Source organism: Lissotriton vulgaris, chromosome 10 (genome assembly GCF_964263255.1).
Source record: "Lissotriton vulgaris chromosome 10, aLisVul1.2, whole genome shotgun sequence".
NCBI lineage: Eukaryota > Metazoa > Chordata > Amphibia > Caudata > Salamandridae > Lissotriton > Lissotriton vulgaris.
The window spans coordinates 1705384-2807061 of NC_141698.1; the positions used below are offsets into that span (position 1 = coordinate 1705384).

At 49.3% G+C, this 1101678-nt stretch overlaps 1 protein-coding gene across 5 annotated transcripts; it reads left to right on the plus strand.

Annotated features, from left to right (window-relative positions):
* The first annotated feature begins 6256 nt into the window (after window positions 1-6256).
* On the plus strand, window positions 6257-949026 carry IQSEC2 (IQ motif and Sec7 domain ArfGEF 2). 5 transcript variants are annotated; one of them, XM_086940140.1, is made up of 16 exons: window positions 6258-7106; window positions 219758-219787; window positions 702136-702415; window positions 743054-743440; window positions 744481-745328; window positions 787760-787921; window positions 820466-820588; window positions 824697-824863; window positions 834501-834640; window positions 840161-840196; window positions 866692-866817; window positions 875293-875392; window positions 889599-889760; window positions 890125-890298; window positions 924854-924903; window positions 947792-949026. In XM_086940140.1, the coding sequence occupies exons 1-16, from the start codon at window positions 6394-6396 to the stop codon at window positions 948881-948883; spliced, it is 4590 nt and encodes a 1529-aa protein (XP_086796266.1). In that variant the 5' UTR covers window positions 6258-6393; the 3' UTR covers window positions 948884-949026. The 5 variants fall into 5 exon arrangements, with proteins under 5 accessions (XP_086796267.1, XP_086796266.1, XP_086796269.1 ...); XM_086940141.1 differs by lacking the exon at window positions 840161-840196 and having other exon boundaries at window positions 6257-7106; XM_086940143.1 differs by lacking the exons at window positions 6258-7106; window positions 219758-219787 and adding an exon at window positions 554183-554250.
* Window positions 949027-1101678: the final 152652 nt, after the last annotated feature.

The window sequence follows — 1101678 nt, forward strand, 5'->3', positions numbered from 1 at the left end:
AACCTCAAATGAGTAAGACTACGTCACACAGAAGCCTTAGCAACTGAATGAGGCATTCTGAGGAGTACAGAAAACAGAGGCTTTATATATGCTTAGAGTTACATAGTAAGCATAAATGCAAGGGGCAGCCCTGGCTCATGTAAGCATGCAAAATGACTTTGTTGGGCATACAAGATCTACTTGCTCAACAAAGTGGGAGGAGAGTTAATTCTCCATACAGCAGTAAAAATAGCCCAACGGTTATACTAGAGAAGCAGGTGCATTCTACTAACTAGGCCCTCTTGGGCATGTCCGAAAGTGGAAGATGCTAAGTATAGTTTTTCTATAGGCAGATTACAAGAGCAGTTAACAGAAAGGTAGGACAGTGCACATGGCGAGCACATGGCAAACAAAATGGCTGCCAGAAATACAAAATGGCTTTCACAAAGCGGATAAGATAACTTCTAAATACAGGATGGCTTCAGCTAAATGCTAACCCATTGCTGTCAATTTACGACATGATGACACAAAACAAAATAAAGACATTATGGAAAAACAAGAAAAAGAACTACATGGGGAATAGAACTCTATAACCAATGGAAAAAGTAGGAAGTATTTTGCCTTATTCAGTAAAGGTAGTTGGGAAAACAATCCTAAGGAACAGAGAAATGACACACAAATGCAAAATGGTATACACAGTGTAACAACCACTAGTGGAGGAAATTCTAACAAGTTAGAGATTGATGGGATAGATAGGGGTTGTCTGGAAATCATGGAGTAAGGGAGAAGGCTATACCTGATAAAAAAACAGTACTACTGGAAAAGTCGGAAACATTTAAAATCATTCCTACAACTGTCAAAGTTAAGGGGGTGTGGAATGAGAAAGTAGAAAGACATTCCCTACCAACAATACAAAGAACAATATAGGTACAGGTGGAAAAAAGGAAAAACTAGAGATCCCTACCACAAATGTAAAGGTTAAGGAGGCATGGAATAATGAGGAAGAAAGACATACTTCACCAATAATACAAAGAACAATACAGGTTAAACAGAATGTAAACCAAGGTGTATTGGAAAAGATGGAAATATCAAAGACCCTACCTATAACAGTAAAAGCTAAGGAACCATGGAATGGGGATGTGGAAGGGCAACTCACCTCAATAATGCAAAGACCAATTCAGGCATACCAAAACGCAAATCAATGTGTGCAACAAAGTCCCCAATACCTTAAAAGACAAACAAATATGAACCAAAAAGACATAATGGGACATATCAAGGAGCTTCAGCAGCCTGTAAATTATGACCACGTACCCACTATATGGGTGGGAAGTGAAAAAATACAATGTCTGATAAACCACAACTGATCTTTACACCTAAATATTGCTCTAGAGGCAGCCATAATATATTAAATAGAGGAAATATCCTCCATCTCTTTAAATCTATTCAATCATTAGAAAAAGTTTCTATTGAAAACATTGAATCTATTGAATTTCTTTCAAACTCAGACAGCAGCCAAGAAATGCCATTGGTAACCTTGGATTCCACTCTTGTAACTGAACTAGTAATAAATGCAAAGGAAATCTTTCTCAGCTGGGGAACAAAAATTAGTAGGCAACAGCCAATAGTCTATCCAAATATCTGTATCTCCGAATCACCAACAACAAAATAAAAGAAGCCATCTGGGTTTTTCAGTATTAAGAAATCCTATTGGAAAAACAGATACATCACTTGATATGACAATTACTCCAATTAAAATAGAAAAGCAAACTAGAATACATGAAAAATTGATTAGTTTGGCCCTTCATGGCACAAATAGGCAATGAGAGAATAGGAAAGCCAACAGGCAAAACAAATAAAGATAGTGAAAAATTAAAACTATGTTCGTGGAATATAAATGGGCTAGGTAAAAACATAAACAATGCCCACTTAAACTAAATGACAAACTACTATCAGGTTATTCTCTTACAGGAAACTTGGTCCATTAACCCCGCAATGCTTGAGGGATACAAAGCATATTTTGAGTCTGCAATTAAACAGAACAAATGCTGGCGCCCCAGTGGGGGCCTAGCCACATTTACTGCCATTGAATTGAGAGTGGACCATGAACAAGTTTTTATGAACAATCCAAACTTACTAACAGTAAAGTTACAGTATAGGGAAAGTAATCAATTAAAAATCGTATTAATAGTAAATGTATACATACATCCGACAGCAAGCTCAAGAAGTAACATGTGCACTACCCTCATTACCTTTCTATTAAAGCAAATGATGGAGGATCCATTCGCAGAATATATTATCTCTGGGGATTTGCTTGTGCCCTATTTAAGAGATGACACCATCCAACAACAGGATTATCTTTGGGCAATCCCACATCAAAAACTATCTATTGCAATGAATTCCATCCAAAGCCAATTTGGTATGAGCTTTGTTAAAGACATAGAACCAATGGGATTAAGACTTTTAAATGGGACACTACCCCAAGACTCATCATTAGTGTGGACATTTCAATCACAAAATCATAAATCAAGAATTGATTACACAATTGTATCTTTGAATATCTTTAGCAATGTGACTTCTTTCTCCATTGGAAAAGTGACTGAGAATGACCATACAAAAAAACATTGGGGGAGGGAGGTAGATATAGAAGTAGGATTCTTACTCCACGGGCACAGTTATATAAACAAAAGGAATCCTACATGCAGTGAAAAGGAAAAGTGTCAACCACAGGGGTGTGGGGACACTCAGTGTTTTGTAAAATACCCCTCACACACCAACAGGCCCCTTGGTGTCATGCTTCATCATAGGGGTCTTCGCACCCCTCTAACGGGATGCGGCGTGCTGCGACCTACGACTACGCGGGAGCACTGATAGTATGGACTATGTGTGGTGCATGTGGTGTACGTGGTTGGGGTATTAATGTGAGTGGTCGGATATAGTGAAGGTTTAAAAAGTACCTGGCTCGTGGGAGTACAGGAAAAAACTTTATTCACAACCCCGGGCTGGCACTGTTAAAAGAAGTGCAGTGCCAGGTAGTTTTCTGTCGTGACTATGGACAGTACCTCAGGTGTGCGTCGACATGTTTCTGAGCATATGCTCCTTCTTCAGGATGGGGGCACAACTTCCCCACCTTACTGACGTATCTCTATTACTTTGTGTAATTAACCAAAAGTGCAGGACTAATTACAGTGTTTTAATAAAGGAATATAGGCTATAATGTGCCTACAGCGGTTTTTGGCTCAGGACACACATATTTGCATGACTCATTGTTAAAAGTTGTCTTGCTTCATGAGCATTCAAGAACGTCTGGGGTTGATTGCTATTTTTGCAATAGACTCGGGACGAGTTTTCCTCCGTGCTACCCCACACGTGCTTCGACCACTCTGTTGATTGAGAATATTTTTGTTGGTAACCCAACATGGTATATTATACCCAATCAAAACTCACCTAAGTTGTTGGCAATTTTCCACCTCTCTCCATTTTACTGGTTACAAACACATTCCGGGTGAACGTTAATTAGCGTTTCTCACTTGGAATCTAGGATTGTATGATAATCCCTTGGAGAACAGCCATTACTATATGTTCTTTTCTCTCATTTTCCCATAGGGCGGATTGCAACACAGGAACTCTTCCTGTTCCAGTCTCTGACCCCTCAGGTTGTATTTGCTATACTCCTCAGCCCATCCAGGGCTCTTTTCTAAGTTTATGAGCACTATTTAGGTCCTGACGAATTGCCGTGATGGCATGAAACATGTTGACCTGATCACTGATGAGGGTTGAACGGGTCTCCCACACATAGTCTGGTTGAGTCGCCATACCCCTCTTATTTTAACAAGGTAGTTAGCTACATGAATAAAGTGACCAGAGTAGACTACACTAACCTTTTTTAATGCACCGCACCTCAGGCTCACTACTTTATCACTTGGGCCCCTCACACTCACTCAATCAACGGCCAGGAACAAAAGATCTCCATAAAAGTGTAGCACAAAGTGCTACCCGTCAGGCATTGCAGCGCCGGCTTGACGTAGGAGCAGGAAGCCGATGATGACACGAGACAATTGGTTGGTGATATGACAGCAGCCGTTAAACCAGCCTGTTGTGTGAGGCATCCCTAGTTCCGACAAGGGACACTTGCCCCTGACTTCCACATACAACCACACTTGGAGAGAGGAAGGAACACCACTCCTCTGTATTAATATTACTCCCTTGGGGAACTTTGTGCATCTGTTTTGAATAGTGTTTGATGGGACGTGCACACTGGACCCCCCTAAATATTGTCCCTCCCCTGTCCCTCCTTGTTGCTTACTAGGGGAACTGTAGTGCACATGCTTGGGAAAGTTGGATCCCAACTTGCACTTGCGCACTACGGTCTGTCTGCTGCAGCCTGAGTGTACTGTCACTCAAGCTGCAGCAGGCACCACCCCCTGTGCATTCAGAAATCGCAGGGTGTGTCCCGGCAGCTGACTCGCAATCCTATTATCCTTACAATAAATTACTCTGTACAACACTTGTACAGAGTAATTTATTGTAAGGATTGCAGCCGCGATGCGGGTCCATGTGGCTGGTGAGGCTACGCCCCTACGCCCCAATGGACGCACCGCGGCTGCCTGCCCAGAACACCGGCACATTTTTATCATAGTGCAAGGGTGCCTGCATTGGCACTAGGTAGCTAAACTGCGCCAGTGCAAGGGGAGAGGAAAGGAATGTGCCGTATTGGATCAATACATTGCATTCCTGCCCTTTCTCTGCGACGCAGCGCAGCAATGTGACTTGTAGCACTGCCCCGCACCAGAAGGGTCATACATAAGGCCCTTGGTGGTCTTGGATTTTTTTATCATTCGAAATTTAAGATAGTTGACAAGATTTGTAGGGCGGTGGGCGTGTAATATTATTTTTAGCCGGGGCAATACGACTGCAACCTGGAACCATTTTGGATAAATGTTAGAGGAGGAAGTGAGACAGAGAAGTGCATTTGCAGACAAGCCTAGGGGTTGAAGATTTGTGGGGTAACGTGTATCAGATCACCACTTCTCACTTGTATTTCATTCTTTGTACTACATTTTTATTTTCTGCGTTACCATTTCAGTCTTCCCTTTTTCTTCCTCCTTGCCTCCTTAGAGCTGATGTTGTCATTTTTTTAATGTTATGTACCATCACATTTATTTTTTGTTCTGCACTTTTCTATAAAATGGCAATATACATTTATAAATAAAAAAGAAGGGCTGTTGGCATGGTGTGCAGCTCAGCAGGGATGGTTTGAGAAAACGACCTCATTGTGCACTTATGAGCACTGCTGCTGTCTGCAAAGCTTTCTGCTTCCGAGGTGGGGGTGGACCATTTACAAAATAACAAACACTTTATGAAATAAACTCGAAGGGGGCGGTGTGCGGAATGGGCCGGGTGCATGAGGAGTATCATGTCAAACGTCAAATTATATTATTACAAATTACATATCAATAGAAAGTGCACGTGCCCCACCTTGCGGTTTTGTATTTAATTTATAATCCATTAAAGCAACCTTGGCCTGGTACCTGCCTGTCTCTCCCTGGGTTTCATGCACCCTTCCTTCCTTTTTAAAAGAACAGTGTTTTTTTTTGGTTTTTTAAGTCTTTGAACCGATGATGAAGTGAGGGAAGGCCGGTGTCTGCGAGGGGGACTCTTTTACCCCCAATGATGCCGCATTGGATCCCCTCAGGCCTGGCCCCCAGACCCCTCCTCTCATTGCCTCCCGGAGCCCCACCCGAACGGGCTCCGAGCACGTGGGAGCGGCTCCCCCCACCCCATGCCCGCTCCCCCCGGGCCTCCGTCACCGAGAGGTCTTGGCCCCCGTGAGGTCCTCCTCTCCCCGAGCGCAGACACACCTGTGAGGCGCGCGGGGTCGGCGCACCCCCCTGTCCGGCAGCCATGCTGGCGCGAGCCACTTTTCCCGCCCTTTCCCCTCAGTTTGACAGTTGGCAGCTCCGCCCACTCCTGACAGGCGCTCCCGCGCCCCGCCCCCTCCGGCAGGTGCGCAGCGCGCGCCCCGGCGGCGAGCTGTCAACGGGTGGCGCGCGCCGCTGCCGCCGCCTCCTCGGTGACGGTTTGACGGCTGCAGGCGCGCGATCTCCCCCCCCCCCAGGCTCACGCGCTGCGTGCGTGCGTGCGACCGGCGCTCCTCCCCCTCCCCTCCGCCCCCGGCCGGCAGGCGGCCGCGCGCTCAGCTGTCAGTGGGTGCGCAGCGGCCGCGCGCGCTCCGATCTTCTGCCGCAGCAGCAGCCGCCTGCCGGATCGGCGCGAGGACAGCCGCTGCCCCAGCCTCAGCACCGCAGCATCCATCCTCCGCGCGGCCCTGTCACCCCCGCTCTGTGCCCCTCCGCGCAGCCCACACCATGAGCAGCGGCGGCTGAGGGGCCCTGGCCCAGCAAAGAGTGCGCGCCCATGGAGGGGGCGGGGGGCGCCGGCGGGCCCGGCCCGGCCTCCGAGAACCCCAGCCGGGCCGTGGAGTACCTGCTGGAGCTCAACAACATCATCGAGAGCCAGCAGCAGCTGCTGGACACCCAGCGCCGGCGCATCGAGGAGCTGGAGGGCCAGCTGGAGAGGCTGGGGAGGGAGAACCGGGAGCTGAGGGAGGAGAGGGATCGCAGGGAGTACCGGGAGCAGCGCAGAGAGTACCGGGACCACGAGGGGCAGCACCGGGAGCACTGGGAGCATGAGGGGCAGCACCGGGAGCACCGGGGCCACGAGCCGTACCGGGAGCACGAGGGGCACCGGGAACACCGGGGCCACGAGCCGCACCGGGAACACCGGGAGCACGAGCCGCACCGGGAACACGAGCTGCACCGGGAACACGAGGCGCACCGGGAGCACCGGGATCACGAGCCGCACCGGGAGCATGAGCGGCGACAGCACTTCCGGGACTCCCACGGCCCACCACAGAGACCCTTGCCACCTCGAGATGGGCGCGAGCCCCCCACACCACCACCTACCTCCGCCCCTCAGTGCCAGCACCGGCCGCCTCGCGACCCTGGACCGTACCAAAGCCGAGGGTGTGAGGATCCGCGAAGCCGGGCCGCGTCCAGGAGCTCCAGCCCCGGGGCAGGCACCGGCCAGAGCAGTGCCAGCACCAGCCCCGCGACCACACTGCAGGGCAAGTGAGTATGGGAGGCTGTGGGTGGGGAAACCGGAGTGCAGCCTGGGATCGGACACTACCCATCACACCGTCACCCATTGCCCAACATCTCGCCTTCCATTGCCAACCACGGCTTGTGCCGACCACCTCGAATGGCCATGCACTGCTGCCGCCCACTCCAGCCATGATTCCCAACTGTGGCCAATCACCCATCATAAGACGCCAACTGTGTATCTCCATTTCCCATTGCAGCGTCCATCATAGACGACCATTCCCTGATATCCACAGCAATTGTCCAAGGAAATCCCAGCAGTGATGACCATGACCCCCAAGCATGGCCAATCAATGCTTACAGCACTGCCAAACTCTGTCCCCAACATTTACATCCTTTCATAACCTCCGCCTCCTAGAACCATGAACATAGAACATGAACACTGACATCACAAGCCATGGCCAACTTCTTTCCTAACACCATCTAACGGGCCAACCACTGCTCTTGAACGAGAGAACATCAGCTAAGCACTGGCCAGTATTCTGACACCAAGTGCACCCTCTGCTCTATCTTCTCAAGCTATATCCAATAAACTCTAATGCTTCCTTCAGCCATGTCCCATCTGGCCCGCTGAGAGCCAAGTATTTGACATCAAAGGTCATGGCCAACCTCTGTTCTTACACCACCAACAATGGTGCCAGGAATGATCTCCAAGTCCACTGTATGAAGCCACTAACCTTGGTCACACCATCTCACAACAGTCATAACATGACCATGAATAACAGCTTGTTATTGACCATGGTGCCCCCAATCATGAGTTACTGCTTACCATGGTGCTACCCCCCATGACCAGCCTTTGCTATGGTGGGCAGTCCAACACTGCTAATAGTTCTTTCAAACCATGTCCAACCTAGGCACACCTCACCAACCTCAACCCTCAATACTGTATGCAACATTTCTGAGCTCAGTATGACTAACCATGACAGTCCACAGTAGTGGGCACTGGCAACCTTGCGCAAGCACAGCTGTGACCAGTGACTTATAACTGAACTCAATGCTGTCACTTGAGGCCTGTAACTAGGCTTTCCTGTTTTCAGTTTCTATTTTTGGTAAATTCTGGTGTTTTTTGTTTTGTGTTTTCCAATTATTTCAATACCTTAAAAAACAGTGGTTATCAGTGGTTTCACATTTTCACGCCATTAAAAACAACAGAGACAGTGTTTTTCTGGTGTTTATGGAACGTTTTGCTTTTATTATTGCTTGCTTTCTGCACTGATAGTGCATGGTATAAAGACAGTGTAAGTATAGTATATATGAGGTTCAAATAGATTTTTGCAAATTAAACTTATTGTAGTACAGCATACAATACTTCTTCAGTGAGTCTTTGGTTCATGTGTGCTCACTCTTTCCTTTCCATGCAAACTTCTGTGAAAAGGCTCTCTCAACATTGGTACTTTTTCATATGCATAGTTGAATCACTGCAAATACAAAAAATATCACCCCAATCTTTGTTGAACTTGGAAAGAACCTTTTTTGCAGAGCATTCCAAGTGACACTGCGTTCCATGTTTTCCAAAAGTCTGGTGTAAATTTTCAACACTATCTCAGATGCTTGGTGATAGTGCTCTTTTCACACATACTTGTCACTATACCTTGTATTGAATTTTTAAAGCCTGAGGTTTTGGCAATTCACCTACTATCAATACTGACTCACTAGAAACTGAGGGCTGATGTATTAAGGGTTTTTGCCCATTCTCTGTGGGTAAATGTGATGACACCTATTAGGAAAGATTCTTATGAAACCAGCCATTTTACCTATCCCTGAAAGAATCAAACACAGCCAAAATATCAAATATGATTTTGATATTTCCTTATTATCTACAATTAAAATATAGAACAAGACCTAAAACGCTTCTAAAGCCTGCATCTTTACACCAAAGACCACAAACCTGAAAAAAAACAACAAAACTTAAGCAGAATAATGTTAGCCCAGACTTTTTTTACTGCCAGCTTGTATAACAAAGTTATATTGTATTGACCCCTTCAGGACAAAATAAAATGACTTTCACTCTCTTTTTCCTTTCTTTGAATGGCATTTAGTTTGTGGGTTTTCCTGCACAAATGTGGTTTGTGCAGGTGTTTTTTCAGTGTTTATATGTTTTCACCGGTGAAGGCTATTTCTCTTTCAGTGAGGGTTTATCGGTTATTATAGGTTTAAACCTAAAACCGGTTAACCTACCTGTAACTCACACCCACAGCTTCTAATATTGCATCTGTGGCCATAACAGCCCTTGACAGCTACCAAGCATTGAGATCTATTGCCCTACAGCATTCAGCCACTGCAATTTACATGGCCAGCTCTGCCCCAAACACTGCCAACATCGACCCCTTAACAACCGTGGCCAAACCTCATTTCTTACAACTCTTACCAAGGCCATCTGTACTTCTTTGCCAATTTATGCCTGCATCACTTCCAGTTTGGTCAGACTGCCTCCGATAATGCTTGCGGAGTTCCATGTCTTGGCGGCGTGGTGGGAGAAGAACCTGCCTCCGGAGGTGGTTCTGTGGATGCGTGGGACGGTGGCTAGAGAGAGATCGGCCGAGCGGAGTCTCCTGTTGGGTGCGTAGAAAGACAGTTGGTTGTTGAGGTATGCTGGGCCTGTGTTGTGAAGTGCCTTGTGAGCGTGGGTCAGGAGCTTGAAGGTGATTTTTCTGTCTACGGGGAGCCAGTGCAGGTTTCCCAGGTGGGGGGTGATGTGGTCTCGGTGGGGGACGTCGAGGATCAGGCGTGCCGAGGCATTCTGGATTCTTTGAAGTCTGCTGAGGAGTCTGGTTGGGGCTCCGGCACAGAGGGCGTTGCTGTAGTCTAGCCTGCTGCTGATGAGGATGTGGGTGACGGTTTTTCGTGTGTCGGTGGGGATCCATCTGTAGATCTTGCGAAGCATGTGGAGGGTGTAGAAGCAGGTTGAGGAGACTGCGTTGATCTAGTTGTTCATGGTCAGTTTCGAGTCGAGGATGAGTCCCAGGTTGCGTGCGTGGTTGGTTGGTGTAGGGGGGTGCCCAGGGAGGTGGGCCACCAGGAGTTGTCCCAGGCTGAGGGGTTGGGTCCGAGGATGAGGATCTCTGCCTTGTCCGTGTTGAGTTTGAGCCGGCTTTCTTCCATCCAGTCGGCGACCTCCTTCATACCGCGGCGGAGGTTGGCTTTGGCGGTGAGGGGTTTGTTGGTGAGGGAGAGGATCAGCTTGGTGTCGTCAGCGTAGGAGCTGATGTTGAGGTCATGGAGTCTGGCGATGCGTGCGAGTGGAGCCATGTAGATGTTGAAGAGGGTCGGGCTGAGGGATGATCCTTGTGGGACACCGCAGATCGTCTTGGTGACCCGGAGTGGAACGGAGGGAGGCGGACTCTTTGGGTTCTGTCGGAGAGGAAGGAGGTGATCCAGTCCAGGGCCTTGTCGCGGACATAACAAACATAACAGACATTACAAACCCTTGCACCAACTTATTGAGAGTTGTTTCCTTTAATATTGGCAACTGCGCTACCACTGCCCACAGTGCTCCCAGTCACACCGTTCAGCACTGCCAAACATGTGCAACCAGTGGCTTTGCCACTGCTCACTTCGGCCAGCCACTTCCTCAAACACTGCAGTTGATTGCCATCCTCTGGCCACAGAACTACTGACCAATACCCCAAGACCCAACTAGGTTTGGTCAGAATCTGCTCCTACAAGGCTAACTGTGGTCACCTTCAACCCCAACATTGACATCAGTGGCCAACTTTTACCCCCTAAATCTCCAACCTTGTCCATTTGTGCCTAAAACATCACTCTCCACAAACCAGTTAATCACCTTTCATTTCCTCTTTACCTACAAGCCATTACTTCCACCAACCAGTCTAATTTCTTCCACAAATGGTCCAAACTGTGTCAATGGTCGGTCCCAAAATAGTCTTTTTTTTCTCTTTATACCTTCAGCCTCAAACTCCTCAACAATGTACTTGTTTTATCGTTATTTTTTGTACTGTGCACCATCGAACTGTAAGGCAATGTAAAAGAACAGCTGTCCACCGACAAGTTCTTGATAATATATGTTCAATGCTACCTGTGAACTAGTGTCTAGTGCTGCAGATGGAGATGTACAGGTGTCAACAGACGGTGGCAACATTAAGAATTAGTTACACTTGCATATTAAGAAGAGGTTCATTTACAGCAGTGATGATGTATTCTGGATAATTAACATTCAGTTATTGATACAGTTACATAGTCCCACCTTCACTAATTTATATTGTTAAGTCTTCAGTTACAGATTCACTCACACATTCATTTATGGATACAGTACAGGTTCAGATACTTATTCACTCAAACATCCAGTTATGGATACATTACAGGTTTGGTTACATATTCAATCACACATCCAGTCACGGATACAGTTACAGGTGCGATACAGTTACAGGTTCAGTTACATATTCCCACACGTATTCAGTTATGGATACAGTTATAGGTTCAGTAAGATATTCAGTCACACATTCAGTTATGGTTATAGTTTCAGGTTTCAGTTACATATTTACAATTATAGACACTGTCACAGGTTCAGATACAAATTCAAGCCCAAATTCGGATTGTAATTACGGATACAGTTACAGGGTCAGTTAGATATTTACTCATATATATTCAGACATGAATACAGTTACAGGTTCAGTTAGTTGTTCACTTTCAGTTATGGATACAGTTACAAGTTCAGTTGCATATTCACTTCAACAGTCAGATAAGGATACAGCTACAGGTTCAGTTACATATACAGGCAGGTATGGATACAGTTACAGGTTCAGGTACACATTCACTTCCACATTCAGTAATTTATGCAGTTACAGGTTCAGTTAGCTGTTCACTCACACATTCCTGTATGGATATAGTTACAGGTGCAATTAGATAGTCACTCATACTTTCAGATATGGATACAGTTATAGGTTCAGTTACATACTCACTCACATGTTCATATAAGAATATATTCTCAGTACGATATTCAGTCAAACATTTAGTTAAGGCTATAGTTACAGGCTGTTACATATACACTCACGTTCGGATATGGATATAGTTACAGGTCCAGTTACATATTCACTCCCACATTCAGTTATGGATACAGTTACAGGTTCAGTTACACATTCACTCACACATTCAATAGTGTATACAGTGACCGGTTTGGTTACATATTCACTCACGTGTTCCAATATGGATACAGTTACAGGTTCAGTTACATATTCACTCACACATTCAGTTATGGATACAGTTACAGGTCCAGTTACATATTCACTCCCACATTCAGTTATGATACAGTTACAGATTCACTCACACATTCAATAATGTATACAGTGACAGGTTCGGTTACATATTCACTCACACATTCTGATATGAATACGGTTATTTGTTAAGTTACATATTCACTCACATATTCTGATATGGATACGGTTACAGATTCACTCACACATTCAATAATGTATACAGTGACAGGTTCAGTTACATATTCACTCACACATTCTGATATGGATACGGTTATGGGTTCAGTTACATATTCACGCACATATTCATTTATGGATACATTTACAGGTTCAGTAACATATTCACTCACACATTCAATAATGTAAACAGTGACTGGGTCAGCTACATATTCACTCACACATCCCGATATGGATACGGTCCAGTTACATATTCACTCACACATTCAGTTATGGATACAGTTACAAGTTCAGTTACATATTCACTCACACATTCCGATATGGATTCAGTTACAGGTCCAGTTACATATTCAGTCACATATTCATTTATGGATACATTTACAGGTTCAGTTACATATTCACTCACACATTCCAATATGGATACAGTTACAGGTCCAGTTACATATTCAGTCACACATTCAGCTATGGATACAGATACAGGTTCAGTGACATATTCACTCACACATTCGGTTATGGATACAGTTACACATTCACTCACACATTCAATAATGTATACAGTGACCGGTTCAGTTACATATTCACTCACACATTCCGATATGGATACAGTTACAGGTTCAGTTACATATTCAGTCACACATTCAGCTATGTATACAGATACAGGTTCAGTGACATATTCATTCAGATATGGATACAGTTCCAGTTACATATTCAGTCACACATTCAGTTACAGATACAGTTACAGGTTCAGTTACATATTCACTTACACAGTCAGTTATGGATACAGGTACAGGTTCAGTTACATATTCACTCAAACTTTCAGATATGGGTACAGTTTGAGGTTCAAGTACATTTTCACTCACATATTCAGATATGGATACAGTTACAGGTTTAGTTACATATTTGCTCACAAATTCAGATATTGTTGCTGTTACAGCTTCACTTACATTTTCCCTCACACATTCAGTTACACGTTCAGTCTTGTATTTACTCACACATTCAGATTTGAATATTGTTACAGGTTGAGTTATGTATTCACTCACACATTCAGTTGTGGATATAGTTATAGGTTCAGTGACATATTCAGTCACACATACCGATATGGATCCAGTTACAGGTTACGTTACATATTCACTCAGACATTCAGTTATGGATACAGTTAAAGTTTCAGTTACATAATCACTCACACATTCAGATATGGACATGGTTATAGGTTCAGTTCACATAGCTATATAGTTGCAGTTTCGGTTACTAATTCACTCACATTGTTATGGATATAGCTACAGGTTCAGTTACATATTCCCTCAAGCATTCAGATACAGTTACAGGTTCAGTTTTGTATGCCCTCACACATTCAGATATGGATACAGTTACAGGTTCAGTTACACATTCACTCACATGTTCATATAAGTATACAGTTACAGGTTCAGATACGTATTCAGTCAAACATTTAGTTAAGGCTACAGTGACAGGCTGTTACATATTCACTCACATTCAATTATGGATATAGTTACAGGTCCTGTTACATATTCACGCACACATTCAGTTACAGATACAGTTACAGGTTAATTTACATATACACTCTCACATTCAGTTATCGATACAGTTACAGGTTCAGTTACATATTCACTCACACATTCAGTTATGGATACAGTTACAGGTTCATTTACACATTCACTCACATTGGGTAATGTATTCAGTTACAGGTTCAGTTACATATTCACTTGTGCATTCTTGTATGGATACATTTATAGGTTCACTTACATCAAGCTCAGCCTTGGGTTAATTCAACATCCTGGCAACCGGGGGAAAACGATACGCACCTGAAACTTGCTGGAGGTCAGGATTCTGTTTCCCACATTGCAGTGAACCATTTACTTTTGGGCGATCCTTTGGCGGGCCTGATGGCCAGTGATTCTTTGGTTCCGGGAACGTCCTTAACTTGCAGACTGAAGGGGACTAGTACCTCTAGTCCAAGGGATCTCTGGGGTTGCCTTTGGCTTCCAGACTGGTTCCTCTTTCCTTTATAACTGGTCTTTGGTCCGGGACGAGTCACAGTTGTGGAGTTGCAGGGGGGTTGCCACAGGCAAGGTTATTGCGCCTTTGCTTTGTGCAGGTCCTGAAGTCGCAGACTCGGGTCTCTTCTTTTTCCTTGGCTGCAAGTTGTTCAGATCTGAGGTTCCGGTGCTAGGCGAACCCCTTAAATACTAGATTTAGGGGTGTTAAGGGGTGTGGGTGCTGGTAGCCAATGAGATACCAGCATCAGCGGCTAATCCGCACCTGACGTGACCGCTTCCTGTTTAAGGTGACACCTTTTCTACGCAGAAGCATCTATTCTTCCAATTTTAAAAATGGCAGAACCCTACTTCAACTAAAGAGACCAGGTAGCCCACCTTAGGGTTGTGACAAGCCTTCTGGGGGTGTACACCTCCAGCTACCTAATTTTCCTGCCTGCCCGTATTGCAGGAGGGTGGTTTCCGTACTGTAGTTTTTTCTGAAGCCGGATTAGGAGGAGTTTAGGATGTTGTGCTCTTCAATGAATATGGCGAGTTGGCTGTTGATGGCTTTCTCTGTGACTTTCCCTGAGAACGGGAGCAGGGAGATGGGTCTATAGTTTTTGAGGTCGATGGGGTCTGCTGAGGGTTTCTTTAGGAGGGGGTTGACCTCCTCATGTTTCCAGTCATATAGGAACAAGGCGGTCACCAGGGAGCGGTTGATGGTGTGGCGGAGCATGGGTGCGATGGTGTTGACGGCTCTGTTAAAGATGTGGTGGGGGCAGGGGTTGGTGGGGGCCCATGAGTGGATTGACTTCATTGTCTTCAGTGTGTCTCTGGTGGTGAGGGCTGTCCAGTTGTCAATCGCTGGTTTCCGGGTGTCGGGGGTGGTTGGTGAGGGTTCAGTGTGTTGGTTGTCTTCGTCAAAGTTGTCGTAGATGCTCCTGATTTTGTGGTGGAAAAAGGGTCTATGTTTGTCGCAGAGGTCTTGTGAGGGAGGGATGTCAGTAGACTCGCTGGTGGGTTGGGTGAACTCCTTGATGATGCTGAAGAGTTCCTTGCTGTTGTACGCATGGGTGGAGATTCTATCTTCAATCACTTTTTTCCTCGTTTCTCTGATGAGTTGGTGCCGCTCTGAAGTTGTTGTGGGCTTCTGTGGATTTGGTGTTCCTCCAGCCCTTTTCAAGGCAGCGGCAAGTGTGTCTGGACTCTCGATGTTCTGTGGTAAACCATCTGGCTTTCTTGGCGCGGGTATTGTTGTTTTTCTGGAGGGGGGCTATGGTGTTGGTGCTGTCCGATATCCATCTATGCAGGGTTCTGGCTGCGGTGTTGGGGTCTTTGTTTTCCGTGATGTTTGGGGTGGAATTGTTGAGTGAGGAGGTGAGCTGGTCATCGGTGATTTTGGTCCAGTTTCTTCGTGAGAGCAGGTGCTGGTGTCTGTGGATGGTGGGTGTTCTGAAGGTGAAGTGGATGCAATGATGCTCGGTCCATGGAAGTTCGTTGGTGTGGCTGAAGGTGATGGAATTTCCTGTAGTGAAGAGGGGGTCGAGGGTGTGTCCTGCTGAGTGTGCGGGCTCGAACACGATCTGGCAGAGTCCAATGTTGTGGAGGTTGTCCAGGAGGGATGTGGTGTTTGGGTCCAGTTGGTTGTCGAGGTGGAAGTTGAGGCCTCCCAGCAGGGTGTAGTTGGTGGATGCGATGGCCTGCGGGGTGATGATGTCCATGATGGAGTTGGCGAAGGGTCCGCGGGCTCCCCGGGGTTGGTAGATGACGGTTCCTCGGAGGGTGGCAGTGGGGCTGGCCAGTATCTTGAAGTGAAGGTGTTCCATCAGGTCTGTGGGCTCTTTAGGGTGTGTGCTCAGGCGGAGGGTGGATTTGTGGACAACAATGCTTCCTCCTCCCGGGAGGGTGGAGCGGTCCTTCCTGGTGATCTTGTATCCTTGGGGGATGGCGATGTCCGGTCCCGAGGTGGTGTTGGTCCAGGTTTCAGTGAAGAATGCTATGTCCGGGGTGGTGCTGTCGAGGAGGTCCAAGATTTCGGTAGCGTGTTTGTGGAGGGATCAGACGTTAAAGATGCATTGTAGGGTCTTCGGTTCGGTTGTGTTCTTGCGGGCGGGATGTGCTGGATCCGTGTTCTTGGCGGTGCTGCAGGTGTGACGGCAGCGGTGACAGCTGAAGGGTCCGTTGGTGTCGGCTGGTGATGCTAGCTTGCAGTCGTTGTTGCGGCCTGGGTTGAGTACGTGGGGTGTTGCTGGATCATAGCGTTGGCGGGGCGGACGTCCAGGGTTCCTGGCACTGTTCGCAGTCGGGTCGCGGACAGGCGTAGACGGGCTTGCCTTTGGCGCTGCAGTGGCGTGGCCGCGCTGCCATTTAGTAGGGGTCGGGGAGGGCTGGACAGCTGGGAGGAGGGAGCGGGGAGGGGAGGAGAGCTGGATTGGTCACGCTGGTTGTGCGAGGGGTCACGGGGCAGCAGTGGCAGGGGGCAAACAGGCTGGAAAGGAGGAGAAGTAGGAATAAAGGGAAAAAAGAGATCACAAGCAGGAAATTGCAGAAAAAGAAATTTAGGAAAGAGTGTGAAAACGAGTGAAAACGGAGCGGAAGCGGGAGACAGAGGTCCACTGGACCACCAGGGATGAGGCGCAGGTGAACCTGCGGGTGGAGGAAGGCCTCGAACACTCACACTAGTGAGTCCAGGGGCTGGGGGAGGCCTCACTCAATGATGGAGCTGCGAGGGTGGCAGAGCAATTTCACTGACAAAGAGTCAAGTTCAGGTACACATTAACTCACACATTCAATTATCGGTGCAGCGACCGGTTCAGGTACATATTCACTCCCATTCGCCTATGGACACAGTTACAGGTTCAGTTACATGGTCACCCACACATTCTGATAGAGATACAGTTACATATTCACTCACACATTCAGTTATGGATACAGTTACAGGTTCAGTTACATATTCACTCACACATTCAGCTATCGATACAGTGTCCGGTTCAGTTAGATATTCACTCACATTCAGATATGGAAACAGTTACAGGTTCAGTTAGATGTTCACTCACACATTCCGTTATGGATACAGTTTCCGGTTCAGTTAGATGTTCACTCACACATTCAGTTATGGATACAGTTACAGGTTCAGTTAGATATTCTCTCAAACATTTAGTTATGGATACAGTTTCCGGTTCAGTTAGATAATCTCTCACAGGTTCAGTTAGATGTTTATTCACACATCAAGTTATGGATACCGTTGGCGATCACTATTGGAAACGATAAGTGTGTAGAACCACCTCTGCGGGGTATGGCAAATGTCAAGCTATGTGCTGATGACGTGGCATTGTTTTTAAAACCTGATGGGGTCATCCAACAGAGGGTTTTGGCCATTTTTCGGGAATTTCAGTCTGTGGTTATAAAATAAATAAGTTAACAATGGAGATTCTTTTATGTAACTGTTTGACTGATTCTCCACACCCAGAGGTGCAACCCATTGGTGAATCCAAAACCCATGAGATATCTGGGCATTTATAGTCATGAAGTTGCTGATGATTTATATTTCATTATCTACCCTTAGTAAGAAAATTAAGGCTCACTTCTTTAGGTGGACAGGTTTGCTGATATCTTTCTTGGTTTGGGTCTCGCTAATTTGCATGTCTATACTGCCTCTGTTTAACTTTTTTATGCACCACATTGACCTGTGCTTTGTAGATAAAGTTTTTTAAGGAAATCGAGGGATTGTTTTCTGCTTTTATTTAGGGTGAATATAATACCACATTTGCGCTGCGCACTTATACAGGCCATCAACAGAAAGCGATCTGGTATTGTCGAATATTAAAGTATACTATTTTGCCAACTTTGCAGATTTTTCATTTAGATTTTCTCTTTCATTTGGTCCTGGTAAACCTGGTGACAAATGTCATTTTAGTTTTAATCATGCAGAATTATTAAATTGAGGATTGTTTACGCCTGACAAAATAACTGAAAAAAAGTTTGTTATAAACATATGCAATGGCTTTTAAAACAGAAAGAACAACTAGTTAAATATTTTGTTATACCAGTGTGGGAGAGCGGGCTTGATAAACAGGCGTGGAGGCTGAAGTATAGGTTTGAAAGATGGTTTATTGACAAAAGAGGGAACTGTAGATTGTTGAGATAGAGTCTCTAGACGGTCTTCGTCTCCTTCAGAAGAATGTCTTCCCACCTTCGTGTCTCTAGATCCAACAGTTTTTTTAGGGTGGCTTTGATGGTGGCATTGTATCGTTCCACCAATCCATCCGTTTGTGGATGATAAGCGGCTGTTCTAATTTGTTTTACACCTAACTGTTAACAAATGTCTTTCATCATTTTGGAGACAAAAGGAGTTCCCTGATCAGTTAAGATCTCTTTGGGAAATCCCACCCGGGAAAAAACTCCAATCATGGCTTTGGCTATATTGGCGGTGTCAGGTCGGCGTAGTGGTATAGCCTCAGGGAACCTAGTAGCATAATCAACCATAACCAATACGTATCTATACCCACTTCTAGAAGGTAGCAGAGGTCCAATAATGTCCATGCCTAAAAGGATCATTGATAATTGGGAGTGGTTGTAACGGGGCCCTAGGTGGATGGTAACGGCTGTGCTGTTGACAAATAGGACATTCCCTGCAGTATTTCTTTACTTGCTGATAAATCCCTGGCCAGTAAAACTTCTCTACGATAGTTTTCTCAGCACCAAAATGACCCCCTAGAAGGTGACTATGTGCAAGATATAATACCTCCTCTCGAAAAGGTTCTGGTACTAACAACTGGGCTTTTTGGTCAGGACTGCCTTTTCAATACAATAAGCAGTTCTTAGTAAAAAAAATAGGGACCTACGTGTTGTGGGTCTTCTTCCTCAAGTGCTTTTTTCCATGCCTCCTGAAGTACAGGGTCCTCTCGCTGGGCAGCATGAAAGTTACGGTCTGTTTCCCATGGGTTTTCTATTGGAACGATGGGCATTACCAGGGGATTTTTCCCTTTTTCGGCCCTTCTCTGTCTTCGGCTTTTCCGTGGTTTAGTATTCGGCCACTCTTTTTCCGTGTCTTTAGAAAAAGGAGCTGTGGCTAACCAGTCGTCCTCTTCAGCCGAAGCTGACTCCTGTAGCAACTGGGGAAGCTTAGCGTAATCATTACCTGGAATAGCTTGTTCCGGTAATCGGGGTATCGGGCCTACAGTCAGGGATGTACCTTGATCCTGGGGATGTTGAATGAGCACCCTAGCAGTGGGGTATGGTTTGGTGTCCCCATGTACACATTTAATGGCTACCATACCTTCTATGGGACCTATACTAGTGCCTAAGTCTTGTGGCCTGACTACACTATGTAAACAGCCTGTGTTGCCAAGATTGGTTGTCCGTTCATTGAGACCTTACACTTGTAAGGGGGAGGTTTCTTGTCGGGGGGTGAACAATAGTAATTGCGAGCCATCCCTATTTCCATAGGCTCTTCTCTTTGTGGACAAAATCGAGCTATATGTCCCATCCCTCCACATTGAAAACACTGGGGTCCCGTCACAGGGGGACGAATGAATGGAATAGTCTGTAGAGGGCCACTAGGAACGAGAGCAAGAGGTTCAGGTTTCTTTGCTATGGGAGGTCTTGACGGCCGGTGGAGTGGGTGTCCCACGGTTTTTCCTGCGTTTTCTTCTCTTCCTTTTTGAAAGTCCTGTGACCTACTATAAGCACTAGCTATTTCTACTGCTGTTTCTAGTGTAAGGTTAGCCTGCTGTCGGACCCAACGTTGAATGGGTGGATGAAGGGATGTCAAGTATTGTTCAAAGTAGATTTTGGCCATAATCCCATCCTTATCTGTAGTGGCAGGTTTTAACCAACGGTCCACCATGTCTTTTACTCTAAAGTACAAGGCGCGCGGTGTTTCCTGCGGTCCCTCTTTCAGTTGCCTTAATTTTATTCTATAAGTTTTGTCATCTATTCCCAGTCTTTCTAGAATGCATTTTTTTATTTCTGCATAGGGAACTGTTCCTTGGAGGGTAGCAGCTTGGTAGGCTGCTTGCAAGTCTCCTGATAACAGAGGTCCTAAATACTGTCCCCATTTGTCTGCAGGCCATGAGGCTGCACTTGCCATGCGTTCGAAATTACTGAAAAAAAAATCAGGATCTTCTCCAGCTACGTATCGTTGTAGGATGACCGATGGTAGAGTTGTGGGACCCCGTTGTTGTCCTAACACTGCAGAAGTTTATCCATAGCAGCCCCTTGGGTTTTTCCTTGTCCAGCGAGTACTTGTTGCATCTTTTCTCTATCTTCCTCGACCACGTTCAAATAACCTTCCATTACCTTCTCTAAATGTTCTTGGTTTTCGGCCATTTTTGCTAGGGCAGCCTCCATTTCGCCTTTAGATCCCACTTCTGACACCACTTGTGGGAGAGCGGGCTTGATAAACAGGCGTGGAGGCTGAAGTATAGGTTTGAAAGATGGTTTATTGACAAAAGAGGAAACTGTAGATTGTTGAGATAGAGTCTCTAGACGGTCTTCTTCTCCTTCAGATGATTCCTTTGAGCTGGAAGGGTTTGATGATAAAGGTGTTGCTCCGCTTCCTGGTTCCCCTTCTCCGTGGTGGTCACCCCGGAGGCTCATAGGAGAGTAAAGAGAGGAAAAGGAGCCGTCAGAATGTTGTACTGTTTAAGAGGTAGGGTATAGTCCCATCACCACACCTTGGTGCTCAATGGTCTTTGGGTGTGCTTAGTCTAAGGTCTTGAGTCCAAGAAGCCAAGGAAAAGAATGATAGATGAGGAATAAAAAAAAATGGGGAAAAGAAAACGGTAAACTCCCTATCACGAGTTATAATGATGTGCCTAGGATGATGTAGGAAGAATAGTGCACAATATGCTACTACGGACAGTTCTCGGGCTGTTTAGGCGTATATGTCACAAAAGGATTATAACTGTCAGGATGCAACTTCTCACCGACTACCCTCCTGTTTACGCTCTTTCCCTGTATTCCCCACCCGTTTCTCCTCCCCTCTCCCTGTTACCCTGAACCACCAACACTCACCAGGCTCCGCCATAACTCTCTCCTGAGTCACGGCCGCTCCCCAGCCACCTCCGACACCACCAGTCCTCGCACCAGCTTTCTTCCCCGTCCTCGAGGTTTCCAGGTGTCCAGGTATTCAGCGTGTCGGGTCTCGCGTCTTCTCTCAAGTCGGGTCCCGCGTCTTCTTCCCGAAAACCGGGTCCCGCGTCTTCTTCCCGAAAACCGGGTCCCGCGTCTTCTTCCTGCAAACCGGGTCCCGCGTCTTCTCCTTCAAAAAGTTTTCTCCAACCTCCTTCCTCACTTTCTTCAGGCCGTTTCTGCCCTCCTGTTATTGGTCCCAGGCGTCGTTTTCCGGGTAGCGAGGGCGGTACCTCCGGGGCATGTCTCTGACCGTGTCCCTGTGGAGACAGAGCAGAAGCATCTGGATGTCGTGGTTCTTCCAGGTCGGTAGGGGTTTCCCTCCACAAGGCACATTCCTCACAACCAGTTATTAATGGGGCTTCTCGACTCACTGATACAGTTAATGGATCAAACGCCATTCTGGACAGGAATATTGCCCACTAATGGGAGATAAATGGCTATCAGATTTAGGAATTATTTTGAGAATACATCATTTCACATCATCAACACATCATTTCGCTATTAGACTTCAGTCTATAATCAATAAAGCCAAAGCTACATGAATTCATATGTACATCCTGTCATCTCTTCACCAGACAAAGGTTTTCCTGGCGAGTAGCGTTTGGCGCACCGCTAGAGTTTTGGGAGGCTTGATTTTTGCTATTTGCTCATTTATTGACTGGATATACACTACGTGATTAACAGAAGATTCTATTGAATTGATTTCCATGTTTAAGCTGCAACTAAAGAGTGATTGAGAATACTAAAGGTGTATTTGAGTTACACTAAGAAGGGACAAGCTGTTTGTCTCAAATGTTTGAGGGCGGATGTCGCTCTCTACGCCTTAGGAGCCACCTGGCCCTGCTTCCATATGGTGTCCTAGTAGAAGGACTGCTGGGGCCCACCATCACAACCACCCTGTCCTGATGAAGATCCCATTGTAAGGTGTCTACAAACCTACGTTGTCTCCACGGGGTCGAAACGTTGACATTCTTTTCCGACAGCTAGCCCTTGTAGCAACAGTGATTTTCTACTGTGTTGCACAAATAAGGCATAGTGCTGTATAAATGTGCATATGAATTCATGTAGCTTTGGCTTTCTTGATTGTACACTGAAGTCTAATTGCGAAATGATGTATTGACTTTCACTTCTTTTTTTATTTTTTCCTATGTGACCACGATCCTCACATCAAATCCACCCCCACCCCCTCTTTTCTCTGTCCTTTGGGCACCACTTATTTAACCTATGAAAGAAGGTTTTATGAATTTGTCAAATATGTTTTTTGATGTGGTAATGTGATTAAACAGCATTCCCCTGTGCTAGACTCTTTGTAGATACACTTATATGTTTCCTCATTTTTAACCCTAGAATGTCCTTAGTTACTGGGGCCACTCTATAACGTAACAATTTTCACCCAGGTCCCAGTACCATTGGGTTTACCCCTCTTTATGTAAAACTGGCTGTTTGGAAGGGCATGCTTCACTCCCTCATGGTAAAGGTTTTTTGACACTCTTTCAGTTTGAATTCTTCTGCTTACATTTTGTCCTGTGGATTAAGTTGACTTCAAATGTAGTTTAAACACCTCCCATGGCAAGGCTGAAAGAGCACCCAAACCTTGACCAGGACCAGCAGTTCGTTGAGATGTAGGTCTTTCTTTTTATTGCAAAAAGTAAACATTGCATTATGACATTCATGTTCACAAAACTATACACCAAAATACCATTCGACAATAGGGAGATAGTGTCAACTGTCAAACTTTACAAAACATATTCTTTTCCTCCTCACCCCCATATTTCCGTTTCACTTGTCAGGCCTCTTCAGACAAGGGTCTTTGCCCACTCCGGTCCACTGGCATTCCTATCATTCCCCTATACTCGTTCCACCCCCCAGATTTTGGCCCATTTGTGAGGGCAGCCTCTAGTCTCATAAACTGCCCTTTCTGCAAGCATGCACCAGTCCATATCTACCCTCCACTCGCTCAGCGTAGGGGCCGATGCAGCTCTCCACAATTTAGCTATATGGCGCTTGGCGACCATGTCCCCCATTGTCACCCAGAGGGATTATTTGCTGGTTATCTCCAAGTCATCCCATGTGTTCAGGACACCACTTTGGTGATTTAGTCTTCTCTATACTATACGCTGCTCTCATAAAGGTCAGCACCGCCTCCCAGTAGGCCTGAAGTACCAGGCGTCCCCATATAATGTGGAAGAAGATGGCCTCCTGTTCTCGCCCCCTAGGGCATATTGGCAAGTCAGATCTCCCCATCTTTACAGTGTGGTACAGGCAAGGTAGGCTTTGTGCAGAATCTTTATTTGTACCAGCCTAAAGCGCAAGTGTATGGGCACCTCATTGGGGAGACCATAGCCTCCTGCCATTCTTCATCCTCCAGGTGTTCCACATCCCCCTCCCAATGGACCTGAAGACCTTCTAAGAGCTCTGCGGAGTTGCTCATAATTTTACGATATATTAGGGAGATTTCTTTCTTATCCATATAATCATCTAGTAACCTGTCTTCTAACGGTGACGACTCAGGAAGTTCTGATCCTTTCGTCAGCACTGCCTTCAGTGCGTGGTTGAGCTGGAGGTAGCGAAAGGCCTCCGACTGTGCCAGCCAATAATCCATTTGCAGGACAGCGAATGACTGTACTTCACCCCCCACCCACATATCACTGACCCTCGAAAGACTAATCAAATCCCACTTATCAAAACCCCTTTGCCGTGCCAGTAACCCCAACTTTGTGTAGTCCCATAACAGGGTCAACCTGTGATTTTATCTTTGCTGTTCAAAGCTGTTAGATCCTCTTGCCAGACCTGTAGAGTGGTCGAAGTTGGTCCATGGAATGAGCCAACCTTCTTTCCCCCATAGATTGCTCCGAGGTAGCCTCCTGGTTGCATGTTGTGGTGGTCCATTCTATATGCCGGGTCATCATGGGGTCTATGAACCCAAAGATTGATCACTGTGAGCTTGGCCACCCAGTAATTATTCCGGAGTGCCGGAAGCACAACCTCCATCATTCCAGCTCCTGGTCAGCTTTGGGAGAGAGACAGTAGAAGAGCCACCATCTCACAGGAGTAAATGGACTGTTGCGTCCACTGACTGAAAGTACTTTAGAGGCACCACATGTGGAGTATTGTGGAGCATGTAGATAAATCGGGGCAGGGCCATCATTTTAAAGAGTGATGCTCTTCCCAAGAGGTTTAGCAGCAGAGACCTCTAGTGTTGGACGTCTTTTTGCCTACGCTGCAGTGGGGGTTCTAAGTTTCGGTCATAAAACATCTTAGGATCCTTGGTAATATAAAGTCCCAGGTATCGGACCCCTCCATTTCTATCCGTATTGCATGGTCTCTGGGGAGGCAGGGCGGGTCTCCTGCGAGCCCATTAAATCACTGACTTCTCCCAATTTATGGTATACCCCGAATACCTGTGGTACAAGTTGAAAATATGCAGTATTCTATGGAGAGTTGTGCTAGGGCTCGCCATATACAACAGGATGTCGTCAGCATAGAGGGAGATACTATCCTCCCATTCCATGGACCAGCGCAGCCCCCAGATCAGAGGGTCACCTCATATCCATACTGCCAAGGGCTCCAGCACCAGCGCGAAAAGAAGCAGAAAAGGGGCCACCCTGCCTTATGCATGCTGTAGCGGAAAAACTTTCAATAAGCCCCCATTTACTGCCACTTAGTCTAGTGGATCAGAATGTAGGAGTCTAATCCATGCCAAAAACCACTGCCCATAGCCCTGTTTTTCCAACACTGCATACAAGAACAGCCATTCGACTGTTTTGTATGCCATCAGTGCATCTAGGGACACCACTGCTGCATCTTCATGGATGTCGGCTACTCGGCCCTGGGCACCATGTAGGTGCGTCAGATTGAACGCTGTGTTCCTCCCCAGCATAAAGCAGGACTGGTCCGGGTGGATCAATGACTGTATAACTTGGGTCAGTCAGGTCGCGAGCAGTTTTGCCAGCATTTATATTTCAGAGTTTAGTAGGGAAATCGTCCTATATGAGGCACATTCATCTGGCGGTGTGCCCTCCTTCTGGATTATCACTATATTGCCAAACGTTTGGTCTCTTGGGAGTGTTCCTACCTCACAGCTCTCCTGAAACATTTTCCAGGAGAAGGGGCGCTATTATTGTTGCTGTGAGCTTGTATAGCTCAATCGGTTGACCATTAGGGCCTCCGGCCTTCCCAGATCATAATGCCTGGATCGCCTGAACCATCTCCACTTCTGTCAGATCCTGTTCGAGGAGCTCTCTGTCCTCGATATTGAGGCTGGGTACCTGGAGAGTCACCAGCAGTTCCCATGCCTCCTCAATTCAGGCTGTGAAAGCCGGAATGTGGAGTCACCTGCAATAGTCAGAGAATGCATCTGCTGTTCTTTGCCTCCCTCGAACTCTGGAGCCATCCCTCCCTCTAATCTCAGACGCTCATCTCAATGCTGCTTCACATTTATTAAACCATGCAAGAAGTTTGCCTGCTCTATCTCCTACCTCACGTAGGTTAATCTGTGATGCATGATATCTGGCCTTTGCCGCCTCTTCGGCCATACCCCTAAACTCATTGCGCTTGAGTGTCATGTGGTGTCTTACCGACTCGCTATCCTCAGAGACCAGGAGAGTCTCCAGATCTTGGAGTTCTCACTCTATTGCATCTGTGACCTTTTTTCCTTTGTATGTCCTCCACTAAGGAAATCCCCTGTCCCCTAATTACTGTCTTAAATGCATCCCAGAGTATACTAGCCGAGTTCACCGTCCCTTCATTTTCTAGAATATAGTTGTCCGTCACCTCTTGGAGTTTTATTTTAATGTGTGGGTCACCTTGAGATACCAGGGGCTAATCCCTCTCATGCGCACCTGGACCGGCGGAGGAGATACACACACGCACGCACATACACACACACACACACCCCCAGAGTGAAAATGTAGCATTGATACGTAATAGACTGCCGTGTGCCCCTGAGTGGAAGGTGTATTGACGAGTCGTAGGGTTGAGCGCCCTCCAAGTGTCTCGTAAACCCACTGCTGTTAAGAAGTCTCCCCGTGTCATACCCAATTGTTCCGGTTGGCGTGAGGGCATGTAATAGTCTGCTTGTGTGAGATCTAGGATGGTTTCTTTAGCAATGGTCTAACAGTTGCATGTTTCCAGGGACCTGGAATGCTGCCGCTCTCAAGTGGGCGATTATAAATATCTGTCAGCAATGGGAAGATTTGGTTTTCACCTTTCTTCAGTATGTCAAGAGGTGCCGAATCAAGTGGGGATCCAGATTGTACTGTTTTTATAAGCTCTTCAATATCTTGCTTCATCACCGGTGGTAAGGCTGATAGTTTCTCCTTCGCAAATTCATCCAGAGGGCAGGGGCGGCTGGCATCTACAGGGGGCACACACATAAAAAAGAAAAAAGAAAACGTCCAGACAACATAAAGTCCTCCTTTCTCTGGACCTCTTCTGCTGAGACTATAGTGTGGTCCTCAGCAAACTCCCTTAACCAATCCTGGCGCTGCTCACATGCTGTTAACCAGCATGAGAGCAGCACCCTGATTGGAGGGAGTGGCCTCTCTGGGCGCTCCCCAGCGCACTGGAGGCCTGCACTTGGATTCAAACCAGCTCTCTTAAGACAGCAGGGTTGAAAGGTATGAAGTGCCCGTCCGGCTGGACGTCGCAAGACGGCCAGGCAAAGAGACTTGCACTTTAAACAGTGCACAGGCAGTCTTCTGGACACCATTCCTCCCTGCTGCCACTCAGCAGGCCCGTCCCGTCCTGACACTCGGTTCAGGACGGGATGAGCAAAAAGAAAATGGTAATACATTACTGTTTGATTTTTCATCTCTGGGGCTTTGGGGGACATTTAAGTGGGGGGACTCTCCTCCGCTCCAATGGAGTAGCTGCCCCTGCCAGAGTGGCATCATTGGCAATGTCATTGAACTCTGTTTCCCCTGCCTAAGTAGCGCGAATGCTGTTGACTTTTCCAAGAAAGTAGTTGGCTAGCATATTGCAGCACGACTCAGAAGGTGGGAGACCGGAAAACATGCTGACAGGTTTCTTAACAGAGTTGACTATTTGATATAGTTCCTAAGAGGAGTTAAGTGCACTCTAGATCCTAGTGCTAAGGTGGGCAACCCGTGTTTCTATTATGGCAAGCTGATATTTCTTTTATACTTTTTTATAATTTTAATTTCTGCTAGCATCATAGTTTTTCCTCCACTTCCTTTCCATTCTTTTACGTTCTTTTTTATAACTTTGACTAGTTGCGCAGAGATCCAAGGGACTCGACCCTGTGGACAGCTGATTTTATGCAGATTAATAGGGATTAGTTTCTCCAGTGAATCCTTTATCCAGTCGTTACATTTGCTAATTATTTCAGATATTTCTTCGTGCATATCCGGGATCGAGTTAAGTAGAATGGATTCCCAGCGAGCTGCAGTCAGTTTTGACCAGAAGCGAGTAAGCTTTGGCTTTGCAATATGAGACAGACACTCAGAGCCTTCAGTAGGTTCAATGATATATTGAGCAGGCAGCATCAAGGGCTGTTTTAACTCAGGTCTCACTGATAACCGGACTCGTCTCACCTTGTCAACCACCATTACCACACACAACTTCATCTGAATGCTGTGCTTGACACCTTTTAGTTGTCCCACTCCATCAGTGAACACATCTAGAAACGTCTGCTTCCATTCAGTCTCCCCCAGAAACATACCCTCAGGCACTCTATCATCAAAAGAGCTTGCTCAGCATTATTGGGGTCCAGAATGTCCTTGTTCTAACCAATCCAATAAGCATGAACCATCCTTGGCCCGTGCACTGTGGCAGTTTTAATGTTCCCTTTGGAAGATAGAAAGGTGTCAAAGTTGCCTAGAGTATCTCTGAGTCTTGCATCAAATGCCACTGGTTTGAGACCGGATTCCCTTGGGGTAATGGTTGACTCGCTCACACCAGCTAATGTAAAAGGAGATGCTGAATCAGCCATTGTGTTCACGCCCTGACCATCCACACGTCATCTTAATGGACAGAATGCCCCTTGTGTTTTACTCTCCCCTACTATTGCCATGGAACTCCAAAGAGCTCCAGACAAAGATCCGCAAGAAGAGCTGCAACGCACCAGATCACACAGGTCTTAATGGACAGAATGCCCCTTGTGTTTTACTCTCCCCTACTATTGCCATGGAACTCCAAAGAGCTCCAGACAAAGATCCGCAAGAAGAGCTGCAACGCACCAGATCACACAGGTCTTAATGGACAGAATGCCCCTTGTGTTTTATTCTCACCTACTATTGCCATGGAACTCCAAAGAGCTCCAAAGATCCGCAAGAAGAGCTGCAATGCCCAGATCACACAGGTCTTAATGGACAGAATGCCCCTTGTGTTTTACTCTCACCATGGAACTCCAAAGAGCTCCAGACAAAGATCCGCAAGAAGAGCTGCAACGCACCAGATCACACAGGTCTCAATGGACAGAATGCCCCTTGTGTTTTATTCTCACCTACTATTGCCATGGAACTCCAAAGAGCTCCAAAGATCCGCAAGAAGAGCTGCAACGCACCAGATCACACAGGTCTTAATGGACAGAATGCCCCTTGTGTTTTATTCTCACCTACTATTGCCATGGAACTCCAAAGAGCTCCAAAGATCTGCAAGAAGAGCTGCAACGCACCAGATCACACAGGTCTTAATGGACAGAATGCCCCTTGTGTTTTATTCTCACCTACTATTGCCATGGAACTCCACAGAGCTCCAAAGATCCGCAAGAAGAGCTGCCACGCACCAGATCACACAGGTCTTAATGGACAGAATGCCCCTTGTGTTTTATTCTCACCTACTATTGCCATGGAACTCCAAAGAGCTCCAAAGATCCGCAAGAAGAGCTGCAATGCCCAGATCACACAGGTCTTAATGGACAGAATGCCCCTTGTGTTTTATTCTCACCTACTATTGCCATGGAACTCCACAGAGCTCCAAAGATCCGCAAGAAGAGCTGCAATGCCCAAATCACACAGGTCTTAATGGACAGAATGCCCCTTGTGTTTTATTCTCACCTACTATTGCCATGGAACTCCAAAGAGCTCCAAAGATCCGCAAGAAGAGCTGCAACGCACCAGATCACACAGGTCTTAATGGACAGAATGCCCCTTGTGTTTTATTCTCACCTACTATTGCCATGGAACTCCAAAGAGCTCCAAAGATCCGCAAGAAGAGCTGCAACGCACCAGATCACACAGGTCTTAATGGACAGAATGCCCCTTGTGTTTTATTCTCACCTACTATTGCCATGGAACTCCACAGAGCTCCAAAGATCCGCAAGAAGAGCTGCAATGCCCAGATCACACAGGTCTTAATGGACAGAATGCCCCTTGTGTTTTATTCTCACCTACTATTGCCATGGAACTCCACAGAGCTCCAGACAAAGATCCGCAAGAAGAGCTGCAACGCACCAGATCACACAGGTCTTAATAACAGGGTGAAATACATTCGAGGACCGAACAACGACAGGTCTCATTATAGAGCACAAAATTCATAGCAGCATCAGGCAAAACTGAAAATAATTCCACATATAATAAAAGTACGTATTGTATAAAGTGAGTATATATAAAAAATAATTGAACAAATCAATTATAATACAGTGCTAAGTCAGTACACATGGCATTATACCGTTTAAATACTCTACAACTTCAACTGCACAATTCAAAGTGCCCTAAAATTCTTCCTATAATGTGTAAAGTATGTTGCCCTAAGGGGACCAAGTTCAACATACCAGAGCTAAACACAACGTAATAGTCCTCTCTAAAATATATCTAAAAATTGTTTAAAACAATTTTTTTTAAAACATACTGGTTCAGAGGAAAGGGCCGAAAGGCATTTCCAGGGCTCCTCTGCCGTAGTGATATTGTGTAAAAACAGTGGTATTAATAAACAACGTCATAATGGCTGTAGTGGGGGGCAGACAAATAACACATGATTTAAATCCTGCTCCCAGTTTCTACACAGGTGACAAGGTCTGTCCTTCCTGACTAATCCCTCCCACATCCCTGTTAAAGGGGGGGCAATTTCGACCTTAGCAACAGGACAGTTCTACGAACTCCATGGGGAAGGTTCCGTTCGACATACGGTAGGGGTTGTTTATACATACTACTCCCCACTATTGTGTCATTACTGGAATGCCTTTAACACAGTACAGTACCTCTTTTGTGGATGACTTCATAAATAATGTTTTTGATTAGAGTTTTCAAGACTTGTTTTGGAAGAGAGCTTACGCCACTATGCCCAATTTCGAATAAGTCTAAGGCTTTCTTATAATTCCTGAAGACAACGGTTATTCCCTTCAGGCAGGTAAATATTTCCGGTCTTAGTGCAGCCCGTATAGAGCTCTCATTACTATTCAGTAAGGCATTACCCCACCTTAGACATGCTGCCATGGCAAACACATAAGTCGAGAGGAGCCCGAAATCGAGTAGGATGACTGCTATGGAGGCTGTGCGATTGAAGTTACAAATTTGGCGCCAAATACGCCCTTCCACCTTCTCAAAAAAGTCCCACTGCTGTTCATCCACTGATTCGCAAGCGTTACTCAGTACATGCGGATTTCAATTTTGTAAACTGATAACACATGTGCAAAATGTCTTTGCACGCAGCATTTACATAGCCTACTAATTGTGGAGGCCTGAGATATTGCCTTACTTCTGCACTGGCCAATGTGATCACTGCTAGAGCACTTGCTTGAAACAATTCTTTCTAAGTACGAGTACAACTTCACAACATCAAGTTTATATTTCCCCAGAAACCAAAAGCATATTTTTCCTAACCCTGCATCCCTGAGACCTAAAAACCACGATTTTACTTTTTGTGATATTTATTTGTAAGAAATGATCGTCGTAGTAATGGCCTAATTCGCTAAGGTGCCTTTTTTACCTTATTGGAGTTAAGTCCTACAGTATGGCGTCATCCGCGTAAAGTTGAGCGATCAGTTTCATTGTTCCTAATTTCGGTGCCGCCCCTTTACAAGACCCCGCCCTACTCTGCATTTTTAGCACTAGTGAATCTCTGCTCTCAGGAGAACTCCCAAGGGGCCAGAGGAATGGCTTTGTGCCAATGGATTTGCACAGTCCTTGTTAATTTTGGGGAAAGCAGTACAAATAACATGAAAGTACGTCAGTGTATGTAGGACAAGAGTGCCCTCTGGGTTTACTGTCTGGTCAAGTGTGAAATGTTTTGTTTGGGCATAGTGGTATCACATGGGCACCATTTGAGGCTGTATTTATTTGGACCCGAAGGATGAACTTCCAGTCTAATATAAATGTGTCTCTGTTGCCTTCGTTCACATGAGCTTTTTGTTGGTTTGGTCCTCAGGACCATGAAAAAGGTACGTGTGTAATAGGTACGTATCAATGAGGCAAAAAAAGCTCACACCCATCAATCTACTGGATGGGCACTACCCATTCTGAGCTCTTTAGTGGTTGCATATAGCTCACCTTAAACAGCAAGCGCAGAAGGTTGTTGTTCTTGTATATTTGGAATTTGAGTGCAATGGATGGATATGTAGGCTATCCTGATTTAGGTTTAAATCTATAAAACTGATAAAACCCCACTGAAATGAAAACAGCTGTGATCATTGCAAACATTTAAACAATTAACAACACATGCACAACCCCAAACTAAAATGCCATTAAATAGAAAGAAAAGTCCTCTCCTGGGCCTTGCAGCGCTTTACACTAGCTGAGAGGGCCTCTCAGTGCTGGGACATGGAGCCTCATGGAAGAGGAGCAGGTAGCATAGCAATGGTGCCATGGGGCCAGGAGCAAAACATTTAAGTGACTCCACCCCCCCGCCCACTGGTTGCACAGTATAACACAGCCTTAATGTGTACATTGGGCACCTATTACCCCTAGGGCCTGATGCCACTGCTCCTGCAACACTGTTGATGACTGTGCCCCTGACATGGGCCCATGCACATAGCCATGGTACAGCAGGTGCAGTGGTGCCAGGCCCTAGGGGGCATTAGGTGCCCAAAGCACCCAGATCCTGTCTGTATTTTACTGTGCAGCCAGTGAATGAGGATGCAAGGCGTTTTACTTTATAACCATGTCCACTGGTTATAAAGCCAGAATATGGGTGCATTGGCACCTAGTTCCCCTGGAAACCGCTGCCACTGCACCTGCTGTGCTGATGATGGTTATGCCCCAGACATGGGCCCAGGTACTTAGAAATTGCATAGAACTGTCAGGCCCTTGGGAGAAGCACCCACACTCATGGTCTAGCCACGTGAAGCCCAGTTGAGAGGCAGCTTTCCCCTCAGCCTCACAGCCAGAGTCTACCGTTGCAAGGCCCAGGGTAGGGGGCCCACACCCTTGTGTTTCACAGCCAGAGTCTACCGTTGCAAGGCCCAGGGAAGGGGGCCCACTCCCTTGTGTCTCACAGCCAGAGTCTACCGTTGCAAGGGGAGGGGACTGGGCCTTACACCTTTGACTAATGCTCTGAGGACCAGCGCCAACTCTGCCAGGCCCAGGAGAGGGGAACCCCTCCTATGGGCCTCACGGCTTGGACTAATGCTCTGAGGACCAGAGCCAACTCTGCCAGGCCCAGCAGAGGGGAACCCCTCCCTGGGCCTCACACCTTTGACTAATGCTCTGAGGACCAGTGCCAACTCTGCCAGGCCCAGGAGAGGGGAACCCCTCCCCTGGGCCTCACGGCTCGGACTAATGCTCTGAGGACCAGTGCCAACTCTGCCAGGCCCAGGGGAACCCCTCCCCTGGCCTCACACCTTTGACTAATGCTCTGAGGACCAGCGCCAACTCTGCCAGGCCCAGGGGAGTAGGGCATCTTCCCCTGGGCCTTGCAGCCAGGTGCTAGTGTTATGAAGCCCAGAGTGCTAGTGTCTCTTTCCCTGGGTCCTGCGGCCATAACCCAGTGCTCCAAGGGCCTGTGGAGGTAAGCGGCCCCTTCCCTGGGGCCCTCAGTATGAATCCCGTGCTGTGGAGCCCAGGGGGGTCCCCACAAGCCATAGTTTAGTGCTTCGAGGCCCTGGGTATGAGAGGCCCCTTCCCTGAACCCAGTGCTGTCAGGCCCAGGGGGGGCATGAGCCATAGTTTAGTGCGGTGAGGCCTTCGGGCGAGATCCCATCCTCTGGGTCTTGCATACATGATCTAGCGCTGTGAAGCTCAGAGTAGTGGCCCTTGTAAATGTCAAATGTAAATGTCAAGGTATTTGTAGAGTGCACTGCCATCAAGCGGTTTTCTGGCGCTATTACTCATACCGCTGTGGAACCCTTCCTAGCTTTCCCTGTGAAGTGTCCACTCCTGGGCACCCCCAGGGTGAAGCAAGGCATCCTAGCGCTGTTGGGGCCGGTGTGGAGATTAAGCAAGCTATTGCCCAGAGTTGCAGCGTGGGGCCCATGATTAGAATAGGCACCGAGGCGGGAATTGTCAGGTCAGAGGAAATTGAGACCAAGACCCGCTGAGGCAGGAATTCAACCCTGGTCCCGGGCCAGACATCTGCATCAGGGTCTGCCGCTCTAACTATTGAGCCACACTCCTCCTTGTAGCGGACAGTGAGAGTAAAAGTGAGATCATGTATCGCACATTGTTGCGGGCCCCGTGGTATTGCGCTAGTCGCAGGCCCGGGGAGCTGCCCACAATGCTCCTGCTCAATGCCAACCCTAGCTACATCCCCCTGCTTGGCTTTTGCTACTAACCAAGTCATCAGTGCCTGGAGGTGTCAAGTTTAGTATTGAGTATCGTTTTAAACCGATTTCTAAAGCACTACATTTCTAAGCGATTTCTAAGCGCCTGGATATCCTCTTGGGTGATTAAAGCACTATACAAATCAACAGAACATAACATAAATGGCTGCTTCATTTTCAAGGGCCAGGCTCTCCCTTCCAGGCATTGTGCTGGTTTTATTTCTAAGGAACCATCAGTAGTTCTGTAGCGTTCTTTGTGTTGAGGATTGCACTGAGTGGGCAGGGGGTGAGAAGGGGGCCCCTCTAGCACCCCACCCTCGCCCTGAGCCAGGGAGCCCACGGCAGGCACCAGGCTCCCCTTGCCTCTCGAGTCTGATGCCTGCCACTGGTCTAAGAGCACCCCTACCCTCATCCTGAGCCAGGGAGCCCACAGCAGACAGAAGAGCACCCCACCCTCACCCTGAGCCAGGGAGCCCACGCAAGGCACCAGGCTCCCCTTGCCTCTCGAGTCTGACGCCCGAGGCAGCCTTCATGATCATCCATGTAACCCAAGCTGAGATGTGAACCTGATCACAGCTTCTCGTTCTAGGATACATGAGATTCACACCCGAAGGGAAGCTCTGATGTGCAGGGGCCATCCAGAGCTTCTGGAGAGACACAGGTCAGGCAGCACAGGCACCCTCACCCCACCCCCGAAGGATAGCTCTGACGTGTAGGGGCCATCCAAGGCTTCTGGAGAGACACAGGCCAGGCAGCCCAAGCACCCTCACCCCCACCCCCACCCTCGAAGGATAGCTCTGACCTGTAGGGGCCTTCCAAGGCTTCTGGAGGGTCACAGGGCAGGCAGCCCAGGCACCCTCACCCCCACCCCCGAAGGAAAGCTCTGATGTGCAGCTGCCATCCAAGGCTTCTGGAGGGTCACAGGGCAGGCAGCCCAGGCACCCTCACCCCCACCCCCACCCCCGCAGGAAAGCTCTGATGTGCAGGGGCCATCCAAGGCTTCTGGAGAGACACAGGGCAGGCATCCCAGGCACCCTCACCCCACCCCCGAAGGAAAGCTCTGACGTGTAGGGGCCATCCAAGGCTTCTGGAGAGACACAGGGCAGGCATCCCAGGCACCCTCACCCCACCCCCGAAGGATAGCTCTGATGTGTAGGGGCCATCCAAGGCTTCTGGAGAGACACAGGGCAGGCATCCCAGGCACCCTCACCCCACCCCCGAAGGAAAGCTCTGACGTGTAGGGGCCATCCAAGGCTTCTGGAGAGACACAGGGCAGGCATCCCAGGCACCCTCACCCCACCCCCGAAGGATAGCTCTGACGTGTAGGGGCCATCCAAGGCTTCTGGAGAGACACAGGGCAGGCATCCCAGGCACCCTCACCCCACCCCCGAAGGATAGCTCTGACGTGTAGGGGCCATCCAAGGCTTCTGGAGAGACACAGGTCAGGGAGCCCAGGCACCCTCACCCCCACCCCCGAAGGATAGCTCTGACCTGTAGGGGCCTTCCAAGGCTTCTGGAGAGACACAGGTCAGGGAGCCCAGGCACCCTCACCCCCGAAGGATAGCTCTGACCTGTAGGGGCCTTCCAAGGCTTCTGGAGGGCCACAGGGCAGGCAGCCCAGGCACCCTCACCCCCACCCCCGAAGGAAAGCTCTGATGTGCTGCTGCCATCCAAGGCTTCTGGAGAGACACAGGGCAGGCAGCCCAGGCACCCTCACCCCCACCTCGGTAGGAAAGCTCTGACGTGCAGGGGCCATTCAAGGCTTCAGGATAGACACAGGTCAGGCGGCCCAGGCACCCTCACCCCCACCCCCGAAGGTAAGCACTGAGGTGCAGGGGCCATCCAAGGCTTCTGAAGAGACACAGGGCAGGCAGCCCAGGCACCCTCACCCCCAAAGGAAAGCTCTGACGTGCAGGGGCCATCCAAGGCTTCTGGAGAGACACGGCAGGCACCCCGACCCCCGAAGGAAAGCTCTGACATGCAGCCGCCATCCAAGGCTTCTGGAGAGACCCAGGACAGGCAGCCCAAGCACCCTCACCCCCACCCCTGAAGGAAAACTCTGACTTGCAGCAGCCATCCAAGGCTTCTGGAGAGGCACAGGTCAGGCTAGCCCAGGCACCCTCACCCCCACCCCCGAAGGAAAGCTCTGAGGTGCAGCTGCCATCCAAGGCTTCTGGAGAGACACAGGTCAGGCATCCCAGGCACCCTCACCCCCACCCCTGAAGGAAAGCTCTGACTTGCAGCAGCCATCCAAGGCTTCTGGAGAGACACAGGTCAGGCAGCCTAGGCACCCTCACCCCCAAAGGAAAGCTCTGACGTGCAGGGGCCATCCAAGGCTTCTGGAGAGACACGGCAGGCACCCCCACCCCTGAAGGAAAGCTCTGACTTGCAGCAGCCATCCAAGGCTTCTGGAGAGGCACAGGTCAGGCAGCCCATGCACCCTCACCCCCACCCCGAAGGAAAGCTCTGACGTGCAGCTGCCATCCAAGGCTTCTGGAGAGACACAGGTCAGGCATCCCAGTTACCCTCACCCCCACCCCCGCAGGAAAGCTCTGACGTGCGGGGGCCATCCAAGGCTTCTGGAGAGACACGGCAGGCAGCCCATGCACCCTCACCCCCACCCCGAAGGAAAGCTCTGACGAGCAGGGCATCCAAGGCTTCTAGAGAGATACAGGTCAGGCTTCCCAGTTACCCTCACCCCACCCCCGAAGGATAGCTCTGACGTGCAGGGACCATCCAAGGCTTCTGGGGAGACACAGGTCAGACAGCCCAGTCACACTCTCCCCCACCCCCACCCCCGAAGGAAAGCTCTGACGTGCAGGGGCCATCTAAGGCTTCTGGAGAGACACAGGTCAGGCAGCCCAGACACCCTCACCCCCACTCCCGAAGGAAAGCCCTGACGTGCCGTTGCCATTCAAGGCTTCTGGAAAGACCCAGGGCAGGCAGCCCAGGCACTCTCACCCCCACCCCCGAAGGAAAGCTCTGACATGCAGCCATCCAAGTCGTCTGGAGAGACACAGGGCAGGCTGCCCAGGCACCCTCACCCCCACCCCTGAAGGAAAGCTCTAACTTGCAGCAGCCATCAAAGGCTTCTGGAGGGCCACAGGGCAGGCAGCCCAGGCACCCTCACCCCAACCCCCGAAGGGCACCCTCACCCCCACCCCCGAAGGAAAGCTCTGACATGCGGGGGCCATCCACGGCTTCTGGAGAGACACAGGTCAGGCAGCCCAGGCACCCTCATCCCCACCCCCGAAGGAAAGCTCTGATGTGCAGGGGCTATCCAAGGCTCCTGGAGAGACACAGGGCAGGCAGCCCAGGCACCCTCACCCCCACCTCCAAAGGGAAGCTCTGATGTGCAGCTGCCATCCAAGGCTTCTGGAGAGACACAGGGCAGGCAGCCCAGGCACCACTCACCCCCTTCCCCAAGTAAAGCTCTGACGGGCAGCTGCCATCCAAGTCTTCTGGAGAGACACAGGTCAGGCAGTTCAGGCACCCTCATCCTCACCCCGAAGGAAAGCTCTGATGTGCAGGGGGCATCCAAGGCTTCTGGAGAGACACAGATCAGGCAGCCTAGGCACCATCACCCCCACCCCCAAAGGAAAGCTCTGACGTGCAGGGGCTATCCAAGGCTTCTGGAGAGACACAGGGCAGGCAACCCAGGCACCCTCACCCCCGAAGGAAAGATCTGACGTGCAGGGGCCATCCAGGGTTCTGGAGAGACACCGGTCAGGCAGCCCAGGCACCCTCCTCCCCACCCCCTGGTGTGGCTTCATTGGCACTGGCAAAGCTTCCAACCGCCTCCGGTGCCTCTGAGCAAGTGATCAATGATGACATGTGGGACCCAAACATTCCTTACGTGAAGGGACAGTGAACTCAGGAAATATTTGTAATCCCATTTTAGAAAGAAGCTCCTATCTGACTGTTGAGCAAAGGGACGCAGTCAGTGGTGTAGCAAGGGGGCGTGCAGAATTTAGCCCCCCCGCTTTTCCGGTACTGCCACGGGCGGCAGAGTGCAACATAAGCTTTAAGTCACAAATACGGACAGGTCTTTGAATATTGAGCCTAGGGAGTTCATGCACCAAATGTCAGTATGTGTAGGGGGGAATCTCAGGTTTGATTCCTAATGCAGCTTTCATTCCTCCTGAGCTTGGATAAATGCGTGCCAGTCACTTGGCAATATTACCATCTGTTAATCACTCTGCCAAGAATCTGCGCTTTTCTAAATCAAAATAAAGTAGTTGTTGTTAGCACCCCACATTGAGCAGTTCTCATATGAGATGACGGAGCTACATCCGTGCAGGAAGCCACCAGGCCTAAGAACTAGCCAAACAGTTCGGCCCTAGAAATAACGTTGCAAAGAAAGGTGTTCTAGCATGTAGAGGGTAGCAGTTTTCCTTCAAGATTCAGAACACGTAGAATGTGTGGCTGATGAGTAATGTCCTTTAAATAGGTCACTCCAGCACTAACAGAAATAGTGCCTCTTAGTGTTGTGTATCTCATACTAATCCATAGGATCTGCGCATTGTTTGGACAACATAACCGGGGGGCTTGGTGCCAAGACTGATGCCGGACAACTCTGCAGGATATGTTGGCATATAGACCAGCTAACTCACAGTGCCAACGTAAGCCCCCCTAACCTATCAGGGAGCGAATGGTTTCTGGCAACCACTGAATATGACAACCCTGACCCCTCAGAGGATTGTGGAAACAGTACAGAACCTTTCGCTCAGTCACTCGTGCTCACTTATTCTCAGAGACATGTACAGAGAATACACAGTGGGACGTTTTCAATAATATTTATTGAACCAACGTTATTCTTGCATAAAATACATGTGCTGCAATGATTAGTAGACAGAAGCAAAACTGGTGCAAAAACAATGCATATATGCAGACCTATAAAACAAGGCAGTAATCAAGCGTACTCCTACAATGGTATCCCTACTTTAAGTGTACCTAGAGTGTGTGTAGGTGTAGAGCCAAGAATCCTCCAAGGGACGATCCAACCCCATTTCCTGATGGGATAGAGTGAAGGACCCTGTCTAAGTCACAAAACGGACACCCCTCACAAGATGTCAGACCGCTGCGTGGTGAATTCTCAGCATGCAGGGACCCTCGGTGTCAGCTGAAGTGCCTCCTCTGCTAATCTATCAGGATGCTCATATTTTATAATAGAAAGCAGCCTTGCGATGTGCGGATAGATTAGCGATGTTATGGATATGTAGATATAGCCCTGCCGCCCCGTGGATGAAGATAGTGATGACATTTGTACGTAGTGCAAAACGAGACCTTGTACATGATGTTCAGGGTGTTGTGATAATGTGCGAAGCTAGATGTGCAAACAAGTTTAGTTTTAGAGAAACAAATCCAACATTGTCGTGCATGCACATATGTGCAAAAGGTCACAGCTGGAAATGTTATTTGCGAGGACAATGTAAGAAATAAGCTGCTTCGCTACATGGGCCTAATTTGGGAATATAAAATTAGCAGCATATGTTATAATAACAACGATCATGCTTTCAATTCTGTTCTGAAGACCTGGGCACATAAAGTATTAAATCCACTAAAATATCAACGTTGTTTTAAAATACTGCTCTGTGGTTGTATTACAAAAATCTAATTTTTTTACAAGTTTTTCAACAATTCCTTTAAAAGGAATGACCATATTCTCTTTGATGGTTGTTCCCTAACATCTATACTAATTATACAAATTAGTCTTGCCTGGTTAGGGAAAGGGGCACCCTTGAATTGGGTTCAAGAGAGACACTAAGTAGACAATGTGGTTATCAGCTTGTCATTGTGACACTGGAAACAGCAGTGCACAAACTGAGATACTTAGTATACATAATGTCAGAGTTGAGCTGCTTTTAACAGTCCCAGGCTCAGTTTAACAGCAGATTAATGTTTTAGAAGCATTGAAAGGGCCGGACGTAGCGTTACCAAGTCTATACAAGGGGAGAGCTGGTGTGCTGCCTTTGCACAGACACTATCCTGAGAAAAAACCCACAAGTCCTATCTTAAAACAAATTCTACATCTTTCTTACAATACACTATGAGGAGCTGACCATCGGGGCCAGACTGGCCATTGCAGGCACCAGGTGTTTCCCTGGTAGGCTGCCAGGGTGGGGGACAGTTTTGGACACTTGTGGGGCTGTTTTTGTTACCGGGTGCCGGTTTTGCAGAACAGCTGCAACATTGCCCCGTAACAAAAGCAACTGCAGTGTTTTCCACGCCAACCCTCTCCATGCCGCCTTCCCCATAGCCCCCTTACCTCCCCTCCCCCCGCCTCCGCGGCCAGTCTGACTCAATTGCTAGGGCCGGTTTGCATTCCCAGCCCGGCCCTGCTGACCACACCATAGAGGGGTTTGCTTTCAGGTAGCAGCGGTAGGCCTCTGGTTAGACATAAATGACATATTCAGGCTTAATACCCATAGGCCAGGTGCCAGATATCAGAGTCCTCAGGTGACAGTGCAGCATCACCAAAGGGCAACAGCCACAACCCCTCATTTCTGCTTCATTTCTTCTTAAAAGTCCCATCAGCCCTGCCTTTAGTGTTTGAGGTCACCCACTGCATGTATTGGAAACCTGTACATTCACGATAGAAGTGGAGTTTAGTTATTATTTCTAAAGCACATGATCATTCTAAGGCATCTTGGTACTGACTAACAACATCAGAAAATAAATTAAGATAATAAAATGGATTACTTTTAAGAGACATTCTAAACATAGAATGATTTCCTATTTTGTAAAGGCCAAGTCCGAGTGCAATGCACATAGAGGAACAGCAAAAAGGAAAGTGCATCTTCCCCCGTGCCCCCCCCCCCCCAAGCCTTCCCAAATGAGGGAGCCAATAGCAGGAGAGAAGAGTCCAAAGAGACCTGGAAGCAAACACAAAAGCTGCATGGGCCTGTGTCCTAATATGCTTCTGGGCAAAATTAAGCCATCAAATGGACCCTTCAAGAAATTGGCAATGACTGTATCTTACAGCAACCTTTGAGAAGCTATCACAATTCCAGAAGTGATAACTAGTCACGCTGCCATATTCTGAACACCTTGAAACTTGTAAATAGCTGAATCAGGAAGGACAATGCAGCAAGCTTTGGCATAGTTCAATCTAGAACTGAGGATATCATTTAGAAAACAAGCTTTCAAGTGGCATGGAAGAAAAAGACATCTTTTCTTTAAGATCCTCATTTGGGTGTGATGTTAAGATCCTCATTTTGGTGACCCTCTGTGACAGCAGGATGAGGCAGGTGGAAATGTCATCATTATAATCTTGCCTGACGATATTCTACATTGTCGCCCAGGCAGCGTCAGTACCAGAATAAGGTACTTAACTCATGTGGCTAGCATCTAGTAACTGGTGCTGTTCAAGATGTTTTTTTTACTGAGTTTTATATAGCTCAAACTTTACCCGTATCGGGTATCAGAGCGCTTTACATAGCACCAGTTACGTTACATGAGGACACACATTCATTTTTGTTAGGCACGGGGAGATTAAGTGATTTGCCCAGACTCACAGGATGTTCAGCGTCATTGCCGAGACTCGAACCTGGTTTCCTAGATTCAAGGTCGACCACCCTAGCCGTTGGGCCAACTCCTCTCCCCAGATGTTTCATGTGGCTAGCATCTAGTAACTGGTGCTGTTCAAGCAGATGTTTAGGAGGCCAGTGCACCACACCTTCGCACCAATTGTAGTGACTGCTGGCAAAAGAGAGATGAGCCTAATATCGACTTCTGTGCTGGGGTCTAAGTTTGCCTTCTTTTTAAAAAGGATTTGACAACGTTTTTCTTGCATCCATTAGAGACAGTGGCAGATGAAAACAGGTTTTAAGGATGAAGGTAAAAGCAGGTGTAACAACTGCAGAGAAAGGTTTTAGAGTCCGGCTTGGACACACATTATCTGGTGAGCTGAACTTTAGGAAGGTAAGCAAGGAAACACCTCTTCCTCTTCCTTAATCACTGAAGGAGCTATGAGAGGTGTGATTAAAAAGAAAAAAGTACAAAAACTTTAAATCATTCTGTATGGGATAGGATGAAACGAGAAGCTTGGCAATACAATCATGAATTACCTGGAGATTTTATGGCGGTAAATGCCACATTTTCACAAATAACTTTTTGGCGTGATGGTGAGAACAGTCGTTTACAACATTTGCAACGACAAGGGGCTCCAATGCCAATCGCACAGCAATAAGCAATTCTCACAAACTCTTCTTACTCAACAGATCTTTGTTTTATTCCATGATATTCTTCTTTCGCCAAACTTTACTATTCACGGTAAGACTGGCGGTTGTCCCAATTTTTTCAAATGAAGCAGTTATGCTATCCAGGCCTTTTACTGCGTCACGTGGGAGAAACACAATTCATTTTAAGCTTCAAATTTTTTAATAATGTCCCAATGCATTTCGGCCTTTGATTAGCCCTTCATCAGGGGTAGCTGTTGAATTGAAACAAAATCTCTATTAGTCTGACATTTCAAAGAACTGTCATGTTGTACACAACTACACACATTCATGACATTTACATGTGGTAGTTAATGTCCATATGATGAAACCTTTTCCAACCCATTTTTAATGTGTGAATTAACACTCCAATTCAGCAATTCCAATGTCTAATTCCTAAACATAAATTATAAACACCCGTGTCTGGTATTCCCTGAACGCAGCAACCTCCCCCACATCCATCCTCGATCTAAAACCTGCCGTACGAAACTGCGTGGTCCGGTGAATCCTCAACTGCATCATATGCTCTCTTCCCACTGTGTCCCTGCATAAATCAATACGACTTGCTTCTGACCCTGTCACTCAAGTAGTTTTCTTGTACCCCCAGACACTTTCACACTCTCAGCTGGATTCTGTAACCTCTACCAAGCTCATTCCAAAATGCATACCTGCTCTTGCTCCAACGTGGATTCTAACAGTATCCACCATTTCTTTCTTCAGTCATTTGACGGAGGCCAGATTGGTGAGATTTTGTTGCACACATTCATGTGGTGCTTTCAAAGTCTGATGTGTGCGGTGTACATACAAAATTGTGTTTAGCTAAATGCAAAATTGTACACTTTCTAATTTCAAACGGTGGAGGGGTTAGGGCACTGTTTCTCTTTCTGTAACCTCAACTTGATATGCCTAAAATATCTTCAGTTCACAAAAGATCTGCGACACCCGAAGAGTCCCCCATGGTTTCACACTGTGCTCTGCCCACGGATAACACGGATGGGAAGAATGCTTGCAATCACACAGGGTAGCATTCCAACCCATCGTTCTTTTGCCCACCATGCCAACTCAGTTTGGGCCCAGCTATTAGCAAATCAGTCTTGACTCTGCTGCATCAGGAGTAGTCCAGCCTAAACTGCCAGGCCAGGATCTCTGAGCAAAAATACAAGCAACCCAAGACTGGTTTCAGCCTTATTGAGTCTCATCAGTCGAGTATAGCTTGATTCTAGGGACACAGTGAGCACAGGACCCACATCTGAGTACACCCTTGGCCACAAGGAGGTTATATCAAACCGATAAAAGGTGATTGAGGAATGCTTGTAATACGTCTAACCACTGGCAATCACTCAAGGTAGCATTCCAATCCATTATTTTTTGCACACCATGCCACCTCTGTTTGGAACCAGCCATGTGCATATCGGTCTTGTCCCTACTGCAATCGGAACGGTCCTGCCCGACCTGCAAGGACAGGTCAAAACCGGTCTGGGGTAGCTTGTATTCCCATCTAAAGGGGACATGGTCTGGCAATATGGGCTGGATTGTTTTTATTGGGGCAGGACCAAGTTTGATTTGTATAATGCCGGCCTTTGTCTAGAATGGTGTAGTGGGTGTGAAGTGATGGTCTGGAATGTGGCCCAGAGCGAGTGCCAGTGACTGAGCTTAATTCAAGCATTTCTTCCATCACCTTGTTGTTTTTGAACTACCCACAGATAACAGCATCAAGATGCACCAATATGCACACGATACTCAAATCTACCTGAAAGTCTCCACTGTCCCCGATCTTCAATATCCCAAACACTGCCTGCACCTCAACCAAACCAAGACAGAACTCATGGTAATTGCAAGTAGAACAGACACAAATACAAACATTTGCTGAATGACATTAACCTTGACGAATTAGATCCCCAGCTTTCACCCAATGCCAAGCCAATTAAATTTACCATAAACACTAAACTCACTCTCAAGGAACCCATTACTAAAAAAACATACACAGCCTGATACCAGCTCTCTCTTTAAAAGAAAGTGAAACTATTTCTTTTAGAAAATGACTTCAGAACAGCTGTTAAAGGCCTCATACTCACATCAGAATGGTGATAACGTCCTGCTTCATGGCCTGCTAAACTCTACAATGTCACCCTTTAAGGGCATCCCAGACTCCACAGCTTATCTTATCCATGGCCTGAAGAAATATGATCACATCAGCCTTACCCTGATGGTAGTCCATTGACACCCCTTGCTGGCCCGCACCATCAGCAAAGTCAGTTGCACAATTTACAAAGCCATCACGACCAGCACCCCTGCTTATCTCACAGACAAGCTCACCATCTCTGGTGGTTCTCGGCACCCCCGCTTATCTCTCAGACAAGCTCACCGTCTCTGGTGGTTCTTGGCACCCCACTTATCTTGCAGACAAGCTCACCATCTCTGGTGGTACTCGACACAACCACAACCTTGACACCATCAGACTGCAGACCAAGAAGTGTAAAAAGAAAAAAAAAGAAAAAACAAAGTAGCAGACTATTTCCAACTCTGCTCTTATAGGTGTAAGTGCTTGTTTCTTGTTTCTTCTATCAGTGACCCTTTAAGTAGCCCTCTGCCCTGCTTGGAAATGTGCCGATTTAATGAGATTACCTTTGTTTTCTTAAGATTAGTCTGTAAATGTTTTTTATCTGTGTATCCTACACGGCAGTCGATCAATCTTTGTAACACGACTCCGGTGTTGCTTAGAAAGAGCAGATAATCTGGGTAAAGGATGTTGGACAAAAACAGACGACCAAGGCATAGAGCATGAGAGACCGGCTCATCCAGGGCAGGCAGAAGAGGAGTGCAACTACACACCCCTGTTTTCGGCCGATTGAAGTCCCCTCTGTCCTGGACAGATGACTCAGATCCCCAACTTTGATCCTGACCCAGGTCCTCGTATGTAATAGCCTCATTGCCTTCAATACATTTTGTTGGATCCCCAGCAGTGTTCCTTTTCCCACAGTTTATCGCTAGGTATGCGATCAAATACTACTTTGACGTCTACGAAGCATATGAACAATGGTGTGCGGGTGTGCCACGCTCTTTTCATAATCAGGCCCACAACATTCAGGTTGGATAGGGTTCTTTGGTTGTTTATGAACGCCGTCTGATTCAGCGGCAGTCTTACAGCATCTAATGCCCTTTCAGACAAGTCTTGTAACAACTGGGTTGAGAAGTATATGAGGTCCACATCTAACTGCGCTATCAGATGATAGTTGCTTGGGGAGGAAACTGTCCCACCTTTAAAATGGGGTGGGGGTGCCCAGGAGTGGACGCCTCACAGGGAAAGCCAGGATGGGTTCTACAGCGGTATTCTTACAAGCGCCTTGAGACCCTTGCGGGTGAGTAGTGTGCTATACAAGTATCAATTTACAATTTACAATAATTAAGCCTCATCAACTGTTTGGTATGTTCCCGGAGGCAAGTTTGGCATTGAACATTGCAGCCAGGTTGCTATATTTTGTTTAGGAGTGCCAGGGGCACAGTTGAAGCGTGAGTTCTCAATGATCTTAATTACCTGATGATGCAGTATATTACCATATGGAAGTCCTCTGGGAATGGCGCAGGAGAGCTGACACCGTCCAAGATCCCTGTGAAGTGTGACTACAAATACTCCACCCAGTCACCCTCACTGATGTTTGCATTATTTGCTTCGATTGGGCCTTTTTTTATCCTATTGATTAATTTCCGGGACTTCTTCAGGTTTTCTTGGTTTGATGACTATAGGGTTTCGTTCCTGCTTTTCTTGAAAGCCCAAACCTCTCTTTTGAGCTGTAAGATACTGCCTCTTTATTCAGAGGAAGGTAGAGGCAACAAGTAGATAATACTAACTCAATTTTCGTGGTAGTGTGAGTGAGCATTTAAGCTTATCATGTTAAGCATTTTATTGTACTCACAGAGGCAATAAATGAGACACACACTAAAGAAGGAATCCAAGATCAATTTTGTATCAAAATAACAAGATTTTTTATAAATGTTTTAAGAAGCAAGATTTCAAATTGGAAATATACTTTGTTCAGTCTCGGTACTTAAATAAATACTTTGTATACTTGTGGTTATCCAAATATTTGCAGTGCAGTTCAAAGTATGCAGTACTTTCAGTATCTAGACACTCGGTGTTCGATACAGTCAAATAGTTACTATCCATAGATGGGGAAGCAATGCAAGTGTATAGCTGTAATGGAGTTCAGTAGACTGCCAACACCGTCACCGTCTGCAGGTCACTGGAATTGAATGGGTTTGGAAAACCGCTAACCCGGTGGTCGCTGGAGGATGGTGTAGATTCGGATAGCAAAGGGCCGCTGACTCAGTTACCATCGCTGGTAGGAGGTTTCTGCCAAGGAGTTCTGAAGGTGTCGAAGGTCAGACGTCTTCTTCATCAGTAGGATGAAGGTCTTTGGGGACCCAGGACTCGGGTACAGCAGGCAGTCAGGTTGCACCTGGAGCAGTAGTACCGGAAGTTGTGGGCGCTGGTTTCGGAAGTCCCCAGCAGCGGCCGGGCACAGGTGGGATGCAGGGCAGACAGTCACAGAGGAGGTGGTTGTGCCAACGTTGCTACTTTACGCCATTGATGCCACTGGCAGGAGGGTACAGTCTCTCAGGAACGGGGCTGTTTCCAGCGTCGGTTGATGTGCTGAGAGGATCCCTCGAGTTGATGGAGGTGTGCAGAGGTTAGTTCCACTGGCCTAGTGAACCAACAGGCCTGGGACACTGCAACGTTTCTCTCAGTGGTGAGTAGCATCAACAAGGAGTGTGCTGGTCCTCAACCACTGTGGTTTCTTTACCGGCAGACGCTGGGGACAAGAGCCTATAGCCCAACGGTAGGTACTTGGCAATTTAGAGAAGGCTGGAGGGCTCTGTGTTTCTTGGAGGCCTCGCAAGTTTCAGAAGAGGCAGCAGGTTGTAATGGTTGAGTCCTTAGCAGTGGGGGGATTTGTGGCAGTTTTTTCTGCATCAGGTCTCAGTTCTTGAACCTCAGCGGTCTTCTTCCTTTGTCTTCTTTTGTCAGTTGAATCTGATTTCAGGTTCTTAGGGAGCCACCTAAATAACAAATTTAGGAGCGGCTCAATAGTAGCCAATGGGCTGCCTACGTGTAGGGTGTCTACACCCTCTATATGCTCCCTCCACGTGTGGGGTGGGCATACTCCCAATAGGCTATTATACCCATCCTCAAGATGGCGGACAGTGAAAAGTAGGGACTATCTTGCCTGCCCCACCTGAAATACAGGGGGAAGGTAGACCCACCTCCCACTTTGCCTAATTTTCCTGCCAGTCCTCCTTCTAAAAGTGGAGCAGGACGGGGGGGGGGGGGGTTTGCCATCTGCTTCTGGCTCTCTTTGCTCAGCGGTCCAGACACATGCCTGGCGATGGCAGGCTGGCTAAAACTAGACGGGGACAACGCCTGTGTTTGGTACTGTTCAGAGCACCCTCTAGAAGGGTCTCCTGTTTAAATGTATTAATAAATCCAACACTGAGCTCGTCATGAGCATCGAAGGGGTTAAGACAAGATATTTGGTACCAAACATCTTAGACATCAGTGAAGCCATCATGGAGCTAGGAAACACGTGTTGACAAGGATCCAGCCCATGTGCTCTTAATGACTACCCTGTTCACCCAGAATGGGCTGGACATTGTAGGGGCATATCTGCTCATGCTGATATGCTCTCACATACGATAGAGTGCATCCTGCCTTCAGACTGAAGGCCTGCCGTAGGAGTGACCTACCTATATCGTATGCAGTGTAAAGGTGGCATGGCACACAGGGCCTTTGTGCCATGCTGACTCTTCGGTTTGTCCTGCAGCTGGACACACAGCTGTGGGAGCAACACCGCCTGGTCTGGGTGAGGTGTCCCTAGGGGACCTTCTTCCATCACCATGCCCTGGGTACCAGAGGTACCATTTACTGAGGCTTACAGGGGAAACAGACGCTGTTCCAATCGTGGGATAGTTTTAGGGAAAGGAGAGCTGACACTAGGAACCTGGTTTGCAGGAACCCAGTGAACTTACAGTGTGAAACTACATCAGACAACAGGCAAAAAGTGGGGGTCTTACCATGTCAGAAGAGGCACTTTCTTTCATCACCCTTCTCCGATCATCGCATAGGGTTTTTAACAGGGCTGAGTTCTGAGGGAACTCTGCAGTTGTCTGAGAGATCTGCTGATTTTCAATCTACTGAATCGGATCACCATCAGCACACAGGGTTCTTTTTAATGGTGTTGCTTGCACCTATATATGATCAGTTGGCCAGATGTGTGCCACCAGGCATTCAGAGAACCTTTCCCAAGACTCATTGGTTATGGCGGTTTTGAGGATTTCTGCTGCAGTGACCACCAGGTCATGGATGGTATCTGCATTCCACTTTAGGCGCTTCAGATTTTAAGTGTGAACGTCTTCTTGCAGGATTCTAGCTGGTCCAAGTCTGTTCATACTATCTCTGATGCAGATGGTTTGAGGGTGATGATCACTATCAGTACGGTGGTCAAAATTAAGGTCTATGACTCGACTATAAAGAATGTGATTTACCATGTAATAGTCAAAGTAAGAAATCATTTTATCCGACGACCTGGTCAATAATGGTGAAATGTCTCCCAGGAGGCGGGCATTCAGGACTATTAATCCAGTCAATTCACAGGCTCTGAGTTGTGTTTTCCAAATCTTCTCTTGACGTCTGTTGTGTGGATACCTTTGATCCAGTAGGGTCCCAAGTGCATCATCTTCTGGGGGCTAGAATAGGTTTGAATTAAGATCTCCAGTGATTAGCAGGTTAACTGCCAAACAGTCCCTTTTCAGCGCATGTAAATGATTGATCAGCTTATCCACTATCCTAGATTTTTCTTTAGGGTTAATTTTGACATTGGCAAGGAACAAAGATTCTGCTAACTGCTCCGCCCAGCCATTCAAATAAAGAGCAAATAACTGTAACCTCTATGGATAGATTACAACTCACGTAAACAGCAAATCCACCTTTTGCTCTTCCAAAGGCACCGCTTTTGTGAGCAAATCATGGGTATGTTGGCTAGTGCCCACATCTCTTTGACCGCGATTTATATCAAAGGTTTTCAGGTAATTCAACAGGGGGCTTCCTTGGTTTTTGCTAGCGGTCCTCCTAGGTTCCAAGAACATATGCTTATTACCCTGTTCCATTGTGCTTGTGCTTGGTTACTTTGCTGTTCAATATTTGGGGTTAACCACTGTCAGGGCTGACGGAAGCCAGCTACAGTTCTCTGTGTCATTTTGTATTATTACAGTTCTTCTCTGTGCGGTGGTTATTTGATCCAGTTTTGCTAGAATCATCTGTCCTATTGGTCGAGAAGTTGATAGTCCTCCCACTGCATTTTTCAGTTTTGAATTTGTGGTTCCTTTACCCTTGGTTAGAAGGTCTTGCTGTAGAAGGTGGGGGGAGGGTAGCGATCCTCCAGGAGTATTTCTATTTTTATACCCTAGCTTTTTAACAGGTCTTTGTTCGCTAATATTTTTGTTCAATCAATCAATCACAAGGTTTGTAAAGGGCACTACTTACCCGCGAGGGTCTCAAGGCGCTGAGGAAGGGGGGGATTGCCGCTACTGGTCGAATAGCCAGGTCTTGAGTCGTCTCCTGAAGGTCAGCAGGTCTTGGGTCTGTCGTAGGTTGAGGGGAAGGGTGGTCCAGATGTTGACGGCGCTGTGGGAGAATGATCTGCCTCCGGTGGTGGTTCTCCGGATGCGCGGGACGGTGGCCAGGGAGAGGTCAGCGGAGCAGAGGTGATGGTTGGGAACGTAGAAGGAGAGTCGACTGTTGAGTTAGGCTGGGCCAGTCTTGTGGAGTCCCTTGTGTGCGTGGATCAGGAGTTTGAAGGAGATTCTCTTATCGACAGGGAGCCAGTGCAGGTTTTTTCGGTGGGGGGTGAAGTGGCTGTGGCGTGGAATGTCAAATATCAGGCGTGCAGAGGTGTTTTGGATTCTTTGCAGTCGTTTGATGAGCTTGGTTGGGGCTCCTACGTAGAGGGCGTTTCTGTAGTCGAGTCTGCTGCTGACGAGGGCCTGGGTGACTATTCTATTCTTCTCGTGTCTGTCGGGATCCACCTGTAGATCTTGCGGAGCATGCAGAGGGTGTTGAAGCAGGAGGAGGAGACTGCATTGACTTGCTTGGTCATGGTGAGCGTTGAGTCGAAGATGACTCCCAGGTTGCGTGCCTGGACGGTTGGTGTCTTTGGGGGGGCCCCTAGTGACGAGGGCCACAAGGAGTCGTCCCAGGCTGATGGGTTGGAGCCGAGGATGAGGATCTCCGTCTTGTCTGTGTTCAGCTTAAGTCAGCTGCACTTCATCCAGTTGGCGACGGCTTTCATTCCTTCGTGGAGGTTGGTTTTGGCGGTGAGGGGGTCCTTGGTAAGGGAGAGGATCAGTTAAGTGTCGTCGGCATAGGAGATTATGTTGAGGTCATGCTGTCGGGCGATGTGTGCGAGTGGAGCCATGTAGATGTTGAACAGTGTTGGGCTGAGGGAAGATCCCTGGGGTACGCCGCAGATGATCTCGGAGGCTATGGATCGGAATAGGGGGAGGCGGACGCTCTGGGTTCTGTTGGAGATGAAGGAGGTGGTCCAATCCAGGGCCTTGTCTCGGATCCCTGCGTCATGGAGGCGTGTGCGTAGTGTGCGGTGGCAGACAGTGTCGAAGGCGGCGGAGAGGTCCAGGAGGATGAGGGCCGCCGTCTCGCCGTTGTCCAGCAGGATCCTGATGCCGTCTGTGGCGGCGATGAGGGCAGTCTCTGTGGTTGCTGCGGAATCCTGACTGGGAGGGGTCCAGGATGCTGTTATCTTCGAGGTAGCAGGTGAGCTGTCTGTTGACGATCTTCTCTATGACCTTAGCTGGGAATGGAAGCAGGGAAATGGGCCGGAAGTTCTTGAGGTCGCTTGGGTCCACCTTGGGTTTATTGAGTAGGGCGTTGATCTCGGCGTGTTTCCAGCTCTCTGGGAAGTTCGCGGTCTCGAAGGAGAGGTTGATGACGTTGCGCAGGTAGAGTGCGATGAAGCTGCCGGCTTTGTTGAAGATGTGGTGTGGGAAAGGGTCTGATGGGGAGCCGGAGTGGATTGTGCCCATGGTCTTGAATGTGTCCTTGGTGTTCACGTTGACCCAGGCTGTCAGGGGGTCGTGGTCGATGGGGTGCAGCGGGTCTGATGTGTCGGGACCTGTTGGGTTCAGCCGGGAGTCGAAGCTGTCGTGGATGTCGGCGATCTTGAGGTGGAAGAAGGTGGTGAGGGAATCACACAGGGCTTGCGTAGGCGGGATGTCGTTGGCGTTGGAGCTGGGGTTGGAGAGTTCCTTCTCAATGCTGAAGAGCTTCTTGCTGTTGTGTGCGTTGTTGTCGAGGCGGTCTTTGAAGGAGGTCCTCTTGGCGGACCTGATGAGGTGATGTTGGTTGCGGATGGCGTCTTTGTGGGCTGTGCAGCTGTCAGGCATCTTCTCGCTGTGCCATTTGTTCTCCAGTTTCTGGCAGGTGCGCCTGGATGCTAGGAGTTCCGGGGTGAACCAGCTGGCTCTATTGTTGGTGTTTTTGTAGGTTGTTTTTTTCAGCGGGGCTTAGGTGTTGGCGCAGTCGTCCATCCATCGCTAACCCCGCCCCTTTTGCCTTCTGTACCCTCCCCGCTCCCGCCTCCCAGCTGCTCCGCCCCCCGCGCACTTGGCCATATATGGCGACCGTGCGAACGCGCAACGGTCACGCGCAGCGGGCGCGCCGATTGTGCGCCGAAGGCGCGCCAAAGGTAAGCCCGTCTGCGCCCGTCCGCGACCGGACCGCGCCCAGTGCCAGGACCCTTGGCCCTCGAAGACCCCGGCCGACCCGCCTGACGTACACCGCTGCCAACCTCAGCGCACTCAACGCCGGTCGACTCCCAGGATGCTACCAAGCCACACCACGACGCACCCATGGACCCTTCAGCTGCCACGCCTGCAAGTTCACCTGCATCCGGACCTGCCTCGCACCAGCACCCGCCAAGTCGAACACCAGCAGCACCCACCTCAAGTACATCCTGCTCAACACCCGCTCCGTCCACAGACACGCCATCGAACTCTGGAACCTCCTCGACACCACAGCCCCTGAAGTTGCCTTCCTCACGGAAACCTGGATGAACGCCTCTTCAGCACCCGACATCGCCATCGCCATCCCAGAGGGCTACAAGATCACCCGGAGGGATCGCACCGCCAACCAGATGGGAGGAGGCATCGCCATCATCCACAGGAACACCATCCGTATCACGACCAGCACCGACAACACCCTTACCACCGCCGAACACCTGCATTTCCAGATCCACACCGACCCGAAGACCACCCTCAGAGGCACCCTGATCTACCGACCTCCGGGACCACGCACCCAATTCAGCGAGGACATCGCCGACTTCGTCAGCCCGCATGCCCTCCCCTCCGCTGACTACATCCTCCTGGGGGACCTCAACTTCCACCTGGAGAACAACAACGACCGCAACACCAGCACCCTGCTCGACAACCTCGCCAATCTTGGACTCCAGCAGCTGGTGTCCACCCCCACCCACCTCGCCGGACACACACTCGATGCAGTCTTCTCATCCAGCACAGACATCGCCTTCAGCCACGCCACAGAGCTTCAATGGACGGACCACAGCTGCGTCCACTTCACCTTCAAAAGAACGACGACCCACCACCACCAGCAACAGGTTGCCCGCAGAAGCTGGAACAAGATCACAGCCGCCCAGCTTGCCACCTCCTTGAGGCAGCACCCTCCTGCCAGCTCAGCGAACCCCAGCCAGGCCGCCGACAACCTCACGAAGTGGATTAGCAACTTCGCGGATGAGCTCGCCCCGCTGAGGACCCCGCCCAGCAGACCCGGCAGCAAGAAAGCCCCATGGTTCACCGACGAACTCAAGAGCTCCAAGAAGAACTGCCGAGCCCTCGAAAAAGTCTGGAGAATGGAACCAACACCGGACAACATGACCACCTTCAAGCTTGCCACCCGGAAGCACCACCAGCTGATCCGCGCCGCCAAGAAAACTGCATTCAAGGACCGGCTGGACAACAACGCACACAACTGCAAGGAACTCTTCAACATCGTGAAAGAGCTATCCAACCCCAGCGCAGGAAACAACGACATCACCCCATCGCAAGACCTCTGCAACTCCCTCGCCTCATACTTCCACAACAAGATCGCGGACATACACAACAGCTTCAACAACCAACCAACGCACACCACGACCGAACCACCACCCCCCACCACCACCCTCCGCGCCTGGACTCCGATCAGCACCGAAGACACCGTCCGCACGATGAACTCCGTCCACTCCGGATCTCCGACCGACCCCTGCCCTCACCACGTCTTCAACAAGGCCGACGCTGTCATCGCACCCCACCTGCGAGACATCATCAACACATCCTTCGACACCGCCACCTTCCCTGAGAGCTGGAAGCACGCCGAACTCAGCGCTCTACTCAAGAAACCCACAGCGGACCCCACCGAACTCAGGAACTACCGCCCCATCTCGCTCCTCCCGTTTCCAGCCAAAGTCATCGAGAAGACCGTCAACAAGCAGCTGGCCGCCTTCCTTGTGACGAATGGATCCCTCGACCCCTCACAGTCTGGCTTCCGAGCCAACCACAGCACCGAGACCGCCCTCATCGCCGCCACCGATGACATCCGAGCGCTGATGGACAACGGAGAAACAGCGGCCCTCATCCTCCTAGACCTCTCCGCGGCATTCGACACTGTCTGCCACCGCACCCTAGTACAGCGCCTCAGCAACGTCGGAATCCAGGAGAAGGCTCTGGAATGGATCATCTCCTTCCTCGACGGAAGAACACAGAGAGTCCGCCTACCACCGTACAAGTCAGAGGCCACCGAAGTCATCTGCGGCGTCCCTCAAGGATCCTCGCTGAGCCCCACCCTCTTCAACGTCTACATGAGCCCCCTCACGGCCATCGCACGCCAACACAACCTCAACATAATCTCCTACGCCGACGACACCCAGCTGATCCTCTCCCTGACCAACGACCCCGCCGCCGCCAGAGCCAATCTGCACGAAGGGATGAAAGAGGTAGCCGAGTGGATGACGACCAGCCGCCTGAAACTGAACTCAGACAAGACGGAGGTCCTCATCCTGGGCTCTTCGCCCTCCGCCTGGGACGACTCCTGGTGGCCTCCCGCCCTGGGCACCGCACCCAAACCGACAGACCACGCACGCAACCTGGGCTTCATCCTGGACTCCTCCCTCTCCATGACCAGGCAAGTCAACAACGTCTCCTCGGCGTGCTTCAACATCCTACGCATGCTACGGAAGATCTTCTGGTGGATCCCCACCGAGACCAGGAAGACCGTCACCCAGGCCCTCGTCACCAGTCGACTGGACTACGGCAACGCCCTCTACGCCGGTACCACCGCCAAGCTCCAGAAGAGACTCCAGCGGATCCAGAACGCCTCAGCCAGACTCATCCTCGACATCCCACGAACCAGCCACATCTCCGGACATCTGAGAGACCTGCATTGGCTCCCCGTCAACAAAAGATTCACCTTCCGCCTCCTCACCCACGCACACAAAGCCCTACACGACCAAGGCCCGAGCTACCTCAACAACCGAATCAACTTCTACGCTCCCAAACGCCACCTCCGATCAGCCAACCACGCCCTTGCCGCCGTCCCCCGCATCCGAAGAGCGACAACAGGAGGAAGGTCCTTCTCCTACCTGGCCGCCAAGACCTGGAACTCCCTCCCGACCGACCTGCGCCTGACCCAAGACCACCTCTCCTTCAGGAAGAAGCTGAAGACCTGGCTGTTCGAGCAGTAACGGCACCCCCCTCCCCCCAGCGCCTTGAGACCCTACGGGTAAGTAGTGCGCTCTATAAATGTCTTTGATTGATTGATTGATTGAGATTGTGGGCAGCGGCGTCTGGGTGGGAGGGGTTGGTGGGTGGGCTGAGTGCGAGGTTTGTTTGGAGTTGGTCTACGGTCGACTTTGCTCCAGCATCTACGGGGGATCTGTAGGGTGCGGCGGGTCTCCGGAAGGTGAAGTGGATGCAGTGGTGGTCGGTCCAGGTGAGTTTGGAGGTGTGGCTGAAGGAGACGTGGGAGCTTGAGGAGAAGATGGCGTCGAGCGTGTGTCCGGCGATGTGGGTCGGCATGGTGACGAGCTGTTTCAGTCCGAGGTTGTCGATCAGGGTGGAGGAGTTGCTGTCATTGTTGTTCTCTAAGTGAAACTTCGGGTCTCCGAGGAGGATGTAGTCGGTGGAGGTCAGGGCGTGCGTGCTGATGAAGTCAGCGATGCAGTCGCTGAACTGGGGTCAGGGTCCGGGGGGTCTGTAGATGAGGGTGCCTCTTACGGTGGTGTTGGGATCCGTGTGGATCTGGAAGTGCATGTGTTCGGCGGTGCTGAGAGTGTCGTCGGTTCCTGGTTGAGACCCTGATGGTGTCTTTGTGGACGATGGCGATTCCTCCTCCGATTCCGTTGGTGCGGTCTCTGCGGGTGATCTTGTAGCCGTCGGGATGGCTATGGCGATGGGTGCGGAGAATTCGTTCATCCTGGTCTCTGTCAGGAAGGCGACGTCCGGTGATGAGGTGTCGAGTGGGTCCCAAAGCTCGACGGCGTGTTTGCGAGCGGAGCGGGTGTTTATTAGTATGCACCGGAGATGGTTGAGGTCCTTCTTGGCGGGAGTCTCGGGGTCTCCGAGGCAGGTAAAGCTGCAGTTCCGGTAGGTGAAGGGACCATGGGTGCGTTTCGGGGTGGCTTTGAAGCAGGTGGAGGTCCGCCCTGGTTGAGAGCGATGAGGGTGCTGGCGTCGTATCGGAGGCGGTCTTCGTGGCGGATGCGGGGCCAGGGGTTCTGGTGCTGGGCGCAGTCCGGGTGCGGACGGGCTTGCCTTAGGCGCGCCTTCGGTGCGTCTTCGGCGCACCCAAGGGAGGTGGGAGGGAGGAGCAGCCTGGAGGCGGGAGGCAGGGACAGCGTATGGTTAGCGAGGGGGGCGGGCCGCAGGGGACACAGCGGCGGGAAACGGGAGGGCGAAGGGGTAAAGAAATCAGAAGGGACACAGGGGGACTCAGAACGAAAAACAGCGCACAGCAGTGTGGGCACAGAATGGAAGGGCAAAAACAGTGGGAAAACAGTGGGGCACAGAACGAAAACAGTGCAGAGCAGTGGGGGCACAGAACGGAAGGGCAAAAACAGTAGAAAACAGTGGGGGCACAGAACGAAAACAGTAAGCATCAGTGGGGGCACAGAATGGAAGGGCAAAAACAGTGGAAAACAGTGGGGGCACAGAACGAGAACAGTAAGCAGCAGTGAGGGCACAGAACATAAGGACGAAAACAGTAAAAAGCAGTGGGGGCACAGAACGGAAGGGCAAAAACAGTGGAGAACAGTGGGGGCACAAATACAGAGGGACAAGACAGTCACATTGATGCTCACAACGACAAGAACCTACCCACCAGGGATGAGGCACAGGTCGTAGCCTGCGGGTGGAGGAGGGCCTCAGATTCAGCAGCAGGCGGGCGCTGGACGCACCGGTGGCGCTGCGCAGATGGGGGTCGACCTACCCAGAGGTCAGGGGTCGTTGGAGTAAAATGCAACCACAGTGGGTTCCGATTCCTGCTTACCTTGAGAGTGAAGAAATTTAATAGAGAAGATTTCCTCTGACACCACCTGCTCCAATCCCTTAAGGGGTACAAAAAGGGGGTGGTGATGGACGGAGCATCTGAATCAATCAAACACTCGTACCCAGTCAAAAGATCTTGGTTTAATCCATCACCGTTCTTTAGCCCACTCTGCTACCCCAGCGCAGACATGGCTATATGCAAATCAGTCTGACCCTGTGCCTCATGGGAACAGTCCAGCCCGAACTGCCAAGCCATGTCTTCCCTGGACCAGAAACAAGCTTCCGAGGACCGGTTTCTGGCATTCCAGCCGTCTTCAGCCCGGCTTGCTTGAATCCAGTGGCAAAGTGAGCAAGGGACTCACGTGTATTCCTAGACACCCTAGGATAATCATTTCGCTGTATAAATGTCATTTTCATTTTATTTCATACTTTGGTAATTTGTATCTGCTGCAGGGAAAACCATGCCTTGCAAAGTGTTTAATTATGAAATATTTGTTCCAGGGTTCATGCAGTCATGATATGCTTTTTTACACATGCAACCATAACTTTGTTATTGGATTGTGAGAAAAGACGAGACTCATGCTGCTATCTAATTGATGTAGAAAGTTTCTGGACTATATATGAGCAATGTTGTAGTCACTTTTTGTGCTCTGAAGAAGTCCCTCTGCTTATAGGACGAAACGTGTTAGCTGTGTCAATGTCCTTTTTGTGTATGACAAGATGAAAATAAATAACAAGTCTTAAACTTAAGATTCATTTATGTGCTTTGCTATGGTTATAAAATCCTTGGATTGATATGTATGGAGTGCTTCTCCTAAATATTTTGTTACATTTGTTTACAATGAGGTTTTGTTGGGATGGTTAGCCCTGGGAGTGTAGCACCTGTTCTTTGGGAACGACTGAGCTTGCGTTGACTCATGCCACATCTGTTCCTAGGCTTTGAGTTTCATATGTAATGCTTTGGTAATTTGAATCTGCTGCAGGACTTACTCTGCCCTGTAATGCGTATGATTATGTAATTTGTTCCAGGGCTCATGCAGTCATGTTATGCTTTGGTAATTTGATTCTGCTCCAGGGGTGGCAAACTTAGTGACCGCCCTTGGTGGCACTACGTCTCGCTACCCCACTGTAAGCTCATGTTAAGCTTTGCTAATTTGTAACTGCTGTAGGGCACACCATGCCTTGTAATGTGTTTGATTATTTATTATTTGTTGCAGGCTTATGGTAGCCATCTTAAAGTTGTTTGCCCCACCCATGCAACCAAAGGCTCTACGGCAATCCTTAGACTTACCTTCCCTGTGGTGTGGAAGCACCTCGCAATAAAAGGCTAATCGTGGGTACCCTGTTACTATACTGCAGGCATGCATGGTACCTCCACAGCATCTATAGGACTCCCCTTCTCACCACACAGGAAGTTGATCCTGGAGATTCCAATAGGGCATGCACAGTAGTGAGGGGAGGACCCCAACCACACCATTTTTGTCCCTTATTGGCAGCCGTGGAGGGGAAAGGTGGTGGAAACACCCCACTCCCCATATCAGAGCATTCCGCCATGTTATCTATTGATTTGTGCCTGCACCTCTGTTGGTTCTTGGATGGCCTATATTGTAGCTCATTTTCTTATTTATTTCAACTATAGATTAGATGTATGTGCATTATTAGTTAATGGGTATTGTATGGTTCTAAGTATTACATTATTATTTTGAAAACTTCCTGAATTCCCTCTGTTAACAGCTTCCATCGATCCCAATCCCTCTCACCTCCATTCCCCGAGTTAAGGTTTTCTACCTTAACATGATATTCAAGTGTTTCATTCCTACCGGTTGAATCCTGTTTCCTTGCGTGACGTCCAGCATGGTGTCTTGTGAGTGATGCTCAGTGGCGTCCCTTCTGGAGGTGTGAGTATGACCCATACTAACCCTCAGCACATATCAGTGCATATACACGTGCACGTTCTTGCGGGCTCCATGTATGTTGTGGCAATTACCAGCCATATCCTGCATGGCGTGAGATCACAGGAAGAACTTGGATTTGTTTACTCATCCTATCAGGTGCATCGCATATTCGAGCCTGTGGGACTGTGATCCTCTGATGGACACACCAGATCAGATCACCTGAGCTCCAGATCCCCTTTTCATTCCTCTTCTATTGTATTAGGAGCAGCACTTGGGAAGGCCGCGTTTCTCCTAACGCTACCGCCATGTTTACCCCTTTGGGAGTCACCCAGGGTTTGTGCGTTTCACCCACTTCCAGACCCTGAAGAAAAGGTTTGGTTTCTCTGCCTTCAGTAGAGACAGTTCAAGTCCTGCTTTCTTGAAACATTAGTCACAAGGTTTCAGCTCCAGTTTCTGTTGTCACACCTGGGCCAGAATCTGGATTTGATGATCAGGTGAACAGTGTCTTGATTCAGGTCTTGGCCTTTTCATGCTTCTGAGCTTCTGTGGAGCACCTAACAACCAAGGCTGGCTTGACAACGCAACACATTCCTTATACACCATCATGCCTAAAAGATTATCACACATACATTATGGTAGGTATCACAGAGACGCAAAATCAAGAAACAAAGAACATTATATCAGGAACAAGGTTTAGCGGATAGGGCTGCCGGAGTCATAACAAAGGGTTGCTTAGAGAGCCAACAAATGACAAGTAACGGACAGTGGAGTTACAAACATATCCTGCTCCTGGCAGAGTCCAAGAAGAAAATGACCCTCTCATAAAACTAGGGGAATGAAACAGTTTAGGGAGCAAGATTTCAGGTCAGCTGATCGCCAAGATTTCTTTCAGCAGTCAGTCAATAAATGTTTCATTTCACCCTTTCCCTTTGGCACACTTGGGTATACGGAATAATCTAATATTTCCATGCCCGGCTGTCCCCGAAGAGTTTGTTCAATTTCTGAGTTGACAAGTATGATGCTGACTGTTGCCTTTTCATGGGGTTATGTTGTGTTATGTGTATTTGTAAAGCGCAGAATCACCCGTGAGAGTTTCCTGGCGCTGAGCAGGTGTGTGTGCCCAGCCCTGCCGATTGCAGGTTCGTTAATTGAAAAGCTGGGTCTTCAATTTCAGCTGAATCCAGAAGAGAGGAGGTGGCTCTAGTGTGGAGTGGCAGCTGTTCCATGCTTTAGGAAGGATTTAGGAGAAGGCCTGCCCTCCTGATCTGGTTCTGTGTATGTGTGGGATGTTGGCGAGTAGGAGTCCTGCAGAGCGGAGATGTCTGGGTGTTTGGTGGGAGAAGATGCAGCTGGTCAGGTAGATGGGGCCAGAGTAGTGTAGTGCCTTGAATGTGTGTATGAGGAGTTGGAATTGAGATTTTTTGTGTATCGGGAGCTAGTGTACAGTATGAGTTCTGTGGGGAGGTTGAAGATGAATCTTCCTGCCAAGTTCTGGATGGTTTTTAGTCTCCTGGTGAGTTGCTTGGTGATGCCGGTGTAGATGGTATTGACATAGTCTAACTTGCTGGTGACTAGGGCAGGAGTGACCGTTTTTGTAGTGTTGCTTGGTCGTTACTCCATCAACCCTTCTGCCGAACCATGGGCATTTTTGGCTTTGGACTGGACAGGGGAAATACCTATTTTTGACACCCTGAACTCATGTCACTGGACACAATCATCCTCTACTACCAAGGTTTTGTTGCAGCGTTGTTCCTGGGCCTGGTGTTTAGTCTACAATATTTTATCTTCGTCTCGGGATCTGCTCACACCCAAAGAGGCATTGGTCCTCCTATGAATCTTGCTCATTGCATTGAGGGTTGAGGAACTAGTGTGTCTCTCATTGGCTACCCAATGAGGACCAATTGAATTAGTGGCCACCTCAAAGATTAGAAATCAAATTCAAATGTATAATTCTAAAGATCCTGCTATAAATGTAAAGGATAACCACGGGAAGCCCGAACCTCCTAAAAAGGTTCAGTCGGGCCAAAATCACTCGAACCAGTAATTCTGCTGTAGCAGTGCAAAACAATAATAGAAGAATCTAAAGACCTGAGAATAATCTATGGCTATCTCTATTATGCATTAGAACCTGAATTATAGTATGCACGATCTCAATGGAAAGAAAGTATGCATGGTCTCTATGGAAAGAAAGTATGCCAGATCTCAATGGAAAGAAAGTATGCACGGTCTCTAGTATGCACGATCTCTATGGAAAGAAAGTATGCATGGTTTCTATGGAAAGAAAGTATGCACGGTCTCAATGGAAAGAAAGTATGCACGATCTCTATGGAAAGAAAGTATGCATGATCTCTATGAAAAGAAAGTTTGCACGATCTCTATGGAAAGAAAGTTTGCACAATCTCTATGGAAAGAAAGTATGCACGATCTCAATGGAAAGAAAGTATGCACGATCTCAACGGAAAGAAAGTATGCTCGATCTCAATGGAAAGAAAGTATGCACGATCTCTATGGAAAGAAAGTATGCGCGATCTCAATGGAAAGAAAGTGTGGGCGGTCTCAATGGAAAGAAAGTATGCACGATCTCAATGGAAAGAAAGTATGCACGATCTCTATGGAAAGAAAGTATGCACGAACTCTATGGACAGAAAGTATGTACGATCTCTATGGAAAGAAAGTATGCACGATCTCTATGGAAAGAAAGTATGCACGATCTCAATGGAAAAAAAGTATGCACGATCTCTACGGAAAGAAAGTATGCACGATCTCTATGGAAAGAAAGTATGCACGATCTCTATGGAAAAAAAGTATGCACGATCTCTACTGAAAGAAAGTATGCACGATCTCAATGGAAAAAAAGTATGCACGATCTCTACGGAAAGAAAGTATGCACTATCTCTATGGAAAGAAAGTATGCACGATCTCTATGGAAAGAAAGTATGCACAATCTCAATGGAAAGAAAGTATGCACGATCTCAATGGAAAGAAAGTATGCACGATCTCAATGGAAAGAAAGTATGCACGATCTCTATGGAAAGAAAGTATGCACGATCTCAATGGAAAGAAAGTATGCACGGAAAGAAAGTATGCACGATCTCAATGGAAAGAAAGTATGCACGATCTCAATGGAAAGAAAGTATGCACGATCTCTATGGAAAGAAAGTATGCACGAGCTCAATGGAAAGAAAGTATGCACGATCTCTATGGAAAGAAAGTATGCACGATCTCAATGGAAAGAAAGTATGCACGCGCTCAATGGAAAGAAAGTATGCACGATCTCAATGGAAAGAAAGTATGCACGAGCTCAATGGAAAGAAAGTATGCCCAATCTCAATGGAAAGACTAGGACAATGAGGAGTAAGTTTAGTCATCTGTATTAAACAATTTTTAATTCAAAGCAATACTCCGCATTTAGGCAATAAGTCATGAGTGTTGATAAGCAACTACAAAATGAAATTTAAAAACACACACTGGTAGAGGTAAATCAAAAGGCAATCTTGCAAGGAAATCTGGAATCTTAGTATTTTAGTCAGAGTCCGTAAAGTTCGCTAAACAGGAGGAATTCCAACCACCAATAAAGACAGGACGACAGTTCGGGTAGGTTCTCTTCGGATAAGTGTAAAGTTTGGTCAGAGTTAGGAGGTAAAGGAGGCGAAGGCTGACAAACCATCAGCAAGCTTCACGGACAAGAGTTCCAAAGGTAGCAAGAGTGAGGAGAGTCCGCTTCAGCTGCCACAGCATCAAGAAAACGAGGACTGCCAAAGAAAGGATGTTTCAGTCCGAGAGTCTGAGAGCCAGCATTAGCAAGTGACCGTATGCCCACTCAGCATGCGAGGAAGAAGGTGTCCGAGAGACGCCATCTCCTGAGAGTCTCTTCAATAATATATCACTTCCTGCATCTCAAGGTGACGTCAGGCACCCATGTGACCATCTTCCTCTCACAAGGTACAATAGTAGACACTTTCGAGAAACTTCCCAAGCAATCAATGGGAATTGATAGTCTGTTCTGGGCACACAGTTTAGTCCATAAAGAATAATTCAGAAATGTTGCTTTCCATGTACCGGTGTCAGAGTGTACGTTCCCACATGTTGGTCCATGTCGAAGTGTTGAAAAAGTATCCTTTAGGCATCAGAAATGTCGTGTGAAAGAACAGAAAACGTTTCATGGATAGGGAAGCAGAATCCTTTCACATCAGTCCATGAAGTAAAATGTATGGAAGATCATTTAATGCATATAAAGCAATGCAATTCTTATTAATAAACAAATGTGCAATTAGATCCATGTATAATAAATTCAATCAAGTTTTCATGTCAAATAATCAAGTATTATAAGTTGTTATAAATGACTGTATAGAGATGTTCAGTCCTAACTATGGCTCATTACTACAAGCCACAAAGTACCTACATATAACATAATTCTATAAAACATATAGTCACTTTCATTTCAGTAAATCTAGTTTCTTATCAATGTAAAACAAGTACACAGAAAGTTTCATTCATGTCATTGTTTTATGATGCTTTTGCACCAGTTTTTTATCTCCATGGTGCATTGCAATAAAATCATTAAAAGATGGCTTTTATATTTATTATAAACGTTACACAATTAAATCGAGACTCGTGTATGCATGCATATATGACTTATCATTTTAGTTGACATTAGTTCGCATATTGTCAGTGTATATTTTTACGCATTTCCATTTCAGCCTTGTTAAGCCATCAGAAAAGATGATTATTAAACATGTTAAACACACACTATATGAATTCTTTCTATTACTACAGCTCAAAGCACACGTTGACGGTGCTTGTATTCTCGTTTTAATTCAGTATCATTATTATTCATTTAACGTATGCAAGGTGCACGTTTGTTTTTACATGTGGGTTTGTGGTCACATACAGTGTTTAGTGTCATAAATCGATTTAGCAGCGTCCACGCTGCATCTTGAGCCATTTGAAGATCTTCAGGGTGTGGACGCAGGATGCAGTGATGGCGTTGACTTGTGCGGTCATGTTCTAATTCTCAGCATCTTCAGGGTGTGGACGCAGGATGCAGTGATGGCGTTGACTTGTGCGGTCATGTTCTAATTCTCAGCATCTTCAGGGTGTGGACGCAGGATGCAGTGATGGCGTTGACTTGTGCGGTCATGTTCTAATTCTCAGCATCTTCGGAGTGTGGACGCAGGATGCAGTGATAGCGTTGACTTGTGCGGTCATGTTCTAATTCTCAGCATCTTCAGGGTGTGGACGCAGGATGCAGTGATGGCGTTGACTTGTGCGGACATGTTCTAATTCTCAGCATCTTCAGGGTGTGGACGCAGGATGCAGTGATGGCGTTGACTTGTGCAGTCATGTTCTAATTGCCAGCATCTTCAGGGTGTGGACGCAGGATTCAGTGATGGCGTTGACTTGTGCGGTCATGTTCTAAACCTCAGCATCTCCAGGGTGTGGACACAGAATGCAGTCATTGCGTTGACCTGTGCGGTCATGTTACGATGTAGTGACGTCCTGTTGAAGCCCTTTGAATCAGACGTGTCTTGAACCAAATGAATATGAACTTTTGTACTATTGGCATCATTTCCTTTCATTCTGCTCATCTTAGAAGCTCACGTGCGTCCAACCAACGCCGTCCACTGTTGCATTAATTGAGGCTGGTGTGTAGCTCTTTAGGGTCTTCGGGGAGGACTCAGGGCTTCAAGAGATCAGGACAGGAAGATGGGTGGGTACCTTGCACATCACACTAATCTCCATGCATGGACACCACTGCAACCCACAAATGACCTCTCTGCCGCAGAAGCACAGCACCTTCAGTGGGCTCTTCAAATTGGCTGTGGGAGACAGTCTCAGAGGAGAAAGGAGGAGGGAAGGAGAAAAAACTGGCTCAGGATCTCGTACAGATTATTGGATTTACACAACAGTACTTTTAAATTTGAAGTAAGGGGATTTCAGCATGTTTAGAACTTACATGACGTTTAAATGATAAATACTTTAAATGTGGTAATTAAATGTATAACAAAGGAGGGAGGAAGAGAGAAAGTGGATTCGATCTCCCCTGACAGATTACATAAACAAAATGGAATCCACTCTGGCAGTGGTAGTGGTCCCTACAATGGTGGGGAGCACACAGTGTTATTTTGAATACCCCTCACACACCAACAGGGCCCTTGGTGTCATGCTTCATCATTGGGTTCTTCGCACCACTCTACGGGATGCGGCGTGCTGCGACTCACGACTGCGTAGGAGCACTTGAAGTGTACTATGTGTTGGTGTGTGGAGGGTGATTGAATGTGAGTGGTGAGGTGGTGAAATGTGATAGTTAAAAGATACCTGGCTCGTAGTATGAAAAATAAAATTTATTAAGCCCTCTGCTGGTATCGTTAAAAGGGGTGTAGAGTGAGGTTGCTACTGTGTTTTAAGGTACATCAACCTCAGAAAGTGTGTCAACATGTTTCGGAGTGTAAAAACTCCTTCTTCAGGACGTAGATGGAGTTTGAAACGTGCTATATTTTATGCGGAGTGTCTCAAAAACGTACTTGAGATAATTATTTACTCAGGTCGCTATACGTGTTGCGATTGGTAGCGTGGTACTAATAGATGGAGTACTGTACTCACGCTTGCATAGAGATTTAGAGGCCCTCGCAATCTGAGACATTGTTCTGTTAGATATATTAGATATATTAACTTGAGGTGCTTATTGAATTTCACTTTACACAAAAAAATTGTCCCTTTGTTTTCTCTTTATAGCGGGCTTATCATAGCTCCCTTTAAGCTTTACTAATCTATGGTCCTATTTCGGGTACGGTTACCGGTAACGTTGTAAAGTAAGTCTGTTCAAGCTTCTGGTGAGATTCTGATGATAAAGATAAAGATTATATCTCATTGAAATGTAGTGTCAAAAATGACTTATTAACTCATTCAATTAGACTAACACATGCTTTTTCTTTCTTGCATATAGGAACCACTCATAGTATTAATCAATTTATATGCAAAATATTTGAGAATTCCCATAAGGATTTTTTAACTTGTGTAATACTCACACTTTCCATGGACAAAATATTTTTACAATTACAAAAGAAGTTTTTTCGGTATTGTTATGCTTAATACAGTACTAATATTGAACATCTTGGCTGTTCTCCCCTGCCTGTTCCTTTATAGTTTAACTTATGGAAGATATTTTGAAAAGCATCTGTAATGTAATGTAATTTACAGTTTATATAGCGCATAAATCACCCAAAGGTCTCAGAGCACTAGCAGGTCCACTGACAGAGGCAACGGGCAGAGGTTAGTAAAGCCAGGTTTTTCGTTTTTTACGTTATCTCATGTGATTGAGTTCAGTCCTAAGACAGAGAGGAAGGGCATTCCAGGGCTCTGGGGCAGTTTTACTAAAAGCCCTGTCACCATTTCTGACGGTTCAGACTTTAGGAACCGTAAGAAGTTGTTGGTTGGACGATCTGAGTGTTCGGGCCCTGTTGTAGAATTTGAGTTTGTTACCTAAATAAGATGGTCCTTGTCCATTGATGTTTTTATGAACCAGGCAACATAGTTTGAATTGTATGCGTTTTTTGACGGGAAGCCAATGCAAGGTTTTAAGGCAAGGCAGAGAAGGTGAACGGGAAGGAAGGTCAAGCCCCAATCTGGCCGCCGTATTCTGCACTACCTGGAGTTTTGCCAGAAGATTTTCATTGATGGAGGCTAACAGGGCATTCCTGTAGTCGATACGACTAACGATGAGGCCTTGAACTAGAGGCATGCGAGACGATAGGGGGATCCATTTGAGGATTTTCTTTAGGCTGTGCATTATTCCAAAGCAGGTGCCAGTTACTCTGTTGACATGTTCAGCCATGGACAACTTATTGTCCACAATAACCCCTAAGTTCCTGACCGATGTCTTAGGAGCAGGACACGTACCCAGAGTGGTTGGCCAACATTCTTCTGACCAGATCCTATCCGCCTTTCCAAAGAGTACAATCTGTGTTTTACTAGCGTTTAACATCAAAAAATTGCTGGACATCCAGTCGTGTATTGCAATCATGCATTTTAGAAATCTTATTTTGGTCTCATTAGGATCTGGATCGACGGTAACCAAAAGCTGGGTGTCGTCAGCATAAGATACAGTTCCAAAACCGAAGGCTTGGATCACTTTGGCCAGAGGGGACACATATAGGTTAAAAAGCGAAGGGCTCAATATTGATCCTTGGGGTACGCCTTTATCATTTCCTTGATAGTCCGAGAAATGTTTTCCCACTTGAACCCTAGAGCGCTTGTTAGACAGATAGCTCTTAAGCCAAAGCAGTGCGGGGCCCTCGACACCAATCTCTGTCAAACGTTCTATCAAGATGTGATGCGAGATGGTGTCGAAGGCCGCAGACAAATTAAGCAGGACCAGTATGGCGGACTGCCCAACATCCAAAGTCATCCTGGCTTTGTCCACTATTTCGAGCAAGGCAGTCTCAGTGCTGTGAAACGCCCTGAAGCCAGACTCAGTAGGATCTAGAAGCTTGTTTGTCTCCAAGTAGGAGCCTAATTGCTTGTTTACCAAGGATTCTATTATTTTACCAAATAGTGGCAGAAGAGAGATGGGGCGGTAGTTTGAAAGTTGTTTAGCATCGGCTGGGGGCTTTTTCAGAATTAGTCTAATTATCGCCTCCTTCCAGCGCAGAGGAACCAAGGCGTGGAAAAGGGAAAGATTCAGAATTTTTGTTAACACAGGGGTGAAAGCAGGAGCAATTTTTTGAATGATCTGGGAAGATGCTGGATCACTTGAGGAAGCTGACTTTATCTTGTGTAGGGCAATGTCTACTTCAATTTCTGAGAAGGGTTGGAATTCTTTAAGACCCGTATCTGGGAGATCAGATTCAATGTAAATTTCAGCTGATGGAATATTGTCTGGGCAAGAAGAGCTGATTGAGGAAAGGATTTATGAATATCTTAAATTTTATCATGAAAATAGCAGGATACAGAATTAACCCACTCCTGTGAGGCCATTGGGGAGGGCTGACAGGCAGGAGGATTAGTGAATTCTTTTATTATTTTAAACAATTCTTTCTGAGAGTTTGCTTCCTGATGGACCCTATGCCCCCAGTAATCCTTTTTCGCTTTGGCTATTTCTATCATATAAAGTCTATGTGAGTCTTTGTATTGTTCTTTATCAGAATGAGCTTTAGTTTTACGTCATTTCCTTTCTGCTGACCTTACAGAAAGTTTGATTTCTTCCAAGTTCGGAGTGAAACATGGGGAAATTTTGGAAAGTAGCTTGAATTCTTTCAAAGGTGCAATTAGATCTAAGGCCGAGGAGATGGCACATTCGAGATTTAAAGCTGCTTTGTTTGGATCGGTATGCATAGTGATAGAAGGGGGAATAAAATGAGCCATAAAGGAATCCAGTTCTGTTCTGGGAACAAGCCGTCTGCCTAGAAAGGGCTATCATACCCTTGTAAGTGATGCTTTATATCATGTTTGACTTGCGCCCAACACAGTTGGGATACCCTGTGTGTATGCTGCAACATTGGAACTTTTTTATAACAAAATATGTTGCTTTTCTCTAGTTACTGAACCATCTTAACTTTCCAGCATTTCAATCTGCCTGATGCAGTCTTTCCCATTGTGGGTGAGTTACTCGGTTAGAATTATTACTCTTGGACTTTTCAATGGCAGTCATAGAAATAAAGTAACAACATATATGAGCGCCCTACATAAACAAACAATTTTCTTTTTTAGATATTGGACTAAAGAATTGTTTTCCATTCTTTTTATTTTTTTTTATCTTTTTTTATTTTCAGGTTGCAAACACACAGAAATTAACACAGTTACATATTATATATATCAGCACAGCATAGCCATACAACAGAAATTTTACTTAAATGAAAATTTTTAAGTCGTCTCCTCTTGGATCCACTGTTGTACCGGAGCCCAAATTTTCATCCCTAATTGTCTTTTCCATTCAACTGTATTCTGTACTGAATCTTACCATGGAGGATTTGTACTTAGCAACATAATAGGTATTTTAAATATTGGCCTAAATGTAGGCCCTTTTTTTAAAGAGGGGGACATATAGTATTCCATCTTTTCTACAATATGATAAAGTCATGATAAAGTCTTTCTGCTTATTATTTTTTTTCTTTGCTAGGACGAGGTCACTTATATAGGGGACCCAAGAGTCTGCGATACATGAACATATTAATTGGACTTCTCCTAAAAGGTATATTGTCTCAGGCTAACTCCTTTTGTCTTTTTAGATGGAAGAGCACAACTTTCTTGGTTCTTAGGAATATGTATAAACTACAATAAACTAAAAAAGAGACACATGTACCAGTTACCTAATTTTCTGTTTCTTTTCCGGCAACGAATTTCTAATCACGGTATGGATTTGGGTCTGTGTTCTATAAATTCTTTCACTAACTCTTTCACTACAGCACAAATAAGTAATATGGAGAGCACATCATGATTCACTTTGCACCCCACTTTCTCTATTTCCTTCTTCCTTTTTTCTCAATTTTTGTCAATAAACCCCATATATCTTTTTTGTTTGGCATTACTTACAGCCTTGAAAAAGTTACCAAGTAACGAAATACGTGTCGGCTGCTGATCCATCGCTCCACAGGAACAATATTTCTGTACATCTTCCATCGATGCAACACTGTTTTCATGCAACTCATGTGCTCTATGTGAAATTACATAACATCTATTACTTCATAACAAACTTGTTGTATCATATTTTGCCATCTTTATTATATTGTAACATTGGAATGTATGTGCTTTGAACAAAATGTTTGAGGAACAATGTTGATTCAATACATCTCATAATATTAAACAATGCCAAAGAATACCTATTGGTGTATGTATACATTGGATATCTATAGTCTTAAAATTTGGTATGAATAAATTAACAAACTAGTTAGAGTGCCGGTGTTATATCTATATATTGTCTAAATACTGGGCTTGTGAAAACTACAGTTAGCAGACACCTGAGGTAGTGAGGTGTCTATGTCCAACCCTTAGGGCCACCAATATTATAAAATAGCCAAATAAGCTAAACTAGAAATGATGTGCTACCATAGAAACCACCACTGCCATTTGTATATTGCTGTATTTTTTGTCTGTTCAGTTCAGAAATAAATATTCAGAATATTTTTTATAGTAAAATCAATTTAAATTCATTGAATATATGTGCATTTTAAATGTAGAACAAACTAAAAAGAACTGCCACTGCACTAATATTCAAAGTTGAAATAAATCTTTCATTAATGGAAGTTATTTTTCTGCAGTTTAAATAACAAAAAACCTAAAGAATAACATATTTTTATTATACATTAATTATTGAACATTAATTATTGAAAGAGATGTATTGAGTGTATTAAATGAGTTCAGTTATAATGTAATAACATTAGTTTCATTTTTTTTTCTTTCAAAATACATTTTTATTAAGTTAGCAGAGAAAATAGCCACATTTCCGACAGGAGAAATACAATAGAAACTGATCGGTATCATAACATCCATTTTTATTTCATATTTTGATATGAAAATATTTTATAATTAAATAAAAACAATGTACTATTTATATATACTTTATATTAAATTATATATATTTTCATCTATTTTATTTAAACCTTCATTTTTGCATTTTATATATTTCAATGCAACATAAAGTGCATGGTAACTGGTGTCATTGTTATAATCAAAGAACACAGTTACACAACCATCCCTCCAGTATATCGGAATAATCTTTCTGTCTGTCAATACATAATGTAATGTATAACAATATAGATCCAAACAGAGGCACACAACAACTTCAGTTCACGCATATTCAACAAATAATGAACCCCTTCCCCAAACGCCTTGAGACCCTCTGGGTGAGCAGTGCGCTATACAAATGCCCGAACTTGAACTTGAACTATATATGGTGAGGTTCAATGTCGCATTTAGTTCTGGTCCTCCCCATCCGAGTCCGTATCCGCCGTATCATATTCATTAAAGGCGTTTAACATTACACCCCATGCCTCCAAATCCTCTGCGACTTTGTCATCTGTGCTTCATATGATGTTCCTTAGCAATACCCAATTCCAACACATCTTTTACCCATAAAATCCCACTTAGGAGTCTTGGACCTATCCATCCTATCGTTATCCTCCATTTTGCAAGGAGCAGTGCCAATTGAAGGAGTTTATATGACGTCTTGCGCCCCTTGGGTCTCTTGATTTCCCCCCTAACAGGCACTATGGGTCAAAGGGACAACAATGCCCACTATTTCAGAGACCCAGGGCACCACCATTTCCCAGAATCTATAGACCGTTATCCAAAGCCAAGCGAGATGTAAGAAAGTGTCCTCGTCCTTCCCACAGCATGGACAACATTCCCCTTTCCTCGGGTCATGTATGTACGGTGTAGAGAGTTAAAATGAATTAGTTTGAACCAATTATTGGAAGACACCTTTTTTACTGGATTACATGCCTAATTCTGTCTCCCAGTTTGTTTGGTCCTCGCGGAGTGCCCTGTAGAAGAGGGAAATGAGATGTCAGCCATCTCCCCATCAGAGTACTCCCGGGTGTGTGTGAAGGTGGTGGTACTGCTGGGTATGTACTCCAGAGCTCCTTCACCATATTGTCCAATTTATCAAATTGTAGGAATTGTCCCTGCCCCACTTCATATGTATCCTGTGCCTCCTGGAGTGTAATGAATGTTTCCCCTGGGTATAGATCTCCCTCCAAAGTGCAGTCGCCCACCCTCCATCTGTCCACGGATATATCCCGGTCAATAGAGTTGAAGGGCTCTAACTCCTATATGGGTAACTCCCTGTCAGAGGGGGCTCTATATAGTGTATTTTACTGCGGTTTCCCACAGACCTGCTGTGTGTCAGATTAAGTAGGGTACGGGTCCTTCTGCTCGGCCTCTATCAAAAGGTGTGGCAACACCTTCCCTCCACCATTCCCTGGAGGAGTCGCTTCTCCCAATTGTTCCCATCCGTGAGCCAGCGAGCAGCGTGCTGGAGATGTGCCGCATGGTCATATAGGCGAATGTCTGGGATAGCCAAGCCACCATTTTCCATATCCCTTTTCAGGACCGAAAGAGCAACCCTACTACGTTTCCATGCCCATACCAATGAGGTAAGACTATTTAAAGTCTGGATAAAGGGCTCTTGCAGAGGAAAGAGCGCATTTTGTACAAAATATAAGCATTGTGGAAGGAAGACCATCTTTGCCAGTGTCACCCTCCCCATAACCGACAGGGAGTGCGTATTCCAGAACTCCATTGATAAAGGGAGTCCCCTCACTACACAATCCACATTAAGGGGCTGGTGTCCATCACTGTCTTTGTAACCAAAATTCCCAGGTATCGAAATCCCTCCATTTCCCATCAGAGGCCCAAGTCCGGCAATTTGTCCAGTGGTAATGGGGCAATTCGACCCTGGGGGAAACAACTGTGATTTATTAAGATTTATTCTCATGCCTAATACCAGTCCGAAATGCTGCAGGCACTGCATCAATACCGGTACTGCCTGTGTCACGGATTGAACGTATACCAGTGCATCATTGGCATATAAAGAGAGAACATAGGTCATTCCACCAACACGTATACCCCATTCCTCTAGCTCCTAGCAGAGCCAGGTGGACATGGCCTCTATGGCTAATGCAAATAAAAGTGGTGATAGGGGGCATCCCTTTCGGGTGTTCTGCTCAGTCAAGCACACCTCATAAATCTCGCCCCCCACTTTACTGGGGGCCACAGGTTGCATATATAATAGATGTATCCAACTCCTGAAGACCGGGCCAAGGCCCATTCCCTGCAGCACCCTCATGAGATTGCGCCTCCTAGCAGTATCAAACGCCTTCTCGACGATTAAATAATCACAGGAGGGCAAGGTCCTTGTCTGATTCCATGGTCTCATGTAATACATGGGTCAAGCACCTTAAGTTAAATGTTGTGCTTCGTGAAGGCATAAAGTTGCACTGACCCTCATGGACCAAGGTACTGATGACTCCTTGTAATCGTTGTGCCAATAACTTACAAATATTCTTAACATCTGTGTTGATCATAGTGATGGGTCTATATGGGGAGGGGTCTGCAGGATCCCTGCCCGGTTTCAACATTAGGCTAAGTATTCCTTCCCTCCTTGTTTGGGACAAAGTACCAAGATTCCCTGCCTCCAGAAAGACAGTTAACAGTTTTCCCCTACCGTACCAGCGTATGCTTGATAAAATTCCGCAGGAGCCCGCCTCCCCCGGTCTTTAGCTCCATTCAGATCCTGGAGTGCGGCGCTCAGTTCCATCATCAAAGGTCACAGGCGTTGTCTGGCATCAGTGACTCTTGCAGAAAGAATCGTTCCTACCTGTCAGGGGAGCGGTCCCAAGGTTCCCTGTACTCATTACAGAAGTGTGTTACTAGGGCTGCCAGTATCTTGCTGTGCTGCGTTCACACCCGACCCGCCCGGGTCCCGAATCTGTGGGATGGTTGGAATCTCATGCTTGTGTCTCAGTATCCAGGCGAACAGAAGCCTAGATGTACCCCCCTTGCGATGGAGGCGCTGTTGGAATGCGGTGAGGGTATGTCTGTCAAGGGACTCCCACATTCCTTGTAGGTCCTGGTGGACCTGTAACACTTCCTGTCTAAGGGCTGGAGAGCCAGTATAAGGCCCTCTCGCGAAGCCTTATCGCATTTAAGTAATTACATTTATTTTAACATTATTTGCTATGGGGTTTTATTTTAATTCCCTACCTGCATTTTTAACTTTCAGAATGTGTTGCAGTACCAGTGTCTGGCCATGTGTGCCGCAGGACTTAGTAGCCAAAAGTAGTAAACCTACTCAAAAGTGTAGGTTACTGTATAAAACAGGCCTGATTCACAACACTCCTCCTTCTTCTAACTTGATGCAACACTCTAAAAAAATGACTCCCTAATTTATACAACTAAAATAAACACCTACAATTAATTCATGCTTGTACTTACCAGTGCGTGAAAGGTCCTACTTAAAGTAGCGTTTAATCACTTACATTGATAAAATACAGAAACATATTGAAATCTCTGATTTTGACTCATTATTATGATCCAGCTCTGGTGAATAATTAGTCATCTGTAAAACAACCATAAGTGATTACAATAGCAAAAGTGTGTATGAAATCTAAATATTGAAGCCACTCCCCTTCTTCTTGGTGCAGGTCATTTGAAGCAGTTGCATCTGACTTGAGCTGGGACTGCAGCTCCATTGACTTGTGAGGGACACCTAGTAACGACTAGAGGAACTGTGGCTTCATGTACGAATTGCAATGCTTTAAATACGAAGGACTAAACTTTGGTGCCATTTGCGAATCTTCATGAGACTTTACCCAAAAAAGTTTGTCTGCCTCAGCTCCTTCCTGGAATGTTTGGGCCGAGAAAAGAGGGAAGTTCCAAAGCCAAATTTACCCATTAATTTTCCATAGACATTTTGGAATGCAGTGCTGCAAAAAAAAAGGCTGAACAGCATGACACCAAATTTTGCAGGAAGCTAGATCTTGGTCCAGAAAGTGTGCTTTGTGTGATTCGGTGTAATTTTGTGCAGTAGTTTTTAAGAATTAAGGATCAAGTCCCAGATCTGCTCCCCCAGCACTACAGGTCTCCTAGACTCTGTCAAGCTCTCTGCTGCCAGTGCTCAGCCGGGGCTTCGTGCTGCTCGTATCTGCTTCCATACAGTGAGTCAGTTGAGTAGTTTTGATAAACTCGGTTATCCTTTCCTGTACCGCTCCTTCCCCATTTAGTCAGCCTTGCTCTTTCAATTCATTTTATACTGTTGCCATTGTTTAACCTTTGCTTCCTTTACTGTATCTGTGCTGTTTTTCAGCTGCGCTGCCTGCTCCTTTCCCGCCACCCAGTGCCCCGCCCTCTCCCAGGACCTCTAGAGCCGCACCTGTCTGCGCCTGGACCATGTCCAGTGCAAGAAATCCCTGTTCTTCCGCCCCTCGCAGCTAAACACCCACAGACCTCCGAGTCCTGGATCTTGGCCACATGACAACAACTGCTGCTGCACATCTCCACGCACTGTCATAGGTACGTTCGCTTGCCTGCACTGCCACTTCTCCTGCAACACCGAAACAACCAACCACGCCGTAGACGCCACAAATACAACTGCCTCCACCATGCTGACCGAGACCTCCACAGCATAACTCCAGTGAATCTACTCAATGTAAGATCACTTGGCAAGCAGGCCACAGAGATCTGGAACACAATCTCAACCCTCATCCCGGTTGCCATCTTCCTCACAGAGACCTGGCTGAACCCAGCCTCTGCGCCAGACAGCACCATCACCCTCAAAGGCTACAAGATAACATATGGGGATGGAACTAACAAAGATAGAGGTGGAGTTGCCATCATCTACAAGGACACCATCTTCTGCACGATCTCCTCGAACAATTTGACCCCGATAATGGAGCATCTCAACTTCACACAGGCGTGAAAAGCACCATCAGAGAAACCCCACTTTCTGACCACCAGGACCCCGCCCTGCTTCTGCAACACCATTCCTGATTACATCACCCGACCTCGATCGACTCTTAACTTCCACCTCGATGACCCCCGTGACACCAACACAACCAACCTCCTGGAAGGCATGAGCAACATCGGCCTCAGGCAATTTGTCACCGACCCTACCCACATTTTAGGGCATACGTTCTACCCCATCTTCACTTCCAACAACAGATTCAAGTACAACCACGTTTTACAGCTCACTTGGACGGACCACTACAGCGTCCACTTCACCATCTCACGACTCCCCAACACTGGAAACGTGCCCCCCAGCTCCATGTGCAGAAACTGGAAAAAGATACCCGAAGACCAGTGGAACAGCACACTCAGCTCCCCGCTCCCAGACACAACATCCAAGCCAGTGGATCACAGAGTGATAACACAATCTCCCATAACCAAACCAGCCAAAAACAAAAGGACCTGTCAGAAGAGTCAGCTAGTTCACAGCAGAGCTGAAATCAACTAAACACAACTGCCGGCAACTAGGAAGGAAATGGTTCACCAGCAAAATCACAGGAGACCATACCTCCTTGAAGACAGCTCTCAACCAGTAACACAGGCTCCTGAAAGAAGCCAAGAAGAACTTCCTAGCAGACTGGATAAAAGACAGTACAACCCGCAGCAAGGAGGCCTTCACCATTGTGAAGAAGTTCCCTAGCCCTGCAGCCGCCGAGAACAATATCACCCCTGCCAAGAACTGTGTGACACCCTGGTAGATTTCTTCCACAACAAGATCTCAGTCATCTACTTTAAAACCCAGCCCCCAGCCGCCATCATTGTCTGCCCACACCCACGAGCACAAACCCCGAACACCTGCGCACCCATTGGGTCCCTTTCACTACTCAAGACACTACCTCATTCATGAACTCCGTGCACTCTGGAGCACCCACGGACTCCTGTCCTCACCACATCTTCAATCTTGGAAGCAAGAAGATTGGTAATGAGCTAAAAAAAGTCCTCAACACCTCCATCATCTCTTCCTCCTTTCCCGAGGGAAGGGAGGGGGTCCCAGGTGAACCCCTCACCCCCTGCTTGCGAAGTTATTATTTTTTTTAAAGCAGCAATCCTGTGGGACTCCTGCGGAATCACGGCAAACGCCGTTGAGGGCCTGGGTGGTCTTTATTTTATAACATTTGGGGAGGAGGCATACGGGGGGTGCCTCTCCCCGAGCCACTCGTAGCCCCAGGGTCCCGATCCCCACGGCTGAATTCACATTAAAGGAGAGGGGAGCATGCAGACCCCCTCCCATGCCTCGATTGGCCCTGAAAACTCACCCACCTGGGCTGCTTACTTAATAATGGGAACAGAGGCATTCAATTCCCCTCCATTGAGCCACCCAGGGACCCCATCCTCCGGGGCCCATGTCTTTAGAAAGGGAGAGGGGTTTGTGGCTCCAAACCCACACCCAGGGATAGCTCACCCCACAGTCGACATAGGAAATCTAATGGTAAGTAATGTATGTTACGTGAATGCAAATGCAGCTCCTCGTTTCCCAAATCTTTCTGCTGCATGCGATGGTTAAGTACAGCCACTCATTTTCTGCAACATGTTTGGATCACACACGAACCTTATGCACAACTCCAAACTATTCCCAACACAGAGCACAGTATGAAACATGCTCTCTACCAGCCATGCATCAAAGGCTGAGGAGATTCTTGCTCGGCCACATCGAAAGCGCTCGGAGTCGTCAACTGGGGAAGTGAAGTGGGCAACAAATTCTACTTTATAATGTAGTACTCCCCAAAGGCATCACCAAACCAAAGTCTGTAGGTGTGGTTATTATCCAGTGAACATGATGTGGCATTGTACAAAGAAACTGGCAGGAACTGCATCGCGTGGAGTGTCTGGCAATAGGAAATGAACCTCCACAGATGGACTCTTAGCGGACACTCAACCAAAACACATTCAAACCAAGGCAGTGTTTTGAACTCTGTTATTGTATGAGGGCTGCAAAGAGTTTAGAGCAATGAATGTACATTCACAGACACAGGACTATATTTATATGGGATACACACAACACTTACAAGAGTCAAATAAATGTGTCCAGACTGAACTGACCGTAAGAGATGCCAAAGTCACTCAAAACAGGATGCACCTGGGGCCAGATTTACAAAAGGATTGTGTTGCTCTTGCATCACACAAGGTGACACAAGGACAATGCGAGCCTTAAGTGAGATTTACAATGCGGCACAGAGCTACTTTGCGTGACGCTGCGTCACATAGTAAGTCTGGAGTAAAGCAATGCACACAAGCCCTGCCCTGGGGTACTTTGCTTTGGAAAGGCTTTCCATAGGTGGAGTGTGGGTGTTCCACAGGTGCAGCGGGGGTGTTCCATGGGTGGAGTGGGAGTGTTTCATGTGTGGAGCGCAAGTGTTCCACGGGTGGAGCGTGGGTGTTCCATGGGTGGAGCGTGGGTGTTCCACGGGTGCAGCTTGGGTGTTCCACGGGTGGAGCGTGAGTGTTCCACGGGTGGAGCGTGGGTGTTCCACGGGTGCATTGTGGGTGTTCCACGGGTGGAGCGTGGGTGTTCCATGGGTGGAGCGTGGGTGTTCCACGGGTGCAGCTTGGGTGTTCCACGGGTGGAGCGTGAGTGTTCCACGGGTGCATTGTGGGTGTTCCACGGGTGCAGCGTGGGTGTTCCACGGGTGCAGCGTGGGTGTTCCATGGGTAGAGCGTGAGTGTTCCACGGGTGGAGCGTGGGTGTTCCACGGGAGCAGCGTGGGTGTTCCATGGGTAGAGTGTGGGTGTTCCACGGGTGGAGCGTGGGTGTTCCATGGGTAGAGAGTGAGTGCTCCATGGGTGCAGCGTGGGTGTTCCACGGGTGCAGCGTGGGTGTTCCATGGGTGGAGCGTGGGTGTTCCATGGGTAGACCGTGAGTGTTCCACGGGTGGAGTGTGGGTGTTCCATGGGTGAAGCGTGAGTGTTCCTCGCATCCACCCATACATTTTGGCCATTGCCAGATTTGCTACGAGTAGTAAACCTGGGAATGCGTCAATTGTCGACCACAGCCTGGTCGAGTGCTGCTTCATTGACTGCCATCTTTTTGACCACCGCTTCCTCTACCCTCATCTTGGTGACCACTGTATTATTGAGCTGTGCCTCATCGTCAATCACTATGTGAATGACAGCCACATCAGTTGCCATCTCCTGGCTCCTTGTTGGTGCCAACATGAAATATGCAGAGAGGTCAACCTGGCAGGACAGAGTCTACTACTTCACCCAGTGATTGAAAGGGAAATACAAAAGTGCAGCAACTTCATACCCCCGAGAACCTATTGATGACCGAGAAGTGCCAGTGCGCCCCTATTAATAGTGTTACACCCCTGGAGATAAGTGTTGGTACCCTCCCTTTCAAATTAAAGTGCAGGTACTCAGTACCTGTAAGTACCTGCCCATTTACAGCATTGATTAAGCTGTTGACAACTCTTGGATGTAAATTTTACCACCAGTGGCATTACCTATTAAGATAACACTATAGCCACTCCACATTTTCTTGTTATGGAAGGAAGAGAGTGAGGTTCACGATGATGAACCCAGTGAAAAAAACTCCTAAACTGCTTATGTCCCAGACAGTTTATGGTGTTAGTGTGCACTGAAGACTATGCGACGGGAAAGAGGGGCAGAGGAGGAAGATGACACTGAAATGGAGCATTCTGACCCATGTCAAATTGTAATGAAATATACCAATCCAGAATTGAGTATCAGTAATGTTTTGGGCCTTGCTATGATATGTCAAAAAGAGGATTATGAATGACATTAATTGATCAAAAGCAAGTTGACTAATACATTCATTTGTTGACTCCAATACCTAGAAAGTTGGTTCATCTTTACCCAAAAGGTAGTCTTTACACAGATGCATACATTTAATTCACCATCTTTGGGGTTATGAGTAGGCTCCAACCTTTAGTAGAGAGCACTTTTACATGGAGCATCAAAACCCCTACTGCAGACCTTTCTCCCACAAAAGATCTTGTGCACAGAGACTGCAACAACGGATCCCTTGCACTTGTTAACCCTCCTTGTGAAGGAGCAGCCAAACTAGGACGCAAGATCTGTCCACCTCTGCTGGCTGCCAACTCCACTGCCACTTCCACTTCCACCTCCACTTCTGCCTCCACCTCTGCTGGCTGCTACCTCCACTGCTGCATCCACCTCCACTGCCGCTTCCACCTCTGCTGGCTGCTACCTCCACTGCTGCATCCACCTCCACTGCTGCATCCACCTTCACTGCCGCTTCCACCTCTGCTGCCGCTTCCACCTCTGTTGGCTGTCCACCTCTTCTGGCATCCACCTCTGCTGGCTGTCCACCTCTGCTGGCTGTCCACCTCTGCTGGCTGCCACCTCCACTGCCACTTCCACTGCCGCTTCCACCTCCTCTGCCTGTGCACCTCCGCTGGCTATCCACCTCTGCTGCCGCTTCCACCTCCACTGCCGCTTCCACCTTCGCTGGCTGCCACGTCCACTGCCACTTCCACCTACTCTGCAGCTTCCACCTCTGCTGGCTGCCACCTCCACTGCCACTTCAACCTGCACAGCCGCTTTCACCTCCACTTCCCTTCCACCTCTGATGGCTGCCACCTCCACTTCCACCTCCACTGCCTGTGCACCTCTGCTGGCTGCCACCTCCACTGAAGCTCCCACCTCCTCTGCCTGTGAACCTATGCTGGCTGCCACCTCCACTGCCGCTTCCACCTGCACTGGCACTTCCACCTCTGCTGGCTGCCACCTCTACTGCCGCTTCTACCTCTACTGCTGCTTCCACCTCCACTGCCACTTCCACCGCCACTGCCACTTCCACCTCCACTGCCTGTGCACCTCTGCTGGCTGCCACCTCCATTGCTGATTCCACCTCCACTGCTTGTGCACCTCTGCTGGCTGCCACCTCTACTGCCGCCTCCACCTCTACTGCTGCTTCCACTACCACTGCTGCCTCCACTGCCGCTTCCACCCCCTACTGCCGCTTCCACCCCCTACTGCCGCTTCCAACTCCTCTGCCTGTGTACCTCTGCTGGCTGCCACCTCCACTGCCACTTCCACCTCCACTGCCTGTGAACCTCTGCTGGCTGCCACCTCCACTGCCGCTTCCACCTCCTCTGCCTGTGCACCTGTGCTGGCTGCCTCCTCCACTGCCACTTCCACTGCCTGTGCACCTCAGCTGGCTGCCACCTCCACTTCCACCTCCACTGCCACCTCCACCTCCACTGCCGCCACCACCTCCACTGCTGCTTCCACCTCCACTGCCACTTCCACCTCCACTGCCTGCGCACCTCTGCTGGCTGCCACCTCCACTGCCACTTCTACCTCCACTGCTGCCTCCACTGCCGCTTCCGCCTCTGCGGTCTGTCTACCTCTGCTGGCTGCCACCTCCACTGCTGCTTCCAGCTACCACTGCCGCTTCCACCTCTGCTGTCTGCCACCTCCACTGCCACTTCCACCTCCACTGCCGCTTCCACCTCCACTGCCGCTTCCACCTCTGCTGGCTGCCACCTCCACTGCCGCTTCCACCTCCACTGCTGCTTCCACCTCCACTGCCGCTTCCCCCTCTGCTGGCTGCCACCTCCACCGCCACTGCCACTTCCACTGCCGCTTGCACCTCCACTGCCACTTCCACCTCCACTGTCTGTGGACATCTGCTGACTGCCATGGCAACTGCCACCTCCACGTCCACTGCTGCTTCCACCTTCACTGCCACTTCCACCTCTCCTACAGCCACACACTGGAGTTCATCAAAGGACTGCCCAGTGCCACCATCCACAGAGAAAATAATGCAATGAGGTGAATAGGCTACTAAAGAAACACTTTTACAATGCCCTAGGGTCTCCAGTGCTCTTTACTGCTATTTGTGATATTACCAGGGGCTCAGCCTGACAGCAGATGAATCAAGCATGTATACCTATTAAAAATGACAAAACCTGACCGTCCTACTTGCAGAGAAGCACATTTTCTTTCAGGAATTTGAGTACTTCCGAGCGTGCACAGCGTATAAGCAACTCTGTGGCTCTTCAGTGGGCGCGAGTCATGAGTCCAAAGTGGGAGGACTTCTCTGCGTGCTCAAGGGTTGGGCCAGTATCAAGCAGCATGAAATAATATATGGCTTCTGAGTCGCAAGGCATGAGCAATGTATTTCTTCCAAGTCAGTGTCCCATGAGTCTGACACGTGAACCAACATATGGCTCTTGGTGTGGCAGACGATCCGCCATACAACGCCTCATGAGTGTGAGGCATGAACCAGGGTGCCACTGGACTGGGAGCTCCTATTCTGGCCTTAAAGCCACACCCAGTAATGGGCATCACAAGTTATTCCACTTGGCATTTGTATTAACAGGCAACCCTGTAAATACCAAGTTCTCTCCAGCATATCGTCCCCCTTTCCTGGCGGGGATTGTATCTTTTTCCGCATTCACCAGCCCCTTTGAAGAGTTGATGAATTGCAGTGGGGGAAGCATGTTCCTCCTCCCTCCTTCCTCCATTAACCCTGGAGGGGGTCGGGAAGGGACATGGCTTGGCCTCTGCCCACCCCTGGTGAACCCAGGTCTAGTGTTTTCAGACCAAGCATTAATGGACCTTGCATTTGCAAGTCTGGTAATCCTGAGTGGGAGAACAGCAGGCCACTTGGAACTGGCTGCAGGAGGAGGTATTTGTAGAGCTCATGACTGCTTTGTCTCTCCACTCTTGCATGAACCTCCATTATACCTCAGATGTATCTACACATTCAGTCAGGGGCCCAGCAGGCTAGGAAGAGGATTTAGTCTTGGCCTTAAAATGAAAGGAAGAGCCAGACTTGTTATTTTTTGGCATTTGATAAAGCAAGAAATACGGAAAGAAGCCTCAATATCTCAAAGGAACCCAGACTCTTGGCAGGGTATGAGGTCTATAATCATTTCCCTCTCTTCTGCGCTCTTCCATAAATCTTCACTATACCCTGTGGTATGTGTGTGACACTATTGCTTCTCTAGGTGCCCCGCTTCAAGGAATCTTCATTATACCCCGAGGTATGTACATGACACTATTGCTTCTCTAGGTACCCCGCTTCAAGGAATCTTCATTATACCCCGAGGTATGTACATCACACTATTGCTTCTCTAGGTACCCAACTTCAAGGAATCTTCATTATACCCCTGAGGTACGTACTGGCACTATTGCTTCTCTAGGTACCCCGCTTCAAGGAATCTTGATTATACCCCGAGGTATGTACATGACACTGTTGCTTCTCTAGGTACCCCTCTTCTAGGAATCTTCATTATACCCCGAAGTATGTATGTGACACTATTGCTGCACTTAGGTACCCCACTTCAAGGACTCTTCGTTATACCCCTGAGGTATGTACGTGAGACTATTGCTTTTCTAGGTACCCTGCTTCAGGGAATCTTCATTATACCATGAGCTATGTAAGTCACACTATTGCTTCTCTAGGTACCCCGCTTCAAAGAATCTTCATTATACCCCAGAGGTATGTACGTGAGACTATTGCTTTTCTAGGTACCCTGCTTCTGGGAATCGTCATTATACCACGAGGTATGTACATGACACTATTGCTTCTCTAGGTACCCTGCTTCAAGGAATCTCATTATACACCGAGGTATGTATGTGACACTATTGCTTCTCTAGATACCCCACTTAAAGGAATCTTCATTATACCCCGAGGTATGTCCGTGACACTATTGCTTCTCAAGGTACCCTGCTTCTGGGAATCTTCATATTACCCCAGAGCTATGTATGTGACACTATTGCTTCTCTAGGTACCCTAAAACAAGGAATCTCATTATACCCCGAGGTATGTATGTGACACTATTGCTTCTCTAGATACCCCACTTCAAGGAATCTTCAATATACCCCGAGGTATGTACTTGACACTATTGCTTCACTTAGGTTCCCCACTTCAAGGAATCTTCATTATAACCAGAGGTATGTACATGACACTATTGCTTCTCTAGGTACCCCGCTTCTAGGAATCTTCATTATACCTCGAGGTATGTATGTGACACTCTTGCTTCTCTAGGTACCCAACTTCAAGGAATATTCATTATACCCCTGAGGTATGTACGTGAGACTATTGCTTTTCTAGGTACCCTGCTTCAGGGAATCTTCATTATACCATGAGGTATGTAAGTCACACTATTTCTTCTCTAGGTACCCCGCTTCAAGGAATCTTCATTATACCCCGAGGTATGTACGTGACACTATTGCTTCTCTAGGTACCCCGCTTCTAGGAATCTTCATTATACCCTAAGTATGTATGTGACACTATTGCAACTCTCGGTACCCCACTTTAAGGAATCTTCATTATAACCCAGAGCTATGTATGTGACACAATTGCAACTCTAGGTACCCCGCTTCAAGAAATCTTCATTATACCCCTGAGGTATGTACGTGAGACTATTGCTTTTCTAGGTACCCTGCTTCAGGGAATCTTCATTATACCATGAGGTATGTAAGTCACACTATTGCTTCTGTAGGCACCCCGCTTCAAGGAATCTTCATTGTACCCCAGAGGTATGTATGTGAGACTATTGCTTTTCTAGGTACCCTGCTTCTGGGAATCTTCATTATACCCCAGAGCTATGTATGTGACACAATTGCAACTCTAGTTACCCTGCTTCTGGGAATCGGCATTATACCCCGAGGTATGTACGTGACACTATTGCTTCTCTAGGTACCCCGCTTCAAGGAATCTTCATTTTACCCCAGAGCTATGTATGTGACACTATTGCTTCTCTAGGTACCCCACTTTAAGGAATCTTCATTTTACCCTGAGCTATGTACGTGACACTATTGCTTCTCTAGGTACCCCGCTTCAAGGAATCTTCATTATACCTCAGAGATATGTTTGTGACACTATTGCTTCTCTAGGTACCCCACTTCAAGGAATCTTCATTATACCCCAGAGCTATGTATGTGACACTATTTCAATTCTCAGTACCCTGCTTCAAGAAATCTTCATTATACCCCTCAGGTATGTACGTGAGACTATTGCTTTTCTAGGTACCCCACTTCAATGAATCTTCATTATGCCCCAGAGCTATGCATGTGACACTACTGCAACTCTAGGTACCCTGCTTCAGGGAATCTTCATTATACCACGAGGTATGTACGTGACACTATTGCTTCTCTAGGTACCCCAATTCAATGAATCTTCATTATGCCCCCGAGCTATGCATGTGACACTATTGCAACTCTAGGAACCCCGCTTCAAGCAATCTTCATTATACCCTGAGGTATGTATGTGACACTATTGCCTCTCTAGGTACCTCAATTCAAGGAATCTTCCTTATACCCCAGAGCTATTTATGTGACACTATTGCTTCACTAGGTACCCCACTTCAAGGAATCTTCATTATACCCTAGAGGTATGTCCGTGACACTATTGCTTCACTAGTTACCCCACTTAAAGTAATCTTCATTATACCCTGAAGGTATGTACATGACACTATTGCCTCTCTGCTTCAAGGAATCTTCATTATACCCCGAGGTATGTACGTGACATTATTACTTCTCTTCTGTACCTCACGTCAAGGAGCTATATATGTGGCAACATTTCAACTCTCGGTACCCCACTTCAAGGAATCTTCATTTTGCCCCAGAGCTATGTATGTGACACTATTGCAACTCTAGGTACCCCACTTCAAGGAATCTTCATTATACCCTGAGTTATGTGCGTTACGCTATTGCTTCACTAGGTACCCCACTTCAAGGAATCTTCATTATACCCCAAGGTATGTATTTGAGACTATTGCTTCACTAGGCACCCCACTTCAAGGAATGTTCATTATACCCTGAGGTATGTGCGTTACGCTATTGCTTCACTAGGTACCCCACTTCAAGGAATCTTCATTTTACCCTGGAGGTATGTACATGAGACTATTGCTTCTCTAGGTACCCCACTTCAAGGAATCTTCATTATGCCTTGAGGTATGTATCTGCATTGGTGTGTTCTGTCCCAGGAATGGTGTTCCACCGTGAAATCCACTCCCTGTAGGGAGATGGACCACCTCAGCAGTTTGGGATTCTCCCCCTTCATCCGCATTAACCACCTGAGGGGCCTGTGTGAACGGTCTAAACCCGGAAGTGAGTCCCAAACAGGTAGGGTCTCAGCTTCTTCAGTGCCCAGGCCACAGCGAAAGCTTCTCTTTCTATGGCACTTCACCTTTGCTCCCTGGGGAGTAGTCTCCAACTAAGGAAGACTACAGGCTGGTCTATGCCCTCTTTGTTCAGTTGAGAGTACTGCTCCCACTACATGCTCTGATGCATCGGTCTGCACAACAAATTCTTTGGAGAATTCGGGGGCCTTGAGCACGGGAGCCGTGCACATGGCGGCCTTCAGGGAATAAAATGCCCTCTGGCAGGACTCGGTCCAGATCACCTTTTTTCGGATGCTTCTTGGAAGTCACCTCAGTTAAGGGGGCCACAATGGTGCTGTATCCCTTAACAAACCTTCGGTAGTATCCGGTGAGTCCTAAGAAGGCCCTCACCTCAGTCTGGGTCTTGGGGGGGCTCCCAAGCCAGAATGGTGTCAATCTTGGGTTGTAGGGATGTCACCTGGCCGTTCCCTACCTGGTGTCCCAAGTACACCACTGACCTCTGCCCGATCTGGCACTTACTGGCCTTAATCTTGAGGCCTGCCATCTGCAGCGCCCTCAACACTTGCATGAGGTGTTGCTGATATTTGTCCCACCTGGAACTGAACACCGCGATGTCGTCCAGGTATGCGGCGCTGAATTCCTCCAGCCCGGTCAACACCTGGTTGACAAACCTCTGAAATGTGGCAGGGGCATTCTTCAAGCCGAAGGGCATCACACAGAACTGGTAATGTTCATCTGGGGTCGAGAATGCAGATCTGTTTTTGCCCCCCATAGTTATGGCGATCTGCCAGTACCCTGACGTTAAATCGAATTTACTCAGGAATCTGGCCGCTCCCAACCGGTCGATGAGCTCATCTGCTCGAGGGATGGGGTGTGCGTCAGTACGCGTGATGGCATTTGAGCCCCTGATAGTCCACGCAGGACCGCAGTTCTGGGGCGGCACCGGGCGCCGTTGCCTTCAGGACCAAGACCACGGGCCTGGCCCGGGGGCTGCTGGACGGCTCAACCACCCCTAACGCCAACATCTTCGAGACCTCCTCTTTGATGCTGGCCTTGACCCGGTCAGCCAACCAGTAAATCTTATGTTTCACCGGCGGGACTGTCACCGGTATCCACGTCGTGGGCCACCCGTGAGTAACAGCTGGGGTCAAGGAGAACAGTGGGGCAAACTGCTCCAAGAACTGGCGACACTCGCTCAGTTGCTCCGCGGTCAGGGATGGGGAGAGGTTCACACCATCCACCTATCCATCCCCCTATTGGGCGGACAGGAGGTCCGGTAGAGGCTCACTCTCCGCTTCCTCCCTATCGTCTGTCGCCAAGAGCTTGTTCATTTCGGACCCCATGAAGTGGGTTTTGAGGCGGTTCACTTGGAGGACACGCAAAGGTTCCGAGGAGTCCGCAAATCCACCAGGTAGGTGACCTCACTTTTGCACTCCACCACCTCAAAGGGCCCCGTCCACTTGTCCTTCAAGGCACAAGGTTCCACAGGGGCCATAACCCACACTTTCTGTCCAGGTTGAAACTCTACCAGAGTGGCATTCTGGTCATACCACTTCCTCATTTCTTTCTGGCTGGCCTCGAGGTTTGCCTGAGCGAGTTTCCTGAAGCGGGCAGTTTGGTTGCGGAAGGCCAGCATATAGCTCAACACATCCTGGGGTGTCTTCTTGGGAGCGGCCTCCCAGCCCTCCTTCACCAAGCTGAGAGGTCCTCACACGGGGTGACCGTACAACAGCTCGAAGGGGCTGAACCCGAGAGACTTCTGGGGCAGCTCCCTGTACTCAAAGAGCAGGTATGGTAAGAGGACGTCCCACTTAAGCCTCATGGGTTCAGTGAGACCCTTGATCATGTTCTTTAAGGTCTGGTTGAACCTTTCCACCAGTCCGTTACCTTTGGGGTGGTAAGGAGCGGTGAACTTGTACATTATACCTCACTCCTTCCACAGGGATGTCATATGCTTCATTATGAAATTGGTCCCCCTGTCGGAAACCACCTTTCTGGGGAACCCCACTCGGTAAAAGATCCCCATTAATGTCCGGCTCACAACTGGCGCCGTTGTTGTCCTGAGAGCGATTGCCTCCGGATACCGGGTGGCATGGTCCACCAAGGCCAGGATGTACCTGTTGCCCATGGCTGTCTTGGTATCCAGTGGCCCCACGATGTCCATCCCTACCCTTTCAAAGGGTGTCCCCACCACGGTGAATGGTTGGAAAGGCGCTTGTCCTTCCTCCCACTCTTGCCACTTGCCTGGCTAGTTTGGCAAGACCGACAATCCACATCTGACTGCCTTTGTATTTGAGACCAGAAAAAGTGGGTGGCAAGCCGGTCAAGGGTCCTGCCCCAAATGTCCTGCCCCAAATGTCCTGCCAAAGGCATGTCATGAGCCAGACCCAGTAGGAAGGTCCGAAAGCGCTGGGGTACCACCAGCACCCTGGCTGATCCAGGTTCCTTGACCTTAGGCTTGCTGTACAGGAGATCATTCTCCCAATAGATCCAATGTGATAAGGACTGATCACCAGTCACCTGGGCTGCGGCCTGCCGCCGCAGACCCTCCAGAGAAGGGCACTCTTTCTGCTCCTGGAAGAACTCCTCCCTGTCGGCACCCCCTTCTTGCTGCCAATGGGTCAGCTCAGAGATGTCCCCCAGTTTGGCTACCTGCTCCCCTGTAGGCACCGGGGAGTACCCCTCAAGGGCCGCCTCCTCCCGGGCCGTGGGAACTTCAGGGGCCGGTTTCCCACGCCCCTTGCCCTTTCTTTTGGTAGTTACCTGGGCCACTGTCTCTGGCTCCGGGTCCCTCAGATCACCCTTTCGGGCCGCCATCGACCGAGTGGACATGCATGCCCACTCTGGCAACCCCAACATCTCCAAGTGGGACCTGAGCTCAACATCCTTCCATAAGGACTGCTCCAGGTCGTTACAGAGCAGACAATCAACAGGCATGGAAGGGCTCACAACTACCCTCAATGAACCTGAGACCCCCCCCCCCCCCCCCACTCGAAGGGAACCTGTGCCACTAGACAATGGTACTCTGAATTGTCGACTTTGATCACCTGGTGAAATGCCACTACCTGCATCTCAGGGACCAGGTGACACCGAACGGAGGTCACACTGGCTGAAGTATCCCTGAGAGCCTCTACCCTTTTCCCGTTGATGGTCCCCCAGGTGTTGTATTTCTTTGTGTTACGGGGCACCTGCGCTCCTGGGCTCCTGGGACCATCTCACTGTCCCCCTAGTGAGATGAGAGTAATGTCTAAGGGGTCCCCACCCTCCTGTTGTTACCCCTCCTCCTCCCCAAGTGCTACGCTGGCCAACACCTTAGACTGCCCACCGGTGGGTGGCTGTGTTTCCTTTGGGCACCTGGGGTCTCGCTTCATGTGCCCCACCTGGTCACTGGTCACATGCAAAACACTTTCAGGGGCCGGTCTCGGCAGGCATTCCTGTCGAGGCCCCTTGCTTCTTATCTCCGGGGGATGGGAACCTTTACACTGGTTGGTATTATGGGGCCCTTTCGAGAACTCCTGTGTTTTACCCTTGTCCCCCCCCCATTTTTCAGCTGGGGACCCTGCCCACCTTTGGCTGAGTCTCCCCCAAACGCTTTCTTGTGGACCCTGGTACTCCCCCAGAGGTCCACCTCCATAGCAAGCTTCCTGGGGATCAGTCAGCTTACTATCTACTAGGTGCTGGCGCAGATCTGCAAAACTTAGATGGGACAGGTGCTCCCATGCAATCAAATTGTAGAGCCCCTTAAAATCTGTCACATTTCTGCCCTTCACCCAGCCATCCAATGATCGACAAAACCCATCCACACATTCCAGCCACGTGTTGGCATCAGATTTCTTCCAAGACCTAAACTGATCCCTGTACTTTTCAGGGGTGAGACCATACCTAGTGAGAAGGGCTTCCTTCATGTCAGCATAGGTGAGGTTAGGCCCCTTGCCCAAAGCTGTCAAAGTATCCCTGGCTTCCTCTGGAAACAGAGACCACAATCTTGCTCCCACATTCTCCTCAGGGACCCCATACATGTGTATTGCTGCCTCTTAACCCTGAAACCACCTCTGTATTTCATCCCCCTTCTTGAACTCTCGGCCCACGTTCTCCGTGATGTGTACGATTCGGTCTGTCTGCCTTGACGAGTTGCTGCCACCATCTGAGCTGGTTCCTTTCTCTCGATCCAGCTCCTTCATCGTAACTTCATGTTCCAATACCATTCTCTTCTCCCCCATGGCCAATCTAATCTTTTCTAGCTCTTGGCGGCTCTCCTTGCTTCCCGCCTGTCCTCCAGCTCCTCTGGGGACAGGCCACTGCTGCCTGGTAGGAAGGGTTCCCACTCCCAAAAGCCCATCCATCCTAGAACTAGGCTCCCCCGCCTCTCCACTAAGGTCACCAGATTGCCCACTTGCATCTCTGGCTGCTACCCAGGCCCTCAGCGCCTTTTGTAGCTTGTCCTTCCTAGTGAGGCCGCTGACTTGGGCTTTTAGGTTTTTGCACACGGACTTCAATTCTCTCACAGTGTAGAGCTCCAACTTATCCTCCTCAAAGGCAATGTCCATGGATGCCACGGAGGATGCTATTGATTCTGGCATGATGAAGCAGAAAGTTCACCTGGCAAGATCACAAAAATCAGCCTAAAAGAAAATGGGTTAGTATGTGGCATGTAATGGTCTGCGATATGGCAGTAGTGCACACCAATCACTGTTAGTCAAGTGCTAACGCAAGTCTGATCCTCACTGCTGACAACCAATGTTAGAAATGGGATTTTTGGTAGGCTAGGACGCGGGCCAAAGGCAGGCAAAAAACACTACTCTAGTCAGGATAAGGGAGTTACACGTCTAAAATAACCCCTGCTCTCCCCCTTGGTAGCTTGGCACGAGCAGCCAGGCTTATCTTATAGGCAGTGTGTAAAGCATTTGCACATAACTAACAGTAAAACAGTGTACGCACCACAAAAGGACACCACACAAGTTTAGAAAAATATCCAATATTTTTATATAGTTAAAACAAGACCAAGAACGATGAAAATCCACAATACTATACTTAAAAGTTCACAGGACAAAAATACGTTGATTAAAAAGAGTTCCTTATGTGGATAGCTCCGTCCGGGCTTGAACGGCGCCGTCAGCACACAAACCCAAAAACAGTTCTGGCTGACCGTGGGGTCAAAGATCAACTACGGTGTTGGGGATACCCGCAAACAGGACCTTTCAGAGATGCAGGGCGATGGGGCCCTTGAAGTCACTCGCGTTGCAGATCGAGCTCCTCTCTGATGGGGTTTGAAGGGCTGGCACCAACACACGTCCAGTGCTGCGGTGTGAAGTGCGGCGTGCGGTGACCCCAGGTCGCTGTGCGAGCAGCGGCTCAGTGGCAGCATCAGATGACGGCGTCGGTGAGAACAGGGTCGCACTGCGAGATGGAGGCGGTGCTCATCATGGTGCTACCAGGTCACGGTGCAAGCAGCGGCGTTGTCTATGCTGAAGCGATGTCGTCGGATGACGAACTAGAGTCGATGACACTGGCGTCAGTGGGCTAAGGCTGCAGTGTGGGATGAGGGTGGTGCATCGTGTAACGTACAAGCGGTCCCCCCGAACCACGGGGCCATCAGCGACGTCGATTATGGTGGGAAGTGGCTGCATCAGGAAGGCCACAGTGTCGTTCTGTAGCGAGGCAGTGCAGAGTGTGGGCCCACAGGTCGCGGTCCGAGCAGCGGCTCGGTGATGGCGTCAGCAGGCATTCGTTGTGAGACCTGGGTCGCGGTGCAGCGTGGCGGCAGTGTCCTCAGCAGTGCCAAAGCTTCGGCGGGAAGCAAGGCGGTGCGGAGTGCGGTGCCCACAGGTCGCGGTGCGAGCAGCGGCTCTGTGATGGCATCATCAGGCGTCATCGGTGAGACCAGGGTCGCGGTGCGGCGTTGGGGCAGTGCCCTCTGCGGTGCTTTCAGGACACGGGTTTGGCATGGTTGTCGTAGACGTCGAGTGGCGTTCTTCGGGTTGCAGCACAAAACAAACAGTCCCTAGTGCTGTGGGTCAAAGAACCTGAAGTCTTTGCTGTTCCTGAGACTTCGTGAACAGGGGGAAAGCTCTACCTCAAGCCCTTGGAGAGTCTTACCAATTCAGTTGCAGAAAGTCCAGTCCAGGCCTTTCACTGCCGAAGACAGAAGCAGCCACTGCAGGTCAGTCCAGCAAAGCACGCATCAAAGCGGTTGTTCCTTTTAGCAGCTTCTCTGGCTCTTCTTCTGTGCAGTCTTCTTGATCCAGATGAGTTCTAAAGATCAGGGGTCTGGGACCCTGTATTTGTACACAAAAATCGTTTGATCTTCCAGGCAGAGGGTGTCTGTGTCCGGCCAGAACCCGTTGGGCCTTCTCTTGCGTGAATTCCTGGCAGGAGGCGGAGACGTCTTTGTCAGAGGCAGATTAGGACGTTTGAGGTGCAAGGAAATCTCCTCCCTCTTCCCCCATCATAACCCAGGTCTATTTAGCCCTTTCTTGACCTACCTAGACTATCGGGAGCCACCCTGCTCCCCAGCCATCTGTCGTCCAAAAACCAGACAGGCAATCCACATTCCAGCAGAGGCGCACAGGATAACCGAGCAAAATAATACCCTCTTTCTAAAAGAGGCCTCTATGACTCAGAATGAAAAGGGCACCCTCGCTAAAGGCTGCGTCTTTAGACGCTGAGTTCAGGCATACCAAACTTCATTCACTTATACCTTTTTCGGGCTACGTACGTGGGTGGCAAAATCCGTGCTGCAGGTCCACGAGTAGCGGTTGACTCACAAGCCCCGGCACCTGCAGTGCCCTTTACTGGGGACTGACAAGTAAGTCACACATCCAATCATAACACAATTTACCACAGGAGCACCAGCGTTTTACCACTGATCAGCAGTGTGAAAAGCACGCAGAAAGGTTATACCAGCAAAAACAGAGTCAAAACCGGGAGGGCAAAAAGCAAAAACTCAGGGGAAACATGCCAAAAGATGCCAAGTCTAACAGACATGAAGTGAGAGTTCTGCTAATGACACATTGTACGTATGAACCCTTCTGGCCTACAGCGCCTAAAGCATTAACAGAGCAGCCTTCTCCTTTTGGGCTGTCGTAAAAGGTGGAGCATTGTTTTTTATGAAGTCTGGAGAAACTCAAGCTGTTCTGATTAACCATATGAATTATGGGGCAAATTAGAGCAGCCCTGTTTCCAATGTCTCAGCTGGCCACAATTAACACATGATGAACCACCAGGTAGAACCCAACCCTCCCTTCCCCTCACTTTGTTTCCCTCAGGTGTTCCTCCCTTTGCCCACCATAGCCATTTGGTCTTCTAATTCGTTCCCAGCCCCTCCCTCTGATCATTTGTGGAAAGATTCAATTTTTTCAAAGACATGAGCTTAGAGTCAGTAGATACTTTCCTTCTTTCCTGCACAGCATCACAGTGATGAGTCACAGAAACCAGTTCAGAAAGACCTCTGAGGTCCAACCCATGCAGATGGTTCTCGGGTGTTGCTTCCCTTTGGATAACAGTCCCGGTGCAGACGCGGCACCAACAGTACCAGGACACTGGCCACATACATCTTTTATGCTATCAAGCTAATGAACCAGAGCTTTGCCTTTGCTTTGTTTGCATTTGTAAATCTTGGTCCTATCCGCCCAAGTGCATCCCTTAATGACAGCATTCAGCAGTGCAGCTCTAGCAGCAATAAGAGCGGCTTCATCATTCGGCTCTATTCCAACAGCCGATCTCGTACTTGGCCTAACAGTTGGTTAACATCATCCCAATTTGGCGTGTAATTCTTCACAAGACGTTTGAGAGGCCATCATGTGTACTACAGAACTTCTGTTTTATATTCACTAGGTCAGCTGGACAGTGAGTACACCTTGTATTCCAGGCCCATGCACTCTCACAGCTCAAGAAGGACATGGGCTTCTTATTGGGGAAAAGTCACTTCAGCGATGTCATCAATTTGTCATAAAGCTCTGGATGTTTCACCCCACCTATGTCTTCTTAACATCTGGGAGGCCACCGACCTGTCTAGAACTGAGGGAATTTGGGTCTCCCTGGGTTGCATGGTTGCGAAGCGGAACATAGCCAGGACATGGAAGGGGGTAGCTAGGCCACGGTTCAGGGATTGGGAGTCTAATATGGACTAGTGCATGCAAGCGGAGAGGCTCATATACGAAGGCAGAGGCTGTCCACAAACATGGACCTGAATCTCGGGCCAATGGAATGTGAGCAGAGGGATGATATGTACGCCTTTCAGTGTCGCTACCCCTCTTTCAGCAGACCAGGGAGCCAAGTAAGGTGTTGCTTACGATGTAATGTACATAACACGTGACTGCATTGTTGATCCCATGGGTCGTTGTGATAATCGCTGTATTTCTGCACTGCGATTGATGGAAAAGCTGGACACTGCATTGCACCGTATTTTACTATTCTTTGTATTGTTTTTATTTTTTGTTTCTGCATTAAAAAGATTTATTAAAAAAAGAAGGACATGGGCTGGACTTGGGCAGTGTCATTGGTAGTCTACCTCGCTGTTTGAGGTTGGGCATTATTCCATTTGAGGTGCCCCCTGACCCGTGGTCTGTCTTAAGCTTTTTATTTTTTTAACATTTTTTTATTGGTATTTACAGATTACATATAATGACAGACATAAAGACTCTTATTGCTTTGGTTAGTTGTAGCTTTGGGTTTTTTGTGGTGAGTTCAGCGGTAAGGCATTGTACGCCCAGACTGACTGGCTTACAAGTAACATTTAACACTTAATTCTCGCCTTTGGCGGGTTTCTAGTTAGACCATGAAACATAAAAAGTAAAACATAAAGTGGTGGTGGTTGTTTGTGACAGAAAAGTACTTCTGGAATAGAGGTTGGGATGTGCTTTGTCTATCGTGGTTTGAAGGAGTCTATGAATTTGTCTAGTTTAAGTGAAAAGTCCAACTGTGAGCCCAAGCTCTCCGATGCGTCCGTTTGGGATATTGGAGCACTTAGAGAGGCCACCTGGAGGCGGCAAGTGGGATGCAGCCGTGACCACTTCTTGCCTCGTACTCGCGCCAGTCCAGTAATCGCATGCTATAGTTTTTTTTATAGTGTTTACTGATTTTCACTTTAGCTTACACAGCCCGAGGGGTTGTATGTCAATACAAGGCGGTGTTTACACCGCACTACCATTACAATGCTGGTTTTACAACGCAAGTCGTTACCACGACTTGCGCTGTAGGGTGCCGGACTTAGGAATAGTAAGATTTACTATTCCAACACCAGCCTACGTACAGTAGGTAAGGTGTTGGAATAGTAAATCTACTATTCCTTAGCCTAGAGCGCCCTCCAGACTTGCGTTGTAAAACCAGCGTTGTAATGGTAGTGCTGTGTAAACAGCGAGTCGTAATGGATGTTCCCCAGCCCGAGGGCAATGGGAGTTATACATATTATTTTACGTCATCGTATTACAATTGAGAACTGCTGCATTTGACGCAGGTATAAGGCTAATAGCGATGCTGCTCCAGACTACTGTGATTCCATATAACACTATTTAACATAACATTTAGCACTTTAGCACCTGTCATGCTCCAGATGCAGCGTCTTGATGGACCGATGTAGGTGATTGCGGTGATGTATACACGTTAGTGTCATTTAACAGTTGGTAGATGGTGGGTTCTGGACTAAATGTGTCTGCGTGCGGGGGGAATTTAATGTGGGCCTGACCTTGTAAATGTATGGATATAACTGGGATGCGCGTTCATCCTGGTAGGGGAGAGGGTGGTAAGGGGAGGGGAGAGGGGGAGATTGGGCTGACACCGGCATGGGCGAAGTTAACAGGAGGGGGAACAATTACCATTGGAAGTTGAATTGGTCCTATGGAGACCCTGTGTCAGATGGAGCACGGTTCAGTTTTGATTCTATAAATGTTCGATACTTTTGCCAGTCTAGGGGGTTGGTAACAATGGGGTGGTTTAAAGAGCCATGAGCCAGCACATGTTCGGCTGTTAGTGTCCCACGGAGGTCTACCATCCACGCATGTGTGTGTAGTGCTGAGTTCGAGGTCCAGGACAAAGCCAGCCTGTGTTTGGCTGGGCCTAGTGCTAGGTCTAGAAATGTGTTGATGGTTTTACGTCATGTGTTGTGCTTGGTTATGCCCAGTAGAAAGTGAGGACCCTGTGCTGTAACCCCCGTGCTGTAACGCCCGTCAGCGTCCCGGAGGGGCGGGAGAGCCTGGCTTCACTGGGCTCCCTCTCTTCAGAGAGTTCGGTCTGCTATTCATCGAGGGAACTCCGCGCCATGCAAAAAGTTTCTTGCGCGTGCCAATCCGTTTTTCCGGGTCGTTTTAGGGGAAAACGGTTCTGTCCTGGGTGTGGTTGGTCACCTGTCTATGCACCCGCCGCCTCACTGCAGAGAGGTGAGGATCGTGTGAAACATCTTTGCTTATTGCTCAACACGAGATCAGTAGGTAGGCATGCCCTGGAGATCTTTGATCTCCTTGTTAGGGAAAAACCATTATGTCTTCTGCTGACTGAAACCTGGCTGGGGGAGATGTCCAACCCGGACATTTTGGCGGCTATTCCATCGGACTACAATATCTTTCGTCAAGATAGAGCCAAGGGAAGGGGAGGTGGGGTGGCGGTGGTAGTGAAGAAGATAGCTTCATGCTCGATTCTTCCCTTGGATACAATCGCAGAATCTGATTCCCTCGCCTTTACCATTAGGCTGACCCCGCAACAAGTCTTGAAAGGGCTACTGGTATACAGATCTCCAGGACCAGTGGGTTCTTTATTTGAGGACCTCCAAGTTGCCATCTCTGGACTGGCTTTGAGTGTGCGGCATTGTTTGCTGGCGGGAGACTTCAACTTTCATATGGATGTGGATGAGGACTCGGACTCGAACAAATTGTTTGATATTACGGCTCCTCTTGGCCTTGTCCCTTTTCTTGTGGGCCCCACACACGACAAGGGACATACCTTGGATCAGGTTTTTTCCTCGGTCCCTTTAGTGGATATTGAGCTTCTCCCGGTACTCTGGACCGACCACAGGTTGGCCAGGTTCTCCGTACTGGGGAGTGAGCAATTACCCAGCAGTGCCCCTAGACAGCATGGTTCTGTTTCGAGGGCACTGCACAGAGTGACTCCCGAGCTGCTAGCTCAGGCTTTTGTGGACCATCCATGCCCCTTCTCAGGTGACTTGGAGCAGGACGTAGAGGCCATGCAGGTGTGGCTGCTGGAGAGGCTGAATGATCTAGCCCCCGCAATGGCCCCTCGGGCCACGGCGAAGCGGGTTTCTGCCCCGTGGTTCACTGAGGCACTGCGTGCCACTCGTAGCCAGTGTAAGGTGGCTGAGAGGGCGTGGCGCCTTCAGTATGATGTGGAGGCCAAACTTGCTTACAGGACAGCGGTCAAAGCCTACCATCGCGACATTATCCGTGAGAAAAAGGACTATCTTGCCAGGAGGATAGAGGCTGCCTCTAACTCATGTAAAGAGATCTTCACTGTGGTGAGGGAGTTTACGGCCCTTAGATCCAACTTGCCTCAAATAGCGTCACCCGAGTCGTGGGTCTGTGATCTTGCCAAGTTCTTCACGGACAAGATTAAATTGATCCAGGACTCCTTTATAGAGAGGTCTGCTGAAGTGTTTTCCAGCATGGTGGCCGGATTAGTTCCATCAACCACTCGGGATGCTGTTCTGGCGGAGTTTCCCTCTGTCTCCACCGATGCTTCCCTTGCACTTCTGACCAATCTTAAATCGGGGTCGCCATTAGACCCTTGCGCGGCCAAATTTCTGGCCAGGATGGCGGCTGTGGTCAACCCATTGGTCAACCCTCTCTTGAACCTGTCTCTGAGTGAGGGGAGGGTCCCGCGGTCCTGGAAAAGGGCAATGGTGATTCCCCTCCTCAAGAAGCCTGGGTTAGACGCAGAGGTTGTGGCCAACTACAGGCCGATCTCCCTTCTCCCGGCGCTGGCTAAAATCACGGAGAAGCATGTGCATGGCGTTCTTTCTAGTTTTCTAGAATCGAATGACCTTCTGCACCCTTCGCAATCCGGTTTCCGTCCTAATTTAAGTACGGAGACGGCACTCCTGGAGGTGTCTGAGGTTATTAGGGAGACACTGGATTCTGGAGGCAAGGCCATGCTTGTCATGCTTGATCTGTCGGCGGCCTTTGACACCGTTCCCCATGAGGCGCTTCTCGCCAGACTCTATGACATCGGTCTGAGGGGGACGGTGTTCAACTGGTTTACATCTTTTCTTGAGGGCCGCCGACAAACGGTCTGGGCCTCCCCGAGCTCCGCTGAGATGCCGCCTTTGGGAGTCGGAGTTCCGCAGGGTTCTGTGTTGAGCCCGACTCTTTTTAACATCTTTATGACCCCTCTGGCGGCACTGGTGGAGTCCTTTGGGTCCCAGATCGTGTCCCACGCTGATGACACTCAATTGCTCTTCACGTGTAGGAAAGATCAGGCTTTTGATGGAGACAGCATTCGGGGCTGCTTGGGGATGGTCTTCAACTGGTTTCAGCGGAACAGCCTCAAAGCTAATTCCAACAAATCGGAGGTACTGTTCTTTGGCTGTGCCTCGGACCCTGACTGGCGGGCCTGGTGGCCAATGGATATGTGTCCCCCTGCTCAGGCATCCCAGGTGGCAAAAAATCTGGGAGTAAAGATTGATAATAATCTGACGCTGAAATCACATATTCTTGGTTTGACGGGCACGTGCTTTGGCATTCTGAAGATGCTCCGGAAGTTCCTACCTTTGCTCACAGAGAAGCATAGAAAGATTACTGTGCAAGCCTTAATTGGCTCCAGACTGGACTATGCCAACGTCCTTTATTTAGGTCTTCCAGACTATCTTGTTCAGCGGCTGCAGGTTGTGCAGAACTCTGCGGCTCGCGCAGTTTTCGGCCTCCATAAGCGAGCGAGAGCATCCGGGTTGGTGCAGTCGCTTCACTGGCTGCCCATCCGGAAGCGGATTATGTTTAAAGCGTTGACCCTGGCTCACAGAGCGCTTTTTGGCTCGGGAGCAAGGTACTTACAGCGCAGGCTTGTCTTTCATCGCCCGGTGCGATCTCTGCGGTCGGAATCTTTGTTTTTGGCCGTGGTCCCCCGAGTGAGGAAAGCCCGTACCGGGGGTCGCACCTTTGGTTTAAGGGCCCCTCAGTTGTGGAACACCTTGCCTCTGGCCTTGCGGCGCACACCTAATCTGCTCCTGTTTAGGAAGAGCCTAAAGAGCTGGATTTTTAACCTTTAGGATGTCTTTCTTTTCTTTGTCTGTGTCTGTTTTATGGTGTTATGTTTTTTACACTGAGCTGCCTAATAAAGCGCCGGGACACTCTTTCTGAGTAGCCGTGCGCTATAGAAATAAAATATAACATAACATAACATAACCGTCGTGTCGGTGGCCTCGGAGAGTGTGGCGGCCACCTCGATGCAATATGTTGTCAGCTGAGGGCATTCCCACACCATATATATAAACGTGGTTTCGGGTTGTGGCAGCGGGGGCATATAGCAGGGGAGTTCACATACATTCACACCAGCCTATGTGGAGTAAGGTATGTGTGGTGGAGGTAATTAAATTGAGTATATTTAATTCTGGTGTTTGTGGATATTACCTTCGGGAGCCCTGTGCACTGTACCCTCTGTTTGCCAGTTAGTGTGGCTCATAGTGCCGCATCCCAGTATTCTCTGAGTGGTGCTAAGATGGATACAGTATCTGCTCTCAAGAAGTTGTACAGCGTGGTGATTGCCCTCTTACCCAGACCATGCATTAGTAATGTTTAGAGTAAACTGGATGTTTTAGGTTCGTCACGTGGGTTGTCCCATGTCCTGAATAATGAATGTGTGAGCGACGCATACAATAAGAATGAGCCTGGGGGATATTTATTTATTTTATTTATTTTTGATATTTTTTATTGCGCAACAAATACCCGAAGGTGTCTCGGCGCATGTGTGAGCTAGCAGGACTACCGTAATAAGATTCACTGGTCAAACAACCATGTCTTTACAAGCCTGCGGAAACTCATCAAGTTGGGTGTATTTTTGATATTTAGTGGAAGAAGGTTCCAAAGTTTTGGTACAGCCACTAAAAAGCGACGGTCTCCCCAGGTAGCCGTTCTGGTACGAGGTACAGGTAGAAGGCAGGTGTTGGCGGATCTCAACAGTCTTTTGGGGGTGTAGACCTGAAGTGCCTCAGTCAAGAATTTGGGTCCTATGCCATGCATTGCCTTATAGGCAATGCAGAGGGCCTTGAACTTAATGCGGCTCTCTACTCTAAGCCAATGGAGCTGGCGGATAGCAAGGGTGGTAGGTTGGCGACAAGGGATGTTTAGAAGAATTCTGGCAGCCGCGTTCTGTACTGACTGTAGCTTCAACAACACCTGTTTCTGGGTGTTAATATCATATTCATACACAAGAGTTTGGAACTCGCAAGGAGTGGAGCAGATAAAAAAAAAATCGGCCCAGGTCTTTAGACCAGCCGTGGTCCAGTCTGCCATTTCTGGGCAAATGGCTCTTGTTTTTGGGCCGGGGAGTACCCCAAGTGGTAAGTCGGCTTGTAGGGTGGGGGTGAGTGCCGTGTTCGTAGGTAACAGATCCAACAGATGTGAGCCGTGGACATTAATATATTTTCTGGCTTCTTCGGGATCACTGTCTCAGATGCATTCAGCCACTGCAGCATTGTGGAGTGGTGTAGATCAATCAATCAATCAATCAATCAATCAATCGGAGTACTTGTAGAGCGCCCTACTTACCCACGAGGGTCTCAAGGCGCGGAGGGAGGGGGTGCTGCTACTGCTCGAAGAGCCAGGTCTTGAGGAGTCTTCTGAAGGCGAGTAGGTCGTGGGTCTGCCGTATCTGGGTAGGGAGGGTGTTCCAGGTCTTGACGGCGAGGTAGGAGAAGGATCTGCCGCCGGAGGTCGTTCGTTGGATGCGGGAGACAGCTACGAGGGCGAGGCTGGCAGAGCGGAGCTGGTGGGTGGGGGTGTGGAAGCTGAATCTGCTGTTCAGGTAGGCTGGTCCGGCGTTGTGGAGTGCTTTCTGTGTGTGGGTGAGGAGCTTGAAGGGGATCCTCTCGTTGACGTGGAGCCAGTGTAGGTCTCTCAGGTGGGGGGAGATGTGGCTGCAGCTGGGTGTCGTCGGCGTAGGAGATGATGTTGAGGTCGTGGTGGCATCCCAGTTTTGTAGTGTTGCGGCCTGCCGCCACCGCATTGCCATTGAAGCTGTGTGGCTCGGTAATAATGTTCATAATTAGGAGCTCCCAGGCCATCCCCCATGACTCAGACGTAGAGTTTTGTAAGAACAACTCTGATTCTGGTCGTACCCCAGATTAAAGACATTAGAAGTGATTTCAGGTCTCGAACCAATTTACCTGGCTACAGGAATGGGAGAGCTGCAAAGAAATACAGCCTGGGAAGCAGCAACATTTTAGATATGGATATACGCCCCATGGGGGAAGAGTGGCAGTTCCGTCAGAACGTCAAGAAGGACCGAGGATTGGCAATCGCCCTTACCAGGTTGCCATCTATTAAGTCCGCTTGAGAATGACATATTTGTACTCCCATGTACTTGAAGGAGTCATAAGACCAGGTAGGCGGGGCCTGTGGTAGGCACGTCCTTTGTTTAGGAGTCTGGGGTGTCATTGGGAACAAGAGTCACTTTGAGCCCAGAGATGCGTCTGTTACAATCCAGCAGTTCCATTAGGCCATACAACACTGTCTGAAGGCCCCGGATGTATATCAGTGCATCATCAGCATAGAGTGAGACAATGTGCATTGGTTGTGCGTTTTAATGCCCCAGTCAATTACCCGGCTACGTAAAGCACAGGCCATAGGCTCCATCGCCAAGGAAAAATAATTGGCGATTGAAGGCACACCTGTCTGATGTCCCACTCGATATTGAAGGCATCCAAGATTGTGCGGCCTGTCTTGACACGCGCCTGCGGTCCGTTATTTAAAATTTTCATTTATTGAAGGAACCGGGGGCCTATTCCATAACCTGCTAATGGTACTCACATCCCAGGGTATCGAATGCCTTCTCTATATCTAGAGAAGCGATCCATGGCATTTCCCCTTTCATACGTGTACATCCTAGTAACAGAAAGAGACGACGTAGGTTGAGGCTGATGTTCCTGCCAGGAATGAATCCATTTTGGTTGGAGTGCACCAGCAACTGTGTCTCTTTCAGTAATCTGTTGGCCAGTAACCTACCCAGTATATTATCATCTGCGTTCAGGAGGGACAGGGGGAGGTACAATCCCATCTGTAGCAGGTACCTACCCAGCTTTAGAAGCACCACTAGTACGGCCTCATGAAGTGAGGACGGTAGTTTGCCCCAATCATAAGCTGAAGTGTGCACCCGGTATAGACGAGGGGTCAGTTGAGGGCTAAATGAAGCCCAAAATTCCAGGGGTCAACCATTAGTCCCCGGGTCTTTCCTCTCGCCAATTGCTGGATGGCTTCGGTTATCTCGGTTGCAGAGATGGGGGATTCTAGGGATGTATAATGGGTGTGCATGGGGAGCTGCGAACGCTGACAGCAAGGGAATCATCACTCACCGCAGGGGTTGCTGCTGTGTGGTGGGGTGATCCGCTGATGCTCTGTTTCCTGTTGGGGCTGCCTGCTCGTTGCCTGTCATCTCCCCCGCCGCCGCTGCCTCCAAAAAACCATAGGTGCTGCCGCTGTGCGGGGAGACAACACTACATTGCCCAGAAGTCCCTGCCTAACGCTGTGGGACACGCCCCCTTCGCGCCCGGTGGCGCTCAAATACCAGACTGACCTTCCGCATCGCGGGACGCGCGCGAGCGGGGCAAGGAGAAGCCCGGCAAAAGGCGGGCCGTCTGTGGCCGTCCAGGGCCAGAGGAGGCCGGGCCGGGCCCCCCCTCTAACATCGGACCATGGGTAAGCGTAAGAACACCACTAATACTGAGGAGGGGGAAAAGAAGGCCAAAGTACCAAGAGACTCAGAGACAATTATTTCCTACCTTACATCTGCTGTGGGGGCTTTGTCAAAGGAAATGGCAACAGCCCAACAAGAGTTGGGCTTGATACCACCTCCTCATATCAACCAGTCTACCACCTCAGACACTGCCCCAGCTCCGTGTATTCCACTAAAGCCAGAAGTGGTTGTGCTGAATTCCAACCCCAGCGCTGCTATTACTGTCTGCCCAGCCTCAGCCCGCTCCCCTGCTCCGAGTTTGTCAAACCAGTCCCAGGGGCTCGGGCAAGAGAAAAAAGCTGCCACAAAAAGGAGGAAAAAGCCTGAGAGTGCTAACACCATCGAACACTTGGCTAAGGAGAATATCGGCGACCACCTAGAAGCGCTATTCATTGCTCGTATTGAACCCTTGTTAGTGGGCATAGCGAAATACAATGTCGACACTTTGAATACTTGCCTCTCTGGCCTTCTAAAGAAATGTGCCCTAATTGACAATTTGGCTAAGAATCTGGGCTCTGTCCAGGAACCACTAAGGGTGGATAGGAATTGCTCAGATATTAGTTCACATAATGCAGTAAGTTTAATGGACCCAATATTGTCATGTGAAGGGGGGACTGTAGACAACTCTAGGTCCCGGGTTCCTTGTAAAACATCAAGTAGTCCAGCTATCACTCAGCCCACCCCGGGTCATACTGACAGCCATTTTGAGATTCATCGCCAAGCCACCAGCACAAGGGCTAAGGGGTGCCAATTACATTTAGACCTGCCCCCGGATGCCGCACCCTTAGTTGCCGCATTCATAGGGGTTCCCCCGCTAACAAATGGGGAGTTAGAACCCACAGCGGCACTAATACAAAAGACCAGACAATGGTGTGCTGACACTAGTAGTGGTGGGACAAACATTTCTAACAGGATCATAATGGCTAGAAGGGTGGGCTGGATTGGATATCGTTCCAAACACGTGAAGGGTGACTGTGTCATAGTCAACTTTGACAGCCCTAACCTGGCGGATAGTCTGTTTTGGGATGGTTCAGTGATCCTAGATACAGGGAATATGAGACCGGTTCCCTGGAGCTTCTTTTATCCGCCGCCCGTCACACAACACTCACCCCCAGATTTATATCCCAGGTCATTTCACTCGGCCTTCGTAGAGAACGGTTGGAGAGCAGTAACAGAAGGGACTAGACGGGGTAGGCATATACGCGCATATCGCACATATAGGGGTCCTAGCATCCAGAGGGCTGCTACTCCTCAGACAACCCATATCTCGTGTGTGGGTTCCCGGCCCAGTTCTGTTCAATAGATTCTCCTCACTCGTTGATCTAGAGGAAATTGACTGACAACTAGCCCCAATGTCGTCCCCCTTGATTGGCACCCCGATCGTAGAGGGCACAGCAGTGTGCAAACTCATCAGCTGGAACGTAGAGGGCATCAGAGCTAAAAGGGCAGATACAGCTTGGATTGACTTTGTTATTAGTCATGACGTGATAGCCATACAGGAATCATGGGACACCTCTGCTAGCTTTTGGCTGGATGGCTTTACCAGCTTCGCCGTCCCTGCAACCCCTAGTACTGCAGGCAGAGCTAAGGGGGGCCTTCTTTTCCTCTTTTCATTAAAGCTCACTGGATCATTTAAGCAGCTGGAGTCAGGTTCATCGAACCTTTTAATTGTGGAATGGGCAGTTTCACCTGCCCGTACACTTATTTTAATAAATTTTTACAATTCCCGGGAAAGGGTAGCGGATTATGACCATATTGCCTCCCTGGTAAAATTCTTAGGTAATTTCAGTCTAAATAATTATACTAATTTCGAGCTCATCTTAATGGGCGATTTTAACATTCTCTTCCAGGGGATCCTCATCAATAGTCATAAGCATTAGTCATAAGCATTAGAATATTCCCGCCTACGTGCGGGACCCCGGAAACACTATATTATATGTGCCCCACATATAAATACACATATATATATAAACCATATATATATAAAAACAAGCAATAGCAGCCAAATCACATTAGAGCTGAAATATGCTGTGAAGAATTTCCACCATACATGAATAATAAGCATTAGAAACAGGAGAAAACAACACTAAGTTTGTTTAGGAATTGTTTTAATGCTCAGAAAGCAGTAGAAATTCACAGAACTCACTGGAAGCATAGGAAGCTCCCAGGCTGCATTGCAAACACACAGTCTAACCAGACTGAAAAGCTAACCTGTAGCTAAATAACAAAAAACTGACACTGTGCCTTTAAGGCACTCATGACCCCCTGAATCCCATCATGCCTCAGGAGTGGCAGTTAGGCAGTTGTTCTTTCCGGCTCCTTCAGTGAAGGACCCTGGTTTACACAGCTCCACTGATTTTCTACAGAAAAATTGCTTCTTTTTTCAAGCTTTTTGCTCTTACTTCGACGTCTACCACCTTGTCAAGTAAGATACTGCCTTTTTTGAGCAGTTTTGGAGGGCATTTTACTTCGAAAATGCCATCTCTTTTTGACAAATGTCCCTCTTGCAACAGCAAGAAGGCCAAGACAGACAGCCACGAGGTCTGTATTGTTTGCCTGCCTGATGACCATGATCCTGAAACCTGTCCACATTGTGAGAACCTGAAACCTGTCCACATTGTGAGAACCTATCAGGCAGGACTCTCAAGGACAGGGAGAGAATTCGGATTTATGGCCTGGCCCACAGAGCTTCAAGAGGGAGATCTCCAGTGAAGAAGGGCTCCAAGAAGGCCCATTCGTCTTCAAAGAAGAAGTCTTCACGTCCTTCTACCTCAGCGTCGGGCTCGGCGTTGAGAACAGATCCACAGGAAGGATTTTCCTCTGGGAAGCTGCCGTCGACGGCGGGCTCGCCGTCGAGAGGGAGGCCAGGTACGTCATCGAGGGCGGCATCTTCGAAATCGCCTCCGCCGTCGTCAACCGGGCGGCGATCGGCGTCGAGGAAGGCTACTCCGCCACCGTCAACCGGGCGACGGTCGGCGTCGAGATCCATTACCCCTCCGCCGTCGTCAACCAGGCGACGATCGGCGTCGAGGGACGTCACCTCGCCGTCGTCAACCAGGCGACGATCGGCGTCGAGGAAGGTGACTCCTCCGCCGTTGACGGGTGCTCGTCGATCGGCGTCGAGGACGCGGTCCCCGTCGGTGCGGCAGCGGCGTTCGGCGTCGAGGGTGCCCAATACCCCTCCGCCGTCGTCGCACAAGCATCCGACGTCGAGGCATGGCTCTACGTCGGCGACTGACCATCGCCGTTCGGCGTCGAGGCAGATAGCTCCGTCGACGACAGGCCATTCGGCTTCAAGAGAGAAGCCTCCGTCGGCGACAGGTCAGCGACGTTCGGCGTCGAGGCTGAGGTCCCCGTCGACGACCAGACACCATCGCTCGTCGTCGAGGCAGAAGACGCCGTCGGCGGTTGCTCGTCGCCGCTCGACGTCGAGAGACTATGAACATTCGCAGGGCCATTCGGGGTCGAGGTTGTTTGATCCCCCGACCCCTCGGAAGCGGTCGGCTGCGAGAAGTGAGCGTTCGACGTCGAGGCGCTCGGACACGATCATGGTGACAGAATCTGCTTCTCACCATTCTTCTCATCGGTCCTCGGGCTCCTCTACTGCACATTCCAGATCTAGAAGCCCGGTGCACAGGACTCCTGAACGTCGGCCGTACCCTTCTGCGGGACGCGTCAGGCTGTCGCCAAGATGGTACCGGTCCCTGGACTATTGGAGAGACGATGGGGCTACCAGGCGTATGCAGGAATATGCCAGCCCGCGCCACAGGTCAGCTCTCCAGGACCTGGTGGAGGAGATGGACAAACGTAGCCCTCCCAGGCGCTCAACGCCTGTGGATCTGCCCTCCAGAGCGCCAAGGAGGTCCCGCTCGCCTACAAGGGAAGCCAGACGGGACGGTCGGGGAAGATCTAGATCGCCTGCAAAAGACCCTAGACTGGACGGCCGGAAGGCCCCTGTCCCTCGGGGCAGATCTCCTGTGCGGTCTCCGTCCAGATCGCCCAGGGCGTCCCGATCGCCTAGAAGAGACCATCGTCCGAGGGATCGGGTCAGGTCGCGCTCTCCTAGACGGGAGGAGCGTCCCAGGAAGTCGAGGGAGCGGGGACGCAGTTCTCACCATCGGCATAGACGTACCCCGTCTACCTCTTCCACTTCATCTACCAGGTCGTCGAAGAGGGACTACTCTCCGACTTTACCAGACAGTCCAACGTCCAGGTCCTCCCCGGTGGATGATATTGGCACGTACCTGGACGTTCTGCAGAGAGGTGTGCTTAAACTAAACATTGAAATGTCTGTTCCTCAAGCACGACGACAGTCATTTTCGAAACATTACACAAAAAGGCCATCTCCAGACCTCTACTGCCACTGGTCCCAGGGATTTTGGATCCGGTCAAGGACGTTTTCGATCAGAGCAGTGCCAGCACGCATTACGAAGAAGTACAAACCTGCGGCTTCTGACCCGGTGTTTGTGAGGTCTGACCCTCCGGCGGACTCGGTCATCGTGGCTGCGGCAAGGAAGACACATGCGGTTGCTGGTTCGTCTTCAGTCCCGCCAGATAAGGACAGCAAGACCCAAGACTCCTGGGGTAGGAAGGTCTGCAACTCTGCTGCTTCCACTCTTAAAGTCTCCAGTGCAGCTGCGCTCCTGGGTCGGTATGACAGGGCCTTATGGGACTCAATGGAGAGATTCAAAGCGAAGCTGCCGAAAGAGGATCAGCAGGACTTTGATGAAACTGTTACGGAGGGGTGTCTGGTGGCTAACCAGATGATCAGCATGGCAGCGGATGGGGCGGTGCTGTCGGCTCATTCCTATGCCCATGGAGTTTGTGCCAGAAGGTCGGCCTGGTTGCGCCTTACAGGGCTGAAGCCGGATGCCCAGCATCGGATTCTGAATCTCCCTTTTTCGGGTTCTGCCCTCTTCGGGGAACACGCAGACGAGGAAATGACCCGAATGAAGACTGAGCTGGACACGGTGAAGGCGGTGGGCTTGGAGAAGAAGAAGGAGTTCAAGCGCCGCTTCAAGTCCAACAGGGGGAGAGGGGCCCAGCAGAGGGTTCAAACCCCTCAGTGGTCGCAGAACAAAGCTCAGGGAAAACCCCAGTTTCACGGTAAACCCAGCAGGGGCAGAGGAGGCCGCCTGCAGTCCTCCAACGCCCCGAGAGGAGGAAAGGCCTGAACAGTGGCTTCCTCTGACACCGTTGCCCACTCCGGTGGGAGGAAGTGCATCTCAACACCTGGAGGAGTGGGTCAGCATCACAAGAGATCAGTGGGTGCTGAATATACTGCGAAATGGTTACAGGATACGTTTCCGTGCTCTTCCAAAGAGCATTCCTCCGAAGAGCTCTTGTCCTCACCAACTGAGCTTGCTCCGTCGAGAGGTGACGATCCTACTGCAAAAAAGAGCGATAGAAGAAGTTCCTCGCGCTCTAAAAGGCAAAGGAGTTTACTCCAGATATTTCTTTGTCCCCAAAAAAGATCGGGAGGACAAATTCAGACCCATACTCGACCTACGACTCCTAAACAAGGTCATCGTCAAGGAAAAGTTCCGCATGTTGGCGCTTCACCAAATATGTCCTCATCTACAAGCCGGAGATTGGATGTGTTCGGTGGATCTTCAAGATGCTTACTTTCACATCCCGATTGCGCAGCAACATCGAAAGTACCTGAGGTTTGTCGTGGGGCACAAACACTACCAGTACAAGGTGTTACCCTTCGGTCTCAAGTCCGCACCACGAGTCTTCACCAAATGCATGGCGGTGGTGGCGGCTTTTCTTCACAAGAAGGGTCTCTTCGTTTACCCATATCTGGACGACTGGCTCCTGAAGGGTCCATCTCCGGGACGGGTAACACAAGATCTGCGTCTGTGCCTGCAACAGCTTCACAGACTCGGCCTCCATGTGAACCTGGAGAAGTCAGTCCTGCTGCCTACGCAATCCATCCACTACCTAGGCTCCGTTCTGGACACAAGCGTGGGAAGAGCGTTTCCTTCGGAGGAGAGACTTTCTTCCATGACCCTGAAGTGCGGGATTCTACTGGAGTCTCGTCCTCCAACAGCACGACAGGTGGCGTCTCTGCTGGGTTCCATGGCGTCCTGCATTTTTCTCATCCCACACGCCAGGCTGAGAATGCGTCCTCTGCAACAGGCCCTGGAGGATCAGTGGGACCAGGCCACGGGTCGTTGGGAGGACCATATCCATCTTTCCCAGGCGACAAAAGAGTCCGTCAGATGGTGGACTCGGAGACACAATGTGATGGTGGGAGTGCCGTTTCATCAACCCATCCCATCCCTGTCTATCGTGACAGATGCCTCCCTGCACGGCTGGGGAGCACACATGGGCCCGCTTCAGATTCAGGGCCGGTGGTCTGCGCAGGAGCAGACATACCACATCAACATGCTGGAACTCAGAGCGGTATTCCTGGCTCTCAAAGCTTTCCTGCCAGCGATCACATCCAACTCAGTCCTGGTTCAGACAGACAATACGACAACCATGTTCTATCTGAACAAACAAGGAGGCACAAAATCTCGCCCACTGTCTCGAGAGGCTCAAACAATATGGCATTGGCTCCTCGCTCGAGGTCTCACAGTGGTGGCGGTGCATCTTCCGGGCGAGTTGAACGTACAGAGCCAGGGATTGTAACAGTATTATAGATTATATTTTTATCTCATCAGTTATGTTGCAGAATGTTATTTTTTACAATGCTACACATACCATACATAGTGATCACAACCCGGTTGTGATGAATATGGAGGATAATATTTTATCATTGTTTAATAAAAACCCAGAAGTAGATATCGCTGTTGATATCACGGTAAAGAATCAAGGGAGACGGGTGAAATGGGGTCAAGTTATTCCTGAGGAGTTCCTTCACTCTCTTAACGAGAAAGTGGGCAGCGATATTAATGTTTGTAGAGAGCCCCTGAGTTTTAAAGGGAACATCATTGGGTCTTTTGAAGCCATCTGTCGCCAGGTGGCAGATGCCCTAAAATGCAAAACCACAAAGAGAGAGAGAAAGGCTGAGGGGTGGTTCAATAACGCATGCTCCAAATCACATCGAGTACTCCAGAATGCACTGAAAAAGGTTCCCCGTGATAGAATGGAGGTGGCAAGGCTCAGGAAACAATATAACCAGAATATCCTAGCTAGGAAAAAGGAAATCAAGAAACAGGCGTGGGATAATTTGTATGAAAAGGCTACCCTGAGGGACAGCGCAAAGTTCTGGACCATTGTTAATACACCGTTGTTCAATGGGAAAGAAAATGCGCCAATGGAACTAAATATCTCTGAGAAGGAATGGCTGGACCATTTCCAAAAAATTTATGGCAGCAACATTGACCTAGGACCTGCTATTTTAACACCAATCGACATTCAAGCCCCCCTTTCGAGTTTTACCATTAATGAGGTACAGAGTGCTATCGAAGGCATGTCATCACAGAAGGCCCCCGGGCCAGATGGCGTACCCGCTGACATGTACAAAACAAATTCAGCAATGTGGTCAGTTATTCTTACTAATGTTTTTAACGTAGTGGCTATAGACCAGATAAGACCTCCAACTACTTGGTCTCAGGCTGTCATCATCCCCATATTCAAGAAGGGCCAAAGGGGGGACCCTAGATGCTACAGACCCATATCCCTGTTAGATTCCTCATTTAAAATCTTGGGTAAAATAATACTAGAGAGAATCTCAGCCTGGTCAACTGACAAAAACATTTTGTGTGATGCACAGTATGGGTTTAGATCCGCTAGAGGTACTGAAGACCAATGCCTCAATTTGCACCTCATACTTAGCAAATACACTGTAGCATCAAGGGGGATGATGTACTTGGCTTTCATGGACTTGTCCACAGCTTTTGATCTAGTTAATAGGTCAAAGCTGTGGACAATACTCCTAGAAATGGGACTGGATCGGGCTCTTGTGGATTTTTTGGCGCGACTCCACAGTGATCTAAAGGCAACTATCCGCATGACCCAAGAAGGGAACTGTACCTCCTTTTTTAAATCGGGAAGGGGAGTGCGCCAAGGGTGCATCTTGGCACCTATGCTCTTCTCCCTTTATATTAACTCCCTTGGTGACTCGTTGAAAACTGCCTCTGCAGATGTGCCCTGCATGGGTGGTTCCGTGACGCCGGTACTCTTATATGCCGACGACACGGTGTTGATGTCAAGGACCCCGAGGGGCCTTCAACATCTCCTTAACACCTTTGGGGCTTTTATGCAAGACCTGGATTTAGTGATCAATGCAGGAAAATCGCATGTCATGGCTGTGGGTAATTCAAAAAGTAACACCAGGACCCTGACTTGTAATGGTGCCGTACTTACTAAGGTAAAAATTTTTACATACCTAGGTGTGGTGTTCGACGAGAAAGGGACATGGGCACCACAAATTCAGAACAAGACTGCAGCAGTAAAAAGATCTTCTGCTGCTATACTGGGGTTCGCCAAACGTTTAGGCGGCAAACCAACAGAGGCCATATTATCCATATACAAAGCCAAAACCCTGGCAATAGCAAGATATGGAGCCTCCATCTGGGGACACAAGAATACAACCCAAATCCAAAGGGCAGAGAATATTTTTCTGCGAAATGTTCTGGGCTTACCTAATTCCACACCTGCTCACTCAGTACATCTGGAACTAGGGGTGGGTTACATTGAAGACATGTTGTCTCTTGCACCGCTGAGGGCATGGATTAAAAACTGGCTTAATCCTAATTTAACCTTGAACCACACGATTATAAAAGACTGTATGGGGCGGGATCGTGTTGTTGAGATCGAGTGGCTTTCTTATATCAAGAAAATAGCACAATATCTGGGCCGCCCTGAGCTGTATACCAACCCTGAATGCCTACAAAAAGATGATATTAGTTGGGCAAAAAAGGAATATATAAAGAAAAGAGAAGCCGATAGAGAAACTCGCGAGATTATGAAGCCAACCGTGAGGTCCCATTTTTTGACAAAAACATCTTTAGCTATCGAACCATATCTGGCGGTAGTAAATAAACCTTTCCACCGGTGGCTTCTTACTAAATTTCGCTTTGATCAGTCTCACTTCTTGCTGGGTGAATACAATAAATGGTGTAAACCACATGAGAACGCCCCCTGTAAGTGCGACAATTTCTCAGACCAGGATTCTCTTCACTTCTTCTTTTTTTGTCCTTTTTTCAGAATTGCAAGAGAGAAATACATTAAGCCCATATTAAATGATCACAAGTTTACCCAAGCGAAACCGGCCTTTCTGTTTCTACAGTTAATGGAAACACCCCTAATCATGTACGGGGTGGCAAACTTTCTCACTATGTCCATCAGGTCGTGTCGAAACAGAGCGAAGGCATCGATCAACTGTCCTAGCCTTTGTTAAAAACTGTACGCCCAGTAGGGGTAGCACTGTTAATATGATTGTATTATAGGTTTGTAATATATTATTGTAAATATATTAGTGAACAATCCCTATTCCACAAAATGTTTAAATGAAATTGCGTAGTAAACCACAGACAGTGCAGTACGAGGATAAAACATTTTAATTTTTCTATAACTTTTGTAAAAATGAAATTTGTAAATAGGAAATTTTGTATTTGTATATAATGTGTCTTGTTTTTAAGTTATTTTTTTAAAAAAAAATTTTTTTCTCTATATACTCCAATAATCAACTATGAATGTATAGCATACTTTTGTGATTTTAATTTAATCGAATAAAGTGTTTTTGACTCTGACTCTGACTCTGAGTTGAACGTCAAGGCAGACGCACTCAGCAGGCACTTCGAAGATCAGCCAGACTGGGTGCTAAACGAAGAGGTCGTGGAAGAACTTTTTCGTTGCTGGGGGCGTCCGTCCATAGACTTGTTCGCAGACGACGAAAACACCAAGTGCCACGCCTTCGCGTCCAGGTTCCACAGACCAGGGACGCTGGGGAATGCTCTCCTGTTGGATTGGACAGGGATGTTCGCGTACGCGTTTCCTCCCCTGGCTCTGATCCCGAGAGTGGTGTCCAAGCTCCTCAGGACGAACATGGAGATGATCCTAATTGCTCCAGACTGGCCTCGGCAGTGGTGGTATCCGGACCTTCTACATCTGTCTGTGTGTCCACACAAACGACTCCCTTGCAGGCCAGACCTGTTGAGCAAAATGAACGGGAGGATAATGCATCCCAACCTCCCATCATTGAACCTAACAGCATGGCTCCTGAGGTCCTGCAATACAGACATTTGAACCTGCCTCCTGAATGTATGAGCATTTTAAAGGAGGCTAAGAGACCGTCCACGAGAGCATCCTATGCCTTCAAGTGGAAACGGTTTTACTTGTGGTGTAGGGATCAGCATTTGGATCCGATTAAGGGGCAGGAGGACGTCATATTACCATACCTCCTTTCACTCGCAACAGCTGGTTTACAGTACGCTTCCATTAGGGTGCATTTGTCAGCTATTGTGGCTTACAGGAAGTCGCCTGACCAGGTGTCTTTCTTTCAGGTTCCAGTGGTCAAGGATTTCCTCCAGGGATTGAAGAAGGTGTATCCACCTGTACGAAATCCTTCTCCTCCGTGGGAATTAAACCTAGTTCTATCAAGGTTGATGTCTCCACCTTTCGAGCCAATCCACAAAGCTTCCTTACAACATCTATCTTGGAAGGCAGCTTTTTTGGTGGCAATTACCTCTGCACGCAGGGTCAGTGAGATACAGGCGCTCTGTGCAAAGGAACCTTATACGGTATTCCACCATAACAGAGTGGTTCTGAGGGCTCATCCTTCCTTCTTGCCTAAAGTAATATCTGATTTTCATATCAATCAGGCTATCTCCCTCCCTTCCTTTTTTCCAAATCCGGCGACCCCGGCTGAGAGGTCACTTCACTCATTAGATCTTAAAAGAGTGCTGAAGTTTTATTTGGAAATGACTAAAGGGATTAGGAAAACAGACCAACTGTTTGTGAACTATGGTGCTATGAGAACTGGTTTTCCAGCGGCAAAGAGGTCCATCTCCAGGTGGATTGTTTCTTGCATTAAGCTGGCCTATCAACTGGCAGGAAAACCTTTGTTGATGTCTCCTAAAGCGCATTCCACTAGAGGGAAGGCGGCTACGGTGGCTTTCTTGCATGACGTTCCCATGTCAGAAATATGCAAGGCTGCGACCTGGAAATCAGTGCATACTTTTACGAGGCATTACTGCCTTGACTCTGATTCCAGGACTGACACTCAAGTTGGGCAAGCCTCCTTGAGGAATCTGTTTGGGTAGTCTATTCTGTCTACTCGAGCTTATTGATGAGATTTCTGTCTTCTCTTTCCTTTGCCCGCAGAGATGAGGAGAGGCTCGCTATTCTATTCTAATGCTTATGACTATTGATGAGGATCCCCTGGAAGAGAAGGATTAGTTACTTACCTGTAATCCTAGTTCTCTTCCAGGGGTATCCTCATCAAAGTCATAAGCAACCCTCCCGCCTCCCCGGGCAAAGGATACTCGTTCGTAAGGAGATATTGTTGACCTAAGTGTTATTGGGTTTGGTTTTCAGTCTCCGAAAAGAACAACTGCCTAACTGCCACTCCTGAGGCATGATGGGATTCAGGGGGTCATGAGTGCCTTAAAGGCACAGTGTCAGTTTTTTGTTATTTAGCTACAGGTTAGCTTTTCAGTCTGGTTAGACTGTGTGTTTGCAATGCAGCCTGGGAGCTTCCTATGCTTCCAGTGAGTTCTGTGAATTTCTACTGCTTTCTGAGCATTAAAACAATTCCTAAAGAAACTTAGTGTAGTTTTCTCCTGTTTCTAATGCTTATTATTCATGTATGGTGGAAATTCTTCACAGCATATTTCAGCTCTAATGTGATTTGGCTGCTATTGCTTGTTTTTATATATATATGGTTTATATATATATGTGTATTTATATGTGGGGCACATATAATATAGTGTTTCCGGGGTCCCGCACGTAGGCGGGAATATTCTAATGCTTATGACTAATGCTTATGACTTTGATGAGGATACCCCTGGAAGAGAACTAGGATTACAGGTAAGTAACTAATCCTTCACTTCTGTAGTAATTCCTGCTACACAGGAGAGTATGAGGGTCCCCCAGGTGCGACGGCCACTCACTTTGAGCACACAAGGTCAGGAGAAGCCCTTGAGGAGTTACTGGCCAACTTTAACATATTCGAACCAACCTATACAGGGGGAGGCGAGAGATTATGCACATACAAGGGCATGGACCACGGTTCCGTTATAGACTATATCTTTTTGTCCCCAGGGATCTTAGCCAAGGTCAAGAAGTACAAAGTAATTGTCTTGACTCATAATGACCATAACCCTTTGTTGCTGGAGTTGCTTTGGGGCGAATCCCTGTGTAAACAGGCTGGTCCCTCCCAGCCAGGGTCTACTATGGTACCTATAGACCAGGGCAGAAGGCTCAAGTGGGGAAAGGTGATTCCGGAAAGTGTCACCGCTAATTTACTCCCCAAAATCGAGGGTTATATAGCGACTTGTCTGGAGCAAAAAGCTCCCAACCTAGAAATCATAGAGGCCTTTGAGCTGGTATGCGCACAAATCTCGAAGGACCTGACGTCAAACCAGGGACAGAGAAGGGAAAAGCTCCATAAATGGTTTGACGCCAATTGCTCGAGAATCCACAGGCTCCTTAAGCAAGCCCTGACATCCAGCCAGAGAGACAAGGCCCTTATTACCAACTTGAGGAGGGAATACAAAAGAACCACGAATGGGAGGAAAAACGCCATTAAAAGGGATGCTTGGGATAAGTTACTCTCACTAGACGTATTGCGAGATAGCAGACCATTCTGGGCCACAATAAATCAGCCCTTTTTCGCAGATTCAGATAATGCAGTCACAGACTGCGTTATCCCTGATGAGAGGTGGCTTTTTCACTTTAAAGAGGTATATAGTGACCCTGACTGTGTTGCTCTCTGCGGCCAATGGTAGCCCTTGATCCCGACTCCTTAGTTTTTGGTAAGGACGAAGTGGAGAAAGCCATCCTAGAGACCGCGAAAAACAAGGCGCCGGGGCCAGATGGCGTACCGGCAGACCTATATAGACATTCCCCGAAACTATGGGCACAGGTGCTAAGGAATGTCTTTCGTGCTGCCAATGATAATGCATTTCCTATCACCTGGGCAACTTCGATCATCTTGCCAATTTTTAAAAAGGGGCAGCGTGACGATCCAGCGTGCTACAGAACCATTTCCCTCCTCGACTCTGCCATTAAGATTCTAGGCAGAGTCCTCTTGTTCAAGCTAAGGGCCAACTTAGAGGTCTGCGGGGGGCTCTCGAACATACAATATGGGTTTAGAGAGAAAAAGGGCACCCTGGACCAATGTTCTAACTTGCACATTCTAATCTCTAAATACACGGTAGCCAAGGAGGGGTTCCTTTTTCTGTCCTTTATGGACCTATCCTCGGCTTTCGATTTAGTAAATAGGTCCAAGTTGTGGTGCATTTTACTGGAGATGGGAATTGACCCCTCATTGGTCAAATTTATGGCTTCCCTTCATCAGGAGTTATTTGCCACAGTTAAGGGTCACCAAGGAAGGCAAGTGCACGTCTAGATTTAAATCAGAGAAAGGGGTGCGCCAGGGTTGCATCCAGGCTCCCCTTCTCTTTACTATTTATATTAACGGGCTGGGAAAAAATCTAGAGGCAGTGGGGGCGGACGTTCCGCGTGTAGGAGGAGCCACTGTACCAGCTCTCCTATAAGCGGACGACGCAGTCTTAATAGCGCGCACTGGTAATGGTCTCCAGATACTGTTGGATCTTTTTGGGTCCTTTATGGAGAAACTTGACCTAAGAGTCAACGCGAAAAAATCCCACTCGATGGTGGTTGGCCAACAGAGAAGTAAGCCTAAAACTAAAACCTTCGTTTGCAAGGGTGAGGTGGTTTCAAGGGTTACCGTCTTCCCTTATCTGGGGGTCCTGTTCGACGAGAGGGGGTCGTGGGCTCCCCAGATAAAGGCTAAGAGCTTATCCCTGGCCCTTTCCACGTCTGCCCTGATGGGCTTTTCAAAAAGGCTAGGGGCCAGGCCGATGGAGGCCCTCTTGAAAGTCTACAATAGCAAATGCATCCCTATTGCCACATATGGGTCAGCCATGTGGGGCTACGTTGCCCAAGATAAAATCCAAAGGGTAGAAAATGGGCTCTTAAGACAATTTCTGTCTGTCGCTAAGTCCTCCCCCACCTTCTCAATCCACTCTGAGGTGGGCATGGTTTACATAACGGATAGATTGAAAATGGACCCCCTAGTATTCTGGGCAAAAACATTGCTCAACTCAGAATTAACCTTGAACCATGCAATTCTGTCGGATGTTTTGTCTCTGGATCACGCCATGAAAATACCCTGGTTGAACTATCTAAGAAATACTTTTACACACCTAGAGAGACCTGAACTCTTTTTGTCACCGTCTAATATTAGGAGAGTGGATGTTAAATGGATCAAGAGTCACTTCTTGGAGAGGGCATGTCTGGCCAGAGAGGAGAGGGAACTAGTGAAACCCTCAGTAAGATCACATCTCATGTTAACCACCACCCCTTCTCTCGAGCCTTACCTTAAAATTGTTCCCAAACCCCTACACAGATTTTTATTGACAAAGTTTAGATTTAATTTGATCCACCTTTCTTTGGGTTGCTATCAATCATGGGCTAAACCAGAAGAGGCTCCTCCCTGTAATTGGAATAAGTTTTCCTATCAAGATACCATGCATTTTATGATGTTTTGAGGGTTTTACGCGGGTGTAAGGAAAAAATATTTGTTACCCATCTTGAGGGAGGCCAGCTTTATTCAAGTCAGGCCTGCATTAGTTTACCTCCAGATGTTGAGCAATACTCACATTATCTATTGTGTGGCAAGTTTCTTAGTGGCGGCATTCAGAATTAAGAATAAACATGTGCCACCAAATGCATTATACTAATCATGGTATTGCCCACATTGATTTTATCTTCGTGTAATTTTTAGTGTAAATGTTTACTTGGGCTTAGCACTGACTTTGTACATCCATGAATTGCCTATTTTAACTTTGTATGTAATTTTTATGCCTTTTATGATTTTTAACAAATTGAATCAAGTGTATTTTGACTGACTGACTGGGTGTGCAGGATCCGGAGGAGTGTTATTTGTTCTAAGAAGAGCTATAGCTCTGCGTGTCATAGGATGGAGGGGAACTATATAGGCAGGTGTAGTATTGACAGAAGGCCAAGTTAATCTCGGCCAGCATATTAACAAGGCGACCCTCCGAATTATAAATGGCGTTAATGGGTGTTTGAGATGTGACGGTTTTCAGCTACCATGCTAACGTCCTGCCTGCCTTATCCTCTCCGCATGTCTCCTGGCTAGGTATTTTTTGTAATCTATGGTACACAACCAATCTAGCGCCGTTTTATAAGACAGCTAGCTTGGGCAAGTGTAGTCGTGATCCGTGGGTCAGCGGCTGATAGGCTTTCGCACCGCTGTACCTCCCTCTCAAGTGCTTCCGTTTCCCTGTTGAGGGTAATACACTGCTTTCATCATGTGTCTGCACAAGACCGTTTTAAATGTATCCCATTCCACTCCAGCATTGAATGTGGTACCCTCATTGTCTTGAAAGTATGATGTAATGGGGCATCAATGAGTGCCTCTAGGGGTTAGCGCCAAGTCGGCATTCTGGATTTTGTTTACCCCCATGTGAGCTGTAGTTGTAGAGGGCTGTGATAAGGTAATGTACGACCAAGGTATTCTGCACGGGACATCCTAGGGAGGGCCTCGTGGGACTAGTATATTAGGTCTATTCTTGTGTATAAGTCGTGCAGTCCTGAATAATAGGAATGCTCCCTTTGAGTAGGATATATACCGCACCATGTGTCCTGCAAGTTAAGAGTGGTGACCCATGTCTGTAAGTGTTCTGAAATGGTGATGGATTGAGCACCTGGAAGCGGAGGACATGAGCGGTCCATTTCTAGGTCTGGAGTGCAGTTAAAGTCCCCTCTCCAATAAACTGGTGCTAAAGGGTCATGAAGTAGCACTAGGTTCAGCAATTGCAGTAATGGGGATTGGGTGTAGTTGGGAGCATAGAGTGAGATCAACGATATTGGTTGGCCATCTAGTACCCACCTCCCCTCCAATATCGCATAGCACTCATCCGGGTCAATGCATGATGTGGAGCACCTCCAACGGGGTGCCGGGCGCCACCTATATCAAGGCCCCTCTTGCGTATCTGGAGAACGCGATCGCCACTATCGTGCCCCTGCAGTGCTTGCGCATTGAGGCAAGTGTCTGAGTGGTCAGATGGGTTTTTTGAAGAAGTGCAACACTAATCCTGCACTCCGTAAGTACTTGTAGACCCGGTGTTGTTTAGCTTTCCCGCTAGGCCGCGGACATTCCATGTCAATAGCAATATTGGAGCGTCTCGTGTGCCCATTTGCATAGACTTGATATGAGCATTAGGTCCCAGTCCTGGTGTGCAGTGGCATGTTCCCTTCTCGCACGTGAGTGTATGTGTACTCCCCGAATTGCACAGGCAGTAGTGTTCGCCCTGAATGGTGGACACTATTTTGTGGCACAGACAGCGCAGTATAACAAATAACATTTCCCAACTCCCACTCCCAGCCGGCCATTAGCACTTAAGTGCAATATAATTGTAATTATGATTAAAGAGAGAAAGAAAGGAGAGAAAAAGATAAAATTATAAGACAGTGATTCTGTATCAGACACAGAATGTGAGTGGGGAGAGAGGGCTGCCTGGCGAGCTGGGAGTGCCCGCTTGTATAGATTATTTTTCGAAGCCCTGGTCATATGCAATAATGTTCAGTCAAAGACGACGTAACAGTCCTCAATGGTACCAATTCAGATATGGGATTATGCAGCAAACCTATAAGGGGTACGTCACATTAGTTAGTCGGATGTTTGTGGGGTGATAGTAGATCTTCCGCCCATCACCACTGCATGCTGTGAGTTAGTCAGCAATGGGTATTCTCCACCAGGTTCTCAGCCTCTTTACCTGGTGATAGAAGGGGGGGGCGGGACGCTGCTTACCTTATGGCATTCTTCACTACCTGAGCTCTTTCCCTCACTGCTTGATCTTTGGTGGGCCCCTGCTGTCGCTGTCTGATCCGTAATCCGCAATGTCTCTGTGTTTGCCACCGCTGTCGAGGTTTAGCCGTGGCTCCCTTAGTGGGGGCTACACCATTGTGTTCCATCCAGGCCCGCTCATCTTTCGAGGTGGCGCAGAAATTAGTTTTGCCTTTATGTTGTATCCTTAGGGTGGCCGGGAATTGAAGGGCATACTTCCTGTTGTGCTCCCTCCGGCTTTTCTTCACTTCGAGGAAGGAGGTACTGAGACGTACCACCAGTGTGTAGTCCAGGTATATGTGCACCATAGCATTTTCAATCGGCCATGGGCCGCATGCTCTTGTGACTTGTAGTATATGATCACTTTCACGGTCATTGAAGAGGCGTGCTACCACAGGCGGGGTTCCCGGGCGGCGGGGTGGACCTGGCACTCTGTGGGTCCTCTCCACAGAGAAGTATTTGGAGTGTTTGCCTTGGAGGACTGTCTCAACAAACCAGGTTTGAGGTAGAGTGCCATACTTTTACCCTTGACGCCCTCAGGCAGGGCCACTATACAGACATTGTTCCTGCAGAATCTTCCCTCTTGGTCCTCCACCCAGTCCCGGAGGTATTCCACTTCCTTTTGTAGAGTCTTAAGCTGTTTGTCTGCTGTCTTTACCATGGGCCTCAGGAGCTGCCGGCGTTGACTCAGAGTTCTCGACCCTGTCTTTTAGTCGTTTGTGATCTTCGTGCATGAGACCCATCTCAATGCATAGTAAGCATCTCTTGGGTCCTAGAGTGGATTTGATGTCCTGAACCGCTGTCATGAGTTTATCAAAGCGGTGTGAATGATCAAGTAGGGTTTCCGGGGTTTGTCTTCCGGTTTTAGCATTATCCGGTGGTCGATCAGCGGGTTCGGGCGGGCCCCCCGTTAGTGCCTGAGGCGTATCCATGTTACTTTTTATCCATCCTGAGGGGGCAGTGTGGGTTACAATCTTGACGTTGACCGGGGTTGTGTGGAATATCAGGACAGGGGCACAGTCTGTCGCAGGGAGCTCCTCCTTGCCTCACCGCCCATAGTGCCTAGCCATGCCTGTGATCTGATGTTTGTGCCCCAGGAAGGAGGGTTGATTCTTGCCACCTCCCTTGCACGTGGGGGGATAGTCTCTTAGAGTATACATCGCCACAAGTACCCCCCATCCCCGTAACCGCTGGCCCGCCACGTGACGCAGTGTTGTATTTGGGGCCTGGTACCCAGGGCTTATTTGAGGCGAGGGTTGGTACCTCTTTATCCACACCGTGGGGGACCTCGCAGGGGGAAAGAATAGTAGGAGGGGAGGATTAAAGTGGATTTCCCCCCTCCGATTCCCCCTCAGCTTTGTATTTGCTGAGATGGAGTTCCTCGTAGTGCTACCGCAGCGAGCGTAGGTCCACATGCTCCTGCGCAGTCTAGGGCCTCAAAGTTGCACAGTGCTGCTTTCTTGTTACACCGCTTTGTCCATGGGACAGGAGTGTTCCAAAGTACTTCCCTGCAGCCAGCCTTGCACAGTTATAGAGGGATCTTCCCCTCGGTAGGTTAGACCCTTGCGCTGTACCTTGTTGTTCCTGACGTGGAGTCCAGCCAATGGGGTGGGCATCCTGTGGGGTCCCCTCCACCCATCCCCGGAGCTCCTGATAGCGGGAGGTGTGGCCATCCATCCATGTCCCCACTCACCCCACCAAGGAGGTTCGGAGAAGGAGGGAGGGGGTCAGGGGTGATGGTGCCAGGCACCAGTGGGTGGCACAATTGTCCTTGGGTCAGGAGCACCTGGTGCCTCTTGGCCCACGCCCAGGCCTACCGTGACCCAGAGGCATCCAGAACTCGTCCATGCCACTGCCGACCCTGAGGGTCCACACCGTCCGTCCATCTGTTCCAGCTCCTCCTGCTGGGGTCTCCCCGCCGGGCACCGTGCCCTGCTTGGTTGGCATCCGGGGCCACAGTGCAGGTCCAAGTTTCCCCCGCCAATAATGCAGGGCAGTCGTCGTGCCTCAGGGCCCCCCAGGAATGGCGTTTATTACAAGATGTTGAGCAGGCCATAGCGGAGCTGCTCAGTGTGCATCCGCTCGCTATCTTGGCCCCGCCATTGCATGCTTTAGTTTTGCTCTGAGTTTGCCTGTACCCTGCAAGCCGGCCAAATGGCTCACACCGCTCTATGATGAGGCACACCTTACAGTGCACCGTCAGAATTTCCTGCTCCCATGGGGAAATTTAAAACATGCAACAAAATCCCCCCTTTTTCTTCTACATCTCCTGAGTTCTCACTTGCAATTTGAGGAAAAACATAAAGAGGTTTGGTGCAAAAGGGGCCCAAGTCATACCCTGTCCCTCAAGTGACTAATTTGGTCTCATATATATATTTATGTATTACCTACAGGTGGTCGCCAGTAGGTAGTTATAGTTAGGACCTTGTTTCTTTCTATTCAAAAAGCGTTTTCCTTTTGCCAATATCTTTGTCGCTGTTTGACGAATCTTTACGAAATTTTAAAAACGAATGGTTCTCTCAGGCCAGCTCCTGTCCTAAAACGTTCGGGGTGATTCGTCAGGGGGGGGAAATTTTGAAACAGGCTACAGCCCGAACTGCTGAACGGAATTACACCAAATCTGGCAAAATTGTAGGTCTTGGTCTAGAAAGCGTGCTTTTTATTAAAATGGTGTAAATCCTTTCAGTAGTTTTTGAGAAATTAAAAAAATAAAATGTTATATATCTGAGCACCAAGGAGGAGTCGCGACTCCTCCTGAGCACTAGCTTCATTCTAATTGGCTGCCAACACTCCAAAGCAGAATGTGTTGGCAGCCATCTTGTGACTCAGTAACCAAGTCACAAGAACCTCCACCTCCTCGGGGCTTCATTAAAATTGGGTGGGGTGCCTCGCGGGCCCCCCAAGCCCCGGAGATGGCTACCTTCCTAGGACTGTAACAAATAATTGAGCCCCCACACTGCCGCGGGGACCACCACCTCCCCGGGACATCAAATATGTAAATACAGGGGTCTGTTGTGGACCCCAGGGACCACAACCTTCCTGAGGCTATTTACATGTTGGTGGCGGCCCCCCTCGTGAAGCCCTTTATGGCCCTGGGGACTGCCACTTCCCGGGGCCGGCTCCTGCAATGGGTGCCCACCCCTGGGACATTGCTGTTTGCTATGTCAGGGCGGGAGCACAGCTCCCTCCCTGCCATAGCAAACTCTGCTTTGCTTCGTGGCGCTCTCCTGGATTGGACGATGAGGTCCTCTTGTGTGCTGAGAACCTCAGGACACAAGTGGACTTCATCCCCTGAGCAGCAGTGCGCCAGGAGCTGCGTTTGTAGAGTGATGTAAAAAGAGGGCGTGGCCTCCGACCACTCTCAGCAATCCAGCTGTGTGGGCATACTGAAGGTACCTGGTGGGCTAGTTCACCCCCAGGGACCCTCATGAGGAAAGGGGACTTCATCCCCCAACCTAGAGCGCGCCGGGAGGCGCGTTTGCAGAGTGGTGGAGAAAGGGGGCGTGGCCTTTGTCCACCTCTCAGCAATCCCACTGTGTGGGGCTTACTGGAGGTAAGAGGTAGACTAGTTGGCCCTTAAGGACCCCCAGTAGTGAAGGGGACTTCAATCCCCATCGATGAGCGCACCAGGGAGCGCGTTTGCAGAGTGGGTGGCAAAGGGGGCGATGTCCTTGGAGGCTAAGTACCCCTCTTGTTACCTTCAGTAAGTCCCACACAGTAGGATTGCTAAGACATCTTCGGAGGCCATGCTCCCTTTCTCCACCACTCTGCAAATGCACCTCTGGCAGACTAATGGGTGGGTGATGAAGTTCACTTTACTCCTGAGGGACTTTGGGGGCCAGGAAGCCTTCCTGGTACCTCCTGTAAGTCCTACGCAGCGTAATTCCTGAGCCCTGGTCGGTGGCTGGGCACCCGTTCTCTACCACTCTGCAAAAGCGACTACTAGTTAAAGAAGCATGTTTCTGCACCTCTGACTTAGAGGTAGTTTTAATGCCCTGCCCTATTATGTACTAGGGCCTTACAGGGGAGGGCATGCCAATCACAGGGGTATCCCACCCCATAGAGTACTCTAGTGTATGTAGGTGTTTTCACTGTATTCTAAGTGTCTTTTAGCATAGCACTGGCTCTAGGCCTGGTTAGGCAGAGTCAGTTACCACCAGTACCCGTCAGCAAAAAGTTGGTGGCACAGGATGACTGTGCAGCAAGTCCTCTTTCTGCACCTTTGTTGGTTCTTTCTGTATTTCTCTTGCTTCTTTCTGTGCATTTCTTCCTCTTTCTGCACATGTCCTACCTCTGTAGGCATAGTTAGAAATTAGCATTTAAAAAACCTTTGAAATTCACAGAAAACCATAGGTTTCATGGACATTATAGTTCGAAATTAGCATTAAAAAAACCTTAGAAATTCACTGAAAAAAACACAGGTTTCAGGGACGTTATAGTTAGTTGGACTTTCACTCGTAAAAAAATGAGAAATTCGCCAGTTATAGTTAGTTGAGCTAACTATAACTCCCGCAATGCACTGCTGATGATGGCACATATTACATCATTCATGACATGGTCAGTGACGTCACCGATGACAACACTGATGACATCGCAAATGACATCACTGATGACATCATCCACGTTGTAATCTGATGCACCTCCTCACACCCTAATATAACCTTTGATACACCCTCTCTAAAATACAGACTACCATTTTCGAAACTATAGACACACCATAACAAGTTACTACATACCCACTCACTGATTCCTGGGTCTACACACACATCCACTCATTCATCCATACAGTCACTTATCAATACAGCACTATCATATGCACTCATAAACCTATACAGACACTCACACACCGCCACTCATCCATTGCGTTACTTACACTTCTAGTCAGCCTTGCAAAGAACCAAGCACACTCCCATTTACTCACCTATACAGTTATACACACACCACCTCACTTATTTATACAGATACTAACACATACTTACTCTCTTATATAATCACCGATACAAGCACACACTCCTCTGTACAGCCACTCTCACAATCACTCGCTCTCACATATAGTCATTTATATACTCCAACACTCACGTATACTGCCTTTCACATATGGAGTTACTCTGTAACACTGAAACATCAATTACCTCACCAACAAACTCATACACACACTCACCCACCCATACAGCCCAACACAGATGCACTCTTGAACCCATACACCCAGTGAATCACCCAGTCACACATCTATGCACAGTCACACCCCCCCACCCACCCACACAGACACTCAGGCACCCATACAGATACTCAGACAACCAATCAATAACCCATATAGACACTCATTTCGCTACTCACCAACCCATGCAACCGCTTACACACCAACTGACAGACTGGTAGACATTAACACAGTTAAGTCACTAACCCATGCATTCAGTAGGACACGTTTAAACACTCACTTATACAGTCAGTCACACACCTACTAAATCATCCATTTAAACACTTATACACCCACTCATTCTTCAATATACCTTGGCATATACATATATAAAACATCTATATATATATATATATATATATATATATATATATATATATATGTACAAAAAAAAGGTTACAGGGACGTTATAGTTAGGATGACATTTCACTCGTACAAAACAAGAGAAATTCAGCAGATATAGTTACCTGACAGTTGAGTGAATAGACACTCCTCTTTTGAATTACCCAGATGCTTTGCTTCCTCTGCTCAACAGAAGCTACATTATTGTGTCTCCCTCAATTTTATCCTGCAAGTGTCAAAAGGACTGTGCCCTTAACCAGTTGCATACTGAAAATGTCTAAGATTGCAAACTGTCCGGTTTTATACCAGCATTTTAATGTCTCAACCAGTTTGAAAATCAATCAGTTGGGGTTTTATATTGCACACTACTCACCCGTAAAGGTCTCAAGGCACTGGGGGGGCAGCTCCAGATCAGTTGAAGAGCCAGGTCTTGAGGTCCTTCCTGAATGTGTGCAGGGTTGGGGAGCATCTGATGTTCACAGGGAGCTCGTTCCAGGTCTTGGCTGCGATGGTTCTGTTTCTGCGGATGCGGGGGACCTCTGCCAGGGCGAGGTCGGCAGATCGGAGGTTCCTCTTGGGTGCGTGGAAGGATAATCTCTCGATGAGGTATTTGGGTCTGATGTTGTTGAGTGATTTGTGGGTGTGGGAGAGGAGTTCGAAGGTGACCCTCTTCTCGACAGGGAGCCAGTGAAGGTCTCGTAGGTGTTGGGTTATGTGTTTGTGACGTGGTGTCCTGAGGATGAGTCTGGCTGTGGCGTTCTGGATGGTTTGGAGTTTGTTTAGCAGGGTTCTATTAATACCAGCGTAAAGGGCTTTGCCATAGTCCAGTCTGCTGGTTATGAGTGCGTTTGTGATGGTTCTCCTGCAGTCGGGGGGATCCATTTGAAAATCTTGCGTAGGATGCGTAGGCAGTTGAAACTGGTGGAGGCGACAACGTTGATCTGGCGGTTCATGGAGTGGTAGAATTCGAGAATGATGCCGAGGTATTGTGCGTGGTCTGTGGGGTTGTGCTGGCTACCAAGGTCGGCGGGCCACCAGGTGTTGTCCCAGACGGAGGTGCAGGGTCCGAGGATGAGGACGTTGGTCTTTTCAGTGTTGAACTCCAAACAACTGTCTTTCATCCAGGCTGCCACATTCTTCATTCGTTCCTGGAAGCAGAGTCTGGTGTCTTCGGGCTTCTTCGTGAGTGAGAGGATGAGCTGGGTGTCGTCGGCGTAGGATACAATGCTGAGCCCATGCTGTCTGATGATGGCGGCGAGGGGGGGGGCATGTAGATGTTGAAGAGCGTGGGGCTGAGCAATGAACTTTGAGGGACTCCGCAAGGATCGTGGCTTGGTGGGAGCTTTAACAGCTCTCACCAAGCCAAAGCAAACACTACTCTTCCAACAAGCGAGAGCAATGAAAATGCTTGTCTCCTTTCTGGTGAAGAATTGGCTTGGTAGTTTAGTCTGCCCTGTTCCCATGATGCACTGGGCCAGGGACAGACTGATTTGCATATAGCCAGGTTCTGAGCTGGGATGGTGCAGTGAGATAAATAACGGTGATGGATCAAGCCCTGATCTTTGGACTGGGTAAGAGTGGTCTGCTTAATTCAGACACTCTGTTCATCACCACCCCCTTTTCTGAATCGTCACTGGGAGCAGAGCATTCGTCTGTTTCCCTGCCCGCTGTCCACCACTCTGCAAACATGCCTGTTCGTGCACTACTGTTTGGAGAATGAAGTCCCCTTGGATGCTGAGGCTCCCTGGGGGCCAAGAACCCCTCCTGCTCCCTCCTGTAAGTCACACACCTGTTGATTGCTGAGAGCTAGTCAGAGGCCCCATTCTCTTTCTCCTAGTATGTAAAAAACATAGAAATTCACTTTAAAAAAACCCCAAAGGTTACAGGGACGTTATAGTTAGGAAATAGAATTTTAAAAACCTTGGAAATTCACTTAAGAACAAAGGTTACAGGGTCGTTATCGTTTTGAAATGGAATTTTAAAAAACCTTAGAAATTAATTGAAAGAAACAAAGGTTACAGAGACGTTATAGTTGCGCTCAGATTTCACTTGTACAAAACCATAGAAATTCAGCACTTATAGTTACCTGAGCTAACTGTTAATTACGCCCCCGCAAGGCACTGCTTATGACCTCACATATTACATCACTCATGACATCGTCAGTGACATCACTCATGACATCATCCAGCGAGTGTATGTGTTATCTAAGAGTTTCTGAGTGTTGAAATTATATACCAATTTACTACAAAAATTAGATTAGTCGTCTAGGTGCACTACCAATGAGTGATACTACTTCTAACATATATTATGTGTGTGGCTGTGTTACTCTGTGTATGTGTGTATGAGTGGGTGTCTGAGTGGCTGTTTGGGTATGTTGTGACTATGGGTGTATAAGTGGGTGTGTGAGTAGCTTTGTGGGTGAGTGAGTGGCTGTATGGGGGAGTGAGTGGGTATATAAATGAATCTATGGGTGAGTGAGTGGCTGTGCGAGTGGCTGTATGGGTGGGTGTGTGGATGTGTGAGTGACAGTATGGGTGCGGGAGAGGGTGTCTGAATGGATGAATGAGTGAGTGAATAGGTTTGTAAGTAGTTGTATGAGTAGCAAATTGAGTGGGTGTTTAGTTAAGTGAGTTGTGTGGCTGTATTGGAGAGTAAGGGGCTCATTAGTATGGCGGGCGAATTTTGTCCGCCCGCCATACCCCCGGGAAATTGGACCGCTCGCAATGCTTGCGGCGGTCCCGCACATCCCATTAGGATGCGCCCGCCACACTGGCAGGCGCAACCCGCATTTCTGACATTGCGGCGGGTAGTGCTGAAAGCTCCGCCCGCCACAATGCCAGAAATGCAAGTTGTGCATTTGACAGTACAACGTGACAGGCACCACATGATGCCTGCCACGTTCTACTGTCAAATGCAGGGGGGTACCATAAGTACCCCCATGTGCACCCCCCAGAATCCCTGGGGGCTCGCTATGGGCCCCCAATGCTGAGAACCGCATGCCTTTCTGTGGCCCCGCATTTATGCTAATATGGATGGAGGTGACTCCCAGACACCGCCACCATGTTAACAGCTTTTCCGCCTGGTTGACTCTTCGACCGGGCGGAAAACCGGCAGACGGTCTTTCCGTCCGCCGGTGTCCCCCCCGCCATGGTAATGTGGTGGGGGAAATTCACATGCGGGAGGTGGATTTTGGCGGGCGAATCGCCACCGCCATTCGGGCGGTGGTGATCCGCCCGTTATCTTAATGACCCCCTTAGTGTCTGTGTGAATGGCTGTATGGGAGAATGAGCAGATAAAAGAGTGCTTGAATGGATGTGTGAATAGGTGTGTAAATGGTTGTGTGAGCTTGTGAGTGTGTTGTGTGTGAGTGGCTGAATAGACTATAACGTCCCTGTAGCCTTTGTTTTTTTTTTTTGGTTGAATATATGTATATACACACATATACACACACACACACACATACATTTATAAGGCTACACAAAACCTTGTCACTCTATGCATTTGGCAATGACAAATTTACTATTTCCTCAGCCTTGTGAATTCCGGATTTGCAGGCTTTGGTTCAGGTCCCTTGCTACTTGTATGTATGTAGTCCAAGGGAGACTGACTAGAGGAGTTGGCTCAGGGGTTGCACATTGCTGGGTTCACTGACTGTTTAATCTGCATGCTTGGGTTCGAGCATGAAGAGGCAGGGTCCAATTATCTTTCCACCAGTGCCTTGGGAGACCTCAATGCACCCCTAGCCATTGAGGTGGCACCTGCTTCAACTAACCTCAGGCCTGCGTAGCTCGTGCCTTATGTGTATGATTATTCATGACTGAGAAATGGTATCACGAGACGGCTGCGGCTGTTGTTTCTGCAGGAGTGGGAGTAATATTCCCGCTCGCCCACTCCTTTCTCTCTGGCAGAGTGTGTGTGATGAGAGCCTGCTCCAGAGATGCTGCTGCAGTGCGAGCTGTTTGCATCTCTTCCTGCTGGAGACTTCATGCAGCAGCCACTGAGAGTTTGTATGTGAGTGTGTGTGTGGAGTGTGTGTGTGTGTGTATGTATGGAGTGTGTGAATGTGTGTGTGTGTGTGTGTGTGCATGTATGGAGTGTGTGCATGTGTGTGTGTGTGTGTGTGTGCGCGCGCATGTGTGTGTGCATGTGTGTGTGCGTGTGTGTGCGTGTTCGTGCATGTGTGTGTGTGTGTGGAGTGTGTTCGATGAGAGCCTGCTCTAGAGATACTGCTGCAGCAGACAAACTGTGTGTGTGTGTGGTTGTGTGTGTGTGCGTGTGTGTGTGTGTGTGGTTGTGTGCGTGTGTGGTTGTGTGCGTATGTGTGGAGTGAGTGTATGTGTGTGGGCTGTGAGAGCCTGCTCCAGAGATGCTGCTGCAGCAGACAAACTATGTGTGTGTGTGAACTGTGTGTGTGTGTGTGGTTGTATGCGTGTGTGCGTGCATGTGCGTGTGTGGTTGTGTGCGTGTGTGTACGTGTGTATGTGTGTGTGGTTGTGTGCGTGTGTGTGTGTGGAGTGTGTGTGTGTGTGTGCTGTGAGAGCCTGCTCTAGAGATACTGCTGCAGCAGACAAACTGTGTGTGTGTGTGTGTGTGGTTGTGTATGCGTGTGTGTGTGTGGGTGTGCATGTCTGTGTGTGTGTGTGGTTGTGTGCGTGTGTGTGCGTGTGTGTGGAGTGTGTGCGTGTGTGGTGTGTGTGCTCTGAGAGCCTGCTCCAGTGATGCATGCTACAGCAGACAAACTGTGTGTGTGTGCGTGTGTGGAGTGTGTTCGATGAGAACCTGCTCTAGAGATACTGCTGCAGCAGACAAACTGTGTGTGTGTGTGTGTGGTGTGTGGTTGTGTGCGTGTGTGTCTGTGTGGTTGTGTGGGTGTGTGTGCGTGTGTGTGTGGTTGTGTGCGTGTCTGTGTGTGTGTGGTTGTGTGCGTGTCTGTGTGTGGTTGTGTGCATGTGTGTGTGGAGTGTGTGTGTGTGTGTGTGGAGTGTGTGCTGTGAGAGCCTGCTCCAGAGATGCTGCTGCAGTGCGATTTGTTTGCATCTCTTCCTGCTGGAGACTTCATGCAGCAGCCACTGAGAGTTTGTATGTGAGTGTGTGTGTGGAGTGTGTTTGATGAGAGCCTGCTCTAGAGATACTTCTGCAGCAGACAAACTGTATGAGTGTGTGTGTGGGTGTGTGGGTGTGTGTGTGTGTTTGTATATGCATGCTGAGCTCCTGCCTTAGAGGTGCTGTTGCAGTGTACGTTATGTGTACCCCTACTGCTAAAGGCTTCAGATGTGTGGGCGTGTGTGTGGAGTATGTGCAATGAGAGCCTGTTCTTGCTCCAGAGAGTCTGCTGCAGTTCATGCTGTCTGCACCCCCTCCTGCTGGAGACTTCATACAGCAGGCGCTCAGTGTATGCATGGAGTGTGCATGGAGTGTTTGCGTGTGTGTGCACCAACGATGGATTCCTGCTGCAGTGTGTGCTGTTTTCAACCCCTCCTGCTGGAGTCTTCATGCAGAATAGAGTGTGTATGTGTGTGTGTGGATGATGAGCTCCTTCTGCAGGGTGTGCTGTTCTCAACCCCTCCTGCTGGAGTCTTCATGCAGCAGGGCTTGTGTGTGTGTGTGGAATGTGCATGTTTGTGCGAGCATGCTGAGCTTCTGCTTCAGAGATGGCACTGCAGTGCATGCTATGTGCACATGCCTCTTGCTGGTGTCTTCATGCCGCAGGCACTGAGAGAGTGAGTGTGGAGGTGTGGGTGTGTGTGTGCCTGTTGAGCTGCTGCTGCAATGCGTGTTGTTACACACCTGCCTCCTTCTGGAGTCTTCATGCAGCAAGCACTGAGTGTGTGTAGCGAGGGTTTATTCATGAAATAATTAACAATAAATAAATAATTCATAATTACTACTCAACTTCCCATCCTAAGTCCCTAGAAACCCAACAGTCCACACCTAAAATATATCTAATGAATAGAGTTAACACATTAAGATAATTAAAAAACTATATTTTTTTACAACTATATAATTGAAAGTGATATTAACACCAAGGATAATCTTAACAATGATATTACTTACCTGAAAAAATCAATCTTCTTGACAATGATATTTCTGCATCACAATATTTCTTTATCCCGATATTTACAGTTTGATATTTGTCCGTATACTATTTCGTTTACAGGACCTGGATACAGGTAGTACCATTTCCTAGGGACTTACAAGTAAATTAAATTTAGAAATTAGTTGTAAGTCAATTATACTGTCTTTAATGGCGAGATTACCAGCACTTTAGCAATGGCTTGCAATGGTAAAGTGCACAGAGTTCTTAAAGTCAAACAAAAGCTAATTCAGGAAACAGGAGTGCTGAAGGCTAAATATTTGAAGGAATACCACACCAAGGCTGTCAGGTATAACAGCATCGATTAAAGTTTAACAGTAGTCCATTCCATTACCTTGGACTCATCAGACTGAGTGATCTACCACCCGTTTATTCCAGCCGAACCCTAAGAACGTTCAACAGGAGTAGGCTTTCACCGTGGAGAACACAAATTAATCCGGTTCATTGGAGGATGGACCAAACAGAGGCATTTAAACTGCCATCTCATTCTCACGGTTATGAAGAGACATCTTTCTCCACCTGAGAGACATAGGGTTTCTTTAGATTTTGGCGGGCAGGCCGTCGCCAGCCAGGGTGGCGGGGGTTGTTACGTTCGCCGTCCTGGCAGACTACAACCTGCCATATTAAGAGATTTTCACCAACCTGGCTTAGAACGCTCAGTCTTCAAAGGAGGCCGCCACAAGGACATCTATGAAGTCACCTAAAGTACGCTGACTGCCCGCCATGTTCATACGGCTTGTCAGCAAACTTTTTTTAACAATAATAAGCTTCCAGAGCGGGAATGACCCACACATTCTGTGAGTTTTCACATTTTTATTTTTTCTGTTTGAGCCCACTACCTTTCCTGAACAGGGAAACAAATTCATCAGACCATCCCCTCTAATAGTGCATATGGTGGTATGCTACCCCGAAAATTCTCAGCATGTGGGGCTGGGAAAAAGATCTGGGCACACCGATCTTGGATTGGTTGAGTGCGTTGGGCCTTGTGCGTACAGTATCTTGTAACAACAGATTTAAGCTGCTGTATTTTAATTTTTTACACAATACTTATGTCACTCCATCATATCATCTGAATAAAATAGATCCCACTAAAGGAGCTAAGTGTGAACCATGTGATTCAATATCGGCCACTTTCATTCATCTAGCAGGAGAATGCGAAAAAGTTCTGGATTTTTGGGGACAAGTGGTGCCGCGCATAGAGGTGGCCACTGGGTTTAGTATACCATTGACACTACTGGCTTGATTGTTGGGGGTGGTGGAGCACCTTAAAAGTCATAAAATTCCTTACAGACTTGTCAGCTGAACCACTTATTGGCAAAGAGACGGGTGGCTATTGGGTGGATGGGTCCAAAGGTTCCCCTACTGGAGCATTGGTTGCGAGATCTTTCGGAGTGGGGAGTGGCAGAGGAACACCACATGAGAATGTCTCGGACTGATGAAGGACAACGAATACCACTTTGTGGTTGGCTCAGTTGCTGGCTATGTTCCAGGAGGATAGTGATTTGAGCGCCGAGAGTGGGTCTGATGCAGCGGGCTGATTGTGTGTAGGACTAATACGTTACATTTCTGATGATTGGGTCTGTAGAGGTGTTCCCTTACATAATGTCTGTTATGTCGCCTTAGTTTTATACGAGATGGACCTCGATTTGGGCTGGGCTTGTAGATGTGTTTGCTTGATGTTGATGTGTACGGCCTGTTGCTGCTGCCTCTAATATATTATTGAAGTAAGAATATGTATGACACCATCAACTCACACTGTTGGTTTTTTGTATTATTTTTATTTTGCATAAACTCAATAAAATACAGTTTAAAATAAATGTAAAACAAATAGTGCATACGGTCTGATATACTTTCATGGGCACCACCAAGCCCATCTGACTGCCGGTGTAAGGTGTGCGCCGGCAAGAACATTCATAGGTAGACCATCTGTTTGGTAGATGGGGTACTCCACTAGGTTTTTGGCAGATTACCCTGTCCTCCAAGCACTAAATCCGCGTTTCTCAAGACGTGAGCTGAATTTTGGTGGGTCTGTCTGTCGTGCTCTCAACTTATGTAGCCTCTGGAATGCCACAGAAGTGAAGACAGGTCCACAATTTCCCCAGGACACCACCAAATGCCAGAGTATGAACTGGTAAACAAGTAATGGTAACCAGAGGGAAGAAGGAAAAACAAAACAAGGAAAGTAGGGAAGAGAAAGTCTTCTTCGGGTAAGTCGTCAGGAAGTATGTAGAGGATAGGTAATCAGGAAGCTGGTATACTTCCAGCATGCGTCAGCTATCTTAAAGAGAAAACAACATAACATTCAATATCAAATCCTACATACACTACACTTAACTAAGTGATTTATATTACTTGTTAGTATACCTCTTCTTCTGGTTCTTTACGTAAAGGAGACAAGACAGCAGAAAAGAACTTCCTGGAATTATCTGTTTGAAGGACAATCTAAATGTCAATGGTTAGGGGTGAATAGGGATACATGAACTAAGCTTCTATTTGCTTGTACTCTCACCTTATATGTGGCCTGTGCACATAAAATAACCCAAAAGGAAAGTGCACAACAACACTGCGCTGCAATATACAGGAACTCTCTCTAACTTGAAGAGAGCCAAAACAAATCTCGATGCACGTCGAGAAACACTAGTATATTTTCACCAATAGCCACACATTAAACAAAAAAGGTCAAAAAGCAATTGAAAATAATATATTCTTAGGTTCAGGAAATAATCAGGCAGACTTCCGGACCCGGAACGTCAGGAACCAAGAGTGCAGAACGCCAGAACCCCGACATTGCAAACAGGACGTAGAGACACTTACTAGATCAAAGGAGTGAGCTCTGAATGCGATGCGGTATACGGGACGCCACAGGAACTCCCGAACGCGGAGAACACTAATTTCCCCGACGCTGCCCGAAAACGCCACCACCGTGACCCGGAAACAACAGGAAGGCCCCGGAAATGAAACCCAAACGCGAAGCATTGTTGTGGAGGAGAGGAGGGCTTAAGAGCTACCTCCCCTATTCATGCCCAGGCGTTATTGACTGCGCATGCGGTTAGGGGGACAGCGTTCATCTTGCCAACCAGCCTGTCGTCTCGGTTTTGCCAACCGCGACGGCAGGCACGACACTGTCAAGGACAAGCAATAAGTGCCTTTAAATTCTTTATTTTCCTTTTCACGTTTGTGGTTCTTCAAAGACTCCGGGGACAGTGGCAGGTGGGGACTTTGACTGGGGCGCGGTACACCTGTCAAGTGATAACGCAGGTGTCCTAAGGCGAGCTCAGGGAGGACAGAAACCTCCCACGGAGCAGAAGGGCAAAAGCTCGCCTGATCTCGATTTTCAGTATGAATACAGACTGTGAAAGCGGGGCCTCACGATCCTTCTGACTTTTTGGGTTTCAAGCAGGGGGTGTCAAGAGGGACGTGGAGGGAGTAACTCGGGCCTGCAGGAGCCCGCCTCCACCATGTGCCTTCCGGCATCGGGGCCTCCCCCTCCCGTCCCTGCCCCACCGGGGTGCGGGGATGGGGGCCACCATCCCTTGCGGGTCGGCAGGGTGACCAGATGGCCTGGGCCGGCCGGGCCTCCTCTTCCTGCTACTCCAGGGGGAGGCGAGCAGAGAGGCAAGCAGCGGCAGCCCCAGGGAAGGAGCCTCCCAAGCGGCTACCTCAGAGGGCCTGGCCACCCTCGCTGGACTGCAAGGGCGACTGGGTACGGCACCCTCCCAGGCCATCCAGGTGCTGGGTGGTCCCGGGTCGCCTGGCTGCGCGACCAGATAGCCCTGCAGACTGGGTGACCAGATGGCCCTGCGGGCTGGGTGACCAGATGGTCCTGCGGGCTGGGTGACCAGACGGCCCTGCGGGTTGGCGGCCAGGCTAACTCCAACTTTTGTCCTTCACCGAAGTTCTGTAACCCCCACTACGTGGGGGCTTAATAGTCGAGAAAAATGGGCTCCCCCGGCAGGCTGTCGGGGCGAGGACGTGACTTGGGCTTAACCCTCCTCAGTTCAAGTCGAGGGTCCGGGTGCTGGGGACCGGGGGTGGGTCTGCCGGTGGGCCCCAGGGTGCGGGAACCCCCTGTCCTGGAAGCCAGCCGAGGGTCCAGGTGCTGGTGACAGGGGGCTCTCCCCAACCTGGCTAGGGTTCGGAAGCTGGGACCGGGCCTGGGGCTCGTGCTTCGTCCCAGGATCCCAGGCTGCGGGAGCCCCCCGTCCTGGAAGCCAGCCGAGGGTCCGGGCGCTGGTGACGGGGGTCCGCCGTGGCCCGGGGAGGCTCTGCCCGGCCATGGCTAGGGTTCGGAAGCTGGGACCGGGCCAGGGGCTCGTGCTGCGTCCCAGATTCCCAGGCTGCGGGAGCCCCCCGTCCTGGAAGCCACCGGAAGGTCCGGGCGCTGGGGACGGGGGTCCGCTGGGGCCTGGGAAAGCTCTTCCTGGCCTGGCTAGGGTTCGGAAGCTGGGACCGGGCCCGGGGCTCGTGCTGCGTCCGGTGGACCTTAGGGTGCGGTAGCCCCCCGTCCTGCAAGCCAGCCGAGGGTCCGGGTGCTAGGGACGGGGTCCACTGGGGCCCGGGTAGGTTCTCCCCGGCCTGGCAGCTTTCGGAAGCAGGGACTGAGCCGGGGAGCTGGGGTGGCTGGCTTTATCCACTATGCTGGCAGAGCGTAGTTTTCTGCCCACCCCTAGTCCTAACCTTGTACTGCATCCAGTGGTCCTGATCTTGTACTACATCCACTACATCCACTGGTCCTAACCTTGTACTGCATCCAGTGGTCCTGACCTTGTACTGCATCCAGTGGTCCTGATCTTGTACTACATCCACTGGTCCTGACCTTGTACTACATCCACTGTTCTGACCTTGTACTGCATCCACTGGTCCTGAGCTTGTACTGTATCCACTGGTCCTGAGCTTGTACTGTATCCACTGGTCCTGAGCTTGTGCTGCATCCACTGGTCTTGGTCCTCCTTATTAGCTCCTCTTGTGCTGGGCCTAGTAATAGTCGTCCTCGTCTGATCTCATTGGTCCTCTTGGCTCTGGTTGTCTTGGTCCACGATCCTCAGCATTTTGGGCCTGCTGCCCAAGTTCCTGGCCCCCCTTATCCACTAGCCATTCATGTTCCTCCTGCTTATCCTAACCCTTATAGTCCACCTATTCCTCGTACATCTGGTCCATGGTTCTATTGGCTCTAGTCCACCTGCTCCTGATCTGACTTGTTTTCTGCTCCTCCTCCATCTTGTCACAGTGCTCTTTTCCCTACTGCTCCTTGTCCTGTAATAACTCGTCCACTTAGTTCTGATCCTCATTGTTCAGGGCATCCTGTTCTTACCCATCCAGCTTGGTCATCCTGGCTCCTTCTATCCTTCCCCCTCTTTCTCTCCTCATCCTGTTCTTCCTTATGCTTCCAAGAATGCTAGGTCTGATCCTCTCTGTCCCATGTGATTCGATCTTCATGGTCCCCTTGGTTGTTGTCCCACTGTTCCTCCTTGTCATAGTCTCCTTAGCTTTGGTTCTGTTAACTCTGGTTGCCTTGGTGTCTGCTACTGATTTTCCAGGTCCTGTTCTCTTACTCTTCCTTACTTTTGGTCTGGTTTGCCTAGCACTGGTTCTCCTACTCCTTGTCCTCACAGTGCGTGTTCTCATCCTGGTTTTGGGCCTACTAGACTTGATCCTCTTGTTTCTCGCTCTCCTTATTTTGGTCCTTGTGTGCTTTGTCCTCCTGGACACCCTGAATCTTCCAAGCCCACGTCTTCTAACTCTCCCTGTTGCTTCTTGGTCCTCTTGACCCTCCTCCCCTTGACCTAATCCTGATCTTGCTCACCCTGTTCATACGATTCCTGGTCTACCACCTCCTGGTCCTGCAGGCCCTCTCCTTCCACCTTGCCTTTCATGACCTGGTCGTCTTAGGCCTCTCCCTTTTTAGCCCTTGTCCTCCTGGTCTTGATTGTTCTAGTCCTTCTGGTCCGGTGCCTTGTCCTCATGGTCCTTCTGGCATTGGACCAACTGGTCTAGAACATCTTAGTCCTGGTTTTCTTTGGGTCCCTTTGAGCCTGGTCGTTTCTGTCCTGTCCTCTCGGCCATCCAGGTCCAGTCCCCTTGGTCTTCCTGGCCTTGCCCGTTTTGGCCCTTGTGTTCTTTCTCACTCTGGTCCTGGTCTTTCTGCTCCACTTGGTACTCTGTTAGAAATATATAGGACCAACACCTTCTGCCCACTAACGGAACGGAGTATATGTATGTCATCAGAACAAACATTCTGTGGGTATTATTTGAAACTTTATTTTCTGGCTGAGTTAACTCCAATTTAAGTAGCTATAATCTACCGGAACACAGAATGAACACACCCTTTTAGTTTTAAGCACACTAAATTCTCCATCAGTCTCGCATACAACAGTGAAAACCATACTGAAGAAAGAAACAAACTTCTCCTGAAATTTGCTGATGTGGAAATAACAAGAAGATTCCACTCTCACAAGCCCTGGAACCTCACATGACAATGAACACCAAGTCGGCCTAAAGCCACAGCCATATCTTAGTTGTTCAAATCGGAAAGCCAGTGTCACTCAAATCTTGGCTGCGAGGATGATGGCGCTACAAATCAAAGACTTCAACCCAAACTGGTCGCTTCTCTCCAATATTGTGAAGTGCAGGCTATGTGGCTATAAACTTGAACCTTTCTCACACTTACTCTGCTGCTGCCCGTTGCGACTTCATTTTAGGCGGACACTACTAAAGCCACTCTTTTTAGCCCATGGCATAAGGACTTGCAGCAACGCTACGACTTTGATTTTTACCACCATGGTCCCTTCGGGACTGGCAAGAATTGGCAAATACTTCAAGGTGGTGCAGGACCTGCAAAAAAAAAAAACTATGCCCAGAGATGGCTGCCGATTAGGAAAATGCACCCTGCAGCCTGGCTTATTTGAAACAGATTAAAAAAAATTACACGATCTTTTATGTAACGACTACTGATTTTAAAATATGTATTTTATTCTCTGATACCATAAGCTTCTGAAGGTTACATATCTTCATAAAGATCTATCTATCCCAATGCACTGTGTCTTTGACTTATTTGCAATTGACTTCAAACAACCACACTATCATCAAGACAACTATTATTGATTTTAAATAACTTGTCCTATTTTTTACTCCTGTATGTCATACTACACTACAATGAACTAACTCATTTTTAAATGTTCTTTTAAAATGTTCTATATTGTCAAGGTTTTAATTAATTATACAGTAAATTTACTACTACAACACACCCTTTCTGTTGTATCTAAATGCAAACATTTATATACTGTTCAACTGTATTGTGCTGCACAATACTGTGGACGGCAAAGTGCTCAATGATGTGAATTGAGAACAGCGACATTATGATACAGTTCAATAAACTTTATTTGGTTCACATATTTAGGAAACCATAAAAAGTTCAATTTCATCAATATAAAAACAGAGCTAAAAAATACAATACTAGTTATAAAATACAATTGTTCCAGTTTACGTTCAATAATTGTAGGGTCAGAGGGCATCACATCACATAGTACGGTTTTATATTCTCAATCAAGCAGCCATGGTATATCAATCATGTGGTCCCGGCTCAGAGCTTCTTTTAGTAATTTGTGGGTGAGGTTTAAATCTTTGTTTAGCCAACTTTTAAGCCAAAAAAGCAACGGGCGCATTCCCAGAGTATCACAGATGTAAGAGATGCCAGTTTCTTCATGAACAATAAAATTAAAAGTCCCTTTAGGAACCCCCAGCAACTGTTTTAAAAAAATATTTTCCGTCACCTGGATGCCCTCCACGCCAGTATGTATGTATGTATTGGCATACTTATATAGCGCTATGTCTGTCACCCAACGGGCATCCTGGCGCTTAGACTATGATCATCCATACAAGATGTTATCCGCTACTGTCCCACTTACTCTGCTCTGGGAAAGAGGTGAGTTTTTAAGGCTTTCTTGAAGGAAGTGATATCTCCTGTGGTTCTCAACCCCAGCGGCAAGGAGTTCCACAGTCTTGCTGCAGTATACCTAAAGGATCGGCCTCCCATCCGGGATCTCAGAATCTTGGGAACTGATACCAAGCAGGCCGAGGCCGAGCGGAGAGATCTGGAAGGGGTATACCAGGAGAACAAGTCTTGCAATGGTGCCGGTCCCTGGCCATGAAGGGCCCTAAACACCAGGCAGAGGGCTTTAAAGTCAATCCGCTGGGAGATCGGCAGCCAATGAAGATCCTTTAGTGCCTTTACAGATGAACCAGAGCGACGACGCAAAAGAGACAATTTAGCAGTAAAATTCTGCACGCGTTGCAATTTCCCCACCAGAGTCGTCGGTGCCCCCTGAAGTAGTGCGTTGCAGTAATCGAGTCTACTCAAGACTATGCTCCGCACTACCTCTGGCCTGGACTGAGCGGGGAGCAAAGGTAAGATTTTCCGCAGCGTGCGGAGCAGGGCCATACAGGTGCCCACCATTTTGTTCACGGCCACGTCCAGCTGAAGGTTGGGACCAAACATCACCCCCAGGTTCCGAACAGCATCAGCCGGCGCACTAGTGCCCTGAAAGGCAGGGGGCCAAAAGTCCTGTGGAAGAGGCCTTGGAATACGATCCATTGAACAGTGCAATACCTCGGTTTTAGAGCTGTTGAATTGCAACAAATTCTGACACAGCCATTCCGCCGTAGATATCATGCAGAGGTGGAAGGTTTCTTGTGACACGGCCTCCTTGCCCTCAAACGAGAAGACAAGCTGGGTATCGTCAGCGTAATTGGTGACTGCTATGCCAAAAGATTCTATTAACTTGACCAGGGGGCGGAGGTAGAGATTGAAAAGAATTGGGCTGATGGCCGACCCCTGGGGTACACCCTGACCAACCCCCCTGATGTTAGATTTGAAGGGTGGCAGGGCCACCACCTGGTGTCTGTGACTAAGGTACGACACCAGCCACTCAAGGGCTAGGCCAGACACCCCCGCCTCCTCCAGCCTCCTGATCAAGATCGCATGGCTGACCGTGTCGAACGCGGCCGACATGTCGAGCAGCACTAAAAAGGCTGCTCGACCTTGATCGGCACGAGTATATCCCCACAATTCGCTCCCGTAGGTAGCTGTAGAGACACTCTTAGCTTGATAGATTTTCAACATTGCAGCCACTGGGCAATTGCCCATTTTGGCTGCAAAGCCGAAAATCGCTGCGTTAGACCTGGTCTCCTCACCCCTCTTCCTTTTAATTAAGGCGCCCCAATCCAAGTGATCATCTAATAGGACGCCAAGATAGGAAAAAGTCAGGGAAATCGGTATTCTCTCTCTGTTCGCCCTAATGGTGTACTGGCCTTTTCGGTGGAGACTTACCTGCATTGCATACAATTTCGAGTTATTTATGGCCAGATCTTGCTCGGCCATAAACCCTCGAAAGGTGTCAAGCAGGATCTGCAAGCTTTTGGGGGTACGTGCCAGGAGGACTGCATCGTCTGCATATAGCAAGACGGGCAGTCCCCTGCGACCCACATATGGAAAGTCAGCCCCGGTCTCCAACGGGGTCTTATCCAAATCGTTGATATAAAGATTAAAAAGGAAAGGGGCCAGGATACACCCCTGTCGGACACCCCTTTCTGTGTTAAAATCCCTGGAGACCCTCAGATCCTGAGCACATCTAATGTTCGCCCTAGTATCCCTATGTAAATCCCTCAGAAAGTCCACTAGGTTTGCCTCCACCCCCATGGCTCTCATGGACTTTCCTCGATTCACACAGTCGAAAGCAGAGGAAAGATCCATGAAGGCCATGTAGATTGTCCCGGCGGGCAATGGTGTACTTTCAGAGGATTAGATAAAGATTGAGACATTGTGCCACAGTTGAGTGACCTGGGCGGAACCCGTACTGGATGTCGGATATAATCTTATTTTCCTCCGCCCATGCAGTCAGTCTATTTAGAACGACTCCGCCAACAACCTTAACCACGGAGTCGATGAGGGAGATTCAGATTGGTCTATAATTCATGGTGCAATTACGGTCTCCTTTTTAAAAACTGGGACAATTGTGGTAACTCCCCATGATTCTGGGCACCCTTCCTTAGCGGCAGATTCAGCACAGCCACCAGGATTGACGACCAGAGAGAGGGGTTAGATTTAAAAAGGTCCGGTGGGACGCCATCTGGACCTGGAGCTTTCTCGCTTGTAAGACTGGTAATACTATCCTCCACTTCTCGTGCCGTGAATACGGCTACCTCACCCGTTCTGGGTTCTTGTCTGCAACTGAGGTAAAGTTGAAGCACTTTTGAAAATGGCGCTAAAATGGGACAAGAAAATAAATTGGGGAGGGTCCAAGGGCTAGATTAACGACCCATCGCAGACACGTGCCCTAGTACTGCAAATACACAACAAAGTATGTCTGAGGGTCAGGAAAAAGAGTGTGGTTCTACTGTGTAACCAAGCTAATGACGCAACCAAAACAAACTAAGCAGGTGACAAGTGCAAAATTAAACAGAAAACACTGAGATCCTAAATTAGGAAAAAAGTGCCCATCAGTTCCCGTCCGGTACCGCCCTGTTCATCATCTGGGCTCTCCTAACCCAGGAGAAAAAGTGGTCAGTCACAAGATATTTTTATGTGACAGACAGAAATTATATACGACAGGTTGAACCGAAAAAATTAATGTACCAGGGTAACTGAATTGCAGTGCATGAATGTGAAGTGAAAAAAGAATAAAGTGTTATAAAATTGGGTAGAGTAGAGTAGAAAAAACTATTTTAATAGAGTCTCTCCATTCTCCCAATATTAAAAGAATACCAATAACTGGCAGATTTGACATAATATCTGCCTGCAGGTAGGGTCGACATGTTTCGGCAAATGTGGCTAAAATTACACCACTGCCTTCTTCAGGACCAGATAATAAACAGCTACTGCAATGATAATAAAAATTGTCACCTGTTGATATGCAGGTCTTGCTCAATCCTCTCCACAACTGAAGAGCAGAATTGCGCCAGGCAGGGAACACACACGTAGGACCACAAACACAAAGGGAGAGACATTAGTATGCTAATCAACCATAAAGTGCCACTAGTACATCAAGTTTAAAAATGAATATGGAAAATAGTTCCATTATCCAAAGTTACCCCCACTTACCTATTTGGTAGGATGGAACTAGTCTCACCCCACCTAGCTGCAGCTCAGGTGTGTGGAGCACCGCTCTGGTAGAAAACAGAACAAACAAGACAGACTCACATTTAAACATTTACAGGCATATTATTGAGGAGTCGTGGTTGATGTCGAAAACAATCCCTCACGTTCACATCATCTACACACGCCCCTCCTGTATCGCAATTTAATAGAAAATTGAAATATCCATTGATATTTATTGAGCATCGTGTCCGATATCGCCAGACAACATTTAAAAAAACTGACAAAATGCACCACAAATATAATAAGCATGTAGTTAAGGCTTCAGTTGTCCCCCCCCGCTGTCCATGTACACAGCAGGCCAAACAATTATGCCGCTGCTGCTCAATAAATGTCAGGGAGTTCTCCAATCCTCATGTGAACCCCAATACGTCGCGTATTAGAGTGAAAAGAGCGCCATCTTTAGCGGGCAATAAGATTCAAAGAGGGCAGCGTACTGCTAAAGTTACCCATGATTAGTCGCTGGTGCCCCTAAAAAGTGGAACTTTACACCACAAAGATTGCTTGAACCCGCTATACTGGGCATATCAATCCTAGAAACACTCGTACAAACGACCCATAGTCGCGCCCAGGTCACAGACCTCTCGTAACGATCCTAAGGATTAGCACTATCTCTAAGTAAGTTTAGAAGGGCACCCACCTCTCTGTCGGTACACCGGGTGTCCCTCTGAGCAATCTGGGGGGTTGCCGGTGTACTTCTGTGAATCGTATTAAGCTTTTTTTGGGGCGGTCATGTGACCGAACACGTGACCGGGACTCCTCGGGTCTTTTCGGAGGCTCATGGGAATTGTAGTTAGAATGTTTTCCCGCCTGAGGATTTAATATGTTATTTTATGACAGCGCTGGGAAAAACCGTTTCTCCATATTTTTCCCAGTGCACAGTAGTGGTTACAGGTCCGCTCAAGTGCAATTATTGTCAAATCAGAAGACCGTATTAAACTAGGGGTTGTAATTTCCTAGTAGTACTACAGGACCCCCTGACATGATGGGAATTGTAGTTTAGTACGCACGAGAACGGTATGGAGTTCGAGACTCCTCTCATCACGAAATAATGAAGAATAATTTATAAATGAGCCAGATGTAAACCCATTTTATATATTTAATTCACTAACCGTGCATATACGATGTACAATCAGTTTTTACTCATCATCATTTCCGCGATTTACTCGGCACTGTTTCATATGGATACTGCCCCAATAGGATACTATATTGCAATGCGAAAAGCTATTTGGATGAGGATATAACCCAATAAACAAATAGTTATCGGGTATATAGTACCGGTCGCCCATAAAGAATGAAAAAAATACCACTGTTGCCTGAGTAGTAATTGCAACTGTACTACTAAGAATGTATTAAAGAGGCACATCCTGTCACGATGAGAGCACCAAACAGGTAATGACAGACACAATTAATGTTGATAAAAATGACCATATGGACCAATGAAAAACACTTTCTATTAGATGGTCAAACCTGCTACGGTGAGAAACACCTATTTAAATCCACCACGCAGAAATGGTATATATACAGGAGCAGTTATCAACGCTGGGCCAGTCACATGAATAGTGTGCCCGATCTCTCCTTGTCCTTACATTTGTTTCTTTGTCTCACTGGTAGCCATAGTATAGTTTTTGATATTGGCTTAAATTTGGGTGTTCCAGTAATGAGTCTGGCAGCAGCATTTTGTATTAGCTGGAGTTTATTTAAAACCTTTTCTTGAGCATTGATCAAAAGGGCATTACAATAATCAACTCGAGACATTACCAAGGTACTAACCAAGGTTTTTATTGTATTTGTATGAAGATATGGCATAAGTTTCTTGATCATTCTTATGGTGAAGAATGATGCAGAGACTATTGTATTTGAGTGCTGTTGAAATGATAGTTTATTGTCAAAGATTAACCCTAAATTTCTGACTTTGTTAGTTGGAATGGGTGGAGGTCCAAGATCTTGTGGCCACCAAATAGGTGACCATGTAGGGGTAAGATTGCCAAAAACCATGACCTCGGTTTTGTCCGAGTTCAGCTTTAAGCTATTTTGTTCATCCATTTGCTGATGGCAAGCATTCCCTGTTGAAAGTTTGAGACCACTTCCAGTCCATTGTTGCTAATCGCCAAGACGAGCTGCGTGTTGTCAGCATAAGATGTTACTGCTAGGCGGTGTGTTTTGATGATCCTCGCCAAGTCTGCTACATAGATGTTAAAAAGCGTTGGACTTAGCGAGGACCCTTGTGGGACACCACAGGGAAGAGCAAATGGAGGAGACGAATAACTGCCCAAGGCCACAGATTGATCCCGGTTGGCAAGAAAGAAAGAGAGAAGGGAGATGGCATTTTTTGATATTCCTGTTTCCCTGACACGGTCGATCAAGATAGCGTGATCGACCGCGTCAAAGGCTGCGGAGAGATCGGGTAATATAAGCACCGCGGCACCTCCTCCGTCCATGATCATTCTAATTTTGTCGGATGCCTTAATCAAGGCGGTCTCTGTGCCATGACCCTTTCTGAATCCGAACTGTGAATTATCAAGACAGTTGTTAAGATCTATGAAATCAGAAATGTGGGTATTCATAATCTCTTCCACTATTTTTGCTGGAAAAGGGAGCCATGCTATAGGTCTATAGCTAGTAACATTGGAAGGATCAAGGGTAGCTTTTTTTAGGAGAGGTTTAATTACCGTCTTTTTCCATATCGATGGAAAGACACCTGATTTGAACATGGCGTTAAAAATGTCTGTGAGTGTGTGACTGATGATGTCGGGGGCTAATTTGAAAATTGAAGGGGGACAAGGATCGTCCGTGGATCCAGAATTAATGGTCAACATAAGTTTGCTAACTAGTTCCGGCGTTACCTGGTCAAATGATTGGAAGAATGATCTATTTTTGTTGTCACTAGTAGGGCTGATGTGATCTGGGACTATTTTAGAACTGGTGGCGGAAGTGGAATATTTATTAAATTTAGAATAAATATTACACACTTTATCCTGAAAATAAATTGCTAGATCGTCACACATAGATTGAGAAGCTTCTCTTGTGGTGGATTTATCTTGCCCCGTTAGATGTGTGACAACCTGATATAGTTGTTTGATTGAATCCTGTGCTGTCTCAATTTGGTTATTGTAATAAATAAATAAATACCCCCTGACCTATACATATTTCTGGCAGCTCTACTATAGATGTTACTGATGATATTTTAGGTAAAGGCTCAATACCCGGCTGGACAACAGTGGGCTCCGATATCTGGGCTAACTAGTCTATTTGGGCTGTTCTTTCACTCAGTCAATCACAATCGTTCAACCCCGAAAGGGCTGCAAATCTATTCTGTCCCTGGGTAAAGGGAAAAGGATGGGTTATCCCTTTCCGCCCAATGATTGTGATTACTATTCCTATTGCAATCCAAATGCATATAAGGCCGTGAGTAATGTTCAGTGTTCAGGTTGTTCTGCCTGGGGTTCGTCGCCCTGTAAAAGAAGCCCAAAGGCAGCACCTGTATACCTTGTTCACTACAAGACAAACCAACAGAAGGCCTCCCTGAAGATTCTCTCAACAAGTGGGGGGTTGCTAAAGTTTACCACAACACAGTCCCCCCTTCTTATTTTCCTGGAGCTTCCTGGCGATGCATCACGCCGGACCATAATAATATCATGCACAATATTTGGTCCAGCGGCTGTATTGCGGGACAGCCGATGAGTAACTTTGTTTTTTAGCTGGCCATAATCCTCCTTTGCTCCATCTATTAGGGGAGGGACGTTACCCAAGATTACTACCAACGGGGTAGATTGAGGGGGTAGATCAATGATTGGCAAATTCTGTGGGACAGCATTAACTCGATCCTGCCACTTTTCCACTGCATTAATAGCTACACTAGAATTCTCTACTACATGAATTCCGCTTGAAGGCAAACAACCCAAGGTTTTATCAATCCGCCCCCCCCACGCTACTAGTAATCTGGTCCGTGGGCCTTGAGTCGTGGTTATATTGAAGACAGGGGGCATCAGGCAACCCCTCTACGGACGCCTTCACAGGTTCTGTCGATGTAACAAAGGGGGCAGCTACTGCTGTACTTCTATGGTGTTGCAAAGATTGTAAGATATTGTTCTGATTAGCTATACTTTGCTCTATATTATACAATTTGGTCATAATTGGGCATAGTTTGTCCTCTAATATGCTGAGCAGGGTAGATTTAAATACTTCTATTAGTGGGGGATCAGACGCAGGTGAGACCTCCCCACCTGTTGGTAATGGGACAGGTGTTTTAGATTTTTTCGCCAAACTACCCATTTTTTTTCCTTTTTGTTTGGTGCTACCAATGGAGCAAAGTGCCCCCCCCCCCCAGTTGTATCAGAGAGTTAGTCTTACTAGAAGCCTTGGTTTTACTACGTGTATTGATGGTCAGGCTTTTTCCCTCGCCTGTACTACACAAAGCTGTTTGAATAAGTTTGGCACCCCCCTGCTTGCTGGTTATAGTGACAACAGGGAATAAGGGAGCAGAAATAACGTCCGACTGAGACTCCGAGACTGGAGAGGGCACTCCCATATTAAGGATACCATTCTCCAATCCCTGCGTGAGGGTGGAGTTCACAATATCATCAGTGCGGTTATTTAGTTGAACTATATCCCCCTCCAAGGGCGCCATTGAACCAGAAATTGGAGATCTTGAGAGACGTCTATATACCATCTCTATCTCCCTATCTATCACCGCAGCACTGGTCAGAAATGCGTCCATAGTGGTCACGGTTACTTTAGCATTACCCAAGACATCATCCTGGTTTGCCTGGGTCTTGCGTCTCCCCATGATTCAAGCGTAGGTAACTAACTGGGACCACCAGTTATCAAGGTCAAACTAAACCCCCGCAGTGTACAACAGTTACAATTTTAACAATTATCTTCCCTTGTAACACAAGTCACAATTTGAATCTGCAGGTGGGAATGTTCAAAAGGCTAGCAGTCCTAACTCATGTTCTCCAAATAAAATGTCCAGTAACACTAACCAGTTTATTAGAGGATCCGCTGCAGCAATGAAAGGGGGGTGGCCCAGCCCAGACTCTGCCAGCCACTGACGGGCACAGACGGGCCCACGCTTGGTCCGGGCTTGGCCCGGGCACGCCCGCGCGCGTCCCGCACTGCGGGAGTCTGCCGGCCTATTTGAGCGCCTCCTGGCGCTTGGACTGTGACGCGCTTCTCGCGCGCCACCAGGAACTCTGGGAGTTGTGGTCTCCCCCGGTGTAGGCAGCGGTGGCGGCGCGGCAAATGCCGCGAGATGGCCGGAGCCGCTTGTGGGCACCAGCAGTCCCCCTCCAGAAGCCCAAGGTAAGTGGGAGGGTTTCAAGGGTCGAAGTAGGGCAGTATATGCAGCAAGAAGCCGAGCGGCCCGCGCTGCGGGAGTCCTCCGGCCTATTTGAGCGCGTCCTGGCGCTTGGACTGTGACGCGCTTCTCGCGCGTCACCAGGAACTCTGGGAGTTGTGGTCTCCCCAGGTGAAGGCAGCGGTGGCTGTCGGCAAATGCGGCCAGATGGCCGGAGCCGCTTGTGGGCAACAGCAGTCCCCCTCCAGAAGCCCAAGGTAAGTGGGAGGGTATTCAAGGGTCCAAGTAGGGCAGTATATGCAGCAAGAAGCCGACATTATGATACACGTATATATATATATATATATATATATATATATATATATATATATATATATATATATATTCACTGAAAAAACCATAGGTTTTAGCCTCATTATAGTTAGGAATTAGCATTTAAAAAACCTTAGAAATTCACTGAAAAAACCATAGGTTTCACACATGTTATAGTTAGCTGGATATTTCATTCATACAAAACCATTGAAATTCCCCCGTTATAGTTAGTTCAGCTAACTATAACTTGCGCGCCCGCAATGCACTGCTGATGACGTCACATATTACATCACTCATGACATGGTCAGTGACATCACCCATGACATCACACAAAGTGGTTCACGAACAAAACACCAAACCAAAGCAGAACCAAACTCTTATAAACTACCTGGAACCACACTGTGTCAACTACTCACTGTATATATATTCATGCACCAGTCACCATGCGCCGTCCACGCTGATCACTTTGTCACCTGCGTTGCTACCGTGGTTTTCACTCACACACCTTGAGCACCAAATGCAATTTGGGTTGTTTTCATTTGTTTTATTTGTATATTGCAGTGCTGTCACAACTGCTAATTGCTTCCTTTTGCCTTTTTCCCAAATGATCTCTATTAATGATGCCATGAGCACATGTTATAACCAAATAGAGTCTCCTTGCTTCCTTTTGGATAATAGTGTATGCATATCCTTACTAATTGCCTTCGAATAATACCAGTTGGGATACCACATGTTCTTATCGCATTCTCTACCCCAATCCCAACACGGTTGACAGGTTTTTGCTCCTGTTATTGATACAAGATTAAGTTCTAGTAGGCAGCCTGAAAGTTGGTTATTTCCCTCTCAAAGGCAAAACTGAGCAAAGGCTGATCTTTGAGTGACTTTCCTGAGGAAACACCATTGGTGACTGATCTGAAGGTAGGTGGGACTGCTGGGACGTGGTCCTATTTCTTTTAGGTTAGTTGTATGTTGAAGAAGTTTAAGTGACTAGTGAGTTTGCCAGATTACAGGGAGTAGTTTGTGATGACTCTGGTTTCGAGTGGTCTTAGTGTGGAGAGTAGACGTCCTTCAAAACTTATGGGGGCAACGTCATGATGGCAAGCCCGATGATGGACTGGCTTTGATGAATTGTCGGAGATCATTGGTGGGAGTTGATGGAGGAAAGAGCATTGGGTGTAGCCCAGATAAAGAGTCTTGAAGGCTTTATTAATCATTAGTCAAGGAACTTGGATTGGAGTGTGTTGTCTGAGACTTTGACTTTAATATGTTGCAGAGGTCTTATGAGTGAATGAGAGCTAAAGTGGTGCCATTGAATAGCAGAAACTAAGCAATGATTTTAGGGGTGACTGTGTTATTCTGTCTGGCAGTGGCTGTGTTTTTCTCAATGAATCAAGGGTTTGTAAAGCGCAACTACTCACCCGAAAGGGTTCCAAGGAGCTGTGGGGGAGGTGCGCGGCTCCTGGATGTTATGGTGCTTCATTGAAGAGCCAGGTCCTGAGTCCCTTCATGAACTTGGCTAGTGAAGGTGTCTATCGGAGATGGAGAGGGAGCCAAATCGAGATGCTCGCCTAAACCAGCACTCAAAAGCCTACACTGGCTCCCAGTCAAAGAAAGGATTACCTTTAAGACCTTATGCATTTCGCACAAAATAATGCAAGGCAGAGGCCCCCCGATTCTGAGATCCTTCGTTAAACCCCATCAATCTAACAAACAACTCAGATCAGACTCCTTCTCCCTCGCCAGCGTTCCCAGAATAAAAAAGTCCCGATCCGGGGGGCGTTTGTTCTCCTACAACGCCCCAAGACTGTGGAACGCCCTCCCACTTGCCATGCGAAGAGAACACAATCTTCTGGCCTTTCGGAGGCAATTAAAAACTTGGCTCTTCCCATAAAACCTGTCTATTCTTCTACTCCCCCCTCTGGAACTTTAGGTCATGCCAGCGCTGGGACGCCCTAGGGTAGCTACGCGCTTTACAAATCCCAACTCAAACTCAGAGGGAGGGTGTTCCATGCCTTGGCTGTGAAGAAGGAGAAGGAGCGTCCTTCTATTACCTTCTATTATGGTCCTCTTGATGCGGGGTTCCGTTGCACGAGAGAGCTGGGCTGAGCCGAGGGATCTTTGGGGTGTGTGGAATGAGAGGCGGTGGTTCATGTAGGCTGGTCCGGTGTTGTGTAGGGCTTTGTGGGCGTGGGAGAGGAGCTTGATGGTGATTCTCTTCTCGACGGAGAGCCAGTGTAGTGTCCGTAGATGTTGTCTGATGTGGCAGTGGCACTGTAGGTTGAGGACTAGTCTGGCGGTGGCGTTCTGGACGTTCTGGAGTATGAAGGTATGGTTCTTGTTGATCCCGGCATAGAGTATGTTGCCGTAGTCTAGTCTGCCGCTGATGAGGGCTCGGGTGACTGTTTTCCTGTGTTTGAGGGGATTCCATTTGAAGGTCTTTCAGAGGAGGTCGAGGGAGTGGAAGCAGGAAGACGTGACAGCGTTGATCTGGCGGTCCATTTTGAGTTTGGAGTCCAGGATGATTCCGAGGTTGCGTGTGTGGTCCGTGGGGGAGTGTGGGTTGCTGAGGGCGGGGGGTCACCAGGTGTTGTTCCAGGCATCAGGGTGTGCACCCATGATGAGTGCATCCGTTTTGTGTGTGTTTAGTTGTAGGCTGCTGTTTTTCATCCACTTGGCAACTGCTTCCATTCCTTCTTGAAAGTTGTGTTTGGAGATGTTGGGTTCGTTGGATCGTTTCTCTCTGGTGGTGTCTGTTTTATCCACTATGGTGGTGGCTGTGTTTTCTTCTCTGGCAGTCCGTTCTGATGGTGGCCATGATCTCGTTTGTGGTAGGTGTTTCCCTGGTGATTATTATCCCCAGCGGGAGTTGTATCATCACTTATAATGATAATTGCTTTATTATATATGATGTATACCACACTGATCCTATTAAAGATACATTTGGCAGCCCATATATGAGTTGGCAAGTTTCTGCCTCTACTCATTCCAGTAGGTGCTGAGCTGTGGGGCCCTAAGCTGGAGCACAGTCAGTAAGCAGTGGTCAGTCTTTATCTTCATACAACTTCTGGACATACATGCTCATGTTTTCTTGTCAATGCCAACTATCCACGTCATTGCTCCTACTTGTTGAGTTTTAAAATATTTTTTCTGAGAACACACAAAAATATCAACTCTCCAATGGGCTCCTGTTTTGATCTGCAGAACAATTTGATACTTTGTCATATCCCTTTAATAAAGCTTATTTTGACATCCAAACTGCCCCTAAGAGCACTGGAGGCCTGCGCTTTCTCTAACCCAAAGAACTTTAAAATGCGCATGTCTGGCTGGCCATCCCAAGACGGCTGACCAAAGAGACATGCGCATTTTAAAGAGATTAGCTCCCTGCTGCTGTCACTCGGCAGCGCGCCCTGCCCCGTCCTGACACTTAGTTCAGGACAGGTTGCTAAAAAATAAAATTTAATAAAAAACATTATAACCATTTTATTTTTCAGCTCTGGAACAACGCTTCTCCGCTCAAATGGAGGAGCTGCCCCTGAGGGGAAGATCATCACTGTTCTGAGGAGAGGAATAAACCTTAGCCATATACTTTTGAAGATCGGGCATCTACATTTCAAATAGGAGTGGAATCCACTTTTCACCAATACATCTTAAACTGGAAGTGTACACAAACAGTGCAGGGGAGCAAACTTTAACTCAGATATTTATTAACCTGGCAGTCATCATCACCCCCAATGTAATGGGCAATCTGACAACTTGATTTAAAAAAATCAACTTTAGCCTGAAATTTTGGAATATCTGATATCCACATTTTAAATATAAGGGACATATAGACAGCTAGAATGCAATTGGCTTCACTTCTATATTTCTGAAACCTGAGGTGCACATGAACAGGGGAAGAGAATCAACTTTCCCTCACCATCTCTGGTGGTTCTCGGCAACCAGCACCATCAGACAGCAGATTAACAGCCCCGTTTAGAGATTGGCAGAGATGATACTCCCATGTAATGGCGATGGAGTACCCTCTCCACCATATTGAATGTCCGCCATCTCATAAACCTCCAATGGTCCGATGGAGTGAAGACTATCAGACGTTTGACCATATATCCCGCCACCCGATTAAGAGTGGGCGAATACATGGGCAGTTTTCACTGTCCGTCGCCGCCAGGTAAAAACTGTCATTAAGTGGCGGAGAAAACTGCAAATGCCCCTGTCACTGGAGAATACTTAACTGCCGAAGGTTGGGGGCGGGGGGGGCATTTTTGTTTTATTTTCCAAACAAAATCCCAATTTGGCTTTTTTTTCGGGGGGGGGACAAAAATAAACATTTTAGGTTTGCTGTGCAGCTCCCTCATTTTGACAGCAGTCCCTGTCAATGCTAGAGATGCCCGCTGGGCCGGAGGATGTCTTAAAATTTGGCAGTCAGGAACTCCATCAGGGCGTTGGAGTACATCACTTTGTCACCCTGACAGAGCAAATCCCTGTCTGCTAAACTCTAAATCAGCCTGTAAGAAGTGTTAATAAGAAAAAACAAGGCAACAGGCCTTCTCCATTATTGCACCCAGGATCTGGAACACTATCCCTTTATCCATCAAGACCGCCCAAAAGCTACTCCAATTTAGAAAAGAGTTGAAGACTTGTCTCTTTAAAGACCACAACATCATAGTGCATCAACAGCCACAGCCCAGCTACCTCTGGGCCTTAACCCTGTAGAGCGCTCCTCTGCCTTTTGGCTGGGTTTGCACTATAAAAATACTGCACACATAAATACAATTTTACCTAAAATACCTATAGACAGAAAGGGCCAATGAACAAAGGAGAGGGATCCAGTGACCTCAATATGTTGAAAGATTCAACAGCACATTTTCAACAGAGCGGGCGCACAGACAGAGGGAGGCGAATCCACTCCACTCAGACGCAGCAGGAGATCCAAGCTCAGTATTTTAAACAGAGGGCCCTGCAGATAGAGGAAGATAAATCCACTGTACCCCCAGACTAGTACCTTCTGTTAATAAATATTTTTATTGGTGCTTGTACGCTTGTAGATGTAGACAGCTGCCGCACCCTAATTAAACTTATATTATACACTCTGGTGGATAAGAGAAGTACTTTCAACGCATGACTAACACAGGTCGAGTTCTCAGAACTATTTATGGTTGATCCCAAGGGAATGGCATCCGGCGATCCCAGGTTCTAGTGTGTTTCTGGGAGCTGGCTCTCGCTTGGTATGTTTCTTTCTCCCTAATGGCTCATCTGCCCATTCTTTGGGCCCCTTCCCGCATCAGCATGGCTGTGGGACATGCCCAGTATTTTGTGATGTTTTACAAGCCCAGTAAGATCCCCAGCACAACTAGAGTCCTGGTTCTTCTTGGAAAACCCTCCTCTTCGATTATTCCCAATAATGCCAAATTGGGGGCTGTTCGATGGATAGCGGGAGCATTTCAGCCTTGATCTGGGACATGGAGACCCAGTGCTTCGGGATCCCTCGCCGTGTCCAGGTTAATCCCTTGTCAGTGTGGTCAGTACAGCATTGTGGGGTGAAGATTCTCCCCTTCCTCCAGGGACACTCTGATGTCAAATATACTCTATGAATACATTTCAACTAGCTGAGTCTGAACTTTGCTGAAATCGCAAGGTCTCGGGTGGCCATGGCAGCTTCCCGACAGAGATATTGGGGCCAATGTGTCTCCCAAGCCAACTTAACCTTAACTGTCCTGTCTGGGGCCTTGTTTACAAGGCTGCTATATATATGTGAAATGCTTTACTCCTCTATAGGGTTCATTGCTAATTTTGCTTCGTGTGGTGCGGTCAGCACATTTCCTTAGCTGTTTACTGTTTGTCTCCATTTAAGATATTTAGAAAGTTGGGATTTATGCACAGCAAGCTCATTGGATAACTTTAGGAAGGACCTGATATGGTCATATTCCAGATGTTGCCCACTGTCACCATTCCTAGGGTGTCCCATCGGGAGACTCTGCTTAGACGGTTGACATGCTCCGGCCATGCCCCCTAACAAAGCAGTGTCCCCGAGACCCCTCTCTAGTCTTAACCCCTTCACGAGAGAGCACAAAGCATGACCGGTTCTGTCATTTCCATCCATCTGCTCTGCCCATGCGGCTGGGTCATTTCTCTGTCTGAATAACCAGTCATTGTGCACAGACAGTGGCGCTGTCCAATAGTCCACCTTATTAATGGCCATCACCTTTTGTCAATGGTACCACACGTGAAAACAATGTTCGAATGTTTCTCTCGGCATCTTATAGGTCACAAAAAGGCTCTGCCATATTTTTATATTTTCTGAAAAAAGCTTTGCACAATTTTTTTTTAATTGTTTTTTTATTTTGTAACAACACAGCAATTAGGACAGATATGAATAGGAGTATTACATCAGATATATAAACATAATGGCGGGCCTTTCGCAATTACATTCAATTTGATATACTGAGGAAACAAGAGGGGTCGCTGTACTGTTCCTATGGGGAGTGTAGGAGGTATTTATCTGGCATGACCGCAGATGTTAGAGTAACATCCTGGGGCATCCATTTTGTTGGATGGAATGGCCTCACACACCCCGAAGGATGTCATGCTTCATCATCGGCAGTTGCTCCTCGTCGGGGAGGCGGTGCAATCCCCGACGGGCTCACCTCAAAGAGGGGCTCTTTAGCGGAGATCTTTTTCCAACTGCCTTATGGTGAGGTGGGGGTGTGTGGACCGGACTGGAAGTGGTGGTGTGTGGGGTGTTAAAATGTAGCAAGGGGTACCTGAATTCTATTTATTCTGGGGGTCCCCTGGTTACAGTTAAAAAGAGGGTTAGGCTCACTAGGATGTCAACAGGTTAGGTCAAGTGACCCTAGTTGAGGCTAAAGGTGATGAGGGTCGACATGTTTCACGCAATGGGTCTATTCACCCGCGATTCATCAGGACCGTGTAAAAGTGCAGTGGCACACATGCAAGTGTCACGTGTGTCTTGTGTTACCTCTGTGGGTACTCCTATGCCTGGACATTGAGGGAGAAAAAGGAGAAAAAACATTAATTGCCGTTTTATGCATGTTGGTAGTTGCAGTCAAATGCCAGAGTGTTTATATAATATAAAGCATGCCTCTAAGGTGCGAGAAAGCATGCCTTGCAACAAAGTCTGTGTGTAAAGTGCGCAGTGACAAGCACACACAGCAACTGCTGAGTCTGTGAGGAGGTAGGTGATGAAATGTGGGCTAAAAACAATAATTCAAATTAAAACCAATTTCTCAGAATGAACTTTAAGAAATATTGCAGATTTCAAATTTATTGTTCTTATTGCAGCATTTTCTGAGGGTTTGGCTGCTCTAATATTGGGGGAGCGAGCAAGTATGTTGACTGTCACACCCTTTTTAAAGACGTGCATATAGAAACAAACCAAAGCACACACTGTGTCCCAAGACGGTAAAGTAATGAGTAATGGACTAGCACAGATGGCCCACTCACCTAAAGGTTGAGGATTACATGCCACATGAGGGGTCGGCGGGACTAGACATCGGGGGAGAGCCCAAGGAGTATGCTAGGTATAACAAAAGACAAGGTGCCAGGGATTGGAAATCGGTTGAAGTTGATACATAGTATATGCAAGCAGCATGGAGCTGCCCTGATGTAACCCCTGGTCAAATCCTAGTCTAGTAGGGCTTACCTCTATCCTTCCGTGTCCGTGTAGTGCGACCTACCCTTCTCCGCCGAGCTCGAGTAGATGTGAGAGCTCGGCGGCGGGGGAATTTAAAGCGCGTTACTGGGTCAGCGAGAGCTGGCGCGTCTCCGCCCTCTCGGTAAAATCACGTGATCGAGGCGCATATTGTGGCGGCCATCTTTGAGTGGCGTAAACTAACGCATGACACTATGCAGACATCGTGATTAAAATTTGATTTTACCTGTAGGCTTGCTACAGTGTGGATAGAGTAAATAGGTTAGCGCCAGGTTTGTTTTAACATAGCGTGACCCGTTTGGTGGGCGTGTGTAGTGACCGACCCTACAGAGCGGTCACGTGGTTGAGGAGCACAGTTCGGCGGCCATCTTGAGTAGGTCTACTCATGTGTTTGGTGGGCGTGTGTAGTGACCGACCCTACAGAGCGGTCACGTGGTTGAGGAGCACAGTTCGGCGGCCATCTTGAGTAGGTCTACTCATGTGTATGGTGCTAGATGTGCATGGGGGCCACAGTGTGCTACATTTAGGTCGCATGGGGACAGCGATGGCAGATTGCTCAGTCAAACATGTGGGACACGTCGCTTGGTGTGTGACATCGCGATGTATCAAGTATAACAGTGGCTATAGGGACTATTGTTCGAGTGACACAGCTGGGCAATTGTCACGTGTATGGCCCGTGTGTAGGGCAGGTGGTTCATGTGTGGGAACAGAAAAGGGGGGGCCCAGGTATCCTACAGCGAGTGCCATGGGATATCCTCGTTGAGGCCTCGTTTGTAGGGCAGGTGGTTCATGTGTGGGAACAGAAAAGGGGGGCCCAGGTATCCTACAGCGAGTGCCATGGGATATCCTCGTTGAGGCCTCGTTTGTCTGTGGACAATCGATGGATCCATCTTTGTTCCTTACGGAACAGGGCATGACTTGGGCAGTTGGGGCTGGCTTCAAGTACCACCCACTTCATGGAATCTTCATCATGGTTTTGTTCCACAAAGTGTTTGCACATCTTCGTATGCGTTTTTTTGCAACGAAAGTTGCTCCTATGTTCAATGATTCTTGTTTTCACTGGCCGAGAAGTCATCCCAATGTAAAGGAGATCGCAAGGACACTTGAGAAGATAGATGCAATGGGCTGTATTGCAATTGGTATGGTGTCTAATCTCCCACTTGAAGTTCTCCGAAAGTTGGATCGTCTTCAGTGTCATGGTGTATTTACAGACACCACACATACCGCAAGGAAAATGGCCCGTAACTGGGGGTAGGTGCCAGAGTGTCCGTTGGGTGTCTTTCTTAGTGTTCTTGGGTCTAGTACTGATGAGGATGTCCTTCAAGTTTTTTGACCTCTTGAAGGCAAACCTAGGTTCTTCTAGTGTCAACTCCCCAGTGTTAAGGATTCCCCAGTGGTGTCTGATGGTACCCCTAATCTCAGAGGACAGAGGGGTGTATGTAGTTACACAAGTGATGGGTTGATTCTCAGCCAAGGGTCTCTCACGTCTTTCTAGAAGTGCCTCCCTGTTATTGTTTCTCGCACGTTTTTTGGCTTTTAGTACATCGCCTCTGGGGTAACCCCTGTCAAGCAGATTCCTTGATAGGATTTCCGACTCTTTTTTGTAGTCAGATATCTTACTGCAGTTGCGTCTAATTCTTAGGAATTGCCCGAAGGGCAGATTAGTACGCAAGGCCCTTGGGTGGTGGCTCGTAAAATGTAGAAGACTGTTGCGGTCAGTGGGCTTGCGGTACATGGTAGTGCTGATGTTACCATCTTCTAGTCTAATAGTTAGATCTAGGAAGGCGATCTCCTTAGGAGAGCTGGTCATAGTAAAGTGTAGATGGGGATTTAGAGCATTGACCCAGATCAGGAAAGCTTCATGTGACATAGGTGGACCAGTCCACAGGATCAGAATATCATCAATGAAGCGTTTCCACAGTTTGATGTTATCTTTGAAAGGGTTGGTCTCATGGTGTATATGTTGCCACTCGAATTTCGCCATGTACAGACAGGCCACCGAAGGGGCAAAGGTGCTGCCCATAGAGGTCCCCTGGGTCTGGTGGTAATATTTGCCTCTGTATTCAAAGTAATTCTCAGTGAGAGCTAAGGTGGCACACTCCATTATAAAGGCCTGTGGCGTGTTAGAGTTCCAAGCTTCCTGGCCAAGTCTTTCCTCGATCACCTCTAGGGTGGCCCTCTGTGGAATGTTGGTGTAGAGGGCCTCCACATCTAGGGTGATCAGGAGATCTATCTCCTCCATGTTCTCAGTGTTCGCCAGTATGCGGAGTACGTCTGTGGTGTCTTGGACGTAGGAGGGAATCTTTTTGACTAGTGGTTGGAGAAAATGATCGCAAAATTGCGACAGGGGCTCTAATACCGAGTCAATCCCTGACACGATGGGTCTTCCTGGTGTTGGTCTCGTGGCTTTATGTATCTTTGGTAAAATATAGAAATATGGTACCCTTGGATCTTTTTTGACCAAGAATTCCGCCTCTTGCTTGGTGATCCATTCTTCACACTCTGCGCTAGTAACCATGCTTGTTATCCTCGTCAGTAAGCGTGTGGTAGGGTCACTGGCAATAGGGGTGTAGTATCTATTGTCACTCAGTTGCCTGGTGCATTCCAGCTCATAATCTTGGGTGTTCATCAACACTGTTGCACCCCCCTTGTCTGCCTGTTTGATGGTTATCAGCGGGTCCTCCGCCAGCGATTTCAGTGTTGCCATCTCATTCCTGGATATGTTGCAGTACCCATTTTTCGAATTCAGTTTTGAGATATCCTTGAGAACAGCCTGTTCAAAAGTAAGTACCTCATTTGGCACCATCCCATTGTGTGGTGTAAAGGTAGAGGGGTTCCGTAACCCAGAGTCGGTGTTGGGTTCACACGGCCTTCCTTCAAAGAAGGTTTTCAGTCTGACTTTTCTGAAAAAGGCTTTCAGTTCTCTGGTTTGTTCGAACGAGTCAATCTTAGGTGTGGGAACAAATCCCAGACCTTTTTGTAGGGCGTCTTCCTCACTAGGTGTGAGGAGACGGTCGGAAAGATTAACCACAAGGCTTACTGCGGTCCTGACCGGTTCGTACTCCTTGTGTCCATCCCGTGTGGGCGTGTGTCCTCCCATTGCACTCTTTTTTCCGGTGCGTTCCCTCTCTTTCGCCCGCGCCCTCTGCCCCAACCTCTGCCTAAAAAAGGTGGGTGTGTAGGGTTTGTTGGGGGGTAGAATGGAGGGTATTGTGGACCATACGGAGGTTGGAAGGAGGGAAATTGGGGGTACTGCCAAAATGGGGCACCAACCACTTGTCCCTGGTTGGGGTAACTGTTGAAAGTGTTCTGTCCACGTCCTCTTCCTCTTTTAGCCCTCGGGGGCACCTGAGCGGGAGTATTATCCCCACTGCTGTCGGAGCCACTGTTAGAACCCCTTCTGGAGGAAGTCGTGCTTGAATCAGAGTTGTAGTTGGTGCTTGTAGGGGCATAGTCTTCCCTAAGGTATGGATACACTTTCTCTTTAGAGAATTTTGTAATATCCTTTTGCAGCTTGGCTATTTTCTGGTTCAGGAGATATTCTTTGTGCTCAGCCATCTCTTTGTTGATTTCGGCCAGTTTGGTTTTAAAGCCTGGGTTTTGTACCGCGCTTTTCAGGGCGGCCTCGGCTGCCTGGATCTTAACCAGAAGAGCATCTGCTAGTCTTTTTGCTGTATTCACAATAAGAATCAAAAGATCATGGGTACATTTCCATGAGATTTGAGACCACTCCACTTTGAATTGGCCATCCTCCCAGAAGATCCTGGGGAAGTTCTTGACGATCAACCCGTTCGGTGCTATTTTAGCCTTAAAGTATTGGGCCATCATGGTCCCATGGATCGTTATCCTTATCCATTCCCTTTTTAAGTCCGAGAGCGACTGCCACTCAGTGGTGTTGCTCCCTGTTGCAGGTTCATTTTCAATGCCAAAGAGAGATGGTATCCTCATTATTGCTGCCGCCTCCTCCTCGCCAAAACTCAGTCCTTGGCCCTCCATACTGGAGGGGTCAAGGGGGGCCGGTCTTGGTGGGTTGGAGTAAACCACTCAAGGTGGCTAGTACTAAGAAGAAAGTGAGAAGTTGGAAAATTCCAAAGGGTGGGGGGGAAACAGAAAGATTCAGCTCCAAGGTCAAAAATTGGTTGAAACCCTGTGTGACTCACATCTATAGTGTGAAGTCCGAAGGTGGGGGATAACAACAAGTTTACCCGCCAAGAACGTGCTCCCACGGTCGAAACCGTGCTTGGATCTCTATCAAAAAGGAGGGAGTTAGAGAGGTGATCAATAGATCAACGGACACTGTTTACCTCCCAGGGGGGGTGTGGGAGGAAGGTCCAGTAGCAGCTGTGTCCGTGTGATGCACTGAGGAAACAAGAGGGGTCGCTGTACTGTTCCTATGGGGAGTGTAGGAGGTATTTATCTGGCATGACCGCAGATGTTAGAGTAACATCCTGGGGCATCCATTTTGTTGGATGGAATGGCCTCACACACCCCGAAGGATGTCATGCTTCATCATCGGCAGTTGCTCCTCGTCGGGGAGGCGGTGCAATCCCCGACGGGCTCACCTCAAAGAGGGGCTCTTTAGCGGAGATCTTTTTCCAACTGCCTTATGGTGAGGTGGGGGTGTGTGGACCGGACTGGAAGTGGTGGTGTGTGGGGTGTTAAAATGTAGCAAGGGGTACCTGAATTCTATTTATTCTGGGGGTCCCCTGGTTACAGTTAAAAAGAGGGTTAGGCTCACTAGGATGTCAACAGGTTAGGTCAAGTGACCCTAGTTGAGGCTAAAGGTGATGAGGGTCGACATGTTTCACGCAATGGGTCTATTCACCCGCGATTCATCAGGACCGTGTAAAAGTGCAGTGGCACACATGCAAGTGTCACGTGTGTCTTGTGTTACCTCTGTGGGTACTCCTATGCCTGGACATTGAGGGAGAAAAAGGAGAAAAAACATTAATTGCCGTTTTATGCATGTTGGTAGTTGCAGTCAAATGCCAGAGTGTTTATATAATATAAAGCATGCCTCTAAGGTGCGAGAAAGCATGCCTTGCAACAAAGTCTGTGTGTAAAGTGCGCAGTGACAAGCACACACAGCAACTGCTGAGTCTGTGAGGAGGTAGGTGATGAAATGTGGGCTAAAAACAATAATTCAAATTAAAACCAATTTCTCAGAATGAACTTTAAGAAATATTGCAGATTTCAAATTTATTGTTCTTATTGCAGCATTTTCTGAGGGTTTGGCTGCTCTAATATTGGGGGAGCGAGCAAGTATGTTGACTGTCACACCCTTTTTAAAGACGTGCATATAGAAACAAACCAAAGCACACACTGTGTCCCAAGACGGTAAAGTAATGAGTAATGGACTAGCACAGATGGCCCACTCACCTAAAGGTTGAGGATTACATGCCACATGAGGGGTCGGCGGGACTAGACATCGGGGGAGAGCCCAAGGAGTATGCTAGGTATAACAAAAGACAAGGTGCCAGGGATTGGAAATCGGTTGAAGTTGATACATAGTATATGCAAGCAGCATGGAGCTGCCCTGATGTAACCCCTGGTCAAATCCTAGTCTAGTAGGGCTTACCTCTATCCTTCCGTGTCCGTGTAGTGCGACCTACCCTTCTCCGCCGAGCTCGAGTAGATGTGAGAGCTCGGCGGCGGGGGAATTTAAAGCGCGTTACTGGGTCAGCGAGAGCTGGCGCGTCTCCGCCCTCTCGGTAAAATCACGTGATCGAGGCGCATATTGTGGCGGCCATCTTTGAGTGGCGTAAACTAACGCATGACACTATGCAGACATCGTGATTAAAATTTGATTTTACCTGTAGGCTTGCTACAGTGTGGATAGAGTAAATAGGTTAGCGCCAGGTTTGTTTTAACATAGCGTGACCCGTTTGGTGGGCGTGTGTAGTGACCGACCCTACAGAGCGGTCACGTGGTTGAGGAGCACAGTTCGGCGGCCATCTTGAGTAGGTCTACTCATGTGTTTGGTGGGCGTGTGTAGTGACCGACCCTACAGAGCGGTCACGTGGTTGAGGAGCACAGTTCGGCGGCCATCTTGAGTAGGTCTACTCATGTGTATGGTGCTAGATGTGCATGGGGGCCACAGTGTGCTACATTTAGGTCGCATGGGGACAGCGATGGCAGATTGCTCAGTCAAACATGTGGGACACGTCGCTTGGTGTGTGACATCGCGATGTATCAAGTATAACAGTGGCTATAGGGACTATTGTTCGAGTGACACAGCTGGGCAATTGTCACGTGTATGGCCCGTGTGTAGGGCAGGTGGTTCATGTGTGGGAACAGAAAAGGGGGGGCCCAGGTATCCTACAGCGAGTGCCATGGGATATCCTCGTTGAGGCCTAGTTTGTAGGGCAGGTGGTTCATGTGTGGGAACAGAAAAGGGGGGCCCAGGTATCCTACAGCGAGTGCCATGGGATATCCTCGTTGAGGCCTCGTTTGTCTGTGGACAATCGATGGATCCATCTTTGTTCCTTACGGAACAGGGCATGACTTGGGCAGTTGGGGCTGGCTTCAAGTACCACCCACTTCATGGAATCTTCATCATGGTTTTGTTCCACAAAGTGTTTGCACATCTTCGTATGCGTTTTTTTGCAACGAAAGTTGCTCCTATATTCAATTTGATATCACAGGTATTAAACATGACATTGTGAACACACCACTTCATCAACTATACATCCAAGTAAATACCATTAGTCTAGTTCCTCATCGTCCAGCTTTGCACAATTTTCAAGGATTAGTTATGCAGGAAATATAACAGTTTGGGTAGCAACATAATTTTAAATATAGCTCCCCTCCCAGTAATTGAGATGGGGCAAAGGTTCCAGCAGAGAAGATCTACTCACGTGGTCCTCATGAGAGGTGTTTGGTTTAAGTCCCATGCTGGCTGCGGGTGTTTAATTACGGGCATCCCCAGATGTTTGAAGTAGTGTCGTTCAATGGTCAGCTGGATTTGTGACTTTTCGCGAGATCGCCTCCCTCAAGTGGGTAGATGACTGACCTGTCGCAGTTGACCAATAGTCTTGAGATCTTTCTGAACTTCTTAGGGGGTTTGATAAGCCTCTCTGGACAGTCCATCTGCGGTGTCTAGTGTATAGGACCAGGTCATCTGCACACATTGGCACAGTCATCCCCCCGCCCATTCTAATCCATGGCGTCCGGGTTTGATCGTAAAGCAAGTAATGGGGAAGGGGACAACCCCGATGTGTGCTTCTCTCTGTGTAAATGAGTGTGGGTGGGGGGCAGGATGCCATTAATCCACACTCTGCAAATGGATCCATGCACAAGCATCAGACGTGTATTGGAAAAATGGGGCCCAAATTGGTAGATTCTAGTACTTGAAAAATATTGTACAAATTAAAGGTTCAATGGCCTGATCACAGAGGGTCCCGATAAGGCAGCAGCATGTCCAATGCCAACTGAACACGTCTTAGGATGTGTCTTGTCCATCTCATGGGTATAAAGCCATTTTGGTGATGGTGTTTAGGGAGGGAGTCACTCTGTTTATGTGGGTGGCTACGGCTTTAGCTATTATTTTACTTTCTGTGTTGATCTGGCAGATTGGGCCATAGGAACCACATCTGTCTGAGGGATGGCACCGTTCCGGTGCAGCAATGATGGAGGTCTTGGTCTTTGGGAGGGTCCCCACGCGTACTACATCCTCTGCCTCCATGCTTCGACGTTGCATTATCACTGGGGAGAGTCTGGAATCGTTTAGCTGGAGCCTGGACCTGGCATCTTGCCTCTGTTCATGGCTGTAGGGCTTCAGACAGCTTCTCAAGTCTTAGTGGCTGCTGCAGTTCCATTCATGCCTCCTCGTGCAAGTGGGTGGTAGATACGGCAGCATTTCCATCCAGGCTCTCGCGTCTATGGGTGGGCGTGCTTTGTGTACGTTTTTGTAATAATTAGCTAAAGACACTGCAGTCTGCAGCAGGTTTTTGGTCGGAGATCCTTTATTCGGTTCACAGGTCAGGAGCCGGGGAGTCTCTCTTTCCTCATTGCCAGCCCATGGAGCAATTTCTCAAGTTCTTATATGCAGCCTTGTGATGGAAGCCATGCCTTATTTGATGATTTTAACAACTTCTGTTTCAGGCCCAGACAAATAGCTTCTAGTCAATAAAACAAAACTGTGCAATAATGTGAGGTATAGTCCTATTCAAGCCGCAGGAGTTCTGTTTCCAGCCCATCAGGTAGTTTACCTTAATTTTCTTTTATTTACATTGATGGTCAGTTGCCTTTCCACAGACCACCTTTTGTTGAAGTTCCCATATTGTCCCTATGGCCCTGATTGTGCCTATGTTGAGTTTGACAGGACCTTCTGTCTCCTCTGACAATTATCCAGAGCACCGGCCCTCAGTAGCCCCCAGGCCGTCAGACTATGGATCCTCCACCCACGAGTGGCTGCTCTGAAGTGTGGTCCGCCGTCTCCAGGAAAGACATGGGCCATGCAGCCCACGTGACACCCAGGGCTGGAGTTAGGAAAGAATCAAAATGCTAAAGGAGTGGTGAACTGCAGAATAATATTTGCAGTCCATCACCTCTGGATGCAACTTCTCTAGAACTCCCAAGGGGGGCGCCCATTCCGGAAGTGGGGTGATCTGATGGTGACTGGAGCCTTCTTCTGCAGAGGCCTCAATCCCTAGTTGTCCTAGGACCCTAAAGTGACATGTCTTATGTAGCAGGATCGCTCTCCCCGGATCCGCAAGTGGATCCTGCGTGGAGTTCTCTTGTGTTTCCGTGTCTGCCCTGGAAGTTTCCTGTGGTGCCCGAAAGGTAGGTCACCTGCAGCATTAACAGGATGGGCGTGGTTTGCATACTGCAGTACTACTCACCTCCTGAGTTTACACAGCCCCTCTTCTCCCTTGTACACTGGCTTTGTCTCTAGCAGATCTATCCTGCGTGAAGATTTTGGGTTTGCTCTGCATTTCCAAGTCTCCTGATCACCACATCTCTATGGATCTCAGCCAACATTAAGCGGTATCCGCTCCAAACCCTTTTGCAGCCCTAGATTTACTGCTTACATTCCGTTCCGCCCATTTCTCCATCATAATATATTTGTACATAATTCCTGGTATTCATGGTAGGGTCTGGGAGCAGTGTAGACGTCCAATCCTCCTGCGTCATCATCCGTGTCCTAGACTTTCGCTCTTCCCCTCTTTGCCACCTTATTCTCTGGCCACAGCCACTGCCAGCTTGGGGCGACGCGTTCTCTCAGCAGCCTCTGCTTTGTCTTCTCTTCCGAGACATCTGCTGTGACGTGTCCCCTTGATGCCCTCTCTTGTAGCCCACGTTGACTCTTCCTTCCAGACCTAGAGACCTGTGTTCTGTTTCAAGGTTGCCCCAAGGTTGGCTTCGCTTGAACTGAGCCGTGGGGGTTTGTCTCCTCTACCCAGTTTCTTGTTGTATTATATTCAAAGGGGAGGTCATACACATCTCCACTCCTTGAAAAAATCTGTGGATCCAAATTTACTAGTGTAAGTTTCTACTGCCAAAAAAAGAAACAGTAGTAAGTCCATCACCACAGATGGCCAACCAGTGAAACAGCAACACTGCCATGGAAAATAAGGGAGGTAGGAACTTAAAATGAAACCTCATAGGGCATATTATGAAGATAACTTAATTATTTACGATACTAAAAAATAAATATATGATGCTATAAAAATCTAAAAACGAAACATAGTTATTATATGATTAAAAAATATGTTTGTAAATTAATGTAACATTTATTTTTCATAAAATATAATTACATTATTTTTAATTGATTCTGTACATCACTTTTAATAATGCATATGATATTTATTTACTTTAGGTGGGAATGTATTTTTCAATTTAAACTTTTAGAAAAATATTTTATTTATATATAACGTATACTACTATTATAAAGCGAGAACTGGGAACCTTTGAGGCGGGTAAACTCGAAAAGTACACCACCAATCACAACACCCAATACAGCGTTGGAAAGGGGAGGTCCAGGAGATGGACATAGGCTGTACAGCACCACACCATATACATTTAGAGGGGGGGAAAGAACGTTAGGGGAAAATTAGTCCGGGCGTATGCATACAGTGATATGCACGCGGCGTTCCAGAGGCGCAATGGCGTGTGGGCGTGGCGTTACGTAAACGCGGCGTTAGGTGTCTGGACAGAGCGCTGGAAGGAGCGCGGGACCGACACAAGTGCCCAGCTGATGGAGTGCCCAGCGCTGGGAGGAGCGGCGGGGAGGAGCGGCGATGCTGGTCAGTACTGTTGCGCTAAATGTTTGAAAGGAAACCCATGCGTTATGAGGCTGTGGAGTCATTCGCTGCAGCGGGCTGCAGACTGCACATTTTCCAATAGCTGGAGTGCCCAGCGCGGGGAGGAGCAGCGGGGAGGAGCAGTGATGCTGGTGGGGGAGGAGCGGCGATGCGGGTCAGTACTGTCGCGCTAAATGTTTGGAAGGAAACCCATGCGTTATGAGGATGTGGAGTCAATTGCTGCAGCGGCCTGTAGGGTGCACATTGTCCAATAGCTGGTACACCTGAGCTCCTTCAGGGTATAACTTGAGGGGACTTTGGTTTCAAAAAGGCATAATTTAAGCCCACGGTGTGAACTTGACAGGCTGTAATCAAACACACACTGTCTGCCCAGGAGGCAGCCCGGCTCCCTTCATCCGATCTTATGCACACCGCAGTATGACAGGCAGCTGGGAAATATGTGGGGTTCTCATGGAGCGAATTTAGGATCCGAAGAAGCCAGTGGGCCGTGCTTCACGGAAATCGTAGCTGTGTGTTGTGTGCACGTGTCTTCTGTCACGCAGTACTGGCTGAACTCAATATTCTGAATGGACGTGGTTTGTGACAATGTTTCTGCTCTACTTTCACATAAACTATATTTTGCACAGATTTTAAAATGCGTGATGTTGGTGAGAAGTTTACGATTGGGATTTTTTGCGGCGGGGAGGAGCGGCGAGGCTGGTGGGGGAGGAGCGGCGATGCTGCTGAGTACTCTCGCAAAGCCTACCCGGACAACGTCGGGACGAGCTGCTAGTATGTTTATATTATAGATTTACTTCAAAATTAGGTTTATTGTGCTGTAGGATTTGATTTATTTTGTTCTACATTTCAACTAAATACATAAAGTTAATGTACATTATTTTTTCACATATAAATATGCATTTTTAATTTGCCTAGTGCTGCTTGTGACTGGGAACTTTTGCTGCTTTGAATACCCTGGATACTTGACCTACGAGGACGATTTTGGAGCATTTGTGCTGAGCGGGACTGCGACGACCACTGTGCCCTGCGGTTGTTATTTGGGCATTACTTTTAGTAGTAATGGTATGTGGTCACAGGAGATATCTAATGTACAAGCCAAGATGTCCAAAAGTGCTCATGGAGTTTTCAAATTTGCAAATAAGCTTGGCGACCGCCGTAAATATGACATGTTACACATATATCGCTGTAGATGCGTTGTAATTGCGCTCTACGGATCCGGTGTTTGGGGGCATTGTCGCCATGGGGATTTGCAAATAGAAGAAAATATTTTTTTTAAAACATTGTTATGCCTGCCTCCACTGTGATAATACACCAGGAATTGGGTCTGGAGTTTTTATCAGATTTAATCTGTCTAAGGCCATTGTTGGTGTGGAGAGCAATGTGAAAGAAACTAGCTTTACGAGGAGCATTATTACTGATTGTCTCCACCTAGACAAAGGCTCACTGATCCCATGGATTAATTATGTTGTGACAACTGCTAGGGATTTATTTAATCTTAATCTCCTGGATGATCAGGAGAGCCTCTCTGATATTTCAAAGAAAGAGCTAAAGTCTTCTTATTTACATAAGAAAGCTCAAGTGAGTTGAGACTCTACTATGCTGTTAACTATCCCTCAGTATTACCACTCCAATAGGGATTCATCTGGCTTTTCCAAATACTTAAAGGTTGTCAACAGACCATCTCATTGTTTTGTCCTTATTAGACTAAGACTCGGAATTGTCCACCATTTGGTTGCGTTCCCAGTCATAAAAAACTATCCCTCTACACCATGCCCATGCGACGGGGTCACCAAACAGAGTACTGCGCATTTTTTACTTCTGTGTGACCTTTATAAACATCTTCGCGTTGCCTATTTAAAACCATTATTTACAAGATGGGCAACTACAACGGTAAAATCGGCAATGAGGCTGCTGTTTTCCTTAGATGACCCTGATATTTGTTTTCACACAGCCACGTTTATTCTGAAATCTGTGGCCGCAAGGAAAAGTATGGTCTTTTAATCATTTTGTTTTATTGTATCACTGAGCTGCACCTAACCTGTATTATGGGGTAATTACATTAGAGTGTAACAATATAAATGTACATGTATTGTATGCTTTTATGATTATTTCTTTTAATAATCGAATAAAGCTTTGAAACTTGAACTTGATTTGCCTAGTAACTTTACCATAAGGACATCTGCACCCTGACAGTGGAGTCTCCCTATGGTAAAGTATAGGAAAAGTAAATAAGTTTATTTAATTTAAAAAAGTAGTAAAATATATTTCATGTTAAATATTAATGTAAATTCATTTTATGTATTTATTTTAATTGCAGAACAATATAAAACAATGCTACAACAAAATGAATTTAGTTTTGAGTTAAATATTTGATTTAGATATCTTACATTAAATAAAAAATTAAAAATTCTTAAGAAAAAATGTAAAGATACATTCTCACCTAAAGTAACAAATATGTTTTATTATTCATTAACAATTACTAAAAGTGATGTTTAGAATTAATTGCATCTATTTTAATAAAAATCTATTACATTAATTTATACATTCAAAAAGGTTTGTTAAAATATTTTACAATCAAATAATATTTTTACATGTGTTTTATAAACAAATATTGATTTTAAAGATGAGATACAACAGCAAAATGAAAGAAAGAATTGCATCCAAAATCAAAGCCACACTGTCCCACCCGACCCAAATCTCCAGCAAATTATGAAGGAACCCAAGCAACTACAGCGACAGTCTCCACTTTTAAAAACAAACCACAACACTCCCACAATTTACCTCAAATTTTGTGGAATTTCCGAGTACAGTCGCTTTCAATATAAATTGTCTCTTCTTGTTTGACACACCGGTCCTTGCCGGATCTCCACAGTGCCAGGCTAGTTGATCTTGGCAACTTCCAATTTCTTGCAATATCTCTTTTGGCCACCAGTGTAGCCACATAAACCAGTGTTCTATCGCCCCTCACACCCCCAATCTCATCTAGAAGACCCAGGTGGGCATTTTTTGGCATCAGCTTAATGGGTTTAGCCAGGATCTTAGAAAGGGATTGACCAATCTTTCTCGAATACCAGGTGGTCACAAGACACTGCACTCCATATGAAAGCAATCCACATCAGGTACAGTTAGGTTCGGGGTGAAGGCCTCCATGCCGGAGTCTTTAAGATGTCATGTAGTTTAGATGCAGATAGTGCAGTGGAACTAATCTTCGCTGCACTGATATAACGAGCTCCTGGGGGCGATACACGCCTCCCACCATTCCACCTCCTATAAGTTTCCAACCGACTCCTCGCACCTCTTCTGGAGCTGGTCCAGCTTCTTAGGGGCCTTACCAACCAGGGAGCTGTAGAGCTGGGAAATCCTGACTCAACCAAAGCTGCCCATCAATAACCTCGCTTCTAGGGGACTAAATTCAGGCAATTCTGTCTAGCGTATTTGATAATGCCTAAGTGTGTGTCTCAACTATAGGTGTTTATGGAACTGGGTACAGGGAAAGTTTGAAATGGGTCTGTACTGTAGGTCTGCAAATGAGTGCATGTGAGAACCCTGCCACACATACCCCAGTACTGTGACCCCCATCAGGTCGCAGTGTCATAATCCCTCCAGTTGCGCAGTGTATTCCAACCAGCGCCCACTCCAGACAGGGGTTTGCTGTGTTAATTTCTTGTTCCAGCGAATGAATCTATTGGCTGCATGCCACACCAGGAAAATCGTTCTGATGACCTCTGGAATATGGAGGGGAACAGGTCAGCCATAAAAAGCAGATCACTCTGTCCAGACCAAGACGAGCCAACTCGAGTTGGTTCGTCGGGCTACTCCACCCTCCGATCAACCAATCATTATTAACCAGGAACTGGGATGCCCAGTAATACAAACAGATATCCACCTCTTTCATATATTTGGTTAACATTTAATTATATTTATTAATATTTTAAATCATTCAATTTAATTTCCTATAGGGATTATTTTAAGTCCCTAACTCTATGATTGTCTACGGGAGGTGTTGCTGTACCGGTGGATGGCTGAAGTAATTTACTACTGTTTTGGGTTCCTTTTTGGCTGTAATAACTTTAGAAGTGCAGTTTGTGAATAGCAATGGGCTTACTGTCTTAATGGTGTGCATGTACCTCCCTAGCCCTGCCCCTTTACTCCTCCCTAAAACCCCCTCCATTTTCTAGTAGGAAGTTCCTTTTTAAAAGCCATTCCCCTTGGTCCCTCCCACATTTGCTACTAAGGGCCTGATTACGATCTCGCTAGGAAGGCCTACAGACGAGTTCCGGAATGAGCAAATCTGATTCGGAGCCTATGTTTCCGATCAAATCATCCCCCATTCTGAACGACCAAGTATGATGCGAATATCTCTCCCACGTCGACCGAATCGTTTCCGAACACGATCCTGTCAATCCGACTTGTTCGCAGTAAAATCGTGCCGCGCAATGGAGCCGGCTTCCGAACGAGCGAGTCACATGGTTCTGAGCTAACCTGCAGCCGGCGCCGGGGATTGAACCATGAGCCACCATGTTTCAGACTCAGGCGCCCTTGACGCTGCGCCACACCTCCTCCACTGCCCCACAAAGTGAAGCTTCTGGCAGTACCAATATATTAGTTTCACATGACTGGACACACCCGTGCCCCATGAAGTGCAGCATCTGACGGTACCAGTACCTTTGTGTCACTTGTCTGAGCTCCCACGTGCACCATGAAGTGCAGCATCTGACGGTACCAGCATCTTTGTGTTGCGTGTTTGAGCACCCATGTGTCCCATGGAGTGCAGCATCTAGTGGTACCAGTCTCTCTGTCTCATGTGATTCTAGTCTCTCATGTACTATTTGGCATTATCCCACACAGCTGTGTACACTTTGGTAAGTGTTCAGTGAGTATACACTCTGCATTGCACATGGCATCCTTACTATAGGTAATGATGCCTATTGACTTCTCTAAATAATGCAGTTTTTCCATATAGGTACACTAAGAGTTTTGTGCTTTTAGCCCCAATTAGCCAAAACCTCTAAATGAGGCAGCTCATGTTACCATTTCTCATTAAAACTCCCAATGATTGGGGACGCCACAGTGCCAGAAACCAAAATGGCCACTGTGGTCCTCCCAGGGGCGGACACACAGCTAGGACGCATGTAGGGGGTGCTGCAAATAACTAGACACTGAGTCACGGTAGCAGTGCAGCTGGAGTGACTATGAGCTGACACTCTGGTGTTTCTTTATCCCCTCAGGTGCCATATGGTACAATGTATCAGAGAGGCTGAGTGGCACTCCACATCCCTTTCAACTTATATTAACTGACTTCTAGTTTTTATCTACATCATGCACACACAGTCTTGGTTCACCTGATTCGGTGTTGGATTATTACGGAGACCACCTCTGGTTCCAGCGCCATCATCTCTCGGACCAGCCAGCTGGGTGACCAATTTGGCTGTGGGTTGCAGGGACGGCCTCAGACCCCACCATCAAGAGGGCTGGAGGTTACTGTTTCTTCAGACACCTCATCTGGCTCCACCTGGTCGTTACTCTGCTCCTCGGACGAGGGCGATACTAGGTTGAACCAGGGCACATTCCTGGCCACCGTGGTGTGGCCCCGCTGGACAGTGTCCATGGTTCCCTGGATGTCTTCAGTCTTCCAGATTTCCTTCTCAAAATGCGTACGGAGCTTCCACTCATGGTGGTGGTCCTGCATGACGACAGTGCAGGGGCTGCGGCATGCAGGACCGAACTCACACAGGTGTTGGTGTCACTTCGTTTGTCCTGAGCCACTTGTACGTCAATGGTTGCTATCTGCCAGGTAGGCCCTGCTGGGAGGCTATCTCTGGTAGGACTCCAGAGAAGCCAATCCATGGTGCACAATTCATAGTGCTATGCGGGGGTCTGTCGATACGTCCGCAGGAATCGGATGAGGCAGCACTCAGTATCCTCATCCTGCTCCAGCCAGTGCAAAGCGCTCGGTTCAACATGAGCACAAAGTGCTCCGCTTCCCCATTGGCTTGCAGCCATTGTGTGGTCACATTTCGGTACTTGATGTTGAGTAATGATAGGTACTCCTGGAAAGCCTGCCCTCGGAATGGGAGCCCATTGTCAGTCTTTCCTTCTACAGGGAGCCCTAGCAAGGCACAGACTTTTGCTTTGATTGGCTTCACCTTTGAGAAGGTAGTGGGCTGTATAATCTCTACCACCATATATTTTGTGTGGCTGATCACCATCTCCGACATAAGCCAGCCATCAGGGAGCCACCCATAGTACATGCAGACTTGAGTCCAGGGTCTTAGGCAGGGTTCTTCGGTGATTACCAGGGCACGCGTGGGTCTCCACTAGTGACCATGCAGGAGTGGCAACCTGCATCTTTTCATCTACCACAGACTTTGTCTCATAGTCTCCCCTTGGTCTTCACCAACCCATGGTGGCCTTGGTGAGCCAGATTGACGACCCTGGCCCAGAGACACTGGGCATTACGATGCAGCTCCCTCATAGCAGCAAATATTCACTGCTCATTCCTGACCCTCCAGAGTTGGGTGATTGTCGTTTGTTCAAAGGGATTTAGTGACCCAGCACCCTCTAGGAAGTTCTGCCACTACTTCCTGAGGAGCGCCTCTTTGGCCTTTGACAGGCTTAGTCTGTCATGGTCGCATCCTTGACCTCTTCAACTGACCGGGCTTAGGGGCATGCCTCATGCACGGCTGGGCGTATAAACTCTTCAGCCCCTTAGTCCTCCTCACTCCTACCGTTGCTAAGCTCTTCTTGTGAGTAGTGAGACAGGTACTCAGCCGGATTGTTCAATCGAGAGCGGTGCACTATTTCAAACAAATAGGGCTGCAGTTGCACTGCCCACCTCTCGATGCGAGGGGGGGGGGCATGTCAAAATGTTCCAGCAAAGAGCAGGACAAGCGGCTTGCAATCAGTGATGACCTTGAATTGCTGTCAGCACAAGTAAAGATGGACATGGCGTCAAGCCCACTGGGTCACCAGCACCTCTTGCTCTATCTGAGCATATCAAGCCTCTGTGCTACTCTGCTGTCATATGTGATAGCATCTACAACAAGTACCCTCCTGCGTCTCGGGTTGAAATAGAGCATGGTGGTGTCAACCAGCAGTGTAGCCTTTACTTGGCGAAATGCTATGTCAGTGCTTCCATTCCACTCCCAAGTAGCATCCGACCTTGTCAGGGCTCTCAGGGGCTCAGAAAAGGTGGCTAGGTTCGGAATCAATCCGCTGCAGTAAGTCGCCATCCAGAGGAAACTACTCACCTCTGTGGCATTCCGGGGAACTGATGCCTTCCATATTTCTTCCACCTTCCTGGGGTCCACCCTCAATCATTCTCTCAAAAACACATGCCCAAAGAATTAGATCGAATTTTCATAAAATTAACACTTCTTTTTGTGAAAAATAAGGCCACAGTCTGCCAACATCTCCAACGTTACCCTGAGCCATACGTGATGTTCCTCAAGGGTGTCTGAGAAGATCAGGATGTCGTCATTGATGTTTAAAACCTCTTCAAGGCCAGAGAGAGTTTCCCAAATGGTGTTTTAAAACACCTCTGCTGAGCGGAATATGCCAGACTTCTTGAGGCCCATGTGGGTCGGTAATGTCGTTATATAACGACTAGCTGGATTTAGCTCCAGCTGGTGATAGCCAGCATTGAAGTCACGTTTTGAAAACCACTATTAACCTTTTAGGTCCACCACAATTTCATCTATAGTGGGGGTTATATTCTGTTCATGCTGAATGGCCTTATTGAGAAGGCGCATGTCCACACAGAGCTGAGTGGCCCTAGGTTGCTTGGGTACGATTACCAGGGGTGAGACCCAGGGTGTGGGCCGGTGACCTTTTTGATCACCCCTTGTTCTTCCAGGTTCCGCAGCTCTTCCACCAATGGCCACAACAGGAAGGGTACTTCCTGCTGACGTAGTGCCGCTGGCCTCATGGTATCATCATTGTGCAGTCTCACCTTGGTGTTTTTAAGCCACCCTCGTACTTTGAATAGCTGGGGAAACTCCTGCATGATGGCAGCGGCCTGCGACTCATGGATTTGCCTCATGAAGAATACGAGTCTCAGGTCTTCAGCCGTGTGGCAGCCCATGTGGGTGCCAGTGTTGCCTTCTGTGCCGTGGAAACCACCCATGCTGACCTTCCTTCACTTACCACTACTCCTACCAGTATCAGCAGTGCCACGCCTTCATAGATGTATAGCCTCGCTCTAGTGCGAGCCTTCTTAGGATGTGGAGATACTCTGTTGAGCTGGGTGGAGTGCATGATGTTGACAGATGCTCCTGTGTCAATGCGAGCCATCACACATGTGACTCTGATCTTCACAGTGCACATGTAAATGTAAATCCGTGTTTGTAAAGTGCAAACTACTCACCCTAACGGGTCTCAAGGCGCTGGGGGCCATCGTGGAAATTAGGTGAGCTATTGCCCAGAGTCCCATGGTGCTGAGCTGAGCTGCAGCCGGAGCCGGGGATAGAACCGTGAACCCTGTGCTCCGAAGTCTGCAGCCCTGGCTGCTGCACCACACCTCTCCACATGAGTGATGGGCATTTTTGGTTGCCCTCTTTGCCTGCAAAGGAGATGGTAAACAACTCACTATCATCGTCGTCATCGAGCTCGGATGGAGTCTTGGTTTTCTCCCCAATGGCTGGCTCTCAGGCTCCTCCTCATCAATTGTCAGCTGTCACAGGGCCATTCTCAGTTTGCCTAAGTTTACCATTCTCCGCCACTGCCTTTCGCCTTGGCACACTTTGGCAAAGTAGTTCAGTCGAATGAAGGAAAAGGAGAGAGAGGTCTGGAAATAGAAGACTTGGCCTCCTATCTTTGCTGTAATCAACCAAAAAGAGTCATTCTGTGCTATTATTGACTATCCACTCTATTTAAGGAAAACAAAAAGTTTTCTTAAAATAACCCTCACCCACCAAGAGTCCTCTTGGTGGCATGCTTCTTTATTGGGTTCTTCTCGTCCCACTGCGCAACGGGCATGCTGCGACCAACGGAGATGTGGGAGCACTTGTAGTAAATACTATGAAGAGTTTGATGGTATAAGAGTGGGAGGGTCTAGGTCAAAGTAAAAAATACCTGGCTAGGTATGAACAAAAGATTTTTTTTAAATTTGGATCTCCTGCTGGTATGATTTAAAAAGGGGTATTTTTGAGAGGCAGACGGTAATGTGTCTGTATCTCAAGGTCTACATGTTTCAAGCCTATACCCCAAGGCTTTTCTTCAGGACCACTAGAATGATCCCTGTAACCACTCCTAGTATTGGGTGAGTTCAATTTTTAAAAATTGTTTTTAGTCTCTGTGATAGATATCAAACAAAATATGTATATGATACCCAATTGATGAACTTATTTTCTTTAGATATGTTATAGCCACAATTCTGGCCCCATGAGCTCTACGGGGGAAGGGATGTTTGTAGTCAAACCATTGTCAAAGTTACTCCCTTGCTTATTGCAAATGACCTGCCCGTGGCTCAGATGATCCATTAGTCTATATTAGTAGCACAGGGGGACTCTTTTTGGTTGATTAAAGTATTTCTGTCACCCACAGCAAGAACACGAGCGCCTTCGAGCTGGGTAGACATCTGCCGTTTGTTGCTTAAGGCTGCATTTGCCGCACTTACACGGCAGTTGTAGCCGAGCACTAAGAACGGGACGTCTCTGGATGGTGTCTACTTGCTCTTTATCTCCACAATGCAAACACGTCAGACGGGGTCACCCATCTTACAAGAGCTACCTCCATGTTGTCGCCACAGCTGTTTCCATCTCATGCGACTGTGCCAGGACCAGGATGGCGTCCAGGGTTATTCCCGGCTGGTGTATAATGAGCCTCTACACTACCGCTGACCTACATCCTTGTATCGGCTGCACCCTGATCCCCTTGGGTTGGTCAATGCACAAACATACTAGTTTCCTGAGGCGTACATAGAAGACATCGACTGACTCGCTCATCGCAGATTAAACTGCCCAAAATCCGGGTTAAGCTGAGGGTGGAAATGCCTATTCAAAGCAACAGTCTTCAGAAATTGAACAGGGAAGTAACGGACAAACAATTCAATCACAATCATCACTGACTAATTACTGTCAAGGATGGCAAGAGGAAAGAGCTTCTCTTAATGAAAGATTAGTGAAAGTGGGTAGGAGCGCACTGCTTGCATGTAACAGCGCAATTGCCCGATAGCGTCTTGGTAGTTGTAGTTCAGTTTTCCACATAAAGTTAATATTCTTTTTCAGCTAATGCCGTTTTTTGAAATTGTATCTCTAGACACCAGTGTTTCGGTATTCCTCCCTCATCAGTAGAGAATATTTACAGGTTGCTGGACATGATGCCAATTTTCTCAGGTATAATCCCACTCATAGCGTGCAGGCGTTCCAAAGCTCGTCAGCTTGGGGGCGGCTCACAAGAGCCTTTTATCAGTGGAAGTGGCTAGGAGCGCACTGCTTACATTTAACAGCGCCATTACCCCATAGCATCTTGGTAGTTTTAATTCAGGTTTTATCACAAAGTTAATATTATTTTTCAGCTAATGCCGTCTTTTGAAATCGTATTTTTAGACACCAGTGTTTCTGGATTCCTCGCTCTTGTGAGCCGCCAACTACCAAGACGCTATGTGGTAATGGCGCTGTTACATGCAAGCAGTGTGCTCCTACCCACTTTCACCTTCATGAAAGATTAGTTGAAGGCCACAAGGGAGGAAAACCGTGACAACATCAGAAGGATGTTTTTCCCACAAGTGCACACATTTTAGAGAATGCGTTTCGTCTTCATATCTGCACTGCAGATCCTTCGCGCGCCATGCAGGTGTCCTGAAGGGGTGTTTACTAGACGATTCAGTGCTCTTGTGACTTTTCCCAGTGTTCATTTTTCTAAGGATCTACTTTTCCTGTGTATTGCTGAGCAAATGTTGTTACTGTTGTTTCGAATATTTTATTCTAATAATTGTAGTTGTTTTTTTTAAATGCTAAAAGCTGGAAATAAAGTTTAGCTACCTTAAATGGTGGCTCTTTTCCTAAATATACATTATTACTTGCCATTTATCCCCGATCATTCTGCTGCATTATAAAGTGGAGGAATATTTGACAAAAGTCACTAAAGGCACAAGAGCAAAGACAGCTCAGCGTATCCGGCATTAGTCAACATTTGCTTAGCGCAGGTACTCTCCAACGCCCACCTACCTGAGCCAGGCTCACCGTCGTCCTTCCTCATTTATCCAAAAAATGACACTTCTTACACGTTTATCTCAAGGACCTTCAGTGTCTGGGTTGTTGTGAAGGGAACAAGATATATTTCCTCAGCTTCCTCTGCTAGGCCCAACATTAAAATCTATGGACCTATTTCTGTGCTTATAGGGTCCCCGATCCCAATGCAGATGCACTTACCCTGGAACGGCTTGCAGATACAATGTCTTCATCTCTCTCATTTAAAATCCACATTTTATTATCAATTTGGTACAATTATTTAGAGTATGTCTTAGGAATGCTAGTTAGATGCATAATTTCACTGCTGCATTATCAATGTATGATTAGGTGTTGAGCAAAAGTAAACCTTTAGCCTACCAGAGGTAAGAATAGGGCTGGACCAAGATTAAGGTAAAGGTTTCAGGGATTAAATTCAGGAAGTGAAAGGCCAGATTGCAACTCACCTTTTATAAATAAGTACATAGACAACAGATCCTGCATAGACAGAATCTAGCTGAAAACCTTCAATGAAAGGCCACTTTCATAAGACATTCCAGCACATATCGTGAGAGGGCAAGAACCAGATAACAACAGGCCTGATGAAGGAAAGCACAGGATGGAGTAAGACTGCAAGGCATATATGTGGTATTTCTATAGTATATATATTATCTCCCCTACAAAAGCCAACCCAGAGATTCAGATGTGGATCAAGGCCATCGCATCCTTAAACTGCCCACCGACCATCGTGGACTTGGCCAAATCTCTGGGATTAATCCTCGCCTGCAACCTGAACATGCGGGACCACATCAACTCGATGGCTAAATCAGCCAGGTTCCACCTGAGCTACCTAAGAAAGCTGTAACCTTTCATCGATGCTCCCGACCTAATAATGGCAGTTCAAGCACTAGTCATCACTAGGCTGGAATATGGCTGTTCCACCCTCTCTGGTTTACCCAGGATCTCCCTGGCACCTTTAAAAACCTGCCTCAATGCTGCCACCAGACTACTTACTGGCACAAGGAAATTCGACCACATCTCTCCACATCTGAAAGCTTTGAACTGGCTTCCACTCGAGGCCAGAGTACAGCTGAAACTGGCATGCACCACACACAAGGGTCTATACGCAAACTCCCCTGTATATCTAGCACAGAAACTAGTGGTATCTGGAGGAAGCAGGAACTCCCGGTCGGCCAGAGACCTCTTGCTCCAACCTGCCCGTTTTTGGAGAAAAAAAAACCTTCAATCGGGCTTTCTCCGGGGCTGCACCAAGATTTTGGAACTCTCTCCCACCCGCCATTAGAAGAATTCCTTCTCTGGCACGCTTCGCAAAGGAGACCAAAACTTTCCTCATGGGTAAATTCCTCGCCTAATCTCTGCCTTCAACCACCACAGAGAGCCTGATTAATTTACGACTATCGCCTTTCCCTCAGATCACCTACTCACTCCACCAAGAAACTGTGGGGTCTTGTACTGATTAACTGTATTTGTAAGCCATACACATGTGTCCCTCTATCCCCTATGTGCCCAGCACCCCTGCCCCTTTTCAATCCTTTGTATACTTCTGTATTTCTCTGCCTTTTTTGTTCACTTCTGTAAACCTTGTAAAGCGCTCTGATACCCTCTTGGGTCAAGTTTACGCTCTATGAAACACTAAAATAAATACAATAAAATATTATAAATACCTATTAAAATGTATTAAATTTACGACAATAACATATAATCATTATTGTTTATATTATATACTCATATTGTAGCTTTAGCAGTTTGATGGCTTTTATTGAATTTTAATCACCAAATAGCATTTTTTGGTAGAACATATATTTTTATTACTATTAATCTTTTAATGCATGACCAAATTGCCTTGAATGGCACTCTGTGTACGTATCTCAGGAGAGAGGTCCCCCTCTTGTTTTACGTTTCCAAAAGACGTAACATTCCTCAATTCCGCTGATAATTTGCCTCTACAGTACCAAAGTGGATTGAGAGCATCCTGAAGAAGTTCAGGTTGCATTTTCTTCTGGGTTCTGTGAATGCCCTAGTCTGTGTTTTTAATGCTGCACCTTCTGTATTCAGGGTGAAGGAGGGCTGGGCCGTGCAACGTAATCTCCTAGTCAAGTTGTTTAAGATTTTTCCCATTGGTCAAATGGACCTTTGTTAGCTGACATTAACCATTGACAGGGAGAAGACATCAACAATACATTTCTAACTTGTGAAGGCAATGTGGCTCCACAATAAGAACCAGGGATCTCTGAATATGGTTAAAGGGTTTTATTCGGATTACTAATCAATCCAGTATATAAGCAACCAAAGTAAGTTTAATACGTACAGTAAAAGATCAGGTAAGCTGACATATCTCAGTAGGTTAAGGTGTAACAGAATAAGATACAAAATGGTGATAGCCACCACAATACAAAAACAAATTAAAGCAAACAGGTGTTCCATAAAGAAACTTCCCTTCTCTCTTCTAAACATAAGTAAAGTATAGGGTCATCTACTAGGAGTCTCTGCTTAGGGAGCATAGAAGGTATCAGCATGATCAGACTTCAGTAGAAGTCTTACGAAAAAGGGGGCACTAGAGGGCGGGCTTGGAAGATGGCCACGCACTCGTGAGGCTCCTGCAGTCCGGAAAGCCACAAACAGCAATATCCTGCACTAAGAGCCTTCATCGGTCTTCCGAAAGCCACAACACTAGGAGGGGACACAGCTATGACTCCCATGCCCCGTTCAGATACTGCTGATGTAGGCAGCTTGGTGCTGGGCGCGGCAGATGGAGGACGGGGCATGGGGGTGAGGAGACCTACCGCGAGCGAGATGCGGAACCCGGGCAGAGATCGAGCTGGAAGAAGCTGCCACCTTCTGATCTTGCGGAAAGAAGACGCAGAAGGTAAGGCTGAGATGGTGCCACGTATATAGAAGAAAGCCGACACCACAACAATGGAAAAGTAAGAAGGCCGGGGGCCAGTGAACACTACGGGAAAATCTGCTAAGGCATAGGCGGAGGCTGAAGCCTTCGTATCTGATACTTGGGAATTTCCCCTTCCCTGTCGGACGCCGTAACCGGAGCTGCAAGAGTAAACAGCAGCAGTGTATGATAGGCCCAAGTCGAACAGCTACGATCGGCCCCTGACGTGAAGGGCCCCCATCTTTAAACAGTCAGGAAGCACTGCTGCCATCGTAGGGCACAAGCACACCACAACAAGAGGCCCGACACGTGGGGAAGAGAGCAAGACAACCTCTGGCCTGTAGTGACATGCAGTTCAAGTCGAGGAGAACAGCGCCCCCCTAAAAGACTACAGCACCAGTTAATTCAGAAGTAATACAGGTGGGGATAGGGAGCTGACCCGAGAGATAGAGGGCTGGAGCAAAGCACAGGTGGATAGCAGCGATCCACAAATTGAGCAGACAAAAAGCAGGCATACACCGTAGACCCTGCCACCGGGAGTTAGGCTTGGAGACCAGACGCCTGAAACCCTACCCAAACGCTGAGGCGACACAAGTCCTCGGAAAGTAATAACATACAAAAAAATAGGGAAAACTGAAGGCAGGCAACAAAATTAACATTGGACCCTGTATATTGGCCAGAGACCAGGGCCACGAGCGAGACCCAGGAGGGATGGAAAGGGCGGAAACTACTCAACCATTGGAACAGGAAGACATGAAATTGCTGTTGGTGACAGTGAAACACAGCCTAACCTCGATAGAATCCATGTGCGCACGCAATTGCTTTATCACACAAACATTGGAAAAGCAAGATCGAAGGTTGGGGAAGCAGAGCACAGAATCTTGGAACTTGAAGACACCACCTCCCCAAACAAAGAACAAACAAAAGAAATGGATCTCCTTTTGAAAATGATAGCAACCAAGAACGAAGACCTGAAGGCCCGGTCCAGGAGGAACAACATAAGAATCCTGGAAATACCTGAATCCGCTAATACAGGGAAAATGGAGGAGTTCATGGAACGCATGCAAGTCACCAGCTTCGAGAGGTGTGCCTTCTCCTTGTTGCTTGTAGTGGAACGGGTGCACTGCACACTGGCGGCTTGGCTTCCTCCAGGGCCCCCCCAGACCCATAGTGGCTAGATTACTCAACTACAGAGATCGCTACAAAGCACAACGCAATGCTAGGCAGCAACAATTGCTGGCGTGTGAGGGAAACAGTGTCGCCCTATATCCATACTTCACGATCGTGGTCCAGAAAGCCAGGAAGAAATTTCAGCTGGCAAATAAAAAATTACAACAGGCCATCATCACATATGTGATGCTATACCCAGCGCAATTGCGGATTACATATCAGTGTAAACAGCACTTCTTCACAACTCCACAACAAGTGATGGAGTTCATCAAACAACTGCCTGAAAGCCCTCCCTGGAAAGAAAACTCCCCATCCAGAAGCAGATCGGTCTCCCCAACATCCGAGCTGAAGTGTAGAGGGACGGTAACACAGAGGATAGACAATCAGAATGCCCAGACATGGCAGGATAATGCATTAGACATCAAGATAAAGCTGCATTGATACTACTGTACATCTGCTCACTAATAACTAAATAAAGATCCAAGTCAGAATACCCCATCTGTGGAAATGAACAGAGAAGATACTTGGGAGTGAAAACAAAGAAACTGTGAAGCAAACATCACCGATAAAAAAGGCACCAAAGTGCATACTTGCTGAAGTCCTGGACCCCCACCCCCTTTTACTCCTGTACCACTTGGGGGAGGAACGGCCTTTGCCCTCTAGTAGATACCCCATGGCAGGAATTGCCTCCCCTTAATTATGGAACTGATAAGGGTTTTGATTATTTTGAATTCCTTATCTCTCATTTGCTTTTTCGCCTTTTTCTTGAAGTCTGTCGCCCTCCACTTCTGCATGGCACTTTTCTTTACTGTCCTACAACTGAACTACCCAAAATTGTATGCATTACATTTTTCTGATGTTAAACCAGAATGTCTGTTGGCATTGGGGACAGTTGAGATTTCTGGGGGACATGGGAGGGAGGGAGGGAGGGACTGTACAAGGCAGGTTGGGAAAGCCGATGTGGGAGGGAGGGTAGGGGGCGATCAGATGGCACAACACATGTGGAGTAAACAGATGAGCGGATCACTGTGCACAACTAGACAGCCCGAGTCGAGACCCAAACAAACTGGGAGCACATGGCACGTAATAATCAGCAACTGGGGTTCAATCTCTTAATGTGGAATATCATGGGCTGGGGGATCCGCGTAAAAGGCGGCAGCTCCTTTTCTATCTAGACAAGCAAGATATACAAATGGCCATGCTCCAGGAAACGCACACAGCACCAACTTTAACTGCTATCTTTGCAGTGCGATGGGCATCGCACGGATACTTCTTTCATACTCTTGCTACTCGAGGGGAACCTTTATGCTTATAAAAAAGCACCCCTTATGTAGCAGTAGACTCCCTAAATGATCCAAATGGAAGGTATAGCGTGGCTTGAGGGAGACTAGCGTCCCACACAGGTGCACTGGTGAGCTGCTACAGCCCCAACATTGACGACACTATGGAGGCTAATCCTAAATATTGGGTCCACGCAGTCTTTAATCTTACTGTCCGACCAGCCTTAGACCGCTCCCACCCTCAGGCGCATCATTGTACGAAGGCCCAACGCCAAGTGACGCAGACTATGGAGGCGCATCACGTGATTGACGCATGGCGAGCTGCTCACCCAACAGATAGGGCGGAGACATCTCACTCCACGATGCATTCCACTAGGACTCGAGGACTCCGAATGTGGATAAGGAGTACACCACACTTAACGCTCCCTGGTACTCATGCAGATGGCGCCACCAGGGGCCCCTCACAGTCACTGCCGGATGCAGCTCACAGGGCAGAACTGGGGAAGAGTTGGAGGAGTTTCTCAGACGCAATGTAGACTCTGTCCCTGCACTGACGGCGGTATTGGAGGCAATGAAAGTCTCCATACGGGGCGTCTGCATTGCAAGAACCAGAAGCCTACTGAGGGACTTCAGACATACATGGGGGAAGCTGGAAAAGAGGATCTGTGAATTAGAAAAAGAATACGCCATCAGGAACAAAGGAAAGGTACAGGGCAAAATAAGGGAAATGCTCACTGAATATTAAGACACAGCGAAAGAGAATGCCTATTCAGCATAAAATATCGTAAAGCTAGGAGATATGGAGAGGGAAAGGTGCTGGCGGAACTGACCCGCACTCCTTGGTGGTCCCAAAACCATGCAGGGGCGATGCTGCAAGCCTTTGGGACCATCCTTGGCAGGGCGCCTAGCGCTTAGGAGAATGGTAATCCTACCTAGGCTGCTCTATCTATTCATAAACATCCCTCACACACTGGAGGCACATGTTTCCGAAGCATGAGGACTCAGCTGATTCATCTTGCTTGGGGAGGGACACAACCTAGAATCCGCTGGGACACTCTCACACTGTCCAGATCCGGAACTGTCTTATCTAAGTGTACAGGCACACTGCGCGCCATATTGGAATCACCCCCACCTTTCATGCTACATATCGCAGTCGGACAGGGATACACGAGACAGCCGGAGTAGGAGACTTTACTGTATCGTGTACAAATGCGGCCTGGGAAAGCACTGCAAAGCGGCTCCATGCCCCTATGATGTACCCCCCCGCACCAGTACGGGTCTATCATCCAGATGTTCCAGTGACTCATGAAGAAATCTGCCACGACACGACATCGCTATTACATCCACACCTGGGGGAGTTTATAAAAGAGGGGCGCTTTCGTAACCGGGAGGAGTTCTTTGGCGAGAACCCCCCTCGCTGTAGAGTTATTCCTGTACATTAGACCACGACAGGATGTAAAAGCTGTAGAACCACTGACACTATCACCGCTGCACAATATGTTCCAGGCAAGCAGCACATCGCAGGCAGTGGCGCAACTTTATCGAGACGCTCTCATGTCACGAGGGGAGGCCCAGGCAGCTCAAGAGAGGGATGGGAAACAGAAGTAGGTGCTCCAAGAGAGGATGCACAGTGGACATACTGTGGCCAGCAGACTGAGAATATATAACGGCCAGGAGTAGACTACGGATTATTCACTTCAAGTTTCTGCATAAGATGCAGTACACCCCAGCAAGGCCACATAGGTACACTGGGGAAACACTGGTAAATGTGGTAAATGCGGGGAGAAGGGGGCAGATGTCCTACACCTGGCCTGGACATGCAGAATAACCTCCAAATACTGGGCAGAGGTGGGGGGGGAGGCCCTGTCCCAGTTGGCGGGTACGCAGATAAGGCTTACTCCACTCATTGCGCTACTCGGTCCCATGGATCATGTAGAAGCCCCGGTGAGGCGCCTGGAAGCCCTTGGATTACTGTTAGCCAAACGCAAGGTTGCGTGTAGATGGGGACCAGGAAGAGCTCCTAAATCCAAGGAATGGCTAAAGGATCTAATTTACTGTCAGGAACAAATGACGACATATGTGGAACTCCTGCCAGTGACATCCAGACCCAAGGATATGTGGGATCCCCTAAAGGCTTACTTACTCAATGCCCCATACTATACGAACGAGAGTTCAGCCCCCACGTCTTACAACAGCATGACAACACAACATACATGACAACTCCCACATAAGACACTTGCCTAGAAAAGAGCGAATGCCAGCAAGGGGAGGATGGGATAACTGAACTTGTAACTATGCTAGAGATGTAATTGGAACAACAAAGGCTATGTAAGACTGAACATGTAGAGATGTGACACGTTGAAGATCTGTAAGCCTTGTTCAATCAAAGAAGTCTTAGGAAAGAAACATAAGCGCAGTGGCGGCTGGTATTTGAAGGTGGTGCGGTAGGGTAGGTGGGAATGAAATAAATAAAACACACTTACCTGTCTGCTGCCTGTCATCACCGCCGCCTCCTCTTGGTCCTCTTCCCCGCTTCCAAGGCAGGATGCACCCGGCTCCCAGCCTCCCGATAGCCAAGCACAATGATGCAATGCAGCATTGAGATTGGTCTAAGTGCCGTGGACCAGTTCTCAGCCAGAGACAGAGAGGCTGGGTATGTCCTCCATGCAGGTTGTAATGCAGCCTGCATGGAGAGCATGCAAAGTGTACAGAGGGCCGGCCAAACACTCATACGCGTTTTAGGGGGTGCAAACCTCTCCTCCCCTCCACTGCTCTGATGGCAGAGCAGCCCCGCCCCCCCCACAGCTGCCGCAATGAGGAAAAAATAAATGAAATGATAATAACTTAGAGTTATTATCGTTTTCTTTTTCCTTTGGTGACCGCTTAAAAGCAGTGAGAGGCGCCACTGGAAGCGTTTAGCATAAAACGTCACACGCGCAAGAATGAGGGAAGCAGAGAGGGCAGTCCCTCGTGAAGTCTGAAGGGAATCTCTCGAGGCTCTAAATGTGAGAGTAACACGAGATCCAGGAACATCCTTGTTTCCTTTCACACCAGCGGGGACCAACCAAAGCATCCATTGAGCGCACCTGCAGCATCGCTCCAGTCTCCCAATTCATTGAACGGAGACTGCCGCTCTCAACCTTGAACATCTCTCCGTCCTGGTGCTGAAGAGCCATTGTTTCTCCACATTCACTGCCGAGGCCTCTCTGTCTGCAGTCTGTGCGGCTCCCAACCTTGAGCATTTCTCCGTCCTGGTGCATGAAGAGCCATTGCTTCTCCACATTCACTGCCGAGGCCTCTCTGTCTGCAGTCTGTGCGGCTCTCACCTGAGCCTCTCTCCGTCCTGGTGCTGAAGAGCCATTGCTTCTCCACATTCACTGCCGAGGCCTCTCTGTCTGCAGTCTGTGCGGCTCTCACCTGAGCATCTCTCCGTCCTGGTGCTGAAGAGCCATTGCTTCTCCACATTCACTGCCGAGGCCTCTCTGTCTGCAGTCTGTGCGGCTCCCAACCTTGAGCATCTCTCCGTCCTGGTGCATGAAGATCCATTGCTTCTCCACATTCACTGCCGAGGCCTCTCTGTCTGCAGTCTGTGCGGCTCTCACTTGAGCATCTCTCCGTCCTGGTGCTGAAGAGCCATTGTTTCTCCACATTCACTGCCGAGGCCTCTCTGTCTGCAGTCTGTGCGGCTCTCACCTGAGCATCTCTCCGTCCTGGTGCTGAAGAGCCATTGCTTCTCCACATTCACTGCCGAGGCCTCTCTGTCTGCAGTCTGTGCGGCTCCCAACCTTGAGCATTTCTCCGTCCTGGTGCATGAAGAGCCATTGCTTCTCCACATTCACTGCCGAGGCCTCTCTGTCTGCAGTCTGTGCGGCTCTCACTTGAGCATCTCTCCGTCCTGGTGCTGAAGAGCCATTGTTTCTCCACATTCACTGCCGAGGCCTCTCTGTCTGCAGTCTGTGCGGCTCCCAACCTTGAACATCTCTCCGTCCTGGTGCTGAAGAGCCATTGTTTCTCCACATTCACTGCCGAGGCCTCTCTGTCTGCAGTCTGTGCAGCTCTCACCTTGAACATCTCTCCGTCCTGGTGCACGAAGAGCCATTGTTTCTCCACATTCACTGCCGAGGCCTCTCTGTCTGCAGTCTGTGCGGCTCTCACTTGAGCATCTCTCCGTCCTGGTGCTGAAGAGCCATTGTTTCTCCACATTCACTGCCGAGGCCTCTCTGTCTGCAGTCTGTGCGGCTCCCAACCTTGAACATCTCTCCGTCCTGGTGCTGAAGAGCCATTGTTTCTCCACATTCACTGCCGAGGCCTCTCTGTCTGCAGTCTGTGCGGCTCTCACCTTGAACATCTCTCCGTCCTGGTGCATGAAGAGCCATTGCTTCTCCACATTCACTGCAGAGGCCTCTCTGTCTGCAGTCTGTGCGGCTCTCACCTTGAACATCTCTCCGTCCTGGTGCTGAAGAGCCATTGCTTCTCCACATTCACTGCCGAGGCCTCTCTGTCTGCAGTCTGTGCGGCTCCCAACCTTGAACATCTCTCCGTCCTGGTGCATGAAGAGCCATTGCTTCTCCACATTCACTGCCAAGGCCTCTCTGTCTGCAGTCTGTGCGGCTCTCACTTGAGCATCTGTCCGTCCTGGTGCATGAAGAGCCATTGCTTCTCCACATTCACTGCCGAGGCCTCTCTGTCTGCAGTCTGTGCGGCTCTCACCTGAGCATCTGTCCGTCCTGGTGCTGAAGAGCCATTGCTTCTCCACATTCACTGCCAAGGCCTCTCTGTCTGCAGTCTGTGTGGCTCTCACTTGAGCATCTGTCCGTCCTGGTGCATGAAGAGCCATTGCTTCTCCACATTCACTGCCGAGGCCTCTCTGTCTGCAGTCTGTGCGGCTCTCACCTTGAACATCTCTCCGTCCTGGTGCTGAAGAGCCATTGCTTCTCCACATTCACTGCCGAGGCCTCTCTGTCTGCAGTCTGTGCGGCTCTCACTTGAGCATCTGTCCGTCCTGGTGCATGAAGAGCCATTGCTTCTCCACATTCACTGCCGAGGCCTCTCTGTCTGCAGTCTGTGCGGCTCTCACCTGAGCGTCTCTCCGTCCTGGTGCTGAAGAGCCATTGCTTCTCCACATTCACTGCCGAGGCCTCTCTGTCTGCAGTCTGTGCGGCTCCCAACCTTGAACATCTCTCCGTCCTGGTGCATGAAGAGCCATTGCTTCTCCACATTCACTGCCGAGGCCTCTCTGTCTGCAGTCTGTGCGGCTCTCACCTGAGCATCTCTCCGTCCTGGTGCTGAAGAGCCATTGCTTCTCCACATTCACTGCCGAGGCCTCTCTGTCTGCAGTCTGTGCGGCTCCCAACCTTGAACATCTCTCCGTCCTGGTGCATGAAGAGCCATTGCTTCTCCACATTCACTGCCAAGGCCTCTCTGTCTGCAGTCTGTGCGGCTCTCACTTGAGCATCTGTCCGTCCTGGTGCATGAAGAGCCATTGCTTCTCCACATTCACTGCCGAGGCCTCTCTGTCTGCAGTCTGTGCGGCTCTCACCTGAGCGTCTCTCCGTCCTGGTGCTGAAGAGCCATTGCTTCTCCACATTCACTGCCAAGGCCTCTCTGTCTGCAGTCTGTGCGGCTCTCACTTGAGCATCTGTCCGTCCTGGTGCATGAAGAGCCATTGCTTCTCCACATTCACTGCCGAGGCCTCTCTGTCTGCAGTCTGTGCGGCTCTCACTTGAGCATCTGTCCGTCCTGGTGCTGAAGAGCCATTGCTTCTCCACATTCACTGCCGAGGCCTCTCTGTCTGCAGTCTGTGCGGCTCCCAACCTTGAACATCTGTCCGTCCTGGTGCATGAAGAGCCATTGCTTCTCCACATTCACTGCCGAGGCCTCTCTGTCTGCAGTCTGTGCGGCTCTCACCTGAGCATCTCTCCGTCCTGGTGCTGAAGAGCCATTGCTTCTCCACATTCACTGCCGAGGCCTCTCTGTCTGCAATCTGTGTGGCTCCCAACCTTGAGCATTTCTCCGTCCTGGTGCATGAAGAGCCATTGCTTCTCCACATTCACTGCCGAGGCCTCTCTGTCTGCAGTCTGTGCGGCTCTCACCTTGAACATCTCTCCGTCCTGGTGCTGAAGAGCCATTGTTTCTCCACATTCACTGCCGAGGCCTCTCTGTCTGCAGTCTGTGCGGCTCTCACCTTGAACATCTCTCCGTCCTGGTGCATGAAGAGCCATTGCTTCTCCACATTCACTGCCGAGGCCTCTCTGTCTGCAGTCTGTGCGGCTCTCACCTGAGCATCTCTCCGTCCTGGTGCTGAAGAGCCATTGCTTCTCCACATTCACTGCCGAGGCCTCTCTGTCTGCAGTCTGTGCGGCTCTCACCTTGAACATCTCTCCGTCCTGGTGCTGAAGAGCCATTGTTTCTCCACATTCACTGCCGAGGCCTCTCTGTCTGCAGTCTGTGCGGCTATCACCTTGAACATTTCTCCGTCCTGGTGCATGAAGAGCCATTGCTTCTCCACATTCACTGCCGAGGCCTCTCTGTCTGCAGTCTGTGCGGCTCTCACCTGAGCATCTCTCCGTCCTGGTGCTGAAGAGCCATTGCTTCTCCACATTCACTGCCGAGGCCTCTCTGTCTGCAGTCTGTGCGGCTCCCAACCTTGAGCATTTCTCCGTCCTGGTGCATGAAGAGCCATTGCTTCTCCACATTCACTGCCGAGGCCTCTCTGTCTGCAGTCTGTGCGGCTCTCACCTTGAACATCTCTCCGTCCTGGTGCTGAAGAGCCATTGTTTCTCCACATTCACTGCCGAGGCCTCTCTGTCTGCAGTCTGTGCGGCTCTCACCTTGAACATCTCTCCGTCCTGGTGCATGAAGAGCCATTGCTTCTCCACATTCACTGCCGAGGCCTCTCTGTCTGCAGTCTGTGCGGCTCTCACCTTGAACATCTCTCCGTCCTGGTGCTGAAGAGCCATTGTTTCTCCACATTCACTGCCGAGGCCTCTCTGTCTGCAGTCTGTGCGGCTCTCACCTTGAACATCTCTCCGTCCTGGTGCTGATGAGCCATTGCTTCTCCACATTCACTGCCAAGGCCTCTCTGTCTGCAGTCTGTGCGGCTCTCACTTGAGCATCTGTCCGTCCTGGTGCATGAAGAGCCATTGCTTCTCCACATTCACTGCCGAGGCCTCTCTGTCTGCAGTCTGTGCGGCTCTCACCTGAGCGTCTCTCCGTCCTGGTGCTGAAGAGCCATTGCTTCTCCACATTCACTGCCGAGGCCTCTCTGTCTGCAGTCTGTGCGGCTCCCAACCTTGAACATCTGTCCGTCCTGGTGCATAAAGAGCCATTGCTTCTCCACATTCACTGCCGAGGCCTCTCTGTCTGCAGTCTGTGCGGCTCTCACCTGAGCATCTCTCCGTCCTGGTGCTGAAGAGCCATTGCTTCTCCACATTCACTGCCGAGGCCTCTCTGTCTGCAATCTGTGTGGCTCCCAACCTTGAGCATTTCTCCGTCCTGGTGCATGAAGAGCCATTGCTTCTCCACATTCACTGCCGAGGCCTCTCTGTCTGCAGTCTGTGCGGCTCTCACCTTGAACATCTCTCCGTCCTGGTGCTGAAGAGCCATTGTTTCTCCACATTCACTGCCGAGGCCTCTCTGTCTGCAGTCTGTGCGGCTCTCACCTTGAACATCTCTCCGTCCTGGTGCTGAAGAGCCATTGTTTCTCCACATTCACTACCGAGGCCTCTCTGTCTGCAGTCTGTGCGGCTCTCACCTTGAACATCTCTCCGTCCTGGTGCTGAAGAGCCATTGCTTCTCCACATTCACTGCCGAGGCCTCTCTGTCTGCAGTCTGTGCGGCTCCCAACCTTGAACATCTCTCCGTCCTGGTGCTGAAGAGCCATTGTTTCTCCACATTCACTGCCGAGGCCTCTCTGTCTGCAGTCTGTGCAGCTCTCACCTTGAACATCTCTCCGTCCTGGTGCACGAAGAGCCATTGTTTCTCCACATTCACTGCCGAGGCCTCTCTGTCTGCAGTCTGTGCGGCTCTCACTTGAGCATCTCTCCGTCCTGGTGCTGAAGAGCCATTGTTTCTCCACATTCACTGCCGAGGCCTCTCTGTCTGCAGTCTGTTCGGCTCTCACCTTGAACATCTCTCCGTCCTGGTGCTGATGAGCCATTGCTTCTCCACATTCACTGCAGAGGCCTCTCTGTCTGCAGTCTGTGCAGCTCTCACCTTGAACATCTCTCCGTCCTGGTGCTGATGAGCCATTGCTTCTCCACATTCACTGCCGAGGCCTCTCTGTCTGCAGTCTGTGCGGCTCTCACTTGAGCATCTCTCCGTCCTGGTGCTGAAGAGCCATTGTTTCTCCACATTCACTGCCGAGGCCTCTCTGTCTGCAGTCTGTGCGGCTCCCAACCTTGAACATCTCTCCGTCCTGGTGCTGAAGAGCCATTGCTTCTCCACATTCACTGCCGAGGCCTCTCTGTCTGCAGTCTGTGCGGCTCTCACCTTGAACATCTCTCCGTCCTGGTGCTGAAGAGCCATTGCTTCTCCACATTCACTGCCGAGGCCTCTCTGTCTGCAGTCTGTGCGGCTCCCAACCTTGAACATCTGTCCGTCCTGGTGCATGAAGAGCCATTGCTTCTCCACATTCACTGCCGAGGCCTCTCTGTCTGCAGTCTGTGCGGCTCTCACCTGAGCATCTCTCCGTCCTGGTGCTGAAGAGCCATTGCTTCTCCACATTCACTGCCGAGGCCTCTCTGTCTGCAGTCTGTGCGGCTCTCACCTGAGCATCTCTCCGTCCTGGTGCACGAAGAGCCATTGTTTCTCCACATTCACTGCCGAGGCCTCTCTATCTGCAGTCTGTGCGGCTCTCACCTTGAGCATCTCTCCGTCCTGGTGCTGAAGAGCCATTGTTTCTCCACATTCACTGCCGACGCCTCTCTATCTGCAGTCTGTGCGGCTCTCACCTGAGCATCTCTCCGTCCTGGTGCTGAAGAGCCATTGCTTCTCCACATTCACTGCCGAGGCCTCTCTGTCTGCAGTCTGTGCGGCTCTCACCTGAGCATCTCTCCGTCCTGGTGCTGAAGAGCCATTGCTTCTCCACATTCACTGCCGAGGCCTCTCTGTCTGCAGTCTGTGCGGCTCTCACCTGAGCATCTCTCCGTCCTGGTGCACGAAGAGCCATTGTTTCTCCACATTCACTGCCGAGGCCTCTCTATCTGCAGTCTGTGCGGCTCTCACCTTGAGCATCTCTCCGTCCTGGTGCTGAAGAGCCATTGTTTCTCCACATTCACTGCCGACGCCTCTCTATCTGCAGTCTGATACAGACAAGAAGCCTTTCTGCAGCTAACGAAAGAAGAAACCTGCCACAAAAAGGGAAACGGGCTGGCAGAGCAAAATGCATTCCCACTGAGGCCTGAAGGTAGCATTTAATGTGCACTTTGAATACATGACTATGCGTGCACGTATGCAACTTGAAAACTAAATGCACAGCGCAAGTAAAAGAATACATGTTCACCTGTGAAAATATAACTTGAAGTGTAAGTGTAAAACATTGATGAGGAATACATGCCTTCATGTTTAAACTGGACATTAGTGCACACGTATATATATGTCAATACTCTGGATCGAATATATTTCATTAATACTTTTAAATGTTTCACACACGTTAATGAAGTTAAGGCACACAGTGAATATAATTGCATTTCTGTGATGTGTAGCGGTGGAATGTACATTGCGCTGCTCCACTGGTATCCTGTAGACCTTGAGCCGGTCTAGGTGCGTTTGTTGCCATTGGGGAGCAGCTCGTTGCCGTCTTTATATATGGATGGTGTTGGATGATGGTGTCCGGGGCTGGCTCCTCAGGTCCTCAGGGGTGGTTTTCTGATGCATTGCAAGTCTCCGGGATCTGCTGCAGGGGCTGCCCCTTTCTAGATCTGTCTCCGGGATCTGCTGCAGGGGCTGCCCCTTTCTAGATCTGTCTCCGGGATCTGCTGCTGGGGCTGCCCCTTTCTAGATCTGTCTCCGGGATCTGCTGCAGGGGCTGCCCCTTTCTAGATCTGTCTCCGGGATCTGCTGCTGGGGCTGCCCCTTTCTAGATCTGTTTAGTGTTGTAGGAGAACAAAGCATTGGAACCGTTGTGGCTCCGGGCGGACGGGCCTCTAAGGCAATCAGGCAATGCTCGAAGCTGTTTGAGGCCTGGAGTTATGGCCTACTCGGCCGATATGTACTGCTCATTTTCCTACTATTAACACAAATATTACCTGCAACAACCACACATCCATGTAGTCTTCCATATTTTACAAACCTCTTACACAGCGAGTCTTACAAGTTCAAAACTGCCCCAATTTGCAAACTTGGGCCACTTTTTATCTATCTTATTGACTAATGGGAGCCACTTTCATTGTGTTGCCCTGGCCTATTTTATCTTCCAGTCCCACCCTGCTGTGGCCCTTGACCCTGCTGTGGCCTTTGACCCTGCTGTGGCCCTTGACTCTGCGGTGGACCTTGACCCTGCTGTGGCCCTTGACCCTGCGGTGGCCCTTGACCCTGCTGTGGCCCTTGACCCTGCTGTGGTCCTTGACCCTGCTGTGGCCCTTGACCCTGCTGTGGTCCTTGACCCTGCTGTGGCCCTTGACCCTGCGGTGGCCCTTGACCCTGCTGTGGCCCTTGACCCTGCTGTGGTCCTTGACTCTGCTGTGGCCCTTGACTCTGCTATGGGAGTGAAGCGACAAGGGATCGCTGTGGCTTCTCCAGATCAGAGATCACATAGTTCTTGAGTTAAACTCAGAATATTGCTTTCACTGGGCTGGGGACGGTGGTTCAGCGCCTGGTTTGGAAGCTGCTGGTTCACAGCAGATGCGCCGCTGGACTTCTGGGGAAGCCACGGGGATCCCTAAACACCCTCTTCCATGGGGGTGAAGCCCTAGCACCGCTCCAAACTGAAGGCCCTGAAACAAGGCAGGTTCCACCGCTGGCAGTGCCCTGTGCGAGGGACCCTGCTACGGTCCGGGGTTCAAGTGATACTGGAGGGGTCATTAATGACAGACTGAGGCCATGTGGACAGGCAGCTCTGTCTGCAGGTGGACGAGGCCTCCACCCACCCTAGGCAGCAGCGCCGAGGAGGCACTTACCGCTTCTCTTGCAGGCAGATTCCATTAAGGTTTCTAGAGTGAGTGAAAGATGAGGGGGAGGCTCTGAGATGACGTTCTCTGTTGTTTCATGAAAGGAATATCAAGCATGAACACATTTAGTTTGCTTTTAAAAAGCCGTCTCTAAACCCTGTGGGTTTCTGCTCGCATATGTGGAACGATGATGTGTAATGTTTGAATAATTGCACTATCTGTATGTGTTTGATCATTCCAAGTGTTAAAAATGTTATTTTATGCAGATTTGTAGGGCGCATTATCACGCAGAGGGTATCCTGGTGCTGAGCAGGTGTGAGCCGAGCCAAGGCGAGGGCCTGGTGGGACTACTCGGTTTAGAAGCGATGTAGAAGAAAGCTCGAAGGCCGGATCTGGATTTTTGGTTGCGTAGAATGTGTGCAAATAGGAGTACGGAGGAGTGGAGGTGTCTGCAAGGTTTGTGACGGCAGATGCGATTGTTGAGGTGTGCTGGGCCAGTGCTATGTTGTGAGGAGTTTGAATTGTGCTTTGTTGTGTATGGGGAACCAGTGGAGCTCCGTCAGGTGTGGAGTCATGTGAGTACCAAGTTCTGAATGGTCTGCAGCCTTCTGGTGAGTTTTTGTTGATCCCGGCAGAGGGTGCTCTCGTAGTCCGGCTTGCTTGTGACAAGGGAATGTGTGACGGTTTTCCAAGTGCTAATTGGGAGCCATCTGAAAACCTTCTTCAGCATCTGCAGCGTATGGAAGCATGAGGCAGTGACGGCATTGACGTAGGCGGTCATGTCGAGTTTCCTGTCGATGACGATCCTGAGGTTCTTTTTGTAGGTGGTGGGGTGGATGTCTGTCCTAGCTCTTATTGGCCACCAGTTGGAGTCTCACAGTGAAGTGCTCTTCCCGCAGATCACAATTTTAAACTTGTACATGTTCAGCTTTAGTTCAAAGTTGATCTTGCCAAAGAATCACATCAGTTAGCCAATCTTTAAATTTGGGCGCCCGTCAGTAGGCTGTATAAGTCATGCAGGTATTGAACGTGATCCACGTCTTGGGCTTCTTGACCGTGAGCGAGAGAATGAGTTGCGTGTGTCAGCATAGGAGAGGACATTGATGTACGAACGTATGATGCTGACTAGAGGGATCATGTATGCGTTGAAAGGGGTCGGGCTCAGGGAGGAACCTTGCGAACGTCCGCAGATGATGTTGTGGGCGTCAGGGGTGTACAGTGCCCGACTGACTGACTGGGTTCTTCCAGTCAGGAAAGAGCAGATACCCGGAGTGAGCGTCCTTGGATTCTAATGTTATGTTGGCGTTGGACAAAGCCCTGTTAGCTTCTAGTCACTTCTGAGTCCCATTCCTTTCTTCTGTGAGCAAAATGAAACCATTTCCCCCTTGATCAGCAGCAGCTGGCATGGCTCGCGGGTGGCGGGGTGGGCCGGTCGGGCGGGTCGAGCGCGGGGTTTGCATGGGGGGAGTCATGCAGGGGTCGCGATTATTTAAAAAAAGAAAAATAATAAACTCTCTGTTGTGCCGGGTCCTGCGTTTCGGCACTTGCTTTTCTCCAACTCGGAGGAAGCACAGCCAGGCCCCACTGACCAATCACAAAAATGACAACGCTGCAATGCAGCGTTGTGATTGGTAGGCACCCAGGCTCCCCTGACCAATCACAATGCTGCAATGCGCCATGGTTGGATGCCCACAAGGGAATGGGGGCCTGGGCATGTTCTCCATGCAGGCTGTAATGCAGGCGGCATGGAGAAGGGGGAAAGTGCGCATTATTGGTTTGGGCGGCCAGGAGGGCTGACCAAACAGTCATTGCGCACTTAGGAGAGGGCAAACCACTCCTCCCCTGCCCTGCTCCGAGAGCAGAGCAGCTCCGCCTGGAAAGCAGCAGGAAGCATAACACGGGAGGATCGTGGGAGTAGTTCAGCGTAAGTTCAAAGTTGATCTTGCCAAAGAATCACATCTGTTAGCCAATCTTTAAATTTGGGCGCCCGTCCCCTTCACCATCTGCGGGCTATGCTCCGCTTGACTATAGTGAGGCTCAAGGAGACACTTTTTCGGTGCTGTATTTGGATTTGTTCAGTATACCCTAGTAGGGCCACAAGAGGGGATCTCACGATAGGCATAGAGATAATAGCATCTAGGGCTGTGAGGACGTGACTCCAGTAAGTGTGTATGTCTGCGCAGTCCCAAGCAAGGTGCAGGAAGTCGACCTGCTCAATTTTACACCTGTCACACCAGCGTGTGTCCCTCAATCCAAATTTGTGAAGTTTTATCAGAGTGTACTAGCTACAGTGTAGAAATCTATAGTGAATAATTCGAATTCGGCTATTGGAGGAGATCTGTTCGGTCTGTTTACAGCAAAACAGCCATTGTGCATCAGTAAGGACCTGGACCAGTTCTGTCGCCCACTTGGCGCGAGCCGCGCATTGAGGGTACTTAACGTCACTATATAGAGTGTGGTAAAGTGTGGACACTAAGTGTGAAGCAGTGGGAGCACGTTTGACGTGATGAAGAGGGGCCAGAGTTGCAGACTCTGAAGGGTAGGCAGTGTTACTAGCTTGGATGCCATGGCGAAGGCGCGCATATTAAAACGTTTCCATAGTGGACGGAGGGGGATCATGGCACAATTGTTGGAGGGTGTGGAATTTGCCATTAGTATAGAGGTCTCCCCAACAGTTGATGTTTCGTGTACACGCAGTTCTTTTGAAAAGACCTTCTTGCAATAGTGATATATCTGGATGATAAGTGAGCAGTAGGAGAGGGGAATACAACTAGGGCGCATGCATATGGTCTCGAATACGGGCCCAAGCTGTGATCGTACAATCTACGGAAAATGGGCAGCACACCCGGGGTGCAATGTTAGAAAGTAGGACCCCGTCAAGTGGTAAAGGGTCTGCAAGCCAGTGTTCAGTGGCAACATGGGGAGTGTAGCGGGGTGGATGGAACCAAAAATGTGCATAGTGTGCCTGGGTGCATATATAGTATAGTTCGAAGTTGGGTATGTCAAAGCCACCATGTGAATAAGGCCGCAATAATGTGTCCCACTGTATGCGTGGCAGTTTACAGCTCCAAACCAATTGAATCAATTCCGAACATAGGGAGGCAAAGAAGTGTCGTCCAGGATCATAAGGAATGTCAAGGATAAGATATAGAAACATGGGGAGGATCACCATTTTGATAAGGGAACTGCGTCCAGCTATAGTTAAGGGAAGGGCAATCCACCGAGCAATGCAGCTTGAGACGTGCTCCATTGCACACCCATGATTGGTCCGCATTAGCTCATCTCGGTCTGCCGTTACGCGGATGCCTAGGTATTTAACATCGGCATCACACCACCTGAGTCGAAAGTCTGATTTAAAGGGAGTAGCAGAACTGGTCAAAGGGAATATCTGTGATTTGGACCAGTTAATATAAATACCTGATTGGCGGCCAAATTAAACGAATTCCCGCAACAATGGATTAAGATTTTGGTATGGGTCTTTAACATATAGGGTAACATCGTCCGCGTAGAGCAGTGGTCTTCAAACTTTTTGATGCCGAGACCCCCCCATCAAAATGTTTTAGGCATAAGGACCCCCTCCCGACAAAAATTTCTAGAACCTGGTTGCACCTCATAAGTACCAGTTTAACACCCAAATATTGCAATAAGCAACAAAAAGGGGGCCAGTTCACCTTCACAAAAGGTCTACAGAGTGGCAACACCTGTTGCTCCTTTTAGTAACATTTGAATCTTTTGAGTAATTTTTTTTTAAATCAGCAGATTATGCGGCAGATGATGTATTATATGGCAAATGCGGCAAATCTATAATTATGCCAAAATTGCTGCGGCCGCACAATCACATAATTCTAGTGGCCCTGGGTATAACAGCTGTAATGCATGGGCTGATACTTAATTGCATGACATTAGAAGAAAACCATACTATATTTCATGGGATGCTGACAGCTTCGCATTTACAGCTGCATGTGACTGGAGGTGGCTAAACATCATTTATCGTAATTAAAACATACGTATATTTGTTAGGTCTTTCACCGTGAGGTAGCTACAAATAAAAGAACGGGCAGCTTCAATGAATAATAAATACATTTTAAGAAGTTGTTACTCAGTGGGAAATGCACTATAATAAATTATAAAACCTCTATTAGTTAATGCACTGCAAAAGTCTGTGTGAAACCAGAGAGCCACAGAATTAAATTGTGGTTGGTGCGGTGGAGAATAGTGACCTGTGTATTTTTAGTGCAATGAGGTCACAACCCGTGACAGAAAGTACTGTGAATATGTAAGTCTTTATTTTACACTTGCATTACACACAGTACGAGATAGACCGCTACAAAATGCCCCAAAAATATTTTACTATAAAATGGTGCTTCCAAAATGTATGGGCTGCTTCCAGAATATAGGTGCTTATTTATAAGCCCCTTGCGCTACAGGTGCGTCATTTTTATGACCCTCTGGTTGTGCAAAATGCCAGACCCATATCTATGAGGCCACGCAAAGTCACTTTGCGTGGCTTTTCAGGGCCTCCTAGATATGGTGTAAGGCAACGCAGCGCAAGTCGATGCGTTGCCTTACACTGCATCAGGGCATTGCGGTGGGTTTTCCCTTGCGTTTTGACACATTCCCAGATTTACAAGGATCTGTAAACCTATGGATGCGTCAAAAGTGTAAGCTGCCCCTGGAGATGCATAACGAGGAGAAATATCTTTATTTCGCCTCAATTGTTTACTCTTTCTATGTGTAGCGCACATAGAAAGAGGAAAAAACCTCCATGGGTTGTTTTTGCGCAGGAAGGCGTGCCTTCTTGCACAAAAACAATCCTGCCAACATTGTAGACGCCCTTGTATCATGGTGCAAAGGTGCCTGCATTGGCACTAGGCACCAAATTGCGCGCCGGCAGAAAGGACATGAGTGCACCTTATCTTATAAGTATAGTCCATTCCTGCTCTTTTGAATTGGTGTGGGGCAGTGCAGTACAAATATTTGCAGAGCTGCCTTGCACCATTTTATTGTAAATAACACCCTTAGATTTTAGTAACATCCAGACCCTATGTAATGCTATTTTTTTTTTACATAAGTGTCCCTTCAGCACATTCTCAGGGATAGAAAGCACTATGTAAATACAAAGACAATTAAACACACACACTTCACAGCTCTACCACTCAAAAAGCTTCAAGTGATTTGATCAATTAACTGCAACAGCACTCTCCTGTCCTGAGAAATCAAGCCAGGCAGACAGCTAAACACACCTTTCTGCCAGCGTGCTGCTGGCCTGAAAGAAATGCAAATGTACACAATGAGTTAATCTGCAAATTCTTTACATTTGCAGATTGACTCATTGTGCACATTTGCATTTCTTTCAGGCCAGCAACACACTGGTAGAAATACATGATTAGCAGTCTGCCTGGCCACGATTTCCCAGCTCAGGAAAGCATTTTAACTAATCGTCCGGGCCGTTTTCTTTTTCCAAATGAAGTGCGCGACCCCCTTTCCATGCCTCCACGACCCCCTTGGGGGTCACGCCCCACAGATTGAAGACCTCTGGCGTAGAGTGAGATAAGTATCGGACGCAGAAGGCACCAAAGGCCTATGTGATTATAATGCTGTCTGATCTTTGCTGCCAGGGGTTCCATAATTAGGGCAAAAATAAGGGGAGAGAGTGGACATCCCTGGCGTGTGCCTCGGGATAGAGAGAATGAGGAAGAGGTATGTCCGTTAATCAAGACCTTCACGGTAGGCGAGGTGTACAGGAGCCGGATCCATGGTATAAAGCCCACAGGAAACCCCATACACTGCAGAATGGTGAAGAGGTAGTCCTATTCCACTGAATCGAAGGCCTTAGAGGCATCTACACACGCCACCACCAATTTCAGTTTTGGATCTATGGCCTGTAGGATGGAGAATAATGTCCTGAGGTTGTGGGATGTGGCTCTCCCCAGAATGAACCCAGCCTGGTCAGGGAGAACCAGCTTTTCCATCAGCAGACTTAGACGGTTTGCCAATAAATTCGCAAGAATTTTTGTATCTGTATTTATAAGAGATAGTGGCCTATAAGACTCACAGTCTGTGGGTTTACCCGGTTTTAGCAGTGACATAATTAGCGCTTCCCTCATTGATGTAGGCAAGATCTGTGCCTCTTGGGTTTCCATGAAGACCTCCTTCAGTATTGGGAGCAATTGATCAATATATGTTTTGTAAAAATCAATGGGGAGGCCATCGGAGCCCGGCGCCTTACCCAATGACATTTGCATTATAGATGCACGCAGCTCATCGTCTTCAAATGGTGCTGCTAGGAATTCGCGTTGGGAGTCCCGCAGCCAACCAAGAGTGATATCTGTTAAATAAGGAGCAAAGTCAGGGGGGAGGTACGTTGTGAGTTGTATAATGCCTTATAATATGAATCAAAGACATTTAGTATGTTAAGAATGTTTCTATGCCTTTCGTATATATATCAACACAAAAAGGTACTGGGAGGTATCCTATTGCCTTGAGGGATTGCGAGTTTTTTTCAACCAGAAGATGTCCTCCTTAAGCAGTATAATAATCGCAGAAAATACTCCAATTGACCAACTTGTGGTCAGTGGTGCTTGGTGACTAACTATGCGCGGGAAAGGGGAAAAAAATGGGAGAAAGGATGAGGTGGGCCCACCCCGACTTCTAGGGGTCTTGGTGACCCGATGATGAAGCATGACACCACTAGGGTGTGTGAGGGTAATTAAAGAAAAAGTGTTTTCATGGTTGAGTTAGGTACAACCTTTCACTAGAGAGGCACCCTTCCTCATCCTTTCTTCCGTTTTTCCCCTTTCCCGCGCATAGTTAGTCAACAAGCACCACTGACCACAAGTTGGTCAATTGGAGTATTTTCTGTGATTATTATTCTCTATGCCTTTCCCCGTCATCATTCACAACATCTAGGACGTAACTAGAAAACCGAGGTTTCCTGATTGCGTTCGCCAATGCTCGACCAGGTCTTTCGCCCTCACCGTTTCTGCGGAGAGAGAAAGAGAAATTGCCAAATAAAAGAGGAAACAGGAACACAGACCTCTACAGAGTGTAGCTGCTGTAAATACATTACAAATCTGTCCACATTCATCACGTTGAACTTTAATAACAATAGTTTATTACATTTTGTTCTCAGCTCAACATAGTATTTACAGAGGAATAGAAAGTTCAAAGTGTTCTGTGTTGAAATAATCATCACAGGAGCCACATAGTAAAATCTGATGCAGGCCTTTTGTTGAGGAAAAGACACCAAGATAATAGGGCTAAAATTGGTTGAAACAAATCTGTGCTGCTGATTTTTTGTCATCTCCAGGTTTGTCTGTAAATCCTCCTTGATTAATAAGACGGAGCGGGAGATGACACTTGGTGTCTGAGGCTCCTTCATTCCTCTGTCCCCCCCCAGCCTGGGTAAAAATATGAGTATCTCTTTTGCTGATCTCATATTGCAAAGCTGGATCCGCCTCAAATCCCTGTCTGTCCACCCAATCACACTGCATCTTAATGTATCTCGCTCAACGGATCTCTAAGTCTAGGTCCAGTGACAGAGAATCTCTAACAGTATTTCTATGAAGGCGTCCCTTCCTCTGCTTCCAGATCCTACGTCACAATAAAAGAGGCGTGGCCGAATAACATTGTATTTTATTGTAATTGTATTGTAGTTGTGTGAGAAAGTGGCTCTGTATATACTGTTCCCAAATAGGTACAGTGTGCACAGAGTCCACAGACTCCAGAGGTTTGGCAGAGGCTAAAGTTGGATATAACCTTACTCTCTAAAGTGGTAGCTTGGTCGAGCAGTAAGGCAGTATCAGAGGACAGTGTAAAGCATTTATTGTACACACTCAGTCAGCAAATGGTGTTACACACTCAAGAACTGAACTCTAGGTCAATGGTTTGTATAAAAAATATATAGTTGTTTTATTTTAGAACCAACAATAGGTATCAAAATATACTTTCTCAGATTGAGTTTCTTTCAGATAAATACTTTCAATAGACAATAGACTTTGGAATAGGATAGTTACAGTTCTTGCCATAGGCAACACAATTTTAAACCCAATAACACATTGAGCTCAAAGGGAGTTTCTAAAAGAAGGCAATAGATTACTTCTAGAATTACTTTTCTAACTGCAGGACTGGATCCTAGATTCAGTCCTGGGACATGTACTATAAACAGTTGAGGAAAATCGATTAAGTCACAGAACTGATTGTTAAGCAATATTTTGGTATTTTAAAAGTTGACAGAAGAAATTTCACAGAAAAACAGTCAATGATTTCTAATGAAAGAAATTCACTTAGCAGGTAAGTGGGGTTATGGTTACTCTTTCTAACTCAGGGATGGATCCTAGATCCAGCTCTGGTGCACCACCTGTAAACAGTTGAAAGATTGTGTTTTTGTTATACAGGCGATTTTTAACGAATATTTGTAAGTTTGCAAAATCGACACTTAGAAACTTTTTCAGCAAAAAAACAGGCAATGTAATCCTATGGAAGGAAATTCAAATTGCAGGTAAAGTATGTTCTCGTTACTTTTGTAATCCAGTGCTGGACTCCTCGATTCAGCACTGGGACATATATCTAAAACAGGTAAGTAATTAGGGTTTTATAGTTGGTACGATTTTCAAAGAATATTTGTAGTTTGTAAAAATCGGTACAGAAGAAATTTCACAGAAAACGATTCATTGGTTTCCTATGGGAGAAAATTGAGTTAGTGGTAAGTACGGTTGTAATTACTTTTCATGGTCAGTGTTGGGCACCAAGATCCAGCACTGGGATATCTCCTGATAACAGATGAATATTTTCTATTTCGTATTTCGACTGATTTTAGACGAATATTTTAAAGTTTCAAAACTCCACACTTAAAAGAATTTCCAAGTGAAACCAGTCGATATTACCCTATGGAAATAAAGTGAGTTATCGGCCTTTGGGTAAGTGCTCCACTGGCAGAGTTAAAGTTCTGGGCATAGACTCAGGGGTCCCCCAGGGTCAGGTAAGTACAGTTGTTACACCCTCAGCGGCACAGGGGCAGCCGGGTGCAGAGTGAATTAGGCCCAATGTAATTCCATGGAAGCCAGGGGCCCTTGGTTGATGGCTGCTGGCTAGCAGGCCACGTGGCTGTGGGAGCTGGGCTCCTGGTCACTTACTCAGGGCAAGTGGGGAAGTGAGATAGGATGGAAGTTGCACTCCCAGGGGCACTCGGGCGACTGGGTGCAGAGTGCTTTTGAGCCGTCGGGCGCTCAATGTTATTCATTGGGATAGCTGGAAATTGAACAAAGGCTGCAGGCTCGGGAACGAAGCCAGGCCCGGCTTGGCGGGTGCAGAGTGTGCAGGGTTCGCGGTTCCGGGCTGATGCCAGGGCTTATTACTTGCTTTGAGCAGTACCACTGCTCGTGGGAGACCCAGGTAGTCAGAGTTACAAGGCATTCAGGTCCTCCAGGGTTTTTGAGGTTGCTGACCACTGGAGACGCCGGGGTTCAGCAGGAGCAGGTTCGAGGGTAGACAGGCCTGTAGGGCTGGGGCCAAATCAGTTGGTGTCTTTCTCTTTTTAGCAGCTGCACAGTAGGTGTTATTGTTTCTTGTTCTTTCTTGTTTCGAAATCTGGATCTGAGGAAGGAAGGTTCAGGGTGCCCCTAAATACTAAATTTAGGGGCGTTACAGGTAGGGCAAGGGCAGGGACCAATAGGTCCCTGTCCTGGGGTGAGTACACCCCATCCTGCTCCTCGACTGTCGTAGGGGGGCAGGAGCCTATCTCTGATTGGGCAGGGCTCCCTATCCTCAAGATGGCCGGAGCCCGAAGTTGTGCTTCACTTCGCCTCCCCCACCTGAGGGGTGGAGTTGGCAGAGGTTGGCAACCTCCTTCCCTTTGTTTCTTTTTCCCGCCTGTCTGCCGGCCAGAGTGGGGGTCAGAACCGGTGGGGGCCAGTTGCTGAGTACAGCAAGAGGCCTGGAGAAGCTCACAAAGGCGGCATGCTTTTGAAGCTCCCCCTGCCCATCCTTGGGGAGGAGACCTAGCACCTCTTCCCAGGATGTGCATTGTTGCAGGTCCAGGAGAGCAGATGGCTCTCTACCCAGGGGTCAAGCAACATGTCTGCTGTGTGGTAGCCTAGGCAGCCTCTCAGTCAGGACACTGGTAGTTGGTTAGGTTTCAGGGGGCATCTCTAAGATGCCCTCTGTAGTGCTTTTTACATTAAATCCCACACTGGCATTAGTGCGGGTTTAATGTGCTGAGAAGTTTGATACCAAACTTCTGTCTCCAGTGTAGCCATTATGGTGCTGTGGAGTTCATAACAACAACCCCCCAGCACCATATACTCTTAATGGCATCACTGAACTTACAGTGCCCAGGAATGGCCCTGGGTACGGTAGGGGCACACGGCTCATCCAAGTGCCCACACCACTGGCATAGGGCACCCAGCTAGAAGGGTTGACTGATGTATGCCAGGGCAGTGTGTTTGTGGGCATGGCACACAGGGATGTGCGCCATGTTGACTCTCTGTTTAGTTCTGTGCCAAGACACTCAGCCTGCCAAGGCACTGTATTGGTGTCAGGGTACAGAGCCCCTAAAGGTAGCACAATAAGTGCTGCTGCCTTTTAGGGGTCTTCTCTGGTCACAGTGCCCTGGGTACCTAGGGTACCATTTACCAGGGGCTGACCCTTGACCAGAGATGCCAATGGGGTTTAGGCTTTAGTGTAGTTTTTAGGGTAGGAACACAGGCCCTGGGTAACTGATTGGCAGGGATCTAGGGCACACCAAGGAAAAGTGCATCAGGTATCAGGCAAAAAGTGGGGTAGGTACTGCAACAGAAACCCACTTCCTTACAAATTGCATTTATATGGGGCCTACTACCCTGATGGGGTGTTGAAGCACTTTTTCAGCGAGTAGCACGCTACTCCTTAACCCATAAAGGATTACTGTTGATTTAGTATAGTGAAATATGAACGTAATTTAAGTCGTGGATAGGTTAGTCAGTTATTTGGATTCGGAAGGATAGTGGAAGGATAGAAGAGGGAAAGAGGTTTGCATTTGTATAGCGCTTCTTATCCCTGATGCAGTGTCGAAACACTTTTTTGGCGAGTAGCATGCTACTCTGGAACCCATAAAGTATTAGTGGTGAATTATTATAGTGAAATATGAAATTTGAGAAGTGTACATGTTAGTCTGTTATTTTGATTGAAAAGGATGGAGGAATAGAAGAGTGAAGTATTTAGACTTTTTTGTTTGTTTGTTTTGAAGTTCACCGCAGTAGGAGGAGGCTTGGGATGAGTATAAAGGGATGTGGAGGGAAAGAGCTTGTTTTGGGGGATCGGTAAAGTAAAAGAGGTGTCAGATGATGCAAGGAGGGGTACAGTAGGGAAGAGTCTACAAAGGGTTATTTTGGGGCTCATAGTGGTGGTATGGGGTTTAGGGTGAATGAGAGAGTGGATGTAGAGGATGTATTGATAGAGGTATAGGGTGAGAAATAGGGTAGTGCATTGGAAAAAGTAGTAGAAAGAAGTTTGAGATGCGTCAGAAAGTTGGGGTAGAAGATATATTGAGAGAGGTATATGAGTTGAAATAGGGTAGTGCATTGGAAATGCTGAATTAGAAGAAAGTAATAAATATATAGATCCATAAGTACATGGAAAGTATATAGATGTATAAAGGATGTATAAAAGAGGTAAGTATATATAGATTAAAGATAAGGAGATAAGTATATGTAGATTAAAGATATTAATAGAGGTACAGGATGATAAATAGGGTAGTGCATTGTATATGCCTTTTTAGTAGAAAAGTAATAAATATATAGATGCAAGTATATGGAAGGTATATAGATGCATAAAGGAAGAAGGAATATGTAGAATAAAGATGTATTAGATAAACTCTGGTTTTCAAGTCTTGTTGTACTTACAAATTTATTTTATTTTATTTATTTTTTAAAAACATAATTATGCTACATGTTTATAAAAAGTAAAAAGTAACACACATGTATAGGTACATACCTATAGTACAAACAAAATGCTTATATCCAGATGAATGTGCTGTATATTTCTGTTTGCGTATGGTGCTTATGTGGGGAAGAGTCAATTCTTGAGTAGTTTTATGAAGATAAGGTGGTTGTCCATGGATTTTATGTTGGTGGGTAAAGTGTTCCATAGTTTGGCTGCTTGAACAGAGAGAAGGATGTGCCACCCATGGTTTTTTCTTGTATCTTGGGGTTTTGAGGCGAGGTGCCAAACTAGAGCAGAGATTCCTTTGTTGAATGTATTTGGTGATTTTATTTCTGATGAAGAGCAGCCCTGTTCCATGTATTGCTTTGTGGGTGATTCAAAGCAGCTTGAACGTGGATCTTCTGGCAACCGGTAACCAATGCAGGGCTTTCAAGGCAGGGGAGATGTGGTCTCGTGATTTGATGTGCAAGAGTAGTCTGGCATCCGAGTTCTGATTCCGTTGTATTCTTTACATTTATACTACTATTATAAAGCGAGAACCGGGAACCTTTGAGGCGGGTAAACTCGAAAAGTACACCACCAATCACAACACCCAATACAGCGTTGGAAAGGGGAGGTCCAGGAGATGGACATAGGCTATACAGCACCACACCATATACATTTAGGGGGGGGGAGAACGTTAGGGGAAAATTAGTCCGGGCGTATGCATACAGTGATATGCACGCGGCGTTCCAAGGCGCAATGGCGTGTGGGCGTGGCGTTATGTAAATGCGGCGTTAGGTGTCCGGACAGAGCGCTGGAAGGAGCGCGGGACCGACACAAGTGCCCAGATGATGGAGTGCCCAGCGCGGGGAGGAGCGGCGGGGAGGAGCGGCGATGCTGGTCAGTACTGTCGCACTAAATGTTTGAAAGGAAACCCATGCGTTATGAGGCTGTGGAGTCATTCTCTGCAGCGGGCTGCAGACTGCACATTTTCCAATAGCTGGAGTGCCCAGCGCGGGGAGGAGCGGCGGGGAGGAGCGGTGATGCTGGTGGGGGAGGAGCGGCGATGCGGGTCAGTACTGTCGCGCTAAATGTTTGAAAGGAAACCCATGCGTTATGAGGCTGTGGAGTCATTCGCTGCAGCGGGCTGCAGACTGCACATTTTCCAAAAGCTGGAGTGCCCAGCGCGGGGAGGAGCTGCGATGCTGGTAGGGGAGGAGCGGCGATGCGGGTCAGTACTGTCGCGCTAAATGTTTGGAAGGAAGCCCATGCGTTATGAGGATGTGGAGTCAATTGCTGCAGCGGCCTGCAGGGTGCACATTGTCCAATAGCTGGTACACCTGAGCTCCTTCAGGGTGTAACTTGAGGGGACTTTGGTTTCAAAAAGGCATCATTTAAGCCCACGTGTGAACTTGACAGGCTGTAATCAAACACACACTGTCTGCCCAGGAGGCAGCCCGGCTCTCTTCATCCGATCTTATGCACAGCGCAGTATGACAGGCAGCTGGGAAATATGTGGGGTTCTCATGGAGCGAATTTAGGATTCGAAGAAGCCAGTGGGCCGTGCTTCACGGAAATCGTAGCTGTGTGTTGTTTGCACATGTTTTCTGTCACGCAGTACTGGCTGAACTCAATATTCTGAATGGACGTGGTTTGTGACGATGTTTCTGCTCTACTTTCACATAAACTACATTTTGCACAGATTTTAAAATGCGTGATGTTGGTGAGAAGTTTACGATTGGGATTTTTTGCGGTGGGGAGGAGCGGCGAGGCTGGTGGGGGAGGAGCGGCGATGCTGCCTAGTACTCTCGCAAAGCCTACCCAGACAACGTCGGGACGGTCTGTTAGTAGTCAATAAAGGTGATCCGTGGTAGAGGCTATTGACATAATCAAGGTTACTAAGATGGGTGGCAGACTCTGGGCTTTAGTGCTACTGTGGTCAGGGCCCAATGTTGAAAGTGGCATGTGCCTCATAAATTGATACACCCAAAAGCCATTACGGAGTACAAGTTTAGGTAGTTGGTAGAGGACTGTGCCTTCTTGATGAGTTTCTCGTAAGTGGAATAATTTCCAGAATTCGTTGATCGTTTCCAAACATGGTTTGTTTAATCAAAATTTTCACACATAACACAAAGGACAGATGACACGTGGTTCGCCCATTTGGCCCGACGCACCATGTTTAGAAATGATCAATGAATTCTGGAAATTATTCCACTTATGAGAATCTCATCAAGAAGGCATAGTCCTCTACCAACTACCTAATATTGACGTAATCAAGTTTGGAGAGACCAAAAGGGAGATGGTACCTTGGATCTTGTGTGGAAATCCCAAATGGGGGAATATTTGTCACAGAGTTTTTATAGTGACAAAGCTTGATCTTGTTAGTTTGTCCACTTGTGCATTCATCAATAGCTTTGAGTCCATGGTCATTCGAGGTTTCTTACTTCTTTCAATACTTTAGGTGGTGATCCCAGTTCATTAGGCCAGGCAGCAAGTGGCTCATAATGTTTCCAATCGCCACACATGAGTATTTCCGTTTTTGAAGCATTCAATTTGAGAAGACTACAAGTCATCCACTGATCCACGGCTCTAAGACAACTGAAAATTGGAGAGTTTCCAATGTCTTTGGGGCATTCTAGTTGAAGGAGTATTTGTGTGTCATCTGCATAGTTATAGCACGTGAGGTGAAATTGATTGATCAGTACCAGTAGTTACTTCAGGTAGATGTTGAAAAGCATGGGCAAGATGATAGAGCATTGAGGGGGCGTGGCTTGGACGCCGATGGCGATGGTCGCCTGAGAGCTCGGCTCCGGGACGAAGCCCGTGATTATCCTGCAGATCGGAGGCCGTGGGGCACCCTAGTCCCCGCGAACCGTCGATCGGATTGACTGGGACCCGCCGAGGCGCCTGGGGCAACTCGAACATGAGTTGATCCGACGGAAAGTCATGATTTGTGGTCCCGCGGAGTGCGGCCCAACATGGCGCCCGGACCTCTTTGTCCCCTTGGTCGGGACCTTTAGGCTGGAGGGGGGTCGTTAGCTACAGCGCACCCCCCACCTTTTCATCTCCCTGTAATATGCTGGTCTGGATGTCGCTTTGATCGGACTTTGGACACGGTGATCGCTCCTGGATGATCGGATGCCCACACTACAGTGGACCTCGACCCACGGACGCCTGGCGGCCCTGGCTAAGGTGCCGACCCCCTGAGCCGTGCCTGGCTGCATCCCCCCGAGTGACTGACTTCCATGGGCAGCACGGCGCCTTGGCGCCTCAAAGTCTCCGGTGGTGTTGGAGACCCTCCTCCCAGATCCTCATCGGCCAGATGGGCCTGCCCGACCTGGCGCCGATTGTCCCCGCCTCCTCCTCAGTGCCCTCCGATGACGCGGTGGTGGCGCGGTCCGAAGTTGTGGAGGTCCAGCAGGCCCTGGAGACGGAGATCGCCCGTCCTCGGCCAGAAGGCCACTAGCCGAGAGAGACATTGTCGACGCCCGCGCTCGGTGGCGCCTCTGACTGACTCTCCACCGTGTGACTCTTGCGCCATGGGGAAACCGAGGGGAGCCAAGGGGACCACCCCAGCCGCCTCAGACTCGGAGGCCCCGGACAAAGAAGAACGTGGGGACCCGGAGAGTTCTGGTGGTGCGCCATTGCAGCAACAATTTGACCGGGTCCTGGAGGCGATCGCGACCACACGCTCGGCCCTCCAACAGGACATTGCCCAGGTGGCGACGAGTCTGGGCCTCCTTAGAGCTGACCACGGCAAGCTTTCAGACAGGGTCAAGGAAGTGGAGGGCTCGATTAAAACCTTGGAGCCGGCACAGAGAACCCTGGCCGCAACGATGAAGGATGCCCTATCCCGGATTGATGCCCTGGAGCGGCGAGCGGAGGACGCGGAAAGTCGCAACAGGCGAAATAACATTCGAGTGGTGGGCCTGCCGGAGAAGATTAAAGATGGCGACATGGTGGCCTACTTGGAAGCCTGGCTACGGGACACGGTGGCCCCGGAGGGTCTATCCTCCTTCTACACCCTGGAACGGGCACACAGAGTCCCAGCGAGGCCGCCCCAACAGGGCCGTGCCCCCCGACCGGTGGTGGCACGGTTATTGCACTTTCGGGACAGAGATCTCATCCTTAATGCCGCCAGACATAATGGCCCCTTCAAGGTGGTGAACAGCCAGGTGAATATCTTCCCGGACTACACCTATGAGACCCAGCGCAGGCGGTTCTCATTCCTGGCGGTCAAGCGAGAACTCCGGAGCGAGGGCATCCAATACTCGCTCCTGTTTCCGGCAAGGCTCCGCCTAATTGTCGATGATAAGACTCAGTTCTTTGATTCCCCAGAGGATGTCTGTAACTGGCTCGAACTCTATAGAGCCGGAAAGGATGGCTGTGGCTCCTCATCTCAATTAGCAGTGGAACCTGAACAGCGACGGCGATCCAAAAGAATTCGGAGTCGCCGTGGCCGGTCGGGCGGACCCTCGACTGCGGAGACGTCGACGGAGCGGAGGGGAGTGTTGGAGGTGTTATCTGCGCTTTCTGGCTCACGGGATGGTACCATAGAAGAGGAAGCGGACCCTGATGACGAGGGGGTACCGACGGACTCGGAGGAATCGGTGACCGACAGTGTCCACACGCCAGTGATCACTCCGAAATCGGTTGAGGACCTTCTGGATGGACAGGGTTGACGGGGTGAGATGCATCCGTTTGGGTGGGGGCCCGCAGCGGGGGCGGCGGGAGTGGGCGATTGCTCATAATCCCCAGGGAAGTGGAGATGGGGTGCCCTGCTAGTGCCTCGAGAGTACTCTCTTACTGTTTTGGGCTCACTTTAGTCTCGGTAGACCGAGCATCGAAGGCCCATTGCCAACGCCCAGCCCGTACCTGGCCCTTAAGGCCTTCCTGCGGTGGCGACTGCAGGATTAGTCGGGGACTGAGGGTTTGCTGGGGGTATGGTTTGGATGGGAACTAGATGGTACTATTTGGGTCCTGTTCTGGGGTGGGTGGGCAAGGGTTTGGGTCGAATTGGGGTTGTTGTGTTTTGGTTGGGGAAAATGGCCGCCATCAGTGCTGGGTTGATTGTTGCCCCCTTTTTTTTGTTGGGGCCCGGATGGAGAGACTTTGCACGAACAATATGGGACAATGGCTGATGTTGCTAATGTGAAATGCATTACTTGGAATGTATGGGGGCTTCACACTATGTCTAGACGTCACAAAGTCCACGCTTATTTAGTGCGTAGAGGGGTGCAAATGGCGCTGCTGCAGGAAACCCATCTTACCAAGGCGGAAGGGGCGGCGCTACAGCGTAGGTGGAGAGGGCAGGTCTTTTGCACTTCGTACTCCGCGTATGCCAGGGGGGCGCTAATTTGGATCAGAGCTGGGATTCCTTTTCAGGTTGCGAAATCAGTGGTGGATCCGGAGGGTCGATATGTGGCCATTTCGGGCACCCTGGGTGGGAAGGACTTAAACGTTTGCTGTGTTTATGCACCCAATGTGGACCAGCTTGCCTTCCTTTCCGGGTTATCGGGCTCGTTGGCCCACTTCTTCTCCGGGCCCCTCTTGCTCGGCGGGGATTTCAGTTCAGTAGTAGACGTGGAGAATGACCGCTCGCATCCCCCCCTCCCTGACTCTCCGGTTCGCCGTGTGGCTAACGGTAGGAGGGACTGGCAGACGCACTGGGGTCTGACGGATATCTGGAGGGCACAGCATCCCGACATTAGGGACTATTCCTACTTCTCAGGCCTGCACGAGTTACATGTCCGATTGGACGGGTTTCTGGGCTCGGCGGAATTGGTTTCAGCGGCGGTCCGGTCTGAATATTTGACCAGGACCATCTCGGATCATAACCCTCTCCTTCTGGACCTTCGCTGGTTTCCGGGGATGCCTGCTGTGCCCACTTGGAGGTTGCGTCCCGAGATCTTGGAGGACATTGTATTCAAAGCGGACCTAGAAGACAAGATCTCGGAGTACTTCTCGTCCAACGGGGGCACTGCGGGTTCGAGGGCGATAGAATGGGATGCTTTTAAGGTGGTGATCAGGGGATTCTGCATTTCCAAGAAGGTGGGCATGAGGCGCATCATCCTTGACGATTTGGAAACGGCAGACCGGAAACTCCGTGAGTTGGAACTCCGCCGCCCCGGGCGCCCGGAACTCCAGGAACGCACGGCAGAGGCGAAGGAGGCGGTAGCGGCGGAGGTCGAACGGCTACGCTGCTTCGACTATAAGGCCTATACTGTTAGGTCCCTCACAGAGGGGGACAGATCGAGCGCATTGCTGGCGTGGCTAGCTAATCCTACGCGCCAGACCTCTCTGACGACGGCCATGCGTACGGCGGATGGGACCGAAGTGCACACTCAGCCCGAGATCCTGAGCTGCTACCTGCACTACTATGAACACTTGTACCGCAGTCGCTCTGCCAGAGACCCCGACCGGCTTGATGACTACCTACGACCCCTGGAGCTCCCAATGGTGGAACCTGACGTAGCAAAAGCCCTGGGTTCCGACATTGAACTGGGGGAGATTCGCAGCGCCATTAAAAAGATGGCGAGGAACAAGACCCCGGGCCTGGACGGCCTTCCGGTTGAATTTTATGCCGCTTATGCTGATCTCCTGGCACCGAGGTTGCTGGTCGTTTACAGGGAGGCTAAGCGGCTTGGTCGGCTCCCCGGCTCGATGTGCGAGGCCCTAGTGGTTCCCCTCCTCAAGCCGGGAAGAGACTCGTCCGATCCGGCGTCCTACCGTCCTTTATCGATGTTGACGGTCGACTATAAAATACTGAGCAGCATCTTGGCATCGAGATTGCTGAAACACATGAGCTCTCTGGTGCATGAGGACCAGGCTGGATTCATCCCCATGCGAAACACGACCATGAACATCCGTAGGCTGTTCCGATTGCTGGGAGAACCGCTCGTGGACGCCCCATGCCCGGTAGTCCTTTCGGTAGATTTGGAGAAGGCTTTTGACAGCCTGGAATGGGACTACCTGCGCACAATATTACTCCGATTCGGCCTCGGGGAGGGTTTCGTCAGATGGACCATGGTACTATATACCTCGGCGTCGGCCAGGGTACGGGCGGGCCCGCTGATCTCCTCACAATATCCGGTGGAGAGGGGCACGAGACAGGGTTGTTCATTATCCCCGCTTCTCTTCGCGTTGGCGGTGGAACCTCTGGCTCTGCTGCTCTGGTCGGGAGCCCACTATAATGGCTTATGGACGCCGTCGGGCCCACATCACGTCTCGCTATACGCTGATGACCTGTTGCTCTTTCTTGAGGACCCGGTTGCTGCCCTGAATGGAGCGGCGACGGCGCTCACGGCGTTTGGGGAGGTCTCGGGCCTTCGGGTGAATTGGACTAAGACCTGTCTTTTCCCGGTTCGCAAGGGTACACCTAGCCCTGATATTAGTAGAGAGATTAGGTGAGAACCTGACTGCTTTAAGTACCTGGGGGTGTACGTCTACCACGAACCGTCAGACCTCTTAGATGGAAACATAGCTCGCAGCACTCGCGCGCTGCGTGGTAGCCTGGACTTCTGGGCTACCCTACCGCTTTCGGTAGCTGGATGGATCGCTTTGCTTAAAATGGTGGCGCTCCCCAGGTTGCTATATTATTTCCGGACGCTACCGATTTGGATCCCGCCAGCCACATTTCGACTGTTACGATCAATGGTGGTCGTATTCCTCTGGGGTTCGGGCCGCCGACGAGTGGCCCTCAAGACCCTGACGAGGCCGAAGGCTGAGGGTGGGCTGGCGGTGCCGGATTTTGAAAAGTATTACCTGGCGGCGCAGCTGCAGACTTTCACCCAGGAGGTCGCCAGGGAGTTTCGAGGCCCAGAAGATAGGAGGGGCACAGGGATAGCTAGACATGTTCTCTCCTTCATAGCACTGCGACAGCGTTTGGCCTTGCGGGACCTGACGCTTGAAGAGAAGACCATTCGCTTGAGTTGGAACCGAGCCACCGCCCGGGGCCAGTTGCGGACACCGTATGCACCCGAAATACCTCTGGGCATGCTGACGGCCCTGCCTCATGGCGGTGATTGGTCACGATTGGCGGATTGGGAGGACGCGGGCCTACAGTTGGTGGGGGACCTTTACGAAGACGGGGCGCTTTTGCCCTTTCAGGAGCTCATTGATCGCTTCGAGATTCCTCGCGGTGATTTTCTTTTGCACTCGGCCCTGGTCCGAGCGATTCAGGCGCACTGGAAGCACGGGCAGGAGGAACCTCCTGCTTCTCCGGTGTGCCAGTACGTTATGATGTCTGCGGGAACTGTTAAGGCGGTCACTTGCCTATACGGCAGACTGCTCAATGAGGGGTTAGCCCCCCTCACTACCTTAAGGGCCCGTTGGGAGGAGGACATAGGGAAGGAGATCCCGGAGACGACCTGGTCCCAACTCATGAGGCGGGCCTGGAAGGGCACGCGCCACGCCCGCTTTCAACTGGTCCACTACTACATACTCCATAGGGCATATCTGACCCCGGCGAAGATCCAACAATATTTTGCCACGGACTCAGCGAACTGCCCCAGGTGCCTGGCGCCTGATGCGGACCTTCTTCATATGTTGTGGTCCTGCCCGGGGCTGTCCTCCTACTGGCTAGAAGTGGGGGATACCCTAGAGGAGGTAACGGGGAGATCCTTGTCAGTAGATGCGGCAGTGGGGCTTCTGCACTGGTTCCCACATACCCCCAAAAATAAAATCACTAGTAAATTCATTGATCTGGGGCTTCTCCTTGCTAAACGGGAGGTGACCAGGAATTGGAAGGCTCGGGCTGGTCCAACGGGGGCCCGATGGCACAGTGAACTCTTGAAGTGGGCGGCTGGGGAAAGCACACTGCGGTACCAGTTAGCTAGGAGACAGCATAACGAGAAGGCGCAGGAGGCAGCTCTAGAATGGGAGACATTAGTGCAGGCCCTCAGAGATTATTGCGTTCCCAGTGATTCCGAAAGTGATGATGCAGCTCGCCCCGAGTCCCGATAGACGATTGCACTTTACATGTCTGCTGCTCTCCTCACGGGCCCTCTCACAGATTCTACTACGGCTGTTACCGTGCACTGATGGCGGGGTTGGGGGGGGTTCTTGGTTTAGTTCATAGTGTTTTGAGGGAGGGGTTTTCTTTTGGCTTTCTTTGTAGGATGGTTTAGAAAAGCAGATGACGGGTAGTGGATCATCCGGACCGGCTTTGATTCCCTGTTGAGTCCCCATTGGATATCGCCGCCCGACCCTTGGGTTGTGGGCTAAACGGCTGTGTAATGGTTCATACTGCTGGGGGACTGAGGGATGTAATCTACTGATTTTGATTGAATTTATGATGCTGGTCGCTTTGTAAAAATTTACTGATTCCTGCAATAAAAATATATTTAAAAAAAAAAAAAAAAGATGATAGAGCATTGAGGGACCAGTGCTTTTGTGGAGTACGGTTTGGACAAGAATGGTGGGTTATGGAGGACATTAGTTCTGTTTCGAAGGTAGGACGCAATCCAGTCTAGAGAAGTCCCCTCTATGCCGGTTTCTTAGAGTCTTTGTTTCAGAGTGTCTTGGTCAACAGTATCAAAGGCAGCCGAGAGGTCCATGAGGAGTATCACGGCGACTCCGTTCCAGTCAACTGTATTCTTCAGGTCATCCCAGATGGCAAGGAGGGCAGATTCTCTGTCTCTTCCCAGACAGAATCCTCTTTGGAAGTCGGACAGTATGTGATTCTCTTCAATGAATTGTGACATCTGGGCAAATACTGCTCTTTCTATCAGTTTGCCCAGAAAAGGTCCATTTGTAATGGGTTTGTAGTTGTCAGGGTTCTGCGGGTCCAAGTTTGTTTTTTCAGTAAAGGACATATGTGTGACTTTTTGGGTTATTCTGGAAATATTCTGGTAGTTAAAGAATCGTTGATAATTCTCCTTACTGGAGTGGCAGCAGAGGTAGTTAAAAGAATTGTCTAGAAAGTTTGCGGTGGACACAGGTCAGAAGGGCTGCCAGCGGCCTGCTTGCTTTGACCAGGTTCATAAATTCATTGTGTGAGATGTGTTGGAAGGAACGGAGAGGCTGGATTAGAGTATTCTTGGATTGTGGTTTTGTACAAGGGTTAGTGCTGGTGCTTTGTTGCTGTTTTAAGTACGATTCCAATGTGTCTTCTTTATCCGTGTAATGATTTGCCAGTTTGTCTGTGAAATCTTGAGTAACAGGATGTGTTCCTTCTAGGCAATTTGGCTTATGAAATTCATTGAGTATTTTATAGAATTCTTTATTTGCACATTTAGCATTTTGAATTCTGTCTGAATAGTACCTTTTCTTTGCTTTTTTGATAGCTGACCTGTATGATCTGTTAATTTTCTGTAGGTGAAGTTTTTCTTGTTTGGCGTTTGTTTTGAACCTGGTACGTTGCAGCTTTCTAATTTGTTGTTCTATATATTTTATATCTATATTTCTCCAAGGTGCTTTTTCTTTTGTTCTGTTGTGTGGTTTTGAGTGGTATCAGGATGGCAAAAGCTTTCTGTAGCCACTCATATAGTTTTTGAACAGAATGTTTTATTTCCAGATCTGCACTAGATGTTAGTTGTGTTTCTAAATGTTCCAAATTGAGTTTGTTCCAGGGTCAATAGGTGGATGCACGTAAGGGAGTTTTAGGTGAGTCGCTTAGTTTTTTTTATGTTGGAAAGCAAACAAATGATGGTCTGTCCATGTGACTGGAGTTATAGTTTGAAAGTTAACTAGTTTGGTATTAGCACAAATGACATCTAGGGTGTGTCCAGCGATGTGTGTGGGTTTATGGACGGTCTGATGCAGGTTCAGTGCGTCTAGGCCAGTGTTTATTGTTTTCGGAAGGGGCAGATTGGGTTTGTCAAATCAAATGTTGAGGTCACCCAGAACGCATAGGTTGGAGAGTATTGTTATCAGGTTTGAAACTGTGTCTAGAAGTGCATCTAGGAATGTCGCCTTGCTAGATGGAGGTCTGTAAAGGAGCAGGAAGTTACAGGATGGAGACGGTGTAGGATTGCATCTGGTTAGAAGAGCCTCACAATTCTTTATGGAGATGTCGTCAACTTTAGTGATATGTAATGTTTGCCTGAAAACAACAGCTAGATCACCTCCTTTTTTGGCTATCCAATTTTGGGGGATCGTTTGCTAGCCTAGAGAAATGGCTTCATGAAGGACTGGAGCCATATCCTCTCCCAACCATAATTCGGTTATGAATAGTATGTCTGGTTTTGTGTCAGTGAGAAGGTCGTGGATGTGATGTTTGTTTTTAGAGAGCGATCGAGCATTTATTAGTAGACAGTTTAGAGAATGTGCTTAGGTGACAGTGAGACTTTGTTTTTGTAAAAGAGTGATCAGTATTGTGTGGGTTTGTAGCAGGTGTGTTTTTAGTGCTGGTATTAGCTGTGTTAGGATAGCAATTGTGTAGCTGTTCGGTAATGTGGTCCTCGTCCAGCATGCTAAGAAGGCATTTTGATGGGTCTGCGTGTAGGCTGTTTGAAAGAGAGTTGGTGCGATGTGTTGTTTTTCTGGTGTAACATTGTTGTGCAGTAGACATGGAGAAGTGAAGTTGTGAGGTGTGGCATGTTGCTTATATTGTTTGCATGTGTTTAGGGCGGAGGGTGCATGAGTCAGGGGTGGTGGTGCAGCATGTGGGTCATGTAGTAAGGTTCTAAACTGTCCAACGGATGAGAGGCGGTTGGAAGAGAGTTGCTGTATGTAAGTTAGGTGTAGTCGAAGAGAGAAAGCTTGACTTTGGAGTTTGTTCCTTTGTGTAGTTTGAAAACTGGGTGTATGTTTGTATTTTGTGACAATAAGTATTAAGAGGTGTGGTGTTGAGAGATTTTGTTGTGCTGGTATACGTGATATGTTTTGTTTTTGAGGAGTAGTGAAAAGAGGTGCTGGTGTGTTTGTTTCATGAGATGGATTTGTTTGTATAATATTGTTTACGAGTGGAAGTTGTAAGGTAGAGGGTGTTGTGATGTGTTTGTGAGTAGAGTGTATTTTGTGTGGAGGAGGGGATGAAGTAGAGGTAAGAGTGTTTGTCTTAGACTGGTTTGTTGCAAGAGTTAAAATGTGTGGTGCTGTGCAGTGTATGTGTTGTGCGTTTGTGTTAGTATGGTAGAAAGAAGAGGAGTGTGTTGGTTGGACAAATGATCGAAGGCTGAGTATATGTTTGTTAGTGATAAGGGGGTCTGTTAGGAGTAATTAGAGTGGGGACTGTGTGTTTGGATGGGTTATAGTTAAGTATGGTGTGGATTTTTGTTGTGTTAGTGATGAGTGGATGGGTTACTTGTAAAGGATAGAGTTGTGTACTGTTTGTAGGTGATGGTGGAAATGTGTGTTAGCTGGGATAGAAGGGTGTATAGGTGTGGTTTGTGTGGTTTTGTAGTGGGTGCTGAGACATTGGATTGTGCATAGGGTTAGTTTGTAGTAAATGTGTAGGGTTCATTTGGTGTGAGTGTGTTGCTCTGTTTGTGGATGTGGATGGCGTAGGGTGCGTAACATCTTCCAGTTGTCTAATGCTCAACTGTTTATGGCAAACATAACTAGAGCAGACTGCGGGAATTGCCAGCAAGCTTCTCAGAAACAAGTTTTCATAAACCTAAAGATCAGTGGGCCTCTTTATTGCTTTTTTTTTAGCCTGTAGCACCAACTTAAATTTCCTCATGTAGGCCTTAACTGTTATCATATGCCTACTTTCTTTACTAGGTGCTGCCTTTAATTCTGTATGTGCCTTCATCATCTTCGATCTTAATTAGATTATTAAAAAAGAATCATAAAAGAACAATAGAACATGTCAAAATACAATACGGTCAAATCATAAGATTATATACGAGTTTCGTTCAAAGACCATTGAACTACGCCAATACAGTGCATTAAAAAAAAATCCTCCATAGAAAAACACACAACTGGATCAGGCAGACATATTGCATTTCCAAGTACTGTCCGAGATTTGCAGCAAACAAAATTGGATTTTCTTCATATGGCTAGTTTCCCAGGATATAGATTGTGTGGACGGGATGCATGTTTTAATTTGTCCTCAAGTGTTACACAATTTACGTGTCACAATAGGAAACACCAACATTCTTTAAGCAAATTGGATGCAATGCTGACTGCTTGATTACATCCACTCCTCTAATCCCACCACTCATCTATCGCCCATCTGTACATGCCATATGTGTCGAGTCAGTAGTCACGTGCATCCTTTCTTCCAATCCCACCACTCATCGATCGCCCACCCATGCATGTCCTATGTGTGGAGCCAGCACTCACCTGCATCCTCTCTTCTGATCTCACCACTCATGGATCACCTACCCATGCACCTCCTTTGAGCCTAGCCCATACTCACCTGCCCTTCCTCGATTTTCTAATCTCAGCACTCATAGTTCGCCCACCCGTGCATGTCCTATCTGTTTAGCCAGTACTCACCTGCCTTTTCTCTATTCTGAAATCTCACCACTCATCGATCGCCTACCCCTGCATGTCCTATGTGTAGAGGCTGTACTCACCTGCCATCCTCTCTTATAATCGTACCACTCATCGATCGCCCACCTCTGCATGTCCTATGTGTAGAGGCCGTACTCACCTGCCATCCTCTCTTATAATCGTACCACTCATCGATCGCCCACCTCTGCATGTCCTATGTGTAGAGGCTGTACTCACCTGCCATCCTCTTTTCTAATTGTACCACTCATGGTTCGCCCACCCGTGCATGTCCTATGTGTAGAGTCTGTACTCACCTGTCATCCTCTCTTCTAATCGTACCACTCATTGATCGCCCACCTCTGCATGTCCTATGTGTAGAGGCTGTACTCACCTGCCATCCTCTCTTCTAATCGTACCACTCATCAATCGCCTACCCCTGCATGTCCTATGTGTAGAGGCTGTACTCACCTGCCATCCTCTCTTCTAATCCTACCACTCATCGATCGCCTACCCCTGCATGTCCTATGTGTAGAGGCTGTACTCACCTGCCATCCTCTCTTATAATCGTACCACTCATCGATCGCCCACCTCTGCATGTCCTATGTGTAGAGTCTGTACTCACCTGTCATCCTCTCTTCTAATCGTACCACTCATCGATCGCCCACCTCTGCATGTCCTATGTGTAGAGGCCGTACTCACCTGCCATCCTCTCTTATAATCGTACCACTCATCGATCGCCCACCTCTGCATGTCCTATGTGTAGAGGCTGTACTCACCTGCCATCCTCTTTTCTAATTGTACCACTCATGGTTCGCCCACCCGTGCATGTCCTATGTGTAGAGTCTGTACTCACCTGTCATCCTCTCTTCTAATCGTACCACTCATCGATCGCCCACCTCTGCATGTCCTATGTGTAGAGGCTGTACTCACCTGCCATCCTCTCTTCTAATCGTACCACTCATCGATCGCCCACCCGTGTGTGTCCTATGTGTGGACCCAGCACTCACCTGCTTATCTTCTCTTTTCTTCCAGGTCTGATGGAGAGAACTCTAGAACCGTCAGGTCAGTGAAGCCCTTTCATTTGCTCCTTCGCTGCATCTTTACGCTTGTGCCTGCAGTGCTTTTATTGATATGTTTCTGTTTTTTGCTACAACGTTTTATCCTCTTTTTGCTCAAGTACAGGAGGGAATGTAGGTGATACATTCTTTGTTTTCAGATGGTGGGGTATTTTGTGACATTGAATATTATTGCATTTAATGTTAGCGGTTATCAAATGAGCTTTAGTCAAGGTAGAGGCTTCAATCCTCTCCTTTTTGTAATTTTGTATATACTTCTTCCTCTTCAACTTGCATTATGGCCGTTGCCTTCCCTTTTGAACTATTTAACATTGTGATGAGGAGCCTAGGAGCATAGTTGTCAGGAACGGAACCTGGATCCTTTGGCCCCTTTCTTGAGGACCAGAGCTTGGGTCCTCTTGGCCCTTGGTTGTGATGAGCAGCCAGCATCCTCCGGGTTCATGGTTGCGAGGAGCAGAGCCCGGGTTCTTTTGGCCCCTGGTAGTGAGGATGAGCCTGGATCCTCCGGGCTCATGGTTGCGAGGAGCAGAGCCTGGGTTCTCTTGGCCCCTTGTTGTGAGGATAAGCCTGGATTCTCTTGGCCCCTGATTGTGGGGACTAGAGCTTGGGTTCTTTTGGCCTCTGGTTGTGAGGATGAGCCGGGATCCTCCGGGCTCATGGTTGTGAGGAGCAGAGCCCGGGTTCTCTGTCCGCCTGATTGTGATGTAGAGTTTGGATCCTAGAGCCCTGTGGCTTTGAGGAGCAGAGTATAGATCCTGTAGGGTTGTAAGATGTGCAGCTTTGATTCCCTGGGCCACTCTTGATGCGGAACAGAGAATGGATTCTCTGGTCTTGTTTTGAGTTGCTGGGCCTAGGTCCTTTGTGTTCATTGTTGTGAGGAGGAGCCTGGATACTCTGGGCTCCTGGTTGTGAGGAGCCTATCATGGAAGCTCTCAGCCCCTGGATGTGAGGAGCCTTTGTATGAGGAGCAGATCTTGGATCTTCTTCACACCACTGACCCTCTTGTTATTTGGAGGAGCAGACTGCGTCCCTCCCCCTGGGCACCTGGTTGTGAGGAGTAGCCTTGGAGCTCTGATCCTCTTGTTGTGGAGTGGAGAAGTGGGGCCCTTTTCAATCTATCTGCGTCCTTGGATTCTGTTTCTGGTCTAATTGAAGTCCGATGATGAAAAATGAGCCTGGAGGACGCGTGGGCAGCAGTGCTTGTGTTGTCTTGGGCACAGGGACCTGCCATATGTTTCCAGTGATCTACATCCCTGCTCTGTGGCTCTTTGGAAACTAGGACTGTAGCCATCCAGCCTGTTTGTCCTGAGTCCAAAGTCCTGTATTTCAGGAGGCGCTGACTACAGGGGTGAGGGCCCCGGGTGACTTGGTGCTAAATGGCAACAAGAGGCGTCATGCCAGGGCCCACATCAAGTGCACTTAGATAGCGCCGCTGAGATGTGGGCCCACATTACTGTCGGTGTGTGTGATTGTGCATGTGGGTGTATGCCTTTATGTATCTATGTGAGTGTGTGGGTGTCAGTCATTTCCACTAAGATGTGTCTATGGCAGCTGTCTCCAAGGTAAGGATGCTTTCATGTGTCCCATAGAGCTATGTCCATGGGTTCTAGCAGTGGGGGCTGGTGATGCCTGAAGTCGGTGAGGGTAATACTTACCCGAATCGAAGCATGCAAGTCTGAATTCTTCTTGGAGGGTTTTTGGGTAGTAACCCTCTCAACCCCCTGAGAAAATTTGAAAAGAAAGGGTTTGAGAGTGTATTTTAAAGCACAATTTTCAGATAAAGTTGCTCAACAGGGTTAGAAATATTCAGGTACTTTTATGGGGTTCAAACCAACTCCTTATGTAAGAATAACATACAATATCCCACTGATGCCTTCTATCTACCGTGAGTGACACATATGTAAATAATTACCTCAAGTATGTCAGGGCCAGCATTTTGTCATCATCGTCTGCTATCCTTTAATGATGTTGGCCTCCCTAATGCCTTGAATTGCATGAGAATTTCACCACAGGTGTCCATAGGTCATGAATTACTTTTAGTGTGCCAGCAGTAGTATTTTGCCATGAGTGTCCATGTGCCAAGAATTACCACTAAAATGAACTACCCCCAAATTTCACGTGTCAGCAATATGCCTTAGGTGGCCAATCATTACTCTGCGTATGCTGGCAGCAGTATTTTGCCACGGGTGCCCTCTATACCAAGAATAACCTGTCCTGTGGCAGCACTAGCATTTTGCCACAGTTAGTAGTAATGCCACAATCACCTTTGATGTACCATCTCCAGCGTTTTAACCTGTTGCCTAAAGGCCAAGTATTACTTCTAGTATTGCAGGGCCAACTGCTGATTGGCAGGCATAACACACACTCTCACTCACTCATGCATTTACTTACTTTCCCATACTCACACTGATTCTCGCTCACACTCATCTTCAGTCGCTCCCTTACACTCATTCTCACTCACAATCCCTCACTGTCACTCCCACACACTATCCCACACTCATTCCTTCTCACTGACATTCACCGCCACTCACACCCATTATCCCGCACTCATTCATTCTCACTGACTTTCAGTCACTCATACACACTAACCCACACTCATTCATTCTCACTGACATTCACAGTCACTCACACACACTATCTCACACTCATTCATTCTCACTGACATTCAGTCACTCACACACACTATCCCACACTCATTCATTCTCACTGACATTCACAGTCACTCACACACACTATCCCACACTCATTCATTCTCACTGACATTCGCCGTCACTCACACACACTATCCCACACTCATTCATTCTCACTGACATTCACAGTCACTCACACACACTATCCCACACTCATTCATTCTCACTGACATTCACAGTCACCCACACACACTATCCCACACTCATTCATTCTCACTGACATTCACATTCACTCACGCATACTCGCTATTACTCTCACACATTCTCAGTCGTGGTATTGCTTTTAATCAGTTTCTTTTATTCTGAATTATACTGACACTCTTTCTCACTCACTAATTCTCAGTCATGGTTTCACTCACTGTCACTCATACTCTCAGTTTCACACACATGCACGCACACACTCTCTCACCTGCATTCACTCATACAACCTTTGACAGAATGGTCCACTCAGCTCATCAGCTCCTGGCGCATAGACCCTCAGGGCAGGCAGACAGCTCCCTCCGCCTCCGGCACTGAAATAGGAAAGCTGAAGCATACGCAGAGGATATACCATGCACTCGACATGTGTTAGCTTTGAACCTCCTCACCCTCTCCCATCTTTTCACAGGATGGAGCGGAGTCAGTGAGGCTCCTAAACCGCCTCATCCTCTGATGCAATGGAAGACGAGGTGACAGCCTTATTGGCAAAGAGCTCTGGTTCCTGCAGGGCTTAAGCCTAAAGCACCCTGGGCTATCGACATGATGAAGCTGCAGGGTCTATGAGTGTCCCATCCTTGAGGCTAGGGTGACTGCAGGGCGTGTCCCATCCTTGAGGCTAGGGTGGCTGCAGGGTCTACGCATGTCCCATCCTTGAGGCTAGGGTGGCTGCAGGGCCTACGTGTGTCCCATCCTTGAGGCTAGGGTGGCTGCAGGGCCTACGTGTGTCCCATCCTTGGGGCTAGGTTGGCTGCAGGGCGTGTCCTATCTTTGAGGCTAGGGTGGCGGCAGGGTCTACGCGTGTCCCATCCGTGGGGCTAGGGTGGCTGCAGGGCCTACACGTGTCCCATCCGTGGGGCTAGGGTGGCTGCAGGGCCTACACGTGTCCCATCCTTGGGGCTAGGGTGGCTGCAGGGCGTGTCCTATCTTTGAGGCTAGGGTGGCTGCAGGGCCTACGTGTGTCCCATCCTTGAGGCTAGGATGGCTGCAGGGCCTACGCGTGTCCCATCCTTGGGGCTAGGGTGGCTGCAGGGCGTGTCCCATCCTTGAGGCTAGGGTTGCTGCAGGGTCTACGCGTGTCCCATCCTTGGGGCTAGGGTGGCTGCAGGGCCTACGTGTGTCCCATCCTTGGGGATAGGGTGGCTGCAGGGTCTACGCGTGTCCCATCCTTGAGGCTAGGGTTGCTGCAGGGACTACACGGGTCCCATCCTTGGGGCTAGGGTGGCTGCTGGGCCTACGCGTGTCCCATCCTTGAGGCTAGGATGGCTGCAGGGTCTACGTGTGTCCCATCCTTGAGGCTAGGATGGCTGCAGGGACTACACGGGTCCCATCCTTGGGGCTAGGGTGGCTGCAGGGCGTGTCCTATCTTTGAGGCTAGGGTGGCTGCAGGGTCTACGCGTGTCCCATCCGAGGGGCTAGGGTGGCTGCAGGGCCTACACGTGTCCCATCCTTGAGGCTAGGATGGCTGCAGGGTCTACGCGTGTCCCATCCTTGAGGCTAGGGTGGCTGCAGGGTCTACGCGTGTCCCATCCGTGGGGCTAGGGTGGCTGCAGGGCCTACGCGTGTCCCATTTCTTGAGGCTAGGGTGGCTGCAGGGTCTACGCGTGTCCCATCCGTGGGGCTAGGGTGGCTGCAGGGCCTACACGTGTCCCATCCTTGAGGCTAGGATGACTGCAGGGTCTACGCGTGTCCCATCCTTGAGGCTAGGGTGGCTGCAGGGTCTACGCGTGTCCCATCCGTGGGGCTAGGGTGGCTGCAGGGCCTACACGTGTCCCATCCTTGAGGCTAGGATGACTGCAGGGCCTACACGTGTCCCATCCTTGAGGCTAGGGTGGCTGCAGGGTCTACGCGTGTCCCATCCGTGGGGCTAGGATGACTGCAGGGTCTACGCGTGTCCCATCCTTGAGGCTAGGATGACTGCAGGGTCTACGCGTGTCCCATCCTTGAGGCTAGGGTGGCTGCAGGGTCTACGCGTGTCCCATCCGTGGGGCTAGGGTGGCTGCAGGGCCTACGCGTGTCCCATCCTTGAGGCTAGGATGACTGCAGGGTCTACGCGTGTCCCATCCTTGAGGCTAGGGTGGCTGCAGGGTCTACGCGTGTCCCATCCGTGGGGCTAGGGTGGCTGCAGGGCCTACGCGTGTCCCATTTCTTGAGGCTAGGGTGGCTGCTGGGCCTACACGTGTCCCATCCTTGAGGCTAGGATGGCTGCAGGGTCTACGCGTGTCCCATTCTTGAGGCTAGGGTTGCTGCAGGGACTACACGGGTCCCATCCTTGGGGCTAGGGTGGCTGCAGGGCCTACGCGTGTCCCATCCTTGAGGCTAGGATGGCTGCAGGGCCTACGCGTGTCCCATCCTTGAGGCTAGGATGGCTGCAGGGTCTACACGGGTCCCATCCTTGGGGCTAGGGTGGAACTTTTCCAGCCCAGGACAATCTATCAATGCTGGTGCTGATGTGTGTGAATTAATGGAAAACGAAAACTGAGAAGCCACATTCGAGAAAACCAAACCATGGGAAACCTGTTTTAAGGAAATACAAAAAAAACAGATATTAAAGGAACATTTTAAAGGGAAGACAATTTTAAAAATGACATTACACCTGGGTGGAGTTAAGGACTACTGTGGGGTTTTTGGGTTGAGGGATGGGTAATGTTTAGATTAAGGAGGAGTTTTTAGGGGTCAGGGACAGTTGGGGTCTGGGCATATAAAAGGGATTTTTGGGGTTCAGAGATGGGTGGTCTTTGGGTGTGTGAGGTGTGTCTCGGTTTCAGAGTTGGATGGAGTGTAAGGGTGTTGAATGGTTATAGGGTTCACCGATGGACAAGTTTGGGGCTGGCAAGGGTTTTTAAGGTTCAATTTTAGGTAGCAGTTGGGGTGGTGCAGAGATTTTAGAGTACAGGAGGAGGCAGAGATTAGGATGTTGAAGGTTTTTAAGGATTCAGGGAGGCGCAGTTTAGGGTGATGAGGAGTTCTTATGGGTCATGGAAGGCTGGTGTTTAAATGCAGCGAGGGTTTTTTAGGGTGCTGAGGTAGGTGGAGGTTTGGTGTACTGAGGTGTTTAAAGGGGTATGGGCCCTGTGGGGTATAGGCAAAGAAAGGTTTTTTTTTTACGGTTCAGGAATGGATGAAGGTAGGGATAGTGAATTATTTTATGGTTCAGGGATGGTGGACTTTGAGGGTAGAAAGGCCTTTTAGGTTTCAGGGATAAGTGTAGTTTAGGTGTAGTGAGGTGTTATAGGGGGCAGGGTTTGACTGTGTTTACGTTGGTGATGGGTCAGGGAATTTAAAGCATCTAAAGTAATGACCATTGTTAGAAACTGGATTTCTGGTTGGCTAAGGCTTGCGCCAAAGTCAGGCAGAAACTACCATTCTACGTCAGGGCAAGTAAGTCACCCGCCAAGATAACCACTGCTCACTCCCTTGGTAGCTTGGCACGAGCAGTCAGGCTTATCTCGGAGGCAAGGTGTAAAGCGTTTGCGCGCGCACCCAGCCACAATACCCAAGGCCCACCACAAAGGAAACTCCACACAAGGTTATATATAAAAATAGCCTTTGTATTATACCAAACGCATTAGATAACAAATACACACTTTACAAGGTGCCACAGGCACGGGCAGAATTTACAGGGGATGATATACACAGGACAGGGCTACCTGGACCACTGCCAGCAATAAGCACTTGGTAGAACTAGCACTTTGCAGAAATAACACTTTGTAGGAATAGCACTTAGGACATACAATAACTGTAGCACCAAATAGCAAAATGTAGCACACAACCAGTCACCACTGGTAAAAGGTAAGTACTACCAAACGCAACCCTAACCACCTTAGGCAACTATCACGCAGGGAACCATGAGCTCACTGGTATAACTTTACTAGGTTAAACAACCTCCTAAGCATCCCAATACATTCAGAGGTATAGGCACAAAGACATTACACATGATGCAGCAATGACATTAGGCAGGTAATCACAAAACACGCAAAAATCACATAGGGCCAAACATGTACCCCACGCAAGGGCATAACACACAAAACTGTCCCCAGGCCAACTGGCCTCCCAGGGGCTGAAACGCCCTGTGTCCAGAAAGTCAGGGCGGCTGTACAGGCAGCCAAGGGAAGATTGCGCAGAGGGGCAAGCCTAAACGAAGAAGCTGCCCACTAAGTGCTGGGCAGCTGGGGATCTCCTCTGGGCTCTCTGTAGCCCCTTGAATAACCTGCGCCGCGTTGGAGCCCTCTGGCTCAAGAAACAAATGCCCTCTGGGGCCCCTCGTGGGCTCGACAGAAATGCTCCTGTCGTTGGGAGTCCCCTCTCTGGGGACTCAGAATACACAACTGCCCCCTGAGCCTCTTGTGGGCTCTTATTATTATGGGCCCTCTGAGCCTCGTGCAATACAGAAAAGGGGGTGGTGATGAACAGAGTGTCTGAATTAAGCAGACCACTCTTACCCAGTCAAGAGATCAGGGCTGAATCCATCACCGTTATTTAGCTCACTGCATCACCCCAGTTCAGAACCTGACTGTATGCAAATTAGTCTGACCCAGTGCCTCATGGGAACAGGGCAGACCAAACTACCAAGCCAATTCTTCACCAGAAAGGAGACAAGCTTCCGGGGACCGGTTTCTGGCATTTCAGCCGTCGTCGGCCCGGCTTGCTTGAATCCTGGTGGTGCAGTGAGCAAGGGACTCATGTCTGAGTATACCCTGCCACACCTGTAGTGGCCAAAAACGATACAGAAAAGGAGGTGGTGATGAACAGAGTGTCTGAATTAAGCAGACCACTCTTACCCAGTCAAGAGATCAGGGCTGAATCCATCACCGTTATTTAGTTCACTGCATCACCCCAGTTCAGAACCTGGCTATATGCAAATTAGTCTGACCCAGTGCCTCATAGGAACAGGGCAGACCAAACTACCAAGCCAATTCTTCACCGGAAAGGAGACAAGCTTCCGGGGACCGGTTTCTGGCATTTCAGCCGTTGTCGGCCCGGCTTGCTTGAATCCTGGTGGTGCAGTGAGCAAGGGACGCATGTCTGAGTATACCCTGCCACACCTGTAGTGGCCAAAAACGATACAGAAAAGGGGGTGGCGATGAACAGAGTGTCTGAATTAAGCAGACCACTCTTACCCAGTCAAGAGATCAGGGCTGAATCCATCACTGTTATTTAGCTCACTGCATCACCCCAGTTCAGAACCTGGCTATATGCAAATTAGTCTGACCCAGTGCCTCATGGGAACAGGGCAGACCAAACTACCAAGCCAATTCTTCACCGGAAAGGAGACAAGCTTCCAGGGACCGGTTTCTGGCATTTCAGCCGTCGTCGGCCCGGCTTGCTTGAATCCTGGTGGTGCAGTGAGCAAGGGACTCATGTCTGAGTATACCCTGCCACACCTGTAGTGGCCAAAAACGATACAGAAAAGGGGGTGGTGATGAACAGAGTGTCTGAATTAAGCAGACCACTCTTACCCAGTCAAGAGATCAGGACTGAATCCATCACCGATATTTAGCTCACTGCATCACCCCAGTTCAGAACCTGGCTATTTGCAAATTACTCTGACCCAGTGCCTCATGGGAACAGGGCAGACCAAACTACCAAGCCAATTCTTCACCGGAAAGGAGACAAGCTTCCGGGGACCGGTTTCTGGCATTTCAGCCGTCGTCGGCCCGGCTTGCTTGAATCCTGGTTGGTGCAGTGAGCAAGGGACTCATGTCTGAGTATACCCTGCCACACCTGTAGTGGCCAAAAACGATACAGAAAAGGGGGTGGTGATGAACAGAGTGTCTGAATTAAGCAGACCACTCTTACCCAGTCAAGAGATCAGGGCTGAATCCATCACCGTTATTTAGCTCACTGCATCACCCCAGTTCAGAACCTGGCTATATGCAAATTAGTCTGACCCAGTGCCTCATGGGAACAGGGCAGACCAAACTACCAAGCCAATTCTTCACCGGAAAGGAGACAAGCTTCCGGGGACCGGTTTCTGGCATTTCAGCCGTCGTCGGCCCGGCTTGCTTGAATCCTGGTGGTGCAGTGAGCAAGGGACTCATGTCTGAGTATACCCTGCCACACCTGTAGTGGCCAAAAACGATACAGAAAAGGGGGTGGTGATGAACAGAGTGTCTGAATTAAGCAGACCACTCTTACCCAGTCAAGAGATCAGGGCTGAATCCATCACCGTTATTTAGCTCACTGCATCACCCCAGTTCAGAACCTGGCTATATGCAAATTAGTCTGACCCAGTGCCTCATGGGAACAGGGCAGACCAAACTACCAAGCCAATTCTTCACCGGAAAGGAGACAAGCTTCCGGGGACCGGTTTCTGGCATTTCAGCCGTCGTCGGCCCGGCTTGCTTGAATCCTGGTGGTGCAGTGAGCAAGGGACTCATGTCTGACTATACCCTGCCACACCTGTAGTGGCCAAAAACGATACAGAAAAGGGGGTGGTGATGAACAGAGTGTCTGAATTAAGCAGACCACTCTTACCCCTAGCTCATTGCACCATCAGGATTCAAGCAAGCCGGGCCGAAGACGGCTGAAATGCCAGAAACCAGTTCCCGGTAGCTTGTTTCCTTCCCAGTATAAGAATTGGCTTGGTAGTTTGGTCTGCCCTGTTCCCATGATGCACTGGGCCGGGGTCAGACTAATTTGCATATAGCCAAGTTCTGAGCTGGGATGGTGCAGTGAGCTAAAAAACGGTGATGGATCAAGCCCTGATCTTTGGACTGGGTAAGAGTGGTCTGCTTAATTCAGACACTCTGTTCATCACCACCCCCTTTTTGTATCATTTTTGTCCACCATAAGCGTGGAAGGGAACCTCAGATGTGAGTCCCTAGCTCATTGCACCATCAGGATTCAAGCAAGCCGGGCCGAAGACGGCTGAAATGCCAGAAACCGGTCCCCGGTAGCTTGTTTCCTTCCCAGTATAAGAATTGGCTTGGTAGTTTGGTCTGCCCTGTTCCCATGATGCACTGGGCCAGGGTCAGACTAATTTGCATATAGCCAAGTTCTGAGCTGGGATGGTGCAGTAAGCTAAAAAACGGTGATGGATCAACCCCTGATCTTTGGACTGGGTAAGAGTGGTCTGCTTAATTCAGACACTCTGTTCATCACCACCCCCTTTTCTGTATCATTTTTGTCCACCATAAGCATGGAAGGGTATACTCAGATGTGAGTCCCTAGCTCATTGCACCATCAGGATTCAAGAAAGCCGGGCCGAAGGCGGCTGAAATGCCAGAAACCGGTCCCCGGTAGCTTGTTTCCTTCCCAGTATAAGAATTGGCTTGGTAGTTTGGTCTGCCCTGTTCCCATGATGCACTGGGCCAGGGTCAGACTAATTTGCATATAGCCAAGTTCTGAGCTGGGATGGTGCAGTGAGCTAAAAAACGGTGATGGATCAAGCCCTGATCTTTGGACTGGGTAAGAGTGGTCTGCTTAATTCAGACACTCTGTTCATCACCACCCCCTTTTCTGTATCATTTTTGTCCACCATAAGCGTGGAAGGGTATACTCAGATGTGAGTCCCTAGCTCATTGCACCATCAGGATTCAAGCAAGCCGGGCCGAAGACGGCTGAAATGCCAGAAACCGGTCCCCGGTAGCTTGTTTCCTTCCCAGTATAAGAATTGGCTTGGTAGTTTGGTCTGCCCTGTTCCCATGATGCACTGGGCCAGGGTCAGACTAATTTGCATATAGCCAAGTTCTGAGCTGGGATGGTGCAGTAAGCTAAAAAACGGTGATGGATCAACCCCTGATCTTTGGACTGGGTAAGAGTGGTCTGCTTAATTCAGACACTCTGTTCATCACCACCCCCTTTTCTGTATCATTTTTGTCCACCATAAGCATGGAAGGGTATACTCAGATGTGAGTCCCTAGCTCATTGCACCATCAGGATTCAAGAAAGCCGGGCCGAAGGCGGCTGAAATGCCAGAAACCGGTCCCCGGTAGCTTGTTTCCTTCCCAGTATAAGAATTGGCTTGGTAGTTTGGTCTGCCCTGTTCCCATGATGCACTGGGCCAGGGTCAGACTAATTTGCATATAGCCAAGTTCTGAGCTGGGATGGTGCAGTGAGCTAAAAAACGGTGATGGATCAAGCCCTGATCTTTGGACTGGGTAAGAGTGGTCTGCTTAATTCAGACACTCTGTTCATCACCACCCCCTTTTCTGTATCATTTTTGTCCACCATAAGCGTGGAAGGGTATACTCAGATGTGAGTCCCTAGCTCATTGCACCATCAGGATTCAAGCAAGCCGGGCCGAAGACGGCTGAAATGGCAGAAACCGGTCCCCGGTAGCTTGTTTCCTTCCCAGTATAAGAATTGGCTTGGTAGTTTGGTCTGCCCTGTTCCCATGATGCACTGGGCCAGGGTCAGACTAATTTGCATATAGCCAAGTTCTGAGCTGGGATGGTGCAGTGAGCTAAAAAACGGTGATGGATCAAGCCCTGATCTTTGGACTGGGTAAGAGTGGTCTGCTTAATTCAGACACTCTGTACATCACCACCACGTTTTCTGTATCATTTTTGTCCACCATAAGCGTGGAAGGGTATACTCGGATGTGAGTCCCTAGCTCATTGCACCATCAGGATTCAAGCAAGCCGGGCCGAAGACGGCTGAAATGCCAGAAACCGGTCCCCGGTAGCTTGTTTCCTTCCCAGTATAAGAATTGGCTTGGTAGTTTGGTCTGCCCTGTTCCCATGATGCACTGGGCCAGGGTCAGACTAATTTGCATATAGCCAAGTTCTGAGCTGGGATGGTGCAGTGAGCTAAAAAACAGTGATGGATCAAGCCCTGATCTTTGGACTGGGTAAGAGTGGTCTGCTTAATTCAGACACTCTGTTCATCACCACCCCCTTTTCTGTATCATTTTTGTCCACCATAAGCGTGGAAGGGTATACTCAGATGTGAGTCCCTAGCTCATTGCACCATCAGGATTCAAGCAAGCCGGGCCGAAGACGGCTGAAATGCCAGAAACCGGTCCCCGGTAGCTTGTTTCCTTCCCAGTATAAGAATTGGCTTGGTAGTTTGGTCTGCCCTGTTCCCATGATGCACTGGGCCAGGGTCAGACTAATTTGCATATAGCCAAGTTCTGAGCTGGGATGGTGCAGTGAGCTAAAAAACGGTGATGGATCAAGCCCTGATCTTTGGACTGGGTAAGAGTGGTCTGCTTAATTCAGACACTCTGTCCATCACCACCCCTTTTCTGTATCATTTTTGTCCACCATAAGCGTGGAAGGGTATACTCAGATGTGAGTCCCTAGCTCATTGCACCATCAGGATTCAAGCAAGCCGGGCCGAAGACGGCTGAAATGCCAGAAACCGGTCCCCGGTAGCTTGTTACCTTCCCAGTATAAGAATTGGCTTGGTAGTTTGGTCTGCCCTGTTCCCATGATGCACTGGGCCAGGGTCAGACTAATTTGCATATAGCCAAGTTCTGAGCTAGGATGGTGCAGTGAGCTAAAAAAAAGGTGATGGATCAAGCCCTGATCTTTGGACTGGGTAAGAGTGGTCTGCTTAATTCAGACACTCTGTTCATCACCACCCCCTTTTCTGTATCACTCTGAGCCTCGTGGGCTCTAAACACTGAATGCCCCCTGAACCTCTCGTGGGCTCGAAGAAAGAAAGCCCAGGACGTTGGAGTCCCGCTCGGGGGACCTTGAATCACAAAATGCTTGCTGGACCCTCGTGGGCCGGAATGAACAATGCCCCCAAATGCGCTGGTGTCCCGCCTCTGGGGACTCAGAGTACGAAATGCCCCGGGATGCGGGGGCGGCCCGCTACAACGTGGGACCGCCCGGGAGAACTCCCAGATACAACCCCAAGCCCCCACCTTACCGGGCTCCAGTCTCCAGGTGTCCTGGGCCGCTCGCGGGGATCCGGTCATCAGGCAGGGCTCTTCTGGCTCTGCTCCGGTCCGCGAGGCTCTTCCGTCACTCAGGGAGCCTCGCTGCTCTGAAGGCCGGTGCTCCTTGCTGACGGCTGCTGGGGTGGGGAGCATTGCCGGTCTCCCTCTCCACATGGGGGACCGGCTATGGGCGGCAAGGTTTCTACAGCACACGCAGGAGCGCGGGGTAGGCTCCTGTGGCTTCCTACTTCCGGTTTCGGGTTTGGGTACTTCCGGGTCGCGGCTGCGGTAGCCAATGGCAGTGCGGCCCTGGGGTGTGGAGGCGGGAACAGCGCCTCACAGAGGATCCCCGGGCTGGCGGCAATTTTAATACGGCAAAGGATGAGGGACGGGCTTCCTCGAATTAACCCCTACAGCGGGGTAGGTACACTATGCAGGGTGGGCACCTGCCAGTGATTTCTAATTAAGATGCGGGCCAAATGCAGGGTGGGCACCTGCTCTGAAATAAGAGGCACAAAGGGGGATCCCCACGCCGGGGAATCCCTCGAGGTAGGGCTCGCAGCACCAGCGGCGCCATGCGCTATTCTTGGGGGGGGAGCACTCCCTAGGCGCTGGCAGGCCACAAAAAGCCCCAAAGGTGCAGGGACCAGATCCAAGAGGTAAGGCAGGAGTGGGGGGCAAGGGCTGGGCCCAGGGGCCAGCTCACAGGGTCCTCCTAGGCAGGGAGGCAGTCCCAGTGGCGGTTCCTCCTGGCACCCAGCAGCAGCAGGCCCCCCTCAAGTTAGGATCAGCAAGAGAAGAACATTTTGTAAGGGGACACAGACCCTTTTTATACTTAGAAATCCTTTGTCTGAGGCTGCAGGGTGAAGGTAAAACCAGATGCAACTGGTTTTGGAGTACTTTGTTGTGCTCAGCCACCCTTTCCATTCACTGGCCAGGCTAGTGACATTAGACGCACCACAGGGGGCGGAGCCAGCATTGTGTGGGGAAAGCCCAGCCCTATTCAGGTCCCAGGTGCACTCCTCCCCGGCCATCAACATGCAGATCTCCCATTCACCACTGGGGCAGACCCATCCTGACTCCTGGAGCCTGGCACACCAGCCAGCTACAGCCAATCACAAGCCATACAGCCAATTCACATATTTTACTCAGACAGGCCAACTTCTAGAAGTGGCACTTCCACACTAGACACAATCATGCCGCATACATCATCGCGCAGCATTTAATCACCCGAGTCCGCACATACCAAACTCGCACCTGCACTCCCCACGCATCAGGAACTACCAGGGACACATACATTCCCCATGTATTCCTATGGGAGGGCAGGCCAACCTCACTACACGCAAGCACTTTACCCTGGGACACAGTGGTAAAGTGCGCAGAAGCCAAAAATCACTAGCACCAAGTCACATATCAAAGCAAAAGGTTTAGGGGTGAACCTGCCAGAAGGGCCAAGTCCAACAACCATGTTCAAGGTATAAATATGAAATAATGTCCCCTGAAGTAAAGCACTGAAATAACTATCTCTGACAAAACTGTTTCTGAAAGTAAGACCTGCAACCATTGCATTTTCACTTAAAAAACAATCATTCAAAAGCTAATTTTGACTAAAAAGGCATTATTTGAATTGGTTTCTTTGAAAGGGTAAATGCCAATCATTCTGAAAAGTTCCATTACAGTGTAGAAGGAATGATTTCTCAGTTATGGTATTCCATGAAATCGATCTTCTATGAAATCACGATCAAGCGGCTGGTGCAGGCACCTCAGCGTGATAGCCCCACCCACCAGATGGATTCACTTCCTGAGACTCCTGCTCAAACCGTTGAGGTGAAGGCCGGCATTGCTCTTACTCTGCCAACCATGACAAGCAGCCTCTCTTTCACTAGTGGTGAAATAAAGGACAAGGAGTGCAGAGCTCCGACAGCCATAAGGGCGACTGCCACAGGGTTCCAACCCTAGTTAATGTGCACCCGCGGTGTTGTCCGCTGAGACTACTTAGCTGCTAACCTTCCCTGGTTGACAGGCTCAGCGTCTGAGTATAATGAACACAGGGATTTGTGGTGTCCTCTCAAATGGTAGGAGTCCGGTTACTCAACTAATATCCATTACTGGCAGGGAGGAGAGTTGGGCAGGATAGCAGGTTGAGATGGAGGAGACATAGGACAGGGATTCAAAAGGACTCTTTAGAGCTGGCAGATCAGGGGCTGATCTGCAGGCAGAGGCCTCCCCATGGCCAAGCGGGCCCAGACTATGCCATGAGAAATCCACCGCCCATAGCCGAGTGCGGATGAGCGTCCAGTTCACTCTGCTAGGCTTTAATGGACCCTGATCATCGGGGGAAAGTGTCGCTCTTAATCGGGGCCCGTATTAAGCAGTTACAGATTACAGCTGTAAGTAAGTATACTGGAGAGTTGTCACCTACAGCAAAGTTGAAGAAATGACTAAAAGCAAAGCAAAGTCTCCTTGAATCAACGCATGCCCACCAGATGCCTTCTGCCAATATTGAAACCATGGAGAATTGACTGAAAAATCAATATGGCCATGGCAAGCCTAGACCACCTGTCTTAGAGACTGGACAGACAGAATGTCCACATAGACATGCGGACACCGCAGCTGTGGCTTGGAGGACGATGTGGGAAAAATCCTAGTGACTAAAAACGCAAAAAAAAGATTATATTTATATGGAAGGCCTGCTGGAAAAAAATCAACTTGGCAAGCAGGCATGAACTATTTGGTCAAAAAGTCCTTGCCTTGCAGAGATATTTGTTTATTCCAGGTCTCACATACATTTGTAGTTGAAAGAGGACGTCGCTCATTGACACCGTGCCCTGTAGCAGTGCAACCTCAAGGCCCATCATCGCCTGTGTACTCAACTATTGTGGCAGAGACACTGCTGCTCTTGGCCAGAGGCAAGAGCTGAGTGCGGTTCCAATGCCCAGCGGTGCCATCTCCTGGGACCTGACTGCCTCCATGCAGGAGGGCTGACGAGACGACTCAGAAGTCAAGCAACTCCGCTCACCACGGGAGTGAAACATAGTCAATGAGTTGAAGGGGGGCCCCGAGTCAACTCACATCCGAGGGAGGCAGCAAAATGTACAAAAAAAAAATTTGATGCCCAAAAACTCTGTGGCCCAGACAGAAGCATTGGACCAGTTGATGCAGACCACTGAGACCCAGGCCGAGATGAGCGACATAGGCTGATAGTCAAGATGAAACCTGCAGGAATGTGTCTGTCTGGCAGCACTGTCATCGGACAAGACCCTTGAAGCAAACATACTTCTAAGAGGGATCTCGGTTGGCTGCGGTGGATCTCTGTGGCGCGGCATCGATCCCAAACCCGTGATGCAATAGAGTTTGGGGGAAGTTGTGGATTATCAAAGCGTGGGGGATGTGACTCATTGTTGGGGTCATTAGTGTCGGTGGTGGGGACACTTCCAATTGTTGCATCAATGGTGCAATAAGAAGGGACTCGTCCAGATGCGATATGAAGGCACAATGATTCAGAGTCGACGCACACTGGCAAAAAGAAATACTTAGGATGTTATTGTAGAATGTTAAGGCCTTAACAACTTGCTGAGAGGGAGGCGTGTGCTAGATGCCAAACAGACCTAGTCGCGCTCCAGAAGAACCGACTGGATGCTGGATGATGAAGGCAAATTGCCAAATAGTGGGGCCAAGGCCAAGACTTTGTCTCCATCAGTTTGTTTTCCATGGGGGTTGCATCCTGACAGGGGTGTAGCTTCAGGAACAGTGTTTGGGTTCTCACCCTCCTCCCTCCATTGAAAGTTGGGTCGTGGGCTCTGAGCCGGGTTTGGCGGCTCCAGGTTGAGTCCCCGTGAGCTCATCGCAGTAGAGGCGCCGGTCCATTGAGCGTAGGAGCCAGCCCTTGGAGTGGTCCTCTCTCTCTCTGTCCCACACAACACCAGGAAATGTAACCCAAGGCCATCCTCAGCTCTGCTGAGACTTGGTGGACCTCACATGATCTGCTCCAGAGCACCCTTCAAGGTTTGAACTGGGCTTCGGCCCGAAGGCATCACGGCTAGTATTCTGTTATCAGGTAGTCGGGGAACCGGACACATCTTTGCCACAATGGAAATGAAAAGTGTCGGGTGGATGCCAGTCGTCCTCTGTTGGAATAGTTCTTCTGTGTTTTAGGAAAGAGAGGGACGTGGGTGAGAACAAGTTGTACAAAAGTACACAACATTCCCCTCATACTTGTTTTGCAGCTGATGCCTTTATGGTTTATTTATGTTTAATAACAAGAAGTAAAAGCACCAAGATATACATCCCTTGCATATATCTGTTCATACGTCTCACTTATCTTTCCAGCCTTAGGATGCTGACCTCAAGCCTCTAGTTGCAAAAATGCATATCTATATTCACGTATTGTATGAAAATACATTCATCAAATGTTGGAACACAACCTTTCCTGTTGTTCTCTGAAAAGCTCTCTGGTTCTCCTTGGAGTCAGCAGGCTTATTCATCAGGTACATAATAAAATGAAAGAAAAAGAGCCTTGAGGTTACATAGACACATATAAATAAATGCATATGCTCACAGACACACACACACGTATCACAGCCACACAGACACACACACACATACACACACACACACACACACACACGTATCACAGACACACACACACAGAGCCACACACACACAGAGCCACACACACTCACGTATCACAGACATCCCATGTGTGCACCAGATGCATCTGGCCACCAAGTTGTTCTTGCTAACATCGTGACCTCTCCCCTGAAAGGGTTTACTCTCAGCAAACTGCTGCAGGCCCAACCACTCATGATAAAGTGATCAGGGTGTCCTACAAGAATTTATTATCTGGTTCGTCCCAAAGTGTAGACAATATTGATATGGGGTATATTAAGAAAAGACACATTCAGTCGCGAAGGAATGGTGTCCTGGTTCTGTATTTTTTTGTTTTTCCCTAATAACACTGTTATAGTCAACACATCTTTCCCCCTATTAAGGCATGCAAGCCTAATGCTATTTCAAGGCTAAATAAAACAAAAAACATAGAACTTTATTATAACATAAGTATTTTTAGTGCATCTTTCAAATGAGATGAGAGGGCCTTCCAGAGAAAGGTCCCCGTGTGACTTATGGACTCAAGGTCTGTTCCGTTGTGAATAAATGGTGTCTAGGAGTAGTGTCCTAAGGAAAGAAAGGACGGTTTCCTGGGGCTTGAAGTAAAGGTTTTAGAAAGTTTTTAGCAGAAATGGAAAATATTTGTAAGCTATAAATGCTACCTGTGTGGAACGCATAGTGAACCAGCACATGCAGTAATTATAACCATCAATTTCAGGTCATTGGCTGTGTTTTCTACAAGTAAACTCAATAGCATATATCTGTAGTATCGCTTCCTGAAAAGGAGAAAGGATTGAGCCGGAGTAAGGCCTCAGTAGTAAAGGACGTTTTATAGAAGACGATTATGATTGGGTTCCTTCTCATCTGTCCAGTTGTTTCTGTAAAGCGCGTCCTGTCTTAGAAGGGAAGGGGCAGTTGTTTAATGCTCATGTGGTCTCTCTATGCATCTATTAGGGCTGCATACAGTTTTATACACAACAAATCTGTGTTTGGAAATCCTGCGCGCCTGGTACCAGTGAGGGCAAGATGGCCGCTGGAGCATTGTAGGGAGTAGTCGCATTACAGCAGCATTGGGGTTGCTGAGCAACCAGAGGAATACGCAGGAGCGAGCACGCCCAGGTCAGAGGAGGAAAGAACGCTGGGAGAGACAGACCAAGCCGCGGAGGTGGGGGCTGCTGCTGAAGCGGCTCCTGGTGCGGCACGATACATGGAGGAGGCGAAACTCCAAGGATCAAAAGGTAACGGCAACGGTAATGGGGAATTAACATTAAAGGAGATTGAAGGCATGAATAATAATGCCTCAATGCTGGACGCACTGCTGCAAGTAGAGGCTGAGATAAGCAGTAATCTGAGGCCAAAAACGGACACGAACTGGGGAAGTATGATGAGCATAGATTCACAGAAAGAACGAGAAGGGGACAAATTCTTTTCAGTAAATGAGGGCTCAACCTCATCAAGTGCTGAGGAATTAGGGACCTCTGAGATATCATCAGAGGAGGAGGAAAGTACTGAATCTGACACATTAACGGCACAGAAAAAGAAAAAGTCTGCCTTAAAACGCAATTCAAACGCCAAATCAAATAAAAAGCTCCTGTGGGACTACTCTGCCACTACAGGCCTTTTTCAAGAGGGGTTGCAAGGGTTTCATGGGCCTCAAGGGGTACAAGATAAAGACATGGCAAGTGAGGAGGATAATCTGAGAGAGCAAGCCACCTTGAACCTACTAGTCAATATGTTAAAACAAATCCAGGGTGAAGCCAGGGCAGAGAGCCGCAGAGCTAGGCATGACACAAAAAAAATACAGGCCTCCATCAGGAAGGTGAACAAAAAGTATGAGGAAGCGGAGGGGAGAGTGGAACTGGTCGAGGAAAGGACGGGAAGATTGGAGGACGAGGCAACTGAGTGGCTCAAATTTAAGAGGGATCAGACAAAAATAATGGAAGACCTGCAATGGAAAGTGGAGGACTCTGAAAATCGTCAGAGACGGAACAATGTAAGACTTTTGGGCCTGGAGGAAGGAGTGGAAGGGCAAGATGCAAGGGGGTATGTGATCAGGCTTCTAAAGGGAGCCTTCCCTGAGGCTAGGTGGAGATGGGAAGACGAGGTTCAAAGAGCCCATAGATTTCCACTGACAATTAAAAAAAGGCAAGGAGAGTCCCAAGAAAATATGCCTAGAGCAATGCTGGTATTTTTTGGCAACTTTCTGGCAAGGCAGGAGGTGATGGAAAAAGCTAGACCAGACTCTAAAAGATCTGCTGAAGGGGTTACATTCTTTGCGAGACCTGACTTCTGCCATGTCACTGTCGCGAGGCGATGGCGCTTAAGACAGTTAATAACGGGGGGAGGAGCTTCGCTGCCAACCAAGATGGCCGCGTGAGCTCGGAGCTCCGAAGACCTCCCGATCTTCCGAATTAATCCTGCTCTCCATCCTGTCCCACGACGGTGGGAATCGGTAGCTGAGCCGGGCCTGATGCGGCTCCCGTTTTCGGACTGAAAATTGGACATTCCTAGCCTAAGTTGTGTCGACGATTCCCGGAGGCTCCTCCCGCACCGCTTGTGCCAGGGCGGGTTGTAGCGGTGCCCCTACGGAGTTCCTCCCTGCCAGTGCTTCTCCGACCCGAGGGGTGTACCTGAGCTCCGATCGCCTTGCTGGGCGATCTTGATTCTGGACCTTGAAATCCTTGTGGTGTGCATTGGACGTACCCCGCTGGACTCTTTCGCCCCTGGTGTCCCCCCTGTCCCGTGATTGCCAACATGGCGGGCAAGGGTGGCTCGGATGCGGGTAAGACTCAACGGATCAACAGAAAGCCGTCCCAGTCCCAATCCACTATTCCCGAGCGCTTCTCCCAGTCTAAGGGATCACCGGTGCAGGTGGTACGCACAAGTGACCCGAGGAGAGATGAGTCGCCGGACGACTCCGAGATAACGCTCAGGGACGTTATGGGCGCGATATCGGGGGTGAGGACGGAGGTGCACACACTTCGCGAGGAGCTGTCCGGCAAGGTCGACTCGCTGAAAATTGAACTGAATCTCATCAGGACGGACCTCGGGAAAACTAATGACCGGGTGAAATCTTTGGACCTTAAGACATCCAGCCTGATCACGGATGTATCGGACATCCAGTCGGAGGTGCGCACTTTGAAACTGGCTAATGGCGTGCTGGCGCGTCGGCTGGATGAGTTCGAAGGCCGCGCGCGGCGCCAAAATGTCCGCATCACCGGAGTACCGGAACAGGCCGAGGAGGACTCGACTGAACTCTTCGTGGAAGAACTGGTGGTGAAAAACCTACAACCGGGGGGCCTGAGCAAGTTCTTCTCGGTAGAGAGGGCCCACAGGATTCCTGGTGGGCCGCCTAAATCGGGAGCAACCCCGCGCCCCATCATTGCGAGGCTATTCAATTATAGGGATAGAGATGCTATCCTACAGGCTTCGAGGACCGCGGGCCCTCTCCATTTCCAAAACTCTGAAGTGAACTTTTTCCCGGACTTCACCCAGGCCGTTCAGAAACAGCGGCAGAGCTTCACCGGGGTGAAGCGGAGACTCAGGGAGATGGGCCTGCGGTACTCTATGCTCTATCCTGCTAAGCTTCGCATTGAGCGAAACCACCGGACTTTCTTCTTCGACTTTCCTGACGACGCGGGACACTGGCTCGACACCCTACCCCAGGAACAGCCTGAATCGACCGACCGGACGGAGGAAGCCTCCGGAGGCGCGGCTGCACAGGAATGATTTCTTGGCTACTTGTCTTCCGAGAACTGGGAAGCCGTGAGGTGCTTCGACTTTTGACATTGCTGCTTAAAATTGACTCATTCTGTTATTGATATGGGGGATGACGGGAGGGGATGGGATGTCTCCTTTCTCCTTCGTGGGCTTTCTGTAGGTTAGTTAAGGGGCGACAGGCACACTGCTAGTTGGGGTGGATTTTAGTCTGATGCAGGGGTGCAGGGTGGTGGGTAGTTGGGGTGTGTGTTTTCGTATTCTCTCTTTGTTTAGTCTCTTATTCTGGCTGAGAAACTTTTGGTATGTTATTTCGCTGCACTGGGCACTGATGTGGGGGGTGGGGAGGGGGACGCGGAGCGTCCTTGACGATGGGGGGTAAATTGCTTCATTTGCTGAGCTGGAATGTAAACGGGTTGGGGGACCGTATCAAGAGGGGTGTTGTGTTGCAAATGCTTAAGCGATGCTCGCCAGATGTAGTTTTTCTACAGGAGACCCACTTGGTGGGTCATGCTTGCAAGGCCTTGAATAGACGGGGTTACAAAATGGTGGCTCACGCAGGGTTCTCTTCGGGCTCCAGGGGGGTGGGCGTAATGGTGCGCGCGTCCCTTCCGTTAGAGGTGGAGTCTGTGCTGGCTGATGATAGAGGCAGATACGTGGCACTGGTGGGTAGATGGGAGGGCCGCACGCTAGTTTTGGTTTCGGTTTATGTACCCCCGGGGCTGCAGGAGACTACATTCAGGGACCTGGCTGGCGCCATCTTAGGTCTTCCCGAGGGATTGTTACTGGTGGGTGGGGACTTCAATTCGGTTGTCTCAGGGGAACTGGACCGTTTTCCTCCCAGGGATCTTCGCCCTTCCCAGTCTTGGATGCCTGACTTTGTATGTTCCATGGGGATGATTGACTGTTGGCGTTTACTACACCCTACTCAGCGACAGTACTCCTTCCTCTCGGGTGCTCACGGTAGCTTCTCTAGGCTGGACTACGTCCTAGCCCCGGCGGCCCAGGCACAGTCTGTTTCTACCGCGCGCCTCCTGGCCCGAGGCATCTCGGACCACTCTCCGGTCTGGATTTCGTTTGACTTCCAGGTCCCTGCATCCTCGCGAGCTGCCCCCATCAACCCGTGGTACTTTCGCGATCCGAAGACCCGATCCCTCCTGACCAATGCTATGGACCGGTACTTTGCTGAGAATACCGGCTCCGTAGACTCCGCCGTCTCCCTCTGGGAGGCTTTTAAGACTGTTCTTCGTGGCGAGGCCTTCTCTCTGATCGCGGAGGCACGCCGCCGCCGCGATGAAGACGTGGTGCGGCTGGAGTCTGACCTCGCAGATTTGGACACCCAGCTGGAACTGGGCCCGTCACCCGACCTGGTCCATGCCATCTCGCTTAAGCAATCCGAACTCCGGGCCACCGCCACTGACGCAGCGAAGGCCTTGAGCAGGGAACAGCAGGGAAGAATTTATGATTCCGGTGATAAAGCTGGTAAGCTCTTGGCCTGGTTGGACAAGCGGGAATTGGCGTCCCGGGTGGTCCCGGAACTGGTGGGTGAGGACGGTTTAACCTTGACGGACCCGGCGGCTATAGCCGGGTCCTTCGCTGAATATTTTGAAGGGGTTTATTCCTCCGCAACTCCCCTCCCGGAGTCCGCTTCGGCCTCCTATCTGGAAGACATTGACCTCCCCTGCCTATCTGATCTTGACCGTGAGGACATGGATCGGGACCTGACTGACGACGAGGTTGCCCTGGCGATTCGCTCGTTGCGATCTGGCAAAGCGCCGGGTCCTAACGGTATCCCGGTTGAATTATACAAGCTAAAGGCTGACGCGTTGGCCGCGCCGTTGCGCAAAATGTTCCTCGAGGCCCGCGAGCAGGGGGAACTCCCCCCCGACCAGAGACTCGCCACCATTGTGGTGATCCACAAGGAAGGGAAGCCGCGGAATTTGTCCCGGTCCTACAGGCCCATTTCACTGTTAAATGCCGAACCCAAGATCTTAGCAAAACTGCTGGCCAACCGGCTGGTGGGCGTGATCACAGATCTGGTACATCCGGACCAGTCCGGGTTCATACCACACCGGAACACGGCGCTTAATTTAAGGAGACTTCACGCAGTTCTGGCACGCGCTCACTTGCTTCGCGACCCGGCGGTCCTGGCTTCACTTGACGCTACTATGGCTTTCGATTCCCTAGAGTGGAATTATTTGTGGGCAGTTCTAGCCAAGCTGGGCTTCGGGCCATCCTACATTGGATGGGTCCGACTGTTATATTCTGCACCGCTGGCTAATGTGGCTGTTAACGGTAGACTTTCGGCCTCCTTTGCACTGCACAGAGGCACCAGACAGGGCTGCCCGCTTTCGCCGCTCTTGTTTGCACTAGCGCTGGAGCCCCTGGCGGCGAAGCTTAGAACCCACCCTGATGTTTCAGGGATCACGTGGTCGCCTGGTTTCGAGGACCGAGTGTCGCTTTACGCGGACGACATCCTCCTTTACCTTACCTCTCCTTGTCGCTCGCTCATCGTGGTTTTTGACCTGCTGGGTACCTTTGGGTCGTTCTCGGGACTGGTGATCAACTGGTCTAAATCCTCACTGTACACGTTGTGTGGGGATACTCCGCGCCTCCCCCGTGGGTGCTCGATTCAGGTGGCCCAACAGGGCTTCCGGTACTTGGGCATCTACGTGTCGCGCGACCCCCGAGCCCGATACTCACGCAATCTTCTGCCACCGCTCGAGCGCTTACGGAGGGATGTCGAGATTTGGAAGAAACTGCCTATCTCTTTGATGGGCAGGGCCGCGCTGTTTAAGATGATGGCGTTGCCCCGCTTCCTATACGCTTTGCAGAATTCACAGGACCCGGTCCCGACCAAGTACTTTGGCGAGATCGAATCCCTGCAGCGGGCACTGCTGTGGGATGGGCGGCCGAGAATATCACTGCTTAAATTGACTATTCCCTGCTATGACGGTGGTATCGCACTACCGGATATGCGGCGTTATTATTGGGCGTCCCAGCTTGCGGCGGTTAACCATGGCCTCTATGGCCCTGCGGTGAGCCCGGGCTACGCTATGGATCGGTGGCTAGTTAACGACGGTAACTACTATAGAGCTCTTTACTCCAGGTCGTTGGATCGTAGGCTGACAGGCCCCACCAGAACGATGGTACACGTATGGCGTGCAGTCACGGACACCCTTGGCTGGAAAGATAAGATCACTCTGGCCACTCCCCTGTATGACTCAGATGTGCTGGGGAAACTGTGGAAGACCAAAGGTTTTGACCGGTGGGACACCATCGGAATATCTAAAGTTGGTGACATGGTTGCGCGGGGAAGGATCAAGTCGTTTGCCTCGCTGCAACTCGAGTACCAGCTGGCGTCGACGGAATACTTCCGACACGCCCAGCTTAGCCATGCCCTCTCCCCCCACGTCTCTGATGGTGGTGCTATCCCTGAGTCCTCGCCCCTGGAGGATCGGGTACTGGACGGCCATATGCCGGACAGCGCCATTTCCCTGACCTACAAAAAACTGATCAACGTGAGGGTGGACTTGCTTGAACGACTGCGGATGCACTGGGTGAATGATGGCATAGAAATGGACGACGAGGAATGGCAGTCAGCGGCCTCCTCCCCCAGGGAGGTGGCCATATCGGCGCGGTTGCGTCTGGTCCAGTTGAAAATTCTGCATAGAGTGTATGTCACTGGCCCCAGGCTCATCCACATGGGGCTTTCCACGGATGGCCTGTGTCGGCGGGGTTGTGGTATGCTTGCTACCTTCCTACACATCCTCTGGGAGTGTCCTGGTGTGGCCCGGTTCTGGAAGCGAGTGCATGAGGTGATGGATGAGGTGACTGGAGTGGCCCTGCCGGCCGAGGCTCGACGCTGCCTCCTAAATGTGTGGTGTCCGAATGACTACAGCGTGGCCCAGACCCGATGGGTCACCTTAGGCAACATGGTGGCCAAGAGGGACATTGCCCAGAAGTGGGGTGCGCCCGCCCCCCCTTCCCTTAGCCTCTGGGAGAACAACATGGATTGGTGCATGCTGCGGGAGAAAGCGGTGTATGTGGCCAGGGGCAAGCCCAAAATGTGGAGATCAGTATGGGGTGCCTGGAATTCGTATCGGGGCGATTTATGCGAACCCCCGCTTGAGCCGGATTTGGAGGTCCATTCCTCCCCATAGATTGCAACCCTTCCCGTTATTCCAGACAGAACATCCTGGAACGGTACCCCCCCCATACCTTCGTGTCGCAATTGATATTCTGAGCTATGTTGGATGTGCGGCCCCAGGCCCCCTCCCGCTGTGCCCCATTACTACTTATGTACTGTCCTCGGCCAAGTCTTTCTCTTCTCTCTCTCTCTCTCCTACTTTCTTTCGTGCCTAGGCACTTCGTTCTCTGGTGGCCTTTCGGGGCCCTCATATTCTTTTTGGGTTTTTTCCTTCCAAGTTGTTCGTAATTGAAAATTAAACCTGACTGCTTCTGCGCATTGTTTTGTACATGAGTCTACCTGCTATCTTAATGCTGCCTGGCCTCCGGGATGTATGGCTGAACAGCGGTGTACTTTTTTCTATAAATAAAGGTTTTCCAAAAAAAAAATTAAAAAAAAAAAGACAGTTAATAACCCCTTTTCAACAACAAGGAGCTGAAGCATATCTGATGTTCCCGGCGAAACTTAAGGTTATCAGTGGTGGGCGCACAAGGTGGTTTTTCTCTGAGATAAAAGCAGGGGAGTACCTCGAAGAGCTAAAGGAGCAACGCAAGGGGAAATAGGAAAGTACAATAAGGAACAAGACTATGGAATATTTATCAAGGTCTATGGACTGCAAACTCGGGACAGCTAGGAGGGAGAGGGAGGGCGACGCTACAATGCAAGCAGCCAACACATAGGTCAGGATTGACCTATTTGCCTGTAGAAGGGGGGGTGGGGTGGCCGTGGGAGGGAAGGGGTGGGGGGGTGCGGGGTGGGTAAGGACCAGGTAAAGTCGGTGAAACAACACAAAAAAATAGATTGGAATGAGATAAAATTTGCAACGAAACAGAACAAGTGGGTAAAATCTTTAGGAAAAATGTATAAGGTGAAATGGCGTTAAGGATTGCAACAGTGAATATATGTGGATTAAACGATGGAGGGAAAAGACAAAAGGCGGCGTCACTGTTCAGACTGCTAAAGCTGGATGTGATTTGCTTACAGGAGACGCACATCCTGGAGAAAGAAAAGTTTAAACTGGAACAGTTGGGATATGAGTTGTTGGCTAGCACAAATCAAGACACCAGAACAAAGGGGTTGGCTATATTAGCAAGGAGAGGGGCTATTAAACTTAGAAGGAAAAAAGAAGATCCTGAGGGGAGATGGGTTATCATTGAGGGGGAAACTACTGCTGGGAATTTAACAATAGTATCTGTATACGGCCCAAATGACGACAACCCGGAAATGTTTGTATGGCTAGATCAGGTACTCGCACTCTGGATAGAGCCGGTAATCTTGTGCGGTGATTTCAACATAAACGGTTTGCATGGCTTGGGGGGAGCAGGAGGGGGGAGATACGTAGGTAGGAAAAAGAAAATATGTAATGCTGTAATCAATATGCTGCAGAATAATGCTCTTTCAGATTTTTGGTCTAAACGTAACCCATTCGGGTCAGGAGCTACCTTTTATTCGGCACCCCACAAAATGATTGCCAGACTAGATTACATCATAGTGTCTAATGATATAATAAACGGGGCCCAGATAGAGCGAATACCGAGAACGATCTCGGACCATAATCTATTGGTAATAACCATCCCCAGGGTAGACAGAGGGAGTATTAAACCCTGTACTTGGACATTTGAGAGAAGACTACTGAAAGAGGAAGAATATATCAGTAGGATGAATAATTGGATCACACAGTTCTGGGAAATAAACAGGGGATCGGCTCCAGCTAAAATCGTCTGGGATACATTTAAGGCCGGAATAAGGGGGGAAACCCTGAGTTATACTTTAAAAAAGAGTAAGATGGAGAGAACAAGGATGGACAGATGGGTAAAAGAGATGAATAGGTTAGAAGAACAATTAAGCCGTGCAGTGCGGGGACAACACACAACTGAAATAGAGGACCTTATACTGGAAATAGAAGTCAGGAAAGCAGAAACGGGAGAAGCCCTCGTGGCAAAAGCGGCGGGGAATTACCTTGCTAAGAAAGAAAAGTGCTATGAGTACAGTGAGAGAGTAGGACATCTCTTAGCTATTAGAATTAAACAAAATCTGGCTGCAGGGGAAATCAAAGAAATTAGAAACAGCGATGGGTTAGTGGTAAACAAGACAGAAGAGGTACAGGAGGCATTTAGAGAATTTTACGAGAAATTATATGATCAGAAACCAGAGGATATAGGGGAAGGGTGCAGGGACTATCTGACAGGGATATCGCATGAAAAACTGGACAGGGAAGAAAGGGACAAATTAGATCTACCGCTAACATTGCAGGAGATTAAAATGGCAGTGAATAACTTACCAGGAGGCAAGGCTACAGGGCCAGATCAAATACCAGCTGAATTTTACAAAATATTTTGGGAAAGACTTGGGGAAAATATGCTGGAGACTTTTAGACAGGCACAGTTGCAAAAATCAGCACCTCAGTCTTGGGATGATGCAAATATTATTGTGATACTGAAAAAGAATAAACCCCCACTAGACCCAGGGTCATATAGACCTATTACTCTCCTGAATGCAGATGCAAAATTATATGCCAAAGCTCTAGCACATAGATTGAGTCGAGTTATCGAGAAACTAGTAAGCAAGACACAACACGGTTTTATTCCCGGGAAAGGGACTACTCAGCACACCAGGCAGTTAATTACTATATTAGATGCGGCTGAGGTAGCAGGAGACCCTGTCGCAGCCATATTCCTTGAGGCTGAAAAAGTATTTGACAGGGTCTCCTGGCAGTTTTTATGGAATGTAATGGACTGGTTTGATATAGGCAAAGGGTTTATTAGTGCTATACAGGTGTTGTATTTGCAGCCAAAGGTGAGGGTGAAAATAAACAAGACATACACTAAAACGGTAAAGATCACACGTGGAACCAGACAGGGCTGCCCGGCATCACCCCTACTCTTTGCCTTATACCTAGATCCATTTCTCAGGAAACTAATAGGTAACATTAACATCTCGCCAATAGTGATACAGGAGACAGAGTACAAAGTATTTGCATACGCAGACGATGTGGCACTGATAACTCCGGAACCAGGAAGGGCCATGAGGGAAATAGAGCAGGAAGCAGCAGTTTTTGGGGGCTTATCAGGATACTCAATTAATAAAGGGAAAACCCAGATCATTTTGAATGAATTTACACCCCTTGCGGATCCCAGAGTGGTAAAGGAGGCAGTATACTTAGGAGTAAGAGTGTCGGCAGATTTGGCGGAGTTAGTGAAAATAAATATGGAACCGTTATTATCTAAGGTAAAAAGCAACACAGAAAGAATTCACAACCTGCACTTGACACTATTGGGACGCATAAATGTAATCAAAATGGTTACGTTACCTAAACTTCTTTATCTGTTTAGGGCTATACCTCTATTTTTCGAACAACTCTGGTTTACTAAGCTGGAAAAAATACTGAATAGACTAGTATGGGCACAAGGGAAAACTAGAAGGGCCTACAGACATATGACACTTACACGGGAGAAAGGGGGATGGGGAGCACCGGATTTCAAATTGTACTACTGGGCAGCAGCTCTGCAATATTTCCAAGGTTTAATCGGAGGGAGACGGGAATACACAAATGTGTATAGAACCATAATGGGGGAGGCCGCGGTTGATGGTCTTCTGAACACAATTGATTATAGACTTTTTAAGAACACCAGGTTTAAAACACTAAAAGCTGTATATATGATCTGGAAAGCTGTGGTGAAAAAAGTGGGTATAGGCAGATTTAGTAGATATACTAGGTTAATAGATAATGAAACCCTCCCGGGGGACATCTTTAGGGATGGAACGATGAGGATATGGAATGAGAGGGGCATCAGGAAAATAGGGGATCTCTTGGATATAGAAGGAGATATAGTAGAATTTGTAGATTTACAAAACAGATACGAACTACCCACTAACACTTTCTTTAAGTATTTACAGGTGAGGAGTTACTTGAGGGATAAAAAGGGTGGTCGGATAGGTTTTAAACATTGTAGGCTATTAGATTGTATAGAACAAAGTAAACAATGTAAGATACGGCAGATACATGCAGAACTGTACGCATACAAAGTAGATGACAGAGAGAAATTTTCAAAAAAATGGACAGAAAAAGTTGGGACCTCCCCGGAAGGACTTCAGAAGTCTCTAGATTTCGGAAGAACGGTTTTATGCTCGGCCACGCTGCAGTCACAGCACTACAAAACATTATATTGTCTCTATTACACGCCGGCAAAAATAGCGCAGTGGGGTGGGACAGAAGGTACTACATGCTCTAGATGTAATTCTACGGAAGCTGATATAGTACATATGTTCGCCCAATGCCCACAGCTGTACACTCTGAAAACGGCCATAGAAGAATTCCTGGGGAAAGCTCTCGAGATTAAGATAAAATTAAGCAATGAAAGATTATTGCTGGGGGTGAAGACGGACGAAGAAGAAAATGTCTCTACAAAGTTTTTGTTTATGGTGGCAGCTGTATATAGAATTTGTATTGCACAGGCTTGGCTTGATAAGACACCTCCTACATTCCAAACTTGGATAGCTAGATTACTAGCGTCATATAATCTAGAGAAGGCTATATACGAGAGAAAGGGGAAAAGAGCAAAAAAATTGGGAGAAGAGATATGGCAACCCATCACGAGGTGGAAGTATAAGCAAAACAGAGTAGGGGTTGGCTAAATAGCTGTAGGCAGGATTGGCCTATCTATTTTCAATTTTTTTATTTATTTATTTTTATTTATTTATTTTTTTTTTTCTCTTCTCCTTTCTCTTTTCTTCTTAAGTACAAATTTTGGGGAGCATTGCTGCAAGAATGTATTTGCCCGGTATTTAATTTACTCTATATTATATAGGATATATAATATATGTATTTTGTGTTGAAAATTTGATGTCTGTAATATGGGGGGGTAAAAATTGTTTTTAAAAATGTTTCAATAAAAATATTATAAAAAAAAAAAAAAAAGGAAATCCTGCGCGCCTGTGGTGGCGCGTCCCTCAGAGACGTGCTCATTGGGCAGGATGTTGCCCTTGCTTGGTATAGGTGTGCCAATGGGGCATGTGGTTGGTACAGAGTTCATGCAGTGTCTGTGTGGTTGGATTTCAGCAGTGCTGGGGCTCTGTACATGTCTGTAGAGTGAGAGCTCTTTGCTCAGTTAGAGGTACGACCCCAGGTGTCAAGGCTCAGACCTGCAGCTGCTGCTCCCTGTGGAGGCCTTGGCTGCTCTGGTGTTTGAGGGAAGACACAAGCAGTCAGTCTAGACGAGTTTGAATCCATTGTTGGTAACACTATGGGAGGCTTCCAAGGCGCTCATCGTGGCTATAGCCACGGCCACGCGACTGGCTACCCTAAGGACACGCGCCGACGCCTCACCCAGAAATTCAGAATTTAGATCTGCCTCTTGGAGCTGCAGCTGAATAGAAAGCACGGTTAGACACAGGGGAGAGGGAAGTCACTCTTAAGGGTAGAAGACTTTCTAGTTTGCAAATATGGGGATTACGAAAAGCCAGAAAACGGCTAGTATGGCTATTAGAGAAAGAGAAACCTACCTTGATAGCATGCAGAGTGACCGCTCTCTGTTTACCTGTATCTGTGGGATATTGATCAAATATATTGGAGACTGTTCTGATTGCAGAAAGTATGGAAATAAAAAAAACATTTGGATGGCATTTCTATGGCAGGGCTGGAGGACAACCATAGAGTGGCGGTGGGAAGGCGCCGGGGGTGGAGGACACCCATAGAGTGGCGGTGGGAAGGCGTCAGGAGTGGAGGACAACCATAGAGTGGCGGTGGGAAGGCGTCGGGGGTGGAGGACAACTATAGAGTGGCGGTGGGAAGGCGTCGGGGGTGGAGGACAACTATAGAGTGGCGGTGGGAAGGCGTCGGGGTGGAGGACAACCATAGAGTGGCGGTGGGAAGGCGTCGGGGGGTCGGCATCCGGCAGCAGAACTTTATAAGGCATCTTAGGAAACACTGGCCCTGCATCTCCTCGATATAGACATTATAGCACTGGAGACGTGCCCCCCCGCCACCCCTAAATGTATGCAAGACTATAATAGTTGTACTCTCTAAGTCAGGTGAGGACACTTCAAAATGTCCGTCCTACAGACCTTTATCCCTACTGAACCCGATAAAAAACAAGTAATTGTAGACACAAGAGGCACAACTAGGCAGGCTTGGTACAAAGTATGCCTACATTATCCAGTATTCGCGCTCCATTTACATCTGCATTAAGTACATTCTGAACTTAATGCAGCGGCTGCGTTCATAGGAGGTAAATGAACCGTTTGACTCACTGGAGTGACCCTTCCTGCTGCAACCCTCTGCAGTCTGGGGCTGTGTTAACACCCCTGGTATACCCCTAACCCGTCTTGACTCACTGGAGTGACCCTTCCTGCTGCAACCCTCTGCAGTCTGGGGCTGTGTTAACACCCCTGGTATACCCCTAACCCGTCTTGACTCACTGGAGTGACCCTTCCTGCTGCAACCCTCTGCAGTCTGGGGCTGTAATAATACCCCTGGATACCCCAAACCATTGGCATGAGCGATCATTCATGGTTCGATCTCTGACCAATCAGCAAAGCCCCCTGACAGGGAAGCCTCCTCTGTCCCATGTCAAGGAGCCAGGGGTCTGTTTGCTGAGAGAAGACACATGCCCTGGGGCATCCATTTTTAGACCGGGATGGGGGCTGCCTCCATGTATGCAGACAACATTCTGGTATTCTTACAAAATCCAGCTGCAAACCTTTCTCTAGGTATTGATGAAAGTGGCCTAATTGTAATGAAATTAAAACACTGCATGGACAGCGGGATAAAACTCCCACTCTCCACGGCAGGCTGTCTCATTGATTAAAACGGCGGTGCGCCCTACATTTTTATACTTGTTTTTCAATATCTTAATACCCATAAACAAAACACTGTTTAGTGCAGGCAATTAGTCCACAGACTATTAACACGCTCATCCTCAAAATCTTTATTAAGATTTATCTATAAATCCATGAAAGCAGGTCGAAAGCGACTACAAATCACTTAAAATATCCATAAAGAATGCTTATTCTGAGAGCGTTTAACAATACTCAAAATTGTAAAAGAGACGTCCACATAAAAACATGTAAATAGGAGGAGCCACAGGCTATTACATTCAGATAAATCATTGGACTGAGGGAAATATATAAATATTACATGCGGCTCTACTCCTGTTTAGATACATGGGTGACCTGTCCTCTGGTCGCTCCCCACGCCGCACGGCTCCTTCCAGGTGTCCGTGTCCGTGACTCTACCCCACTGCTGCCGCTGCTGAGGGCTCGCCACTGGTGTGCCCCTGGTATCTGTTTTCTTTTGTCTCCTCTGCACTGATTTCTGTTATTTCCCCACTTTGCTTGTATCTTGTATTTTGTTTTAGGTGATCCTTTTCTGCTCCCCTGCCCTCTGTGCCCCCCCGCTCCCCGCTTCCCGCCGCTGCTCCCCTGCGGCACGCCCACTTTTGCCTCCCTGTCCCGTGCCCTTGCCCATTGGCCGCCCCGCTCCCGCCTCCCAGCTGCTCTTCCCTCCCACTTGGCCTCTTATGGAGGACGCTGTGCGGCAGTGAGTGTGACCTGTCCTCTGGTCGCTCCCCACGCCGCACGGCTCCTCCCAGGTGTCCGTGTCTGTGACTCTCCCATACTCCTGCCGCTGCCGAGGGCTCGCCGCTGTTGTGCCCCTGGTATCTGTTTTCTTTAGTCTCCTCTGCACTGATTTCTGTTATTTTCCCACTGTGCTTGTATCTTGTATTTTGTTTTAGGTGATCCTTTTCTGCGCCCCTGCCCTCTGTGCCCCCTCGCTCCCTGCTCCCCGCTTCCCGCCTCTGCTCCCCTGCGGCCGCCCCCTTTTGCCTCCGTGTGCCGTGCCCTCGCCCATTGGCCGCCCCGCTCCCGCCTCCCAGCTGCTCCTCCCTCCCACTTCGCCTCTTATGGAGGACGCCTCGCGGAAGCGCAGCGGACGTGCCGCTGGCACGCCAAAGGCGCGCAAAAGACAAGCCTGACTGCGCCCGTCCACGCCTGGACCGCGCCTAGCGCCAGAACCCCTGGACCCCACGCCCGCCGCAACGCCAGACTGCACTACGACTCAAGCACCCTACACGCACTCAACACCGGACGATACCACCCCTGCTGCCAGGCAACCCCGAAGCACACCCAAGGACCCTTCACCTGCCGGATCTGCAGCTTCACCAGCATCCGGCCCGCCAAACCACCAACCAGAGAACTCAACCACCTCAGATGCGTCCGCCTCAAAACCCGCACCGCCCGCAGGCACGCCATCGAACTCTGGGACCTTCTTGATTCCACCGCCACCGACGTCGCCTTCCTGATGGAGACCTGGCTGAACGCCACCTCAGCACCGGACATCGTCATAGCCATCCCACAGGGATACAAGATCTCCTGCAGGGACCGTGCCAACAGAGTTGGAGGGGGAATCGCCATCGTCCAAAAAGACACCCTCAGAGTCTCGACCAACACCGGCGACACCCTCACCACTGCCGAACACATGCACTTCCAGATCCACACCGACCCCAACACGACCCTCACAGGAACACTCGTCTACAGACCACCTGGACCACGACTACAGTTCAACGACACCATCGTAGACCTCATTAGCACCCACGCCCTCACCTCCACAGACTACATCCTCCTCGGAGACATTAACTTCCCCCTCGAAAACAACAACGACGCCAACTCCACCCCCCTCGTCGACAACCTCGCCAACCTCGGACTCAATCAGCTCGTAACGACCCCCACCCACGCCGCCGGACACACTCTGGACCCCATCTTCTCCGCAAGACCCCACGTCTCCTTCAACCACACCACCGAACACCACTGGACCGACCAAAGATGCGTCCACTTCACCTTCAGGAAACCCACCACACACCACCGCACCCAAAAGCTGCCACCCCGCTGCTGGGGCAAGGTCACCAAGGACCAACTGACAACCACCCTCGCCCTGAGACCACTCGCTGACCCCATCGACCCGACACCGCCGCGACCAACCTCAAACAGTGGATCAGCGACTTCGTCAACACCTTCGCCCCTCTCAAGATCGCCACAACCAAGCACACCAACAAGAAAGCCGCCTGGTTCACCGAAGACCTCTGGACATCCAAGCGCACCTGCTGGAAGCTGGAGAAGAAATGTCTCCACGACTGAACACCAGACAACCACACAGCCCACAAGAACGCCACCCGCAGACACCACCAACTCATCAGGACCACCAAGAGGAACGCCTTCAGGGACCGCCTAGACAACAACGCACACAACACCAAAGAGCTCTTCAGCATCGTGAAAGAACTCTCCAACCCCAGCTCCAACACCAATGACATTCCATCATCACAGGACCTATGCGACTCCCTGGCCACCTTCTTTCATCGCAAAATCACCGACATCCACGACAGCTTCAACTCCAACAACCCGCACCCACCACCGAGACCACCACCCGCGACCTCCACCTGCACCAGCCGCCTGACCGCCTGGTTCACCGTCAGCGACGAAGACACCATCAAAACCATGAACTCCATCCACTCCAGATCCCCTTCCGACCCCTGCCCTCACCACTTTTTCAACAAAGCCAGCACTACCATCGCGCCCCACCTCCGGAAAACAATCAACATCTCCTTTGAAACAGCAACCTTCCCGGAAAGCTGGAAGCACACCGAGATCAACGCCTTACTGAAGAAACCCAAGGTGGACCCCAAGGACCTCAAGAACTTCCGGTCCATCTCCCTGCTTCCGTTCCTGGCAAAAGTGACAGAGAAGATTGTCAACAAACAGCTAACCCGCTACCTCGAAGACAACAACATCCTGGACCCTTCCCAATCCCGTTTTCACAGCAACCACAGCACCGAGACCACCCTCATTGCCACCACCGACGACATCAGGATCCTGATGGACAAGGGAGAAACATCCTCCTGGACCTATCAGCAGTTTTTGACACGGTCTGCCACCGCACCTTATCAGCACGCCTCCATGACGCCGGAATCCAAGAGAAGGCCCTGGCCTGGACCACATCCTTACTCTCCGGCAGAACCCAGAGCGTCCGCCTACCACCTTCCGGTCGAAAACCAACGAGATCATCTGCGGCTTCCCTCAGGGATCCTCCTTCAGCCCGACGCTGTTCAATATGTACATGGCACCGCTCGCCCACGTCGCACGACAACATAGCCTCAACATCATCTCCTATGCCGACGACACCCAGCTGATCATCTCCCTCACCGAAGACCCCCACACCGCCAAAGCCAACCTCCACAGAGGAATGAAGCCCGTCGCTGACTAGATGAAGGACAGCAGACTGAAGCTGAATTCAGACAAAACGGAGGTCCTCATCCTCGGACCCACCCCATCAGCCTGGGACGACTCATGGTGGCCCACATCGCTAGGCACTGCCCCGGAACCCACCGACCACGCACGCAACCTAGGGGTCATCCTTGACTCCGCCCTCTCCATGACCAAGCAAGTCAACGCCGTCTCCGCGTCCTGCTTCAACACCCTTCGAATGCTCCGCAGGATCTTCAAATGGATCCCCCCCGACACAAGAAAAACCGTCACCCAGGCCCTCGTCACCAGCAGACTCGACTACGGGAACGCCCTCTACTCAGGAACAACAACCAAGCTCCTGAGACGACTACAACGAATCCAGAACGCCTCGGCACGACTGATCCTCGACATCCCCAGAAGCAGCCACATCACACCCCATCTCAGAAGCCTACACTGGCTCCCCGTCAACAAGAGGATCACCTTCAAACTCCTCATCCACGCACACAAACCGATACACAACACCAGACCTACATACCTCAACGACCGACTCAGCTTCCACACCCCCACCCGCAGCCTCCGCTCTGCCAGGCCCGCCCTTGCCTCAGTTCCTCGTATCTGGAAAACCACCGCCGGCGGCAGATCCTTCTCCTACCTCACCGCCAAAACCTGGAAAGCTCTCCCTACCAGCCTACGACAGACCCAGGACCTGCTGGCCTTCAGAAGACTTCTCAAGACCTGGCTATTCAATCAGTAGCAGCCCCCCCTAGCGCCTTGAGACCCTCATGGGTATGTAGCGCGCTTTAGAAATGCAGTGATTGATTGGTTGATTGATACAAATAAAATCGATATAGCGAAAAGACTGCAAACAAATACATAACAAGTTTCTACAATAGGCAAAAAAAGACCCCATATGTCGCAATCAGTTCATAAAGTACCACAAATTCATCGCTGTTATCAATTAATGTCAAGAATTGCTTTCCATAAAGTGCTGAATGGTGCTAAAGTGCAAAGCTTTCCTAGTTCTAATACAAGCCCTTAAAAACGAGGCTAACAAACAACTTATGCTGTCATTGCTGCATTAGCGTTTAGTGCACACGCACCTACCTGTGCCTGGGGAGTTACTGAAAGTAGCGGGAGGCATCTCCAGGACGCGGGCGGCGGACTAGGCTGTTCCTGTGGCTCACCCTGATTGGCTGCGAGGGCCGCCATCTTGGGGGAAATGCGCGGTCAGCGGGGCAGTTCTTCTGTCTTCAAATGCAGGCACAGCCGTGCCCGCGAAGAGAACGCGCGCAGCTGGCGCGCCGAAGGTGCGCCAAAGGCAAGCCCGTCTGCGCCCGTGCTTGCCGGGTCGCCGCCAGCCCCCAGGACCCCTGGAGCTGTAACCGCAAAACCGCTCAGGTATTCACGAGAAGAGCTTGTCTCCCTGAGCTCCAATTGTCCCTCCTTACCCTGGGCTTTTAATGAGCCCTCTTTTCAGTGCCAACTCTGCTCTCTCCAGCTTTCTCCAGAGAGGGTCGGGCATCTATCGGCCAAACAACTTACAGGTTTTTGAGCCTGAATTGCCACTCATTGGCAAAACATCATGTGAAGGTGTTTGACCTCCTGGTCGATGAGTCCCCCGATGCCCTCTTTCTCACGGAGACGTGGCCACGCCTCACTCAGTGGCGGAGTCATGGCTAGCGCTGCCACAGGGTTATGTGCTTGCGGCCATTCAACAGAGAGGGGGGCAGAGGAGGAGGCATTGCAGTTATCACCAAAGAGGCCTACTCTCTCAGTCTATGCAAGGAGACCATCGCGGGCTGCGAAAGTGCCTTATTCAAACTTTGTTTGACGCACAATCTGACTTTGTCCGGCCTCCTAATTTATAGACCCCCCTGGCCCGTCCAGCTTGTTTAGGGACAACCTACTGTGCACGGTCGAGTCACTGGCCAGTAAGTCAGCTAATTTCACCATTCTGGGTGATCTCAATCTCCACCTAGAGAGCGGGGGACATGCTGAGGTCACCTGCTTTCTGGCAGACTTAGAAGCCTTCCAGCTAGTGCAGCATGTTACTGGCGCCACCCATGAGTCTGCCTTAATCACCGTGTCAGAGAGCATTCGAGGGAGTCTGGACATTGGGGACTCTGCAGCACTGGTCCTCTTGGACCTCAGTGCCGCATTCGATACGATCTCTCCCAACATCCTTCTGAGGCGTCTCAGGGCAGTGGGACTGGGAGACTCGGCACTGGCCTGGATGTTTTCTTTTCTTGAGGACCGGTCTTTCCAGGTTCTGGTCCCTCCACATCACTCTCATGAGGCGGCTCTACATCGGGGAGTCCTGCAGGGCTCCGTTTTGAGCCCCTTGTTGTTCAACTTGTATATAGGACCCTTGGCAGAGGTGGCAAAGAGCAGAGGACTATCCCTGGTGTCCTACGCCGACAACACCCAATTGGTGCTGGCTTTCTCGAAGAAGTGTGACAACACAGGGTCAAGTTTAAGGACGATCTTCTTTCAATCTCGGACTGGATGGCGGCTAACTGTTGACAGTTGAATGCCAGCAAGTCTGAGATTCTCCTCTTTGGCAGGGATCGCGAGCTGTGGTCCGACCAATGTTGGCCAGATCGCCTTAAGCCTGCCCCTTGTCCCAAGGAGGCAGTGAAGAACCTGGGTGTATGGTTCGATAGCAACTTGTCCTTTGAAAAACAATCTAAGGCTTTTGCAGGGACTTGCTTCGGACTTCTACGAGGCCTTAGACCACTGCTCAGGTTGTTTCCTCCCAAGGTGCGCCAGACCATCATCCAGGCGTCCATTATGTCCAGATTGGACTATGCCAACTGTCTTTATCTGGGCGCCAACAAGGCTGGCATCAAACGCCTCCAGAGGGCCCAGAACGCGGCTGCTCTGCCAGAACGCATTCGGTTGCTCATGTGCTCCAGAGGCTGCATTGGCTGCCAATCGATCGTCACATCGAGTTTAAAGCATTGCGTTACTCCCATAAGATTCTGGCATGACAGGCCCCAATGGGGCTACTCCATTTGCTGGAGTGCTATGCACCGAGACGTCCACTGCGTTCTGCCGATATTGCCTTGGTCCGTGTTCCACGCATCCGGAGAGCGAGAGCCGGTGGTCGTTCCTTTGGCTACCTGGCCGCGAAACTCTGGAATTCACTCACTTTTCCCATGAGGGTTACATCTAACCATCTGGCTTTTCGCAAAACCTTAAAAACCTGGATTTTCCCTTGTAAGTAGCTTATCTGTGGGTTTTTCACTACTGGCTCTGGTCCCGGGGGTTCTGATAGCGCTGGGACGCCTCGTCGCTGGGGCAGCCATGCGCTTTACAAATCCAAAAATAAATAAATAAATAAACTTATAAAAGGCCCTGGAGGGCACTTAAAAAATAACGTGCAAGATAGCATTGTTTAAAATTACATAGATTTAAATTAGGAAGAATTAACCCTGCACGTTCCACTTCATAAATAACACAAAATCGAACTACAGAAGATCCGACGGCGTTGAACCCTTATCACATGGGCGGGGGGGGGGGGAGTCACAATGGGTAGACTTGTTGGCTGGTAAGCCCCACACCAAGGGAATTCGATTTATTCAGAATCTAATTAAAATATATCTGGGCTGGGGATGTCGGTAATTCCCTGATTAGAATAATCTCTTGTTGGAATTGCGGGTATTTAGTTTCCTTAAACGCTTGTCCTTGTATCGATTTTTAACAGCATTATTTAAAAAGTAGAGCTTGAGTTCAAATTTGGAAATCTTTTGAGAGGCAGTAGGCTCCTCAAATAGTTCCTTGTGCCCTGTTGATTCCACAGACTGCAGCCATGCGATTTGATGACAATGTCTAAATGCAGCCAGTCTCTTATAATCGATTGAGTTGAACACACTGTATCCCTCCGCCAGACAGAATGCCATGTCATGATTGGTGCTAACTTCATGCCATTGGTCACGTAAGGCAAACCCAACTCTATATGGAAAATATAGTTTGACATAGATTTGGGGAGGGAGACTACACCCTTAAAGAAGCTCTCTTCCAGCTCGTGTAGTTGACTTCATTGTGCATGCCCCGTACACCGGCCCCATAAGAGACGGCAGACACTGCCTTCGCTTTTTAAACAGTTTTAATTGTTTCTAGAGGTTTTGAGCCCAGCTTTCCATCGAAAGCCAGGATTGCTCCCAGACTCCTCTCCATCACAAGGGACCTGTTTTCGACCATTTCTTCCCATGATTGAATGGTATCTGTTAGAAATGGGGATTTCTGGTTGGCTAAGGCTCGCGCCAAAGCCAGGCAGAAACCACCACTCTAGTCAGGGCAACGGAGTTACACGCCAAAGATAACCCCTGCTCACCCCCTTGGTAGCTTGGCACGAGCAGTCAGGCTTATCCCGGAGGCAATGTGTAAAGCGTTTGCGCACGCACCCCCAGCAACAACATCCCAGGCCCCCCACAAAAGGAACTCCACACAAGGTTATATAAAAAATAGCCTTTGTATTATCAAAACACATCAGATAGTAATCACACCATCTACATTGCGCCAACTGGCACTGGCAATATTTACAAGGGATTATGTACATCTGACAGGGCCACATGGACCACTGTCAGGATCATCACAAAGTGAACTTGGTAAAGGTGAACTAAAACATACAAGTAATATAGGTCATAGAACGTGAAGTCAGTAAACACTGATAATCACTGCACTTGCAACAGTCAGTGCCATGAAATCCATCATGCACAGTATCCCACCAGTCTAACTACAGTAGACCCTCACCACCTAAGTAAAACCTTACACTAGGGGCGTAAATCACACAGGGAAGTACAATCTCCCTAACATACCTAAACAGGTAAAACAACCTCCTATGCATACATCATATCTAGAGGCATCAACCACAGGGTGCGCAAAACATACTACACACAGTACATTTCCTAACACCCAAAGCATTAGCACATAATTCACAATAAGGTCCAGGTTGCGCCACTGCGCCAAAACTAGTAAACGTAGCAGCTGCCCGCTACTTGCTGGGAAGCTGAGGACAAGAACAGGACCTAAACTCTGCAGCTGGCACTAAGTGCTGCGCAGCTGTGGAAAGCCAAAGTAGGGGCGAAGGAGTGCGTCCCACTCCTGAGTTCACAAAGAGCAAGTCCCTAGGAATAAAAGAACCTAAACGGTGTAACTGCCCCCTACTTGCTGGGCAGCTGTGAAATCAAACTGCGACATGGGCCCTCATTGGCCCTTAGGTGAAAAACTGCACCAACTGTTGGAGCCATCTGGCTCGGGGACAAAGAATGTGCAAAACGTGGGAGCCCTCTAGGCTCTAGAACCAACACGTGCGTCCCCTAATGAACTGTGGGGGGAAGGATATGGGCCTCTAAAACAGATATGACCCACGTTGGAGCCACCTAGGCTCTAAAAGTAATGTGTCCCCAAGAGCCATCTAGGCTCTGAAAATAATGGGGCCTTCGTTGGAGCCACTGGGCTCTGAAGAACAAAAATGAGGCCAAGCCCCTCACGGGGACCTTTTGAGGAAATGGGCACGGGGCCTCCCCGGGGCGCTCTCTATCCCCACGGGGGCCCTACAAGTCATGGAGCACGTTGGAGCGGCCCACTGTCAAGCAGGGGCCGCTCAGTGCTGCTCGGGGATCGCTCGGGCACTCTCCCCCAGTCCCCCGGGGGAAGCTGTTGTCTTCCGGCAGTCTGCTGGGGCTCTCCCTCGCTCATGGGAGCCCCGGCGGATGTCCTCACAGCAGCGAGCGGGGCTCTCTCTCCCGAGAGCCTCGCTGACAGCGGCTGCAGCTTTCTGTGGCGTGGGGCTTCCCTTTTCCTCTGGGAGCCCCGCGCTCCCATCGGTCCTCCCGGCGGCGTGGCATGGCTTCCCCCAGGCAGGGGGGCAGAGGAAGGGACGCACTCCAGGCCCTGCCCACAGTCAGGTGGGCGCGGGCCTGGCTTCCGGTTTTGCCGCGGCGACGGCATCTCTTGTCAGGGGCAATAACGCGGGGTAGGCACCCTTGAAGTAAAAAATAAAAGTAGAAACGTGGTGGGCACCCATTAAGGCGCATATAGAAAGGGGTGGCACCCTTAATAATTAAATAAGAGGACTGGGCACCCGCAGGGCAACAAAAGGGCAGGAGTGCTTCCCCCCGAGGGAAAACTACAGGGCTCTGCCCAGAAATCAGGATAAAGCGCCCACGAGGCGCTGGGGGCCCAGAAATCACAAAAGTCCCCTGAAATGACCCCCAGAGCAAAAGGGTCCCAGCAGTCTTTCCAGGCATAAAGGGCAAGGCAGAAGGGTTCCAAAGAAATCCTTCAGCATCCAGGGCATCCAGGGGCTGGGCAGGGCCCAGGGAGGCAAGCCTTCCCCTGGGCCCCAGCAGCAGCACACCCCTGGTAGTTTCAAGTAACAACAATAACCTTTTACATGAGGTCACAGCCTCTTTTTATACACACAAATCCTTTGTCTACAAAGGTGCAGGCAAGGGGCAAACCAGATGCAACTGGTTCTGGAGCACTTTGTTTTGCTCAGCCCCTCTGCCTATTCACAGGGTGGGTCAGGGACATCAGACACACCACGGGGGGTGGAGCCAGCATTGTATCGGGAAGGCCCAGCCCTATTCAGGTGCACTCCTCCCTGCCACCAACATGCAGATCTCTCCATTCACCACCGGGGCAGACCCATCCTGACTCCTGGAGCCAGGCACACCAGCCAGCTCCAGCCAATCACAAGCCAGACAGCCGATTCACATTCACTGCACAGACAGGCCAACTTCTAGAAGTGGCACTTCCACACTAGACACAATAAATCTGCACACATCATCGCGCAGCATTCAATCTCACGAGTCCCCACATACCAAACTCGACCCTGCACTCTCCACACATCAGGAACTACCATGGACACACATATTCCCCATGCATTCGTATGGGAGGGCAGGCCAATCTCACACAGCACTCAAGGAGCGCACGCTCTTTACACTGCGCTGCAGTGCTAAAGTGCGCATAGACCAGAAATCACTATAATGATGTAACATTAAAAAGGCAAAAAGTTCAGGGGTGAACCTGCCAGAAGGGTCAAATCCAACAGAATCAAACAGGACACCAAGATACATAAGGGATCCTATTAACACGATCATGGGCGCAGGACCCACGGAAATCCATTCTGGAGAGCTCGCAAAATGTATCCGTTGTCAGTAGTGTCGTCTCATACAACACCCCAGGAAAGGCACAGCATGTTTATTATGGGTGTTGATGGTACCACGTGCACAAAGGTGTACCGCTTGGGGAACTCGATGTAGGAATATTCATACTACACCGCATGGCAATGCTACCAGAGGTACTAAAACCAGTACAGAATGGGTATGGGGCTGCACCTGTTCTAGACTTAGGGATGAAATTAAAAGGCATTTTCGAGTCTCCTCAAAAGTTTTAAGTAACGTTCATGGAAAAGCTATAGTTCTGGCAGTGCATCAGCGACTGGCAGCAGATCTGCTTTAGGACTGTGAAAAGAAACTTCAAAATATAATTTTACATTTAACACCTCTTTGGGCCAAAATAACTTAGATTCACAGGCTATAAAACACCACCTCCAAGCAAAAAATCAGAGTGATGGTTCTGGCAAGTAAGAAGCTGCACAGGAGACAAAGAAAAAGCAGAGAGCAAAACAAAACCACAAGGACTGGATCTCCCTCAACACAGGAATCCAACAGGGGTGGTTACAATTTGAGAGACTGAGAAAAGAAGAAAGCCAGGTTGGTATCAATATCAGATAGCCATTCTTCACATAAAGAAGTGGAGCGCATGAGAATTGCAGAATAGACATGTTGATCAATGAGAAAAGTGATCGAGGACCCGCTGTGAAGTCCGGTTAATGAAGGAAGCAAAATGTCCGTATTCAAAGACTCACTTTAAGAAAAAGAAAGTGGCCGGTCAAGCAAAAGAACATGCCCTACAAAAGACGTATCTTTCTGCAAAATGGGAATTGGGTATTAGCAATTCTGGACAGCGCAGCAGAAGTGACAATAGTTTGCCCGACTCTCAGGTCGTATCTGGTGGTGACTCCAACTAAAAAATACATAGAGGGTGAGACCCAGGGTGGACATGTAACATCTCCAGACAGGATTCATGATGTTGAAATACAAATTGAGGGGGACATATTGTGTGGAATAAAGGCTATATTCTCACCTCATTTATTGGATGTTTATGAGATCATTCTTGTGGAGGAAGAATCGCCTCTGTTTTTTTTGTAAGGGATGCACCATGAGGTGAGGTGATAATGCAACCATTTTCCACAGTAGTACCTGAACAACCCAGACAAAAACCCTCATGTGAGTGGGCTTTGAGTAAGGGTCCTCTGTTGTGTGGGAAGCAACTAAGGTGGGATAAAAATCTGTTCCACATGTGATTCGCTTAAAGAGCGAGCTCCAGGTATAGGCTCAATATCCTTTGAAGCCAGAAGCTGTGTGTGTTACAAAGCTATTTTATATCAGCTGTTAGAGACTTAGGGGCTGATTACGAGTTTGGCAGTCCATCAGACTACCAAACACGCATTTGCATGACGGGAACCGCCACACTGGCAGTCCGACCGCCGTATTCTGAGTGCAGCGGTCCCACTGTGACAGGACCCTCTAACATGGTGTAATGGTCTGGTCCAGCAATATGCTGGTGGTGCCACTGAGGCACCGTCAAGCATATTCTGAGCTTCCTCACAGCCAGAATTTTCATGGCGGTGAGCCCGCTATGCACACTGTCACAGTGAGGAAACTTAGAGTGGCCTACAGGGCCCCCTTGTGCCTCAGGGCCATAAGGATGCATGCCAGTGTATGCATGCACCCAGTTCCTGCACGGCATGGACAAAACAGTCCTTGCTATGCAGGAACCTGCTTTTGTGTTCCCATTGTGGTGCCCTACAGGGCCCCCTTGTGCCTCAGGGCCATAGGGATGCATGCTGGGGCGTGCATGCACCCCAGTTCCTGCACGGCATGGACAAAACAGTCCTTGCCATGCAGGAACCTGCTTTTGTGTTCCCATTGTGGTGCCCTACAGGGCCCCCTTGTGCCTCAGGGCCATAGGGATGCATGCTGGGGCGTGCCTGCACCCCAGTTCCTGCACGGCATGGACAAAACAGTCCATGCTATGCAGGAACCTGCTTTGGAGTTCCCATTGTGGTGCCTTCCTAAGGCTCTTCGCCTGGGACCGCCAAATCACTGCTTGCCTGACAAAATGAAAACTCCTAATCTGGCAGGCGGCCTCCGTACAGCTTTTTCAGTGAGGCAGTGGGGCACTGGTGTGGCAGCCCACTGCCACACTCCCAAAGTCATAATCAGGCCTTTAATATTTACAGACATGGAAAACAGAATGAACCTAGTGATTAGGGTTGTACCCTACACTTCAGGCTACACATACATAGTATACACCTCAGAAAAGACAACTCCCATAGCGCACCGATCAAATTTGTATTCCTCTGCTGAGTATAGACAGCAATAGAGAAAGAGCACCTTGTAGTGTAGGGAAACCAAATGATCATATTTTCGTATCTACTGTAGAAGCAGCAACAAAAGCTAGTAATGATAACGTTTGTGCTCTACACCTGTTCTGGGTGCAATGGGCTGCTTTTTTAAACAGCACTTACCTGAAACTTGAATATGACCCTTCACCCAGACAAATTCCACCTACTCTGAAAGTTTTACCATTCAAGAAACTAGAACCAAATTGTCTAACGTGAAGAACTCTGACTCTGCCACCAACCAAAATAAGACATCTCAATCTGCTGATAGGCGTCTCCGCAAATTAGGGGAATTAGCTATGGAAAATAAATCTGAGGCAAACAAGTCTTTACACTGCCCACTGGCACCTATTCCACTTCTTGAGGTAAAAGGATCAAATATATTCACAATGTTTCATCTGGAGCTGCATTATCTGTTCTAAAAAGGTTGTTATTGAGCCTTGAGCAAAGTTGTCAGTAAAGTATCATGGAAGTTGGTTATTAAATTTCTCCTTTTTTATTATAATTCTAAGAGCACAGTTTCAGAGAATAAAAATAAGTGAAAGGGCATCTCACCTGTTTATGCTAATTAATTATTTTAAACAAAAACAGATAGTGTTATATAAGTTATATAGGAAGACTGAGAGCTAGAGAGATCTTTGTGCCGGGAGACCAAGATGAGACAGGCCATGCAGAATCACTTTACCCACTTTTGCTGAAGGTTAAGGGTTGGCACTTTCAACCTTTACTTTCTAGAGGCTTATCAACCTTCCTCCCAGCGCAGACGAGAATAGCAGACTAAGCTGGTTTATCAATAGTAACATCATTTGCCCCAATCAAATCAGTCCTTAACCTCGCAGCCAGGCTTAGTTCAGATTGCAAGAGGTTTGATCACATCTCTCCCGTCCTCAAAGATCTCAAAGGGCTTCCCATCGAAGGCAGATCCACCTACAAGAATGCGCGCATAACGCATAAAGCCTTGCATCTTCATACCCACTTTATCTCTCACAAAAACTTCACAAACCGAACTGCTCTAGGGAAATGAGGAGCACAAATACTCTCATACTGGTACCTCCTTTGGTAAACAAGAAATCTACCCAGTCCCGCTCTTTCTCCGGAAATGCACCTACTATCTGGAACTCACTCCCTAAAGATCTACGTTGCAACCCCTCCTACTTCAGCTTCAAAAAAGATTTCAAGCGGCACATTCTCAACAAATACTGAGGTCCTTATTCCCACCACCTAACAGGGTCTCACAATCTGCCCATGATGGTGCTATGTTTCTCACCACCTTATACCTGACTTACTACCCCCTCCTCTCATTCCCACATATACTTCCACCCTCCTTCTACTCGTTCTCATATAATCACAGCCGACTCCTACACGCTATCTCCTCTCCTATCACCCTCCTTGGTTCCACCCTCTCTCCATACTCCCCCCCCCCATCATCCCTGGCCACCCACGCTTGCACAACTATCCAATCCTGGTTATAGACTAAATGTACTTCTTATTTTCTTGACATGTATTTATTGTTCTTAGCATTTTGTTCATATTCTCTTACGCTTTTCCTTTTTGTATTAATGTTAAAATGCAATTTGTTTCCACTTCCAACCCCTGTAAAGCGCTCTGATACCTTTGGGTCTAGCCAGCGCTATATAAAACTGTTTAAATAAAATTGTTCAAAGCAGATATGAAGGTATAAACCATCTTTGAAACTCAAATTAGGTTTTCTTTTGGTGCTATGTTTAGCTCAATAAGCCAAAGATGTGAGGGTGTGATTGATATAAAGTTAAACAGCGATTATGTTCCAATATTGTCTGCTGTTCATGTTACTTATAAATGATTGTACTACTGAATATCGACATGAAGAATATTGTGGGCAGAATATCGAGGGACAAAATATCAAAAGGGAAGTTTATAGACAGATGTAGCTTTACTGTTTCTGACACCACATCTGCATACCCTGAAGGTATACGTACCTCGCTGGAACCAACGTCTGGAATTAGATACGGAAAATGTAGGCTCACCTATCAATATTCTTGCGATATTTAGTACCTTTAATATTGTGACTGCAATATTTAGTATGCACACTCAGGTAAACGAAGCAGCGACCATTCTTTATGTCTTTATAACAGTTAAAACACATTGTGGGTACTAGGATATGATTTTAAAAGTGAATCTTTAAAATGCATCCATTGTTTCCTGCTGTCTTGTGCTTGCCTTTCTACTGGCAACGAGAGTTTAGCAATTATCCCTGTGATGGTTCCTATAACTGATTGTTTTCTGACACGTCTCATGCAGGCTCTGCTCACTGTGCTGCAGGGGGTGGCAGTCCAACTGGCTTTCCATCTCATGTTGGCGCATCTACAGCGTCCTTAGTGGCGGCGGTCTAGAAAAGGTCTCACGTTGAGTCTCCAGGGCCTGAGGGGATCTCTCCCTGAGGTCTAAATCAGAACCCCTGGAGTGAGATGGAAGTGGAACCGTTCCTCCATGGGGGACATGAAGGTTGCCAGTCATGTGTCTGGCACCATCTTGATCCCGCCAGAAGTCCGTGAGTTTACAGATTACCTCCTACAAATGATAGTTTCATGAATTATGTGACAGGAAGTGCCAGTATGTAGCCTGTAGTTTGCTAGAGCGGTAGTTTTTAAATCTACCTGTAGTAACCCACAGGTTTCTCAGCAGCATCATCATAAGTACTTTGCGTTGTTAGCGTGTATTTGTATATTTGTGGCACTATTTCTGCTTGCAGGTGGATGTCTCTGTGATTTGCAGACAATAGGTAGGATGTGTTGAGAGTTGCTGAATGGCTGTTCATACCTTGTATGCAGCAGATGCTTAGATATCACGAGTGTGAACATTGCCTGAAGGTTTTCTCTATCAGCTGTCACTAGCTGCACTCAATATGTTATCTGAGTAAGCATGTTTTTCATTCATGGGGGAAGCATATTGTCATATTGAGAGACTAGGTAGTATTCCTTCTACACATTTTATTTGTCAGAATTTGTGGACTAGCCATGTGCAAAGTTACAGAAAGTTGGTCTGGTTTTCTTGTTAACCCCTGGAGGCATTTATTGTTTATAAAAGAGCGTTGATAGCAGTTTGACCATCGTTCTAAAACTCAGGGAAATGGATACCACAGTCTGGTGTCTGTGTCAAGCCTCTTGTGCCTTTTAAACCCACAGGGCAGTGTCTTGTCACCCTCTATCAATACCCTCCCATCGAACACTACTCATGAGGTTTTTTGCAGCATTCTGGCTGTAATGTCACACTGTGTTTTAGACCCAAAAATACAAAACATCTCAGCCAAAGTAGATTGTGCATTTTTGTGCGTACTTTCTACCTTCTACTAACGTAATTGTTGACTAAATCCTTTAGGCACTCAATTTTGATGCTTTTCATAACATTAATTTGAATGCTTCTGGATTTCATGTGCGCTATAATTTGAATATTGAATAGGAATATGTTCTCGGACCTGCTGACTTATATTCTACAATGCGTTCATCAGGGGTTAGTTCAGTTGTCAAATCAACCTACGAATCACCAAGTTTAATGTCTCCAGCCCCAAATACAGGCTTGAAAATTGTGGTACAGGCACCGCTTCTGCAGTCTCTTCATAACCTTGTAAACTTTGAAACAAGTGTGAGCAAATGTGAGTCCTGATAGGAAGATATTATAAAGTAGCTGTTTCATCATCTGTGTACTGACATTTGAAGACCTCGTACAGTTATTTCTATAGTTCATTCAGATCTGTGATGGTTTTAGTTTTGGTAAATGTGTCTTCTGGGCAAACGTTCACCTTTGAGAGCTGAGACAGACTTGAGCTCCCCGCATGCTGGCAGGGGTGATGCAACGCCTCAGTTGAATACTTTCATGCAGGGAATCATCAGCAATGTTTGTTTTGCTTTGTGACTCTCTTGGTTTACCATCCCGGATAGCCAAAGACTTCCTCTTTTCCTCTTTAGCTCAAAAAAATATTTTTATTAACTCAGTAAAAGGTTAAACTGCAGCCTCCTCAGAGTGTCATGTATGGATTTTCAACTGTGTATCCTTTCCACAGGACCCCCCCCCCCCACTTCTATACTTTTATCATCAGTGTGCTTACAGGTTTGTGCCAAAATATTCATCTGAGTCTTTTAAATTCTGATAAATGGTGAAAATATCTCTTAGAGGATATGGTTTCACCTTTTCCGTGCAAGAGCACTGACTTGTGAAATCATAGCAGTGTATTATTTCACGCTTAACTACGTTAAACAATTGTATAGTGTTGATACGCCCAGTCAATAAAGCACCTTTAGTGCTTTGACAAAACCTTCCTAATGACTCAGAGGAGTTCCTGGTTTGATTTTAGCAGCTCTGTTCTTTTGTGTTTCTTCAAGCTTCACAAAAGAGTTCTGTGGTTCTCAGCATAGCGGTCCTTGAAGAAAACTGTTTGTCTAATTGGTTTTAGCAGACTATGGGGCATATTATCAAGTCGGGCGATATGAGATTATTGCCGCTGTTGCAGCCGAAAAGCGGCGATAATTTTATCGCCCTATTAGCAAGCTGTCGCTAACAGCAGTTAGCGACAGCTTGTAAGCGATAGCGACCGGTTTGGGGTCCGCTTTGCATGTCAGCGATTTTTATCGCTAATGACATGCAAAGTGGGCGTACCCAACCTGTTAGCGACTGAAAGCAGTCGCTAATATCGCTATCGCCTATTATCAACGCAGGCGTAGCGATGAAAAAATTTGCGCTAAGCGCGAATATTGCCAAAACCTAACGCCTGCTCTGACCACTTCTTAACCTGTATATCCAATGAAAGGTGGATATTCAGGTTAAGACCCTATTGGCGTTAATGCCTGAATATAGCTGGATTCCCAGTGATATTCACACATTTCGCAGCTATCACCGGATATTTTATCGCTTTAGAGATAAACGTTGCTAATAGACCGTTATCTCTGCGATAAAATCCGGCGATGCGATAAAAAAAATATCGCTAAGCTCATTTAGCGATAAATATCGCTAGTTGTTGATAATATGCCCCTATGTTTTTTGTGGGGTTTGTAACAGTAGGGACGGATGTATGACATTACAACACATACATTTACATTGCGGTACATTACATCGCGGTTTTTACAACGCAAGTTGTTACAACGACTTGCATTGGAGGGGGCTGGGCTTAGGAGTAGTATAATTTACTATTCCAACTCCAGTCTACATACAGTAGGGAAGGTGTTGGATAGTAAATTCTACTATTCCTTGTCCTAGAGCGCCATCCAGCGCAAGTCCTTGTAACGACTTGCGTTGTGAAAACCGCGATGTAAAAGCATCTGGATGTAATGCCCGCGTTGTAAACGATGGTTCCCTTGGGGACAGCCATGGTAAAGCAAGTGTTCGATTCAAAGGCTGGCGCCCAAGCATCAAATCATCACACACTGCAAACCTGCCCTGGAAAACGGAGGCCCACCTGGTACTCTTTAAGCTGATAGGATGCTGAATCTACACAAACCTTTAAATGGAGGCCGTGGAGGGACAGCTTTCTTTGCTTTTATACAAATTAGCAGGTACCAGGGAGACGCTTTCAGGATATAAAACATATGCTTATTGGTTCAAAACACTTTGAATCATGCGTTTATCAACTCAGGTGTACTCTGATATAGAATGGTTAATTTTATTGTCATTAGTAAGAACTGATTATTTAATAAGTTACAAACTTTCGTTATGACAACAACATCTTTAAACTAGCTTGGAAATCAAAGGCCTGGCCTCTGCTTTCAGCTCACCTTTTGAAAAGGAGATGTAAAGCTTACAATGAGAGTGTTACCATGCATTACATTTACAATGTAGCTATTACCATGCAGGTCATACCATGCAGGTCATACCAGCAGGTCATACCATGCAGATCATACCATGCAGGTCATACCATGCAGGTCATTCCATGCAGGTCATACCATGCAGATCATACCATGCAGATCATACCATGCAGATCATACCATGCAGGTCATACCATGCAGATCATACCATGCAGGTCATACCATGCAGGTCACACCATGCAGGTCATACCAGCAGGTCATACCATGCAGGTCATACCATACAGGTCATACCATGCAGATCATACCATGCAGGTCCTACCATGCAGATCATACCATGCAGGTCATACCATGCAGGTCATACCATGCAGATCATACCATGCAGATCATACCAGCAGGTCATACCATGCAGGCCATACCATGCAGGTCACACCATGCAGGTCATACCATGCAGGTCACACCATGCAGGTCACACCATGCAGGTCATACCATGCAGGTCATACCATGCAGATCATACCATGCAGGTCATACCATGCAGGTCATACCATGCAGGTCATACCATGCAGATCATACCATGCAGGTCATACCATGCAGGTCATACCATGCAGGTCATACCATGCAGGTCACACCATGCAGATCATACCATGCAGGTCACACCATGCAGGTCACACCATGCAGGTCATACCATGCAGGTCACACCATGCAGGTCACACCATGCAGGTCATACCATGCAGGTCACACCATGCAGGTCATACCATGCAGGTCACACCATGCAGGTCACACCATGCAGGTCATACCATGCAGGTCACACCATGCAGGTCACACCATGCAGGTCATACCATGCAGGTCATACCATGCAGGTCATACCATGCAGGTCACACCATGCAGGTCATACCATGCAGGTCATATCATGCAGGTCACACCATGCAGGCCATACCACGCAGGTCATACCACGCAGGTCATACCATGCAGGTCACACCATGCAGGTCACACCATGCAGGTCATACCATGCAGGTCATACCATGCCTGCCATTTTCTGGTAATTTACAACAATGGACTTTATCACACACGTATTAAGTACATTCAATAATGGAATTTAGAGGAAGTAGCAAGTAAGGGTACTAAAGGGTTCAGGGATAGGTAAGGGCGTGCAATTGTAAGGGTTTTAGGGTTCACGGACGGGTAATGTTAGGGATTAGCAACCCCTTACTATATGTTAAAACAAAACTACAAAATGTACTAAATAGATCATATTTGGTTACAAATTAAAACCGAATAAACAACTAAAATGTGTAAGTTATTGTTAGCTCTGCAGTCCATAACTGACACAACAACCATGCAAACCATAGCTTGTTCGCTAAATGCAATGTCTTTTTTATTTTTCTCACTGTGTTAGTGAGTTTGTGTTCCTTACAATTATATTGTTGCTTTAATGAATTGTAGGAAGAGTTGGGCATTTGTTTTTAGCAGTAAGTAGAAGGATTAAGAAATGGGCGAATTTGGTCCAGTTTACACATCTTGAAATATTTTCTTCCACCCCAATTGTGGAGATTACTTTATAATAATACAACAACTAAAGAGTGACTGTAACTGTGACTGTTAAAGTGATAACTTATCAATAGGATGTTATCTACACAGTGTAAAAAAGGGAGATGAAGAATTAGAGAAAATAAAGAGAACGGGAAGGAACAACTCTATTTATTAAAAAAACCCTCACTCACCCTAGTGGTGACATGCTTCATCATAGGGTTCCCACAGGGGAGACCGAGTGCCCCCCCCCGTGCGCTACAACGCCTGCAATTTTAGCGGAGCTGGTTTTTTGAAATCAGGTTGTGTGTGTGCTCAAGTGTTGTGAGTGCAAAGTTTAAAAGATCCCAGCTGTACCTAAAAAAACTTTATTAATGGGTTAGCTGGTAAAATTAAAAACAAGTGGGGACTATGTAGTGATTTTATTAGAAATCACTATGTCCTAGTAACAAAAGGTCGACATGTTTCTGCTGTTTAATGCATCATTTGGCTCAGCTTTCATCAGGACCATCAGATGAAATCCCCCGGGGGGTCCACGCACGCTAAGGCACGTCCACTCCGTGAGGATATATATGTGAAAAAGTAAAAAGATTTTTTTCAAAACTCACGGTTTTAACCGTATAGAGCACTCCCAGAAATCACCAGGAGCCAACTAACACATGTAGGTCAAGTGTGCCGCATGGACTAGCAGCGGGGCGCAATCTTCACATTGCGCTCCTTTTAGTGCGCAACGACTCGCCGACGTTAACCTATTCCGTTCTTCGCTGCATCCCGGAGGTAATTTATAATGTAATAAACAACTACAGTTGTAAGAAGAAAGCATTTTGCAATGTTTCAGCCGTGGCTAAGCAGCATGATCCAGGAGCAATGCCGGCAGGTCCCGGGTGAGCGGGAGTGACATGTCTGGCTTCAGACAGAGGCGGGTTAGCGCACAAGGTAGTCATTGAAGTACAGCTTTGTGCTATGGACCAATCCTGATTGTACACCACCTTGTGTGTGCAGCTGGGATGGCCTAGGCTCTGCGGTGTTCATCCTTTATCCTGGTTTCAACAAGCCCTGGCATTAATGAGCCAACCCATTCAATCAGCGGCATGCACAACAGGGCAGGACTGGGAACCGTAACCGGCCCTGGCAAAGTGCTCGGCCGGCCCCCCTCTCCCCCTCCGGGAGGAGAGGGGAGGGGGGAGAGGTGCGACCGCGCTCTGTGACAGGGCCGGTTTTCGGCCGTTTTTGTCACAGGGCCGTTTTTGCAGCATAACGGCCCTGTAACAAAAACGGCCCCAAGGGCCCAAAACCGGCCCCCAACCATGCGGCCCACCGGGGAATTGCCCGGTGCCCTCAACGGCCAGTCCGGGCCTGATGCACAAGCACTTTAAATCCAGATCTGTGTCCTGAGGGTGAACTACACCACCTGTTACTTGGTATCTCAGTCTTTCACTGCAAATTAACTGATAGAATTTTGAAAATATTCCATAAATGGGGCAGCACGTATATTAGCAAGACTGGACTCATTGTTTGTAAGTAAGTGCTATATCTGAGATAACCCAAAATATTCCACAGATATGGAATAAATTACCAGAATCACTTCGGAGAGAAGCGAATCTCCTGCGATTCAGGAAGCTGTTAAAAACTCTTCTATTTAGGGAGGCATTTGGCCCATCCAAATAAGTTGCATTATAGGCCTTTTCTACCTCTCCTACGTTCTCAATCATTGCTGTTTGTCATCGGTCTTGAGCGCCTAGAGACCTGTAGGTGAGTTGGCGCTATGGAAACCTAAGTTAACAATAACAATAACATACAACAAGCAACAAAGAAGTAGGTCCACAATGGCACCTACAACAAGCAACAAAGATTAAAGACCACAATGGCACATACAACCAGCAACATAGAAGAAGGACCCTGATTGCACTTACAACCAGCAACACAGAAGGAAGCCCACAGTGGCATGGAGAAGCGGCTGCATAGAAGAGAGCCCACAATGGCACCGGCAAGCAACTGCATAGAAGAAAGCCCACAGTGGCACGGACAATCAGCCGCATAGAAGAAAGCCCACAGTGGCACGGACAAGCAGCCGCATAGAAGAAAGCCCACAATGGCACGGACATGCAGCTTCATAGAAGAGAGCCCACAGTGGCACGGACAAGATGCTACATAGAAGAGAGACCACAGTGGCACGGACATGCAGCTTCATAGAAGAGAGCCCACAGTGGCACGGACAAGCAGCCGCATAGAAGAAAGCCCACAATGGCACGGACATGCAGCTTCTTAGAAGAGAGCCCACAGTGGCACGGACAAGACGCTACATAGAAGAGAGACCACAGTGGCACGGACAAGCAGCTGCATAGAAGAGAGCCCACAGTGGGACGGACAAGCGGCTGCATAGAAGAGAGCCCACAGTGGCACTGACACAAAGCTGCTTTGAAGAGAGCCCACAGTGGCACAGACAAGCGGCTGCATAGAAGAGAGCTCACAGTGGCACAGACAAGACGCTACATAGAAGAGAGCCCACAATGGCACGGACCTGCAGCTGCATAGAAGAGAGCCCACAATGGCACGGACCTGCAGCTGCATAGAAGAGAGCCCACAGTGGCACGGACAAACGGCTGCATAGAAGAGAGCCCACAGTGGCACGGACAAGCGCCGGCATATAAGAGAGCCCACAGTGGAACGGTCACGCAGCTGCATAGAAGAGAGCCCAAAGTGTCATGGGCAAGCAGCTGCATAGAAAAGAGCCTACAGTGGAACGGATAAACGGCTGCATTGAAGAGAGCCCACAGTGGCACAGACATGCAGCTGTATAGAAGAGAGCCCACAGTGGCACGGACAAGCGGCTGCATGGAAGAGAGCCCACAGTGGCACGGACAAGCGGCTGCATGGAAGAGAGCCCACAGTGGCACGGACAAGCGGCTGCATGGAAGAGAGCCCACAGTGGCACGGACAAGTGGCTTCATAGAAGAGAGCCCACAGTGGCACGGACAAGAAGCTGCATAGAAGAGAAACCTCCGTTTTTGTAGACCTTCTTCAGGACTGAAGTGATTCTCTGATGAAGGTAACAGCATAACTCATCGAGAAAAGTATGTAAATGTAGGGTAATATTTTTTAGTTGTAAAATTTCCATCCTTCATTTTGATGTTATCCCTCGAGTACCCACGTGCTTGTAATAGTCAGTGTGTTGCTCAAAGAGGGAGAAGTCTCTTTTTAAAGTGACTTTTGTGTTCCACAAATAGGTCTTGCCACATGCTGAAAGCAATGCGCCTCGTGCGTTGCAGTAGGGTGTGTTTCCTATGCAGTGGAATAATAAGCAAACAGCCAGCAGTTTGAGGTGATAGATGTTTACTCCTTTGAAGCCCAAAGTACAATTTGGAAGACGAGTGATACAAGTCATGGCAGAAACCTGCATTGTAAAGCCAGACCTATAAATGGCATCCCAGGCAGTGACACAAGTTTTTACTCCAGCACTGTGGTCGCTCCTTCATCATTCGGTGCCATGCTTCAGCCTACCAGCCCTCACACAATATTTATTTTCAAAGGAGTAAGGGCTTAATTAAGAGTCTGGTGGGGCACGGTGGTGGCAGTCTTACGACCGCCGTTTTACAATTAGGGCGGTCAGACTGCCATTGTCGGCCACAGCTGCCTGGAAACTGTTGGTCCCTGGCAGTGTTGCGGTGGTCAGGAGGCCACCATTTTTGGCAGTCCTGACAAGCATATTACGAGCTTCCTCTCCGCCACAGTTTTCATGGTCGTTCCTTCTCCATGAAAACCGGGTGCCCCTTCGTGCCTCTGCCCCAGGGGTGCATGCAGGGGGCACAACAAGTGCCCCCCTGTGTGCATGCACCTCAGTTCCTGCACGGCACTGACTTTACTGTCCAAGCCGTGCAGGAACTTTTTGGGGCACTCCCTGCGAGTTCTTTTTGTGGCCCATTGTGTGCGCTTCCTCTACAAATGACATCTAGAGACACCACTGGAAGACATAGGGGACACACAAGGGAAACACTGCATCATGCCCAACACAGGGACAATCCAAACTCAAGGGCCACAGGGGACCAGCCACAAGGAGGAACCCCCACTCCAACCCCATTGGTGGGGAACCCGGCAACTGCCAAGGAGAGGAGCCTGCAGCTGCAATCCTCAGCCAGCATTTAGTCAAGGAAATAGAGGTGTGACACTGAACCAGCAACCCACAACTCCAAGCCACGCAAGCGGCAGAGGCACCAGTGGGTACACAAATGTGGTATAGAGCCAGAGTTCCTCTGAGAAGCAAGAGGGACACCCCCTCACACCCTCCAACCAGGCAGAGGGAGTGCAAGACTGTTAAGGAATGAAGTCCAGCTGCCAAGCACAACAGGGAGCCAGAGAAGCCAACACAAAACCAGCACCCCACAGACCTCCCAGCCCTGCAAGGAGGCTCAGGTGACGATCCACACAGGAAGACAGGGCACTAAGGTCCACAAGCAAGCAACAGAGACTCCCCCATGGCATCCCCACAAACGGGGGGTGGGAGATGAAGGACTGGCAAGGAGAAGAACTGGAACTGCAGCCCCAACCCCCACAGGGAGCCAGGAAAAAAGAGGGATCGGCCGTCCACAGCAAGCTTAGCACCAACAAAGCCGGAGAATAAGTGCACACTCCAGAGCTTCAGTGGAAGGTGGAGGCACCAATGGAAGGCCATATATATAGATAAAGAGATCAGCACCACCAGCCCACTGCAGGAGAACGACCAGCCCAACATTGGAGCCGGTGCAAGGGCCGCTCACTCCCCTCCACAGCTTTCCACAAGGACAACATGCCTGGTGAAGGAGGTGTCGAGCGAGACCCTCAACCACCCCAGCAGCAAATGTCAAACTCTGCACCATGTACCAGCAGCCATCACTGAGTGAGGTGGGTGGGCCGGTGCTGCAGGGATCTTCAATATCTTCCTGGCTGAGAGGCCAGCAGGTCAAGCACCACAGGAGCCAAATGCTCTGCAGGGCAAGCAGACCAAAGCGAGCAGAACAAACAACAAATCCTTTCCAAGCTGAGAGCTTAAGGAAAAGGGGCAGCACAGTCATGACATTAACCTGAACAGTGTAACCAGCTCCATAAGGACCATGGTGTGTAGCCTCTGCAGTCTCAATGGAGGGGTCTGGAGCCTGACGGCCGCAGCCGATGCTCCAGGGACTCCCGCAGGGAGCAACCAATGCTGCAGGGACTCCTGAGGCAGCAACCAATGCTACAGGGACTCCAGAGGCAGCAGCCAATGCTACAGGGACTCCAGAGGCAGCAGCCAATGCTCCAGAGACTCTAGAGGCAGCAGCCAATGCTCCAGGGACTCCTACAGGCCGCAGCCGATACTCCAGGGACTCCTGCAGGCACCAACCAATGCTCCAGGGACTCCTGAGGCACCAACGAATGCTCCAGGGACTCCAGAGGCAGCAGCCAGTGCTCCAGGGACTCCTGCAGAACAGCAACCAATGCTCCAGGGACTCCTGAGGCACCAGCCAATGCTCCAGGGACTCATGAGGCAGCAACCAATGCTCCAGGGACTCCTGCAGGTCGCAGCTGATACTCCAGGGACTCCTGAGACAGCAGCTGATGTTCCAGGGATTACAGAGGCAGCAGCCGATGCTCCAGGGACTCCTGAGGCAGAAGCTGATGCTCCAGGGACTCCTGAGGCAGCAGCCGATGCTCCAGGGACTCCAGAGACAGTAGCCAATGCTCTAGGGACTCCAGAGGCAGCAGCCGATGCTCCAGGGACTCCTGAGACAGTAGCTGATGCTCCAGGGACTCCTGAGGCAGCAGCCGATGCTCTAGGGACTCCAGAGACAGTAGCCGATGCTCCAGGGACTCCCGCAGGCAGCAACCATGCTCAGGGACTCCTGATTCCGCAGCTGATACTCCAGGGACTCCTGAGACAGCAGCCAATGCTCCAGGGACTCTTGAGGTAGCAGCCAATGCTCCAGGGAATCCTGCAGGCAACAACTAATGCTCCTAGGACTCTTGAGGCAGCGGCCAAAGCTCCAGGGACTCCGAAAGCAGCAGCTGATGCTCCAGGGACTCCTGAGGCAGCAGCCGATACTCCAGGGACTCATGAGGCACCAGCCAATGCTTAAGGGACTCATGAGGCAGCAACCAATGCTCCAGGGACTCCTGCAGGTCGCAGCTGATACTCCAGGGACTCCTGAGACAGCAGCTGATGTTCCAGGGACTACAGAGGCAGCAGCCGATGCTCCAGGGATCCCTGAGGCAGCAGCTGATGCTCCAGGAACTCCTGAGACAGTAGCCGATGCTCTAGGGACTCCCGAGGCAGCAGCCGATGCTCCAGGGACTCCTGAGACAGTAGCTGATGCTCCAGGGACTCCTGAGACAGTAGCTGATGCTCTAGGGACTCCAGAGACAGTAGCCGATGCTCCAGGGACTCCCGCAGGCAGCAACCATGCTCAGGGACTCCTGATTCCGCAGCTGATACTCCAGGGACTCCTGAGACAGCAGCCAATGCTCCAGGGACTCTTGAGGCAGCAGCCAATGCTCCAGGGACTCCTGCAGGCAGCAACTAATGCTCCTAGGACTCCTGAGGCAGCCGCCAATGCTCCTGGGACTCCGAAAGCAGCAGCCGATGCTCCAGGGACTCCGAAAGCAGCAGCCAATGCTCCAGGGACTCCTGAGGCAGCAGCCGATGCTCCAGGGACGCCTGAGGCAGCAACCAATGCCCCAGGGACTCCCGCAGGCAGCAACCATGCTCCAGGGACTCCTGCAGGCAGCAGCAGATTCTCCAAGGACTCCCAAAGCAGTAGCCAATGCTCCAGGGACTCCCGAGGCAGCAACGAATGCTCCAGGGACTCCCGCAGGAAGCAGCAAATGCTCCAGGACCTCCAGAGACAGCAGCCAGTGCTCCAGGGACTCCAGAGGCTGCAGCCGATGCTCCAGGGGTTCCAGAGGCAGCAGCTGATACTCCAGGGACTCCTTAGGCATCAGCCGATGCTCCAGGGACTCTTGAGGCAGCAACCAATGCTCCAGGTTTTACTGCAAGCAGCGGCCGATGCTCCAGGGACTCCTGAGGCAGCAGCTGATGCTCTAGGGACTCCTGAGGCAGCAGCTGATGCTCCAGGGACTCCTGAGACAGTAGCCGATGCTCTAGGGACTCCCAAGGCAGCAGCCGATGCTCCAGGGACTCCTGAGACAGTAGCTGATGCTCTAGGGACTCCAGAGACAGTAGCTGATGCTCCAGGGACTCCCGCAGGCAGCAATGATGCTCAGGGACTCCTGATTCATGGAGAAGTGTGGCTCACGGTGTAGAGCAGGCAGACCCGGAAGCTGAGGTCAGACCCGGGACCAGGGTTCAATTCCCGACGCGGCAGGGTCTTGAGATCAAATGTCCACGGACTCGATAATTCTCGCTTCGGTGCCTGCTCTAATCATGGGTTCTCACTCTGCAACTCTGGGCATTAAGCTTGCTTAATCTCCACAACGGCCCCCTGCGGCGGGATGCCTGGCTTTCACCTTGGGGATGCCCTGTAGGGGCTATCTCACAGGGAAAAGCCAGGATGGGTTCCCAAGGCAAGCGCCGGGAAACCTCCGGGTAGCTGTGCGCTCAATAAATGCAATAATAATAATAATAATAATAATAATAATAATTCCGCAGCTGATACTCCAGGGACTCCTGAGACAGCAGCCAATGCTCCAGGGACTCTTGAGGCAGCAGCCAATGCTCCAGGGACTCCTGCAGGCAGCAACTAATGCTTCTAGGACTCCTGAGGCAGCGGCCAATGCTCCAGGGACTCCGAAAGCAGCAGCCGATGCTCCAGGGACTCCGAAAGCAGCAGCCGATGCTCCAGGGACTCCTGAGGCAGCAGCCGATGCTCCAGGGACGCCTGAGGCAGCAACCAATGCCCCAGGGACTCCCGCAGGCAGCAACCATGCTCCAGGGACTCCTAGAGGCAGCAGCAGATTCTCCAAGGACTCCCGAGGCAGTAGCCAATGCTCCAGGGACTCCCGAGGCAGCAAATGATGCTCCAGGGACTCCCGCCGGAAGCAGCAAATGCTCCAGGACCTCCAGAGACAGCAGCCAGTGCTCCAGGGACTCCAGAGGCTGCAGCCGATGCTCCAGGGGTTCCAGAGGCAGCAGCTCATACTCCAGGGACTCCTTAGGCATCAGCCGATGCTCCAGGGACTCTTGAGGCAGCAACCAATGCTCCAGGTTTTCCTGCAGGCAGCGGCCAATGCTCCAGGGACTCCTGAGGCAGAAGCCGATGCTCCAGGGACTCCTGAGACAGTAGCCGATGCTCTAGGGACTCCAGAGGCAGCAGCCGATGCTCCAGGGACTCCTGAGACAGTAGCCGATGCTCTAGGGACTCCCGAGGCAGCAGCCGATGCTCTAGGGACTCCTGAGACAGTAGCCAATGCTCTAGGGACTCCAGAGACAGTAGCCGATGCTCCAGGGACTCCCGCAGGCAGCAACCATGCTCAGGGACTCCTGATTCCGCAGCTGATACTCCAGGGACTCCTGAGACAGCAGCCAATGCTCCAGGGACTCTTGAGGCAGCAGCCAATGCTCCAGGGACTCCTGCAGGCAACAACTAATGCTCCTAGGACTGCTGAGGCAGCGCCAATGCTCCAGGGACTCCGAAAGCAGCAGCTGATGCTCCAGGGACTCATGAGGCACCAGCCAATGCTTAAGGGACTCATGAGGGAGCAACCAATGCTCCAGGGACTCCTGCAGGTCGCAGCTGATACTCCAGGGACTCCTGAGACAGCAGCTGATGTTCCAGGGACTACAGAGGCAGCAGCCAATGCTCCAGGGACTCCTGAGGCAGCAGCTGATGCTCCAGGGACTCCTGAGGCAGAAGCCAATGCTCCAGGGACTCCTGAGACAGTAGCCGATGCTCTAGGGACTCCCGAGGCAGCAGCCGATGCTCCAGGGACTCCTGAGACAGTAGCTGATGCTCTAGGGACTCCAGAGACAGTAGCCGATGCTCCAGGGACTCCCGCAGGCAGCAACCATGCTCAGGGACTCCTGATTCCGCAGCTGATACTCCAGGGACTCCTGAGACAGCAGCCAATGCTCCAGGGACTCTTGAGGCAGCAGCCAATGCTCCAGGGACTCCTGCAGGCAGCAACTAATGCTCCTAGGACTCCTGAGGCAGCCGCCAATGCTCCTGGGACTCCGAAAGCAGCAGCCGATGCTCCAGGGACTCCGAAAGCAGCAGCCAATGCTCCAGGGACTCCTGAGGCAGCAGCCGATGCTCCAGGGACGCCTGAGGCAGCAACCAATGCCCCAGGGACTCCCGCAGGCAGCAACCATGCTCCAGGGACTCCTGCAGGCAGCAGCAGATTCTCCAAGGACTCCCGAGGCAGTAGCCAATGCTCCAGGGACTCCCGAGGCAGCAACTAATGCTCCAGGGACTCCCGCAGGAAGCAGCAAATGCTCCAGGACCTCCAGAGACAGCAGCCAGTGCTCCAGGGACTCCAGAGGCTGCAGCCGATGCTCCAGGGGTTCCAGAGGCATCAGCTGATACTCCAGGGACTCCTTAGGCATCAGCCGATGCTCCAGGGACTCTTGAGGCAGCAACCAAATGCTCCAGGTTTTACTGCAGGCAGCGACCGATGCTCCAGGGACTCCTGAGGCAGCAGCTGATGCTCCAGGGACTCCTGAGGCAGCAGCCGATGCTCCAGGGACTCCTGAGACAGTAGCCGATGCTCTAGGGACTCCCGAGGCAGCAACCGATGCTCCAGGGACTCCTGAGACAGTAGCTGATGCTCTAGGGACTCCAGAGACAGTAGCTGATGCTCCAGGGACTCCCGCAGGCAGCAATGATGCTCAGGGACTCCTGATTCCGCAGCTGATACTCCAGGGAATCCTGAGACAGCAGCCAATGCTCCAGGGACTCTTGAGGCAGCAGCCAATGCTCCAGGGACTCTTGAGGCAGCAGCCAATGCTCCAGGGACTCCTGCAGGCAACAACTAATGCTCCTAGGACTGCTGAGGCAGCGCCAATGCTCCAGGGACTCCGAAAGCAGCAGCTGATGCTCCAGGGACTCCTGAGGCAGCAGCCGATACTCCAGGGACTCATGAGGCACCAGCCAATGCTTAAGGGACTCATGAGGGAGCAACCAATGCTCCAGGGACTCCTGCAGGTCGCAGCTGATACTCCAGGGACTCCTGAGACAGCAGCTGATGTTCCAGGGACTACAGAGGCAGCAGCCAATGCTCCAGGGACTCCTGAGGCAGCAGCTGATGCTCCAGGGACTCCTGAGGCAGAAGCCGATGCTCCAGGGACTCCTGAGACAGTAGCCGATGCTCTAGGGACTCCCGAGGCAGCAGCCGATGCTCCAGGGACTCCTGAGACAGTAGCTGATGCTCTAGGGACTCCAGAGACAGTAGCCGATGCTCCAGGGACTCCCGCAGGCAGCAACCATGCTCAGGGACTCCTGATTCCGCAGCTGATACTCCAGGGACTCCTGAGACAGCAGCCAATGCTCCAGGGACTCTTGAGGCAGCAGCCAATGCTCCAGGGACTCCTGCAGGCAGCAACTAATGCTCCTAGGACTCCTGAGGCAGCCGCCAATGCTCCTGGGACTCCGAAAGCAGCAGCCGATGCTCCAGGGACTCCGAAAGCAGCAGCCAATGCTCCAGGGACTCCTGAGGCAGCAGCCGATGCTCCAGGGACGCCTGAGGCAGCAACCAATGCCCCAGGGACTCCCGCAGGCAGCAACCATGCTCCAGGGACTCCTGCAGGCAGCAGCAGATTCTCCAAGGACTCCCGAGGCAGTAGCCAATGCTCCAGGGACTCCCGAGGCAGCAACTAATGCTCCAGGGACTCCCGCAGGAAGCAGCAAATGCTCCAGGACCTCCAGAGACAGCAGCCAGTGCTCCAGGGACTCCAGAGGCTGCAGCCGATGCTCCAGGGGTTCCAGAGGCATCAGCTGATACTCCAGGGACTCCTTAGGCATCAGCCGATGCTCCAGGGACTCTTGAGGCAGCAACCAAATGCTCCAGGTTTTACTGCAGGCAGCGACCGATGCTCCAGGGACTCCTGAGGCAGCAGCTGATGCTCCAGGGACTCCTGAGGCAGCAGCCGATGCTCCAGGGACTCCTGAGACAGTAGCCGATGCTCTAGGGACTCCAGAGGCAGCAACCGATGCTCCAGGGACTCCTGAGACAGTAGCTGATGCTCTAGGGACTCCAGAGACAGTAGCTGATGCTCCAGGGACTCCCGCAGGCAGCAATGATGCTCAGGGACTCCTGATTCCGCAGCTGATACTCCAGGGAATCCTGAGACAGCAGCCAATGCTCCAGGGACTCTTGAGGCAGCAGCCAATGCCCCAGGGACTCCTGCAGGCAGCAACTAATGCTTCTAGGACTCCTGAGGCAGCGGCCAATGCTCCAGGGACTCCGAAAACAGCAGCCGATGCTCCAGGGACTCCGAAAGCAGCAGCCGATGCTCCAGGGACTCCTGAGGCAGCAGCCGATACTCCAGGGACGCCTGAGGCAGCAACCAATGCCCCAGGGACTCCCGCAGGCAGCCACCATGCTCCAGGGACTCCTAGAGGCAGCAGCAGATTCTCCAAGGACTCCCGAGGCAGTAGCCAATGCTCCAGGGACTCCCGAGGCAGCAACTAATGCTCCAGGGACTCCCGCAGGAAGCAGCAAATGCTCCAGGACCTCCAGAGACAGCAGCCAGTGCTCCAGGGACTCCAGAGGCTGCAGCCGATGCTCCAGGGGTTCCAGAGGCAGCAGCTCATACTCCAGGGACTCCTTAGGCATCAGCCGATGCTCCAGGGACTCTTGAGGCAGCAACCAATGCTCCAGGTTTTCCTGCAGGCAGCGGCCAATGCTCCAGGGACTCCTGAGGCAGAAGCCGATGCTCCAGGGACTCCTGAGGCAGCAGCCGATGCTCCAAGGACTCCCGTGACAGCAGCCGATGCTCCAGGGACTCCCGAAGCAGCAGCCAATGCTCCAGGGATTCCTGCAGGCCGCAGCCGATGCTCCAGGGACTCCTGAGGCAGCAGCCGATGTTCAAGGGACTCCCGAAGCAGCAGCCGATGCTCCAGGTATTCCTGCTGGCCGCAGCCAATGCTCAAGGGACTCCTGAGGCAGCGTCCGATGTTCCTGGGACTCCTGAGGCAGCAACCAATGCTCCAGGGACTCCAGAGGCAGCAGCCAATGCTCCAGGGACTCCAGAGGCATCAGCCAGTGCTCCAGGGACGCCTGAGGCAGCAACCAATGCTCCAGGGACTCCAGAGGCAGCAGCCAATACTCCAGGGACTCCAGAGGCAGCAGCCGATGCTCCAGGGACTCCTGAGGCAGCAACCAATGCTCCAGGGATCCCTGCAGGCAGCAGCCAATGCTCTAGGGACTCCTGAGGCAGCAACCAATGCTCCAGGGACTCCTGAGGCAGCAACCAATGCGCCAGGGATCCCTGCAGGCAGCAGCCAATGCTCTAGGGACTCCTGAGGCAGAAATCAATGCTCCAGAGACTCCAGAGGCAGCAGCCAATGCTCCAGGGACTCCTGCAGGCCGCAGCCAATGCTCCAGGGACTCCTGAGGCAGCAGCCAATGCTCCAGGGACTCCCGAGGCAGCAGCCAATGCTCCAGGGTCTCCTGAGGCAGCAGCCAATGCTCCAGGGACTCCTGCAGGCAGCGGCCAATGCTCCAGGGACTCCAAAGGCAGCAGCCAACGTTCCAGGGACTCTGTAGGCAGCAGCCAACGTTCCAGGGACTCCGTAGGCAGCAGCCAATGTTCCAGGGACTCCAGAGGCAGCAGCCAATGTTCCTGGGAATCCAGAGGCAGCAGCCGATGCTACAGGGACTCCAGAGGCAGAAGCTGATGTTCCTGGGACTCCCGAGGCAGCAGTTGATGCTCCATGGACTCCTGAGACAGTAGCCGATGCTCCAGGGACTCCTGAGACAGTAGCCGATGCTGCTGGGACTCCTGCAGGCAGCAGCAGATGTTCCTGGGACTCAAGAGGAAGCAGCCAATGTTCTAGGGACTCCTGCAGGCAACAGCCGATGCTCTAGGGTCCTGCCAGGTAATGGGGTTGGATCGTCCCTTGGGGGGATTCTTGGCTTCACACCTACACACACTCTAGGTACACTAAGAGGAGGGTTTGCATAGTAGGAGTACGCCTGATTACTGCTTTGTTTATATGCCTGCATATATACACTGTTTTAGCAACACGGTGGAAGTGTATTTACTATTTATGCTTTTGGTGCTTGTAATTACTTTCATCTGCTTCTGTCTATTAATCATTGAGCACGTTTATTCTATAAAAGAATAACATTGGTTCAATAAATATATTGAAAACGTCCCACTGTGTATTCTGTATATTTCACGAGTGACTGAGCAAAAGGTTCGGCACAGTTTCCACGATCCCTGAGGGGTCAGGGTGGTCATGTTCAATGGTTGCCAGAAACCATTTGCTCCCTGATAAGGTTAGCGGGACTTACGGTGGCACTGTCAGCTTGAAGGGGTCCTTGGCTTGTGCACCGGGTAGACCTCTAGCACATACCACGGGCCCTGCTCACCTCAGCAGGAAGGGGTACTTGGCATGGGCAGCTGGTAGTCCTCTAACACATACCACGGGTCCATCATTCCTCAGCATGACGGGGCCCTTGGCGTGTGCAGCTGGTAGACCTCTAGGTCATACCAAGGGCCCAGCTTGCCCCTACGTATACCTGGTCATCCAGTGCTGACTCCCTCCCAGGTTAAACTTTGTAATGTGGGCAGACGCCTCACTTTTGCGTTTGCGTTCAGCCACTGTTATGTTCTTGCTTTCTTTTGGAATAATAGTATTTAATTTAGTTATGGCGAGACAGTAATTGTAGTGATCAAAATCGGTAGGTACTTTCCTAAGTGCCAAGGATATGTCACCAAGCAACCCAAGACCAAGAATTTGAGCAGCTGCGCAGCACAGCCATGTTTTCCACAATGTGTCCGACAGTGAACGTGCTGCAGCACAAGAGACAGTGAAACGATTTGACTCAGGTGCAATTTAAAATCCTAAATCATCAAAGCTATTGTGCTGCAACTAACCTCTCTACTGCAACGATAAACATTGATAGACATCAGAGTGCGAATAGAAGCTAGTGTGTAAGGCTTGCAAAGCATAAGACACTAATAGTCCAGTGAGACCATCCATCCTTTCAACAAGCTCAAAACGGTGTACTCCACATGACTGCACCCAGGGTCTGCTATCGGAAGTGTGCAAAAGCCTCATCAAGTACAAATACTCATGTCAGCACCGGAAATATCACTAGATTGAACGAAACGAGCCAATCCCAAAATCACAGACAGTTGGAAGTCAGTAGAAGTTATGAGAAAGAAAGAGCTTACTGGAGTTGTAGACAATGCCTGCACCCAGGGCGGCCGGCAACAATCAGAGGTGGTGAGGCGGGGGGGTTTAAGGAGAATAAAAATAATAAAAATAATATTTTTTTAAAAACATACCATACAGCCACGTCTCTCCTCAGTCTCTCCTATTCGTCCCTCAGCACTGCCGGAACAGACCAGGAAGCACACCCAGGCTTCCTAAGCCAATCACTGATTGGTAAGCACCCAGGCTCCACTAAGCCAATCACAATGCTGCAATGCAGTTTTGTGGTTGATTTGAGTGCCGCAATTTTGCGCTCAGCCATGGAATGGGAGCCTGGGCATGTTCCCCACCCAGGCTGTAATGCAACTTGGGTGGAGAACATGCTAAGTGCGCATGAATGTTTGGCCGGTCCGAGACAGCTGGCCAAACATTCATGCACACTTGCAAAGTGTGTTCACCACTCCCCCTGCTCCTGTCAGAGCAGCCCCGCCCCACCCAGCAAAGCTGCCACAGCAGGAGACAACAACATTCTAATAACTTCGAGTTATTATCATTTTATTTTTCCTGTACTGTACTGCTGCACAGCAGGGGGGGGGGGGCGAAGCACCTACGCCTTGGCAGAGAAGCCGCTACTGCCTGCATCGTGCAGTGACCAAACAATGTTCCTGCCGTGCAGAGATCAAACAATGCCCCTGCCGTGCAGTGACCAAACAATGCCACCGCCATGCAAAGACCAAAGAATGTCTCCACTGTTCAGTTACCAAACAATGCCCCCACCGTGCACTAACCAAACAATGCCCACACCGTGCAGTGACCGTACAATGCCCTCGCCGTAACCAAACAATGTTACCACCGTGCAGAGATGAAGCACTGCCCCCACCGATCAGAGAGCAAGAAATGCCCCCGTCGTGCTGTGGCCGAACAATGGCCCAGCGTGCAGTGACTGAACAATGCCCCACCGTCTCGTGACTGAACAATGCCCCACCGTGCAGTGAGCAAAGAAGGCCCCCATCGTGCAAAGACCAAACATTGCCCCTGCCGTGCAGTGACCAAACAATGCCCCTGCCTTGACTAAACAATGCCCCCACCGCATAGTGACCAAACAATGCCCCCGCCTTGACCAAACAATGTTCCCACCATGCAGAGACAAAACACTGGCCCCATTGTGCAGTGAGCAAAGAATGCTCCCGCCGTGCAGTGACCAAAGAATGCCCCTGATGTGCAGTGACCAAACAATGCCCCGTTGTGTATTGACCATACAATGCCCCGCCGTACAGTGACCAATGCAGTGCAGAAATGTGCCATTGGGGCGCACACTGCGGATACTAATGAATGGTTAGGCCATCAAATGTCAAAGGCTTTTGTATAGCGCAACAATTCACCAGAAGAGGTCTCAGGGCGCTTGGCAAAAAAAAGGCAACAACCTTGAGAGGAAAGAAAATGGCCGTGAGGGGAATTAATTAGGAAAGAGCCAAGTTTTCAGACTCCTGCGGAACGCTTGGTGGTTAGAGAGAGACAACAGATGAGAGGGCAGCTTGTTCCATAGTTGCGGTGCCAGGTAGGACAAAAGCCCTACATCCATTTCTGGAGGTACGCGCCTTTGGCTGGGAAAGAAGGGACTTAGAGCTAGAACGCAGAGTTCTGGACGGTCTATACCAGACCAGTTTTTTTGCCAGGTACGAAGGGCCTGTACCATAGAGGAGTTTATGAGTAAGACTTAGGATTTTAAATTGACATCTTTGGCGCACGGGGAGCCAGTGCAATTCTTTTAGACTAGGTGCAGAAGCAGACCTCGGCGGTAGTCCCAGTACCAATCGAGCGGCCGCATTCTGTAGTATTTGAAGTTTGGTAAGCACACACTCATTGATCGACACGAACATAACATTTCCATAATCTAGACGGCTTATAATAAGCCCCTGAACCAGAAGCTTTCTTGCCTCTAAAGGAAGCCATTTCAAAATTTTGCGCAGTTGTTTAAGTATTCCGTAACAGGTACCAGATACTTGGTTGACATGTGCTTTCATCGAGAGAGCACTGCCAAGCATGATGCTCAGGTCACATACCACTTCTTTAGGCTCCGGGCAGGGTCCAAGTTCGTGCGGCCACCAATCCTGGGACCAGATGGTTTTGGCCTTGCCAAATAGCAAGATTTCAGTTTTGCTATAATTGAGTTGGAGCTTATTATCACTCATACAGCTGCTAATATGAACCATGCACTGTTTGAACCTAACACAGGTGTCAAGAAACTGAGAACTGCAGGTGATTAACACCTGCGTATCATCTGCGTACGACACTGTGGAGAAGCCATAGGATTTTATAATATTGGCCAAAGGGGTCAAATATAGGTTGAACAACAGGGGACTAAGAATCCACCCCTGTGGCACCCCCACTGTGAGAGGCATATTCCTGGATACAATGGTGTTCATTTTGAGATAAGTATAGTGGCTGGCGAGGTAGTCTTCAAACCAGGCTAGGGCGTTGCCCCTGACACCAATCTCCCACAGCCGATGTTTCAGAATGCTGTGGGAGATGGTGTCAAAGGCCGCCGATAGATCCAACAGGACCAGAATGGCTGACTCCCCTCTATCCAGGGAAAGACGAATGTTATCTACTATCTCAATCACTGCGGTCTCCGTACCATGAGTGGCACGAAAACCTGACTGCGAGGGATCAAACAATGCATGTGTCTCAATGTAGGTGGTAACTCGTTTATTTACTAGATGTTCAAGTACTTTCCCAAAGAATGGTAGAAGAGATATAGGTCTGTAATTGGATAGGGTGGAGGGGTCGCTGTTGGGCTTTTTGAGAATGGGTTTGACCAGGGCTAGCTTCCAACTGCTAGGAATAGAGGCACTCTCAAAGGAGTGATTAAAGATGTTAGTCAGCGTGCCGGCCAAAAGCGGGAATATCCCACTGCATCTACGTGGGGATAGTAAATCGGTGGGGGAACCCGATTTCATTTTCTTAAGGGCTTCTAACACTTCATCCGAGGTGGTAGGCTCGAATTCAGTTAAGGACGGGATAACAGTGGTTTCAGTGGAGACCACAGTCCCTGGAGATGCTGCACCTGACATGGGCTCATCCCTGATTGGCTGCTGGAAATGAGGAGTAGATTAACTTAATTGTTTTATCAAAATAAAAAGATAATGAGTTCACCCACTCTAAGGTGGGGATAAATGCGGAGCGCTCCGCCAGATGGGTGGTAAACTCCTTCAAGATTTTATGCAGTTCTTGACTCGAATGGGCCGCCTTATTTATTCTCTGCGAAAGGTATGACGTGTTTGCTTTCTTTATGTTTTTTAAATAATTAGAGTGAGTGAGTTTATAACTGTCGCGGTTTTCTTGCGTTCTATTTTTCCGCCATCGTCTTTCAGCTGTTCTGCTGATTGCTTTCTCACGCTTCAAGTCCTCAGTGTACCAAGGTGAGGCAATGCTCTTAACATTGACTGAGGTTTCCGGGATAATTTCATCAAGCACAAACCATGCTCACGGTAGGCAACCATGCAATGCCGCAGTGCGCATGGATTACAGTGTCCACCTAATGAAACTTATATTCATAATGTACATACAATATAAGAAAATATGACTCTTTGTCCAATGTTGTTTTTATACAAAAGGCTACAGAGTTTTTCCCTTTATTGAGAATAGAGTTAAGAATGATTACTAATTAGTGTTCCACACCATTAACTTGATCCTTAAAAACTTGAAATTTAAATGTAGCAATTTCTGACTATAACTTACAGAAACTAAAAACAGTACTGCAAAAAAAACAGAAAACTATAAAGCAGGCAAACTTTGGTACCATTCCTGTTGAAACACACAAGACTAGCATTGATGAACATCCTGCAATTGATCCATCCCTGTGGATTCTTGTCAGAAGAGTTACTTCGAAGCTCCGTGTGTGCGGGCACTCCCACCGGAAGTGATGAACATCCTTCCATCGATCCATCCCTGTGGATTCTTGTCAGAAGAGTCACTTCAGATCTCCGTGTGTGCGGGCACTCCCACCGGAAGTGATGAACATCCTGCCCTCGATCCACCCCTGTGGATTCTTGTCAGAAGAGTTTCTTCAGAGCTCCGTTTGTGCGGGCACTCCCATCGGAAGCGGTGAACATCCTGCCATCGATCCATCCCTGTGGATTCTTGTCAGAAGAGTCACTTCAGAGCTCCGTGTGTGCGGGCACTCCCACCGGAAGTGATGAGCATCCTTTCATCGATCCATACCTGTGGATTCTTGTCAGAAGAGTCACTTCGGATCTCTGTGTGTACGGGCACTCCCACCGGAAGTGATGAGCATCCTGCCATTGATCCATCCCTGTGGATTCTTGTCAGATGAGTCACTTCAGTGCTCATTGTGTGCAGGCACTCCCACCGGAAGTGATGAACATCCTGCCATTGATCCATCCCTGTGGATTCTTGTAGGAGGAGTCACTTCAGAGCTCTGTGTGTGTGAGCACTCCCACCGGAAGTGATAAACATCCTTCGATCGATCCATCCCTGTGGATTCTTGTCAGAAGAGTTACTTCAGAGCTCCGTGTATGCGGGCACTCCCACCGGAAGTGATGAACATGCTTCCATTGATCCATCCCTGTGGATTCTTGTCAGAGGAGTAACTTCAGAGCTCTGTGTGTGTGGGCACTCCCACCAGAAGTGATGAGCATCCTTCCATCGATCCATACCTCCGGATTCTTGTCAGAAGAGTCACTTCGGATCTCTGTGTGTGCAGGCACTCCCACCGGAAGTGATGAGCATCCTGCCATTGATCCATCCATGTGGATTCTTGTCAGATGAGTCACTTCAGTGCTCTGTGTGTGTGAGCACTCCCACCGGAAGTGATGAACATCCTTCGATCGATCCATCCCTGTGGATTCTTGTCAGAAGAGTCGCTTCGGATCTCCGTGTGTGCGGGTACTCCCACCGAAAGTGATGAGCATCCTTCCATCAATCCATCCTTGTGGATTCTTGTCAGAAGAGTCACTTCAGAGCTTATTGTGTGCAGGCACTCCCACCGGAAGTGATGAACATCCTGCCATCGATCCATCCCTGTGGATTCTTCTCAGAAAAGTCACATCAGAACTCTGTGTGTGCGGGCACTCCCACCGAAAGTGATGAACATCGTTCGATCGATCGATCCCTGTGGATTCTTGTCAGAAGAGTCACTTCAGATCTCCGTGTGTGCGGGCACTCCCACCGGAAGTGATGAACATCCTGCCCTTGATCCACCCCTGTGGATTCTTGTCAGAAGAGTTTCTTCAGAGCTCCGTTTGTGCGGGCACTCCCATCGGAAGCGGTGAACATCCTGCCATCGATCCATCCCTGTAGATTCTTGTCAGAAGAGTCACTTCAGAGCTCCGTGTGTGCGGGCACTCCCACCGGAAGTGATGAGCATCCTTTCATCGATCCATACCTGTGGATTCTTGTCAGAAGAGTCACTTCGGATCTCTGTGTGTACGGGCACTCCCACCGGAAGTGATGAGCATCCTGCCATTGATCCATCCCTGTGGATTCTTGTCAGATGAGTCACTTCAGTGCTCATTGTGTGCAGGCACTCCCACCGGAAGTGATGAACATCCTGCCATTGATCCATCCCTGTGGATTCTTGTAGGAGGAGTCACTTCAGAGCTCTGTGTGTGTGAGCACTCCCACCGGAAGTGATGAACATCCTTCGATCGATCCATCCCTGTGGATTCTTGTCAGAAGAGTTACTTCAGAGCTCCGTGTATGCGGGCACTCCCACCGGAAGTGATGAACATGCTTCCATTGATCCATCCCTGTGGATTCTTGTCAGAGGAGTAACTTCAGAGCTCTGTGTGTGTGGGCACTCCCACCAGAAGTGATGAGCATCCTTCCATCGATCCATACCTCCGGATTCTTGTCAGAAGAGTCACTTCGGATCTCTGTGTGTGCAGGCACTCCCACCGGAAGTGATGAGCATCCTGCCATTGATCCATCCATGTGGATTCTTGTCAGATGAGTCACTTCAGTGCTCTGTGTGTGTGAGCACTCCCACCGGAAGTGATGAACATCCTTCGATCGATCCATCCCTGTGGATTCTTGTCAGAAGAGTCGCTTCGGATCTCCGTGTGTGCGGGTACTCCCACCGAAAATGATGAGCATCCTTCCATCAATCCATCCTTGTGGATTCTTGTCAGAAGAGTCACTTCAGAGCTTATTGTGTGCAGGCACTCCCACCGGAAGTGATGAACATCCTGCCATCGATCCATCCCTGTGGATTCTTCTCAGAAAAGTCACATCAGAACTCTGTGTGTGCGGGCACTCCCACCGAAAGTGATGAACATCGTTCGATCGATCGATCCCTGTGGATTCTTGTCAGAAGAGTCACTTCAGATCTCCGTGTGTGCGGGCACTCCCACCGGAAGTGATGAACATCCTGCCCTCGATCCACCCCTGTGGATTCTTGTCAGAAGAGTTTCTTCAGAGCTCCGTTTGTGCGGGCACTCCCATCGGAAGCGGTGAACATCCTGCCATCGATCCATCCCTGTGGATTCTTGTCAGAAGAGTCACTTCAGAGCTCCGTGTGTGCGGGCACTCCCACCGGAAGTGATGAGCATCCTTTCATCGATCCATACCTTTGGATTCTTGTCAGAAGAGTCACTTCGGATCTCTCTGTGTACGGGCACTCCCACCGGAAGTGATGAGCATCCTGCCATTGATCCATCCCTGTGGATTCTTGTCAGATGAGTCACTTCAGTGCTCATTGTGTGCAGGCACTCCCACCGGAAGTGATGAACATCCTGCCATTGATCCATCCCTGTGGATTCTTGTAGGAGGAGTCACTTCAGAGCTCTGTGTGTGTGAGCACTCCCACCGGAAGTGATGAACATCCTTCGATCGATCCATCCCTGTGGATTCTTGTCAGAAGAGTTACTTCAGAGCTCCGTGTATGCGGGCACTCCCACCGGAAGTGATGAACATGCTTCCATTGATCCATCCCTGTGGATTCTTGTCAGAGGAGTAACTTCAGAGCTCTGTGTGTGTGGGCGCTCTCACCAGAAGTGATGAGCATCCTTCCATCGATCCATACCTGTGGATTCTTGTCAGAAGAGTCACTTCGGATCTCTGTGTGTGTGGGCACTCCCACCGGAAGTGATGAGCATCCTGCCATTGATCCATCCCTGTGGATTCTTGTCAGAGGAGTCACTTCAGAGCTCTGTGTGTGTGAGCACTCCCACCGGAAGTGATGAACATCCTTCGATCGATCCATCCCTGTGGATTCTTGTCAGAAGAGTCGCTTCGGATCTCCGTGTGTGCGGGCACTCCCACCGAAAGTGATGAGCATCCTTCCATCAATCCATCCTTGTGGATTCTTGTCAGAAGAGTCACTTCAGAGCTTATTGTGTGCAGGCACTCCCACCGGAAGTGATGAACATCCTGCCATCGATCCATCCCTGTGGATTCTTCTCAGAAAAGTCACATCAGAACTCCGTGTGTGCGGGCACTCCCACCGAAAGTGATGAACCTCGTTCGATCGATCGATCCCTGTGGATTCTTGTCAGAAGAGTCGCTTCGGATCTCCGTGTGTGCGGGCACTCCCACCGAAAGTGATGAGCATCCTTCCATCAATCCATCCTTGTGGATTCTTGTCAGAAGAGTCACTTCAGAGCTTATTGTGTGCAGGCACTCCCACGGAAGTGATGAACATCCTTCGATCGATCCATCCCTGTAGATTCTTGTCAGAAGAGTCACTTCTGAGTTCCATGTGTGCTGGCACTTCCACCGGAAATGATGAACATCCTTCCATCGATCTATCCCTGTGGATTCTTGTCGGGAGAGTCACTTCTGAGCTCCGTGTGTGTGGGCAATCCCACCGGAAGTGATGAACATCCTTCCATCGATCCATCTCTGTGGATTCTTCTCAGAAAAGTCACATCAGAACTCCGTGTGTGCGGGCACTCCCACCGAAAGTGATGAACATCGTTCGATCGATCGATCCATGTGGATTCTTGTCAGAAGAGTCACTTCAGATCTCCGTGTGCGCGGGCACTCCCACCGGAAGTGATGAACATCCTGCCATCGATCCATCCCTGTGGATTCTTGTCAGAAGAGTCACTTCAGAGCTCCGTGTGTGCGGTCACTCTCACCAGAAGTGATGAACATCCTGCCATCGATCCATCTCTGTGGATTCTTGTCAGAAGAGTCACTTCAGAGCTCTGTGTGTGCGGTCAATCCCATCGGAAGTTATAATCATCCTGCCATCGATCCCTCCCTGTGGATTATTGCCAGACACTTCAGAGCTCATTGTGTGCAGGCACTCCCACCGGAAATGATGAACATCCTTCCATCGATCCATCCCTGTGTATTCTTGTCAGAAGAGTCACTTCAGAGCTTCATGTGTGCGGGCACTCCCACCGGAAGTGATGAATATCCTGCCATCGGTCCATCCCTGTGAATTCTTGTCAGAAGAGTCACTTCAGAGCTCAGTGTGTGCGGGCACTCCCATGGGAATTGATGAACATCTTTCCATCGATCCATCCCTGTGGATTCTTGTCAGAAGAGTCACTTTAGAGCTCATTGTGTGCGGGCACTCCCACTGGAAGTGATGAACATCTTTCCATTGATCCATTCCTGTGGATTCTTGTCAGAGGAGTCACTCCAGAGCTCATTGTGTGCAGGCACTCCCACCGGAAGTGATGAATATCCTGCCATCGGTCCATCCCTGTGGATTCTTGTCAGAAGAGTCACTTCAGAGCTCCGTGTGCGTGGGTACTCCCACCGGAATTGATGAACTTTCTGACAGCGATCCATCTCTGTAGATTCTTGTCAGAAGAGTCACTCTAGAGCTCCATGTGTGCGGGCACTCCCACCGGAAGTGATGAACATCCTGCCATCGATCCATCCCTGTGGATTCATGTGAGAAGAGTCACTTCAGAGCTCCGTGTGTGCAGGCACTCCTACCGGAAGTGATGAACATCCTTATATCGATCCATCCCTGTGTATTCTTGTCAGAAGAGTCACTTCAGAGCTTCATGTGTTCTTGGCACTCCCACCGGAAGTGATGAATATCCTGCCATTGGTCCATCCCTGTGGATTCTTGTCAGAAGAGTCACTTCAGAGCTCATTGCGTGCGGGCACTCCCACTGGAAGTGATGAACATCTTTCCATCGATCCATCCCTGTGGTTTCTTGTCAGAAGAGTCACTTCAGAGCTCATTGTGTGCGGGCACTCCCACAGGAAGTGATGAAAATTTTTCCATCGATCCATCCCTGTGGATTCTTGTTAGAAGAGTCACTTAAGAGCTCATTGTGTGCGGGCACTCCCACCGGAAGTGATGAACATCTTTCCATCGATCCATCCCTGTGGATTCTTGTCAGAAGAGTGACTTCGGAGCTCACTGTGTGCGGGCACTCCCACCGGAAGTGATGAACATTTTTCCATCGATCCATCTTTGTGGATTCTTGTCAGAAGAGTCACTTCAGAGCTCATTGTGTGCGGGCACTCCCACAGCAAATGATGAACATCCTGCTATCGATCCATCCCTGTGGATTCTTGTCAGAAGAGTCACTTCAGAGCTCCGTGTGTGCGGGCACTCCCACGGGAAGTGATGAACATCTTTTCATCGATCCATCCCTGTGGATTCTTGTCAGGAGAGTCACTTCTGAGCTCAGTGTACGCGAGTACTCCTACCGGAAGTGATGAACATCCTGCCATCGATCCATCCCTGTGGATTCTTGTAAGAAGGAATGCTGGCAACAAGCTAGCCGGTAGAATGATTTGAATGAGCAGGGTGGGGTACGGGATGAGAAGAAACGGCAGGACTGTTTGGACTCCATTTTGATCCACGGCTGAGAATATAATTTGAGCCCTTGCTACAAAAGAAATGTCCAGAGCTCATACCGTTTGAAGTCCCTCATTACCCTCCTCCGTGCTGGTATAAACAATAAACATTGCTAATGATAAAAAAAATCACTCGTTTTACTTTCCCTAGTTTGCCTCCTTTAAGAACCCGGAGTACAGAAAACCAGTGAGAACGCGCAGCGACACCCAGGGGAAGCAGAGCATTCGACTGGATGAAACCAAATCGTGGGTGAAAATACAGGGTTTAGCATGCCATTTCCGGGTAAAAATAAAGAGCACTTCTTCACCTTTGCAAATGTACTAGCGCTACTGAATGATTTTTTTTTTAAATTAGATTTGAAGCAATTCTAGCGTATGTTTAAGCATTTGCTCTTACTTACATAAACAACCTTCGCCAACTCAGATGATGGTTCAACTAAGCAAGGCGCTCTTGAAGCGGCAGCCGCAATTAAAGTATGTTCACTGGGCTTACAGGGAGCGAGAAGCCTGTCGCACTCACTACAGCACACACAGAAAATTCCCTTGCAAGTGCGTAACACTTGATAAGAATCAACTCAATGGTACTTGTATTTGCCTCGAAAAGATTAACGGCTGAGTCGGCCTTGCAGGGTATACAAAGATGTCAAAGAGGCAGCAAACAAATGATGGCTGGAAAGGCCCGAATCAATGGTTTATAACTAGTGGGTAATCCCCTAGCAGCATTCTGCTCCATCATTTTAGCTCAAATGAGTCATTACAGCAGGGGTCCAACCATATGCAAAATAATGCTTGTAAGCAGAGAACCAAGAATATGCAAATCAGCCATGCATCAAAAGTTTTGGTGTTGGCCCGGGTTGCTAGGAGCCATCCTCTGGGAAAAGAAACACAATTTGGCCTTACTGGGCCCCTCATTAATGGGTGAAATAGAAAGGTTGAGCACTGTGAAGCACACACCTGGCACTTAGGGAGACTCGCAGCAGGGCCAACAAGAATGTGTTTTAGAAACGGAACACTTTTCTAACAGTTTGTTAATAGCAGTCCTTTTTTATTGTATATTTTTGGATTTTATATCTGTTTTTGGTTCGATGGTCATTGCAGTCTTGATGTCACTTGCATTTCTCTTTAGACCTTGAGCAGAGACACTGTCGCCTTTATCCTGCCTTTTTTTGTGCTCTGATTTCCCCCCCTGTTCGTGGCTATCTGTGCCTGCTTAACGCTATGCTCAACCTTAAATAAATAAATTATTAAAAATGAAAATGAGGGTTGTTAATATAGAAAGATCTACATGAGAGAGTACTTGTGTAAAGAAATTGCATGAGAGATATTGCACACAAGCAAAATTGTGAATTATTTTTCAGTGCTCAGTATTGAAGGATTACTATTGGGCTGTCATAGACACTCGAGTTTACGGCGTGGAGGCAAGACCTAGGCACTATTGAGACTAGCCTGCTTGACATACAAAAACAACCCAAAAGAAAGAACGTAACAACGAAATCTCTGGCCTTAGTGTTGTTGCTGGCCAAATGTGCAGTTACGATGAAGTGGAAGGTAACAACACCTCCCGCATTAGATAGCTGGAGAAAGGAGGTAGTACACTAGGAAGACATAGAAAGCATTGTGCCTCGTGGGGAAGAATGAATGAGCCTCTGTAAGAAGCCGATTACAGGGCAGTACAATGACTAACGTAGGTTTGTTAATGGAAGGAACAACAACATGCCACCCTGAGGCATTGATAGAACACCTCATGGGGACATATTAAACTAATGACTACACTACTGCCTAAAATGAAAATATTATAAGCAATAGCAGCAGCAATCCATTTACAATAATTGTTAGCGAAGACCCATCTGCACAGAGGTGGAAACAGTGTAAGGTGGAGATCCTAAGCCAAATACAACTCTGTTCCTTGGAATGATACTGTTTGTTTGTGATCACTTTCGCGGCCACTTTGATGTTCTCAGTGGCTGTGCGGCTCACTGAGAACATCAAAGCGGCCGTGAAAGTGATCACGCAGGCTGACAAATGGTGCGCGTGCCCGGCGCACATGCACTGTACCCGATCCGCCTGCAGCCTTTGGGAGCACTTGCAGAAGCCTCTTACTTAATATCTTGCAGAGCATCACTTACGCGATAGCTAGGCGAGACCTAAAAACGAAAGAGGCAGGACCCACATCTTAGTCTGAATTCACAACAATGCAGGTTTGTCATTAGGACATCGGACTCCTGCATCAGTTTTTTTTCCAACCAATGGTTTGTTGCATTATGGGCCTTGTAGTTTACCTTTTAACAGTTTAACCCCCCCAACATACCAAGTGCTATTGGCAACAATGACAGCATTGGACCCGTGTCTGCAATGTTTTAACATTTTGCAAAGTCAACAACTCCTTTTCAGAAAAAACGCTTCTTTCATTTGAAAATCTAAAAGTAAACTCAGCTGATATACTTTATGAGGGTGTACTCTTTCACTCACATCATGCGTTAAAACAAGCATTGGCAATGTGAACCTTTTTAGGTAATTTTGGTAATGGAAGGGTTTATCCCAGGCTTCACAATAAAGGTGCAAGTACAACCATACCTAACACATGTAAGTTAAGGACAGGGGGAGAAAGGACACAAGACGATTCTCTCACACATGCAGGACGGACACAACACCGGCAGCGAGCACACTGAAGAGTGAGTGAGGCGCATGAAAAGACTCTTGTAGGATTTCCATAAACATACAAGATTCCTGGAAAAAACAGACAAACGTCTTATAGAATTAACATGCACTGAACTCGTCAGATAAGATTAATGCTCACCTACCTGTTGAGGTTTGCTTCACCAGTGGGTTCCATACTTTGCACCAGAAAGCATTCACGGATAGTGCTCTTCACTAGTTGTGCAATCTCCTAGTTATGCGTTCCTTAGTGTGGGTGCAGTTGTGTCACTTATGACCTATTTTGCCATTGAATATGGGTGATCTAAAAATGTTACGAAACAGTATGAAATCCTAGGGTCTGTACTCAAAAAGCATATGTGAAATGAAGAGTGAATGGCACTAAACATAGTGATTAATTAATAAACTGAATAAACACAAAACCATTGACTAATGCTCACAGAGCTAGCTGTGGGCAGATCCCTTTACAGGCGAAATCCCTCACACACCAAAGGTGACATGCTTCATCATGTGGGGTTCTCCTCCCAAAGGAAACCCCTAGTTCCTTTGAGAGCTACAACCCCCTCTTTGAGAGGGAGGAGCTCTGGGATGTTTTAAGGAGTATGAAGGGTGTTCTAAACCCACATATGTAGAGCAAAAAGTATGAGTGAGGACGCAGCGCAAACTAAGATAAATGTGAGGAAAGTTATGTTATGTTATGTTATATAGGGATTTGTATCGCGCACTGCTACTCAAGAGTGTCCTGCCGCGGAGGGAGATCAGTGACAGAGCAGACAGAAAGGCTACACAGATTGCTTGAACAGATGGGGTTTGGGGAGCTTTTTAAAGATAGCTAGATCCTTGGTATGTCGCAGAGCATCAGGCAGAGCATTCCACATGGTGGTAGCCTTTACCACAAAAGACTGTCCCCCAAGTCGTGATCATCGAAACCTGGGAATTACCAACCGTCTTTGAGAGGCAGAGCGGAGAGGGCGGTTGGGAAGGTAGAAGGCAAACCTAGAGCTCATATAGGGAGGGCATGGGCAATGTAGTGCTTTATGTGTCAGGGTCAAAGTTTTAAAGCACACTCGCTGAGCCACAGGAAGCCAGTGCAGGTTGTTAAGCTGCTTAAGTACACTCAGTCTCCTGGGGATGTTAAACAGGAGCCTGACAGCTGCGTTCTGAATAACCTGCAGCTTCCCCAGGAGATACCCGGGGATGCCGATGTACAAGGCATTAGCGTAGTCAAGACACGATAGAATGAGCGCCCTGGCCACCAACTCCCTGGCAGAGCGGGGGAGCAGGGGAAAGAACCTCCTAAGGGCTTTGAGCGTGCCAAAGCACATCCCTGAAAGTCACTTGATCTGTTCACGAAAGCCCAGGTCGGCTCCAAACCAGATTCCCAGGTTCTTGGCGACACCACAGTCCCCACTAGGGCAGGGGAACCCAGCGGGCCAGAGGGATTCTCTAAATGCCGGAGGGAATTGGCCATAGAGGAGTACCTCGGATTTATCTTCGTTGCATTTCAGGCTTGCCTGAGCCAGTCAAGCGAATACAGAAGACAGGCTTCGCTGGGCCACATCGGTTTGGAGAGCGTCACCCTTCCAGGTGAAGAGGAGCTGGGTGTCATCGGCGTAAGCAATAATTTTGGCACCCAGCTTCTCTGCCAGATAAATTAAGGGGGTGAGGTATATGTTGAAAAGAAGGGGGCTCAGCGTTGACCCCTGTGGAACCCCAGTGGCCACTTTACTGGTAGATGAGGAGAAGGGGGGCATCTACACCTGTTGGGAGCGGTTGTCCAAGAAAGATTTGACCCAGACCAAGGCCATATCTGTAATGCCGATATCAGACAGCCTGGAGAGAAGCTGGAGGTGGGGTACCGTGTCGAACGCAGCAGAGACGTCCAACAAAATCAGCGCCGCCCTGCCGTCCGCATCCAGGCACTCTCTGATAGCCTCCGTATTCTCCACCAACGCTGTCTCAGTACTAAAAGATGACCTAAACCCGGATTGGGCCGGGTGCAGAGCACCCGGCCCATTCGGAAAGTGAAAACTAAAACTGACTAATGAGCATGAGACAAACTTTAATTCAGATATGCCCACTGGTAGGATTAAAACGCAGTGCACCGACTAAAAATGTTGTCCACTGGTGTCTCACTACCACAACATGAAAGGCAGGGGAGATGAGCAATGGACCCTACTTCTCTATTCCATCAGCATGTGGAGCAAAGTAGGATCTGCTTTCATGGTACCCCCACTTTTGCTGGTGTCAGTATGTTTTTTTGACTTGTCTGACTGGGATCCTGCTAATCACGACCCCAGTCACTATGCTTTTTCCCTAAATTGGCCATGGTAAGTACTGTTGTACTTCCACAATTAGCTACCAGTGTACCCATGTAAGTCCCTAGTATATGGTACTAAGGTACCCAGGGCATAGGTATACCAGGGGTCTCCCTTGGGGTGCAGCAGGTATTGTGCCACCCATGAGAGACCACTCAAACTGTGACTACGGACCTGCCATTTCAGGCTGTGTGAGTTGCTGCTAGCACCCCTCACAATAGATATGTTCTCTAATATGTGACCTCACTGCACTTAAAACCTAGAAGTTACCCCTCTGGCAAGCCTTTCAGTCTTGAAGGCAGGGTGCTTGGTTATAAGTGTGAGGGTGTCTCTGCATGAGCAGTACACCCCTACAACCCCCAAAGTCAATTCTCTAGGCTTTGTAGGTGCAGTCAGCCATTTTAATACATATATTTGACATCAGTCATTACGAGATTTCTAACACTATAGTAGCTACACCGAACCTGGTCATGTTTGGTATTAACCATGTTGGAATCATACCCCAACACCGATTCCAGTGTTGAAAGTATTTCTTCCTGCCAAGTACAGCGTCATAATTGCATCCTCTGCACCCCTGGGCCTTCCTTTTTGTTGAGCTGCTCAAGGTCTTCTTGCGGTTCCTGTGCCTTTGGCCTGTGCGTCCTCTTGAGGGTGTTCTCTTGCTTCAGTGGGCTACCCTGCTTGCTTGGGGCCTGCTCTGAATCTCTTGCTTGTGGTGATTACCTTGGACCTTGCTGGTCCCAACATAGCTCCTTTTCGCTTTCCACACCTGTTGCAGCTGCCCAGGCTTGTTGGTGCTCCCACCAGATACCGACCCCTTGGCTCTCCACTTCTGATGTGGGACAGCTTGTGCACAGCTCCTGGTCTTCCTCAGCATTGCCTGATCCCACAGCTGCAGCAACAAGGTCACATTAACTCTTCTGAACCATCCGTCATCGGTGGGCATTGCTCTTCCGTGCCTCCTGGTCACCTCCGAGTGGTAAAGACACTGTCTTCTCTGCTTACAGGTTCTTCAGTTTCAGAATCCACTCTTGGATTCCACCGGATGCTTGCATAGTCTTCTTCAGGTGCATCTGTCCTAAAGTCCTCCATTGTGGTCTACGGCGGTCTCCGACGTCATTTCGCACATATGCATCTGGCTTCCCTAGTGTATGTATCCTGGTTCCCGGGGTACCCACAGGTGGGGTGACTCTCTAATCTTCTGTCTTCCACGGGATTTCTTCAGGGTCCACTCGGAATGGCCCTTTTTCTTCAAAACTACAACCGGGACTTCTCCGTTGAGTTCTATTGAACACATGGCTGTGTTTCCACTCTGCACACAGGCTCTGTGGGGTTTCTGGGTACTTACATCCGGAGGTTCCTTTTGTCCCAAACTCCTATGAGTCTCCCGGTCCAAGTCCCAACTTCGGTTGCGGTTCGCATTCCATTTTTTTAGTATATGGCTTTCTTCCCCTGGAGACCACTGTATTTTGTGCTTGCGTACCTATTTGCAATTGAAGTATTATTGTGTACTTGTGTTTATATCTTCGGGTAGGAGATATACCAATGTGTTAGTGAGTGTTCTGTAATAAATAGGCATTTTATGTATATACACTGTGTGGTTCTTTTTCATTTAACCAACACTACATGATTAAACAGCTACAAGAAGCTGCTTAACACTCCTTCAAGATAAGCGTGAAAACTGCTCTCATAGCTACTACTTTGAGAGCTTTCGAAAGGTTGTCAAGGATGACTAAAATTATCATATGGGTTGTCTGGATTAGTGCAAGGTGCTTCCCCTAAATAAGTGTGCGCCATATACTGATCTAGCTCCTACATTGGTATGCAGTGGTTGGGATTTAAGCCTGCACTGTTTTACCAGCTAATCTAGGTGTGGTTAGATGAAAAAGCATCACTAGCTTAAGCACATATAAAATACCTTTTGTAAGTAGTACGTTCTACGGTACCTTTTGGATTGGCAGTCAAGGGTCTAGCACAACCCCTTCTCCAATCTTTTGGAAGTTTAGTCTCAGTGGTATAGGAAGGTACAACACCACACTGCGCCTAGTTTCCCCTGTCTTTAATTGGCGGAGCCAGTGGGTCCCAACCCTCTAGATACAGTGGTCTTAAGTTCCAGGAACATAGGACCCTGGCTGCATCCAGACAGATTAAGAAAGGTAGCAGCACTAACACAGAGCTCTTTCAGAATGACCACCAGAATCCTGGAAAGTTCTAGAATAGCAGGATCACGCTGGGTTGAGGGAGGCTCCAGAAGAGGGGCCAGGGGTGGCTCACTCCAGTGACCACATTTCTGAGCATGATTGGAGGAGTCTGAAGACCCCACACTGGTAAAATATGATCTCCCAGGGAATGGGTCAGAAAATCCTGAGAAGGCCCCCAGAGGTAGGTCCCCCTTTGTTCCTCCTGGGAGGGTGAAAAGAGTTCAGGGGAGGTCTAGGTTCTCCTCTGTCAATTCCAATGCCTCTAACACTTACATATGTACCTCCATCTCTAGCAAGAGGGAGGACTACTTAGAAAGGGAATACCACCTGCTCAACTTGAGAGAGCTAAGCTCTGACTCAAGAAGAAGTTGGCCCTTGATAAGTAGACCCTAGAAGTACAAAAAGTCAGGAAGAATTTGGGACTAGGGTCAAATGGTGGCAGCTCTAGCGAGCCTAGTATCAGCAAGCAATTTTTCAATACTAGGAACCTGAGCAGAAGAGTCCTCCCTTACAAGGAGGGATCACTGCATTAGAGAGGGCCTGTAAAGTACAGAAGGTCCCTCACGGGGCATTGGGCAGCTATCCTGTAGCTCTCATTTGCTAGCAAAGGCAGAGAGAAACTTCTCATTGTCAATGAGGAAGATACTGACGACTACACAGTCCTGAAGAGTGCCATCATTGATGGGTTTGGTTTAACCACTGAGCAACACGGGGTTAAGTTTAGGGACACACAGAAGGCACACACCCAAGACTGGGTTGACTGTGTAGACAGTGCAATTAACGCTTTGGAAGGCTGGCTTCTTGGCAGTAATGTACATGACTATGACGGACTGCACAATTTATTGATAAGGGAGCACATCCTTAATAACTGTACAAATCGACAGCTGCACCAGTACCTGGTGGACTCTGATCTGATCTCTGCCCAAGAATTAGTAAAGAAGGCAGACAAATGGGTCAACACTGGGGTCAAGCAGAAAAACAATGGTGGTGGTGATGACCAGAAGAAACATGATTCGTCTAAGGCCCAAGAGAAGGAGAGGGGGGGGGGGAAGAAGGGTAAAGACAAAAAGAAGTCTGTTTGCATTTTGTTTGTATTGTTTAAAAGACTATGGTCTAAATAAACAAGTTTCTCTCTCTCTCTCTCTCTCTCAAGTCTTTACAAGGTCCCCAATAAAAACTTCCTCTGGGGGTGGGTCCCAAAAATCATCTTCCTCTGGCAAGAGACCTTGGTGTTACCTTTGTAAGGAGAAAGGCCACAGAGCAAGGGATGAAAGTTGTTCTGAAGCTAACACCGAAGAAACAGCTACTACTGCCCCTAAGGCAAATATCACCCATAGCACCAGTACAAGTAGTAGTAGTTCCCCCCAGGGATTAGTAGGGATAACTTTGAGTTTTGAAGTGGGTTCTGGCGTAGTCGTAACACCCACTCAGGCTGTCCTTGTCTGTGACAGTGGCATGGATCTTGCCACCTTATTAGTAAGTCCCACTAACTTGGGCAAGTACATGCAACAGCCTTCGATTAATAGACATGAAACAATGGCCTACAGGGACTCAGGGGCCAGTGTCACTATGGTGACAGAAAAACTTGTGTCTCCTGACCAGATTATACTTGGTCAACTTTACGAATTGACCAATGCAAGCAATGTCAGGACTGATCAATCCTTGGCAGGTGTGAAATGAGCTAGAGAGGGTTAAATGTCCCTAAAAGAGTTGTGGTTTCACCAGACCTACCTGTGGAAATTCTGCTGGGCAATGGCTTAGAAACTTTAGCCTGATCTGAAGTGGCGTTTAGGACACATGAAGAGATATTGGGAATCTCTGCCAATGCATTTGCTGTTACTAGGGCTCAGGCCAAACAGTTTGGCACTGAGGGAATTCTGGATCCTGGAAACATGGACCAACAAGCTCCTAAGAGAAGGAGCTGGAAGGGTAATTATTTATCCTCCTCTCAGACTCTCAGTGAAAATAAGTCTCCTGAAGGAGATTACTCTAGCCCCTGTGAAGGAACTGTCCCAGAGGAACTTGAACCTTACACAGCAGAGTTCTTGGGACAGGGGGCCCTTCCAGGGCAGACTTGAGTCTGGAGCAGAAATCCTGCCCTCTCTTGAACAGCTCAGACAGAAAGTGGCTGCTAAGGATTCAGGGAATATCAGGTGGTCCCATATGATCTATTGGGAAGATTGCCTCCTGTTTTATGAGTGTAGAGACTCCATACCTGGTCCCACCAGAAAGTTGGTTATACCTCAGATATTTCTTTTATTCCTGGCACTTGACATCCCCCTTGCAAGACATCTTGGGCAAAGCAAGACTTGGGACAGGCTTGTCCCTCACTTCTACTGGCCCCCTGGATACTGCAAAGGACCTCTTAATTCCACTTCCAGTGTTTGGGGTTCCCTTTGAGAGGGTAGGGATAGACATGTTTGGCCCCTTGTACCCCCCAACAGCATCTGGACACAGTTACATCCTAGTGGTGGTGAACCATGCCACTAGATATCCAGATGCTATTCCCCTTTGGATCACTACAGCTTCTGTAGTGGCTAGGGCCCTTCTGTTAGTCTTTTCCAGAGTGGGATTTCATAAGGAGGTCTTGTCAGACAGAGGTTCAAACTTCATGTCTAGTTACATAACTGCAATGTGGAAAGAGTGTGATGTAAACTACCAGTTTACCACATCCTACCATCCACAGTGCAATGGGCTTGTAGAAAGGTTCAACGAGACCATAAAGGGTATGATCATGGGACTCCCAGAAAAGCTCAGGTGAAAATGGGATGTCTTACTATACTGCCTTTTCTTTGTCCACAGAGAGGTTCCTCAGACAGGGGTGGGCTACAACCCATTTGAACTTCTGTTTGGACATCCAATTAGGGGTCCATTGTGTCTGGTTAAGGAGAGCTGAGAACAGCCTCTCAAACCTCCTAAACAGGACATTGTGGACTATGCCCTTGGCCTGCCTTCACGTATGGCTAAGTACATGAAGGCCAACAAAAACCTTGAGGCTAGACAGGAGCTTCAGAAAGCTTGGCATGACCATAAGGCTGAGCTGACTGTTTACTTCCCAGGACAGAAAGTGTGGGTTTCAGAACCTGTGGCCCCACAGACAAATGACAGATAATTTTATTTGATTCAGACCTCAACTGAGGTCAACAAATACATATACATAAGATAGAAAATATTAGAATATGTTATTAAAACATTTTAAAAGCTCTTTATGAGGAAAGACAAGAAATAATAATTTGTGGTCTGCACAAACAATTTACAATAGTTAAACCTATTAGATTTGAGCACATTTTCTATAAAATACCTTTAAGAAACTCTTTAAAAACTTGAATAAGTTGTAACAAACAAATTCATTAGGGGGAGACTGGCACATCGTGATTACATCTTGTGCTGAAACAGCATTGGGTCTTAATCGGATTGGCTTCATATATCGACGCCGAGCCTCTACCAGTATCGGGTTAGGACAAATTAGCAATACAAGATACAGATCTTGTGGTCCGCCATTGCATAAGTCACATTTGCCTAGAGAATTGTTTGTGGCGTCCCATCTAGCTGTATATGTTTTTAGAGGGAGTATTCCCAACCGCAAAAGAAGGTTCCAGCGCCTTACACTGTGCTCTAGCTGAAACTATAAATATTGTTCAGGGGTTTTAAATACTATGTTTTCCGAGAACGTTTTGTAATGCTTTAATTGGATTCAATATTCTTTGTCCATTTCATAGCTTATTCTCAGCGGCATATGTTTCAAGAAGAGCTTCAGGTGCGCTGGAGACCAGGCCTGCAAAAGTGCAACAGTGCATTGTGACACCTCAAGGGCTTTTAAAGGGTTCCTATTGAACGTGTACCGAGACGCTTCATCTCTTAAAGTCTCTGATATGTCTTAATGCGTCTGGAGCTGCATGAAAGAGATTATAGGCCCATCTTATGATATTGGAAACAACTCGAGCAGATAGGCCCCAACATCTCTACAAGAGGAGTGGCCTCCACTCTTTTCTTCATAAAAATGGTGAGACCATCTACTTGGTGGACCTAGGCACTCCATGAATTCCTCACAGAGTTCTACATGTGAACCGCCTAACGCCTTTAATTGATAAGGCTCACATGAGCTTGCTCATTGCAACTGATGAGGGACAGAAAAAAGAGAATGACCTTCTCCATGATCTCCTCTCTCAGGACCCTGTTAATGGGTAAGTTGATGGAGGAGCCTTGGCAGGCAGCCTCATTGACCAGCATCAAACTGATTGTAGGCAAGTCCATAATCAGTTTCCCCACTTGTTCTCTCTGACTCCCAGTCAAACCACCTGGTGTACCCATGAAATGGACACAGGCGACAGTCTGCCGTCAAGAGTAAAATCTACAGGCAGCCTGACCATGTCAGAGACACACATCAGGTCTGAGGTTCAAAAGATGCTGGAGTTGGGGGGGTCATTGAACCTTTGGCTAGAACCTTGGGCTAGTCTTGTAGTCCTTGTACCAAAACCTCACACCCAAAATGATAAGAGAGAGATGAGGTTGTATAGCCTAGAGGGGTCTCAATGCAGTCACTAGGACTGATGCCATGAGCTGGTTGATACTTTGGCCTCTGTCAAGTATCTCAGTAGATTTCACCTGACTGCTGGTTACTGGCAAATCAGACTCTCTGAGGAGGCCAAGCCAAAAACATCATTTTCAACCCCTGGTGGCATTATCAATTTATTATAATGCCTTTTGGCTTTCAAAATGCAGCTGTCACATTCCAGAGGTTGGTGAACAAAGTTCTAACAGATCTGGAAGCCTATAGTACAGCATATCTAGATGATATTGCTATATTGCTGTCTTTAGCTCTGCCGGGACGGATCACCTGGTCCACCTCAAGAATGTTATAGAGGCTCTGCAGAAAGCAGGCATTACTATCAAGGCTACTAAGTGCCAGATAGGGTAGAGCAAGGGTGTTTCCTTGGGCCACCTTGTGTGTGGAGGCCAGGTTCAACCATAGGGGAGAAAAATCCAGACCATCATGGACTGGGTTGCTCCCACTGCCCAGACTTAGGTCAGAGCTTTCTTAGGCCTGCCTTGGTATTACTGGAGATTTGTAAAAGGATATGGGTCTTTTGTGACTTCCCTTAATGATATCATCTCCAAAAGGAAGCCTAAGACAGTTCAGTGGATAGTTAGCTGACAAAAGGCATTGGATGACCTGAAGCAGGCCATGTGCACTGCTCCCATTCTGCAAAGTTCTCATACTCCAAAACCTTTATTCTCCTGACAGGTGCTTCTGATGTAGGGGTAGTTGAATGCCTGGCTGTTCCTGAGTGGTCAGTTGAATGCCGGGCTGCTCTGGATTGGTCATTTGAATCCTGGCTGTCCACAACCCAAGCCCTTTTCTCCTCAGATGATTCTCCAGCTTGTCTTTGGCACCTGGGGTTGTTATGGGATCCCCAGGCACGCACCAGGCCAGTCATAGAAAACATGCATGTGCACCGGCTAGACGTCTGCCAGGGGTTCTTTACAAAAAATACAATAAAGTGAGTCTGTGAGTCAGAGTCGGACACATGTATTTATTTATTTTTATTTATTTAAGCTTTTATCGCGCACAGCTACCCACAATGGGTTTCCCGGCGCCAGGGATAGACTGTAGAAGAAAGGAGGGTGCATCACCTGACTTGAGGCCACAACCAACTATTGGCAGCGCTTAGTGAAAAGTAGAGTCTTCAGAGCCCTACGGAAGCGAAGTAAGTTGGTCTCTGATTTTAGTGCCAGTGGGAGGGAGTTCCAATATTTAGGGCCCAAAATAGAAAAGGAGCGGCCTCCCATTTTTGTCAGCTTCCATCTTGGCACTGTGAAATTGCCAGTGTCCGATGACCTTAGTGAGCGCAAGGGTCTGTAGGGTTTTACCAGCCCTTGAATATAGGCTGGAGCGCTGCCCTGCTTGGCCTTGAACATGTAACAGAGTGCCTTGAATTTAACACGTTCAGGGACGCTCAGCCAGTGAAGGTCACGCAAGGCGGTAGCGGCTGAAGTACGTCTAGGGACGTTCTTTAGCAGGCGTGCAGCCGCATTTTGCACAACCTGAAGCACATGTATGGTGGCTTTATCTGCGCCCAGGTAGAGAATGTTGCCATAGTCCAGGCGTGATGTTACAAGTGCCTGGACTACGGTTCTGCGGGAGGAGAGGGGGAGCATCCACAGAATCTTGTGAAGCCACCGCAGCGTTGAGAAGCAAATGGCTGCAACCTTAGTAGCCTGTTGCCTCATAGTTAGCCTGTCGTCAATAATGACGCCCAGGTTACGAACTGCAGTGGATGGTGTTGGCGCATTTCCCAGTTCAATGGGCCAATGGCGGGGACCCTAGAGATGTTTGTTCCGACCTAGAATGACCACCTCGGTCTTCTCCCCATTCAGCTTGAGACAGTTTCTCTGCATCCAGTCGGCCACAAGAATGAGGCCGGACTTGAGTGCGGAGGTATTGTTCTCGTTTCTCCCTGATAGGGAGAAGACAATCTGGGTGTCATCTGCGTAGGAGAACAGGGTTAGCCCAGCCTGTTCAACTATGGTCGCCAAGGGTTTAACATAAATATTAAATAATAGAGGGCTAAGGATTGAACCCTGGTGAACGCCGCGGGTAGATGGACAGATGGTGGAAACTGCTTTAGAAGAAAACACTTGAAAGGTTCGGTCGTTAAGGAACGACACCACCCAGGCCAGGGCCTGGCCTGCCACACCTAGAGATTTCAGAGAGTCAATGAGGATGGAATGCGACACGGTGTCGAAGGCTGCGCTCAAATCCAGCAGGATGAGCGCCATGGTGTTTCCCTGATCGACACCGTGCCTAAGACTCTCTGTTACCCCCAGGAGGGCTGTCTCAGTTGAGTGCCTAGGCCGAAAGCCCGACTGAGAAGGATGGAGAAAAGCAGTGTTTTCGACCAATTTAGAAAGCTGGGAATTTATATGTCTCTCCAGTATCTTCGAAAAGATAGGCAACAAAGATATAGGGCGACAATTGGCGGAGTTGGAAGAATCTGCACCCAATTTTTTCAGTAGAGGTACGACCATGGCGTGTTTCCAAGGTTGGGGAACATGGGCCTCACTCAGAGAAGCGTTTAGTAATTTGATAATGATGGGGTGTGTGAGTGGATCTAATTGTTTTAATATTTTGGCCGGGAGAGCATCCCGTGGGGAGCCCGATCGCACACTATTTAAACAGGAGACAATGGAAGTGGCATCTAAAGGCTGCCAGGTAGTGATTACTGCATCAATGGCGGTATTCACCGGTTCCTGGACCATATCAGGGGCAGTGGAAGTAGTCCCTGGGAGTGTAGTAAAATGGTCGTAGATAAGATCAACTTTATTTATAAAGTAATCTGCTAAGGACTGACACTGGGTGGCATCAAGTGCCGGGGGAGAGGAGTAGAATTAGCACCAGTCAATTTTTTAACAACGGAGAATAGCACCTTTGGGCAATTTTGTGCATCAGTCATTGTTTTTTTAGTATAATCTGCTTTAGCAGTTTTACAGCTGTTGTGGTACTTTTTCAAGGCTTCTTTATAGATGACTTTGCGTGAAGGGGAATAACCTTGTCTCCATTTACGCTCCAAGGTCTTACATTGTGAGCGGAGGCTTTTAAGTTGTTCCGAGTACCATGGAGCCGGGGGATGATGTGAAGGAGCGGACTTCGATGTCATCGGTAACGCCGAATTGACAGCATTGGTTAGCCAGAGTTCAGTGGCGCAATTGAGTGCAGCAACTGGTAGTTCAGTGCACGGAAGTGTTTTGATCAACAGCTTATTGAGTTCTGGCATGTTGATCTTCCCCCAATTCCGAGCTGGCCTCGCAGTTTCCACCTCAGGTCTTGTTGCTGTTTCAGCCATATCTAAAGAGAAGGGGACAGCTAAGTGGTCGGACCAGGCAATTTGTAGGGCTTCTTGAGAACAGTCTAAAGAAAGATTGGACAGAATCGGGTCCAATAGATGACCGGCACAATGTGTGGGACCTGTGTTTTGAAGTTGAAGATTAAAAGCTTCCAGGATGGAGAGAAGCTGATTCCTATAAGGGCACTCTTGGTCGTCTAGATGTATATTTAGGTCCCCTAAGATTGTAAAATTCGACGCTTTAAGCATTACTGGAGCTAAAAAATCCGGTAATAATGTTATCCATGAACTCGCTGTCACATTGGGATCCCCTCTCACACAAATACGCTAAAAGCTGGGAAAGCTGTGACGAGCCACATTGAAATATTTCCATCCATAGGGCTTCAGTGGAGAACATGCACTGAAAAGAAACAAAAGTACTACACCGAGGAAGGAACTGAGTCATGATACAGTGCTCAAATGCCCTTCAGACGGATACAGAAAATGTAAACATCTAGCTCTGAGCAGCTCTTCACACATATCTCGTCTGCGGTGCCAGGCATGAGAGCAGGCTCTACACCTCAGAGACAGGCACAGCTCAGAGCAGGTTGTCATTCAGTGGGAAACCTCTTCCCCACTTGGTTTGTGCAAGAATGTTATGTTATGTGTATTTGTAAAGTGCAAGAATGTTATGAATGAATGAAGGGTATTTGTAAAGGTCACAGCTACTCAGGAAGTGTGTCCTGGTGCTAGAGAACCTCAGAGCTGGACTGCTGCTGTCCCTGAAAGGAGAGACCTTAGGGTAAGTGCTGGAAGAGAAACAAAGGATCCAACCTCAGGGACTGGGGAGGAAAGTGTCACCTGCCACAGGATAACACTGGGGCCAAGTAGCGCCTCCAAAAGATAACTAGCGGGAGATTTGACTACAATCCAAAGACTGTATAATGCACACCAAATTCAATCAACATAAAAATGCAAAAAACTAATTTATTTTATAGAATTGTACATATATAATATAAGATGTTCAAATGATACATCATGGAGCAAAAAAATGAGAGGACAAACACAACACATGTATGTACTGAACATGTACAATAGGAGAATCTAGGTTGATCAAAATAATTCAATTGATAGGTCCGCTCTCTTGCATCCCCACCAGAGAGCTCAACACAATGAAATGTACATAAAAGGCAAAAGAAACACATACATATATATACAAAACAGTCTGACAATTCAGGCACTCCACATTCTCACACAGCTCAAACTGAAACAAGTGATATCCAAAAAGCAAGCCGTATAAAATTGAGGTAGAAACTATATATTTATTAACATGATTATTATACACATTTATACAAATGAATACACATATCTAGGTACACATATATACTCCAAATAACTGCTTATATACACAGGGAGTGAGCCACAGACACAGGCTCAATATCCTCTGAAGCCAGAAGCAAAATGCAACATGAAAGTTATCTTGGATCACATTCTCGTAGTTCTACAATGAACTTCCCTCATTTCCTGGTTTTAAAACTTAAGGGATCATATTGAAGAGTTTTAGACTATAGAAATTTGAACTCGCACACATATTCTTATGCTGTACAAAACACCCCTAGCATAGGACTTATGGGAAATCTTGTGCGAAAAAATATAAAATGACCCTGGACATCTCCAGTGTTTTTTTTGCCAAATTATAGTGCCTGAAAGGGAATGTTTAACCGCTTTTGCGTTCAGTGGATTTCATGTCTGTTTTAAAGGCTTGCCTATTGGCTGTATGAAGAGACATAGGCCCTTATTATGATGTCAGGCGGAAAACTGTCCGACAGCTCGTCTGAGTCTTTCCGCCCGACATCATAAGTTTCCATCTGACTACCGTTTAATGATACTGGCGGTCGGAGGGTCCCCACGGGGTAATCCCGCTCTGCTTCCAACGGGCTCACTGAGCCCGTCGGGCGGAATGGTAATCCCAAAATGACAGCGGAGCCAGCCTCAGCTCCGCCGTCACCATTAGAATGCCATTTTCCGCAGCCCTTTCAAGGTCCCGCTTTTGCCCTGGCCCTCTGCTATAGGGCATGGGTGGGTGCACCTAAACATCCCTGCACCAAGAGGCAGGCCCCGCATGCCAAATGCTGCAGGCATGTTTGAAAACATACATTTTTCTATTGCAGCTTGTGCTGCGGCCCTTTTCCGGTTGCCGCAAAAGCTGCAATATAAAAATTGATGTTTCCAACGGGCGTTCTCATTCTAATACTGAGGGTGGACTAATAGTCAGGCAGATTCCATCCTACTACGGTGTCCGTCGGCTGCTCGTTCGACTGACATTGTAATAGGGCCCATCGTTTTTTTTCCGGACACGTATTACAGGTCTCTTACAGGAAGAACTGAGACACCCCTTATATTGATGACATTTACCGTTACCGACCGGTATTTGGAGTTTTAGATGTAGGGGGCTTGAAAATTACGGATTCGGTAAATTTACCGATTCTGTAAATTACGGATTCAGTAAATTTACCGAATCAGTAAATCTAGATGTAGGTGGCACTGAAAACAGTGCCACAGGCCCTTAAGAATTCGTTATTTATTTACCACGAAATAATATTTTGTGGTAAATAACGAATTCCAGTGTACATGCACATCTGTACATGTACACCTGTGCCATGTGACACACATACATGCAGAATCAGGGGTGCAACAGGGTGTCAAAGTGACACCCTGTCCCCCTTGACAATTCGGTAATTTTACCGAATCAGTATTTACTGATTCTGTAATTGACATTGATTCCTAAGGGCCTCAAGGCCCATAGGAATCAATGGTAATTACCGAATCAGTAAATACTGATTCAGTAATTACCGAATCATACCGATTCGGTAAAAATTACCGAATTATTTCCTACATCTCATTTACCGAATCTAGAATATCGAATCGGTAAAATTCGGTATTCTAGAGTCGGTAAATGAGATTTACCTACATCGGGCCCCGAGATCTCAAACAAAGATCAACACAGACATTATGGCAGTGATTCAAGCAACAGCTGAATGTGAAAAGCACTCACGCACACTTTTTTTGTGTGTGGGGCTTTCATGCTAAGCAAGACTGAAGGTAGAGGGTCCGCCATTTCAAGGCCATTGAGGGGCACACCTGGGCGGATTCTGCTTCCATTGCACCGTGGCCGAATCTCTGTTCCGGAGGCCTCTGCCTGAACCCTACAACGGATTGTTTGCAGTTTTCGGTGCCATACACAGAACTCTCATGATGTAGGTCCCAATTTAAATGTTGGCGGAGAGGGATCTCCTTCGCAACATTGGTGGAGCTCCTTCCCTGCTGAAATTATGGTCCCCCAATTTAGAATTGTAGGGACCATAGGCTTAACAACGGTGAGAACGACTCTGTCTCCGCCCTAGTCAAAGCCCACCAACACCCTGACGGAGTGAGGGCGTCGCAGCTGTAACTGTGTGTCCTTCCACCTGATTACTGATTAAGGTGGGCGCACAACCAGCCGATTTTCAATGCCCGTCACTGCCGGGGAATCCTGGGGGTGAGGGGAATTGAAAAGTGCTCAATGCCCCCTCGCCATGGGAGGAGACTCCCAGGGCAAGTGGGGCATTTTCTTTATTTTCACAAAGGAAATCTCACTTCAGGATTTTCTTTTAGAAAACAAAAAAAACATTGCAAGGTTGCTAGACATGTCTGGTATGTTGATGAAGCTGTCCGTCAAACTTACAATGAATTGACAGGAGCTGCCATGCTGGTGGTTCCTTCCAGTGCTAGAGATGTCTGTTGGGCAAGTGGACATTTCTACATTTGGTGGGTGGCACCTCCGTCAAAGTGACTGCGTAATTTTCGCCAGTACTTTCTAAATGTGCCCACCATTCCACCATGCCTGTTTGTGTATCTCACCATCTGCAGTAGCAGTGAGTCTGTCACCAGTTAATTTTCGTAACTCATTTTCATCTTGTTTACATCCTGGTTTTTCCCACTTTTTCCCTTTGTCATCTGGTGCCTCGTTCTGTACATCCTGTTAGTCATCTACTATCTGAATTGTCACTGAACGAACAACATTCACAACTGAGGAGCTGAATTACTTGCTTCTAAATTGTCATCTTGAATTGGTAGTGTGGTAGACATAAGGCCACTGTATTTAGTAGTCTCATCAGAAAAGGGATCACCCACTGTAGCCATGTAACTGACACTCTTACGTTCAGTACATTTCACAGCACCAATCCTTTTTGGCAACTTTAGAGCCTTCGGTAGGGGAACCTGGGGTGCCAGTGGATGTTACGAGCTGCCATTGAGACCGCCATTGTCCACATTCATGGACGACTCCAAAACCATATTGACTATCTATGTAAATGATAGCACTCAGTTCATTGCCTACGCAGCGTGGATGCGTCGATTGCGCACCGAAAGCACTCCAAAGGCAAGCCCATCTGCGCCCGTCTGCACCCGAGCGGCCCAGGGGCCAAGAACCCTGCTCCTCTCATCCAGAAAGAAAGTGCTGGTCCCTGGACCACCTGAAAGCACTATGTCTCATATGCTTAGAGGTATGCTTGACCTCTATGGATCCTCAAGCAGTCCCATACAGCTGTAGATTCAACCATTACTCTTGCCAGAATATAAAAACCATGGAGGGGGAAGTTAATGCTGGGAGCAGTCGCATCAAAGGTTCAGATGGTAAAGAGGCTGGGGCTCATTGCATTTTATTAGCTTGAATTGTCACTCCCTAGCAAGCCGCCAGCAACACATTCACGGCCTTCTGGCGGATAAGGCCCCTGGGCCTTGTTACTGACAGAAACCTGGTTACATGAGGCGTCTATGCCTGGTATTATCGCTGCAATGGTTAAAAATGACTCTGGTCAGACTGGACCGTAAGGACCAGGCAGGAGGTGGAAGAGCCATCGTCTTTAGAGACATTTCCTGGTGTCCTTTCCCTGCTTGTGAAGCTCTTTTCTTTTCACTAATTATGCTGCTCCGGGCATCTTAATCCACCGTCCTCCATGCCGTTGGGCTCAACGATCCGGATTGGATTGCTCCTTATATACTCCGGAGCTCCAATGTGATCCTTTGGGGGATCTAAACCTTCACTTGGAGGACTCGCCCTGTAGGCTCAGCCAGACCCTTATTCAGGATTAGGCCAGGGGGCTTTGTTATTTTAAATTCCAGCTGAGCCCAAAACAAAGGCCGAAGTTAAGAGCCCATCAGGCCACCTTTTCTTCGATATCCTGCTTTGGAGCCATCTGGAGCCCCTCTCATACCTGCAAATGCATGAAGGGGAAACAGAGGTTTGTTATTACTCACACTTAATTCATACTTAAGAGAGGCAGCTTTTGACTTTCTTCAGTCCCTGTATATAAGACATATGCATGCACTGTAAGAATGTCAGATCTGTTGGTCTGCCCCAGTATTTGCACAAATGGCGATTTAAATACTGCACATTTTTAAAATGTCTTTTATAGTGCTACTCATCCCAATGCAGGGTGTCAGAGCACTTTACATCTCACGTACACATTATACATTGACAATAAATCATGTGTGTAAATCCATGTACAAGATGTGTTACATAAGGCAGTCAGTCTTACAATGTGTAGAAGTCACATGTCCTTCATAGCTCACCCTGTTGCATTAGAAGGCTTACAATGTATGAACTGCAAGTAACAAAAGAATCTCTGTGTTAAAAGCAACCACCCACCTAAATAAAAAGCTGTCATCTGCGTGTCACATGACGTGCGTTGCAGGAGAAATATTAACCCGTTATGCTCCTGTGATTCAAAATACAGATCTCTCCAGGAAGTGCATTAACCTCCACAGTAATGTTACCATTATTAATATTCCCTGAGATTTACTGGACACACAAGGATCTCTGCAACAGGTGCCTTCACTCCATAAGTTATTTTAAAATGCAGACTTAGCAACCAATTAAGCAGAACAGATTTACTGCCACGTATCTCCTTGTTGCCAAATTATTTGTGGTAAAGTTTAAAAAAAATGTATAGTATAGAGGCTCAGATTTTCCGTTGAGTTGCATCATTTATTTGGCACAACCCCGACACGAAATCTAACTTGTTAAATATTGTAATGTGCTCAGATGTACTCATGATAGACCTGCTAAAAATGTGTGAGGTCTTCTTGTGATGTCACTTCATGTGAGGTCAAGGGTTGTGATGCCACTTACTGTAATGCTCCGTGTGATGTCACGCTTCGTGATGTCATGCGCCATGATGTCACTTGCATACTGACTAGCTCATGATAATTCTCAACTTACTCATTTATGGCTTCTCAGAATTTGGAGCCCAATCATATTTGTCCTTTTTCACATTCTCACAGCCTTGGATTGTTAATATGGGATGGGCGACAAGTAGCATTTGATGTGGTATGGATGCCACTGACTCCGTAGGCCGGGCTTTGGCCTCTTTGGTGGCACTACGCCGGTGTGCCTGGTGTCTTACCACTGGGTTTAGGAGGCTGTTCAAAGCACCTTGATGGACATGCTGTTTGATGGTGCCCGAGTAAGGGCTAGCCATGCCGACTCTGCATTACAGTGGGCAGTGAGGCTTCCTAATTCGGATTACTCTTTCGTCTGCCTTCCCAGCAGACTTGCTTCCCTAGCTCCCCACAGACTTAAGTAGTAGGGGGGGTGCTTCTTTTTTTTCTATTTAGCCATTAGTAGGCTTCTGGTTCCAGTTGGTTTCAAACATTCCCCCTTCGGGTGGGACCCAGTGCGGGGTTTCTGCCTCCGGCGCGTGTTATCTTTTCTTCCTAACGGTCAAGACGGGTTGGAGTCGATGTTGGTTTTGGGGCTCGGAGTAGGTTTTAATCCCTGTGGTATAGGGGTTTTCTTCTTTACAGACTTCATGCCAGTAATCATTATTATGGGGTTTTGTGCGGATACACGAGTGCCTCCCTCCCTGTTCCTCGTGGAACACCTTCTGTACGCCTCATAGGCGTTCCTGGGAGGCCTTATGGTATTTTAGTATCTATTATAGGGGATTTTCTATTGTACACTGAAACATTGTTCACAAGGCTTTTCATCTTGCCCTTATGCCCCATTAGGGTTTTCGTTCAACTCCCTTCCTCTATGGATTATTCCTTCCGCTTTTTTATGGTGTTACTCAGTGTTCCTGACACGCTGTTCCTCCCCTAGTAGTGTTTTGGGACGCGTGGTATAGTTTCCTTCTTGTGGTGTCTTGTGGCCCTATCAGTGCGTCTTGCACTCTTTTATCGGCTGCTGTTGATAATCCGGACGAGATGGACTGGTCACTCCATTCCTGGGGACTTGTGGTGCTTGTTTGTTAAACAAAAACAAAAAAATAATAAATAGGACTTTATACACATCCTCTATAATACAACACTATATCTATATGTATAGTAAGTTATATATGTCTTTTCATTAGTGGAACTGGTATGACGCTTTCTACCCCCCCCCAACCCCCCCCCCCCACCCACCCCCTTTCCTGCGGTTTGTTGTCGGTGGTGGCAGTTGCTCTGACTCTTACTTCGAGTCACACGTGTTGGTTATGTTCTGTATTGAAGGTTGTTTGTTGCTGCATTGATATGAAACATCTAAAGAAAGAATAAAAGAAACTGTATAGGAAATGAAACAAGAAGAAGTTCTAATTGTTGCCTTTGAAGTCTCAGTACTTTGTTCTGTGTGTGTGTATATATATATATATATATATATATATATATATATACTTCAATCCGTGAAACCGCTGCAGCAACCTGTTCGTCGCTCTTGTCCCAGCTAACACAGACACGGACCAGGTAGCTCGATGCAGAGTATTTTTTATTGCATGCTGTTAGGTCGCCATAACGTTTCGGCTCCGAGGAGCCTTATTCACATGACAACGTGATCCAATGAAAACACCATTTTTAAAGTGACTACGTGAATAAAAAATCAGCATCATGTGGCATGTTTTCCGGATAGACATAAAGAACATACTTTGACATCGGATATTCAATACATCAAATCCAATTCAAGGGATTTGGGCATTGCGGCATGTGTAATTAAAATTAATCTTGTCCACATAACCGGTGCATAAACTTCTTAATATATCCATCTCGTAGATTGAACTTGATTGAAATAATAGCAATGTGCAAAATTACGCAATGTAAACATTTCATCAAATTTTCACAATGTAGACATTTCATTAAATCCACAAATTTTGAACTGATGATTATTGCACAGCCTTCTTATTAAAATCCTACACAATTTGTATGGAACATGTGCAAATTAGCGCTGATGTGCAACATTTCACAATGAAATCTTTGGACTCCCAGGATTGTGATGTTCGTTAATACCGTCAATTTGACATTATTGTAGCAGTAAAACTGACCTTCTTTCCATATTATAAAAAAGACTCGATAATATGGGCTATTTCAAAGTGGACATCACTATTGGTGATATTTAACACATAGTGTGTGGGTTAGCATATATATATATATATATATATATATAAATATTACATACTGGCGGTCGCCAGTAGGTAGTTATAGTTAGGACCTATTATCCATAGGAAATCCGCAACATTCTATTTGGAATAACTTTGGCACCGATTGACGAATCTGCGCGAAATTTTCAAAACTGTTGGCCAGCTCCGGTCTGCTCCTATCCTTAAAGTTTCACGATGATTCATCAAGCGGGGCCGAGAAAAAAGGGGGTCCCAAAACGCGTTTACCCCATGCAATTTCCCATAGGACATTTAGCCGCAGCTACAACCCGAACTGCTGAACAGAATTACACCAAATTTGGCAAAGAGGTAGTTATTGGTTCAGATTCGTGCCTTTTGCTTATTTGGTGTAAATCCGTTCAGTAGTTCCTGAAAAAATGAAAGTTAAAGTGATATATATATCTATGGGCGCGGTGGATCCAAGTATCTATCCGCGTACCCTACGCACAGCCTACAAGCACCCTGCCGTGCATGAGCTGAATTTTATTTGGCTGTCAACACTCCAAATCAGGAAGTGTTAGCAGCCATCTCGGTAGAGCCGAGGCACAAGAAACCGCAAAAAAAAGCCGCAAAACGCGAAAAGGGAGCAGAGTAGACACTCTGCCCTCTGCAGGATGCGCGTAGGATCCGCGCATTCTGCTGCTGAAAAAAAACTGCATGCGGGCTCCAGCGCTTTGAAGGTTATTAGCCCCCGGGGGGGCCAAATCCCGGGGGCATTTACCAAAAATAGTGTGGGGTGTCCCAATCCCCCCCACACTGCCCAGGGGACCGCCACCCCAGGGGCTCTAACTTAATATAGGCAGGGGGGTTCACGGGGCCCCCCAATCCCCCACGCAGCCCCGGGTACCAACACCCCCCGGGGCTTGTTTAAAATGGGTAGGGTGGCTCTCACTATCCCATATATTTAGTGAGACACTCTAGATTCATCACTTAGACAGTCAATCACACTGCTACTAAATCCTCCATTCAGACACTTATACATCCACTCAGTCTTCAGGGCAGATTGCTATATATATAATACTTATTACAATATCGAACCAAACCGCATTTACTGGATGATGTAATCAGTGATGTCATCAGTGATGTCACTGACCATTTCATGAATGATGTAATATGTGACATCATCAGCAGTGGATTGCGGGCGCGCGAGTTATAGTTAGTACAACTAACTATAACATGGGAATTTCAATGGTTTGGTATGAGTGAAATGTCCAACTAACTATAACACCCCTAAAACCTATGGTTTTTTTGTGAATATATATATATACTTCCTTCTTTTCTTACAAATACCAGTGTTCTCTTTTTTCCTCCATATGACTATCATTATGGGTGATTCCAAAGGCGCTACCTCTATCTATGGTTTTTTGTCAAGACAACTGTTGTAATTTGTTGTCTTTACTGACTTCTTATTCAGATCTTGCTCCATGCTCAAGCTCTTCCGTGTGCATGGGTTCTTGACTTCCTTTCTTTCTGTTTCTACTAAACAATTTGGCAGAGATAATGCTTTCCTGTGGTGGGAAGCTATGGCTCAGTAGAGTTGCCTTCTGTCCTGGGTTCCTCTACTCGCAGCCAACCTAGTTTCAGGTCCTCCCGTCCCAGTGCACTCCTTTGGGTCATGTTGTATGTTGTCTTTGGACACAATTCTCTTCCTCTACCAGGAGTAAAGCTACATGCATTTTCCTCTTCTGCTTTCATGACCTGTGGTCCCTACCACGGTTCTTGGACTGCAGGGCAATTCTTTCCAGCCTTCCTACCTTAGAGCGCCCAGTCTCTTCTGTCTCCTTATGCTCCAGCTAGACACCAGCTACTTCTAATCAGGGATTTTGATCCAATCAGTTTGCAGGCCCTCCTGCTGGGACGTTTTTGCTTTGGTTTCTAAGTCAAAGGTAAGAAATATATGGCTAGGTGTCTACATCAGATAAACAAGTTACTTACCTTCGGTAATGCCTTATCTGCTAGAGACAAGATATAACTGCAGATTCCTTACCGACCCTCCCATCCTCCCCACTTTGCGAGTTGATTTATTCCTATTTTTCATATTTTGCTCGATATTGGGGCTATTCGTCCAACTTGATATTGGGATACTCCTTGCTGCCATGTCTCCCAGTTCGGTCTGTAGGAAAACACTGCCATTTGTACATGAACACATGTTTCTTTCTAAAGTTGCCTTCACTTTCACACAATGACTATTGACACACATTTGCATTCGTGGCAGCATGAACTTATTTTCCTGGTAAACTATAATTGTTTGCAGAAACAACTTCGCAAGAACACTATCATGTCACCTTGACACCATGTACAAGGTTTATACATACGTTGTGCAAATGTACTTATTGCTTTCGTGTATATGATAACACAGCTATATATAACTCACAAACAATGGCAGCCTGACCGAGATCTCGGCCCAGTGCAAGGATGTCTTTTGTTATAAACATCTGTTTCCAGGTGTTGACAGAGGAGCACTTCTGCTGTCATTGCGAGGTCCCTACACACGGATGCTTTGGCCCAGCAGTTTTCTGATATCTCCGCGAGGGGTGTCCAGCTCATGACCAAGATGGGGTCCTACATTCATTCCCATCAGTTGATGGGGTTGTATCATCCAGTACGGGGATTTCTGGAAGAACACATAGACCCTTGACTCTTAGGTTAGCACGATGGTGGAAGTTTTTATTTTGTTCACCATCCTGATACTTCTAATCACTTTCATCTGCTACAGTCTGTTGATCATCGCAGCACATATATTTTATGCAAGAATCACGTTGGTTCAATGAACATTGAAAACGTCTTCCTGTGTATTGTGTGTATCTTTCTATGAGCAAACAAGAGCAGGAGCGGCCCGTGCAGGTAAGAGCAGTGGGGCGGGTGGGGGAACACGACAGACAACGACGAAGGAAAATTAAATAAATAGTTAAATTTCCCTCATCGCCATCTGTCGAGTCCCCGCCCCACTGTTGTTACCTGCACTGGCCACTCCTGAACGAGAGCATGAGTAACTGAGCAAAAAGCGTTCTCAATCTGTTAACATGATTCCTGAGGAATCAGGGTTGCCATGTTAAATGGTTGATAGAACCATTTGCTACCTGTCTAGGTTTAGGGGATGCTTGAGGTGCCACTGTGCGCTTGTTGGCCTATAGGACAACATATCCTGAGGGGGTGCTTGGGATCAGTCTGACGCCATCCCAATGTTTATGCTGTCCACAAATGCGCAGTTCCTGCTGTAGAGTGGAAACTACACAACATTGCAGATACATCTGTTTTGACAGAGAGAGAGAGACCCAGACATCTCCTAATTAGCACACTGTTTCCTTGGCAAGTTTCTGTAAGTGGCCCGCTTTTTTGGCGTGGAATGTAGGCACCGAAGAAATTTACGTCAGTGCGTTGGGAAGGGGCATATAGGGACTCAATCGAACTCACATCCGGTGGTCGACGCACATAGATACTGCTGGAAAATAATTCCAGATCCAGTCTGGCGCCTTGGGAGAATTCAAAGGTAAGGAATCTGTGGCTAGTTCCTGTCTCTATCAGATAAGGTAACTTGTTCATTTTGCCATAAGCACACCCATTGCTGGTAAAACCAAACATTCATAATACACATAATGAATCACAATACACTTTCAAAACAAAACTCTTAAACACAATGCACAATGTCAACAAATCAAATCAAAATAAATAAACCTTATTCACCACTGAAAGGGATGTAGTACCTTGCAATAATACATATATACACTCTGAGCTAGGTTTTTTGACCTGCAATTCAAACCTAACCAGGAATCCGTGTGTTCCATCCTAGGCATGGAATAAAATGGCACAATTCCTAATTAGTGCTCATTTAGAGCTAGACTGCTAAGGATCTTCTAAACTTCAACTGATAATTAAGTAGGCGCTACACCTTATTCAGTTGACAACTTTATATCTAACTCGAGTTCTCCATAAATCCAATACTGTTTCATAAACCTCATAAAATGTTGATATCTCTACAAAAATACATGAATACAAAGCTTAATACAATAACATTAGAGTTAGAGGTATCGATGCCTGCATTTTCCACCAAATATCTGTTGACTCTCTACTTCACTAATCAGGAAGGTTGATGTACAAGATCAAGACTGTCTGAGCCTCGTAAGACTTTTTGAGTCTTCGCAAGACTTAGTCCAAAGCTAATAATCAAATGTTTGCGAGGCAAGATTCTAGGTTACAACCTAATGAGTTTATTTAAAAAATGATCATTATAGTAAGCAAAAAGTAGTTAGTTAACTAGGGAATTATCCTAATCAAAATAGTCAAAGTATTTTTCTGCAAGAGGACTGATACAAGGTCTGTCTCTGAAGAAAGCCCAAGAAAGAACTAAGCACAAATCAGTAAACAGACTAAGACAGAGTATGCCTCTGATAAAACAAGCCACAAGACTGGTTCATTTAACTAGATTGCGGCAGGACGTCGCGGGTTGGCGTAGACTTCCACTCTCGCCGTTGGGATGCGCGGCCCTCTTTAAGATGATGTCTCTGCCTCGTTTCCTATATGCCCTCCAAAACACTCTTGATATAGTGCCCGCTAGTTATTTACGTAAAGTCGAGGGTCTCCAGAGGAAACTGATATGGGATGGTAGACCTTGCATTGCGCTGGCCAAACTAACGCTCCCGTGGTACGATGGGGGTATTGCCCTCCCAGACATCAAGCGATATTACTGGGCGTCTCAATTGGGGGCCATTAATCATGGTATGTATGGTCCCGAATTGAATCCTGCGTTCGCTATGGCTAGATGGCTGCTGCCTGGGGGTAATTACTATAGGGCACTGTACTCAAGATCAGTGATCAAGTCATTGTCGGGCCTACTAAGACGGCAGTTTGTGTATGGCAAGACGCAACTACTTCTATGGGATGGAAGGACCGCTTGACTTTAGCGACCCCACTTTTCGACTCTGATAGACTTGGTACACTGTGGAAGACAAAAGGGTTCGATAAGTGGGACCTCATTGGCATTAGCAAGGTGGGAGACCTCTGGCTTAAGGGACAAGTGAAATTGTTTGATACTTTAAAGACGGAGTTTGAATTGGGGAACTGTGAGTATTTCCGCTATGTCCAGATCCGCCATGCATTGATGTCAGTCTTTTCGATGGGGGAGGCGGTCCCCGAGTCAGCCCCGCTTGAAGATAGATTGCTAGATGGTTACGTTCCTGACAGTACAATCTCCCTTGTCTATAAAAAGCTGATCAACGATAGGTCGGATCTCCTGTTGCCCTTGCTTGACCTCTGGGTCCGGGACGGCCTCAAATTGGATGACGAGGATTGGCAGTCGGCGATCTCCTCTCCCAAGGAGGTTGCGATTCCAGCGAGACTTCGGCTGGTCCAGCTTAAGATTCTTCATAGGGTGTACATCACGGGCCCCCGTCTGGTTTGCATGGGCTTTTCCGAAGAGGGTTTGTGTAAGCGGGGATGTGGTCTGGTGGGGACATTTCTTCATAGTATTTGGGAATGTCCTGAAATGGCGGCATATTGGAACGGGGTATATGATGTAATGAAAGAAGTTATGGGTGTTCCTCTCTTACCGGAAGCCAGGCGCTGCTTGTTAAATGTCTGGGAACCCACGGATTACAACGTGGCCCAGACCCAGTGGGCGACCCTGGTGGCCATGATCGCTAAGCGTGATATCGCACAACTTTGGGGGTCCCAAAGGCCGCCTACGGTTGAAGTATGGAAGGAAAACATGGACTGGTGCATGTTTCTGGAAAAAACAGTGTATCTGGATCGGGGCTGCCCCCGGAAATGGCATAGTCTGGGGGCCGTGGAATAGGTATCGAGGAGACATATGTACACCACCTGCAGTAGATAACATCGATATCCCACTTTCCCCCTGACCCCACATTCAATGTTTGCAATATTGTCTGCTTACTGCTTCGCCCCTGTACTCCTCCTTCCTTATAATGATTGCTTATTATTTGATGTACTGTTTATCTGGCCTCATGTGAACAAAGCGCTATGTATATTGTTTTTTGCCTTGCCTGTTATACTTAATAAAAATAAATATATAAAAAAAAAGACTGGTTCATGTCCAAAATAACAGAGATTTTATAATGTTTCAGGGTACAGAAGCCTCACACATTTCATGGTATGATATGACATAACAGGATTGGTCTAGCAATGTTGCAATCAATATTCTGGTTAACAAGATACCTCTAGACATACCTATTTCCTAATGTATTTAATTGGTTAGGTTATGCATAAAAAATGAAGGAAACAAATTGACATTATATGTATCACAGCATTTGGCTTGTTCAGCTAATGAATGCCATATACAGATTGTTGGCAGTCAACTTTGAAAACTTACAAAAGAAAGGAACATTCCGAGTATTGCTTCCTTGAGAGAACAGACGTATTACGTTTTATTTTTGTGCAGACACCCCACTTGAGACTTAATTGTCCTAAAATGAAAAAACACACAAGCATACTGAGAGAGAGAAAGCCTTGCTCACATGGATTCAATGGGCACGATTCTTATCATTACCTTCCACTTTTACGGGTGTCAGAAGTATCAGTCCTTTGGCTAGTACAAAAAAAGCATGCAACCTTCCTCCAGAACATATGAGAGTCACAGTTTGTCGTTTACTGCCACACCCAAGACAATCCCACATTCATAAGTACAGCTGAATGTCCCAGTCCTCTAATTCATACACTCCAAGGCAATTCCATCTCTCTTCATGGAACCTGTAACCCAATGAATCCAGGGTTAAGCTGTAAATTGTTAGCGCCACCTGTTTCATTCATTCCAGCATACCACACTTATTTATTTTTTAATTTTAAAGGTATTATATAGCGCTGGCTAGACCCGGAAGTATCAGAGCGCTTTACATGAGCATCAGTTCATGGTTACAGGTTACATCGTTACAAAGGTTACTCAGTTATTAGAGCATGGCAACATAGTTACTTGTAAGGTCAAGATACACAATAAGCACAACTACGAAAAGGGAAATCAGGCAAGGTGAAAGATTCAGGGGGGGGAGGAGCTGGGGAAGTAGACAGGTAATGAAGGCGGGACAAAGGAGGGGAGGGTGAAGGACATCGCATGGAAAGAGGAGGGGAAGGGCGACAGGGACACAAATCGGTAGACGAGTCAAAGCAACGTCCAAAGTCCAGTAAGCTGTGATCCCAGGGGAAGTGGTATCATTTCCCCATCTCTGTTGCGAGAGGCCCCCTTTACGCAGTGGACTCTCTCAGAGGGGTCTCTGAGACTCCAAGGCCTACATACTGGATCCTTCCCCAAAAAGGGGAGAGGGAGTGCTTTGGCAAGGGGTGCCATACCATACCTCAGCTGTGAGTGACTCCCTTGGTGCAGTGGACTCTCTCAGTGGGTTTGCTGAGACTCCAGAGTATAAATATTGGATCTTTCCCCAACAAGCGGAGAAGGAGTGCTTAACCCAAGGGCACAAAGGACAGGGGGCTAGGCAGAGTAGCAGGCAAGGTGAGAGATTCGGGGGAGAGTGGAAAGGAGCTAGGGAGGTAGACAAAGGGCGAAAGAGTACTAAATGGGAACAAATGTAATTAATGAGCTATTATATAGCGCTGGCTACACTCGATGGAATCAGAGCGCTTAACATCAGAGACAATAATGTTGCAAATTACATCAGTTAAAAGTTACATAAGTATCAAGAAAAGCATTAAAAGAACATAGGGGACAAGGTGAATGGAGCAGGAAGGGTAAGGGGATAGGGTAAAGGGGTAGGAGGAAGACAGGATGTAGAGACAAGGGGAAAATCTGCCCAAGGTCCGGCTGGGTAGGTGACGGCAGGGAGGGGTAGTCCACAACCCATCTCCTCTTTAGCTATATGGTAGCTCCATAGGGCATCAGCCGAATCGCTAGGTCTCAACAGTCTGGGGTAGGTTCCACAGGTTCCAAGTCCTGATGTGTAGGCAGGTTAGGGGATAGGTTAAAGGTCTGGTCAATGTCCAATTGTTGTCCCAGGGAAGTACAACAATGTGTAGGGGACCACTATGGAAGCCATCTTGGGGTCACGCAAGGGACTGCACTGTACACCCTGTACACTGGTGGCCAGCCTAATGTTAGGCATCATGCAGTTAAAGTCAATATCCATGACAGTGGCCACCAGAAAATAACAAATCCAGCGTGCACACACCATCACATGCACAGACAAGCACAAGCGCACACCAATGTGAGCACACACTCTCATATGCACACTGACGCACACAGACAAGCACATAGCCGGAAACATCCAAGAACACAAGCACACATAAAATCCCATGCTCTAATACAAAAACACCCAAATATATCCACACGCACAGACAAGCACAAGCACACACAAATGCGCTCACTCTCATATACACACAGACACGCACTAACGCACATACATAAACTATCACAAAAAAAAACACAAGCACACATACGATCACAAGCTCCAGAACAAAAATACCCAAGGACGTACACACAAATACATGCACACACACACACACCATCACACGCACAGACATGCACAAGCACACAACAAATGTGCTGGTATGGAATAGCTGGGGGCAACCCACATTTGCTAACTGTATGAGAAACTCTAAAATATTCTGATATAAACTTGTATCCACCCCCCAGAAGAGTTCTTGAAAATGTTCCTTGGGCCAAAATAGATATGGATGATATGCGCCTTGATAAGTTAAACAATCTTCGGGCTATATTTATGCAGAAAGAGCTGTTCTTAACCTCGGCAACAGAAACCATTGGCTGACAGAGTCAACTCAAACATTTAAAAGCGATTGCAAGCCCAGTATCCTACTCTTTTTGCAGACTTTGTGAACAATTTCCATTCATCGAATACAACTGGCACAGTGCCCTTCTTCAATAGTAATAGATCATGCATATTAACTTGTTTTAAGGACTTATTCCTTCATTCTTCCATTCACTATTTTCAAGTTTGTGTGGCAGATTTCCAGCAATTCTCCTGTTCATTGGCTGCAGCATTATTATCTTTTTTTTTTAGTAAAGAAATAAAAGCAAAGTTGAACCAACAAGTTGAATTTTGGATATACAAATGAAAAGGAGTGCCTTGAAAACTTGACATTTTACCTCGGATATGAATGGCTGATTGCCTTGATTGAGAACTGGTTGACATTCCACTAGAAATAGCCCCAATGACATCCATCATCTTGAAACAACTGCTAAAGTTGCGCCAAGTTTATAGCCTAGAACTGCAATTTCCATGAATCGTGTATGCTGAGTGTGATGGGTCATCTGGTCTAGCAAGAATCCATCGATAAGTAATGGTGCCCTCCCTAGAATCCCTGAATATAAGCGATCTCTTCCAGTGCATCTGCCCATCTCCTGCACAAGCAGCTGCCAAGCTGAAAACACAGGGTCGTCACCTTGACCACTGATATGCCGCTTAAAGTGCCACAACATCTATGACCGAGACCCCTGAAGATGGAGATTACACAACCCAATATCAACAAGATAGGAACAATTCAGAATTCCAAAGACTGCTTCAAAGGGAAAAGTTTCCTTTTTTAAGAAGAACCCTCCGCCACCAACCTTCATCATTGGATTCCCACCTCAGAGGCCGAGTGCCTCCCAGGTGTGCTTCGACGCCTGGGTTACAGCGGAGTGGGGTTTTTTGGGAGGACAGTGCAGGATAGTGAAAGTGTGATTGGACTTAAAATTGCCTCTAGGACACCTAGAATTTTTATTGGTGGGGTCATACGGCAAGGTTAAAAACCACGGAAACTGGATGTTATGTGTGATTATGTGTGATTCAATTGATCACAACATCTGTGAAATGATTGTGGTTTGATCTACATGTTTCAGCCTATATTGCTTAATAGTTAGGCTTTCTTCAGGACTGGTTAGAAAACAAATTCACTTGCTAAGGTGAACTTATTCTGTGAAAAGTGAACCAAAAATCTACAGTTCAGCGCCATTTTCTGACCAGGCCCACACTCTTTTTTAATCTGGCGTCTTGGTGAATATCTTCAATAAAAACATTTTTTCTTTACCTCGACCGTCATTTTAAGATCACTTATTCTTTATTCCCTGTTTTGCACTGCATTTTCTCAGCACCATTCAGTGGCACGGACACGTTCATATGATGAACCAGTAGTGTGTGGTGTCTAGCCAATACATCTGGGCTTGGACTCACCACCTGGTCAGACGTCCTACATGACGAGGCTCCGCCAGATGGGTGGGCTGATAGGATATCAAATACATTATCGTGTCATGTTACCATTTGGTCTGGTTCAGTGCAATCCAAAAGGGTCATTTTAGAAGGACCTTATAAACTCAGCTACGTAGCTTAACAGACCTTCCGACTCTTTTTGTTCTTGGTAGTTTGATTAGGGGTATTGAGTCTGGTAGGTCTCTAAACATAGTCCCCTTGACCCTCCCTAACCTTTGTTTTCCGGGGCCTTCACTTCCCCGTCTACAGGTATTACCCGCTCCGTGCTCTGGATGAGCCTGGTTATCTTTGGTTACTAGCAGCTGTTAGAGCTGGGGGGGCCTTCACTTCCCCATCTACAGGTATTACCCGCTCCGTGCTCTGGATGGGCCTAGTAATCTTTGGTTACTAGCGGCTGTTAGTGTTGGAGGGGGCTTCACTTCCCCATCTACAGGTATTACCCGCTCCGTGCTCTGGATGGGCCTGGTTATCTTTGGTTACTTGCAGCTGTTAGTGTTGGGGGGCCTTCTCCTCCCCGTCTATAGATATTACCCACTCCGTGCTCTGGATGGGCCTGGTTATCTTTGGTTACTAGCGGCTGTTACTGGGGGCCTTCACTTCCCCGTCTACAGGTATTACCCGCTCCGTGCTCTGGATGGGCCTAGTTATCTTTGGTTACTAGCAGCTGTTAGTGCGGGGGGGCCTTCACTTCCCCGTCTATAGATATTACCCGCTCCGTGCTCTGGATGGGCCTGGTTATCTTCGGTTACTAGCAGCTGTTAGAGCTGGGGGGGCCTTCACTTCCCCGTCTACAGGTATTACCCGCTCCGTGCTCTGGATGGGCCTGGTTATCTTTGGTTACTAGCAGCTGTTAGAGCTGGGGGGGCCTTCACTTCCCCGTCTACAGGTATTACCCGCTCCGTGCTCTGGATGGGCCTGGTTATCTTTAATTACTAGCTACTGTTAGTGCTGGGGGCCTGTACTTCCCCGTCTACAGGTATTACCCGCTCCGTGCTCTGGATAGGCCTAGTTATCTTTGGTTACTAGCAGCTGTTAGAGCTGGGGGGGCTTCACTTCCCCATCTACAGGTATTACCCGCTCCGTGCTGTGGATGGGCCTGGTTATCTTTGGCTACTAGCAGCTGTTAGAGCTGGGGGGGGGGCTTCACTTCACCATCTACAGGTATTACCCGCTCCGTGCTGTGGATGGGCCTGGTTATCTTTGGTTACTAGCAGCTGTTAGGGCTGGGGGGGCCTTCACTTCACCATCTACAGGTATTACCCGCTCCGTGCTCTGGATGGGCCTGGTTATCTTTAGTTACTAGCGGCTATTAGAGCTGGGGGGGCCTTCACTTCCACATCTACAGGTATTACCTGCTCCGTGCTCTGGATGGGCCTGGTTATCTTTGGTTACTTGCAGCTGTTAGAGCTGGGGGGGCCTTCACTTCCCCATCTACAGGTATTACCCACTCTGAGCTCTGGATGGGCCTAGTTATCTTTGTTTACTAGTGGCTGCTAGTGCGGGGGCCTTCACTTCCCCATCTACAGGTATTACCCGCTCCGTGCTCTGGATGGGCCTAGTTATCCTTGCTTACTAGTGGCTGCTAGTGAGGGGGGTCTTCACTTCCCCATCTACAGGTATTACCCGCTCCGTGCTCTGGATGGGCCTAGTTATCTTTGGTTACTAACAGCTGTTAGTGCGGGGGTCCTTCACTTCCCTATCTACAGGTATTACCTGCTCCGTGCTATGGATGGGCCTGGTTATCTTTGGTTACTAGCAGCTGTTAAAGCTGGGGGGGGCCTTCACTGCCCCATCTACAGGTATTACCTGCTCTGTGCTCTGGATGGGCCTAGTTATCTTTGGTTACTAACAGCTGTTAGTGCGGGGGTCCTTCACTTCTCCATCTACAGGTATTACCCGCTCTGTGCTCTGGATGGGCCTAGTTATCTTTGGTTACTAGCGGCTGTTCGAGCTGGGGGGGCCTTCACTTTCCCATCTACAGGTATTACCCGCTCCGTGCTCTGGATGGGCCTAGTTATCTTTGGTTACTAGCGGCTGTTAGAGCTGGGGGGGCCTTCACTTTCCCGTCTACAGGTATTACCCGCTCCGTGCTCTAGATGGGCCTGGTTATCTTTGGTTACTAGCAGCTGTTAAAGGTGGGGGGGCCTTCACTTCTCCATCTACAGGTATTACCCGCTCCGTGCTCTGGATGGGCCTAGTTATCTTTGGTTACTAGCGGCTGTTAGAGCTGGGGGGGCCTTCACTTCCCCATCTACAGGTATTACCTGCTCCGTGCTCTGGATGGGCCTAGTTATCTTTGGTTACTAGCAGCTGTTAGTGCGGGGGCCTGTAAATCCCTGTCTACAGGTATTACCCACTCCGTGCTGTGCATGGGCCTGGTTATCTTTGGTTACTAGCAGCTGTTAGAGCTGGGGGCCTTCACTTTCCCATCTACAGGTATTACCCGCTCCGTGCTCTAGATGGGCCTGGTTATCTTTGGTTACTAGCAGCTGTTAGTGCGGGGGCCTGTACTTCCCTGTCTACAGGTATTACCCGCTCCGTGCTGTGCATGGGCCTGGTTATCTCTGGTTACTAGCAGCTCTTAGAGCTGGGGAGGTCTTCACTTCCCCATCTACAGGTATTACCCGCTCCGTGCTCTGGATGGGCCTGGTTATCTTTGGTTACTAGCGGCTGTTAGAGCTGGGGGGGTCTTCACTTCCCCATCTACAGGTATTACCCGCTCCGTGCTCTGGATGGGCCTAGTTATCTTTGGTTACTAGCGGCTGTTAGTGCGGGGGGCCTTCACTTCCCCATCTACAGGTATTACCCGCTCCGTGCTCTGGATGGGCCTGGTTATCTTTGGTTACTAGCAGCTGTTAGTGCGGGGGCCTGTACTTCCCTGCCTACAGGTATTACCCGCTCCGTGCTGTGCATGGGCCTGGTTATCTTTGGTTACTAGCAGCTGTTAGAGCTGGGGGGGCCTTCACTTCCCCATCTACAGGTATTACCCGCTCCGTGCTCTGGATGGGCCTGGTTATCTTTGGTTACTAGCGGCTGTTAGTGTTGGAGGGGGTCTTCACTTCCCCATCTACAGGTATTACCCGCTCCGTGCTCTGGATGGGCCTGGTTATCTTTGGTTACTAGCGGCTGTTAGAGCTGGGGGGGCCTTCACTTCCCCATCTACAGGTATTACCCGCTCCGTGCTCTGGATGGGCCTGGTTATCTTTGGTTACTAGCGGCTGTTAGTGTTGGAGGGGGTCTTCACTTCCCCATCTACAGGTATTACCCGCTCCGTGCTCCGGATGGGCCTGGTTATCTTTGGTTACTAGCGGCTGTTAGAGCTGGGGGGGCCTTCACTTCCCCATCTACAGGTATTACCCGCTCCGTGCTCTGGATGGGCCTGGTTATCTTTGGTTACTAGCAGCTGTTAGAGCTGGGGGGGCCTTCACTTCCCCATCTACAGGTATTACCCGCTCCGTGCTCTGGATGGGCCTGGTTATCTTTGGTTACTAGCGGCTGTTAACGCTGGGGGGGCCTTCACTTCTCCATCTACAGGTATTACCCGCTCTGTGCTCTGGATGGGCCTAGTTATCTTTGGTTACTAGCGGCTGTTAGTGTTGGAGGGGGTCTTCACTTCGCCATCTACAGGTATTACCCGCTCCGTGCTCTGGATGGGCCTGGTTATCTTTGGTTACTAGCGGCTGTTAGAGCTGGGGGGGCCTTCACTTCCCCATCTACAGGTATTACCCGCTCCGTGCTCTGGATGGGCCTGGTTATCTTTGGTTACTAGCGGCTGTTAACGCTGGGGGGGCCTTCACTTCTCCATCTACAGGTATTACCCGCTCCGTGCTCTGGATGGGCCTGGTTATCTTTGGTTACTAGCAGCTGTTAGAGCTGGGGGCCTTCACTTTCCCATCTACAGGTATTACCCGCTCCGTGCTCTAGATGGGCCTGGTTATCTTTGGTTACTAGCAGCTGTTAGTGCGGGGGCCTGTACTTCCCTGTCTACAGGTATTACCCGCTCCGTGCTGTGCATGGGCCTGGTTATCTCTGGTTACTAGCAGCTCTTAGAGCTGGGGAGGTCTTCACTTCCCCATCTACAGGTATTACCCGCTCCGTGCTCTGGATGGGCCTGGTTATCTTTGGTTATTAGCGGCTGTTAGAGCTGGGGGAGTCTTCACTTCCCCATCTACAGGTATTACCCGCTCCGTGCTCTGGATGGGCCTAGTTATCTTTGGTTACTAGCGGCTGTTAGTGCGGGGGGCCTTCACTTCCCCATCTACAGGTATTACCCGCTCCGTGCTCTGGATGGGCCTGGTTATCTTTGGTTACTAGCAGCTGTTAGTGCGGGGGCCTGTACTTCCCTGCCTACAGGTATTACCCGCTCCGTGCTGTGCATGGGCCTGGTTATCTTTGGTTACTAGCAGCTGTTAGAGCTGGGGGGGCCTTCACTTCCCCATCTACAGGTATTACCCGCTCCGTGCTCTGGCTGGTTATCTTTGGTTACTAGCGGCTGTTAGTGTTGGAGGGGGTCTTCACTTCCCCATCTACAGGTATTACCCGCTCCGTGCTCTGGATGGGCCTGGTTATCTTTGGTTACTAGCGGCTGTTAGAGCTGGGGGGGCCTTCACTTCCCCATCTACAGGTATTACCCGCTCCGTGCTCTGGATGGGCCTGGTTATCTTTGGTTACTAGCGGCTGTTAGTGTTGGAGGGGGTCTTCACTTCCCCATCTACAGGTATTACCCGCTCCGTGCTCCGGATGGGCCTGGTTATCTTTGGTTACTAGCGGCTGTTAGAGCTGGGGGGGCCTTCACTTCCCCATCTACAGGTATTACCCGCTCCGTGCTCTGGATGGGCCTGGTTATCTTTGGTTACTAGCAGCTGTTAGAGCTGGGGGGGCCTTCACTTCCCCATCTACAGGTATTACCCGCTCCGTGCTCTGGATGGGCCTGGTTATCTTTGGTTACTAGCGGCTGTTAACGCTGGGGGGGCCTTCACTTCTCCATCTACAGGTATTACCCGCTCTGTGCTCTGGATGGGCCTAGTTATCTTTGGTTACTAGCGGCTGTTAGTGTTGGAGGGGGTCTTCACTTCGCCATCTACAGGTATTACCCGCTCCGTGCTCTGGATGGGCCTGGTTATCTTTGGTTACTAGCGGCTGTTAGAGCTGGGGGGGCCTTCACTTCCCCATCTACAGGTATTACCCGCTCCGTGCTCTGGATGGGCCTGGTTATCTTTGGTTACTAGCGGCTGTTAACGCTGGGGGGGCCTTCACTTCTCCATCTACAGGTATTACCCGCTCCGTGCTCTGGATGGGCCTGGTTATCTTTGGTTACTAGCAGCTGTTAGTGCGGGGGCCTGTACTTCCCTGCCTACAGGTATTACCCGCTCCGTGCTGTGCATGGGCCTGGTTATCTTTGGTTACTAGCGGCTGTTAGAGCTGGGGGGGGCCTTCACTTCCCCATCTACAGGTATTACCCGCTCCGTGCTCTGGATGGGCCTGGTTATCTTTGGTTACTAGCAGCTGTTAGTGCGGGGGCCTGTACTTCCCTGCCTACAGGTATTACCCGCTCCGTGCTGTGCATGGGCCTGGTTATCTTTGGTTACTAGCGGCTGTTAGAGCTGGGGGGGCCTTTACTTTCCCGTCTACAGGTATTACCCGCTCCGTGCTCTGGATGGGCCTGGTTATCTTTGGTTACTAGCAGCTGTTAGACCTGGGGGGGCCTTCACTTCACCATCTACAGGTATTACCCACTCTACGCTCTGGATGGGCCTGGTTATCTTTGGTTACTAGTGGCTGTTAGTGCGGGGGGCCTTCACTTTCCCGTCTACAGGTATTACCCGCTCCGTGCTCTGGATGGGCCTGGTTATCTTTGGTTACTAGCAGCTGTTAAAGGTGGGGGGGGCTTCACTTCTCCATCTACAGGTATTACCCGCTCCGTGCTCTGGATGGGCCTGATTATCTTTGGTTACTAGCGGCTGTTAGAGCTGGGGGGCCTTCACTTCCCCATCTACAGGTATTACCTGCTCCGTGCTCTGGATGGGCCTAGTTATCTTTGGTTACTAGCAGCTGTTAGTGCGGGGGCCTGTACTTCCCTGTCTACAGGTATTACCCGCTCCGTGCTGTGCATGGGCCTTGTTATCTTTGGTTACTAGCAGCTGTTAGAGCTGGGGGGGCCTTCACTTCCCCATCTACAGGTATTACCCGCTCCGTGCTCTGGATGGGCCTGGTTATCTTTGGCTACTAGCTGCTGTTAGAGCTGGGGGGGCCTTCACTTCCCCCATCTACAGGTATTACCTGCTCCGTGCTCTGGATGGGCCTGGTTATCTTTGGTTACTAGCAGCTGTTAGAGCTGGGGGGGGCCTTCACTTCCCCATCTACAGGTATTACCCGCTCTGTGCTCTGGATGGGCCTAGTTATCTTTGGTTACTAGCGGCTGTTAGTGCGGGGTGCCTTCACTTTCCCGTCTACAGGTATTACCTGCTCTGTGCTCTGGATGGGCCTGGTTATCTTTGGTTACTAGCAGCTGTTAGTGCGGGGGCCTGTACTTCCCTGTCTACAGGTATTACCCGCTCCGTGCTCTGGATGGGCCTAGTTATCTTTGGTTACTAACAGCTGTTAGTGCGGGGGTCCTTCACTTCCCTATCTACAGGTATTACCTGCTCCGTGCTCTGGATGGGCCTGGTTATCTTTGGTTACTAGCAGCTGTTAGAGCTGGGGGGGCCTTCACTTCTCCATCTACAGGTATTACCCGCTCTGTGCTCTGGATGGGCCTTGTTATCTTTGGTTACTAGCGGCTGTTAGAGCTGGGGGGGCCTTCACTTCCCCATCTACAGGTATTACCCGCTCCGTGCTCTGGATGGGCCTAGTTATCTTTGGTTACTAGCGGCTGTTAGAGCTGGGGGGGCCTTCACTTTCCCGTCTACAGGTATTACCCGCTCCGTGCTCTGGATGGGCCTGGTTATCTTTGGTTACTAGCAGCTGTTAAAGGAGGGGGGGGCCTTCACTTCTCCATGTACAGGTATTACCCGCTCCGTGCTCTGGATGGGCCTGGTTATCTTTGGTTACTAGCGGCTGTTAGAGCTGGGGGGGCCTTCACTTCCCCATCTACAGGTATTACCTGCTCCGTGCTCTGGATGGGCCTAGTTATCTTTGGTTACTAGCAGCTGTTAGTGCGGGGGCCTGTACTTCCCTGTCTACAGGTATTACCCGCTCCGTGCTGTGCATGGGCCTGGTTATCTTTGGTTACTAGCAGCTGTTAGAGCTGGGGGCCTTCACTTTCCCATCTACAGGTATTACCCGCTCCGTGCTCTGGATGGGCCTGGTTATCTTTGGTTACTAGCAGCTGTTAGTGCGGGGGCCTGTACTTCCCTGTCTACAGGTATTACCCGCTCCGTGCTGTGCATGGGCCTGGTTATCTTTGGTTACTAGCAGCTCTTAGAGCTGGGGGGGTCTTCACTTCCCCATCTACAGGTATTACCCGCTCCGTGCTCTGGATGGGCCTGGTTATCTTTGGTTACTAGCGGCTGTTAGAGCTGGGGGGCCTTCACTTCCCCATCTACAGGTATTACCCGCTCCGTGCTGTGGATGGGCCTGGTTATCTTTGGTTACTAGCGGCTGTTAGTGTTGGAGGGGGTCTTCACTTCCCCATCTACAGGTATTACCTGCTCCGTGCTCTGGATGGGCCTGGTTATCTTTGGTTACTAGCGGCTGTTAGTGTTGGAGGGGGTCTTCACTTCCCCATCTACAGGTATTACCCGCTCCGTGCTCTGGATGGGCCTGGTTATCTTTGGTTACTAGCAGCTGTTAGACCTGGGGGGGCCTTCACTTCACCATCTACAGGTATTACCCACTCTACGCTCTGGATGGGCCTAGTTATCTTTGGTTACTAGCGGCTGTTAGAGCTGGGGGGGCCTTCACTTTCCCGTCTACAGGTATTACCTGCTCTGTGCTCTGGATGGGCCTGGTTATCTTTGGTTACTAGCGGCTGTTAGAGCTGGGGGCCTTCACTTCACCATCTACAGGTATTACCCGCTCTGTGCTCTGGATGGGCCTAGTTATCTTTGGTTACTAGCGGCTGTTAGTGCGGGGTGCCTTCACTTTCCCGTCTACAGGTATTACCTGCTCTGTGCTCTGGATGGGCCTGGTTATCTTTGGTTACTAGCGGCTGTTAGAGCTGGGGGTGGCCTTCACTTCCCCGTCTACAGGTATTACCTGCTCTGTGCTCTGGATGGGCCTGGTTATCTTTGATTACTAGCGGCTGTTAGTGCGGGGGCCTGTACTTCCCTGTCTACAGGTATTACCCGATCCATGCTCAGGATGCGCCTTCCTGTCCCTGCCCTCGGGTTTTACACACTGGGCCTTTACTTCCTGTACTTAAGTATCATCCACTCTTAGGTCGCTGAACTATGTTTTCACAGTATTTGTATACATTTCCAGTGTGCATGACAGTGATAGACTACAGTATGTCTTAAAGGTACTAGAGCAACGTCAAACAGTGTCCTAACACGGTTGAGCACTATACATCAGAGCAATGCCTGTGCAAACACTGTACACAAGATATAAACAACAAATCCACAGGTGACAGCAAAGACAGGCCCCAGGGCCCACAGATAAATGGGGCAATTGGAGTACACAGCTCACCATGGTGCTCACATAGCAATGAACCCTAGGGCTGTAACCTAACCGCCTCTGGCAACAACACCATGTACCTATTGGTCGCTGTACTAGCTGCTCCTACAACTGAGGATGGGGAGGGGGGTCCCTTTATGTCTTTGGTCACAGGTTCCCCGAGCTCTGGCTGGGCCTTCGATTAGTAACGGCTCCTAGCTCGCGAAGGGCGGCACCTCCCCGTCATTGTTTACTGGCTCTTCTGAGCTCTGGTCGAGCCTACCCATGTTTGGTTACTGGCTCCTCCAAGCATTGGCTAGGTCTACCCACCTTTGGCTACTAGTTGCTTCCAACGCTGGGAGCCCTTCACTTCTCTGTCTTTGGTTGCTGGCTCCTCCTAACTCTTTCTGGGCCTACCCACCTCTAGGTACTAGCTGAAATGGCTGGTAATCTCTTGGTGGGCTTGCCTATCTCTGGTTACTGCTGCTCCTATCACCCAGTGGATATGTCCACTTCTGTTTACTAACTGTGATGTGTGGTGATCTCTGAGTAAGGCCTGCCCACCTTTGGTTACTAGCTGCAATAGAGGCTGATCTCCTCTGGTTACAGGCTGCAATTGGTGGTGATCTCTGGGTGGACCTGCTGTCGAGGGTGATCTCTGGGTGGGTCTGCCTACCTCTGGTTTCTAGCTGGGATGGGTGATGCTCTCTGGGTGGGCCTGCTCCTATCTCTGGGTGGGCCTGTGCTCCTAGCCCTGGGTGGGCCTGATCTTAGCTCTGGGTGGGCCTGCTCCTAGCCCTAGGTGGGCCTGTGCTACTGGCTCTGGGTGGGCCTGCTCCTAGCCCTGGGTGGGCCTGTGCTGCTAGCCCTGGATGAGCCTCTGCTCCTAGCCCTGGGTGGGCCTGTGCTCCTCGCTGGGTGGGCCTACTCCTATCTCTGGTTGGGCCTGCTCCTAGCCCTGGGTGGGCCTGTACTCCTAGTTCTGGGTGGGCCTGTGCTCCTAGCCCTGGGTGGGCCTGTGCCTTTAGCCCTGGGTGGGCCTGCTCCTGGCTCTGATGGGCCTGCTCCTATTTCTGCGTGGGCCTGCTCCTAGCCCTGGGTGGGCCTGCTCCTAGTTCTGGGTGGGCCTGCTCCTGGCTCTGGGTGGGCCTGTGCTCCTAGCTCCGGATGGGTCTGCTCCTAGCTCTGGGTGGGCCAGAGCTCCTAGCCCTGGGTGGGCCAGTGCTCCTAGCCCTGGGTAGGCCTGCTCCTGGTTCTGGGCGGGCCTGCTCCTGGCTCTGGGTGGGCCTGTGCTCCTAGCTCCGGGTTGGCCTGCTGCTAGCTCTGGGTGGGTCTCTTCCTCGCTCCGGGTGGGCCTGTGCTCCTAGCTCTGGGTGGCTCTCTTCCTAGCTCCATGTGAGCCTGCTCCTAGCTCTGGGTAGGCCTGTGCTCCTGGCTCTGGGTGGGCCTGTGCTCCTAGCCCTGGGTGTGCCTGCTCCTGACTCTGGTGGGCCTGCTCCTATTTCTGGGTGGGCCTGTGCTCCTAGCCCTGGGTGGGCCTGCTTCTGGCTCTGATGGGCCTGCTCCTGGTTCTGGGTGGGCCTGCTCCTTGCTCTGGGTGGGCCTGCTCCTGGCTCTGGGTGGGCCTGCTCCGAGCTCTGAGTGGGTGTGAGAAAGTGGCTCTATATATACTGGACTATAATGAAGTACAGTGTGTATAGAGTCCACCAACCCTAGAGGTATAACAGGGGTTAAAGTCAGGACTGACCTTACTCTCAAAAGTGGTAGCTTGGTCGAGCAGTAAGGCAGTACCAGAGGACAGTGTAAAGCATTTGTTGTACACACTCAGGCAGCAAAAGGTTTCACACACTCAAGGACTGAACTCCAGGTCAATTGTTGTTATATCCTCAGATATAGTTGTTTTATTTTTAGAACCAACAGTTATAAAAATATACTTTTCGAGGTACGAGTACTTTCATGTAATACTTTGCAAAGGAGCAATAAAGTTTGTGCACACAGTGGATACAGTATAGATAGTAAGCAACACAATCCTAAAACACACTTTAGCATTGAGCTCAATGGGTTTTCTACATATAAGTACAGTTGATTACTTTGTAGATTACTTTGGGAGTTCCAGGACTAGGTCTTAGATTCAGTCCTGGGGTCTAAGCTGAAACCAAATTAGTAAAAACGTTTTCGTTACTGTAGTGAATTTTTATGAATATAAAGCTATTTTAAAAGTTCACACTTAGAAACTTTTCACTGTAAATCTCACAGTGTTATTCAATGGGAAGAAATTCAGGTTGCAGGTAAAGTACGATTGCGTTACTTTTGTAACCCAGCGCTGGTCTCCTAGGGCCAGCTCTGGGGGCTTAGCTCAAAACTGGTAGGTAATTACGTTTCAGTATTTCGTATGATTTTTAAAGAATATTTGCAGTTTTCAAAAGTAGACACTTAGAAGAAATTTCATAGAAAAGCAGACAATGGGTTCCTATGGAGAAAATACAGATTACTAGTAAACCCGCTAGGGATTACTTTTGCGGTTCAGTACTAGGCTGAAAGGTACAGTACTGGCTTCTCTCCTGATCCCAGGTGAGTACTTTGGAATTCGGACTTTGGCTGATTTTATAGGAATATTTTCAGTTTTCAAAACTTCACACTTCGAAAACTTTCGAGTCAAAAATGGGTCAATGTTATCCAAAGGCAGGTAAGTGAATTACCAGTTTCCAGGTGAGTACTTGGTTGATGAAGTCAAGGTTCTGGGCATAGACTCAGGGGTCCCCAGGGTCAGGTAAGTACAGTTAGTTCAGTCCCAGCTGCACAGGGGCGGCCGGGTGCAGAGGTAGGTAGGCCCAATGATATCCAATGAGGGAAGGGGGGCCTTCGGTTGGTGGCGGCTGGCTCGCAGCCACGCGGCTCTGTGAGCTGGGCTCCTGGTCACTTGCTCAGGGCAAGGGGGGAAGTAGGATAGGACAAAGAGGTCACAACCAGCGGCAGTCGGGCGGCTGGGTGGCGGGTGCTTTTCAGCCGTCGGGCGCACAATGTTATCCTATACGGATCTTGAAAAGGGAACAAAGGCTGCAGGCTCGGGGACGGAGACTCTCCAGGGGCAACCAGCACTTCAAGAGGTAAGTTGGGATGTTGGAGCACAGGTAGGTACCCCAAAGGGAGGCACAGGGGGCTGTAGGGCGCCGGGTGCAGGGGGGTCTTTTGGTGTCGGAAAGCTTACCCTCGGCTGGTCGCGGTTGGGGAGGCCCCTGGTTCTGAGTCTGCAGGCGTCGTCTGGTTCGTCGAGGAGGGTCTTTGGTCACTGGACTTCGGGTCCTAGTCGCCGGGGGGACGTCTTCGTGGTCTTGGTTCGGTTGGGCCCGGCCCGGGCCCGGCTGGTGCAGAGTAGGCTGGTCCGGAGCTTCCTGGCTGGCCCCAGGGGGTTGTTGCAGCAGAGCCTCTGCTGGTGGGAGTTCCAATCTCCAAGGGGGTCCAGGCAGGCAGGTCCTCGGTGTGTCCCAAGGTGGCTGTCCGCAGGAATCGCCGGGATTAGGCAGGAGCAGGTTCCAGGAGCAGGCCGGTAGGGCTGGGGCCAAGTCAGTTGGTGTTGTCCTGTTGTTAGCAGCTGCAGGGCGGGTCATCATCTTCTTGGTCTTCTTTCTTCTTCTTGGTATCGGAATCTAAGGAAGGAAGGCTCAGGGAGCCCCTAAATACTAAATTTAGGGGCGTTACAGGTAGGGCAAGGGCAGGGACCAATGGGTCCCTCTCCCGGGGTGAGTACACTCCCTATCCTGCTCCTCTCCTGTGGGAGGGGGGCAGGAGCCTAGCTGGGATTGGCCAGGGCTCCCCATCTACAAGATGGCCGGGGCCCGGGGTCGTGCTTCACCTCGCCTCCTCCACCTGAGGGGTGGAGTTGGCAAAGGTTGGCACCCCCCCTTCCTGATGTAGTTCTTCCCGCCAGTCTTCCTGCCAGAGTGGGGGTAGAACCTGTGGGGGGCCAGTTGCTGACTACAGCAAATGGCCTCGAGAAGCTCTCAGAGGTGGTATGCCTTTGAAGCTTCCCCCTGTCCAACCTGGGGGAGGAGACCTAGCACCTCGCCCAGGATGTGCATTGTTGCAGGCCCAGGAGCGCAGGGGGCTTTCCACGCAGGGTCCAGCAACATGTCTGCTGTGTGGCAGCCTCTGCAGCCACTCAGCCCAGACGAGGATTGTAGATTCGAGTTTTGGAGCGCATCTCTAAGATGCCCTCTCGTGCATCTTACATTAAATCTCACACTGGCATCAGTGTGGGTTTAATGTGCTGAGAAGTTTGGTACCAAACTTGTCAGTCTTCAGTGTAGCCATTATGGTGCTGCGGAATTCGTAATGACAACCTCCCAGCACCATATACTCTTAAATGGCATCACTGCACTTACTGTGCCCAGGAATGGCCCTGGGTACTGTAGGGGCACAGGGCTCATGCACCTGTGCCCCCACCTCTGACATAGGGCACCCAGCTAGAGGGGTGACTGAAGTATGCCAGGGCTGTGGGGTCTGTGGGCATGGCACACAGGGATGTGTGCCATGTCGACTCTGGTTTTAGTTCTGCACTTAGGCACTCAGCCTGCAAAGGCAGTGTGTGGGTGCCAGGGTACAGGGCCACTGAGGGTGGCACAATAAGTGCTGCAGCCCTCAGGGGTCTTCTCTGGTCACCATGCCCTGGGTACCTAGGGTACCATTTACTAGGGGCTGACAGGTGGCCAGAGATTCCAATTGGGTATTTTGTTTCAGCATAGCTTTTCTTTTTAGGGAAGGAACACAGGCCCTGAGTACCTGATTGGCAGGGACCCAGGGCACACTCAGTCAAAGCACATCAGCAGTTCAGAAAAAGTGGGGACATACCAAGGCAAGAAAGATGGCACTTTCTCACAGTGGGCTTTTGCTCCTAGCTCTGGAGGGGCCTGTTCCTAGCTCTGGGTGGGCCTCTGCTCCTGGGTCTGGGTGGGTCTCTTCCTAGCTCCGGGTGGGCCTGCTCCTAGCTCTGGGTGGGCCTGTGCTCCCGGCTCTTGGTGGGCCTGCTCCTAGCTCTGGGTGGGCCTGCTCCTAGCTCTGGGTGGGCCTGCTCCTAGCCCTGGGTGGGCCTGCTCCTAGCTCTGGGTTGGCCTGCCGCTAGCTCCTGGTGGGCCTGCTCCTAGCCCTGGGTGGGCCTGTGCTCCTGGCTCTGGGTGGGCCTGTGCTCCTGGCGCTATGTGGGCCTGTTCCTCTGGGTGGGCCTGCTCGTATTTCTGGGTGGGCCTGCTCCTAGCTCTGCGTGGGCCTGCTCCTAGCTCTGGGCGAACCTGCTCCTAGCCCTAGGTGGGCCTGTGCTCCTAGCTCTGGGTGTGCCTGTGTTCCTAGCTCTGGGTGGGCCTGTGCTCCTAGCTCTGGGTGGGCCTGTTCCTAGCTCTGGGTGGGCCTGTGCTCCTGGGTCTGGATGGGTCTCTTCCTAGCTCCGGTTGGGCCTGCTCCTAGCTCTGGGTGGGCCTGTGCTTCTGGCTCTGGGTGGGCCTGCTCCTAGCTCTGGGTGGGCCTGCTCCTAGCTCTGGGTTGGCCTGCCGCTAGATCCTGGTGGGCCTGCTCCGAGCCCTGGGTGGGCCTGTGCTCCTGGCTCTGGGTGGGCCTGTGCTCCTGGCGCTATGTGGGCCTGTTCCTCTGGGTGGGCCTGCTCCTATTTCTGGGTGGGCCTGCTCCTAGCTCTGCGTGGGCCTGCTCCTAGCTCTGGGTGAGCCTGCTCCTAGCCCTAGGTGGGCCTGTGCTCCTAGCTTTGGGTGGGCCTGTGTTCCTAGCTCTGGGTGGGCCTGTGTTCCTTGCTCTGGGTGGGCCTGTGCTCCTAGCTCTGGGTGGGCCTGTTCCTAGATCTGGGTGGGCCTGTGCTCCTGTGTCTGGGTGGGTCTCTTTCTAGCTCCGGTTGGGCCTGCTCCTAGCTCTGGGTGGGCCTGTGCTCCTGGCTCTGGGTGGGCCTGCTCCTAGCTCTGGGTGGGCCTGCTCCTAGCCCTGGGTGGGCCTGCTCCTAGCTCTAGGTCGGCCTGCCCCTAGCTCCGGGTGGGCCTGCTCCTAGCCATGGGTGGGCCTTTGCTCCTGGCTCTGGGTGGGCCTGTGCTCCTGGCGCTATGTGGGCCTGTTCCTCTGGGTGGGCCTGCTCCTATTTCTGGGTGGGCCTGCTCCTAGCTCTGCGTGGGCCTGCTCCTAGCTCTGGGTGAGCCTGCTCCTAGCCCTAGGTGGGCCTGTGCTCCTAGCTCTGGGTGGGCCTGTGTTCCTAGCTCTGGGTGGGCCTGTGTTCCTTGCTCTGGCTGGGCTTGTGCTCCTAGCTCTGGGTGGGCCTGTTCCTAGATCTGGGTGGGCCTGTGCTCCTGTGTCTGGGTGGGTCTCTTTCTAGCTCCGGTTGGGCCTGCTCCTAGCTCTGGGTGGGACGGTGCTCCTGGCTCTGGGTGGGCCTGCTCCTAGCTCTGGGTGGGCCTGCTCCTAGCCCTGGGTGGGCCTGCTCCTAGCTCTAGGTCGGCCTGCCCCTAGCTCCGGGTGGGCCTGCTCCTAGCCATGGGTGGGCCTTTGCTCCTGGCTCTGGGTGGGCCTGTGCTCCTGGCGTTATGTGGGCCTGTTACTCTGGGTGGGCCTGCTCCTATTTCTGGGTGGGCATGCTCCTAGCTCTGGGTAGGCCTGCTCCTAGCTCTGGGTAGGCCTGCTCCTAGCCCTGGGTGGGCATGTGCTCCTAGCTCTGGATGGGCCTGTGTTCCTAGCTCTGGGTGGGCCTGTGTTCCTAGCTCTGGGTGGGCCTGTGCTCCTAGATCTGGGTGGGCCTGTTCTTAGCTCTGTGTGGGCCTGGCTCCTGGGTTTGGGTGGGTCTCTTCCTAGCCCTGGGTGGGCCTGCTCCTGGCTCTGGGTGGGCTTGTTATCCTGGCTCTGGGTGGACCTGCTCCTAGCTCTGGGTGGGCCTGTGCTCCTGGGTCTGAGTGGGTCTCTTCCTTGCCCTGGGTGGGCCTGCTCCTAGCTCTGGGTCAGCCTTCCCCTAGCTCCGGGTGGGCCTGCTCCTAGCCATGGGTGGGCCTTTGCTCCTGGCTCTGGGTGGGCCTGTGCTCCTGGCGTTATGTGGGCCTGTTCCTCTGGGTGGGCCTGCTCCTATTTCTGGTTGGGCCTGCACCTAGCTCTGGGTGGGCCTGCTCCTAGCTCTGGGTGGGCCTGCTCCTAGCCCTGGGTGGGCCTGTGCTCCTAGCTCTGGATGGGCCTGTGTTCCTAGCTCTGGGTGGGCCTGTGTTTTTAGGTCTGAGTGGGCCTGTGCTCCTAACTCTGGTGGGCCTGTTCCTAGCTCTGGGTGGGCCTGTGCTCCTGGGTCTGGGTGGGTCTCTTCCTAGCTCCGGGTGGGCCTGCTCCTAGCTCTGGGTGGGCCTGTGATCCTGGCTCTGGGTGGGCCTACTCCTAGCTCTGGGTGGGCCTGCTCCTAGCCCTGGGTGGGCCTGCTCCTAGCTCTGGGTCGGCCTGCCCCTAGCTCCGGGTGGGCCTGCTCCTAGCCCTGGGTGGGCCTGCTCCTAGTTCTGGGTGGGCGTGTGATCTGGCTCTGGGTGGGCCTGCTCCTAGCTCTGGGTGGGCCTGTGTTCCTGGGTCTGGGTGGGTCTCTTCCTTGCCCTGGGTGGGCCTGCTCCTAGCCATGGGTGGGCCTTTGCTCCTGGCTCTGGGTGGGCCTGTGCTCCTGGCGTTATTTGGACCTGTTCCTCTGGGTGGGCCTGCTCCTATTTCTGGTTGGGCCTTCTCCTAGCTCTGGGTGGGCCTGCTCCTAGCTCTGGGTGGGCCTGCCCCTAGCCCTGGGTGGGCCTGTGCTCCTAGCTCTGGATGGGCCTGTGTTCCTAGCTCTGGGTGGGCCTGTGCTCGTAACTCTGGGTGGGCCTGTTCCTAGCTCTGGGTGGGCCTGTGCTACTGGGTCTGGGTGGGTCTCTTCCTAGCTCCCGGTGGGCCTGCTCCTAGCTCTGGGTGGGCCTGTGATCCTGGCTCTGGGTGGGCCTACTCCTAGCTCTGGGTGGGCCTGCTCCTAGCCCTGGGTGGGCCTGCTCCTAGCTCTGGGTGGGCCTGCTCCTAGCTCTGGGTGGGCCTGCTCCTAGCCCTGGATAGGCCTGTGCTCCTAGCTCTGGATGGGCCTGTGTTCCTAGCTCTAGCTGGGCCTGTTCCTAGCTCTGGGTGGGCCTGTGCTACTGGGTCTGGGTGGGTCTCTTCCTAGCGCCGGGTGGGCCTGCTCCTAGCTCTGGGTGGGCCTGTGATCCTAGCTCTGGGTGGGCCTACTCCTAGCTCTGGGTGGGCCTGCTCCTAGCCCTGGGTGGGCCTGCTCCTAGCTCTGGGTCGGCTTGGCCCTAGCTCCAGGTGGGCCTGCTCCTAGCCCTGGGCGGGCCTGTGCTCCTGGCCCGTGGTGGTCCTGTGCTCCTGGCGCTATGTGGACCAGTTCCTCTGTGTGGGCCTGCTCCTATTTCTGGGTGGGCCTGCTCCTAGCTCTGGGTGGGCCTGCTCCTAGCTCTGGGTGGGCCTGCTCCTAGTCCTGGGTGGGCCTGTGCTCCTAGCTCTGGGTGGGCCTGTGTTTCTAGCTCTGGGTGGGCATGTGTTCCTAGCCCAGGGTGGGCCTCTGCTCATAGCTCTGGGTGGGCCTGTGTTCCTAGCTCTGGGTGGGCCTTTGTTCCTAGCTCTGGGTGGGCCTGTGCTCCTACCTCTGGGTGGGCCTGTGTTCCTAGCTCTGGGTGGGCCTGTGTTCCTATTTCTGGGTGGTCAACACAAGTCAAACACATCCCTAAAATTCCCAGAGGGAAGAGAGGCATAAATGTCCACTAACCACTCAAAAACCCCTTTTTGCCACTGCAGAACATTACATGCTATAAAGTCAAAACAGAATACAGAAAAATGTTATAGTATTTAAAAAAAATCACAATTCATTCAATATAATACAATACAATAGTTTGCACATCAGTGCCATACACAAGATTAAAAAATGTATCAATACACATAAGCATAATAAAACATAAGTATGAACACAGGTTGTCGACGCAGCGTTTCGGTTTTACACCTTCATCAGGATAGTTCTCTAATTAGTGAAAGAAACATACAATTAGTATACTTAATCTTAGACTCCTTTTTTACATTATATTATATTTAACATTCTACCTGACCTGACCTGGTCAGAGCCGGTCGCTCCACCCGCTCCGCTTGCCGCCGCTGCTGCCAGTATTGTATCTGCCTCATTGTTGTGCCCCTGATCTCGTTCTCCTGTGTTGTGCCAGTAATTCTTTTTATCGTCAACTGTTGTGCCCCTGATCTCGCTCTCCACTGTTGTGCTGTTATTGTTATTATCGTCCACTGTTGTGCCCCTGATCTCGCTCTCCACTGTTGTGCTGTTATTGTTTTTTATCGTTGTTAGACGGACCGGGAGGGTCGGCCGAGACTACGGGGAGAGGTCTCCGGGGAGAGCCGTCTCCAACGACTGTACAGACAAGTAACTTCCCCCCCACAGACGGACACCACACAAGGTTGAAGGTTAACGAGACTTTATATGCAATTCTTAGGTTACGATGATATGATACAAGGAGGTCTGGACTCAGGGGTCCCCTCGATTCTAGTCTCTGGTTTGGGAAAAGGGTAGCGGGACAGTCTTGTTACCAATGAGTGGAAAATAGCTCTCAATCCTCGAGCTCGGCGTTCTAGATGATCGGGCCGCGGCGGAGCCAGGCAGGTCCCGAGATGGACGAAGAAAAACGACGGTCCGCGGCGGAGCCTGCAGGTCCCGGTGAAGATGATGGTTACAACGGTCCGCGGCCACGCCAGCAGGTCCCGACGACGATGAAGGTGATGAAGGTTGCGGAGGTTGTGGCAGCGCCAACAGGCAGGACGATGGTGCACAAGACAGAGCTACGGCAGCGCCAGTAGTCCGCCTAGGATGAGTTCCTCTTTACGTCTCTCGACTCCAAGATACAACTGCCTTCCTGCTCTGGAGCTGCCCCAGTTATAGGGCTGGTGTGCTTTGATGTCCGGACCCTCGCACTTGGAGGTCGGGAGGTCCGGGATGAGGGGGTCCAGACACCCAGCAGGGGGGTGGAGCCAGTGCCCGGGGAGGCGATGGGCGAGCGGCACTTGGCGGGGGAGAACCATCGACACCTCTTTCTCCCATTGACTTGCCAAGTAGCCCGCTCACCTCCTGGGTGGATGGTGGTGCCGGGATGTCTGAGGCCTGGCCAGGCCCAGGGTTGAGGTCGGCCGGGGGCCAGGCGGCCACGTGGTGGAGTGTCCAAGATGGCGCCCCAGGATGGGCGCGTAGGCCGGCAGTGGATCGGACCCACGAGGTTGACATGCTCGAGGGCAGGGGTCCCTGAGGGGACGGAGGACGTGCAAGGGTGGTGTGTGGTACCTGCGTGACCGGGCTCAGGCCGGGTCGGGCCGGGGGAGAGCGGCCTTTCATGTGGCCTGTCCAACATGCGTCCCCCCCAGCTGAAGGCGGGGAGAGTTACCCATCCTCTTGGGGACTCTCCTCGTCGAGGCGGAAGAACCGGGACAGGCCATCCGCGTTGGCGTGATCTGGCCCAGGCCGGTGTTCGACTGTGAAGTCCATACCTTGTAGGGAGATGGACCAGCGTAGTAACTTCGGGTTTTCCCCCCGCATCTGCATCAGCCACTGCAGGGGTCGGTGATCGGTCTGTACCCGAAAGTGTGTGCCAAAAAGGTAGGGCCGGAGCTTCTTGAGGGCCCATACCACAGCGAAGGCCTCTCGCTCTATGGTGCTCCAGCGCTGTTCTCGTGGTAGGAGTCGTCTGCTAATGAAGGCCACCGGTTGATCAAGGCCTTCGGTGTTCACTTGAGACAGGACTGCCCCAATGCCATGGTCGGAGGCATCCGTCTGGACGACGAACTCCCGGCTGTAGTCGGGGGCCTGGAGCACAGGGGCGGAACACATGGCGGCTTTCAATTGTTCAAAGGCAGCTTGACACTCTGGGGTCCAGTTGACTTTCTTGGGCTGGTTGTTCGACGTGAGTTCTGTGAGGGGTCCCACTATAGTACCATAGTCTTTCACGAACTTTCGGTAGTAGCCTGTGAGGCCCAGGAAGGCTCGTACCTCGGTCTGTGTGATGGGGGACTGCCAGGACTGGATGGCGGCAATTTTCAGCTGCAGGGGGGCCACCAGGCCGCTTCCCACCTGGTGCCCGAGGTAGGTTACAGACCCTTGTCCAATTTGGCATTTGCTGGCCTTGATCGTGAGGCCAGCCCGCTGGAGGGCTTGCAGCACTGCTCGGAGGTGGTGGAGGTGCTCGGACCAATGGTGGCTGTATACAGCGATGTCGTCTAGGTAGGCGGCGCTGAATCCTTCGAGCCCCGCCAGGACCTGATTGACGAGACGTTGGAATGTCGCTGGGGCGTTCTTCATGCCGAAGGGCATGACTGTGAAATGGTAATGGCCATCGGGTGTGGAAAAGGCAGAACGTTCTTGCGCCCGGGGTGTGAGGCCGATCTGCCAGTAGCCCGCCGTCAGGTCGAAGATACTGAGGTAGCGGGCAGCTCCCATGCGGTCGATCAGTTCATCTGCCCGGGGGAGGGGATGCGCGTCTGTTCGGGTGACCGCGTTCAAGCCCCGGTAGTCGACGCAGAACCGAAGTTCTGCGGTGGTGCCGGGGGCAGCTGCTTTGGGGACCAGTACTACAGGGCTGGCCCAGGGGCTGTCTGAAGCCTCGATGACCCCGAGGGTGAGCATCTTGGCTACTTCTTCCTGGATGCAGGCCCGTACCCGATCTGGCACGCGGTAGGCCCGGTGGCGGATAGGGGGGCTGTCCCCCGTGTCTACATCGTGCACACACCAGGAAGTGACACCTGGGGTGAGGGAGAACAGGCTGGCGAACTGTGATAGGAGAGCTTGACATTCCTGACGTTGCTCTCCGGTGAGGGTCTCCGAGAGTCGGACCCCATCCACGGAGCCGTCTTGCTCCCGAGTCCGTAGGAGGTCAGGGAGGGGCTCGGAGTCTTCTTCAGCCCCAGTGTCTGTGGCCATCAGGAGGCTGAGTTCTGTACGCACAAAGTGGGGCTTTAGTCTGTTAGCGTGGAGGACCCGGAGTGGGTTCCGGGAGGATTCCAGGTCGATGAGATAGGTGGCAGGGCCCTTGCGCTCGATTACTTTGAAGGGCCCCGTCCATTTGTCTTGTAGGGCGCATGGCTCAGTGGGGGACATCACCCATACCTGTTGTCCAGGTTCAAATTCAATGGATGAGGCATTCCGGTCATACCACTTTTTCATGTCCTCTTGACTGGCCTCTAGGTTGGCTTTTGCTAGTTCCCGGAACCGCCGGGTCTGGTTGCGGAGGGTTAAGAGATACCGGAAGACATCTGGAGGGTTCTTTAACGGAGGCATCTCCCAGCCTTCTTTGACTAGGCTGAGCGGCCCTCGCACTGGGTGTCCATAGAGCAGTTCAAATGGGCTGAAGCCCAGGGATTTCTGGGGGACCTCTCGATAAGCGAAGAGGAGGCACGGCAGCAGCACATCCCACTGGCGACGGAGGGGCTCTTCCAACCCCCCGATCATCCCCTTGAGCGTGCGGTTGAACCGCTCAACGAGTCCGTTCCCTTGAGGGTGATAGGGGGTCGTGAATCGGTAGGTGACCCCGCACTGTTGCCAGAGGGATTTCATGTATTTAGAAATAAAGTTCGTGCCTCTGTCGCTGACGACTTCTCGGGGGAAGCCCACACGGGAGAAGATCCCCATCAGAGCCCGGCCGACTACCGGGGCGGTCACAGTCCGCAGAGGGACAGCCTCAGGGTAGCGGGTGGCGTGGTCCACCAGCACCAAGATGAATCGATGGCCTTGCTTTGTGCGCGGGTCCAGGGGCCCCACAATGTCTATTCCGACCCTCTCAAACGGGGTAGTGACCACGGGAAAGGGTTGTAGGGGAGCTTTTAGCTTGCGGCCGCTCTTTCCACTGGCTTGGCACGTGGGGCAAGATCGGCAGTGCTGGTGCACATCGTTCCTCATTTTGGGCCAGAAGAAGTGGGTCACTAGGCGACTGTAGGTTTTATCTTGTCCCAGGTGTCCTGCCAGGGGGACATCGTGGGCCAGGTTTAACAGAAAGTCTCTAAAACGGAGGGGCACCACTAATACTCGGTTGCTCCCCAGCTCGGCGATTCTTTGCTCGCTGTACAGCAGATCATTGTCCCAGTAGACCCAATGAGTTCCGGAGGTATCCCCTGCGCTTTGGGCGAGCGCTTGCTGGCGGAGTCCCTCGAGGGAGGGACAGGTCTTCTGTTCTTGGCGAAATTGTTCTTGCGTGGGCCCCCCCTCTTGAGGCCACTGGTCGAGGTTAGCGAGGTCGGAAGGTTGAGCTGGTTCGGGGGGGATGTCACGGTCGGTGTTTTCGGCTGGGGCGACCGGAGGCGGTGGCGCCGGCCATTCGGGTTCTTCTGGGCGGTGGTTGGCACGGGCGGCCATGGACCGGGTGGTGACGCACGCCCAGTCCGGGACGCCTAACTTCCCCAGGTGTTCTCTTCGCTCCACGGCTGCCCACGGAGAGCTTTCAAGGTCATTCCCCAGGAGGCAGTCTACGGGGGCATCGTCTCGGACCGTTACTTTCAACATGCTGGAGACCCCTCCCCATTCGAAAGGGACGCAGGCCATCCGACACAGACTTTCCGAGTTATCGGCTGATCGTACAGGGCAGAGAATGTTCGGTAGATACTGTTCTGGGGTCACCAGATGACAGCGGACGGCTGTTACACTGGCCCCGGTGTCACGAAGGGCTTCGGCCCGGCGTCCATTGATGCTCACCCATTGGCTGTACTTCTGGGTGTTAGCGGGTAGGGGGACCCGCGGGACCATGTCTTTCCCCCCTAAGCATGCTAGAGCCATGGCGGCTGGCTCCCACTCCTGATGCTCTTGTTCGTATTCTTCCTGCTCCTCGGAGATCTGTTCTTCCCCTAGGGCTGCAGCGGCCACCTGGCGGGGTCTTGGGCTCTGGTACTGCGGGCAGTTTGGGTCGTTTGCATAGTGGCCGACTCGTTGACATCGGTGACACGTGACGTTGGCTCTGTACCCCGGTCGCGCCGGGGTGTTGCCCCGGTTGGCCGGGGGGGTGGTGCTGGTAGCGGGGGCGACCGGAGCGTTGTCTCTTCCTCGTCCTTGGCCCCCTCCTCCTCCTCTGGGTCGGTGCTGACCATTGTTGTTCCGGTTCTGTTCGTAGGACCCATTCCGGCCCACTCTGGTGATTTCCCACCGGTCAGCCTCGGCTGCGAGCTGCCGGGGATCCGTTAACTTGCTGTCGAGGAGGTGCTGGCGGAGTTCAATGAAGCAATTGTTCGACAGGTGCTCCCATACCATCAGATTGAACAGTTGTTCGTAGGTCGTGACGTTGCTTCCTCTGATCCAGCCCTCGAAGGCTCGGCTAAAGTATGTTACATAGTCCACCCAAGTTGTACCCGGGATGCGGGTGCAGTCTCGGAACCTCTGACGGTACATCTCGGGTGTGAGGCCATAGCGGGTGAGGAGTGCCGCTTTCATATGGTCATAGGAGGTCATCTGGTGGTCCGGGAGCTGTAGCAGGGTGTCGCGGCCCTCATTGAGGAATCTCCCCCATAGACCGGCTCCCCAGTCGCTTCTATCGATCCGGTGTGCAGTCATAGCGATTTCATAGGCCTTAAACCATTGCTGGATGTCGTCCTCTCGGAAATATTCTCGTACAACATCCTTGGGGATGTGTACCTTTTTCTCTGTGGCCCCTGAGGTGTGGGGTCGCTCGGGCACCCCTGCTTCTTTATTCTGTTTGCGCAGGTTGATCTCGGCTAGGTTCCGTTCGTGTTCGTACGCCAGTTTTTTTTCCTCGAGCTCCCTCTGTCTTTGTTTCTCCTCTCTTTCTTCTCGGAGACGCAGGTGCTCTAAGTTGATTTTTTGTTCGGCCAACTTAAGTTCAACGTCCATTTTGAGTCGGGCCATTTCCAGCTCGTGTAGTCGGGTTTTTTCTCTTTCCTGGATCTCGTCTTGCGAGAGACCCGTTCTTCGCTCTTCAGGGGCCGTGGTGGTTTTTTCTGCGGTGCTTTGATCGGGGGTTCCGGCAGCCCCGGTCTCTGCCCAAGATTCTAGGGCATGCTTAAAATCGTCCTTGGTGCTTAGTCCGGTGGTAGCGATACCCAGTTCGATGCAGAATTGTTTTAGTTCACGATGGCTGTACTCCTCCAATTTCTCCATTTGGAATTTCTCGGTTGATCCGCTTTCTTTAGTTGTCATTGTGATTTCGTCGTGGGGTGAGCTACTCTCTGTACGTTATGCGGTGATTCGGATCGCGCCGCTGGCCACCAATGTTAGACGGACCGGGAGGGTCGGCCGAGACTACGGGGAGAGGTCTCCGGGGAGAGCCGTCTCCAACGACTGTACAGACAAGTAACTTCCCCCCCACAGACGGACACCACACAAGGTTGAAGGTTAACGAGACTTTATATGCAATTCTTAGGTTACGATGATATGATACAAGGAGGTCTGGACTCAGGGGTCCCCTCGATTCTAGTCTCTGGTTTGGGAAAAGGGTAGCGGGACAGTCTTGTTACCAATGAGTGGAAAATAGCTCTCAATCCTCAAGCTCGGCGTTCTAGATGATCGGGCCGCGGCGGAGCCAGGCAGGTCCCGAGATGGACGAAGAAAAACGACGGTCCGCGGCGGAGCCTGCAGGTCCCGGTGAAGATGATGGTTACAACGGTCCGCGGCCACGCCAGCAGGTCCCGACGACGATGAAGGTGATGAAGGTTGCGGAGGTTGTGGCAGCGCCAACAGGCAGGACGATGGTGCACAAGACAGAGCTACGGCAGCGCCAGTAGTCCGTCTAGGATGAGTTCCTCTTTACGTCTCTCGACTCCAAGATACAACTGCCTTCCTGCTCTGGAGCTGCCCCAGTTATAGGGCTGGTGTGCTTTGATGTCCGGACCCTCGCACTTGGAGGTCGGGAGGTCCGGGATGAGGGGGTCCAGACACCCAGCAGGGGGGTGGAGCCAGTGCCCGGGGAGGCGATGGGCGAGCGGCACTTGGCGGGGGAGAACCATCGACACCTCTTTCTCCCATTGACTTGCCAAGTAGCCCGCTCACCTCCTGGGTGGATGGTGGTGCCGGGATGTCTGAGGCCTGGCCAGGCCCAGGGTTGAGGTCGGCCGGGGGCCAGGCGGCCACGTGGTGGAGTGTCCAAGATGGCGCCCCAGGATGGGCGCGTAGGCCGGCAGTGGATCGGACCCACGAGGTTGACATGCTCGAGGGCAGGGGTCCCTGAGGGGACGGAGGACGTGCAAGGGTGGTGTGTGGTACCTGCGTGACCGGGCTCAGGCCGGGTCGGGCCGGGGGAGAGCGGCCTTTCATGTGGCCTGTCCAACAATCGTCCACTGTTGTGCCCCTGATTGTTTCTGTGACTCTACCGCCGTCTTTCTCCCGCTGCTCCACCCGGCTCCCTGCTCCCTGCCGCGGCTCCCCCGCGGCCCCACCCACATTCCCTCCAGCATCACCGCACCGCTTCCCTCCCCACTCGCCACCCCGCTCCCGCCTCCCAGCTGCTCCTCCCTCCCACTGGATACATAAGGTTGTGTCTGCGAGGCGGGGAGCTGTGACCTGACCTGACCTGGTCAGAGCCGGTCGCTCCACCCGCTCCGCTTGTCGCCGTCGCTGCCAGTATTGTATCTGCCTCATTGTTGTGCCCCTGATCTCGTTCTCCTATTTTGTGCCAGTAATTGTTTTTATCGTCAACTGTTGTGCCCCTGATCTCGCTCTCCACTGTTGTGCTGTTATTGTTTTTATCGTCCAATGTTGTGCCCTGATCTCGCTCTCCACTGTTGTGCTGTTATTGTTTTTTATCGTCCACTGTTGTGCCCCTGATTGTTTCTGTGACTACCACCGTCTTTCTCCCGCTGCTCCACCCGCTCCCTGCTCCCTGCCGCTGCTCCCCCGCGGCCCCACCCCGTTCTCTCCAGCATCACCGCACCGCACCGCTCCCCTCCCCACTCGCCACCCCGCCTCCCAGCTGCTCCTCCCTCGCTCCGCCCCCCCACTCTCCATTTATGGCAGAGTCCGCACGTATGCGCAGCGTTCACGCCAAAGGCAAGCCCGTCTACACCCGTCCACGCCTGGACCGCGCCCAGTGCCAGACCCCCTGGCCCCCGCAGATGCCAGCCCACCCGCCAGACCTACGACGCCGCCACCCTCAACTCACTCAACAATGGCCGGATCCCCGGGTGCTACCGAGCCACCCCGAGACGCACCCAAGGACCCTTCACCTGCCAATCCTGCAAGTTCTCCTGAATCTGGACCTGCACCACACCCGCCAAGCCAAGCACCAGCAGCAACCACCTGAAGTGCATCCTGCTCAACACCCGCTCCGTCCACAGACACGCTGTGGAACTATGGAACCTGCTCGACACCACATCTCCAGATGTGGCCTTCCTCACGGAAACTTGGATGAACGCCTCCTCAGCGCCCGCGACATCGCCATCGCCATCATGGACGGATACAAGATCACCCGGAGGGACCGCGTCAACCAGACAGGAGGAGGCATCGCCATCGTCCACAAGAACACCATCCGCATCACGACTGTTGGACTTGGCCCTTCTGGCAGGTTCACCCCTAGACTTTTTGCTTGTAATGGTGACCTGGTGATGGTGATGTTTGGGTTCTGCGCACTTTCACTGGGTCCCAGTGGAAGGTGCGTGCACACTCTGATTGCGTGGAGTGAGGTTGGCCTGCCCTCCCATAGGAATGCATGGGGAATGTTGGTGTTCCTGGTAGTTTCTGATGCGTGAGGCGTGCATGCTCAATTTTGATATGTGCGAACTCGTGAGAGTGAATGCTTCGCAATGATGTATGTGGCATGAGTGTGTCTTGTGTACAAATGCCACTTCTAGGAGTTGGCATATTAATGTAAAATATGCCTGGCGTGTGATTGGCTGGAGCAGGCTGGTGAGCCTGGCTCCAGGAAGGCTGGATGGGTCTGCCCGGTGGTGAGTGGGAGATTAGCATGCTGATGCCTGGGGAGGAGTGTACCTGTGTCCTGAATGAGGCTGGGTTTTCCCCAGACAATGCTGGCTCCGCCCCCCTGTGGTGCGACTGATGACCCTAGCCCTGCCAGTGAATGAAATGGGTGGTTGAGCCATCAAGAGTGCTCCAAAACCAGCTGCGACTGGTTTCTCCCCCACCCTGCACCCTTTGACAAAGGAATGTGGTGTATAAAAATGGGGCTGTGTCCCCACAGATGTTGTTCTCTTCTAGGATCCTGCCTGAGGGGGCTGCTGCTGTTGCTGGGCCAGAGGACCGCCACTTGGATTGTCTCCCTGCCTGGAGACCCAGTGAGCTGGCTCTGGGCCCAGCTTTGCCCCCCTGCCTTGCTGAAGGACTTTGCCTGGACTTTGCTGGCTTCCAGCGCCTGGAAGCGCTGCATCTTGTCCCCTGATTTCGGCCCCTAGCGCTTAATAGCGCTTTATTTGCTACTTTTGCGCAGGAGGCGCTTGAAAAATTCATCTAGCGCTTGGAAGCGCTTTTTGGTCCTCAGCCGGTGCCCACCCGGCGTTTGCCCGTCTACTTGTGCCGATTTGGGAATCCCCTGGCAGGTGCCCACCCTACCAGGGACCTTGTGCCGTGTTTATGCCCCCGAGCGAGTGCCCACCTCGCCTTATATTTAATTAGAGGCCGGTGCCCACCCGGCATTGCCCCCGAGGAATTGTGAATAGCGACCTCACCGCTGCAGCCCGGGAGACCCTGCCGGGCCGCCGCGCTGCCTACGGCGACCCGGAAGTCCCGCCTCCATACCCCCAGGGCCGCGCTGCCATTGGCGGCCCTGAAGCGGAAGTCAGGCGGAGTGCAGCGTGACGGGGCCAGGCGGGAGACGAAGGAAGCAGTCTGCCTTGTCCTACCGGGGACAGCCCCGGACCTCTGCCGCAGCCAGGAGGAAAGCCGACCGAGCGCCAGGACGCCGCCAGAGCCCCGAGGAGAGGGAGCTCCCGACCAGCGTCCCCGAACAACCGGTGAGTGCAGCTCAAAGGGGAAAGGGGGGCCGTCGGGGCACATTGCCGGTGCCCGCGCCCCCCCTCCGGTGTGTAGAGCCTGTTGAGGCTCAGGTGGCGTATCTCTGTGTTCGAGCCCCCGAGCGGGGCTCCTACGTTGCCGGCATTTCCTGGGGCCAGTGTGAGATAGAGTCCCCCGTGAGGGACTCCAACAATCGGCTGCATTTTCTTGTGAGCCCGGAGAGGCTCAAAGTGGGCACAAGTTTTTTACGAGCCCTGAGAGGCTCATGAGGGCTATTATGTTGGCTTAGAGCCCGAGAGGCTCAAGGCAGGCACCTCATTTGTTTTCACGAGCCCAGAGGAGCTCAAAAGCGCCACAGTTATTTAGGGCCCAGCGAGGGCTCTAGGGGGCATCACTTGTTTGTAGAGCCCAGAGGGGCTCAGGGGACACTCATTTCGCCAGAGCCTGTGAGGCTCCAACGTTGCCCCCACCAGTATTGTCACAGCTGCCCAGCACTTCGTGGGCAGCTGCCACGTTTAGGCCCCTGACATTGGGACAGTTCAGGTGTTCCTGCCTATGGAAAGTCACAGGTGGTGACTTATGTGAGTTGGCGCAATTGTTCTTTAATACACCGCTGAATGTGTTGTTTAATGCATCATGTGTTTTCCCTTCTTTGATACACCTCTGAATGTTTGTAGGCATCATGTGTTTTTCTTCCCTGCACCTCTGAATGTGTTGGTTATGCATCATGTGCCTTGTTCCTTACACCTCTGAATGTATGTTATGCATCATGTGTTTTGTGCTTATACCCCTACAGGTATTGTGATACTTAGGTGGTTGTTTTCTTGCTAGTACAGGTGGTGCTAGTGAGGTCCTGGTTACCAGTAGATACTGGTTGTGTGCTCTATTTTTATATTTTGTGCTACAGTAATTTTATATTCTAACTTCTAAGTGCTATTCCTAAAAAGTGTTACTTCTAAAAGTGCTGATTCCTGTCAGTGGTCCAGGTGGCCCTGTCTTGTACATATCCCTTGTAAATTCTGCCCGTGCCTGTTGGCACATTGTAAAATGTGTGTTTTTATCTAATGTGTTTTGGTGTAATACAAAGGCTATTTTTATATATAACCTTGTGTGGAGTTTCCTTTGTGGTGGGCCTTGGGTGTTGTTGCTGGGGTGCGTGCGCAAATACTTAACTCATATCGCCTCCAAGTTTAGCCTTGCTGCTCGCGCCACGTTACCTAGAGGGTGAGCAGGGGTTATCTTGGCGTGTACCTCCCTTGCCCTGACTTAGGAGTGGTGGTCTCTGAGTGACTTTGGCGCAAGCCCTGGCCAGCCAGCCAGCCAGGGATCCCATTTCTAACAACGACCAACTCCGATGACACCCTCACAGCCGCCGAACATCTTCACTATCAGATTCACACCGACCCCAAGACCACACTCAGAGGCACCCTCATCTACAAACCCCCAGGACCCCGCACACAATTCAGCGAAGACATCGCAGACTTCATCAGCCCACACGCCCTCCCCTCCGCTGTGTCCACTTCAGCTTCAGAAGGACCACGACTCACCACCACCCGCAACAGGTTCCCCGCAGGAGCTGGAACAAGATCACCACCGACCAGCTCACCACATAACTGAACCAGAACCCTCCCGCCAGCACAACGGACCCGAACCAAGCAGCCAACAGCCTCACACAGTGGATCACCAACTGTGCTGACGACCTCGCACCTCTGAAAAGCCATCCCAGCAAGCCCGCCAACAAGAAAGCCTCCTGGTTCAACGACGGCCTCAAGAACTCCAAGAAGAACTGCCGTACCCTCGAGAAAGCCTGGCGAAAAAACCCGACTACAGACAACATGACCGGCCTCAAGCACGCCACCCGCAAACACCACCAGCTGATCCACACCAACAAGAAGACAGCATTCAAGGAACGACTAGACAACAACGCACACAACAGCAAGGAACTCTTCAGCATCGTCAGAGAGCTCTCCAACCCCAGTGCCGGAAACAACGATTTCACTCCCTCACAAGACCTCTGCGACTCACTCGCCTCGTTCTTCCACAGCAAGATCGCAGACACACACAACAGCTTCGGCGCACAGACCACGCACCCAACCACCGAACCAACGCCCCCCACCACCACCCTCCGCGCCTGGACTCCGGTCAGCACCGAAGACACCATCCACACGATGAACACCATCAACTCTGGATCACCAACCGACCCATGCCCCCACCACGCCTTCAACAAGTCCTACTCCGTCATCGCACCCCAACTCCGGGACATCATCAACTGCTCCTTCAACACCGCCACCTTCCCGGAGAGCTGGAAGCATGCCAAACTCAGCGCCCTCCTGAAGAAACCATCAGCAGACCCCACCGACCTCAAGAACTACCGCCCCATCTCGCTCCTCCCGTTTCCTGCCAAAGTCATCGAGAAGATCGTCAACAGACAGCTTGCCGCCTTCCTCGAGACGAACGGATCCCTCGACCACTCGCAGTCTGGCTTCCGAGCCAACCACAGCACCGAGACCGCCCTCATCGCAGCCACTGACGACATCCAAGCCCTGCTCGACAACGGGGAAACAGCGGCCCTCATCCTCCTGGACCTCTCCGCAGCGTTCGATACGGTCTGCCACCGCACCCTAGTCCAGCGCCTCAGCAACATCGGAATCCAAGGGAAGGCACTGGAGTGGATCATCTCGTTCCTCGCCGGAAGAACCCAGAGAGTCCGCCTTCCACCATTCAGATCCGAGGCCTCCGAAGTCATCTGCGGAGTACCACAAGGATCTTCACTCAGCCCCACCCTCTTCAACGTCTACATGAGCCCCCTCACAGCCATCGCACGCCAACACAACCTCAACATCATCTCCTACGCCGACGACACCCAGCTGATCCTCTCCCTCACCAACGACCCAGCCACTGCCAGAACCAACCTACACGAAGGGATGAAAGACGTAGCCGAGTGGATGATGAACAGCCGCCTGAAACTGAACTCAGACAAGACGGAAGTCGTCATCCTTGGATCTTCACCCTCTGCCTGGGACGACTCCTGGTGGCCCCCTGCCCTGGGCAGCGCACCCAAACCAACGGACCATGCATGCAACCTGGGCTTCATCCTGGACTCCTCCCTCTCGATGACCAGACAAGTCAACGCCGTCTCATCATCATGCTTCAACATCCTACGCATGCTCCGAAAGATCTTCCGATGGATCCCCACTGAAACCAGGAAGACGGTCACCCAGGCACTCGTCACCAGCCGACTGGACTACGGAAACACCCTCTACACCGGAACCACAGCCAAACTGCAGAAGAGACTCCAACGCATCCAGAACGCCTCCGCTCGACTCATCCTGGACATCCCCCGACACAGCCACATCTCCGGACACCTGAGAGACCTGCACTGGCTCCCCGTCAGCAAGAGAATCACGTTCCGACTCCTCACCCACGCACACAAGGCCCTCCACGACCTGGGCCCCAGGTACCTCAACAACCGCCTGATCTTCTACACTCCCACCCTCCAGCTACGATCGACCAGCCACGCCCTCGCCGCCGTTCCACGCATTCGAAAAGCCACCATGGGAGGAAGATCCTTCTCCTACCTTGCAGCCAAGACTTGGAACTCCCTCCCCATCCACCTCCGTCTTACCCAAGACCACCTCTCCTTCAGGAAGCAACTCAAGACCTGGCTGTTCGAGCAGTAGCGGACTCCCCTCCCCCAAGCGCCTTGAGGCCCTCCGAGTGAGTAGCGCGCTATACAAATTTCTTGATTGATTGATTGATCGTTCACAAATTGTTTTACAAATTATTTTCAATACAGTATGGCACTATGCAGGACAAACAAGTGGGTTTTAATTGCAAGATGTGGTTTCGAATTGCATTGCAACATTCCTTGGACAAAGATGATTACTTGGGGATTTCTACACCAACACTCAACATGTGAATGGGCAATAAACTACTTTCATACCTTATACAGGTTATTATTCTCGGCCTTTTCCTTACATTTAGGCTGTCTTCTTGTTGTTATCGGGGCTTTTTGCTTGATAACATTCGTGTCCTTAGAATCATCAATTTAAGGATCACTATTTTTCCGCTTCGCTTTTGGGTTTCTACAAATGAAATTAAGAAGGCATTTTTGTCTATACTACCTCGTATCTTATTCTGGCTGACATATTTTGAACAGATTGGAGCTTGTTCAGAATATATTTATGAGTGTTGAAAAAGAGGGCATTTCCGTATTCCAGCTTGGAAAACACCAAGGCGGTGATTAGGGTTTTTCCAGCTGATGCTGGTAAGTACGGTAGCAGTTTTTTTATCTTTTTCAACGTAAAGAAGGCAGCTGAAACAACCTTATTTACATGATGTTTGAAAGATAGATGTTTATCAAAGATCACTCCAAGATTCCTGACCTTTGCGACTGGGACCGGAGGAGGACCCATCAGAGTAGGCCACCAAGTCGGGGACCATTCTGGCATCAGTGTGGGTTTAATGTGCTGAGAAGTTTGGTACCAAAATTGTCAGTCTTCAGTGTAGCCATTATGGTGCTGTGGAGTTCGTAATGACAACCTCCCAGCACCATATACTCTTAATGGCATCACTGAACTTACAGTGCCCAGGAATGGCCCTGGGTACTGTAATGGCACTGGGCTCATGCACCTGTGCCCTCACCTCTGGCATAGGGCACCCAGCTAGAGGGGTGACTGAAGTATGCCAGGGCAGTGGGGTCTGTGGACATGGCACACAGGGATATGTGCCATGTCGACTCTGGTTTTAGTTCAGCAATTAGGCACTCAGTCTGCAAAGGCAGTGTGTGGGTGCCAGGGTACAGGGCCACTGAGGGTGGCACAATAAGTGCTGCAGCCCTCAGGGGTCTTCTCTGGTCACCATGCCCTGGGTACCTAGGGTACCATTTACTAGGGGCTGACAGGTGGGCAGAGGTGCCAATTGGGTATTTTGTTTCAGCATAGCTTTTCTTTTTAGGGAAGGAACACAGGCCCTGGGTACCTGATTGGCAGGGACCCAGGGCACACTCAGTCAAAGCACATCAGCAGTTCCAAAAAAAGTGGGGGCATACCAAGGCAAGAAAGATGGCACTTTCTCACAGTGGGCTTGTGCTCCTAGCTCTGGGTGGGCCTGTTCTCCTGGGTCTGGGTGGGTCTCTTCCTACCTCCGGGTGGGCCTGCTCCTAGCTCTGGGTGGGCCTGTGCTCCAGGCTCTGGGTGGGCCTGCTCCTAGCTCTGGGTGGGCCTGCTCCTAGCCCTGGGTGGGCCTGCTCCTAGCTCTGGGTTGGCCTGCCGCTAGCTCCGGGTGGGCCTGCCCCTAGCCCTGGGTGGGCCTGTGCTCCTGGCTCTGGGTGGGCCTGTGCGTGCTCCTGGCGCTATGTGGGCCTGTTCCTCTGGGTGGGCCTGCTCCTATTTCTGGGTGGGCCTACTCCTAGCTCTGGGTGGGCCTGCTCCTAGCTCGGAGTGGGCCTGCTCCTCTGGGGGGCTGTTCCTAGCTCTGGGTGGGCCTGTGCTCCTAGCCCTGGGTGGGCTGCACTCCCGTCCTTGGGCTGCTGCCCTCCTGAGTTTGCCTCCAGTGATGCTGAGGCTAGCAGGCGGGAGCAGCCCTGCTGGGTTGCTGCTGGGGGTTGCTCGGATATCAGCCGTGAGGAGCAGCGGCGGGTGAGGGTGATGGAGAGGGAGACGCTCTGGTGGCAGCTCGGAGGAAGAGGGGGAGGATGACTGGAGCTGGCACACACCGAGGGGATCATCGCCATAGAAACAAGGAATATACAGAAGAGACAAGGAAAAAATAGCGAGAATGGCTGTAAATAGCACAACCAATCTGGGGGAGCCTCTTCCTGGCTCTGCTCTACCACCGGCCAGTCTGTCCGGAGGCCAGTGGGCCAGTGTGTGTGCCCATCGCCAGCCCGCCCAGAGGCCAGTGGGCCAGTGTGTGTGCCCATCACCAGCCTGAGACCAGCGGGGCAATGTGTGTGCCCATCAGCCTGCCCATAGGCCAGCGGGGCAGTGTGTGTGTCCATCGCCAGCCTGAGACCAGTGGGGCAGTGTGTGTGCCCATCAGCCTGTCCCAGAGGCCAGCGGGGCAGTGTGTGTACCCACCAGACTGTCCCAGGGGCCAGCGGGGCAATGTGTGTGCCCATCACCACGCCATCCAGAGGCCAGCGGGCAGTGTGTTTGCCCATCACCAGCCCGTCCCAGAGACCAGCGGGGATGTGTGTGTGCCCATCACCAGCTGGTCCCAGAGGCCAGCGGGGCAGTGTGTGTGCCCATCACCAGCCCGTCCCAGAGGCCAACGGGGCAATGTGTGTGCCCATCACCAGCCTGTCCCGGAGGCTAATGGGGCATTGTGTGTGCCCATCACCAGCCCGCCCAGAGGCCAGCGGGGCTGTGTGTTTGTCCATCACCAGCGCGCCCAGAGACCAATGGGGCAATGTGTGTGCCTCTCACCAGCCTGTCCCAGAGGCCAGCCGGGCCGTGCGTGTGCCCATCACCAGCCCATCCCAGAGGCCAGCGGGGCAAAGTGTGTGCCCATCACCAGCCCGTCCCAGAGGCCAGCGGGGCAGTGTGTGCCCATCACCAGCCCGTCCAGAAGCCAACGGGCCATTGTGTGTGCCCATCACCAGCCCGCCCAGAGGCCAGCGTGGCAATGTGTGTGCCCATCACCAAGCTGTCCCAGAGGCCAACAGAGCAATGTGTGTGCCCATCACCGGCCCGTCCAGATGCCAGCGGGGCTGTGTGTATGCCCATCACCAGCCCGCCTAGAGACCAACGGGGCAATGTGTGTGCCCATGACCAGCTCATCCAGAGACCAGCGGGCAGTGTGTGTGCCTCTCACCAGCCCGTCCCAGAGGCCAGCAGGGCAAAGTGTGTGCCCATCATCCGACCCCAACAGTAGGGAAACTGTTGGATAGTGGGTGGGTAAAAATAACTATTCCCACTCCAGCAAATGCAATAGTAGGGAAAGTGTTGGATAGCAGAGGGGTAAAAATTACTATTCCCACTGCGGTTAGTGCAACAATAGGGAAAGTGTTGGATAGCAGAGGGGTAAAAATTAATATTTCCACTGGAGTCAGTTCAAAATTAAAAACAAACAAAATACCAACAACAACACAAAGATTTAAAAAAGCATAAAAAATATATAAATATATTACATATTACAAAAGAAAGAAGCAATTTATAATGGTGAAAAGATCTAACAAATACCTATAAAGATGATTCAATAAAAAATAAAAAAATTACAAAAAAAACCTATTTTTCATAGAAATTATTGATAAACAAAAACATTAATTAATACATAAATGTAATCATTTCTCACCCTATAACATCACACAATTCACAACAAGCATCTAAATAAAAAAAGTACCTCCATAATTAACATAATTAATTATCAATTAAAGAAATATTATAAATTAAAAAACAAATTAACAGATACAAATTAATTTACTCCCCAAACTTTACCCCTATAAAACCAAAAACCCACAAACAAAATAAAAATAAACAATTACAATAAATATGTATCAATTGATTAAATAGTATTAATATTCAACTCATTAATTAATTAAATATAAATTTATTTCTACCCTCTTCCCCAATAAACACCACAAACCACACCTAAAAATCATTACACAATTTCTATAACTTTAGCCTGTGTGTGCAGCCACCTTCAGCCTGTGTGTGCAGCCACCTTCAGCTTGTGTGCGCAGGCACCTTCAGCCTGTGTGTGCAGGCACCTTCAGCCTGTGTGTGCAGGCACCTTCAGCCTGTGTGTGCAGGCAGCTTCAGCCTGTGTGCGCAGGCATCTTCAGCCTGTGTGCGCAGGCAGCTTCAGCCTGTGTGCGCAGGCAACTTCAGCCTGTGTGTGCAGTCAGCTTCAGTCTGTGTGTGCAGGCAGCTTCAGCCTGGGGTTCAATCGCAATTTGTTCTCACAAGAGAGGGCAGTATTCAATGTGTTCTCACAAGAGAGGGCAGTATTCAATTTGTTCTCACAAGAGAGGGCAGTGTTGGAATTTGTCCTCACAAGAGAGGGCAGTGATGCAATTTGTCCTCACAAGAGAGGGCAGTAATGCAATTTGTTCTCACAAGAGAGGGCAGTGGTGCAATTTGTTCTCACAAGAGAGGGCAGTATTCAATTTGTTCTCACAAGAGAGGGCAGTAATGCAATTTTTTTCTCACAAGAAAGGGCAGTAATGCAATTTGTTCTCACGAGAGAGGGCAGTGATGCAATTTGTTCTCACAAGAGAGGGCAGTAATGCAATTGGTCCTCACAAGAGAGGGCAGTAATGCAATTTGACATCACAAGAGAGGGAAGTAATGCAATTTGTTCTCACAAGAGAGGGCAGTGATGCAATTTGTTCTCACAAGAGAGGGCAGTATTCAATTTGTTCTCACAAGAGAGGGCAGTAATGCAATTTGTCCTCACAAGAGAGGGCAGTAATGCAATTTGTTCTCACAAGAGAGGGCAGTGATGCAAATTGTTCTCACGAGAGAGGGCAGTATTAAATTTGTTCTCACAAGAGAGGGCAGTAATGCAATTTGTCCTCACAAGAGAGGGCAGTAATGCTATTTGTTCTCACAAGAGAGGGCAGTGATGCAATTTGTTCTCACCAGAGAGGGCAGTATTCAATTTGTTCTCACAAGAGAGGGCAGTGATGCAATTTGTTCTCACAAGAGAGGGCAGTGAGGCACTTTGTTCTCACAAGAGAGGGCAGTATTCAATTTGTTCTCACGAGAGAGGGCAGTATTCAATTTGTTCTCACAAGAGAGGGCAGTGATGCAATTTGTTCTCACAAGAGAGGGCAGTGATGCAATTTGTTCTCACTAGAGAGGGCAGTGATGCAATTTGTTATCACAAGAGAAGGCAGTATTCAATTTGTTCTCATGAGAGAGGGCAGTGATGCAATTTTTTCTCACAAGAGAGGGCAGTAATGCAATTTGTTCTCACGAGAGAGGGCAGGGATGCAATTTGTTCTCACAAGAGAGAGCAGTGATGCAATTTGTTCTCACGAGAGAGGGCAGTATTCAATTTGTTCTCACAAGAGAGGCCAGTGTTGGAATTTGTACTCACAAGAGAGGGCAGTGATGCAATTTGTCCTCACAAGAGAGGGCAGTGATGCAATGTGTTCTCACAAGAGAGGGCAGTAATGCAATTTGTCCTCACAAGAGAGGGCAGTAATGCAATTTGACATCACAAGAGAGGGCAGTAATGCAATTTGTTCTCACAAGAAGGGCAGTGATGCAATTTGTTCTCACAAGAGAGGGCAGTATTCAATTTGTTCTCACAAGAGAGGGCAGTAATGCAAGTTGTCCTCACAAGAGAGGGCAGTAATGCAATTTGTTCTCACAAGAGAGGGCAGTGATGCAAATTGTTCTCACGAGAGAGGGCAGTATTACTTTGTTCTCACAAGAGAGGGCAGTAATGCAATTTGTCCTCACAAGAGAGGGCAGTGATGCAATTTGTTCTCACAAGAGAGGGCAGTGATGCAATTTGTTCTCACGAGGAAGGGCAATATTCAGTTTGTTCTCACAAGAGAGGGCAGTGATGCAATTTGTTCTCACAAGAGAGGGCAGTGAGGCAATTTATTCTCACAAGAGAGGGCAGTATTCAATTTGTTCTCACGAGAGAGGGCAGTATTCAATTTGTTCTCACAAGAGAGGGCAGTGATGCAATTTGTTCTCACAAGAGAGGGCAGTGATGCAATTTGTTCTCACAAGAGAGGGCAGTGATGCAATTTGTTCTTACGAGAGAAGGCAGTATTCAGTTTGTTCTCAAAAGAGAGGGCAGTGATGCAATTTGTTCTCACAAGAGAGGGCAGTGAGACAATTTGTTCTCACAAGAGAGGGCAGTGATGCAATTTGTTCTTACGAGAGAGGGCAGTATTCAATTTGTTCTCACAAGAGAGGGCAGTGATGCAATTTGTTTTCACAAGAGAGGGCAGTATTCAATTTGTTCTCACAAGAGAGGGCAGTAATGCAATTTGTTCTCACAAATGAGGGCAGTGATGCAATTTGTTCTCACGAGAAAGGGCAGTATTCAATTTGCTCTCACAAGAGAGGGCAGTAATGCAATTTGTTCTCACAAGAGAGGGCAGTATTCAATTTCTTCTCACAAGAGAGCGCAGTAATGCAATTTGTTCTCACAAGAGAGGGCAGTGATGCAATTTGTTCTCACGAGAGAGGGCAGTAATGCAATTTGTCCTCACAAGAGAGGGCAGTATTCAATTTGTTCTCGCAAGAGAGGGCAGTAATGCAATTTGTTCTCACAAGAGAGGGCAGTAATGCAATTTGTTATCACAAGAGAGGGCAGTGATGCAATTTGTTCTCACAAGAGAGGGCAGTGATGCAATTTGTTCTCACAAGAGAGGGCAGTGATGCAATTTGTTCTCACGAGAGAGGGCAGTGATGCAATTTGTTTTCACGAGAGAGGGCAGTGATGCAGTTTGTTCTCACGTGAGAGGGCAGTGATGCAATTTGTTCTCACAAGAGAGGGCAGTATTCATTTTGTTCTCACAAGAGAGGGCAGTGATGCAATTTGTTCTCACAAGAGAGGGCAGTGATGCAATTTGTCCTCACAAGAGAGGGCAGTGATGCAATTTGTTCTCACAAGAGAGGGCAGTAATGCAATTTGTCCTCACAAGAGAGGGCAGTAATGCAATTTGACATCACAAGAGAGGGCAGTAATGCAATTTGTTCTCACAAGAGAGGGCAGTGATGCAATTTGTTCTCACAAGAGAGGGCAGTATTCAATTTGTTCTCACTAGAGAGGGCAGTAATGCAATTTGTCCTCACAAGAGAGGGCAGTAATGCAATTTGTTCTCACAAGAGAGGGCAGTGATGCAAATTGTTCTCACGAGAGAGGGCAGTATTACTTTGTTCTCACAAGAGAGGGCAGTAATGCAATTTGTCCTCACAAGAGAGGGCAGCGATGCAATTTGTTATCACAAGAGAGGGCAGTGATGCAATTTGTTCTCACGAGGAAGGGCAGTATTCAGTTTGTTCTCACAAGAGAGGGGAGTGATGCAATTTGTTCTCACAAGAGAGGGCAGTGAGGCAATTTGTTCTCACAAGAGAGGGCAGTATTCAATTTGTTCTCACGAGAGAGGGCAGTATTCAATTTGTTCTCAGAAGAGAGGGCAGTGATGCAATTTGTTCTCACAAGAGAGGGCAGTGATGCAATTTGTTCTCACAAGAGAGGGCAGTGATGCAATTTTTTCTTACGAGAGAAGGCAGTATTCAGTTTGTTCTCAAAAGAGAGGGCAGTGATGCAATTTGTTCTCACAAGAGAGGGCAGTAATGCAATTTGTTCTCACGAGAGAGGGCAGTGATGCAATTTGTTCTCACAAAAGAGGGCAGTGATGCAATTTGTTCTTACGAGAGAGGGCAGTATTCAATTTGTTCTCACAAGAGAGGGCAGTGATGCAATTTGTTTTCACAAGCGAGGGCAGTATTGCAATTTGTTCTCACAAGAGAGGGCAGTCATGCAATTTGTTCTCACGAGAGAGGGCAGTGATGCAATTTGTTCTCACGAGAGAGGGCAGTGATGCAATTTGTTTTCACGAGAGAGGGCAGTATTCAATTTGTTCTCACAACAGAGGGCAGTGATGCAATTTATTCTCACAAGAGAGGGCAGTGATGCAATTTTTCTCACAAGAGAGGGCAGTAATGCAATTTGTTCTCACAAGAGAGGGCAGTGATGCAACTTGTTCTCACAAGAGAGGGCAGTGATGCAATTTGTTCTCACGAGAGAGGGCAGTATTCAATTTGCTCTCACAAGAGAGGGCAGTAATGCAATTTGTTCTCACAAGAGAGGGCATTATTCAATTTGTTCTCACAAGAGAGGTCAGTGATGCAATTTGTTCTCACAAGAGAGCGCAGTAATGCAATTTGTTCTCACAAGAGAGGGCAGTGATGCAAGTTGTTCTCACAAGAGAGGGCAGTAATGCAATTTGTTCTCACAAGAGAGGGCAGTAATGCAATTTGTTATCACAAGAGAGGGCAGTGATGAAATGTGTTCTCACAAGAGAGGGCAGTGATGCAATTTGTTCTCACGAGAGAGGGCAGTGATGCAGTTTGTTCTCACGAGAGAGGGCAGTGATGCAATTTGTTCTCACAAGAGAGGGCAGTATTCAATTTGTTCTCACGAGAGAGGGCAGTGATGCAATTTGTTCTCACAAGAGAGGGCAGTGATGCAATTTGTTCTCACAAGAGAGGGCAGTGATGCAATTTGTTCTCACGAGAGAGGGCAGTGATGCAATTTGTTTTCACGAGAGAGGGCAGTATTCAATTTGTTCTCACAAGAGAGGGCAGTATTCAATTTGTTCTCACAAGAGAGGGCAGTGATGCAATTTATTCTCACAAGAGAGGGCAGTGGTGCAATTTTTCTCACAAGAGAGGGCAGTAATGCAATTTGTTCTCACAAGAGAGGGCAGTGATGCAACTTGTTCTCACAAGAGAGGGCAGCGATGCAATTTGTTCGCAGAAGAGAGGGCAGTATTCAATTTGTTCTCACAAGAGAGGGCAGTAATGCAATTTGTTCTCACTAGAGAGGGCAGTAATGCAATTTGTTATCACAAGAGAGGGCAGTGATGCAATTTGTTCTCACTAGAGAGGGTGGTATTCAATTTGTTCTCTCAAGAGAGGGCAGTAATGCAATTTGTTCTCACAAGAGAGGGCAGTGATTCAATGTATTCTCACGAGAGAGGGCAGTATTCAATTTGTTCTCACAAGAGAGGGCTGTGATGCAATTTGTTTTCACAAGAGAGGGCAGTATTCAATTTGTTCTCACAAGAGAGGGCAGTAATGCAATTTGTTCTCACAAGAGAGGGCAGTGATGCAATTTGCTCTCACGAGAGAGGGCAGTATTCAATTTGCTCTCACAAAAGAGGGCAGTAATGCAATTTGTTCTCACAAGAGAGGGCAGTATTCAATTTGTTCTCACAAGAGAGGGCAGTAATGCAATATGTTCTCACTAGAGAGGGCAGTAATGCAATTTGTTATCACAAGAGAGGGCAGTGATGCAATTTGTTCTCACTAGAGAGGGCGGTATTCAATTTGTTCTCTCAAGAGAGGGCAGTAATGCAATTTGTTCTCACAAGAGAGGGCAGTGATTCAATTTATTCTCACGAGAGAGGGCAGTAATGCAATTTGTTCTCACAAGAAAGGGCAGTGATGCAATTTGTTCTCATGAGAGAGGGCAGTATTCAATTTGCTCTCACAAGAGAGGGCAGTGATGCAGTTTGTTCTCACGAGAGAGGGCAGTGATGCAATTTGTTCTCACAAGAGAGGGCAGTATTCAATTTGTTCTCACAAGAGAGGGCAGTGATGCAATTTGTTCTCACAAGAGAGGGCAGTGATGCAATTTGTTCTCACAAGAGAGGGCAGTGATGCAATTTGTTCTCACGAGAGAGGGCAGTGATGCAATTTGTTCTCACGAGAGAGGGCAGTATTCAATTTGTTCTCACAAGAGAGGGCAGTATTCAATTTGTTCTCACAAGAGAGGGCAGTTATGCAATTTATTCTCACGAGAGAGGGCAGTATTCAATTTGTTCTCACAAGAGAGGGCAGTGATGCAATTTGTTCTCACAAGAGAGGGCAGTGATGCAATTTGTTCTCACGAGAGAGCGCAGTGATGCAATTTGTTCTCACGAGAGAGGGCAGTATTCAATTTGTTCTCACAAGAGAGGGCAGTATTCAATTTGTTCTCACAAGAGAGGGCAGTTATGCAATTTATTTTCACAAGAGAGGGCAGTGATGCAATTTTTCTCACAAGGGAGGGCAGTAATGCAATTTGTTCTCACAAGAGAGGGTAGTGATGCAAGTTGTTCTCACAAGAGAGGGCAGCGATGCAATTTGTTCTCAGAAGAGAGGGCAGTATTCAATTTGTTCTCACAAGAGAGGGCAGTGATGCAATTTGTTTTCACAAGAGAGGGCAGTATTCAATTTGTTCTCACAAGAGAGGGCAGTAATGCAATTTGTTCTCACAAGAGAGGTCAGTGATGCAATTTGTTCTCACGAGAGAGGACAGTATTCAATTTGTTCTCACGAGAGAGGGCAGTGACGCAATTTGTTCTCACGAGAGAGGGCAGTGATGCAATTTGTTCTCACGAGAGAGGGTAGTATTGAATTTCTTCTCTCGAGAGAGAGGGCAGTGATGCAATTTGTTCCCATGAGAGAGGGCAGTGATGCAATTTGTTCTCACAAGAGAGGGCAGTATTCAATTTGTTCTCACAAGAGAGGGCAGTGATGCAATTTATTCTCACAAGAGAGGGCAGTGATGCAATTTTTCTCACAAGAGAGGGCAGTAATGCAATTTATTCTCACAAGAGAGGGCAGTGATGCAAGTTGTTCTCACGAGAGAGGGCAGTATTCAATTTGTTCTCACAAGAGAGGGCAGTATTCAATTTGTTCTCACAATAGAGGGCAGTGATCCAATTTATTCTCACAAGAGAGGGCAGTGATGCAATTTGTTCTCACGAGAGAGGGCAGTGGTGCAATTTGTTCTCATGAGAGAGGGCAGTATTCAATTTGTTCTCACGAGAGAGGGCAGGTATGCAATTTGTTCTCACGAGAGAGGGCAGTATTCAATTTTTTCTCACGAGAGAGGGCAGTATTCAATTTGTTCTCACAAGACAGGGCAGTGATGCAATTTGTTCTCACAAGAGAGGGCAGTGATGCAATTTATTCTCACAAGAGAGGGCAGTGATGCAATTTTTCTCACAAGAGAGGGCAGTAATGCAATTTGTGATCACAAGAGAGGGCAGTGATGTAATTTGTTCTCACTAGAGAGGGCAGTATTCAATTTGTTCTCACAAGAGAGGGCAGTAGTGCAATTTGTTCTCACAAGAGAGGGCAGTGATGCAATTTGTTCTGACGAGAGAGGGCAGTATTCAATTTGCTCTCACAAGAGAGGGCAGTAATGCAATGTGTTCTCACAAGAGAGGGCAGTATTCAATTTGTTCTCACAGGAGAGGGCAGTAATGCAATTTGTTCTCACAAGAGAGGTCAGTGATGCAATTTGTTCTCACGAGAGAGGACAGTATTCAATTTGTTCTCATGAGAGAGGGCAGTATTCAATTTGTTCTCACGAGAGAGGGCAGTGATGCAATTTGTTCTCACGAGAGAGGGCAGTGATGCAATTTGTTCTCACGAGAGAGGGCAGTATTCGATTTGTTCTCACGAGAGAGGGCAGTGATGCAATTTGTTCTCACGAGAGAGGGTGGTATTCAATTTGTTCTCTCAAGAGAGGGCAGTAATGCAATTTGTTCTCACAAGAGAGGGCAGTGATTCAATGTATTCTCACGAGAGAGGGCAGTATTCAATTTGTTCTCACAAGAGAGGGCTGTGATGCAATTTGTTTTCACAAGAGAGGGCAGTATTCAATTTGTTCTCACAAGAGAGGGCAGTAATGCAATTTGTTCTCACAAGAGAGGGCAGTGATGCAATTTGCTCTCACGAGAGAGGGCAGTATTCAATTTGCTCTCACAAAAGAGGGCAGTAATGCAATTTGTTCTCACAAGAGAGGGCAGTATTCAATTTGTTCTCAAAAGAGAGGGCAGTAATGCAATATGTTCTCACTAGAGAGGGCAGTAATGCAATTTGTTATCACAAGAGAGGGCAGTGATGCAATTTGTTCTCACTAGAGAGGGCGGTATTCAATTTGTTCTCTCAAGAGAGGGCAGTAATGCAATTTGTTCTCACAAGAGAGGGCAGTGATTCAATTTATTCTCACGAGAGAGGGCAGTAATGCAATTTGTTCTCACAAGAAAGGGCAGTGATGCAATTTGTTCTCATGAGAGAGGGCAGTATTCAATTTGCTCTCACAAGAGAGGGCAGTGATGCAGTTTGTTCTCACGAGAGAGGGCAGTGATGCAATTTGTTCTCACAAGAGAGGGCAGTATTCAATTTGTTCTCACAAGAGAGGGCAGTGATGCAATTTGTTCTCACAAGAGAGGGCAGTGATGCAATTTGTTCTCACAAGAGAGGGCAGTGATGCAATTTGTTCTCACGAGAGAGGGCAGTGATGCAATTTGTTCTCACGAGAGAGGGCAGTATTCAATTTGTTCTCACAAGAGAGGGCAGTATTCAATTTGTTCTCACAAGAGAGGGCAGTTATGCAATTTATTCTCACGAGAGAGGGCAGTATTCAATTTGTTCTCACAAGAGAGGGCAGTGATGCAATTTGTTCTCACAAGAGAGGGCAGTGATGCAATTTGTTCTCACGAGAGAGCGCAGTGATGCAATTTGTTCTCACGAGAGAGGGCAGTATTCAATTTGTTCTCACAAGAGAGGGCAGTATTCAATTTGTTCTCACAAGAGAGGGCAGTTATGCAATTTATTCTCACAAGAGAGGGCAGTGATGCAATTTTTCTCACAAGGGAGGGCAGTAATGCAATTTGTTCTCACAAGAGAGGGTAGTGATGCAAGTTGTTCTCACAAGAGAGGGCAGCGATGCAATTTGTTCTCAGAAGAGAGGGCAGTATTCAATTTGTTCTCACAAGAGAGGGCAGTGATGCAATTTGTTTTCACAAGAGAGGGCAGTATTCAATTTGTTCTCACAAGAGAGGGCAGTAATGCAATTTGTTCTCACAAGAGAGGTCAGTGATGCAATTTGTTCTCACGAGAGAGGACAGTATTCAATTTGTTCTCACGAGAGAGGGCAGTGACGCAATTTGTTCTCACGAGAGAGGGCAGTGATGCAATTTGTTCTCACGAGAGAGGGTAGTATTGAATTTCTTCTCTCGAGAGAGAGGGCAGTGATGCAATTTGTTCTCATGAGAGAGGGCAGTGATGCAATTTGTTCTCACAAGAGAGGGCAGTATTCAATTTGTTCTCACAAGAGAGGGCAGTGATGCAATTTATTCTCACAAGAGAGGGCAGTGATGCAATTTTTCTCACAAGAGAGGGCAGTAATGCAATTTATTCTCACAAGAGAGGGCAGTGATGCAAGTTGTTCTCACGAGAGAGGGCAGTATTCAATTTGTTCTCACAAGAGAGGGCAGTATTCAATTTGTTCTCACAATAGAGGGCAGTGATCCAATTTATTCTCACAAGAGAGGGCAGTGATGCAATTTGTTCTCACGAGAGAGGGCAGTGGTGCAATTTGTTCTCATGAGAGAGGGCAGTATTCAATTTGTTCTCACGAGAGAGGGCAGGTATGCAATTTGTTCTCACGAGAGAGGGCAGTATTCAATTTTTTCTCACGAGAGAGGGCAGTATTCAATTTGTTCTCACAAGACAGGGCAGTGATGCAATTTGTTCTCACAAGAGAGGGCAGTGATGCAATTTATTCTCACAAGAGAGGGCAGTGATGCAATTTTTCTCACAAGAGAGGGCAGTAATGCAATTTGTGATCACAAGAGAGGGCAGTGATGTAATTTGTTCTCACTAGAGAGGGCAGTATTCAATTTGTTCTCACAAGAGAGGGCAGTAGTGCAATTTGTTCTCACAAGAGAGGGCAGTGATGCAATTTGTTCTGACGAGAGAGGGCAGTATTCAATTTGCTCTCACAAGAGAGGGCAGTAATGCAATGTGTTCTCACAAGAGAGGGCAGTATTCAATTTGTTCTCACAGGAGAGGGCAGTAATGCAATTTGTTCTCACAAGAGAGGTCAGTGATGCAATTTGTTCTCACGAGAGAGGACAGTATTCAATTTGTTCTCATGAGAGAGGGCAGTATTCAATTTGTTCTCACGAGAGAGGGCAGTGATGCAATTTGTTCTCACGAGAGAGGGCAGTGATGCAATTTGTTCTCACGAGAGAGGGCAGTATTCGATTTGTTCTCACGAGAGAGGGCAGTGATGCAATTTGTTCTCACGAGAGAGGGCAGTGATGCAATTTGTTCTCACAAGAGAGGGCAGTGATGCAATTTGTTCTCACTATAGAGGGCAGTAATGCAATTTGTTCTCACAAGAGAGGGCAGTGATGCAATTTGTTCTCACGAGAGAGGGCAGTAATGCAATTTGTCCTCACAAGAGCGGGCAGTATTCAATTTGTTCTCACAAGAGAGGGCAGTAATGCAATTTGTTCTCACAAGAGAGGGCAGTAATGCAATTTGTTATCACAAGAGAGGGCAGTGATGCAATTTGTTCTCACAGGAGAGGGCAGTGATGCAATTTGTTCTCACGAGAGAGGGCAGTTTTCAATTTGTTCTCGCAAGAGACGGCAGTAATGCAATTTGTTCTCACGAGAGAGGGCAGTATTCAATTTGCTCTCACAAGAGAGGGCAGTAATGCAATTTGTTCTCACAAGAGAGGGCAGTATTCATTTTGTTCTCACAAGAGAGGGCAGTAATGCAATTTGTTCTCACAAGAGAGGTCAGTGATGCAATTTGTTCTCACGAGAGAGGACAGTATTCAATTTGTTCTCACGAGAAAGGGCAGTGATGCAGTTTGTTCTCACGAGAGAGGGCAGTGATGCAATTTGTTCTCACGAGAGAGGGCAGTGATGCAATTTGTTCTCACAAGAGAGGGCAGTGATGCTGTGGGAAGTTCTTTAGTGTAAGCTCAAGATGGCTCCTCGTGTCCCCTGCCCCATAATGCAACACTCTCTTCCATCTTTTTTTACTGAGGGTCGGTGGAGTGCTAAAGGGTTGCACTTCTACTCCTGGCCCTTTAGAAGTCAAGTCATTTGGGACCAGATGTACAACCGTGTTTGCCGCTGCAAACGGGAATCCGGCCCGTTTGTGACCGCAAATAAGGGCCCTGGCATGTACAAACACTATTTTGCGAGTCGGACCACTGCCTGCCCTTAATAAATGAAACTGAAACGTTTCAACTTTTCTTTTTTAAATGCAGCCCATTTTCGTTTAAGGAAAACGGGCTGAATTAAAAATGAAAAAACAGTTTTATTAAAAAAGCAATCACAATAATGGGGGTCTGCTGACCCCAGTAGGCCACCATCCCTGTGACTGCTGGCCATTCCTAACGGCGTCGCAAATAGTACCTGCCTCGCAAATATTAATGAGGCAGGCAATTTGCGACAATTCTATAACAGTGTCTAAGACACTGTTGTGAATTGCAATTTGCGAGTCGCAAACTGTAAAGGTCGTACATCTATCTGCCCCTTCATGTTTAGTGTTTTCACCTCCTTTCCGCTGCACTTCGAACATTCTCCACTAGAGGGCGGACGACTACAAGAAATGGGAAGAAACACGCGTGGGCTGCACTTACCTAGAAGAGTTTGCACTTTCTTAGGTACTCTGCGCCCCTTGAGATGGCAGCAGAGCTGGGGGCGCGTCAGGTTTGAGACGAGTTATTATTAAAATGAAGATAACCAGTTTATTATTAATTGTAAAATGAAGACAGTGTGTCAATGATTGTAAAATGAAAACAGCGTATTATGAATTGTAAAATGAATATAAACAGCGTATTATGAATTGTAAAATGAAGACATCGGCACTTCCTTCCATCACAAGAATCCTCTCACTTTTGAGCAAATAACAAGCAGTCAAACATCTACCCCAAATACAGAAGCCAATGGGGTGTATTTATGGAGCCCCCGCACCCTAAGCTTCATCCACCCATGGGCGGAGGGGCTTCTCCGCAGCCTCCAGGCCCCATGGCTGCTCTCGAGCGCCTCCAGCCACTTACTCCTACCTGTGAGGGGGTAAGTGTGGCTGGGGTCGTGTAGGGTGCAGTGAGCCTGTGTCCAGACTTACTCCTACCTGTGAGGGGGTAAGTGTGGCTGGGGTCGTGTAGGGCGCAGTGAGCCTGTGTCCAGACTTACTCCTACCTGTGAGGGGGTAAGTGTGGCTGGGGTCGTGTAGGGCGCAGTGAGCCTGTGTCCAGACTTACTCCTACCTGTGAGGGAGTAAGTGTGGCTGGGGTCGTGTAGGGCGCAGTGAGCCTGTGTCCAGACTTACTCCTACCTGTGAGGGGGTAAGTGTGGCTGGGGTCGTGTAGGGCGCAGTGAGCCTGTGTCCAGACTTACTCCTACCTGTGAGGGGGTAAGTGTGGCTGGGGTCGTGTAGGGCGCAGTGAGCCTGTGTCCAGACTTACTCCTACCTGTGAGGGAGTAAGTGTGGCTGGGGTCGTGTAGGGCGCAGTGAGCCTGTGTCCAGACTTACTCCTACCTGTGAGGGGGTAAGTGTGGCTGGGGTCGTGTAGGGCGCAGTGAGCCTGTGTCCAGACTTACTCCTACCTGTGAGGGAGTAAGTGTGGCTGTGGTCGTGTAGGGTGCAGTGAGCCTGTGTCCAGACTTACTCCTACCTGTGAGGGGGTAAGTGTGGCTGGGGTCGTGTAGGGCGCAGTGAGCCTGTGTCCAGACTTACTCCTACCTGTGAGGGGGTAAGTGTGGCTGGGGTCGTGTAGGGCGCAGTGAGCCTGTGTCCAGACTTACTCCTACCTGTGAGGGGGTAAGTGTGGCTGGGGTCGTGTAGAGTGCAGTGAGCCTGTGTCCAGACTTACTCCTACCTGTGAGGGAGTAAGTGTGGCTGGGGTCGTGTAGGGCGCAGTGAGCCTGTGTCCAGACTTACTCCTACCTGTGAGGGAGTAAGTGTGGCTGGGGTCGTGTAGGGCGCAGTGAGCCTGTGTCCAGACTCACTCCTACCTGTGAGGGAGTACGTGTGGCTGCAGTCAGCTAGGGTGCAGTGAGCCTGTGTCCAGACTTACTCCTATCTGTGAGGGAGTACGTCAAGCCCGGCTCCAGGAATTTTTATTTGGGTGGGCCAATGGTGCATTAGGGTGGGCCACTGCAGCACTCGCGGCCGGCATGACTCGCGGGGCAAGGGAGACGGGGCAGGGGGTTCACGCGGGGTGGGGGCACGCGGGGTGGTGTTTAATTTAATAATAATTATTATTAAAAAATATAGCTTACCTTTCCGTTGGCTGGGACCCACGTCTTCTCAGCTCCTGCTCTCCTGCCTCTGGTAGGAACAAGATGCAGGCAGCCTGGCTCCCTCTCCAAAGCCAATCACAACGCTGCAAGCAGTGTTGTGATTGGTCGGGACACCGCCCAGCCAGGGCCTTTTGTGGAGGCCATGTTCTCTATGCAGGCTGCATTGCAGCCAATGCAGCCTGTATGGAGAAACACAGAGTGGGCATGACTAGTTTGGGCAGGCCCAGAGGGCCGACTACACAGTCTGTGCACTCATGACCTGACAGCTAATTAAATAAACAAAAACCGAAAGGGCATTACAGGGCCGGCTTTAGCACTAATGCGAAAGTCTTGTTTGGCGCCCCACAAATGACCTCTTCATCCGTAGATACCATTACTACCACCCTTCAACAGTGCCCTTCAACCCTCTGTAGCCCCTCTCTCATATGCATTTCATTTGTTGTATAGCGCTACTCATATCAGTGTAGGGTGTCACAGTACTTCACATCACACACACATTATACAGAGATAATGAATGATGCAAGTAGGTAAATCAGTCTATAGGGAATGTCGCATACGCCAATGAGGATTAGAAAGTGTAGGACTCGTGTCATCCATACTGGTGGGCAATATATTCTAAGAGGGTATGGTCTGGAGAAGCACAAACTCAGGATTTAAAGCATACGCTAATGGTTGGGGGGTTGGCTATACGAATAAAAATGTATATCTGCCCAAGCTAACTCTTTTTAGCAACATTAGAATAATGAAAGACTGAGTAAGTTCTAACTATATCTCAACACAAACAAAATGTGAAGTTCTAACTAAACCATTCAGGTTAGTATGCAGCTCTTTGATGACAGTTCATAGGTCACTGTTCTATGTTAGGATTGTAACTTCTGAGCTGCAAGTAAAACAAGAATCACTGTGACAAAGACAGTAACCCACTGAGCTATCCACATAAAATACAGTTGATCTGCATTTCAAAACTACCAACAAACGGTTGCTCTCCAGCAGGATCAGTAATCATCAGTTATCTGATCATTTTTATTGTTGCCTTGCATCCATGGTAAATATAACGATAACAAGTATTTGCAATGCAATAGGTCTCTGGATAATTAAAATTTGAGCTATTAGCATTGCTAAATATTGCAACACCAATTGCAACAAAAGTCAATAAATTGTAGGCCCAAAAAATGTGTATGTATTTTTGTAGCAATGGTGGCATGCTGCGCTTTAGATGAATATGTTTAAAAGTAAAGTGCGCCATACTGCGATTGCTACAATAGTTAATTGTGGATGCGTTAACAAATTATGTGTGCACTAACGGCTGGTGGTGTTTGTGCCTGCGGAAATTGTGCACTGATGGCTGGTAGTGTGTGTGTGCCTGGTGAAAGCGTGCAGTGACGTCTGGTGGTGTGTGTGTCTGGTGGAAGCGTGCACTGACGGCTGTTGGTGTGTGTACTTGGTGGAAGTGTGTACTGCTGGCTGGTGGAAGTGTGCCTGGTGGAAGCGTGCACTGTCGGCTGGTGGTGTGTGTGCCTGGTGGAAGCGTGCACTGAGGTGTTGTGATGTTTGTGCCCGGTGAAAGCGTGCACTGACGGCTGGTGGTGTTTGTGCCCGGTGAAAGCGTGCACTGACAACTGGTGGTGTGTATGTCTGGTGATAACGTGCAGTGACGGATAGTGGTGTGTGCCTGGTGAAAGTGTGCACTGACGGCTGAAGGAGTGTGCCTGCTGAAAACGTGCACCTCCTACAGCACCACTCAACCCCCAACGCCTACATCACCACTCAATCCCCACCGCGTACAGCACCGCTCAACTCCCAACGCCTACAGCACTACTCAACCCCCAGCGCGTATAGCACCACTCAACCTGCAACGCCTACATCACCACTCAACCCGCAATGCCTACAGCGTCACTCAATCCTCACCGCGTACAGCACCACTCAACCCACAACGCCTACATCACCACTCAACCCGCAATGCCTACAGCGCCACTCAATCCCCACCGCGTACAGCACCACTCAACCCACAAACTTCTGAATGCAGGGTCTCTTCCTGTGTACCCTCTCAACTCACCTGAAAGGACATCTGCATGTAAACAGAGGCCAAGTTGGCTGAGGTATGGGGACTAAGGCGCCCATTTTGAAAAGACTTCCCATACCCTTTGGTAAAAACAACCATCCCAGATGTGTTACTGGGTACCTGGAGGTACCTCTGTGTGTGAGTTCAAGGAGGGGGTCTAATGTGATTTCATTTATGGAATAACTTGAAGCATCATGATGATAAAAAAAAAAATTTTTTTAGAGGCAATGTAAGGTTGTTGAGTTTTAAAACGTGTACTTTTAATGGTCATAAAAAATGTCTGCAATAGGTACAGTCTGGTTAGCTATTACTGCTGCTAAAGCACTTGTTTTATCTGATACAGGGCTGCTGGAATTATGCGATTCTGCATCTGTGACATTTTTCACATAATTATGTATTTGCCACATAATACACCACGTGCAGTATAACATGCAGATTTAAAAAACAATTGAAGCTCAAATGGTTCAAAAGTTACTACAAAACATGGTGACGTGTTTGCGCGCATTGGAAGCCCTTTTCAAAGGGTAACTTGCCAACTTTCAGTAGCTTATTTCTGTATTTGGCTGTTAAATTGGTACTAATGGGGTGACATCTTTACCCAGACAGTTCTACCAAGTAAAAAAAACTCAAAACAATTAACTTATACTAGTAAACAATGTGCTGCATTATACTGCATAATTTGTCTATGGTGCTCCCCTTCCACATAATTCCATTGGCCCTGATCACATAATCATTGTGTGGCAACCTATGTTATACAGTGTTTATTACAATTCTAGAATAATGCCCTACATATTCACATTGCTTTCTATTACATGCTGGGACCGCAAAACTATATAAATACACGTCACTATTATGCACTCCACCATCCTGGATTCAATTTTGTGACTGTTCTCATACAGACATCTTCGGGTATCACATTAACCAAGTTTCATGATGTGTGTGTCCCATCAATTAGTTTAATGTGCATTTATTTAACACCTCTTTACTCACTTGTAGGCGTGAGCATTATTTTAAGTGCAGTTGCTGAACGTGAAAATACAACAAAATACTTATCAAATATTGTGTTGTTTTTAGCAAAGCTGTTGACGTTAAATGAAGACAGCCTAGAAATGCAATTTTTTTTAAAAAAAGTTGCTCTTCCAGGTCATCTTCATTCTTCAGTACATAAAGAGGCATTTGCACCCTCCTGGGACTGCCGCCACTGACCCACAGTTTGAAGACCTCCGCCCTAAGGCCAGGGCAGGAGCTCCCACCACATGCTGTGCCTGCTGGCTTTGGCCCATTGTCATTCTATATGGGACAATGGGCCGCGATAATCTGTGCTGGGCTGCGCAGAGGCTGCAGCGGCCTCTTGAATCGGATCAAGAGAGCCAGCCTGAACACAGATGGGGGTAAAAAACGGCTCACATCATGTTTGGGTGGGCCAGGCTCATGTTTGGGTGGGCCTGGCCCACCCGGCCCACCCTCTAGAACCGGGCCTGGAGTACGTGTGGCTGCAGTCAGCTAGGGTGCAGTGAGCCTGTGTCCAGACTTACTCCTATCTGTGAGGGAGTAAGTGCGGCTGCAGCCAGCTAGGGTGCAGTGAGCCTGTGTCCAGACTTACTCCTACCTGTGAGGGAGTAAGTGTAGCTTGGGTCGGGGTGGGCGCAGTGAGCCTGTGTCCAGCCTGGGTGCGCCTGAAACCCCGTGTGACCTGGCTCAGGTGGGTGTGGGGGGGGCAGAGTCTGGTGGGTGTGAGTGCCAGCACACATACCCTCTTGGACATCACAGTAGGGGGGGTGTTAGAGGAGTGGGTGCAGAGGACGATCCCCACACCCCAGGACTTTGAGGAGGGACCTGAAGAGGGACAAGTCTCTCTGAAGCCCCACCTCTGCCCTGTGGGCTCCGAGGCCGCTTCGTTCTGTTAGTTATTATCTAATTGTGGTCCTTGCGGTGTCCAAGCCCCCCAAAAACCCTCTCTTGGCCAAGCAGGGACCCAGCAGAGTCAGGGCAGGCAGGGCAGGCTGCTCATGTGCCACTGCTGCAGGAAGGACCTCTGAGGACAGACAGGCTCAGCCCCTCAATGACCCCAGTTTAATCAGTAAAGGTCTTGGGGACGCCAGACACATTGCTCTTTGGCAGAAACATAACATTTTATTTAATATAACATTTTATGTTTCTGCTTCTCGCGCTGCGATAAAGCAAGACGGTATGCCTGGTTGGGGGGGAGGGTATGCCTGGTTGAGGGCGGGAGGGTATTCATGGTTGGGGGCGAGAGGGTATGCCTGGTTGGGGGCGGGAGGGAATGCCTGTTTGGGGGCGGGAGGGTATGCCTGGTTGGGGGCGGGAGGGTATGCCTGGTTGGGGGCGGGAGGGTATTCCTAGTTGGGGGCAGGAGGGAATGCCTGGTTGGGGGCGGGAGGGTATGCCTGGTTGGGAGCGGGAGAGTATGCCTGGTTGGGGCAGGATGGTATGCCTGGTTGGGGGCAGGAGGGAATGCCTGGTGGGAATGCCTGGTTGGGGCCGGGAGGGAATGCCTGGTTGGGGGTGGGAGGGTATGCCTGGTTGAGGGCTGGAGGGTATGCCTGGTTGGGGCATGCCTGATTGGGGCGGGAGGGTTTGCCTGGTTGGGGGCGGGAGGGAATGCCTGGTTGGGGGCAGGAGGGAATGCCTGGTTGGGGGCGGGAGGGATTGCCTGGTTGGGGGCAGGAGGGTATGCCTGGTTGCCTGGTGTGAGGATGGGGGCAGGTCGGGGAGGAGTACTGTGACCAATGCTGTGGGCCCTGACTGTTTGGTCGGGCCTCTGGGGCCGATCAAACCATTCATGCACACTCTGCCTTTTCTCTATGTAGGCTGCATGCTACATAGCAAGTGGCTATGTGTGGAGAGGCGAGCAGGGGCCTTTTGCGCTATGCAGGGTGGTCGGGGGATCTTTAGCGGGGTAGGCACCAAGCTCTGGGTGGTCTGAGCGCTTTCCGCTAGGGATGTGGGATGAAGACGATGAGGGGGTGGTGTGGTTACAGGTGTTGTCTTTTTGAGGGACTGAGGAGGTGATGTATATGGTATTCTAATGGCGGGGGGGGGAATGCCCTGAGTCCAGTGCTGTAGGGACAACACAGTGGGGAGATTAGAGCCAGACCGTCCTTTGGGGAGAGGATGATAAGGTGGGAAAAGAGCGAGAAGAGCTAACTTAGGGCTGTAGTGGACACCACTCTGACATGCGTTAGGCTGAGCGAGGGAGTGCATTAAAGGGTGGGAGGCAAGCACCTGCTCTTTTAGGGTGGGTGAGTGGACATTGAAGTTTGGATCAGAAGGGTGCTATTTTTATAGATTGTGAAGTTGAGGTCAGCTCTTAGGTACTGTGAGGGAGCGGTCAGAATGTTTCTGGTTTCAATAACGTTTAGTAGGTTTATTATGGCTGCTGGCCATAGCGCAGTTTTCCTGGTGCCCTTTTCCATGTTGTAGTGCGGGTCGGATATCAGTGTCTCAGGGTGTCTTCTCAGGAGATTGTGTTTGAAGGTTTTTGATGCGACTTGGATAGGTGAGGGGGGTCTGAGATAGCGTAGGAGTTTCATCCTGCAGCTTTCAGGCATGTTGCTGCCATAATGGTGAGAGTGAGTGAAAGAAAATGTCTACCCCCTTTCTCAGTGGGTTTCCACTGGACAGAGGAGATTGGGAGGGAGTTTTGCAAAGTAGATGGGTCTATCCGCTATCAGCGTGACGTTCATACGTCACTAGTCGTGATGTCTAAGTGCAGTGGGGAAGTGATCTGTGCGCTCACCAGAGATTAGAGATAGGAGAAGAGAGGCTGCTATTCTGGAGAAGTCCCTTCATGTGTTGTAGGAGGTCATCAGGAAGTCACTATGTTATGAAGGGTACACGCAAAGACCCAGTATTATTATATATAGATGTATAAATATATATATGTTATATATCTATATATATATATATTTTTTTTTCTTTAAATGTATTTATTCCTCAAGGATCAGAGGTCGGAGGACCTCAATATCAGACTCTACGCTCGCTAATCTGACTGTCCCACAAAGAGCACGGGCGCGGTGCTGACTGCCCTTCCGAGCTCTCCATGCTGACTGTCTTTCGACGTCCCGGTGCTGACTGTCCCACAAAGAGGATGGGCGCGGTGCTGACTACGCATCCGAGCTCTCCATGCTGACTGTCTTTCGACATCCCGGTGCTGACTGTCCCACAAAGAGGATGGGCGCGGTGCTGACTACGCATCCGAGCTCTCCATGTTGACTGTCTTTCGATGTCCCGGTGCTGACTGTCCCACAAAGAGCACGGGCGCGGTGCTGACTGCCCATCCGAGCTCTCAATGCTGACTGTCCATCACCCTCCCAGTGCTGACTGCTTGCTCCAGGGCCTGGTGCTGACTGCCCATCCGAGCTCTCCATGCTGACTGTCTTTCGACGTCCGGGTGCTGACTGTCCCACAAAGAGGATGGGCGCGGTGCTGACTACGCATCCGAGCTCTCCATGCTGACTGTCTTTCGACGTCCCGGTGCTGACTGTCCCACAAAGAGGATGGGCGCTGTGCTGAATGCCCATCCGAGGTCTCCATGCTGACTGTCTTTCGACGTCTCGGTGCTGACTGTCCCACAAAGAGGATGGGCGCGGCACTGACTGCCCATCCGAGCTCTCAATGCTGACTGTCCATCACCCTCCCAGTGCTGACTGCTTGCTCCAGGGCCTGGTGCTGACTGCCCATCCGAGCTCTCCATGCTGACTGTCTTTCGACGTCCCGGTGCTGACTGTCCCACAAAGAGGATGGGCGCGGTGCTGACTACGCATCCGAGGTCTCCATGCTGACTGCCTTTCGACGTCTCGGTGCTGACTGTCCCACAAAGAGGATGGGCGCGGCACTGACTGCCCATCCGAGCTCTCAATGCTGACTGTTCATCACCGTCCCAGTGCTGACTGCTTGCTCCAGGGCCTGGTGCTGACTGCCCATCTGAGCTCTCCATGCTGACTGTCCATCACCGTCCCGGGGCTGACTGCTTGCTCCAGGGCCTGGTGCTGACTGCCCATCCGAGCTCTCCATGCTGACTGTCCATCATCGTCCCGGGGCTGGCTGCTTGCTCCAGGGCCTGGTGCTGACTGCCCATCCGAGCTCTCCATGCTGACTGTCCATCACCGTCCCAGGGCTGACTGCTTGCTCCAGGGCATGGTGCTGACTGCCCATCCGAGCTCTCCATGCTGACTGTCTTTCAATGTCCCTGTGCTGACTGTCCCACAAAGAGGATGGGCGCAGTGCTGACTGCCCATCCGAACTCTCCATGCTGACTGTTTTTCGACGTCCCGGTGCTGATTGTCCCTCAAAGAGGATGGGAGAGGTGCTGTCTGCCCATCCGAGCTCTTCATGCTGACTGTCTTTCGACGTCCCTGTGCTGACTGTCCCACAAAGAGGATCGTCGCGGTGCTGACAGCCTATCGGAGCTCTCCATGTGGGCTGTCTGTCGACAGTCCTGGTGCTGACTGTCCCACAAAGAGCACGTGAGCAGTGCTGACTGCCCATCCGAGCTCTCCATGCTGACTGTCCATCACCGTCCCGGTGCTGACTGCTTGCTCCAGGGCCTGGTGCTGACTGCCCATCCGAGCTCTCCATGCTGACTGTCCATCACCGTCCCGGTGCTGACTGCTTGCTCCTGGGCCTGTTGCTGATGAAATGCAGAGGGTCCAGTGGCCCCCGTTATGCCCACTGCTGATGAAGCACAGAGGGTGCAGGAATGAAGGCACCCAAGTACCAGTCCCCAACTGTCCCCTCCTCTTGCAGCCCGGTCCCCAGCTCTGACGCCCTATGCAGCTGCCTGTCAGTGGTGCACAGTGATGGGTTACCATGGCTACAGAAAGCTTTGACCTCGCAGCTTCTTCCTTGGGTAGGATGGTTACCAAAATAAATATCTTTATTTCTGTAAAAGCGCCCGGCTGCAGGTGACTCAGGCTGCAGCTGTGGGGACAGTGTGTCAGCTGCAGGGAGCAGTGACAGGGACAGGAGGGGCTTGGGCCAGCAAGGGAACAGGGTTAAGGGGTGACCGACGACAGGACAGAACATGCTGCCCTCCAAGACACATATGAAAGTAGCCAGTAAGATCGTGTTTGTCCTCAAACGCAGGAGCAGTATTTCATTATAGGTTTTATGTAGGCTGCGCGATATCCTGAGTTTCGTTGGGTTCCTGCCTGGCACCCTTTTCAATGTCATGGATTGTGTGCGGTTAGTTTAAGGTGCGTAAGGTTTACTGTCATGCTCCAGGTGTGGTTTGTGTACGGTTAGGATGAGTTGCGTTACAATCTTGCTGCGTACAGGGAGCTTGAAAGTGAAGGCTGTAAAATGTCACTTTTTTCTAAAACATTAAATGTAAGGGTCTTTTTTACAAGCCCCTTGCGCCGCCAGTGCATCACTTTTTGTGACGCACCTGTGGCACATCTTGCGGCACCATATTTACAAGGACACGTAAAGGCACCCCGCGTGGCTTTTCATGTTCTTGTAAAATTGGCCCCTTTACACGTAGCACTTTGGATGAAAGGGGCGTGCTATGGGTGGTGCTGTGGGTGTTCCCATGCAACACCGATGGCTTCTGCCGCATTTTCAGATTTACAAGAAATCGTAAACCTGGAAATGCGTCAGAATGCTGCACCTCCCCAGGGGAGGTGTAGGGAGGCTCAAGGACGAGAAATGTTCTTCCTCTTTCTAAGCATGTTGCAGAATACTCTGTGCAGCTGTGCCCTCAGCTGACATCCATATCAGATACTCTGAGCAGCTGTGCCCTCACCGGACATCCATTTTAGATACTCTGTGCAGCTGTGCCCTCAGCCGACATCCATTTCAGATACACTGTGCAGCTGTGCCCTCAGCCGACATCCATTTCAGATACTCTGCGCAGCTGCGCCCTCAGCTAACATCCATTTCATATACTCTGTGCAGCTGTGCCCTCAGCCGATATTCCTTTCAGATACTCTGCGCAGCTGTGCCCTCGGCTGACATCCATTTCAGATATTCTGTGCAGCTGTACCCTTAGTCTACATCCATTTCAGATACTCTGTGCAGCTGTGCCCTCACCCACATCCATTTCAGATACTTTGTGCAGCTGTGCCCTCAGCCGACATCCATTTCAGATACTCGGTGCAGCTGTGCCCTCAGCCGGCATTCATTTCAGATACTCTGTGCAGCTGTGTCCTCAGCCGAAATCCATTTCAGATACTCTGTGCAGCTGTGCCCTCAGCTAACATCTATTTTAGATACTCTGCGCAGCTGTGCTCTCAGCAGACATCCATTTTGGATAATCTGTGCAGCTGTGCCCTCACCTGACATCCATTTTAGATACTCTCTGTGCAACTGTGTCCTCAGCCGACATGCATTTAAATATTCTCTCTGTGCAGCTGTGCCCTCACCCGACATCCATTTTAGATACTCTCGGTGCAACTGTGCCCTCAGCTGACATGCATTTAAATATTCTCTGTGTGCAGCTGTGCTCTCAGCCGACATCCATTTCAGATACTCTGTGCAGCTGTGCCCTCAGCGGACATCCATTTCAGATACTCTTGGTGCAACTGTGCCCTCACCTGACATCCATTTTAGATACTCTCAGTGCAACTGTGCCCTCAGCCTACATGCATTTAAATATTCTCTCTGTGCAGCTGTGCCCTCACCCGACATCCATTTTAAATACTCTCGGTGCAACTGTGCCCTCAGCCGACATGCATTTAAATATTCTCTGTGTGCAGCTGTGCCCTCAGCTGACACCCATTTCAGCTACTCTGTGCAGCTGTGCTCTCAGCCGATATCCATTTCAGATACTCTCTGTGCAGCTGTGCTCACAGCCGACATCCATTTCAGATACTCTCTGTGCAGCTGTGCCATCAGCTGACACCCATTCAGATACTTTGCGCAGCTGTGCCCTCAGCCGACATCCATTTCAGATTTTATGTGCAGCTGTGCCCTCAGCCGACATCCATTCATTTCAGATAAACTGTGCAGATGTGCCCTCAGCCAACATCCATTTCAGATATTCTGTGCAGCTGTGCCCTCAGCTGACATTAATTTCAGATAAACTGTGCAGCTGTCCCCTCAGCCGACATCCATTTCAGATACACTGTGCAACTGTCCCCTCAGCCGACATCCATTTCAGATATTCCTTGCAGCTGTGCCCTCAGCCGACATCAATTTCAGATACTCTGTGCAGCTGTGCCCTCACCCGACATCTGTTTCAGATACTCTGTGCAGCGGTGCCCTCACCCGACATCCATTTCAGATACTCTGTATAACTGTGCCCTCAGCCGACATCCCTTACAGATACTCTGCGCAGCTGTACCCTCAGCCGACATCCATTTCAGATACTCTGCACAGCTGTGCCCTCAGCTGACATCCATTTCAGATACTCTGCGCAGCTGTGCCCTCAGCGGACATCCATTTCAGATACTCTGTGCAGCTGTGCCCTCAGCCGACATCCATTTCAGATACTCTGTGCAGCTGTGCCCTCAGCCGACATCCATTTCAGATACTCTGTGCAGCTGTGCCCTCAGCTAACACCCATTTCAGATACTCAGTGCAGCTGTGCTCTCAGCCGACATCCATTTCAGATACTCTGTGCAGCTGTGCTCACAGCCGACATCCATTTCAGATACACTGTGCAGCTGTGCCCTCAGCCGATATCTATTTCAGATATTATGTGCAGCTGTGCCCTCAGCAGACGTCCATTTCAGATACTCTGTGCAGCTGTGCCCTCAGCCGACATCCATTTCAGATACACTGTGCAGCTGTGCCCTCAGCCAACATCCATTTCAGATATTCTGTGCAGCTGTGCCCTCAGCCGACATCCATTTCAGATATACTGTGCAACTGTGCCCTCAGCCGACATCCATTTCAGATACACTGTGCAGCTGTGCCCTCAGCTGACATCCATTTCAGATATTCTGTGCAGCTGTGACCTCAGCTGACATCCATTTCAGATACTCTTTGCAGCTGTGCCCTCACCAACATCCATTTCAAATACTCTGTGCAACTGTGCCCTCCCCCGACATTCATTTCAGATACTCTGTGCAGCTGTGCCCTCAGCAGACATCCCTTTCAGATACTCTGTGCAGCTTGGGCCAATCCCAGCATGGACCAGTGGTGACGTTGGCAGCTTTAACAAAAATAAACATTAAATATTTTAAACATGCCTATTAAATACTCTTTTGTCTAAAAGAAACAATTATTGCCTCGATCATTGCCCGAGATCCCGGACTGTGGCAGGCTCCGACGAGGGGAGGGGGAGGGAGGAAGGAAGTGGGAGGCACCAGAGGGAAAGAGAAGAGGTGGGAAGAGACTGGGAAGGAGGAGGAAACCAGGGGAGGGATCGTGAAAGAGCCCCGTCCTTTTCAGACTGGGGGCGTGTTTTTTCATGATGATGTCACAGTGAGAAAGAAACAAAAAAACACGCCCCCAATCCAAAAAAGACGGGGCTTAAATGGAGTGACGCCCCTCTCCTCCAATGGCTGGCCAGCATTTACGAGGCCAGCCAATGGAGAAGAGGGGCGAGTTCAAGCCCCCTAATTAAAAATCATTAAATCTTCTGACCGAACTGCGCAAGTCCAGTCTACGGTCCTCGACCTAAAAAGGGAAAAAAGAAATAACAAGAATACAATTTTATCATTATAAAAACTACAAACATGGATTTATATGTTTTTAAAAATGGAGTAGTGCAAGTTATAACAGCTTTTGGTAAATTCTTAGATTTACTCTCTACTCGAGTTTGAAATGGTGCAATGTACAAGGTATTTGACAATACTGTTCATTTCCAAGATAACATAAAGTAACACATATTGTGACTAAAAGCTAATTCATTGATAGATGAAATACCTGTTGTTTACTAAAAGCATTTTGACTTTATCTGAAGATATTTGTAGGGGATGTTAAAAAAGGGTCAGAGTTAAAACAGATAACATTCTATGATTAAAAAGGCCATCAAAAAGTTGATTTGCCTTGAAAATAACCATAGTGTGGATATATGCAAACCGCATTGTTTCGTCTGTTGCATAACTTAACAAAAACTTATATATGTGGGATAAACACTATGGGCCCTATTACGATGGAGGATTTTCCGCATCCTCCGGGCCGGCGGAAGCCACCGCCGGCCCGGAGGATGCGGAAAATCCTCTGCGGACCCACCAAAGACCCACCGCCACTTTAGGATGGCTGGTGGGTCCTGGTTTCCGTCCGCCGCTTTTCCGCCGTGGTTGGCTTACAACCGCGGCGTAAAAGCTCTAATATGGTGACGGTGTCTCTCAGACACCGTCAGTCATCTTAGGATGGCCTGTGAAAAATGCTTTTCCGTGGTGGGTTTTCCGCCATGGAAAAGCATGTGTACCTTCACTGCGGGGGCCCGTTGCGGGCCCCCTGGGTGAAGGGGGGGTGGGGGGTGCACATGGGGGGTACCTATGGTACCCCCCTGCATTTGTATGCAGAAATCGGCAGGCACCGCACGGTGCTTGCCGCTTTCTGCATACAAATGCAAAGTATGCATTTTTACCATTGCGGCGGATACAGCTTGAAGCCGCACCCGCCGCAATGGGAAAAATAGAGGATGTGACCGCCAGTCCATTGTCGCAGGTTTACCCACTCCCATTTCTTGTAAAGGTCCATTGTCACAGGTTTAGCCACTCCCATTGCTTGTAAAGGTCCATTGTCACAGGTTTACACACTCCCATTGCTTGTAAAGGTCCCCTGTCCCAGGTTTACACACTCCCATTGCTTGTAAAGGTCCCCTGTCCCAGGTTTACACACTCCCATTGCTTGTAAAGGTCCCTGTCGCAGGTTTACACACTCACATTGCTTATAAAGTTCCCTGTCGCAGGTTTACACACTCACATTGCTTGTAAAGGTCCCTGTCGCAGGTTTACACACTCCCATTGCTTATAAAGGTCCCTGTCGCAGGTTTACACACTCACATTGCTTGTAAAGGTCCCTGTTGCAGGTTTACACACTCCCATTGCGTATAAAGGTCCCAGTCGCAGGTTTACACACTCCCATTGCTTGTAAAGGTCCCTGTCGCAGGTTTACACACTCCCATTGCTTGTAAAGGTCCCTGTCGCAGGTTTACACACTCCCATTGCTTGTAAAGGTCCCTGTCGCAGGTTTACCCACTCCCATTGCTTGTAAAGGTCCATTGTCGCAGGTTTACACACTCCCATTGCTTGTAAAGGTCCATTGTCGCAGGTTTACCCACTCCCATTGCTTGTAAAGGTCCATTGTCGCAGGTTTACCCACTCCCTTTGCTTGGAAAGGTCCATTGTCGCAGGTTTACACACTCCCAGTGCTTGTAAAGGTCCATTGTCGCAGGTTTACCCACTCCCATTGCTTCTTATAAAGGTCCGATGTTGCAGGTTTACTCACTCCCATTGCTTGTAAAGGTCGATTGTCGCAGGTTTACCCACTCCCATTTCTTGTAAAGGTCCATTGTCACAGGTTTACACACTCCCATTGCTTGTAAAGGTCCATTGTCGCAGGTTTACCCACTCCCATTTCTTGTAAAGGTCCATTGTCACAGATTTACACACTCCCATTGCTTGTAAAGGTCCCCTGTCCCAGGTTTACACACTCCCATTGCTTGTAAAGGTCCCTGTCGCAGGTTTACACACTCACATTGCTTGTAAAGGTCCCTGTTGCAGGTTTACACACTTCCATTGCTTATAAAGGTCCCTGTCGCAAGTTTACACACTCCCATTGCTTATAAAGGTCCCCGTCGCAGGTTTACACACTCCCATTGCTTATAAAGGTCCCCGTTGCAGGTTTACACACTCTCATTGCTTATAAGGGTCCCTGTCGCAGGTTTACACACTCCCATTGCTTATAAACGTCCCCGTCGCAGGTGTACACACTCCCATTGCTTATAAAGGTCCCCGTCGCAGGTTTACACACTCTCATTGCTTATAAGGGTCCCTGTCGCAGGTTTACACACTCACATTGCTTGTAAAGGTCCCTGTCGCAGGTTTACACACTCCCATTGCTTATAAAGGTCCCTGTCGCAGGTTTACACACTCCCATTGCTTACAAAGGTCCCTGTTGCAGGTTTACACACTCCCATTGCTTATAAAGGTCCCTGTCGCAGGTTTACACACTCCCATTGCTTGTAAAGGTCCCTGTCGCAGGTTTACACACTCACATTGCTTGTAAAGGTCCCTGTTGCAGGTTTACACACTTCTATTGCTTATAAAGGTCCCTGTCGCAGGTTTACACACTCCCATTGCTTATAAAGGTCCCCGTCGCAGGTTTACACACTCCCATTGCTTATAAGGGTCCCTGTCGCAGGTTTACACACTCCCATTGCTTATAAAGGTCCCCGTCGCAGGTTTACGCACTCCCATTGCTTATAAACGTCCCCGTCGCAGGTTTACACACTCTCATTGCTTATAAGGGTCCCTGTCGCAGGTTTACACACTCACATTGCTTTTAAAGTCCCTGTCGCAGGTTTACACACTCCCATTGCTTATAAAGGTCCCTGTCGCAGGTGTACACACTCCCATTGCTTATAAAGGTCCCTGTTGCAGGTTTACACACTCCCATTGCTTATAAAGGTCCCTGTCGCAGGTTTACACACTCCCATTGCTTGTAAAGGTCCTTGTTGCAGGTTTACACACTCTCATTGTTTGAAAAGGTCCCTGTTGCAAGTTTACACACTCCCATTGCTTGTAAAGGTCCCTGTTGCAGGTTTACACACTCCCATTGCTTATAAAAGTCCCTGTCGCAGGTTTACACACTCCCATTGCTTAGAAAGGTCCCTGTCGCAGGTTTACACACTCCAATTGCTTGTAAAGGTCCCTGTTGCATGTTTACACACTCCCATTGCTTGTTAAGGTCCCTGTCGCAGGTTTACACACTCCCATTGCTTGTAAAGTTCCCTGTTGCAGGTTTACACACTCCCATTGCTTGTAAAAGTCCCTGTCTCAGGTTTACACACTCCCATTGCTTGTAAAGGTCCCTGTCTCAGGTTTACACACTGCCATTGCTTGTAAAGTTCCCTGTCGCAGGTTTACACACTCCCATTGCTTGTAAAGGTCCCTGTCTCAGGTTTACACACTGGCATTGCTTGTAAAGTTCCCTGTCGCAGGTTTACACACTATCATTGCTTGTAAAGGTCCCCGTCGTAGGTTTACACACTCACATTGCTTGTGTGTCTCCCCATCGATGATTTACATGATCCCTTTCATTGTATAGATCTCCACCCATTTACACATTACCTTGAATTGTAAAGCTTCCGTTCTTATCATTTTTACAATTTGTTTGCCTCTAAAACTGCTTACCATTCATTTACATAATTTCTTTGCTTATAAACCTCCCTGTTAATTCATTTACACATTTTACCTTAGATAGCGAAACTATTTTTACATTCATCTATATATACTCCATGTTTGTAAAGCTCCCTTTCTGTTCATTTACACAAGTCCTTTGCTAGTAAAGCTCCATTTCCGTTCATTTACACAAGTCCTTTGCTTGTAAAGCTCTCTTTCAGTTCATTTACACAAATCCTTTGCTAGTAAAGCTCCATTTCCGTTCATTTACACAAGTCCTTTGCTAGTAAAGCTCCATTTCCGTTCATTTACACAAGTCCTTTGCTTGTAAAGCTCCCTCTCCGTTCATTTACACAAGTCCTTTGCTAGTAAAGCTCCATTTCCGTTCATTTACACATGTCCTTTGCTTGTAAAGCTCCCTTTCAGTTCATTTACACAAGTCCTTTGCTAGTAAAGCTCCATTTCCGTTCATTTACACAAGTCCTTTGCTTGTAAAGCTCCCTTTCCGTTCATTTACACAAGTTCTTTGCTAGTAAAGCTCCATTTCCGTTCATTTACACAAGTCCTTTGCTAGTAAAGCTCCCTTTCCGTTCATTTACACAAGTCCTTTGCTAGTAAAGCTCCATTTCCGTTCATTTACACAAGTCCTCTGCTTGTAAAGCTCCCTTTCCCCTCATTTACACAAGTCCTTTGCTTGTAAAGCTCTCTCCGCGTTCATTTACACAAGTCCTTTGCTTGTAAAGCTCCCTCTCCATTCATTTCCATTGGTCCTTTGCTTGTAAAGCTCCCTCTCCATTCATTTTCACTGGTCCTTTGCTTGTAAAGTTCCCTCTCTGTTCATTTACACAAGTCCTTTGCTTGTAAAGCTCTCTCCGCGTTCATTTACACAAGTCCTTTGCTTGTAAAGCTCTCTCTCCGTTCATTTACACAAGTCCTTTGCTTGTAAAGCTCCCTCTCTGTTCATTTACACAAGTCCTTTGCTTGTGAAGCTCTCTCTCCGTTCATTTACACAAGTCCTTTGCTTGTAAAGCTCTCTCTCCGTTCATTTCCACTGGTTCTTTGCTTGTAAAGCTCTCTCTCCGTTCATTTACACAAGTCCTTTGCTTGTAAAGCTCTCTCTCCGTTCATTTACACTGGTCCTTTGCTTGTAAAGCTCCCTTTTCGTTCATTTACACAAGTCCTTTGCTTGTAAAGATCCCAATCTGTTCATTTACACAAGTCCTTTGCTTGTAAAGCTCTCTCTCCATTCATTTACACAAGTCCTTTGCTTGTAAAGCTCTCTCTCCGTTCATTTCCACTGGTCCTTTGCTTGTAAAGCTCTCTCTCCGTTCATTTACACAAGTTCTTTGCTTGTAAAGCTCTCTCTCCGTTCATTTACACAATTCCTTTGCTTGTAAAGCTCTCGCTCCGTTCATTTCCACTGGTCCTTTGCTTGTAAAGCTCTCTCTCCGTTCATTTACACAAGTCCTTTGTTTGTAAAGATCCCAATCTGTTCAGTTACACAAGTCCTTTGCTTGTAAAGCTCCCTCTCCCTTCATTTACACAAGTCCTTTGCTTGTAAAGCTCTCTCTCCGTTCATTTCCACTGGTCCCTTGCTTGTTAAGCTCCCTCTCCCTTCATTTACACAGGTCCTTTGCTTGTAAAGCTCCCTCTGCGTTCATTTACACAAGTCATTTGCTTGTACAGCTCCCTCTCCGTTCATTTCAACTGGTCCCTTGCGTGTAAAGCTCCCTTCTCCTCATTTACACAGGTCCTTTGCTTGTAAAGCTCCCTCTCCGTTCATTTACACAGGTCCTTTGCTTGTAAAGCTCCCTCTGCGTTCATTTACACAAGTCATTTGCTTGTACAGCTCCCTCTCCGTTCATTTCCACTGGTCCCTTGCGTGTAAAGCTCCCTTCCCCTCATTTACACAGGTCCTTTGTTTGTAAAGCTCTCTCTCCGATCATTTCCACTGGTCCCTTGCTTGTAAAGCTCCCTCTCCCTTCATTTACACAAGTCCTTTGCTTGTAAAGATCCCAATCTGTTCATTTACACAAGTCCTTTGCTTATAAAGCTCTCTCTCCGTTCATTTAGACAAGTCCTTTGCTTGTAAAGCTCCCTCTGCGTTCATTTCCACTGGTTCTTTGCTTGTAAAGCTCTCTCTCCGTTCATTTCCACTGGTTCTTTGCTTGTAAAGCTCTCTCTCCGTTCATTTCCACTGGTCCTTTGCTTGTAAAGCTCTCTCTCCGTTCATTTCCATTGGTCCTTTGCTTGTAAAGCTCTCTCTGCGTTCATTTCCATTGGTCCTTTGCTTGTAAAGCTCTCTCTCCGTTCATTTCCACTGGTCCTTTGCTTGTAAAGCTCCCTCTGCATTCATTTACACAGGTCCTTTGCTTGTAAAGCTCTCTCTCCGTTCATTTACACAAGTCCTTTGCTTGTAAAGCTCCCTCTCCCTTCATTTACACAAGTCCTTTGCTTGTAAAGCTCTCTCTCCGTTCATTTCCACTGGTCCCTTGCTTGTAAAGCTCTCTCTCTGTTCATTTCCACTGGTCCTTTGCTTGTAAAGCTCTCTCTCCGTTCATTTCCATTGGTCCTTTGCTTGTAAAGCTCTCTCTGCGTTCATTTCCATTGGTCCTTTGCTTGTAAAGCTCTCTCTCCGTTCATTTCCACTGGTCCCTTGCTTGTTAAGCTCCCTCTCCCTTCATTTACACAGGTCCTTTGCTTGTAAAGCTCCCTCTGCGTTCATTTACACAAGTCATTTGCTTGTACAGCTCCCTCTCCGTTCATTTCCACTGGTCCCTTGCGTGTAAAGCTCCCTTCCCCTCATTTACACAGGTCCTTTGCTTGTAAAGCTCCCTCTCCGTTCATTTACACAGGTCCTTTGCTTGTAAAGCTCCCTCTGTGTTCATTTACACAAGTCATTTGCTTGTACAGCTCCCTCTCCGTTCATTTACACAGGTCCTTTGCTTGTACAGCTCCCTCTCCGTTCATTTCCACTGGTCCCTTGCGTGTAAAGCTCCCTTCCCCTCATTTACACAGGTCCTTTGCTTGTAAAGCTCCCTCTCCCTTCATTTACACAAGTCCTTTGCTTGTAAAGCTCCCTCTCCGTTCATTTACACAGGTCCTTTGCTAGTAAAGCTCCCCCTCCGTTCATTTCCACTGGTCCCTTGTGTGTAAAGCTCCCTTCCCCTCATTTTCACAGGTCCTTTGCTTGTAAAGCTCCCTCTCCATTCATTTCCACTGGTCCCTTGCGTGTAAAGCTCCCTTCCCCTCATTTACACAGGTCCTTTGCTTGTAAAGCTCTCTCTCCGTTCATTTACACAAGTCCTTTGCTAGTAAAGCTCCCCCTTCGTTCATTTCCACTGGTCCCTTGCTTGTAAAGCTCCCTCTCCCTTCATTTACACAAGTCCTTTGCTTGTAAAGATCCCAATCTGTTCATTTACACAAGTCCTTTGCTTGTAAAGCTCTCTCTTCGTTCATTTAGACAAGTCCTTTGCTTGTAAAGCTCTCTCTCCGTTCATTTAGACAAGTCCTTTGCTTGTAAAGCTCCCCCTCCGTTCATTTCCACTGGTCCCTTGCTTGTAAAGCTCTCTCTCCGTTCATTTCCACTGGTCCCTTGCTTGTAAAGCTCTCTCCCTTGCTTGTAAAGCTCTCTCTCCGTTCATTTCCACTGGTCCCTTGCTTGTAAAGCTCTCTCTCCGTTCATTTCCATTGGTCCTTTGCTTGTAAAGCTCCCTCTCTGTTCATTTCCACTGGTCCTTTGCTTGTAAAGCTCCCTCTGCGTTCATTTACACAGGTCCTTTGCTTGTAAAGCTCTCTCTCTGTTCATTTACACAAGTCCTTTGCTTGTAAAGCTCCCCCTACATTCATTTCCACTGGTCCCTTGCTTGTAAAGCTCCCTCTCCCTTCATTTACACAAGTCCTTTGCTTGTAAAGCTCCCCCTCCGTTCATTTACACAAGTCCTTTGCTTGTAAAGCTCCCTCTCCGTTCATTTACACAAGTCCTTTGCTTGTAAAGATCCCAATCTGTTCATTTACACAAGTCCTTTGCTTGTAAAGCTCTCTCTCCGTTCATTTAGACAAGTGCTTTGCTTGTAAAGCTCTCTCTCCGTTCATTTAGACAAGTCCTTTGCTTGTAAAGCTCCCCCTCTGTTCATTTCCACTGGTCCCTTGCTTGTAAAGCTCTCTCTCCGTTCATTTCCACTGGTCCCTTGCTTGTAAAGCTCTCTCTCCGTTCATTTCCACTGGTCCTTTGCTTGTAAAGCTCTCTCTCCGTTCATTTCCACTGGTCCCTTGCTTGTAAAGCTCCCTCTCCGTTCATTTACACAAGTCCTTTGCTTGTAAAGCTCTCTCTCCGTTCATTTCCACTGGTCCTTTGCTTGTAAAGCTCTCTCTCCGTTCATTTCCACTGGTCCTTTGCTTGTAAAGCTCTCTCTCTGTTCATTTCCACTGGTCCCTTGCTTGTAAAGCTCTCTCTCCGTTCATTTCCATTGGTCCTTTGCTTGTAAAGCTCCCTCTCCGTTCATTTACACAAGTCATTTGCTTGTAAAGCTCCCTTCCCCTCATTTACACAGGTCCTTTGCTTGTAAAGCTCTCTCTCCGTTCATTCACACAAGTCCTCTGCTTGTAAAGCTCCCCCTACGTTCATTTCCACTGGTCCCTTGCTTGTAAAGCTCCCTCTCCCTTCATTTACACAAGTCCTTTGCTTGTAAAGATCCCAATCTGTTCATTTACACAAGTTCTTTGCTTGTAAAGCTCTCTCTCCGTTCATTTAGACAAGTCCTTTGCTTGTAAAGCTCCCCCTCCGTTCATTTCCACTGGTCCCTTGCTTGTAAAGCTCTCTCTCCGTTCATTTCCAGTGGTCCCTTGCTTGTAAAGCTCCCCCTCTGTTCATTTCCACTGGTCCCTTGCTTGTAAAGCTCCCTCTCCCTTCATTTACACAAGTCCTTTGCTTGTAAAGCTCCCCCTCCGTTCATTTACACAAGTCCTTTGCTTGTAAAGCTCCCTCTCCGTTCATTTACACAAGTCCTTTGCTTGTAAAGATCCCAATCTGTTCATTTACACAAGTTCTTTGCTTGTAAAGCTCTCTCTCCGTTCATTTAGACAAGTCCTTTGCTTGTAAAGCTCCCCCTCCGTTCATTTCCACTGGTCCCTTGCTTGTAAAGCTCTCTCTCCGTTCATTTCCAGTGGTCCCTTGCTTGTAAAGCTCCCCCTCTGTTCATTTACACAAGTCCTTTGCTTGTAAAGCTCCCTCTCCGTTCATTTACACAAGTCCTTTGCTTGTAAAGATCCCAATCTGTTCATTTACACAAGTCCTTTGCTTGTAAAGCTCTCTCTCCGTTCATTTAGACAAGTCCTTTGCTTGTAAAGCTCTCTCTCCGTTCATTTACACAAGTCCTTTGCTTGTAAAGATCCCAATCTGTTCATTTACACAAGTCCTTTGCTTGTAAAGCTCTCTCTCCGTTCATTTAGACAAGTCCTTTGCTTGTAAAGCTCTCTCTCCGTTCATTTAGACAAGTCCTTTGCTTGTAAAGCTCCCCCTCCGTTCATTTCCACTGGTCCCTTGCTTGTAAAGCTCTCTCTCCGTTCATTTCCAGTGGTCCCTTGCTTGTAAAGCTCCCCCTCCGTTCATTTACACAAGTCCTTTGCTTGTAAAGCTCCCTCTCCGTTCTTTTACACAAGTCCTTTGCTTGTAAAGATCCCAATCTGTTCATTTACACAAGTCCTTTGCTTGTAAAGCTTTCTCTCCGTTCATTTAGACAAGTCCTTTGCTTGTAAAGCTCTCTCTCCGTTCATTTCCACTGGTCCTTTGCTTGTAAAGCTCTCTCTCCGTTCATTTACACAGGTCCTTTGCTTGTAAAGCTCCCTCTCCCTTTATTTACACAAGTCCTTTGCTTGTAAAGATCCCAATCTGTTCATTTACACAAGTCCTTTGCTTGTAAAGCTCTCTCTCCGTTCATTTCCACTGGTCCTTTGCTTGTAAAGCTCTCTCTCCGTTCATTTACACAGGTCCTTTGCTTGTAAAGCTCCCTCTCCCTTCATTTACACAAGTCATTTGCTTGTAAAGCTCCCTTTCCGTTCATTTGTATTGCTCCTGTGGACTGAGTATTCTGTGGTGTGCTCCGTACCACGTGGGTCTGAAATATTAAAGGATGGCCAGGCCCGGGGTGGCCTCAAAGGAGACTGTGATCCCAGCTGGGTGTGAACATTTCCATCAAGTGTCTGTGCGATTTATTTTCCCTGTAAGGCCTTCCCTTCGTTGTCTGACTCCACACTTTGTAATACTGGAACCCGCATCCCTCTCACCTGCCGTGCCCGGCACAACACTGGTGATGAGCGGGTGTCGTCCCGTCACTTCCGGTGCCTTGTGGTGGCAGCGTACCCAGCAGGAAGGTGGACGGTGCTCGTGCTGTGTGCCCGGTGCAACCCCTTGATCGGTTCTGCGTGCGTCCCTCTGCCAAGCCGCACGCAATGTGGAGGGTTCTTGACTGTGGACACTTGTGGTCCCTGAGAGGATGCACTCCTCTCTCCGGCCGGCAGGAGTGGTGATGCTCCTTGGGAACACACTCATGGTGAGTGCCCCTCTTTCTGCTGGCCAGGACAAGCCTACACTACTGGAAAAAGACTATAGTGGGGTATCTCTCTGACCCCAGCAAACCCCCTGAATAACAGTGAAGTAAAACAACAATAAAAGGAAAAGAAACAGATAAAGAAGAAGGACAAAAAGGGGGTGAATCAACAAGACAGACTGTAGCTGACACATTTTCATTCTCCACACCATGGCGAACATACCAGCCATTGAGCCCTTCATAGTGGAAGGTGCCCTGTCAGACCAAGCAAGAATGGGGAGAGAGAGTACTACTCTACTTCGAAGCTACTAAAGTGGACAATGCCCAAAAGAGAGCCCTGATCCTGCATTTGGTGGGGTTATCTACAAAATCTCCAAGACGCTCAATGAATCTGCTCCCAAGACACACCTCACCCTCATAGCGCCTCTCATAGCGCATTTTGACCCAGGGGCATAACACAGGCCCCGCAGCCCCCACTGTCCGGGGGGGGGGGGCAAGCTGTAGGGACCCCCTCAGCACAGCACTCTGGCTGGAGAGCTCCTGATTGAGCCTGGTGGGGGCCCCTCCACGTACCTTGCAGGGTGAACCCCTCAAGTATTACACCTGTGCGTCAAGTTGTTATGTTCTGTCATTTGGTATTTAGAGTCTGGAAAATCTCTAGCTGACATCCTCATGCTAGGCAGGACCAAGGACCTCTACAGGGTCTGAGCTGCTCACATGGAAGCAGCACTACTGAAACCGGTAAAGACCGAACCAGTCAAAAATGTCACGCAGACCCCCAATACCAAACAGGTCAGGAGAGACGGCTCAAAACCCCGGACCTGTGACTACTGTGGGGTACCTATTCATCGCCCCTCCAAATGTCCAGCGCGAGGCAAAAAGTGCCCGGGTGTGGAAACCAAAACCACTTTATGAGAGTCTGCCAATCCATAAAAGAACGGATGCCGCGTACCACCGTGAAAGCCCTACCAGAAGTGCAAGCGAGAAGCAGTGACATGGATGCTGATGAAAATGAGGAACACACCATACATTCTGTGCTCACCATCAGCACCACTTCCAAAACTACCCATCGCCTGCCACAATGCCAGATACTGATTGGAGATCACCCCACCATAGATACCGGGGTGACTATCAACATCATGTCTGCGGAAGCATATTGTGCCATGCACCCTACCCCAACCTGCTGTGATCAAGGCGTACGCCTATGGCCAAGATAAACCCTTGGCAATGAAACGAAAATTTAAGACTGCCATAACCTACAAATCACAAACACTGGACTTCCAAGTGTATGTTGCAGAGGAGGGTCATGGTATGTTCCAGGGCTGCAGGGCAGCGGAGGCTCTTGGCATTGTAACCTTTGCGTTTGGTATCTATCAGGAAGCCATACCCCACATTCTCGATGAGTTTCCAACTGTCTTTAAAGGCATAAGATGTTTGAAGGGCACCTCCACATCCATCAGTCAGTGTGGTCTGTAGCAATCTGACAGTGGCGCATTGCATTTCATTTGAGATCTCTCATGGAACGAGAACTAGACAAACTTGAGGCAGAAGGTATTATTGAAAAAAATGACAGAGCCAGGACCCTGGGTTTTGCCAAATGAGATCATGAGAAAGCGCTAACAGCCCAGCAAGGTGCGAAATTGCGTAGACATGCGCCCGCCAAACATCGCAATAAAAAGAGGACGCTACCTAACACCTACCATTGACAATCTGATTGGTGAACTCAGTGGAGCCAGCTGGTTTTATGGTCAGGATATCACCAGCTTGTCCTGGATGAAGAGTCACACTGCATAACTACATTCTAAACACACGTGAGCCTGTGGCGCTACAAGCATTTACGTTTTGGCATTCCCAGTGGTGCCAAAGTGTTTCAGAACACTATTGAAGAACTTTTCGTTGATCTCCCCGGGGTCGTTAATGTCAGCGATGAAATTCTGATCTATGCTAAGACTGTACCAGAACATAACTGAAGGTTAAGGAAGGGGTTGCAAAGAATTCAAGATTCAAGATTCAGGCCTCACTCTACATCGCAGCAAGTGTGCCACAGTGATGGAGGAGCGCCGTTTCTTAGGCATGGTCAATTATTGTGGCCATTTCATCAAGAATCTCACTACCTTCACGCAGCCCCTTCAAGAGCTCACCAACCTGTCCATCCCATGGTCATGCCTCCCAGAGCAGGAAGCTGCTTTTCAAGCCATTAAAGATGCTCTAACATCAAATACTACACTGGTGTACTTTGACCCCTGGAAGCACACCACTATAGCTGTTGATGCCGGCCCTAGAGGGTTGGGGGTGGTACTGATGCAATGACTCACTGATGACGATAAATGGGGCCCGTAGCATTTGCAAGTCACTCACTGAACAGTGAGCAGTGAACAGCGAAACTCAAATTGAGAGGGAGGCCATCTCCACCCACAGGGGATGTCACCATTTTCATCTCTAGGTGTATGGTAATCCCTTCATGGTTACTACTGATCACAAACCGTTGACCACACTTTTCATGGGTACTGCTGCCAAACCACCCGCATGAATAGAAAAGTGGAGGCTCCAATTACAAGAATATAACTGCCACGTAGAGTACCTGCCTCGGTCTCTTAATCTCTGGATCCAGTGGATGCACCTTCGTGCAGCCACTCTAGACGAAGAAGGGGTTGCACACAAGACAGAAAAATATGTGTGATGTGTAACAGACCAGTCCCGTCCCATTCTACTCTCGGTGGAGAACCTTTGTCAAGCCACGGCTCAAGGTGAATGTCTTCAAAAGTCTCTCAAAACTTTAAGGAGCAATCAGTGGCAACTTTAAAAAGAAACTACTCTGCTCATTATTAAGAGGCGGAGAATCATGGAAAGTCTATAGTATGTTTGCCAGGAGTTTAGTGCTGACATGAATGGGTGACTTCTGCAAGGACATCGCCTGGTCATTTCCACCCCACTAACTGATAGGGTGATTCAACTGGCCTGGCCGTTGCTGGACACCAGGGCATGGCCAAGACCAAGAACCGGCTCTAGACAAAGGTGTGGTTTCCGTTGATGGATGAGAAAGTGGAGGATGTGATCAGATCCTGTCCATGGTGCCAAGCATCTGGGGAGGAAAGTCCACTACTGCCTGTACTAAGAGAAAAGGGACCGCGAGGTCTATGTATCTGTGCTAGTCTTGATTTTGGGAGCCTGCCAGATGGTAGACATACTGGGCCAGATGTATCAAAGGGTTTTATCCATTCTGTGTCTATGGGATAATGTGTTCATACATATGGCCCACTATGGTGATGATTGATGATTACTCCAAATACCTGGAGGTAGAGCTCCTCTCATTTCTAAGCGCCAGTGAGTTGGTGCCCAAGTTGGAAATGATTATGGCTACCCAGGGTTTGATCAAAGAGCTGAACACTGACAACGACCCACCATTTCAGACACAAGAAATAGCGTTGTATCTCAGGTCTCTGGGACTCACTCACAGGAAAATCATTCCGTGATGGCCCCAAGCGAATGGGGAGGCTGAAAGATTTATGACAACTCTGAATAAAGTCATTCGGATTGGTTCTGCAAGTCACCAATTGTTGGACTTTGCCGTCTTCTCCTTTCTTCAGGAATATCGGCAGACCCCCCATTTGACCAGGGGACGAGCGCCTGTGATTGTGGACTCAATTCCTCATCATCCGGAATGGGGGACGGATCTTGTTGATGGCCACTGAGTCTAAGAGAAGAGAAAAATGTCTAATGAGAAGGCCACCCATCGCCAGCGAGCAGCGGCGTCAGATCTGAAGGTGGGTGATTTGGTACTAGTACTGGGCAGCCGTCCCGGCAGCAAATTCAGACTCCATTTGAATCTAGCCCGTGGCACATAGTCTCTCTGCACGGCACTCGAGTCACTGCTCATCGTGGACAAGAGGCAATCACTTGGAACATTTCAGCATTTAAGAGGTTTCATCCGCAGCGCAATCGTTCACTGGGTGCTGATGGTGTTCCTGTGAGAGAGGAGCATGCTGGTGGTTGCCAGCATCTACTCACAGTGGGCTCCAAGCTCCTCCCCCTGATAATATCGCTCTGAGGAGCCCACCCAGAGAGCTCAGGGGACCTCCAGCCCAGCCGCCATACTCACAGCCCTGCATTCACCTAGACCTAGAGATGATGAGGTGTGCGCAGTTATGATCACTTCTGCGGTGTCAGGTAAACTCTTGTGCACAGGTGTGTTGCACCATTTAAAAAGAATTGTCATTATGTGGTGAATTTATGGACTTCCTGTTCATCATTCATTTAGTGCCTTCAGGCGTTTAGTACTGTATTGTTTGTTGTTATTCAAATCGTATTCTGGGGAGGATTGTAGTGTCGCTCCAGTGACGCCTTGTAAATCTCTGTCCATTCTTTAGATTTCTTTTAGATTCTCTCCCCATGGGGTCTCTTTATGTCTCTCCCTGCTTCTTCACTCCACTTTGAGGTTCACTGTTTACATAATGTATCTACATTAGTTCATAAAGTGTTTCTCCGCTGCTACCTTCCCCTGTTGAGTCTCTCTCTGCCATATTTACGTAATGTCCTCTCAGCTGCTACACTCCCTGCAGGTTATCTCTCTACATTATTTACATAATGTCCTCTCTGCTGCTACACTCTTCTGCGGGATCTCTCTGCATTATTTACTAACGGACAAAATTGCCTTAGCTAAGAAAAAACACGCATGGGCAGTGATTCAATCATACCAGTTTTTGAAACCCCAACCGTACTTGTCCGAACACTTCTCGCATCACAAAAAGCACTACTTGACGCTGCTGCGTTTGGGTTCGTTCCCTATAAAGGATTTAACCCCGAAATGGAAGTTTACATGGCCCACAAGAGAATGTCGCCTGTGTGATCAAGGGGAAGAGTCGTTATTACACCTCTTATGCATCTGCCCTGCACTACTGGAACATCGTAAAACAATTCTTCGGGAGATTTTCAGGAAGCACCAATTGAGATCGTGCAGAGCTGCAGTGATACAATGCCTTGGTGGACTGTCAATCCAGCTGTCATGTCGAGCGATCACCTTTTGGAAAATAGCAGCTAAAGAACTGGACAAAAAAGACAATAGTCCACATGGCAAAGGCATATGACTGACCGGTAACTGCCTATCTGCACAGGTATCAAGTACTGCTCTTTTCACATCGAACTGCAATGAACTTCTTATATGGTTATCTCTTAAACTGTCGCAGTGACCAAAGCTTACGAAAGGACATTGGTTTTACTCGTCTATATTTCATAGATTTTTAACCTTAGCTAATCATTATGCAAGATGTGTTTTTCTCATGCTCTCATGCTTTTATGATTTTTAATGAAATCAAATAAAAGTAATATTTACTTACTACACTCCCCTGGAGGTCTCTCTCTGCATTATTTACATAATGTCCTCTCTGCTGCTACACTCCTGTGCAGGGTCTCTCTCTGCATTATTTACATAATGTCCTCTCTGCTGCTACATTCCTACATTCCTATGCGGGGTCTCTCTCTGCATTATTTACATAATGTCCTCTCTGCTGCTACACTCTTCTGCGGGATCTCTCTGCATTATTTACATAATGTCCTCTCTGCTGCTACACTCCTATGCTGGGTCTCTCTATGCATTATTTACATAATGTCCTCTCTGCTGCTACACTCTTCTGCGGGATCTCTCTGCATTATTTACATAATGTCCTCTCTGCTGCTACACTCCTATGCTGGGTCTCTCTATGCATGATTTACATAATGTCCTCTCTGCTGCTACACTCCTGTGCAGGGTCTCTCTCTGCATTATTTACATAATGTCCTCTCTGCTGCTACATTCCTATGTGGGGTCTCTCTCTGCATTATTTACATAATGTCTTCTCTGCTGCTACACTCCTGTGCAGGGTCTCTCTCCGCATTATTTACATAATGTCCTCTCTGCTGCTACACTCCTCTGTGGGATCTCTCTGCATTATTTACATAATGTCCTCTCTGCTGCTACACTCTTCTGCGGGATCTCTCTGCATTATTTACATAATGTCCTCTCTGCTGCTACACTCCCTGCAGGGTCTCTCTCTGGGTTATTTACATAATGTCCTCTCTGCTGCTACACTCCTATGCTGGGTCTCTCTCTGCATTATTTACATAATGTCCTCTCTGCTGCTACACTCCTATGCTGGGTCTCTCTCTGCATTATTTACATAATGTCCTCTCTGCTGCTACACTCTTCTGCGGGATCTCTCTGCATTATTTACATAATGTCCTCTCTGCTGCTACACTCCCTGCAGGGTCTCTCTCTGGATTATTTACATAATGTCCTCTCTGCTGCTACACTCCTATGCTGGGTCTCTCTCTGCATTATTTACATAATATCCTCTCTGCTGCTACACTCCTATGCTGGGTCTCTCTCTGCATTATTTACATAATGTCCTCTCTGCTGCTACACTCCCTGCAGGGTCTCTCTCTGCATTATTTACATAATGTCCTCTCTGCTGCTACACTCCTATGCTGGGTCTCTCTCTCTGCATTATTTACATAATGTCCTCTCTGCTGCTACACTCCTATGCTGGGTCTCTCTATGCATTATTTACATAATGTCCTCTCTGCTGCTACACTCCTATGCTGGGTCTCTCTCTGCATTATTTACATAATGTCCTCTCTGCTGCTACACTCCTGTGCAGGGTCTCTCTCTGCATTATTTACATAATGTCCTCTCTGCTGCTACATTCCTGTGCAGGGACTCTCTCTACATTATTTACATAATGTCTCTCTCCGCTGCTACACTCCTCGGCGGGGTCTCTCTCTGCATTATTTACACAATGTCCTCTCTGCTGCTACATTCCTGTGCAGGGACTCTCTCTACATTATGTACATAATGTCTCTCTCCGCTGCTACACTCCTCGGCGGGGTCTCTTTCTGCATTATTTACATAATGTCCTCTCTGCTGCTATGCTCTTCTGCGGGGTCTCTCTCTACATTATTTACATAATGTCCTCTCTGCTGCTACACTCCTATGCTGGGTCTCTCTCTGCATTATTTACATAATGTTCTCTCTGCTGCTACACTCCTATGCTGGGTCTCTCTCTGCATTATTTACATAATGTTCTCTCTGCTGCTACACTCTTCTGCGGGATCTCTCTGCATTATTTACATAATGTCCTCTCTGCTGCTATGCTCTTCTGCGGGGTCTCTCTCTACATTATTTACATAATGACCTCTCTGCTGCTACACTCCTCTGCAGGGTCTCTCTCTGGATTATTTACATAATGTCCTCTCTGCTGCTACACTCCCTGCAGGGTCTCTCTCTGGATTATTTACATAATGTCCTCTCTGCTGCTACACTCCCTGCAGGGTCTCTCTCTGGATTATTTACATAATGTCCTCTCTGCTGCTACACTCCCTGCAGGGTCTCTCTCTGGATTATTTACATAATGTCCTCTCTGCTGCTACACTCTTCTGCGGGATCTCTCTGCATTATTTACATAATGACCTCTCTGCTGCTACACTCCTCTGCAGGGTCTCTCTCTGCATTATTTACATAATGTCCTCTCTGCTGCTACACTCCCTGCAGGTTATCTCTCTACATTATTTACATAATGTTCTCTCTGCTGCTACACTCTTCTGCGGGATCTCTCTGCATTATTTACATAATGACCTCTCTGCTGCTACACTCCCTGCAGGGTCTCTCTCTGCATTATTTACATAATGTCCTCTCTGCTGCTACACTCCCTGCAGGGTCTCTCTCTGGATTATTTACATAATGTCCTCTCTGCTGCTACACTCCCTGCAGGGTCTCTCTCTGGATTATTTACATAATGTCCTCTCTGCTGCTACACTCCCTGCAGGGTCTCTCTCTGGATTATTTACATAATGTCCTCTCTGCTGCTACACTCTTCTGCGGGATCTCTCTGCATTATTTACATAATGTCCTCTCTGCTGCTACACTCTTCTGCGGGATCTCTCTGCATTATTTACATAATGACCTCTCTGCTGCTACACTCCTCTGCAGGGTCTCTCTCTGGATTATTTACATAATGTCCTCTCTGCTGCTACACTCCCTGCAGGGTCTCTCTCTGGATTATTTACATAATGTCCTCTCTGCTGCTACACTCTTCTGCGGGATCTCTCTGCATTATTTACATAATGTCCTCTCTGCTGCTACACTCCTCTGCAGGGTCTCTCTCTGCATTATTTACATAATGTCCTCTCTGCTGCTACACTCCCTGCAGGGTCTCTCTCTGGATTATTTACATAATGTCCTCTCTGCTGCTACACTCCCTGCAGGTTATCTCTCTACATTATTTACATAATGTTCTCTCTGCTGCTACACTCTTCTGCGGGATCTCTCTGCATTATTTACATAATGACCTCTCTGCTGCTACACTCCCTGCAGGGTCTCTCTCTGCATTATTTACATAATGTCCTCTCTGCTGCTACACTCCTATGCTGGGTCTCTCTATGCATTATTTACATAATGTCCTCTCTGCTGCTACACTCCTATGCTGGGTCTCTCTCTCTGCATTATTTACATAATGTCTCTCTCCGCTGCTACACTCCTCGGCGGGGTCTCTTTCTGCATTATTTACATAATGTCTCTCTCCGCTGCTACACTCCTCGGCGGGGTCTCTTTCTGCATTATTTACATAATGTCCTCTCTGCTGCTATGCTCTTCTGCGGGGTCTCTCTCTACATTATTTACATAATGTCCTCTCTGCTGCTACACTCCTATGCTGGGTCTCTCTCTGCATTATTTACATAATGTTCTCTCTGCTGCTACACTCTTCTGCGGGATCTCTCTGCATTATTTACATAATGTCCTCTCTGCTGCTACACTCCCTGCAGGGTCTCTCTCTGCATTATTTACATAATGTCCTCTCTGCTGCTACACTCTTCTGCGGGATCTCTCTCCGCATTATTTACATAATGTCCTCTCTGCTGCTACACTCTTCTGCGGGATCTCTCTCCGCATTATTTACATAATGTTCTCTCTGCTGCTACACTCCTATGCTGGGTCTCTCTCTGCATTATTTACATAATGTTCTCTCTGCTGCTACACTCTTCTGCGGGATCTCTCTGCATTATTTACATAATGTCCTCTCTGCTGCTACACTCCTATGCTGGGTCTCTCTATGCATTATTTACATAATGTCCTCTCTGCTGCTACACTCCCTGCAGGGTCACTCTCTACATTATTTACATAATGTCCTCTCTGCTGCTACACTCCTATGCTGGGTCTCTCTCTGCATTATTTACATAATGTTCTCTCTGCTGCTACACTCTTCTGCGGGATCTCTCTGCATTATTTACATAATGTCCTCTCTGCTGCTACACTCCCTGCAGGGTCTCTCTCTGCATTATTTACATAATGTCCTCTCTGCTGCTACATTCCTGTGCAGGGACTCTCTCTACATTTTTTACATAATGTCTCTTTCCGCTGCTACACTCCTCTGCGGGGTCTCTTTCTGCATTATTTACATAATGTCCTCTCTGCTGCTATGCTCTTCTGCGGGGTCTCTCTCTACATTATTTACATATTGTCCTCTCTGCTGCTACGGTCCTAATCGGGGTCTCTCTCTACATTATTCACATAATGTCCTCTTCGCTGCTACATTCCTCTCTGCATTATTTACATAATGTCCTCTCTGTTGCTACGCTCTTCTGCGGGGTCCCACTCTGCATTATTCACATAATGTTCTTTCTGCTGCTACAAGCTATGGATGAATGGCAAAGTGGACAAACCAGCACGATCAAGCTCCATTACTATGAAAACTCTGAAACGCATTATCCTCCACCTGGGATTTCCACACAAGGGTCAAGCCCCTAGCTCTCTTGTTCTGTCTAACCTCAATTATGCCAATGACTTCTACCACGGTTCACCTCGATCTGCTATGAAAAGACTACAACGAGGTCAGAACCCTGCTGCCAGACTACTCCTACGTGTAAAGCCACAAGTACACATCTCCACTGCCTTGAGGGCCCAACATTGGCTACCATTTCCAGGAGATCCACATTCAAGCTGGTTTATATCGCCCACAGAGCGATACATGGAACAGGGCCTATTTCATCAGGATCAAATACATTCAACAAAGGAAGTTCCGCTCTAGTTTGGCACCTCGCCTCAAAATCCCAACGTGCAAGATAAAAAACCATGGGTAGCCCATCCTTCTCTGTTCAAGCAGCTAAAGTATGGAACTTGTTACCCCCAAACATAAGATCTCCTGATAACTTCAGAAACCTAGTCAAGAGTTGGCTCTTTCCTACATAACCATCACCACTCAAACACAAATCTACAGCATACTCCTGTCTATATAAGCATTTAATTTGATTTTATGGATGTATCTAGATATGTGTATTTCCTTTTATAAATATGTATAATAATATGACTTATGTTTCTATATATTTGTTACTTCACTCCTAATGTAAGTATAAAAAAACTTTGACTCTCTCCAATACACTACCCTATATTTCACCCTATACTTCTCACAATATATCCTATATTTCACCCTATACCTTTCACAATATATCCACTACCTCCACTCTCTGACTCATCCCAAACCTCATTCTACTACTGTGAACTCCAAAATAACCCTTTCGACACTCTTCTCTCTTCTATCCCCTGTAGGAAAGTAAGAAATATTTTCATGGTTACCCCCACTTTTTGCTGGTGTCATTCTGTTTTTCTGACTAGTCTGACTGGGATCCTTCTAATCAGGACCCCAGTCACTGTGCTTCCTCCCCAAATTGGCTATGGTGAGTACCTTGATACATTCCTAATTGGCTCCTGGCGTACCGTTGTAAGTCCATAGTATATGGTACTAAGATACCTAGGGCCTAGGTCACCAGGGGACCCCCATGGGCTGCAGCATGTATCGTGCCACCCATAAGGGACCCTCCAAACTCTGACTACAGGCCTGCCATTGCAGCCTGTGTTAGGTGGTGCTTGCACCTCTCACAGAAGATATAGGGTTCCTTATATCTAACATTACTGCACTTAAAACCTCTAAGTCACCCCTGTAGAATCCTTTCAGTCCCAAAGGCAGGGTGCTCGGTTCTAAGTGTGAGGGTGCCCCTGAATGAGCAGGAGACCCCTACAATCTTCAGAGTCCATTCTCCAAGGTTGTAAGTGCATCAGCCATTACGATACATAGAGCGGCCATGCGTCATTACACGATGACTAAACTGGCTGTAACAAACCATGTCATGTTTGGTATCAAACACGTTGGAATCATACCCCCACACCGTAAACTGTAAGTCTCCTTCAAGGAGCCCCTCAGTGCTACAGGTACCAGTTTGACAGAACCGGAAAGCAAGCTTGGGCTGCTGCCGACCGGAGACATGTGTCTGCCCTCCTGCTGCTGAGCCAAGCACCAGCAGAGGAAGGCCTGGCAATAGGTTTCCTGTCACAGGGAGGTGTGACCACCTCCCAGAAGGAGTTTAGTGTATTGGGACAGGGTGGGGCGCTGGACAGCACCATTCAGACTGCCTATGGGGCACATTTGGTATAGAGACAAAATATCGACTCCAAAATATCGACTGGACATAATATCGAGTTTTTAATATAGACTGGACAAAATATCGACTGGACATAATATCGACTACAAAAATATCGTTTTTCAGGTAAGTGAAGTAATATCGACTGTATAAAATATAGATAGCAAAAATATCGATTTTTTAATAATATATAATATTTTATAGTGTATTTTTATGTAATAATATGTGTGAATAGTGTGTATTAATGTTATAAAATATTTTATTACATGAATTTTGTTTTTATAATAATTGCGTAATGTAATTCTGTAGCGGGTTGTGGGTTTATAGGGGAATAGGGTGGGAAGTAATTTAATAATAATTAATTAATTAATATATGTTTGTTAATATTTTTAATTAATAATTAATTGATAATTAATTAATATTAATTAGTTAATTAATTAATATAATTTTGAACATATTTTGTATTAGTAAATAATTGTTAATTAATTAATTGTAATTAGTTAATTACATTAATTAGAGTACATTTTTAATATATATAATTTTGTGTAATTTTTAAGTAATTAATTTTGAAAAAATAATATTAATTATTAAAATAATTACAGCTAATGTTCTAATATATTTACTTTATTGTTATTGTTAATTAATAATTAATTGCTAATTAAATAATATTGATAAATTTAGGGTAAAGGAGCATTTTTAGGGTTCAGGGTCAGTTTTCAGTTCATGGGTAAAGGGGTATTTTTAGGGTTCAGGGTCAGTTTTCAGTTCATGGGTAAAGGGGTATTTTTAGGGTTCAGGGTCAGTTTTCAGTTCATGGGTAAAGGGGTATTTTTAGGGTTCAGGGTCAGTTTTCAGTTCATGGGTAAAGGGGTATTTTTAGGGTTCAGGGTCAGTTTTCAGTTCATGGGTAAAGGGGCATTTTTAGGGTTCAGGGTCAGTTTTCAGTTTTTGGGTAAAGGGGCATTTTTAGGGTTCAGGGTCAGTTTTCAGTTTTTGGGTAAAGGGGTATTTTTAGGGTTCAGGGTCAGTTTTCAGTTCATGGGTAAAGGGGTATTTTTAGGGTTCAGGGTCAGTTTTGGGTTTTTGGGTAAAGGGGTATTTTTAGGGTTCAGGGTCAGTTTTGGGTTTTTGGGTAAAGGGGTATTTTTAGGGTTCAGGGTCAACAAATAAGATTTAAAAAAATTATTTTTATTATTTTCATTTATTATTTAATTATTATAATTTAATTTAAGTCGTTTTAAGTATATTTTAGTAATAAAAATTTAATATTAATTTAATTTAACACTGTTTTTAATAAAGTCGATATTTTTTACATCTATATTTTTGTTAACGATATTTTGTACTCGATATTTTTGTACTTACCTGTTTGTAGATACAAACTCGATATTTTGACTGTCGATATTTTGTCCACGATATTTTGGCAACTCGATATTATGTCCGTCGATATTATTTCAGTGATCCGGCACATTTGGTGCTCTCCTTGCATTCTCCAGCTCACACCAGAACGGGGAGCCATTGGCTCTCGCTCTGGCACGAAACTGGACAAAGTACATGGGAGTATCCTCCCCACTGTCCAGACCCTCCTCTGGGAGGGAACCCTGAATCATCCCAACCCTTTCCTTAAGATATTTAAGGGCTTACCTGAGGGTGGGTCCCTAGATTTGTTGTGGGATTCAATTCAGATCTAACTCTGCGTACTGACCGCGTCGGACTGACCACATCGGGCTTCACTTTGGAACCAAGACTGTAACTGGGAAGTCTTCGTCTGCTCCTAATCACTTCATTGTGCAAGTCCACTGCATTATCAGTGTCTGTACGCCATACAGGTTCCATCCAGAGCCTGTGGACATCCAACGGAATCTCCAATAGAGTGAAGGAGTCACTCCGCTGCATCCGCAGGCATCACAACGTAGCTGACTGATTTGCTGATCCTGGGCTCCTACGGACTCCAACAGGTTCAGTAAAACAGAAGACAGTTCTGCAACTTCTTCAAGGCTTGCCGTGTCTTCAGACCGAGTCTGAGGCCAGGATCCCTTGTCGACACCTCCGGAACCGAGTCCCTTTGCACCTTGTCGGCTGGCCGTTGATAAGGCTTGGCAGTTCTCATCTCCAGAGATTTCTGGTCCTGTCGAGGGTCTTCCTTGATTTCAGTAGGCTCCCCTGCTTGCTTGGGTCCTCTCCTGACTTACTTGAACGTGTTGAGTCTCTTGGACCGTGCTGGCCCCAACACTGAACCTTTTCGTTTTCTACCATGTGCTGCCATTGCTAAGGCCCGTGAGTGCTTCCGCCGGACACCAATCCACTGGATATCGACATCCGACGTGGGACAGCTTGTACACCATTCCTGGTCATCCTCAGTGTCACCTGGTCCACGTAGGTACAGAGACAAGGGCACCGTCAACTCTCCTGTAGCAGTCGACATTGGCGTGCACTCGACTCCTGTCCCTTCTGGTCACTCCTGAGTGACATAAACTCTGTCCCCTCTGCATGTAGGTACTTTTCTTTTTGAATCCACCCTTGGATTTCACTGGGCTATTCCAGCGTCTTCGCCAACAACATCTTGTTTGAAGTTCTCCTTTGGGGTCTAGGGCGGTTCGAGACGTCACTTCGTACCTATTCACCCGGCTTTCCTGGGGCAGGTAACTTGATCTTCTGGGTATCCATGCGTCGGGTGACTCTCGAACAGCTCATCTTCCATGGGGTGTCTTCCAAGTCCTCTGGGAAGGGTCCTTTTTTCTTAAGAACTGCAACCGCGACTTCCCCATTTACTTACCTTGAGCAAGCGGTCGTGTATTTACTTAGCACACGACCAGCGTGGAGTTCCTGGGTCCTTACCTTGGGTGGTTCTTTGATTCCCCAGCACTTCTAAGTCTTCTGGGTCCACTCTCGATTTCATTTGCTAGTCGCATCCACTATTTTTGTATATGTTTTGGTTGAGCCCACAGTATTTTTGTGCTATTTACCTGTTGTATTATAAAAGTATTGTGTGTATTATAATTATATCTCTGGTTAGGAGATATTGCATTGGGTTAGTGAGTGTCTGTAATAAATAACTATTTTTATCCCTACACTGTGTGGTTCTTTTTCACTTAATCTGCCCTATAAGGTTAGATACTAGTGAAACAAGCGGCTTTACACTCCTAGACTAAACCTGAAGGCTGCTCTCCACAGCTATCACTTAGAGAGCTTTCTATGGTTGTCTAAACCGCTAAAGGCACCATAGGGATCGTCTGGATTGGTGCAGGCTGCTACACTTACATAGGTGAGCATTGTGTACTAAGTCAGCCTCCTACATCCCCCTATTATTCTTTTAAACCCAACTATCAGACTCACATATCCACCACTCAAATTAACTCAATTTTCACTATACTAATCCACCACTATTCCTTTTTTGGGATCCGGAGAAGCGTGCTACTCGCTGAAAAGCACTTCAATGCCTCGTAAGGAGTAGTAAGCGCTATGGAAGTACAATTACAATACAATACAACACATTCCCCTGTGGGGTCTCTATCTGCATTGTTTACATAATGTCTCTGTCTGCTGCCACACTCCCCTGTGAGGTCTCACTCTGCATTATTAGCATAATGGCCTCTCTGCTGCAACACTCGCCTGTGGGATCTCTCTGCATTATTACATAATGTCCTCTCTGCTGCTACACTGCCTTCAGGGTCTCTCTGCATTATTTACATAATGTCCTCTCTGCTGCTATACTCCCTTCAGGGTCTCTCTGCATTATTTACATAATGTCCTCTCTGCTGCTACACTCCCTTCAGGGTCTCTCTGCATTATTACATAATGTCCTCTCTGCTGCTACACTCCCCTGTGAGGTCTCACTCTGCATTATTAGCATATTGTCCTCTCTGCTGCAACACTCGCCTGTGGGATCTCTCTGCATTATTACATAATGTCCTCTCTGCTGCTACACTCCCTTCAGGGTCTCTCTGCATTATTCACATAATGTCCTCTCTGCTGGTGCAATCACTCTTTCCAGTGTTTACACTTCCATGTCCTCAGGATTTAAACTTTGCTCTGTCTGTTGTTCACAATCCCCATGTGGGCTCTCTCTTCGGCAGTTACACTCATGCACAGGGTCGAAGTCTGTTGTTTACAGTGTGCTGTGAGATCTCACGCCATGAATATCTCTCCCCATTGTTTCCTTTCTTCTGAGTGCTTGCTTCGCACTCCGGAGTCTGATTTATTCACTCTGTCCATGGTATTTGTCTCCTGTGATGTCTCTCCCCATTGTTTCTATTCCTTAATGAAAGCTCCGGCCATTCTTTTTCAGTCCTACTTTTTGACTCTGTTGTTAAAATTTCCCTCTGAGATGGCTCTCCACTGTTTACAGTTTCTTGTGGTATCTCTTATTGTTTACACTCGTGCGTGATGTCATGCCCATTGTCTCACCCTTCTGTTTACACTCCCCTGTAGGTGTGTCCTGTATGGGTCTCCCTCCACAATGTACACCTCCCAATGGTTCTACTTCCTTTCAGGTCACTCACTGGCTTTCACAGCTACCCTTTCCTGCACTGCATTCACGCCAAATCTCACTTTCCCTCAAAAAGGTGAGGTGGTAGTATGAAGCCAGGTCACTACTTATGAGGAAGAATGATTAGGAAAGGTCAGTAAGCTAGCTTTCAAAACATTGTAACTTTAAAAAAAAAAAACCCACTAACACATTAGTTGTACCTAACTCTTGGCCTTAACTCTCCTGACTAGTTATCAGCTGTTCTAACCTAGAGCTTCCTAGCTCTGACCACCCTTCTTCCGAACACCTGCATCATCTACTCCAATCATGCCTCCTGGCTGTGACATCCTTCTTCCAAACAAGTGCATCATCTACTCCAATCATGCCTCTTACCTCTCACCACCCTTCTTCCGAACAACTGCATCATCTACTCCAATCATGCCTCCTAGCTCGGACCACCCTTCTTCCGAACAACTGCATCATTTACTCCAATCATGCCTCTTACCTCTCACCACCCTTCTTCTGATCAACTGCATCATCTACTCAAATCATGCTTCCTAGCTCTGACCACCCTTCTTCCAAACAGCTGCATCATCTACTCCAATCATGCCCCCTAGCTCTGACCACCCTTCGTCCGAACAACTGCATCATCTACTCCAATCATGCATCCAAGCTCTGACCACCATTCTTCCGAACAACTGCATCCTCTACTCCAATCATGCCTCCTAGCTCTGACATCCTTCTTCCAAACAAGTGCATCATCTACTCCAATCATGCCTCTTACCTCTCACCACCTTTCTTCCGAACAACTGTATCATCTACTCCAATCATGCCTCCTAGCTCTGACCACCCTTCTTCCAAACAGCTGCATCATCTACTCCAATCATGCCTCCTAGCTCTGACATCCTTCTTCCAAACAAGTGCATCATCTACTCCAATCATGCCTCTTACCTCTCACCACCTTTCTTCCGAACAACTGTATCATCTACTCCAATCATGCCTCCTAGCTCTGACCACCCTTCTTCCAAACAACTGCATCATCTACTCCAATCATGCCTCCTAGCTCTGACCACCCTTCTTCCGAACAACTGCATCATATACTCCAATCATGCCCCCTAGCTCTGACCACCCTTCTTCTGAACAGCTGTATTATCTACTCCAATCATGCCTCCTAGCTCTGACCACCCTTCTCCCAAACAACGGCATCATCTACTCCAATCATGCCTCCAAGTTCTGACCACCCTTCTTCCGAACAACTGCATCCTCTTCTCAGACCACACTTCTTCCATACAACTGCTTCATCTACTCCAATCATGCATCCAAGCTCTGACCACCATTCCTCTGAACAACTGCTTCATCTACTCCAATCATGCCTCCTAGCTCTGACCACCCTTCTTCCAAACAACTGCATCATCTACTCCAATCATGCCTCCTACCTCTGACACCCTTCTTCTGATCAACTGCATCATCTACTCCAATCATGCCTCCTAGCTCTGACCACCCTTCTTACCAACAACTGCATCATTTACTCCAATCATGCCTCTTACCTCTCACCACCCTTCTTCCAAACAACTGCATCATCTACTCCAATCATGCCTCCTAGCACTGACAACCCTTCTTCTGAACAGCTGCAGCATCTACTCCAATCATGCCTCCTAGCTCTGACCACCCTTCTTCCGAACAACTGCATCATATACTCCAATCATGCCCACTAGCTCTGACCACCCTTCTTCTGAACAGCTGTATTATCTACTCCAATCATGCCTCCTAGCTCTGACCACCCTTCTTCCGAACAACTGCATCATATACTCCAATCATGCCCCCTAGCTCTGACCACCCTTCTTCCGAACAACTGCATCATCTACTCCAATCATGCCTCCTAGCTCTGACCACCCTTCTTCCGAACAACTGCATCATCTACTCCAATCATGTCCCCTAGCTCTGACCACCCTTCTTACCAACAACTGCATCATTTACTCCAATCATGCCCCCTAGCTCTGACCACCCTTCTTCTGATCAACTGCATCATCTACTCCAATCATGCCCCCTAGCTCTGACCACCCTTCTTCCGAACAACTGCATCATCTACTCCAATCATGCCTCCTAGCTCTGACCACCCTTCTTCTGATCAACTGCATCATCTACTCCAATCATGCCTCCTAGCTCTGACCACCCTTCTTCCGAACAACTGCATCATCTTCTCCAATCATGCCTCTTACCTCTCACCACCCTTCTTCCGAACAACTGCATCATTTACTCCAATCATGCCTCCTAGCTCTGACCACCCTTCTTCCGAACAACTGCATCATCTACTCCAATCATGCCCCCTAGCTCTGACCACCCTTCTTCCGAACAACTGCTTCATCTACTCCAATCATGCCTCTTACCTCTCACCGCCCTTCTTCCGAACAACTGCATCATTTACTCCAATCATGCCTCCTAGCTCTGACCACCCTTCTTCCAAACAACTGCATCATCTACTCCAATCATGCCCCCTAGCTCTGACCACCCTTCTTCCGAACAACTGCTTCATCTACTCCAATCATGCCTCTTACCTCTCACCGCCCTTCTTCCGAACAACTGCATCATTTACTCCAATCATGCCTCCTAGCTCTAACACCCTTCTTCTGCTCAAATGCATCATTTACTCCAATCATGCCTCCTAGCTCTAACACCCTTCTTCTGATCAACTGCATCATCTACTCCAATCATGCCTCCTAGCTCTGACCACCCTTCTTACCAACAACTGCATCATTTACTCCAATCATGCCTCTTACCTCTCACCACCCTTCTTCCAAACAACTGCATCATCTACTCCAATCATGCCTCCTAGCTCTGACCACCCTTCTTCCGAACAACTGCATCATCTTCTCCAATCATGCCTCTTACCTCTCACCACCCTTCTTCCAAACAACTGCATCATTTACTCCAATCATGCCTCCTAGCTCTGACCACCCTTCTTCCGAACAACTGCATCATCTACTCCAATCATGCCCCCTAGCTCTGACCACCCTTCTTCCGAACAACTGCTTCATCTACTCCAATCATGCCTCTTACCTCTCACCGCCCTTCTTCCGAACAACTGCATCATTTACTCCAATCATGCCTCCTAGCTCTGACCACCCTTCTTCCAAACAACTGCATCATCTACTCCAATCATGCCTCCTACCTCTGACACCCTTCTTCTGAACAACTGCATCACCTACTCCAATCATGCCCCCTACCTCTGACACCCTTCTTCTGAACAACTGCATCATCTACTCCAATCATGCCTCCTACCTCTGACACCCTTCTTCTGAACAACTGCATCATCTACTCCAATCATGCCTCCTAGCTCTGACCACCCTTCTTCCAAACAACTGCATCATCTACTCCAATCATGCCTCCTACCTCTGACACCCTTCTTCTGAACAACTGCATCATCTACTCCAATCATGCCCCCTAGCTCTGACCACCCTTCTTCTGAACAACTGCATCATATACTCCAATCATGCCTCTTACCTCTCACCACCCTTCTTCCGAACAACTGCATCATCACTCCAATCATGCCTCCTAGCTCTGACCACCCTTCTTACCAACATAGCCAAAGTCTGCTTTCTTGCAATATTCCCTCGTTAAACATCTCCTGCCCCTTTCTTGTTGTCACTGTCTTCGTTCCTCACCGTCCCTTTCTTAGCTGCAAGCATTCACTAGGCGGTGCCTCAGCCCTTCTAGACTAGTGCATTGGCCCTCTCTTATACCACCGTAGCGTGTTCTATAGCAGCAGCAAAAAAAGACTACCAACCTGCCACATCTGCAAAGGGACCAACACAGGAGCCAGAACCAAATAGAGGGGTAATGAACCACCCACCTCAAACCTGAACTGGGAAAAAGAGGGAGTAGAGGAGGAGCCATAATCTAGCCTACACTCAGGATTCATCAGGAAGAAGGCCTTCCCCCTTGGCCTTGACCTTTACACCATCTGCCCAGCAAAGCCTCCCCTGGTCTAATGACAAATCCAAACAGCCCCTGTCCTGGAGAGCGCCACTTGCCCAAAGCACCCTGGGGGAGATGTTATATGGCTTCCTCTCCCCCTGGGGGATAGATCATATGGACTCTTCTCAGGGGAGATTTCATATACGAGCGAATGAAATGGCACCTATATAGCACACTGCTACTCCAAGAAGTGTCCTGGCAGTTCGCCCCAAGGCTGTCTGCTGCCTTATATGGTCTAAACTGTTAGTCCTGATTAAAAAGCCATGTTTTCAGTTTCTTTCTAGACTTAAGAGTTGGCTGTAGCTGTCCGTAGCTCAGGAGGCAATTAGTCCATGCTAGTGGCCCTAAAAAAGAGAAGGACTTGCCTCTGACCATAGATCCCCAGATCCTAGCAGTTTTGGCTAAGAAGATATTGGCTGATCGAAGGTGCCTAGAAGCAGCATGGAAAGTGATCCTTGTCCTGAGGTACCCTGCGCCAGTCTGACAGGGGGCTCTGTGCACCAGGACAAGGGTCTTAAAGAGAATCCTCTTTTTACCAGGGAGCCCAAGCGGCGCCCGCAGATGAGGAGACACGTGTGCTCTGAGGCAAACCCAACAGCAATGGGTCTGCTGCTTTTGGACCACCTGCAATTTATTAATAAGATAATCAGGAGACCCGAATAGTAGGCGTTTCCCTAGTCTAGCCCTGATGTTATTAGAGCCTGAGTGACCTGAAGAAGAAACAGACTCCCCTTCTCCAGGGGGAGATATTATATGGTTTCCTCCCATCCAGGGTAACACCACTGGCCATATGAACTGTGTATCTCTACTGTCCCACTCCTGTCCCACGTACTGGGACTGCTCCTGCTCTGCATGTCAAAGGTTTAAATGGGCAGTGCTTGTAAGTGTCCATTGTTACATGTCTGTGTCTGGGTGCACTCAATGTCACAATGAACCCTAGACGTGTGCCTGCATACGACGACTCTCTGAAGGAACCAGGAAGCAGTGACACAGGGTTACCTCTTCCTTCCCGGAAGCGGAAGCTAGGGTTCCAAGACGCACCGCCTCCCTTTGCAGGCAAGCCTTGGAATGCAGCAGGGTTGGTGAATCTTCTTCCAGTAGGCCTTCGGCAGTAGCCCTGTTGTCAGAGTAGGCTTGTGGCCAGTGCCCAGCCCTCCTGGCAGGCTGGTACCATCTCCCCTGAGAGGCCACCTTCCCTGTTTTCTCCTTCCTGGAAACCCTATGCACCCCTCCTCGAGGGCTTGGTGGGTGGGAGACATGCTTTACCTCTCCTCTTCTGTGCAGGCTGAGTTCAGTTCTGTTCTGTTGTTGGATTATTTTTCATGTTGCTCTTGTTCTTCACGTTTGTTTTGTGTTTTTAGTGGTGTCCTTTTTCTTGACTGTGTTTTTTCCCCCATCCCTTTTCTCTCTCTCTCCTCTCCTCTCTCTCTGTCCCCGTAGGTCCACCTCGTCCCACACTCTTCATCAGTACTGCTGCCCTGCCCAGTCGCACCTCACCATGCAGCTAGCCCCCCATTCCAGGCACACAGAGTGCAGGTAAGGCCTAGATCTGCTGCGTCCCTCCTTCATCCCACCAGCCTCCTTGCTTCGCATGCAGTGCCACCTTCCTACAGCACGGCACCTTTACCTACAATGTGTGATGCCTGCTGTGGAATGGCAGCTCTGGACGTCCATCCATAGCACCCTCCTGACCTCATATCACCAGCCATCCATTAACCATCATACAGCCCTCTTGCCTCAAGCATACAGCTTTCCCTCAGTCCACGTCACAACCAGGTGACTTCCACCAAGCACCACCCACAGCACAATCTGCCAGCCTCCACCACCCACCATCCATAGCACAACCTGCTTACATTCACCACCCACCATCCGCAGCACAATCTCCCAGTCTCCACCACCCACCATCCACAGCACAACCTGCCGGACTCCAACACCTTGAGTACTGAGTGTTGAACTTCACCACTCACCATCCATAGCAGAACCTGTTGTCCTCCGTCACCCACCATCTACAGCACAACCTGCTGGCCTCTACTGCCCACCATCTACAGCACAACCTGCTGGCCTCTACCACCCACCATCTACAGCACAACCTGCTGGCCTCTACCACCCACCATCTACAGCACAACCTGCTGACCTCTACCATCCACCATCTACAGCACAACCTGCTGGCCTCTACCACCCACCATCTACAGCACAACCTGCTGGCCTCTACCACCCACCATCTACAGCACAACCTGCTGGCTTCTACCACCCACCATCTACAGCACAGTCTCCTAGCCTTCGGCACTAATAGTCGTTATCCCAAACTGGAGCACCCACAACCCACCATCAGTAGCACAACATTATGGCCTCCAACAGCCATCATCCACAGCACGCCCTGCCTCCTTTCACCATGAACAGCACAGACTAACACAACATAGTGTGTGCTGGCAGTCATATCACCACTTACTCACCACCCAAAGAGCAGCACTGATGTTTGTATCTACTGCTGTCCCATCCAAAACAATGTGCTGCTCTCCCCACGACCACTCGCCAGTCATACCACATCATTTTGACAACCACTACGTCTAGCCACCATACATATTACAACATGCTGACCACACTCATCAGCCTCAGCATAAGATGCTAGGACCACCTCCCACTATTTATAGTACAACCTTTTAACCGAAAGCCCCTCTTTACTGCCACTTGCAGTCGGTAACACATCCCAGTAATCTTGACTAGCACCGCCCTATCTTCATAGTGTAATGTGACAAAACAATTGCCACGAACATTCAACACCACCACTGGATGACCGTCAACCTCATTCAAAGCACAATCTGCTGATATCACCATGTTTCACCTTCCAAAACACAACCGGCCAACCTTCACTACTTACCATCTGTAGTACAACTTGCTGATCTTAATCTGGCCAGCCATAACTTCGAATAGCACCTACCATTCACAGCACAATATGTTGTCCATTACCAGTCACTGCACGACGTACCTACTTGCTACCATCTATATCATATGTTCAGTCCCACCTCTACCATTCATGGCACATTGTGCTGACCTCCATCAGCTTTTACCATCTTTACCACCCACCATTAATAGCGCAATGTGTTGACCTCCGCCACACCCCAACATCCGTAGCACAAAGTGCTGATTTCCAACACCACCCATCATCCACTTAACAGCTCATGTACACTCTGACAACCAGTCTGGGACCACTTCGCTAGCTGACGGAGAATGCCATGCATGTCTGCCTCTAAATATTGGGAGACGCAGGCAGGCCTTTAGGCCCTCGGATAAGAGCAGCTATTCTTCTGATCATTTGAAGATGGATGAAAAGTTAGAAGGTTCTGTTTATTCAATGATCATGGGGCAGAGAAGGTTCTCAATAGTAGGAGTGAGTGCCAAGAGAAGATCAGAACTGAACCTTCAGCATGGACGGACGGCATCCTCGTCAGAACAGCAGAGTACATGGGGGATCTTATAGCCCTGAATGCACCAAACGAGCTGGACTCAGTAACAAGGGGAGGACTTGAAGCAAGAATCTTCCCGTTCACTGGATTCAGGCTACTTCCAAAAAAGGAGATGTTTTATGGCAACAACAAGCGGGAAACACTAGAGTCTCAATAGAAGACAGTTTACGGCAGGAACTCTCAGTGGTGTCTCCATGGCCTCCCATCTTCACTCTCAAGACACTATGTAGCATAGCATTGCTTGTGGGGTTGTTTGTTGCACTCTCCATTACTCCCCACAGGGGGGCAGAGTAGGGCACATCAAAGGGCTGATAAAGGCGCGTTGACCACGGAAGAGCTCTCTTCTCCGGCTGTCCATTAGGTAGGGTAGGGTTGCTACCTGGGAGCCAACTCCTAGAGGTACTATGGGACGTATGTGCAGGTGCATGAGCATATATTCATAGGGAGTGCTCTTGTAAGATCATTGGCATACACTGTGAGCAGTGGTCGGTAGCTGGCAGTGCAAGTCCTGTGTGATTAAGCTGCAATTCTTACACAAGTGTTGTAATAAGATGTTGCCACAAAGAAAGGTGAAATGGACAACCACGCCCTCACAAATGGGAAAATCTCCTGCTGCGATAAACCATGCAGTAACTGCCCCCCAGGCCGCGAGGGACTCCTTCAAGGCAGACCACTCCAGGTTTCTTACATTGCTTCCTAAGTCAAGGAGATGCCCTATCCCTCATTGATGGATGGACGATGTCTGAAAGATTGAGGCCAAAGAGATGGTCCTGGCAGATCTCCAGGAAGAAGAAAGAGAGATCTGAGGAAAAAGAAATCCTACTCCCAAAGAGTGATGTTGAGCAGGCAGTTCCTGCCGAGTCTGGACATTAATGCTTTCTTCAACAGACCCCTTACTTCCAAAGCTGACATTTTACATTTTTTATCGGATGTTGATAATATCCATTTTCCCTTCGTAAGGTCAATTATCTTTTTATAAATAGATTATTCAAAATGAAGTGGTCGCGTACACATACAAGTAGGAGAATTACAACATGTGGCATTCCTGATATTGCTTATCATCGTGCCTGGAGCTCCCATGTTTTACAGTTAGTTTTCTTTTTCTAAATGCATAGTGGATTATTCAAAGTTAGCGGGTTGAATACACATATAAGTAGGTGAATTACAGCATGTGGGAGTAACAATATTACTAATCACCGTATGTGGACCACCCGTATATGATAGTCAAAAATATGTCCCTATACTCACAACGAGGGCACATGCATTCTGTCATATCTAAGATACTTAGTCATTCATTTCCCCACAGTTACAAGTAATAACCTGCCTCAGTGGACGAATCCTTATCATATGTCACCCAATCTTGTATGATCCAGCACTGAAATTATAAATGAAAAAAGAAATTAACATACATATGACAATCAAATTAACGGTTGTAAGAAAAATCAGATTCAAAATGTGGGACAGTCCTAGCATATAACATCAACATCCCATTTGTATATGTATATTATGAGGAATATGTCCAAAACGTTCCTTGCAATGACCCGTCACAAGATAAGTAGAGTCAACCCATCCTAGGCCTAATATGCTCTGGTACCTTTTGCAGACCAGGATAGTGGGGTTACCAACATATCATGGGAAATACAAAAACAGCCACAGCTGCAATGTCCCTGGCACGAAAGTAATGATAATAGTAATAAGTATCCCCACAGGATTTATCACTCAGAAATCAGCTTTAAATATATTTTGGAAATTAAGCCATTTTGCTCCAAACATCAGCTCATGAGTTTTGGAAATACACACATTTATGTCTTAAATATGCAATTTTGGCATATATACATACATTATTTCAACCAAGAAAAAGATTCTTATTTAGTAGACTGGGATGCACACAGGAGAACTAATTACAGGTAGCTGGAGAGCTATCATTAGCTCACGAGCTACCCGTTGGAGAAGCCTGGTCTGTATGGTCATGATGTATGGTATTGGTAAATTAAGATTCAAATCGTTATCCCCCAGCAACCTGATGAACTCTACTGCCATATTTGATGTCCCACCCCAAATTATCAAAAGATCATCAATCTATCTGGTTCATACAATAATGTGATTCGTGTAGTGTTTCAGTTTAGGACTCATGACCACCTTCTCCTCCCATCAGCCTATGAACAGGTTTGCGTAATTGGGGGCGAAGTAGGTGGCCATCGTGGCCCTTTAGGTCAGCCTATAGCATGGGTCTTCAATCTGAAAAATATTATTCTCCAAACAGAACCTGATCTTATTAGAAATATACGATTGTGATCATAGAGTTGGCGGGGCCTTCACTTGAAAAAGTGCTTAGAGGCATCTATCCCCTGATCAGGTTGGATACATGATTTAATGATATCCCTAGCCCTTGTAGAAAAGTTTTTAGCATGTTAAATAAAACTGGCAGCTGGACATAGCGGGCCTATTCACAACGGTGAACTTACACATGAGTAAATCTCCATGTGTAAATACACTTTGTAGTAAATGTACTACTTTTAGCTAATTATAATAGCTGCTATTCACCATTTGTGCAATATAGACAATGGTTCTGTTGGGCAAACGATTTCTTCAAGTTTTCATATATTATTTCATAAGTTTCTTAAACTGCAGTATCGATTTGCTTTCAATTTACCAAACATAAAAATGCAAATCCAAAACAACCAATAGGGTATGAGTAGATTATTTTATGAATTCAATGTCATTCATAGTTACCCTGCATTCAATATATACATTTGTAAATTCTACAAAAGCGGCGCATCAGGATAAAGTGATAGTGATATATTAGTGCAGTGATTTATCATGCAGTGAAGATAGAAACAGTGAATTATGTACAGGTGAAGGAACAGTTGGGGTTTAAAAAAATTGGCCAAAGCAGTATTCGATTGGAGATATTCCTTTGTGCCACTACAGTTGGCAATTGCTATGGAATACTCCGTGTTGGTCCACGGGCTTCTTTGCCTGTCAACGTTTCGACCCTAATGACGCCTGATTACCAGAACAGACTGATTTCGCAAGCCGAGAGCTGAATGACGGATGCATTGCGCTGTCAGCGAGAAGTAAACGGGTCGCTGCAACGCTAGTCTGACTAACGCGAAAGAAGACACACGCATGAAGAGTCTGCGTCACTGAATTACGAATTAGGATCCTCACTGGAACCAGAGTACTCTGCCTTTTGAACCGATGGAATCTGGGTGTGTGCCCCATTGCGTCACATACGGGCCCCCCAGAGGCGACATCAGCCCCCTTCAACCACAATCCCCCAAGTCCTGATGAAGACCCGCTCTGACCCACGAATCAAGTGTCATTAGGGTCGAAACGTCAACAGACAAAGAAGCCCGTGGACCAACACGGAGTATTCCATAGCAATTGCCAATTGTAGTGGCACAAAGGAATATCTCCAATCGAATACTGCTTTGGCCAACTTTTTCAAACCCCAACTGTCCCTTTACTTGTACATAATTCACTGTTTCTATCTTCACTGCATGATAAATCACTGCACTAATATATCACTATCACTTTATCCTGATGCACCGCTTTTGTAGAATTTACAAATGTATATATTGAATGCAGGGTAACTATGAATGACATTGAATTCATAAAATAATCTACTCATACCCTATTGGTTGTTTTGGATTTGCATTTTTATGTTTGTTAAATTGAAAGCAAATCGATACTGCAGTTTAAGAAACTTATGAAATAATATATGAAAACTTTAAGAAATCGTTTGCTCAACAGAACCATTGTCTATATTGCATATACTGCCCAGGTTCTGAGGGATACTGGGTTACCCCATAGTAACTTACTATTCACCATTTGTGAGGGTAAATTTACTATAGTGTAGACTCACCTGTCTCTAACCCTCTGAAAAAGGGCGTGGAGCCAAATTTACCAGTGTAATGTTACTACTAATAACTTTTCACACGTAGGTAGAGTTGTCCACCATCATGGCAGAGATCTCCTTATGGTAAAATATAGTGTATTAAACGTTTAAAAGATGAATAAAAATGTCTATATGTTGCATATATATCCATTCACAAAAAAACAGAGTTACAGGGACATTATAGTTAGGTTCACATTTTGCGCACACAAAACCATAGAAATTCAGCAGTCATAGTTCGAGTTATCTGAAGTAATTATAACTAGTGCCCTAAGGTAACTATAAATCGTCCCCAAGCCATGCACAGTTTACTTAATAATTTTGCAGCAAGTATTGAAATGATATTTCAATGATGTCAGAGAAGATGTCATGAGTGATGTAAGATGTGGAGAATTAGCAGTGCGAGGGTGCCAGTTATAGTTACCTTGGGGCATGAATTATAGTTAATTAAGGTAATTAGCTATAATTGCTGAATTTATATGGTATTGTGTGTGTAAAAGGCACAGAGGGGGAGTTGGCCACAAGGCCTGCGTCTAACCTAACAAGCATTCTACCCCACGCCGCGCACGGCCTCCGGTCAACCCATGTGGAGGACATGCAGGCCCGTCCCGGGCCATATTGGGCCCAGGGAACCCCATCTCCCTTAGCCTCACACCTTTATTTTAGGGGAGAGGGGTATATGACACCCCATTCCAGGTCAGAATAGGCCTGGGAACCCATGTTCCCTGGGGTCCATTACTCCGATTTTGGCCCTGGTGACCATCGAGGAGTTGGGTACATGAGGGGGGTTAGCCACAGCCCAGGCCCTGCAGCCATCCACGGCCGAATGCAGTGTGTGACGGTGGTTTTATTAGCGTGCAGTAATTATATATTTCTTTACATTAAAAAAACACATGGAAATTCACAGAAGAAAACAAAGGTTACAAGGACATTATAATTAGATTGACATTTTACCCACAGAAAACCATAGAAATTCAGCACTTATAGTTTTACTTATAGTTATACTTATCTGAAGAAACTATAACTTGTGCCGTTCAGTAATTTTAGGCCATGAATTATAGTTACAGTTTCTTAACGTAAGTATAACTATACGTTTAACTATACCTCTGAATTTCTATGGTTTTGTGTGGGTAAAACGTCAACTTAACTGTGACGTCCCTGCAACCTTTTTTTTGCTTTTAGTGATATATACGTTTTGAATGTAGAACTAAGTAAAAAATACTACAGCACTGTTATTTTAGAAATAAATACTTAATCAATTTAAATAAATTAAATATCATTGTTTTTTCAAGTATATTTAAAGAAATTCCACCGAATGTGAAATGTTTATATTTTTGTTGTATGCATTACAAATTGCAAAAGGTATATATAGATTTAATTTACATTAAGTTATTTTTAAATTAAAAAGGTTACTAAAATATTAAAACATATTATCATAAATAATATTCATTTGAATGTATATATATATATATATGTATGTAAATGACAGTAAATTGTATGTGTATATATTTATATACACATATACAAATATGTGTGTATCTATATATATATATATATATATATATATCCACAAAAGTACTCCATTCATCCGAATAGACGTCTCCGACACTCAGAAATTGCTGTGCACGCAATTTTAATCAGCAGGAAAACAACGTGTTTCGCTTTGCAGCTTGATCACGTTTACAAGTGGAGACCAAACAATTGTCCTTTTACTCTTTCAAATGACATAGAGAACGGACTATCACCCATATGTGTAAAATAGGTACCAAATACGACGGAAATGTTTAGGAAGCAAATAAACATATAGACAATTGGCATATATGCATTCAATTTCAATCCATATTATCAGTGCTTTTTTATATGCCCAAAACTTTCCAACTGCTATTGTATATAAAGTCGGTTAAAATGCACCAAAATATAAATACATTTGCTACATAGCTTCCACGGGTTATAAATGATCCCCGCTCCCATGCTTAGGTATTTGTATGTATGTGCTATACTCTAGAGCGAATAGGAGAGCTGTAGAGTTAAATAACTTAAGTTAATGTTGCGCTTCGTGTGCGAGCACAATAAAGTTTTAATTGTCCAAGCTGACGACACACGCTGACTGTCTATCAATTCGATAGTTCCACCACAGTGGGCCAGGAGAATCAAGGTAGGCCATGCTCAAGTGGGCTGTTGTTATCACATAGTGCCATAATAATCCGCACCAATGCCCGTATGTTATACCCCACAGAATTTATAGAGTATGTACGTATTATTCAAAGAGTCCGTGCCCCAGTGGGAAAAATAGTATAACTCCCAGCATGATCATCATCATAAACAGCTCTCCAGCAAGAAAGTTTGTGGAAACAGATTGCCTGTATGGTTTAGGCAGCCACTTGATCTTCAACAATCAATTATGATTAGCTCCATATTCCAAGTCACACCATTTCATCAATGTACCTATGAAAAATAAAATACATAAAAAACTTTTAAAAGAAAGACCTGCGGAGGTCCAACTGCGGACAATATTCACAATTTTATACGTTTATTTGCTTCCTAAACATGTCCGCCGTATTTGGTACCTTTTTTACACATATGGGTGATAGTCCGTTCTCTATGTCATTTGAAAGAGTAAAAGGACAATTGTTTGGTCTCCACTTGTAAACGTGATCAAGCTGCAAAGTGAAACGCGTTGTTTTCCTGCTGATTAAAATTGAGTGCACAGCAATTTCTGAGTGTCGGAGACGTCTATTCGGATGAATGGAGTACTTTTGTGGATACAGTGGGTGACCGGGAGCCCTACTCCGACCCACCCGTGATCGTGACTGGTTATTTACCGGAACTCTGGTTTTCTTACATATATATATATACCTGTATACAATTATTATTACAAACATTGTATTTTTACGTCAAAATAAATCAATTTGACACATTGTTACCTATAGGTAGTTGTTTGCAGTTTAAGGCCATGCCTCTAATTGTTCTGTGAGTGGGTGTTGCAGTACCAGTGGTTGGCCATGTGTGGTGCTAGGATCCCTCCAGGCCTGAGCTGGAGCACATTTACTACTGTTTTTGTCATTTTTGCGGTAGTAACTTTAGAAGTGCAGTTTGTGAACTGCAAAGGGCTTATTTTTTGTGGCTGAATGGGTGTCTGCCCCTCCCTAATTCCCTCTCTAAACTCCTTCTGACTCCTCCCTTAACCTCTCCCATTTTATAGTAGATATTCCACATTTTTCAGCCTCTCACCCGGCCCGCCTACATTTACTCCTAAGGGCCCGATTCAGATGCCAAGTTGGATTACTTTCCCACCAACCCCTCAGAATGGCTTGGTCAGAAAGGAATCCAGGAGCCCTTCCTGCCCGCATCGGAATCGGCCCCCAAGTAGTAAACTTACATGTGTGAGGATTCCCTCATAGAAAATATATAGGGGAGTTTGAGATTTCCACTTGTCCGTTAGTAAATTGCATTTTGCCGGAAGTAAGTAGTACTACTGTAGTACTACATATGTACTATGAAATGGTGTTTTTGATACTACTGTAATACTACTTCTGTACTATACAATAGAGCTTGTCAATGAAGCCTCCAGTTCCCAAGACAGGGGTACGGTACATACACCAATTTTAGTGGTTTCACAGTTCTCTACATTTTGCAGAAGACTAGTTCTCTGTCTGTGAAATTGAAGCATCAGCCGTCTACTGAGAGAAAAAGGCGCCTGCCACCAGACTGACCACTAGCTTGCGTCACACACTCCCCCGCCACCAGACTGAGTGCTAGCTTGCGTCACACACTCACCTGCCACCAGACTGAGCGCTAGCTTGCATCACACACTCACCCGCCACCAGACTGACCACTAGCTTGTGTCACACACTCACCTGCCACCAGACTGAACCCTAGCTTGCGTCACAAACTCACCCGCCACCAGACTGAGCGCTATCTTGCGACACACACTCACCTGCCACCAGACTGAACGCTAGCTTGCGTCACACACTCACCCGCCACGAGACTGAACGCTAGCTTGCGTCACACACTCACCTGCCACCAGACTGAACGTTAGCTTGCGTCACGCACTCAGGCCACGAGACTGAGCGCTAGCTTGCATCACGCACTCACCTGTCACCAGACTGAACGCTAGCTTGCGTCACACACTCACCCTCCACAAGACTGAGCGCTAGGTTGCATCACACACTCACCCGCCACAAGACTGAACACTAGCTTGCGTCACACACTCACCCGCCACCAGACTGAGCTCTAGCTTGCGTCACACACTCACCCGCCACCAGACTGACCACTAGCTTGCATCACACACTCACCTGCCACCAGACTGAACGCTAGCTTGCGTCACACACTCACCCACCACCAGACTGAGCACTAGCTTGCGTCACACACTCACCTGCCACCAGACTGAACGCTAGCTTGCGCCACACACTCACCCACCATGAAACTGAGCGCTAGCTTGCGTCACACACTCACCTGCCACCAGACTGAACGCTAGCTTGCATCAGACGCTCACGACACGAGATTAAGCGCTAGCTTGCGTCACACACTCACCTGCCACCAGACTGAACGCTAGCTTGTGTCACACACTCACCCGCCACGAGACTGAGCGCTAGCTTGCATCACACACTCACCCGCCACGAGACTGAACGCTAGCTTGCGTCACACACTCACCCGCCATCACACACTCACCCGCCACGAGACTGAACGCTAGCTTGCGTCACACACTCACCCGCCACGAGACTGAGCGCTAGCTTGCGTCACGCACTCACCGCCACCATTCTGAGCGCTAGCTTGCATTACACTCACCCGCCACCACACTGAGTGCTAGCTTGCGTCACGCACTCACCCGCCACCAGACTGAGCGCTAGCTTGCGTCACGCACTCACCCGCCACCAGTCTGAGCGCTAGATTGCATCACACACTCAACCGCCACCAGACTGAGTGCTAGCTTGCGTCACGCACTCACCCGCCACCAGACTGAGCGCTAGCTTGCGTCACACACTCACCCGCCACCAGACTGAGCGCTAGATTGCATCACACACTGATGAGTGCATGGCTAGGCTAGTGATTCAATAAAGAATACTGAGCACAAACTGTGTCAGTGAAGAGAGGCCTACAAGACTGACAGTGCCATGTGGAGGCCCATCAGGGCCCACAAGGACTAGCATTGGTTTAATTTCTCACCCTGAGAGTATCTGGCCAATGAGTGGATTGAAGTGGTGAGCAGTGCTTGACCAAGAGGGGCTTGTAAATTAATATTAAACGCCCAAGACTGATCGCGGTCTACTGACCCCACTCACTTAAAATTCCACCATGACATGTAACCCAGAACTTTGTGCTTTCATCGATTGCACATGTAGAGTACGTGTGTGTGTGAAGTGTAGCACGTGTGGCAGTGGGACTGTGGCATCCATTTTGGATGCCCCTGGTTTAGCAAGGCAGGCTAAGGAGCAAGACAAGAGCCGATAAAGGAGTGGTAGCACCAGAAAGCGAAGCTGAATGGACCCCAGTAGGGTTAAGAGGTGTTGGCGCAGAGGCCATTTGTCCGAGAGATTCTGAGGAGAGGTGGAGTGAGCGATACAAGACAATACAGAAGGCTCTTGAGGCAAACCTCTTAAACCTCTTAATGGACACAGGTGGCACAAGGGAGCCAAAGTGGGTGTTCCATGTGCACTGGTGCAAGCCATGTCCCCAGAGAGACCTAACAGTAAGCATCGTAGCTATGGCAGAGGAGTTTGAGCCTCTTCCTGTTTTACCGGTTCAGTCATGTGAAGATTTGTGCTGGAGAGGGGATACAAGTTTCCCCTGAACATACTCTTAGGCAGGAAAGAGACTGTAGAAAGCTAAAGGGGAGATCTTTTCATCTCATTTTTCTGAGTTTTGGGCTGGCATGTGTCTATGTATAACGGTACTGGGGTAGTTTGCTAGTGAAGAACAAGGTTGACCACATGCCTGAGCAAGTGCAGGAGTGCATCATGGAAGAGGTGTCAAAATATTTCCTTTGGACATGATTGAGCATTCCCATGGTCTTTGAGCCAGTCCAGTGGTTCTGGTGCTCAAGGGAGCATCAAGAGACTTTTGTGTGGGCTACCGGGCCCTCAAGGAGGAGACCAAGATAGACGCCATAGGGTACCTAATTCCCAAAACTGATGTGCTAGTGGACCAGCTGGGTGCCAATCACTGCTTGAGTGCAGTTGATCTGATGAATGTCTATTGTCAGGGATTGAAGCAGTCTAGGGTTATGCTTTCTAGGGTGTTAAGAATGTCTCTGCAACTTTTCAGGGCCATGGGCCATATTATCAAGAAAGGGCGATACATTATCACTGCTTTTATCGGCAGGAAACTGCAGCTAAAGCGGCGATAATGGGCTTGAAAATATGCCCTTGTGAATTCCCGTAGAAGCCCAGGTTAACACCAGAACCTGGGCTTCTATGCCGGATATGGATTAAGTAAGAGTGTTAAAGAGCTTGGCCTCTGTGACAGAGAAAGCTCTTACTCCCCATCGTGACCGTCTGTATCTTGGTACAACCTGCCGATTTTTATTGTTTGATTGCAATTGTCTGATAGGGCCATACCTGTGAAAGATGTGCCTGAGTCTCTCTGGTCCCGAATTGTGTAGTGCCTTATTCACAATACACAAGGTTTTAAATAAAATTATTTTTCGTGCTGGAAGCCAATGCAATTTCTTGAAGGCAGCAGAAATGTAATGGTATTTAGGAATGTCTAGTGCCAGTCCTGCTGTCGCGTTCTGCACCAGTTGGAGTTTATTGATGGAGGCCCTATTTGTTCCTAATATAGGGGCATGGCTATAATCCATCTTTGATAATATTAATGATACAGCAGCTTGCTTCCGAGCACCAAGGGAAAGAAATGGAAATATCTTTCTAAGGGTCGTTATGATCCAAAAGCAGGAAGATACAATCCTATTAACCTGGTGGTTGAAAGATAGATGTGTGTCAACTATGACACCAACGTTTTGCAGATTCAACCGAAGTGGGACATGATCCCAATGTTTCTGGCCACCATGAGTGGGTTCATTAGGGGTGATTATTACAAAACATCAAGACCTCCGTTTTATCACCCTTTAGCTGAAGGTAGTTTTCTCTCATCCAGAGAGCAACATACTTCATACAATTAATAAATTTGGCAGCTGAGGCGTCTATGTCTTGTGGGATCAACACAATTAACTGTGTGTCATCTGCAAAAGATATTACCTCCAGCCCGAAAGATCTGACAAGTTTTGCCAGTGGAGAAACGTATATATTAAACACTGTGGGGCTCAAGGAGGACCCCTGAGGGACTCCACAGCAGTTTACTATCTGGTCGGAGTAGAATTGGTCCATCTTAACTTTTTATGATCTGTCAGTAGAGAAAGAAGTCAGCAGCTTCAGTGCACATCCTGACTCCCCTATTTCTTGTAGCCGGTTAATCAGCTTCTTAGGGTGAATGGTATCAAATGCTGAGGACATATCCAATAAGATCAACAGCACGGTTTGCCCAGCATCCACCAAAATGCGTATAATATTTACTGCAGTTATTAAAGCAGTTTCCGACCCATGGCAGCTTCTGAACCCCTACTGAGATGGATCCAGTAGATAATGTGGTTCCAAATATGCAGTCAGTTGTGAGTAAAGATGTTTCTCCATAATCTTAGCTGCTACCAGGAGTAAAGAAATTGGTCGATAATTTTCAAAGTCTGTAGGACCGAGATTGACTTTTTTAATAGAGGCTTAATGACCGCTGTTTTCCAAATAAGTGGATAACTCCCATATTAATGGCTAAGTTAAGAGTCTCTGTTAGATGGGGAACTAAATCTCCCTCCCTAACCTCATCAACTTTGGGGAGCACAACTCTAGAGGGGAACCAGATTTAATGCCTTCTAGAAAATGGTCGGTCTGTTTATTTGAGAGGGGAGGACATTTATTAATGAGCAGACCAAGAATGGAAGCTGTAAAGTCCTACAGTAACACCCTGTCTTGCTTCGCCTATCAGATAATACAGAATCTCTCACACGGTGGCTCAAACCCATAGGGCGAAGCAGGCGACATAACACAGCACCTTTAGAAAAGGGTTTTATTTACAAATTGCAAAGACTCTCTTTTAGAATAAGGCTACTGCACATAAACTCTCACTAGAAGGGCCGGGAAACCTCCCCTCCCGTGCCAGAGGAATCTTACCAGGACTGGCCAGCTTCCAAACAAGCATTCCATGACAGGAAGGAGTTTCCACATTCCTTCTACAATCTTGCATGTTCCAGCTTTTATTTTGATGAAGCTCACAAAAGCCTTCCAGGGTACTTTAAACAATCTCTCACAAAAACAATCCTTGAACGTGATTAACCCAAACAACTTGCAAGCGTTGCTGTGAACGCAGATAAAGCTCGAGCCAGGCAGAGTTAGAAAACAGGATGACATGAGAACTTATCAATGTACAACACAGTGCACATTTGTGCACCACTGCTCATAACACTGCACTTCGAGACCAAAAAGTACATTCCACACCTCTCTCTCTCTCTCTCTCTCTCTCTCTCTCTCTCATGCTTTCAAATGCACATCCCGCATGTTCTGTTCTTGGCAAGGCTGTCCTACTCTGTGACAGCTCCCATTGAAAGACTACAAGATTACAAGAAGTAAACTGTTAAGAGAAGCAAGGCATATGCAGGACCATCGTACATTCAGGCTTGGGTTCAATAACACACCAAAGTCAATTAAAATAATGGTAGTCAAAGGTCATCACAGGGTGTCAGACCACAAGAGTGCCTTTAGCACTACATTCCACCCCATGACCTTTGACTATCATAACATACATATATAACAAAACTGAACTTCTTAACTGAAAGCACAACTATGATTGAAGCACATGTTAAAGCTTTGACATTATAGACTCGTGTTGAACTGAAAGCACAAATATAATTGAAGCACACATTAAAACACTGAAATCATAAAAGCATGTATTAATCATTTCAAATCATGTAGAAAATAGCTCATGCACATCTGAATACTCAGCAATAATAAATGTATGATGAATAAACAAAATGAATGCACAAATAGAATCAAGCAAATGAACTCAGTAATGATCCTAATGTCACCAATGGCGAATACTGGAATTTCTACTGTTGAAACAGCCAAACTTATATATTTTGTGTTTGAAAATAAAGGCTTTAAACTAAAAAACATCTTCAATTTCAAGTGCACAATATTTAGTTTTTCTCTCCAAATTGACTAGCATTTGCACAAAAATGTCCTTGTGTGAAAGACACACAGCCTTCTTGCATTCAAAATTATAACTATGAACATTTTACTTTAGGTTTATGATATCAGTCCATGATCAACTCTTGGTTAGTTTGCCTGGTTTGTTCAGCCAAAGGATGTCAGCTTGCACCGTCTGGTGATCACTCCAGGGTTTGGGGGGAGGGGAGGGGTCCCACTCCCACACTGGGCCACACAGACACGGGCACCCACTCGCAGGACAGGGACTCCAGGTACACCAACACGTCGATCTATAAAAAAAACAAGCATCACTCTTCCTGCAAAAAATATTTTTCAAAAAGCGCACGTTTTCCTTTCTCTGTTTTGAGCCTGAAGGCACAATATTGCCCTTCCTGTCTGCACGGTTCTCTGCTGGCTCTGGAGAATTATCTGAGAATTCTACCTACACTATGCCCACTGAATTCTTGGTATTGGAGTGAAATTCTACTTTTCCTTGCAAAGTAAGAAGCGCTGGGCAATCTCCTTCCTGACTATTTTTACACTCACTGCTGAATACGTGTCCCTTTATCATTTGGCATGAGCCCATGGTCATCATTCTGCTCTGGTGATTTTCCTTCCTTCAACTCGCCCCTGAACTTCTGTGGGACTGGTCTGCACTGTGCATACTGACACATAGGAATCACAGTTCTAAGTAAGTCTAGGGGGGTATGCATCCCTTCATTCTCTTCCCACCTGTTTGTATGGTCTTTCTCTCCTAGATGTTTGCACTTAGTCATGCACTCCAAATCTAAATCGTGTGTCACCACCTCTGTCTCCAAGATTTTAGCCTTTTCATCTGTAAGGGAATTAAAGGTTCTGTCTAGTGAATGTATAGGACCATGAGGATCTACATGATAGACAGTAACTGAGCTTTTCAGTAAAATCTGACACCTCAAGCACCACCCCTGAACTTTCTATTGGGACCTGCACCAACTGTTTATGCAAAACTGCAGTTTCTGTCTGCATGTGCCACTTAATAACATGTGCTTCTTCCCATTGCGTTTGAGAAATTTCAAAAGTCAAAATCACATTATTGTTATGTGATGATCACTAATTCTAGTGATCACCTTGTATCATGCCAAGCAACCCTTATGATGATCGGTTGTAAGTCAACCTTATAGACCAGTTATCCTAGTGGTAACGTGGACAAAGCAGTCTTAGGCTAAACTCTGAAAGGCATGTGAAGCCAGCTGTATTACCATACACAACCCCCTTGAATACCAAATGAAAGGACACCACACAGATATATATTGAAAATATATATATATTTATTAACTACAAATATCCCCTGAACTCTTTATGAGCACAGAAGCACAAGCGTTAAACAAAACACAGTTTAAAATACACAAAAGTTGCACAATATGGATGAGCCCTAGGGGCCACCTAAACCATATACTAAGAAAGTGGTATAAGAGATACCAATCGAAAAGGAAACAGGCCTAGGGCCTTGGGAATCGCTGGAGCTGTTCGGGACTAGCAGTGACTAAGTCGGGAAAGGCCCGCGGGACTCAGGTGCAGTGTTTAAAGTGCACGCACTCACCAATGTTAAGTCTATGGTGCGTAAAAGTTGTAAAGTAAGTTAGTTCGGAACCTTCCGAGTGACCTAAAAAGCTGAAACTTGAGACACAGGCCCTAGAGGTGTGTACCAGTGTAGGAACACCGGCGTTGCTGAGTTACCTCACCCACAGGAAGCAGGTGCATAGGGTCGAAGTAGTGTCGGGTTTCGTCACGCTGGTCGATGGTGCTTGGAGCTGAAGATGCTGCAGGCGGCTCGATGTGAAGAGTTCGGTGAATCCAAGGGTGGATCTGAAGATGTGAAGACCTGAAAGCAGAGGGGACAATGTTCAAAGTCACCAGCCAGTGACTACCGTGGAACCAGATTGGAACCAGGCGATGTCGGGTGCAAACAGGCGTTGAGGTGTAGCTTCTCTCTGCAGCCACATGGACACCAGGGGTCGAGGAACCCAAGGAGTCGGTCATGAGCTGTCCCACGCAGGCTTCTCGCTGTTGGCAGTGTCAGTAACTTGATTGGAGCAAACAGGCCTTGGCTAATGCAAGCCACGCAGGAGTTGAAAAATGCTTATCACTCGGACCAGCAAGATCAGAGCGGGTGCTCCTTTTTAAAGGAGCGAGGGCAAGTCTGGAGCAACCAGACCCGCAGTGTAGTTTGTCAGTTTCGTTGCCAAGATGGCCGCTGACTATGTGGCTAGTGGCCGGGATGGCGCGTCAAGTGGCACAATGCAAAAGGGCCCCAGGCAGATCGTGGAGATGCTGGGGGGGCTGATCTTCGGTGCAAGGGTTGCTCGGTGGTGGGGGTTCTCAGTCCCCAAAGCACAACATCGAGGGTGCCTCTGATGCTGCGCAGTCAGCTTTTCGGGTGTCTTCCAAGAGGTCCGGTCCCAAGTCTCTCGGTGCCTCCACGGGTCCCTTCTTTGCAGGGACTGTGGATCGGGCTGTGAGAAGTCTGGGAGTCTGGGTCTTGTCAAGCTCTGGGCTCGGGCTCCGGCGGGAGGCGGCGGCAAAGCAGACGTCGAGTTGCTGGTTGGTACCTGTGTTCACCGGGTGGCCACTCCTAGGCCACAAGGGAGATACTATTCAGTCTTCTGAGTAGCAGAATGTCGAAGTCCAGTCGTCTTCTTAGTTTCAAGTTGATTCAGGATGATCTGAGGTGCTCTGGCACTGCTCCCACTCTTATTCCCAATCTGAGGGGTGGATCACCTGCTAGGTCCCTCCTCTGGGTGGGACCAGGAAAGGGGGCGGTTACACCCCCTTTCCTTTGTCCAGCTCCTCGCCAGGCCTGGGTCTGGAAAGTCCCAGGACCGGTTTGGACTGGCTTATGCACGGGGACACCTTGTGTGCCCTGGGCATGTCTCAATCTATTTAGCCCTGTCCTACCCAATACACAAAATCCTGTCTGGGGTGGTGCTCGCACCTCCCAAGGCAGGAAACCCTTTGTCCAAGCCTCCCTCGCTGGAAGGACTCCCAGCAGCAGGAGGTCAGACTTGTGTCTGTGGTGGCAGCGTCCATTTTGTGACGCTGAGGCTCTGGTTAACTTTAACCGGGGTTAAGGCTACACACATGTCGTGTCCCTCTAGAAGGGTGGAATGCTATCCCCGTCGACAGAACTGTCGAGGGGATAGTATTCCAAATCGTATGACATCTTACTCGACATGTTTTGATAAAGCCAAACCAAAGTTAGCATATAACCGCGAGGATTATAATACACTTAAGAGTATATGGTATGGCAATATCCCGGAACAGCTAAGGGAGTGGTTCCCGACAGCTGCAGACAGGCTCAGCTCATGCTAGAGCACCATCTCACATATTTCCAAGCACTCTGCCTCCAGGATTGATGATATTTAACAACAAGGGGTGGTGATGGACAGAGTCTCTGAATTAAGCAGAATACTCTCAACCAGTCAAGAGATCAGGGCTAGATCCAACACCTTTTTTAGCTCACTGCACCATCCCAGCTCAGAACCTGGCTATATGCAAATTAGTCTGTTCCTGTCCCAGTGCATGATGGGAACAGGGCAAACCAAACTACAAAGCCAATTCTTACACTGGGAAGGAAACAAGCTTCCGGGGACCGGTTTCTGGCATTCTGGCACCGGGGACCGGTTTCTGGCATTTCAGCCGTCGTCGGCCCGGCTTGCTTGAATCCTGATGGTGCAATGAGCAAGGGACTCACATCTGAGTATACCCTTCCACGCTTATGGTGGACAAAATATTTAACAACAAGGGGTGGTGATGGACAGAGTCTCTGAATTAAGCATAATACTCTCAACCAGTCCAGGATTGATGAGGCCTTCCATAGGAGTGGCTGATAGAAACATGTGTGTCCAGTTAAGGTTAGATATAGGGATACTATATCTAAGTAAGAGGTGATTACACCAACTTACCCCAGCTGAGTGATCAGCCAGTTGTGTCAAATATGGAGGCCAGACCATGGGTGGCACAATACATGCTGCAGCCCCTGGTAGGCCTTGGATGCACCTATGCCCTGGGTACCTAGGGTACACTGTTACAGGGGCCAATAAGGTGAACCAGTTCCAATTCGTAATGCACCTAGAGTGCATTGGCAATAATTTAGAGAGAGAACAGCAGGCTGTGGGTCTGATTAGCAGGCCCACAGCCACATTAAGTCATAAACCAGTGAAGCAAAAAGCAATAATTTGGGGTGACCATAGGATAGCAGACCCTACTCTCCTACAATTATGTCTTTTCGTCATCTGCCCAGTGTCTGTCGCAGTGCCAGCAAAATATTCTCCAGCATTTGAAAAGGTTTCAGTCCACAAGTCTAAAAGCATACTCTTCTTTCCTTGTTTTTCACAATCACTAAAAGTAACACACTGCCCCTGAACTGGCACATAAAATGTAATGTCACCTTCCTGAATTGACCCCACATTTAAAACACACTGCACAATCTGTTGTACAGATTCAAAAGCACATTGCTGCATTTCGTTTTTCAAAATAGCAGGTTTATCTTTCACTGACATGTCTGATTTATATTTGCAACCAACGATCGCTAATAACAGACTGGTTTGTTTATCTTCCTGCACATGTACATTTTCTTGGTTCAAATTCATTTCTGACTGACGAACGTCTTCAAAAGAATTAATTAAAACCTCCTGTGAAACCTGCAGATTAACTGGCAGCATCGCTAAGTTCACATTTTTCATGAATGACGCACCCTGGCTATCTGAGCAGCCTGGAAAAACAAACAGCTTCAGAGCTTGGTACATGTTTAACTCTTTTTTGAAAGAGTTGTTTTCAAACTGAGCGTCAGCTAACTCTCTTTTCAGTTCACTACATTCTTTTTCCAAATGTTCATATTTTTTATACATGCTAAGAAATCCATTCAAAATGACACCACTATTGCTGGCTGAAATACCAAGATGTTTTCCCTCTTTAAGAGAGGCAATCTCCCTCTCAAATAACTCATTTGGCATCTGGGACTCTGTAACTGAAAACATAAGCATTTTAGAGAGCATCTTCCCCTTTTAACCCCTTCACTGTGGCGGCTATTCAGCCGCAGTGCTAAGGGGGCGGGGCGGAAGAGCGGCGGGCGCATGCTGGTGACGGAACCGCTCCGTCACCAGCGTCGGTTGCGCTGTGCTTATCACGGAGCGGTTCCGTCACGCCCCGCCCGCTCAATAGAACGCCCAGCGCAGGCGTGGAACTCACGCCGCGCAGGCGCGTCGGGCGGGCCATGACGGAACCGCTCCGTCATCAGCAAAGCGCAACCGCGGCTGATTACTGAGCGGTTCCGTCATCAGCAGGGGAGGGGTTAATTTACTTTTCGTATCCTGACAAGTGACGCCAAAAATGTCTTGCTTCGCCTTTCAGATAATACAGAATGTCCCACACGGCGGCTCAGACCCAAAGGGTGAAGCAGGAGACATAACACAGCACCTTTAGAAAAGGATTTTATTTTATAAAATGCAAAAAAGGCTTGGGGTTTTATTTTACACAATGCTCTCTAACAGAAAGGTTTTCCCAGATGCCAAATGCACAAAATTTAAATACACATACATATAGGGATATATATATATATATGTTTATAGGCAAGCAATAATAACACACTTGGTAAATGCAACAGTTAAAGGCATGAATAATACCATGAATAAACAAGCAGAAAATAATATGAGATAACACTCAAGAAAATATATGCTGGACATCCTGCAAGAGATCAGAAAGATATATACACACTAGATACATTAAATGATTACTTTGTATGTGCACCTCACTCAGTCATACACCACAAAGAAAAGACCTCAAATGATCAAAGCCACTGGCCACACATCACAATGGCAATAATCAAAGCTCAAACACCTCAAGTGACCACAGCCACTGGAACCACGCATCACAATGGCACTAGTCAGAAACAAATCACCTCACCCAATCGTTCACTCGACATCCTTGCCAATTCTCAATGGGGGGTCTGTTCACAGCTGGCTTGGACACTCGACCAGGACTCAAGTTCCCTTTGTCTTACAGCAGTACGTCTACTCTGTAAGTGAGCACCAAACTCAACAGTCAACAAAACACCAGCTTTATACTCTCAAAACTCGCACTTTCCCCCCACGTCAGAGGAATCTTACCAGGACTGACCTGCTTCCAAGCAAACATTCCATGACAGGAAGGAGTTCCCACATTCCCTCTACAATCTTGCATGTTTCAGCCTTTATCTTGATGAAGCTCACGAAAGCCTTCCAGGGTGCATTAGACAATCTCTCACAAAAACAATCCTTGAACGTGATTAACCCAAACAACTTGCAAGCGCTGCTGTGCGCGCAGATAAAGCTCAAGCCAGGCAGAGTCGGAAAACAGGATGACAAGAGGCCATGACAAAGCCAAAAGTAAGAACTTCATAATACTCATCAATGCACAACACAATGCACATTTGTGCACCACTGCTTATAGCATCACATACTTCATCTCTCAATGTACAACACATTGCACATTTCTGCACCCCTGCTCATAACACTGCACTTCGAGACCAAAAAGTACATTTTATACCTCACTCTCTCACTCACGCTTTCAAATGCACTTCCCACATGTTCTGTTCTTGGCAAGGCTCTTCTACTTCATGACAGCGCCCACTGAAAGACTGCAAGATTGCAAGAAGTAAACCTTTAAGAGAAGCAGGGCATATGCAGGACCGTCGTACATTCAGACTATGGTGAAATTACACACCAAAGTCAATTAAAATAATGGTAGTCAAAGGTCATCACAGGGTGTCAAACCACAAGAGTGCCACAAGCACTACATACCCTGTTACCCAAGCACCCAACATAGCAAAAGAACGTGTTCCTGTAGTTGAGGAACGGCGATTACCAAATGCAGCGTCAAATACAATCTCTGGCTCGGCCATACTTTGAGAAAAAGTTGCCTCAATTTTCCTTAATAAAGTCAATCTAATGAAGATGAATATTGCTAGATAGAATGTTCCTGCGGTAGCTGAATAAACCCTTTTCCTCTCTGTAGAGCACAGGTCACAAGCCCTGTACGGCTAATACCCCCCGTTTTAAGCTGGTGCCCTTCTATTTTCTTTATCAAGCATATATGACACCGTCTCGTTTACCCAGCGAGATCAGTGGGATTTGTTAGTGCAAAATATGACCTGCAGGCTTCTGTCGGGTAGCACGGACCTGCACGCAAGCCCTCACATTCTGGAATGATGTACTCAGGGAGTTTCACAGGGTGACCAGGGTAGCCGTGGAACTCTCAATACGTCTTTGTTTGCTGGTGCTATTACCACTTCCTAAGAAGGGGAGAAAGATGCAATATAAGTTGGCTCAATTGGGCCTCCTGCTGGTGTGACGCAGCATAGCAATACACTGGGCCAGCGCCCCCCTCTCCCCCCAGTGGAGGCCAGAGCTTTTGCCGTGGGCGGTGTCGGAGTAATGTGGGCTTTGGATGGTGTGTTCTGATGCTGGATGTTCTGGGGGAACACAGTGGAGGGTAAGTCATGAAGGGGACCTGGATACAAGGTACTGGGAGGATGACACAGCTTTAGCTTGGATACACGATTTAGGGACTGCACCAGCTATGCACGAACTATTTGATAGTGAGCATGCATTGATCATGCACGGATCTGGCGAATTGGCCGCCGAGTAGACATTGTATGGACTTTGCATTCAATGTGAAGACCCCTCCCTTCTGGCAACCTAGGAGATTCTGCAAGTATGGCTGCGCGAATGATGGATGGATCTATTCCATCCTCTCTTCACGCCTTATCTTGAGATCCTCTTGCACCACCTTGACACTCATCACGCAATAAAAAATGAGAATGTGTGTTTATAAATGTGCTGAGCTGCAATGTTAACTGTATTTTTTCTGATAGAAAACTGATTAAACAAATTAACAAAACTTTACTTCTTTTGGCTATTTTCAAAATCTGAGTGCAAAGTTACTTTAACAGTGTGGGCGTACCCCTCTGCACCCCCTCCAACAGGGGGCGGAGCCACATGTACGAGTGTAAGTTACTACTCCCAGGAAAGAAACAGTAGTAAGTGCAGCATCGTACAACCACTGATACTGCAACACCCTACCATAGGAAATAATGGAGGTAAGCACTTTAAATAAAATCCCATAGGAAATAATGGAGGTAAGCACCTAAAATAAAATCCCATAGGAAATAATGGAGTTAAGGACTTAAAATAAAATCCTATAGGAAATAATGTCAAATTAAATTAAGCTATTTAAAGTAATAAAAAATATTAATAAATATAATGTAATGTTAAAATAAATTTAACAATATTTATTATCTAATTATAAAATATTTTAATAAAATTTTTGGAATTTATAAATTATTGTAAGCTCACAATTCAAAAAAATAGAAACTGGCTAGTGCCTTGGTCCCAGGTCCCCGGGGTCTTTAGCCAGGGCCCCTGAGAGCTCTAATCCAGGTCTGACTGGGCTTGAAGCTTCGAATGAGCCCTCCTTCAGACTTCCAGGGAAGCTCACAATTCTGAACACCCAGTCACACCTGGAAGTGACATGTTTTGTTTATTTATTTATTTTGTATTTATTTTAAATACAAAACATCACCAGTGATGTTGGCATTGCACATTTTGCACCGCCCATGTGGGTGTTGTAAATGTCTCATAGATGTAATTTTTCACACCCCAATTATAATTCTGCACTCCCTTATTTGTGGTGTCTCAATCAATCAATCAATCAATCAATCATTTGCAAAGCGCACTACATACCCGTGAGGGTCTCAAGGCGCTGGGGGGGGGGGGGCGCTACTGATCGAACAGCCAGGTCTTGAGTATCCTCCTTAAGGTCAGCAGGTCTTGGGTCTGTCTTAGGCTCAGTGGGAGGCTGTTCCATGTCTTGGTGGCGAGGTGGGAGAAGGATCTCCCACCGGTGGTTGTTCTTCGGATGCGCGGGACTGTGGCAAGTGAGAGGTCGGCGGAGCGTAGCTGGTGGTTGGGGATGTAGAAGGAGAGCCGTCTGTTGAGGTAGGCTGGGCCGGTCTTGTGGACTGCCTTGTGTGCGGGCGTGAGGAGCTTGTTGACAAGGAGCCAGTGCAGGTTTCTCAAGTGGGGGGTGATGTGGCCATGGCGCGGTACGTCAAGGATCAGTCGTGCCGAGGCGTTTTGGATGCGTTGTAGTCGTTTGATGAGCTTGGTCGGGGCTCCCACTTAGAGGGCGTTTCCGTAGTCGAGTCTGCTGCTGACGAGGGCCTGGGTGACCGTCTTTCTTGTATCCGTCTGGATCCATCTGTAGATCTTGCGGAACATGCGGAGGGTGTTGAAGCAGGAGGAGGAAACAGCATTGACCTGCTTGGTCATTGAGAGCTTTGAGTTGAGGATGATTCCCAGGTTGTGTGCATGGTCGGTGGGTGTCGGGGCTGCCCCCAGTGCCGTCGGCCACCAGGAGTCATCCCATGCTGAAGGGTTGGAGCCGAGGTTGAGGACCTCCGTCTTGTCCGAGTTCAGCTTCAGACGGCTGGTCTTCATCTAGTCGGCGACGGCCTTCATTCGTTCGTGGAGGTTGGCTTTCGCGGTGATGGGGTCTTGGTGAGGTAGAGGATCAGCTGAGTGTAGTCGGCGTAGAAGATTATATTGAGGTCGTGCTGTCGGGCTACGTGTGCGAGCGGGCCATGTAAATGTTGAACAGCGTCGGGCTCAGGGGGGATCCCTGGGGTACGCCGCAGAAGATGCTGCTGCCAGAATCCGCTGCCAGAGTGAACGGCAGGTCATGGGCGTAACTGCCCATTGTGATTGGCTGCAGTTTAAACAAACAGAACTTGAACTGACTGTTCCTTCCTATGATAAGTGATGAGCAGAAAGGAGTTATTTATGGCAACATAAATAGCGCCTTGAGACCCTCACGGGGGAGTAGCCGTGCTTTACAAACCCTGATTGATTGATTGATTGATTGAGTGATTGACATGTCTACAGCTAAGTACAGGAAAGATAGGATCTACAGCCTTTTTCTCAATCTTACTTTCATTTAACTGATTCCTGTATGATTTGAAAAGAAATAGTTTTCTGGCATGTTTATTTTCACACTATAGATTTTCTACCATCTCTATCATAGGGAGCAAGACAAGATGGATTTATGGTTTTGTTAGACGGGTGATGGGTTGACCATGTACTGTAAGGAAGGCTCACACTTTTCCCTATTTACTGATTTTTACAGATAAATATAGACAGAAACTTTTTTCCAGCCTGAATTTATTTTTAAAAGTGGAAAAAACTGTAGCTGATGCTTCTTATGAGTGACTCACCTTGCTGCCTTGTGTGAATTCCAGGACAATAGCTGTAAACACCTCAACACACGGCTCTTGCCCATCTATCTTCCGTTAGAAGCCAGGTGGCCTCTCCCATGCCTTCCTCACCCTACTGCTTCCTGGTGCGACATCCAGCCCTGCACTTGCGACAAGGTTCAAACCTCTCTCGCTATGTGTAGTACCCCTCTGCCCTTTGAGGTTGGTTTACGCCTTATAAATACCTCCAATAAAATGAAATAAAGGTAAAAACATGGTCATGTGCCCGTGAAAAGCCCTAGAGCAGAGGCTGAAAGAGGTGGGCAGGACAGTGGCCTGGGTGACTTGAGGACTGGTCTACGTCAGTGTCAAGGCAGTAGCCAAGGCCTCCAATGAGCCTCTAGGAGTGAGCGACGACTGAGGGCTCCAATGACCCTCAGGAGTGATCTACGACGGAGGGCTCCAGTCCAATGAGCCTCTAGGAGAGAGCGACGACTGAGGGCTCCAGTGAGCCTCTAGGAGTGAGCGACGACTGAGGGCTCCAATGAGCCTCTAGGAGAGAGCGACGAGTCAGGGCTCCAATGATCTCTAGGAGTGATCTACGACTGAGGGCTCCAATGAGCCTCTAGGAGTGAGCGACGACTGAGGACTCCAATGAGCCTCTAGGAGAGAGCGACGACTGAGGGCTCCAATGAGCCTCTAGGAGTGAGCGACGACTGAGGGCTCCAATGAGCCTCTAGGAGAGAGCGACGACTCAGGGCTCCAATGAGCCTCTAGGAGAGAGCGACGACTGAGGGCTCCAATGAGCCTCTAGGAGTGAGCGACGACTGAGGGCTCCAATGAGCCTCTAGGAGAGAGCGACGACTGAGGGCTCCAATGAGCCTCTAGGAGTGAACGACGACTCAGGGCTCCAATGAGCCTCTAGGAGAGAGAAACGAGTCAGGGCTCCAATGAGCCTCTAGGAGAGAGCGACGACTGAGGGCTCCAGTGAGCCTCTAGGAGAGAGCGACGACTCAGGGCTCCAATGAGCCTCTAGGAGTGATCTACGACTGAGGGCTCCAATGAGCCTCTAGGAGTGAGCGACCACTGAGGACTCCAATGAGCCTCTAGGAGAGAGCGACGACTGAGGGCTCCAATGAGCCTCTAGGAGTGAGCGACGACTGAGGGCTCCAATGAGCCTCTAGGAGAGAGCGACGACTGAGGGCTCCAATGAGCCTCTAGGAGAGAGCGACGACTGAGGGCTCCAATGAGCCTCTAGGAGTGAGCGACGACTGAGGGCTCCAATGAGCCTCTAGGAGAGAGCGACGACTGAGGGCTCCAATGAGCCTCTAGGAGTGAGCGACGACTGAGGACTCCAATGAGCCTCTAGGAGTGATCTACGACTGAGGGGTCCAATGAGCCTCTAGGAGTGAGCGACGACTGAGGACTCCAATGAGCCTCTAGGAGAGAGCGACGACTGAGGGCTCCAATGAGCCTCTAGGGGTGAGCGACGACTGAGGGCTCCAATGACCCTCTAGGAGTGATCGACAGCTGAGGGCTTCTCATGGACTGGAGTCAGGTGGGGTCAAGGCTTTGTGGCTAGTGACACAGGTCTGATGTAGGTGCTATGATGCTTGTTCACCACTAGGAGTTGTGTAGTGCTGCTCTTCTCTAAAAGTGGTGCGTCTAGGAACACCCCTGCGAATTGTGGAGAATCCAGATGTGTATTTTTTTAAGTCTATTGGCTTCGCACAATACAGATGTGGCAAGGATGTCATATGTGGCAACGCCTGGACCAACCATTGACCTGCAAAGGGCCGGCCGATAACTACATTGAGCAAAGGATGACACTACATCTTCCTCAACACTACCCGCCTCATCTTCAACACATCCCTCATTGTCATCCCATTTCTCTATCCCATGACTCAACTCCTGCCCTTCCCCAGCACACCAAAGGCCATGGATTTGCATTGCGGCTAGCAGCGCTTAATGAGTTGTCGCTTCATTCAATGAACCAACAGCATGGGCTTTGGGTGGCCCACTGCTAGAGTGGGGGCAGCCAGGGTGTGTGACCAATACTAAAGTTTACACCTGGGAGTTTTAGGCTAGTGGTGGGAGCAGCAGCTTGTAGGTGCATGTGTGAGGTTACTGACAGCTTGCAGCTGAGTGTGTAATCTGCTGGCCAATGCTAGAGCGTACACCTGAGAGTTTGAGGTTACTGGTGTGAGCAGCGGCTTACAGATGAGTGTGTGAGATTGCTGACAACTTATAGAGCGTACACCTGGGTGTTTGAGGATAATATACTGAGCGGCCACTTATTTCTCTGTGTGTGATGTTGCTGACCAATGCTAGAGCGTACACATCAGACTTTGATGTTACTGGTGGGAGGATCGGCTTACAGCTGAGTGTGTGAGATTTCTGACAAATGCTAGAGCATACACCTGAGAGTTTGAGGTTACTGGTGGGAGGAGCGGCTTACAGCTGAGTGTGTGAGATTCCTGATAACTTGTAGAGCGTACACCGGAGACTTTGAGGTTACTGGTGGGAGGAGCGGCTTACAGCTGAGTGTGTGAGATTGCTGACAAATGCTAGAGCGTACTCCTGAGACTTTGAGGTTACTGGTGGGAGCAGCAGCTTACAGCTGAGTGTGTGAGATTGCGGACAACTTGTAGAGCGTACACCTGAGACTTTGAGGTTACTGGTGGGAGGAGTGCCTTACAGCTGAGTGTGTGAGATTGCTGACAAATGCTTGAGCGTACTCCTGAGACTTTGAGGTTACTGGTGGGAGCTGCAGCTTACAGATGAGTGTGTGAGATTGCTGACAACTTGTAGAGCGTACACCTGAGACTTTGAGGTTACTGGTGGGAGCAGCGGCTTACAGCTGAGTGTGTGAGATTGCTGACAACTTGTAGAGCGTACACCTGAGACTTTGAGGTTACTGGTACAAGGAGCGGCTTACAGCTGAGTGTGTGAGATTGCGGACAACTTGTAGAGCGTACACCTGAGACTTCGAGGTTACTGGTGGGAGGAGCGGCTTGCAGCTGAGTGTGTGAGATTGCTGACAAATGCTAGAGCGTACTCCTGAGACTTTGAGGCTACTGGTGGGAGCAGCGGCTTACAGCTGAGTGTGTGAGATTGCTGACATATTGTAAAGCGTACACCTGGGTGTTTGAGGTAACTGGTGGGAGCAGCGGCTTACAGCTGAGTGTGTGAGATTGCTGACAAATTGTAGAGGATAATGTACTGAGCGGCCACCTATTGCTCTGATTGATGTTGCTGACAAATGCTAGAGTGTACACCTGGGAGTCTGAGGTTATTGTCCATGCTAGAGTGTACATCTATACATGGGAGGTGGCTGCTCTCAGCTGCAGGTTATAGCTGGATGTGCATGATTCCTTGAGTAAAGCCTGGAGTCCTCTCGTTGACATTTCCTTGAGCACCAATTTACACCAGTTCACCTCCTGGATGTGCATGACGCCCGGCTCCTGTGTGTTGGATTGGATGGGTGTTCTGGCATGCTCTCCATCAAAGCCTGACCACCATAGATCCTCCTGAAGTTCCAAGAGAGCTCATGGTTCCCTGCCATCCTTGTGGCTGCACCTTAACCTCATCACTGCTGCTTCCAGGACCAGTTCCTGCTGCTTTCAATGAAATCTCCTCCTCCCTCAGAGGAGACCCTCCTGCCCATGGAGGGTGTGTGTGTGCTGCACCTCTGCCTACCATTACTCAGCTTGAGCTCATGGTTCCTGAGAAGCTAAGCGTGGCACACTTAGGTCTCTCTTCTGGCAGCCTGATGGCCGTGGCCGCTGCTAGGGAGTTCTCCGCCTGATCTAAGTACAAAAGCAAATGGGAGGAAATGGCTGATTTTCTGCCAGTAGGCCCTCACCCGCTCACTTGCTCAGTGGATCAGTTGGTTTTTCATGATCCACTTACCTGAGAGAAAGGTGAACGTAAGCACCTGAAAGGTTTACCTCACAACCACTAAAGCTGCTTTCTTGCTCTACCTGGCTGAGAGAAAGGTGTATTTGGACACATGAAAGGTTTACCTCACAGCCACAGGAGCTACTTGAAGAGCCCTGGGGAGTCCTTCTCCTCAGCCATTGAGGATGACCAAAGGATTTGAAGTGGAGGCATAAAACTTTTAAAGTGGTGCTTACATTTAAATGAAAGCTTTTTAATGTAATGGAGTACTTCTTTCTTGGTGACCATTACATCAGCCAGATGCATGAAAGAGTTGCCGATTTTTTGCATCTCAGAACCTTTCACGGTTTTCAAATGGCGGAAGGTGATTCTGACAACTCATTCCTCTGTAGCTAACTCCAGTGATGCTGTCAGCCCCAGTCCTGGACCCTTGGAAGAGGGCCGAAGGTGCTCTGCCAGCCCATTTGTAGACCCAGCAGAACCAACGCATCTCCTGTGCCGCGCGGGGCAGCCACAAGCAGAACCAACGCATCGCCTCTGCTGCGTGTATTTCCCAGTGCACAGGCTTTGCATCGCCTTCACAGCCCATAGCCTCATCCGTCCCGTATGGCACTATATTCACTGAAATATTTAAAATTGCATATCTCTTGTCCTACAGATTAGATTTGTGTCGATTTGGTCTTTTTTATTTATTAAAATGTCATCTATTTTTCTAAATTGGTATGGGATTTTTCTTGTTTTGTGTTGTTCACTTTATTGCTGTTTGAATTAATGCATCAATACTTTACACATTGCCTCTAAGTTAAGCCTGACTTCTCTGTGACAAGCTACCAGAGCATTGAACACAGGTGCATTTGAGGTTAGCTTGTGACTTCCCTCTGACAAGGAGTGTGGTTTCTGCTTGAGTGGGTTTCACCCCCCCCTCAACCAGTAACCCCATTTCTTACATTGTTCTGTTAGCTTTCCAATGTAAAATGTCCTAGCTAGCATGAAGGAAAGTTTCAATTCTATTAAGGTCAAGGAGGCAAGGATTATGTTTTTCTTTCTGGTCTGCAGCCCAATGAGAAAGCATATATCAATATCCAAGCGCAGGAACACAACTCTCATGAGTCCAAGCATAAACTTGAAGTCAGCCAATGAGTTCGCTCTATCCACACAAAAGAACATCCCTAAGGGAAAGCACTTCCCCTTTCTGTTTGCGAAAAATCCAGTTTGAAAACTTCCATCACTGGTAATCCCTCTGGTCAGCTCATACGAAATAAGGAAACTGTGCAAAAATCCCCCCCGCCCAGATATCTGAAACATCTATCAATAGTTATCTACATCGAAACAACAATTCCATGAGCCTGTAAACCAAATCACCTGTGCAAAACACATGTGCATGTCGAAAATGTCATACTTAGTCCAAAACTGAATCCCACCGAAATAATGCCGAAGGGTGGGGAGGATGACTTTGTCCCTCCTCAGGTGAATAATCCTTACCTCTGTATATTGAATAGAATTGAAACTTTCCTTCACCATAGCTGGGGCATTTTGACATTCTATGTCAGGACCATCGGCTCGGATTATGCATGTTTAAAGCTTACTCACAACTAACACGGCTGTTCCTATCACTGGATCAAAACTGAACTTCATCAAAGTTGAAACTGGCGAGCAGTCGGCCACCTTCATAATGTCCTCTAAACGTCCTCCTACCGCAAAAGCCGTAGAGGTGATGGCTCTCCTAAGAGAATGCGTCCCATAAAATGAGGTATTAATGCCCACCTCCGCCATTACCCATCGGACTCACCGAGCTATAGTGGGTGAAGAGAAAGGCTTAAAGGGCTTCTTTAAAGAAATCAACAATTGTTTTGGTACCTGCTGGTCTTACCTCTTCCATTAGACCCTCACACACCCTGCGACATCTAACCTCAAAAAGCTTAGGGTGAGCCTGGAAGGAATCATAATAGATTATTCTGGTGCTGGTCTTGGTGTTCCGAGACACTGTAAAGGTAATCCTGTCTAGCAGAAAATCCTGGAGGACACACCCAACGACCTCATATCCGAAACTCATTTTCATAAGACCAAACACAACAGCATTGCCAACTTACTAGAACGTTCCTTTTTGGTTAGTAAAACATTATCTATTCTGCCATGATTCAAAAGGCCGTAGGACTACAATAACATCCCATAATTGCCAATATCAGCAGGTTTAAAAGGTCTAACACACATAATTAACTTGCAAACCAAGGGGCGTTTCCATACCTGGAACCATTGCCACGGTTCATGGCCCGCTAAAATGGCAGAAATAACTGTATTAATCATGTAGTATGCCATACCTCTGTTAGACAGTTCTGACAAGAAATTGAAAATGTGCGCAAGGCCTGCCTCCAGGGCATACAAATTCTGTCCCACATGCCAGCGAGACCATCAATACTAAGCAGAGTACACTGTTTGGAGGTGGAATCAGCCCATGCTCTTCTGGTGAGATCTGAAGCCTGTTTCAAAAGACCTGGGAGGCCCCAGTGTCTCCTGTGAACACGAATGTCCTGTACAGTACCAATCTGTGAGAGCTGCCCCGGGCATGCATCAACATGCTGGGGAAGTAGGATTCGAGAATTCATGGATCCAGAAGGACTGGAAACTATGCTTAGACCTCCAAACCAGAGTTACCAGTTCTAGCAATGCCTTTTGATGTCTGACCTGAGCTGTACACTTGGTAATCATCAAACATGGTGGAAAGGGACACCCCTCTAACTGGCTCCAGTCCTGCGCAAATGCATAGCCATCAATGCCAGAGAGTCTGGTCTCAATCCGCGATTCAGTTGAACTTTCTTGGAAGATAATATGCTGTGACTGAGATCCTCCTGTCTAGACAGGAGTGCAAAAAATCCCTGGCAAGGTCTGCCAGTGTTTTAAATTGCAATGTACCCCAATATAGGCTTGGGTAGTCGCCTAACTTTTGACCTATATTTCCCCAGCCATTGTACTACATAACGATTTTTGGTGCTGACCTTTTACCTAGTTATGTGCTGCATAAATGTTGTGTGGTTTTCCCTGAAAACTGGCCTCATTTATTATGCATGAGGATTCTTAGAATCACAGCAAGATTACCATCTTCTGCATAATACCTGTGCATAAGGTTCATCCCCCTCATCATCCTCAGCCGACATGACACAGCAAGGCAGAACCCCTGAGCGTACCTTTTGGGCATATAAGCACCTTATCTTTGCTGGGTCAGGCAGTAGAGAAAGACTTCCAAGCTGACACGCTGTCACGAGACGCTGAAGTCCCTGCACGCAGACACTCCAGCATGCAGTGGTCTGACATCCCTTGCGGGGTGTCCATCTCGAGACCAAGACGGGGTCCCAGAGTCTGTCACATCAGGTAATGGTGTTGGCTCTTTCCTAGGGGAATTCTTGGCACCTACATACATGCTAGGTACACTTAGGTACATCTAGTTAGGGTTAGCATTGTAGGAGTACTCATTCTTGCTGTCATGTATTCATATGCCAGCATATATCCATTGTTTTAGCATTATGGTAGAATTCTACCATCTATTTGGTCTGTTGGTGCTCATACCGGTATACATCTGTTTCTGTCATATGGTTGTTGCAGCAGACATATTTTACACTAGAATGACGCTAGTTCAATAAATGCTTATTGAAAACGTCCCCATTGCTTATTCTGAACATTTCTTTGAGACAAAGTGAGCACGAGTGACTGAGCGAAAAGTACTGTACTGTTTCCACGATCCCTGAGAGATCAGCGTTGTCATGTTCGATAGTTGCCAGAAACTATTTGCTCCTTGGTAAGAGTTCATAGTGGCACTGTGAGCTATCTGGTATACAGGCGAGCATATCCAGTGGGGGTGTCTGAAATCAGTCTGGATACCTATCCCACAGTTTATGTTATCTAAACATGCAGATCCTATATAGGTTTAGGTTCACTGATAGAATATTGATGTAACAAACATTGATGTTCTAAATATCAAAGTAAAAATATAGAGTACAAAAATATCGACTCCCTAAATTTAAACAGGTAAGTACAAGAATAGCAAATAAAAAATATTGAAGTAAAAAATATAGATGTACAAAATATCGACTTAAAGAATATATAATATAAAATAAATATATTAAATATTATTAATATTTTTTTAAAAATTAATTAAATGTAATATACATTTTAAGTAAATATAACAAATAAACTTAATTTAAAAAAATATGAACACAAAAACATAAATATGTATACATATACATATATTTACTTAAATATAATTTATTAACTATTATCTTTATTTAATTTTTAAACTTTTAAATATATAAAAATGAAATACATACATATATCAATAATTAAAAAATTTAAAAATAACCATTTTATAATGAATTCAAACCTTTAACAACAACCAAATGAAAAGATACATTTAAAAATAAAATAAATACAACAGTAGCGAAAGTGTAGGATAGTGGATGAGTAAATATTACTATTCCCACTCCAGTGAGTGCAACAGTAGGGAAAGTTCTGGATAGCAAAGGTGTAAAAAATACTATTCCCACTCCAGTGAGTGCAACAGTAGGGAAAGTGCTGGATGGCGGAGGGTTAAAAATTTACTATTCCCACTCCAGTGAGTGCAACAGTAGGGAAAGTGCTGGATATTGCAGGGGTAAAATTACTATTCCCACTACAGTGAGTGCAACAGTAGGGAAAGCGCTGGATAGCGTAGGGGTAAAAATTACTATTCCCACTCCAGTGAGTGCAACAGTAGGGAAAACGTTGGATAGCGTAGAGGTAAAACTTACTATTCCCACTCCAGTGAGTGCAACAGTAGGGAAAGTGCAGGATAGTGGAGGGTTAAAAATTACTATTCCCACTCCTGTTATTGCAACAGATAGTGTTGGATAGCAGAGAAACAACATTTAATAATAACATTTATATATTTTAAAAAAATGTAAACAATATAAAAAATGGATAAACATTTAAAAAATAGAAGATAAATATATTAAACATTAACAATAAAAATATAATTTACTCATATTAAAAAGGTAGAACTATTACATTTTCATTATAATTTATTTCCATAATTAACATAATTATTAATCATTAGACAAATTATTATTAATAAAAATAATTAATAAACATTGATTTAATATGCATTATTTACCACTATAATATTCACAACACACACCTAAAATGAAGTAAACAAATACCATAATTAATTACTAATTCATTATTTTTAATTAATTACCTTATATTTATTAATAAATGACTTCCCACCCTTCCCACCATTTTCACCTATAAACACACCTAGAATGTTTACACACTTAACATAATTGCAAATTAATTAATTAAAATTGATTAACAACTAATTATTAAATTTACAATTAAAAACTAAATTACTTCCCACTGTTCCCTCCATTTTCACCTATAAACAGCACAACACACATAAAATTAATTGCACAATTAACATAATTAATTGCCAATTAATTTATTAAAATTAATTAACAATTAATTATCAAATCATCAATTAAAAACTAAATTACTTCCCACCATTTCCACAATTTTCACCTATAAACAGCACAACACACACATAAAAATGATTACAGAATTAATATAATTAATTGCCAAATAAGTAATGACACTTAATTAACAACTAATTATTACATAAATGAGAAAGAATTAATTTACACATTTAACACTATAACATCTCAATTAAACAATTATTAATAAACGAAAAATATTCTATACTTTTTATATAATTAAATTACTTCCCACCCTATTCCCCTATAAACCCACAACCCGCTACAGTACTAAAAACAAAAAAATCAAATTAGAAATGACTAACTACTCAAAACATTCAATACATTTTATATAATTAAATTACTTCTCACCCTATTCCTCTGTAAATCCACAACCGGTTATGGAACTAAAAACGCAAAATTCAACCAAAATAATGTAATTACTACTAAAATCTTTACACATATAATAAAAATACAAACAAACCTTATACAAAAATACATGCATCACACACATAAAATATATAGTAACATACATAACATTAATACAAAATCGATATTTTTGCAAACGAAATTAAACACTTCGATATTTTTTACATCGATTTACTTAGCCAAAGTCGATATTCTGCACCACAATATTTTGTCTGTCGATATTCTTGAACCACGATATTTCTACAATGATATTCAGGTAAGTCGATATTTGTGATTCAATATTTAGTCTCTGCACCATAGGTTTATAGGAACAACACAACACCAGAACTTTCGATCTTGTCCCACCAAGACAATTGATGTACTGGATTGCTTATACACAGTTCATCTTTGAAAGAACGGTGTGCAACAATTTGTCTCTTTTTAAAGATCTCATCGCAAAAGACCCTGCGAGCAGTTCTAAGTAATTTTTATGCAACTCTCTCTCCTGGTTCTCACAATGAGCACACCATCCTGAAAGGCTGGCGTCCGATTAGATAACCACTATGGGAGCCGAACCACAAATGGCTTGGCTGTTCCAGGCCATCATGTAGTCCAGCCACCACTGTATCTCCACCCTAAATTCCGCCTAAAGACGGAGATAAGCTGTATAGGAAAGACCACTCCTTTAGTGAGCTGCCTTCAATCTCTGAACAGCCTGATAGTGTAAAGGGCTCTGAAATATAACCTGAAAGGATGACGCTAGAAAGCTGAGAATCCTGGCAAGGTATTAAAACAATATGAATTATTTTGCCAAGGTACGCTTCATCTCTTTTCTGATCAGTGTCAATTTCTTGTGATGGAGTTTCAAAACCCAGAATGCACATAGATTACGAGGGGACAAATACTTATTTGAGCTTGTCTATAATGAAACCTAGTGTTGCAAGAAGGATTGAGTCATAGCTACCTTCTGGAGGAGAACTGACGACTTGTGGTGTAACAATACAATATCATCTTAGTAGATTATCCCTCAAACACCCTTGGAATACAACCACTCTAGCACAGCTCGCATAACATTGGTGAAGCACCATAGAGTTAAAGAAAGTTTGAAGGCGAGTGCCACAAACTCATACACCTGACTGTCCCACATAAACTGAAGGAATCTACGGTGTGGTGGGTAAATATGAAACGTGAAGTAAGCGTCCTTCAAATCCAACTTCACCATCCAGTCACCCGGCTAAAGGAGACCCTCCATCTTGAAGCAGCGTTACACTAATTGAACTCCCGGAGGTTTAGCACCGGACATATGCCTTTTTTCTTTTTCTCAACCAGGAAAGGGGGGCTCGAAAATCCCCACAGATGTAAGAGAGAAGGAACAAGGGGCGTTTTCCTCCTTTGAATCAAAAAGCAGTCTGCCCCATCCAGAAAATTGGGCGTCTGCCCCCTGTGCTGAATATGAAAACCAGTGACAGTCCACTGGACCCCTGTGCCACCAGTGACAGTCCACTGGACCCATGTGCCACCAGTGACAGTCCACTGGACCCCTGTGCCACCAGTGACAGTCCACTGGACCCCTGTGCCGCCAGTGACAGTCCACTGGACCCCTGTGCCACCAGTGACAGTCCACTGGACCCCTGTGCCGCCAGTGACAGTTCACTGGACCCCTGTGCCACCAGTGACAGTCCACTGGACCCCTGTGCCACCAGTGACAGTCCACTGGACCTCTGTGCCACCAGTGACAGTTCACTGCCCCCTGTGCCACCAGTGAAAGTCCACTGGACCCCTGTGCCACCAGTGACAGTCCACTGGACCCATGTGCCACCAGTGACAGTCCACTGGACTCCTGTGCCACCAGTGACTGTCCACTGGACCTCTGTGCCACTGGTGCCAGTCTACTGGACCCCTGTGCCACCAGTGACAGTCCACAGAACTCCTGTGCCACCAGTGACAGTCCACTGGACCGCTGTGCCACTAGTGCCAGTCTACTGGACCCCTGTGCCACCAGTGACAGTCCACAGAACTCCTGTGCCACCAGTGACAGTCCACTGGACCCCTGTGCCAGTCCACTGGACCCCTGTGCCACCAGTGACAGTCCAATGGACCCCTGTGCCACCAGTGACAGTTCACCCCTGTGCCACCAGTGACAGTCCACTGGACCCATGTTCCCTCTGTTATCGCCCTTCATTTGTGAAGGAATGCTCTAGACGACCTCCCAACTTTTGCGAAAAAGGACACTACTTACCGACACCGTCTGGTGTGTTGGCAGCTCTGCAGAAAATTCCTCTTCCAGATGTCCTCGACCTTGGGTTGGGAAGGAAGACTTGAATCGTTTTGAACCCTGGTATTATGACTGGTGGTTGCGTTGAAATCTCTGGGAGGCTGAGGCGCAAGGTTGGCTGGAAGAGCGCCCCCTGCCTCTGCCGGCCCTTCAAAAACGCATTTCCCAAAAACTCTTGTCATTGATTACTGGGCTTTATTCAGCGAGGAGAAATTGGTGACAAACGTACCCAATGCCATTATAAATGGGTCTGCAAAGAGTTCCCATTCACTACTGGGCCCGCTTCAGATGTTGCCAGTTCCCCCAATTTGGAATCAATCTTAATTAGGAGGGACTTCTTCTCTTGGTAGAGAATGCCCAATTGGCATTCCTAAGAAAGCACATCGACCTCTGCTTCCATCCTGACTGCTCCGCAGGTGAGTTTACACTGCCAGTGTCTTTGGGTTCCTCACTCATGTCTAAAATTGTGGTCAGCAGCCCCAAGATATCTAACAGCAGGCCTTCTAGGATTGGTTAATCCCTATTTGGGAATCCTTAATAAACTTGGTTCCAAATGTGGCCATGTTGTCATCAATCTCTGGCGTCAAAGCGACTTTTCCTTCGAGGCATGGACATGGTCATTATGCCCTAAAGAGGGACCCCTGACTTCTTTGTCCATAGGTATGTGAATTCTGTTACCCACATATTAAGGCACTCCCGAAACACACTCCACTGAGCACCAGTGATAAATTTCTGCTGGATTCAACATACCTTCCAACTCATTCAACCCTTCTTTTGCCCCGCTAGTGGGATTATCCAACCTGAGACTCTTGGGCAACCCTCCTGTCGCCATGGTCAGCAGGGCCCCAGTATATTGTCTGAATCGTCGAGATCAGGCTCACCAAATGATCCCCCATTGTCAACATTGTCAGAACAAGGTAGCCCCTCCTGCTCACATTGCGAGAGTCATGACGATCCGCTGTGGTGGTGGCTTTACCATGAGCCCGGGAGATTTCACAGGTGGCACGCCCCTGCCGTCATAATGGGCCTGCTCAAAGGTGCCAATGCTTGCCCAGTGGGTGAACATTAGCCCATGCAGCCACTGGGATGCAGGGGGTGCGAGCTCCAGAGGGCCCCCTCCGGCACTGTGTATGAGCCTGAGAGCCCCTGACTGGTTCCGCAGTGTGGCCCCGCCCCCATGTCCTTTGCAGGGTAACATCCTGAAGTTTTGTTACGCCCCTGTGCTTGGGCCACCGCCTGTTGAAGGGTTTCATGACTTCATCTGGATCAATAAACTCGTCATCCAGGGATATGGGCAGCATGCTCTCAGCCCCCTCATCAGCAGTCTCCTCACTCCCACCTCCTTCCAGTGTGAGATCAGAAGCAGATATTAGTCTTCAGACTGGCAGCAATAGGAAATAGTAATGGTAATAATAATACAGGGGTATATTAGCAACAACTTGCGAAAATTATCGCAAACCGCGCTAGACGCGATTTTTTTTATCGCTGGATATTATGGCGTAAATAACGCAGTATTATCAACGTTTATCTCCACAGCGATAAAAAATCCAGCGATAGCGGCGAATCCCATAAATCCTATCGCTAAGGAAAATCTCACTAAAAGGCAGGTGGGGACTTAGCCATAGAATCCACCTCCCATTGACTATCATGCTAAGTCAGGTTTTTAGCAGGTGTAAAATCCTGGCGCTAATTGCGGTTAGCGTGCGTTTTTTTATCGCGTCGCGGGTATTGCTAATAGTCGATGGCTGTGTTAGCAACTGCTTTCAGTCACTACCAGTTTCAGTACGCCCACTTTGCATGTCATTAGCGATAAATATCGCTGACATGCAAAGCGGGTCCCAAACCGCTCGCTATCGCCTGGAAGCTGTCGCTAACTGCTGTTAGCGACAGCTTGGTAATTGGGCGATAAATAAATCACCGCTTTATCGGCAAAAAGTGCAGCTGAAGCGGCGATAACGCCCTTGCTAATATGCCCTACAGTCCCAACCTGTGCCATGAATGCAGCGCCCTTTTGTTAGCTTCTATGCGCCGGGCACAGGACCCTAAGGACCTAGTGCACTGGCGCCAGTGGGTAACCACACTTGGCAGTGCCTGTCAATGTGCCCTAGGAGTCTCTGATGCACCCCCCTTTGCCAGGGGTCGTGCAGACGGGCTAAACGCACCTGGAGGGGCCTGATCACGAGGACCACCACCCCAGAAAAGGTACGGAAGTCTCAGAAAAGACCTGCTACAAACCAAACAATGAACTAGAAATCTCAAACACCAGTGTGAGAACTAGTTAGATAAAAACTGTGAAATGTGCTGAGCAGCAAAGAAGGAGCAAGTGCTTTACCTTTGGGATGTTATTTTGTTGGGCTAGAGCCATCTGCGTGGTGGACTCAGAGTTAGTGCCTGGAGTCATGCCTGCACTTGGATATGTTTCTTATTAGGCTGCTGGGCGAAAGAAAAGCATCATCCGAGCTTCTGGTCTTGCCATAGAATTCTCAGTCGCTGTGTGAGGATATTGGGTTACTGGTTGGGAAGTGAAAACCTACTCACGCAGAAACAATAATTCTTGTCAGGGTGAAACACACGCAAACCCCAAATTAACCTGTGCTTAACCCTCTGGAAGCTTTGCAGGACAGCAGTCGCTTAATTTAGAGGCAATGTGTATAGTATGCAGCATTTCAAACAGTAATAAAGTAATAACACAGCAAAAGAAAAATCCCACCCAAATTTAGAAAAATAGGGTAAAATTGAATAAAACATTTGACACCAAAACGACAAAAGAAAATCAGTAGAACTGCAGATATGCAATTTTAAAGATTTAGGTAAAATAATGCCTAAAAGCACAAAGTGCAAACTGTTATTATGTGGTCGTGCCAGACTGGGAGAAAGTAACGAGTGCAGACTGACCAGAATGAGCGTGGGCCAGATAAAGGGATCAAGTTAGGCCAGCTGAACAAAGTACCTTAAATCCTGGATGCGGGGCCTTGAGAGATTCTGCTTCAAGGATGCATTGTGCGGCAGCACTACCGATGGGCTGAGTGGCAATGTGAAGTCTGGTGCCAAGAATGCATCATGCAGCTGCGTTTTAGATGAAGCCATTGACAAGGCATGTGTTGCAGGGTCCTGTATCATTGTCGAAGATGCCGTCAATGAAGGCTTGTGTTGCGAATTGCTGTGTCAGGGATGTGTCGCACACTGGTGGTTCCTGTGAGCTGTGGGCTGCGATGCAAGGTCTGGTGTGTCTCCTTGGAGGGAGAAGGTCACAAGGGCTGGGGGATCGTGGGAGCACAGCAGGGTAGTTGATGCCGGGGCCGGTGGGGCTGGGTGCAGAGCGGACAGGTCATCCGGGTGTCTTGAGTTCCTTGTGGTCAGGAACAGACGACTTGGAGAGGCAATCGCAGGACAGCTGGGCCACTAAGGAAGTGGGTCTTGGCTGACTCGATGGGTGCTTGCTTCTGGTACTTGGGGAGTCCAGTGTGGACTCTTCTTCTTAGTGCTTTCCGTTGGGGGTCCGGTACTCCAGGTATTGTTATGCCACAGCTCTGGTAGGTCCTGATGCCTCTAAACTTGGTAGAAAGGCAGAGCTAACCCTCCAGAGCTGTTATAGCTTTTTTTGCTTCAGTGGTGCATCAAGTTCTTCACAAAGCAGCAAGTCGACAAACCGGACTTCACGGAATCAGTGCCTGCGGAATGCAGGGGAGTGGTACCTTCACTCCAAGGGAGCTTCTTGGTGATTTCTTGAAGGCTGGATGTGCTCCGGGGTTCTTGGGGTCCTATAAGGTTTCAGGATGACACAGCAGCAGCGATTGTCGAGTCCTGGGAGCAGTAGGCAGGGTTTGACAACTTTTTCTTCGGCAGCAGGGCTTCAGTTCACAAGCATTGAGTCTTCTTTGTCCTGAGTCTTCTTGTCCATCAAATCTGATGCCCTATTTATCAAACGAGGGGGACTCTAGGAGCTATTCAAAAGGTCTGTTGACCTGTGCTCCCGAAGTTAAACTTCTACCAAAAGGGAATTACCGTTCCTAAGTAGAGAGAGAAAAAAAAGGGAAGTAAGAGGTACTCTCGTCATGTGCTACTCTAATTGTGGGGGCAGTGTGTCCTCATCTTGATGCCCTCACACACCCAGAAGGATGTCATGCTTCATCATTGGGCTTTTTCTCCTCGTTGGGCATCAGGCGCTTTGTCAGGACAGAGTGAGAAAGTTGTATCTACAGTGGCCTGAAAATGTTGGTGCCCACCGGCGGAGAGGCACACAGATAGAACAGCCCAGATGCAGCCAGAGAAACTTCTCAAGTGACCCTCACTGATCTCATGGGATCTTACCCTACCTACTAAGGGAAGTTCTTCTCCCTTCGTTTATCCGGAGGCACCGAAATTTTCCTACTGTAGATACAACTTTCTCACTCGGTCCTGACGAAGTGCCCTGGATCTCCCCCTGAGACCACTAAAGCGCGAAACATGTTGACCAGAACATATGCCCACTAGGGACATATAGTTACCCAGCTCCCAAGGGACATAATACCCCATAAAGCAGCACCACACACTTTGTTTTAATAATGACAGAGGGATCACCTTAATAAAAATTAATCACTCTCCCTCCAGCCATTTTTTATTACACCTTCTAGGACTTCACTGCCACTAACACCCACGCACGAATACGGCTTCATCAAAAGATCTACGAAAAAGAGATCCTTTGGGAAACCCATAGGGCATTGCAGCGCCGGCCCGATGAGGAGCACAGCCTAATGATGAAGTATGACATCCTTTGCAGTGTGTGAGGGCATCAAGATAAGGACACACTGCCCCCCACAATTAGAGTTGCACACAACGAGAATACCTCTTACTTCCCTTCTGTTAGATTTGGGGGTCTCTAGTTGGCATAGGTAGGTACCTGTGACAAATAGGAACCCTTGCCTCTAGTCATGGTTAGCGGGTACACTTCTAAAATAACCCCTGCTCACCCCCTTGGTAGCTTGGCAAGAGGAGGCAGGCTTATCTCAGAGGCAGGGTGTAAAGCATTTGTGAACACATACAGTAACCAAGTGACAACACTACAGATGGACACCATACAAGTTTTATATAAAAAATAAGTATTATTTATATAGACTTATCACAAGACCACAAATGACAATAATCCACAATTCTGTACTTAAAATGGTAGAATTAGCTTGGTTCTCTTTAGCTGTTAAAATGCAACACTTTGAGTTCAATGTACCTTTGGATGCCTAACGCTATACAACCAAAGTGTTGCAGGGAAGGTGATGCGTCGGTCATTGGCACGCAGGAACTGGGATGCGTCGGTTTCTTACTGCTCTTCAGTGGCGATGCAGTTCACAACGCCGGGATGCGATGAAGATCCGGTGCGATGAAAACAAAGATGTTGTCTTCTCCTTCATGCGATACGATGCGTGCACGCCCGACGGCCGTGTGGCTACTCAACGATTCTTCTGAGGTGCAACAGGCCCTGCAACACGCTTCTCCGGTGATGCAGGTCGCTCCGGCGAGGCGATGCGACAACTGCAGCGGCAACACCCTTGTTCAGTGATGCGACGAAAGCGGCGGCGGCACTCTTCTCCGGTGATGCGAGACGCTTCTGTGATGTGATGCAACAGCTACAGCGGTGTCATCCTTGTTCAGTGATGCGACGGCAGCAGCTGCGGTGGTGACACTCTTCTCCGGCGATGCGGAACATTTCTGCGATGCGACAGCTACAGCGGCAACACCCTTGTTCAGTGATAGGACGGCAGCGGCTGCGGCGGCGAGACGCTTCTTCCTCGCTTCCAGCTCCTTCCGACACGCAGTCCCTCAGTAAGCCCAACACAACTGTAGGCAATTCCAAAGAACTCTTGGGGAGCTGTTGGTTGAAGTCTGTTGTCCCTGAGACTTCAGCAGGAGGCAAGATCTTTCTCAAGCCCTTGGAGATTCTTCACAAGTTGATGAAACTACACAAAAAGTTCCTCTCTCCTCTCTTTGAAAGTCAGGCAACCACTGCAGGCCAATCCCTCAATCAGCACTTCAGCTTAGGGATAGTCTCTCCTCAGTCTCTCTGGTTCCTCTCCTTAGCAAAGGTTTCTTCTTGTTTCCCAAAAGTGATCTAATTCTCTGGGGTCTGGGTCCCCTCTTTTATACACAGTTTCTCTTTGTTCTCTGAAGGCAGAGAGGCCTTTGCCTAGTCCAAACCAATTCTGGTCAGTCCTGGAGCACTTTCTTTCCTTGTCTCCTTCTTCCTTTCTCAGTGCAGGGCAGGGCCATCAGACACACCACAGGAGGTGGAGCCAGCATTGTGGAGGGAAGGCACAGCCCTATTCAGGTCCCAGGTGCAACTCCTCCGTTCCATCTAGATGCAGATCTCTCTATTCAGCACTGTGCTGACTCACCCTGTCTCCTGGAATCCCCAGCCCCTGTCACTCAAACTCCAGACAAGGAATACACAACCTAGCAGAGGCAGGCTTGGATGGTTAGACAAGAAAATACCTCCTGTCTAAAAGTGGTTTCAAACAAAGAATGTTAAAACCAACTCCACAAAAATATATATTTTATCATTCAGAGTTCAGGCATATTAAACTTGAATTTCTGCCTAGTTCCCTGAGTCAGTTAGAATTATAAGCTGTATATTCAAACTGCCCATTCTGGGATATTGGGAACAGGTAGCCTTGCAATAGTGAAAAACGAACATGGCTGTATTTTACTATTAGGACATGCCACACACATCAGGGCTTGTCCTACCTTTTACCTACAATGCACCCTGCCCTTGGGCCTACCATATGGATGTCTGATATGAAGAAAAGGGAAGGTTTAGGGACTGGCAAGTGGGTACACTTGCCCAGTCAGCATGGCAGTACCAGACTGCACACAGGTTCTGCAATGGCAGACATGAGACACACTTTTACAGGCTGCTTCTGTGGGTGGCACCAGTGCTGCACACCCACCAGCAGCATTTGGTTTACAAGCCCTGGGCACACTCAGTGCACTGTCCTAGAGTCTGACAGGTAAACCAAACTCGCCAATTATTGGATCACCAATCCATACATGAATTTACATAGGGAGCACTTGCACTGTGGCACTGGACAGCAGTGGCACAGTGCCCAAAGCATCTAACACCAGCAAAAACACACAAGGTAACAGCAAAAAATGGAAGGGAGACCCCCGACAAGGTGCCAGGTCTAACAGCTTCTTTTTCTCTCTTTACTTAGGAACGGTGACTAGGAACGGTGACTCCCTTTTGGTATACGTCAAATCTGATGTTCAGGTCTCGAGGTGCCACCTGAATACTGAATTTAGGGGCATTTGAAAGGGGAGACAGGTAGTAGACAATGGACTACTTACCTTTAGGGTCTCTACACCCTTTAGGGACCCTTGCAGTGGGAAAGGGCACCACCAAGCATGCTGAGAGTGTGCGCCATGACGATCTGTATTATGAGGTGTATTCTGAGGGTGTGTGCCGTGATGTTTCGAACAATGAGGTCTATGCTGAGGATGTTTGCCATAATGTTACATGTTATGAGATGTATTATTAGGGTGTGCGCCATGATGTTGCGTGTTTTGAGGTGTATGCTGAGGGTGTGCGCCATGACAGTGCCTGTTATGAAGTGTATGCTGAGCTGTGCGCCAAGATGTTGCATGTTATGATGTGTATGTTGAGGGCGTGTGCCATGACGTTGTGTGTTATGAGGTGTATGCTGAGGGAGTGTGCCGTGATGTTGCGTGTTATGAGGCATATGCTGAAGGTGTGGACCATATCATTGCGTGTTATGAGGTGTATGCTGAGGGTGTGCGCCATGACATTGTGTGCAGTGAGGTGTGCTCAGTTAGGGGTCAGCAGATCTGCGGGGTATGAGGTGAGATGCAGCTCTGTGTGCTGTGAGGTGCAGCTCTGTGTGCTGTGAGGTGCAGCTCTGTGTGCTGTAAGATGAGGTGCAGCTCTGTGTGCTGTGAGGTGCAGCTCTGTGTGCTGTGAGGTGTAGCTCTGTGTGCTGTGAGGTGAGGTGCAGCTCTGTGTGCTGTGAGGTGCACCTCTGTGTGCTGTGAGGTGCAGCTCTGTTTGCTGTGAGGTGCAGCTCTGTGTGCTGTGAGGTGAGGTGCAGCTCTGTGTGCTGTGAGGTGAGGTGCAGCTCTGTGTGCTGAGTGCACCTCTCTGTGCGGTGTAGCTCTGTGTGCTGTGAGGTGAGGTGCAGCTCTGTGTGCTGTGAGGTGTAGCTCTGTGTGCTGTGAGGTAAGGTGCAGCTCTGTGTGCTTTGAGGTGCACCTCTGTGTGCTGTGAGGTGTAGCTCTGTGTGCTGTGAGGTGAGGTGCAGCTCTGTGTGCTGTGAGGTGCACCTCTGTGTGCTGTGAGGTGTAGCTCTGTGTGCTGTGAGTTGAGGTGCAGCTCTGTGTGCTGTGAGGTGCCCCTCTGTGTGCTGTGAGGTGTAGCTCTGTGTGCTGTGAGTTGAGGTGCAGCTCTGTATGCTGTGAGGTGTAGCTCTGTGTGCTGTGAGGTGCAGCGCTATGTGCTGTGAGGTATGCATCTGAGTTGGCTGAGGCAGGCCATTACCACTCTAAAGCTTTGTGGCACCGATTGACTCCTGTTTCCCTAACGAGCTCTCTTCCTCTTTATTGCTCTTTTCACTCTCCTGCTCTTTCCTCTCTCCCTGGCTGTCTCCATCTCTTCCTGCTTTCTTCCCTCCTTCCACCTTTCTCGTTTCCTTCTCTCCCCTTTACTCCTTGTCCCCTATTCTTCCTGTGTGTCCTCTCTGTCATTTTACTGATCTCTTGTTTCTCTGCCTCTTTTAACCCTGTATTATCTGTAATCTCACTAACTTCTCTTCTCTTGTCTTCTCTTGTCTTCTCTTCTCTTGTCTTCTCTTCTCTTCTCTTCTCTTCTCTTCTCTTCTCTTCTTTCTCTCTTCCGTTTCTCTGTCTCTGTCTTCTGTGTTTCTCTTCTCCGTCTCTTTTCATCCTCGTCCTTTCTTGTCCTCTTTTATGCATTTTTCTCATTCTTGTTGGACCCTCTTACTTTGGCTTAATTTGTGTTACCTTCCTTCCTCTCCTCTGTTCATTATCTCCCACTCTGTCCTTCTGTCTTACTTCTTTTCCTCTTTTTCTTTCTCTTCTGTTGCATTTCTTCTGCTCCTCTCTTTACATTTTCCACTATGTTCCAATGTGTTCCTTCTCACCCCTTCTCTCCCTTTCATTCCCTCCTTTCACATCCTCCTGTGTTCTCACCTTCCTTTTCTTCCGTTCTCTTTCAACTGCTTCCTGTTTATTCTCTTGCTCTCTTGTCTCCATCTCTTGCCCTATCTCCTTCCTTTTCTTCATATCTTCCTGTCTCTTGTTTTCACCTTATTAACTCGCACCCTGTACCACCCTTTCCTTACCCAACCTACAAATCTGTCTTTCTTCTGTGCTCTTGTGCCTTTTTCATTTTGTTCTTTCTTTTGCTCCACCAATGCTTGGCTCTCTCTTCCTTCTTCTCTGCCTCGTTCCGTTACCCCCTTTCACCCTCTGTTCTTCCTCTTCCTTCGCTCCCTCCTCAACCTCCCCATGTGTGTATCTCTTACTCCACCACCCTCTCACATCTTCTGGCCCTCCCTAACCTCCCCGTGTGTGTATCTCTTACTCCACCATCCTCCCACATCTTCCGTCCCTCCCCTACTTTCCCATGTGTGCATCTCTTACTTAACCACCCTCTCACATCTTCTGTCCCTCCCCTGCCTCCCCATGTGTGTATCTCTTACTCCACCACCCTCTCACATCATCTGTCCCTCCCTAACCTCCTCATGTGTGTATCCCTTACTTCACCACCCTCTCACAACTTCTGTCCCTCCCCTACTTTCCCATGTGTGCATCTCTTACTCAACCACCCTCTCACATCTTCTGTCCCTCCCCTACCTCCCCATGTGTGTATCTCTTACTCCACCACCGTCTCACATCTTCTGTCCCTCCCCTACCTCCCCATGTGTGTATCTCTTACTCCACACCCTCTCACATCTTCCATCCCTCCCCTACTTTCCCATGTGTGCATCTCTTACTCCACCACCCTCTCACATCTTCTGTCCCACCTCAACCCGCCCTTGTGTGTGTCTCTTGCTCCACCACTCTCTCACATCTTCTGTCCCTCCCCTACCTTCCCATGTGTGTATCTCTTACTCCACCACCCTCTCACATTTTCTGTGCCTCCCCTGCCTCCCCATATGTGTATCTCTTACTCCACCACCCTCTCACATCATCTGTCCCTTCCCACCCTCCTCATGTGTGTGTCTCTTACTTCACCACCCTCCCACATCTTCTGTCCCCCCAACCTCCCCATGTTTGTATCTCTTACTCCACCACCCTCTCACATCTCCTGTCCCACCCTAACCTCCCCATGTGTGTATCTCCTACCCAACAACCCTCTCACAACGTCTTCCCTCCGCTACCTCCCCATGTGGGTATCTCTTGCTCCACCACCCTCTCACATCTTCTGTCCCTTCCCTGCCTCCCCATGTGTGTATCTCTTACTCCACCACCCTCTCACATCTTCTGCCCCACCCTAACCTCCCCATGTGTGTATCTCTTACTCCACTACCCTCTCACATCTTCTGTCCCACGCCAACCTCCCTATGTGTGTATCTCTTACTCCACCACCCTCTCACATTGTCTGTCCCTCCCCTGACTCCCCATGTGTGTATTTCTTACTCCACCACCCTCTCACATCTTCTGTCCCACCCAACCTCCCCATGTGTGTATCTCTTACTCCACCACCCTCTCACATCTTCTGTCCCACGCCAACCTCCCTATGTGTGTATCTCTTACTCCACCACCCTCTCACATTGTCTGTCCCTCCCCTGACTCCCCATGTGTGTATCTCTTACCCAACCACCCTCTCACAACTTCTTTCCCTCCTCTACCTCCCCATGTGTGTATCTCTTACCCAACCACCCTCTCACCACTTCTGTCACTCCCCTACCTCCCCATGTGCGTATCTCTGACCCCACCACCCTCTCACATCGTCTGTCCCTTCCCTGCCCCCCTATGTGTGTATCTGTTACCCAACCACCCTCTCACAACTTCTGTCCATCCCCTACCTCCCCATGTGTGCATCTCTTACTCCACCACCCTCTCACATCTTCTGTCCCACCCAACCTCCCTATGTGTGTATCTCTTACTCCACCACCCTCTCACATCTTCTGTCCCACCCCAACCTCCCTATGTGTGTATCACTTACTCCACTACCCTCTCACATCTTTCATCCTTCCTCTATCTCCTCATGTGTGTCTTATGCCTCTCTTCTCCCTCCTTCGTGGGTGTTGGTTGTCCCTCACCTATATCACCATGTGTTGGTGTCTAACCCCCACCCTCTCACATCTCTTGTCCCTCCCCTGAATCCCCATGTGTGTCTCCTACACCCCCTTACATCTCTTGTCCCTCCCCATCCTCCCTATGTGTGTCTCCCACACCACCTCACATCTCCTGTCCCTCCCCTGAATCCCCATGTGTCTGTCTCTTACACCCCCTTACATCTCTTGTCTCTTCCCTACCTCCCCATGTGTGTCTCTTACACCCCCTCACATCTCTTGTCCCTCCCCATGTGTGTGTCTCTTACACCCCTCCCATCTCCTGTCCCTGCCCTGAATCCCCATGTGTGTCTCTTACACCCCATCACATCTCCTGTCCCTCCCATACCTCCCCATGTGTGTGTTTCTTACACCCCCTTACATCTCTTGTCCCTCCCCTGAATCCCCATGTGCGGCTGTTACACCCCCTTACATCTCTTGTCCCTCGCCTACCACCCCATGTGTCTGTCTCTTACACCCTCTTACATCTCTTGTCTCTCCCCTACCTCCCCATGTGTGTCTCTTACACCCCCTCACATCTCTTGTCCCTCCCATACCTCCCCATGTGTGTATCTCTTACTCCACCACCCTCTCACATCTTCTGTCCCACCCCAACCTCCCTATGTGTGTATCACTTACTCCACCACCCTCTCACATCTTTCATCCTTCCTCTATCTCCTCATGTGTGTCTTATGCCTCTCTTCTCCCTCCTTCGTGGGTGTTGGTTGTCCCTCACCTATATCACCATGTGTTGGTGTCTAACCCCCACCCTCTCACATCTCTTGTCCCTCCCCTGAATCCCCATGTGTGTCTCCTACACCCCCTTACATCTCTTGTCCCTCCCCATCCTCCCTATGTGTGTCTCCCACACCACCTCACATCTCCTGTCCCTCCCCTGAATCCCCATGTGTCTGTCTCTTACACCCCCTTACATCTCTTGTCTCTTCCCTACCTCCCCATGTGTGTCTCTTACACCCCCTCACATCTCTTGTCCCTCCCATACCTCCCCATGTGTGTGTCTCTTACACCCCTCCCATCTCCTGTCCCTGCCCTGAATCCCCATGTGTGTCTCTTACACCCCATCACATCTCCTGTCCCTCCCATACCTCCCCATGTGTGTGTCTCTTACACCCCCTTACATCTCTTATCCCTCCCCTGAATCCCCATGTGCGGCTGTTACACCCCCTTACATCTCTTGTCCCTCGCCTACCACCCCATGTGTCTGTCTCTTACACCCTCTTACATCTCTTGTCTCTCCCCTACCTCCCCATGTGTGTCTCTTACACCCCCTCACATCTCTTGTCCCTCCCATACCTCCCCATGTGTGTGTCTCTTACACCCCCTCCCATCTCCTGTCCCTGCCCTGAATCCCCATGTGTGGTTCTTACACCCCCTCACATCTCGTGTCCCTGCCCTACCTCCCCATGTGTGTCTTATACACCCCCTCACATCTCGTGTCCTTCCCATACCTCCCCATGTGTGTGTCTCTTACACCCCCTTACATCTCTTGTCCCTCCCCTGAATCCCCATGTGCGGCTGTTGTCCATCGCCTACTCCCCTTGTGGGTGTTGCTTGTCCCTCCCCTACTTTCCGGTGTGTGTGTCTTACTCCCACCGTCTCCCATGTCTCTTGTCTCTCCTCTACCACCTCATGTGTGTCTATTCTCCCTCCCTTCTTTTTCTTTCATACCTCATCTTGTCCCCAACTCTACTACCCCTACTTTCCACATCTCTCCTCCGTTCTCTTCCTCTCTCTCTGCCATGTCCACTCTACCCTTCTACCTCACCCCTCCACACTCGCCGTCCCTCTCCCTTCTCCTCCAGACATGAGGATGAGGATGAAGAAAGCCACCAGTTCTGCTGCCCAGCCTCGGAGTGCAGTAGCCCGTCGTCCAGGTAGCCCGCGGGCCCATGGGACGTGTGAAGAGGACCCGGAGCCCGAAGGAAGCCCCCCCAGTGCTCCTTGGCAGTGTGCCTGCACCCCTGCTCTGCCAGACTCCTGCACAGCTCCTGAGAAGACTGGGCTTCCCCTCCTGCAGAGGAGCTGCTTCACTCCTCACACCTCCAGCAGCGGCAGGAGGGTCGCGACTCTGTCAGCAAGTGACATCTAACCTATAACACTCTTTTTGAGATGCGGAAACTCTTAGGAAGTATGGCACCACTGGATAAAACCCAAGACAAACTGGTGCAGCATTGCGTAAAACTCTGTACAACCCGTGCAGAATCCTGAAGCACTGCGGACAACCATGTGCAGAATCTTGCATCACTGCATGCAACCCTGCAGACTCCTGCAACAGTGCATACAATCCCATGCGGACTCTTTGCAATGCTGTGTACAGCCCTGTGGAGACTGTTGCAACACTGCACACAACCCTTTACAGACTGCAACACTGCATGCAACCCCATGCAGACTCCTGCAACACTGCGTACAGCCCCATGCAGACTTCTGCAACACTACGTACAGCCCCGTGCAGACTCCTGCAACACTGCATACAGCCCCATGCAGACTCCTGCAACACTGCGTACAGCCACGTGCAGACTCCTGCAACACTGCGTATAGCCCCGTGCAGACTCCTGCAACACTGCGTACAGCCCCATGCAGACTCCTGCAATACTGTGTACAGCCCCGTGCAGACTCCTGCAACACTGCGTACAACCCCGTGCAGACTCCTGCAACACTGCGTACAGCTCCATGCAGAAACCTGGAAAACACTGTGTACAACCCTGCAAACTCCCACAACACTGCGTACAATCCCATGCAGACTCCTTCAACACTGCATACAACCCTGAAGAATCCTGCAATACTGCGTACAACCCGGTGCAGACTTCTGCAACACTGGACACAGCCCCCAGACTCCTGCAACACTTCATACAACCCTGCAGACTTCTGCAACACTGTGTCCAATCCAGTGCAGACTCCCACAACACTGCATACAACTCGATGGAGAATCCTGCAACACTGCATAGAGTGCTGTGCAGACTCCTGCAATACTGTGTACAATCTTGTACAGACTATTGCAACACTGCGTACAGCCCTATAGAGACTCCTGCAACACTGCATACAGCACCATGCAGACTCCTGTAACACTGCATACAACCCAGTGCAGACACCTGCAGCAGTGCATTCAACACCATGCAGACTCCTGCAACACTGCATGCAATCCTGCGTACAACCCTTTAGAGAGTCCTGCAACACTGCATACAACACCATGCCGACTCCTGCAACACTGCACACAATCCTGCAAACTCCTGCAACACTGCATACAACCCTTTGCAGACTACTGCAGCAGTGCATTCAACACCATGCAGACTCCTGCAACACTGCATGCAATCCGGCAGACTCCTGCAACACTGAATAGAACCCTATTGAAACTCCTGCAGCTCTGCGGGAAACCCAGTGCAGTTACCTTCAACACTGCATTCTACATGGCAAAACTGAGTATAACACTGTATAGATGCCTGCAACACAATGTGTTCAACCCTATAGAGACCCCTGCAATGATGCATACAACCCTGTGGAGACTCCTGCAACATTGTGTACAACCCTGCAGACTACTGCAACACTGCTTAAAAACCTGCAGAATCCTGCAACACTGCATAACACCCTGCAGACTCCTGCAACGCCCTGTACAACCCTGCAGACTACTGCAGAACTGTGCACAACCCCTTGCTGACTCCTGCAGTACAAGGTACAACAGTGCAGACAGCTGCAGTACTGCGTACAACCCAGGGCAAACTCCTGCAACACTGCATATATCCCTGCACACTTCTGCAACACTGTGTACAACCCTGCAGACTCCCAGAACACTTCGTACAATCCCAAGCAGACTACTTCAACACTGCATATAACCCTGAAGAATTCTGCAATGCTGCGTACTACACTGCAGGCTCCTGTAACACTGCGTACAACCCTGAGGAATCCAACAACGCTGCCTACAACACTGCAGACTCCTGCAACACTGCGTACAGCCTTGTACAGAATTCTGCAACACTGCATACAACCCTGTGGAGACTCCTTCAACACTGCAGAATCCTGCAACGCTGCATAAAACCCCGCACAGACTGCAACACTGCATGCAACCCTGCATACTCCTGCAACACTGCGTAGAGCCCCATGCAGACTTCTGCAACACTGTGTACAGCCCCGTGCAGACTCCTTCAACACTGCATACAACCCTGAAGAATCCTGCAAAGCTGCATGCAACCCCATACAGACTGCAACACTGCATGCAACCCTGCAGACTCCTGCAACACGGTGTACAACCCTGTGCAGACTCCTGCAACACTGCGTACAGCCCCGTGCAGACTCCTGCAACACTGCGTACAGCCCCGTGCAGACTCCTGCAACACTGTGTACAGCCTCCTGCAGAATCCTGGAAAATTGTGTCAACCCCATGCAGACTCCTGCAACACTGTGTCCATCCGTGTTTGGACTCCTGCAACACTGCATACAATCCAGTGCAGACTTTTGCAACACTGCACCCAACCTTCAGACTCCTGCAACACTGCATACAATCCAGTGCAGACTTCTGCAACACTGCACGCAACCCTCAGACTCCTGCAACACTTCGTACAGCCCCATGCAGACTCCTGAAACACTGTATCCAACCCTGTGCAGACTCCTGCAACACAGCGTACAGTGCTGTGTAGACTCCTGCAATACTGTGTACAATCTTGTACAGACTCTTGCAATGCTGCATACAACACTGCAGACTCCTGCAACACTGCGTACAACAGAGTGCAGAATCTTGCAATACTGCATACAACCCCGTACAGACTGCAACACTGCGTTCAACCCTGCAGACTCCTGCAACACCGTGTACAACCGAGTGCAGAATCTTGCAATACTGCATACACCCCCGTACAGACTGCAACACTGCATGCAACCCTGCAGACTCCCACAACACTGTGTACAATCCAATGCAGATTGCTTCAGCAGTGCATAAAACCCAGTGCAGACTCCTGCAACACTGCATATAACCACGTACAGACTGCAACACTGCATGCAACCCTGCAGACTCCTGCAACAGTGCATACAACCCTGTGCAGACTACTGAAACACTGCGTACAACCCTGTGGAGACTCCTCCAACACTGCGTACAGCCCCGTGCAGACTCCTGCAACGTTGCATACACGCCTGCAGACTCCTGCAGCACTGCACACAACCTAATGTAGACTCTTACAACACTACATACAATCCTGCAATACTGCATACTACCCAGAACAAACTGCTTCAGCAATGCGTATAACCTAGAACACATTCCTGAGACCCAGTATAGTCCCCCACACATTTCTGCAACAGTTTATAGCCGTTTAGAAACACCCACATACATTCCTGCCACCACTCACACAAACCTTACAAGCTCTTCAGAGGATGTACAGCAGCCCTGCAGCAGTGTAAGCAGCCCCTCCTCTCCACCTCGGGTCCTCATGACCCCACTCTTTGTAACCTGAATGTATTCAAGAGATGCTCCTCCGGAGTGTGGCCTCTCGGTGGTGGCGAACTGCCTCTATTGCGTTGTGATCAAGTCCATAAAAGTGTTTGCTCTGAAAGCGGCTTAAAGCACCTGTCAAAGCGCCTCATCGAGTTGAGTGGTTTCTGGGGGGGGGGGGGGGGGGCGTCCTTAGTCTGAAAAAGGGGGGACCCTGGGGGCGTCAGTTGCTTCTTTACCATTCAAGAGCGAGGGGGCGGAGCCAAGACGAGGCGTGAAGTGGCCTCCTTCCCAGTACAATATGTTTCAATGTCACCAGATGCTGAGGATCAAAGTCTGGTCCCTCTGAGCAGCGCCGCTGGGATCAGAAGAGAGAACATCTGGGAGGAAGGAAGAGAGAGGCTGCTACAAGGACTAGAGGAAAGGGAGTGAGACGAGGGAAGAGGCAGCTGCAAGGGGTGGAGAAAGGGAGTGAGTGGATGGGTAGACAGTGCTGCAAGGGCTGGGGTAAAGGGAGTGAGACGAGGGAAGAGACAGCTGCAAAGGCTGGAGTAAAGAGAGGGAGAGGAGGGTGTACAGACTGCTTCAAGGGCTGGAGTAAAGGGAGTGAGAGTGTGAGAAGTTGGCCTGCCATTTGCTGTCCATTAGTTCTAGTGGGAACCTTGCACCATTCCAAATAGCCCCTTAGAGGTGATAGGTTAAAGACAACCTTTATTAAAAGCTATCCTAGTGGTAGCTGTGGAGAGCAGCCTTCAGGCTAAGTCTGGGAGGAATGTAAAGCAGCTTGTTTTACCAGTCTATAATCTCGTGAATGACCAAATGAAAGGAGAACCACACCAGGTATATATCTATAAAATATATGTATTTATCCTAAACACACCCTACTAGTCTCTTTATGCGGCTAGAGGTCAAAACACATAAGTTACACTTAATAACACACAGTAAATTAGTACAATATACGTTGAGCCCTAGGGATGTACCAAACCATATATTAAGAAAGTGCCATAAGAACCCCGACTTGACTAGACACAAGACCTAGAGCCTGTAGAATCACTGGAGCCACAAGGAACCACCCAAGGTAGAGACACAGGGGACCCATGGGGACCACGTACAGTGTGCAAACACATCTGCGAATTGCCATTAACTTCAATGGGGAAAATCGCAGTTGGAAATTTAAAAATAAAGGTCACTTGGAGGAGGACTTTCAGCAAACCCATTTAGACTTAAGGGGTTCTAGGGCCAACATCCACAGGAGCACTGGAGTACTCGAGTTACCTCACCCAGGAAATCCGGGGGCATAGGTGTCTTTTGGTGTTGGGAATCATCGTTGATTTCCATGGCGATTTGCTGCAAAGTGCTGCTGCCGTCGAAGGAGAAAGCTTGTTTCCGGTCCAGGGAAGACATGGCTTGGCAGTTCGGGCTGGACTGTTCCCATGATATTTACAACAAGGGGTGGTGAGGGACAGAGTCTCTGAATTAAACAGAATACTCTCACCCAGTCAAGAGATCAGGGCTAGATCCAACACCGTTTTTTAGCTCACTGCACCATCCCAGTTTCAGAACCTGGCTGTATGCAAATTAGTCTGTTCCTGTCCCAGTGCATGATGGGAACAGGGCAAACCAAACTACAAAAGCCAATTCTTACACTGGGAAGGAAACAAGCTACCGGGGACCGGTTTCTGGCATTTCAGCCTCTTCGGCCCGGCTTGCTTGAATCCTGATGGTGCAATGAGCAAGGGACTCACATCTGAGCATACCCTTCCACGCTTAGGGTGGACAAAAATATTTACAACAAGGGGTGGTGAGGGACAGAGTCTCTGAATTAAACAGAATACTCTCACCCAGTCAAGAGATCAGGGCTAGATCCAACACCGTTTTTTAGCTCACTGCACCATCCCAGTTTCAGAACCTGGCTGTATGCAAATTAGTCTGTTCCTGTCCCAGTGCATGATGGGAACAGGGCAAACCAAACTACAAAAGCCAATTCTTACACTGGGAAGGTAGCTTGTCTCCTTTCTGGTAAAGAATTGGCTTGGTAGTTTAGTCTGCCCTGTTCCCATGATGCACTGGGCCAGGGACAGACTGATTTGCATATAGCCAGGTTCTGAGCTGGGATGGGGCAGTGAGATAAATAACGGTGATGGATCAAGCCCTGATCTTTGGACTGGGTAAGAGTGGTCTGCTCAATTCAGACACTCTGTTCATCACCACCCCCTTTTGTAAATCAATTTTGGCCACTATAGGTGTGGCAGGGTATACTCAGACATGAGTCCCTTTCTCACTGCTCCATCAGGATTCAAGCAAGCCGGGCCGAAGAGGCTGAAATGCCAGAAACCGGTCCCCGGTAGCTTGTCTCCTTTCTGGTAAAGAATTGGCTTGGTAGTTTAGTCTGCCCTGTTCCCATGATGCACTGGGCCAGGGACAGACTGATTTGCATATAGCCAGGTTCTGAGCTGGGATGGGGCAGTGAGATAAATAACGGTGATGGATCAAGCCCTGATCTTTGGACTGGGTAAGAGTGGTCTGCTCAATTCAGACACTCTGTTCATCACCACCCCCTTTTGTAAATCGATTTTGGCCACTATAGGTGTGGCAGGGTATACTCAGACATGAGTCCCTTTCTCACTGCTCCATCAGGATTCAAGCAAGCCGGGCCGAAGAGGCTGAAATGCCAGAAACCGGTCCCCAGTAGCTTGTCTCCTTTCTGGTAAAGAATTGGCTTGGTAGTTTAGTCTGCCCTGTTCCCATGATGCACTGGGCCAGGGACAGACTGATTTGCATATAGCCAGGTTCTGAGCTGGGATGGGGCAGTGAGATAAATAACGGTGATGGATCAAGCCCTGATCTTTGGACTGGGTAAGAGTGGTCTGCTCAATTCAGACACTCTGTTCATCACCACCCCCTTTTGTAAATCGATTTTGGCCACTATAGGTGTGGCAGGGTATACTCAGACATGAGTCCCTTTCTCACTGCTCCATCAGGATTCAAGCAAGCCGGGCCGAAGAGGCTGAAATGCCAGAAACCGGTCCCCGGTAGCTTGTCTCCTTTCTGGTAAAGAATTGGCTTGGTAGTTTAGTCTGCCCTGTTCCCATGATGCACTGGGCCAGGGACAGACTGATTTGCATATAGCCAGGTTCTGAGCTGGGATGGGGCAGTGAGATAAATAACGGTGATGGATCAAGCCCTGATCTTTGGACTGGGTAAGAGTGGTCTGCTCAATTCAGACACTCTGTTCATCACCACCCCCTTTTGTAAATGGACTGTTCCCATGAGGCACAGGGTCAGACTGATTTGCATATAGTCATGTCTGAACTGGGGTGGCAGAGTGGGCTAAAGAACGGTGATGGATTAAACCCAGATCTTTTGACTGGGTGTGAGTGTTTGATTGATTCCGATGCTCCGTCCATCACCACCCCCTTTTGTACCGCTTGTGGCCGCCATAAGGGTGGCAGGGTATGCTCAGACGTGAGTCCCTTGCTCACTTTGCCACTGGATTTAAGCAAGCCGGGCTGAAGACGGCTGGAATGCCAGAAACCGGTACTCAGAAGCTTGTTTCCGGTCCAGGGAAGACATGGCTTTGCAGTTCGGGCTGGACTGTTCCCATGAGGCACAGGGTCAGACTGATTTGCATATAGCCATGTCTGAACTGGGGTGGCAGAGTGGGCTAAAGAACAGTGATGGATTAAACCCAGATCTTTTGACTGGGTGTGAGTGTTTGATTGATTCAGATGCTCCATCCATCACCACCCCCTTTTGTACCCCAGTTTCATGCCAGAGCAGAGATGGTAGCCCCTGCAACCGGTTTGAACTGGGCTATGCACAGGGACACCAAATATGCCCCCAGTGCAGACTTCGAAGCACTTTCAGAGTGCACCCACCCAGCCCCAATCCACTAAGGCCTATCTGGGAGGTGGGTACACCTCCCTGTGACAGGAAACCTATTGTCCAGGCCTCTCCTGCTGGAGTTTCGTCCTGCAGCAGGAGGCCAGACTCATGTCTGTGGCTGCAGAATCCAATTTGTGATGCCAGGGCTCTTTTAAACTGGTACCGGGTATACCGGTGTGTATATGTCTCTCCCACTAGAAGGGTAGAATTGTACCCCCGCCACCAGGACTGGCGGAGGGAGGGTAGGATTCCAAAGTGTTTGACACCAAACACAACATGTTTCCGTGCAGCCATCCTAAAGTTAGCATTTAACGTGAGGATATAATGCTCTTAAGAGTATATGGTCTGGCTGCATCACAGAACAGCCCCAGAGAATAGGTTCCGAAGGCTGCAGAGGGTCTCAGCTCATGCATGGGCACCCTCTCACAGAAGACCAAGCACTCTGCCTTCAGGATTGATATGGCCTGCCATAGGGGAGACTGATAGGTTTCTATGTGCAGTGATTTAAGGTAGATATAGGTAGCCTATATCCAAGTAAGAGGTGCATGCACCACCTTACCCAGGCTGAAGTAGCAGACCTGTGGTGTTATTTGGGGAGGCTTCCCAGGGGTGACATAATACATGCTTCGGCCCCTGGTAGGCCTCTGGGGTACCTATGTCCTTAGTACCCAGTGTACCAATGTACTAGGGACTCACAAGGGTACCCCAGTAACCAATCTGGAATGTACCTAAAGTACATGGAATCAATTTAGAGAGGAAGCAGCTAGGCTGGGGTCCTGGATAGCAGGGCCCCAGCCAGACTAAAGTCGAAAAACAGTGAAACAGCAGCAAAAAGTGGGGGTAACCATAAGAAGTAGATCCTACTCTCCTACAGATGTCATCTACATAGGACACTGCCTCCTTGTCATGTGTTTGTAATCATTCTGGCACTCTTGCCAAGAATAGCCATGGGCTGTTCTTATACCCTTTGGGCAAATGACAGAAGTGGCGCTGAGTGCCGAGGGCAGAAAAGGTTGTCAAATATCTGCTTTCTGGAGCTATATTTTGGCAGAAAATTATCCATTCAAGATATCTATCCCAGCCAAACTAAGTCAAAAACCATCAAAACACCAGTAAAAAAGTGGGGGCAACCATGCAGTCAGATTCCACCTTTCTACAAAGTGGACTGGAGTACATTAAATCCAGGAAAGAGAAGAGGCTGAGGAGAGGACTGGAGTACATTAATGGAAGAGAGAGGAAAAGAAGAGGCTGAGGAGTGGACTGGAACACATTAAATGAAAGAGAAGAGGCCGAGGAGTGGACTGGAACACATTAAATGGAGGAAAGGAAAGAGGACAAGGAGTGGACTGGAATACAGTAAATGGAGGAAAGAGAAAAGGCAGAGGAGTGGATTGGAGCACATCAAATGAAAGAGAGCAGGCCGAGGAGTGGACTGGAGTACATTAAATGGAGGAAATAGAAGAGGACGAGGAGTGGACTGGAACACGTTAAATGAAAGAGAAGAGGCCGAGGAGTGGACTGGAACACATTAAATAGAGGAAAGAAAAGAGGACAAGGAGTGGACTGGAAAACATTAAATGGAGGAAATAGAAGAGGACGAGGAGTGGACTGGAACACGTTAAATGAAGGAAAGAGAAGATGCTGAGGAGTGGATTGGAGCACATCAAATGAAAGAGAGCAGGCCGAGGAGTGGACTGGAGTGCATTAAATGGAGGAAAGGTAAAAGGCTGAGGAGTGGACTGGAAAACATTAAATGGAGGAAATAGAAGAGGACGAGGAGTGGACTGGAACACATTAAATGAAGGAAAGAGAAGATGCTGAGGAGTGGACTGGAGCACATCAAATGAAAGAGAGGAGGCTGAGGAGTGGACTTGAGTACATTAAATGGAGGAAAGAGAGAGCAGAACGGCTAGAAGCGGGCCCACGGAACACTCTTGGAGTGTAGGCCCACAATCTTCGGTGCAGATGGTGTAGATGGTGCATATTCACCTGCTTCATCTGCAAGCATCCGACATCGGGTGGGCATCTGCTCATCGCCTTCCTGATCACTGGCTAGTGACCCTGACTCTGTCTCCTCTGCTTTCAGGTTCTTCACATCTCCGATCCAGGTTTGGATCCACCCGGACACTTTTCACTTCGACACCAGCAGCACTTTCCCGCAGCTCTCTATTGAAATCGACGACGAAACCCGACACGAAAAGAAACCTATGCACCCTTCTTCCCTGGGTGAGGTAACTCGAGTACTCCTGTGTTCCCGTGGGTGTTGACTCTAGAATCTCCTAGTTCTAAAGGGGTTTTCTCCAAGTCCTCTTCTATGTGTCCTTTATCTGTAATTTTCCAACCACGACTTTCCGCATTGAGGTTAATGGTGATTTGCGGCTGTGTTTAGACACTGCACACGTCCTCCGTGGGTCCCCTGTGTCACTAACTTGAGTGGTTCCTGGTGGCCCCAGCGGTCCTGAAGGCTCTATGCCTTGTATCTATGACAGTCGTGGTTCTTATACCACTTACTTAATATATCAATCAATCAATCATAGAATTTGTAGAGCACACCACTTACCCGCGAGGGTCTCAGGGTGCTGGGGGGAAAAAAGAGGGGGGGGTGGTGCCGTTACTGGTCAAATAGCCAGGTCTTGAGTGGCCTCCTGAAAGTCAGCAGGTCTTGGGTCTGTCGTAGGCTGAGTGGGAGGGTGTTCCAGGTCTTGGCGGCGAGGTGGGAGAAGGATCTGCCGCCGGTGGTTGTTAGGTTTGGTTTAACCCTCGGGCTCAACGTATAATGTGCTAATTTACTGTGTGCTAAATTAGTTTAACGTATGTACTTTTGCCTCTTGCCCCATAAAGAGACTAGAGAGATGTGTTTAGAATAAATACATATATTTTATATATATACCTGGTGTGGTTCTCTTTTCATTTAGCAATTCACGAGATTATAGACTGGTAAAACAAGCTGCTTTACATTCCTTCAAGACTTAGCCTGAAGGCTGCTCTCCACAGCTACCACTAGGATAGCTTTCTATATATGTTACCTTTAAACCTACCATCAAAAGGGGTCGTTTGGACTGGTGCAAGGTGCCCACTAGGATAGTGGACTGCATATGCCAGGCCAACTTCTCACATTGGTGTGCAGCGTGTGGGATTCCAGCTTGCCATTGTTTTACCAAATAATCTCAAGTGTTTGATCATTTGAAAACCACTAAAGGTACCAGAGGGACATATAATACAAGTGTAATACAGTAAGTTCTACTGAACTTAGAGTTGTGTGTCAAGGGCTTAGCACACCCTTTCTACAACTCAAAAGAATTTAGTAGGTAAACAACTAGAGTAGGTAGTGCATACACCACACCTCATGCGTAATGTCTTCAGTGCCAGGACATAGTGTGTCCCTGACAGATGTCAGTATTGTACAGACATACAAGTATGACACATTCCCTTTCTCTGAGTTACGGGCTCTGTGTACTATGAGGAAACTAAAGACAGGTAAAGGTGCCAACACCCAATGCCTCATAGAGGTACTGCTGTTAGATGACCTGAGAAAGGCTTCAGGGACTGAGAGGAAAGGCAGTGGGTGGAGAGCAAAGATCAGGAAGATCCCAGTGGTCCACTCCCACAGGAATCAGACTCTGATGCTGACCAGGGAGTTGACAATGACCTTGACCTGGACAAAGCAGCTCCTACTAGTGATAAAGATGGAGGCACTTAAGTGTATGTGGTCTGGCTGCATCACAGAACAGCCCCAGAGAATAATGTTCCGAAGTGTGCAGAGGGGCCCTGCTCATGCATGGGCACCCACTCACACAAAACCAAGCACCCTGCCTTCAGGATTGATAAGGCCTGCCATAGGGGTGACTGTTAGGTTTATATGTGCCGTAATTTAAGGTAGATATAGGCAGCCTATATCTTAGTAAGAGGTGCATGCACCACCTTACCCAGGCTTCTCTAGCAGTCCTGTGGTATCCTTTGGAAGGCTTCCCAGGGGTGGCATAATACATGCTGGAGCCCCTGGTAGGCCTCTGGGGTACCTATGCTCTTGATACCTGAGGTACCATTACTAGGGACTCATAAGGGTACCCCAGTAACCAAACTGGAGTGTACCTAAAGTACATGGAATCAATTTAGAGAGGAAAGCAGATAGGCTGGGACCCTGGACTGCAGGGCCCCAGCCGAACTAAAGTAAAAAAACTGTGAAATATCAGCAAACAGTGGGGGTAACCATAATAAGTAGATCCTACTCTCCTACACAACTCCCCCCCCCCCCCCCAACGCAGGGACATTAAACTAACCTTAACCAGTTGAGTCTTCATGTTCTAAGTGGAAATATCTGGAGAGTCCATCTGCATTGGCATGGTTACTCCCAGGTCTGTGTTCCACTGTATAGTCCATCCCCTGTAGGGAAATGAACCACCTCAAAAGTTTGGGGTTTTCACCCTTCATCTGTTTTAGCCATAAGAGGGGCTTATGGTCAGTCTGAACAGTGAAGTGAGTGCCAAACAAGTATGGTCTCAGCATCTTCAGAGCCCCAACCACAGCAAAGACCTCCCTCTCAATAGCTGACCAACGTTTCTCTCTGGGGGTCAGCCTTCTGATTATAAAAGCTACTGGCTGGTTCTGACCTTCATCATTCAATTGTGATAACACAGTCCGTACCCCCAACTCAGATGCATCTGTTTGGACAATGAACCCTTTGGAGTAGTTAGGACTTTGCAGAATGGGAGCAGTGCACATGGCCAGCTTCAGGTCATCAAATGCCTTTTGACAGCTAACTGTCCACTGAACTTTCTTAGGCATTCTCTTGGAAGGTAAGTCATTCAGGGGTGTCACAATGGATCCGTACCCCTTGACAAATCTTCTCTAGTACCCAGTCAACCCAAGAAAGCTCTGACCTGAGTCTGGGTAGTTGGAGTAACCCAGTCCATGATGGTCTGGATTTTGCTCTGCAATGGCTGAACCTGGCCTCCACCCACAAGGTGGCCCAGGTACACAACCTGTCTCTGCCCTATCTGGCATTTAGTAGCCTTGATAGTTATGCCTGCTTTTTGCAGGTCCTCGAAAACATTTCTCAGGTGGACCAGGTGATTCTCCCAGGTGGAGCTAAAGGCAGCAATATCATCTAGATATGCTGCACTATAGTCTTCCAGGTCTGTTAGGACTTGATTCACCAACCTTTGAAAAGTGGCAGGTGCATTCTTCAAACTAAAGGGCATCGCCACAAATTGGCAGTGCCCACTAGGGATAGAAAATTCTGTCTTAGGCTTTGCATCGTCAGCTAGTCTGATATGCCCGTAGCCAGCTGTCAGATCAAATGTGCTCTGAAACTTGGCTGAGGCCAAAGTGTCTATAAGCTCATCTGCTCTGGGTATTGGATGGGCATCATTCCTAGTGACTGCATTGAGACCCCTGTAGTCTACACAAAAACGAATCTCTTACTTCCCACCCTGTGTGTGAGGTTTAGGCACCAAGACTATTGGACTAGCCCAAGGGCTATCTGAGGGTTCAATAACTCCCAAATCCAACTTCTTCTGGACTTCAGTCCTGATACAGCCCCCAACATGGTCAGGTTGCCTGTAAATCTTATTTGTAACAGGCAGACTGTCACCAGTGTCCACTTCATGAGTGCACCAGGTAGTCTGACTTGGAGTAAGAGAGAACATATGTCTGAACTGATTAAGCACCTGTCTGCAATCAGCTTGCCGCTGGACAGTGAGGCTACCTGCCAAGGCTACACCATTCACTGACCCATCATCAAGGTTCTGTGAGAGCAGGTCAGGGAGTGGATCACTCTCTTCCCCCTGTCCCTCATCAGTAGCCATGGGCAAGCACATGTCTGCCCTGTCAACATATGGGTTCAGTCTGTTGACATGAAGCACCCTATGGGGGCTCCTGGGAGTTCCAAGGTCTACCAAATAGGTAACCTCTCCCTTCTGTTCAACAATTGTATGGGGCCACTCCACTTGTCCTGGAGGGCAGCTGGGGCCGCAAGCTCCAACACCTACACCTTCTGTCCTGGCTGGTAAACAGTCAGCATAGCCTTTTGGTCATGCCAGGCCTTTTGCAATTCCTGGCTAGCCTCATGGTTTTTTGTTGTCTTTTTCATATACTCTGCCATCCTGGAGCGGAGACCAAGTACATAGTCCACTATGTCCTGTTTAGGGGGTTTGAGAGGTAAGTCCCATCCCTCCTTCACCAGACACCATGGACCCCTAACAGGATGTCCAAACAAAAGTTCAAAAGGGCTGTAACCAACCCCCTTTTGAGGAACCTCCCTGTAGACAAATAAAAGGCAGTGTTAAAGGATGTCCCATCTGCGCCTAAGATTTTCTGGGAGTGCTTTAATCATACCCTTCAAGGTTTTGTTGAATCTTTCAACTAAACCATTGTATTGTGGGTGATAGGGTGTGGTGAATTTGTAATTCACTCCATACTCCTTCCACCTTGCTGTAAAAGTATACCTCACCAAGGCCTACTGGTACGTAGGGTTTGCCCTTCTTTGCGCACAAGTGCTCAGACCAATAAATAGAGATTGGCACGGAAGCTGATATATCAAAACAACAATTTATTAAACCTCATGAGTGGAACTATATCTATACCAAACCCTCAGGCAGTGTATGAGGTAGCACACAATGTAGAAGAACTGTGGGTCTTTTATACCCACACTGGAGCTCAAAAAGAGGCGGTACTAGTACACATAGGAAGAGTTACACACATAGATGGTCATACAGAGAATGCATAGTCAACAAAGAAGGAGGGGTAATGGGTTTCTGACATCAGTTAAAACAGCCTGACAGTAACAGGCTAGGGCAGGTGCATGGGCAGCTACAGACTTCTTCTGAGCATGTGCAATGTAGCAGGGGCTAAGTATAGCCAGTTCTTGAGCAAAGCACAAGGGTAGGTAACAGCGAAGATGGAAGGAGCACATGGCGAGCACATGGTCAGTCAAGATGGCTGCCAGAAACGATACGGCTTCAGCTCATGCTAAAAGTGATCTCGGTCAATTTACAACAACGACCCTTTTAGCAATAGCTTAAGACATCTATAATCTAGAAGAATCTAAGTAGACATCATGTACATCGATCTGCATCATTTCATCAACTTCTTTGTCTAGTACACGTTGGGCATTCATTTGTTTAACATCACGTCTGGCAGGTGTACAGGCAGTGATACAGAAGGAGCAAAGCGTTTGCTCCACATTGTATACATAAACAGCAGGTCATCAGAATCACAAACAATATACATAATATCGTCAACAACTTCCAGCCCCAGGTGGTAAACAGTGTCCATAGCCAACCGGCTAAAGTCCATGTGCCAGTATCAGGGTGTATCTCAGCAGCTATTTTATGTAGTTTAGTTATTACGTCAAAAACTAAAGGGGCATGAACAGGGATGGAGACACAACAACTACTCCGGATGATGCGACATGCACCATCTCGATCAGCTAAGACAACATCCAGGACCATACGATTTTGGAGGGCCACAATCCTCGCAATCCATATTTCTTCTGTAATGTTCCCAAGTGCCATAGCTGTCTGGTTGGTCACATCTTCTACAACACGTGTCAGTCGCCTTATTTTCTTGCTGTTTAAGGCAGCACCGACAAAAAAGAACAACCCGAAATTGAAATCAATGTATTGCTGCAGTGCAGTGTCAGTTTTATCTACCTCATCATTACTTATTCTTCTTTTGTATCTGTTCTTGGTAATGTCAATGAACAGTCAACAGTCCTTGTGATAAGATGCAGGTGCCAGATACACAGGAGGTAACAAAAAGGACACAAAACAAGTACCGGACCAGCCAATGGGTAAATTGTAGCATCTCTTATTTCTGCAGATAAAATATGTATTATGCGTTGACGTGAAGCTGCTGTTATTTACTCCAGTAATATTTAGAACCAAAATACAATCGTTTTTCCCTACGGGAATTCTGCCAACACTGTTCACACACAAGTCTGCACAAGCCCTAGTGACACCTATCACAAATGGTCGATTACCTTTAGCAGTTTGAGTGATTGGGTAAACATAATGTGTAGAAGCATTTCCTCATCTGTAATCCTCCATCTCCCTTATAGTGACTTTAGCCTGCGGATCGCCTTCCTGATCAGGATAACACGCTTTATTAAGATAGTACTTTAATCCCCCACACCAAAATCAGTAATATTAGCCACCTCAGAAGCCAATAAAAGTCCGAAACAGGCGTGACAAGAACCATTATGAGAGAATGGAAGAGGAATGAAAGGTGTTCCTCCCTTTTTTGGTGAGTAGGCATCATTCAACACACCCAAAAATTGGTAATTTTTGTAGTGTTGTGGGTATGGTGCAACATCTGAATGAAAGTATTGTTGAGATAGGATTTTCTATGCTGCTGCTCATGATAGGGAAGGGAGAAATAATGGTGCTCAATGGGGTTGGAGTAGTGTTTGTCGAGCAGGGGCCACTTCCTGTACAACTCAGGCTATTACTGCTGCGATAATCATGTAAAAGGTAATCCCAGCAATGAACACGGGTTTTCTTGTCACAGATGCTCGCAATGGTCGATATTTTCTCTGTGGACATGATGGTTTCAATGTTGAAGCAAAGTGAAATAAATAGAGCTCTAAAGCCCAGGGCAGCCGTTGTTTCTTTCACTGAGGGCTGAGACGGGTGTCACTAAACAAAAGATCACCCCCTCACCATTTCAGTCTCTCACCTACCCAGGACGGTTGCTCAATCAGTCTCTTTCGGCAATGCAGTTTCCCTCCGGGGTCGCAGCTGATATCAAGATATACCAGGAATCGTGTGGTCCGGGAAGTCTCCCTCAGGTTCTTCAGGTGATGTAGCTTGGCCTCACTCTGTGTCCAGAATGTCTCGATGGTCGACAAGGGCAGCAGGTTCCACCAGGGTAGACAGCACCTTCATGCAATGGGTGGAGTGGAACTAATTCTTCCAATTGGTCACTCAGACTGCAGTCCTCATGGCCAGGAGCACCTGCTCAGAGCCTTATCATCTGGGCTCTAAGCTGTTCAACCTCTGGAAGACCTTGACCGTCACTTGGTCACCGGGCCGAAGATCATGACCATCACCTTGCGACCTGTCAGGAAGAGCTTCTCAAACCTGTTGATGAATAGAAAGCAAGCTGTCAGTCAACTGTGACAGGTAGTCACTCATCAAGACACAAGGTACATCATGTATGGGGCGTGGCTTAGGAATCCCCCAAATATTCATAGGCCTTCCGAATACCACCTCATATGGTTTAAGGGCAGATCGTGACTGTGGCACTGATCTAATGGACAACAAAGCCAAGGGTAGTGCATCAGGCCATTTCAAGGATGTAGAAGCCTGAATCTTAGCTAGCATAAGCTTGGGGGTAAAGTTGTACTGTTCCACTAGCCCTGCTGATTATGGGTGAAAGGCAGTATAAAACTTCTGCTTAATCCCTAATCCTTTCAGGACATACTCAACAATTTGCCCAATAAAATGTGGTCCGTTGTCACTCCACAAAAGTTTGCAAACACCAAATCTAGGGAAGAATTCATTTAGAATCACCTTTGCTGTAGTAAGAGCTGTATTATCTTTCGTAGGATATGCCTCTATCCACTTACTGAAGGCACACACCACTACTAGAATATATTTCAAATTGTTACAACATTCAAGCTGGATGTAATCCATTTGCAGAACTTCAAAAGGTGCAGTTGGTGTAACAAACCCTCCTGTAGGAGTTTTTGTCCCTTTTCCAGGATTGTACTGAAGAGAAATCAAGCAGGACCGCACTATCTTTTTAGCCATGCCAGCAATCTCTGGATGCTCCCAAACTCGTGTAAGCAACTATGTTATTGAGGAGGCTCCAACAAGTGCCGGCCCATGTGCCATGTGAATCAGAGGATGTAAATAGGCTGTGGGCAGTCTCCATTTAGTCATGTCTTTATTTCTCCAATAGCCCTCATCATCCAATGTTCCCTCCTTGGACCAATGTTCAAGCTCTTCTGTAGAGGCAGATTTCTACATGTCTAGCACTTCCTGCCTGGCATCATGCCAACGTTCAGCCTGTGACTTCACCACATACATAGATGTGGTGCTTCGCTGCATTGCAGTTTCACGGGCTATGCGATCTGCGAAAGCATTACCTTGTCCTATTCTATCTGTCACCTTCTTATGTGCACTACACTTAACAATCACTATCTTCTTTGGGTATGTCAATGCAGTCAGGAGATTATGCACTAGTTCTCCATGCACTATCTGTGTCTCATGTGATGTAAGAAAGCCTCTTTCCTTCCAAAGTAACCCAAAATCATGAGCCACTCCAAAAGCATAGTGGCTATCTGTATAGATGTTAACAGACAAGTCAGTACTAAGTTAATATGCCCTTGTCAATGCTATTAGGTCAGCTGCCTGAGCTGACTTCTATGAAATGTGAGCTGTCTCAACTATCGCCTGAAGTGTTGTGATTGCATATGCAGAAGATGTCGTGCCAACTGGTAATCGCAAACAAGACCCATCAACCCATAATCCTCCATCAACATTTGAGAGCGGCGTATCTTGCAAGTCGACACAACCCTTTGTCTGTTCCTCAGTAAGGAATATACAACCATGAGACTCTTGTGACTGGGATTGAGTCGCTGGATATGGCAACAGAATAGCCATATTCAGAGTTGAACATCTTTTCAGAGTTGGGTGAGGGGCCAAAAGTGTCAATTCATATCCTGTCAAACGAGCACTAGTTATATGCTGCATTTTGGTTTGGTTCAAAAGTTCATCAACTACATGGGGTACTAACACAAGCAATCTATGTGACAAGACTATCGGGTTCCGAAATTTTTTGCAATTCCAAGAGAGCGGCAGTCAGGAAGCCAGCAGGAAGTTGGGGAGGACGGAGGTGAAGAACAGGAGTGCTTTGTGGGGGAAGTCAGCTGTAAGTGGCAAGTGCAGGCACCCGCAGTAAGTGTGGGCTCACGGTAGAGGTGGTGGCACTATCAGCCCCCACCCCATCCTGTGGCCCCCCGCTTGCCCTCGCTTTTGCTCTTTAAAACGAGCCACGTCAGCCATTTCCCTATTTCATTTCCTCCAACTTCACCTCCATTCCTCTGTAGCCCCTCCACTCAGCACAAGTTAAAGTACACCGTTCTTCACCTTGGGTGTGTACTAAAGGACCAGGAGCTCTTGGAAGTAGCTAAGTCTTTAACCGCATCGCTGCGGCGGCTTTTCCCGCTGTGCGCGGCAGATTTGAAATTACCGCGTTACATGACGAGCTGGCCTTGTCATCCGCGCACGACAGGTAAGCGCCATGACGAGCCCAGCTCGTCATTAGCCTCGAAGGGGTTAAGACACCTAAAGTAACGGCAACAGGTAAACGGTAACAGCAACACTCTAGCACCCCAGCATCCCAGCACCCCAAGAATACCTGGTCCGGGACTCAGAGTTGCCTAGGTGTTGCCTAGGTGTTCGGAAGCTTGGACAAAGTCACTTAATAAGAACTCAATAGGAACAATAAGAGCAGGCAAGGCAATTGATATCTAAGCAAGTCGCTCTGCCCAGGGGGGACAAAAACAAAAAACAAAAAACAAAAACAAAAAAACCTGAATAAAACTTGCGCCTGTTCACGCAAATAGATCACCATGAGATCAGGGAAAATTAGGGGGGCACCAGGCGACCAGCATCAGAAACTTGAAAAGAAGGGAGAGGACCAAATAGAGGACCAAACAGAATTGGAGAATTACAGTAAGCTAAGGGATATGGAGCAGGAACAGTATTCGAAACTAGACTACGATCAAGAGAAAGATATGGAGAGCAAAACAGAAAAGGATAACATCCAAGAAGACAACCATACCCTCACTACCGCCACTTGCTCTCCCGCCAAAATTAACACCAAAAGCCACAAGCGGGCTCTCATATCTGAGGGGCATATTACCAACAACTAGCGATAATTATCACTATGTTGGTTTAGCGGCGATATTTTTATCGCCGAGCTGCGGCGATTTTTATCGCTTAGGAACCTTGCTATTATCAAGGTTTATCGCCTAAGCGATAAAAATCGGCCGAAATGCATGAATATCGCTGAAAAGTCAGCGATATTCATGCATTACCGAGCTAATGCTCTTAGCCATGTTATCCACCTACCATTGGATAACATGGCTAAGAACTGCTCAGGGGCAGGTGTTAGCTTTTGGAGATATTCGCGCTTAGCGCGAATATCTCCAAAAGAAGGTAATAGGAGATAGCGATGTTAGAGACTGTTTCCAGTTGCTAACATCTTGGTACGCCCACTTTGCATGTCATTAGTGATAAATATCACTGACATGCAAAGCGGGGCCCAAGATGGTCGCTATCTCCTATTAGCTGTCGCTAACTGGTGTTAGCGACAGCTAGGTAATTGGGAGATAATTTTATCTCCGCTTTCTTGGCTTTTAAAGCCAAAAAAGCGGAGATAAACCCCCTTGATAATATGCCCCATATTTTTTTAAAGTATGTCACAGCTTATCCCCGGGGAAGCAAAAGGCGCATAAAGCAGCCAAGGAAGCAAAGGAGGCAAAGGAAGCCAAGAAGTCCAAGTACAAGGGGGGCAGCGCGGACAATGAGACACACAAGGACAGGGCCAGCAAAACAGCAAATAAGGAAGACACTGAACAAATGGCCCTTAAGCTTTCTGTATCAGAAGACGCAAGCAGTGCCAATCTTATTAGGAGTCCATCAACCGCTCATCACGGACCTCACCAACAGTCCATCCAGGCTGTAGTCCACAACGATAATAAACAAACAAAGGAAGGAGTAGTCCCAGGAAAAAAGATCCTAGTGCTTCAAAACAGAGAATAGTGAAAAAAGAACAATTTTATTTCTTTTTAAGAAACCCCTCACCCATCGACCTGGTCGGTGACATGCTTCATCATCGAGATCCACCCAAGTGACCAAGTGCCACTTGGGTGTGCTGCGACGCCTGCAACTGCAGCGGAGCTGGTTTTTTTGTGAGTGAATGTGCAAAAGGAATTGTGAAGTTAAAACGGTGTACCCCATGTGCCACCTTAGGAAAAATGTATTCTGGGGCCAGTGTAACACGGTTAAAAATTGGTGAGAAACTTCTAATGGTAGTATTGGCCAAAAAGTATCAAGAGGTGAATAAAAATATGGTCGACATGTTTCAACCTTCTTTAATTGTAGGTTTTCTTCAGGACCAAGTGTGGTGAGACGGGAGGTCTGCACGCGCTAAGGTGCACCCTTTCCAGACCCACCTATGTGCTATACCGCATACTCACGGTTTTTTGTTTGCTTACAGCATTCTGTGGAAGGTAATCTGAAACGAGATAACACAGCATGGAAATAATGCAATGATTGTACGTTAGTGGTATGTCTCCGTTCCTGCATATAATTCGCCATATTCAGCATGCAGTTGTAGCCTAATTTAAACCCGTTTTTTTACTGGATTGTATACATATAAATACTCAATTCTTTCAGTCGAGTGTGTAAAGCGTATCTTGAAGATTCTTTTCGGGGCACTTGGGTGACTAAAAATAGTTGCGGTATATATGTAGTCATACGGTATTTTCGGACTCATATATCCATTAGTGTAGTCCACAACGACCAGGGATTTAACTGGGAGTCCGCACTCACATCCAAACAATGGACCTGCCATGATCAAACAAACCAACCAGGACAACAAAACCAACAAGATCAAACAGCCCAACAATCCACTCAGCAATATTGTGAAGAGCAGAGCCCGGAAGATAACCTGGTGCTCAGGCAGGATAGTATCGACAGCTCCTGTGCAATACTAAACACATCTGCAGACCCACACCTTGACCAACCTCTTGTTCAGTTTGGGGGCCAAACAACCTATGTACAAGAACAACTCTCCATTAATCTGAAATCACCAATTAACCAATTTCAAATGGCACATCAGTTGACGCAGATGCAATTTCAAAGAAAGACAAACGGACCCCCGCCCAAAACCTACCATGAGACTGAACAACTCAGTCCAGTTAGCCACTTAGAAACCCAAAAATCACCTGCACAACGACGAAGCATGAAGAAACAAGAGGGACAACACTTCACGGAACAACAAGAAGGCCCATCAACAGGACCATTTTGAGATCAGCTATTAGGCACCATGAAAACGATTGGATCAGCTGCAACCTACCACGCTGACAAGCTGGATACTCAAGTCGAGCTATTAAATCTATTAGCTTTATATGTGCAGGGGATAGACCGAAAATTGCACAACTTAAACGCTATGATAACAAAGGTACAACAAGCGCAGGATACCACATACCACTCGTGCCACTGCTACCAAATAATTGACAAGCTTGCAACTGTCCCGACCATAATGTCACAGTTGCTGGGGGCAGTCAGGGAAACACAATTTAATTACACAACATCCACGGAAGGAGACCCCAAGGAGGTAGATAGAATTAACAAGGATACCCCTAACATCAATACTAACTCACTAAAAGAGGAAAATACATTTCAAGAAGGCGAATGCAGAAACTCCCCAGTCACCGAGAAAGACTTGGAACGATCAGAGGAACAGCCGCATTTAGAAAGCTCATCACCATTTCCGAATCAAAGTAATTCACCGAAGGAACCTGTACAAAGCAAGGAACAAAAAAGCATTAAAACACCCCTCTCAAAACAGGAACGAAAACGCTTGAGGAAAGCAAGGAAAAGTAAAACAAATAAAGTCATTCCACAAGCATTACTGACATCAACCCAGAAAAGACAAGACAAAAGTGATGAAAGTAACAGTGATATAGTCAGTATACCGAATCATAAAAACTCGGCAATAGAAAATGCAGCGGCCATAAGAAACTATGAGGGCAAAAAAAAAAGGAATATTTGTCAACCAGCAAAATATATGACATATTCAAGTCCTCGGTTAAGAAGGAGCATGACAATGTCAAAAACAAAGAAATCGTAAAATCAGACATAATCCAAACTTCTCAGAACCCAAACATAAAGACAAACGAAATCGATACGCAGGATATGGCAATAAGTGGGAAAGGAGCGACACAGGCGAGAAATCGCAATAATGAAATCCAAACCAATTTACAGTTCCAGAGCTCCAGAGAGTCCTTTGAAAACACACAACAAGACCAAGTCAAACCTGTCCAGCACGTCGAAATACATCGTCAAGATCCAATAGAAGTATTAAAAGAGAGCCTGATCGACTACAACAAATCACAATAGGAGGAGGAGCCAAGCAGGCATTCGAAATGGCCGCATAGTCGCTCGGCTCCGTGAGCCCTTTCGCCCCACACGTCTATCCTGATGTCTATCCTGCGCCACGAAGGCATACTTTAATAGGAGAAAGAAAACGAGCACCTACCGTTTGCTCCCGAAGCTCCTGCGTGCAGCAGATCCTGAGAACCGTCCCCGACGGCTCCGCGGCCCACGCGGCGATGGGACTGGGGCGTTGACTCGGCAGGGCCTCCGGCCGAAGCTGCAGCATCGGCGGCCATTGATGGCCTGTCGGTGGGTGCCGTTGACATGAAGGACCGCTGCTAGCGGTGAAGACCCGGTCCGCTGGGCGGTGACCCTTGAGGGGCAGTGTGGTGGCACAGGATCGGAGGGGGCGCATGCCTCCTGCCCCCTCCCCAAACTTTGTTGCCCGGGTATAGCCAAGGACTGCCCCTGACATAGGCGGGCGACTCCCGGGGCCCGGCAGGGATTTTAGCCTTTTGGTGGCTCTCCTTTCAGGAGCCTGCCTCACAGTTTTTTGCCCCGGGGACGCATCCCGTGGCGCCCTCGAGGTGAGGCCTGGTCCCTGATAGTGGTGAAGAGGGACGGGGCCGACTGGATTAAGATGGCGGCTGGTGCTCTCCTCTACGGCCCGTGTCCACGTCAGGTGGCTGTTGCACGGATGGGGCCGGGATGCTCGCAACATACGCAGGAGTTTACATCCTGGGACGTGTTGGCTGCCCTAACAGTTTTGCACGAGACCATGATTTGCCCTGCCTGGGACCTGGGTGTAAGAATGGACGCCATTGCTGTCTCGCCGTCTCTAACGGCCACGGTCCGATTCCCGGGGGCTGCCGATGAACTTGCTGCTGAGTCCATGGAGGACGTTCCAGCTCCGCAGAGGCACCGGGAGCCGCTCGAGGTTCGGGCTCCCGTGCCCGCGCGGACCGACTTGATTGTTCGTATGGATGTCTCCTTGGGACACATGTCCAACTGGCGGCTGGGGATGGGGCGCTGTTTTCCCTCTTGGACTGGCCTGGTTTTGTCGCAGCGGTGGCCAAACTGTGTGACTCTCCTCTCCTGGATGGTGTTATTCTCTGTGAGCTTTTGGAAGTTCCCGAGACCGGAGTTGATATTGTCTGATCTTTGCTGTCGGTGCTTCGATGGACTTGGATTGTTGTGCTTCTCTGGGTCTGCGCCCCACCCGGATCCACCCATATTGTTTGGACCCTCAGGACTGTGCTTTAAATTGATTAATGAGTGGACTTCTGGCGGTACCGCTACAAGACAGGGTCAGGGCGACAGGCACGCTGCTGGGGGGGGTAGGCCATGGCCTTCTGCGGGTGTGCAGGGTGGGGGGTTGCGGGATGGGTGGTTGAGCGATATTTGTTTCTATGGCCCTTTAGTCTTTCTTCTCTTTTTAGTGTCGTTGTCGCTCACGCTCTTTGCGGTATGTTTGGTGATGAGGGGCGGGAGTTAGACTTGCTACACGCTGGGGTTGCACCTGCATTTCTTCTGCTTTGTATATCTTACCCCCCGATATTTCCTTCGTATTAACAATGTTTGTAGATATCCTGATTTGCACACTATTGCGGGACTGTGTACGACTGTGCGACACCTTTTCCTTAGTTTCTTATTTGAAAATGAACCTCTTAAATTCTGATTTCAATCTGTTGTGTCTAATTACAAGTTATGTACCGTTATTTTATAACCCCGGGTTTCGAACTGCTATAACTATACATATTGCTTGCAGTATTCTCGTTCTGTTTAGCGGCCGGCCGGGATGGTTGTAGGCCCATACTTGTAACTGCATGTACTACAAATAAAGGTTAAAAAAAAAACAAAAGAAAAAAAAACAAAGCACAATCGCTTACCACTCAAAGCCAGATAGAATTGATCCCACATTACAAATCAAGAGGAACCCACGACATACTAATTCGAACCCCAATAATAAGGCTATTCAAATTTCTACCTGCCCTGAGACATATAACATCCAGCGACCTGGAAAGAATCGAATTTAAACCTACTCTCAACCAAATAGGGGCTGAAATAACAACAGCCACCTGGACAAACTATTCAGTCACAGAACAGATCTTGAGGCACAAGGAGGTATTTGCAGCATGGGGCATAGAACTAAAAGAGGTAGAACCTCCTCGTTACCCGAGTCCCCTACAACACCCCCATTGCATAGAGGGTGTTTTAAAAGAAGTTAAAGGCCCAGAGAATCAGAATCAAATAAAGGACGACGTCAAATTTATAAGACAAATCACAATTGCAATTTCACACCCAGAAACAGTTAAAAAAGAGGACAGCCAACATTGGAGATTCCCAAACATACAACAAGGAACAGCATGAACAAAATCCCACAAAAACCCAAACACATTGCAGAACATTAAAATCTGTTCCTGGAACGTGAATGGCCTAGCTTCAAAAATAGGGGAAATTGATTTTGCTGACTTCATTCTACAGTACGACATACTGTTATTACAAGAAACCTGGCAGACAACACACACCCCGACTGTAGGTTACAAAAAAACACTTAAATCCAGCTAAAAAGGAGTCAGCACACGGAAGAGCCAAGGGTGGTTTATCAATATACATCTCCACAGATATCTCATGGGAAGAAGAAAACATCGACTTAGACTCGAGCTGGATGCCATGTATTAAATTCATAGTTACCATCACCTGCACATTGTTAATCTTGAACATCTACTTGAACCCAGCTTACAAGCATAAGGGGAGCGACATCCAACAATTGGCTGCTACTATTAAAACTCTAAAGTTAATATACCCACACGCCAACATAATATTGTCTGGAGATTTTAATATGAACTTGATGCAAGCCCAAGAGAAAAACTTACCAAATGGAATAAGCGTCAGGAGTGACAACACAACCAGACGTGATACCTTGGGCAAGAAATGCACCTCACTATTGGACAAACAATCACTATATACTTTAAATGGTCGAGGCCCACAAGACAGTCCAGCAGCTTTTACAAGAGTGACGGCAAAATCAGGGGCAACTATTAACATCACCTTAGCAGATCCAGACCTATTCCCCCGCATTGCGAATTTTCAAATAATAGATAGAGTAGGCAGTGATCACTATATCCAATCTTTTACATTAATTAATTTCAGAGAAAAGTCTCGGCCATCGAGTGCCCTGACACAATTCACTCAATTGTACAAATTAAACCGGCTAACATGGAACGAAAACACCGTAGACGAAATCATGGAGTTTTGCTCAGCATGTTTGGCCACAACTGGCGCAAAACCACTAGGGATCGAGGCTTGGGAGACCTTCATCAACAGCTTGAACATAAAGTTTTCACACAGCCCTAAAAACCAAAAAGCTGACAGGATCAGTGTGTCAGAATGGTACACCTACGCTCTAAGGATAAAAAAACTAAAATTAAACAAAACTTTGAGACAAATGCGAACTTACGGACATTAACCCTCCCGGGAGGTCCTGACCACAATTAAACAAATGAAAAGCGACCTAAAAATAGAGATTCGGGGAGCAAAACGTATATACAATGAGCAGTTTTGGACAAAAATGCTCCACGTCCGTCAACAACAACATTCTAAGCAGTTCTGGGCCCAAATTGATGTTTTATCAAACTGTAAAAATCAGCATTACAACTCCGATATAACCAAGCACGTATGGCGAGCTCACATAGAAGCTACATATAATCCCCAGAAGGCACCCAGAGTTACCTCTGAAAATGAAATATGGAAAGCGACACGATCCAACCACAGTACCTCCAATGATATGCCAATAAGAGAGCAGAGGACGGCAGAGACACTGAAACCAACTTCACAGGCCCCAGATCACACGACATGCAAACTAAACCTGAAACACTATAGTAACTTACAATTCAAACAAACGGAAGGCAAATTTCAGTGAGACCCTCTTAAAACATCAGGGTCTGACCAATCAATCGCCAACAGTCAGATCACACCAAAACAAGTACTGAATGTTATAAAAAAAACAGAGATCCGATGGGGCACCGAAACCAAACGGTTTGCCCAATGCCCTATTTAAAAAAGACTTAGCATTTTGGTCAAACCACCTAGCCACACTGTTTGCTAATATTTCGGAATCTTATACTATCCCAGACTCTTGGCGAGGAAGCATATTGCATCCAATATTCAAGTCAGGGGCTCGCGCAAATGCCTTAAATTATAGGTTAATAGCCCTCATAGATGTTGAGGCAAAAATCTATGCTGCAAATTTGCTGAAAGACCTAGAGGATTGGGTAGACAACATCAAATTGATCCCCAATACACAGACAGGCTTCCGAACCGGAATGGGCACTTTAACAAACATATCCACCGTTACACTCTTGGCTAATTAATCTATTGCCAAATCAAAAGTTCTGTATGCATGTTTCGTGGATCTCAAGGCAGCCTTCGATAAGGTCCCCAGAAGAGCCTTGTGGGCTAAAATGGAATCCTGGGGTGCACCCACAAACCTATTGAATGCTATAATTAATCTCTATTCAAAAACATGGGTTCAAATAAAAATGGGAGATGGTCGAACTCTAACAAACAAAATTACCACCACCAATGGCTTAAAACAGGGGTGCGTCCTAGCCCCCTGTTTATTTAATATATATACAGCCGATCTAGATTATAACCTACGTTCGACATCAGGTGACCCTCCAAAACTGGGGAATGTGATAATAGCAAGTTTGCAATATGCTGATGACATTGTGCTGCTCTCCCAAATGCCCTGTGGTCTCCAACGTCTGATAAACAAATTAGTAGAATACACAGACCTAAATCAACTACACATAAACTTTTAAAAAAACAAAGGTCATGTATTTTTCAAGCCCTCATAAAAAAATACCAAAATTCAATTGGACGATCAACAGTAATCGCCCGGATCGCGAGGGGACATACAAGTATCTGGGATTAATTTTGGATTGCCACCTTAATTATAAGCAACACCAAGAACAGCGGAAAACAAAAGCTAAACAGCTATTATTTGCATTCAAAACTCATTAAAAAAACTCAGTGACTGTTCAACCACCCTTTATTAAAGGTCGTGGCATCAAAATTTTTACCTTCAATTACATATGGTTCCGAACTGCTAAATACAAAGGACGCAACATCTCTGAACATCGCCCAAATCAGTCTCTTCAAAAATGTGTTTAATATTCCGTGCCATATTTCTCAAGCCCGGATCAGACTTGAATTTGGGTTAAAAAAACAGATCATGTCAAGACAAGGAGCACTGGTTAAATATTACTGGAGAATGCGGGCAGCAGAGGATGACTCTCTGGCACACTACTGTTGGCTGGAGTTCGAAAAGCAATCCAAATTGAGTAATTCAGTTTATTCATTCTTAAAGAAATCGATTGAGGCCTTAAAGTTAGCGGAAGCATGGCACACAAGGCCATCCTATCCGGAGCTTAAACAATTAGTTAACAAAAAAGTTAATCAAATGTCTCAAGAACAGGATAAAGCTGCATTGACAACGAAAATCAATGCATGGAGCAGGCTGCCAACATATAAAATGTTAAGGCCCCAATCATATCTTTTAGAACATTTTGCAAATCAAATGAAACAGTAACTGATTTTACTGAGACTGGGAGTGTACCCAACTAAAGATCTAACTCCAAAATGGAAACGCACATGGCCCTCAATGGACTGCCGCCTCAGCGGACAAAGAGACAAATCAGTGCTCCACTTACTCTGTATTTGCCCGGCATTATCATCCAAACGGAAAGAACTCTTGCGGCTGTTAATGAAAAAAGAGCAGATAAGGGCTTGCAGATCCGCAGTAATAAAATGTTTAGGAGGGTCAACTGTGCAACTGGCATGTAAAGCATTAAAGTTTTTGAGTCTAGCTGCAAACGAACTAAAAAAGAGAGATTCAGAACTTGAACTGGCTAAGCAAGTAATGTGAAAAAGCTTAGACAATTACCCCGAAGCCAGCATAAGAATTAGATATCTCATAGACAGAATGACTCCTATAAGACCAAAGGCACCAATTGCACTGTTTCTCTTTGTTTTATTAATCAAACAAAACAAAAAAAACAAACAAAAAACATTTTTTACAAATTTTAAATGAGAAATTTTAACTAATTTGTACTTTACTCATGAATTTTATGCCTTACGTGTTTATGTGTTTTAGCGGTTAAGCCGCTCTTTTTATGATTTAAACCAAATCATATAAAGTAGCTGAACTGTGACAAGACTATCCCTTCACTTTGACGTATGGACACAGCTGATGCTGCAACAGAACGGAAACACCCAGGCAATGCACGAGCGAGTGGATCAAGGACAGCTAAAAAATATGCACAAGGACGCTGCTTGTCACCGTGTGTCTGTACTAAAACGGAAAGTGCACAACCATCCCTCTCGTGTACATAGAGTGTAAAAACCTTAGTGTAGTACTGGTGCAGAACAGAGAGCTTGACGCAACTGTTGGAAAGCATTTTGACATTCAGTAGTCCATGGAAGGGGCATTGGAGTGTCTTTGGTCAAGAGAGCCAACAAAGGTTTAACAATGTGTTAGAAACTAGGGATCCATTGCCTACAAAAAGAAGACCAATGAATGCACAAACATCTTTCTGAGTGCGAGGCACAGGCGTGTCTAAAATAACTTGAATACGATCTGATGGTCACCTCCTTAGACAGGAGGTGACCTAAATAGATAACCTTCTGTCTACAATACTGCAATTTCTTCCGAGAAACTTTGTGATGGTGTACTGCAAGAAATAAAAGCAATGACAGTGTTCCTTCTTCACATTGTTCAGAGGTTTCAGCCGCCAACAAGATATCATCAACATATTGTGTGAGAGCCACCCCTGTTGGCACAGGGAAATAATCAAGCTGCCTTTTCAATGCTTGGCTTGCACCAGCCCATTTCTCTTGTTAGCGCTGCCTAAAACAAAACCATCTACTAACCATGAAAGTGGGGCGAGGATGTGGTGTAATGGCCAGAGCTGGCGACTTCGGAGCGCAGGAACTAGGTTTGAGTCTTGGCTGCGGCTCAACATCCTGTGATTCTGGGCATATCACTTAATCTCCCCCTGTATATGAATGTGTCCTTAACTAGTGCTTCTGAAAAGTGCTGGTACTGAGCACTGAAAAACACCAGCTCAAATTAGTCACTGTTTATAAGGTGCAGATTAGAGTGAGATGCAGTTTTCACTTATTTGTATGCAACCATATTAAAATCGGACTACAGGATGCTGCCAGGTTAACAGCAACAAGAAGGAGGGGTGCAACAATACAAAGACACAACAATATAAAGAGTCTCCATGACCCAGCACAATTCTGGTATACACCAGGAGGCACCCAAACAATGCAACCATGGCAGAAAGGTCACCCACCTGGTCCTTTTCCCTGCTTACTTCCCTAGACAGCTGAGACCTAGCTACTTTTGTATGATGCCCGGTGGTGCTATCTCACGAGCTATAGGGGAGATTGACTTTGAGCTCCCTCCTTTGACTATCACCTACCCAGCCGGACTTCGGGCAAACGCTCCCGCGTCTCTCCCGACCTTATCTTCCCCCTCTCCCTTCCCCCAACCCTCTCCGCTCCTACTCTTTCCTGCTTCTGTCCTCTGCTCTCACCTTCCCCTGCCCTTTGTCCCCACCCTGTTTTTCTGTGAACCTCTTCCCTCGACACTTGAGACCACACTATTTTGTCTGATGCCCGATGGAGCTACCTGGTTTAGCTATAGGGGAAATGGGCCGTGGATTCCCTCCTTGGTTGTCACCTACCCAGTCGGTCTTTAGACAGACTTCCTTTTGTCTCTACGGTTGTCTCTTCCCTTATCCTCACTCTCTCACCTCCCCTACCCCCCACTACTTTTCTCTCTCCTTTCTCTCCTCTCCTAATGTATTGCTGATTGTTTGATGTAATGAGTAACTGTTGTTCTTTTTCTGTTATATCGTTGAACCACATTGTTGCAATTCCTTTCATCTCTCCTGTCATCTCCTCCCGCATCCTTCCTCTATCTCTGTCTCTCCTTCTCTCCCCTCTCAATGTATTTTCAACTGAACTATTTTGTCTGATGCCCGATGGAGCTACCTGGTTTAGCTCTAGGGGAGATGGGCCGTGGATTCCCTCCTTGGTCGTCACCTACCCAGTCGGTCTTTAAGCAGACTTCTTTTTCATCTCTCCTTATTGTCTCTTCCCTTATCCTCCCTTTCTCACCTCCCCTGCCCTCCCCCCACTATTTTTCTCTCTCCTTTCTCTCCTCTCCTAATTGTATTGCCTATTTTTTTTTATGTATTGTGTAATTGTTGTCCTTTTTCTGTTACATTGTTGATTCGCATGTAAAGAGCTCTGATACCTTCGGGTCTAGCCAGCGCTACATAAAACTCTTTAAATAAATAAATAAATATATCCCTGGGGAGCTCTATAAAATTGAAAGGATCGATTATTCAAAGTGAATCCGAACAAATATCGGCTGTCTGAAGCTGTGGTGGTCCTAAATGCAATGGCTTCTGTGCCCAGAGGCTGTCTGAGGATCCATGGGACCAACTATATCAATCCCAACCCTCTCTCTCAAAGTGAACCCCCACCACAGGTAGTAGTATCAGGGGGGTCTTGGATGCACCACCTGCCTTACCATTGGCTTTATAGGTGACACAGGAGCGACAAACCCCCTTGGTGTCTTCAGACATGTGGAGCCAACGAGAGTGAGGGACAATCCTGTCCCAAGTCTTGTTTTGGCCTGCTAATGGAATATCATGGGCTAGTGTTAATAGGAAGCCCCTAAACTTCAGAGGTACAACCAGCCTCCTGGCAGCACCAGGCTTGAGATCTCTACTTTCTGAGTATAGGAGTCCATCATCCCAATAGATCCTATGTGTACCACTAGCATTCCCAGCAGCCTCAGCAGCAGCCTGCTTTCTGAGGGGTTCAAGGGAGGGACAGCTCAGCTGCTCCTGGCTCAGATCTGCCCTGGAAGGGCCCCCTGTCACCAAAGGACTCAACCTGATCAGGCTCAAGCTCATCTGGGACAGTTCCTTCTTCAGGACTAAGATCATCTCCCTCAAGAAACTAATCTGTATTCTAAGTCAGTAGGGAAGACACTGCCTTTACCCTACTGCTCCTCTTCTTGGAATGCAAAAACCACAGTTGATGGACAGAATGCAGAACAATGTCATACATTCACCCCAGCACCCCAGTACAGAGATCTGGGCCTAAATCCATCGTTTTTTTGCTCTCCACACCACCCCAGTTCAGACATGGCCATATGCAAATCAGTCTGACCCTGTGCCTCATGGGAACAGTCCAGCCCGAACTGCCAAGCCATGCCTTCCCTGGACCGGAAACAAGCTTCCGAGGACCGGTTTCTGGCATTCTGGTTTGCTTGAATCCAGTGGTGTGGAGAGCATGGGACGCACGTCTGAGCATACCCATCCCAGTGCCGGGCCGCCTGATCTCCCGCCTGCTCTCCTGTCACCTCGCCGCTTACGGAGCGCGCTGTGTGCCTCTCATCTTCTCCAGACGGAATCTGCACGGAGAGCATTTCATAGCCTCGGACGGTCCGTACGTCGTAACGTTGCGCTCCTGCATACCAAGGCTCGTGCCGCACCTCAAGAAAGGCCTCCCCGTACCGTGGTACCGGAAGCCTGGTGCTGCACCCTGCTGCACCCTTCTGCCCGAGAACTCGACGCCCCTCACAGACCCATGAGTACGACCCGGCGTGCTAAGAAGTAGTACGTCCCGCAGGCCTGAACGGCGCCTCGCCCCGTGAGCTGCATTGATCCCGGATCGCCGCAACCCTCCACAGTCTAGCTCCTTCACCTCGCTCCTCGAGGGGGACTGAGCCGGAGAGATCCTCTGGAGAACCGTCGGCCTCGTTCGGGGTCCGCCCTCACAAGTAGCCACGCCTGAAACGCCTCGGACTTCCACCAGCAAGGTACACTTGAACTCCGACCCGAGTTCATATCGGATCCAGGGTTCGCAACGTTCTTATTTCCCTGTCATCGTACCTTGCTGAGCAACAAACATTAAAAGACTAAGTTTGCCTATTTGTAATCTGGTGACCTCAACTTACTAAACATTATTTGGTCTTGTGATAATCCTACTTGAATCTATCTTTTATATAAAGTATACGTATTTTTGATACAACCATACGACTGGTGTCCATTTGTGGTGGGTCAGTGGTTTTACTGTGTGTGATCATGAATGCTTAACTTACTATCGCCCTTAGGATTAGCCTTGTCTGCTCATGCCACACTACCTAGAGGGTGAGCAGTGGTTATTCGAAGGAGTAGTTCCCTTGCCCTGACGTGGAGCTGAGGGTCCTTGCTTGTCACAAGTGCATACCTGTGCCAACCAGAGACCTCCGGTTCCAACACTACAGATATGTCAGAATGGTCAGACTCCTGAGAAGGAGATCTTGACCTTCTAGGCATACCTCCAACTCTACCAGGTGGAGTAAAGAGAGGGCCATCATTGCCCTCTTGCTCTTCCCCCAGAGGTGTTGTTTCTTCCAGGTTAAGGTCATTGTCACCTTCCTGGTCAGCTTCAGAGGGCAGGACCTGGGTATTTTCACCCCTGGGCCTTTCCTCGTCTGCTGCCCCACCCACTCTGCCTACACCTCCAGACCCTGAGGCTTGTCTGAGATCATCCAGCAGTAGTACCTCTATGAGGCGTTGGGTGGTGGCCTGCCTTCAATTTCCTAGTTGTACGCAATGCTCTCAATTCTAAGAATGGGAATGTGTCACACTGGGATGCCAGTATCCTACTGACATCTGGCAGGGTCCCACTGGTTCCTGGCCTTGAAGAGATCACTAGTGTGGTGTGGTGTATGCACCTACCTACTCTAGTGTAGCCTACTAAACTCTCATGAGTTTTAGAAAGAGTGCGCTAAGCCCTTGACACACAACTCTAACTTCAGTAGAACGTACTGTAGTTTAAGCTTGTATTATATGTACCTCAGGTACATTTACTGGCTTTCAGTTAGTCACTCACTTGAGATTATCTGGTAAAACAATGGCAAGCTTGAATCCCAACCGCTGCACACCAATGTGAGAAGTTGGCCTGGCATATGCTGTCCACTAGTTATAGTGGGCACCTTGCACCAGTTCAAACAACCCCTTAGAGGTGATAGGTTAAAGACAACCTTTAACCTATCACAACCTCCACAGCTCCACAGCTACCACTATCCTAGTGGTAGCTGTGGGGAGCAGCCTTTAGGCTAAGTCTTGAAGAAATATAAAGCAGCTTGTTTTACCAGTCTATAATCTCTTGAATGACCAAATGAAAGGAGGACCACACCAAGGTATATATATAAAATATATGTATTTATCCTAAACACATCCTACTAGTCTCTTAATGAGGCTAGAGGTCAAAGCACATACGTTATACCTAATATAGTACAGCAAATTAGCACAATATACGTTGAGCCCTAGGGGGGAACCAAACCATGTATTAGGAAAGTGGCATAAGAACCATGACTTGACGAGACACAAGGCCTAGAGCCTGTAGAAGTGCTGGGGACACAAGGAACCACTCTAGGTAGTGACAGAGAGGACCCACGTGGGACGCGTGCAGTGTGAGAACACAGCCGCGAATCGCCGTTATCTTCTATGGGGAAAGTCGCGGTTGGAAATTTAAAGATTATGGACACTTCGGAGAGGACTTTGAGCAAACCCCTTTAGACTTAAGGGGTTCTAGGGCCAACACCCACGGGAGCACGGGAGTACTCATGTTACCTCACCCAGGGGAGCCGGGTGCAAAGGTGTCTTTTGGTGTCAGGAATCGTCGTTGATTTCAATGGCGATCTGCTGCAAAGTGCTGCTGCCGTCGAAGAGGAAAGTGTCCGTGGTGATCCAAGCCTGGATCGAAGATGAGAAGAAAATGAAAGCAGAGGGGACAGAGACTCTGCAGCCACGAGGACCAGGAGGTGTCGATGACGACCAGGTTCTGGGATCGAGCTGTCCCACGAAGGATGTCGAGAGTTGCGGTGTCGGTGCTGGGATTGGACCCAACAAGCCTTGGCAACAGCAACCCAAGCAGGAAGAGAAAATCGACTTCGGTGCAGACCAGCAAGGTCCGATGGACTCACCAAATGGTGGAGAGTCAGGGCACGTCTGGAGCAACCATGGAAATCCAAAGAAAGTTAAAGTTGCCTTCTCAGGGACCCACCAGTCAACGGACTAGCAATCACAAAGTACCTCTAGCGAAAACACAAAGGGCTGGCTCACGGAACACTCATGGAGTGTAGGCCAGCAATCTTCGGTGCAAAAGGTGCTCGGGCTGCAAGTAACCCAAAGCAGAGCCTCAAAGAACGTTGAGAAGCTGATGCACTTGCAAATGTGAATGGGGTACAGGAGTTCTGGTTCCACGTCACTCACAAGGGCTGCAGGTCTCAGCTTTGCTGGGGACTCGGGTTGGCCTCTGAGAAGTCTGGAAATCCACCTCCTGAGCTGCAAATACTTCGGAGTCCGGCAGGAGCTTCGGAGATGCAGACCGGCAAATGCTTCTTTGGTGCCTGTCAAGCAGGGGATTAACTCCTTTACTCTAAGGATGATTCTTCAGTCATGTAGTCATGTAGATCGTTGAAGTTCTGGGATTCTGTAGCAGAGTTTCATCCAAGTGTAATCTAAATATCTGTAGTCAGGGGTTATTTTCTTATACCCAAGGAATGGGTTGGACTAACTCTGGGGACACACCTACGGGAGGGTTTTGAAAGAGGGGTGGCTACACCCATTTCCTTTGTCCAGTTTTGTGCCAGAGATGGGGCTGGTAGCCCCTGCAACTGGTTTGAACTGGGCTATGCACAGGGACACCAAATGTGCCCCCAGTGCAGATGTCAAAGCTCTCTCAGAGTGCACCTACCCAGCCCCAATCCACTAAGGCCTGTCTGGGAGGTGGTCACACCTCCATGTGACAGGAAACCTATTGTACAGGCCTCTCCTGCTGGAGTTTCATCCAGCAGCAGGAGGCCAGACTCGTGACTGTGGCTGCAGCATCCATTTTGTGATGCCAGGGCTCTTTAGAACTGGTACGAGGTGTGTACATGTCTCTCCCCCTAGATGGGTGGAATTCTACCCCCGCCGCCAGGACTGGCGGAGGTAGGATTCCAAAGTGTTTGACACCAAACACGACATGTTTCTGTGCAGCCATTTCAAAATTAGCATTTACCGTGAAGTTATAATGCACTTAAGAGTATATGGTCTGGCTGCATCACAGAACAGCCCCAGAGAATAGGTTCAGAAGGCTGCAGAGGGCCCCTGCTCATGCATGGGCACCCTCTCACACAAAACCATGCACCTTGCCTTCAGGATTGATTTGGCCTGCCATAGGGGTGACTGTTAGGTTTATATGTGTAGTGATTTAAGGTAGATATAGGTAACCTATATCCAAGTAAGGGGTGCATGCACCACCTTACCCAGGCTGCAGTAGCAGTCCTGTTGTGTCATTTTGGAAGGCTTCCCAGGGGTGGCATAATACATGCTGCAGCCCCTGGTAGGCCTCTGGGTTACCCATGCCGTCAGTACCTGGTGTACCATATACTATGGACTCACAAGGGTACCCCAGTAACCAAACTGGAGTGTACCTAAAGTACATGGAATCAATTTAGAGAGGAAGCAGCTAGGCTGGGGTACTGGACAGCAGGGCCCCAGCCAGACTAAAGTTGAAAAACGGTGAAACATCAGCAAAAAGTGGGGGTAACCATAGGAAGTAGATCCTACTCTCCTACAGATGTCATCTACATAGGACACTGCCTCCTCATCATGTGTTCGTAATAATTCTTACACTCTTGCGGAGAATAGCCCGGGCTGTTCTTATACCCTTGGGGCAAACGACAGAAGTGACGCTGAGTTCGGAGGGCAGAAAATGTTGTCAAATATCTGCTTTCTGGAGCTATATTTTGGCAGAAAATAATCCATTCAAGATATCTAATGTAATTTTATATTTCTTCTGCAAAATGTTATTCATTAATGCGGCGCTATGTGCGTTTTGAAATGCAAATGTTCGTGTGCATGTGTTTAAGTGTCGGTAATTCAAAACTAGATGATATGTGTTGTCAGGTTTCATTACGGGAAACAAAGGATTATTCATTGGGGAGGTGCAAGTCTCAATGACACCTTGGTATTCAAGTTGGTCTAAGATTTCTTTGACCTATCTTTTAGCATCATTTGTAATAGGGTACTGTCTCTGTGGATTTGGATTTGATTTTAATGGTATTTCGTGGTGAGTAGACTCCACGTCCCACCTTGCATGGTTGTGTTATAATGCCGGAGCTAGCACTAGCACCCACTCCTGCGCGTTTGAAAGTTTGAAAGATTCTGGAACGAGGCCGGAGTAAGCAGGCAAAATGACGCTTTTCCCTTTTGGGCAATCCATATCAAATTCTGGTGGCCAATCTTTTTCTGCTAACAAGATGTCATATCTAAATGTTAAGTTCTCCCAAAAGAAACCTTTAACTTTTCTTTAGATGTCCCCCTCTATCCCGTTGGGGAAACCCACCCCTTGATCGTGAATTATTTTCTGTATTGTTATTTTTATATTGTTTGTTATCCTATTTCTTTTTAGAAGAAGAGGGTGCATGCTTCGAGTTGTCCTTGTCGGGCTGCCCACCATTTGTGGTTTCCCTGGTTTGGCTCCCAAACTGTTTCTACCTAATGCGGCATAGGTTTCTTCAATAATTATTATTGGTAACTTTTGCTCCATATTTATAGGAGCTATTTCCTTTAGGCGGTGGTGTATGGCCCCTGCTGCTGCCTCCCCTTTTAGGTAGCTCAGCAATATTGCCTGACTTGGGCAAAATTACCCATCAGTTTCATCCCCAAGTCCAGGGCAGGTCCCGCCCAGTACACATTCTGTATCTGTTTCAATACTTCCGGAATGACTGCTATGGAAGGGGTAAAACATATTTACTGCGACAATCAGAAGACAGGCATAAGAGAAAAAAATTGCAAGTACTAATATAGTAAAAAGTCGATACATTTCTCCCATAGTTGTAAGAGGAGGAACATATACAGTTTAGATAAGACAGTAGCACTTGCATAGTCCTATAATGCACCCTACGCAATTTGACTATATGTACCTAGCCTAGATATGTAGGTGTGACGTATGTGTGTATAAATATATATGTATATAGCCAAGAATCCCCTAGGGATGAACAAACCCCTTCACCAGATGGTGGAGAATGATGAACCCCGTCTCTGCTCCGAAGATGACACCCCGTGAGGTATGTCAGAATATTCAGCATGCAGGTCCCCGTGTCAGTGTGGAAGGAATTCTCCTCTAATTTGCAGGGGGGAATAAGGGTCTTATATACTAGAGTAGTCACTCCAGTGTTTCTTCTAGAATCAATATTTTTTTAAAACAATCATAAATGTTTTGAAAACAATCATAAATGTGTTTCTAAAACAATGCGATCATGTACAGGGGGCTTGTTGGCCAAGATGAAAAAAAGTGGTGACCCGTATACAGAATAATTATGCAGTGCCTGAGGACATGTTTATGTACGTCAGATACAGGGATTATGATAGAATACTAAGAGCCTGGTGTCGAAGCGACAGGAGCAAGCTACTAGGTTAAAGGTCACATGCTCAGAACCGTTAATTTTGTGTGGATGGGACAATGTATATAAAAAGGGGCATACAAGACAGGACTAGCCTAAAGGACATGCCACTCTGGACTAAAGTTTAAACATAAGCTCACATATAAGGTATACCGCATAGGGAGCTTTTTATAGTTTAAAACTCCTCAAGAAAATCAAACCCTTCCTCCCTCCAATTGACCTAAAACACTGTCACGCAACCACTGGTGCTATCCAAACTAGCCTTTGGAAATCCACACTCACAGGAGCAGCACAAGTATACTTATCCCCATGAGAGCCACCCTAAATGCAGCAGCAAGGATGGTCACTGGCGCAAAGAAACATGATCACATCTTCCCTGCACTGAAAAATCTAAATTGGCTACGAATCGAAGCACACTGCTGCTTAAAAACTGTCTGTCTCACCTACAAAGCCCTACACACTGGAAAACCAGATTACCTTGCAGCCAAACTCACAAAAACAGGCCAAACAAGAAATCGAAGAAGTTTCACCACACTTCTACTTTTTCTCCCTAAAAGACAAACAAAATGCCCTCTCTTGCTCTGTCTAAGTCAACATCCTAAAATCTGGAACTCTTCCCCAGTAAGTATCAGGACCAAGCCCTCCTTCATGAGCTTCAAGAGACAACTAAAATAATTCCTCCTAAACCAGCACCTTTATCCCTAGGGCAATACCTAATCAATTGCACCATGGAAACACCCCCTAGTTATATGTACTTCTTCCGCAAGTTGTACACAACGCCTTGACACTCAACTCCGCAATCATAATGTATTATTACTGAATGATAATGACTAGGCTCTTGAAACAGTATTTCTATTGTACTGTAATTGACTGAAAATTGTTGTGACATTGCTGTAAAGCGCTCTGATAGCGTCTGGTCTTGCCAGTGCTATATAAAACTCTTAAAAATAACATAAACCATTCCGTGGCTGTTCCTGGTGCTGCTTTCTATCGACCCAAGTATCGTAGTGCAGCTGAGCGGAATGAGAAATAGGAACTCCTTCCCAAGCCTCTTGCTTTCACTCCCAGCTAGATGTTATGTGCTTACTGCAAATGTTCATTTACTCTGGGGCTGGTGTCTTACGCGCAAGAGGGATGTAAATATTCGACATTTGTAAAATGTTATGCCAACGTTATGTGCATTGGCAAGATATGTAAGATATGTCCGGGCCGATTCACAAAGGCAAACTGAGACAAGAGTCTAACTTTACGTCTTTTGATATTCACAAAGGGCATTTACGAGTAGTAAAGCTAGACTTTTGTCTCAGTTTAAATTAAGTTTTGGTGTTAAGTTTAACTGAGACTAGGCTTTTGTTCTCAGTTAAACTTAAGACCAAAACTTAAGTTAAAATGAGACCAAAGTCGAAGTTCACTACTCGTAAATGCGTCTCAGTTTACCTTTGTAAATCGGTCCCGCTATTCAGTGTCTATATTTGCAAAATAATCTGTACCACTTGTACCTTACAATTTCATGATATCGTTGGTATAACATCCATTTTAGGAGATCCTCATTCCTCACTCCTCATCCCTACTTCTCATCCATCATGCCTAATTCCCGTCCCGACTTCTCATCCATAATACCTACTTCTCATCTATCATTTCTACTTCTCATCCCTATTTCTCATTCATCCGCTGCCGCCATTAGAAAAGAAGCATGTGTGTCTCCATAGTAACAGAGCGGACAAGAGAGCGCTAATGCCGACACTCCACAGCAGGAGTAGGGGCAAAAACACCCAGCTGCAATCCGCTTAATGGAGCAGCGGGAGGCAGGTCACTTGTCTGACATTCTACAGCACCAACCCTTGCCATCAGAAGGGCTTGTGAGCTAAGGATTCAAGCAAACAGCACGCACACTGTCGCTTAGTGCACCATAAAGAGCGCTAATGCGGGGGGGGGGGGGGTGCACTGGAAAGTTTAAACACACCCAGGGGAGCGACCACAAGAAATGCGCACCTATAATAGACAGGACATAAATAAAGGCCGGTCTCTATTCTGTCTGAAATCAACAAGGCGGGCAGAACAACAGCAGAAGCTCAAACCCCTTACTTGACCCTTGAGCTCCTGACACTGTGCCACGCACAGCATCATGCTTACCAGGAGTGCTTCAGGAAAGGCGAGGCATCTTACACTCCATGGGGCCCGCCTCCTGGAGCTCCTAACACTGTGCCGCGCACAGCATCATGCTTACAAGGAGTGCTTTAGGAGAGGCAAGGCACCGTACACTCCATGGGGCCCACCTCCTTTAGCTCCTGACACTGTGCCACATACAGCGTCATGGTCACCAGGAGTGCTTCTGGCGAGGCAAGGCACCGTACGCTTCCAGGGTCCCGCCTCCTGGAGCTCTTGACACTGTGCCGCGCACAGCTTCATGCTCACCAGGAGTGCTTCAGGAGAGGAGAGGCTCCTTACACTCTCAGGGTCCCGCCTCCATGAGCTCCTGACACTGTGCCTTGCACAGCATCATGCTCACCTTTAGTGCTTCAGAAGAGGTGAGGCCCTGGACGCTCCCAGGGTCCCACCTCATGGAACTCTTGACACTGTGCCGCGCACAGCGTCATGCTCACCAGGAGTGCTCCAGGAGAGGCGAGGTTCCTTACGCTCTCAGGGTCCCGCCTCCTGGAGCTCTTGACACTGTGCCACGCACAGCGTCATGCTCACCAGGAGTGCTTCACAAGAGACGAGGCACCTTACGCTCCAAGGGGCCCACCTCATAGAGCTCCTGACACTGTGCCGCGCACAGCTTCATGCTAACCAGGTGTGCTTCAGGAGAGGAGAGGCACCTTATGCTCCCAGGGGCCCGCCTCCTGGAGCTCCTGATACTGTGCCTCGCACAGAGTCATGCTCAGCAGGAGTGTCTTCAGGAGAGGCGAGGCTCCTTACGCTTCCACGGTCCCGCCTACTGGAGCTCCTGACACTGTGCTGCGCACAGCATCATGCTCACCAGGAGTGCTTGAGGAGAGGCGAGGCTCCTCACACTCCCAGGGTCCCGCCTCCTGGAGCTCCTGACACTGTGCCACGCACAGCATCATGCTCACCAGGAGTGCTTGAGGAGAAGCGAGGCTCCGTACGCTCACAGGGTCCCACCTCCTGGAGCTCTTGACACTGTGCCGCGCACATCATCATGCTCACTAGGAGGGCTTCAGGAGAGGCGAGGCACATTACGCTCCCAGGGTCCCGCCTCCTGTAGCTCTTGACACTGTGCCGCGCACAGCATCATGCTCACCAGGAGTGCTTCAGGAGAGGCGAGGCACATTACGCTCCGGGGTCCCGCCTCCTGGAGCTTCTGACACTGTGTCGAGCACAGCATCATGCTCACCAGGAGTGCTTGAGGAGAGGTGAGGCACATTATGCTCCCAGGGTCCCATCTCTGGAGCTCCTGACATAGTGCTGCACACAGCATCATGCTCACCAGGAGTGCTTGAGGAGAGGCGCAGCACCTTACGCTCCCAGGTCCTACCTCCTGGAGCTCCTGACACAGTGCTGTGCACTGCATTTTGCTAACCAGGCGTGCTTCAGGAGAGGCGAGGCTCCGTACGCTCCCAAGGTCCTGCCTCCTGGAGCTCCTGATACTGTGTCGCGCACAGCATCATGCTCACCAGGAATGCTTCAGGAGAGGCAAGGCACATTACGCTTCCAGGGTCCCGCCTCCGGGAGCTCCTGACACTCTGTCGCGCACTGCATCATGCTCACCAGGAGTGCTTCAGGAGAGGCTAGGCTCCGTACGCTCCCAGGGTCCTGCCTCCTGGAGCTCCTGACACTGTGCCGCGCACAGCATCATGCTCACCAGGAGTGCTTGAGGAGAGGCGAGGCTCCTTACGCTCCCAGGGTCCCACCTTCTGGAGCTCTTGACACTGTGCCGTGCACCACATCATGCTCACCAGGAGTGCTTGAGAAGAGGCGAGGCACCTTACTAGCCTCCTGACACTGTGCCGCGCACAGCATCATGCTCACCAGGAGTGCTTGAGGAGAGGCGAGGCTCCTTACGCTCCCAGGGTCCCGCCTCCGGGAGCTCCTGACACTCTGCCGTGCACCACATCATGCTCACCAGGAGTGCTTGAGAAGAGGCGAGGCACCTTACTAGGCTCCTGATACTGTGTCGCGCACAGCATCATGCTCACCAGGAATGCTTCAGGAGAGGCAAGGCACATTACGCTTCCAGGGTCCCGCCTCCGGGAGCTCCTGACACTCTGTCGCGCACTGCATCATGCTCACCAGGAGTGCTTCAGGAGAGGCTAGGCTCCGTACGCTCCCAGGGTCCTGCCTCCTGGAGCTCCTGACACTGTGCCGCGCACAGCATCATGCTCACCAGGAGTGCTTGAGGAGAGGCGAGGCTCCTTACGCTCCCAGGGTCCCACCTTCTGGAGCTCTTGACACTGTGCCGTGCACCACATCATGCTCACCAGGAGTGCTTGAGAAGAGGCGAGGCACCTTACTAGGCTCCTGACACTGTGCCGCGCACAGCATCATGCTCACCAGGAGTGCTTGAGGAGAGGCGAGGCTCCTTACGCTCCCAGGGTCCCGCCTCCTGAAGCTCCTGACACTGTTCCGCGTACAGCATCATGCTCATCAGGAGTGCTTCAGGAGAGGCTAGGCTTCTTACGCTCCCAGGGTCCCGCCTCCTGGAGCTCCTGACACTGTGCCGCGCACAGCATCATGCTCACCAGGAGTGCTTGAGGAGAGGCGAGGCTCCTTACGCTCCCAGGGTCCCGCCTCCTGGAGCTCCTGACACTGTGCCGCACACAGCATTTTGCTAACCAGGAGTGCTTATGGAGAGGCGAGGCTCCGTACCCTCCCAGGGTCCCGCCTCCTGAAGCTCCTGACACTGTTCCGCGTACGGCATCATGCTCATCAGGAGTGCTTCAGGAGAGGCTAGGCTTCGTACGCTCCCAGGGTCCCGCCTCCTGGAGCTCCTGACACTGTGCCGCGCCCAGCATCATGCTCACCAGGAGTGCTTGAGGAGAGGCGAGGCTCCTTACGCTCCCAGGGTCCCACCTCCTGGAGCTCTTGACACTGTGCCGCGCACCACATCATGCTCACCAGGAGTGCTTTAGAAGAGGCAAGGCACCTTACGAGGCTCCTGACACTGTGCGCGCACAGCATCATGCTCACCAGGAGTGCTTCGGGAGATGCGAGGCTCCTTATGCTCCGAGGGTCCCGCCTCCTGGAGCTCCTGACACTGTGCAGCACCCAGCATCATGCTCACCAGGAGTGCTTGAGGAGAGGTGAGGCACCTTACGCTCCCAGGGTCAAGCCTCCTTGAGCTCCTGACACTGTGCCGCGCACAGCATTATGCTCACCAGGAGTTCTTGAGGAGAGGCGAGGCTCATTGCGTTCTAGGGTCCCGCCTCCTGGTGCTCCTTACATTGTGCTGCGCACAGCATCATGCTCACCAGGAGTGCTTGAGGAGTGGCGAGGCACCTTACACTCCAGGGTCCCACCTCCTAGAGCCCTTGACACTGTGCCGCGCACAGCTTCATGCTAACCAGGTGTGCTTCAGGAGAGGAGAGGCACCTTATGCTCCCAGGGGCCCGCCTCCTGGAGCTCCTGATACTGTGCCTCGCACAGAGTCATGCTCAGCAGGAGTGTCTTCAGGAGAGGCGAGGCTCCTTACGCTTCCACAGTCCCGCCTACTGGAGCTCCTGACACTGTGCTGCGCACAGCATCATGCTCACCAGGAGTGCTTGAGGAGAGGCGAGGCTCCTCACACTCCCAGGGTCCCGCCTCCTGGAGCTCCTGACACTGTGCCACGCACAGCATCATGCTCACCAGGAGTGCTTGAGGAGAAGCGAGGCTCCGTACGCTCACAGGGTCCCACCTCCTGGAGCTCTTGACACTGTGCCGCGCACATCATCATGCTCACTAGGAGGGCTTCAGTAGAGGCGAGGCACATTACGCTCCCAGGGTCCCGCCTCCTGTAGCTCTTAACACTGTGCCGCGCACAGCATCATGCTCACCAGGAGTGCTTCAGGAGAGGCGAGGCACATTACGCTCCGGGGTCCCGCCTCCTGGAGCTTCTGACACTGTGTCGAGCACAGCATCATGCTCACCAGGAGTGCTTGAGGAGAGGTGAGGCACATTATGCTCCCAGGGTCCCATCTCTGGAGCTCCTGACATAGTGCTGCACACAGCATCATGCTCACCAGGAGTGCTTGAGGAGAGGCGCAGCACCTTACGCTCCCAGGTCCTACCTCCTGGAGCTCCTGACACAGTGCTGTGCACTGCATTTTGCTCACCAGGCGTGCTTCAGGAGAGGCGAGGCTCCGTACGCTCCCAAGGTCCTGCCTCCTGGAGCTCCTGATACTGTGTCGCGCACAGCATCATGCTCACCAGGAATGCTTCAGGAGAGGCAAGGCACATTACGCTTCCAGGGTCCCGCCTCCGGGAGCTCCTGACACTCTGTCGCGCACTGCATCATGCTCACCAGGAGTGCTTCAGGAGAGGCTAGGCTCCGTACGCTCCCAGGGTCCTGCCTCCTGGAGCTCCTGACACTGTGCCGCGCACAGCATCATGCTCACCAGGAGTGCTTGAGGAGAGGCGAGGCTCCTTACGCTCCCAGGGTCCCACCTTCTGGAGCTCTTGACACTGTGCCGTGCACCACATCATGCTCACCAGGAGTGCTTGAGAAGAGGCGAGGCACCTTACTAGGCTCCTGACACTGTGCCGCGCACAGCATCATGCTCACCAGGAGTGCTTGAGGAGAGGCGAGGCTCCTTACGCTCCCAGGGTCCCGCCTCCTGGAGCTCCTGACACTGTGCCGCACACAGCATTTTGCTCACCAGGAGTGCTTATGGAGAGGCGAGGCTCCGTACGCTCCCAGGGTCCCGCCTCCTGAAGCTCCTGACACTGTTCCGCGTACAGCATCATGCTCATCAGGAGTGCTTCAGGAGAGGCTAGGCTTCTTACGCTCCCAGGGTCCCGCCTCCTGGAGCTCCTGACACTGTGCCGCGCACAGCATCATGCTCACCAGGAGTGCTTGAGGAGAGGCGAGGCTCCTTACGCTCCCAGGGTCCCGCCTCCTGGAGCTCCTGACACTGTGCCGCACACAGCATTTTGCTAACCAGGAGTGCTTATGGAGAGGCGAGGCTCCGTACCCTCCCAGGGTCCCGCCTCCTGAAGCTCCTGACACTGTTCCGCGTACAGCATCATGCTCATCAGGAGTGCTTCAGGAGAGGCTAGGCTTCGTACGCTCCCAGGGTCCCGCCTCCTGGAGCTCCTGACACTGTGCCGCGCCCAGCATCATGCTCACCAGGAGTGCTTGAGGAGAGGCGAGGCTCCTTACGCTCCCAGGGTCCCACCTCCTGGAGCTCTTGACACTGTGCCGCGCACCACATCATGCTCACCAGGAGTGCTTTAGAAGAGGCAAGGCACCTTACGAGGCTCCTGACACTGTGCGCGCACAGCATCATGCTCACCAGGAGTGCTTCGGGAGATGCGAGGCTCCTTATGCTCCGAGGGTCCCGCCTCCTGGAGCTCCTGACACTGTGCAGCACCCAGCATCATGCTCACCAGGAGTGCTTGAGGAGAGGTGAGGCACCTTACGCTCCCAGGGTCAAGCCTGCTTGAGCTCCTGACACTGTGCCGCGCACAGCATTATGCTCACCAGGAGTTCTTGAGGAGAGGCGAGGCTCATTGCGTTCTAGGGTCCCGCCTCCTGGTGCTCCTTACATTGTGCTGCGCACAGCATCATGCTCACCAGGAGTGCTTGAGGAGTGGCGAGGCACCTTACACTCCAGGGTCCCACCTCCTAGAGCCCTTGACACTGTTGTGCGCACAGCGTCATGCTCACCAGAGGCGCGGCTCCTTACCCTCCCAAAGGCCCGCCTCCTGGAGCTTCTGACACTGTGCCGCGCACAGCATTATGCTCACCAGGAGTGCTTCAGGAGAGGCGAGGCTCCTTACACTCCCAGGGGCCCACCTCCTGGAGCTCCTGACACTGTGCAGTGCACAGCATCATGCTCACCAGGAGTGCTTCAGGAGAGGCGAGGCTCCTTACCCTCCCAGGGGCCCGCCTCCTAGAGCTCCTGATACTGTGCCGCGCACAGCATCATGCTCACCAGGAGTGCTTCAGAAGAGGCGAGGTTCCTTGCCCTCCCAGGAGCCCGCCTCATGGAACTCCTGACACTGTGCCGCACACAGCATCATGCTCACCAGGAGTACTGAGGAGAGATGACGCTCCTTACGCTCCCAGGGGCCCACCTCCTGGAGCTCCTGACACTGTGCCGCGCACAGCATCATGCTCACCAGGAGTGCTTGAGGAGAGGTGAGGCTCCATACGCTCCCCGGGGCCCGCCTCCTAGAGTCCCTGACACTGTGCCGTGCACAGCATCATGCTAACCAGGAGTGCTTTAGGAGAGGCGAGGGTCCATACGCTCCCAGGGGCCCGCCTCTTGGAGCTCGTGACACTGTGCAGGGCATAGCATCATGCTCACCAGAAGTGCTTCAGGAGAGGCAAGGCTCCTTACCCTCCCAGGGGCCCGCCTCCTGGAGCTTACCTGCAAAAGGTTTCCACAGATTCCAGAGATCTTTTTTCATCCGTCCGAGCAGACAAACTAATAGGAAGTGTTTTGGGCTCCAGCTCTCTTTATTGCCAGCATGATGGGAGGAGCCTAGGAGTGGGAGGAAATGGAAATGTTTTCTTTACGCTTTTCTGATTGGCTCGGGTAGATCACAGGATGCATTGGTAGAGGTTAGACACCTCATAGAGTAAGTATTGGTACAAGACAAGCGGTATTCTGAGTAATGGAGATTACCAGTATGTAATTGCATGCTTCAACAGGTTAGAAGGTGTTTCTGGTTGTTCAACCAAACACGTGTTTCGCCCTGTCACTGGCATCCAGGCCTGGGCCTTTCTCAAGGCTCTACATATTGATGGTCCCTTTTGTTAAGGGTGTGAATGTCACCATAGAAACAGCATTAATAAGGCACAAGCAGTCCTGGAAATTAGATTTGAGATTTTGTTCACCACTCCATTTTCAAAATATTCATCTTAAGTCACTTGTAATTACAGGGTACGGGAATCTGAAAGAAAAAAAGGAAAAAACGCGGAAATAGTTGGTAAGTTTTAGATCTGCCTCCATAGTACACAAACAATGGTCCAGGCCACTGATGTTAATTTAGTATATCACGTTGATGCGATCCTGCGTGTGAGAAGGTGGAGCGGGCTCTGTCGGGTGGTGTGTTGGGTGGTGTACGGCTGCCTGTCCCATTTTTGTCTTCGTTGTCATCCCCTTCGTGCTGTTTTATGTGTGTATTTTACACCCTCTCGTGCAGCTGTACATTTGGAATAGTTCTTTGTTCAATGTAAATGTTCAGTGTGCACTTGCTTTAATGGTGTGGGGGTGTTTTTCATTTTGTTAGCCAGTGATACGCCTGGCACACAGCACCGTCCGCACCAGGACATTGTTGCACTCTAGGAAGCACACATGTGTTTTACGTGTTTTAGGACAGCTGTAAAGTGCAGAACTTTACACAGCAGGAGTACACAAACTAAATTGTAATTGTACAGCTTTGTCCTTGGAAGTTGTGTCTTTGTTATATCATCTACTCCATGTCTTCGCAGTTGTGTGCCTGTTGTGTCATTATTTGGTGTGTAGTTAATATTGTTTTCATACTTAGAATGTGTCACTGCACAAACGTAAATTTGAGCCAGTCTTTAAGTGCTTGTATTGAGTTTGCACTTGTCTGACCTATGTGATTCCTTTTTTGCCAGGTTATAATGTTTTATGCCTTTGTGTGTTGCTCTATTGTGTTGTGTTATTGTCATAACAATGTTGTGCCAGTGATACCCGTACTGAGTACTACACTGTTGATACCAAGAACCGAAAGTACTGTGGGGCGATCTGGGTGTGTACATGTGCTTTTCATTAGGAGTAACTCTGGCGAGGGAGTACAGGTGTAACTCCGGCGAGGGAGTACAGGTGTAACTCCGGCGAGGGAGTACAGGTGTAACTCCGGCGAGGGAGTACAGGTGTAACTCCGGCGAGGGAGTACCGGTGTAACTCCGGCGAGGGAGTACCGGTGTAACTCCGGCGAGGGAGTACAGGTGTAACTCCGGCGAGTGACTACAGGTGTAGGTGTAACTCAGGCGAGTGAGTAAAGGTCTTTACAAGGGTGCTCCTGTCTGAGACTCTCGGGGGGGGGGGGTAAATGCAGCACCCCAGGGGCAAGGGTTTCTACAAGAAGGGAACAGATACACTCAGTAGTTTGATTCCTGCATGTGGGAGATGTTCATGGCACAAATCCTTGGGGTTCATCTTGTTTTGTTTTTAGGTCAGATCAGGGATAGTGCAGGCTCACTCTATGCACCTCCTGAACCGAAATGAGGGCCCTGTTTGGAGCTTGCTTTTATCCTTGTGGTTCCTTGTCACTCTCAGGCCCTGGAGATGCCCTCATGCAAGTCTTCCCCTTGGCTGGCTCTTGTCTTCCTCTCGGCTGGCTCTTGTTTTCCTCTCGGCTGGCTCTTGTTTTCCTCTCGGCTGTCTCCTGTCTTCCTGTGGGTCTTCCTCTTGGCTGGCTCTTGGCTTCCTCTCGGCTGGCTCTTGTCTTCCTCTTGGCTGGCTCTTGTTTTCCTCTCGGCTGGCTCTTGTTTTCCTCTCGGCTGTCTCCTGTCTTCCTGTGGGTCTTCCTCTTGGTTGGCTCTTGTCTTCCTCTTGGCTGGCTCTTGACTTCCTCTCGGCTGGCTCTTGTTTTCCTCTCGGCTGTCTCCTGTCTTCCTGTGGGTCTTCCTCTTGGCTGGCTCTTGTGTTCCTCTCGGCAGGCTCTTGTCTTCCTCTCGGCTAGCTCTTGTCTTCCTCTCGGCTGGTTCTTGTCTTCTTCTCGGCTGGCTCTTGGATTCCTCTTGGCTGGCTCTTATCTTCCTCTCGGCTGGCTCTTGTCTTCCTCTCGGCTGGCTCTTGTCTTCCTCTCGGCTGGCTCCTGTCTTCCTGTGGGTCTTTGTGCTGATGTTAAGTGGATGAATTGTCCTTTGAGAAAGATGGTATGCTGATGTGAGGAGACAAGGAGGTAGACAAGTTTATACCACCGTGTGGATTGACAGAGATAATAATGCTGAGTGCCCAGGAGGGACATTTGGGGCAGATTATCACTAGGAGAAAGGTGAGAGCAAATTATTGGTGGCCAGGCATTATTTTTTTTAATTATTATTATTTAAAAGTTTTCTATGGCGCTAGCTAGACCCGAGGGTATCAGAGCGCTTTACAGCATTAACACAACGTAGGACAAATTTACACAGTGATATGTACAGTGAGTCAGGACGTATCGCAGAGTATCTTCGGGGGAGAGCCCATTGTCCTTTCAAAGATAGGTTAGCATCGTAGGGTGTCCAGTGTCTTGTGACGTTACACGGCGATGATGTTGAAGAGGCACTGTGGCTCTAGGTGAGATTCATGAGGATTAGGTCTTAGTGTCAGTAGAGGTGTTACTTGGCCAGTTTTGAGGCAGTCCGGCATGGTTCCAGTGCTTAGGGAGCTGTTTATAATCTCAGTCCAGAGTGGGGCTAGGGAGAGTGTGAGCTTTTTGGCCAGTTGGGCAGGTATGGGATCCAGGAAGGGTGCTGAGGGTTTGGAGTTGGAGATCATTTTGATTATCTCTGCTTCTGCGATGGGATTGAAAGATTTCCATAGGTTTGCGGGGTGACTGGGAGTAGTCTTTTCTGTTTCTCGAGGCAAATTGCTGGAAGGGGGGCTACGGTGAGTGTCCAAGGAGAGTTCAATCTTGGTGATTTTGTCAGTGAAGAAATTGGCAAAGTTATCGCATAGGTCTTTTGAGGCCGTAGCTAGTGTTGATGTGGATTTGGGAGTTTGTTGCCTAATGAGATTGAAGAGTTCTTTGGGCCTGTTTTTAGCATTTGCAAGGGCACTACAGAAGAAGGAAGATTTTTCATTCATTATGTGTTTTTTATATTTTCGACAAATTGATTTCAGTCTATTTTGTAGGATTGAGGACGGGTTTTTGAGCCAGAGTCTTTCTGCAGCTCTTAGTTCTCTTCTTTCGGAGTTTATGCCTGTGTTGAACCATGATCTCGATGGTATGTTCCGGACTCTTTTTAGTTTCAGGGGGGCTATTTGGCCCAAGATGGAGGACATGGTGGAGTTGTAGTGGGAGGTGAGTTCTGTTGTTGAGAGCTCACCTTTGTGGTTGGGGAGGAGGGAGTTTAACCTTTCCTCCAGGTCGTCAAGGAGAATCTGACTTAAGTTTTTTTCCCATCGGGGGGTGGGGGTGTGGGACTGACACTGCGTCTTTTGGTTGATATGGAAGAGAATGATATGGTGATCAGACCAGTCAATGGACAAGGTGTGGTCAATTGAAACTAAGTCAGGTTGTGCGATAATGGCATCCAGGATTGAGCCTCTATTGTGGGTTTTCTCAGTGCAGTTTTGGGTGAGGTTGTAGTTGGTTAGGATATCGTTTAGGGTTTAGATTAGCGTGTTGTTTTTTTCATTCCAGTTTATATTGAGGTTGCCAAGGATTAGGTTGATGGAGTCACGAAGTGTGTCGTGAGTTATCAGGTCGGAGAGGAGTTCTCCAAATGAGGCATTGTTTCTTGGCGGATGGTAGAGGAGATGGCAGAGTAATGGATTGTTGTTGCTTGCCTTGATGGAGGCAGTGAGACATTCGAAGGAGTTGTATTCTGGTGCATCGGTTTCCGTCACGACGATGTCATTCTTGTGAATGATTGCTATACCTCCTCCTCATTGTTTGATTCTGTCTTTGTGGATGATTGTGAAACCAGGGGGGACAAGCATGTCCATGGTTGGGGGGGAGATCTCATTCAGCCATGTTTCAGTGATGAACGTGATGTCTATGTCGTGGGTGAGGATGGTCTCAGCTAGTTCTGTGGCATGTTTGATGGCTGATCTGCAGTTAACGAGCATGCCGTTTGTGGAGGATCCCTCAATTACGGAGTTTTCCTTAAAGGGGGCTCTGGGGATGCTGGTGAGGAAGGCTGGTGGTCTTGGGGTATAGGGTGTGAATGGTCTCTACCGAATCCAGTGACTACCTGGATCTTGGAGTTGGAGTGGGCGGTGGTGGATGAGTTATATGACGAGGCTAGAATTATCGCTTTGCTCGGGGACATTGCGGCTCTTGCTCTTTTGGGTCTTAGTGTCTGGTTTAGTAGGGGGGTTGTGGTCCAGCTGGGCCATTTGGTCTTTTTTGGTCTTGTGTGATTGTGACATAGAAGAAATGGGCAGAAGATGTGTTGTTTGTTCTAACAGTGACGAAGGGTTGAAAACTGTCAATGTCATTACAACCCACTGAGTTCCTTGATGGACCGGGGTCCAAAACAGCGATTTCTTTCATTGGGCCTTGTAATTCTCTACCTAGAGACGTAGCTCCACCATTGTATGGGTGGAATATTGCATTAAGTGGGTGCAGGTGAATGTCATGGAGGAGCCCAACACAGAAGGTGTTTTCAAGTTTTTGAAGAAGGTATTTCTAAAATGCTGCAAAATGCTGATGCAGTACAGCAGCGCTGCTGAGAAGTGCTGGTGCAGTCTGTCACTAGTACATCAGCGCTGCTGAGAACTGATGGTGCAATCTGTCACTAGTACAGCAGCGCTGCTGAGAAGTGCTGGTGCAGTCTGTCACTAGTACACCAGCGCTGCTGAGAACTGATGGTGCAATCTGTCACTAGTACAGCAGCGTTGCTGAGAAGTGCTGGTGCAGTGTGTCACTAGTACAGCAGCGCTGCTGAGAACTGATGGTGCAATCTGTCACTAGTACAGCAGCGCTGCTGAGAAGTGCTGGTGCAGTCTGTCACTAGTACACCAGCGCAGCTGAGAACTGATGGTGCAATCTGTCACTAGTACAGCAGCGTTGCTGAGAAGTGCTGGTGCAGTGTGTCACTAGTACAGCAGCGCTGCTGAGAACTGATGGTGCAATCTGTCACTAGTACAGCAGCGCTGCTGAGAAGTGCTGGTGCAGTGTGTCACTAGTACAGCAGCACTGCTGAGGAGTGATGGTGCAATCTGTCACTAGTACAGCAGCGCTGCTGAGAAGTGCTGGTGCAGTCTGTCACTAGTACACCAGCGCAGCTGAGAACTGATGGTGCAATCTGTCACTAGTACAGCAGCGCTGCTGAGAAGTGCTGGTGCAGTCTGTCACTAGTACATCAGCGCTGCTGAGAACTGATGGTGCAATCTGTCACTAGTACAGCAGCGCTGCTGAGAAGTGCTGGTGCAGTCTGTCACTAGTACACCAGCGCTGCTGAGAACTGATGGTGCAATCTGTCACTAGTACAGCAGCGTTGCTGAGAAGTGCTGGTGCAGTGTGTCACTAGTACAGCAGCGCTGCTGAGAACTGATGGTGCAATCTGTCACTAGTACAGCAGCGCTGCTGAGAAGTGCTGGTGCAGTCTGTCACTAGTACACCAGTGCTGCTGAGAACTGATGGTGCAATCTGTCACTAGTACAGCAGCGTTGCTGAGAAGTGCTGGTGCAGTGTGTCACTAGTACAGAAGCACTGCTGAGGAGTGATGGTGCAATCTGTCACTAGTACAGCAGTGTTGCTGAGAAGTGCTGGTGCAGTGTGTCACTAGTACAGCAGCACTGCTGAGGAGTGATGGTGCAATCTGTCACTAGTACAGCAGCGTTGCTGAGAAGTGCTGGTGCAGTGTGTCACTAGTACAGCAGCACTGCTGAGGAGTGATTGTGCAATCTGTCACTAGTACAGTAGCGCTGCTATGAAGAGCTGGTGCAGTGTGTCACTAGTACAGCACCGCTACTAAGAAGTGCTGGTGCAATCTGTCACTAGTACAGCAGCACTGCTGAGAGGGGGTGGTGCAGTGTGTCTCTTGTGCAGCAGCGCTGCTGAGAAGTGCTGGTGCAGTGTGTCACTAGTGCAGCAGCACTGCTGAGAAGTGCTGGTGCAGTGTGTCACTAGTGTAGCAGCGCTGCTCAGAAGTGCTGGTGCAGTCTGTCACTAGTGCAGCAGCGCTGCTGAGAAGTGATTGTGCAATCCGTCACTAGTACAGCAGCACTGCTGAGATGGGGCTGGTGCACTGTGTCACTAGTGCAGCAGCGCTGCTGAGAAGTGATGGTGCAATCTGTCACTAGTACAGCAGCGCTACTGAGAGGGGCTTGTGCAGTGCATCACTAGTGCAGCAGTGCTGGTGCAGTGTGTCACTTGTCCAGCAGCACTGCTGAGAAGTGCTGTTGCAGTCTGTCACTAGTACAGCAGCAGTGCTGAGAAGTGATGGAGCAATCAGTCACTGGTACAGCAGCGCCACTTAGAGGGGCTTGTGCAGTTTGTCACTAGTGCAGCAGCATGGCTAAGAAGTGCTGGTGCAGTCTGTCATTGGTGAAGCAGCACTGCCGAGTAGTGCTTCTGCTGTCTGTCACTAGTGCAGCAGCACTGCTGAGAAGTGCTGGTGCAGTCTGTCACCGTTGCAGCAGCACTGCTGATAAGTGCTGGAGCAGTCTGTCACTAGTGCAGCAGCACTCCCGAGAAGTGCTGGAGCAGTCTGTCACTGGTGCAGCAGCACTGCCGAGAAGTGCTGGAGCAGTCTGTCACTGGTGCAGCAGCACTGCTGAGAAGTGCTGGTACAATCTCTCACTAGTGCAGCAGCGCTACTGAGAAGTGATGGTGCAATCTGTAAGTAGTGCAGCAACGCTGCTGAGAAGTGCTGGTGCAGTGTGCCACTAGTGCAGCAGCGTTGCTGGGAAGTCCTGATGCAGTGTGTCACTAGTGCAGCAGCACTGCTGAGAAGTGCTGGTGCCAGTGTGTCACTAGTACAGAAGCCCTGCTGAGAGGGGCTGGTGCAGTGTGTCACTAGTGCAGCAGCACTGCTGAGAAGTGCTGGTGCAGTTTGTCACTAGTGCAGTAGCATGGTTGAGAAGTGCGGGTGCAGTCTGTCACTAGTGCAGCAGCGCTGCTGAGAGGGTCTGGTGAAGTGTGTCACTTGTGCAGCAGTGCTGCTGAGAAGTGCTGGTGCAGTGTGTCACTAGTGCAGCAGCACTGCTGAGAAGTGCTGGTGCAGTGTGTCACTATTGTAGCAGCGCTAATCAGAAGTGCTGGTGCGGTCTGTCACTAGTGCAGCAGCACTGCTGAGAAGTGCTGATGCAGTGTGTCACTAGTGCAGCAGCACTGCTGAGAGGGGCTGGTGTAGTGTGTCACTAGTGCAGCAGCGCTGCTGAGAAGTGCTTGTGCAGTCTGTCACTACTGCAGCAGCGCTGCTGACAGGGTCTGGTGCAGTGTGTCACTTGTCAGCAGTGCTGCTGAGAAGTGCTGATGCAGTGTGTCACTAGTGCAGCAGCGCTGCTGAGAGGCTTTGGTTCAGTCCATCAGATGCACAGCAGCACTGCTGAGAAAGTGCTGGTGCAGTGTGTCACTAGCGCAGCAGCACTGCTGAGAAGTGCTGGTGCAGTCTGTCACTAGTGCAGCAGCGCTGCTGAGAGGGGCTGGTGCAGTGTGTCACTAGTGCAGCAGCACTGCTGAGAAGTGCTGGCGCAGTGTGTCACTAGTGCAGCAGCACTTCTGAGAGGGGCTGGTGTAGTGTGTCACTAGTGCAGCAGCGCTGCTGAGAAGTGCTGGTGCAGTGTGTCACTAGTGCAGCAGCGCTGCTGAGAAGTGCAGGTGCAGTCTGTCACTAGTGCAGCAGCACTGCTGATAAGTGCTGGTGCAGTGTTTCACTAGCACTGCTAAGAGGGGCTGGTACAGTGTGTCACTAGTGCAGCAGCGCTGCTGAGAGGGTCTGGTGCAGTGTGTCACTACTGCAGCAGCACTGCTGAGAAGTGCTGATGCAGTGTGTCACTTATGCAGCATCACTGCTGAGAGGGGCTGGTGCATGTGTCACTAGTGAAGCAGCACGGCTGATAAGTGCTTGTGCAGTCTGTCACTAGTGCAGCAGCGCTGCTGACAGGGTCTGGTGCAGTGTGTCACTTGTCAGCAGTGCTGCTGAGAAGTGCTGATGCAGTGTGTCACTAGTGCAGCAGCGCTGCTGAGAGGCTTTGGTTCAGTCCATCAGATGCACAGCAGCACTGCTGAGAAAGTGCTGGTGCAGTGTGTCACTAGCGCAGCAGCACTGCTGAGAAGTGCTGGTGCAGTCTGTCACTAGTGCAGCAGCGCTTCTGAGAGGGGCTGGTGCAGTGTGTCACTAGTGCAGCAGCGCTGCTGAGAAGTGCTAGTGCAGTGTGTCACTAGTGCAGCAGCGCTGCTGAGAAGTGCTGGTGCAGTCTGTCACTAGTGCAGCAGCACTGCTGAGAAGTGCTGGCGCAGTGTGTCACTAGTGCAGCAGCACTTCTGAGAGGGGCTGGTGTAGTGTGTCACTAGTGCAGCAGCGCTGCTGAGAAGTGCTGGTGCAGTGTGTCACTAGTGCAGCAGTGCTGCTGAGAAGTGCAGGTGCAGTCTGTCACTAGTGCAGCAGTACTGCTGATAAGTGCTGGTGCAGTGTTTCACTAGCACTGCTAAGAGGGGCTGGTACAGTGTGTCACTAGTGCAGCAGCGCTGCTGAGAGGGTCTGGTGCAGTGTGTCACTACTGCAGCAGCACTGCTGAGAAGTGCTGATGCAGTGTGTCACTAGCGCAGCAGCACTGCTGATAGGTGCTGGTGCAGTGTGTCACTTGTGCAGCATCACTGCTGAGAGGGGCTGGTGCATGTGTCACTAGTGAAGCAGCACGGCTGATAAGTGCTTGTGCAGTCTGTCACTAGTGCAGCAGCTCTGCTAAGAAGTGCTGGTGCATTGTGTCACTAGTGCAGCAGCGCTGCTGAGAAGTGCTGGTGCAGTGTGTCACTAGTGCAGCAGCGCTGCTGAGAAGTGCAGGTGCAGTCTGTCACTAGTGCAGCAGTACTGCTGATAAGTGCTGGTGCAGTGTTTCACTAGCACTGCTAAGAGGGGATGGTACAGTGTGTCACTAGTGCAGCAGCGCTGCTGAGAGGGTCTGGTGCAGTGTGTCACTACTGCAGCAGCACTGCTGAGAAGTGCTGATGCAGTGTGTCACTAGCGCAGCAGCACTGCTGATAGGTGCTGGTGCAGTGTGTCACTTGTGCAGCATCACTGCTGAGAGGGGCTGGTGCATGTGTCACTAGTGAAGCAGCACGGCTGATAAGTGCTTGTGCAGTCTGTCACTAGTGCAGCAGCTCTGCTAAGAAGTGCTGGTGCATTGTGTCACTAGTGCAGCAGCGCTGCTGAGAAGTGCTGATGCAGTTTGTTACTAGTGCATCAGCGCTGCTGAGAAGTGCTGATGCAGTGTGTCACTAGTGCAGCAGCACTGCTGAGAGGGGCTGGTGCAGTGTGTCACTAGTGCAGCAGCACTGCCGAGAAGTGCTGGTGCAGTCTGTCACTAGTGCAGCAGCGCTGCTGAGAAGTGCTATTGCAGTCTGTCACTAGTGCAGCAACACTGCTGAGAAGTGCTGATGCAGTGTGTCACTAGTGCAGCAGCGCTGCTGAGAGGGGCTGGTGCAGTGTGTCACTAGTGCAGCAGCACTGCCGAGAAGTGCTGGTGCAGTGTGTCACTAGTGCAGCAGTGTTGCTGAGAGGGGCTGGTGCAGTGTATCACTAGTGCAGCAGCACTGCCGAGAAGTGCTGATGCAGTCTGTCACTAGTGCAGCGGTAGAAAAGGGGGTGGTGATGGACGGAGCATCTGAACCAATCAAACACTCACACCCAGTCAACAAATCTGGGTTTGATCCATCACTGTTCTTTACCCCACTCTGCCACCCCAGTTCAGACATGGCCATATGCAAATCAGTCTGACCCTGTGCCTCATGGGAACAGTCCAGCCCGAATTGTCAAGCCGTGCCTTCCCTGGATAAGATTCAAGCTGCCTAGGACCGGTTTCTGGCATTACAGCTGTCTTCAGCCAGGCTTGCTTGAATCCAGTTGCAAAGTGAGCAAGGGACTCACATGTGAGCATACCCTGCCAACTTATGGCAAACAAAGCAGTATAAAAGGGGGTGGTGATGAACGGAGCATCTGAACCAATCAAATACTCACACCCAGTCAACAGATCTGGGTTTAATCCATCACCGTTCTTTAGCCCACTCTACCACCCCAGTTCTGACATGGCCATATGCAAATCAGTCTAACCCTGTGCCTCATGGGAACAGTCCAGCCCGAACTGCCAAGCCATGCCTTCCCTGGATCGGATTCCATTTTCCTAGGACCGGTTTCTGGCATTACAGCCGTCTTCAGCCAGGCTTGTTTGAATCCAGTGGCAAAGTGAGCAAGGGACCCACGTCTGAGCATACCCTGCCAACTTATGGCGAACAAAGCGGTACAAAATGGGGGTGGTGATGGACGGAGCATCTGAACCAATCAAACACTCACACCCAGTCAACAGATCTGGGTTTAATCCATCACCGTTCTTTAGCCCACTCTGCCACCCCAGTTCAGACATGGCCAAATGCAAATCAGTCTGACCCTGTGCCTCATGGGAACAGTCCAGCCCGAACTGCCAAGCCATGCCTTCCCTGGATCAGATTCAAGCTTCCTAGGACCGGTTTCTGGCATTACAGCCGTCTTCAGCCAGGCTTGCTTGAACCCAGTGGCAAAGTGAGCAAGGGACTCACGTCTGAGCATACCCTGCCAACTTATGGCGAACAAGCGGTACAAAAGGGGGTGGTGATGGACGGAGCATCTGATCCAATCAAACACTCACACCCAGTCAACAGATCTGGGTTTAATCCATCACCGTTCTTTAGCCCACTCTGCCACCCCAGTTCAGACATGGCCATATGCAAACCAGTCTGACCCTGTGCCTCATGCGAACAGTCCAGCCCGAACTTGACAAGCCATGCCTTCCCTGGATTTAATTCAAGCTTCCTACGACCGGTTTCTGGCATTACAGCCAACTTCAGCCAGGCTTGCTTGAATCCAGAGGCAAAGTGAGCAAGGGACTCAAGTCTGAGCATACCCTGCCAACTTATGACGAACAAAGAGGTACAAAATGGGGTGGTGATGGACAGAGCATCTGAGCCAATCAAACACTCACACCCAGTCAACAGATCTGGGTTTAATCCATCACCGTTCTTTAGCCCACTCTGCCACCCCAGTTCAGACATGCCATATGCAAATCAGTCTGACCCTGTGCCTCATGGGAACAGTCCAGCCCGAACTGCCAAGCCATGCCTTCCCTGGATCGGATTCAAGCTTCCTAGGACTGGTGTCTGGCATTACAGCCGTCTTCAGTCAGGCTTGCTTTAATCCAGTGGCAAAGTGAGCAAGGGACTTAGGTCTGAGCATACTCTGCCAACTTATGGCGAACAAAGCGGTACAAAATGGGGTGGTGATGGACAGAGCATCTGAGCCAATCAAACACTCACACCCAGTCAACAGATCTGGGTTTAATCCATCACCGTTCTTTAGCCCACTCTGCCACCCCATTTCAGACATGCCATATGCAAATCAGTCTGACCCTGTGCCTCATGGGAACAGTCCAGCCCGAACTGCCAAGCCATGCCTTCCCTGGATCGGATTCAAGCTTCCTAGGACAGGTTTCTGGCATTACAGCCGTCTTCAGCCAGGCTTGCTTGAATCCAGTGGCAAAGTGAGCAAGGGACTCACGTCTGAGCATACCCTGCCAACTTATGGCGAACAAAGCGGTACAAAAGGGGGTGGTGATAGACGGAGCACCTGATCCAATCGAACACTCACACCCAGTCAACAGATCTGGGTTTAATCTATCACCGTTCTTTTGCCCACTCTGATACCCCAGTTTAGACATGGCCATATACAAATCAATCTGACCCTGTGCCTCATGGGAACAGTCCAGCCCGAACTGCCAAGCCATGCCTTCCCTGGATCGGATTCAAGCTTCCTAGGACCGGTTTTTGGCATTAAAGCCGTCTTCAGCCAGGCTTGCTTGAATCCATTGGCAAAGTGAGCAAGGGACTCAAGTCTCAGCATAGCCTGCCAACTTATGGCGAACAAAGCGGTACAAAAGGGGGTGGTGATGGACGGAGCATCTGAACCAATCAAACACTCACACCCAGTCAACAGATCTGGGTTATATTCCATCACCGTTCTTTAGCCAACTCTGCCACCCCAGTTCATACATGGCCATATGCAAATCAGTCTGACCCTGTGCCTCATGGGAACAGTCCAGCCCGAGCTGCAAAGCCATGCCGTCCCTGGATCGGATTCAAGCTTCCTAGGACCGGTTTCTGGCATTACAGCCGTCTTCAGCCAGGCTTGCTTGAATCCAGTGGCAAAGTGAGCAAGGGGCCCACGTCTGAGCATACCCTGCCAACTTATGGCAAACAAAGAGGTACAAAAGGGGGTGGTGATGGACGGAGCATCTGAACCAATCAAACACTCACACCCAGTCAACAGATCTGGGTTTAATCCATCACCGTTCTGTAGCCCACTCTGCCACCCCAGTTCAGACATGGCCATATGCAAATCAGTCGGACCCTGTGCCTCATGGTAACAGTCCAGCCCGAACTGCCAAGCCATGCCTTCCCTGGATCGGATTCAAGCTTCCTAGGACCGGTTTCTGGCATTACAGCTGTCTTCAGCCAGGCTTACTTGAATCCAGTTGCAAAGTGAGCAAGGGACTCACGTGTGAGCATACCCTGCCAACTTATGGCGAACAAAGCGGTACAAAAGGGGGTGGTGATGGATGGAGCATCTGAACCAATCAAACACTCACACCCAGTCAACAAATCCGGGTTTAATCTATCACCGTTCTCTAGCCCACTCTGCCACCCCAGTTCAGACATGGCCATATGCAAATCAGTCTGACCCTGTGCCTCATGGGAACAGTCCAGCCCGAACTGCCAAGCCATGCCTTCCCTGGATCGGATTCAAGCTTCCTAGGACCGGTTTCTGGCATTACAGCCGTCTTCAGCCAGGCTTGCTTGAATCCAGTGGCAAAGTGAGCAAGGGACTCACGTCTGAGCATACCCTGCCAACTTATGGCGAACAAAACGGTACAAAAGGGGGTGGTGATGGACGGAGCATCTGAACAAATCAAACACTCACACCTAGTCAACAGATCTGGGTTTAATCCATCACCGTTCTCTAGCCCAATCTGCCACCCCAGTTCAGACATGGCCATATGCAAATCAGTCTGACCCTGTGCCTCATGGGAACAGTCCAGCCTGAACTGTCAAGCCATGCCTTCCCTGGATCGGATTCAAGCTTCCTAGGACCGGTTTCTGGCATTACAGCCATCTTCAGCCAGGCTTGCTTGAATCCAGTGGCAAAGTGAGCAAGGGACTCACGTCTGAGCATACCCTGCCAACTTATGGCGAACAAAGAGGTACAAAAGGGGGTGGTGATGGACGGAGCATCTGAACCAATCAAACACTCACACCCAGTGAACAGATCTGGGTTTAATCCATCACCGTTCTTTAGCCCACTCTGCCACCCCAGTTAAGACATGGCCATATGCAAATCAGTTTGACCCTGTGCCTCATGGGAACAGTCCAGCCCGAACTGCCAAGCCATGCCTTCCCTAGATCGGATTCTAGCTTCCTAGGACTGGTTTCTGGCATTACAGCCATCTTCAGCCACTAGTGCAGCAGCACTGCCGAGAAGTGCTGGTGCAGTGTGTTACTAGTGCAGCAGCTTCTGAGAGGGGCTGGTGCAGTGTGTCACTAGTGCAGCAGCACTGCTGAGAAGTGCTGGTGCAGTGTGTCACTAGTGCAGCAGCGCTGTTGAGAAGTGCTGGTGCAGTGTGTCACTAGTGCAGCAGCACTGCGGAGAAGCGCTGGTGCAGTGTGTCACTAGTGCAGTAGCGCTGCTGAAAGGGGCTGGTACATTGTGTCACTAGAGCAGCAGCTCTACTGAGAGGGGCTGGTGCCTGGTGTCACTAGTCCAGCAACGCTGCTGAGAGGGGCTGGTGTATTGTGTCACTAGTGCAGCAGCGCTGCTGAGAGGGGCTGGTGCAGTGTGTCACTAGTGCAGCAGCGCTGCTGAGAGGGGCTGGTTCAGTGTGTCAGTAGTATAGCAGCACTGCCGAGAAGGGCTGGTGCAGTCTGCCACTAGTGCAGAAGCACTGCTGAGAAGTGCTGGTGCAGTGTGTCACTAGTGCAGCAGCGCTGCTGAGAGTGGCTGGTGTAGTGTGTCACTAGTGCAGCAGCGCTGCTGAGAGGGGCTAGTGCAGTGTGTCACTAGTGCAGCAGCACTGCTGAGAAGTGCTGGTGCAGTGTGTCACTAGTGCAGCAGCACCGCTGAGAGGGGCTGGTGCAGTGTCACTAGTGCAACAGCACTGCAGATAAGTGCTGGTGCAGTGTGTCACTAGTGCAGCAGCGCTGCTGAGAGGGGCTGGTGCAGTGTGTCACTAGTGCAGCAGCGCTGCTGAGAAGGGCTGGTGCAGTGTGTCACTAGTACAGCAGCGCTGCTATGAGTGGCTGGTGCAGTGTGTCACTAGTGCAGCAGCACTGCCAAGAAGTGCTGCTGCAGTGTGTTACTAGTGCTGCAGCGCTGCTGAGAGGGGCTGGTGCAGTGTGTCACTAGTGCATCAGCACTGCTGAGAAGTGCTGGTGGAGTGTATCACTAGTGCAGCAGTGCTAGTGAGGGGCTGATGCAGTGTGTCACTAGTGCAGCAGCACTGCTGAGAGGGGCGGGTGTAGTGTGTCACTAGTGCAGCAGCACTGCTGAGAAGTGCTGGTGCAGTGTGTCACTAGTACAGCAGCACTGCTGAGAGGGGCTGGTGCAGTGTGTCACTAGTGCAGCAGCACTTCTGAGAGGGGCTGGTGTAGTGTGTCACTAGTGCAGCAGCACTGCTAAGAGGGGCTGGTGTAGTGTGTCACTAGTGCAGCAGCACTGCTGAGACGTGCTGGTGCAGTGTGTCACTAGTGCAGCAGCACTGCTGAGAAGTGCTGGTGCATTGTGTCACTAGTGTAGCAGCACTGCTGAGAGGGGCTGGTGTAGTATGTCACTAGTGCAGCAGCGCTGCTGAGAAGTGCTGGTGCAGTTTGTGGCTATTTCAGCAGCACTGCTGAGAGGGGCTGGGGCAGTCTGTGTCTAGTGCAGCAGCACTGCTGAGAAGTGCTGGTGCAGTGTGTCACTAGTGCAGCAGCGCTGCTGAGGGGCTGATGCAGTGTGTCACTAGTGCAGCAGCACTGCTGAGAAGTGCTGGTGCAGTGTGTCACTATTACAGCAGCACTGCTGAGAGGGGCTGGTACAGTGTGTCACTAGTGCAGCAGCACTTCTGAGAGGGGCTGGTGTAGTGAGTCACTAGTGCAGCAGCACTGCTGAGAGGGGCTGGTGCAGTGTGTCACTAGTGCAGAAGAACTGCTGAGAGGGGCTGGTGTAGTGTGTCACTAGTGCAGCAGCGCTGCTGAGAAGTGCTGGTGCAGTGTGTCACTAGTACAGCAGCACTGCTGAGAGGGGCTGGTACAGTGTGTCACTAGTGCAGCAGCACTTCTGAGAGGGGCTGGTGTAGTGTGTCACTAGTGCAGCAGCACTGCTGAGAGGGGCTGGTGCAGTGTGTCACTAGTGCAGCAGCACTTCTGAGAGGGGCTGGTGCAGTGTGTCACTATTGCAGCAGCACTGCTGAGAGGGGCTGGTGTAGTGTGTCACTAGTGCAGCAGTACTGCTGAGAAGTGCTGGTGCAGTGTGTCACTATTACAGCAGCACTACTGAGAGGGGCTGGTGCAGTGTGTCACTAGTGCAGCAGCACTGCTGAGAAGTGCTGGTGCAGTGTGTCACTATTACAGCAGCACTACTGAGAGGGGCTGGTGCAGTGTGTCACTAGTGCGGCAGCACTGCTGAGTGGGGCTGGTGTAGTGTGTCACTAGTGCAGCAGCGCTGCTGAGAAGTGCTGGTGCAGTGTGTCACTAGTGCAGCAGCACTGCTGAGAAGTGCTGGTGCAGTGTGTCACTAGTGCAGCAGCGCTGCTGAGAGGGGCTGGTGCAGTGTGTCACTAGTGCAGCAGCACTGCTGAGAAGTGTTGGTGCAGTGTGTCACTAGTGCAGCAGCGCTGCTGAGAGGGGCTGGTGTAGTGTGTCACTAGTGCAGCAGCGCTGCTGAGAAGTGCTTGTGCAATGTGTCACTAGTGCAGCAGCACTGCTGAGAAGTGCTGGTGTAGTGTGTCACTAGTGCATCAGCGCTGCTGAAAAGTGCTGGTGCAGTCTGTCACTAGAGCAGCAGCGCTGCTGAGAGGGGCTAGTGCAGTGTGTCACTAGTGCAGCAGCGCTGCTGAGAGGGGCTGGTGTAGTGTGTCACTATTGCAGCAGCGCTGCTGAGAGGGGCTGGTGTAGTGTTTCACTAGTGCAGCAGTGCTGCCAAGAGGGGCTGGTACAGTCTGTCACTAGTGCAGCAGCGCTGCTGAGAAGTGCTGGTGCAGTCTGTCACTAGTGCAGCAGCACTGCTGAGAAGTGCTGGTGCAGTGTGTCACTAGTGCAGCAGCGCTGCAGAGATGGACTGGTGCAGTCTGTCACTAGTGCAGCAGCGTTGCTGAGAAGTGCTAGTGCAGTCTGTCACTAGTGCAGAAGCACTGCTGAGAAGTGCTGGTGCAGTGTGTCACTAGAGCAGCAGCGCTGCCGAGAGGGGCTGGTGCAGTCTGTCACTAGTGCAGAAGCACTGCTGAGAAGTGCTGGTGCAGTATGTCACTAGTGCAGCAGCGCTGCTGAGAGGGGCTGGTGTAGTGTGTCACTAGTGCAGCAGCGCTGCTGAGACGTGCTGGTGCAGTGTGTCACTAGTGCAGCAGCGCTGCCGAGATGGACTGGTGCAGTCTGTCAGTAGTGCAGCAGCGTTGCTGAGAAGTGCTGGTGCAGTCTGTCACTAGTGCAGAAGCACTGCTGAGAAGTGCTGGTGCAGTGTGTCACTAGTGCAGCAGCGCTGCTGAGAGGGGCTGGTGTAGTGTGTCACTAGTGCAGCAGCGCTGCTGAGATGGGCTGGTGTAGTCTGTCACTAGTACACCAGTGCTGCTGAGAAGTGCTGGTGCAGTCTGTCACTAGTGCAGAAGCACTGCTGAGAAGTGCTGGTGCAGTGTGTCACTAGGTCAGCAGCACTGCTGAGAAGTGCTGGTGCAGTCTGTCACTAGTGCAGCAGCGCTGCTGAGAGGGGCTGCACCGCCCTATAGCCCTCGTATTTCAGGTACACATGTCAGCTGCCCTGGCGCACTAGAAGGTAGGCAAATTGATTTAAAAATACTATCAGGCAGCATATGAATCCATGCTTTTAAATAAAGTGATAAACGACCATATGTCGTTTGTTTCACAGACTGTCTTTCGTGGAGCCGAGCGCCCAGCTGTACAGCTAAAGAACAGAGTTGTGCCCAGTGATAAAAAACTTAGACAACGCAGTATCACACAGGTACAATTGCTTATCCAAACGGTTTATTTTTCAACATTAGAGGCTAAGTGGTTGTAATAAAACCATGTTTTTTACATCCCAACAGATTAATACAAAGCCCTGAAGATGGTTTGGACACTAAAGGTCCAAACTTGAAACGCGTCGGCTATTTTCAGCAATAGCGAACTATAACAACTATAGTGGTTTCTGAAGAATAGTGATACATATCTTTTTTGCTCTTTGAATGTAGTAATTGCATTCTTGTTCATGTAAAGTTGATGAATGTTTCTCATATATTGCTTAAATTTGCAAATCGAATTTTGGATGTTAGTAATTGCATTCCAATTCCAATTTATTTCCCACATTGCCTAAATATTGCAATTTAATGTTGGATGTACTGTTCATGCTCATTGTTTGATAACTTTGTGTATTTGTTTCTCTGTTAAATATTTTTGTAAGTTATTTTGTGGTTATCTGTTTGTGTAGAGCTATCTTTCTCTGCTATTCTTTTAAAAAATCAATTCAGAAAAATATGAGTGAAAGGTATAAATAAACATACCGGACCGGACATAAAGAAATGTGTGTTTGGTTCATAACTTGAAATAATTGATTTTGGAGAGGGGGCACCTCTTTGTGATTACTGGCGCACTAGTGAGCCTGGTGGGTTGAAGGAGTGCGTGAATGGCATGCGAGGCACTCCCAGCTGCCTGCTGCTGCTTCGTGTGCTCTTGTGCTGCTGAGGCGCGCCAGGAATGCTGCCCGAGCCACATTCTGCTCCGAGGTGTGTGTCACCTGTCAGACTGGTTGTGGGCCCACAGGGTGAGAGGTCAGGCATGGGAGGGACATGTATGGGGGAAGGACAGACTGCTGAGATATATGCATGAGCGGGAGGACAGACTACTCAAAGACATGCATGAGCGGGAGAACAGACTGCTCAGAGACATGCATGGGGAAGGACAGACTGCTCAGAGACATGCATGGGGGAAGGACAGACTGCTCAGAGACATGCATGGGGGACAGACAGACTGCTCAGAGACATGCATGAGCGGGAGGACTTCTTGCTCAGAGACATGCATGGGGGAAGGACAGACTGCTCAGAAACATCAGAAACATACATGACCTGGAGGACAGACTGCCCAGAGACATGCATGAGCGGGAGGACAGACTGCTCAGAGACATGCATGAGCGGAAGGACAGACTGCTCAGAGAAATGCATGAACGGGAGGACAGACTGCTCAAAGACATGCATGAGCTGGAGGACAGACTGCTCAGAGACATATATGGGGGAAGGATAGACTGCTCAGAGGCATGCATGAACTGAAGGACAGACTGCTCAGAGACATGCATGAGCGGGAGGACATACTGCTCAGAGACATGTATGGGGGAAGGATAGACTGCTCAGAGACATGCATGAGCGGGAGGACAGACTGCTCAGAGACATGTATGGGGGAAGGACAGACTGCTCAGAGACATGCATGAGCGGGAAGGACAGCTGTGAGACATGCATGAGCGGGAAGGACAGACTGCTCAGAGACATGCACGAGCGAGAGGACAGACTGCTCAGAGACATGCATGAGCGGGAGTACAGACTGCTCAGAGACATGCATGGACAGGAGGGCAGACTGCTCAGAGACATGCATGAGCGGGAGGATAGACTGCTCAGAGACATGAACGAGTGTGAAGGACAGACTGCTCAGAGACATGCATGAACGGGAGTACAGACTGCTCCGAGACATGTATGAGCGGAAGGACAGACTGCTCAGAGACATGCATGAGCAGGAGGGCAGACTGCTCAGAGACATGCATGACTGCTCAGAGACATGAACGAGCAGGAGGGCAGACTGCTCAGAGACATGCATGAGCGGGAGGACAGACTGCTCAGAGACATGTACGAGTGTGAAGGACAGACTGCTTGGAGATATGCACAAGTCTGAAGGACAGACTGCTCAGGGACATGCATGAGCGAAAGGACAGACTGCTCAGAGACTTGTATGAGAGGAAGGACAGACTGCTCAGAGACGTGCATGAACAGGTAGGACAGACTGCTCAGAGACATGTATGAGTGTTAGGACAGACTGCTCAGCGACATGCACGAGTGTGAAGGACAGACTGCTCAGAGACGTGCATGAGCGGGAGGACAGACTGCTCAGAGATATGCATGAGCGGAAGGACAGACTGCTCAGAGATGTGCATGAGCGGAAGGACAGACTGCTCAGAGACATGCATGAGCGGGACGACAGACTGCTGAGAGACATGCATGAGCGGGAGCGCGGACTGCTCAGAGACATGCATGAGCGGGAAGGACAGACTGCTCAGAGACATGCAAGAGCGGGAGAACAGACTGCTCAGAGACACGTATGATCGGGAGGACAGACTGCTCAGAGATGTGCATGAACGGGAAGGTTGGACTGCTTAGAGACATGTATGAGTGGGAGGACAGACTGCTCAGAGACATGTATGAGCGGGAGGACAGACTGCTCAGAGACATGCATGAGTGTGAAGGACAGACTGCTCAGAGACGTGCATGAGCGGAAGGACAGACTGCTCAGAGACATGTACGAGTGTGAAGGACAGACTGCTCAGAGACGTGCATGAGCGGAAGGACAGACTGCTCAGAGAAATGTATGAGCAAGAGAACAGACTGCTCAGAGACATGCATGAGTGGGGTGACAGACTGCTGAGAGACATGCATGAGCAGGTGTGCAGACTGCTGACTGCTCGGAGACATGTATGGGGGAAGGACAGACTGCTCAGAGATGTGCATGAACGGGAAGGTTGCACTGCTCGGCGGCCCGGAGCCACAACCCTAAGGACAGCTGTCTGTCAGCCCAGCCTTTAGTGCTGCCATTGGCTGCACAGGGTGGAGGGGACGGTGCTCTGGGTCTGTGGTTCTGGTTAGGATCCAGCAGTGTATCTGTGGGCAGTGTAGGGAGACCCCTGGGTTCAGTTCCAGTGAGGGGGGTCAGTGACCCCAGTGCAGACAAAAGGTCACAGCGGACCTCAGTGAAGGGGGCACAGGTGCCACCTGTGGAGGAGGGGGTACAGGTGCCACCTGTGTAGGAGGGAGCACAGGTGCCACCTGTGGAGAAGGGAGCACAGGTGTCACCTGTGGAGGAGGGGGCACAGGTGCCACCTGTGGAGGAGGGGGCACAGGTGCCACCTGTGGAGAAGGGAGCACAGGTGTCACCTGTGGAGGAGGGGGCACAGGTGCCGCCTGTGGAGGAGGGGGCACAAGTGGACCAAGCACATGAAGGGGGCAGAGGAGCAGAGCTCAGCTCTGGGGATAAAGGGGGCAATGATGGGTTCATTAGAGGAGGGGGCACAGGTGAACCCTTTGAGGGCGTGGGGTCAAAGGTGAGGTGGGTACAGGAGGGCACGCAGGTGAACTGTTAGACCTGGCACCATTGGCATGTGTCTCCCTTCCATTTTTTTAGCTGTTGCCTCATGTATTTTGGCTGGTGTTAGATGCTCATAGCCACTGCCAACCAGTGCCACAGTGCAAGTGCTCCCTGTGTAAATTGCTGTATTGATTGAATTCCATGATTGGCTTATTTGGTTCACTGTCAGTCCTTAGTACAGCGCAGCAGGAGTGCCCAAGGGTTGTAACTCCAAATGCCGCTAGTGGACTTGCAGCACTGGTTGTGCCACCCACAGAAGCGGCCTGGTAAAATGTGTCTAGGGTCTGCCATTGCAGAACCTGCGCGCAGTCTGGGACTGTCATGCTGGCTGGGCAAGGGCACACACTTGCCAGCCTCTAAACCTTCCCTTTACTTCATGTGAGTCACCCCTATGCAGGCCCAAGGGCAGGGTGCATTGTAAGGTAGGACAAGCCCTGGTGTGTGTGGCATGTCCTAATAGTGAATTACAGCCATTTTCGTTTTTCACTATTGTAAGGCTACCTGCTCTCCATAGGCCAGAATGGGCTGTTAGAAGTGTTACATTCTGTTAGAAATGGGATTTCCTGTTGGCTAAGGCTTGTGCCAAAGTCAGGCAGAAACCCCCACTCTAGTCAGGGCAAGGGAGTTACACGCCAAAGATAACCCCTGCTCACCCTTTCGGTAACGTGACGCGAGCAGTAAGGCTTATCCAGGAGGCAATGTAGGTTAAGTGTTTGCGCGCGCACCCCAGCAACAACACCCAAGGCCCACCACAAACGAAACTCCACACAAGGTTATATATAATAATAGCCTTTGTATTATACCAAAACACATTAGATAATAAACACACACTTTACAATGTGCCACTGGCACGGGCAGAATTTACAGGGGATTATGTACATGGGACAGGGCCAGGTGGGCCACTGTCCGGAAAAAGCACTTTTAGAACTAGCACTTGGTAGAATTAGCACTTTGTAGGAACAGCACTTAGAACATATAAAAACTGTAGCACCAAATAACAAATGTAGCACACAACCAGTAATCACTGGTCAAAGGTACGTACCACCTACGCAATCCTAACCACCTTAGGAAGATATCACGCAGGGAACCATGAATTCGATAGTATAACCTATATTAGGGAAAACAACCTCCTAAGCACCACATACATTCAGAGGTATAAAGCATTACACATGATGCAGAAATCACATTAGGCAGGTAAATCACAATTGCGCAAAAATATCACAGAGAGCATAAACACATACCCCACGCAAGGGTACAACAACAGAACTGCCCCCAGGCCAACTGGCCTCTCAGGGGCTAGGACGCCCTGAGTCCACAATGTCAGGGCTGGGCTGTGCAGGCAGCCAAAGTAGATTGCGCAAGGGTTCCTGGGGGGCCTAAACGAAGTAGCTGCCCACTAAGTGCTGGACAGCTGGGGACCTCTTCTGGGCTCTTAGAAACCACCAATAGGGCCAGAACAACAAGGGAGCCTCTGGGCTCTGAATAAAACAAAATGCCCCCAAATCAGCGTTGGAGCCCGCAGGCTCTAAATACACAAATGCCCCAGGAGCCTTCTAGGCTCTAATTAATAAAATGCCCCACACATTGGAGCCTCTCGAGGGCTCAGTAAAGGAATCAATGCCCCTGTTGGAGTCCCACTGGGGTGACTCGGAACATAAATGGTGGGGCCTCAGGGCTTCACTCACCGGTCTCTCGCAGTGCTCCTCTGGTCTGTGCAGGGTAGGGCGAGGCTCCTCTGGGGCTGCAGGGCTCTCCTTTCACTCGGGGAGCCCTGCTGCTCTGGCGGCCGGTACTCCTCTCAGCCGGGGGCTGCGGGGCTCTTTGCAATCTCTGGTGGAGGCGGGGTGGGCTCTCGTCCTCTCCAGTACCCACGGCGCACTTCTCCTTGTTGGCGCCTGCGGAGTGTCTTCTCTGCCGGGGAGGCTCAGACCACAGCGCCTCTTCTGGCTTCCTGGTGCCGGCTTCACTTCTCCGGCTGGGCGTGCAGCTGCTCACAGGAGGGCGGGGTGGGCTGCCGTCCGCTTTCTGTGGGCTGCCTGGACTTCCGGGTCCTGGGGGGGAGCACTTCCGGGTTGAGGCTGCAGCCAATGGCAGCGCGGCCCTGGGGTGTGGAGGCGGGACAGCGCCTCATAGAGGATCCCCGGGCCGGCGGCGGTGATTTTGAGGGGTAGGCTCCCTCAGTGAGGAAATAACAAAATAGCAGCAAGGTCCCTGGCGGGGTGGGCACCTGCCAGGGGACTTAATAACTTGGCAAATAAGCGGGGAAACGCAGGGTGGGCACCTGCTCCCTTAAATACAAAAAGGGCCAATCAAGCGCTCCCAGGCGCTGAAGAGAAAATAAAGCGCTCCCAGGCGCTGGAGGGAAAATAAAGCGCTCCCAGGCGCTGGAGGGAAACACAGCCACAAGTCCAGGCAAAGTCCTGTAGGCAGGGGGGGGGCAAGGGTGGGCCCAGGGTCCAGCTCACAGGGCCCTCCAGGCACAAAGGCAGTCCCTATGGCGGTATCCTCCTGGTGCCCAGCATCAGCAGCAGGCCCCCCTCTTCAGGTCAGGAACAAGAGAACAACTTACAAGAGGGCACAGCCTCTTTTTATCCCCAGAAATCCTTTGTCTGAGGCTGCAGGGTGAAGGTAAAACCAGATGCAACTGGTTTTGGAGCACTTTGTTGTGCTCAGCCACCCTTTCCATTCACTGGCCAGGCTAGGGACATTAGACGCACCAAAGGGAGCGGAGCCAGCATTGTGTGGGGAAAGCCCAGCCCTATTCAGATCCCAGGTGCACTCCTCCCCGGCCATCAACATGCAGATCTCCCATTCACCACTGGGGCAGACCCATCCTGACTCCTGGAGCCTGGCACACCGGCCAGCTCCAGCAAATCACAAGCCAGCCAGTTATTTCACCTATATTACCCAAACAGGCCAACTTCTAGAAGTGGAACTTCCACACTAGACACATTCCCACCGCACACATCATTGCGCAGCATTTCATCACACAAGTCCGCACATACCAAACTCGAGTCTGCACACCCCACGCACCAGGAACTACCAGGGACACATACATTCCCCATGCATTTCTATGGGAGGGCAGGCCAACCTCACTACACGCACGCACTTTACCCTGGTACACAGTAGTAAAGTGAGCAGAAGCCAAAAATCACTAGCACCATGTCACAATTAAAAGCAAAAAGTTCAGGGGTGAACCTGCCAGAAGGGCCAAGTCCAACACATTCTATAATCCTAACAGACTCTGGGAACATGGTAGAAATTTGAGTTTAGTGCGCCTGAACTCAGAATAATAAAATACATCTTTTAGTAAAGTTTATTTTAATATTCTGTGTTTGCAAATACCACTTTTAGAAAGTAGGTAGTTGCTTGCCTAACCATTTCAGCCCACCTCTGCTAGGATGTGTATCTGCTGTCTGGTTTCTGTGAGTGACAGGGCTGGGGAATTCCATAGGACAGGGCTAGGTAGCCTGGTGGTGAATAGAGAGATTGACATCCAGATGGGTGGGAGGAGTGTACCTGGGCTCTGAATAGGACTGGGCCCCTCCACCACAATGCTGGCTCCACCTCATGTGGAGTGTCTGATGTCTCTAGCCTGCTTCCTGAATGAAAAGCCAAAGTCATATCAACAAAGTGCTCAATAACTGGTTTTGGCTGGGCACAGGCCCCTCTACCCCAGGGGAACAAAGGATTTAGGGGTATAAGTATTGGGACCCTGCTCCCAAGAAATTAGATCCAGATTTGCCAAGAAGAAACCTCTGCCTGAAAAGAAGGAACTGGGAATGCAGAAGGAGGAATACTGTCCCTGACCTGGAGGATTGGCCTGCAGTGGTTGCCTTGCTGCTGAAGGAGAGGAGAAAGACTAAAAGAATTTATTTTTAACTTGTGCCAAAGATCTCCAAGGGCTTGTGAGTGAGCTTGCACCCTGAACGAAGTCCCAGGACCAGTGGACTTCGCCCGCCTTGAGGAGAGCTGCTGGAAACACTGTTTTTCCCGTAGCGCAGAGGCAGGGAGCTGTGTGCGCCGAGACAGGGAGCTGTGTGAGCCTCGTAGGATCAACTCGTACTCTGTGAAGCCCCGTGCCAAGCCGTCCGCCTCAAGCAACATGACTCTGAGCCCAACAACCCACACCAGTTCAAGGCGACCTCCCAGGCCGCGGTTATCTCGGGCGGAGGGGAAGAATGGAAGTTGCAAAATGGAATGGGAGAATGCACAAAAGCACTTCTTTTTTCGATCAAAAAAGGCGTAGGCGGAAACATCCAAAAGACGGCACAAGATTCGAGCAGAATAAAAACTCTCCGACATCCAATAATAAAAGTGCTAAATTAAATATATATGTAGACAGTGTTCAGGTCATCTTGCACTTGCACCGCTGTCCTGTCATTGCATTGCGTTGTCATCGCTAGTGATGTAAATGTCAATGCGCAGATGTAACATGCGTTATGAAAGGATGCAATGTAAAGCTGCCTGCGATGTGAACGTCGCGGTGCGATGGCACCGCATGAAAACACTGTTGTTGTAATGGGTGTTTCCCCCCTCAAGCAACGCGGCTCTGAGTTCAAACGACCCGCACTGAGGACGTCTACGAGCCGTAGCTTGCAGCGTGACAGGAGGACATAGCCACGGACAGCGCTTTCTTTTGCATCTCCCCGTCCGTGCCGGAGACATCAAGCTAAGGTACTGTGTACGACTCGCACCGCATTTCTGTACGCATCGGACCGGAGCATCCGCTGCGCCTGTTAGACTCTTTTGGGTATCTTTTCATCACCGTGAGAGCCGGACAAAGGGTGCGAAGCGCAAAGTACTCTAAGATAAGCATTTTAAACAAGAACTCTTTATTGCTGATAGTATTGTGGGTATTTTTGTCGTTATTTGGTCTTGTGCTAAGCCTTTATATAAAAGCTAACTATTTTTGATATAATACCAGTGTGGTGTCCATTTGTGGTGTTGTCACTTGATTACTGTATGGGTTCACAAATGCTTAACCTAGAAACGCTTCTGGAATAAGCCTTGATTGCTCGCGCCAATCTACCTAGAGGGTGAGCAGGGGTTATTTTGAGAGGGTAATCTCCTTGTCCTGACTAGAGGAGAGGGTCCCTGCTTGTCACAAGTACCTACTTGTGCCAACAAGAGACCCCCAAATCTAACAAGGATGCTTGATTCCTGTCCAAAGAAGACATGGCTAGGCAATTCGGGCTGGACTGTTCCCATGAGGCACAGGGTCAAGACTGATTTGCATATGGCCAGGTCTGAACTGGGGTGGCTTGGTGAGCAAAATAAGGATGGATTAAACCCAGATCTGTGACTGGGGGTGAATGTTTTTTCCATTGTGCAACATTCCGTCCATCATCTTGTGTGTTTTGCTGTTCACCCTATGTGAGAAGGGTATGCCCAGACATGGGTCCCGTGCTCACTAAGCCACTGGAGTCAAGCTATCCTGGCTGAAGACGGCTGATAGCCAGAAACCGGTCCTAGGATGTTTGATTCCAGTCCAGGGTAGACATGGCTTGGCAATTCGGGCTGGACTGTTCCCATGAGGCACAGGGTCAAGACTGATTTGCATATGGCCAGGTCTGAACTGGGGTGGCTTGGTGAGCAAAATAAGGATGGATTAAACCCAGATCTGTGACTGGGGGTGAATGTTTTGCCATTGTGCAACATTCCGTCCATCATCTTGTGTGTTTTGCTGTTCACCCTATGTGGGAAGGGTATGCCCAGACATAGGTCCCGTGCTAACTAAGCCACTGGAGTCAAGCTATCCTGGCTGAAGACGGCTGATAGCCAGAAACCGGTCCTAGGATGCTTGATTCCGGTCCAGGGAAGACATGGCTTGGCAATTCGGGCTGGACTGTTCCAATGAGGCACAGGGTCAAGACTGATTTGCATATGGCCAGGTCTGAACTGGGGTGGCTTGGTGAGCAGAATAACGATGGATTAAACCCAGATCTGTAACTGGGGGTGAATGTTTTACCATTGTGCAACATTCCGTCCATCATCTTGTGTCATCTTGTGTGTTTTCCCAAATCTAACATGAACCCTTCAAGGGTGTGGGGTCAAAGGTGAGGTGGGGACAGGAGGAGGCGCAGGTGAACCCTTCGAGGGCATAGGGTCAAAGGTGAGGTGTGTACAGGAGGAGGCGCAGGTGAACCCTTCGAGGGTGTGGGCTCAAAGGTGAGGTGGGTACAGGAGGAGGCGCAGGTGAGCCCTTCGAGGGCGTGGGGTAAAAGGTAAGGTGGGTACAGGAGGAGGCGCAGGAGAACCCTTCGAGGGCGTGGGGTCAAAGGTGAGGTGGGTTCAGGAGGAGGCGCAGGTGAACCCTTCGAGGGCATGGGGTCAAAGGTGAGGTGGGTACAGGAGGAGGCACAGGTGAACCCTTGGAGGGTGTGGGGTCAAAGGTCAGCTGGGGAAGGAGAAGGCACAGGTGAACCCTTCAAGGGCGTTGGATCAAAGGTGAGGTGGGTACAGGAGGGGGCGCAGGTGAAACCTTTGAGGGAGTGGGGTCAAAGTTGAGGTGGGTACAGGAGGGGGCACAGGTGATCCCGGGGAAGAGGCTCGGCCCCTTGGGCTCCTCATGGACAGCAGAAAATGATTCTCTCTCTGCTTATAAGCATTGTTGATGCATTCTGGTGCTGCTTACAGGCACCACTACTCTTGCAGAGATAGTGAGATGCTGCTGGTAACCTTTGCCAGCCTTGGAAAGATAGTGAGATGCTGCTGGTAAACTTTGCCATCCTTGGAAAGATAGTGAGATGCTGCTGGTAACCTTTGCCAGCCTTGGAAAGATAGTGAGATGCTGCTGGTAACCTTTGCCATCCTTGGAAAGATAGTGAGATGCTGCTGGTAACCTTTGCCATCCTTGGACAGATAGTGAGATGCTGCTGGTAACCTTTGCCAGCCTTGGAAAGATAGTGAGATGCTGCTGGTAACCTTTGTCAGCCTTGGAAAGATAGTGAGATGCTGCTGGTAACCTTTGCCAGCCTTGGAAAGATAGTGAGATGCTGCTGGTAACCTTTGCCAGCCTTGGAAAGATAGTGAGATGCTGCTGGTAACCTTTGTCAGCCTTGGAAAGATAGTGAGATGCTGCTGGTAACCTTTGCCAGCCTTGGAAAGATAGTGAGATGCTGCTGGTAACATTTGCCAGCCTTGGAAAGATAATGAGATGCTGCTGGTAACCTTTGTCAGCCTTGGAAAGATAGTGAGATGCTGCTGGTAACCTTTGCCAGCCTTGGAAGATAGTGAGATGCTGCTGGTAAACTTTGCCATCCTTGGAAAGATAGTGAGATGCTGCTGGTAACCTTTGCCAGCCTTGAAAGGATAGTGAGATGCTGCTGGTAACCTTTGCCAGCCTTGGAAAGATAGTGAGATGCTGCTGATAAACTCTGCCAGTCTTGCAGAGATGCTGTGGTGCTGCCTGCTTGTAAGCTATAACATCCCTGCAGATTTGCTGCACACCCAGGCAGTCTCGCAGATGGGATGTGGCCCTGCTTATATACAAGAACAGTGTTGCAGCTTGCAAACATGGACAGTGTCGCAGGGCTGGTGTGCTGCGGCTGCTTGTAAACATGGACAGTGTCACAGGGCTGGTGTGCTGCGGCTGCTTCTAAACATGGACAGTGTCACAGGGCTGGTGTGCTGCGGCTTGTAATCATGTACAGTGTCGCAGGGCTGGTGTGGCTCTGCTGCTTGTAATCATAGACAGTGTTGTAGGGCTTGTGTTCTGCTGCTTTTACACATGGACAGTGTCGCAGGGCTGGTCTGCTGCTGCTTGTAATCATGCACAGTGTCGCAGGGCTGGTGTGGCTCTGCTGCTTGTAATCACGGACAGTGCTGTAGGGCTTGTGTGCTGCTGCTTGTAAACATGGACAGTGTCGCAGGGCTGTGTGGCTCTGCTGCTTGTAATCATGGACAATGTCGCAGGGCTGGTGTGCTGCTGCTTGTAAACATGGATAGTGTGGCAGGGCTGGTGTGCTTCTGCTTGTAAACATGGACAGTGTCGCAGGGCAGTTGTGCTGCTGCTTGTAAACATGGACAGTGTTGTAGGGCTGTTGTGCTACTTGTAAACATGGACAGTGTTGCAGGGCTGGTGTGATGCTGCTTATAATCATGGACAGTGTTAGAGGGCTGGTGTGCTGCTGCTTGTAAACATGGACAGTGTTGCAGGGCTGGTGTGCTGCTACTGCTGCTTGTAAACATGGACAGTGTTGCAGGGCCATGGGGTGCTGCTGCTTGTAAACATGGACAGTGTTGCAGGGTTGGTGTGGCTCTGCTGCTTGTAATCATGGACAGTGTTGCAGGGCTGGTGTGCTGCTGCTTGTAAACATGGACAGTTTTGCAGGGCTGGTGTGGCTCTGCTACTTGTAATCATGGACAGTGTTGCCGGGCATGTGTGCTGCTGCTTGTAAACATGGACAGTGTCGCAGGGCTGGTGTGGCTCTGCTGCTTGTAATCATGGACAGTGTCGCAGGGCTGGTGTGGCTCTGCTGCTTGTAAACATGGACAGTGTCGCAGGGCTGGTGTGGCTCTGCTGCTTTTAATCATGGACAGTTTGTCGGGGCTGGTGTGGCTCTACTGCTTGTAATCATGGACAGTGTTGCAGGGCTGTTGTGCTGCTGCTTGTAAACATGGACAGTGTTGCAGGGCTGGTGTGGCTCTGCTGCTTGTAATCATGGACAATGAGGCAGGGCTGGTGTGCTGCTGCTTATAAACATGGACAGTGTCGCAGGGCTGGTGTGCTGCTGCTTGTAAACATGGACAGTGTGGCAGGGCTGGTGTGCTGCTGCTTGTAAACATGGACAGTGTCGTAGGGCTTTTGTGCTACTTGTAAACATGGACAGTGTCGTAGGGCTGTTGTGCTACTTGTAAACATGGACAGTGTTGCAGGGCTGGTGTGATGCTGCTTGTAAGCATGGACAGTGAGGCAGGGCTGGTGTGCTGCTGCTTATAAACATGGACAGTGTCGCAGGGCTGGTGTGCTGCTGCTTGTAAACATGGACAGTGTCGTAGGGCTTTTGTGCTACTTGTAAACATGGACAGTGTCGTAGGGCTGTTGTGCTACTTGTAAACATGGACCGTGTTGCAGGGCTGGTGTGATGCTGCTTATAATCATGGACAGTGTTACAGGGCTTGTGTGCTGCTGCTTGTAAACATGGACAGTGTTGTAGGGCTTGTGTGCTGCAGCTTGTAAACATGGAAAGTGTAGCTGGGCTGGTCTGCTGCTGCTTGTAATCATGTACAGTGTCGCAGGGCTGGTGTGGCTCTGCTGCTTGTAATCATGGACAGTGTTGTGTGCTGCACACCCAGGCAGTCTCGCAGATGGGATGTGGCCCTGCTTATATACAAGAACAGTGTTGCAGCTTGCAAACATGGACAGTGTTGCAGGGCTGGTGTGCTGCGGCTGCTTGTAAACATGGACAGTGTCACAGGGCTGGTGTGCTGCGGCTGCTTGTAAACATGGACAGTGTCACAGGGCTGGTGTGCTGCGGCTTGTAATCATGTACAGTGTCACAGGGCTGGTGTGGCTCTGCTGCTTGTAATCATGGACAGTGTTGTTGGGCTTGTGTGCTGCTGCTTGTAAACATGGACAGTGTCGCAGGGCTGGTCTGCTGCTGCTTGTAATCATGTACAGTGTTGCAGGGCTAGTGTGGCTCTGCTGCTTGTAATCATGGACAATGTTGTAGGGCTTGTGTGCTGCTGCTTGTAAACATGGACAGTGTCGCAGGGCTGTGTGGCTCTGCTGCTTGTAATCATGGACAATGTCGCAGGGCTGGTGTGCTGCTGCTTGTAAACATGGACAGTGTGGCAGGGCTGGTGTGCTTCTGCTTGTAAACATGGACAGTGTCGCAGGGCAGTTGTGCTGCTGCTTGCAAACATGGACAGTGTTGTAGGGCTGTTGTGCTACTTGTAAACATGGACAGTGTTGCGGGGCTGGTTTGATGCTGCTTATAATCGTGGACAGTGTTACAGGGCTGGTGTGCTGCTGCTTGTAAACATGGACAGTGTTGCAGGGCTGGTGTGCTGCTGCTGCTGCTTGTAAACATGGACAGTGTTGCAGGGACATGGGGTGCTGCTGCTTGTAAACATGGACAGTGTGGCAGGGCTGGTGTGCTTCTGCTTGTAAACATGGACAGTGTCGCAGGGCAGTTGTGCTGCTGCTTGTAAACATGGACAGTGTTGTAGGGCTGTTGTGCTACTTGTAAACATGGACAGTGTTGCAGGGCTGGTGTGATGCTGCTTATATTCGTGGACAGTGTTACAGGGCTGGTGTGCTGCTGCTTGTAAACATGGACAGTGTTGCAGGGCTGGTGTGCTGCTGCTGCTGCTTGTAAACATGGACAGTGTTGCAGGGACATGGGGTGCTGCTGCTTGTAAACATGGACAGTGTTGCAGGGTTGGTGTGGCTCTGCTGCTTGTAATCATGGACAGTGTTGCAGGGCTGGTGTGCTGCTGCTTGTAAACATGGACAGTTTTGCAGGGCTGGTGTGGCTCTGCTGCTTGTAATCATGGACAGTGTTGCCGGGCATGTGTGCTGCTGCTTGTAAACATGGACAGTGTCGCAGGGCTGGTGTGGCTCTGCTGCTTGTAATCATGGACAGTGTCGCAGGGCTGGTGTGGCTCTGCTGCTTGTAAACATGGACAGTGTCGCAGGGCTGGTGTGGCTCTGCTGCTTTAAATCATGGACAGTTTGGCGGGGCTGGTGTGGCTCTACTGCTTGTAATCATGGCCAGTGTTACAGGGCTGGTGTGCTGCTGCTTGTAAACATGGACAGTGTTGCAGGGCTGGTGTGGCTCTGCTCCTTGTAATCATGGACAATGTCGCAGGGCTGGTGTGCTGCTGCTTGTGAGCATGGACAATGTGGCAGGGCTGGTATGCTGCTGCTTGTAAACATGGACAGTGTGGCAGGGCTGGTGTGCTGCTGCTTATAAACATGGACAGTGTCGGAGGGCTGGTGTGCTGCTGCTTGTAAATATGGACAGTGTGTCAGGGCATGGTGTGCTGCTGCTTGTAAACATGGACAGTGTCGTAGGGCTGTTGTGCTACTTGTAAACATGGACAGTGTCGCAGGGCTGGTGTGATGCTGCTCATAATCATGGACAGTGTTACAGGGCTGGTGTGCTGCTGCTTGTAAACATGGACAGTGTCGCAGGGCTGGCATGCTGCTGCTGCTGCTTGTAAACATGGACAGTGTTGCAGGGCTGTGGGGTGCTGCTGCTTGTAAACATGGACAGTGTCACAGGGTTGGTGTGGCTCTGCTGCTTGTAATCATGGACAGTGTCGCAGGGCTGGTGTGATGCTGCTTGTAAACATGGGCAGTTTTGCAGGGCTGGTGTGGCTCTGCTGCTTGTAATAATGGACAGTGTTGCAGGGCATGTGTGCTGCTGCTTGTAAACATGGACAGTGTCGCAGGGCTGGTGTGGCTCTGCTGCTTGTAATCATGGAGAGTGTTGCAGGGCTGGTGTGGCACTGCTGCTTGTAAACATGGACAGTGTTGGACTTGGCCCTTCTGGCAGGTTCACCCCTAAACTTTTTGCTTTTAATGGTGACCTGGTGTTAGTGATTTTTGGCTTCTGCGCACTTTACCACTGTGTCCCAGGGTAAAGTGCGTGCGTGTAGTAAGGTTGGCCTGCCCTCCCATAGGAATGCATGGGGAATGTATGTGTCCCCGGTAGTTCCTGATGCGTGGGGAGTGCAGGTGCGAGTTTGATATGTGCGGACTCGTGTGATTAAATGCTCTGCGATGATGTGTGCGGCATGATTGTGTCTAGTATGGAAGTGCCACTTCTAGAAGTTGGCCTGTCTGTGTATAAAAGGTAAAGTGGCTGTCTGTCTTGTCATTGGCTGAGACTGGCTGGTGTGCCTGGCCCCATGAGTCAGGATGGGTCTGCCCCGGTGGTGAATGGGAGATCTGCATGTTAATGTGAGGGAGGGGTGCACCTCGGACCTGAATAGGGCTGGGCTTTCCCTATCAATCAATCAATCAAAGCATTTATATAGCGCACTACTCACCCAGAGGGTCTCAAGGCGCTAGGGGAGGGGGATCCGCTACTGCTCGAACAGCCAGGTCTTGAGCTGCTTCCTGAAGGCGAGGTGGTCCTGGGTCAGGCGGAGGTGGGTCGGGAGGGAGTTCCATGTCTTGGCGGCGAGGTAGGAGAAGGACCGTCTCCCTGAGGTGGCTCTTCGGATTCGGGGGACGGCGGCGAGGGCGTGGCCGGTCGATCGAAGCTGGCGTTTGGGAGCGTTGAAGTTGAGGCGGCTGTTGAGGTATCCTGGTCCTTGGTTGTGTAGGGCTTTGTGAGCGTGGGTGAGGAGACGGAAGGTGATTCTCTTGTTGACCGGGAGCCAGTGCAGGTCTCTCAGGTGTTCGGAGATGTGGCTGCGACGGGGGATGTCCAGGATGAGTCGTCCCTACACAATGCTGGCTCCGCCCACTGTGGTGCGACTGATGACCCTACCCATCCTGTGAATAGCCAGAGGGGCTGAGCAAAACAAAGTGCTCAGGTACCAGTTGTATCTGGTTCGTCCCTTGCCTGCACCCATGTAGACAAAGGGATTTAGTGTATAAAAAGAGGCTGTGACCTCTTGTGAAAGGTTCTCTTGTTCCTGACCTGAAGAGGGGGTCCTGCTGCTACTTCTGGGCACCAGGAGGATACCGCCACTAGGGACTGCCTCCCTACCTGGAGGGCCCTGTGAGCTGGATCCTGGGCCCAGCCTTTGCCCCCCTGCCCACCTTCCTACAGGACTTTGCCTGGACTTTTGGATTCCTGCCTGCCAGCCCCTGGGAAGCACTGGCCTCCCCCTGCTGGAAATAGCGCATTTGCGTCGCTGGAACGGTGATCCTTGCCCTCAGGGATCCCCCAGCGTGTGGGAGGATTCCCCCTCTTGTGCTTCTTAGCGGCACAGGTACCCACCCCGCATTTCCTGCCGCATTTGGGGGAGTTCTGTTGTCACCCCTCAGTTTAGCTGGTTTGTTCCCCTGACGGGTGCCACCCCGCCAGGGACCTTGTGCCCGTGTGTTTTAACCCCTGACGTGTGCCCACCCCGCCAGGGACTTGCGCCTTACCTCACGGGAGCCCACCCCGTGGTGAGCCGGGAATCACCGTCGCAGACCCGGAGTCCACCGGCCTAATCGTTCCTGCCGCGCTGGGATTGGCCCAGCGGGAGGAAGAGGTGCCCGGCAATTGGAGGCACGACGGAGGAGAGAGAGCCCTCGGGGTCAGGGGCTCGACCGCAGCGCCTCGCTGGGATTGGTCCAGAGTAAGGGAAGCCGCCGAGGAGACCGAACCACCCACGGCCGAGGAGCAGCGCCGGCGGAGGAGACTGCGGGTTGAGCAGTCCTATGGCCGGCGGCAGATCCCTGTGGAAGTGTCCTCGGTGAGTGCAGGTTGTCCCTGGGAGGAGAGGGGGGCGTCGGGGCACACTGCCGGGTTCCGCCCCCCCCCCCCCAAGTAGTGCGATCCTTGTCCCGGGGACAGTTTGTTTGTTTCGAGTCCCCCGAGAGGGACTCCAACGAAGGGGCCATCTTGTTCAGAGCCCACAAGGGCTCCAGGGGCATTTGTTTACTTAGAGCCTGCGAAGCTCTCCTGAGGCCCCAGTTACGTCGGTCAAGCCCACGAGAGGCTCAGGGGGCATTTGCGATTTCGAGTCCCCCAGAGAGGGACTCCAACAACGACCGGGGCAAAGTATTATTCAGGGCCTAGAGGCTCAATGGGGCCCTTGTTTTCCTGAGTCCCCCGAGCGGGACTCCAACGTGATTTGGGGCATTTCTGGAGGTAGAGCTGCCCCGGCTGACAGCGGGCCGCTCCCCCAGTGTGGTGGCATTTTAATGAGAGCCCACGAGGCTCCTGAGGGCACAGTTGGTTGGTTTAGAGCATGCAAGGCTCCCACATCGTTTTTGGCCCTATTGTTCATTTTAGGGCCCCAGAGGAGAGCCTGGAGGCACGCTGGTGCCCGGCTCAGTTTCCCCAGCTGCCCAGCACTTAGTGGGCAGCTGCTTCGTTTAGGTTTGGCGCAATCTTCCTTTTTCTGATGAAGACACCCATTATGTTGAAACGCGTTGAGGAAACCATCGTCATTTGATTAAGCATCATACATTCAATTGTTTTTAATACATGAAGTGCATCATAATTTTGATATGTTATGTCTATGATGTTTTTTTTTAACCTGTATGAATATAATTAAAACTTATGACATATTTTTTTATTCATATTTTTTCTGGTGACATGCTTGTTTACATTGCACTGCAGTATATATTGCCTGGGAATGTTAATTTTCATTATTTGTTTTACCCTGTCCTAGGAATTTGATTCATTTACAGGGGGTCCTTATTAGTTACAATATAGTGCTGCTGCTTGTAAACATGGACAGTGTCGCAGGGCTGGTTTTTCTCTGCTGCTGGTAGGAGGTTTCAGGAAGTCAGTGCACAGCACTTGCCTCGCCTGTGTCCTCATTTGCATGCCTGCCTAGACTGGGACAGTCAGCTGAAGGTGGCACTGCAGGAGAGCCTGTTGGTGCAGGAGAGCCTGTTGGTGCAGGAAGGGACCCCGGGCAGTGCCCACATGGAGGCAGCATGGTGGGCGCGTATTCCTTCTTCATGGACCTGCAGTGCGGCTGTGACCTGCTCTGGGTCCTTCTGCGCAGGATGGCGGTGCGGTAAGGCAAGTCTTCTGTGCTTTGCAGCTCAGTAGCAGTGGCCTGCTGGGTGGGAGTGGCTGTGCTGTACCAGTGAGTAGTACTGTGGGAGCAGGTGCTGCTGTGCTGCAGCAGTGATAAACACTAGGTACGGGTGGGGCTGTATAGTGGGCCTTGTTCTATTCTAGCAGTAGGCGCAGCTGGGTTGTAGCAGTGAGGTTTGTTCTCTTGAAGCAGTGGGTGCTGCTGTGCTGTGCAGTGGGCTCTGTTCTCTTGTAGCAGTAGGTGCTGCTATGCTGTGCAGTGGGCTCTGTTCTCTTGTAGCAGTAGGTGCTGCTGTGCAGTGGGCTCTGTTCTCGTGTAGCAGTAAGTGCTGCTGTGCAGTGGGCTCTGTTCTCTTCTAGTGGTAGGTGCTGCTGTGCTGTGCAGTGGGTTCTGTTCTCGTGTAGCAGTAGGTGCTGCTGTGCAGAGGGCTCTGTTCTGTTGTAGCAGTAGGTGCTGCTGTGCTGTGCAGTGGGCTCTGTTCTCTTCTAACTGTAGGTGCTGCTGTGCTGTGCAGTGGGCTCTGTTCTCTTGTAGCAGTAGGTGCTGCTGTGCTGTGCAGTGGGCTCTGTTCTCTTGTAGCAGTAGGTGGTGCTGTGCAGTGGGCTCTGTTCTCTTGTAGCAGTAGGTGCTGCTTTGTAGTGGGCTCTTTTGCCTTGTAGCAATAGGTGCTGCTGTAGTAGTGGGCTCTGTTCTCTTGTAGCAGTAGGTGCTGCTGTGCTTTGCAGTGAGCTATGTTCTCGTGTAGCAGTAGGTGCTGTGCAGTGGGCTCTGTTCTCTTGTAACAATAGGTGCAGCTGTGCTTTGCAGTGGGCTATGTTCTCGTGTAGCAGTAGGTGCTGCTGTGCTTTGCAGTGGGCTATGTTCTCATGTAGCAGTAGGTGCTGCTGTGCAGTGGGCTCTGTTCTCTTGTAGCAGTAGGTGCTGCTGTGCAGTGGGCTCTGTTCTCGTGTAGCAGTAAGTGCTGCTGTGCTGTGCAGTGGGCTCTGTTCTCTTCTAGTGGTAGGTGCTGCTGTGCTCTGCAGTGGCTTCTGTTCTCATGTAGCAGTAGGTGCTGCTGTGCAGTGGGCTCTGTTCTCTTGTAGCAGTAGGTGCTGCTGTGCTGTGCAGTGGGCTCTGTTCTCTTCCAACAGTAGGTTGTCCTGTGCATTGGGCTCTGTTCTCTTGTAGCAGTAGGTGCTGCTGTGCTGTGCAGTAGGCTCTGTTCTCTTTTAGCAGTAGGTGCTGCTGTGCTGTGCAGTGGGCTCTGTTCTCTTGTAGCAGTAGGTGCTGCTGGAGCAGTGGGCTCTGTTCTCTTGTAGCAGTAGGTGCTGCTGTGCAGTGGGCCCTGTTCTCTTGTAGTAGTAGGTGCTGCTGTGCAGTGGGCTCTGTTCTCTTGTAGCAGTAGGTTCTGCTGTGCAGTAGGCTCTGTTCTCTTGCAGCAGTAGGTGCTACTGTGCTGTGGGCTCTGTTCTCGTGTAGCAGTAGGTGCTGCTGTGCTGTGCAGTGGGCTCTGTTCTCTTGTAGCAGTAGGTGCTGCTTTGCAGTGGGCTCTTTTGCCTTGTAGCAATAGGTGCTGCTGTAGTAGTGGGCTCTGTTCTCTTGTACCAGTAGGTGCTGCTGTGCTTTGCAGTGAGCTATGTTCTCGTGTAGCAGTAGGTGCTGTGCAGTGGGCTCTGTTCTCTTGTAGAAATAGGTGCTGCTGTGCCTTGCAGTGGGCTATGTTCTCGTGTAGCAGTAGGCGCTGCTGTGCTGTGCAGTGGGCTCTTTTGTCTTGTAGCAGTAGGTGCTTCTGTTCAGCGGGCTCTGTTCTTTTGTAGCAGTAGGTGCTGCTGTGCTGTGCAGTGGGCTCTGTTCTCTTGTAGCAGTAGGTGCCGCTGTGCTGTGCAGTGGGCTCTTTTGACTTGTAGCAATAGGTGCTGCTGTAGTAGTGGGCTCTGTTCTCTTCTAGCAGTAAGTGCTGTTGTTCTGTGCAGTGGGCTCTGTTCTCTTGTAGCAGTAGGTGCTGCTGTGCTGTGGGCTCTGTTCTCTTGTAGCAGTAGGTGCTGATATGCTGTGCAGTGGGCCCTGTTCCTGTGTAGCAGTAGGTGCTGCTGTGCTGTGCAGTGGGCTCTGTTCTCTTGTAGCAGTAGGTGCTGATATGCTGTGCAGTGGGGCCTGTTCCTGTGTAGCAGTAGGTGCTAAAGTGCTGTGCAGTGGGCTCTGTTCTCTTGTAGCAATAGGTGCTGATGTGCAGTAGGCTCTGTTCTCTTGTAGCAGTAGGTGCTGCTCTGCTCTGCAGGGTGCTCTGTTCTCTTCTAGCAGTAGGGGCTGCTGTGCTCTACAGTGGGCTCTGTTCTCTTGTAGCAGTAGGTGCTGCTGTGCTGGAGCAGTGGGCTATGTTCTGTTCTAGCAGTAGGTGCTTCTCTGCTGTGCAGTGGGCTCTTTTGTCTTGTAGCAGTAGGTGCTTCTGTGCAGTGCAATGGGGTCCTTTCCCGTGTGGCAGTAGGTGCTGCTGTTCTCTGCAGTGGCTCTGTTCTCTTGTAGCAGTAGGTGCTGCTGTGCTGGAGAAGTGGGCTCTGTTCTCATCTAGCAGTAGGTGCTGCTGTGCAGTGCAGTGGGGTCCTTTTTTGTGTAGCAGTAGGTGCTGCTGTGCTGTGCAGTGGGCTCTGTTCTCTTGTAGCAGTAGGTGCTGCTGTGCTGTGCAGTGGGCTCTGTTCTCTTGTAGTAGTAGGTGCTGCTGTGCTGTGCAGTGGGCTCTGTTCTCTTGTAGCAGTAGGTGCTGATGTACTGTGCAGTGGGCTCTGTTCTCTTGTAGCAGTAGCTGCTGCTGGAGCAGGGGACTCTGTTCTCTTGTAACAGTAGGTGCTGCGGTGCTGTGGGCTCTGTTCTTTTGTAGCAGTAGGTGCTGATATGCTGTGCAGTGGGGCCAGTTCCTGTGTAGCAGTGGGTGCTGCTGTGCTGTATGCTCTCTTCTCTTGTAGCAGTAGGTGCTGCTGTGCTGTGCAGTGAGCTCTTTTGACTTGTAGCAATAGGTGCTGCTGTAGTAGTGGGCTCTGTTCTCGTCTAGCAGTAGGTGCTGCTGTTCTGTGCAGTGGGCTCTGTTCTCTTGTAGCAGTAGGTGCTGCTGTGCTGTGCAGTGGGCTCTGTTCTCTTGTAGCAGTAGGCGCTGCTGTGCTGTGGGCTCTGTTCTCTTGTAGCAGTAGGTGCTGATATGCTGTGCAGTGGGCCCTGTTCCTGTGTAGCAGTAGGTGCTGCTGTGCTGTGCAGTGGGCTCTGTTCTCTTGTAGCAGTAGGTGCTGATACGCTGTGCAGTGGGCCCTGTTCCTGTGTAGCAGTAGGTGCTACTGTGCTGTGCAGTGGGCTCTGTTCTCTTGTAGCAATAGGTGCTGATGTGCAGTAGGCTCTGTTCTCTTGTAGCAGTAGGTGCTGCTCTGCTCTGCAGGGTGCTCTGTTCTCTTCTAGCAGTAGGTGCTGCTGTGCTCTACAGTGGGCTCTGTTCTCTTGTAGCAGTAGGTGCTGCTGTGCTGGAGCAGTGGGCTCTGTTCTGTTCTAGCAGTAGGTGCTTCTCTGCTGTGCAGTGGGCTCTTTTGTCTTGTAGCAGTAGGTGCTGCCGGAGCAGTGGGCTCTGTTCTCTTGTAGCAGTAGGTGCTGCTGTGCAGTGCAATGGGGTCCTTTCTCGTGTGGCAGTAGGTGCTGCTGTTCTCTGCAGTGGCTCTGTTCTCTTGTAGCAGTAGGTGCTGCTGTGCTGGAGCAGTGGGCTCTGTTCTCATCTAGCAGTAGGTGCTGCTGTGCAGTGCAGTGGGGTCCTTTTTCGTGTAGCAGTAGGTGCTGCTGTGCTGTGCAGTGGGCTCTGTTCTCTTGTAGCAGTAGGTGCTGCTGTGCTGTGCAGTGGGCTCTGTTCTCTTGTAGTAGTAGGTGCTGCTGTGCTGTGCAGTGGGCTCTGTTCTCTTGTAGCAGTAGGTGCTGATGTACTGTGCAGTGAGCTCTGTTCTCTTGTAGCAGTAGGTGCTGCTGGAGCAGGGGACTCTGTTCTCTTGTAGCAGTAGGTGCTGCTGTGCTGTGGGCTCTGTTCTTTTGTAGCAGTAGGTGCTGATATGCTGTGGAGTGGGGCCAGTTCCTGTGTAGCAGTGGGTGCTGCTGTGCTGTATGCTCTGTTCTCTTGTAGCAGTAGGTGCAGCTGTGCTCTGCAGTGGGCTCTGTTCTCTTGTAGCAGTAGGTGCTGCTGTGCAGTGGGCTATGTTCTCTTGTATCCGTAGGTGATGCTGTGCTGTGCAGTGGGCTCTGTTCTCTTCTAACAGTAGGTGCTGATGTGCAGTGCAGTGGGCTCTGTTCTCTTGTAGCAGTAGATGCTGCTGTGCTCTGCAGTGGGCTCTGTTCTTTGTAGCAGTAGGTGCTGATATGCAGTGCAGTGGGCCCTGTTCCTGTGTAGCAGTAGGTGCTTCTGTGCAGTGGGCTCTGTTCTCTTGTAGCAGTAGGTGCTGCTTTGCAGTGGGCTCTTTTGCCTTGTTGCAATAGGTGCTGATGTAGTAGTGGGCTCTGTTCTCTTGTAGCAGTAGGTGCTGCTGTGCTGTGAGCTCTGTTCTCTTGTAGCAGTAGGTGCTGCTGTGCAGGAGCAGTGGGCTCTGTTCTCTTGTAGCAGTAGGTGCTGCTGTGCAGTGGGCTCTGTTCTCTCGTAGCAGTAGGTGCTGCTGTGATGTGAAGTGGGCTCTGTTCTCTTGTAGCAGTAGGTGCTGATATGCTGTGCAGTGGGCCCTATTCATGTGAAGCAGTAGGTGCTGCTGTGCTGTGCAGTGGGCTCTGTTCTCTTGTAGCAGTAGGTGCTGCTGTGCAGTGGGCTCTGTTCTCTCCTAGCAGCAGGTGCTGCTGTGCTGTGCAGTGGGCCCTGTTCCTGTGTAGCAGTAGGTGCTGCTGTGCTGTGCAGTGGGCTCTGTTCTCTTGTAGCAGTAGGTGCTGATATGCTGTGCAGTGGGCCCTGTTCCTGTGTAGCAGTAGGTGCTGCTTAGCTGTGCAGTGGGCTCTGTTCTCTTGTAGCAGTAGGTGCTGCTGTGCAGTGGGCTCTGTTCTCTTGTAGCAGTAGGTGCTGCTTTGCAGTGGGCTCTTTTGTCTTGTAGCAGTAGGTGCTGCTGGAGCAGTGGGCTCTGTTCTCTCGTAGCAGTAGGTGCTGCTGTGCTGTGCAGTGGGCTCTGTTCTCTTCTAGTGGTAGGTGCTGCTGTGCTGTGTAGTGGGCTCTGTCCTCTTGTAGCAGAAGGTGCTGCTGTGCTGTGCAGTGGGCTCTGTTCTCTTGTAGGTGCTGCTGTGCTGTGCAGTGAGCTCTGTTTTCTTGTAGCAGTAGGTGCTGCTGTGCTGTGCAGTGGGCTCTATTCTCTTGTAGCAGAAGGTGCTGCTGTGCTGTGCAGTGGGCTCTGGTCTCTTGTAGCAGTAGGTGCTGATGTGCTGTGCAGTGGGCTCTGTTCTCTTGTAGCAGAAGGTGCTGCTGTACTGTGCAATGGGCTCTGTTCTCTTGTAGCAGAAGGTGCTGCTGTGCTGTGCAGTGGGCTCTGTTCTCTTGTAGCAGAAGGTGCTGATATGCTGTGCAGTGGGCCCTGTTCCTGTGTAGCAGTAGGTGCTGCTTAGCTGTGCAGTGGGCTCTGTTCTCTTGTAGCAGTAGGTGCTGCTGTGCAGTGGGCTCTGTTCTCTTGTAGCAGTAGGTGCTGCTTTGCAGTGGGCTCTTTTGTCTTGTAGCAGAAGGTGCTGCTGTGCTGTGCAATTGGCTCTGTTCTCTTGTAGCAGTAGGTGCTGCAGTGCTGTGCAGTGGGCTCTGTTCTCTTGTAGCAGAAGGTGCTGATATGCTGTGCAGTGGGCCCTGTTCCTGTGTAGCAATAGGTGCTGCTTAGCTGTGCAGTGAGCTCTGTTCTCTTGTAGCAGTAGGTGCTGCTGGAGCAGGGGACTCTGTTCTCTTGTAGCAGTAGGTGCTGCTGTGCTGTGGGCTCTGTTCTTTTGTAGCAGTAGGTGCTGATATGCTGTGGAGTGGGGCCAGTTCCTGTGTAGCAGTGGGTGCTGCTGTGCTGTATGCTCTGTTCTCTTGTAGCAGTAGGTGCAGCTGTGCTCTGCAGTGGGCTCTGTTCTCTTGTAGCAGTAGGTGCTGCTGTGCAGTGGGCTATGTTCTCTTGTATCCGTAGGTGATGCTGTGCTGTGCAGTGGGCTCTGTTCTCTTCTAACAGTAGGTGCTGATGTGCAGTGCAGTGGGCTCTGTTCTCTTGTAGCAGTAGATGCTGCTGTGCTCTGCAGTGGGCTCTGTTCTTTGTAGCAGTAGGTGCTGATATGCAGTGCAGTGGGCCCTGTTCCTGTGTAGCAGTAGGTGCTTCTGTGCAGTGGGCTCTGTTCTCTTGTAGCAGTAGGTGCTGCTTTGCAGTGGGCTCTTTTGCCTTGTTGCAATAGGTGCTGATGTAGTAGTGGGCTCTGTTCTCTTGTAGCAGTAGGTGCTGCTGTGCTGTGAGCTCTGTTCTCTTGTAGCAGTAGGTGCTGCTGTGCAGGAGCAGTGGGCTCTGTTCTCTTGTAGCAGTAGGTGCTGCTGTGCAGTGGGCTCTGTTCTCTCGTAGCAGTAGGTGCTGCTGTGATGTGAAGTGGGCTCTGTTCTCTTGTAGCAGTAGGTGCTGATATGCTGTGCAGTGGGCCCTATTCATGTGAAGCAGTAGGTGCTGCTGTGCTGTGCAGTGGGCTCTGTTCTCTTGTAGCAGTAGGTGCTGCTGTGCAGTGGGCTCTGTTCTCTCCTAGCAGCAGGTGCTGCTGTGCTGTGCAGTGGGCCCTGTTCCTGTGTAGCAGTAGGTGCTGCTGTGCTGTGCAGTGGGCTCTGTTCTCTTGTAGCAGTAGGTGCTGATATGCTGTGCAGTGGGCCCTGTTCCTGTGTAGCAGTAGGTGCTGCTTAGCTGTGCAGTGGGCTCTGTTCTCTTGTAGCAGTAGGTGCTGCTGTGCAGTGGGCTCTGTTCTCTTGTAGCAGTAGGTGCTGCTTTGCAGTGGGCTCTTTTGTCTTGTAGCAGTAGGTGCTGCTGGAGCAGTGGGCTCTGTTCTCTCGTAGCAGTAGGTGCTGCTGTGCTGTGCAGTGGGCTCTGTTCTCTTCTAGTGGTAGGTGCTGCTGTGCTGTGTAGTGGGCTCTGTCCTCTTGTAGCAGAAGGTGCTGCTGTGCTGTGCAGTGGGCTCTGTTCTCTTGTAGGTGCTGCTGTGCTGTGCAGTGAGCTCTGTTTTCTTGTAGCAGTAGGTGCTGCTGTGCTGTGCAGTGGGCTCTATTCTCTTGTAGCAGAAGGTGCTGCTGTGCTGTGCAGTGGGCTCTGGTCTCTTGTAGCAGTAGGTGCTGATGTGCTGTGCAGTGGGCTCTGTTCTCTTGTAGCAGAAGGTGCTGCTGTACTGTGCAATGGGCTCTGTTCTCTTGTAGCAGAAGGTGCTGCTGTGCTGTGCAGTGGGCTCTGTTCTCTTGTAGCAGAAGGTGCTGATATGCTGTGCAGTGGGCCCTGTTCCTGTGTAGCAGTAGGTGCTGCTTAGCTGTGCAGTGGGCTCTGTTCTCTTGTAGCAGTAGGTGCTGCTGTGCAGTGGGCTCTGTTCTCTTGTAGCAGTAGGTGCTGCTTTGCAGTGGGCTCTTTTGTCTTGTAGCAGAAGGTGCTGCTGTGCTGTGCAATTGGCTCTGTTCTCTTGTAGCAGTAGGTGCTGCAGTGCTGTGCAGTGGGCTCTGTTCTCTTGTAGCAGAAGGTGCTGATATGCTGTGGGCTCTTTTGTCTTGTAGCAGTAGGTGCTGCTGGAGCAGTGGGCTCTGTTCTCTCGTAGCAGTAGGTGCTGCTGTGCTGTGCATTGAGCTCTGTTCTCTTGTAGCAGTAGGTGCTGCTGTGCTGTGCAGTGGGCTCTGTTCTCTTGTAGCAGTAGGTGCTGCTTTGCAGTGGGCTCTTTTGTAATGTAGCAGTAGGTGCTGCTGCAGCAGTGGGCTCTGTTCTCTCGTAGCAGTAGGCGCTGCTGTGCTGTGCAGGGAGCTCTGTTCTCTTGTAGCAGTAGGTGCTGCTGTGCTGTGCAGTGGGCTCTGTTCTCTTGTAGCAGAAGGTGCTGCTGTGCTGTGCAATGGGCTCTGTTCTCTTGTAGCAGAAGATGCTGCTGTGCTGTGCAATGGGCTCTGTTCTCTTGTAGCAGAAGGTGCTGCTGTGCTGTGCAGTGGGCTCTGTTCTCTTGTAGCAGTAGGTGCTGCAGTGCTGTGCAGTGGGCTCTGTTCTCTTCTAGTGGTAGGTGCTGCTGTGCTGTGTAGTGGGCTCTGTCCTCTTGTAGCAGAAGGTGCTGCTGTGCTGTGCAGTGGGCTCTGTTCTCTTGTAGGTGCTGCTGTGCTGTGCAGTGAGCTCTGTTTTCTTGTAGCAGTAGGTGCTGCTGTGCTGTGCAGTGGGCTCTATTCTCTTGTAGCAGAAGGTGCTGCTGTGCTGTGCAGTGGGCTCTGGTCTCTTGTAGCAGTAGGTGCTGATGTGCTGTGCAGTGGGCTCTGTTCGCTTGTAGCAGAAGGTGCTGCTGTGCTGTGCAGTGGGCTCTGTTCTCTTGTAGCAGTAGGTGCTGCAGTGCTGTGCAGTGGGCTCTGTTCTCTTGTAGCAGAAGGTGCTGCTGTGCTGTGCAGTGGGCTCTGTTCTCTTGTATCAGTAGGTGCTGCTGTGCTGTGCAATGGGCTCTTTTCTCTGGTATTAGTAGGTGCTGCTGTGCTGTGCAATGGGCTCTTTTCTCTTGTATCAGTAGGTGCTTCTGTGCTGTGCAGTGTGCTCTGTTCTCTTGTAGCAGTAGGCGCTGATATGCCGTGCAGTGGGCCCTGTTCCTGTGTAGCAGTAGGTGCTGCTGTGCTGTGGGCTCTGTTCTCTTGTATCAGTAGGTGCTGCTGTGCTGTGCAGTGGGTTGATAAGCTAAATGTCCAGGTAGGAATCATTCATAACAACCACTTAGTATTTATCAGTGTCACCTAAGTGATCACACAAATCAATAGAGTAACCCAGGGGTTTATATCAAAAATATATTCACTTTATTTTTGATTTTGCAATTTAGATTTTTTATACATGGAAAAAGTTTCACAACTGGCAACAAACAGACTAACATAACATGTAAACTGAATGCTAGTCTACATACACCTACAGCATAGTGTGTGGCTACGTACTCTAAACCACAGCAAAGTAAGTTTTTACACATAGAAATTCACAAATCAATTAGCACAGTGAATTATACAGTGTATTGCGTGTCAGGTGTTAAGCGTCGACGTTTCGGTCCATGCTGGTCAAGTTGATCCGTCGGACCATCTTCAGGACAAAGACGTTGCACAGCAATGTCTAGTATAAACACAACAATAACAATAATCATAAACCCTGAGGCACACGGAGACCAATATCCAGCTCAGCACAGACCAACACAAAAAACCAACAAAGTGAAGCCAAATTGCAAGTTAGCTACTGAAAATCACACCACATAGAACAACCCATGCAACCGGTGAGCATGCGGGTTCAGCACTACAAGAGGTGGTATATCTCTGTGACTAATACTACACATCTTGCCAAATGCGTGTAATCTCCAGTGAAAACACACACCAGGTGAAAGGTGCTGCTGTGCTGTGCAATGGGCTCTGTTCTCTTGTATCAGTAGGTGCTGCTGTGCTGTGCAGTGGGCTCTGTTCTCTTACAGCAGAAGGTGCTGCTGTGCGGTGCAGTGGGCTCTGTTCTCTTGTAGCAGAAGGTGCTGATATGCTGTGCAGTGGGCCCTGTTCCTGTGTAGCAGTAGGTGCTGCTGTGCTGTGGGCTCTGTTCTCTTGTATCAGTAGGTGCTGCTGTGCTGTGCAATGGGCTCTGTTCTCTTGTATCAGTAGGTGCTGCTGTGCTGTGCAGTGGGCTCTGTTCTCTTGCAGCAGAAGGTGCTGCTGTGCTGTGGAGTGGGCTCTGTTCTCTTGTAGCAGTAGGTGCTGCTGTGCTGTGCAGTGGGCTCGGTTGTCTTGTATCAGTAGGTGCTGCTGTGCTGTGCAGTGGGCTCTGTTCCCTTTTAGCAGTAGGTGGGCCTGCCTTAACTTGAGGTGCAGACCTGGCACTGCCCGTGGGCCTGCCTTGTCATAAAGGTGCAGACCTGGCACTGCCAGTGGGGCTGCCTTGTCATAAAGGTGCAATCCTGGCACTGCCTGTGTGCCTGTCCTGTCATAAAGGTGCAATCCTGGCACTGCCCGTGAGCCTGCTTTGTCATAAAGGTGCAGACCTGGCACTGCCCTTGGACTTGCCTTGTCATAAAGGTGCAGACCTGGCACTGCCCGTGGGTCTGCCTTTTCATTAAGGTGCCGACCTGGCACTGCCCTTATAGTATGGCCTTGACTTGAGATGTGGAGGAAGGCATGGCACAGCCTGTTCATGTATGCGACATGTTGGCTCCCTCTGCCCCTTGGCAGCCCGGGCAGCCTCAGTGAAGCGGCACTCCCAGTCTGTGCCAGCAGGTGGCAACATTGGCACACTCTTCTCCTCTGCACCCCTCCTCAGAATCAGTGATGCTCCATCTGGGCGCTCCCAGTCCTCGCCAGCAGGTGGCAGCATTGGCTCACTCTTCTCCTCTGCACCTCCGTAGAGTCAGTGATGCTCCCTCTGGGTGCTCCTAGTCCTCTCCAGCAGGTGGCAGCATTGGCTCACTCTTCACCTCTGCACCCCTTTTTAGAATCAGTGATGCTCCCTCTGGTCGCTCCCAGCCCGTGCCAGCAGGTGGCAGCATTGGCTCACTCTTCTCCTCTGCACTCCTCCTTAGTCATTGATACTCGCTATGGGCACTCTCAGTCCGTGCCAGCAGGTGGCAGCCTTGGCTCCCTCTTCTCCTCGCACCCCTCCTCAGAGTCAGTAATGCTCCCTCTGGGCGCTCCCAGTCCGTACCAGCAGGTGGCAGCATTGACTCACTCCTCTCCTCTGCACCTCTCCTCAGAGTCAGTGATGCTCTCTCTGCGCGCTCCCAGTCCGTACCAGCAGGTGGCAGCATTGGCTCACTCTTCTCCTCTGCACCCCTCCTTAGAGTCAGTAATGCTCCCTCTGGGCGCTCCCAGTCTGTACCAGCAGGTGGCAGCATTGACTCAATCTTCGCCACCCCTCCTCAGAGACAGTGATGCTCCCTCTGCGCGCTCCCAGTCCGTGCCAGCAGGTGGCAGCATTGGCTCACTCTTCTCCCCTACACCCCTCCTTGGAGTCAGTAATGCTCCCTCTGGGCGCTCCCAGTTCTCGCCAGCAGGTGGCAGCATTGGCTCACTCTTCTTCTCTGCACCCCTCCTTAGAGTCAGTAATGCTCCCTCTGGTGCTCCCAGTCCTCGCCAGCAGGTGGCAGCATTGGCTCACTCTTCTTCTCTGCACCCCTCCGTAGAATCAGTGATGCTCCTTCTGGGCACTCCCAGTCCGTGCCAGCAGGTGGCAGCATTGGCTCACTCTTTTTCTCTGCACCCCTCCTCAGAGTCAGTGATGCTCCCTCTGGGCGCTCTCAGTCCGTGCCAGCAGGTGGCAGCCTTGGCTCACTCTTCTCCTCTGCACCCCTCCTCAGAGTCAGTAATGCTCCCTCTGGGCGCTCCCAGTCCGTGCCAGCAGGTGGCAGCATTGGCTCACTCTTCTCCTTTGCACCTCCGTAGAGTCAGTGATGCTCCCTCTGGGCGCTCCCAGTCCGTGCCAGCAGGTGGCAGCATTGGCTCAATCTTCGCCACCCCTCCTTAGAGTCAGTAATGCTCCCTCTGGTGCTCCCAGTCCTCTCCAGCAGGTGGCAGCATTGGCTCACTCTTCGCCCCTGCACCCCTCGGTAGAGTCAGTAATGCTCCCTTTATTTATTTATTTTAAGGGTTTTATTTAGCGCTGGCTAGACCCAGAGGTATCAGAGCGCTTTACATGAGCATCAGATCATAGTTGCAGGTTACATATAAACAATAAGTACACATAAATAAGGGGAAAAGCAGGCAAGGGGAAAGAGGAGGGGAGGGTGAAGGACACTGCATGGAAAGAGGACACAAACCGGTAGACGAGTCAAAGCAACGTCCGAGGTCCAGTAAGCTGTGATCCCAGGGGAAGTGGTATCACTTCCATATCTCTGTTGCGGGAGGCCCCATTTACACAGTGGACTCTCTCAGAGGGGTCTCTGAGACTCCAAGGCCTACATACTGGATTCTTCCCCAAAAAGGGGAGAGGGAGTGCTTTGGCAAGAGGTGCCATATCATTCCTCTGGGCGCTCTCAGTTCTCGCCAGCAGGTGGCAGCATTGGCTCACTCTTCGCCTCTGCACCCCTCTTTAGAGTCAGTAATGCTTCCTCGTGCCCCTCCTCTCCGTGGGCCCCCTGGCAGCCCTGGCCGCAGTGAAGAGGCGCTCTCAGTCCTCGCCAGCAGGTGGCAGCATTTGCTCACTCTTCTCCTCTGCACCCCTCCTCAGAGTCAGTGATGCTCCCTCTGCGCACTCCCAGTCCATGCCAGCAGGTGGCAGCATTGGCTCACTCTTCTCCTCTGCACCCCTCCTCAGAGTCAGTGATGCTCCCTCTGCGCGCTCCCAGTCCGTGCCAGCAGGTGGCAGCATTTGCTCACTCTTCTCCTCTGCACCTCCGTAGAGTCAGTAATGCTCCCTCTGGGCGCTCCCAGTCTGTGCCAGCAGGTGGCAGCATTGGCTCACTCTTCTCCTCTGCACCCCTCCTCAGAGTCAGTGATGCTCCCTCTGGGCGCTCCCAGTCCATGCCAGCAGGTGGCAGCATTGGCTCACTCTTCTCCTCTGCACCCCTCCTCAGAGTCAGTGATGCTTCCTCTGCGCGCTCCCAGTCCGTGCCAGCAGGTGGCAGCATTTGCTCACTCTTCTCCTCTGCACCTCCGTAGAGTCAGTAATGCTCCCTCTGGGTGCTCCCAGTCTGTGCCAGCAGGTGGCAGCATTGGCTCACTCTTCTCCTCTGCACCCCTCCTCAGAGTCAGTGATGCTCCCTCTGGGCGCTCCCAGTCCGTGCCAGCAGGTGGCAGCATTGGCTCACTCTTCTCCTCTGCCCCCCTCCTTGGAGTCCGTGATGCTCCCTCTGTGCCCTGCTGCTCTCAGGGCAGGCTGTGGTGATCTGACATTGAGGATGATGCATTGCAGGGTCTTCTGTTCGGGTGTGTTCTTGCGGTCGGGTTGTGCTGGGTCGGTGTTCCTGGTGGTGCTGTAGCATTGGCTCACTCTTCGCCTCTGCACCCCTCTTTAGAGTCAGTAATGCTCCCTCGTGCCCCACCTCTCCGTGGGCCCCCTGGCAGCCCTGGCCACAGTGAAGAGGCGCTCTCAGTCCTCACCAGCAGGTGGCAGCATTGGCTCACTCTTCTCCTCTGCACCCCTCCTCAGAGTCAGTGATTCTCCCTCTGGTCGTTCCTAGTCCTCGCCAGCAGGTGGCAGCATTGGCTCACTCTGCTCCTCTGCACCCCTCCATGCAATCAGTGATGCTCCCTCTGGGCGTTCCCAGTCCTTGCCAGTAGGTGGCAGTATTGCTCACTCTTCGCCTCTGTACCTGGGTAGAATCAGTGACGCTCCCTCTGGCGTTCCCAGTCTGTGCCAGCAGGTGGCAGCATTGGCTCACTCTTCTCCTCTGCACTCCTCCTTAGAGTCAGTAATGCTCCCTCTGGGCGCTCCCTGTCCTCGCCAGCAGGTGGCAGCATTGGCTCACTCTTCGCCTCTGCACCCCTCTTTAGAGTCAGTAATGCTTCCTCGTGCCCCTCCTCTCCGTGGGCCCCCTGGCAGCCCTGGCCGCAGTGAAGAGGCGCTCTCAGTCCTCGCCAGCAGGTGGCAGCATTGGCTCACTCTTCTCCTCTGCACCCCTCCTCAGAGTCAGTAATGCTCTCTCTGGGCGCTCCCAGTCCGTGCCAGCAGGTGGCAGCATTGGCTCACTCTTCTCCTCTGCACCTCTCCTCAGTGTCAATGATGCTCCCTCTGGGCGCTCCCAGTGCGTGACGTGTTCCAATGGTAAGTGCACTTCTCCTGATCATAGCCAACCAATAATGTTATTTAATTGGACAAGCGGCTACGGCATCTAGCCATCTTGTGTTCCTGGTTCAGGGTCACCCTTTTTGGAACATTACTTAAAACGATGCGCTGTTTCTTCTGTGACTCCATTCTCACTCTACTCTCCCTCAAGACCTATCTCGAGTGAAAGGTGAGTAGGATAAATGAAGTAGAAAAAGTGAGAAACGGAGTGGTGGAGCCTCACGGGAGTAACACCATGTAGGCTAGCAGGATGGTACTCACCTGCTGCCTAGGCTCTCTTCATCAGCATCCACCACTCCAACCAAGAAGTGATAGTGTATAAAGAAAGATAATGAAAAAGTAAAAGTGCTGGGGAAACAGTGCCTGCCTGTACACCAAGAGTGGTGTACTGCAGGTTTGGACCCAAAGTGCGGTAAGGCGTGTCAACTGGCACACTTTTTCTAAGAGAGGCCCCCAGCCTGCTGCCGAGGTACGAAGAGAGGGCCTCAGCCTGCTGCTGAGGTTCTAAGAGAGGCCCTCAGTCTGCTGCTGGGGATCTAAGAGAGGCCCTCAGCCTGCTGCTGGGGATCTAAGAGAGGCCCCCAGCCTGCTGCCGAGGTACGAAGAGAGGGCCTCAGCCTGCTGCTGGGGATCTAAGAGAGGCCCTCAGCCTGCTGCTGGGGATCTAAGAGAGGCCCTCAGCCTGCTGCCGGGGATCTAAGAGAGGCCCTCATCCTGCTGCTGGGTCCTGCTGCCTGGAATAAATGTAAATGTGTGAACGTCAGAGGCTGTTTGAGGGTCAGTGGCCGCTGCTTTATGGGACTCAGGTTTATTCTTTTGATAGATCATATAAGGGCCTTCTCAGCTGCGGTCTGGAGTGCGGCTTCCTAATGGAAACTCAATAAACAGGTCTGCAGTAAGCGTCGTCTGATCACCTATTACTACAAACATATCTTTCTAGCACTTGTTTTATTACAAACTCAGAGGGCGGAGGTACCACATATAAAAGGCTGCAAATTACGCACTGACTTTTTGCGAATAGAAAGAAACAACCTTTGCACTAATATGTCTGTTCACAAAATAGCAAATCGTATGGCCACAAACGCGCCATCTCATCAATATTCCACAGGTAAGGACGCAAATTGCAACTCAATACGATTGGAGCCCATCAAAGGGATGGACGGTGGCCTGCTGTGGTCAGCAGACCCCCGTGTCTAATTAAGTTTATATTAAGGGAACTTTGCTTTTAATGCAGCCAGTTTTTCTTAAAGGAAATGGGGCTCCATTTAAACATGAAACGTTTCTTAAGTTGGCTGCGGTCCCGTGGACTTCTGCCTAGTACCCAACATTGTTTTTTGTGTTACCATCTCAACTCAGAAGTCTATAACTGTTCTATGTTATGCGACCGGATGTCAGTTCCACAAGCGTGGCACACACCATAGCAAATCTCTGTTTAGAGTGGACGCCCTGAACACACCCCTTCCGAATAGCGATTAATTATGCTTTGCTAAACCCATTTAGTGATTTGGTAACCTTCTACTAATCACAAAATGGGTTTAATGTGTTAAAACACCATTAGTGTTCAATTGAGTACTAATGAGACACACACATGTTCCACTGAGTACTTTTGAAACACAAACACATGTTCCAACCTTTGTGTGTGTGTCTCATTAGTACTGAGTGGAACATGAGTGTGTCTCATTAGTACTCAGTGGAACATGTGTGTGTTTCATTAGTACTCAATAGAACATGTGTGTGTGTCTCATTAGCACTAAGTGGAACATACGTGTGTGTGTGTCACTAGTACTCAGTGGAACATGTGTGTGTGTCATTAGTACTCAGTGGAACATGTGTGTATGTCATTAGTACTCAGTGGAACGTGTGTGTGTCATTAGTACTCAGTGGATGAAATAAAACAACCTAGGCACTATGGTATTGCAAATTGTCAAACTAACAAATAACAAAAATATCACAATTATAATTTTCTCACAAAAATCACAAATATAAAAAGTGGCAAAATTAATGTACATTAATTTTGCCACTTTTTATAATTGTGATATTTTTGAAAGTGTTTTGCTAATTGATTTATTTTAAGTTTGAATTTTCATGTATTGTGATGCATTTTTTCAAAGTTTTCATTCAGATTATTCTGTCTAAAGCCTTGTCTGTTTTTAATATGTATATTATTAAATGTTAGAAACTGATCCTGTGTAGTCCCACCTCTTTGTTATTTGTTAGTTTAACAATTTGCAATACCATAGTGCCTAGGTTGTTTTATTTTATTCATTTTTCCCTGACCTAGGACTGGTACATTCATTCCTTCAGGGGGTCCTTGATACTTAATCATATTAGTACTCAGTGGAACATGTGTGTGTGTCATTAGTACTCAGTGGAACATGTGTGTGTTTCATTTGTACTCAGTAGAACATGTGTGTGTCATTAGTACTCAGTGGAACATGTGTGTGTGTCATTTGTACTCCGTGGAACATGTGTGTTATTAGTAGTCATTGGAACATGTGTGTGTGTGTTTAAATTGTACTCAGTGGAACATGTGTGTGTGTGTGTGTGTCATTAGAACTCATTGGAACATGTATGTGTTTCATTTGTGCTCAGTGGAACATGTGTGTGTGTGTGTCATTAGTACTCATTGGAACATGTATGTGTTTCATTTGTACTCAGTGGAACATGTGTGTTTCATTTGTACTCAGTAGAACATGTTTGTGTGTCAGTACTCAGTGGAACATGTGTGTGTGTCATTAGTACTCAGTGGAACATGTGTGTGTCATTAGTACTCAGTGGAACATGTGTGTGTGTTACATTAGTTCTCAGTGGAACATATGTGTGTGTGTGTGTGTGTCATTAGTACTCAGTGGAACATGTGTGTGTGTCATTAGTACTCAGTGGAACATGTGTGTGTGTCATTAGTACTCAGTGGAACATGTGTGTGTCATTAGTACTCAGTGGTACATGTGTGTGTGTCATTAGTACTCAGTGGAACATATGTGTGTGTGTCATTAGTACTCAGTGGAACATGTGTGTGTGTCATTAGTACTCAGTGGAACATGTGTGTGTGTTTCATTTGTACTCACTGGAACATGTGTGTATGTTATTAGTACTCACTGGAACGTGTGTGTGTCATTAGTACTCAGTGGAACATGTGTGTGTGTCATTAGTACTCAGTGGAACATGTATGTGTGGCATTAGTACTCAGTGGAACATGTGTGTATGTCATTAGTACTCAGTGGAACGTGTGTGTGTCATTAGTACTCAGTGGAACATGTGTGTGGGCCATTAGTACTCAGTGGAACATGTGTGTGTTTTATTTGTACTCAGTAGAACATGTGTGTTTCATTAGTACTCAGTGGAACATGTGTGTGTGTCATTAGTACTCAGTGGAACATGTGTGTGTCATTAGTACTCAGTGGAACATATGTGTGTGTGTCATTAGTACTCAGTGGAACATGTGTGTGTGTCATTAGTACTCAGTGGAACATGTGTGTGTTTCATTAGTACTCAGTGGAACATATGTGTGTGTGTCATTAGTACTCAGTGGAACATGTGTGTGTGTGTGTCATTAGTAAGCAAAGTCAAGCGCACACAACCTGAGTTAGTTCATAGGTACGGTGTTGTAACATTCGATGAAAGGATAAGATCAAACTCCAATATTATCGTCTTGTTTGTTTTTTATTTATCCGGTGAGAGTATTGATTTCACAAAAAACAGACATGTGTGTGTCATTAGTACTCAGTGGAACATGTGTGTGTCATTAGTACTCAGTGGAACATGTGTCTGTGTCATTAGTACTCAGTGGAACATGTGTGTATGTCATTAGTACTCAGGGGAACGTGTGTGTGTCATTAGTACTCAGTGGAACATGTGTGTGTGCCATTAGTACTCAGTTGAACATGCATGTGTTTTATTTGTACTCAGTAGAACATGTGTGTTTCATTAGTACTCAGTGGAACATGTGTGTGTGTCATTAGTACTCAGTGGAACATGTGTGTGTGTTTCATTTGTACTCTGTGGAACATGTGTGTCATTAGTACTCAGTGGAACATGTGTGTGTGTTTCAATTGCACTCAGTGGAACATGTGGGTGTGTCATTAGTACTCATTGGAACATGTATGTGTTTCATTTGTACTCAGAGGAACATGTGTGTGTCTGTCATTTGTACTCAGTCAGTCAGTCAGTCAAAGCACTTTATTTCGATTATTTAAAATCATAAAAAGACAATCATGAACATATATACATATATATATACACATCATTATTTACATAAGTCAATCATGGATTTTATGTACAGTGTAATAAGAAAAATAAAAATGTACGTAATCACATTACATTCAGATGTCTAGTTGCATAAAATAGAGAAATTAACGATTTCATTAAAATTAAGGCTAAAAATTTAATTTACAATAGTGGTAGTTCAATATGGGCATAGTACATATTTAATCACTTAATGCATCTAGCAGTCCGATCTCATCATATGTATACAAAGTGCAAAGTGCAAGGTAATTGAAGAAAAACAAGTCAATAAATTTTTTTTCCCTACATCACATTTACCAGTCTATCTGATGTATTCTTTTTCCGGACCGCAGCCACCAGAAAACTTGCAACACAAAACATGACCCGAGGACAGCTTAACATTTGTAAATATAAGAGAGCTGGTCTAACTTGTATAAAGCCAGCCTCTTTCAGCAGCGGTAGCAGATATTTACCTCGCATTTCTTGATAAAAATCACAAAACATGACAAAATGCATCGTATCCTGGGCTGAGAAGTTATCACATTTACAAGGGTTACAGTTTTCTGGCTTGCCCCAGGTTGGAAATTCACCCAAAGTTAGGTGTATCAAATTAAAACGAAACCTCGATAAAAGCTGTCTATGGAAAGGTCGATTGACTATGATCAGGTAAGGTTCAGTTGAGGGGGAAGTTAATAATAAAAAGTTTGCCCTCACAGAGACTTTCTTAAGCTCCTGCTCCTCTCGTTCCATGCTGAGCATATTCAGGAAATGTACCTTAATCCACCCAACGTCCTCTTTTGTGATACAATTAGGAGTAGTATAGATCTCAGGGCGTCCCAATTGTGTAAACATAGTTTTAAGATACAACAGCCAGGAGATCGTATTCGCCCTATCTAACAAAATACAATCCATCAGGATTTGGTGGTTTAATGATATTTCCTGATTAAGCCAGGTCTTAGCCCAGCAGATGAGAGGTGCCAATCTGAGCTGGTCCATCACATACCCTACTCCTAACTCAGTATGGACTGAGTAGGTTGGTGAGGAATGTGGAAGACCCAACAATGATCTTAGGAACTTATTTTCACACGTTTGAATTTTAACATGGGAAGTATATCCCCAAATACAAGAACCATATGACGCTATTGCAAGGCATTTGGATTTGTAGATGTTGAGGAGAGCCTTGATTGGTTTTGCTCCTAGTTTTTTTGCAAACGCCAAAACAGCCGAGGCTGATCTAGTCAGGGCATTACTTTTGTGGAGCTGCTGATGTCTCCATGTCCCCCTTTGATCAAATAGAACCCCTAAGTATGTAAACATTGGGACCCTAGAGATAGCTATGTTATTGCAATGAAAAGTTTTCTTTGTTTGAGATCCACAATGTTTACCCACCACCATGACATTTGACTTTTTGGTATTAACTTTTAGGTCTAAGGACTCCATGAACTCTCCAAATGAGTCCAATAACTTCTGAAGCCCGTTTCCAGTCCTTGCAATAAGGACCGCGTCGTCCGCATATAGTAGAACCGGTATCAAGGAGTCCCCTATATGCGGTACATCCCTTGTCACTTGCGTAAGGCACCCCCCCAGGGCATTAATATACAGGGTGAATAATAGGGGGGCCAAAATACAGCCCTGTCTCACGCCCCTCCTAGAACTAAAGTGGTTTGTACATCTTCCTTCCTGGTTTACTCTTACTGTTGCAGATAAATCGGTATGTAGAACCGCCAGAAAATTAACTAATGCAGGGTCAACACCAATTTCTTTTAATATAGTCCACAATTTCGACCGATTGACTAAGTCAAATGCCGAGGAGAGGTCCATAAACCCTAAATATAGGGACCCCTCCTTGGCTACTGTGTACTTGCCTATCAGGAGCTGAAGATTTAAGCACTGGTCCAGAGTACTTCTTTTTTCCCTGAATCCATATTGGAAGTCAGATAGGACCCCCCTGCCGTCTAACCACTCCCTAAGTCTCCCTAACACGACCCTCCCAGAATCTTAACAGATGAGTCTATCAGGGAGATGGGACGGTAACAGGTGGGGTCCCCTCTATCCCCCTTTTTGAACACCGGGACAATGACTGACGTCAACCAGGAAACAGGAACCCTACTTACAGTTATAGCATTAAATACATTCCTTAGGATTCCTGCCCAGAATTGAGGGAGGTGGCCATAAAAGTCAGCCGGGACCCCGTCAGGGCCTGGGGCTTTATTTTTAGACATGTCCCGTATGGCCTTTTCAATCTCAGTCTTTTCAAAAATGATAGGCGCTCCTGGAGGGGTAAAAATATATTCCTGTCCCAGTGAGCAAGAGTCCAGCTCATAGATCCCCTTGAAATGTGTCAACCATTTTTCATCAGGGATAACACAGTCAAGTACTGAGTTGCTATCCTCGTAGAAAAAAGGATGATTAACAGTAGACCAAAATTTGCTACTGTCGCGCAGCACCTCAACAGAGAGGAGTTTTTCCCATGCCTCTTCCTTGATCTCTTTTTTCCGTGCCACAATCACCCTTTTGTACTCTTTCCTTAAGGCCCTGACTGCTTCTTTATTTCTGGGTTTACGCTTCAGCTCCTCGAGTAGAGAGCTGTGGGCTTGTGAACAGTTTTTATCAAACCACCTTACCACCCTAGCTGATGGTTTCCCTTTTTTTACCCTCAGGTCTTCAGCAACCTGCTGACAAATGGCAGTATAGGCCTCAATTACTGCGGTACTATGGGCAGAAGAATCAAGACAGGTTGCCAGATGATCATTGGTCTTCCTAAAAAAGTCATCATAGAATTCTTCAGGAACCACCCCTGACCACCTCAGCCTCCTGCCCTGGTCCTTAACTCTCAAGGGCCCGAGTTCCATCGTCAATAGCTCTTGTGAACCCGTTCCTCCATCTGACTCTAGCTGCACCTCCAAGGTAACAGGATTGTGGTCACTAAAAGCAGATGGTATAGCTTTATATGATACGGTGCATGGCAGTACCCAATGTGATAAAAAGATATAATCGATCACAGAACCCAGCTCTGAACCCTTAAAGGTTATAGTCCTGGCTCCTTCTTCATTTACCTCTGGCTCTCTGAGGTTCATAGAGGCTAAAAGTTCTTCTAGAGCATTACCATGAATGCTATGCTCAAAGTGTGAAAGCACCACACCCGGAGGCCCAAAGTCGTCCTCTATCTGACAATGTAAGTCACATAAATGTGTATTGAAATCCCCCATTAAAATAATTTCTAAAATCGAATTGTGTTTTGCTTTGTAATCTGACAAAAAGTTGTCTAAAGTAGAAATGTGCTCAGTCAAAAGCACACCCTCTTTACCGTTGTAAAAATGTATTAACAATATTTTTGTCTGGTTGGGCAACACCCACTCAACAATCAGAACGTTTTTTGAATTTGTCTCCACATTTGTGAAAGAGCCCTTCAATCTAAGCGAAGTGAGAAGAACTAATCCACCCTTAGCTCTACCCGCTCTCCCCGTGGTGGCAGGCACAACAAAACTAGAATACCCATTCAAATAACAATGTTCTGTGGGATCCCAGGTTTCTTGCAGGGCGATAACATCAAAACCATTTATATAATCCAACCAGATAGTGTCATTCCATTTAGCCCTCATACCTGCAATGTTCCAACTCACAAATCGGCACATTGTCTCATTGTTAACTTGTGGTAAGATATCTGAGGGTTCTAGAGGTAGTTGACTGCCATCCGTTAGTCAATCAATTTCCTCCAGATCTGACAAGGGAGCAAATTGATTATACAGACGAATGTCTGCCCTCTCTATGAGTCTGGTGGAAGGGTTAAATGGAAGTGGGTTTAGTGTGTTGGTTAGACAGGGGGTAATAGCTTCTCCTGTCTTGGGTTTAGGGTTAATGGTTAAGCCATTAGGTAGTACGGTCGGTGTCATAAGATCACGGTGGTCTGACAGAGTAGGTGCAGGTGGGGCAAAATTTCTACTATGTCTATTTATAGGGGGATAGAAAAAACCGAATGGTAATGGTCTAATGCCAGGGGAGCCAAGCTCAGAGGCATCCCAAAAAAGTCTGTGGGCTATGTTAGGTCTATCAAAATTCACCACCACACAGTCTCCGGGAATATTTTTGGGAACATGCCCCACCCATCTCACTCTTCTAGCCATGATGACATTTGAGGCTATATCAGGACCCCCACTACTATAACACGCACACAGTTTTTTTGCAAGTGTTAATAGTTCCTGAGGCGTTTCAGCCCTACTTCCAGTAAATGCTGGGACCCCTGTAAATACTGCTACTAGAGGTGCAGCATCAGGGGGTAAATCCAGTTTTTTCCTTGCATATAAACCATGTTTCGATTTTAGTTCCTCAGGTCTTCCCCCTGCAGTCTCCGATCTGATAATTCCAGTATTCCCTCCAGCCGTACTGGGCAGAGGGTCGTTATCCCCTGGAATGGGAGGCACAGTGTTGATGATAATGGGACCGTCATTACATATCATTAATGAGTCACCTAGAGACTCCTGGCCCCCAGACGGGCTAGGGATGTCCGTAGGGACATTAGAAACCCCTTTCTTGGACCTACCCTCTTTTTTGGGCTCAGAAGCGGCCTGCTGGTCCTTATATTCAGTAATAAATTTGCCAATTTGTTCACATTTTTTCCGCAGGCCATCTACACAGATGTTTAACGTGTCATTAGTACTCATTGGAACATGTATGTGTTTCATTTGTACTCAGTGGAACATGTGTGTGTCATTAGTACTCAGTGGAACATGTGTGTGTCTGTCATTAGTACTCAGTGGAACATGTGTGTGTCATTAGTACTCAGTGGAACATGTGTGTGTGTCATTAGTACTCAGTGGAACATATGTGTGTGTGTCATTAGTACTCAGTGGAACATGTGTGTGTGTCATTAGTACTCAGTGGAACATGTGTGTGTGTCATTAGTACTCAGTGGAACATATGGGTGGGTGTCATTAGTACTCAGTGGAACATGTGTGTGTGTCATTAGTACTCAGTGGAACATGTGTGTGTGTCATTAGTACTCAGTGGAACATATGGGTGTGTGTCATTAGTACTCAGTGGAACATGTGTGTGTGTCATTAGTACTCAGTGGAACATGTGTGTGTGTTATTAGTACTCAGTGGAACATATGGGTGTGTGTCATTAGTACTCAGTGGAACATGTGTGTGTGTCATTAGTACTCAGTGGAACATGTTTGTGTGTCATTAGTACTCAGTGGAACATGTGTGTGTGTCATTAGTACTCAGTGGAACATATGTGTGTGTCTTTAGTACTCAGTGGAACATGTGTGTGTGTCATTAGTACTCAGTGGAACATGTGTGTGTGTCATTAGTACTCAGTGGAACATATGGGTGTGTGTCATTAGTACTCAGTGGAACATGTGTGTGTGTCATTAGTACTCAGTGGAACATATGGGTGTGTGTCATTAGTACTCAGTGGAACATGTGTGTGTGTCATTAGTACTCAGTGGAACATACATGTGTGTGTCATTAGTACTCAGTGGAACATATGGGTGTGTGTCATTAGTACTCAGTGGAACATGTGTGTGTGTCATTAGTACTCAGTGGAACATATGGGTGTGTGTCATTAGTACTCAGTGGAACATGTGTGTGTGTCATTAGTACTCAGTGGAACATATGTGTGTGTGTCATTAGTACTCAGTGGAACATGTGTGTGTGTCATTAGTACTCAGTGGAACATGTGTGTGTGTCATTAGTAATCAGTGGAACATGTGTGTGTGTGTCATTAGTACTCAGTGGAACATGTGTGTGTCATTAGTACTCAGTGGAACATATGGGTGTGTGTCATTAGTACTCAGTGGAACATGTGTGTGTGTCATTAGTACTCAGTGGAACATGTGTGTGTGTCATTAGTAATCAGTAGAACATGTGTGTGTGTCATTAGTAATCAGTGGAACATGTGTGTGTGTCATTAGTAATCAGTGGAACATGTGTGTGTGTCATTAGTACTCAGTGGAACATATGTGTGTGTGTCATTAGTAATCAGTGGAACATGTGTGTGTGCCATTAGTAATCAGTGGAACATATGGGTGGGTGTCATTAGTACTCAGTGGAACATGTGTGTGTGTCATTAGTACTCAGTGGAACATGTGTGTGTGTCATTAGTACTCAGTGGAACATATGGGTGTGTGTCATTAGTACTCAGTGGAACATGTGTGTGTGTCATTAGTACTCAGTGGAGCATGTGTGTGTGTCATTAGTACTCAGTGGAACATATGGGTGTGTGTCATTAGTACTCAGTGGAACATGTGTGTGTGTCATTAGTACTCAGTGGAACATGTTTGTGTGTCATTAGTACTCAGTGGAACATGTGTGTGTGTCATTAGTACTCAGTGGAACATATGTGTGTGTCTTTAGTACTCAGTGGAACATGTGTGTGTGTCATTAGTACTCAGTGGAACATGTGTGTGTGTCATTAGTACTCAGTGGAACATATGGGTGTGTGTCATTAGTACTCAGTGGAACATGTGTGTGTGTCATTAGTACTCAGTGGAACATATGGGTGTGTGTCATTAGTACTCAGTGGAACATGTGTGTGTGTCATTAGTACTCAGTGGAACATACATGTGTGTGTCATTAGTACTCAGTGGAACATATGGGTGTGTGTCATTAGTACTCAGTGGAACATGTGTGTGTGTCATTAGTACTCAGTGGAACATATGGGTGTGTGTCATTAGTACTCAGTGGAACATGTGTGTGTGTCATTAGTACTCAGTGGAACATATGTGTGTGTGTCATTAGTACTCAGTGGAACATGTGTGTGTGTCATTAGTACTCAGTGGAACATGTGTGTGTGTCATTAGTAATCAGTGGAACATGTGTGTGTGTGTCATTAGTACTCAGTGGAACATGTGTGTGTCATTAGTACTCAGTGGAACATATGGGTGTGTGTCATTAGTACTCAGTGGAACATGTGTGTGTGTCATTAGTACTCAGTGGAACATGTGTGTGTGTCATTAGTAATCAGTGGAACATGTGTGTGTGCCATTAGTAATCAGTGGAACATGTGTGTGTGTCATTAGTACTCAGTGGAACATGTGTGTGTGTCATTAGTAATCAGTGGAACATGTGTGTGTGTCATTAGTACTCAGTGGAACCTGCTGCTCATGTCATTCGTCTTCAATAGTCATGTCTATGAGGGATGGGTCTGGTCTGCAGAGAGAAAGAGGCCTCTCCTTGTGAAGGATCACATCAAATGAGAGGGGAGTTCTCTTTGTGAGAGGACATATCAGATGAGAGGCCTGTCTGCCAGAAGGGTCTAAACTGATGAATCCTCATATCTCATGAGAGTCCCGGCTGCAGAGGCCTCTTGTTCGGGGTCCGGACTTCAGAGGTCTCTTGTTGAGGGATAGGTCTACAGAGGCCTCTCTTTGAGGGTCTGGTCTACAGAGGCCTCTCATTGAGGGTGAGGGCAGCAGAGGCCTCTCTTTGAGGGTCCGGTCTGCAGAGGCCTCTCATTGAGGGTCAGGTCTGCAGAAGCCTCTCTTTGAGGGTCTGGTCTACAGAGGCCTCTTGTTGAGGGTCAGGTCTACAGAGGCCTCTCGTTGAGGGTCCGGTCTGCAGAGGCCTCTCGTTGAGGGTCAGGTCTGCAGAGGCCTCTCGTTGAGGGTCAGGTCTACATAGGCCTCTTGTTTAGTGTCCGGTCTGCAGAGGCCTCTCGTTGAGGGTCAGGTCTACAGAGGCCTCTCGTTGAGGGTCAGGTCTACAGAGGCCTCTCTTTGAGGGTCTGGTCTACAGAGGCCTCTCGTTGAGGGTCAGGTCTGCAGAGGCCTCTCATTGAGGGTCAGGTCTACATAGGCCTCTTGTTTAGTGTCCGGTCTGCAGAGGCCTCTCATTGAGGGTGAGGGCAGCAGAGGCCTCTCGTTGAGGGTCAGGTCTACAGAGGCCTCTCATTGAGGGTGAGGGCAGCAGAGGCCTCTCGTTGAGGGTCAGGTCTACAGAGGCCTCTCATTGAGGGTCCGGTCTGCAGAGGCCTCTCATTGAGGGTGAGGGCAGCAGAGGCCTCTCGTTGAGGGTCAGGTCTACAGAGGCCTCTCATTGAGGGTGAGGGCAGCAGAGGCCTCTCGTTGAGGGTCAGGTCTACAGAGGCCTCTCATTGAGGGTCAGGTCTGCAGAGGCCTCTCATTGAGGGTGAGGGCAGCAGAGGCCTCTCGTTGAGGGTCAGGTCTACAGAGGCCTCTCATTGAGGGTCAGGTCTGCAGAGGCCTCTCGTTGAGGGTCAGGTCTACAGAGGCCTCTCATTGAGGGTGAGGGCAGCAGAGGCCTCTCTTCGAGGGTCCGGTCTACAGAGGCCTCTCTTTGAGGGTCCGGTCTGCAGAGGCCTCTCATTGAGGGTCAGGTCTGCAGAAGCCTCTCGTTGAGGGTCAGGTCTACAGAGGCCTCTCTTTGAGGGTCAGGTCTGCAGAGGCCTCTCGTTGAGGGTCAGGTCTACAGAGGCCTCTCATTGAGGGTGAGGGCAGCAGAGGCCTCTCTTTGAGGGTCCGGTCTGCAGAGGCCTCTCATTGAGGGTCAGGTCTACAGAAGCCTCTCGATGAGGGTTAGGTCTACAGAGGCCTCTCATTGAGGGTCAGGTCTGCAGAGGCCTCTCGTTGAGGGTCAGGTCTACAGAGGCCTCTCGTTGAGGGTCAGGTCTACAGAGGCCTCTCATTGAGGGTGAGGGCAGCAGAGGCCTCTCTTTGAGGGTCCGGTCTGCAGAGGCCTCTCATTGAGGGTCAGGTCTACAGAGGCCTCTCATTGAGGGTCAGGTCTGCAGAGGCCTCTTGTTGAGGGTCCGGTCTGTAGGGGCCTCTTGTTGAGGGTCCGGTCTGTAGAGGCCTCTTGTTGAGGGTCCGGTCTGTAGAGGCCTCTTGTTGAGGGTCTGGTCTGTAGAGGCCTCTTGTTGAGGGTCTGGTCTGCAGAGGCCTCTCTTTGAGGTTCAGGGCTGCAGAGAGGCCTCTCGTTGAGGGTCAGGGCTGCAGAGAGGCCTCTCTTTCAGGTTCGGGCTGCAGAGAGGCCTCTCTTTGAGGGTCAGGGCTGCACAGAGGCCTCTCTTTGAAGGTTAGGGCTGCACAGAGGCCTCTCTATGAGGGTGAAGGCTGCAGCAGAGGCCTCTCGTTGAGGGTCCGGTCTACAGAGGCCTCTCTTTGAGGGTCCGGTCTGCAGAGGCCTCTCATTGAGGGTCAGGTCTGCAGAAGCCTCTCTTTGAGGGTCCGGTCTGCAGAGGCCTCTCATTGAGGGTCAGGTCTGCAGAAGCCTCTCGTTGAGGGTCCGGTCTGCAGAGGCCTCTCATTGAGGGTCAGGTCTGCAGAAGCCTCTCGTTGAGGGTCAGGTCTACAGAGGCCTCTCATTGAGGGTCCGGTCTGCAGAGGCCTCTCATTGAAGGTCAGGTCTGCAGAGGCCTCTCTTTGAGGGTCAGGGCTGCACAGAGGCCTCTCTTTGAGGGTCAGGGCTGCACAGAGGCCTCTCTATGAGGGTGAAGGCTGCAGCAGAGGCCTCTCTTTGAGGGTGAAGGCTGCAGAGAGGCCTCTTTTTGAGGGTGAGGCTGAAGAGGCCTCTCTATGAGGGTGAGGGCAGCAGAGGCCTCTCGTTGAGGGTCAGGTCTGCAGAGGCCTCTCTTTGAGGATCAGGGCTGCAGAGAGGCCTCTCTTTGAGGGTGAGGGCTGCAGAGAGGCCTCTCTTTGAGGTTCAGGGCTGGGGTGAGGGCTGCAGAGAGGCCTCTCTTTGAGGTTCAGGGCTGCAGAGAGGCCTCTCTTTGAGGGTGAAGGCTGCAGAGAGGCCTGCTATGAGGGTGAGGGCAGCAGAGGCCTCTCGTTGAGGGTTAGGGCTGCAGATAGGCCTCTTGTTGAGGGTGAGGGATGGAGAGAGGCCCTCTTTGAGGGGGAGGGCTGCAGATAAGCCTCTCTGTGAGGGTGAGGGCTGCAGAGGCCTCTCGTTGAGGGCGAGGGCTGCAAAGGCCTCTCTATGAGTGTGAAGGCTGCAGAGAGGCCTCTCTTTGAGGGTGAGGGCAGCAGAGGCCTCTCGTTGAGGGTTAGCGCTGAAGAGAGGCCTCTTGTTGAGGGTGAGGCTGCTGAGGCCTCTCTATGAGGGTGAGGGCTGCAGAGAGGCCTCTCTTTTAGGGTGAGGCTGCAGAGGCCTCTCGTTGAGGTTGAGGGCGAGGGCGGCAAAGGCCTCTTTATGAGGGTGAGGGCTGCAGAGAGGCCTCTCTGAGGGTGAGGCTGCTGAGGCCTCTCTTTGAGGGTCAAGGCTGCAGAGAGGCCTCTCTTTGAGGGTCAGGGCTGCAGAGAGGCCTCTCTTTGAGGGCGAGGGCTGCAGAGAGGCCTCTCGTTGAGGGTGAGGGCTGCAGAGAGGCCTCTTGTTGAGGGTGAGGGCTGCAGAGAGGCCTCTCTTTGAGGGTCAGGGCTGAGAGAGGCCTCTCTTTGAGGGTCAGGGCTGCAGAGAGGACTCTCTTTGAGGGCGAGGGATGCAGAGGCCTCAATGAGGGTGAGGGCTGCAGAGAGGCCTCTCTTTTAGGGTGAGGCTGCAGAGGCCTCTCGTTGAGGTTGAGGGCGAGGGCGGCAAAGGCCTCTCTATGAGGGTGAGGGCTGCAGAGAGGCCTCTCTGAGGGTGAGGCTGCTGAGGCCTCTCTTTGAGGGTCAAGGCTGCAGAGAGGCCTCTCTTTGAGGGTCAGGGCTGCAGAGAGGCCTCTCTTTGAGGGCGAGGCTGCAGAGAGGCCTCTCGTTGAGGGTGAGGGCTGCAGAGAGGCCTCTTGTTGAGGGTGAGGGCTGCAGAGAGGCCTCTCTTTGAGGGTCAGGGCTGAGAGAGGCCTCTCTTTGAGGGTCAGGGCTGCAGAGAGGACTCTCTTTGAGGGCGAGGGATGCAGAGGCCTCAATGAGGGTGAGGGCTGCAGAGAGGCCTCTCTTTTAGGGTGAGGCTGCAGAGGCCTCTCGTTGAGGTTGAGGGCGAGGGCGGCAAAGGCCTCTCTATGAGGGTGAGGGTTGCAGAGAGGCCTCTCTGAGGGTGAGGCTGCTGAGGCCTCTCTTTGAGGGTCAGGGCTGCAGAGAGGCCTCTCTTTGAGGGTCAGGGCTGCAGAGAGGCCTCTCTTTGAGGGCGAGGGCTGCAGAGAGGCCTCTCGTTGAGGGTGAGGGCTGCAGAGAGGCCTCTTGTTGAGGGTGAGGGCTGCAGAGAGGCCTCTCTTTGAGGGTCAGGGCTGCAGAGAGGCCTCTCTTTGAGGGTCAGGGCTGCAGAGAGGCCTCTCTTTGAGGGTGGGGGCTCCACAGAGGCCTCTCTTTGAGGGTCAGGGCTGCACAGAGGCCTTTCTTTGAGGGTCAGGGCTGCTGAGGCCTCTCTTTGAGGGCGAAGGCTGCAGAGAGGCCTCTTGTTGAGGGTGAGGGCTGCAGAGAGGCCTCTCTATGAGGGTCAGGGCTGCAGAGAGGCCTCTCTATGAGGTTCAGGGCTGCAGAGAGGCCTCTCGTTGAGGGTGAGGGCTGCAGAGGCCTCTCTTTGAGGGTGAGGGCTGCTGAGTCCTCTCTTTGAGGGTCAGGGCTGCAGAGAGGCCTCTCTTTGAGGGTGAGGGCTGCACAGAGGCCTCTCTTTGAGGGTCAGGGCTGCACAGAGGCCTCTCGTTGAGGGCGAGGGCTGCAGAGAGGCCTCTCGTTGAGGGTGAGGACTGCAGAGGCCTCTCTTTGAGGATCAGGGCTGCTGAGGCCTCTCTTTGAGGGTCAGGGCTGCACAGAGGCCTCTCTATGAGGGTGAAGCTGCAGCAGAGGCCTCTCTTTGAGGGTGAGGGCTGCAGAGGCCTCTCTTTGAGGGTGAGGGCTGCAGAGGCCGCTCATTGAGGGTGAGGGCTGCAGAGGCCTCCTGTTGAGGGTCAGGGCTGCTGAGGCCTCTCTTTGAGGGTCAGGGCTGCAGAGGCCTCCTGTTGAGGGTCAGGGCTGCTGAGGCCTCTCTTTGAGGGTCAGGGCTGCAGAGGCCTCTCTTTGAGGGTGAGGGCTGCAGAGAGGCCTCTTGTTAAGGGTGAGGGCTGCAGAGAGGCCTCTTGTTGAGGGTGAGCGCTGCAGAGAGGCCTCTTGTTGAGGGTGAGGGCTGCTGAGGCCTCTCCTTGAGGGTCAGGGCTGCAGAGAGGCCTCTCTTTGAGGGTGAGGGCTGCACAGAGGCCTCTCTTTGAGGGCGAGGGCTGCACAGAGGCCTCTCTTTGAGGGTGAGGGCTGCAGAGAGGCCTCTTGTTGAGGGAGAGGGCTGCAGAGAGGCCTCTTGTTGAGGGTGAGCGCTGCAGAGAGGCCTCTCTTTGAGGGTCAGGGCTGCTGAGGCCTCTCTTTGAGGGTCAGGGCTGCAGAGAGGCCTCTCGTGATTCAAGTTTCTCCTTCTGTACGCACTGAGTATCTGCGCCCCCGTTGTTGTGCTTCTGACGTCATTGGGTCCCCCCCAACGCCTCTCGCGGGCTCCATGATGAATGGTACCCAGAGCCCAGCATCCTGCATCCTCCTCCGCTGGGAGCCATGGCAACCCTGCATCCCCATCCATCCCCATGGCAACCGCCTCCTCAGCAAGGCCGGAAATGTCTCCCTGCTCGTCATGACATTCAGCTCTCGCGGCCGCGGCTATTTCGGGCGCGCACATGCCCCCCCCCCCCCTCGTTTTAGGCAACTCCACGAGTGCGCCCCCTCCTTTTACCGTGCCCTACCCCCCCCCCCCCCCCCCCAAGCCTGAGGAAGTCTCAGAGAATGGAAAGGGTAGGGGAGACCCCGCCGAACTGTCTCCGCCCCCATTGTGAGGGAGAGTTCAGTGGGGACCCCCCTCTCCAGGGGCATCCCCTCTGCCCCCTCGCACCCCCTCTGCCCCCCCCCCCCCGGCCCGGGGCACCACCCTTCCACCATCGGGCACCCTGGCACGGGGCTGTGCCCTGGTGTCACTTGGACGCCCCCAGCAGAACACACACCTTGACCGGAAGCCCCCCCCAGCTCCTGGCTGATCAGTAAAACAAGCATTGATAAAGTCAACAGGTCTCGCCTATGGGTGTGGGAATGGTGTAGGCGAGGTCGGGTTGGGTTGGTGAAGGGAGCGAGTGGGGGAGGGGAGAGCAGGGTGCCTTTAGCCAAGTGTGATTAACATGTGTGGGCCTATGTATCAAAGGGTTTTACGCATTCTGTGTCTATGGGAACGTGTTCATACACATGGCGCTAAATTCCGGCCACATTTGAAAGCACGCTGTCATATCTAAAGAGGCAGTTTATGCAACTTCTTAAGACGTGGTTACAAGACTCAAAAACATTTCTAGAAAATAATTTTTCTGCAGTTCTTCTTTTTTTTAAACATAGTTTTAAGTATAGGTAAACTAGAACACGTGGCACATCAATCTACATGCAGTTACCCAAGAATCCCGCAGAAGAATTAATAAAAATCTACAAACAATTATCGGAGGAGCCAGAGACATGGGAACAATCAGGGAGAATGACAACGTCCAAAAAGCCCTACCTTATACATGTGACCCAAGGTACACAAACACCCTCAAAAACCTCCATTCAGGCCAATCGTATCAGCAATGAGTTCAATCCATGAACCTACAGGAAAGTATCTGGACAAATACTTACAGCCGCTAGTTCAAAGCATGTCAACATACCTACAGGACACCACAGATTTCCTGAATCAGATGAGCACCATCGAGTTTGAAGAGGACTGTCTTATCACGTTATGTACCATTGACGTACGCGCACTGTACACTTCCATTCCCCCCATCAGGGATCGGAGCTGTAGAATCATTCTTGTTGAATTATCCGATAGATGAAGATCTGAAAGTATTCCTTCTGGAATTATTGCAGTTCACACTGCTTCATAGTTATTTTCGATCAGAAGAAGTACATTACCAACAACTGTCCGGAACTTCCATGGGCATTTGCGCAGCCCCTTGCTACGCAAATCTTTACATGCATAGATTCGAAACTGATAACATTCTCTCTAATCCTGACTGGGCAGATAACCTATTGGCATATTGGAGCTACATCAACGACATATTCGTTATATGGACAAGACAAACAGCAGAGTTGTTACAGTGTCTAGACCACCTGAATACCATCGATGACCACATCAAATTCACTAACACCATTGATTTACACCAAATAGCGTTCTTGGATGTGTTAATTACTAGACAAGGCAACAAATTGGAAACTAACATTTACATCAAAAATCCTGACAGGAACAACGCACTACACTTCAACAGCTGCCACCAAATTTTGTTAAAAAAATCTACTGTACTCCCAGATCCTGAAAGTTAAGAGAATTTCATCTGACAGCAGAACTTTCGAAGAAAATCAAAAAAAGATGATTACCAAATTTAAGGAAAGACAATATCCTGATGCTGTACTGGAAAGTGCTAAAAAAAAAGAGCAGAGCGTGTTGACAGAAAACGACTGCTCACTGGTCAAAAAAGAGCTGACACCAGTCATAGGCCTGTGTTTGCTTCTAAGTTTTCATCTAAAAGCTATAAAAATTAAAAAAACAATGTAAAATACTGGCCAATGGTACGTAACGAAAATGATTTTAATGGAATCTTCGATTCACAACCTTTATTTGCATATCAATGCACCAACAACCTAAAAGAACTGTTAACTAAAGCATGTACTCCGACCGTAAGCATACATAAAGGAACCATACCATGTTTCAATTGCGGACATTGCAATAATCTTATTAAAGGTACTTAGATGACACATCCGCTTAAAGGCACCCCTATTAAACTGCGAACCCCTGCCACTTGTGACTCTAAAATTCTGATCTACTTATTGAAAGGCCCTTGCGGCTTAATTTATGTAAGAAAAACCGAGAGAAAAATAAAAATACGTCTACCTGAACATAAAAGTACTATCAGGAACCACTCAGAGAAGTCACCGGTAGTAGTGCATTTTACAACCCCCAAACACAACATCAGTCATCTGCGATCCCTTGTTTTGGAAATGATACGGTTACAAGAAGGTGTAGACAACAGAAAAAAACTATCACAGAGAGAACTAATTTGGATTAAGAAATTGGACTCGTTGCAACCTAAGGGTCTTAATGAACGTATTGGAAACAGTTGTTTTTTATAAACTGTCATATATGTTGAGATTCATTTTTGATGTTCTGCATACAGCAGTGAAAAGAGAAGTACCTCACTATTGATATTCTTAATGGTATACTTGCTGTTTACCTTTGTTCTATTTTATAATTTATCAGGATTCGTTTTCACTCAAATGTAGATAACAATCTTTGTTCCTGACAAATGCTTGTTTATACTTTAGTAGCCTTCACTCTTCCCACCGTTGGTATTTCAGGGCACTTTATTGCACTCTATTGTACTCTCTGTTTTTCGACGTTTCTAGGATGGCCACCATTGTGTGGTGTAGATTTCCTTTTCTAATATGGCGCCCGCTTTAGAGTCCTATTCCTACTACGGTTCACTCACACAGATGACTAACCAAGCCGGAGCTATACCACTCGCGAACCACGGTATCACTCGATTCTTCTTTCTGTAAGCTTATTCACCCACGCAGTTAATATACTGTTTTACCAGGTCGTCTGAAACAGCCTTTTCATGTAGTTCACTTTGTTTCAGATTTTTGGAACCACACGTGGTCGGCAAAAAATCACGGATCGTTAAAACAGACAGATATTGATCAACAACCTGTGGCATTTTGAGGTATGCACAACATATCTTCTTGCAAGTGCACAGGTCAGCGCACTGAGATTATCACCGTATGAACACCCACACACGTGTGTAACATAGAACACATGTAGTTCCTAATACTGATCACTGGCTTCACCCCCTCTACTGACAGGCTTCACCACCTCTACTCACAGGCTTCACCCCCTCTACTGACAGGCTTCAGCACCTCTACTCACAGGCGTCACCTCTACTCACAGGCCTCACCACCTCTACTCACAGGCTTCACCCCTCTACTGACAGGCTTCACCACCTCTACTCACAGGCTTCGCCTCTAATCACAGGCCTCACCACCTCTACTCACAGGCTTCACCCCCTCTTCTCAAAGGCTTCACCACCTCTACTCACAGGCTTCACCACCTCTGCTCACAGGCTTCACCACCTCTACTCACAGGCTTCATCACCTCTACTCACAGGCCTCACCACCTCCACTCACAGGCTTCACCTCTACTTAAAGGCTTCACCACCTCTACTCACAGGCTTCACCTCTACTCACAGGCTTCACCCCCTCTACTCACAGGCTTCACCACCTCTACTCACAGGCCTCACCACCTCTACTCACAGGCTTCACCACCTCTACTCACAGACCTCACCACCTCTACTCACAGGCTTCACCTCTACTCACAGGCTTCACCCCCTCTACTCACAGGCTTCACCCCCTCTACTCACAGGCCTCGCCGCCTCTACTCTCAGGCTTCATCACCTCTACTCACAGGCTTCACCACCTCTACTCACAGGCATCACCTCTACTCACAGGCTTCGCCACCTTTACTCACAGGCCTCACCAACTCTACTCACAGGCCTCACCACCTCTACTCACAGACTTCACCACCTCTACTCACAGGCTTCACCATCTCTACTCACAGGCTTCACCGGTTTTGGCCACTATAGGTGTGGTAGGGTATACTCAGACATGAGTCCCTTTCTCACTGCACCATCAGGATTCAAGCAAGCCGGGCCGAAGACGGCTGAAATGCCAGAAACCGGTCCCCGGTAGCTTGTCTCCTTTCTGGTGAAGAATTGGCTTGGTAGTTTAGTCTGCCCTGTTCCCATGATGCACTGGGCCAGGGACAGACTGATTTGCATATAGCCAGGTTCTAAGCTGGGATGGTGTAGTGAGATAAATAACGGTGATGGATCAAGCCCTGATCTTTGGACTGGGTAAGAGTGGTCTGCTTAATTCAGACACTCTGTTCATCACCACCCCCTTTTCTGTATCGTTTTTGGCCACTATAGGTGTGGTAGGGTATACTCAGACATGAGTCCCTTTCTCACTGCACCATCAGGATTCAAGCAAGCCGGGCCGAAGACGGCTGAAATGCCAGAAACCGGTCCCCGGTAGCTTGTCTCCTTTCTGGTGAAGAATTGGCTTGGTAGTTTAGTCTGCCCTGTTCCCATGATGCACTGGGCCAGGGACAGACTGATTTGCATATAGCCAGGTTCTGAGCTGGGATGGTGTAGTGAGATAAATAACGGTGATGGATCAAGCCCTGATCTTTGGACTGGGTAAGAGTGGTCTGCTTAATTCAGACACTCTGTTCATCACCACCCCCTTTTCTGTATCGTCACCTCTACTCACAGGCTTCACTTTTACTCACAGGCCTAACCACCGCTACTCAAAGGCTTCACCCCCTCTACTCACAGGCTTCACCACCTCTACTCACAGGCCTCACCACCTCTACTCACTGGCTTCACCACCTCTACTCACAGGCTTCACCTCTACTCACAGGCTTCACCACCTCTACTCACAGGCTTTACTTTTACTCACAGGCTTCACCACCTCTACTCACAGGCCTCACCACCGCTACTCACAGGCTTCACCCCCTCTACTCACAGGCTTCACCACCTCTACTCACAGGCCTCACCACCTCTACTAACAGGCTTCACCACCTCTGCCATCATGACTATGATGCGCAATTGGTTTTTCCGCTGTCTCTTTGCAGATCTTTTGTGCTCGCCTATTTGGTTTTCCGTTCTCTCTCCACCAACACCACTACCTTTTGGTGCCTCGGAGAGGTGCAGTCCTGGGTCTGTCCTCTCGTCTCTGTACACTGCCTCGAGTCTTATATTTAAAATGTTTTGAAGTGTGCATGAAATGGGTGTTTCTCATTGGGTGTTTGAGAGTGCTGAGGAGACGAGTTTCACGATTATGCAAAGGCCTTTCCTCCCATGCATTTACCCCTCCCTGCTGCGGACCTTGTTGGACTGGGGTCCCTGTCTGTTTGCTGCTGTTGCCACCTATTTGACCAACCACCTGATCCCTGCTGCCATGGCGCAGTGGCTTTCTTACCCCTGCGGCTGAGCGTACGGTGCGTTCGGGTTACCTAGGCCTGGTTTTGAGGATGGGGATTTTGCTGGGACTGGCCCAAATGTTCCGATCTCTGTTTAAGCTGCATCGGTCGACCGCGTGGCCCATTGTGTGGCCATGATAACATTCTTTGAGGTCTGGCTGCTGCCAACCTCCCTGGCCGCCTCCGTTATTACTGGGTTGGAACCCTCTGGGGCTTGGTGCTGGAGTCCCATTCAAGACAGCTGCCATTTCTTTCTACATTTTACGGCCAAAGCTGCCGCCTCGAGGGTGGTCTTTTTCAATTTGTGTTGGACCAACTTGGCGGTGTCTTTCTAGGCTTGCTTCTCTTTTCCAATGTCCTTTTCCTGTTTCTTTCTGTAATAATGTGAAATGTGGGCCTGCATCTCCCACCAGGGTTTGGTTTTTAACCCTACTACTCTGTTCAATCGACTGTATTTCGGGAGCAGCCCCTTTTTGAGGATGTTATAAAAAAATGCGACCAAGGACCCGTATCGGTCCATGGCTGGTCTGTCTTTTGTTCCCTTCCTTCCCTCATTCTGTCTAGAAAGTCAGTCATGGTTTGCCCAGGCTTTAGCCTTCTACGAGGAGAGAAGCAGACGTATTTGTCGCAGCTCTCCTCGTACGCATGCAAAGGGGGCCATGTTGCTTTTCCTGCGTCTTAATAGAGTCTGTACTAGGCTATCTTGATCCCTTATCACCTGGTCGCCCCCCGCCTACGCTGACAATCTGGTGAAGCTTCGGCCCCAGGCAGAAGCCTCCTGTCTAGGTCTGCCTTAGACTCTTCTCCGAGCTGTGCTCTATACCTACCCCGCTCTCCCCAGGTAGGGGACGCGCTGATCTATTTTCTTGTTGCGTTCCCAGGGTGAGAGCTCTCTCTCCATCAGGGCTGGATTTAGCACTGGTGGTGCTCTGAGTGACAATGTTTGTTGGCGGCCCTCCCAATAACCACTTCTGCCACGGAGTCCCTCACTAGCACACTTTAACAGTGCCCCTCAAGTCTCATAGGCATGGCTTGGCAGTTCGGGCTGGACTGTTCGTTCCTATGAGGCACAGGGTCAGACTGATTTGCATATAGCCATGTCTGAACTGGGGTGGCAGAGTGGGCTAAAGAACGGTGATGGATCAAACCCAGATCTTTTGACTGGGTGTGAGTGTTTGATTGGTTCAGATGCTCCGTCCATCACCACCCCCTTTTGTACCGCTTTTGGCTGCCATAAGTGTGGCAGGATATGCTCAGACGTGAGTCCCTTGCTCACTTTGCCACTGGATTCAAGCAAGCCGGGCTGAAGACAGCTGGAATGCCAGAAACCGGTCCTCGGAAGCTTGTTTCCGGTCCAGGGAAGGCATGGCTTGGCAGTTCGGGCTGGACTGTTCCCATGAGGCACAGGGTCAGACTGATTTGCATATAGCCATGTCTGAACTGGGGTGGCAGAGTGGGCTAAAGAACAGTGATGGATCAAACCCAGATCTTTTGTCTGGGTTTGAGTGTTTGATTGGTTCAGATGCTCCGTCCATCACCACCCCCTTTTGTACCCCTCAAGTCTCATAGCCACTGTGTCTCGGATTCATTTTGTTTTATAGCACCACTCATACCAGTGTAAGGTGTTACAGCACTTCACATCCACACACATTGTACAGAGTCAATCATACATGTGTAAATCAGTGTATAGGAAATGCTACATAAGACAGGACTACAAGGTATAGGAGTTACATGTCATCCATACTGTTCGGCAGTATACTTTAAGTGTTCTTGGTCTGGAAAAGCACAAATTAAGAATTTAAAACGTAACACCCTTTTTAGGGGTTCTCTTTAATAATAAGAATTGACTTCTCCCCAATTTAACCCTTTTTGCAAGATTAGGATGATGAAAGACTGGGCAAAAAAACATGTAGCTCTAATATATACATTGCCGTTTGAATGCAACTCTTCAATGACAGTTAATAGTTCACTGTTCTATAGTGGGATTTTAACTTATAAACTGCAAGCAACAAAAGGATCTCTCTGACAAAAGCAGTAACACACGGATCTATTTACATTATATGCTCTTTGTGAACTGCATGGTACACACTCTTTGCAGCAGGCATATTAACCCTCTGTGCTACCTTACCAAGAGTCAGAACTTTCTCTTCACAGAACTCGGTCTCTCTCAGGAAAAAGAGGTTATCTTGACGTTTTTTTTGTTGCCTGAAAATTACTGTAGGCCGGGAATGTGGCAGATTGGTGTTTTTCAAATGATAATATACTTGCAAACATAACGCCCCCACCCTAAGTCAGCGCCCGGTGCGGTGGCATCAATCGCACCGCCTTAGAGCCGGCCTTGCTCTCTATCCTTAATTCTCACCCTCTTCTCTAACTCCCACCACAGTTGCCTCCTAGTTGCTGTTCTTCTGGGTAGAAATTTGCCTTCAAACTCGCTTTCTGTTGTCCCTTCGGTTGCCTGAGCACACCCTGCATATCCCCACTCGTCCTCGGATCCCAGGAGATTGGGACCTCTTTCCTCATCCCCACTTGTTGCATCACTGACCAGGACTGCTCTGATCTCCCGGTCACCCGAGTGTGTTCACCCAGACGGGCGGGAGTGCACCTTCTCCGCGCCGCTGGGGTTTGGTGGGTTGAATGCGACAGACGGGGCTCTAGCACTGGACTAGGGTGACGCTGGGATTGCCTGAGCCTGTTGGCCTCCCCTGTTTAGATCTAGTAGTTCATTGTTCTAAAGGGGTCCTCCGGCCCTTCAACCAGCGGCTTGGTATAACCTAGTTCAGGGATGGTAGGCATTGGGTAGAGCACCTCCATTCCATCAGACGATGTGGGAGGTGTTGACGCCTTACTTCCTGGTCCTGGGATAGAATTGCCGGTCAGGGCCTCGGCGAAGATGGCCCATATATCTGGTGTGCCTCTCTTCTGGCCTTCTTTTGCCCTCCCATATTTTTTCAGAATGTGTGTTCTTGTGTGTTCAGTTATGTTAGTGCTTAAGGGTATTCCCTCTGGCCAGGGTAACGTGTTTACCTTAGTGTGTGTGTGCCATTAATGGCAACACTTGCTATGTTTTTTAACCTGTGTGGGGAACCTAGTTTGCATGTGCTTTAACAGCGATTCCATGTTAAGCTGGGAATTTATTTAGGGGACTCATACACTCTAGCTTCTCAGGGTGAAGTCATTTGAATGTTTTCTCTGATCGTGTGGAATAAATACCCAAGAGCTGCTGTTTACAACGACTAAAAGCTCAATGCTCTGTACAGATGCATCAGAATAGAAACTTATAAACACAAAATGCCTATGAAGGGCCACAACCCAAAAGAAAGTACAATTGTTAGTTCAACATGTGTGAATTTAGCAGAAAAATAGCCGACTCTTATTTAGATATGGAATCATGATTGTAAGACTTGGCAACTCCTTCACAAGCGCATTGAGTCAATAACAAAACACAACACTTGAGACACAAATGCAGCTGCAACAATTAACCAGTACCACATCAAGAATGCATCAATTAATAACCACAATGAAGTGTAGAGGGAAAAAACTTGACAGAGAAACCATTAGGACTTTGTCCAAAAAACCCTTATACTGCTCCCCAATGACATAGGGAGGCTCTGCACACTAAACAGGAGTAAGTGAGCCGATAGTCTGTCAATATCGGTTTCAAGACAAAGATAACAGCAATTTACGCTGAAACAAGAAACACATTGACAACCCCCGGCCCTCCTTGTCAAAGCACAAGATACATCTAATCTTCAAGGTCCAACTATTCTCTAATGTCTGCATTACACCCTATAGTACACCTAAGAGTCATGCGTACAATCTGTATTGCGCCCAGGGGCCATACGTACCATCTGTATCGCACCCAGGGGCCATGCATACCATCTGTATCGCGCCTAGGGGCAATGCGTACCATCTGTATCGCGCCTAGGAGCCATGCGAACCATCTGTATCACACCCAGGGGCCATGCGTACCATCTGTATTGCACCCAGGGGCCATGCATACCATCTGTATCGCACCCAGGGGCCATGCATACCATCTGTATCGCGCCTAGGGGCAATGCGAACCATCTGTATCACGCCCAGGGGCCATGCGAACCATCTGTATTGCGCCCAGGGGCCATGCGTACCATCTGTATCGCACCCAGGGACCATGCGTACCATCTGTATCGCACCCAGGGGCCATGCGTACCATCTGTATTGCACCCAGGGGCCATGCATACCATCTGTATCGGACCCAGGGGCCATGCGTACCATCTGTATCGCACCCAGGGGCCATACGTACCATCTGTATTGCACCCAGGGGCCATGCGTACCATCTGTATCGCACCCAGGGGCCATGCCTACCATCTGTATCGCACCCAGGGGCCATGCATACCATCTGTATCGCGCCTAGGGGCAATGCGTACCATCTGTATCGCGCCTAGGAGCCATGCGAACCATCTGTATCACACCCAGGGGCCATGCGTACCATCTGTATTGCACCCAGGGGCCATGCATACCATCTGTATCGCACCCAGGGGCCATGCATACCATCTGTATCGCGCCTAGGGGCAATGCGAACCATCTGTATCACGCCCAGGGGCCATGCGAACCATCTGTATTGCGCCCAGGGGCCATGCGTACCATCTGTATCGCACCCAGGGACCATGCGTACCATCTGTATCGCACCCAGGGGCCATGCGTACCATCTGTATTGCACCCAGGGGCCATGCATACCATCTGTATCGGACCCAGGGGCCATGCGTACCATCTGTATCGCACCCAGGGGCCATACGTACCATCTGTATTGCACCCAGGGGCCATGCGTACCATCTGTATCGCACCCAGGGGCCATGCCTACCATCTGTATTGCACCCAGGGGCCATGCGTACCATCTGTATTGTGCCTAAGGGCCATGCATACCATCTGTATTGCGCCCAGGGGCCATGCATACCATCTGTATCGCACCCAGGGGCCATGCATACCATCTGTATTGCGCCCAGGGGCCATACGTACCATCTGTATCGCACCCAGGGGCCATGCGTACCATCTGTATCGCGCCTAGGAGCCATGCGAACCATCTGTATCACACCCAGGGGCCATGCGTACCATCTGTATTGCACCCAGGGGCCATGCATACCATCTGTATCGCACCCAGGGGCCATGCGTACCATCTGTATTGCGCCCAGGGGCCATGCATACCATCTGTATCGCACCCAGGGGCCATGCATACCATCTGTATCGCACCCAGGGGCCATGGGTACCATCTGTATTGCACCCAGGGGCCATGCATACCATCTGTATCGCACCCAGGGGCGATGCGTACCATCTGTATCACACCCAGGGGCCATGCGTACCAACTGTATCTCGCCCAGGGGCCATGCGTACCATCTGTATCGCACCCAGGGGCCATGCGTACCAACTGTATCTCGCCCAGGGGCCATGCGTACCATCTGTAGCGCACCCAGGGGCCATGCGTACCATCTGTATGGCGCCCAGGGGCCATGCGTACCATCTGTATCGCACCCAGGGACCATGCGTACCATCTGTATCGCACCCAGGGGCCATGCGTACCATCTGTATTGCGCCCAGGGGCCATGCATATGTATGTATGTATGTATGTATAGGCTACCATCTGTATCGCACCCAGGGGCCATGCATACCATCTGTATCGCACCCAGGGGCCATGCGTACCATCTGTATTGCACCCAGGGGCCATGCGTACCATCTGTATTGTGCCTAAGGGCCATGCATACGATCTGTATCGCACCCAGGGGCCATGGGTACCATCTGTATCGCGCCTAGGGGCCATGCAAACCATCTGTATCTCACCCAGGGGCCATGCATACCATCTGTATCACGCCTAGGGGCCATGCAAACCATCTGTATCTCACCCAGGGGCCATGCATACCATCTGTATCGCACCCAGGGGCCATGCTTACCTTCTGTATTGCGCCCAGGGGCCATGCATACCATCTGTATCGCACCCAGGGGCCATGCGTACCATTTGTATCGCGCCTATGGGCAATGCGAACCATCTGTATCGTGCCCAGGGGCCATGCAAACCATCTGTATTGCGCCCAGGGGCCATGTGTACCATCTGTATCGCACCCAGGGACCATGCGTACCATCTGTATTGCACCCAGGGGCCATGCGTACCATTTGTATTGCGCCCTGGGGCTATGCATACCATCTGTATCGCACCCAGGGGCCATGCATACCATCTGTATCGCACCCAGGGGCCATGCGTACCATTTGTATTGCGCCCTGGGGCTATGCATACCATCTGTATCGCACCCAGGGGCCATGCATACCATCTGTATCGCACCCAGGGGCCATGCATACCATCTGTATCGCATCCCAGGGGCCATGCGTACCATCTGTATCGCACCCAGGGGCCGTGCGTACCATCTGTATTGCGCCCAGGGGCCATGCATACCATCTGTATCGCACCCAGGGGCCATGCATACCATCTGTATCGCACCCAGGGGCCATGCGTACCATCTGTATTGCACCCAGGGGCCATGCATACCATATGTATCGCACCCAGGGGCCATGCGTACCATTTGTATCGCACCCAGGGGCCATGCGTACCAACTGTATCTTGCCCAGGGGCCATGCGTACCATCTGTATCGCACCCAGATGCCATGCGTACCAACTGTATCTCGCCCAGGGGCCATGCGCACCATCTGTATCGCACCCAGGGGTCATGCGTACCACCTGTATCGCGCCTAGGGGCAATGCGAACCATCTGTATCACGCCCAGGGGCCATGCGAACCATCTGTATTGCGCCCATGGGCCATGCGTACCATCTGTATCGCACCCAGGGACCATGCGTACCATGTGTATCGCACCCAAGGGCCATGCGTACCATCTGTATCGCGCCCAGGGGCCATGCATACCATCTGTAGCGCACCCAGGGGCCATGCATACCATCTGTATCGCACCCAGGGGCCATGCGTACCATCTGTATCGCACCCAGGGACCATGCGTACCATCTGTATCACACCCAGGGGCCATGCGTACCAACTGTATCTCGCCCCGGGGCCATGCATACCATCTGTATTGCGCCCAGGGGCCATGCATATCATCTGTATCGCACCCAGGGGCCATGCGTACCATCTGTATCGCACCCAGGGACCATGCGTACCATCTTTATCGCACCCAGGGGCCATGCGTACCAACTTTATCTCGCCCAGGGGCCATGCGTACCATCTGTATCGCACCCAGGGGCCATGCGTCCCTTCTGTATCACGCCCAGGGGCCATGCGTGCCATCTGTATCGCACCCAGGGGCCATGCGTCCCTTCTGTATCGTGCCATGGGGCCATGCGTACCATCTGTAGCGCACCCAGGGGCCATGCGTCCCTTCTGTATTGCGCCCAGGGGCCATGCGTCCCTTCTGTATCGCGCCCAGGGGACATGCGTACCACCTGTATCTCGCCCAGGGGCCATGCGTATCATCTGTATCGTGCCCGGGGCCAATCGTTCCATCTGTTTCGCACCCAGAGGTCTAAGCAGAGAACTCCTCTCACTTCTTTCAGATACCAACAGTGTTAAGAAACCGAAAGCAGGGAGAAAACCCTTTTAGACAAAAAAAGAAGGTGTTGGCCCTATATCATTCACAGGGCCTATACATACTGTCGGGATCATGCCCAGTGGTCCAAGCGGTGAGGCCTCGCCCCTGTATCACACCCAGCAGTCCAAGCAACTAACAACCTAATCTTTCCAACCGGCTGACTATCGAAAAAAGGTGACCTCTTCGGGATTCACCCTGAAGTCGCCTTGGACTACTCAGTTCAGACACATAAAATAGGCAACATGTCAGGTCTCCGTAAGTGGCAGGGCACTCAGGTAACATTTTTGCGCTTCTTCCTAGTTTTCCAAATGCTGGGATTGTGGATCAGACGTAGTCTCTTACCCACTCAGGTCGGCTTCCACCCGCAGAATCAGGAGAACTTTCAATCAATTGTGGCGTCTGCTCACCTTCCTTGCTGCACAGGTGTGAATCTATCTGGGCGGGGTCCCTTTTCTTCGGCTGCACTCTGGTTCGAAGCACCAATCTCTCCTATCTAGCACGCCAATATGTTGCTCATTTTGAAATTACCTTGAAAAAACAAAGACAAGAGGCGTTTGCCAAAACGGGAACTGTTGGTTTAATTAAACACTGCGGCTAAGAGTACAGCGCACAGAAACGGGTCTGGGGACTGACTCAAAGTACAATCGATTTGAGCGCCATTATATACACTTCTTGGAGCATAATAAAACAATCCAAAAGTCCTTTTTAGAAAGAGGAATGAAGTCTAGTCATAGAGTCACAAATTGCTCCCACCTGATGACTAATGTAGGTGGGTCTCGACCTTGCGTGGAGAGAATGAGGGCCGGTGGGTAACGTGTCCAGCATGGGGAGTGTGTGAGCGCTGTGTGTGCTAAGCGCCCCGTGTCCTGATTGGCTGAGTGTTCCTAATTTCATGTGGCATCTTACTTTATGGTGTTTTGGGACCGTGCGATACTCCGGCCTTTTGGGCTGTATTGGGGCCAATCTCCCTGGGCCAATGTGGTGTCCACATAAGGTATCCTCGCCAAACGTGCGTCCTTTTCTTCCAACATCATGGGGATTTTAAGGTACCCAGGGTTTGTGGATTCCCCTTGAGGGGACTCAGAAATTAGCCAAAATACAGCAACATTTTGGTTTTGGGGGGAAAGTGGGGAAAAGGTGCTGCAGATGAAAGTGTCTGTTTTTTCCATGCAAATAGCATCAACAAAGGGGCTGTGGTGCTGAAATCACAATCTTCTCAGCTTTCAGGGGCAAGCATACTTTTATCAGAAGACCACAATTTTTTACACCGTTTTAGCATTTTACTGGGACTTAGCCTATTTTTGCTGTTTTTTGTGCTTTCAACCTACTTCCATTTAGTGGTAGAAATGGGTATGAAAGAAATAATCTGTCCTGGAAAGCTATACATATCTTAACAGTATACAGAGCTTTGCATTCAGAAAGGGCTCATTCGTGTTGATCCTTCAAGGTTTTTCAATAGAAACTAACAGTTGAAAATCGGAGGAATTGAAAATGAGTTAAAAGAACCAGCCATTTGTGCCAACATTTTCACCTTTAACTTCTACTAAGTATGACAGATGTTTGAAAGCAATATACCTTGACATCCAATGGACCCTTCTAGTTGTGGGGATATATAGGACTTGTAGGTTCCCCAAGAACCAGAGGAACCCAGAGCCAATAACTGAGCTGCGCCTTGCATTGGTTTTTCATTGTGTACCGGGTATAAAGCAATTCATTTCATAAAATATAAAGAGTGAAAAATAGGTATCAAGGACACCTATGTATTTCTGAAATGGGAACAAAATATAGAGTTTAGAAACAGAAGCTATTTGTGCATCTCCGATCCTGGGGGTACCTATACTAGCAAGTGAATAATAGGACATTTTTCAAAGTGACTTCTTTTTTACACATTCTCTTACATTTGGAAGGCATAAATGGATGGAAAGTCATTAGGTAATAACAGTTGCTCTACAATTCTGTGTTCTCCTATGTCTCCCAATACAAATAGTACCACACTTGTGTGGATAGGCCTAGTGCCTGCATCAGGAAATGGCTCAAAACGCAACATGGACACACCACATTTTTACACTGAAAATGGCCTCTTTTCTTTAAAAGTGCCTAGCAGTAAATGTTGAACCCCAGCTCTGCCGGCACCTAGGGAAACCTAGCAAACCTATACTACACACCTTGTGGAATCCAGGAGGGGGGACTTGTGTGGCTCTCACCAGGTTCTGTTACCCAGAATCCCTTGCAAACCTTCAACTCTGTAAAAAAAAAACATTTTTCCCATATTTCTGTGATGGACATTTCTGGAATATGTCATTCAATCAATCAATCAGGGAATTGTAAGCGCGCTACTCACCCATGAGGGTCTCAAGGCTGCGTGGGTTAACCAACTTCCACTCGTGTGGGTGAGCCAAGTGCCCGTGGCAGGGAAGGGCCCAACATGTACTGTGGAGACATTAAAATGACCTATCACAAAACGGCCTGGTTTTGCAAGTGGGGGCATCTGAGTTTTTGGCCCGGGCTCGGCGGCCAGCTAGGGAAACCTAGACACCCGGGGGAGTCCAGTGAGGTATGGCTTGCTTGGGCCCCCCGATATTCTCCTACCCAGAGTCCCCTGCAAACCTCAAATTTAGCTGAAAAAGTCACTTTTGGTCTAATATATGTGTGGGAAAGTTGTGGGATCACCGCATGGCAAATATTTCCTACCGCTCAGCGTCCCCCTCTGTCTCAAGATAAAAATGATACCTCACTTGTGTGGATAAGCCAAGTGCCTATGACATGGAAGGGCCAGAAAGGTGTAGGGATGAAGGGGGCTCAAAGCGGGTCCAAAAGGGCAGCTTGTTTATACGTTTTTAGGCTGAGGCTTCTTTGGACATCCACACAAGTGAGGTATCATTTTTCTCAGGAGACCAAGGAGAATGCCGAGTAGTAGGAAATGTGTGCCCACGTGGTGATTCTACAACTCACTCAAACAGACATGTGAGGAAAATGTGACTTTGTAGGTAAATTTGAGATTTGCATGGGATTCTGGGTAAGAAAAACGCTGGGGGGTCCATGCAAGCCACACCGCCAGCCAGGAGTCAGTGCATGCACACCACCATGCACACACACCGCCAGCCAAGCGCCATTCACACACGCTGCCAGCCAAGCGCCATCCATGCACACCCCCAGCCAAGCTCCATCCATGCACACTGCCGGCCAAATGCTATCAATGCTCAGTCAGCCAAGCAATATCCATGCACACGCCAGCAAAGTGCCACCCTCGCACTCCGCCAGCCAAGCGCCATCCCCGCACACCGCCAGCCAAGCAGGGCCAGACTGGAGACAGCAACCAGCCCTGGCAGATTGCTGCCCGACCTGCCCTGGGAGAGGGGGGCGTGCTTGTAAAAAGCACCGCTCCTGCTTTTGTTACTGGGGCCGATATTACAGCACTGCTGCAAAACCCACCCCCAGTGACAAAACTGCCACCCATGGCCAGAACACCGGCCTACACCCGTCTGGCTCACCGGGGAGATGCTCAGGGCTCGCTAAGGTCAGCCTGGCCCTGCAGCCCAGCACAATCCATGCACACAGCCAGCCAAGCACTAGTCCACGTCCACTACTGGCCAAACGCCACTCCAAGCACACCACCAGGCAAGCGCCAATCTACACACTCCGTCATCAAGCACGAGTCCACCCCCACCATCAGCCAAGTGCAGGTCCACACCCACCGCCAGCAAAATGCCAGTCAAAGATCAGTACACACAGACCGCCAGCCAACCTCCAGTTTACACAAACTCTCCCTGGTTTCTTGTGGTTTTCTGTCCCCTCTTGGATGCAGATGAGATAAAACAAATATCACTGAAACAGCCAAAATGTGTGCCTAAAAAAGGGAGCGACCTTTGCCTATGGGGCTTCTCATTGGCATGCCCATAAACATATATCTGGTGCCTAGTGAGCTTTCTGCCCCCCCCCCCCCCACGGGGGCAGATAAGGGGCTATTGCCCAGATCTGCCTTCCCGGTGGGCAAAAAGCCTTTTTTGGTGGTGGGGGCATTAGCATGCCCATTCACGGCTGCCCCCACCCCTATGTATAAAAAAAAACCTGGTGCCTAGTGGGCTTTCTGCCCTCGGGGGGCAGATTAGGGGCTATTGCCCCCATAAACCTCCCGGGCAGGCAGAAAGGCTGTGGCAATTTTATGGTGGGTGGAGGCATTGGCATGGAGGCTCTCCCCTTTCCAACAATACCTTCCTGGCTTTCTAGATGCTCAGGGTGCTGAGATAGCCCCCTGAGTAAGGACATAGAAAGTGAAACTCAAAGGAGCCGATTGGCTTCAATCAATCAGGGGGTTTAAAGCAGGCTACTCACCTGTGAGGGTCTCAAGTCGCTGGAGGGGAGCAGCTCCTGATCAGCCGAAAAGCCAGGTCTTGAGGCTCCTCCTGAAGGTGTATAGAGTAGGGGAGCGTCTGATGTTGACCAGGACCTTGTTCCAGGCCTTAGCCATGACGTAGGAGAAGGCTCTTCCACCCGCTCTGGTTCTGCGGATGTGCAGGGTTTCGGCTAGGGCGAGGTCGGCGAAGCGGAGGTTTCTCCTGGGTACGTGGAAGGAGACTCGTTTGTTGAGGTATTTGGGTCCAGTGTTGTGGAGGGATTTGTAGGCGTGGGTGAGTATCTTGAAGGTTACTCTCTTCTCTACGGGGAGCCAGTGGAGGTCTCGCAGGTGATGTGCTCATGTTGTGAAATGCAGAGGACGAGTTTGGCTGCAGTGTTCTGGATGGTCTGGAATTTGCATAGCAGGGATTTGTTTATTCTGGCATAGGGGGCGTTTGCGTAGTCCAGTCTGCTAGTTATGAGTGCGTGGGTTACAGTCTTTCTGGCTTTGGGGGTATGCCCTTGAAAGTCTTGCGGAGGATGCAGAGGGAGTTTAAGCAGGTGGAGGCGACGGCTTGGATCTGGTGGGTCATGGTGAGGGAGGAGTCGAGTATGATGCTGAGGTTCCGGGCGTGGTCTGTGGGGGTGGGTGGGTTGCTGAGGGTGGTGGGCCACCAGGTGGTGCCCCAAGCTGAGGGGGTGAGTCCTAGGATGAGGACTTCTGTCTTCTCGAAGTTGAGCTTCAGACAACTGCTGCTCATCCAAGTTGCGACGACTTTCCTTCCTTCCTGGAAGCTGAGTCTGGTGGTTTTGGGTCCTTCGTGAGGGAGAGGATGAGCAGGGTGGCATCTGCATAGCATTGTATGCTGAGTTCAAGCTGTCTGCCGATGGCGGCGAGGGGGGCCATGTGGATGTTGAATAGCGTGGGACTGAGGAATGATCCTTGGGGTACTCCCCAGTTGATCTTAGTGGGTTTGAAGAGGAAAGGCGGGAGTCTGATCCTTTGGGTTCTGTATGTGAGGAAGGAGCGTAGCCAGTCGAGGGCTGTTCCCCGTATGCCGGCGCCGTGGAGTCTGGCTGAGAGAGTGCGGTGGGAACCGGTGTTGATGCTGCAGAGTGGTCTAGAAGGATGAGGGCCGCAGTGTGGCCTTGGTCGAGGAGTATGCGGACGTCATCTGTGGCGGTGAGGAGGGCTGTCTCAGTGAGGAGGGCGGTCTCAGTGCTGTGGTTACTGCAGAATCTGGAAGGAAAGAGTCTAGGATGACGTTCACTTCGATGAAGTTTGTCAGCTGGGCGTTGACAAACCTTTTCAGTGACTTTGGCTGCGTAGGGAAGGAGGGAGATGGGTTGATAGTTCTTCAGGTCCTTTGGGTCTGCATAGGGTTTCTTGAGGAGGGGCTTGACTTATGCACGTTTCCAGTCATCGGGTAAAGTGTCGGATTCGAAAGGTATTGTTGATGGTGTGCCGATCGGGCGCTATAGCGGCGGTGGCTCTTTGGAAGATGTGCGGTGGGCAGGGGTCCGTCGGGGCTCCTGAGTGAGTGCTCTTCGTGTTGGTATCTTCGGTGGTGACCGGGGTCCAGGTGGTTGATGTGCGCACTGATCGTCATTTCAGGAAATAACACAAACAGCCTGGGGAGCTGGAGAAGCTCTTCCCCACCTCCTGAGTCTGTTGGGGGGGGGGGGAGAAATCCCTCTGGTGCCCGCACCAGAAAAAATTCAAGTGCCATGTGGGAGGACGGCCAGGAGCTATCCTGCACACACGAGCAGCGTGGCACAGGACCGCTCCCGGTCGTCCTGTGCATGGAAGGGGTTAAGGAGCCAGCAGTTACCCTCTTTCAAAATATTTGAGCATGCCTTGCACTGGCAGTTACATCATAGGCCTTTCTGTCTTTTTCTAGCACCTGCTGAGAGGATTGCATTACACTTACAGGTTTTCTCTCTGTATTTTCTGAGTTTTTTTTACCTAAGATTTCAAAAGGCTCTGTCTTCATTCCACGTTCTAGTTGCTTGTGGTAGCATTTGCAGAGTCGCAGATCTTCTGTGTACCAGCTGGCTTGAGGTCTGGTCCTTACTGTGGTCACCCTCTGTGTACCCGCTGGCTTGAGGTCTGGTCCTTGGGGTGGTGACCTTATATGTACCAGCTAGCTTGAGGTCTGGCCCATGGGGTGGCCAACCTCTGTGTACCAGCTGGCTTAACGTCTTCTCCATGGGTTGGTGACTCTCTGTGTACCAGCTGGCTTGAAGTCTGCTCCATGGGTTAGTGACCTTCTGTGTACCAGCGTGCTTGACGTCTGCTCCCTGGTAACTACACAAAATATTGAGTTAAAAAAATTGACTTACATAAATAATGACTTAAAGGTAATAATGTAATATCGATTTTTATGAATATAGAAAGTCAAAATATCGAAGTATATATTATAGGTTATTAAAATATATCGAATTTTTAATAATATCGAATTTTTAAAATGTTGTGTATGTTAGTATATGTGTGAAAAGTGTATATTTTTTGTAATTTATTTTAAGTAATGAATTTTATGTTATTTAATTTTTGCGTAATTTAATTCTGTAGAGGGTTGTGGGTTTATAGGGGAATAGGGTGGGAAGTAATTTAATTATATTAAATAACATATACATTTTTAGAAATTATTAATTATTTTTAATTTAATTTTGCGTTTTTGTTCTGTAGCGGGTTGTGGGTTTATAGGGGAATAGGGTTGAAAGTAATTTAATTGTAATTAATAAAATATTTTAATTTATTTATTGGTATTTATTTTGAATTATTTGTTAATTAATTTTTAATTGGTAATTAATTAATTTTTAATTGGTAATTAATTTTTATTAATTGATTAATTGATAATTATGTGAATTTTAGTAATTTATTTTCCGTAGTAGGTTGTGGGTTTATAGGGGAATAGAGTGGGAAGTTACTTAATTGTAATTAACTAAATATTTTAATTTATTTATTGGTATTTATTTTGAATTATTAGGTAATTCATTTTTAATTGTTAATTAATTAATTGTTAATTGGTAATTAATTTGTATTAATAGGTAATGAATTTTAATAATTAATATTTATTAGTTTTTTAATTGATTAATTATTATATTATATTAAATTGGTAATTACTGTTAATTAATTTTTTATTGGTATTGATATTTAATTTATTTTTATTAATATATGAAATATTTACTTTCCATACTGTGAAGCTCACTAGAGTGGGAATAGTAAATTTTACCCCTACGCTATCCAACGCTTTCCCTACTGTTGCACTCTCTGGAGTGGGAATAGTAATTTTTACCCTCCCGCTATCTAACGCTTTCCCTACTGTTTCACTCTCTGGAGTGGTAATAGTAATTTTTACCCCTACGTTATCCAACACTTCCCCTACTGTTGCACTCACTGGAGTGGGAATAGTAATGTTTACCCCTACGCTATCCAACGCTTTCCCTGCTGTTGCACCCTCTGGAGTGGGAATAGTAATTTTTACCCCTACGCTATCCAACGCTTTCCCTACTGTTGCACTCACTGGAGTGGGAATAGTAATTTTTAACCCTACGCTATCCAACGCTTTCCCTACTGTTGCACCCTCTAGAGTGGGAATAGTAATTTTTACCCCTACGCTATCCAACGCTTTCCCTACTGTTGCACTCACTGGAGTGGGACTAGTAATTTTTACCCCTATGCAATCCAACGCTTTCCCTACTGTTGCACTCTCTGGAGTGGGAATAGTAATGTTTACCCCTACGCTATCCAACGCTTTCCCTGCTGTTGTACTCTCTGGAGTGGGAATAGTAATTTTTACCCCTACGCTATCCAACGCTTTCCCTACTGTTGCACTCACTGGAGTGGGAATAGTAATTTTTACCCCTATGCAATCCAACGCTTTCCCTACTGTTGCACTCTCTGGAGTGGGAATAGTAATTTTTACCCCTACGCTATCCAACGCTTTCCCTACTGTTGCACTCTCTGGAGTGGGAATAGTAATGTTTACCCCTACGCTATCCAACGCTTTCCCTGCTGTTGTACTCTCTGGAGTGGGAATAGTCATTTTTACCCCTACACTATCCAACGCTTTCCCTACTGCTGCACTCACTGGAGTGGTAATAGTAAATTTTACCCTCCTGCTATCCTACGGTAAAAATATTGTATGTTTTATATTGCTATTATGTTAATATATATATATATGTTTTAAAAAATAAAATTTTATGTTTTTTTATAGCTTAAATTAATTATTTTATAATTTTAAAGTTATTTAAGTATTTTTAAGTATGTTTTAGTTAATTATTTTTAATATTTCATTTATTTTAAATTACTTTTAAGACATTTACAAAAATTCGATATTTTGACTAACTATATTTATGATTCGATACTTTTGTACTTACCTGTTTGTAGATAGTAATTCGATATTTTTGTAAGTCTATATTTTTGAAATTCATATTATTTAAGTGATCCCTGCTCCATGGGTTAGTGACCCTCTGTGTACCAGCTGACTTGAAGTCTGTTCCATGGGTTGGTGACCTTCTGTGTACCAGCTGGCTTGACGTCTGTTCCATGGATTGGTGACCCTCTGTGTACCAGCTGACTTGACATCTGCTCCTTGGGGTGATGACCTTCTGTGTATCAGCTGGCTTGACATTTGCTCTTTGGGGTGGTGACTCTCTGTGTACCAACTGGCTTGAGGAGGTGTGAATCCCGTGCAGAAATGTCTTCAACGCTCTGTGCGGAGGCATGAAACACGTGCAGAAATGTCTTCAACGGTCTGTGAGGAGGCATGAAACACGTGCAGAAATGTCTTCAACGCTCTGTGAGGAGGCGTGAAACCCGTGCAGAAATGTCTTCAACGGTCTGTGAGGAGGCATGAAACCCGTGCAGAAATGTCTTCAACGGTCCGTGAGGAGGCATGAAACACGTGCAGAAAAGCCTTCAACGGTCTGTGAGGAGGCATGAAACCTGTGCATAAATGTCTTCAACGGTCTGTGAGGGGGTGTGAAACCCCTGCAGAAATATCTTCAATGGTCTGTGAGAAGGCGTGAAACCCATGCAGAAATGTCTTCAGCGGTCTGTTAGGAGGCGTGAAACACGTGCAGAAATGTCTTCAACGGTCTGTGAGGAGACATGAAACCCGTGCAGAAATGTCTTCAACGGTCTGTTAGGAGGCGTGAAACCTGTGCAGAAATGTCTTCAACTGTTTGTGAGGAGGCGTGAAAACCATGCAGAAATGTCTTCAACGGCCTGTTAGAAGGCATGAAACATGTGCAGAAATGTATTCAATGGTCTGTGCGGAGGCGTGAAAACCGTGCAGAAATGTCTTCAACGGTCTGTTAGGAGACATGAAACATGTGCAGAAATGTTTTCAACGGTCTGCAAGGAGGCATGAAACCCGTGCAGAAATGTCGTCAACGGTCTGTGAGGAGGCGTGAATCCCGTGCAGAAATTTCTTCAACGGTTTATGAGGAGGCGTGAATCCCGTGCAGAAATGTCGTCGACGGTCTGTGAGGAGGCGTGAAACCCGCGCAGAGATGTCTTCAACGGTCTGTGAGGAGGCGTGAATCCCGTGCAGAAATGTCTTCAACGGTCTGTGAGGAGGCGTGAAACACATGCAGAAATGTCTTCAACGGTCTGTGAGGAGGCGTGAAAACCGTGCAGAAATGTCTTCAACGGTCTGTGAGGAGGTGTGAAACCCGTTCAGAAATGTCGTCAATGGTCTGTGAGGACGCATGAAACCCGTGCAGAAATGTCTTCAACGGTCCAGGAGGAGGCGTGAAACACGTGCAGAAATGTCTTCAACGGTCTTTGAGGAAGCGTGAAACACGTGCAGAAATGCCTTCAACCGTCTGTTAGGAGGCATGAAACACATGCAGAAATATCTTCAACGGTCTGTGTGGAGGCATGAAACACGTGCAGAAATGTATTCAACGGTCTGTTAGAAGGCATGAAACCTGTGTACAAATGTCTTCAATGGTCTGTGAGAAGGCATGAAACACGTGCAGAAATGTCTTCAACGGTCTATGAGGAGGCGTGAAACCCATGCAGAAATGTCTTCAACGGTCTGTGAGGAGGCATGAAACTTGTGTACAAAAGTCTTTAACGGTCTGTGAGAAGGCGTGAAACCCGTGAAGAAATGTCTTCAATGGTCTGTTAAGAGGCATGAAATAAGCATGGGCGGAATTTGCGAATTCGCGATAGGCGAATTCACGCAAATTTGTAATCAACCGTCTGTGAGGAGGCGTGAATCCCGTGCAGAAATGTCTTCGATGGTCTGCGAGGGGGCGTGAATCCATGCAGAAATGTCGTCAACAGTCTGTTAGGAGGCATGAAACCCATGCAGAAATGTCTTCAACGGTCTGTGAGGAGGTGTGAAAAACATGCAGAAATGTCTTCAACAGTCTGTTAGGAGGCATGAAACCCTTGCAGAAATGTCTTCAACGGTCTGTGAGGAGGCATGAAACCCGTGCAGAAATGTCTTCAACGGTCCGCGAGGAGGCATGAAACACGTGCAGAAATGTCTTCAACGGTCTGTGAGGAGGCATGAAACCTGTGCATAAATGTCTTCAACGGTCTGTGAGGGGGTGTGAAACCCGTGCAGAAATATCTTCAATGGTCTGTGAGGAGGCGTGAAACCCATGCAGAAATGTCTTCAACGGTCCGTGAGGAGGCATGAAACACGTGCAGAAATGTCTTCAACGGTCTGTGAGGAGGCATGAAACCTGTGCATAAATGTCTTCAACGGTCTGTGAGGGGATGTGAAACCCATGCAGAAATGTCTTCAACGGTCTGTGAGGAGGCATGAAACTTGTGTACAAAAGTCTTCAACGGTCTGTGAGAAGGCGTGCAACCCGTGAAGAAATGTCTTCAATGGTCTGTTAGGAGGCATGAAATAAGCATGGGTGGAATTTGCGAATTCGCGATAGGCGAATTCACGCAAATTTGTAATCAACCGTCGGTGAGGAGGCGTGAATCCCGTGCAGAAATGTCTTCGATGGTTTGCGAGGGGGCGTGAATCCATGCAGAAATGTCGTCAACAGTCTGTTAGGAGGCATGAAACCCATGCAGAAATGTCTTCAACGGTCTGTGAGGAGGTGTGAAACACATGCAGAAATGTCTTCAACAGTCTGTTAGGAGGCTTGAAACCCGTGCAGAAATGTCTTCAACAATCTGTGAGGAGGCATGAAACCCGTGCAGAAATGTCTTCAACGGTCCGTGAGGAGGCATGAAACACGTGCAGAAATGTCTTCAACGGTCTGTGAGGAGGCATGAAACCTGTGCATAAATGTCTTCAACGGTCTGTGAGGGGGTGTGAAACCCGTGCAGAAATATCTTCAATGGTCTGTGAGGAGGCGTGAAACCCATGCAGAAATGTCTTCAGCGGTCTGTTAGGAGGCTTGAAACACGTGCAGAAATGTCTTCAACGGTCTGTGAGGAGGCATGAAACCCGTGCAGAAATGTCTTCAACGGTCTGTTAGGAGGCGTGAAACCCGTGCAGAAATGTCTTCAATTGTTTGTGAGGAGGCGTGAAAACCATGCAGAAATGTCTTCAACGGCCTGTTAGAAGGCATGAAACATGTGCAGAAATGTATTCAATGGTCTGTGAGGAGGCGTGAAAACCGTGCAGAAATGTCTTCAACGGTCTGTTAGGAGACATGAAACATGTGCAGAAATGTTTTCAACGGTCTGCAAGGAGGCGTGAAACCCGTGCAGAAATGTCGTCAACGGTCTGTGAGGAGGCGTGAATCCCGTGCAGAAATTTCTTCAACGGTCTGTGAGGAGGCGTGAATCCCGTGCAGAAATGTCGTCGACGGTCTGTGAGGAGGCGTGAAACCCGCGCAGAAATGTCTTCAACGGTCTGTGAGGAGGCGTGAATCCCGTGCAGAAATGTCTTCAACGGTCTGTGAGGAGGCGTGAAACACATGCAGAAATGTCTTCAACGGTCTGTGAGGAGGCGTGAAAACCGTGCAGAAATGTCTTCAACGGTCTGTGAGGAGGTGTGAAACCCGTTCAGAAATGTCGTCAATGGTCTGTGAGGACGCATGAAACCCGTGCATAAATGTCTTCAACGGTCCAGGAGGAGGCGTGAAACACGTGCAGAAATGTCTTCAACGGTCTTTGAGGAAGCGTGAAACATGTGCAGAAATGTCTTCAACCGTCTGTTAGGAGGCATGAAACACATGCAGAAATATCTTCAACGGTCTGTGTGGAGGCATGAAACACGTGCAGAAATGTATTCAACGGTCTGCGAGAAGGCATGAAACCTGTGTACAAATGTCTTCAATGGTCTGTGAGGAGGCATGAAACACGTGCAGAAATGTCTTCAACGGTCTATGAGGAGGCGTGAAACCCATGCAGAAATGTCTTCAACGGTCTGTGAGGAGGCATGAAACTTGTGTACAAAAGTCTTCAACGGTCTGTGAGAAGGCGTGAAACCCGTGAAGAAATGTCTTCAATGGTCTGTTAGGAGGCATGAAATAAGCATGGGCGGAATTTGCGAATTCGCGATAGGCGAATTCACGCAAATTTGTAATCAACCGTCTGTGAGGAGGCGTGAATCCCGTGCAGAAATGTCTTCGATGGTCTGCGAGGGGGCGTGAATCAATGCAGAAATGTCGTCAACAGTCTGTTAGGAGGCATGAAACCCATGCAGAAATGTCTTCAACGGTCTGTGAGGAGGTGTGAAACACATGCAGAAATGTCTTCAACAGTCTGTTAGGAGGCATGAAACCTGTGCAGAAATGTCTTCAACGGTCTGTGAGGAGGCGTGAAACCCTTGCAAAAATGTCTTCAACGGTCTGTGAGGAGACATGAAACCCGTGCAGAAATGCCTTCAACAGTCTGTGAGAAAGCGTGAAACCAGTGCAAAAATATCTTCAGCAGTCTGTGAGGAGGCGTGAAACCTGTGCAGAAATGTCTTCAACGGTCTGTGAGGAGGCGTGAAAACCGTGCAGAAATGTCTTCAACGGTCTGTTAGGAGGCATGAAACCCATGCAGAAATGTCTTCAATCGTCTGTTAGGAGGCATGAAAGAAGTGCAGAAATGTCTTCAACGGTCTGTGAGGAGGCATGAAACATGTGCAGAAATGTATTCAATGGTCTGTGACAAGGCATGAAAACCGTGTACAAATGTCTTCAATGGTCTGTGAGGAGGCGTGAAACACGTGCAGAAATGTCTTCAACGGTCTGCAAGGAGGCGTGAAACCCGTGCAGAAATGTCGTCAACGGTCTGTGAGGAGGCGTGAATCCCGTGCAGAAATTTCTTCAACGGTCTGTGAGGAGGCGTGAATCCCGTGCAGAAATGTCTTCAACAGTCTGTGAGGAGGTGTGAAACCCGTTCAGAAATGTCTTCAATGGTTTGTGAGGACGCATGAAACCCGTGCAGAAATGTCTTCAACGGTCTGTGAGGAGGCGTGAAACACGTGCAGAAATGTCTTCAACGGTCTTTGAGGAAGCGTGAAACACGTACAGAAATGTCTTCAACCGTCTGTTAGGAGGCATGAAACACATGCAGAAATATCTTCAACGGTCTGTGAGGAGGCATGAAACACGTGCAGAAATGTATTCAACGGTCTGTGAGAAGGCATGAAACCTGTGTACAAATGTCTTCAATGGTCTGTGAGGAAGCATGAAACACGTGCAGAAATGTCTTCAACGGTCTATGAGGAGGCGTGAAACCCATGCAGAAATTTCTTCAACCGTCTGTGAGGAGGCATGAAACCTGTGTACAAATGTCTTCAACGGTCTGTGAGAAGGCGTGAAACCCATGCAGAAATGTCTTCAATGGTCTGTTAGGAGGCATGAAATAAGCATGGGCGGAATTTGCGAATTCGCGATAGGCGAATTCAAGCTAATTCGTAATCAACCGTCTGTGAGGAGGTGTGAAGCCCGTGCAGAAATTTCTTCAACGGTCTGTGAGGAGGCGTGAATCCCGTGCAGAAATGTCTTCGATGGTCTGCGAGGGGGCATGAATCCATGCAGAAATGTCGTCAACAGTCTGTTAGGAGGCATGAAACCCATGCAGAAATGTCTTCAACAGTCTGTGAGGAGGTGTGAAACCCATGCAGAAATGTCTTCAACGGTCTGTGAGGAGGTGTGAAACCCATGCAGAAATGTCTTCAACGGTCTGTGAGGAGGTGTGAAACACATGCAGAAATGTCTTCAACAGTCTGTTAGGAGGCATGAAACCCATGCAGAAATGTCTTCAACGGTCTGTGAGGAGGCGTGAAACCCTTGCAAAAATGTCTTCAACGGTCTGTGAGGAGACATGAAACCTGTGCAGAAATGTCTTCAATGGTCTGTGAGGAGGCGTGAAACCCGTGCAGAAATGTCTTCAACGGTCTGTGAGGAAGCTTGAAACTCGTGCAGAAATGTCTTCAACGGTCTGTGAGGAGGCGTGAAACCCGTGCAGAAATGTCTTCAACGGTCTGTGAGGAAGCTTGAAACTCGTGCAGAAATGTCTTCAACGGTCTGTGAGGATCCGTGAAAACCGTGCAGAAATGTCTTCAACGGTCTGTGAGGAGGCGTGAAACCCGTGCAGAAATGTCTTCAACGGTCTGTGAGGAGGCTTGAAACTCGTGCAGAAATGTCTTCAACGGTTGCATCTCAGATGCAGCAGGAAGCGATCCTCTTTGACTTGTAAAACATCAGAATGACAATATATGTTTACTGAGGCATCGTATATGGAAAGAAAGAAACTAAGTAGTACTACTTAAAATAATTCTATTAATGTTCAGAAAATCCAGCAAGTCCGAATCTGTTCTCCATGTGAAGGGACTCAACACATGATCAATTACGCCTCTCGACAGGACAAAGATCAGAAGTGACCTCTAGAAGTGAAGGGTTATTAGATGCACAAATTTAAAGTTAAAGAATGTCTCTGAGTAGCTGGGGCCGCACAGTGCAGAAGCAGCATGCTGTCTCTGAGTAGCTCGCAGGCTCTCTATGAGTAGCTCGCAGGCTGTCTATGAGTAGCTCGCAGGCTGTCTCTGAGTAGCTCGCAGGCTCTCTCTGAGTAGCTCGCAGGCTGTCTCTGAGTAGCTGGCAGATTATCTTTGTGTAGCTCGCAGGCTGTCTCTGAGTAGTTCGCAGGCTGTCTCTGAGTAGCTGAGGTCTCACACTGCAGGTGCAGCAGGCTGTCTCTGAGTGGGTTGCAGGCTGTCTCTGAGTAGCTTGCTGGCTGTCTCTGAGTAGTTCGCAGGCTGTCTCTGAGTAGCTCACTGGCTGTCTCTGAGTAGCTCACTGGCTGTCTCTGAGTAGCTATGGTCTCACAGTGCAGGAGCAGCATGCTGTCCGAGTACCGTGCAGGCTGTCTCTGAGTAGCTCGCAGGCTGTCTTTGAGTAGCTCACAGGCTGTCTCTGAGTAGCTCGCAGGCTGTCTCTGAGTAGCTCACAGGCTGTCTCTGAGTAGCTCACAGGATGTCTCTGAGTAGCTTGCAGGCTGTCTCTGAGAAGCTGTGGTCTCACGGTGCAGGAGAAGCATGCTGTCTCCAAGTACTGCGCAGGCTGTCTCTGAGTAGCTCACAGGTTGTCTCTGAAAGGCTCGCACAGTGGCTTTGAGTAGCGCGCAGGCAGTCTCTGAGTAACTCGCAAGCTGTCTCTCAGTAGCTCGCAGGCTGTCTCGGAGTAGCTGGGGCCACACAGTGCAGGAGCAGCAGGCTGTCTATGAGTAGCTTGCAGGCAGTCTTTGAGTAGCTTGCAGGCTGTCTCTTTGTAGCTCGCAGGCTGTCTTTGAGTAGCTGGGGCCACACAGTGCAGGAGCAGCAGGCTGTCTATGAGTAGCTTGCAGGCAGTCTTTGAGTAGCTTGCAGGCTGTCTCTTTGTAGCTCGCAGGCTGTCTTTGAGTAGCTGAGGTCGCACACTGCAGGTGCAGCAGGCTGTCTCTGAGTAGCTGGCAGGCTGTCTCTGAGTAGCTCGCAGGCTGTCTTTGAGTAGCTCACAGGCTGTCTCTGAGTAGCTGGGGTCTCACAGTGCAGGAGTAGCAGGCTGTCTCTGAGTAGCTCGCAGGCTGTCTCTGAGTAGCCGGGGTCTCATAGTGCAGGAGTAGCAGACTGTCTCTGAGTAGCTGGCAGGCTGTCTCTGAGTAGCTCGCAGGCTGTCTTTGAGTAGCTCACAGGCTGTCTCTGAGTAGCTGGGGTCTCACAGTGCAGGAGTAGCAGGCTGTCTCTGAGTAGCTCGCAGGCTGTCTCTGAGTAGCCGGGGTCTCATAGTGCAGGAGTAGCAGGCTGTCTCTGAGTAGCTTACAGGCTGTCTCTGAGGAGCTTGCAGGCTGTCTTTGAGTAGCTGAGGTCTCACACTGCAGGTGCAGCAGGCTGTCTCTGAGTAGCTCGCAGGTTGTGTGTAAGTAGCTCGTAGGCTGACTCTGAATAGCTCGTAGGCTGTGTCTGAGTAGCTTGCAGGCTGTCTCTCAGTAGCTCGCAGGCTGCCTCTGAGTACCTCCTACGCTGTCTCTAAGTATTCTCAGGCTGTCTCTGAGTAGCTCGCAGGCTGTCTCTGAGTGGCTATCAGGCTGTCTTTGAGTAGCTGTGGTCTCACACTGCAGGTGCAGCAGGCTGTCACTGAGTACCGCACAGGCTGTCTCTGAGTAGCTCGCAGGCTGTCTCTGTTTAGCTTGCAGGCTGTCTCTGAGAAGCTCGCACGCTGTCTCTGAGTAACTGGCAGGCTGTCTCTGAGTAACTCGCAGGCTGTTTGTAAGTAGCTTGTACGCTGTCTCTGAGTAGTTGGCAGGCTGTCTCTGAGTAGATGGCAGGCTGTCTCTGAGTTGCTCGCAGGCTGTCTCTGAGTAGCTCGCAGATTGTCTCTGAGTACCTCGCAGGCTGTCTCTGAGTAGCTCGCAGGCTGTCTCCGAGTACAGCGCAGGCTCTCTCTGAGTAGCTCTCAGGCTGTCTCTGAGAAGCTCCCACCCTGTCTTTGAGTAGGTCCCATGCTGTCTCTGAGTAGCTCGCAGGCTGTCTCTGAATAGCTTGCAGGCTGTCTCTGAGTAGCTTGCAGGCTGTCTCTGAGTAGCTTGCAGGCTGTCTCTGAGTACCGCGCAGGCTGTCTCTGAATAGCTCACAGGCTGTCTCTGAGCAGCTCACAGGATGTCTCTGAGTAGCTTGCAGGCTGTCTCTGAGAAGCTGTGGTCTCACGGTGCAGGAGAAGCATGCTGTCTCCAAGTACTGCGCAGGCTCTCTCTGAGTAGCTCGTAGGCTGTCTCTGAGAAGCTTGCACGTTGTCTTTGCGTAGGTCCCATGCTGTCTCTGAGTAGCTCGCAGGCTGTCTCTTAGTAGCTTGCAGGCTGTCTCTGAGTAGCTCGCAGGCTGTCTCTGAGTAGCTCGCAGGCTGTCTCTGAGTAGCTCGCAGGCTGTCTCTGAGAAGCTCGCACGCTGTCTCTGATTAGCTCGCAGGCTGTCTGTGAGTAGCTTGCAAGCTGTCTCTGAGAAGCTGTGGTCTCACGGTGCAGGAGCAGCATGCTGTATATGAGTAGCTGGGGTCTCATAGCGCAGGAGCAGCATGCTTTATCCGAGTACCGCGCAGGCTCCCTCTGAGTAGCTCACAGGCTTTCTCTGAGAAGCTTGCACGCTGTCTCTGAGTAGGTCACATGCTGTCTCTAAGCAGCTTGCAGGCTGTCTCTGGGTAGCTTGCAGGCTGTCTCTGAGTAGCTCGCAGGTTATCTCTGAGTAGCTCACAGGCTGTCTCTAAGTAGCTCGCAGGTTGTCTCTGGGTAGCTTGCAGGCTGTCTCTGAGTAGCTCGCAGGTTATCTCTGAGTAGCTCACAGGCTGTCTCTAAGTAGCTCGCAGGCTGTCTCAGGGAAGCTGGTGCCGCACAGTGCAGGAGCAGCAGGCAGTCTCTGAGTAGCTCGCACGCTGTCTTTGAGTAGGTCGCAGGCTGTCACTGAGTAGCTCGTATGCTGCCTCTGAGTAGCTTGCAGGCTGTCTCTGAGTAGCTCGCAGGCTGTTTCTAAGTAGCTCGCAGGCTGTCTCTGAGTAGCTGTGGTCACACAGTGCAGGAGCAGTATGCTGTCTCCGAGTACCGCGCTGGCTCTCTCTCAGTAGCTCGCAGGCTGTCTCTGAGTAGCTCACAGGCTGTCTCTGAGAAGCTCGCAAGCTGTCTTTGAGTAGGTTGCAGGCTGTCTCTGAGTAGCTCGCAGGCTATCTCTAAGTAGCTCGCAGGCTGTCTCAGGGAAGCTGGTGCCGCACAGTGCAGGAGCAGCAGGCTGTCTCTGAGTAGCTTGCAGGAAGTCTCTGAGTAGCTTGCACGCTGTCTTTGAGTAGGTCGCAGGCTGTCTCTGAGTAGCTTGCACGCTGTCTTTGAGTAGCTCGCAGGCTGTCTCGGAGTAGCTGGGGCTGCACAGTGCAGGAGCCGCAGGCTGTCTCTGATTAGCTCGCAGGCAGTCTCTGAGTAGCTCGCAGGCTGTCTCTGAGTAGCTCGCAGGCTGTCTCTGAGTACCTCGCAGGCTGTCTCTGAGTAGCTCGCACGCTGTCTCTGAGTAACTCTGAGTAACTCGCAGGCTGTCTCTGAGTAGCTCGCAGGCTGTCTCGGAGTAGCTGGGGCCGCACAGTGCAGGAGCCGCAGGTTGTCTCTGAATAGCTCGCAGGCAGTCTCTGAGTAGCTCGCAGGCTATCTCTGAGTAGCTCGCAGACTGTCTCTGAGTACCTTCTCCTCTCCTCCAGTTCCTTCTCTCTTCTCTTCTCCTCCTGTTTCTTCTCTCTTTTCATCTTCTGTCTCTTCTCCTCTCCTACAGTTCCTTCTCTCTTTTCATCTCCTGTCTCTTCTCTTCTCCTCTCCTCTCATCCTGTTCCTTCTCTCTTCTCCTCTCCTCCTGTTTCTTCTCCTTCTCGTCTCCTCCTTTTCCTTCTCTCTTCTCTCTCCTTTTGTTTCTTCTCTCTTCTCCTTTCCTCCTGCCCCTCTCTCTTCTCTTTTCCTCCTGTTTCTTCTCTCTTCTCCTTTCCTTCTACCCCTTATCTCTTTTCCTCTACTCCTGTTCCTTCTCCCTTCTCCTCTCCTCCTGTTCCTTCTCTCTTCTCCTCTCCTCTCCTCCAGTTCCTTCTCTCTTCTCCTCTCCTCCTGTTCCTTCTCTCTTCTCCTCTCCTCTCCTCCAGTTCCTTCTCTCTTCTCCTCTCCTCTCCTCCAGTTCCTTCTCTCTTCTCCTCTCCTCCAGTTCCTTCTCTCTTCTCCTCTCCTCCTGTTCCTTCTCTCTTCTCCTCTCCTCCTGTTCCTTCTCTCTTCTCCTCTCCTCTCCTCCTGTTCCTTCTCTCTTCTCCTCTCCTCTCCTCCAGTTCCTTCTCTCTTCTCCTCTCCTCCAGTTCCTTCTCTCTTCTACTTTTCTCCCGCCCCTTCTATTTCACCACCTTCCCCTCCCACGTGCTTCCTCCTCTCCTACCTGTTCCCTCCTTGCAGTCCTCTCATCTGCCCTTGTTCCGCCCCTTCTCTCCTCCTCTTGCTCTCTTTCTCCTCCCTTCTCTCCTCCTCCTGTTTCTTTCTCTTCCCTTCTCTCCTCCTCCTGCTCTCTTTCTCCTCCTCCTCCTCCTGTTTCTTTCTCCTCCCTTCTCTCCTCCTCCTGCTCTCTTTCTCCTCCTCCTGCTCTCTTTCTCCTCCTCCTGCTCTTTCTCCTCCCTTCTCACCTCCTCCTGCTCTCTTTCTCCTCCCTTCTCTCCTCCTCCTGCTCTTTCTAATCCCTTCTCTCCTTCTCCTGCTCTCCTTCTCCTCCTCCTGCTCTTTCTCTTCCCTTCTCTCCTCCTGTTTCTTTCTCCTCCCTTCTCTCCTCCTCCTGCTCTCTTTCTCTTCCTCCTGCTCTTTCTCCTCCCTTCTCTCCTCCCCCTGCTCTCTTTCTCCTCCTCCTGCTCTCTTTCTCCGCCCTTCTCTCCTCCTTCTGCTCTCCTTCTCCTCCCTTCTCCCCTCCTCTCCCCCTCCCCTCCCTCCCTCCCCCGCCCGGCGCTCCCTCCTCTCTTTGCAGTCCTTGGTGTGAGGGCAGCGGATGCTCGGGGTCCAGGAGGGCGGACCGGACCTGGGGGGAAAGAGAGATCTGGGTGAGCGCCGAGAGGAGGCTTCGGGGCGCTGCGGAGCGGGCACCGGGGCGAGCTGAAGGTCCGTCTGTGGGGAGGGGGGGCCTGTGGGAGAGAGGTGGGGTGCTCCAGGAGAGGTGAGGTACTCCAGCGGAGGTGGGAGGAGACGGTGGGTGCTCCAGGAGAGGTGGGGGGAGGTGGGGTACTCCAGGAGAGGTGGGGCCTGTGGGGGTAGAGGCAGAGTGCTACAGCAGGGGTGGGGGCAGCATCGTCTTCCATGGGGGGCTCCAGAGGTCACCAGCAGACATAAGATGGATGAGAGACAGCGAGTGCTAAATGGCGCTAGGGCTGCTTCGAGGCACTAGAGGGTGAAGCCTGGCAGAAGGCCCCCAACAGAGCGCCAGGAGAAGGGCACAGAGTGGTATGAGGCGCTAGAAAAGCCACGAGTGGCAGGAGGCGCTAGAAGGACACAGAGTGGCAGGAGGCACTAGAAGCGCCCAGAGTGGCAAGAGGCGCTAGAAGGGCACAGAGTGGCAGGGGGCGCTAGAAAAGCCACGAGTGGCAGGAGGCGCTAGAAGGGCACAGAGATATATGAGGCGCTAGAAAAGCCACGAGTAGCAGGGGGCGCTAGAAGGGCACAGAGTGGCAAGAAGCACTAGAAGTGCCTAGAGTCGCAGGAGGCACTATAAGCGCCCAGAGTGGCAGGAGGCACTAGAATAGTGGCAGGAGCCGCTAGGAGGGCACAGAGCGGCAGGAGGCGCTAGCAGGGTCCAAATCGGCAGGAGGCGCTAGAAGCGCCCAGAGTCGCAGGAGGCGCTAGAAGGGCCAAGCGTGGCAGGAGGCGCTAGAAGTGCCAAGCGTGGCAGGCGGCGCTAGCAGCGCACAGAGTGGCTGGAGGCGCTAGAAGGACCCAGAGTGGTAGGAGGCGCTAGAAAGGCCAAGCGTGGCGGGAGGCGCTAGAAGGACCAAACGTGGCAGGAGGCGCTAGAAGCGCACAGAGTGGCAGGAGGCTTTAGAAGGGCACAGAGCGGCAGGAGGCGCTAGAAGGGCCCAGAGCGGGAGGAAGCGCTATGCTGTAGACGGCCCCAGAGGTGCCCGGGCAGCGGTAGGGGTCTCTGGGGGGGGGGGGGGGCAGAGGTGCCTTACGGGGGCTGGGGGGCATGTTGGGGCAGGTGCTAGAGGTCCTCGGTCTGGAGACCCCCCTAATACCCTGGACAGGAGACCCCGGGCATGCTGATGGAGAGGACAGCCAAGGGGCTGTGGCAGGCGGCCATCGAGGCGCCGAGGGCGGGGGCAGCGAGCACTCGAGGCGCCCGGGACAGCAGAAGCGCCTAGAGGCCGCGGAGGATAGAGGAGCATCCGCGGAGCCATGTGGTGCCTTCACTGCGCGTCGGACAAGACCCCCGGCCTCCTACAGCAGAAGCTCCGACACTGGTGAGAGGGGGCCCCGGGGGGGGGGGGGGGTTGGGGCAGGTGGGGGAGGGAGAGGGGCCCGGGGGGGCGGGGGAGAGGGCGGGGGGCAGGTGGGCGAGCGGGAGGGGCCAGGTGAGGGAGGGGCTCAGGGGGAGAGGGAGGGGGGGGGGGGGCTCTGCAGCACTCCTAGTGCCAGCCTCCTCCAGGTCAGCCCCAACTCCGCCTCCTTCAGAAAACTGTGCTGTCCCCATCAGTGAACATCCCTGCACCTCTCTGTCCCCATCAGTGAGCATCCCTGCACTTCTCTGTCCCCACCAGTGACCATCTCTTCTCCTCACTGTCCCCCAGTGACCATCTCTTCTCCTCACTGTCCCCACCAGTGACCATCCCTGCACCTCACTGTCCCCATCAGTGACCATCTCTTCTCCTCACTGTCCACCCGGTGACCATCTCTTCACCTCACTGTCCCCACCAGTGACCATCCTTGCACCTCACTGTCCCCATCAGTGACCAGCTCTTCTCCTCACTGTCCACTCAGTGACCAGCTCTTCTCCTCACTGTCCCCATCAGTGACCATCTCTTCTCCTCACTGTCCACCCAGTGACCATCTCTTCACCTCACTGTCCCCCCAGTGACCATCTCTGCACCTCACTGTCCCCACCAGTGACCATCCTTGCACCTCACTGTCCCCATCAGTGACCAGCTCTTCTCCTCACTGTCCCCCCAGTGGCCATCTCTTCTCCTCACTGTCCCCACCAGTGACCATCCCTGCACCTCACTGTCCCCACCAGTGACCATCCCTGCACCTCACTGTCCCCATCAGTGACCATCTCTTCTCCTCACTGTCCACCCGGTGACCATCTCTTCACCTCACTGTCCCCCCAGTGACCATCTCTGCACCTCACTGTCCCCACCAGTGACCATCCTTGCACCTCTCTGTCCCCATCAGTGACCATCTCTTCTCCTCACTGTCTACCCGGTGACCATCTCTTCACCTCACTGTCCCCCCAGTGACCATCTCTTCTCCTCACTGTCCACCCGGTGACCATCTCTTCTCCTCACTGTCCCCACCAGTGACCATCCTTGGACCTCACTGTCCCCATCAGTGACGATCTCTTCTCCTCACTGTCCCCCCAGTGACCATCTCTTCTCCTCACTGTCCCCACCAGTGACCATCCCTGCACCTCACTGTCCCCACCAGTGACCATCCCTGCACCTCACTGTCCCCACCAGTGACCACCTCTTCTCCTCACTGTCCCCCAGTGACCATCTCTTCTCCTCACTGTCCCCACCAGTGGCCATCCTTGCACCTCACTGTCCCCATCAATGACCATCTCTTCTCCGCACTGTCCCCCAGTGACCATCTCTTCTCCTCACTGTCCCCACCAGTGACCATTCTTGCACCTCACTGTCCCCATCAGTGACCATCTCTTCTCCTCACTGTCCCCACCAGTGACCATCCTTGGACCTCACTGTCCCCATCAGTGACGATCTCTTCTCCTCACTGTCCCCCCAGTGACCATCTCTTCTCCTCACTGTCCCCTCCAGTGACCATCTCTTCTCCCCACTGTACAAGAACCCATCCCCACCAGGCAAAAGTGTTTGTGGCACTCAGCTCACTCTCAGAGAGCATTGGTGGCGCTCATTCCTCTAGGACTGAGGGCAGAAGATCCCCAGAAAGATTACAGTCCGATAGGTAAAGATCCTGTGCGAGTAACTTTCATCCGATTCCATTCACGTTTCAGCTGAGATATGTATAGTGTGTAATAGATGTAATGAGAGTACCTTCATTTAATCATTGTTCGCTGGGTAGTACTAACATTCAAGATGAGTGTGTAACCTGGTTTGGGACCGCCTGTGATGTCGTGGAGTACCGTCATACAATAATTGTTTTCTCAGAAGTACTAACAGTCAAGGTGAGGGTGTAACCCGGTTTGGGACCGCCTGTGATATCCTAAGAGTACCTTCATGCAATCATTGTACGCTGGGTAGTACTAACATTCAAGGTGAGGGTGTAACTCGGTTTGGGACCGCCTGTGATGTTACACATGGGACATATGGGTGTACACACATCACATGTGGGTGTACACACATCAAACGTCTGTGTACACACGTTATACATTACACCTGGGTATAAGCACATTACACCTGGTTGTACACACATTACACATGGGACACATGGGTGTACACACATAACACATGGGTGTACACACATTACACCTGGGTATACACACATTACACATGGGTGTACACACATTAAGCCTGGGTGTACACATATTACACCTGTGTGTACACATATTACACATGGGTGTACACACATTAAAGCTGGGTGTACAATTACACCTGGGTGTACACACATTACACATGGGTACACACATTACACATGGGACACATGGGTGTACACACAGCACACATGGGTGTACACACATGGGACACATGGGTGTACACACATTACACCCGGGTGTAGACACATTATAGATGGGTGTACGCACATTACACATGGGACACATGGGTGTACCAAACAGCACACATGGGTGTACACACAATACACATGGGGCACATGGGTGTACACACATTACACATGGGGCACATGGGTGTATACACATTACACCTGGGTGTACACACAGCACACATGGGTGTACACACATTACACGTGGGACACATGGGTGTATACACATTACACCTGGGTGTTCACACATTAAACCTGGGTGTACACACATCTCACATGTGTGTACACACATTACACATCGGTGTACACACATCACACCTGGGTGTACACACATTAAACCTGGGTGTACACACATTATACCTGGGTGTACACACATCACACCTGGGTGTACACACATTACACATGGGTGTACACACATTACACCTGGGTGTACACACATTACACATGGAACACATGGGTGTATACACATTTCACCTGGGTGTACACACATTACACCTGGGTGTACACACATTACACATGGGTGTACACATATTACACATGGGTGTACACACATTACACCTGGGTGTACACACATTATACCTGGGTGTACACACATCACACATGGGTGTACACACATTATACCTGGGTGTACACACATTACACCTGGGTGTACACACATTACACATGGAACACATGGGTGTATACACATTTCACCTGGGCGTACACACATTACACCTGGGTGTACACACATTACACATGGGTGTACACATATTACACATGGGTGTACACACATTACACCTGGGTGTACACACATTATACCTGGGTGTACACACATCACACATGGGTGTACACACATTATACCTGGGTGTACACACATCACACCTGGGTGTACACACATCACACCTGGGTGAAACTGGACGAAGGAAATGGGTGTAGCCACCCCTTTCCAAACCCTCCCATAGGTGGGTCCCCAGAGTTTGGCCCACCTTTTCCTTGGGTATAAGATAGGAACACCTGCCAACATGACTTTAGATTACACCTGGACGAAACTCTGATTCTGAATCCTGGAAATTCGATGATCTACACGAAGCTGGATGACTGAAGAATCTCCCTTGGAGTAAAGGAGTTACTCCCCTGGGTGGCAGGCACCAAAGACACATCTGACCGGTATGCTTCTCTGAAGCTCCCGCCGGACTCTGAAGTATTTGCAACACAGGAGGTGGATTTCCAGACTTCCCTGAAGCCGACCTGAGTCCCCAGCAAAGCTGAGACCCGCAGCCCTATTTGGTACCCCTGGACACCGTGCACATTTGCAAATGCATCAGCTTCTCGATGTTCCTTGAGGCTGTGCATTGGGTTACTTGTAGCCCAGACCCCAAACACCTTTTCCACCGAAGATTGCTGGCCTACACGCCACAAGTGTTCAGTGAGCTGGCCCTTTGTGTTTTTGCTCGAGGTACCTTCGCGATCCTTGGTACGTCAATTGGTGGGTCCCTGAGAAGGCAACTTTGACTTTCCTTGGGCTTCCCTGGTTGCTCCCGACGTGCCCTGACCCTCCACCACTTGGTGAGTCCCCTGGACCTTGCTGGCCCACACCGAAGCATTTTTTTCTCTTTCTGCCTGGGTTGCTGTTGCCAAGGCTTGTTGTGTCCATTGCGGGCACCGACGCTGCAGCACTCAACATCCTTCGTGGGACACCTCGAATCTAGCTCCTGGTAATCGTCGACACCTAAGGTACTCGTGGCTGCAGAGTCAAGCTTCCCCTCTTCAACCTGAAATCACCCGTCATCGGTGGGCATTCGTCTATCGTTCCCCTGGTCACTGGCAAGTGACCCAGACTCTGTTCCCTCTGCTTTCAGGTTCCTCACATCTTCGATCCAGGCTTGGATCACCCGGACACTTTTCTTCCCCACGGCAGCAGCCCTTTGCAGCAGATCGCCATTGAAATCAACGACAATTCCCGACACTAAAAGACACCTATGCACCCGGCTTCCCTGGGTGAGGTAACTCGAGTACTCTGATGCTCCTGTTGGTGTTGACCCTAGAACCCCTTAAGTCTAAAGGGGTTTGCTCAAAGTCCTCTCCTAAGTGTCCTTAATCTTTAAAATTCCAACTGCGACTTTCCCCATAGAAGTTAACAGCATCTCGCGGCTGTGTTCTCACACTGCACACTTCCCCTGTGGGTCCCCTGTGTCACTACCTTGGGTGGTTCCTTGTGATCCCAGTGATTCTACAGGCTCTAGGCCTGGTGTCTATTTAAGTCATTGTTCTTTTACCACTTTCTTAATATATGGTTTGATACGCCCCTAGGGCCCAATGTATATTGTGCTATTTACTGAAGTTCTATTGCATTTAAAGTGTGTTCTTTGCTCTGTAATCTCATAAAGAGATTACTAGAGAGTGTTTAGTAATAAATACATATATTTTATATATATATATACTATGTGTGGTTCTCTTTTCATTTAGACATTCAAGAAGTTATAATCTGGTAAACCAAGCTGCTTTACACTCCTTCAAGACTTAGCCAGAAGGCTGCTCTCCACAGCTACCACTAAGATAGTTTTCAATAAAGGTTGTCTTTAACCTATCATCAATAAGGATTGTTTGGACTGGTGCAAGGTGCCCACTAGAACTAGTGGACAGCATATGCCAGGCCAACTTCTCATACTATGTACCTTTAGTGGTTTTCAGTTAGTCACTCAAAGAGATTATCTGGTAAAGCAATAGCAAGCTTGAATCCCACCGCTGCCCACCAATGTGAGAAGTTGGCCTGGCATATGCTGTCGACTAGTTATAGTGGGCACCTTGCACCAGTCCAAACAACCCTTAATGATGAAGGCGGACTGTGCCGGATCCCGTTTCCTACACGGCCGACAACTTGGCGTGGTGTTTTGGGACCCCCGGGGTTTTTCAAGTTAGGCAGTCCAATCCCTGGCATTCGCGGGATGTTAGTGAAGCTGGAAATGTTACCCATGATTTCCGATTTCTCTTTGGGGTACGGTGCTTAAAGTGGGGGGACATTTGTCAGCATGGTGGTGCACTTCATTACTTTAGTGAGATGTGTGACAATGTGACCTAGCTAGATCATACAGTACATTGTTCTTGCCGTCCAGGTAAAGCATTATCAAAAACAGATATGAACGACACAGTTTTTTCTGGACTTTTATATCTATACATTGTGTGAGGGACACTGCGTGGTAAACACTAGTTATATATTTATTATCCCAAACTCAAATCTAGTATTCTAATATATCCTATGTATTCATAACGCATACATGCCAATAGACCCGATTCAAGTGAGAGACTACTGATTTTTCAAGCCAAAAATGGCTTCATTGCAGCCATCTCCAGCCAGAAATTGAATTTTCTATAAAAGAAGTCAAGGGGGAATTTTCATTCTCCTGATTTTTTTTTTAAATGTCTCACGTCCCTGTCCTAAAATGTTGGCATGTATGATAACATGCAGTATCATTATTCTTATTTCGTGACTATATTGGCAGGTGATCAATCATAGGCGGATGAACAGGATAATATAGCATATTTGATAGCACTCTTTTATGGTATGCCAAGCATTAATGTTCGTTAACATGCATAGAACTCCTCGGGGACATTCATATGGCCACCGGAAAGTACACCCATATGGTTCATCGTTTTTGCTGTCCAGGTAGAACTCTATCGAAAGCAGGTGAGAACAACAATGTTCGTTCTAGAATTTTCAATATATACATTGGGTGAGGGACACTGCGTGATACACACTGGTTAACTACTTGTGATCCCAAAACCCAAATATAGTGTACTATACTCATGTGTCCCATGTGTGAGCCAGAGTTTGGCATTGTGGCTCCTATTTGGGTGTGTACGTTCACGGCTGGCCAGCCAGTATTCCAGACCAGTTTGAGGTGGACTCAGGTACGCTCGAAATCCCAGTGGCTTGCTAATCTCCAAGAAAATACTGAAGCTCATGATCAGTATTTAAGCCATGTCCCACGCTCTTAAGTCTCATAATCCATTGGGCCTCCCGTCTCTGAGGGATAGTTCCCTACTGCCTCCCCATGGGTCCTTGGGTGTGACATCAAATCCATAAAAAGAGAAGGACTTGTGTGTGTCTTGGGATTTGCACTCTGCTCTGTGAGTAGCTACGGGATATCTACTATCCCCTTGCTTGCCAGCCCTCGTGTGTTCTACAATACGTTCCTTGAGACTCCTAATAGTGCTGCCAATGTATCTTAGTTTACACTTGCACTCAGTAGCAAACACCACATATTTGGTGTAACAGGCTGTGTTGGTGTCAATCTTGTATACCTTCTTATTTGGTCCTGTGAATTGTTTCTTCCTGTCCATGGCCATCTGCACATAGAGCAGTGGCCACATTTGAAAAAACGCAAAGTGTGTTGGGTAAGCCAATTGGGTGTATGTTCCACTTTTGGGTAACTGGGGTCTGAGAATTTTCCTTACACAGAAACCCCTGCGGAAGGTTATTTCAGGCGCAGATGTTGTGAATTTCTGCAGTGTCTTGTCTGCAGTGTGTAGGTGCCAATGTCTCTGCATACTACGTGTTAGTGTATTTGATGTTTGTTGAAGTCTGCCATCAAACGTACTGTTTTCGTCTCTCTCATTTCTAGGTTGTTTTAAGAGTACTTTGTCGGCTGACCGTGGAGATTCTCTCTATGGCTCTATGTACAGTTTTCTTGGCATATCCTCTACGTGAAAATCTAGTCGCCATGCTTGTATACAGTCTTTAAAGTCAGATTCTGTGCTGCAATTGCGTCTGGCACGTATACATTCGCCATATGGGATGGCATGTATCTGATGGCCGGATGTGCGTTTGAGGCATGAAGAGTTGTGTTGCAAGCAGTTGGTTTCCTAAACGGACTACTTTGAATCTTGCTGTCCAACATAAAAAGTTCTACATCTAAAAACGTGATACTCCTCTGACTATATTGAGAAGTGAATCTGATGTTGTGGTCTTTACTGTTCAAGTGAGTGAAGAGTTCTAGAAGTTTCACAGTGGAACCTGTCCAGACCATGAGGCAGGCGTCTATAAATCTGCCCCAAAAAAGGATGGAATCATTCCAGTTACTACTCAGTGTTCTTCAAATCCATGGGGGTATATTATCTAGATGTACGTTATATAACGCACATCGCACATTTCCATATCGCCCGATTTTTTCACTGTGTTAGCACGTAATTATCAATGCGCAACACGTAGGCGAAATTAAATCCGGCGATAGTCGGCGATATGGAACATTAGCGCATGAAAACAAACGTTGTTTTCACACGCTAATGTGTGCCTTGATAATATGGGGGGGTGGATTCAGCGTTATGATCCACACCCCAATGTTATCAATGCCTAACACCTGGTCAGAGCAGGCGTTGGAAGACCTGCGATATACGAGTTTATTGCAGGTCTTCTTCTCCCAACGCCTGCCTTGGTAATAGGGTGTTCCCACCTCCAACCACATTTTACATGTTGTTGGAGGCGGGAACACCCACTTTGCATGTCATTAGCGATGTTTCTCGCTGACAAGCAAAGTGGGCTTGAGGCAGGCGTTAGCGTGCTCTTGTTAATAGGGCGCTGGAAGTCTCGCCGCATTCACGGCACAATTCGCCGAAAAAGCGGCGATACTTCAGCTTGCTAATATGCCCCATGGTTCTTCCAGTCTGCCCATGAATAGATTGGCATACAAGGGTGAAACTTTGAGCCCATAGGCACCCGCTTTGGTTTGTACTATCCTTCCTTGAAGCGGAAGACATTGTTGTCAAGGATGAGTTGTGTCACCTCAAGTAGCATTTCCGTGTGTGCCCAAAGGCTGGCCGACCTGCGGCTTCGAACGCGGCGCAAAGCCTGTAGCCCAAGATCATGCCTGATACGTGTATATAGTGCTGTGACATCTAGCGTTGCAAGTGTCATCCTTTCCCCCCTTATGATGCCTGTGAGTATGAGGAGAATATGTTTGGTGTCCTTGATGTGTGATGGTAAGTTGTGGACCTGTGGCTGTCGTAACGTATCCACATCCTCAGAAATGCTTTCCGTCGGTCCCCCTACACCTGATATTATCGGCCTGCCAGGAGGACATGGGAGATTTGTTTGGATCTTGGGCAGGGTATCTATGCAGGGGCACCTGGGGCTCTGCCCTCAGGTGAGTGTATCCAGTTCTGTCCAGAGGGCATCGGTCAGCCGTCCCTTCAGCTTGGAGTTAATGAGTTGTACGAGGGCCCGAATAGGATCGTAAGGTAGCGCTTGATAGCATGTCGACTCATGAGCCGTGATTGCATGTCGTGCTCACAGTCTGCACGTTGCCCCCTTTTCAGCCGTGCGTAGTGTGCTCTCCCTTCCCGCCTGTAGTGCGTAGAGCGCTCTCTTTCTCCCTTGGTGAGACGGTCCCTTCTGTTGGGATATTGTGCTTGTGTCTTAGTGTGTTTGTCTAGATCTAGCAGCACCAGCTTGTGAAAAATGTCCAAGTGACTGCCAGCCGGCAGCTGCGCCACCACTGGCGCTGGTGTCCAGATGTTTGTTCACATCACTTAGCACCTGCTCGTTGTGTTGGGGTCAACCTCCTGATCAGATATAGATCACAGCATCCTTGAACCGGGAATCACTGCAAACTGCGTCAGAGTCAGTTACGTCAGGTGCTTGATTTGTAACAGGGTTAAGTCTAAAGAATGTTTTCAAGTTCAGTCTCCTCAAATGTTTCAACAGTTCTCTCTTGGTTTCGCATAAGTCTCCTGCTTTAGTAGGACACAATCCCACCCTTCTGTAGAAGTGAGTTCATGTCTACACTGATGGGTTAATTACAGTCGCATCAATCAGTTCTTCTTGTTCCAAGACCTTGCCTTCATGTAACCTCTTTCTTCCTGCGCCGCCTCGTCTTCCTGGAGTAAAAGGACGTTTGTTTATCTCTCGATTCCCTTTCTTCATTCTCATTACTTCCCTAGTAGCCGACACCTGTTTCGTCATGGGTACATTAACCCACATGACTTCCTCAGGGCTCAGAACACTCAAATTCTTGCCAAACTGTATATCCAGAATGCTAAAAGCGTGTTCATCCTTCTGTAAATTCGAAGTAGTGACTGCAAATCCTTCACATGGATCCTTAAAGTTCTGATCAGGCGGAGGAGCACCCTGCTGTATGTAGAGAGTAGGATCTGCTTCTTACAGTTACCCCCACTTTTTGCTGGTGTTTCACTGTTTTCAACTTAGTCTGACTGGGGTCCTGCTGTTCATGACCCCAGTCTAGCTGCTTTCTCCTCTAAATTCATTGCACGTACTTTAGGAAAACTCCTGATTGTATACTGGGGTACCCTTATGAGTCCCTAGTATATGGTATACCATGTACCCAGGGTATAGGTACCCAGATGCCTCCCAGGGGCTGCAGCATGTATAATGCCACCCAGGAGAGACCATTCAAAATGGCACCACAGGTCTACTACTGCAGCCTGGGTAAGGTGGTGCATGCAGCCCTTACTTAGATATAGGTTACCTATATCTATTCTAACTCACTGCACATATAAACCTATCAGTCACTCCTATGGCAGGCCTTATCAATCCTAAGGGCAGGGTGCTGGGTTTTGTGTGAGAGGGGGCCCATGCATGAGCAGAGCCCCTCTGCAGCCTTCGGAACCTATTCTCCAGGGTTGTCTGCGATGAAGCCAAACCATATATATTTAAGTGCATTTTAACCATGCAATAAATGCTAACTTTAAAACGGCTGCTTATAAACATGTCATGTTTGGTGTCAAACACCTTGGAATCATAACTCCCTGCCAGTAACTGGTGGGAGGTATGATTCCACCCTTCTAGAGGGACTTATGTGAAACACCGGTACACCCGGTACCAACTTTCTCAACCTGGGCATCACAAAATGGATGCTGCGAGCCACAGACACGAGTCTGCCCTCCTGCTGCTGAGCCAAGCTCGAGCAGGGGATGGCTGGACAATAGGTTTCCTGTCACAGGGAGGTGTGACCCCCTCCCAGACAGGCTTTAGTGTATTGGGGCTGGGTGGGGGCACTCTGAGAGTGATTGAAATCTGCACTGGGGACACATTTGGTGTCCCTGCGCATAGTCCAGTTCAAACGAGTTGCAGGAGCCATTTGCTCCTGCTCTGGTGCAAAACTGGACAAAGGACATGTGTGTAGCCACTCCTCTATACTGACCCTCCAATAGGTGGGTCCCCAGAGTTTGTCCCACCCCTCCCTTGGGTATAATGTAGGAAACCAGACTACAGGACTTTAGATTTTACCTGGACTAAACTCTGCAAGCATAAACCACGTACTTTGACGGTCTACACTTCGCTGGACGACAGAAGAATCTCCCTTGGAGTAAAGGAGTTACTCCCCTGCAGCAGCAGGCTCCTTAACGCATCTGACCGGTTTGCATCTCCTGAGCTCTTGAGGACTCTGAAGATTTCTGCAACACAGGAGGTGGGTTCCCAAGCGTCTCTGGGGTCAAACTGCTCTCTCAGCAATCCTGAGTCCAGTATCCCTCATAGGGACCGTGCAACCCGAACCCCTATGCACCATGTACTTTTGCAGAAGCATATGCTTTTTGGCGATCCCGAGGCTGTGCTTTGGACTATGTGTAGTCCTGACCCCAAACAGTATTTCCATAGAAGATTTCCAGCCTCCCTATTCACGAGTGCTCCGTGGGCTGGTACTTCGTGATTCAGCTCGAGGTCATTTCACGATCCCTGGTCCGTTAGCGAGGGTCACTTTGAATTTCCTTGGGCTTCCCTGGTTGCTCCAGATGTTCCCTGACTCCCCATAGTTTGGAGAGTCTCCTGGACCTTGCCCTAACTTGTTTCCTCTGCACATGTGCGTTGCAGTTGCCAAGGCTTGTTGGTATTCAATCCGGACACTAATGACCTGTACCTTTGCCTTTCAACGTGGAAGAGAGACCAACCCCCAGAGGGATCAGGGATTTTCCTCCTGCTGGCACATCTCTCTCAAATCGCTTGATATTACGGCAGCTGCATCGAGTCAGATCAATATGACGTGGGGGGGCCTTGCAGCAAAACCAAAGAGTTGTGTAGGTGTAATCATTGGACAGGGATTTCCGTCTTTTATCCCCCACATAAACCTTACTTTCTAATACCCCTGCCCACTTCTGCAGCATAATCCAAAATCTTTTCCTCTTGTACCTCTTTCCTAATAAGTCCATTCAGACATATAGAACATAGACTCTAGCCACTCTAAATGTTGAGGCACAGTTTCTCTAATCCAATTACGACAGATTTCTCTTCTAGCCAGTAGAATTGCATATAACAACAGATGTCTAGCCATTCCTACCACTCCTTCCATCGCCCCAAAAATGATTTGTGAAATGCTTACCTTTATTTGTACCCCCAAGATACCTGAGAGTGTCAGTTCTATTTCCTCCCAAGATCTCCTAATCCCGGTGCTTTGACAAACACGTGGACATCCGTCGCCTCTTCCAAGCCACGCTGTGCACATGACATTGATCTTCCTTTTCCCATCTATGCCCTGTGGAGTGAGGAGAGGTGGTTGCCTTTTAAAAAAGCAGGCTTGACAATGGAATATAATGTGCGCATCGATACTTGCCACGTATATTGTAGATTGCCCCTCGGCAAGCATCTTCCCCACGCATCTTCTGCCAGGGTGAAGTCTCCATTCATGGTATCTTGTCATTTCCAATACCAGAAGGAGGCTTCTTTCTTTCCTGGGGCTTTCCTAGTAAGTTACTCTTCCAAGTCATTTCCGATACCCAAAGGCCGTTTCCAACTCTTTTCCCAACTCTTCAGTTGCATATATGTGCGTGAAATTTTGCCCCCAAGAGGTCTTTCAACTCGTTCCATGTTATTAGCTGTCCGCCTTGAGTGATCTCTGCCCAGATGAGTACCCCAGCATTTCTTATTGGTAGCACCAGTTTATCTTTAAGACATTCCAGTGGGCTAAGGAGTAGTACTCGTCGTCTTATCGTGTACCACATTCTAGCGAGTGCCTTGTTTGATTGTTTGGTAATAAGTTGGACCCCCAAATTTAAAAAGAAATCTGTCCACGCTCATTTTACTTACTTTTATCATTGCTAGATACGTAGTTCCTACATCTGAACCATCCGGTGTGTTAAAAAGCATTCTAGAGTTTGCCATTTGGAAGGCCCAAGCATAGTATTGAATGTCTGGATGGGATAATCCCCCTTCTCTCTTCTTCTCTGCAACGTTTACCACGAGATCCGAACCCCTCTATGAGCCCAAATAAAGGCTTTTATTGCCTGCTGAATTTTGTCTATTGCTACATTCTAGAAATGTAAGGGGATAGCATTGACGAGATACGTGATTTTTGGCAGTATCATCATTTTGATCAAATTAACCCGCCCAAAGATCGTTAGGGGTAGTTGTACTCAGCCCTTCATTAGCTGCCCAATTTCTCTAGATATCGTATCCATATTTATTTCGGGGAGTTTGTTTATATATTCCACAATATTTAGGCCCAGATACTTCATCTCCCTAATCAACGGGTTATCCTTTCTCTGATTCCATACCATTATCTCTGTTTTCCCCTCATTAACCAGGTACCAAATATTTTACCAAAGTCATCTGTATAGTGGGTGATAACGCAGTCTCCAGATCAGAGGAGATCACCAAAAAGTCACTTTCTTTATCCAGTTTTCCCAAGAGAAAGGCAAATGTTATTTGTCATCTTAAATTTCTGCACGAAGGGCTCTATATAGAGATTACATAAGAGAGGGGACAAGGGGCAACCCTGCCTAGTGCCCCTAAACGTTTTATAGGGTGGGGATAGATTTCCATTCACTAGGACTTCTGGCTGAGGGGTCCTGATATATAAATTAGAGTGCTCTACAAAATGTATCCGCAAGCTTGAGCCATTTCAAAACCGCCTGCAGATAAGACCACCTAATCCAATCAAAAGCTTTGGAGGTGTCTAGCATTATAACAGATAAGAGGTGGAATAAGCAGTTGCCACATCAATTGCTCCAATGAACCCATAAATTAACTCTTGTATATATCCCCCTTTGGTAAATCCCTTCTGGTCTTTATGAATCATCTCTCCGGCTACCTTACTTAATCTCTCAGCCAGGAATTTTGTAAAGATTTTATAGTCTGTGTTCAAAAGAGATATTGGTCTGTACATATCACAGCTAGTAGAATATTTGCCTGGCTTCGAAATAAGTGTAATTATAGCGTTGTCCCTGAATTTTGGTAACTGCATCCCTTGCTCTAAAATCTCGCTAATCATGCCTGTCGAGAAGGGGTTAACACCTCCCCTAGAATGTTATATATTTCTGCTGGTATCCCATCTGGTCCTGCAGCTTTACCTCCATTACTTGCCTGTAGACTCATCCTAACTTCATCTTCTGTGACATTCTGGTTAAGAATACCTCTCTGGTTTAGGTCGAGAGGTTTGATGGTATCTGCTAACCAGACATTCACCTCATCTTCTGAAACTCTCCCCTCTTCTGAGTAGAGATCCCGAAAATACTCTCTGAATGCTTCTTCCAGTTCCATTTCACTGGTCCGCATAGCACAGGACTGCCCTACCCTAATTCCATTGACCCGATAAAAACTTTCCTGCTTCCACCCCATACTCAAAGTGAGCCTGCTTGCTTGCATCCCATCTTCTTTTCATTCGACTTTGGGGGATTTCTTCCATTTGATTTTTCCGTGGACACAGTCTCTCTTCTGCTAAGATCCTACTGTTGTCGCCGATATAAGTTTTTATGTTTATCTCTAGATTTGTAATTTCTTCCTTCAGCTGGGCTATTTCATATCTATATTAATTGTTTCTATAGCTAAGTGCGCTCATAATCTTACCCTAATAAAAGCGTTGAGCTTATCCCATATTACTCCCGTAGGAGCAGAGACGTAATTAATTTTAAGAAATTCTCCTACTTCTACTTTCAAGGCTTCCATTACAGCGGTATCTGCCAAGATAGTGTGATCTAGTGTCCACTGCTGTTCTGTAGGCCAAATAATATTACTGATTGTTATAATTGCCACTGAATGGTCTGACAGATGAGCCGTCAAATACCCAATATCTATATATCTTCTATAAGGCTCCGCTCCACCAGGAATTAATCAATCCTGGATCTATGCCCTTATTTCTTTTTATAAAACGAGGACCCCTGCAATGATCCAACCCTCTGACTCCATAGATAACTAAGAGTATATAGCTCCCTCATGGACTTCCAAAGGCACGGGATTTAGGAGTGGTTATGGCTCTGGTCTAACTAGATTTATCTAAGTTAAAGTCCATAATGACATTAGAATCCCCTGCCATGATGACAGGACCTGGGAAGTCCAACAGGTTGGTAAACATTGCTTGTATTGGCTCACAATCATCATGGTTTGGGCCATAGTAGCCCACTGTTAGTGGACTGCTACCTATTTTTATGTTTGCTATACTCCGCCTACCCCCTTACGATTGTCGTGTCCAATAGCCATATTTTCCCCCCTTGTGTTTTCACCACCATTACCACCCCTCTTATATCAGCGGTCTGCTCTGTGCATACCATTTGTTGTACTCATCTTTGCTTTTTAAACAGCTCATACACCCTTCTTTCACCAAATGTGTTTCTTGTAAAACCAAAATGTGTACTGGAAAGTCTTTAAGATACTGTAGTATCGTATCCCTCGCAAGACTGTTTGCTGCGGGCGGGGCCAATTACCCCTACAACCATCTCTGACCCAGACTGGTGGCTACACTTGCCACGCTATTCTTCATCAGCATATTGCCCCCCCCCCACAACCTTATTTGAGATAGAGGAGGGGGTGGGGGCGGGGCATGGGTGAGCTCTGACTATGCATGCCTATGGGCAGGGGCATCCAGCCCCAAGAGAGAGTCGCCAGAGAACGCACAGACTGCCCCAAGAGCTCGGACTCACCACTTCAACGCCGACTGCTGATCAACCTGTAGACGGCGTGTCCCGAAGCTGCACCCACCCCAGAGCGGCGTCGGTATGCCATGCCTGAGAGTGCCCCAGCCATGCCCTCCAGGCGTGTCCAAAGCTGCACCCACCCCAAAGTGGTATCGGAGTGCCATGCCTGAGAGTGGCCCAGCCATGCCCTGCAGGCGTGTCCAGAGGCTGCACCCACCCCAGAGCGGCATCGGTATGCCATGCCTGAGAGTGCCCCAGCCATGCCCTGCAGGAGCGTCCCAGCCCCACTCCAACCCCTTAGATGCACAGTTATGGGATGGAGTGGGCGCACCTGGCGATGCTCCAGCCGCCCCAGCAGGGCAAAAGGGAGCACCGCAGGTAGACCCGGGGGGGCCGCGAGGGCCTCCCACAACCCTGCGGGGAAGGGGCTCACCAGAATAGGCCCGCAGCCCACAACCGGGGGTCTGGTTGAATCACTTCCCCCTGTATCGGAGCGCTAAGCTGGCAGGCCAATTGACCCGACCCGCGGTGGATTGGCCTAATATCCCATGCCCCCAAGTCCGCCAGGCGCCCCTGGACGGCCATCCAGTGCCCACGCCCCCGTTGCATCTGCCAGCAACACCCGGGAGTCGAGCAAACCCGAGGGTGGGTGGGGGCCGGATACCCATGACTCCCAACTGCGAAAGGCTGGGGCCTGGATGACGCGCGATCACCCCACTCAACGGCGTGTCCGGCGCAAAGAGGATGCCAGGCTGCCGTCTGTGTCTTTTTTTCATCTCTCAGATGACTTCCGACAGTGATGACTTTTTGGATATCGAGGCGGTAGCCTCATTACTCCACATTCATTTTGAATTTTTTTATTCGCTGTTTTGTTTGTCTTATTGATGTGTGACGCTTTGTCACAGTTGAGGTTGAATCACAAGGTCAGCGCTGTGATAGGCCCTGGGTTGCGGGCAGTTTGGTTGCAGAAGTGTCAGCAAGTTTTATCGCAGAGTCTTGTTTTCGTCTGTCAAATGTCTTCTGATGAGCTTTTGATGGCTGCTGCAGCGGTTGCCTTCGGACAGTGATGAGTTTTGGGTGCCTGCTGGGGCGGTTGCCGTCTGGCAGTGATGAGTTTTGAGTGCCTGCCAGCGTGGTTGCCTTCAGGCAGTTATGAGTTTTTGGATGATGTGTTGCTGTTTCAGTTTCACAAGGTTAGCGCTACGATGGATCGCGGGTAGAGGTCAAATGGGTTTGTGGAAATGTCTGCAAGTTTCCTGTTTTTTTTTTGTTTTTTTTTTCCGTAAGGCCTTGCTCTGTAGTCTCTGTAGGTCTTTCCAAAGCTGCGGGCGGCAGCCACTCCAAACTGGTGAAGCGTATGTCATAGTTGGTCGAATTATTGCGGTGATTGCTCGCACCTTGCTCTGCATGGGCATCGACTTGGTCTTCAGGAGTGGGTATAATGCAGCCAGTTTGGCTTCTGCTTTCTGGCAGGTCTTCTCGACGTGGTTTCTCCAGCTGAGTTTAGAGTCCAGAGTCACCCCCAGGTAGGAGCTGCTGTTTTCCCATTTGATCTGATCCCCATTGAGGAGGATCTGTGGGTGTTTCCTGATCAGCTTCCTGGTGAATAATGTTGCTGTGGTTTTGCTTGTGTTCAGGGTGATCTGCCAGTCGCAGTACCATTCGGAGAGTCTGCAGAGCGATGTCTCAAGGTTCTTAGCCACTTCTTTGTCGCTGAAGGATTGAGAGAGGACTGCAACATCATCGGCGTACAGGGCAAGATCAGTCTTCTTTAGGTCCGTGGGATGTCGTTTGGAATTTGTTGGAAGAGTAATGGCCCTAGGATTGATCCCTGAGGAACTCCAGCTAGAATTGGGCGTGACGTTGAGCATTCTTCTCGTACCGCCACGTGAAAGGTCCGTTTTTATAAATAGCTGGCCAGCAGCTTGACCAGGTAGCTTGCAAACTTGAGCTTGATAAGTGTGTAAAGCAGTCCCTCGTGCCATACTCGGTCGAATGCTTTGGCTACATCCAGAAAGACTACTCCAGTAGACTTGTTGATGTTGAATCCATAGCTGATGATGTCCACAACTCTGAGGAGTTGGTGATTGGTTGAGTGGTCTTTCCGGAACCCAAACTGTACTTTGGTGAGGAGGTTTTCGCTTGTCGCAAAGTCCACGAGACGGGCGAGGATAACTTTTTTGAAAAGGTTTGATAAGCAAGATAGCAGACTTATGGGGTGGTAATTTGCAGGATCTCGTAGTGGTTTCCCAGCCTTGGGGAATACGATGACTCTTGCTTTTTTCCAGGCGTTAGGAAAATACTGGTGCTGCATGCATGCGTTGAATATCTCAGCAAGATGATCCACTGCGGTATCTGGGAGCATCCTGATGGCTTGGTTGGCTATTCTGTCCTTTCCTGGTGCGTTGCCATTTTTCAGTGTCTTTACCAGGGCCAGTAATTTGCCCGTTGAGCATTCCTCAATGATTGCAGCTTCTGTTTCTGGTGGGTGCTCCCGGTGGTGCTTAGCGACCTCTTGCTCGACTTCTGCTGCCAGTTTGCTTGCCTGGTTAGGCCTGAAGGATGCTTCCAGTGTGTCAGCGAAAACCTCAGCCTTGTCCCTGTTGCTGCATGCCAAGTGAGTCTTCCCTTGTATCGGTGGGTTTGGTTCCTTCTTCCCAGTCAAGCGTTGGGTCATTCTCCAGAGAGAGTTGTCCAAGTCAGTGTTGATACAAGAAAACAGCAGCGGACCCTACAGTGCCGCACCTAGAATCCAGTTCCAAAAGATTTGTTTCCTTTTTATATGTATTTTTTTGTGCTGCCAACCCCAACGCCAGCTGCTGTTTGGCGTTGCTGTGCTCTCCAGATCAGAAATTGTTTTTTTCTATGTTCATGGGGGCGCACCAAAATAGAAGTCCAAGAGAAAAGTTGTGTAGAATTTTACCAGTCAAAATCCTGCAGTTTATTGAGAATATCCTTGCTGTCTTGGATAAATGAGGGTAAGTTTTGGACATGTTTGTTGAGTTTAAGATCTATATATTCTGATAGCTTCTCTGTTGGTGATCCTATTCCCGAGATAATGGGACGGCCGGGAGGGAAAGGCCCCCCTTTGTGGACTTTAGGGAGGATATATATACAAGGGGACTTTGGGTTAGAGACTAATAGATACTGATATTCTTGGTCACTAATTAGGCCCATATCTTTCCAGTCCAACAGTTTGGAATTGATTTCTATGGCCAGAGGACCCATTGGGTTATATGTTATCCGCTCATAACATTCTTTGTCACTCAATTGTCTCTCAATCTCATTTGTATAGTCTCTTTTGTTCATGATGACAATATTTCCCCCCTTGTCCGCCTCCTTGATTACTATATTGGGGTCTTCTCTTAGTCTTTTGAGACATCTCTTTCTCCTTTTGTGAGGTTAGAATCCCTGGATTTATTTGCCCTATTTTCTCTCTCAAGTTTATACAGACCAGCACTTACTCTCTCATTAAATATGTCAATGTTTGGATGGTATGTACTAGGGAGGAATCTTGATTTCGGATGTAATCCACTATCCCCAGAAACATTCTCAGTAATATTACATTCAGATCTAATAGTATCAAGATCCACCTCCATTTCCTCATTCAGTGTGGTTAAACATTGCAGATTTTTTATCTCAGCAATAGACATGGTTACAGGTTCTATTACAACCCCCTGATTCCCAGACATTGGATCACACATGGGTTTGTTGCAGAAAAAATCTTTTAATTTAAGTTGTCGTGTGAATCTAAATAGATCTACATGTACATCAGAGAAATCACCATCCTGTGTTGGACAAAACCCCAAACCTTTACATAATAGATTTGTTTCATCTGAGTCCAAAATCTTATCTGATAAATTGATTATTCTCAATTCCGACTGACTGTCACTTTCTTCCTCATTATTCCCCTCACTCAAGGTTATTGTTTCACTTGTTCTTTGGGTTTGTTCTTCCCCCTTTCTGATCGCCTCAATGGGTCTTCTCCCTGGTCCCCTGTTGTACCTTTGGTGCCTCCTACCCCCTCTCCTTGTCTTTTTTGGTACTGTACTTTCCTGGCCTGATTTCCACTTATTCTGAGTTTCTCCATTTCTCTCTGGAAAGTGGAGGGGCCTGCTTCTAAAGGGAGTCCACCTGGGACTGTTGCAGAGGATACACTATCCAGTGAGGAAAGGGAGGTGCTACTGACTGATCTTAATTCTTCACTCTCCTCCCTCATTCTTTTCTTTGTGGAATCATCTATGGTTATGTTATCGAAAAAAAAAAAAAAAAAAAAAAGAGTTGTCCAAGTCCTTCAAGTGAGCTGTAGCTGCTTCCCATTTTTCACCTCTGTGCTGGCTTATTTGCAGCTTCAGCTGTCTTGTCAGCTCATTGTACTTCTTCAGCAGGTCTGGGGTGCGATTCCTTTGCCACTCTCTCCGGGCTCTGTTCTTCTCATCTATCGACTGCTTTATCCCTTCGGGAGGTCGTAGAAAGAGCATCGTTGGAGTTTCTGCTCAGGAACGCTGTTCTCAATAGCAGTGTGGACTGCAGCTGTGAAGTGGTGAACTGCCTGGTCAATGTCTTCAATCCTACGTAGGGGGCCGGAGACCAGTGTCTCCTCCAGGCTTCTCTTGTATAAGCTCCAGTCTGCCTTCTTGAAGTTGTGCCTGGTGCCCTGTTGCTGGTCTTCAAGTACGTCTCAAACTGTGATCAACACTGGGTTGTGGTCGGACGCCAGAGCTGTTAAGGTTTTAAGCTCCATAGACTGGGATAGAACATCCGGTTTATGCAGAGCAGAGCCTGGATAGTGTGTTGGTTGAGTCGGGCCGGCCACTACAAAGTCCTCCTTCTTTGAGTGGGCAAGTAGAGCGTGTCCTTTGCTGTTTACCGTGTGAGAGTTCCAGCACCAGGGCTTGGCATTAAGGTCGCCTCCAATTAATGTTGGGATGCTGGGGTCCAGTAAAGCATCCAAGTCCTTTGGGCTTAGCTTGCCTGGGGGTGAGTAGGCAGCATTCAGCCGTAGCAGGCCTGCAGATGTCTAGATCTGTATGCCAGTTGCTTCAATACTCCCCACTGGTGGTAGTGAGATTTCGTGGTGCTTCACTTTTGTGCTGACAATCACCGCTGTTCCTCCGCCCTTGGCTCCAGTGGTGCGATCTGGGCGGTACACCCTGTGGTTTGCTCTGTTGAGCTTCTGGCTTCCTTGGAGGTGGGTCTCGGAGATAAGCGCTATATCCATGTCCATGGTTTCCATCAGGTGCAGGAGTTCTGCAGTTTTCTTCTGAATGCTGTTAGCATTCCACATCAATAAGTGGGAGTTTCCTTTAGATTTGGCTGCCATTGCGGGTGTTTTCTTCACCGTGGAAAAGTCCGGCGATAAGATTCGCCACCATTGTCACCACAGGGTGGATGTTCATGTCTGCAACTCTTTTCACAATCTTCGCGATGAGTTCCTGCCAGTTGATGGCTGAGCCTATTTCACAGGATGGTGCTGGGGCAGTTGTTGGTGGTGGGCTGTCCAAGGTTGGCCGGGGGAGGTATAAATACCTCCTCACCTCCTCGGCGCGCCGGAGGTGACGCAAGGGGGGACTCCCCCTGAGTCCCGGCAATTGAGGGGGTGGGTTAGTGCCAAAATGGCACTAAAGGGCTGCCCTTGCAGGGTGGCCCCCTGTTTGGGCAGCGGGCAGCGGCATTGATGGGGCCAGCGCTGACTTTTTGGAGTGAAACCACATCCTAAAAAGAATGGGCAGCACAGCAGGCTCAGGCTGTCCTCAGGCACCAGCACACACACACAGGCTCAGACTGTCCTCAGCCAGCTCCTAAAAAGGCCGCAGCTCACATGAGCGCACACACACTTGCACCCGCCCACACACACACTCACTATCCTCTATCTCTTTCTTGGAACCCTCTCACACGCAGCCCTTTTTGGAAATCTGTTTTCCTTTATTTTCCGTCTGACATCTCTAGCACAAGAGGCGGCAGCCACGACTGCTGTACGAGGGGGTGCCAAGGGAGGGCTGCGTCTGGCTGCCAGGGAGATGCGCTTCTTGCCTCAGATCCACATTCAGCAGTCCTTGCCTCACGACACGTCTTGTACTCTCACAATATGGACACGTAGACCCTGTATCAGGTAGGAATGGAGTCCTTGGGGTGCCACCCACTCTTACGCGTCACCGGGGGGGCGCAACAGGAGACGCTCCTCTGATGTCTGGTCTTTAAGGTGAGATCTCGTCAGACGCTGATTCCGAAGCGAAGCTGCAGTCTTAGATCATGGCTGGCTGGCCAAGGCTCTGGTGGATGAGGTGCCCCCTCCCTAGGGATATCCTTGAGGTCTAGTGTCTTCCTCCTCCCTAGGGATATCCTTCAGGTCTAGTGTCCTCCCCCACTTTTGGATATCTTTCAGACCTAGTGTCTTCTCCCTCCTTAGGGATAATATCCTTGAGGCCTCATCTCTCCACCATCCTTAGGGATATCCTTGAGGTCTAGTGTCTTCCCTCTCTCTAGGGATATCCTTGAGCGTAGTATCTCCCCCCTCCTTAGGTTTATCGTTAAGGCCTTGGTGTTTTTCCTCTTCATAGAGATATCCAGAAACACACAATGGTAGAGGCAGCAGACAGTACACTTACGGCCTGAATGAGAAGAGGTTCTCCGAGAAAGGACGTCAGCCGTCTCTAACTAGAGCTGATTGTCTGATGTCTTTTTTAGGTCGAGCCTAGCGTTGCAGCGTATGCGCTGCTCGCTATGCGAGGCATGCTGTATTTTGGTATTTTTTAGAAGAGGTGAGGAAGCCCCGCCGATATTTTTCATTGGCTGGCGTCATTGTTCATGGTAAATTCTGGCTTCCGATTAATAATGAGGCTTCTTAGTCCCTCCTTGTTACCGCCATGTCCCCTTTGGGGAGCACCTATCAGGACTGGATCTTTTACTTGCGGTGTTATTCTGTCTCCTTCAATTAGTCGCTAAGCACTTTTTTTCTTATTTGGCCGCCAAGCAAATATAAACAAGCAGCAACCGCTTCTTTTTTTACACTAAATAATGCCCAGCTCCCTAAAATGCAGCAAATTTGTTGAAGTTGCAAATCATTCATGTCAATAAACAGACAATATATGTTTAATTATAAATCTGCTCTAATACACGTCTAATGCACATGTCTTATTTGCAATTGTATATAGCTTATTTTGAAATGAGGCAATGGCAGTTGCGTCATAAGCGTTTGATAAATCCTCATTTTCTTCATGGTTTTAGTACCCTAAGGAGTGCCAGTCTGGTACTATTCTAAGATGGCGATCACGTTTGTTTGCTTGCCAACTACTTGCCAGTCCGGTCTTTTTGCACGTACAAGGCACAAGCTTATTTAGAGATTGTGGTGCCTTTGGTCGAAACTCTGAGCAGGCTTACTCGCCCTTTAAGAGTAGGCTGCAGAAAACACCACTTGACTAAAATAATGGGGGGCAAATAATCAGCAATGTGATCAAAATAAGCTGAAATTCTCATTAACAAAGTCAGGTCTTACTAAAACAAGGCTGTTTATGCTGCTCCAGAGACCACGCCAGCCCTATCGATGTGCTTTTTATTTTAGTCTGATTGACGTATGTCCTTGCCCGGCCCCCTTCTGGGGCTATTGCCAATGGTATCGTCGCCATGTCAGCATGGCTGCTGCGACTGTCAACAACAGGGCCGGTGTTTAAGCGAGTTTAAGCTATTGGCATTGTAAATGACAATGCTTTTTATTTATGTTTTAAAAATGAAAACCAAAATAAAAGGCATTGTCATTTGCAATGTGATATTAATTACTAATCTACATTAAACCAGTAATGACATATGTAATATGCAACTACATTCCCCAAATGAGGACCGGACGTCTATCGTGCTGGATACGGCCAATGGAACCGATCCAGGATGTTTATTCATTTTTGCTTCCCTCTTGTCTTTTTTTAATTGAACATTTTGAAGTACTGCTATTCTGAGGACTAAAACCTCTCACACCATTTTTAAAATTTTGCAAAATACAACCCGATCATCCGTTTTAGACAAAATGTGCTCAAAGTTTTTATAATTTCCTACAAGACAAGACTGTCTTCTGATTCCTTTGATCCTATTTCTGCTTTGTTCTCTTTTGGTTTTCCAGGCTAGGAGCCTCCCGCTAGCTTCCCCATATTCAAAATGAGCAAGAGTACTAGCCTGCCAACGTTTCCTGACTCTAGCATCCAGTACCTCTTCTAATTGTGATTTGCAGGCTGAAAGCTCACCCTGAATAATTGCCTTACATGATTGATTCTGAGCTAAAAGATCATGTTCTAACCTGGCTATTTTTGCGTCTATTTCAGTTATCATAGCCCTAAACTTTTTTTGTCTCATGGATTGAATAGCAAAAATCACCCCCCTCAGATAGGTTTTGTAAGAGTCCCATACAATTTCAATTGAGGCAGTTCCTAGATTTAACTCAAAGAACCTCTCCGAGTCTTCTAACAAATTTTTTACCACTTCATCCTCGAGCAAAATACTTCGATCCAGAGTCCACCTTTTAGTGCTCTGTTGCTCAGACAGCTTCAAAACTAAAGAAACGGCCGAATGGTCTGACAGGTGCCCTCATAAAGGGAAACAACACTTACAACGCAACTTTTACAACACACTACCTTTACAACAAAACTTTTACAACGCAACATCCATTACAACACAACCATTACAACACATGTCACTACAACGCATACCACTACAACGCATGTCATTACAACGCAGTCATTACAAAGCATACCATTACAACGCATACCTACACTATCCAACACTTGAATTTGAATTTGAATTGAATTTAAAATTTGAATTTGAATTTAAAATATTTATATAGCGCAGCGTACACCATGCGGTTTCTTGGCGCTTTGGAGGCTCAATTAGCAGTAAAAATCCAGGACTGATAGAGAGTAAAAAGATCAATTTACATTAAGAAAGGCCTGGGTAAAAAGGAGGGTCTTAAGATCTTTACGAAAGGAGGAGTAATGTGTGGCCAGGCGCAAGTGATCCTACTGTTGCACCCCCTGGAGTTAGAATAGTAATTTTTACCCCTACACTATCCAATTCTTACCCTACTGTTGCACCCCCTGGAGTTAGAATAGTGATTTTTACCCCTACACTATCCAACACTTACCCTACTGTTGCACCCCCCTGGAGTTAGAATAGTAATTTTTACCCCTACACTATCCAATACTTACCATACATGCAATGTAATGGTATGCATTGTAATGGTATGCGTTGTAAATGTAGTATGCGTTGTAGTGGAATGCGCTGTAAAGGTAGTTTCAAAGAATTCGTTGTAATGGCATGCGTTGTAATGGAATGCGTTGTAATGGATGTTGCGGTGTAAAAAATGCATTGTAAAGGTATGCGTTGTAAAAGTATGCATTGTAACGACATACATCCCTCCTAAATGCTTAACATCCTCCACAACACCCCGTAATTCTTCAGCAATCAAGAAGAAGTCAAGTCTAGATTTATGTCCCAGCTTCTTATTAGGAAAAGTATATTCCTTTTTAGTCCCCTATTTTTTCCTCCATATATCCAACCAGTTCATTTGATGCATTGCATTCATCAGGAGAGATCTTGTTTTACAATTATATATGGATTTATCCTTATATGTTTTATCAATTAGAGGGTCCAGAACTAAATTAAAATCTCCCGCTAAAATTAACGGATCTTTAAAGTCTTTAAAGTCTAGGAGTTCTTCCAATATCTCTCTAAGCGAGACCGGATGATCCAAGTTTGGACCATAGTACCCAGCAACTGTAAATTTATAAGTATGATACCTAATCCTCACTATGGCCCATCTACCCTTCTTATCGACTTTGGAGTCTTCCACTACGAGAGCAGCATTAGTTTTAACCAAAATAGCAACCCCCCTTATAGTTACTTGCTGAGAGGCGCATTAAACATCCTGTATCCACTTTTTCCTCTTGCAAAACTCCCTTAACTCATTATCTGTGAGATGAGTCTCTTGGAGAATAAAATTTTGCTCTGGCGCGTCTTTAAGATACTGAAATATTCTCTCCCTTTCATGTTAAGACCTTCAAATATATATCCTGAGTCGATCTAACTTGTCTGGGTGTGTTGGGCACGGCGCGCGGCTAATGATATTGGATTGAGGTTGAGAATGGGTTTACAAGGGTAATCAGTTTAAGGTGCTCCTACAGGTGACGTAACTGTTCAGGTGCGTCCTAAAGGATTGAGGGGTTGAGTGCGCTACTGGAATGTAGAAGCATCCCTGTGGTGGGCACACTTGTGTGGTGCTGCGTGTGAGGAACAACGCAGTGAATTCCAACTGTGGTTCAAATAAAGTTCAAATAATTTGAAGTTTCAAAATTTATTTGTAGTTTTTCATAGAGTGTCTTTCATATTTTCTTCATATGAGTCATCAAACAATTGATATCAAAATCATCAAAAACTGAAACGGCTCCAATGCATTTCGGACTGGAAGTCCTTTTTCAAGGAGCACTGCAACAAAGAATATACAAAGGGTACGAATCAATGATGGTACATGAAAATGAATGTAATAATGCAGAAACAAACGTTACATTTGGTGTTTAGGTGACTTAACCTCATGCACCCTTCCTGTTCACGGTTCTTTTCAAACCATTTCACGCCTTTCTTTACCCACACCTCGGTTCACCCATTTACCTTTGGTGCATCTATACCGTTATGCTTCATTTTTTAACGTTACTCTAAGGGTGCATGAGGTTAAGTCACCTAAACACCAAATGTAACGTTTGTTTCTGCATTATTACATTCATTTTCATGTACCATCATTGATTCGTACCCTTTGTATATTCTTTGTTGCAGTGCTCCTTGAAAAAGGACTTCCAGTCCGAAATGCATTGGAGCCGTTTCAGTTTTTGATAATTTTGATATCAATTGTTTGATGACTCATATGAAGAAAATATGAAAGACACTCTATGAAAAACTACAAATAAATTTTGAAACTTCAAATTATTTGAACTTTATTTGAACCACAGTTGGAATTCACTGCGTTGTTCCTCACACGCAGCACCACACAAGTGTGCCCACCACAGGGATGCGTCTACATTCCAGTAGCGCACTCAACCCCTCGATCTAACTTGTGACATTGCTACCCTGATAGATGGTATATTTCATTACATGACCTAAATTGGCGAATCGGACATATTTTTTTTAAATTTTTCGCACACATGGTCCCCACCCAGTCCCTGCTTCCCAGCCTCCCTGAACCTGCCCCTCCCTGGTGCTCCCCTGGAGAACCCCCCTTCTTTTTCTTATGGCCCTTCTCTGGCCTTGAGGCTCCCTCTCCCGATATCCGGACGACGTGTTTGCACTCAGAAATAAAAAAAAAAATTTTAAAAAATATATATATATTTTATATATTCTTTTTCCTACACTTGCTTCGCACGCTGTATGACATAGCAAACAGAGTCAATAAGAGTCAATAAGTAAAAGGAAAAAAAAGAAATTATATGAAATATAAGGGTGTATAGGTAAAGTATATGCTAGAATAAGGGAAGTTACCCTAGATCTACCTCACAAACTGCTTCAGAGATCAATTGCAAATAAGCTTCTGCCTTGTCCACTCTTTTAAAGACCCTAATTTTGCTTTTATATATATCTTTTAAGGATGTGGGAAATTTCAATTGTGCAGTTGCGCCCAACTGCCTGAAGGGGTCTAATAATTTCCCTAGCTCCCACTGTCTAGATGCGGTTATTGAAGAGACATCAGACCTGATCTGAAAAGTGATCCCCTCTGCTGATGAAGAGCTGCTGTGTTGAATTAGGTGTTGTTGCCTACGCACACCTGTCCACGGCATAATGACAACAGGGATGCGATGCAGGACAGAGGTGTGACACCTTGTGGAAATCGCAGAAAAGAGAGGCAGGCCACATGACTTGCAAAGACCGCCAAAGCTCAAGAAGCAAAACTCTGTCCATTCGAGAGTCAACAAGTAAGAAGCTAATTGTATACGCCTTGAGTTAATGCCATGGACCATCACCCCCAAAGAGGACACTGGTCACAGAAACATTGTAACAATGTTGCTCTTTTAGGCACTTCTCTCTCTCTTTGTGTGGCAACTAATGACCCCACAAATCGAGACAGAAGTATGCCAAATGTTGCATTCTTTTTTTTTTTTTTTTTTTAAACCTTTATTGCAAGAAAAGCATTACAATTACAGACCTACAACCACAGAGGCCGGCCAGTAGCAATAAATACCAAATTCAAAGTGTTACACAGCTCATCAGCCGACAACCCTTGGGCCCGGCAGCGATACCATATGGTAATATAGAAAACCTGTAGTGATAGGAGGATAAACGAAAGGTTTCACATTTTGTATTTTATAAACACACACTCAAACAAAAAATTTCGAGGCAATAGACTATACATTTTAGTGGCTGTCTCAAACAGTAGGGGGAGCGACCCAGCTAAAGGAGCTAATGTAGTGAAGGATGAAGGATCTCGAAGAGGGAAGGGTGGCCGAGAGTAGGCAAGCAAATCATACACATTAAGAAGTAGATAACATGGAATGCACGGTCAAGGGGATAGCGGAATGTCAGAGACTTCTACGAAAGGGGGGGTGCAAATCTCACCACGATACGAATTCCATTGGCCCCATATCCTCCCCCACTTCTTGGGCCTGCCACGGGCAACATATACGGTTTTTTCTCTGAACATGCACCAATCCATGTTTTCTTCCCATGTTGAAACTAAAGGTGTCCTTGGAGACCACCACAGTTGGGCTATGTCCCTTTTCGCAATCATGTTGCCGAGGGTGGCCCATTGAGTCTGAGCAACACTGTAATCATTCGGCTCCCAGATGTTTAACAGACAGCGTCTGGCCTCTGGCAATAACGCAACACCCGTCACCTCTTCCATAACAGCATGCACTCGATTCCAAAACAGCGCAACATCCGGACATTCCCATATAATGTGAAGAAAAGTAGCTAGCATACCGCAACCGCGCCTACACAACCGATTCCACAGAATAACCCATACACATCAGGCGTGGACCCGTGACATAGACATGGTGCAAAATCTTCAGTTGCACCAGCCGGAGACGCGCCGAAATCGCGACCTCCTTGGGAGAAAATTTCGTGGCCTGCCAGTCTTTATCATCCAACTCCAATCCATCGCTGGTCCAAGCCCCGCGAAGCTGTACAAGGAGATCCGAGCGGTCATTGTTAAGTTTTTTATAAATGAGAGAAATAGTGCTATCGGGGACATACCCGTCAAGCACTGTATCTTCCAGGGGAGAGGACTCTGGACTAGTGGTTCCGGCTGGGAAGACCGACTCAAGTGCATGGCGGATCTGGATATAGCGGAAGTGCTCCCTATCACTCAATGTATATTCCCGGTTGAGTTCGTCGAAAGTCTTGATTCTGTTCTTCAACCAAAGATCTCCGACCTTACTGATGCCAATGAGGTCCCATTTGTCGAATCCCCTCGTCGTCCAGAGACTGCCCAGTCTCTCCGCCGCGTACAGGGGGGTGGCTCTAGTTAGCTTGTCCGACCACCCCGTGGCCGCAGTCGCACTACCCCACACTCGTACCGCTACCCCAGTGGGGCCAGTCAGATTCTTCCTAGCCGCCCTAGAGTAAAGTGCCCTATAATAGTCGCCTCCCGGTAGCTGCCATCTATCCATTTCGAATGCGGGATTCGGAACAGGACCGTACATTGCATGGTTGACTGCACTCAATTGAGATGCCCAATAATATCGTTTGATATCGGGCAACGCTATGCCGCCATCATACCAGGGTAAAGTCAATTTCGCAAGTGCAATGCGAAGTCGCCCGCTCCACACAAGCTTCCTCTGGAGGCCCTCGATTTCGCGAAAATAGCTGGCAGGCACTAAATCAAGCGTGTTTTGGATGGCGTACAGAAATCGGGGAAGAGACATCATCTTAAAGAGGGCCGCTCTCCCTACCGGGGACAGCGGCAGACTACACCACGCCGCGACATCCGATCTAAGCTGGTCAAGCGGAGGAAGAAAATTTCGCTCATATCGTGCTGCTGAGTCCAACGATATATAAATCCCCAAATACTTAAAACAGACGTGCGAAATCGGAATCGGACAGACGCGGGGCAAGGGAGGCAATTCTCCAGTAAGAGAGTAAATACAGGACTTGGCCCAATGAATAACTAAGCCAGAATTTCTCCCGAAGGAACTCAAAACGTCGAACAAGACTCCCAATGATTTACGAGGGGAAGTGAGGTACAACAATATATCGTCCGCATACAACGATATACGATCCTCGAAGTCAGGAGACCACCTAATGCCTTTAATCGATGGTTCCCACCGAAGCCACGCGGCAAGGGGCTCAAGGGCAAGCGCGAAGAGCAGCGGCGACAGAGGACAGCCCTGCCGTGTGCCTCTTCCGAGAACAAAGGGTTCCAAGGCCCTACCGTTGACTACCACTTGGGCTAGCAGTTGCTCATATAAGAGTCTAACCCACCCGATGAAATTGGGACCAAAACCAAATTTTGCAAGGCCGCCCACAAATATGGCCATTCCACCGTGTCAAAGGCCATCGAGGCATTCAAAGAAACCAAGATGGCCGGCTCACTAAGAGACCCCGCCCTTGCCAGTACGCCGTGAAGACGGCGAAGGTTGAGCGCGGTGTTTCGATGGGGAATAAACCCAGACTGACCCGGGTGTATCAAATCGCTGATCACCTTTATCAGCCGATTTGCCAAACGCTTTGCCAGGATCTTTGGCTCTGCGTTCAGAAGCGAAATCGGCCGGTATGACGAACATTGATCACGGGGCTTCCCATCTTTATGGATGACTACAATGGACGCCAGTCTCTGATCCCGGGGAATGGATCCAAAAATGTTGCATTCTTGAAGAGGCTCTGGGTCTGTTGTGCAGTGCTCCTGCTATGCTAGCGCTGCAAAAAATAAAATGAGATTCTCCCTGTGACTGATGCTCTAATCTCATCCTCCAAGAATTAAGGACAAGGCATTAAACGTTGATGTCAGAGAGAAATATTTGAGGTTGAGATGCACCCTTACAAAACACATTTGTGTGTTTGATTTAGTAGCTGACAATGTTTATCCATCTGTAATAAGAATCTATGCAACGTACACAGTCCCCAAGACTAGTCGCTTCGCATAAGAGCGTTGCCATCACCGCGGGGGCAGGTGTGTTCGTAAGTGCACGTTTAAAAACTCCTACTTTAAATAAATGCTGGGATAAGATCTGTTATAATAAGGCGAACGCTTGTATGTTTTAAAGAAATACACTTTTTTAAATTTTAAAACACATTACCATGTTCTACAATGATGTTTGTTGCATGAGTAACATGCCAATTATTCTCAAGAATCGTCTTCTGCAGGGGCTTTTGGAGCCAGCTCTGGCTCTCAACTCCCTGTTCATGTATTGGCGGGCCCACCTCTAGTTATCTGATGTGCAGCCGCAATGTTGAGGGTTGTTTTAAAATACTGTATTTAAGAATATTCGAAGGCGATGACAGACCTTTGGTCGATCAATGTGCACAAAAAGCTCCCGACTGTATTAAACATAAGCAATTGCTCTTATCAGCTAATAGAAATCGTTCAAAAATTACGAATAAACGGTACCATGTCAGTCGTTCAACAAGTATGACAGTAGGTTACCCCAAATGTACAACACTTTTGTTTAAAGTACAATCTGAATAAAAAGAAAACTGCAACGATAACCCTGTTGTATGGAGCATAAAGGTCCACCTCACTGCTCTAGCCCTTCTTGGCGACCATTTTCAATACTTATTTGGCCTAGACGGATGTTTGCAAACAAGCTGTTCAGTTGTTGCCATAAGCGCCCAGTGGTTCCTGGAGCTGGGGCTGGTTTCCGTCCTCTCTCTAGTAGAGCTGGGTTAGCACCACAACACCTGATATGGCCTTGTTAAAAGGAATGACGAACGAGGTAGGTCGGCACCATGGCTCCCTTGAGAGACAGAGAGGACACATTTCCAGATCAGCACACACACAAAGGGTTGTACAAGGGCTCTCCTTTAGCCCGCCCCCCCTTCGTACCTGTACGTTTGCAGAAATGTTTCACCTCTCTGCAGATAGGGTGTTCGAAGGATGGGTAGTCTGAATCTATAGCAGCATCAAGGCAGGTCCCTTCTGGGCAAAGTGAGAGATGGACCAGGCTAAAGCATTGCTGCTTGGGAGAGGGGGCGCGCAGTGCTGGGTGCAAGAAAGCTATGTTCCCTCTCTCCGTTCCTCTGCTGGGTTGAGGGGACAGGGAGGCACCGTATCGACCATACAAACAAGTCAAAGGTAAGCTAGTGCCCTCCCTGCCATATGAGCCTCGCTCCCTGGCATCACAGCCCAGAGTTGAGTCAATGCTCCCTGTGTGGGAGGAGTAGAAATGGTCTGGGTCCGTGCTGACATCACTGCTGCACATAGGGTAAGGGGCTACCCTTGTGTACTGCAAGGTAGATTTGAGTGCAGCGTCCACACCAAGGCAGACGTCAGTGTATTGAATTATATCGTATTGGAATTGAATTACACTACAGCATACAGTACCCGATTTGAACTACAAGAACTGGTCCGGGTTACTGCACGTATACACCATCACCACGGACAGCTCCCACATTGCAGCCCGATCAATCTGCTTAGATGCATGCCAGTCTGCGCTTCCTTTACCTCAGCTGGTGAGCGTGAGAAGCAAATTATGTCAAATTAACAAAAGATTTATGAGGAAGGTCTGTAGCGACGTAGACTTGTTACTCGGTGTGTAACTTAAACAGGGCATTGTTATGTTACATGCACCAAGCAGATCGTAAACCGACTCCCGCTCTGAAGATTTCACGCCGATAGACCGCTATAAAAGAAAACAAGCGTGGTCGTGAAGGAATACAAGGAATGCAGCTGGCATCCGGCCGCGCTGCTGCTCGCTCCCAAGCTCCCTAGGCCAGGGGAGTTAACATTTGGAGAGAAGGCGAGACATGCACCCGCCTTTGGCCAATTGCATACTGTCTTTCTTAAAAAGATGCACGCAAAGGCCAATAGCGGAGAATGAAAAAAAAAGCACATGCACAAGTGTGTGTTCCCAGTTTAAAGCCCTTACTAGAAGCCTCGCAGAGCAGCGCATGCGCGCGCTCTCAGGCGAGACCTAAAATACAGGAAACAAATACACAACTAATTCAATATTTTATTTAACTCACAATTACATTTTTTATGTAATGGATGGAGCTCTTCTAAACTCAGTTGAGCTCACTCATCGTCCATACCATATTCTGCTTCATGCCCGTGCACCCCTCCCACAAATCAATCTGAGGATACTAGCTTCATCTTTAACCTCCAATTTCAAAATGTCTTCACATTTACATAATGTTTTACATTTTTAAATGTTGCTTCTTTATGTACACATTATTAATCCGTTAATATATGTTTAATATATTGAATTTTCTAAGCAGTCCCGGGCTCCCCCCCAAGTGGGCTTACCGGCCCCCAGGGGTCCCTGGACCACAGGTTAACAATCACTGGTACAGCATACACCCTATGTGAGTACGTACACATGAATGGATGGGGGTTACAGAGCTCTGGTTCAGGGGGGCAGTCCAGGCCTGCTCATATGTGCTAATGTCCCAGTTGTAATCTTTTAGACTTCGTCATACAAAAAGCATTCCAATATGGCGTCTGGTGCATACCAAGGCGTCATGCACTGCCCGTCTGTGTATGCCCCAGGGTTACCTGTCTGTCTGTCCTTCCATCCACTGCCGGTACCCCTGTCTGCATGTACACCGAAGGTGCCTCTCTGCCCCTATCTGTGCTGGAAACACTGTGCCCCTGTCTGCATGTCCCTGTCTATCCATGACACACTGCCCGGTCTACGTGCCCCGGCCCCCTAGGGGGCCTCTGTGCCCCTGTCTATCATGGGCACACTGTGCCCCTGTCTATCCCTGGCACACTGCCCCTGTCTCTCCCTGGCACTCTGCCTTGTCTGGCTGTACCCCCTAAGGTGCCTCTGCACCCCTGTCTCTCCCTGGCACTCTGCCCCTGTCTGTCCCTGGCACTCTGCCCCTGGCTGCATGCCCCAGGGGTGCCCCTGTCTCTCCCTGGCACTCTGCCCTGTCTGGCTGTACCCCCTAAGGTGCCTCTGCACCCCTGTCTCTCCCTGACACTCTGCCCCTGTCTGTCCCTGGCACTCTGCCCCTGTCTGCATGCCCCAGGGGTGCCCCTGTCTCTCCCTGGCACTCTGCCCCTGTCTGTCCCTGGCACACTGCCCCTGTCTCTCCCTGGCACTCTGCCTTGTCTGGCTGTACCCCCTAAGGTGCCTCTGCACCCCTGTCTCTCCCTGGCACTCTGCCCCTGTCTGTCCCTGGCACTCTGCCCTGTCTGTCCCTGGCACTCTGCCCCTGGCTGCATGCCCCAGGGGTGCCCCTGTCTCTCCCTGGCACTCTGCCCTGTCTGTCCCTGGCACTCTGCCCCTGGCTGCATGCCCCAGGGGTGCCCCTGTCTCTCCCTGGCACTCTGCCTTGTCTGGCTGTACCCCCTAAGGTGCCTCTGCACCCCTGTCTCTCCCTGGCACTCTGCCCCTGTCTGTCCCTGGCACTCTGCCCCCGTCTGCAGGCCCCAGGGGTGTCCCTGTCTCTCCCTGGCACTCTGCCCCTGTCTGTTCCTGGCACTCTGCCCCTGGCTGCATGCCCCAGGGGTGCCCCTGTCTCTCCCTGGCACTCTGCCCTGTCTGGCTGTACCCCCTAAGGTGCCTCTGCACCCCTGTCTCTCCCTGACACTCTGCCCCTGTCTGTCCCTGGCACTCTGCCCCTGGCTGCATGCCCCAGGGGTGCCCCTGTCTCTCCCTGGCACTCTGCCCTGTCTGGTTGTACCCCCTAAGGAGCCTCTGCCCCCCTCTGCTCCGCGGCTCTCCGCGGTCCCCCGCCGCAGCTCCCTGAAGCCCGGCCTTCAGTAACCAGGCGCTGCCGGGGCCCCAGGGGCCCCGTTGCCAGGCTCTCGGAGGAGCCGGGGCGGGTAGAGTCTCCTCGGCTCTCAGGGCCGGAGGAGGAGACGGAGGAGGAGCCGCCCAGCCCCGGAGAGAGAGAGCTGGAGGAGGAAACAAACAGCAGCACTTCCCGGACTAGCAGCAGCAGCAGGCCCCGGAGCCCCCCTCCTCCTCCCCCCGCACCCCCAGACTCTCAGGAGGAGCCCCGGAGCCCCCCGGACTCACAGAGCTCTCTGGACTCACAGGAGGGTCCCCAGACTCACAGGAGGGGCCCCAGACTCACAGGAGCTCCCTGGACTCACAGGAGGGGTCCTGGACTCACAGGAGGGGCCCCAGACTCACAGGAGCTCCCTGGACTCACAGGAGGGACCCCAGACTCACAGGAGCTCCCTGGACTCACAGGAGAGGCCCCAGACTCACGGGAGCTCCCTGGACTCACGGGAGGGGCCCCAGACTCACAGGAGCTCCCTGGACTCACAGGAGAGGCCCCAGACTCACAGGAGCTCCCTGGACTCACAGGAGGGGTCCCAGACTCACAGGAGCTCCCTGGACTCACAGGAGCTCCCTGGACTCACAGCAGGAGTCCCTGCTCGGACGGCCAGTACACTGGAGCTTTTTGGACTCTCCCCATGGGGCCCCCACCCCTCCCCCGGGCTCTTAGACCCGGATCCTGCTGAGCAGCCCCTGCCCTCGCCCGGTCCTTAGCCTGCTCTACAGAGCTGCCCCCTGCATGGGATGCCCCCCCCCCCCACTCTAACAACAGCCCCTGCCCCCCCTAGGAGCTGTCCCAGCCCCCCTCAGAGCTGCCCCTGCCCCCCTCAGAGCTGCATCTGCCCCCCCTCAGAGCTGCCCCTGCCCCCTCTCAGAGCTGCCCCTGCCCCATCTCAGAGCTGCCCCTGCCCCCTCTCAGAGCTGCCCCTACCCCCTCCCACTCCTGTCCCTGACTCCCTGCCCCCGAGAGCTGCCCCTGCCCCCTCCCACTCCCACTCCCAGAACTGCTCCTGCCACCGAGAGCTGCCCCATCCACTCCCAGAGCTGCCCCTGCCCCCCAGAGCTGCCCCTGCCCCCGAGAGCTGCCCCATCCACTCCCAGAGCTGCGCCTGCCCTAGCCTACCCTTTGCCCTGTCGGCCCAGCTCGCACCAGCACCCCATCCTTCCGGGGGGGCCGCAGGAGCTGAACATGAGGAAGAAGAAGCCGCAGGAAAAGTTGCCCCCCCGGGCTGCTGTGTACATGTGAGTGTGGGGGGGGGGGGGGGGGGGGCACCTGGGGGAGGGCACTGCCCAGCTGACTCTGCCCTGCTCCCTGGCAGCAGGTCAGGCTGGGTGATGTAAAGGTGGGCGGGGCTAGAGGGTGGCAGTCTTCACTGCGCGGGGGGGGGGGGGGGGGGTAAATATGGGCTCACAGGCCTCTGTGGCCCGCGCCTGAGAGGTGCGCACCTGTGGGAAGAGGGGGCTTACAGGCCTCTGTGGCCCCTGGCTGGCATATAGGGTCCTGGGGGTGTTTTCGGGCGCCTCTCGCCCTGCCTCGAGGTGCTATGCTCTGGGTAAACAGAGCTCTACGCACTGTCCCCTGGGCCCCCACCTCCCGGCTGCGGCTGCATATCCCTGTAACCCCCCCCCCCCCCCCCTCCCGAGAGGGCGGCTTATCTGTGGGGCCAGACTTTAGTGCAGAGGCCACAGCAGGCAACTCTCGTTCACTGGACAGGCGGTATCCCCAACCCCCACTGGGCACACGGCTGCCCCACCCCCATGGGCACACTGCTGCCCCACCCCATGGGCACACTGCTGCCCCACCCCATGGGCACACTGTGCCTTACCCCCATTGGCACACTGCTGCCCCACCCCTATGGGCACACAGCTGCCCCACCCCCCACTGGGCACACGGCTGCCCCACCCCCATGGGCACACGGCTGCCCCACCCCCATGGGCACACTGCTGCCCCACCCCATGGGCACACTGTGCCTTACCCCCATTGGCACACTGCTGCCCCACCCCTATGGGCACACTGATGCCCCACCCCATGGGCACACTGTTACCCCACCCCATGGGCACACTGTGCCTTACCCCCATGAGCACACAGCTGTCCCACGGTAGGGGTACACTTCTGCCCCACCACCCAAGGGCACAGTGCTGCCCAGCACCATTAGCACACTGCTGCCCCACCTCATGGGCACATGGCTGCCCCACCTCCATGGGCACACTGCTGCTCTACACCCATGGGCACACTGCTGCCCCACCTAATGGGCACACAGCTGCCCCACCCCCATGGACACAGTGCTACCCACCGCCATTAGCACACGGCTGCCCCACCCCCATGGGCACACAGCTGCCCCACCCCCATGGGCACACAGCTGCCCCACCCCCATGGGCACACTGCTGCCCCACTTCACATGGGCACACTGTGCCTTACCCCCATGAGCACACAGCTGTCCCACGGCAGGGGTACACTTCTGCCCCACCACCCACGGGCACAGTGCTGCCCAGTACCATTAGCACACTGCTGCCCCACCTCATGGGCACACTGCTGCTCTACACCCATGGGCACACTGCTGCCCCACCTAATGGGCACACAGCTGCCCCACCCCCATGGACACAGTGCTGCCCACCGCCATTAGCACACGGCTGCCCCACCCCCATGGGCACACAGCTGCCCCACCCCCATGGGCACACAGCTGCCCCACCCCCATGGGCACACTGCTGCCCCACCCCATGGGCACACTGTGCTTTACCCCCATTGGCACACTGCTGCCCCACCCCTATGGGCACACTGATGCCCCACCCCATGGGCACACTGTTACCCCACCCCATGGGCACACTGTGCCTTACCCCCATGAGCACACAGCTGTCCCACGGCAGGGGTACACTTCTGCCCCACCACCCACGGGCACAGTGCTGCCCAGCACCATTAGCACACTGCTGCCCCACCTCATGGGCACATGGCTGCCACACCTCCATGGGCACACTGCTGCTCTACACCCATGGGCACACTGCTGCCCCACCTAATGGGCACACAGCTGCCCCACCCCCATGGACACAGTGCTGCCCACCGCCATTAGCACACGGCTGCCCCACCCCCATGGGCACACAGCTGCCCCACCCCCATGGGCACACAGCTGCCCCACCCCCATGGGCACACTGCTGCCCCACTTCACATGGGCACACTGCTGCCCCACCCCCATTGGCACACAGCTGCCCCATCCCCATGGACACAGTGCTGCCCACCGCGATTAGCACACGGCTGCCCTACCCCCATGGGCACACTGCTGCCCCACTCCACATGGGCACACAGCTGCCCCACCCCCATGGGCACACTGCTGCCCCACTCCACATGGGCACACTGCTGCCCCACCCCCATGGGCACACTGCTGCCCCACCCCACATGGGCACATGGCTGCCCCACCTCATGGGTACACCTCAGCCCCCCCCCCCTTGGGCACACAGCTGCCCCACCTAATGGGCACACAGCTGCCCCAACCCCATTGGCACATTGTTGCCCATGCATGGCGTCTGCAGTGTGACAGGGCTAAGGAGTACCTCTGAAAGGGTTTCTTGCGCCTGTAGGAGGTACAGGCCAGATTTTAGGAAGGCGGCTGAGCATATAGTAGAGGGGTGCAGAGGTGCCCATCCGGGGCCCCAGCTGTGCTAAAGGGAAGGGGCACACCTCCCTTCTGTAAGTGAAATCATCTGCCTTTTTAGGTCGAGCCTGGGCACGCATGCGCTGCTCTGTGAGGCATGCTGTATTCGAGTATGGACTTGAAGCCCCACCTTCTCCACGCCCCTATTTGTCATTGGCTTGTGTCGTTGTCCTTCGTAAATGCTGCCTTCAGATTCGTTAATAGGCTTGATAGTACCTTCTTAGTACAGCCTTGTCTTAATTTGTAACCTCCCATGAGGACTGGCCCTTTTACTGCGGTTGTTACACAGTATGTCTTAGATTGGTAATCTCAATGGGGTAAACCAGTAATGCGCAGAACCTGGGGATAGGTACAGTATAGGAACAGTGGTTCTGCCACCTAATAACTAAACTTATGTGTCCCCCTATCGATGGGACTCTCAACTTAAGTTTTAAAAACGCACAACACAGAAGAAGTGACAATTTAAATTTAAAAAAAACCTTTTGTAGTTGAAAATTATTTTGTTAGTTAAAGACAATAACCAAACGACATTATTCAACATACACAACAAATACACATGGATATTTACAATAGTAACATAGTGAGACTGACTACACACATCACAATACTACACAATTTTTACAAAAAGAATGAAAAAAACATGAAACATCAGTATCTTTGATAAATTACTAGCAACCAACGGCACCCTAGAAAGACCTCTTATATTATATGAGTCTGGCTGGGCAAGAAACGGTAGATCTGGAACGTCGACGTTTCGACCCCTATTGGCATGTGCGTGTCATTAACATCACAGTGGGGTCTTCATCAGGACAAAAACTGTTTTGTATGCCCTTCAAGATTATATCAAGAACCACAGCAGGTTATCCAGTACATTCTCTCATAAGGATATCAATTTATACCCGTAGTATCTGCCGTATCCATATAAGGTATCCAAAAGGATATTCCATTATTCAGTGGCATATAGCTTCCAGTCGATCTCCGGAGTGCCACGCTCGGAGACAGCAAGCAGATTCAATGTCAATCAAATTATATCAACCGAAACCTAGTCCAACTTAGGTCTGTGCAGTCCCAATATAATAATTTAGCAATTCAGTTCTCCAGCAAGACTTGAAGAAGGGAGGTTGTCCATGTACTGGGAGACCGGACAGACATTGGGAATAAGGTGGATCTTGTCTTGGATCATGAAAATGTTTAGAAGAAAGTATAAAAGTGTGAACCCTTGAATCCATCTATCAGCGACCCTACAAGGGAAAAGAGATTCTTTGGGTAACGCTTGGGTCCCCTGCGTGTAACTGTCATGTTGATGCCTTTCCTCTCCGATTGGCTCAGAAGACTTGGAGCTGTTTTTGGACATGTGGGATCTTTTGTGTGGTGGGAGAAAAATAGATGAGGGGCACGTATGTCAGGCTGAGGTGTAGATGTATTATGTATGGGATTTATAAAGCGCTGGAACCCCCCCCCCCCGTAGGGGTATCTCTATGCTGCCAGAGAGAGAAGGTACAGGACGAGCACCAATCGGTCCTGGAATAGTTCAGTCTTCAGGAGTTTCCTGAACCGGAGCAGACCAGGGCTCTTGCGAGCACCTCCGGCAGAGTTTTCCAATATTTGGGAACAAGGTTTGCAACAGTTCCACCACCTGTTCGTAATTTCCTATAGCGGGGGACCACAAGCAGCCCTTTACCTTCGGATCTAAGCAGTCTGCTCTGACAGTAAACTTTGAACATGTCTACCATAAAGCGCTTTATGGGCGAGGAAACAAAGTACTCAAGTACTCCAAGAGGACACGTGTCTGAGACAGGCATGTGCTGAAGAGTACTATTTAAAAATGTATTAGAGGGCGTGATGCTGCAATCCTAAAGTCACAGATGTGGGAGCTTTACTCAATGTGTTTTTTCCGTATTTGAAAGCCATCTGAGGCCAGTGATATAAGAAGTGTCCATTCCATGCACCCTGCATTCTGGCAGGATCAGGGGCTTCCACAGCTCCAGCATTGATACATGCTTAGTTGAATGTTGTGTTGAGTTGTGTTTGTAACTCACCAACTCCAGCTGGTCCAGGGGTTAGGGATGGACCATGCGTCCTGGTGCGGACCAGACTCTCAAACATTGGATTCAACGTTTTCAGCAACAGATTGAACCACTGGCCTGACTTGGAGGGTAAATTGCACTCTGCACGTCCCCGACTACACCCAAGATGTAGTGTATGTCAATGTCAACATGCCTACAACGCTGGTGTAATCTACCCCTTGAAAAAAACGAAAACAATGAAAACAGCAAAAACAACTGGAAAGGATTGTATCCATTTGGCCATTCGTTGAACCAATCCAAACGTCTTAATCTCCGGGCGAAGGGCAGTGAAGCTCATGACGACACAGGTTCTATGTTCGCAATTGTTAATTCTGATCTATATTTTACATTATATTTAGGCTTTCCTGTTTTCAGTTTCTATTTTTGGTAAATTCTGGTGTAGTTTTTTCAGTGTTTTCAAGTGATTTCAATACCCTGAAAAAACTGGTTATCAGTGGTTACACATTTTTGCGCCATTAAAAACAACAGAAACTGTGTTTTTCTGGTGTTTATGGAACTTTTTGCTTTTATCATTGCATGCAAGGTATATAGACAGTGTACGTACAGTGTAAATGAGGTCCAAATACATTTTTACAAATCAAACTTATCGTAGTACACCATACAATACTTCTTCAGTGAGTCTTTGGTCAAGTGCATGCTTTCTCTTTCCTTCCAATGTAAACTTTTTTCTGTGAAAAGGCCCTCTCACCATTGGCACTTGAGACCGGCAACGCCAATTTAGCCAGTATACAGTTTTCTCTGGCCACTGACATAGCTTTCTATGCCAATACTGGTGCACCTGAAGATTGAGATTCTCTGCGACAGGTTCTGCAACCTACCCGTTGAACTGGGCGCATATGACCTCAGAGTTATTGAAGCAGTCAAAAATGAGACAGCACTTTGAAACTCTGGAGAAAATGGCCTTTTACAGAAGGGATCTACAACTTGTGCAGAGTACCACAGTGAGGCTTTATTGACTTCAAATGCCGTGGTTGGTGAAGGGACATTTCTCATACATTGTAAAATAAAAGTTCCTGAATTGCTCCTCAACATTTCTTTGCTTACCAAGTGATAAGCACTCTAACATGGAATATGTTGCAGTGCCAAAGTCACTAAAAGTGTCGCCCAGCCTACTCTACATCAATTATGTTGAACACTTGGTAGACAAGGGTGTTTTCTGACTCTAGTTTCTTTATTATGTCCACTACAGCAGTCATGCTTTCCTTTAAAAATTTGAGAATGTAGTAGAGTGTACTTTTTTGAAATCACTATCAATATGCAACAAAAGATCCTCACATTTCTTGCCTTTGGCATCATCACTTAGCAAAAGTTCTGTAAACCGTTGCCACATGGCTAATATAGCATTCATGGCTCTAGGACTGAGAACCACCAGCTAGGTGACATAGTTGGGAGGACTCTTTCTTTGATGCCACAAAAAGCACACAATGAGAAATATTTACATTTTAGTTTTCGTGCATTAAAAACCAGTTCACCAGACTGTACTAAAAAGTCAATAGCGTTCTTCATTAAATCTGAAGATTGTAACATGCTTTCAGCATTCCATCTAACAAGAGGCAAGGGTCTCTTACAGGGAAGCACTTTAGCTCAGGTATTCGTGTGACAGGTCATCACACAACTTTTTCATATACGTTGCTGAATACAAGCAAATACAAACAAAATCACTCCAATCTTTGTTGCACTTGGTAAGAACGTTTGCAGCAGCATTCCAAGGGACACTGCTTTACATGTTTTCCAAAAGTCTGGTGTCATGTTTTCACCAGCATCCCAGATGCTTTGTGACTGCACTCTTTTCACATATAACTGTCACTATACCTTGTATTGAATGTTTAAAGCCTGAGGTGTTGGCAGTTCACCTACTATCAATACTGACTCAATAGAAACTGGGGGCTGATGTATCAAGGGTTTTTACCCATTCTCTGTGGGTAAATGTGATGGTACATATTGCTAAAGATTCTTATGAAACCTATCTGTTTACTATCAGTCAAAGACTCAAACGTAGCAAAAAAATCAAATATGATTTTGATATTACCTGATTCTTTACAGTTTATAAAATAAATAAACACCTAAAACATGCTTCTAACCCCTGTATCTTTAGACCAAAGACCACAAAACTGGTAAAAGGAAGAAGAAACAATATTTAGTGACATCCCTTAACAACAAAACTCAAGCAGAATACTGCTACCTTATATAACAAAGTTACATTGTATTGCCCCCTTCAGGAAAAAATTAAAATGGCTCACTCTCCTTTTCTTTTCTTTTAATGGCATTTAGTTTGTGGTTGTGCAGTTTTTTTTCAGTGTTTATTTGTTTTTCACTGGTGAGGTCTATTTCCCTTCTGGTGGGGTTTTATCAGTTATTAAAGGTTTAAACCTAAAACTGGACAGCCTAATTATATTCTAATATGGCAACGAGCTCTGCCGTCCTTGTCTGCATGGCCTTGTCCGCTTCTCTTCCTGAGTTCCTGCTGCTGCTACCTTCCAGCTGTTGACGAGCGAGTCAAGTGTAATGACACATTGTGATTGGTGCTTGCTGATTTCTGGTAGTACAGCCTTCCCTCCCTTTAGAACGCTTTTTGATCTTTTTTTAGATGTGCCCTATTCTCTAATCAAAGCGTTTATTGAAAATGTAATGGAAACAAGTGTTGATTGGCTGTTTATAGACCCCTTCTGTTGAGGCATCCTTGATTGGAAGAGGGGAGTTGAGCAGGGGCGGTTGTGTTCCTCAGTTGTCTACACACAGCCATACTTGGTTGGAAGTGGGTAGCTGGGGCAGTTGTGTTCCTCAGTTGTATACACAGCCACACTTGGTTGGAAGTGGGGAATTGGGACCGTTGTGTTCCTCAGTTAGTTGTGCTCACACAGCAACACTTGGTTGGAAGCGGGGAGCTGGGGTGGTTGTATTCATCAGTTAGTTTTGTTCAAATAGCAACACTTGGTTGAAAGCGGGGAGCTGGGGTGGTTGCGTTCATCAGTTAGTTGTGTTCACACAGCAACACTTGGTTGAGTTGATTGATGTTGTGGTATCTGCAGGCGGCCTTCTCAAGTTGCTGTTACTCCTTGGGAGTGGATGCGACTAAAGGTGTTTGCTTGTTCAGCTGTTACTATGGGAGGGTCATCCAAAGGTCACCCGAAGGTCATCCTCTTTACAAGGGGTGTAACATTTGTGTGATTTACTTTTACGTAATTATGCAAAATGTGAGGAAAATTCACAAATGACCTGAAATTATGCACAATGATAAGGACGCAATTATTGCTAAAAAGATTGTGTAAAAAAGCGACAGCGCCGCAAAGAGCAGCTGCTCTTCTTTTAGTCGCTCGCTTGTTCCCGTCTGCTTGTGCTAAGGTCACGTGAGCAGCTTGTGTTTACGCGAGGTGACAAAACACTAACACCAAAATGTTGGGAATGTCATGCAACGAGATTAAAGAGAAATTACGCAAGATTACCCTGGCGTAATAGAGATGGTATCTGGGCCTAGCTCCTCCTTCCGAGAGACAAACTTTTAATAAATTACTGATAAAAAACAGTGTTTCGCTTAAAGGTGGCCCTGCAGCTTGAAAGCTCACCTGAACGAATCCTGCTCATGCTAAGCAATGGATAATAGACCAACCTGTCTAAATAACAAGCACTGGCAAAGCTAATTAGCCTGGTAGTGGCTGACATCCTTTTGGCTTCATCAATGCTTATTTTGTTTTGGTATTGCTTTTGTATAACTTTATTGTTGAGGAAGCTGCTGTATCTTCACTAATATAAAGAAATACAGCTCAAAGCAAGCATATTTGTGCCTCAAAGAGCACATATTTCCATAGTAGCCTCTAGCATTAGGCACTACTCTTTGTCCGGTGTCTTTGCTTTGCTGAGGAGCGCGAACAGCAAACGGAGACATAAAATTCCAAGAAAATGTCATGCTAGGTGGCAACGATCACACCAGTTTCCACCCAGTAACAGTGATAGACCACGAAGGGATGTGATATTTTGCACATTTTACTAGACTCTCTAAGAGTTCTTGATGCACGGAAACTGTGTGTACGGCCAATCTTTCTAAAATAGGAGGTTGGGAATCGTGTGTGGGCAGCAGATTTGTTAACTGAAATGCACTCATTAGATGTAGCATGTGTAATAGGGACGTTTATGCTTCAAGTTAAGCAAGGCTCTAGCAGTGCATGGGAGTTGAAAGCTCTGGCTATTCATATGACGGCTGTAGATGGGCATATAGTAGCAATATCAGGGCACAAGAAGCCCTAGCAGGGCATGCGAGGCTCTACCTGAACACATGAGGCGGTAGCTGGGCATGTGAGGCTGTAGCTGGGCATGTGAGGCTCTAGCTGGGCATGTGAGGCTCTTACTGGGCATGCGAGGCTCTAGCTGGGCACATGAGGTTCTAGAAGTGCATGTGAGGCTCTACCTGAGCACATGAGGCTGTAGCTGGGCATGTGAGTCTCTTGCTGGGCATGTGAGGCTCTAGCTGGGCATGTGAGGCTCTAGCTGGGCATGTGAGGCTCTAGAAGGACATGTGAGGCTCTAACTGGGCATGTGAGGCTCTGACTGGGCATGTGAGGCTCTAACTGGGCATGTGAGGCTCTAGCTGGGCATGTGAGGCTCTGACTGGGCATGTGAGGCTCTAACTGGGCATGTGAGGCTCTAGCTGGGCATGTGAGGCTCTGACTGGGCATGTGAGTCTCTAACTGGGCATGTGTGGCTCTAGAAGGACATGTGAGGCTCTAACTGGGCATGTGAGGCTCTAGCTGGGCATGTGAGGCTCTAGCTGGGCATGTGAGGCTCTAACTGGGCATGTGTGGCTCTAGAAGGACATGTGAGGCTCTAACTGGGCATGTGAGGCTCTAGCTGGGCATGTGAGGCTCTGACTGGGCATGTGAGGCTCTAACTGGGCATGTGAGGCTCTAACTGGGCATGTGAGGCTCTAGCTGGGCATGTGAGGCTCTGACTGGGCATGTGAGGCTCTAACTGGGCATGTGTGGCTCTAGAAGGACATGTGAGGCTCTAACTGGGCATGTGAGGCTCTAGCTGGGCATGTGAGGCTCTAGCTGGGCATGTGAGGCTCTAACTGGGCATGTGTGGCTCTAGAAGGACATGTGAGGCTCTAGCTGGGTATGTGAGGCTCTAGCTGGGCATGTGAGGCTCTAGCTGGGCATGTGAGGCTCTGACTGGGCATGTGAGGCTCTAACTGGGCATGTGAGGCTCTGACTGGGCATGTGAGGCTCTAACTGGGCATGTAAGGCTCTAACTGGGCATGTGAGGCTGTAGCTGGGCATGTGAGGCTCTTGTTGGGCATGTGAGGCTCTTGCTGGGCATGCGAGGCTCTGACTGGGCATGTGAGGCTCTAACTGGGCATGTGAGGCTCCAGCTTGGTATGTGAGGCTTTAGCAGGTGTGCAAGGCATTAGCTGGGAGTTGGAAGCTCTGGCTATTCATATGAGGGCTGTAGCTGGGCATATAGTAGCAATATCAGGGCACAAGAAGCCCTAGCTGGGCATGTGAGGCTCAGGTAGGTGTGCAAAGCTCTACCTGAGCACGTGAGGCTGTAGCTGGGCATGTGAGGCTCTAGCTGGTCACATGAGGCTCTAGCTGGGCATGTGAGGCTCTAGCTGGGCACTTGATGCTCTTGCTGGGCATGTGAGGCTCTAGCTGGTCACATGAGGCTCTAGCTGGGCATGTGAGGCTCTAGCTGGGCACATGAGGCTCTAGCTGGGCATGTGAGGCTCTAGCTGGGCACGAAAGGCTCTAGATGCGCACGTGAGGCTCAGGTAGGTGTGCAAAGCTCTAGCTGGGCACGTGAGGCTCTAGCTGGGCACGTGAGGCTCTAGCTGGGCACGTGAGGCTCTAGCTGGGCACTTGATGCTCTAGCTGGGCATGTGAGGCTCTAGCCTCAGTATGTCAGGCTCTAGCTTCAGCACGTGAGGCACCGGCTGGGCACGTGAGCCTTTAGCTTCAGCACGTGAGGCTCCGGCTGGGCACATGAGGCTCTAGCTTCAGCATGTCGGGCTTCAGCTGGGCATGTGATGGGCTAGGCATTCAGGTTGCACTTGGACAAGTATTCCAGTAATTGAGTTAAATGTTTACCAAACATATATCAGACTTTGTTGCCTTTTTTAAAACAATATTTGATATATTGTGGTGTTACAATCCTTCTAAGGAGCAAAAGCTACTCTCCTCTCTTTGTAAAGTGAGGGAATGTCCCTGCCCGCGGTGGCATTGACTGAAAGCAGGACTAGAGGTAAACTGGAAATCAGTCCAGGTAAATATATAGACCCTGTTTAAATGTTTCTTTGTAAACTGCCTAGTTTTATCTGTTCTTGGAATTATCCCTTAAATCTGCATGAAACCATGAAGTCTTGGTAGAGTTGACAGTTGAATAGCAGAAGGCTCTCAAAAACAACCTTTTCTTTGGAACGAGGAACTTCTAAAAACTGCTTTATCGCTGCAACACAGACTAGACTCCCAGACAGACTGCTGCTAACTTCCTGGTCACTCAGAGTGATAATAACTGCACACTTATATCTTAGTTGATTTTTTGAAACACCCTCCTGCATCCATCCTGCCTTGTGAAGAATGTCTCAGTCACACAGTTGATACCATACTCCAGCGTACCCTGGTCCTGATGAAGGCTTGGTGCTGCTTTGACATTTCAACCACCAAGGGTTTCAAGTAATGATGGCATCTTCGTGTGGATTATGGGATGTAAGAGCTCAGAGAGGGCGAGCTTTGGAATCAGAGCAGCTCAGAGTGTGTGCAGCCTCTACAATGATGTCATCAATTCTAGGAAGAGCGATAGTTATTTGTTTTGCCTTTTGTGTACTTTGAATAAGTTCCTCTCTAAGTAATGTTCGTATTTTAAAAATGCATCTAGCCATCCGTTGGCTGTATGGCTCATGACATATTGAGGTATTTCAAGAGCTTGGATAATAAATAAAAAAGAATATTTGTTCCCCATGCCTCATATAATTGCAGAAATAAAGTAATCAATGGATATATCTTCTAGAAATCAATGGATGGTAAATTAAATTTATCCTGGAGAATCTTGTAAACTGAGTTTCCATGGTTCTGGGTACCCCTCATATTTCTTAGTCAGGCGTATTTGCTTTGTTAATGCTTGATTTGGAGGTGTTACGTTATCTAGCATGTCCCACCCAGAGCTCACAGTGGCAGTCATCGGGGGAGGTGGAGCTCAGACGCCTCTGGTCTCCGGCCTGTTTGCTTTGTCAATGCTTGTTTTGTATGGTGTTACATTATCGAGCATGTCCCACCCAGAGCTGACAGTGGCAGTCATCGGGGGAGGTGGAGCTCAGACGCCTCTGGTCTCCGGCCTGTTTGCTTTGTCAATGCTTGTTTTGTATGGTGTTACATTATCGAGCATGTCCCACCCAGAGCTGACAGTGGCAGTCATCGGGGGAGGTGGAGCTCAGACGCCTCTGGTCTCCGGCCTGTGTACTTTGTCAATGCTTGTTTTGTATGGTGTTACATTATCGAGCATATCCCTCCCAGAGCTCACAGTGGCAGTCATCGGGGGAGGTGGAGCTCAGAGGCCTCTGGTCTCCGGCCTGTTTGCTTTGTCAATGCTTGTTTTGTATGGTGTTACATTATCGAGCATATCCCTCCCAGAGCTCACAGTGGCAGTCATCGGGGGAGGTGGAGCTCAGACGCCTCTGGTCTCCGGCCTGTGTACTTTGTCAATTCTTGTTTTGTATGGTGTTACATTATCGAGCATATCCCACCCAGAGCTCACAGTGGCAGTCATCGGGGGAGGTGGAGCTCAGACGCCTCTGGTCTCCGGCCTGTGTACTTTGTCAATGCTTGTTTTGTATGGTGTTACATTATCGAGCATATCCCACCCAGAGCTGACAGTGGCAGTCATCGGGGGAGGTGGAGCTCAGACGCCTCTGGTCTCCGGCCTGTTTGCTTTGTCAATGCTTGTTTTGTATGGTGTTACATTATCGAGCATGTCCCACCCAGAGCTGACAGTGGCAGTCATCGGGGGAGGTGGAGCTCAGAGGCCTCTGGTCTCCGGCCTGTTTGCTTTGTCAATGCTTGTTTTGTATGGTGTTACATTATCGAGCATATCCCACCCAGAGCTCACAGTGGCAGTCATCGGGGGAGGTGGAGCTCAGACGCCTCTGGTCTCCGGCCTGTGTACTTTGTCAATGCTTGTTTTGTATGGTGTTACATTATCGAGCATATCCCACCCAGAGCTGACAGTGGCAGTCATCGGGGGAGGTGGAGCTCAGACGCCTCTGGTCTCCGGCCTGTTTGCTTTGTCAATGCTTGTTTTGTATGGTGTTACATTATCGAGCATGTCCCACCCAGAGCTGACAGTGGCAGTCATCGGGGGAGGTGGAGCTCGGAGGCCTCTGGTCTCCGGCCTGTTTGCTTTGTCAATGCTTGTTTTGTATGGTGTTACATTATCGAGCATATCCCTCCCAGAGCTCACAGTGGCAGTCATCGGGGGAGGTGGAGCTAAGACGCCTCTGGTCTCCGGCCTGTTTACTTTGTCAATGCTTGTTTTGTATGGTGTTACATTATCGAGCATATCCCACCCAGAGCTGACAGTGGCAGTCATCGGGGGAGGTGGAGCTCAGAGGCCTCTGGTCTCCGGCCTGTTTGCTTTGTCAATGCTTGTTTTGTATGGTGTTACATTATCGAGCATATCCCACCCAGAGCTGACAGTGGCAGTCATCGGGGGAGGTGGAGCTCAGAGGCCTCTGGTCTCCGGCCTGTTTGCTTTGTCAATGCTTGTTTTGTATGGTGTTACATTATCGAGCATATCCCACCCAGAGCTGACAGTGGCAGTCATCAGGGGAGGTGGAGCTCGGAGGCCTCTGGTCTCCGGCCTGTTTGCTTTGTCAATGCTTGTTTTGTATGGTGTTACATTATCGAGCATGTCCCACCCAGAGCTGACAGTGGCAGTCATCGGGGGAGGTGGAGCTCAGAGGCCTCTGGTCTCCGGCCTGTTTGCTTTGTCAATGCTTGTTTTGTATGGTGTTACATTATCGAGCATGTCCCACCCAGAGCTCACAGTGGCAGTCATCGGGGGAGGTGGAGCTCAGACGCCTCTGGTCTCCGGCCTGTTTGCTTTGTCAATGCTTGTTTTGTATGGTGTTACATTATCGAGCATATCCCACCCAGAGCTGACAGTGGCAGTCATCGGGGAGATGGAAATCAGAGACCTATGATCTCGGGCCTGTTAGCTTTCCAAGTGCTTGTTTTTTTATGGTGGTACGTGCTTGTTTTGTATGGTGTTACGTTATCCAGCATATCCCACCTATAGCTGACAGTGGCGGGCATCGGGGGAGGTGACGCTCAAAGGCCTCTGGTCTCCGGCAGAGGCCCGGCTCCATATCAATCTCCTGGAGGTGAGGGCCATCCTCCTGCCGCTCAAAGCATTCCTTCCATCCATCAAAGGGAGGCTAGTAAAGGAGCTTATTGACAACACCATCGCCATGAAGAATTGCAACAACCAGCGCGGCGTGGGGTTCGGGACCCTGTGCCAAGAGGCACTATGCCTCTGGAAATGTCTGGGCTGTCAAGGGATCTTCCTCGTGGTGAACCACCTGGTGGGATCTTTGAATGCCAGCTCATCCGTCGACACTAGTAATCACAAGTGGTAGTTACACCCAGAGGTAGCTCAAGATCTCTTCCAATAATGGGGAGAACCTTGTCTCGATCTGGTTGCCACTGCAGAGAACTCTCAATGTCAGCAGTTCTGCACGTTTGAGTTTCCACTGTGCTCCTCCCTGAAGGATGCATTCCACCTAGAATGAAAGGTGGGACTCCTGTACGCCTTCCCACCGATATGACTCCTGGCGTGAGTTCTGAAAAAGATCATTCAGAAATGACCGGGCCCAGTCATTCTAGTAGCCTAACTTTGAGCATGTACAGTATGGTATCCAAAACTCCGGGGATTCAGCATCGGTCATCCGATCAGGCTGCCCTTCCAGCAGAATCTGCTTTCGCAACAGCAGGGCAGGGTTCTGCACCGGGCCGTCACAATCCCCACCTTCGTGCATGGAAATTGAGCGGCTCAAGACTTGGCTGTTCTTCTGAACCACAGTGCCTTTGACAGATCAGCTGTTCCCCCCACCCAGCACCTTCAGACCCTTACGGGTGAGTAGTCACTCTTCACAAGTCACTTGAATGATTGATTAATTGATTAAGCGATGCCAGCTGAACACCTTCGACCTTCCTCTAAGAGTGATTGACATCATCTTCGCAGCAAAGCATTGCTTGACAAAAACTGTATTTGCCTGCTGTTAGGACAAGTTTGTGGTTTGGTACTGTGCACACCAGAGTGACCTCCTCCAGGACAAGTTATCAGATGTTATGTTGTTTTTGTCTCTTGCCCGACAAGGCTTTTACTTTGGGCACAGGGGTAGCTTTCGGCTCTTCCAGGCTTTTTACGGTCGTCTGTACCACCCCACACTATTTTATTCACCGGTTGTGCTGGCTTTTTGAAAGGTCTCCAACACTTGTTTCTTCCCTCTCCTTCATCATGCCTCGGTGGGACCTTAACTTGGTCCTCACATCTTTGATGAGCACTCCATTTGAGCCACTTCTCAGCTGTTCCTTGAGGCATCTCACCCTTAAGATGGTGTTACTTGTCGTCATCATCTCGGTGCGGCAAGTGAGTGCGCTTAAGGCTCTCTGTATTTGCCAGCTCTCCACCAGTTTGTTCCCAGAAAAACTGATTCTGTGGGCACGAGCATCCTTCTTACCAAAAGTTGTGATGGAGATCTAAGGTTTTACATCGATCTTACCAAAGAACACTGGATGAATGATCAGCTCTTTGTGGGGTTGACTTTGGCAACAAAAGCCAAGGCTGTGCAGAAGAGCAGCATCTCCTGTTGGATCTAACTGTGCCTCCAGATCTTCTACACATTTGCCAAAAAGCAGCCTTGAGAAGGACTGCGAGCCCACTCCACAACGGCCAAAGCTGCTACCACTGCACTGGTACGTGGAGTTCTGTTCTTGACATCTGCGCAGCGGCTACGCGGGCGCCACTCTATATGTTCATGAAGCACTACTCTCTGGACAGCCAGGTTCGACAAGAAGGGCATTTTGCTCCCTCAGTCCTACAATTCTTCTTGGTTTGAGCCAATTTGCAGACATACCTCATAGTAGGTACTGCTCTGGTATCTATTTAAAAGTTGAGAAATCTGTCGTTAGAGGTCTTAAACAGAAGCAATAGTTACTTTGTTTCAGTAACACTCTTTCTGGTCGAGACTCTAACTGCAGATTCCTCATTGACCCTCCTATCCTCTCTGTTCGGAAAATTGGGCTATAGCCATTTATAAGAGCCTAAGAGCCCAAGTCTAGGAATTTGCATGCTGGCAAAACAACTTTGCTATTAGGGGTTTGCGTCTAAGGGCACGGAAAGTCAACTGATGTGCACATGCGAGAGTGATATCTATGTAGGCCCGCATGTCATTGCTGGAGCACAACAGCATCAATGTGGAGCTGCACAGCACCACCAACTGGCCAAGGTACGAGCAAGGTACTTCCCAAAACTTTCTGGATCCATTCTGAAGCCTTGGAAATATTCCAAAGGCGTGGCGTCTGAGGTTAGATAGAGTCTCTACCAGAAAGAGCGTTACAGAAGGTTAGTAACTTTTCTTGTCATCAAGGGGGTTTGGTATAGATTTTGGAAGGTGTACCATGTTCTTACCAAGTAAATGTCTCAGAGATATATTCTTCCTGAATGTAATCCTAGGGTAGTTGTCCACAAATCTTGACAGTGTTTCATCAGTTTTCAATGAATGCCAGGGCTTATGTAATATGTTTATTATTTGGGTTGTCTTCTTACTGAATGTGGTTATGAATCTTATAATATTGGGGTGAATGTCTTGTTTCACTCTCATATTCTTTGGTTCAAGAAGAGTGGATCTCTGTACTGTTTCTGCTTTTTGGACAGCTATTAGAATAGTTTTGTGACAATAGCCCATCTCCTTAAATCTCCACCTCTTATGCTTCATTAGAGATAGAGTTCCTCTTTGCTCGTAATAGCTCCCCATAGGCGATTCTTTGTATGAGGTTAACATGATCCACACTACAGGCACGCAACAAACTTTTGCCCGCTGTCTTTTACCTAAGAAGTTTGGTGTTTTGTCTCTGATTATATGCATAGTTTTGTAAATCAAGATATTCAGTTGTTTCCTTGATAGCAGAGCAAATCAGCTTTAAATTAGGATCATTATCATTAAGGGCTTTGACAAAGTCTTCGACTGATCATTCTGTTCCTTTCCATATAATGAAAGGAGCATCAACGTACCTAACCCAGGGCACTACGTGGTTATTGTATGCCGGGATGTTACTGGTAACCTGCTCCTTCCACTCGCCAATGAACAAATTAGCAAAGCTTTGGGTGAAGCACATTCCCATTGCAGTGCCCTACGTTTATTTGTAATGTTGGTCTCTAATATGAAAAACGTATGGGTCAAGCAAAACAGTATCATTTCCAAACTCATCTGATTGTGCAACAAAATACAGTGACCTAGCATGCATAAAGTAATGGAATGACTGGATGTCCAAATTATGCTCAATACAGGTGCACAGACTGCAAACATCCATGGTTCGCAAGATGTATTTGATTTCCCAATATATATCCTCTGTAATCCTTAGTAGTTCCATACTGTCTTGAATGTATGATGGTGGGCTTTCTACAAACAGCCTCAAGTAATAATCTATGTATCTTGATGTATTTCCAACAAACATCCTATAGAAGAGACAATAGGTCTACTAAGGTGATTTCCTGGGTCCTTGTTAATTTTGGGAATTAAGTACATGACAGGTATTTTTGGGTGATTGCATTTTAGAGATTGATATTCTTCCCTCCCAGTAAGTCCTTGATTGTATCATGACTCATGTTTGTCCCAGGACTTTTTCTAGGCTTGTGTGAGTTTTTCAAACTTCTGATAGCATGTTGGGCCCATTAATTGCCTATACCCCTTCTCAAGATGTTTATCTTGAGACATGGTAACAATATTCCCACCCTTATCCGATTGGCAGAGACCAATGTCTGGATCACTTTGTAGTGTAGTCAAAGCTTGTTGATGCTTCTGCATTAGATTGTGCCTGTTGTATTGTTTGCCAAATCTTAGGGGCTGATTACAAGTGCGGTGGTCTTCCGACCGCCGCACTTGCGGTCCACCGTCTGCCGGATTACGACTTTCAAAGTCGTATTGCCGGTGGACCGCCACCTGCACCAGGAAACCGCCATTCCCTAGTGGTGGCACGATGTAACATGCTGAACTGGACTGGCCCAGTCCCACTGAGCATATTATGAGTTCCTTCATCGCCAACCATTTTACGGCGGACACTCTGCCATGAAAAAACTGGCGGCTGAGGAACAAAGGGCCCCCTTCCATTGGAATGCATTCTGGGGGGCACAAAATGTGCCGGCCTGTATGCTTACATCCTTGATTCGAGTACGGCAAGTAAGTCACTGGTAGTACCAGTCAATCTTAATTCAGCAGTGAACAGTCAAGATTTGTGTGATGCTCTTGCCTGCTTTTTTCAAGAGAAAGTCCCAAATATTTGTAATACATTTTCTGCAGGCAGGACATCTATACAGTCAGAGGTTCAAATTCCAAATGCAGTGACAGGCCAATATAGGTTTTCGGCTTTTAGGGTACCTTCTGAAGAACAGCTCAAAAGGTTAGTCCCTTTAGTTAAATCTGGTCTCCGCAGGACCCATGTCCTCCAAAAAGTATGCGTATGATGCCAGTGCAAGTGGCACAACATAATGTTTACGAAGGGTGCTTTCCCAGTGCACTGGTAATCTGCCTCTGTTCTACCTCTTCTTAAAAAGGATAATCTCAACGCCCTGGACTTGAAAAACTATCGCCCCATTTCCAGACTTTCTTTTGCTGCTAAGTTGGTGGAGAGAGGAATGAATGAGCAGCTATCCGAATATATTGAAGTGAACCGTCTGTTGGATAACACTCAATTCAGGTTCAGGAAAAATCATAGTACAGAATCCGCATTGGTGGTAGCCACTGAGGAAATTCGACAAACTCTGGATAGTGGAGTGATTGCGGCTTTGATTTTATTGGCTCTCTCCGCAGCGTTCAATACAGTCAACCATGATATTTTGGTTGCCTGTATGCAGAATCTGGGGATAAAGGGTGCCACACTTAAGCTCCTTCAATCCTTCCTAGCGAACAGGCAACAGAGAGTGGTGCTAGGTAGGTTCACCTCCAAGCCCTTCTCTCTGCCGAGCGGAGTCCGACAGGGCTTCCCAGTGAGCCCGATGTTGTTCAAACTGTATATCATGCCGCTAGCTAAATTCATTAAAACATTTGGTCTTTCCCTAGCCTCCTACGCAGATGACACACAAATAGTGGTGTCACTGCCGAAACACGAGAATAACCAGGGCTACACCTTTAGAGCCTTCTTGAGCGGTGTTACTAAAAGGATGGATAATAAATGCCTGAAGCTAAACTCAGCGGAAACTGAGGTTATCCGTTTTGGCAATAATCCATCATTTTGGATGCCCGAATGGTGGCGTCCGGAATTGGGCTCTCTCCCAGAACCGGTAACCAAAGTGAACAAGCATTTATAATGCAATATCTTGCATTACTGATAGTTTGAGGTATTGGCATTGCAAATAATAACGCCAATAGCTCATACTTTCAGTAATGCGAGACCTAGTGCATTGCAAATGATTGCATACTGAGCCAGGAACCAGCATTGTCTGTCTCAGTGCAATACCGCAAGCTGCTCCTAGAGGTCCCTAGTGAGCAATGCACCAGCACTGCATGTCTAGGTACAGTACCGCAAGCTGCTCCTAGAGGTCCCTAGTGAGCAAGGCACAGCACTGCATGTCTAGTTGCAGTACCGCAAGCTGCTCCTAGAGGTCCCTAGCGAGCATCAAACTTTTGGTCACATATGGTTCTCCCCTAATGCATTGCATGCAAGTCAGTACCACCAGTACATTTAAATAGCTATGTCCCTATATACAATTAGAAGCTTTGAAATGTGACAAAAGAATTATATTAATTCCGGATTAGCTTGCACTCTATGTGTAGCTGATGAAGGAAAATTTATAGAAGGTCTAATGTAACTGTGAGATGTGTAGGTGCAGTACCACAAGCTGTGCCTAGAGGTCCCTAGTGAGCATCAAACCTTTGGTCACATATGGTACTCCCCTAATGCATTGCATGCAAGACAGTACCACAAGTACATTCAAATAGCTATGTCCATATATAAAATTAATAGCTTTGAAATGTGACAAAACAATTATTATATTTTTTCTGGATTAGGTTGTACTCAGTGTAGAGCGGATGAAGGGAAATTTATAGACGGTCCAACATAAATGTGAGATGTGCTAGCAAGTAAAGTAACCACTGCCAACCTTGTTTAGGACCAAGCAAGTGTCCTGTCTGAAGGCCTTTAAGAAAATAGTGCCTTGAGGCTGTAATTAAAACATAGGGTGTAACAACACATGTAATAGGGGGTGTCCTCATGGGAGGTTACAAAAAGAGACCGGGAGGTACCAAGGAGGGACTACAAAGCCTAATGTCCAATGAAAAGTCACAATTTACAAAGGACAGGGACATGAGCCAATTAAAAAGATGGGCTGCCTAGGCGAGACCTAAAAATTTAAGATTTCTGCGTGATGAGAAATTGAAGCTCAAAGATCAAGTGAACAAAGTTACATCTTTCTCCTTTTGTTCCTAGAGACTCGTTAACATTTTTTTTTAATTCTTGCCGCCAGATCTTCTGAAAACAGTAATCATCTTGCTTTTACTTTCAAGGTTTTATTACTGTAATAGCTTATATCTCAATCCATCAGTAGGATCTTTGAAGAAGCTGCAGACATTGCTGAATGCAGCAGCTCGATTTCTTTTTTGAATCTGCTAGAAGAGCCATTAAGAAACTTCACGGGCTTCCAGTCAAACAACGTGTTAGGTTTCGGGCACACTATCTGGCCTACAAATCATTGCAGGGACTACGGCCACCTCGGTTCAATGATAAGCTCAAATGGTATATTCCAGGGAGGACCATACGATCAGGGACAGCTATGAACTTTATAGTCCCTCCCTTCAGGAGAACATTCTGGGGTGGGAAGAGCTTTTTTGGAACCACAGCTTTGATCTGGAATAGCCTATCCTTGGAAGTCCAAGCTGCTCTCTCGCTCTCTATTTTTAGAAAAGCCCTGAATACCTGGCTCTTCTCTCAAGATTAGGAACTGTGTTTGTCTTGTAAGGTATCAATAGTCTCTCCAAGGTTAACCAATTCTGTAGCCGTACCCATCACTGTAGCACCAAGACGCCATTGGGAACAAGTTTGCGCTTTATACATTTTTCATTCATTCATTCACTCTTGCCAGGCTGGAACATTTTTGCAGTTCCTATTGCGGTGCCTTTATGTCTCGCACCGCTGTGGGAAAGGCAAAAGGACCGTCCACCTGCACGAATTGAACTCCTAATCAGGACGGCAGTCTTTGCCTGGCTTTGGCGCAGTTGTGCCGACGGAGAGCCGGCACAACTGCGCGAAAGTCGTAATCAGGCCCTAAGTATCTCCAAATTCTTGTTTACACCCTTTTCAAACGCTCCAATGGCCATATGTGGTAGTACAGGAAGAAAAGCGGATTTGAGCTTAAACCCGCTTTTATTGTTTAGATCCAGATTGACCACATTTATGATTGGATCTTCACTGAAATCTCTTCCTTGGTCTAATTCTTATAAGTTATGGAGTAACAGAATATTGCTCATCTAGAGCTTTCTTACCCCTGGTGTCTGTGTTGTACTGTTACTCCCTTTGTTCTGTCTAGTAAGATAACATGTTCTTAATTTCAGTTTCCTAACAAAGTGGAACAATCTATTCTACTGTGTATGTAACCCTAATGATGTGTCTGAGAGGCTAACAAGGGAGGGAGTGTTGTAATAATGAACCGGTTGGATTATGAGCAAGAAGTTTATAGACAGTTTAATGATTCTGCATGCGATAAGAAATTGATGGGCAGTCTAGTTGCTAAGGTGAAAGTATTATTAATCTGGTGGCTAGAAGATTCTGGAACCCTTCCCACTTTGGTCAGGACAGCCAAAACCCTGGGTGTCATCTTCAAAAACACTTTGAGTTTTGAGACTCAGGTCAGCTGTACCACCAGCACCTGCTTCCTCACCATCAGGACCCTGAGAAAGATTATCTCTTATATCCCTGTGGAACTACGTCAATCAGTCATTATCGCACTGGTCGCCTCGCGATTGGACTATTGCAATTCACTGTAGCTCAACATCGATGCTTCTTGATTCGATAAACTTCATGTCGCTCAGAATGCAGCAGCCAACCTTATCTTGAATATCCCTAGATGCCTCTCGGTCATCGACGGGATCCACTCCCTTCAGTGGCTTACAGTCAGAAGGAGGATTCTCTTCAGGGCTCTCGGCATGGTCTTCTCAGGTCTGCATCAGAAAGCCTCCAGCCAACTTAACTCACTCTTTCACTGCCACTCTCCCAGGAGGCTTCTCAGATTCCCCTTCCATAAGAAAGCGATAATCCCCTCTCGTATCTCTCAACACGACTCGTTCGCTGTCTTTAAAAAACATCTGAAAACATGGCTCTTCTCCATTAGGTCTGTTAGTTATTTTCCCCAGACAATCTTCGACTGTGGTAGACTGCCTTTCCCTCAGCACTTTGGCTTCTTCAGGTATAGGGCACTCTGCAAACTCTGTTCATTTCAGTTCAATGACAGGTTTGGTCTTTTGAAGGAAATTGGTTTATTATCAGGTGCCGAAAATAGTTTCCTGAAAGTTGGGAATCCAAGATTTCCATGTATATACCTACGCCCGAAGGTTCACAAAAGTGCTCCCTTTCCTCTGGAATGTTCTATTATCTCGTGGATAGGTTCTATGACTGAACATCTGTTATGGGTGGCAATTCTTTTTAAAGGCCCTTGTTAATAACTTGCCATCTTTTATGCTTGACTTTGGTGACATATTGAATACATTTTAAGATCTGATTTGAGACCAAGATTCAATGTGGTTGGTAAATCCCGGGATAGAGTTACTTTATCCATGTATTAAATAAGGTCTGGGCTTAGCTTCTGTGGATCACTTTTTGTCATCAGGAAAAGCTGATTATATTGAGCATTATGCTTCGCTGTTCGACATGGTTGACTTGATCTTAACCTTCCTCATTTTCACGTACCATCAGGATTGGTTCCAACATTTGCAGGGCACTGAGATGAGCTGCAGGTTTGCCCCCTCCTATGCAAATCTTTTTATGGGGTGGTATGAAAGAGGGGGCATGCCTGGGCTACTGAAGCTAAAGAATGTCTATAATATGTAAACTCACAAGCCCTCCTGCGAGTTCTTATTTTCGGGGCGGGATAGCTTTAGGGTGTGGGAGACTATATGTTTTGAAGTAATGTTATTGTTGGATGCAAGACTTGAATGTTGTGCAGAATCTAGCATGGTAGATTATTAGAGGCACGTAATCTCTGCCAAGGGTGGGATTTAGTGCCTAACCTGTGGAGAGGGAGCCTACTATAGCTGTTGTGCCAGCCTCATGTAATGAAAAGAAACGGAAAAATACATAATATGTACCCACCCTGAGGTGCCTGGGGGTTTGGATCAGCAGTGTTTATGCATTGGTCTGTCAAACTGTCACTCACCTTGTGCTTCCGCCCATCACAGCATGGGGGGATGGTCAGCCCACTTCAGCCCTGGCGTCCTTGCACCCTGGATCTTGCCTAATAATGTGCACTTCCATCTAATGGAAGTGCCCTCCAGCGAGAGCTATGGTGGGCCTATACTTTCATTTTCCAAATTGTTTTTCTTCTTTTGTTTTATTTGTGTAAGTCATCCTTCTGAGTTTAAACTTGGTTTAATTCATTCAAGATCAATAGTAGCCTATCTTTGCACCAATAATAACATTGTAGTCTGATTTGCATTAAAACTAAAAAAAACTGTTTCTACACCTGTTCAAAGAACATTTGCTTTATGGGAAGCTCTATTAAAAATATCTGCAATGGTTAACTGTTTTTATCCACCCATGGCGACCGCTACTTTTCTTTGTTTCCCCTCAATATTATCGCACATTTGCACAATAAACACATAAACATTGCACCAGCCTACCAAGATTTGAGCTGCTGCCTTCGCCCATATTTGTTACAGGAAGGATGTGGTGGGATTTCTTTCCATCCCCAAGTAAAACTTGGAAAACGTTTGGAATTGTGCATTTTATGTGATCATCTTCATTCAGGTTCATTGAGAAGCCCTGGGCTCTGAAGGGGCAGCCAAGACACGCCCCAGCACTGTCAGGAGTCAGGCAGAGTTTGGAATGGGCCATCCTTATCTGAGCGTGAGTTTAATTAGAGCATTTCACACCCATGTGAACCCATGTGCCCAAGGAGTGATAGGATCAGCCGCTCTTGTACTCCTCTTAAGATCGCAAAATACAAACCACGGAGAGCAGCGTAGAAGGGTCTCCTAGGAGCATGCGTGTAGAGTGCCACCACTGGGTCCGGGGGTACTGGCCATCTTGGGTAGATGAGGGCTCGGTGCCCCAGAAACCATCCTGGGTGCCCCTCGGTGTGGCAGTAAGGAGGCGTCCCCAGCATCCCGCGAGTAGTCAGGTCGCGTGTAGAGTAGCAGCCGCCTCCGTGGTCGGAGTACATCCCTCCATGGGCTGTACCCTTGTAGCAAAGGGGTTGAATCAGCTCTCACCCCTGACACGAATGTGCTGTGAAGACAGATCCATCTGATGTAAAACTGAGAGATACTGAAGAGAGCGGGAATGGAGGCATTGAGACGGGTGTGTTCATGTAGGCGCTGATGTTGAGCATTTCACTATTACCTTCTCATCTCCTTCCTCTGCTTATTCGTTGCTGAGTAGTAGGCGCCGCATGCTACTATCATCCCTCTGTTCAAGCCTCTTTTTCTCTATAACTGCCCATGGCATCTGTCCATTTCTCCATAAACGTGGTCCCCGCCCCCTCACTTTTTCTCTCGAGGGCCCTTTTCAGTCTTTTCGAACTTGGGGTTGCTGCTGGGCAGCACTCTCGCTGAAACAAATGAGCAGTTGTTTGGGTGAAGTGTCCACTTGGCAGGGGCTCCAGGGACTCCATCTGGCAGTTCCTCAGTGGTGGACCCATCTGTATTGACCTCCATGGCTGCGGTGTAGACCCCCACAAACATGTGCTAACATTTCACAGTCATGTAGTTGCACAAAGGCCTGCATATTTTCAAGCTTGAGCAGTGGGTGAAGCGCTGCGGACCCCACCGTTTCAAGGGACCATCTGCACGTAGCGGCTTTCAAGTTTGGTAGTGGTGTAAAGGATCATTTTTGGGGAAACACTTGCCTCCAAATTTGCTCCCAGCTCTTTGGCGGTAGAGTGGGATATGTTTCGTTCTTGCCTGCAGGTGGATCTCAAACTCCCAGGAGTTAGGGTGGTTTGTTGACTTGCCTGTGGCTATATTGATGGCTCATGCTTGTTTGCTTCTGTGGTGCAATGGCCTTCTTATTTCAGACAGTGTAAACAGAGAGTCCTTTTGCAAAGGTCCGAGCAGGAGATACACTCGTTTAGGCCTCACCTGCCACAGCACATGCACCACATGCTCTCTCACTTGTGAGCGGTATTGTATACAACAGGGGTCTCGCACCCGCCCATTACTTACCATTCATTGGCTTCACTTGTACTGTTATTTACTGCCTTCGAATTGGTCAGCGCGTGTCTGCTTCACTTCCTCTTCTTTCAGCTGGAGCATGGAGCAAGTACTGAATGCTTCAGCTTGATTGCTGCATTCTGCTGATTGTGCTGTGATTGAGGTAGTATTTGTATTATTTTTTCTTCTTCTCCACCCCAGTTGTCCGCGTTACTCCTTTCCTCCCTTCCACATTCACACCCCCCCCTTCCAACCGGTAGGTTGCTTCTTCTCCTCCCACCCTCACTCCATTTACATCATAATAAGTGCTTGATGTTTGGCAAGCCACACATATTGTTCTGTTGAACAGATTCAGCGCTTGTCAGAATTACCACTTTAGTAATAATTGGGTAATCTTACTAGGCAATCATTTATGTAACTGAGTTTCTGTGTTTTTTCTCCTGGGAATGTCACATTTCTGCCCCTTTTTTTGCATGCACTGGGGAAGTATTGAGCCTAGAGTGGTAAACTGGGCTTTATAGATGTATTTAAAGCATGTTATGGGCATATTTAATTTTCTCTTATTCTGTGTCTGCTTGTGTAATGCCTTTATTCGCTCGCGCGGATAGATGAGAATTCTGCAGCGCCCTTGTTTGGTGGAAGGCATGAACTTTCATTTAGCCACAATGTTCCCTCTCTCCCCTAATTCTCCTGTGTAAATGGAATAGAATAGTGAGAACAGACGCGTGTGGCCCACCGCCACCTGCCAAAAGAAAAAAAAAGTGCTATGACATGGCCAGCGCTGGCCGCATCATTGCGATTTTTTAAAATAATTTGTATCCGTGCTGCACAGCAGACACACTTCTCTACAGCATGGCTAAAAGGCATGGGCAAAGCCAACAGCTCTTTCATAGGCGACACCTATTAGCTTTGCCAATGCTTGCTTTCTGCTGGAGTTGTTTGTTATATAAATAAAAAAAGGGGAAACAAACATTGTGTCTTCTTGTAAATAGTGTAAAGAGAGATAACGGAACATATAATGGTGCCTATTCTTGTTATTACAACGTTTATTTAACAAAAGAATAGAAAAGTGGGGGAAGGTAAGTAAACAGTAGCTTCAGGCAATCTCCCAGTGAAGTGTTTTAGACCCCAGCTTTCCTTTTTATTTCCGTCTTCAGGCCTTGTCTCAGTTGGTTCGTGTTTTCCTGCAGTAATCCTCGGTTCAACTTTTTATGGGGTGACTCTACCCTCTGGTGAAGGGAGAGTTGGAGCGTCCTCCAGCCCTTATAATTGATCTTCCTTATGGCTGTTGTAACTGGTTTGCCCATTCCTATGATAGAGGATATTGTGATTTCAGACCCTGTAGACTAGAAAGCAGAGGGTGCAGAAAACTATGAGGTGTAGGACTCCCAATGCATAGTCAAAGATGACCAGTCATCAACTCCCAGTCCTTAGTCAAGGATTGGCTGTCATTAACGGAGAAGGACGAGAAGGCTACGAAGACCAGCCATTCAAGGAGAAGGACGAGAAGGCTACGAAGACCAGCCATTCAAGGAGAAGGACAAGAAGGCTACCAGTGTGGGACTGCCAGTCCTTAGTCAAGGATGGGCAGCCTTTCAATGAGAAGGACGAGAAGGCTACGATGACCAGCCTTTCAATGAGAAGGACGAGAAGGCTATGAGGTGTAGGACTCCCAACCCACAGTCAAAGATGACCAGTCATCAACATCCAGTCCTTAGTCAAGGATGACCCGTTATTCAAGGAGAAGGGCGAGAAGTCTAGGAGGTGTAGGACTCCCAATGCATAGTCAAAGATGACCAGTCATCAACTCCCAGTCCTTAGTCAAAGATGGGCAGCCATTCAAGGAGAAGGACGAGAAGACTACCAGTGTGGGACTCCCAGTCCTTAGACAAGGATGACCAGTCATTCAAGTAGAAGAACAAGAACTTTAAGAGCTATAGGACTCCCAATCCTTAGTCAAGGATGACCAGTCATTCAAGTAGAAGAACAAGAACTTTAAGAGTTATAGGACTCCCAATCCTTAGTCAAGGATGACCAGTCATTCAAGTAGAAGAACAAGAACTTTAAGAGTTATAGGACTCCCAATCCTTAGTCAAGGATGACCAGTCATTCAAGTAGAAGAACAAGAACTTTAAGAGTTATGGGACTCCCAATCCTTAGTCAAGGATGACCAGTCATTCAAGAAAGAAGGATGAGAAGGCTATGAGGTGTAGGACTCCCAATCCTTAGTCAAGGATGACCAGCCATTCAAGGAGAAGGACGAGAAGGCTATGAGCTGTAGGACTCCCAATCTTTAGTCAAGGATGACCAGTCATTCAAGTAGAAGAACAAGAACTTTAAGAGTTATAGGACTCCTGTTGGACAGGCCACATGGAGGGCTCGCTCCCTCCCCGCATGACAGAGCCTGGACATCAGCTCTCCAGGTGCTACCCACAGAAGCAACCCACACCCCGTCCCCTACAAGACTCATACGCCCGGACCTCTCTATATCCCGGGCCCGGGCCACCGTCAGCACCATTGCCCAGCCCGGCCGCCATCTTGGACACTGCACCACGAAGCCGCACGGCCTCAGCTCGACCCCAACCCTGGGCCTGGCCAGGCCCCGACATCCCGGCACCACCATCCACCCAGGAGGTGAACGGACGACTTGGCAGGTCAATGGGAGAAAGAAGTATCGATGGCTCTCCCCCGCCAGGTGCCCATCGCCCCCAGCCTCCCCGGGTGCTGGCTCCACCCCCCTGCTGGGTGTCTGGACTCCCTCATCCCGGACCTCCCGACCTCCAAGTGCGAGGGTCCGGACATCAAAGGCCGCCAGACCTATAACTGGGGCAGCTCCAGAGCAGGAAGGCAGTTGTATCCTGGAGTCGAGAGACACCGAGAAGAACTCATCCTTGACGGACTGTTGGCGCTGCCACAGCCCTGCCTTGTGAACTGTCGTCCTGCCGCTGGCGCTGCCGCGGCCCTCTGCAACCTTCATCCTCGTCGAGACCTGCTGGCGCTGCCGCGGACCGTTGTAACTACCATCTTCGTCGGGACCTGCTGGCGCTGCCGCGGACCGTTGCCACCTTTGACCACCCCGGGACCTGCTGGCGCTGCCGCGGCCCGTCCTTCAAGAACGCAGAGCTCGAGGATTGTGAGCTACCTATCATCTCATCGCAACTACCAGATTGGTAATAAGACTGTCCCGCTACCCCCATTCCCATCCAAGAGACTAGAATCGAGGGGACCCCTGAGTCCAGACCTCCTTGTACCATTCTACCGTACCTCAAGATTGCTTATAAAGAACGTTAAATCTTATCCTTGTGTGGTGTCTATCTGTGGGGGGGAAGTTACTTGTCTGTACGATCGCTGGAGACGGCTCTCCCCGGAGACCTCTCCCCTTGTCCTCGGCCGACCCTCCAGGTCCCGTCTAACAACTCCCAATCCTTAGTCAAGGATGACCAGTCATTCAAGAAAGAAGGATGAGAAGGCTATGAGGTGTAGGACTCCCAATCTTTAGTCAAGGATGACCAGTCGTCAACTCGTAGTCCGTAGTCAAGGATGACCTACCATTCAAGGAGAAGGACGAGAAGGCTATGAGGTGTAGGACTCCCAATCTTTAGTCAAGGATGACCAGTCATTCAAACAGGACGACGAAAAGGCTACGGGGTGTAGGACTGCGAGTCCTTAGTCAAGGATGACCCGCCATTCAAGGAGAAGGATGAGAAGGCTACAATGACCAGTCATTCAAGGAGAAGGATAAGAAGGATACGAGGTGTAGGACTTCCAATCCGTATTCAAGGATGACCCGTCATTCAAGGAGAAGGAAGAGATGGCTACAGTGACCATTCCTTCAAAGAGAAGGGCGAGAAGGCTACCTGGTGAAAGACTCTTAGTCCTTAGTCAAGGATGGGCAGTCAGTCAAGGAGAAGGACGAGAAGACTATGAAGTGTAAGACTCCCAGTCCTTAGTCAAAGATGACCCGCCATTCAAGGAGAAGAAAGAGAAGGCTACAAGGTGTAGGATTCCCTATCCTTAGCCAAGGATGACCCACCATTCAAGGAGAAGTACGAGAAGGCTACGAGGTGTAGGGCTTCCAATCCTTAGTCAAGGATGACCAGTCGTTCAAGGAGAAGATCAAGAAGGCTACGAGGTGTAGGACTCCTAGTCTGTAGTCAAGGATGACCAGTCATTCAAAGAGAAGAACAAGAAGGTTACGATGACCAGCCATTCAAGGAGAAGCACAAGAAGGTTACGAGGCGTAGGGCTTCCAATCCTTAGTCAAGGATGACCAGTCATCAACTCGTAGTCCGTAGTCAAGGATGACCTACCATTCAAGGAGAAGCACATGAAGGTTACGAGGCGTAGGGCTTCCAATCTTTAGTCAAGGATACCCAGGCATCAACGTCCAATCCATAGTCAAGGATACTCAGTCATTCAAGGAGACGGACGAGAAGGCTTCTGTCACAAATGGAAGATCAGGCAACATGTTTGGAAGTTGGGACCTGTGATGAGCATCAATGATGGCATCAGGAGGGGTAGTAGCTACCGGTCGACATAACTCCTTAGAGGATGGAAGGTGGCTGCAACACAAAATAATTTTCTATCAGCAGTTTTTTTCTGGTAGCAGATGTTTTGGATAAAAACTTGTCATTTGTCCATCAATCCTTAATAAATCGAGAGCGCGCCCAACCTTTCGCAACGAGGTTAGATCCTTTGAGCTTGACTGCTACTTTATTGTTCTCAGATTACATGCTTCTGCCCTCCAGATCTCCTATGCGTCTACCATTCCTTTTTAACAAATTGTTTACAAATGAATACAGATGAAGCACAATTAGTAATGTTTTAACCACACAAAGGTATGCAAATCAACTTCACACTGAATAATTCTATGATGGAACAGGTGGACATGTTTCCTTATTTAGGGATGAACCTTTCCACGTACACTTAATGGACATAACATGTCCCTTGAACAGGGAATATTCTGGCACAAAAGACGGAAGCTGTGGCCCTCTTTGCTGCAAAAAGTGCAGACACCTCGTATATCCTGCCCTGGAAATGTACAAGGTGCAGTGTCAAAGCGCTTCTATACTTGCAGACCTAGGGGCATTCGAATGTGGCAGACTTGGCTATATGTGGGTGTCCCAAGAGTCTCTTGAGACTTCCAACCCTTCCTCTATCTCTCCCTCTGAGCTTAGATATTGGAATTACGGATATAGTTTCCGACGCTAAACCGAGACCTATTTTGTATTGGCCAAGAGTCCAGGGCACAAGGGAGTTCCCCCTCCGCCTCAGGGCTGCTGTCGACAATGGTCTGGGTTTCCCAGATGATGCAGCTCTGGGGTGGTTTGGGTATGTCAAGAATACGTTGGGGGAAATCAGTCTTTCCCAGCTTTGGGACCTACAGAACTGATGACGTGTTCCAGCACCTTAGAAGCAAAATCAGAATATACTCTGTGGTCCTCTGGAAGGCCTTTTTCCAACACACATTAGAGTAGCTTGACAAGGGCTTTTTTTACAGCACAAACAAGTGCCCAAATTTTACAAAAAACAATGGATGGTGGATTTGCTATAATGACCTGCACATCAGTATATGTTCTCTTAGTCAAGATCACTTTAGTCCCAATTTAAAGATCAGCAAGGTCAATAAAGAGTTCAACCTCGGCGTTGATGCACATCCACCAGGGGCATCCACAAAGTCCTCCTGTCCAAATCAAATTCGGGCAGTAAGTCACCATACAAAATATACTACACCGGTGCACATCCAGAATAGTAACTTTTATCCTTTGTGCAGTTTTAGCACTTTCTTGTCCATCAATATTGTTTTATCGAAATCGACCTCCAGTAGCCATATGGTGTTGATAATTCAAATTTTATTTTTCAATCGATAATGATCCACAGCTGACGCGCGTTTCGCCCCATTCGGGCTTCCTCAAGGCTCTTTTCTTCGCGTGTCACACAAAATCCATTGGAGAATGCCGCTAAATTTGTCAAATCCAATATTTCCCAAAATGAAGTTCTAATGCTATGTAGTTCCAATTATGTCACCAATATAAGTCCTGGAATGTAGGTCCTCCACCATAGAATGATTTATGGAGCCATAATAAGTTCCATATTTTCGAGAGTTTTTTAAAGTTCCCTTCCCATTCCGCGTATTAACCCATGTGTCCAGCACCTTAGAAGCAAAATCAGCATATATTCTGTGGTCCTCTGGAAGGCCTTTTTCCAACACACATTAGAGTAGCTTGACAAGGGCTTTTTTACAGCACAAACAAGTGCCCAAATTTGAGCCTTTTTTATGTGATGTAAGATCAGTTTTAGATAAAACTGTATTTTAACTTTAGTACTGGAATCTTGTCACCAAACTATTTTATCTCAACCTGGGGGCCTCTTTGGTTCTCAGTTCCCTTGACTAATTTGTACTGCTGTTATTGATGACGAGGAACACTTTTTAGGTCTCGCCTGGCGTTAGCAGCGCACAGCACTGCCTCACCATGTGAGGGCATTTTGTAATCGATTCAAGATGTGCACGCGTACGGAGGGACAAAAAAATGCACGCGCATGTCGACAGCCCAACGCCATCTTTGTTTACTTTAATTAGCGTACGGGTGGACTAAATGTGCACGCGTATGGACAAGAGATGTGCACAGGCGCGCACTTGGCAGCGTGCTTTCGCTTTTTCTTGTCTTGTTTATTTATATTTTCAAGGCACATCGCGCTCACGCCCCGCCTTCACAGATTGGTTTTGGAATGTATGTATGTTTTTTTTGCTTTGAAACTGTTTCTTTTTTTTTTTAAACTGAGCCATGTTGGTTAATTGTTTCTGCATTACTTTTCTGTCTGGCAGATTGTAATAGTTTTCTTTTTATATTCATTGTGCTTATGCTTTTAAAATACGTATGCTTACTGTTTATTTATGTTTAAATTGAATGTGCAGTGCAGTGCTGCACATGAGCCCCACCTCTCGCACACCCACAGCTGCGGTTGTCACGACCCCTGCCTGCTCCCAGAGAATTGTGTGATAGACGCAACATTTTTGAAAGATCCTTGAGCCTACTTACGCTGCCCCATCTGACGATTTGTATAGTCGATCCCTGGACACCATGATTGGTTCCTAATTGATAAATGATGCTTCTGCGCACACTCGTGCAAATCCTCTGCACTTGGTAAACAGATCTCCCGAATGACCAGCTGCCATTGTCTGTGTTAAAGACCCTCCATAATGCTTCCCACCCCGCACAACTAACTTAAGTGGTCTGGCATGCCCAACGCAACTGCTTGTTATCAGCCTACAACGCTGTTATGCATGTTGCCCTATCACAAGCCCTCTGTTTCCTCCCACAGTCCCTCCAATCACCAGTCATACCAAAAACACAACTTATCAAACCATCAACTGCACTCAGTAAACAGATCACCCAAATGGCCACCCACCATTGTGCGTGTTGAATACCCTCTGTGCTGCCTCCCACCCCATAAAAAATGTAAGTGGTCTGGCATGCCTAGCTTGGGCTGCTTTTATCATCCCACGCTAATGTTATCCATGTTTCCCCACCACAAGCTCTCTGTGTATCCTCCCGGCAGCCCTCCAATCACCAGTCACACCGAAAACACAACTTTGAAGCCGAAGGCATCCTACCTACGGGAAACGTCGTTTACGACGCAACTTTTAGCTCGCAGTGCTATTACAACGCAGACTTTAAAACGCATTCCATTACAACACAATACACTGGGGGGCGCTCTAGGATAGGGAATAGTTTTAATTTACTATCCAACACCTTCCCTAGTGTCCACGGGACTGGTGTTGGAATAGTAAATTAAAATATTCACTATCCAACACCCCTTAGTGTAATGCGTTGTCATGGAATGCGTTTTAAAACTTTCGTTGTTACAGCATGCGTGCTAAAAGCATGCGTTGTAACAACGTACATCCCCTACCTACCCATAAATATCTTTGAAAAAGCACGATAAGAGGCTTCTTACAAGTAGCCCTGTCCTCACATACAGAGCCCCAAGTATCAGTAAATGTCGAAGCTTGCCTGTGCTTTTTGAAGAAATTACGGCGCTTGCATGGAAATAATTATTTAAATATGGTACATTATATGAAAGAATTTCTCAAAATCATTGGGATATTTACAATTAAACAAAAATACTGACACACACCGCTGCTGTGCAAGCAGACTGGCATTCATTTCCATAATCTATTTTTTTAAATAACGTTCTTAATGTGCTTGCTCCCTTGTTTAAATTAAATACATTATGTACAAAAAAGCCTTGGTGAACGTGGTCATGTGCCCACATAGGCACATGTAAAACAAACACTAGGGCACGCAATGCAAGGGCAAACAACGAGCATGAATCCATTCCTAATTATGAGCCTTTTGTAATCGATTCAAGATGTGCATGCGCACAGAGGGACAAAACAAGCATTAAAAATGCAATAGGCCTCGCCTTTCATTAAGTTAAAGACATTTGCTTTGCTGTACAATACCATTAGCAAAGCAAATGCCTTAACTTAATCAAAGGCGAGACCTATTGCATTTTCAATGCTTGTTATTCTTGTGTGCAGAATATACTGCCCCAAGACTTAAGGCTGCTTCCTCTAATAAGAGCCACAGATGTCCCAAATGTATAAACTGCTCACGCGACCCTGAGATTTCCCACACAGAGTGAGATGGCCGTGGTTACCTTCTCAACGCGGTCATCAGAGGACGGGTAGCTGCTCTGTGATGCTTTTGTCAGGTCAATCTTTGTTTTTTACAATTGTATTGGTCTTTTTATGTGCTTTATAGAGTAAAGTCTTGATGAGAATACGGTCAGAGCGTTGGCTGTAAAATGGTGAAGCGCCTCCGAAGGGGGAAGAGAGAGGGATAGAAAGGGTAGCAGAGGGGTTGGTACCAGGTGACGTGACCTTGGAGCTCTGCTTGGGAAGGGGTCTTTGATTTGCTGGTCAAAGGGTAGGGAGAGGGGGTGATCTGGAGGTGCGAGGGGGCAGGTCTAACTTTCTCTGTTTTGAGGATCTTGGGTACATGGTTGGCAATCTTCTCCCAGAGTGCTTTGATTAGTTTTCAAAGAACATATGTTCGGAGCCTCCTTGCGTCTCTTCCAGCTCCCACATATGTTGGCGTTGTTCAGTTTGAGTTTGGAAAGTTTATCTGAAGAGGCAAATGTAGCCGAATAGATGCTTGAAACAAAGGACAAGTATTTATAATGTAATCATTGAGAGACTCTGTGGGTTCTTCCATCTTAAGTTTGTGAACACAAAGTCTAAAACAACATGCTACGGTGAGAGACAAGTCCAAAATGGGCAGGCTCTGGTAATTAGTGGACATCAGTGTGTCTTTATGAAAGACTAAGGCACCCAACCACCACCAAAAACAAACCAGCATGGTGTCAGCAAAGTAAATGTATGAATGAACACTCTGGGGTTCGATTACAAGGTGTGTCTACTACTGGAGTACCATAGCCAGAGACAAGTGGAACAAAGGAACCATCCATGAGATTGTTGCTTGGATATGAATTTACCTTAAAAAAATTAAAGACAAGCAGCGTTTGGCAAAACAGGAACATGTTGGTTTAATTCTACACAGCGGCCGGCAGGGTAGCGTCTGTAGAAAGTCTCTTATTGTACGGAGGTTTTATCCAACCATTTATACCGTTCATGAGGTACAATCAACCGATCTCGTAGTCTTGGCCTAGTGATAAACAAGTACAACCATCTGATAAGGCGGACACAGGTGGCTCTCGACCTCAGGGAGAGCTAGAGTGGGCCAGTGTGTGTCCAGATGTCTGGCATGGGGATCGCGTGATCACTACATGTGGCGTGTATGCTGTGTCCTGATTGGCTGAGTGTACCTAACTGTATGTGGTATCTATCTTTGTGGTATCTGGAGGGCGTGTGCCTTTTGGGCAAGGGTGTTTGTAGGGGCTAATTTCCTCGGACCGCTTTACGGTGTAACTGCCTATCTGTGAGATCGATCAGCATTTTCCGAGGGTGTGCGTTTGTCTTTGGGCTAAGTGTAACCCCACCTGTGACCGGTCAATCCGTGGGCTCGGGTTTGGGTTGCAGGGCCTGTCTGACCACGTATCTCTGACTCCAGGTTGATGGGAAGGTCACTTTGTGTGAATCCAACAGCATTGCTATGAGTTCGTTAAAATGTGTACAATTAACATGGTGATCATTGGTATAATTTTTACTGACACCCTCAGTATTGTGCATACAGCTGTCATAGTGTACATCAATATTGTCTTTACTGATATTGACATTGATGTGCATGTATTGATTATGGCATTGTATTCACTAGTATTGACATTATGTGAGGACATTTAGTGGGGTGCATCTGCATTACATTTATTGGTATTGGCGTGGTCGGGCCTGCATATATCATGAAGTGCAATGACATTGTAGTCACGAATATTAACAAAACGCTATAGCCTTACTGGATAACACATCCCATCAGTGACAAACCATGAAAAATACTCAGAAGCTGTGTTTCTTATTGAACTTTTTAAAGAGTGAATTGCATGAGGTCTTTCATGAGCTAAAGCTCTTTGTAGTCAGACCTAATCAGCACTTTTGGATTGACAGCAGTGCTTGTACAGGATTTTGCACCTCTTCTTACTGTGCAGGGTGGGGCGCTCACTCTTCTTACTGTGCAGGGTGAGATGCTCACTCTTATCGTGCAGGGTGAGGGGCTCACTCTTCTTACTGTGCAGGGTGAGGGGCTCACTCTTCTTACTGTGCAGGGTGAGGCGCTCACTCTTCTTATCGTGCAGGGTGAGGCGCTCACTCTTTACTGTGCAGGGTGAGGCACTCACTCTTCTTATCGTGCAGTGTGAGGCGCTCACTCTTCTTATTGTGCAGGGTGAGGCTCTCGCTCTTCTTACTGTGCAGGGTGAGATGCTTACTCTTCTTATCGTGCAGGGTGAGGCGCTCACTCTTACTGTGCAGGGTGAGGCGCTCACTCTTACTGTGCAGGGTGAGGCGTTCACTCTTACTGTGCAGGGTGAGGCGTTCACTCTTACTGTGCAGGGTGAGGCGTTCACTCTTACTGTGCAGGGTGAGGCGGTCACTCGTCTTACTGTGCAGGGTGAGGCGCTCACTCTTGGTCCTTTGCAGGGTGAGGTGCTCACTCTTCTTACTGTGCAGGGTGAGGAGATGCTTACTCATCTTATCGTGCAGGGTGAGCGCTCACTCTTCTTATCGTGCAGGGTGAGGCGCTCACTCTTACTGTGCAGGGTGAGGCATTCACTCTTACTGTGCAGGGTGAGGCGCTCACTCGTCTTACTGCGCAGGGTGAGGCGCTCACTCTTCCTCCTGCGCAGGGTGAGGTGCTCACTCTTCTTATTGTGCTGGATGAGGCGCTCACCCTTCTTATTGTGCAGGGGGAGGCGCTCACTCTTCTTATTGTGCAGGGGGAGGCGCTCACTCTTATTGTGCAGGGTGAGGCGCTCACTCTTCTTATTGTGCAGGGTGAGGCACTCACTCTTCTTATTGTGCAGCGTGAGGCGCTCTTATTGTGCAGCGTGAGGCGCTCACTCTTTTTATTGTGCAGGGTGAGGCGCTCACTCTTCTTATTGTGCAGGGTGAGGCGCTCACTCTTCTTATTGTACAGGGTGAGGCGCTCACTCTTCTTATCGTGCAGGGTGAGGCGCTCCCTCTTCTTACTGTGCAGGGTGAGGCGCTCCCTCTTATTGAGCAGGGTGAGGCGCTCCCTCTTATTGTGCAGGGTATGATGCTTACTCTTCTTATCGTGCAGTGTGAGGCGCTCACTCTTCTTATCGTGCAGGGTGAGGCACTCATTCTTATTGTGCAGTGTGAGGCGTTCACTCTTCTTACTGTACAGGGTGAGGTGGTCACTCTTCTTACTGTGCAGGGTGAGGTGCTCACTCTTTTTTTGCAGGGTAAGGGGCTCACTCTTCTTATTGTGCAGGCTGAGGCGCTCACTCTTCTTACTTTGCAGGGTGAGGTGCTCACTCTTCTTATTGTGCAGTGTGAGGCGCTCACTCTTCTTACTGTGCAGGGTGAGGCGCTCACTCTTCGTACTGTGCAGGGCGAGGTGCTCACTCTTATTGCGCAGGGTGAAGTGCTCACTCTTCTTACTGTGCAGGTTGAGGCGCTCATTCTTCTTACTGTGCAGGGTGAGGCGCCCACTTTTCTTATCTTGCCGGGTGACACGCTCGCTCTTCTTACTTTGCAGGGTGAGGCGCTCACTCTTCTTACTTTGCAGGGTGAGGCCCTCACTCTTCTTACTGTGCAGGGTGAGGCCCTCACTCTTCTTACTGTGCAGGGTGAGGCCCTCACTCTTATTGTGCAGGGTGAGGCGCTCACTTTTCTTACTGTGCGGGGTGAGGCGCTCACTCTTCTTACTGTGCAGGGTGAGGCCCTCACTCTTATTGTGCAGGGTGAGGCGCCCACTCTTCTTATCTTGCAGGGTGACACACTCGCTCTTCTTACTTTGCAGGGTGAGGTGCTCACTCTTCTCATTGTGCAGGGTGAGGTGCTCACTCCTCTTATCGTGCAGGGTGAGGCGCTCACTCTTCTTATTGTGCAGGGTGAGGCGCTCACTCCTCTTATCGTGCAGGGTGAGGCGCTCACTCTTCTTACTGTGCAGGGTGAGGCGCTCACTCTTCTTACTGTGCAGGGTGAGCCGCTCGCTCTTCTTATTGTGCAGGGTGAGGCGCTCCCTCTTCTTACTGTGCAGGGTGAGGCGCTCACTCTTCTTACTGTGCAGGGTACTGCGCTCACTCTTCTTACTGTGCAGGGTGAGGCACTCCCTCTTCTTATTGTGCAGCGTGAGGCGCTCTTATTGTGCAGCGTGAGGCGCTCACTCTTTTTATTGTGCAGGGTGAGGCGCTCACTCTTCTTATTGTGCAGGGTGAGGCGCTCACTCTTCTTATTGTACAGGGTGAGGCGCTCACTCTTCTTATCGTGCAGGGTGAGGCGCTCCCTCTTCTTACTGTGCAGGGTGAGGCGCTCCCTCTTATTGAGCAGGGTGAGGCGCTCCCTCTTATTGTGCAGGGTATGATGCTTACTCTTCTTATCGTGCAGTGTGAGGCGCTCACTCTTCTTATCGTGCAGGGTGAGGCACTCATTCTTATTGTGCAGTGTGAGGCGTTCACTCTTCTTACTGTACAGGGTGAGGTGGTCACTCTTCTTACTGTGCAGGGTGAGGTGCTCACTCTTTTTTTGCAGGGTAAGGGGCTCACTCTTCTTATTGTGCAGGCTGAGGCGCTCACTCTTCTTACTTTGCAGGGTGAGGTGCTCACTCTTCTTATTGTGCAGTGTGAGGCGCTCACTCTTCTTACTGTGCAGGGTGAGGCGCTCACTCTTCGTACTGTGCAGGGCGAGGTGCTCACTCTTATTGCGCAGGGTGAAGTGCTCACTCTTCTTACTGTGCGGGTTGAGGCGCTCATTCTTCTTACTGTGCAGGGTGAGGCGCCCACTTTTCTTATTTTGCCGGGTGACACGCTCGCTCTTCTTACTTTGCAGGGTGAGGCGCTCACTCTTCTTACTTTGCAGGGTGAGGCCCTCACTCTTCTTACTGTGCAGGGTGAGGCCCTCACTCTTCTTACTGTGCAGGGTGAGGCCCTCACTCTTATTGTGCAGGGTGAGGCGCTCACTTTTCTTACTGTGCGGGGTGAGGCGCTCACTCTTCTTACTGTGCAGGGTGAGGCCCTCACTCTTATTGTGCAGGGTGAGGCGCCCACTCTTCTTATCTTGCAGGGTGACACACTCGCTCTTCTTACTTTGCAGGGTGAGGTGCTCACTCTTCTCATTGTGCAGGGTGAGGTGCTCACTCCTCTTATCGTGCAGGGTGAGGCGCTCACTCTTCTTATTGTGCAGGGTGAGGCGCTCACTCCTCTTATCGTGCAGGGTGAGGCGCTCACTCTTCTTACTGTGCAGGGTGAGGCGCTCACTCTTCTTACTGTGCAGGGTGAGCCGCTCGCTCTTCTTATTGTGCAGGGTGAGGCGCTCCCTCTTCTTACTGTGCAGGGTGAGGCGCTCACTCTTCTTACTGTGCAGGGTGAGGCACTCCCTCTTCTTATTGTGCAGGGTGAGGCGCTCCCTCTTCTTACTGTGCAGGGTGAGGCGCTCACTCTTCTTACTGTGCAGGGTGAGCCGCTCGCTCTTAGTGTGCAGGGCAAGGTGCTCAGTCTTCTTATTGTGCAGGGTGAGGCACTCCCTCTTCTTATTGTGCAGGGTGAGGCACTCACTCTTTTTATCAAGACTCTCTCCAGCTCTAAGCCGGTGTACATTCATCATTGTTGTGGGTCTTTCTTGCCTGTAGTAATTCCATGGCTGGGGCAGAACTCGCTCCAGCTCTAAGCCGGTGTGCATTTATGATTGTTGTGGGTCCTTTCTGGCTGCAGTAATTCCAGGGCTGGTGTTGCACTCGCTCCAGCTCTAAGCCGGTGTACATTCATGATTGTTGTGGGTCTTTCCTGCCTGTAGTAATTCCATGGCTGGTGTTGCACTCGCTCCAGCTCTAAGCCGGAGTGCATTTATGATTGTTGTGGGTCCTTTCTGGCTGCAGTAATTCCATGGATGGTGTTGCACTCGCTCCAGCTCTAAGCCGGAGTGCATTTATGATTGTTCTGGGTCCTTTCTGGCTGCAGTAATTCCATGGCTGGTGTTGCACTCGCTCCAGCTCTAAGCCGGAGTGCATTTATGATTGTTCTGGGTCCTTTCTGGCTGCAGTAATTCTATGGCTGGTGTTGCACTCGCTCCAGCTCTAAGCCAGAGTGCATTTATGATTGTTGTCGGTCCTTCCTGGCAACAGTAATTCCATGGCTGGTGTTGCACTCGCTCCAGCTCTAAGCCGGAGTGCATTTATGATTGTTGTGGGTCCTTTCTGGCTGCAGTAATTCCATGGCTGGTGTTGCACTCGCTCCAGCTCTAAGCTGGAGTGCATTTATGATTGTTCTGGGTCCTTTCTGGCTGCAGTAATTCCATGGCTGGTGTTGCACTCGCTCCAGCTCTAAGCCGGAGTGCATTTATGATTGTTCTGGGTCCTTTCTGGCTGCAGTAATTCTATGGCTGGTGTTGCACTCGCTCCAGCTCTAAGCCAGAGTGCATTTATGATTGTTGTCGGTCCTTCCTGGCAACAGTAATTCCATGGCTGGTGTTGCACTCGCTCCAGCTCTAAGCCGGAGTGCATTTATGATTGTTCTGGGTCCTTTCTGGCTGCAGTAATTCCATGGCTGGTGCTGCACTCGCTCCAGCTCTAAGCCGGAGTGCATTTATGATTGTTCTGGGTCCTTTCTGGCTGCAGTAATTCCATGGCTGGTGTTGCACTCGCTCCAGCTCTAAGCCAGAGTGCATTTATGATTGTTGTCGGTCCTTCCTGGCAACAGTAATTCCATGGCTGGTGTTGCACTCGCTCCAGCTCTAAGCCGGAGTGCATTTATGATTGTTCTGGGTCCTTTCTGGCTGCAGTAATTCCATGGCTGGTGTTGCACTCGCTCCAGCTCTAAGCCGGAATGCATTTATGATTGTTCTGGGTCCTTTCTGGCTGCAGTAATTCCATGGCTGGTGCTGCACTCGCTCCAGCTCTAAGCCAGAGTGCATTTATGATTGTTCTGGGTCCTTTCTGGCTGCAGTAATTCCATGGCTGGTGTTGCACTCGCTCCAGCTCTAAGCCGGAATGCATTTATGATTGTTCTGGGTCCTTTCTGGCTGCAGTAATTCCATGGCTGGTGCTGCGCTCGCTCCAGCTCTAAGCCAGAGTGCATTTATGATTGTTCTGGGTCCTTTCTGGCTGCAGTAATTCCATGGCTGGTGTTGCACTCGCTCCAGCTCTAAGCCGGAGTGCATTTATGATTGTTGTGGGTCCTTTCTGGCTGCAGTAATTCCATGGATGGTGTTGCACTCGCTCCAGCTCTAAGCCGGAGTGCATTTATGATTGTTCTGGGTCCTTTCTGGCTGCAGTAATTCCATGGCTGGTGTTGCACTCGCTCCAGCTCTAAGCCGGAGTGCATTTATGATTGTTCTGGGTCCTTTCTGGCTGCAGTAATTCCATGGCTGGTGTTGCACTCGCTCCAGCTCTAAGCCAGAGTGCATTTATGATTGTTGTCGGTCCTTCCTGGCAACAGTAATTCCATGGCTGGTGTTGCACTCGCTCCAGCTCTAAGCCGGAGTGCATTTATGATTGTTGTGGGTCCTTTCTGGCTGCAGTAATTCCATGGCTGGTGTTGCACTCGCTCCAGCTCTAAGCTGGAGTGCATTTATGATTGTTCTGGGTCCTTTCTGGCTGCAGTAATTCCATGGCTGGTGTTGCACTCGCTCCAGCTCTAAGCCGGAGTGCATTTATGATTGTTCTGGGTCCTTTCTGGCTGCAGTAATTCTATGGCTGGTGTTGCACTCGCTCCAGCTCTAAGCCAGAGTGCATTTATGATTGTTGTCGGTCCTTCCTGGCAACAGTAATTCCATGGCTGGTGTTGCACTCGCTCCAGCTCTAAGCCGGAGTGCATTTATGATTGTTCTGGGTCCTTTCTGGCTGCAGTAATTCCATGGCTGGTGCTGCACTCGCTCCAGCTCTAAGCCGGAGTGCATTTATGATTGTTCTGGGTCCTTTCTGGCTGCAGTAATTCCATGGCTGGTGTTGCACTCGCTCCAGCTCTAAGCCAGAGTGCATTTATGATTGTTGTCGGTCCTTCCTGGCAACAGTAATTCCATGGCTGGTGTTGCACTCGCTCCAGCTCTAAGCCGGAGTGCATTTATGATTGTTCTGGGTCCTTTCTGGCTGCAGTAATTCCATGGCTGGTGTTGCACTCGCTCCAGCTCTAAGCCGGAATGCATTTATGATTGTTCTGGGTCCTTTCTGGCTGCAGTAATTCCATGGCTGGCGCTGCACTCGCTCCAGCTCTAAGCCAGAGTGCATTTATGATTGTTCTGGGTCCTTTCTGGCTGCAGTAATTCCATGGCTGGTGTTGCACTCGCTCCAGCTCTAAGCCGGAATGCATTTATGATTGTTCTGGGTCCTTTCTGGCTGCAGTAATTCCATGGCTGGTGCTGCACTCGCTCCAGCTCTAAGCCAGAGTGCATTTATGATTGTTCTGGGTCCTTTCTGGCTGCAGTAATTCCATGGCTGGTGTTGCACTCGCTCCAGCTCTAAGCCGGAATGCATTTATGATTGTTCTGGGTCCTTTCTGGCTGCAGTAATTCTATGGATGGTGTTGCACTCGCTCCAGCTCTAAGCTGGAGTGCATTTATGATTGTTCTGGGTCCTTTCTGGCTACAGTAATTCCATGGCTGGTGTTGCACTCGCTCCAGCTCTAAGCTGGAATGCATTTATGATTGTTGTGGGTCCTTTCTGGCTGCAGTAACTAAAGAAGTGTAGTTTGTGAATAAGAAAAGGCTACTCTTATGTGTGCTTGCATGTTCCTCCCTAAATCGCTCCCTAACCCTTCCGTACTCCTCCCGTAACTCTTCATCTTTTACTAGTATTTCGGAGTTCCCCTCTGTCCCTCCTACATTTACTACTAAACATATACTTACGTGTGCAGAGATCTCGGCGTATAAAATATAGGCGAGGCGGAGGCGTGACCTCGGCACGTAGGTATGTGAAAGGCTCCTGGATGCTTTTACACCTTTCACTGCACCCCACATGTCATGAGATTATCCTACACATGATGTTCCTCCCCTTCATTATTCTCAAATGAGTTATTTTGGCTGAAATTGGCATTTGCTTGAGCAGGTTTACACAGATGTTGTATTCGTTGGACACAGGGTCATGTGTTTTTTTTATTGTATTTGACACCATTTGTGTTTGTTTGTAACGGGCCTTCAAGTGTGTGCTTTGATGGTTGTGCTTTTGCTGTATGAATAATAAGCGAGGGTGGCCTTAATTGTGAGGAGTGAGGTTTCACCATAAAGCTCTCCCCGTAGCCGGCCATACTGCTGGTATCTACGATGCGCGGGGCAGTGCGGCTAGAGGTCGCTTCTCTGGGTGGTATCCGTGCATGGAAGGGGTCCAGGCCATGGTAAGATAACGGTTCCTGGAGATCGCTGTGATGCACTGGTGCACCAGGGCTACTGCTTGGGGTCATCCCTCTGGGTGTCATCTGTGCATAGGTTAGGAAGGGATCTCGCGCATGGATTAGGGAAGGGTTCCTGCGGATCACTGTGATGCACTGGTGCACCAGGGCTACGGCTTGGGGTCATCCCTCTGGGTGTCATCTGTGCATAGGTTAGGAAGGGATCTCGCGCATGGATTAGGGAAGGGTTCCTGCGGATCACTGTGATGCACTGGTGCACCAGGGCTACGGCTTGGGGTCATCCCTCTGGGTGTCATCTGTGCATAGGTTAGGAAGGGATCTCGCGCACGGATTAGGGAAGGGTTCCTGCGGATCACTGTGATGCACTGGTGCACCAGGGCTACGGCTTGGGGTCATCCCTCTGGGTGTCATCCATGCATAGGTTAGGAAGGGATCTCGCGCATGGATTAGGGAAGGGTTCCTGCGGATCACTGTGATGCACTGGTGCACCAGGGCTACGGCTTGGGGTCATCCCTCTGGGTGTCATCTGTGCATAGGTTAGGAAGGGATCTCGCGCATGGATTAGGGAAGGGTTCCTGCGGATCACTGTGATGCACTGGTGCACCAGGGCTACTGCTTGGGGTCATCCCTCTGGGTGTCATCTGTGCATAGGTTAGGAAGGGATCTCGCGCACGGATTAGGGAAGGGTTCCTGCGGATCACTGTGATGCACTGGTGCACCAGGGCTACTGCTTGGGGTCATCCCTCTGGGTGTCATCCATGCATAGGTTAGGAAGGGATCTCGCGCATGGATTAGGGAAGGGTTCCTGCGGATCACTGTGATGCACTGGTGCACCAGGGCTACGGCTTGGGGTCATCCCTCTGGGTGTCATCCATTCATAGGTTAGGAAGGGATCTCGCGCATGGATTAGGGAAGGGTTCCTGCGGATCACTGTGATGCACTGGTGCACCAGGGCTACGGCTTGGGGTCATCCCTCTGGGTGTCATCTGTGCATAGGTTAGGAAGGGATCTCGCGCATGGATTAGGGAAGGGTTCCTGCGGATCACTGTGATGCACTGGTGCACCAGGGCTACTGCTTGGGGTCATCCCTCTGGGTGTCATCCATGCATAGGTTAGGAAGGGATCTCGCGCATGGATTAGGGAAGGGTTCCTGCGGATCACTGTGATGCACTGGTGCACCAGGGCTACGGCTTGGGGTCATCCCTCTGGGTGTCATCCATTCATAGGTTAGGAAGGGATCTCGCGCATGGATTAGGGAAGGGTTCCTGCGGATCACTGTGATGCACTGGTGCACCAGGGCTACGGCTTGGGGTCATCCCTCTGGGTGTCATCCATGCATAGGTTAGGAAGGGATCTCGCGCATGGATTAGGGAAGGGTTCCTGCGGATCACTGTGATGCACTGGTGCACCAGGGCTACGGCTTGGGGTCATCCCTCTGGGTGTCATCCATGCATAGGTTAGGAAGGGATCTCGCGCATGGATTAGGGAAGGGTTCCTGCGGATCACTGTGATGCACTGGTGCACCAGGGCTACGGCTTGGGGTCATCCCTCTGGGTGTCATCCGTGCATAGGTTAGGAAGGGATCTCGCGCATGGATTAGGGAAGGGTTCCTGCGGATCACTGTGATGCACTGGTGCACCAGGGCTACTGCTTAGGGTCATCCCTCTGGGTGTCATCCATGCATAGGTTAGGAAGGGATCTCGCGCATGGATTAGGGAAGGGTTCCTGCGGATCACTGTGATGCACTGGTGCACCAGGGCTACGGCTTGGGGTCATCCCTCTGGGTGTCATCTGTGCATAGGTTAGGAAGGGATCTCGCGCATGGATTAGGGAAGGGTTCCTGCGGATCACTGTGATGCACTGGTGCACCAGGGCTACGGCTTGGGGTCATCCCTCTGGGTGTCATCTGTGCATAGGTTAGGAAGGGATCTCGCGCATGGATTAGGGAAGGGTTCCTGCGGATCACTGTGATGCACTGGTGCACCAGGGCTACTGCTTGGGGTCATCCCTCTGGGTGTCATCTGTGCATAGGTTAGGAAGGGATCTCGCGCATGGATTAGGGAAGGGTTCCTGCGGATCACTGTGATGCACTGGTGCACCAGGGCTACTGCTTGGGGTCATCCCTCTGGGTGTCATCTGTGCATAGGTTAGGAAGGGATCTCGCGCATGGATTAGGGAAGGGTTCCTGCGGATCACTGTGATGCACTGGTGCACCAGGGCTACTGCTTGGGGTCATCCCTCTGGGTGTCATCCATGCATAGGTTAGGAAGGGATCTCGCGCATGGATTAGGGAAGGGTTCCTGCGGATCACTGTGATGCACTGGTGCACCAGGGCTACGGCTTGGGGTCATCCCTCTGGGTGTCATCCATGCATAGGTTAGGAAGGGATCTCGCGCATGGATTAGGGAAGGGTTCCTGCGGATCACTGTGATGCACTGGTGCACCAGGGCTACGGCTTGGGGTCATCCCTCTGGGTGTCATCCATGCATAGGTTAGGAAGGGATCTCGCGCATGGATTAGGGAAGGGTTCCTGCGGATCACTGTGATGCACTGGTGCACCAGGGCTACGGCTTGGGGTCATCCCTCTGGGTGTCATCCATTCATAGGTTAGGAAGGGATCTCGCGCATGGATTAGGGAAGGGTTCCTGCGGATCACTGTGATGCACTGGTGCACCAGGGCTACGGCTTGGGGTCATCCCTCTGGGTGTCATCTGTGCATAGGTTAGGAAGGGATCTCGCGCATGGATTAGGGAAGGGTTCCTGCAGATCGCCGTGATGCAAGATGAACGGGGCCCATGGCAGTGACAAAGCTATGCACTTTGTGAGATAGGGGCTCCTTACACTTGTCATCATATCAGTCCTGAAAGAGTCTTGTGATGTGCAGCTAGAGGAGGTTGGATTTGGCTTCTGACATATATAATGATGTGATGATCTTGCTCTCTGCTGTTTCTCTTTCAGAAATTGAGGAGGCCCCTTGTCTGGGTGTTAGAGCGAATTGTATGTAAGTGAGCTGGAGGTGTGTGTTAGGTTTAGGGAAGGTCTGTACGTGGGAAAGGAATGAGCTTGGGTGGAGAGTATGTGTACATCACGATGTGTTCAACTAGGAAAGAGCTGTGTATGTGTGTGTAATGGGGTCTAATGTGGTGTATGTGTGAGGGGATGGTCAGTCTTTGTGAATGATGGTGAGGGCTGTATTTGAGCCATTGTGTGCATATGTGCTGTGAGTGGGGTGTAGGAGCTGTGTGCGAGCTGGGGTATTTCTGACTGAGGATGTGGGAGTCGTGGTATGTCTGTGTAAGTGGGGGCCTGTGTGTGGTTTGAGTTGGGGTAATAGGCATGTGTGGGGGTAAGTCAGGGTAAGTGATCGCATGGAGATGGCTTCTGAATGAGTCAGGGTAAATCTGAGTGACAGGGAGTGGGGTTGCAGGGGGAGGGGCATGTCTTTGTGTGAGGGGTGTATGCCAGTGAGCAGTCGCTGTGAGTGGTAGTATGTTGTGTGTGAGTGGGAGTTGTAACACTAACTAAGGATGACCCATTCATCTTCCCTCATTTAAAGTCCTATGAGTTGTCTCTCTTACCCCATTTTCCCCTCCCTTGTCCATTTTCTTGTTTCTTCTCTCATTTCTCGCCCTTTCTTGTGTAGCTTCTTGTGCCCTCTTACCCACTTTTGTCCCTTGTTTTGCCCCTCCCCCTCCCCCCCTTTTCTTACGCACTCCATTGGCCGCTCCTCTGACGCGCTCCATTCTTAGTTCTCTTTTCCCTCTTGTTAACCTTATTGCTGCCTTTCCTCCCCTCTTTTCTCTTTCCTTCTGTTATTCCTACTCTTCTCTGCACTTTCTTGCCCTCCTCTCTAACCCCTTTCTTGCCCCCTCTGTCCCTCTGTCTTGCCCTCCCTTTTCTCTGGTTATCTCCCACTTTGGGTACCATCTCACTGTTTAAAGACCCAGTTCTGGCTGTGGGGTCCAGTCTTTTTAAAACTACTTCTGGCTTGTTTTCATAGCGTGGAGGGGGACTCTCAGGGCAGTGAGTCCGGGACGATAGTGGATGGCCCCAACAACCAGATCCCATATCGCTGCAATGCGGACTCCAGGAGTGACCACTACCAGCTACCACCATCCATGTCACACCCACCGCCATCTCCCGCCAGCCTTCAGTGGAACCAGCGAGCTCGCCTGCAGCCGGCCAGTGTGTCCTTGCGCAAGCAGGAGGAGGAGGATTTCAAGCGCTCCAAAGCCTTGTCGGACAGCTATGAGCTGTCCATGGATCTGCAGGATAAGAAGGTAGGCTTGAGCAGTGCGCTGGGTTCAGGTATCGAGTGGGCACCAGAACTTCCGCATAAAACTCTAGGCTTGAGCCTTGCTTGGGGTGAGGAGCTGCTGGGCAAACTTGTTCTTGTGCATTCAAAGGGCAGTTCATGCGTATATGGGGTTCAGGTGCTTGGGGGTGACAAGATTTAGGTGCTGAAAATGGGATGTGATATACAGGACAGAAAGGTAGACTTGGGCAGTGTGTGAGGTTCCAAGACCCAGAGTTGGGAGCAGGAATTCAAGAATAAAAAAGTTGACTTGAGCAGTGCATGGGGTCCAAAGACGACATGAGCTTGAGAATGAAAAGGTAGACTTGAGTCGTGCGGGGGTTCCAAGACTGGGCATGGGGTACATGAGCTGAGAATGAAAAGGTAGACTTGAGTCGTGCCCTTGGTTCCTAGACTGGGCATGGGGTACATGAGCTTGAGAATGAAAAGGTAGACTTGAGTCGTGCAGGGGTTCCAAGACTGGGCATGGGGTACATGAGCTGAGAATAAAAAGGTAGACTTGAGTCGTGCCCGTGGTTCAAAGACTGGGCGTGGGGTACATGAGCTTGATAATGAAAAGGTAGACTTGAGTCGTGCCCGTGATTCCAAGACTGGGCATGGGTTACAAGAGCTTGAGAATGAAAAAGTAGACTTAAGTCGTGCCCGGGGTCCAAAGAGTGGGCATGGGGTACATGAACTTGAGAATGAAAAGGAAGACTTGAGTCGTGCCCGGGGTCCAAAGAGTGGGCATGGGGTACATGAGCTTTAGAGTGAAAAGGAAGACTTGAGTCGTGCCCGAGGTTCCAATACTGGGCATGGGGTACATGAGTTCGAGAATGAAAAGGTAGACTTAAGTCGTGCAGGGGTTCAAAGACTGGGCATGGGGTACAAGAGCAGAGAATGAAAAGGTAGACTTGAGTCGTGCGGGGGTTCAAAGACTGGGCATGGGGTACAAGAGCTTGAGAATGAAAAGGTTGACTTAAGTCATGCCCGGGGTCCAAAGAGTGGGCATGGGGTACATGAGCTTGAGAATGAAAAGGTAGACTTGAGTCGTGCCCGGGATTCCAAGACTGGGCATGGGGTACGGGAGCTTGAGAATGAAAAGGTAGACTTGAGTCGTGTGGGGGTCAGAGACTGGGCATGGGGTACATGAGCTGAGAATGAAAAGGTAGACTTGAGTCGTGCCCGTGGTTCCTAGACTGGACATGGGGTACATGAGCTTGAGAATGAAAAGGTAGACTTGAGTCGTGCCTGGGGTTCGAAGACTGGGCATGGGGTACATGAGCTTGAGAATGAAAAGGTAGACTTGAGTCGTGGCCGGGATTCCAAGACTGGGCATGGGGTACATGAGCTGAGAATGAAAAAGTAGACTTGAGTCGTGCCCGTGGTTCAAAGACTGGGCGTGGGGTACATGAGCTTGAGAATGAAAAGGTAGACTTTAGTCGTGCCCGTGGTTCCTAGACTAGGCATGGGGTACATGAGCTTGAGAATGAAAAGGTAGACTTGAGTCGTGCCCGTGGTTTCAAGACTGGGCATGGGGTACATGAGCTGAGAATGAAAAGGTAGACTTTAGTCGTGCCCGTGGTTCCTAGACTAGGCATGGGGTACATGAGCTTGAGAATAAAAAGGTAGACTTGAGTCGTGCCCGTGGTTTCAAGACTGGGCATGGGGTACATGAGCTGAGAATGAAAAGGTAGACTTGAGTCGTGCCCGTGGTTCCTAGACTGGTCATGGGGTACATGAGCTTGAGAATGAAAAGGTAGACTTTAGTCGTGCCCGGGGTTACTAGACTGTGCATTGGGTACATGAGCTTGAGAATGAAAAGGTAGACTTGAGTCGTGCCCAGCGTCCAAAGACTGGGCATGGGGTACATGAGCTTGAGAATGAAAAGGTAGACTTGAGTCGTGGCCGGGATTCCAAGACTGGGCATGGGGTACATGAGCTGAGAATGAAAAGGTAGACTTGAGTCGTGCCCGTGGTTCAAAGACTGGGCGTGGGGTACATGAGCTTGAGAATGAAAAGGTAGACTTTAGTCGTGCCCGTGGTTCCTAGACTAGGCATGGGGTACATGAGCTTGAGAATGAAAAGGTAGACTTGAATCGTGCCCGTGGTTTCAAGACTGGGCATGGGCTTGAGAATGAAAAGGTAGGCTTGAGTCGTGCCTGTGGTTCCACGACTGGGCATGGGGTACATGAGCTTGAGAATAAAAAGGTAGACTTGAGTCGTGCCCGTGGTTCCTAGACTGGGCATGGGGTACATGAGCTGAGAATGAAAAGGTAGACTTGAGTCGTGCCCAGCGTCCAAAGACTGGGCATGGGGTACATGAGCTTGAGAATGAAAAGGTAGACTTGAGTCGTGCGGGGGTTCAAAGACTGGGGATTGGGTACATGAGCTTGAGAATGAAAAGGTAGACTTGAGTCGTGCCCGTGGTTCAAAGACTGGGCGTGAGGTACATGAGCTTGAGAATGAAAAGGTAGACGTGAGTCGTGCCCGTGGTTCAAAGACTGGGCGTGGGGTACATGATCTTGAGAATGAAAAGGTAGACTTTAGTCGTGCCCGAGGTTACTAGACTGGGCATTGGGTACATGAGCTTGAGAATGAAAAGTTAGACTTTAGTCGTGCCCGGGGTTACTAGACTGGGCATTGGGTACATGAGCTTGAGAATGAAAAGGTACACTTGAGTCGTGCGGGGGTTCAAAGACTGGGCATGGGGTACATGAGCTTGAGAATGAAAAGGTAGACTTGAGTCGTGCCTGGGGTTCCAAGACTGGGCATGAGGTACATGAGCTTGAGAATGAAAAGGTAGACTTGAGTCGTGTCCGGCGTTAAAATATTGGGCATGGGGTACATTAACTTGAGAAAGAAAAGGTAGACTTGAGTCATGCCCGTGATTCCAAGACTGGGCATGGGGTACATGAACTTGAGAATGAAAAGGTAGACTTGAGTCATGCCCGGGATTCCAAGACTGGGCATGGGGTACATGAGCTTGAGAATGAAAAGGTAGACTTGAGTCGTGCCCGGGATTCCAAGACTGGGCATGGGGTACATGAGCTTGAGAATGAAAAGGTAGACTTGAGTCGTGCCCGTGGTTTCAAGACTGGGCATGGGGTACATGAGCTGAGAATGAAAAGGTAGACTTTAGTCGTGCCCGTGGTTCCTAGACTAGGCATGGGGTACATGAGCTTGAGAATAAAAAGGTAGACTTGAGTCGTGCCCGTGGTTTCAAGACTGGGCATGGGGTACATGAGCTGAGAATGAAAAGGTAGACTTGAGTCGTGCCCGTGGTTCCTAGACTGGTCATGGGGTACATGAGCTTGAGAATGAAAAGGTAGACTTTAGTCGTGCCCGGGGTTACTAGACTGTGCATTGGGTACATGAGCTTGAGAATGAAAAGGTAGACTTGAGTCGTGCCCAGCGTCCAAAGACTGGGCATGGGGTACATGAGCTTGAGAATGAAAAGGTAGACTTGAGTCGTGGCCGGGATTCCAAGACTGGGCATGGGGTACATGAGCTGAGAATGAAAAGGTAGACTTGAGTCGTGCCCGTGGTTCAAAGACTGGGCGTGGGGTACATGAGCTTGAGAATGAAAAGGTAGACTTTAGTCGTGCCCGTGGTTCCTAGACTAGGCATGGGGTACATGAGCTTGAGAATGAAAAGGTAGACTTGAGTCGTGCCCGTGGTTTCAAGACTGGGCATGGGCTTGAGAATGAAAAGGTAGGCTTGAGTCGTGCCTGTGGTTCCACGACTGGGCATGGGGTACATGAGCTTGAGAATAAAAAGGTAGACTTGAGTCGTGCCCGTGGTTCCTAGACTGGGCATGGGGTACATGAGCTGAGAATGAAAAGGTAGACTTGAGTCGTGCCCAGCGTCCAAAGACTGGGCATGGGGTACATGAGCTTGAGAATGAAAAGGTAGACTTGAGTCGTGCGGGGGTTCAAAGACTGGGGATTGGGTACATGAGCTTGAGAATGAAAAGGTAGACTTGAGTCGTGCCCGTGGTTCAAAGACTGGGCGTGAGGTACATGAGCTTGAGAATGAAAAGGTAGACGTGAGTCGTGCCCGTGGTTCAAAGACTGGGCGTGGGGTACATGATCTTGAGAATGAAAAGGTAGACTTTAGTCGTGCCCGAGGTTACTAGACTGGGCATTGGGTACATGAGCTTGAGAATGAAAAGTTAGACTTTAGTCGTGCCCGGGGTTACTAGACTGGGCATTGGGTACATGAGCTTGAGAATGAAAAGGTACACTTGAGTCGTGCGGGGGTTCAAAGACTGGGCATGGGGTACATGAGCTTGAGAATGAAAAGGTAGACTTGAGTCGTGTCCGGCGTTAAAATATTGGGCATGGGGTACATTAACTTGAGAAAGAAAAGGTAGACTTGAGTCATGCCCGTGATTCCAAGACTGGGCATGGGGTACATGAACTTGAGAATGAAAAGGTAGACTTGAGTCGTGCCCGGGATTCCAAGACTGGGCATGGGGTACATGAGCTGAGAATGAAAAGGTAGACTTGAGTCGTGCCCGGGATTCCAAGACTGGGCATGGGGTACATGAGCTGAGAATGAAAAGGTAGACTTGAGTCGTGCCCGGGAATCCAACACTGGGCATGGGGTACATGAGCTAAGAATGAAAAGGTAGACTTGAGTCGTGCCCGTGATTCCAAGACTGGGCACGGGGTACATGAGCTTGAGAATGAAAAGGTAGACTTGAGTCGTGCGGAGGTCAGAGACTGGGCATGGGGTACATGAGCTGAGAATGAAAAGGTAGACTTGAGTCGTGCCCAGCGTCCAAAGACTGGGCATGGGGTATATGAGCTTGAGAATGAAAAGGTAGACTTGAGTCCTGCCCTTGGTTCCTAGACTGGGCATGGGGTACATGAGCTTGAGAATGAAAAGGTAGACTTGAGTCGTGCCCGGGATTCCAAGACTGGGCATGGGGTACGGGAGCTTGAGAATGAAAAGGTAGACTTGAGTTGTGCCCGTGGTTCCTAGACTGGGCAAGGGGTACATGAGCTAAGAATGAAAAGGTAGTCTTGAGTCGTGCCCGTGGTTCCTAGATTGGGCATGGGGTACATGAGCTTGAGAATGAAAAGGTAGACTTGAGTCGTGCCCTTGGTTCCTAGACTGGGCGTGGGGTACATGAGCTTGAGAATGTAAAGGTAGGCTTGAGTCATGCTTGGGTTTCCAAGACTGGGCATGGGGTACATGAGCTTGAGAATGAAAAGGTAGACTTGAGTCGTGCCCGTGGTTCCTAGACTGGGCAAGGGGTACATGAGCTAAGAATGAAAAGGTAGTCTTGAGTCGTGCCCGTGGTTCCTAGATTGGGCATGGGGTACATGAGCTTGAGAATTAAAAGGTAGACTTGAGTCGTGCCCGAGGTTCCAAGACTGGGCATGGGGTACATGAGTTTGAGAATGAAAAGGTAGACTTAAGTCGTGCAGGGGTTCAAAGACTGGGCATGGGGTACAAGAGCTTGAAAATGAAAAGGTAGACTTGAGTCGTGCCCGTGGTACAAAGACTGGGCGTGGGGTACATGAGCTTGAGAATGAAAAGGTAGACGTGAGTCGTGCGGGGGTTCAAAGACTGGGCATGGGGTACAAGAGCTTGAGAATGAAAAGGTAGACTTAAGTCATGCCCGGGGTCCAAAGAGTGGGCATGGGGTACATGAGCTTGAGAATGAAAAGGTAGACTTGAGTCGTGTGGGGGTCAGAGACTGGGCATGGGGTACATGAGCTGAGAATGAAAAGGTAGACTTGAGTCGTGCCCGTGGTTCCTAGACTGGACATGGGGTACATGAGCTTGAGAATGAAAAGGTAGACTTGAGTCGTGCCCGTGGTTCCTAGACTGGACATGGGGTACATGAGCTTGAGAATGAAAAGGTAGACTTGAGTCGTGCCCGTGGTTTCAAGACTGGGCATGGGCTTGAGAATGAAAAGGTAGGCTTGAGTCTTGCCTGTGGTTCCACGACTGGGCATGGGGTACATGAGCTTGAGAATAAAAAGGTAGACTTGAGTCGTGCCCGTGGTTCCTAGACTGGGCATGGGGTACATGAGCTGAGAATGAAAAGGTAGACTTGAGTCGTGCCCGTGGTTCCTAGACTGGGGATTGGGTACATGAGCTTGAGAATGAAAAGGTAGACTTGAGTCGTGCCCGTGGTTCAAAGACTGGGCGTGGGGTACATGAGCTTGAGAATAAAAAGGTAGACGTGAGTCGTGCCCGTGGTTCAAAGACTGGGCGTGGGGTACATGAGCTTGAGAATGAAAAGGTAGACTTTAGTCGTGCCTGGGGTTACTAGACTGGGCATTGGGTACATGAGCTTGAGAATGAAAAGGTAGACTTTAGTCGTGCCCGGGGTTACTAGACTGGGCATTGGGTACATGAGCTTGAGAATGAAAAGGTAGACTTGAGTCGTGCGGGGGTTCAAAGACTGGGCATGGGGTACATGAGCTTGAGAATGAAAAGGTAGACTTGAGTCGTGCCTGGGGTTCAAAGACTGGGCATGGGGTACATGAGCTTGACAATGAAAAGGTAGACTTGAGTCGTGTCCGGCGTCCAAATATTGGGCATGGGGTACATTAACTTGAGAAAGAAAAGGTAGACTTGAGTCGTGTCCGGCGTCCAAAGATTGGGCATGGGGTACATGAACTTGAGAAAGAAAAGGTAGACTTGAGTCGTGCCCGTGATTCCAAGACTGGGCATGGGGTACATGAACTTGAGAATGAAAAGGTAGACTTGAGTCATGCCCGGGATTCCAAGACTGGGCATGGGGTACATGAGCTTGAGAATGAAAAGGTAGACTTGAGTCGTGCCCGTGGTTCCTAGACTGGGCATGGGGTACATGAGCTTGAGAATGAAAAGGTAGACTTTAGTCGTGCCCGGGAATCCAACACTGGGCATGGGGTACATGAGCTAAGAATGAAAAGGTAGACTTGAGTCGTGCCCGTGATTCCAAGACTGGGCACGGGGTACATGAGCTTGAGAATGAAAAGGTAGACTTGAGTCGTGTGGAGGTCAGAGACTGGGCATGGGGCACATGAGCTGAGAATGAAAAGGTAGACTTGAGTCGTGCCCGGGAATCCAACACTGGGCATGGGGTACATGAGCTGAGAATGAAAAGGTAGACTTGAGTCGTGCCCCTTGGTTCCTAGACTGGGCATGGGGTACATGAGCTTGAGAATGAAAAGGTAGACTTGAGTCGTGCCCGGGATTCCAAGACTGGGCATGGGGTACGGGAGCTTGAGAATGAAAAGGTAGACTTGAGTCGTGCCCGTGGTTCAAAGACTGGGCGTGGGGTACATGAGCTTGAGAATGTAAAGGTAGGCTTGAGTCGTGCTCGGGTTTCCAAGACTGGGCATGGGGTACATGAGCTTGAGAATAAAAAGGTAGACTTGAGTCGTGCCCGTGGTTCCTAGACTGGGCATGGGTACATGAGCTGAGAATTAAAAGGTAGACTTGAGTCGTGCCCTTTTTTCCTAGACTGGGCGTGGGGTACATGAGCTTGAGAATGTAAAGGTAGGCTTGAGTCGTGCTCGGGTTTCCAAGACTGGGCATGGGGTACATGAGCTTGAGAATAAAAAGGTAGACTTGAGTCGTGCCCGTGGTTCCTAGACTGGGCATGGGTACATGAGCTGAGAATTAAAAGGTAGACTTGAGTCGTGCCCTTGGTTCCTAGACTGGGCGTGGGGTACATGAGCTTGAGAATGTAAAGGTAGGCTTGACTCGTGCTCGGGTTTCCAAGACTGGGCATGGGGTACATGAGCTTGAGAATAAAAAGGTAGACTTGAGTCGTGCCCTTGGTTCCTAGACTGGGCAAGGGGTACATGAGCTAAGAATGAAAAGGTAGACTTGAGTCGTGCCCGTGGTTCCTAGACTGGGCATGGGGTACATGAGCTTGAGAATTAAAAGGTAGACTTGAGTCGTGCCCTTGGTTCCTAGACTGGGCGTGGGGTACATGAGCTTGAGAATGTAAAGGTAGGCTTGAGTCGTGCTCGGGTTTCCAAGACTGGGCATGGGGTACATGAGCTTGAGAATAAAAAGGTAGACTTGAGTCGTGCCCGTGGTTCCTAGACTGGGCGTGGGTACATGAGCTGAGAATGAAATAGTAGACTTGAGTCATGCCCGGGATTCCAAGACTGGGCATGGGGTACATGAGCTTGAGAATGAAAAGGTAGATTTGAGTCGTGCCCTTGGTTCCTAGACTGGGCATGGGGTACATGAGCTGAGAATGAAAAGGTAGACTTGAGTTGTGCGGTGTTCCAAAACTGAAGGACTGGGAAGTGGACCTTTCAAACGAAAATGTCGATTTTGGCAGTGCATGTAGTTTATTTGCTGAGTGAAGTGAGGACCTCGAGGTTGAGAAGATGATTGAGCAATGGATGCTCTCTTAGTTTGCGGCAATCAGAGGACAATCTTTGTCGTTGAGAGGTGATTTAAAGGCAGTGGTGATTCTCTGTGGTGGGAGTCTGAGGCCAGTGGTTTTAGGTTTATGGTTGATCCAAGAAAGAGGGCTTAGCTCTGTGAAGAGTTCATGCTGTGGTCCTGACTTTGCCTTTGTGATCAGCATGATGGCAGAGTCGCCCGTTTGTGCTAAGCATATGAGGACAGTGCTGAGCTTCTTGTATTGTTTTTCTGTTGTTTGTTGCAGGAGTTGATTTCAGTCAGCAGCCTGAGGCAAATGCGTGTTTTCTTAAGGAGGTACTAGGAGTGCATAGGGGAGCCCTTGAGGTAGATATTCTGACATGGGATGGGCCTTCAGGCTGTAATGGCATGCCCGTCTGGATGAGAGAGGTGCTTTTTGTGACTGTCTAGCAGAAGAAGGGTGGGTCTTTGAGATAGCAGTATCCATTTCTGTTTGGTGCTTTGGGTCATAACCTGAGTTATGGTTGACTCTTTGTTGTGTGAAACTGAGGATGGATTGTGTTTTTTGTTAAGAAAACCCAACATGTTTTGTTCTTTGCAGTGGGATTCTGAGGCAAGACTGTTTTGTGTGTTGAGAAATTCTGGCAAGGTTGGTTCTGTAGAACTTTGGGTGATGATTCTGTGGCGGGGGTGTGTCTTTCAGCTGGGAGAGCCTTGGTTCAGCTTCTGTTGTTGTATTCTGAAGCATGGCTACTTCTTTGGAGTTGGTATTTGTAGCAGGTTGGGATTTTGTTGGGAATCTGAGAAAGGATTCATTTGTGGAGAGATTCTGAAGCATATTTTGTTCTTTGTGATTGTGAGATAGGGTTGGTTGCTTGTGAAAATATTTAGCAGCAGTGTAGGTTTACTTTGTGCGTAATGTTGTGGTTGGGCTACTTCTTTGAAGGTCTGGAATGGAGAGTTTTCCTGGATCTTCAGAGAGTTGCTTTCTAACGGTTTGTTCTTTGCAATGTGAATCTTCTCCAGGGCTGTCTTTCTCATAGCCGTATGAGACAGTGTTGATTCTTTGCGGTGTGAATCTGATCCAGGGCTGTCTTTCTCATAGCGTATGAGGCAGTGTTGATTCTTTGCGTTGTGATCTGATCCAGGGCTGTCTTTCTCATAGCCGTATGAGACAGTGTTGGTTGTTTGCGGTGTGAATCTGATCCCGGGCTGTCTTTCTCATAGCCGTATGAGGCAGTGTTGGTTCTTTGCGGTGTGCATCTGATCTAGGACTGGCTGTTCGTATTAGTTTCTTTTGCCATGAATGTTGTTCTCATAGCCGCACAGCACAGTGTTGATTCTTTGTGTTGGGAGTCTCTGTCAGCGTTGAGTCTTTGAAGGTGGAGTCTTAGGGGCTCTCGGGTTGCAGTATGGAGATAGATCTCCATGCAGTATGGAGCAAGGTGGTTTGCCCGCCTGTGTTGACTTTCTGTGGCAGGAAGTTGAGGGCATAGTTGCGGTGCTTTGGCAGGGGGTAGTGTTCATTGTGTGGGAGCCTTCTACAAGTCTGACACCCGGCTCCGGGACTCCAGGCTAAACTGGAAATGAAAGGCTGGGTTTGCTTACTGTGTTGGAAGTCTCTGTATGGATTTGATATGTATTTTATGTTTACTAGGCCTAGATTGTAGATTATGTGGCAGCCTCTTGCACGGTTGTTTTCTTGTGAGTATTGTTCAATAGGATTTCTTTGTGTTTGGAGTCTCTGCCAGGGTTCTCTCTGTGACGGTTCTCTCTGTGGCGGTACTTTCTGCATGCTGAGGTGCCTGTGTTTGGAGTCTCTGCCAGGGTTCTCTCTGTGACAGTTCTCTCTGTGGCGGTACTCTGCATGCTGGGGTGCCTGTGTTTGGAGTCTGTGCCAGGGTTCTCTCTGTGACGGTTCTCTCTGTGGCGGTACTCTGCATGCTGGGGTGCCTGTGTTTGGAGTCTGTGCCAGGGTTCTCTCTGTGGCGGTTCTCTCTGGCATGGTGGGGTGCTTGTGTTGGAAGTCTTTGAAATTTCTGCTTGTGCTGGCTCTTTGTGTTCTCAGGTGGGTTTCAGTGTATTGTTGTCTCTGATAAAGTTCCCTTTTAATGAGTGTTTCTGGCAGGGCTGGTTCTTTTTGTTGAGAGTTGTTCGGTAGGGTTAGTTGGTAGGGTTGGAAGTCGCTGGTAGGCTGGGTCTTTTGGTAGGTAAACTCTAGCTCTAATGAGTCTTTGATTTGGGAGTTTCTTGGCCTCAAGGCAACAAACTCCGAAGAAGTGGTATATTCCTCGTGATAGCAGTCTCTTGTAGGGTTGATTCTCTTTTTTGGGAGCCTGTGGCAGGGATGGTGGTGGCATTCTGAGTCCATAGGGGCTCTGTCATTGCTGTCCTGGGCAGTGTTGGGTCTGTGTGTTGTCTTTGGCAGGGTTAGACTTGAGTAGGATGTTTGTGGGAGTGTTGGCTCCATGTGGTAGGACTGTCTGTCAGAGTTGGTTGTTTTATGTTGGAAAGCTCTGGCAGGGTACTCTCTTTGTATGGATCTGTGACATGGTTGTTTCCATGTGTTAGGAGTTCCAGACAGCTTTGATTTCTTGTATTTGGTGTCTCTTGCAGGGTTACTTTTTGTGTTGGTTGTTTCTGTTGTGGTTAGTTCCTTGTGTTGATGGTCTATGGAAGTCTTGCTGCATCTCGTTCATTCCATCTTGTGTGCTGTGTCTATCCATCTCTATTCATTTCCGAAGAATTTACAGAAACCAGATAACAATATTTCCTTGAAGCAACTACTGGAAATCAGATGCAACAAAAAATCAGCAGAATGACGAAGGCCCGGAATTTGAACTCTTAAGGATACATATACTTAGCACACTCCAGTCCCTGAAACTTTGTCCCTCCCTTTTCTGTTAGCCACATGGTTTAGCCCAATAGAGTGGAGCAGCTGCTGACTGGGTCTTGAAGAGTTCTAGACATCCACCTTTCAGCCTGTCAAGCTTTAGATGGACCTGCAGTGCTCGGTCACAGAGTTCACCTTTCAGCCTATCAAGCTTTAGATGGACCTGCAGTGCTCGGTCACAGAGTTCACCTTTCAGCCTATCGAGCTTTAGATGGACCTGCAGTGCTCGTTCATAGAGTTCACCTTTCAGCGTATCGAGCTTTAGGTGTACCTGCAGTGCTCGTTCATAGAGTTCACCTTTCAGCCTATCGAGCTTTAGATGGACCTGCAGTGCTCGATCATAGAGTTCACCTTTCAGCGTATCGAGCTTTAGATGGACCTGCAGTGCTCGTTCATAGAGTTCACCTTTCAGCGTATCGAGCTTTAGGTGGACCTGCAGTGCTCGTTCATAGAGTTCACCTTTCAGCCTATCGAGCTTTAGATGGACCTGCAGTGCTCAGTGCTCAGCCACCGCTAGTGTTCACCTTTCAGCCTATCGAGCTTTAGATGGACCTGCAGTGCTCGGCCACCGCTAGAGTTCACCTTTCAGCCTATCGAGCGTTAGATGAACATGCAGTGCTCGGTCACCGCTAGAGTTCACCTTTCAGCCTATCGAGCTTTAGATGGACCTGCAGTGCTCGTTCATAGAGTTCACCTTTCAGCCTATCGAGCTTTAGATGGACCTGCAGTGGTTGGTCACCGCTAGAGTTCACCTTTCAGCCTATCGAGCGTTAGATGAACCTGCATTGCTCGGTCACCGCTAGAGTTCACCTTTCAGCCTATCGAGCTTTAGATGGACCTGCAGTGCTCAGTGCTCAGCCACCGCTAGTGTTCACCTTTCAGCCTATCGAGCTTTAGATGGACCTGTAGTGCTCGGTCACCACCAGAGTCACAAATTTGCTAGCATTCGCGACAAGAATTTGCAATTCTATTAAGGACACGGAGGCGAGGATTATGCTTCTCCATCTTTATTGAAGCTCACAGCAGCCAATGAAAATGCTTGCTTTTCATAGTAAAAACGTTAAACAACTACACATCCCATCATGACTAGCCCAAAGGCACGCCCCCCTAGTCCATAAGAGGCCTCTGCCTGCCGCCATCTTCCTCTTTCTTGAAGGCGAACAGCTCCAACAACTTAGATAACTTGGTAACTCCTCCAACGTGGAAGAAAATAACTTATTCGGGCGTATTATCCTTGCAGTCGTCGACTTTCAGTCACTCTTCTTATCTGGCCCTGCAATAAAGGATATGAGACCGTAACCACCATAACCATTGGGTGGGCAAGCATTTATACAGAACATGCCGGGTGGGATAATCCTCGCCTCCGTGTCCTTAATAGAATTGCAAATTCTTGTCACGAATGCTAGCAAATTTGTGATTCTATTTCAGGACCGGAGGCTTCAGATTATGCATGTTTAACGCTTACTAAAAACAACAGAGGTAATATCCCCCACCGGCTTATAATAGTACGTCTTGAAGGTCGATTCTGATGACCAATCTGCGCTACGCATGATATCTTGTATGCTGGAACCTAACATAAAGGATTTAGATGCCATGGCTCCTCTGACTGAATGAGCACCGAAAATGTTGATATCTACACCTGCTTCTTTCATAATATAACGAAGTCATCTGGCAATGGTGGCAGCTGCCACCGCTTTAAATGGTTTTCGAATGGCAATCAACAACTGAGAACAGCCCTGCGGTCTATTAGCCGCTGTACATTCCTCATAGGTTTTCAAACATTTTACAACACATAATTTATCGTTCTCATGAAAAGCATTATAAGAAATATGACGAGATAATGTCTTTGTGCGTCCTGAAATGGAAAAAGAAACTCCTTCTGGAGTAAATACTCTACCTGTAATTTCCAGTGCCCTTACGTCCGATGACCTCCTGCATGCCGAGAGGCAGAGTAACATGGCTAACTTAGCTGACAACTGTTTTCTGGATAAAAGCGAGTTAACCGGCCATTTGTTAAAGAGCTCCAAAACCAAAGACACGTCCCACAACCCTGTGTACTTGGGCTTCGGTGGGTTAGCCACCCTAATTCCCTTAAGCAATTTGCATACTAGTGGATGCATGCCTATTGGCTTTCCATCCAGCCGAGCGTGGCCTGCTGAGATGGCTGACCTAAAATTATTGACCGACCTATAGGCCAAACCCTCGGAAGCCTTGTCCGTTAAGAAATTCAGCACGTGGGATAAGTCTGCCCCCACGGGATCCAGATGTCGTTCCATGCACCAATCCATCCAGTTCTTCCAGGCCGAGGAGTATCGCTTCCGCGTGGATGGTGCCCAGGCCTGCTTGATGAAATCACAAGTCCTGCTCGAAAGGCCTGGCAGCTGCCACTGTTCCCTGAAAGCCTCCAAGCCATCAGCTGGAGCCTGCCTTCCATTATCAAGGGATGCTGTTCCTGATGAGGGCCCAGCAATAGCGTCGTCGATTCCGGGAGGAGTCTGGGACGGTCGCAACTCCACTGCATCAGTTTGGGGAACCATGATTGTGACGTCCACCAAGGCGTCACCATCACTACTTCCGCCCGTTGCTTGATCACCTGAGACATCGCCCTCGGGATCAGGAGAAAGGGTGGGAAAGCATACTGCGTCCCTTCCGACCAATTCTGGAGAAATGCATCCGTTGCCAGTGCCACGGGATCTGGTCTCCAGCTGAAGAATCTGGGTACCTGATATGTTAGTCTGGATGCAAACAGGTCCGTCTCGAACGGACCCCAAATTTCCTGCAGCCATTGGAACACCTTCGGGAGCAACTTCCAGTCGCTGTAGTCCCTGAGGTATCTCAAGTTCCAGTCCGCCACCTGATTGGACTGACCCGGCAGGTATTCTGCTATCACTGATATCTGATTCTCTAGACAGTAATGCCAAAAGTCCTTGGCTATCTGCACAAGCATTGACGACCTCGTGCCGCCCAACTTGTTGATGTATCTCACCGCTGACACATTGTCCAAACGCAGGAGGATACAACAAGATGTCTGCCTCGGGGACAACGTCCGCACTGCGAACGAGCCCGCGAGCAATTCGAGACAATTTATGTGAAGCGAAAGCTCGTCCGGAGACCATCTGCCACCTGTAGAGATATATCCGCAACGAGCCCCCCAGCCCCAACGGCTGGCGTCCGACTCTATTGTTACCTCTGGAAGAGAGCCGAAGATTGCTCGACCGTTCCAGGCGTCTACATGACCTAGCCACCATTGCATTTCTGTCCTCACCTCTTCTGTGAAAGGAATGTTGTCCGAGTACGACAGACCCTTCCGTAGGTGTCTGATCTTCAACTGTTGCAGAGCCCTGTAATGAAGAGGGCCCGGGAATATTGCTTGCACCGATGATGCCAAAACTCCTACCACTCTCGCAATCGCCCTGAGCGAAACTGTCTGACTGTTCAACAGTCCCCTGATCTCCTTCTTCAGGTCCTTCAGCTTGTCCTTCGGGAGGCTTAGCTGTGCTATCCTGGAATCGATTGTGAAACCCAGGAAGTCTATCACCTGAGTGGGTACCATGACTGATTTCCTGGTGTTGATTACAAAGCCCAGGTTTTGAAGCAACGTTGTCGTCAGAGTAAGATGTCGCAAGAGTGCTTGACGACACTGATCCACTATCAGGATGTCGTCCAGATAGATTATGAGGCGAATACCTCGTTCCCTGAGGTATGCCACCACTGGTTTCATCACCTTGGTGAAGCACCAAGGTGCCGAGGAGAGCCCGAAAGGCAGAACCAAATATTCGTACCACTGGCTTTTCCACCGAAATTGGAGATATCTGCGATGCGGGGGAAATATCGGCACAGACAGATAAGCGTCTTTCAAGTCCAGCCGGACCATCCAGTCTCCCACCTGCAGTAGATCCGTCAAAAGATGGATGCCCTCCATCTTGAAATGATTGTACGTTATAAACTGGTTGAAATCCCTGAGGTTCAAAACCAATCTGTTTCCGCCTCCCTTCTTCTGTATAACAAAGATATTGCTGCAAAAACCGCGAGGACCTTGACAGACCGGTGCTATCGCGCGCTTCTGCAGCAATTCTGAGATCTCTTCGTCTATAAAACTGAGATCTTGTTGGGAAAAATGGAGATCCGGCGGGAGCCCCGACTGCACGGGATGAGAATAGAACTCCAAGCGGAAACCCTGCACAGTTTGTAGCACCCATGCGTCTTGTGTCAATGCCCGCCACTGCGCTAGGCAGTGCCGAGTCCTTCCCCCCAAAGGAAGAAGTGAAAACTCTGTTACTCTCACCTGCGTTCTGCTGATGCTTGAAGGTCCCCCTGTTGTTATTGGAGTGATAACGGCTCCTGTCGAACCTCCTGCGGGAGGGGTAGAAGGTTCCACCGCGGGTGGAGTCGTATTCATTCTTGCCCCTGCCAAAGTCGCCTCTTTGGGAACCTTGCTGACCTCCACGGCCCGACGAGCGGCCCCCGCCTCGTCCGGCCCTGTTAAAAACTCTCTGACTGAGAGCTCTCTTGATGCCTGACTGCGCCTTGTCCAGCGCCGTAAAAGTCCCTACATATTTGGACACGTCTTTGACAAACTTGTCTCCAAATAGTTGACCTGCTGCTAGGGGTCCCGGCTCAGCGTCCGCTAGCTCCATAGTTGACCCGCTGCTAGGGGTCCCGGCTCAGCGTCCGCTAGCTCGGTCAGGTTACTGTCCATTTTCATGAGCAGCGATTTCCTCCTCTCTGACGAAATGGCGCAATTGGCGTTGCCCAGCAAGCAGATGGCACGCTGGGTCCAGCCAGCCAGTACATCCGGGTCCACAGGAGTGGAACTCTCCTTGGCCGCTAGAGCCATCTCTAAGATCTTCGCCAATGGTCCGATTGTGTCCAACATCTTGTCCTGGCAGCCTGACCATGCCCTATCCAAACCTCGTTTGGGGTCTTTAGAGAACTTCCTAAGGAAGGTCAAGAGGCTTGCGTCGATCTCTGGAGTCTCCGCAGCCTTGTCTGGGATTTCCGGGCGAGGGCATTCCGATTTAAGGCGGTTCCTGACTTCCCTCGGGAAGCTCTTTCTCAGAATGAAAATATTGCTCTTCACTTTCTACCAGTTAGATTCCTTTTCAGTACTCTTTTCTTGCGCCAATATCCCTTGGGTTTCTTCTTTTTTCTTTGCTTGGACGTCTTTTGTTGACTTTCACAAAAATAACCAACAGCCAGATGTAGTCTACCATAGGACCGCGGCCAGGCATTAGTGAAAGCTGGAAAGTTTTTAACCCTAAATCCTCTCGTTGATTCTGAGTAAGGCCAAGGTTCTTGTTGCATCGCCTTGGGGCTCGGTGTTGTGGGGTTCACTTCTGAGGGCTCTGGTAGTGCGTGGCCTTCTCTGATTTGGACCAGTCCCTCAGACACACAAAGAACCACCTTCAGATGGCGCGTCTGAGGAGTCACCAAGACATCTAGGTTCTATGAAGTCTCCTGGCTCAGGTGTGATATTAGATTTTCCAAAGCCAAGATCACCTGTGGTGCAGAGGGCTACCACAGCACCTCAGACCACAGTCATGGCCATCGGAAGCAGGCATTGGAAATCAACCATTGAGAAGTGGCATACAATGAGGGGTAGAGGGCTATCACAGCACCTCAGACCACAGTCATGGCCATCGGAGGCAGGCATTGGAAGTCAACCATTGACAATTAACATAAGATGATGGGTAGAGGGCTATCAGAGCAACTCAGACCACAGTCATGGCCATCGGAAGCAGGCATTGGAAAACAACCATTGACCGTGACATAAGATGAGGGGTAGAGGGCTATCACAGCACCTCAGACCACAGTCATGGCCATCGGAAGCAGGCACTGGAAATCAACCATTGAGAAGTGGCATAAGATGATGGGTAGAGGGCTATCACAGCAACTCAGACCACAGTCATGGCCATCGGAAGCAGGCTTTGGAAATCAACCATTGAGAAGTGGCATACAATGAGGGGTAGAGGGCTATCACAGCACCTCAGACCACAGTCATGGCCATCGGAGGCAGGCATTGGAAGTCAACCATTGACAATTAACATAAGATGATGGGTAGAGGGCTATCAGAGCAACTCAGACCACAGTCATGGCCATCGGAAGCAGGCATTGGAAAACAACCATTGACCGTGACATAAGATGAGGGGTAGAGGGCTATCACAGCACCTCAGACCACAGTCATGGCCATCGGAAGCAGGCACTGGAAATCAACCATTGAGAAGTGGCATAAGATGATGGGTAGAGGGCTATCACAGCAACTCAGACCACAGTCATGGCCATCGGAAGCAGGCTTTGGAAATCAACCATTGACAGTGACATAAGAGGGTGGGTAGAGGGCTATCACAGCACCTCAGACCACAGTCATGGCCATCGGAGGCAGGCTTTGGAAATCAACCATTGACAGTGACATAAGAGGGTGGGTAGAGGGCTATCACAGCAACTCAGACCACAGTCATGGCCATCGGAAGCAGGCACTGGAAATCAACCATTGACAGTGACATAAGAGGGTGGGTAGAGGGCTATCACAGCACCTCAGACCACAGTCATGGCCATCGGAGGCAGGCATTGGAAGTCAACCATTGACAATTAACATAAGATGATGGGTAGAGGGCTATCAGAGCAACTCAGACCACAGTCATGGCCATCGGAAGCAGGCATTGGAAAACAACCATTGACCGTGACATAAGATGAGGGGTAGAGGGCTATCACAGCACCTCAGACCACAGTCATGGCCATCGGAAGCAGGCACTGGAAATCAACCATTGAGAAGTGGCATAAGATGATGGGTAGAGGGCTATCAGAGCAACTCAGACCACAGTCATGGCCATCGGAAGCAGGCTTTGGAAATCAACCATTGACAGTGACATAAGAGGGTGGGTAGAGGGCTATCACAGCAACTCAGACCACAGTCATGGCCATCGGAAGCAGGCACTGGAAATCAACCATTGACAGTGACATAAGAGGGTGGGTAGAGGGCTATCACAGCACCTCAGACCACAGTCATGGCCATCGGAAGCAGGCACTGGAAATCAACCATTGAGAAGTGGTATACGATGAGGGGTAGAGGGCTATCACAGCAACTCAGACCACAGTCATGGCCATCGGAAGCAGGCACTGGAAATCAACCATTGACAGTGACATAAGAGGGTGGGTAGAGGGCTATCACAGCAACTCAGACCACAGTCATGGCCATCGGAAGCAGGCACTGGAAATCAACCATTGACCGTGACATAAGATGAGGGGTAGAGGGCTATCACATAACCTCAGACCACAGTCATGGCCATCGGAGGCAGGCTTTGGAAAACAACCATTGAGAAGTGGCATACGATGAGGGGTAGAGGGCTATCATAGCAACTCAGACCACAGTCATGGCCATCGGAAGCAGGCATTGGGAATCAACCATTGACAGTGACATAAGAGGATGGGTAGAGGGCTATCACAGCAACTCAGACCACAGTCATGGCCATCGGAAGCAGGCACTGGAAACCAACCATTGAGAAGTGGCATAAGATGATGGGTAGAGAGCTATCACAGCAACTCAGACCACAGGCATGGCCATCGGAGGCAGGCTTTGGAAATCAACCATTGACAGTGACATAAGAGGATGGGTAGAGGGCTATCACAGCAACTCAGACCACAGTCATGGCCATCGGAAGCAGGCACTGGAAATCAACCATTGACAATTAACATAAGATGATGGGTAGAGGGCTATCACAGCACCTCAGACCACAGTCATGGCCATCGGAGGCAGGCACTGGAAATCAACCATTGAGAAGTGGCATAAGATGAGGGGTAGAGGGCTTTCACAGCAACTCAGACCACAGTCATGGCCATCGGAGGCAGGCTTTGGAAATCAACCATTGACAGTGACATAAGATGAGGGGTAGAGGGCTATCACAGCAACTCAGACCACAGTGATGTCCATCGGAGGCAGGCTTTGGAAATCAACCATTGACAGTGACATAAGATGAGGGGTAGAGGGCTATCAGAGCAACTCAGACCACAGTCATGGCCATCGAAGGCAGGCTTTGGAAATCAACCATTGACAGTGACATAAGATGATGGGTAGAGGGCTACCACAGCAACTCAGACCACAGTCATGGCCATCGGAGGCAGGCTTTGGAAATCAACCATTGACAGTGACACAAGATGAGGGGTAGAGGGCTATCACAGCAACTCAGACCACAGTCATGGCCATCGGAAGCAGGCTTTGGAAATCAACCATTGACAATTAACATAAGATGATGGGTAGAGGGCTATCACAGCAACTCAGACCACAGTCATGGCCATCGGAGGCAGGCTTTGGAAATCAACCATTGACAGTGACATAAGAGGATGGGTAGAGGGCTATCACAGCAACTCAGACCACAGTCATGGCCATCGGAAGCAGGCTTTGGAAATCAACCATTGACAAGTCTGCGCCATGATACTCCTGATTAATTGTGCACGCTACAAATTATATATAACATAACATGTGACATAAGACGATGGGTAGAGGGCTATCTGTGCAGCAGACTCCCTGCTTGGCCTGCTGGGTGGGCGCTGAGGGGCATTCTATCAGTATGTACTCATCATCACCTAAACCACAATCACCTCTAAGTCATGCCTACAGGAGATGCTGTTGGGTGGATCAATGCTTGAAGACCACCCGTTTGAAAATTCTGGGGCTAGATGCGATAATTTCAGAAAGCCCAATTGTGAAAGAAGGCGGTCCCCCCTGAATGTTTGCTGCAGCCGATGAGCACGCTGCATTGAAAGGCCTGGTGCAATTAGTGGCAAACAAATGACCTCTGACCCTGCACAAAGACAAACCAGGAGAGCTTTTAGAAATGAGATGCTCCAGTGTCCTTTCCCCATGCCTGTCCTTGGTTTGTCATGGCTCCTCCTCAGGTTTATGCCCTAAGAGCTCCTGATGTGATGCTCAGATACCAAGCATGCCCTTGTGAGAGTCAAACATGCACTTTATTGAAAAGTGTTCTCTATAGCGAGGTGCAACACTGTAAACTTGATCTCCGGTCCAGGAAGCTATCACTAGGTCAGATAAGAGGCTCGGGCATTGCCGCCAGATCCTTAGTATGGCATCGTACCAGGGAACTGGGCCACTGTGGAGGAATTCAGGCTAGGCCAAAGGTCTAGCAGTGAGGATCTAGAGGAGATAAGGTGAGGGAATACAGATGAAGCAACCTTTTCCGTGGCTGCGACGCCGCTTGGTTAATGCCACTAAGGGTTGCCCTTTTACAGGGCTGTGAGGTGGAGAACAATGGTGTTAAGCTCTCTGTTTCAGGGCTCCGAGGTGAAGAACAGTGGTTCTGGGTTTTGGCCATGCCAAACGGTGTTGCACCCTCTTTCTGTGGTGAAGGACATTGGTGTTGAGCTCCAGGCTTGGTTGTGTCCTCCATTGTCACTCTCTTTTAGGGCTGTGAAGTGAAGGACAGAGGTGTCGAGCTCAAGGCTTGGTTGTGTCTTCCATTGTCACTCTCTTTTAGGGCTGTGAAGTGAAGGACAGAGGTATCGAGCTCCAGGCTTGGTTGTGTCCTCCATTGTCACTCTCTTTCAGGGCTGTGTGGTGAAGGACAGAGGTGTCGAGCTCCAGGCTTGGTTGTGTCCTCCATTGTCACTTTCTTTCAGGGCTGTGAGGTGAAGGACAGTAGTGTCGAGCTCCAGGCTTGGTTGTGTCCTCCATTGTCACTCTCCGGGGCTGTGAGGTGAAGGACAGTGGTGTCGAGCTCCAGGCTTGGTTGTGTCCTCCATTGTCACTCTCTTTCAGGGCTGTGAGGTGAAGGACAGTGGTGTCGAGCTCCAGGCTTGGTTGTGTCCTCCATTGTCACTCTCTTTCAGGGCTGTGAGGTGAAGGACAGTGGTGTCGAGCTCCAGGCTTGGTTGTGTCCTCCATTGTCACTCTCTCCGGGGCTGTGAGGTGAAGGACACTGGTATCGACCTCCAGGCTTGGTTGTGTCCTCCATTGTCACTCTCCGGGGCTGTGAGGTGAAGGACAGTGGTGTCGAGCTCCAGGCTTGGTTGTGTCCTCCATTGTCACTCTCCGGGGCTGTGAGGTGAAGGACAGTGGTGTCGAGCTCCATGCTTGGTTGTGTCCTCCATTGTCACTCTCTTTCAGGGCTGTGAGGTGTAGGACACTGGTGCCGAGCTCCAGGCTTGGTTGTGTCCTCCATTGTCACTCTCCGGGGCTGTGAGGTGAAGGACAGTGGTGTCGAGCTCCAGGCTTGGTTGTGTCCTCCATTGTCACTCTCTTTCAGGGCTGTGAGGTGAAGGACACTGGTGTCGAGCTCCAGGCTTGGTTGGGTCCTCCATTGTCACTCTCTCCGGGGCTGTGAGGTGAAGGACAGTGATGTCGAGCTCTGCGTTTTGGGGTCACCAATTAGTGTTGTCCTCTTCAAGGGCTACGAGGTGGGTTTATTTAACTCCCTAGTTTGAAAGTTGAGGGTAGAATGATGTTTGTAGCTTGAGTGGCTGTAGATACACATGCTCTGCGTACTCCTGCTTTGTAGTGTTGGGCCAGGGCATTTGCGTTTTTTGTCTTCAAAGTTGTTTTTGACTCTCAAGTCTAATTGTGGCTCCACTCTCGCCCTACAACGCGCCAGGACAGAGGCCACAAATGAAATTGTTTTCTTCCACCATCGGGTTTGAACGTTGAGTGCCCACGCTGTGACAGTCGAGTCTTTTGCTTTGAACTTCGGTGCCAGTTTTTGGAACTTAGACCACAGAGATGAAAACAACAATTGCTGACTTCCCTGGCACCAGCTGTGACGACAGCCAAGCACTGCACCTGGGGATTTCTTGCCAGACAGTGACTGGAAACCTTTCAATTGATCAACATCGCAAGGCATATAGGAACGTCAGGTCAGGCTACTGAACGTGAATGACCACCTTTCTAATTGTGCCCTGGTCAGATCACCATGGGGTGTGGAATCTGTGCTTGTCCGCTGAACACGGCAAGGTCTCCTCTACTTCCTACAAGGCATTCCATCTTAAGAATACCTTTGTGTACTGAAGTGTGAGCCGCTGGCTGCATCACAAGAGGCGCGCCTGCCATCTTCAGGCGAGAAGATGCCAACAGCACCAAGGGGAGGAAGAAGACCTGTCGGGACTTCCAGTCCCTGAAAGGGAAGAGAGCCCATGGATGTTGTCCTCCGAGGCCTCAGAGCCAAGCACAAAGAAGTAAAGCCTCCAGCCCAGAAGCCCTTGGGACCGAAGACCAGGAACCCCATCCTCCTTCAGGTGCAAGAGTGTCAATCCCAGCCGCTTGGACCCCCAAAAGAACCTCGGGCTGAGGCAGAGCACAGTTCCCACATAAGTCTGACATCGAGCCCCGAGCCCCGCTTTAGGAGGCACTATCCTTCAGGTCCAGATCCACCAGCAGAAACTGCTGGATCCCCAGAGCCCCCTTCAGGTCCAGCTCCACCAGCAGAAACTGCTGGATCCCCAGAGACCCCTTCAGGTCCAGCTCCACCAGCAGAAACTGCTGGATCCCCAGAGCCCCCTTCAGGTCCAGCTCCACCAGCAGAAACTGCTGGATCCCCAGAGCCCCCTTCAGGTCCAGCTCCACCAGCAGAAACTGCTGGATCCCCAGAGCCCCCTTCAGGTCCAGCTCCACCAGCAGAAACTGCTGGATCCCCAGTGCCCCCTTCAGGTTCAGCTCCACCAGCAGAAACTGCTGGATCCCCAGAGCCCCCTTCAGGTCCAGCTCCACCAGCAGAAACTGCTGGATCCCCAGAGCCCCCTTCAGGTCCAGCTCCACCAGCAGAAACTGCTGGATCCCCAGAGCCCCCTTCAGGTTCAGCTCCACCAGCAGAAACCGCTGAATCCCAGAGCCCCCTTCAGGTCCAGCTCCACCAGCAGAAACTGCTGGATCCCCAGAGCCCCCTTCAGGTCCAGCTCCACCAGCAGAAACCGCTGGATCCCCAGAGCCCCCTTCAGGTCCAGCTCCACCAGCAGAAACTGCTGGATCCCCAGAGCCCCCTTCAGGTTCAGCTCCACCAGCAGAAACTGCTGGATCCCCAGAGCCCCCTTCAGGTTCAGCTCCACCAGCAGAAACTGCTGGATCCCCAGAGCCCCCTTCAGGTCCAGCTCCACCAGCAGAAACTGCTGGATCCCCAGAGCCCCCTTCAGGTCCAGCTCCACCAGCAGAAACTGCTGGATCCCCAGTGCCCCCTTCAGGTTCAGCTCCACCAGCAGAAACTGCTGGATCCCCAGAGCCCCCTTCAGGTCCAGCTCCACCAGCAGAAACTGCTGGATCCCCAGAGCCCCCTTCAGGTCCAGCTCCACCAGCAGAAACTGCTGGATCCCCAGAGTCCCCTTCAGGTCCAGCTCCACCAGCAGAAACTGCTGGATCCCCAGAGCCCCCTTCAGGTCCAGCTCCACCAGCAGAAACTGCTGGATCCCCAGAGCCCCCTTCAGGTCCAGCTCCACCAGCAGAAACTGCTGGATCTCCAGAGCCCCCTTCAATGTTGAGTAAGCCTTCAACACTAGATGCCAAGACATGCCACCCATTGCCACCTCCTTGGCGCCTAGGTACCGAAATGCCATTTTCTGCACTGAAATAACCACAGAAAGTTGCAGCCAAACCTTCCCCAAGGTCCACGCCGAAAGAACAATTTATGCCGAGATCAGAGTCGAGCAAGAGCCCGCTTATGCTTCAGCGGTCAGATATCCGGGAGTCTAATCAGAAAAAGATCTACATCCTCCCCTTCACAGGAAAGGTCCATTCCAGACCTGCACACCTCTCGGGATCTCTAAGAAAAGGAGGGTGGTCTTCTAGAAAGGGTCCTCTTTAGAGCCGTCCACCCTAATAATGGTTAGGTACAAGACTACCAACCCACTAGCACTCTCTCGTGCCTTTAGAAGTCCTTCTCCACCATACTCATGCCCTTTCACACCTACCCAACTTCACCCCTATATTTCCCACTATGGCCACTCCACAAAGAATTCGGGAAGCCTAGTATTACTCTGGAAACTCATACTACTAGCCTTAGGGCGGAGAGGGCCCATGGGACAACATCAGGGCTATGAACTGAAGACCTACCCTGCTAAGGCTTCCCCTCAGACGACGCTTCTGCAGATCATGTGCTAATCCAGAGGGCTGCATGCCAAGGCATCGTTAAGATGCACATTGTCCAGACGGAGGTTGTCTTTCTTATAGAGGATTAGAGCGGTAGGAAAGCGAGAGGCGGCCAGGACCGCTATGCACTAGCAAATTGGCAACTCTATTGGCTCACTCTCCGGTATGAACACTGGGAGGAAATGGAGAAGCACATGCCTGTGGCCCAAAAAAAGGGGCCAAGAAAGTTTGCCAACGGAAAAGTAATATGAAAAGTAAATATAAGATGTATGTTGGTTGCTTCAGACACCCACTCCCGGGCCATAAACATAAGCGTCCTCTTATATCGTCTTCCTTCTGTATTTCTGGCTTCTTGCCAGAAGTGCAATAACACGTATGCAACATCAAATCAAGAAGGACTTGGAAACAACCACACCAGCGGTGACCTAAATACCTCTAAAACCAGGTCTACTCTTTGTCAGCACCAGACCATAGGGAGCACATAAACACCATCGCCTGCCCATATTCAGGGCTCATAACACTAGCAGCAGCCCTTTCAGGACCCAGAGCCCCCGAAGACGTTTGGTCAAGGTAGTTACAGAGGCAACAGGCGCCTGCTTCAGGTGGGGCATCTCTGCTGCCGAACAGGATCTCTCCCTCCACCCTGACCACACAATAACTGTCCCTAGGCCAGACTGTGGTTTCTCCTTCCCTAGTAGGAGAGAATGTCCTCCTGCACTAGGGTCCTCTTGGTGGTGCAGCAGGGGGCCTGCCTAGAGTTCCTCACCATGCCACTACTCTTTCTAGCTCAGCACCACATCCTCAGCTGTGACCACAAGCAGGTGCTCCAAGAGGAGGCGGGTGCGCTCCTCACCAAGGTGGTCATCGAGCATGTGCTCCAACATCATCACATGAAGGAGAGTGCGTCCCAGACAGGACCGGCACCACAGCCGATCTTGGACCTCAGGCCTCCAACCAAGTACATTCTGTCAGGCATTTCCATAGGACAAGACTGCAAGACCACAAGCCCCTTCACTAACCAGTGGGCTTCAAGGCAGCTCTCAGCTTTAATGGTGGCTAGTTCCACATCCCACTCATCGAGCCCATCACATGTACTTGCCTCGCGTGGTACGTGGACAGTGCTACCGGTCGACGGTTCCACCCTTCAGGGTCAGTCCAGCTCCAAGGGTTAGGCGCTGGTGGCAGCACATCTATGCAGAGGTGCGAGAGCTGTACGTCCTAACTGGTTCCAAAACATCTCAACATCTGGCATTGGACACCGTGTCAGAGCCCACTCACATCAACAGTCTACCTTGGCTCCAGAAAAGCCTCGACAGCTCGCCCCAGAGCTGCGATGCCTAGAGACACCATCTCAACTCCATAATAATTTCTTCAGCATCAAAGTCAGCCGTGAAACAGGCATCGACACAAAGCAAAGGAACGGCATCCCTCAAAGTGCTGGGACAGTCTTGATGTCAGGCAGAGGAAAAGATGCATTCACCCTGAGAAAGGGCAATGTTTGACCACCTCCCAGAGTAGGAGCATGACATAGACGAACTAGGAAGACACAGCTTACATTTGATGAGGCCATAGTGGTAGAAATTCCAATCTGGCACACACCTAAAAAAATAAACAGGTCTGCCGCAACCTTCAGCAAAACCATCAGCACACACTGACTGTGAACAGAAAGGCGTGTGTTCCTCCTGAACCTTGTGAGGCTCGCATCCCAGTGGATGAGGGAGTCGAGCTCTGTCACGACTGCAGCTTGGACTCCCAGCAAGACACATCCTTGGAGCCTTACCCATGGAAGGCTTCCTAGCCTGCTGACGCTAAAGCATGTCCCGCCCTCACTGGGGGTCACAACAGCCCCAGGGGTATCTACCAGATGTCAGGCGGTGGATGCTGTGCCTTGGTGTCTTTCCATAACTGGAGGAGTGGATGGATCAGAGGAGCAGCTATTAGCAATGCCTCACCCACACTCCACAAGCAGTGTCACTCAGCCAATAGAACCCGTCTTAGGAGCGATAGATATTAAACACAGTGTCCGGCAAAGCCTGTGCCAACGATGAGAGAGAGAGACAGCATTTCAAATGCTGCTTCCCCGTCACCAGGCCTTGCAGCCTTTGACCGTGAGAATGATGGCTCCTGCTTGCAAGGGTGCCAAACTCTGGCCTGCAAGAGTGTCGACCCCACAGTTCTCAGAAGCGGCTGCTCACTGGGTGACCCAGTGCTGGTAGAGCCCGGATCGCAATGGTTGGGTTTAAACTGCAATGGCATGGGGAGCAAAAGATGCATTAAGGGCCCAGATCTCTGTACTGGGTGAATGTTTGGCATTAATCCGCGTTCGGTACATTAATTGTTCTTTTTGCGGTATAGCCCGGATTCCAGCATAAACAAAAATGTTGATTAACTACATCTTGTTACTGGGCAGGTCTTTCTCTGACCCACAGCCGCAAGTGACCATTACCCCAGAGGCCTTGTTCACATGGTGGGACACACAACTGGACTATTTGACCATTCCGGGGTCTGGACCCCACTGCAGCAGAGGTTATGCATGAATCTGCTAGAACGAGTGACCGTGCAGATGGCACAACACACATTCCACCCAGTGACTCGCAAGAAAGCAGTGCTCATCTGCAACCATCATACACTGCATCCAAAAAGGGAGTCACGCCCTCGCCCCAGCGTCAGTCTTCGCATAGGAGAGAGGGCGTTGTGCCATTCAACATCAAGCCCTTCTTCTGGTGAAGCATCTGCAACAAGAGGACAGTGTCGGGGAGGTCTTGTACAGCAGGATTCAACTGAAAGATAAATGGGGCATCTCAATCCCTAGGTGATTCATTTGTGTTTTCAGTGATGGGAAACGCTAACAATTCGCCTTGCTGCCACTGCAAAAAAAGCCAAATGCCCAGGGTTCACCTCCCGGCACCCACCCACACAGTCCCTGGGTAACGTTCTCTGGATAAATTGGTCAAGGATATTTGCTTATGCTTTTCCTCGAATACTATTAATTCTGTACATAGTGAGAAAAATGAAGCAAATGGTATGTCTTGCGAGACGCGTTCTAGTGTCTCTACAAGCATAGAGTTTAGAGCCACTCCCCCTATGGGAGTGGGCACACTCGCATCCCCACACGCATCCCTCACAGGCGTCACGAGGGACGCAAGCCTGTTAATAAAAGGGCCCGGGTGCACGTGCTCGGAACCAGTTGTAGTATCCCCATAATGGTGTCTGTGGCAATACTTTATCAGCATGAGGGCCTAGGTAGGGTCACCAGGCCTCCCAGATTTGCCAGGACGGTCCCTATTTTTCACCAGCTGTCCCGGCAGATTTCGAGAAATGTAGCTCATGTAGTTGTTCCAAGAAAGCAATTTAATTCACAGGCAAGCTACTGGGTTTAAATATAGCATCTTATGTATGTTCTTACTGCCTGTTTTGTAATTCTCTGCTGAGGCGCGCTCTCATCGTTTGAACTAAAATTGTAGTCCTCCTTCTATTTTTGTGAAATGTTCAGTTTTTGGCGTTAAAATTCTGGTCACCCAAGGCCTAGGGCCCACGACACCACATAGGGGACGAGCGTGGGATCCCCATGCGTGTAGCCTGGCAGCCATTGTTACTGCTTGGCGGGAGGGGAGTGCAGCCTGCTTTGAAGCCCATTCTGCCTGCTGCCAGCACGATGGCGCAGAGGAGACGACTCGGAGGGAGAGTCATGCCTGTAGGGGAAGGGAGGGGTGTCGCAGCCGCACCACACTGCCAACCCACCCGCAAGTGGCTTCTCTGCTCCGGTAGCACCGCGAGGGAAGCAAGGAGCCGGCAAGACAGTCAAGTGTGCAGAGTGCGGAAGCGGGCACATCAATAGAAAGCAAAGAGCCCATCCAGGCAGCCGCTCCATCGTATGAAGGGCGAGCCCGGTGTGCAGAGTGCGGATGCGGGGACACGTCAAGAGTGCCACCACCTGCTGCTAGACACGTCTGCGAGGCCCGCAGTATCAGGAACACTGCCTCGGCCCCTGTGGCATACACAAGAGAGGGTGGGAGAGTGCCAGAGCCACCCCTGACAGACACGGCCCGGCACTGTCATCTCCTGCATCAGCACACACGGCGTCAGCACGGGTAAATGCCCAGAAGGGAAGGAGATTTCTCCAAAGAAAAGAAGCACTGCTGGAATCAGCAGGGAGATCCCCTACATCTCCACAGCAGCTACAGCAACAGAGCCCATAAGGGGCCAAACGCAGCACAGTGTCCTCCCTCACACTGCCTCAAGCAGGAGTCGTCAGTGACCCAAGGCTGACGAGAGGAGAGTCATACACTACGAGTGGCCAGCCACCACCACAGCTCACCACTGCCCGTGGAAGCCATTCCCTGGAGAGGGAACGCCCGGAGTAGAAGCGTCAAGAAGCCACAGCTCACCACTGCCCTTGGAAGCCATTCCATAGAGAGGGAAGGCCCGGAGTAGAAGCGTCAAGAAGCCACAGCTCACCACTGCCCGTGGAAGCCATTCCATAGAGAGGGAACACCCGGAGTCGAAGCATCACGAAGCCACAGCTCACCACTGCCCTTGGAAGCCATTCCATAGAGAGGGAACACCCGGAGTAGAAGCATCACGAAGCTGCCAGAAGAAGAAGCACCCAAGATGAGTGGCTGCTCGCCATGAGAAGAGCGACTGAAGGTTCACCTGAGTGGTCCGGAGACCATTGAAGTTCAACAGCCCCATTGGCCTTGTTAGAACATGGTGCCTGTCATTGCACCCAAAGAAGAAGAGTGGAGATTGTGTCACCCAGAAGAGCTGTCACAAAAACAGGAGCCAAGGGGGAAACAGAGACAGGCCGCCCCCCACTCAAAAGTCTCTGTTACAATAGTGGCCCGCTTCTCATTGGCTCAAAGGCTAAACAAGTGGAAAAAAGGTTAGTTTATGCGATAGAGAAATTATTTAGCTTCTATCCATAGTTTTACACTCCGTTGTAATATTCAATCTGGCAATGTTGCCAGCATGTGTGTGTGTATGTCAGTGTCACCACTATGCTACATGTGTATCCTCCCTTCCAAGTGTGAAAAAAGGGGAGGGGAGATTGACAGTGTCTCACGGAAGCAACACCAAGGGGAGGATTGTATGAGACTGGTACTCGCCTGATTCCTCACTTCTCATCATCGACTACTGTCAACCTTTTAAAGAAAAATGGGAGAAAAACCAACATAAAGAAAGTGCATATAGGTCCAACAACCCTGTGGTGTTGTGAGTGCTAGAAACCCAATGTGATATTTTTGTGCCCAATTGCGTGAAAAAACAACAAAATACCACGCTAAAAAGAGTGCAACTAACTGGCAACTCACAATTTTATTCTGTGCTGTTAGTTCACTCTGATTAAAAGTCAACCGACATGTTTCATCACTTTGTTTTTAGTGATTTCTTCAGGGTTTAGTTGATGGGTCAGCGTTTAGCATGCACCTTTCACAAGTCTTCCCTTATTGTACCTGTAGTTCATGGTGGGACACAACAGACAGACACACACAGATTAAAAGTTTCAGCAGGTAACACTGCGCCCAGTGCTCACTTACATATGACAAATCTCGGCTATATCAATTTACCAGGTGGCCTGCCGTGATGAGCCTACCCGGCCCCCGTGAAAGACTGCGTCACGAGTGTGGTCCCTGTCTACGTACTGGGATGCTTTGAACCGCCAGGTGGTCGGTATCTGTTGTAAAAGAGTAAGCCAATGAAAAGTGCTGTGCCTCTTTGGGCTCGTGTCCGTTTACTCACGAGCGTTCGAGACCCAGTGCATTCCCTTTGTCCCTGTAGTTACTTCCCCCGCTCCCGTTAGTTTGGCTAACGCAACTCCTTACCGCATAGGTGTGCTGATCTCGTCTCTGGCTCACCCCTCGTGTACTGCGGAGGTGCCGGCCGGCTGTTTACCAAGCCCGTTTCCGGGTCACGTGGGTAGACGTGACGTGCTGCGTCACGTATCTGCTTTCGGCGCCATCTTGGAGCGGGAACTTATCGATAAGGGGGAAATGTTTCCAATGGATTGCAGTGTACTATGTGCCTGATTTAAAGCGAGAAGGTTTGCTCCACCCTCGCGATAAGTTACACATTAATATACTTTTATATACCATCCGTTTTTTATATATATTAAAAAAGCGGAAAAAATGGGAGGAAAAGATTTTTTAAATACAGCCATTGGTTATGTTAGAGTGGGGCTCTCTAATGAAAACATTCTAGTTAAAATTGATATTCCTACGCGGAATACTGTGATTCCCAGATGTAGGGGGTACTGCTATTCCGATGTTGTTTCATGTGTCCCCCTAGGTTGTTATGCATTATGGTGGTGTACAGGTGTTTGTATTCCCTGTGTATCTTACACCGTTTTTGCTAAATGGGTACCACAGCTCTTGGGGTTATGCAGTTGTGATGATATGGGAACGTGCTCTAGGACGTTGTGACCTTGTTCCATTCAATGACGTCGTTAAGGCCTTGGTCAGCTGTTAGCTCTTCATAAATCCAGCGTGCCTCTTTCTTCGCAAGTCTGTTATTCATACTGTGTACCTCCCCATGTACTCTCTCCAAAACAGTCCAGCGCAGATCTCTAGGTTTGTGTTTCAAACTAGTAAAGTGTTGTACTAGTTTGGTTGAGAGTTTTGCTGCCTTTAGGGTGCTGAGATGTTCTTGGATCCTCACCTTGATTTTTCTGGTGGTTAGCCCGATGTAATATAGGCCACAAGGACAGGTTAGTCTGTATATCACGTTGCACGTGTTACAGTTACTAAAACTGTTTAGATGCCACGTTCTTCCGTTAGTCCTGGTGATGGAGTTTGTTTTCACTGTCAGTGGGCAAACGGTGCATTCCCCGCACGGGTAGTGACCTGGTGGAAGATTGCAGTTTGGCTGCCTGACTTGTGGTCTTGTGTGGACCAGCCGGTCCTTTAGACTGGAGGATCGCTTGAAGGCGAACCTGGGTGGTGGCATCCGCATTGAGTTGGTGCTGAGAATATCCCAATGTTTTCTCACGATTTGGCGGATTTTGGTAGAGTGGGGTCCATAGGTAGTGATCACTGGAATACAGTCTGTAGTCACTTTCGGTTGTCGCTCAAGTAGAGCTTCTCTTGGTGTGTTTAGGGCTCGTTTCTTGGCCTGAGTTATCGTTCTGCGCGGGTATGCTCTGGCAATAAGTTTGTCGGCCAATTCTTCAGATTGTTCCCTGTAACAGTTGGTGGTGGTGCAATTCCTCCGGTATCTCATGAATTGTCCCACTGGGAGATTATCCCGCAAGGCCCTGGGGTGGAACGATTTGTAATGCAATAGTGAATTTTTATCTGTAGGTTTTTGGTGTACAGATGTGACAAGCTTGTTGTCTATGGCATTAATGTCCAGATCCAGATATGTGGCTTTGTGTCGATCTATATTCCAGGTGAACCTGAGGCAACCATCCAGTGTGTTCAGCCATGTTAGAAAGTTATCCAACTCTTCAGATGTACCCCTCCAGATACACAGGATGTCATCTATGTATCTCTTCCAGAGGACAATGTTCCCCTGGAAGAGATTGGTGACATGATAGATGTTATTGGCTTCAAACAGACCGACATAGATACACGCCAGGCTGGGGGCAAAACTTGCCCCCAGCCTGGCGTGTATCTATGTCGGTCTGTTTGAAGCCAATAACATCTATCATGTCACCAATCTCTTCCAGGGGAACATTGTCCTCTGGAAGAGATACATAGATGACATCCTGTGTATTTGGAGGGGTACATCTGAAGAGTTGGATAACTTTCTAACATGGCTGAACACACTGGATGGTTGCCTCAGGTTCACCTGGAATATAGATCGACACAAAGCCACATATCTGGATCTGGACATTAATGCCATAGACAACAAGCTTGTCACATCTGTACACCAAAAACCTACAGATAAAAATTCACTATTGCATTACAAATCGTTCCACCCCAGGGCCTTGCGGGATAATCTCCCAGTGGGACAATTCATGAGATACCGGAGGAATTGCACCACCACCAACTGTTACAGGGAACAATCTGAAGAATTGGCCGACAAACTTATTGCCAGAGCATACCCGCGCAGAACGATAACTCAGGCCAAGAAACGAGCCCTAAACACACCAAGAGAAGCTCTACTTGAGCGACAACCGAAAGTGACTACAGACTGTATTCCAGTGATCACTACCTATGGACCCCACTCTACCAAAATCCGCCAAATCGTGAGAAAACATTGGGATATTCTCAGCACCAACTCAATGCGGATGCCACCACCCAGGTTCGCCTTCAAGCGATCCTCCAGTCTAAAGGACCGGCTGGTCCACACAAGACCACAAGTCAGGCAGCCAAACTGCAATCTTCCACCAGGTCACTACCCGTGCGGGGAATGCACCGTTTGCCCACTGACAGTGAAAACAAACTCCATCACCAGGACTAACGGACGAACGTGGCATCTAAACAGTTTTAGTAACTGTAACACGTGCAACGTGATATACAGACTAACCTGTCCTTGTGGCCTATATTACATCGGGCTAACCACCAGAAAAATCAAGGTGAGGATCCAAGAACATCTCAGCACCCTAAAGGCAGCAAAACTCTCAACCAAACTAGTACAACACTTTACCAGTTTGAAACACAAACCTAGAGATCTGCGCTGGACTGTTTTGGAGAGAGTACATGGGGAGGTACACAGTATGAATAACAGACTTGCGAAGAAAAAGGCACGCTGGATTTATGAAGAGCTAACAGCTGACCAAGGCCTTAACGACGTCATTGAATGGAACAAGGTCACAACGACCTAGAGCACGTTCCCATATCATCACAACTGCATAACCCCAAGAGCTGTGGTACCCATTTAGCAAAAACGGTGTAAGATACACAGGGAATACAAACACCTGTACACCACCATAATGCATAACAACCTAGGGGGACACATGAAACAACATCGGAATAGCAGTACCCCCTACATCTGGGAATCACAGTATTCCGCGTAGGAATATCAATTTTAACTAGAATGTTTTCATTAGAGAGCCCCACTCTAACATAACCAATGGCTGTATTTAAAAAATCTTTTCCTCCCATTTTTTCCGCTTTTTTAATATATATAAAAAACGGATGGTATATAAAAGTATATTAATGTGTAACTTATCGCGAGGGTGGAGCAAACCTTCTCGCTTTAAATCAGGCACATAGTACACTGCAATCCATTGGAAACATTTCCCCCTTATCGATAAGTTCCCGCTCCAAGATGGCGCCGAAAGCAGATACGTGACGCAGCACGTCACGTCTACCCACGTGACCCGGAAACGGGCTTGGTAAACAGCCGGCCGGCACCTCCGCAGTACACGAGGGGTGAGCCAGAGACGAGATCAGCACACCTATGCGGTAAGGAGTTGCGTTAGCCAAACTAACGGGAGCGGGGGAAGTAACTACAGGGACAAAGGGAATGCACTGGGTCTCGAACGCTCGTGAGTAAACGGACACGAGCCCAAAGAGGCACAGCACTTTTCATTGGCTTACTCTTTTACAACAGATACCGACCACCTGGCGGTTCAAAGCATCCCAGTACGTAGACAGGGACCACACTCGTGACGCAGTCTTTCACGGGGGCCGGGTAGGCTCATCACGGCAGGCCACCTGGTAAATTGATATAGCCGAGATTTGTCATATGTAAGTGAGCACTGGGCGCAGTGTTATCTGCTGAAACTTTTAATCTGTGTGTGTCTGTCTGTTGTGTCCCACCATGAACTACAGGTACAATAAGGGAAGACTTGTGAAAGGTGCATGCTAAACGCTGACCCATCAACTAAACCCTGAAGAAATCACTAAAAACAAAGTGATGAAACATGTCGGTTGACTTTTAATCAGAGTGAACTAACAGCACAGAATAAAATTGTGAGTTGCCAGTTAGTTGCACTCTTTTTAGCGTGGTATTTTGTTGTTTTTTCACGCAATTGGGCACAAAAATATCACATTGGGTTTCTAGCACTCACAACACCACAGGGTTGTTGGACCTATATGCACTTTCTTTATGTTGGTTTTTCTCCCATTTTTCTTTAAAAGGTTGACAGTAGTCGATGATGAGAAGTGAGGAATCAGGCGAGTACCAGTCTGATACAATCCTCCCCTTGGTGTTGCTTCCGTGAGACACTGTCAATCTCCCCTCCCCTTTTTTCACACTTGGAAGGGAGGATACACATGTAGCATAGTGGTGACACTGACATACACACACACATGCTGGCAACATTGCCAGATTGAATATTACAACGGAGTGTAAAACTATGGATAGAAGCTAAACAATTTCTCTATCGCATAAACTAACCTTTTTTCCACTTGTTTAGCCTTTGAGCCAATGAGGAGCGGGCCACTATTGTAACAGAGACCCAGAAGAGCTGGACAAACGCAGGTGTGTCAAAGACAACGAGAGGAGAAGCATGAGGAATCGTAGCACCACAAGCCAAGAACACCTCCAAAGACACCAGACAGCCACCAAGGCGGACGTACGGCCCTGGCAACAGCACCTAGGGAGAACCACACGTAAGCCACAGCAAGCGCACACCGCGTTGCTCCCATCGCTTCACAGTGAGACCGTCCAGCCCGAGTGTCGGCAGTTGGTGTCGAGCGGCATCCCTGCCCTTAACCGCAAATGCTAGAGGTGCAAGAGAAGATTCAGAAGAGGCAGTCACATGGCTATGATGTCCATCCAGAAACTTCCTCTCCTAGTTAATCATCGCCACCTGTGGTCCAGGCCCAATGGCAGCTACGCCATCAGTCCCATGTGCATGACACCGCACTCAGCAAGACATGTGGAAGTGGGACTGGAGGGTCTGCACCAAGAATCGGACAACCAGCTGAAGTCAGAAGAGGAAGTCATGAGTGGCAGGGCCGGACGATGAGGAAAGCCCAAGCTACAACAGGAGTGAGTCCTGACACAGCGACAACAAGGGAAGAGGGGGATAACCCGAAGAGGAACTGGCAACCACACAGCGGGAGTCTGAGGGTAAACCGCACAGCCTGCGCTAAACGAGTCTCATGCCTCACGTTTCTTAGCGTGTTCATCACTCCTCCATCATCAAAGTCCAACAGCCCAAGAAGTCCAAGTACATGAATGCAGTGCCTCCCCAGAGAACATGGAGGTACCTGGACACTCCCTACCTCAGGTGATCGACTCCAGACTAAACGCCTGCAACCATCAAGGCAAGTTATCACCCGCTGTTGTCCCAATTAACCACCCGGCTGGCAATGCTACCACGCCAGTCCTCATCAAGTGCGTCTATCGACACCATCTTGAATACACATGGAGTGGAGTCCTAGACTATTGCCAAACTAGCCAACAAGAAAACTCAGAGGCTACTGCTAACCTGGTCTGCACCTGAGAGCATGTCCTGACCAAGACCCATACACCCTTGGGGTTTGTGCGAGAGACGGCACACACGCAGCCCCATCGCAACCTACCAGCAGTCCTGTGGCAAGCCCGACGAAGGGCCTCCCCAGTCAGAAGAGCAGGAAGAGACATTGCCCTACCGACAGGTCACCGGACACAACAAGACAGTCTCATAGAGACTTCAGGCAATACAGAAATAATCCAGTGAACTGTTACCATGGACTCTCACCATGATGTTGACGCACCCAGTTAATAAACTATTGTTACACGCCACATACCATCATCCAGGTCAGAGGACATAAGTTACGTGGGACTAAAGGACATGCTTACACTGGCGTGTTCCTAGTGCGCAGATGACATCTTCATGCAAGAGTTTGTATCCTGAACCGATCAGGTTAAATGATGAATACCTGCCGAGAGTGTCCTTCCACAGTCGAACTCACCAGCCCTTGTCTGCCATCTTCCTGATGCCGGACCCGAGAAACTGACGGACCATGTGGTGTATACTTCGTTACTGTTTATCCCTACAGGTTGAACTATAGAGCTTTTGTTTTATTAAAATTTGGGAGGAATTTTATGTCCTGCGAGACACGTTCTAGTGTCTCGACAGGCATAGAGTTCAGAGCCACTCCCCCTAGGGGAGTGGGCACATTTGCACCCCCACGCGCATCCCTCACAGGTGTCAAGAGTGACGTGAGCCTGTTAATAAAAGGGCCCGGGTGCACGTGCTCGGGCCAGTTGTAGTATCCCCATATCGGTTTCTGTGTCAATACTTTATCAGCATTAGGGCCTAGGGCCCACGACACAACAGCATGGACACATGCGGATCATCTTGACTGCATCCACATGAGCAAAGCAGCTGTGGATTTCTGCTCTATTAGAGATATCTCACTCCCGTGAGACATTGTCTCAGTGAGTAGATCTGCTCACGCAGGATCAGCCGTGCCACTCAAACATCAAGACACTGAATCTATCAAACTTGCACCTAAGAACATGAATTTTGGGTACATTCACCTTCCAGAAGAGTGTATGCTCCTTCTAAAAGATGTTTATAAGCCCAGTACATAAGCTCGCTATTCTTCCAAGTGGAAGAAGTTTGCCCACCATGGTTTCAAACAAACTAAGTAGCCCAGGCTTTCGTACCGGACATCCTCTAGCGTACCCTCCTATCATGGTCCTTTATCAGTTACAAAACACTGTGGTCTCTGGGATGGAGGACGTCCACCCCACGCACTCTCAACGTCTGAACTGTTTGAAGCATAAAGCGAAGCGACACTGAACTTCTTCCCGGGCGACTCTTCAACCGATGAAGAGTGTTTCAGTAGAGCACACGTGCAGAAGGTTTTAAGGAATGGGTTCCCAGTCTGCTCACATTGGGTCCTCACCAGACTAACTCCTGCGGTAGATTGGGTTTTTACTGGACGCAGCCTTGGCATAGATTGGGCTTGCTTCTGCCCCACAAAACTGAGACCTGGTGCAGACTGGGCACAGCCAAGGCCCAGACCTAGCACAGAACAGTTCGCACTGGACCCCTGCCAGTCTCACCACAGGGCCACACACCCACCATCTGTAACTTGTGCCGCTATGGCTCCCTCCATGACAAACCATACGACATCTTTTGGGGGGCTTTGCTGGCTTTCTTTTCCTCTTCCGTTTGGCTCAGCGTGCCCACGGCCTGGAATGGGCAGATATTACAATTAGAACCCAGTTGTAAGCTCTGTACCCAGGCCTGCATCATAAAGGCTGGAATGTGGCAGTAGAAATGTTGAGCTCAGGGTCTTCTGCACAACAGGTATGTACCAATGTTCAGCTGCTTTGCAGGTTCAGACTTGCCTTGGCCTTCCTCTGGTGGCAAATGGAGAGCAAAGAATAACGTGTGGTGTTTGCAGCCTGAGGCAGGGGTACAGCAGCATGTGAATTGTGGTAGAGTCACGGGTTCTGCACGCTTCCTACTTCGACGCTTCAGGTCACAATCACCACTTCTTTTGGCTTGCCTGGCTGCAGCCGGCAGGAAACTACTGAATGTGTCAGGTGTCTGAGAGCAGAGAGTGGAGGTAAGTTTGTGTGTTAGCAGCTTGAGGGCAGGCAAGAGAATAATGTATTAGCTGAGTGAGGGCAAGAGAGGGCCCTGAGGATGGGGGGCTCCATGTGTTACTATCCAAAGGCATGAGTGACGTCTGTGTTAGAGTGTGAGAGCACAGGTAACTTCAAGTGTTTACACCTGAGGGCATGAGTGACTCCGTGCGTTAATGTCAGAAGGCAAAGGTGCCAGGGGCTTGGGTCACACCTTGTGTATTAGTATAAGGGCATGACTAACTCCTTGTATTACCACAGAGTGTAGAGGTAACTCCTTGTGTTACGATGAAGGTATGGAGGACATCGGTCACTCTTTGTATATAATCCGTATGAGGGAATGGGTAGCTCCTTGTGTTAGCACAAAGGAAAGGGAAACTCCTTGCCTTATCAGAGGGCAATGGCAGCTTCTTGTCATAGTACGGAGGGTATGGGTGACTTCTTGTATGCGGGCATGGGTAACTCCTTGTCTTAGTACAAAGGGTATGGGTGACTCCTTGTATGCGGTCATGAGTAGCTCCTTGTGTTAGCACAAAGGAAAGGGAAACTCCTTGTCTTATCGGAGAGAAAGGCTTACTCCTTGATGTAGTACGGAGGGTATGGGTGACTCCTTGTATGCGGTCATGAGTAGCTCCTTGTGTTAGCACAAAGGAAAGGGAAACTCCTTGTCTTATCAGAGGGCAATGGCAGCTTCTTGTCATAGTACGGAGGGTATGGGTGACTCCTTGTATGCGGGCATGGGTAACTCCTTGTCTTAGTACAAAGGGTATGGGTGACTCCTTGTATGCGGGCATGAGTAGCTCCTTGTGTTAGCACAAAGGAAAGGGAAACTCCTTGTCTTATCGGAGAGAAAGGCTTACTCCTTGATGTAGTACGGAGGGTATGGGTGACTCCTTGTATGCGGTCACAGGTAGCTTCTTGTCTTAACAGAGGGCATAAGTAACTCCTTGGCTTAGTACGAAGAGTATGGGTTACTCCCTGTATGCGGTCATGGGTAACTCCTTGTCTTAGTACGAAGGGCATGGGTGAATCCTTGTATGCGGTCATGAGTAGCTCCTTGTGTTAGCACAAAGGAAAGGGAAACTCCTTGTCTTATCGGAGAGAAAGGCTTACTCCTTGATGTAGTACGGAGGGTATGAATGACTCCTTGTATGAGGGCATGGGTATCTCCTTGTGTTAGTATGGAGGAAAGGGAACCTCCTTGTCTTATCAGAGGGCAAGGGCAACTCCTTGTTACTGGACGAGGACATGGGTAAGTCCTCATTTTAGTAGAATGGGCTTGGGTAACTCCTTTGTGTAAGCAGTATAAAGGCAATGGTAGTGCCTTGTCTTAGTACCAAGGGTATAGGCACTTGAAGTTTCGAGGAGCGCAGGTAACGTTTTGAGGGCATGGGTGAGTCTTCTTGTTTCCAGTGTGGGCTTGACCTCCTGGGGTTGTAGACTAACAGCAACATCTGAAAATCGAAATAAAGACTTATGAATTGAAATTGACTAACAGCAACAGTTAGCTGGTCCTTGCCATGCAGTGTGCCGACAGCAGTACTCTGAAGGCAGGGTCTTCTTCTTCTTATGTTAACCTCATGGCTGAGTCAAGGTTAGTTTGAGGGTAGATCTTGTTTTGGTAGTCAAATAGCAGGTGGTTGTTTGCATTAAATGTCCCTTACTAGCTCACTCTTGTGGGAGTTTTGGGGCAGATCTGTGGTAGTAGTTTGTAGGCAAGGGTTGTTACTTAAGCTGGCAGGCACTGCCAGAACTGACATTTGCGTTTGTTGTCTGCAGGCTATTGCCAGTATAAGGGCAGTATCCGCTGGCTGCAGTTGCAGTCTCATGGAAGGACTGTCTTCTGGTGGTGTCCACTGGTTGTGTTGGTAGTCGCCTGGAGGGATTGTCTTCTGGTGGTGTCCGCCTGTTGCGGTGGCAGTCTCAGGGAGGGATTGTCTTCTGGTGGTGTCCGCCTGTTGCGGTGGCAGTCTCATGGAGGGATTGTCTTCTGGTGGTGTCCGCCTGTTGCGGTGGCAGTCTCATGGAAGGATTGTCTTCTGGAGGTGTCAGCTGGTTGAGGTGGCAGTCTCCTGGAGGGATTGTCTTCTGGTGGTGTCAGCTGGTTGAGGTGGCAGTCTCCTGGAGGGGCTATCTTCTGGTGGTGTCCACTGGTTGCGTTGGTAGCCTCCTGGAGGGATTGTCTTCAGGCGGTGTCAGCTGGTTGAGGTGGCAGTCTCCTGGAGGGATTGTCTTCTGGAGGTGTCAGCTGGTTGAGGTGGCAGTCCCCTGGAGGGAATGTCTTCTGGTGGTGTCCACTGGTTGTGTTGGTAGTCTCCTGGAGGGATTGGTTTCTGGTGGTGTCCGCCTGTTGCGGTGGCAGTCTCATGGAGGGATTGTCTTCTGGAGGTTTCAGCTGGTTGCAGTGGCAGTCTCATGGAGGGATTGTCTTCTGGTGGCATTCGCTGGTTGCAGTGGTTGTCTCATGCAGGGATTTTCTTCTGCTGGTGTCAGATGGTCGCTGTGGCAGTCTCATGGACAGAGTGTCTTCTGGAGGTGTCATCTGGATACCAAAAATGCACCATGTGACCACGTGTAACCTCCTTGGAGTCGCATTTGTGTTCCATAGGTTTGTATTTTGAGTGTAGGAGATGGTGGGTTTGGATGGTGTCAGTTTGAGGTAGTCTGTCACTTGGTGTCTGGGGAGATGGTCTGGTGCTGGTAGTCTGAGGATATATTCTGGCATTCTGAAGCAGGGCCCCAGTGCTGGCTGCCTGATGTGATGTCCGGCTGCTGGCAGCTTACACGTGGTCTGCTTCCTTCCAATCTGCTATCGAATGATTTGCTTATGTTCGCGGAGTCTCCCATTTTGCTGCTGTCCCTTCCTTTGTTTCTCTAAACAGGTGGAGATGTTGGAACGCAAGTATGGTGGGTACTTCCTGAGTCGGCGAGCTGCACGAACCATTCAGAATGCCTTTCGACAATATCGCATGAATAAGAACTTTGAGCGGCTTCGTAGCTCTGCATCAGAGAGCCGCATGTCCCGGCGCATTATTCTTTCCAACATGCGGATGCAGTACTCCTTTGAAGAGTACGAGAAGCACCAGAACGCTGCTTACTTCGAGGGAAAGCCTGTGTCCCTGGATGAGGGGGTGTCTGCAGCGGCGCGGACTCAGGCTGAGAGGAGTCTCCAGTATGGCAGTGCCTGCAGTGGCATGGATGGGGAATCCATCACCACTTCTGGGGAATTCTCCGAGACCACTGAGCTGGAGGATAGCTTCTCGAAGCAGGTGAGTCTAAGACGGTTCTGACTCTTAGCATGTGTGGGATCTTCAAGCCATTCATTCTTTCTTGGGGCCAACTCTTGCATTGAGACAGGGACATCAGAGCACAGTGAGCCTTTCAGCAAGTCTGAAGACTTTTTGTCAAAGCAACACAGGAGGGTCAGACAAAGGGTTCTGTGGGCCTTTATGGAGGCTCTGCCACGTCCACCTTGGTTTGGTGGGCGCTGAAGGACTGAAGCCATGTTTTAAACTGAGGTGCTTGATGAGAGAAATGAAGCAGTGCCACAAAGGAGATATATGATAAAAGCTGCTGCTTCAGAGCCGGCTGCGTCATGTCACTTATCTTCTAAAGAATCTCTTTCTTTTTGTCATCTCCTTTATTGCCCTACTCAATCCACCATCCCATTGCCTTACAACTGAGGATGTACTCTGTTTGATATAGATCAATTTGGAAAGTGCTTTAGCTGGTGCAGGACGTCTGGGGCCATGCTGTGTACTGAACCTTCATTACTTCATGGTTCTTCAGGGGCACTGGTGTGACCCTAGAATAATGATGCTGTCCTTTTACTTGTTTCTGCTGAGACTTAAGGGAACTGACATCCCTAACAGTAGACACCAAAACCTAGAGAGTGCGCATTGGCTTTGTGCAGCTGTTTTGGTTTGTGTTTTTGTGTTGTCTACATGTTCCTGTGGTGTCAGTGTTCCAAACCCTGCTCTGTATCAGAGGGACCTGATGCCCACCTTCTCAGCTCCATACTACACTCACTGTGAGCACTGTTGTGTGTTGTAGATGCTAGTTCTCTGTAATTAGAGGGAAGTCTCTTGGACTAGAGAAGAACTTGCCGCCTCCCAGGGATAGGTTTCTGGCAGGCGCCTTTTTCATGATGTCTTGGCTCAGTGAACTGGATAGCATGCTCTGTTGTAGGATTGTAGAACATTCTTCCTCTTAAAGCTGATATCTTTCCAAGGACTAGCTCCATATTAGAGTAATCTTACTGTCCGACTCACTCATGGTCGCCATTCTAATGCTGTGACTTCTTCCTCAGGTAAAGTCCTTGGCGGAATCAATCGATGATGCTTTGAACTGCCGGACTCCTCACTGTACTGACCGTCGGGAGGACTCAGGAGTGCCTGAGAAGGGGGAGGGCAAGGACAAGCGAGAGGACAGCACAGCCACTTCTTTCAGTGATGTCACGCTTTATATGGACGAAGGTGTCCCCGTGTCTCCCATGTCTCTAGACCGATCACCTAGCTCAGATCAGGATATCCATGTGGGTGCGGGCGCCCGGCAAGAGTACTGGGCGACCTCATCCAGGGAGGACAGTCGAGAGACCGGCAGCCGCAAGAGCACACCGTCCTGCATGGAGTGCCGGGACTTCCGAATGCGGGGGGCGCACCTCCCATTATTGACCATCGAGCCTCCCAGTGACAGTTCTGTGGATCTCAGTGATCGTTCAGACAGGGGCTCGATAACCAACAGACCAGCCGTGTATGAGCAGGAGAACTGTGACCCCCATGGCACGATCAAGCATGTGCACCCCCAGGGCCCAGCACGGCCACCCATACCACTCAACGCACACCGTCACTATCACCCTCACCCTGAGGCTGTGGCAGCCGGTAATGGCAACAGTGCAACAACTGGACTCCACCCCAAGTCTGACCCTGAAAACTCAGATGGTGATAATGACAGCCTGAATAGCACCACTAACTCCAATGAAACCATCAACTGCAGCACCGGGTCCTCGTCGCGAGACAGCCTGCGGGAGCCTCCAACGAATACTATGTGCAAGCAGACCTACCAGCGGGAGACCCGGCACAGCTGGGACTCACCCGCCTTCAACAACGATGTCGTTCAGAGGCGGCAGTACCGCATCGGCCTTAACCTCTTTAACAAGTAAGTGCTGAGGTCATGGGGTGGGCTTGGGGGCAGTGGAGATGGTATATTGCCTGTGTGTAGAGTGTGTGCGTCTTTAATCTTTGGTCCTTTCCTACACTCTAAGAGTAAGAAGACGAGGGGTGTTCTTGCGAGGTGGTCACTGACACCTCCTTCCATGGGAGGTGAGGGGGAAATTGGGCGGGCTTTATTCCAGAGGCAGTGAGAGGAGGTGGTGAGGCTTCTGTAGGGGCACCTGTGCCAGAGTGCTGGTTCCAGAGTCCTGATCCTACAGAGGGTAATACGGGATGAAGATGGCTAGAGATTCACCCCTGTGTAGTTACTCCCATTAGATCCTTCTCAGATGTACCAGTGACGGGCAGGACGTTGGGTTCTTATGTGTGGAGATTGACACTGCTGCCTTTTCAATGAACAGGGAATGTAGTGATAAAGGGTGCTGGAGCTGCAGAAGTGTAGAGCTGCTTGAGTCATAACTTTGCCCACTTCTGTGCATGAGGGGAGCAGGGTGCTGAGTTTCTGGGCTGCCATGTTCTTGGCAGCATGGGCGTTGGTTCCTTTTTAGATCATGCATTAAGTTCTTGAAAGATAGGGGTTACTCTGTTTCCCTCTTGCCAGACCCAGTTTGGGGCGGGGCTTCAGGGCCTCACCCTCTGCCATGGTGCTTGGAGTAATTTGCCTCTTATGTTCCGTTCCTGTGGTCCGTCCTGCTATGACTCTGCAAACTATACCAAGTACAACCCCTTCACCATTTAATACTCAGCGGTAGTGGGGGCGATTGCTCATACTTGCAGACTTCACATGGAAGTAGTCAGGGGTTGCAACAAGCTCAAAACTCAACAATCCCCCAATAGCACAATAAGTGATTGTCCAACCTAGTGCTTGTCTTTTGCGAAAATAACGTGTTTTAATACATGGAAAACAAAATGCTACACACTGCAAAAGACAGGTTAATGTTTCACTTGCGGAGGGCCACTTTATCCTGATTTAAGTTCTTCCTCCCCCCTCCACCTCCCTTTAAAGAAGGAAAAGATGTAATGGGCTAGTGGCACAGATACAGTGCAAACCCCTCTATTCGCCACCCCCCAACCGCTAGCGTATAGTGTTATGTCTCAAAGTTTGTGTCCCAAAAGCTCTCTCACTTTTTTTTTGTAAACAATTTTTATTGCAGATCCAAACATATGATACGTCAATCACATAGACACCATCAGTGTGAAATCCCCCCCTCTCGGTGCAAGTTCTCCAACCGGTATACACAGCCGTTTAGCCCACACCCCGGAGGTCGGGCGGCGTAGTCACAGGGCATTGCAATCCTCACAATCGGCCGGTTCTGTACATCGCATGCGGGGGGTTCCACTGTCTGCTTTTCAGTTTTTTGGTCTAATCCCCTCCCTCCCTGTAGTGCCTATAACTGAAACTTCCCAACTCTACTACTGGCAAGGGAAAAACCACCACTTGCAGGTGGGGGCATTCTCTGAGCATGTGAGTCAGATCCTCCCCTAGTGCGTTGCAGCGTGGGCAAGCGGCGTCCTCCGCCCCAAAATATTTCCGAATGTTGCCCGGGGTAAGATAGGCTCTGTGGAAAATATAACAATGGATGAGCTGGAATCGTGCGTTCCTCGTGCTCTTCCTAGCCCGACCTACTAGTTGCCCCCACGTGGTGTCCGGGATCTCCACCTGGAAGTCCGATTCCCACTTGACCTTCAGAGAGGTCAGTGGTTGCAGCGTTTCCCGCAGCATTCTCGAGTATAAGCACGTAACTGCCTTATAAACGCCTGCCGACATCATAATGTACTGGCAGGCCTGGGCTGTCGGTGGCTCAGCAAGCCCCATACCCCAGTGACCCTGTATGGCTCGCACCACTGCTGCATGCAATAAGTAGTCACCTCGTGGGAGGTCGAAGCGTTCCTGCAGCGTCTGGTATGGGACCAATGCTCCATCCTCGTACAAATCCCCCACCACCTGTAGTCCCACCTCTTCCCAGCCCTGCAGACGTGACCAGTCCCCCCCATGTGGGAGTGCCGTCACCATGCCGAGAGGGATCTCGGGCGCGTATGGGCATTTAATCCCCGCGCGTTTCGCCGAGCGATTCCAGCACAGGCGGAGAGTTCTCTCCTCCCAGGATAAGTCTCTCAGTGGCAATCTCTGCCGCAGGGCAATGAAGGCAAGCACATGTCGGGGGATGCCGCTATCTCGGTCCTGTTCTGGGCCGCGGTAAGCTCTCGCAATTTCTTGCGTTAGCGTTTGAAGCTGAGCAGCTAAGTACTAAAGCTCGAAATCCGGGACGGCCAGGCCTCCCTCGTCTTTCGGGTGGATCAGCGTGGTCAGTGCCACTCTTCGCCTGCCCGTGCCCGACAAAAAGGAGATAATCATTGAGCGCAGCTGCCGAAACAACGCGGCCGGGACCCAGACAGGCAGGGTCCGGAAATAATACAGCAATCTGGGCAATGCTATCATCTTAAGCAGTGATATGCGGCCCGTCAGTGACAGCGGGAGAGTGGCCCAGAAAGTCATATTGCCCTTTAGGGCCCGGATACAGCGTCCAATGTTCCCTCCTAACAGGTCCGCCTCTTCGTGGTAGATGTGTACTCCCAGGTATTCCAGGCAACTGGGCTCCCATCGAATTGAAGGCCGGAGGGAGGGTTGGATCTCATGTTTACGTAGGGGAAACAGGCAGGTCTTGGCCCAGTTAACCCTCAGACCAGAGATTTCACCAAAGCGCGCAAGGAGTCTTTCCGCCCCCGACAGCGCCTCATCCGCGTCTTCCAAGAAGAGGAGGAGGTCGTCCGCGTATAGCGAGATAAAATGGCGGACTCCGTTGAGGGCCAGGCCCTCATTATAGGTGCCTCTCCTAGCCATCTCCGCCAAAGGTTCCACCGCCAGGGCGAACAACAGCGGGGACAGCGCGCAGCCCTGCCTGGTGCCACGAAGCACTTCGAATGTGTCCGAAACCAGGGTGCCCACTCTCACTCTCCCCCCGGCGTATAATATCCTTGTCCATTGTATGTAGTCCTCCCCGAGCCCAAAACACCGCATCACCTTATAGAGATACTCCCATTCCAGGCTGTCAAAAGCCTTCTCTATATCCACTGCCAGTACCAAGGGAGCTCTTGCCTCTGGTGTTGGGCTGCTCAGTAGGCGGGTCAATTGTCTAATATTGTGGCTGGTATTCCGCTTGGGAATGAACCCGGATTGGTCATCATGGACCAGCGTCTGCATTTGTTGCAGTAGCCTGGTCGCTAGCACCGTGCTCAGGATCTTATAGTCGGTGGTCAGCATTGATAGGGTCGGTAGGACGCGGTATCAGTTCTCTCCCTCCGCGGTTTTAATAGTGGGATCATTAGAGCTTTACGCATTGAGGCTGGCAGTCGTCCCCGAATCTTAGCCTCAGCATAAATAATCTGGAGCCGCGGGCCTAGCTGATCAAGGTATCGCCCATAGAACTCAATCGGTAAGCCATCCAGGCCCGGGGTCTTATTCCGGGCCATTCGCTTTACCGCTCCTCTGATTTCGGTTAAGTCTATCGGGCCTCCCAAGGCCTTCGCCTGATCCCGGTCTAATTGCGGCAGCTGCAGGTCTTCAAGGAAAGCAGCGGTATCTCTCTCCCTGTCCCCGAGGTCACTCCTGTACAGCTGTTCGTAATAGGCCCTGAAACTATTCAGGATCGCCGATTGCGTGGTACACATGTTGCCTTCCCCCCCCTGAGACTGCCAGGATCGGGTGGCTACGCCTGGTGAGGTTGGCAAGCCAGGCCAGCAGGGTCCCCGCCTTGTCCCCCTCGGCATGCGATTTCACCAAATAAGTCTTATAGTCATAGCTGCAGAGGCGTTCTAGTTCTACTGCCAACGCTTCCCGTGCCGCACGGAGAACTCCCTGTAGGTCAGGTCGGTCCGGTCGTGCCCGCTCAACCTCGCGCAGTTTACGTTCCGCCCTGTCCAAATCATCTAGCAAAGTTTTGCGGGCCCCCGCGAACTTTCCGATACAATTCCCGCGAATTACCACCTTAAGGGCATCCCATTCCATGGCCCTGGAGTTGGTAGATCCTTCATTCTCCACAAAATATTGCTCAATTCTGTCTCTCAGCGCCTCTCGGAACGGAGGGTCGTCTAATGTATCCGGTCGAAGCTGCCAGGTCGGGACCTTAGAGATTTCAGTCATCCAGTTAAGCGACAACAGTAATGGGTTGTGGTCCGAAACCGTGCGCGCCAGATATTCAGTGTGGGTTACTGCGGGGAGCACAAGCAGCGAGCACAAGAAGGCGTCTATACGTACGTGGAGGTCATGGAGGCCAGAGTGGAACGAGTAGTCTCGCTCAAGCGGGTGCTGCATGCGCCAAGCGTCAAGTAATCCCCACTGCTCCTGCCAGTCAGCCCTACATTTCGCTAGCCTGTGTACGGGTGAAGAGCGTAAAGGGGGGTGCGATCTATCTAGGTCAACATTTACTACTGAGTTAAGGTCCCCCCCCCAACAGAACGGGGCCTGCAAGGTAACTAGCCAATTCCCCAGAGAGCCGCGCATAATATGCAGCCTGGTCTACATTGGGTGCATAAGCGCTGCAAAGTACTATATGATGCCCTCTAAGGGTGCCTTCCACCGCTACGAACCTTCCTTCCGGGTCCACCACCTGCCGAGTGACTTGGAACGGTGTGCCCGCCCTTATCCAGATCAAAGCCCCCCTAGCGAAGGCCGAATATGTGGTGTTAAATAAGTGTCCCCTCCATCTACGCTGCAGTGCCACCCCCTCCTGTTTCGTCAAGTGTGTCTCCTGCAGTAGCGCAATGTGGACTCCCCTGCGAACTAGATAGGCATGAACCTTGTGGCGTCTGGGCATGGTGTGCAGTCCCCTCACATTCCAGGTCACACATTTTATCACTCCCGCATTAGCCATTATCCCGTGTAGTATGGTGCAGTGTTTTACATCCTTGTTCCCGATCACTCATGATGACACCGACCCTCCCCCCCGCAACAACAACAACTCTTCCCCTCCCTCCCATAACAGTTCCCCTGGCTACCCCAACTGCCACAGGCTCCCCTCCCTCCCCCAGAACAGGACCTAACCATGCTATAGTCGGTCCCATCCAAACCTTGTGTGGGCAAACGTGCCCCCCTTCCCATCTAATCCGCAGTCTGCACTACGGAGGCCTTATGGGCCCTAAGAGGCGCGGGTTGGCTACGGGTGTTAGACTTCTGGTCCCCCCCCCCCCGCCCTCCAAAAGCATATTACTCACAACATTATCGTCCAAGTTCAGCCTGCTCCAGCCATTAGGACAGCCAAGTTCCAACAAGTGAGGGAAGCCCCGGGCGGACAGCGTGCCCCTAGCCTTCGACAATCTCCCCGAAGTCTGCGGTGTGACCTCCGGGCCTTTCACGCCGCCAAATTCCGATAGTTCCGTTTCAGAGTCCGTTGCCCGAGCCTCTGAGTTGAGGCCCGCTCCGATTGAGTCAGTACAGCACCTGACACCTCAATTACCGCCTGCAGTGCGGCCTTCCGTTCACTCTCCGTCTGCGAGACCGTCGGTCTTCCAGTGTTACGTTTGCGACCTCGCACCCTTCGAGATCTTCGCAGCGTTTGCCGAAGCCGTTCCTCCTCTTCTCTCATGCGTGCTCCGTCCGTTCCAGCTTTGTACATGTCCCACCAGGCCCATGCATCCGCTGAGGTGGGAAAAAACAGGGATTTCTCGTCCACTACCACTCTCAGTCTGGCCGGAAAGAGCAGCGAGTATTGCAGGCCCTCTGTTTTCAGTTCCTTTTTAATGGATAAGAAGGAGGCCCGTAACTTCTGGGTCTCGAAGGTGTAATCCGGGAACAGCGTCATTCTGCAATTGTCCACCTGGAAGGGGCCCGCTGTTCTCGCTCTCTGCAGCAGCCAGTCTCTGTCCTTGTAATGCAGTAGTTTGATTACTATTGGCCGGGGTGATTGTCCCGGGTTGGGTGGCGTAGCTGGTACTCGGTGCGCTCTTTCAATGGTGAAGAAAGGAGAGAGGCCCTCAGGCGCCACCTCTGTCTGTAACCAGGTGGTCAGATAGTCCACAATGTCGGGCCCCTCTTTTTTTTCCGGAAGGCCCACAAGGCGTACATTGTTGCGCCTAGTGCGAATTTCTGCGTCCTCCGCCCGCCGCTCAAGGGCCCGTATCCGGTCTAAAGCCTCTGATAGTCGACCTTCCACAGATTTTTGCGCCGGTACTAATTCTTTCAGGGTTATTTCTGCAGTCTTGACCCTGTCCGACAGTTTCCCATGATCCGCGCGCAGTAGTCCAAGGCTCGAGGCCACCTGCGCTATGTCCTGGTGCAGGGCGTCTTTTGAGGCGTTGATGGCTTCTAGTATCCGGTCCTGCATCTGCTGGAGGTCCAGTGGGGTCGGTAATGTGTCGTCGGGAGCTTCCGAGCCAACGCCTCCCTCTCCCTTCGGGCCTCTGGGCTTTCCCATTGCGTCTTGGAGCTCCCGGGCCAGGGCAACCCAGTGCCGGTGGTGACAGTCGAGGTTCGCCCCAGTGAGGAAAACAATTCACAGTCAGCAGGGGTCGGTAGGCCGGCGGACGCTGGATGAACGGTCGGTGCTCGGTCAGGGCTGCAGATCCACCGCAGCTCCCAGTTGTCCAGCCCCCTTCTTCCTGCCGCGTACCACTAGGCAGGGCTCAGCGCCCTACTCCGACGTTATCCGCAGGGCCGCGAAGGAACGATAACCCCGCCGCTCCCCCCCTGGTGGCAAGCACTCAAGCCGGGGTCCGCGGAGTGAGAGTCAGCGCATCGTCCAAGGCGTGTGCGCCTATATCCACTGCCCAACAGCCTCTGCGGATTAGACCAGGGGGCTAGGTCCAGGAGGATTCCCCCAGTGCCGCACTCACCAGTGCCGGGTCTCTCCCAGCGGCAGCCAAGGAACAGTTGCGTGCCGCGGGGCCCTCGGCGCCCCGCAGATGTGGTACTCCCGGCAGGGTCGGCCCAAGGACAGCAACTGGATGCTCCCTCTCCGCTCAGCAGGATTCCGCCTTGCCGTGTCCGGACTCTGCGGGAGAGCTCGCAGTCGCCAGGCGTAGTTGATGCGCCGGGGGTTCTGGCGTCTCCAGCCCGCCAGGTATCAGCAGAGTGCCAGCGGTCCCCTGATCATTCACCCCGCAGTTTTTGGCCCCAGAGTGCAGCGCCGGTGGGCTCCCCCCTCAGTCCAATCCAAGGTGCACTCGCGGCCCCCGCCTCTCCCGGCCGCCTCGGGCCGCCGAAGATCTGGGCCGCAGTGCCGCAGGCAGTTAAGCGGGGAGGAGCAGCAGTGTCCGCAGTCCCAGCAGCCGGGAGCTCAGGCCGCCCAGTGACGCCGCAAGCGGGGCCGCCACTCACAGCCGGCGGTCCCCGCAGCTCGGTGAGTTCAGGCGAACGGGGGGAGGCAGGGAGAGCAGCGCAGCTCCACTCTGTGTGCCCTCGGACGCTGCTGGCCTCCGGAGCCGGGATGCCGAGTCGGCCTTTCTCGTGCAGGGGGAGAGGTCTCGTCGGTGTCGCAGAGTGGCGGCAAACACTGCTCCCGGCCAAGGATCCCAGCAGCAGCCGCCCACCCTCCCGGTCGGTCTTAGGCGTCAGGGGAGTCCTCGTAGGTGGGCCACAGGAACGAGTGGGCTGGCAGGATCCCTATGGTTGCGTCCCAGGTCTCGGGGCCGCCGCCATTTTGCGAGTCAGTCGGCCGGAGCTCTGCCGCCAGCGCTTCCCCTCTCCAGTGGCTGTAGGGGTGCTCTGCCTCGACCGGAGCAGGCACAGGAGCTTCCTCTGGAGTCCCCCCCCGAATTTCGGCGGGGAACCCAGCGCCACAGCAGGATTATAGGACGGATTAGCGGGCAGGGGGTCGGGAGCCTCGTTAGGCTGCAACCATCTTTGCCGGCTGCAAGCCCCGCCTCTCTCTCCCAAAAGCTCTCTCACCACAAGCGAGTCCTCTTTAGTCCTTTGTCGGCTGCAGTCGGGCCCTCAGCACGTGTCAGGGACTTCGCCTCCTTGGGAAAGGAGATGTGCCGGCTGCAAGTGCAGCATCACTTTGACTCGAGTCTGGAAGTAGCAGCTTTAGGAGGCCACCGTTCATATCTGACGGGGACATGATCCAGCTTCGCAGATGTGGCTGATGGTGGAGACTCGCCTCTGGGGTGAGCTGGACACGAGCCAAAGGTCACAGGTGCGTCTGCCAGTCTTCTCCAGCACCAGCTCTTTGATGCACTGTGGCTTTCTCTGCTTCAGATACATTTGGTTAACCTGAGGCACGGTCTGCTTTGGGTACAACCATGTGTTAGGACACACTGGGGTTCAAAGCAGTGTCCTCTTCTTCAGATGCACTTCATGACAGTTTCTTGGCTTCTGCAAGTAGGAGAGACAATGCTTCAATGTAGGACCACACTGTTCACTCCCCCGTGAGTCTTTCTGGGAGGACAAACCCCGACTCAAGGATCACTCGCTCTGATTGCCTTGGCAGGGTTCACACGCTCCTTCCCCTTCACTTCAGTTAAGTCAGCTTCAGGCTCCTCAAATCAGGGACCCAGCTTTTCCTTCCAGTTCAGACTCCAGGTAAGGTCCCCGTTCCTCTGGGAAGCTGGTTGCCAAGTTGAATCCATCGCTGGTTTCACTGCAGTCCTCTGGGTACTTAGCAGAGACTCCCTTCTTAATGGCCACGTAGGTCCGCTCTCTGAGTAGTAACCTACAACTAATAAAAGCCGTGGGATGCTCTTTACACTTGTCTTTGAGTTGAGCCAGTAACCTAGAACTCCTTTGCCATAGGCATCCGTCCGGACAATGAAGACCCGTGCTTGCTGTAGCGAGGGCCCGCCGTACGGGTGCACTGCACCGTGCTTGCTGTAGCGAGGGCCCGCCGTACGGGTGCACTGCACCGTGCTTGGTGTAGCGAGGTCCCGCGTACGGGTGCACTGCACCGTGCTTGCTGTAGCGAGGGCCCGCTTGGATGTGTGACTCATCTCTCAAACTGTACGGGTCGGAAACCGAGATTATGATGCTAGGCAATAAGCTGGCTACATTACCAATTTTCCGGGCAGACTGAAGAAGGCCAGCTGTGTTTTTTGCCTGGGTTTTAAAGGAAAGGTCCTGCTCCAGCCAGACCCCCAAGCTCTTAATTTCTTTTTTAGGGCTAGGGAGCTCACCCAGGCAGTTGGGCCGGATAAAGGTTGGTAAAAATTGATACTTGCGGGTGAGTAGTGCGCTATACAAGTATCAATTTTTACCAACCTCTATCTAGCCCTAGCTTGGGGGTCTGGCTGGAGCAGGACCTTTCCTTTAAAACCCAGGCAAAAAACACAGCTGGCATCTGTTTTGGCCTTCTTCAGTCTGCCCGGAAAGTCCTTCCCCTCCTTCCACAACATTCTAGGAAGTTGTTGGTACAAGGACTTGTCTTGTCCAGACTAGACTATAGTAACGCGCTCTTTCTGGGAGCCCCCGAATCCACCATTAATAAACTTCAAGTCTCACAGAATGCTGCAGCCAGGCTTCTGATGAGCACCTCCTCTAGGAAGTCAGCAAAACCAGCACTAAAAGTGCTCCATTGGCTCCCTGTCCGTGAGAGGATCAAGTTTAAGACTATGAGTATTGCACACAAACTTCTTGAAGACCAGGGCCCGCTATTACGAAGAGTTTAGTCATACCCTACAAAGCCATCAGACCTTTACGCTCAGACAATGAACATCTGGCCACAGTCCTTAGATTTAGGAAGACACGCATGGGTGGTCGCCGTTTCTCTGTAAAGGCAGCCACGCTCTGGAATTCCCTTCCACTAAAACTATGTGCGGAACCCTGTCATCTACGCTTTCATAAGCTTTTGAAGACTTTTCTCTTCCCCAAATGATTTCCTGTTCTTTTTCCCCTGGGTAAGCCTGTTTCAAGTGTAGCGCTGGGATGCCTCCGGGTAACCACGCGCTTTATAAATCTGCTTACATTACATTACATTACATTACAATGCTCACCATCTGTGGTGGTTCTCGGCACCCGGCTTATCTGTATGTATGTATGTATGTATGTATTAGCATTTATATAGCGCACTACTTACCCGTAGGGTCCCAAGGCGCTTCGACCGCTGCGAAACCCTTCCTGGCTTCCCTGAGAGATGGTCCCTTAATGGGTATCTCCAGGGTGAGACCAGGCATCCCCGGCGGTCTGGTGGGGCCGTTAGTGAAGATGAGGCAAGCTAATGCCCAGAGTTGCCGAGTGTGATCACTGATCAGAGTGGGCACCGAGGCGAGAGAATTATCGAGTCCGCTGACCCTGGTCCAGAAACCTGCCGCGCCGGGAATCGAACCCTGGTCCCGGGCCGTCCTCTGCTCTCGGGTCTGCCGCCTCTCCCCATCACTGGTGGTTCTTGGCACCCCGCTTATCTCACAGACAAGCTCCCCATCGCTGGTGGTTCTCCGCACCACTGCTTATCTCGCAGACAAACTCGCCATCTCTGGGGGTTCACTGCACCCGTGCTTATCTCGCAGGAAACCTCACCGTCTCTGGTGGTTCTAAGCACCCTGCTTATCTCGCAGACAAGCTCACCGTCTCTGGTGGTTCTAAGCACCCACGCTTATCCCGCAGACAAGATCACCATCTCTGGTGGTTCTCGGCACCCACGCTTATCTCGCAGACAAGTTCCCCATCTCTGGTGGTTCTTGGCACCCCGCTTATCTCGCAGACAAGCTCACCATCGCTAGTGGTTCTCCGCACCCCTGCTTATCTCGCAGACAAGCTCGCCGTCTCTGGGGGTTCACTGCACCTGCGCTTATCTCAAAGATAAATACAAGCAAAAGAACAAAGGGCAGAGGCCAATAGAGCCCACACTCAACCAAATGAAAAGTGTCGCTAAGTTTGTTGGTGCACGAAACCAGGGAGCGCTTCCCCCTCCACTCCCCAAAAATGTAAGACAAAGCTTATAAATATCAAAACAACAAAAAGTGGTTTCAGCACTCTAAGAACAGTTAAAGATATCCTTCAAGTATCACATTCAATATTAAATTTTTTATCTGTTGACAATAGGCACATAAGGGAGGAAGAAATCCTAAATGAGTTGATGTGGTTTCTTGTTCCAAGATTTTTTCTCTTTATTGTTCATAAGACAGAAACTTCTTCCAGAATTAAAATCATCAAAGACATAGCCAACGCGTTTTGTCTCACCAGGAGACTTCTTCAGGGCTATATAGAAAAAACATATAAGCATACATTTAGCTTGAAAAGAGACTACCCTATGAATTACAGCTTACTTTATGAAAATAGAACACATGATTACATATTTATAATTAAAAACAATGTTTGATACAAAATTCATCCATATTTATACGTAAAAACATTTCATTTTTATGACAAATATTTATTCATGTTAAAAACCTATACAATTTTAGAAATATAACTTGGCATCATGCCAAGTGCTTTCACTATTATAAGCAATTTAAATCTCAAAACTATTTATGAACAAAGGTACTTTCCCCAATCACCAAGACGACAACCTTTCAAAAAATGCACATATTTCTAAAAAAACACCTTTAGTGAAGAAGAAAAATATTGATTTCATTCACGAGGATACCTTCAAATCAATAATGTATGTAATCCTCAAGTCACGCAATTGAAAGGTATTCTCAATAGTAGTTCCACTGAAGCGTTCATTTGGTATATTCTTATCATCTGTAACAGTGAAGGAACATGACAGTTTTTTCAAAATTTTCATGCAAGATTCATACTACTCAACGACAATGGAGGTCTGAGCAGCATATGTAACATAGTGTCCTATATGAATTTGTGAAGTTAAATAACAAAGTGATTTGTATAAGTCAATACACAAACTCCAGGTTAAAAGCAGAATTAAAAAACCAGGAGGGTGTATTGAATAACCTAAATTAATATAGCACTTAAAAAGAAAGAATACATGCAGGAAAGAAATATATTTGATCTTTATGACCACAAAATAAGGGAATTTTTCCATTATTTCATGGTCAGATCCTCAAAAACAAGAAAAAAGACCGAAATTGTATAGAGAAATCTCAAAGGCTCAGTCGAAATCTCAAAGGCTCAGTCGAAAGAATAGCACCATATGACCGCATAAATTCATGATGTCCAAGATACTAGTGCATCTTAGTTATTACATTGCTACGATCACTGATCCACCCGTTTCAGCATATGTCTATGAAAGCAACAAGGGAAACACAGGAGCGGAAAAAATGCAGTCTCCTCAGTTAATAAAAGCATGACATCCATATGATTATCGTCCTATTCCCAAAGCAAACTGATTCATATTGAGAACATCATATTATTGTCACTTTGCCAGTTGTTATCTCAATGTGACATGAACATTTTAGTATAAGGAGGTTCAGCCAATCAACATAACATTCAAACAGAATGTTATTCAAAAGGAAGTATTTCAACGGAACTGGCTATTTGAAACATAGTATATAAAGGAGTTAACATCCCCACAGAAAAGCATTAGCCTCTTTAGAGAGGAGAAGTACCCCATTGTGTCAAAAGACTGTATACGAAGTTGGAAATCCAGGAGTTAACAACTCTACAGAAAAGCGCCAACCTCTCCAAAGAAAAGAAGTCTCCCATTCAGTCTAAAAAGCTATATAAAACATTATAAAACAGGGAGTTAACAACTCCATAGAAAAGCGCTAATCTCTGTAGAGAAAAGAGGTACCCCATTATATCTAAAGGCAAGTAACCCAGTAACCTCGTGTACAATCAAAGTCCCGACTTAATGCGAACAGTGGCATCGTAACCACGCGATCTCCCATGCATTCGGGGGTAGCGTTTAGCAGGCCTACACTGAGCCGGCATTTTTAAATAGCCCGACCCGGAAGTATACAAAGAGTTACATGACTAAGTTTCACTCTGATTATTAAAAAAGAAAAAGAAAATCCATCTTTTCTATTTAGATCACTATTTAAAGATGCTAAAAAGCCACGAACAGTAATAATATAATGTTTTCTATATTTGTAATGTCGTGTTCGCAAGTCTAGAGTGTTCCCGATTCCTAATTTCCGCCCGCCATTTTATTTATCACAATGACGGCCATATAATAGTGGGGACCTTTCTAAGCAGAACATAGAGACCCATGGCGGTCATGTCATTAATAGGGCTTCAAACAAGGGGAATAATCTTTATTCACACCGACAACATAAAATATCTAAGTCGAAGTATCATGCCATGAGCTCACGAAAAAAACGCTGACCGAGAAACATCGATCTAAATTGTAAACCCCATGTAAAGACCTAAAATTGGTCACATTTAATACGTAATAGGTGCTAGAATGTAAATCTTACTTATTATTACCCAATTATCAAAGAAACTGTGTGTTGTAAACTGTGGTTCCCGATTCCAAAGTTACGTCGGGCATTTTCTTAGTCACACTGGCGGCAATATTGTAGTGGTGCCTTACGTAGGGCAGAACATGAAAAACAACAAGGATCCCCATATAAAGACTCAAAAATGGACACACTTATAAGGTATTGGGTGCTAGATTGTTAATGTTTCTTATTATTGCCGAATTGTAATGGAAACAGTAGTTCCTGATTCCGGAATTACGTCGCCCATCTTTTAATCACAAAGGCGGCCATATTGTAGTGGAGCCTTATATAGGGCAGATCATGAAAAGCTATAGGGATATATGATATTAGTATTGATACATTGCCTACAATAGGGCATATCTTGATACAAGTAATAACAGTATAGATTTACAAATAAAAGATGTTGTGTGGTGAGCCTATAGAGAAGAGAAACAAGTGTTATTATACAGGCCATATAGCGGCCAAGATGGTGAATATATTCAGCACAATATGATTAAAACTGTCATGTTAGTCATACTGCGCCTGTGTATCTATATATGGTCAAAACACCTTTTTCTTGATTCTAAAAAATATGTCACAGTGTATAAACATAGCAGGAGATATATATAGTCTGTCATACACAAACATATCTACCAGGCATGTATTTACAGATTGAATCAAAGGGATCTATACAGTGGAGTGGGAAAATAAGGCTGACTACATGGACAAAGTTCATCACAGGACATAGTGCAACTCATCATTAATATTTAGTCCAGTCTGTACTGTCCTCAGATGGCATATCCAAGAGGCTTCACGTTGCCTGAGGAGTAGCTCTCTATCCCCTCCCCTTTCTGGCAATTTAACATGATCAATACCATGGAAATTAAAACCCATTTCATTAGGATGTTCTCGTTGAATATGCATTGAGACAGGATATCTCTTATCCCTATCTTTGGTAGCTCTAGCATGTTCTTGGATCCTTACTTTGAGGCTGCGTTTACTACTTCCGATGTATTTCCTTTGGCAGGAACAGATAATCATATACACAGAATAGGAGGTATTACAATTGATGACACAATTAACGTAGTACTCTCTTGGTGTATTGTTCCTGAATTTTTTTGTCTTATTTAAGCCAAATTTACACACCGAGCAATTACCACATACATGGAACCCAAGAGGTTTATCAGACAACCATGTAGTGGGTGATGATACTTGCTCCCTAATGTAACTGTAAGTAAGCTGTAATTCATATGGTAGTCTCTTTTCAAGCTAAATGTATGCTTATCTCACAGATAAGCTCACCACCACTGGTGTTTCTCGGCAACCCCGCTTATCTGTCAGACAAGCTCACAATCTCTGGTGGTTCTCGACACCCCCGCTTATCTCGCAGACAAGCTCACCGTCTCTGGTGGTTCTCGGCACCCCCGCTTATCTGTCAGACAAGTTCACCATCTCTGGTGGTTCTCGGCAGCCCCGCTTCTCTGTCAGACAAGCTCACCATCGCTGGTGGTTCTCGCACCCCCGCTTATCTGTCAGACAAGCTCACCCTCTCTGGTGGTTCTAAGCACCCCGCTTATCTTGCAGACAAGCTCTCCATCTCTGGTGGTTCTCAGCACCCCGCTTATCTCGCAGACAGCCTCACCGTCTCTGGTGGTTCATGGCACCCCTTTTATCTTGCAGACAAGTTCACCGTCTCTGGTGATTCTCGGCACCCTCGCTTATCTCGCAGACAAGCTCGCCATCTCTGGTGGTTCTCAGCACCCCGCTTATCTCGCAGACAAGCTCTCCATCTCTGGTGGTTCTCAGCACCCCTCTTATCTCGCAGACAAGCTCACCGTCTCTGGTGGTTCTCGGCACGCTCACTTATCTCGCAGACAAACTCACCATCTCTGGTGGTTCATGGCACCCCCCTTATCTCGCAGACAAGCTCACCATCTCTGGTGGTTCTCGGCATCCCCGCTTATCTGTCAGACAAGCTCACCATCTCTGGTGGTTCTCAGCACCCCCGCATATCTCACAGACAAGCTCACCATCTCTGGTGGTTCTCAGCACCCTGCTTATCCTGCTGACAAGCTCACCATCTCTAGTGGTTCTCGACACCTCTGCTTATCTCACAGACAAGCTCACCATCTCTGGTGGTTCTCAGCACCCCCGCATATCTCACAGACAAGCTCACCGTCTCTGGTGGTTCTCGGCACCCCTGCTTATCTTGCAGACAAGCTCACCATCTCTAGTGGTTCTCGACACCTCTGCTTATCTCACAGACAAGCTCACCATCTCTGGTGGTTCTCAGTACCTCTGCTTATCTCGCAGACAAGCTCACCATCTCTGGTGGTTCTCAGCACCCCAGCATATCTCACAGACAAGCTCACCGTCTCTGGTGGTTCTCGGCACCCTGCTTATCTTGCAGACAAGCTCACCATCTCTAGTGGTTCTCAACACCTCTGCTTATCTCACAGACAAGCTCACCCTCTCTGGTGGTTCTCGGCACCCTGCTTATCTTGCAGACAAGCTCACCATCTCTAGTGGTTCTCAACATCTCTGCTTATCTCACAGACAAGATCACCATCTCTGGTGGTTCTCGGCACCCCTGCTTATCTGTCAGACAAGCTCATCATCTCTGGTGGTTCTCGGCACTCCCGCTTATCTTGCAGACAAGCTCACCATCTCTGGTGGTTCTCGGCACCCTGCTTATCTCGCAGACAAGCTCACCATCTCTGGTGGTACTCGACACCCCCGCTTATCTTGCAGACAAGCTCACCATCGCTGATGGTTCTCGGCACCCCAGCTTATCTCGCAGACAAGCTCACCATCTCTGGTGGTTCTTGGCACCCCCGCTTATCTCGCAGACAAGCTCACCATCTCAAGTGGCTCTCGCCACCACCACTTATCTCGCAGACAAGATCACCATATGAGGTGGTTCTCACCAACCCCGCTTATATCGCCATCTCTAGTGGTTCTCAACACCTCTGCTTATCTCACAGACAAGCTCACTATCTCTGGTGGTTCTCAGCACCTCTGCTTATCTCACAGACAAGCTCACCATCTCTGGTGGTTCTCAGCACCCCCGCATATCTCACAGACAAGCTCACCGTCTCTAGTGGTTCTCGACACCTCTGCTTATCTCACAGACAAGCTCACCATCGCTGGTGGTTCTCGGCACCCCCGCTTATCTGTCAGACAAGCTCACCCTCTCTGGTGGTTCTCGGCACCCTGCTTATCTTGCAGACAAGCTCACCATCTCTAGTGGTTCTCGACACCTCTGCTTATCTCACAGACAAGCTCACCATCTCTGGTGGTTCTCGGCACCCCTGCTTATCTGTCAGACAAGCTCACCATCTCTGGTGGTTCTCTGCACCCCGCTTATCTCGCAGACAAGCTCACCATCTCTGGCGGTTCTCGACACCTCTGCTTATCTCACAGACAAGCTCACCATCTCTGGTGGTTCTCGGCACTCCCGCTTATCTGTCAGACAAGCTCACCATCTCTGGTGGTTCTCAGCACCTCTGCTTATCTCGCAGACAAGCTCACCATCTCTGGTGGTTCTCAGCACCCTGCTTATCTTGCCGACAAGCTCACCATCTCTAGTGGTTCTTGACACCTCTGCTTATCTCACAGACAAGCTCACCATCTCTGGTGGTTCTCAGCACCTCTGCTTATCTTGCAGACAAGCTCACCATCTCTGGTGGTTCTCGACACCTCTGCTGATCTCGCAGACGAGCTCACCACCTCTGGTGGTACTCGACACCCCCGCTTATCTTGCAGACAAGCTCACCATCGCTGATGGTTCTCGGCACCCCAGCTTATCTCGCAGACAAGCTCACCATCTCTGGTGGTTCTTGGCACCCCCGCTTATCTCGCAGACAAGCTCACCATCTCAAGTGGCTCTCGCCACCACCACTTATCTCGCAGACAAGATCACCATATGAGGTGGTTCTCACCAACCCCGCTTATATCGCCATCTCTAGTGGTTCTCAACACCTCTGCTTATCTCACAGACAAGCTCACTATCTCTGGTGGTTCTCAGCACCTCTGCTTATCTCACAGACAAGCTCACCATCTCTGGTGGCTCTCAGCACCCCCGCATATCTCACAGACAAGCTCACCGTCTCTAGTGGTTCTCGACACCTCTGCTTATCTCACAGACAAGCTTACCATCGCTGGTGGTTCTCGGCCCCCCGCTTATCTGTAAGACACGCTCACCCTCTCTGGTGGTTCTCGGCACCCTGCTTATCTTGCAGACAAGCTCACCATCTCTAGTGGTTCTCGACACCTCTGCTTATCTCACAGACAAGCTCACCATCTCTGGTGGTTCTCGGCACCCCTGCTTATCTGTCAGACAAGCTCATCATCTCTGGTGGTTCTCGGCACCCCGCTTATCTCGCAGACAAGCTCACCATCTCTGGCGGTTCTCGACACCTCTGCTTATCTCACAGACAAGCTCACCATCTCTGGTGGTTCTCGGCACTCCCGCTTATCTGTCAGACAAGCTCACCATCTCTGGTGGTTCTCAGCACCTCTGCTTATCTCGCAGACAAGCTCACCATCTCTGGTGGTTCTCAGCACCCTGCTTATCTTGCCGACAAGCTCACCATCTCTAGTGGTTCTCGACACCTCTGCTTATCTCACAGACAAGCTCACCATCTCTGGTGGTTCTCAGCACCTCTGCTTATCTTGCAGACAAGCTCACCATCTCTGGTGGTTCTCGACACCTCTGCTTATCTCACAGACAAGCTCACCATCTCTGGTGGTTCTCGGCACCCCTGCTTATCTGTCAGACAAGCTCACCATCTCTGGTGGTTCTCGGCACCCCCGCTTATCTCGCAGACGAGCTCACCATCTCCGGCGGTTCTCGACACCTCTGCTTATCTCACAGACAAGCTCACCATCTCTGGTGGTTCTCGGCACCCTGCTTATCTCGCAGACAAGCTCACCATCTCTGGTGGTTCTCCGCACCCTGCTTATCTTGCTGACAAGCTCACCATCTCTAGTGGTTCCCGACACCTCTGCTTATCTCACAGACAAGCTCACCATCTCTGGTGGTTCTCAGCACCCCCGCATATCTCACAGACAAGCTCACCGTCTCTAGTGGTTCTCGACACCTCTGCTTATCTCACAGACAAGCTCACCATCGCTGGTGGTTCTCTGCACCCCCGCTTATCTGTCAGACAAGCTCACCCTCTCTGGTGGTTCTCGGCACCCTGCTTATCTTGCAGACAAGCTCACCATCTCTAGTGGTTCTCGACACCTCTGCTTATCTCACAGACAAGATCACCATCTCTGGTGGTTCTCGGCACCCCTGCTTATCTGTCAGACAAGCTCATCATCTCTGGTGGTTCTCGGCACTCCCGCTTATCTCGCAGACAAGCTCACCATCTCTGGTGGTTCTCAGCACCCTGCTTATCTCGCAGACAAGCTCACCATCTCTGGTGGTTCTCGGCACTCCCGCTTATCTCGCAGACAAGCTCACCATCTCTGGTGGTACTCGACACCCCCGCTTATCTTGCAGACAAGCTCACCATCGCTGATGGTTCTCGGCACCCTAGCTTATCTCGCAGACAAGCTCACCATATGAGGTGGTTCTCACCAACCCCGCTTATATCGCAGACGAGCTCACCATCTCTGGTGGTTCTCGGTTACCTTGCTCATCTTGCAGACAAGCTCACCATCTTTGGTGGCTCTTGGCACACCCACAGTCAGGGCTCCAGCAGACTAAGAGTTGTAAAAAAGAAGAAACAAGGCAGCAGACACAACGTCCTTGTATGCATCATGACTGCTTCAATGCTGATCCAATTTAGGAAAGAGTTAAATCTTTCCTCTTTAAAGACCACTACAGTACAGTGCATTAACTATCCACAAACCAGATTCCTCACCATTCACTCGTATTATGTTTGTGTATGACCCTGTACTGCGCTTTGCTGCCTTTTGGCTGCGTTTGTGCTATAGAAATACCATGTTCAAGGCATTTGTGCTGTAGATACACATGCTTTGCACACTCCTGCCATCTAGTGTTGGGTCCGGATGTTTGTTAATTGTTTTTCTTCGAATACGTCTTTTCCAGTCCCGAGGGAAGGTGACTTCTCCTTTTGGTGATAGTGCGCATGGGCAACAACTCCTTTGTTAGCTTGTTTTTAAGCAAGAGGGTGACAATATAGTAAGTTAGTGTAGTATCGAGATATCCATTCATGTATTGGGTTCGGACATGGTTTGCTGTGCTCCGGGTCGAGACCATACGTCAGAATCCCTTTGGTTCGAACCATGTACCCTTTTCGGTATTGTTTCAACCATGTTTTCCAGTCCTCCGCGTGTTGAAAATCAGAACACCATCACAGTTAAATCGACTGAACTCCAACTGTGGCCTTCGGGCTTAGCCCATTCTTTCACGTCCACTCGAGAGATCAACATCGAGTAAATCTGCCAATGGAACGGACTCCATTCCAATTCTGCCCTCGGTGCCACTCCAAATATCCGCGCACCGACCATCACAAAGTCTGTAATTAGTGCCTATCTCCTGGGCACAAGGAAGATGACTGTGACACGTGTTGCTTATTCTGCTTGAAAAAGACTCTCCGAGACTGCCAGGCTGGATGGAAAGAAATGCAGTGACAAAACATCATAGAGATCCCAGATAACTTCAGAGAAGATATCAAACAGGAACAAATGGAAGCGTCAGCACCGTAGGCAGAAGATGCCTTCTCCTTCCAAGACTCAGATTCCACAGTGGCGATAGAATTGGAGTCCCAAGACGTTCCGGACAGTCAAGGTGCCATGAGTACCAAAGCCCCTTTACCCACAAAACATGCTTCCATCAAATATAAGGCTTCCGGGCCACCACTGCCATCCGGCCATGGTAGGCACTTAGACTTTGCTTCTAATGCCTCGCCCTCCAGCTTGGCACCGAAAGCACAAGTCAAGCCTTCCGGTTCGGTCTCATGTCAAGATACTTCGGCACCTAAAGATTTGGCTCCGAAAGACAAAAAAGCCAAATCCAGCTTTGCACCAAACATTTCGGCACCGAAACAAAAAGATACTATTCAGAAGCCTCTAGAGCCAATTTTGGAGTCCATGCAGCAAAAGCTGGAACCAAAACTGGAAAAAACTGGAAATAAATCCAGACACTGGACATATTACAGCAAATCCAGTGATATCAAGAGACCCTGGATACAACAGCCCTCTTAAGAAGAAGAAGGACGTGGCTACTAGCCCTCTTCATCCTTTTTCTCCTACCCCTCCACCAGTACCTACTGTACTACCAGCAGACCCTCTAGACATTGCATCGCTGGGCTCTCCAGGTGCAGATCCTGATAGAGTGGACGGTGGTGACACTTAGGGACGACCACCACTAGATCCATGGGGTGATTACAGATCCTCCTGCAGATCCAGATCTATACCCTGCTAAACCTTCCCCTCCTGATGACACCTCGTACCAGGAGTTCACTGCCAGGGCAGCCACATACCGTGGAGTTACTTTAGACAAGGAGTCTTTAGAAGAAGATTTAGTGTTTGATATATTAGGAACCACACATAGGACAACACAGTCATTACCTATGTTAAAAGGTATGAGGCATGGTGATGACCTTTTTTAAAGATCTAGTAAGGGCACGTATTATAACGCCTTGGGTGGATAAAATATATAAACCCCCACAATCTTACCCAATCTGTATTAAGGGCCAGCTTCCCTTATATTCCTTGGTTGTCTGTAATGCTGGTAAAAGAGCAAATTCACAAACTACAGGGGATGTACCACATCCGGACATGGAGTCCAATCTAATACAAAAGCCAAGATCCATGGCTTTTTATCTCCGATTTGGGGGTAGGTCCGGGTCCCATGCAGGAGGGCAACATAGAGGGGGTGTTAAAGGTGGCCTTTCTTCCGAGCAACATCAGCTCGGTTTTTCCTAAAACTGAATGGAGGAAAAACCGAGCTGATGTTGCTCGGAAGAAAGGCCACCTTTAACACCCCCTCTATGTGGCCCTCCTGCATGGGACCCGGACCTACCCCCAAATCGGAGATAAAAAGCCTAGGGTTTTGGCTCGATACGGAGCTTTCTTTTAAAACTCAGGCAAAAAAGACAGTGGCTACGTGCTTCGGTCTAATAAGAACCATTCGTAAAATTCTCCCCCAGCTACCTGAAACTGCGAAGAAAACCATAGTCCAGTCCCTCATCCTATCTAGTCCACGGGAGCCGTTGTTCTTTGATATAAATTCATGCCCTGGTTCCTATGTGAGTAGGGTTCTCCTTGTTCTTTTCTGAGGCCTCATCATATCGAGGCTGGACTATGGGAATGCTCTCTACTTAGGAGCCCCCACCTCAGTCATCCGTCAACTGCAGATAGCTCAAAATTCCGCAGCAAGGCTACTCACCGGAACCAGCCGTCGTACCACCGCAGCCCCCGCACTAAGGGCCTTACATTGGCTCCCAATAAAAGAGCAAATTCATTTTAAAACTCTCTGTCTGGTCCATAAAACTCTCTATGGGAACGGCCCCCCCCATTCTGAAGGATATGATCAGACCATACATTCCATCCAGGCACCTTCGCTCTAACCAACAAAATCTCCTTATAACACCCAGGACCAACAAAGCCCGATCTGGGGACCGCCTTTTCTCCCGAAATGCAGCAAAGCTGTGGAATGCCCTACCGCTATCACTTCGCTTAGAACCCAGCCTGTTGGTGTTCCGAAAACAGCTAAAAACAGCATTGTTTCCTAGGCCATAAACTAGCCCTCTCCATCTTTCAACTTCTGTATCACCCTTCTATTTAACATCAAGCGCTGGGATGCTTCCGAGTAGCCATGCGCTATATAAGAGCCTTTCAATTTCAATTTCAATTTCAACATGCCTTGGGCAAAATCAGTCAACCACCGGCATATAGCCAATACACAAGGTCCTTCGGCTAGATATGACAGCACCCACTGAGGCAAAATGGATTACTTACTCTAATATCTCCCAGAAGAACACAGAAAGAGGACAAGAATTAGTACAAGAGGTAAAACTAATTTCCAATTCCTTCATTAGCTGTGCTAAAGATGCTGCTGATACTGCAGCCAGAGGAGTCAACACTAGTATTCTCTTTAGATAACACTTATGGTTACGAATCTCTCGTTTAAAACCAGAAGTACAACAAACCATGCTAAATGCCCCATCTGATAAGGAACATCTATTTGGTCCTCAAGTGGATGAATCACTTGAAAAATGAAGAAATATGCAGAAGTTGCAAAATCTATGGGGCACTATGGGCACCCTCTAACGGAGGGTCCTTCTGCTGCTCGTTTAATAGGGGAGGCTCGAAAAGTACCTCTACAGATGCCAACACATCTTCCTATAAAACACAAAATCAATCCTCCCCCCGAGGATTTTACAAAGGCGGTTACAGATGGAACAATTTTAAAGGCAGAGGTAGAGGTAGCCCAACACATACCTCGCCATCTGTCTACAAACAGTGACTTCATAATAATTCCTCCCGATCATCATACACCTGTCAGGGGAAGACTTAAGAAATTTCTTCCCATTTGGCAATCAATAACATCAGTCAAATGGGTGTTGGAAATTATCTAACATGGTTATTGCCTAGAGCTCACCAGTAACCCTCCCAATATTTCACCTCGTAACCACAAACTCTCTCTAGAGCACCAACAACTGCTCCAACAAGAGGTACAAGCTCTTCTAACAAAAGGAGCTACAGAACCATTTCCAAAACAACACCGAGGGTCAGAGGTTTACTCACTTTACTTCCTAACCCCAAAAAAGGACGGTTGGCTAAGACCAATATTGGACCTCGGACCCCTAAATTTATGCACCCAATTAGAACCCTTCCATATGGTCATACTTCAACAAGTGCTTCCCCTTTTACAACAAAACAAATGTATGTCAACACTGGACTTAAAGGCCACGTACTTTCACATCCCCTTCACTATACGCCGGAATCCCCGCCTATCAGCTACAGCGGCTTCAACTGCTGAACCACGCTGCCAGACTTGTATACGGGCAACCCAGATCGCATCATGTAAAACCTCTGCTTTAGAGCCTTCACTGGCTCCCAGTTGCCCAGTGCTGTCTTTTCAAACTGGGCTATTTGATCCACAGAGCTATGTCATCCCACGGGCCAGTCTTCATTGCCAATAGAATTCAGCGCTATGTCCCCCTCCGTGCCCTTCGCTCTGCTAGCTCCAATCTCCTGACCCCTCACTCTTTTAAACGGAAAACACTTGGTGGACTTCGATTTGCATTCCTGGCACCTCAGTCTGGAACGCTCGACCTCCCGTACTACGCTAAATCGATTCCTACTCCATGTTCAGGAAATTCCTCAAGACGTGACTCTTCTCCCGGGCCTACGATTAATAGCTTTTCCACTGTGATGCCCACGCACCCCCCACTTAGCGCCAAGAAACCGCCGGTGAACTAGCGCTTTACAAGTCCCCATTATCATATCATATCATCATATCATCCCTATTCACCCAGCACATCACAAACACCTCTGATTTGTGGAAGCAGGAAAACATTATCAAGTCCAAGTGCTCCCATTCGGAGTAACTACTGCTCCCAGAGCATTCAACAAATGTCTCGTAGTAGCAGCAGCTCATCTACGACGACAGCAAATTCATGTCTTCCCATATCTAGACGATTGGCTCATCAAAGCGGACACACATCTCAAGTGTTTACAACACACTCTAATTACAATAAATCTCCTTCATCAATTGAGATTCACAATCAGTTTGCAAAAATCCCATCTTTAACCCTCACAGCTGCAACCCTATCTCGGAGCGATCCTAAACACTCAAACAGATTCAGCCTCTCCCAATGCAGCCCGAATTTCACAATTTTCAAACACTGCTACTACAATTCCAAAGCAACCAGTATCTTAACAGTGAGAACTTTCATGCAACTTTTAGGGATTATGGCATCATGCATTGTCATAGTGCCTTATGTAAAATTAAACATGCGTCCTCTGCAGGAATGCTTAGCTCGTCAATGGAATAAATCACAGGGTCATCTCAAAGACCTAGTGTTGGTAGACAGCCGCACCCATGCGCTCTGCAGTGGTGGAACACACAAAATCAAAAGTGCGGCTTTAATTGACCCTGTTTCACAGATCGTGCACACAGCGAACATGTGGAGAAGTGTGGCTCACTGGTTAGAGCGGCAGACTGAAGCAGAGATCAGGCCCGGGACCAAGGTTCAAGTCCCGACGCGGCAGGGTCTTGGGCTCAATGTCTGCAAACTCGATAATTCTCGCCTCAGCGCCTACTCTAATCATGGGCCCCACGCTGCAACTCTGGGCAATAGCTTGCTTAATCTCCACAACGGCCCCAACAACACTGGAATGCCTGGCTTCCCCTTGGGGGTGCCCAGGAGGGGCATCTCACAGGGAGAGCCAGGAAGGGTTCCACAGCGTTATACAGAGCCGGGACGCCCCGTTGGGGCAGCTGTGCGCTTTACAAGTATACTACATTTACATTTACATTTATTTACATTTACATCCCTCACAGGGTGAGGTGCCCATCTACAACATCTAACAGTTCAGGGTCTCTGGGACACCAAACACAAGAGTCTCCACATCAACTACCTACAGCTTTTAGCTATTCACCTAGCACTAAAAGCATTTCTACTTCGCATAATGGCGAAAGCTGTCTTAGTTCTACGAACAATATGAGAGCTATGTAAAGACACAGGGGGGGGCACTCTCTGCCGTTATCACGCCTCGCTCAGACTGTTTGGCTTTGGGCAATACATCCAAGTCCACGAGTGGGGCCTCCACTCCCAAGTTCTCCTCCCATACTTTTAAAAATGGGCGTTTCCACAGATAGATGTCTTCGAAACAGCAGAGAACTCAAAATGCCCAAACTTTGCCTCCAGGTTCACACACTCTCTATCCAAAAGCAATGTCCTGTGGATGAATTGGTCAGGTATATTTGCTTACGCTTTTCCGCTCTCCCTCTTCTTCCATTTCTTGGTCAGAAGTAATCTTGGCCGGTGAGCTCTTCTCCTCTTGCGGGGTTTTCCATACTCTGCGTTACGTGGAGCTTGCGGAGTTCTTTTCCTCGCTTGAGTTAGTGAATGTCAATTTGGCAAGCGCAAGCGAGGAAAATCAACCTCCCGGCGAGTTTTTTCCTCTTTAGCGATCGTCAACATCAAGTTGGCGAACGCGATGGTGGAAAATCAACCTCCAGACGAGATTTCTCAATGCGGGGGGGGAGGGGGGTTACGGTTTCTCATTGCGAGTGGTCGTGAACGCTCGCGCCTGCTCGCATTGGGAAACTGCCCGTTTGCATTGAGAAAGCTGCAGCTTGAGTAAAAATCTACTCGAGCGACCGAAAAGGAAAGCAGGGACCGCTTGCGCTGTGCAAGGAGCCGTTTGCAATAATTGCACAGTGCGGACAAGCATCCGGCACTGTGCAATCACCGCGAACTGCATTTTTCTATCCTACTCCGCCGCTTACGGAGCTCCACGTAGTGCGGCGGAGTTCTTTTGCACTTCACGGAGTTCCGCGTAGGTCAACTCCGCAAACTTCGCCCAGGGTTAGTCAGAAGCTCAGACAAACATCCTTCTCCCTTATTGTAGTGGCTCCCACATGGGCTCGTCAACCATGGTTCACCATACTACTGGAACTGTCAGTAGTTCCACATCAAATGCTTCACCTCACCTCAAACCTTCTTACTCAGAACCATGGAGAAATCAGACCCAAACTCCAGATAACTCAACCGAGAGATATGGCTCCTGAGTCATAGAGTTTGGATACCTAAATTTACCACCAGATTTTATGACAATTCTTAAAGAAGTAGGAAAGCCTACTACTAGAGCATGCTAAGCAGCAAAATGGAAAAGGCTTGCTGTATATTGTATTAACAAAACAATGTAACCACTGGATGCTTCTATACAACAAATCATTTGTTATTTACTACATCGCAACGGGCAGGCCTTGCCTACACATCCATAAGTCTACACCTTGTAGCAGTGGCTGCATATCTTCAAACCAGACAACACTTATCTCTATTCAAAGTACCAGTCATTAACGCCTCTTTGGAAGGCTTTAAAAGAGTGATACCACCAGAAGATCCACCCGCACCCGCATGGAACCTTAATATTGTTCTAACAAGACTTATGAGTCCATCCTTTGAACCATTGCACAGTTGTCCACTGCAATTCATGTCTTGGCAAGTTGCTTTCATGATTGCTATCAATTCACTGACGTGTCAGTGAGATTCATGCACTAACTTTAGAAGAACCCTTCTTCCAACTCCATCGAGACAGTGGTTCTTCAAACCAACCCAAAGTTCCTTCCAAAAGTAGTTTTTGCTGTTCATATTAACCAATCGGTTGAGTTACTTGTTTTTTCCCCTCAAACTGATTCAGTAGCAGAAAGAGCACTGCATACAAAAGAGCATTATATTGGGTGGCGTGGCTGAGCAGTCTGACATGGCGGACACTCTGTGGACTAGTTCCCGTATCTCCACCCAAATTTCATCACACTTCTGCCGACATTTCTGCTTTGAAGAAACTTGATCACTTCTCAGAGATGAGCAGTGACGTTCTGTGGCATTTTCGTGAGAGTGCACCTCTCGGACCCACAAAAGACCAGAAGAGCCTCAGTCGTGTCGTGCGGCCTGTGGAGCAAGGACAAGCAGGGAGCAGCCATATCGATGACCCGAGAGGAGTGCTCGTGCCCGGGACTAGAGGTATCACGCACCTGGTGCTAATCCCACTCATACCAGACCGGAGCAACGGAGTGGACTTATAGCATGCGGGCGGGCCTTGCCCACTGCTCTGTCGAGGTGAGACGTGAGAGCCGTCAGTTGCCCGGCGGGAACTGGGACAGCATCTCCACAGGTGCGACAGCCCCGACACAGCGGCTAGGGGTGCCGAAGCCCCGCTTTCAAGACACAGCGCGGCTTGGAGAGGAAACCTGTGTGTGGGTACCGGGCCCGTGAGTCCTCCCCTCCGCCAGCGTGGTTCTGCAGGCCGCGACCCAGTAAGACGAACAGCCACGGATTCAGCGACGGGTGAGCTGAGAATCAAAGCAGACACTGCACATGGCATCAAACAGTGGTGCCCAATGAAAGGAGAGGAGGACTGCAATACTGAGACACTGCAAGTTCGGACTGGGTCCTGAGCAGCAGGTGCCCCCTCCACCACAGCACATTCTATAACATACATGATGTTTGCACTCAACACAGTCATCCCTGTTATATCTAGCCACAAAAAGGTGAGAGAGAAAATGCCACCATGGTATTCACCTAAACTCCGATCACTAAAACAAATTTGCAATAGACTGGCGAGGGAATGGAGGAAAGATTACAGTGAACTGAGTAAACAAAAATATAGAGAATCTATAAAACTTTACCAAACTGAAATAAAAAAGCACAATCACTTTACTGTGAAGGAAAAATGAATTCAGCAGCTAACACTCCCAGGAAAATCTTACGCATAGCGAAGAATCTCCTAGAGCTTCCACCCTCAGACACCCAACAAGTTGTCTCGTCTACCCGCTGCAATGAACTTGCAGAATTCCTCAGTGGAAAAATTCAAGATATTTATAATGCGTTTTCTGGTTCCCCATGCCCCAGTGATCTTCTAGTAATGGATAAGTCCCTTTCTCCCATTGAGCTTTCACTGGAGGAATTTCCTGCCATGAATTTGGATACTCTATCAGAAATGTTCTCCCAAATAAAATCTGGCTCTCCGCTCGACCCAGCATCCCCATACGTCCTACGCAAAGTTAAAGAGGTAGTGTTTCCAGTCATATTAGAAGTGATAAACATATCTATTTCTTCTGGCCTAGTCCCAGCCCCTTGGAATCATGCCATGGGAAAGGCTCTACTTAAAAGCCACGCCTAAACCCTGATATCCTGGGTAATTGCCGTCCCATCTCCCTGCTCCCTGGGATCTGTACGATCTTAGAGAAGTATGTTCATACAATCCTTTTCGATTTCTTAGAAGCTCACAAACTCCTGCACTACTCACACACTGGTTTTCGCCCTCAACATGGAACAAAACCCGCTCTGCTGGCCGTGGTTGAAGAATCTAAAAGAAATCTTGATCAGGGTGAGTAGGCAGTGGCAGTGTCTGCAGCCACTGTGCTCGGCGCTGAGGCAGCTTTTAACGCGCTTTTTTACTTCTGGAAACTGCAAATTGCACATGCCTGATGGGATAGCGATTTAGGCTTCCCAGTTTTAAATTTTAACTTTTGCCACGATAGCTTGCTGGCTTACCTGCTGACACCGACTTCTGGGCTGATCTCTCCCCTCCTTCCCGCCTCGGTCCGACACGGTGATTAGCACCGATTGTGCGGAGGGCGGGGAAGGTCGAGACGGCTACTTCCGGGGAGCGGGGAGACCGGTCAGCGGTCTAGTGCTCCTGAGGCACTCGCTGTGGGGCCTATAAAGCGGATGCACTGTCGGCAGCGCAGCGGACGAGCGCAGCGGGCGCGACGTAGGCGCGCCGAAGTCGCGCTCAAGTCAAGCCCGTCTGCGCCCGTCCGCGGCCGTCCGCGGCCGACCTCGGCCCAGGGCCATGCCCCCTGCTCATCCTACAGGACATATACAGTGGAGCAGAGCGGACTTGCTATCTTATCGCAAGATGTGTGCCAGTAACTTGTGTTCACATGGCATGAGCGTGGAAGATACCACGGGGTGCAGCCACTGCCAGTTCAAGTTCGACCTGTCAATACACACTATCAGAGAACATCGTAAATTGGTCTGTGGCTTGTTGAATGTTCGGTCGCTGCGCAAGCATCGCCTGGATATCTTTGACCTCCTTAGAGAACAACAATGGGATCTACTCTTTCTCACTGAGACGTGGCTGGACTGCGACTCTGCCCCAGAGGTCCTGGAAGCCATCCCGGAGGGTTATACCCTAGTACGGCTAGATAGACCCAAAGGTAGAGGTGGAGGAATAGCCATTGTTGTGAGAGAGGGCTTATGTTGTCTTCTGGAGCAGATTGAGATTACAGATAGTGAGGCGGGCGCGTTTTCCATCCAAGTCAACGGGAGATACACTGTTAAGGGCCTCCTGATATATAGGCCACCGGGCCCTTCAACCAGATTTACAGAAAGTCTGATTGAAAGTGCCACAGAGGTAGCCCTACGCACAGATAAGTTCCTGGTGCTGGGTGACCTCAATATACACTTGGATGACCCCACTGATAGGGGAGCAGGGGACCTTCGCAAGGAGCTGAGGGCCCTTCAGCTCGAGCTGGTAGGTGAATCCCCTACCCATCAACGGGGCCACCTGCTGGACCCTATTTTTGCCAACTGGGGGCAAGTGGAAGCTCTAGCCCCCGTACCTATCCCTTGGTCGGATCATTTCCTGACGCCCTTTTCGATCTCCATTCCGGGAGCTAAAGTATTAGAAAAAGTGGCACTTCATCGTCCTGGACGGAGATGGGCCAATTTTTCACTCGCCAGGTTCAATGAAGCTCTTATGGTGGGGTATGAACTAAAGGGAACGGATGTGGAAACTGTTAACGATAGTTTGGACCAACGCATTCTAGTCGCCCTAGACCACGTAGCCCCGCTTGCCCAGATTAAAACAGGGGGACGCGCACTGAAAAATGCACCTTGGTTTAGTGAAGAAGTCCGTATGGCCAAATCCAAGTGTAAACGGGCAGAAAGGCGCTGGAGAATTGATTTCGCCACACAAGCTAGACTGGACTATGTTTCTAGCAGGCGATATTACCATGGACTAATCAAAAAAGCCAAAAAAATCTACTATGGCACTAGGATTGGGGAAGCCGAAAATTCCTCGAAAGAATTGTTTCTAATATACAAATCCCTCTCAGTGGGAAAGCCTGCAGCAGTCCCAGAGGAACTCTGTACAGTTGACCATTGCAACCGAGTAGCGGAATTTTTTTCCAACAAAGTCGCTACTATATACTCAACCTTCCCCAGTAGGGTTGACATGGACCCCGAGGTGGTAGAGGTATCTAAGGCATGTGATGATCGACGGGTGCTAGCGACATTCGTAACCCCACCCACTGAAAAACTCGTTCAGATCTGTGGGTCAATTAAATCAGGCTCCCCTCGTGATCCCACCACTCCTGGACGCCTTATGGGCAGTTTGCATGTCTTGGAGCCTCATATCCGCCGTCTTCTGGATCTCTCATTCGAGACTCATACTGTCCCGGATGCTTGGAAACGAGCGGTGGTTCTCCCCCTTCAAAAAAAGCCCAATGTTGGCTATGATAGGCTGGACAATCTTCGCCCCATCTCCCTCCTGCCATATATGGCGAAGATTGCCGAAAAAACCGTGAACCTCCAGCTAATGGGTTTTGTCGAAGAAGCTTCTCTACTCCATGACTCTCAATTTGGCTTCCGTCCTTGCCATTCGACGGAGTCAGCATTGCTCATGGCAGTGGAAGCTCTGCGACAGGGAGTGGATGAGGGCCAAACCATGGCCCTGATCCTCTTGGACCTAAGCGCAGCATTCGACACTGTAGCTCACTCCACCCTGCTACAGTGTCTGAATGATGGAGGGGTGGCAGGAGCTGCGCTTGGATGGATCCGGTCCTTCTTGACAGGCAGGTGTTTCCAAGTTCGCCAGGGAGAGTGTTACTCTAGGGAGATTGGGTTGGGCCAGGGAGTGCCGCAGGGCTCGTCCCTGAGCCCTACCCTGTTCAATCTCTATGTCTCCCCGCTGGCGACCATTGTTGAAGGCCACGGACTACGTCTTGTGTCCTATGGTGACGACACTCAGCTGGTGGTATCCCTCTCACGCGCACCTGGTCTAATGGCGGACAAGTTCAGAGTCTGCATGCAAGAACTGGCAGCCTGGATGTCCGCCAACTGCCTAAAACTTAATGGCAGCAAGACCGAGGTGCTCGTGGTGGGGGGGGGGTCCACCTGTCTGGTCGTCGGCATGGTGGCCACCCTGCCTGGGAGAGGTACCTGTTCCATGTCATGAAGCAAAGAATCTGGGTGTATGGCTAGATGAGGATCTTGCTTTTGATTCCCAGGTTAGTCGAGTGGTGGGTTCTGGGTGGACGGAAATTAGTTCTGTCCGTCGTTCTGGGTTATGGGGGGTCAGCGAGGGCCATGCCACGAGGCCGGGTCCAACAGTCAGGCAGCGTCCATCGCATGCTCTCCTTGGTGGAGGCTGTCATCCTTGACCCCTCGAAGACAACTGAAGATTTTGGAGGCATTTATTATTGGTTACTTGGCGTGTGTGTTTCATGCCGGTGATCTAGAAGATGAAAACAAAGCACAGATCTTAAGGTTGGTCAAAAGGAAAGAGTCTCCAAAAGTCTAGTTGTGTGGCTAAGACCGAAAGAACACGTTTTATTCTTTTCATTGTGGAAGAGACAACTGCAGGAACAGAAACAGCAACAGCAGACAAAGTTTTTTCAGTGACTGTCCGCTTTACGAGGCAGAGGCGATGGTCAACAACCTTCAGCTGCCACTAGTCAATTTTCCTCAAAACAATGACTCTGCATCTGCCGTCACCATTTTGAACCCCAGTGGGCTGGAGTGCCTCCACCTTTCTCCCAGCATCGTGAAAGATCACAAAGTATTTGTGGGTCCTGGATGTTATGCACAATGGGTGCAAAATTCAGGTTTTCCTCCTCTCCTTTTCAATTACCACTGAAAGATGAAAAACTCCTGATATGCTATATCAGGTAATTCAAGAAACAAGTTGCTTATTAGCGATGAACGCCTTAGAGCCAGTTCCAAAACATTAGTGGAACACCGTGGGTTGTTATCGCTAGTTTCTGACCAGCATAAAAGACCCAAACGAGTGTGTCCATTTGTAGACCTCGAGTAACCACATATCAATCAGGGGTCTGTATCAATCAGGGGTCTCTATTAATCAGGGGTTTGTATAGCGTGCTAATCACCCTTGAGGGTTTTAATCCGCTTGGCGGAGGGGGGGGGGGGGGGGGGGTGTTGCAGCTCCGGATCAGTCGAAGAGCCAGGTCTTGAGGTCCTTCCTTAACGTGTGCAGGGTCGGGGAACGTCTGATGTTCAAAGGCAGCTCGTTCCAGGTTTTGGCTGCGATGTAGGAGAAGGCTCTCTTGCCAGTTCTGTGTCTGCGGATGCGGGGGACCTCTGCCAGGGCAAGGTCTGCAGAGCGAAGTTCCTCTTGGGTACGTGGAAGGATACTCTCTCGTTGAGGTGTTTGGGTCCGGTGTTGTGGAGGGATTTGTAGGCGTGGGTGAGTAGTTTGAAGGTGACTCTCTTCTCGACGGGGAGCCAGTGGAGGCCTCGTTGGTGTTGGGTCACGTGCTCATGGCGCAGTGTCCCGAGGACGAGTCTGGCAGCGGCGTTCTGGATGGTCTGGAGTTTCTGCAGGAGAGTTTTGTTGATGCCGGCGTAGATGGCGTTGGCGTAGTCCAGTCTGCTGGTAATGAGTGTGTGGGTGACGGTTTGTCTGCAGTCAGAGAGGTCCACTTGAAGGTCTTACGGAGGACGTGAAGGCAGTTGAAACTAGTGGCTGTGACAACGTTGATCTGGCTGTTCATGGAGAGGGAGGAGTCAAGGATGATGCAGCGGTTCCGAGCGTGGTCTGTAGGGGTGGGAGGGCTCCTGAGGGCGGGAGGCCACCAGGTGTTGTCCCAGGCTGAGGTGCAGGGACCGAGGAAGAGGACCTCGGTCTTCTCTGAGTTTAGCTTCAGGCAGCTTTTCTTCATCCAGGCTGCCATGTTCTTCATACCTTCCTGGAAGCAGAGTCTGGTGTCTTCGGGATTTTTCATGAGCAAGAGGATGAGCTGGGTGTCGTCGGCGTAGGATACGATGCTGAGCCCATGCTGTCTGACGATGGCGGCGAAGGGGGCCATGTAGATGTTGAAAAGCGTGGGGCTGAGTGATGATCGCTGGGGTACTCCGCAGTTGATTTCCGTGGGTTTGGTGAGGAAGGGAGGGAGTCGAATCCTCTGGGTTCTGCTGGAGAGCAAGGATTGGATCCATTCAAGGGTGGCTCCTTGTATTCACGCCTTGTGCAGTTTGGCTGTGAGAGTGTGATGAGGAAACAGTGTTGAAGGCTGCGGAGAGGTCTAGCAGGATGAGGGCCGCAGTGTGTCCCTGGTCGAGTAGTATGCGGATGTCGTCAGTGGCGGCGAGGAGGGCGGTTTCAGTGCTGTGGTTACTGTGGAATCCAAATTGTGAGGCATCCAGGATGGAGTTCTCTTCGATGAAGGCGGTCAGCTGTGTGTTTAGGAGTCTCTCGGTGACTCTGGCCCCAAAGGGGAGGAGAGAGACAGGGCGGTAGTTTTTCTGGTTTCTTGAGGAGGTGGTTTCTTGAGGAGGGGTTTTACCACTGCCCGTTTCCAGTCGTCTGGGCAGATGCCTGATCTGAGGGAGGCGTGGATGGTGCATCCTAGTTCGGATGCGATGACTGTGGTGGCTCTGTGGAAGATGTGCAGAGGGCAGGGGTCTGTTGGTGCCCCTGAGTGGGTTTTCTTCATGGTTGCGGTGGTGAGCAACTCTAGCAAGGGGGATCCCATTCCTCATGTTTGTAGGGTTGCTTCATGGAGGCGAGTGGACTCAAAGACACGCCCACCCTACAGTGGGAGAGGTGACTGCCGCTGCTCTAGCAAGCAGTGTCCCATGCCTCATGTTCTAGAGTTGCTCCATGGAGGCGGTGTTTGTAGGGTTGCTCCATGGAGGCGGTGTTTGTAGGGTTGCTCCATGGAGGCGGTGTTTTTAGGGTTGCTCCATGGAGGCGGTGTTTGAGGGTTGCTCCATGGAGGCGGTGTTTTTAGGGTTGCTCCATGGAGGCGGTGTTTGTAGGGTTGCTCCATGGAGGCGGTGTTTGTAGGGTTGCTCCATGGAGGCCTTCCAGGGTTCTGGCTTCTCTTCTTGACTTGCTTGTTCGCGTCTGCCCTGTGGCTCTGATTGCACTTCGAGCAGTGTTCGCTTGCTGCTCATTTCTACCTTTCATGGATATCAGAGAGTCCAGTTGTGAGGAAGGAAAGGGGGCTTGTAATCCTGCTTCTTCATCGTGGGTGCTGTTTACAAATTCACAAAGTCCTCCCCTCCTCCGACGGTTCGGCACCAGAGTTGTGAACTCTGGCCTCTGTTGTATATTATCCTTCTTCTATTTCCTTTACTCCACCACAGTTCTTGCCTGTGTCACCCATTCCAGAATGTATATGGCTCTGTCTCCTTCTAGGGTTCTAGCTGGTGACAGTTTGTGCCTGGCCAGCTTGTGTTGAGGTGACTTCTCCTGTTCTCCTGCAATAAACCTCTGTTGCTGCTCCTGTGGTCTCCTGGTTACTTACTACAATTTTGGCGACGTTACCTGCTGGCCAGTATTATTGAAGACCTCATCTTGATGCATTTTCAAGATTGTCAGCGGAAAGCAGGAGTTTCCCTCAACAAGAAACGAATCCACGGTGTGCAAATCTTGTCAAGGCTCTTCTCTTCACTTTCCAGTGGATGTTTCCTTCTGTGGTAACCCTATCATCTATTTTTGGGACTGGAAAGCGGAGCGGAGCTCGAGCTCTACCAGCGCTGACGTCACCCAAACAACGGAGCTGGTGAGTCATTGCTGAGCGAGTGCAGCGCGTGTGTGAGCCACGCTCCAGACTCCGTCTCTGGTTGCCTTGGAGACGCCGAGTGCAGCGCGTGTGTGAGCCACGCTAGAGACGCCGTCTTCCGTTGCCGTGGAGACACACCAGACTCGTCAGCTATTGCGCACTGAGTACAGCGTGTGCGCGAGCAACGCTGTTGCCCTGGAGACGCACCAGCTGTTATCAGGAAGGCTGTGCGCGAGTCAGCTGAAGCGAGAGCAACGTGTTACTGGAGAGGCACTTCCTGTAAAGTTTCAAGCCTCGTTCCCAGACGATTTCAAGCCTCGTTTCCAGGCGATTTCAAGCCTCGTTTTCATTCCAGCTGAAATCCAAGCCTCGTTTTAAGCGGCGGCCATTTCTTTTATGGTTTAGTGTTTACATTACAGTTTCACCTCGTTTTCCAGCCGTTTTTGTGAAATTGAATCGGAATTTACCCGGTTTGCCCTAAAACTCCTGCCTGGCTCTGTTGCAGTACTTCAGAATTGTTTGGACACCTTATAAATGGTAAGAGGCATTACTTCAATCTTCTAGTTTCTTTTATTGTGCAAATCTTGTGGGCATTTTATTTTCTTTCCACAATCTGTGAACATGGCACAACAATTTGTGGTAACCTTGCCTCCCCAGTTCTTACCTGAACCTGGGGTACCTGAAATACCTTGGGAAGACTGGTATATCATGTTTGACAATTACCTGGAAGCACTGGATGGACAGGAATTTTCACCCAAAAGGAAAAAAGCCATCCTTTTGAGCACTTTGGGCAAAGAAGGGCAGAGGGTATTTAGATTCCTACCTATCACACTTGGAGCCGGTGGGCCTGATATTGACGAGTTTAAGGAAGCCGTTGATTGCTTGGAGATCAGATTTGCAAAGGAAGAGAATCTGATTATGAACCGCTATAAGTTCTACACACAACGCCAAAAAGAGTCAGAAACCATAGATGACTTTGTTGCCAGACTCAGAGAGCTTTCTATAAAGTGTAAGTTTGGTTCTATGAATGACGAGCTTATAAGAGATCAATTGGTCGTCCAGTGCTCAAGCAAGAAAATTCAAGAGCGGCTATGGGCAGCCAAAAATCCTAACCTGAAAGACGCCATTGATCTGGCCAAAGTAATTGAGGAGTCTAGTAAGTGCATGAAGGTCCTTGATTCGCACAAGTCTACTCCTCACCAAGAAGTTTCTGTGGTTACCGACAAAGGTAGCGTTGTGGGGTGTGAGCATTGTTCTGGAGACAGTGTTGCGGTAGTAAAAAACAGACCCAGACCCTCTGTCAACTCTGCCAAGAAAACCACAGTAAGCAAAGTCTGCAACAGGTGTGGCAGCAGCAGCCACTCTTCCGACGCCAGGTTTTGTTTTGCATCAAACAAAGAGTGTTTGAAGTGTGGGAAAGTTGGACATTTTTCCAAGATGTGCAAGGGCAAAGCTAGACAGAGAGTGAATATTGTTGATGACTACTACGCTGATGATTCCGGAGTTGAACCTGACAGACTCTTGGTTATTGATGATGTTGATGTCATTTGTGATGATCCAAGACAAACCAGACCCAAAGCCATCTTCAAGATTGACTCCCACGAGGTGTTGTTGATGGTTGACACGGGTTCTCGACATACCATTATACCCAAGTCTACGTTCGATGCCTTTTGGGAGGGTGTGAACTTACAGCGTAGTGATATCTCACCTAAGGGTTTCAATGGCCAGAAGATTGAAATCCTGGGTTTCTTTGAATCTGAGATTGCTTTTGAAAAAAGGTCCATTTTTGGGAAAGTTTATGTTTCCATTGATGGCCCGCCTATTCTAGGGTGGGTACATCAATATGACCTCTACATCGTCATCAATCCTAGGGCAAAGAATCAGATTATGGTTGTTGACGATGACTCTATTGAATTCATTTTGTCTGAATTTCGTTCTGTGTTCAGGGAGGAGTTGGGTGAACTTCGGGGGTATGCCCATCTCATTAAGTTAAAGAAGGGTAGTCTGCCTGTGCAACATCGGGTAAGGAGAATTCCCATTTCAATCCGGAGTGAGGTGAAACTCTTGATTGAAGAGATGCTTCAGTCTGGGGTAATTGAGCCTACAGAAGCTTCAGCATGGGTTTCGCCCGTCGTGATTTCTAAAAAATCAGACGGAAAATTGAGATTCTGTGTGGACCTCAGGTCCCTAAACAAGTGTGTCGTTGCGGACACCTTCCCTTTACCCAACATCACAGAGATGGTTTCCACTCTTCAGGGTGCGAGATATTTCTCAAAACTCGACCTGAAGAGCGCCTACCATCAGGTTAAGCTCCATGAGTCCTCGAAGCATCTTACCGCCTTCATCACCCCAGAGGGTATTTTCCAATTTACTCGCCTTCCCTTTGGGCTGATTTCGGCGGCGAGTGTCTTTCAAAGATTGGTCAGCGAAATCTTTAAGGGACTCAAAAATGTAATATTCTTTCAAGATGACATCTTGGTCTTTGGCGAGTCCGTGTCTGATCACAACCTTGTTCTCAGGAATGTTCTACACAGAATCTGGGACACTGGCCTTACACTACGTAGGGAGAAGTGCTCTTTTCTTGTGGAGAACATTGAGTACTTGGGACATGAGATTTCAGTCAATGGCGTCAGACCCAAGAAGAACCTTCTTGATGCGATACGCTTAGCTCCTTGCCCGTCTGACAAGGACCAGTTGCGGTCATTCATGGGCTTGATCGAATACTACTCCAAATTTGTGGAGAAGTTCTCAGAGAAGACCTTGCCTCTGAGAACCTTATTGAAGAAGGGTTGCAAATTTTCATGGGATTCTGAAATGGAAGCTTGTTTTAATGAGATTAAGGAGGCCATCTGCAGTGCTAAGGTTCTGGCACCCTTTGATACCGCCAAGCCCTCCACTTTATTGGTGGATGCCAGTGCCTGTGGCCTCGGTGCAGTCTTACTTCAGTCCCACAAGGATGGTGACAGACCTGTTGCCTTTGCCTCACGTACCCTTTCAAAATGTGAACAGAACTATTCTGTTATCGAGAAAGAGGCCTTGGCGGCTGCGTGGGGTGCTCATCATTTCCGTCCATATCTATGGGGCACACGCTTCAACCTTAAGACTGACCATAAACCCCTCATCCGCATTCTTTCTCCCGGGGGTGGGGCATTTGGTTCTCCAAGGTTGGCAAGGTTAGCCTCTAAACTTCAGGAATACCACTTTGACATTTCTCACATTTCTGGGTGGAGGAACTTCCAGGCCGATTGTCTATCTAGGTTGGCTGTTCCTTCTGGTTCTGATGTTGGTTTCAGTCTGGAGGAGTGTGATGCGAATGTTGCTTGGATTGACGATGTGCTTCTTCTTTCAGAGAGCTCCTTTTCTCGCTCTGAGTGGGTTGATGCCATGTCTAAAGATACTGTGTTACAGGAGGTCATCCAGCTCATCAGATTGGGTTCACGGAGAGAGAGCTGTCTCCATGTCTCTGTCCGTCCTTTTCTCAAAGTCATTGATGACTTGTCCGTTTGCAGTGACAATGTCATATTGCGTGGTGATAAATTTGTGCCTCCAGCTGATTTGAGACCGAAGCTCATTTCTCTAGCTCATGAGGGTCACCTTGGCCAAACCCTGACGCAACAGCGTCTCAAGCTCAACTTTTGGTGGCCCGGTATGGACTCCATGGTCTCCTCATGGGTGGAGGATTGTTCTACCTGCAAGGTGGGTGAGAAGAGACTTAAAGTTTCAGTGGGTTCTGAAATGGGTGCGCTGCAGTTCCCCGAAATTCCGTGGCACACCATCTGCTTAGATTTTATTGGTCCCATTGCCGAACTACCTCTTTCCCAGAGGTTTGCTGTTGTCACTGTCGACTGTCATTCTAAGTGGCTGTCGGTGGAGTTTCTCAAGGACATCACCACGGCTACTACCATTAATCACCTTAAGTCTCTGTTTTTTAGAGAAGGTTTCCCTAATGTTCTTATAACGGACAATGGCACACAGTTGGTTTCGCATGAGATGCAAGCCTTTTTGTCTGATTGCGGAATTTCCCACCATAGGACCTCCCTCTACAACCCACAGGGTAATGGTCTCTGTGAACGCCTTAATAGATTGGTGAAAGGCACCGTTCAAATGGCCCTCTCTAGTGGTTCTTCTGTCTCTTCCCTTGTTAGTGAAATGGTTTATGCGTATTGTACCACTCTTCATGGTTCCCACTCCAGATCTCCTTTTGAGATGATGAGGGGCAGGGTTCCCAGCACCAAACTCATTCCCTCTTGGCTCAAAAATTTGGTCTGTCAGTCTCTTTCAGGTGACTTTTCAAGTGTGGTTCCCAAGCCTTCTTGTAAGGCCTCTGTGTCCCCTTCCGGTACGGTTGCTTCTAGTCGCAGTTCTGTAGGTCTGCTTCCTAGGGTCTCCTCTCGCAAGTCTCCTGAAGGTGATGGGCCCTCCACCAAGGTTGTTGCTGGTAAAATTGCAAAAGGTGACCTTGTCAAGGTGAAGTCTGGTCGTGTTTCCGGTGGTTTGTCCAAGTTCCGTGGCCCTTTTCTTGTTAAGATGGTCTATCCCCACTATGTTGTTCTCTCCAATGGGGAGAAATGGAACTTAAGGAGGGTTGCTCTCTATCAGAAAGGTGGCGTTAGTCCTGTAGTTGGTCCCAGTCCTGTTCCTGTTTCTTTTCCTGTCCAAGATTCTCCCTCCTCAGGGTTCATGCTTGTTCCTTCTCCAGATCCGGGTCCCGTGCTTCCTGCTCCTGCTAATGTCTCTTCCAGGGCTGATGGTGGAGGGGATGCTCCTGATCCTGCTGGGTCTCTTCCCAATTCCATTACTGATCTTGTTCCCAACTCCGCAACTGATTATAATTCCAACCCCATTGCTTCTTCAAGTTCTTCTTTGCCTGCCGTCAGACCTCAAAGGAGCCACAGGCCACCTACTTATTTGAATGATTTCTGTTGTGATTAGTTCTTTTAGAGGGGTGACGTGTGTTCCTTTTCAATGCTTATTAGTTGTGATGTTTTCATCGCTCATATGTACCTGTGTTTTATTGTATGATGTTCTCATTACTTCTATTTACCTGTGTTTGAATGCTTATCGTTCTATGATGCCTCCATTTTATTTCGTTAGTCTTGTGCTAAGTTTCCTTTCAATGACATGCACATTCCTTGCGTTAAGTTTTCTTTCTTTTCTTTTGCTTTATTCTACGAGAGGAGATGTGTTGTATATTATCCTTCTTCTATTTCCTTTACTCCACCACAGTTCTTACCTGTGTCACCCATTCCAGAATGTATATGGCTCTGTCTCCTTCTAGGGTTCTAGCTGGTGACAGTTTGTGCCTGGCCAGCTTGTGTTGAGGTGACTTCTCCTGTTCTCCTGCAATAAACCTCTGTTGCTGCTCCTGTGGTCTCCTGGTTACTTACTACAGCCTCCTACTCCAGTCTTCTTGGGGCTCCAAAAACGCACTGCCCGGCCGCCTTGCCGCTGGGCAGGAAGGGGCAGTGCAGCCTTCTGAAAGTGCCAGGGACACCATATCAGAGCTCTGCTGGGGTCAATGTTAAGACACCAGTTCGCTCTTTCTGTTATGACGATAAAGCGAAGGCCATTTCAACGCGGTCTGTTGGATCGCGGGTTTTACAACGCAAGGAGGGGCGCTGGACATAGGAATAGTGTGAATTACTATTCCAACTCCAGTCTACATACAGTAGGGAGGGTGTTGGAAACAGTAATTAGCACTATTCCTTAGTCAACAGCGCCCTCCAGTGCAAGTCGGTGTAAAGACTTGCGTAGTGAAAACCACGATGTAATAGTACCAGGTTAAAATGGATGCGTGGTGAACGATGTCTCCCTCTGGTGTTTACTACACCCTGTTTGGCAGCGGTGTTTCAGCCAATTGCTCTGTTTGTGTTTCAGTTTGGCAATTTGGATGCCTAAAACTCAGTAAATGTTGCCCTGTTGGCCATGTTTGTTTAGGAAAACATATATTTGTGTCCTGTATTCCAGAATCATGCACCATGCGGAGATATTCAATCTTCAAATAATTTAGAAGTAATACTCTTACTGAATAATCGGGCTGCACCTTCCCTGGCCTCTCTCCTGAAGAGGGCAGTAAGGGCAGAAGAAAGCAGTGATGGATACACCGCGAGAGGGCTTCATCTAATGCTCATATCCTCAGCTGGTCCTTGCCTGTTGCTCCTCTGTCTTTCAGCTCCTCTCCTCTCTTCTCCTTCCCTCCCCTTCCTCTCCCCTCCTCTCCTCCTCCCCTCCCCTTTCCTCTCTCCTCTCCTCCCCTCTCATCTCTCCTCCCCATCTCTTCTCTCATCCTCCCCTCTCCTTTCCTCTCCTCTCCTCTCTCTTCTCCTCCCTCTTCTCCTCCCTCTTCTCCTCCCCTCCCTTCTCCTCTCCTCTCCTCATCTCTCCCTTCTCCTCTCTTTCCCTCCCCTCACCTCTCCTCTCCTCCCCTCCCTTCCCCTACCTTCTCCTCCCTTCTCCTCCCCTCTACTCCCATCCCCTCTCCTCTCCTCCCCTCTCCTCTCTCCTCTCACTGCTCCTCGCCTCTTTCCTTCCCCTCTCTTTCCTTCCCCTCTCCTCACCTCCCCTCTCCTCTTCTCTCCTCCCTCCCCTGCCTTCTCCTCCCCTCTACTCCCATCCCTTCTCCTCTCCTCCCTTCCCCTCTTCTCTCTCCTCTCCTCTCTTCTCCTCCCTATCCTCTCCTCTCCTCTCCCTTTCCTTCCCCTCTCCTCACCTCCCCTCTCCTCTTCTCTCCCCTCTCCTCTCTTTCCCTCCCCTCACCTCCCCTCCCCTCACCTCCCCTCCCCTCTCCTCTCCTCTCTCCTCTCTTCTCCTCTCCTCTTCTCTCCCCTCTCCTCTCAACGCTCCTCGCCTCTCTTTCCTTCCCCTCTCTTTCCTTCCCCTCTCCCCTCTCCGCCCCTCTCCTCCCCTCTTTTCCCCTCTCCTCTTCTCCCCTTTCCTCTCCTCTCCCGTCTCCTCTCCTCTCTTCTGTCCTCTCTTCTCTTTCCCTCCCCTCTCCTCTTCTCCCCACATCTCTCCTCTGCTCCCTCTCCTCTCCTCTAGATGCTCCATCTTCGCTGGGTGTCATAGAACAGAAACAGTGATCAGGTGACCGATAACTGAACTGAATCCTCTGACCCCTCTGCTGTGCCTTTACTCCCCCTCCCCACACTCTTGAGTGGCTAAACTACGTTGCTGAGGTTTTTTGTTATCTGTTTTCTTTGTATCCCAGCTCTGTGCCACAGCCCAGCCCCTGGATACAGTCCAGCCACTGTGCCACAGCCCAGCCTCAGTCCAGCCTCTGTGCTACAGTCCAGCCTCGGCTCAGCCTCTGTGCCACAGTACAGCCTCAGTCCAGCCTCTGTGTACAGTCCAGCCCCTGGGTACAGTCTAGCCTCTGTGCCACAGTCCAGCCCCGGGGTACAGCCCAGCCCCTGGATACAGTCCAGCCACTGGATACAGTCCAGCCACTGTGCCACAGTCCAGCCTCAGTCCAGCCCCTGTGCCACAGTCCAGCCCCGGGGTACTGTCCAGCCTCTGTGCCACAGTCCAGCCTTAGTCCTGCCTCTGTGCCACAGTCAAGCCCCTGTGTAGCCACACACGGTAGCCTCAGCTGTCCATATGTTGCCCGCTGGGACGGTCTTGCCCCTGAGAACTGACGCAGAGCGGGAAGATAGTTGGGCGCCTCCTAGCTGTGAACACTTGTGCTAACTTGTCTTTTTAATTTGTAGGAAGCCAGAGAAAGGAATCCAGTACCTCATCGAGCGCGGCTTCCTGTCCGATACACCTGTCGGCGTAGGCCATTTCATCCTGGAGCGGAAAGGCTTAAGTCGTCAGATGATTGGAGAGTTCCTGGGGAACCGGCAGAAGCAGTTCCATCGAGACGTCTTAGAGTAAGGACACTGATTGGTCTTCACCCATGTAATTGTGGGCGTGATCCCATACCAGCACCTGTCTGTACCGCCAAAATGAAGTTTACAGGTTGTCTGATCCTTTAGCCGTAGCCGGGTGGAGACCAGTGCAGCCTCCTCTTAGATGTGTGACAATCCCAATTTAGATATGATAATCCCAGGCCGCAACTCAGATATGATAATCCCAGGCCGCAACTCAGATATGATAATCCCAGGCTGCAACTCAGATATGATAATCCCAGGCCGCAACTCAGATATGATAATCCCACGCCGCAGCTCCGATATGATAATCCCACGCCACAACTCAGATATGATAATCCCACGCCGCAGTTCCGATATGATAATCCCACGCCACAACTCAGATATGATAATCCCACGCCGCAGCTCAAATATGATAGTCCCATGGCGCAAATCAGATATGATAATCCCAGGCCGCAACTCAGATATGATAATCCCAGGCCGCAACTCAGATATGATAATCCCAGGCCGCATCTCAGATATGATAATCCCAGGCCGCAGCTCCGATATGATAATCCCACGCCACAAGTCAGATATGATAATCCCACGCCGCAGCTCCGATATGATAATCCCACACCACAACTCAGATATGATAATCCCACGCCGCAACTCAGATATGATAATCCCACGCCGCAGCTCAGATATGATAGTCCCATGGCGCAATTCAGATATGATAATCCCACGTCGTATCTCAGATATGATAATCCCATGCCACAACTCAGATATGAAAATCCCACGCCGCAGCTCAGATATGATAATCACACTCCGCAATTCAGATATGATAATCCCACGCCGCAAGTTGATATGATCATCCCACGCCGCAGCTCAGATATGATAATCACACTCTGCAATTCAGGTATGATAATCCCATGCTGTAGGTTTATATGATAATCCCACACCGCAACTCAGATATGAAAATCCCACCCACAACTCAGATATGATAATCCAACGCCGCAGCTCAAATATGATAATCACCCTCCACAATTCAGATATGATAATCCCACGCCACAATTCAGATATGATAATCCCACGCCACAACTCAGATATGATAATCTCATGCCGAAACTCAGATAAAATAATCCTACGCCACAGCTCAGATATGATAATCCCACACCACAGCTCAAATATGATAATCCCACGCCACAGCTCAGATATGATAATCACACTCCGCAACTCAGCTAAAATAATCCCATGCCACAACTCAGATATGATAATCACACTCTGCAACTCAGATAAAATAATCCAATGCCACAACTCAGATATGTTAATCCCACGCCACATCTCAGATAAAATAATTCCACGCCACAACTCAAATATGATAATCCCACGCCGCAACTCAGATAAAATAATCCCACGCCGCAACTCAGATATGATAATCCCAGGCCGCAGGTCAGATATGATAATCCCACGCCACAGCTCAAATATGATAATCCCACTTCGCAACTCAGATAATATATTCCCACGCCACAGCTCAGATATGATTATCCCATGCCACAGCTCAGATATGATAATCCCACACCCCAACTCCGATATGATAATCCCACGCCACAACTCAGATATGATAATCCCACACCGAAGCTCTGTTACAATAATCCCTCACCACACCTCAGATACAATAATACCTCACCACATCTCAGATATGATGATACCACACTGAAGCTCAGTTAAAATAATCCCTCACCACACCTCAGATAAAATAATCCCAAACCACAGCTCAGATATGATAATCCCTCACCACACATCACAAAAAATAATCCCTCCCCACATCTCAGATATGATAATCCCACGCCACAATTCAGATGTGATAATCCTATGCCACAGCTCAAATACCGTAGTTCCTCACCACAGCTCAGATATGATAATCTTTTACCACAACTCAGATACGACAATCCCACACCACAATTCAATTATGATAATCAAATGCCACAAATAGGACATGATAAGCTCATATCACAACTCTTATATGATAATCACTCACCACATCTCAGATATGATAATCCCTCACCACACCTCACATAAAATAAGCCCTCACCACATCTCAGATATGATAATCCAATGCCACAATTCAGATGTGATAATCCTACGCCACAGCTCAAATACGATAATCTTTCACCACAACTCAGATCCGACAATCCCACACCACATTTCAATTATGATAATCAAACGCCACAAATAGGACATGATAACCTCATATCACAACTCTTATATGATAATCCCTCACCACAGCTCAGATATGATAATCCCTCCCCACATCTCACATGAAATAATCCCTCACCACATCTCAGATATGATAATCCCACGCCACAATTCAGATGTGATAATCCTACGCCACAGCTCAAATACTGTAGTTCCTCACCACAGTTCAGATATGATAATCTTTTACCACAACTCAGATACGACAATCCCACACCACAATTCAATTATGATAATCAAATGCCACAAATAGGACATGATAAGCTCATATCACAACTCTTATATGATAATCACTCACCACATCTCAGATATGATAATCCCTCACCACACCTCACATAAAATAAGCCCTCACCACATCTCAGATATGATAATCCAATGCCACAATTCAGATGTGATAATCCTACGCCACAGCTCAAATGCAGAAGTTCCTCACCACAGCTCAAATATGATAATCTTTCACCACAACTCAGATCCAACAATCCCACACCACATTTCAATTATGATAATCAAACGCCACAAATAGGACACGATAACCTCATATCACAACTCTTATATGATAATCCCTCACCACAGCTCAGATATGATAATCCCTCCCCACACCTCACATGAAATAATCCCTCACCACATCTCAGATATGATAATCCCATGCCACAATTCAGATGTGATAATCCTACGCCACAGCTCAAATATCGTAGTTCCTCACCACAGTTCAGATATGATAATCTTTTACCACAACTCAGATACGACAATCCCACACAATTCAATTATGATAATCAAATGCCACAAATAGGACATGATAAGCTCATATCACAACTCTTATATGATAATCACTCACCACATCTCAGATATGATAATCCCTCACCACACCTCACATAAAATAAGCCCTCACCACATCTCAGATATGATAATCCAATGCCACAATTCAGATGTGATAATCCTACGCCACAGCTCAAATGCAGAAGTTCCTCACCACAGCTCAAATACGATAATCTTTCACCACAACTCAGATCCAACAATCCCACACCACATTTCAATTATGATAATCAAACGCCACAAATAGGACACGATAACCTCATATCACAACTCTTATATGATAATCCCTCACCACAGCTCAGATATGATAATCCCTCCCCACACCTCACATGAAATAATCCCTCACCACATCTCAGATATGATAATCCCATGCCACAATTCAGATGTGATAATCCTACGCCACAGCTCAAATATCGTAGTTCCTCACCACAGTTCAGATATGATAATCTTTTACCACAACTCAGATACGACAATCCCACACAATTCAATTATGATAATCAAATGCCACAAATAGGACATGATAAGCTCATATCACAACTCTTATATGATAATCACTCACCACATCTCAGATATGATAATCCCTCACCACACCTCACATAAAATAAGCCCTCACCACATCTCAGATATGATAATCCAATGCCACAATTCAGATGTGATAATCCTACGCCACAGCTCAAATACGATAATCTTTCACCACAACTCAGATCCGACAATCCCACACCACATTTCAATTATGATAATCAAACGCCACAAATAGGACATGATAAGCTCATATCACAACTCTTATATGATAATCCCTCACCACAGCTCAGATATGATAATCCCTCACCACACCTCACATGAAATAATCCCTCACCGCATCTCAGATATGATAATCCCACGCCACAATTCAGATGTGATAATCCTACGCCACAGCTCAAATACCGTAGTTCCTCACCACAGTTCAGATATGATAATCTTTCACCACAACTCAGATCCGACAATCCCACACCACATTTCAATTATGATAATCAAACGCCACAAATAGGACATGATAACCTCATATCACAACTCTTATATGATAATCCCTCACCACAGCTCAGATATGATAATCCCTCACCACACCTCACATGAAATAATCCCTCACCACTTCTCAGATATGATAATCCCTCCCCACACCTCACATGAAATAATCCCTCACCACATCTCAGATATGATAATCCCACGCCACAATTCAGATGTGATAATCCTACGCCACAGCTCAAATACCGTAGTTCCTCACCACAGTTCAGATATGATAATCTTTTACCACAACTCAGATACGACAATCCCACACAATTCAATTATGATAATCAAATGCCACAAATAGGACATGATAAGCTCATATCACAACTCTTATATGATAATCACTCACCACATCTCAGATATGATAATCCCTCACCACACCTCACATAAAATAAGCCCTCACCACATCTCAGATATGATAATCCAATGCCACAATTCAGATGTGATAATCCTACGCCACAGCTCAAATACGATAATCTTTCACCACAACTCAGATCCGACAATCCCACACCACATTTCAATTATGATAATCAAACGCCACAAATAGGACATGATAAACTCATATCACAACTCTTATATGATAATCCCTCACCACAGCTCAGATATGATAATCCCTCACCACACCTCACATGAAATAATCCCTCACCACATCTCAGATATGATAATCCCACGCCACAATTCAGATGTGATAATCCTACGCCACAGCTCAAATACCGTAGTTCCTCACCACAGTTCAGATATGATAATCTTTCACCACAACTCAGATCCGACAATCCCACACCACATTTCAATTATGATAATCAAACGCCACAAATAGGACATGATAACCTCATATCACAACTCTTATATGATAATCCCTCACCACAGCTCAAATATGATAATCCCTCACCACAGCTCAGATATGATAATCCCTCACCACACCTCACATGAAATAATCCCTCACCACTTCTCAGATATGATAATCCCTCACCACACCTCACATGAAATAATCCCTCACCACTTCTCAGATATGATAATCCCAAAGATACAATAATCTTTTCACCCCAACTCAGTTACGTTAACCCCACACCACAAATAGGACATGATAACCTCACATAACAACTCTCATATGATAATCCCACGCCACAACTCTGGCACAATAAACCCTCCCCACAACTCCGGTATGAAAAGCATTCACCATAGCTTTATTTTTCTTATATTTTTTTAATTTAAGCATACTTATCCAAAGGTATGAGCACATAGTACATAAAGCGAGGGAATTACAAGAAGAACTTCAGTGTTACAAAGAACAAGTGAAACTAGGAAATTGCATTAAAAAACAATGATCAACAACTCTCTCTCTCTCTCTCGCTCCTCTCTCTCTCTCCTCTCTTCCTTTCCCCCTCGTCTCTCTCTCTTTCTCCTTCTCTCTCTATCTCCCCCTCTCTCTCTCTCCCCCCCTCTCTCTCGTTCCTCTCTCCCCCTCCTCTCTATCTCTCTCTCTTTCTCTGGTCTCTCCCTCTCTTTTTCACTCTCCCTCTCTCTCTTTAATCCTCTCCCCCTCTCTCTCTCCCACTCCCTCTCCTCACTCCCTCCCCCTCTCTCCTTCTCTCCTCCCTCTTCTCTCCCTCTCGCCTCTCTCTCTGTCTCTTGTCTCTCCTTCTCTCTCTTCTTCCCTCTCTCCCTCTCTCTCTCCCTCTCTCTCTCTCCCCCTCTCTCTCTCCCACTCCCTCTCTCCCACTCCCTCTCCTCCCTCTCTCTCTCTTTCTCTCTCTCTCTTCTCCCTCTCACTCTCTCTCCCCCTCTCTCCTCTCTCCAGCTCCCTCTCCTCCCTCTCTCTCTTTCTTTCCTCTCTCTCTCTCTCTCTCCCTCCCCCCCCCCTCTCTCTCTCTTCCTCCTCTCTCTCTCTCTCTCTTCTCTCTCTCCTTCTCTCTCTCTTCTCTCTCTCTCTCTCCTTCTCTTTCTTTCTTTCTCTGTCCCTCTCTCTCTCTCTCTCTCTCTTTCTCTCTCTCTCTGTCTCTCTCTCTCTCTCTCTCTCTCTTTCTCCCCCGTCTCTCTCCCCCTCTTTCTTTCTCTTTCTCTCTCTCTCTCTTGCTCTCTCTCTTTCTCCCCCGTCTCTCTCCCTCTCTTTCTTTCTCTCATCTCTCTCTCTTTCTTTCTCTCTCTCTCTCTCTCTTCTCTCTCTCTCCTCTCTCTCTCTCTCTCTTTCCTCTCTCTCTCTTTCTCTCTCTCTCTTTCTCTCTCTCTTCTATCTCTCTCTTTCTATCTCTCTCTTTCTCTCTCTCTCTCTCTCTCTCGTAAAATTTACCAGCGAGATGATCGTGTCCACACCGATGTGCTCTAACCAATGCTGCCCTCCACGCCCGAGTCCATTGGACCAATAATCCTTCTAGAGTCGGCAGACCATGAAGGATTAGAGATGGCTCAGGGAACTATAGAGGGGAAGGGGAAGGGGTGGAAGGAGGAACCGAATAGAGAAGACGATGGAGGATGAGAAAGACAGAAGAGGGAGAAGCACAGAGGAAAGACAGTCGAGAAGAGAGTTAGTATATAGGCAGGAGAAGTGGAAAGAAGGAGAAGCAAAAAAAATATGAGGAAAGGGAGGAAGGGCCTGGAGAGACTGCTGGAGGATAAACATACAGGGAAGGTAGAGGGGTTAAACAGGCAAAAGGAGACCGCAGGGCTGTGAATAGGAAGCAAGAGGATTTATGACCAGGTGGAAAGTAGCAAGTAATTAGGAAATTAGGACTCTGTCATGGGTAAAGTGAGACTAAGCTGAAGTAGAAATGAAATGTGATAAAACAGTCGGGTTGACATGAAGCAAGAAGTATCTGCGGGATGTAAATAATGTGAAGATGAATTTTAGGATTGGTGGTAGGCATAAGCAAGCATTGGCAACGCCAATAGGGCTATCCTATGCGAGAGCAATTCGTTCTGGCAGTGTGTTTTGGCCATGTTGTACACCAGTGCGGCTGTTCAGCATGCATGGCTAAAGGTTAGTGGGGGGGAGTAGATTGGAGTGGGGTAGATTGGGGTACAGTGGAATGGAGTAGAGCGGGTAGATTGCCACAGCATGGAGTGTGGGTAGAGTTGAGTAGAATGGAGGTTGGGTGGATTGGGATAGATTGGGGGGGGTGGAATGGAATAGACTGCAGTTGGATAGATTGGAGTGGAGTCGAGATTGGAGTGGAGGGAGATAGATTGAGGAAGAGTGTAATGGGCTATATTTGAGTAGAGAGTAGTTCTGGTAGATTGGGGTGGTGTCGAGTGCTGTGGTAAATTGGGGTGGGGTAGATTGGATTGGAGTGGGGTAGATTAGGTGGGGTTGGGTAGATTGGAGTGAAGTGGGGTAGATTGGGGTGGTGTCGAGTGCTGTGGTAAATTGGGGTGAGGTAGATTGGATTGGAGTGGGGTAGATTAGGTGGGGTTGGGTAGATTGGATGGGGTCGATTGTAGCGGCAGAGTGGGGTGTGGTAGATTGGGGTGGGGTAGAGTGTGGTGGGTAAATTGGGGTGGGGTAGATTGGATTGGAGTAGATGCTAGCGGCAGAGGGTGGTGTGGTAGATTGGGGTACATTAGTCTGGAGAGGGATAGATTGGAGTGAGGTAGAGTGGAGTTGGGTAAGTGGTGTGGAGTGGTGGGCCGTAGAGTGGAGTGGAGTGTTGTGTCATAGAGTGAATGGCGTAGATTGGAATGGAGTGTCATGAGCATAGAATGGGTTGGCATGCCGTAGAGTGCAGTGGTGTAGAATGGAGTGACGTGGCGTGGCGCGGCATAGTGTGGCCAATGCATGATGTGGTAGCCATTACAGAGAACACATTTTCAATTGAAATGATCATTACATTTGCACCGAAATACGGTTTTATGCACACAAATGACAATGTGTGCCAATTTCATTACCTACTGTATTGATGTGTTTTGATCTTATTCAAATATTTATTTCCACTGCACCTCAGAAATACAAAATAATTTGCTTCATTTGTACTAATTCTGCCATATTCTGAAACATCTCCACATCTCATTGTTAGGGTCGAGCCAGTGAGAGCGTCTGCTAGCGCATGCGTCTCGCTTGCAAGACACTGTTGTTTATAATAAGAGCTTGGAACCCGCCCCTTGCTTACCATTTGTTGGCTTTAGTGTTCCTCTACTTTGAAGCCTCCTTAATTGCGCAGTCCTGGCGAAACGCCACTTCCAAGCCTCTAAGTGAAGCAGGGACCAAGCACAGATTCATTCAACTTGATCAGTGCCGTCCGCTGTTCCTGGCGTGCTTCTGCTGCTCCCGGCGTGCTTCTGCTGCTTCCGGCGTGCTTCCGCTGCTCCCGGCGTGCTTCCGCTGCTCCCGGCCTGCTTCCGCTGCTTCCGGCGTGCTTCCGCTGCTCCCGGCGTGCTTCCGCTGCTCCCGGCGTGCTTCCGCTGCTCCCGGCCTGCTTCCGCTGCTTCCGGCGTGCTTCCGCTGCTCCCGGCGTGCTTCCGCTGCTCCCGGCGTGCTTCCGCTGCTCCCGGCGTGCTTCTGCTGCTCCCGGCATGCTTCTGCTGCTCCCGGCGTGCTTCTGCTGCTCTCGGCGTGCTTCTGGTGCTCCCGGCGTGCTTCTGGTGCTCCCGGCGTGCTTCCACTGCTTCCGGCGTGCTTCTGCTGCTCCCGGCGTGCTTCCGGTGCTCTCTTCCTCCTTCCCACACTCTGCCCGTTTCTTGCTCCTTTCTATTGTTTTTGGTTTTCTCTGGGATTTCCTGTCTTGGGTCAGATAGGAAGGGGTTGGAGCTTGTGAATCAAGATATATAATTTCTTCTCTTTGTAATGTGAAATGTATATGCTGACCTGGGGTTTGACCCGTCTGGATACAGCCCCCAAGACTTGTAATATATAAATTCAGAGTCTGTATTTCAGATGTCGAGTGTCGTAGAAAAATTGCTTTTCTTGCTTCTGACGGTGTTTGTGAGATGTGAGCCTGATCCTAGCACTAAACGGAAACATGTTCACCATATCCAAACGTGCAGAAAAAAAAGATTTTCTCTGCTGGAATAAATACCGGAATTAGGAATATTTTGCTTGTGTCTTTAGAAGGAACAGCTTGCCTGAAAACCCTTTCTGAACCCCTACAGGGACATTGGGGGAGTTTGTTGATCGCTGCAGCAAACAGTAACTTCATGGCGTTTGGTTTCTCCTCCCTATATGTCATCCCTCCTATCGTCTGCCTTCATTCTCAGGCGAGGGGTCGATTTACCATGCTTGATACTGGGCTGGCCTTATCCCTCCTGTGAGTTTGATACTAGAGATATAATAACATGTCTGGGGACTAGCCTAGCACCCAGCTGCAGTGGAGGGAAAACAAGCGTCATTTCCAGGTACTCTCCGTCACCTTAGTGGTTCGAGGTGTAGTGCTTGCTTTCAATTCATCGCTGGGATGTTTATAGGCACAACTTGAGCAGCTCTGCGGTGCATTCGTCAATCGAAATGCTGCTGATGCGATTGGTCTGTTTTTCCCATCATTTAACATGATTAGGCCTGCGTTAGTATCTCTTAGTAATCTGGGTCATGAGAGCAAGTAGACAGATCACCAGCTCACACACCGCAGCAACAAAACGACATCCAACAGAGGCAGGCACACACACTACAACACACACATAGTCCTGCACATACATAACACATAAACACACATTACTCAGAATCCAAACACACAAAAAAGCATTAGTTATATAACACCACTTACACATGAACAGTCTTCACGCCACACTTTGCACTTACAATACTTAACAGTCAAACATCAGCAAAGGCAACCGCTTGCCAATCAGAAAGACCTATTGGCTTTGCCAATGCTTGTTTTCTGTTGTGTGCTAGGGAAAAGAAAACATCCTACCCCCTCTCCTATTACATGCATACTCAGCTGGATTGTCACATAAATTCTCTAACTTCTAAGTCAGAGAAAGAAAAGTAAACACCAAGCTGCTGCGAAAGAGCCTGCCATTTGATCTCTGTCTTTGAACACACTGCAAATGTGACAAGATGAGAGCAGGATTTAAAGGCCTCTTCACAGAAAGTGAGTTTGTGGAAGAATACCCTTAACAATGGTTTTTGGCAACGGGAGGGACAAACATAATCTGGACAGCCTAAAGCAAATATAACCACTAACCACTAGCAGAGCACCTTAGCAGCCATATGCAAGGTACGCTTTCGCTAGATTACCCATAACAGCCATACGCAAGGCGTTGTCCTCTTCCCATACCATCGTCCGTTGTTACGGTTTGGATTCTGATGTAAGAAGAGACAGACTCTTTACCCGTTCTGTACTACAAGATTGTCTCGTCTAAAACAACTTATTATCGACTCCCTCACCTTTCGAGTTATTGTTTGTGGATCTACTCAAAGGTGAGAAATCTGCAGCCAGAAGTATTTATCAGAAGGAAAAGTTACTTACCTTCAACAAGGATCTTTCTGGTGGATGCTGTAGTTCATGACTGCTCTCCCCACCATCCCCTGGGAAAATACTTATAACTTTAACACTTTTTTTAAAAGGAACCATGGGGCATATTATCAGCGGCCAGCGATAATTATCGCTGGCCGCGATAATTATCGCTGGCCGCGCTTCGTGATAGATTTTTTTATTGCAGGAAACTATCGCCATGCTAGCACTGTAATAACAAAGCATAGCGCAATGGCGATAATTATTCCTGCGATAGCGGTGTTTTCCTTGGAACATCGCTTGTTTTCCATTGATGTTCCATGGAAAACTGCGATAACCTTGCTGATACGACCCTGTGGTCGTATCAGCATAATCCACCCCCTATGTTGCGAATAGGTAAGTCAGGATTTTAGCAGACTTTAGTTTTTGGCGAAAACCGAGGTTTTTGCCAAAAACGAACATCTGCTAAAATCCCGAGGGCCACCTTGTAAATATCGCGATGTGCATTTCGCGATAATTTACAAGTTAGTCCGTCAGGGGTACGCCCAGTGACATCCACTTTGTATCTCATTAGATATGTAAAGTGAGGCATCGGAAAAACGGCTTCTAACGTGCGCTAATGCATCTTAGCACCGGCTTGCAAATAGGGTGGTAAGATTATCTCCGCTTTTTTGGCTTTTAAAGCCAAAAAAAGCGGGGATAAGTCCCTTGTTAATATGCCCCTATATTAGTTATGCCCTGCACCAAAGCTTCAGTCCTCTCAAATACGCTACCCGATTCACAGCAAACACAGAGCAACGCTGGGGCGCGAGCACGTGCTATGACATCATCGCGAGTTCACATCTGGCGCTGAGACTGGTTCGGCGCTGCCTACTAGTACCAGAGGGCACTGCAGACATCTTCCAGACCCAGTCTACAATTGGGAATGTCCAAAGGTGGGAATCTGCAGGTGGGAACAGCACAGGCACAAAGATTGCTACCTATAACAGATGTTTTTTGTTACCCAAGTAAATGCTGCTCAATTTATCTACCTCAGATGGATGAAAGGCTGAGTGAAACGTTTGTGTTGGAGCCAATCCTCATGAGGTCCAACACTGATGCATTAGTCCTCAGCGTCATCACCCTTGACTTTGTGGGAACTCGTGTGTTGGTCACATGTGTAACTGTGGATCACATGCTTTATACACTGCTGCCATCTAGTGTTCGCTGCAGGCATTGCAAGTTGTTTTTGAAGTGTTGGTTTCAAGGTAACTCTCGCTCCCTTCACAAACCCACAATGCACCACGGCAAAGACTTCACTTCGGATTGTGTGTTTTCTGCCACCTTCAGACACACTTCTTGAGCCCTGGGACAGCTGAGCTACAGTCATTTGGCATCGGCGCGCCAGGACGATAACCGGTGATCCTCACTGTAGCCCTCACCTGGCATAAGGGTTGACAAGCTGCAGCCCTCAAGCGGGTGGCCCGATCTGTTCAACAGGCCTGAATCCTCTCTGTGGCCCCCACCTGGCATACGAGGGTCGTAATTGGCAGCACTTGGGTGGACAAGTGCAATGATCCTTAAAACACACCCAAATGTCATACTCCGCAACAGGATGGACTCAGGAGAGTCCCCATTGGACCTCGTACCTGCCAGCCACTCTCCTCCTCCTCACAGGATCCTCTGGTCTCTGCAGGCGGGTAGATGTTGGTGCTCCAGGAGGAGTGAGTGCTCTTGGTTCTCCGGAGTGAGTGCTCTTGGTTCTCCGGAGTGAGTGTCTTGGTTCTCCGGAGTGAGTGCTCTTGGTTCTCCGGAGTGAGTGCTCTTGGTTCAGGTAGATGCTCGTGCTTCAGAAGGAGTGAGTGCTCTTGGTTCTCCAGAGTGACTGCTCTTGGTTCTCTGGAGTGAGTGCTCTTGGTTCTCGGGAGTAAGTGCTCTTGGTTCTCCAGAGTGAGTGCTCTTGGTTCTCCGGAGTGAGTGCTCTTGGTTCTCAGGAGTGAGTGCTCTTGGTTCTCCGGAGTGAGTGCTCTTGGTTCTCCGGAGTGAGTGCTCTTGGTTCTCCGGAGTGAGTGCTCTTGGTTCTCTGGAGTGAGTGCTCTTGGTTCTCCAGAGTGAGTGCTCTTGGTTCTCAGGAGTGAGTGCTCTTGGTTCTCCGGAGTGAGTGCTCTTGGTTCTCCGGAGTGAGTGCTCTTGGTTCTCCGGAGTGAGTGCTCTTGGTTCTCCGGAGTGAGTGCTCTTGGTTCTCTGGAGTGAGTGCTCTTGGTTCTCCAGAGTGAGTGCTCTTGGTTCTCCGGAGTGAGTGCTCTTGGTTCTCCGGAGTGAGTGCTCTTGGTTCTCCGGAGTGAGTCCTCCTGGTTCTCCGGAGTGACTGCTCTTGGTTAGCTGGAGTGAGTGCTCTTGGTTCTTTGGAGTGAGTGCTCTTGGTTCAGGTAGATGCTGATGCTCCAGGAGGAGTAAGTGCTCTTGGTTCTCAGGAGTGACTGCTCTTGGTTCTCCAGAGTGATTGCTCTTGGTTCTCCGGAGTGACTGCTCTTGGTTCTCTGGAGTGAGTGCTCTTGGTTCTCTGGAGTGAGTGCTCTTGGTTCTCTGGAGTGAGTGCTCTTGGTTCTCCGGAGTGAGTGCTCTTGGTTCTCCGGAGTGAGTGCTCTTGGTTCTCTGGAGTGAGTGCTCTTGGTTCTCCAGAGTGAGTGCTCTTGGTTCTCCGGAGTGAGTGCTCTTGGTTCTCCGGAGTGAGTGCTCTTGGTTCTCTGGAGTGAGTGCTCTTAGTTCTCTGGAGTGAGTGCTCTTGGTTCTCTGGAGTGAGTGCTCTTGGTTCTCCGGAGTGAGTGCTCTTGGTTCTCCGGAGTGAGTGCTCTTGGTTCTCCGGAGTGAGTGCTCTTGGTTCTCCGGAGTGAGTGCTCTTGGTTCTCCGGAGTGAGTCCTCCTTGTTCTCCGTAGTGACTGCTCTTGGTTAGCTGGAGTGAGTGCTCTTGGTTCTTTGGAGTGAGTGCTCTTGGTTCAGGTAGATGCTGATGCTCCAGGAGGAGTGAGTGCTCTTGGTTCTCCGAAGTGACTGCTCTTGGTTCTCCAGAGTGATTGCTCTTGGTTCTCCGGAGTGACTGCTCTTGGTTCTCTGGAGTGACTGCTCTTGGTTCTCTGGAGTGAGTGCTCTTGGTTCTCTGGAGTGACTGCTCTTGGTTCTCTGGAGTGACTGCTCTTGGTTCTCTGGAGTGACTGCTCTTGGTTCTCCAGAGTGATTGCTCTTGGTTCTCCGGAGTGACTGCTCTTGGTTCTCTGGAGTGACTGCTCTTGGTTCTCTGGAGTGACTGCTCTTGGTTCTCTGGAGTGAGTGCTCTTGGTTCTCCGGAGTGACTGCTCTTGGTTCTCTGGAGTGAGTGCTCTTGGTTCTCCAGAGTGAGTGCTCTTGGTTCTCTGGAGTGACTGCTCTTGGTTCTCTGGAGTGAGTGCTCTTGGTTCTCTGGAGTGAGTGCTCTTGGTTCTCTGGAGTGAGTGCTCTTGGTTCTCCGGAGTGAGTGCTCTTGGTTCTCCAGAGTGAGTGCTCTTGGTTCTCCGGAGTTAGTCCTCCTGGTTCTCCGGAGTGACTGCTCTTGGTTAGCTGGAGTGAGTGCTCTTGGTTCTTTGGAGTGAGTGCTCTTGGTTCAGGTAGATGCTGATGCTCCAGGAGGAGTGAGTGCTCTTGGTTCTCCGGAGTGACTGCTCTTGGTTCTCCAGAGTGATTGCTCTTGGTTCTCCGGAGTGACTGCTCTTGGTTCTCTGGAGTGACTGCTCTTGGTTCTCTGGAGTGAGTGCTCTTGGTTCTCTGGAATGAGTGCTCTTGGTTCTCCGGAGTGAGCGCTCTTGGTTCTCCAGAGTGAGCGCTCTTGGTTCTCCAGAGTGAGCGCTCTTGGTTCTCTGGAGTGAGTGCTCTTGGTTCTCTGGAGTGAGTGCTCTTGGTTCTCTGGAGTGAGTGCTCTTGGTTCTCCGGAGTGAGTGCTCTTGGTTCTCCAGAGTGAGTGCTCTTGGTTCTCCGGAGTTAGTCCTCCTGGTTCTCCGGAGTGACTGCTCTTGGTTAGCTGGAGTGAGTGCTCTTGGTTCTTTGGAGTGAGTGCTCTTGGTTCAGGTAGATGCTGATGCTCCAGGAGGAGTGAGTGCTCTTGGTTCTCCGGAGTGACTGCTCTTGGTTCTCCAGAGTGATTGCTCTTGGTTCTCCGGAGTGACTGCTCTTGGTTCTCTGGAGTGAGTGCTCTTGGTTCTCTGGAGTGACTGCTCTTGGTTCTCCGGAGTTAGTCCTCCTGGTTCTCCGGAGTGACTGCTCTTGGTTAGCTGGAGTGAGTGCTCTTGGTTCTTTGGAGTGAGTGCTCTTGGTTCTCCGGAGTGAGTGCTCTTGGTTCTCCAGAGTGAGTGCTCTTGGTTCTCCGGAGTTAGTCCTCCTGGTTCTCCGGAGTGACTGCTCTTGGTTAGCTGGAGTGAGTGCTCTTGGTTCTTTGGAGTGAGTGCTCTTGGTTCAGGTAGATGCTGATGCTCCAGGAGGAGTGAGTGCTCTTGGTTCTCCGGAGTGACTGCTCTTGGTTCTCCAGAGTGATTGCTCTTGGTTCTCCGGAGTGACTGCTCTTGGTTCTCTGGAGTGACTGCTCTTGGTTCTCTGGAGTGAGTGCTCTTGGTTCTCTGGAGTGAGTGCTCTTGGTTCTCTGGAGTGAGTGCTCTTGGTTCTCTGGAGTGAGTGCTCTTGGTTCTCCGGAGTGAGCGCTTTTGATTCTCCAGAGTGAGCGCTCTTGGTTCTCCAGAGTGAGCGCTCTTGGTTCTTTGGAGCTTGTGAATCAAGATATATAATTTCTTCTCTTTGTAATGTGAAATGTATATGCTGACCTGGGGTTTGACCCGTCTGGATACAGCCCCCAAGACTTGTAATATATAAATTCAGAGTCTGTATTTCAGATGTCGAGTGTCGTAGAAAAATTGCTTTTCTTGCTTCTGACGGTGTTTGTGAGATGTGAGCCTGATCCTAGCACTAAACGGAAACATGTTCACCATATCCAAACGTGCAGAAAAAAAAGATTTTATCTGCTGGAATAAATACCGGAATTAGGAATATTTTGCTTGTGTCTTTAGAAGGAACAGCTTGCCTGAAAACCCTTTCTGAACCCCTACAGGGACATTGGGGGAGTTTGTTGATCGCTGCAGCAAACAGTAACTTCATGGCGTTTGGTTTCTCCTCCCTATATGTCATCCCTCCTATCGTCTGCCTTCCTTCTCAGGCGAGGGGTCGATTTACCACGCTTGATACTGGGCTGGCCTTAACCCTCCTGTGAGTTTGATACTAGAGATATAATAACATGTCTGGGGACTAGCCTAGCACCCAGCTGCAGTGGAGGGAAAACAAGCGTCATTTCCAGGTACTCTCCGTCACCTTAGTGGTTCGAGGTGTAGTGCTTGCTTTCAATTCATCGCTGGGATGTTTATAGGCACAACTTGAGCAGCTCTGCGGTGCATTCGTCAATCGAAATGCTGCTGATGCGATTGGTCTGTTTTTCCCATCATTTAACATGATTAGGCCTGCGTTAGTATCTCTTAGTAATCTGGGTCATGAGAGCAAGTAGACAGATCACCAGCTCACACACCGCAGCAACAAAACGACATCCAACAGAGGCAGGCACACACACTACAACACACACATAGTCCTGCACATACATAACACATAAACACACATTACTCAGAATCCAAACACACAAAAAAGCATTAGTTATATAACACCACTTACACATGAACAGTCTTCACGCCACACTTTGCACTTACAATACTTAACAGTCAAACATCAGCAAAGGCAACCGCTTGCCAATCAGAAAGACCTATTGGCTTTGCCAATGCTTGTTTTCTGTTGTGTGCTAGGGAAAAGAAAGCATCCTACACCCTCTCCTATTACATGCATACTCAGCTGGATTGTCACATAAATTCTCTAACTTCTAAGTCAGAGAAAGAAAAGTAAACACCAAGCTGCTGCGAAAGAGCCTGCCATTTGATCTCTGTCTTTGAACACACTGCAAATGTGACAAGATGAGAGCAGGATTTAAAGGCCTCTTCACAGAAAGTGAGTTTGTGGAAGAATACCCTTAACAATGGTTTTTGGCAACGGGAGGGACAAACATAATCTGGACAGCCTAAAGCAAATATAACCACTAACCACTAGCAGAGCACCTTAGCAGCCATATGCAAGGTACGCTTTCGCTAGATTACCCATAACAGCCATACGCAAGGCGTTGTCCTCTTCCCATACCATCGTCCGTTGTTACGGTTTGGATTCTGATGTAAGAAGAGACAGACTCTTTACCCGTTCTGTACTACAAGATTGTCTCGTCTAAAACAACTTATTATCGACTCCCTCACCTTTCGAGTTATTGTTTGTGGATCTACTCAAAGGTGAGAAATCTGCAGCCAGAAGTATTTATCAGAAGGAAAAGTTACTTACCTTCAACAAGGATCTTTCTGGTGGATGCTGTAGTTCATGACTGCTCTCCCCACCATCCCCTGGGAAAATACTTATAACTTTAACACTTTTTTTAAAAGGAACCATGGGGCATATTATCAGCGGCCAGCGATAATTATCGCTGGCCGCGATAATTATCGCTGGCCGCGCTTCGCGATAGATGTTTTTTATTGCAGGAAACTATCGCCATGCTAGCGCTGTAATAACAAAGCATAGCGCAATGGCGATAATTATTCCTGCGATAGCGGTGTTTTCCATGGAACATCGCTGGTTTTCCATTGATGTTCCATGGAAAACTGCGATAACCTTGCTGATACGACCCTGTGGTCGTATCAGCATAATCCACCCCCTATGTTGCGAATAGGTAAGTCAGGATTTTAGCAGACTTTAGTTTTTGGCGAAAACCGAGGTTTTTGCCAAAAACGAACATCTGCTAAAATCCCGAGGGCCACCTTGTAAATATTGCGATGTGCATTTCGCGATAATTTACAAGGTAGTCCGTCAGGGGTACGCCCAGTGACACCCACTTTGTATCTCATTAGATATGTAATGTGAGGCATCGGCAAAACGGCTTCTAACGTGCGCTAATGCATCTTAGCACCGGCTTGCAAATAGGGTGGTAAGATTATCTCCGCTTTTTTGGCTTTTAAAGCCAAAAAAAGCGGGGATAAGTCCCTTGTTAATATGCCCCTAAATTAGTTATGCCCTGCACCAAAGCTTCAGTCCTCTCAAATACGCTACCCGATTCACAGCAAACACAGAGCAGAGCCGCCGCTGGGGCGCGAGCACGTGCTATGACATCATCGCGAGTTCACATCTGGCGCTGAGACTGGTTCGGCGCTGCCTACTAGTACCAGAGGGCACTGCAGACATCTTCCAGACCCAGTCTACGATTGGGAATGTCCAAAGGTGGAAATCTGCAGGTGGGAACAGCACCGGAACAAAGATTGCTACCTATAACAGATGTTTTTTGTTACCCAAGTAAATGCTGCTCAATTTATCTACCTCAGAAGGATGAAAGGCTGAGTGAAACGTTTGTGTTGGAGCCAATCCTCATGAGGTCCAACACTGATGCATTAGTCCTCAGCGTCATCACCCTCGACTCTGTGGGAACTCGTGTGTTGGTCACATGTGTAACTGTGGATCACATGCTTTATACACTGCTGCCATCTAGTGTTCGCTGCAGGCATTGCAAGTTGTTTTTGAAGTGTTGGTTTCAAGGTAACTGTCGCTCCCTTCACAAACCCACAATGCACCACGGCAAAGACTTCACTTCGGATTGTGTGTTTTCTGCCACCTTCAGACACACTTCTTGAGCCCTGGGACAGCTGAGCTACAGTCATTTGGCATCGGTGCGCCAGGACGATAACCGGTGATCCTCACTGTAGCCCTCACCTGGCATAAGGGTTGACAAGCTGCAGCCCTCAAGCGGGTGGCCCGATCTGTTCAACGGGCCTGAATCCTCTCTGTGGCCCCCACCTGGCATACGAGGGTCGTAATTGGCAGCACTTGGGTTGACAAGTGCAATGATCCTTAAAACACACCCAAATGTCATACTCCGCAACAGGATGGAGTCAGGAGAGTCCCCATTGGACCTCGTACCTGCCAGCCACTCTCCTCCTCCTCACAGGATCCTCTGGTCTCTGCAGGCGGGTAGATGCTGGTGCTCCAGGAGGAGTGAGTGCTCTTGGTTCTCCGGAGTGAGAGCTCTTGGTTCTCCGGAGTGAGAGCTCTTGGTTCTCCGGAGTGAGTGCTCTTGGTTCTCCGGAGTGAGTGCTCTTGGTTCTCCGGAGTGAGTGTCTTGGTTCTCCGGAGTGAGTGCTCTTGGTTCTCCGGAGTGAGTGCTCTTGGTTCAGGTAGATGCTCGTGCTTCAGAAGGAGTGAGTGCTCTTGGTTCTCTGGAGTGAGTGCTCTTGGTTCTCCGGAGTGAGTACTCTTGGTTCTCCGGAGTGAGTGCTCTTGGTTCTCCGGAGTGAGTGCTCTTGGTACTCCGGAGTGAGTGCTCTTGGTTCTCCGGAGTGAGCGCTCTTGGTTCTTTGGAGTGAGCGCTCTTGGTTCTTTGGAGTGAGTGCTCTTGGTTCAGGTAGATGCTGGTGCTCCAGGAGGAGAGAGTGCTCTTGGTTCTCCGGAGTGAGTGCTCTTGGTTCTCCGGAGTGAGTGCTCTTCGTTCTTTGGAGTGAGTGCTCTTGGTTCAGGTAGATGCTGATGCTCCAGGAGGAGTGAGTGCTCTTGGTTCTCCGGAGTGAGTGCTCCTGGTTCTCCGAAGTGAGTGCTCTTGGTTCAGGTAGATGCTGGTGCTCCAGGAGTAGGGAGTGCTCTATGTTCTCCGGAGTGAGTACTCTAGGTTCTCCGGAGTGAGTGCTCTTGGTTCAGGTAGATGCTGGTGCTCCAGGAGTAGGAAGTGCTCTATGTTCTCCGTAGTGAGTGCTCCTGGTTCTCCGAAGTGAGTGCTCTTGGTTCAGGTAGATGCTGGTGCTCCAGGAGTAGGGAGTGCTCTATGTTCTCCGGAGTGAGTGCTCTAGGTTCTCCGGAGTGAGTGCTCTTGGTTCAGGTAGATGCTGGTGCTCCAGGAGTAGTGAGTGCTCTTGGTTCTCCGGAGTGAGTGCTCTTGGTTCTTTGGAGTGAGTGCTCTTGGTTCTCTGGAGTGAGTGCTCTTGGTTCTCTGGAGTGAGTGCTCTTGGTTCTTTGGAGTGAGTGCTCTTGGTTCTTTGGAGTGAGTGCTCTTGGTTCTTTGGAGTGAGTGCTCTTGGTTCTCTGGAGTGAGTGCTCTCGGTTCTCTGGAGTGAGTGCTCTTGGTTCTTTGGAGTGAGTGCTCTTGGTTCAGGTAGATGCTGGTGCTCTAGGAGGAGTGAGTGCTCTTGGTTCTCCAGATTGAGTGCTCTTGGTCCTCTGGAGTGAGTGCTCTTGGTTCTCCGGAGTGAGTGCTCTTGGTTCTCCGGAGTGAGTGCGCTTGGTTCAGGTAGATGCTGATGCTCCAGGAGGAGTGAGTGCTCTTAGTTCTCCAGAGTGACTGGTCTTGGTTCTCCGGAGTGAGTGCTCTTGGTTCTCTGGAGTGAGTGCTCTTGGTTCAGGTAGATGCTGATGTGCAGGAGGAGTGAGTGCTCTTGGTTCTCCGGAGTGAGTGCTCTTGGTTCTCCGGAGTGAGTGTTCTTGGTTCTCCGGAGTGAGTGCTCTTGGTTCTCCGGAGTGAATGCTCTTGGTTCTCTGGAGTGAGTGCTCTTGGTTCAGGTAGATGCTGATGCTCCAGGAGGAATGAGTGCTCTTGGTTCTCCGGAGTGAGTGCTCTTGGTTCTCCGGAGTGAGTGCTCTTGGTTCTCCGGAGTGAGTGCTCTTGGTTCTCCGGAGTGAGTGCTCTTGGTTCTCTGGAGTGAGTGCTCTTGGTTCTCTGGAGTGAGTGCTCTTGGTTCTCTGGAGGGAGTGCTCTTGGTTCTCTGGAGTGAGTGCTCTTGGTTCTCTGGAGTGAGTGCTCTTGGTTCTCCGGAGGGAGTGCTCTTGTTTCTCCGGAGTGAGTGCTCTTGGTTCAGGTAGATGCTCGTGCTTCAGAAGGAGTGAGTGCTCTTGGTTCTCCGGAGTGAGTGCTCTTGATTCCATGGAGTGAGTGCTCTTGGTTCCATGGAGTGGGTGCTCTTGGTTCTCTGGAGTGAGTGCTCTTGGTTCTCTGGAGTGAGTGCTCTTGGTTCTCTGGAGTGAGTGCTCTTGGTTCTCTGGAGTGAGTGCTCTTGGTTCTCTGGAGTGAGTGCTCTTGGTTCTCTGGAGTGAGTGCTCTTGGTTCTCTGGAGTGAGTGCTCTTGGTTCTCTGGAGTGAGTGCTCTTGGTTCTCCGGAGTGAGTGCTCTTGTTTCTCCGGAGTGAGTGCTCTTGGTTCAGGTAGATGCTCGTGCTTCAAAAGGAGTGAGTGCTCTTGGTTCTCCGGAGTGAGTGCTCTTGGTTCCATGGAGTGAGTGCTCTTGGTTCCATGGAGTGAGTGCTCTTGGTTCCATGGAGTGAGTGCTCTTGGTTCTCTGGAGTGAGTGCTCTTGGTTCTTTGGAGTGAGTGCTCTTGGTTCTCTGGAGTGAGTGCTCTTGGTTCTCCGGAGTGAGTGCTCTTGGTTCTCCGAAGTGAGTGCTCTTGGTTCAGATAGATGCTCGTGCTTCAGAAGGAGTGAGTGCTCTTGGTTCTCTGGAGTGAGTGCTCTTGGTTCTCTGGAGTGAGTGCTCTTGGTTCTTTGGAGTGAGTGCTCTTGGTTCTCTGGAGTGAGTGCTCTTGGTTCTCTGGAGTGAGTGCTCTTGGTTCTCTGGAGTGAGTGCTCTTGGTTCTCTGGAGTGAGTGCTCTTGGTTCTCCTGAGTGAGTGTCTTGGTTCTCCTGAGTGAGTGTCTTGGTTCTCCGGAGTGAGTGTCTTCGTTCTCCGGAGTGAGTGCTCTTGGTTCTCCGGAGTGAGTGTCTTGGTTCTCCGGAGTGAGTGCTCTTGCTTCTCCGGAGTGAGTGCTCTTGGTTCAGGTAGATGCTCGTGCTTCAGAAGGAGTGAGTGCTCTTGGTTCTCTGGAGTGAGTGCTCTTGGTTCTCTGGAGTGAGTGCTCTTGGTTCTCCGGAGTGAGTGTCTTGGTTCTCTGGAGTGAGTGCTCTTGGTTCTCTGGAGTGAGTGCTCTTGGTTCTCCGGAGTGAGTGCTCTTGGTTCAGGTAGATGCTGGTGCTCCAGGAGGAGTGAGTGCTCTTGGTTCTCCGGAGTGAGTGCTCTTGGTTCTCCGAAGTGAGTGCTCTTGGTTCTCCGGAGTGAGTGCTCTTGGTTCTCCGGAGTGAGTGCTCTTGGTTCAGGTAGGTTTTTCTATCCCTTACAAGATCACTTCTACTTGTGCTCTTTGAAAATTGGATACACAAACCGTACATCTTTCAAAACGTGCTGCCTATATAGCACTACACTTTTTTGAAAGTGTTCCGAAGCATTATTCGTAAACAAAAACGAGACGTTTGGACTACCGCCATTGCTGTTGTGTTTCCCGTACACCAAAGGGAATCTTTGAACTTACCCAGCGTCTTTACTATTTTGCTGTTAAGCCTTGAAAAAGTCGTCTACACGACGAAACACGTGTTGGCTGTCTGCATCTACGTTACATACTTCACGTCAATGCAACCAAGATTGTACTTGTTTTTGTTTTTTTACTAGGATGGTTCTATAATCTATTGTACACATTGTATGGTGCTATGTTTATTAAAACCAACTGACAACAAGGTTGGTTGATAAGCTAACTTTTTGCTGTGCTCTGTAATGTATGTTTGGTTTCTAAATGTATAGAGAAAAATCTTTTTTTCTATACAGGATAACACTGGTTAAGTGGCACAGTGTTTTACACTGAGCACGCTTGTACGTATATATTAAAAAACTTTTGGAAGATATTGCGGCGGTGCTGACTTGGTCTATATTACCACTAACGTTTGTTATCAAATTGTCATATACCAAACTGTAGTATCAATAAGAAATCATTCAAGCCACCAATATAGATCCTAATCAAGAAATGGTCTATTTCAATGAATACATGTGGACGACATAGATGTCCTGATCCTTTCCTCGTCTCCGCGTGATCCATCTCTAGCTGCGGTTCACACCAGGGACCATGGACTCCTGATAGTTTGTGGTGGAATCCCGTAGGTTCCCAGCGCTGCCCTGTGTGGCAAATGCCCTCTTCAGACAGCACGAGTGACGCCCCCTGGCGTCTCATGGCCATATCTCACGCACATGTTGTGGCTTTGGATTGGTTGATTACTCGTGCAGTCACTTTGGAACTTCGGCGGTGTAAGGTATTGTGATGTCATCAGCGTAAAGGTCATAAGACCTCAGGGTTCAAGGACATGTGATGATGCTTCCTCCGATGTCACTAAGGTCAAAGGGTGCAGCCCCTCTCACTCTCAGCAGCCTGCATGCACTGCTGGGCCTGTGCATCCCCTCTCACTCTGAGCAGCCTGCATGCACTGCTGGGCCTGTGCAGCCCCTCTCACTCTCAGCAGCCTGCATGCACTGCTGGGCCTGTGCAGCCCCTCTCACTCTCAGCAGCCTGCATGCACTGCTGGGCCTGTGCAGCCCCTCTCACTCTCAGCAGCCTGCATGCACTGCAGGCCTGTGCAGCCCCTCTCACTCTCAGCAGGCTGCATGCACTGCAGGCCTGTGCAGCCTCTCTTACTCTCAGCAGCCTGCATGCATTTCAGGGCCTGCACAGCCCCTGCAACTCTCATCAGCCTGCATGCACTGCTGGGCCTGCGCATCCCCTCTCACTCTCAGCAGCCTGCATGCATTGCTGAGCCTGCACAGCTCCTCTCACTCTCAGCAGCCTGCATGCATTGCAGGGCCTGCACAGCCCCTCTCACTCTCAGCAACCTGCATGCATTGCAGGGCCTACACAGCCCCTCTCACTCTCAGCAGGCTGCATGCACTGCTGGGCCTGCACAGCCCCTCTCACTCTCAGCAGCCTGCATGCATTGCTGGGCCTGCGCATCCCCTCTCACTCTCAGCAGCCTGCATGCATTCCAGACCTGTGCAGTCCCCCTCACTCTCAGCAGTCTGCATGCATTGCAGGGTCTCGGCATCCCCTCTCACTCTCAGCAGCCTGCATGCACTGCTGGGCCTGCACAGCTCCTCTCACTCTCATCAGGCTGCATGCATTGCAGGGCCAGCGCAGCCCCTCTCACTGTCAGCAGCCTGCATGCACTGCTGGGCCTGTGCAGCCCCTCTCACTCCCAGCAGCCAGCGTGCACTGCAGGCCTGTGCAGCCCCTCTCACTCTCAGCAGGCTGCATGCACTGCAGGCCTGTGCAGCCTCTCTTACTCTCAGCAGCCTGCATGCATTTCAGGGCCTGCACAGCCCCTGCAACTCTCATCAGCCTGCATGCACTGCTGGGCCTGCGCATCCCCTCTCACTCTCAGCAGCCTGCATGCATTGCTGAGCCTGCACAGCTCCTCTCACTCTCAGCAGCCTGCATGCATTGCAGGGCCTGCACAGCCCCTCTCACTCTCAGCAGCCTGCATGCATTGCAGGGTCTGGGCATCCCCTCTCACTCTCAGCAGCCTGCATGCACTGCTGGGCCTGCACAGCTCCTCTCACTCTCAGCAGCCTGCGTGCATTGCAGGGCCTGCACAGCCCCTCTCACTCTCAGCAGCCTGCATGCATTGCTGGGCCTGCGCAGCCCTCTCACTCTCAGCAGCCTGCGTGCATTGCAGGGCCTGCACAGCCCCTCTCACTCTCAGCAGCCTGCATGCATTGCAGGCCTGTGCACTCCCTGTCACTCTCAGCAGCCTGCATGCATTGCTGGGCCTGTGCAGTCCCTCTCGTTCTCAGCAGCCTGCATGCATTGCTGGGCCTGTGCAGCCCCTCTCACTCTCGGCAGCCTGCATGCACTGCTGGGCCTGCACAGCCCCTCTCACTCCCAGCAGCCTGCATGCACTGCTGGGCCTGCACAGCCTCTCTCACTCTCAGCAGCCTGCATGCACTGCTGGGCCTGCACAGCTCCTCTCACTCTCAGCAGCCTGCATGCATTGCTGGGCCTGTGCAGCCCCTCTCACTCTCAGCAGCCTGCATGCACTGCAGGTCTTCCACAGTCCCTCTCACTCCCAGCAGCCTGCATGCACTGCTGGGCCTGCACAGCCTCTCTCACTCCCAGCAGCCTGCATGCACTGCTGGGCCTGCACAGCTCCTCTCACTCTCATCAGGCTGCATGCATTGCAGGGCCAGCGCAGCCCCTCTCACTGTCAGCAGCCTGCATGCACTGCTGGGCCTGTGCAGCCCCTCTCACTCCCAGCAGCCAGCGTGCACTGCAGGCCTGTGCAGCCCCTCTCACTCTCAGCAGGCTGCATGCACTGCAGGCCTGTGCAGCCTCTCTTACTCTCAGCAGCCTGCATGCATTTCAGGGCCTGCACAGCCCCTGCAACTCTCATCAGCCTGCATGCACTGCTGGGCCTGCGCATCCCCTCTCACTCTCAGCAGCCTGCATGCATTGCTGAGCCTGCACAGCTCCTCTCACTCTCAGCAGCCTGCATGCATTGCAGGGCCTGCACAGCCCCTCTCACCCTCAGTAGCCTGCATGCATTGCAGGGTCTGGGCATCCCCTCTCACTCTCAGCAGCCTGCATGCACTGCTGGGCCTGCACAGCTCCTCTCACTCTCAGCAGCCTGCGTGCATTGCAGGGCCTGCACAGCCCCTCTCACTCTCAGCAGCCTGCATGCATTGCTGGGCCTGCGCAGCCCTCTCACTCTCAGCAGCCTGCGTGCATTGCAGGGCCTGCACAGCCCCTCTCACTCTCAGCAGCCTGCATGCACTGCTGGGCCTGCACAGCCTCTCTCACTCTCAGCAGCCTGCATGCATTGCTGGGCCTGCGCAGCCCTCTCACTCTCAGCAGCCTGCATGCATTGCAGGGCCTGCACAGCCCCTTCACTCTCAGCAGCCTGCATGCATTGCAGGCCTGTGCACTCCCTGTCACTCTCAGCAGCCTGCATGCATTGCTGGGCCTGTGCAGTCCCTCTCGTTCTCAGCAGCCTGCATGCACTGCTGGGCCTACACAGCCCCTCTCACTCTCAGCAGCCTGCACGCACTGCTGGGCCTGCACAGCTCCTCTCACTCTCAGCAGGCTGCATGCACTGCAGAACTGTGCAGCCCCTCTCACTCTCAGCAGGCTGCATGCACTGCAGGCCTGTGAAGCCTCTCTTACTCTCAGCAGCCTGCATGCATTTCAGGGCCTGCACAGCCCCTGCAACTCTCATCAGCCTGCATGCACTGCTGGGCCTGCGCATCCCCCCTCACTCTCAGCAGTCTGCATGCATTGCTGGGCCTGCACAGCCCCTCTCACTCTCAGCAGCCTGCATGCATTGCTGGGCCTGCACAGCTCCTGTCACTCTCAGCAGCCTGCATGCACTGCTGGACCTGTGCATCCCCTCTCACTCTCAGCAGCCTGCATGCACTGCTGGACCTGTGCATCCCCCCTCACTCTCAGCAGTCTGCATGCACTGCTGGGCCTGCGCATCCCCCCTCACTCTCAGCAGTCTGCATGCATTGCTGGGCCTGCACATCTCCTCTCACTCTCAGCAGCCTGCATGCACTGCTGGGCCTGCACAGCTCCTGTCACTCTCAGCAGCCTGCATGCATTGCTGGGCCTGTGCAGTCCCCCTCACTCTCAGAAGCCAGCATGCACTGCTGGGCCTGCACAGCTCCTCTCACTCTCAGCAGGCTGCATACATTGCAGGCCTGTGCAGCCCTCTCACTCTCAGCAGCCAATCATTGCAGGCCTGTGCAGCCCCTCTCACTCTCAGCAGCCTGCATGCATTGCAGGGCCTACACAGCCCCTCTCACTCTCAGCAGCCTGCATGCACTGCTGGGCCTGCACAGTCTCTCTCACCCTCAGCAGCCTGCATGCACTGCTGGGCCTGCAGAGCCCCTGCCACTCTCAGCAACAGCCTGCATGCATTGCAGGCCTGTGCATCCCCTCTCACTTTCATCAGCCTGCATGCATTGCTGGGCCTGCACAGCCCCTCTCACTCTCAGCAGCCTGCATGCATTGCTGGGCCTGTGCAGTCCCTCTCACTCTCAGCTGCCTGCATGCATTGCTGGGCCTGTGCAGCTCCTCTCACTCTCAGCAGCCTGCATGCATTGCAGGCCTGTGCAGCCCCTCTCACTCTCAGCCGCCTGCATGCACTGCTGGGCCTGCGCATCCCCTCTCACTCTCAGCAACCTGCATGCATTGCAGGGCCTACACAGCCCCTCTCACTCTCAGCAGGCTGCATGCACTGCTGGGCCTGCACAGCCCCTCTCACTCTCAGCAGCCTGCATGCATTGCTGGGCCTGCGCATCCCCTCTCACTCTCAGCAGCCTGCATGCATTCCAGACCTGTGCAGTCCCCCTCACTCTCAGCAGTCTGCATGCATTGCAGGGTCTCGGCATCCCCTCTCACTCTCAGCAGCCTGCATGCACTGCTGGGCCTGCACAGCTCCTCTCACTCTCATCAGGCTGCATGCATTGCAGGGCCAGCGCAGCCCCTCTCACTGTCAGCAGCCTGCATGCACTGCTGGGCCTGTGCAGCCCCTCTCACTCTCAGCAGCCTGCATGCACTGCAGGCCTGTGCAGCCCCTCTCACTCTCAGCAGGCTGCATGCACTGCAGGCCTGTGCAGCCTCTCTTACTCTCAGCAGCCTGCATGCATTTCAGGGCCTGCACAGCCCCTGCAACTCTCATCAGCCTGCATGCACTGCTGGGCCTGCGCATCCCCTCTCACTCTCAGCAGCCTGCATGCATTGCTGGGCCTGCGCATCCCCTCTCACTCTCAGCAGCCTGCATGCCTTGCAGGCCTGTGCAGTCCCCCTCACTCTCAGCAGCCTGCATGCATTGCAGGGTCTGGGCATCCCCTCTCACTCTCAGCAGCCTGCATGCACTGCTGGGCCTGCACAGCTCCTCTCACTCTCAGCAGCCTGCATGCATTGCAGGGCCTGCACAGCCCCTCTCACTCTCAGCAGCCTGCATGCATTGCTGGGCCTGCGCAGCCCTCTCACTCTCAGCAGCCTGCATGCATTGCAGGGCCTGCACAGCCCCTTCACTCTCAGCAGCCTGCATGCATTGCAGGCCTGTGCACTCCCTGTCACTCTCAGCAGCCTGCATGCATTGCTGGGCCTGTGCAGTCCCTCTCGTTCTCAGCAGCCTGCATGCATTGCTGGGCCTGTGCAGCCCCTCTCACTCTCGGCAGCCTGCATGCACTGCTGGGCCTGCACAGCCCCTCTCACTCCCAGCAGCCTGCATGCACTGCTGGGCCTGCACAGCCTCTCTCACTCTCAGCAGCCTGCATGCACTGCTGGGCCTGCACAGCTCCTCTCACTCTCAGCAGCCTGCATGCATTGCTGGGCCTGTGCAGCCCCTCTCACTCTCAGCAGCCTGCATGCACTGCAGGTCTTCCACAGTCCCTCTCACTCCCAGCAGCCTGCATGCACTGCTGGGCCTGCACAGCCTCTCTCACTCTCAGCAGCCTGCATGCACTGCTGGGCCTGCACAGCCTCTCTCACTCTCAGCAGCCTGCATGCACTGCTGGGCCTGCACAGCCTCTCTCACTCTCAGCAGCCTGCATGCACTGCTGGGCCTACACAGCCCCTCTCACTGTCAGCAGCCTGCATGCATTGCTGGGCCTGCACAGCCTCTCTCACTCTCAGCAGCCTGCATGCACTGCTGGGCCTGCACAGCTCCTCTCACTCTCAGCAGCCTGCATGCATTGCTGGGCCTGCACAGCCTCTCTCACTCTCAGCAGCCTGCATGCACTGCTGGGCCTGCACAGCTCCTCTCACTCTCAGCAGCCTGCATGCATTGCAGGCCTATGCAGCCCCTCTCACTCTCAGCAGCGTTGGTGCACCACAAGACCTGTGCATCTTCTCTCACCAGCGCCCTCAGCAGCAGTTGTCTCCAGCCCAGGTCACTGGTGTCTGTGGGAAGTGCCGACCTTCAGAAAGCCTAGAGATAGCAGACAGATTACCATTAGCCCTAACAGTAGTCATGTGACTGTCAACAGCTTCTTTTCTGTGGGTCTCAGCTGCGACCTGCTGCTTTTCATGCAATTACCGTATTTCCTACCCCCACTAAACTGGCAATTACTGCCATCTGTTGCTCTAGAGTTATAGCACTCACTTCAGTGTCAAACAGATAGTCTGCTCTTTATCTGTAACACTCATTGACTTTATTTTTGTGAGGCATTTTAAGTGTCCACCAGAACTACACCAGTGACTACCATTTAGCCTTCATCTCTTTAATCTCCTTTTACCTACAGCTGTGTCATGTAAACTGCAGTGCCCATGATAGTCTTACACTGTTTTATCCCCTCGTGCTGGTGCCCAGACATTGAATGGGAGGATTGTATTCGATCTTTGAGATTAATTTGCATGTAATTAATGGTGTCAACTTTTTATCTAGCCTTTTGAAAGCCTTGCTACTGAGTGTCTGAGGGCGAGAAGACCAACACATCTTCAAATATTTACCTTTGGTCTTGAATGTTTACGGTGTGCCCATTCCGGATACGTGTAAGGAGGCAAAAATTAGGTTAGAGGTCAGATTTGCCAAATCAATTAATGTCACAATGACCAGGCACACGTTTTATAGCTCACCATAGAGACATTCTGAAACAGTTGATGAGTCTGCGGCAAGGTTGTGTGAAGTTGCGTAAAATGCAAGTTAGGTCAAACGCCTTGTGAGCTAATGTTAGAGATCAGCTCATTGCCCATTGTGCCCTTAAGAAAATACAAGAGCAGCTCTGAGTGGCAAACACTATGCTGAAGAAACCAATATCAGTACCAAACATTGTTAAGGAATCTTAGAGGTGCAAGAAGGAAATGCAGTGTCTTTAGGGACGGAAGACATAAGACATAGCTTTTACCAAGGATGAACAAAGGGATTTGAATATGATGGGAAGGAAAGTAATCCCAGAGGGTAAATGTTGTAGAGTAGAGAGAGGAGGTGTAGTGATATTCCAGTACTTCCATGAAAACATCAAAGAAAGGTTGTCACCGGTGTCACAGTTTTATCAGGGATCAGACTCCGAGAGCTATTTTACCATTAGTAAAGAAGCAGAAGGTGTGGCAGAGAGGTCACTTGCCTGTGAAGGAAAGGGCAGAATTAAAGCTGTTGAGGCCAGTGGTGCTGAGTCCACACAGAGAGTGATGAGTGTAGATACTCCTGAGGATGATCAAGAAAAAATAATAGACCAAAGACCCTGTTTGTTATCAGAGGGCATGAAGTGCCCTTATTATAGCCTCAGGCTCATTGCGTATAGTTGTCCCCAATAACGTATTTGATGTTACTTACCCTGAAGTGTGAAGGACGTAAGCTCTAAGAGGCAGCAAGGATGCAGTATGAATTTAATTGGGTAGATGTGGGTAGATATCAAATTTCAAAATCGTCATGTTCAAGGGAGAAAGTATGTATGGCCAAGTCTGGGCCATGCGTTTTGGGTTGGGTGCAGCAATATAACATACATATTCAAATTCAAAGAACACTTTATTGAGGTCAATAGACCATAAAAGTACGAAATAAGCAACTTGTTGAAAAAAAAACATATCATTATTGATGCACAGGCACCTGATTAAGTTATGGTTATCAGTGGCCCAAATATTGATGAAATGCTGTTTACTGTCGAGAGGCTCTTCCCGAATAAACAGGGTACTATCAAGGGGTACATACACAAGATTATGATGAAGAATGGTGCAATCCTGGTTGGGCATAACGCTAGAACAGTACCATTGGGCATCAGGCAGGAGATAAATTCTGTGCTCAATCTGATGGTTTTAGATGGTGTTATCAAACCTATGTAAGCTTCTGAAAGGCTCTCTCCTTTTGTGATAACCAAAAAGGCAAATGGTGGTCTGAGATTTGGTGTAGACCTGTGGCATCAAATCAGAATATCGTCATGGATTGCTTTCCCCTTTCCTATATTAACAAAATGGTGTTAATAATGAACAGTGGTAAGTACTTCTTAAAGGTGGATTTGAGAAGTGCTTACCAATAAATTCATCTGTACCCTGATGCCAAACTGTTTACTGCATTTGTTACCCCTGAAGATGTCTTCCATTTTACTCTTCTTCTCTTTGGCCTATCATCAACCAATAGTGTATTTCAGCTGATAATGTCTCAAGTGCCGAAAGATCCAGAAAATGGGATCTTTTTCCAAGGTGATATAAAAGTGTTTAATAAACCTAATATGGCATTAATTGAGGTCTTGGGGAAGCTATTCAGCACAGGAATGACACTGCAGAAAGAAAAGTTTAAGCTCTTGTGGAAGAGGTAGAGTACCAAGGGGCTTATTTATGGACCCTTGTGTCACTTTTGTGCTGCCGGTGCGTCACTTTTTGTGACGCACCCACAGGGTAAAAAATGCGCCATGTTGCATCATATTTACAAAGTGACGCATCTAGGTAGATGCGTCACTTTGTAAACCTCTGCACCACATTATACCTGCGCCAGGTATAATGTATGCAGGGTGGGCATTCTGACGCAAGTAAGCCTCGTAGAAGTGACACAGTGAAATCTATGAGATATTACTGCGTCACTTCTAGGACGCAAATGCGTCAATATCTTATGCCTGCCTCACAGCAGGTGTAAGACGGACGCAGGTTCATTTGAAGTTGGACTTGCCCATGTTAAATGACCCATTGATGGAGCTGCGTCACACTCCAGCAATGCGTAATTTTTTCGCCAACACATAAGTCAGAAATACTAACGTATCTGTAACTCCTTGCAACATGATGAGTCATACTGTAAATATGACGCATCCAGCATGTCCCAAGGAGGGCCCAATGAAAAGTGACTCATTCCTGTTTCTACGCAGCGATGCATCACTTTTCATAAATGAGGTCTTTAGTTTTCTAGCTCTACTGTACTGTCTGGCCAAAGGCAGATCTAGTCAAGTGGCATAGAGAATGCCATTTCGTCTCCTTATAAGAATCAGCTCAGGTCCATCATGGGCTTAATCAGGTACCATTCTTAGTTTGGGGAGGACTTTGCTGGGACGACAGGATTTGCAGATTTTATTGAGGGAAAAAGGGTCACTGCCCAGCAGAAAGCCTTTGAGGCCATTAAGAGGACATAGCAGAGGCAAATATCTTGATCCTTCTTTATGTTAACAAGAAAATGGTTATTGCAGTTCATGCCACTGCGACAGGTAGTTGAGTGTTACTTTTCCAACTGCCCGTCAGCAAAGGGAACTGTCACTTTTGACTCTTGCTCTCTAATTGAAACTGAAAGCAATTATTCAGTTATCGAAAAGGAGGCAATGTAGTGGAGTACTGAGCATTTCAAAACATATATTTGGGACACAAAGATTATTTGGCATACTGACCGTAAACCTTTTCTATGAATCTTGAAGTCGTATTAGGTCAATAATTCTTCTGCCATGTCTTTTAGGCTTGCAGCCATGTTACACATTTTTCCCTTTATGTTGGGTACATCCCAGGGTGGCATAATGGCTTTGCAGACTGTCTTTCTCGCTTGCCTGATTCAAATGAAGTACAAGAAGAATTTGATAAAGGAGGTAGTTGGGAGCATGTCCACTGCTGTTGAGGGGTGAATGATTCTCTTTGTTAAAAAGAGTGGGTTGCAGCCATGAGTAGTGCAAGGCTGTACTTTAAAGTTTAGGAGGAGCTGACAGTTACCTATGCATTTGTGTGATGTGGGGGAATGATTTGTGTTTTGTATTTCACTGTGATTCTTTGTTTTTGAAATTCTTTTTTCTGTTAAGGAAAGGAGATGTGTTGTAGCTTTAAGATATGTGGAATTTTAAGGACTATGCATTCAATGCTTTTTCCTGCACTAGTCTTGGTTCTTGGTCAGTTGGTACCCAGCTGGCCACTTGGAGACACCACCGGTCTGTTGTCCAATGATGTCTCCTGCATGTCCTGGTGGTGCCCACAATCTCTTACACTCTACTGTCACCTTGGTGAGATAATCAGGTGGATGTGGGGCCATTTGGCCAAACTTATGTCTTTCGTCACATGATCATTAAGCAGATCCTTCAGGATGTGGTCATACAACTTTTGGACTAACCTGTGCACATGATTTAGGTTCTTTGTGTGGCCTAGAATGTGGCTGTGTGCAGTGAGAGCATACTGGACGCTCGCTTACGCTCGGTATTCACTGCCTCCCTCTCCTCTTGTCTTCTCTTTCAGCTGTGTTGTGGATGAGATGGACTTTTCCAATATGGATCTGGACGATGCTCTGCGGAAGTTCCAGGCTCACATCCGGGTTCAGGGCGAGGCTCAGAAGGTGGAGCGACTCATTGAAGCTTTCAGGTGAGGGATTGAAGCCGTCCCGAGGGGCACTATGTGATGCATGCATTACCCAGTCATCACTGGCTCCCACAGAACACCCGAGAAGGGCTACATAGGCCCTAGTGTATAGGCGACACTGTGGTGGTGAGCCTCATCAAGGCCTACCAGTGCTAGGGGTTCGCCCTTCTCTGCACAGAGCCCTCAGAACAATAGGAAGAAGTTGTCACAGAAACTGGAATAGAAAAGACTGAGTTTATTAAACCTCATGAGGTGAAACTACATTCAGACAGCACCCTTCGGTAATGTATGAAGTAGCACACTGACTGGAAGGAGCTTGGTTCTTTTATACCCACACAGGGGCTGAAATGAAGGTGGTACAAGTACAGAATGCTGGTTGTAAGAGCATATAAGGTCAAACAGAAAGTTTACAAGCAGCAAGTGGGAGGAGCAAACAGTTAGCTAATTGTGGTGGACACATCCTGACAGTTACAAGTTGAGGACAGCTGTAAGCTCAACTGAGCATGTGCGAAGCAGAAGAGGCTAAATGTATCTCGTCTCTAGGCAGATTTCAAGAGTAGTTAACAGGGATGTAGGACAGAGCACATGGTGAGCATATGGCAAACAAAATGGCTGCCAGAAATACAAAATGGATTCCGCAAAATGGACAAGATAGTCTCTAATTGCAAGATTTCTTCTGCTAATGCTTAACCTAATCGCTGCTAAATTACCACAACACTAGCAGCAAAGTCCAAGGAGTTGTACGTCTTCAGCTAGTCCAGGTGGGAGTCGTCTTTGAGATTCAGCTATTCTGGTGAACTGTGGGAAAAGGACTAGGCCCCCTTTAAAGAGCCCATCCAGTGAATTATGCCTCAAAACCCAAGCAGAAATCATCAAACAAATCACTCTCTGGAATACTTATTTTTGTGAATGTTAGTGGTGTAAAGAGAGCTGTTCTCTTCACCACACCACATCTTTTCAAGGTGAGCTTCCATGTGCAAGAAAAAATCACGGTGCTTTGACGATGAACTAATGAGTGAGTTATCACAAACTCAAGTGGGCCTTTGCGTCACCTTGGAGAGTGAACTGTGCATGTAGAACATAGGAACCTTGACCTGGAGCCCTGTGAACGAGAACATGTCTGATACCATGTGCCTTTCAGCATGGAAAGCACCCCCAGCTGTGCCAGGTGGAGGCCTCCTGCAGCTCACACTGTTGGAATTCCCTTTGCCAGGACACAGCTGTGTTTCCCTTCAGCAGCGACTGCTTTCAAATGGTTTTTGTGACAAAGTTTTGAGTGAAATGCTTAAGTTGTCTCCGCCGTTGGCACTTACGTAGGCGGAATTCTACTTCGGTGGGTTTTTTTTGCTCACAAAATAAGTAATTACTAACTGCAAATGTTTTAGGTGGGAATTCGATTCTTCAATTAGTATAAGGCTATGGCCATTGTGGGCCACGGCTTAACCTTCTGCGCTCTTTAAAGGCGGTTCATTAATCGCTAGAACATGCTGGACGCATCATGGGGTGCAGAGGGCAGGAACAGAAATGGATATACTCACAGGAGGTGGCAAAAGCTGCTTTTTTATCACTGGGAGCCTCTGGGATCTGCCAGTTGCTCTTTTTCAAGTCCACAGTGAACAGATACCGGGCTCTCTAACGTTGTTGCATCATTGCACCCATCCTTGGCTCTGGGTGGCATCAAACTGAGCTGCGTCTGTGCTCTTTCTAAAGTCAACAACACCTCAAGCTGCCATTTGGCTTGAAGAGTAGGAGAAGGTGCAAAGTCCAGGGAAGGGTGAAGGATTCCCTTTCAGTGTCTGCTCTCCGTACCTCAGTGTGGCACACAATAGTGCCCAGAGTAGGCACATTAGGATGGTGCACTAAATGAGTACATTGGGTAATTCCAAGGGCAAATACGCCCAAGTGTTGCTGGGTGTGAGGGGGATTCCTTTCTTCTGTTTGGACTGACCCTGCCAATGGGCCAGCAGGGTTTCTGTTGCGGTAAAAGGCTCACTGCTTCATCTCCTGGCTGGGACTCCTTTCATTGTGCTTTTTGTCATATTTAGTTTGTTTCCTTTGGACCGCAGTAGGATTTCAAAGAGGGTTTAAATGTTCCTTTAGGGACAGCAGTGACTTCCAGGAGGGGCTTATGGGCTTATTTGTGTCCTTAGTGTTTACGGGACATATCTAAGGATAGTCTTGAGAGACAGATAAACCGTAATCTATATATTAAGAAACCAATGGATTATGGGATCTGACAACCCACTGCATATAGACCAAGGGGGCATTTGCGGTCCCAATCTCGACTTTTTATTTAAACCACCTTTCTGAGTAAGGTATTAATCTCTTGAAATTAGCACGTATCCAGTTGCAAAGATTAGTAGTCACTTGCCCTTGCATCCACCATGGTTGCATTAATTTTACACATAGGCTTCACAAAAATGAATTAACTAATAAAGGCATCAGATTCATGGCTGAGCTATTTGCAACGGATGTATGATGATACAATGCGGGACCCCTTCGGGAAATATTGTTGCAAAATCCACTAAGACTAGAATTCATGGCTTCCCTTTGCTGAGTTGAGAATGGGACCCCCAGGTCCATCCCTCCTTGGAGCGGTGCCGCAGTCACAGGGAGAGGACATTGAGTCGCAGATGCACGCGACAGGTGTGTTTTCTCCTGGTTCCTGAACTTGAAAGAAGAGCATCCCGCCTCTTTTCTTGGTGGCCAATGTCAACGGTGAGATTCAGGGACCAAGTCTGATCTCTGTCGCTTCGCTGCCTTGTCATCCAGAGAGGCTAATACCCTGATAAGCGGTTCTATTGGCTTCACGTGTTCATGGGCCCAACAGCACTAGGGCCACTCTCTCCAACGTTGTAAGCAAGAAGTCCGCATCCTCCTCTGGGCGGGACTTTTGCATTACAGACGAGGGAACATTAAATAAACCCTTGCATTGCCAATGACAACAGACGGTCGAAGAAGGCTGTGTCTTGTGTTTGTTGATATGAGATGCCTGCTCTGTTTGTGATGCCTTTGTGACCTGCCAGGAAGCCAGGCAGTTGCTCCCTTGTAGGGCTATTAAATGGAGGCGAAACACTCAGAAAGAAGTGCCTGAGGCAGCTCGGGAGAAGGCTCATTCAACGTCATCAAATAGATCACCAAACCTATCCACACAGCCTGTTTTGTTTTATTGCATACAACTGACAGTCCACGATTGCAAGAAAAGGTTGAAAGTCTTTCTTCTATGTCCTGGTGTCAAATGATTGAGTCACACGTGTTCCATTTCCATGGACTTTCATAAGTGCAGCGAAATATGGACATGAATGTCCGTAATATGAAGACTGATGAGTTGAAATGTTTTTACCCAAAGATTGTTTAACCTAAGAGACGTGCACCCCAAGAACATTCAATTGCAGAGTGTGACTTCTCTCACACTCAAATGATAAAGATGTTTGTTTGTGTTATTTTACACCATCCTGTTCATCTGAGAGGAGGAGACAGTGTCCTGTCCGCCTCGGAAGCACCTTGACCACTATTTGTGTCCTGTCCATGTTCACTTTCATGTTTCCCACTCGCTTTTTTTCGGTAACTGCTTCCCAGCCCGGCCTAGGGTCTGTGTCCCCCCTCACTGTGCCTCCCCTCTCCTTTTTTATAACCTGTGTGTGTGTGTCCATGTGTGTATGTTTCTGTGTATCCCAGCCTAGGGTTCTTGTCCTCACGGGGCCTCCTCTCTCCTTCCTTACAGCCAGAGGCAGTGTGTGTGCAGCCCGGCCTAGGGTCCGTGCCCCCCTAACTGTGCCTCCCTCTCTTTCCTTACAGCCAAAGTATGTCAGTGTGTCTCCTGTGTCTGTCTCCAAGCCTAGGGGCCATGTCCCCCTCACCGGGCCTTCCTTACAGCCAGAGTGTGCCTGTGTGTGTCCGTGTGTCTCCTGTGTGTGTCCCAGCCTAGGGTCCATGCCCCCCTCACTGTGCCTCCCTCTCTTTCCTTACAGCCAGAGTGTGTCCATGTGTCTCCTGTGTGTCTCTGTGTGTGTCTGTGTGTCTGTGTGTGTGTGTGTGTCCATGTGTCCTGTGTGTGCCCCAGCTTAGGGTTCTTGTCCTTCTCACTGTGCCTCCCTCTCATTCCTCACAGCCAGAGGTACTGTGTGTGCAACCCAGCCTTGGTTCGGCAGTTCCGTAATCCTGACACCATCTTCATCCTCGCCTTCGCCATCATCCTGCTGAACACGGACATGTACAGCCCCAGCGTGAAGGCGGAGCGCAAGATGAAACTGGATGACTTCATCAAGAACCTGCGAGGTGAGAGCACAGAACCTCGGACCGAACCTGAGACGGACATACAACAGGCCCGGACCCTATAGCACAGACCTCAAACATCACTGCACATACTGAACCCTACCCCGAACCTGAGACAAACACAATGGGCCCGGACCCAAGAGCACAGACCTCAAACACCACTGCACATACTGAACCCTGGACCGAACCTGAGACAGACACACAACGGGCCCGTACCCTAGAGCACAGACCTCAAACATCACTGCACATACTGAACCCTGCCCCGAAGCTGAGACAGAAAAACAACAGGCCCGGACCCTAGAGCACAGACCTCAAACATCACAGCACATACTGAACCCTGCCCCAAACCTGACACACACTTACAACGGGCCTGGATCCTAGAGCACAGACCTCAAACACCACTGCACATACTGAACCCTGGACCGAACCTGAGACAGACACACAACAGGCCCAGACCCTAGAGCACAGACCTCAAACATCACTGCACATACTGAACCCTACCCCGAACCTGAGACAAACACAAGGGGCCCGGAACCTAGAGCACAGACCTCAAACACCACTGCACATACTGAACCCTGGACCGAACCTGAGACAGACACACAACAGGCTCGGACCCTAGAGCACAGACCTCAAACATCACTGCACATACTGAACCCTACCCCGAACCTGAGACAGACACAACGGGCCCGGACCCTAGGGCACAGCCCCTAAACACCACTGCACATACTGAACCCTGCCCTGTACCTGACACACACTTACAACGGGCCGAGATGCTAGTGCACAGACCTCAAACATCACTGCACATACTGAACCCTGCCCGGAACCTGAGACAGGCACAACGGGCCTGGACCCTGCAGCACAGACCTCAAACATCACTGCACATACTGAACCCTGCCCCGAACCTGACACACACTTACAACGGGCCCGGATCCTAGAGCACAGACCTCAAACATCACTGCACATACTGAACCCTGGACCGAACCTGAGACAGACACACAACGGGGCCCGGACCCTAGAGCACAGACCTCAAACATCACTGCACATACTGAACCCTACCACGATCCTGAGACAAACACAACGGGCCCGGACCCTAGAGCACAGACCTCAAACACCACTGCACATACTGAACCCTGCCCCGAACCTGTGACAGACACACAACGAGGCCCGGACCCTATAGCACAGACCTCAAACACCACTGCACATACTGAACCCTACCCGAACCTGAGACAGACACACCGGACCCTAGAGCACAGACCTCAAACATCACTGCACATACTGAACCCTGCTCAGAACCTGAGACACACACAATGGGGCCCGGACCCTAGAGCACAGACCTCAAACACCACTGAATATGTTCAGCCCTACCTAAGCCCGACACGGAGAACAGGACCTGGACCCTAAGCACACAAATATCCCGCTCTTTGAAACCACTACACATACTCAACTCTGGACCGAACCGGAGACACAGAACAGGGCCTGGACCCTGAAGCACACACTTCAAACATCACCGCACATGCTGAGCCCTGCTCAGAACCCAAAGCATAAAACAGAGCTGGGACCCCAGGGCACACAGTTTTTCAGCGTGAATCCTTTTCTGGATTCACATCATGTGCATTATTCCGCCATCATGTGGTTGGGTCCGGAATTGTCTTTTTTTGTTTTTTTTTGTTTTTGTTGTTGCGGTCGTTGTCGACCACCATTTGGTGCCATTTACGTCCCCTGCGTGACGTCAAACGGTGTCCTGGAGGTCTACGTGCGTAGTGGCCATCTTCAGATTCTTTTTTCCGCTGTTGGGTCTAGAAGCCAGTTGGGAAGCTCCAAAGAATTTTTTCAGATTTTTCCCAAAACATCAAGAAAACCGAAAAAAAGTCTACTGTGAAGATCATCTCTCATCGACGTAACCAGAGAGAAGCTCACAGTTCCAATGAGCTCCGGGACATATACCACAGTGGACCTCATCGGTCCACACATGGCGAGGTAGGGGACGTGGAAAACACCCCTTTCAAATGTTGTCCCAAGTGGCACCACAAATTCGCTCAACGTGATCCGCACGACGTCTGTAACCTCTGCCTACCCGAAGAACACAGGACAAAGACTGTCACAGACAATTAAGAAGACGCCCCTCAAATGTTCTGGGTTTCTCCAGTGACGAGGACGAACACGGAGTGCCAGGAGAATCGGAGCATATGGGGTCGGACGTTGAAATTCAAGAAGGGGACTCCGAAAAGGCCCGCACCCAGAAAAAGACGAGCGAGCCAACGAACAAGACGGATAAGGTAAAACACCACACACATCTGTCGGAACCGAAAGGCCACTAGCACAAGGCGCAACTCAAGACAGCCCCTACGTCGAGCAAAAAGGTGATCAAAGGTCAGCCACGATCGATAGAACCACACAGAACCCAATCACAGGTTACTGAGGAGGTAAAATAGCATAGGATGCTGAAACAGAGGATCGAAGCTGAACACACAAAGAAGTGCACCACGCTGTCATAGAGGGACACAGGCACTAGCAAAAATAGAAAATCCCCCGCCTCTGATGCCGAGCGAGCTCTCGCGGTCGAAAGAAAGAGGAAAAAGTTCGAAGAGGAGATGACAGCTATTCTTCAAAAGAAGAAAGAGTTTCACGAATCCCTAAAGGATATCCGAATCCCCAAAACACCGGTCTTCGAACAAAAGAATGCACCGGTCGCCGAACCAGAGAACATCGAGACCGCAGAGGTGGAAGACGCCGAAGGAGGAGAAGATGATATCTTCAAGTCGCCTTCCACACGCGAACCTCGCGACGAAGAGCACGAGGAATATGAAAACCTCCCTGATGAGGATGAAATGTCAGAAAATTTCGAGGATACGTGGAACGAACTTGACGCCAAAAGCCCCGAAGAAGAGATATGCAGTTATTGTTCGAGGGCTTTGCCTCCAGATGACATAGCCTTTTATAATGGCATAGTCAAGAGGGCAGCAGACCGGTTCAGACTCACCCTCGAGGAAGAGAAAGAAGACGCATGGTTCCTATTAGAAACCCTGGCCCTTGCCACTAAGGAAGTTCAGTACCTACCAATGCCTTCCAGTATCCTAGATCAAGGCAAAGAAGCCTTCAAGGAACCAGCCTCAAGCAAGGGAATAACACCCAGACTGGAGAAAAAATACAAGACCTCCTCAAGGGACCCTAAGTACCTCCAGGGAAAAACGGTGCCAGAATCCATCATTGTCACGCCAGCCAGAAAGAGAGCCAAAGCTGTCTCTAATACTGGGCCTCCGCCAGAAAAGGAGATTAAAAGAATGGACATGGTGGGGAGGAAAATGGAAAAGAAGCAGCTACGCAATGGCATATTGCTAATTGTAATGCCTTGCTGAATAGATATGGCCACCAACAGTGGGAAGACATAGAAGAGCTTCTTAACGAACTACCAGAAGAGGACAAACGGAGAGCAAAATCTATCGTCCAGGAGGACAAGAGCGTAGCAAATACTTTCCTTAAACCGGCTCTCGACGCAGCAGACACGGCCAGCAGGCAAATGTGCACAGGTACCACCCTGAGAAGACATGCCTGGCTCAGGATATCAGGTTTCAAGCAGGAAGTTCAAACTTCCATCATCAACAGACCATTCACGGGAGACGCACTCGTAAGAAAAGAGGTCGATGAATCTCTGCAGCAGATTAAAAAAGAGAATGAAACAGCAAGGGCGATGGGAGCCCTACAGCAGAGAAGTTTGTTTAAAAGAGGTGGTTTTAATAGCAAGAAATCCACCAGAAGAGGCGCATTTAACCAGGGGCAACAAATGACACAACAGTCACAAACTCAGGGCTCGACACAACAAACAGGGCAGCAATCAAGCTACCAAGGTTGGCAGCAACAGCAGAAGTAGCCCTTTCGAGCAAGAGGCAGAGGCCAAACCTCAAGAGGAAAAGGGAACAGGTCTAACTGACTTGTTTGCAAAAAAAGGACCCACACAGAACACCAGTGGGGGGAAGAATATCCTTTTACCTCAAACAATGGCAAAACATCACAACGGACAATTGGATATTACAATTGGTAAAATACGGGTATTGCATAGAGCTCACAAGGACACCACCAGCAAACCTACCAAAAGTAAGAAAATTCCACAAAACAGAACAAACATTGCTAAATTCAGAGATCAAAGAACTATCTAAAAAACATGCAGTAGAATGTGTGCCAAAGCAGGAGCGTGGCACGGGAAACTACTCACCATATTTCCTGATACCCAAGCCGGATCTTTCTCTAAGACCAATCTGTTAGCCAGAACCCTGATTGAGATAAGTACCTCACTGTTGTTGAGGCTAGATTAATGGACACAACTACATGAGTAATAGTTCATTATAAGGCTCCCGTGGGAGTAGAACTGGGCAGTTATCACTAGCCGCCATAGGTTGGTGCAGTGCTCCGGCGGCCACCCCCCATGACACCCCCCAATGACGCTGTTAGTTGCTACTATTAGAATGCCCCTCAAATCTACCCCACATCTCACACCCACAGCGATAACCCACGACAACCCACTTAGACAATATGGTTCCTTCGTTCATGTAGTTAAAGTTTGAAATGTTTCTTCAAATGTGACTCAGACGAATGTAACTTCTGCTCTTAAGCGTTTAAACTGGCACTTGTAAGGTGTGCTATACTAGACTACATAGATGCTGTGTGCATGCACATATCCTCCCTACACTATCAATATTCAGTGCAGATAATATCTGCTATCTAAGACTCTTGCTGTTATGCAGACCCATATGTTTGTCAAAATGTCAAGAAATATTAAATAACAAAAACAGTGTGACCCGCTGCACTGAGCTCTAACGTAGACAAACTTCACATTCTGAGCTCTATTTCTCACCCACTGCACACACTGAGCTCTAAATCAGACCCACTGCACATACTGAGCTCTGAATCCACCGCACTGCTCATACTGAGCTCTGAATCCACCCCACTGCTTATACTGAGCTCTGACTCCACCCCACTGCTCATACTGAGCTCTGACTCCATCCCACTGCTTATACTGAGCTCTGACTCCACCCCACTGCTCATACTGAGCTCTGACTCCACCCCACTGCTCATACTGAGCTCTGACTCCACCCCACTGCTCATACTGAGCTCTGACTCCACCCCACTGCTCATACTGAGCTCTGACTCCACCCACTGCTTATACTGAGCTCTAAATCAGACCCACTGCACATACTGAGCTCTACGTCTGACCCACTGCACATACTGAGCTCTGAATCCACCGCACTGCTCATACTGAGCTCTGAATCCACCGCACTGCTCGTGCTGAGCTCTGTCTCCACCCCACTGCTTATACTGAGCTCTGACTCCATCCCACTGCTTATACTGAGCTCTGACTCCACCCCACTGCTCATACTGAGCTCTGACTCCACCCCACTGCTCATACTGAGCTCTGAATCCACCGCACTGCTCATACTGAGCTCTTACTCCACCCCACTGCTTATACTGAGCTCTGACTCCACCCCACTGCTCATACTGAGCTCTGACTCCACCCCACTGCTCATACTGAGCTCTGACTCCACCCCACTGCTTATACTGAGCTCTGACTCCACCCCACTGCTCATACTGAGCTCTGACTCCACCCCACTGCTCATACTGAGCTCTGACTCCACCCCACTGCTCATACTGAGCTCTGACTCCATCCCACTGCTCATACTGACGTCTGACTCTACCCCACTGCTCATACTGAGGTCTGACTCCACCCCACTGCTCATACTGAGCTCTGACTCCACCCCACTGCTCATACTGATCTGACTCCACCCACTGCTTATACCGAGCTCTAAATAAGACCTACTGCACATTCTGAGCTCTACGTCTCACCCACTGCACATATTGAGCTCTACGTCTGACCCGCTGCACATACTGAGCTCTGACTCTGGCCCACTGCACATACTGAGCTCTGAATCCACCGCACTGCTTATACTGAGCTCTGACTCCACCCCACTGCTTATACTGAGTTCTGACTCCACCCCACTGCTCATACTGAGCTCAGACTCCACCCCACTGCACATACTAAGCTCTGACTCCACCCCACTGCACATACTGAGCTCTGACTCCACCCCACTGCTCATACTGAGCTCTGACTCCACCCCACTGCTTATACTGAGCTCTGACTCCATCCCACTGCTCATACTGAGCTCTGACTCCACCCCACTGCACATACTGAGCTTTGACTCCACCCCACTGCTCATACTGAGGTCTGACTCCATCCCACTGCTCATACTGTGCTCTGACTCCACCCCACTGCTCATACTGAGGTCTGACTCCACCCCACTGCACATACTGAGCTCTGACTCCACCCTACTGCTCATTTTGAACTCTGACTCCATCCCACTGCTCATACTGACGCCTGACTCTACCCCACTGCGCATACTGAGCTCTCACTCCATCCCACTGCTCCTACTGAGCTCCCACTACACCCCACTGCTCATACTGAGCTCTGTCTCCACCCCACTGCACATACTGAGCTCTGACTCCACCCCACTGCTCATACTGAGCTCTGACTCCACCCCACTGCTCATACTGAGCTCTGACTCCACCCCACTGCTCATACTGAGCTGTGACTCCACCCCACTGCACATATTGAGATCTGACTCCACCCCACTGCACATACTGAGCTCTGACTCCACCCCACTGCAATACTGAGCTCTGACTCCACCCCACTGCACATACTGAGCTCTGACTCCACCCCACTGCTCACACTGAGCTCTCACTCCATCCCACTGCTCATACTGAGCTCTGACTCCACCCCACTGCTCATACTGAGCTCTGACTCCACCCCACTGCTCATACTGAGCTCTGACTCTACCCCACTGCTCATACTCACGACTTCATAAAAACACACGATCTCCTTCCTTTACAACAATCTGGATTCCGTGTAGGTTTTTCTACGGAAACGACGTTGCTTGGAGTGACAGAAAACATCCACGCCATGATAGATAGAGGAGAAACTGTGGCACTCATATTATTAGACCTGAGTGCCGCATTCGACACTGTTTCACATGTGGTGCTGTTACGAACACTCTCCTCCATAGGTATTCATGGCGCAGCCATAAATTGGATTGAGTCACTGTTAAGCAATCGTACGTTTCAAGTTTTTTCTCAGTCTGCCTGCTCTGAGACTTTACTTCTTAAACATGGAGTACCACAGGGCTCAATTTTAAGTCCACTGCTTTTTAATTTGTATATGAGTCCTCTTGCAAGATTAGTTGAGGAGACAGGTTTGAATATGTTTTCATATGCTGACGACTCACAGCTCCTTTTCTCTCTTTCTTCAGCCGAAAGTAACCATCCTTCCATGCTAAAATTAGGGTTAGGTAAGATCGCTGGATGGATGCAGGATAATTTTCTTAAGCTTAACGGCGAGAAAACGGCGCTAATTATTCTTGGAAAAAATAGAGAGGCCTGGGGACCACAACACTGGCCATCTGAAAGTGGCCCTCTTCCTATACCTGTTTCACAGGCACGTAACTTGGGAGTCATCATTGACGAATCTTTAGATATGCACCAGCAAGCCGTTAAGACTTCTGCTACATGTTTTGCAGTCTTAAAATGGCTAAAGAAGATCTGCTGGATGCTCCCTGATGGCACCAAAAAAACTGTCATCAATGCCTTGATTACTTCAAGGCTAGATTATAGTAATGTGCTGTACCTAGGGGCAAAGAAAGCTACAATCAGAAGGCTGCAATTAGTACAAAATGCAGCGGCGAGACTTCTTTTCAAAATCCCTATGTCCTGCCCCACTACTAAATACATCCGTGACCTCCATTGGTTGAAAATTGAAAATAGGATTAGGTTCAAATCCTTATGCTTTATGCACTAAATTTCAACTGGAACTGCTCCTAAATATCTGCGGAACCTTGTGCATCCTTACTTACCTTCGAGAGTCCTTAGATCAGCAACCGCTAACAATTTCATTATTCCCAAAATCAAATTATCACGGATGGGGGAAGATCCTTTGCCTTCTTAGGCCCATCCCTCTGGAACAAGATGCCTTATTCCTTACGTTCGGAAGTCAGCCATGTGAAGTTTAGGAAAGCATTAAAAACGTGGCTTTTTAACATCTGATATTGACTGGCAAAATACGCATTTCTGAACTACTAGCGCCGGGAAACCCCTTGGTGGGTAGCTGTAGCGCTATACAAATTAAATAAATAAATAAATAAAAATAAATAAATACTGAGCTCTGACTCCATCCCTCTGCTCCTACTGAGCTCCGACTCCAACCCACTGCTCATACTGAGCTCCGACTCCACCCCACTGCTCATACTGAGCTCTGACTCCACCCTACTGCTCATACTGAGCTCTGACTCCACCCCACTGCACATACTGAGCTCTGACTCCATCCCTCTGCTCCTACTGAGCTCCGACTCCAACCCACTGCTCATACTGAGCTCCGACTCCACCTCACTGCTCCTACTGAGCTCTGACTCCACCCGCTGCACATACTAAGCTCTGACTCCACCCCACTGCACATACTGAGCTCTGACTACACCCCACTGCTCATACTGAGCTCTGACTCCACCCCACTGCTCATACTGAGCTCTGACTCCACCCACTGCTTATACTGAGCTCTGACTCCATCCCACTGCTCCTACTGAGCTCTGACTCCACCCCACTGCTCCTACTGAGCTCTGACTCCACCCCACTGCACATACAGAGCTCTGACTCCACCCCACTGCTCAGACTGAGCTCTGACTCCACCCCACAGCACATACTGAGATCTGACTCCACCCCACTGCACATACTGAGCTCTGACTCCACCCCACTGCACATACTGAGCTCTGACTCCACACTGCTCATACTGAGCTGTGACTCCACCCCACTGCTCATACTGAGCTCTGACTCAACCCCACTGCTCATATTGAGCTCTGACTCCACCCCACTGCACATACTGAGCTCTGACTCCATCCCTCTGCTCCTACTGAGCTCCGACTCCAACCCACTGCTCATACTGAGCTCCGACTCCACCCCACTGCTCCTACTGAGCTCTGACTCCACCCCACTGCACATACTAAGCTCTGACTCCACCCCACTGCACATACTGAGCTCTGACTCCACCCCACTGTTCATACTGAGCTCTGACTCCACCCCACTGCTTATACTGAGCTCTGACTCCATCCCACTGTTCCTACTGAGCTCTGACTCCACCCCACTGCTCATACTGAGCTCTGACTCCACCCCACTGCACATACTGAGCTCTGACTCCACCCCACTGCTTATACTGAGCTCTGACTCTACCCCACTGCTCATACTGAGGTCTGACTCCACCCCACTGCTCATAATTGGGTCTGACTCCACCCTACTGCTCATGCTGAGTCCTGACCCCACCCCACTGCTCATACTGAGCTCTGACTCAGACTCACTACACATACACAGACCACTTTGTCTCACTCGTGCAATATCCCCTGACTGCACAGTCATTATATTCATTAATGCCTTCTTCGGTCAGTAATGCACTTTCCTGTGAATTGATAGGTATACTGCCATCCTTACCTTCAGTCATACCTGCTTTTCTGTTGCTCTAGTGTTAACTTTAGGCCTGTGCATTAAATAGTGCCCCGTGTGGTTAGTGGCGTGCCATATCTGTACTTTCATTAACCCCTTCGCACCTCTACCCCTCCAGGAGTTGACAATGGGCAGGACATTCCTCGGGATCTCTTAGTGGGTATTTACCAACGGATCCAGAACCGAGAGCTGCGAGCGAACGATGACCACGTCTCTCAGGTCCAGGCTGTGGAGAGGATGATTGTTGGCAAGAAGCCGGTAAGGTCCGGAGCCATACTGGCCCATTTTGACTTTCAAGAGCCCCCTGGCATTAGCGTCAAAAGAGCTGTTTAGGCCTCTGGCGAGAGCAGTTGGCCGGGTCCTCCGGCCGCCTGCTAGTTTGCTTCATCCTTATTCCTGACCTGGTATAATACTTCAGTCTGATTCCCCCAGATCAGGGCCACCCCACAGTCACCCCATGCCTCTACTTATGGTTCCCTTTCATCCCCAATTCATTGTCGTTTCTTCACTTTTATTTTCCTCTCACCCTTATTCTTTTTACTCCTGTATCAAGTTGGTTCCTATCCCTTTCTCTTTTTACACCCTCACTTCTTTCCCCTCCTGCTTGTCTTTTCTTGCTCCTTGCTTATGCTGCTGTTGTAACTTCCTAGTACTCTCTCTTACTCCTCACCTCTATTGATTTCTACTGCTCTCTGTCATTTTCGTTTATTCTCATTTGTATCTAGGTTTGCTTCTTTTTCCATCAAGCTTCTATTTTCCAAGCTTTGCTCTGCTTTTTTTCATGTAGTGTTCTTTTTGCTCTTGTTTCCTACTTGTTGCTTTATTATTTTGATCTTCACTATCGCTTTTTACAATCCTACTTACTTTTTGCTTACCAACCACCATCTTGTGTTGGGTGGAATGTTAGTTGCGTGGTATATGAGCTTGTTTCTTGTGTATCTGGTATCCTAACTTTTATTGTGTACTGTGTCATACTGATCTAGCGTGTGCACATGCGCCTTATCCTCTCCCTGACTAAGCGTGGTCCTGGCCTTATCCTATCACCTCGAGGGGCCCACCATGCATGCCCTCACAGCGGACAGAGAACTCCTGTCCCTGACTGGGGTGTAGCACATTAAGCGAACTGTTTGAGTTGGATAGTGTGACTGCAACGTTTTATTTGCATTATTAGGAGAGTTGGCTGTTGACCCTCTTGTGTAAAGTTCTGCTGTTACGGTACCATTCAGACCCTTGCTATGACATCCTGCGCGCAGGTTGTCAGTGTAGTGTGTGTGGAATGTGTGTAGTAGTAGGACTCTGTGTGTATGAGTCTGAGTACTGATGCCAGGGATATCTATTTAGAATGCCCCTGGGTACCATGGCACAGAATAGAGGAGGAGGATCTCTTCCCCAAACAGTGGCAGAGCATCGCCTGCATTCTGGGGGATGGAGGGTGCGGACCCAGACACTGAAGTGAGGAGGATGGAGACAAGGCTCCCTGTAGAAATTCAATAAGGCCCTTATTAGCAGAGGGCTGCAGTTAGTTCGCCTTTAGCACTGTCATTTGGTAGATGGTAGGCATGAGGGTTGGAGCTGCAGTTTCTCTTGTTTTAGCTGAAGCAGTTTCTAGGCAGGGCCGGCCCGCTTGTCGGTCGCGAGTCACTGCTTCAGGAAAACTGATGACCACCAGGTGCAGAGATCTCACACTTCATTGTGCCCATAGTTTAGATACTCCAGGTAGGAGGTGGCCTCATTGCTCATTATTTTGCACAAAGGCTGTGTCTGGAGAACAGACTGAGAAGTTCACTTAACCATCTAAAACAGGGTCTGCAGTTTGAGAAAGTAGGTACACATCCCCTGTCTAGCAAAAGTGTGTAAAGGTCGGACTCCCTCCGCTTTGTTCCATTTCCAAGGTCTTCATGGCCAAGGACAGGAGTGCTGCGTTGAGTACTCGAGAGACTGCTATGTAAGCAGGGCTGGTGTCCGTCTGACAACCAGTCTGCCAGAGCGGCGGGAAGTTCACATGAAGTCTGGGCTATCATGCAGCACCTGAGGGTGTGCCTTGTGCCTAGAAGCCTGCATGCCTGGCAGGAGACAGACTGTCCAGGAGGAGAAACCCAGTGGGTTCCTGGTCATGGGAAAACGCAGGGAAGGCGTCAAGCTAAGAGTAAACTGTGCTGCAGAGGGTCTCCCAGTCTCCACAGTTCCTTTCGAGAACCATGAAAAACCTAATTGCTTCCCCATATCAGCCCATTTGGGACTGCCACTACCTTGGTGTCTATATTGGGATGGTTGGGGCTGCAACTACTGCGGTGATCACATCTGCCCAACAGGGGTGCATCAATCAAACACACTACCAGGGCTAAGAACTCGAGAAAATGGATAAAATGATCGTGCCTTTGACTTTTGGGGCAGTAAAACCTGCATTTGGGTGCCTTATTCATGATTCTGCCATACATTGCTGGGGACCAGTTTCATGTAGGATCACCTGGGTAGGAGATAGTTCGATGGAATCGAACGGGTTTAGTGCCACAAGAGTCGTGACCACGATCACAACCCTGCTCATTGGATTGGATTGTGTAATATTGAGTACTGCTGTTTAATTTAAAAGTACTTTATTTTCTACAAAGACAAGCACTGGACTGGACTTTGCATTAATTTGTCTGTTTATTGTTGAGTTCTGAGCTTGCGACTTCCACATACCTGCCTTTCGACCCTGCACTGCTCGCCTTCACTCGCCTGAGAGTCAAGTGTGGGAAGAGTCGTACTTTGCCCAGTTTGAGGAGACTTAGTAAACAAACAGTTGAGGATCGGTATCCTGTCTGTGGCCGGACACCATTATTAAGCCTCACCTTCTCTTCTTATTCGCCTCCTCCTCTTGTCCACGTCTTCCTTTTTCACTTCTCTACCTCATTTTGTGATCATCTATTTCCCTTTTACTTTTTGTCATCCTGTTTATCGTTCCATTCTTGCACCTTTCTTCTGTTTATTTTAAAGGCCCTCTCTTCTACTCCTGTCTCCTCTCTTCTGTTTCTTTTACTTTTCCTCTGTTTTTCTTCCAGACCCTCTCTTGCCCCTTTTTGTACTCTTTTTAACTTCTTTCACCTTTCCTCTGTTTTTCTTCCAGCTCCTCTCTTCCCCTCTTTCTCCTCTATTTTCCTCCTTTCACATTTCCTCTGTTTTTCATCCAGCTCCTCTCTTCCCCTTTCCTCTCTTCTCTTTTCATCAACTTTCCTCTATTTTCTTCTAGCTCCTCTCATGCCCCTCTTTGTACTCCCTTTTCTTTCTTTTCCCTTTCCTCTGTTATCTTCTCACACTTCTCTTACCCCTCTTTGTACTCCCTTGTCTCCTCTCTTCTGCTTTCCTCTGTTTATCTTCTAGATTCTCTCTTCACCCTTTCTCTTGTCCTCCTTTCACCTTTACTCTATTTATATTCTAGCTGTTCTTGTCCCACTCTTTGTACACTTTTTTCTTCTTTCACCTTTCCTCTGTTATCTTCTCAGTCCTCCCTTATCCCTCTTTGTACTCTTTATTTGTTCCACCTTTCACCTTTATCTCCTCTCTTACTCTTTCTCCTTTTGCCTCCTTCATTCACCTTTCATCTGTTATGTTCTAGCTCCTCTCTTCCTCTTCCGCCTCTTGTCTCCTTCATTCACATTTCCTCTGTTATCTTATAGTTCTTCTCGGGCCCTTCCTTTCTCTTCTTTCACCTTTCTTCTTTTTATCTTCTAGCTTGCCTCTTTACCTTCTCCTCTCTTCTCCTTTCATGTGTTATCTTCTACCTCCTCCCTTACCCCCTTTGCTCTTTTATTTTCTTCTTTCACATTTCCTCTGTCATCTTCTAGCTCTTCTCTTCCCCATCCCCTCTCTTCTCCTTCTTTCACCCTTCCTCTGATTATTTTCCAGCTTGACTCTTCCCCTTTCTCCTCTTATCCTTTCCTGTGTTATCTTCAACATCCTCCCTTACCCCCTTACCCCCTTTGTTCTTTTATTTTCTTCTTTTACATTTCCTCTGTCATCTTCTAGCTCTTCTCTTCCCCATCCCCTCTCTTCTCCTTCTTTCGCCCTTCTTTTGCCCGTCCTCCGTTTATCTTTAGCTCTCCTCTTCCCTATTTCTCTTCTCCTTCTTTCCTCTTTCCTCAATTTATCTTCTAGCTCATCTCTTTCCACTCTTTTTACTCTTTTTTCCTTCTTGTACCTTTCCTCTGTTTTCTTCTAGCTCCTCTCTTCCTCCTCTTTGTACACTCTTTTCCTTTCCTCTATTTATCTTCTAGATCCTCTTTCCCCTTTCTCCTCTATTCTTCATCATTCACCCTCCCTCTGTTTATCTTCTAGCCCGTCTCCTCCCTCTTTCTCCTCTCTTCTCCTTTCCTCTCCTCTGTTATCATTACCTCCTCTCTTCTTTTCTATCTCTTCTCCTCCTCCTCTTTGCACTCTTTTTTCTATCTTACTCTGCATAAATGCTCATTTTCATATCAACCTTTACTCTAGTCTTCCTATTCACAGGAATTATGTATTTGTCTAGGATTATGGTCAGTAATTAACAGGGATGACAACATTTACATTAATACATGAAAAGTCTGTGGTTTGTGCAGTAACAGGATTGAAATATGTAGTATGTAAGAGTAATATTGCCTATTGCACTTGTCTCTTCAGTCCTCTGTATGAGACATCCCATGTGATTGGACCAGAGCTGAAGCTTAGATCTTTAGGAAGGAAAAGCCCAGATGAATGCCCCATTCGTAGTCCCCTCTTGCTTCAAGCTGTTTGTCGCCCTCTCTTTTCCACAGGGAAGAGCACATGAACCATTTGCAGAGGGAAATCGTTAAGGTGTTTCCCAAAATAATTATTTTGCTGAAAATCCTTTTAGGTTTCCATACTTTCACTTCTTCGTGAAAGACCATGGGATGTAATTGAGGAGTGGTTAGTGACTGCTGACCAGCGTTTGTTCTGTTCCTTGTGCCTCATGCTTCCTTGTGCCTCGTGCTGTGAAGCCTCTTCAGGCTAACAGGTTCATCGAGGCCCACATGACGGATGGCTGCTTATGTGCAAAGGGCGGTATATGGAGTTTCTCACTTCTGATGTCTGTGACCCAAACATTCCATCTGCTGAAAGAAGATGGCTTCTTGGACAGCTCCCACCTTTGAAGCTTCACTAACTCCAGCTCGATTGGGTCGCTAGAATGTCCTCCAGTTATCCCACTTCCCACCCCACCCCCACCCTTCAATCATGCCTGAGATCCACCTGTATGTAAGACTAGGGCCAAGGTGTGAGATTCTTGATGCCTCTTCTTCAGATCACCCCAGGATGTTCCTGTGTGTCGGACGAGGATGCGGGTGTGAGTCCTGCCTCACCCCAATGCTACATTGAGGCTGGCTCTTCCTATAGGTACGACTAGAGCCAGTAGTTTGGAGCCAGGATGTAAGTGAAGGAAATACCACACACCACAATAACTACTCTTGGTCTTTGACCCATCAGCTTCCTCCTGGTCATTATTTGTTTCACTCACAAGCAACGAGAATACTTAAGTGGAAGGTTCCCAGTAGGGAGGAGCTGGGGACGTACCCTGGGTGTGAGCTGAGCCAGTCATGCCAGGCTCATGCCAGGCTCCCTAGTGGGGAGGAGCTGGGGACATGCCCTGGGTGATGCCAGGCTCCCTAGTAGGGAGGAGTGGGGACATGCCCTGGGTGATGCCAGGCTCCAGCTGCAGAGGCACGTGCCCTATGACGGGCTGAACACCAAAAAAGGCAAATACAGTAATCTGCTCACAGCTTGAAAGCATTGTTTTTATTCTTTCAGGGAGAAGATGCCTTACCTGGATATCCTGGGCCCAAGGTAGAGAACAAGTCACCCTATGACCCATGAGATATCTCCAATGGCTCACGTCTGTGTGAGATCTCTCTAAACTATTCTTGTCTGATATTGCCAATGTTTTTCTCCTGTCTAAGGTATCTTCGATGCTTCCTACAGTCTGAGATCTCACTCTAAAGATTCTCTCCTGTCTAGGAACTCTCTAAAACTGTCTCTCATGTGACAGGGTCCATGCTTCTCCTGTGTGACATCGACTGCCTCACTTCTCTGTGAGTCGTATATAGAACTCTCCTCTTGTGAGACCTTTCTAAACTCTCTTCCATCTTCTTCTCCCATGAGACGTCTACTGCTTGTCGCCCATGTGAGACTTTCAAGATCACTCTCTCACGCTTCGCTTCTGTGTAAGGCTTCGCTCGTATTTCACCCATACTTGTCCTCTCCCCTCTTTCTCTGAACCCCAAGGCCTTCTCAGTGCCCAGCTCTCCATGTGAAATCTTTCAAGTGCATCTCCTGCTGGTGAGATCTTTTTCAGACTTCTCTCTCTTGAAGCTGCTTCTCTCCCATGTGAGACCTTCGTTTCCCTCCCATGCGTGACCTCTCTTAGAGTCACTGACACTTGTCTCACAGGTGGACTCTCTGTAATGCCTTTATCTTTCCAATACTACTCTCCTTTCATCTCTCGCCTCAGATCTCTACTGCATTTGCACCTCTTTGAAATGTTTCTATCACTTCTCTGCCTTAAAAGAACTGTTTTAAAATGTTCAGATCATCTAGTTTCTTCTGACCATCATTATTGTTTCTGCAATAATTTTAAAAAGGAAAACACATCATAATGTTGGTTCTCAAACACAAAATTGTCATAAACGCTGACAAGTTTAACCCATGTGTAAAATCTCAGAAATACTTAAATTTTCTGAGAAGCATGCCTGTGAAAATTAAATATTTTCATATTTTCATATTGCTTAAAAACTGTAAACTGTAACTTGCAGATTTATAGTGCGCGAATTGTTTCCCGGAGGCGTCCAAGCGCTAGGATAACCAGAACCTACTGATGAGCAGAGGAGGGGAGACAGGCAGTTAGTAGCAGGAGGATGTGAACAGAAAGGTCTTTAATTGCTTACGAAACACCGTGAGGTTAGGGTTAGCTCTGAGATGGAGTGGCAGAGTGTTCCAAGTCTTGGACGCGTTGTATGCGAACGTCCTTCCGCCAGATCTAGATCTTTTTATTCTTGGCACCACTGCCGAGAAGGTCTGGCTGGAACGAAGACTTCGGTTTGGGGTGTAATGGGTGACCAGATCACGGGTGATGCTGGGGCCCATGTCCCAGAAGGCTTGATGGGCTATGCATAATGCCTATATTGCTTAGCTGCAGACAATATTCCGTTTCTGTTTATGAATCCAAATAATATTTAAAATATTATTACACCATCAGGTGGGTTTAACTTAAAAAAGCCTTTCTAATTCTTCTCATGCAAACGCAGGAAATTGACCTTGGGCGGGCACCAGCCTTACCAAGAGGAATGTACCGCCGTCCCCTTAAGCGGATGCCTGCTGCTGTGGCATTGTGAGCACAGAGCTGCAAGACTTGGCCTCAGTTCCTTCCAAAGTTGAAATGTTGTCAACAGGTAGAGAGCTGAGTCCGAAAACCTAGCAGGGGCCACCACCAGTCTACGGAGCCCAGCTCTGCGCTACCTCAAGGGAAGCTTCTAAGACACTTTCTCCCTCTCTCCGGTTAGATCTTAGGTTTCAAGTTGTGACCAGTATGACCCCCTAACAGCAGAAGCAGACATGGACGTGTTCCCAGAGCATGCCATTGTTGTGATGAGTTGGATGTCGTCCAGCCTCTCGATGCTTTCTGAGGAAAGAAGGTCTGCCTTGGTTAATATCAATGGACATGCGAGAAGTGACCTCATTGCAGTATTTGGACGCGTAATGACTTCTTCTGTTTTTTTTTGTTACTTAAACTTTGTGTGGACCATAGTCTCCGTGAATGACATTAAGGAAACGCCCTCAGGTACCCTCATTGTAGACTCCGTCTTCAGATCGTCTTTGGGAGCCGCATCAGGTGGGACCTGGTGGCCGTTGTGTGACGAGAAATTTCCAATGATGTTCGGATTTCAAGGATCAGCGACTAAGCTTGTGAGAATGATTCCTAAATCTGTTACACGTTTGGTATTTTTGATATGGGGCCCATGAAGGTCTCCAGGAATTGATATCCCTACGCCGTCGGGAGGAAAGTCTTTTAAAGGCCGGAATAGCTGTTGTCCTGCTACTTCGATCTTTCTGAGTACCTCTGTGATGTTCCTTCTCTCCCCAGTGAGAGCGAAAGGCCGGCAAATCCACTGTAATGCTTCTGCTCTGACTGGGTAACACCCGCCGTTTGAACACATGTTGAAGGAGAGATACTCTGGATCCAAACCTTTTCCGTCTGCTGGGCCGGACAGTGGTCAAGCACAATCACCTGAGTGAAACCCTCTGATGTCCATCTTCCTGTGTCACTGCTGGACACTGGCATGAATGGTCTTGGACACTGAGTTATGGATTGTGCTGGACACCGAGGCATTGATGGTGCTGGACACTGAGGCATTGATGCTGCAGGACACTGAGGCATTGATGGTTCTGGACACTGAGGCATTGATGGTCCTGGACACTGAGGCATTAATGCTGCAGGACACTGAGGCATTGATGGTCCTGGACACTGAAGCGCTGATGGTACCGGTCACTGAGGCATTGATGCTGCTGGACACTGAGGCATTGATGGTCCTGGACACTGAAGCATTGATGGTCCTGGACACTGAGGCATTGATGGTCCTGGACACTGAAGCGCTGATGGTGCCGGTCACTGAGGCATTGATGCTGCTGGACACTGAGGCATTGATGGTCCTGGACACTGAAGTGCTGATGGTGCCGGTCACTGAGGCATTGATGCTGCTGGACACTGAGGCATTGATGGTCCTGGACACTGAGGCATTGATGGTCCTGGACACTGAAGCGCTGATGGTGCCGGTCACTGAGGCATTGATGCTGCCGGTCACTGTGGTATTGATGGTGCCGGTCACTGAGGCATTGATGCTGCTGGACACTGAGGCATTGATGGTGCTGGACACTGAGGCATTGATTCTGCTGGACACTGAGGCATTGATGGTCCTGGACACTGAGGCATTGATGGTCCTGGACACTGAGGCGCTGATGGTCCTGGACACTGAGGCATTGATGGTGCTGTACACTGAGGCATTGATGGCGCTGGACACTGAGGCGCTGATGGTGCTGGACACTGAGGCATTGATGGTGCCGGTCACTGAGGCATTGATGGTCCTGGACACTGAGGCATTGATGGTCCTGGACACTGAGGCATTGATGGTGCTGGACACTGAGGCATTGATGGTCCTGGACACTGAGGCATTGATGGTCCTGGACACTGAGGCATTGATGGTGCTGGACACTGAGGCATTGATGGTGCAGGTCACTGAGGCATGGATGCTGCCGGTCACTGAGGCAGTGATGGTGCTGTACACTGAGGCATTGATGGTGCTGGATACTGAGGCATTGATGGCGCTGGACACTGAGGCGCTGATGGTGCTGGACACTGAGGCATTGATGGTGCCAGTCACTGAGGCATTGATGGTCCTGGACACTGAGGCATTGATGGTCCTGGACACTGAGGCATTGATGGTGCTGGACACTGAGGCATTGATGGCGCTGGACACTGAGGCGCTGATGCTGCTGGACACTGAGGCATTGATGCTGCCGGACACCGAGGTATTGATGGTCCTGGACACTGAGGCATTGATGGCACTGGACACTGAGGCATTGATGGTGCTGGACATTGAGGCATTGATGCTGTCGGTCACTGAGGCATTGATGGTGCCGGTCACTAAGGCAGTGATGCTGCTAGACACTGACGCATTGATGGTGCTGGACACTGAGGCATTGATGCTGCTGGACACTGAGGCATTGATGGTTCTGGACACTGAGGCATTGATGGTGCTGGACACTGAGGCATTGATGGTGCTGGACACTTAGGCATTGATGGTCCTGGACACTGAGGTGCTGATGGTGCCGGTCACTGAGGCATTGACGGTCCTGGACACTGAGTCATTGACGGTCCTGGACACTGAGGCGCTGATGGTGCTGTACACTGGGGCAGTGATGGTTCTGGACACTGAGGCAATGATGGTTCTGGACACTGAGGCAATGATGGTGCTGGACACTGAGGCATTGATGGTGCTGGACACTGAGGCATTGATGGTCCTGGACACTGAGGCCTTGATGATCCTGGACACTGAGGCATTGATGGTCCTGGACAGTGAGGCATTGATGGTCCTGGACACTGAGGCATTGATGGTACTGTTTACTGAGGCATTGATGGTGCTGGACACTGAGTCATTGATGGTCCTGGACACTGAGGCATTTATGGTCCTGGACACTGAGGCATTAATGGCGCTGGACACTGAGGCATTGATGGTGCCGCTCACTGAGGCATTGATGCTGCCAGTCACTGAAGCATTGATGGTCCTGGACACTGAGGCATTGATGGTCCTGGACAATGAGGCGCTGATGGTGCCGGTCACTGAGGCATTGATGCTGCCAGTCACTGAGGCATTGATGGTTCCGGTCACTGAGGCATTGATGGCGCTGGACACTGAGGCATTGATGCTGCTGGACACTGAGGCATTGATGGCGCTGGACACTGAGGCATTGACGCTGTCGGTCACTGAGGCATTGACGCTGTCGGTCACTGAGGCATTGATGGTGCCAGTCACTGAGGCATTGATGGTGCCGGTCACTGAGGCATTGATGGTGCTGGACACTGAGGCATTGATGCTGCTGGACACTGAGGCATTGATGGCGCTGGACACTGAAAGCATTGATGGTGCTGGGCACTGAGGCATTGATGGCGCTGGACACTGAGGCATTGATGCTGCTGGACACTGAGGCATTGATGGTCCTGGACACTGAGGCATTGATGGTGCGGGTCACTGAAGCATTGATGGTTCTGGACACTGAGGCATTGATGCTGCCGGTCACTGAGGCAGTGATGCTGCCGGTCACTGTGGCATTGATGGTGCTTGACACTGAGGCATTGATGGTCCTGGACACTGAGATGCTGATGGTGCTGGTCACTGATGCATTGATGGTGCTGGACACTGGGGCAGTGATGGTTCTGGACACTGAGGCAATGATGGTGCTGGACACTGAGGCAATGATGGTGCTGGACACTGAGGCATTGATGGTGCTGGACACTGAGGCATTGATGGTCCTGGACACTGAGGCCTTGATGATCCTGGACACTGAGGCATTGATGGTCCTGGACAGTGAGGCATTGATGGTACTGGACACTGAGGCATTGATGGTACTGTTTACTGAGGCATTGATGGTGCTGGACACTGAGGCATTGATGGTACTGGTTACTGAGGCATTGATGGTACTGGTTACTGAGGCATTGATGGTCCTGGACAGTGAGGCATTGATGGTGCTGGACACTGAGGCATTGATGCGGCTGGACACTGAGGCATTGATGGTCCTGGACACTGAGGCATTGATGGCGCTGGTCACTGAGGCATTGATGGCGCTGGTCACTGAGGCATTGATGGTGCTGGACACTGAGGCATTGATGGTCCTGGACACTGAGGCATTGATGGTCCTGGACACTGAGGCATTAATGACGCTGGACACTGAGGCATTGATGGTGCCGGACACTGAGGTATTGATGGTCCTGGACACTGAGGCATTGATGGCGCTGGTCACTGCGGCATTGATGCTGCTGGACACTGAGGCATTGATGGTCCTGGACACTGAGGCATTGATGGTGCTGGACACTGAGGCATTGACGCTGTCGGTCACTGAGGCATTGATGGTGCTGGACACTGAGGCATTGATGCTGCTGGACACTGAGGCATTGATGGTGCTGGACACTGAGGCATTGATGGTGCTGGACACTGAGGCATTGATGGTGCTGGACACTGAGGCATTGATGGTGCTGGACACTGAGGCATTGATGGCGCTGGACACTGAGGCATTGATGCTGCTGGACACTGAGGCATTGATGGCGCTGGACACTGAGGCATTGACGCTGTCGGTCACTGAGGCATTGACGCTGTCGGTCACTGAGGCATTGATGGTGCTGGACACTGAGGCATTGATGCTGCTGGACACTGAGGCATTGTTGCTGCTGGACACTGAGGCATTGATGGCGCTGGACACTGAAGCATTGATGGTGCTGGGCACTGAGGCATTGATGGCGCTGGACACTGAGGCATTGATGCTGCTGGGCACTGAGGCATTGATGGTGCTGGACACTGAGGCATTGATGGTGCTGGACACTGAGGCATTGATGGTGCTGGACACTGATGCATTGATGGTGCTGGACACTGAGGCATTGATGCTGCTGGACACTGAGGCATTGATGGTGCCAGTCACTGAGGCATTGATGCTGCCGGTCACTGTGGCATTGATGCTGCTGGACACTGAGGCATTGATGGTGCTGGACACTGAGGCGCTGATGGTGCCGGTCACTGAGGCATTGATGGTCCTGGACACTGAGGCATTGATGGTCCTGGACACAGAGGCGCTGATGGTGCCAGTCACTGAGGCATTGATGGTCCTGGACACTGAGGCATTGATGGTCCTGGACACTGAGGCTCTGATGGTGCCGGTCACTGAGGCATTGATGGTCCTGGACACTGAGGCATTGATGGTGCTGTACACTGAGGCATTGGCCAGCATCAGAGTGTGTGTGTGGCTAAGACCCACACCAGTGCCCAGCAGTGCCCAGCATCAGAGTGTGTGTGTGGCTAAGACCCCCACCAGTGCCCAGCAGTGCCCAGCATCAGAGTGTGTGTGTGGCTAATACCCCCACCAGTCAAACAGAATCAGTCTTCCGTAAATCCCTGAAAACATATCTATTCTCTTCTTAAATCTGGGTATCGGACCCTCTGGCCTCATCTTTCAGAGTTCTCAGCGCCGGGACGCCCCATTGGGGCCGCTGCGCGCTTTACATAATACTCAAATAAATAAATAAATTGATGGTGCTGGACACCGAGGAGGCATTGATGCTGCTGGACACTGAGGCATTGATGGTGCTGGACACTAAGGCATTGATGGCGCTGGACACTGAGGCATTGATGCTGCTGGACACTGAGGCATTGATGGCGCTGGACACTGAGGCATTGACGCTGTCGGTCACTGAGGCATTGACGCTGTCGGTCACTGAGGCATTGATGGTGCTGGACACTGAGGCATTGATGCTGCTGGACACTGAGGCATTGATGCTGCTGGACACTGAGGCATTGATGGCGCTGGACACTGAAGCATTGATGGTGCTGGGCACTGAGGCATTGATGGCGCTGGACACTGAGGCATTGATGCTGCTGGACACTGAGGCATTGATGGTCCTGGACACTGAGGCATTGATGGTGCTTGACACTGAGTCATTGACGGTCCTGGACACTGAGGCGCTGATGGTGCTGTACACTGGGGCAGTGATGGTTCTGGACACTGAGGCAATGATGGTTCTGGACACTGAGGCAATGATGGTGCTGGACACTGAGGCATTGATGGTGCTGGACACTGAGGCATTGATGGTCCTGGACACTGAGGCCTTGATGATCCTGGACACTGAGGCATTGATGGTCCTGGACAGTGAGGCATTGATGGTCCTGGACACTGAGGCATTGATGGTACTGTTTACTGAGGCATTGATGGTGCTGGACACTGAGTCATTGATGGTCCTGGACACTGAGGCATTTATGGTCCTGGACACTGAGGCATTAATGGCGCTGGACACTGAGGCATTGATGGTGCCGCTCACTGAGGCATTGATGCTGCCAGTCACTGAAGCATTGATGGTCCTGGACACTGAGGCATTGATGGTCCTGGACAATGAGGCGCTGATGGTGCCGGTCACTGAGGCATTGATGCTGCCAGTCACTGAGGCATTGATGGTGCCGGTCACTGAGGCATTGATGGCGCTGGACACTGAGGCATTGATGCTGCTGGACACTGAGGCATTGATGGCGCTGGACACTGAGGCATTGACGCTGTCGGTCACTGAGGCATTGACGCTGTCGGTCACTGAGGCATTGATGGTGCCAGTCACTGAGGCATTGATGGTGCCGGTCACTGAGGCATTGATGGTGCTGGACACTGAGGCATTGATGCTGCTGGACACTGAGGCATTGATGGCGCTGGACACTGAAAGCATTGATGGTGCTGGGCACTGAGGCATTGATGGCGCTGGACACTGAGGCATTGATGCTGCTGGACACTGAGGCATTGATGGTCCTGGACACTGAGGCATTGATGGTGCGGGTCACTGAAGCATTGATGGTTCTGGACACTGAGGCATTGATGCTGCCGGTCACTGAGGCAGTGATGCTGCCGGTCACTGTGGCATTGATGGTGCTTGACACTGAGGCATTGATGGTCCTGGACACTGAGATGCTGATGGTGCTGGTCACTGATGCATTGATGGTGCTGGACACTGGGGCAGTGATGGTTCTGGACACTGAGGCAATGATGGTGCTGGACACTGAGGCAATGATGGTGCTGGACACTGAGGCATTGATGGTGCTGGACACTGAGGCATTGATGGTCCTGGACACTGAGGCCTTGATGATCCTGGACACTGAGGCATTGATGGTCCTGGACAGTGAGGCATTGATGGTACTGGACACTGAGGCATTGATGGTACTGTTTACTGAGGCATTGATGGTGCTGGACACTGAGGCATTGATGGTACTGGTTACTGAGGCATTGATGGTACTGGTTACTGAGGCATTGATGGTCCTGGACAGTGAGGCATTGATGGTGCTGGACACTGAGGCATTGATGCGGCTGGACACTGAGGCATTGATGGTCCTGGACACTGAGGCATTGATGGCGCTGGTCACTGAGGCATTGATGGCGCTGGTCACTGAGGCATTGATGGTGCTGGACACTGAGGCATTGATGGTCCTGGACACTGAGGCATTGATGGTCCTGGACACTGAGGCATTAATGACGCTGGACACTGAGGCATTGATGGTGCCGGACACTGAGGTATTGATGGTCCTGGACACTGAGGCATTGATGGCGCTGGTCACTGAGGCATTGATGCTGCTGGACACTGAGGCATTGATGGTCCTGGACACTGAGGCATTGATGGTGCTGGACACTGAGGCATTGACGCTGTCGGTCACTGAGGCATTGATGGTGCTGGACACTGAGGCATTGATGCTGCTGGACACTGAGGCATTGATGGTGCTGGACACTGAGGCATTGATGGTGCTGGACACTGAGGCATTGATGGTGCTGGACACTGAGGCATTGATGGCGCTGGACACTGAGGCATTGATGCTGCTGGACACTGAGGCATTGATGGCGCTGGACACTGAGGCATTGACGCTGTCGGTCACTGAGGCATTGACGCTGTCGGTCACTGAGGCATTGATGGTGCTGGACACTGAGGCATTGATGCTGCTGGACACTGAGGCATTGATGCTGCTGGACACTGAGGCATTGATGGCGCTGGACACTGAAGCATTGATGGTGCTGGGCACTGAGGCATTGATGGCGCTGGACACTGAGGCATTGATGCTGCTGGGCACTGAGGCATTGATGGTGCTGGACACTGAGGCATTGATGGTGCTGGACACTGAGGCATTGATGGTGCTGGACACTGATGCATTGATGGTGCTGGACACTGAGGCATTGATGCTGCTGGACACTGAGGCATTGATGGTGCCAGTCACTGAGGCATTGATGCTGCCGGTCACTGTGGCATTGATGCTGCTGGACACTGAGGCATTGATGGTGCTGGACACTGAGGCGCTGATGGTGCCGGTCACTGAGGCATTGATGGTCCTGGACACTGAGGCATTGATGGTCCTGGACACAGAGGCGCTGATGGTGCCAGTCACTGAGGCATTGATGGTCCTGGACACTGAGGCATTGATGGTCCTGGACACTGAGGCGCTGATGGTGCCGGTCACTGAGGCATTGATGGTCCTGGACACTGAGGCATTGATGGTGCTGTACACTGAGGCATTGGCCAGCATCAGAGTGTGTGTGTGGCTAAGACCCACACCAGTGCCCAGCAGTGCCCAGCATCAGAGTGTGTGTGTGTGGCTAAGACCCCCACCAGTGCCCAGCAGTGCCCAGCATCAGAGTGTGTGTGTGGCTAATACCCCCACCAGTCAAACAGAATCAGTCTTCCGTAAATCCCTGAAAACATATCTATTCTCTTCTTAAATCTGGGTATCGGACCCTCTGGCCTCATCTTTCAGAGTTCTCAGCGCCGGGACGCCCCATTGGGGCCGCTGCGCGCTTTACATAATACTCAAATAAATAAATAAATTGATGGTGCTGGACACCGAGGAGGCATTGATGCTGCTGGACACTGAGGCATTGATGGTGCTGGACACTAAGGCATTGATGGCGCTGGACACTGAGGCATTGATGCTGCTGGACACTGAGGCATTGATGGCGCTGGACACTGAGGCATTGACGCTGTCGGTCACTGAGGCATTGACGCTGTCGGTCACTGAGGCATTGATGGTGCTGGACACTGAGGCATTGATGCTGCTGGACACTGAGGCATTGATGCTGCTGGACACTGAGGCATTGATGGCGCTGGACACTGAAGCATTGATGGTGCTGGGCACTGAGGCATTGATGGCGCTGGACACTGAGGCATTGATGCTGCTGGACACTGAGGCATTGATGGTCCTGGACACTGAGGCATTGATGGTGCTTGACACTGAGGCATTGATGGTCCTGGACACTGAGATGCTGATGGTGCTGGTCACTGATGCATTGATGGTGCTGGATACTGGGGCAGTGATGGTTCTGGACACTGAGGCAATGATGGTACTGGACACTGAGGCAATGATGGTGCTGGACACTGAGGCATTGATGGTGCTGGACACTGAGGCATTGATGGTCCTGGACACTGAGGCCTTGATGATCCTGGACACTGAGGCATTGATGGTCCTGGACAGTGAGGCATTGATGGTACTGGACACTGAGGCATTGATGGTACTGGACACTGAGGCATTGATGGTACTGTTTACTGAGGCATTGATGGTGCTGGACACTGAGGCATTGATGGTACTGGTTACTGAGGCATTGATGGTCCTGGACAGTGAGGCATTGATGGTGCTGGACACTGAGGCATTGATGCGGCTGGACACTGAGGCATTGATGGTCCTGGACACTGAGGCATTGATGGCGCTGGTCACTGAGGCATTGATGGCGCTGGTCACTGAGGCATTGATGGTCCTGGACACTGAGGCATTGATGGTCCTGGACACTGAGGCATTGATGGTCCTGGACACTGAGGCATTAATGACGCTGGACACTGAGGCATTGATGGTGCCGGACACTGAGGTATTGATGGTCCTGGACACTGAGGCATTGATGGCGCTGGTCACTGAGGCATTGATGCTGATGGACACTGAGGCATTGATGGTCCTGGACACTGAGGCATTGATGGTGCTGGACACTGAGGCATTGACGCTGTCGGTCACTGAGGCATTGATGGTGCTGGACACTGAGGCATTGATGCTGCTGGACACTGAGGCATTGATGGTGCTGGACACTGAGGCATTGATGGTGCTGGACACTGAGGCATTGATGGCGCTGGACACTGAGGCATTGATGGCGCTGGACACTGAGGCATTGATGCTGCTGGACACTGAGGCATTGATGGTGCTGGACACTGAGGCATTGACGCTGTCGGTCACTGAGGCATTGACGCTGTCGGTCACTGAGGCATTGATGGTGCTGGACACTGAGGCATTGATGCTGCTGGACACTGAGGCATTGATGCTGCTGGACACTGAGGCATTGATGGCGCTGGACACTGAAGCATTGATGGTGCTGGGCACTGAGGCATTGATGGCGCTGGACACTGAGGCATTGATGCTGCTGGGCACTGAGGCATTGATGGTGCTGGACACTGAGGCATTGATGGTGCTGGACACTGAGGCATTGATGGTGCTGGACACTGAGGCATTGATGGTGCTGGACACTGAGGCATTGATGCTGCTGGACACTGAGGCATTGATGGTGCCGGTCACTGAGGCATTGATGCTGCCGGTCACTGTGACATTGATGCTGCTGGACACTGAGGCATTGATGGTCCTGGACACTGAGGCGCTGATGGTGCCGGTCACTGAGGCATTGATGGTCCTGGACACTGAGGCATTGATGGTCCTGGACACAGAGGCGCTGATGGTGCCGGTCACTGAGGCATTGATGGTCCTGGACACTGAGGCATTGATGGTCCTGGACACTGAGGCGCTGATGGTGCCGGTCACTGAGGCATTGATGGTCCTGGACACTGAGGCATTGATGGTGCTGTACACTGAGGCATTGGCCAGCATCAGAGTGTGTGTGTGGCTAAGACCCACACCAGTGCCCAGCAGTGCCCAGCATCAGAGTGTGTGTGTGGCTAAGACCCCCACCAGTGCCCAGCAGTGCCCAGCATCAGAGTGTGTGTGTGGCTAATACCCCCACCAGTCAAACAGAATCAGTCTTCCGTAAATCCCTGAAAACATATCTATTCTCTTCTTAAATCTGGATATCGGACCCTCTGGCCTCATCTTTCAGAGTTCTCAGCGCCGGGACGCCCCATTGGGGCCGCTGCGCGCTTTACATAATACTCAAATAAATAAATAAATAGATGGTGCTGGACACCGAGGAGGCATTGATGCTGCTGGACACTGAGGCATTGATGGTGCTGGACACTGAGGCATTGATGGTGCTGGACACTGAGGCATTGATGGCGCTGGACACTGAGGCATTGATGCTGCTGGACACTGAGGCATTGATGGCGCTGGACACTGAGGCATTGACGCTGTCGGTCACTGAGGCATTGACGCTGTCGGTCACTGAGGCATTGATGGTGCTAGACACTAAGGCATTGATGCTACCGGTCACTGAGGCATTGATGCTGCCTGTCACTGAGGCATTGATGCTGCCGGTCACTGAGGCATTGATGGTGCTGGATACTGAGGCATTGATGGTCCTGGACACTGAGGCATTGATGGTCCTGGACACTGAGGCATTGAAGGAGCTGGACACTGAGGCGCTGATGGTGCTGGATACTGAGGCATTGATGGTCCTGGACACTGAGGCATTGATGGTGCTGGACACTGAGGCATTGATGGTGCTGGACACTAAGGCATTGATGCTGCCGGTCACTGAGCCATTGATGGTGCTGGACACTGAGGCATTGATGGTGCTGAGGCATTGGTGGTGCTGGTCACTGAGGCGCTGATGCTGCTGGACACTGAGGCATTGATGGCTCTGGACACTGAGGCATTGATGGTCCTGGACACTGAGGCATTGATGGTCCTGGACACTGAGGCATTGATGGTGCTGGACACTGAGGCATTGATGGTGCTGGACTGATGGTGCTGGACACTGAGGCATTGATGGTGCTGGACACTGAGGCATTGATGGTGCTGGACACTGAGGCATTGATGGTCCTGGTCACTGAGCCATTGATGGTGCTGGACACTGAGCCATTGATGGTGCTGGACACTGAGGCATTGATGGTCCTGGTCACTGAGCCATTGATGGTCCTGGTCACTGAGGCATTGATGGTCCTGGACAGTGAGGCATTGATGGTACTGGACACTGAGGCCTTGATGATCCTGGACACTGAGGCATTGATGGTCCTGGACAGTGAGGCATTGATGGTCCTGGACACTGAGGCATTGATGGTACTGTTTACTGAGGCATTGATGGTGCTGGACACTGAGTCATTGATGGTCCTGGACACTGAGGCATTTATGGTCCTGGACACTGAGGCATTAATGGCGCTGGACACTGAGGCATTGATGGTGCCGCTCACTGAGGCATTGATGCTGCCAGTCACTGAAGCATTGATGGTCCTGGACACTGAGGCATTGATGGTCCTGGACAATGAGGCGCTGATGGTGCCGGTCACTGAGGCATTGATGCTGCCAGTCACTGAGGCATTGATGGTGCTGGTCACTGAGGCATTGATGGCGCTGGACACTGAGGCATTGATGCTGCTGGACACTGAGGCATTGATGGCGCTGGACACTGAGGCATTGACGCTGTCGGTCACTGAGGCATTGACGCTGTCGGTCACTGAGGCATTGATGGTGCCAGTCACTGAGGCATTGATGGTGCCGGTCACTGAGGCATTGATGGTGCTGGACACTGAGGCATTGATGCTGCTGGACACTGAGGCATTGATGGCGCTGGACACTGAAAGCATTGATGGTGCTGGGCACTGAGGCATTGATGGCGCTGGACACTGAGGCATTGATGCTGCTGGACACTGAGGCATTGATGGTCCTGGACACTGAGGCATTGATGGTGCGGGTCACTGAAGCATTGATGGTTCTGGACACTGAGGCATTGATGCTGCCGGTCACTGAGGCAGTGATGCTGCCGGTCACTGTGGCATTGATGGTGCTTGACACTGAGGCATTGATGGTCCTGGACACTGAGATGCTGATGGTGCTGGTCACTGATGCATTGATGGTGCTGGACACTGGGGCAGTGATGGTTCTGGACACTGAGGCAATGATGGTGCTGGACACTGAGGCAATGATGGTGCTGGACACTGAGGCATTGATGGTGCTGGACACTGAGGCATTGATGGTCCTGGACACTGAGGCCTTGATGATCCTGGACACTGAGGCATTGATGGTCCTGGACAGTGAGGCATTGATGGTACTGGACACTGAGGCATTGATGGTACTGTTTACTGAGGCATTGATGGTGCTGGACACTGAGGCATTGATGGTACTGGTTACTGAGGCATTGATGGTACTGGTTACTGAGGCATTGATGGTCCTGGACAGTGAGGCATTGATGGTGCTGGACACTGAGGCATTGATGCGGCTGGACACTGAGGCATTGATGGTCCTGGACACTGAGGCATTGATGGCGCTGGTCACTGAGGCATTGATGGCGCTGGTCACTGAGGCATTGATGGTGCTGGACACTGAGGCATTGATGGGCCTGGACACTGAGGCATTGATGGTCCTGGACACTGAGGCATTAATGACGCTGGACACTGAGGCATTGATGGTGCCGGACACTGAGGTATTGATGGTCCTGGACACTGAGGCATTGATGGCGCTGGTCACTGAGGCATTGATGCTGCTGGACACTGAGGCATTGATGGTCCTGGACACTGAGGCATTGATGGTGCTGGACACTGAGGCATTGACGCTGTCGGTCACTGAGGCATTGATGGTGCTGGACACTGAGGCATTGATGCTGCTGGACACTGAGGCATTGATGGTGCTGGACACTGAGGCATTGATGGTGCTGGACACTGAGGCATTGATGGTGCTGGACACTGAGGCATTGATGGCGCTGGACACTGAGGCATTGATGCTGCTGGACACTGAGGCATTGATGGCGCTGGACACTGAGGCATTGACGCTGTCGGTCACTGAGGCATTGACGCTGTCGGTCACTGAGGCATTGATGGTGCTGGACACTGAGGCATTGATGCTGCTGGACACTGAGGCATTGATGCTGCTGGACACTGAGGCATTGATGGCGCTGGACACTGAAGCATTGATGGTGCTGGGCACTGAGGCATTGATGGCGCTGGACACTGAGGCATTGATGCTGCTGGGCACTGAGGCATTGATGGTGCTGGACACTGAGGCATTGATGGTGCTGGACACTGAGGCATTGATGGTGCTGGACACTGATGCATTGATGGTGCTGGACACTGAGGCATTGATGCTGCTGGACACTGAGGCATTGATGGTGCCAGTCACTGAGGCATTGATGCTGCCGGTCACTGTGGCATTGATGCTGCTGGACACTGAGGCATTGATGGTGCTGGACACTGAGGCGCTGATGGTGCCGGTCACTGAGGCATTGATGGTCCTGGACACTGAGGCATTGATGGTCCTGGACACAGAGGCGCTGATGGTGCCAGTCACTGAGGCATTGATGGTCCTGGACACTGAGGCATTGATGGTCCTGGACACTGAGGCGCTGATGGTGCCGGTCACTGAGGCATTGATGGTCCTGGACACTGAGGCATTGATGGTGCTGTACACTGAGGCATTGGCCAGCATCAGAGTGTGTGTGTGGCTAAGACCCACACCAGTGCCCAGCAGTGCCCAGCATCAGAGTGTGTGTGTGGCTAAGACCCCCACCAGTGCCCAGCAGTGCCCAGCATCAGAGTGTGTGTGTGGCTAATACCCCCACCAGTCAAACAGAATCAGTCTTCCGTAAATCCCTGAAAACATATCTATTCTCTTCTTAAATCTGGGTATCGGACCCTCTGGCCTCATCTTTCAGACTTCTCAGCGCCGGGACGCCCCATTGGGGCCGCTGCGCGCTTTACATAATACTCAAATAAATAAATAAATTGATGGTGCTGGACACCGAGGAGGCATTGATGCTGCTGGACACTGAGGCATTGATGGTGCTGGACACTAAGGCATTGATGGCGCTGGACACTGAGGCATTGATGCTGCTGGACACTGAGGCATTGATGGCGCTGGACACTGAGGCATTGACGCTGTCGGTCACTGAGGCATTGACGCTGTCGGTCACTGAGGCATTGATGGTGCTGGACACTGAGGCATTGATGCTGCTGGACACTGAGGCATTGATGCTGCTGGACACTGAGGCATTGATGGCGCTGGACACTGAAGCATTGATGGTGCTGGGCACTGAGGCATTGATGGCGCTGGACACTGAGGCATTGATGCTGCTGGACACTGAGGCATTGATGGTCCTGGACACTGAGGCATTGATGGTGCTTGACACTGAGGCATTGATGGTCCTGGACACTGAGATGCTGATGGTGCTGGTCACTGATGCATTGATGGTGCTGGATACTGGGGCAGTGATGGTTCTGGACACTGAGGCAATGATGGTACTGGACACTGAGGCAATGATGGTGCTGGACACTGAGGCATTGATGGTGCTGGACACTGAGGCATTGATGGTCCTGGACACTGAGGCCTTGATGATCCTGGACACTGAGGCATTGATGGTCCTGGACAGTGAGGCATTGATGGTACTGGACACTGAGGCATTGATGGTACTGGACACTGAGGCATTGATGGTACTGTTTACTGAGGCATTGATGGTGCTGGACACTGAGGCATTGATGGTACTGGTTACTGAGGCATTGATGGTCCTGGACAGTGAGGCATTGATGGTGCTGGACACTGAGGCATTGATGCGGCTGGACACTGAGGCATTGATGGTCCTGGACACTGAGGCATTGATGGCGCTGGTCACTGAGGCATTGATGGCGCTGGTCACTGAGGCATTGATGGTGCTGGACACTGAGGCATTGATGGTCCTGGACACTGAGGCATTGATGGTCCTGGACACTGAGGCATTAATGACGCTGGACACTGAGGCATTGATGGTGCCGGACACTGAGGTATTAATGGTCCTGGACACTGAGGCATTGATGGCGCTGGTCACTGAGGCATTGATGCTGATGGACACTGAGGCATTGATGGTCCTGGACACTGAGGCATTGATGGTGCTGGACACTGAGGCATTGACGCTGTCGGTCACTGAGGCATTGATGGTGCTGGACACTGAGGCATTGATGCTGCTGGACACTGAGGCATTGATGGTGCTGGACACTGAGGCATTGATGGTGCTGGACACTGAGGCATTGATGGCGCTGGACACTGAGGCATTGATGGCGCTGGACACTGAGGCATTGATGCTGCTGGACACTGAGGCATTGATGGTGCTGGACACTGAGGCATTGACGCTGTCGGTCACTGAGGCATTGACGCTGTCGGTCACTGAGGCATTGATGGTGCTGGACACTGAGGCATTGATGCTGCTGGACACTGAGGCATTGATGCTGCTGGACACTGAGGCATTGATGGCGCTGGACACTGAAGCATTGATGGTGCTGGGCACTGAGGCATTGATGGCGCTGGACACTGAGGCATTGATGCTGCTGGGCACTGAGGCATTGATGGTGCTGGACACTGAGGCATTGATGGTGCTGGACACTGAGGCATTGATGGTGCTGGACACTGAGGCATTGATGGTGCTGGACACTGAGGCATTGATGCTGCTGGACACTGAGGCATTGATGGTGCCGGTCACTGAGGCATTGATGCTGCCGGTCACTGTGACATTGATGCTGCTGGACACTGAGGCATTGATGGTCCTGGACACTGAGGCGCTGATGGTGCCGGTCACTGAGGCATTGATGGTCCTGGACACTGAGGCATTGATGGTCCTGGACACAGAGGCGCTGATGGTGCCGGTCACTGAGGCATTGATGGTCCTGGACACTGAGGCATTGATGGTCCTGGACACTGAGGCGCTGATGGTGCCGGTCACTGAGGCATTGATGGTCCTGGACACTGAGGCATTGATGGTGCTGTACACTGAGGCATTGGCCAGCATCAGAGTGTGTGTGTGGCTAAGACCCACACCAGTGCCCAGCAGTGCCCAGCATCAGAGTGTGTGTGTGGCTAAGACCCCCACCAGTGCCCAGCAGTGCCCAGCATCAGAGTGTGTGTGTGGCTAATACCCCCACCAGTCAAACAGAATCAGTCTTCCGTAAATCCCTGAAAACATATCTATTCTCTTCTTAAATCTGGATATCGGACCCTCTGGCCTCATCTTTCAGAGTTCTCAGCGCCGGGACGCCCCATTGGGGCCGCTGCGCGCTTTACATAATACTCAAATAAATAAATAAATTGATGGTGCTGGACACCGAGGAGGCATTGATGCTGCTGGACACTGAGGCATTGATGGTGCTGGACACTGAGGCATTGATGGTGCTGGACACTGAGGCATTGATGGCGCTGGACACTGAGGCATTGATGCTGCTGGACACTGAGGCATTGATGGCGCTGGACACTGAGGCATTGACGCTGTCGGTCACTGAGGCATTGACGCTGTCGGTCACTGAGGCATTGATGGTGCTAGACACTAAGGCATTGATGCTACCGGTCACTGAGGCATTGATGCTGCCTGTCACTGAGGCATTGATGCTGCCGGTCACTGAGGCATTGATGGTGCTGGATACTGAGGCATTGATGGTCCTGGACACTGAGGCATTGATGGTCCTGGACACTGAGGCATTGAAGGAGCTGGACACTGAGGCGCTGATGGTGCTGGATACTGAGGCATTGATGGTCCTGGACACTGAGGCATTGATGGTGCTGGACACTGAGGCATTGATGGTGCTGGACACTAAGGCATTGATGCTGCCGGTCACTGAGCCATTGATGGTGCTGGACACTGAGGCATTGATGGTGCTGAGGCATTGGTGGTGCTGGTCACTGAGGCGCTGATGCTGCTGGACACTGAGGCATTGATGGCTCTGGACACTGAGGCATTGATGGTCCTGGACACTGAGGCATTGATGGTCCTGGACACTGAGGCATTGATGGTGCTGGACACTGAGGCATTGATGGTGCTGGACTGATGGTGCTGGACACTGAGGCATTGATGGTGCTGGACACTGAGGCATTGATGGTGCTGGACACTGAGGCATTGATGGTCCTGGTCACTGAGCCATTGATGGTGCTGGACACTGAGCCATTGATGGTGCTGGACACTGAGGCATTGATGGTCCTGGTCACTGAGCCATTGATGGTCCTGGTCACTGAGGCATTGATGGTCCTGGACAGTGAGGCATTGATGGTACTGGACACTGAGGCATTGATGGTCCTGGTCACTGAGCCATTGATGGTGCCGGACACTCAGTCGTGGCAGATTATGACCGGCGGAGAAGTGAGGGCTGGAAGCTGGTAAACTCCTCCCCTTTCGTTGGACGTGGTTTGGACACTGCCCTAGCATTGGCTTTCCTGGCCCGTCTGGCCTTCCTTCGATCACTTTCCTTTGTTGCCTTCAGTGGCCTGAAAGCCAGAGACCGCACACCACAAGCAGATGCCTACAAGGCAAGTAGCATTGTCCATTGGCAGCAAGTGCAGCTGTTGTTCATCACGCCCCCTAGTGTTGGGAGCGGACATTGCACGGTTTCAGTTTTTGTGATGATTCCTATTCCCTCCCACAGTGCACCAGGAGGAAGTTCATACTACAGACTACATGGCCAAAAGCAGTGGACAACATACCCTTGTCTTAATTGTCGACATTTATGCAAACACTGGCCTGGTACACCTTAGGGGTCTAACCGCCCTTGTGTGCTCCATGGACCCTGCAAAGTCCACGAGGCACAGGTTGAGCAAACTGCCCTTTAAATTGTGTTTCAAACATCTTATTCAATTGATCCTAAGACATTGCTTTGGGGGAAGGGCGCTGCCTTTCAGTCTGTGCAGAGCAGGTGACCCTCACCAGCACATGCTGCAGACGGAGAGTGTTACTTCTGCAGCGGGTGTCGATTCCGTCATGAGTGGGGTCTTTGTCTGCGGTGCTGGAGGTGTCGACAGAAGAGACGTTTTTGATGTCTTGGCCTTCACCGTAGGGTATTGTGATATAGACTCACTCGTCAAAGACGAGGTCTTCATCAGTGGTGACACTGGCGTGAGAGATGTGCCCTTGTGTGGAATCTCACAGATGACAACGTGTGTGGCACCGTCTAAGCTGGCGGAGGCACAACTGGGTGTTTTGTCAGGTCTCGTCTTTGATGGTGAGGATTGGGAGGTAGATGCCGCTCTAAATATAGCAGAGGTCTGTCCATTCGCAGAGGGGCGTAGGGTCTCTATAGGTGTTCACAAGATCTGAAAGCTGCCTCAGAGGGTTGGTACCTTGATGTAGATGCCCAGAGCTTGTGCTTCATTGTCTTTAGGGCGCTTTTCTCCAATGAGATCAGCATTTTGAAAACGCAGCCGCCTGCTCTCTGTCTTTTATGATTTGTTGCTGATGGTGTCAGAGATTTCACAGTCCTTCGGTTTATGGCCTGGTTTGAAGAGGCAGAAGATACACTTCACATGGGGCTTCAGAGTCATCTTTCCTGGCAACCCAGCCCTGGCGAGAGGTACAGTCAGTCCTTGCTTGAGAGGATTCAACCACGCTTAAAATAGAAGCAAAAGTGGCAAGATTAGACTGAGAAAGCATTTGGTCCGTGGAAGTGAAGGTTGCATTGACGTATACTTTGCCAGGTTTTGATTGCATGACTGGTTATTCTACTACTCAATCCCACCTCCTAGAGGGCATTGCTTTGAGACGCATTCTTAAGGTGAAAGATATTTGGCATTATGTATCCACGTGAATCAAAAATGACTTCCCTTCGGCAGCAATACTTTTGGTGCATACAATATCTTCTTGTAGATTTCTTAGCGCCCTTTTTCTTCTCCTGTGTGATGAATAAGATCCTTGGATATACAAGCTTTGTGTGCTGTACCGTGGTTGATGTTTCTCGTTTTGTCTCCTCATGCCTCCATTGGGGGTGCACTCGTTGATGACTTCTATACTTGGATGTCACATAAAGGGTGAATGTAACCATGGCAGAGCCCACACTGCCGTCTGGGACGAGTGCCTGCATCCAGTCTGGGGCCTGGAGGATATTCATAAGCTGAAGAATCTGTTGACGATGACGTATCCATCAGAAATATTGTTACCAAAGGGAAGTCATTTTCTCGTCTTACATAAAAACAACAAAACAAGCATAACCGGTTAAACAATGCCTGACACGCCTTGGTCCAGAGCTCAGGACACTTGGACCACAAAAAGAAGTTACACTTCTCTGTGACTCAAGAAGTGTTTGAAATATATATTTTTTTTAAATGCAGCACCTTGACTCTGGCTTCCAGCCTTGGCCAGCAAAGTGACCTAAATCCCTTCCCCACTGAGCAAGTATTTCATACAGTTGTACATCGAGTCACCAGTCCAGCATAGACTCATTGCCAGGAGTTGCAACTCTGCTAGCTGACGCTCTGTCTCCAGACTTGGGCCATATCTAGATTCTTTGCCTGTAGTAACCATACATGGAAAAGCGTGCCTTCCTTCCCGCATCCCCTCAAACATCTATCCAGTGTCCCCAAAAACAGGACGTGTGATCTACTAGGTGGTAACGTACATCCCATCAAACCTTTCAAGGAGGAGTCCCCATGTTAGACCGAAGGGCTGGTTTTACGGCTTTTCCTTCCTCTGCATTTCCCCGTCATCAACAGTCACTTCCCCATCTAGTGCCCGTTCCCATCTAAGTTGATACGTCCACTTCGCTTGTGTCAGTGGTGCTCCGAGAACGTGTCAGAGATTGGCCATCCAAAGGTTTGTACCCTGTGTCGTAAGATGTTTAACACCCGGAGTCCGCTGCCCGAGGAACTCCTCTGTTTTCAGGTTGCATCACTCACTGCTGCACTTGTTCATAGTGGTATCTACCCACTTCCTTCAGAAAGTAGGCTTGTTTACAGTCCTCAAAGGACCTTATTTGTCCATCGAAGAACGTGTTCAGTATCATGCTGAATGTCAACGTGGATAGCAAAGGACCCTCCAGCTCAAGTCCTGCTCATGAGATTTTTTTTTTCGTGGAGTTTTATTTAGCGCTAACTAGACCCGGAGGTATCAGAGCCCTTTACATATCACCAGTTCCATTACATAAGGACACATCCATTTTTGCTATGCACGGGGAGATTAAGTGATTTGCCCAGAATCACAGGATGTTGAGCGTCCCTGACGAGACTCGAACCCGGTTCCCCAGCTTCGAGATCGAACGCCCTAGCCGTTAGGCTACATTCTCTCCCCAAGATCTACCATTGCCTTCGGCCCATTGCTTGGTACCCCACTCTCCCCTCCCTCATCACCAACATAAAACTTGCTAGAAACAAGTTGCTAAGCCATAGAGAAAAACATATTCATATATAAAAGGTAAGCCTCAAGTCAGTCCTCTCAGGGTTTCAACTTCCAGGAGCGTGTCCTGTGAATTAGGACAATCTTCTGCCGGGATCCCTGCCCGGGACTGTCGCTCAATTGCTATCTTTAAACTTCAGTCTTCTCTCTCTGGTTCCTGCCTCGTTGTTTGTGAATGGTAAGCACTTGGTGAGTCGTGCCTTGTACTTGAAAGTTTACTTTACATGGGAAACCCCATCTTAACTTAGGCCATTCTTGTTCAAAACATCTTGAAGCAGTTGGAGGAGCTTTCTTTCAGCCGAAGTGGGTTGTAGCAAGTCTTCCAGAACAATCAGCTGACATCTTCCAGACTACAGGGGTGAGTTTGTCTTGGATTCTCGCAGTAACGCCAGCTTCTCAGAGAAGAACCCTGCACTGTGAGTAGAAAAGGCCTTCATGCATCTCAGCTGTGAATCTTCTACTGAGGCGTCAACAACATCTAACGGGATATTAGATTCAAGCTTCCTGATGTTTACGTCCTGTGGAACACCATCGTGATCTTGTTGGATTGAGGGCATCGGTTTAGTCAAGCTTCTTTTGACTTCGAACTTTGCGAGTCAGTGGACAAGACCTGAGATCCGCTTTCATGAGCCCAGCTTTGCCTGTTTTGCTTGTCCTTGTAGGGGTGACAGTGAATGGAGAGGCGTCTGTCCTCACTGAAGTTGAATCAGAGCTACCTCTGTTAAGGTGCAGATGCCTCTCATGCTCCCGCCCTAAGGATGGTCTCCCCTCCAGATGTAAGAGGGGAGGGAGCTGCTGTAAATGATGGAAGCTGGGATCTTTGGGCCTTTGGCCAGAGTCTCAATGTCTTGTGGTTCGGGGGGGTCGTTTGTACTTTTAAGGTCTGCACTCGCTACATTTGTGGTCTCTTAGCATCTGATAGTCTACACCGCTGGCTGTTCCATGTGCAGCCCACTTCATCAGTGTCGGTTCACTCCGTGTGCTTTTACCACTTGTGTGCACGTGCCACCACCACTGTCCTCAAGCAGAGCGGTCTTCCTTCGGTGCCACACTGTAAGATGTGGGGAGGGCTTCTTTGTGGGTCGCAGCTCTCCCCTCTATGGAAACAGGGCTCAACAGTTGTGGCTCCCGGCACATAGACTCTCCCCCTTCTATGCCAGATCACAGATTCTGCAGATGTCCTCTCCATCCACCGATATGTCACCCAGGCAGGGACGCGTAGGCGAGTCACAGCCTGCGGCCATCATCTAGTTGGTCCTGGCCAAGCCCCATGCCATCTCTGCACTTGGAGATCGATGTTAACGTTTTATTTCAAATAATGGCATAAAAACTCGATGGTAAAGAGCCGTTAGAGAGATTAGTATTAAATATGCAGAAGGTATTGGGCCACTTCCATTGGAATATTGTTCTGATTCCTAGAATTAATGGAGATCTTGAGTGGACGGTGGAGATGAAGACTTTATGTACCTTTCGTATCAAGCGAGAGAGTGTCCGTTTTGTGTAGGGACAGCAGCGGTGCAAGATCATGTGTTTGTGACGGGATAAGGACCCAGATGAAAACATACCTTTGGATGAGGAGGAGCTGCACAACCAAGGCCAACGGACACTGAATGAGAATGACCTAGCTCTGCAGCCATTTTTGGAAGACGAGAGGAATCTTGCAAAGTTTTTTTATGCCCCCCGCCCTGCTGACAGAGGAGGGTCTGATAAAGGGGCCCAGATGAGGAGGGTGGGATACCCTGAGGTTGCAGTTTACTGTGATAGATCATCTTTAGGTATGGATTGGTTCACAAGCAATCCATTGGGAAGTCAGACGAGCAGTGCTATCATTTCTGAGTACTTTGGTTAGGCGAATACATTTAATTATAATGAAAATCTTGAGGTACCATTTTTCTCAAGCACTGTCGATGTTTATTTTTCAAAATGTATTGTTCTTGAGAAGTTAGTGATTGGAAATGGGTTGTGACAAAAGAACAACAGACATGGGCCTTCAATCTGCAGTCAATCAATCAATTTGTCGAACGCAGCAGTGTCACTCCTCGGGGGATCTGGCTGTTGTGTCTCTGTCGAAGAGCCAGGTCGGGAGTCTTTTTCTGACGTCTGCCAGTGAGGAGGCTGTACCGGGCTGGAAGGTCGTTCCAGGTCTTAGCAGCGATGTAGGAGAAGGAGTGGCCTCTGCTGGGATGGATGCAAGGTGTGTGCACAAGGGCGAGTGAAGAGGAGCGCAGATGTCTTGCGGATTGGTCACAGTTCAGTCGATGGTGGATGTAAGCAGGTCCTAGGCCGTAGAGGGGATGTAGGTGTGCGTGAGGTTCTTGAACTGGCAACTCTTCTGGACGGGGAGCCAGTGGCGGTCTCGCAGGTGCGGGTTGATGTGAGTTTGTTAGGGGAGGTCCAGGATGAGTCTGGCTGCAGTGTTCTGTATGGTCTGGGGTCTTCTGTGGAGATGCCGGCATAGAGGGTGTTGCCGTAGTCGAGGGTCTGGTGACGTGGCCCTGAATGAGGGTCAGTCTGGTGATGGTTGCTTCATCCATCAGGCTCTGTGTTAACCTTTTCTCTGCACTAACATCTAATGACTGGTGCTATGTAGTATCTGTCATGCCACGTGCTCCATTTCACAAAGTTCTGGAATAAATAAATACATGAATAAATATTTTTGATATGGTTAGACCCCGTTTTGCAAAAGGAAACTTGAGAGAAACACGTTGAAGAGACAGGAGGACCCAGATAGATGCCAGGACTGTTGACATCTATGTGAATGGGGTAAATGTAGGTTTATCCTGTCCAAAATCAGTTCTCCCTTTATACAGCCTCCTTCCCACACTTGTTGGCTTCTATGCGCCTCTCTTTTTATATCCTCACTTCTTTCCCTTTTTGGTCCTCATTCCTGTATACTCTCTCCTCTTGTCCTTCTGTTTCTTCATTGGCCTCCTGTTGCTCTTTAAAACCTTTCTGAATCCTCCTACTCTTCTTTAATCAAATTTTTACCCTTGAGCTTTTCTTTCCCCTTTATGCTTCTTTCATCTCTCTGTTTCTGCCCCTCTGCCTGATGTTAACGTTTGCAACCTCTTCTCTACTTTTTACTTCAGCTCTTTCTATTTCTATCCCTCCTATCTCCCATTCTTGCGCCTCTCTTCGCCCCTTTCCTGTCCGCTGGCCTCCACCCTTGCTCGTTTTTTCACTTTTTCATGTGCCTCTCTTCTCTACCTTCTTTCCTTTCTCTACTCTCTCTCTTTCTGTCCTCTTTTCTTGTATTGTGCTTCTGTTTATCTTTTGCTATTCCTCTCCTCTGTCTCTTCTTCTCTTGCCCTCCTTTCTTGGCCTTCTCTCCCCTGCTTTGTTCTCATCACTTAATTCCCTTAAATCTCCTCTATTCTTTCCTTTCTCCTCTCTTTCCCTTCCTGCTCCTATGTTTCCCTTCCTGCTCCTCTCCTCTCCTCTCCTCTCTTCTTTTGTTTTTCATTTTGATTTTGTTTCCATTCTCTTACTTCTTGTCCACCTGCTTTATACATTTGTGCCTCTCCCCTGCCTTTTCTGTCACTTCCATCTGGTTTGTCTTTATTCTCTAGCTTCACAGTCCTTTCTTGAGTCTTTCTCTTTTTCATTCTACCGTACATTTTGTCTGTCAACTTATTTTTAATCCGTTTCTTCTCTTCCATGCTGTCTCCCAGCTCACAAGCACATACCTTCAGTAGAAGCATCACAGCTCAATATCCTCTGCCTGCTCCTGCACCTTTTCTTGTACTGAAGCAGCTCTTCTTGCATTTCAGGTCCTTTCTTTGCCGCACCGGCGCTTGGTGTGTTGTTGTCAGCTTTACGAAGTTCCAGATCCAAACCGACCTCAGAGGCTTGGGCTGCATCAGAGAGAAGTCTTCCTGTTCAATGACCTGCTGGTGGTAAGAGAGCAGGGGTCGCAGGCACCGCGGGCGGGAGGGAGAAGGGAAGTCTTTCTTTTCAATGACCTGCTGGTGGTAAGAGAGCAGGGGTCGCAGGCACCGCGGGGAGGGAGGGTGAAGGGAAGTCTTCCTGTTCAATGACCTGCTGGTGGTAAGAGATCAGGAGTCGCAGGCACCACGGGGAGGGAGGGAGAAGAGAAGTCTTCCTGTTCAATGACCTGCTGGTGGTAAGAGAGCAGGGGTCGCAGGCACCGCGGGCGTGAGGGAGAAGGGAAGTCTTCCTGTTCAATGAACTGCTGGTGGTAAGAGCGCATGAGTCACAGGCACCCCGGGGAGGGAGGGAGAAGAGAAGTATTCCTGTTCAATGACCTGCTGGTGGTAAGAGAGCAGGGGTCGCAGGCACTGCGGGGAGGGAGGGTGAAGGGAAGACTTCCTGTTCAATGACCTGCTGTTGGTAAGAGAGCAGGGGTCGCAGGCACTGCGGGGAGGGAGGGTGAAGGGAAGTCTTCCTGTTCAATGACCTGCTGGTGGTAAGAGAGCAGGGGTCGCAGGCACTGCGGGGAGGGAGGGTGAAGGGAAGACTTCCTGTTCATTGACCTGCTGGTGGTAAGAGAGCAGGGGTCGCAGGCACTGCGGGGAGGGAGGGTGAAGGGAAGTCTTCCTGTTCAATGACCTGCTGGTGGTAAGAGAGCAGGGGTCGCAGGCACCACGGGGAGGGAGGGAGAAGAGAAGTATTCCTGTTCAATGACCTGCTGGTGGTAAGAGAGCAGGGGTCCCTGGCACCCCGGGGAGGGAGAGAGAAGGGAAGTCTTTCTGTTCAATGACCTGCTGGTGGTAAGAGAGCAGGGGTTGCAGGCACTGCGGGGAGGGAGGGACAAGGGAAGTCTTCCTGTTCAATGACCTACTGTTGGTAAGAGAGCAGGGGTCGCAGGCACCGCGGGCGGGAGGGAGAAGGGAAGTCTTCCTGTTCAATGACCTACTGGTGGTAAGAGGGCAGGGGTTGCAGGCACCGTGGGGTGGGAGGGAGAAGGGAAGTCTTCCTCTACAATGACCTGCTGGTGGTAAGAGAGCAGGTGTCGCAGGCACCGCGGGGAGGGAGGGAGAAGGGAAGTCTTCCTCTACAATGACCTGCTGGTGGTAAGAGAGCAGGGGTTGCAGGCACCGCGGGGTGGGAGGGAGAAGGGAAGTCTTCCTCTACAATGACCTGCTGGTGGTAAGAGAGCAGGGGTCGCAGGCACCGCGGGAGGGAGGGAGAAGGGAAGTCTTCTCTACAATGACCTGCTGGTGGTAAGAGAGCAGGGGTCGCAGGCACCGCGGGGAGGGAGGGAGAAGGGAAGTCTTCCTGTTCAATGACCTGCTGGTGGTAAGAGAGCAGGAGTCGCAGGCACCGCAGGGAGGAGGGAGAAGGGAAGTCTTCCTGTTCAATGACCTGATGGTGGTAAGAGAGCACAGCTCGCAGGCACCGCAGGGCAGGGGGAGTCTTCATGTTTAATGACCTGATGGTGGTACGAGAGAGCAAGCTGCAGGGAGGGATGTCTTCTTGTGGAATAACATGCTAGGTGTGAGAGATGGAGCGAGGACCATGGAAGGTGAAGGAGGACGGGAAGTGTTCCTGCTCCTTGCCCTGCACTGTTAGGTCAACAGGGGGAGAGATAGCCATGGAGGCCGGCGACCTGCTGGTGGTGAGAATGAATTTCAAAGATGGAGGAGAATGCAAAGTTTTTAGATAATGGCTAGAGAGCTTCTCGTTGGCTCCCTCCAGATGTTAGAGGGGAAGGAGTAGCATTTTTAGAAAAGTTTTGTTTATGTACATAAACAAACCAAGGCATTTTGCTTTTTCCATGTGTGCTGCACAAGGCAGCACACATGGAAAAAGCAAAAACGAGGAGAAAAAATGCATTTCTCTTCTTTTCGCCAACTTAAGACCAGGGTTTTCCTGGTCTTAATGTTGGCGCTGCCTCCTATGTACGCTCTTCTTGTACATAAGGGGCAGCCTCAAATACAATGGGGTTTGCAGTGGAACGCCCACCACAACACCCACTGCACGCACTTTCACGCACAGCATAGCGTGAAAGGGAGCTTTATTTACAAGGCATCGTTAAGCCACGTTAAGTGGCTTAACGCTGCCTTGTACATAAGGTGCAGCCCCTATCGCCACCACAACGTCCGTAAAAGTGACCTTGCAGTGGCAATAGGGGCCTGTACATATGCCCCATAGACTTTAAAACCCGTTCCTGGAAGTTAATAGCTCTGTCCGGGATTATCACTTAGTCTTGAACAAACAAATCCAACAGTTCTGCCTGACCGCAGGGTCGCAGGCCAGTTACAGTGTTGGGGATACCCCTAAAACAGGACCCATGTAGATGCAGGGCATCAGACCTCGCAGTGAGCTCCGATGGAGCGGCATCAACAGGAGTCAGCTACGGGAGTCAGTGCAGAAGTTGTCGAGTCCTTGAAATCGCATGCAGTGCAGGTCGAACTCCTTGAGTTTGAAGTCAGGAGCACCGGCGTCGGGTCTATGGTGTGAAGCAGAGCGTTGTGACATGCGGTGCCCTCAGGTCGCAGTGCACGCACCGGTTCAATGATGGCCGACCAGCGGCATCGATTACACCAGGGCTGCAGGTCGAATCGGAGCGGTGCTCATTGCAGTGATGACAGGTCATGTGCAGGCAGCGTCGTCGTCGTTGCTGAAGTGATGTGATCGGTAGACCCAAGGCTGTGGTGCGAGACAGTTCAATGCGGTGTACAGGGTGCCCAAGACCAGGTTCAGGCAGTGGCATCGGTTGATGATCTGGAATCAATGGTGCTAACATCGGTGGGCCGAGTCGCGGTTTGGGACAGGGTGGTGCGTCGAGTAATCTATGAGTGGTGCCCCCAAACCAAGGTGCAGTCAGCGGCGTCGTTGTCAGCTTGGATTGGTGGCATTGGTGAGACCAGGGCTCCAGGTGGAAGAGGGATGGGGGTCCGTGTTCTCTACGAGCAGTGTCCACAGGTCAAGTTCTGGTGTCAGGGCCCCAATATTTATACCACATGTTCCTTTAAAGATGGTACAAACAAAGTTCCTCTGGCACACACATAAACCAGTTAAGCCTGGCTCAGGCAAAGTTCACCCCGGGAGGGAGAGACAGCTTTGTGAGCGGCAGCCACAGTCCATTCATGTGCAAGCAAAAACTCCTCCCACTACTCTTAATGCAGCCAGGTCTATTCAGCCTGGCAAGGAGTCACCCAGGAGAGGCAGGACACACCTCAAACCCCCTTGTGTGTGTCTAATGTGAATGCACATCCCCTGCTCCTGTCACTCTAAATTCAGACAGGGAATACCCTAAAGGCAGAGACACACAGGAAGGGTAAGCAAGACAATGCCCACCTTCTTAAAGCACATCATATAAAAATCTTAAAAGATGTATTTTTATATCCTGAGTTTAGGCATACTAAACTCCATTTTTCTATCAGCTCCCACTGTCCAGCTACCTTGGTAATGTGTTACCAAGCAGCTCCAATGTTAACCTATGGGAAAGATAGCCTTTAACCAGTGAAAACGAAATACACAGTATTTTACTATCAGGACATACAAAAATACCCCTCTACCGGTCCTACCTTTGTAAATACACTGCGCCCTGCCCATAGGGCTACCTTGGGACTACCATACGGGTAACTTAAATGTAATAGAAGGTTGGGGCCTAGCAGGACTTAAGAAGAATTCACTTGAGGCAAATCTTCTATACCCCTGGTTTGTCAGAGGGGGTGACCAGCCACAAACCCTTACTAAAGTAATCTATGAGGTTCCCTGTAACAAAAGTCCTGTCTGCAGGCTCTAGCTCAGTGCAAAAAACCCGTCCGTAGAGTCACATTGTCTTTAACATGGGTTTTCCATGGTAGGTATCTCAGGCCAAGGCTTTGTCATAACATTTAATAACAAACCGATCAATCCTATGACATTTGGATGCCTTTTCCCAGTGAACCGCTGAGGCCGTTCCCCTTCACTATTGGTTTTACACCTTACCAGTCGGTTCAAGGGTCTGTTGCATCCGTCATACATACAGTTATAAAATTGCAAATATGTTGAAAAATACAGTTTGCAGAACAAGATACAACTCCTCTCAAAAAGGCCTAAGAAGAATAACCATAGTGAGTATCCCTCAGGCATTTTGGAGTGGGTGAAATACACAAACACCGTGCCTGCTATGGAATTCTGTGGGATTAAATGGAACAAAGTATCTGTCTTTAGCCTGTAACACGATGTAATGACAGCCAAGTATTGAAGGCTCGCTGGTTTTTACAAATGCTTTTCGCAGTCAATAATCCATACCAACTGTCTTTGTCACAACGTTTCATAATTAGCAGACCAGACCAGTGGCGTCGGACATCACGTTTCCAGGCGCATCGATCAGGCAGGAGCTTGTCACCACAACCAACTCAGACCTACAGTTGAGAGTGTACGCCTTTCCACAAAGCAACCGTTCAGTCATAAAAGTAGAAAACTACTGATAGCTAAGCAAACAAATACCTCTCCTAAGAGGTCCTAAGAGGATTCTCAAAAACCAGCCACCCACAGCCACAGTTTGTCATATGGGAACGAACACCAACACCGTTCCTTACTAAGGCAATCTGTGAGATTCCATGGAAGAGAATACCTATCTGCAGGCTTTAATATATGGTAATAACAAAGTGCCTATTGACTTTAACATGTGCTTTTCACAATAGATACTTCTGGCCGAGCGCCTTTATCTTAATATTTCATATTAAACAGATCAGGTCTACAGCTACGATCGGTGGCGGACGCCAAAACCAACGCAGTCCTGCTGGATCGAGTGTAAGCTTTGGCAGAGACCGAAAAGTGCAACACAAGCAGTCTTTTTGTGGAAGCCCACAAATACAGACCAATGAAATCCTCAATTTTGGGGAACCAGCATGTGGGTAGAGCCTAGGCTCATCTCCCATTAGTACTCTGAAAGCTCTGTTTGTTGATCACATAAGGTCATGCCACAATCGTAGTGTCAAGCCAGCGCTATACATCCATGCAGGATAGTGTGGCCCTGGGCATCCTGTACGTCTCTCCCTGTAAAGTCTAAAGTCAATGGTGGACGGGGAGAGTGCTGGGACTGTCATACATTCCTCGTGACTGCTGCCTCCTACCTGTGCTGCTGCCAGAGCAGAAAACACCGTAAACTATCGAGTTGTCTAAGACAATCACAGCATTACAATGCAATGTGTGTGTGCGTGTGGGTCTCTGAAAGTTCAGGCTCAGGCAGCTGGGTCCATGAACAAAATAATCACAGCTGCATGGAGGGGAAGCAGTTTTTTCTGTGCGATGCACACAACCTCTGCCGAGTCAAACGTGCTCCTGTGGGCGGAGCCAAGGCCACTCTTTGTAGGATTCCACAAAGCTCTTTCTAGGTTGATCACATGACGCTGGCCGACAATTGCGCTCCTGAAGCCAGACCTAAAAACTGGAGTCTTCAAGCCTCAGGACGAGCAATCGTTTCACAAGAACTGCCACACAGTCCTTAAGCTGACCCACCAGCCAGGAGGCGAGGGACAGACAGAGAGACAGACAGGCAAACAGGGAAGAGGACTTGAGTGTCACCGACCCCTTCCACATAGCGCATCAAAGAGACCACTTAAAACACACCAAAAAACAACTGGAATCAATAAAAAAAGAATACTCTACAAGCTGACAACGAATTGAAACCCTTCTGGTGAAAAGCACATGAGCATACCCCTCACAGCACTGAGAGTTAACCAGAACACATGCACTTTGAGCCTGTGGAAGCCAGACAATAAAACGCTCGACTGTCGACAACATGGATTCCGCAGGAGAGAGACGCGTCCGTAACTCCATCAGACCTGTGGACAGTGGTGAGTTCTCATCGCTAAGTGAGGCAGAATCCCACCACCTCCAGTGGCTGCTTTCAAGGCTGGTTTGAGCCAGAGTCCTGGTCCAGCTGTAAAGGGGGGACAAAGGCAACTAATATGAAAAGGGGTTTTGATGCAGCTCACATAACCAGAAGCTCCCTTGACCATTAACCATAGAGCGACACGCATACGTCATAGCCAATCCTTCAAGACAAGACGTGGTCGATGCCTACAACACAGACCTTTGAATGAACTGGATACCAACAATTATATAATATAATTACAAAGAGCATAAGAATATTTAACAGGGGCTGGCTGCACAATGACCATTGCAAGGACTGTATTGCATTTTCTTTTGTGGGGTTTATACAGTTAAACTTTTTTTTGCTTCTCTCAGCCTCTGATGCTTTGTCTTCTCCTCCAGTAGCACATTTCTTTGTTTTTTCTTCCAGTAACATCCATGTTTTTCTTCTCTACCTTTTGTAACATCATGCACATTCTCTTTCTTAACATTCCTTTATTTTATTTTCCCACTTCTGTAATGCTAATTTTTCTTCTCTCTCTCTTCTGTAAAACTAATTTTTCTCCTTGTGTAGCGTTTATTTCTTTCTTCCCGCCCTTTGTAGCATTGATTTTCTTTTTTGCTCATTGTGTGGTGTATTTTTAGCTCGAGCCTAGAGTTAGCGTGCATGCGCTGCTCTGCGAGACTGGCTGTACTGGAGTATGGAAAAGAAGTCCCGCCCACTCTCTGCCCATATTTGTCATTGGCTTCTGTCTTTGTCCTTCAAATGCAGGCTTCTGATTCAGTAATCAGCTTGTTAGTCCTTCGTTAGTACCGCCTTGTCTTCATTTGTGCCCTGCCATGGCTACTGGCCCTTTTACTGCAGTTGTTACACTGTAGTGTTAATTAGTCTGTAAACACAATTTTCTTCATTGAGTTTCTTTTACTGTAGCAGGAAGTGTGCTGCTGCAGCTGGAACCGCTTGTGTTTTTTGGAGCAGCACGGCAGTACTTTATCTTTCATTATATGTTTTGAAATTAACACCACGGGTGCCCACTTTCAATAACATCATATGCCCTCGTGTCTGTTTCTTTCCACCCCCCACCCCCTGTGACCAACGCCAAACAGGGTCGCTGAGGGCTCTCTTGTGAGTTGTGCACTTTCACCTGTGAGTGCTTGCGGCGTTTATCAAGAAGCACATTTCTTTGAAGTTTGAAAAAACAGCCAATTTCGATTGCTTTTTTGGCTGTGGACAAGCAGATACATAATAGACACTTCAGTCGTTTATTACTGTCACAGACGAGACTCAAGCGGTCTCGCACCCCTGTATACTCCTGACCGTGAGGTATGCGTGCGCGTCACTACAGGGCTCCCTCGAGTGGACCCGTGCCTCACTACATCACCTACAACTTCAGGTAAGTTTTACATTTTGACACAACTTCGGGTGGCCTACACAAAGTCCTTCTGTCGTTGAGTAGGTTATGGGTTAGGCCGGTGGTTGCACTGCTGGCCTCTGCTGAAACCCCTGCTTCTGTTGAGCTCGCACTTGGGGTGCCTTCGGGGGGATGTTCTGTCATTTTTCTTTGCTCAAATACTCCTGCATTCAGTAAAAGTCAATGAGAATACTATTTCTCATGATGTCTCAGATGTTGCACAGGCATTGCAGAGAGCTAGCGAGCTAATGGCATTTGGCTAGTGGTCCCCCCCAGTAGCCGGATGCTTGGGTACAGAGAGACTGGGTATTAGGGTCGGTGAAGGTTATAGAGGTATCGCCTTGTGCGTGTCCCCTACGCTGGTGATATTTGTTTTTATTTGACTGCGAGTTTGACATCCCCCTTCTGATTTTTTATCTACCCTGAGAGTATTGCCTTTGAGTGAGTAGTGATGAGTGGAGCTGACCCCCTCCCCTCCATGTGGACCTCAGCCACTATAAAGGCCATCAATGGATGAATGTATTTCCCAAACTCTGCCTCTCAGCATTCTGAAAGTGTCCACTTTTCTCCTTCCCTTGGAAAGACAGTGTATAATTTCTCCTTGCTGTTGCCGAAAAAGGCATGGGTGACAAAGAGCAATGTGCGGCCTTCTCTTTCTGGCCTCAATTCAATTAAAATCAGGAATTCAGCCTCTTACCTGGGAAAGAGCCACCGGTCGAGGGCATCTGTGGAGCTCTTCAGTCCTAAAGGAAGTGGTCACTGTTGACCCTTGTCATTGCCTAAATATGTGAGAACCTCTCACTTCTTTACTTTGATAATAGTTCAGATCAGAGTTAGGAAGTTGGCGTTACAAGCACTCGCACATTACAGTTGTGAGCGATTGAGTGCCAGGATAATGTGCTGCATGGCTAAATACTTATAAGGTCCCAAAGGTGAGACCAATTGCATTGCAAATGCTTGTTTATTTTACTGCTCTTGTAGGAAAGTTAATTTCTCTGTAAAGTAAATTTCTCTCATCTTCATCTGCGTTGTCATTTTCCGACCTCTCCCTCTTGAAACACTCACGCCTTTCTCTCGCCCCCTTAGTAATAATACTTTGTTCCTTTTTCTTTCTCCTTGTTGAAGCATTTATCTTGTTTTCCTGTCCTGTTGATATTTTTTCTCGTTTCTCCTTCTCTTTTATAGGTAACTAAGATTTTTCAGAAGAAAAAGATTTTGGTGACCTACAGTTTCCGCCAGTCGTTCCCTCTCGTGGACATGCAGATGCAGCTCTTCCAAAATTCATGTGAGTATCGACAGAATGTGGGGCCATTTTTATTCACACAAACTCCCCAGCCAGTGCTGCTGCCAGACTAGACACGAGTCTTACGGCTGCAGTGTGTGTGTGAAGTGAGGCCTCAGTCTTTGCATGGACTCAGTCTAAAGCCTCAGTCTTTGCGTGGACTCAGTCTAAGGCCTCAGTCTAAGGCCTCAGTCTTGCGTGGACTCAGTCTAAGGTCTCAGTCTTTGCGTGGACTCAGTCTAAGGCCTCAGTCTTTGTGTGGGCTCAGTCTAAGGCCCCAGTCTTTGCGTGGACTCAGTCTAAGGCCCCAATCTTTGCGTGGACTCAGTCTAAGGCCTCAGTCTTTGCGTGGACTCAGTCTAGGGCCTCAGCCTTTGCCTAGACTCAGTCTACGGCCACAGTCTTTGCGTGGATGCAGTCTAAGGCCTCAGTCTTTGAGTGGACTCAGTCTAAGGCCGCAGTCTTTGCGTGGACTCAGTCTAGGGCCTCAGCCTTTGCCTAGACTCAGTCTAAGGCCTCTGTCTTTGCGTGGACTCAGTCTAAGGCCGCAGTCTTTGCGTGGACTCAGTCTAAGGCCTCAGTCTTTGCGGGACTCAGTCTGAGGCCCCAGTCTTTGCGTGGACTCAGTCTAAGGCCTCAGTCTTTGCGTGGACTCAGTCTAAGGCCTCAGTCTTTGCGTGGACTCAGTCTGAGGCCTCAGTCTTTGCGTGGACTCAGTCTAAGGCCTCAGTCTTTGCCTGGACTCAGTCTAAGGCCTCATCTTTGCCTGGACTCAGTCTAAGGCCTCAGTCTTTGCCTGGACTCAGTCTAAGGTCTCAGTCTTTGTGTGGACTCAGTCTAAGGCCTCAGTCTTTGCGTGGACTCAGTCTAAGGCCTCAGTCTTGCGTGGACTCAGTCTAAGGCCTCAGTCTTTGCGTGGACTCATTCTAAGGGCTCAGTCTTTGCGTGGACTCAGTCTAAGAGATTTATAACCAGTCACCTCCGACATGACTGTAGAGTCCTGGTGTGGCCAAGCAGGCTCCCTCTTCCCTTCATTGCTGTAGCCACAACACAGCCTATAAAGGTTATTGTCTTGGAAACATATGAGATGGTGACTGTGCGTGACCAGGACTTTCTGTTAGCATGACGGCCGAAATTACCATGGGTGTGTGCCTGTGTGCTACTAGGACCCCGTGGCAGGAGGCAGAGTGAAGCCACTAGACATGTTTGTGTGCAACCAGGACCCTTTGGGAGTAGACTGAGTGAAACCACTAGATGTTTCTGATTGGAAATTATCTCAACAGGGGGAAGAGAGGCTGAATTATACCACCCACACCAGTACTGGCTCCCGGTGCCCTGGAGTCATATCAAAGAATTGGAGGCTCTGACTGCGTGGATCACCGCGGGTTTCCCCAGAGTGCTCCTCACCCGTGTTGATGCTTCCGCGGTTATGGTTACTGAGGGAGAGGCTCATTTGAAGTGTCTGCCTCTGATAATCTTTTCCATCTTGCAGCACTGCACACCTTTGTAAAACCCACTAGACCCTCCCATTTCCGGGTGGTCTGTGATAATTTGTCCTGTAAGCATCCATGGATCCATTCCTGGGCCGGGTGCAGTGGAACGAGTGGTCCACAGGATGCCGTCATCCCCACCAGTTTCATATCGTTCTCACGATCAGATACTGTCCCTTCCTGTAGATGTGCGTTTGCTCTCTCTGTGACCGGTCTCTCTTGGTTTCCTGCTCCGGGACTAGCGATGATCTTTCTAGATATATTATGAACCCGGCTTGCGGAGTGCTACCATCACTGTCCAAATGTTCTTCTGGCATTTGGCTTGTGCGCTCACATTTACCAACCAGTCACCCAGATAGGCGTGCACTGAAGCCCATTCCTCTTAAGCATACAGCTATGAGTGCCTGAGACTTTGTGAAGACCCTGGGTGCAGATTTGATCCCAAAGGATAATACCTTGAACAGATAATGCACCTTGTCTGTGACGGATCTTAGGTACTTCTTGTGCAGGTCGGCATCGCTGAGGTCTTTGACGAATCTGAGGTACTTCTTGTGCAGGTTGGCATCCCCTGAGTTCTGTGAGGAATCTGAGGTACTTCTCATCCAGATGATACTCATCAATAGTCATAATCTATGAATAATCCCTGCCCATGTGCGGGATCCCAGAGCATATAGAAAATACATATATATACCTATGTTGGAGGCATGTGAGCTGCAGATTACACACTGTGCATAGATGGCCACCTAGTGTTGGGCCCGGATGTTTGCAGTTTGTTTTTGTTGTAGAAATGTCTTTGGAAGTCACAGAATAGTGACTCCTCCTTCGGATGATACTGCGCATGGGCATCAGCTCCATCCCCAGATTGTTTTTTCCGCCACCGGGCTCGGATGTGTTTCCAGCGCTCCGTGTTGGAACCGATTTCCTTCGGCGCGCAATCCTCTCCAGCTTCAACAATATAGTTTTGAACGCGTTTCCAGTCGACACTACTCTTCAACATCGAAGCTTTCGATTCCGGTCGTCGTCGACGGCCTTCGAGCCTAACTAGGCCTCGACTGCAGCTCATGGAAAAGACGCCATTTAAAAAGTGTCCTCAATGTGGGTCGAAGTTTCCCCACACCGACCTTCATGAGGTGTGTAACCTTTGCTTCTCCCCGGAGCACGAGGCCAGAGACTGTTTCGCTTGTGCCTCCTTCCGCTCCAAGAAGATGATTCGGGACTGAAGAGCTATGAGAACAATGGCTCGATCTTCAGCTCCGATTCCAGACGACATCTTCGAAGAGGGCATCGACGTCCCAGAACAACATGGCGTCAACAGCAACTCCGAGGCAGAAGATTCCGAAGTCGAGGACATCACTCCAGCACAGCGGGTCGTAAGTAAGACCGTCGACCACGACCCTTCTTCAACACATTCAAAAAAGGCTTCGGTCACACCCTCGCCCTCGGGCTCGGGTGCCCACCAGGACACTTCTTCTACTGCTCCGCCTTCGGGCCCAGCTTAGAAGCTCGCTAAGCCTTCCGGCGACTCGGGCTCGAGTCGGCCTCCCCACGATGCCGTCGCACACCTACCATCACCGAAAAAGACATCATCGGCTGCCATGCCGGCATCGAAACAATCGGCGCTGAAGCATACTGCTAGTCCCTCGGCACCGAAACCCAGGTCAGAACCAAGCAAACGTGCTTCGGATTCAAAAAGACCACCGGAAACGAAAAAAACATCGGATCCGAAGAATGCACCGGAACCGAGAAAATCATCGGACTCGAAAAAACCATCGGAGCCGGAAAAGACTCCTCCTTCTCCAGTTAAAGACATTGCCAAACAACACGCTTTAAAACCAACAGAAGCCAGTTTGGTGCCAAAACCTTCCTCCGCACCAAAAGATCAGCCTCCTGCAGAAGACTTATTTCACCCAGACCCTGCACAAAAGACTCTGGTTAAAGATCCAACCACTGGTCGACTAACTTTAAATTAAAAAAAACGACCACTGGATACACCTGCACCGGCTCCTCATCCGAAGAAGGAGGACATGGCTACCTCTCCTCTAAGAGTTCCTTCCCCTTCTCCTCCACCTATGCCATCACCACCTGCTCCCCTACCCCTACCATAACATTCCCCTACATCCTCTATCATACCAGATGATGACAACAGGGATGATAGCTCTGATGATATAGGGGGTAATGCAGATGATCCATCTATTTCTCCAGGCTCACCTGACCCGTGGGATGATTATAACCCCCCAGACATCCCACATATCCCTCAGGATCACATATACCCCTCTAGGCCTTCTCCACCAGAAGACACTATGGGCTTTAATCAGCTAGTACACAGACCTGCGCAGTATCATGGGGTGGACATGCATACAGACCCTGTACATGAAGCCTTCCTAATGGATACCTTTGATAGTGCACAAAGGTCTTCATCCATTTTACCCATGCTTAAAGGAGTGATTAAGCATGCTCCTGAAGTCTTCAAAGACCCAGTCAGAACTCGGGTCATTAACCCACGAATAGAGAAAAAATATGAAGCTGCCCCTTCAGACCCAGCATATATTAAAGGTCCAGTACCACTAGACTCACTTGTGGTTTCCAATGCACGCAAGAGAGCAAACTCACAAGCATCGGGTGATGCTCCACCACCAGATAAAGAGTCTAAGCTCTTTGACGCATCAGGGAAGAGAACAGCGTCTCAAGCAGCAAACATGTGGCGTATCGCCAACACACAGGCATTATAAGCAAGATATGACAGGGCACATTATGATGAATTAGAATCACTAATGCGACACCTCCCTGATAAATACAAAGATGGAGCAAATTAACTTATCTAAGAAGGGAAGAATATTACAAACACCTCTATTCGCTGTGCACTAGATGCAGCAAACACTGCCTCCCAAGCAATTAACACCAGTCTTTTATTACTTAGACATGCCTGGCTACGCATATCAGGGATCAAACCTGAAGTCCAAAGTGCTATACTTAACCAACCATTCGATGAGCAACACTTATTCGGACCCAATGTAGATGTATCCCTCGAAAAGATGAAAAAGGATACAGATACGGCCAAATCTATGGGAGCCCTGCAGTCGCAGGCTCCCAGACGCTCATTTTGCCGCTCATCTGACAGAGGCACCACCAGGGAATACTCTTCACACACCTTCCGCCTCGTACAAAGCCCCTACACAATCCACCTATAGTAGGGGATACCAGAGAGGGGGTTACAGAGGTAACAGCAACAAGGGCAGAGGTACTACCCCTACTCAATGACTTCCCTCCCCTTCGCACGCCACATTCCACTCCTGTCGGGGGAAGACTACAACAATGCCTACCAGCCTGGGAAAACATCACATCAGACAGGTGGGTGCTTTAAATAATTCAGTCAGGTTACTGTCTAGAACTAACATCCACCCCCCCAAACATGCCACCCAGGCAACGTCCAATGTCACAAGAACATTTGACACTGCTCAGATAGGAGGTTATATCCCTCCTGCAGAAAAATGCAATAGAAATAGTCCCAATGCATCAGCAAAACAAGGGAGTATACTCCCTATATTTCTTAATCCCGAAGAAAGACGGATCTCTACGGCCCATCCTAGAGCTCAGACCTCTAAACATTTACACACAGTCGGACCATTTTCATATGGTCACACTCCAACAAGTCCTTCCACTCCTCTTACAAAACGACTTCCTTGTCACTCTAGATCTCAAGGACGCCTACTTCCATATTCCCATCCACGCAGCGCACAGAAAATATCTCAGATTTGTGCTAGACGGGCAGCACTACCAGTTCAAAGTACTCCAGTTCAGAGTCACAACAGCACCGAGGGTGTTTACCAAATGCCTAGCAGTAGTGGCAGCACACTTAAGAAGACAGCATAATTACGTCTTCCCATATCTAGACGACTGGCTCATAAAAGCCAGCTCATACAGCCAGTGTGTACATCACACTCACGCCACAATTCAACTGCTCCACGACTTGGGATTCACAGTAAATCACACCAAAACACATCTGCAACCGTCACACATACAACAATATCTTGGCGCTACGATAAACACCCAACTAACACGAGTTCCACAATCCCGCAGCAAGCACCCGGTACGAGCGGCCACCCATTCTGCTAAGTTTAAAACGGGGGCAGACTGCTAGGTGAAGAGCCTCCGATCTTAGTGATCTCGGAGGGATGTAGGGAATGAGCAGGTTGGCCAGTGCCGGCGGCGAAGAAAGTTTCAAAATTTTAAAGGCCAGACAGAGCACCTTAAACTTGATCCGCTGTCTGACCGGTAGCCAATGTAGGGCCGAGATGGTACCCGACACAGAACAATGTCTGGGAAGACCCACAATGGCCCACGCCACGGCATTTTGAACCCTTTGGAGCCTGGATGCCTCAGCCTGGTTTACCCCTATCATCAGCGAGCTACCGTAGTCCAGCCGGGATAAAATTGATGCCTGGACCACGAGCTGTCGGGTGGGGGGGTCAAAATATTTCAAGACCGGCCTTATGCCACGCAAGATACCATAGCAGGTAGCTGCAACCCTCTTCGTGTGGTCTGTGAAGGTGAGCGCAGGATCCAGCCAATTCCTAGGTTTTTCACTCCAGAGGCTGGGATAGGAATAATGCCCAGCTCTGGAGGCCACCACTGGTTTCCCCATAGCTCGACATGTTTCCCCAAGACCAACACCTCAGTTTTGGTGGCATTCAACTGAAGGCAATTGGTACGAAGCCAACTCGCTACTGCCACAAGTCCAGCTCGGAATCTGGGGACCTCCACTTCAGGGTCTCCACTAAGTGTCACCGCCAGCTGCGTATCGTCTGCATATGAGGTCATCGTCAGACCCCACTGTTTGACGACTGCAGCTAGCGGTTTCACATAGAGGTTGAACAAGGTGGGGCTCAATGAAGAGCCCTGTGGGACCCCCAGGTCCAAGGGATAGATGGTGGATTGGCAGGGTGGTATTGCCACTTTAAAGGTTCGATCTGAGAGAAAGGATCGAAACCACTGGAGAGCGGTGCCTGCTACTCCAGCTTCCTCTAAGCGTTGAATCAGTATCTGGTGGGACACAGTATCGAAAGTAGCGCTCAGATCTAATAGCAGGAGCGCTGCTGTACGTCCGGAGGCAAGCACCAGGCGTAAATGCTCGATGATATAGAGCAAGGTGGTCTCGGTACTGTGTCCTGGCCGGAAGCCATTCTGGCTGGAGTCCAGTATCTGATTACGAGCCAGGTGTTCAGACAGGATTGAGTTTACATGGGCTTCGGTGACTTTAGCCATCCAAGGCAATAAAGATATGGGGCGGTAGTTTTCTGGCAAGAGGGGGTCGGAATTTGCCTTTTTTAGGATAGGGGTGACTACCGCCTGCTTCCATGAAGATGGAACCGTTCCAGTTGACAATGACATGTTGATTAGATTAAGTATGGGAGCTAGGCACAGCGGAGAAAGAGTACTAATAAGGGCTGGCTTCAGCGGGTCCAGAGGAGAGCCTGATTTAACGCTGAGGCTAAGTTTGTCAAAAGCCTCAGTGGACAGATCAGGTAGGAAAGTCAAAGTCTCAAACCCCAAGAGATTAGGGTCAACTAACTCTGGATCCGGCCGACACAGATCAAAACCTCGGTATATTTTCTGCACTTTCTCCAAGAAGAAAGTCGCCAAATTCTCGCAATGGGAGTCAGTGCAGATCTCTGCTGAGGTAGCTCTTTTATTCATAAGGTCTTTCAATACCTTGAATATTAGTTTAGATGGATTGGAGCTGGCTAGAAATTCCTGAGCATAGAATGCGGCCCGTGTTCTGCAGATTGCCCTGTGGTAGAGCTTAAGTTTGGCAAAATACAGGGTTTTCAGGGCAGGATCATAAGATCTTCTCCAATCCCTCTCCGCTTTCCGGCAAGTTTTTTTAAGCTCGGCAAGGGACTCATTATACCACGGGCTGGGTACCTTCAGATGACCTTTCGACCAGCGCATAGGTATAAGAGAGTCAAGAGCGTCTGAAATCCATGTGCAAAACAGCTGGTAGCCGTGATCCACATCCAAAAAAGCGCTCAGGGGTTTCTGTTCCAGCAGCCTGTAGAACTCTTCAAGTTTAAGTTTGTGCCAGTGCCTTTTAAGAATTGGCCTATCCACAGGTTTAAATGGTTTATCGTGAATAGGGCAAAAGGCTTCCACCAGCAGGTGATCCGTCCATCCCATCAACAGCGGTTCAGACACCTTCAGCCTCACAAGAGTGGAAAAAAAGGGATCAAGAATATGACCTCCAGTGCGGGTGGGAAGAGTAACAAGCTGGACGAGTTGAAGAGCTTCAAGATCCGCGAGCAAGGTGTTAACGGCTGTGGACGACCTTTTGTCAAAATGGATATTGAGGTCACCCATGATGTTGAAATTCGCACAGCCGAGCGCTAAGGAGCTTACCATATCGGCAAGAGCGGACTTGAAGGCTGAATCATTGCCAGGTGGGCGATAGATGAGCATACCGCTAAACGTAAAATGATGACTAAAAGCAACTTTGAAGAGGGCACTTTCACAAGCGGGCAGCCCAAGAGCTTTCCATTCAGCAGGAAAGCAGGATTTAACTGCCATGGCGATGCCACCGCCTCTCGTAGTCCGATTTAGCGTAAAAAACGTATAATTCGGAGGGAAAGCAAGATTTAGAATAGCGGCATCTGAGTCCTGAAGCCAGGTTTCGGTGAGTAGAAAAAGATCTGGATCGTCTTTTTCAATGAGGTCATAAATAAACTGGTGATGTTTGACCAGTGACCTCACATTCAAACTCCAGATCCGGAGGCCCTGGTCTGCATTGATATTGCGTTTGATCTGGTTGACGCCTTCCAGAGAGGGGATCATAATCGGGCTTACTAGAGACCAAGCTTTACAGGCGCAGACATAAGGGCCGGATAGGGGGTCCACAGGATGACATGAGCAGACCCCAACCCTGTTCCCAATAGATATCAAATCTGCCCGGAAGTAATTAGGCATTGATAAGGCGTGTCAGATGAAAGTGACAGCAAAAATATAAAACCGAGCCCTACCACGTCTCGCGCTTCCTCCTCGCTGACGGGCGCAGACGGGCAGGACTCTGGCACGAGGGCGTCCCACCTGCGCGTCCCGCTGCGCGGGAGAGGAAAGCTTTAAATAGGCCAACCAATCCCAGCGCGAGCGCGAGGACGTTCCAAGATGGCGCCCGTAGCTGTAAAACCGAGCCCAAAGCAAGATGGCGCCCACACAGGACCACCCTCGGGACCCGGACCCGCCAAAACGGTGGTGAAGCAACCTTTTAAATGCGGTGAGAGGGAGGGGGGCTAAACCCAGCCAAATCTCGCTAAAAACAGGGGAAAAGTGAAGAAATGAGCGATCAAATGAAATACAAAACAAGGGCAATTTAAAATACAGAAGCGCCAGCAGCAGCGCGTGCTAGAACAAGATTCAAACTGCAACACTCGCTCCCAGCTCGAGTGTTCATGCAGCTCATAGGAATGATGGCATCTTGCATATTCATAGTACCTCACGCAAGACTGCAAATGTGTCCACTTCAAGAGTGCTTAGGATGCCAATGGAACCAGGCTCACAGTCAATTAACAGACCTAGTGTTGGTAGACGATCCAACTCGTCGTTCTCTGCAATGGTGGAGCACCAAAAACCTTTCAAAGGGCCAACCGTTTCTAGAGCCAGTTCCTCAAATAATCAAGACAGCGGACGCGTCGCTCTTCAGCTGGGGAGCTCCCCTACTGCATCACACCATGCAAGGTAGGTGGACACCGCAACAAAAGTTACTCCACATCAACCACTTGAAGTTGCTAGCTGTTTTTCTAGCCCTAAAAGCATTCCAAAAACAAGTATCAAACAAAGCTGTCTTAGTCCGCACAGACAATATGACAGCTATGTACTACATACACAAACAAGTGGGAACACACTCTCTGCAGCTCTCTCAGTTAGCACAGCAGATATGGAGATGGGCCATACCACTAAAGATCTTCCCCTTAGCCCAACACGTTCCAGGAGTACAAAACACCATAGCAGATCTGCTAAGTCGACAGACACAGCAGATCCACGAGTGAGAACTTCATCCGCAAGTTCTTCATCCGTTCTTTCAAATATGGGGACAACCTCAGATAGACCTCTTCGCCACCCACGAGAACGCAAAATGCCCAAACTTCGTCGCCAGATATCCATACCCGCTGTCCAAAGGCAATGCGATATGGATGAACTGGTCAAGACAATTTGCATACGCTTTTCCTCCTCTCCCACTACTTCCGTTAGTGGTACGCAAACTACAGCAACATTCCCTAACACTCATTCTAGTTGCTCCAATTTGGGTCAGACAACCGTGGTACACCACGCTGCTGCAACTATCTGTGGTACCACACCAGAAACTAAGCCTATCTCCACGCCTATTAACACAGAACCGTGGAGAGATCAGACACCCAGACCCAGCTCAGCTCAACCTAGCAATCTGGCTCCTGAGGTCATAGAGTTTGGTTACCTCAACCTTCCTCCAGAATGTATGAACTTTATCAAAGAAGCTAGACGTCCCACCACTAGAGCATGTTATGCTGCTAAGTGGAAATGGTTTGTGATATACTGTCAAAACAACCACATAAATCCTTTAGATGTGTCTATTCAACACATCCTAGGATATCTATTACACCTTCAAAAGTGTAATTTAGCGTGCACGTCTATCAGACTGCACCTTGCTGCCATTGTAGCATACTTACAGAATAGACAACATCTGTCTCTCTTTAGAGTACCAGCTATAAAGGCTTTCATGGAGGGACTCAAAAGAATAAACCATCCCAGAACGCCACCCGCACCAGTGTGGAACTTAAACTTGTACTCACACGGTTAATGGAACCTCCCTTTGAACCGTTACATACATGTGAATTGCAATTCCTAACCTGGAAAGTAGCTTTCCTAGTAGCTATTACTTCTCTCAGAAGAGTTAGTGACCTACAAGCATTTACCATTCAGGAACCCTTTCTGCAAATGCATCATAACAAAGTGGTTCTTCGTATTAATCTTAAATTCCTTCCAAAAGTCATTTCACCATGCCATCTAAATCAATCAGTTGAGCTGCCCGTATTTTTCTCGCTGGTTCAGATGCTCCGTCCATCACCACCCCCTTTTTGTACCGCTTTGTTCGCCATAAGTTGGCAGGGTATGCTCAGACGTTAGTCCTTTGCTCACTTTGCCACTGGATTAAAGCAAGCCGGGCTGAAGATGGCTGAAATGCCAGAAACCGGTCCTCGGAAGCTTGTTTCTGGTCCAGGGAAAGCACGGCTTGGCAGTTCGGGCTGGACTGTTCCCATGAGGCACAGGGTCAGACTGATTTGCATATGGGCATGCCTGAACTGGGGTGGCAGAGTGGGCTAAAGAACGGTGATGGATTCAACCAGTGGCGGCTGGTGACATTTGAAGGTGGTAGGGCGTAAAATGTGCGGTGGCGCGAATCGCAGAGCACAAGCATAGCGATCTAGCCAGAATGACCGAACGAGGCTCAGGGGGGAGGAGAAAGCAAAGTAATATATAAATTCTGCCAGTTCCACCAGTACTAGACACATTGTCAATGTGTTTTATCACCACACAGAGGTTGAGATGATGTGCATGTCTCATCCATGTACTAACCACACCTCACCCCATCCGCTTTTCCCCAGCTGGTGCTTATTCAAATCTATACATCTTATGTACTGCGGTAATGTACTGTTGTTCATCAAAGTTAGTAGTTTATTCACATCCGACTGCAAATGTATATACCCCTAAATGTCCTAGAGTTAAACTGATGCCAAACCACAAATGTCTAAGCTCTCACTTGCTTTACTAATGTATTTAATATAGCCTTTCTCTTCCACATGCAGATGTTGTGCAACTTCTCATTCTATGACCCTTATTGTGAAAAACTCTTCCATCTTCATGTCTAGCAGCACTATATTATAACTTTAAAATAAAAAATAAAATTAAAAAATCCTCTGTAAATGGGCCCTGATGTGCTTGTCTGCGTTTCCGCTATATAAACATCAACACTCTTGGAAGTGCAGAGTCACTCTGCACTTCAAAGACTGTTAATGTTTATATAGCGGAAACGTGACCGAACATATTAAGAGCTGCAGCCGTTGTCTGCTTTACATCCTGGCGATTGGATTTTGCTAAGTCCATGATCAAACATCGAAGTATGGCCATAATGCTGGCTAGAGCAAGCACAGCTGAGCTGCCGACTTTGGAGAGAGTGTCTGTGTGCAACGTGTGCACTGTAGTAATGGCGGCGTTAGGTGCAGAGCAGACCTGACTACTTTGGAAGCACTAAAGTAGGCAGCTCTGCTCTTGCCATGATGTCACACACAAGCAAAATACTACATACTCACTCAGAGTAATTAGGCAGGTCGGACATTCATCCAACATTCACGTTGCAGCCAGGCTGCCAATATAGAAGTAGAGACGCACTGTGCACACGCAGAACACTAAGTACCTTCTTTATATGGGAGCCTCAGCCACGGCGCGCTTTGTACTTCGAAACAGCACACACTACAATCATGTGTTCGAGGTGGCTCACATGCGTGCGCGATACTCACACTTAGTTGTCAGGTTTCTCCCATTCATAACCAACATAACAACCCACCCACCTTATCCTGGAGTCCGGACCCGTACATCACCGCCGCGTGTCCTCAAACATCCATCCATCTGCTGTATGGTCTAACGTGACCAGTCACGGCTCGCTCACAGTGGGGGCCAGGGGGGTGGGGATAAATAAAATACAAAACTTACCTTGTCTTCACTTGACCGGGTCCGCACCTTCTCTGCTCTGGGGTCCCGTTGGCGCCTAGACTAATTAGTAATGGCTGCCACTTGCCGAGACACAGTAGTAGCCAATCCTGATGCTGCTCTCTTTAGAGGAGAGCTGCTCTCTAAAGAGAGTAGCATCAGGATTGGGCTGAGCCTTAAAAAAACGTTGTTCGTTTTTTCAGCACTGGGGTACGTTGCATTAGGCAGGCAAACCCCTAATCCGTTGTTTTTTTTAAAGCCACATAGTTTACTAGTTGGAGAAGCCCTGCCGGGCAAACACCACATGCGCAGTGAGTGCGCACTGTGCCGGCACAGAGTCAGTCCAGCGCCACCCAGTGTCAGACAGTGCATACTGTCCATGTCCATGACACACACACACACTACGGCCGCAGGGCAATAATTATCGGGCAATTTATTCGAGCGGCGCGTTAATTTATAAAACTTTTATTAACGCGCCGCTCGAATAAATTGTCTGATAATTATAGGTGGGGCAACGCCCAAACGCCCTAATGGTAAAACCGCCACTGGATTCAACCCAGATCTGTTGACTGGGTGTGGGTGTTTGATTGGTTTAGATGCTCCATCCATCACCACCCCCTTTTTGTACCGCGTATTTTTCTCGCAGCCACAAACAGTCACAGAAAGAGCTCTACACACCTTAGATGTCAAAAGAGCATTACTGTACTACATTGAAAGGACACAAACTTTTCGTAAAACTAAACATCTTTTTGTGTCTTTTTCACAACCACATAAAGGTAACACCATATCAAAATCGGGGATAGCTAGGCGGATTGTTAAATGCATACAAATATGCTACCAGAAAGCTAAGTGTACATTGACAATTCCTTCTAAAGCCCATTCTACAAGGAAAATAGGGGCTTCAATGGCATTTTTAGGGAACATTCCCCTAGATGATATATGCAAAGCAGCTACATGGCTTACACCGCACATATTCACAAAACACTATTGTGTAGATGTCCAAACTAAACAACAAGCCACTGTGGGCCAGGCTGTTTCAAACTACTGCAACAGATACTGGTGGTCCCTGCTAAAGGTGGGTACTGCTATACAATCTATGCACAGTGTGTAATCTGCAGCTCATATGCCTCGAACGAAAAATGCTACTTACCAGTATGCATCTGTTCTTGGCATGTAGAGCTGCAGAGTTACACACGCCCACCTGCCTCCCTGGCTACCTGTATCTGTTCCAGTATTATCTTAATTAGATACAAATCACATGGACATCACTACCTCTTGTACAGCTCCATCACTTCCCTAATGGCGAAAAACAATCTAAGGATGGAGCCGATGCCCTCGCGCAGTATCGTCCAAAGGAGGAGTCGCCTATCCCGTGACTTCCAAAGACTTTTCTACAACAAAACAAACTGCAAACATCTGGGCTCCACACTAGGTGGCGATCTATGCACAGTGTGTAACTCTGCAGCTCTACATGCCAAGAACAGATACATACTGGTAAGTAGCATTTTCCTTCCAGTGGATACACTATTGAGCTCAGATTCCTAACGGCCTTCCCAAGTCCCCATCTGGGGAGTGGGATTCCTCAACATGCTCATAAGGTTCCAGGTTGAATTTTGGCACACTGTCTTCTATAATTTGTTTGAAGTGCTACCTTTCAGAGGGTGCAGAAACAGAGCTCTCCAAACAAAGAGACAGATTAAGAAACTGAGTCAGCAGACAGAGGTGGCACTTGTATGTGGCTCCTCACCATCACTTCGGGGGGGGTACAAGGCCGCCACAGAGCACAAGGTGCTGCCTGTTGGCATGCGGGACCATCACAGGAACAATTCTCCTGATCCACTCTGGTTCATGGTTGATATCCCTCAGGTGAGGAATCTGCGGTTAGACAGAGTATGCAGAAAGAGCGTTACCAATGGAGCTTGTTCTTTTTGTTTTTTGTGGATGTTGTTCTCTGCGCTCATGCACTTGTGTGGATTTCTTCCCTTCAGATTACCAGTATGGAATCAAACTGCTCTCCGCCCTGCCTGGCGGTGAGCGCAAGGTGCTCATCATCTTCAACGCGCCCAGCCTCCAGGACCGCCTGCGGTTCACAAGCGACCTGCGAGAGTCCATTGCGGAGGTGCAAGAGATGGAGAAATACCGCGTAGAGTGTAAGTGTCCAGAGATTTCCTTCTTTCGGGTGGGGTGACTGGTCAGACAGCTCCAGGCCCCTTCCTGTGCCATCATGTCTCCTGACTGGAGTGTCCCACTGCACCCACCTTGTGGTATGCCAAGGCCCCTTCCTGTGCCTCTCTCCTGTGGCATTGTGTCTCCTGACTGGACTGTCCCTCTGCACCCACCTTCTGATAAGCCATTTCTGTCCAGTATCAGGTGCTGGTGGAAGTCCATCTTCTGTGTCTCCAGTGCAGGGCCTATGAACAAATACTGTGCTTTCTTGGAATGTGATACAAATGGTAACTAACTGTGCCCTTTGGTTCTATGTCTCACCTGTGCCCTTCCCCGACCACCTCACAGCTGAACTTGAGAAGCAGAAAGGCGGGATGCGGCCCAACGCCTCCCAGGGGCCTGGCCTTAAGGAGGCTATGAATGGCACGCTGACCCGCACCAGCTTGGAAGACACCTACGCCGCCGGCGATGGCCTGAAGCGCAGCACGCTCAGCAGCTCTCTGCGAGACCTCTCCGACGCAGGTGAGTCTGTGCCCTCTGTGCTTCTCCTGCCTCTGGTAGTGCATAGTGAAGATTCCTCTGCCAACTCCTTTTCTTCCACTACTTTCACTGTCCTCTGCCAGCCCCTGGGCGCTCTGCTGTCTCCGTCGCTGCTTTCACTGTCCTCTGCCAGCCCCTGGGCGCTCTGCTGTCTCCGTCGCTGCTTTCACTGTCCTCTGCCACCCCCTGGGCGCTCTGCTGTCTCCGTCACTGCTTTCACTGTCCTCTGCCAGCCCCTGGGTGCTCTGCTGTCGCCGTCACTGCTTTCACTGTCCTCTGCCAGCCCCTGGGCGCTCTGCTGTCGCCGTCACTGCTTTCACTGTCCTCTGCCAGCCCCTGGGCGCTCTGCTGTCGCCGTCACTGCTTTCACTGTCCTCTCCCAGCCCCTGGGCGCTCTGCTGTCTCCGTCACTGCTTTCACTGTCCTCTCCCAGCCCCTGGGCGCTCTGCTGTCTCCGTCACTGCTTTCACTGTCCTCTCCCAGCCCCTGGGCGCTCTGCTGTCGCCGTCACTGCTTTCACTGTCCTCTGCCAGCCCCTGGGCGCTCTGCTGTCGCCGTCACTGCTTTCACTGTCCTCTCCCAGCCCCTGGGCGCTCTGCTGTCTCCGTCACTGCTTTCACTGTCCTCTCCCAGCCCCTGGGCGCTCTGCTGTCGCCGTCACTGCTTTCACTGTCCTCTCCCAGCCCCTGGGCGCTCTGCTGTCGCCGTCACTGCTTTCACTGTCCTCTCCCAGCCCCTGGGCGCTCTGCTGTCTCCGTCACTGCTTTCACTGTCCTCTCCCAGCCCCTGGGCGCTCTGCTGTCTCCGTCACTGCTTTCACTGTCCTCTCCCAGCCCCTGGGCGCTCTGCTGTCTCCGTCACTGCTTTCACTGTCCTCTGCCACCCCCTGGGCGCTCTGCTGTCTCCGTCACTGCTTTCACTGTCCTCTCCCAGCCCCTGGGCGCTCTGCTGTCTCCGTCACTGCTTTCACTGTCCTTTCCCAGCCCCTGGGCGCTCTGCTGTCGCCGTCACTGCTTTCACTGTCCTCTGCCAGCCCCTGGGCGCTCTGCTGTCTCCGTCACTGCTTTCACTGTCCTCTGCCAGCCCCTGGGCGCTCTGCTGTCTCCGTCGCTGCTTTCACTGTCCTCTGCCACCCCCTGGGCGCTCTGCTGTCGCCATCACTGCTTTCACTGTCCTCTCCCAGCCCCTGGGCGCTCTGCTGTCTCCGTCACTGCTTTCACTGTCCTCTGCCAGCCCCTGGGCGCTCTGCTGTCTCCGTCGCTGCTTTCACTGTCCTCTGCCACCCCCTGGGCGCTCTGCTGTCTCCGTCACTGCTTTCACTGTCCTCTGCCAGCCGCTGGGCGCTCTGCTGTCGCCATCACTGCTTTCACTGTCCTCTCCCAGCCCCTGGGCGCTCTGCTGTCGCCATCACTGCTTTCACTGTCCTCTGCCAGCCCCTGGGCGCTCTGCTGTCTCCGTCACTGCTTTCACTGTCCTCTCCCAGCCCCTGGGCGCTCTGCTGTCTCCGTCGCTGCTTTCACTGTCCTCTCCCAGCCCCTGGGCGCTCTGCTGTCTCCGTCGCTGCTTTCACTGTCCTCTCCCAGCCCCTGGGCGCTCTGCTGTCTCCGTCACTGCTTTCACTGTCCTCTGCCACCCCCTGGGCGCTCTGCTGTCTCCGTCGCTGCTTTCACTGACCTCTGCCACCCCCTGGGCGCTCTGCTGTCTCCGTCGCTGCTTTCACTGTCCTCTGCCACCCCCTGGGCGCTCTGCTGTCGCCGTCACTGCTTTCACTGTCCTCTCCCAGCCCCTCGGCGCTCTGCTGTCTCCGTCACTGCTTTCACTGTCCTCTGCCAGCCCCTCGGCGCTCTGCTGGCGCCATCACTGCTTTCACTGTCCTCTCCCAGCCCCTGGGCGCTCTGCTGTCTCCGTCGCTGCTTTCACTGTCCTCTCCCAGCCCCTGGGCGCTCTGCTGTCGCCGTCACTGCTTTCACTGTCCTCTCCCAGCCCCTGGGCGCTCTGCTGTCTCCGTCGCTGCTTTCACTGTCCTCTCCCAGCCCCTGGGCGCTCTGCTGTCGCCGTCACTGCTTTCACTGTCCTCTCCCAGCCCCTGGGCGCTCTGCTGTCTCCGTCACTGCTTTCACTGTCCTCTCCCAGCCCCTGGGCGCTCTGCTGTCTCCGTCACTGCTTTCACTGTCCTCTCCCAGCCCCTGGGCGCTCTGCTGTCGCCGTCACTGCTTTCACTGTCCTCTCCAAGCCCCTGGGCGCTCTGCTGTCTCCGTCACTGCTTTCACTGTCCTCTCCCAGCCCCTGGGCGCTCTGCTGTCTCCGTCACTGCTTTCACTGTCCTCTGCCACCCCCTGGGCGCTCTGCTGTCTCCGTCACTGCTTTCACTGTCCTCTCCCAGCCCCTGGGCGCTCTGCTGTCTCCGTCACTGCTTTCACTGTCCTCTCCCAGCCCCTGGGCGCTCTGCTGTCTCCGTCACTGCTTTCACTGTCCTCTGCCACCCCCTGGGCGCTCTGCTGTCTCCGTCACTGCTTTCACTGTCCTCTCCCAGCCCCTGGGCGCTCTGCTGTCTCCGTCGCTGCTTTCACTGTCCTCTGCCACCCCCTGGGCGCTCTGCTGTCTCCGTCACTGCTTTCACTGTCCTCTGCCAGCCCCTCGGCGCTCTGCTGTCGCCGTCACTGCTTTCACTGTCCTCTCCCAGCCCCTGGGCGCTCTGCTGTCTCCGTCGCTGCTTTCACTGTCCTCTCCCAGCCCCTGGGCGCTCTGCTGTCGCCGTCACTGCTTTCACTGTCCTCTCCCAGCCCCTGGGCGCTCTGCTGTCTCCGTCGCTGCTTTCACTGTCCTCTGCCACCCCCTGGGCGCTCTGCTGTCTCCGTCGCTGCTTTCACTGTCCTCTCCCAGCCCCTGGGCGCTCTGCTGTCTCCGTCACTGCTTTCACTGTCCTCTGCCAGCCCCTGGGCGCTCTGCTGTCGCCGTCACTGCTTTCACTGTCCTCTCCCAGCCCCTGGGCGCTCTGCTGGCGCCATCACTGCTTTCACTGTCCTCTCCCAGCCCCTGGGCGCTCTGCTGGCGCCGTCACTGCTTTCACTGTCCTCTCCCATCCCCTCGGCGCTCTGCTGTCTCCGTCACTGCTTTCACTGTCCTCTGCCAGCCCCTGGGCGCTCTGCTGTCGCCGTCACTGCTTTCACTGTCCTCTCCCAGCCCCTGGGCGCTCTGCTGGCGCCATCACTGCTTTCACTGTCCTCTCCCAGCCCCTGGGCGCTCTGCTGTCTCCGTCACTGCTTTCACTGTCCTCTCCCAGCCCCTGGGCGCTCTGCTGTCTCCGTCACTGCTTTCACTGTCCTCTCCCAGCCCCTGGGCGCTCTGCTGTCGCCGTCACTGCTTTCACTGTCCTCTCCCAGCCCCTTGGCGCTCTGCTGTCGCCGTCACTGCTTTCACTGTCCTCTCCTAGCCCCTGGGCGCTCTGCTGTCGCCGTCAATGCTTTCACTGTCCTCTCCCAGCCCCTCGGCACTCTGCTGTCTCCGTCACTGCTTTCACTGTCCTCTCCCAGCCCCTGGGCGCTCTGCTGTCGCCATCACTGCTTTCACTGTCCTCTGCCAGCCCCTGGGCGCTCTGCTGTCTCCGTCACTGCTTTCACTGTCCTCTCCCAGCCCCTGGGCGCTCTGCTGTCTCCGTCGCTGCTTTCACTGTCCTCTCCCAGCCCCTGGGCGCTCTGCTGTCTCCGTCGCTGCTTTCACTGTCCTCTCCCAGCCCCTGGGCGCTCTGCTGTCTCCATCACTGCTTTCACTGTCCTCTGCCACCCCCTGGGCGCTCTGCTGTCTCCGTCGCTGCTTTCACTGTCCTCTGCCACCCCCTGGGCGCTCTGCTGTCTCCGTCGCTGCTTTCACTGTCCTCTGCCACCCCCTGGGCGCTCTGCTGTCGCCGTCACTGCTTTCACTGTCCTCTCCCAGCCCCTCGGCGTTCTGCTGTCTCCGTCACTGCTTTCACTGTCCTCTGCCAGCCCCTCGGCGCTCTGCTGGCGCCATCACTGCTTTCACTGTCCTCTCCCAGCCCCTGGGCGCTCTGCTGTCTCCGTCGCTGCTTTCACTGTCCTCTCCCAGCCCCTGGGCGCTCTGCTGTCGCCGTCACTGCTTTCACTGTCCTCTCCCAGCCCCTGGGCGCTCTGCTGTCTCCGTCGCTGCTTTCACTGTCCTCTCCCAGCCCCTGGGCGCTCTGCTGTCGCCGTCACTGCTTTCACTGTCCTCTCCCAGCCCCTGGGCGCTCTGCTGTCTCCGTCACTGCTTTCACTGTCCTCTCCCAGCCCCTGGGCGCTCTGCTGTCTCCGTCACTGCTTTCACTGTCCTCTCCCAGCCCCTGGGCGCTCTGCTGTCGCCGTCACTGCTTTCACTGTCCTCTCCCAGCCCCTGGGCGCTCTGCTGTCTCCGTCACTGCTTTCACTGTCCTCTCCCAGCCCCTGGGCGCTCTGCTGTCTCCGTCACTGCTTTCACTGTCCTCTGCCACCCCCTGGGCGCTCTGCTGTCTCCGTCACTGCTTTCACTGTCCTCTCCCAGCCCCTGGGCGCTCTGCTGTCTCCGTCACTGCTTTCACTGTCCTCTCCCAGCCCCTGGGCGCTCTGCTGTCTCCGTCACTGCTTTCACTGTCCTCTGCCACCCCCTGGGCGCTCTGCTGTCTCCGTCACTGCTTTCACTGTCCTCTCCCAGCCCCTGGGCGCTCTGCTGTCTCCGTCGCTGCTTTCACTGTCCTCTGCCACCCCCTGGGCGCTCTGCTGTCTCCGTCACTGCTTTCACTGTCCTCTGCCAGCCCCTCTGCGCTCTGCTGTCGCCGTCACTGCTTTCACTGTCCTCTCCCAGCCCCTGGGCGCTCTGCTGTCTCCGTCGCTGCTTTCACTGTCCTCTCCCAGCCCCTGGGCGCTCTGCTGTCGCCGTCACTGCTTTCACTGTCCTCTCCCAGCCCCTGGGCGCTCTGCTGTCTCCGTCGCTGCTTTCACTGTTCTCTGCCACCCCCTGGGCGCTCTGCTGTCTCCGTCGCTGCTTTCACTGTCCTCTCCCAGCCCCTGGGCACTCTGCTGTCTCCGTCACTGCTTTCACTGTCCTCTGCCAGCCCCTGGGCGCTCTGCTGTCGCCGTCACTGCTTTCACTGTCCTCTCCCAGCCCCTGGGCGCTGTGCTGGCGCCATCACTGCTTTCACTGTCCTCTCCCAGCCCCTGGGCGCTCTGCTGGCGCCGTCACTGCTTTCACTGTCCTCTCCCAGCCCCTCGGCGCTCTGCTGTCTCCGTCACTGCTTTCACTGTCCTCTGCCAGCCCCTGGGCGCTCTGCTGTCGCCGTCACTGCTTTCACTGTCCTCTCCCAGCCCCTGGGCGCTCTGCTGGCGCCATCACTGCTTTCACTGTCCTCTCCCAGCCCCTGGGCGCTCTGCTGTCTCCGTCACTGCTTTCACTGTCCTCTCCCAGCCCCTGGGCGCTCTGCTGTCTCCGTCACTGCTTTCACTGTCCTCTCCCAGCCCCTGGGCGCTCTGCTGTCGCCGTCACTGCTTTCACTGTCCTCTCCCAGCCCCTTGGCGCTCTGCTGTCGCCGTCACTGCTTTCACTGTCCTCTCCTAGCCCCTGGGCGCTCTGCTGTCGCCGTCACTGCTTTCACTGTCCTCTCCCAGCCCCTCGGCACTCTGCTGTCTCCGTCACTGCTTTCACTGTCCTCTCCCAGCCCCTGGGCGCTCTGCTGTCGCCATCACTGCTTTCACTGTCCTCTGCCAGCCCCTGGGCGCTCTGCTGTCGCCGTCACTGCTTTCACTGTCCTCTGCCAGCCCCTGGGCGCTCTGCTGTCTCCGTCGCTGCTTTCACTGTCCTCTCCCAGCCCCTGGGCGCTCTGCTGTCTCCGTCACTGCTTTCACTGTCCTCTCCCAGCCCCTGGGCGCTCTGCTGTCTCCGTCACTGCTTTCACTGTCCTCTCCCAGCCCCTCGGCGCTCTGCTGTCGCCATCACTGCTTTCACTGTCCTCTGCCAGCCCCTCGGCGCTCTGCTGTCTCCGTCACTGCTTTCACTGTCCTCTCCCAGCCCCTGGGCGCTCTGCTGTCTCCGTCACTGCTTTCACTGTCCTCTCCCAGCCCCTGGGCGCTCTGCTGTCTCCGTCACTGCTTTCACTGTCCTCTCCCAGCCCCTCGGCGCTCTGCTGTCTCCGTCACTGCTTTCACTGTCCTCTCCCAGCCCCTCGGCGCTCTGCTGTCTCCGTCACTGCTTTCACTGTCCTCTCCCAGCCCCTGGGCGCTCTGCTGGCGCCATCACTGCTTTCACTGTCCTCTCCCAGCCCCTCGGCGCTCTGCTGTCTCCGTCACTGCTTTCACTGTCCTCTCCCAGCCCCTCGGCGCTCTACTGTCACCGTCACTGCTTTCACTGTCCTCTCCCAGCCCCTGGGCGCTCTGCTGTCTCCGTCGCTGCTTTCACTGTCCTCTCCCAGCCCCTGGGCGCTCTGCTGTCGCCGTCACTGCTTTCACTGTTCTCTCCCAGCCCCTGGGCGCTCTGCTGTCGCCGTCACTGCTTTCACTGTCCTCTCCCAGCCCCTGGGCGCTCTGCTGTCGCCATCACTGCTTTCACTGTCCTCTGCCAGCCCCTGGGCGCTCTGCTGTCGCCGTCACTGCTTTCACTGTCCTCTGCCAGCCCCTCGGCGCTCTGCTGTCTCCGTCACTGCTTTCACTGTCCTCTGCCAGCCCCTGGGCGCTCTGCTGTCGCCATCACTGCTTTCACTGTCCTCTGCCAGCCCCTGGACGCTCTGCTGTCGCCGTCACTGCTTTCACTGTCCTCTCCCAGCCCCTGGGCGCTCTGCTGTCTCCGTCACTGCTTTCACTGTCCTCTCCCAGCCCCTGGGCGCTCTGCTGTCGCCGTCACTGCTTTCACTGTCCTCTCCCAGCCCCTGGGCGCTCTGCTGGCGCCATCACTGCTTTCACTGTCCTCTCCCAGCCCCTGGGCGCTCTGCTGTCGCCGTCACTGCTTTCACTGTCCTCTCCCAGCCCCTGGGCGCTCTGCTGTCTCCCTCACTGCTTTCACTGTCCTCTCCCAGCCCCTGGGCGCTCTGCTGTCGCCGTCACTGCTTTCACTGTCCTCTCCCAGCCCCTGGGCGCTCTGCTGTCTCCGTCACTGCTTTCACTGTCCTCTCCCAGCCCCTGGGCGCTCTGCTGTCTCCGTCACTGCTTTCACTGTCCTCTGCCACCCCCTGGGCGCTCTGCTGTCTCCGTCACTGCTTTCACTGTCCTCTCCCAGCCCCTGGGCGCTCTGCTGTCGCCGTCACTGCTTTCACTGTCCTCTCCCAGCCCCTGGGCGCTCTGCTGGCGCCATCACTGCTTTCACTGTCCTCTCCCAGCCCCTGGGCGCTCTGCTGTCGCCGTCACTGCTTTCACTGTCCTCTCCCAGCCCCTGGGCGCTCTGCTGTCTCCCTCACTGCTTTCACTGTCCTCTCCCAGCCCCTGGGCGCTCTGCTGTCGCCGTCACTGCTTTCACTGTCCTCTCCCAGCCCCTGGGCGCTCTGCTGTCTCCGTCACTGCTTTCACTGTCCTCTCCCAGCCCCTGGGCGCTCTGCTGTCTCCGTCACTGCTTTCACTGTCCTCTGCCACCCCCTGGGCGCTCTGCTGTCTCCGTCACTGCTTTCACTGTCCTCTGCCAGCCCCTGGGCGCTCTGCTGTCGCCGTCACTGCTTTCACTGTCCTCTGCCACCCCCTGGGCGCTCTGCTGTCTCCGTCACTGCTTTCACTGTCCTCTCCCAGCCCCTGGGCGCTCTGCTGTCTCCGTCACTGCTTTCACTGTCCTCTCCCAGCGCCTGGGCGCTCTGCTGTCGCCGTCACTGCTTTCACTGTCCTCTCCCAGCCCCTGGGCGCTCTGCTGTCGCCGTCACTGCTTTCACTGTCCTCTCCCAGCCCCTGGGCGCTCTGCTGTCTCCGTCACTGCTTTCACTGTCCTCTCCCAGCCCCTGGGCGCTCTGCTGTCTCCGTCACTGCTTTCACTGTCCTCTCCCAGCCCCTGGGCGCTCTGCTGTCTCCGTCACTGCTTTCACTGTCCTCTCCCAGCCCCTGGGCGCTCTGCTGTCTCCGTCGCTGCGTTCACTGTCCTCTCCCAGCCCCTGGGCGCTCTGCTGTCGCCGTCACTGCTTTCACTGTCCTCTCCCAGCCCCTGGGCGCTCTGCTGTCGCCGTCACTGCTTTCACTGTCCTCTCCCAGCCCCTGGGCGCTCTGCTGTCTCCGTCACTGCTTTCACTGTCCTCTCCCAGCCCCTGGGCGCTCTGCTGTCTCCGTCACTGCTTTCACTGTCCTCTCCCAGCCCCTGGGCGCTCTGCTGGCGCCATCACTGCTTTCACTGTCCTCTCCCAGCCCCTGGGCGCTCTGCTGTCGCCGTCACTGCTTTCACTGTCCTCTCCCAGCCCCTGGGCGCTCTGCTGTCTCCGTCACTGCTTTCACTGTCCTCTCCCAGCCCCTGGGCGCTCTGCTGTCGCCGTCACTGCTTTCACTGTCCTCTCCCAGCCCCTGGGCGCTCTGCTGTCTCCGTCACTGCTTTCACTGTCCTCTCCCAGCCCCTGGGCGCTCTGCTGTCTCCGTCACTGCTTTCACTGTCCTCTGCCACCCCCTGGGCGCTCTGCTGTCTCCGTCACTGCTTTCACTGTCCTCTGCCAGCCCCTGGGCGCTCTGCTGTCGCCGTCACTGCTTTCACTGTCCTCTCCCAGCCCCTGGGCGCTCTGCTGTCGCCGTCACTGCTTTCACTGTCCTCTCCCAGCCCCTGGGCGCTCTGCTGTCTCCGTCACTGCTTTCACTGTCCTCTCCCAGCCCCTGGGCGCTCTGCTGTCTCCGTCACTGCTTTCACTGTCCTCTCCCAGCCCCTGGGCGCTCTGCTGTCTCCGTCACTGCTTTCACTGTCCTCTCCCAGCCCCTGGGCGCTCTGCTGTCTCCGTCGCTGCGTTCACTGTCCTCTCCCAGCCCCTGGGCGCTCTGCTGTCGCCGTCACTGCTTTCACTGTCCTCTCCCAGCCCCTGGGCGCTCTGCTGTCGCTGTCACTGCTTTCACTGTCCTCTCCCAGCCCCTGGGCGCTCTGCTGTCTCCGTCACTGCTTTCACTGTCCTCTCCCAGCCCCTGGGCGCTCTGCTGTCTCCGTCACTGCTTTCACTGTCCTCTGCCACCCCCTGGGCGCTCTGCTGTCGCCGTCACTGCTTTCACTGTCCTCTCCCAGCCCCTGGGCGCTCTGCTGTCTCCGTCACTGCTTTCACTGTCCTCTGCCACCCCCTGGGCGCTCTGCTGTCGCCGTCACTGCTTTCACTGTCCTCTCCCAGCCTCTCGGCGCTCTGCTGTCTCCGTCACTGCTTTCACTGTCCTCTCCCAGCCTCTCGGCGCTCTGCTGTCGCCGTCACTGCTTTCACTGTCCTCTGCCAGCCCCTGGGCGCTCTGCTGTCTCCGTCACTGCTTTCACTGTCCTCTGCCACCCCCTGGGCGCTCTGCTGTCGCCGTCACTGCTTTCACTGTCCTCTCCCAGCCCCTCGGCGCTCTGCTGTCGCCGTCACTGCTTTCACTGTCCTCTCCCAGCCCCTCGGCGCTCTGCTGTCGCCGTCACTGCTTTCACTGTCCTCTCCCAGCCCCTGGGGGCTCTGCTGTCGCTGTCACTGCTTTCACTGTCCTCTCCCAGCCCCTGGGCGCTCTGCTGTCTCCGTCACTGCTTTCACTGTCCTCTCCCAGCCCCTGGGCGCTCTGCTGTCCCCGTCACTGCTTTCACTGTCCTCTGCCAGCCCCTCGGCGCTCTGCTGTCGCCGTCACTGCTTTCACTGTCCTCTCCCAGCCCCTGGGCGCTCTGCTGTCTCCGTCACTGCTTTCACTGTCCTCTCCCAGCCCCTGGGCGCTCTGCTGTCTCCGTCACTGCTTTCACTGTCCTCTCCCAGCCCCTGGACGCTCTGCTGTCGCCGTCACTGCTTTCACTGTCCTCTCCCAGCCCCTGGGCGCTCTACTGTCTCCGTCGCTGCTTTCACTGTCCTCTCCCAGCCCCTGGGCGCTCTGCTGTCTCCGTCACTGCTTTCACTGTCCTCTCCCAGCCCCTGGGCGCTCTACTGTCTCCGTCACTGCTTTCACTGTCCTCTCCCAGCCCCTCGGCGCTCTGCTGTCGCCGTCACCGCTCGGGCAGCAGTCTCTCTGTGCCCTTCACTGATGAGAGACTTAGGGCCTAATTTATATGTTGGCAGAGAGGGAGCTCCATTGCAACGGCGATGGTGTTCCCTTCCCGGCAACGCAGTGGTTTGCCCACTAGAATCACATGCGGGCGGACCATATTCTGGCCACAGCAGTGACTACGCCGTTGCCGCCGTGGCCAAACTTCTCAGACAGCCAGACAGAATAAGGGCCATCAGAGAATTGGCTATAAGTCTGTCCGCGCAAGTAGGATGGGCAGGCATATCACCGTTTTTTACTGTCTGTCTCCGCCAAACAAACCCTAAAGGTCGGGGACAGTAAAAATATAAAATGCTCCCCTCGCCATGGGAGGTAACTCCCATGGCTAGTGGGACATTATCCTTTTTATTTTCAAAAAGTAAATCCTGCTTTTTAAAAAAAAAAAAACAGATTGGTGCAAGGGTCCATCACGCCCTGCAGCAAACCGCAAAAAGCCAAAAAGCATTGACACAATCACTGTGACAGAGGTTCCTGCCAGTGCTTTAGAAATAGCCGCCTTCTTGCCAGCCATTTCTACATTTGGCGGGTGGCATCTCCATCAGGGAGACTGTGTAATTTACTCCATGGCCTTGCAGAGAAGCGGGCTGCCGCCAATTACATTTTCCCATCATTCGTTAAAAGAATAAGGGGACGCTGTAACGTCTTCCTCGAGGGAAGCCAGAGGCTTGAAAGACAATCTGCAGCGATGGAGATATGAAAAGGATGAATCCTACACTCGCCTCCTGGATTCAGAGCCACTCTGTGTCTGCCTCACACCCCAACTGTGACTGCGAGGAGTAGTAATGAGCGCAAAGGCTTGCACAGAGATGAGGCAAAGACTGGCACGAGGTACAGAGACTGGCATGGATTTTAAATCCAGAGACTGGCACAGAGGCAAGAGGAAGAGACTAGCACAGAAGCGAGGTACAGAGAGTGGCTCAGAGGTGAGGTGCAGAGACTGGCACAGAGGTGAGGTACACAGATTGGCACAGAGGTGCAGTACAGACTGGCACAGATGCGAGGTACAGACTCTGGCCCAGAGGCAAGGTGCAGAAATTGGCACAGAGGTGAAGTACACAGGCTGGCACAATGGTGAGGTACACCGACTGGTGCAGAGGCAAGGTACAGAGACTGGCACAGAGGCGAGGTACACAGACTGACACAGAGGTGAGGTACACAGGCTGACACAAAGGTGAGGTACACCGACTGGCACAGAGGCAAGGTACAGAGACTGACACAGAGTCAAGGTACAGAGACTGGCACAGAGGCGAGGTGCAGAGACTGGCATAGAGGCGAGGTGCATGGACTGGCATAGAGACGAGGTGCAGAGACTGACATGGATATGAGGTACATAGACTGGCACAGAGGCGAGGTGCATGGACTGGCATAGAGACGAGGTGCAGAGACTGACATGGATATGAGGTACATAGACTGGCACAGAGGCGAGGTTCAGAGACTGGCATAGAGGCGAGGTACAGAGACTGGTACAGAGGTGAGGTGCAGAGACTGGCATAGAGGCGAGGTGCAGAGACTGGCATAGAGGCGAGGTGCAGAGACTGGCATAGAGGCGAGGTACAGAGACTGGTACAGAGGTGAGGTGCAGAGACTGGCATAGAGGCGAGGTGCAGAGACTGGCATAGAGGCGAGGTGCAGAGACTGGCATAGAGGCGAGGTGCAGAGACTGACATAGAGGTGAGGTGCAGAGACTGACATGGATATGAGGTAAATAGACTGGCACAGAGGCGAGGTGCATGGACTGGCATAGAGGCGAGGTGCATGGACTGGCATAGAGGCGAGGTGCATGGACTGGCATAGAGACGAGGTGTAGAGACTGGCATAGAGGCGAGGTGCAGAGACTGGCACAGAGGCGAGGTTTAGAGACTGGCATAGAGGCGAGGTGCAGAGACTGGCACAGAGGCGAGGTTTAGAGACTGGCATAGAGGTGAGGTGCAGAGACTGGCATAGAGACGAGGTGTAGAGACTGGCATAGAGGTGAGGTGCAGAGACTGGCATAGAGGTGAGGTGCAGAGACTGGCATAGAGGCGAGGTGCAGAGACTGACATGGAGATGAGGTAAATTGACTGGCACAGAGGCGAGGTACACAGACCGGCACAGAGGCGAGGTTTAGAGACCAACATGGAGATGAGGTACATAGACTGGCATAGAGGCGAGGTGCAGAGACTGGCACAGAGGCGAGGTGTAGAGACTGGCATAGAGGCGAGGTGCAGAGACTGGCACAGAGGCGAGGTGCAGAGACTGGCATAGAGGCGAGGTGCAGAGACTGGCATAGAGGCGAGGTGCAGAGACTGGCATAGAGGCGAGGTGTAGAGACTGGCATAGAGGCGAGGTGCAGAGACTGGCACAGAGGCGAGGTGCAGAGACTGACATGGAGATGAGGTACATAGACTGGCATAGAGACAAAGTATACAAACTGGTACGAAGGTGAAATAGACTAACATGAAGGCAAAGGTCTTCCCCTAGTGCCTCGTAGTGGTAGCTGCTCATTTAAGGAGACAGAGCATCTATGTGTTTCCCCATCTCAATGATTGCCTGAACAAGAGTACAAGCAGGTAGCCGAGCCTACTGCACACATATGCGACCATCGCACAAATCCACAGTCATGGTTTCACCATAAACCTGCCCAAGTGCCACGTCAGACCCTCTAGACCCAACTCTTCTTAGGAATGATTCTGAATTCAGTGGCTGGCAAGGCCTACCCAAGTCCTCAAGGGCAGCAGCCTTTGCCAGCTTGCACCTCTTTCGCCGCCACATTGTCAACTCACAGTAGGAACTGTAATGCACCTCTTGGGCAAGATGGCCTCATGTATCACTATCATGTGCCAAGCCCGGCTATGCTCGGCACCGTGGTCACAAGTGGAGGGTCAGAGAGAAGATCTACTTTGATGACGGCCATCGCTCCTCGCTTTCCACAGTGGTGGAACAGCAAAAACCTGCTGGAGGGCGGGCCTTTCACTAGACCACAGTCTACAAGTGATCATCACTATGGACACCCCCCAAGCCGGGTGGGGGGCTCACCTCAACCACAACACAGTGCAGCCTGTGTGGACTTCACAACAGCAGAACCACCATATCAACTATTGAGCTTGTGGCGTCTGCCTTCCCCTCATAGCCTTCCTACCATTTATTCGAGGCAAAGTAGTCCTGGACAGGACAAACCATCTGACTGCCATGCACCACCGTCAGAAGCAGAGGGGGCACTCGCTCCCTACGGCTCTCCCTTCTGGGTCAGACAGTCTGTGTACCACCGTCAGAAGCAGAGGGGGCACTCGCTCCCTACGGATCTCCCTTCTGGGTCAGACAGTCTGTGCACCACCGTCAGAAGCAGAGGGGGCACTCGCTCCCTACGGATCTCCCTTCTGGGTCAGACAGTCTGTGCACCACCGTCAGAAGCAGAGGGGGCACTCGCTCCCTACGGATCTCCCTTCTGGGGCAGACAGTCTGTGCACCACCGTCAGAAGCAGAGGGGGCACTCGCTCCCTACGGCTCTCCCTTCTGGGTTAGACAGTCTGTGTACCACCGTCAGAAGCAGAGGGGGCACTCGCTCCCTACGGCTCTCCCTACTGGGTCAGACAGTCTGTGTACCACCGTCAGAAGCAGAGGGGGCACTCGCTCCCTACGGATCTCCCTTCTGGGTCAGACAGTCTGTGCACCACCGTCAGAAGCAGAGGGGGCACTCGCTCCCTACGGATCTCCCTTCTGGGGCAGACAGTCTGTGCACCACCGTCAGAAGCAGAGGGGGCACTCGCTCCCTACGGCTCTCCCTTCTGGGTCAGACAGTCTGTGTACCACCGTCAGAAGCAGAGGGGGCACTCGCTCCCTACGGATCTCCCTTCTGGGTCAGACAGTCTGTGCACCACCGTCAGAAGCAGAGGGGGCACTCGCTCCCTACGGATCTCCCTTCTGGGTCAGACAGTCTGTGTACTACTGTCAGAAGCAGAGGGGGCACTCGCTCCCTACGGCTCTTCCTTCTGGGTCAGACAGTCTGTGCACTACTGTCAGAAGCAGAGGGGGCACTCGCTCCCTACGGATCTCCCTTCTGGGTCAGACAGTCTGTGTACTACTGTCAGAAGCAGAGGGGGCACTCGCTCCCTACGGATCTCCCTTCTGGGTCAGACAGTCTGTGCACCACCGTCAGAAGCAGAGGGGGCACTCACTCCCTACGGCTCTCCCTTCTGGGTCAGACAGTCTGTGTACTACCGTCAGAAGCAGAGGGAGCACTCGCTCCCTACGGATCTCCCTTCTGGGTCAGACAGTCTGTGCACCACCGTCAGAAGCAGAGGGGGCACTCGCTCCCTACGGCTCTCCCTTCTGGGTCAGACAGTCTGTGCACCACCGTCAGAAGCAGAGGGGGCACTCGCTCCCTACGGCTCTCCCTTCTGGGTCAGACAGTCTGTGCACCCCCGTCAGAAGCAGAGGGGGCACTCGCTCTCTACGGATCTCCCTTCTGGGTCAGACAGTCTGTGCACCACCGTCAGAAGCAGAGGGGGCACTCGCTCCCTACGGATCTCCCTTCTGGGTCAGACAGTCTGTGCACCACCGTCAGAAGCAGAGGGGGCACTCGCTCCCTACGGATCTTCCTTCTGGGTCAGACAGTCTGTGTACTACTGTCAGAAGCAGAGGGGGCACTCGCTCCCTACGGATCTCCCTTCTGGGTCAGACAGTCTGTGCACCACCGTCAGAAGCAGAGGGGGCACTCGCTCCCTACGGATCTCCCTTCTGGGTCAGACAGTCTGTGCACCACCGTCAGAAGCAGAGGGGGCACTCGCTCCCTACGGCTCTCCCTTCTGGGTCAGACAGTCTGTGCACCACCGTCAGAAGCAGAGGGGGCACTCACTCCCTACGGCTCTCCCTTCTGGGTCAGACAGTCTGTGCACCCCCGTCAGAAGCAGAGGGGGCACTCGCTCCCTACGGATCTCCCTTCTGGGTCAGACAGTCTGTGCACCGCCGTCAGAAGCAGAGGGGGCACTCGCTCCCTACGGATCTCCCTTCTGGGTCAGACAGTCTGTGCACAGCCGTCAGAAGCAGAGGGGGCACTCGCTCCCTACGGCTCTCCCTTCTGGGTCAGACAGTCTGTGCACCACCGTCAGAAGCAGAGGGGGCACTCGCTCCCTACGGCTCTCCCTTCTGGGTCAGACAGTCTGTGCACCACCGTCAGAAGCAGTGGGGGCACTCGCTCCCTACGGATCTCCCTTCTGGGTCAGACAGTCTGTGCACCACCGTCAGAAGCAGAGGGGGCACTCGCTCCCTACGGATCTTCCTTCTGGGTCAGACAGTCTGTGTACCACCGTCAGAAGCAGAGGGGGCACTCGCTCCCTACGGCTCTCCCTTCTGGGTCAGACAGTCTGTGCACCACCGTCAGAAGCAGAGGGGGCACTCGCTCCCTACGGCTCTCCCTTCTGGGTCAGACAGTCTGTGCACCACCGTCAGAAGCAGAGGGGGCACTCACTCCCTACGGCTCTCCCTTCTGGGTCAGACAGTCTGTGCACCACCGTCAGAAGCAGAGGGGGCACTCGCTCCCTACGGCTCTCCCTTCTGGGTCAGACAGTCTGTGCACCACCGTCAGAAGCAGAGGGGGCACTCGCTCCCTACGGATCTCCCTTCTGGGTCAGACAGTCTGTGCACCACCGTCAGAAGCAGAGGGGGCACTCGCTCCCTACGGATCTCCCTTCTGGGTCAGACAGTCTGTGTACTACCGTCAGAAGCAGAGGGGGCACTCGCTCCCTACGGCTCTCCCTTCTGGGTCAGACAGTCTGTGCACCACCGTCAGAAGCAGAGGGGGCACTCGCTCCCTACGGATCTCCCTTCTGGGTCAGACAGTCTGTGCACCACCGTCAGAAGCAGAGGGGGCACTCGCTCCCTACGGCTCTCCCTTCTGGGTCAGACAGCCTGTGCACCACCGTCAGAAGCAGAGGGGGCACTCGCTCCCTACGGATCTCCCTTCTGGGTCAGACAGCCTGTGTACTACCGTCAGAAGCAGAGGGAGCACTCGCTCCCTACGGATCTCCCTTCTGGGTCAGACAGTCTGTGCACCACCGTCAGAAGCAGAGGGGGCACTCGCTCCCTACGGATCTCCCTTCTGGGTCAGACAGTCTGTGCACCACCGTCAGAAGCAGAGGGGGCACTCGCTCCCTACGGATCTCCCTTCTGGGTCAGACAGTCTGTGCACCACCGTCAGAAGCAGAGGGGGCACTCGCTCTCTACGGATCTCCCTTCTGGGTCAGACAGTCTGTGCACCACCGTCAGAAGCAGAGGGGGCACTCGCTCCCAACGGATCTCCCTTCTGGGTCAGACAGTCTGTGCACCACCGTCAGAAGCAGAGGGGGCACTCGCTCCCTACGGCTCTCCCTTCTGGGTCAGACAGTCTGTGCACCACCGTCAGAAGCAGAGGGGGCACTCGCTCCCTACGGATCTCCCTTCTGGGTCAGACAGTCTGTGTACCACCGTCAGAAGCAGAGGGGGCACTCGCTCCCTACGGCTCTCCCTTCTGGGTCAGACAGTCTGTGCACCACCGTCAGAAGCAGAGGGGGCACTCGCTCCCTACGGATCTCCCTTCTGGGTCAGACAGTCTGTGCACCACCGTCAGAAGCAGAGGGGGCACTCGCTCCCTACGGATCTCCCTTCTGGGTCAGACAGTCTGTGTACCACCGTCAGAAGCAGAGGGGGCACTCGCTCCCTACGGCTCTCCCTTCTGGGTCAGACAGTCTGTGCACCACCGTCAGAAGCAGAGGGGGCACTCGCTCCCTACGGATCTCCCTTCTGGGTCAGACAGTCTGTGCACCACCGTCAGAAGCAGAGGGGGCACTCGCTCCCTACGGCTCTCCCTTCTGGGTCAGACAGTCTGTGCACCACCGTCAGAAGCAGAGGGGGCACTCGCTCCCTACGGCTCTCCCTTCTGGGTCAGACAGTCTGTGCACCACCGTCAGAAGCAGAGGGGGCACTCGCTCCCTACGGCTCTCCCTTCTGGGTCAGACAGTCTGTGCACCACCGTCAGAAGCAGAGGGGGCACTCGCTCCCTACGGCTCTCCCTTCTGGGTCAGACAGTCTGTGCACCACCGTCAGAAGCAGAGGGGGCACTCGCTCCCTACGGATCTCCCTTCTGGGTCAGACAGTCTGTGCACCACCGTCAGAAGCAGAGGGGGCACTCGCTCCCTACGGATCTCCCTTCTGGGTCAGACAGTCTGTGCACCACCGTCAGAAGCAGAGGGGGCACTCGCTCCCTACGGATCTCCCTTCTGGGTCAGACAGTCTGTGCACCACCGTCAGAAGCAGAGGGGGCACTCGCTCTCTACGGCTCTCCCTTCTGGGTCAGACAGTCTGTGCACCACCGTCAGAAGCAGAGGGGGCACTCGCTCCCTACGGATCTCCCTTCTGGGTCAGACAGTCTGTGCACCACCGTCAGAAGCAGACGGGGCACTCGCTCTCTACGGCTCTCCCTTCTGGGTCAGACAGTCTGTGCACCACCGTCAGAAGCAGAGGGGGCACTCGCTCTCTACGGCTCTCCCTTCTGGGTCAGACAGTCTGTGTACCACCGTCAGAAGCAGAGGGGGCACTCGCTCCCTACGGCTCTCCCTTCTGGGTCAGACAGTCTGTGCACCACCGTCAGAAGCAGAGGGGGCACTCGCTCCCTACGGCTCTCCCTTCTGGGTCAGACAGTCTGTGCACCACCGTCAGAAGCAGTGGGGGCACTCGCTCCCTACGGCTCTCCCTTCTGGGTCAGACAGTCTGTGTACCACCGTCAGAAGCAGAGGGGGCACTCGCTCCCTACGGCTCTCCCTACTGGGTCAGACAGTCTGTGTACCACCGTCAGAAGCAGAGGGGGCACTCGCTCCCTACGGCTCTCCCTACTGGGTCAGACAGTCTGTGTACCACCGTCAGAAGCAGAGGGGGCACTCGCTCCCTACGGCTCTCCCTACTGGGTCAGACAGTCTGTGCACCACCGTCAGAAGCAGAGGGGGCACTCGCTCCCTACGGCTCTCCCTTCTGGGTCAGACAGTCTGTGTACTACCGTCAGAAGCAGAGGGGGCACTCGCTCCCTACGGATCTCCCTTCTGGGTCAGACAGTCTGTGCACCACCGTCAGAAGCAGAGGGGGCACTCGCTCCCTACGGATCTCCCTTCTGGGTCAGACAGTCTGTGCACCACCGTCAGAAGCAGAGGGGGCACTCGCTCCCTACGGATCTCCCTTCTGGGTCAGACAGTCTGTGCACCACCGTCAGAAGCAGAGGGGGCACTCGCTCCCTACGGATCTCCCTTCTGGGTCAGACAGTCTGTGCACCACCGTCAGAAGCAGAGGGGGCACTCGCTCCCTACGGATCTCCCTTCTGGGTCAGACAGTCTGTGTACTACTGTCAGAAGCAGAGGGGGCACTCGCTCCCTACGGATCTCCCTTCTGGGTCAGACAGTCTGTGTACTACTGTCAGAAGCAGAGGGGGCACTCGCTCCCTACGGATCTCCCTTCTGGGTCAGACAGTCTGTGCACCACCGTCAGAAGCAGAGGGGGCACTCGCTCCCTACGGATCTCCCTTCTGGGTCAGACAGTCTGTGCACCACCGTCAGAAGCAGAGGGGGCACTCGCTCCCTACGGATCTCCCTTCTGGGTCAGACAGTCTGTGTACCACCGTCAGAAGCAGAGGGGGCACTCGCTCCCTACGGATCTCCCTTCTGGGTCAGACAGTCTGTGCACCACCGTCAGAAGCAGAGGGGGCACTCGCTCTCTACGGCTCTCCCTTCTGGGTCAGACAGTCTGTGCACCACCGTCAGAAGCAGAGGGGGCACTCGCTCCCTACGGATCTCCCTTCTGGGTCAGACAGTCTGTGCACCACCGTCAGAAGCAGAGGGGGCACTCGCTCTCTACGGATCTCCCTTCTGGGTCAGACAGTCTGTGCACCACCGTCAGAAGCAGAGGGGGCACTCGCTCCCAACGGATCTCCCTTCTGGGTCAGACAGTCTGTGCACCACCGTCAGAAGCAGAGGGGGCACTCGCTCCCTACGGCTCTCCCTTCTGGGTCAGACAGTCTGTGTACCACCGTCAGAAGCAGAGGGGGCACTCGCTCCCTACGGCTCTCCCTTCTGGGTCAGACAGTCTGTGTACTACTGTCAGAAGCAGAGGGGGCACTCGCTCCCTACGGATCTCCCTTCTGGGTCAGACAGTCTGTGCACCACCGTCAGAAGCAGAGGGGGCACTCGCTCCCTATGGATCTCCCTTCTGGGTCAGACAGTCTGTGCACCACCGTCAGAAGCAGAGGGGGCACTCGCTCCCTACGGATCTCCCTTCTGGGTCAGACAGTCTGTGCACCACCGTCAGAAGCAGAGGGGGCACTCGCTCTCTACGGCTCTCCCTTCTGGGTCAGACAGTCTGTGCACCACCGTCAGAAGCAGAGGGGGCACTCGCTCCCTACGGATCTCCCTTCTGGGTCAGACAGTCTGTGCACCACCGTCAGAAGCAGAGGGGGCACTCGCTCTCTACGGATCTCCCTTCTGGGTCAGACAGTCTGTGCACCACCGTCAGAAGCAGAGGGGGCACTCGCTCCCAACGGATCTCCCTTCTGGGTCAGACAGTCTGTGCACCACCGTCAGAAGCAGAGGGGGCACTCGCTCCCTACGGCTCTCCCTTCTGGGTCAGACAGTCTGTGTACCACCGTCAGAAGCAGAGGGGGCACTCGCTCCCTACGGCTCTCCCTTCTGGGTCAGACAGTCTGTGCACCACCGTCAGAAGCAGAGGGGGCACTCGCTCCCTACGGATCTCCCTTCTGGGTCAGACAGTCTGTGCACCACCGTCAGAAGCAGAGGGGGCACTCGCTCCCTACGGCTCTCCCTTCTGGGTCAGACAGTCTGTGCACCACCGTCAGAAGCAGAGGGGGCACTCGCTCCCTACGGCTCTCCCTTCTGGGTCAGACAGTCTGTGTACTACTGTCAGAAGCAGAGGGGGCACTCGCTCCCTACGGATCTCCCTTCTGGGTCAGACAGTCTGTGTACCACCGTCAGAAGCAGAGGGGGCACTCGCTCCCTACGGATCTCCCTTCTGGGTCAGACAGTCTGTGCACCACCGTCAGAAGCAGAGGGGGCACTCGCTCCCTACGGATCTCCCTTCTGGGTCAGACAGTCTGTGCACCACCGTCAGAAGCAGAGGGGGCACTCGCTCCCTACGGATCTCCCTTCTGGGTCAGACAGTCTGTGCACCACCGTCAGAAGCAGAGGGGGCACTCGCTCTCTACGGCTCTCCCTTCTGGGTCAGACAGTCTGTGCACCACCGTCAGAAGCAGAGGGGGCACTCGCTCTCTACGGCTCTCCCTTCTGGGTCAGACAGTCTGTGCACCACCGTCAGAAGCAGAGGGGGCACTCGCTCCCTACGGCTCTCCCTTCTGGGTCAGACAGTCTGTGCACCACCGTCAGAAGCAGACGGGGCACTCGCTCTCTACGGCTCTCCCTTCTGGGTCAGACAGTCTGTGCACCACCGTCAGAAGCAGAGGGGGCACTCGCTCTCTACGGCTCTCCCTTCTGGGTCAGACAGTCTGTGTACCACCGTCAGAAGCAGAGGGGGCACTCGCTCCCTACGGCTCCCCCTTCTGGGTCAGACAGTCTGTGCACCACCGTCAGAAGCAGAGGGGGCACTCGCTCCCTACGGATCTCCCTTCTGGGTCAGACAGTCTGTGCACCACCGTCAGAAGCAGACGGGGCACTCGCTCTCTACGGCTCTCCCTTCTGGGTCAGACAGTCTGTGCACCACCGTCAGAAGCAGAGGGGGCACTCGCTCCCTACGGCTCTCCCTTCTGGGTCAGACAGTCTGTGTACCACCGTCAGAAGCAGAGGGGGCACTCGCTCCCTACGGCTCTCCCTTCTGGGTCAGACAGTCTGTGCACCACCGTCAGAAGCAGAGGGGGCACTCGCTCCCTACGGATCTCCCTTCTGGGTCAGACAGTCTGTGCACCACCGTCAGAAGCAGAGGGGGCACTCGCTCCCTACGGATCTCCCTTCTGGGTCAGACAGTCTGTGCACCACCGTCAGAAGCAGAGGGGGCACTCGCTCCCTCCGGATCTCCCTTCTGGGTCAGACAGTCTGTGCACCACCGTCAGAAGCAGAGGGGGCACTCGCTCCCTACGGATCTCCCTTCTGGGTCAGACAGTCTGTGCACCACCGTCAGAAGCAGAGGGGGCACTCGCTCCCTACGGATCTCCCTTCTGGGTCAGACAGTCTGTGTACTACTGTCAGAAGCAGAGGGGGCACTCGCTCCCTACGGATCTCCCTTCTGGGTCAGACAGTCTGTGCACCACCGTCAGAAGCAGAGGGGGCACTCGCTCCCTACGGATCTCCCTTCTGGGTCAGACAGTCTGTGCACCACCGTCAGAAGCAGAGGGGGCACTCGCTCCCTACGGATCTCCCTTCTGGGTCAGACAGTCTGTGCACCACCGTCAGAAGCAGAGGGGGCACTCGCTCCCTACGGATCTCCCTTCTGGGTCAGACAGTCTGTGCACCACCGTCAGAAGCAGAGGGGGCACTCGCTCCCTACGGCTCTCCCTTCTGGGTCAGACAGTCTGTGCACCACCGTCAGAAGCAGAGGGGGCACTCGCTCCCTACGGATCTCCCTTCTGGGTCAGACAGTCTGTGCACCACCGTCAGAAGCAGAGGGGGCACTCTCTCCCTACGGCTCTCCCTTCTGGGTCAGACAGTCTGTGCACCACCGTCAGAAGCAGAGGGGGCACTCGCTCCCTACGGATCTCCCTTCTGGGTCAGACAGTCTGTGCACCACCGTCAGAAGCAGAGGGGGCACTCGCTCCCTACGGATCTCCCTTCTGGGTCAGACAGTCTGTGCACCACCGTCAGAAGCAGAGGGGGCACTCGCTCCCTACGGATCTCCCTTCTGGGTCAGACAGTCTGTGCACCACCGTCAGAAGCAGAGGGGGCACTCGCTCCCTACGGATCTCCCTTCTGGGTCAGACAGTCTGTGTACCACCGTCAGAAGCAGAGGGGGCACTCGCTCCCTACGGATCTCCCTTCTGGGTCAGACAGTCTGTGCACCACCGTCAGAAGCAGAGGGGGCACTCGCTCCCTACGGATCTCCCTTCTGGGTCAGACAGTCTGTGCACCACCGTCAGAAGCAGAGGGGGCACTCGCTCCCTACGGCTCTCCCTTCTGGGTCAGACAGTCTGTGCACCACCGTCAGAAGCAGAGGGGGCACTCGCTCCCTACGGATCTCCCTTCTGGGTCAGACAGTCTGTGCACTACCGTCAGAAGCAGAGGGGGCACTCGCTCCCTACGGCTCTCCCTTCTGGGTCAGACAGTCTGTGCACCACCGTCAGAAGCAGAGGGGGCACTCGCTCCCTACGGCTCTCCCTTCTGGGTCAGACAGTCTGTGTACCACCGTCAGAAACAGAGGGGGCACTCGCTCCCTACGGCTCTCCCTTCTGGGTCAGACAGTCTGTGCACCACCGTCAGAAGCAGAGGGGGCACTCGCTCCCTACGGATCTCCCTTCTGGGTCAGACAGTCTGTGCACCACCGTCAGAAGCAGAGGGGGCACTCGCTCCCTACGGCTCTCCCTTCTGGGTCAGACAGTCTGTGCACCACCGTCAGAAGCAGAGGGGGCACTCGCTCCCTACGGATCTCCCTTCTGGGTCAGACAGTCTGTGCACCACCGTCAGAAGCAGAGGGGGCACTCGCTCCCTACGGCTCTCCCTTCTGGGTCAGACAGTCTGTGCACCACCGTCAGAAGCAGAGGGGGCACTCGCTCCCTACGGCTCTCCCTTCTGGGTCAGACAGTCTGTGCACTACCGTCAGAAGCAGAGGGAGCACTCGCTCCCTACGGATCTTCCTTCTGGGTCAGACAATCTGTGTACCACCGTCAGAAGCAGAGGGGGCACTCGCTCCCTACGGCTCTCCCTTCTGGGTCAGACAGTCTGTGTACCACCGTCAGAAGCAGAGGGGGCACTCGCTCCCTACGGCTCTCCCTTCTGGGTCAGACAGTCTGTGCACCACCGTCAGAAGCAGAGGGGGCACTCGCTCCCTACGGCTCTCCCTTCTGGGTCAGACAGTCTGTGCACCACCGTCAGAAGCAGAGGGGGCACTCGCTCCCTACGGCTCTCCCTTCTGGGTCAGACAGTCTGTGCACCACCGTCAGAAGCAGAGGGGGCACTCGCTCCCTACGGCTCTCCCTTCTGGGTCAGACAGTCTGTGCACCACCGTCAGAAGCAGAGGGGGCACTCGCTCCCTACGGCTCTCCCTTCTGGGTCAGACAGTCTGTGCACCACCGTCAGAAGCAGAGGGGGCACTCGCTCCCTACGGCTCTCCCTTCTGGGTCAGACAGTCTGTGCACCACCGTCAGAAGCAGAGGGGGCACTCGCTCCCTACGGCTCTCCCTTCTGGGTCAGACAGTCTGTGCACCACCGTCAGAAGCAGAGGGGGCACTCGCTCCCTACGGATCTCCCTTCTGGGTCAGACAGTCTGTGCACCACCGTCAGAAGCAGAGGGGGCACTCGCTCTCTACGGATCTCCCTTCTGGGTCAGACAGTCTGTGCACCACCGTCAGAAGCAGAGGGGGCACTCGCTCCCTACGGATCTCCCTTCTGGGTCAGACAGTCTGTGCACCACCGTCAGAAGCAGAGGGGGCACTCGCTCCCTACGGATCTCCCTTCTGGGTCAGACAGTCTGTGCACCACCGTCAGAAGCAGAGGGGGCACTCGCTCCCTACGGATCTCCCTTCTGGGTCAGACAGTCTGTGCACCACCGTCAGAAGCAGAGGGGGCACTCGCTCCCTACGGATCTCCCTTCTGGGTCAGACAGTCTGTGCACCCCCGTCAGAAGCAGAGGGGGCACTCGCTCCCTACGGCTCTCCCTTCTGGGTCAGACAGTCTGTGCACCACCGTCAGAAGCAGAGGGGGCACTCGCTCCCTACGGCTCTCCCTTCTGGGTCAGACAGTCTGTGCACCCCCGTCAGAAGCAGAGGGGGCACTCGCTCCCTACGGATCTTCCTTCTGGGTCAGACAGTCTGTGCACCCCCGTCAGAAGCAGAGGGGGCACTCGCTCCCTACGGCTCTCCCTTCTGGGTCAGACAGTCTGTGCACCACCGTCAGAAGCAGAGGGGGCACTCGCTCTCTACGGATCTCCCTTCTGGGTCAGACAGTCTGTGCACCACCGTCAGAAGCAGAGGGGGCACTCGCTCCCTACGGATCTTCCTTCTGGGTCAGACAGTCTGTGCACCACCGTCAGAAGCAGAGGGGGCACTCGCTCCCTACGGATCTTCCTTCTGGGTCAGACAGTCTGTGCACCACCGTCAGAAGCAGAGGGGGCACTCGCTCCCTACGGCTCTCCCTTCTGGGTCAGACAGTCTGTGCACCACCGTCAGAAGCAGAGGGGGCACTCGCTCTCTACGGCTCTCCCTTCTGGGTCAGACAGTCTGTGCACCACCGTCAGAAGCAGAGGGGGCACTCGCTCCCTACGGATCTCCCTTCTGGGTCAGACAGTCTGTGCACCACCGTCAGAAGCAGAGGGGGCACTCGCTCCCTACGGATCTCCCTTCTGGGTCAGACAGTCTGTGCACCCCCGTCAGAAGCAGAGGGGGCACTCGCTCCCTACGGATCTCCCTTCTGGGTCAGACAGTCTGTGCACCACCGTCAGAAGCAGAGGGGGCACTCGCTCCCTACGGATCTCCCTTCTGGGTCAGACAGTCTGTGCACCACCGTCAGAAGCAGAGGGGGCACTCGCTCCCTACGGCTCTCCCTTCTGGGTCAGACAGTCTGTGCACCACCGTCAGAAGCAGAGGGGGCACTCGCTCCCTACGGATCTCCCTTCTGGGTCAGACAGTCTGTGCACCACCGTCAGAAGCAGAGGGGGCACTCGCTCTCTACAGCTCTCCCTTCTGGGTCAGACAGTCTGTGCACCACCGTCAGAAGCAGAGGGGGCACTCGCTCTCTACGGCTCTCCCTTCTGGGTCAGACAGTCTGTGCACCACCGTCAGAAGCAGAGGGGGCACTCGCTCCCTACGGCTCTCCCTTCTGGGTCAGACAGTCTGTGTACTACTGTCAGAAGCAGAGGGGGCACTCGCTCTCTACGGCTCTCCCTTCTGGGTCAGACAGTCTGTGTACTACTGTCAGAAGCAGAGGGGGCACTCGCTCTCTACGGCTCTCCCTTCTGGGTCAGACAGTCGGTGCACCACCGTCAGAAGCAGAGGGGGCACTCGCTCCCTACGGATCTCCCTTCTGGGTCAGACAGTCTGTGCACCACCGTCAGAAGCAGAGGGGGCACTCGCTCCCTACGGCTCTCCCTTCTGGGTCAGACAGTCTGTGCACCACCGTCAGAAGCAGAGGGGGCACTCGCTCTCTACGGCTCTTCCTTCTGGGTCAGACAGTCTGTGCACCACCGTCCGAAGCAGAGGGGGCACTCGCTCCCTGCGGCTCTCCCTTCTGGGTCAGACAGTCTGTGTACCACCGTCAGAAGCAGAGGGGGCACTCGCTCCCTACGGATCTTCCTTCTGGGTCAGACAGTCTGTGTACCAGAAGCAGAGGGGGCACTCGCTCCCTACGGATCTTCCTTCTGGGTCAGACAGTCTGTGTACCACCGTCAGAAGCAGAGGGGGCACTCGCTCCCTACAGCTCTCCCTTCTGGGTCAGACAGTCTGTGTACCACCGTCAGAAGCAGAGGGGGCACTCGCTCCCTACGGATCTCCCTTCTGGGTCAGACAGTCTGTGTACTACCGTCAGAAGCAGAGGGGGCACTCGCTCCCTACGGCTCTCCCTTCTGGGTCAGACAGTCTGTGTACTACTGTCAGAAGCAGAGGGGGCACTCGCTCCCTACGGATCTCCCTTCTGGGTCAGACAGTCTGTGCAAAACCGTCAGAAGCAGAGGGGGCACTCGCTCCCTACGGATCTTCCTTCTGGGTCAGACAGTCTGTGTACTACTGTCAGAAGCAGAGGGGGCACTCGCTCCCTACGGATCTCCCTTCTGGGTCAGACAGTCTGTGCACCACCGTCAGAAGCAGAGGGGGCACTCGCTCCCTACGGATCTCCCTTCTGGGTCAGACAGTCTGTGCACCACCGTCAGAAGCAGAGGGGGCACTCGCTCCCTACGGCTCTCCCTTCTGGGTCAGACAGTCTGTGCACCACCGTCAGAAGCAGAGGGGGCACTCACTCCCTACGGCTCTCCCTTCTGGGTCAGACAGTCTGTGTACTACCGTCAGAAGCAGAGGGAGCACTCGCTCCCTACGGATCTCCCTTCTGGGTCAGACAGTCTGTGCACCACCGTCAGAAGCAGAGGGGGCACTCGCTCTCTACGGCTCTCCCTTCTGGGTCAGACAGTCTGTGCACCACCGTCAGAAGCAGAGGGGGCACTCACTCCCTACGGCTCTCCCTTCTGGGTCAGACAGTCTGTGCACCACCGTCAGAAGCAGAGGGGGCACTCGCTCCCTACGGCTCTCCCTTCTGGGTCAGACAGTCTGTGCACCACCGTCAGAAGCAGAGGGGGCACTCGCTCCCTACGGATCTCCCTTCTGGGTCAGACAGTCTGTGCACCACCGTCAGAAGCAGAGGGGGCACTCGCTCTCTACGGCTCTCCCTACTGGCTCAAACAATCTGGCATTGGGCCCTTCACCACCACCTTCACTTGATGGCAGAGTGGCTTCCAGGGCTGGACAGCTATCGAGTGGACCTGTTATGCAGGACTCCTCAACAAGCCCATGGGTGGGAACTCCACTCGTGGGTCCTGCACCAGTAACTTCAGCAAAGGGGAACTCCCAACGTAGACCTGTTCAACACCCCCAAAAACCGAAAATGCACAGGCTTCGCCTCCAGGCAGCCACGCCCTCGATCCACAGGCCATGCACTGTCAGTCAACTGGTCCAGGATATTTGCCGACACTTTGCCTCCTCTCGCACTCGTTCTGCTGGTGGTACAGAAGATGTGGTGCCCATCTCTAGGCCTCTTTCTGGTGGTCCCCAACTGGGCCAGCCAGCCAAGGTATTCAGCCCTGCAAGCGATGTCGATCAGCCCGCATGAGCGGCTCCCCATAGGCCGGACCTTTTCGCCAAGGACCAAGGCCAGATCAGGTACCCAGATGGCAAGCAGCTAAACCTAGGGTCTGGCACCTGAGATCCTAGGACACGGATACCTGGGCCTCCTACAGGAAAGCATGAAGATCCTGCGTGCATCTCGTAGACCTACCACACGCATGTTATGCAGCAAAGTGGAAAGGATTTACCCACTACTGCATTGCCAAGAAGTTAGATTATTCTACTCTTTCAGAAGTCAGGCTTAGCCTATCACTCGATAGTGGTCATAACTGGTACATGCAAAGCAGGGAGCATTTCTCCCTCTTTTGCATCCCCGTCATGAAGGCATTCATGGAGGACCTCAAAAGAGTCATCCCTCCCACTCTTCCTCCTGCACCAGTGTGGAGCCGACTCACGGCCCCCCATTCGATCCTTGCACTCTTGCCCTTTCCAGCACCTCTGCTGGGGGGAGCCTTCATAGTGGCATGCACTTCTTTACACTGCATGGGGGAGTTGCGAGCCCTCACTCTGCAAGAACCTTTCTTGCACGTTTACATGGACAGGGTAGTACTCAGGGCAAACCTTAAGTTCCTTCCAAAGGTGGTTTCCCCTTTCCCCCTTTGTCAGACTTCCCCAGCCAGGATCGATACCGGGGAGAGCGCTCCATACCCTAGACGTCAAGCGTGCCATATATTACACTGACAGAACTAAACCTTTTCACAAAATTGTCCAATTGTGCATTGCCTTTGCAGAGCCTCACAAAACAAACACTATTTCCAAAGGTGGAATTGCCAGATAGATAGTTACGTGCATACATACTTGTTATCTAAAAGCCAAAAGAACCCTCCCATTTACTCGTAGGGCGCCCTTATAGTAGTAAGAAAGCTGCTACCATGGTTTTTTTTCAGAACACTCCTTTAGCCGACATCTGCAAGGCGGTTACAGGTTCAACATCACACACAATTACCAAGCACTACTGTGTCCATGTCCTAGACAGATAAGTCGTTTATTGGCCAGACAGTTCTTAGAACCTTATTCCAGACATCTGCATTTGCCACAGGCTACCGACCACTTAGGGAGAGGGACTGCTTTACAGTCTATGCAGAGCATGTGAATCTACAGCCACACATGCCTCGAACAGAAAATGTTACCCAGTCAGCATCTGTTTGAAGTGTGTAGTGCTGCAGGGCCTCATTAAGATCACTAAGACCCGACGGGCAAGATGGGGGGCAGGGCAATATCACAATTTGCAGCAAAGCTCTGGAACAAACTGCCACTTTCCATGAAGCTCCAACCCAACCTGCAGCTTTTCAGGAATAGCTGGAAAACCTTGCCGTTTCTATCTGCAGAGGCCCCCATCAACCATAGTGCACTATTCCTGTTCACACAACCAGCGGCAAGACGCTACGGCCTTCGAGCGCTATACAAGCATACCTCTTTTTTCCCTCAAATCACTCCTCCTTTTGTGCAGGACGCATGCATCATTTACTATTCACAAGCTCTCCCCCTTTTCTTTTTAAATATTGACCCTGGGGGATTGGTTTTCAGTGCTTTCACAGGCTCTGCTTTCACAGGCTCTGTCAGTCAGTCAAAACCCACTTTCGAGCCTAAACCTTCGGACGCTAAACATAAATTGGGCTCAGAGCTGAAACCAATGAAGTATTCCTCTGAGCCGAAATCTTCGGCGCCGAAAGGACATTCCAGCTCAGCACCGAAAGCTTTGGTGCTGAAAATTAAACAGATGCCAGTACTGCATTCGGATTCTATCATAGACATTGTACCACCCAATTTGGATCTGAAACAGAAAAACCTCTAAAATAATCCGGATACTGGACGTATTCACGCTAAACCGCCATCCAAACACAAGCTTCCGGATGACGACAGCTTCCAAATTCCATTGACGAAGAAACATGTGGGGACTAGTCCTTTCCACACACTACTATCTCCTCCTCCTCCCTCGCCACCACAGCTTGATCCTTTACACATCACGCCTCATCAGTCTCCTCTACCTCACCTTCACGCAGGTGATACTGATGATGATGACGCACAGTCACCAATAGATCCTTGGACGGATTATGCCATTGATCCTCCACAGAATGCAGACCCAGATCTTTACCCTGCCAGACCATCTCCAGCTCCATGAAGAGTCCTTAAAGGAGGATTTTCTCTTTGAGACTCTAGGAACACATAAGTGCAGTCAGACACTGCCTATGCTTTGAGGTACGTTAAGGCACACAGACAACATCTATACAGACCCTGTACATGCTAGGGTCCTCACTCCTAGAGTGGATAAAAAATACAAACCTTCCCCAACAGACCCTATTTTTATTAAAGGTCAGTTACCACTTGACTCTGTAGTAGTATCCAACGCTCGAAAGCAAGCTAACTCTCAAGCATCTGGGAATGCTCCTCCAAACTAATTGATGCTTCTGGCAAACGTGTACCTGCACAAGCAGCTAATCATTGGTGTATCGCTGACACCTAAGGTGTCCTTGCAAGATATTATCGGGCCCACTGGGATGAAATAGAACAACTTCTACAATTTCTCCCAGATGAGCATAAGGCCAAAGCACAAGACTTAGTGGAGGAAGGTAAACTGATTTCCAACTCCTCCATTAGATGCGCTCTAGATGCGGCCGACACTGCAGCTAAAGAGGTAAATACCAGCAGCCTACTCCGGAGACAAGCCTGGCTACGGGTCTCAAGGTTTAAACCTGAAGTACAGCAATCCGTTCTAAACATACCCTTCGACAAAAACCATCTTTTTTGCCCTGAGGTTGATCAAGCGCTCGAAAAGATGAAAAAAGATAGATGTAGCAAAATCGATGGGAGCGCTTCAATCTCCCTCAAATAGAGGTTCCTTTCAGCGCTCCTTTTACAGGGGAGTGTCCAAGCCCACAGGGACAGACCCGAACACGTCCTCTAACAAGAATTACTCCCAAACAACATTTACCAAAGGATTTTTCAGAGGAGGCTACAGGGGAAACAGTCCCGGTGACAGAGGTAAAATCACCACACCCCGCTCTTCCCCTTCTCCAAACAAGCAGTGGCTTCCCCACACTTCCCTCCCAACTATTCCACACCTGTCGGAGGAAGACTTCAAGACTTTTTCCCCATTCGGGAATCAATAACAACAGACAAATGGGTGCTTGGAATTATCCAACAATGTTGTTGCCTGGAGCTTATCAACAATCCTCCAAACATTACGCCTCATTATCACAATTTGTCACCAGACCACCAGCACATGCTTCAAGAAGTGCACTCTTTATTACTCAAAGGGGCTATAGAACCTGTCCCACTTCAGTTCCAAGAGTCAGGGTTTATTCCCTTTACCTTCTAATTCCCAAAAAGGACGACTCGTTAAGACCTATTTCTGATCTCAGAGAGTTAAACAAATACATACTGTCTGAGCACTTTCACATGGTGACTCTTCAACAAGTACTTCCTCTCCTTCAGCAAGGTGACTTTGTCTACTCTAGATTTAAAGGACGCCTGCTTTCACATTCCAATTCATCACGCTCATCGCAAATGCCTCAGGTTCGTGATAGCAGGCCACACATTACCAGTTCAAGGTACTTCCATTAGGCGTCACCACGACCCCCAGAGTGTTCACCAAATGTCTCGCAGTAGTAGCCGCTCATCTCAAGAGACAGTGTATCCATGTCTTTCCTTACCTAGACGACTGGCTTATCAAAGCGGGCGCTTACCAGACCTGTATACTACACCCTCAGGCAACAGTACACCTACTTCATCAGGTGGGTTTCATAATCAATGCACAGAAATCTCACCTGGGCCCGGCGCAAGTGCTGTCTTATCAAGGAGCTTCCCTCAACACTCTCAAAGCTCCAGCCTCTCCCAATGTAGCCAGGATTCACAATATTCAGGCGACAATACTACAATTTCAACCCAATCAAACATTACCAGCCAGAGCCTTCATGCAGCTGCTGGGAATGATGGCATCCTGCATTGCAATCGTACCTCATGCAAGGCTTCACATGCGTCCTCTGCAGGAATGTCTGGCAAGTCAGTGGACTCAGTCACAGGGTCAATTAACCGACCTGGTGCTGGTAGACAGCGGCCCCCATCGCTCTCTGCACTGGTGGAACCCTCAAAACTTAACAAAAGGGCGACCCTTCATAGAACTGACTCCACAGACTGTACTGACAGCAGACGCACCTTTAACCGGTTGGGGTGCCCATCTCCAACATTACAAAGTACAAGGGCTGTGGTCAGACAGTCACAGATGTCTCCACATAAACTTCCTGGAACTTCCAGCAGTGTTCCTAGCACTCAAAGCTCTTCACACTCACCTTTAAGCAAAACTGTCTTAGTCCGCACAGAGAACCCTCACATTCATCTTAGTAGCCCCCACATGGGCTCGTAAACCTTGGAACACCACCCTCTCAGAACCGCAGTGGTGCCACATCAAAAGCTACATCTCACACCCATTCTCAGACATCCAAATCCCAAAGAACTCAACCTAGCGATTTGGCTCCTGTAGTCCGAGTTTGGTTAGTTACTGCTACCACCAGACTGTATGAATATTCTCAAAGACGCTAGACGGCCTACTACTGGGGCACGTTATGCAGCAAAATGAAAACACTTTATCGATTGTAACAACATCAATCCATCTGATGCTTCTGTACAGAACATCATTTGTTACCTGTTGCATTTACAGCAGTCTGGATTCGTTTACACATCTGTCGCTTACACCTAGCAGCAATAGCCACATACCTGCAGAATAGACAACACTTATCAATATTCAGAGTACCAGTGATCAAAGCCTTCATAGAAGGATTAAAAAGGGTGATACCACCAAGAGTTCCCCTTGCACCTGCGTGGAACTTAAACGCAGTCCTTAAAAGGCTATGGGTCCACCTTTCGAACCTGTGCATAAATGTCAGTTACAGTTCCTCTCATGGAAGGCTGCTTTCCTCATAGCAACAACCTTACTAAGGAGAGTCGGTAAACTGCAGGCATTAACTATACCAGATCCTTTCTTTCAACTTCACAAAATAGGGTGGTTCTTCGAACCAGTCCTAAATTTCTTCCTTAAGTAGTTTCTGCCTTTCATATCAATCAATCAATCAATCAGTTGAGTTACGTGTGTTCTTTCCTCAACCGAGACAGAAACAAAGAATTTCTGAAAACAAAGCAGCTATTTGTTTCTTTTTCTGCGCCCCAGAAAGGCAAACCCATATCTAAGTTGGGTCTTGCAAGATGAATTGTGAAATGTATTCAAACATGTTATGCCAAGCAAAAGAACTTTGATAATACCTCCTAGAGTGCATTCCACTCCCAAGATAGGGGCTACTATGGCCTTCTTAGGGAATATTCCCCTAGCCGACATCTCTATGGCAGCAACATGGTCTACACCGCACACATTCACCAAACACTATTGTGTTGATGTGTTTGCGAGACAAGAAGCAAATGTAGGCCAAGTTGTACTCAAAACACTGTTTCAAAGAACTACAACCACTACAGGTTGCCACCACTTTGGGAGTATACTGCTGTATAGTCTATGAAATTGGTACAAAAGGGGGTGGTGATGGACGGAGCATCTGAACCAATCAAACACTCACACCCAGTCAACAGATCTGGGTTTAATCCATCACCGTTCTTTAGCCCACTCTGCCACCCCAGTTCAGACATGGCCATATGCAAATCAGTCTGACCCTGTGCCTCATGGGAACAGTCCAGCCCGAACTGCCAAGCCATGCCTTCCCTGGACCGGAAACAAGCTTCCGAGGACCGGTTTCTGGCATTTCAGCCGTCTTCAGCCCGGCTTGCTTGAATCCAGTGGCAAAGCGAGCAAGGGACTCACGTCTAAGCATACCCTGCCAACTTATGGCAAACAAAGCGGTACAAAAGGGGGTGGTAATGGACGGAGCATCTGAACCAATCAAACACTCCCACCCAGTCAACAGATCTGGGTTTAATCCATCACCGTTCTTTAGCCCACTCTGCCACCCCAGTTCAGACATGGCCATATGCAAAACAGTCTGACCCTGTGCCTCATGGGAACAGTCCAGCCCGAACTGCCAAGCCATGCCTTCCCTGGACCGGAAACAAGCTTCCGAGGACCGGTTTCTGGCGTGATCTACAGCTCACATGCCATAAACGGAAAATGTTACTTACCCAGTAAGCATCTGATCTTGGCATGTAGAGCTGTAGATTCACTTGCGCCCACCCGCCCCCCCAGGCACCTGTAGTTGATGTAGTTCTTAATTTACATTCATACGCATGGACATCTCTATTCTACACTCACTAACTCCATTCTCACGCTCTTGCGGGAGAACAATGTAATAATGGAGTTGATGCCCATGCGCACTATCACCGAAAGGAGGAGTCACCTTAACTCGTGACTGGAAAGACTTCTTAGAAGAAAAACAACTTACAAACATCCGGACCCAACACTAGGGGGCAGGAGTTTGCAAAGCATGTGAATCTACAGCTCTGCATTCCAAGAACATATGTTTACTGGGTAAGTAACATTTTCCTTTTCAAATGTAACTTTAGTGAGGGTCAGTTTAAGACTCCAACCTCCCACCACCTGCCGCCAACATGGGCTTGTGTCAAGGTGTGATCTCCGTGCCCCCGTATTAGCCCTTTCTATTTTAGTTTCAGGACGCGGGTACTGATTCCCTGCTTCATCTAACAGTGCAACCAGCCACATCAGATCATTGCTGTGCCATGCGTCTGTCTTTTGATCTGTGGTACTGAAATGGCCGGCAGGATAAAAAGCACTTTCGGCTAATCTGATCTGTGTATTTTTTGTACATTTTGAACCTCAGAGGTCCGCGGTACTGACATCAAGAGTTAACAGTTCAGATAGCTCTAAAATCTCACCTGTTCATGTCCAACCCAACCACCTTTTAAATACCTCCCCCTTAATGGATCTGTGCCAACCTTTCATGAAGAACCCAAAATGGATGTACTGCTTTTTTCAGAAGTTTAATGCAGATTAGTTACATGGGGCATAGTTATTAAGGAAACAGAAAATGGCTTCCCTATAGAAAGTGACCTAACCATTACTACGCTGGTGCTATCGCTGCATATGAGAGTTGTTTGCAATCAGGGAACGTTGTATCCTGAGGGCAGGGTATGGGAAGGGAGATCCCTCGACTCAAAGCGGTGCTGAGCTATGACAGTGTACAGCGACTATTAACAAAGGAGTAGGAAAGGAGAGAAGGCAAGAGATGAGACCCCTTTAATTCAAATGAGGTGTTAAGAGGACCTTCATACAGGGCATGAGGGGGGTTGTGGTCGCTCTGGCTTGATGTTGGTGGAGTGAGTGAAATGCTGCTGGCACACGATGTCTTTAATATGCTGTGTGAATTGCTGCACCTGCTGCTTGGGCTCTTCTCTCTAACACTTGCATGTCACTAATTCGCTTCAGGGAAGCTACGACGTCGTAACAGCGTTGGATCCCTAGACAGCACCATTGAAGTAAGTGCCGCCGTGCATGCTCCTGGTCCAGAGTGCACCTTTCACCACCCTTGTCCTCTTACCTTTCATCATCCCGCTCTTCTCTTATACTGGTTGGTGCAGGTTGGGGGGAGGGGTAGAAGAGTGTGGAGGCCAATGTGAGAAGTATAGTGAAGAGCTGTGTCATAGTGTCTCTTATCCAAAGTATCCTGTGCTGTTTCCTTGCTTACCTTCTGCAGCTATTTCCCAGAATGAGAGAATCTCTCCTGCTGTTTCAGGCCTAGATGGTGCGATCTCTCCAGCTGTGTGGTGGCCTTAAACAATGTCATCTCTCCAGCTGTTTCTATTGAGATGAAGTAATCATCATGTCCTAGTTGATGATGTAGTGTGTGATGTCCTGCTGTGTCCTGTTATCTTCCGACAGTATGCTTCTGTGTCCTGCCTAGGATAATATATTCTCTCCTGCTGTGTCTCGGCTGGGACAGGCTCCATTCTCCTGCTGTGTTCTGGTCTAGGATAGCGTGATCTCTCCAACTATGTCCCGGGCTAAGATGAAGTGGTCTCCACCTCTGTGTCCCAGTCTGGGATTATTTAATATTTGCGGCTGTGTCCCTGTCCAGCTTGTAATGATGTATTCTCTCAAGCTGTGTCTGGTTTAAGGTATTTCATTCTCTTCAGCTGCCTCTCAATCTGAGATGATGGAAGCATGCCAAACGTGTCCCAGTCTCACTTGATGTAGTCTTTCTAGCTCTGTCCTGATTTGGGCTGGTATAATCCCTCCCACTGCATAATGCTGTGTTCCAGATTGGGATCGTGTCATCTTTCTAACAGTGCCCCATCTGGAAAAGTTGTCCTCTCTCATCAGCAGTGTCCCAATCTGGGACGGTCTGATCTTTAGTGGTGCCTTGATCCAGAGTCGCCTATGGGCAGTGTGTGTTGATGTGATCTCTGTAGCTGCATCCAGTTTGTGATGGTATAACCTTTCCAGCTGTGTCCGGTTCTGGAGTGATGCGATCTCCTCAGTTGTGTTCTGTTCCCAAGTGCTTGTACTGTATGATGATGAAATCTCTCCAACTGTATCCCAAACTGGGATGTGCCAAATCTTCCAACCTTGTCCTGATGTAATGTCCCCAGCAGTGTTCTAGGGTGATCTTACCCTCCAGAAGCCTCCTGGTAGTTGTGGTGTAATCTTTCAACCAGTCCCCTGAATTGGGGTGTGCAGTCTCTTCAGGTGTGCATTGATTTGGGATGTAGGACCTTCCAGGTGCTTCTTGGTCGATTGTAGTGTAATCCATTGGCTGTTTCAAGGTGTTTCTTCATTTTGGATGTTATAATCCATCAGCTGTTTCTATGTGTTTCTTCATTTTGGATGTTATAATCCATCGGCTGTTTCAGGGTGTTTCTTGATTTTGGATGTTATAATCCATTGGCTATTTCTATGTGTTTCTTCATTTTGGATGTTATTATCCCTCAGCTGTTTCTATTGGTTTCTTCGTTTTGAGTGTTATAATCCCTCAGCTGTCGCTATTGGTTTCTTTGTTTTGAATGTTAAAATCCATTGGCTGTTTCTATGGTTTCTTTGTTTTGGATGTTATAATCCATCGGCTGTTTCTATTGGTTTCTTCATTTTGGATGTTATAAACCATCGGCTGTTTCTATGTGTTTCTTCATTTTGGATGTTATAATCCCTCAGCTGTTTCTATTGGTTTCTTTGTTATGAGTGTTATAATCCCTCATCTGTTTCTATTGGTTTCTTTGTTTTGAGTGTTATAATACCTCTGCTGTACCCATTGGCTTCTTCGTTTTGGATGTTATAATCCATTGGCTGTTTCTATTGATTTCTTTGTTTCTTCTCTTTGAATGTTATAATCCATCAGCTGTTTTAAGGTGTTTCTTCATTTTGGATGTTATAATCCATTGGCAGTTTCTATGTGTTTCTTCATTTTGGACGTTATAATCCTCGGCTGTGTCAATTGGTTTCTTCGTTTTGAGTGTTATAATCCATCTGCTGTTTCTATTGGTTTCTTCATTTTGGATGTTATAATCCATTGGCTGTTTCAAGGTGTTTCTTCATTTTGGATGTTATAATCCATCTGCTGTTTCTTCACTTTGGATTTTATAATCCACCTGCTATTTCTAGGTGTTTCTTTACTTTGCATGTTATAATCCATCAGCTGTTTCTATTGGTTTCTTCGTTTTGAGTGTTATAATCCAACTGCTATTTTTATTGGTTTCTTCATTTTGGGTGTTATAATCCATCTGCTGTTTCTAGGTGTTTCTTTACTTTGGATGTTATAATCCATCAGCTGTTTCAAGATGTTTCTTCATTTTGGACGTTATAATCCTCGGCTGTGTCAATTGGTTTCTTCGTTTTGAGTGTTATAATCCATCTGCTGTTTCTATTGGTTTCTTCATTTTGGGTGTTATAATCCATCTGCTGTTTCTAGGTGTTTCTTTACTTTGGATGTTATAATCCATCAGCTGTTTCTAGGTGTTTCTTCATTTTAGATGTTATAATCCATCTGCTGTTTCTAGGTGTTCCTTTATTTTGGATGTTGTAATCCATTGGCTGTTTCTAGGTGTTTCTTCATTTTAGATGTTATAATCTCTCTGGTGTTTCTAGGTGTTTCTTCATTTTGGATGTTATATTCTGTCTGTTCCCTGCTGTGAGTTAGCATAAACCCATATGTGCTTTGTTATACTGGTGCAATCCTTATCATTATGGTGTAGTTGACCCAGTTGTTTCTATATTCATTGAAGGTATGTCCTGATTCCACACAGCATGTCCCTTCTTTGGTTATTGATATTCAGTATTTACTGTAAATATTTTCTGGTTTCAGATGGCATATTCTTACAGTTTCAACTAGCAATATGTGTTGATTTCATTCGGTGCTCTCAGTTGAATTCTGTATTTATCTGTAACAGGATCTCTTTGGTATTCATAAAAAGTAGTATATCTCTCCTGATGTGTAGGACACTGAAACGTACAAACATACATCTACAGTAAGAAAGTATATTAATTAATAATGGCTATAAGAGACAATGTAATGTAACCAACCGAGTTAGTAATATCTGATTATATTTAACTGAAAGCCCCATCAAGTCAATGTGTTTTCAAAAATAAAAGAAAGCTGGGTATAGTGCTCCTATACTTGGAGGGCACAACTCTGAAATACTGTCCTTGCCTTTTAACTTAATGAGCTATGCAATCTCCCTGTTCCCATCATTGTCATCATGGAGGGTGTTCAAGATTTCCACTCACTGAGCAAGAATCCCAAAGACTATTGCCTCCTATGCCATCTGTGATTTGACTGAAAATAGCTTTCTTTGGGGTTTTTTAATTATTTGACATTTTAAGAATCTTTGGTGAACTTTTAACTATTGTTCTTGAGATGATTGTGTGTGTGTGTTGGTTGCAAGGTTTTTTACATTGTGTTGGTTGTAGTGTTCTGACATTGTGTTGGTTGTAGTGTTTTTACATTGTGTTGGTTGTAGTGTTTTACATGGTGTTGGTTTTAGCGTTTTTACAATATGTTGGTTGTAGCATTTTCACATTGTGTTGGTTGTAGTGTTTTTACATTGAGTTGGTTTTAGCGTTGTTACAATATGTGTTGGTTGTAGCTTTTTTACATTGTATTGGTTGTAGTTTTTACAGTGTGTTTGTTGTAGTGTTTTACATTGTGTTGGTTGTACTGTTTTTCATGGTGTTGATTGCAGTGTTTTGCATTGGTTGTAACAGTATTATATTGTGTTGGTTGTACTGTTTTTACATTGTGTTGATTGTATTGCTTTTACATTATGTTAGTTGTAGCGTTTTTATATTGTGTTGGTTGTAGCGTTTTTACATTGTGTTGGTTGTAGTGTTTATACATTTTGTTAGTTGTAGTGTTTTACATTCTGTTGGTTGTAGTGTTTTTACATTGTGTTGGTTGTAGTGTTCTGACATTGTGTTGGTTGTAGTGTTTTTACATTGTGTTGGTTGTAGTGTTTTACATGGTGTTGGTTTTAGCGTTTTTACAATATGTTGGTTGTAGCATTTTCACATTGTGTTGGTTGTAGTGTTTTTACATTGAGTTGGTTTTAGCGTTGTTACAATATGTGTTGGTTGTAGCTTTTTTACATTGTATTGGTTGTAGTTTTTACAGTGTGTTTGTTGTAGTGTTTTACATTGTGTTGGTTGTACTGTTTTTCATGGTGTTGATTGCAGTGTTTTGCATTGGTTGTAACAGTATTATATTGTGTTGGTTGTACTGTTTTTACATTGTGTTGATTGTATTGCTTTTACATTATGTTAGTTGTAGCGTTTTTATATTGTGTTGGTTGTAGCGTTTTTACATTGTGTTGGTTGTAGTGTTTATACATTATGTTGATTGTAGTGTTTTACATTTTGTTAGTTGTAGTGTTTTACATTCTGTTGGTTGTAGTGTTTTTACATTGTGTTGGTTGTAGTGTTTTTACATTGTGTTGGTTGTAGTGTTTGTACAGTTTGTTTGTTGTAGCATTTTACATCATGTTAGTTGTAGCATTTTACATTGTGTTGGTTGTACTGTTTGTACATTGTGTAGGTTGTAGTGATTTTACAATGTGTTTGTTGTAGTGTTTTTATATTGTTTTGGTTGTTGTGATGTACATTGTGTTGGTTGTAGTGTTTTTACATTATGTTGGTTTTAGTGTGTGTATACTGTGTTGGTTGTAGTATTTCACATTGTTTTGGTTGCAGTGTTTCATATTGTGTTGGTAGTAGTGTTAATATATTGTGTTGGTTGTAGTGTTATGCATTGTGTTGGTTGTAGTGTTTTTGTATTGTGTTCGTTGTAGTGTTTTTACATTGTGTTGGTTGTGTTGTTTGTACATTGTGTTGGTTGTGTTGTTTTTACATTGTGTTGGTTGTGTTGTTTGTTCATTGTTTTGGTTGTAGTGTTTGTACAGTGTGTTGGTTGTAGTGTTTCACTTTGTGTTGGTTGTAGGTCTTTACATTGTCTTGGTTGTAGTGTTTAACATTGTCTTGGTTGTAGAGTTTTACATTGTCTTGGTTGAAGTGTTTTTCTACTCCCCCCTTTGCTTTCTCCTTGCCTGATCAATTAAACTGGTGCCCCCTAAGAGGGGACAAAATTGTTGACATGTCAGTGGGGAGGGGTGAGCGAGTGGGAGAAATTTGCTGTTCGAGGCATGTGTGGTGTAGATACACATGCTTTGCATACTCCTGCCGTCTAATGTTGGGTCCGGAATTTGTAAGCTTTTTTTCTTCGAAGAAGTCTTTCCAGGCAGGAGGTAAGGTGACTCCTCCTTTTGGTGATAGTATACAAGGGCATCAACTACATTGTTAGATTGTTTTGTTTCCGCCATCGGGTTCAGACGCGGTTTGTGGCACTCTGGTTCGAGACCGTACTTCGGGACACCCATTGGTGCGCAACCTACTGTACAACCCATTGGTATTGTTTCGTTAACGTTCCTTTATTTCTGCGTGACTAAAAAAGGTGGTAAAACTTCATCTTCCATCCAGAAGATGTCATGGGCGGCCCTCAGGCCTAGCCGTATCTCACAACTTCCTCTCCGTCATACTCATTGAGTCTACCACTGATGGAACGGATTTTGTTTCAATTCTGTCCCCGGTGCCACTCCAAGTTTCAGCACACAAGACACAAAGTGTGCAACTTGTGCCTTTCACCGGAGCACAAGGAGGAAGATTGTGATGCTTGCCAAACATTTTGGTCGAAAAATACTTTGCTGGATCATCGGGCTCGACGAAGGGACATGGAAAGACAGAACATCGAGTACACCCAGGATATCTTCAGAGAAGATACTGAACAAGAGGAGATTGAAGCATCGGCAGCAGAGGAGGAAGAGGCCCTCTCCATTCATGAATCGGATTCCGAGATCGACCTACTATCCGGAAAACCTCCAGCGAGACAGAGGGCCGTGAGTAAAAAAGCCCCTTTACCCATCAAACTTGTTCCATGGTCGTCACCGAGAGACTGCTTTGAACACCTCGTCTTCAGGCCCGGCACCAAAACAGCAGGTCAAGTCTTACAGATTAGGCTTGAGTCGAGACAAGACACCTTCAGAGCCGAAGCCTTCGTCTCCGAAAGAGAAAAAACGTCGGTCCAGTTTGGCACCGAAACCTTGGGCGCCACAAGAGAAAGAAAAAACCTCCGGAACCGATTCTGGACAATATAAAAGAGAACTTAGACCCTAAATAAAAAAGTCTCTATATTAATCAAGATACTGGACACATTGTTACCAAGGATGATATACCATCCAAGAAAAGAACTGTTCCTGAGGATACACATTACACAATTCCTCTGAAGAAAAAGAAGGAGATGGCTACAACTCTATCTATCCTCTTCCTCACTCCCCTCCACCACTTGCCCCACTACCAGGTTCAAATCCCCTGCATATCACACCACAGGGTTCTCCACACACACAACCTGACATAGATGAAGGAGATGATAATAGTCTTCTACCCATAGACCCATGGATTGAATATGATGAACCGTTCGATAATGATCCTGCTCTCATTCCTACAAGGCCTTCACTCCCTGATGATAACGTAGCTTACCAGGAGGGGATTTCAAGAGCAGCATCTTATCATGGAGTTGGTCTATATAAAGAATCTCTAGAGGAAAATGTCTTGTTTGAGATATTAGGTTCCACACATAGGACCACACAAAACTTACCTATGCTAAAGGGTATGTTGAGGCATGCCGATTACTTTTTTTTTAGGACCCAGTACGTGCACATATTTTAAAACCTATGGTCAATAAAAATACAAACCTCCACCTTCTGACCCAATTTATGTCAAAGGGAAAATGCCTCACAAAAGAGCAAATTCACTAGCAACAGCAGATGCACCTTGTTAGAAATGGGAGTCGCTAGATGGCAAGGGTTTGCACCTTTGTCCAAGTAGGGACCCTTCCTTCTAGTCAGGATAAGTGAGTTACACTCCGAAAATAACCCCTGCTCACCCCTTGGTAGCTTAGCACGAGCAGTCAGGCTTATCTTAGAGGCAGTGTGTAAAGCATTTGCACATCACGAACAGTTATACAGTGAAGACACTACAAAAGGACACCACACCAGTTTAGAAAAATATCAATTATTTTTATATATCCAAAACAAGTCCAAAAACAAAAAAAATCCACCAAACAGTTCTAAGAAATCTTCAGTAATCAAAATAGACTTGAAATACAGTTCCTTGAAGTTGATAGCTCCGTCTGGGGCTATCATGGCATCGAGAACAACAAATCCAAACAGTTCTGGCTGACTGCTGCATCCCGGGTCAGCTACAGTGTCGGGAAGTCCATGCAGTCGCAGTGCAGGCTTTCGGTCGGTGACGGTTGTCCAGAGGCGTCGGTGAGACCAGGGCTGCGGTGCCAAGTGATGCGCTGCTCGTTGCGGTGCAGGCTTTGGCTCAGTGACGGTTGTCCAGCGGCGTCGGTGAGACCAGGGCTGCGTTGCCATGTGATGCGCTGCTCATCGCAGTGCTGGCAGGTTATGGTGCAAGCAGCGTCGTCGTCATTGCCGAAGCGCTGTCGTTGGCTGACGAACTGGAGTCGAAGGCCCCAGCTTCAGTGGGCCAAGGCTGCAGTGTGGGGTGAGAACGGTGCATCATGTAACTTATGAGCGGTGCCCTCAAACCAAGGTGCAAGCAGCGGCGTTAATGTCGGTATGGTGCAGCATCTTTGGGGATACCAAGGCAGCAGCGTGAAGCGAGGTGGTGTGAAGTGTGGTGCCAACAGGTCATGGTGCAAGTAAAAGCTTGGTGGCGGAGGCGGTGAGACCAGGGTTGCGGTGCGGCATGCGACGTTGTCCTCTGCGGTGCCTTCAGGACATGGAGTCGGCAGCAGTGTCGTAGATGGCGCGGGTTGTCCTCTCAGGCACAGAGTGTCTGTGCTTAGTCGAAACCAGTTTGGTCCTCTCTGGCACAAATTCCGAGCAGGAGGCGGAGACAGCATTGTCTACAGCAGACCAGGTCCATTCAGGTGCAAGAAAATATCCTCCCACTACTTTAAATGCATCCCAGGTCTATTCAGCCCAGCCCTGACTCATCCAGACTCTCTGGAGCCACTGCTCATCCCCAGCCCAGGTCTATCTAGTTACACAGTCAAACGCTGACGTCAGGCCCATAAAAGCCATAAGTAAAATTCCCTTCTTGGCAATTGTATACTCCCAACCACCAAGTGCAGGTTGAGACATTGATCGAGCGTCCCTTTGACTTGCCGAAACCCGTACTGTAGGTTAGAGATAACGTTAAAATGGTCTAGCCACAATGTTAAACGATCCAGTATCACTTTCCCCATGATTTCAGAAGCAGAGTCCAGAAGCGAGATTGGTCGATAACAAACAGGGTCATCGCTTGAACCCTTTTTAAAAATAGGAATAATGATAGCCTTGGCCCATGAGGGAGGAAAACCTCACATGCAGTCCGTATTGAAAACCCGTGCCAAAATCCTGGCACAAAGTACAGGGTCGGCCTTATACAGATCTGAGGGGACTCCATCTGGACCAGGTGCTTTCCCACAAGATTTTGATCTAATAGCTTTGTGAACCTCATCCGTGCCTAAATGAAGTGAAATGCTAGCTAAGCCGGGGTCCCCATGTGCCTCTGGTTCTTCTAAATTGTCACTGCTATACATGCCTTCGAAGTGCTGAACCCAGGACTCGGCAGATAGGGGGCAGTCTGTTCTACAGTTGTCTGTATCAGAAAAAAGGGACTATTGACTATTGCCCACAACTTTTAGGTATCAGACAGAACACTAACTTGTCCAAGAGTTTCCCAGGCCTGTTCCCTGGTAAACGTCTTCCTCTGATGGAGGACAGACTTGTAAGACTTCCTACAGCTCCTAACCACGGCCTCATCTCTCGGGGCTTGGTTGAGTAGCAGCAATAACTTCCCAAGGCCCGTGGTGCAAGAACCATCAAACAACCTCTTGTCCTTGGGGCCTTTAGTCCTGATCTTGGTAGTTAGACTGGAGGCTATCTGGTTAGCTAATCTGTCAAAGGCATCTAGGACAGCTCTATCCTGCGTGTTGGTGTCCGTATAAACTGAAATCTCCGAGGCGCATGCAGCATTCAAATTATCCAGGAATCTTTCTAGTATCACCTTCTCCTACTTCGGTTTTATCATCTGATCCATTGTTTCCTTTGTTTGTCTCAGTCCTTTGCTCAGCTGTGTCTTGGGCTGTACCATTGGATCAATTGTTTCTTGCTTTGTCTTAGTCATTCCTCAGCTGTGTCTTCGGTTGTTTAATCATTGTTTCTTGCTTTGTCTCTGTGTCATTTTCTCACCCGTGTCTTGGGTTGTATCATATGATCCATTGTTACTTTATTTGTCCCAGTTTCATTGTCTCAGTTGTGTCTGAGTTCGGTTGTGAATCCAAGCCTGTGTCACTCTATTTGCTGTGTCTTGGGCTGGCTTCTGTAGTCGTAGCCGATGTTTGGTGCTTCGGCTCAACGTAACCCTCCCACTCATTGCTTATGGCCATGTTACTATCCCAGCACCTCTTTGTTGCTTTGATACAGTGTAGTGTAGTAAAAAAAGACCAATTATATTCCTGGTAACCGTTTGTGTTTCACATATCTGCAGGTTATTGTTTCAGGTGCTGTAGCCTTTTCAACTGTGTGCTTTGTTCGGAAACCTTTACCCTTCTGTCCCTTTGGTAGCAGTTGATGGTGTACCGCTTTCAGTGGGGCCCCAACGTGGAATTTGTAATGCTGCCAGCTTTCTGCCTACTTATAATGGTTTAACACTTTTTGGATTGTGTTGGCTATAGATATTGTAACACTTATTGGGCTGTGTCGTGATGGGTGTTGTAACTCTTGTAGGGGTGTTCTGGCATGAGGTACCTTTTCTGCTGCGTGGTTTCTGGGAAGGTTTACCCTTTCTTGGGATGTGCTGGCGCCGGATATTATAACACTTTGTATGGTGATGGAAGGTATAGTCATTTAAGATGCATTCATGGTTCCAGTGGTATACTGAATGTGGAATGCGGTAACTCTTCTAGGGATGTGTTGGTGAGGAGTGGGGGAATGCTTTCTGAGTGGCGCTTGGTTGATGTGGTATGATCCTCTTAACAGTGTTCTGGCTTCTGATGGCGAAACACATTCCAGCTTTGGCTTTGTCCTCCGGTTACCCTGCTGACTCCTTTACATTCTTCCTGTGTTCTGCATGTATGACAATTTCACTGCCTTGGGCCCTTTGCTGTGCCTGCTTCCTCCTACCCGAGACCTTACCCCATGTTTTGCCTTTCATGCATGCACAGTTCCATCATCTCCTTCCCCATCATAAGTTCCTGTCTATAATTTGCTTAGACGGTGCTTTTCAGTTCAGTAAATGTTTATTTCTGAAATAAAGTCACTATTATAAAGTTGATCCTGTTCGCAGTATACATGAAACATTGATTGCTCAAAAGTGTGAAAAACAGTCTCTAATGCAATATAATTTCCACTTTCTCTTGACCCTAAATTATGTTTTTAGAAATTATGTAATCTGCTTAGAGGTGTCTGCATTTGTTCTGAAGGAAGGATAAAGTTCTTTGTGTTGCCTGCTTCTGCCCCATTATAAAGTGTTCAAAACCTGCTCAAGAAAGGAAATGTGGATGTTGAAAAGCAGTTACCAGCACCATTCAGTCATCCCATTGCATTGGTTGATTCTCCTGTCTGAGAGACCACTGCACGTTGGCTTGCCCTTAACTCAGCCATGCCGTGGCATGCAAGTTTGTCTAGGTTTCTGCACATCTACTTGTTAGTTCTGCTTTTTGCTCGACTTCTCTGTGGAGCTCTTCCTCTTTATTCGTCACCTTTAGAAGCATTGTGTCCCTCAAGGAGGTCCTGGAACCTCTTAAATGCAACGGTTATACCATTGAAAACAGAAAGCAAAAAAAATGAAGTGTAAGCCGTTAGGAAACTATTGAGGAAAAAACAGGCCTAGTCCAGTGCCAGAGGCATTGATTTCTAAAATAAAGGAAAGATCAGAATCAGGGCCACGCAAGACCAGCTAAGACGAACGTGCCCCTTTGATGCCCTTAAGCTGTGTCACGAGCTTCACTCCATGGTAACTTGTTTGGGATACCTTTTTCATAAGCAGTGCTACTTGGTGTGAAAACAAAAAAGATATAACTTCCCTTTATAAAGTAGAGCAGGCCTTTGTATAACAGGCTTTAATTTTATCTATCTAAGAACTTTTCCTTCTGTCGCCAAAAGAATACCCTATGTAAGCGACTTGTTGGTCATTGTTAGAAATGGGATCTCTGGCTGGCCAAGGCTCGCGCCAAGGTCAGTCAGAGACCACCACTCTAAGTCAGGGCATGGGAGTTACACGCCAAGATAACCCCTGCTCACCCCCTTGGTAACGTGACATGATCAGTAAGGCTAAATTCGGAGACTATGTAGGTTAAGTGTTTGCGCACGCACCCAGCAACAACACCCAAGGCCCACCACAAAGGAAACTCCACACATGGTTATATGTAAAAATAGCCTTTGTATTATACCAAAACACATTAGATAAAAACACACACTTTACAATGTGCCAACAGGCACGGGCAGAATTTACAGGGGATATATGTATAGGACAGGGCCACATGGACCACTGTCAGTAGTATGCACTTGTAGACTTAGTACTTGGTAGAATTAGCACTTGTAGGAATAATAATTAGCACATAGCACATATAATAATAATCACTGTCGCACAAAATAGAACATAAAGCACACAACCAGTAACCACTGGTAACAGGTAAGTACCACCTACGCAACCCTAACCACCTTAGGAAAAGGTCACGCAGGGAACCAGAACCTCACTAGCAATACCTGTACTAGCAAGAACAACCACCTAAGTATCACCATACATTTAGGGGTATAGGCATAGGAACATTACACATGATGCATCACAACATTCAGAGGTGTAGGAGAAAAACACATGATGCATAAACATACATTCAGCAGTGTAGGAGGAAGAGCACATGATGCATTAAAACACATTCAGAGGTGCAGGAAACACAATTGCGCAGAAATCACATTAGTCACCACCTGTGACTGTACCTAGGCCAACTTGCCTTTCTGGGGCTAGGACGCCCTGTGTCCCAAAGTCAGGGGGGCCTAAACGTAGCAGCTGCCCACTAAGTGCTGGGAAGCTGTAGAACAATCATGGGGCCAACGCTGGAGCCTCGCAGGCTCTGCACAAATGACTGGGCCCTCAGGAGCCTCTTGTGGCCTCCTGGCAAATGTGGGGCAGGTGGGAGCAGCCCCCTGCCTTCCGGGGCCGCTCTCCCACTGAGAAAATGTGCCCCCTGAGCCTCTATGGGCTCGTAGAAATGAGTGTGGCCCTCAAGAGCCTCACTGGGCTCTAAGCAAACAATGCAGGCGGTGAGCCTTGGGGCTCTGCAGCAAAATGCCCGGTGTGGGGGGGAGCGGCCCGCCATCTGCCGGGCCGCTCTACCACCCAGAAATGCCCCAAATTGTCGGAGTCCCTCTCGGGGGACTCGAAAGGAAATTATGCCCACAAGAGCCTCTGCGGCTCTAAATAGAAATGTGGCCCATCGTTGGAGTCCCCCCTCTGGGGACTCGAACACACAATGCTCTCGGGGTCGTTGGAGCCTTGACGGGCTCGAGATACACAAAATGCCCCCGGGTATGTTCCTGCAACCAAGATAGCACAGGCGGGAGGGGCGGGCACTGGCAATGTGCCTGGACTCCCTCCTCCCTTCGTCTGCACCTATGGAGTCCCCCCAGGCCCGGCTCCACTTACCTGGAGACTTCTCCTGGCGGGGGCTCTTCTGTCGGTCTTGCTTCCGTTGTGGGTCTCTCGAGGGCTTCCCTGGTGCCGCGGGCGGGACTCTCCTTCACCGGAGCCTCCCTGGCGGCAGCACCTCCCTTCTACTCCCTTCTACTCACTTCTCCCGGCTACTCCGTAGCGCGGGGTGGGCTCCCGTCCGCTTCCGGTTTTCGGGGTCGGGACTTCTGGGTCGCCGTGGGCAGAGCGGCGGCCCGTAATAGTAATGGCTGGGTCGGCGGTCTCTGGGGGGGCCAAGCGAGGGGTGAGAATCCACGGGCACAAGATCCCTGGCCTGGTGGGCACCCGCTAGGGATATCAAACCTCAAGCTGGCACAACAAGGCGGCAATGAGCGGGGTGGGCACCCGCGCCGCCCACGCAGCCACAGCACACCAAAGAGGCCGGGTGGGCACCGGCCTTAGCAAACAAAGCGCTCCCAGGCGCCTAGACAAGAACAAAGCGCTCCCAGTGCTAGAGGGGCGACCACAGCACTCCCAAGCGATACAGGGGAAAGATAAAGCACTCCCAGGTGCTAGGGCAAAGTCCAGATCCAGCAAAGTTCTATAGGTAGGCAGGGGGGCAAGGCTGGGCCCAGAGCCAGCTCACTGGGCCTCCAGGCAGGGAGGCAGTCCAAGTGGCGGTCCTACTGGCGCACAGCAGCAGCAGCAGCCCCCCTCAGATAGGATCCTGGAAGAGAACAGATTGTAAGGGGACACAGCCCTTTTTTTTACACAGTATTCCTTTGTCTGGCTTCAGGGTGAGGGGAAAAACCAGTCGCAGCTGGTTTGTGAGCCCTCTTGATGTGTTCAACCACCCTTTCTATTCACTGGCAGGGCTAGGGACATTAGACGCACCAAAGGGGGCGGGGCCAGCATTGTGTGGGGGAAAGCCTAGCCCTATTCAGGACCCAGGTGCGCCCCTCCCTCACATCAGCATGCTAATCTCTCCATTCACCACCGGGGCAGACCCATCCAGACTCTTGGGGCCAGGCTCACCAGCCAGTTCCAGCCAATCACGCACCAGCACACTCACTGCACACGCACACCTATGTCTAGAAGTGGCACTTCCACACTAGACACATTCACGCCGCACACATCATTGCGCAGCATTCAATCCCACGAGTCCGCACATACCAAACTCGAGCCTGCACACCTCACGCATCTGGAACTACCAGGGACACAGACATTCCCCATGCATTCCTATGGGAGGGCAGGCCAACCTCACTCCACGCACTCAGAGTGCGCAGCACTTTCCACTGGGACACAGTGAAAGTGCGCAGAAACCAAAAATCACTACCACCAATTCACATTCAAAAAGCAAAAAGTTTAGGGGTGAACCTGCCAGAAGGGCCAAGTCCAACAGTCATGTATGACACCGTTGGCAGGATTAGTGGAAAGTCCTGTCTCGCTTGGGACTGGTAACACATGCAGATGTTTCAGATGATGCTTCCAGGGGGACCGGAACACTGACGTCATCGAGGTATGTCGTTGAAAAGTACCTTTTGACTTTTCACAGCCGATCCATGAATCTCTGAAAGGTTGCGCAGGGCCATGCAGCCTAAAAGGGTAGCCTGTCAATGTGAAAAGGCATTGTGGAGTGGAAATGCAGACATATGAACATGTGCCAATAACTCATGATGAAGTAAAGTACTGGTCAGTTTCTTGGTCCACGTGTCAACCAGAGGGACAGGGTATGCTTTGAGCTGAGAAATGTTTTTTGTTCCTCTTCAGGTTACCAACCTCTATCTCTCTTATGTTCTGGAAAAGATCTCTTTACAGGAGTACATACTATGGCATCAAAGTACTTTCTTCTTCCTCTGACTCGCATTCTTCTATGGCCAGATCTAGATAGTTATGGTGCTGGTGCCCAATCAAAGCTTTGATAATAGCTGAATCCTGTGCGTACCTGTGGAGAGTCGCGTAACCACAGTAGCACCAGGCAAAAGACCTGTCCCAAGTTTTCCCATCAAACTAATGAATTTTCATAACATTAATTTTATGGTCCGGTTCTACGGTCCAACCTGTCCATCCATCCATGGCGATAAAGAGTCCTTTTGATCTGTTTAATCTGTAAGGCTTGATAGATTTGTTGTAGAAGTCGAGGAACGCAGTTCAGTGCCTTGGTCTGTAAGAATTTCAGCTGTTATTCCGACTCTTGAGAAACATGGAAAAAAGCAATCTGTGATCTGAGGAGCAGTTGCACCCTCTCAGTGGAAAGGGTTCTGTGCAAACTGTGGCACAATGCAGTATGACTAGGATGTCTTCATGCCCTCTCTGAGCTGATTCCAGGGCTGATGTCCTTCCCAGTCCTCTTAAAGGGTATTTTGATGATGGTAAAGGGCACAGTAGAGGTTTCCTTAGGGTAGCCTAGCAGTTCAACTGGCACACTGCACACGGCTAGCAATATCTGCTTGTTTCTGCATAAATCAGCAGCCAAAAGACTATCTGGAAGAGTATTTTCTGGGTTTGGTCTGCAGCGCTCATGGTAGAGCAGCCTTCTCGACTTCAGACCGGCAGCGATGTGTTGTCGGGTCTCTGGCATTCTTCGGTATGCTGCTCTTCTGAGTGTGAGAGTGCAGAATAGGTGCAGAGATGTAATTCCCATCTCGGGCCCAGAGCAGGTCACACTGGAGAAAGGCACACAGTGCGTGGCCCTCTCCGACAGGGAGCCATGGTTCAGCTGCCAGTCGGGGTTTCATGCACTTGAATGAGTTCGCAGAAGACGCTCTCTTTTCTTTTGTTCTCTCTCTTTCTCACTGACGGTTTTCCTCTCTTTTGGACATTTGATATCACCTGATGCAGAATGTGCAATTTGTAGCCAGTCAGTTGAGTTTTCTTCTGGGAGGAACAGTTGACGACATGAGAGGGTGTCTGTCCCAGGCAGGTTTGGCACCGGTGTGCGAGGCAGGATATTCAGGGTCAACGTGTATTGTCTTTATTTTTATACTCGGAGTAACCTGTGTAGTGAACCAAGTCCTGTGCACACGTTTCAGAGTATAGGTTTTAGTGTAAAAACTATTTTTCAGAGTACATTAAGTTCAATAATTATGAAGGTCGACATCAGGAGTATCTTAAAGAAGATTCTTTTATATAAGTCTTGTGGGTCAATACAGAAAGAAAACCAGCCGACACGTGTTTTGTCAGTCAGGACTTGTCCCGTGACTTTTCAAGGCTGGGAAGGACACAAGAAAAAGGGTATAATACACAGAGAACATCAAAACCAATGTGTAGGTAAAACAAGAAAATGGTGACGACGAAGAGGACAACCTCTTAACCGCATCGCTGCGGCGGCTTTTCCCGCTGTGTGCGGCATTTTTTAAAATACCGCGTTTCATGACGAGTTCAGCTCGTCATCAGCATACGAGCGCCGTAGCTGATGACGAGCTGAGCTCGTCATCAGCATCGAAGGGGTTAACCTGTGTCATGAGATTTGCTTTTGCATCCCCAAGAATACAAGTAACGAGCACCTCAGCTTCTCTCCGTCCCTCAGGACATGCGTCAGGATGTTTTCATCTGTAGGGGCATCCGTCGTTCTTCAAACCGTGTGTCAATGTACCATCCTTGGGGTTGTGGCTCACCATAAGAACTCATTCAACCTATCACAACATCATTTCAAAAGGAGACTTGAAACGCGATACGTAAACAAATACCTTGTCTGCCTCCTGGGATACGGATTGGAAAATCTAACGCGCCACAGAAAAGGAAGGTGTTTTCCCTTTAGTACTTGCAATCACACAAGATAGGTTCTTGGCCAGTGGTAGCCCACCTTTAAGTCTATGCGTGCACAAAGAAACAAACAACACTACCCTGGTCAGTTACACCATTAAGAGTTTCATAGGACTTTGATATTTTTCATTAAGTGCATGATTTTAAACAATTTCAGCAGTTTGGACAAAATATTATAAAGCAAATGTTGATGTATGCACAACAAGAAACACAAAACAAACACCATTTTCACAACACATGCACATGATGTGCACACGCCACAGGACAATTAACTCACTCAAAACTACACACCACTATACAAGAACAGCACCACAGTCTGCAGCGCAAGCCGCATAACTGCCATAAGACAGCTCACTTCACAAGGTGCCCTATTCATACTCACATAACGCAACTCCAGACTGCATGTAACGCAACTCCCAACACCACTCATTGAAGTTGTTGCACCGATTCATTCCAGGATTTCCTAATACTAACAATTTTTGAAGTGCGCATTTTTAGCCAAATTTTACACGTAAATTTGCACTGAATTTCCCCAATTTGCACTGATTTACAGCTTAACTTGTTCTCCACCACAAATCTGCTGGAGCTTTGCACCCATAAAATGTTAAAGAGATGATTTAATGTACTGCGCCTTATGAGTCCCAAAGGACGAGAACCTTAGGCAATTTAGGAAAACCTACACAAGACAATATTCAAAGTTAAAACCATGAGGGTTTATTCAAAATGTATGAATATTTACAAAAAGATAGGTCCTAATTTAGATGTTGGCGGATGGGAATACTCTGTCGCAAACATGACGGAGATTCTGTTCACCCTATTATGAGCCCATTGTATCTTATGGAGATCGTAATACGGTGGACGAGATATCCGTCCACCGAGATCTAAATAAGGCTCATAATTAGTCTGTTTAAATCATCATTAATATAAATCATAACAACACCTCCAGAATAAACCAATAGCTAGAATAAAAAAATACAGAGTCAAATAATAGGTTGACATAGTCTGCCTTCTTAGAAGCCAGCAAAAGGTCTGAAAAATCTCTAGGTACATCATCAAGAGGACTGACATGAAGTCTGCCTCCGGAGAATAGGCAAAAGGCTCTAGCTCAGAAATAACCCAAGTACAGAATTAAATAACAGTCTGTCACAGGGACATGCTCAATAGAAGTCTGAGAGTAGTCTAGGCAGGCATCCCAAATTAGACACATTTTATAGGTTCTGAGGAATAGAATACTACGCTTTTTGCATGGTGTGAAGTGGGACCATGGGCTATACTAATAAAAGTTATATGACAGAAACCAGTTCCACATTTCAGAAATTGTGTTACTTTAAAGATGCCTCCCCTGGAAAGGCGTTCGTTTTTGGAGCTGCCTCAAATTAACAAAAATCTGGGGCAGTGTCAAAATGCCATGGGTGCTGCGTGGGAACACCCATAGCAGCAATCTTGACACGCCCTTTGACGAAGGAGGGCCATATCTACAAGGCTGTGTAAAGCAACACAAAGTGGCTTTGCATGGCCTTGTAAATTTGGAACGGCACACAGCCACACCAGAGTCTCAACAAAAGAGACGCTCTGTGGCACTAGGGGCTTGTAAACATGTCCCAAGGAGTTGTTCCTTATTTGGAGACAGGGGCTTGTAAACATGTCCCAAGGAGTTGTTCCTCATTTGGAGACAGGTCACTCCCTTGTTGAAGAAGCTATGTCACTCTTCACCTTAATGATCACATCCGTAAAGCCAAGCTGCTCCCTGTTCAGAGCCGGGCATAGTATTGAAACCGCCTAATTCAGGTCCTTCAGGAGAGCCTCCATCTTATTGATGGCAACAGTACATGCCCTCTTAACCTTCTCGACCTCCCTCACTGCCACCGTCAGGACCATTGACGATGCTTGTGTGGTCTCTGTTCTTGATCAACGCTTTGGTGTCCGGAGTTCGGCCTCAAATGGTTTGAATCCTACATATAGAGCTGCCCCCACATAGAGGAGCTTAAAAGCAAGATATCTGGACCTTCTCCTAACATTTGTGGTGTCTCTCAAGGTTCCTTCTTGACTCCCGCTCACTTTAACATGATCATGGAGCCTCTGTCCAAAATCTACCCAAACTTTGGGATGTTCATCCACCAGCGTGGGGTGACACTCAAAAAACAACTGTAAACCTATTCTGTTTGTGACATTTACACGCTATATCCCATCCTGCTGAGGATGCAGACCTGGATATCTGGGAACCATCTCACACTAAACCCACAAAGAAACATGTATCCTTAGGTTTCCCAGGTTCAAGAAACCCTTCTTTCCCGACTGACAACCTAAAAATCCCTGTGTGTGCCCCATCTTTGCCCCACAGTTGCTTCTCTTGGGATTATCCTAGACATGAACTTCTCCATAATTCCCAAAGGCAACAAACTTTCTAGATTAGCCAACTTCTACCTGCTCACGCTAAAAAGATACCTCTTCTCCTCTCTCCTTTAACAATCAGCAGCTCATGCTCTGTTTCACTCTAGGAATGACTTTGGCAACGCGGAACTATTGGGCGTCCCTCATAGCGCGCTCATTCCTCTGAAAGGCGTCCTCCATCTCTACCCAAACATGGGACCAAACTACAGCTTATCCTAGTTGAGTTTCACTAGCTTCCAGCGGGATTCAGAATACAGTTTAAATTGGGGTGTGTGGTTTGTAGAGATACCCTCCTCAGCTCTCCATCCTACAGAGTTGCCGTGCTCCAACAGTCAGGCAGTGACAGAGGGTCCAGGAGTAAAAATAATTTACCACTGAAGCCAACACCTTTCAAAGCTTCCCAAGCTCCGTCTTTCTCAGCGCGGCCTCACCTTTGTGGACTCCCTACTAGCAGAGTTAAGAGTAAAATCCATCCCAATGACCTCTGCAAATACCTGAAACTTCATGTATTCGGACGACACCTTTCATACTGAATGAATCCAACTTTGGTCATTGGGTATCCCCTCTCCCCTGCATCCCAGCCCTGCAGCCCGGGATCTTCTATCATTCATGCTTGACTTCTTACCGTGTTATTGCTACTTTAGTTGTAAGTTATGTTCATTGTAGATCACGAGTCGCGGTTATTCTATATAAAGTGCTCTCATGCCTCTCGGTACTCTCATGAATAAATAAATCGTAGCACCTCCATGGCGGCGGTGTAGAAGAATTCCCCCTGATGCAGTGCCACCCTGATGCAGTGGCACCTTGATGCAGTGGCACCCTGATGCAGTGGCACCCTGATGCAGTGCCACCCTGATGCAGTGGCACCTGGACGCAGTGTCACCCTGATGCAGTGGCATCTTGATGCAGTGCCACCCTGATGCAGTGGCACCTTGATGCAGTGCCACCCTGACGCAGTGGCACCTTGAAGCAGTGTCACCCTGATGCAGTGCTACCCTGATGCAGTGGCACCTGGACGCAGTGTTACCCTGATGCAGTGGCACCTTGATGCAGTGCCACCCTGACGCAGTGGCACCTTGAAGCAGTGTCACCCTGATGCAGTGGCACCTTGATGCAGTTCAACCCTGACGCAGTGGCACCTGGACGCAGTGGCACTTGGGTGCTGTGGCACCTTGTTGTAATAGTATATGCGGCAGAGATGGTGCACTAACAAACACCGAGGGCTTGTATGTCCAAAACTCTCTTGGGGGATATAGGGTAGAATAACAGGGCTCGATGTAGCATGAACTAAAAACAAATTCCACGGTATATCAGAATGTGGAGTACCTGGAAGTCAGAAGAACTGAGAGCTGGAAAAGTTGAGCCATTCGCCCATCTCAACAGCCTTCATATGAAGTTGCCCACTCATGACTGCTGTTGCCATGCTGATTGTTCTTTGCCAATTGTGCTAGAAAAATAAGAACCTCCACTGCAGTCTTCGAAGAGGGATGATCCAATTTCAAGCACCAACTGGACCGGAATCCCGAGGCAATTCTGTAACTCGTAGTCAGACTTGGTACCAGTGACTCCTTAATAAACTTCTCTGCTTCCTGTGCCTCTCTCGAAAGGTGTGGAATTCACACTTAGACATAAAACCATCCAACCACCGAAGGACAGCAGGACTTCCTGTACCAGATCTGGGTAGTAGCAAAGTGGTCTGTAGAAAGTCTCCTCTGGTGTCATATCCGAGCACTCAAAATCATACTAAACGGACGAAAGATCTGATTCTCTGCAAATGGTTCACATTTGCGTTACCAAGGATACAAATCATCCTTTGCACCCACCTGATCCAGAGCGTCCAAGCTCGCTCTGGTATTTACCATTGTCACCTAGATTCAAGACTTTTGACAGGAGTCCAGCCACAACTATAACTTTATCCTACTAAGTCCTGAAGGTTTTGTCAGGCCTTTCTTGGCATTCACAGGAGATATCCATGCAGCAGACCAGATAAAGACAACTAGGCTAGCTTTGCCCTGGCAATTATGCGAGTCCCCAGCCAGTCTTGTGGGAGAGACACTGCAGGCGTCTTGGTCTCCCTTTCCAGGGATCCCACATGAGGAATGGTCTCACCTTAGGATGAGAAGCTGCCTCGGATTTAGGAATCGTTGTAAATCCAGGACAGTGTCAAACGGCTATGGGTGTTGTGTGGAAGCCCCCACAGCAACACCCATGACACGCCCCTTTGACGCAGAGCACTGCGGGAAAGAGGGCCGTATTTACAAGGCTGTGTAAAGCCTCCATAACCTTCTTTACCTCAATCACACAAAGCCATCCAAGTCAAGAGGTTGGAACTGCCCCTGTGCCCGTCCATTACAGGCTTGATTGTCCTAATGACACCAGCATGTCCCAAAAACCTGTTACCTTCTGGGGATCTTGGCCATCTTGCAGCCTCGATCTTGGGAGAATGATGTCCTCTGGAATGGCAGCGAGACACACGCCCTCCCTTCTTGTTTCTCAAAAGCCGCTCAGGCTGGCCTCAGTGCCCACCTACAACGTTTCATGGTGCCTTCCTAGACTGGACCTTTACTAAGATCTCAGCTCCCTTCAGACCAACCTTTCCACTTACCTGCTAGTCACTCTTACAACAGGCACATTGGCAGCCAGACTCTGCCCATGCAAACCATCAGGCCTCTCTGCTGTTTCTAAAGCATATCTGTCCGTACGTATGTGTAAAGAGAGCCACACGCCATACACCCAGCTCGCTTACATCTCACTTACGGGTGACCTGGTCACTGCATTCATCAACTCTCTACCCCTTGTTTCTCAAAGGGTTTCTGTCTTTGGAATTGAATTTTACAAAACAAAGGTAAGGCGTTCTATTAATATAAGTTTAAAAGTGCTGCGAAGATTCCATCAACCTGTTGAAAGTATATTACTAGGTTCAGATATGATCGATACACTATCGATGGAGAAGTGTGAGTACAGGTGAGTAGCTCTTTCTTGTTGATGGTTTCTGCAGGGCTAGTCACACTCTTCAGGTGCCCCAAAAACTGTGGAAAGACACATTGAGGGTACAAGGATCCCCAGTCTCAATGAAATGTAGGGGTGTTGATGGGGTGCTCCACAGCTGCTCAGCGTCTCTGTGAGTGGCTCATCCTCTTCAATCCGCGAAGGAGTGTGCGAATCACCTTGGTCCTTCCCCATCCTTCCTCCAGAGCAAACCACGGAGTCCTGTCTAATCACCTTCCTGGTGAGGGATTTTAATTCCTTTTCCTCCACCTGCGTCAATTGAGAAGAGCCCAGACCCTCGCCGCCTTCAGTCCAATGACAGCTGCCCTTGTCACCCCGCCCTTTTGATCTATGGCGAGGTATCCCCAACCTCGACTCCCTTCACTCTATTGATAAGTGCTCCTGTCTCCCTCCCACTTCACCCCATGGGGAGATGCCCAAGTAGCCCCTCCCTTTTATTCTACTGACATATGCCCAAGTTAACTACCCTCTTCGATCCACGGTGATGTGCCCAAGGAGCTTCTCCCCTTGAATCTACTGGCAGATGCTCCAGTCACCACGCTCTTCGATCCACGGTGATGTGCCCCACCCACCTATCGCTTTTTATCAAGGTGCCCCAGACCACCATTCCTTTCAAGCTGTGCAGATATTTCCAGATTACTCATCCCCTTCGGTCCGAGGACAGGTGAAGACCTGGCTATCCTTCACGTGTCTGGGCGCCTGGCTGATCATGGAGGATTCTCTAAGCCTTCCCTTTCCGTCTCCAGCATCCAGAATCAATCGAAGGAGTCAATGTCTGCCATTCCAACAGCATGGGGGTTTGCATGTCGCTCTGCTAAGGATGCAGAGTCAGGTGCCGTGGCAGGAACGACGAATGATAGACCTGATAGACAAGAGTTTAAACTGTGGGCCGTGTAGAATGTGTGTTCAGTAGATACAGCACGGGTAGACATGTGGGGCTCAGTGACCCTCATCTGGATTGCATTGTTGGAAGCTAAGGACTAATGCTTTTCTCTCTGTCTTTTGTCCACTTCCCTGCAGGGTTCTATTATTAGCAGCCCACACCCACATCAGAGGATGCCGCCTCCACCGTCGATGCCACCCCCACCCGTCGAGGAGTTCAAAGCACAGAGGCCTCCTTCCAACTCCTCGTCCTCCTTTCTGGGGTCTCTCTTTGGGAGCAGGCGTGGCAAAGGTCCGTTTCAGAACCTTCCCGGCTCCATGCACAACCCCCACAGCAACATCCACAACCCCCACATGGCTGCACACAATCCCCATCCTTCCATGGCCATGGCCGACAGCCATTCTAAAATCCAAGCGCTCCATGCCCAGTACTGCCACAACCAGCCTGTTATGGCTCAGGCGCCTCCCCCGTACCACCAGCAGATGACACCAACCATGACACAGCCACCTCCACCTCAACAGCCACCTCCACCACCACCTCAGCAACGCTATCATGTGCAGACAGGCCCTCAGCACTTCACTCTACAGCGGCAGAAGAGGCCTCCACATATAACACTGCCAAACTCACCACATCCGCAGTATGTGATGCATGGGCGGCACCCAGGGAACACACCACTGTCGCCACCATCGCTGTACAGCCCAGTGCCTCAACACCCCATGACCCACACTTACCCCCAGCACATCCACCAAGGCCCTCAGCACTCTATGCAGAAGCAGCCCCCTAAGCACTTTGTGTTCACCCACCACCCGCAAATGATGGCGCAGTCCCATCATGCACTGCAGCACAGCCAGCGCCAGGCAGTGGGCCCGTACCCCATGCACCAGCATCCTATGCAGCATTCCCAGCATGGTGCAGGGCACCCGCAATCCCCCCTTTCTCCCCAGTCCCCGATCCCACCACACCCCTCCTACCCACCACTACCACCTCCTTCCCCTCACGCTCCACACACCCCACACACACCGCACACCCCACATACTCCTCACACACCACATACTCCTCACACACCACACACACCGCACACACCACTCACTCCACACACTCCTCTCTCTCCGCACTCCCCGCTGGGCCCAACATCGCCCATCCCGCAGCACGGGCAGCATCACCCAGGACAGCCTGGACAGCCTTCCTCCAAGCCCAAGCCAGTGAACAGAATCAGCACCGTGGTCTGAGCTGCTGGGACTTGAGACCATGTTGGAAAAAAGAAGATTGTCCTGCTGGAGCCTTCAGCATTTCCAGGAGAAGAGGCAGCCCCTCAAGTCACTTGCCCAGTCGGGGTGAGTCCCTGCCATCTGACCTGTCCGGCCCCTTCAGGACACAGTATAAGACGCTCTTTCGCCCGTCCACTCCGCCCTGCTGTTTCTTGGCGATGGCATTGTGCTTCCCTTCCACAAAGCTGCCAGATAGCCGTCAGCTCTGGACGTTTCACAGGGAGTCTTGGGCATTCTCCCGTACGACAGCGGAGATAGACCTCTGGGTGCATAGCTCAGGTGCTTGGCTTGCTTGTTTTCTGACTGGGCACATTTGTGTCTGTTTTTGTAATGGAGAAAAGGCATCCTCAATTCTCTGCTGCTAAGGGGTGCCAGAGGACAGTCTGTACAGGGCTGCAGTCTGTAGCAAATTCCTGGCAAACCTCGTATGCAGCGAGAGCAGATCATGGAAGGAGCACACGCAGTCATGGTGTCAGATTTGGAAAGCTAGTGAAGTGATGTGATGCGTCTGCCGCCATGGGCCCACACTGCGTGCTCTCGTTGGGATCCTGAAGCCCACAGTCCATCAGGCTCTCACACGGAGGGTGTGGTGGGGATGGTAGTTATTCATCCTGCTGCTATGAACGTATTGTCTTAACCCCAGCGTTGTGTGCCATGTTAAGATGTGTGGTAAGAGAGCGGGAGGGGATCGTGCATCCGCTGCTCCGTGGGTAGGAAATGGTTGGCTGTACATAGAATTTCCAGCGTGGTAGGAATTTGTCTGTGGCAAGTAAGACCGATCTCAACTTTTAGTCTCAGGTTAATGCGGTGCCTGAGGTCTCTGCTCCCATGCGATAATGAATCAAGAATCTTCACATGAGACCTTTAAGGGATATCCTTCGAGAGACCCTGATGAGCACAAGCAGCAGACCCCATGTAGGACAGTGCCCTAGGAATGCATCATACGTCAGGCATAGCCGTAGGAAATCATAATACTTCAGGCAAAGCCCTAGGAAACAATCAGGCATAGCTCTAGGAAAGCATCATACGTCAGGCACAGCTCTAGGAAAGCATAATACGTCAGGCACAGCTCTAGGAAAGCATCATACATCAGGCATAGACCTAGAAAATCATCTTACGTCAGACATAGACCTAGGAAACCATCATACATCAGGCATAGACCTAGAAAATCATCATACGTCAGGCATAGACCTAGGAACGCATCATACATCAGGCACAGCTCTAGGAAAGCATCATACATCAGGCATAGACCTAGAAAATCATCATACGTCAGACATAGACCTAGGAAACCATCATACATCAGGCATAGACCTAGAAAATCATCATATGTCAGGCATAGACCTAGGAACGCATCATACATCAGGCACAGCTCTAGGAAAGCATCATACATCAGGCATAGACCTAGAAAATCATCATACGTCAGACATAGACCTAGGAAACCATCATACATCAGGCATAGATCTAGAAAATCATCATACGTCAGGCATAGACCTAGGAAAGCATCCTACATCAGGCACAGCTCTAGGAAAGCATCATACATCAGGCACAGCCCTAGGAAACCATCATACATCAGGCATAGCTCTAGGAAAGCATCATACGTCAGGCACAGCTCTAAGAAAGCATCATACATCAGGCATAGACCTAGGAAATTATCATACATCAGGCATAGACCTAGGAAAGCATCATACATCAGTCATAGCTCTAGGAAATCATCATACGTCAGGCACAGACCTAGGAAACCATCATACATCAGTCATAACCCTAGGAAAGGTTCATACGTCAGGCATAGCTCTGGGAAACCATCATATGTCAGGCACAGCTCTAGGAAAGCATCATACGTCAGGCATAGACCTAGGAAAGCATCATACATCAAGCATAGCTCTAGGAAAGCATCATACATCAGGCACAGCTCTAGGAAAGCATCATACATCAAGCATAGCTCTAGGAAAGCATCATACATCAGGCACAGACCTAGGAAACCATCATACATCAGTCATAACCCTAGGAAAGGTTCATATGTCAGGCATAGCTCTGGGAAACCATCATATGTCAGGGAAAGCCCTAGAAAAAGCATCATACGTCAGGCACAGTGCAAGATGTCCCCCCGGAGAGCCTGGGAGGATTCCCGGTAGGATTCGACAGTGGTAGCTCATGAAGGCCTTTTGTTGGATGGAGCTTGTGGAAGCCCAACATTGAACATGGGCCACAAGATCTTGTGTGGAGTGTTCCCTCAGACCCCGTCTGTGGGAGAAGAAGGCTTTAGACACTGATGCAGGCCAGGCCGCTCGAATGAAAGGGCCAGAGGGAGAGGGATAAGGAACGTCACTCTTACAGACCTGAATAGGAAATATCTCTTGGAGACGCTGCAGAGGACAGTGGCTGCTGTAGGATATATCTATAAGAAACAATGTGTAGGATACTGTCTCTGTAGGACTGGTGAACCTTCTCAGATTACTTCCCTCTTAGATGTGGGGTAGGATAATGCCCCTATCAACCTGGTGTAGGATATTGACATTGAGACCATGCACAGGAGACTGCCCCAATAGACCCTATATAGGATATTGCCATGGGAGAACCTACGTGGCTTATTATCCGGGTAGACCCAATGAATCATATTGCCCAAGAAGACCCAATGTAAGATGTTGCAATGAGAGACCCAACATGTGGTATTTCTCTAGTAGACATGTGTAGGCGATGGCTCTCGTAGACCGGATGTAGGAGATTGCCAAGGGAATCCCTTCGTAGATGATTTTTCAGGTAGGCCTGTTATAGAGAATTGCCCTGGGAGACCCTCTCGACTGTCGATAGGTGTAGGACACAGGCCCGGTATAGAGCATTGCCCTGGGAGACACTCTCGACTGTCGATAGGTGTAGGACACAGGCCCGGTATAGGGCATTGCCCTGGGAGACCCTCTCAACTGTCGACAGGTGTAGGACACAGGCCCGGTACAGAGCATTGCCCTGGGAGACCCTCTCGACTGTCGATAGGTGTAGGACACAGGCCCGGTATAGAGCATTGCCCTGGGAGACCCTCTCGACTGTCGATAGGTGTAGGACACAGGCCCGTATGGAGCATTGCCCAGGGAGACCCTCTCGACTATCGATAGGTGTAGGACAAAGGCCCGGTATAGAGCATTGCCCTGGGAGACCCTCTTGACTGTCGATAGGTGTAGGACACAGACCCAGTATAGAGCATTGACCTGGGAGACCCTCTCGACTGTCGATAGGTGTAGGACACAGGCCTGTATAGAGCATTGCCCTGGGAGACCCTCTTGACTGTCGATAGGTGTAGGACCCAGGCCCGGTATAGAGCATTGACCTGGGAGACCCTCTCGACTGTCGATAGGTGTAGGACCTGCGCCCTGATTGTGGGCACTTGTTCAGGGCGACTCTTCCTTCTCCTCGAGTTCTCTTTCAAACAGCTTCCCACACAGGCTCCGGTAGCCCGTCTCCTGTGTGTGCAGCCTTCACTTGGTTATGAAGCTTTTGGCAAATGCTGCAGCACAATACAAAATAACAGTTCAGGTTTTTACTTCCCCCTTGCTCTTTTTTCTTGTTGAGCCCTCTTCTTTCATCCCACCCAAAGCCTGAATTTGTTTTAGTGATACTTTAATCAAGAAGCGGGGCAGTTTTGGAACTTCCACAGTTAGTCACTTTGGGCCAGATTCAGAGAACTAACTTAAGACAAAATCCTAAACTTACTACCATTTTGGTATTCACAGAAGTTAGGAGTTCTAACTTTAGGACTCCTAAATGCCTTCAGTGAATACCGAAAGTCTTAGGGCCAGATTCACAGTATGAACTTAAGACTCAATCCTAAACTTACTACTATTTTGGTATTCACAGAATCAACTTACTACTTTTGGTATCCACAGAATTTAGGATTTTGTCTTAAGTTCGTCTTAAAACAAACTTAAGACAGACTTAAGACAGACTTAAGACAGACTTAAGACAAACTTAAGACAAACTTAAGACAGACTTAAGACAGACTTAAGACAAAATCCTAACTTAAGTCTGTCTTAAGTCTGTCTTAAGTTCGTCTTAAGACAAACTTAAGACAAAATCCTAACTTTGTGAATACCAAAAGTAGTAAATTCATTCTGTGAATGCCAAAAGTAGTAAGTGCATTCTGTGAATACCAAAATAGTAGTAAGTTTAGGATTGAGTCTTAAGTTCATTCTGTGAATCGGGCCCTTAAAGTTAGGATTTTTCTCAGTTTAGGAGTAGTAAAGTTAGGACTCCTAACTTCTGTGAATACCGAAATAAGTAAGTGCCTTCTGTGAATACCAAAATGGTAGTAAGTTTAGGGTTTTGTCTTAGGTTAGTTCTGTGAATCGGGCCTTTTGCAACTGTGCTCTATCTTTTTCATCCAAGTGATTATATTGTAATAGTGTGTCCAGACCCAGAGGAAGGCTGGCAGTTGCTGCTGCCCATCGTGGGATCTGTAACAATATTCATAAACATTAGTGTCTCTTCTTTGATATCTCTGACCCTACAAACCTTTCTAGAATTAGTAACCTCTCCTTGCAGATATCTTTTCTATGTTGTTCTGAAAGAAATCTTTCAACCAAATTAGCTGTAACTCCTTGCTTCAAAGAAGCTCTCGAACTCCCTTAGCACCATCCCTTTAAAAATAGAAAAAAGCAGGGATCAGAGGCATGTAGGTGGGAAACCTTCTAGTAAAAGGTTTGTAGATATGTCATTTTAGACAGGCTACTCCAATATTGCACTAGAGGGACAGTTGACGCTGTTCCTCTGTTTGATGGACGTCAAGAAATGCTGAAAGGAGAACTTGTCACCCAAACTCTGAGGTTATTGAATCCCACCCTAGATCTCCTAAACTCCATCCCACCTCCATGTCCTCATGGAGATCTCTCACATCGTCACCTGCCACCAGGGATCACCTTCTGGAGACCAGGCCAACCATTCTAAGTTGTCTCTACTGCACGACCCTGGCCCTCCTTTCGGCTCCTCTCTTCACCGCCTCCACCCTCCCTATAGACCTCCCTGCAGCGTTTGTCCCCTCGTCGCTATAAATCCTGCTGTTGGTGCTGTGTTTACTGAGTAGCTAGCTTTATGGGGTGTATTTTTCCAACATAAATACAGGTAAAGCCCAGATCGTAATCAACTCTAGATTCAGTCATTAGCTTTTCCTGAGTCGGAAAATGTGTTGAAGATCCCACGACGAAGGCGTAGGATCGACACGTATGTATCTGCTCCTTCCGCATCATAGGATGTTCGTTTTTATTCACATTAAGCTAACGGCATAGCCAGCCAAAGCCCCAATCCAGTGATAGGGAACCCCATAGGAGAAGGGAACGGTGCACAGTAAAGTGAAAAGGTTATTGAGAGACATGTTCACCCGAGTCTGCTGAGAAGGCTGGCATGCTGGCAGACTGGCATGTCTGCTCTTGGGTGAGGTTCCAGACAGTGGCGCTTGGCAGAGGTGTACAGGTAGCTCCAGCTGGTGGCTTTTCAAGTCATAAACCTTGAAATGTTTCCTGGGAACAGCAGCACTGCTGCTGAGTCTTCACCTGGGTCCCAGGGACTGCTAGGAGGCTGGTGGCCTCATGCATACTACTGTGTGAAGTGAACTTTGTGTTGGAGAGAGAGGATAAGAGACAGCGATGAAAGTTAAAGCATCTGGTTCATATAGAAATTTGATTAACTGTTTTTATGTTCTTTTGATAAGACCCCTTGATGAACAGGACAAGCGTAATTTCTTAGTATTATTAGCTTCATGGCTTCTTCAATCATAGAGAACCTTGTTTCAGTCTAGCCTTCTCCACCCCTCCATGTCTCTTGGCCCCATTTTCTACTGGTGAGGTAGTTTGCTTAGCTTCCCTGTAGCGCTGGTCATGTTCCGCAGAAGTTGGTAAGGACAGTGGTGCCTGAATAATCTCAGACATACAGAAGTAAAGCGATGATCAGGTGTTGTTTCAGTGGTGACTGTAGGCTCAGAGATGATCATGTGGTGTGCGTTGTCATGGTGACAGTGGGAGCCTTATAAACGAGAAAGTGTGCATGTGTGTGTATTGATGCAACGTTTCCGATGACTGTGGGAACAACTGTTCTTCTGTGGCTCTGAAACTGCACAGCCCGCCTTGTGATTTGGCCAGATGTGCATGACAGGACGAGGGAGACCCTGAGTGAATAAGAGAACATTTTAGGTGCCCCGTGATCCTTTATTGATCATTGTGGGCGTTTGTCTTTAGCAATTTCATTTTGTTCACAAGAGAAAAGCCCTGTGCAGAGGGAGATTACTTGTTCACTGATGGATATTTCCCCTATTGCGTTCTGTGCATTTCTCCCTCATTCGATGCCAATCGCTGGTCGATGACAAGAAGGTGTCTTCAGCGAGGCAATCCGAGATCCTTCAGGATATCCGCGACTCCTGAGTTACTTCAGCCGTCCAAGTCAGAAGGTACTGTTGTAGCATCAGCTTCAAAGGAGCCCTTGAGATATGTTAGTGTGTTTGTGTGGAGTACGTTGAGTCCAGTTTTTGATGAGGCCGTGAGTACTGAGGGATCCTCGCTGAGCTGAGAGAGCTCTCGGGAGTCTGATTGCCCAAGATGAGGAGGCCAGTCCTTTGCAGGCCTCTCCTGAGCAGCTGAGAGGGAGGACCTCCAAGGAGGTTCTAGAGGCTCAGAGGATACGGCAGCATTTAAAGAGTGGCTTGAAAGGGTCGGGAAAGTCCTTCTGTATGCCCGGGGACCGAGCACGAATCGCTCATGCGCATCTCACCCCAGGGTTTGCATCCCTATTGTCCTCACTCTTTTTGCTGAGTTATTGTCTTATTGTAAATGTGCAGCAGCAGAGAGGCGTGGGGAAAGGCAGGACAGCACACACATGTATCTTCTCCAAGGGCTAGTCCTTTAACGTCTGTCTTCCAGAAGGTCCCGGCACGTCTAGATGTTTTGTTGGGTGTGGGCTGAAGACCTCTTGGCCCATGAAAGATAGTTTGTCAGTGTCTGCAGCGTGCACAGTGGCTGCTTCGTTCCTTCTAGCGGTGAAGAACAGAAGATCTTTTATGGATAATACAGACTTGTGCTCTCTACCCTGTAGGGTGATACGTTGGTATCTGCGGAAGCCGTCTTCTGCACTTTCACAGGAAAGTTCTTGCATTTTATCTGAGTCCATAATACCCTGCTCTGTCACCCCGTAACTTCTGTGGATAAGGCGTATCCTGTACTGGTATCAGTGTCAACAATACAGGCCATCCAGAAGTGGAGGCAATGCCCACTTTGGGCTCCTTTTTCATTGGACAATGACTCTACTATCAAATACACCTTAGACAACTAGACCTCAAGTCCCAGCTGAGACCCCGGAAGCTGCCAGAACATGGCTTCAAGCCTTCTCTGGCCACAGCCTAGCTCGAAATGCAGCTGCCTGATGAACTGTGAGCCCTTTGCTCGTCAGGCATTGGAAGGCGAGTCTAAGAATCTTAATGGTAGCATGACGTAGTTAAGACTGGGTTGGTCTACACAAGTTGCACAGCTGCATTTTGTGCACTCTATTATGGAGCGAAAGCTTGTCAAACTGGCTGATGAGTCTTGAATTTCTGCTTTAAAAACACAAAGTCCTTTTGGAGCATAACATAACTGTTGGAGGCTTGTTTGGCTGTAGCTACACATACTATGCATGCTCCTGGCATCTAGTGTGGGGCTGGATGTATGCAGGTTGTTTTTCTTTGAAGAATTCTTCTCAAGTTATGAGGTACGGTGACTCCACCTATTGCTGGTAATGCACATGGGCTCCATTGTTAGATTGTCTTCTTTCCGCCATCAGGTTCAGGGTGTGTGACCGAGCTCCGGATCTATGCTGTTATGGAAATCTTTCAAGGCCTTCTTTGTTCCTCTCCCTTATGCCGGTATTGTTTGCTATCGCTGTCCCCTTTCTCGCATCCAGTCGACGTATGTTGCTTCGTCCGAGTCGGGGATTGGAACACCTTCGACACCCCCATTGGGACCTTGCCCTTCAGGGCCTCCCCCTTTCGCTTTTCCTATGGCAAGCATGTCTCACTTGTGATGTAACGGATACCGTTCAGATACTGTCCTCGGTATCATGCCAAATTCCCCAGGGCCGATCTCTACCAGGTCTGCAGTGTCTGCCTCTCTCACAAGCACGACAAGGCTTTCTGCAATGCCTGCTGCTTCTTCAGATCAAGGAAAACTCAATACCATTGGGCTAAACGTATCAACATGTCGCAGAAAATCGGCAACGATGACACCCCAGACCTCTATGATGCTGAGGACATCAAGTGTGAGCGCTATCCGGAACCATTAACTATCGTGGAGGAGGCTTCCTTGCTTGAAGTCATCTCTGGTTCCAACGTGAGATTAAAGACTTGCCGCCCGCCTAGAAGGTTGTGAGTATGAACCCTCCTTTCCTGACCCCCGACACCACTCGCACTCCAAGCGCCCCTGCCCAGGGCTAGGCTTCCAGCCTCGAAGTCCAACAACTGGCTTCCGGTCCACCGCTGCCAACCCCAGGGTGGACAAGAAATATAAGGCTACCCCGTCTGACCTGGTCTACATCTTAGGTTGGGCGCTATTGGACGAGCGCTCTAGTCGCTCTACATAAGGAGGGGCTTTGCTCTGAATCGGGAGATTACCTTGCACAGACCCCTAAGGCTGCTCCTGAGCGGTCGCTCGCCTAAAAACTCTTTTTAAAACTTTTAATCTGTTCATTGCAATTGATTTATTGAATTTCCCTTTGTGTCCGCCCCCCCCCCTTCGAGCTAGAATTTGCACATTTTTAGGGGCTGATATTAATGCCTAGGACACGCTAGCACCTCATCACTCTTCCCCGCTTCCCAGGTGGGGCTTGGCCGTCCTCGAGGCTTAGCTCACCGGGTCCCGGGTTGCTGTAGTTGGCGGCCATCTTAGGTTGGGCGCTATTGGACGAGCGCTCTAGTCGCTCTACATAAACGGTCAGTCATGCTTCCGCGCAGCGGACGCGGGCAGCGGACGCGCCGGACCTGCGCCGGAGGTTCGCCAGAGGTAAGCCCGTTTGCGCCCGTTCGCGCTCGGTCGGGCTCAGGGACCAGAACCTCTGACCATTCTCCCAGCTGCTCACAGACATACTCCCGTCTGGCTCTCCTTGCACTGAGGAGTGTCTTGCTGCCCCCTTGCTCTCATTCTATAAATCTTGCGACGGATCGTCCCTTCTGTCAACACTGCCCGTTTAGAACCACGGAAGCGGATATTAATACTACTAACTCAGAAGGCACCCTGAAAATGGCTTTGGTCAATTGCCGCTCATTACCCAAACATGCCACTGAAATCTTCTTGTTAATTCAAGATCTCGGACTTGACATTCTTTTTTTAACTGAAACGTGGTTGGGATCCACGTCCGGCCCAGACATTGTTCAGGCCCTTCCTCCTGGATATCTGATCCAACATAGGGACAGACAACTCAAAGTTGGAGGAGGGATAGCCATAGTATACAGGGAGCACTTAATCTGTCGTATGATCGACAGCTTCATCCCTGACTGTGAAAGTGCACAATTCGCCATCACTTTATCCCCAGAAGTGTCATTTTCTGGACTTCTGATTTACCGTCCCCCTGGTGCTATTGGACAATTTCCGAAAGGAATCATCGAATCAACCATAGAGTTAGCTAGCAGGGTCTCAAATTTTATAGTACTAGGAGACCTGAATCTTCATTTCAATAATCCCTCAGACACCACCGCCATAGAATTAACTAAAGATCTTGCGGCATGTGAACTAAATCTGATAGTCTCACACCCTACCCATTCTAAAGGGAACCTTTTAGACCCCATATTTTCCAATATTGTGGACTTAATATCAGCAGAGCCATACCCCACCCCTTGGACAGATCATATGGTCATCCCCTTCATATGGAATACGCCCACACCCGGTCCAACAGAACCGCCCAGTAAAACTCTGAGTAGGCGGTGGACGAAATTAAAAATGAACGAATGGGCAGAGGCACTGAATACAAGTGAACCTCAGGTCAATCAGGACATTGACAGGGCTAACCTGGACTTTAACCAATGGATTGAATCATCATTGGACAGGGTGCTTCCTAAAACAAACATCTCCAAAAAGAAAGCCTCCACTAAACAACCTTGGTTCACTTCTGAGCTAAGGTCCCTAAAACAAGAATGTAAACGGTTGGAGAGACAGTGGAGAAAACACTTTGTGGAAGAGAAAAAAACCAAATACAAACTCTCTCTAAAAAAATATAAATCTGCTCTTAACGTGGCTAAATCCATCTTCTATGCAGAAAAAATAGAGATCTCAGCCAACGCCCCAAGAGAGATGTTCAAGATAGCTAAATCCCTGTTAAAAGCCCCTGACCCGCCATCTTCACTACTCTGTACGGAGGAGGCTGATGCTCAATGCATCAATCTGGCGAATTTCTTTGCTGAAAAAATTCAAAAGATCCTCCTGTCCCTCCCTCCTCTACCTCTTGAAGAACCTATCCTCCCTTTGCCAGATGATACAGATATTATTCTGCCTTGCCTCCCTTCCTTCTCCCCCCTCAGTACTGAACTGCTACCCACGCTTTTCAACTCTGTAAAAAGCGGTTCTCCGCTAGACCCTGCCCCTATGAATATTCTAAAGTTAGCCTTGCCCAACATCAGCACATACATTATCCATCTAGTTAACACCTCACTTGAATTAGGAAGGGTACCCCAAGACTGGAAATTGGCAATGGTCAAGGCCCTGTTAAAAAAGCCTCATCTCGACCCCCAGGACTTTTCCAATTATCGTCCCATTTCCCTGCTCCCCGGCATTAGTAAACTTGCAGAGAAATGGGTAAACAAACAACTAGCATCCTTTCTGGAGACCCATAACCTGCTCCATCCAACCCAAACTGGGTTTCGGAAAGGACAGGGTACGGAGACGGCACTGCTGAGGGTGGTAGAGGATTCCAGGAGGATTCTGGACGCAGGTGGCAGCGCGGCCATTATCCTCCTGGACCTCAGTGCCGCCTTCGACACGATGAATCACCGTGTCCTCCTGTCTCGTCTCAAAAAACTGGGCATCAAAGACAGGGCACTCATGTGGCTGGAGTCCTTCCTTGGTGACAGATCCTTCAAGGTCTTTACAGAAAATAGCTGCTCTCCATCAATGCCATTACAGTGTGGGGTGCCACAGGGCTCCTCCCTTAGCCCCACACTGTTTAATGTTTATATGGCGCCCCTGGCAGAAGTAGTGGCCCCCTTTGGGATCCAACTGGTAAGCTATGCTGACGACACCCAGCTAGTTGTTTCTCTTAATCAGTTGGAATCCTCCCCCTCCAGGCTCTGTCATTGCCTGGAGGCAGTAGCAAACTGGATGGACCTGTCCCACCTGAAATTGAATGGAGGTAAAACGGAGCTGATGCTTCTAGGAAAACGAGCCACATTTGACAACTCGATACACTGGCCCTCCTGTATGGGTCCAGGACCCACTCCAAAGACCGAGATAAAGAGTCTCGGCTTCTGGTTGGACGCAGAGTTGTCATTTAAGACCCAGGCAAGGAAAACAGTAGCCACCTGCTTCGGACTGCTGAAAACAATCCGGAAAATCCTTCCTCAGTTACCCGAGGCAGCAAAGAAAACCATTGTCCAGTCCCTTGTCCTATCCAGGTTGGATTATGGAAACGCGCTTTATCTTGGAGCCCCCGTGTCGGTTATCCGGCAACTTCAGGTTGTCCAGAATTCCGCAGCACGGCTACTTACGGGCACGAGCCATCGTACATCAGCCAGGCCCGCACTCTGCACCTTGCATTGGCTCCCCATAAAGGAGCGAATCTATTTTAAGACCCTCTGCACGGTCCATAAAACACTCTATGGGAGTGGCCCCCCCATTCTAGAGGATATGATCAGACCTTACAACCCTACCAGGAATCTTCGCTCGAACCAACAAAATTTGCTGACAGTGCCTAGGATCAGGAGATCCCGCACAGGAGGTCGCCTGTTCTCGCACAACGCGGCTGGGCTGTGGAATGCTCTTCCTCCACCTCTTCGCCAAGAGCCTAACCTCCTTGTCTTTCGGAAAAAGTTAAAAACTCTTCTGTTTCCAAAAAACTAGTTAAAATAGTTCTCTATTTTTAATCCATCTCTGCTTGGTTAGTCTTAAGCGCTGGGATGCTCCCGAGTGGCCATGCGCTATAGAAGAGCCTTTTAATAATAATAATAAGAAGAAGAAGAAAGCAGATGATTTGATGCAGCTGTCAAAACACTCCCACTTGGACAATCTACAGAATGTCATTCTGCTGCTGCAGCAAGGCGACTTCATGACTGCCCTCGACCTCAGAGACGCCTACTTCCACCTCCCAATTCATCCAGAGCACCTTTGCTACCTCTAGTTTGTAGTACGTGGCAAACACTATCAGTCCAAGGTGCTGCTCTTTGGTGTTCTCACTGCCCCAGGGAGTTTACGAAGTGTTTAGCACTGACAGCAGCACACCTGGGGCGACCGGGCATCCATGTGTTCTCTTACCTGCACGCCTGGCTGATCAAGAGCAGAACTCAGCAGCAGCACTCCCTCCCACACACGCAGGCCACTGTTAGCCTCCTACACGACCTGGAGTTTACATCAGTGCCACCAGGTCACAGATCCAATCCTATCTCCCGGCAGTTCTCAACACAGTGGTTAACAAGGCCTAGCCGAGTCCTGCAAGGGATGCAGTCCTTCCAAACATGCTCCCTCTTTTTAGCCAGAGCACGGTCAAGACAGTCATGCGCCTCCTTGGCATGATGGCCTCCTGCATTACCACAGTCCCTCCCACAGCAGGTTACGCATGCGCCTGCTGCAGGAATGCCTAGTGCAACAATGGTCTCACGTGGAGGGTCACTGGGAAGAGCTCGTGTTGATCGGGAGCCGCACCTGTCACTCTCTGCAGTGGTGGGACACCAACAACCTGTTGTAGCGGTGGCCCTTTCTCAACCGTGTGCTGCAGATGACCATTGAAACACTCTTCCCTCACGGGATGGGGGCACTTTACAAGACCTCACTGTCCAAGGTCAGTGGGAACCCCTTCACCAGGGTCACCACATCAATTACCTGGAGCGGCTAACTGTCCACCTAGCTTAGAAGGGCTTCCAGGGCCACATTGTGGGCAAGGTAGTCCTCATTCGGGCAGAGAACCCCCAACAGGCCGGACCTTCTCACACAGACCGTGGAGAAAGCAGGCCGCCCCATGACACTGAACCTTGCCATCTGCTCCTGAGGTCTTTGAGTTTTGGAATCTAACCCATCCTCTGGAACCCATAAACATTCTGAAGGAAGCATGTAGGCCCACTACTTTCATAGCCAGTGCTCAAGACATTGTCTGCTTTCTTCTACACCTGCAGGCACGAGGGCCAACATTCGTCTGCGTTTGGCCAGAGTAGCTGCCTACCCTTTGGATAGGGAGCACCTATCCTTCTTCAGGATCCCTGTGATCAAAGCTTATATGGAAGGTCTGAAAACATGTCCGGCCCCTGTGTGGAATCTGAACATTCTACTTACTAGTCTCAGAGGGCCTCCTTTTGAGCTCCGTTATTCTGGCCCCTTCAAATCCGCTACTGGAAGGTGGCCTTCCTTGTCGCAGTCACCTCCCTCAGATGTGTTGGTGAGCTCCAGGCTTTAACATTGGAAGAATGCTTTTCAATAAGAGGGCAACATCTTATCTGTTTGTTAATCAGAACATCCAGGCTTCTATTCTTTATAGCTGTAATCAGTTTTAATCCAAGTATTCTTGTGTAAAATCTTTCTATGTTGTCAATCAATCTCCAAAACCTTGTACTTTTTCCATAAAAAAATCTGTATTATTTCAGTTTCCAATCATCTCTTTTGGCAGCCCAGCCAGCGCGTCTCACCCCTTAAAGGGACTTCATCAGGGCCTAGAATAATTACATATCTGCATTATTAGTGGTTAACAGACATAAAAAAGATCATTGTTACATGTGTTTGTTGTTTTTCTCGTTTTCTTAAAACCCTTTAATTTTGTGTAAAAAAAGTTTTTAATTCAAAACAATTTACTCCTCCGGAATGTGTCTCCAACACATTCCTGCCAACCCAAAATCGCCCATTTACCATTGGAAGAACATTTCTTTGAGGTCCTCGGAGAAAGTGTTATTCTCTGCACTAACCCTAAGTTCATTCCTAAGGTGATTTCTCCCTTCCACCTTAAGCAATCTATGGAGTTACCTGTATTCTTCCCACTACTTGATTTGGTTGTACAAAGGGCTCTCCACACTCTTTGATATTAAGAGTGCCGTTATGTGCTATGTGGCTAGAACAAAACCCTTTTGTAAGACTCAACATTTCTTTGTGACCTGCTCAAATCTGCACAAGGGGCTGTCTCTTTCTTAATCAGGCATTGCCAGGTAGATTATTAAATCTATTTACTCATGTTATGCAAAAGCCAACAGACCGTTGCCTATCCCCCCAGAACCCACTCTACCCATAAAAAAAGTGCCTCTATGGCCTTCTTAGGGAATATCCCCATAGCTGCTATCTGCAAAGCAGCTACCGGGTCTACACCACGGACTTCACAAAACCTACTGTGTGGATGTATTAGCTTGCCAACAAGCCATTGTTGGCCAGGCTGTGCTCAGTACACTTTCTCAATCTTCTGCAACATACTCAGGTTAGCCACATCTTAGGAGAGTACAGCTTTCCGGCCTATGCACGGCATGTGTATCTACAGCCACGCATGCTTCAAACAGAACATGTTACCCAGTAAGCATCTGTTTGTGGCATGTAGTGCTGTAGATGCACATGCACCCACCCTCCTCCCTGAAAACATTTTGATGTTGCAGACGCTTTTTCCCTTACTTCTGCATAGTAATCCCTCTTTTCTCTTCCACTGAGCTCCGTTTCCATCCTCAGCCGCCATGTGGTAAATAATCTATTAATGGAGCCGATACCCATGAGCATTACCATCAATGGGTGGAGTCACCGTATTCGTGACTTAATATTTGTTTGGAGAAAAACAGCTTGAACCTATCCGGGCCCACCACTAGTTGGCAGGAGTATGAACAGCGTCTGAATCTACAGCTCTACATGCCAAGAACAGATGCTTACAAGGTAAGTAACGTTCTCACATTGAAGTTTCTATGAGGACAAGGGATACCAATGTGAAGAAATAATATCTCTTTTAAATAGTTCCTAAATATCTTGAGGGGTGTTCTAAGAGGAGATCACCCTCGGCTGCCCTGTTATGGGCATCTCCTCGCGAGTAATCTGTAAGGCTTCCACATGGGCTTCTGTGCAGGTTTATGCACTGGGTTTGACATGTTAGTCTTTTATGGGGTGCTGCTTTTGGGTTGTTTCAAATGTTGGAACCCTGTGGTTGGCGACTGAAGGGGAGGGAGAGCCATGGAATCTCTGATGGAGCCGATCCTTAAAATCTCATCTCCTGCCGCTGCCCCTTCCTCTGTGGGCATACCTGTGCCACCACCCCTTCCTCTGTGGGCATACCTGTCTTTATTTAATTTTTACACATTTCCTTACGCTTCTCCAATAAAAACAGACATAATAAAAATTGCAGTTGGGGTGTATACCCTGTCCTGCGCACAACATTCAGGTCATTCAAGGATTCGATGTCTGACCCTTCAATCCTCGCTTGACTACCAAGTGCCTTCATCCCACACCATAGGTCGGCCACCTGTCAATGGCTAATTAACCTCTCCGGATACCTGTTGCACTGAAGTACCAGTGGTATGCTATAGATGGGAGTATTTCACACCAATGATGTGTGCAACCAACCCTTAAAATCATATTTACCAAGGGTCTAATCCACTTGTGCTCACCAAGTACATGCACATATCCGTAACAAGGCTTTCTGAAACGGGCAGAGGACAACCGAAAGCATCATACAACGATTCCACGGAGTGTCGTGTACAAAAGTTTAGTGGACACTCCATGGTGTGCACGCATTGGTGGATGCTATGGCTCAGGATCTCTTACAGGCGATGCCCACGGAGTGTCATGGCGAAAGGTTTAGTGACAGTATATGAAGTGCAGGCACTGGTGGGTGCTCTGGCTCAGGTACTCTTACAGACGATGTCCGCGGAGTGTTGTGGAGAAAGTTTAGTGAGCAGTCCATGACATGAAGTGCAGGCACTGGTGGGTGCTATGGCTCAGAAAGTCTGGCTCTGGAATGTTGTTGGGTAAGAGATTTAATTGGTGCTCCCAAGTGTGCATGTGTAGGTGGGGGTGCGACTGATCAGCGATTGTGTTTGCAACAAATGTCCCTTGAGTGGACCCTCCATGAAGTGCACGGGTTGGTGGAAACTAACTCGGAATGTCGCTGTGTGAGATGGTTAAGACAGATTCTAGTGGTCAATGAGTGTTAATCCCAAATAATTCTTGCTGCGAAGGAAGGGAGTCTTGCGATGAAGTTCTAAATCTTCTGGCCAGAGTTGGAAAGGTGCAAAAACAGGCTACCTCTGTCCGACGTGGAAGGTGCAGGGTTACCTTTTTCAGAGCCACTGATCGCTGCTGCTGGTCTTCTAAGAGGGAAGACTGGAAGGGGATAGAGGTGGAGGGGGTGGGCAGATGTCATGTCAGACATAAGGCAGTGACACTCCTTTTGATGGTGACAGGAGGTCATTCGCTCACACTCACACTCCAAGTCTCTTCCCGCACTCATACGACAGCGTCTTTCTACTTAAAGAAATGCAGGTTAGAACTCTGGAAAAAAATGTAGTTACACAAAATATGTATGAACAAATCACTATTTCTAATATTTTATTTCATAAATAAATAAATATATATATATATATAAACATAAAGAAATCTATATTCTGTATCCCAGGCCAGATATCGGTGTTACTTGTTATCGCTGAGACACTCTGTCTGGTTTGCACATATCTTGATAATTTGGGGTGCAGAGAGCTATGAAGGAAAGCTGCAGTCATTTTTTTTTATAATGTCATTGTTTCCTTTTGGACATTTTATCATATTTGTTTGATCTCTTGCAGGTTTTTCTCCATGCTCAATAACTGGTTTTGTGTGAGCTTCACTAAGATGTAGAGAACATGTCTTAAAACAGGAAACAGTGTGGTCTGAGATGCCCCTTGCATGGGGATTTTGGGGAGAAGTGTACTGTGGGGGAGGGGAGCGGGTTAGCAGCTGCATTCATTGGTTTGACGGTATTGATCATAAATGGTTGTTCACCGTTGGATCCTCTGTAGAGTCACAGCTTGCATCAATAATTGTCTTAGGCGAGGAGTCTCAATGTCTTTTCTTTTGTAGTAAAACACAATGCTAACCTCTCAGCACGTTTGTGGCCTACACCATCCCCTACCCAAGTGATGTTTCTACTGAGTACATGACTGTAGCTAGCCTGCATGCTAGGTATCAACTAGACTTCTAGTTACAAGTGCAAGGAAGAACTCAACTAGCCTCGAGTTACAATGTGTGGAGGCACATTCTATGCTCATGATAAAACTCTGCAACCACCCATCATTCTGCTGCCTCCTCGACTAGTGGTAGAACCCCTCAAGTAGGCTGACCATCTGAGCTATGGCTGGAGAATGGCCCGGCGGGTGCTGCCATCAGGTGACGGTGGACTCATTGCAAAGCTGATGTCCCTGTGTTGCAGCTTAGAGTCTACGGTTCACCCCTGAGTCTGTACCTGCCTCACGAATGGTCCATGTGGCCTGCACAGTAGATGCAATAAAGGGCGAAGGAACAGAGGGTCCCTCACTGTCTGGCCTCACTAACCGGCCATGTTTATATCAGACAAGTAGTGACTGGTGCCTGGTGACCTGCTAATGGAGGCAGGTGATCGGTACATCCTACCTCCAGTGGTGGCCAGGACAGGGACAGCGAGGGGGAGTCATGAAGTGAACATTTATATTGTATTTAGTTAATTAAAACCTTTACAATATTGTAACATAAAACACATGATTAAAAAAGAGTACAAAGTCTCAAATGGTTTAAAGGAAAACTTTCTAAGAATCCATGTAATTGGAGTGTTTGTGAGAGGAGAGAGGGGGTTCAGTGGATCAGTTCATTATACTTCACGCATCCGGCTTCAGACTTTGGAGTCTAATGGGACCCTAATGAGCAGAAGAGAGGAACTCTGACTATGTCCATCCTCACTCACTCTTCAGGGATGAGGTTACTGCCCTGGCAATATCTGATCATTTGTCCCCTCTGTTCTGGTTTTACAACCAAATGCTTGTTTCTTTCTCCACTGCTTATCAGAGGGTTTCTTCTACATTTACTCTCACATCATCCTCAAATGTCTTAGAGTTGCTACACAAAACATGGCTGGTCGGCCTTGCTCGTGATGAAAAATGCCAGCTGGCTTGCCCATGGTTTGTCATGAGAGGATTTTGAGTGCAGAAGCCATGAGGGCGAGGTGATCTAACTTTCTCCATCGGTTCCTCAGTCTCCTTCTAGTCAGTGTGGGACCATTAACCACAGTAAAACCACAACAGCTGCAGAATCTCTTCATGAGTCAAAGTTCCCGGCACCCGCCATCCGGGGTTTGGAAAATATACACACCTGTTGGTGTCCGATGACCCCGCAGTGGTGCATGATGCTTTGAGAGTAATTACGAAGGGTCTAGCACCAAGAACAAATGTGACTGTAAAATAAGAGGAAGCATCCACAGTCCGCCTCTCAGAATGAGTTAAGACTAACAGCACTATAGACAACGTAAGCGCTTGTGTACGCAAGCGTTGATGACACCTCGTGACTCCGAGTCCTCTTCAGGGGCTGCACTAGTGCAGTTCTGGAGTTCCGTCCCACAGGAGAAGATGCAGGTTTGCCTCATGATGTGGGGAGCTTATCCTATGGACTGTGAGAGGAGCTGTCCAGGACACCCATGTGTCCTCCAAGCTGACACGGTGAGGTGTCATGACTGCCATCTAGAAGCCCAGAAAGAGACCATAACAGTTGCATAAAGAAAGAACCAGACAAAACATATCTTTTTTCAGCCTTGAACAAGTTTTTTCGTTACAGGCATTGGTTCTTCAACAAATCCTTCATAGCAGCTTTTGTCATTTCAACTCCTGCATCAATGCTTGACTAACAGTGTGAGTCCAGAATGTCCCGGTGCTTTGCGGAGGGATCCCGATGCACCGGCCTCCGCAGCAAAGGGTCCGCTGAGCCTCCTTTTAAGTCCAGAATGTCCCGGTGCTTTGCGGAGGGATCCCGATGCACCAGCCTCCACAGCAAAGGGTCCGCTGAGCCTCCTTTTAAGTCCAGAATGTCCCGGTGCTTCGCGGAGGGATCCCATTGCACCGGCCTCCACAGCAAAGGGTCTGCTGAGCCTCCTTTTAAGTCCAGAATGTCCTGGTGCTTCGCGGAGGGATCCCGATGCACCGGCCTCCGCAGCAAAGGGTCCGCTGAGCCTCCTTTTAAGTCCAGAATGTCCCGGTGCTTTGCGGAGGGATCCCGATGCACCAGCCTCCACAGCAAAGGGTCCGCTGAGCCTCCTTTTAAGTCCAGAATGTCCCGGTGCTTCGCGGAGGGATCCCATTGCACCGGCCTCCACAGCAAAGGGTCTGCTGAGCCTCCTTTTAAGTCCAGAATGTCCTGGTGCTTCGCGGAGGGATCCTGTTGCACCGGCCTCCGCAGCAAAGGGTCCGCGGAGCCTCCTTGTAAGTCCAGAATGTCCCGGTGCTTCGCGGAGGGATCCCGTTGAACCGGCCTCCGCAGCAAAGGGTCCGCGGAGCCTCCTTGTAAGTCCAGAATGTCCCGGTGCTTCGAGGAAGGGATCCCATTGCACCGGCCTTCACAGCAAAGGGTCCGCAGAGCCTCCTTGTAAGTCCAGAGTGTCCCGGTGCTTCGAGGAAGGGATCCCATTGCACCGGCCTCTGCAGCAAAGGGTCCGCGGTGCCTCCTTGTAAGTCCAGAATGTCCCGGTGCTTCGCGGAGGGATCCCATTGCACCGGCCTCTGCAGCAAAGGGTCCGCGGTGCCTCCTTGTAAGTCCAGAATGTCCCGGTGCTTCGCGGAGGGATCCCGTTGCACCGGCCTCCGCAGCAAAGGGTCCGCGGAGCCTCAGTGTAAGGTTATGGGGTTTTTATTGGAAGATCATCAGGGAAAGAGCTGAGGACTTCATGCTCCAAGGATGGCACTAAAAAGAGATCAGCTCCCACGTCATTCAGATAATGGAGAATGAACTCCAGCGCGTTCCATCAGTTGTGGGACCCATTGCTGGAGGCTCCGGCTTGGTGGTGGTGACTGTACAAGTGCAGGATATCCTCGCCTACCAGCCGAGTTCAACATTTTGAAAGAAACCAAAGAAATACCGTGAGGAGAAACATGTATCAGCTCAGCAATGGAAACTAAATTGGTCAAACACAGACTGCATCCTTTCTCTTCAGGAACCCCTTGAAAGATCTTGTGAGAACCAAAGAACGCATGAAAGGCACCATTCCTCGGTTGTGAATTCAAAAGATCTCATACAATACATGTGTGTACTTTTTATCTCCAGGTACTCCAATACACACACTGGTCAAACAGTGTCACCAGCTGGAGATGTCTGGTGTCCTTTGTTCTCCAAGAAGCTCACTCTAAACTACATCCAGCCAGGCATCTGTTGAACTCTAAACTACATCCAGCCAGGCTTCTATTGAAGCCAAGGATGGCTATTCCATCAAAAATGAGCATTCTTAAAGGTTGAAAATTGCTTTCTATGATCTTAGAATTTGTACATTCTGGTTTTTCAAAAAACTTTTGAATGTTGCAGAGACAACCTAGAAGAGAAACCAAACCTTCAAACAGAGCAGATTCTGGCTCAGAGCCCTGTGAGAAGAACTGTCCCTCCTTTCCCTCAGTGGGCACCAGTGTTCAGTGGCCTCTGGCCAGCATTTGTAAATGAAGGTAGATCTATTGATGACTCAGCATCGAGGGAAAGACCTGGGTGCTAATCAATTAATTGAAGTGTCATTTATCAAGATTTTTCAAAGCTTTACAAAAGAAATACCCTTTACTTACAGAAAGTCCCTTTCTTCTGAGGTAAATGTTTTGACTCCTCTTTGAGCATACGCTCTTTGGATTAAACCCCACGCTTCCAAGGGTATTGTAAGTTAACTTTACCCTATGCTAGGAAATGCAGAAGAACTCTTGCTTTGATCTTTTACAAGCCTTCTACAGTCTTTCCTATTATTAAAGTGGTCTCCGGACTCCGTCCTCCGTAGCAAACTCCTTTATTTGCTAGTTTTCTTCCCAAACTCTGAACTCCGAGAGGAACACTTGTTTCTATTCTATGGTTGCGAACAGGGCACAAGGATATTAAAATGAGGATAAGAGACTGGAAGCTAAAACACTTTCCTTGCTTTTGTCCCCAGAAGGCTTTAGGTTCAACTGCCTGATGGCCACGCACTTTGTCCCGGAGCATCCCAAGGTACGTCCAAGGGGAAGGATAGAACTGGAGGCTTCTTTTGCTAAACATTCATCTCGCAGAATTGATCACACGCAGCCGCATGGAAATGCACGTAAATCTACCGTACGCAAAACGGCAAAGGTATTCAGTCAAGAGCGGATCAAGGCACGAGTCCTGGCCACCCTGCTGTTCAGTTCTACCTCAATAAAGTTTGGACTGCCTGGAAGGGATAGTATTGGAGGAGAAAAGGTTACCTATTGGTAACCTCTCTGCTAAAATAGCTTCTTTCTCCATAGTGCATTTCATAGACTCCTGTTCCACCTTTCCTTCCCCAGCTTGTCAGGAAGCTCTTTGTACCATCTTTACCACCCTCAAAAATCTAATCTCAGAAGTGAAGCGTGTGGAGAGCCAAACGGGAGACCTGTTTATAGCATTTGAGACAGGTCAACGTGTGGGTCTTATTGTGCTGAGAGGTTTCCGAGTGTCCACCTTCTAAAAAGGGTTCCAGGGTCCTTCCCTGATGCGGTGCAATTTGTCATCCAAGCTGTAGGTCTGTGGAGGAGCCGTATCTGCTGGAAAAGGCTTCAAAGTTGCTGTGTCTTTTAACTTGAGCATTAACGGTGATGGCCAGCTTTTGATGAATGCTGCTGCTCCTCAGCTAGCCTCTCTTTTATGATTTTAGTTTTGATTTTAGCTACGCTGCAGCATTCCCAATGATTGTCACAGGATTATGAAGATCTCCAAGGCTGCTTTGGGTGCTGTCCACACTAATGTTCAAGTGTCTCATCTTGAAGTTCACTGCAGCAGAAGGAAGTGACTGGTGCTGTGGACTCCTGGGACCTCCCTCACAGTCACTCGTGCATGAGCTGCATCGTCCGCTCCTCATGACCGCTGCCTCGCTCAGTCTGAGATGGTCAAGTCTTCCTCTTGTGTCCCAGCATGTTCTGTGGCACGGCAGGCCCTCTGTGCCGCTGCTGTGGCGCTGTACAGACCATGTGTATAGAGACCGCACGAGTCATTATTTCCTATGGAATGGGTCTGATTGTGGCATTCTTTGTGGAGCCTGCCTGGGGGAGGAATGTGCGTGGCAAAGGTCCACTCCCTTCGTGGGCCACTTTAATTTTCTTTGTTCTTGCATTTCTTTTGATAGTTGCAGGATCTGCAGATGCTGATAGTCTGTTGTAAACCTGGATCTAACATGTACATACTGTGTATATCTGATGCCTTGTCAATGAAAACCTCTTCTTGATGTGAACAGTTCAAGTCTCCTGTGTTTGTTTTGGGTGCGCAGGCGCATGGGGAGGCTGTGAGTAGTGGTGACATATTCAGGTTTTTGTGACCAATGCCGCACAATGTCTGTAGTCTTTCTTTGCACTCTCAGTACACCCCAGTACAGTGCGTACTGTCATTGTGTCCATCAGGCGATCTCCACTATCTGAAAGAAACACGTTAGTTATAGATTCCTTACCTTAGAATTACCCCCAGGCATCACACTGTATCCGGAACTTTTTTGGTTAGCAGTACCGCTGCGTGTCAGAAGGTGGCGTCGGTCAGCTCCGCGTCCGTCGTGTCACTGGGATGACATCACAGTAGCTACTTAGACGCCGCCCTCGCGCGCTGAAGTCAGTTCTTTCTTTTTCTGAGCCAGCCAGCACAGATCTGGGAAGAGCTGTACCTCCAATCATGACTGACTTTTTCTCGAGTTTTGTTGCCTTCTTTTTCAAGTCTTCGACTCCCAAGGTGTACGAGGGATGCCCGGCTTCCAGCCATGCGGTTCCTGTCATCGAATGATGTTGGTGAGGGATCCACACTGCGTGTGTCTTTTTTGTCTGGAGAGCGACCATAACCCTGTTGTGCTCCGACTGCTGGTCGATGGCGCGAAAGCTTTGTGGGAGCGGTCCCGAAAGCTGTTTGAGCACTGGCAGTCGACTCCACGCCGTTTGAGGTCCCAATCACGACGGAGGTCGAGGCACCGGTTGCGGAGCCACCATAATTCAGGTTTGAAGTCTTCGCACTCAGGATCGGGTAATTCGAAGCACAAGAAGAAGTCGAAGAAGCATCATCGCTCTTCGACTTCTCATAGGTCGGCCGACCCGATGAGAAACACAAGTAGTGCCCCTCCTGTGACTCCGCTCGCTTAGCCCAATGATTCGACTCTGTGTTTCCCTCCCTTTCCGGGACCCGGAGCAACTCCCGCCCAGCTTCGTACGTTCTACGAGGCAATGCATGCCATCTTTGGGAGGCCCGAACCCGCTGGCACGCCTTTGGGCCCCGTGGGGGGGCCTAGCCTTCACCACCGGTGGCTCCGGCCAGGCCCCTTTGGATCCAGGCCTGGATCCGGATTAGTGTAGGTTGACCTAATTACGCCTCCACCGGCGCCGCTTCCTCCGGCACCACTCCTGCGTTCGACGCCGGTCAGACCCCAGCCGGCGTCGACCCCGGCCTTTGGGCCCCGTGGGGGGGCCTAGCCTTCACCACCGGTGGCTCCGGCCAGGCCCCTTTGGATCCAGGCCTGGATCCGGATTAGTGCAGGTTGACCTAATTACGCCTCCACCGGCGCCGCTTCCTCCGGCACCACTCCTGCGTTCGACGCCGGTCAGACCCCAGCCGGCGTCGACCCCGGCCTCCATCCCAAAGTGGACCCGTAGCCGGACCGGCGTTATCCAACACTGGATCTAGTGCCGAGAGGGGTTTTTATGCACCTGTTCACTCCTGGGGACCCTTTTCAACCAGAATTGCACCCAGATGATGAGGAAGAGGACTGGGAGGGGTCAAGTGACCCTCTAAATGGCCAGGTGAACAGTGAACAGGACTGGAGAGTGGAACTGGGGGATGCCAGTTTTGACATGTTGTCTCCTACTACCATGGCTACAGAGGAGGGAGCGTTGTACACAGTAGTACTGCGTATGGCGGCCAAGGCTCTCAACCCCTTCCTACAGTGGCGGTCAGGACTAACTTCCTGACAGAGGTGCTTTAGCCAGCGGTGAGCTCTTCGGAGCCCTTGCTACCATTTAATGAGACCCTCACCAACATCCTTCTGGGCACATAGTCCAGGCCCAACACGGGGGCTCCCGTGGACAGGATGATTGCCCGGCTCTGGGCGAGCCCAGTTTTCTTTCCTAACACCCCACTCCGGAGAGCTTGGTGGTCCAGGACTCCAAATCCAAAAGCGCCTTCCCTACCGCTCCACCTGAAAGGAAATCGGAGAAGCTGGACCACCTTGGAAAGAAAATGTTCTCTTACGCCAGTTTAGGACTGTGCTCCGTAAACACTGCATGTCTCTTGGGCCGTTATTCCCACTCGGTGTGGGATACGGTGGCACAGGTGCTGCCTCAGTGTCCGAGTGGAGGCCCGGACAGTACTCTCCCAGGCTGTTGCCGCCGGGAGGGATGCAGCGAAGTTTGCGATACTTTGTGGGCTGGACACCGCTGAGACTCTGGGCAGAACCATTTCAACGTCGGTAGAGCTTCATCGCTACGCCTGGATGAGGTCGACTGGTTTTTCAAGGGATGTCCAGAACACCTTGATAGACATGCCCTTTGATGGCCATCGCCTTTTTGACGACAAAGCAGACAACGCTCTAGAGTGTTTCAAGGACTACGGTCCTTGGGCCTCTCCACCCGCCTTCGCAGTCTGCTTTTCTCTCCTTTCGTGGCTACGGAAGGGGTGCCCCGCTACGTCCCGCCCAGAGCCACAGACCGCAGCAAGTTACCCAACCATCGCACGTCCGGGGATGTGGAAACCACCATTGTGGTTCCGGGAGCCAGCAGGCAAGCCAGTCCACCAACACCCCCTCTGCAGCAGCCTCCAAACCCTCCTAGTCCAACCTTTCAGGCCCATCAAACACCAGTGGGCAGCAGGATTTGCCATCACCTCCCCCACTGGCGCACCATCATGTCGGACAGGTGGGTTTTGCAAATAGTCCGAAGGGGCTACTCCATCCCCTTCGAGACTACCCCTCCAGCTGGGCCACCAAGATATCACCGCATCATCTGCCCCTTCTCCAGTAGGAAGTTACGGCTCTCCTGGTCAAGGGAGCTTTCAAGCGCGTTCCTGTCCCATAAATAGGTCATAGTTGTTACTCTCACTACTTTCTGGTTCCGAAGAAGGACAAGGGCCTGCGTCCTAACTTGGATCTCAGGGACGTCAACCGCTTCCTCCGGAAGGAGAAGTTCAAATTGTTGGCGCTTGCTCAGGTCCTGTCTGCCCTCGACCCGGAAGACTGGATGGTAGCGTTGGACGTTCAGGACGTTTATTTTCACATCCCGGTCCTGCCGGCCCACAGTTCCAGTGGGCGCAGTATCAGGGGAATCTGTCCGATTGCATCCAGATCTCAGAGGGCACTGTGCACCAACTGCAGTGGTGGCTCACGAACCAGGATTGGGGCAATGGCAGATCCCTCTCCCTTCCCCAACCAGACCACACAGTGGTGACGGATGCATCCCTTCTGGGATGGGGTAGCCACATGAGAGTGGCAGAGATCAGAGGCCTTTGGTCTCTGGCGGAGTCAGGGCTCCACATCAACCTTCTGGAGCTTCAGGCGATTCATCTTGCACTGAAGGCATTCTTTCCCTCTCTCCGGGGATGAGTAGTGCAGGTGTTCACGGACAACACCACCGCTATGTGGTACTGCAACAAACAGGGCGGGTGGGGTCGTGAATCCTAGATCAGGAAGCTCTGGGCCTCTGGACATGGCTGGAACAACAGGGCATTTCCCTGTTGGTTCAACACCTGGCAGGTTCCCTCAATACCAGGGCAAACGAATTCAACCGCAGGTGCATGATGGATCATGAATGGCATCTTCACTATGAGGTGGTGTAAGGTCTCTTTTGACAGTGACGAGAGCCTTGGTTAGATCTATTCGCCACCGAAGAGAACGCGCAATGTCAGCAAAATCTGTGAGTTGGAATTTCCAAGGCGGCACTTGCTCTGCAACGCTTTTCGTCGCGAGTGGAGCTGCGGTCTGGGGTGCGCCTTTCCACCTATACCACTTCTGCCCAGAGTGTTGAAAAAGATCAGGCGCAACCGGGCCTAAGTCATTCTTGTGGCTCAGGACAGGGCACGAAGAGTATGGTATCCCGAGCTGCTCAACATGGCCATCGATCCTCCGATCCAATTGCCTCTTCGGGAGATTCTGTCGCAGCAGCAGGGGACGGTTCTTCACCCGAACCTGTCGAGCCTCCACCTCCTTGCGTGGAGATTGAACAGCGGCAGTTGACGTCATTTGACCTGCCTCCCAAAGTTTGCGATGTAATCTTGGTAGCCAGGCGTCCCTCCACTAAGACGGTATACGCCTGTGGATGGAACAAATTTGTGGCATAGTGCACAGCAGAGGCTTGGGATCCTCTCTCGCCCCTCTTTCTGAGATTCTCGTTCCTTATTTCTTTGGCCCAGCAGGGCTCTGCTCTGGGCACTATCAAGGGCTATCTCTCTGCCATTTCTGTCTTCCTTCGGCTTCCAGATCAGCCTTCTCTTTTCAAGTCCCCGGTTGTTAATCGATTCTTGAAAGGAATAACTCCTCTCTTTCCTCCTATTCCTTTGTTATGCCTCAGTGGGACTTGAATCTGGTTTTAACTTATTCAATGTGCGCTCCCTTTGAGCCACTTCACTACTGTCCTTTGAGGCTTTTAACTCTCAACACTGCTTTCCTGGTGGCCATCACCTCTGCCAGGCGAGTGAGTGAGGTCCAGGCTCTTTCTTCAAAGCCTCCTTTTCTCTCTGTGCATCCGGAAAAGTTGTCCTCAGAACCCGTCCATCCTTTCTGCCAAAGGTCGTTACTGCCTTTCACATTGGGCAGGCCATCACTTAGCCCACCTTCCAAAAAGGAAGAGAGGCTCCACCGTCTGGACCCAAAACGTGCACTGTCTTTTTATCTGGACCGCACAAAACAGTTCCGTGTAGATGACCAGCTCTTTGTTGGCTACGGGAGCACCAAGAAAGGTTGGATCGTACACAAGCGGACCATCTCTGGATGGGTCATTTTGTGTATAAAAGCTTGTTATTCTCTGGCAAAAAAGGAACCTCCAGTGTGGTTGCGTGCCCATTCCACCAGGGCGACGGCAGCTACTACTGCTTTAGGGCATCGCTGCACACCTTTACGAAACACTACTGCCTGGACAGTCAAGTCTGGAGAGACGGCTTCTTTGGCTGATCTGTTCTCTGGGACTTCCTGGTGTGATCTTGGCTCGCAGACCCACCACCGGGGTTGTTATTGATGGGGTATCTATTCTAAGGTAAGGAATCTATCACAAACGTGTTTCTTTCAGATGCACAAGTCACTTACCTTCGGTTACAATATATCTGTAAGAAACATTAGTTAGTTATAGATTCCTTACTGCCCCACCCATCCTCCCTGTTCTGTGAACTGATTTTTAGGGTTAAGGATATCCTTTCAGGGCCCTAGTTTTGTGCATCAGTGGTCAGTGTCCTGCATTGCTCTGCGTTTCTGGTGTGGAAAGTTGTATACAGAACTGATGTCAGCATGCGAGGGCGGCGTCTAAATAGCTACTGCAACGTCAACCCAGCGACACGACGGCAACGATGGAAGCGGAGCCGACCGACGCCACCTTCCGACGTGCAGAGGTACTGCTGACGAAAACTTTCTGGATATAGTCTGATGCCTGGGGGTAATTCTAAGGTAAGGACTCTATAACTTACTAATGTTTCTTACAGATATATTGTTACCGAAGGTAAGTAACTTGTTCAATAGTGACAAACACTGAATACGCCCTCCTCAGTACTCCGCGTACTGTCATGGTGTCCATCAGGAGATCTCCACTGATAGTCGCAAACACTGAATACTCCTCCAGAGCACTGAATCCCGTAGAACCCTTAAAGCATGTATCCTTTATAAAATAAAAGTCACATTTGAAGTAAGTCCATTTCCACAGGTCTGTCCTCTGCAGCAGGCGCGCACTGTGTGTAATATGCTTTTATTATTTAAGAGGCAGATCCTACCAGTGTGCCACCAGATTGGAACCAGGTGAGTGACATCAATTCCTTGACTTCCTTGAATGAGGCAGATGAAGCTGATGGCTGCAGAACACGATACATGACTTGTGAGCTTTGTCCTGAGAGCAGCAGCCGCCCCAGTGTCCAAGCCTTCCTTCAGTTCTCTTGCGACTCCTGCAAACGCCCTCAGCATTGTGATCCGTGTTAACATTGTCCTGAGGGGAAATCTCTGGCTCTGAGATTTTTGTCTCACACCGTCTGTGCCCTGCAGTTGAGAAGGATCATTTCAACGTTATCACCATCATTGTGTTTCCAGCCTGTTCGATGTGACGCTTCGTTTCGTCCTTTGTGGAGTTGCCTGCTAGCTGAGGCCGGTAATCAGCAAAGGACCCGCATCCTCCACGTCCTGTCTGTCTGTCTGACAGCCACTGTGTGATGGCTGGATTGTGTCAAGGTATGTCATGGAGGACACTGATGGGAAGGGAGGGTATTAGACTGAGAAGATTCTTGAGCATGATGAGAGGACTCCTTTGTAGAAGCTGTGCCCAGTGACCCGCCCTGGGGCCATCTCAGCCACACTACAGAGCCGGTCTCTTCCCAGATTCACTCTTCTGGGCAGGGAGGAGTGCCAGTGTCCCACCACAAGGTGATGCTAAGCTCTTATTGCCATCACTCTCGAGAGGGGCCGGACGCCTGGAGGCCCATCAGATTCATCGCCTGCAGCGCTGTCAGAAATCGCGCCACTGTTTAGAAGCCCATCGGTCCTAACCTCGTGGAAGGGAGCTGTAATTCTCCGTGAGATGTTCTAGTGCCCATGTATGCACCCTTCCCCACGCAAATATTAGAGGTACTGTATGAGCATCAGAAGTGCACGCTTCCTGCACACACAAGCATTAGTACCTCACAGACATCTCCATTGCTCTTATCACTGCCTCGACCTTCTTAGATTTTAATTCCAGATAAATATTGAGCACAGCGGGTGACCTGACCACGGTCTGCTCCCTCATGCAAGAGGCCCGCCTGATCTGGGATATCTTCAACTCCACTTTAATTAAATGTAATCCTAAGAGTTGACCTCAACACATATAAGTCATCTTTTCTCTTTTTGTTTTCTGCCACTGCCCCCCAAAATGGCCTGATGATCCACCAGGAAGCTCACAATGGAGAGGTCAGGAAAACCTCAAAAATAGTCCTGTGGATAGAGAAGAGACACATCACTGTCTATCCACCATGCACCCCAGCCAGACCCAACAGCATCTGTGTGGGAGACTAAGGCTTTTCATCCCACTAACGCGGGAGAAGTCTCCAGCGACACCCACCGAAGCTTCGCGATTATAACCCTACCAGCACAACTATGCAGGGCTTCTTCCATCTAAGGTGGCCACTCAACTCACACACACCTCCAAAGCACCCCAGGCCACCGAATCATATGAGTGCTCACCCTCTCAGGCACAGAACTGGGCACGCATGAGCACAAGCCGAATACGGCAGGCTCTGTTCCACAACATAAAATAAAAAATGCATCTCGACACAGTTGCGGAAAAAAGGGGGAGAATGAAGACCGCAGATTGCTTACTCTAGTTTTACTCAAACTCCGATTTCTCTGAATACACTGGTCACATGTATTCCCAAGTTCGGTCAGGCGGGAGAAAAGGCTGGGGCCTCATTGAACGCTCCAAGTGTACACAAAGTAATTGTGGCCCCCAGCAAACTCCCCTCCACCCAAAGGGCACGCTGAATGAAGCATGAAGACTTGTCCAATTGTGCTTCACATATAAATAGATCTAAATCCGTATTATTTTCCCTCTTTACCCAGGTCTGTCCTCATTTGCACAAGGAGCTTATACCAGGGGCGGCTCCACAATTAGGGCGGAGGAGCGTCGCCCTACTGCTTTCTCACAGGGCGAGAGGCAGAAACATAAAATGGTATTTTAAATAACATTTTATTTTTCTGATTCTCGCACTGTGAGAAAGCAGGACAGTATTCCTGGTTTGGGGCGGGTGGGCGGTCGGGTCGGGAAGGAGTGGCTTGACCAATGCTGTGGGTCCTGACTGTTTGGTAGGGCCCTCTGGGGCGGACCAAACCAGTCATGCGCTCTCTGCATGCAACCTACATAGAGAAATTGGCCTCCCTACAGGCACCCGGCTGGCCGTCGTCTGCACCAATCATAACGCTGCCACTGCAGCATTGTGATTGGCTTAGGGGAGGGGAGGGAGGATGACTGCTTCCTGTTACTGCTGAACGCAGGACCCGGCGAGGATCAGAGGCGGCGTGGGACCCGGTAAGGTACGGTCTTTAAACATTTTACTTAAATTCCCTTTCTCCGCGCAAACCCCTGCGCTACCCCACCCCGCTACCAGTGAGTCATGCGAGCCACAACAGGCTTATACAACCTCAGAGGCAGCTTGTAAATCTCACTCGTCTTCATTACTGGGCTCACCAACCTCTGGCAAAAGATAAGTGCATCAAGCCTCAAGTACTATGGTTGTAAATTTGAGGTCATCCTCAAATTTTCAACCTTTACAATCTTTTAAAAAACGATGCAGCCTGGTCTTCCTTTCACATCTACACTGAAGACGCGATAGGTGAGTTTCTCAAGGCCCTGAAGCCTTCCAATCACCTCACAGACCCTCTTCCCGCAAATGCGGTTAAGGATCTTACCCCACTGCTTCTCCCTCTCTGGACCAAAATCATTAACAGTTCACTCCTACAAGGTTGCATCCCTGACTCCCTTAAGGTTGGGCAGGTCTCTTCCATCCTTAAGAAACCCACAGCGGACCCTTCGGACCTAAACAACTACCGTCCTATCACCAATATTCCCACGCTGGCCAAACTTCTGGAAAAATTTGTTCAACACCAATTAACTAAACACATTGACCGCTTTAACCTTCTTAATAAACACCAGTCCGGTTTCCGAGCAGGTCACAGCACGGAGACAGCCATGACTCATATCATTAATGATGCTCTCCAGATACTGGATCAGAATGGTTCATGCCTGCTTATCCTCCTGGACCTCTCATCAGCCTTCGATACTGTCAAACACCAGAGGCTGTCAGATCTTTTGAGCTCTAGAATGGGCCTGTCTGGATCAGTGCTCAACTGGTTTACCTCTTTTCTGCAAAACCGGTCCCAAAAAGTCAAGGTCAACAACTCCTTCTCCAAACCCTTGCCAGTCTCGCTAGGCGTGCCACAAGGTTCCTCGCTATCACCAACACTTTTTAATTTATTCATGGAACCACTCACAGATCTGCTTCAAACATCCAACGTGCAATTCCACATGTACACAGATGATACCCAACTATAGCTTAAGATCAACACCCTTCAAGACTTCAACCTTCTCAACGGGACCCTAAAGACCACCCAAACATGGCTGGCAGAGAATCACCTCAAACTGAATGCCTCTAAAACTGAATTCCTCCTAATTGCCCCTCCTGCCAAAGTCCCCATAATGCACGAGTGGATCAAACACCTCACGGCATTCAACGTTCAGCCAACTATTGTGGACTCAGCGAAATCACTGGGCAAAACACTGGACTGCAACCTCGACATGCAGGAACACATTGGGATCGCCACTAAGGGAGAAAACTTCCAGATTAACACACTGAGGAAAATAAAACCCTTCCTACCGGCCAATGACTTCAAAATAGCGGTGCAAGCTCTAGTTCAACCTCGTTTGGACTACGGAAGTGTCTCGCTTTGCGGTCTCCCTGCAGCTACTACTGCCCCCCTAGGAGCCTCTACCAATGCTGCAACGAGACTCATCACTGGGACCCACATCTTCCCTGACCTTAAATCTCTAAACTGGCTGTCATTTGAAGCCATAATTAACCTGAAAATAGCGTGCATGACGCATAAGGCCATACACCATAAGGCACGCAGCTATCTCACACAGAAACTTACAATATCAGGAGGATTAAGATCCACGAGAAGTTCGGAAAACCTACTTCTGAAGGCGCAAAGATTCAACAAGAAAAAAACGTATAAGCACTCCTTCTCTGGAATGGTGCCCAGGATCGAGAATGACCTCCCCCAGGAGGCGCACTTCTAAAGACCCTACCTGTGGAGAGCCACTGCTGGAGGAAGGAGAATCTGCTCACTTTGCATCACCGGACCTCGCCTTGTGGAGAGAGAGGCACCAGGAAATACACAGAGGGAGCTTTTGGTCCTGGGTAGAGGCAGGCAACGGGGCTGCGAGCGTTGCAGGGACTCCATTACCCAGGAGTCCCTGCCTGACCGATAGCCATCTTCCGGTCCGCTCTCCCTGTTGCTCCGCTCTCTGGCCACCTGAGGATTATTAAATCCCCTGCTCGTTGTTACTAGGTGGGCGCACTTCTAAAGACCCTACCTGTGGAGAGCCACTGCTGGAGGAAGGAGAACCTGCTCACTTTGCATCACCGGACCTCGCCTTGTGGAGAGAGAGGCACCCGGAAATACACAGAGGGAGCTTTTGGTCCTGGGTAGAGGCAGGCAACAGGGCTGCGAGCGTTGCAGGGACTTGAGGTGCCAGGTTTTTAGGAACCCGGTGGTGCCAGGGGATAACACCCGAAGACCTCTGAGTTCTCCCTGTTCCGGACCACAGAAACAAAGAGTCTTCTAGGTGAAGTCAGAGATCGAGTTTTATTGGCTGCAACCAAGTAACAAGCGTCCTAGAATTACAACAGCACGGGATGTAAGTTCTCAGGAGACTGTTCGTTTTTACAGAACCAGCCTTCTCCCTTTATACAAAAATATATGCTCTAGGCAAGAATTCTTTGGTTGTACAATACGGTCATACACATATTTCCACAACACTGAAAAAGGCAAAGTCACGATGTCAAACCCATATTTCAGATGTCCAGTTTGTGATAGATGACCCAGCCTGGCCCAGAACTACCATCAGATATCGATGAAACCCCAATAAACTCGGGCACCTCCTCATCGTAAAACTGGCCATAAACAAGAAACATGGACAGGTGTATGTGTGTGGATAACATGGTCTGTATGTAGTGAATGGTTTATGGCATGTTGTGCCTTGATGCTATCTTACTCGGCCACTGGGCGAGGGACTGCGCGAACAGGTTTGGCTGGGGGCAGTGAAGTCAGCTCGGCCAGGTCACGGGGAAGTCAGCTAAGGTGGACGTGTCCTTTCAGATCAAAATCGGCCTTAATCAATTGACTATATGAGGGCAAGCCATAAGATGGATGCCGTTCACAAAATGGAGTCCAAGGGTTTGGAAAAGAAACCATGATCGAAGGGTGTTAACGTCACCCAATCACGACGCAAATGCATAGGGATAATGTCCTCATCATTACCGGTCTGTGGACACCAAATTCGTCATGGTACGATGACATTTTGTGACACGAGGGTTGGGCCTCAGTACCATATTACAGCAGGGTCCAGAATTTCGGAACCACAGACCCTCCTTTTGCCCTCATATTAGGCAATAACTCATGCTAATCTGAGTCCAAATCTGTATTCATGAATTCATGGAGATGCTGCTGTAGCATCATTCTGTTGCTCAATTCGTCCCTTGACACAGGCTTCCTTACACATGAAGTAGCACAGAGGCCGCATATTGCAGGAGCGCACTGCACAAACAGGCAGAACAAAAACAGAATGGCTAAGATTATCCCAATGAAGATCAGAGTTTTCCATCCCCAGGCAGGGGAAGGGGAGAGTCCAGTAAGTCTACTCTCCCTTTTGTCTCTTCTTCTGTCCTAAAACAGCAATCATGCATTTCGACCTCGTCTGTCTCTGTTGGAATGGGTAATAACGTGGCTAGGTTGAGTGTATCGCACCTCTTTATGTGAATGTGACTCGCTAATAGTGTTAGTTCATAATGTGACAGTCGCGCACTACTTAAGTGCTGTGTCTTCGTTCTGTTTAGTAAAATGTCTACTGCATGTGGGACCATAACAATCAGAGTATTATTCATGACTAACCCAGCAGACTGTCGAATACAGACAGCTGCTGCAGCAGTGGCCCTCAAGCAACTTGGTAATGCCTTAGCTACAGGATCTAGAGTCGCTGAGAAATACGTGCATGGACGCTGTTTGTCCCCAAAGGATTGTGTCAAGACTGATAATGCGCAACCTTCCCTCTCATGGACATATAATGTAAAAGGCTTACTGTAGTCGGGGTTGCCCAACACAGGAGCCGAACACAATGCATCAATCAACTCGTGAAAACTCGTTTGACAATCTTCAGACCAAGGCATAGGATTGGGTGTATCTTTACAGATTAGTGCCAGCAAAGGTTAGCCAATAGTGAAAAATTCGGTATCCATTGCCTACAGTACGATGTAATGCCCAAGAAGGCACGCACTTCTCTCTGTGTCCTTGGGACACTCAATCTTGCAATTGCCTGTATTCTCTCTGGGGTCAGTCTCCTTCCCTCCTTCTATAAGATGTGACCTAAGTAGGTCACTTCTTGTCGACAAAATTGCAGTTTTGAAAGAGAGACTTTGTGCTTCATGTCACATAAATGACGCAACAATGACAATGTGGCTTCCTTGCAAATCTCTTCAGTATCTGCAGCGATCAGCAAATCGTCTACATACTGAATCAGAGTTGCACCAGCAGGTAGAACAATCGTGTCAAGTTGCGTTTTTAGAGCCTGACTGAATATTGATGGACTTTCACTATAGCCCTGAGGGGCGCGTTTGAAGCGGAAGCTTCGTCCTCCTAAATTGAAGCCAAAAATATCTCTGCTCTCCTCAGCAATCGGGATGCTGAAGAAAGCGTTCTTCAAGTCGATCACCGAGAACCAAGTGGCTGAATCTGGAACCATAGTCAATAGGGCAGTAATGTCAGGGACAACTGGAAACTGTGGTACAACAACCAATGTGAGAAGGTGGCCTGATATGCAGTGCTCACTATTCTAGTGAACACTATGTATCAGTCCAGCAACCCTTATTGATGATTGGTTGTAAGTCAACCTTATAGACCAGCTATCCTAGTAGCATGGATACGAGCAGTCTAAGGCTAAAGACTCGAGAGGGCGTGTTAAGCCAGCTGTTTACCACACATATACCCCTTGAACACCAAGTGAAAGGACACCACACAAGTGTTATGAAAATAAACAGTTATTTATTAAAGATCACAACAGCCCTGTACTCTTTATGAGGACAGGGTACTAAGCACAAACCAAAACTCTTACAAAAATACTTAAGTTAGCACAGTATATACAAATGCCCGAGGGGCACGGAAAACCATATACTCTGAAAGTGGAATGTGAAATTCCTAGCAGGTAAGTACAGTACTAATAGCTTTTGGAATCGCTAGGACTTGACTAGGGAATCGTTAGATTACTTCTAGGAGGCCTAGGGGACTCGGGTGCAGTGTGTACACTCTCGCGCGAGATGCGGACAAAAGTCTATGGTAGCTAGGAAATGGAAAGTTAGTGTTCTCGGGCGAGCCCGACCTGGTAGGGAGAAAACGAAAGTAGATTCTGACCCTTGGATAGTGAGGCTATGCTGGGGCACCGAAATGCCGAAGTTACCTAGCCCAGGGGCTGCAGCTGCATAGGTCTGAAAAGACGTCGGGAATCCTCGTAGACGGACCAGGAGCCGGAAGAAAAGATGCTGGCCGGTGACCAGTGAAGAAAGTTCAGTTGGATCCAAGCCTGGATCTCGAAGATAGATGACACCTGAAAGCAGAGGGGACCAAGTTCGAGACTACTAGCCAGTAGTCAGTGGGCACCAGGAGGGCACCGGATGGTAGCCACCTCGACAAGGTGAGTGGGTGACGCTGGAGCTCGAAGATCTCGCGGACCAGGAGGCGTTGTCGGCGACCAGGATGGAGGATCGAGCTGTCCCACGAAGATAGAAGCTGTCGGCGTCGCTGGACCCAGGATTGGGCAACAAAGCCTTGGCAAATTCAAGCCCACGCGGTGGACTCAAAATGGCGTCTGGAGTGGACCAGGAGGGTCCGGGGTGCCTCTCTTCAAGAAGGAAGCAAGGGCCAGTCTGGAGCAACCAGACCAGCAGTCGTGAAGTCGTTGGGCGTCGTTCAGAAGGCCACAAGCCAGCCGGCTAGTAGCCAAACAACGCGGTGCACAGCAAACAGCAGAAGGGCCCCACGCAGATCGTGGAGATGCAGGGAGGCTGACCTTGGGTGCTGGAGCTGCGCAGGGTCGGGGCTTCTCGGACCCCAAAGCACTCACCAGTGGAGGACACGGTGGGCTTGCAGTAAAGATGTCGTGCAGTCTTGGCGATCGTCGGTCCCTCGAGGTCTCGTCGCACTCACGGTTCTCAGCTTGGCTGTAGAGGTGAGTAGAGGTCAGAGGTGCCAGGGAAGCCGGGTCTCGTCGAGCTGGGTCGTCGGATTCGTGATGAAGGACTTGCAGCAGACCGCAGTGTTCTTTAGGATGGTGCCCGCTTGATGCAGGGTGACTACTCCTTAGCCACAAGGGAGAATCTTGAAGAAGAAATCGTGAAGTCCTTTCGAAGAAAGTGGTATCTTGATTCCAAAGATGATCTGAGTTGCATTGGCACTGCTCCCCCTCTTATTCCAATCTGAGGGGTGGATCTCCTGCTAGGTCCCTCCCCTATGGGTGGGACCAGGAAGGGGGGTGGTTACACCCCCTTTCCTTTGTCCAGGTCTCACTGGAGCTGGGGCTGGGCTGCCCCAGAACCGGTTTGACCGGATTATGCAAGGGGAAGCCTTGTGCTCCCCAGGCACTGTCTGGTTTCTTTCAAACCTCCCTGCTACAATCCACTATCTCCTGTCTGGGGTGGTGTCACACCTCCCTGTGACAGGAAAGCCTTTTTCCAGGCCTCCTCTGCTGAGTTTCGGTCAGCAGCAGGAGGTCAGACATGTGTCTGTGGCAGAAGCATCCATTTTGTGGATCTGAGGCTCTTTTAAAAATCAACCGCGTTTTAGCAAAAGTAACATGTCGTCCCCTCTAGAGGGGTGGAATGCTACCCCCGTCGCCAGGACTGGCGAGGGGGTAGTATTCCAATTCGTATGACACCTTACACGACATGTTTTGATAAAGCCAAACCAAAGTTAACATATAACCGCGAGGATTATAATGCACTTAATAGTATATGGTTTGGCATTATCCTGGAACAGCTAAGGGAATTGGTCCCGACAGCTGCAGACAGGCTCAGCTCATGCTAGAGCACCATCTCACATTAAACCACGCACTCTGCCTTCAGGATTGTTAAGGCCTGCCATAGGAGTGGCTCACAGGTCTATATGTGTCCAGATAGGTTTAGATATAGGCATACTATATCTAAGCAAGGGGTGATTACACCACCTTGCCCCAGCTGAGTGATCAGCCAGTTGTGTCAATTTTAGATAGCCAGCCAGGGGTGGCAAAAGATATGCTGCAGCCCCTGGTAGGCCTTGGATGCACCTATGCCCTGGGCACCTATAGTGCTCTGTACAGGGGCTGATAAGGTGACCCAAGCCAATCTAGTTATGCACCTAGGGTACATGGAATCCATTTTACAGAGAGAGCAGATAGCCTGGGGCCCTGATTAGCAGGGAACCAGGCCAACTAAGTCGAAAACCAGCTAAACACAAGGCAAAAAATCTGGGGTAACCATAGTCAGGTAGCCACCTTCCTACATAACCCCCCCCCCCCAAACGAAAGGAGATAAGGCTATCCTTGGCCAGGTAAGCCTATATTGCCTGAGTGGCCATATAAGGAAGTACCTGCACTAGCATGGGTACCCCCTGTCTCATGGTCCACTAAGCAGTCCCTCACCCTAGGGGTATCAGAGGGTCTCCACCATAGGGAATCACTACCTTGGGTGTGTCTTTGCAAGTTAGAAGGCTGGTTTGGATATGGAGTTTTGAAGTGAGGCTCCACTAATTTAGGACTCAGCTTCCTCCAATTATCTTCCACCATGTGTGCCCTTCTCTCTTCAACTGAGTTGCACTGTGCTCTCAGGGTCAACCTCTTGCTACCTAAAGCTGGAGGCTGGGTCCCTCTGTTTGGCTTGCTGGAGGGACAGTTCAGGTTTGGGCCCTTTGGGTCCCAGGTTTGGCTGTGCCCAACAGAATCCATCTGTGGGAGGTCCCTAACTACTTTTAAGGGGGCTCCCTCGGGAGTTTTTAAAGTTTTCACCTCACTAGGGCTACTAGTTTTGGTGCCCCTAATCTGTTGATGGGGGTGCTTTATTTGACAGGGGGCCCTCTGGGTCTCACTGTCCTTCTTGTCCTCTGCAGCCCTGGGCTGACTAAGGCAAGGTAGAGAGGGGCAGGTTACCTGCTCCAGACTGGATCCCACCTGAGAAGGGTCCACTGCCATCAGAGGCTCTGTCAGGCCAGGCCTAACAACCTCTGGGGCAGTTCCTTCATCAGGGGTAAGATCAGTTCCCTGAGGAGGCTGATCCTGTCCTACTGTCTGGTGAGGGGGAGATTTCTCTTCCTCCTCCATGCTCTCAGTTTGGGTGGAGTGATCCATCATTTCAGGCTTCACAACACACATATCTGTTTGAGTTTGGGCTGTGGCCATCACAGCCCCACCAACCTTTTCAGGAGGAGACTCAGTTTGGGTTTCTGCTGTTATCATAACAGCTTTGCTATTCTGTTTTGGAAGAGCTTCTGTTAAAGATGGGGCAGAGAGTTGCTCAGCCCTACCAACCTTTCAGGAAGGACATCTTGGATTGGGGCTGTAGCTATTACAGCCCCACTAACCTTTCCATTGGAGTTTACCATTCTGGAATGGATTTCTTGTTCAACCTCAGCCCAGGCTGAGATTTCTAAATCATTACCCAGTAGGCAGTCTACAGGCAAGTTTGGTGACACTGCCACTCTCTTTGGGCCAGTGACACCTCCCCAGCTGAGACTTACTACTGCCATGGGATGATTTGTTTGGATACCATCAATGTTTGTTACCTGGTATGTGGCACCTGGTAAAAGTTGCTTAGAGGGGACTATAAAGTCAGCCACCATGGTGATGCTAGCCCCTGTGTCTCTAAAGGCTTCAACTTTCAAACCATTGATGATGGGTTCTTGTCTATATTTGCTCAAGGTATTTGGGCAAACAGAGAAGTTGGCAAACCCCATGCCAGTCTCATAAACAAGATCATTGGGGGATGGGGACCTGGATAGGCCAGGGTCCTCCTGGGCTCCAAAAGTAAACCCACCCAGATTCCTGGGTGTACTCCCACTTCCTGGGGGATTACTGCTGACAGTAACAGGAGGTGTTGGAACTGGCTTTGGAGGTATGTTCTCTTTATTGCCATTCTTGGGACAACAGTTGTCTGTTTTGTAATGCCCAACCTGTTTACAGGCATGACAATAAGGTTTTTTCTCTGTTGAAGAAGTGTCTTGGGACCCACCCCCATTCTTGGAGTTTTGGGGCCCTGGGGAAGTCTTTTCCTTACTTTTATCCCCACCCGTATCTTGAGGCTTGGTAGACTCCTTCTTCTGGTTACTGTCCTGATTCTTAGACCTAATCCTGGTCCTGACCCATTTATCTGCCCTCTTTCCCAATTCTTGGGGAGAGGTCAAATCTGAGTCCACCAGGTGCTGGTGTAAGAGCTGGTTCTGACAATTACTAAGGATCTGCTCCCTCATAATCAAATTATACAATCCTGTGAAGTCGTGTACTTTGCTGCCATTTAGCCAACCCTCCAGAGCCTTAGTTGCACAATCAACAAAATCAGTCCAGTCCTGAGTCTGTGTCTTCTGGGTATCTCTGAACTTTAACCTGTACTGTTCAGTGGTTAAGCCAAACCCATCTATTAGAACACTCTTCAGGACTTTGTAATTGCTGGCATCCTCATGTCTGACAGTGAGGAGCCTATCTCTCCCTTTCTCTGAAAAGGAGTACCATAAGATTGCTGCCCACTGTTCCTCAGGAACCTGCTGTACCATGCAGGCTCTCTCCAGAGCAGTCATCCATTTGTGGATGTCATCCCCTTCCTTGTAGGGGGGCACAATCTTTGTCAGGTTTCTACTATCATAGGACCTGGGTTTCTCTTTAGGAATTTTGCTGCCACCAGTGGCATCTAAGCCACACAATTTTCTTTCTCTTGCTAAAGCAAGTTTAGCTTGAGCCAAGGCTACCTCTTCCCTTTCTATTTGGAGTTGGACAGCCCTCATCCTGGCCCTATGCTCTTTTCTCTGGGAGGGATTCATCCCTCTTTGAGATTCTCTTGAGGCACTAGAAAGATGAGAGTCCCCTGATGGAGATCTCACCCTCCTGTTACCTGGGAGAATTTGGTTATGAGATCTGGAGTGGTGCTGGCCCTCTCCATTCTTATGTAGGTCTAGATTGGCCTGGTTAAGCCTGGCCACCTGTACCTGGTTTCCCCTCTGATCCTGATCTTCAGGCTCTTCTAAATCAGAGCCTTCCTCTTCCTCTTCCTCCTCCTCTACTACATCTTCAGGAAGATCCTCATTCTCAGGGGAGTTTATCCCTTCACCTGTTTCTAAGGGAGCCTGACTCACCTTGTCTAAGTCATCCTTTTCTAGGAGTGCTACTAGGGAAGGAATGGTAGGGCCTCTGCCCTTTTTTAGCCCCCTGGCTGTGCACAAGGCACTCAGGTCTTTGTGGCTAAGGTTGTCATATCTGGATGTTGTCCCTATAGGATCAACTACTACAGGAGCAGAGCCTGAGGCTCTATCTGTATCAGACATGACTGCTAGTGAGGTGTAAGTGATGCACTTACCTACACTAAGTGTTTTCCTACTGTACCTTGCTAGTGAGTTGTAGTCAGGGTGTGCTAATCCCTTTAATCTACAACTACTAAGTTCAGTAGAACTTAATATGCTAAGCTTTTGATTTATATGTACCTAGAGGTACTTGATGTGATCTTTCAATTTGATAAAGATTGCAATGGTAAAACAACAGCAAGCTCAAATCCGCACCGCTGCACACCAATGTGAGAAGGTGGCCTGATATGCAGTGCTCACTATTCTAGTGAACACTATGTATCAGTCCAGCAACCCTTATTGATGATTGGTTGTAAGTCAACCTTATAGACCAGCTATCCTAGTAGCATGGATACGAGCAGTCTAAGGCTAAAGACTCGAGAGGGCGTGTTAAGCCAGCTGTTTACCACACATATACCCCTTGAACACCAAGTGAAAGGACACCACACAAGTGTTATGAAAATAAACAATTATTTATTAAAGATCACAACAGCCCTGTACTCTTTATGAGGACAGGGTACTAAGCACAAACCAAAACTCTTACAAAAATACTTAAGTTAGCACAGTATATACAAATGCCCGAGGGGCACGGAAAACCATATACTCTGAAAGTGGAATGTGAAATTCCTAGCAGGTAAGTACAGTACTAATAGCTTTTGGAATCGCTAGGACTTGACTAGGGAATCGTTAGATTACTTCTAGGAGGCCTAGGGGACTCGGGTGCAGTGTGTGCACTCTCACGCGAGATGCGGACAAAAGTCTATGGTAGCTAGGAAATGGAAAGTTAGTGTTCTCGGGCGAGCCCGACCTGGTAGGGAGAAAACGAAAGTAGATTCTGACCCTTGGATAGTGAGGCTATGCTGGGGCACCGAAATGCCGTAGTTACCTAGCCCAGGGGCTGCAGCTGCATAGGTCTGAAAAGACGTCGGGAATCCTCGTAGACGGACCAGGAGCCGGAAGAAAAGATGCTGGCCGGTGACCAGTGAAGAAAGTTCAGTTGGATCCAAGCCTGGATCTCGAAGATAGATGACACCTGAAAGCAGAGGGGACCAAGTTCGAGACTACTAGCCAGTAGTCAGTGGGCACCAGGAGGGCACCGGATGGTAGCCACCTCGACAAGGTGAGTGGGTGACGCTGGAGCTCGAAGATCTCGCGGACCAGGAGGCGTTGTCAGCGACCAGGATGGAGGATCGAGCTGTCCCACGAAGATAGAAGCTGTCGGCGTCGCTGGACCCAGGATTGGGCAACAAAGCCTTGGCAAATTCAAGCCCACGCGGTGGACTCAAAATGGCGTCTGGAGTGGACCAGGAGGGTCCGGGGTGCCTCTCTTCAAGAAGGAAGCAAGGGCCAGTCTGGAGCAACCAGACCAGCAGTCGTGAAGTCGTTGGGCGTCGTTCAGAAGGCCACAAGCCAGCCGGCTAGTAGCCAAACAACGCGGTGCACAGCAAACAGCAGAAGGGCCCCACGCAGATCGTGGAGATGCAGGGAGGCTGACCTTGGGTGCTGGAGCTGCGCAGGGTCGGGGCTTCTCGGACCCCAAAGCACTCACCAGTGGAGGACACGGTGGGCTTGCAGTAAAGATGTCGTGCAGTCTTGGCGATCGTCGGTCCCTCGAGGTCTTGTCGCACTCACGGTTCTCAGCTTGGCTGTAGAGGTGAGTAGAGGTCAGAGGTGCCAGGGAAGCCGGGTCTCGCCGAGCTGGGTCGTCGGATTCGTGATGAAGGACTTGCAGCAGACCGCAGTGTTCTTTAGGATGGTGCCCGCTTGATGCAGGGTGACTACTCCTTAGCCACAAGGGAGAATCTTGAAGAAGAAATCGTGAAGTCCTTTCGAAGAAAGTGGTATCTTGATTCCAAATATGATCTGAGTTGCATTGGCACTGCTCCCCCTCTTATTCCAATCTGAGGGGTGGATCTCCTGCTAGGTCCCTCCCCTATGGGTGGGACCAGGAAGGGGGGTGGTTACACCCCCTTTCCTTTGTCCAGGTCTCACTGGAGCTGGGGCTGGGCTGCCCCAGAACCGGTTTGACCGGATTATGCAAGGGGAAGCCTTGTGCTCCCCAGGCACTGTCTGGTTTCTTTCAAACCTCCCTGCTACAATCCACTATCTCCTGTCTGGGGTGGTGTCACACCTCCCTGTGACAGGAAAGCCTTTGTCCAGGCCTCCTCTGCTGAGTTTCGGTCAGCAGCAGGAGGTCAGACATGTGTCTGTGGCAGAAGCATCCATTTTGTGGATCTGAGGCTCTTTTAAAAATCAACCGCGTTTTAGCAAAAGTAACATGTCGTCCCCTCTAGAGGGGTGGAATGCTACCCCCGTCGCCAGGACTGGCGAGGGGGTAGTATTCCAATTCGTATGACACCTTACACGACATGTTTTGATAAAGCCAAACCAAAGTTAACATATAACCGCGAGGATTATAATGCACTTAATAGTATATGGTTTGGCATTATCCTGGAACAGCTAAGGGAATTGGTCCCGACAGCTGCAGACAGGCTCAGCTCATGCTAGAGCACCATCTCACATTAAACCACGCACTCTGCCTTCAGGATTGTTAAGGCCTGCCATAGGAGTGGCTCACAGGTCTATATGTGTCCAGATAGGTTTAGATATAGGCATACTATATCTAAGCAAGGGGTGATTACACCAACTTGCCCCAGCTGAGTGATCAGCCAGTTGTGTCAATTTTAGATAGCCAGCCAGGGGTGGCAAAAGATATGCTGCAGCCCCTGGTAGGCCTTGGATGCACCTATGCCCTGGGCACCTATAGTGCTCTGTACAGGGGCTGATAAGGTGACCCAAGCCAATCTAGTTATGCACCTAGGGTACATGGAATCCATTTTACAGAGAGAGCAGATAGCCTGGGGCCCTGATTAGCAGGGAACCAGGCCAACTAAGTCGAAAACCAGCTAAACACAAGGCAAAAAATCTGGGGTAACCATAGTCAGGTAGCCACCTTCCTACAATAGTCAATAGGGCAGTAATGTCAGGGACAACTGGAAACTGTGGTACAACAACCTTATTCACTTCTCTGAGATCGATCACAAATCTGTACACAGGTGGTTGCGAAGGATCAGTACGCTTTAAAACAGGCAAAATAGGACTGTTACAAATGTTGCCTGTTGTTTCTTCAATGACATCTTTTTCAATCAGATCATAAACGATCTTTAACAAAGCCTTTTCACATTCGCTTGAGATCTTGTATTGGGGAATACGTGGCAACCTAACATTGGCTTTCAATGTTATAACATACGGTGCTATCTCCAAACGACCTACATCATTAGAACCAGTATCCCAAAGTATATCTGGAAGAGATGACAATTCAGTTGGAATATTCTCCTTTGCCAAATACATTGGAGAAATCGCTTTCTTACCTAGGGTAAGTTGTACTCCCGAAGGAGAACAATACAAAGTTGCAAATAATCTCTATAACAAATCCAAACCTAAAATTTTTCACCACAACCTGTTGTAAGAATGAGGGGTGCTTCTAATTCACATGGGCCAACAGAAAGGGGCATAGGACTAGAAATCGGGTTTCTAACAGGGGCGCCAGAAAAACCTACTGAAACATTCATTTCGCCAGACAAAGGTGCGCCAGGAAGTTTTGAGTGCATAATCGAACTTTTTATAGCACCAGTATCCAGCAGAAAAGGTTCTGACACTCCTGATGTAATCACCTCAACATAAGGTCCATTCTGATCTACTGGAACTGAAACAACTCCCTCTCTTTGTCCATGGCTATCCTAGCAATTATTACCCTCATTCTCGTTTTCTGCGTAATAGTCATCAGCATAGTACTGAGCTGACCTAGAAGACGCATTATTCTGTTGGTCAAAGCTGTTCAGGGAATTCTGAGGCGGAAAAGAAGTAGTATTCTGGGGGAAATTTCCACGGCCCCTACCCCTAGGAGCCTGTTGAACACCTCTACCTCTTGAACCAGAGACACCATTTAGACGTCGCGCCAGAGCTGGACAATTATTCTTGAAATGACCCTCTTCTTTGCAATACGCACACTGATTCGGACCATACGGTAAACGCTGATGAGAAAACTCGTTTCCTTGCTGGTTTCTCGAATACTGCTGTTGTGGGTGCTGATAATTGGGCTGACTAGGAGTGCGAGGCGGATAGGCTTGCTGGAGAAGAACTTTAGTTTTTAAATCTTTAGTCTTTTTGTCTGCCTTATCTCTTTGCGCCTATTTTCGTAGTACTGGGCTGTGGCTAAAATCTGCGCTGACGTGGAAACAGCCCAAGCACTCTCTGAATCTTTCAATTTATTACACAGTTCAGGAAGCAAATTATGTACAAATTTGTCTACAAACAATCTTTGGCCGCCCTCGGTAGCCATATCCTGACCACTATGATCGACGAAAGTCTCTTCAAATCTCGTGAAAAAGTCAGACACATTCTCATCTTTTTTCTGCTTGCACGCAGATAATTTATCCCAATTCACACGCAATTCAGGCATTAAAGTCTTCATATAGGTAATAATTCTACCAGGAAGTTCAGCTACTAGAGGCTCAGGTTTGGAACCACCAACTTGTCTAGCATCAGCAGCAGTGATATTAGCCCACGTTCCACCTAATTCTTGGTCATGATCTGTATGGCGAATCTTACTCCATAAAGGCTGTGGAACAACATTCCCAAACAACATGTCTATATCTGCTAAATTCATTATACATGAGCTGGCAGTCTGTGATAACTCCTTGTAATACCCTGCAGGATTTTTGCGAGGATCAGGTAATGTCTGCTTTAGAGCTAACACTTCAGACCTTTTCCAGGGGACATGTACCCATACACGCTGGTAATGTGGCAGAATTGCTGGATTCGCATTCGCGTCACCTTCCCTCCAAACCGGAGGAACCTCTCTCATGGGGTACTGTCGTGCCTTTTTCCTACCTGACAAATCATCCTCATACAGTGATCTAGACACATTTCCCTTGCTCCTATAAGATAACAACAAATCTATTTGTTTTTCAACATCGGCACCTACAATCATGCCTTCATAGAATTTGAAACGCATACGGAATAATTCCTTCATTTTACGTTTGGGATCATTTGTCTCCAATCTTCGCAAAGATATACACACATTTCTTCGAATACGTATCTCTGAGTGGGTGCATCCCATTGTCGGAAGACTTCCATAATAGACTGAACATCGTATCTAACAGTATCAGTAACCCATTTGCGTGCTAACTCATTCAGCACTTCTCTTTCCTCATAATCAGGCAGTTGACTACGCAACTGTCTACGTGTTGTTTTAGGGGTCGTCTTAGGCGACCCAAAGAAAGGTGAGAACAGACCAGTGACAGTACTTGCCACTCTCTGTCGAACAGAAGGAGAAGCTTGCGGAGAGGCATATGTGCCAGAAAAGACAGGCTGATGAGAAGAGGAAGTCGAGGCAATAGCAGAGGAAGTCGAGGCAGTGGCAGAAGTAGTATCAGGATAAATAATTGGAGCAGTAGGCAAAGTTGTAGAAGAAGTAGATGGAGTATGTAGCAAAGGCGGCAGCCCTTGAGAAGGCTGCGCCGGTGAAGTAGGAACCCGCTGAAGAGGAGCTGGTGCTTGTGCAAGAGCTGCATTTCGTGCACCGGGGCGCGGTATGACAAAGCGCTTTGGGGGTGCAGAAATACTCGATGTATATGGGGGTGGTGAATTCAGTAAATGGGACATTAATGGATCTTTCTCGGTTGTTCCCTTCGAATCTTGTCCTTCATGGGGCAACATCGGGTAGCATTTATCTACTGCTAATTTCTTGCTTCTGAGCATTTGCTCACTTTCCTGCTCTTCCTCATTATCCCTGTATGCAATGGCGGCTTGCACCATTGACATACCTCTTTTATTTTTCTTTGCTAATTTCATTTCTTTTTGTTTGGCTTCTTTGCGCCACAAGCGAAAAGAGTCAAACATCGCCGGCCGGGCTTTCTTCTTAAACAGTTTGACCTCTAAATTATCTAGTATTTCTGCGTCAAAGCTACCATATTGGGGCCATTTTAAAACACCATCCTTTCTGGTGTATTTTATCCATACCTCATTATATGTGATAGGGCTTACTCCGTGCTTTATATATAACTCATATGTTGGGGTTCCAATCGGAGGAACCGGACACGAACCCTCTAATCGGGAGTCCTTATTACAACCAAGACAAAACAAGTTTCCAAGTCTGCTAAGACCAGGCATCTTTGCTCACTAGTCTAGCTTCAAACTTCAAGGGATTATCTATTTTATGATATTATCGTGAATACACGAATCCTTCGGTTTTGGCGCTTGCAAGTTCCAAACAAGGTGTATCTCAAGGATACCAAAACTAAGAACAAACTAAGGACTGGGAGACGCTCCACTTATACTTAACTGAAGTATTGAAGATCGATGACGTCACCAGAAGACTCGTCTATCGTTTCGCTCTACCAAGGATCACTGGGTCCAAAACAGGGTGATAGTCAGGGCAGCAGTCCTTCGTAGTCGTCGGGACGCGGGGAACCTCGCAGCAAAGACCTTCGGAACCACGTCGACATACAGGGGTCGCTGAAGTGGCTGGCCGTCCTCTGGAATTTTCACACGAAGCTCCTCACGAACATCTGGCTTGGACCGATACCGCTTGATACCGCCCCGAGTTGGGCGCCAACTGAGGTGCCGGGTTTTTAGGAACCCGGTGGTGCCAGGGGATAACACCCGAAGACCTCTGAGTTCTCCCTGTTCCGGACCACAGAAACAAAGAGTCTTCTAGGTGAAGTCAGAGATCGAGTTTTATTGGCTGCAACCAAGTAACAAGCGTCCTAGAATTACAACAGCACGGGATGTAAGTTCTCAGGAGACTGTTCGTTTTTACAGAACCAGACTTCTCCCTTTATACAAAAATATATGCTCTAGGCAAGAATTCTTTGGTTTTATAATACGGTCATACACATATTTCCACAACACTGAAAAAGGCAAAGTCACGATGTCAAACCCATATTTCAGATGTCCAGTTTGTGATAGATGACCCAGCCCGGCCCAGAACTACCATCAGATATCGATGAAACCCCAATAAACTCGGGCACCTCCTCATCGTAAAACTGGCCATAAACAAGAAACATGGACAGGTGTATGTGTGTGGATAATATGGTCTGTATGTAGTGAATGGTTTATGGCATGTTGTGCCTTGATGCTATCTTACTCGGCCACTGGGCGAGGGACTGCCCGAACAGGTTTGGCTGGGGGCAGTGAAGTCAGCTCGGCCAGGTCACGGGGAAGTCAGCTAAGGTGGACGTGTCCTTTCAGATCAAACTCGGCCTTAATCAATTGACTATATGAGGGCAAGCCATAAGATGGATGCCGTTCACAAAATGGAGTCCAAGGACTTGGAAAAGAAACCATGATCGAAGGGTGTTAGCGTCACCCAATCACGACGCAAATGCATAAAGATAATGTCCTCATCATTACCGGTCTGTGGACACCAAATTCGTCATGGTACGATGACATTTTGTGACACGAGGGTTGGGCCTCGGTACCATATTACAGCAGGGTCCAGAATTTTGGAACCACAGACTCCATTACCCAGGAGTCCCTGCCTGACCGATAGCCATCTTCCAGTCCGCTCTCCCTGTTGCTCCGCCCTCTGGCCACCTGAGGATTATTAAATCCCCTGCTTGTTGTTACTAGGTGGGCGCACTTCTAAAGACCCTACCTGTGGAGAGCCACTGCTGGAGGAAGGAGAACCTGCTCACTTTGCATCACCGGACCTCGCTGCACCCGCTTCGCGGGTGCCGCTTCGCCTTGTGGAGAGAGAGGCACCCGGAAATACACCGAGGGAGCTTTTGGTCCTGGGTAGAGGCAGGCAACGGGGCTGCGAGCGTTGCAGGGACTCCATTACCCAGGAGTCCCTGCCTGACCGATAGCCATCTTCCGGTCCGCTCTCCCTGTTGCTCCGCCCTCTGGCCACCTGAGGATTATTAAATCCCCTGCTCGTTGTTACTAGGCGGGCGCACTTCTAAAGACCCTACCTGTGGAGAGCCACTGCTGGAGGAAGGAGAACCTGCTCACTTTGCATCACCGGACCTCGCCGCACCCGCTTCGCGGGTGCCGCTTCACCTTGTGGAGAGAGAGGCACCCGGAAATACACCGAGGGAGCTTTTGGTCCTGGGTAGAGGCAGGCAAAGGGGCTGCGAGCGTTGCAGGGACTCCATTACCCAGGAGTCCCTGCCTGACCGATAGCCATCTTCCGGTCCGCTCTCCCTGTTGCTCCGCCCTCTGCCCGTAACCACCCCCTTATCTTGGGACTGGTGTCCCGCAGCGCGGGACGCAGCTCGGGGCGAAGACCGGGCAAAGAGCGGGCCGTTTGAGGCCGTTCGAGGACGGTAAGGACTGGACTGGGCCATTTCCCATGTTACTTTCCTTATTGCCCATTATATCCTGTTTGCATTCCGGTCAGAGACATACCATGTGTTCAAGAGGAAGTCGCAGTAAGACCGCAAAGGGAGGGAAAATGCTGAACGGGACACTTGATGACTTCATAACAAAGACCAACACGGCTATTGACAATGAAATTACCAAAATGCAACATAGAGTTTCCATCGAGTTAGACGCGGCTAGAAGACTATCCCAGGACCTAGCCATGTCAAAAAGGTCATCCTTAGGTAAAATTGCCTCCGCCAAAACCCCTGAGCGCCCGTTAATAATAACAGAGGCAGTCATTCATCAACCTACAGTCACTTTACCATCTGTGCAAGCTATTACCTCAGGGCCGGCTTCTCCTAAGCCTGAGCCGAAGTCCTTTCCCCCTGTACTAGATTTAAATATCTCCCCAAAAAATTCTGAGAAGAATCATGTGATTGTGAGTCCTAATCATCATAGGGTTGTTACTCAAAAAAGAAAACGCATTGCAAGATCAGCCTATGCTAGAAAGAAGGCCAAAATCGCTAGGGCACAATTCTTTAATAATAGAAGACCCCCTGTATTAAGCAGGGTGGAAGAAGATGTGCCCCAAGCTGACCTAAGTCTAAGTGATGAGGAGCCCTGTACAAGCGCAGACAAAGTTGAATTAGATATATTAGCCAATGAGGCTCGTTCACATCTCGTCGCGGGGATTAATGGTGGACCCGCGTGCGAGTTAGAGGGGAGTGATGAAAACTTTTTAAAAATAGTATGGGAGACCCTGAAAAAGCTCTTATCCCCCCTTGAACTCATACTCTCACGCATAGAAAATCATCTGCTAGAGATGGACAAGACGATTGTCACACTAGCTAGCCTTAGCCTTAAGCAAATGGAACCAAAAATGTTACTGGGAGTAGAGAATACTGCGCAGGTACCAGTAGTACCTACACCTGTTCAGTCCCCACCCAAACCAATACCCAAACCACGTACAAAGACTTATAATCCCACAGCCACTACTCTCCAAACTATTGCCCCCGCTCCCCGCCCTGCTCAATGTATGCCACTTACTAAACAGGCCGCTGCCCCGAGACCAAATAACACTGTGACTCATCGTGCATACCCACAGGGATCTCGAAATGTACATAACTTTCGCGGGGGTTTTATAGATCTACCCCCAGATGCTAGGCCCTATGTTGTGATCTTGGCTGGAGTGCCTGTATTAGAGACACAATCCCAGGAGAACTTCTGGTCATTGAAAAATAAGGTAATTCATTGGCTTAATACAAATAGACAATTACCTATTCCTTTAAGAAGTAATGTCCTAATGGTGTGAAGGGTCCCTTGAATATGCCCTACATCTAAATCCATACCAGGCGACTGCATTGTTGTCTCCTTTGCAGATCCTCACACGGCACAACATCTATGCTCATGGGATGCACGAGGTGAAAATTCAACAATTGTTGTTAGACCACTTACCTTCTTCTACCCCCCACAGCCAAGTTCAAATCAAGAGGGTAATTGGTCATTAGCTCGAAACCCAGTGCGGGGTGGGCGAATGGATGGATGGCAAGGTCGCAATGGTTGTTGGGAAGGGGCCCCAACTTTTAACCGGTATGGTTGTATAGATGAGGTCGATTTACTCACGAGAATAAAGGCATCTGCTTATGACCCTGAACATATTCCCCTTTCTGTGAGTACTGTCTCTATTTCACCTGAACATTGTGAAGACAGTGCACGTTTGCCTGAAGGTCCCAGTCTGAGTCTGAGTTTGAGTCCTGTCCTTAAGATTACTGAGACCAGGGTGGCGGATGTTAACTTACTAGAGGCTAATCCTGCCTGTAGCCAAGTGGGGTTGCTCAAAGTGGTCTCCTGGAACATAGCAGGGTTAAGGGGTCGTTTGGATAATGAAGATTGGGCTGAATTCATCGACACCTTTGACATTGTTGTGCTGCAGGAGAGTTGGGCAACAGTCCCGTTATTTAGAGCAGGATACTTAAACTACTATAAACCTGCTATCCAGGGCCTAAAGGGAAGAGCCTCTGGGGGATTGGTGGTGTGGATTAGACACTCTCTGGGGTACCGACTCTCTGAAATTCTGGTGGACAACCCGGACCTCTTATGTATCAAACTCAATAGGGGAAATGATCGTAGTATCGTGTTAATAAATATTTATGCCCGGGGCTGCCAAGGAGGTCGTAAACAACCAGTCTTGAACGACCTTGATTTGCTTTTGAGGGAATTAGGGAGCGACAATTTTATCCTAGTGGCAGGGGATCTAAATTGTTCATTTGAACCTATTCTTAGTTTAGTTGAGAATGTGGGAGCCGATGAGTATACTGTTTGGAACATCCCGCCATTAACCATAAGCAAGGGTGTCAGGGGAACCGAGGCGGCACTTCTCTGGACGGGATTTTGTCTGGAGTGGGGGTTGAGGGCAGTGAATGTGCGTACACCCTCTGATAAGTCTAGTCAACCCACCTTTAATAATGGGATTAGTATGAGTCGGATTGACTATGTACTAGTTAAACTAGATTTTTGGTCTTTCGTGGTTGATATGGAGGTTGTGGTTCGACCAGAGAGTGATCATAACCCTCTCTCATTGGGCCTTAGGATACCCGGTGCGGGGGTTGGACCCTTTGCAACAGCAGTTCTAACATCTGATGTCATTCTGTGTAATGACAGAAGACGGGTAAAATGGCCCAAGGTCATTGCAGACCCTTCGCTTATCAAAGACATAGAGGAGGTAGTAATGAAAACAATGGGTGTCATGGCGGATTTTCCTTCTCACGCTGGTGTTAACTCCCAAATAATTGATTTACATGAGAAATGCTTCAGGGAACTAAAAATTTTGCTCACTAAGCCACTGAGGTCAAAGAAAGATAACGCTCGCAAAAGGTGGTATAATAAGAGTTGTAGGGTAGCACACAGTAAATTAATTTCAGTACTCAAAACCAGGGACATTAATGACATTAAAATTGCCCGGACGTCATATAAACAAGTATTGTGGGCAGCTAAGAGGGAGTGGGATGATAAATATTGGGCAGAACTCCTTTTGGCGTGTCAATCATCCAACCAAACGAAGTTTTGGGAGACTGTAAAGTGGGGCAGGAATCCGGATTCACAAATACCTGTGAACCATGTTTCTGCAGTAGACTGGGTGGTCTTCTACTCTGCTCAATTTAAAGATACAAGTGCAGTACATGAAACACAGCAGGTGCTTATAGCAGATCTGACTCTCATTGATGGGGCCGTGCTTACCTTTTCATGTACTGATACAGAGCATGCCCTTGGTGCAGTACAGTCAGGGAAAGCACCTGGATTGGATGCAATCCCAGCAGATCTTTTTAAATTGAATCTTGATGTATGGGTTCCGTATATAACCAAGTTAGCCAATGCCATTACAGCAGGGTCTACGATCCCCGACTCCTGGAAAGGGGCAGAGATCTTACCTGTTTTTAAAAAAGGGGACCGCTCAATCCCAGGAAATTACCGCCCTATAAGTCTGATAGATTCACTTCAAAAAATTGTTGCTAGGATGGTACTGGCAAGAATACAGGGGTGGATCGAGCAGGAAAATATATTGTCCCCCATGCAAGCTGGGTTCAGACTGGGCACTAGTACCATAGACCAGGTCTTCAGACTTACTATGTTATATTGGAAGGTGGTTCTGCTGGGTGGAGGGGTAATCTATGCCGCCTTTGTGGACCTTAAGTCGGCTTTCGACTTGGTCCCAAGAGCAAAATTGTGGGACTCACTGAGACCTATGGGCCTACCCGTAGAACTTCTGGACATAGTTATGAGATTACATGAGGATAACTTTGCCAGAGTTAGGTGGGGTAAACAAGGACAGGTAACACGTGGGGTGCGCCAGGGATGTGTGTTGGCCCCTACTCTTTTTCTCCTGTTCATCAACCAGGTAGTCAATTTTTTTTCCACATCTCAGACAGATGCACCAGCTCTGGGCGGGTCTAAATACCCGATGTTAATTTTTGCTGACGATACCCTGCTTCTCTCTAAAACTCGCAGTGGGTTACAAACAGCCCTGAATAGGTTTGCAGAGTTCTGCAGGGTAAATGACCTACAGATTAATGTTGATAAAACCAAATTTATGGTCTTCAGTAATAAAAATCCAATCACTAGCTCCGTTAGCTTGAATGGTGTCCCGATAGAACAGGTGAAGGTAATGGCTTATCTGGGTGTGACTCTGGATTATCATCTAAGTTGGAAACCCCAGATTGAGGCATTATATCTCAAATTCGTACGTCTCACGGGTTGTTTGCTTCTGGAACAAAAGAAATCCCTGACTAAACGAATTGCCCCTGTACTAAAAATCTATGAAGCTAAGATAAATGCAGCCACTTTGTATGGTGCGGATATTTGGGGTTTTAATGATTTATCCCTCTTGGTCAAATACAGAATAAGTTTTTGCGAAACTTAGTAGGCCTTCGTCAGTCTACACCTACCAAACCGTTGTTGTTAGACTTAGGTTGTAAACCCCTAAATGAGATGGCCCGGTTCCGTTTGGTGGCATTATGGCGACGGATCTGGACGATTCCGGAGCTCAGCCTTTTTGCCAAAGAATTAGATGAGGTTAAATCTTTGTGGGGAGCTTCTAGAATCCCATGGCTTAGGGAAGTGAAACAGGTTTTGTTAGAAATGGGTCTCCATCAGCTCTGGATAAATCCGGGGGGTTCCATCTTTCCCTCTAAACAAGATTTTAAAGACCAGTTCTGGGCATCTGTTAAATCAACTGCAGTCATCCAATCGGAAGTTACCAACTTAACAGGTCTCTTTCTGACTTATAAACTGACACCTTCCCTTGGCCATATTGGGATGTGATTTGTAAAACCCTCGACCGGAAATTATATCATCAATTCCGCGTCGGGACGCTCCCTATTAACTCATTTACTGCTAAGTGGACTGTGAATTCAAATAACAGCTGTCCTTGTTGTCCGGATCATCTAGAGAGCATTGGTCACTTTTTTTTGCCTGCCCAGCCTATCGTGCCCCACGCCTAAAATGGATTAAACCCTTATGTTGTAGACTGGATAGCAAGGGGTACCTTGAAGCCCTGAGGATTTTTCGTACTAACCTGTCAGTGTTTATTGTGGTCGGCGTGGCCAAGTTCCTAGGTTGGGCATGGATTATTCGTACCAGGAATTTGAACATTTTATGATGGTTTTATATATTGATGCTGGTTCATAATAGACAATGTCCAAAGGCATTTTATTGTAAAGTCTTTATCAATTGTTTAATAACTTTTTAAATGTTCTTTTGATATGATGACTTATTAATATTTCATGAATTGTATATTTGTCTTTTATGAATTTTATTTCGAAATAAAGACTTATTGAACTGAACTGGACCTCCCCCAGGAAAGAAGACTGAACCCGTCCACTGCAGCTTTCAAACGGGAAGTAAAAGGCATTCTCATGGCAAAATTCTCTTAAACACAGGCCTTTGCTTCTTGAGTTCCTATGTACATGTTATCAGTGTTTAGCACCCTATCTCTCGTTATCAGGGCTCCTCAGCTCGCTATTATCTTTCATATTACTGGTCGCTTTTGTCAGTCCCATTGATGTTATTCTTGTTTTGACCTACTTACCGCTACTGTATTAACTTCACTCCTGCACTTGTCTTGTACCTGCGACACTATTATTCCCATGTACTGTAAAGCGCTCTGATACCCGCAAGGGTCTTGTCCGCGCTCTATAAAACTTTGAAATAAATAAATAAGTTAGGTGTTGGTAAAGACAAAAATGATAATAAACAGAGCCATCTAAAATATGATCATAGACAACGCGACCCTCCACCAGAATCCATTCACCCACGGAGTTTGGAAGAGAATGGTCCTTACACCTATCTTATAGCGATTCAATTGTGATTTATTCCATATGTCTATCGTGTTATAGGTGTGTTTACAGAGTTGAACCAGCTGACACTGGGGTGAGATGAACTGAAGAGGTAAACCAATAGGTCAGCTGTCATCAGGTGCACACCTGAGGGTAACATGAGTCCATTGGCACTGCCAACCCGTTTTAGTGCCTGCCACATTCTTCTGGGTGGGCTGGTCAGTCTTACTGCAGAACTGGTGGTTGTCATGCCAGCGAAGGAGAGCCTGCGCCTTTAAAAATAGAAACATGGACCTGTTTGGATTTGGAATTCACTGGGCGCCAGAAGGGAAGGCAAATTGGGCAGGTATTACACTACATTTATCGCCTGCATCTCAGGGGAGAATATCTGAGGCCTGTTGCCTGTTCCCTAGTAGGCGCTCATGTACCCTACATATAAGCACAATTACAGGCGAGGACTACTACGGAAAAAGAGCTAGATAATCTTACTACAAATCAAGCAAAGGGAAAAACGGCTAAACAAACAGTAACAGTCAGCGCTGGGCAAACCAAAAAGATTGATGGGAAAGCCAACCAGTAGTAGGTTCTTTCCCTGAACAATTTGACCAACTCTCTAAACCCCCAAACATAAATCTACCGCCTGCATCAACCCCGTATGTGTTGATTGGAGCTGGGATAACCGAGCTAAGAAAGGGACAGACAGAATCCCATCAAGAGCTAAAAAATAAAAGTGTACGCTGGTTAACCCTACATATAATGCCTAGTAGGTGCGCAGGTGCTCCTGTGCCCTACGTATAATACCTAGTAGCTGCACAGGAGCTCCTGAGCCCTGTGTATAATGCCTAATAGCTGCACAGGAGCTCCTGAGCCCTGTGTATAATGCCTAGTAGGTGCTCCTGTGCCCTACGTATAATGCCTAGTAGGTGCACAGGTGCTCCTGTGCCCTACATATAATGCATAGTAGGTGCAAAGGTGCTCCTGTGCCCTACGTATAATGCTTGGTAGGTGCACAGGTACTCCTGTGCCCTACACATAATGCATAGTAGCTGCACAGGTGCTCCTGAGCCCTGTGTATAATGCCTAGTAGGTGCTCCTGTGCCCTATGTATAATGTCTAGTAGCCGCGCAGGTGCTCCTGAGCCCTATGTATAATGCCTAGTAAGTGCGCAGGTGCTCCTGTGCCCTACGTATAATGCCTAGTAGGTGCTCCTGATCTCTTGTGCCCTACATATAATGCCTAATTGGTGCGCAGGTTCTCCTGTGCCCTATGTATAATGCCTAGTAGGTGCAACGGTGCTCCTGTGCCCTACGTATAATGCCTAGTAGCTGCGCAGGTGCACCTGTGCCCTACGTATAATGCCTAGTAGCTGCACAGGTGCTCCTGAGCCCTGCGTATAATGCCTAGTAGGCGCTCCTGTGCCCTTCTTATAATGCCTAGTAGGTGCACAGGTGCTCCTGTGCCCTACACATAATGCATCGTAGGTGCAACGGTGATCCTGTACCCTATGTATAATGTCTAGTAGCCGCGCAGGTGCTCCTGAGCCCTATGTATAATGCCTAGTAGGTGTGCAGGTTCTTCTGTGCCCTACGTATAATGCCTAGTAGGTGCAACGGTGCTCCTGAGTCCTACGTATAATGCCTAGTAGGCGCTCCTGTGTCCTACGTATAATGCCTAGTAGGTGCTCCTGTGCCCTATGTATAATGCCTAGTAGGCGCCCCTGTGCCATACGTATAATGCCTAGTAGGTCCTCCTGTGTCCTATGTATAATGCTTAGTAGGTGCTCCTGTGCCCTACGTATAATGCCGAGTAGGTGTGCAGGTGCTCTTGTACCCTACGTATAATGCCTAGTAGGTGCTCCTGTGCCCTACGTATAATGCCTAGTAGGTGCACAGGTGCTCATGTGTCTTACATATAATGCCTAGTAGGTGCAACAGTGCTCCTGTGCCCTACTTATAATGCCTAGTAGGTGCGCAGGTGCTCCTGTGCCCTACATATAATGCCTAGTAGGTGCACAGGTGCTCATGTGTCTTTCATATAATGCCTAGTAGGTGCAACAGTGCTCCTGTGTCCTATGTATAATGCCTAGTAGGTGGGCAGGTGTTCCTGTGCCCTACATATAATGCCTAGTAGGTGCACAGGTGCTCCTGTGCCCTCATATAATGCATAGTAGGTGCAACGGTGCTCCAGTTCTCTATGTATAATGTCTAGTAGCCGCGCAGGGGCTCCTGAGCCCTATGTATAATGCCTCGTAGGTGCTCAGGTGCTCCTGTGCCCTACGTATAATGCCTAGTAGGTGCGCAAGTGCTCCTGTTCCCAACTTATAATGCCTAGTAGGTGCACAGGTTTTCCTGTGCCCTACGTATAATGCCTAGTAGTTGGACAGGTGGTCCTGTGCCCTACATTTAATGCCTAGTAGGTGCAACGGGGCTCCTGTGCCCTACGTATACTGCCTAGTAGGTGCACAGGTTTTCCTGTGCCCTACGTATAATGACTAGTAGTTGGACAGGTGCTCCTGTGCCCTACATATTATGCCTAGTAGGTGCAATGGGGCTCCTGTGCCCTACGTATAATGCCTAGTAGGCACTCCTGTGTCCTACGTATAATGCCTAATAGGTGTGCAGATGCTCCTGTGCCCTACGTATAATCCTAGTAGGTGCAACCGTGCCCCTGTGCCCTACCTATAATGCCTAGTAGGTGCAACAGTGCTCTTGTGCCCTACGTATAATGCCTAGTAGGTGCACAGATGCTCCTGTGCCCTATGTTTACTGCCTAGTAGGTGCGCAGGTGTTCCTGTGCCCTACATATTATGCCTAGTACTAGTGGGTGCACAGGGGCTCATGTGTCTTACATACAATACATAATAGGTGCAACAGTGCTCCTGTGCCCTACGTATAATGCCTAGTAGGTGCGCAGGTGCTCCTGTGCCCTACATATAATGCCTAGTAGGTGCACTGGTGCTCCTGTGCCCTCCATATAATGCATAGTAGGTGCAACGGTGCTCCAGTTCCCTATGTATAATGTCTAGTAGCCGCACAGGTGCTCCGGAGCCCTACTTATAATGCCTAGTAGGTGCACAGGTGCTCCTGTGCCCTACGTATAATGCCTAGTAGGTGCGCAGGTGCTCCTGTGCCCTACATTTTATGCCTAGTAGGTGCACTGGTGCTCCTGTGCCCTCCATATAATGCATAGTAGGTGCAACAGTGCTCCAGTTCCCTATGTATAATGTCTAGTAGCCGCGCAGGTGCTCCGGAGCCCTACTTATAATGCCTAGTAGGTGCACAGGTTTTCCTGTTCCCTACGTATAATGCCTAGTAGTTGGACAGGTGCTCCTGTGCCATACATTTACTGCCTAGTAGGTACAACGGGGCTCCTGTGCCCTACGTATACTGCCTAGTAAATGCACAGGTTTTCCTGTGCCCTACGTATAATGACTAGTAGTTGGACAGGTTCTCCTGTGCCCTACGTATAATGACTAGTAGTTGGACAGGTGCTCCTGTGCCCTACGTATAATGACTAGTAGTTGGACAGGTGCTCCTGTGCCCTACGTATAATGACTAGTAGTTGGACAGGTGCTCCTGTGCCCTACGTATAATGAATAGTAGTTGGACAGGTTTTCCTGTGCCCTACATATAATGCCCAGTAGGTGCAACAGTGCTCTTGTGCCCTACGTAAAATGCCTAGTAGATGCGCATGTGACCCTCCAGAGAGACTTCAACCTAGAGTAGAATGGATGCTTCAGCTGCAGAGGTATGATACAATGAACACATGTATGATACAATGAACACATGTATGAGTGAAACCAGAATCTCCATGGATGCCACAGCCTGCAGAGGTATGATACAATAAACAGGTGTATGAGGAAAGGCAGACTCTTCATGGATGCTTCAGTCTACAGAGGTTTGATACAATGGACACATGTATGAGGACAGATAGTCCCCCATGGATACGTCACGCTAGACAGGTATGATACAACATACACATGTATGAGGAAAGGTAGGCCATCCATGGAGGCTTCACACTAGAGGTTTACAATAGATCATAGGCTTCTATTGGAATTCTCTGGAATTATCAAGAGCCTATTACCAAGCCCATTATCACCGCTTTAGCAGCAGTTTCCTGCCGCCAAAGAGGCGATAATTTTAACACCGTCCTTGTAAATATGCCCCTTAATGTGTCTACATCCATATAGATGTATTACCTGCAAGAATGCTACTGATCACCTGCAAAGTGTTGCATTGTAATCATGCATGCCTTTTTCTTAATAAAAAGAGTTATAAAAAAAAAAGATAATGGTATGACTACATTAACATCCAGGATGTATTCACTGGGCAACACTGTATCTTCTGCTATTGATATACTAGAACAGGGTTTGTCCATAGTACAACACGGACAATCTCAACTACGTTCTATTATGTTATTAAGCTGGATGCTGCAATCCTTGTGCGTTGGTTATGTGTCTTGGTGATTTATCAACAGTAGGTCCCTATTTTCTGCATACAATCTAACTGAGAAGCTGATAACGATGGCACAAAGGGGAGCGAAATATACAATGCTGCGCATCGAAAAGCTGGACAAGTTACCTTTTACTGTGGCAGAGAATGGTTAATCAAGGTTGTTGTGGGATGCTTCCGGGCATTGCATATCTTGCCACTGTAAGCTACAGGGTTACTTTCTGTATGCAAGTATTGTTTTCACCGACCCATACAGTCAGGGAGGCGCTGTTATGTCCTTCATTGAATGTTTCCTTTATACAGTTTGATACTCTGAGGCGAATGAAAGCCATGCTTTTACAACAAACCGTGCACTTAACCTCCACCCAGGAAACGTATGATCTTCAGGTTGCAAGGTCCTCTGCTGAGATACAGGCAGTAGTACGAACAAACTGCCCTTTCCATTTCACAGAAATGGTACAACGTATCTTTAACATGTCTGATACGATGGGTATTGTCCACCTATTTAAGATCATAGGTTCTGGACTGTTAAGCACCTTTCAGACTATCCTCAGAGTTATTCCAAACTTCATACACTCCGTATTCTGAAGCGTTATTGGAGGGTTTCCTCTGATCCTGTTTCTAATAGCAGGTATCCTGATTGACATTTTTCTGCTAGGCAATGGATGTCCCAGTCACCAAGGAGATGGAAAAAACACTCTTGGGCCCTTATTTATGAGGCCTTGCGTCAGTTTTGCGCCGCCGGTGCGTCACTTTTTGTGACGCACCAGCGGCGTACAAAAGGCGCCTTGTTGCGCCATATTTAAAAAGTGACGCATCTAGGTAGATGCGTCACTTTTTAAACCCCTGCGTCACATTATACCTGCGTCAGGTATAATGTATGCAGAGGGGGCGTTCCCCCGCAAAAAGCCTCGTAATAGTGACGCAGTGAAATCTATGAGATTTCACTGCGTCACTTTTAGGATGCTGTTGCGTCAAAATCTTGCGCCTGCCTCACAGCAGGCGTAAGACTGACGCAAGCCCTTTCACATGGGGCTTTCCGCATGTGAAAGGACACATTGCCGGAGTTGCGTCACTTTTGTGACACACTCCAGCAATGCGTCACTCTTGCGCTTACAGATGCGTCAGAAATACTGACGTATGTAAGTCCTTGCGACATGATGCGTCATACATTAAATATGACGCATCATTGGTGTCGCAAGGAGTGCGCAGTGAAAAGTGACGCATCGCTGTTTTCACGCAGCGATGCGTCACTTTTCATAAATGAGGCCCTTGGAGCGCTGATACCGTGATCACATGATAATCCATCTGGGCACACCTCGTCTTCTGGAAATGAGCGAGTCTTGGTTCTTGTCATTTAGACTAGTCTGGATCGACTGTATTCTGCCTGTCCTCCGATGCCTATTCTGCAGACAAGAATGCGTGTTGGAGCACTGTCGACCACTTCCAACAATTGCGCCACCGACCGTTGATGCTTTCCTGGCCTCATAACAGGCCATGTTCTGCAGTGTCCTCAGCATATTCCAATGTTGATGTCTGCATTCGTAGAGCCACCACAGGATGCTTCAGGTCCTGTCGGAAAGGATACCGGCTCCTCAGCGAATACTCAGGCCTTGGATGAAACTCATACATCCCCAGCAGCGGCTATGGTGAATACAGAGGAATATCTGTGCTCAAGTGACCTGATCTGCGAGGTGTTGCAGGGACCGTTGTCTGTGATTGCAGGCAACAGTGATGTTGCGTCTCCCAGCCTGGACACATACATATTTGGCTCATCGTGAGCTGGGAAGATTCAGCTTTTTTTTTCCAAAAACTAACAAATTTGGAATTTTAAACAAGACACTTTTGCTAAACTGCATGGCTTTCAGTCACTCATTGTTTGGACTATATAAACGAAATTATTTAGTACAGACTACTACCGCATACAATATTTTTCTCTTTCTTAGCATTTTTTAGAAATTTTAAATTTTTAAGTGCTATTTTAAATGGACTTATCCATTGTTTGCGTACAACATTTAACCATACATTAGAATTTTTAGTATGTCGTCCAGTCGGATAAGGAGTAGGTGTTATGTTCCATTTAGGTACCCCAATATCGGCTCAGGTAATGAATGCACCTTTCTCCTACATTCCCCGGATATTACACTGCATAGCGGTTCTTAGTACTGACCTTTTACCTTGTTACGGTAATGCCTAAAGATGACATGGGGTTTTCTCCAAGAAGCTTAAACCTCATTCATTATGCATGAAGATTCTTGGTATCACAGCAGGCCTACCATCTCCTGCATAAAAACTATGTATAAGGGTCATTCCTTTCATCAACCTAGTCCGACATGACACAGCAAGGTATATCACTGGGTGTACCACTTTGGGTATATATACACCATATTTTGATGAGGTAGTCAGAGGAGAAAAGGACTTCCATGCCGACACACTGACGTGAGACGCTGAGGTTCCTGCACGCAGACACTCCAGCTCTCAGTGGTCTGACATCCCTTGCGGGGTGTCCATCTTGAGACCAGGATGGGGTCCCACAGTCTCTCACTTCAGGTAATGGGGTTGACTTTATCCTGGACTTAACACCCACATACATGCTAGGTACCCTTAGGTACATCTAGTGAGGGTTGCATCGTAGGACACAGCCTGCAGAGGCATGATACAATGAACACATATATAATATAATGAACACATGTATGAGTAAAGTCAGACCCTCCAGAGAGGCTTGAGCCTTCAAAGGTATGATGCAATGAATACATATATGAGGAAAGGTAGGCCCTCCATGGATGCTTCACCCTAGAGAGGGATGATACAATGCACACATGTATGAGGAAAGATAGTCCCCCCATGGATACTTCATCCTAGACAGGTATGATACAACATACACATATATGAGGAAAGGTAGGCCCTCCATGGAGACTTCACCCTAAAGAGGCATGATATAATGAACAAATGTATGAGGAAAAGCAGACACTCCATGGATGCTTCAGCCTGCAGAGGTACGATACAATGAACACATGTATGATACAATGAACACATGTATGAGAAAAATCAGACACTCCATGGATGCTTCAGCCTGCAGAGGTATGATACAATGAACACATGTATGATACAATGAACACAAGTATGACACAATGAACACATGTATGAGGAAAGGCAGATCCTCCATGGATGCTTCAGCTGCAAAGTTATGATACAATGAACACATGTATGATACAACGAACACATGTATGAGGAAAGGCAGAGCCTTCATGGATGCTTCAGCTGCAGAGGTATGATACAATGAACACATGTATGATACAATGAACACATGTATGAGGAAAGGCAGAGCCTCCATGGATGCTTCAGCTGCAAAGTTATGATACAATGAACACATGTATGATACAATGAACACAAGTATGACACAATGGACACATGTATGAGGAAAGGCAGAGCCTTCATGGATGCTTCAGCTGCAGAGTTATGATACAATGAACACATGTATGATACAATGAACACATGTATGAGGAAAGGTAGAGCCTTCATGGATGCTTCAGCGTGCAGAGGTATGATACAATGAACACATGCATGATACAATGAACACATGTATGAGGAAAGGCAGACCCTCCACGGATGCTTCAGCCTGCAGAGGTATTATGCAATGGTCACATGTATAATAAAATGAAAACATGTATGAGGAAAAGTAGACACTCCATGGATGCTTCAGCCTGCAGAGGTACGATACAGTAAACATATGTTTGAGGAAAAGCAGACACTCCATGGATGCTTCAGCTGCAGAGGTATGATACAATGAACACATGTATGATACAATGAACACATGTATGAGGAAAACCAGACACACTATGGATGCTTCAGCCTGCAGAGGTATGATACAATGAACACATGTATGATAGAATGAACACATGTATGAGGAAAAGCAGTCCCTCCATGGATGCTTCAGCCTGCAGAGGTATGATACAATGAACACATGTATGATACAATGAACACATGTATGAGGAAAGGCAGAGCCTCCATGGATGCTTCAGCTGCAAAGTTATGATACAATGAACACATGTATGATACAATGAACACATGTATGAGGAAAGGCAGAGCCTTCATGGATGCTTCAGCTGCAGAGTTATGATACAATGAACACATGTATGATACAATGAGCACATGTATGAGGAAAGGTAGAGCCTTCATGGATGCTTCAGCGTGCAGAGGTATGATACAATGAACACATGTATGATACAATGAACACATGTATGAGGAAAAGCAGACACTCCATGGATGCTTCAGCCTGCAGAGGTATGATGCAATGAAAACATGTATGATACAATGAACACATGTATGAGGAAAAGCAGACACTCTATGGATGCTTCAGCCTGCAGAGGTATGAAACAATGAACACATGTATGATACAATGAACACATGTATGAGAAAAGGCAGAGCCTCCATGTATGCTTCAGCTGCAGAGTTATGATACAATGAACACATGTATGATACAATGAACACATGTATGAGGAAAAGCAGACACTCTATATGGATGCTTCAGCCTGCAGAGGTATGATACAATAAACACATGTATGATACAATGAACACATGTATGAGGAAAACCAGACACTCCATGGATGCTTCAGCCTGCAGAGGTATGATACAATGAACACATCTATGGTACAATGAACACACATATGAGGAAAGGCAGAGTCTTCATGGATGCTTCAGCTGCAGAGGTATGATACAATGAACACATGTATGATACAATGAACACATGTATGAGGAATGGTAGAGCCTTCATGGATGCTTCAGCGTGCAGAGGTATGATACAATGAACACATGCATGATACAATGAACACATGTATGAGGAAAGGCAGACCCTCCACGGATGCTTCAGCCTGCAGAGGTATTATACAATGGTCACATGTATAATAAAATGAAAACATGTATGAGGAAAAGAAGACACTCCATGGATGCTTCAGCCTGCAGAGGTACGATACAGTAAACATATGTTTGAGGAAAAGCAGACACTCCATGGATGCTTCAGCTGCAAAGGTAAGATACAATGAACACATGTATGATACAATGAACACATGTATGAGGAAAACCAGACACACTATGGATGCTTCAGCCTGCAGAGGTATGATACAATGAACACATGTATGATAGAATGAACACATGTATGAGGAAAAGCAGTCACTCCATGGACGCTTCAGCCTCCAGAGGTATGATACAATGAACACATGTATGATACAATGAACACATGTATGAGGAAAGGCAGAGCCTCCATGGATGCTTCAGCTGCAAAGTTATGATACAATGAACACATGTATGATACAATGAACACATGTATGAGGAAAGGCAGAGCCTTCATGGATGCTTCAGCTGCAGAGTTATGATACAATGAACACATGTATGATACAATGAGCACATGTATGAGGAAAGGTAGAGCCTTCATGGATGCTTCAGCGTGCAGAGGTATGATACAATGAACACATGTATGATACAATGAACACATGTATGAGGAAAAGCAGACACTCCATGGATGCTTCAGCCTGCAGAGGTATGATACAATGAACACATTTATGATACAATGAACACATGTATGAGGTAAAGGAGAAACTTCATGAGTGCTTGACCCTAGAGAACTATGATAGAATGAACACATGTATGAGGGAAGGCAGACTCTCCATGGATATCTTATGATCTTGCTCATGGTACACCTTTAGGCGGGGGGCGTGGCTTGGGCGCCGATGGCGATGGTCGCCTGAGTGCTCGGCTCCGGGACTGAGCCCTGGATTATCCTGTAAATCGGAGGCCGTGGGGCACCCTAACCCCCGCAAACTGTTGATCGGATCGACTGGGACCTGCCGGGGCACCTGGCGCAGCCCGAACATGAGGTGATCCGACGGAAAATCGAAGTTTGTGGATCCGCGGAGTGCGACCCAACATGGCGCCCGGACCTCATTGTCCCCTTGGACGGGACCATTAGACTGGAGGAGCATCGCTAGCTACAGCGCACCCTCCGCCTTTTCGTCTCCCTGCGATATGAGGGTCTGGGTACCGATCTGATTGGACTCTGGCAACGGGGAACGCGCCTAGAGGGTCGGATGCCCTCACTATAGTGGACCTCGGCACACGGACGCCTGGAGGCCCTGGCCGCGGCGCCGACCCCCTGGGCCACACTTGGCTGCATCTCCCCGATCGACCCATTCCCATGGGAGGCGCTGCCCCTTGGCGCCACAAAGTCTCCGGTGGTGTTGGTGACCCTCGCTCCGGGTCCTCATTAGCCAGGCGGGCCTGCCCGACCTGGCGCCGATTGTCTCCGCCTCCTCCTCAGTGCCCTCCGACGACGTGGTGGTGGCGCGGGCCGAAGCTGTGGAGGCCCAACAGGCCCTGGAGACGGGGATCGCCGGCCCCCGACCCAAGACCAATAACCGGGAGAGACATAGCCGAAGCCCGCACTCGGTGGCGCCTCTGCCTGGGTCCACACAGTGTGATTCCTGCGACATGGGGAAACCAAGGGGAGCCAAGGGGACTACCCCAGCCGCATCAGACTCGGAGACCCCGGACAAAGGGGAACGTAGAGACCCAGAGAGTTCTGGTGGCGCACCATTGCAACAACAATTTGACCGTGTCTTAGAGGCGATTGCGACCACACGCTCGGCCCTCCAGCAAGACATTGCCCAGGTGGCGACGAGTCTGGGCCTCCTTATAGCGGATCACGGCAAGCTTTCGGATAGAGTCAAGGAAGTGGAGGGCTCGGTGAAAACCTTGGAGCCGGCGCAGCGCACCCTGGCCGCGACAATGCAGGATGCCCTATCCCGGATTACTGCTCTGGAGCAGCGAGCGGAAGATGCGGAAGGCCGTAACAGGCGAAACAACATTCGAGTGGTGGGCCTGCCGGAGAAGATTGAGGATGGCGACATGGGGGCCTACTTGGAAGCCTGGCTCCGAGACACGGTGGCCCCGGAGGGTCTATCCTCCTTCTACACCCTGGAGCGAGCGCATAGAGTTCCAGCGAGGCCACCGCAACAGGGCCGTGCCCCGCGACCGCTGGTGGCACGGTTATTGCACTTTCGGGACAGAGACCTCATCCTCAATGCCGCCAGACATAATGGCCCATTCAAGGTGGCGAACAGCCAGGTGAACATCTTCCCGGACTACAACTATGAGACCCAACGCAGGCGGTTCTCATTCTTGGCGGTCAAACGCGAGCTCCGGAGCGAGGGCATCCAATACTCGCTCCTATTTCCTGCAAGGCTCCGCATAATTGTCGATGACAAGACTCAATTCTTTGATACCCCGGAGGATGTCTGTAACTGGCTTGAACTTTATAGAGCCGGAAAGGATGGCTTTGGCTCCTCATCTCAGCTAGCGGTGGAGCCGGGACAGCGACGGCGGTCCAAGAGGATTCGGAGTCGCCGTGGCCGGTCGGGAGGACCCTCAACTGCGGAGACATCGACGGAGCGGAAGGGAGTGTTGGAGGTGTTATCTGCGTTATCTGGCTCACGGGACGGTACCATTGAAGAGGAAGCGGACCCTGGTGACGAGGGGGAGCCAACGGACTCGGAGGAGTCGGTGACTGATAGCGTCCACACGCCGGTGATCACACCGAAATCGGTGGAGGACCTTCTGGATGGACAGGGTTGACGGGGTGAGCTACATCCGTTTGGGTGGGGGCCCGAAGCGGGGGTGGCGGGAACCGACGATTGATCATGACTCCCGGGGAGGTGGGGGTGGGGTGCCATGCTCGTGCCCTGAGGGTTTCCTGCACTGTTTTGGGCTTGCTTTAGTCCTGGTAGCCAGAGCATCGAGGGCCCACTGCCAACGCCCAGCCCGCACCTGGCCCTTAAGGCCTTCCTACGGTGGCGACCGCAGGATTAGTCGGGGACAGGGGGGTTTTTGAGGGTATGGTTTGGATGGGAACTAGATGGTGCTATTTGGGTCCTGTTCTGGGGAGGGTGGGCAGGGGTTTGGGTCGAATAGGGGTTGTTGAGTTTTGGTTGGGGAAAATGGCCGCCATCAGTGCTGGGTTGATTGTTGTTCTTTCTTTGTTGGGACCCGGATGGGGAGACTTTGCACGAACAATATGGGACAATGGCTGATATTGCTAATGTGAAATGTATTACTTGGAATGTGCGGGGGCTTCACACCATGTCTAGACGTCACAAAGTACACGCTTATTTAGTGCGTAGAGGGGTACAAATGGCGCTGCTGCAGGAGACCCATCTGAACAAGGCGGAAGGGGCGGCGCTGCAGCGTAGGTGGAGAGGGCAGGTCTTTTGCACTTCGTACTCCGCGTATGCCGGGGGGCGCTGATTTGGATTAGAGCTGGGGTTCCCTTCCAAGTCACGAAATCAGTGGTGGATCCGGAGGGGCGCTATGTGGCCATTTCGGGCACTCTGGGGGGGAGGGACCTAAACGTTTGCTGTGTTTACGCACCCAATGTGGACCAGATTGCCTTCTTTTCCAGGTTATCGGGCTCGTTGGCCCACTTCTTCTCCGGGCCCCTCCTGCTCGGTGGAGATTTCAATTCAGTAGTGGATGTGGAGACTGACCGCTCGCATCCGCCCCTCCCTGACTCTCCGGTTCGCCGTGTGGCTAAAGGTCGTAGGGACTGGCAGACGCACTGGGGTCTGACGGATATTTGGAGGGCGCAACATCCCGACGCGAGAGACTATTCCTACTTTTCGGGCCTGCACGAGTTACACTTTAGACTGGACGGATTTCTTGGCTCGACTGAACTGGTTTCAGCGGCGATCCGGTCTGAATATTTAACCAGGACCATCTCAGATCATAACCCCCTCCTGCTGGACCTTCGCTGGTTTCCTGGGGTGCCTGCGGTGCCCACCTGGAAGTTACGTCCCGAGATCCTTGAGGACAGTGTATTCAAAGCGGACCTAGGTGATAAGATCTCGGAATACTTCGCGTCCAACAGGGGCACTGCGAGCTCGAGGGCGCTGGAATGGGATGCTTTTAAGGTGGTGGTGAGGGGTTACTGCATCTCCAAGAAGGTAGGCATGAGGCGAGTTATCCTTGACGACTTAGATACTGCGGATCGGAAACTCCGGGAGTTGGAACTCCGCCGCCCCGGGCGCCCTGAACTCCAGGAGCGCACGGTAGAGGCGAAGGAAGCGGTGGCGGCGGAGGTCGAACGGCTGCGCTGTTTCGACTACAAGGCCTATATGGTTAGGTCCCTTGCAGGGGGGATAGGTCGAGCGCACTGCTGGCATGGCTAGCTAACCCTACGCGCCAGGCCTCACTGACGACGTCCATGCGCATGGCGGACGGGACCGAAGTGCACACTCAGCCTGAGATTCTGAGCTGTTACCTGCACTACTACGAACGTTTGTACCGCAGTCGTTCTGCCAGAGACCCTGACCTGCTTGATGATTATCTACGACCCCTGGAGCTCCCAACAGTGGAGCCTGACGTAGCGAAAGCCCTGGGGTCCGACATTGAACTGGGGGAGATCCGCAGCGCCATTAAAAAGATGGCGAGGAACAAGACCCCGGGCCTAGACGGCCTTCCTGTTGAATTTTATGCAGCATATGCTGATCTCCTAGCACCAAGGTTATTGATAGTGTATAGAGAGGCGAAGAGGCTTGGTCGGCTCCCCGGCTCGATGTGCGAGGCCTTAGTGGTTCCCCTCCTCAAGCCGGGAAGGGACTCGTCCGATCCGGCATCCTACCGTCCTTTATCAATGCTGACGGTCGACTATAAAATACTGAGCAGCATCTTGGCTTCGAGGTTGCTAGGTCACATGAGCTCCCTGGTACACGAAGACCAGGCTGGATTCATCCCCAAGCGGAACACCACCATGAACATCCGTAGGTTGTTCCGCTTGCTGGGAGAACCGCTCGTGGACGCCCCATGCCCGGTGGTCCTATCGGTAGATTTGGAGAAGGCCTTTGACAGCCTGGAATGGGACTACCTGCGCACTGTGTTACTGCGGTTCGGCCTCGGCGAGGGTTTCATCAGATGGACAACGGTCCTATATGCCTCAGCATCGGCCAGGGTTCGGGCAGGCCCGCTGGTTTCCTCACAATACCTGGTGGAGAGAGGCACGAGACAGGGTTGTTCGTTGTCCCCGCTTCTCTTTGCGTTGGCGGTGGAGCCACTGGCGCTGCTACTCCGGCCGGGAGCCCATTATAATGGCCTGCGGACACCTTCGGGCCCACACTACATCTCGCTGTACGCCGATGACCTGTTGCTCTTCCTTGAGGACCCGGTTGCTGCCCTGCAGGGGGCTGCGACGGCGCTCACGGCGTTTGGGGAGGTCTCGGGCCTCCGAGTGAACTGGGCTAAGACCTGTCTTTTCCCGGTTCGCAGAGGCACGCCTAGCCCTGTTATCGGTAGAGAGATTAGGTGGGAACCTGACTGCTTTAAATACCTGGGGGTGTACGTCTATCATGAACCATCTGACCTCCTGGATGGGAACATTGCTCGCAGCACCCGAGCGCTACGGGGTAGTATGGACTTCTGGGCTACGCTACCGCTCTCGGTGGCAGGGCGGATCGCTTTGCTCAAAATGGTGGCGCTCCCCCGGTTGCTGTATTATTTCCGAGCGCTACCGATCTGGGTCCCGCCGGCCACATTTAGACTCTTACGGTCGATGATGGTCGGATTCCTCTGGGGCTCGGGCCGCCGAAGAGTGGCCCTCAAGACCCTGATGAGGCCGAAAGCCGAGGGTGGGCTTGCGGTGCCGGACTTTGAAAAGTACTACTTGGCGGCGCAACTACAGACCCTCACCCAGGAGATCGCCAGGGAATTCCGGGGCCCAGAGGACAGGAGAGGCACGGGGATGGCCAGACATGTTCTCTCCTTCATAGCGCTGCGACAGCGTTTGGCCTTACAGGACTTGTCGCTGGAGGAGAAGACCATTCGCCTGTGTTGGAACCGAGTCCACACCCGGGGCCAATTGCGAATACCGTATGCGCCCGAAATACCTTTAGGCATGCTGACGGCTTTGCCCCATGGCGGTGATTGGTCACGGTTAGCGGACTGGGAGGACGCGGGCCTACAATTGGTAGGGGACCTCTACGAGGACGGGGCGCTTTTGCCCTTTCAGGAGCTCATTGACCGCTTCGAGGTTCCTCGCGGCGACTTTCTGTTGCACTCGGCCCTGGTCCGAGCGATTCAGGCGCACTGGAAGCACGGGCAAGAGGAACCCCCTACGTCTCCGGTGTGCCAATACGTCATGATGTCTGCGGGTACGGTGAAGGCGGTCACTTGCCTCTACGGTAGACTAATCAATGAGGGGCTGGCCCCCCTCACTACTTTGAGAACCCGTTGGGAGGAGGACATAGGTAAGGAGATCCCGGAGACGACCTGGTCCCAACTCGTGCGGCGAGCCTGGAAGGGCACGCGCCACGCCCGCTTTCAATTGGTCCACTACTACGTACTCCATAGGGCATATCTGACCCCGGCGAAAATCCAACAGTATTTTGCTACGGGCTCTGCGGACTGCCCCAGGTGCCAGGCGCCGGAGGCAGACCTCCTCCACATGTTGTGGTCCTGCCCAGGATTGTCCTCCTACTGGACGGAAGTGGGGAGGACCCTGGAGGAGGTGACAGGGAGGTCCTTATCGGTTGATGCGGCAGTGGGACTCCTACACTGGTTTCCACATACCCCCAAAAACAAAATTACTAGTAAATTCATTGATTTGGGGCTTCACCTTGCTAAACGAGAGGTGACCAGGAACTGGAAGGCACGGGCTGGTCCGACGGGGGGCCGATGGCACAGCGAACTCTTGAAATGGGCAGCGGGAGAAAGCACGCTGAGGTACCAGTTAGCTAGGAGACAGCATAACGAGAAGGCGCAGGAGGCAGCGCTAGAGTGGGAGACATTAGTGCAGGCCCTAAGGGATTATTGCACCCCCAGCGACTCCGAAAGTGAGGAAGCAGCTCGCCCCGAGTCCCGATAGGCGATTACACTTTACAGATCTGTTACTTTCCTCATGGGTCCTCTCACAGATCCTATTGCGGTTGTTACCGTGCACTGATGGCGGGGTGGGGCGGGGGTTAATTCGGTTTATAGTGTTTTGAGGGAGGGGTTTTCTTTTGGTTTTGTAGGCTTGTTTAGAAAAGCAGATGACGGACAGTGGATCATCCGGACCAGCTTCGACTTCCTGTTGAGCCCCCACTGGATTTCGCCGCCCGACCATTGGGTTGTGGGCTGAATGGCTGTGTAAGGGTACATATTACTGGGGGACGGAGGGTTGCATTTCACTGATTTTGTTTGATCTATAATGCTGGTCAAATATGTAATAATTTGCTAATTCCTGCAATAAAAATATATTTAAAAAAAAAAAAATGGTACACCTTTAGGCGGCATAGGTTTGCCCGGTGGCCCATTCTGAGGCAGTATGAAAAATCTCTAAGGTTTAGTTGCCACGAGCCTTCCTGACCTCTCCCGCCACAAATGGGCTAAAACCTTCTAGAATTCCACGCTGGCATCTCTTTCAGGACTGGTGTTGTTTTCACACCTGCGGATAATGCGGTCCACCTGGAGGCGGCTTTGCTCAGCTTGTGGGGGCCCGGCCTAGTGTAGGTTTTCCAGGCCTTCTCCTGGTTTCGGTCCTTCCCAGCAGACCATTGCATGGGGGGTGGCGTGCCATTTTCTGGGTTTGTGAAGTTCCCCCGATTGTCACTCGTTTGGGCGTCATGTTCTGCAGTAGGTAAGGGGCTTCAGGTACGGAGGACACACACCGGGGAACCTTATGTGCGCCACTTCTTCACTGGGGGGGTGCCAGAGTGACGGCAGCTGCTGACCTTGGTATTCCCGGGGATACACACGGCCTGTTTGTCAGCGCGATTGCTCCTCTGGCCTTAGGACTTGAGTCCTGGGGCACTCAGTGGGCATGCACAAGTCAAGGCCCCGGATCTCCTGCTCTTTGTGTACCTTACTGTCTTTTCCCCCCTTTATCCAGCTTGAGGGGGTGTGTGAAGGGATTCTTGCCTTCATGCCCGAGACCCCTGGTATGGTTGCTGTGCTATTTGATAGGGGCCTGCCTCATCTCCTAGGCATGACCTCATTCTCCTGTGTCAAGCAAACCGAGGTGAGGTGTCCCGTTGATCAACATCATAACCACAGGATCCTCCTCGGGCAGCCTGGGTGGACAGTAGTGGGTGGGTGTCTTTGAGCGTCCTGTTGGTCCCTGGCGTACTATCCCTGTACCTCACCTTCACTGTCGGATCCTGGCGGACTGGAGCCTTCTGTCTTGCTGTTGCTACGCGTGTTATTATACAGACCTGGAATGACGTTCCCGGCCACTCCTGGAGTGTACGTTTTGTGGGCTGAACGTGGAGGATGGGGGGTGATCTGGGTGATATCCTAGCATTGAACTGGGACAAGGCAAGAATTGTCTGAGTTTCCCCAAGCTGGCAGCCTCCTTGCCCTAAATCTAGTGGTTTGCTGCCCTGTGGGGGACCTTTGGCCCCCTCGACTGGCGGACTGGTGTAACTTGGTGCAGGGACGGCAGGGATGGCATTCATTAGCGTGTACCTCTGTGCCTGTGTATGGTGAGAGGGGTGCAGACGCCTTCTTTGCGTGTTTTGGGTCAGAAACATAGGCTGGGCCACCTTGAAGATGGCCCATAGTTCACACAGTGCCTCTCTTGCAGTTTTTTCTATCTATGTATTTGGTCCAAACTTGTGCCCTGGTGTGTTCAATTATGTTGGTGTCGAAGGTTCCCCTCACTAGCCATGGGAACACATGTGTCTTAGTGTGTGCGTGTCATTCACGACTCCATGATGGGTTGGGAACAGTTACACTTCTAACGTACGAAGTCTTTTAAAACAAACAAATACTACTTTAATCATGAGTAAAATATGTGCAAGGGATTATACTGGTAATATTTATTTATTTTATTTAATGCGATGTTATACAGCGCAAACATTACCCGAAGATGTCAGAGCGCTTCAAAAAAGAACCAGTTGCGTTACATAAGGACTTTGGATTACATGAGTTACATAAGAGATATACACAGGAAAAAAATTAGCAAATGTACAAGTTGTTAACCGCCATATTCATGAAAATCGGCATTTGCGATTCTGAAATAGCGAAAAATAGCGAATCGCTATTCAGAAATCGCAAATCCGAATTCATGAAGAATTGCGATAAAAAAAAGCGATTCGCACGCGATCGCAAAATCCGATAGCGATCCGATCGAAATTGCGATTAAACGCAGATTAATCGCTATTTCGGCCTACACGCGGCTGGACTGCGATCTCGCAAATAGCGATATCGCTATTAGCGATATCGCTATTTGCGAGATCGCAAACTCGCGAGATCGGGAAAACGGGAAGTCGCATTTCGAGCCCAGTGATGACATCACAACCAGGAAGCTGCCGGTTCCCAGCACCATTTTGCACATTGAGGCAGAGAGACAGGGAGCAGATAGAAGAGCTGCTGCACATCTTGGCTAGTAGAGTGATCCACAGAGCCACAACCCATACCATGGCTGAGGAAGCTGCACCAGGGACCAGCAGCTCGTCTGGGAGAAAGCGAAAGCTCAAATTCTCCGAGCAGGAGCTGGAGCACCTTATCGAGGGAGTTGTGGCTAACCACGACCAACTGTTCGGTGCCAATTCCAGGAGGGTCCCAGAAATGGAGAAGAGGCGCATTTGGCAGGGGATAGCCTCTGCAGTAAACTCGGTGGGAGTGGCGGCCAGGTCCCTGGAAGAACTTAAAAAGCGGTGGTACGACCTCCGAGGCCGTGCCAAGGAGAAGGTGGCGGCGCGCCTTGGGGAGTCCTCGGGCACAGGAGGAGGAGGTCCGACGGTACCACCGAACACCGCCCTGGAGGACCAGGTTGAAAACACCCTCGAGAGGGAGGCCGTTGTGGGTTTCACTGCACTGGACTCATCCGCCCCCACACAAGACACCCAAGGTAAGTGGCATGCGACTGCGACCCTGCCCCCTATGGATGTCCATGACCAAATAGGCCCCCCCAATGTCCCATAGGCATGTAATTGTTGCACATCAAGGATTGTCCTGAAGCATTGTGGGAGATGTAGTCTGGCCACAATGTAGTACTACCACAATGCAGCCAGTCAGGTCCCAATGCACACAAAGCCACTGCCATTCAGGGAATGTCACCCAGCATGCATGTAGCAACTGCACGTCTGCCAGATGCATACAACTAATGGTCCTCCACTTACCCCCACAGGTGGCGATACCAGTGACAGTGACAGGCTGGTGATCGACGACAGCGTCCTGGAGGTGCCAACACCTACCCAGGCACCAGCCCCTACCGCTGCAACTGTACCACCAGCAACTACCACCAGCAGCGTCCCACCTGCAACTGCTGCAGCGCCCTCATCTGCTGCCATCGCAGCCCCCATTGTGCTCCCTGCCACCGCTGCTCCTCCCAGAGCTGCAGCCAGGTCAGTCACTCCTGTGGCCCCCGCAGCGACTGCTACAGCCACACCAGCAGGCACACCCCCTGCGACGAGCACACCTGCAACACCGGTGGCCTTACCCCCAGCAGCTGGCACCTCAACATCCGGGGCTGCGCCACTGTCCACTCAGCCCCCAGCCTCACAATCCGGCCAGCAGGGCAGGCGTGGCAGGTCACGCCAGCGCTCCGCAGCTGCTACCAGGCGGGCCAATGGTGATGGACAGGCGCGGCTCAGCATCGAGCGACGGATGCTGCACATACACCAGCGCCAGGCACGGCAGCAGGGGGCAATTCACCTCCAACTATGCAACATTGGCCGCAACGTGGCATGTGTTGCTACCCAGATTGAAGGCATGAGGGCCGACCTGGCCGGTGTGGGCAATGGAATGGCCCGCATTGCTGCAGCCGTGGAGGCCAACACCCGTGCCATGAATAGAATGTACGGTGGCCAACGCCGGCACCACCGCCAACTGTTGACCCAGCTTGGCACCTACAGCAGGGCAAGCTATGTGTCGGCAAATGCCACATCCCTATTGGCGCGGCGCTGTCTGACACAGCAGCACACTGTCATCCAGTGCAGTGTGGACATGACGAGGGTGCTGGAGACCCTCACCACGGCTGTCGTGGCTCTTCACCCTCCACCTATTCCATCTGTTGTGGGGGGTGATGATGCGAGTGAGGGGGCGTCCAGCCTGAGCTCGCAATCAGCCTCACAGGCCCCACTACCCACCCGCAGCACCAGGACCCCCCCATTGCCTGACGCCCCGGAGGAGGAAGGCCCTCAGAGGCGTTGTGGAGGGACACGCTCTAGGCACACCTAGAGAACTGTAATCACCACTGGCACAGGCTGAGGTCAAGCCTGGCAAGCACAGCAGTATGGCGTAATACTGTTTGTGGGACTAATTTGGCACAGACCCTTATATTTACTTTTGTGAATTGAACACGTACTTTTATTTTGACCTTTGGCACAGACCCTTATATTAACATTTGTGAATTGAACAAATACATTTATTTTCCTACACACATTAGCGTTGTGTCATCATTACATTTTGCATGCATTGTTGATTAGTGGGGTGATGGCAGTGGTTGTACTAGAAACTGTTCACTGTGATGTGGTTGCGACGTCTGTGCCCTTCTGCTGGGGTCTCCCCTTGTGCATGGCGCGCATGTGCAGGTGGCCGGTTGTCCCCCTCAGATTCACTGCCAGAGATGTCAACAGGTATCCGGCGCTTGGTTGCAATGTTATGTAGTATTGCGCAGACAGCCACTATGCGGCAGCACTTTGCAGGACTGTAATACATGGCCCCACCTGTCTTGTGCAGTATGCGGAACCTGCTCTTGAGCAGGCCAAATGTCCTTTCTATGCAATTTCTTGTCCGTATGTGAGCAATATTGTAGCGCCGTTGCTGGGGTGTAGCAGGGTTGAGGTATGGGGTCAGGAGGTATTCACGGAGGGCGTAGCCACTGTCACCTGAATGAGAGGAGCAGATGGTGATTGCCTGTGCTGCGCTGTTACATCTTTGCAATGTGACATTTCAATCAAAGTGTACTTACCAAGTAGGTGTCCTTCCCCAAACTCTCCCCTGACCACCCGTGTGTGGAGTGCGCTGTGCCGGAAGATGAAGGAGTCATGGGTACTCCCTGGGTACCGTGAGACAATGTCAGTGATGTATGTCTTGGCATTGCAGACCATCTGGATGTTGAGGGAGTGGTAGCACTTTCTATTGCGGAACATATACTCCATGCCAGCTGGTGGGCAGATGGCGACGTGGGTACAGTCTATACATCCGAGCACATGTGGAAAATGGGCTACATTGTAGAATTGTAGCTTTGTCATGTCCAATTCCTGTTGGCTGGCGCAGAATTTGATGTGACGGTGTAGCTGGGTGAGCATGGCGTCAACAAAACTGTTGAGGCAGCGTGACATGGTGGGCTGGGATATTCCCCCAGCAGCCGCTACTACCCCCTGGAAGCTTCCGGAGGCCAGGAGGTGCAGGCTACACAATACCTGCACATGTGTAGGCACCGCATTGGTATGGTTTGTTGGGTGCTGCATCAGGGGGTCAAGGTCCTGTATTAGCTGCATTATCATTTCCCCATTCAGCCTGTATTTAGCATATATCTGCTCTCTGGTTTGGCCCAGCAAGGTGACCCGCTGGCGGAATATCCTGGCCTGGATCCTGCGTCTCCTCCGTGCTAATCGCTGTAGCCTGCGACGCCTCACCACCATGTACATTCCTGGCATTGTGGGACTCCTAATGCTGCTGCTGATGGTCCTTATGTGTGATTGGTCAGGCCAGTACCTGTTGGTGATAGGACAACGGTTTTTTGAAAAAAAATTTCAATGGCTTTCATGGTTACCACCTGCTTTGAGTTGTCCTTATTTTGCGCCGTGCAAATAGCGATTTTTGGGTTTTTCGCTAATTGCGATTTTTCTTGAATGCCGATAGCGATTTATTTTGCGAATTCGCTATTATTTTCGCAGATTCCGTGGTGTGTCGCTATTTCCGATTCGCTAATGCTCTGCGGCAGGGATTCTGCAATTATATTGCCGAATTCGCTAATTTGTGTTTGCGAATTCGCTATTTTCTTGTTGAATGCCGATTACGGAAATTGCGCCCGCATTTGCGTTTTCGCAGCGATTGCGGGCGCAATTTCACTTCATGAATCAGGCTGAAAGTCCCTCAAGGAAGAGATACAAACGGATAAACTCTAAACTCATAGGAATGGTAGTAAGTACAATGGTATACTACATATACTAGTGGGTAGAGGTATACACAAATATATATACAAATAGTAAATTCACTCAGGATTACATTTTACCAGCGATTAGGCTTGGACAATTAAATATGACATATTTACAGAGTGAATGGAGAAATAAAACATCAAAAGGGGTAGAGAGAGGTGGGGGAGTAGAGTCGGAGGCTGAGATTGGTGAGAGGAGAGTTGGGGACCTGAGAGGGGAAAGAGATAAGGCAGTCCAGCAAAAGAGAAATGTCTGAAGTTCGGCAGGATGGAATCCAACGGACCGAAGGACAGGACAAGAATCAACAAAATGGCGGATCCGGGTCGTGAGCATCAAAGGAAACCATCACAAAAAGGCAAGATGCACCAAGTCAAGCCCCATAAAGCCTGGAGAGCAGAGTTCCATTAAGTAGGGTCGGGTGGGGGGGCCCAGCCCCAGCACCAGGGGAGGACGGAGGGCAGTAGAATGGCTGCTGTTTACGTGCACAGGCAATAACTACTTTTGCTAAAAGCTCAGCTTAAGGCAACAATACATTAAACCAACTTAGTACACAAAACAACACATATGGAGAGTAGCAGCCTGTAAGAAGGCGCAATGGGGAAACTCAAACCACTGTGAATGTTTAGCAGCGGAATAGCAGATATGGAACAACAGTTTGCAGGAATGGTAACTTCTTCATGCGTACATTGAGTCATTAACAAGACACAAGGTTCCACATAAAACACAGTCGCAATGATTTACCAGCACCACAAAATCTAGAATATCCAAAACATCGTGACTGTAACATCTGAACACTGCAATGACGAGAGAGAGAGAGAGAGAGAGAGAGGGAGAGAGAGAGAGAGAGAGAGAGAGAGAGAGAGAGAAGGAGAGAGAGAGAGGGAGAGAGAGAGAGAGAGGAGCAATGAAAATAAATATGGACGTAAACAGTATTAAAGACATATACATGCAACCTCTGTGCAATGGTATCAAAATTGTTTTTAATTTATTGTTTTTTATATATAAATAGGTGAACCTCATAGATGCTAGTAAACATCCCTCCCCAGTGCTGCGCTGTCCATTGGAACCAGTGCTGAATGGACGTCCAATGGTCGTGCGCAGCACTGGGGAGGTAGTGCTGCCGTCGGCCAACGCACCGACGCAGCACTTAAGGGGTTAAAGGAAATACATACACAAACATGAGACGTCATCATCTGTCTGTATGTTTAGGCTGAGTACAGACAGTCCAAATACAACATTCCTTACATTGCTTGAAAGGCATATACAATGAATACAGTCGCAATCATAGATACATGAGAGATTCTTGGCAGGATACTCTAAACCTCAACAGTATACAAACAAAATGATCATTTGTCTATATTTCAGAAGACAATCATTACTGGCATAGCTCTAATAAATCAGTGTCCTAGGCGCGTTTCGGCTGTGTGCCTTCATCAGGAAGCCATGTACAAACAAATTGGAAACCTTATTAGGCCTTATGGGGTACATCACTAAGGAAAGTGTGAAACCTCAAATTGGATGAATAATTCAATCAATGATGAATAGTCCGGCGTTTAAGGTGGAACCTCTATAGGTAGGGATCCTCTGATCCAGATGGAAAAGTCTGGGTTGCGATAATGTAGTTTTCGTGTCAATAGCAGCCTTAGTCCACTAGACTGTGAGGCTGTGGATCAGTAATAAATGCTCTAATTTTTGGACAACGTATGTATACTAAAGCTGTTTGCAGGGACTCACAGTGCTGATTAAGTGAAACTTTCTATCAGTTGTGGCGTCGAGGGGTGGTAGACGTAGATTAATTAAGCACCGATATCAGTGTTTGCAAGGGCCTCCGGGAACCAGGTCACTCATGGAGAGGATCGCACTATTTGAGGTCCGGATATTCACTGCATGGTCCCACGCACCTGGAGGAGTCCACAAACTGGGCTACAGCAGAGCTGTAGCGACGTTCAGGGAGGGAACCAGAGTGAGACCACACAATGGGTCGATGATACTGCATCTAAGTATTACTCCTCCCTCGGGAACAACCAAGTCCTCAGCTTCTTCCAAGGTTAAATTAAATTCTCACTTTGCCTGATGTCAGTTGGAAGTTCATTCCACAGCCGTGAGGCCATGGAGCTAAACACTCTCCCTCCTGTCCTCGCTCTTTTAAATTTTGTGGTGTTGACCAAGTTTGCTGTTGATGAGCGGAGGTTTCTTGGAGGAGTATACCATGTGAATTTTTTCTGCAGTGGTCCAGGACCCAGACCATGTACTGCCTTAAAAACAATGCAGAGAGATTTAAGATGTATCCCCTGCCGAAACGGCAACCAATGAAGATCTCTGAGGGCCAGGGATGCGGAGGACAGGCGCGGCCGGTTTAAGGCGAGCTCTGCTGCTATTGTTTGGAATCTTTGCAACTTCAGTAGCAAGGAATTTGGAGCTCCAAGATACAAGGAGTTACAATAGTCCAATCTGCTCAGAATAACACTCCTCACTACTTGTATTCTGGCAGAGACTGGCAATAGCGGGAGACTCTTTCGTAGAGCTCTAATCAGATAAAAGCATGTGCCAACTGTTTTGTTTACTTGTGTGTCCAATTGAAGATTATTATCTATCAATACCCCCAGATTACGTACTGTTTTGGCTGGGATTACTGGAGTATCTGCGGGAGTGAGCCGGAGAGCAACAGGAAGGGGATGAGCTATTTTACTCATGGTGCAATAAACAACTTCAGTTTTATCTCCATCAAATTGGAGGAAGTTGTTTCTAAGCCAGTTTGTAGTACTTTTCCGTGCACTTATGAAATTTGTCCATGGCGATTGTTTGATTCCCTTCCAATGAAAACACAAGCTGTGTATCGTCAGCATAGTTGACTAATTCTATATATAAGAATAAGTGTACGCAGGTATATATTAAATAAAATCGGGCTAATTGCTGAACCCTGCGGGACCCCCAGTTGGACAGATGTCTTCGGAGATGTGAAAGGTTGAATACTCACTGCCTGAGTCCTGTCCGATAGATAGGACTGAAACCATTTCAATGCTTGACCTTTAACGCCAATGTCTCCAAGTCTTTCCAGCAGAATGCTATGGTTCACCGTATCGAACGCTGCTGACATATCCAGCAGCACCGATACGACCGATTGTCCATTATCTGCTTTGCATTCTCAAATCATTAAACACCGTCACTAGAGCTGCTTCGGTGGAGTGGCTCACTGGTTAGAGGCGGCAGACCCGGAAGCAGAGAACGGCCCGGGACCAGGGTTCAATTCCCGACGCGGCAGGGTCGTGGACCAGGGTCAGCGGACTCGATAATTCTCGCCTCGGTGCCTACTCTAACCAGGGATCACACTCGGCAACTCTGGGCATTAGCTTGCCTCATCTCTACAACGGCCCCCCACATTCACCGGGGATGCCTGGTTTCACCTTGGAGGGACCATCTCACAGGGATAGCCAGGACGGGTTCCCCAGCGGTCTACAGTGCCACGACGCGTCAGGGTAGAAGTGCGCTTTACAAGACCACATACATTACATTACATTTACGGAATCCGAAATGCAGCTCATCCAGTAAATGGTTGTCCTCCAAATAGTGGGACAAGGATTTACTCACTACTCACTCAAGAATTTTTACTGGATAAGGTAGTAGGGAGATAGGTCTATAGCTAGACAGACAGAGAGGCAATAGTGACCCAGCTACTCAAGAAACCATTACTTGATCCTGTTTCCAGCATTCTGCAACCTCTCTGCTAATCAATGATTGGCAGCATATTTGACGTAGCCAGGGGAAGAGTTCCAACTTGAATTCCTTCCGTTTCCTCTGTGAGAGGGGGTCCAATGGAGACCCAGAAGAGACAGCCAGATCTATATTAGTATACTCTTCCTCCATGGGAATTTGAAACCACTCTAAAATCGGCTGGCGATCTCTGTCTATGCTCTTGTCCTGTTTCTCTAACACAGCTAAGGCTAGTAAATCATTCTCCTGCTTCATGGGTGTATTGTTTTCGTCATCCGCCCCAAACTCGTTCTGTAGATTGAGGCCGTCAATTATTTTATTGATCTTTTCATTAAAATAGATTGCCAGATCAACGCATAGCTTCTGCGTGGCTATGATCTTGTTACTTACACAGGCTGGCTTAGATAGGTCCTTTACTATGTTAAAGATAGTTCTGGCCTTATTCGGTGCTTGCAGAATGGTTTTTGCATAATATTCGGCCTTTGATCTAGCGATTGCTTCCTTATAAATATTCAGTTGTGTTTTGTAGGTTCTTTTATCTATTTCAGCATACAGCCGCCTCCATTTTCTTTCTGCCTGTTTACACTCCTTCCGCAGTAATCTCAAATCCTCACTATACCAGGGGGCAGATGGTTTATCTCTATTCTTTAGCCTCTTTACTGGTATTTTTTGATCCAGAGTTTCATTTATTTGAACACAGAGGGTTAAATAATTTTTGTCCCACTGATTTATTGGAGTCAAATAGATTTTTCTCCACAAGTAATGGAATTTGGTTGTTTTTAGTAGTCTGGGCCATTCCCTTCCCTGTCGAAAATTCCCAGAGTAAGTCCCTTTATTATTTGCTCTGGGTAGTATTAGCAGAAAGTGAATTAGGAAGTGATCTGTCCAGCCTAGAGGGAGTACTTCAACCACTCTGACCTCAGTAGGGTTGTTAAATATTAAATCTAGGATATTACCTCTTTGGTGTGTAGATTCTGACACTAACTGTTGCACGTTGAGACTCTTGCATGCCTGTACTAGGTCTCTCAGAGCCATAGTCAGGTCCCCATTATCCCAGAGGTTAAAGTCACCCACTTAGGGGTTATGCCTACTGGCTGTGCACACCCAGTGATCCAAGCGAAATAGCAACTCTCAGTTCCTTCAAATACCACCAGTGTTAAGAAACTAACTGCACAATGAAAACTCCTTTAGACTAAAGAATAAGATCGAGATGCAGGACCCATATCACACCCAGAGCCTATGAATACCTTCTGTACCTTGCCTAGTGGTTCAAGCGGCCCCTGTATCAGACGCAGAGACAAGCGTACCCTCTGTATCACATCAGAGACAAGCGTACCCTCTGTATCACGCCCAGAGACAAGCGTATCCTCTGTATCACATCCAGAGACAAGCATACCCTCTGTATCACACCCAGAGACAAGCGTACCCTCAGTATCACACCCAGAGACAAGCGTACCCTCTGTATCACATCAGAGACAAGTGTATCCTCTGTATCACATCAAGAGACAAGCGTACCCTCTGTATCACACCCAGAGACAAGCGTACCCTCTGTGTCACGCCCAGAGACAAGCGTACCCTCTGTATCACACCCAGAGACAAGTGTACCCTCTGTATCACATCAGAGACAAGCGTACCCTCTGTGTCGCGCCCAGAGACAAGTGTACCCTCTGTATCACATCAGAGACAAGCGTACCCTCTGTATCACGCCCAGAGACAAGCGTATCCTCTGTATCACATCCAGAGACAAGCATACCCTCTGTATCACACCCAGAGACAAGCGTACCCTCTGTATCACACCCAGAGACAAGCGTACCCTCTGTGTCACGCCCAGAGACAAGCGTATCCTCTGTATCACATCCAGAGACAAGCGTACCCTCTGTATCACACCCAGAGACAAGCATACCCTCTGTGTCACGCCCAGAGACAAGCGTACCCTCTGTATCACATCAGAGACAAGCATACCCTCTGTATCACGCCCAGAGACAAGCGTATCCTCTGTATCACACCCAGAGACAAGCGTACCCTCTGTATCACACCCAGAGACAAGCATACCCTCTGTGTCACACCCAGAGACAAGCGTATCCTCTGTATCACATCCAGAGACAAGCGTACCCTCTGTATCACACCCAGAGACAAGCGTACCCTCTGTATCACACCCAGAGACAAGCGTACCCTCTGTGTCACACCCAGAGACAAGCGTATTCTCTGTATCATATCCAGAGACAAGCGTACCCTCTGTATCACACCCAGAGACAAGCGTACCCTCTGTATCACACCCAGAGACAAGAGTACCCTCTGTGTCACGCCCAGTGGTCCAAGCAACAAATGATCCTCACCTTTCCTTGTTTGCATACGCCAAATGCTGGAACTAAGTATCAGATTAAGTCTCTTACCCACTGACTGCAGCTTCAGGATGGACCTCCACCCTGCAGATTCAGAAGAACTATCAATCAATTGAGGCGTCTGCTCACTGATCTTGTTGCGTAGATGTGAAACAGTAAGGGCAGAGCCCTTTTCCTTTGGCTGTAAACGGGCTAGAAGAACCATGTCTAGAGGCTGGGTCGCCAAAACATTGATCGAATATGAATTTACATTTGAAAAAATGAAAGACAAGAGGCGTTTGGCAAAATAGGAACAGTTGTTTAATTAAACGCAGCTGCCGGGAGATCAGGCAACAGATTCAGGGGTCTAAAGAATGTTTCGAAGCACATCTTTTTGGCTGTCATATTATACTTTACATGAAGCATCCTAAAACGATTTATGCATTCATTTGGTGACAGAAGCTTGGGCTTAGTCAAGCGGCCACAAATCGGGGGTTTAATAAGAAGCGCAGGTGGGCTCGTCCTGATGTAAACATCATGAAGGGCCAGTCGGTACATGTCTAGATGCCCAGCATGAAGAGCACATGATCACTGCGTGTAATGTGCATGCTGTGTTCTGACTGGCTGTTGTTTCCTAACTTAGGGGCCGATTACGATGGCGGAAGTACTGCCACCGCCAGCCATCCGGTGGTGGTCCTTCCGCTATCGGACTGCGATTGTCGCCCCCGTTAAATTAGGATGGTGGGGGAATCCAAACTCGACCGGGGAGGTCGCAAAGACCGTTCGCCAAAAAAAAGCCACAGGCAATCGATCCTATTGCCTGGCGGACGGTCCGCATTGTGTAAAATAGGGCGGCGCCTAGCAGGCAAATTACAATGTGGGCTCCAGCCAGCCATTCAGTGGCCGGTAAACCGCCATGGAAAGGCTGGCAGAGATTGGTGTTGGAGCCCGTTGTGGCCCCCCTTGGGTTGAGGGGAGGTGTGGGTGCACTGTGGGGGTACCCATGGTACCCCCCTACATTTCACTGCACTAAGTGGCAGACACCGTGTGGTGCCTGCGATGTAGTGCAGTGAAATGCACAACATGCACTTTTAACATCGTGGCGGGTGTTGCTGAACCCAGAAGTCAGTTCTCGATGACCTAAGAAGTTTGGAATTCCAAAGATGTTGCAACAGTGAAGACTCCAGGCCCAGCTGACTATTCCCCAGCCCTACTGGCCTGCCTGCTGCTGCGAAGAAAACAACGGCTCCAAAAAGCATCAGCAACCTCCAGATTTGGTGAGGACCGATCCCCCACTTTAACAAAGACTTGAGACTCCTGAGGACAGCGGCCCTGTCCACAGAAGAAGATCCAGCCCCTGCGAGACAAAGAAACCCTGCTCCAGGACTTACCGCTGCACCCGTTGTCCACGACCCGTGTCCCGAGGGTCCATCCATCCTGAAGTGGTCCTCCAGCGGTTCTGATCTCCAAACTACAGAGGGGTGTCATCTCCAAGGTTCTGTGCCGATACTTGTAGCCTCTTCATGATGACCCCCCTCCACTGCGACCGGACCGGTAAGCAGATTCCATACGACGTCTGCAGTCTTCGTCCCCGTGTCCTGGTGACCAGATCCCAAAGTTTCCTGACGCCAAGAGACATCACTACTCACCTGCCCAGCAGGTGGTCCCTCCCGGAAGACTTTCTGGGCTCAGCTTGCAGCCAAAATCCAAAGACGACAACCTCAACAGGATAGCATTGGGCTCCAGACATCGTCTAAGTATCCTGCACCTGGCCGCCCCGGTGCTGCTGGAAGCCTGCCCATGAGCAGCCCCTAACCAAGGTGCCACCTAGCCTCACTGGCTAACATTGACACCCTGCACTCTGCACCCAGCTGCCCTAGTGCCGCTGATGGAGCGCCTTGAGTGCCAACCTGAACCATGGGTAACCTTGGTTCTACCCCCAGAACACCATACCTGAACCCGTTCACTTACCTGTGACCTTAACACTTTGTTTTTCTCCATAGGATTGTATGGTGCGTTTTCTCTGTTTTGTTGTGTTGTCTTGTACTGCAACAAAAGTAACTTGATGTATTTACACAAGTTAAGCAGTTTACTGATGTCCTGTGACGCTTCAACTGTTAAGAGTTTGTTTCATGCCGAATGATAAAAGTAACTACAAAGTAATCTAGAAGTAATTTCCAGTGTTTTCTCAACTGCAAAAGTAATCTGAATGTTCCTACAAAACCAGTGCTCACTGTATTTCAAAAAGTAACATCGTATAAAAAGGATAACTTACCTGCCACTAAGTAAATCTTGGTTCTAGAAATAAAACAACAAAATAACAACTTTTTATACAAATAATTGGTCTGGATTCAGTCTTTGAGTGTGTGACATCATGTCTTGCCTGAGTGAGGTGCTATCTACTTTCCCTCTGCCCACCTTTGGGGGTCCCCAGGACTCTGTGCACACTAGATCTTACTTTGGTGTAGTATAAACAGAGCCAGCTTCCTGCCTCAGCTTACAGAGTTATGAATGCCGACCCTCGAGGAAGCTTTCAGTCTACAGAGGTATGATAGCATCAGCACAAGCAGGATGAAACGCTTTCTCCAGGGGAAGGTGTTCTCATCTCCTCCAGCAGGAAGGTTCGTGATTTATCATCTCAAGGCCAGAGGCTTCAAAGCCACGGCCGCCCGGGGAACGCCATCCACTGCCCTGAGGCCTATTTGGCACCGGAGCAGAAATTAGCTTGTCAAAAGGCGTGTCACACTTACAGGCTGGCACACCCCTAAGGTGGGCCACCTGAAGTGGGCCATCGAGGAAGGGTTTTACCATCTTGTTTTTAGTGAAACTAGGACATCTAGGTCAGGAGTATGCCCCCTCCTCACAGGAAGTGGAAATATAAGGATGCAGTTCGCCAGGGGTAAGCAGCCCATTGCCACTACCCTACACTCCCCTAAATTCAGTACTTAGGGGTCCACCAGACACTAGGAGCTCAGATGTATCTACTGGGAACTGAAGGAAGGACAAAGAAGAGTCAAAGTCATGAGAACAGAAGTCCTGCACCAAAACTGGTGCCAAACCCTGACTGACTGCTTGAAACACAACAATCATGAAGACAGACTTGTCCAAAAGCTGAACAGACTACCCATCTTCTTGGAAGACTGTTCCATCCTTTGTCAACCAAGCCATCCCCCTGTAGCTGTAGGCACCGACTTCGCTTGCCCGATACTTCCACTTGCTGGCCATCTGGCCCACCAAGGGTGCAGCTCACCAAGAAGACAACTTCATAGTTCTAGCAGGTCACTTTTCACACATATAATAACATAAAAAACACTATAAAAAATTCGATATTATTAAAAATTCGATAATTTTAATAACCTATATTATATACTTCGATATTTTAACTTTCTATATTTTTAACATTCGATATTACATTACTTACCTTCAAACCGATATTTTTGATGTCTATATTCTGTCCATTCGATATTCTGTCCATTCGATATTCTGTCCATTCGATATTCTGTCCATTCGATATTCTGTCCATTCGATATTCTGTCCATTCGATATTTTGTCCATTCGATATTTTAAACTCGATATTATGTCCATTCGATATTTTGTCCATTCGATATTTTGTACTCGATATTTATGACTGTTTACCAGCTCAGGTGTCTCTCAGAGGGACTTATTCGCTTTCAGGCTTAATACAGGAGATCCTATGTTTTTTCACTTTGAGACAGGACCAAGAGGTGATTGTTCATCAAGCATAATCGGAGCCTCCGTTCCTCACACAGAATGAAAAATGTCCTAGCTATCGGGAAGGAAAGTTTCAATTCTATTAAGGACATGGAGATGAGGATTATGACATTTTTGCACTTATTTCAGTTCTAAATAGAACGATGACATTATATGACATGATATCTAGTGGTTTACAATTTGCAAAAGTTATATGCTTATGTTGCTCTTTCACCGGAGTTGGTTTCTGAGAAAAATTCAATACTGAAAGTTTCGGGGGAGGAGCAGTAGTGAAGGAAAATAATGGAAGGGATAAACAGGATTCTAGATTTCCCTTTGCTCAAAGAAAGAGACGGAAGGAAAATGGCAGCTCCGTTTTATGGAGTGTGTTATACTCAATGGGTTGTTTTCAGCCATGTGTTGTGTAGTACTGCTTCACACGCCTCGTCGTGGGTATTGTACTTCTTTATTTGATTGGCTGCTGTGAGTTTCAGTACAGAAAGGTAAAGCATAACCCTCTCCACTGTCCTTGATGGAACTTAAACGTTCCTTCACAATAGTTATGAAACTTTTCAGCATGTTGTCTTGCACCTTGCTGTTGGCCATATATTGTAAGGAAGTCCATATCACTAAGATTTGGCCATGCATAGCTGACATGAAGCAGGCGAACAGCGGGTGAATTCAGATGCGCGTCCCAAATGTCCACACTCGTATAACCAGCGAGCACAGAGCAAGCGGTCCTGGAACAATTTTTTTATTTTTTTATTTTAAAAGTTTTGTATAGCGCTAGCTAGACCCGTAGGTATCAGAGAACTTCACATACATATTGTGCAAAGCCGAAGGGCCTTACATTACCTAGAAGGCTGACAGTAAGTAAGCAAACCACGGATAAAAAATACAGTATGAACAATAAATAACTGTGCAACGGATGGGGAGAGAAAAAAAAAGAAAAACAAGGTGATAAGCATAGTCTGTTCACCAACAATCCTTGAATGGGAGTCCACTCGGATATTGAGGTCTAGGTTAGTTGACGTTGTTCAGGAAAGTATTTATTAAGGAGATGGAGTTTGAGGTCTCTTTCGAAACAAGAGAAGGAGGGAGGAGGGCGGAGAATAAAGACACAGGCAGTACTGACCCATCTGGAATGCTTACTCTAAGATGACTCCAACTAATTGTGGTAAAGAACATTATCAGATAGTTACTCCACATTTGTAGAGACAAACGATCACTTGCAACTCATCCTATTTCTGCAGTTTGAATGAGACTGATGTTAATTTTTTGGTTGGCGAAACGGCTTCAGGTGGAGTGCTTGCCGGTTCCTCTCAAGTTCCCTGCTTTTCTATTTTTAAGAGGGCTACATTGCATGTGATTGTCTTGTGTCTTCCGAGAGCTGTGATCACGGCACCTTTTTATTGCAGTGACAAGCGACAAGTGTCTTTCGAACACCATTAGGAATTGTCCTCCCGCTTAACAGGGGTGGGCGAAGAATTCCGATCCTCAGGCGGAGTTTTGCCCACGCAGCATGGAGTTCCGCAAAACTCCGCGAAGCGATACGGAGCAGACTTTCTTCTCTCGTGAGGCTCGCCAACATTATGGTGGAGAGCGAGAAAAATTGTGTGCTGAACTCCGCCATTATTAGTTTTGTACCAGGACCACATCACCCAGTTGGATTTGGGTTACATCCATTTGCCAGGCCTTGGCTGCAGGGTTAGATTGGGATTAAAAATCGGCCCGGGCACGCATAAAAAAATCGGCCCACATTTGCATAATGCCTTCCCTCAAATCACTGCTTCAGCGTAATTTTACATAAAAGGGGGGGGGTGTAAAAAAAAATATGCACGCATCAGTTTACACTAGTGAAACGCCTGAAAACAAGTGAGGCCACTTCTGCTCAGGCCCCCTTCCCTGCTCAGTATGCCTACATTAATAGGAGGCCCAGCGAAAGAAAAGGGGTGACACCTCTACCTGTTGCTGTTATACGGGAGGTAATGAGCGCCCATCTCCCCCCAGAAAGACTACTTAGACACCCACTGGGCCGCTGGCGGTATAGTCGAACAACAGAGACACCGCCCAAGTCGGCCCCCAGGCTGCTCAAAAGCAGCCCTCAGCTGGAACTCGGACCCCGGCCCCTTGGGCATTTTCCGAAAGCCCCTGTTACCAATCTGACGCTGCTGGCATCTTTGTTGTTACTCAGCTGTTGCTGTTGGCATGCCACAGGGACAAGTGGCCTGAGAGATCATGTGTGGGTTTGGAATGAAATGGACGCAGGCAGGTCATCATTACAGATCACTGCTTGCCTGTCAACTTTGGTTTTGCCTGTGCCCAGGGAACTTCAGCACCCAGCATTCCTCGCTGCATTCTCCGGCCAGGAGGCGGCCAGGCAGTGACCTCTGATCCAATGTGAGGCGCATATTAGGGGGAAGGCACAGCGTGGAATGCTCATGGGCGTGCTCGGGCTAAGGGCGGGCCTGTCCACGCCCATCAGACCCTGAAGGAGGCTGGGCTGCCCCCTCCCCCGGCTCTAAGTCTGAGTACAGTTGGTGGCCGATGGATTGACTTATGTCATATTTCTCTGCAACTATCTTTGTAGGCTGGTGAGACTGGGCTCTGCTGCAGCGCAATACTAATAAATAACTTTGGTTTGTATTCTCTACTGTCTGACCGACTCTTCATTTGTTTGGAAGGCCGAGAGGTGGTCACGAGTGACCCGGGTGACCCTATTCGGGTCACTTCCTTCAGTTGGTGCCAGAACAGGAACTCCATTGGGATAACCCATCCTTGCCCGCGGACGGGTGAGGAGGACAGGGCCACATCGGGTCCGATGGGCGGATCAGGGATCCCTGCACGATAGAGCCTAGTACTCGCAGCTGCCCCACCTGTCTGATCGGGCTGTGCCTTGCCCAGTGGTCATCCCAGCTGGGGTCATGAAAAGCAAAACCCTTGGATCTGACAGTTTGGTCCGAAGAGTCGGCAGTGGAGAATACATTTGCTCAACCTATGTACAGCAGGTGAGTTTGTCTTGGTTCTTTGTGAATATGGCGCCATTTTGAATAATCTTTGGTATGGTCTGAGGACCACTTGATTTGAACTTAGTAGGTCTGCGGACTGATTACAATACAGAGCGTCTGTGCACACTCTGCCAGGCAACATGATGGATTTGGCTTATTTTTTTAAATACCTGGGATTTGGCTGGCTTTCGGTTTTATGGTATCGATTTTGACTTGTCTCTTTGGTGCAGTCTGAGGACTCACTTTTGATTTTCTTCGTTTGATACAGTCTGAGGACCGACCTTTTTGGAAGATATTTGGGAGCTATTTGTCTGGTGCAACTAGCAAACTTTTCACCTATTAAGATGCCCTGCTTGAGCAAGTTGATTTGTTTGGTGTGCCATTATTGTTCCGCTAAAGCTCGATTAGAGGAAAGGCAACCTGTGCCTCCGGAAGGGACCCCGAACTATATATGTCAAGCATGGCCTTGGCCCTATTATGTTTAGTGCACTATGGCACAAATATTGGAGGGACAATGCCGAGTTGCAGTGGCTGCTAACAGGTACCTTTGATGAACAAAAATTGAGTTCCTGCAGGATAAATTATTTGCAAATTGAAGTAGGCAGTCAATGTTTGATTATCTTCAGGCATGGCAAAAGGAAGCTAGGCAAAGGCGAATGAAAGCAGAAAAAGAGGCCCGAAGAAGAAAGATGCAGCCAGTGACTCAGAAAGCAGTAGCGTATGATAGAGAGAAGGTGGAAAAAGGTATAGAGTATGCTGACAGAAGGTTTAGGTTGCAATGTGACAAATCCTATGTTGCCCGAGAGGAAGGTGAAGCATTCGTGGAAGAGCTATTAGACACCCGACCTCCACCTCCCTATGCCCCGCAGATGTTATACCCTGTTATCCCGATGCCCCTGTCTTCTGCCCCTCCTGCTTCCACCTCTGGTTCCTCTGTTCTTGATCTGGCTGCCTCGGCTGCAGCACCTCCAGCTCTTTCTATAGCCTCACATGCTGCGACTGTGACGACTGCAAGTCTCCCTGCTACGCCTATCCGCTTACACTCTTTCTCTATCTCTCTCACCCTCGACACAGCCATTAATAACTTCATCTATTGTGTCTTTCTCGAACATATTTATTTATTTATTTGTAGAGTTTTATATAGCGCTAACTAGACCTGGAGCTATCAGAGCGCTTTACATAAATGTGAAGTAAATAAATAGTTACATTAGTTACAAGAGAACAAAAACACACAAAAAACAAGTCACAAGGAACATAGAGGGAGGTGGGGAGGGGAATTGAGCTAGTAGCAGGAAATTAGTTAAAGTCAGGCATACCTACAATGAAGAAGGTTAAACATCAGGGGACCCTCTAAAGTTAATGTCATCGGACCCTTAGTCCGGTGAGGGTCGTGGTATTTACAGTGAAGCGGATGGTGTCCCCTGAGCCGGTAGTACCTTATGTGTTCCATCCGGCCGTGTTGGCTGACGGCAGTATGAGCTACTATCCGGTGGCTCAGGTTCCCTTTAAGTGGGGAGGAGTGTCAGGCCCCTTGAGAGTTGCGATCAGCCCTGCCTTGCCTGTGGACTGCCTGCTCGGTAATGACCTCGAGCATACCGCCTGGAAGGAAGTGGAGTTTAAGGCCCACACTGAGATGCAAGGGTTACCAGGGTGGACTTGCGTAGTCACACGGTCCATGGCTGCCCGGCAAAAAGCTCAACCCGGGTTGGAGCCTGGAACAATGGCCCAACCCAATGCCGGTCCAGAGGAGAGTGTTGTGGAGGACACCCCCCGTGTGATGGATGGGGAGCCCGCGGAGGTAACCCCGGAGTCCGTGGAAGTGGATGTCGTTCCCGCAGGGGACCTGCCGACCCTTGCCGAGTGGCATGTGGAAGGAGGGCCTACCCGGGAGGAATTCTGTCGGGCGCAGAAAGAGTGCCCCATGCTTGAAGGCATGCGGCGACAGGCCGAAGCCCAAGCGGTCAACCAAGAGACCGGCAGTTACCACGTGTATTGGGAGGATGGCCTCCTGTACAGTGAGCCAAGGGTTCCGGTACATGGATCATCGAGGGCCGTGGTGGTCCCCCAGTGTTACCGGGCCTTTTTGTTGGCACTGGCGCATGAGATACCCTTAGCTGGACACCTGGGCCACAACAAGACTTTTGCAAGGCTCGTCCCACATTTTTATTGGCCTAGGATGAGGGTTGCCTCCGACACCTACTGTAAGACCTGCAAGACTTGCCAGGCCAGTGGCAAGACGGGGACCAAAGTGAAGGCCCCATTGGAACCACTCCCAGTGGTCGGGACCCCTTTCAAGCGGGTCGGAATAGACATCGTTCGGCCGTTGGACCCTCCCACCTCTGCGGGACATCGGTTCATCCTGGTGTTAGTGGACCACGCCACTCGGTACCCGGAGGCTATCCCTCTTAGGACCGTTACTGCACCTGTGGTGGCGCGGGCCCTGATGGGGATATTAACCCGAGTGGGATTCCCCAAGGTCGTGGTGTCGGACAGAAGCGCAAATTTCATGTCGGCCTACATGCAGGCCATGTGGAAATAATGCGGAGTGACCTATCGGTTCTCCACTCCTTACCACCCCCAGACTAACGGGCTCGTAGAGCGCTTCAACAAGACCTTGAAGGGGATGATCCGGAGTCTGTCAGAAGACTTGAGGCGGAAATGGGACATCCTCCTCCCTTGCCTGCTGTTTTCATACCGCGAGGTACCACAAAAGGGAGTCAGGTTCAGCCCCTTCGAATTGCTCTATGGCCATCCCGTTAGGGGACCCCTCAGTCTGGTCAAAGAGGGGTGGGAGAAGACTTTGAAGAAGCTTCCCCGTGATGTTGTCAGCTACATGCTGGCGTTCCGCAGCCAGATGGCCAAGCTGTGGAAACAGGCTTCAGACAACTTAGAGGCTAGTCAAGCCGTCATGAAGGAGTGGTATGACCGCAACGCTCGGACTGTAGAGTTGGACGCTGGACAGAAGGTGTGGGTCATGGAGTCTGGGGAGCTTAGTGCCCTCCAGGACCGGTGGACAGGTCCGTACGAGATTGTGGAGCGTCGAGGCCAGACCACCTACCTAGTTGACCTGAAGACCCCCCGTCAGCCCCATCGGGTGCTCCACGTCAACCGCCTGAAGCCTCACCATGAGCGATCGGAGCTTGCTCTCCTCATGGTGACGGATGGGAGCGAGGAGGAGGAAAGTGAGCCTCTTCCTGACCTTCTAGCGGCTCAGGAGAAGGATGGTTCAGTGGAGGGAGTTGTCCTCCCCCCATCCTTGACCCCAGAACAACAGAGGGACTGCCGCCAGGTCTTGGCACAGCACGCCTCGTTGTTCTCCCTCACGCCTGGAATTACTCATCTGTGTACCCATGATGTGGACACATTGGACAGTCCACCAGTGAAAACCAAGTCTTACCGGCTGTGGGCTAGTCCGGTCGTGCTGGTGCCGAAAGTGGCTCCACCGGGCACCACACCGGAACTTCGGTTCTGTGTGGACTATCGGGGATTGAACTCTGTCACCAAGACCGATGCTCACCCGATACCACGGGCAGATGAGCTGATTGGCCGTCTGGGAGCAGCCAAGTACCTCAGCACCATCGACTTGACATCAGGGTACTGGAAGATTGCCATGGCTGATGGAGCGAAGGAGAAGACAGCGTTCTCCACCCCCGAGGGCCACTTCCAATTTCGAGTGATGCCCTTCGGACTCATGAATGCTCCGCTTACCTTCCAGCGGTTGGTGAACCAGGTGCTATCTGGCCTGGAGTCCTACTCAGCGGCGTATCTGGATGACATAGCTGTCTTCAGTAGCACCTGGAAGGACCATCTGCAGCATTTCCCTAGGAGGTGCTGCGGGTGTTGCAACGCGCTGGCCTCACCATCAAGGCTGGCAAGTGCCAGATTGGACAGGGATCTGTCGTGTACCTGGGACACCTGGTGGGCGGGGGTAAGGTGCAACCCCTCCAGGCCAAAATTGAGACCATCATGGCTTGGGAGCCTCCCAAGACACAGACTGAGGTCCGAGCTTTCCTTGGCCTCACTGGCTACTACCGCAGGTTCGTCAAGGGATACAATACCATCGTGGCCCCCTTGACTGAGTTGACGTCCAAAAAGCAGCCACGCAAGGTGATCTGGACGGCTGCTTGCCAGGAGGCATTTGAAACACTGAAGCGCGCGATGTGAACTGCTCCGGTGCTGGCCACTCCGGACTTCCAAAAATAATTCACCGTGCATACAGATGCCTCAGAGCATGGCGTAGGCGCCGTACTGTTGCAACTCAACGATGATGGCCAAGACCAACCTGTGGCCTTCATCTCAAGAAGACTCCTCCCTCGGGAACGGCGATGGAGTGCCATCGAGCGAGAAGCCTTTGCTGTGGTCTGGGCTTTGAAGAAGTTGAGGCCATACCTTTTTGGCTCTCACTTCCTGGTTCAAACCGACCACCGTCCCCTTCGCTGGCTCATGCAGATGAGAGGCGAAAACCCTAAGTTGCTAAGGTGGTCCATTTCCCTACAGGCGATGGACTTTAGGGTGGAACATCGGGCCGGAGATGACCACGCCAATGCTGACGGTCTCTCCCGTTTTTTCCACCTTAGTGACGAGAACTCCCTAGAGGTTGGATAGCTCTCCCCCCTTTCAGCTGGGGGGGACGCATGTTAGACCTGTCAGCCCTAGGGTGGTCTTTCCCTGTGATTTTTTGCCCTTGCCTCATTTTTCCCACCTTCTTTCTGTTGGCCCATAGGTCTTCGGGCACCTTGTCATAGCTAATCTGTGTTAGGGTGCAGGTGCTCTCTACTTCAAACATGGCTGCCACTGGCCCCTGCTAGTGCAGCGTGGTCTTTTAGTGTAGCACCCTAGCTGCCAGGAGCAGGCTGGATCCCCATACAATGTTGCAATGCCAGCCACCCATCCCCTGTCCATAGGTAGAGTGGGGAAGCTCCTGGAACCTTCCAGAAGAAAGGCGGAGCCTATTTTTGCCGCCTTAGAGAGTGGTCACCTGACCTGGGCATACTTAAGCAAGGGAGGGAACTTTTTCTAGTCAGTTGGGGCATCACTGACCTGGGGAACCCACGCAGGAGTTTTAGGCGGGAGGGCCTAGTTAGGAACCTATGCTACTGGGAGTGACAGGATTTAGGTGCTACCTCTTAAGCTGGGTGAGGTGTCCTAAGCTAGCCCCCTGATCTGGCCCAGCGCAGGGAACCCCGGGGTCCATCTGCAGTGACTGAGGAAAAACTCATCAAGCCTGCAAATCAACCCCCCCCCTTCTTCAACTTCAAGTAACCAGCATCCAAGGGCGCAGAACCATCCTAGCGCCGAGAAGTCTACTTTCCTATGACCAGAGACTGCTGGGGGATCGACCAGGTACTGGACTGTGCTGCTCTGCGCACCCCCTGCCTGCAGTGGGCCCACCTTGCCCCACTTGACCCCCCCCCTGTCTGAACTGTTCTGCTCCCTATTCGGCCTGCAGTCCCTGCTGAACTGTGAACATTAGCTCTATATTCAATTCCCCTGCCCAGCGCCGTATGTGAGACTGCCTTCCCTCCGGCCAGCACTGCCTGCTGACTAACTGGCCAAGCGCTGTACTAAGTGGCACTGCCCAGCGCCGAGAAGCATCACCCCCGAGCGCTGGATTGCCCAATACCACGCGCTCTCCTGTGCTCGCTGATTTGGCCCCCACGAGTAGTGCTGCGGCGCCTAGAGACCATCTCCACGAGGCGCTATTGATACCCCCACTCACCGCCGCAGCCCGGAGCTGTTCATGCCGTCCGAGGCACCTGAGGAGGCCGTGCCCCATGGCGGCGTCAGCGCCGCCCACGCATCACCCCTGAGGCGCTGCCATCGCGCGGTAACCTGCGCCGGCCTCGATCTCGTCATCGGCGGCCCCCGTATGTGAGGAGAGGGCCGCCGTATCCAGTGCATCAGGCCGCGGTAGGCCGAAGCCAGAGCAGGCCCCACGTGACCAGGGCGCTCCTCCGCCCCGCCCCCGGGTGCCACGCTGCCATTGGCTAAGGCAGGCACGCCCTTGAGGCAGGCGACACGGTTGGCTGGAGCAGCCCCAGCCCCGGTCCTGATTGGCCCCGACCGGAGCTATGCCGTGGGCCCTGAGATGGCCTGTGTTCATCCCGGAGGGGGTCGTGGAGCCCCAGAGCCCCCTCCGCTCAGCTCCCTCTGTTAGCCTCGCCCCAGCCCCGGCGCTGGTGCCTAGAAGCCGCAACTGCACCGCGCCAGGCCGAGTGAGGCCCCGGGAGGGTCGCGAACCCCTCCCCTCCACGAGAGGCTGCGCAAGGGCCCCGGAGGGCCAAACATCACTAGGTAACCCCCAGGGAGGAGGGCGGTAGGCCGGGTAAGGCCCCGAGGTCGCCACTCCCCCGGGGAAAACTGAGACTGGGCCCTGTTGGCCCCCCCTTAATGTGCCTCGAGAGTTGAGAGGCTTGGGGACAGACACTTTCCCCACCGTACTGTTCTGCCTGCCAATTTTAGGCAGGAAGCCTGTCCATAATCCACTTCAGTGACTGTTGGGGTTTGGTGGCCGTCTTAGGTGGCCTGCATTGTTCATGCCTGCATTGTTCATGCCTGCTAATGGAATGGTGATCTACTTCACTGTACTGAATTTCTTGCAGGGGCGGGCTTCTACAGTTCCTGATGGGGCCGTACTGTGATACTTATTGATTCATTCCAGTATTATTTCAATGATCTGATTTTGGTCGCAAGACAGTTGATATTTACAAGAGGAAATGTTTATATTTTGATTCCTGAATGCCAGTCCATGGTTTGAGAAAGTGCCCTTTTAGCCTGCTGATTAGTATAACGCGACAGGCTGTGTTACTTCCAGTTGTCTGCTCTACTGAAAGAATTTAATGAAATGTTTCATCATTTTACAGGAAATGCATTTTGAAATGCGTGCATGAAATACTTTAATGTGATACTTTAATGTAATGCTAAGGATTTGCTAATGCATTAATTTCCTTGATCCAAAGCCTTTATAAAAGATCTTGATTCTTAAACATAAATTCTGGTGTGGTCTCCATTATTGCGTCCACTTCGTGTCTCAGTGGATGAGTGTGTTAAGTGGCTGCTTTACACGTAAGCCCCTGGCTGCTTTCCTGCTCGAGCCATGCTACCCCCCGGGGAACTGGTGGTCCCAGTTCTTACAACTAGGATCTGACAAGTAAACCAAATATCCAGATTCTTGCAGCAGTTGATGTTTTCTCCTTAGGCATATTCATCTTGTTGTTGAAGTAAGAAAAATCGTTGGAGCTCTAAAGTCCTGGGCAGCCGTTGGTTTCTTCACTGAGGGTTAAGACGGGTGTCACTACCCCGAAAGACCCCCCCCCCCCTCTTCAGCTCAGTCTCTCACTAATCCAGGATGGTTGCTCAACCAGTCTTTTTCAACAATGAAGTTTCTTTCCAGGGTCGCAGTTGATATCGGATACACCAGGGATCGTATGGTCCGGGAAGACTTCCGCAGGTTCTTCAGGTGCTGGGGCATGGCCTTTCTCCGTATCCAGGATGTCTCGATGGTCGATCAGGGCACCAGGTTCCACCAGGATAGACGGCACCTTCTTGCAGTGAGTAGGATGCACCCAGTTCCTCCTGTTCGTCACTCGAACCGCAGTTCTCGTCGCGAGGAGTACTTGCTCTGGGCCGCTCCACCTAGGCTCCAAGCTGCTCGGCCTCTGGAAAAATCGAACCATCACATGGTCACCGGACCGGAGTTCATGGCTCTCAACTTCAGACCTGTCAGGAAGAGCTTCTCAAACCTGTTGATGAATAGAAATCAAATTGTCAGTCAACTGTGATAGGTAGTCACTCATCAAGAAACATGGTACATCATGTATGGGGCGTGGCATAAGAACTCCCCAAATATTTTAGGCCTTCCAAATGCCACCTCATATTGCGTAAGACCAGATCGTGAATGTGGCACTGATCTAATGGATAACAATGCCAAAGGTAGTGCATCAGGTCATTTCAAGGATGTGGAAGCCTGGATTTTAGCTAGCTTCAGCTTGAGAATATCATTGTATCCTTCCACTAGCCCTGCTGATTGTGGATGTAAGGCAGCATGAAACTTCTGCTTAATCCCTAATCCTGTCAGGACATATTCAACAACTTGCCCAATAAAATGGGGTCCGTTATCACTCCATAAAAACGTTTCCAAACACTAAATCTGGGGAAGAATTCTTTCAGAAGCACCTTTGCTGTAGTAAGAGCTGTATTATCTTTTGTAGGGTACGCCTCTATCCACTTACTAAAGGCACATACCACTACTAGAACATACTTCAGGTTATTGCAGCGTTCAAGCTGAATGTAATCCATTTGCATAACTTCAAAAGGTGCAGTTGGTGTAGCAAACCCTCCTGTAGGAGTTTGTGTCCCTTTACCAGGATTATACTGGAGACAAATCAAGCAGGACTGTACTGTCTTTTTAGCGGTGCCGGCAAATTCTGGATGCTCCCAAACTTGCGAAAGCAATTTCGTTATTGAGGAAGCTCCAACATGTGCCAGCCCATGTGCCATATGAAACATAGGTTGTAAATAGGCTGTGGGCAGTCTCCACTTGGTCATCTCTTTATTTCTCCAACAGCCCTCATCATCCAATGTTCCCTCTTTAGACCATTGCTCAAGTTCTTCAGCAGAAGCAGATCTCTGCATGTCCAGCACGTCCTGCCTGCATTGCAGTTTCACGGGCTGTGTGATCTGCAAAGGCATTGCCTTGTCCTATTTTAATGGTCACTTTCTTGTGTGCACTACATTTAACAATTGCTATTTTCTTCTGGTATGTCAAGGCAGTCAGAAGATTATGCACCAATTCTCCATGCATTATTTGCATCCCGTGGGATGTAAGAAAGCCTATTTCCTTCCAGAGTAACCCAAAATCATGAGCCACTCCGAAAGCATGGCCGCTAGCTGAATAAATGTTTCAAGTCAAGTCAGTACTAAGTTCACATGCTCGTGTCAAATCTATTAGCTCAGCAGCTTGAGCCGACTTCTGTGGTATACGAGCTGTCTCAACTGTCTGAAGTGTTGTAATTGCATAGGCAGCTGATGTCGTGCCATCTGGTAATTTCAAACAGGACCCATCAACCCACAGTTCCCCATCAACATTTGAGAGGGGCGTATCTTGCAAATCGACATGACCCTTTGTCTGTTCCTCTGTAAGAAATATACACTTATGAGGCTCTTGTGACTGGGACTGAGTCGCTGGATATGGCAACAGAGTCGCTGGATATGGCAACAAAGTAGCTGGATTCCGGGTTGAACATCTTTTCAAGGTGATATGAGGGGCCAAAAGTGTCAATTCGTATCCTGTCAACCTAGCACTAGTTAAATGCTGTGTTTTAGTTTGGTTCAAGAGGGCATCAACTGCATGGGATACTAACACCAACAGTCTGTGTGACAAGACTATCCTTTCACTCTGACGTATAGACACAGCTGCCGCTGCGACAGAATGGAAACACCCAGGCAATGCACGAGCAACTGGTTCGAGAACAGCTGAAAAATATGCACAAGGACGTTGCTTGTCACCGTGTATCTGTACTAAAACTGAAAGTGCACACCCATCTCTCTCGTGTACATAGAGTGTAAAAGTCTTAGTGTAATCTGGAGTGCATAATACTGGTGTAGAACAAAAAGCTTGACGCAACTGATGGAAAGGATTCTGACATTCATTTGTCCATGGAAGGGGCATTGGAGTGTCTTTAGTCAGAAGAGCCAACAAAGATTTAACAATGTGTGAGAGGCCTAAAATCCATTACCTACAAAAAGAAGTAAGACCAATGAATGCACGAACATCTTTCTGAGTACGGGGCACTGGTGTATCAAAAGTAGCTTGAATGCGATCCGGTGTAAGTGCACGTCCCTTCTTAGACAGGAGGTGACCTAAATAGGTCACCTTCTGTCTACAATATTGCAATTTCTTTCGTGAAACCTTATGATGGTGTGATGCAAGGAATGAAAGAAATGACAGCGTTTCGTCTTCACACTGTTCGGGCGTATCAGCTGCCAATAAGATGTCATCAACATATTGTATGAGAGCCACCCCAGTCTGCACAGGGAAAAAATTGAGCTGTCTTTTCAATGCTTGGCTGTAAATACTAGGGGCCCGATGTAGGTAAACGCGATTTTCCGATTTCAAAATACCGAGGCGGGCCGAATCGGTATATTGAAATCGGAAAACGAGATGTAGGGAAAAAAAAACGAATGAATACCGATTCGGTCGGCATCGGTAATGAGAATCGGTACGTTCCGAATCGGCTCGGTCCGAATCGGAAAGTACCGAATCGGCTAACAACGAATCGGAACTTACCGAATCGGCTACCACCGAATCGGATATTCCCGATTCGGCGAATACCGATTCGGTACAAGCCGAATCGGTAAAATCCGATTCGGCAATCCTAGATTCGTAGCCATGAAAACACACCCATGGCGAAAAAGCCCATAGGAATGCATTGAAGGAACCGAATCGGCTTATACCGAATCGGATTTTAGCGATTCGGATATTACCGATTCGGATATTACCGATTCGGTAAAAGCCGATTCGGCAAAAGCCGATTCAGCCAATGAGGTGGCTCCCCCTCCCCCACCCAAACAGGGAGTGGCAACACTGGCAGGTGCAGCTAATTAAGAAGTTTCTGGAGAGCCAGCCTGAGCTCAACACTCACAGTTTGCAGCAGTGGGAGTAGGAGGTTGCCAACTGAACTGGAGAACATGGCAGAGCAGTCAGAAAGCCAGAAGTCCTCCCAGAAGAGGAAGCCCAAGTTCACCACCACCGAACTTCAGGTGCTGGTCGAGGAGGTGGTGAGGGTGCACCGCCAGCTGTTTGGCAAGCTGTCCCTGAACGTGCCAGACAGCACGAAGAGGAGAATCTGGGCCGACATCGCCCAGAAGGTGAATGCTGCGGGTGTCACCCCCAGGTCTGTCGAAGAACTTAAAAAAAGGTTCTATGACATCCGCAGCCTCACTAAGAGGAAGATGGCCGAGATACAGAGGCAGGCTGGAGGCACAGGAGGAGGCAGGAACCCGGCGCCACCCCTCACCGAGCAGGAGGAACTGGTCTCCAGCACCATTGAGAGGGAGAGTGTCGTTGGAATCGGGACCCTGGACAGCTCTGCGAGAGCCACAGCTACAGGTAAGAAGCATGCGCATCATGACACACCCTACCAGACACCTCCCCATTAGACACAATGCATAGGCAAACCCCAGCACTGTACTGTCACCAACATACAGGAGACAAGCATCATGGTACATGTAGTCAGCAGAAGTTAGCTAAATATGGCAGTGCAGAATCACAAGACAGGAAACAGTGTGACACAGTGTAAGAAGATGCAAGGACATGTGGAATGCTATAATTGTACTGACTGTAATACATCGGCACTCAGTTTACAAATGCTTCTTTGTACCTAGGGGCCCCATCAGGCGGAACAACAGTGGCATCAGAGGGAGCAGCACCGTCCGACACTGCAGTCGCAGGGCCGAGCACCAGCCAGGCAGGCCAGGAGGAGGAGGAGGAGGAAGGAGACACCCCAGGGCTAGGAATGGAGGGAGTCCTGGTCATTGACTTCGATACACTGCACTCCCCAGTAATGCCCAGCACACCCCCCTTGCAGTTCTCCCCAGAGAACTCCCCTACAAGGGACACCATTCCGCCTACCCCAGCTCCTGCCACAAGCGTGGCCTTGCCACCTGTTCAACCTGTCCCGGGAGCAGGGGCTCAGGGACCGCCCAGCATCACCCCCCCACCAGTGGCACCCCAGCCCACTCAGCAGGCCGGAAGCAGCAGTGCCCGGCGCCGTAACATCACCACCACTGCTGCACCAGCACGGGAGGGCAGTGTATTCCTGGGCCTGGAGGGCCAAATGGTGAAAATTCAGAGGCAACAAGCCAGATCCACTATGGCCTGCCAACGCCAGCTCCTGCAGCACAACATGCAGATGGGAGAGTTGGTCAAGGGATTCCAGGCCGTGGTGGAATCGAACAAGGAGGTGGCAGCAGGGTTAGGCAGGCTAACCACTGCCATCACCCACTCAGCAAGCAGACAGGAGGAGCATGAGCTGGTGCGCAGGCGGGATGCCCGGGTTCTGAACCGCGCCATGGGCCGCCTTGCAGCGGCGACGGCACAACTGTGCCATCGCAGCGCCAACCAAGAATCCGTCCTTAGTCAGCATACGGCTGAGCTTACTAGGGGGATGGCCCGGATCACCACTGCCATGGAGGCCATGATAATTTCAAACACCGCCTCCAATCCGGCCCTGGACCTGGGTGATGCTGGGGACAGCAGCAGCCGCAGCAGCCCGGCCAGCGCTGCGTCTGAGCCACGGAGGAGCACCAGGCGCTCTGCTGATGCTGCTGGGCATTCAGAGGGGGCTGAGGGACACCCCAGTGGGTCTGGCAAGCGGGCAAAAAATAGCCTGGCAAGGGCGGGTGAGGCAACCAGTACCTTGGACTTTATTTTATTTACCATACTCCATTTTTTGTAGCACATCAGTGCTGTAACTGTGGTGCTACACTATTAAAATTTGTTTTTTCCAAGCAACATTTGGCTGTCTTTGCATCTGTACTCAGTCAGAAATAGTTCTCAGTGATCTCCTCACGTCTGTATCTGCCATCACTTGGCGTACACACCCCAGCTGGCTGTGTCAGTGGCACAGCTTCGTCGTCGTCATGGTCCTCGTAGTCAGACAACTCCACCTCAGTGCCCTTCTTTACCGCAAGGTTGTGTAACATTGAACATACAGCTATGATCTTGCAGCAGGTGATGGGGGTATACTGCCTTGCACCTCCACTCTTGTGCAGGCATCTGAATCTACTTTTCCAGATGCCAAAGGTCCGTTCGACAACATTCCTTGTGCGTATGTGGGCCCGGTTATACCTCCTTTGGCTGGGTGTGGAGGGGTTGAGGTAGGGGGTGAGTATGAATGAGCGGAGGGCATATGCACTGTCGCCTGGAAGAGAAAGGGGTCACATTAGACACATGCATACATGTATTACACCTACCTACTATGTGTCATGGGGGTCTCATGATGTGTCTCACCTAGGAGGTATCCTTCTCCAAATTCGCCAGCCATCAGCCGTGCATAGATGCCGCTCTGTTGGAAAATATAGGAGTCATGGGTACTCCCTGGAAATTTTGCTACCAGGTCTGTGATGGTGCACTTTGCATTGCAGATCACCTGCACGTTGATGGTGTGTGTAGACTTGCGATTGCGGTATATGTATTCGGTGTCCGCTGGTGGGCAAATCGGAATGTGCGTGCCATCTAGGCAACCGATGATTTGGGGAAATTGTGCCATCTGGTAGAAGTCAGCTTTGGTTTGTAGCAGTTCTGCGTGGGTTGCAGGGAAAGAGATGTATTGGTCCATCCTGTCTATCATGGCGTCAAGGAATGTGTGGAAGAACCTTGACAGGCTGCTCTGGCTCACCCCTCCTGCTGCTGCTACACCACTTTGATAGCTGCCAGACGCTAGCAGGTGTAGGCTGCATAGCACCTGGACGTGCGCAGGGATGGCGTGTGCCCTTGGGGTGTGGTGGTCCAAGAATGGCTTGAGATCCCTGATGAGCTCAAGTATGGTGTCAGAGTCCAGCCTGTATCTCTGTAGTATCTCTGCCTCTGTGAGCATGAACAGGGTTATCCTCTGTCTGTAGACCTGTTCATTTCTTACCCATTCCCTCTGTCCTTCCTGCTGTAGCCGTAGCCGCCTCGCAATGACATAGAAAGCTGCCATCCTGCAAGTTGCAATGCATTTTGGGACTGTTTATATGGGTTGGAGTTGGTTACCACCTGATTGCAATCCATGGTAAATACCGAGTGGATTCTACCGATTTTGAGCCGATTTCGGTGTTTCTGTGCCTCCCTACATCTCCCCAACTGTCGGAGTCGGGGAATTTGCCGATCGGCGATTCCTACGAATCGGCATGTTTTCCGATTCGGCTCATGTCCGAATCGGTCTTTCTACCGAATCGGTACATGGACCGAATCGGTGATTTACCGATTCGGTGTCACTAACGATTCGGTACATGGACCGAATCGGTAATTTTCCGATTCGGTGTCACTAACGAATCGGTCAATGGACCGATTCGGTGATTATCCGATTCGGTGTCACTAACGATTCGGTCAATGGACCGATTCTGTGATTTTCCGATTCGGTGTCACGAACGAATCGGTACATGGACCGATTCGGTCTTTGCATCCGAATCGGTGTTTTTCCGATTCGTTACATGTCCGATTTTCGGTATGTACGTATCAGATTCTTTCCCATTCGGTGCTCATTCCGAATCGGTTTTCACTCCGATTCTTTATGTTTTTCGTTCCCTACATCTCGATGGCTGTTTACCGATCGGTAAGGGCCATAAATCGGTATTTTCGGCCGTTACCGATCGGTAAAGGGCTACCTACATCTGGCCCTAGGTCTCTCTGTATACCCTTGGGGAACTTTACAGAATTTAAAGGATCGGTTATTCAAAGTGAAGCCGAACAAATATCAGCTATCAGGATGAATAGGGATTGAGAAGAAAGCATTCTTCAAATCAATCATAGTAAAGGTAGTAGCAGTCGGAGAAACCAAGGTAAGAAGTGTTGTGATGTCAGAGACTACCGTGTATTGTGGCACTACAATCTTGTTAACCTCTTGTATATCAATGATAAACCTGTAGATTTTAGTATCAGTATCTTTCTTCAAAATATGAAGGATATGGCTATTGCAAATATTGTAAGGGACTTCATCCACAACCCCAACTTCAATCAGATTAGAACAATGCGTTCAAGTGCCTCTTCACCTTCCCTCGAAATTTTGAATTGAGGCAATCGCGGCAATGAAGCTCCCTCCTTTACATGAATATGCACTGGTGGAATAACCATTTGCCCCACATCAGTGTCCGAAGTAGCCCACAAAGTACTAGGGAGTGAAGCCAATGCAACATCCTCCCTAATGAGACAGGACTTCTCAGCCAGCGGATAGTTATCATTCAAAATAGCACGCACACCTCCTGGGGAACAACATATCATAGCCCTGAAATACTTAAGCATATCAAGACCCACAATATTGTCCGTCGTGTTAGGGGAAAGCAGAAATGGACATGGAGCAGTAAATTTATCAAGATGGAATGTAAGTGGTTGTGACAGGTGTCCCATCGAAAACTATCAATGTAATGGTTAAGCCAGACAGCGGAGCCCTTGGAACCAATTCTTTAGACAAGTCGCTACAAGTAGCTCCTTATTCAACCAGAAACCGATCAGTAGAACCCAAAACATTGTCATGGAGATAGGCTTTGCCTTCACACTGTGTTAAGTTAGCATGAGCTTATTAGACGTTTAAACGCCATTTTTCCTTTCTGCTGCTTCTGCACACGGCACATATTGTTATTAATGCTTTAAGCCTAGTAGAATATTTTGCTTCACACGAGAATAATATGTTTTTCCTATAGTATCAGCTTTGCTTGGTAAGCTATGTCTGAACAGTGAGTGCAGAGGCCTTCAAGGTTATTTCAACACAGTGGTTGTTGTTCGGTCTGATTAGCGCAGGTCATAGACATAACACATAGGTGGCCAAATCTGGTTTTGGTGCATTTAATAATGCACTGCGTAGAGCATGCAAACACACTTGATGAACATTCGCATGCAGAGAACTGGTGTAGAAGATGATGTGATCCCTTTCTACTAAGACCAGAGGTATGGGGCCGCCCTTCTAAAACCCAAAGAGACCTTCTTTAGATATAATATAATATACTAGCAAGGGAGAGTAAGACTGAGGTGTAATTTAGCCTTCTTCCCTTTAGCATTTTAACATGCTTTCTCCCTTTGTATTCTATGGAATAGTAACTATGCTGGTAACCTTGTTGCTTATAATATGTTTGCTTGTATTAACTAAGATACTGCGCCTGAGAACACGGCATTAGAAATAAATATTTCAAACTTGCACGTGTCTTCATTTACTCCTCGTTTTGGACTAGTATGATAGTATCACGAAAGAGTGTTCATGTGTTCCACGTTACCTGAGGTGTTCTAAGTTCATGTTCTGGGTTGTCTAATCATTAGGGGTGAGTAAGAACCAATGAGACACTGATTGCTAGTCTGGTAGGGGATTTTGGATACTAAGGTGAGTTTTGGCACACCCTAATTCACTGAGGTTCCAAGTCTCTATGCACAGTTCTGTGTAGGAGCTGAATCCCTGCGATATGGCGCCCAATGTTGGCGGTCTTATTACATGACACTCGAGTAGCACTTCATTCAGTCTTTAAGCCCTTCACTATTGTTTCCGGAAGACAGTGGAGTCAGACAAAACCTACCTATAGTTACATAGGTCTTTTCAAGCTTGAATCTTTTTCCTTTTGAATTACTACCCAGTTGTGCTACGGAGGTTTTAGTGTACCTTATTCTTACTGTGTCATTATGGCTGGCGTTGACATACCGCAGCATAGTCGAATTGCGGTCCGCAATCATTTGCAGGCTTATAACGTTGCATTAGATGGCATGGCAGTTATTATGGTGGTGAGTGCGGAAGTAGCTTACCCTTTCGAGATTTTCTACTCGTGGGTGACCTTCCCTGCTGTGAACGCAGATACTGGTGTGTTCGACACTAATACACCCACTGCCGTGCTAAGGGAATATTTTTTATATAGGACACAGGAAGTTCCGATTAATGCTTGGCAGCACCGAGTTTGGTTTAATGGCGCCCTACCCCACACTTTGTTAGTCACAAGGTTAGGTCCTTTGTCCATTCCAGGCACTACCTGGCCTGTTTGGCTGGATTTACACCGCAACCTCGACATGGAGTGGTTCCTGTTGCAGTTTTACGACTGTTGCATACGGTCGCAATTAGTGTAATTCGGCCGTTAGTACTATACATTACCCGCAATCTCCCGGGCTGGGACCCAGGTGTTGCGGCGCTTCCAGCCGGACCGAGCGGAATGAAGCTTAGTCCTGTCATATTTAATGGAGTGATGGGGAAGCGCCCCCAGGATAAGGATGATATGCCTTTCTGGCTTGCCGAGAAATTTGACCAGTTGGAAGCAGTATTTCCTAACACGACTCCTGTTGAAAAAACACAGGATTCTGACAATTAGTTTGCCGAAAGACTTGATACCAGAAACTGGTGACTGTGAGTCTTGGGGTAAGATTTTTGCGGCAGTGTATACGAGGTGCTTCAGCACTCCGTCAATGACTGTCCTTCCCTCCGTCATTAAGCGTGTTCAGGATGAGCACGGACCTCAGGCAGCGGTTAAATTGGGTATGCGTCTGTGCGGCAGTTTTGACATAGTTTTCGATCTCGTTCTTGCAAATGTCAAGGGAGATGCGGTAAGCTTTCAGGTGTCTAATGCTTTGCAGGCTGTTCCCGATGCCGATAAACCCAGTCAGTTACCGAGAATTATTACGGCGGCTTATAAGACGGTGGTCCGTAATAGTTTGGGTGTCATGCCTTTCTCTACAAAAGAGAAAAAACAACCCAAAGGGCAGAGGTCTGAGACAGACGACCAGCCCAAGGCTAAAAAGCTAAATTGTCCGAAAAAACAGAAACAGGGTAAACAACAGCAACAGAAACAGGGGTCAAGTCCTGCATCACCAGGGCCTGCACCTACAGAACCTGTTTATGACTTGCGCGATCGCGCGACGATAAAATCACCTGATCGTTTTCAGGTTTCTGAACAACGCTCTCCTCGTTCTTTTCAGGACTCATCGGCCTCATCGACCCGTGGTGGAGGAGGGTGCAGAGGTCCGGGTGGCCAGCAGGAACGCGCCGAGCCCCACCCGAAAGACAGTAAAGGCAAGCAGGACGATTCGACACCGAAAAGACCCCAGTTTCAGAAGAAGAAAGTTGCCGCTTTAACAGCGAGATATGCCACAGTTAGTGAGAACGCAGCTTCGGAATCAGACATGGGCGCTGACATTGTTGGACAGCGCAGCGGAGATTACCATAGTGCGAGAAGCCCTGCATCCACTACTGAAGGTGACAGCGACTGACCAATATGTTGTTGTGGAGACGGCTGATACCAGAGTAGCTCCCCCTGGTAGACTTTATGAAATAGTCCTTTTAATTTAAGGTGACATACAACGTACCATAAAAGGGGTATTTTGGGAAAATCTTACAACTACTTATGACATTTTTTTAGCGGAGGCTGACTGGCCCCCACCTTTTGTTCTCGCGGCTCCGAGAGGGGAGGAGGTGTTCCTCCCTAGTTTCGCCTACACAGTCTCGAAGGAGCATGCGCTGAATTTTGCAGAAGAGTGGGCTAAGGCCCTTGCGCCAGCTCTGTACCGTACACATTGTGGTGGTGATAAATTTTCCCCACACCACGAGATTCCCTTGCGGTCTCTGCCACAGCCTCAACCTCAATATCCCATCCGACGTGAAGCTAAGGCTTCCGTTGCGGAAATCCTTGAACAATTGGAATATCGGGGCGTAATTGAAACCTGTGTGTCACCGATGAATAACCCACTTTTTACTGTGACCAAGCCTGACGGTTTGTACCGTTTGGTATTGGATTACCGGCATTTATACTCGCATAGCCGTACCTGTGCAGTACAGAATACCCCCAGCTCTGCTTTAGTGGATGGTCTTGTAGGGTATCCAACGTTTTTTTTGCCCACAATTTGGATAGTGTAAGTTCCCAATGGCCAGTTTTACCTGTGGCAGCAATAACGCCAATTTAAACGCCTAGCGATGGGCTATAAGAATAGTCCAGGCGTGTTTGCTGCCCGTATAGTCTCTCTCTTGGAGAGAGTCGACACTGATGCGTGTTCGTATGTGGATGATATATATCTCACAGACGATGAGCTTTGGGCGCATCTGTTTCGCGTTGACCGCATAATTTGTAACTTTGCGGACTTTGGTTACAAGTTTAATTTGCAAAGTCCCACATTGCAGAGTACACCGTGTTGTTCCTGAGCTACGAGCTCAACCAATGAAGGTCGAGAATTGGCCCCTCACTTCTTGGAGAAATGCGCACAACTGCGCGCTCCTACAATCTGAAAAAATTACAGTCCTTGCTGGGATTTTTCATTTTCGGGCGTACTTATATTCCAGAATATGCTGGCTGCCAGAACATTCAGCCATTTTGCAATCTTTGCAGGCTGATCTCCTTGAATCTAAGGGGCATATTACCAACAACTAGCGATAATTTTTGTCTCTAACTTGTTTAGAGACAAAAATTATCGCCGCACATCGCCGATTTTTATCGCAGATAAACCTTGCTATTAGCAAGGTTTATCGCAAATGCGATAAAAAACGGCCGCATTGCATGAATATCGCTGAAAAGTCAGCGATATTCATGCATTATCGAGCAAATGCTCTTAGCCATGTTATCCACCTCCCATTGGATAACATGGCTAAGAACTGCTCAGGGCAGGTGTTAGCTTTTGGAGATATTCGCGCTTAGCGCGAATATCTCCAAAAGTTGGTAATAGGAGATAGCGATGTTAGGGACTGTTTCCAGTCGCTAACATCTTGGCACGCCCACTTTGCATGTCATTAGTGATAAATATCACCGACATGCAAAGCGGGGCCCAAGATGGTCGCTATCTCCTATTAGCTGTCACTAACTGGTGTTAGCGACAGCTTGGTAATAGGGAGATAATTTTATCTCCGCTTTCTTGGCTTTTAAAGCCAAAAAAGCGGAGATAAACCCCCTTGATAATATGCCCCTAAATTCTTACTGACTCATTATAACCACACCAACCTGGTGATAAGAATCATCCCTGGGGCGGTGGGTTTCACTTACCTTACTTTTAACGAAGGAGACACAGTACCTATTGCTTACAAGTCACGCTTGTACACTTCGGCAGTAATGCAGTTTTCCACTGTGGAAAAAGTTTTGACAGCAGTGCAAATGGCGATTCTCAAAGAACGTGCACTGTCGCAGGGAAAACGCATGTTGGTTGTTACCCCGTATCCTGCACTAGAGGCAGTGATGAAGGCCAGTGTACCAAAATCTAAAGCTTTGCACCCATGGTGGATACAATGGGCTGAGTCATTGACGTCTCTGGATGTCACGTTTATTTTTAATGCCTCCTTACAGTCGCAGGAGTTTTTGCAGTATGAGTTTGTTCATCCTGCACCATTGACAATGCGGCCTTTGGAGGATTTCCATTTGATCATTTACACTGATGGTTCAGCGCAAGCTGCGCATGGGTCTAAGCACGCATACGTCTCAACTTGCGCCATTGTGGTGGGTACCATGGTGAATGATGAATTCAAGTCCAGAGTCGTGCACACGCAGACTTTAGCGGACAGTACCGCACAATAAGCAGAGCTTCGTGCTCTGGTGCTTGCATTGGAGTACGCTGATCCTAGTATGACAACTCTTATTGTGAGTTATTCTTACTACTGTGTCCAGTCTTACAACGAGAACCTGTTCTTTTGGATTCAGAATGATTTTCGTGATTCCAAGGGTAGCACAATAAAACATAAAATGAACTGGGTCCAAGTGGCTGAGCTTAAAGAGCAGATGCCACTCGTGTATGTAATTCACACTCTCGGTCATCAGCGCGTAGGAGTCCACGCTTTTGGGAATTCTTTGGCCGATGAGGCCGCAAAATCAGCAGTATCAACATATTTGGTTGCAGCAGTTACACGTTCCAAAAGTAAGATCGATGATGATATCTTGGCAGCCATTGCTGCCACTGAGAAGGGAAGTAAATATCCTAAGGGATTCCCTTCAAAGTATTCATACCACTTAAGTCCTGATAAAGTTCCTTATGTAAAATACCGGACGTTGGTGAAAGGTTAATTCCCAACGCGGACCGCAGGCCATCACTGATTACAGCTGCCCATGAAGGTGGGGCGTCTGTGCATGCAGGCGTTTCGGCGACTGTGTCTCAGTTGCAACAACGTTTCTGGTGGCAGGGGCTGTACAAACAGACGCGTGATTATGTCCTTCAATGTGACATTTGCCAGCAGATTAAGCCTTCAACTGCTGCGCGTCCGCCCCAGACACAGTTGTACATTTCCAATAAACCACTTGGTTGTGATTATTTAGATCACTGAGGTGCTTTTTCTCAGCCACGGCCCGTGAGGGGAGTTGCGGTGGGGCAGGGAGGCGGGGCGGGGGAAGGGCGGGGCGGGGGAAGGGCAGGGTGGGGGGGGGGTGATAAAAACCAGCATATGGATATTTGGAGGTAAGTAAACAATTTAATTAATAAAACGAATTTCGTAGTGTGCTCTGCATCGCAAAATGCGATGCAGAGAAGGTTATATATAAAAATAGCCTTTGTATTATACCAAATACATTAGAATAGTAATCACATTATGTACACAGTGCCAACTGGCACTGGGCAATATTTACAAGGGATTATGTACACCTGACAGGGCCACGTGGGCCACTGTCAGGACCATCACAAAGTGAACCTGGTAAAAGTGAACTAAAACATACAAGTAACAATAGGTCATAGAACGTACAGTCAGTAAACACTGATAATCACTGCACTTGCAACAGTCGGTGCCATGAAATCCATCATACACAGTATCCCACCAGTCTAACTACATTAGACCCTCACCACCTAAGTAAAACCTTACACTAGGGGCGTAAATTACACAGGAAAGTATCATCTTCCTAACATACCTACCCAGGTAAAACAACCTCCTATGCATAAGCCATGTCTAGAGGTATCAGAACACAGGGTGCGCAAAACATAGTACACACAGTACATTTCCTAACACCCAAAGCATTAGCGCATTAATCATAATTAGCACATAACTCACATCAAGGTCCAGGTTGCGCCACTGCGCCAAAACTTAAACGTAGCAGCTGCCCGCTACTTGCTGGGCAGCTGAGGACAAGAACAGGGCCTTAACGCTGCAACTGGCACTAAGTGCTGCGCAGCTGGAGAAGGCCAAAGTAGGGGCGAAGGAGTGCGTCTCACTCCTAGATGCAAAGTACATGTCCCTAGAAAGAAAACCTAAACGGTGCAGCTGCCCACTACTTGCTGGGCAGCTGGGAATCAGTCAAAATGAGGCAGGGGCTCTCAGTAGCCCTTCAAATACTTTGCGCAAAATGTTGGAGCCATCTATGCTCTGCAAACAACATGTGCCCTCATGAAGCGCCCTAGCGCTTTGAAAATGAAATATGCCCCCAAATGGTTGGAGCACTCTAGGCTCTAGGAATCATCAGGATTGCAGGGGAGCCATGGTGGGGCCTGGTAAAATAGACAATGTGCCCCAGTGAGCAATCTGGCTCTCAAAATAACTGTGCCCCCTAGGAGCCACTGGCGATCAACATAAACATGCCCACAAGACATTGGAGCCCGCAGGCTCGAAATAACTATGCCCCCAAGCCCCTCACAGGGACTTTCAAACAAATTTGGGCCATCGTTGGAGCCTTCGCGGCTCTAAGACGAATAATGAGAAAAATGGTGGAGCGGCCCGCTGCCAAACGGGGAAGCTCGAATACTGCCTCCCGCCCCTCTCTGGACTCCCTCGTGAAACTCACCGGGGGGGGGGGGACGGAGGCCGGACCCGGATCCCGGCCCGTGCGGCCTGCGCGGGGCTCTCCCTTCCACTCGGGAGCCCAGCCTGCCAGCAACAGCGCTTCTTTCTCCCGCTGGCGGCGGGCAGCGTCTCCGGTCTCCCTCTCCACACGGGAGACCGGCAAGGCACACAAAGGCTTCCCCAGGCAGGGGGAAGTGGAACAAAGGGTCACCAGGCCCCGCCCACCTTCACCACTTCCGGGTCGCGGTAGGCAGCGGCCCGGCAACGTTCCAATAAGTAGCTCGGGCTGCAGCGGTGATTCCTCGGCGGCAATAATCGGGGTAGGCACCCAAAGTTATAGTAATTAAATGAGCGGGGTAGGCACCCGCAGGAAGTATCAATTCCAAACGAAGACGCAGGGTGGGCACCTGTGCATGGGGGACATCGTCAATCAGCAGGCACGATGCAGGGTGGACACCTGCGCTACGAAGCCCACGCTCTCCCTCAGCTGGGCAAGTTTAAAAAGCACATTAGAGTGCTCCTTAGGCGCTGGAAGGATATAACAAACTTGGCAATTGTAAAAAAAGCAATAGGTCCAAGAGAAGTCCTGGGCAGAAAAGATCGAGCAACCCAGCTCCCAATCAGCCCAATCAAGGAAATTCTTCCAGGCATCCAGGGGCTGGGCAGGGCCCAGGGAGGCAAGCCTTCCCCTGGGCCCCAGCAGCAGCACGCCCCTGGTAGATTCAAGTAGGAGAACAAGAACATTTAACATGAGGTCACAGCCTCTTTTTATACACCAAATCCCTTTGTCTCTAGGGTGCAGGGTGGGGGAAAACCAGACGCTGCTGGTTCTGGAGCACTCTGTTGTGCTCAGCCCCCCTCCCCATTCACTGGCCAGGCTAGGGACATCAGTCACACCACAGGGGGAGGAGCCAGCATTGTGTAGAAAAAGCCAACCCCTATTCAGGTCCCAGGTGCACACCTACCCTGCCATCAATATGCAGATCTCTCCACTCACCACCGGGGCAGACCCATCCTGACTCTTGGAGCCAGGCACACCAGCCAGCTCCAGCCAATCACAAGCCAGACAGTCATTTCACCTTTATTACACAGACATGCCAACTTCTAGAAGTGGCACTTCCACACTAGACACATTAACGCCGCACACATCATCGCGCAGCATTCAACCTCACGAGTTCGCATATACCAAACTCAACCTTACAATCCCCACGCATCAGGAATTACCATGGACACACATATTCCCCATGCATTCCTATGGGAGGGCAGGCCAACCTCACACACGCACTCAGAGAGCGCACGCACTTTACACTGTGCCACAGTGCTAAAGTGCGCAAAGACCAGAAATCACTATAATGATGTAACATAAAAAAGGCAAAAAGTTCAGAGGTGAAGTTGCCAGAAGGTCCAAGTCCAACACAACCCCCTCCCAGCCAAAACGCAGGGCAGACCAATCACCACTGTTCTGGACTTCTCTGCTGTGGGCGATAGAACACGGACGGGGGCCCGCACTGCAGGGACACCATCCGGTTCTATGCCACGTTGTTCCAAAACAAGCATACATTAAAAAAAAATTCAGGCCCAACTAGGCTACCCCGGTACTCCTTAGTTGTCCACGGCTAGGACCAGTCCCTAGGCTACCCAGATACCACTGGTCTTTGCCATTCCAAAGAGTGGGGGTAGTAACCCCTGGCATACAATAGCCATTCTCCACCCTCCTTCTCAGTGTAATTCCAAGTTACCACTGATCCTTCAACCTAGGGTCCGCACCCTCAGGCTGACCAGAGGTCAGGGGCAAGAATGCCCCATCCTACCTCTACTTCTGGGGTTGCGCACTCTCCCAGGAGAAGCACCCTCCAGAACACAACTCTCCCACCAGTTCGGGACCTTACTCCCTCTTCAGCAGTGACCGAGGTCAGACCAGAACAAGATGGTGTAGCGAGGCGTTGCATGTTGCGGTGCCCTGCCAGTCACGGTGCAGGCTACGGCTAGCGAGCAGCGTCGAGAAGGAGTCAGCAAGCGCAGAGGTTGCGTTGCTCGAGGCGGACGTTGCTCAGTGCGGTGCCTACAGGACACCAGGGTGGTCATGATGGATAGGTCACCGCTCCCTTAACTGGTCTACCACCTGGGATCCAAATTCACCGGATGCACAGGGTTCAACTCCCTCTGACCCCCTTCCAGAGTTCTGCACCCTCCCAACTGGAGTGGTAACCCTAGAAGACAAACAGGCCAGGACACTGGCTACAGTCGCCCTGCCGTCCAGGACAGGCAAACACCTGAACGTGGCTCCCCAACCTAGGGACGCTACCGTTTGGTTAGATGCCTGGCGCACTGGGACTTCTACAAGTTAAAAACAAAGTCTAAGGCTTTCGCTTCTCCTTCAGCAGCAAGGCAACCACTGTAGGCCAATCCCCCAGGTCAGGGACAGTGCTCCTCCATACAGCTTGCCCGGTTCCTTCTCTTCAGGCAGAAGTTTCTTCTTGTAACTTCAGGACACAACTTACAGTTGCCTTACGTCCAGATCCGGACCCACCGGCTACTGGCTCCCCAACCGATGGACATACCCTTTGGTCAGATGCCTGGCGCACCAGGTCTTCCTTGAGGGTGACACATAACTAATGTGTCATGTAACAAGTCTGCCTGTCACTCAGGACAGAAATGGCATCACCATGGTCACTCCCCGGTGACACAGCCCTTCTGGCTGGCCCCTGACCCACTGGTTCCTTCACTGGGGAGCCTATCCCCCTCGCACTCCTCCATTTGGACGTCTGCACCCTCCCAACTGGAGTGGTACTGCCAGACACCAGAACTACTGGAACCCTGCTTACAGATGTTCCACGTTCTCTAGACACCTGGAGATCCTCCTCAAATGACCTATTAGTACAGCCTAGGCCCCCGACCTGATGTTCCCTTAAGAAACAATCCAGGCCCTGGGACTGGGTTTCGGGCACCTGGAGACACGCAGTCCCACCCACTCCTTCTCCTCAGATACAGGACTTGGGCCCCTACACCGGGACCTAGCTGGGCTATTCTGAACCTCTTCCACCACGCTGGGCTGGAAGACACCTCAGACACTCCTTTTGGAATCACTGCCACCTCTATGTCTCGCTCTCCACAGAACCTTACCAACTCCAACATACTGTATCTAAACAGACCACAGACATCAAAAGCAGGCTCCATTTTGGCGGACGTTCTCGAGAAAAGTTTAACACAAGGAACGTAGGTGTCTGAGCTAAAACAGGAGTACACAATTCACAAAGTATTCAGCAAGCTCCCCATCCATGAGAACTCACACCATTCATCCACACACACCCCCACTCGGACTGGTAAGGCAGTTTCTACCGCCCCTGATTTCTCAACCTGACTACCACGTGACACAGGTACCATTACTCCAGGAACGCGGAATGGGACGTTCACATTCATCCAGCGCATCACGCATTCATCCCCAAACCCCTCTCAAGACTGGTAAGACAGTTTCTACCGCCCCTAATTTCTCAACCTGACCACCATGTGACACAGGTACCATTACTCCGGGAACGGGACGGGGAACACATGCACTGGACACATTTTCGCTGCCACCACTGGATCCCACCCTTACTGGTGAACCCAGAAAACTCTCACTGCACTTAGGGGATGATCTACCCTCCCGAGCTAGGGTTTCCTACCTCACAATGCACAAGAAACACTTTTCCAAAGAAATGACATTGAGGACCAACTTAAAAACAATAATCCCTTTCCATGTGACTATCTAAAATGCAGAGTTTTGTAGTGAAGCCAGTGGTCGCTGTGGTACAGCGCAAACGCAAGTCCTTTTCCCACCGCTGACAACCAATGTTAGACATGGGGATTTCTGGTTGGCTGAGGCTTGCGCCAAAGCCAGGCAGAAACCACCATTCTACGTCAGGGCAAGGAAGTCACCTGCCCACTACTTTCTGGGCAGCTGAGGACAAGAACAGGGCCTAAACGCTGCAGCTGGCACTAGGTGCTGTGCAGCTGGGGAAGGCCAAAGTAGGGGCGAAGGAGTGCGTCTCACTCCTAGATGCAAAGTACATGTCCCTAGAAAGAAAACCAAAACGGTGCAGCTGCCGACTACTTGCTGGGCAGCTGGGAATCAGTAAAAATGAGGCATGGGCTCTCAGTAGCCCTTCAAATACTTTGCGCAAAACGTTGGAACATTCTATGCTTTGCAAACAACATGTGCCCTCATGAAGCGCCCTAGTGCTTTGAAAATGAAATATGCCCCCAAATGGTTGGAGCCCTCTAGGCTCTAGGAATCATCAGGAATGCGGGGGAGCCATGGTGGGGCCTGGTAAAATAGACAGTGTGCCCCTGTGAGCAATCTGGCTCTCAAAATAACTGTGACCCCTAGGAGCCACTGGCGATCAACATAAACATGCCCACGAGACGTTGGTGCCCAGAGGCTTGAAATAACCATGCCCCCAAGCCCCTCACAGGGACTTTCAAACAAATATGGGCCATCGTTGGAGCCTTCGCAGCTCTAAGACGAATAATGAGCAAAACGGTGGAGCGGCCTGCTGCCAAACGGGGCCCTCTAATACTGTTTCCCCCCCTCTCTAGACTCCCTCGTGAAACTCACCGGGAGGGGGGACGGGGGGGGAGGACGGAGGCCGGACTCAGATCCCGGCCTGTGCGGCCTGCGCGGGGCTCTCCCTCACACTCGGGAGCCCCGCCTGCCAGCAACAGTGCTTTTCTCTCCTGATGGCGGCAGGCAGCATCTCCGGTCTCCCTCTCCACACGGGAGATCGGCAAGGCACACAAAGGCTTCCCCCAAGGAGGGGGAAGCGGAACAAAGGGTCACCAGGCTCCGCCCACCTTCACTATTTCCGGGTCGCGGTAGGCAGCGGCCCGGCAACGTTCCAACAAGCAGCTCGGGGCTGCGGCGGTGATTCCTCGACGGCAGGAGGGGTAGGCTCCCTCGCAATAAAAATAAATAGCGGGCATAATCGGGGTGGGCACCCAAAGTTATAGTATTTAAATGAGCGGGGTAGGCACCCGCAGGAAGTATCAATTCCAAACGAAGACGCAGGGTGGGCACCTGCGCTACGAAGCCCACGCTCTCCCTCAGCTGGGCAAGTTTAAAAGGCACATTAGAGTGCTCCTTAGGCGCTGAAAGGCTATAACAAACCTTGGCTATTGTAAAAAAAAAGCAATAGGTCCAAGAGAAGTCCTGGGCAGAAAAGATGGAGCAACCCAGCTCCCAAACAGCCAAATCAAGGAAATTCTTTCAGGCATCCAGGGGCTGGGCAGGGCCCAGGGAGGCAAGCCTTCCCCTGGGCCCCAGCAGCAGCACGCCCCTGGTAGATTCAAGTAGGAGAACAAGAACATTTAACATGAGGTCACAGGCTATTTTTATACACCAAATCCCTTTGTCTCTAGGGTGCAGGGTGGGGGAAAACCAAACGCAGCTGGTTCTGGAGCACTCTGTTGTGCTCAGCCCCCCTCCCCATTCACTGGCCAGGCTAGGGACATCAGTCGCACCACAGGGGGCGGAGCCAGCATTGTGTAGGGAAAGCCTAGCCCTATTCAGGTCCCAGGTGCACTCCTCCCTGCCATCAATATGCAGATCTCTCCACTCACCATCAGGGCAGACCCATCCTGACTCTTGGAGCCAGGCACACCAGCCAGCTCCAGCCAATCACAAGCCAGACAGTCATTTCACCTTTATTACACAGACATGCCAACTTCTAGAAGTGGCACGTCCACACTAGACACATTAACGCTGCACACATCATCGCGCAGCATTCAACCTCACGAGTTCCACATACCAAACTCAACCTTGCACTCCCCATGCATTAGGAATTACCACGGACACACATATTCCCTATGCATTCCTATGGGAGGTCAGGCCAACTTCTCACACGCACTCAGAGAGCGCACAGACTTTAGACTGCGCCACAGTGCTAAAGTGGACAAAGACCAGAAATCACTATAATGATGTAACATTAAAAGGCAAAAAGTTCAAGGGTGAACCTGCCAGAAGGGTCAAGTCCAACACTGACTCTTGCCAGCATCGTTTTCTGGGTTTAGCTCATGGCTTTACACAGGTCAGGGTAGATCCCTGTTTTTAAAGTGGCCATTCTGTGACTACCTATTCTGTAGGCAAATTATGTCAGAATTGGCTCAAACATTCTACCTTGGCATCAGTTAAACTGCATTTGTCTAAACTGACTGACAATGTTGATCTGAATGATTTTATAAAGGGCCCCATAACGGCAGATCTAAAAGATGGATATATGCTATTTACAACGAAGTCTGGAAAACATCCCAGATTGAGGCGGCTACCCGCATTAGAGCTATAGATCAGGCTAATTTAGAGAAGGTGCTAGCAGTTACACGCTTTCTTCCCGCATTTACACATTAGACAATATTGTATCATCTGTTGTTAATTGTGCAAGATGATGTGTCTGTTTTGTACCATGGTCAAAATCAATTGCGTTCTATTATTATTATATTATTATATTATTCTTTTTTGCATTTGTACTGCGCATCGGCTACCCAAATAAGGTTTCCCGGAGCATCTCTGCTGTTACAGATGAAGAAAGAGTCTTTTAGCAACTTTCGGAAACTGGAGTAGTTAGGTTCATTCCTCAGTAAAATGGGGAGAGAGTTCCAGTGTCAAAGTCAAAAAGATTTTATTTGTTTTGGTACTCGACAGAGGACCACAAATATAAAATATGAAATGAAATAAAACAACAGATACAAAGAATAGGAAAATGAATACATCACAGGTTAATATAAAAACAACATAGTTTTAAAAAACTTGTAGAAATTATAACATACAAATCCGTTCGGAGGCAATTTGCCTACTGTTAGTAGTTCTTTTTCCTTTGTTAACCTGCAGGTTCGATATATAGGCTCAATATATGAAGCACGAGCTTCTACTACTTTAGAATTAGGGCAAACAAATAATAGATGCTCCACGGTCTGTTCGCCTCCTTGACATAACGAACAGAGGTAGGGAGATTCCCCAACTGACCATTTAGATTTATACGATTGGACAGGTAAGATCCCTATTCGTAACATCAAGATCACCCTCCTTGCACTATGAGTCAGGGAAAACATGATATAAGGCTGAATGTGTTTGTACTCTATAAGTTCAATAAATGATTTAAATGTTTTTAGTTTATTGCTATGCGCATAGTCCAGATCAAAGCTCAACCTAGGAGTAAAGCATTTAAGAAATAGTTTTAGTTGCGATACAGACCATGTTAGTAAAATGTCAGTAGTAATTTCAGCCATTTTAAATGCAGTTGACATATTCACTGAAAAAGTTTGCTTAGCTGCTTCTGTATCAAAGGTTTCCTTTTGGAGCAGAAATCTAAGTGTTCCCTCCTTTGCATGGAGGAGATTATAGGCCCATCTGATAATGTTTGCCACAGCCGTGGCATAGGCACTTGTTATTGCAAATTCTAACCTTAGAACCTGTACTGGTGTTGAAACTGGGACCTTCATCATTCTTTTCAGAATGTTTCCCTCTTGGCGATCCATGAAGCCCCATTGTTTTATAGGGATATATTCCGTGGCATAAGAGAGGACTGCAGGGATTTTCACTTTATACATTTTTAGTAATGATGAAAAGTGTCTGCTCCCCGTGGCACTATAAAGTCTGGAGAGTGCTCCGGCATGAATATCAGATTTCTTTGTTAATTTATCTATATGCTTTAAATTTGTTAGGTTCTTTGAGAGAATCCTGCCAAGATATGTATATTCTTTTTCTTCATCAATTTTTTCCCCTCCAAGCTTCCAGTTGTATTTAACACTTTTTTTCCTCCCAGAGAAGGCTACAACTTTTGTTTTCTTTACATTCGGAATTAAGAAATTTTTGTTTGAGTATTGAAACAAAATATCAAGTGAATTTTGCAAACCGAATGGTGTTAAATCAAACATTACTATATCGTCTGCATAGAGCAACAAATGAATACTTTGTTTGTTTACTTTTGGAGGCAGGCTTGAGCCCTGTTGTAGCTGCTTTGGCAGGTCACTGAGATATAGCGAGAATAACATAGGGGCTAGTAGACAGCCCTGTTTGAGACCGTTTTGTGTATTTATTACTTTTGTTAAACCTTTTTCGCCCCCCATTTGGACTTGACTCCACGTTGTAGAATGGAGGCTTATTATCGCCTGTAGCAAATGTTCGTTGATCCCAAAACTCTTCAGTTTATTCCATAAGGTGGGTCGATCAACACGATCGAATGCGGTCGAATAGTCTATAAAAGCCATATAGACCGTCTGTTTTCTTCGTGTCACATATTTATCAAGAATAACTTGGATTATTGCAATATTGTCCGTAACAGAGTGCTTTGGTCTTAAACCAGCCTGGAACATCGGTATCAGACCTAGCGAAAAAGCCCAGTTTTTTAATTGCATTAATACTTCAGCAGCGAAAATTTTTCCGGTCGTATCCATTAATGCTATTTGACGGTAGTTCCCTGCTTCCGTTCTGCAACCTTTTTTATAAATAGGGATGATGATGCTCCCCTGCCATGACTTTGGTACTACTCCAGTGGTCAAAATGTAGTTGAATAGTGGGGTTAACAAAAAACTCCATTCCTTAGGGTTCATCTGCAGGGCCTTGATAGGAATTTGGTCAGGGCCAAAGGCACCTGTGCTTCTTGCCTTGCGAATGTGAGTCTCTACCATTATTGTTGTTGTTTTAGGAATTGATGCTTTTATTTTTTCCTTTACATTATCTAGACAGTTTTCTTCGAGTTTGACCATGTTTGTTTTATAGAGATCTGTCAGATAACTTTCCCACTCTTTCGGAGGAACCGGTACTGCTAATAATTTCTTTTTTGTTCCTGTTATTTTTGCTATTAATGACCAGTAAGTTCTTTGGTTCGGTTCTTTTGCAGCAATTTGTAAATCGACCCAGTTGCGATCTTGATAGGTTTTTTTCTTACTTATTTTTTCTCTTCTCAATTGATTTTTCAGCTTGTTTATTTCTTTCTTTTTGGTAGGAGAAGAGTGTAGATATTGAGCTCGTATCAAATTATTTAGTTTTTTCTTTGTCTGAGTATTCCGGATTTTATTTGAATTTTTCTTCATTGTATTACCAGTATTTCCTTGAAGATTCATTTTTATTAATGCCTCTTTAAGTTCGGTAAGCATGCTCTCAAAGTTTTCTATAGGATCTTCAGAGTACTGTTTCTTTAAAAAATGTTTTTGCTTGACCAGTATTGTTATTTTGTCCATAGAAGATGGGTTCCAAAAGATACGTCTTTGGTCGCTATTTACCAGAGTTTCATTTCTATAGAGGATCATCTGACCTTCTGCTGCAGACTGAGCCGACCAGTTGGTACGTAGTTGCATCATGGCGTGATCGCTATCTGATGAGAAATTGGAGTGAAGATGAGAAATGGTTTCAAATAGATCCTTGCCACAAATAATATAGTCTATTATCGATGGACTCCCGTTTCCCTGTCTTGTGTATGATGCCGGGATGTCTCCTTCAATGTTCCCATTCAGAATTACCCCATTTATATTATATAGTGCAGATAGCATTATTTTCCCTCTTTTATTAGAGCGAATGTCTCTGGGGAATTGGGGAGTAAAAGATTCCATGTTTTCCTCTTCAAAGATTCTTCCCCACTTTTTTATTTCAGGATTAGAGATTTTCCCATTGAAGTCACCCACGATCATAAAAAATGGAAACATATGGGCTTCTGTTACTTGTTTGATGATTTCCAGGGTATCTTCGAATAAAGTGTCGTACATTCTTCCGGGTGGGGCGTATATGTTAAAAAGTAGCATTGCTCTTCGTGGGCTCTTATTATTGATATTTAGAGAAATTTTAATACATTGCAAATTGGCACTGTTGGTCTCAACTATCTCTTGTTCCCATGTGTAATCTTCTCTTATTAAAATAGCCAATCCTCCTTTGGAATGGCCCCGATTTGTAGCTTGCGCAGATATATTATAAACATAGTACCCTTTTTGTGAAAAGGGTTCTGTTGCCCAGGTTTCTTGTAAGGTCAGAATATCAGGCTGGTTATTAAGAACTTCCTTCATTTTATTTGTTGTTCTCCCTGCGATATTCCACGATATAAGTTTTAGACCTTGGTTAAACAGGATACTTCAATTGACTAGAACTTTTATTGCAGTTCAGCATTCCCGACAACCAGGTCCATGACTTCTCGTTATCAATGTCAGTAGCTTTGTTCTCGTTTGATTCCAAGTGCCACACTTTCCTTTCCCCTTTGTTCACACGAATTTTCAGGATCACTTCTCCCTGTCGCAAATCTCTTAAATAGGTAGCCCCTGGGTCTTTATACATCAAGGTAGATCTAGGGCCATTGTTTGGATGTGGATTAGAGATTAGTTGCATGTTGTTGTTTGCGGTTTTATAGTTTTTATTTCCTTTGAGCTCAGCCTTCTCAATTACATCATATCCAAATCTATGTATTATCTCTTTTTCTTTAAGTATAATCCCAGGTATTACGGGAGACCAAAAGGAAACCATTGCGATTTTATTTTGACCACTTTTGGGGAAAGTCACTAAGCCTATTTCACTACTAGTCAATAATTGAAGAGACTCTATGTTTTGCAAGAGGCTGAGTATCCTGCCTCTATTAAGTGGTATATTATCGGTGGGGAAAAGTTCTTCGAATTGAAGTGCTTTTGACTGTGTATTAACGCTGCATTCGTTGTCATTCTTATTGCTTCTATTGACATCAATACTTTCATGTCTTGTCTTTATAACTGTCCTGGTTGGGAGATATTCATCCGCCCTTGGGTTCAGTGTTGGCTTTGTGTCTATACATATTCCTTTGGGAGAATTTCCTTTTGTACTCAAATATGGTTTACTTTTCTCATCGTTTTTCTCCTGCAAATCTTTTTGGGGTATATTGTGTTTTTGGAATTTGAGTTTACGGCTTTTCTTTTTGTGAATCCTTCTGAGAGGTTTTTTTCTCCTTTTATTTTTTCCCTTTTCCTCAGTTTCCTTGGTTTTATCTCCTGTTAGAGTTTCTGACTTAGTTTTTGTACAAGAGTCTTCATCTTCCTTTACCAAGTCTTTGTCATATGTGTCCTTTTTTCTATGTTTGTTAAAAATAGGAAATTGCTTTTGGTTTTCTTTCGATTTTTCTCTAAAAAGTCTTTTTAAAGAATAGAGCGTAGATTCATTGAAAGATTCCGTTTTTTTCCTTTTGTAAGTTTCTATGAAATCTTCTTCTGATGTCTGAGTAGAAGAGTGACAATTACTTTGTTTATGATCATTATCCTTTTGTTTAGTGATATCTTTTGATTGATTTTCTATTATTTTTGAGGACTCCTTTTTAGGTCGCGCCTGCGATTGCAGGGGCGAAAGCCCCTGCTGTCGCAAAGCGATCTATTGTGATCATTTCAGTCATTTCCCTTTCAAGGAGTAGGCAGAGGAGACAACAGACTGTCACGCGCACGCAGCCGGCCGGAATCGGATCAGGTCACGCGCTCCGATCCCGGCCGGCTGTTCACAACACATGCACACATGCACACGCAGGCACAGGCAGGCACACACACAGACAAGCACACACGCAGGCAGGCACACACGCAGGCACAGGCAGGCACACACGCAGGCACACACAGACAGGCACACACGCAGGCACACACGCAGGCAGGCACACACGCAGGCACACACGCAGGCACAGGCAGGCACATACACAGACAGACGCACGCACGCACCCCCCACCCCCCCCCAAACTCACCGGGCTCTTTTAGCGTGTTCCGTGCACCCGCATAGCTAGGGGGAGGGGGGTTTAGGGTCGGTCTGTTCAAATGCTTTTCTGGTGATTAGTGTCTCTGACGTGACCTTACGCTGCGTCACGTGAGTGCTGTAGCTGCGCTTCTCCTGGAGATGAGTATTTCCTGTTCTGTGCATGAATATACTCTTAGTTCTACAAAAAGGATTGTTTGTAGTGCATTGTGTACATAGAGCAAGCTGCATACTTTTCTAGCCTATACGTCACAATCGCTTCCCTTCTGCCTGGGAGTTTATTAGAACCAGAATTTCAGAAGACATCACTGCAAGGAGTCTTTGATTAGGAAAGCCATCTTCCCTGTTCAGCGGAGAATAATATCTGTGCATCATGGAGACGAGGTTAGTTATGAGGTTTACGATTTTCTGAACGATTGCCAACCAAAAATTCCGATTGGAGGAGTTCTGTGCTATTCCGTACCTCCTGTTGTCGCCCCAGCCTGACACCTACCTCTCCACATCCTGCCCAAGTTATGTTCCAGATTCAGAACTCTAACGTTTCCCAGTCCTATTATTCGTTGGATTCTGGGACGATTCTATAATTGAATAAACTGGAATACAGATCCCAGAATCCAAAGTAAAAAAAAAAAAAAAAAGATAAGCCACTCGTGCGTGGGCCATGTTGTTTTACCGAAACATGTCAACTTACAGAGAACTCTTCTTGGCCCCCATACTTGGAAATGCTCCTTTAACTGTGGGCTTCCGCAATCGCGTATTCCTGGGGCCGCCACTATTGTTATATGACCAGGGCGGTTATATTTTTATGTGAAAGCAGAAAGCAAGTAAAAAGGCAGAATACGATCCCTTTTAAAAAACATCAAAGTCGAGAAGAAAACACTACAGAAGTGTTTAAGAGCTTTCCCAGAATGTTTAATAAAGCGGACAGGGGCAGAATTGCCAGGCTAACCAAGAATCCCCTGCGATTTTAAAGCAATTCTTAACCAGGTACCTATGCCTTGCCTTTTTACAAACTAAAGACCTGGAAAGGTCGGTATTTTTTCCCCATAGAATGTGAAGATCTAACACTGACAACCAGAAACCCATTACTTCTGTTCTTCACCCCTCTTTCTTGTTACAGTCTTACAAGTCAGGATTTTGGAAGCATTACAGCCAGGTCCGGCCAAAAGGAAATAATGACACAGGGAGCTGCAATCACACGTGACATTTTTAATGAATATTGGCATTATACAGCAACCAAATTGGAAAACTAATGAAGCAGAGGAAGAAGCAATGCCCAAGGCACCTGCCCCAAAACAAACAACCGAATCTGTCAGTTGAAACTGACACTGGTGTGTGGGAGTCTTGAACAGACTTGAAATGGGCAGATCGGTTGACACTAGATGACACAGTGTCACACACATCCAAGTAATGGGAAAACGGCATAGGATTAACAGCCTTATACATTGGGAGGAGATGTAGCTTAATGGCCGGAGCTCAGAGAGCTGCCGATTTAGAATTTTGGGAACCCGGTGTGTGTCTGGACATTGGTTGAACATCCGCCCCACAGCTTTGCAGTTGCAATTCAGAGTGCAGATTCAGAGTGCAGATGCAGAGTGCAGATGCAGAGTGCAGAGTGCAGATTGTGAGTGCAGAGTGCAGATTGTGAGTGCAGAGTGCAGATTGTGAGTGCAGAGTGCAGATTGTGAGTGCAGAGTGCAGATTGTGAGTACAGAGTGCAGATTCAGAGTGCAGAGTGCAGATTCAGAGTGCCGAGTGCAGATTCAGAGTGCCGAGTGCAGGTGCAGAGTGCAGGTGCAGAGTGCAGGTGCAGATTCAGAGTGCAGATTCAGAGTGCAGATTCAGAGTGCAGATTGTGAGTGCAGATTGTGAGTGCAGAGTGCAGATTGTGAGTGCAGAGTGCAGTGCAGATTGTGAGTGCAGAGTGCAGATTGTGAGTGCAGATTGTGAGTGCAGATTGTGACTGCAGAGTGCAGATTGTGAGTGCAGAGTGCAGATTCAGAGTGCAGATTCAGAGTGCAGAGTGCAGATTCAGAGTGCCGAGTGCAGATTCAGAGTGCAGGTGCAGAGTGCAGGTTCAGAGTGCAGGTTCAGAGTGCAGGTTCAGAGTGCAGATTCAGAGTGCAGATTCAGAGTGCAGATTCAGAGTGCAGAGTGCAGATTGTGAGTGCAGAGTGCAGATTGTGAGTGCAGATTCAGAGTGCAGAGTGCAGATTGTGAGTGCAGATTCAGAGTGCAGAGTGCAGATTGTGAGTACAGAGTGCAGAGTGCAGATTCAGAGTGCAGATTCAGAGTGCAGAGTGCAGATTCAGAGTGCAGATTCAGAGTGCAGATTCAGAGTGCAGATTCAGAGTGCAGATTGTGAGTGCAGATTGTGAGTGCAGATTGTGAGTGCAGATTGTGAGTGCAGAGTGCAGATTGCGAGTTCAGAGTGCAGATTGCGAGTTCAGAGTGCAGATTCAGTGTGCAGAGTGCAGATTCAGAGTGCAGAGTGCAGATTGTGAGTGCAGAGTGCAGATTGTGAGTGCAGATTCAGAGTGCAGAGTGCAGATTCAGAGTGCAGATTCAGAGTGCAGAGTGCAGATTCAGAGTGCAGAGTGCAGATTCAGAGTGCAGATTCAGAGTGCAGAGTGCAGATTCAGAGTGCAGAGTGCAGATTCAGAGTGCAGAGTGCAGATTCAGAGTGCAGATTCAGAGTGCAGATTCAGAGTGCAGAGTGCAGATTCAGAGTGCAGATTCAGAGTGCAGAGTGCAGATTCAGAGTGCAGATTCAGAGTGCAGAGTGCAGATTCAGAGTGCAGATTCAGAGTGCAGATTCAGAGTGCAGAGTGCAGATTCAGAGTGCAGATTCAGAGTGCAGAGTGCAGATTCAGAGTGCAGAGTGCAGATTCAGAGTGCAGATTCAGAGTGCAGAGTGCAGATTCAGAGTGCAGAGCCAGATTCAGAGTGCATATTCAGAGTGCAGAGTGCAGATTCAGAGTGCAGAGTGCAGATTCAGAGTGCAGAGTGCAGATTCAGAGTGCAGAGTGCAGATTCAGAGTTCAGAGTGCAGAGTGCAGATTCAGAGTGCAGAGTGCAGATTCAGAGTGCAGATTCAGAGTGCAGAGTGCAGATTGCGAGTACAGAGTGCAGAGTGCAGATTCAGAGTGCAGAGTGCAGATTCAGAGTGCAGGGTGCAGAGTGCAGATTCAGAGTGCAGATTCAGAGTGCAGATTCAGAGTGCAGATTCAGAGTGCAGATTCAGGGTGCAGAGTGCAGGGTGCAGAGTGCAGATTCAGAGTGCAGAGTGCAGATTCAGAGTGCAGATTCAGAGTGCAGAGTGCAGATTCAGAGTGCAGATTCAGAGTGCAGAGTGCAGATTCAGAGTGCAGATTCAGAGTGCAGAGTGCAGAGTGCAGATTCAGAGTGCAGATTCAGAGTGCAGAGTGCAGATTCAGAGTGCAGAGTGCAGATTCAGAGTGCAGGGTGCAGATTCAGAGTTCAGATTCAGAGTGCAGATTCAGAGTGCAGATTCAGAGTGCAGATTCAGAGTGCAGAGTGCAGATTCAGAGTGCAGAGTGCAGAGTGCAGCTTCAGAGTGCAGATTCAGAGTGCAGATTCAGAGTGCAGATTCAGAGTGCAGAGTGCAGATTCAAGATTCAGAGTGCAGATTCAAGATTCAGAGTGCAGAGTGCAGATTGTGAGTGCAGAGTGCAGAGTGCAGATTGCGAGTACAGAGTGCAGAGTGCAAAGTGCAGATTGCGAGTACAGAGTGCAGAGTGCAGATTCAGAGTGCAGAGTGCAGAGTGCAGAGTGCAGGGTGCAGAGTGCAGATTCAGAGTGCAGATTCAGAGTGCAGATTCAGAGTGCAGATTCAGAGTGCAGAGTGCAGGGTGCAGAGTGCAGATTCAGAGTGCAGATTCAGAGTGCAGATTGTGAGTGCAGATTGTGAGTGCAGATTCAGAGTGCAGATTCAGAGTGCAGATTCAGAGTGCAGATTGTGAGTGCAGATTCAGAGTGCAGATTCATAGTGCAGATTCAGAGTGCAGAGTGCAGATTCAGAGTGCAGATTCAGAGTGCAGAGTGCAGATTCAGAGTGCAGTTTCAGAGTGCAGATTCAGAGTGCAGATTCAGAGTGCAGATTCAGAGTGCAGATTCAGAGTGCAGATTGTGAGTGCAGATTCAGAGTGTAGAGTGCAGATTCAGAGTGCAGATTCAGAGTGTAGAGTGCAGATTCAGAGTGCAGAGTGCAGATTCAGAGTGCAGATTCAGAGTGCAGATTCAGAGTGCAGATTCAGAGTGCAGATTGTGAGTGCAGATTGTGAGTGCAGATTGTGAGTGCAGAGTGCAGATTGCGAGTTCAGAGTGCAGATTGCGAGTTCAGAGTGCAGATTCAGTGTGCAGAGTGCAGATTCAGAGTGCAGAGTGCAGATTGTGAGTGCAGAGTGCAGATTGTGAGTGCAGATTCAGAGTGCAGAGTGCAGATTCAGAGTGCAGATTCAGAGTGCAGAGTGCAGATTCAGAGTGCAGAGTGCAGATTCAGAGTGCAGATTCAGAGTGCAGAGTGCAGATTCAGAGTGCAGAGTGCAGATTCAGAGTGCAGAGTGCAGATTCAGAGTGCAGATTCAGAGTGCAGATTCAGAGTGCAGAGTGCAGATTCAGAGTGCAGATTCAGAGTGCAGATTCAGAGAGCAGAGTGCAGATTCAGAGTGCAGAGTGCAGATTCAGAGTTCAGATTCAGAGTGCAGAGTGCAGATTCAGAGTGCAGAGTGCAGATTCAGAGTTCAGATTCAGAGTGCAGATTCAGAGTGCAGAGTGCAGATTCAGAGTGCAGATTCAGAGTGCAGAGTGCAGATTCAGAGTGCAGAGTGCAGATTCAGAGTGCAGATTCAGAGTGCAGAGTGCAGATTCAGAGTGCAGAGTGCAGAGTGCAGATTCAGAGTGCAGAGTGCAGATTCAGAGTGCAGATTCAGAGTGCAGATTCAAGATTCAGAGTGCAGAGTGCAGATTCAAGATTCAGAGTGCAGATTCAAGATTCAGAGTGCAGAGTGCAGATTCAAGATTCAGAGTGCAGAGTGCAGATTCAAGATTCAGAGTGCAGATTCAAGATTCAGAGTGCAGAGTGCAGATTCAAGATTCAGAGTGCAGAGTGCAGATTTAGAGTGCAGATGCAGAGTGCAGTTAAAATGTTGCTAGGCTAGGGCTTTAAAGACACCCCAAACGTGGAAAGACTGCTGTTTTTCTTTGGTTTTGTCCAATCTTCTCCAGACGGTCACGCCTAGTATTTTTTTGCAACTATCTTTTCTCCTAAAACATTAATATGCAGGATTGCTGAGGGGTCTCCCCTGTCAGTCCTCGTGGTTGTTTTTTGTGAAGCCCCTGCAAGAAATGGCCATAAACAATTGGCTGTTTCAGTTGTCTAGAAACACCACAGATTCTGCTTGACCTGGGCGTGTTCCATGACTTGCAAGTGGAAGTTCACAGACAACTACATAAAAAAAAGTATTTGCAATGCAATAGGTCTCGCATTTGCGAGAGTTTAACCTATTGGCATTGTAAATGACAATGCCTTTTATTTATGTTTTAAAAACCAACACATAAATAAAAGACATTGCCATTTACAATGCCAATAGCTCAAACTCTAACAACTGCGAGACCTATTGCATTGTAAATGCTTGTTTCTTTTCTCTTCTACTAGAAATTTTAAAATGCCAATTTGGACGTCCAAAGTTTGATCTGAATTTTCGAGGATGTTTCCTAAAAAGGAGAGAACCGATTCTAATATTGCCTGTAGTGAAAAGAGAGCCTTAGATAAAGGTATTGTAGATGTATCAAGGTTTTTGTTTTCGGTTAGGAAAGGGTCCAAAAAAGAATCTTATTCTTGTGCAGGAGTTTTTTTAGTTTCAATATTTAGTAGCTTTATTTCGGGGCTTTTTTCTTCTACTTTGTGTTTAAATATACTTGAGTCTTCTGGTTTTTGTAGGCTCCCATTGTTCTTTATAAGGGATGATATTAAATTCGATCTATTTTGTTCTGAATTGTGATTGAATATATTTAGGTCCTCTGTTTTATTTAAGCTCTCATAGCCTTTTATAGGTGTCGATGATTTCAAGAGGCTAGAGTTGCAGTCTTTTGGTTGTTGGTCATTCAGTGAGTGAATGGACTTATTTATGGGCGCCATGTCACTTACGTTATGAAGCAGATGGGGGGAGGCAGATAAATCAGTTAATTCCCCTGAACTCCCAATTGGTTTATTTTCAGTGGTAGATGTTGTTATATCAAGTACCTTTTTTGATGGTAAAGTAGAAAAATATTCCTTGATAGTCGGGGTTAACGTAATGCGACCAGATTTTATCGCATTATCTGTAGTTTTCCTGACTGCTTCCTCAGTTCCCATGCGCTTCATAAATATTGTGCGCGAACGTAATTTTCTTATACCCATTTGTCTTTCCTAGTACAGCTTTATAGTAACTTTGGAAATAAAATAAAATCTCGAAGATTCTCGTTCCAATATGGTGTAAGAGTCAGGACGATACGCTAGCCACTTATGTCAAAAATAAGAGATTATTACCTATTTTTTTCACAGGTTGTTTCCTCGAAAATTTTGGGCGATGTTGTTGGTGGGGTGGCCCGTCCCGTCCTCGATCGTCCCCGGACGGCCCCAGACGGCCCGCCCTTTGCCCGGGCTTAGCCCGGCGCCCTCCCGCGCGCTTCCGCGCAGCGGGGATGATACCTCCTCTTTATGGCTTTACAAAGGACACCGAGGGGGCGGGGCCGGCAGGGAGAGGAGCCCAGCTGGAAACGGGCGCGCGGGGACTCCTGGTCCGTGGAGTCCACCGCTCTACCCTCGCAGCCCTGCCGGTCTTCAGTCAACAGGTGATCCCCCTTTAGATTTAGCAGCCGCTGTGAGACCGCGAAGCGGGACCCGCAAAGCGGGTCCGGCGAGGCGCAGCGGCTCACAGCAGGCTGGATCAAAGGTGCAGAGTGGTGTGCACGGCGTCAAAGCAGGAAGGCTGGGTCAGAGGCACAAAGTGTTTTCCACGGCGTTTGGAACAAGCAATCCACGGAAGGTGAGCTTAACAGCCTCTTAAGATCTTGCGGAGGTGGGGGTGGGGCCGGCAGGGAGAGGAGCCCAGCTGGAAACGGGCGCGCGGGGACTCCTGGTCCGTGGAGTCCACCGCTCTACCCTCGCAGCCCTGCCGGTCTTCAGTCAACAGGTGATCCCCCTTTAGATTTAGCAGCCGCTGTGAGACCGCGAAGCGGCTCACAGCAGGCTGGATCAAAGGTGCAGAGTGGTGTGCACGGCGTCAAAGCAGGAAGGCTGCGTCAGAGGCACAATGTGTTTTCCACGGCGTTTGGAACAAGCAATCCACGGAAGGTGAGCTTAACAGCCTCTTAAGATCTTGCGGAGGTGGGGGGGGGGCCGGCAGGGAGAGGAGCCCAGCTGGAAACGGGCGCGCGGGGACTCCTGGTCCGTGGAGTCCACCGCTCTACCCTCGCAGCCCTGCCGGTCTTCAGTCAACAGGTGATCCCCCTTTAGATTTAGCAGCCGCTGTGAGACCGCGAAGCGGGACCCGCGAAGCGGGTCCGGCGAGGCGCAGCGGCTCACAGCAGGCTGGATCAAAGGTGCAGAGTGGTGTGCACGGCGTCAAAGCAGGAAGGCTGGGTCAGAGGCACAAAGTGTTTAACACGGCGTTTGGAACAAGCAATCCACGGAAGGTGAGCTTAACAGCCTCTTAAGATCTTGCGGAGGTGGGGGCGGGGCCGGCAGGGAGAGGAGCCCAGCTGGAAACGGGCGCGCGGGGACTCCTGGTCCGTGGAGTCCACCGCTCTACCCGGTCTTCAGTCAACAGGTGATCCCCCTTTAGATTTAGCAGCCGCTGTGAGACCGCGAAGCGGGACCCGCGAAGCGGGTCCGGCGAGGCGCAACGGCTCACAGCAGGCTGGATCAAAGGTGCAGAGTGGTGTGCACGGCGTCAAAGCAGGAAGGCTGGGTCAGAGGCACAAAGTGTTTTCCACGGCGTTTGGAACAAGCAATCCACCTGCTCCGGCTCAAGCTCTCGTCTTTCCTCCCTGTAGCCAGACTCGCAGCCCGCTCCGTTATTTAATTATTAACCCAACAGTTGCCCGCTCACTGCCGTCTCCTACACTCGTTCCAGTGAAACGGGCCTAAGTAGGCAAAGGATTTACCTCCTATGCGAGTACCCTTAAAATTAGGGATCTTAAAAAGGCCCTGAGTGGTTGATCTGAGGTTTGCTGGATGGAATATATATTTTTGCCAATGAGCAGAGGTACTTCGGGGCTGTGTTTGCTTTTATTTTGTGCATATAAGTGAGTGCTTTGAATTTCACTCGATTTTCAATATTAAGCCAGTGTAGTTTACGTCGGAATACAGAAACTGATACCCTTTTAGGCACCTTACACAGTAATCTGACTGCCGCGTTTTGGGCCATCTGTAGGCGGTGGAGATTAGCCTTATTGGATCCCAAGTAGAGGACATTTACGTAATCTAAACGGGATGTTATCAAGGCGTTCACCACCGTTTTTTTGGTTGACTCAGGGAGCATCCAGCAGATTTTTCTCAGCCACCGTATGATGGAAAAACAGGTGGCTGCCACTCTCACTGACTGTGCATGCATGCTCAAAGTGTCATCCAGGAGAACCCCTAGGTTACGTACTTGCGAGACTGGGTTTGGGAGGTTGCCCATTTTCTCTGGCCAATGTTGATGGCTCCATAGATGCCTCTGTTTCCCTAGAATGACTACCTCCGTTTTTTCTCCGTTGAGTTTTAAGAAAATTTCCTAAATCCAAGTTGCGATGTTGTTCAGTCCAGTTTTAAGCGTAGAGATGTCTGTTACGTTTTGTGTCGCCAGTGAAAAAATAATTTGCGAATTATCAGCGTAGGAATAGATCGTGAGTCCCGACTCTTCAACTAACTCAGTCAAAGGCTTAACATATAGGTTGAAGAGAAGTGGAATCAGGATGGATCCATGTGGTACGCCATGACTGAATGAGTGGGTTTCGGAGCATGCATTTTGAGAGAAGACTTGAAATGTCCTGTTTGAGAGGAAATCCCGGATCCATTTCAGAGCATCCCCATTAATTCCAATGTTGCTCAGAGAGTTTAAGAGCACCTTGTGAGAGATGGTATTGAAGGCAGCGCTCAAATCCAATAGGATGAGCGCTACTGTTTCATCTTTATCCAATTTCTGGCGGATTGTCTCTGTCACACCCAGGAGTGTGGTTTTCGTTGAAAAACCTGCCCTGAATCCGGACTGTGACTGGTGAAGAAGTTGGTGAGTGTTCACTTATTGTGTCAATTAATAATGGATATGTTTTTCTAGAGCTTTTGATAAGATTGGGAGTAAAGAAACGGGACGGTAGTTTTTCGTATCCGTTGCATCCGCGTTTGTTTTTTTTAACAATGGGTAGATCATGGCATGCTTCCAAAGGGAGGGAACTTTGGCCTCTTTAATTGACATATTGAGTACCTGCGTTATAGTAGGTATCACAGATATACTTAACTGCTTGAGAGTGTTAACTGGGATAGGGTCTCTTGGTGACCCCGATTTGATTGAATTTAATAGGTCTTCAACAGTATTAGTGGTTAATAGGGGCCAGTCTTTTAGATCATGATCGATCTTTCCTCGATTGGATTTCTGCGTGCCATCCAATGCAGTGACCTTTGGTCTTGGGGCCTCGGTGTCCTGTAAGATGATATCTTGATAGATACCTTCCACTTTATCTATGAAGAAGTTTGCTAGTTCTTCACATTTGGATAGTGACAAAGTAGGGGGTTTGGCTATTGCGTCTGAGCCAGCCAACGTTTTCACTGTGTTAAAGAGTGTTTTTGCACAATTTGAAGCCTTAGAGATGGTTTGATTCACGAAGGTGGCACGTGCTAGTTTGCATTCCTTATGGTATTTTCTTAAAGCGGTTTTATAGGCTAATTTGTCTGTGGGACTATAGTATTTTCTCCAGTGTCTTTCAAGAATTTTACAGTTTGATTTGGACTTCTTCAAGGAATCGGTATACCATGGTGATGGGGGATGATGTGTGGTTATTTTTAGATTGGAGGTAGGTAGACATAGGTCCACTGCTTTTGTAAGCCAGCTTTGGACTGCATTGGCTAGGGGGTATATCTGTTGCTTCATCGATGGTATGTGCGCCTCTAAACATTTATTCATTTTCGCTACATCTAGCCTCTTCCAGTTTCTTTGCTGATTCTCTATGCTGATTGTGTTACATCTTCTGTTTGTATTATAGGGTGATATCAAGGAGAATTTTATCTGGTGGTGGTCAGACCAAATTGTTGGTAGTACTAGTGAGCAGGTGATTGTGTCTAGGTTGGTAAAAATGGGATCCAGAAAATGCCCTGCCTTATGAGTAGGTCCTTCATTTACCAGCTTAAGATTTTGCGAGGCCATGTCCGCAATAATTACAGATAAAGTGGTCCTAGACGCTAGCTCAAAATACAGTTATTGGTACTTTGTTACACAATTTAATTCAGTTTTCATTCCACATGCGATTGAATCCTGTTATGAAGAATTTTAGAAACAAGGAGAGAAAACAAATAGCCCAATCAAATGTCCAAACCACACAATTTTCCCGTAAAGGTCTTAAAAGTAGAGGAAAAGAAACTCTACCATTTATTTTATAAAATTCCTCATCATTATACAATATATACAAATACAGGTTTTTGAAAAGCAAAAAGCGGGGTTACCAACTAGTAACGTGCATAGAATAGAGTGAAAAGATTAATAGTGCTCGTGTAAGACAGAAAATGACCAAGTGGGTCTAGAAAAAATGAGTTCCAGTTGATTTTAGAATCCAAGGTTAAGTAATCCTTAGAGAGGTTCTGGAGGAGCCTGCCCTTAATGTTTATTCTGCAAAAAATGTCATTCTTTCTTGCTTATATTACGGTGAACAGTTCTTCCGTTGCTCTTATTTTGCAAGGGAAAAAAGGGGGACAGGGACACAAAAGATGCAGGCTCCAGGTAGGAGAATGGTTGTCGATGTTTCGACCCAAGGATAAGACGGGCAGTTGATATCCTCATATGCGGGTCTTCATCAGGACGGGACGGTGAAGGGAGGGGGCTTAGTTACATTAAATTCATGTAAAGAGTGTTCATGTGTTCCACGTTACCTGAGGTGTTCTAAGTTCATGTTCTGGGTTGTCTAATCATTGAGAGTCAGTAAGAACCAATGAGACACTGATTGCTAGTCTGGTAGGGGATTTTGGATACTAAGGTGAGTTTTGGCACACCCTAATTCACTGAGGTTCCAAGTCTCTATGCACAGTTCTGTGAAGGAGCAGAATCCCTGCAACAACATGTGCTTGGACATAGGGACCCTTCCGATCTACTGGGACTTCAACTGATTCCTTACCCCATCCTCGGCATTCCTATGCGTAAGCAGAGTCCTTCAAACCCGAATTCACATAATCAGATATTTGATACTGATTGCACCTGTCAAATGTGTTAAAAGAATTCGGAGGATGCCCAACAGTCTCAAATCTAGCACGATCATCCATACTTCCCCTATGTCCTGGATTCCCCGCCTCTTATTTGTCCGCGACCATGCTGATACTGCTGAGTGCGCGAACGAGAACATTCAAAAGCCCAATGTCCAGTCTCTCTACAATAAGCACATTGATCAGCAAAGTAGCTCGGGAAAAAGATGGTGTACCTGGACGATACATCGCACGTCCGCCTCAACCACTATTTCGGTAAGATGGGCCATAAACCTGGGCAATCATAACCTTTGTTTTCAGGTCCTTATTCTTTTTATCCTCATTGCCCTTAGCTTCTAATTCCTGACGTTCATAACACAGGGCCATAGTCATAAGAGAGACTGGGGAAGACGTAGTCCATGAACTTTTGCTGGATTTTAAGCGACTGGCTATTCCTGGCAACATGTTTGCGACAAATTTATCAAGAAACAGATGCTTGCCCTTGTCATCTGTCAATGACTGGCCTCTAAAGTCGTGGAATGCCTCCTCAAAACGTGTGAAGAAATCAGAGACTGATTCATCTGCCTTTTGCTTGCAGGATGCTAACACAGTCCAATCTATATTTTTAGGAGGAATGAAAGTTTTTAATTTAACTAGTATAGCTTTAGGAAGGTCTAAAATGTCTTGCAGTAGTTTCTGTGCGGGTTCCCTTTCCGCATCGATCCTTTCTAGTTCCTTCCAAACATCCCCAAAAGTTGTATGATTATCGACTTTATGAATAGATCTCCACATATCAGGGGGTAAAACAAGCCCAAAAAACATATCAATACCAGATAAAGTCACAGTACAAGAACTAATGGCTCCTGCAACTTCTTCGTAAAAAGCGGCCGGATTTTTCCGCGGGTCAGGCAGAGCAGCTTTAAGAGCCATAACATCTGCTCTGCTCCAAGGAGTGTAAACCCAATTATAAATAAAATAACCCTTCGCATCCACGGAATTTGTATTATCATCTGTTTCTATACCTGAAAGAGGGACAAACTAAGTTGCGGCTTCCCGCATGGGTTTCCCATGAACTACAACATTCTTATCTGTCTCTGAAGCGTCAGCCTGCGGCACGGAGGTCTGAACTGTTTGCTCAGCTGCAGCAGCTGCCTTTTTCTCCTCTCGCAACAGAATGCATCAGCTCGCAGTTTGACCACATGTCTAATTAAGTCAGCCACCTGAGGGAGGGGAAAAAGACCATCACGCAATTGATTATAATGCGTTGCTATATCAGCAGGCTCTAACTCTGTGGAATGCTTCCTAAACCGATCAATTACTTTCTATGGCAAACATTTCTGCGAAATGTAACTGCTCCCTCTCCTCCCATTGCTGTACATCAGCAAAAAGATCAGAAGCAGAAATACTATCATGGGCAGCTTTATGAGCAGCGGATCTAAGGGTAGCTGCACGATCAGCGGTCAGCGTAGAGCGAGTCTTTCGAAGAGGATCTGATCCTGACTTATCCTGATCCAAAAGAGAATCATCATCATCAGAATCAGAAGGAAATTTATATGGCGGCGGAGAACGATCTAGCAAAATTGAATCATCCTGTGGTTTATTAAGGAGAGGGTAGAGGGGGCACCGGACAGGATATTGGCTATTTACCTGTAAACAACGCCCCCTATCCTCTCTCTCTTTTATCTCCTTCATTTCTTTATTTTTTAATTCCAGCGCTTTTGCATGGATTTTTTTGCGTTGTTCTTTATCTATCAAAGCTTGCTCTCTTCTCACTTGTTCACGCGCTTCTTTCTCCCACATTCGTACACAGTCAAACATGTCTTGTCTTCTTTTGCGCTTAAACATACATTGTTCCACATTCTGAATTTTTCTAAGATCAAATGGCCCAAGTATAGGCCACGCAACTCAGGATCCTTGCTAGTATATTAATTCCATAACATGCTGTACATTATAGAAGAAATACCTTTTTTAATATACATGTCCCTATTAGGTGTCCCCTTGGGGGGGGAGCCTCAGCCAACTGGCTTCGCTCAATACGCACATTGGTACCTCCAAAGAAGCAACACATTCTACGAAGTGTGCTTGAAACAGGTATGCCAAAAAATATTGTAGCATATACAATACTATACAGCAGTGGCATTTAACACGATGTGTGCCGTTACAAATTATTCAAAAGTTGGAGAAACGTCCCCTCATTACCTCCCAATATAAATTGCAATTCATATATATCCAAACAAATTCTATATATTGGCCAATTTCCATATACAAAGTGTAGCATCAAACGACCTTACCAAACAAAAGTCTCCAGATTCCAACTGCCAGGTTCTGAATCGACCAAATGGTTTCTGCACGGTGAACACCAGAAGGGATATCAGTCGAGGACCGGCACCACCTGGAGGGTGAGATCAGGAAGGGAGGGAAAAACGCAGTGGTTGCCAAGACGCTGGTCTCCTCGGGCAGTGATCGTCCGTAGCGAGATTCCAATCCTCCGTTTCGACCACTCCTTCGGGCATCCGAGTGGACGATGAGCCCTGGGTTGGGCGCCAATCTGTAGAGGTGGGCCTCAGCAAGGCCTACCAGTGCTAGAGGTTCGCCCTTCTCTACACACAAGTCCTCAGACCAGTAAATAGAAGTTGGCACGGAAACTGAAATGTCAAAGAGATAGTTTATTAAACCTCATGAGGTGGAACTACATTCATTCATTCCGTCTTTATTTCGATCAATTTTAGATCATAAAAGATATACAAAACACATTCAGTTAAAACAACAAGACGGTTAAGCCAAAGTGCACAACATTTAGAAGAATATTAGATTTACATAAAATCAGAACATTTCATTTATGCCAGCTCTTGCTCAGATTTTAAAAGTCGATTACGGATGTGCCACATCGCAGTTAAGAATTTTGCCACCCCAAATACAATAGTGGGTGAAAGGTCCGTTTGTAAAATCCTAGAAGCTGGGAGGTATCTTGTAAAACCCAAATTTTTCAGGAGGGGGACAAGCCAGTATTTCCTGAGTCTTCGATAGGCCTTGCAGAAGAATATAATGTGTAGATCATCTTCCCGATGGTGCGAGCAAGACGGGCAATGCTCACTCAATGAAGTCTGAGCCCAGTGTTTTACGAATGCCCTTGTGGGAACTACATTCACACAACACCCTTCGGTAGAATATGAAGTAGCATAAGGGGTAGAAGAACCATGGGTCTTTTATACCCACACAGGGCCTCAAAAGAAGGTGGTACTAGCACACATAGGTGAGTTACATACATAAATGGTCATACAGAAATTCACAGTCAACAAAGAAGGAGGAGCTAACAGTAGCTGACTTTAGTAGAAACATCCGGACAGTAACAAACCTAAACAGGTGCATGGGCAGCTACAAGCTCTTTTGAGCATGTACAGAGTAGCAGAGGCTAAGTATAGCTAGTTGTTTGAGCAAGGCACAAGGGCAAACGACAGAGAAGAAGAAGAAGGAAAGAGCACATGGCAGACAAAATGGCTGCCGGAGACAAGATGGCTTCAGCTAAATGCTAACATCGATCGTGGCCAAATTTCCACAATACAACGGTCAAATAATTGCTACATTTGGTGCAGCACAAACATAAAGTGTCCCTTTCAAAGTTTCAATATTTTCGACAGGAGGTAACCTATTTAGGTCCCCTACTGTCGAAGCAGGGAAGGAGACCAACACCTGAACGCATTAATGCTATTTTTAAAATGCCCATCCCCAAGACTCAGCGGGACGTGCAAGCTTTCATAGGCATTACTTCGTATTGTCGCCACATGATTCCTAACTTTTCTTTCCTAACAAAACTGCTGCTGCAGCTAACCACTAAAGATGTGCATGAACCCTTGCAGTGGACGCCTGAATGTCAACAATCTTTTGAGCAATTAAAGAATGCGCTTTGCTCTGTACCTGTGCTTGGTACGCCTGACTACCAGATGCCGTTTGTGTTGTGTGTACACTAGACGGCTGGTTGCACGCTCTCTGTCCTGACACAAGCCTTTGGTGGTAAGCAGAGGCTGTGTGCTTATTTTTCTGCTCTGCTTGACAACATCGCGCAAGCTTACCCAAGCTGTCTAAGAGCGGTCGCAGCTGTGGCTGTCTCTATCTGACAATCGTCAGGGCTCGTCCTTGATACCGATCTCACGGTTATGATACCTCAAACTGTGGATACCCTTTTGAACAGAACAAAGACGCAGCACCTTACCAGTGCACGTCTGACTGGCTATGAGCTGAGCCTATGCAAAAACAACAGTTGATGGACAGAATGTAGAACAATGTCATACATTTACCCCAGTACAGAGATCTGGGCCTAAATCCATCTTTTTTTTGCTCGCCATTCCAGCCATATGCAAATCAGTCTTGACCCTGTGCTCCATGGGAACAGTCCAGCCCGAACTGCCAAGCCAGGTCCTCCCTGGACTGGAAACAAGCATCCTAGGACCAGTTTCGGGCTTTCAGCCCTCATCAGCCAGGATAGCTTGATTCCAATTGCATGGAGAGCAAGGGACTCACGTCTGAGCATACCCGTCCCACTCAGGGTGACAAATGCAAAAACAACAGTTGATGGACAGAATGCAGAACAATGTCATATATTCACCCCAGTACAGAGATCTGGGCCTAAATCCATCGTTTTTCTGTTCACCATGTCATTCCAGTTTGAACCCAGCCATATGCAAATCAGTCAAGACCCTGTGCCCCATGGGAACAGTCCAGCCCGAACTGCCAAGCCAGGTCCTCCCTGGACTGGAAACAAGCATCCTAGGACCGGTTTTGGGCTATCAGCCCTCATCAGCTGTCCCTATTTGCACCACACGTCACCATCAAAAGATGTGCCACCCTGAGCCCAGCCACATTACTACCCTTCCCTCCTGAAAGTGAGGAAATAGACTTGCATTACTGTGTTTTTCAGACTGAAGAGGAGACGAAGGGATGGGTTGACCTGGCTTATGTTCCCCAATCTGAACCCCAAGTGGAGTTATATGTTGATGGCTCTTTTTTCAAATTACCGAATGGCACAACAACTGCGGCATATGCAATCACTACCTTAAACACAGTAGTCAAGACATCATGAGTAGCCTATCAATTAGCCCAAGCTGCAGAGTTAGTTGCCCTTCTTCGAGCTTGTGAGTTGAGTGAGGGACCGACTGTCAATATTTATACTGACAGTCCTTACGCCTTTGGAGCTGCCCACAATTTTGGGCGACTCTGGGCAGAGAGAGGATTCCTGACTTCACATGGTTTAAAGATCCAGAATGGTCCATTGATACATAGGCTTTTGTCAGCTCTGATACTTCCTAAAAAGTTTGCAATAGTGAAGTGCAGCGCCCATAAGGCAATTACTGACGATGTGGGAAGGGGAAATGTATTTGCAGATCTAACAGCTAAGGAGACAGCTCGAACAAAAATGAAAAAAATGTTTGTGGCAGGTCCTGGTAGATATTTACCCGAAGTTACTATGTTTGAGGACACACTGGATAGTGTCAAAGAAATACAGAGTGAGGCAACGATTTAGGAGCTAGCAGTATGGCAGGAAAGTACAGCACATTTAGACGAAGATGGGTGCTGGACGGATAAGTCAGGAAAGCAAAGATGGATGTTACAGGATGCCTATGTCCTCCCTGTAGTCACTATGGTGGATGGGCCAGCTCACATTAGTCCCAAGGGCATATGCAAACTATTGGACCCCTTATGGCAGAATGATAACATCCCAAAAATAGCCGCTTGTTTGGTTAAATATTGTATGATATGCATGATGTACAATCCTGGGAAAGGCACTCCTACACCCCCTGGCAATTTCGCTACCCCTTCTTTCCCTTTTGAGGTATTTCAGATGGACTATATAAAGATGGAGTGGGTTAACAATTTGAAATATGTATTGGTGGTTGTCTGTGCATTTAATAAATGGGTTGAGGCTAACCCCACGAAGGAGAATACAGCTTTGGTGATGGCAAAAACCCTCCTGAAGGGTTTCTTTCTCTGCTTCGGTTTGCCTTGTTTGATTTTGAGTGACAATGGCAGTCACTTCAATTCACAAGTCATCCAGTTGGTGTGTGTGATGGGTTACACATTAGACAGAAGTTGCACGCTGCACACCACCCCCAGTCAGCAAGTTTGGTTGAGAAGTACAATGGTACTCTCAAATTGAAATTCAGGAAAGCAGAGGATTGAAGTGGCCAGATGCTCTACCTCTAGCCCTTCTATCAACCAGGACTACAGTTTATACTAGGACAGGATTGTCACCATATGAGGTCGTGTTTGGCTGCCCAGCAAATGTTTGAGGTGTACCGCGACCGAAGCCCTTTTCCGACATTGAGTGTCCTTTGTTAGTAGATTATCTTTATGACTTGACAAAAAATGTGTATTCTATTAATCAACAGATACGAGAGACTTGGCCACCGCAAACGGAGGGGCCCTGGTATACCATTCGACCTGGCGACTTTGTACTCATGCAGCACTTTCGGAGACAGGGAAGCCTGGAGCCCCGGTGGAAGGGGGCTCTGGAGGTACTTCTTGCCACCAGGAGTGCTGTGAAAGTGAGCGGCCAGAAGAACTGGATACATATAAACCACTGCCGCAAGGTACCGTTGCCTCTCCCCTATGACAACTGGGTGATCGATGGCACAGGTGACCACGAGACGGAGAAAGTGCCACGCTTCATCCCCTTTTCGGATGCCCGACTGACGTGTGTGCAAACTGATGAGAAGAATGCTGTGTTGAATGAAGCAGTCTCCCCAGAAGTAATGGCCGCCCAGGATACTCCTCCACCTGATCCACAAGTGCTTGAGTCCCAGTGTCTTGGCCTCTCTGAATTTGAACCCTTGTTCACTGACTACTCTGTGCCCGGAGTAGCTAGGTACAATTTGCACCCCCGATGGAGGGACAGTGCACCAAAGGAAAAGTCAGATTAGTAGGGATGGACTGCATGGATGAAGGATAGGGTGTATGTACCCTCTCTGTGGTATTAACAATAGCTTAGGGAAAGGGAGACTATTGCATTGTCCAAGATACTGAACAGGATAAGCTGAGGGTGAGTTCCCAGAAAAGGGGGGGTGCTCTATCCTTGACGAAGTGGGATTCCTTCAACAGGCTGCGATCACGCCGCCCCACCATAGATGAACAAATGGAGTCTGCCTGTTAGGCTCAGAAGGACGCTGGGAACTCTTTTTCCATCCTATTATTTCCTTGCCATTGACAACATTGTGTAGTGGGATACAGTTACAGATGATAAACATGCAGAAAAAGAGTATTGCGCCAAACAGAAGCACTACACTTGACACTGGAGGCAGAGACACAGGCAGCCACTTATTACCTTGCTTCTTGAGACTGAAGACGTTTGTTGTGGCACTGTAGACGGTTGTATAGGCGCTGTAGACACTTGTAGTGGCGTAGGATCTTCAGCAAAATGCATGCAGCCTTGATAACATATTTATAGATGTTGAAGGCGCAGAGATCACTACACAGCACGCCTGGGCTGGGGCTGTCCGGTGTAGTGGACACTGGTGGGGCTGCGAGGCGTGCTTGTCCAGTTTCCGTTATCTTCAGTTACTTGTTTCTAGTTCCACAATGCTTACTTCTTGGGCCCAACAGCATTAGCTTGACTCCTCTTAGTTGGCACACGAAAAATTGCATCAAGATCGTCGCCAAAATGTAGTGGGCTGGCCCGACATGTACAGGAGACAAAGTAGACATAGCGAGTTGATGTAGTTTATTGCGTCCATAGGTAGAAGTTACAGCAAGCCCCACTAGGAGCAGCCTCCTAGCTGCTCAGCCCATTTTCCAACTGCAACACTCCCACACCAGGCACCCAAGCATTCCACTCATGTCACTCACACCAACATTCTACACGGAACACTCGCACTGGCTGAGCAGCTAGTTACAAAGAGAGAGGGAACATATATACATAACCTGAGGATACTACACATTTCATTGTGTTTTCCTCTTTTGATCACTATGTATCCCTTTGGCCGCCCAATTGTTGAGGAGGAACAGCCTTTTGCAGCACCACGCTTGGAGGAGAATGTGGTTGGTTGGCCAGGTTGGTCGAGAAAGAGTAAAATAGTTTTTATGCTAATTGTCCGGATTTCTTTCATAGCAATGCTTGGAATAATGTGGTTTCTTGAAGAAAAATATCCTGTGCATTCTTTAACTGGTACAACATCTGCTCCCCCTGAACATATGTTTGCAACTTTGGCACCTCACAAAGGGGAGCATCGAAAGGCTTATAAGGATAATGCCTTTATACAAATGTTGCACCAGACTCAGAATGCATTTAACATGACAAAGTGTTGGGTGTGTGGACTACTTCCCTCTGTGACTCATAAAAGTGCAAACTTATTGGCCATGCCGTTCTCCTATATTAATAGCTGTGAGGGGTGGTTTGCTTTGCTTAGTATGGTATGTCTACCTCCCTCACTTAATACACTAGACAGAAAGAGTATTGGTTCCGGCACCATGATACAAAATGTACGCTCCCACCATAGAGGACCTCCTGGTGCTCCTCCAGGTCGAAAGCCGTTCGATAAGATGTTCCTAAGCTCCTTCATGCATGCATACAAAGGGGTAAGAAAGGGAACATGGTCTTGTTTGGAAATAGATCATTTTCTAGGGTTCAACACATCAGAATATTTCCAGTCCTTTCAGGCTCGTAATGGCACTGAGGATAAGCCAATGCTGCTGTCAGTGGTTAACACTACAGCTACTTTCTGTGTCCAGGGGAGTGGGACAATAGAGGTAGAGGAGAGCAGGTGCAACACTACATATGAGTTGAGAGGAGCAGTTAGTTCACCCCTAGTACTACCCCCTAGTGTCTACTTTATTTGTAGGTCCCAGGGTTATGTTTGGCTCCCTGAGGGATGGTCGGGTAGGTGTTCTCTTGCCCCCATATATATAGCTCCGCCTAATTCCCATAAAGACCATCAATTGCAACGTAGGAGCACATACCGGTCCTGAGTTCAGAGGGTTATTAACATTGAAGATGTAGATCAGACAGACACCACTCTGCAGCAGTTCACAAATGCCATAAAAGGTATTTTACCCTTTTGGGGCCCTATGTCCAACAGCCTAAATATTTGTAGAGTCACTCGGGTGGTAGAAGGAGTGATAAAAGCAACAGCTGGTATCCTGACCAATATTACAGCTGATCTCCAGGCTACAAGACTCGTTGTCCTTCAAAACAGGATGGTGCTAGAAGTCATCCTTGCTAATACGGGTAGGGCCAGCTACGTTATCGGAAGTAGTTGCTGTCTATACATACCCCACCATGCTCCAAATGTATATACAACTATACAGAAGCTCCATAGACTTGCTTCTGATATACATCAGGAGAATGGCACGTGGTCCCTCACGGGTGGTTTTGGGGACTATTCGCATCTTGGAGTTGGAAGATTATCATTTTATTGGTTGCCATAGCTGGTATAATTTTGACATGTTGTCTGTGCATCCATTGCCTTCCTGCCTGTTGTGCTTGCTGTGCACACATGTTGTCACCTCGCCCCAAACACTCGGAACATGACTCTAAGAACCAGGCCATGACGATGCAGGATATCCAGGATATGTTGTGCATTGGTGAGAGCATTTTCAAATGTTAATGATGTATGCCTAGTCTTGTAATGTATTTATCACATACTACACAGAATTTTAGCCTTCGTTATTAGCCAAATGATTAGCAAATGTTGCCTATGCTTAAGCATTTTTTTTTTCCTTTTCCTTAAAATTGTAGGGCCCTTACCTGATGGCAATAATACAATTATCAATGAATGCTAAAAGGAGGGTCTGTTAGAATTGAAAATGTTATTGTCACATTCATTCTTCGCAAAATGATTTAAGTCCATCAAGCCGTCCCGGTACAAGCACTACGTCTAGAACTTTCCTTAGTTAGTTCCAATGCCCGAGCCATCACTAACATTTTAAGATGGGCTTATAATCTCTTACACTCTGATCCAGGTACCCTAAGAGCACTACTAAAATTTGAGACGTTCGAGCAGGAATCTATAAAGTGTGGGGCAAATGTATCAAGATACCATTTTGCACTTCTCAAATAGCGATTGTTAAGGAATCGCTATTTGAGAAGTGCAAAATGGTATGTATGTAGAATTTCGCTATTTATTAGCGATTCCTTAGAATTCCTTAATTGCGATTAGCAAATTGCTAATCGCAATTAAGGAATAATTTCCCATTCATTTCTATGGGCCAGGAGGCCCATAGGAATGAATGTAAAATTATACTCAATTTGCGATTAGCAATTAGCTAATCGCAAATTGAGAATAATTTCAAGGGTGTCTTAAGGACACCCTGCTGCACCCCTGAATTTATGTGTACGCATATGGCGCACATACATGCCCTAAGGGCATGTATGAGAGTCATATGGCACCTTTAGAATTTAAAAAAATTGCTTTTTGAAAAGAATTCGCAAGTTACCACCAACTACAAGTTGATGGTAATTTGCAAATTCTTAGTCAAAAATCGCAACACTGAAATGCTTGATACATTTCAAATATTAAATCGCAATTTGCCTTTTCTTAAAAGCCTCGCAATGTTAAGGAATCGCTAAATTAGCTAAATTAGCGATTCCTTAATATTGCGAGGCTTTTTGAATGATACATTCCAAATCCCGTTTTTTTTGTCGCAAACGCTGCTATTTTCCGAATCGCAGCGTTTGCGACAAAAAAAACGGATGATACATCTGCCCCTATATCTTTACCAAAATCTGACTACTGCTTTTAAACTATCAAACTGTACAATTGCACTTTTGAAATCATGGACTCCTGCACAACTAAAGCTTTATTTAAAACATCTAACGCCGAGGCTTAGTTTTGACTTGGACATTCAACATTGTTCTAAACTCCATCACTATGGACTTTATGCTGCGTCTATTGAATACAATTACAACATTCTATTCATTTCACCCTAAGGAATGGAGTTCAGCGTTGTATTATACTTTAACGTCTAGGGATACTCCCTCTTAAATTGTCGACATCTAAATGGAACTATAAAGAAAATGTCTCCAGTGAATGTGATTTATGTGAAGGAGGAATCCAAAATCTAAAGCATGTTCTATCGATATGTCGAAATCCGATAGTAGTTGAGGCCAGAAAGCGCTATTTAAGATTGATTCAATTAAGATACAATAGTTCATCAGTGGAAAGATTATGTTATGTAAATCTCCACCAAACGAATTTGTTTGTCACAATCTGTTTACATTTTTTAAATCATTTTTTAAATTATATTGAAAAACTCATTTTATACTATATATTTTAACTGTTTTATCAGAAAATGTGTTGTTCTCAGTAGAGAACTTAACCAAATAAACTTGAACTTATTGTCATATTGCTCCTGTTTCCTTCTGTGTTAAGTTAGCATTCATGGCACCATTTTATTAGTAGCAGCCATTCTGTTCTATGTTCGAAGCTAAGCTCCGGCCTCATACTGCTTGCCTCAGTAGTGTTTCTCCAAGGCCGAGTTCAGCTGCACAAATGAATGTACTCTCTAATATGGCATACCTTTGCTGTTAGATATGCTTGTTCCCACCTTCTAGAATGGCAGGCATGAGCAAAGTAACCTTGGAGGAGAGATAACATGTACCCAGTCCCAGGACGGTAGCTCATCCTTCTGTGATTTCTTTTTTTGTTAGTGCCTGGACTGGAAATTTCCAGCCTGGGCTTGTTCTTAGGGATTTGGAAATGTATAATATCTTATGTCCCTCGGCAGCTATCCCGTGAGGCTGGTTAGACTGGGCTCCGCTGCAGCGCAATACTAATAAATATTTTCTATTGTCTGACTGACTCTTCATTTGTTTGGAAGGCCGAGAGGTGGTCAAGAGTGACCCGGGTGACCCTATTCGGATCACTTCCTTCAACTTCTATCCCATAGTCCAACAAGACAAAAGGGGAGTGCTGTGATGGCTAATTGACTCTCCACAACGCCAACGCCAGTTTAGCCAGCTAGGTGCAGAGTTGGCTTTTGGACTTGGGGCATCTATGTGGAAACGCAAGCCCCCTGTATTTGCCCCTAAGGACACCTACAAAAATGGATACCACCAATGAAGCCTTCTTGCAGCAAGTCGAAGGTGTCCTTGAAGTCACTCGTCAACTTTCCCATTCTCTTCCTCTCTCATCTTCTGGTACATCCGGTGTTCCACTGTCAGCCCCTCCTGTTCAGGCCTCGGGCCGTCTACATCACCCTCTGTGCTGGATAATGGTTGGGAGGATACCATGCCTGCATCTCCTGTTGCGAAGGCTCTACCACGCTCCCTGGGCCCTCCCCGCATGACCTTGTCAAGCATCTATTTTTCAGGTCGCACTGGAGGAGGCCCCTAGATCGGGAGGCTACAGGAAGCGCCTGATGACAGGCAGCAAACCCAAGCGTCCTAGGATTACTGACAATTTACCGTTTAGTAGCACCAACCCTTTTGCTACAGTAAAGTCTGACTAGGGGGTCATGAAGGACTCACATTGTGTTTCTTTAATAGGTGCATTGGAGGCCAAACTGGAACCTATAAGTCAGCATTTAGCAGCAATCGAAAAGGAACACTCTAAACAGAACCAACCAAAAGTCTGGACTCAAATCAAATTAATTTTCAGCTCCAGTCACCCTTTATCTACTTCCCATATATTTTTAGGAATCTTATCTCCTATTTGGGCGGGATCAGAATCCAATACAAGGACTTATTAATAGCACTTGCTCTACAACAAATCACTAAAAATTGGAAAGATTTTACTAAATTATCCTATCAAGCATGGTGGTACGCTGTTTGTTACAACCATAGACTAGATACAGCTTTTGTTTACCCTATCCATATGGCAGTGAAGAGCTCGCTTTATGGTTACCTGTCACATTGTTCATTGACGCTAGTGCTAAACGCTCCCTATCCCTGAGTTCAATACAGCAGGAAGTTCTTAAACCCCCTTGACTCCTCTCCAATCGTTACTATATCAATTGGTTATCTTACATTTTGCATTACGATTTACATATGAATTGTAACATTCTTTTATATGCACTGATTACATTACATACCTTGCCATCTTTTTATCCTTAAGAAATGTTCAACTGATGCATACATTCTATATCTTTGATTCTGAATTTTATTGTAATTTATGTATTTATTTACCATTTATATGGTTTTCTGTATGTTTACTGTGATTTTTTTTCAATAAATTTCTTTTTGAACTTAAGAAAAACAGAACCAGCCAAAATTCCCCATGGAAGTTCATGTTTCTTGCACCCAGTCTCAAGCCTATCCAACATTGTTAAGCCACGTGATCCACAGCTCTTGGCAAGGAATGCTGAGTTGACGAGATCTCAACGCCTTAATGCTACTACTAGTCTCCATACGCAGCTGACGAGGCCAAAAACTACCCCTTGACTGCTGAGAGTGGATACACATCCTGGAGCCGGCGCTGGTAGTAATGAGATAGTGGCAGCTGGTATGCCTCAAGGCGAAGTTAATAGACCACGCAACTGCGTATCACGCTCCCCTCTGCCCATGCCGGTTATGTTTAATTTACCTCCAGAAGCCACCCCCTATGTGGCAATGCTGGGGAACGTACCCTCCCTCTCACCAGGTACCTCAGAAAACGTTGATCAACTAAAAAACAAAGTCTTGTATTGGTTGGACTTAAATACAACCTAGGGGGTCCGGGTAGAAAGACACAGCAACATGGTACTGATGAAATGAATATGTGTTAGCTATTTTGTTTGTGCATTGTTCGATATTAAGTTAGCATTTGCGGCACCATTTTATGTGTAGCCTCCATTTTGAATCATGTCGTCAGCTGTGTATTCCTTCCTCGAGAAGCAGGCTGTGGAAAGTTTCATTTTTCCAAGGTTAGCTCCTGCTCTGCTAATGAATACACTGTTATTATTAGCGCACACCTTTCCCACTAGATAGAGGCCTTCTCCCACTAGTCTAGCCGTAGGCAAGGACAGAACGACCTTGGCATAGAGATAATGTGTGCCCGGCCTCAGAGTCGAAACTCATCCTACTTCTTTGTTTTAGCTGCACCTGCTTGTAAAATTCCATTATGGGCGGGTCTTCCTTTGTTCTGAAAGTTAGATAAAGTATCTCTATTTTTGCAGAAGTCAGTCCACTCTACAGCACGCCTAAACGCCTGGGAAGATGGGGCTCTGCTCAAGTGTATCTGAATAAACATATACTTGGTTTGTATTCTCTACTGTCTGACCCGACTCTCCATTTGTATGGAAGGCTGAGAGGTGGTCGCGAGTCACCTGATTCGATCACTTCCTTCGGAACGAAGAGTGACTTGACTAGGTAGGGTGAAGAAAACCCTTGTGTGTGATTGTTTTATTAATTTTAATAGGCCTCGTGTGGCAAGGAGAATGGTAGCATCTATTAGGCACCCCACTCTTAGTGGTTCTGTTTCCACTATTGTGGTCCTTCTCCTCGGGTTCTTCTATAGACCATTGGACCAAACTTAATAGTTTGCCCCATTGTCCTCTTTGGATGGATGCGATTGACTGGTTGGGGTCAACACTTCGGTGGTGGATCAGAAGGCCACCCCCAGCCCTGAGCTCTCATTCTTTCATGTTTACCGGTTGTAAGGAGTGTAAATCCATCAGCTGGAATATTGCTGGCCTTGCAAGTGAGTTTAGTAATCCCAAGTGGCTGATTTTCATTAAAGCTTTCGACATGATCTGTCTCCAGGAGACAAGGGCCAAAATGACCTGCTTCTTTGTGGAAAATTATAAGAAGTTTTTATGCCTGCAACTCCTTCATGGGTGGGCAGACCAATCGGGGGGGATTGATTATTTTTGTGTCTGTAGCCATTCAAAGCAGTTTTAATGTCCCCACCTTGCAAGCTCTTTCATTTTCTAAGGGCTCTAGTAAGTTGTTACTGTTGAATTTTTATAACGCTTTTTCCTCGACCTCCCAGGCACTGAGAGCGCTTAATAGAGCACTGAGAGCCAAACCCAGGGATCCCTCCTTAGACAAGAAAAGTTGCAATTTGTATAAACATGAGCTGGTCAGATGCAAGACCAACTTAAAGGAGGAGGTCTGGTTAGAGCCGATTGAGGCCAGCACCCAAGTGTAGTTCCAAATTTTTGAGTATTATCAATAGCCCTGTCTTTTCAGCAGATGCTGCTGCTCCATAGGAGGCTCATATCACTAAAGACAGTTTGGAGAGTCATTTTCCGAAAATCTATAATTCCCCACCCTCTGAATCCAGAGGAGGAATGGGTGTGATAGAAGGGAAAGCGGTTTTAACATTTTCTTCTAAGGTTAGGAAAGGTATATTGGGGTTATCTAAGAACAAGGCCCCCAGTCTTGATGGGATTGCGCCCAACCTCTACGTATATGATGTTTAGGTCTGGGTATGTTCCTGACCACTCTTATAAATGCTATTTAAAAGATTTAAAAGTCACTCGCCATTTCCACATTCAAAGAGGAGTACGGCAGGATTGTATCCATGCCCCATATCTTATTAACATATATGTAAAAATTACTCCCATAACATTTCCTTGGTTTAACCCATTGGGCACGGCCGTGATTCTGCGCCTGTGCGGCACATTTCAATCTCGAGTGCGGTCATGATGGCCGGGAGCCGTCATCAGCACACGAGCACTGTGTGCCATGACGGCTCCCGGCCGTCATCAGCACCGAAGGGGTTAAATACATCAGGGACTGCTTTTTGAATTTAGGTAGTGGAGCTTTTTAAGTAACCCAGGTGGGGTGACCACAATTAAACCTCCTCGTTGCTAGTGTGAGGTGACAGGGCCTCTGTGGCAGCAGTGATTGAGCCTCCTCATCACTAGTGTGAGGTGCAGTGGAAGTGATAAGGCCTCCTCATCACTAGTGTGATTTGGGCTGGCCATGTTTGGGCCTCTTTGTCGTCAATGTAAGGTGGATAGGCAGAGAATAGGGTTCCTTATCGCCAGTGTGAGGTGAGGTCGCCTTTAACGGCCTCCTCATAGCCAGTGTGAGGTGGGGTGGCCATCACTGGGCCTCCGCATCGCCAGAGTTAGGTGGAGGGGCCGAGAATGGGCTTCCTCATCGCCAGTGTGAGGTGGCGTGGCATTGACTGGGCCTCTGTGGCAGCAGTGATTCGGCCTCCTCGTTGCCACTTTGAGGTGGGTTGGTTAGTGATTGGGCTTTCTTGTCGCCACTGTGAGGTGGGGTACACTGATTCTGCCTTCTCGTTATCAGTGTGAGGTGGGGTGGCCATGACTGTGCCTCCTCGTTGCCAGTGTGAGGTAGGGTCTATGTGATTGGGAATCCTCATTGCCAGTGTGAGGTGGGGTGGCCATGATTGGGCTTCCTTGTCGCCAGGGTGAGGGGGGGTGGCAGTGACTGGGCCTCCTCGTTGCCAGTGTGAGGTAGAGTCAAAGTGATTGGGATTCCTTGTTGCCAGTGTGAGGTGGGGCGGCCAAGATTGGGCTTTTTCATCGCCAGGGTGAGGTGGGTTGGCAGTGAATGGGCCACTACGTCGCCAGTGTGAGGTGGGATGGCCAGGACTGGGCCTCATCATCAACAGTTTGAGGTGCGGTGGTTAGTGGCTTGGCCTCCTCGTTGCCAGTGTAAGGTGGGGTGGTTAGTGACTTGGCCTCCTCTTCGCCAGTGTGAGGTGGGGTGACAGTGATTGGACCTCCTTGTCGCAAGTGTGAGGTGGGGTGCCAGAGACTGGGCCTCTGTGGTGGCAGTGACTTGACCTCCTCGTCGCCACTGTGAGGTGGGGTGGCCCTTATTGGGGCTCCTGGTTGCCAGTGTGAGGTGGGGTGGCAGTGATTCTGCCTCTTTGTCGCCAGTGTGAGGTGGGGTGGCCATGATTGGGCCTCCTCGTCGCCAGTCTGTGGTAGGGTTACAGTGATTGGGATTCCTCGTTGCCAGTGTAAGGTGGG

What these genes read in the sequence shown, in the direction of transcription:
- IQSEC2 (XM_086940140.1), top strand. Translation starts at nt 6,394, where the DNA reads ATGGAGGGGGCGGGGGGCGCCGGCGGGCCCGGCCCGGCCTCCGAGAAC. An exon ending in GGCCTTAACCTCTTTAACAA is followed by an intron (nt 745,329 to 787,759) that starts GTAAGTGCTGAG and finishes TTTAATTTGTAG; the next exon opens with GAAGCCAGAGAAAGGAATCC. An exon ending in GCAGCTCTTCCAAAATTCAT is followed by an intron (nt 875,393 to 889,598) that starts GTGAGTATCGAC and finishes TCTTCCCTTCAG; the next exon opens with ATTACCAGTATGGAATCAAA.